Source organism: Artemia sp. Qi Xiang Cuo, chromosome 5 (genome assembly GCF_049724085.1).
Source record: "Artemia sp. Qi Xiang Cuo chromosome 5, ASM4972408v1, whole genome shotgun sequence".
In the NCBI taxonomy this organism is placed as follows: domain Eukaryota; kingdom Metazoa; phylum Arthropoda; class Branchiopoda; order Anostraca; family Artemiidae; genus Artemia; species Artemia sp. Qi Xiang Cuo.
Window position 1 is genome coordinate 10,457,918 of NC_142798.1, and position 1,113,781 is coordinate 11,571,698.

The 1,113,781-nt window shown below is 35.3% G+C and overlaps 10 protein-coding genes and 2 pseudogenes across 13 annotated transcripts; 8 read left to right on the forward strand and 4 right to left on the reverse strand.

The window, feature by feature from the left end:
* Positions 1 to 1,709: 1,709 nt before the first annotated feature.
* Positions 1,710 to 5,798, forward strand: LOC148951796 (uncharacterized). The gene has a single exon (XM_089088724.1). It carries the CDS (start codon positions 1,734 to 1,736, stop codon positions 2,565 to 2,567), a length of 834 nt encoding a protein of 277 aa, XP_088944850.1. The 5' UTR covers positions 1,710 to 1,733; the 3' UTR covers positions 2,568 to 5,798.
* A 4,351-nt stretch (positions 5,799 to 10,149) lies between these two features.
* Positions 10,150 to 211,795, forward strand: cyc (basic helix-loop-helix ARNT-like protein cyc). 2 transcript variants are annotated; one of them, XM_089089333.1, is made up of 16 exons: positions 10,150 to 10,289; positions 80,021 to 80,299; positions 88,274 to 88,387; positions 95,661 to 95,744; positions 110,292 to 110,529; positions 116,948 to 117,040; positions 119,716 to 119,833; positions 125,041 to 125,223; positions 151,557 to 151,684; positions 170,086 to 170,237; positions 177,827 to 177,965; positions 181,802 to 181,920; positions 191,090 to 191,154; positions 194,228 to 194,442; positions 207,610 to 207,724; positions 211,395 to 211,795. In XM_089089333.1, the coding sequence occupies exons 2-16, from the start codon at positions 80,268 to 80,270 to the stop codon at positions 211,610 to 211,612; spliced, it is 2,013 nt and encodes a 670-aa protein (XP_088945459.1). In that variant the 5' UTR covers positions 10,150 to 10,289; positions 80,021 to 80,267; the 3' UTR covers positions 211,613 to 211,795. The 2 variants fall into 2 exon arrangements, with proteins under 2 accessions (XP_088945459.1, XP_088945458.1); XM_089089332.1 differs by lacking the exon at positions 10,150 to 10,289 and adding an exon at positions 35,272 to 35,394.
* LOC148951798 (uncharacterized) lies at positions 162,314 to 167,354 on the reverse strand. The gene is made up of 2 exons (XM_089088617.1): positions 167,184 to 167,354; positions 162,314 to 164,374 (listed from the first exon to the last, which is right to left on the reverse strand). The coding sequence occupies exons 1-2, from the start codon at positions 167,352 to 167,354 to the stop codon at positions 162,314 to 162,316; spliced, it is 2,232 nt and encodes a 743-aa protein (XP_088944743.1).
* A 10,257-nt stretch (positions 211,796 to 222,052) lies between the features above and the next one.
* On the reverse strand, positions 222,053 to 258,990 carry ScsbetaG (Succinyl-coenzyme A synthetase beta subunit, GDP-forming). Its single transcript, XM_089089334.1, has 9 exons — positions 258,833 to 258,990; positions 254,512 to 254,650; positions 244,516 to 244,615; positions 241,584 to 241,736; positions 239,215 to 239,395; positions 230,506 to 230,764; positions 228,568 to 228,702; positions 224,920 to 225,048; positions 222,053 to 222,248 (listed from the first exon to the last, which is right to left on the reverse strand). Exons 1-9 carry the CDS (start codon positions 258,863 to 258,865, stop codon positions 222,136 to 222,138), a joined length of 1,242 nt encoding a protein of 413 aa, XP_088945460.1. The 5' UTR covers positions 258,866 to 258,990; the 3' UTR covers positions 222,053 to 222,135.
* A 30,024-nt stretch (positions 258,991 to 289,014) lies between these two features.
* Positions 289,015 to 315,824, forward strand: Dph3 (Diphthamide biosynthesis 3). The gene is made up of 3 exons (XM_089089337.1): positions 289,015 to 289,147; positions 305,075 to 305,149; positions 315,687 to 315,824. Exons 1-3 carry the CDS (start codon positions 289,040 to 289,042, stop codon positions 315,747 to 315,749), a joined length of 246 nt encoding a protein of 81 aa, XP_088945463.1. The 5' UTR covers positions 289,015 to 289,039; the 3' UTR covers positions 315,750 to 315,824.
* LOC148951801 (ATP-dependent RNA helicase DDX54) lies at positions 315,753 to 318,027 on the forward strand. The gene has a single exon (XM_089089335.1). It carries the CDS (start codon positions 315,753 to 315,755, stop codon positions 318,009 to 318,011), a length of 2,259 nt encoding a protein of 752 aa, XP_088945461.1. The 3' UTR covers positions 318,012 to 318,027.
* Positions 318,028 to 318,049: 22 nt separating this feature from the next.
* On the reverse strand, positions 318,050 to 377,494 carry LOC148951802 (nitric oxide synthase-interacting protein homolog). The gene is made up of 8 exons (XM_089089336.1): positions 377,379 to 377,494; positions 361,063 to 361,240; positions 358,328 to 358,439; positions 350,489 to 350,576; positions 339,600 to 339,718; positions 334,399 to 334,586; positions 323,915 to 324,023; positions 318,050 to 318,188 (listed from the first exon to the last, which is right to left on the reverse strand). Exons 2-8 carry the CDS (start codon positions 361,236 to 361,238, stop codon positions 318,120 to 318,122), a joined length of 861 nt encoding a protein of 286 aa, XP_088945462.1. The 5' UTR covers positions 361,239 to 361,240; positions 377,379 to 377,494; the 3' UTR covers positions 318,050 to 318,119.
* A 9,949-nt stretch (positions 377,495 to 387,443) lies between these two features.
* Positions 387,444 to 942,067, forward strand: waw (Translation factor waclaw). Of its 3 annotated transcripts, none has more exons than XM_089089339.1 (13): positions 387,444 to 387,561; positions 531,124 to 531,234; positions 532,861 to 533,018; positions 555,326 to 555,498; positions 595,414 to 595,632; positions 633,780 to 634,051; positions 655,453 to 655,692; positions 764,682 to 764,809; positions 806,700 to 806,837; positions 812,718 to 812,932; positions 851,932 to 852,060; positions 899,662 to 899,745; positions 941,910 to 942,067. In XM_089089339.1, exons 2-13 carry the CDS (start codon positions 531,146 to 531,148, stop codon positions 942,033 to 942,035), a joined length of 1,971 nt encoding a protein of 656 aa, XP_088945465.1. In that variant the 5' UTR covers positions 387,444 to 387,561; positions 531,124 to 531,145; the 3' UTR covers positions 942,036 to 942,067. The 3 variants fall into 3 exon arrangements, with proteins under 3 accessions (XP_088945465.1, XP_088945464.1, XP_088945466.1); XM_089089338.1 differs by lacking the exon at positions 941,910 to 942,067 and adding an exon at positions 941,731 to 941,868; XM_089089340.1 differs by lacking the exons at positions 531,124 to 531,234; positions 532,861 to 533,018; positions 555,326 to 555,498; ... (7 more) ...; positions 899,662 to 899,745; positions 941,910 to 942,067 and adding exons at positions 396,297 to 396,678; positions 400,711 to 400,940; positions 405,798 to 405,916; ... (3 more) ...; positions 472,815 to 472,940; positions 516,199 to 517,370 and having other exon boundaries at positions 387,450 to 387,561.
* On the forward strand, positions 391,330 to 391,914 carry LOC148951804 (uncharacterized). The gene has a single exon (XM_089089069.1). The coding sequence runs from the start codon at positions 391,330 to 391,332 to the stop codon at positions 391,912 to 391,914; it is 585 nt and encodes a 194-aa protein (XP_088945195.1).
* LOC148951805 (uncharacterized) lies at positions 769,165 to 820,943 on the reverse strand. The gene is made up of 4 exons (XM_089089341.1): positions 820,824 to 820,943; positions 797,325 to 797,859; positions 795,420 to 795,551; positions 769,165 to 770,044 (listed from the first exon to the last, which is right to left on the reverse strand). Exons 2-4 carry the CDS (start codon positions 797,682 to 797,684, stop codon positions 770,018 to 770,020), a joined length of 519 nt encoding a protein of 172 aa, XP_088945467.1. The 5' UTR covers positions 797,685 to 797,859; positions 820,824 to 820,943; the 3' UTR covers positions 769,165 to 770,017.
* Positions 816,016 to 835,807, forward strand: LOC148951806 (uncharacterized; annotated as a pseudogene).
* Positions 856,968 to 859,292, forward strand: LOC148951807 (ATP-dependent 6-phosphofructokinase pseudogene; annotated as a pseudogene).
* Positions 942,068 to 1,113,781: the final 171,714 nt, after the last annotated feature.

The following is a 1,113,781-nucleotide window of genomic DNA, read 5'->3' on the forward strand; positions in this document are numbered from 1 at the left end:
AACTAGGCTACTACTACAATAACTACTGTTATTACGACTACCACTGCCACGACTACTACTACTACTACTACTACTACTAGCCTACTACTATTACTACTAATACTACTACTACTGCTTCTGTTACTACTACTACTGTTAAGACTGCTACAGTGGCTACTATGACTACCGCTACGACTCACACACCCCATCTTGAATGCTCCCTCCGGCTACGGGATATCAACCATGGATATTTTCATGTTGTCCTTGTTAAGCTTCATACCCTTTCCGTGCCAGAAATGACACTAAATTTGTGATTTTTGCTGTCATGTGGAATTTTACGATGAGATTATTAAAGCTAATAAATTTATAAAGTTAGCCCTATAAATTGTTTTTTATGATGTTCCTGTGCCCTGCTAGTTTCAGAGATAAAAAGAAGACATTTCAATGATACATAGGCTAAAACATTATTTTATACGCTTTTCAAAATGGGGGGGGGGGGGCTGAAAATCTTCCGTTTTGACCTTGGTGAATCCAGCAAGACACTTTTCATTTTGATCCGCAGCCAATTTTAAGGACTCCGAAGCACTTTTTCAAAAGTCCAGAAAACTAGTTTTTGTAATGTCTTTTTAATAATAATTATAAGTCCTTCGTCGTCTTAAAATAGAACATATTTTCACTAGGCAGTTCTTTTTCAAAATGTATCTTTAAACTTGTAATTTTTATGGACCGTGGTTTACTCCCCCTCCCCCTCCTAATTTTTTTCCCTCGCGCCCTCCTAGATTTTGAAATATCTGTTTTCCGTTATCTTTACGGTCAGAAGCATTTTTTTGTATTTTCATTGAAGAAATTGTAAAAAGTGAGATTGCCGCAAACACACACACAAAGAGGTTCCCTCTAGCTTTTGAAACATACATTTTACCCCCGCTCCTCTACATTTCATGAATTGACACCACTGGAGGCAAGGATGGGGTAATTGCCCCCTTCAATTTTTTTTAGTTTTATTGAAAAAATCACGAAAAATAAAGAATCACTCTTCATTTTTAAAATATGGACTTAATTTTTCTGAAAAATATAGACTTAAATAATAGTTGTCGATCTTCAATCAGCTTCAAATGGAATATTTTTTCGCTAGACAGTTTTTTTCGAAGCATGTTTTGAAAATTTCGATTACTATGAGCCGTGGTCCACTCTTTATCAGGTCCTAGCTATTATTTTTGCCCCCCACCCCCTTATGATCACTATTGCCCCCTCGTCTTTGAAAAATATATATATTTTTAAACCATTTTTTTGTATTTTCATTGAAAAAATTGAAAAAAGCAAATTTGCCCTACGCCCTCCCCACTAGATTTTGAAAAGTATAGCTTGCCCCCCTCACCCCAACCTTTTAACAAATATAGGCTACATGAGATAAGGATAGGATAATTGCGTCCTTTTATTTTTTTACTGTTCCATTGAAAAATCGTGAAAATACAAAACTGCCTCTTTCATCTATATTTTGAAATATATACTTAGATAGTAGTTGTCAGTCTTCAATCAGCTTCAGTTTATTCAATAGGCAGTTTCTTTTTTCAAAGTGTGTTATAAACTTTTAATTTTTATGGCCCGTGATTTACTCTTTAAGGCGTTTGTTTTTCCGCCTAGGAGTTGAGCTTGACATTCCTCCCTTATCAGCTTGCCACACACTTAGACGCTTAGTTTCACCAAGTATGTTCATTAGGAAGTATTTGTGCTCAAAATGTTCAAAAGCTATATTGATGCTGTTGTGTCTGGGTGTTTTTTACAACTTAAAATTTGTGATTAATATAAAATTGTTTGCTCCTGATTACAATATAGAAAATGACAATAGATTCCGAAACGAAGACGATACAACATCTTGCAAAGAGAAAGGCATCGGAAACACTGGTGGATTTTGCCTCGACGAAGAGAACTTTTTAGTTGGATCTAACTTTATGTGGGGCCGAAAATTTGCAGAAGGACTCGAAAAAATAATCAAAAATGGATCAGTTTTAGACTTGGGTGCTGGCTTGGGCAACTATGGACGATATTTCTTACGAAAAAAAGAAGCGATTTTTCCGAGTAAGTTTAGAGACAAAGAGAACAAAATATTTTTTAGTAAAGTAAAAGATGTGATAAATTCACCAAAAGTTGTTTCACATTACGAAGGCTACGATGGAGCCTTAAACATTGAGAAGGTGACTTCAGGCTTTCTTAGGCACATTGATCTTGCTGTGCCTCAAGATCTGAATAACAAATTTGATTGGGTGATGAGTGTAGAGGTTGGTGAACATATTCCAAAAGAATTTGAATCCGTCTTTATGGACAACTTGATACGCCATGCATGTAAGGGCATTGTTGTAACATGGGCTATAGAAGGTCAAGGAGGGCATTTTCATGTGAATACGCACAATAATTCATACATAAGGAAGAAAATGGATGAAAAAGGCTGGGAGACCTGTGAATCGATTGAAAAGTATCTTCGTGCAGTAGCGGATTTATCTTATTTAAAAAATACTATAATGGTGTTTGTGCCAAGAAGTAAGCAGCTGCACAAGTGCCTTGATAATAGTCAGCCAGTTTCTTGTGTCTGAAATAGACTTCACAAAATATTGGTTTGCACAGGGTGCATCAGATCCTCTAATTGAAGGGGAAAGGAAGGATATTGTTATATTCTTGCGTGTTAAAAAGTGTGCTTTGATTCCGCTTGTTTATTTTTGTGATTCATTTCCGTATTATCCAGTCACACTGTGTCTGATACATTATTTGTCCTATCCATACTGCCACTACTACTACGACTACTATGACTGCTACTATAACTACTACGACTAATACAATTACCACTACTGCTGCTAGAACTAATACTACTATGATTACTACTACGACTAGTGCTACTAAAGCTACTACGACTACTATGGCTAATACTACTACTACCATGACTACTTTTATTCCAACTATATCTGCTACGAATACTTCTAGTACAAATACTACTACTACTATTATTATAAAAAAAAGTAATATAAAATTTAGTATTATAAAAGAAAACAAAAAACAACGTAATTTTATACAGATTTTATTCAAAAATTGGTTAATATGTCTAAGCATGAGCCAATAACTTGGTCCGAAGTTCAAGGTGTTTTGCGTCAAGCGAAAATGATACTAGAGATTAGAATGAGTAAAAGGTGGTTGTGTCACATTTATTTTTGGTGATTTCAGTTCGTTTTGATTTTGAATTGACTATTCGTTTTTATTTCTATTCATTTTAGGTTTCGTTTATTTATTCGTAGTAGTTTTCTATTCGTTTCAAGTTTGAACTTTTAGGTGACATTATTTCTCCTTATCTCCTTTAAATACCACTCTGCTTTTTCTTTGAAAATTTTCTATTTTAGCCTGACTGTCTTTTAATTATTTACACACTGAAACTCCTACTTTTCAACTTTGAAGTTATGATCTTTGCGTTTATTTTTGCTTTATCATTAATCACTGTTCCAAATGCTATATTAGCCTTATCGCTCGCTATTTAAAAACAAATCAATAAAATAAATAGTGATGTGTTTGGAGATTACAGGAAATTCGTAAAAACCATTTGATTTCGTGGAGGAAAATCGAGGGCCCAAAGCTTTCTTCTCCTCTGCCATACATATATGCCTTGCTTAAGTGGTTCTATCCTTAACAGCCGAAGCCATGTTAGATGTCTCAGCTTTTGTTCTTCCAAATTTTGAATTCTTTTTTCACAGGAAATATAAAGAGCAGATGATATAAGTAAAATTCACTCACTTTATACCAAATTACTGTCAAAACGAGCTCACGTGTAGTCTATATCTCAACCAATATAATATGCCATTTGAGGATTGCGCTAACTCTAAAAAATTGCCGTCAAAGGCCTTAGTTGCCTCTTAGTATAATTATTTTGGGAAGGCAATTTAACCAACCTCGTTACCAAAATACCATTTTCGTGTTTATGCGCAAATACATAAATCACCACACACATTTTGTACACCGCAAAGAGTATGTGTGACTTATAAGAGTGGAAACTGTCGGCAAAATAAAAATTAACGCCATCTAGTGTTTGGCGACACTCGGCATTTTTTCAAGCTATGTAATCGTTTTTCTGTCAAGAACTGAAATCAGATACATGTTACTGCAATAATCTTACCCACTACATTTATTCTTATCATTACACTAGAAAAAAAAATACTAAGTGTCACCAAACGCTAGATGGCATTGAGAATCTTTGTCGACATTTACGCCAGGTTCCACTCTTGTGAATTACTCATACTGTTTGGTACACTGTTTTCACCGGATGACTGGTTTAACTGGAAGAACTAAAGCTTGTCCTCTGGCCTTTTTTGGTCAGAAGTTGGGGCAACAAGCCCCTATTTTCGGTACTCAAGGCATTTAAAGGCTTCTAAAAACGGAAATACCAATTGCCAATTTTGGGACTCGGGAATGTAGATAATAATAGTTCCTCCATGTGTATAAGGTTTTAGCGGAACCATTGCTGCTTAAAATCGCTACATTTAAAAAAAAAATAGAGCTCGACGCAAAATACGAAATTCAGATAAAAATAGAAGATACAAATAAAAACAGGTAAAAATGCAACAGGTAAATGCACGAAAACAGGTAAAAATCTTAATAGATTACTTCCAGTAACCCCTCCCCCTCCCCCTCCTCAACAAGGACAAAAAAATATATATTTTTGCTATAAAGTATCCTTGGCTGCTGTAGCTTATAAGTGTGAAATAATATTCTGGCATATGTTTATTTTACATTATTTTTATATTATTATTAATATTAATTAATATTTATTAATATAAATTAATTAATATATAATATCATAATATTATAAATATTAATATAATTATTATATTATATTATTAATTATTCTTATATTTAACTTATTTCTGTGTTTATTTTTATTTTATTTTTTACATTTATATTATTTCAGCTATTAAGCAGCCAAACACATAGGCTTCACACTCAGAAGTCTTTATCAACAGAAAAAAAATACACTAAGTAGCTAAAGAATAAAAGAAAGTAACATAGAAAAAATTAAAAAGTGCAATAAAAAAAGGAAAATCGGAAAAAAAATATTTGTAAAGACTGCCATAAAAAATTTAAGCAAATATAGCGTGGTAACAAAACATTGCAAAAATCCAATCTAACTAGAGTTCAACACCTGCATGTCCGATAGGTTGAATATTGTCTTCGTAAACGAAATTCTATTAAAAAGAAAATGTCTTCTTACTTAAAAATATTAAGTATAACCATGTCAGTACAATTGAAATTAACTGTAATAAGAAGAGGTCACAGGTCCTTTAGAATGATTATTTTGAAAAAAATGAACAATTTCGGTTTTTGTTTATCTGCGGAAGCAGGTTGTTGTCTCAAATTAGCAATAATGTTCTCAAAGTTAGTTTAGGCATGACCGTTATTGAGTCAGTTCAAACTGTTTGTCGTCAATTCTCCGAATTTTTGTTCTTTCTTGGTATGTGTTACCGGCATAAAACTTTCCACAGGAGTTCTGAGAGAACTGATAAGTATATCCACAAAATATTCTGTACGCACCAATTCTTATGTTTTTTTGAATTAAATCTTTTCTTGTAGATAGCAAAAGGCTTGCATGCAGCTAAGAGTTAAAACTGATTTTATATTGTGTTTATTCTTGTTTTCTAACTTTTTATTATAAACAATTGACACATGTAGTTGTTGTAGATATTATTAGAGATTCGTAGTTGCTTGTGAATTTTTCTGGACGTTAAGCCGAAATATTCAGGAATTTGTTAGTACATATTTTTTATCTCTGTCTTAATTAAAAGAAATTTCTTTTTATATATTTTCATTTCAGTTCATTTTGATTTTTGCACAAGAATTAAGACTTGGTACAGGCAAAAGGTTGGTCAAAGCGATCTTCAAGGTCTCTAAAACGTATATAATATATATTACGTATATAATATATATATAATATATATTATATAACGTGTAATATACATATATATATATATTCGTAGTCAAGCACTGACCAGGACTGCCAGTGGGTGTACCGTGGCTTAAATCAGCTGTAGCTGGCCGGCCTTTATTTGTGCCCACTGCCCTACTACTACCATGAGGAGAGTGTAGCGCAATTCTTTATGATAGCCTGGATCCATTTAAACCTGACAGTTGGATAACCAGACGACACAAACTACTAGTTCAAACTTAAAACAAGCTGGAACTTAGCAACCCACTTAACTATAAGACATAAACTTTTTTACATGCTGACCAATTGTCTACATTGTGCAGTGAGCGATCTCCCGATTCACTCCCTTCAGCCGGGAGTGTAATGCGTGGTTTGGCGTGTCTGTTTGGGTTCATGCCACTGAATGAAATTCGTAACGTCAATAATAGTATGTCGAGCAAAAGTTCTGATTTCCATAACCTAACAATTCCACGCTATATTTCATTAGCATCATCAGGATAGCGTGAATTACAAAGGTTACAGTGCGCTATTTTTAATTCTGAAAATTCTTTGTTATCTTTAAAGGGGGATATTCGATCAAGTCTGTTCCCTCGTGTCAGATTGTGAAGGCAAAACTTAGCAGTAATACTTACTGGCGACATGAACTGTAACCTTTCTGACAGCATCAGCAGCCGTGCAAATACTCTGAGTAGCATGTGCCCTCGGCTAATGGCGGTCGAGAATATCAAAGTTTCACATACAGTGTATACATAATTCCGGTTGTACCTCTTCTCTGGACTTTTTCATGTGTTCCTCAAATGTGAAACCAGACACCGGATCCTCGGTTCTCTCCACTTTCCAAACCTAAGGCCATATGCCTAACGGTAATATATTCCCTGTTCAACTTGCTTTGCTGAGTGATCCAACCCCAAACAGTGATAATAAATTATATGAAACCGCCCACAGGGCTCACATTGATATGTTTACGTTTCAGGCTGTATGTGTTTCTATCTTGGAAAAGATAGAAACAGATAGAAAGGTCTTTGGGATGGGAGAATCTTACGCCATGTGCCAGCCCACACTAGTACCCGTTCTGGATAAGGAATTTCGTGTTCGAACTGTCATCATGATGTTATGTTACAAATAAATTAAGCATTTATTTCGGATTGCAAACGGCGTATTTTAATAAGGTGAATAAGCTGAATAGCGTTAATAACGCAAAAGTTGAATATCATTTATTTTTCTTAATAATCCTTATATTAAAACAATACCCAGTTACATGTTTGGAATGGCTATTGGTTCAGAAGGAGTGAATGGTATGGTTTCTTTTATTTATCTCATGTCTACTAGTAAGGAGACTAACAATGGAGAAAAGGCCAGAATCTCTTCTAATCATCTAATATGTGACATGACTGCCTGGTGTGTTTCTTCTTCAGTTTTTTTTTTTCTCTTTTTTTGTCTTCAAAAATTGAAAGTTTCTGGGTTGTTGAAAATAAAAGAGAGGGAGAGAATCAGAATATTTCTTAGATATCTATATTTCATTTTTCTTGTCTTTGGCATTTTTTTTAGGACAGACACGAATCTTTTTTTTTTATCTTATATCGTAACTTAACGATAAATAAAATTTTGCAAAATTTGTAAGTGACAAAATTTGGCTTGTAAAACTTAATGCCAAGACCATGTCTGCTTCTTCTTCAAACAGTCAATACCCTAAGCCCAGGCCGTATCCAGGGGAGAGGGTTCTGGGTTTGAGGTAAAGGGAAAGGTACTGGGTTTGAGGGAGAGCGAAAGGGCCGTTCCATCTACTTTGCCCCAAAAAAAACATTACCCTTTGCAGAGAAGCAAACCTTGCTGAATATATACTATAAAACACTAGGAAAGTGCTCAAAAGGATAAATTAAAAGCCTGTAATGCTGTCCAAATTACCAGTGACCAGTAGTATGATTACTTTAAAGTAATTTTCCCAGTCCGATCCGACATTGTCAAATCAGTATGAGCCTGGTGGTTGCTTGGGAAAATCAAATGATTGGTTGAGCTTCGTTATTACTCGATCTACGGTTACTGAGTGCATTTCTAAGCTACAAAAGCAAAACTTCTCGTGCTGTTGATAGTCTCTGTGCAAGGTATCTAAACTATGGTTCTCTTCTGATTGAGCATCTGATTGTACTCTTTCAGATCATATTATGTTGTCACATAGCTTCCTGATTTGTTCAGTACTGGAGTAACAACGCCGGTATCAAAACGGGAAAAGCCCTTGGGCCAGTGTTTGTCTTTCAGGCCAACTGCTATATCACCAGGTTTCTGCAAAGTTTTAAAGTTATTATTTATTGAGGATATATCTGATAAGTTCTATGCATCTGATAGAGTTGACGCGAAATCGTAAAAAAAAGAGCAATAATAGCCATAATATCTGACGGCATCGAAATAAGATTTTGTAGTGAATGGACCCTAATTTTTTCTCTAAATCAATGGAAGATAAGAAAAGTTTTGTTTACCATAAGTCATGATTTCTTACTAGATTGCAGGAAATTTACTAGATCCTCTAAATATACTAGATTTTTTTTTACTAGATCTAACAAAATCCTACTGACGGTGGCAACCCTGACTTAGGCTTCAAGAAAGCAGTAACCTATTTTAGGCTTCAAGAAAGCAGTAGGCCACGTCTATGCTCACCATTTGATTGCTAATTTACTTCTGTATGATCATAAAGACAATAAGATGTTATATTTTATATTTTAGGTCGGACGTATCTAGAGCGTTCAACTCGGGTGTACATACACACATCTTATTGGCTCTTTATAAGCCGGAAGTTAATACCTCCGTCATCAAAGCGATACGTGATATCTATAAAAAGCTAAAAGGCAGAGTTAAGGTCACTGTTTCACTTTGCACAGTGGAACTTACTGCTTCAGTTCAAGTAAAAAAAAGGTATTAGACATGGTACTGGTATTAGACATGGTGCAGTTACTTTTCCACTCCTGTTAAAAAAAATTGTCAATGAATATTGACAATTGAATATTGACAAAAAAAATTGTCAATGAACCATAAAAAAAAGTTCCGACCACATCTATTTTTAAAGATATTTATGTTTCCCTAGCTAAGAATGCGGACGACTTCATCAATATCAATTGAACGGCATTCGGAATTCAGGGAAATTTTCTAATCTTCGATAGCGAGTTTAAACATATTGGTCTTCGATTTAATGAGAGCATTACTGAGCTCTTAGCGTTCAATCGTTGCTCACGCTGCATTTGTTGTACCACATTTACTCACTCTTGCACCATTTTGGTCTCTTCTTACTGCTTCTGACATTAAGGATATACAGAAGTGTACAAAATTTTTGCTACGGCTGCCAACCTAGAATAACAATAGATCTCTATCCTCGTGGTACGGATTTGCAAGTCAAATGCCCTTGATGCAGAAAAGAAACAAGAGATATCGGAAGCAGATTACTGGTGAAAGAACCCTTGAAATTGTCCTTTGATGTTCATGTGTTTACCCCAGTATGAGATTTCCCTTATTTGTAATTTTTTCTTGTTAGTTCTTCTATGTTTTGATTTTGTTTGTATTTGTTAGAATTAATTCGTTTCATTTCCTTTCGTTTGTTTATTACTTCGTCAGTGTTGCATTTTACATTTATGATGGGCAACAAATTCACACATACTTATATTTTTGCGACAAACCACTTCCTAGCAGCAAAAAAATACTACTACAAAAATTCAATGGAAACAGAGCTTGCTTATGAGGATCGACTAAAGAAAATTATCCCAAATAACACCCGAAAAACCAGATTATTCGAAAATTGACGCTTTTACAGTCATAATAAATTTTTCTCAACAAACTAGAATTAATAATTCACTTCAGTTATGATTTTGCGAGGTTTTCAAATATAATAATGTTTTTTTGAAGTTATTGATTTGAAAAAAAAAATGAAATTTCAAAGTTTTATTAAAGTCATGAGCATAATAATTTGAACTTGGCACTAACAACTATTAGCCAAAAACGCACTAGCGTGGTGGATAGGCTTCCTAAATCTAGTTAACCATTGTATTATCGCAAGGAATAATGTAGCAGCTTTTTGAAAGTTGTCAATATCAGATGGATACCCAAGCCGGCTTCGTTTTAAGGGCAAAATTGATACCCTTTACTTTCAACTTTCATATTTGATTACTAGCGCGCTGTCTAGCTGGTTGATATGTTTTAATATTAGTAGCGAATTCAAATAGAAAAAATTAAATGGCGAAGTCATTGGATAATTTATAGAGATCATGCATTGGTGTCTCCAAATAATCAAACAAGAAGATTGGATTATATTTTTAGGATAAAAAACCTGAGGAAGCTATTATTTTCAAAGATCAATAAAGTATTTTAACAAAAGGTAAATCATAAAGCAATTCTAAAAATTGGTTGGCAGTTGAAACCTTGATTGAATCATTCTTGTCAGTCACTTTCTCACTAGACAAGCCTAATTCCTTGTTTATTTGCCAAAATTCCAGTCTTCAACACAATTTAGCCAAGATGAAAGTGTCTATCACTAAGTGGCCTTTTGTATGCTCTTTTATAGGCTAGCCTATCAGCTACATTTGAGCCCTAAAAGGGCTTAAAGAGTTACTTAGGCTACATTTGATGTTATAGAAAATGGTTTCCTTATATCTGAACAATAGACTATTGTCAATTCCTCACAGAAGTGATATGCATATGATCAAAGGTCTAGGCCTACAAAGGAGGGCCACCTAGTGCATCTCTGGACTTCTGTTATTCCTGTTGTGGACAAAGGAGGGCCACCAAGTGTATCTCTGGACTTCTTGAATTTCTGTTATGCCTTTAGAATTTTAAGTCATATCAATGGATTTTTGCTAAACTTAGGAAATGTATTTGCAGATCTTTGAAACCTCCTAAATTAGGATTGAGCAAAGTTGTTAAACAGAAAACAGTTTTCTTATGCTTCATTTAAGCAGAAGATCTATTTTGCAAGGTTTCACTTTTATAGCCTAACACATAGATTTTAAAAGGTCACCAAAAGTCACTAGGCCTACCCTGAGGAAGAAGGAGTGAAGATGGACCTCTTTTTGGGAGAGACCACTTTTTTTTGGCATTCCAGAAAAACAGCAATGGATTTTTGGACCATCCCTATTTTACTCCAGCATGATGCAATGTGAGGGTAGTAAAAAGGACCCCACCTTCCTGGTCAAATTTTCATTAATAATTTGACAGGGTCAATTAAATATATGTTCTCTGTTTTAACAAGCAATTTAAAAGAAAAAATATATTTAATATTTGTGGTTTAAAGAATAAATATCAAGCAATAAAAGTTATATTTTTAGAATCAGAAGGAAGTCAGCTTTCTGTTAATATGTGAATAAACTGAAACAATAAAAGGATATATACCCTACATAAAAATATAATAATTAGTATTTCCAAAAAGAGGTCCTTGTAGGTAAGTCAATAAACTAATAGTCTAATTTCAAGTGCTTCCTATTAAACCTTTTTGATAATAGGCTAACCATATTAATGCATAGTTTAGGTTTTTAGCTTTTCTCTCATATGTACAATTTTTCCCAATTCTTCTTTGGTAACAAGATGTAAAGGCTTTAGTTTTACATAATTTTGCTCCATTGGATACTAGTTTTTTACTCTACTTCAAAATACCTTTGCAGCTCATACTTTAGTTTGTAGACCAATCTCTGAAAGTTTCATTTTCCTAACCTAACCCCTTTCCAAGATTGCAAAAAGTAGCTAAACTAGAATTTTACCAAACTCCCTGTTTTGACCTTCCAAAACAGGCACAGTGACATGCTACTCACATATAGATATGTTGACCAACCCCAAAACAAGCTCTACTCAGTTACCTTAAGCATGACAGACAGGTCACTCCAAGAAGTTTCATAAGCCAAAGAATTGACTGCAGAATCAGACAAGACTTTTTTAGCCCAAGGGTCATCAATGATTTGAACTGTTTAAGTAAGGAGACCATGTCTTCAACATCAGCTAAAGTTTTCTAAAAGGAGACTTGACAAAGAATAGAAGGCCAAACCTTTAAGATATGACTAGAGCTGCTTGTCATTTGTGTCTCATAAATAGCGATTAATATATACTATCTTTATGAATGAGCAATAAGTGTACATTTATGTATTTTTTTCTCCAAAACAGCTCCATATTGTTTTGGGAAAATTGGCATCTTGGGATATTCTTGCATAAAAAAACAATCTAGATAGGTCAGAAGTCTGAGAAAATTTACAGTCTGAGAAACATATAGACATTTTTTTTTATATGATGTCATGCATAGCTTATTTATGCTATGCATGACATCATATAAAAAAAAATAAGAACAATTATTTTCTGGCCTTGGGAAGGCATAGTGGGTTTTGAGCCCAACTTATATTAATTTCTACTCGTTTTGAGTTTGACTCAGTTATTTATTGTAATTTCTGTTCATTTTGGGTTTCATTTATTTATTGATACTGATTTGTGGTAGTTTCACACTTGGTAGATTATTTGATTTTATTTTTGCTCATTTTTGTTTAATGGAGTTCTTTACTTTTCTTTGAAAAACTTATTTTGTGGAAATTTTTTTTTTAATTAATACCAGTCAATGATGATGGTGACTCAGCTCATCAAGCACATCCAGAACATGGTACTAGGGTGCTAGCATGCATCATTCCTACCAAATAATCAATCACTGCTCCTTTTCAAGCAGGCATGGTAGACCTACCTGTGGCAGCTCTGCTTGAAAGAGCCCACCTCTGGTGGCCCTGTCAATTTTCATATTCTCAAATTGGAAAATCACATATGATATGTTACTCATATCTGAATTGCTGTTACTTCTCTTGTCCACAACTGAGGGATTCGTTTTATGTTGCTCTTTCTGTTCCCAAATGTTCTCTTTTGCCTCTTTTACATCTCTAATGCTGGACCTTTGTCATTGTATTGCCTTTGTCATTGTATGCCTTTGTCATTGTAGAGAGCTACTTTCAGGCTAAAGCTCTTAATACACAGGTAACTCCTTAGGCTCTGATGACAAAACTCATTCCAAGAGAGTTTTAGTAACACAGGACTGAGAGTGCCAGGGCATATGAACTGTGTAGTCATTAATATTCAATCTTCAGGGACAGTGGCCTGAATTGTCTTGAGTTGAAATAGGTGCATTGCATTACATATAGAAAGTTGGGAGGAAGTTTGGGTCCAAGGGCATCATTTGGATCCCCCAACCTAATGATCTTTGCATGATTATGATTTCAATAAGGAATCTACCTTTCTACTAAAACCGAATCTATCAAGCCACTTTTTTGAACTGGAATTTTTGTATAACTAGGTACCCTTTGCCCTGGGGCCACGCGGGTTTTGTTGCCCCTGGAGGCACATCCCTTTGGACTACTGACTGTTGTGATTTAAATAATAATCTTAAAATTTTGATCTAATACCATGAGAAGCTGCACTGAAGCTGGGTTATAAGGTTATTAAAAGAAGAGCCTAAATGTCTTTGGATATATTTTGTCACTTAAAAAGGCACTGGATTTATGAGTTTGTCATTGAATGAGCCTGCCCACAACTTTCTTCCAAACCTGCCACCAACTGTCTGTTCTATGAGATGAGACCAGAAAAAAACGCGTGGGACACTTTGCTCTCTAATAAGTCAACGCTGCTGTGCTGACCATGACCGTCTGTTTTCAGATTTCTCAATTTTAATTTTCTTATTTTCCTAGCCCACAATAACAAAATTACCCTCAGGGGTTAATTTCATTGTACCCATTCAGATACTGAAGGAGTAGTAGGCTTATAAGCCTGTTGCAAATCACAACTTAGTATAAACCCCTTGAGACCCCATTGTAGAATTCTGAAAAACTAGCACTTTACTGAAAACTGATCTTGCTTGAGATTTTGAGAGAATCAGCATTGTATGCTAAGGTTTGTGATTTCATGGCCAGTGAAAGATGGCTTTTGAATTCGCACACCTCATAAACTGTCCCTAAAAAATGAGAATTTTTGTCAAACAAAGAATCCAAGGGGTATATTATTGTTGGTGTCTTTGACAAGTGGAAGGTAAAAAGGTACAAATACCTTTGTTTGTGAAATACTGTTCTATATTAAATATATAGAGGTTTTAGAACACTGAAGAACATTACCAGTAAAGAAATTTTGGATGTTGTTTGCCCCTTACTAGGTTGGTAATGTGGCTGCAGGGGGTAGCACAAAAAAGTAGGGAAGGAGGTGTTGGATTTGCCTCCTACTTCTGCTAATCAACCCGTGATTTATGAAACTAATTGGGGGGTGGTGGGAGGTAGAGTATGCAAGAGGGAGGTTTGTATAGATCAGGGGTAATATTTTCGACCATGGAGATTGTGACAGTACCCTTTTCATACTTCCTAACCTTTCCACTCCCTGCAGGGTCATATGGCCAAGTGCCATATGGCAGTTCATAACAACGTTGTAAAGAAGAATTTATAAAGTACGTAGATGAGACCTTAAACAGCTTAAGCCGTTGGCTAATCCTCTTAGTAAGTAGACAATTTATGAAAAATATTAAGGGGGCTCAGAGGGGGATATACAAGAAAGGAGATTTTTAACCTCAAGTTTAGGGTTTTCATTTATGGAGATTATGATGATGCCCCTTTTATTCTTCCCAGCGTTTCTAATCCAGAAATGGCACCCAATGTGCACTTTTTGGATGCCATATGGTATTTTTTTATGGTGTTGTCAAGTCAAATTTATAAAACCTGATGAAATACCAAAATTAGCTTTCAAACGAGCCCTTAAACAGTTCTCTATGAGATTCATGTACCTTACTATCTGCAAAGAAGAAAAAGAGCTATGCAAGTAGATTTTTTGTTGTTGTTTAATGTGAGGGGTTGTAACTTTCCTGCGTGAGTTTTTTGACAATGAAGATTCCAATGTTGTACTTTCCATATAGATCCAACGCCATTTTGAGGGATTCAGATTCTTTTTCAAATCCCTTTAAATTTGTTTTGAAAATAATATTTTACTATTAAGATTATTCTAAAAAACTGTTACCTTTTTTTCAAATAATCTTCATCTGTGACAAATGGCCAATTTTAAGAAAAATGTTTAACTTTTTTCCAGGCAGTTTTAAGAAATTTTCTTAACTTTTTGTTACCATGGGCTGTGGTTCGCTCTTTACTACATGGTAGCTACTGCTGCAACCATGATAAAATTATTAATCTTAAGTTTCAGATTTTTTAATCAAGAATAAATTGCCTAAGCTGTGTGCACTTTTACAGCTATTGAAGTTTGAATGTTTTCAAAATATTTTTTTTTTATATTTACGTTTTGATACCAATATATCAATATCTAATATCGCCCAACAAAGGTTGCTTTAAGTCATACTCTTGGTGGTCTGTTACGAAATTAAATAAAATAATATAAAAACAAGATTTTTCAGCTGAAAGTAAGGAACAACATCGAAACTTAAAACGAACAGAAATTATTCTGTATATAAGGGGTGTTGCCCCCTCCTCAATACCTTGCTCTTCACGCTGAAGTATTTTAGAACTTCTAAAAAGTTTCTTATTTTAATTTAATGACCCTTGTGTTTCAGGAGTCGTTCTTAAAGAATTGGAACAAAAAGTAAAATTTTAACATAAAGAACGAGATGTTGAGAATTGGGCAACGAGGTCGAGGCCAAAGGCATTGACCAAGTCTGTGATTTTGAAATTGAAGATCAAGTATTTTGCAGTAGGCATCAAGACATGGCTAATCGTAAAAAAAGCCAAGACAGATAGTCCGAGCGATTGAGCGACCAATCTAGGATAAGCCCTTTTTAGGATTGTATAAAAACGATGTTATTTCATTTGTTGATACATAAGTCTATCTATCATCCATACATACGTTATTCTGGGAACTAAGGTAAGATAGTCATAGAAATAAGGGATAAAAAATTGGATTGCCGCGTGACGGACAATGTCCACTGGACTTGTATGCATAATCTGGGAAAAATTTGCTTGGCCTCACAGGCGGTGAACAAGTGAAATCTGAGCCTAATACGGTTGGCCACTTGTAGTCGAAAGGGGGAATACCTTGTCATAGGATTGACAGATGACCAACAAGTCCCCTGAACTTGCCAGCGAACGGTGAAACATATAGTTTTCAAAGTGTTTGGTTAAATGGCTTGGGTAAACGGCGGGAGTAAGTATGACCCTATTATTGGACAAATGCTTCTGTGTTAGCTTTCGGAAAGGCACACCTGCCTAGAGTCGCAGGCATGTTGACCAAGAATTTAAAACTGACATAGACCCATTAGATTGTCTGGAATGAGAGGCAAACAAGGCAAGCCGGCCTATGGTCTTAGGCAGGTCGACCAAGGTTGGTCTTAAACAGGATAGTTTCTGTTCGTTTTAAGTTTCAATCTTGCTCCTTACTTAAGTTGAAAAAACTTGTCTTTTTTTTATTTAATTTCTATTTTTTTTCAAATAATGCCGGTAACTCAGCTCCTCTCCGTGAAAAATTCCTTTCCCCCACAGAAAATTCATCAAAGTAAAGTTCCTCCCACGTAAAATTTACCCTTCCCCTGGAAAATTTTCCCCGGACAATTCCATCCTCGCTGAAAATCCCCCAGGGAAATTTATTGAAGACGATTCAGCCGAAAAAATTATCCTTATCATACTTTCATTTCGACAAGACTTTAATTTCTGATCCTTTTTCAAATTATGTCAGATATCTCCCCTCTGTGGAACATTTTTCTTGGAAATCCCCCATCTCTGGTGGAAACTTGCTCCCGCAAAAAATTCCCCCATGGAGAATTTCTCCGGTGGAAATCCCCTCTCTCCCCCCATGGAAAACCCCTCCAGACACTCCAAACCCCATCTGAAAATATTCTCCAGAACAACTCCACATTTTAAATTTAGTTGGCAAAGACAAAGCAAGACATATAGAAAGAATTTTGTAAAGGAATTCTGACAAATTCTCCCAGTGTAAAATTTACCCTGGAAAGTTCAACCCCCTGAAACTTCCCTCCCCACAGATAATTTACATTTTAGTAAATCCCCTCAAGCAGAAATCCCCCCCCCCAAAAAAAAAAACGATTTCTGTATATTTACCAATAACAAATACTAAACGTTAACAATGGGTAAATTTCGTAACTTCGGCCTTTTTCACCAGGGTCTGTGGTCCAATTTGTGGACATTTCAACTACGATGAACAAAATGACTATCTCACCATTTTGATCGGGTGACTTTGGGGAAAAGGGGGCATGAGAGAAGGGCTAGCTGCCCTGCAATCGTTTTGATCAGAGGCAACGCTATAGCGTTGCCTATAGTAAAGGCCATACGGCTCCAATGTTTTATTATTATTTTTTTTTTCGATTGGCTCTTCAAATGAAAGAGGTCGTCGTAGAAACTTCAGAGGGGGCTCATTTGATTGGAAATCGAGAGTTCTAGTGCCCTTTTTAAGGGTCACAAATGATTGGAAGGCAACTAACACCCCTTCCACGGCCACCAGTTCCCCAAACAAATCCAATCAAAATTTTAAGATTGTCATTTTGTTCAGCGTAGTTGATTTCCACATAGAAATTATGTTTTGAGGATGACACTCCCCCACAGCCCTCAGGGCAAGGGTTTGTAAGTTATGCTCTGGGGGGATATAAGGTTTTTTTTATAGACAGCTTTGTCGTAGAAACTTCAAAAAGGACTCATTTAGCAAGAAATTCAAAGGGCTAGTACCCTTTTTAATAGTCGAAAGTGATAGGAGGGCAACTAACCCCCCTCTCACGCCCGCCTTTTCCCCAAACACATCCAATCAAAATTTTGATATAGCTATTTTGTTCAATGCCGTTGAAAATTCAGGAAATTAGGTCTTTGAGGATAACAACCCCCCCACAGCCCTCAGGGCATGTAAGTTATGCCCTGGGGGCATATAAGGTTTTGTATAGACAGCGTTGTCGTAGAAACTTCAGAAAGGGCTCATTCAATTGGAAATTTAAATGGCCGGTTCCGTTTTTGATAGTCAAAATCATTTCTTAACCAATTGACGCCTTTTCCACAGCCATGGTGTCCCCGAAGAAATCTTATATAAATGCTTATATAGCCATTTTGCTCAACGCAATTGGAAGTTTTGGACATGATATGTTTAAGTAGGAGATTCTCCCTCCCACAGTCTCCAGGGGCAAGGGCTATAAGTTATGCCCTGGGGGAATATATGGTTCTTATGGAAGGAATGCTTGTATACACTTCAAAGAGGGCTCATTTTCAACTAACTTTCAACTACGCTGAACAAAATTACTTTCTCACCATTTTGATCTGGTGACTTTGGGGAAAAGGGGACGTGGACGGAGGGCTAGCTGCCCTGCAATCGTTTTGATCAGAGGCAACACTATAGCAATGCCTATAGTAAAGGCCATACGGCTCCAATGTTTTATTATTATTATTTTTTCCCAGAGGCACTTCATATGGAAGGGGTCTTCGTAGAAACTTCAAAGGGGGCTCATTCGATTGGAAATCGAGAGTTTTGATTACTTATAAAGAGCACTAAAGCTTTCAATTTCCAATCATTTGAGCCCTCTTCCGATCTTCTAAAGTCACTGGTTCGATACGATCACCACCGGAATAAAAAATGAACTCGCATTCGCTTCTGGCAAAAATTGCATAATTTCACATTTTTGATGTATCTATAGTTACAAAAACTCGGTTTTTATAGTTTCAGTTACTATTAAGCCGAATCGCTCCTTACTTACAGTTCGTTGCCGCGAACTGTTTGACAAAATGAATCAGTTTTTCCAGATGTCTGCTATAAAATAGCATACCTATAAAAGCACAATTTTGCCGAAGGCATGATTTTTCGAGTGAAATTGCGCCGCGGAGTAAAAAATAATTAACTCAGAAAAATGCGCTGACCTGAAAAAGTTGATTATGTGCCCACCGAACGAAAAAGAGGATCCAGGATTTTTTTTAGGGGGGGGGGCGCAAAATAGGTTGATCCGATAAACTTGCGTTAGGAGCAAGTCTAATTAACGCAAAATCACGTTAATTAAATAAACTACGTTACTTTAGACTACGTTAGGGGGGAGGGTGCCCCCTCGCCCCCTGGATCCGCCACTGACCTAATTGATGCGCCAAAAATAGTAAAAATTACGCCCCACCTGGCGTCACTGAGTGGAATAGTAGAGGATACACATTTAAGCAGTACATGCAGTACTCCTGTGTAGGCTAGCACATGAGTTTGCCAGATAATTGTGACGAGCGATTAGGCAGTTTTTTTTTCCATATCTGCGAACGTTTCTCTTTTATTATTACGTGATCCTTTCCAGGCATTTTTTGTCTCCGCATAATTATGTCCGGATCTTGGAGGATTTTGGATTCGTCTAATATTGCGCAACAGTTGGCATATGACTAAAAAAACAAAGAAACAGACAATTTTAAAATTCGTTTAGAATATTTAAAATTTTGTTAAAATTCGTTATAATTTTAAAATTCGTTAGAATAGAGTGAATAAATAAGAAGTATACCCACCAAAGAGTAGAGGTTGGAGCAGCGATGGAGTGCCGAACGCACAGTTGGAAAATCAGTGGCCCTCAAGTAACCATATTGAAATAATTAGGTGATAGAAAAGCATTTAGGGACTATATTTCACCAGAAGGTCATATTTTGCATAGCAATTTGTGCTTGCACTTTGCAAGACAGAAGTAGACCTATTCTAAAGGGTGGGAGAATAGGGTGTTGATCCTGGTAATTCTACCGTTGATTTCATGACAGTTTGCGTCAAGGCTGTATCCAGGGGGGGGGGGGGTCACCCGGTTTGAACCCCCCCCCCCCCCCGAAATTTTTGACCGAGTCGAAAATTAGTCGAAAATTAGTAAAACCTTAGTAAAAATTAGTCGAAAACTGAGTCGATAATTAGTAACCCCCCTTCCCGAACAAAAACCCTGGATCCGCTCTTGGTCTGCGCGGTAGTATAGACTTTGTAAAGAGCAATACATCGCTCATGTTTTTTTTTCTTTTTTACTTGGTCTAATCATATAGAAAGGAGTAAGAATACCCATGATAAGCTTGTGGTGGCCCAGTGGGATTGATTTCTGCTCTGTAATCTGGGACCCGGAGTTCGATCTAAGTTCGATCAGAGTTCGATCTGCTGCTGGGCCTGGAAGTGCATGTTGATTAGACATTGGTGTATCCAAATAAAATCGAACCAGAAGCAGAACAACAATTTTGAAGAGGGCTTATTGGGCCACAACCCTCGATATATATTACTATATATTATATTACTAATATATAGTAATATAATATATAATATATATATAATATAATATATATATATATATTACTAATATATATTACTCTTTAGAAACCAAAATTCGATTAAATGACACTAAACTATTCTTTTTACACCCATATAGTATATTTGGGTCAGGTACTGTATGAGCAGTCGAATACAATTTTAGTACTAATTCTAAAAAAACAACTCAATAACGTGCTATTTCTTCTTTAAATAAATAACACAAATCTTATTTTTAATTGTCATGGTTATATTGTCCTGAACGTAATAAAAAATTATTCATTTTTAGTCGAACAATATGAGTAGTAGAATTACATTTTTAAAAGAATTTTCGAAAAATATCATTAAAATCCTATTCTTTAATTAAATGAAAACTCCATTTTAATCTTGTCAGTTTCATTCTTCTGAGGATAGTACCAAAATTGTTCATTTTTAGGTGGAGCAGGTTGACCAGTCGATTTTTTCAAAAATATAAAATTAATGAAACGCTATTTATTCTATTAATGAATATAGGACATCTGCTTTTTATTTTGTTCATCACTTTTTTCTGAACATAATGTTAAGATTGTTCACTGTTGAATGGAATCATAGCAACACTAATAAATAAGGTTCGTCACCAACAATTACTATTTTCATTTTATGGCATCTCTCGAGTGATGCCTTTAATATCAATAATTCTGCGCCCCATACAGCATGAACAGTCCAATATTGTTTCTCTAGAGTTTGACTAAAAGGTAATTAATAGTTGGAGTAATTTAGGAGTGGAGGACAAGGCCCACGCTCTTGCAGGGTACCAGTACCTTTTTCATTAAAAAAATATTTTTATTTTTTCATATCTAATTAAAAAAAAATCAATTTTTAAGAGATAGCCTTGGACTCTCTAGGATCCTAAAAAAGAACAACCGTTAAGGTTTAATGAAGTTGTAAACGAATAATAATAATCGTAGTTTGTAATTTTTTTTTTGGGGGGGGGGAGGAGCGGAGGGAACATCGATGTTTATCATTTATTTTGTAATGAGTATCGAAGACAATCTTTTGTGGCTTTGTTTTGCTTGTAATGAATAAGGAAAACTCCTGATGAATAAGAAAAACTCCTTTTTAGTGGAACTGTAATAGAGTTTTGGAGCTCATAGTATCAAAAACTTTCTTTAATACCGATAGATCTGCGTCTTCCTCAATATGAGAATTACGAATAGTAATTGAACGAGAAATTCGAAAAAAACACAAGAAAAAATTGTGTTTCTTAGAAGCGCAGTAAAAAGCAGCTTATTTTTGAAAGTATTAAAATCTACACAATGACGCAAAATTAGAAAGGCTTGTGGAACAATCTTACGACTACCTGAGATATGTCATCATGTAATTCAGATTCTCTCTTTAATGCAATTAATTAAAAAAAAACTTTCCGAAAAATAAGTTTTTCAAAGAAAAGTAAAGGCCATTTTAAACTTAAGCTTAGGAGATACAAATACATGTTAAAATTCAAACTAGAAAGACAAGAAATTTCTATGAAAGAACAAATGAAACCAAAAACAAACAGAAATTAAATAAACAATCATAGCAAAACATTCAACGAGTACTAATAAAAATGAATAAATAGATCATAAAGCGAGTTTTGCTTGGCTTGAATATGAAAATCAAGCTTAAGACGAAAACAAATATTTTGCTATTAAAGTATAATTGAAACTTAAAACGAACAGAAATTAAATAAACAATCAATGCGAACAAACATACAATATATATTAATGTAAATGAATAAATAAATCTTAAAACGAGTGAAACTTAAATTGAATATACAAATCAAGTTTGAATAGAATAAAAATAACTACAAACAAGTTTGGGTATCGCCTCACTGCATAGGCATAAAACGTACTGCGTCATTTACGCTTTACTTACAACAGCTCTTTCGAATATTTTCACTTTTTTAACTTAAAGAAATCAAAAATTAATCAATATTTTAAGGAATAAACATCCACCATGTATATATAAAATGGACAATGAACATTTTTTTTTCAGTAAACTCATTTGAATTTTTTTCAGTAAAGTAAATTCTGGCTTTTAGAAAGCATAGGGGTTTTGAACCCTACTCACATTAATTTATGCTCGATTTGAGTTTGACTCTAATATTTATTTTAATTTTTGTTCGTTTTGGGTTTCATTTATTTATTGATACTGATTTGGGGTAGTTGTATGTTTGGTAGATTATATGATAGTCCGGACGCCAGGTGTTGAAAATGTGAACCATACCACGACGGAATGGGGCTGCTACGAGAATTAGCCTACCCTCCACTCCCCTAAATTGACCCTTCGGATTCAAAATTACCAATGTCACTTTCTTGCGAGTAGTGGGACACTCCGAAACTTGACATTTTATTATATTTTGGTGTTTGATGCAAGAAAATAGATGTTCCACATAGTTTAAGGTGCAGTTTTCCGCTCAAATGGAAATGCCTAGAAGCCATAGAATGTTTTCATAACAAACTAACACGATTAGTTAAAAAAAAATGGCAGAGTTAAAAAAAAATGGCAAAACTATATGAGTCTTGAGCAGTTTTGGAAAGTATAAACAAAATTAAATTGAATATTAGATATATAATGATATTAATTATTGAAAGATCCATCAGTTCAAGATTTTTTTTCACTTTAATTTTATTTTCATTTTCAATGCTGTAAGAACTGGAAAAGAATAAATTTGTAATATACGAGTAATTCGTTTTCAGTGAAGCACCAATGACGCAGAAGGCTATAAGTTTTTACAGTTAAAGAAGGGGGCAGTATCCAAATTTTGCTTGTAGTGAAATTACATTTGTCTTAATCAATCTTGAAAAGAACTAATAAATTAATCTGAATATTTGATGCATAATGATATTAATTGCTAAAAGCTCATCAGTTCAAACTTTTACTGTAATTTTAATATTTATTTTCGATATTAAGTAGGCTACAAAAGAAAATATTTGTAATATAATTCGTTTTCAGTAAAGCACCAATGGCGCAGTAGGTTTTAGGCTTCTGCTGTGATACGATACCCAAACTATTGTCTGTACTCATTTTTATTTGATTCGAACTTCATTTGTATATTCAATTGATATTTCACTCACTTTACGATTTATTTATTCATGTACATTAATACATATTGTATGTTTGTTCGCATTGATTGTTTATTTAATTTCTTTTCGTTTTAAGTTTCATTTATTCTTTATTAGCAAACTATTTGTTTTGGGTTTAAGGTTGATTTTCATATTCAAGCTAAGCAAAACTCGCTTTAAGATTTATTTATTCATTTATATGATTACTTGTTGAATTTTTTTCGCTATTATTGTTTATTTAATTTCTGTTTGTTTTAGGTTTAATTTATTATTTAATAGTACTTTCTGGTCGTTTTGAGTTTGAATTTTAAGATGTATTTTTATCTCCTTATCTTAATTTTAAAATTGCCTTTACTTTTCTTTGAAAAACTTTTTTTTAGGAATGTTTTTTTTTAAATTAATTTTGTTCGTTTTTGATCGCAAAAAGTTTCAAGTTTTTATATTATGGGGAGGGGGTGATTACTTTCTGATTATTATTGATTTTAAAAAACGGATCTAAAGATTTCAATTTGAATCTATTAAGGCTTTTTTCAAAGTCTATACGATTACCTCTTTGATAAAAACCTTATATATGAACAATAAACAGTTTGCATAACATGTGGACAGTGATTGATAACAATGAATGAATTTAAAAAATAGCTCCAATAAGGAGGTTTAGACTATTTCACTTGCTGACACAAAGAGATCACGACGATTTGGAATTGACCTTAATAGGAATTTGTGTGCCAAACCAATTTTGCATCTATCACAGAGTATGTATTTTAACCTTATAATTGGATAATTATAATAGATTTCCTATGTGTTCTTCCCATACAAAACCCCTTCCCATAAGTTATACCCCCCCCCCCTTAATAAGTTATGCCACAGGGCATAATTTACAACGCCTACCCCTGGGCCCTGGTGGGGCTGTGTCGACACCGGAGTTTTTGTTATCAGAACTTTGAACTATTTTAACAAAATGTATATCTAAAAATTTTTATCTGATGTATTTAGGGCGTGGAGGAGGGAGAGGGGCTAGTTGCCCTTCAATCTCTTTTGACTCTTAAAAAGTGAACAAGAACTTTCAATTTTCAATCAAATGAGCCCTCTCTGCAGCTCACGGAACCATCCTTCCATAAACAATAATCCGAAAAATATAGATGACCCTAAAATTACTAACCCTAGCATAGAGGGCTCTGAGTGAGTTGTCATTCTAGAACAACAATTTTTCAGTATCTTAACTTACTTCTAATGAAATTGTTGTCTTTAAATTTTTGATTGGATGTGTTTGGGGAAAAGGTGCGCTTGAGAGGGGGATTAGTTGCCCTCAAATCACTTTCGACTATTACAAAGGGCACTAGCCCTTGGAATTTCCAATCGAATGAGCCTTTTTTGAAGTTTCTACGGCACCGCCTTCTATAAAAACCTTATATGCCCCCAGGGCATAACTTAAACCCTTGCCCTGAGGGTTGTGGGGGAATGTCCTCCTCAAAAACATGTTTTCTCTCTGGAAATCAACTACGCTAAACAAAATGGATATCTCAAAATTTTGATTGGATGTGTTTGGGGGAATGATTGGAGTGGCGGGGGGCTAATTGCCCTCCAATTAATTTTGACAAATAAAAAGGACACTAGCTCTTTGAATTTCCGATTGAATGTGCCTGTTTGAAGTTTCTACGACAACGCCTTATATAAAAACCTAATATTCCACCAGTGCATAACATATAACTCTTGTCCTGAGGGTTGTGGGGGATTGTCCTCCTCAAAAATATATTTTCTATCTGGAAATCAACTACACTGAACAAAATGGCTATCTCAAAGGTTTGATTGGATGTGTTTGGGGAAATGATGGGCGTGGGGGGGGCGATGTTCACTTCATCCTCGTTTGACTTTTAAGAAGAGCACAAGTCCTTTAATTTCCAATCGATTGAGGATGTTTAGTAGATTCTGAGACACCACCCTGTTTAAAAACCGTTAATGCCCCCAGGGCATAACTTAAAACCCTTGCCCTGAGGGTTGTGGGGGAGTGTCCTCCTCAAAAATATATTTTCAATCTGGAAATCAACTTCACTGAATAAAAATGGCTATCTCAAAATTTTGATTGGATGTGTTTGGGGAAAAGGTGGGCGTGAGAGGGGGGTTAGTTGCCCTCAAACCACTTTCGTCTATTGCAAAGGGCACTAGCCCTCGGAATTTCCAACCGAATCAGTCTTTTTTTAAGTTTCTACGACACTGCTTTCTATAAAAACCTTACGGTATAAGCCCCCAGGGTATAACTTAAAACCCTTGCCCTAAGGGTTGTGGGGACTGTCCTCCTGAAAAACTTATTGTCTATGTGGAAATCAACTATGCTGAACAAAGTCTCTATCTCAAAATTTTGTTTGAATGTATTTGGGGGAATGATGGGCTTGGGGGGGGGGCGAGTCACCCTCCAATCACTTTCGACTATTAAAAAGGGCACTAGCCCTTTGAATTTGCAATTGAATGTGCCTGTTTTGAAGTTTCTACGACAACACCTTCTATGAAAACCTTATATGCCCCCAGGGCATAACTTAAAACTCTTGCCCTGAGGGTTGTGGGGGAGTGTCCTCCTCAAAAATATTTTTTCTATCTGGAAATCAACTACACTGAACAAAACGGCTATCTCAAAAGTTTGATTGGATGTGTTTGGGGAAATGATGGGCGGGGGGGGGGGGCTAGTTGCCCTCGAATCTTTTTTTTACTATTAAAAAGGGCACTAGCCCTTTAATTTCCAATCGACTGAGCCTGTTTTGAAGTTTCTACGACAATGCCTTCTATAAAAACCTTATATGCCCCCAGGGCATAACTTAAAACCCTTGCCCTGATGGTTGTGGGGGAGTGTCCTCCTCAAAATATATTTTCTATCTGGAAATCAACTGGAAACAAAAATGGCAATCTCAAAATTTTGATTGGATGTGTTTGGGGAAAAGGTGGGCGTGAGAGGGGGGTTAGTTGCCCTCAAATCACTTTCGACTATTACAAAGAGCACTATCCCTCAGAATTTCCAGTAGAGTGAGCCTTTTTTGAAGTTTCTACGACCATGCCTTCTACAAAAATCTTCTATACCTACAAGGTAGAAATTAAAAAACTTGCTCTGAGGGTTGTGGGGAATTTTCCTCCTCGAAAACATATTTTAAGTCCGGAAATCAGATACGCTGAACAAAATGGCTATCTCAAAATTTTTATTGCACTTGTTTGGGGAAATGATGGGCGGGGGGGGGGGGCTAGTCACCCTCCACTCCGTTTCGACTATTAAAAAGGGTACTAGCCCTTTCAATTTCCTATTTAATGAACCTGTTTTGATGTTTCTATGACAGCGTCGTCTATGAAAACATTATATGCCTCCAGGGCATAACTTAAAACTCCTGCCCTGAGGGTGGTGGGGGAGTGACCTCCTAAAAAACATATTTTCTATCTGGAAATCAACTACACTGAACAAAACGGCTATCTAAAAAATTTGATTGGATGTGTTTGGGGAAATGATGGGCGTGGGGGAGGGGCTAGTTGCCCTCCAATCTTTTGCGACTATTAAAGAGGGCACTAGCCCTTTAATTTCCAATCGAATGAGCCTGTTTTGAAGTTTGTACGACAACGCCTTCTATAAAAACCTTAAATGCCCCCAGGGCATAACTTAAAACCCTTGCCCTGAGGGTTGTGGGGGAGTGTCCGCCTCAAAATATATTTTCAATCTGGAAATCAACTACGCTGAACAAAAATAGCTATCTCAAAATTTTGATGGGATGTGTTTGGGGGAAGGATGGGCGTGGGGGGGGCACTAGTAGCCCTCCAATCACTTTCGACTATCAAAAAGGGCACTAGCCCTTTAATTTCCAATCGAATGAGCCTGTTTTGAAGTTTCTACGACAATGCGTTCTATGAAAACATTATATGTCCCCAGGGCATAACTTAAAACCCTTGCCCTGAGGGTTGTGGGGGAGTGTCCTCCTCAAAAATATATTTTCTATCCGGAAATCAACTACGCTGAACAAAATTGCTATCTCAAAATTTTGATTTCATGTGTTTGGGGAAATTATGGGCGTCGGGGGGGGGGCTAGTTGCACTCCAATCACTTTCAACTATTAAAAAGGGCTCTAGCCCTTTAATTTCCAATCGAGTAAGCCTTTTTTGAAGTTTTTACGAGAACGCCTTCTATAAAAACCTTATATGCCCCCAGGGCATAACTTAAAACCCTTGCCCTGAGGGTTATAGAGAACTATCCTCGTCAAAATAAATTTTCTTTTTGGAAATCAACTACTCTGAACAAAAATAGCTATCTCCAAACTTGGTTGCGCGGTTTTTGGGGTAAGGATGGGAGTGGGGGGGGGAGGTGCCCTCTAAACATTTTAGAACATTACAGATGGTATCAGCCCTCTCATTTAAACACGAATGAGCCTGTTTTGAAGTTTCTACAACAACACCTTCTATAAAAACCTTATATGCCCCCAGGGCATAACTTAAAACCCTTGCCCTGAGGGTTGTGGGGAAGTGACCTCCTCAAAAATATATTTTCTATCTGGAAATCAACTATGCTGAACAAAATGGCTATCTGAAAATTTTGATTGGATGTGTTTTGGGAAATGATGGGCGTCGGGGGGGGGGGGGGAGCTAGTTACACACCAATCACTTTCGACTATTAAAAAGGGCACTAGCTCTTTAAATTCCAATCTAATGAGCCTGTTTTGAATTTTCTACGACAACGCCTTCTATAAAAACCTTATATGCCCCCAGGGCCTAACTTAAAACCCTTTCCTTGAGGGTTGTAGGGGAGTATCCTCCTCAAAAATAATTTTCTATTTGGAGATCAACTACGCTGAACAAAATGGCTATCTCAAAATTTTGATTGGATGTGTTTGGGGGAATGATGGGCGGGGGGGGGGCTAGTTGCCCTCTAATCATTTTCGACTATTAAAAAGGGCACTAGAACTCTCGATTTCAAATCCAATGAGTCTTTTTCGAAATTTATATGACAGAGCCTTCTATGAGAACCTCATAGGCCCTCAGGGCATAAATTAAAACAGTTGATCCAATGGCTGTTGGTGAGCGCCTTCCTCAAAAACATAATTTATATCTGAGAATTAACAACACTGATCAGATTGGCTCTCTCAAAATTTTGATTGGATGTGTTTGGGGGAATCATGTGTGTGGGGGCTGGGGGGAGCTAGTTGCCCTCCAATCACTTTCGACTCTTAAAAAGGGCACTAGAATTTTGAATTTCCAGTCGAATCATCCTGTTTTTAGGTTTATATGACAGCAACTTCTATAAAAACAGGATATGCCCCCTGGGTAAAACTTAAAACACTTGACCTGGGGGTTGTGGGGGAGTGTCCCCCTAAAAAATATATTTTCTATATGGAAATCAACTACGTTGAACAAAATGGCTATCTCAACATTGTGATAGGATTTGTTGTGGAGAAGGATGGGCTTGGGGAGGGTGAGGGGGCAAGTTACACACCACTAACTTTTGATTATTAAAAAGTGCCCATCCCGTTAGTTTCTAATCGATTGAGCCTGGTTTGAATTTTCTAAGACGACGCCGTCTATCAAAACCGTATATGCCCCCAGGGCATAACTTAAAACCCTTGCCCTGAGGGTTGTGGGGGGGGTCCTCCTCAAAAATATATTTTCTATCTGGAAATCAATTATGCTGAACAAAATGGCTATCTCAAAATTTTGATTGGATGTGTTTGGGGGAATGGTGGCCGTGGGGGGGGGGGGGGCTAGTTGCCCTCCAATCATTTTTGACTATTAAAAAGGGCACTAGAACTCTCGATTTCCAATCGAATGATCCCCCTTTGAAGTTTCTACGACAACCCCTTCCATATGAAGTGCCTCTGGGAAAAAAAATAATAAATAATAATAATAATAAAACATTGGAGCCGTACGGCCTTTACAATAGGCAACGCTACAGCATTGCCTCTGATAGCCCTTCCGTATATTTTTCTCCTTGCCTTTTTGTGATGTTTCTTCAATCGTGTTTGTTATTCCAAAAATTGTAAATTTAATGTGGTTTTCAAATTTGTTTTAGTAATGGCGAATTAACCTCGATATTCAAAATTAAAAAACCCTTGGAAATAGCTGGGATTAGACTTGATATTTGTTAGCATAAATCTTGAATTATTCTCCCTTTCCGTAGCCTTTTCTCTTTTTCCTGAAATCTAAAAAACGCTTCAGATTTTATGTATTTCCCTTAGTTCATTTATTTTTCTTGGCCTATTGTATTGTTTTTTTGTTTTTTTTAAGTAAATCATTGCTTTGTTTGATTTACTGGAGTGTTATTGTAACTTTTTTTGCTATTATTATATGCTTAGGGTTTTTTTCGGGGGGGGGGGGGGGGTTGCCAATGTCAAGAATTGTCTAAATTTGTGCGAGATGTTAAAAAAAGACTCCTTCTTTTTTGTTTTATTGGCCACATAATTCTCAAATAAGACAAATATTGTATTAATTCTCTTATGGTCGTCCAGTTTGACGTGGTGTGAATCTGATCATCTAGGATGAATCTTTTTTCTAGTAGCTATTGAATGCTGCTGTTACTTTCTTGTATCTTTTGGCGAATCGCGCTATATAGCCGTCGTATAGGTCATCTAAAGTAACGTTGTGCTATCTTAATCACCATACGATGTTCTGCCATGTGTTGCAGTCTTGAAATACGTATTTGCCGGTCGAGGAATGTTTCTCGACTCAAGAGAACGATCTGCTTGGATTCAAGATATCATCTGCATGATTATGTATATCGCGAACACACAACTCAGTAAAACAACTTGCTGCAGCTCAACAACATTATTATTCTGCAAAGAAGGGGAGCTGATAGTTCACTTCCTAATGTCTTTCTGTACAGGAATCAATACAGAAGGAACATTTGTCTGAATAGATGATTCGGGAAATGTCAATCCTAGTTTTGCCTTACGATATCGATCTCTAAACTATATGACAATAGACCTAGACAGATCCATGCCTACGAGTACTCAAAAGGAAGCGCGCAAAATTCCGTAATTCGTTTACAAAGATTGGCCCATTCGGTTGTAATGTATATTCATGCATCTCGTAATTAATGATAACTCCACGAATTATTTCAGGATGAAGCCCCCTTAAGCTAACACAACTGTATACGCTCCTCCCTTTACCTCAGTCTATTCACAGCTTCACTCTCTATCCCGCACCTGTGAAGTTCCATTTTAAAAAAAATCTTTTCGTAGATTTAAACCTTATCCAGATAAGCGAAAAAAACTGCAAACAAAAATCAGGCTGCAGCACACTACAGGGCTTAGAATTTGATTCTGATGATGAGATTATGCGACAGAATCTTCACTCTAAACCAAACAAGAAAAAGAAAATGATAAATAATGCGGTTACATGTCCTGTAGTGGCGTAGTGGGATTAATCTCTGCTTGGTACTGCGGGACCCGGTGTTGAGCCCAGATGCAGGGCTCGGAATTTGATTACGGTGATACGGCTCTGCGAAAGCGGCTCCATGAAAATCTAAAGAAGAAGAATAAATAGTAAATTTAGTCAGTGCAGCTTGCTAGTTTATGAGGTGCTCGTGAAGAACCTATTTTATCATTCACTCTTAGCGTGATTCCCATTAAATGGGATTTCTTCCACTCCCATTAGGGAACAAGCTGCTTTTCATTTGACCCCCTGGTGGATGGTCATAAAGTACAGTCTTTGGAATGGATATCTCGAATTTTACTAATCTTGTTGTTTTTTTTTCTTTTTTGCTTGATAGATTTGTGGGTTAGAATTCTCAAGACATTTCACCTTTTTTTTTGCTCAACTCGATTGTTTATTTTCAAAACTATAATTTTTATGGGTATAATCCAGATTACTTTTGTATAATATTTTTAATGTTTTTTTGTTTGTTGGATTTTTTCAAGCATTTTAAAGTATTGAGCCAGATTACAAATCGGCTACCGTATGTGTGTTAAAATTAGTCTTTGGTCTTAAGTCTTAAGACGAACTTATCCTAAGTCCAAGTTCATCAAAATTCAAATCCAGTATCCTTGCGATTTGGGGATACATAGAACGTTTTTTATATAGTGCATTATTATGAGTGTATTGTAATAACCTTATAGGCTCATTGAAGGCATTTTGGGTCTTGTCACAGTAAGTTGGTCTGGTGATGCCATATTTATATATTCATCCCTTAAACTTTAGGAAATGTGTTACTCCATGCACAGGGCCATTTTCAAAGTCACTACCCTTCACCAATTTAGTAGGATAATGTCAAAGTAGCGGAAAGTACACAATGCGGTAAGGTAGTTTTAATGAAAACTTAATACCCTATAATTCATATCCCCAATAATTCTCTCAATAATTTTAGTGCACATAATAAAACTCATGTAGTACATTGGGCATAATACCATAGTACATTACTCATGTAATACATCATGTAGTACATGCCAATGAGTGGCTAGTGAACGTATAGAAAATGCTCTCGAGGGAAGCAAACTTAGTTATAGTTCCAAGTTCTGAGTATGATACCCTCCCCCCTCCCCCCTCATTCCAGTAATTCATGTGCTCGTGAATGCTTGCATATACTATAAAACTTATGATACCATAGTATATGTTATTGAGCCACTAGTGTCTATACATCAAATGTTGAGCAAAAACTCGTATTTTGAGTATGAAAAACTTTTTATACGTATATTTTTTAATGTCTAGAGGCCCAAGGTTTGGTTGTGACTCAACCTCCATTTAACTTGACCCGGCTCAACTCTACGTTTATTCAACCCAAACCTCATTCAACTCAACCCTGTTTAACTCAAGGCCCATTTAACTCAACCTTATTCAACTCGACCCCCGTTTAGCTCATTCTCCATACACATCAACCCCAGTTTAACTCAACCCAGCAACAGGTTTGGTTTGAGTTGTTGAGGGTTTGAGTTGTTGAGTTATATGACAATATTTGGCTTATAATAAATCTATCTATCTTTCTAAATACTTGTTTTTTCGTTAAACGTTATTTACTATTTTAGGGAAATTAGTAGAGCAAAACAAGGACACTTCCGGGAAATATTGCCAGGAAGGGAGAAGGGGCAGGTCTTCGAAGGGTGTTTTTTTTTTCAATTAATTGGTTTTATGGTGATGGATCAAAGAGTTTCAAATGTGTTAATAGGTAGTGATATCTTCGTTAGAAATGGCCTGGTTTTAAGTAACTCCAAGGACAAGGGGGGGGGTTGTTGTTCCGGGGCCTAGATCTCAAAGTGAAGCTTTTCACAGGGAAGGGGGAATCTCGCCCTCACGTAGTTGAATAAATGAAACATTCAACAAATAGCTCAAATATCAAATCCCAAAAAAGGGTAGAAGTTTCATCTACCCATGGGTAGAAGTTTCACTACCCTTTACTGGGTAGAGGTTCTTCCCAGCTAAGGCACATAAACAGGATTTTTTAGGGGGGGGGAGGTGGAGTAATAGTAAAAACTTCTTTATTTGATAATTTGAATAAAAAAGTACGGGAATTGATGACAATTTGGGATTACTGTCTGGGGGGGGGGGGTGGACAAAGCTCTTTCCTGTGTACGTCCGTTACCCAGCTGAACTGCTGATCTCTTGAGTATTGAAAAATGTCCGGATAACAATCGTTTATCCTATTCAATATATCCTCGCTTTTCGAAATCGACCCCCCCCCCAAGACATTCCTGCGTACATGTCTCAGCGATACTTCAGTCAGTTAAACAGATGCAATCCTTAAGGTATAAGCTATGGATGAAAAATCTAAAGCCGAACTGGCTTCTAAAGCTTGACCGATTTTATTTGATTTTATCTAGTCGCTTTAGTGTTCTTATTGAAGCACCTCTATTAGCTACTGTGGCTCCCAGTCACAGTAGCAGCAATTGTAGATATAGATATTTGTTATATTTATTTCTTGATTTTGTATTTTATTTAATTTTAGTTTTATGTTTAGTTTATATTTAGATTTATGTTTATATTTTTAGGTTTATATTTTATATTTAGTTTATATTTATATTTAGATTTTAGTTTTATTATTTAAAACTAATAATATTTAAAGTAATAATTTTAATATTTGAAACAATAATTTTTTATATTTAGGTTTATATTTTATATTTATTTTATATTTATATGTTAGATTTTAGTTTTAATATTTAAAACTACTAATATTTAAACTAATAATTTTAATATTAAAAACTATATTTTTTTTTATATTTAGGTTTATATTATATATTTAGTTTATATTTATATTTAGATTTTAGTTTTAATATTTAATTTTAGTTTTAGCGTTGAAGAAGCCTTGTTTCATACTGGTGAAATATATGGGTGAAGACCACACTGGCTATAAAGACATATGAAAAATGAAAAAAAATGTTAATTACAAAAAGAGATAATAACCGAGGAAACGAGAGAAATATCAGTCAGTATACAGAAAAGAAGCCAAACAGGAGTGTTTTTTTCTACTCTGTTTGTGTCTACTTCAAATGGTTAGTTTTTCTTTTTTAGCACTGAAGACGGCTTGGCCGAGGTCCTTGTCGAAATATCTAGTTTTGTCCTTTTAGCTTTTTTTATGTCCACTGGCTGATATTACCCTCGTTTTCTCTGTTATTATTGTTTTTGTAATTATGTTTTTTTTTTATTTATCATGCGTAACCTACATACCAAAATTGCACAGGGAGCATAAACCTTAACCCGAATTTTTTCTTTCCACATCTTCCGAGTTTCTTAATATTACGTGATTATATTCATGAACTTTTTTTCAAACCCAGGGGGTTCAAACCTGATGCCCCCCCCTGCAGTGGCAGTTCTGGCGTTTCTTGTGCCTGGGGCAGAATTTGTATTACAGCCACCTCTGTCTCCCAAAAATTTTCAGCCCAAATTTTAATAAAATTTTCATTAATAACAAAATGTGTAGTTAGACTGTTAACAAGAATTTACAGTTATTTAAATATGAGTTTTCTTACTTATGGGAAAAGATATGGGAAAATGGAAATTTCGGATTCAACTTGCTTGTACCTACTACCACCTGCGCCCTCTACTTTCTTTTAATAAGAATAAGGTACTTGTTAATTAAACGAAATACGCTCAAGAATTACGCTTCGTTTAGATCTCAGAAAACCGGTGTCATAGCAACAAAGATAAGTGACGGGTGATAGATTGCATTGGACTTGTGTAATTTGGACTATATAATTGTACATTAGGGTGGATGTTAGGTTAGGTTAGAGGCGCTGTCCACATATTTTACCCCCCCCCCCCTTCCCCCTAGTGTGCAAACATATAGCCCAAGTTATATTATTATATAAACCGAAGGTTATATATTATTAGGATTAACCTAACTTCACTTCATGGGTGTGTTTTGTTTAATTAACAAATACCAAAAATAAAATTTTTAAATTACAAAATGAGGTACGTGTGCATTTTGCGGACATCGCTATATACTGTATGTGGAATGTCAAACGGGAAATGCTAGTCACCCGACAAAACCCGTGAAACGGCTATTTCAGACACCTAAATTGATTGCAAAGCGTTGTTTCTCATGGATTTAACAATATTTAAACGATTGTTTTTTGGGGTCTAGGGGGGGGAAGGTACCTAGGTTTGGTTACGTATTTAATATATGCTATGCTTTACCCCCCACCCCTAATTTGCAAATATATAGCCCAAATTTGTTTCTAAACTATTATATATTCATCCTATTTTATTTCATTAGCATTAACCAAACTTGACTTCTTTGCGGTGCCCGAATAATGCACAAGTACCCAAAATGATTATAAATATTAGAATATTTTTTTGACATTTTGTACCCCGGGGCAAGTGCCCACTGTATCCCCCCTAAAACCGCCATTGCATACACCATAACTCGTACGTTTTTTCCTGCATCTCCGAGTTTGTTTATATTACGTGATTCTATTCATGCAATTTTTTGTCTCCGCATAACTGTCCTGTTCATAAAGGTAATTTCTAATCTAGAAAAAGTCGTTTTACTGAGAAAGATGCGTCGTTCGGTTACGCGAAGATTGACGTCGTTTTTCAGCTCATGACCAAGGATTGGAGCTCTATAAAGAGAGGAGTATTATATCATCAGTAATGGAACAGTTCTCCAACTGATTAGGCTATTCAAAGGAAAAGGGTGTCGGTTATTCTTCCAATGGAGTTGTGTAAAGGAATATTCAATGTTTTCTAATAGGTCTTTGTAGAGGATTCTTATTTTGGATGCAGTGCCATGGAACCTAGGTTTGTTTTTTCTCATAGTCGCAGTGTATTTTTTGGGATAAAATTCTAGATGAGAGGGGTACTGACGTATTATCCAGAACACGCTTGAGATGTTTCGGTAAAATTCTGCTTTAGCTACTTTTGTCTATCTTGAAAAGAGGTTAGGTTAGGAAAATTAAACTTTCAGGGATGGGTCTACAGGCTAAAGTATGTCCCGGGAAGGTATTTTGAAGTACCTACCTCCACTCCTTCTCTCTCTAGAGGTTCCTGAACTTTGATGACCTTTAAAAATCTGTGTGTTATAAAAGTGAAACCTTGCAAAATAGATCTTCTGCGTAAATGAAGTACAACAAAATTGTTTTCAGCATCACAACTTTGCCCAATCCCAATTTATAAGTTTTGAAAGATATGCAAATACATTTACTAAGTTTTGAAAAAAAAAAAAATTAATATGGTTGAAAATTCTGCTCAAATAACAGGAATTGCATTTTCAGAACTAAAGCCAGAGAGAAAAAAACTAATAACTGGTAAATTTTTGGTAAATTTCTTTGTAAATTTTTCGCAGTTCATAATATTGACTTACAAATAAAGTAAACATACCACTTGATGCCTTTTTTATGATAGCCTATATATTTGCACATTAGTGGTGGGGGTTGAGGGTAAAGTTTAAACTTACCTCTCATTTACATCAGAAATAAAATTTACCCCCACCCCCCTAATGTGCATATATATATATATACCCTGAATTGGGGGTAAAATTCATTTCCGACAAAAATGATTATTACATTTAGAAAGAGCATAAAAAAGGCATCAAGTGGTATATTTACTTGATTCGTAAGTCAATAATATGAACTGCGAAAAATTTACCGTTTTTTTTTCCAAGTTTCGACTTCCACGTTTTCCCATCTAGGGCAGTTACTTTTCATATCGATGCGGTGCCATAAAGCCCAGCTGTGGTTTATTCTTTCAACTTAATTTTTATCCCAAGGATTCTTGTTCTGGATTCATTTTCAAGGATCTTTGGTTTAATTTTATTCATGGTATATAGGCCTAGGTATATTATTTTCTTAATTAATAAACGAAACATGTTTATTTCAAAATTTGGAGTTGATTCTTTTTTTTTGTCTAGATAAGGGTTACTGGGGAGAGCCTTAAAATCTCCCTAGTGATAAGGAAAAACGGTACTCCTAACGGTGCACGGTGTACGGTGTTAAACGTACTCTTTTAGATACTGCTAGTTTGGTTAATGCTAATAAAATAAAATAGAATAGGATGAATATATAATAGTTTAGAAACAAATTTGGGCTATATGTTTGCAAATTATGGGAGGGGGGGGGAGCATATCATATATTAAATACGTAACCTAACCTAACCTAGGTACCTCCCCCCGCTAGACCCCAAGAAGCAAAAGTTTAAATATCGTATACGCAATGAAAACCACGCTATACATTGTATTACTCTAGAGCGGTGTCTTGAATTATCCCATCAAAAACGGGTTTTTCGTGACTGGTTTCTGTCACAGTATATAAAAGAGTACGTTTAACATAGGAGTACCAGAAAAACATTGACAGATTCACGAAAATCTAGATGCTTGGATGTTGAATCTTCGGTATTGTGCTAAAATCCAGGACACACGAAAGAAAGACCACATCGAAATCTCAAAAACGCAATTGATAAACAGGTTTCCGCTGTATAGTGAGATATTGCTCACCCCGTGAGAAAGATTTAAACTTTAGTTTTTTGGGGTTTAGGGGGACTAAAAGGTAGCTAGGTTAGGTTACGTATATAATATATGCTATGGTTTATCCCACCCCACCCCTTAATGCGCAAATATATAGCCCAAATTTGTTCATAAACTATACATGTGTCCTGGATTTTAGCACAGTACCAAATCTTCTTTCTGGTCGTGCTCCCCTTGGGTGAAATATAAAATCAGGCACGTAAATCCCGACACTTATACCTATAAGTGCACTTTCTGCTAATCTGTCCTCACCTGAAATAAAACAATAGATTTTCCCCCTCTATACATTCACGAGTAAGTTACATGGCGGGAAGAAAACACTGATAGCCTACAAAGGAGATAAACAAACATGAATAAAGAAAAGAAACGCTAATTACAAACGGTCTTTTGAAACGAGCCGTTTATCATGGTTGCGGCGTCAGACACAAACTAGTAAAGAACAAAGTCCAGCCAATAGTAACCAAAATTTAAAGCACGATAAAGAAAAAACAAAAAAACTTTCAAGTGAGTAAGAATTGCGATTTGAATCGGATTCAATAGTGGTGACTGTTATTTTGGCTATTCTTAATGGCAAAATTTTATTGCGCCAAAAAATTTATGGGAATTGTATCCAGAGGGAAGGGGGGTACTGTACTTGAAGCCCACCTCCTAAATTTTTTCTGGCTCGTAGAAACGATACAAATATGCATATAATTCGTAAAATCTCCTTCGACCCCCCCCCCCCTTGGATAAAAATTCTGAATACACCATCGATCGAAATGAAAACCGCTAGTTGGTTCACCGTCAAAAACCCCCTTTGAGAAGAATTATAGTCCCCTGTCTTGAGAAACAAGGAGGATCCCCTTTTTTGTATGAAAATAGGAATCTAATTTTTTTTTTTTTTATCTACGTGCTTTTTATAAGAAATGAAAGTTAATATTAAGACAAAATGCAATTTTTGGCAAATCTTTAACAACGGCCAAACGAACTGCAATCGTTTTCAGAGGTCGAGAGAGATACCTTGGTCATTCAACTTTTTATTACCCTTGAGGATTTGCTAAAAACACAGACCTTCCAAAAATACGAGCAATTCAAATGCGAGGCTTCGTTCACCCTCTCCCTGTATTACAAGGCATGAAAGCCGGACCGAGATTCAAGTGCTCCGGAGAACTTATAAAGATAAGCGACATAAGATTTTTTTTCACGGGTAGACAAGTCAGATATCTCTTGAACACGAAACTTGGCTTCATCTTTGTAACACTAAATTTTAAAGAATCTAATTTAAATTAATTTATTCCAATATATATATATATATATATATATATATATATATATATATATATATATATATATATATATATATATATATATATATATATATATATATATATATATAAACCTGTAATAAGTAGTGCAATGTTCTTATTAGATGCTTTTAGAAATTAATTTTAAAAAAACTTTCCGAAAAATAAGTTTTGTAAGAAAAGTAAAGGCTATTTTAAACTTAAGCTCAGCAGATACAAATGCCTATTAAAATTCAAGCGCAAAACGACCAGAAATTACTATTAAAGAATAAATGAAACCCAAAACGATCAGAAATTAAATGAACAATCATAGCAAAAAACACAAACAAGTAATAATATAAATGAATAAATAGATCTTAAAGTGAGTAATGCTTAGATTGAATATGAAAATCAAGCTTAAAACGAAAAGAAATATTTTGCTATTGAAGTATAAATGAAACTTAAAACGAACAAAATCAAATAGAAAATCAATGTAAACAGACATACAATGGATATTACTGTAAATTAATAAATAAATATTAAGACGAGTAAAGATGAAATTGAATATGCAAATCAAGCTTGAAACGAACAAAAATCACTACAAACAAGTTTGGGTATCGCCTCCTTCTCTTACTGTAAAAGTGTAAAACCTACTGCGCCATTGGGGCTTTACTGAAAGCCAATTTTATTAAAAATATTTTTTTTTGTATTTACTTTTGAAAGAAAGCACCAAAGTGATAGTTAAGTTTTGAACTTATGAGGTCTCAGCTATCCTTAAATACATACACCAGACATTAAATCTAATCTATTCGCTCTTTCGAAACTTTTTCATGAAAAATATAGTTTCACTACAAACAAGAGTTTGGACACTGCCCCCTTCCTTAAGTGCAAATAAAAACCAAAAAGCCTACATTGGCGCTTCACTGAAAACAAATTATATTACAAATATTTTCTTTTCCAGTTCTTACAGCATTGAAAATAGAAATAAAACTACACTGAAATAGAATCTTGAATTGATGGATATTTCAATAATTAATATCATTATGTATCAAATATTCAATTTGATGTTGGTTATACTTTCCAAGACTGTTCAAGACGCATATAGTTTTCATCCTGTGGTATTTGTATCTATTGAGCTTAATTTTAAAATGACCTTTACTTTTTTTAGAAAAACTTATTTTTCAAAAATAAATGACCTTAATTTTTCGGAAGTTAGATATATATTTTGATTATTTTCTTTTGTCATGCACACACTAACAGTCCTCCTCAGTACCAATAGCCATAAAAATGTATCTGTTTCCCAGTGCTTTCTGTCTTCGTCTGCTTCATTTGTAATAGGCTGCCATCACCCCATTACGTCTGATTACAATGAAGGGGGGGGGGATCCCGTATTCAAGATTTGATTTAAATTCCCCCTAAGAGAATGTAAAAAGTCTTAATTTATTATAATAAATAATGCTATTTATTATTAGTTTATTATTATCTTAAAGAAGAAAAAACGAGGATAAAAAAAAACAAAAAACAGTGAAATTGTTTTCACCGAGATCTCTGCTCAACCGTCCTCAGTGCAGAAATTGAAAAATAAAAACAAACCGTAAAAAACAACTACTAAAATAAATAAAACAAACTGTAAAAATACCCTCGTTTTTTCTTCTTTACGAATATCTTTTTCTCATCTTGTCATGCCTAGTCAGTGTGAACTCAGAAATTACTTACTGAATTGTTAAGGGAAAAAAAATCCTATAAACCCCATCCCTTAAGAATGTGGATCTCTGACCCTTGACATATATTTTTTTTTTAATAAGGTGTCGTCATTTAGCCACAAAGTGATAAAATGTGCCTTATACAGGTTAGTTTTATCCTTGTATTAATTTTAAATGTAAGATATTCTATATATCTTACAGTGCCTTCTGTTGCTTAGTGCCTTCAATTCACAAAAATGTAGGGAGGGGACAAAATGTATTTTTTTAAAGACTAGGGCGGGGGGCAAATTCATATTTGGTACTTACGTATTATACCGACCACACTCAAGAAGTGAAGTTAGGTTAATCATAATGAAATATGTCAAAATATGATGAACGTATAAGATTTCAATGACAAAATTATGGAAACTACAACAGAGAATTATGTTTAAAACCCACTGGTTCCAAATGTTTGCTATCTTGCTTTCTGTTTCGCTATCATAGAGGCCCATATGTTCCTAGTTTTTGTTCAGTGAAGCCAACCAGGAAACAAACAGCTTACATAATATTCAAATATTTTACTTCCTCCTTGAAAAACAGTTAACAGCTTTGCAATCCATTGAAATTTCATATTGCATCATCGATTTAACACGTAGTAAGACATGGATGGAAATGAGCCAAGTTGTGTATATTAGTGATAGTAATAAAATACTATATACTGAACATGGTTAAAGATGGGTTTGGAAATCACTTTGAAAAGCTAACGCCCCCACCAGAAAAATCCTCAAGAGAGGAGAAAATCCGTACTATCCAGACCACTCTATCCGTATTATTCCGTATTATCTAGACCACTCAAGAAGTAAAGTTAGGTTAATCATATTGAAATTTACCAAAATATGATGAAAATATAAAACTTTAGTTAAAAATTTATATAAACTACCGTACAGCAAGGAATTGTGGAAAGCAGGCCGTTCAGAACGCATTATATAAATACCTAACATAACATAACCGAAATGCCAACTCTATATATTAAATTAAATATCTTTTTAAAATATACCTACAACGTAGTTTTTATTTTTGCCTAAGCCAATTGTCTCCAAATACAGACAGCTATAAACCGGTTATCTCAGATTCAACAGAGCAATTTTCTCGAGTGTGTTTTGGTTAATAAAGAATTACTGAAAATCCTTATCCAAATTCTGCATATTAGTGGTTGTAAATCAAATATTATGCCCTGTACATGGTTAAAGGTGTATATTAAAACACTTAGAAAACCATACGCCGCCCCCACCTGAAAAAAACCTCATAAGAGAGCGTAAAGATAAGTCCCACAGAAGACGGTAAATTGAAACACAATACAAGCAGGAGCTATAATGAATAATTAAGTCAGACTGAAAACGATTTGAAAATGATAACAAATCTTTTCTTCGGTATTTGACCCATCATTATACGGTGTCAAGTTGACACTGTCAGGTTGACACTGTCAACCCTACTCCTTTTTGTGGTAATTTCTGGTCGGTTTGATTTCTACTTGGTTACTCATTATAATTTTCCGCTTTTATTTATTCATTAATGGTGATTTCTGTTTGTTTGAATTATTATTCTACTGTATTTTGGCTCGTCTTTAGTTTAATGCAGCTCTTTACTTTTCTTTGAAATCTTCTTTTTTGGAATCTTTTTGAAAAAATTAATTCCAGAAAGATCATTGCAAGGGAGTGTAAAGATAAGTTTCCAATGAGGACGGTAAATTATTAGCTAATTAGACACTTAAGAATCTGGGTACACACGAAAGAAAGACCGCGTCGATATCTCAAAGCCGCTATTGATAAACAGGTTTGTGAGTTGTTGCTCACTCCGTAACAAAGATTTAAACTTTAGTTTTTTGCGGTTTAGGGGGACTAAAAGGTAGCTAGGTTAGGTTACGTATTTAATATATGCTATGCTTTACCCTCCCCCCCCCTAATGTGCAAATATATATCACAAATTTGTTTCTAAACTATTATATTTTCATCCTATTTTATTTCCTTAGCATTAATGAAACTTCACTTCTCGCGTGTGTACCCAGATTCTAGACAAGAACCGCTAATTATTGTAGCAAAAATTAGTGCAGTAAATTGTTGTAGCACACGTTGCTACAAGGGTTACTTATGTACATTTGCCAGACATTGCGCTACCGACCGCTCTTTTACCCCATTTCACCTCCCCATACCTTCGGTGTAAAATCGATCTAGGCTCCAAAGCTAGTGATAACAACTTTCAAAAATATACGGAGCCGGGGCTCTGCGGCTTCTACCTGCGCTCAAGCTTTGCGTACAGGGTCTACAACCAATTAGGGCCGAATTTAAATCTTTGGCGCTCCTAGACCCAAGTGTTTCGGTGCACCTAGGCCCCAGCCACTTTTTTTGGGGGAGACACAGAGATTTACGGCAAAATCCCCGAAAATTCGGGGATAGTGGTAGCCCTGAACAGAAGACAACTGATGAGTGGTGAGCCAAAAGTAATGCAAGAGAGAGGTGATACTGAGCTTTCAGCTGTTATTCTTGAGAGACATCTGACAGTCTGTAGGCGGGTACTGAATTCCTGTGTCGTTTCAAAATAACTGTTCTATGAATAGGCAGTGCAGCAGCAAAGTGCGCCTGGCACTTTGACGATAAATCACATAAGTTCAGTTTTTGTTAAGAAAAAAAACTCGCTCAGTGGTTTTTTGCGCTCCTCGTTATTTTGTGCCCCTAGGTCCGGGCCTATGCGTAAATCCTGGTCTGCAACCAATGAGTATATGACAGAGGAGCTGTGCATTCGATGAAGTGAATTTGCCTTTGTAGAGCAGCACTAGCGTGTAGTAAATGTTTCATTTCTTGTACGTCGAGTATTGTAGACGACATTCCAAAAATAGAACATTTTTCACTCCGTTGTTGTATACTAGCTGTAAAATGTGTTTAAAACGTCCCTGAGTAAGAAATCGCCCCGCCAGCGTCTTCTTAAACCCTTGCTCCCCTACCGCAGTCCACGCGTAAACATTGACCTAGTGCCGAATCTGTTGGTTATGTAATAGTTTATATTGTGAAGCCTTTAAAACCTGATTTCAGGGCTCATTGTAGTATTACGAAATTCATTGCGTTATCACTTACGACGAGGCTTTTTTCTTCAAACAGGTTGTGGTAACATTTTTGCAAGCTCTTTTGGAACAAACTCAAATTTGCGCCGCCTTACATCATTATTATATAATACGGTTTTGTTTTTTACGGACAATTTGGTAGTTTACTGTGTATTCAATTTATTTTTTTATTTTTTCTTAATTGATCAAGCTAACATGTATAGGAGCACACGGATCCGAGCCATAGGGGGAGGATATATGAGAGGGTATTAACAGGGAGTGGAGATATATAATGTGTTCGTCAATTTTTTTTCTTATCTTTTGGGGAACCCCTTTGGTATAGATATAGTCAGGAGTATATCAGGAAGAAGTTTGCTAGGCTTTCTGGAAGGATTCCAAGAAAATCCAAGCATTCCAAGCAACTAAATTTTTTTTGACGTGAAAAAAGGCTGTGGAATTTATTTAGTTTTGATAAAGTGTAAATGACATTTTAACCTTTGGTGGGTTTGAGAAGTTTATTTGAGGTAATTGCCTTGCGGAACAATATTACTCCTTACGCATTTTTTTTCTTTTGTATTTTTTTTTATCTAGTGTGATCGTGATTGTATTTTTTTATCTAGTGGTCTGTAGTTAGATAGCGAAGAGAAATGGAAGTTCGACAAAATTTCCAGTATTGGTATTTTAAAACGGAGAAGAAAAGACCCTTTATAGTTTGCCAAGTTGCCATTAATTTTCCAAGAAAAAAGAATTTTTTTTTAGCATACTAAATAATGTGAAAAAGTTGCAAAATAGAACTGCCTTAACTTACTTTGAGCATAAAATTGTCTCTTGGAGCCCTCGGATCGAAAATTCTGTGTACCATCTAAATTTTTAGTAGGTAATTCTGGATCAGTGATTCTGACCATTCTAAATTTGTGGTTGTCTTCTTGTGGAATTTTTTCACTTTTTGGGGACTTTGTATAGAGCCGGGTAAAGGGCGATTGGGCCCAATCGGGCCTCGCATTTGAAAGGGTTCCGCGTTGCCATCAAATTGAACAAAAAAAGATTTGAAATTTAAATCAAACTTTTTGATTTCTGATTTTCGAAAAAGGGGGAAAATATCCCTTAAAAGTCAAAAAATCTTAGTGAGAATTAGCGAAATACGAGATTGAAATCTTTCGATATTTTTCAAATCGTGAATTTTTTACGTTAATGCAGACTACCCTGTGGCAATTTACATTCAGTTTGAGCTTAAGAATTTTCGACGTGATAAGCTATCCATGAGGGTATTGCTCCCTTGTTTTGGCTCCGGTTGTATCTTCCAAAAATGGAAACATCGCCTAAGAAGAAAAATTTAATTTAGACGTTTAATATTTATTAGCAGGTCAAATAATGATAACTGCCATTGCACCCAAGACATCCTCCTCCCGCAGTTGTATGGATCTTCGTATGCTCATCTCTGTCTCTGTCTTTAAATTACCCAGGACATTAAAATCAAAACATTTTTTGCCCGCTGGGTCTATCTTAGTTCATTCATACCTGGAAATAGCGACTTTCTAAGATTTTTTATATTGGTGTTTTAAAATCTGCAGTTATTAGGACATCACGCTTTCATCAGTGTTGCCATGTTGAAACCTGACAATAAATAACCAAAACTCAATTTTGACAACGCTTTCCGTTTGTAAAAATTCAAACATTAAGAATCTGTTGATTCCCAAAGAGAACTAAAACTTCAAAGGAAAGCTGATCTTCTTAAGCTGTTTGGTGCCATGCGATTTTACCTTATTTTTTTGCTGATTTTTCACCCACGTTTGTTCTTCTTTAAATTCGGTGCCCGCTACTACTAAAAACATCGTAACTGCAGATGGAGGTCTTTTTCATCAGATACTGGACTCCGAATTTTTCTAAGGTTATAAGGTACATATGACTGGGTAAGATTCCACTTAACCGATTTCAATAATTAGATTCCATTTCACTTTAACAAAATTCCAATTCTTAATCAGGAAAGATTAAGTAGCCGTGCAGTATTGTCTGTTGAAAGGGTATTTACATGTAGTTTTAGATACGAAGATCAAAAATTCGCAAAAAAAAAAAAAAAATAAAAATTGGAATAGAGTGACTTCCCTCCCACATTCCACGTTTCATTTCATTTTCAATTTTCTTCTGTTTTTTTTTTTGAAAAATAATGTGCTAGGTCTGTAGCATTTCATTAATATTTGATAGAATGCTCAAAATAGCTGTTGTATATGGAACTTTCCCATAGAAGGGAGGATATTAATTGAAATTGCTAGTGCTTCAAAAATATCATTACGCCACTGCTTATGGCTACGCATACACTGAGATGTTTTCATGTTTTGAGACTAAAGTTTAAGAACTTTCCCCATGGTTTTGGTACTCCGAAGGAGGTCTTTTTCTTGCATTAGAGCATGTCTTCCTTATAAAAAAAAAGAAAGAAAAAAAAGAAAGGAGGAATGTGTTCACCGAAAAGCGTCCTTAAATATGATGGCAAGCGTCTTTTTCTTGTATTAGAGCATGTCTTCCTTATAAAAAAAAGAAAGAAAAAAAGAAAGGAGGAATGTGTCCACCGAAAAGCGTCCTTAAATATGATGGCAAGCGTCTTTTTCTTGTATAAGAGCATGTCTTCCTTATAAAAAAAAGAAAGAAAAAAAGAAAGGAGGAATGTGTCCACCGAAAAGCGTCCTTAAATATGATGGCAAGCGTCTTTTTCTTGTATTAGAGCATGTCTTCCTTATAAAAAAAAGAAAGAAAAAAAGAAAGGAGGAATGTGTCCACCGAAAAGCGTCCTTAAATATGATGGCAAGCGTCTTTTTCTTGTATTAGAGCATGTCTTCCTTATAAAAAAAAGAAAGAAAAAAAGAAAGGAGGAATGTGTCCACCGAAAAGCGTCCTTAAATATGATGGCAAGCGTCTTTTTCTTGTATTAGAGCATGTCTTCCTTATAAAAAAAAGAAAGAAAAAAAGAAAGGAGGAATGTGTCCACCGAAAATCGTCCTTAAATATGATGGCAAGCGTCTTTTTCTTGTAGTAGAGCATGTCTTCATTATCAAAAAAAGAAAGAAAAAAACAAAGGAGGAATGTGTCCACCGAAAAGCGTCCTTAAATATGATGGCAAGCGTCTTTTTCTTGTATTAGATCATGTCTTCCTTATAAAAAAAAGAAAGAAAAAAAGAAAGGAGGAATGTGTCCACCGAAAAGCGTCCTTAAATATGATGGCAAGCGTCTTTTTCTTGTATTAGAGCATGTCTTCCTTATAAAAAAAAAGAAAGAAAAAAAGAAAGGAGGAATGTGTCCACCGAAAAGCGTCCTTAAATATGATGGCAAGCGTCTTTTTCTTGTATTAGAGCATGTCTTCCTTATAAAAAAAAAAGAAAGAAAAAAAGAAAGGAGGAATGTGTCCACCGAAAAGCGTCCTTAAATATGATGGCAAGATCCCGTTCATAAGTGAACGGTCCCAAAGAAGTGGTTCCATCGTATTAGAGAATGCAGCTTTGAATGCGTCCACGGAGGGGAGGGAGGAGGAACTTGTACAGCTGTGTTTACATTCGGCAATATAGTTCTATAATGTGGTGTCCTTATTAATAGCAGTAGTAGCAATAGTAACAGCAGCAGCAAGTAGACAAATGATTTTACTTAATAAGAGGAAGACCATCCAACGGAAATGTGAGAGGTAGAAAAAAAAATACGTTTTTCGCCCATTCTTTGACAATTAGCCCCCTTTCAGTGTTTTCATAGGCAGCGCGCTAGCGCTGCCTAAGTAAAGAACGATGTGGGCACCATGTGTTGTTTTTGTTTTTTTTTTCTCCATACCCGGGCACTTCGTATCACAGTTCATATAATTATCGAGTATGATCATTCCCTATCTCACCCATTATAAAAACCCGAACCGGGGTGCGAGTGCTCCGGAGAACGTTTTTGCAGATATAAACATAGGCGAAGTCAGATTAGCGGGAATGCAGGTTAGTCTGTTTCCGATTGTTTCCATCAAAGTGCATTGAAACAATCGGAAACATACTAACCCGCATTCCCGCCAATGCAGAAATAAGTGGGAGGAGCTTTTTGTTCGCACCGAGAACGAAGACCAGAAATGATCTGCGATAAGCTTACTGGTATATTCTGTCTACTGTGCTTCGTATCGAAGGATTTGTCGTAGAAACTTCGAAAAAGGCTCATTCGATTGGAAATTGGTGTGGTTAGTGCCCTTTTTAATAGTCGAAAGTTATTGGAGGGCAACAAGCCCCTCCCCACGCCCATAATTCCCCCAAACACATCCAATCAAAATTTTGGGATAGCCATTTTGTTCAGCGTAGTTGATTTGCAGATAGAAAATATATTTTTGAGGAGGAAAACTCCCCCAGAACCCTCAGGGCAAGGATTTTAAGTTATGCCCTGGGGGCATATGAGGTTTTTATAGAAGGCGTTGTCGTAGAAACTTCAAAACAGGCTCATTCGATTGGAGATTCAAAGCGCTAATGCCCTTTTTAATAGTCGAAAGTGATTAGACGGCAACTAGACCCCCCCCCCCACCACGCCCATCATTCCCCCAAACACATCCAATCAAAATTTTGAGATGGCCATTTTGTTCAGCGTAGTTGTTTTCCACATAGAAAATAAGTTTTTGATGAGGACACTCCCCCACAACCCTCAGGGCAAGGCTTTTAAGTTATGCCCTGGGGGCATATAAAGTTTTTATAGGCGTTGTCGTAGAAACTTCAAATAAGGTTCATTCGAGTGGAAATTCAAAGGGCTTGTACCCTTTTTAATAGTCAAAAGTGATTGGATGCCAACTAGCCGCCCCCTCATACCCTTCATTCTCCTAAAAATATCAAATAAAAATTTGAGATATCCGATTTGTTCAGCGTAGTTGATTTCCAGATATAAGATGTGTTTATGAGGAGGACACTCTACCATAACCCTTGGAGCAAGAATTCTAAGTTATGCCCTAGTGGGGTATAAGGTTTTTACAGAAGGTGTTGTCGTAGAAACTTCAATAAGAGCTCATTCGACTGGAAATTCAAAGGGCTACTGCCCTTTTTAATAGTCGAAAGTGATTGGTAGTCAACTAGCCCCCCCTCACACCCATCCGTCCCCCAACCCACTCAAATAAAAGTTTTGGGACAGCCATTTTGTTCAGGGTAGTTGATTTCTCGATAGAAAACATGTTTTTGAGGAGGATACTCCCCCACAACCCTCAGGGCAAGTATTATAAGTTTTGCCCTAGGGGCATCTTTGTCGTAGAAACTTGAAAAGGGGCTCATTCGATTTGAAATTCAAAGGACTAGTGCCCTTTTTAATAGTCGAAAGTGATTTGAGGGCCACTAACCCCCCTCTCACGCCAACCTTTTCCCCAAACACATCCAATCAAAATTTTTAGATCGCCATTTTTTGGAAATTAGGTCTGTAAGGATGAAAATCCTTCCCCCCACAGCATTCAGGGTAAGAGCTGTAAATATTGCCCTCGGGATGAATACAACTTCTATTGAAAGTGATGTCATAGACACATCAAGGGCTAATTCTACTGTAAATTGAAAGGGCTAGGTCCTTTTTTATTAATTGAAAGCTATTGGATAGTGACTAGCGCCCCTCTAATGCTCACGATTTCCCCAAGCACATCGAATTACAAATTTGAATTATCAATTTTTTTGAAGGTAGTTGAAAGTTCTGGAAATTTTGTCTTTTTGGATGATAACCCCCTCAGAACCCTCAGTGCGAGGGTTGGAAGTTATGCCCTGGGGTATATAAGGTTTTTATTGAAAGCGTTGTCGTAGAAACTTCAAAACGGCTCATTCGATTGGAAATTGGAGTGGCTAGTGCCCTTTTTAATAGTAAAAAGTGATTGGAGAGCAACTAGCCCCCCCCCCACTCCCATAATTTCCCAACATCCCTCAGAGAAAAATTTCGCGATCTCCAGTTTTTTAAAAACTGTTAGTTTTCAGATAGAAAATGTGTGTTTGAGGAAAACACTCACCCACACTCCACGGGGAAAGGGTTTTAAGGTATTCCCTGGCGGCATAAAGAGTTCTTATAGAAGTTATTGTCATAGAAACTTAAAAACAGGCTCATTCGATTGGAAATTAAGAGGGCTAGTACCCTTTTTAATAGTCGAAAGTGATTGGATGGTAACTAGCCCCCCCCACCCACGCCCATCTTTCCCCCAAATACATCCAATCAAAATTTTGATATAGCCATTTTGTTCAGCGTAGTTGGTTTCCAGATAGAAAATATGTTTTTGAGGAGGACACTCCCCCACAACCCTCAGGGTGGTTTTAAGTTATCGCCTGGGGGCATATAAAGCTTTTATAGAAGGCGTTGTCGTAGAAACTTCAAAACAGGCTCATTCGATTGGAAATACAAAGGGCTAGTACCCTTTTTAATAGTCAAATGTGATTGGATGGTAGCTAGCCCCCCCCCCACCACAATCAATACTCCAAACACCCCCACACAATATTTTTAGATAGAAAATTTGTTCATCATAATTTTTTTCCAAATAGTAAATATGTTTTTTATGAGTACACTCACCCAGATCCCTCAGGGCAAGGGTTTTAAGTTATGCCCTGGGGGCATATAAGGTTTTTATAGAATGCATTGTAGTAGAAACTTAAAAACAGGCTCAATCGATTGGAAATTCAAAGGGCTAGTAGCCTTTTTAATAGTCGAAAGTGATTGGAGGGTAACTCGCCCCCCCCCCCACGCCCATCATTCCCCCAAAAACATCCAATCAAAATTTTGAGATAGCCATTTTGTTCAGCGTAGTTTATTTCCAGATAGAAAATATGTTTTTGAGGAGGACAATCCTCCACAACCGTCAGGGCAAGGGTTTTAAGTTATGCCCTGGGGGCATTTAAGGTTTTTATAGAAGGCGTTGTCGTAGAAACTTCCAAACAGGCTCACACAGTCCAGATTTTTCAAAGGGTATGTTGTTAAGAATTGCTGAAAATTTTTCTCCTGCATACAAATAGCAGGCCATATTATAAAGTCTTAAAAAACGAAAAGATTTAAAGTGTTATTTTCTTTTTCCCTAAAAAGACTGTAAAAAAAAAAGGTAAAGGATGCACCACTAGACCCTTAAGGTCCAAACCGGCGGTGCTGATCTCCGTTTCGTGGCCCTTCAGCCAGGAAGTGCAATGGGGGGCTGGGGGCCAGCCAACCTATGCTTTCGCAAACCCTTTCTGTTTTACCTTCCCCAGATTTCTCCAGGTACCCAGTTAGAGCTGGGTTGACTCTGGCTAAGCTTACAGGGTCACACCACTGACCCGCGTCCCAAACTAAGAAACTGACCACACCAGGGATCGAACCCGAATTCACGGATTCTCAGCCCAGCGCGCGTCCACTTAGCCAGAACGGCAAAAAGACTATGTCAATATAAAACGAACAGAAATTAATTAAAAAAACTTTCCACAAAATAAGTTTTTCAATGAAAAGTAAAGAACTCCATTAAACAAAAAATGAGCAAAAATAAAATCAAATACCACGAAACTACCACAAATCAGCATCGATAAATAAATGAAACCCAAAACGAACAGAAATTACTATAATCAACTGATTCAATTTCAAAACGAGCAGAAATTAACATAAGTTGGGTGCAAAAGCCCTATGCCCTCCCAGGGCCAGAATATAATTTACACCTTATTTAAAAAATACAAATGAATGCTCATTGTCAGTTTAATATACATATACTCATATATAGTAATAAAAATGTTAAAATTATTTGATTTATTAAAGTTATAAAAGTAAAAACATTTATATTTTTTCAGTAAAGTGCAAATTTTGTTCTGGGCTTGGGAAGGCAAAGGGGTTTTGCGCCCAACTTATGTTCATTTCTGCTCGTTTTGAGTTTGAATCGGTTATTTATTATAATTTCTGTTCGTTTTGGGTTTCATTTATTTATCGATGCTGATTTGTGGTAGTTTCGAGCTTGGTAGATTATTTGATTTTATTTTTGCTCATTTTTTTTTAATGGAGTTCTTTACTTTTCTTTGAAAAACTTATTTTGTGGAAAAAATTTTTTTAATTAATCTTGTAGAAAAAAAGGGAGTTGTATATCTGTATGTCGTGTGCCTAGAAATACGGGGCGATCTCCAAATGGCATTGAGTCTTCTGACGACAGAGGAAGCTTTTGCGATTTCGCTGCTCAGTTCCGCGTCCTCAGAGCCATCATTTGAAATCAAGGAGCCAAGGTAGTTGAAGTTAGTAACAACTTCAACGTGGGCTCCATAAACTATAATGAATTCTGGGAGTCTAACTGGGCCTGGCTGTTCAACTGCAATTAATTTTTTTTTTTTTTGCCAATGTACTTTTAGCCCGATTTATTTTGTTGCTTCTAGTAGAGATGGGGGTCCGACTCGTGACGGGAGTCCATATATGGGCATAGAACCACGTGGTTTATGGTTTTCTCAGTGAGAATGAAAAAACAGGAATTTTCTCACTGACAAAAACCATAAAACATCCATAATTTGATGTTGACATCCGAGAAAAACATCAAATAAATCGAACAACACACATAACCATCCATGAAAACAACCATAAATGTGACAAAATTCCTGTTTTTCCAAGTGAGAAAATTCCTGTTTTTTCATTCTCACTGAGAAAACCATAAACCACGTGGGTCTATGCCAATATATGGACTCCCGTCACGAGTCAAAATTGATCACCGTAAAACATTTTACGGTGGCCCTTTGGGAGCTCGGGGGGACCTTTGGGGACCTGGGGGATGGGCTTTGGGGTCCGGGGATGGCATTTGGGGGTCTGGGTGGGCTTTTGGGTGCCTGGGGGACAGTTGGGGACCGGTGGAGGGCATTTGGGGCAGTTGGGGGCCGGTGGAGGACCTTTGGGATCCCGTTGGTCCTTTGGGAGCTCGATGGGCCTTTGGGGGGCCCGGAGATGGTCTTTGGGGGTCTGGGTGGGCCTTTGGGGGCACCGGTGGCCCTTTGCGAGCTTGGTGGGTCTTTGAGGGTCTGGGGGGACAGTTGGGGGCCTGGGAGACATTTGGGGACCGGTGGAGGGCCTTTGGGAGCTTGGGGGGGGGGCTTTTGAGGACCGGGGGCTTCCTTCGGAGTTGGGGATAGGAGGATTGGAGCCCTTTGGGGTTGGGTTAGAGGACCTCACAACACTGTTCAAATGAAACTTGTGTATTATAACGACCACAGAGTTTCACCTTTAAATTCTCTTCTAAAATCTCTTCAAAAATCTTCTTTTAAAATGTCTCTATCTGTTTCGCCGAAATAGTTCCATAACCTGTCTAAAACGGTTTCGCCCAAATAATCCCTAAACGCAAATTCAGCGTGTTACTTTGTTATTGGCATCTCTGTGCTAACGCATTTCAAATTAATATGAAACCTTCTCGCGCGCGAAAACAATTCATCGCTAAGATGTTTCTTGCCTAATTGTTTCCATGGCCTTTGGTTATTAATATCCTTTGGAGTTCGACCAGTAGAACTGTTCCCGAGGAAAAGACATTAATGATTTTTGATCTATTCCTGGAGAAATGTTTCTAGGCGAAAATTTTTAAAGTCTGACAGATGATGTCATTGATTGATTGATCTGTCAAGAAAGGGAAAATTAATTTGTTGTTTCTAAGTGGAATTATTGATTCACGATAGGTGAATTGAGGTCGACAGCACAGGTGTTCTGACTCGTGACAGCACCACGTGGTTTATGGTTTTCTCAGTGAGAAAGTTCCTGTTTTTCAAATTCTCAGTGAGAAAACCATAAAACAGACATGAATTGCTGTTGTCATACATAAATGTGACAAAGTTCCTGTTTTTCACATTCTCACTGACAAAAACTTTTTTTTCCACAAGAGAGCATTTTCAACTAAAAGTAAAGAGCTGCTAGACTAAATTGAAGATGAGCAGAAATAATAACGAATAGTTGTTCAAACTTAAATTTTCTGTAAACTTATATATAATGGTAAACTTGTTAGAGTGACAAAAACTTTTTTTCAACAAGAGAACATTTTCAACTAAAAATAAAGAGCTGCTAGACTAAATAAAAGATGAGCAGAAATAATAACGAACTTTTGTTCAAACTTAAATTTTCTGTAAACTTATATCTAGTGATAAACTTGTTAGAGTGACAAAAACTTTTTTTTCCACAAGAGAGCATTTTCAACTAAAAGTAAAGAGCTACTAGACTAAATCAAAGATGAGCAGAAATAATAACGAATAATTGTTCAAACTTAAATTTTCTGTAAGCTTATGTCTAGTGATAAACTTGTTAGAGTGAAAAAAAATTTTTTTTCCACAAGAGAGCATTTTCAACTAAAAGTAAAGAGCTGCTAGACTAAATCAAAGATGAGCAGAAATAATAACGAATAATTGCTCAAACTTAAATTTTCTGTAAACTTATATATAGTGATAAACTTGTTAGAGTGACAAAATCTTTTTTTTGTAAACATACTTCTAATTAATCACTCATAAAAAGGTAAGTATAGACCGCTCATCCTCTATGGTGGGGGAAGCATGCACAGCTGTGTCCTTCTCGGTCGACTAGGTGCTGTAGTGAGTTGTTTTTAATAGGAGTACATTATTTTTAAAGATTTAAATGAATCAGATTAGTTAAACAAAGCTTATAAATAAAAATTCTATTAACAGTTAATTCTGTACCGACTACATAAATATTTAAGACCAAGTGCACCACGATGCACCATTGTGGTCTGAGAAATTCAAAAACTCAGAAACTCAATACATAGTTTTCGATAATTTCAAGTCGATTACTATCTAAGAATTTTGTTTCTACAACACTTAGACCATCCTTAGGTTGAAGTGCTGTTTTACACCACAAAATGGTAGAAAATCCCGCTTTACTTGAGTACATTATACGTTATGCCTCTTACAATTTGTCCCCATTAGCTTGATATGTTATCTCGTGAGAAAAAACTATCAAATAAACACGCAGACTAAACTTGATGAAACTTATATATTTGAAATCAGCATTTAAAGCTGATTCATTGATGTATCTATAGCTATCAAAATTCCGTTTTCTAGAGTTTCGGATACCATTGAGCTGGAACGCTCCTTACTTACACTTCGTTACCATGAAATGTTTTATTAATTAAAAAACTTTCCACAAAATAAGTTTTTCAAAGAAAAGTAAAGAGCTACTACATTAAATCAAAGATGAGCAGAAATAAAGTTAAATAATTGTTCAAACGTAAACTTATGTCCAATGCCATACTAGTTAAAGTGACAAAAACTCTTTCCCACAAGAGGACACTTTTCAACTAAAAGTAAAGAGCTAGCAGACTAAACCAAAGATATGATGAAATAATAGCTAATAATTGTTCAAACTTAAATTTTCTGTATTTCGGGAATAGTTTATTTTAGAACCATTATATCTTCCAAATCTTCAATATCTGAAAAACTTTTTCACACAAGAGGACACTTTTCAACTAAAGGTAAAGAGCTACTAAATCAAAGATATGATGAAATAATAACGAATAATTGTTCAAACGTAAAATTATGTTTAGCAATAAACCTATTAGAGTGATAAAAAACTTTTTCCCGCAAGAGGACACTTTTCGCGTAAAAGTAAAGAGCTAGCAGACTAAACCACAGATATGATGAAATAATAATGAATAATTGTTCAAACTTAAATTTTATGTATTACGGGAATAGTTTATTTTCAAACCATTATATCTACCAAAGCTTCAATACCTGAAAAACTCTTTCCCACAAGAGGACACTTTTCGACTAAAAGTAAAGAGCTACTAAATCAAAGATATGATGAAATAATAACGAATAATTGTTCAAGCGTAAACTTATTAGAGTGATAAAAAACTTTTTCTCACAAGAGGACACTTTCGAGTAAAAGTAAAGAGCTACCAGACTAAACCAAAGATATGATGAAATAATAGCGAATAATTGTTCAAACTTAAATTTTCTGTATTACGGGAATAGTTTATTTTAGAACCATTATATCTACCAAAGCTTCAATACCTGAAAAACTCTTTCCCACAAGAGGACACTTTTCAACTAAAAGTAAAGAGCTACTAAATCAAAGATATGATGAAATAATAACGAATAATTGTTCAAACTTAAATTTATTAGAGTGATAAAAAACTTTTTCCCGCAAGAGGACACTTTTCGCGTAAAAGTAAAGAGCTAGCAGACTAAACCAAAGATAGGATGAAAGAATTGTGAATAATTGTTCAAACTTAAATTTTCTGTATTACGGGAATAGTTTATTTTCGAACCATTATATCTACCAAAGCTTCAATATCTGAAAAACTCTTTCCCACAAGAGGTCACTTCTCAACTAAAAGTAAAGAGCTACTAAATCAAAGATATGATGAAATAATAACGAATAATTGTTCAAACGTAAACTTATGTCCAATGCCATACTAGTTAAAGTGACAAAAACTCTTTCCCACAAAAGGACACTTTTAAACTAAAAGTAAAGAGCTACTAAATCAAAGATATGATGAAATAATAGTGAATAATTGCTCAAACTTAAATTTTCTGTATTACAGAAATAGTTTATTTTCGAACCATTATATCTACCAAAGGTTCAATACCTGAGTTAAACTCTTTCCCACAAGAGGTCACTTCTCAACTAAAAGTAAAGAGCTACTAAATCAAAGATATGATGAAATAATAACGAATAATTGTTCAAACGTAAACTTATGTCCAATGCCATACTAGTTAAAGTGACAAAAACTCTTTCCCACAAGAGGACACTTTTCATCTAAAAGTAAATAGCTACTAAATCAAAGATATGATGAAATAATAACGAATATTTGTTCAAACTTAAATTTTTCTGTATTACGGGAATAGTTTATTTTCGAACCATTATATCTCCCAAGGGTTCAATACCTGAGTTAAACTAAGAGGTTTCAATTTCAGGAAAAAATTATGCCATACTAGTTAAAGTGACAAAAACTTTTTCCCACAAGAGGACACTTTCGAGTAAAAGTAAAGAGCTAGCAGACTAAACCAAAGATATGATGAAATAATAACGAATAATTGTTCAAACGTAAACTTATGTCCAATGCCATACTAGTTAAAGTGACAAAAACTCTTTCCCACAAGAGGACACTTTTCAACTAAAAGTAAAGAGCTACTAAATCAAAGATATGATGAAATAATAACGAATAATTGTTCAAACTTAAATTTTCTGTATTACGGGAATAGTTTATTTTCGAACCATTATATCTACCAAAGGTTCAATACCTGAGTTAAACTAAGAGGTTTCAATTTCAGGAAAAAATTATGCCATACTAGTTAAAGTGACAAAAACTTTTTCCCACAAGAGGACACTTTCGAGTAAAATTAAAGAACTAGCAGACTAAACCAAAGATATGATGAAATAATAGCGAATAATTGTTCAAACTTAAATTTTCTGTATTACGGGAATAGTTTATTTTCGAACCATTATATCTACCAAAGCTTCAATACCTGAAAAACTCTTTCCAACAAGAGGACACTTTTAAACTAAAAGTAAAGAGCTACTAAATCAAAGATATGATGAAATAATAACGAATACTTGTTCAAACGTAAACTTATGTTTAGCAATAAACTTATTAGAGTGATAAAAAACTTTTTCCCACAAGAGGACACTTTTCGCGTAAAATTAAAGAGCTAGCAGACTAAACCAAAGATATGATGAAATAACAGCTAATAATTGTTCAAACTTAAATTTTCTGTATTACGGGAATAGTTTATTTTTTAACCATTATATCTACCAAAGTTTAAATATCTGAAAAACTCTATCACACAAGAGTACACTTTTCAACTAAAAGTAAAGAGCTACTAAATAAAAGATATGATGAAATAATAACGAATAATTGTTCAAACGTAAACTTATGTTTAGAAATAAACTTATTAGAGTGATAAAAAACTTTTTACCACAAGAGGACACTTTTCGCGTGAAAGTAAAGAGTTACCAGACTAAACCAAAGATATGATGAAATAATAGTGAATAATTGTTCAAACTTAAATTTTCTGTATTACGGGAATAGTTTATTTTCGAACCATTATATCTACCAAAGGTTCAATACCTGAGTTAAACTAAGAGGTTTCAATTTCAGGAAAAAATTACATTTAGACAACATTTGACAATTTACCAAATTTTAAAGTTTTTGTTAGAACCTCGGGTATGCATTTTCATCATATTTTGCTTATTTTCGTTGGAAAAACACACTGAAAAGACATATTATTGGAATCACATCAAACATTGTCGGATTTACATTTGAAGAACCTTCCATCATTTTCTATCTTGTCCTCTATTTCAACATATACTAACTTTCAAAGCTTTTCAAAGCTCTTAAATATACTTACCTAACGTTTATTTATTTACGAAATCGTGCAAACTTTTGATTTAGAACAATAATTACATTTCTATATATCAATTAACACTCACTAGAATTGCAACTTTTCACTCGCGGAGAATGCTTTCAAAACAATACTTCTTACGTTGCATAGACAAATTATGTCAAACGAGACACGAGACATCTTCAAAAGCAGATTAATTAATTGCTACGTTCGATTTTCTTTGGACATAGGAAAGCATCAATGAGGGTGAGAATTTCTGTAAAACTATCAAAGATTGATCAACTCGATGATCTCACACTTCTTGTGTAATCATAAAGAAAAAAGAACAAAAATTGATAATAGTTATTTTGAAATATGCCCCAAAATCAATGCTATTACAGCTTAAATGATGCGAGGGGGGCATGAAAACTATGGTCTTTAACTTTGATATACAATACTAGACAGAAAAGTCTATAGGAGTGAGGATGCCCCGCGCCTCAACCCTCGCGCGCGCAGCCCCCACCACCCCCATCCCCCACACTCCCATATTCCAGAGGCGTTTAAAATATAACAATCCACCCAAACTCAAAATTTTCTAGGAAAGAATTTTCATCGTATTTAAATATTTTAGTTGGAAAACCTGCATACCGAAACTATAAAAAAAGGAACTTTAGTAGCTAGTACGTATTTTCATCGTATTTTAAATATTTTCGTTGGAAAACACACTGAAAAGCCATATTAAGAGCTATATTTGTGAGGTTAGGTTAGGTTAGATTAGGTGAGGTTAGGTCTAGAAATAGCAGGTTAGGTTAGGTGAGGTTAAGTGGCCGATCCCCACCCACAGGGCCCACAGGCCGAAGGCGGCATAGACGGGATATCCATCCCCAGGATAGGTTAGGTTAGGTTAAGTGGTCTTAACCTATCCCAGGTTAGGTTAAGTGGTCTTAGCCTATCCCAGGTTAGGTTAGGTTACCTAACCTAACTAGGGTTAGCAGGTTAGGTTAGGTTAGGTTCGGTTAAGTGGCCGGCCACTTAACCGAACCTAACCTAACCTAACCTGCTAACCCTAGTTATAAAATAAACTATTCCCGTAATACAGAAAATTTAAGTTTGAACAATTATTCGCAATTATTTCATCATATCTTTGGTTTAGTCTGCTAGCTCTTTATTTTTACGCGAAAAGTGTCCTCTTGCGGGAAAAAGTTTTTTATCACTATAATAAATTTACGTTTGAACAATTATTCGTTATTATTTCATCATATCTTTGATTTAGTAGCTCTTTACTTTTAGTTGAAAAATGTCCTCTTGTTGGAAAAAGTTTTTCAGGTATTGAAACTTTGGTAGATATAATGGTTCGAAAATATACTATTCCCGTAATACAGAAAATTTAAGTTTGAACAATTATTCGCTATTATTTCATCATATCTTTGGTTTAGTCTGGTAGCTCTTTACTTTTACTCGAAAGTGTCCTCTTGTGAGAAAAAGTTTTTTATCACTCTAATAAGTTTACGATTGAACAATTTTTCGTTATTATTTCATAATATCTTTGATTTAGTAGCTCTTTACTTTTAGTCGAAAAGTGTCCTCTTGTTGGAAAGAGTTTTTCAGGTATTGAAGCTTTGGTAGATATAATGGTTCGAAAATAAATTATTCCCGTAAAACAAAAAATTTAAGTTTGAACAATTATTCATTATTCTTTAATCATATCTTTTGTTTACTATTCTAGCTCTTTACTTTTACTATAAATGTCAAATAGGGCTTGACATAAATTTTGAAACATATCCACGGTTTACGTATATAATTAATTTTTCGTTTGAAAACTGATTATTAATTATTTAATCATATCTGTGATTAAGTATATCTTTAATTTTAGACTAAAAGTGTCCTCTTGTGGGAAAGAGTTTTTCAGGTATTGAAGCTTTTGTAGATATAATTGTTCTAAAATAAAATATTCAAGTAATAAACAAAAATTAAGTATGAACAATTATTCGCTATTATTTCATCATATCTTTGGTTTAGTCTGCTAGCTCTTTACTTTTACGCGAAAAGTGTCCTCTTGTGGGAAAAAGTTTTTGTCACTTTAACTAGTATGGTATAATTTTTTCCTGAAATTGAAACCTCTTAGTTTAAATCAGGTAATGAACATTTGGTAGATATAATGGTTCGAAAATAAACTATTCACGTAATACAGAAAATTTAAGTTTGAACAATTATTCGTTATTATTTCATCATATCTTTGATTTAGTAGCTCTTTACTTTTAGTTGAAAAGTGTCCTCTTGTGGGAAAGAGTTTTTGTCACTTTAACTAGTATGGCATTGGACATAAGTTTACGTTTGAACAATTATTCGTTATTATTTCATCATATCTTTGGTTTAGTCTGCTAGCTCTTTACTTTTACTCGAAAGTGTCCTCTTGTGGGAAAAAGTTTTTGTCACTTTAACTAGTATGGCATAATTTTTTCCTGAAATTGAAACCTCTTAGTTTAACTCAGGTATTGAACCTTTGGTAGATATAATGGTTCGAAAATAAACTATTCCCGTAATACAGAAAAATTTAAGTTTGAACAATTATTCGTTATTATTTCATCATATCTTTGATTTAGTAGCTCTTTACTTTTAGTTGAAAAGTGTCCTCTTGTGGGAAAGAGTTTTTGTCACTTTTACTAGTATGGCATTGTATATAATTTTACGTTTTAACAATTATTATTTATTATTTCATCATATCTTTGATTTAGTAGCTCTTTACTTTTAGTTGAGAAGTGACCTCTTGTGGGAAAGAGTTTAACTCAGGTATTGAACCTTTGGTAGATATAATGGTTCGAAAAAAAACTATTCCCGTAATACAGAAAATTTAAGTTTGAACAATTATTCACTATTATTTCATCATATCTTTGGTTTAGTAGCTCTTTACTTTTAGTTGAAAAGTGTCCTCTTGTGGGAAAGAGTTTTTGTCACTTTAACTAGTATGGCATTGGACATAAGTTTACGTTTGAACAATTATTCGTTATTATTTCATCATATCTTTGATTTAGTAGCTCTTTACTTTTAGTTGAGAAGTGACCTCTTGTGGGAAAGAGTTTTTCAGATATTGAAGCTTTGGTAGATATAATGGTTCGAAAATAAACTATTCCCGTAATACAGAAAATTTAAGTTTGAACAATTATTCACTATTATTTCATCATATCTTTGGTTTAGTCTGCTAGCTCTTTACTTTTACGCGAAAAGTGTCCTCTTGCGGGAAAAAGTTTTTTATCACTCTAATAAGTTTAAGTTTGAACAATTATTCGTTATTATTTCATCATATCTTTGATTTAGTCTAGCAGTTCTTTACTTTTAGTTGAAAAGTGTCCTCTTGTGGGAAAAAGTTTTTCAGATATTGAAGCTTTGGTAGATATAATGGTTCGAAAATAAACTATTCCCGTAATACAGAAAATTTAAGTTTGAACAATTATTCGCTATTATTTCATCATATCTTTGGTTTAGTCTGGTAGCTCTTTACTTTTACTCGAAAGTGTCCTCTTGTGAGAAAAAGTTTTTTATCACTCTAATAAGTTTACGCTTGAACAATTATTCGTTATTATTTCATCATATCTTTGATTTAGTAGCTCTTTACTTTTAGTCGAAAAGTGTCCTCTTGTGGGAATGAGTTTTTCAGGTATTGAAGCTTTGGTAGATATAATGGTTCGAAAATAAACTATTCAAGTAATACAGAAAATTTAAGTTTGAACAATTATTCGCTATTCTTTCATCATATCTTTGGTTTACTCTGCTAGCTCTTTACTTTTACGCGAAAAGTGTCCTCTTGCGGGAAAAAGTTTTTTATCACTCTAATAAGTTTACTGCTATACATAAGTTTACGTTTGAACAAATATTCGCTATTATTTCATCATATCTTTGATTTAGTAGCTCTTTACTTTTAGTTGAAAAGTGTCCTCTTGTGGGAAAGAGTTTTTCAGGTATTGAACCTTTGGTAGATACAATGGTTTGAAAATAAACTATTCCCGTAATACAGAAAATTTAAGTTTGAACAATTATTCGCTAATATTTCATCATATCTTTGGTTTAGTCTGCTAGCTCTTTACTTTTAGTTGAAAAGTGTCCTCTTGTGGGAAAGAGTTTTTGTCACTTTAACTAGTATGGCATTGGACATAAGTTTACGTTTGAACAATTATTTAACTTTATTTCTGCTCATCTTTGATTTAATGTAGTAGCTCTTTACTTTTCTTTGAAAAACTTATTTTGTGGAAAGTTTTTTAATTAATAAAACATTTCATGGTAACGAAGTGTAAGTAAGGAGCGTTCCAGCTCAATGGTATCCGAAACTCTAGAAAACGGAATTTTGATAGCTATAGATACATCAATGAATCAGCTTTAAATGCTGATTTCAAATATATAAGTTTCATCAAGTTTAGTCTGCGTGTTTATTTGATAGTTTTTTCTCACGAGATAACATATCAAGCTAATGGGGACAAATTGTAAGAGGCATAACGTATAATGTACTCAAGTAAAGCGGGATTTTCTACCATTTTGTGGTTTAAAACAGCACTTCAACCTAAGGAAGGTCTAAGTGTTGTAGAAACAAAATTCTTAGATAGTAATCGACTTGAAATTATCGAAAACTATTTATTGAGTTTCTGAGTTTTTGAATTTCTCAGACCACAATGGTGCATCGTGGTGCACTTGGTCTTAAATATTTATGTATTCGGTACAGAATTAACTGTTAATAGAATTTTTATTTATAAGCTTTGTTTAACTAATCTGATTCATTTAAATCTTTAAAAATAATGTACTCCTATTAAAAACAACTCACTACAGCACCTAGTCGACCGAGAAGGACACAGCTGTGCATGCTTCCCCCACCAGAGAGGATTAGCGGTCTATACTTACCTTTTTATGAGTGATTAATTAGAAGTATGTTTACAAAAAAAAGATTTTGTCACTCTAACAAGTTTATCACTATATATAAGTTTACAGAAAATTTAAGTTTGAGCAATTATTCGTTATTATTTCTGCTCATCTTTGATTTAGTCTAGAAGCTCTTTACTTTTAGTTGAAAATTCCCACTTGTGGAAAAAAAAAGTTTCTGTCACTCTAACAATTTTATAATTAGATATAAGTTTACAGAAAATTTAAGTTTGAACAATTATTCGTTATTATTTCTGCTCATATTTGATTTAGTCTATTAGTTCTTTACTTTTAGTTTAAAATGCTTTATTGTGGAAAAAAAGTTTTTGTCACTAACAAATTTATCAATAGACATAAGTTTACAGAAAATTTAAGTTTGAACAAAAGTTCGTTATTATTTCTGCTCATCTTTGATTTAGTCTAGCAACTCTTTACTTTTAGTTGAAAATGCCCTCTTGTGGAAAAAAAGTTTTTGTCACTCTAACAAGTTTATCACTAGACATAAGTTTACAGAAAATTTAAGTTTGAACAATTATTTGTTATTATTTCTGCTCATCTTCAATTTAGTCTAGCAGCTCTTTACTTTTAGTTGAAAATGCTCTCTTGTGGAAAAAAAAGTTTTTGTCAGTGAGAATTTGAAAAACAGGAACTTTGTCACATTTATGTATGTCAACAGCAATTCATGTCTGTTTTATGGTTTTCTCAGTGAGAATTTGAAAAACAGGAACTTTCTCACTGAGAAAACCATAAACCACGTGGTGCTGTCACGTGTCAGAACACCTGTGCTGTCGACCTCAATTCACCTATCGTGAATCAATAATTCCACTTAGAAACAACAAATTAATTTTCCCTTTCTTGACAGATCAATCAATCAATGACATCATCTGTCAGACTTTAAAAATTTTCGCCTAGAAACATTTCTCCAGGAATAGATCCAAAATCATTAATGTCTTTGCCTCGGGAACAGTTCTACTGGTCGAACTCCAAAGGATATTAATAACCAAAGGCCATGGAAACAATTAGGCAAGAAACATCTTAGCGATGAATTGTTTTAGCGCACGAGAAGGTTTCATATTAATTTGAAATGCATTAGCACAGAGATGCCAATAACAAAGGAACACGCTGAATTTGCGTTTAGGGATTATTTGGGCGAAACCGTTTTAGACAGGTTATGGAACTATTTCGGCGAAACAGATAGAGACATTTTAAAAGAAGATTTTTGAAGAGATTTTAGAAGAGAATTTAAAGGTGAAACTCTGTGGTCGTTATAATACACAAGTTTCATTTGAACAGTGTTGTGAGGTCCTCTAACCCAACCCCAAAGGGCTCCAATCCTCCTATCCCCAACCCCTATGGACGCCCCGGGTCCTCAAAAGCCCCCCCCCCCCCCCCAAGCTCCCAAAGGCCCTCCACCGGTCCCCAAATGTCTCCCAGGCCCCCAACTGTCCCCCCAGACCCTCAAAGACCCACCAAGCTCGCAAAGGGCCACCGGTGCCCCCAAAGACCCACCCAGACCCCCAAAGACCATCTCCGGGCCCCCCAAAGGCCCATCGAGCTCCCAAAGGACCAACGGGATCCCAAAGGTCCTCCACCGGCCCCCAACTGCCCCAAATGCCCTCCACCGGTCCCCCAATGTCCCCCAGGCCCCCAAAAGCCCCCCCAGCCCCCCCACTGCCATCCCCCGACCCCCCAGCCCCTCCCCCCGGGCCCCCAAGGTCCCCCCGAGCTCCCAAAGGGCCACCGTAAAATGTTTTACGGTGATCAATTTTGACTCGTGACGGGAGTCCATATATTGGCATAGAACCACGTGGTTTATGGTTTTCTCAGTGAGAATGAAAAAACAGGAATTTTCTCACATGGAAAAACAGGAATTTTGTCACATTTATGGTTGTTTTCATGGATGGATATGTGTGTTGTTCGATTTATTTGATGTTTTTCTCGGATGTCAACATCAAATTATGGATGTTTTATGGTTTTTGTCAGTGAGAAAATTCCTGTTTTTTCATTCTCACTGAGAAAACCATAAACCACGTGGTTCTATGCCCATATATGGACTCCCGTCACGAGTCGGACCCCCATCTCTACTGCTTCTTCCTGCAGGACATTCAGAGCATATATCAGCTGTTGTATGGAGTCGGTAAAGAGCGCAAGGTTGTCTGCGAAGTCGAACTTGGTCAGGACTCGATATCTAAATTGGAGGCCAAAGGGCAATTGATCGTTTGTTCGAGTCATGGCGTGATCTATGACACAATTAAACAATTCTAGGCCGACAGCACACCGTTGTCGCACTCCGCTTTTGATGGTAATTGACGTGCTCCACATCCCATTCACTTAGACTCAGCTTCCGGTGTCCTCGTACAGCTTTTTAAGGACTTGACAATATTTGGCCTGCGGTCCGAGGGAGCAGACTATAGGCCATAGAGATTTACGATAGACTTAAACGAAGTCACCCTTAAAGTCCACAAAGACTATATAAGCTTTTCTACGGAATTCTTTTGTCTTTTCCATCAACTGCCACACTGTAAAAATCTGTTCAAAAGTGGGCCTCTCGGACATAAACCCGGCCTGTTGGATTCGCCTCTTTGTTTCGCAGAAAATTTCTAGAGAGGTCAAGCAGAGTCGTGTCAAAGAGTTTTTCAGGCAATGAGAGACGAGTAATCCCTCTGTAGTTTGAGCATATGCTGTTGCTTCCCATCCTTTTAAAAAGAGGTGGGATGATACCAGCATGTCAGTCCTTTGGGACCTATTCTGTGTGTTGCCCTGGAGAGAAGGGCATCTATACCCAGTACAGCATAGCTGACCCCGCATTCTTCATGAGCTTTGCTTATATTCCATAATCCTGCAGCTCTATTATTCTGGGTACCCGGCGGACTGACCGTATTTCAAACAGTAGGCTCTACGAAAAGTGTGGTTTAATACCGCTCTCTAGGGCTATAATGAAAGAAAGGTTGAGGTGGCTGGGGCACGTTGTGCGGATGAAGGATGACAGATTGCCGAAGATTGTTCTTGTCGGCAAACAGTCTAAGGCTAAACGGAAAGCAGGTCGTCCTCGTCTGGGGTGGGAGGACGTCATAAAGAAAGATTTAAAGGAAATGGGAACTTCGTGGGCGGATGTAAAAAAAGGAGGCTTTGAATAGATTGGGATGGAGGAGGGGCGTGCGTAGCTGTGTTGGCCTCAGGCGGCTTGATGCTGCGGTGAGTTGTTAGTAGTAGTAGTATTTCTGCTAGCGTGAAGGGAGTTTCCCTTTCCTCTATTGGTGGTTCTTGGATGCTCCCTGTTAAGCTTGTAAGGTCTTAGTTAGTCTCCACGACAACATTAGCATTTAGGAGATTGGAGAAATGGTCCCTCCATCGATTTAACTGGGCAGTTTTGTTGTTTAGTTGATAACCGTCTACAGACTCAACTGGTCCAAGCGAAGGACCATAATCCTCTGTAATATCACAAAGATGTTTGTAGAGGCTCCTGACATCACCTTTTGTCGCAGTTTCCTCCAAATCGTTTGTCTTACTTTCTAGAAAGAGTTTTTTGTTTCTCTTAATCAGCCTGTTGCGGACACCGTTGAGTCTTCTGTAGGTCGGCATGTCGACAAGCAGCCTGGCCTGACGTCTCTGGTCTATGATTTTGAAAGTTTCTACCTTGATCCAAGGGTTATTCGCACGCTTCTTTCGTCCAACAACTGAAGTTGTTAAGTCAAGGACATTGCTTTTAAACGAACGCGATACATCCTCTGAGTCCACAAATAGTAAAAGTGTGTCAAAACAATTTGAGGTATCAATAGTGTATCTGGAGCATACTTTGAGTTTGCAGAGGCGTGGCACATGGATTTTTGGGGGTTCTAGGCTCTGAGCGATGAGCTTTGAGCCGTAGATGGACGTTTACGACTACTATACGATGATCAGAATTGCCGATTTCAGGTACCCTGAACGTCTTACAATTGCGAATGCGTGAAAGCTGTTGAGATGATGATATAGTCGATCATGTTTTTTGGTACGGCCATCATCACTGTACCACGTGTATTTTTGGATGTCTTTCCTGACGAACAGGGTGTTCAAGATGACAAGGTTGTGAATGCTTCAGAGTTATAGGAGTCTTAATCCGTTGTCATTTAAACGGTCCAGAGTAACTGATCCAATAAATTGCCGCCTCAGCTTGTGACTTTCGCACACAGTGGCATTGAAGTATCCCAGTATATGGGGTGAAACCTTAGACAGTTCATTGATCAGGGCCAAATAGTTTCCGCTTCATTCGTGGGACCATAGCAGATAAGGACTGTCACTTTGCCTTGCTTGTGACTGAAACGGTCGATTCTATCTTAGATAGGACTGAATGACGGTAGACACTTCTTAGACTTGTCATTGAGGACTAGTCCTACCTTACTCCTCCTGGCATTTTGCTGGCACCAGTAGAGAAGGATATCCCTCACCAATGAATTCAGCTCCATTCCCAGGTAGATGGATATCTGTTATTTCGGCATTAAAAAATGCGGAAGCGTTTAAGTTCTATTGCCAAAAGCGACTTTGCTCCGGGATAATTCAACGTCAAAACTTTCCAGGTGACAATGCGGAGGCCACCTTGCTCAAGGAGATTCAAACAATGTTTAATTTTCGGTCCAGGGACTGGAAAAGTTCTTCGGATAGAAGGAGGTTGGTCATCCGAGGCAGTTACTATACCATTCATTGCAATCAATTTCGTTTAATGGGTTGCAAGCTCAACCAGCCCTAGGCCTAGGATTTGATTTGAGCTTGGTAGAACGTAGATACTGAAATCCTCGGGGTGGGCTCCACGCGCCTCATGAGATTGAGGCCACCCTTTTAATGGAGCGTTTGGTTAGGAAAAATCCCGTATCCAGAGGTACGTGGTCAGCAGATAAAATCTGCCTCATCCTGGACAAATCCACTCATCTCTGTGTATTTAAAAATACTTAAATTTTTTAAGACTAAAGTTGACTTATTGCTTTTTTGATCACTTTTTCCTGACTTTTTTAGGCTGATTATTTCAGAGGCTTTTCCCTAGTTTCACCTGATATTCAGTTATTATTTGTCAAAGTACTTTTCTTGCTTTCTAAGCTCTTTCTCTGAGACTTCGGTGTCTGTGTAAAATTGCTTGGAAAGACCTATGTTTCATTGTCATCGTTTTCTGTAAAAGGATTTCTGCAAAGAGAACCGGATTATTATTTCATTCTGAGTCGTTCATTCATTAATGATAGATCTTACTTTAGTCTATCTTAAGGATTTAAGTGGATTAGAAAGTGAATGCTAAGCCATTCACTTGCTCACTCTTTTTTGTGCTACAAAAGTCAGGGGTGCCAATGGGTGGAGGTATTAGTCCCACCCTCTCAGATTTGAAACATACATTTTTTGTATCTTCATAAAAAAAACATTACCCTCCCTATATTGTCATGATTGGTGCCACTGAAAAAAAAAACACAAAAAAAAACAAGTCAACTGCCCGTTTTTTGAAGTATATTTATAAGAAAAATTGGGGAAAGAAAAAGGTACTTCATCAAAAGTACCTTTATGTGCGGTGACAATACGTCACGAAAAATCTGGGACAGTATCGGTTTAAGGGTCCTCCAGTGGTGTATCTAAAGGTTACAACATATTCTGTGACATTAATAAAAGGACGCGTGACTATTAGAACGCTTACAGCTTAAGATTTGCAAAGACTAATTAGATCTGTTTGAAGGGGTGAGGATGCGTTAATAGGGTCTTCTTGCTTTGAGATGATTATTACAAGCTTTTTGTACTGGCAACAAAGCCATGCAAAAGCAGGGGTGGATCAAGAGTTTTTTTTTTGGGGGGGGGGCGTCTTTGATTTTTCATAGCTCTTTTTTTAAAGGCAGAAGCCTATGAATGTAAATCAAATCTCCTCACGTGTAATCTGCTCAGAGCGAAGTGCCCCCCCCCCCCTGAATCCGCCCCTGTGTAGAGTGGTTGTTAGGAAATATCTCATATCTTTAGTGTGTATAAGGGAAAAGGTAGAACTCAGGGTGCTACCTTGAGGAATCCCGAACTTTACAATTCTAAGACCCCAATAGAACTTCTTCTTGGTGTCATGGCGTTACTATAGGTTCGATGCAACCACCCTCGGGAAATACAGATTCTTCCTTAAGGTTGTCACCTGTTTAGATCGTCCTTGTGGCCTGAAATAGCAATATGCCAGTTTAAAAAAAAAAGAAGCTATACTACCCCTCTGGGAATAATAAGAATTCTTCTTTAAAGTTGTCACTTATTTTGATCGTTCGTTCTTGTGGCCAGAAAACAACATACCATGATTAAAAACAGGAGTACGGAGGTCGACGCCAACAAATTCAAATGTTTGGCCTTAAGACTTATGTCTAGTCTTGGCAAATACAGGTCGAAGGGAAAATTGATGTCTTTGAACAGAAAATCCAAGTTGACCTTTACTAGAGTCGACTGTAACTCGAGAAATGTGAACTTCGTTTCCTGTGTTTTCACCAGTAATTATATTCGCCTTAATTTTGTTGCTACATAATTCAATAACAATAAGGTGGGTTCCATTACACATCTCTTCTGAAATATCTAAATTGCGCAAAAGCATAACTATTGTATGTTTCTTTATTTTTAAGTCATGGAGTGGTAAATCTGCAGTATCAATTTAATTGAGAAATTCTTGAGTGAATTCAGTCCCTCTTTATTCTGTCTTTTCTTGAATCATAACTTTTATGCAATTTGTATTCTCCTGGAAGGCGATCGATAATTTTCGCATTTATTTTACTAGCTTCTTTGTCGATTGAAGCTAAAATAACAGGATCTTTCATTAAATTGAAGTTGTGATTGAATAGACATTCTCCAAATACACACTCAATTAAACTACCACTTGAAATTATGTCTACCGGTAATTTGATTTCATTTAGGCCATTTTTGGAAAGATTTACATTTCCGAGGTCTAGGGTGTACTTTGCAAATGCTTCCTGTTCAAGATCGACCCGGGTATTTTTTTCTAAGGAAGTATGTTTGATGTACTTCCAAAGATAACTTTTTTTTAGACTATTCAAGTGTTTCACTACGGTTTTTCGGGAGTTATCTGGTAAACACTGTCGGAAATCACTTCCACCCACTAGAATCTTTCCTCCAAATGGTAAGTTTGGATTTCCAATAAACCGTAACAACGGATTCATATTTTGTAAGCCATACTTGGGTAACATTGATGCTTTGTCGAATAGGAAAACTTCTTGAGCTTTGTCTGAACCAGTTCTTATGCAGGAAATTGAATCCGAGGAAAGCGGAACTTTCCAGCCAAAGTTCTTGTGTGTTGTTAATCCAATTGGCAATAAAGTCGATGCTATTCCTTTATAAACCATACATTTTAGTTTGCGATTTTCGCCACACAGAATGCTATATAAGGTTTTATAAACAAATGTTTTACTGTTACCGCCTGATCCATCTATGAAAAAAACATTTTTCCCAACATATCAAGATCATTGATCAAGATCACTTGATTATCAAGATCATTGACAGCCTGTAAAACATTATCTGTAAATTTCAAGCTGTTTTCCTTGCAGAAGCCGATATATACTATCTCTATTAGCAGCAGACTCACTAGAACTTAAAATTCCAACTTTTGGTCATTTTCATAGGTCGCAATGTTGTCCATGACATACTGTTCACCCAAAAACTGAAATTTCGAACTTCTGTTGTCACCGTATTTAACTTGGATGCAATAATACGATACGCACGCTTAATTGCAGTATCTTTAGATATATTAATTCGTCGCTCTTGCCGAATAAAATCCTCTGCCAACTGATTTTGAATCTTTCCCAAAGACCTTTTGGCTCTGCAAGATTGCCGAAAGCAAGAATCTGTGCGAAGACTATTCAGATTATAGAAGAAATTTGGGGCAGTGCAAAATCTTCTAGGGTATAAACCACTGTTTATCGTGGAATTCAAGGCCATGAGCCAGTCATGCTTGTTTTTATGTGGTATAAAGAATGTTATTCACGGTTTTGAGATCCTCAAAACTTGTTGTTTTCTTCATATGATATCGTAACTAAATATTCGCCAGCGTGCTTCAGTTGGTGTAATGCATCGTTCCTCCACATAGGTGTCTGCTTCATTGCACAAAAAACACCGTTGAATTTCGACCATCTTTATTGAAGCACAATCATGTCCTTTGTGGATATATTTATATAAATACTCTACCGGATCTATGCTGCCAACATATTCGGCATTGATGTGACTTTAAAATTTCTTGAGCATATGAGGATTATATGTGGTGACATGACAATTATCACGAGTAACTCGGTGACTATTGGAGTCTTTTCGAGAAACAGCAAGGTGATGTGAAAGCTCTTCTTTGTTTAATTTTTCTAATTTGGGATCATAAAGACACCGATATTTATGGGTTTTTCATCATCCGCTAGAGATGTGACTGAATTTTATTGTATTGGAAACCCGAAACGGCACTGAAATTTTCCTTTTTTATTGATCATACAACTTGCATTTGGATTTAACTCCCCACACGGATTATGAATCGTCCACTTTAACACCAATTCTCTTAGAAAAGGATTGTCGGTATTGGGAATTTCAGCTGAAATAAGGTCATCAATTTTGACTGGATTACGGATTTGATCACGAGGACTCATGATCAATAGCAAATGCATATGTGGTAGTCCATGTTTTAAAATTCAATTGTATACACATATGCTGCCATCTTTCCAAATATGTCTTTTATGAATATCATTGCTTATTTCCTCAAAATTCAATTTCGCAATTCGAGCAACGAGATCGGGACGATCTTGAGTGGGCTGTTCTATGATAACCTTATTACTATCAGTTTGAATACTTGTTGTTTCTTTAATTTCGGGCCAATCCGGATTGTAAGTCATTGTTATAAAGAAATACGGGGGTGCAGGGTGACGAACAATAGCCCAGGTATCTTCGAAATGTTTAGCAAAGTGGCGTCTTGATGTGACGAATGATGACGGTAGTATTACTTTTCCGCCAACAACCGCATTCTGTTTCGAGGCTAAGTCGTTGAGAAGTCGTGTAACACCTGTGCAGTTTTCTGCCATAATAGTTTTCTGCTTGAATTTTATGTATTGGATGCGATCACGCTCAAAACGAATAGTGTATCGACAAAAATGTTGTTAAAAAGTCTTTCACCGAAATGCAAAGCATTAAAACCACATCCGATGCAGTAGGGTGTTACAGCTTGCAGAGAAAGCCTTTTGGCATGTTCAGGTCATGGCAATGGATGTATAGACTTTGTGGGGATAACCACCTGGCAAAGCTTCTTTTACCTGGTTTTGTTTGACAATAATAAAAAGCCTCGGATCAAACAGCCCTTTTGTAGACGACCTATAGTATGTCCACCGACCATCCAAACGGACTTGTTTGCGGTAGCCCACTGCAATGTACGTGGTCTTAGGTCTAAGTTTGACCTGTTCCTACATTTGGTGAACTCGGTCTAATCATATAACATGTGCATTACCGAGACCAAACTCAACCATTGAATACAGAGCAGTGAGGTCGCCATACAGGTATACACGCTCCTCAGGCGAGATTGGGACATAGTGGCGATGCTAAACACGGAGGAAGAGGTTTTGCTGTTTAACTACTGAGCCGTATACCATATTCATTCCTAAATTTTTTGAAAAAAAAACTACGTTTTCTAAAGAGTTAAAGAGGCTGAGTTACAAGGTCGAACCTTAAAACGTACAGGGATTAGGAGGCACAGTTGGAGGGCTGCCGCCCCCTAAACCCCCCGCTTTCAAAGCCTTTAAATAGAAATTTTTTTTTTTTTAACTGAAAGTAAGGAGCGACATTAAAACTTAAAACGAACAGAAATTATTCCGTATATGAAAGGGGCTGTGCCCTCCTCAACGCCTCGCTCTTTACGCTAAAGTTTGACTTTCTCACAACTCTTTTTTTTAAACAATAAAAACTTTAGCGTAAAGAGCGAGGCGTTGAGGAGGGCACAGCCCCTTCCATATACGGAATAATTTCTGTTCGTTTTAAATTTTAATGTCACTCCTTACTTTCAGTTTAAAAATTTTTTTTTATTTAAAGGCTGCGAAAGCGGGGGTTTGGGGGCGGCAGCCCCAACTGTGCCTCCTAATCCCTGTACGTTTTAAGGTTCGACCTTGTAACTCAGCCTCTTTAACTCTTTAGAAAACGTAGTTTTTTTCAAGTAATTTCTGCACGTTTTTGTACAGTTTATTACTTATTATTGCTTGACTAACTGTTAGCTGATCGGGTCAGGAGTTAAAGCTAGGGGGCTGCCGCCCCCCAAACCCCCGCGCAGCCTCTTTAACTCTTTAGAAAACTTAATTTTGTTCAAATAATTTAAAAAAGAAACTGAGTTTCTTTTTTAAACTTTAAATTCAGTATATAAAAAATTTCCTCTGACGGGGAATCGAACCCGGGTCTTCCGCCTGACAGTCAGGAGTATCGACCGCTGTACTAAAGAGACACAATTGTAATTGTTTTTTTAGTAAGTGGAATCTATTTTTGACGCAAGCAAATGCCCACAAAACTTGATATTTGGTTTTTAGAAAACAGGGAAGGAGTGATCATATTGAGCTGAAATTTCGAGGATAAGCTCCCAGGCCCCAGGAAAGCTTATCCTCTAAATTTTAGCCCGATCAGACAACGTTAAAGGGGGGTTGTGGTGGGAAAAATTAACATGGGCTCTTATAGGAAAACGAGGTTTTTCGTAAATGTAAATTCTGGAGATAATTTTTTCGGTATGAAAATATCAAAAGGCCCTAACAGGTCGAATTCTGCTTCGAATGAGTCCTCATTCACCCGGATCAGTTGCCAACTGTGGCCTGTAGACGTGTATAACAAAACAAAAAAAATTTTGAACTTTAAGTGGCTAGATTTGGTTTTTGGAAAACAGGGAAGAAGTGATAGGATTGAGCTGAAATTTCGAAGATAATCTCCCGGGCCCTAGGAAAGGCCAATCTCTAAATATCGTCCCACTCAGACGGCGTGAAGGCGGAGCTGTGGCTAGAGAGTTAAGACTTCTGGCCCAATCTCACCCATGAGGATGAAGTCGAATGGGAGTGAAATTTTGCGCGTTTCTTCGTCTGAGGTTGGGCTAAATAATGCAATCAACGTTGTCTGTCTGTAACCACTGGGACCAGAAATCGCTTAACATTGTGGCGGGTTGCCTCTTTATAGAGGCACAAGTGTGCCTCCTTGATTTACCAGATTCAGCTGGGGAAGAAGCTCTGTGGGTTAGGGTGACCCTCCCAAATAAGTCCGTGATTGTTGGTACCGTGTTTAACCCTCTAACCTGCCAGATTACCAGCTACCTTGAAGCCTCCCTCGAATATATTTGGGGCAAGCACGCTACGTCTGCCAATATCCTCCATGGAAACTTCAATGTCCACCATAGTGTGTGGCTTCGCACGCAGAAATACTGATAAGGAGGGTTCGGACTTGTATGATCTATCTCTTTCATACGGGCTGGAACAACTTGTCGATTTTGACGCGTGTCATGGCCCAAACAGATCATCTCATCTTGACCTCTTCCTTACAGATCACCGCTTTATCATCTCCTTTAATGTAAACGTTCATGCTTTCACATGTGACCGCGTCGCCGTCATTGCACGTGGAAACATTTGTATTCCGTCTCAAATAAAGCACGAGCGAACAATCTGGCAATACAAAAGAGGTGATTGGGACGGTTTGAGAAACACTTCGTTCTTAGCAGTGGAGAATCTTCTTCCTTGAAGACCCAGAGAAAGCTGCAGAGAGCTATCAGCAGGCCATAATTGACTCTGTCGAAAAAATATCCCTTCAAAGCGGATCCAGGTGTCCAGCAAGGACAAACCTTGGTTCAACGCCCAGTGTAAGAAGGCGATCCGAGCAAAGCAAAAGGTGCACAAGCGATGGCTACTTTCAAAGAGCGAAGAGAAAAAATTGCATTCACCAACACGCGCAAAGATATAGTTCATGCGATTCGGCATTCCCGGTTTCAGTATAAGGAGAAATTCGCCACCAGATTTGAACACGCTTCGGCAAAGAGTTGGCGGAGAATTGTCAAGGAGGTTTTACTGCCGTCCAAGGGGACTTCAATTCCTACTCCACAGATCAACTGGACTGTGGTACATAAACTAAAGGCAAAATCTGAAGCTCGTGTTATGGCTTTTGACGAATTCTCGAATCGGCACGATAACGGTAGAGAAGTACCAAATTTATCCGACTGAACCAATACTATCCTGGATCGTGTGAATTTTTCTGCTCCTAAGATCCCTCACATTTTGTGGCATCTTGATGTGACCAAAGTCACAGGTCCTAACAACACACCAAATGGCATCCTCAAATCCTGCAGTGTCAATCTAGCTGGACCTTTGCCGTTGTTTTTCTAAACATGATTTCGCTCCGGAACCCTCCCACAATCAGGGAAGTCCGCCCATGTTATGTCTACCCTAAAGCCAGATGGCGATCCAGCGAGAGTGGGCTCCTATAGGCCTATCAACCTCCTCTCCTGGGTTGGCAAAGTCTATGAGATTGTCTCAAATAAAACGTTTCAACTGGTCCTAGAATCTAAAGACCTTCTAGGCGATCGTCAATATGGATTCCGACAGAAACGCTCAACCTTAAGAGTGCCTAGTGGCCCAGCATCAGGAGTGGATCAAACTTCTGGCAGTGGGGTACGACATTAGGCTATTGTCATTCGACATTGCTGAAGCTTCCGACAAAGTTTTGCATCGTGGCTCGCTAAAGAAACTCCATGCATACGGTGTTCGTGGATGTCTCTTAAAAGTGATTGAGAGCTTTCTTTCTGATCATTCACATGCTGGTGGTCTTTGACGGATTTATTTCCCGCGAATACTCAGTGAAAGCACGGGCTCCCCAGGGCAGTTTCTTGGGACCTACGCTTTTCCTCATTTACATAAACGACATGGAACCTTGCAAGCCCTCTGTATCACTTTGCCGACGATACTACGACACACTCAGCCCTCCCAAATCACCAAGACCCAACACAAGCTTCCCTTTAACTACAGATGGATCTTTTTAAAATCGGTAAGTGGTCTGATGCATGGATGATCAACTTCAATACATCAAAAACAAAGGAGCTTCTTATTACCTGATCAAACTTGTCGTTTGAACACCCCAGCTTCATTTTCAAAAATGAAACTATAAAGAGAGTTTGTGAGCTTCGTCTACTTGGGATTCATTTCTCCACCGATCTCTCCTGGAATAACCATCTTGATCGGGTGAGAACTTCTTGCGCCAGACCCACAGCTGAATATGGATGCTTGCTTTAAAGCGGGCATCCATTAGTCCATGACTAATGGAAATCCATAAGGATTTCCGAAAATGCTGTTGACACCACCCTAGAAGATCCAGAATAGGGCAAATAGGGCGGGTTGCGCCTCCACACATGACTTGCTCTTGCCTCTAAATGAAAGATTTGATGTAGCGTCGATGCCTGTTTTCTACAAGTACATGAATTCGCCTCCCTTAGACGAGCCGTATCGCATTGTGCCCCCCCCCCTTTGTCCAGCCTTCAAGGCAGACACGAAGGCACACAGCTTGGTGCAATTATCTAAAGGAGGATACGCCGAGAACAGAGTATTTGAAGAACGGCTGCATCAGGCGTTGCACTTCTATCTGGAACGATCTTCCTAGCGATATTATTCCTGCAGATCCCTCTGTTGATTCCTTCAAAAGAAGGTTCAACAGATATTCAAAACTTCGAGGTTTCGAAACGAGGTAAAGGAATAGCGGCAAAGCAGATAACTTTAAGTACCTGGAACCGTGAATATAGGAATAAAAAAAAAGAAAATAAAAAAAAAAGTCTAAAAGCGATGCGATACCTAATTCTCGCATTTTCCCTTAACCTTTAGTATAGTTGTTCGTCACTCGCAATATTTCTTCTAAGATATTCTTAGGTTACGAGAGATCCCATAATTTAATGGATGTGTGAGGCGTTCTTCAACAGCGTCAGTGGGGTCTAAAAAGTACATTTGGCCATATAAAGGAGGTTCAAAATCACCATAAAACTTCTTAGAAAGCTTCAGAAGATAATTCTTCTTCAAATTCAATAATTCTTCTTCAACTAATAATTCTTCAAAGTTGAAGTCAGTTATATGCTATGAATGAGGTTGCCGAAATAGATATTGTGATCAGTGATAATTAACATGACGTCATTTCTGGCTGTAATATGTATAGAGACTTTTATAAATTATTGCATGATGTTGTTACATTACTGATGGATATATATAATAATAATTTATTTGAACCTTCTCTACATACAAAAAATGTACTTAGAGGAGTATGGAAAATGAAATATACATAATAAAAACACTTATCATCGCAAACACTAAAAAATATACTAACAATGACTCACAAACGATTAATACATCCCACTGGAAAATCTACGAATGACTCAGATTGCTGTCTGAATCGGCTTTTAAAACATCCATCTTATCACATATCTCAAAAACTCCGTAACGTTTGGAGATATAACTGTCAAGAGACCAAATAGGAACACGAAGAAAATACTTACAAAATTCTGGAAAAGACAGACCGAATTTATTGACGTTCTGACGTGGTAAATAACTTCCATAATGGCACCAGAAAAAACACACGGGGAGCAAAAAACGAGTTATAAAGCCAACCTAGCGTGTTTTTTTTTTCAAATTGGCCTTTAACTCTAGATAAACGTCCATAGGACTTTCTCAACTTCTCTTTCAACATATTTATTGTTAGTAACCTATTTATTGGTTTATATATATATATATATATATATATATATATATATATATATATATATATATATATATATATATATATATATATATATATATATATATATATATATATATTTATATATATTTATATATATGTTACCGTGAATGTCCGAAATCTAGTTAATGTCGACATTCACCGGTGAATGTTCGAAATTCCTTTTTCTCTGCTTAAATTCAATTAGCTTTGCGAGTCAGCTTGTTCAGTCTCATACAAGCTATCAAACAGTTCGTGGTAACGAACTGTAAGTAAGGAGTGACCCGGCTCAATGGTAACCGAAACTCTAGAAAACGGGTTTTTGATACCAATAGATACACCAAAAGAATCAGATTTCAATGCTAATTTCAAATATATAACTTTCATCAAGTTTAGTGCTAGCCATCAAAAGCTACGCGCCTGAGAAAATTTGGCTGATTTTCAAAAAAAGGAGGAAAGACCCCCTAAAAGTTATAGAACCTTAATGAAAGTCACACCATCATATTCAGCGTATCAGAGAACCCTACTGTAGAGGTTTCAAGCTCCTATCTGCAAAATTTGGAATTTTGTATTTTTTGCCAGAAGAAAGATCACGGATGCGTGTTTATTTATTTTTTTTTCCAGAGGTGATCGTATCGACCCAGTGGTCCTAGAATATCGTGGGAGGGCTAATTGGAATGGAAATTAAAAGTTCTAGTGCCCTTTTTAAGTGACTGAAAAAAATGGAGGGCAACTAGGCCCCCTCCAACGCTCATTTTTTTCCCAAAGTCAACTGATCAAAATTTATAGATAGCCATTTTGTTCAGCATGGTCGAAAATATGATAACTATGTCTTTTAGGATGACTTAATCCCCCGAAGTCCCCGGGGGGAGGGCTAAAAGTTATGAACTTTACCCAATGTTAACATATAGTATTGGTTATTGGGAAGTATACAGAAGTTTTCAGGAGGGTTTTTTTCTGGTAGGTGGGGGGGGGTTGGGGGTTATGTTGGAGGATCTGTCCATGAAGGAAGTTTTCATGGGGGAAGGTAAATTGCCATGAAGGGGGCGCCGGACTTGCCAGCATTATTTATTGGTTATTGGGAAGTATACAGACATTTTAGGAAGGAGTTTTTTCTGGTGGGGGGGGGGGGGCTGGAGGAGGGGGTTCCTCGGGAGAATCTTTCCGTGGAGGATGTTTCTTTGGGGTAAGGGACATTCCTATGAAGGGGGCGCCGGATTTCCAAGCATTATTTGAAAAACGGTCGGAAATTAAATTTAAAAAAAACTAGTTTTTTTCAACTGAAAATAAGAAGCAACATTAGAACTTAAAATGAACAGAAATTATTAATTATATGAGGGGGGTCTCCCCCAAGTCAATACCTCGCTCTTTACGCTACAGTTTTTTTTGTGTTTTCAAAAGAGCTATCTATTCTAATTAAACGGCCTTTGTGATTCAGGGGTTTGTGAATTAAATTTTTTTTTTACTTTTAACGTAAAGAGCGTGGTATTGACTAAGGGGAGAACCCCCTCATATGCGTAATAACATATACGTAATAAAAAAAACAATAAAAAAACAAGCGATACGGCTCAATAGTGATCGGAACTTTTAAAAACGGAATTTTTATGTCAATTAATGTATCAAAAGACTGTGTTTATAATGCTGATTCTAAATATATAAATTTTATTAAGTTTAGTATTGCTCATCAAAGGCTACGAACCTGAGAAAATTTACCCGATTTTTTAAAGAGAGGGAAAACTTCCCCTAGTAGTGAAAGAATTTTAATGAAAATCACACCGTCAGATTCGGCGTATCAGAAAACCCTATTACATAGGTTTCAGGCTCATATCTGCAAAAATCTGCAACTTTGTATTTTTTGCTCGAAGAAAAATATACGAATATAGAAGTTATTTACGTAAGTTAATTTGTAAATTACGTCATAACCAAATTTAGAGACATACATTTAGCAAAAGAAAAGTAAAATTTTTATGCAAATTTTGTTTACTTATTCAATGACGGTGAGCCAAAATAGAAGCTGCATTAACTAAAAAACGATCAGAAATTAAATAAAAAAAACAAGTTTTTTAAACTGAAAGTAAGGAGCGGCATTAGAACTTAAAACGAACAGAAATTATTCCGTATATGAAAGGGGCTGTCCCCTCCTCAACGCCTCGTTTTTTATGCTAAAGTTTGACTCTGTCTCACAACTTTATTTTTTAAAACAATAAAAAACTTTAGCGTAAAGAGCGAGGCGTTGAGGAGGGGACAGCCCCTTTCACATACGGAATAATTTCTGTTCGTTTTAATTTTTATTGTCGCTCCTTACTTTCAGTTTAAAAAACTTGTTTTTTTTTATTTGATGATGGTAAAAGTTAAAGTTAGGTTAAGTTAGATTATGTTAGTTAATGTTAGGTTAAGTTTTGTTAAATGTGGTTCTAAATATCAGAAATGGGTTAAAAACCTAAGCTAACCTAACCTTAACTTATCTAACCAAACCTAATCTATTCTAACCTAACCTCTCATCATCAAATCTTGCATTAAATTGAAAAATTTGATTGGCAACGCTGAGTAAATCCAAGGAGAAAAAAAGGTATTTCGGACATCACCGGTGAATGTCGTCATTCACCAATTTGCGGACATTCACGGTAACATATATATATATATATATATATATATATATATATATATATATATATATATATATATATATATATATATATATATATATATATATATATATATATATATATATATATATATATATATATATATATATATATATATATATATATATATATATATATATATATATATATATATATATATATATATATATATATATATATATATATATATATTTACAGTAATAACTGGTTGGTGGAGTAACTATTGTGCATCTTGTGCATCAGGAGTTGGAATATATTTTCGTAATGATCTATTTATTTGTATTTATGATTTTGTATGCATTTAAAGTAATTTGTGTGATATACAAAGATAAAGTATTCCAATTTTATACACATATATTTTTATAGATCTCAGTACGGATCTTCGCCCTCGCTACTTGATTGGAGTAATAATTTTGGAGAACTATACCCGTTCATTTGTAACAACCCGCCTAGTGCCGTACAAAATTACACTTTTGACTCGGGAGGGAACTGTGAGCCTGGAATATTTCATAACTTAACTACGACTGAACCGCAATCTCAAACAGGTAGTGTTCAAGGCGAATACGATTTCAAGAATATTTATTTACCCCATGAGCAGAGTAAAGAACACTCAATGACTGGAAGAAAAAGGGCTGACAAAAGTTCGTAAGTCTATTTTATTTGCATTTTGTTTTTGCTGTTTCTTTATCTTTATATATGATATTATATTAATACTATCATATTATTCAATTCAATTTATTTATTACCCGTCAAAGCAAAAAAGGGCGCAGAGCCCCTAAGTGAGGCGTGTCGAGAAGACTAACTTGGTTTGTTGAAAAAGACTTTTGGGTAATTGAAACAATATGGGCACTGTCATATGCAAGGGACACTAAAAAGTTCGAGGAAATTGAGAGCAGAATTAGCTAAAAAGGGTTCATGAAAGCTCCGCCCGGGAATCCTCTTCCATCAGGACATCGCTCCAGCGTATTCTTCACGCGTTACAAAAAAAAGTTTGAGAGAGTCTCAGTGGAACTTTGCTGCGACATCCATCTTAAAACCTGGATCAAGTCATATCTGGCCTTTTTTCTTTATTGCCGAAGCTAGGAGAAAAGTTGAAAGGTGTCCATTTTGATAGCAGTTATAAAGAAGAAGATGCAGCAAAAATATGGCTCATGAAGGGGCACGCTCCTCTTCCACCCCAATATATTCAAAGCTTTTGGCTTTACCCCCCTCTCACCAAAGCCGCCCAATCAAGAAAATTAGGGAGGAGTTTATTTGCCAAAGTCGTGGGGGGGGGGCAATTTGCGTTTCTCCTTTCAATGTCAGTGTCCCAAAAAAGGTGTTTTTCAATGAAAATAGCCAAATAAGATATTTTCAAAATGTAAGGGGGAAGGGCACATGCCCTGCCGTCTGTGGAGTGGAGTCTCGGTTGAACTTGCTACGATATCCATCTTGGATCCGATATCAAGTCTCATCTGAATTTTAGGCTCGTAAAACTAAAAAATAAGTTGAAAGGCGTCCATTTGAATAGTAGGCCTACTTATGAAGAAACAGACGCAGCAAAGCATAGCTCATAAAGCGGTTTCCTTATTTCTTCATAAACAGTCTAAATAGATGGAAGCACCGCCTGTAGAAGTGCGCCAACAATGATGGAAGTTATGTTGAAAAATTATTATAGAAAAATTTATTGTCATGGAACAATTAATAAAAAATAAAAATGTTTTTGCATATTTTTGAATGCCGATTGTATACCAACAGCTGACTTTCCCGCTCAACTCCTTATTCCATTGGCTCTTTAGGTTTTCGTCTAACGCTTTCTTACCCTGTTTCCAAGATTCACCTTGAAGCTTTGGCACACAACTGACCCGCCTTCTCTTGGCTATAACCAAAGGACAAAGTAAAAATAAATACATAATATTGATTATAGAAAGTGTCAATCCAATAACAAAAGTTATCAAGATAAGTCAATACCATAAAATATAAAACACATCGTTCAGAGAATTGAGTTAATGTGAACAAATAAGTCAATAATAAAGAATATATGGTACTTGTGCATTTTATGGTACCCACGAAAGTTTGGTTAATTCTAATGAAATATAATAAAATAGGATGAATATATAATAGTTGAGTAACAAATTTGGGCTATATATTTGCACATTGGGGGTGTGGGGGGGGGGGGGGTAAAGCACAGCACGTATTAAATACATAACCTAACCTAGTTACCTTTTTCCTCCCTTAAACCCCAAAAAACAACAGTTTAAATATTGTAAACGCAATGAAAACCGCGCTTTGCATTCCATTTCTCTATTGCAAATACCCGTTTGACGGGTATCCATTGGTAGTTCCTTGTACAATATATAGCGGTGGGTACCATAAAGTGCACAAGAACCGAATATGTATATATATATATATATATATATATATATATATATATATATATATATATATATATATATATATATATATATATATATATATATATATATATATATATATATATATATATATATATATATATATATATATATATATATATATATATATATATATATATATATATATCCTAAAATGGTAATAAGAAAAATAAATAAGAAAGTACACCAATATAGACAGTAAACGAGGGGAGGTTGTACTACTGATGCTTACTCTCTACTCCCCATTTAAAACAACCTATACAGATTGTGTCAAACAGTTATATCCTTATAATATGGGAAAAACCGTCCGAGAGAAGAATAAACCTCTTAGCTACAACCGATTTATTCGCTACAACCGATACTCTAAACCGCTACTTTCGGTGTCATAAACGGGGGGAGGTTGTACTATTGATGCTTACACTCTACTCCCTATTTAAAACACCCTATACAGACTGTGTCAAACAGTTATATCCTTATAAACCAGGGAAAACCGTCCGAGAGAAGAATAAACCTCTTTATTGGAATCTCTTAGATTTATTTCGCTATTTATTCGCTACAACCGATACTCTTAACCGCTACTTTCGGTGTCATAAACGAGGGGAGGTTGTACTACTGATGCTTACACTCTACTCCCTATTTAAAACACCCTATACAGATTGTGTGAAGCAGTTTTATCCTTATAAACCAGGGAAAACCATCCGAGAGAAGAATAAACCTATTTATTGGAATCTCTTAGATTTTTTTCGCTATTTATTCGCTTCAACCGTTACTTTAAACCGCTACATTCGGTGCCATAGACGAGGAGAGGTTGTACTACTGATGCTTGCACTCTACTCCCTGTTTAAAACAACCTATACAGATTGTGTCAAACAGTTATATCCTTATAAAATAGGAAAAACCGTCCGAGAGAAGAATAAATCTCTTAGAGATCTCTTTTAGGTTTATTTCGCTATTTATTCGCTTCAACCGATACTCTAAACCGCTACTTTCGGTGTCATAAACGAGGGGAGGTTGTACTATTGATGCTTACACTCTACTCCCTATTTAAAACACCCTATACAGATTGTGTCAAGCAGTTTTATCCTTATAAACCAGGGAAAACCATCCGAGAGAAGAATAAACCTCTTTATTGGAATCTCTTAGATTTTTTTCGCTATTTATTCGCTTCAACCGTTACTTTAAATCGCTACATTCGGTGCCATAGACGAGGAGAGGTTGTACTACTGATGCTTGCACTCTACTCCCTGTTTAAAACAACCTATACAGATTGTGTCAAACAGTTATATCCTTATAAAATAGGAAAAACCGTCCGAGAGAAGAATAAATCTCTTAGAGATCTCTTTTAGGTTTATTTCGCTATTTATTCGCTACAACCGATACTCTAAACCGCTACTTTCGGTGTCATAAACGAGGGGAGGTTGTACTACTGATGCTTACACTCTACTCCCTATTTAAAACACCCTATACAGACTGTGTCAAACAGTTTTATCCTTATAAACCAGGGAAAACCGTCCGAGAGAAGAATAAACCTCTTTATTGGAATCTCTTAGATTTATTTCGCTATTTATTCGCTACAACCGATACTCTTAACCGCTACTTTCGGTGTCATAAACGAGGGGAGGTTGTACTACTGATGCTTACACTCTACTCCCTATTTAAAACACCCTATACAGATTGTGTGAAGCAGTTTTATCCTTATAAACCAGGGAAAACCATCCGAGAGAAGAATAAACCTATTTATTGGAATCTCTTAGATTTTTTTCGCTATTTATTCGCTTCAACCGTTACTTTAAACCGCTACATTCGGTGCCATAGACGAGGAGAGGTTGTACTACTGATGCTTGCACTCTACTCCCTGTTTAAAACAACCTATACAGATTGTGTCAAACAGTTATATCCTTATAAAATAGGAAAAACCGTCCGAGAGAAGAATAAATCTCTTATAGATCTCTTTTAGGTTTATTTCGCTATTTATTCGCTTCAACCGATACTCTAAACCGCTACTTTCGGTGTCATAAACGAGGGGAGGTTGTACTATTGATGCTTACACTCTACTCCCTATTTAAAACACCCTATACAGATTGTGTCAAGCAGTTTTATCCTTATAAACCAGGGAAAACCATCCGAGAGAAGAATAAACCTCTTTATTGGAATCTCTTAGATTTTTTTCGCTATTTATTCGCTTCAACCGTTGCTTTAAACCGCTACATTCGGTGCCATAGACGAGGAGAGGTTGTACTACTGATGCTTGCACTCTACTCCCTGTTTAAAACAACCTATACAGATTGTGTCAAACAGTTATATCCTTATAAAATAGGAAAAACCGTCCGAGAGAAGAATAAATCTCTTAGAGATCTCTTTTAGTTTTATTTCGCTATTTATTCGCTACAACCGATACTCTAAACCGCTACTTTCGGTGTCATAAACGAGGGGAGGTTGTACTACTGATGCTTACACTCTACTCCCTATTTAAAACACCCTATACAGACTGTGTCAAACAGTTTTATCCTTATAAACCAGGGAAAACCGTCCGAGAGAAGAATAAACCTCTTTATTGGAATCTCTTAGATTTTTTTCGAAATTCTCTACAACCGTTACTTTAAACCGCTACATTCGGTGCCATAGACGAGGAGAGGTTGTACTACTGATGCTTGCACTCTACTCCCTTTTTAAAACAACCTATACAGTTTGTGTCAAACAGTTATATCCTTATAAACTAGGGAAAACCGTCGGAGAGAAGAATAAACCTCATTTTAGGAATCTCTTTTAGATATTTTTGGCTATTTATTCGCTACAACCGCTACTTTAAACCGGTACGTTCGGTGCCATAAACGAGGAGAGGTTGTACTACTGACGCTTACACTCTTCTTCCTATTTAAAACAACCTATTCAGATTGTGTCAAACAGTTATATCCTTATAAACTGGGGAAAACCGTCCGAGAGAAAAATAAACCTCTTTTTGGTATCTCTTTTAGACTTTTTTTCGCTATTTGTTCACTACAACCACTACTTTAAATCGCTACGTTTAGTGCCGTAAACGAGGGGAGGTTGTACTACTGATGTTTGCACTCTACTCCTTATTTAAAACAACCTATAAAGATTGTGTTAAACATTTATATCCTTATAAACTAGGGAAAGCCGTCCGAGAGAAGAATACACCTCTTTTTGGAAGCTCTTTTAAATTTTTTTCGCTATTTATTCGCTACAATCGCTACTTTAAACCGCTACGTTCGGTGCCCTGCTGGGGAGGGGGGATATCCTTCAGGTTAGACTGAATTGGTAGCTTTCATCTATGCTAAAAAATTCTGGGGTTTTCTTATGCCGCCGACTAGTCTCATCAAAATAGGAGACGAATTCTCCTAAAGCAATAAATCGTTCTAAACCTAGGCTAGGAGATAAATATAGGCACCGTAACCTGTAAGAAACCTTATTGTCTTCTTTACCACAGCATAAATATCATAATATTTATAAATATTATTTGAATTTTAATAGCATAAATATTATTTATAATATATAATATTTATGCTGTGTCTTTTAAGCATAACAATGAACTAATTCTAAAGTTTGAAAAAAAGAGAAAGACACAAAAAAGACGCTGTACCTCTGCGGGGTAGGTCTCTTGCCAATCTGAGCGATCATGGCAATTCTGACAAAGCTCTTACTTAAGCAGCTTACGAGAATCAAAGGATCATTGATTCAAGCTGAAGGACATCTGATAACCCTGCCTTCCAACCGGCCGGACTTACGGATGAGTCGGTTACGGAAGGAAAAAACGAGCATGGAAGGACTGTATTTGGACAAAAAAGGGTATTTGGAACGAACAAAATTTAAAACTAAAGAAACGTATATAACTTAGTCACTCTAATGAAATTCTCCAATAAATGATTAGATATTTTTCTGGTTTAGCTAGGTGCTCCTGCATAGCCAAGACCACTCTTTAGAGTAAATACCACAAAATGTTTTGAGACATTTCATTCTCAAGTATCGTTCATGCTCTATCGTTCTCTACTTTTTTCCACTTACAATAATGTGTCTGATAGCATCAACCATAAAGCGAACATGCTGTAAGAAGGAATAAACATACTTAAACAGCATTGCCTTTTTCTTTGCACGTCCAGTTCTAATTCTAAAAATATTACTGTCAGTTTATTATCTGAGTGCCAAAGGTCTGGCGGGAGGAGCCTAAAATTATAAAATTCCTTCATTGGCCGGTTCAACTAACTAAATGCAGTTTTTCTAATATAATCTCCTAACCCGAATGACTGGCCATATCTTAAACAGTAAGCCGTGAAAAAATGGGGTTTAATCCTTCTTTCTAGGGCTATAATAAGAGAATAAAGGAAATAGGAACTTTTTGGGGGTTGTAAAGACGGAGACTTTAATAGATTGGGATGGAAGAGTAGTGTGCTGAACTGTCTTGACCTTGGGCGGCTTGGTGCTGCAGTGAGTTGTTAGTAGTAGTAGTAGTAATAATCTCCTAACCTTGATATGTGCATATCGGAGCTATAGCTACAAACCAGATGCTCAACATTAAGTATACCCAACTTTGCCAGACTATCAGTCCTTCCATTACTATCTATCCCTATCTGGGCATGGACCCGATTAACTTAATATCGTATCCTGAAATTTTGTATCTCAATGTATTTTTAGTGATGGACTCTTCTAATTATCCCTCATACTTCTTTATATCTTCTATGTTCACCTACTGAGCAACCTCTGGAATTCAAAGTTGAATTTCAGCTTTAAGCAGTTTTTTTGCTTTCCTGTGAGGTAAAAAAAACGAATGTTTTTGTTCATTGTTAAATTTTGACCAAGTTTATTTTTCTTATTTTCAAAGCATTGACATCGAAACTTAGCTGGAACTGGAGGATTTAAGTAAGTTTGTGAGCCAAGCTTTGAATAAAATTTATTGATTTTTGGATAATTTGATATTTTTTAACCAAACTTTTTTAATGTCTATATTCATGATCAGCCACCAAAGATTCACAGACGCTTCAAAATGTCTCTCTATAGTTGAGACCTCTATAATTGAGAGCATTTCTACAGGCTCCACTAAAAAAACTGTATTTTTATTATACTGCATTACTATACTTTGAAATGGAAGGATTTCATAACCTTTTTTGACTCAGTATTAATATGAGTATTAATATCAGTAATAATATTAATATGTATTAGTTCTTCAACCGATCAAAAATCTTTTGATTTTTACATGAAAATCCTGGTTTTCTGAATAGAAGTTCCCAAATTATTTCCTATGTTCCAGAAGTCTTCGGAATATTTTCAGAATATTATAATATTTTAATCTTTGGAATACATTTCCAGAAATTTTTGTAACACTTATATATCAATATGTTCTTTTTCATGTGTTTCTTAGGTTTTGACATCAACATGCTCGTCTTCTGAATGTTTTTTGCTTTTATTCTTAACGGAGTATGATATTTTTCTTTATTTATTATTACTATTTATTTCTTTTATCGTAATTAACTTGTACAGCAATATGGTTTTTATTATTATTTAATACTTATTTTAAATTTAGTTACATTTTCTACCATCGGGATGATGGAAAATATGGTCATTTTCTGCGACCTTCTAGAAAATCCTAATATAAAAAAGATCACATCCTCAAAGGACTGTGGCTTTTCCAAGGTGGGTGAAAAAAGTTTTGTGGGTATTACCGGTTCTGAGGATCAAATGCCACTTGCCGCTGATGGCTGGTGAATAGTGGGAGACTCCCCTCTTTTGAAGGACGTGTATTGCCTGCACAGGCTGGTCTGAAGGTGGCATGTGGGTTTTTAGGGATGGGGATGGGGGGCACTGGTGGACTCCTTGATACTGCCAAGAAAAGTACTTCTGTAAAGAGGGAAAAAAGAAAAGGCCAAGATCTGTTCTCAAAATACTACGTTCTTGAGGGCGCCTATAGCCCAGTGGCAATTGATGCTATTATTATTATTACTTTTTACGCAGAGACGATGGGCATTTGTTGCCTCATCCTTGACTCAGTTTTTGTGAGTCCCACAATGATAATAATCCAGAATAGTTGATTGTTTCGTGTTTTACTTGACCTTTACAGACTTATTTATGTTGTTTCTTTTTATTTTTGTTATGTTTGCTCTCTATATTGCATTTTTTTCGGTGCTCATCTAATTCTATTTCTTATTCTTAAGCTACATTTATACTGAGCCACCTTCATAATTTTGAGAAAATGTTATTTAATTTTTGTTTTAAGGGGTAAAATACCAAGCAGTTCGTATGGCGAAGCTGGACCCAGTGAAAAGAAATACTCCCGTTTATTATCTGCTTCTTCATCTGTGGCCAGTGTGATCAGTGAAGATTTAACTGGGTATGTAACTCCATTTATAAGGCCTGAAATGGTTGAGTGTACTTGCTTTGCATTTTTGCTGTTTTTATTTTGCTCTTTTTTTTTTGTTTTTTCCCCAAAACCGAAAAACGAAGTTTATTAAATGAGCTTAGTCCATTCTTGCTGGGCCTTGTGAACATGTTTTGTGAACAAGGGTTCAATAAATTCAAGGCCTCAAGGTTTAAAGAGAGTTTTATGAGCAAGGCTGATTTTTATACCCTTGCAATTTGATTTGAGCAATTCAGCTTCTTGGGAAATCTTGAGCAATTCACTTGGTGCCCCCAGGACAAAAAAAAGGGGAAAAATTGAAAAATAGTATTTGGTGCCCTCAAGGTGCCAAGTTCAATTTTTTCTTGTTTCGTCTGCAATTAAAATTGTTTTTAACACGTTTTTATACTGTCAGCAACTAGTTTTCCTCCTCAGAATCCTTGCAGTAGGCCCACTTTAATGCTATTCATTATTTCACCAATTTATACAATGATGATTTGCAGCGCACTATTGACTTGATGTACTTGATGGACTAGATAATACGGCACCTCTTGGCGATAACGCTGTTTCCAAGACACATGCTCTGTATGACTACTGTAACGCAAGCAAGCTTGAGGATATCCGAAGATACCAATTTTCCCGAAAAAAATATGGAGCCGTTTTCGAGAAAAAATATATTAATATATAAAATACAATTATTGTTCGTTTTTAAAGATAGTATATATATGTGCTAGGCATATGAACGCGCACGAGTTAAATATTAAAACTGACAAAAACAGTGACTAAATAGCATCAACTGTATGATATTATAGTTTTTTTTCAAGCATGTATTTTAAGTGTGTAATTTACACACTTTTACAATTATAAATGCATAATTGTTCCACAACCAATCGCTCACAAAAAGGGATGAAATTAAAGATCCACCTTTCCGCTATATTAAAGATTAGTCACAGAGCGAAACAGATTGAAAATTATGATTCTGCTTCAGAAACTATTCACGACTTTGTTGACAAATCCATCTCTTCTAGAAGGGCAAACAATCATTAAGTTGTTTCATGTAGGCTGCACCAGTGCCTGGATACAAGAACAGAGGCATAGCATTAGTAACAAAGACTAGCTTTTAGCTGGAATAGCTGGAAGAAAATTTCGGAAAACTGCATCATTCAAGATAAGAAGATTTCATTAGGAGGTACTCGTCAGTTATCCCGACCACACTCAAGAAGGGTAGTTAGGTTAATCATAATGAAATATACCAAAGTATTATGAAAATATAATATTATAGAAACAAAATTATGGAAACTACAACAGAGAATTATGGAAAACAGTCCGCCCAGAACGTATTATGTTAAATACTTAACCTAACCAACTTTATATATTAAATATTTAATTAAAATATGCTTGTATAGTAGTTTATATCACTGAGATTAAGCTAATTATCTCCGAATGCAGACAGAGAAACTGGTTTTAAACAGATCAGACGGATACAGCTTCTTGAGTGTGGTCGGGATAACTGACAAGTACCCATAAGGGTATCAATTTCTGGCGATGGCTATGTAAAATCCTCTCCATCGCTTGAGGAGGATTTTGACGCGGGAATCATGGCGATAACCCTTTCAGAGAAAACATCACCTTCAAATGAGGATGTTAATGCTAAGATCATTGCAAGAGTTTAAGCAAGGAGAGTTGCTTGTAGCTGATTATGTTCATCATGGAACTTCAGGTAGAAATACTTGCTGAGCGGATGCAGAAGATCAGTTGGTACGTATAATTACATCTCAGAACCAAAAGAGGTTATTCTCAGAAGGTCATCATACTTGTTCAAGAAGAGTTTCAGTATCTTTCTTTTTCCTAAAACATTGGTCATGACAAGCCATGAAAACGGATAATTACAAAAAGTAGCAGATAAGTGTCGCTGATCTTACTATTAATAAAAAAAATGAATAGGTGATGTCCTTTGAATAATAGTGAAGCTATAAGTAGCGCGAAAAAACCCTCGGTACGAAGTAGAACAAAATAGATTTGAATATGAACTGGTAGCGAACGAAACTTGATGTGGGATATACGGAGGGGGAGGAGCATCGAGGTCTGGCCCCTCCTCCTTAAATCTTTTTTCAGTATAGTTCTTTTTCCTATGACATTGGTCAAGACAAGCCATGAAAATGGATAATTAAAAAGAGTATGTGATAATTGTCGCTGATCTTTCTATATAAAAAAAAAAAAAAAAAAAAAAAAGAATAGGTGATCCTTTGAGAAATTGTGAAGCTGGAAGCAGCGCGAAAAATTCTTTGTTATGGGGTAGAACAAAATGGCTTTGAATATGAACTGGTAGTTAAAGTAATTGAGTATTTTAATGTGGGATATACGGAGGGGGAAAGGGCATCGAGGTCTGGCTCCTTCTACTGAAATATTCTTTTTCTTTGAGTTACCGGAGACTTCTTATTTAAATTGAATTGATGTATAATGTCTGATTTAATTCGGTGCCCCATGTCTTCTAACCGCGTGTGTCTTTGCTCTTCATTTTCGTTCTTGACACGACGCGGCTGTTCTTCTAACTGCGTGTGTCTTTGATCTTCATTTTCATTTTTGACACACCGCAGCTGTTCTTCTAATCACGTGTGTTTGCTCTTCATTTTTATTTTTGACTCGCTCACATGCTTGGTGTTGCATGTCTTCTAACTGATAAAGTGAAGTTTAGTCATCTTATTAATTTTGATTTGATTTGTGTGTAATTGTTAATTTCATCTTATTAATTTTGATGACCATTCGTGGTCCTACCTTTGATTGACAATCATTTGTGTCGGTAGACGCTACGCAATCACTTGACTTTAATTAAATTACACGCATTGTTATGTCAGCATTAACCGTAAACATTCTTTGATGCTACTTGGCTCTTAAAGTATATCTTGCATTAAAGATCGAGAAAGAAAAACAGTTAATGCAGGATATATAATAATATATATTTTCCCTAATATATATAATAAATAATATAACTATATTATGTATTATTGATATATTTATATGTATGTTATTTTATCTTATTTCATAATTATATAATTTGAATTAATATATTTTATGTATTATATTGTTATTATTATAATAATATAATAATAATATTTATTATAATTTTCTATAATCATATAGGAATTATATAGGAAATATAATTCAGTTAGACACATTATCCAGTCAGCATAAATATCTAAAGCCGTAAACATTATTACACTTTGGCTTCTTTATCCCAAAATTAGGCTTGTGAAAGTAGGCCTTATTAAGAAGCCTTTTTTCAAGGTCATTTTATTTACTTCCGTATTACATGGGTCGCATTTATAAGATTTCAGTATATTTGGAAAACATTTCTGTTTGCGTATTCCAAGTAGCTTCTAGTAATTGTTCCACTCCTGATTGTGGTGATGAAAACACTTTATATCATTATCTTTTCCAGTGCAAACTTTTTAGAAATGAAAGAACTCAAATGTAATTTAAATTATAAGAGTTTTCTTACTTTGATATTTTAATATTAATGTTATCTGGTTTATTAAAGAGGCTTGGTACGCCGTTCTAGCATACTTGAGCCGAACAAAGAGACTAGAATATTTAATATATGTATATATATATATATATATATATATATATATATATATATATATATATATATATATATATATATATATATATATATATATATATATATATATATATATATATATATATATATATATATATATATATATATATATATATATATATATATATATATATATATATATATGTATATATATATATATATATATATATATATATATATATATATATATATATATATATATATATATATATATATAATATTAATTTTGGAAGTGTTTTTTCAATTTCTAGAACTTTGCGCCTTAATCATTATCATTTAGTAAACAAGTACATATTCATCAGAAATAGCTTCTTTTTTAATATATATTTATGGTCTATGAAATCTACATTCTTTCCTATAGGATTTATTTGGAAGCCTACCTTATTAAGGCTTGTCAATAAACTGATAGCGGAATCAAATGGGGAGGAAAAAGTCTCCTGGACTTGGATTATGCTGATGATTTAAGCATCCTAGATGAAAGTGTGAGCAAAATAAATGAAGTTTTAGAGGTTTTGCGAGTTCAGGGTGCTAGAATTGGTTTGAAAATTAATGTTAGGAAGACTAAGTCACTAAGGCTAGGAATAAGTGAAGATGAAAAGGTGAATTTGGGTAATGAAAAGATTGATCAGGTGGACAACTTCACTTACCTTGGTAGTATTATTGATAAAGATGGTGGGAGCAGTGAAGATGTTAAAAGTAGAATAGCCAAGGCTCAGGGTATTTTTTCATAGTAAAAAAAAGTTTGGAAGAATAGGAAGATAAGTCTGCAAATCAAGATTAGAATATTAGAAGCTACAGTGGTGACAATGGTCAAATATGGCTCTGAAGCATGGACGCTCCGAAAAGCGGATGAAGATTACCTACATGTTTTCCAGAGAAATTGTTTAAGGATTGTTCTGGGTACCCGGCTGACTGACCATATTTCAAACAATAGGCTATACGAAAAATGTGGTTCAATACCGCTCTCTAGGGCTATATCAAACAGTTCGTGGTAACGAACTGTAAGTAAGGAGCGACCCGGCTCAATGGTAACCGAAACTCTAGAAAACGGGTTTTTGATACCAATAGATATATCAAAAGAATCAGATTTCAATGCTGATTTCAAACATGTAACTTTCATCAAGTTTAGTGCTACCCATCAAAAGTTACGCGCCTGAGAAAATTTGGCTGATTTTCGAAAAAATGGAGAAAGACCCCCTAAAATATATAGAACCTTAATGAAAATCACACCATCATATTCAGCGTATCCGAGAACCCTACTGTAGAGGTTTCAAGCTCCTATCTAGAAAAATGTGGAATTTTGCATTTTTTGCCAGAAGAAAGATCACGGATGCGTGTTTTTTTGTTTGTTTGTTTTTTTTTTTTTTTTACCCTGGGGTGATCGTATCGACCCAGTGGTCATATAATATCGTGGGAAGGCTCATTGGAACGGAAATTAAAAGTTATAGTGCCCTTTTTAAGTGACAAAAAAAAATGGAGGTCAACTAGTCCCCCTCCCACGCTCATTTTTTCCCCAAAGTCACCCGATCAAAATTTTGAGATAGCCATTTTGTTCAACATGGTCAGAAATATGATAAATATGTCTTTTAGGATGACTTAATCCCCCAAAGTCCCCAGGGGGAGGGCTTAAAGTTATTAACTTTACTCAATTTTAACATATAGTTTTGGTTTTTGGTAATTATACAGACTTTTTCAGAGGATATTTTTTCTGGTAGGTGGGGGAAGGAGAGGGGCGGGGGCTATATGGAAGGATCTTTCCATGAAGGAAGTTTTCATGGAGGAAGGGAAATTGCCATGAAGGGGGCGCCAGACTTGCCAGCATTATTTATTGGTTATTGGGAAGTATACAACCATTTTCAGGAAGGATTTTTTCTGGAGGGGGGGCTAGAGGAGGGGATTACTCTGGAGAATATTTCCGTGGAGGATGTTTCTTTGGGGTAAGGGACATTTCTATGAAGGGGGCGCCGGATTTCCAAGCATTATTTAAGAAACGATCAGAAGTTAAATAAAAAAACAAGTTTTTTCAACTGAAATGTAAGAAGGAATATTAGAACTTAAAACGAACAGAAATTATAACGTATGTGAGGGGGTTCTCCCCAAGTCAATACCTCGCTCTTTACGCTACATTTTTTTTTAGTGCTTTCAAAATAGATATATATTATATTTAACCGACCTTTTTTTTTCAGGTTTTTTTTAATAAAATTTTTTTTTTACTTTTAAATTAAATTGGTTTTTTTTTACTTAGGGTAGAACCCCTTAATATACGTAATAACATATACGTAATAAAAAAAAAAAACAATAAAAAAACAAGCGATACGGCTCAATAGTAATCGAAACTTTTAAAAACGGAATTTTTATGTCATTAAATGTATCAAAAGAATGGGCTTATAATGATGATCCTAAATATATAAATTTTATTAAGTTTAGTATTACTCATCAAAGGCTACGAGCCTCAGAAAACTCACCTGATTTTTTAAAGAGGGGGAAACATCCCCTACAAGTGAAAGAATTTTAATGAAAATCACACCGTCAGATTCAGCGTATCAGAAAACCCTATTACATAGGTTTCAAGCTCATATCTGCAAAAATCTGCAACTTTGTATTTTTTGCCAGAAGAAAAATATACGAATATAGAAGTTAGTTACGTAAGTTAATTTGTAAAGACATCCATTTAGCAAAAGAAAAGTAAAATTTTTATGCAAATAAAAGCTGCATTAACTAAAAAACGATCAGAAATTAAATAAAAAAAACAAGTTTTTTAAACTGAAAGTAAGGAGCGACATTAAAACTTAAAACGAACAGAAATTATTCCGTATATGAAAGGGCTGTCCCCTCCTCAACGCCTCGCTCTTTACGCTAAAGTTTTTTATTGTTTTAAAAAATAGAGTTGTGAGAAAGTCAAAGTTTTTATTGTTTTAAAAAATAAAGTTGTGAGACAGAGTCAAACTTTAGCGTAAAGAGCGAGGCGTTGAGGAGGGGACAGCCCCTTTCATATACGGAATAATTTCTGTTCGTTTTAAGTTTTAATGTCGCTCCTTACTTTCAGTTTAAAAAACTTGTTTTTTTTATTTAATTGAAAGAAAGGTTGAGGTGGTTAGGGCACGTTGTACGGATGAAGGATGACAGATTGCCGAGGGTTGTTCTTTTCGGCCAACCATCTAGGGATAAACGGAAAGCAGGTCGTCCCCGTCTGGGGTGGGAGGACGTCATAAAGAAAGATTTAAAGGAAATGGGAACTTCATGGGCGGGTGGAAAAAGGGAGGCTTTGAATAGATTGGGGTGGAGGAGGATCGTGCGTAGCTGTGTTGGCCTCAGGCGGCTTGGTGCTGCGGTGAGTTGTTAGTAGTAGTAGTAGTAGTGTATATAATAATATTTGTTTATATATAGAAAAGAGCCTATAGAATAGGTTCTTTTCAGGGCCGTATCTGTGGCTTTTTCGGAGGTTGTTTTACACAAAAAATTATTGGGGGGGGGGCTACACAAAAAAAACATAAAAAATTGTTTAGCATTTCGGGGGGAGGGGAAGGGGTTTAAACCCCCCTCCCCCTCTTTTGGATACAGCCTTGGCTTTTTCACAAACAAGTTTATATGATTACCAGAAATCTATTGCATGAATTCTCAAATAAAAAAGCTTTCTTTTTACAGTTTTGACAGCGAAGATGATGGCATGTTACTTGGCTCTGAAAGCATGTCTCCGACTAACGATCCTGAACGTAAAAAGGGTAACAGGTAATATATAAGTTTTAAGCAAACTAACTCAGAAAAGTAACTTGTTGACTATTCCAGTTGGGGGCCAGGTTTTATGGATGAAGGGTTACAAATTACCAAATTTTGTGCTTTTTGACCATTAATACGGGGCCAAACACAAAGCAATTCATCCTCGAACGGGGTGTGGAGAGGTCATAGGAAAGGATTTAAAAGAAATTGGAACTTCATGGGAGATGGTTACAGAGAGAAGCTTCGAAGAGGATGAGTATGTGCAGCTATATTGGCCTCAGGTGGCCTCTGTTGGCCTCAAATGAGTTATTTATAGTAGTAGCACCAGTATCCATTTTCCTTTCTGGGTTTATAAATAAAAATCTGCAGAGACTTCCCATTAGTGATAAGCTTCCCACTAATGATTCAATTTCCCAGTCTGTGTTGGCCTATATCATAAAAAAAATGTTTTTATTATATAGAATTATTGTAGAAGTATTACTTGTAACACTTGTAATACAAGTAATATTTGCAGCAGTATTACGAAAAATGTTTCTGAAATCCTGCTCCCCTTAGTTAAAGGTACGCGCGTAATATCGTAATCTGCAGGGACGGAACATATCTGCAGCTAATCGTCCTGTGTTAGAAAGCTGTGAGTAAGTAAAGTAAATTCAAACGTCTTTTCCTTCTTTATCCTGGCTCTCCTTTTCCTTGGTTATGCATCGAAAGGACCGTAACCGCATAAATGTAACGTATATACATATACATGTCTATATATGTATAAAATTAAAATCATATTTTAATTCAATAAACTATTTCCTCATTTTTGTTATACCGTTTATTGATTTTCGTCTATCCTGCTTTCTAGCCTATAAGGAGAGAAAGGCTGAGATGGCTTGGGCACGCTCTTTGGATGAAGGATAACAAATTGCCAAAGATTGTCCTTTTTGGCCAACCGTCTAGAGCTAACCGGAAAGCAGGTCGTCCGTGGTTGGGGTGGGAGGGTGTCATAAAGAAAAATTTAAGGGAAATGGGAGCTTTTTGGGAGGGTGTAAACAGAAAGGCTTTGAATAGATTGGGATAGAGGAGGAGCGTGTGTAACTGTTGGCCTCAGGTGGCTTGGTGATGCAGTGAGTTATTAGTAGTTGTAGTAGTAGATTTTCATCAATATTTTGAGGTACTACTGGTTCCTTTTTGTGAAAGAGTCACAAATTAGGAATCAGCTCTTTTTTGGGTCTTTAAATTATAGATATAATTATATTAGATATAATATAATATAGATATAATAGATATAATTATATATTCTGCTGCCACTCGTGGCAACATAATTGCCAAAAGAATAAATGACCTGCTACTAATTGAAAACCAAACAGGGGAAAAATTTACTTCTCAAAATTTTTGAATTCCGATTGGAAAGTATTATCTTTTGTTAAAATGCCAGGAAAACATTTTTTCGATGTAAAGTGATAATAGACATTAAACTTTTTGAACTATGGATTCCAAAAAGTGATAATTTATAGACTCAATCTGTGGGTGATTCTTGTCATCTGAAAATATACCCTCTTAATTCACACTGAAATTTTGCTAATCATGAGATTTAGTTAATGCTAGTTTGAACCAATCAGATTTTATATAGAATTTTCTAATTGGCTGAAAAATGTTATGAAAAATTCTGATTGGCTCAAATTACTACTACTACTAACAAATCACCGCAGCACCAAGCCACCAGAAGCCAACACAGATACGCACGCTCCTCCTCCATTCTAACCTATTCAAAGCCTCCCTCTTTACACCATCCCAAGAAGCTCCCATTTCCCTTAAAATCTTTCTTTACGACATCCTCCCACCCCAACGGCGGACTACCTTCTTTCTGTTAAGCTCTAGACCGTTGGCCGCAAAGGACAATCTTCAGCAATCTGTCATCTTTTATCCGCAGAACGTGGCCTAGCCATTTCAACCTTTCTCTCAATATAGCCCTACTAAGCGATATTGAACCACACTTTTCGTACAGCCTAATGTTTAAATACGGTCAGTCAGCCGGGTACCAAAAACAATCCGTAGGCAATTTATCTGGAAAAATCTAGCAAATCTTCGTCCGTTTTTCGGAGCATCCATGCTTCAGAACCATGTTTGACCACTGTCATCACTGTAGCTTCCAATAGTCTAATCTTAGTTTGCAGACTTATCTTCCTTTTCTTCCAAACTAGCACTCAAATTTGCGCTAGATGAATCCCAGCATTAGTAAAGCTTCATTGTGAATGGGCCTTTACTCTGTCTTCTGAAATTTGTTATGATTTCAGTCAGGATATGCCAAATATGTTGTTTTTTTTAACTGATCTGTGCTTTCGGAGAAATCTTAAGCAATTGCATTGAAAGGAAAACAATTCGACGCATATTTGCGAACTAAGTGAGTGGATTTAGGGCGGATTCCTGTCCCTTAAAAATACGCCTTCTTACTCCGTCCTTCGATTTAATCTTTTAGGCTAACTGATATGCACAGTTTTAACCCGGACGGGCACAAACACAGGATTTTTCGGACATGAGGGGGGGGGGATAATGAAAAAACTCGGAGTAGGTGTAATGATAAAGAACAAATTTTATTTGATAATTTAATAAGGAATGTCTCAGAATTCAAGACAATTTAGAATTTCGAGAGGGGGCAGGTCCTGATCCCCTCCCTTGCGTAAGTCCTTGAACCAGGAAGTCTTATACAGAGGGGCAGGTATAGCAAATTTGTTATTTTTTAGTGGAAAAATTAAATGAGTTAGATTTTCTTTGTTTGACTTGACTTGACTTATGTCTCCCGCCGGGCGCTGCTCGGCGTAGAGAGTGACGTCTGCCTCCTCCATCCACTTCGGTCCATGGCAAGCGTTTGCACATCGCTCAACCTGATATTTGCCATCGTCAGGAACTCGGACAGGCTATCAGACCATCGTCTTTTTGGTCAGCCGCGAGGTCGCTTCCAACCGGCTTTGACAGGGTCGAAGTCGTGGATCGTTTTCGCAGGTATGTGTGGAGGCATTCGAAGTAGGTGTCCGAACCATTGTAATGTTCGCTCGGCTGCTTGGGTCGAAAACCGAGACTGCTTGGTGAGCTGCAGCAGCTTCTCATTGCTGACGAAGTCGAGCCATCGTGGACCTTCGATCCTCCTCAGGCTCTTCGACTGAAAGACATCAATTGCCTTGAGGGATGCGGCTGAAGCTTGCCACGTTTCAGCTCCATAGAGCATAACAGAGCCGACGAGGGCGTTGAAAAATCCGCAGCTTCGTTGTACGACTGACGTTTGGTTTTCGCCAGAGGTGACGTTTCAGTCTGTCCATGGCAGAAGACACTTTGGATATTCTCGCTTGTAGTTGAGAAAGAAGCGAGCTATCTGAAGAAATTATAGAGCCGAGGTAGGTGAACCTTTGGACAACTTCGATACTAGTGGTGCTATCCAGGCTAACTGAAGGATTGGCAGCAGGGGATAATGGGTCTATGGCCATAATTTTCGTTTTAGTCCAGTTTATCGGCAGTCCTACTTTTGCAGCCTCTTCTCGTAGGATTCGAAGCGCTTCCAGCAACTGCTCCATGGAGTCCGCCAGAATGGCCAAGTCATCGGCAAAATCAGCATCTGTAATGAAACAATCTCCAAACTCGAGTCCAAAGCTGAGACGTGAAGTAGTTCTTGTCATTACGTAGTCTATGATGACATTGAAGAGCTCTGGGGCCACTGCACATCCTTGGCGCACTCCTGTCGTGATTTGGAAGAACGGGCTGCACCGGCCGTTCCCTTGAACAAAACTCTCCGTCCCATGGTGTAGAGCTTTGAAAAGTCTGCAGTATTTCTCAGGGAGGCCTGTCGATTCTAGAATCCGCCAAAGAGCTTCTCGGTCCACTGAATCGAACGCGGCACGGAAGTCGACGAAGGTAATAAAAGCTTTGTGGCGGAACTCCGTGGCTTTTTCTATGATTTGTCGGATCGTAAAAATCTGCTCGATGGTTGAACGGTCCGACAAGAAACCAGCTTGCTCCGGTCACTGGATTTTACGACTGATATTTCGACATCGATCTAGCAGGACTATTGAGAAGAGTTTTCCTGGGACAGACAGTAGGGTTATTCCACGGTAGTTCGAGCAGTCGCTTCAAGAGCCTTTCCTCTTACACAAAGGGATAATGACACCCATCCGCCAATCTTCGGGAATTATCTCGGTTTGCCAGATTGTAGAGAACAGGGTGTGAAGAAACAGGAGCATAACAGGGCCTGCATATTTTAGCAGTTCCGAACTCAGGCCACATATACCGGCAGCTTTATTGTTCCTGAGCCTTTTTACTGCATTCCCAATTTCTGATGGGCTGAAAAGCTCGTCTGGAGGAGGATCTGGTTCGGGTTTTGGACTTCCAGGTTGGCTGGGACTATCCCCAGTAGGAGGCATAGTCGGGCTAGTGTTGCTCAGCATTGAGCAGAAGTGATCCTTCCACCGCTCAAGACAAGAACCCTTATCAGAAAAATGTGTCCTATCCCTGGGTTGGACGGGTCTCAATGCTGGTGTTTTATTTTCTGTAAGATCACGGTGGTGCTTAAACAGGCTACCCATGTCTTTCGTTTTTGCTGCTAGTTCTAATTCATCGGCCTTCCTTGCAACAAACTGAGTTCGGTCTCGGTGAATAAGTCTGTTCCGCGCTCCATTGAGCCTTCGATAGGTGGCCATGTCCCCAAGAAGTCTTGCCCTCCCCCTTTGCTCTATGACCTGCAGTGTTTTGTCAGTTAGCCACAATTTCTTCAGGAAACTTCGCTTGCCAAGCACCAGCTGTGCAGCTTCGCTGGTCTGCGATTTAAAATACTTCCAGGCGTCTTCGCTGCTGTTGAGTGTGCCAAGGAGCTCAAAGCGATTTGATATCTCAACACTATACTTCTGGCGAGTATCTGGCTCCTTTAGTTTCCCAATATCCGCTGCTACTGGTTTTCTTTCCGATCGCTGTGCATGGAGGCGAAGCAGCACACACAAGCCTGTGATCTGCATTTCCGAGCTCTGCTGATCTGTAAGTTCTTCAGTTCTTCAGCGATGATCTCCAGCGTTTAGAAATAATGACGTAGTCAATCATCTTCTTTGTGCGACCGTCGTTACTACACCACGTGTACTGGTGGAGTCTTACGTTGAAAGTAGGTGTTTGCGATCACAAGTTCATGGGATCGGCACAGTTTGAGTAGGCGAAGGCCGTTATCGTTAAGTGGGTCGGGGGTTACAGGTCCAATTGTGCCACGCCAAACACCCATATCATCTCGCACTGTAGCAATGAAGTCACCGAGAAGAACAGTGACATCGTGGGGAGACACTGTTGAAAGACATCTACACAGAGCAGAGTAGAACTCTTCCTTGGTTACGTCGTCAGAATCGTTGGTCGAGGCATAGCATACGAAAATTGTCATCTTGCCATGCTTGTGCCCAAAGCGGGCCTTCATTATTCTGTCCGATACAGCTTCGTGCAAGAGTAAGGCCTTTCTTGCAGGGCCGTTTAGCGCGAGACCAACATCATTTCTTCTCATGCTCCCTCCAGACCAGACTAACGAATGATTATCGCCTATTCGCCCTTCTCCACTCCCAGTAAGACGGGTTTCTGTGAGACCTGCAATTGTCACTTTATTCGTACATAGTTCTTGAGAAAGTAGGTTCTTTGATTCTGGTGCATTCAGTGTCAAAACATTCCAGGTGGCTATTCAAACCCCACTGTGGTCTAGAAATTTCAGCCTGTCTGTCTTTCTGACGTCGTCAGCATGTCCGTTGACGCGCGATGGTCGAGATCTTAAAAAGGGGTCCGGATCCGAGGCTGTGTTATCACTTTGTGTAGCACTTGATTTTCGGGTGAAGGGTCGGTATCCTAGCCGACCCTAGGCCTGGAATCTGATTAGAGCAAGGTTTAACCTAGGTACTGGGATTCTCGGGGTGAGCTCCACCCGCCACATGAGGTTGCAGCCACCCTGATCGGAGTGTTTAGTTAGGGGATGACCCCATATCCAGAGGCACTTGGTCAGCAGACAAGGTCTGCATCACTCCGGACGAACTCCATCCACCTCCACCTCTTTGTAACATTTTCCAGCAGTAGTATTTTTTTATTTGTTAGTGTAAAGGAGATGGAGTAGCTCAGACCTTTCCCGCTACCCCTGGCTGTACTCTTGCTGATTTATTTGTTTCATTGATAGTAGAGCTATGTTTCAGGTTCAAAATTATTTGAATGAGTAAAGTGGGATTTTTTTATCCTATTTTTTACCCTTTTATTTTTTACGTATTTTTACCTATTTTTTTACCATTTTTAACCTTTTTTAGGATCGCAGCAAATTCAAAGAGCTTTAAAGATGCAGGATTGGCCTGTGAATTAGTGAAATTAAGGCATTTACATAAGAATTTATTTGAACAAAGGGTACTAATTCGAAACAAATCTGAAGAATAGGCAAATTGAATAGAAAGTATAAGAAATTATAAAAGAGATTAGGAAGTAAAGATAGTTCAGGGGATGGACTCGAAACTATTCCTCTGTTTCCAAAGGCGCATCCAGGATTTTTTCGGGGAAAGGGGGTTACAAAAAAACTTTAAAAATGCATCAGAAATTTGTCTGAGCATTTTTACGTTTTTACGAGTCAGACAAAATTTGGAGGGGTCTTAAACCCCCCCCCCCCTTCTTCCCTGATGCGGCCTTGTCTGTCACCAGGATTCATAAAGTAAAAACTGCCAATTGCGAGAATTGCACAAGGGTCTAGTCTTAAGAAAAAACAAATTCTTTTAACTGAAAGTATGGAGCAACATTAAAACTTAAAACGAACAGAAATTATTCCGTATATGAAAGGGACTGTCCCCTCCTCAACAACTCGCTCTTTACGCTAAAGTTTTATATTGTTTTAAAAAATAGAGTTGTGAGAAAGAGTCTAACTTTAGCGTAAGGAGTGAGGCGTTGAGGAGGGGACAGCCCCTTTCATATACGGAATAATTTCTGCTCGTTTTAAGTTTTTATGTTGCTCCTAACTTTCAGTTAAAAAATAATTGTTTTTTTTAATTTAATTGTTGAAAGTTTTGAATTAATGGAGGTTTTGATTTTGGCTCACCGTACATGAATAATTAAAAAAAATTGCATATTAATTTTACTTTTATTTGGTTAAATGGGTTTCTCGAAAGTTGTTTAATTTTATTTACGAATGTTTTATTAGCAATAAATATACGTAACTTACGAATTAACTTACGTAATGAGCTTCTATATCCATATATTTTTAACACGTATATTAGGTGGTTCGCCCCCAAGTCAATACCTCGCTCTTTACGCTCGACTTCGAATTTTTTTCCAATTCTTTAAAAATGACGCCTTAATCACAAAGGCCGTTATTTAGAATAAATAGCTCTTATGAAAAGACTAAAAAATCTTTGGCTTAAAGAGCGAGGTATTGACTAGGGGTCGAACCCAATCATATACTTAATAATTTCTGCTCGTTTTAAGTCTTGATGTTGCTCCTTACTTTCAGTTGAAAAACTTGTTTATTTTTTTATTTAATTTCTGATCGTTTTTTTTAATAATTCTGGGAAATCCGGCGCCCCTTCATAGCAATGTCCCTTCCCCCATGAAAACTTCCTCCATGGAAACATCCTCCCACATAAACCCCGACCCCCCCCCCCCCTACAAGAAAAAATCCCCCTTGAAAACGTCTGTATACATCATAATAACCAATACTATATGTAAAAATTGGGTGAAGTTCATAACTTTCAGCCCTCCCCCGGGTACTTTGGGGGATTAAGTCATCCTAAACGCGATGGCGTTTGAGGTTGAACGCCATCTAAGTTATATACAGAGTTATTGTAGCTGAGTTTGCATCTTTGCCCTTAATGGGATAAAGCTTCTGCATTACTTTGAGGTTATTTCCATATTGATTTGTAAATTATAATTATAGATTTTTAGTTGAGTAGTTTTTGAGAGACCTCCTATAATTCTTAGTATAGGTCTTTCTCTCTATGTATTCTCACCAGCGCCATCTTTTTTTTCATATATATTGGCACGCAATCGATTATGCTATCTTTAAATAGCACTATCTTTGTTACCACCTTTGTATATGTTTCTTCTGAATAAGTAAAATCCTGTTGACTGGGTGGATTACTTGGGATCAAGCAGAAGAGAAGAGAGAATCTGCCGGAAGTGCCTTATTGGTACATGCCGGTTAATTAGTCGTAAATTGCAGGGAACAGGTGAGCAGGTCTCCACGCTTCCCTTGCTCTCGGTGATCTCTTGCTCCTGATGTTTCCCTTGCTCCTGTGTTGATAAGGGGTTTGAACGCGTTCGACCAATAGGTCAATGCGTTTTGTGATAGATGTTTCTATAAGCTCCACGATTGTGCACTTTTTTCAAAAAAAGGTGGCATTGGTGCATCAAAAGACCAAGACAGCCCCCTCTTGGATCTGGCGCGAATCTGGTGCATAGCCAAACCCCCCTCCCCGTACATTACTGACCATAAGTAACCTGACTCTTAATGACGAAAGCAGCAACAGCGAAGCCTACCCTAAAGAAAACAGGAGTCAAACCTAAGTTGCTATGTGTGTCTTGCCACAAACATGTGACCTCAAACTCCGTGGAATGTAGCGAATGTAAGGAATGGACTCACGCGTTTTGTGCAGAAATTAGACTCACAAAGAGTTATATTCCAGATCGTAAATGGACTTGTGTTGCGTGTTCCCCGAAAGGTGAACCAGAATGAGTAACTCCTGCTATGAAGAAGGACGTGCGGAAAACCAGGAGTGTGAAGAAACCAGCGACGCAACTTACATGCCAATCAATTATATCTACTGCTAATGATGCAGTAATGGACAATTTGAATTCTGAAAACCCGCGTCAACCCACATCTGGCGTAAAAACTCAAACTAAGGTAACTACTTTCTCAAATTGTTCAGCATTTGAAAAGGGACGAGAAAAGCAGTCCGAAAAATTTGAAACTAGCACAGCAGTAACGAGGTGTTCTCTCTCCAAGGCGATGCTAGTACCATCTACTGAGGAAAATTTAATCACAGCGCTTGACCTTCACGGACTTGATAGACGGCAACACACGAAATTAACAAAAGCAAATCAGACGATAAATGTCTTTCTTATCAGTGATTTAAATTTTGATTCGAGTTTTTTTGGGAGAAAGAAATACTACGGCCGTCGACCCCGTTCGTGGAAAGCGGCAGAAGGGAAACTGAAAACGCTTACCTTGCCCACTCTAACACGTTTGAATGTCCAAGAGCCTCCCCTCTGGCAGAAAGTTCGATGTTGTGGGATGACGCAGGAACAACGCCCTACGAGGTTCTACAGGCCCGTTCAAGGAAACTGGCTTTAGCGGACGAAAACCGTCTCTTATCGTCCGTCATTCACCACCCACCAAAGTTCGATACTCAACTTGCGGAACCGCCTTTCAAGAACGGTGTCCCGGTCATAGCAAGCTTCAACTGCTCTAGTCTTAATGTTGATACCTCCGTTCGTAACCCAGAAAACTCTCTGGAATTTGCAATGATTAATGCTCTTACAGGAAGAATTGAGCAGCAGAATCAGACAATTCTCAATCAAAGGGCGCTGATTACGCACCTTTCTTCTTCCAACACGGTATACAAGTAACAAATACTTGAAATGACGGAAATGCTTCTAAAGAACAATCAATCGCAACTTGAGAACCGATCATTGGTCCAGCCTGAAAAGAAGAATGCGAGTACGATGACTGATCCTCATGAGACTATTATTGTCCGAAATGTCCTGCGATTAGTCAGTCCGACTCCAGGAGCACCAGCAGCAGAAGAACCCAGCAACTCAGGCCAAGTTCCACTCAGAAATCCTGACATTGAAGAAGGCACGAGGGGAGCAGAACAAGACAGATCAGTCATTGTACTCAGTCAACTTGTCAAAACATTCCAAAATACGCAAACTGAGTGCATTTATTATAAAAAAGGTCACTGCAGATGGGGCAACCAGTGTCGTTTCTCTCATCTCGTTGAGACTCCTCCAATTTGTGAACATCACTCCGCTCAAGATGGTTGCCGAAACGCCAAGTCAGCAAAATGCAAAAAACTGCATCCTGAAAAATGTAAAAGATTTGCGAACGGGCGTTGCACCAAAGGACAATGATGCAACTCCTTTCACCCAATCAAACCAGCACTAAACCACCAGAAAACGAGAACGGACAGGGGACAAAAAATTTAAAAAAACTATATGCTCCCGAATCATCACACACCGACAGTCAACAACTACAATCACTTCCGGACTCCCGTTTTCTACAGCAGTGGGTTCTCTGGCATAGCAAACACCAACCAGAATCATCAAAACCATGGACCTGCTTAAGACCCTCAACCGTCAACCAGAAGAGAGGAGGACCAGGAGAGAGAAGAACGAGTGGTACGAAAAACACAAAACCCAATCGTCACCATCCAAATCGTATTTACCAAGAGCAAAGGGCTCCCAGAACAAATCAAACCCATACTTACCAACCTACCGTATCTCCCACCACTCTGCTAGAAACACTGGTGTAGAAACTGAAAAACACGACCTGCTACAACGATTCATACTTAACCTTTACCGCCTGAACCCACCACCTCCAAGCCACATTCAACTCTACCACAAACAGCAAACGCTCCTTCATACCTACCAAGTGATAATGAACATCAGTCCTGGATGACGTATTACAAGAAAGTCCCTCCGCCGGCACAGACAAGTAATTGTCACGCGGTAAGGACCCAAACCTTGATCCTGTAAAAAGGAAATCAAGATTAAAGCGGAATCCAGAATTTCCCTCTACATTGCTGTCGAACTTCCAGTCAATAACAAACAAAATCGAGGAACTGGACATCTTAACGCGAGGTAAACAGATCGATGTGGCCTGTCTTACCGAAACTTAGCTTACAAATAGCAATATACTCAGCCTCGATGGCTACAATGCATACATATTACCTCAGAAGTCAGCAGACGAAAAAAAAGAAGAAATCAGCCACGGTGGAGGAGTTGGTCTTATCTGCCGAAACGATACGCCCAGCCGAATACTCGATCCTCCAATACCCAAATCCCCAGAACTCGAAGTGCTATGGGTCTGGGTAAGACCACGCTTCCTAACAAGGGGAGTGTCATCCCTAGTCTTTGGAGTCGTCTACTACCCACCCAAAGCCCCAGTCCGGAAGACTGTAGTCAACTATCTACAATACTCCGCCGGCCGTCTCCGGAGTAAATTTCCCTTTGCTAGTATTGTGATGAGCGGAGACTTCAATGATATTAAGCATTCCTGGCGAAAGTACTGTCTATCACTGAAACAAGTAGTTAAGTTTCCAACCCGTGGCTGCAACCTACTTGGCAAGGTCTTCAATAACCTTGAACAATACTACAACGAGCCAGAAATCACAGCAAGCATTGGCTTAAGTAATCACCTAACAGTGACCTGGAGACCGACGCATTTGTCACGGCGAAAGGTAATTAAACAAACAGTAACCTATCGACCGATCAGAGATGAACAAATCCCCGCCTTCAAGGGAAAGCTAACATTGCAGAACTGGACCCCTATTTACAGACTACCGTCCGCTGAAGACATGACAAATGCCTTCTGCGACCAACTTCATAAAATGTTCGAAGAGCATTTTCCAGAAAAGAAACGGGTAGTAGGAAATGAAACAAAACCCTGGATCACGCCAGATATAAAAGAGCTTACCCTAAGGCGGGATAACTTGTACAACTCTAACAGCAGAATCCAACAAGTTGCGAAATATAGTGGTGAGAAAGATAAAGTATGCAAGGAAGCAGCACGGCCGCTTGACTGTACAGAAGCTTCTATCTTCCGATTCTAAAAAGTTTCATAGCACGGTTCAGAACATTCTTGGCCGAAAGCAGAAAAACGTTGAACTAAGAAACGAAAAAGGGGAGAAACTTACCGCTAACGCGATTAACGAACACTTTGCTAAAATCTGTACAAATTACCCTGGTATTACATCACTTCCCGACCTTCCAAGCATTACTGAAATCCCTGTCATTGAAGCAGAAACCATCCAGACCGCTTTCTTAAAACTGGACACATCCAAGGCCTCATTTTCTGGAGAACTGCCGATCAAACTGATCAAAGCATGCAATAACGAGCTTGCGGTACCGTTTACTGCCGTAGTAAACCAATGCCTGAGTAACGGCACCTTCCCGACACGGTTCAAAACTGCTGTGGTCATTCCTATACCGAAAAAATCATCTGTCGAATCTGCAAATGACTTATGACCCATCTCAAAGACATCGATTTTCCCAAAAGTCCTGGAAGGAATTGTCTTCAAATGGCTTTTTGAAGATATTAGTGAAAATCTTGATCCTCGGCAGTACGGCTTTCATCCAGGTCATAGTTCTGTGTATTACCTGATCCGCCTCATCAGAGACATCCTGGAGCATCTGGAGATTGACGGTGCTTATATTGACTGCATCATCGCGGACTTCGTGAAAGCGTTCGACTTACTCGACCACTCAGTTGTTATCGACGAGGCAACTTACCTTGGATCAAGACAAATTGTCTTGCGAATGGTTGGCAGTTTCCTGACGAACCGCAAACAGAAAGTACAACTTCCCAATGGCGAAACGTCAAACATCAGGGAGCTGACCTGCGGTGCAGCACAAGGGTCGAAGTTAGGCCCTTTAGCCTTCCTTATTGGGATCAACAAACTTTTGCGCGAAATTATGGAACGCTACAAATTCGCTGACGATCTCTCTGCCCTCCTGCTCAGACTTCTCTCACAGAGCATACAGCCAGACCCAATCCTAACAGTAATGCGAAAAATCGAGGATGAAGCAAACCAAGTGAAACTTACACTCAGTCAGGAAAAAACAGTCCTATTTAGGGTTAATTTCCTTAAATGGCCAGTTCCAGACCCGCCATGTGGTGGGCCGAAGGCTGTAAGAACGGTGAAGATCCTGGGTGTCCACCTGTATGCCGATCTGAAATGGAATACCCACGTATCGTCAATCGTCTGGAAGACCGCCTTCCTCCTAAGATCTTGTGCCTGCCTTCGCCGCTTTGCGATGAAAACTGAGATCATGGTTGTATGCTACAAATGCTACATTAGACCGCTCACTGAATATGCCTGCCCAGTGTGGCACAGCGCACTGACCATAGATCAAAGCGACAAAATTGAAGGATTGCAGAAAAAGGCCTGCAAAATAATACTGGGGAGTAGTCACGTTGACTATGAGATGAGCCTCAAAGTTCTTAAGTTGGAGTCCCTCAAAGAGAGGAGGCACACACTGGTCATGGACATTGGTCGAAAAATCCTCGACTCTGAAACACACTGTGGTCTACTACCGGACTTTTAGGCGCGCAAAACTTAACGTTCTACGAGACTCCGCAAAAAACGCAGCAAAGCTGGATCGACCGCCGATCCACTCATCCGAGCGCTACCTGAAGTCATTTGTTCCATACTTCGTAAAACACTACAATGGTGACCCAGAAAAATTGTAAATAAATCAAGTTTGAATAATTTAATTTTGTAAGTGTTTTTAAATTGTTTGACTTCCGGTGTTATTTTTGTTGTTAACAAGAATATTAAGGGAAAAATAAAGTGAATTTGAATTTGAAAAAAGACATATTTATTATATTTTCGACCATGCTGAACAAAATGGCTATCTCAAAATTTTGATCGGGTGACTTTAGGAAAAAAATTAGTGTGGTAGAGGGCCTAGTTGCCGTCCATTTTTTGTCACTTAAAAAAGGGCACTGGAACTTTTAATTTCCGTTCGAATGAGCCCTCCCACGATATTCTAGGACCACTGTGTCGATATGATCACCCCTGGAAAAAAAATTAAAAACACGCATCTGTGATCTTTCTTCTGGCAAAAAATACAAAATTCCACATTTTTGCAGATAGGAGCTTGAAGCCTCTACAGTATTGTTCTCTCATACGCTGAATCTGATGGTGTGATTTTCATTAATGTTCTATAGCTTTTAGGGGTTTTGTTGTCCCTTTTTTGAAAATCAGCCAAATTTTCGCGTAACTTATGATGGGTTGGACTAAACTTGATGAAACTTATATATTTGAAATCAGTATTAGAATCTGATTCTTTTGATGTATCTATTGGTATCAAAATTCCGTTTTTTAGAGTTTCGGTTACTATTGAGCCGGGTCGCTCCTTACTTACAGTTCGTTACAACGAACTGTTTGATGGAGAGATCATAAGACCATGTATCAAAGTGGGTGAAGGCTCGCAAGAGAGTGTATTTTTAGGCCTTATTTTTATCAAAATGTTTTTGGGTTAGCACCCTTTTTTTATTTTCGGCCAAATATCTTTTTTTTTATCACATGCTCTTGCAGAATTAACTTCAAAGAGTGACTACAACTCTTCTACCCGGCGATGTTAATAGTTTCCCAATTTCCCTGTCTAACGTCAGCTATGCCATCTTTATCTGCCACGTACTCACCGGGTGAGGACTCTTTGAACTAATCTTGGGTTGGCCAATTTTCTTGCTATCGTCTCTCCCATGTCCATGGATTTACGAGATCTTTAGTAAACAAACTTCATCTTACTATATATGTTTTATTATTTAGTATATTAATATTGCTATTTTTATTATTCCTTATACTGTTCATTTTTTAGACAGAACCACAGCGAGATAGAAAAACGTCGAAGAGATAAGATGAACCTATATATCAATGAACTTTCCCAGGTTGTTCCCTTGTGTGTCACCATGTCCCATAAGCTGGATAAGCTAACAGTTCTTCGAATGGCAGTGCAGCATCTTAAAACAATACGTGGCTCCATTCACAGCTACACAGAAGGTGATTACAAGCCCGCTTTTCTTTCTGATGAAGAGTCAAAGAAGCTTATCCTCCAGGTAGTGTAACACGCTAATGCCAATAGTCTTTGAAAGGGCTATGGAGCTATAGTACAAAGAAGGGCTGACGCTCACAATCTTTCTTAATCACAACAAGTGAAAAAAGTAAATTTTTTAATCTTAATTTTTTTAATTTTTTAAACTTAATTTTTAAACTTAAACTTAATTTTTTAATCACACAAGTGAAAAAAGTAAATTTTTTCAAAAGACATTCCTGAAGAGGGTATTTGAACTCCGGTAGGTGTATATTATTGAAATTGAATTCATTGGAATCCCAGTTTAAAAAAGAAGATAACTTCTTAAACCACATTGGCCTGACATCAAATAAAGATAGAAAAACGAGCAAAGCGGGGTTTTGCTCGTTTTTAAAACGGGGTTTTTAAAGGCCAAATGAAAATACTGAAAAAACACAACAAAGCGAATATTTCAAGAGGACAAACGCCTCTCTTCTTCAGCGCGAAACGAAATAATGTATCCAAGGAAAGTGCCGAAGAAAAAAACAACAAAAACAAACGCGGAAAGTCAATGTGAAAAGAACCAAAAAACCAAAGAAAAAAACAAAAACTTAAACGATGAATAAAATTCAATAAAAGCCAAAAATTATAAGAATTAAAACCAAATACCTACCAACCATAAAGCGAGTTATTCGCCAATATCCTCGATTTGCAAAAAATCTAAAAAATTATGAACTACCATCGACGGATACTAGCGAACAACTGAGAAAGAAAAGAAAACATTCATTCATTCAAAACAAAACGAACCAGCAATTAAATAAGTTGGAGAACTATGTTATCTGATTTCGGATTTCAATTAATGCATTTCTTGCAGACACCCTTTGAGACCTAAGGGGTTGTTCACGTGTTTGATTATATGACTGGGAAAGTGGTTCAAGGTTTATTTCAGGGATTACTAAAGTATCGACTTCTTTGTTGAGAAAACAGAAATATGACTCGTTTATTTTTAGATCACGAGAATATCTGTTTAAATTTACGCCTAAAAGACGATATTTATAGATTTTAGCAGCTTCTCTGTAGTACTGTACTAACAATTGTCATTCGAAATAAGGCCAGCTTAATTAAACAAAATATTATAGTCTGGTTTTTCAAAAATGTGCTCTGCTAGGGCAGGTTCAATTTTCTGGTTTTTTCCGCTTTTTAAGTGTATTTATAATTGAACTAGAGTGCTGAGTTAATTTATCTGTTAGTCGCTGATCAGTTCTTCCGATATACCAAAGACCACACGAACAAGGAATTCTGTAGATACCGGAGTTTTCACCTATCGGAATAGGGTCTTTACCTTGATAAATTTGGGACCTGATAGTTTTTCTGGGTCTATAATAAGTGTAAATGTTATTTTTTTTTTCTTAGATTTTTTGAAATGTGAAATTTTGTGAAATGTTTTCTTACAAATTTTCTTGCGATTTTCATGCGAGTATTCGCACTCATTTAGACATTTTTTCATCGTGTAAAATTGTTTTCTTTCAATTTCTTGGCGAGCATTTGCCCACATTAAGACATTTTTTTACTGCGCAGAATCATTTTTATTTTCAGGCTAGTTTTTATGCGAATGTTCGCCCTCATGAAGACTTTTTTTTTTTTTTTTTTTTTTTTTTTTTTTTTTTTTTTTTTGGAAAATTGCTTTCATTTTACGTGAAATATCATATAAAATTTTTAATTACATATATTATTCATATACATATATTACATGTATATATATATACATATATTACATATATTGTCATATAGGATTTATAATTACATATAGGATTTTTTATTCTGAAATATATATGGAAGGGGATTTTCTTTAGTGGGAGGGGATTTTCCACGTGAAAAATTTTGCATGGGGAGGATATTTTCATGGCAAATCATCTTGGGCAAATTTTACACCGGGAAATTTTCTGGAATTCAGATAGGGGTTATTTTTATTTGTCTAACTTTCTATTCGTGCGATGTTCGTGTAAGTATTAGCTCACATGAAAACTAACTTTTATCAATGTCTTGAGAAGCTGATCAGTTGAAGAGGTTTTCAAGCCCTATTATACCATAAGTTTGACAGTGACCGATTCAAATTCATTTAAAACAAAATACGGTCTTATGTATATGTGTTAAATACCCCTGTTTTCTCTGATATACTAGTCAGGTATATACACCCGAATGTTTCATAAAATTTCATAAAAAAACGGATGGGTTTATCCATCCGTTAACTAATCTGAAGAGGATGACGTGCCCGAAGAGCCGAGATCAGATCAGTCAGTTGGTTTTTGGATCTTCTCAGGAGAACCTGCGTTGTTTTTTATTGCCTAAAGACAAGCGACATCATCTTGTTAAAGGAGTTGTGTGCAGCCAGTAGGTTTCCTTAAAAGGTGACAGATACCTTCATACCTAGTTTTGGTATAAAATCTTTATTATGTTATATAAAATTATGTTTGTCACCTAATTTAGTATAGAATTTACATTATGCTATATAAAACTCAGATAAATTTATATTATATAAAATTATATTATACCTAGTTTTGTTTTTGTCTCACGGCTTGAGCATACAATTTAAACTTTCAGGAAAATTTTTCTGTTTTGGAAAAGGGTTAAATCATCTGCAAACTATTTGGGGAAAGGGGGAAAACTGTTTGTTTTCCGGTCTTTGTGATAAAATGCAGCTTAACATTTTTTATGTATGTCATCCGAGAGGCTCTTTTGCTAGTTATAAACTAAAATCCTAGCATCCTATATGAAATCGCGTAGTGACCTGCTCCCAGAATCTTTCAGATACCTCTTATTGCCCTTATATAATCCTCTTATTGCCCTTAGGAATGGCTACAACAAGACAATAGTTATGTTGTGTTTATGCAAAAATTATTGTATAACATACTGCGTAGGACTGCATGGATTCCTCTGAAACTGTCCGCTGCTGATAATATGTTTGTTCTTACATTTAATTGCTTTTATTTGTATTTTTTTCCTTTTTTTCTTGTCAGTTCTTCTTTTTTTCGTATTTGTCACAATTTATTTGTTTCTTTCCATTTTCTTTCTTTATACTCCATCAGTGGTGTATTTTACATTTATGATGGGCAATAAATTTATGCATGCATACTGCAAAGGATTGCCCGTTCATTATCTGTCGTTCAACTGAATGTTCCATAGCATAGCGACTAATTAGAGGTCTACTGTGGTTTATACTTTTTGCCTTAGACAGTCTTTCTTTAGAAGTTGGAGAGTACAGAAAAAAAGAAAAGCGAAAATTACCGAAAAGAAAGAAGTTTGTGAGAAGAAAAGTGAAAAAAGTTTCATCAAATTTAAAAGCCTATAATAGTTTTACTCTGCCAGGACTAACTAAGTGGAACCTGGTGGAATTTCATATAGTAATGTGAAAATTACTTTGAGAGAGATAGAGAGGGGACAGCAATGGATGTGTTCCTTAGACTTCTCCTTCTTTGAGAAGTATTTTTTAACAATTTATTGTTTATTTTAGGAGACAAAAAAAAAAAACATTTCTATGTATATGGATGTCATAACCGTCTTTGCATAGCCATAATAACGTGAGTGACCCCCCAAGTTTTACACAGACCCAACTTTCTTGAGGGCAGGGGGGGGGGTATTTTGTGTACTTTTTTAAGGAAAAGTCAATGTAAAGCACATGTTAAATCATTCTTAATTTTGTTATGTTCGCTAAAACGGCAAGCACATGATGCAAGGAAAATTATAGTGATGTTTGGTGAAAATTCTAAATGACTTTTGATTTTGAACGGCTTAAGTCTGGTTCAATGTCGGGGCAGGGCACGTCCTTCTTTTATTTTATTGATGTATCTGTGTTATGGTCTTTTTTTCAAGACTGACGAAGGGATTAAAAATGTGCTTAGAACTTTTTTGTGATGGAGAAAGGGTCAAAAATAGAAAAAAAAATACATTTTAACATCGCTTTAAAAGGTTCAATAAAAAAAAAATATTCCGGAGAAAAAGCCCTATAGTTATCAAACAAATTACGCTAAAAACAATTGAAAATGTTGTTTAAAACAAGTAATGCTTTAAGAGCAAAAAGTGAAGAAGTTGTGGCATCGGAAATGTTTTTCTGATCACCGAGGTAAATTAGGAATCAAGTTAGAGGATCACTAATTTTGAGTAAATGTATATATATATATATATATAGATATATATCATAGATATGATGTATATTTGTAAATTATTGTAAAAGTATAAAGATATTCAGCTTCATGCGTGGAAAGAACCACGGTTTAAAATCTAGGGTAATAATTCAACACAACTAAATAAATTAAATATTATGTAGCATAAATAAAACGCTATACCAAATAATCAGTACCCATCAAATGCTTAAATACTCATGAAAGGGTCAGAATAAAAATAAATGAAATATAACATGATATAATTTGTTATATAAGTCAAGCATAACGAATAATATAGCGCTTTTCTCAAATTATTACAGGAAAGTTTGTGAAATTATTTATTTTCTTTTGACATTCCATGCGAGTTATGTTTAACATATCAGTAAAAAAGAATTAGTAGTAATAATAATACATCATTGCGCTAGGGCTCTTTATGCCAATACAGCCGCACAGTTCTTCTTTCGTCCCACTCTGCTCTGGGCTTCGATTTTAACTCCTCCCTATGAAGCTCCCACATACATTTTGAAGCTCCTCCCTATGAAGCTCCCCATTTTGAAAAAAAAAAAACTGTTTTGTTTTGCCCAGACGAATTGCTAAAACACAGTTCTATGCTAATCGCCCCCTGAAAACATCCCCAAAAAGTCCACATGTAGGAAAATCCTCCCTCTGGAACACCCCCCCCCCGCTTTGAGAATTCCCTCCAGGCAGTCCCCTCTCCCTGGAGATAATTACCCTGCGGAAAATTCTCTTCACATGCAAAATTGAGCAGCTAAATGGGAAGAATGACAAATAAACAAAAAAAATGAAGAAAAGAAGGGATTTTGGTATGCTCTACCTTTATTGAGATGTAGAATATCCTGTAGTATTTATTTTTATATTTTTAGTTCGTTTAGTTCTTTTTTCATGTTTTTTTTTTTTGGGGGGGGGGGATTGTTATCACAGCAGGGTAAAATAAAGTTTAAAGAAATATTAGAAATCATGAATTAGTGGAAACTTCAGAATGTTTGCTCAATGATGGAAGTGGACAGAGATACAGACTGGGATTAAGAGGTACGAAGTGATTACTCCCTGTGGACTTGGTCTGGTATCGACATCTATAATACATTATGCCAGTTCACCTCTTGCGATCAAGAACGCGTTCTCTAGACTTATATTAGAAAATTTTCTCTTCTGGAGTACCTTTAAGAGGGCTTTTTTTATTTAATTTAGTTTCAAAAACATGGAGTTAAACTCCAAGTCAGAGAATTTAAGATGAACACAATTCCTTATTTCAAATAAGCAGACAAATTAATTTCTTTAAGCTTTATCTTACCCTGTTAGGATAACTCAACCCCCGCCCCTAAAAAACGAAAAGAAGATATAAAAAAATTTATATTTTGGAGTATAAGTTGAATGTTCCAAAATTCCTTCTTTTCTTCATTCTTTTTTATTTGTCTTAATTTCTCTTTGGCAGATGAATTCATTAGGAGGACGAGGGTTTCGTGGGGGGGGGGCAATTGCCTGCGGGAGGATTTTCTGCGGGTATACTGTATATTGTTCAAAATTATTTTTTGAAAAATTCTCCTGGCAATTATCTAGCATCAGTTTCGTACGCAGTAATTTTTTCGGGGGGATGACAAAATTTATCGGCTAATTTGAATAAGAAGTGCCTAGAAATTCGGGAAAATTTAGTGGGAAGGGGTCTGACCCCCAAATCCCTTACGTACGTCTCTGTCTAGTATATATTCTTCCGTGAACTGTTCGAACCGCCCACTCTTCAGAAGCTTCCACAGTTCAGAACCATGTTTAACTGTCGTTACCATAGCTCCTAGTATCCAAGTCTCAGTTCCGAGAATTATCTGCCATTCCTCCAAACTTCCCAATAACGGTGTACGGCAAAAAAGGGAAAAATGCTATAATGAACCTTTTGATTGTGAAATCAATCAATTAGTCAATTTATTTAAAGGAAACAGAAAAAAGGTTACAAAACTTTAGACTCACACAAAGGCTCTTTGACCTATGAGAGTGGGAAACTAAACATAACATTAAATAATAGCACTATACTCAAACAGAAGATCAAGAAGAAAAAAACAATTAAACAACAACAACAAAAAATACCATGCTAATCAAAATAACCTATCAATATTTTTTTTTCTTTCAGTGTAGTTTTTTCTTTAATTAGTTTTCTTTCTTGCAGTTTATTTTCTCCTCTGGTTCCTTGTGTTGCTAAACCATAGGCTACGTTAAGAGCATTCTTATTTTGAGTAATGTGCCTGTATATTCTTCAGTGTGTTCGATGCAATTGAAATTTGTGCTTTTTTTTAGTCAGCTGACGGATTTTTGTTTGTCGTCGATTGTGATAGAGGAAGGATTCTTTATATGTCTGAATCTGTATCACAAGTTCTTAACTATTCCCAGGTATGTTTCGAAATTTTGAATTTATTTTCAATTTCTAAATTAAACACGAAATCAACCGGTTAAATCCCTCCAGTGCAGTTTTTGCCCATTCGGCCCCCCCCCCCCGCCGATTTTAATTTTTGTGTGTGTGTTTTTGTTAAAACAAGTAGAAAAAATAGGCATGTTTTGGAACTTATTTTCAATATCTTAATTAAACATGAAGTCAAACGCTCACACTCCCTTCTGTGCAGAATTTAATCATTCTATAATCCTCCCTAGGTTTTGATTTTTTTTTTTTTTTTTTTTTTTTTATATATATATTCATTAAAACTAAAAAAACAAATATGTTTTGAAATTTTGAATTATTTATGTTCAATATTTTAATTGTATATTAAAAAAATATATAATTAATATATATAAAATATATTTAATATATATTAAAAAAATCGCTCAAAATCCTTCCGGTGCTGCAATTATTCATTATATATCTCCCCTCCCCTTATATTTAGATTTTTTTTTTGTATCTTCATTAAAACAAATGGAGAAAATACAGGTATGTTTTGAAACTTTGATTTATTTATTTTCAATGTCTTAATTAAAGATGGAATCAAACCCTCAGACTCCTTTCGTACAGCACTTATTCATTCTATGGCCCCTCGCTAGATTTTAAAAATACCTTTTTTGTACCTTTATTAAAACAAATGGAGAAAATACAGGTATGTTTTGAAACTTTATATATTTATTTTCAATATCTTAATTAAAGACGGAATCAAACCATCAGACTCCTTTCCGTGGAGCACTTTTTCATTCTATGGCCCCTCGCTAGATTTTAAAAATACCTTTTTTGTACCTTCATTAAAACAAATGGAAAAAAATGAGGCATGTTTTGAAACTTAAAATGTGTTTCCAATGCTTTAATTAAACACAGATATAAATCAAACGCTCAGACTCATCCTAGTGGAGCATTTTTTTTTTTTTATCCATTTTCTGTGCATACTTATTTTCTTAATTAAATAATTTCGAATACTTTGGATAATAGGTCTTGTTTAAAGCCTTCTTTGACGGTTGTTTTAGCCAACTCTTTTATACATGTACACAGGAATTCAGTGTGGGGGAAAATTGGGAATACTCGCTTCCCAACTTTAGGTAAAATCGCTTCTAGAAGTTAACATTGTAACAATTTTCAAACTTGGGTTTTGAAACTTTAGCCTTCATTTTATTGTTTAAATTAAAGAGGAAATTAAACAAAACTTGCAAACCCTCTCCGATTCGATTTTGTGTTTATTTATTCTGTAGTTGTTGATTAATTTTATTGTATATTTGTATTAATTGATTTGTTGATATATATATATATATATATATATATATATATATATATATATATATATATATATATATATATATATATATATATATATATATATATATATATATATATATATATATATATATATATATATATATATATATATATATATATATATATATATATATATATATATATATATATATATATATATATATATATATATATATATATATATATATATATATATATATATATATATATATATATATATATATATATATATATATATATATATATATATATATATATATATATATATTTATATTCTTTTTGTATTTATATTATTGTTATTTTATATATTATTATATTTATATCAATTTCTAATAATGTGTCTTAATCGAATTCCGGACACTGAATAGTAAGTTCTACTTTACAGCAGTTTTTTACCTTTGATTTTCGGCAATTTATTTGTGCCCACACAGCACCCAACATACTTCATGAGAAAAGGGCTGTAAGTTACACGATTTGCGCATTGTTCACATAAAGTATTTGATTTTGAGAAATCTACGGAAAATTTTTTAGGGGGGGGGGGTGGGCCTTCGGTGGGGATTTTTCATTGGGAGGAAAGTTTTCGGGGGAACTTTTCTTGGGAATATATTACAAAGGGTGGGGGAGGGGATTTCCTGTCATGACTTGAAAAACGGTCAGAAATTAAATGTAAAAAAACAATTTTTTTCGAGTGAAAGTAGGGAACAACATTAAAGCTCAAAAAGAACTGAAATTATTCCTTGCATGAGGGTGGCTACCAATCCCTCAGCCCTCGTTCTTTACGCTAAAGTTCAACTTTTATCATAATTCTCTAATAAAGACTGCTCAATCACAAGTGTCGTTGGAATTGAGTGACAAGTGTCTTTAAAGAGCTTTAAGACTGTAGCGTAAAGAGTGAGGATTGAGGAAGGGGTAGTCCCCCCATATACGGATGGACTACCCCTCCGACCTATTTGAATTAATGGTTAAAGCAAAAAGTCTACTGTGTTCTTCTCTACCTAGGAGGCTAATTGATACCAAAAGTAAGTTTTCTTACTTTAAAAAGAATGTTCTTGGAAGTGAGGGACATCATCTCTATTTCTGATATTGTTTTCTTTTTTTTTGTTACAAATTTTAAGGTTAGATTTGGGATGATAACTCTACTACCTTGTCAAATAACATCCCTGTTGAACAATGTTGAAAAAGAAAGAAAACCTTACTGCACTTAAACTTATGAAAGCCAGCAAATTGTCATGACTTTTTATAATTGTAATTCGCAAAGTATAGAGGCAATTCTAGGACCCTAAGTAGTCTGAATTGTGAGAGACTTTGCACACTATCCCTGCTACTTTTTTTCTAGTCGGACTTACTTGGCCAAAGTTGGTTTGACATTTTACATCCAAAAGACGTGGCTAAAGTCAAAGAGCAACTGTCTTCCTCTGATCTGTGTCCCAGGGAACGGCTAATAGATGCCAAAAGTAAGTTCTCTTATTTCTTGGTTTTTTTTTCTTTGTTGTTGTTAATTGTTGCTGACAATTTTAATTTTGTTGATTGTTTTTTCTGTTGATAATTTTATTGGTAGTTGTTATTTTTTGTTGTTGATAATTTTTCGTTGATAATAACGTTGCTGTTATTGGTAATCTTATTAATAATGTTTTGTTGTTATTCCAGGATCAATATTAGTAAGTCAATAGTAATTCAATATTATTAGTAAGTCAAAGTAAGTCAATATTATGCCAGTTTTTTGGCCGACTTTTAAACCTAAATCCACCGCTTTGAATGGATAGCCTGACAAATTTTAGGTATAAGATTGTTAGGTCCCCCTTGCCCCTTAGTGGAGTTTACATTCGTGAAGAAGAGGAACTTATATCAGTTTTGTATTTGCCAAGCTCTGAATAATGCTGGGTTATAATTGTTGTCTTTTTCTGTTGGAAAACTAGTATTTGATTTCCTATTTGGAATAAAGCAGAGGGTAAGTACATGGAATTGAATTCCGATTGAATTTCATTTTGAATAAAAATACAATTGCAGCCAAATTTTAAATTAGCTAAATGGTCATATTCTCTGGATTTTCCTTTTATTTATTTTTCTATGCTTGTGAAAGTTACCAAAATCTTGTAGTAGGTTGGGGGGTATTGGGAGTGAAGAAGCTTCTGAAGGGTAGTGTCCGTTGGGGGCGACCTCCATTCAAGCAACAAAAACAAATTCACCTTTATACCCTCCCCCCTTCCATTCTCCCAATGCTTTGTAACTAGGAATATAGGGAGAAAAAGTGGAGCGCGCCTCTGTGAAAAATGTAAAGTTTTATCAGTTTTGCTCATATCAGTGAATTTACGAACAACGGGAGTTAGAACTGATTTTTCGACAAAGCAAAGATTGTTTATTATACTCTGTAACCATGGGCGTAGGGAGGGGGGCCCCTAGACCTTCAAATTTACATTAGATATGGCTGAAAAAGCAGATGGTTGGAAAAGCAGTTGATAAAAGGCCCTTCATTACACTATTGACTGGCCCCCCCCCCCCTAGCCTACGCCCATGTCTGTAACGAATAGGTTCTTTAGAGCCGCCGGAACTGTATGTTTTGAAGACTATCATCAGATAGTACTTTTTTAACCGATAAAGTAGTGAATTTCGCCATAACTGAGTGGCAACCCCGTCTCTAGATGAAGCTCAACGTTTCCTTTCATCATAGGAAAAAGTAGGGATATAGAACGAGGAAAAAACTATCGAATGTAAGCTTTTTGTTTCCCAGGAAGCAAGGCCTGTGTACCAAATCTCAAAGACTTTCCGAGCCTTTGTTTTCTAGGAAATTGGTAATGCATCTTTTATTCTTTTATTGCTATATGAATGTTTCCATAGCTACTTCGAGCAAATTTAAAAGGTTTCTTTTATACAGAAATTATACAGAAATTATTTTGCTTAAAGAGCTCGTGATTGAGTTATATATATATTAATTATTTTATTTTATACCACGCATATTTACGCAAAGTACATTTTCAAGGAAGGTATAAAAGGGAGAAAAAGCTACGGATCTCCTCTTCAGGACAGTGGCGGATCCAGGGGAGGGGTGAGGGGGCGCGTGCCCCCCTAAAATAGTCTAAAGTAGTGTAATTTACTTAATTAACGCAAGTTTGTGTTAATTAAACTTGCTCCTAAGGCAAGTTTGTCCGATCAACCTGCCCCCCCCCCTAAAAAATCCTGGATCCTCCACTACTTCAGGATAAAATATAAATAAGAATATAATAGTATAAAAATATATTGTAAAATAGAACATGACATGGTTGTATAATCAAACTGAAGTAATGTTAATATTAATATTACATAACAATAAACAAATAAAAAGCAGCACATTACGCTTGGTTCCATTTCAGAGAAAAGGTAGATTTAAAGTACCGAGAAATCCAGAATTGATTAGGTGAAACCTTACGCAACCATATAACTTTAAAAATTAATAAAGACCCGGAATTGAATTCTTAATGAAAAAGACTCGCATATGTTATGCGGTTTTTAGTTGTAGTGGGCATTAAATTTAAAAAGAAGAAATGTGGGTGAAACATCAGTGAAAATAAGCTAAAAACATATAACGCCAAACAGCTTTAGAATGTGTAGCTTTCCCTCGAAAGTATAGTTGTCTTTGGGTATCGGCCTATTGTTAACGTTTGACTTGTTACATGCGACAAATGTTGTCAATTTAACTAACTCGTTTGGCTTAATTATTTTTATGATTCAGCATGACAACATTGACAAAATATAGCGAGAAAGTGACAACGCTGTTAAATGTGTCCTGTCTGTCGAAAGTGTAGTTGTCTTTGGGAATCAGTAGATTGTTAACGTTTGAATTTTTACTGGCGACAAGTGTTGTTATTTTAACTCGTTTTTCTTAATTATTTTCAAGATTCAACATGACAACACTGACAAATTGTTGTACCGTCATAAAAAATTCACGATTTTGGAACAGCCTAAAGACAAATCAGAGAAAACTGCGATTTTCAGGTATAAATAGGCCTAAGATGGATCCAGGGGGCAAAAAACTCGTTTTATTTTAATGTCCTAAGTACTTAAGGTTTTGAAGAACTTTTCAATGTCCGTTTCATTTTTTTTAACTTAATATTTTGGAGAGAGAAAATGTAACCCTGTCCGTATGGTAAGAGGGCAATTGGCCAAATATTGTATATTGTGCTATCAAGGCAGGATTTTTGTTCGGGGGGGGGGGGGTACAAAAAACTTTAAAAAGGTATCAAAATTTTTTTATATGTGTATTTGTAACATTTTTACGAGTCGAAAATTTCCAGGGAGGCGTCAGGCCCCTTAACCCACGCCCTGGATACGACCTTATGCATTATGCAGAATGTCTCATCGATTAGCGAGGTATAGCTTTTATATTCATTCAAGTAACTAAATGATAAAGGGGACGCATTTAGAATTTCTCTATCTTTATTAATCTTCATACAATAGTTCTAAAAAAATTTCCACTTCAGCCAACGGAGAGCACAGCTCGATGTGTCAGCTTAATACATAATAAAGAAAAATTAACGCTACAAAGTATTACATCTTCACGCAAAATTAAGAACAGATCAAGAAGTCTTAAAATCTTAAGTGTCTTAAGTATTTGTTAAGTGTCTAAAGTATTTCTTAAACGGTAAAGCTTTGATACAGTGCTTCTTTTAAGCTTTTTTTCAATTTCTTGTCTATCTTTATAACGTCAAGAGAAAGAATCTCAAAACACTTGATCTCATTATAAGATTCATTTTGACCTGAAAACCCTGTCAAAACTATTATTTTCCTGTACTGTAGAAATTAAGATTTTCGGATCTTTCTGATGGTATTTTGATTAGTGTAACTTTTTTAAAAATTACATGAAGCTATGCCTTCATTTTTATGTATTTTTTTTTTATTTCTCAAGATTCAAATCCTCTGAAGTGCCCTCTTAATGCAGCTGTACTGGTCTACCCATCTAAAAAAAGAGAGGGGGAGAGATAGGTGGGTGTGAGCTGTATTTTTAATAGAATAAGAATATACCAAACATGGGCTGGATTCAAGAATCGAAAAAAAAGTTATTAAAAGTTGACTTTTTCGTTCCAGCTGAACTTTTCGTAACAGCTTGAGCGATAAAAAACCAACTTTGGATTTACTTTTATAGTAACTTTTACTAAAAATAGTTAACGGGCATGTTTAACGAATTAAATCTGCATCTTCATTGGTATTATTATCAGATTGCAAAATATTGAACATATTATTAGAGTAAAAGAGAGGCGGACTGAATTGAAACTTATTGAGGTTATGGCCTTATGAGCCTAATAAGCCCTTGGTTACCTAACAACCATTCCTGGTGTATGTCAACTGTAATTAAGTTCTGTAGTTAAGGTGTTAAAGTATCTTAAAGGATTCCCCTGTCTTGTCCATTTTAAGCTTTTTCAGTTCGTGTAGTCAAACTAATTGATTTGGGTGGAACCCGGATAAGAGATCTGACTAAATGACAGAAAACTAAAAGCCAATACCTATTTTCCTAAAAATATTAGAAAAACCATCTAACTTCTCGCGTTTTGTGCTGGATATTTTGATATTCAGTGTTAATGAATATTGCGTCTTCAGGAAGGGTGAATTTTGTTTTTCGTTCAAATGGATGGTTTCTTTTTAAAGCTCAGGAAAGAGCAGTCCCTAAAAATTTTTCTAGATTGCATGCTAGAAAAACGTTGAAAATCAGCTCAAATGAATTATCACTTGAGCAATTTGACTGCTTTGGAAATTCCCTGTGGTGTCACCCGCTTTGATTGACAAGCTCGTTGACAAAAGAAAATAAAATTTCGCAGTCTTTTCAGTCAAATTTCACAGTCAAATCACAAATTATCGACAGCTCTCGATGATAGCTAGTTCCCTGAGACAATTCGCTAATGTGCCATTTGTCTTTGTGACGGTCAGTAGACGCTAAAGCTTGCAAAGTTAAATTGATTCGAAATTTGGATGCAGTTCAAAGGAAAGCCAATATAATAATCTATCAAATAGAGTTTGCCTGATGAGAATGGCATAAGAATATTATTGTTATTGTAGCTAGTTTAGAAGGGTAGGCTTTTGGAAGGAAAATGTTTAATAGGAGAAGGTGAAAGATTTATCGATATTTGTTTTGCGCCATGCATGGCCCACTTAAGGTTAAGGTTAATTATAGAAAAGAAACCTGGCCTCAAGTAACTTCTGTAGTTACTGTGATGTTGTTAGTGTTTACAACCTGGAATGTAGCCATAGTAGCAAAAAGGACGTAATACCGACAAAAGGGATATAAAATTTTACAGTTTTCCGTCAAATTTTACAGTCAAACCACAAATTCTCAATAGCTATCGACTATGGTTAATCCCCTGGGAGAGTTCGCTAATGAGTTCTTTTTCTTAGTGACGGTCAGCGGATGCTAAAGCTCGCAAAATGATTTTAAACGTATCCTATTACCGTAATCAGGACCGCATCCAGGATTTGTTTTCGGGGGGGGGGGGGGGGAATGGTTTACAAAAGGATTTTTTTCTTGGGTTTTGACAAAAAAAACTTGAAAAAACGCACACATTTTGTTTATATTTATTTTTGTTAAGTTTTTACGATTCGGACAAACATTTCGGGGGGGCCCCCCCCCTGGATACGGCCTTGACCGTAATGTAAAGTTGAATGCAGCCATAGCAAAATTAATAATTTGTTTTTCTAGCCATGCTCCCGGTGAAAACTGAGATTCAGCAGAATAGTTTGCACAGACTCTGTCCAGGAGCTCGGAGGTCTTTCTTTTGCCGGATGCGATGCAAAGTAACGGCGCAGGTTAAAGAAGAAGCTGATTCGTCCACAGGATGCAGTGGATCTAGTCGCCATCGGAAAGCTTATAATATCAATCGAGGTAATAATTTGAAAGTAAAAATACAAGTGTGGCACATGAACCAAAGAGAAGTTACAAAACGTATTTTATGTATATGCAAAAATAAATAATGTCTGAAGAGATGAGCCAAAGAAAATATACTGGGTTCAAGCGAACTAATTGTTTCTGTTTAATCGAAAATTGCAATGTAACTTCTTTGACCTTCAGTGTTGTTTTATAACACCCTATAGAAAATCATTTGCTTGTAAATGAACACAATGTTTTTTACCATCGATGTGAGAATAACAATTCGTTTAAGGGGCTACATACCCTTCTATCTAAGAAACTGTAGAAGAAATTTCCAAATAAAATTAATAAATAGGAATATATTAGTAACAGATAAAATTGTCAATCAAGACAGTAAATAAAAATAAACCGTAGAAGCCTGAATATTTCGTCTTCACATCCGAATTCTGAAATATATTACCCAAAAAAGGAAAACTAAGATTAAATGGATATTGTTGCAAGAAAATATTCTTTTGAATATTAAATATGCAGCACCTCAGAAAATATTAAATATGCAGCACCTCAGAGAATATTAAATATGTAGCACCTCAGAAAATATTAAAATTTGTGCAGCTCAAAAGATAAATGTATATACAATGAAAAAAGCCTGAATATTTCGTCTTCACATCCGAATTCTGAAATATATTACCCAAAAAAGGAAGAAAAACTTAGATTAAATGGATATTGTTGCAAGAAAATATTTGTTTGAATATTAAATATGCAGCACCTCAGAAAATATTAAATATGCAGCACCTCAGAAAATATTAAATATGCACAGCACTTCAGAAAATATTAAATATGTAGCACCTCAGAAAATATTAAATATACAGCACCTCAGAAAATATTAAATATGCAGCACCTCAGAAAATATTAAATATGCAGCACCTCAGAAAATATTAAATATGTAGCACCTCAGAAAATATTAAATATACAGCACCTCAGAAAATATTAAATATGCAGCACCTCAGAAAATATTAGATATGCTGCAGCTCAAGAGATGAATCTATATAGACTACAATAAAAAAAAATAATAGTGATTTCCTAATAGGTGCCGCATGGTGTTTTGTATATGTGTGGGAAATAAGTCTAATCTATATGATGCAACATCAACTTTAGAGGGAATTAAAAACAACATGTTGTTTCTTTTTTTTAATGTTATTATGGGGATTCGATACCTTAAAATCATTTTGCGAGCCTCAGTGTCGGCAGACCGTTTCAAAGACAAAGGATTGCCTTAGCAAATTTTCCTAGGGGACTAGCGACCACTGAGAGTTGTCGGGCATTTGTGGTTTGACTTTGAAATTTGACTGAAAAGACAGTGAAATTTATGCCCCCCCCCCCCGTGTCGGCAAGAGTTTCATTCAAAGCAGGTAGCACCACAGGGAACTATCAAAGCTGCTAAATTGTTTAAATGATATTTTTCCTTTGAGGTTACTTTTAGCTTTTTTCTAGCAGGCATGCACGAATATTTTTAGGGACTGCCCTTTCCTAAACTTTAAAAATAAAATTCTTTACCGTTAAGTAGAAAAAGCAAAATCCACTCTTTCTAATGATGTAAGTTTCATTGTAACTACTACTACTACTAAAACTCACCACAGCACCAAACCGCCTGATGCCAACACCGCTACACACGCTCTTCTTCGATCCCAATCTGTTCAAAGCCTCTCTCTTTACTCCCTGCCAGGAAGCTCCCATTTCTCTTAAATCTTTCCATATGACATCCTTCCACCCCAACCGTGGACGACCTGCTTTCTGTTTAGCCCTAGACGGTTGGCCGAAAAGGACAATCTGTCATCCTTCACCCGCAGAACGTTCCCTAGCCATCTCAGTTTTTCTCTCATTATAACCCAAGCGGAATTGAACCACACTTTTTGTACAGCCTATTATTTGAAATACGGTCAATCAGCCGTGTACCCAGAACAACCCGTAGGCAATTTCTCTGGAAAAAATCTAGCAAATCTTCATTCGTTTTTCGGAGTGCCCATGCTTTAGAACCATATTGGACCACTATCATCAGTGTAGCTCTAATATTCTAGTCTTGGTTTGCAAACTTATCTTCCTATTCTTCCAAACTTTTTTCAACTGTGAAAAAAATCCTGAGTCTCGGTTTTTCTACTTTTAACATCTTCACTGCTCCCGTCGTCTTTACTAATAATGCTGCTAAGGTAAGTGAAGCTGATACAAATGATTCATTGCAACTGAATATCTCTTTCTACGGCACAAAACGGGATAAGTTGGATCATTTTTCTAAGATCTCTGGAAAAGTCGGTGTTGGCTTTTAGTTTTCTGTCGTTTATTCGGATATCTTATATAAGTGAAGCTGATCCACGTGGTTCATTTCAACTGAATATCTCTTTCTACGGCACAAAACGGGATAAGCTGGATCATTTTTCTAAGATCTGTGGAAAAGTAGGTGTTGGCTTTTAGTTTTATGTCGTTTATTCGGATCTCTTATATAAGTGAAGCTGATCCACGTGATTCATTGCGACTGAATATCTCTATCTACGGCACAAAACGGGATAAGTTGGATCATTTTTCTAAGATCTGTGGAAAAGTACGTGTTGGCTTTTAGTTTTCTGTCGTTTATTCGGATCTCTTATATAAGTGAAGCTGATCCACGTGATTCATTGCAACTGAATATCTCTCTCTACGGCACAAAACAGGGTAAGTTGGATCATTTTTTCTAAGATCTCTGGAAAAGTACGTGTTGGCTTTTAGTTTTCTGTCGTTTATTCGGATCTCTTATATAAGTGAAGCTGATCCACGTGATTCATTGCAACTTAATATCTCTCTCTACGGCACAAAACAGGATAAGTTGGATCATTTTTCTAAGATCTCTGGAAAAGTCGGTGTTGGCTTTTAGTTTTCTTTCGTTTATTCGGATCTCTTATATAAGTGAAGCTGATCCACGTGATTCATTGCAACTGAATATCTCTTTCTACGGCACAAAACGGGATAAGTTGGATCATTTTTCTAAGATATGTGGAAAAGTACGTGTTGGCTTTTAGTTTTCTGTCGTTTATTCGGATCTCTTATAAGTGAAGCTGATCCACGTGGTTCATTTCAACTGAATATCTCTTTCTATGGCACAAAACGGGATAAGTTGGATCATTTTTCTAAGATCTGTGGAAAAGTACGTGTTGGCTTTTAGTTTTCTGTCGTTTATTCGGATCTCTTATATAAGTGAAGCTGATCCACGTGGTTCATTTTAACTGAATATCTCTTTCTACGGCACAAAACGGGATAAGTTGGATCATTTTTCTAAGATCTGTGGAAAAGTACGTGTTGGCTTTTAGTTTTCTGTCGTTTATTCGGATCTCTTATATAAGTGAAGCTGATCCACGTGATTCATTGCAACTGAATATCTCTTTCTATGGCACAAAACGGGATAAGTTGGATCATTTTTCTAAGATCTGTGGAAAAGTCGGTGTTGGCTTTTAGTTTTCTGTTGTTCATTCAGATCTGTTATATAAACTCGGATATAAACTCGGATTTATTCGGATCTGTTATACTGCCGTGACAACACTAAATTTTGAAACAACTTAAGGAAAATCTTAAAAAATCGTTGTTTCAGCCATGAATAGACCTAAGATGGGTCAAGGAGGAAAAAAATGTTTTCATTTTGATGACCTTGATATTGTAACATCAGCAACACTATTGAGCGTCAACCGAGGTTTTAATAACCGTTTAATGTTTTAAGTTCGAAAAAAAAGGAAATTGCAAAAACAAAATGATAAAAGGCAGAAAGAGCAAACTATGGCAAATTTACATGGAAATGTGTGTAAAGAAGCAGGTGTGTACTCAGAACCAGGGGCGTTCTGAGGGTCATTTTATTGGGGGGCGATCTTCGTAAATTTTACCGAATCGCTACCTGATTTATGCCGAATTTTCTGCAGAATTTTTTGATTGATTTTACCGACTGGTTGATCATTTATACCAACTGTTACCGAATCGGTTAGGTTAGGTTAGGTTTGGTTAGGTTAGGTTAGGTTAGGTTCGGTAAATTTTACCGAATCGCTACCTGATTTATGCCGAATTTTCTGCAGAATTTTTTGATTGATTTTACCGACTGGTTGATCATTTATACCAACTGTTTTCACCACTCGGATTTATTCGGATCTGTTATATAAACTCGGATATAAACATTTATTCGGATCTGTTATATAGACTCGGACATAAACTCGGATTTATTCGGATCTGTTATATAAACTCGGATTTATTCGGATCTGTTATATAAACTCGGATATAAACTCGGATTTATTCGGATCTTTTATATAAACTCAGATACAAACTCGGATTTATTCGGATCTTTTATATAAACTTGGATTTATTCGGATCTTTTATATAAACTCGGATTTATTCGGATCTTTTATATAAAATCGGATTTATTCTGATCTTTTATATAAACTCGGATATAATCTCGGATTTATTCGGATCTTTTGTATAAACTCGGATGTAAACTCGGATTTATTCGGATCTTTTATATAAACTCGGATATAAACTCGGATTTGTTCGGATCTTTTATATAAACTCGGATATAAACTCGGATTTATTCGGATCTTTTATATAAGCTCCACAAGTTGGTAAGGCCGCCCAAACAATTCCAAATAGTTTAGCCGCGCAAACTAAAAAAAAGTTTTTCAATGGACGAGATAGGGTGATCCTGTAAGGCATGGGTCGGCAACCTTTTGTTGTAAAAGGGTCACAATTTTACGCGGGCTGCACTTAGGTCACATGTCATTACACTATAATTTAGTATCGTAGGTATACTATAATGATTAGAGTATATCTACAATTTTTGTATACATATATTAGGTTTAAAAATAAAACGCTTAATGTTTATTTTTAAGACATTTATTGTAGTTAATACAATCAATGAGATTTTTCTGGTTACATTTGACTTTCAAGTTTTTTCTTACATTAGCTTGCATTTTGTTGTAGAGACGCGTAGTATTACGTCTAAATGTATATCCGACAACCAAGAACAGTGTCTGTTTTTTTTTTTCATAATGCAGAATTGAAAAAGTTTGCTGACAAATATATGTGCTACCAAAATTAATATTATATGCTGAGCAAACCATTTTAACTCCTTGTAGTTTTCAGAAGGCAAACTTTCATAAAAATCCACCAAGTTGGTTTTTTCGTTAAAAACTATTTTAAATGTGTTATCACTTTGCAAATCTATCACTTTGGTTTGCAAATCACTTGGTACATTATTGGTATCCACTGCGAAGAAGTTTTCAAAAATATCCATTTAATGCGAGATCTTCTTGAAATCAGCCAACCGGTTTTCTAACTCAGTTTGAAGTTGTGTTGATACATTTTTTATTTTAGTATTTTGCCAAAAAAAACTGCTCTACTGCTTTCTTCCAATTTAGGAAATGACCGAGCTTTCTTTCATCAATATTCTTGATAAATAATGTCAGTTTCATTCCAAATGCCTTAACATCTGAATTTCGTCCTCATCAGAAAAACCAGCTTACAAAGAATTGTCATTTTCATTGTCTAGGACCGTTTCGTCTTCACTGTCTGGCTCTATGTAGAGTCTCTTCTTTGTGTACGTGTTTTTCCCTTCTGTGACTATCTCATCAACTAATTTGCTGATCTCTGATTTCTTTGTTTTTTTTTTCTTCTTTTTCAAGCTGAAGTTTGATGGGGTTTCAGTCAGAACTTTTGAAATTCCTTTCTTACGTCCTTGATAAAAAAAAAAAAATGTAAGTAAATCTTCATCTGTGAAGATTTTAGGATTGTACAGCCATATTCCAGTTTTCTCAAAGCCACTCATGATGTTATCTGGGCAGAACATAGAGGCAGACTTCATCTAACAAGAGAAGTAATGTGATATATTGTCAAGGTCTTATCAGGATTAGACAATATCCAGTTATCTGCAGCTTTGTTATAATGGCACTTGAAGCCAAAGTACACACTAACATCTTACAGCTTGATCTTGCGGCTGATATGTAGTTTGATGCCTGAATCTTTTGCAAACTGCCCAACTTCTAGGGAAATGTGAGAGTCATGGTTATCTAAGGTTAGAAGCTTGGGGCTCTCTTGAGATGCATGTGAATATTTCATTGAGGTGATGAATATATTTCAAAAATAGATTTTGACTGATCCAACTGGATGATGAGACTCCACCTGCTGAGATTACTGGAGCATCAGTTAGCATGTGAAGCTGAAAGTCTTTCCTTGGAAATATAAAGTAAGGTGGTAAATACTTACTGCCTGCAGAAACAGCCTCGACCATGACCACGAGGACAGCCCTATCTGAAGATGTTGCCTTGTACACCCCTCTGACCCTTCTCCCCAAACACTTTAAGAGGAACGTGAACTGTAGTCACAGAATTTTCGTCATAGTTGTATATATGTCACTTGCAGTCAAAGGAAGCTCTTCTAGAACCGGCTTTGGGTTTGAGAATAACTGTACAATGTTAACCCTGTTAAAGCTCGTTGCTTGACCCAAGCTTGTGCGTTCAGGCTTGCGTAGTGGCAGTTGTGGATTTCGAACTCGAACGCCTACCAGCCAGTCTATCCATGCCTCTTTGGCATTGAGAGTCTTGTTTTTATGGCAAAGTAGTTGGAACAGTCAAAGTCACATGCTCTGGTAATTGTAGTTACACGTACTTGGGATTGCAGTCGCAATCAGTCACAGTCACAAATATTTGCAGTTGCGAGTAGTCACACGTTCAAACAGTTAAAAGCAGTCGCAGTTGGAAAAAGTCGCAATAAATAGTAGTACTAATTGCATACCTGCATGTATATTGACAACCTGCATGTATGGAGTGTATTTTGATTTTGTTCAATATACACAGCAATGTCCACTAATAGAGTCGCTTTAATCCCCTGAGCTATCCCGGGTATATTGCAGATAAGCCATTTTAACCTTCGTATTTAGTTATAAATCCCCCTCAACAGGTCCGGAAGTTTCAACTTAATACCTTTATCTGTTCCGAAGTAGATAATAGTGTTCCGAAAGATAATACCTTTATCTTTAACTTAATACCTTTATCTACTATTTATTGCAGATACCTTTATCTGCAATAAATAGTAGTACTAATTGCATACCTGCATGTATATTGACAACCTGCATGTATGGAGTGTATTTTGATTTTGTTCAATATACACAGCAATGTCCACTAATAGAGTCGCTTTAATCCCCTGAGCTATCCCGGGTATATTGCAGATAAGCCATTTTAACCTTCGTATTTAGTTATAAATCCCCCTCAACAGGTCCGGAAGTTTCAACTTAATACCTTTATCTGTTCCGAAGATGTCATAATATTCTCTTATGACAAAACTTGGATGGACATAGTGTCTTTTGATTTAGTTCAACATCCCCAATAACATTCTCTGGATGTTTCAATGTACCCTCCTTTTTTCCCTGGGATATTTCACATATACCCTTTTGACAATCTGGATATGTATTGTAACTTTTGAGTTAGTTTTAGTCCCCCTCTAGTGTACCTCAAAGATGAAACTTAATTCCTTATTTTGTTCCCAAGTCTCTGTATCTAGGCCTATGCTTCTTTGACAACCTGAATGTACTTAAACATTTTTGCAGAAAATTACCTTTAGAAACAAAATACCTCGATTGTGTAGATAGATGTCATCTGGTATATACTGAGATATGTCCCAGTGTGTATCATTTTTTCCTGTTCCACTAGATACCAATCACACTCATCTAAAGAATCCAGCGTTATTTTGTTCTTCTTCTGAATATTTTGCTACAAAATGGTCACATGACATGACCAGATAATTTGGCTTTCATTTGGTACCACAAGCCCTTAATTTCACGGAACTAAAAAGAATAAACAAAGAAAATCTAAAGACAAAATAGTTTTTTTTCGGGGGGGGGGGGGTATTTCCCAAACTTTGAGGTAGATTTACTCAAAAACAAAAATTGTAAAAGACCAAAATAATTGGTCTGGATGGTTAAACATCAAACTAACTATGCTAAATGGCGTTTACGGACTTTTTCGAGAATACTTAAATGGCAGAATGCTAGATGGTGCCCCCTTTCACTCCGTTGTGTATTAGTATAGTGTGTAATATAATCCGTCAGGTGCGTTGCGGCGATGATCTTGCAGGCCGCCTCAAGACGACTCGTGGGCTGCATATGGCCCGTGGGCCGCGGGTTGCCGACCTTGCTGTGAGGTATCAAATTCCCCTAAGAAGTAGCTGTTGAAGCCAGATAGTTCTTTCAATATTATCAGAACTTGTGATTTAACTTACTTATCATAAAGCGTTATGTTTTTACAATGGTCCACAGAGCACGATTTGCTAATACGAAACAAACTGTGATGAATAGTAAATCTTAGCTAAATTTAGTAAATAATAAATTTCTTATAGTAAATATTGGATTCATGGCAATGGAAACCATCCTCCATTGATTTTTTTTTATTATTGAAAATGCTGTCGGTAATTTGATTATGAATTGATTCATGTAGTATTATATATTAATGCAAAATTTGTCTGAAGTAAAAATGTTAATCCTATATGGAAACCATTTTTTTTCTTAAGCATTTTTACTGAAATTTCTATTAAAATTTGAATTTCTTCAAAATAGTAATGATTATATCTGAAACCGTACTGATAAGTATAAGCACATACACAGTTGTTTCTGCCACTACTACTAACGACTCACAACAGCACCACGCCGCCTTAGGCCAACTTAGCTATTGACGCTCCTCCATAGTAATTCACTCAAAGCCTCCCTTTTTACACCCTCCCAAGATGTTCCAATTTCCCGTAAATCCTTCTGTCCTTTTCGTTTCGCCCTAAATGGTTTAAAATCTGTCCTTTTCGTTCGGCCATAGATGGTTTAAAATCTCTCTTTTTCGTTTGGCCCTAGATGGTTTAAAATCTGTCCTTTTCGTTTGGCCCTAAATGGTTTAAAATCTGTCCTTTTCGTTTGGCCCTAGATGGTTTAAAATCTGTCCATTTCGTTTGGCCCTAGATGGTTTAAAATCTGTCCTTTTCGTTTGGCCCTAAATGGTTTAAAATCTGTCCTTTTCATTTGGCCCTAGATGGTTTAAAATCTGCCCTTTTCTTTTGGCCCTATATGGTTTAAAATCTTTCCTTTTCGTTTGGCCTGTCATAATAATTTTTTGTATAATTTTCTATGCATGTCATATTCGTTATGTAAACAGATAGTGTATGCATAATCTAAAACAAATCTATGTCGCAATTTCTGAGTTGTTCTTTAAATTTTTGTAGAATGATGGTGTAAGTAAATTGAACATAATGTTAACCTCTTTCCATAATCTGTTGGATGTGCTTAGAATTCCTAGAACTTTATTGTGTATTCTTATAATGCGAACATTTTATATTCTGCTTTTGAATGTTATTTGCTTAAGAATAAATTTTGCATAATTCTTCAAGATTCTAAATCCACCCGGCGTGTTATTATGGGATGAATTGGGATTAAATTATAGATATTCTTTGCATAACTTTTCTTTTTATGTTTTGTTAGAAAAAAAATATATTTTTATCGTATCTCTGATGAAAAACTTACAGCTTTCCGCAAATACAAATTATGTAGATTTTTTTTATTTTGATTTTGATTCATGTCAACAATCATTTAAACTCTTACCGGGAAAGTTTTTAACATTTTATCTACAGACAGTAGCTTTGGATTGATTCTATGTCATCTTCGGCTCTACAAACTCTGTAATGTGCAGGGTTTGTTGGTAAGTATAAATTCGTATTTTGCCCTTTCTATGAAGAAGAACTTGAAGCTTTCCACAAATAAAAATTATGTCGATTTTTTTTCGATTCGGTATTTATTTTGACAAGTATTTAAACATTTAACGGATGATTTTTTTTATATCATATTTACGGACAGTAGCTCTGGGGCTCAGTTCATGCCATAGATTCTTTGGTTATGATCCATAATGTTTTTATTTACTATTTTTATTCATAATTTTTGAGTTTTTGATTCATAATTTTTGAAATTTAATTACATCAAAAGCAGGTACGTATGCAAAAAATTTCCAGGGGGAGGGGGGGTATGTAGAATTTTGATAATTTATAGAACAAGTGCAAGAAACTCTGGAAAATTTGGGAACCCAGGGGAGCCTTGGTCAAATGCCCCCCCCCCCCCGCCAGTAGGGTAAGAGATTCCATTTCTGGGGCGCCTATGTACCAAACAGGTTTTTCTGGTAGGTAAACAGGTCATCACACTCTTTGCCAAGAGGGATGTGTATAACTTGATTGGTGATTAGGATTTGAATAAAAGGAATGGTTTTCACTACAATTCATATTAGTAAGAGAATTGAATTCAAAGATAATAGTTTTTTTTATTTGCGAGGATATTAGTGGAGAGAAAAAAAAATGAGTGGTGCATTTACATTATTGGAGATTAATGGTGGAACTGACAGCAGCAGCAGCAGTAGCAACGATATACGAGTACCTAATGTAGCTGTGGAAATAACTGCTGGTTGTAGACTATGTCTTGAATGGGACACTATGTATGCTAGATACGTGATATCATTAAGCAAATTTAAGCAGGAGGAGCAGCTTTGTTTTTCTGGAAAAGTAAATATTTTCCATATAAATAAACTTCGGTCAGCATTAGATATCCTATCGAAATATATTGATGAGAACAAAATGCATCAGTGATTATTATTATTGTAATTATGTTCAATAAAACTGTTTCTAAATCAATGGTATTTTTTCTTTTTCTATAGTAGACAAGCGTATATTTTTTAGAGTACAAAACGAAATTCTGATTAGTGTGAAGATGGTTGTGAGAGAGTGAGGACTCTAAAAAATGGATAGATTTGAGAAAGAGCGAATCATGAGGAATCTAGTTATTATGGAAAAACGTTCGATTCTAGATGATGATTTTCTAGAGTTGTCTATTCAAAGGAAGATATTTTCTCGGGAAATGCTTGTCGATAGAATGAAAACTGATTCTCCATCATAGACTATTGCATGAAGCTTCTACATCGTGGTCCAAATGCTTTTACACAATTTATTGATATATTGATCACGACACAGCAAAATGATATTGTAAATATACTTTTAAACATTAGTTTTTAGAAATTTAGGACTTTTTTTTTCATAAGAAAGATGGTGCTCAAGGATGATTTACTCCTCTGTCTTCCTCTCTCTCAGACAATTTTTTGATGTTGCTAGCTCAGTTTCATTGTGGCAGTAAGAGCGTCAACACATGACAAAATGTTCCATACATGTCCACTATGTATGTACTCATTGGGCAGCTGGTCATCATGTGAGAATTGCACAATGATTGAGGAGTATGATGAAAAGTGTAGATTATACAACCCGTGTAAATTGCATAGAGGATATGCTGTACAAATTAAAGATTGTAATTCCTGTCTTGAAGAGGTGTGTGACTCTCATCCTAGAGGTCACCTATGCTCCAATTGTCATTATGAAAAATGTAAGCAGTGGGAGAGTACATATCCCGGTATGATTGGAAAGAATCCTAACCGTGATTTTAGTTTATTGCTACGAAATTGGTATCGTCGTGGTTTTAGATTGTTCTGGGAGGAGGAACCAGGTAAACGATTCAACTGTTGGAACAACAAGAGAATATGGTTTCTAAGTTATCGTTGTGAAGACAATGGGTGTTTTGATTATAAGCCCACTGATTTTTGTTTAGCTGTGACAGAATGTGATTCGACATTTGAGGATACTGTTTGTGAAATTGCTTCAAATGTGCAAATTGAAACACGTGAATTCTATAGAATGAATGAGAATAGTATCATTGACTATACAAAGAGATACGACAAGAGTGAAGTCACACTCTATTGTAGATAATGTGACCCTGACATTGCAGTACATCAGAATCGGTACACTGTGAATTCAGATAATCTACCTGCACTAGTTGTTGTTGACAAATACCTAGTAGTGGATGAAATCTAAAGAGTAGAAAAGTCGTTTTATCATGTATATATATATTTTTTTTTATTAATAAACAATTTCACATACATCTTTAGAACATTTTATTATTAGGGCACTAAAATCAATATTAAATACACATGTAAGTATATTCTCCACTAGAAAGTCGTTCAATTGAGGTAAGTCAACGTAGATGTTGAGAAACTGCTTGTAGGTGGGACCACGACATCTGAACATGAAAAAGAGTAGTGCATGAAAGCCACATATCTTAGTCGCTAAATCCTGTACTCTTTGTTGATTTTGAATAATGGTTTTCCCACTGCTTTCAATAAAGTTGCTGATGTATGGAACTTAGAATTTATACGATAGGCCAAGAGGATCAAAAAATTCAATAGTCGTCGCTGTTTGGAAGATGCATAGCCAATGACCGTTCGTCAAAGTCGATGGACTGCTATTAACACTGATTAGGGTATTGTTAACTCTTGGAATTTTTTCAATGAAGTCCGAGAGTATGCAATAGGACTTGTACTGGGACATGTATGGATCCATACTAAATACATTGATTATTTGGTTTGTGTTCATGGTGCTAGGTCTAGTAGAACACCGCCGTTGGGTGTGATTTCCCAATAGGTTTCAAATTGACTCAGTGATATTAGCGTGATACTCTCCGTCAGAGCATTGGCAAATGTACACTCTAAACTTACATTCCCTGTTCGTACTATACTCATATCCTGAGTCCCTGACAAATTCAAAACAATAACCCCATGATTTTTTCAAAACATTGAATCGGTTATTCCATTTTCAAATAGTTGAGAGTCATGATGTAGGGATTGCATGGTCAACTCATACAGAGTTCTATAGGATTTTTTGTCAAATGATAGAGTGTACAGTGGAATGCCATTCACTTTGCACACAAGGCTAGATAGACCGAAAAAATTGAAATCATGGGGAGATTCAGTCCAGGATCCAACGGCACTGCCACTCTTCACAAAGGCCAAAGCCAATTTTGATGGGATTTCTCCATTGATAAATGATGAATCGCTATAGCTACGAGAACCGGTGGCAATGTGACGTTGATTGGTGATTGTATGGGGGACAAGAAGTTTAATTTTGTTACCATTGGATATTAGATTTTCCACTGCCAATGCAACAGATCTCATATCTTGTTGTTTTCTTACGTTGAGAATTGCAGATGTGATAATAACATTTGCATCTGGTGCTGCAGGAAGTGTTTTTCTCAGAATGAAATTCTATGGGGCCATCTGTAACTTTATGTCAATCTTGACATTGGGTGGTAGCCATTGGGATATATTGAATATCTCATGATTTAATTTTCCAACTAGATGATACTCTTGGGTCACTGCAGTAGTCAACTCACCGTCAGTATCAACACCTGTTCGATATTCATAGCCCAATGATTGTCCTCTCATCTTCTTGTACGCCTTCGGCGTCATCATCATAAATTGTATGTAGCTTGCAGAGTTGGATAAATTATTGCTGGTTCTCACCAATGTTCCATTAATAAATACATTAATTTGTTTGAATAGGTTGTGTAGAATACAGTTTTCATAGGAGAGACCATCGCCGGCGGTTGGAGTTGTATTATCTGACTTTTTCTTCACCACAACAGTTAAATCAATAAATGTTGATGACAAATCACTGATATGGTATACATTTGAATATATTTGTCAAGGGTGAGGGTCAATGTGATTCTGTGTGGGATGCTAAAGGTAGGTTGCTAAAGACGTGACGCTAACCTCCAATATTTCGTCTGTTAAGAAAGTAACCGTGGACGTGAGTTATTTCGATGAGTCAGGTGGGTTGCGATACTTCACCTCAATAGACTTCCTTATTCTTTGAGCTAACAATCTTTTCTTTTTCTTCTTTTTCTGCTGCCTATTGGTCTTCGTTGTTTTATTTCTCAAAGTCCTTGTTGATGTCCTTTGCTTCCTGCCTGGGTGGAGACTGATGAGTGAATGACGCGAACGCATCCTTTTCAATCCCTCCCCATTTTGTCGAGATTTTAATTGTTCGCCAACGGCTCTTGCTGAAGATCTAATATTTTCTTTAACACTCTCCTTGAAATTCTTGCCCGACCCCCAGTCCTGTAGTGTGGAGGCTGCAAAATTTGATGCAGCAGGTACAAGATATTTTCTGGCAAGGGGTAGTGCAGAACGAAATAGCCTAGCAAACCAGCTACCAAGACCATAGCCAGACATTGTAGTACGCCCCTTGTAATAGTCCAATCCATTGCCTATTTGACGTGGACTCAAAGCACCAAGATAACAGTCAATATCGGGACAGACAAATGGAGTTTTTCTATTGTTCATTTTTTAGGTGATTGTATCGTCTTTGTCGTTGACAATGGGTCTAAAATGACATGTAATCACTGCTCGGCCTTTTGAAATTGCTATTGGATCACCTAATTCAGTTCTTAGTGTTAACTGAAAGAGTTCCAAATAGGAAGTGTTTACGGGAATATACTGAAGATGCTTTATATTGTAGTGGTGAACATGTTCTTGATTGGTTTTTCGTTCAAGAACTCGTAGGAGGGGAAAATTTGAATTACCATCCCGAGATATTTCCACAAATGAAGAGTAGAGAAATATACCAGTGTCCGTGGAGAAGCTGGGTGCATAGTCTGTATAGATAGCATGGTCACCACCACTGACATTACCTGTCTTAATAATACGTTTTTTAAAACCAAGAAACTTACGTAAATTCTCATTGAGGAAAATTCTTTCATTCTCAAATGAATTGGTAATATAAATTTTCCTTTGTTCAGTCGAGTAATTGAAAGTGAAACCACCTTTTTTTCGAATTGCAATTTTTTTGTTGATAACTCGACACAGTTCATGCATGTTCTTGTATTCCCTGTAGGGCATGTTAGCAAGAGGGTATTGAGTAGAGTCAAAAGTTGCCATTGCACCTTCATCATAGAATTCAAACGGTCTAATTTTTATTTCATATTTACGATCCTTTCTCAAGATGTCATAGGTATTTTGAAAATACAGGCGACCAGAACCACTTAATATGCACCGTCAAATTTGATGGCGGGTGAGAGTTTTGTCCAAACATCACTTGTCGTATTCAAGTCATTGTAGAGAGGATCGGAAACGTTGGACATGAGAGTTACAAAGAAATCAGTGGGCATTGTCAATATCTTCAACACTGCTCCAATAATAAAAATAAGAGTTGGATCCTATGCACCGAATACGTAACTGTTTCTAACCACCGCGGGTGATGGTCTGTAATATCTTTTCAATTTGATAGATTTCACTAGCATTTTTAACATTTTGCAGTTCAGAGTCATAAGAACCGAATAGAATCTATTCATCTTTTGTATCGCGCATAAGAGATGTGATTGGTGTAGTGTTAGTTATTTTTTCCGAGTTAAAAATTCCGGTAGACCATAAGTAAGTTCCCTGTTCAGAAACATTAGTTATTCAATCAATTAGAACAGTATCACCCCCATGGAATTTATTTTTCTTTTTGACATTTGATTAATTGGAATACTTTTTAAGAAAGGTGTCAAGTGTATTATAATACGAATGATGAACGTCCGTTGGCGAAGAGTTGGAAAATGAGCGATGAGGTCTTTGGTTATAAATCAACATGATTTTATCTAGATCATGAATAAAAGCCGGCGTATTTTTCAATGTACAATATCTTAATATTAAAAGTCCAATAGTTCTTATCACTAACTCGGCCAATGCTGCCGTTATAGGACTATGCTCATGATAGAGCAGTGTGCTTTATTTCTCTAGTACTTTTGCACCATTAGAATTAACAAACTCACTACCATGATCCGTTTGAATTTTTTTTATAACTACTTTCAATGGCCTGAGCAACTTCAACACCTCTCTTTGATCGCAATGGAATTGCATATTTAGAGCGACTAAAAACACTGATTGCAAGTAGAATGTACTTGTAAGGTGTATTGTGACGTCTTTGAAGCTCATCTAGAGTCAGGAGATCTGCTTGCATTATATCCAATGGGTAAAAGGCTTTAGTTTTTCGATATTGATTGGCACGAAGTCTATGATTTCTATGCAGATTGTAACTTGGTTCATTTTGTAGATAGTCTTGTACTCTTTTAGTGCGAACACCCGTGATTTTGGAAAGAGTTGCGGGGGAACTTAAACTCCCCACCTTGCCAATATTTTCATGAACATCTTTCAGAACTTCAGCCATATCGAATGTAAACACGTTGTGTAACGTCCGCTACCCTTTTGTATACTGACTGCTGCTGCTGCTGCTGATGGAGACATCGACTTGATACGTCTTCGCTTTTGTCTAGCTATCAGTTGTGTGCTAGTAATTTCCAAAATTGATTTAAAATATTCTTCTTCCTCAAGCTTATCTTTTAATGTTGATGATACTCGTTCATTTAATTTTTTTAGAATTTGTCTAATGCCAATAAGACTTTTGGTATAGTTTAATGTATTTAGAAAGTTATATAGATGAGTGTCAAATGATAATAACCCTTTACGATTTTTAAACATGTCATACATTAAATCAAGTATATTATAGCTCTTGTCCTGAATTATAATCCTTTCCCCATTGCTCTCAATTTGAATTTGACCACTTTCCAAGAGATAGGTTAGGAGTCGTTTTATTTTTTAACGATATTAGAGGGGCCTTAGATTTCCAAATTTAAAAAAAATTTAATACAATTACTCCTTCTTTAATGTTGTTCCAATAGCAGTAGCAGGTGATTCTTGAGAAGAAGATTCTTTTTTAGGATCAGCAGCAGCAGCAGTGGGTTTTGATCGATAGTGTTTGTCTACTCGGCGAAGTGCATCTTGAAGTAAAATCAGTTTTTTATCATCCTCAATAGTTTCAATGTCGAGGAATTTACTCATATTGTCCTCAAAGTGTTCGACGGGTGAGAGAGCGAGTTCTATTTGAGTCAATTTATAGGGTTTTGCCATTTAAAGAAAACTGTTTACAGTTCCTGCAATTATTGGCAGTAAAAGTGTGAAAAAGCTACCGCCTGTCTGAACAAGTCGTTTCCTTTTAAAATTCTTTCCTTTCTTTTTAGAGGCCAATGTACAGACACTGAAACAATTTTGCTGTGCCTGTCGTTTAATTACACATAACAGTTGAGCCCTGGACATGGTTAAATTTATACAAAGTTAGTATATTATGATAATGAACTCGTTGTCGATGTAAGATTTGAGCAACTACTTCTTAATAGGAGGGTTTGAAGTGTTTAGAACTGAAAACAAGTGCCTATTTTCATGTAGTTTCTTCAGTGTCATGATAGCGACTAATAGGTCTTTTTAGTGTTCACCGGGAGATATACTGTAATTTCATTGTCGAAAATATCTGTGACTACACGCAGATCCTCGGTTGTCTTTTGATTAAGATCCAGCAGAATATATCCGTGAGGTTTATTATTTGCCTGATTGTAAGCTGAGAGTAGAAATTTAGGGGCACCTGGATAGATCTGTTTATTGAGGGTTATTAGCGAGCTAGAATCACGAACAACTCTGTAGATGATATAGTAGGTACAGTTCAAAGCAAGTGTTCGCATACATTTGCTTTGCTGAAAGAGATTGTGCAGAACCAGAGTAACGGAAATCTGTTCATGATGAGAGCGAACAGTGAACAATTGCAACATTTCCTGGGACCATTGTTCAATAGATTCAGCCAGATCGTCAATGATCAGCCAAGAGTTTGGTTCAATAATGTTGAAAACATCAAGTCCCTGTATGAACTGTATCTGCATCGATCCCAGGGTGGTGACGTCAATTGTTTTGATTTTGGTGTATGACTCCTGCCAAATACTATAGCAATAGTAAATATTTTTCAGCTTTTCCGCAAACATTTTATCACAATTTTTAATTATTTTAGTTAAGAGTGTTGTTTTGCCCGACATTGAGGGTCCACACAGAAACGATCTGAATGGTGTTTTAAATTGATACATGTTCCTTTCAGCAGTTCACCTGAAAAACTAGCTGAAGACCCTAATTGTCTAATACCTAAATAATTTTTTTTTCCCTAATCCTCTGTTCTTCAAGAAGAAGAAGACAAAGACAAAAGACAAAGAATCATATTTTTTTTCTTTTATTATATTAACGTAAAATTTTAACAATACATTGAAAAAAAAATACACTTTTTTTTAAATTTATTCATAATAAAAAATACAACAACAACATTTACATAGGTACACACACACACACACACACAGATAAAAAACACTTTTTTTTTTGTTTATAGAGAAAAAAAAAACGTTAAATTAGAGAGAGCACTTGAAAAAATAAATTTCTTTTTTAATTTATTTATAAAACAAAAAAATACAACAACATTTAAATGGGATGTACACAGAGAGAAAAAAAATTTTTTTTTTTTTTTTTTTTTTAGAGAAAAAAATATTAAATTAGAGATGACACTTGGAAAAAAAAAAATCTGCTCCAAGTCCAAAAAAAAAAAGATAACTTTGGTGACGGTGCGCCCCCCGCGCTGGCGGCGGCCGCCCCCCCCCCCGGGCCGCGAGGCCCCCCCCCCCGGGCCGCGAGGCCCCCCCCCAAAGGTTTTTAGGAAATTAGTTACAGGACTTTATTTAAACCGAGACTTTCCCGGTGGGCAATACATTCGGTCCGGTCTGAAGTTAAATAGTGACCAAGGGGGAGGGTGGTCACACCATCTTGACAAACATAGACCTTGTCTGAAATGGTACTCATGGCTATTTTCTCTAGATTTACAGTATAGTTCCTGTACTTCAATGAACGAATTGCCGACAAATTGACTCGTGGAATGATATTGTTAACAATGAAAGTCCAAAATCTGTCAATGTCAACATTCTTGTTCGCATAGCATATGAATACTATTTTGAACAGTTTCTTGAGTTCCTCGTCGTGTTAATGTCGAAATTCCACATTTGGACCGAAAAGCATAACACGAGAAATTAGGTCGCTTCCCGTTTGAGATTTTAAAAATAAAAGTTGATTGGGCGCCCGACGTTTTACTAGCTCGGGGTAAAGACCACCACTGCAATTGGTGTAGTCCATCCGTGAGCTGATAATTTCACCGTGCGCCAAATCATCCTTTAGATTTGATGTTTTTGCTTTGTGCAGTAGAGAATCCGTGTCACCGTAGCAGACCTCGACTTGCCCCTTTTCCGGCCACTGTACCCTAGCCACATTGTAGTAGAAGTCCAACATGAGCTTTTTAGAGATCTCCAGGATAGTGCTGTCAAGTACTCGATTTAGCGATAGGTTTAGACATCTTTTTTTCATATTCAAAAGGAACCTTCCCTGACGACGTGGGTTCCAGGAATAAAAAGTGGGGTCGTCCCTATATCGAGACCCGTGGTCGGGCGCTGGCAAGACGACACACCACTTCATCTTGTGAACACTCTCACACTTTGCCGAAAGCCGAATTCAAAATGAGTTTATAAATTTCTTTTTCAGCTTTCGTCTTTGCTGCAGAACGTTTGCCGACAAAAGTGTCAACAAATGTTTTCAAATAAGGTTTTTGACTAAACTCGAGTGCTCGGTGAAACTTTGTGACGTTTAAACAATTGTTACAAATCCATTTTAACGATACATTATGCACAACTATGTTTTTTTTCGGCAGAAGGTCGGAAATAAGTTTTTATTTTGAAGGCACCCAAAGCAATCCGTCCACCTCGACTAAACGTCTATTGAGAGGGATCAAAGAGTATTTAGTCACAGGTATATTGATACACGTTAAAAAAAAATCCTTTAGTGAATCATGAAGCTCTACTGGTATCTCTCCATCAATTTCAAAAAACCATCCAACCGGTCCATACTCCTCAACAGAGTTGTCGCCAATGTTGAGGAACTGGGGAGCTTGAGGGTCACTGAGCCATTTATAGTCACCGCAAGGTCGTGCACAATGGGACATGGCCGAGGGGTAGAGAGAATTCATATCGAGGAAAACTGCATTTGATTTTGTCCCCGTCTTCTCCCCCGTAGGATCAGTTTCCAAGATACGGTCTCCGTGACAAACAAAACCCCCCCTCATTGACCTTTCGATGAACAGAGGCTGATCAATGTCAGTAATTAGCCCGATTTTTTCCCCACTAATTTTCAGGATGAGGTCCATCACTAGATGAGGCGAAGAAAAATAATAGCCCAAAACAAGATTAAATTCCTCATAGATTTTATCCGTATTTCTACGCATAATGTCTAACAAAGTTAACACGTCACTCGACAAATACAGATTGCAGTAGTCAAATACATTTTTACACCCTCCCACTGCCCAAACTTTTTTAGCAAAACTGTATTCCTCGAGGATGCAACTACGATCGTGAAGACTGTCGTAAAACGATTCAATTGGAGGAATAGTCTCCTCGGCGAATCTCGACATGGAACAATAATGGTCATAAGGATAGATGCCCTTGACGGTTAACAAATCATATAAATCATTTGGAAATTGTTGCTTGAGAAGGGGGAAAGCGTTGCAACCGTCATCGTTTTTCTGCACTTGAATTAATTCGCTCAATGATTTGGGAAAAAAACTATAGGAATCTAAAAAGCAAATTTTATTCGTGTACTCAACGCCGGCTTCCACAAATTTCCACATAAATTCCAAAACAAGCAACTTTTCCGTGGATTTAGGTATGATTTTGTACGTAAAGCTGTCTATCACCCTTGCATCATCATCCACTGTTCCATTTATTTGAAGATGTGCCAATGCAGGTAGCACATACTTTAGATCATAGTTAGAGTTATGTATAAAAACCTGTAGAAAAATTTGTTGTTTAATTTTTAAATTACATGAATTGTGAGCCCACCCCCGAAAGTTACTTTTCCCTGTTGAATTGGGGTCAATAAGGTGAGTGTGGTCCTGCACCGCGTCTTTTGGGGCACGGACATCCCTAGACACCCAACAAATTGTCCCCTTTTCCAACGCCAAGTGTTCATTATCCAACACTGTCATTGGGTAACTAGTAGGACGTACTCGTGAAATTGCCCTGTTTTCCGTTTTTATTAAAGAAACCAATAACTTTTCCATCCTACCCTCCTCGTCCATAGTCAAAAAAAACTCTTCCCATTGCATGTTATTGTTGGTGTCGCGACGGGCATGTGCATAGGAACACGCAACTAATTTGTGTTCCTTGACTATATTTGTCCTTGATGGGTCTGATACCTCAACCAGTCTTGTTTCACAGTCCAAAGACATTTTATCAGATTGCAGAATAGAATTTTGAAAATTATTAAATTGTAAAGTGTCTTTGCCTTCTACCGGCAGTACAATTCTCTGATTTCCATGAATTTTGCAAGTTTCCATGTGATCTGAAAAAGTTCGCTCAGATCTCAATGAGGAAAGGCACATGGGACACTAGAAACGTTCACCTTTCTGAACGCCTTGACAGAGGAGTCGACTTATCGCCGTAACGGGGAAAAAATTACCATAAGAATTTACATCTTTGGGAGGCTGGTAAATAACCCATGCACAATTTTTTACATTTTCCACTATCGGTGTTCTCACTGAGTACAAAACCCCTTTTTAAATCGGTTTTTTCCCCCCATCTACAAATTCAGTGTCATACTGGAGAACACCCACCCCCACCCCACGATTTTAATTTTCTTTCTCGAATATACTTATTTCTTTAAAGGACACCGGATAATTTACATCTAAACAATAAAAATTTACTTTAGGGAAATTTTTTACACCGTTACGTGCAAGTCTGTCGAGATTTTTCATTGTTGAATCATTTTTTACTGTCTTGTGGGCCGCTACTAACAACGCATACTTGAAGCATTGAAGTCCAGTGTCAAATGTAAAACCCTGAACTCCTCTGGTAGTCGACAAATCTGGGTGACATTTTATTTTTAGATTACCTGCCCCCCTTAAAATAAAGTTTTTTTTTAAATCTACTGAGATTCAGATCCATGCTTTCAATGTATAAAATGGTGGCACCACTCCCCCTCTCGATAAATGTATCCAAATTTTAAATTAGTTTATTTAACCAGTTGAAAAAGTTGTCTTCAAATTCGTTTAGACCTGGGTAAAAAGTCTGGTTGCCTGTCTAAAAATTAAAATAAAAAACGTCCCCAGATGTCCCCTTTTGCAAATAAACTTTTTGGTTGACTGATGCTTTAATTCCCCCTTGACCTCCCCATTTCTGGATCTGAATCTCAATAAGTGCTCGAATTTTGTCGATATAGCTATGGAGATTTTTCACTGGGTCATTTAAAATAACGCCAGCGTTTTCCTCGGGAAGGCTAAAATCTACCCTGTATGTTTGCAAATGGTTTAGAGCAGAGTCTAACAGATAAAAATCAGCCTAGTCCGGGGACGTAGCACTGTTTTGATGTCCTGACTCTGTTTGTTCAGGACTCAATTCACTAATTATAACGCTCTAATTAAAAATGTCCCCGGAAGAATTAGGGCCAACAATTTGAATAAGACTGTCCATTTCTTCAGCTGTAAATTGAAAATCCAGGGGGATATCAAATAACATACCTTCACTAACCTCTGGCGAGAGGGGGAAATTACCCAAAATACTTTTACTTCCATGACAAGGTAATTCATAATTTTTAAACTGTTACCCCTTAAAAATGAAACATAATTTATTAAGTTTTTTTTTTCTTTTTCCGAAAGTTTTAAAAAAATATTAATACACTTTTTTTTTTTTTTTAATTAAAAGTTACCCCCCCCCACCCCCTCCCAGGGAGAACCCTTGGGCCCCGGGCGCTTCCTTCGATGTAGGAGGATCGATACCCTTTCCGAGTTGGAGGGGGTATAGGCCTTCACAACACTGTTCAAATAGAACAGTCTCAAATTCTTTTTCTTGAACCTTTCAAAAAAGGCAATTATTTGCCTGAGTTGTTTCAAAAAATAATAATATTTTCTTTTGCATGTGAAAGGCATAATAGGAGATTATTCAAAGGACTCTTCTTATCGTAAATATATATCCTGTTTCAAGAAGCTCATTTAGAATTCAAATTAGATTAAAAGCGATGGGATCTTTGATAAAGCGAAAATGGTTTTAGTGAAATTATACCAGTTTAAGTCATTTAGAATTCAAAGTAGATTAAAAGCAATGTGATATTTTATAAGGCGAAAATGGTTTTAGCGAAATTATATCAGTTTAAGGGTGTCTTGTCGACCGTGAAATAGCCAAATGTTTAAAAGGAATTATTGAATTAGAACGTATCTTGGCTAGAAGTTACAATGTAAGTTTTTTTTTTTTATTTAGAAATGCATGATAAGCACTCCTTTATCTATATTGCTAATTTGGTTAATGAAAGAAAATTAAATAGCTTAGAAACAAATTTTAAATTTTTAAAAAGCTATGCGCCTGAGAAAATTTTGTATTATTTTTGAAAATAGGGATGGAAGAAAAATTATGTATATACTCATAAATTCTGAATGGACTTCTAGATCTGAACTCCTTGGTAAGACGTGAGGGGGGTGTGCCATGGAACTACTGCGGGGGTCAGAGGGCTCTGTCACTACAAGTCGGGTGATCGATGCACGGTCTTGATAGTGTGTAACTTGTCTAGCGAGTTGGATAGCGGATGCTCTTGTTACCTGTATTAATAAATGTTTGCCAGATCTTATTTTCTTCTCAGAAGGGGGATTATTGAATGTGTCTTATACATTTAAAAAAAAAACAAAAAAAAATTTAGCATGTAGCAAAAATGTATTTTGAGTTTTTGGAAAATAATTAAGTTTATATTAGACATATAAAGTAGTGTAAAAAAAAAACATCTTTATTTCAAAATATGGGGTTTTTTTAGTGGGTTGGTGGGCCTTTTTTAAACTGCTCCTCCCTCCCCCCCCCCCCAAACTCTCACACTCTTTGTAACACGCAAGCTTTTCATTCAAAGCAGAAAAATACATCATGTTAGGAAAAAGCTTTATTTCTGAATGATAATGAACTGTTTTTCAAAACAATTAAAACTTGTAAACATACCTATGATGGATAGATTTTATTTACATAATAGAAAAAAAGCGTAAACTTTAGCGTAAAGATCGAATCCTTATGATTTCAAATATATCAGTTTCATCAAGTTTAGCTATAGCGGTCAAAAATTATGTGCCTGAGAAAAATTTGCCTTGTTTTCGAAAAAGGGGGAAAACACCCTCTAAAACTCATAGAACTTTAATGAAAATCACATCATCAGAGAACACTACTATAGAAGTTAAAATCGCCTATCTGGAGCCCCATGCGAACTTAAATTAAAATGTAATTTTAAATTTTTATTTAACCCAAAAAAAAAAATAGCTGGTCAATAGGCCCCCCTTTCCCACTAATTTTTTCACCCATTACTGTGTAAGGACCGCGAACGTATAACAACCATAGGGAAACACCTAGCCGGGGAACTTTCACCCCCCCCAAAAACTCTCACACTCTTTGTAACACGCAAGCTTTTCATTCAAAGCAGAAAAATACATCATGTTAGGAAAAACCTTTATTTCTGAATGATAATGAACTGTTTTTCAAAATAATTAAAAATTGTAAACATACCTATGATAGATAGATTTTATTTACATAATAGAAAAAAAGCGAAAACTTTAGCGTAAAGAGCGAATCCTTATGATTTCAAATATATCAGTCTCATCAAGTTTAGCTATACCGGTCAAAAGTTACGCGCCTGCGAAAAATTTTCCTTGTTTTCTAAAAAGGGGGCAAACACCCTCTAAAAAACATATAACGTTAATGAAAATCACATTATCATAGAACCCTAATATAGAAGTTAAAAGCTCCTATCTGGAGTCCCATTCGAACGGAAATTAAAAGTTCTAATGTCCTTTTTAAGTAACCCAAAAAAAAAAATGGAGGGCATCTAGGCCCCCCCTCCCACACTAATTTTTTCCCAAAGTCATCCGCCGTGACATCGGAATTAGACAAACCCCGTTTATAGCAAAAGCCGGTGAAATTTATCCCCCCCCCCAAAACTCTCACACTCTTTGTAACACGCAAGCTGTTCATTCAAAGCAGAAAAATACATCGTGTTAGGAAAAAGCTTTATTTCTGAACGATAATGAACTGTTTTTCAAAACAATTAAAACTTGTAAACATACCTATGATGGATATATTTTATTTACATAATAGAAAAAAAGCGTGCTTTGACATTTCTATCGAATACAGTCGACATATTCTTAAGATTTGGTATTGTTGGAGGGGAGGGGGGCTGACCCTCAGAAAATTGAATTTACTAGTAAAACGTTTTGCTTAATTTTTTTTTGGGGGGGAAATAAAAGAATGAAAAGTGTAATCACATTGAAAATATACAAATACATTTTTTTCAAAAGTTAAAAATATATGGTGTACTATAAAAAATGTCTTAATGAATAATGAAAATTGGAATGCAGTGTCGAGACATTATATCAGGGTTTTTTTTTTAAATTAAGTACTTTTTAGCATTACAAGTTTTTTTGTTTTTTTTTATAAAACCGAATAATTAATTTGTTATATTGGACAAACCGCGAACTTTCTCTAATCAACTGACACACAAAAAATCAATGTCATAATAAAAAAAAAACATGTATATTCCCTGAACTAGAAATCGCGTAAATCTCTTTGAAAGAGTGTGATGACCTGTTTACCTACCAGAAAAAACCTGTTTGGTACATAGGAGTCCCAGAAATGGAATCTCTTACCCTACTCCCGCCCCTTGGTACGTCCCAGATTGAAATCATCGGTAACTCTGATGAGCTATTTTAATTTGCTGCTCATGTGCGAAGTATCAAATACTAAGGTATCCGAGGGGTCATATTGCCAACTCCCCAAGAAACTATGGAAGAATATTTGCAAACAAAATTAAAACTATGGAAGAATATTATCAAATAAAAGTAGAAATATCTATCAGGTAAAACTTTTAATAAGATAGTGAATAAAATAAAAAGCCAGAATATCCTGGCTCCACGTGAGGAAGCGGAAATATATCAATGAAAGGGAAAACAAGAAAAACTAGACTAAACAGATACCATTCAATAAAATGACCTAAAAAGATGAAAAGTATGTATGTGTAAATTAAGAGAGAAAGAAATAAAGACACACACAAGTGAATTACTATTACTTTTATTTATTTATTGTTTTTATTGGTTAAATTAGGTCGATGTGAAAGATCAAGTGACTGATTAGATTGATTCAATCCCAAGCTTGAATTGTTGGTTGTGTTGGTGTTGTTAGTTTCGAATGTTTTTCTTATTAACAATTTTTTTTAAGAAGTGATACTCGGTTATACATTACACAGGATACCTGAAAGGGTTCCATGTTTGAGGGATAAAAATCTAGATTTGCCCTCCAAAAAGTGTTGGATAAATCTAAGTGTTGCGGATCTTTACCTCAGTGGTGTTAGACTGATTGAACTAGATTAAATTAGATTGATTTTATGGGTAGATTGTTTGAACTAAATTAATAAGACGAATGGAATAGGGACGACGCAATTCCAAGCTTGAATTAGTTGTTGTTTTCTAAATCGTTTTCCTTATTAACAGGATATTTTTTTCAGAAAAGAAATACTCGGTTATACATTGCACAGGGTACTTGAAGTCATGGGCTCCTAGCAAACTAGGCGCTGTTCACAATAGCTACAGAGATGACGGGTCTGATGTTGAATCCTGTAACCTATCTTGTCTAGTAGGTTTTTACTTCTCCTAATTCTTTTCCTCTTTATCAACTTTCTTTATCGTTTTTCTCTTTATCTTTTTATCTTTTCAGTTACAAAACACCAAATCAAAGAGTATGGAAAATTGATAGAAGGGAAAACAAAAGTTCAAATCAGCGCTATCTAGCTTTACCCTTCTGAACCTTCTTTATCTTTTCCTTTTTTCAGTTATAAAACACCGAATCAAAGAGTAAAGAAGAGAGATAGGAGGGAAAACTAAAGTTTATATTTGATAAGTAACAATCTGTTCCATCTAGCTTTATCCTTATCAACTTTCTTTATCTATTTATCTTTATCTTATTCTCTTTGCCATTTTCTCTTTCCAGCTATAAATCCCCAAACCAGCAAGTTCAAGAAACCGATAAAAGAGGGAACTAAAGCTCATAGTTGATGAGTAACAACTAACACCATCTAGACTTATCCTTTATAATCTTAAAGTTAATCGACTTATTCACAAATTCCTGAATGCCTTGAAATTTGCGTTAATCTTTAAGAAGAATCCTAATTTGTTAAATTAAATAATTAAAATCTACTATGAGATGCAGTTTTCCCAAGTGTCCCCTAGCTCAATTTCTGAGCGATGTCTGATTTTTCTTGAAAACGACGGTGTAATAGCGAATGGTCAACAATTCAAGTCTAAATAAAAATATTGTTTTTTTTTAATTTGTCAGTATTGGTGATGATTGGGTAACGGGGGCCTTCCCCAATACCCATTTCTCCTTTCCCATACTCCCGGTTATTATAAGAACTTCTTTAGTGCGATTTATGCTTACCCTACCAAGGTTGGGCATGTAAAGAATTACCAGCAGAACCAACAGAACCTGCTCTTTTTTGTAGTAAGATTTCTGGTCTTGTTAGTTTTCTTTTTGATATCAGTTTTGTTATTAGTTTAGTCTTGGCAATTACATGATCACTAGCTCTATTGGTGGTCACCAGATATGGAGTTTTCCCAGCACAACAGACGAATAATCTTTAAACATGAGTACTTTTTAAGAGGAATACTTATGACCTTGTTTATATCTTCAATATAGAAGGTTCTTGAAAGGGTCGCAAACTCTTGTCTGTGGTACTTGATGTGCCGTAGGTCTACAAACAGGGTTTCCAGCCCTTTCAAACAGTTCGTGGTAACGAACTGTAAGTAAGGAGCGACCCGGCTCAATGGTAACTGAAACTCGAAAAAACGGAATTTTGATACCAATAGATACATCAAAAGAATCAAATTTTAATGCTGATTTCAAATATATAAGTTTCATCAAGTTTAATCCTACCCATCAAAAGTTACGCGCCTGAGAAAATTTGGCTGATTTTCGAAAAAAGGGGGAAAGACCCCCTAAAATTTCTAGAACCTTAATGAAATTCACACCGTATATTCAACGTATCAGAGAACCCTACTGTTGAGGTTTCAAGCTCCTATCTACAAAAATGTAGAATTTTGCATTTTTTGCCAGAAGAAAGATTACGGGTGTGTGTTTATTTGTTTTTTTTTTCCAGGGGTAATCGTATTGACCCAGGGGTCCTAGAACAGCGTAGGAGGTCTAATTGAAATGGAAATTAAAAGTTCTAGTGCTCTTTTTAAGTGACCAAAAAATGAATGGAAACTAGGTCCCCTCCCATACTCATTTTTTTCTCAAAGTCATTCAATCGAAAATTTGGGGTATCTATTTCGTTCAGCATAGTCGAAAATCTAATAAATATGTCTTTTACGATGACTTAATCTCCCACAGTTCCCAGGGGAGGGGCTGCAAGTTTTGAACTTGGCCCATTGCTTACATTTTGTTTGGTTTATTGGGACGTATACAGACATTTTCCGGACGGATTTTTTTCTGGTGGGGGGGGGGGCTGGAGAAGGGGATTACTCGGGAGAATCTGTCCGGGGAGGATGTTTGTTTGGGGTAAGGGACATTTCTATGAAGGGGGCGCCGGATTTCCAAGCATTATTTAAAAAACGATCAGAAATTAAATTGAAAAAAATAAGTTTTTCAACTGAAAGTAAGAAGCAACATTAGAACTTAAAATGAACAGAAATTATTACGTATATGAGGGGGTTCTCCCCCAAGTCAATACCTCGCTCTTTATGCTACAGTTTTTTTTTAGTGCTTTCAAAAAAGCTAACTATTCTAATTAAACGGCCTTTGTGATTCAGGGGTTCGTGAATTAAAATTTTTTTTAACTTTTAACGTAAAGAGCGTGGTATTGACTAGGGGGAGGACCCCCTCATATACGTAATAACATATACTTAATAAAAAAAACAAGCGATACGGCTCAATAGTAATCAAAACTTTAAAAAACGGAACTTTGATGACAATAAATGTATCAAAAGAATGGGCTTATAATGCTGATTCTCAATATATAAATTTTAATAAGTTTAGTATTACTCATCAAAGGCTACGAGTCTGAGAAAATTTACCTGGTTTTTAAAGAGGGGGGAAACATCCCCTAAAAGTAATTTTAATGAAAATCACACCGTCAGATTCAACGTATCAGAAAACCCTATAACATAGGTTTCGAGCTCATATCTGCAAAAACCTGCAACTTTGTATTTTTTGCCAGAAGAAAAATATACGAATATAGAAGTTCGTTACGTAAGTTAATTTGTAAATTACGTCAGAACCAAATTTAGAGACAGCAATTTAGCAAAAGAACAGTAAAAATTTTTATGCAAATTTTGTTTACTTATTCAATGACAGTGAGCCAAAATAAAAGCTGCATTAACTAAAAACGATCAGAAATTAAATAAAAAAAAACAAGTTTTTTAAACTGAAAGTAAGGAGTGACATTAAAACTTAAAACGAACAGAAATTATTACGTATATGAAAGGGCTGTCCCCTCCTCAACGCCTCGCTCTTTACGCTAAAGTTTTTTATTGTTTTAAAAAATAAAGTTGTGAGACAGAGTCAAACTTTAGCGTAAAGAGCGAGGCGTTGAGGAGGGGACAGCCTCTTTCATATACGGAATAATTTCTTTTCGTTTTAAATTTTAATGTCGCTCCTTTATTTCAGTTTAAAAAACTTGTTTTTTTTATTTAATTATCATCAGAATCATCATGCCTCATCCTAGTTATCATCGTCATTATCGTTTTTAGCTATAAAATCTGAAAAAAAAATATTTATTTGCTGTGGCAGGTTTCTTCTTCATCATCTGATTAGATTAATACTCATGATTAATATCTCACGATAATACTCATCAAGATGAACACTCATGACCTTATTTATATCTTCAATATAGTAGGTTCTTGAAAGGGTCGCGAACCGTTGTCTGTGGTACTTGATGTGCCGCAGGTCTACAAACAGGGTTTCCAACCCTTTTATCATCAGAATCATCATGCCTCATCCCAGTTATCATCGTCATTATTGTTTTTAGCTATAAAATATGAAAAAAAAAATATTTATATGCTGTGGCAGGTTTCTTCTTCAACATCTCAGTTCAGTTCAGTTTATTTAACATCAAAATACATTTAACAAATATGCCAATACCCGCCCCAAGAAAGATACCGAAAAGCACTTGTGACTGGGCGGGTACATACACTAAAAAACAACACACACAAATTACATACAAACACTAAAAAAAAAAAAAAAAAAAAAAAAAAAAAATCAATCTCTCATCAATTCATTTAATAAATAAAAAAAAAAAAAAAAAAAAAAAAAAAAAAAAACTGAACCTTGACCTAACAAATATTTTTTAAATTTATTTTTAAATAACCCCAGGTGCTCAGCCACCCGAATGCTCTCCGGAATAGAGTTCCACACATTAGGTCCTGAAAATTTAGCATGGAAGCTGGCCCTGGTTCCACTTCTATTCGGAACAATGAAATCACTAGCATGACGAGTTTCATAATGGTGCAGAGACCTATTGTCATTAAAATAATCACGAAAAACCTCTGGACTAACATCATTCCAGCATTGATAAGCAAAAATTCCTATTTGGTAGTCTCGTAGCTGTCCTACATTCAACACTTGCAACTTGTTGAAGCAAGCTGAAGTGTTATTTACACCTTCAACATACCCACCAATAAGACGCATCGCTCTATTTTGAAAAGTCTGAACACGTTTAAAATTCACATAAAAATTACTTGCCCATAACATACAGCCATACGAAGCATATGGGTGGATCAAAGCATGGTATAAAAGCAATAAAACTCTCTGAGGTAAGAAATTTTTAAAACGATGAATCGCTCCAAGGCCACGTGCAACCTTTGTGGCAACAACATCACTGTGGCGTTTCCACGAAAAATTACAATCAATATAAACACCTAAGTACCGGATTTCTTGAACTTGAACTACAGGCTTATTATTAAACAGAATTCTACCATCAATATCACTGGGCTTGCCTACTCTAGAATATACAATAAAATTAGTCTTAGTAACATTAACTGATAACAAACTCAAACTAGTAAAAACATGGAAATTTCTCAGAACACAATTCACTTTCAATACAAGACTATCCAAACAACGACTAGAAAACGTAACTGCAGTGTCATCAGCGAATGACGTTAAGCAACAATCTGGAAGATAAAACCTCATGCTATCCACATAAACCAGATACAGAAGTGGACCAAGGACCGATCCCTGTGGCACACCACACGACACTTGATAAAGGGAAGAAAAAGCGTCATCAGTCATCACTTTAATAGACCTCCTATACAAATAACTTTCAAACCACTTCAAACTAACTCCTTTAACACCTAAGCATTCTAATCTTTGCAATAAAATTTTAAAATCGACCGTGTCAAATGCTTTCCTAAAATCAAAAAATACTGTTAGGGGGATTTCACCTTTTACTAAACAATTATTTACAAAATCAACAAGATGAATGGCAGCATGACTAGTGGAATGACCTTTTCGAAACCCGAATTGGGTATCACTGAGTAGACTATGTTTCGTGAGATGGTCATATAGACGGCGATGAATCACTTTTTCCAAAATTTTTGACAATAAAGGCAGTATCGATATTGGTCTCCAGTTTCCGGCATCTGACCTGGTACCCCCTTTGTAAAGCGGGATAACTTTAGCTTGCTTCAACGCTTCTGGAAAGGTCCCCGTTTCCATAGATAAATTAATAATATGGAGAATACATTGTAGTATATACATTAACACAGCTTTAAAAGTTCTCAGATTCACGCCATCTATCCCAGCAGAATTCGGTTTTATATTTTTCACTATTTGAATCACTTCATCACTTGTACACTTTTCAAACTGGAACTCAACAGTGTCTCCACGAGAGTCCACGAATTCCTCGCTAATAAAATTTCCCCTGTCCCACCTTACACTCTCTTGAACAGACGAGCCAACCTGAGAATAAAACTGGCCAAAATGATTCGCGACTATATTTTTATCACTCACATAACTTCCGTTTATATCAATGCAAGGCGACTGACTATTTTTCTGATTTCCCATAAACCCATTAATAACTTGCCATGTGGCTTTGGTATCTCCCTTTCTATCAGAAAACATTTTTTCAAAATACTTCTTCTTTGCTTGCCTTCTCATAGTGGTCACCTTATTTCTCACTCGCTTGAACTCTGCAAAATCTGCGTCATCCTGACTATTAAGATATTGCTCATATAACAAGTTCCTTTTTTTTTATCATATCTATTATTGCCTCCGTAATCCACGGCTTGTGGGGATCGTCCCTCTTTTGTTTGGTCAAGCGCAAGGGGCATGTTTTCTCATAAATCGGTTGGAAAATATACATGAACTGATTGTACGCTAGAGAAGAATCACCAAAAATCCCCAGGACCGAGTCCCACTTGATACAGCTCAACTCCTCGGCAAAGCTATTCAGATTTTGCTTTTTCTGCTCACGTGTCAGTATTTTTTTAGCTGGGATACGTCGTTTTCTAAGACACGTCACATGAGCAATTACCGGGAGATGATCCGAGCCTGGATATACTATCACATCTGAATAGCTTTGACTCAAATAGTCAGGTCCCCCGAAAACTTTATCAATTAAAGTCGCAGAATGAGTAGAGATTCGGGTAGGTAGACAAGTTAAAGGGTAAAGGTCACTTGAAACTATATAATTAAAAAAATCCAAATTATCACCTGAAAGATCTAAAAGATTATAGTTAAAATCACCCATACAAAAAAAATCCATGCTCGTAGATGAAAGCAGCCTCTTCAACTCATCAAAACCTGCTACAAATTCATCCAGGCGAGTACTGGGGGGCTTATACACCACACTAATTAAGATTTTCCTTTTTCCAATTTCTAATTCCAAACAGAAACTTTCAATCTTACCTTCTATCCATACACCCAAATCCTTCCTCACCAGATGCTTCATATTTCTCTTAAACAAAAATCCCAGGCCTCCTCGGTTCATAGTTGATCAGTTCCTTACCTCAGAATCATATCCTGGAAAAGAAAAAGCCGAGAGAGATTGGTCAGAACTCAAAAAAGTTTCACAAATACCCATTATATCAAATTTTGAAGAAGATATCTCAATCATCTGCAGAACATCTAAATATCCCGTAGTAAGGTGGCAATTCCACGTGTAAAGACACAGCAACATGTCTCAACTAACTTACGACGGCAATATGTAAGAACTCTCACGAAGAGGCTTTGAACTAATAATTGGCAAATCCTCACTTCCAATTTGAGCCTCTAAATGATCTTCAATACATAGCGGATTACGCATGAATATATTCAATGAAGAAAAATCATTCAACATAAGTAAGGAAATAAAATAATTTCTCTTAATCTAAAAAAAAAAAAAAAAAAAAAATAAATAAATAAATAAAATAAAAGAAAGAGAAAAAAAGAAAGAAAAAACAAATAAAACAAACAAAAAACACAAATAATCAACATTTATTAAAACACTAAAGAGTGTCAACAAGTGAGCAGATTCGTGTTGGGTGGCTATCACCCTGCTCACGTTTGTAGAAACGGCCACGATCAGACCACACGTTTTTAACACTATATCTGTTTCTCGCACCTTCAAAAATCGCTTTTTTCATTTTCGTAAGATATTCAGTGACGAATACACCTGATTTCGCGAGCTTTGATTTCGCTCTGAAAATATTATACGCCGTATCTTTAGTTGCAAATTTAACGAGAACTGGCGCAACAGTCGTAGGTGTCTGGATATTCCGGGCAGCGTTCGGAAGTCTAAAACGGTTCACAGACAACAACTGTTCTTTCTGCACATTTACACCAATTCTCTTCACTATATCAAGAACAGTAGTACCCAGGTCGTTTCCGGGGTCCTGCTTCACTCCAAAAAAAAAACAAAGAATCAAGCAAATGCTCCTGTTCGTAATCGTCCAGCTTTTCCTCAATAGTAGCCACTCGAAGCTGTAATGACTGAATCTGGCTATCCAGCGATGAAAACAGTTTTTCTATTTTCTCAAACTTTACGTTGTATTCTAGCGTGATCGAATCATATATTTCCGAAACAATCAGTTCAGGGTTCAGAGCGGCTTGTTGCGATGAGCCTGCTACTCCTGTCACGGAAACAACTTTTTCCTGACCTTTTTTCTCTATTTCTTTAACTAGGCCAAATTTAAGCTTTGTAACTTCATCTTGTGCTAAAGTAAGCTGATTTCGGATTGCAGATGTTTCGCTCGAAGCAGTTAAATCAGCACCCGTGACTTTCGCAGTTTTCTTTTTCAGAGACTGATAGTAAAGATCAGGACAAGATTCACACTCACGGAAATCATGATTTACGCCCTTACCCGTTTTTTTTTTCGAACCTTCCGCATAATTTTCACTATATGAAAGAAAATTCACTTCTACCACGATCTGAAAGTCATGGGACCCGTAGCAAAAAACAATGAATTTTGGCGTATACTCTTTTTGGTTAGTTATGCTAACAATCCGGACTGGCCAGAGGGGATATCCCTTGAACTGAGCTACCGCCAAATCTCCCTTCTGAAACTGTACCATGATGACAATAATAATCCAATAACTCCAAAGTTGACTTATCTTTAGTGGACAGGATCTTCCAAAACTAATTAAAAATTAAGCAGGAAACGAAAACTTACTCGCAAGGGGGGCAATTAAATCCCCCCGCTTTCCAACAATATCTTGCAAAAATGACGTCCGCCAATGCTATAATTATGAAGTGATATCCATTATTTTAATAATGACATCTAAGTCATTATTATATTTTAAAATATCTAATTTCAATATTCAAATTCCTGAGCTAACCTCCAGGGAACATTGTGTTTTAACAATTCCTATCATAATTTCAAATAGGAAATTCATCTCAGTGAGTAAGTATGGGTGGACTGTAAGAGTGGAAACTGCTTTTGAAAAACCACCGGTGCCATCTATTGACGTTTCCTAGCATTTATTTCAAGCTGTGTAATGACATTTCTTTCTGAAACTAAAATATACACTAGTTTTACCAATTATAGCAATTATACTAATTTTTTCTTATTATTACGCTGAAAAAAAAATGCCAATAAACACCAAACGCTGATGACGTTGATTTTCTTTTTCGTTGAAGCTAGCGCCAGTTCCTGTTCTTATAGTTATCCATATTCTTCATAATTATTATTCCTTATCCATATTCTTTATTATTGTCCATATTTTTTCATTCAGTTTTTTTTTGTCTTTTTCTTTAATTACTATCGAGTCCTATTTACCCCTTATATATTTGAAATTATTTTCACCGAAAAAGGATGAAAATAATGTTTCTGTCAGTTATGATTTTTTTTTTGCCAATATCGTAATACTTGAATAGCCTCTGATAGACATAAGCATTAATGACGTGATCTATCACAGCTTAATCTTATTAATTCTTCCTGGAGAAAGATTTGAAGGATTTTGGAGAGGATTTTTCTCAAAGAAGCCACTAAAATAGACCTTTCATTAAAAGCACTTATCATTGTGAAATAATAGGCTATGGCAACTTTTTAGCATTCTTAGGAATAATCTCTTTTAAGTCAAGCATCCAGGGCTACCAAATCAGAGTTTTTAATCTTTTTTGTAAAGGTGTAAATATTTGAACCAGGAAGTTGTTTCGAATAAAAATTGAACAAGTTTCGAGTTGATAACTCAAGATGAAACAGCTTAAATTCTTGAAGCCTTGTTTCAATGCTGAAAACCTAATTTAAAATGGAAAAATTATTATCAATTTGCTCTTCAAGGAAAATAAAAATATTAAGAGGATATTTTGGCGATAAGTGCATTTTTCCGGACAATTGTGACACATCAAAAAAAAAACTTTCTTCGTTCATACATTTCAGGGTTCTCTGATATGTTGAATCTGATGGTGTGATTTTCCTTAAGATCATGTGATATTTTGTGGATTTTTCCTCCCATTTTCGAAAATTGGGCGTATTTTCTCGGGCTCGTAACTTTTGATTGGTAACATTAAACTTGATGAACTTCAAGTATTTTGAATCATCAAAATTTCATTATTTTGAATTATCTATTGTTATCAAGTCTCTGTTTCTTAGAGTTTCAGTTACTATTAAGCCGCATCGCTTTTTCAAACAGTTTGTCGCCACGAACTGTTTGAAAAACACTCAGCTTCATTTAGCGTTACCCATCAATTATTCATTGATGCATAGACGAAAATATTAATTATTTTTATTACTTTTTATTGCTTTATTTATGTTTAATTCGCATTGTCCAGAATATATAAGAAATATTTAAGGGATAAAGCAGGGGGCCACAGTTGTACTGAGGGTTGTGCTCCGTTCTAAAAGAAAATATAACCTATACCAATTACTCCAATTACCAATCACTCCTCATAATCTAAAGAAAATCGTCTCAGAGAAAATTACACTGTCTCCAGCTATAAGTTTTATGGCTCTTGTTGGTACCGTTACAAGTTTGTAAGATTGTAAAATATGTAATGACTGCCTTATGCGTTCATTTTTACTTAGTTCCAAACCTCTTTTTCCTTTTCTTGGCCGGGAATACGTTTTGCATTTCGACTCCTGACGTGTCCTTACAATTTTTTGGGGCAGAGTGGTCAAAAATCAATAATTTCCTACACGAGGATGGGGGAGGTTAGACAAGGCCAATGCTGTAACAAGTACTCCAAATTTTTACTTAAGTAACAAGTACCAAGTACTATCAATTTTTTTACTTAAGTATCAAGTATCAAGTAATCCACCAAAATTGTACTTAAGTAGTTCAAGTAATAAGTAGTCTGAAATAGTACTTAAGTAGTACTTCAAGTACTACTTCAAGTAATCAAATTATATGATGTTAAAATTACTATTGAGCTACAAAAAAAAGTGAATTCTTCCATGGGAGGCTCTTTCCAGCACAACAATCACACACTTACGCCACTGACACTCAGGTTAACTTAATGGTTTCATTTCTTATATTAAAGAACGAGTACAAAAACACAATCAAATTTAAAAGGTGTGTTTTTTCCAACTATACTTTTCCAGCATTATCAACATCATTAAGGTAAAAAAAAAAAAAGCTGGAAATAAACGGAAAAAAATATCCCGTTCTAAACGGAAATTCCAGCGATTCACTCAGTCAGAAAATCGTCTTACCACATACGGTATATATAGTCAGTCGCTCAGTGCCATTCTTCAAAGACAGTTTCGCAAAAGGAGCTGATTCTGACATCTGCTTTTCAAAAGGTGACATTAAAATAGGTTGAAAAGGAAACCATCAAAACAGTAAAACGAACTCTCAAACTACGTCCATATTTTGCTGAAAAACCTTGAATTTCTCATTGGCTTTCAACAAAACGAGGCTCTCAAACCTTCCGTCCGCCAAGGAATTACGCCTTGGACTCATTATAATGCCACCTTTCGAAAAGAGACGCTCAGCTGGGGCCGATGTAGGAAGCATACAATTATACTTCCGAAACACTGAATTCACTGCCGGGTACTCTTGTAAGATCGAGAGAGTCTTTCGGGAATCACTGAGATATCTCAGAATCTCGATCTTGACCGTATTTGCCACAGTTGGTTGCTGAGTGCTTGTTCCTGATTCGTCGTCCGAAAAGTCAAAAAAAGCCTCAGGAGATCTCTCAAGAACTATGCCACTGCTTTTTTCACTAGTGGCACCCATTTTCTGCTTCATTGTTATGGCCTCCTCTGTCATCAAACCCAGCACCAGTTCCTTGTGTTCTTCTTTCCCAAACTTGTCCTTGAAAAACGGCAATGACCACGTAGCAAGATGGTAGTCCGAATGAACCTTTGGAGATCCACTGAGAAACGGAAATCTTTTTCCAAGTCCTTCGAGCAGCGTCTGGGTTAAGACCCTTGTGAGTTTGACACTTTGGTGCAACTTCACCAACTTCCTTTCCAAGCACTTGATAGTTGGGAGAACAGTCCCGAAATAGGCTTTCTCCTCACCCTGAAGCATATCTAGGGCGATTGCTATGGGCTCAAGGACTGAGACGTACTCAGCAAGAAATTCAAGCTCACTTGTTTTGAATCTTGGTTTTTTCAAGACATCACACACTGCTGAGAGCTTTCCAGCCATGTGACACTCAAGAATTCTTTTCAGTGCATCGTATTCAGAATTCCATCTTGTTGCGTTGGGTCTTATCAGCTTTTTTTCTAAGACCTCTTTCAATAGGTCATTGTTTTTTGAGCTGTGGCTTAGGGAATTCCATAAGCCCTGACACTTGCTCTTGACACTCTGCAGATTTCTTTTGTAACTCACGTCCGTATTTGAAGCATACTTGGCATCTGTGGTGGCCAAAAGGTTCAGGGTATGACTAGAGCAGCGAAAGTGTGGAGGTAAGTACATACCTATATTACCTAATGAGTCCGATCTGCCATCATTCCCTTCGGGCTCAGAAATATCGCTATCGTCATCATTTGTGTTAACAATACGGTCGGGAAGATCAGAATAACTATCAGAGGTCCCTCTAACCCCTGCTTCTAGTTCATCTTGGTCTTGTGCACCACTTCTGGGATTGACACTAGAACCCAATTCTGGTTCCCCGACATCAGTCACATTCACCCTGTCAAAGATCTTACCAACGTCAACAACATCTAATTCTTCGGATTCGGAATCCATGCTTTCTTCATCAGGTGTGTCACTCTCACTGGTTGCAAACTCAGAGCTGGATTCTTGCTCCTTTGATTTTCCTAACTCCTTAAAAGCTTTGACGAAGTTTGAAGCATTGTCTGTTACAATTGCCCGAATTTTGCTCAGATTCTTGTCAAGACCATATTCACGAAATATTGCAAACAGCAAGTCTGAAATTCTGTCGAAGGTATGCGCTCCAGCAAACCTTCTAACTGCAAGCACCATAGGCACAAATTTGTTTTGACTATCTAACACATGAGCTGTTACTCCCATAAAGCTCTTATTATTAGAAGACCAGATATCACACGTCATAGTGACATAGTCTACTTTTTCAAAGAGCTGAATCATTTCTTTCTTTACAACTAACAGAGACTCATCAATTTTACCGGCCAGAGTTTTCCTTGACATTATCGGTCCGATACTTGGGTTTATCCCCAGAATCATTTGCTTAAATGCATGACTTTCCACTGTAGAGAGTGGGCGCATGTCAGACACTATGTAATTCATAATCAACTCATCAGCCCTTTTTTTCGTACATTTCTTTTTTTCAAAGAAAGAAAAAGGTGTATCCTCTTGCTTAGGCTCGGGGATGCTTTCATCGGTTGTGTCATCAGCAGAATCAATGGTCTGCTCATCTCCATCTCGCCTCCTTTTTTTCCTAGTGTTCACTTTGGAGAATTCAACATAGGTTGAAGGATGAGCCGTCTGAAAGCAGACATAATGTTTAGTTTTTCTATATGAATCAAATCCAAAGGCTCATTGCTTTTCCACAGGATCCACTGAACATTGAAACTGCAGTATAACAAGTATAACAAATATGAATGAACCATCACTTTCTGAAGGTTTGATAGTTTGGTTTTGTCAGTCAGGAACTCAACTACTTTGAGACCATCACCTGATAGAGGGAAGTTCACCTAATGTGAGGATATGTCCCTTGTCACCTGCTTGTCAGTGAATGCCCAAAATGAAATGATTCCCAGGTCCCAGGTACAGCCATATACCTCTCAGGAGGAGATCTTCACATTCTCCTCCTGAGTGGAAGGTTCCTTTACTTGGGAATAATCTCATTTCAGACATTTACTAACTAGAGACATATCCTCTCATTAGGTGAACTTGCTTGTATCCGGCAATAGTATCAAAATACGAGTTCCTGACTGGGTTTGGTGGATCCTTCACAATAACAACAAACCTTCACATTACTGCAGATTCAACGATTACAATGATCACCATAGAAAACCTTTTTGCAGCTTAAACTTGGACCATCCTCTGCAAAAAAGCAATGAACCCTCATGTTTCTGCAGCATCGTTGAAACATCAACATCAACCGAAAATTTGTCCAGAAATAAACTGAGTTGTTAGCAATATAGAAACATAGTAATATAACAACTAGCCTATCATCAAACTTGTAAATAGCTTATGGACATATCCAGGCATTAGTTGAGCTGCAGTTAAACTGGAAGCAGGTTAACTGAAAATACAATAAGGTATGTAGCCTGGGATATCTGGCCTATGTAACAAATAGCCTAGGTCTAAGGATTTCCCTATTAATACATTAAATTTAATGGGAAAAATTAACATTCCTGCTATACTAGCTTCTCAATCTCAACAAAATGCCTAGAACCCAGAAAATAAAGGTTAGACTATACAACAATATGTAATTGTGATAAAAAAAAATATAGTTGTTGGTTTAGTATATAAATCACCTAAAAATCACCATTGGTTTAGTATATAAAATATCATAAAATGAAATTTTTATTAGGGAGATGGAGAATTTAATGGAAAATTTGAATAGTGAACCTAAATATAAAGTGCAAATGGGAGATTTCAATACTGACTTCCTTAAAAGTTCAGATTGTCCAGATTTTCTCAATTTAGTAATTTCTTCTTTTCTATATCCACTGATAACTATCCTTACATGAGTTACTGGGAAATCTGCAACACTAATTGACAATATATTTGTGGATGAAAATCTAATTGAATGTTTGAATGCTGGTGTATTAATTATGGATGGATCAGTAGATCACAAGCAGGCAAGCCTATTAAGCTTAGGCTATACAAGCCCAATGGACATTGTGGCTTGATGCAATGCTTCCAATTACTTGATTTTACTTCAAGTCAGGAAATGGAAAATGGGGCTAGGTCAGGAAAATGAAATTTTTAGTAGACTAAAGATAGGCTTTGTAAGGATAGACTAGTCTAGGCCTAGTAATAGCAAAACATATTTTTAGCTCTAATATTTATTAAAGGGGAGAAATCAGATAAAGAAAAAAAGGAAATATACCATTAGATTTTCTATTTCCTTGTCTATTCCCCCACAAAGCCAGATACACCTTTAGGCTTAACAAAACAGTTTGATTTTTCTTTAAACTAGCTTTATTTGGTAATACACATCAGCTGCTGATGAAGAACTGGGTATATTATCCAAGCACCCCTGGTGTTTGTATAATCACTAACTTTGGACAAGCAACCGAGCATAATTTGATTCAAATAGAGCCTATATTTCCAAGCAAGCTCTTAGTCTTGCATATGTATAGATTTAGATTACCTTGTTGGGATTAGCTCAATTTGATCTCAGAAACTTTTTATACTGAAAATTAAGCTTAAAGAAAAGTTAGCAAACCCTAGTAGCCTATTTTTTCTTTACAGCACATGTCTGGGATTGAATCTATTTATGTTTGAGTGGTTTTGTATCCTACAAGGCCTATAGGATCATGTGTTTAAGATTGGGCAGTATTTTCTAGAATTAGCCTAGGCTATGCTTAAACTAAATTGTGTATTTGTCATTAGACTCTACTATTAACTATCAATGCATTCAAAACATTCAGCAATCCATATGGCTAAAATATTCAGCCTAATCAAATAGCCTAGGCTAGCCTACTTGTTCAAGAAAATTTGATACTTCCTTTGAGTTCTGCAAATTAGCAAGTTCTGCAAGTTCTGCAAGTTCTGCAGTTCTGCAAATGGAAAACACACACAAAAACAAAAATTATATATGCATTCTACATTCTATAACCATTATTCCAATCCCAATCAGCCTCATACACAACAATCTCAATACACAACTTAGCCTCAAGATTAACACAGAGAAGCCAAGGCTCATAGCAATCCATTAGTTTTCGTAAATGTAAAGCTGCTGGTTGCTGGTTCCGAGACCCTTTTGAATGACACCTAGCCTACCACAACTAATTTCGGCCCATTCTGGTTCGTTGAACATTCTTCTCCTGAGGTGAAGTTAATCAAGCTAGGTGTGGGGTAAATTGTGCATTAATTTCATAATGCTGGATTAACAGTAAGCTTAGCCTACAGGAGATCCAGGCTACACAACTCTAGCCTAGGTTTGTTCAATCCAATCTGAACGATATCCGAATAGACCAAAACAACAAACAGATTAAAATTGCGTATGATGTGTAGGTTGTGTTGTAAGGAAACTACTGGGCTATCTGTATGGTGATACCTGTCAAAGTTTAAGAGAGAAAAAAGTACAAACAGACATAAAAAGGACAAGGAGACTTACACGCAAGTGTTTGTGGAAATTTGAAGGTGCATGCAGGTGTCCTTTGAGAACCCTGTTGGGACAGTTCTTGCACCATGCACTAAGTGCGCCATCTTTTTCGATTTTTCCTTTTACAGCAAAATATTTGCCTTGAAGAATAAACGGTAATTGTTGTTTGCCTGCGTCAGCCATTTTTTTTGGTGACACATTGTTTATTCTTCTTATGAAATGCGCTCGACGGAAACGGAAAACCACAGCAATTACGAAACGAAACACAGACGCAGCACAACCAGAAAATTAAAAAATTGCAAAAAAAAAAAAAAAAAAAAAAATGGAAAGGTTCCACGTAATGTTTTTGAAAAATTAATTGAATTTTATTTGCAAATTTAAGTAAAAAGTAGCTGCAATTTTTTACTGAAGTACAAGTAATAAGTACTCTGTGGAATTTGTACTTAAGTACAAGTACAAGTACTTGAAAATTTTACTTAAGTAGTACTTGAAGTAAAAGTACTTCAAGTAAGTTACAGCACTGGACAAGGCCACTGTATTTACACCATTTAACCTCTGGCCCTCCAATAAAGTCACTGGTTGAGAGGTATAGGATATCAACTTTATAGATCCTTCGATTGGTTTCTAAAACCATGGATTAAAAAAAAACATGAAATGGAGCCTATAGATGTACCACGCTTTTCTAAGACTAGAACTTCTGGTTCCGCAACTAGAAGTGGTTCTGCTACTACTCTGGAGTGGGTGATGACCTCGGACTCCATGGTGTTAGTTTTATAATGAAGCAAAGAAGGGGACACGTGTAGTTAGGCTCATTGGAACTAGAGTAATGACTAGAACTTGATTCTCCTAGACTCACCAAAAACTAAGACTAAAATGACGCCGTGCAAACCAAATAGTTGGCTAATGTGAATTACTAAAATTGAATCTTGAACAAAGTGGCTGCAACTAAAAGAGTAATTTTAAGGGGCAAAAACGGGAAAAAATGGAATTGGGGTGGACTGTATGAAGACCCAGTTAATCCTTTATGAAGTTATTCCAGTTAATGTTAAAAATACTAAATTAAATACATTTTTAATTATTAAATCATATTAAGTTATATACATGTTTAATGTTAGAATAATACTGAACTTGTACTAAAAACAATATTGCTACTACAACTAACAACAACTCTGCAGCACCAAGCCACCTGAGGCCAACTCAGCTACGCACGCTCCTCCTCCATCCCAATTTGTTCAAAACCCCTCTCTTTAAACCCTCCCAAGAAGTTCCAATTTTCCTTAAATGTTTCCTTATGACCTCCTATACCCCTTTCGGGGTCGATCTACTTTTTGTTTTTCCCTAGATGGTTGGCTGAAAAGGACCGTTTTTGGTAATCAGTCATCCTTAATCCGGCTTTGGCTTGTGTGAACACCAAGTCAAACCTTAAAAGATGACTTTTTTAGGCATTCAAGATACGGTGAAATAATTTTGATGTCAGAAGTTCTGTAAAAGCATAACAACTTCTTAAGGGGAATATCCTGAAACCTTTAGATATCTTGAGGACCAAATAAGCTCAGAGAAAACGGAATAAACCAATCGGTAAATCATGATTAGATTCGGGTATGACTCTAAATCTGAGTTACGCAAAAAATTTCACATTATGTACTGAATTACCACAGGGAAACCTACTGCTACTACTAACAAGTCACTGCAACACAGAGATGCCTGAGGCCAACACAGCTGCGTACGCTCCTCCTCCATCCATATTCTATTCAAAACTTCTCTCTTTACACTCTTCTGAAATTCCACAGGGAAAACGGTCCTACTAATGCCTCTTGTCCTGAAAAATCTTGCTTAAAAACATAAGACTTTCGAAATTTATCAACCAGCTTTCTCTTATCTTTATACTGAACTTCTCAAAAAAATAAAAAATCTTTGGACTAATGAGACATTCCTAAAAGTCAACGAGTTGTCATGGAAACGCTTATTAATAATATTTTTAATTATTTTCCGATGAAAGTCCATCCGATCTTATAAAACCCAATCATTAATACGGATTTGGAGTTTTTTTTTTCTCTGGGAACTTATTTTTTCCATCCATTGTATGTCGTAATTTGAATTTCGTAGGTCGGAGACATTAAAAAAAAGTATATAGCCAGTGGCGTAGTTTTGTCAAAATCCTGGGGGGGGGGGGGGCAACGTTTTTACCAATTTTCCAAAATCAAGTGGAAATGTGAGTGAAAACTGAAAAATGAGCCATTTAGTACCATACAGTTAAAGATACACTAGAGAAAACTGGTCCGTTTCTGTGGATGCTTAAATTATGCAGGCTTATCCTAGTTTTGACAAAATTTTTGAAGAAACTAAATTTCAGCTGGGGATGTGGGCAAACTGGGGTCTGGGAGGGCAAACCGGGGTCTGGGAGGGCAAACCGAAATCTGCGAGTTGCCCCCCTACCCCACGGCTAATTAGACCCCTGTATTTAGTCTCACCATTTGAGAAGAAACTCTTGATTTCTAAACAAGATTTGTTTCTTATTTTGTAAATCGTGTCCTTTTGGCGAATAATTTTTACCCCACAATTTTTCCCTGTTGAAGCACCACCTTCCCCTCCCTTCATTACAGACATGCTGGATACGTCAGTAGGGATTAATCCTGAAGTAAAGAAAAAAGTAACAGAGCTTGAAAAATCAAATATTCCGTTATAGTCTATACAATAGTCCAAGCTATTTCTACAAGTGTCGATATTTTTTGCCCCCCGCAAAAAAAAGAATTTTATCGTCCAAAATTACTTAATGATTGCACAGTTTTTTTTGAAGGCTACTAAAATTCTACCTTCTACTCTGACTTTTATCCTCTGATCAGTATATTTTTTGTACCTTTAATGTACACAGACAACCTAGTGAGTGACTTCCTGCTTTACTTTTTATTTCAAGGTCGCTGTTGGACGGATACAACCTTCTGTTTTATCTCCTCAAGGTCTTAGAGGACGAATCATTAGCAAAAGTGGAAAAAATCCCGAAGAAGTTCAACTAGAATATATTTCCAGGCATGCTGTGGACGGAAAGTTTACTTTCATGGAACAAAAGTAAGAGGTTGTCCCAACGTAGAAAAAGTTCAAGGACGGGTTCCAACTAATTTCCATGACCCATGTTCCTTAAAAAAGAACTTAATGAGCTCACGAAAACAATTAAAAAATACCTAGGAGCAAAGAAAACTATTTAATAACATATCGGTAAAGGACTATTGGATGTTTAAATTTAAGGGTATTGTCAAGTTTCCAAATGGTATTATCAGTTTTCAAAATGAAAACTTTTGAAAAATGAAAACAAAATGAATATTTTATTTTCACGGCGAAAGAGTTCGGTTTTATAGTTGTAGACAAAGTTCGAGAATGGTTTCCAACTAATTTCTGTGAAAATTGTTCCTTAAAAAAAGAACTTAATGAGCTCAAGAAAACAATTGAAAACACCTAGGAGCAAAGAAAAGCGTTTAATAACGTATTGGTAAACGGTTATTGGCTGTTTAAACCAAAGGATATTATCATGTTTCCAGATGGTTTTACCAGTTTTCAAAATGAAACCGGGCTTTAGACAAGTATTTACAGTAGGGCGGGAAAGACAGTTATTTTACAGTAGGGCGAAAAAGTGAAAAATTAGCTTTCTTTCTATGGTATTACCAGTTTTCTAAATGAAAACGTTTGAAAACTGAAAAACAAAATGAAATTTTTATTTGAAGGCCAAAGGGAGGGCGGTTTTCTACCTGTAGAAGAAGTTCAGGGACGGTTTCCAACTAATTTCCACTAAAATTATTCCTTTAAAAAGAACTTGATGAGTTCAATAAAAACAATTGAAAAATACCTTGGAACAAAGAAAACTATTTAAGAATATAGCGGTAAAGGGCAATTGGATGTTTAAATCAAAGGGTATTATCAAGTTCTCAAATGGCATTACCAGTTTTCAAAATGAAAACCGGGCTTTATACAAGTATTTACTGTAGGGTGGGCAAGACAATTATTCTATAGTAGGGCGAAAAATTGGAAAATTAGCTTTCTTTTGGTATTACCAGTTTTCAAAAGGAAAGTTTATTTTCGGCCAAAGAGAGGTCGGGTTTTCTACCTACAGAAAAAGTTCAAGGGCGGGTACCAATTAATTTCGATGGGAATTGTTCCTTAAAAAAAGAACTTAATAAGTTCAAGAAAACAGTTGAAAAATACCTAGGAGATAAGAAAACTATTTAATAACATATTGATTGGCTGTTTAAATCAAAGGGTATTATCAAATTTTCAAATGGTATTAACCGTTTTCAAAATGAAAACAAAATGAAAATTTTATTTTCACGGCCAATGAGAGGTGGGTTTTCTAGTTTTAGAAAAAGTTCAAGGACGGGTTCTAACTAATGTCCTTGAAAATTGTTCCTTAAAAAAGGAATTTAAAAATTCAAGGAAACAATTAAAGAATACCTACGAGCAAAGGAAACTGTTTAATAACGTATTTGTAAATGGTTATTGGCTGTTTAAATCAAAGGGTATTATCAAGTTTTTGAATGGTATTACCAGTTTTCAAAATGAAAACTTTTGAAAAATGAAAACAAAATGAAAATTTTGTTTTCACGGCCAATGAGAGGTGGGTTTTCTAGTTTTAGAAAAAGTTCAAGGACGGGTTCCAACTAATGTCCTTGAAAATTGTTCCTTAAAAAAGGAATTTAAAAGTTCAAGGAAACAATTAAAGAATACCTACGAGCAAAGGAAACTGTTTAATAACGTATTGGTAAACGGTTATTGTCTGTTTAAATCAAAGGGTATTACCAGTTTACAAAATGAAAACCGGGCTTTAGACAAATATTTTACAGGAGAGCGAAAAATTAGCTTCCTTTTTTGAAAAAAAGTTTCTGGTATGCACTTGTTTTTTATTTTCATGAGAGATCAGTTTCCCCCTGTAGGAAAAGCTCTAGGACGGCTCCTAATTAGTTTCCAGGAAACTTTTTCCTTAAAAAAAAAAAAAAAAACTTAATGACTTTAAGAAAGCAATTGGAAAATGCCCAGGAGGAAAGAAAATTAAACTATGTGGTCTTTGATTACTTTTTTTTTCTTTTTTTTTTGTCAATCTAGTTCTTCTTTTTTATCATTATATTATCATATATTTATCATTATATTATCATCTTCTTTTCATCATATATTTTATCATTCTACTTCTACTCTTTGTCATTATTTAATATTAGGTTTAATCCTTGTTAATGCGCTAGTGAATTTAAACACACGTCAATCAGCTTCTTTGACGTTAAAACCCGAAAAGGAATCATAAAAACTGAATCAATGGTCCATACGATCATTTAAAACATTTAACTGGTCATCTAATAAGAGGCCCAGAAGCTTTGATTTTTACTTACGTGCATGAGGAAATATAATATCCTTTGATGTGTATTAAAATGCATATAGTCAATTAGCTTTGCAAAAAAATTAGGTGGTGTTTGATGGGTATTTTAATACCCTCCTGGGTATTAAAATACCCAGGAGGAAAGAAAATTAAACTATGTGGTGTTTGGTGGCTTCCTCTTTGTTTTCTTTTGTCATTATTTAGTATTAGGCAAGGGTGGATCTAGAGCAAAATCTTGGGGGGGGGGGGTATGTGACAAGGAAGCAAAAAAGAGTGAAAAAACAAAGAATTTGAGCGCCAGAAAAATCTTGGGGGAGCGAGGTCCCCCCCCCCCCGCCCCATGGATCTGCCAGTGATTAGGTTTAATCCTTGTAAATGCACAAGTGAATTTAAAAAAAACAAAACACGAAGATCATTTAGAACATTGAATAGAAACCCATAATAGAAAAGGAAAACTTATAAACTTCTTTTTAAGGATTTTTTTTAAATTAATTTTTGTTTGTTTTTATTACCGAAATCCTGTTATTGGCTAATATAATGACAATTCCTACAGTTTTTCACGCCTTTGGCTTAACAATTGAAATATTCGATTCTAATTTATTTGTTCGAATTAGTGTTTTTTGTTTCAACAAAAACAAAAAGTTTCAACTAGATACCATTAGCTGTTTTTGAGATATTGCAGATACGCCTATTAATAACCGAGATGTACATAGTGTCATTAAGTTCAACATGCCCCTCAACATTCTTTCAATGTTTCAACCTGGTATTCTTCTCCCTAATTGTTCTTGAAACATTGAAGATGTGCTGTTTTGACAACCTGGATGCATAGTTTCTTTTGATTTAGTGCAACGTCCTCCTCAATATTCCCGAAAATTTTCAACTTAATAACCTTGGCCATTCGTGTGATATTGCAGATAGGCCCTTTTGACAACCTTGATGCACTACGTCATTTTAACAAGCAGGATGTTAAACTCTTTTGATTTAGCTTAATTTCTAGTTGTAATAGTAGAATAGTAGTCGCAGTTGCTGTTTCAAGTAATCACATTTCCAAGTAGCGGTCAAGTTACATTCTCATCTGCTGTCGCAAGTAGTTAAAGTTGCATTCATAAGCTGTAGCCGTAAATTGCGAATATTCGCAGTCTTGTGTTGTTGTAGTCACAAGTATTCACGGTCGCAAGTAGTCTTATTCAAAGTCGCTAAGTAGTCAGACTGGCAAGTAGGCGTAGTCGCAGTGCAAGTAGTTGCAGTTAAAGTTACATTAGTAGTAGCAATAGAGGTCTTGAAAGTTTCAAGTTAATACCTTTAGCCGCTCTTGATATATTGCCGACACGCCATTTTGATACCCTGGATGCATATAGTGTCTTTTGTTTTTTAGTTGAACATCCCCCTCAATATTCCTTGAAATTTTCACCTTAATACTCTTAGCCTTTTCTGTCACACCTATGATCAAATATTCTCCTTTTCCAAATGATAAATACTGTTTGAACAATCGGCACATTGCGTAATTTACAACCCTTTCCCTGGTGGTTTTGAGGGGCATGGTGTCCCCAGAGGCATAGTTATTAGACCTTTTGACTGTTATGAACAAAGGCATTTCATGATTTTGATCAGTGTTCAGGGGGGATATCTAAAAAGAAAATGAAGGCCCTTTACACACCAAGCATTGTTCAAAATCCTCTGAAATTGTAAACTAAATACCCTCAGCCGTTCCGGAGATGCCCTTTTGACAATCAGCATGCCCTTAGTGTGTTTTGGTTTTGTTCGATATCCATTTCAAAGTTTCTTACTACAAGTCACAAGAACTTAGTCACAGTCGCAAGTAATTGAATTCACTGTCGCGAGCAGTTGCAAGGAGTGGCAGTTACAGTCACAGTAGTAGTAGTAGTAGCAATAGTTGTCCTGAAACTATCAAGTTAATACCCTTAGTCTTTCCTAAAATTAACTAAAAAAACAAGTTTTTTTTTTATTGAGAGTAAGTAAAACTTAAAACGAACAGAAATTATTCCGTATATGAAAGGAGCTGTCCCCTCCTCACAGCCTCGCTCTTTACGCTAAAGTTTTTATTGTTTTAAAAAATAAAGTTGTGAGACAGAGTCAAACTTTTTCGGAAAGAACAAGGCGTTGAGGAGGGGACAGCCCCTTTCATATACAGAATAATTTCTATTCGTTTTAAGTTTTAATGTCGCTCCTTACTCTCAGTTAACAAAAACCTTGTTTTTTTTTGTTAATTTCTGAACGTTTTTGAATTAATGCAGCTTTGTTTTGACTCACCGTACATGAATAATTAAAACGAAATACGCATATTAATTTTCCTTTTTTTGGCTAATTGGCTTTCTCGAAATTTTGTTCTGACGTAACTTACGTAACGAATTTCTATGTTCGTATGTTTTTATTACGTATATTAGGGAGTTCGCTCCCTAGTCAATACCTCGCTCTTTCAGCTAAAGTTCGAATTTTGTTCGAATCACAAACCCCTGAATCACAAATGCCGGTTAAGTAGAATAGAAAGCTCTTTTGAAAGTACTAAAAAAAACTGTTGCATAAAGGGCGAGGTATTGACAAGGGAACGAGCCCTCTCTTATACGTAATCACTTCTCTTCGTTTTAAGTTGCATTGTTGCTCCTTACTTTCAGTTAAAAAAAGCTTGTTTTTTTATTTAATTTCTGATCGTTTTTTAAATAATGCTGGGAATCTGGCGCCTTCTTCATGTGAATGTCCCTTCCCCCAAGGAATTATCCTCCGTGGAAAGATCCTCCCCCGTAACCCCTACTCTGACCCCGACCCCCCACAAGAAAAAAAATCCTCCTGAAAACGCCTGTATACTACCCAATAACCAATACAATATGTAAACAATGGGCAAAGTTTATAGCTTGCATCCCTTCCCTCGGGAACAGTGGGTATTAAGTCATCCTCAAAGACATATTAATTAGATTTTCGACTATGCCGAACAAAATGGCTATCTCAAAATTTTGATTGGGTGACTTCGGGAAAAAAATGAGCTTGGGAGGGGGCCAAGTTGCCCTCCAATTTTTTTGTCACTTAAAAAGAGCAGTAGAACTTAATTTCTGTTGGAATGAGCCCTCTTACGGTATTCAAGGACTACTGGATCGATACGATCGCCCCTGGGAAAAAAACAAAACAAAAAACAAATAAACGAATAAACACGCATCCGTGATCTTTCTTCTGACAAAAAATACAAAATACCACATTTTTGCAGATAGGACCTTGAAATCTCTATAGTAGGGTTCTCTGATACGCTGAATCTGATGGTGCGATTTTCATTAAAGTTCTATGACATTTAAGGGTTGTTTCCCCCTTTTTTCGAAAATAAGGAAAATTTTCTCAGGCGCGTAACTTTTGATGGGAAGACTAAACTTGATGAAACTTGTATATTTGAAATCAGCATAAAAATCTGATTCTTCTGATGTATATATTGGTATCAAAATTCTGTTTTTTAGAGTTTCGGTTACTATTGAGCCGGGTCGCTCCTTACTTACAGTTCGTTACCACGAACTGTTTGATATTACTTTCTTAAAAGTATTCTGACGTAGATTCTTAATCTCTTATCGGTTGTATAAGCCGCAAAAAATGGTATAAACGGAAAACTGGAGTATTCACATTAATTCAAATATATTATGATGTTCAGTTAGTTCGAGATCCATATACTATGTAGCTTGAAAGCCAATGTCCTGTTATTTGAGGCTTAATTTTCCAAGTACGATTCCAGGAACTTCGAAATAAACTCTCACTTGTCATTGAACTGATTTAATCAGAAAATTCTATGAAAGATTTGATTGTCTCAAATTGGCGCTAGCTAAAATCTCTTTGTGAATGGACCTTAAGCTAGAATCATAGGGAACAATTAGAGTGAAAGATTGTGCGGATAGTTCGTTACACCTTTATCAACTGAAGTCACATGATTTTGCAGGATTAGTAATTTTGAATCAACCGTTAGTAACGCCGGCAAAAATTCTGAAACTAGAAGAAAGTTTATTTCCCAATATTTTAATATGCAGCATGTTCCAGAATCATGACTAATAAAAAAATAATCAGAATCCTCCTCCTGGTAAAATCCAAGTAAAGTAGTGAATAGTTGAAAATCTTATTGTGAATAGTTGAAAACCAAAATTATATACAGAAAAACTTAATTTGTCATAAAAACGGACTCCATTAGGCTTCATTAAAATATCCAGGAATTATATGAGGCTATAACTATGAATTATGTGGCTATAATTTCTAGACATGCTTTAGCCTAATCTTGGGGTTTAGCCTCATTTACTGTTAAGAAAACTAAGCTTTTTCCTTAAATTTAATAGTAAAATGAAATCTGTATTCTAATAAAATAAAAAATATTGATTAGATAAATATTGAAATTATAAAATACATGCATTTGCTTTTTCTAATTATTCTGTTTTCTGTCTTCTATAAAGACGCATGTATAATTTATTTTGTTGAAGTAAACACTTACACTAGCTTTGTTACTAATATTATTTACTTTACTAATGAATATGATGAACGTGACTTCATTTGGGTGCATTTTATATTCTTTTTCTTTTTTTGGTGTTTTTAAGTTCGTTTTTGTGTGTATGTGTGTGAACTCCTGTACGTCAGGGATGTCTATTCTTGTTGTTTTGCTAGGTCACACTAGAAGAAAAATACTCATATTGGCCCAAATTTAAACATTAACGATACATTTAGAGTGAATAGATCTATGTCCAAAATAATATTTAAACCATAAGTCAGTCATTTATTTCTATTATTTCAAAATATGTATTTGGTCTCTTTCTATCTCTCTCTCAGATGCACGCACATACACATACTGACCGTATGTGTAGCCGTCTGACTTTGGCTACCTGTATGACTAACCGTACCTGAAACAGTAAGCTCTATGAAAATGCGGTTCTATCCCGCTTTCTAGGATTATAATGAGAGAAAGGTTTAGATGGCTAGGACACGTTCTGCAGATGAAGGATAACAGATTGCCAAAAATCGTCCTTGTTGGCCAACCATTTAGGGCCAAACAAAGAGGAGGTCCTTCCCTAAAGGGGTGGGGAGAGGTCGCAAGAAAAGATTAAAAGGAAATTAGAATTTCTTGACAGGGTGTAAAGTGGTAGGCTTTGAATAGGTTGGGAAGGAGGTGGAGCGTGCGTAGCTCTGTTGGCCTCATGCGGCTTGGTGCTGATGTGACTTTTTAGTCGTAGCAGTAGTAAACACATACATATACATATACATGCAAATATACAAACCCACTCCACCCTCCCTCCTTTCCTCCCTCATTACTCCTTTTTCATTTTGTTTCCAGAGCTACATTGATTCACGGCTACCTGCCTCAAGAGATACTTGGAACCTCAGTTTACGAGTACCTACACGCTGAAGATATGCTCAGTTTAGCAGCTTCTCATAAAGCTGTCTTACAAAAACTTGAAGAAGTCATCACACCGGTAACTAATCTTGATTACAATGTATTTTATTTTTTGCAATCTGTTTTGAATCACCTCTAATTTGCCAGATAACAGCGAGGGTTAGTCGTTGGCGAATACCGTAACTTAAACTTGATATTATCAGGTTCAGGGGGGTCCTGAGGCTCAACTTCGTAACGTTAATGAAAATTAAATAATTGACAATGATAATTTACTATAAATAATTTGCAGCAGTGGGAGTCGAACCCACTGGCTACTTACACCTAAGTAGCTAGCCCTAACCGTTGAGCTACTAGTTTGAATTTGTTTTCTTACCAAACTGCTAGTGATGTACGCCTTAAGAGGGAATGGTGACCAGATATCCCCCCCCCCCCTGCCGCCTTAGAATATAAACAGACCGTTTTCACTATTTGATGAAAAAAAAAAACGTTTCAATAAATAGCCGGTTCATCTCGTAATCACTTTCCGGAAAATTAACCACAGGAATCTGAATAGGCTCTGGACTGGTAGAGAACAAAAATGAATGGACCCAATTATAGCCTCAGTTTTTTTTTTTTTTTTTTTTGTTTTTTTTTTTTTGCTTACAGGGAAGTGTTATGTTTGGGGGCATCTATTAAACCAACTTTTTTTTTGTATAATTTTGAAAGCTTGAGAAAATAATAAGAAACGTTGCATAGATGACCAAAAACAACCTATAAATTTTTTTTTTCGTCAGTATTGTCCTTTTTTTTCTTTTGACGTTCGTTCGAAAATTTTTCTTGGTCTAGAATTCTTCCTTGATGAATTGTGGTGACCAAATTTACAGCTCATTAATAGAGATTATAATTGCTATTTTTATGTCATCCATTTTCGTGTCTCCTTCATGGCAAAAATTTCACAACTCACTGTATAAATTCTTCATCAACTCTTCTTTGAGAGCCTTTTCTAAATCCTAATGGATTTTCATTTATGAGTAGATAAAAAATAAGAAGCTTTTTCAACCAAAAGTAAGGGGGCAATCCCTTCTTATACGGAATAATTCTGTTCGTTTTGAGTTTTAATGTTGCTCCCTAATTTCAGTTGAAGAACTTGTTTTTTATTTAAGTTCTGGTCTTTTTTTAAATAATGCCGGTATATCTGGCTCACCCTCCATGAAAAATTCCATCTTATTACGAGAAACTCCTCCATGGAAAGTTCGTCCCACGTAAAATACACCCACGCCGTTAAATTCCTTTCAGGCAGTTCCATCCTCGCTAAAATCCCTCCCCCCCCCCTCCGTGAAATTTCGTGGAGATGATTCAGCCTGAAAAATTCTCCTTTGCATGCTTTCATTGGAAAAAAGACTAAGTTCTAATAATTTTGCCGATCACTCCAGAAATCATCCCTTACGTGGAAATTATTTCTTGGAAATCCAAACACTCTGAAAATTTTCCCTGGACAATTCTTCCGGAACATCTCCGCACGTAAAATTGAGTAGGCAGAGAGAAATTAAGACAAATAAAAAGAATTTTGTATAGGAATTCTGTCAAATCCCCCAGTGTAAAATTTCCTCTGAAAAGTTCAACCTCGGAAATTGCCTAACAGACGGCAAATCATCTCCATGGAAACCCACCCCAAGCACAAATCCCCTCTCCCCCAAAAATGTATGTATATTTCCCAATAATAAATACTATACGTAAACAATAGGCAAATTTTAAGACCTATCCCCAGGGGTGGGGGGGGGGGGTCATGTTATCTCCAAAGGCATAACTTTGGAACTTTTTAACTCTGCTGAACAAAATGGCTATCTCAAAACTGGGGTAAAAATTTGGCCAAGAAATTTGGGGACGATTTTGGGGGGAAAAGGGCATGGGAGGGGAGCTAGTTGTCGTCCTATCTTTTTAGTCACTTAAAAAGAGCACTAGAACTTTGGATTTCCGTTCGAATGAATCCTCTCCCGATGTTCTAGGACCATCGGTTTGATATAATCACCCCCAGAAAAAATAAACAAATAAACACGCATCCGTGATCTTCTGACAAAAAAAAAACAAAAAACACACACACACACACAAAATTCCACATTTTTGCAGATAGGAGCTTGAAACCTCTACATTAGGGTTCTCTGATACGCTGAATTTGATGGTGCCTTTTTCATAGGGTTCTTTGACTTTTAAGGGGTGTTTTCCTCATTTTTGAAAATCAGGCAAATTTTCTCAGGCTCTTAGCTTTTTATGGATGACACCAAGTTTAATTAATCTTATAATAAGCCGATTCGTTTAATATATTTATTGATATCGAGACTCCATTTTCTAGAATTTTGGTTACTAGTGAACCGTATCGCTCCTTACTTACAGTTCGTCACCACGAACTGTTTGAAAACTTTGAATGGAATTTGACCCGCGATTGTTCCCTTGTCACCTATGTTTGGCAGATTTGTAATTCCTGAATAGCAAGATTTGCTAATATCCATATCTTGCTGCTTTTTGTTTATTTTAAAAAATATCCCCGACTCACTGACAGTGGCGTCAATTCATGAAGAACTAGGACATGGGGGCAAATTTGCCGTTTTTTTTTTAATCAGAATACCAAAAAGAGGCATTTTTCAATGAAAATAACCAAAAATGTATTTTTCAAAGTCTAGGAGGCACCCTCTGGATGTACCCCCCCCCCCTTTTTTTTTGAAGCTACTGTTATTTGATCAATCTCTTTTTGTACCCTTGTTCTGGGAAATTTAGTAAGGGAAATTCATGAATTAAGGTCTCCTGGACTGTGTTTTTCAACGCGCTAAGACGTCCTTGTATTTAGCTTAGCGTGACTAAAATCATATATAACATAAGACAAGATTTTGCCATAAGGACTGGACTGGAGGACTTAATGTAATGCCCTGTCTTAATCTATAGCCTGCTTAACAACTGTCTTGAATTTAGGTCTTTTGATTTCGGCCACGCAAAGGGACATTTATTCGATTGCAATCTTAAATTTATAGCTTTGGAACTTTATAGCTCTCCTGAACAAAATGGCTATCTCAAAATTTGTGTAAAAATTTGAACGATGAAATTGTAACCGGTTTCAACAGAGTCTGGAAAATTAATAAGAGCTAGGGTAGCGTGCAAACATCAAACTCTGCTGGTTAATAAATATGTAAAAAAGATAAATAAATATAAGAAGAAGTGCTAAAAATAACCCGTACCTAAGACTTGAGATAAAGTGAACACAACACAAGAGTTAAAAAGAGCAAAGGTTGTATTTTGAAAAGAATTGTGGTTTTTGGTTTTAAATGTACCGTTTTAAAAGAAAATCAAAAGAGATTTATAACTTGTAATATAAGTACAATGTTTGCATAATCTTCATACTGAAATAAGAGTTTTATGATATTAAGATAAACTAACCAATACCTAATATGTGAGTAAACAAAATGTTCCATAATATTTGATTTATTACAGCGAGACTCAATGTCACGCTGTAGAGAAAAACAAGGAGAAATAAAATTGCATTTTGAGACTCAAAGGAACAATATGTTTGTGCTCACATCTTAAGCCAAGCAACTAACACCAGCAAACTCCCAAAACCGACTACCTTTTCCAAATACTTTTCTTTCTCGCCAACAATCTTGTTTTTCACTTGGTACTTCTTATGATTCGAATCGTACAAACAAAAACACTTCCAAGGCGATACCAAAAAGAGATTTGTCCCTTAGTAAACAACCCAGATTAAAGTTATACATGCAATAACAAGAAATTCTTACAAAATATGGTGACAACTTTGGGGAGCTGTCCTCCGATATTTTTAATCACTTAAAAAGAGCACTAGAACTAATTATTTCCGTTCAAATGAACGCTCTCCCGATGTTTTTTTGTTCGATGTTCGTTGTAATTTGTTTATTGCAATCTTAAATTTAGGTCTTTCGATTTCGGACACGGGAAGGGACATTTATTCGATTGCAATCTCGACTTCGTTCCTTTCGAAATCCGTGGACAAAAGAAGTGGAATCAATTTTAGCCAAAAATTTATTTATGGTGTAAGTTGTCTTTTTCTTTTTTTTTCTTTTTTTTAAGCTCGGTACTGATAGGGAGAAATGCTTCCTCCCTGGGAGTGAAGTTTTAACACTCAAGTTTTGTAAATCATTCCATTTTATTAAACAAATCTATGTGTTTTTGGACTCAGAGGGTTGAGAACGAGTGTGTAAGGGTCATAACAGGTCAGGCGTCCAAATGGAATGATGGAGTTACATCAGACTTGTGCCTTCCATGTGAATTTCCAGGATACCCATGTTTACATTTTGGTTACCCAAAGGCACTTGCCGCAGAGGAAGACTTGAAAAAGACTCCGTCTTGCGCACAGCAAAGTACACACACGGCGCTTTCACCCGTTTGGTAGCTAGAGACTCCTTAATGACGCCGTGCGAGTTTATGGAGGCAGAGGAGGATGTAAGGTCTAAGGCAGCGTTTCACAAAACTTCTTTTTACTATGGGCCGGTACGAGGTTTGGAAGTTTATAGAAAAATCACTGATTTGTAAAGCTGATTCTATTTTTTTTTTTTTTATATATATAAAATTCAAAAATTTGTAATTTTTCTATTTTCATATTTTTTTTGTGTGTATATGGCTCTTGGGCTTTTTGAAATACACGATCTATCTATCTATCTATAAAATTCAAGTTTCTAGAGAAATTGCTTAAGGATTGTTCTGGGCACCCGACTGACTGACCATATTTCAAACAATAGGCTGTACGAAAATTGTGGTTCAATACCGCTCTCTAGGGCTATAATGAAAGAAAGGTTGAGGTGGCTAAGGCACGTTGTGTGGATGAAGGATGACATATTGCCGAAGATTGTTCTTTTCGGCCAACCGTCTAGGGCACCGAAAGCAGGTTGTCCTCGTCTGGGTTGGGAGGACGTCCTAAAGAAAGATTTAAAGGAAATGGTAACTTCATGGGAGGGTGTAAAAAAAGGAGGCTTTGAATAGATTGGGTTGGAGGAGGAGCGTGCGTAGCTGTGTTGGCCTCAGGTGGCTTGGGGATGCGATGAGTTGTTAGTAGTAGTAGTAGTATTTGTTTGCTTACTTCGCACACATAATTTTTCAAAATAATTAGGCAAAAAAAACTAAGAGTAATTAAAAAATTAGCAATCATATTAATTTAAAACTTCAGTAAATGAAATAAAATTTGCCTCTATATACTTTATCTTTGGGTGAAGAATGATGTGGTTTGTCATCATATGGTAGTTTGAGAATAGGATGTAACCAGGGACAGTTTTAGGAGGTTGACAGGGCGGGCACTTGCCCCAGAGGCAGAAATTTTAGAGATGCAAAATTTCAAACAAATAATCTATCTGTTATAATCACTTTATAGTTTTTGAAATTTTATATTTATTAAAATGAAGTAGGGGGCTCAGTTAATAAACAAAAAATTACTAAATTGTTAATTAATTAATTAAAGGGAAATATGTATAAAATAATTAAATAACAATAATTACAATAACTAAATAATATAATAATTTCGTTAATAATGGAAATTTTTTTTTTTAATTTGGCCTGAAAATTTTGAGAGAGACAAAGGGCGAAGAGACAAAGGGCGTGGCGAAGAGAGGCCAGAACCGCCACTGGATGTAGGGAATTTATTGTTATTTGATAATTTCGAAGCACACCAAGACTAGAAGAGCTCCTTCACGCATATCGGTGGTGACAAAAAGTTTCTGAGATGTTATCGTTTTTTCGCTTATATTTGGTTACTTTTTTTCACAGCGCAATCAAAATGAATAAGTGGCGCAATTTCAAATGCTTTTAGATTGGTGTCAGATGAAATTTTAACTAAATTATCAGCTTCTTATATCAACTTCTATGAAATTTGTGAGAATACTGCATTAGAAACCCATATAAATACGAGTTCTTACACAGTATGACCTTTTTTTTTATAAACCGCTCGAAATTGTGGAATATATTTCTAACGGAAATAGGGCAATCTATTTCTAATGGAATAGTCCTACCAAGGATCCAAGAGAAGATGTGAGCAATTATCACCTTTAAATTGGGCATAATGTATATATTATAAGCTCAAATTAAGAGCAACGCTAGTTCCGCTTTACTTATCAATTTTAAAGGCTACTTTAAGAAAATGCTATGGAGACAAAAGTAATCCCGCTCTCTGATGACTCATAGCTCTTACAGTCCTACGAATATCAAGGAAGTAAATATTGACAGGCTGCTGTCAGTGCCTTAATAAATTGGGGTAGGGGTTGCCCAATCAAAAGTATCCTAATAACACAAAGATTATTACTATATATATTATTGTTATGGACGGTCTCAAAAAACTGGTTTGAGGCTCAAGCTTCAAAGACTCACTACTTTTATACACTGCCCTTAGACATGGTACGTTTTGATAGGGCTTGCCTAGTTTTTCCCCGTTTGAAGATGAGCCTTTCATGGTAATGTAAAGGTATCCATCGTTATCTTCCTCCATCTGCAGAACCCCACTCGGCAGCTTCTTGTTGGCTTGGGCAGAAAGGCCGCTGTAGGTTTTAGACTTTTACAGTGAGAGAAGGAGGTCATACCCAAACTCTTGTTTGTAGTGATTTTTGTTCATTTCAAGCTTGATTTGCATGTTCAATTTAAGTTTCACTCCTTTCAAGATTTATTTATTAATTTAAATTAATATCTATTGTATGTTTGTTTGCACTGATTGTTTATTTAATTTCTGTTCGTTTTAAGTTTCATTTATATTTCAATAGAAAAATTTTTTTTTTCGTTTGAAGCTTGATATTCATATTCAATCTAAGCATTACTCGCTTTAAGATCTATTTATTCATTTATTATATTATTACTTGTTGTATGTTTTTGCTATGATTGTTTATTTAATTTCTGTTCGTTTTTACTTTGAATTTTGAAAGGTATTTGTATCTGCTGAGCTTAAGTTAAAAATGGCCTTTACTTTTCTTTGAAAAACTTATTTTTCGGGAAGTTTTTTTGAATTAATTTTTGTTCGTTTTTGATTGCAAAAAAATTCAAGTTTTTTAAAATTCCTTAGTTCAAGATCAAACCTCAAAAGAAAAATCAAAATATTCATCAGAGTAACAAAACTGATATCAAAGTGAAAAAATGGGTTTGTGTCAACCTCGGAGCTTTTGTTATCTGATGTTTGAACTATTTTTAACAAAATTGCTATCTCAAAATTTTTATCGGATGGGTTTGGGGAAAAAGAGCGTGGGGGGGACTAGATTAAGCTTCGGTCTCTTTAGACTCTTTAAAAGTGAACTATAATTTTCTATTTTCAATCAAATTAGCCCTCTCTGAAGTTTAGACGAGTATCACTTCTATAAGAACCGTATATATCCCCAGAGTATAACTAACAACGCCTATCCCTGGCGAGGGGGGGTGTGTCGACCCTGGAGTTTTAATATCTGATGGCTGAACTACTTTTAACAAAATGGTCACCCGACGTTTTTATCTGATGGGTTTATCCATCCGATACAGTCAAAGGCGTGGAGGGCGGGAGGGGCTAGTTGCCCTCTGATCTTTATTCACTCTGAGAAAATTAACTACAACTTTTAATTTCCATCCAAATGAACCCTCTCTGAAGTTTATACGAGCACACCTTTCATAAGAACCATGTATGCCCCCAGAGCAACTCTTACAACGCCTGCCCCGGCCCTGGGGGGGGGGTGTCCTCACAGGAGTTTTTCTTATCTGATCTTTGAACTATTTTTAACGAAATGACCATACGTAAAGGAATTTTTGTTATATGATCTTTGAACTATTTTTAAGACAATGGGTACCTCAAATTTTTTATCAGGTGTATTTGGGGAAAAAGGGCCGGGGGGGGGGCAGTTACCCTCTGATCACTTTTGACTCTTAAAAAGGGCACTAGAACTCTCGATTTTCAATCGAATGAGCCCCTTTTGGAGTTTACAAGACAGCGCCTTCTATGTGAATTGCCTCTCGGAAAAAAAAATGGAGTGTGGGGGAGGCTAGCTGCCCTCCAATCACTTTTGACTCTTAAAAAGTGAATTACAACTATCAATTTCCAATCAAATGAGCCCTCTAGGAATTTTATACGAGCATTCCTTCCATAATAACCATAGCATAACTTACTACCCAGGGCATAACTTACAGCGCCTACCCCCGGGCCCTGGGGGGCTGTGTCGACACCGGAGTTTTGTGTTATCAGAACTTTGAACTATTTTTAACAAAATTTCTATCTCAAAATTTTTATCTGATTTTTTTTTTTGCCCTTATTTGAAAATTGTTGCCCTCTGATCTCTTTTGACTCTCAAAAAGTGAACAAGAACTTTCAATTTACAATCAAATGAGCCCTCTCCGAAGTTTATACGAGCATCCCTTCCATAAGAACTATATATGCCCCTAGAGCACTACTCATAACGCCTGCCTCCGGGCCCTGGCGGGTTCCGTCGACACAGGAATTTTTCTTATCTGACCTTTGAACTATTTTTAATGAAATGGCTATTATAAATTTTTATCAGATGGGCTTGGGGAAAAAAGGGTGCGTTGGGGGGGAGGCTAGTTGCCCTCGGATATTTTTTGACTTTTGAAATTTGAACTAGAACTTTCAATTTCCAATCAAATGAGCCCCCTCTGAAGTTTACACCAGAATCCCTTTTATAAGAACCATATACGCTCCCAGGACAACACTTACAACGCCTATCCCCAGGGCCCTGAGGGGAGTTTTTGTAATCTAATTTTTGAACAATTTCCAAAACATGCTATCTCAAAATTTGTAGCGGACGGATTTTGGGAAAAGAAGAGCTGTGGGGGGGGGGCTAGTTTAACTCTCTTAACTATTAAAAACTGAACTAGAACTTTCAGTTTCCAATCAAAATAAGCACTCTATATAGTTTATACGAGCATCCCTTTCATAAAAACTATAAATACCTATAGGGCATAACTTAAAACGCCTTCTCCTTTGCCCTGGGAGGTGGTATTGACACCAGAGTTTTTTTTATCAAACCTTTGAACTATTTTTTTAACAAGATGTCTATCTCAAAATTTTCATCAGATTGGTTTTCAAAAAGAAAGCGTGGGGGGGCTAGCTTTCCTCGGATCTTTTTTGACTATTAGATAGTGAGGTCGTACTTTCAATATCCAATCAAATGAGTCATCTCTGAAGTTTATACGTGAATCCCTTTCATACGAACAATATATGCGCCAGGGCATAACTTAAAACACCTGCCCCAGGACCCTGGGGGCTTTGTTATCTGACTTTTGAGAAATTTTTAACTTAATGGCTATCTCAAAATTTTTATTGGATGTATTTGGGGAAAAAGGGACGTGGGGGGGTATAGTTGCCCTCCTATCTCTTTTGACTCTAAAAAAACATAACTAGAACTTTCAATTTCCAATCAAATGAGCCATCTCTGAATTTTTTACAGCATCCCTTCAATAAGAACCATATATTCCTCCAGGGCATAACTTACAACACCTGCCCTCGGGCCTTGGGGGTCTATGTGGACCCCTGAGTTCTCGTTAAATGGTTTTTGAACTATTTTTAAAAAAAAGCTATGTCAAAGTTCTTATCGGATGGGTTTGAGGAAAAAAGGGCGTGGAGGAAGGGCTAGGTGCCCTCCAATCTCTTTTGACTCTTAAAAAGTGAGAACTAGAACTTTCAATTTCCAATCAAATGATCCCTCTTTGAAGTTAATACGAGCATCCCTTCCATAAGACCCATATAGCCTATGCCCCCAGGGCATAACTTACAACGCCTGCCCCCAGGCCCTGGTGGGTTATGTCGACACCGGAATTTTCGTTACATGATCTTTGAACTATTTTTAACAAAATAGCTATCTTAAAATTTTTATTGGATGCATTTGGGGGGGGGGGGAGCTGGTTACAACGTTGTCTATACAGAACCTTATATGCCCCCCAGGGCATAACTTGCAACCCTTGCCCTGAGGCCTGCGGGTGAGTGGATGTGTTTGGGGAAAAGGTGGGCGTGAGAGGGGGGTTAGTTGCCCTCAAATCACTTTCGACTATTAAAAAGGGCACTAGCCCTTTGAATTTCCAATCGAATGTCTTTTTTGAAGTTTCTCCGACAATGCCTCCTATAAAAACCTTGTATGCCCCCAGGATATAACTTAAAACCCTTGCCTTGAGGGTTGTGGGGGAGTGTCCTCCTCAAAAACATATTTTCTAGATGAAAGTCAAATCAGCTTAGAAACATGGTTATCTGACACCTGTGTTTGGATGTGTGGTAGGAACTAATGGGCGTGGGGGGGGCTAGTGGCCCTCTAATCACCTCTAACTATTAAAAAGGGCACTTGCCCTTTGAATTTCCAATCGAATGAGCTTTTTTCGAACTTTCTACGACAGCGCCTCCTATAAAAACCTTATATGCCCCCAGGGCATAACTTAAAACCCTTGCTCTGGGGGTTGTGGGGGGAGTGTCCTCCTCAAAAATATATTTGTTATCTGGAAATCAACTACGCTGAACAAAATGACTGTCTCAAAAAGTCTTTGGGATGTGTTTGGGGGACTGAGAAGTGTGGGTGGGCTAGTTTTCCGCCCGACATTGTTAAATCTTGAGAAGGGTCATCTAGACTACACTTTCCGTATGATAGAGCCCCTTTGGAATTCTCCACGACAACTTCTGTCAAATGAACAAACTCTAGGGAAAAAAATAATAATAATAAAATATTAGAGCCGTATGGTCTTTACTATAAGCAACGCTACAGCGTTGCCTCTGATAATAAATTTAAATATTTGATTTTATACATACCTTAATTATATGATTATATACCATGATCATTATAGCTAATAGCGATTGTTTTTTTTTGCCATCCTTCGTGCAGCTCACATACTCAATCTTTTTTTTTATCGTTTTACATTTTATGTTAAAATACAATGTTCCTGAAGTTATAACAAGTATGTATAAAAGAAATAAAAGTAGAAATTTTATGTTCATTTCCTTTGCATATTGCATTTATTTATTTATTGTTTTATTGACTTTTTTAATTGAAATATTCAAATGCATATCGGTCAGTGCATCACAGTGATTATGGCCATTAGTAAATTATTAAATTTCAACAATAATTGTTTTTTTCTTTCCTTTGTGGCGCTCAGATTCCTTTTCGTCTTTTGTTACTTTATATTAATAAAGATTATATAGCTTATTTTAAAATATAAAACAGGAACCTCAATATTTTATTTTATTCGTATTTTTTTTCTTGTATTTTTTCTCGATATCCATATAACATCCTTTGTCAAAAATTACGTTTTATTACAGTAATATCTTTAGTTAATTGCAAAATCTACCAGATATAGCAATTTCCCATGACATAAGATCCTTTAACAACTCTCTGTGATGTACGAATACCCCACTAGTGGTGAAAAAAACCCAGAAAAATCAGATGACGCTGCAGTGCTATCCAAAAAGGGATTTTCCTTGTGGTTCAAAGTGGAGGGGGGAGTAGGGCTGTAAGTTTCCTGTATGGGGTTATCGGCAATAGTGATTCCAGTGGTGCACTTTTCGTTTCGATCTGACACAATTCTGGGGAGTTTAAGGCTATTACCGAAATTTCCATAAATTTCTTTTAAAATGACATTTTACTATTAAAGCTAACCAAAATAAAATTCCTCACTATTTTGATTAAAATTGAGCTGCACGAAGGATGGCAAAAAAAAATAATCGCTAATAGCTATAATGATCATGGTATGTAATCATATAATTATGGTATGTATAAAATCAAATATTGAAATTTAAGATATTTAAATAGACAAGTCAGAGCGACAAGAAAAATACGGAGAAACAAAATATAATTTAAAATGTAAAATTACAAAGAAAATAAAAAGCGCAAGTTCTATTTCTGTATTTTAGCTAACCAAAATGGAAATTTTTCCTCACTTGACTGTTTTTTTTTTTTTTACGCGTTTATAAATTTTTAGTTTTTTAATGGGCCGTGGTTTGTTCTTTACTAGGTTGCAGCTGTCGCTGCTGCCATGATCTTGTGTAAGGTCAGTACCGGAAAAAGAAACGAGAATCTTTGACTATAATTAAGGCACGGATCCCATTCTCAAGGAATTATCCTTGCCACGGTACAATATTAAGGGATTCTATTTTCTCGATGTGGACTTCCAATCAAGATTCAATTGATATTCTTCGTTTTATTATCATTTTTACTCTTCCATTCCTCTTTCTAACTCCTTGATTTCTTTTATATATTTTTTTTTGGTTTGGTTATTCCCCTACTGCATGATATTCTTGATATACTAATGTGTATATAATAGTATATTACTTGTGTATAACAATAAATAATACACTATAGTATTTTTCACTTTATAACCAATTGATTGACGAATAGATACCATGTTTAGGTCATTCTATGAAAGAGTATCTTGTTTACATATTTGATTTGATATGTAATATGTTATGTTATGTTTGATATGTATATGTAATATGTAATATGTTATGTGCTCAATATGTTAGGTCCCATTTTGATCTTCTTTGCTTTACAAGATCTTTTTTAAGCAAAAACTTGCTTAAACAAATTTACATATACAAAAGACGAGCGATATACAAAAGCAAAAATAATTATTTCACAGGTGCCACTAAAAAACCCACTTTGCTGGCTTCTAATTGCCTTCATCACTCTATAATTGGCAAATTTGACATTCGTCTGTTGCACATCGGCCCCAATGGTTTTTTTCTATCGGGGTTAGGGCCTTGTTACCCTATCTTGTGCATTTAACTTCTAACAGTAACTGTATTAACAATTAACAACATGTTATTAACTGTATTAACAATTAACAACACTGTATTAACTGTATTAACAACATGTTATTAACTGTATTAACAATTAACAACACTGTATTAACAACATGTTATTAACTATATTAACAATTAACAACATGTTATTAACTGTATTAACGATTAACAACACTGTATTAACAACATGTTATTAACTGTATTAACAATTAACAACACTATTAACAACATGTTATTAACTGTATTAACAATTAACAACACTGTATTAACTGTATTAACAACATGTTATTAACTGTATTAACAATTAACAACACTGTATTAACTATATTAACAACATGTTATTAACTGTATTAACAACATGTTATTAACTGTATTAACAACACTGCATACATATAAGTTGGCTTGGTTTGTTCAGCATTGCATCAGAGTGACATTGTATTTAAAGTAAAGTACATCTCTATAGTTAATTTTCCCTTTAGGTCAGAGGGGCTAGTAGAAAGTACTGACGTTAGCAGCGAGACAATCAACCTAGACTTATACTCAGGTATGTTCAGTTTATTTTATATTTATTTGTAGGCCTATATATATCATTTTATAAATTTGTGTGATATTTTTATACAATACTTGTATTTTATTCCGTATTTATTTTATTTTATATTTTACCTGGTTATTTCTCCATACTTGTTTGTTTAAGGATAGTCATAGGCACTGGTTTCACTGACCCTATATTAACCAATAAAATGTACGGAAAATGTACTTTATTCCTATATTCTAGGGCTGGAATGAAAAAAGGGCAAGATTGCGAGTCCAAGTTTAAAGAAGGATGACATATTGCCAAAGATTGTCTTTTTCAGCCAACCGTCTAGTGCTAAACGGAACTAGGGCTAGGGCTAAACGTCTAGTGCTAGGACACATTTTACGGGTGAATGGTGACAGATTGCCAAAGATTGTGCTTATAGATCATCCATCTAGGGCTTAATGAAAAGCCGGTCGTCGTCCTCGAGAGATCATGAGGAAGGATTTAAAGGGAATTGGAACGTCACTGGAGGGGTTTGAATGTGAAACTTAGAATAGATTGGGGTAAAGAAAGAGCGTGCCCAGCTGCATTTACCTTAAGCAGCTTAGTGTGGTGGTGAGTTGTTAGCAGTAGCTGCAAGTTATGTTTTTTTAATGGTTTGTTTTTTGCAGGTAAAACGGGTAAAACCCAGAACCGTTTTTGTGTTTTTAGTCAACGTTTTTAGAGTTGACGTGTTGGCCAATTTGTCTCTTAACTGTGAAGTGTTGTATTAATTTTGCTTATATTGATCTACCCAAACATGATAACAAGCATTATGTATCCCAAGAATCTACAAGATCTATAGAATCTACAAGGACTACTATTCTGGATTTGCCATTCCATAATTCTGGGACAGTAAATTATAGATGGCTGTATTGAATTACATCATTTACTATGCATTATATAAAAGCTTATTTTCGCTCTCCCGAAAAATGATGAAAGTTCTAAATCGACAATATGAGGAAAATATAATGCATGGATTGAATCAGAAATATAGCCCAAATGCACATTAATATAAAGTAAATTACTAGAATAAAGGTCGGCATGCGTTTTCACGACCTTCAGTGAAGGTTTTTTTTGCTTGTTAATTCTTAGCCTGGTGTTTAATAAGTATTTAAATATATATAATAGCTCAATTCTACTTTTCTGAAAAATGATAGAAACCAGGGATCATTTCCGGACTCATTCCTCGCAAAAGAGTACACCCTTTTTTCTTCGGGTTCTTATTTGTTGGTTTGGTGTAAAATAAGTAGTTAATTATATATCAAAACTTATATCCACTCTTTTGAAAAATGACACGAGTCCAGAATTGGCCACGACGAAAGATAATGCGTGTTTTATGTTTAAAAAAAATTCAAATCAAGATCTTATAGGTTTCCAAGACTTTATTAACCGATACAACAGGACTTTCAGACATTTGAATCAGCTGATAGAAAAGCTTTAGTCTAAGTACTATCCTTACAGGGGATACTAGATAAATACCTTGAATTTTTTGGTGATAAGTACGAGAATAATATTGCTGCGATGTAGGGAGGAAGCAAAGTTGGTAATTGGATTGATGTAGAATAAGGAAATAAACTGGGTTCAGAGGCGCCAAGTGGGGGAAGGGGTAGGGTGGGGAGGGGCAATGAAAAAAAAATACAATAAAAGTAATAAAGTTAATATATATATATATATATATATATATATATATATATATATATATATATATATATATATATATATATATATATATATATATATATATATATATATATATATATATATATATATATATATATATATATATATATATATATATATATATATATATATATATATATATCAAGTATTTTGTAGTAGGTTGAATCATGATATGGCTAATTGTAGAAAGAGGCAAGCCAAGACAGATAGTCCAAGTAATTAAGAGGCAAATGTTTAAATGGCTGCGGCACGGGTAAATGGTGGGAGTAAGTATGAATCTCTTGTTGGACACATACTTGTCAGGTTAGTTTTTCGAAAAGTATATATATATATATATATATATATATATATATATATATATATATATATATATATATATATATATATACTTGTCTAATGCAGATGACTTGAATGTGCGGTGATGGTTCGTGTGAAATGAATGGATTTTTGCAGGTTTTGTGAGGTCTTGTAAGTTGCATGACTAAGTCTTAAAATTAATGTTCAGATGATTAGGTCGCTGAAATTGGAATAGATGTGGATTGAAAAATTATCTATAGAAAACAAAAAGATCAAAGGAATAAACAGGTTTCTAACCTGGGTAAATTGTTAAATAAGATTGTTGATGGAGTAGAGATGTAAAAAGTAGGATAGATAAGGCGTAGGGTGCTTTTCACGGTTGAAAAAAGCTTCAAGACCATAAATCTTCGAACTAAGATGAAGATATCAAGGTAAAACACATCTTGACATAGGCTGTATCAGATTTAGAACAGTGTGTACAAGGAATATTTGCCATTTGTTTTCTGCATCACATTTAAACTGCATTTTGTCATAGGTTAAATATGTAAATTTGTGGCTTGGAAATAGCCCCCCAGTTCACCATTATGCATACTGGCCACGACTGTAACATTACAGTTACCAAGTCTACCACTGTTGTCACGCTTGTTGTCACGCTTTTAGAAGCCACATTTTGCTTCTAAATTTTGACATTATAAATGAAAATGGAGTAAAAATGGAAAATGGAATTTCTTACCTTTTCCAGCGATTTGACTTGTTTCTTTGTTGTTATTTTTTTTTTTTTTTTTTGGCAAGTGTTTGAGGATCCATCTGGAAACATTTTCTTTGAGAATACCCATACACCCCAAAAGAATAAACGTATGGACGTATTATACAACGTACAACGTATTATACGTTTTTTTGTGAAATAGTTACGACATACCCTAAAGGCTAGATTGTGAGGGGCAAAAAAAAAAAAAAAAAAACATTCATGGAGAGAGAAATAATTGAGGAGAAGCCCAAAATACTTCAAAAAATTTCAGCAGTGTAGTTAGCAAGTCTTCCACTGTACGTACTGTTGTCAACAATGGACCATGTTTTTTAGGTGCTCGAGGAGGTAGACAGCATGAACTCGAGCCAAGTAAAATTGGACAAGTAATAGCTGATGAGGTGTTGGAATCTCTGCGACGCTCATCCTCTGGTGGATCCACCCTCGGTCCTTCTCCTTCGTCGGTTCTCTCTGGTGACGGATCTCCCTTTTCAGCTAATGACAGTCCTGGAGTCATTCTTGCAGATGTTGGAATTCAAGGTCAAGGAGATGTAGGTTTCTTTCATCTTCCTGTATACTTTCTATTCTTTCTTATTCCTTCATTATCTTCTTACTTCCTACTCCTTCTTTCGTATTCCTTCATTATCTTCTTACTTCCTACTCTTTCTGTTTCTCCATTTCAAATGCTGCTTTAAGTCAACGGGTCTCAAAGTGCATCTGACCCTTGGGTCCTGTGTCTGTCTTCCCTCCCTGATAGTTCAAACTTTTTTTCAGCTGATAGGGATACAATTTTAGATATTTCTTACGTCCTTCGATTCAATTTAATTTATAAATATAGTTTTTCTGATTTCTATCAGGAGAGTTTGTGGTTCTTCTTTCTTCATTTTCTTCATTTCTTACTTCATTTTTAATATCCCGTTAGTTATTTGATATTGGGCTACATCATACAGGAAAGCTGGCGTGTGTGATACATAAAGACGTTTCACAAATTTTTAAGTATTGGTAAAACCCTTAAGTTCTGTGGGTCCTATAAAACACGGAGTTTTGTGACAAGCCCATAATTGTTACTCGCACTCTAAGGATAAGATTTCATGTCATCGGTTTTATTAGGGTCAGATATTTACTGAACATTTACTGAACGAATGTTGTGATGAAATTTAGACTTTCTCTTTGAGAATGATCTAAATTTTGTTGAAAAGCATGAAAATTGTCCCTTTTTCAGGGATTCTCAGCCAATTTTGAAAGTATTTTACAATATAACTTTTTAGGTAGATAAAAGTGAATTTTGGTTATTGAATGACATCAAAATTGTCAAATTACTTTTAAACATGAAAACTGTAGGATGCAGAAAAATAAAATATGAAATACTTTCATTGTCCTTGTTTTTGAATTGACTCAAAATCATATTTTCAGGAAAAAAAGTTATCGTTTGTTTATTTCTAGGTAAATTTTTATCTCTTCTTATCTGTTTCTACAAATATCTGTTTATGTGTATGTTATTTATTTTCTACAATAAAATCCCTGTTTTCTAGAATGAAAATTCGAAAATAACTTTCTTTTTGCGCACAATTAAAGAAATCAAAGTTCCTTCTTATTAAACTTCTACCAGTTCAGGTTTGTGCAAGTTAGAAGGAGAGTTTAATAGTCGTAATTTAGGGATTACAGTTCCGGCAGAATCTTTTATTAATTCTATTTTAAATAGACTTCCTACTTCTAGAAGAAAAAGCAATACAAGTTTTTTTTAGTATTAATCGTTTATTAATAATAATAATTATCATTATTATAATTATTATTAGCTTTTCTTATAAATCAGTTTATATCATTATGTATCTTGTATATTCGTGATTCCTCAAAAGCTAGTACTTAGGGATTGCGTGGGTCAATTTTTTCAATTTTTTTGAAATGTTTTTTGCATGTTGAAATTAGAGCCATGAAAGGATTTTTACTCTGTGTGGCCCCCTAAACTTTCTAAATATAGAAATGGGATACTTCTTTTGGCTCATGATCATTCAGGGACTACATTAGGAATAGTCCTAAAGAACTAATTTGTTTTAATGAGAAATTGACAAGATGTATGACTTTTCTAAATCAAAGCACACTTAGTATGTAACCCCTCCCCCTCTCCTCCTCGAATAGCGCTTCATTTATACCCAAGTTTTATACCCAAGTTTAATACCCAAGCACAGTTAGTATGTAACCCCTCCCCCTCTCCTCCTCGAATAGTGCTTCATTTATGCCCAAGTTTTGTTCCAGGGTATCTGGCCTCTATATCTATAAATCTGAGCTAATGTTGTAATACATAGATCCAAAATAAAAACTGTTTGAGTATATATTTGACAAATAGTATTTGAATTTAATCACAAGTTCGTATCTACAGATTTCTGATGTTTTTCGTAACAAATCTTTTGAAAGTCTAGAGCATTCCTCGACTGCTCTAACCACTTTACTAATACCACGTTTCTACAATTAATTAACATAATTTCCAATAAAACTAATTAGTCGCCATTGCTATTATTGATATAAACTATATCAATAAGTACGAACAGAAATTAATTTGTTTTTTAACGAAGGCTTTCTAATTAAAGAAAAAGCAAATCTAACACCTTAGTCGAACAGAAATTAGCTTTTGTTAGATCTTAAGCCTAAGAGATGCTGGAATTGAAGACGGAAGAGACCAGAGGCCGAGACCGAGTCCGTTGATTTTTAAATTAAAATTAACTTAGTGGAAGTGAATAAAAACTTGAGAGCCATGACTAATTGGAGTAAAGCCAAGACAGATAGTCTCAGTGAGAGGCAAAGCTGGCATAACGACAGCGGTCAAGTATGGTTCTAAAACAGTATAAATTGCAATAAACAATGCTGCCAAACTTGATACGACCTTACTTAATACGACCATAAATTGCCTAACTTAATACGACCATAAATTACAACTAGTAAGGGTGGTGTCGTATCAAACCTTAAGTGTCATTTGCAATTTATTGACAATAAAACATTGTTTTCTTGCATCTTACCTTTTTTAACATTTAATTGCTACTCAAATTTTAGGAATTAAAATTTTTAGGTCAGTATATCTGTAACAAAGATATGAATCTTATTATTCTTATGTACAATATATATCAATCAGTGATTTCTCTTATTTTAAATAAATTCTTTTCAAATGTATAGTAAATCAATTGTTTAAAATAAACTTTCAATTTAAATTATTTATTTAGTTTTTAGTAAAGCAGACCTATGGGTCTGGTAGGAGCTGGCTATTGAAGTTCAGATTCATTGGCACGATCTCGCTTGTTTTTTCCTTTTTTTTGTAAACACTAAAACATGGTTGGAAACCACAAAATTGTTTTCTAATTTTAGTACATTGTCTTCTTAATAGGGACAATTAGCTGTGAAGCATAGGAACAGTTGCCCCTTCCAGACCTCGGTTTCCCCCCTTCAGACCTTATTTTTTTCCTCCCCCTTACCTCTACTTGGCACTATTCAAATGTTTCAAGCAAAAACACACTTATGACTATATATCTTGCTATCCATACAATGGCAATTGACCACTACTCAATTTTGGCTTAAACCTACCCTCTATTCAATTTTTAGTAGTGGAAAGTAGTGGAGGCTTTTCAGTGGAAAATAAGAACCCAAGATTAGAATGTTGGAGGCTACAGTGATTGGAAGAAGAAGATTGGAATGTTAATGGAGTTGTCAGGTATGGTTCTGAAGTGGAGTGCCCCGAAAGATGGAAGAGGGTTTGCGAAATGTCTTCCAGAGTTGTCTACAGACCAAATTGTCTACAGATTGTCTTGGGTATCTGTCTGTCTGACCGTATTCCAAACAGTAAGCAGTACGAAAAATATGGTTCTATCCCGCTTTCTAAAACTATAATGAGAGAAAAGTTGAGATGGCTAGCACACGTTCTGCGGATGAAGGATGACATTGTCAAAGATCGACCCTAAGTCAATCATCTAAGGCCAAACGAAAATCAGGTCGTCCTTAAAGGGGGGGTGGGTGTAAAGAGCTAGGCTTTGAATCGGATAGAATTGAAGAGGAGCTTGCGTTATTGTATTGGCGTCAGGTGGCTTGGTTCTGCAGTGCGTTTAGTAGTAGTTAAAGAAAAAAATAGATTTAGATAATTTCGGAAACCACACTGCCTTTCCATGATGACAAATAAAAATTCAAATAGGGATAAAACCTTTTAATAGACAGTGATGATGATAACAGTGATAGACATTCACAAAAATACCAGATATTTCGGTCACATATGCAGTGACCGTCATCAGTAGCAAAACTAAACTAAAACAATTTAAAACAAAAGTTTATATACAAAATCAAATAAAACTACATATTGTTTAATTCTCTAATTCTTTTCAAGGCAAAGGTGGAAGCTAGCCTCTTTAACCTTCTTGGATTCGGTTCATTAGCGTTCAATTATATAACACTTGGACAGAGGTCAACTACATTGGATGAATTGAACTTTACTCTGTCAGATTTTAATAAATTATCGTAGATTTAATTTAGCCCAAATTCACCTGTGTCCCGATTCACCACACTTGTGGGTGACCTTGTACTTGACACAATTGGTCGTAATGGTAGGTTAGGCTTATGAATATTGGGAAGTCCCTATAATTTAGGGCACAAGGAACTGCGTGGCAGGCATTTTCAGAGGCAACGCTGTAGCGTTGCCTATAGTAAAGGCCATACGGCTCCAATGTTTTATTTTTTTTTTTTTTCCAGAGGCACTTCATATGGAAGGGGTCGTCGTAGAAGCTTCAAAGGGGGCTCATTCGATTGGAAATCGAGAGTTCTAGTGCCCTTTTTAATAGTCGAAAATGATTAGAGGGCAACTAGCCCCCCCTCCCCCCACGCCCATCATTCCTCCAAACACATCCAATCACAACGCAACAGGCTCATTCGATTGGAAATTAAAGAGCTAGTGCCCTTTTTAATAGTCGAAAGTGATTGGAGTGTAACTAGCCCCCCGCCCCCCCCCACGCCCATCCATTCTCCAAACACATCCAATCAAATTTTCAGATAGCAATTTGTTCAACGTAGTTGATTTCTAGATAGAAACTATATTTTTGAGGAGAACACTCCCCCACTACCCTCAGGGCAAGGGTTTTAAGTTATGCCCTGGGGGCATATAGGCTTTTGATAGAAGGCGTTGTCGTAGAAACTTTAAAACACGCTCATTCGATTGGAAATTAAAGGGCTAGTGCCCTTTTTAATAGTCGAAAATGATTAGAGGGCAAATAGCCCTCCCCCCCACGCCCATCATTCCCTCAAACACATCTAATCAAAATTTTGAGATAGCCAGTTTGTTCAGCGTAGTTGATTTCCAGATAGAAAATATATTTTTGAGGAGGATACTCCCCCACAACCCTCAGGGCAAGGGTTTTAAGTTATGCCCCGGGGGCATATAAGGTTTTTATAGAAGGCGTTGTCGTAGAAACATTCAAAACATGCTCATTCGATTGGAAATTAAAGGGCTAGCGCCCTTTTTAATAGTCGATAGTGATTGAAGTGTAACTAGCCCCCTTTCCCCCTCCCCACGCCCATCATTTCCCCAAACACATCCAATCAAAATTTTCAGATAGCCATTTTGTTCAGCGTAGCTGATTTCCAGATATAAATATATTTTTGAGGAGGACACTCCCCCACAACCCTTAGGGCAAGGGTTTTAAGTTATGCCCTGGGGGCATATAAGGTTTTTATAGAAGGTTTAGTCGTAGAAACTTCAAAACAGGCTCTTTCGATTGGAAATTAAAAGGGATAGTGCTATTTTTAATAGTCGAAAGTGATTGGAGTGCAACTAGCCCCCCCCCCCCCCACGCCCATCATTTCCCCAAACACATCTAATCAAAATTTTGAGATAGCCAAATTGTTCAGCATAGTTGATTTCCAGGTAGAAAATATGTTTTTGAGGAGGACACTCCCCCACAACCTTCAGGGCAAGGGTTTTAAGATATGCCCTGGGGGCATATAAGGCTTTTATAGAAGGATTTGCCGTAGAAACTTCAATAAATGCTTATACGATTGTAAATTAAAACGGAAAGTGCCCTTTTTAATAGTCGAAAGAGATTGGAGGGTGACTAGCCCCCCCCCCCCCCACGCCTATCATTCCCCCAAACACATCCAATCATAATTTTGAGATAGGCATTTTGTTCAGCGTAGTTGATTTTCAGATAGAAAACATGTTTTTGAGGAGGACAACCCCCCACAACCCTCAGGGCAAGGGTTTTAGGTTATGCCATGGGGGCACATAAGGTTTTTATAGAAGGCGTTGTCGTAGAAACTTCAAAAAAGGCTCATTCGATTGGAAATTCAAAGGGATAGTGCCCTTTTTAACAGTCAAAAGTGATTGGAGGGTAACTAGCCCCCCCACGCCCATCAGTCCCCCAAATACGTTCAATCAAAATTTTGAGATAGTCATTTTGTTCAGCGTAGCTGATTTTCAGATAGAAAATATGTTTTTGAGGAGGACACTCCCCCACAATCCTCAGGGCAAGGGTTTTAAGTTATGCCCTTGGGGCATATAAGGAATTTATAGAACGCGTTATCGTAGAAACTTCAAAACAGGCACCTTCAATTGGAAATTCAAAGGGCTAGTTCCCTTTTTAATAGTCGAAAGTGATTGGAGGGCAACTAGCCCCCCCCCCTGCACATCATTCCCCCAAACACATCCAATCAAAATTTTTAGATAGCCATTTTTGTTCAGCGTAGTTGATTTCCAGATAGAAAATATTTTTGAGGAAGATACTCCCCAACAACCCTCAGGGCAAGGGTTTTAACTTATGCCCTGGGGGCATATAAGGTTTTTATAGAAGGCGTGTTCGTAGAAACTTCAAAATAGGCTCATTGGATTGGAAATTAAAGGGCTAGTGCCCTTTTTAATAGTCGAAAGTGATTGGAGGGCAACTAGCTCCCCCCACGCCCATCATTTCCCCAAACACACCCAATCAAACTTTTGAGGTAGTCATTTTGTTCAGTGTAGCTGATTTCCAGATAGAAAATATGTTTTTGAAGAGGACACTCCCCCACAATCCTCAGGGCAAGGGTTTTAAGTTATGCCCTGGGGGCATATAAGGAATTTATAGTACGCGTTATCGTAGAAACTTCAAAACAGGCACCTTCAATTGGAAATTAAATGGGCTAGTTCCCTTTTTAATAGTCGAAAGTGATTGGAGGGCAACTAGTCCCCCCCCCCTTCGCCCATCATTCCCCCAAACACATCCAATCAAAATTTTGAGATAGTCATTTTGTTCAGTGTAGCTGATTTCCAGATAGAAAATATGTTTTTGAAGAGGACACTCCCCCACAATCCTCAGGGCAAGGGTTTTAAGTTATGCCCTTGGGGCATATAAGGAATTTATAGTACGCGTTATCGTAGAAACTTCAAAACAGGCACCTTCAATTGGAAATTAAAAGGGCTAGTTCCCTTTTTAATAGTCGAAAGTGTTTGGAGGGCAACTAGCCCCCCCCCCCCCCTCGCCCATCATTCCCCCAAACACATCCAATCAAAATTTTGAGATAGCCATTTTTGTTCAGCGTAGTTGATTTCCAGATTGAAAATATTTTTGAGGAAGATACTCCCCAACAACCCTCAGGGCAAGGGTTTTAAGTTATGCCCTGGGGGCATATAAGGTTTTTATAGAAGGTGTTTTCGTAGAAACTTCAAAACATGCTCATTCGATTGGAAATTAAAGGGCTAGTGCCCTTTTTAATAGTCGGAAGTGATTGGAGGGCAACTAGCTCCCCCCTCGCCCATCATTTCCCCAAACACACCCAATCAAACTTTTGAGGTAGTCATTTTGTTCAGTGTAGCTGATTTCCAGATAGAAAATATGTTTTTGAAGAGGACACTCCCCCACAATCCTCAGGGCAAGGGTTTTAAGTTATGCCCTTGGGGCATATAAGGATTTTATAGTACGCGTTATCGTAGAAACTTCAAAACAGGCACATTCGATTGGAAATTAAAAGGGCTAGTGTCCTTTTTAATAGTCGAAAGGGATTGGAGGGCAACTAGCCCCCCCCCCCCTTCGCCCATCATTCCTCAAAACAAATCCAATAAAAATTTTGAGATAGCAATTTTGTTCAGCGTAGTTAATTTCCAGATAGAAAATATGTTTTTGAGGAGGTCTAATGGGGGGGGTTTCGGGTATTTAATTGTTTCTTTGGAAGCTTTTCGATTAAATCCTTAGCGGCATTTTTTTGTATAATAAATTCTACCATCTCTTGATAGTTTGGAAATTCAAGCTCTTAAGATTTAAATTACATTGTTGGTCGCCTGTGATATAAGATTTGGTCAGACAGATATTTATTGCATACTTTGGCGACGTATAGGCGGATTTATTTATTGCTGTTATATTTCCTCTGGGAAAGATTTTTTCCACAAAGTTTGTCCAATTAAGATACAATTGTTTCGCTACTTTTTAAATTCGACGATTAAGTCTTACTCGATCTGTAGGTTACTTGGATTTTTAGGTTCATACTCTGGGCGATTTTATTTTACTTGGGTAACTTTAATTGGAAAATTTTGAGGTTTTGAAAATTGATCCCATTACAGAGGACACTCCCCCACAACCCTCAGGGCAAGAGTTTTAAGTTATGCCCTGGGGGCAAATAAGGTTTTTATAGAAGGCGTTGTCGTAGAAACTTCAAAACAGGCACATTCAATTGTAAATTCAAAGGGCTAGTTCCCTTTTTAATAGTCGAAAGTGATTGTGGAAGGATACTAGCCTCCCCCCCACGCCCATCATTCCCCCAAACACATCTAATCAAAATTTTGAGATAGTCATGTTGTTCAGCGTAGTTGATTTTCAGATAGAAAACATGTTTTTAAGAAGGACAATCCCCCGCAACCCTCAGGGCAAGGGTTTTAAGTTATGCCCTGGGGGCATAAAGGTTTTTATAGAAGGCGGTGTCGTAGAATCTTCAAAAAAGGCTCATTCGATTGGAAATTCTAAGAGCTAGTGCCCTTTTTAATAGTCGAAAGTGATTTGAGGGCAACCAACCCCTCTTTAACACCCAACTTTTCCCCAAACACATCCAATAAAAATTTTAAGACAGCCATTTTATTAAACGTAGTTTTAAGTTCTGGAAATTACGTCTTTGAGTATTACAACTCCCCCAAAGCCCTCAGGGCAAGGGTTGTAATTGAAGGATTCTCCGAATCCTTCATATTATTTTTTATGGAAAGGATGCTCGTATAAACTTTAGAGAGGACTCATTTGATTGAAAATTGAAAGTTCTTGTTCAGTTTTTAAGAGTCAAAAGGGATTGAAGGGCAACTAGCCCCTCTCCCTGCTCCACGTCCTAAATGCATCAGATAAAAATTTTGAGATAGACATTTTGTTAAAATAGTTCTAAGTTCTGATAACATAAAACTCCGGTGTCGACACAGCCCACCAGGGCCCAGGGGTAGGCGTTTTAAGTTATGCCCTAGGGCATAACTTATTAAGGGGGGTTTATAACTTATGGGAAGGGGTTTTGTATGGGAAGAACACATAGGAAATCAATTATAATAATCCAATTATAAGGTTAAAATACATACTCTGTGATAGATGCAAAATTGCTTTGGCACACAAATTCCTATTAAGGTCAATTCCAAACAGCCGTGATCCCTTTGTGCCAGCAAGTGAAATGGTCTAAACCCCCTTATTGGAGCTATTTTTTCAATCCATTCATTTTTGTCAATCGCTGTCCACAAGTTATGCAAGCTGTCTATTGTTCATATATAAGGTTTTATCAAAGGTTTTTATCAAATCGTATAGACTTTGATAAAAGCCTCATTCGATTTAAATTGAAAGTTCTAGATCCGTTTTTTAAAGTCAAGAATAATCGGACATTAAGCACCCCCCCCCATGCCAAAAAAAACATGATACTTTTTGCTTTTAAAAATGAACAAAAATTAATTAAAAAAAAACTTTCCGAAAATTAAGTGTTTCAAAGAAAATTAAAGGCTATTTTAAACTTAAGCTCAGCAGATATAAAAACCTGTTAGAAATTACTATTAAAGAATAAATAAAACCCAAAACGAACAGAAATTAAATAAACAATCATAGCAAAAAACATACAACAAGTAATAATATAAATGAATAAATAGATCTTAAAGCGAGAAATGCTTAGATTGAATAAGAAAATCAAGCTTAAAACGAAAACAAATATTTTTCTAGTAAAATATAAATGAAACTTAAAACGAACAGAAATTAAATAAACAATCAATGCGAACAAACATACAATATATATTAATGTAGATGAATAAATAAATCTTAAAACGAGTGAAACTTAAATTGAATATGTAAATCAAGTTTAAATCGAATAAAAATAACTACAAACAAGAGTTTGGGTATCGTATCACTGCAGAAGCCTAAAACCTACTGCGTCATTGGCGCTTTACTGAAAACGAATTATATTACAAATGTTTTCTTTTGTACTTAATATTGACGATAAATATTAAAATTACAGTAAAATTTTGAACTGATGAGCTTTTGGAAATTAGTATCATTATTCATCAAATATTCAGTTTAATTTGTTAGTTCTTTTGAAAATTGGTCAATACAAATACAGTTTCACTTCAAGCAAAATATGGATACTACCCCATTTTTTAACTGTAAAAACCTAAAGCCTTCTGAGTCATTGTCGCTTCACTCAAAACGAATTACTCGTACATTACAAATTTATTATTTTCCAGTTGTTACAGCATTGAAAATGAAAATAAAAATTACAGTGAAAAAAAAATCTTGAACTGATGGATCTTTCAACAATTAATATCATTATATATCTAATATCCAATTTGATTTTGTTTATATTTTCCAAGACTGTTCAAGACTCATAGTTTTGCCATTTTTTTTTAAGTCCGCCATATTTTCTAACTAATCGTGTTACCTTGTCATGAAAAAATTCTACGGCTTCTAGGCACTTCTATTTGAGTCGAAAACTGAACCTCAAACTTAGTGGAATATGCTTTTTCTTGCATGAAACTTCAAAATGTAATAAAATGTCAAGCTTCAGAATGTTCCACCACTAACAAGCAAATACCATTTGTATTCTTGAATCCGCATAGTCAATTTAGGAAGTGGAGGGTATGCTAATTCTCGTAGCATTCCCATTCCGTCGTGGTATGGTTCACATTTTCAACACCTGGCGTCCGGACTATCATATAATCTACCAAGCATACAACTATCCCAAATCAGTATCAATAAATAAATGAAACCCAAAACGAACAAAATTTAAAATAAATATTAGAGTCAAACTCAAAACGAGCATAAATTAACGTGGGTAGGGTTCAAAATCCCTATATGTTTTCTAAAAATCAAAATAGAATTTTTACTTTACTGAAAAAAAAATTCAAATGAGTTTTCTGAAAAAAAATGTGCATCGTCAATTTAATTTGCATATCATGATATCTATTCCCTAAAATGTTAGCTAATTTTTGATTACTTTAAGTTGCTAAAGGGAAAACATTTCAAAGAATTGTTTTCAGTAAAGCGCCAATGACGCCGTAGGTTTTAGGCTTCTGCAGTGATACGATACCCAAACTCTTGTTTGTATTTGTTTTTATTCGATTCAAACTTGATTTGCATATTCAATTTAAGTTTCATTCGTTTTAAGATTTATTTACTCATTTACATTAATATATATTGTAGATTTGTTCGCATTGATTGTTTATTTAATTTCTGTTTTTTTTAAGTTTCATTTATACTTTAATAGCAAAATATTTGTTGTCGTTTTAAGCTTGATTTTCATATTCAATATAAGCATTACTCGCTTTAAGATCTGTTTATTCATTTATATTATTGCTTGTTGTATGTTTTTTGCTATGATTGTTTATTTAATTTCTGTTCGTTTTGGGTTTCATTTATTCTTTAATAGTAATTTCTGGTCGTTTTGAGTTTGAATTTTAACAGGTATTTGTATCTGCTGAGCTTAAGTTTGAAATGGCCTTTACTTTTCTTTGAAAAACATATTTTCCGGAAAGTTTTTTTAATTAATTGTAATAAAGGTGAAGTGTTATTTTTCCTTCATCCTTTATGCACTTTAATTCGTTCTTGAATTTATTCGTAAAAGAGTCTGTTGGATTATACGATAGCTTCTTGTATGTTTTTTCATAATTTAGTAAACTTCTTAATTTTGATTAGTAGTCCTCAGTATTCATGACAACTAAAGTGTTACTCTTATCTGCTTTTGTAATGGTAATTGAAACATCCTTTTTCAAGTTTTTTAGAATTCTTATATCTTTGATGGTCTTACTAGGAAATATCGGTCTCAATACAAAATTAGAAATGGTTTTCACGGTAAAGTCTCTAACCAAGCTAACATCTTTTATTAGGCCAGCGTTTTTAGGCAGAAATATTCCTATTGAAGAAATAATATCCTCCACGGGGAGTTTATCTGGTTTAAAACAAAATTTCGGACCCTTTTCAAGAACTGTTTGATTTTGTATCGTTAAAGTTCTGGATGAAAAATTATCCACACCTGATCCAAGAATTGACGAAGGTACTACCGCATTGTTTGTTGATAATTTCGAAAACGTTTTAGCAATTTTTCTCTGGAAAGGCGAAAGTCATGATTGAAGTGTCTTACATTGTAGAAGAAAATCCTGCTGGTCCATAGAATTTGCATGTTTTTTCTGAGTGTTTATGAATATGTAAACATTTTTGGTAAGAAAATCCCCATAAGTATGACATAGGTAATTGTGAAGCTCACACTGCATTTTATTGACAATGAATAAAAGTTCAAATAGGGATAAAATGCTTTTAATAGACAGTGATGATGATAACAGTGATAGACATTTACAAAAATACCAGATTATACCAGATCAATACCAGAGTCAGGTTAGTGTCAATCTGTAAACCACTTCTGTCTACACAAATTTCAGAGTAATGGTCTAAAGGTAGCTTTAAAGAGTAATAATACTTTGGGTAGTTTTCTAAATTCTGGGAAGGATCTAACTATATTGGGGCAACAAAGTGGGATCTATCAGATCTCATGTACTTTCAGAAGCTCATATGTGGGACGTACTAACCAGAATTTTGGAAATGAGATTATTACAGCATAAAGATTATATTTCTTTGGCTTTAAAGCAAGATTCTAAGTCTGAAGAATTTACTTCAGCCCTTTCAAAACATATTTTCAATTTTCCAGACCATTTTATTTTGTTCGATAATGTCTCTTTGATTTCTAGGGGTCGGGGTTTAAAGCAAAATTTCGTGAAACTCTTGAAATAAAGAAAATCTTATTCAAGAATATTGCTTTGAATCGGGACACAGGTGAATTTGGGCTAAATTCTATCTATGATGATTTATTAAAATCTGACAGAGTTAAAGTTCAATTCACCCAATGTAGTTGACCTCTGTCCAAGTATTATATCATTGAACGCTAATGAACCGAATCCAAGAAGGTCAAAGAGGCTAGCTTCTGCCTTTGCTTTGACAAGAATTAGTGAAATAAACAATATGTAGTTTTATTTGATTTTGTATATAAACTTTTGTTTTAAATTGTTTTAGTTTAGTTTTACTACTGACGATGGTCACTGCATATGTGACCAAAATATCTGGTATTTTTGTGAATGTCTATCAATGTTATCATCATCACTGTCTATTAAAAGGATTTTATCCCTATTTGAATTTTTATTTATCGTTTTAAAAATAGATTTGTGCAATGCCTATGAAGGTTTCAGACCTATTGACCTTAGAAAGCTTTTTACATTGTTTGTATGTCTTTTTTTTTAGATATCGAATGGCCAATCTCAAGGATCTACTGCTCAACAAGGGAGAAATAATCAAAGATCTTCATTATTAGACCTGAGGAATAATCGACAAATTGTTCATATGCTTTCTGAAGCAGGTACCTTTTTCTTACCATATTAGCATTGTCTATATACAATTTTTTACTGGATGTATTTAAAATAGTCGCAAATCTGTATATATTGGCTGTGGTAATTGGAAAGGTTGTAAGTTACAAGCTATTAATACACAATCTTATGCACAATTATAATACACATACACAAAACATAGGCGAACAATTTTGTGTCAAACACAATGTGACGTAAAAAATTCAATATGTGAGCTGTTTCTGTTTTTTAGGAAAGGTGTTTCTGTTTTTTGTTTCTGTTTCTGTTTCTTTCTTGTTTCTGTCTGTTTCTTGTTTTTGTTTCTGTTTCTGAAAGCTGTTTCTGTTTTTTGTCTCTGTTTCTGTATTTTAGGAAAGAAGTTATAATGCATTTTGAAAAATATACGAACTGTTGATCATCTTGAAACACCACTTAAATACAGGAATAAGGTTTAAAATAACCGATCGAACGTATTCCGTTTAATAGGATTAGTATAAATATCACATAAATATCACAAAAGTCACATAACCAGGCACGTCACTTTGGGGGAGGGGCTAGGTCCTCCCCCCAATGCATTTTTGTAAGTTAACACCCTTACACATAACCTCTTTTGAATTGTCATTGTCACTTCGGTCGAACCAAAGATAAAAACAAATTAACATTGGTAAAAAAAGACTGAACGCTCTGAACGGACGACGTACAAAAATATAGCAATAAAAAAAATCTGTATGAATTTTCCTTTCTGAGATTCCGAACGTCGTGAAGAGATACAACTAGCTGTGCTATTACATATGATTTTATGCTTAGGCATGCTCACTGAGATGGTTTCAGGCCGGTGGAAAAAAAAACAACTTACCAATTAAGACAACAGATGACGTACTGAGTAGCAGCAACAAAAATCTTTAAAATTTTATTTCAATGGCTCCAAAAGTGGTGAAAAGGTGAAAGTGCCTGCGCTATGGCCTATGCTTTCTTACTTTATTCCGGGTTGGTTTATTGCAGGCATGTACACACAGTTTTGGAGCCGGTTGAAAAAAAACTTACCTCCTTATTGGATTAGAGCCAACTTTCCTTGGTTGCACACCTATATTTACAATTAATTGATTTTTTGAATATCTAAAATCTCTAAAACGTTTTTATTGCCGTTATCAATAGGCGAACTTAAGATATGTTAAAGCTAATTTGATTGAATATGATTGACTAAAAATAAATGTTTACACCTTCAATACCAGTGACTCGAAACAGAAAATAGGATTGGAAATTTTCAAAGAATACCCTGAGTTCCTCACTGAGTTGTCAATCCTTGCTAAGTTGTCAAGCCTTTCCTAGATGTCAAGGGTTGTCAAAAAAGACAATCAATTGAAAGCTGTATCGGTGGCGTTAGAGCCTTTGACCTTTGTAAATGTGCACCCTTATTCCGCTTCTAGGCATGTAACACTATAAACGTACCAATTGAAAAATCAACCTTTATATTACAAAAATAGTACTTATCAGCATTAAAATAACTCTAAATCCCACGAGTAAAATAAATATCTCTTTTTGTTACATATTAGAATAGAAATAACGGTTCAAAAACTGTCAAATCCTAACAAAAAATTCTCAACTCTATTGTCCCAACAATCCTGCTGTTTAATAAGTTGAAACTCTTGGACATAATTAATTTCTGTAATATAAGATAATAAAATAATATAAGATAAAAATATATATTAATATAAGAAATAGTAAATTTCTCTCCATCATATTCATTGATGGGTTCGATTTTAATCTACTTACCACTTAAGGGGAAAAAAAGTCTAAAGTGTCTGGTGAATCAAATTGGTTCCACCATTTTGTTTCTCAGGATTTTTACTCTTTTTCATTTTTTCTTTCATTCGTGAAGTTGGTTGAAGAGGTTTTTACTATTTATAGTAAAACCTCTTCATATAATTTGACTTTATAGTGTGTGCAGTAATTTTGTATTTTGTAATTTTCGTTTTGTTTCCTGCTTTTCTTTATTTCTTTTACAAAGTGTTGTTCTGAATTTTGTAAATTTATTCCTGGGACCCAGTCTTCGCTCTTGACGACCCTGTGGCTAAGAATTGCAGGGATTGGACCCCTTAGACTACTTGATTTCAGATATTTTAGAGTGTTGTATAAATAGACCTGCTATTTATTTTCACATAAGTCAAATTCTAATAATCATAAACTAAAAGATCAAAGCAGAAAATATAGACGCAACTTAAACATGTCAATGATACATGTCAGTGTAGCAATGTCAATATAGCATGTTAATGTTATTCTTTAATAAGAGATGCAGGCAAGAATAGTTGTGTTTGTTTCAGTGATATGATCATCTTTCTCTAGAGTGCATAACCCTACGTTGGAGCGAGTCTCTAGCCTTTTTCAAATGACTTGCCTATTCATCTTGGCTATCCACTCCTCAGAGGCCATGGAGCCTTTGTGAGGTTTTGAGATTGTACTGTGTTTTTTGCTTGCTTTTTTTGTTGAAATACATCTTATCTTATCTATAATAATTAATATCTCTTACATCTGGTGATTTTTTGTGTTGTTTTCTATTTTTCTTTATTTCACCATTATTTGTACTCCAAATTGTTGTTCTGGTTACTTGGGTAAAAACAAGAAGCCTCTAGGAAAATTATCCGAATTTTTATGACTAAATGTTCTTGTCCCTTTTAGGTATTAATAATTAGTTCTAGTTAACGTCTTCATTAAAATACAAATTAATCAAGTCCATGAAGGATCTAGACACTAAAATAAATAAAAAAAAATGATACGCAATGATGACAATCAGGTGATCAATCAGATGACGATGACCAGTCAGGTGATGATGACCAATCAGGTCATCAGGATATGCAAAAAGATGACCTGCTTGGTTTGGCCTTCAACGTCTCATATTAAAAATAGACTGGATGGCAAAAAAATAAGCACAGTAGAACTGTCGCCAGGTGGCACCTGTCTGTAGTGTGTTTGGTGGCAGCGCTTATATTGATGGCTGCTATTAATAACACAAAACACCGAGCCCATTCCATTGACATACTAAGCAATCAATACCTATCTTCAGACATGTTTGCTTATTCACACTCTAATTGTCTGGAGTTTTGCAGACAATTCTTGCTGCAAGTATTGGTGCACGCCCAGAGAAGGAAGTTTGTCGAAACCATCAAATTTGGCAAATTATACTAAATTTGTAGACAATATCCGAGAATCGTTAAAAGCCGCCATTATAATGGATCAGACTCAATAGACATTTGCCTAGGACATGAGCCTGCTAAAGAGCATCTGTGTACTGCCCTTGGAAAAAAAAAGTTTGAAATAACAATGCTCGAAGAGATCTTTGTGCTGGACTTGGACTTTGATTCTTAATTTTTCATCATCTGAAGGTTAAATATTTTAAAATTTAAATAAAATTTATTTTGAGACAAATATTTGTTATGTAGAGAGGGGATTAGCAAATGCCTTTTTCCGCTTTGGACTCGATTTTTCTCGATTAATAAGTCGTAATTTTAAGTCTATGATGGCATAAAAGAGTGAATTCAAGAGAAAAGTTGCTTCTAGGGTTAAATACTTCTTTGTTAAAATCACAAAACCTCTGATATTTCGCACTTTCATAATTATCATGAATACTTTTTCTTCCCTTATCTCTCATACTGAAAACTACATACAAATAAAAACAACAATTTTTAGGTCTTCAGGGAGACGACGAAATGCTCGAAGTAATTGGTGGATTGATGAACGATACAAGCCCTTCTGGCGTGGAAAATGATAGTACAAATTCCAACGTGAACGATAGCATAGACGGGAACGATGAAGCTGCCATGGCTGTCGTGATGAGCCTTTTAGAAGCTGATGCCGGGTTGGGTGGCCCTGTAGATTTTTCAGGCCTACCCTGGCCCCTGCCTTGATTGTGATTAGAATAAGACTTCGGCCTGTAACTAGAAGTTGGCGATTCAGGGGAAAGGGGTCAGATTTTTAGGCCGTTATTGAATTTTATCAGAAGTAAATTTTGATCTTTATAAAGATCAAATTAGAAGTTAATTTTGAGCTGGTAAATAAGTAATTTTTTTTTGAATTTTTGTTTGGTTTTTTAATACAATAAAAACTTCTTTCTTCATTTCATTTACTTTAACGAAAATCTGTTACTGAAATCATGGCCTGATTTTGTACATAAAATTTTGTCTCCTTGGAAGAACTAACCTAAGGATAATTAATGACAGTTTTTCTTCAAAGGGGAGTTGTCCCCCCCCCCCCTGTAACATTCGCACATCGATGAAAACAGTGTTTTGTATTTTGCTGCAGCTTAGGTGCGGTGATCCAATATAATTTATGTGACGTTCCGGTCAAATTAAGATAGCCCGTTCCCTCAAAGCTAAAGACATATCTCGTCTGGTTGTCAAGGTATACCACGAGCTAAGGGCTAGACAAACGTAAGTTTTTTCTTCCAGTGTTGTAAGAGCATACACATGCGAATGATAAGTTGGATTTTTCACAGAAAAGCTGTTCTTTGTAAATTATTTTGAATTTTTAAAACTTAGCAATTCAATGAAAGACAATTTGCTTTGCCATCAAGGAGCATATTAAGTAAGTTAGTACGTAGCTCCATAGACTTTATATTGAGAATATTCCAACATACAGGGAAAATATCTCGAACTTCAAGTCAACCTGAAAGCTCTTAAAATTAGCTTTAACCCAGAAAGAATCCCAGTTTGGTGGATGGAATTTATTACACCCTTATTGAATAAATACGGCCGTTTTAAAGTCAGTAAATATTCGGATTAACTCACTTCTGAGGTAGCTAAAAAATAGACTTACCTTTAGAATCAGAATTTCATCCTGAATCCAAATATAACATTCGCTTGCGTTGGAAATGAACTTTAGCCCCTTCTCCCCCCAATGCCGAAATATGTATCCTGAATTATATATATGCAGTGAATTTTCGCTTATTTTGACAAACTGTTAAATCAATTGTAAGAAAAGAGTTACCTACAGAAAATTTATATATGCAACTCAGGGTGTATATTTGCACATTCTGTGGAGGGGCGGGGGGGTTAAAGCTCAGTTCCGATGTAAGCAAATGCTATATTCAGATTTGGGATGAAATTCTGATCTGTATTCTGAATTCTGTAAATATATGTTATATTTCTTTGCTACCTCATTAGTAAGTTAATCAGAAAATTTATCTAAAAGCCCGTCCTCCTCTTTATGTACCCTTTTCTGGGTAGCCTTTTGTGGTAGCCTGCTCTTCTGGGTAGCCTGCTCTTTATGTACCCTTTTCTGGGAAAATCACGTAAAGATTTTGTTTAGCAAAAGAAATTATTTGCTCTTCTGGGCCAAAAAAACTTTCAGTTCTTTTGTTGGCTTGTTAAATTGATGTCTAGCGCCTTTTTAACTTAAGTCTTTTGAATCACCGCAGCTAAGTTGTTTTTATGTCAGGGAATAACCAATTATAGTTTTATGTATACAATTAATCGAAGTTGTGACGATGTTAAATTAAAAGATAGTTTGAATAGTGCTTTGTGTAATTTATTTTCTTATCGGTGTAATTTAGAGTAGGTTTTTTTTCTTTTTTTTTTTTAATGAAGTTGCAATTCATTTATAAACAGTGAAAGAATCATTTCAGATTAATGCTGGTTTTCGGCTTTTCTTTTTTGTTCTAGAGCGATTTTCTATATATATATATATATATATATATATATATATATATATATATATATATATATATATATATATATATATATATATATATATATATATATATATATATATATATATATATATATATATATATATATATATATATATATATATATATATATATATATATATATATATATATATATATATATATATATATATATATATATATATATATATATATATATATATATATATATATATATATATATATATATATATATATATATATATATATATATGGCATATCAGACTCGCGTGTTGATGGATCGTCGCCGTCACACCTATAGCTCTTATCTGACATTTTTCGCACTTCTGGGATAATTGCCAAAAATCGATTACCAAGTTATTCATTAAAGGAAGATAAGCAAGGCAGTATATGTTCAGTCTCGTTTTGATCCTCCGTATCTAAATTGCACTGCTGATCTTTTCTTGGAGAACAGTTTACCTAACCGTTTTTGGCAATTATCCCAAATGTTTGAAAATACCAGATACGATTTATAGACGTGAAGGCAGTAGTATTCTTAAATTGAAAATTTGCAAATCGAGCTAATAAAAAAGACAGATTTCATTAGAAAGTTAAAAACATAAAATTTCGTTTTTATGTATCAAGATACACTTAATGCAACCTTTTGTATTAAGTTTGATTTAAAGGTTGCTGAAGGTTAAGATAAAAAAACGTAAGTCTGCTAAAGCTGTCTCTATGTTTGATTTTTCTTTTCGAATTCAAGACACTTTTGCTCAGCTATGTAAAAGGTATCTTATAAAAACCAAATTAACTTTCTTTTTTGAGTTGTTTTGAATCTAATTTGTAGACCTAAAAAGTATATATCAGTACAATAATTCGACAAATAGATTACTTTTGATATTTGAATAAGAAGTACCTAAAAATTCAAGAAAATTCGAGATTTCAGCGCTGACCCCCCGGATCCGTCCTTGTGGCAACATTAGAAATCTTGCAAATAGTCAAACTTGGAAGCAAAAGAAATAAATTGCATAACTTAATAGAAATTGCTACAGTGCTTGGCAAAAAAGAGTAAAGATAAACAACTAGGTGACAACTCTGTTTGTTGTTTGTAGGTTTATCATCAAATAATTTACCTCTGATTAACCACTAAAGCCACTTCAACATACAATTTAAATTTAAAACTTGCAATTTTAAATAGAGTAAGTTTACAATTTTCCCCTGAATACCACCAAAGCTAATTAAGAATTTTGTTTACGTTTAAACCACTTTGACATCTTCTGTTTCTAGGGTTTATATATATATATATATATATATATATATATATATATATATATATATATATATATATATATATATATATATTTTTTTTTTTTTTTTTTTTTTTTTTTTTTTTTTTTTAATGCCTGATTCCCACCAAAGCTGCTCAAAAGTGGTGTTTACGCGTAAACCACCGGGCGGCATCTTCTCTGTTTTTAGGACATTTATCTGCATCTTTTTTTTTATGTCTCTGATTACCACCAAAGCCGCTCAGTAGCGTTGTTTACGCTTAAACCACTGGGTGGCATCTTCTCTGTTTGTAGGGCATTTATGTGTGTAGTTTTTTTTTTCTTTTTTTTAATGCCTCTGGTTACCACCAAAGCTGCTCAATAGTGTTGTTTACGCTTAAATCACTGGGTGGCAACTCTGCTTGTAGGGTATTTGTCTGAATCAATTGTTTGTTTTTTATACCCCTGACTACCACTAAAGCCGCTCAAGAACTTTGTTTGTATCTTAAGATGTTTATATTAAGAGAATAAATGTTTTAATAGACATTTTTGGTGCAATATTATTATTTTTGGACCTAGTTGTAAGAGTATCGAGTTGAATAAAAGAAGTATTTACTATGGAGAAATATACGTGTTTTGTTCGGACTAGGACCATTAGGTCGATGAGGATTTAATCTGAGACCTTTTATTGTATTATTCGTATTGTAGCATCTCCCTTACTGTTTTAACAGAATCTTCCAAATTAACCATTCAAAAATGTTGAGTTCTGCAAATGTAGCCCTTCTTGTTTTAATAGAATTTGTCAAATACTTCTCTATCAAGTTTAAATAAGTCATTGACTTTCTTTGATTTCATCTTTAATTATGTTTATTATTATTAATTGTTATGTATTATAGGTTATTATAGTTATTTTACGCTTTATTTATCTTACAATAATTTTTTTATATTAATTATTGTATTGATTTTACTAATTTGTTTGTAATTTAACTTGACTTTAAGTTTCGAGTCGAAATTGAGTCAAATTTAAGTTAGACTTGTCTATCAGATCTATCAAACTTTGGCAAAATTCAATAGAATCTTTAAAATCCTTCTTGCATTGTATTTCTTCTTTTAAATTACATTTTGTTTTCCATACAATTTTAGAAGAAAAAAAATTTGAGTATTCCTTTTGGATTTAATTAGAAAGTAGTTGATTAATTAATGGAATCGTTCGGGGCAGGGCCGTATCCAGGATTTTTGTTCAGGGGGGGTTTTACTAATTTTGACTTTTTTTTTGGGGGGGGGGTTACTAATTTTTGACTCAGTTTTCGACTAATTTTACTGATTTTTACCTAGGTTTTACTAATTTTCGACTTATTTTCGAGTCGGTTAAAAATTTCGGGGGGGGGGGGGGGGGCAAACCCGGGACACCCCCCCCCCCCCTGGATACGGCCTTGGTTCGGGGCATCATTCAAAGCAGCTCTCCTATCTTCATTATAATGTGTTACCGGTAATTGTTTGGTTAGAAAAAAAAAAAATGTTTTCCTATTTTAGCAATTGAGATAAACAAGCACTTGAACGAGGTCAAGACCGTACTCATCTATCCAATCACCTACGCCAAAAATATAACCAATCCATCAACCAAATACCAATGTTCCAAATCGTGCATAGTTAACAAATGTAAGTTGTTGTACAACTACAAGCAAAAGCACCGTCGACCTCAGGATAAAAAGAAAATTTTAAAATTGATAACTCACTGTTATGGATAAGAAACTTAGCGAATTTGAAAAAAATCGCCATCTGCTTTTAGCGATTGTAAACGAAATAGGTGCTGCTAATCTCACAAACACACGAAATATGATTATGTCGTATTGCCACATATCAGATTTAACCATCTCTGATTAATCCTTTTTAAATCAGGTAGCAACAAGCCCTCTGAAGCAATTAATTCTACCGTGTTGATTCTTCTATGCGCTATTAAATAAAAATGCATAAATTTTGACCTTTTACGGCTACATACATTGCATAGAAAGTTTATTTTAGTTAGCAAAAAAAAATGCGTGACAACACTGGAAAAATATCAACTACTTACACCTACTACGAGCACAAGTGTCGCTAATAACTTTTGCTAACATGAAGAAAAACGATCTTTAACATCTTTTAAAAAAATAATCTTTGGGTATGACCTTTAGAGACTGCAAAAATACTGTAACCAAACATCTTGCTGTCCATATTTCAAAATCAGTGCCTGAAGGTGCAGCTACCTTACCCTGGCATTGATGCTAACCACTTTGATCCAGCTAAACCAAAGTGTGACCCCAAAGCACTCGAATGAAGGGTATTTCATTTGAAAAATGACATAATAATCTTAATACTGAATTTAATGTTAAATTTTATTGAGTTGCCTGCTAAGTCATTACAGATTTTTCTAAGAAAAAAAATGTCTTATCTCTATGTACAAAATATTTTATCACTAACATACTATCCATTGTCGCTTAAAGCATTTTAAATTTGGCTATTTAGATGAACTAATTCGTAAGCTTTTAACTGTCCGAATTTTTTTTTAATATATTTATTTCTGAACGTGAAATTCGCAATGACTTAGTTACTTACCCTATAAGTTGACTGTTTTCTAATTTGATTTGCACAAATTTCTTAGTAAACTGTATAGTTTTCTCGATCGAGTCCCCCCGACACCCCCCCCCCTTCACCATGACAGGTAATCTCTAGGGAGGTTATGCCGAGAAATAAAAATATTGAAAAAATTCCAAATATACAGGGTAAAAGAAAAGCCATGATATCTATAAAACTGAAATTTTCGCAAGACGGACATGAAAGTGTGGAGTTGACTGATGGAAAGGCGTGGCTTGAACAGTTTTCAAATACATTAAGACTACCCAAACTTTTCATTTTAGAAAAAAAAAAATCAACTTCTCTTGGTAGCAATAAGAGAAGATTTTATTTTTACTTTAAGCGCATTTAGTGGTTGAAGTTAATGGTTGGCGCTCTGGACTTGAAACCCAGAGATCAGGGTTTCGGGTCCTGGTGTCGCTAGTTTTTTGGTTTGGGACGGGGGTCAGGGTTGCCAAAACTTTTAAGGACAAAAGTGTCCAAATCAGCCAAAAAGGGACACTTTTAGTGTCCCTCTAGAAAATTAGCCAATATACAGGGTTGCCACTATGAATTTTCAAAACCTGTGAAAAAACTGCCGAAAAAACTGTGAGATTCGTCAAAAAACCAGTGACCATACTTAGAGCGTGTTTAGGTTTTCTTAGTTCTGCTACCTAGCGGTCTGTTACCTGCATGAGTTCTGCAGGTATTTCCAGCTTTGACGCTAACGCTACATATAAATTAAGTTTAGTGCTAGTTCAATTTGAAGAGATGGCATAAAAAATCGTCATGAGAATGTCAACAGAGCGAAATTTTATATCAATTAACGATACCACTACCTATCTTAGTCGAAAAGTAAAGAAACAATCATAGAGATTCATTTTCACTTTGGCATTTTCATAAGTTATGCGAAAAAGATGCGAGTCGTTGATCTTCGGTAGCTATTAAGGATCTTTGGGTGCGACAAGGTCCAAACGGCTGTAGCAACGAAATGTCTATTTTGACCTACATGGTTTTAAAGCAAAACAAAAGACTTCGATCACCTTAACCACTCAGCCAACTGGTTGGTCAAGCGGTTAAAATTGTTTAACAACTGCTCTATCTTGCCGTTTTCTGAACATTTAGAAGTAGCCCTGAGCAAGTATGACGTTTTCGAGAACTAAAAAAGTAAGAAGACAATGCCGATTGAAATAAATTCGCTTGACTTATACTCGATAGAAACTGGCGACCAGCATTTGACAAAATTGAATAGATATCCTTGGGTACATGGGCAGTAGCCAGAGTAAATAGCCAATTTCCAGGGGGGGGGCATATGTATATGCCAACAAAATTCTTTTCTCATTTAATATAAGTGATTAGGTTGATAAAGTTTTTTCGGCAGAGAAGTGCTGGAGATTTTAGAAATCCTATCGCTCACTAGACATTAGGTTGGTTTTCGATCTCTGGTCATAGTCCTGTTCTCAGGTTTCTGGTTTGACAAAAAATTTATTTTTCTTTGCTGTTCTCTGTTTTCTGGTTCACTATAGAACTGAGATCGAAAATAGAAATTAAGGAAAATCCAGCAGAATATTTTTAAAATGGAAGCCTAAAATTTACTATTGGTATAGCCTCTCTTCTCTCCATATATATGCTCATGACCCCCTGTGAGAAATTGAGCATTTGTTACCAGATATATAACCATTCAACTTGACAGGATTCAGTAATCCAGGCATCATTAATTTGTAACTCAAATCAAACTTTTTATTTCCTCCGAATGCGAAGAGTACAATTTAAAATAACCCTAATCAACAGGCCATAAAAATCTTTTAAACAATATAACAAGTACGCAAAGGCCTTCAATCACACTTACCACACAAAATTAACACTTCATTCAATAATTAATAAATAAATTTAAAAAAAATCAAGCTTCATGCGCAACTTTCTATAAATTATGAGAAAAAAGAGGCAATTTAGATAAAATTTACTTTGCTTTTTCTCCAAAACATCAACAGGGTTTTTTATTTTATATGAATTCATTAAAAAATATTTGATTCAGATTTGAAAAAGCAGCAAAGAAACTTAGCAAAATAAAAAAAGGTGGTTTTTAAATGCTCAATATTACTAATTCTAAAAAACGGAAGAAGCGATGAAAAACTATGATATAATTTTCTGGGGGGATCTTTCAGATTCAAAGGCTGCGGATGAATTTTTGGGAAATCCAAACATAATTGTCATTTAATTCAAACTTGCTTCTTCTCATTTTATTGAATTGACAGAAATTAATTTTAGTTGTAAAGGTGCAGATTAGCTACCCCTGACAACAACAACTTGATTTCTTACCGTATATTAATCAATCAATTGGGGTGTAAACACTGTCCACTGATTCAAATGGATGAAAACAAACACTATTTTTCTTTCGAATAATAAGCTTCGCGTATTTCTTCCGTCGTATTCCTGAGCCTCGTTTTCAGGCTCAGCAGGTTCGAACACGGGTTGGACTCGTGTAGTATATAAAGCGTTTTCACAAAATGGGTTCTCGAGCCAAAACACAGGGTTGGAACCCCTACCTGAAAACGCTTTGTGCTGAAATTACGCGGAAATTTCAAAATTATTCTTAAAAGTAAAAAATACGGCCGAACTATGCTCTGTTACTCTATTACTTTAACTTTTATGTTACATTAAGTTTGTTGCTTTAACATCAAGTCCCACAAAAAACTTCATCAACTTTGCATTCAATTCTGAAACACATTTTTGAATTTACCGCCAGTGAATGCGGAACCCGTGTCTGAACTCGGTATTTCAGCGGGTTCCAAATTCAAGGAACCCGGGTTAGAACACGAGGAGAACCCGGCAGCTGAAAACGCTTTGAAGCGGATTCGTGTTGAACCCGGAACCCTAAAAACGCATGATGTAGAACTCGGTGGCAACCCGCGTTCGAACCCGGCGCCTGAAAACGCAGCTCTGCAGTTCTTCTTCCGGTGTGCGCGCAGGGCGCAAAAACATCTATAAGAAAAATCCCCAAAACGCTACCAAAGATTAAAAGTAAAGTACGAATTAAAAGCAGTCGTATTTATAAAAAAAAGAAGTTTTCTTTTTGACCCAATAGTGTCCCCGTGTCCCTCAGAGTGAAAAAGTGTCCAAAAGCCACTAAAGTGTCCATTTGGCATCCCAGACGGGGGTCAATGGTGTGACTCTGTAAGCTCAGCCGGAGTTGATTCAGCTCTAAATGAGTACCTGGAGAAATCTAGGGTAAAAACACGGGAAGCGTTGGATGATTTACCACCAACCACGCATTGCACTCCCGGCCTAAGGCATCGTATCAGGTGATCGGTACCTGCACAACACAGACCATTGGTCGGCATGCGAACAATTTTTTTTTTGGTGCATTTGGTGCACATGCCCCTTCCCCTCTAATTGAAGCCACTATAAACCATTTGTTTGAATATCTTAGTTTACCTTTTTAGTCTTTGATAAATCTTTTAGGACAGAAAAGTAAATATTTTCTTGCTCTGTTCCAAGAATTTATAATCAATAACGCTAGTAAAAAAAAATCATGCCAAGACTACGTCTGCCTCTCCTTCAAGCAAACAACGCTGGATGGCGTTGACGATCTTTCCGTTTGAAACACTAGCGTCGGTTTACACTCTTATATGTAGCCCACATTCTTTGTTACTCTTATAAATAGCCCGCATTCTTTGTTACTCTTATAAGTAGCCCACATTTTTGTTATTCTTACAAATAGCCCGCATTCTTTGTTGCTCTTATAAATAGCCCCCATTCTTTATTACTCTTATAAATAGCCAGCATTCTTTGTTACTCTTATAAGTAGCCCAAATTCTTTGTTACTCTTATAAATAGCCCAAATTCTTTGTTACTCTTATAAGTAGCCTACAGTCTTTGTTACAGACAAAGGCTTCGACTAAAGAATTCGCTATTCAGCCTTTGATATACTTTTTTTTTTTATCGATTCTTATACTCTTGAATTTTTCTGTTTCCAATCTCCCTAATATTTCCACACTGCAACTGTGAATCTTTATCGAACAGTCCTTGGTAACGAACTGTACCAAGGAACAACTCGGCCGAATAGTAACCTAAGCTCAAAGAAAAGATAGCAATTAATACATCCAAAGAATTGGCTTTTCACGCTAGTTCCAAATACGTATATAGAATTCATTACGTTTAATGTTACCCAGCAGAAGCTACGAGGCTGGTAATGTGTGCCTGATTTTCGAAAAAGGGAGAAACACCCCCGAAAAAGTCAAGCAAGCTTAATGAAAACGATACCATTAAATTCAGCATATCATAGAACCCTATAGTAAAGGTTTCCGACGCCTATCTACAAATATACGAAATTTTGTATTTTTTACCAAATTACGGCATTAGATTTGGCATATTTAAGGAACCTCCTGCAGAGGCTTCAAGCTCCTATCTACAAAAATTTGAAATTTTGCTTCTTTCCTTTTTCCCGGAAGAAAATTTACGGATGCGTATTCATTTGTTTTTTCCTCCATTGGGTGGTGGTATTGAACAAATAGCCTTAGAAAATAAGAAGAGGGCTAATTCGAACGGAAGCTATAAGTTCTAATGCCCTTTAAGTGACCAAAAATATTGTGCCACTGAAAAGTGGTGTTGTCTGTCATTTCGTGGCATTAAACTAAAATTTTATCATAAAGAGGAACATGTTGTTATCAATTCAAATTATGAGATAGCCAATCAATTTACAAGTATATTTGGAGTAATAACTTTAAATATACTAATAACTATGTTTGGAGCTTCCTAGTTACATAGGAAGTAATGCCGCAAGGTGACGGATTCGTGTCTGAAAAGTAATGTGTTCCATACATGGTAAATGGTTTAAAATACATACTTTTAATCAACAAATTTCCATAGTCAAGGAATGAATTCAACAGTATCAACTATAACAGAAAAATATTTAAGAAGATATACTGGCGACGGCTTTTTTGGCGGCTTCATCCAAATTTGTAGCTGTTAGAATCGGCAAACCAGATTGGCTGAGAACTTTCTTGGCTTCATCCACATTAGTGCCTACAAAAAACATATATTAAATGGTGAAATAAAGGTATCATAAGGGCAAATAAATAAATATTAGAAGCTGATTATAATTCACCAATACAATTCAAAATGAGAGAGTTTAGAAAGTAATAAATAAACACTAGAATGTGGTTGTAAGGTGGCATAATTCACCCGTAGAATTTGAAATTAAGGTGTTGGAACGTGAAATTAATAAATAATAGACGACGAAATAAAAAATATTAAAAGGTGATCAAAAGGGGGAACAAATAAATATTAGAGTTTGATTGCAAGGTGGCATAATTCACCTTTATAATTCTAAATAAGGGTGTTTAGAAGGTTAAATAAATAAATGCTAGAAAGTGATTGTTATTTCAAATAGATCACCTTTTGTTAGGTGAAAACAGAGTACTAGAAGGTGAAATAAATATATATCAGAAGGTCATTCTTAGGTGAAATAAGTCACCTTCAGAAAGTGAAATAAATTGGCTTGAGAAGGTGAAATACGTAAATATGACAAGATGATTGTCAAGTGAAATAATTCACTTTTAGAAGTTGAAACATAGATATTACAAGGTACAATGATTAAACATTAAAGATGATTGTCAAGATCTGACAAAAAAATGTAGAGCAAAAATGAAAATGGCAAATGACAATTTTAATACCTGAAATCTGAAAAAAATAAAAATTAATAGCATCAAAAGAAAAAAGGAGAATAGTTTAAATATCCAAAAAGTATTTGTTTTAAGTAAAAAAAGAAAAAAAGTTACTTTTCACAGCTTTATATACTGTTTCAACTGCAGATAAATCCCTTATTATAAATACTTATTATTTGAGATTAACGAATATAGCTCTGGCCTTAAAATAAATTCTAAAAGAATCGTTTTTTTTTAAAAAAATGTGGCGTATTCTGGAGAAAGGGTGTTTTCTATAAATAAAACAGGTTCTTTAAACGTTCATATTGACTATGGAGGGCGTGGAGTGTTCAAGATGCGGCAAGTTACCCTCTAATCTCTTTCGGTCTTCAACAACGACACAACAACTTTTCAATTGCAATCTCTGCTCCGTTTCTACAACCATTCGTCCAATGTGATGAGTCCGGAAGGGGGGGGGGGGTATATAAACTAATACATGAGAGACACAGTACCCTTGTGTATCAGCTTTAAGCAAAAAATTAAGTAGAAGGAGGGAGGGGTCGAAAATGCTGCACCATAACCCCAGACAGAGGTTTCCCTTCAGCCTTTTGGAATACGAAACAGATTATTCTATTACAAGTTTTTTTTCTCACCCTTAGTCTTTAATCCCATCCTCTCCTCTCTCAATCTCAGTCAAAATTCACATTAACCATGGCTCCCACTCAGAATGGTTTTAAAGCGTACAATCTTCCTAAATTTTCAACTAGCCTAGATGATCCTTTTTTCAGCCACATGTGTTTTTAAAGATGCTAAAATATACACTTATGATAAAATATGATAAAAATATGATGATAAAATATACACTTATTCATCAATATATCCTATGTCGCCTTCAAAGTAATACCCCTCAGATCTAATACATTTGTGCCAGTATTTTTTCGAGTCTTCAACGAACATCTAATGCGCGGTTTTTTGGTAATTCCTTGAGCTCTTCCAGCGATGAGCTCTTCTTTGGCTTTGGTTGGTTGGCCTTAGGCCATATGTCATTTTAAAGCTATTTAAAACCATTAAAATAGACGAAAAAACCGCATAGGGACCAATGAGGTCCTCGTAGTGCAAGTGCGGATTTCCTGATGCTCTGTCCTTGGTCATGAGTGCTAAGCGTGGTTGTTGGCAAATCATCTGACACTTCCCACGTTTTTCCCCAGATTCCCTTAGGCACCCATTTGAAGGTGGGTGGGCTTTTGGCTTGTCCTAACGCCCCCGAGCCCTCAGGGTAAGGGTTGCAAGTTCTACCCAGGGGCATATATAAGGTTTTTATGTAAAAGGTGGTCGCATAAACTTCAGAGGGGGCTCATTGGATTGGAAATTGAAAGGTCTAGTGCCCTGTTTAATGGTAAAAAGTGATTGGAGGGCAACCAGTCCCCTCCCCTCGTCCTTCATTTCCCCAAACATATCCAATCAAAATTTTGAGATAGCCATTTGGTCTAGCATATATGAAAAGTCCAGTGAATATGTCTTTGGGGATGAATCCTCCTCCACGGCCATCAGGGCAAGGGCTATAAGTTACATTAGTTGCCCTTTGTTAACATTTAAGGTTTTCATGGAAAGGGTGATTGTATACACTTCAGATTTAGGCCATAACCTGCCTAAGTAAAGAGCGATGTGGGCACAATGTATTATTTATTTATCTTTATTATTATTATTTTTTTTAAATAATAATAAAAAAAAATAATAGGGTCGGCTTGCCAGCGACCCTTCGCATTGTAATTCAGTGTACTAACCATTGCCCAGGACGAATCAAAACAGACGAAAATGCGTGTTTATTTTATATATACAAAAAAAATCGAATTTTTAACGCAAATCTGAGGTTTCAATGTAGAAAAACCTCAAAATTCATTTTCTTGAAACTACTATTTTGCGGGGGCGTATTTCCAATCAGAAAGCGGATCACGGCTGAATAGCGAAAAGTGGTGAATCAACGGGTGACTAAGTAAAATAAATAGAACTACCACTAATTTCAAATAAACTACATTAAAAGTTTATTTTACCTTCTAATCGAACAACCAACGGTACTTTTAAATTTATGTTCTTAGATGCGTTGACAATTCCGTTAGCAATCGTAGCACAGTTGACAATTCCCCCAAAGACGTTGACCAACAAAGCCTTGACATTCTTATCTAGGGACAATTAACAAAAAATATTAATTATAGACAGAGAAGACACCATTAATTATAGACACCATTTGCAGCTGTATAATAATTTGCCATGTCTGTTAACTATAGCTACGTCATACTCGTATGACGTCATATGGTAGAGACCTGAAGCTAGTTTCTGGCAAGGGAAGCTCTGTATTTTTCGTCATATAGTAGGTAGCATAATTGGTAATTTCACTAAGGATCTTGACAAAATTCTTGTAAATCTTATCAGGGGTCAATAAATAGAACATACAAGCCATAGAAAAACAGAAGATTGGGAACATTACACATTGTAGCGTAAAACGAAAATAACTAACTTAAATGCACCTTCCGGATAATAATACAATTCGCTTTTTATGTTTTAGTGTATTTTAATGAAGTGTTCAAAGTTGGCCTTCAAAAAGGGCATCATTGTTTTGTTTATTATTCATTTCCCATGCCATTTTGACAACAGCCAGATAATCACTGTCCGAGCCCGAATAATTCCGAAAATTATTTTTGGGTGTCAGAGCAATGACATTCCTGGTAATATCAGCACACAACAGAACCAGTATTTGCAATTAATTTGTATAAATCAATATTTGTTAATTAAATAATCGATTTAGACAATGACATCCATTGGGGGGAGGGGTTCAAGGGGCATTTTTAAACTCTCCCTAGATCTTTAGAAATAACTTTTTTGGGCGGGGGGGGGGGTCACTTTCGTTAAAAATGTCTTTTTTGGTATTTTCATGGAAAAAGACGACAAAATTACCTTTCCAAGATCCTGGAAAATACGGGTATAGGCGTTTCCCAATATAACCCCCCCCCCCCCATATTACACCTAGATAGATAATTTCGGAGACCACACTGCCTTTCCATGACGATAAAATAACAATTCAAAATAGAGAAAAAATCCTTTTTAAATAGACAGTGTATAATAAATTTCACAAAAAATACCAGTTATTTCGGTCACATATACAGTGACCGTCCTCAGTAGTAAAATTATAGACTGTCTATTAAAAAAGGATTTTATCCCTATTTTGAATTGTTATTTTACACCTAGATAATTCCGAATGTTCATCAGAAGGGAAATTGAAAGTTCTACTCACCTGTTTAAATCAGAGGCAGTGCTATAGCGTTGCCATAAAAGTAATATTTATTTATTTTTTACCAGAGGCACTTCATATGGAAGGGGTGGTCGTATAAACTTCGGAGAGGGCTCATTCGATTGCAAATTAAAGTTTTAGTGAAAGTTTAAAGTTTAGTGCAAATTAAAGTTTTAGATTCAAAAGCGATTGGAGGGCAACAAGCCACCCCAGGCCTTTTTCCCCCAAACGCATCCGATCAGAATTTTGAGATAGCCATTTGGTTCTAAATTACTCCAAAGGTCACATACTATGCTCCGGGTTTGACAAACCCCCTTCCAGCCTCCGGGGCAAGGGCTGTAAGGTATGCAAATTACTCATTGTTAAGATATGAGGTTTTATGGGAAGGGTGGTCGAGTAAACTTTAGAGGGGCTCATTGAATAGGAAATCGAAAGTTCCAGTGCCCTTTTGAAGATCTTTGTTTTTATGTTTTAGTGTATTTTAATGAAGTGTTTAAAAGCATCCATTGGGGGGTCAAGGGGCATTTTCGCCCCCTCCCTACATTTTTTGCCCCTCTCCTAGATTTTGAGAAATAACTTTTTTTTTGGTGGGAGGGGTGCAATTTTTGGTAAAAATGTCTTTTTTTGGTGTTTTCATGGAAAAAGACTACAAAATCTTCTCACGGGTTTAGGCGGTTTTCCGCCAAAAATCCCCCCCCCCCATAGTACCCATGAATAATTCCAGATGTTCATTAGAAGGGAAATTGAAAGTTCTACTCACCTGTATAAGTCAGAGGCAATGCTATAGTGTTGCCATAAAAGTATTAATATTATTTTTCAGAGGTGCTTCGTATAGAAGGGGTGGTCCTAAAAACTTCGGAGGGGGCTCATTCAATTGCACATTAAGTTCTGGCACCCTTTATAAGATTCAAAAGTGATTGGAGGGCAACAAGCCATCTCCCTACCGTTTTCCCCCCAAACGCATCCGATCAGAATTTTGAGATAGCCGTTTGGTTCAAAATTACTCCAAATGTCACGTGCTATGCCTCCGGGTTTGATAAACCCCCTTCCAACCTTCGGGGCAAGGGCTGTAAGCAATGCAAGTTGCGCATTGTTAAGATATAAGGCTTTTATGGGAAGGGTGGTCGAATAAATTTTGGAGGGGCTCAGTCAATACGAAATCGAAAGTTCCAGTGCCCTTTTGAAGATTTAGACTGCTTTTCAACCAGTTACTACCGAATGAGTTGTTACCAACTACAGTGTTTTAAAAAAGTTTCTTTCCAGTTTCTCGTGTTTTAGCAGTGGTTTTTAAAGACTTATGACAATAAGTCCGATTTTCGTATGAAGAGTGAGGTTTTGAGGGGGGTAGCCCCCTCATATGCATAATTTTTGATAGTGTAAAGTTTTAATGTTACTTCTTGCTTTCAGCTTAAAATTTTTTTTTTAATTTAATTTCTTATTGTTTTTCATCATCCCCAGGCTTAATCAAGATATGATGCGGGCTACCAGGCCAATAAACACACGATTTATTGCTGTTAAAGTGTATGTACCAACACTTGTAAATGGGTAATGGTAAATGTAAATAGCTTCCCACTTTTTCAGTTTTATGCTTGAGAATTCAAATATTGGATTGTTAGTAAAATTTTGGACAAGATTTGATTGTTTAGTCAAAATTTCAGAAGAACAGTAGTTCTGATGAATAAGTTCTTAATAATAATATTATTAAAGTAATTCGGGCGGACGAAGACAGGTATTATTGTTGATGTGGATGGAAGTTCCACCTGACTTGGTCTTCTACGTGGCCTAAGCTATCACGAACTTCACAATAGTGTTCTCTGATTTTGAAATACTTTGTATATGTATGTTTAAGCACATTTAAACATTTTATATAGGAAAAGAGGAAAATTACCAATTAGAATCTGTGATAACAAAGCTCCTGGTAGTACTTATCACCCCCTCTCCCGTCCCCGAAGAGTTTCTTGGCAAGGCCCCTAATGCCCTCTGTGCCGCTAGGCATGTGAATACAATATTTATCGCATTTACACGCAATAGAAAAGATTGTAGCAATGAGAGTGGTACTATTATCCCCCCCCCCCCCCCCAGGACCAATAATAAAGGTGTAGACCAAAAATATTCCCGAGAATCAAGAGGGGTTAGATATCAATTTCTTCCTCCCCCTCCTTCCCAAAATTTTTAAGAAATAAGACGCAACTCAGCTTAATCAAATGAAGCTTTAAATAAATATAAGAAAAGTTTTGTGTAATGAAAAGGGGGGTATCTCCCCGCAACACCCTTATCCAGGCTTAGTCTAAATGAAGGGAAATGATAGATTAACTCCTGTCCTTCCCCCAGACCCTTCCCTATATCTATCTGGAGGCTCATGAAGATTTAGACTTAAAAAATACCAAATTACCGAGAAAAAGAAAGAAATTACCTGAAGTGAGAATTTGAAAGGCTTGTTGAACTTGCTGTTCTTGAACAGTACCACCAACATCTAAAAAGTTGGCTGGTTCTCCGCCGTATAATTTAATTATGTCCATGGTTGCCATTGCCAATCCTGCTCCATTCACTGAAATTCAAACAATAAGTGAACATTTTTGGGTGTTAAAAAACACTTATTTCATTGGCGAAAATTCATCGATGAAGAAATACAATTTTTAAAGTTGATTGTGTAAAATCGTCTCTATCATTAAGACTTATTGAAATTACTTATCAATAAGACTTTTCTAACTTACAAATCAACCTTAGATGAGATCAACGCCACATGTGGATAAATTTGGAGTAGGACCCCCCATTTCGTCACCATCATCAATAACTACAAATTATTTAGGATGTAATTAAGCAGCTTTCAGGAGAAGAGACAAAGAACCTTGGTTGATTGTTAAAAAAACACCGTTTTTTAGGGCTTTTTGCATAAACATTCGTCTACGTATCCAAAAATAACTATTCTGATCATTAAATTGAGTCTTGATGAGGTTGGCACCAGATATGGACTAGCTTGGAATACTCCTAATTTTCCTCACCATCATCAATATAAACAAATTATTTAGGATGTAATTAAGCAGCTTTCAGGAGAAGAGACAAAGAACCTTGGTTGATTGTTAAAAAAAACACCGTTTTTTAGGGCTTGGTGCATAAACATTTGTCTACGTATCCAAAAATAACTATTCTGATCATTAAATTGAGTCTTGATGAGGTTGGCACCAGATATGGACTAGCTTGGAATACTCCTAATTTTCCTCACCATCATCAATAGAAACAAATTATTTAGGATGTAATTAACCAGCTTTCAGGAGAAGAGACAAAGAACCTTGGTTGATTGTTAAAAAAAACACCGTTTTTTAGGGCTTGGTGCATAAACATTTGTCTACGTATCCAAAAATAACTATTCTGATCATTAAATTGAGTCTTGATGAGGTTGGCACCAGATATGGACTAGCTTGGAATACTCCTAATTTTCCACACCATCATCAATAGAAACAAATTATTTAGGATAAATTTGACACTTTACTTGAAAAACAGACAAGAAACTTAATTTATCGTTAAAGAAACACCGTTTAAAATTTCAGAACACCATTTGAAAATAAGAAACATCGTAACACCGTCGTTAAGAACCATTTTCTAATAATTGGTACGATCTGTATCGCAAATCAGTTTGCCAACTATACAGTGCTTCTTTTTATTTTCAACTACCTTTTTGTGGTCACATATTCGATAAAAAGCTAAACCTTACTTCCAACAGAGGGTTAATCTCATTTGTTTCAACGAGATTTGTTGCTGAAACATTTTATAAATAAGAAAGATTTTATCCTAACATTATTCTCGGTCAAAAGTTGGTGTCCTATGATAATAAAGTTGTTAGTTGCTAAGAGCATGGATTTTGGAGGTTAGAATTGAATGTCATATTTGCTACTTATGCAACGCGGATCCGAGTTGAAAATCCCTTTTTGCCTTGAAAACTTCAAAATCCCGAGTTGAAAACTCCACGCATTAGATTCGGAAAATATTAAAAATACAAAACTCGAAAATATTAGAAACATACAACAGTGTCTTTAGGCAACAACGATTCAGTCGATTTTTTTTTTAGAAAACAAATGTTGACCCTAAAGTTTAAATAGTCAAAGTTCAATGATAACAAACAATGTTAATAACCATATTGCTTAAAATAGCCATATTGCCCTATGTATTCTTTTTTGCCAGACGACGCGTCATTTGAGATGCATAGCGATATTTGTATACTTGAAAAAATTCAGTAAAATGGATTGCAAGTTTGAAGTTACATCAAAAATCATTTTTTCTTCTTATCTGAAATTCTTCGACGAACATCTCCGTCAATAAATCAAGATTTTATCAAATGATATTAGGAACATACCAAGACAGCCAATATTTCCATCCATTCCAATATAATTCAAATTATATTTGTTAGCCTCCACCTCCCTTGGATCGCTTTCTGTTGTATCCTCCATGTCAAATATCTCTTTTTGTCGAAATTTGGCATTATCATCAAAGCCCAACTTTGCGTCAACGCTGACAACATTGCCCTCTGGTGTCTCAGCTAAAGGATTGATCTCTAGTTGGATAGCATCTACCGTTTTAAAGAGCTCCCATAATTTTAAGACTTCATTGGCCGCCTAAAATAAATATTATGATAACATAGATGTCACGGGAGGGCTGTAATTTCACCAGCACTATTTTATTAATGACATTTTTTTCTATAATCAATTGTCGCCAGTCATCAGCAAGTTTTTTGAAATTTAGTTGTTCACTAAGAGCATCTATTAAGGCTACTTAAATCTTGGTATTGGCAAAATATCACAGTGAATGGGCCTTAAGGTATATCTAGCTATAAATCGCACCAAAAGGACAACATGTTTATATTAGATTTACTTAATATATATATATATATATATATATATATATATATTCACCTATATTCGATTCACTATTATCAGATGTATCCTTTCACTGAGCTAGAAATTTTTATATTACTGAAACTCTTTCTTCGAGAAGGATCTAAACTTGCTTTAAAAATAGGAAAATTATACTTTTTTCAAAGGTTTTCAAAAAACCAACAAATTGACAGTGCATTTTCAATATAAAAATTCATGTGCAACAAATTTAAAAATATAATTCGACAGATGTACAGAGTTGATTTACAGCTAGTGAATAACATCAATATTCCCACCTTGCGCTGAAACATTAATATCCTTGGAGAACCAAAAAAAAAAGAAACAACATACTAAAGTTTCATAGGGAACATAAGCCTTAAGGGAAAGTATGTGCAATTAAATATTAGACATATCATTTACGTAGAAGTTGTCCGTTTTCTAAATCACCAGTGTAATTATTGTAAGTTTTATTGTAATTATTACTGTAAGTATTATTGTGTTTTACTGTTAAGTTTTACTTAACAGTGCAGATTATTGTTTTTCTTATTTTCGTAATTTTTTGAGGGGGGGGGGGGTTGTTTGATTATTCCTCCTGTATATCACGCAAGGGCATTTGAGGGGATGTGTATGTTAAGTTTGATATTAATAATTGATTAAATAAGTAAAATAAATAAATAAATAATAAGAATGCTTTTCAAATTTCGGTAAACTTCATACTTTTTTTTAGTAGACGGCAGACTTGAGTAGTCAAACTATCTTCGTTTAAAGTTAAAACCCCGCTTTTAGATGCAGGGAACTGGTACATATCTTCACTGTTTGCAGAAAAAAATGGCTATTAAACGTGCTATAGCAGCTTTTTTAAAAATAAAAATCAGGAATAAAAGTAGCTCTTGAGACTGAGCTTGGAAGAAGTACACACCTAACCTTAATGAGTTTAAAAAATGAGAAGCTTTTTATCCCTGTGAAATATAATTTTCGTGGTTGTAGCGGTAGCCACAACCTAGTATGGAACGATCCACGCCCATTAATTCTATTTCCACGCCCATTAGTATGAAACGAACCACGCCTATAATCAATTAATTATGGAACGAACCCAAAATTAACTATTTTGAAAACAAATCGGATGGAAATAATAAGTACACGATTGGAACCACCATAGACAAAAACCCTATATACAAAATTTACAGTCCTATCGCTTAAACAGCAAGGAAAATCACTATTTTTTCATGGGAAGCACTGATGTGTCCTCTTTTTTTTGTTTTTTTAATATAATATACTAGAGGATCCATCTAATGTGTCAAATGTAAACTGAAAGATTGCTAAAAGAGAGAAGAAAATAGCAAACTGGGGAACTCAAAACCACAAAAAAAGAAAAGGCAATCACAGAGAAAACTAATAATAATAATAAAAAAAAACAAGAAAAAGCATGCATCAACTTCTCAAAAAAAAAGAAAACACAAAACAAACAGAAAAGAGCAAAAAACGGATTCAAATCTTCATTCTTTCAAATAATTTCAGCAGGTTTCCCGACAATAAGAAACTAGGTTTTTTTCTAAAAAAAATAACTATTTTCCTACATTTCTCCAAGAGTAGAAACTCCTTTGTCCACACAGTAACCTAAAAACAAAATATTTCTACGACTTGACACCGTATTTTGAGAATTTGAGGAAAACTCTTTTGAGTTTAGAGGATATAATTTTTTCATTTACAAAAACATTGGTTCTTCAAATATGTAAAACTAAAAAAAAGACATGCTTTATGATCACAACTCTCACCTTCTTCTTCTTCTATTTAACAGCAGGCGGGCTTTTCAGTAAAACTATTTAGCCCTTTTCCTTCTGCTTCACTCTGTGGGCTACAGAGCTACTGGCTTGATTGCCTCATATTTATTAGATATATTCAGATATCTTTCAGCAGATCTTTTGACTCTAGGAGTTCAAATATAAGATGATAGATGTCGATTTCAATGCTCTGTGTGCAGGTATAGTTGGCTAGGCTCTTGACTGATAGTGGGATTTTGTGGTGTTTGAAGTATTTTAACAGTTTAGAAAGCAAGGTATGTTGTGCAGACGTCAGCATATTACATTCAAATAGGCAATGGTCAATTGTTTCATTATTCATATTACAATGCCTGCAAAGAGGGGACAGGGAATTGAACCGCTTGAATTAGAAATCTTATATGAGAATGCAAGGAAATTTAGTCCATTTGTTCCAGAACGAATTCTATGATAAATTTTAGAAAGATACTTATTGGGAAAGGGGGAAAGGATAGGATTAATCTTATTAAAATTAATATCTGATAGCCTCCATCGGTAAATATCTCTAATTGGGATTGGTCTCCCACTTGGCTGGTCAATATTTATAGCATTTTTTGCTATTTCATCAACCTGATGATTACCACTTATGCCAGAGTGGCTAGGAATGTACTGAAAGTAAGTCTTTATGCCACTTGAAGCAAGATTATCAATAATACTGAGACAATGATAAGTGTCAATGTCCAACTTATATTGAGGAGCTGAGGCCAGCAACTTAAGGCTTGATAAAGAGTCGGAATAGATGATAATATTATTCAATTTTTCAATCAAAGATTGGTTTTGCTTAAGGTGTTCTAATGCCATGATTATGGCATTTAACTCAACAGACATTATAGATAAATTATTAAATAATCTCTCGCCCATTGCAATTTTCAGGTGAGGAAGGAAAACACCACTTGCAACCTTCTCATTCATTTTTGACCCATCAACAAACATTTGGAAGTGATTTTTATAGGTAATTGTATTAAGTTCTGTAATTTTTTTCTGGACAAAAGCAATGGGGGTTAAATCTTTATTCCAATTTGAAAATTCAGTATTTATTATGGGAAATGACCAATTCCATGGAGGGGATTGGGGGAAAGTAGGTGCAATTGACTTTGCTGGTACATTGAACTTCTTTTGAATATTGGCATACTCATCTGCAATAGCTCTATACATGGCTGGATTTCTTAACCAATTATGTAATATGTGTGAGCTATTTGATTCAATTTTTGTAAGATGTTTTATCAAGAGAAAGCTACGTCTCTCCCTTATTGTTGTTAATCCACTCTCCATAAGCAGAAACTTGGTGCTTGTGGGTTTCCTAAGACCAAATATGAGACGTATTATATCATTTTGTGTTGTTTCAATTTTTTGCATCTGGGTCTTTGCACATGCACCATATACAATGAGCCCATAATCAATATGGGGTCTTATATGTGATTTATAAAACTGGAGTAAGGTTTTCTCCTTACCATCCCAGGGTGTGGAAAGAAGTCTTTTTAGTATATTTGCTTTTCTATAACATTTTTTTATTGTGTTTGAAATGTGGAGGTGGAAATTAAGTTTTTGGTCAAGCATGAGACCTAGGTAATTAATATTATTATCTTCTGGAATGGTTGTTTTATTTAGAGTTAGTTTTGCATTAACATGGTTTCGCTTCCTGTGAAATTGGATTATTTTTGACTTGGTGGGTGCAATGGGTAAATCTGAATGTTGAGAGAATTTTTCAAACTGGAAAAGTGACTTTTGCAGATTTGACTGTGCTATCTGAAAGGTGTTGCCAGATGATCATAGCACCAGATCATCAGCATATTGTAGATTCGTGTGGGGTAGGTTCATGTCCCAGAGATATAGGGCAAATAAGAGGCAACTGAGGACTGCTCCCTGAGGTAGGCCTTTGGATATTGTCTTTTGGGGTGAAGAGGCTGAACCAACACAAACAATGAAACTTCGCACTTCTATGAAGGATTTAATAAAGGATACTAGCTTGGGAGGTACTCCAAGGTTTGCAAGTTTATTTAAAAGGATTTGGTGGTTCACATTGTCATATGCTCCTTCAAAATCAAGGAAAGCTGCCACTAGGATATTATTTTTTCAGAAAGATTCATTTATTGCATTTGTTAGCAAAATGAAAGCATCTGTTGAGGAGTGGTATTTCCTGAATCCAGTTTGAGTGTGTGGGATCATGTTATTTTTCTCAACAAACCAGAGGAGTCTGTGATAAATCATTTTCTCCATTATTTTCCCCATCACAGGTGTAATCATTATGGGCCTATAAGACTCAGGGTTATCTTTAGGTTTATTTTTCTTTCGGATTGGTAGGAGGGACGAACATTTCCATATATTGGGGAACCTAGAGGATGCCCAAGCGTGATTATAACAATTTAGCAGTTCTTGTTTGTATGAAGGTGTGAGATTCTTTATCCATGTGGGGTGTATATTGTCATAGCTGCTGCTAGTTTTGGACCTAATATGATGTATTGCATTATTCAATTCCTGGATTGAAAATGGATTAGTTATGTACTCGGATCCTGGGCGTGGTTGGTAACTAGGGTTCATAGGAATTGTGGACAGATTGCTTTGATTGTTTGATGTTAGCTTATTAACAAAAAGAGTTGCAAATAGGTTAGCCTTTTCAATATCATTGTCATAATGGGTATTATTATGTATAAGCTCATACAGGAGTGGGTTGGGAGAAGTCTTTTTCCCGCATATGTGGCTTATGACTTTATGTATAATTGGCTCATGCGTTTCTCTGGAGAGATTATTTGCAAAATTATTCCAGTATTTATATTTAGCATCTATTATAGTCCTTTTTAGATTAGATTCTGCTTGTAATTTTTTTAAATATGTAGTAGGTGTTGGTTTTTTTATGAATTCTGTCCTACCTGCCTTTTTTATCTTCCATTTATTTAGGCACTCATTTGTCCACCATGCTTTAGGAATTTGTTTAGGGAATGTTTTCTTAGGTGTTGTCCTGGGGATAGTATGATTAGCTGTATTTATTAGTAAAGATGTCAAGGCTTCAGCATGTGTGTCAACTGTTGTATTAGAGATGCATGAACTTTTGGTGAAACTTGTAATTTCATCATTTAGCTTATTTTGGAAAATAGACCAATTTGCTTTAGTGTTGATATATTTGGAGGTATGAGATGAAGTTTCAGCAGGTTCATTTAGGGAGCAAACTATAGCAAAGTGGTCTGTACATAGACTATCAATTTTATTTATGTAAATTTTATTCAAAAAATTTAATGACACAATTTGTAGGTCAATTGTGGAGAATTTGGCACTTTTGGGGTTAAAATATGTATTTAGGTTTGGAGGGGTAGCAACAGCTAATTCATTATTATTTGAAGTCATATGCTCAATAAATTTACCAGCTTTATTTGCTGGTTTATTCCCCCACAAAAGGCTGTGGGCATTGAAATCACCACAAATAATGATGTTTTTTAACATATTAGAATTATTTATATAATTAAAGAAATCCTTGGCATCTGAAGTTTGGCCATTAGGGTTATAAAAGCTTATTATGTAGGTTTTTAAATTATTCAGCCAAACACTTATACCAATTACATCAACATCATTTTCAAAATCTGGAAAATTGATGCCACAAAATTTTATATTATTATTAACTAATAAAGCTACACCACCTCCTTTTCTCTCTGAAGATCTATCCTTTCTCAGGATAGTGTATCCCAGAGACTTAATTTGTTGATTTTGGGTTAAATGAGTTTCCTGGAGGCAAGCAATATTAATTGAATTATTATTCATAAATGATATTAGTTCATTTAGCTTATTTTCTGTGAGTGATCTTACATTCCATTGGAGTATTGATAAATGTTGTTTTATTGATTTATTCTTCATATGACTGTGTATCAATGTTCAGCTTTGTTAACAGTAAAGCAAGATTTTTTTTTGCTTGAATGAGCATATCATCTGGGATGTAGATTTTTTACAATTCTGCAATAATTTTTGTTTTCTGTACTTGATGTATGTTCATGGCCTGAACTGCATTACAGTTTAGAATGAATAAGCATATATTTGGGGATTGCATTTTTGGTAGTGCATCCTGTTTGTTAGTTAAGGGATTGATTCCTGGTAGTGTTTCTGGTTTGTTTCTTCTTGGGAGGGAGGGCCAGGCTGGCCTCATCTCACCGGAAAACAAGGCTTGCTGGCTTGGTGATTCCTTCTGATTGGGATTTGAGCTAGGGGGCTGAGAAGATATTGTTTTATATGGGGTGCTTGATGCATTTGGGGCATTTGACTTGGGGGTTTTGGTTGGTTTCATTACAGACTTTATTTGGTATTGTTGGGTAGCATTTGCTTCCATTGCAGCAAAGGGGTATGGGATGGCCTTCTCTGTTGATATTTGGAGTGTTAGAGCTCTTTTCTTGTATGCAGGGCATAATGATTTATTTGTAGATTCATGTGGGCCTTTGCAATTGATGCATGTAGGCTGGGTGTTTTTGCAAGTTGTCAGCTCTTTAGGATGGAAAGATTTACAATTACTACACTCTTGGAGAATTTCATTGCATTTGTTTGTCGTGTGTCCCAGTTTGAAACACTTCTGACACTGAATAGGCTTAGGTTTGTATTCCTTGTGTGGTTTGATTTGCCCAAATAGGAATAATTTTTCTGGGATATCAATTTTATCCTTTAGTGTGAATAAGAAGGATCTACTAGTTTTTAGGCCAGTAGAGTTAGGTTTTCCAAGTTGGGTAACATCCTCAACTGGGATTGTGTTTCCAGCCCTATCTGAGAGGCCTTCTTTTAATTCCTGAGTAGATATCTCTGGGGGAACATTATAAACTACAATTTTTGTTGGTGATTTTTTTGGGTTCCAATTAGATGCAATAATTGGGATATTCAGAAGGGATTTAAGGTTAATTATTGTATCTGCTGATTTCTGATCTTCTACAGCTATTAGCAGAGATCCATCACGGTTAATGTTAAGAGAGAACATTGATTTTAGCAATTTCAAAATTGCAACTCTTATTGCAGTGATCATTTTTATTTCAAAGGGGGTAGTGGGAGTAATTTTAAGGTAAATTCGTAAGTTTTTGGAGGGAGGATCTTGGGCAGGGAGAGGGAAATGCTTTTAATTGGGGAGATTTTTTTCCTTTTTTAGAGCTTCTAGAGAGGACCTCTTGAAACCCATTATCATCATTTATGGTTGCATTAGGACCTACAGTTATCATTGTCCTATTCTCCGAATCGGAGCCATCATTAGAACTTTCAGATAATGTGCTTGACCAGCCAGGATGGGTATCTTTGACTAAGGAATTTTATTGGGGATCTGGGAGTACGTTTTTTTTTGGAGGACTTCTGAAAATTACCTGTTTTAAAAAGCTTTAAGCACAAATATAAAACAAAAACAGAAAGGAGAAAAATATTATATAAAAAGATATGCACAATAATCTGGGGGGGATAAAAACCACAGTATAGCCCTGAGGATAACTTGAGCAGGAGCTGTTTGGTACAACTACTGATTAGAAGCGATAATAATCAAGAAAATATATTTTGATTTTCTTGTACGGTTGCTGTTGTTGTTGTTGACCAAAACATGGTTCTTATTGAGTCTTCTTGTTCTTCCTTTGTAGTGTTTATAAACAGACTAATCTTTCTAGAAAGTAGTTAACTGAGTAGCTTATGGAGAAAACAAAATTATCGCATGCCCCGGAACTGTGACGCAATACAATAGAACTTCACTGATAAAAAAGGGATTCAACCCCAAGTTATCGAGCAGTTTGGGGTATACGGACTTTATACTTCTATTAAATACTTTAAATACTCAGACTTCTTATACAAGAGGACACAAAAATATCACTGAATCCAACTTATCGAGGTTCCATTGTATAATCACAGACTGAAATTCCTGGGTGACATACCTAAATAATATTTGACCATTTAAATGATCTCACTGTCATTTTAAATAACTTAAAAATAAAACTCAAGTGTGGAAAATACCTTAATAAAAAAAAGACTATATTACAAAATATAACAAATACAAAGGATGGTTTTTCCACATATCAAACCTGTTTTCATGCTCGCCTTCCGCTATTAAAAATAAATCCGGTTTGGGAGGGGGGAGGTAAAGCTCTCGTCTACGGCGGAAGCAAGGTTGAGAAGATTAGGCCAAGGGGTACCGATGAAAAATGATAGGCTGTCAAAGATTAATCTTTTTGGAAATCTGGAAAGGGGTAAACAAAATACAGCACGTCCGTGAAAAGGGTAGGAAAACGCCAAAAGAAAAATATATAGAGCTTTATTAGAAGAAAAAAAAAGGAATGACGCTCCGAATAGAGGGAGGTAGAGGAGAAGCGTATGCAGCTGTGTTCATTTCAGGCAGCCTCATTGCGATTAATTGCTAATAGTAATGTCTTCAATTAATATCACCTTTTTCTTAGCTTCTCCTTTGAATTCTAAGAATTCTGCAACCTCTTCAGCAGTTTTTTGTGGTACACCCTCAAATATGTCAATAGGCACTGTTTTTATAAGGTGAGGGGTTTTTTCAGCGACATCTTCGATATCGGTGCCACCAGCCGGTGATGCAACTAAAACAGGACCGTTGTGCTCCCTGCAACCAAAGAATATGGTAACAAGTCCCAAATAAATAAAAGCAAAGTCAATAAAAATCAAATCAAAAAGAAATAAATCAATTAGCCAGCGAACAAATAAAAAAAAAAGAATTTTGAAATGGATAACATTTTCATATGAGGCACCAGGGCCTACCTTACCTTATTAACTCCAGAACCAGGAATTGTATATAGGGCGTATACGAAGCCTCGCCGCACATCTCATAGCTGAACAACCACCGTGACGTCCTCCCACTTTTGTTGAAGAAACAGCCACACTCTTCCCAGATCCTGGTCATGCTACGGTTTGTCTTGGTGACCCTTTTTTGCACTTCTCCTCGGCGCACCACTTATCGAAACCCTGTCCTCTCAGATAAAGGGTCTCAAGTTAACAGCACTAATCACTCACCTAGACGGCCGTTAACATGCTAATAATTATAAATCCTATGATTTCGAACGAAACAGCTTTTGGTAGATTTCTTTTTCAGTGAGTTAAAAAGTACGAAAAAAGAATATAAAGAAACCAGTAATTTGTTCTAAATTTTTCGCATTTTTCTCCTTTTTTTCTCTTTTCTACGGGCTGAAAATCATCCTCGTTTCGGTATCTTAATAATTTTTATGGTTTTTCGTATATTATCAAAAGTCATGTACAGCCAATCTGGTCTTAGAACGCTTGGGAGTCAATCCTCTGGTATATGAGGGAAGCGGCCAAGGTGCGTCCGTCTCCTACGTTTCAGCGTCAGTGGCTAATGGCTGACCGGTTCGCCCGCGGACTTTATGTTAGTGACCTTTTCCTGCCACGATATGTTTAGGATTAGTAGGATTAGCAGGGGCTAAGGTGGTAATTAGTTGGTAAGACCCTACTATAGGTGCTCATAACATTATTTTAGGGCAATGTGTCCACAGACATGGAGCTTTCAAACAAATACCATTACACACCTGTAGCACCAGAATATTTGACCAATGTCACAAAAATATTGAACTCTATAATCTAAGAAAATATTGAACTCTATAATCTAAGAAAATATTGAACATAATGATCACTAGGGATAAAAAAGCAAAGAAGCCGTTCTGTCCTTCAACTATAAAACATCATAATTTACTATGTTTGTTCCGACTTTTGAAGTTTCAAAGCATTTGGATCCGCCTCTTTGCTATTTTCGTTTCAACCCCCCTTACCATAGTCAACTATAATTTACCATGGTCATGGAACATGGTAAGTGATAGTAAGTACAGGAAAATAGATAGTAGCCTACTGAAAAGTACTTGATAGTAAGCACCTTGATAGTACTTGGTAAAAGCCAGTGTAAAAAAAAAAAAAAAAAAAAATGTGGTCAAAAATCCACGAAAGATAGGCGAAAAAACATACAGCACCAAAGCAACTTAAGAAGGTATAGCTTTCCTTTGAATTCGAAGTTGTCTTTACGAATCAACAGATTATCGAGACACAGAGCGTTGTCAATTCAACTAATTAATTTTGTTTACCTATTTTCACGGTTCACCACGGCAACACTGGCAAAATTGTGACATTGCCCTAAGAGCTTATAATAGGCCCGTTCTTTTGGACTAAGATCTACATCTAATATCCCACATCTTTCTACAGAGATTTCTGTTCTTTTAACTGAACTTTGTTCTAAGATCTTACAGGTCACTGATGTTTAGCAAAAAGTGCGAAAGACACCATCTTTCTGCCATATAGAATAATGATGAGAGAACTTTGATGATATACTCACCATTGTTCTTAGACCGCTGATCAGAGCAGAATGATGAAAGACGTTTGCAAAAGAATGCTATAAGATGTAAGATCTTAGTGATAAGATTTCACTTTTAAGCGTTCTTTGTCAAAAGAGGTAAGATCTTAGCACAAAGATGAGTAAAAGAACGGCCCTAATTTCAAAATAACAAAAAGAAAAAATCTTAGAAAATTTCGATTTTAAGGTATGAATAGACATAAGATGGACCTTGGGAGGAAAAGATCTTTTAATTTTGACGTCCTTGGAATTTTAAATAAACAAGAAAAAGCACAGTGCTGCAAAAAAACAATTTCCCAGACTATTTTTATTGCTAAGTGGCTGACAGTCCCGAGGTGAGGACCCCTCCCAATAGGATATTGGTAACTTGAAAATAAATAAAAGCCAACTTGGTCTACTTTAATACCAAAGCATAAAATACAAAAAATATGTGACCAACCTGTCCATAAGGATGCAAAGATATGTTTCTCTGTGAATGTCTACTGATTCGGCTACCATTACATGATGCACTGGAATGCCTTCTTTAGGAGTTTGTTTTGTTATCAATCGATTTCCAAGCATTTGCTCCACATAATATGCCACTTGCTCTGGACTGTAATGTGCTCTGATTTAGTCAAATATAAATTATTTAGCCTAAGGCTCACACAGTTAGGCTTTGAAAGAAAACACAAAGTTATGTGCGATGCCTGGACTCATAAAAGGACTCATCACAAGTGGACCCTTGTGATGTGATTTATTCCAGGATTGATCACTTTTTGAAAAAGAATGACTAGCATATAAACGTTGTTGGAAAAATATTTCGCAATTTTTGGCGTAAAATTGGCTTCGTAATCAAAAAGAACGGTCGACATTTTTTAAAGGCCGACAGTTCAATTTTTTGTGCAAATCTTCATTGCTGCTTGATGAAATACCCACAAACATGGGATTTTCTGGATATGTTTGAATATGAGGAATTTAATCATAAGGACGAAAGTCCAACGTCCGTGGAATAGTCTGTGGATCAAAGTCAAACTTTTGGGAGGTGTAGAGGCATGGGAAGGTAAAACATGACAAAACTGCATTTTAACCCACTATTTTCAAAATGACTTGAGGGGATTGTCTATACCTATAAAAAGAGGGAGTCGGAATCGCCCTTCCCCTGTGCACAGGTAGAACAATACGGAAAAATATATTTTTGCAAAAGCTAAAAACCTGCAAAAAATATAATTTTGCAAAATATATTTTTGCAAAAAAAACCTCCAACGATTTTTGAGAATCTAAGAATCAGACTAAAAAGAAAAAAAATGCACTTACTTAACTAACTCTATACATTCATTCAGATATTCTCGAAAAATAAGGACAGATCCCAAAATTTAAAAAGTTTTATGGCTACCAATTCCTCTCTTTCATTAAGAAGCCAATTCGACTGAGTTTGTTTCTGCACATCCTTGAACCCATTTCCTATCCAAAAATATACACGAAGACGCGAAATTCTGGATGATTTTTTTTTTCCAATAAAAAATAATACGTTTTGGCTACTGAATACTTCTATCTAACAGTTCATGGTAACAAATAGCAGCTGGCCCAAATAGTAACTGCAACTCTGAAAAACTGAATTTTGACAACAATAAATGCACTAAAAGGATTAGCTTTTTATGCTGACTCCAAATACCTAAAATTAATTTAACTTAGTATTACCCATAAAGAGCCCGTGAAGAAACAACTAAAAATATCTGGGTAATTTTTCAACCAAAAATAATAGAAAAATAGTTCAAGTAAAAATAGCATCATTTTTTTGGGACTCGCGGTTCAAAATAGCGAAACTGGAGTGTTCCATTAAAAAAGACATAGCCTACCCTTTGAAAAATCATCAAAATTAACCACAAAATTTAGTGAAAACTCGACAATCGCCAAAAATAACGAACGTCACTCTTTTTTGCGTAAAATAACAACTGTGTGAACCCCAGGTAAGGGTGAGACTCGTGTACTCTGATATGTATGATTGTACTAGTATTTCAGATTCAAAGAAGAAAAATTCTTTACAGTTCTTTCCATCAAAACCTGCCTTTGCCTTTGTAGATTTTTTTACAAACCTTTAAAATTGTTTCAAATATTACCTGGAAGCAAGCTGAGTTAGTTTGTGATACTCACACTTTTGTAAGGTGTACAAAAACAACAAAGAGATTACTATTCTTCTTCTTTTATAAATGCGTTTTAATTTCAACTGTTTACTTATGTGTTGTATTCTTGCAAACAAGACCCATTATTCATTATTTTTAAAGAGAAAAATAGCCCCACCATTTAAAAACCAGGTTAGGCCTAACAAATACTTTGGCAAATGCTGAGCAAAAATATAACGCCAGTAAAAAAAATATATATATTTTGAGTTAAAACATATTTTAACAAGTAAATCTCTTGCTTCTCCACAGTGTACAAACTCAAATTCAGTCATGAAGGGTCCCACCACCTGAAAACTTCTTCACCCTTTACAAATGAGCTCCCTGAATCCCCTCCCTCCTCTGTGCACTTTTGGAATTCAGATCATACAGGCATCTTCTGAAACTATAACGGGAGAATACCCTTTAAATATTCTAACATACACTGACCTGAAGATAGATTCTAGTGAAGTAGGTTAAGTTATTCTTTTTTCTCCTTTTTTTTTAATGTGGTGGATTGGTGGCACCAAGCGTGAATTCAGGAGAGAGGCCTCAGTCCCTTGCCACCTTCCTTCAAAATCTCAAGATATTTCTTTGCTATATAATTCCTTTGCCCCCTCCCAAAAAAGAAAACAATCCTTCCCACCACCCAAAAACTTCACCTTTTACAAATGAGCTCCCTGAATCCCCTCCCTCCTCTGTGCACTGCAATGATAATTATAGTTGGAAACAGGATTGAAGACGTAATTTGACTCATTTTCCGTTGTAAAAAAAAAATCAAAAAGTAATTACCTCATTTACATGAATATGCCTATATTGTAACAAAGTGGTGCTTTTACCTTTGGCCCAATGTGAAACAAATCTAACAACAAATAATTAATTAAATATGTACTAGGTTAGTGTCAGGGCCGTATCTAGGATTTATTTTCGGGGAGAGGGGGGGGGGGTTACAAAACGTTTTTTCTGGGGGTGGGTTACAAAAAAGGAATTTAAACAAACACATAAAAACACATCAAAAATTCGTTTATATTCATTTTTGTGACGCTTGTATGAGTCAGACAAACATTTCGGGGGGGGGGGGGGGGGCAAACCCCCTAGCTCTCCTGGGTATGGCCTTGGTAGTGTACACAAGTTCAATGTGTGATATTTTCTAATTATCTATATATTTTATAAAAAATCGACTGATTTATTAGTTGATCTTAGTTCATTTTGGCATATTTACCATGTCAGACTTACTCTTTTGTAAGGTGTACGCCTCCTTTAAATCCAGTATTGAAGTGGCCCAATCCTCTACCACCAGCCAAAACTTGAGCTTTTACCACGTATTCTTTTGCATCTAAACATAAAATAAGTGATTCAGGGGGCAAACAATAAGAAACAAATTTAATGATACATAACGATACTAGTGATTCAGGGTGAAAGTAATGTTAGATATCTAAATATATATTTTACTGACAATCCCTTATACTGGCAATCACTTGGCAATATGGACTGGAGGTTTGATTCCAACTGCTGCAAACTTAGCTGCCAGGCTTGTTACCTGTCCCAGTAAAAAGAGACCCACCAACTGAAATGTCAATTTGACACCCTTGATGTGCCATCATTGCCTCTGGAGGATCTTTACACTTGTTTTATAATTCAACCCATTTATTATACAAAGACTAAAACAAACGTAACAGTTTAAAGTTAAAGGTACTACTTCCAAAATATGGAAGTACCATATTTTAGAAGAAGGGGAAAAATATGTTTGTTCCAAAATATGTTGTAGCTAGCATTAACTTAGGCTAATCTGAATTTTCCAGCCAATCAGAAATTTCTATGACGTCCCAGTAAAAAGAGACCCACCAACCGAAACGTCAATATGACACCCTATGTGCCATCATTGCCTCTGGAAGATCTCTACCCATGTTTTATTCAACTCATTTATTATACAAACACTAAAACAAACATAGCAATCTAAATTAAAAGATACTACTTTCAAAATGTGTTTTTGTTTGGATATGTAAGGTCAGGACACATATTTTCTCCATGTTCCTATCTGGTCTTGTAATAGTTATATCTCCAAACATTACAGAGTTTTTGAAATATACAATAAGATGGATGTATTAGTAGACAGATTCAGAGAGTGATTTGAATTAGTTGTAGATTTTCCATTGGATTGTATTACCAATTTGTGAGCTATTGTTAAGCATTTGCAATGACAAATTTGTTTATTATGTATGGTACTCCATACACTTCTTGTGCATTTTGTATGCATAAAGGGTTCAAATAAATTATGATTATTATATCAGATACTAATTTAGGTGAGGTAATGTAGATCATAAATCAAAAAATTATTTATTGAAGAAATAAAAGATTTTATAAGAAAAAATCAAGTCAATCAAGATTTAGTAATACAATGTATAACAGTTAAAGTAAATCTCGTTGATTTTTTACAACTACTGAATTGAATCTTTACACCATAATCAGTGACAACCGGCTTTTGAAGAAAAAGCACAACCAGACATAGACAATGAAAACCTTTATTGGGTCCAGAATGTATCTCCAGAATCTCCTTATTTGTGAACTTATATTCTAAATACTGTAATGTTCGTGCAATACTGCGTTTTTTAATACAAAATTGTGGAAGAAGAACTCTATGCTTTGTTTGACTCTTAGTTAATGCAGCATTGTGAAGTAATCCGCTTGCTTGTGCTTATATACTCGAGCTTATATTATGCTTTCTATTTGCTTGTGTGTGCTTACATTATACTTTTGTTCTAGGTGATTGGGTTATAAATAAACTATAAATCAAAGAATTTTACAGTTATAATTTATTAGAATGGGTTTTTTAAGCATCAGGAAAAAAATCTAATAGAAGGGAATTGTTAGTCCCTCAACTCAAGACTAAATCAGAATTACAAACTACTAACACCACAAACAGTGCAGTGTTTTCTAGCAGAACTATGAAAATTCAAAATAGCTCATATTGAGTTCAATTTGAATTCATGGAGAATTTGGGTTTTAATTAAAGACCTAGGTTCATTTCAATTCAAATTAAAATTTACTGTAAGCAGTCACTTTTTTTTTAAGATTTCCATCTATTTTGAACTAACATGCCATACAGCTGAACTGCATGTTACTGAAGAATCTTTTTATGTTTATGGGTCTCACTGTGCATTTTGTCCCAGACCAGTGTAATTTAAGTTTATTTATTTATTTTTTATAAATTAATCCTGATTGGACAATGAACCCTATAAAATAGTAATTAGCAGACAGAACATAGACTGACGTTTAAAAGACACATGCAAATCTGCCTATTGTGACCTCTTGGCGAGTTTTTTTTTGCCACTAGCTCAGTGCAAAGTTAAAGAATTTAATAATTACAACAAAATTTTATTTGAGTTTTAATAAACAACTTTAGTTTTGAGTTTTAATAAACAAAATTTTATTTGAGTTTTAATAAACAACAACTCTTGTAAGACGGGTTTACAGAACCCGTCAATTGTACTTCTCAAGAAGAGTCATAAACCATTGGAATCAATTGAAGGAATCAATTGTCAGCGCTCCCTCCATCCAGTCTTTCAAATGCCACCTTGACAAGGGGTGGGAGAAGAGGCAGTGGAGGTTCAGTTGGGAGCTATCAAATCAAGAGCACTACAGGTCCAGAGGGCCTTAAAACTCTCAAAAGGATTAAGGTGATTATTTGATTTTTCTCTTTTATTGATTTGCTCATAGCCCATTCACAATGACATTTTATTAATACTGAGATTTAGCTAGCATTAACTTAAGCCAATCTGAATTGTCCAGCCAATGAGAAATATTTATGACGAATCTGATTGGCTCAAGTTAGCACTAGTTAAATCTTGGTATTAGCAAAACCTCATTATGAATGTACACTTTAGTGATCAGTCTGTTGAGTGCACAGTTTATATAATTAGGCAGTAAGTTTACCGCAGATGATTTCTGGCTCTTCATTCTCGGGGCAAACAAAAAGCTCCTCCCACTTATTTCTGCACTTAGGGGTTAGTGTGTATACGTCAATCAATGAGAAATGGTTACAAAGTGCATTATTCATAATTGCGAAAGCAGAAAAAAACTTGGTGAGCCGGCCAAGTGGTTTGCAAGTGTCCCATCTCACAGGTATGACTTAATTTATATACAAATTATTAATTAATCTTTTATTTATATACAATGGACTCAATTGATTGGCATATTTAGGATTTTATAAAAATGGGGGTGGGGGGTTGATGAAATTTGTGAAAATAAGGAAATTTTTTCTTCTTCTAATAACTGGTGGAATAGTGTGATGGTTTCAGGGGCGGATCCAGGATTTTTTAGGGGGCGCAAAATAGGTTGATTCGATAAACTTACATTAGGAGCAAGTTTAATTAATGTAAACTTGCGTTAATTAGGTAAATTACACTACTTTAGACTACTTTATGGGGGGCACCCCTCGCCCCCCCCCCGCTGGATCCGCCACTGGATGGTTTATCATTTTTTTTCACGTCGTGATATTTATTTTCTATGATATTTATTTTCTAGATAAGAAGACTAGTTTTGTTTTCAATCAATGTTTTCATATGAAATGGGCAGACCTTTCCTGAACTTTAAACAATAAACACCTCTGTTTGAAAATCTTTGCACTTTGTGAATTTAGATAGCGATAAGGGTTCCTGATTGAGACCAATTTTAGGACTTGGGTTCTAATTATTGGTTGCTGTGGTAAAAGTCACCACAGTAATACAGACAATAAAAATCAAACCAATATCAATAAACTTATGTGAAAAGTGGAAGTGACTATATTTAATTTAGCTGCAAGTCTACATTCATGCCCACCATGTAATTTCCCTTTGAGAAAAAATTGATAAAACTTTTAAAACTGAAATATCAATGCGAAGCACCAAATATCATAATCAAATGTCATTGCTTTATGGCACTGTTCAAATAAAACTTATTTTTAACTTGATTATCATTGTGAATTCATTCTTTGTCTTTCTTTCCATTCTTAAACCAATGTTATATTTACCTTTTGCATTATTACAGCCCACTATTGTTGCCAAACGCTAAATACTAAAACCACCATTGATTACGTTGGCTCGTCCGTTCTCGCGAATTTTTTGGTGGATAATTTGTGCAGAAGGGAGCAATAGCAAACAAACAAGAGGCCGAATTGGTACCAGCGGGATTTTATTCCTTAAACTGCTGGGAATAGGTGATTTGAGTATTGCAATTCCCACATTCTGTCTACCTCTAAAACTGTCAAGGCAATAATGGCACCAAAAAAGAGACAAAGTGAGAGCCCCGTAAAAGGATAAGATAAGTGCCCGGGATGTGCAAAAAGCCTGGACGAGAATTCGCAAGCCGTCAACTGTGACAAATGTCCTAACTGGTTTTGTATTGAGTGCCTAGGATTAAGTGATGAACAATACGTCCTGCTAGAGAAAATGAATCGTACTATGAAATGTGAATGGAGCTGTCCCCGGTGCATCTTGAACAAGCCTGTGCGCGACGCCGACACCCTAACCAAAGCCATCGAATCTTTTAAATCAGAGGTGCGAGAGGACATTACTAGCATAACGACCACAGTCAACAAGGGTCTCAGTGAGATTCACGATGAACTTGCCACAAAATGCAATGTTCTCGAGGTAAAAGCAATTGTTGAATCGGCAATTACTGCTCAAGTGACGGGGCTTGCACCAGAAGCACCTGACGAACATATACGCCGTACAGTCAGAAGAGAGCAGGACAGGCAGAGACGCAAACTTAACGTCGTCGGATACGGGATTCCGATCCAAGCAAGTGACGAAGACTTCCTTGCTAAATATTTCAAGGACAACTACAAACTAGCGACCAAAGTCTTCAACGTGAAAAGACTACCAGCCTCGGCCCCCACGGCCGGACAACCACTGCAACACCCACCAGTCCTGTTCACGGTAGCCAGCTTCACAGACAAGAAGCATATCCTGGATGCATCCTACCAGCGTAAAGACCCGATTCGATTCTATGGCGATAGCTCCAAAGAAGATCGCAATGCTAGAAAAGCCTTGTTGGAAGAAATGAAGAAAAGACAGGCAAACGGAGAAACGGACCTAGTAATAAGAAAGGGCAAAATCACAAAAAACGGTCAAACTCGAGCAATTCCGATGGAGAGATGCTCGAGTATGCAAAAATAACCACTATCTCCAACCGTCTCGTCCCCCTTGTAAATAGTTCATGTGTGAGTGATAATAACGTTGTAAACGCAAGTTTTTGTAAATGTATAAACAGTGAATTAACAGTTACGTCCCCATGCCATTCTGCCTCGTCCCTCATTAGCAGCTCTGTGTACCTAAGCTGCAATTCACCCACTTCAACCGAAAGCGAGAATATTAGTGAGCAAAATAAAAACTCGCCCAGACACACCCAAAAACTTGTGAACATTATGACGGCAAACGCTGATGTTATTACCAACAAGATGCCGGAACTGGCAACAGTGCTCCAACTAAGTCAGATAGACATTGCAACTCTGACAGAAATTTGCCCCAAGAACTCAAGATTTCAACTGACAGAAGACTCAATCTGCCCCTCTGGATACAACATCTTCAGCAATCTGTCTGATCCAAACTGCAGAAGAGGAGTGGCTGTTCTAGCTTCCAAGGAATTCCAGGTAAAAGAAATTTCTGTCCCAAATTCTTACTTACCTTGGGTTGAAGCTACATGGGTCTCCCTGTCCCTACCTAACGAAATGTTTGTCCTAAGCTCAATGTACAGGAGCCCCAGCAGCCCTTGCCAGCTGTCCTCTGAAACAGCAATTGCCGAAATGACGCAATTCATACTATGCAATTACCCAAAGGCAACCCTGCTCATGACAGGGGACTTCAACCTCCTAAACGTATCTTGGGTAGATGGCCGAGGTATGACCAAGTCAAGCCTTGAACAAAACCCATTAGTACAAGCCCTCTCTGACAACTTTCTATACCAAACAGTAACTATGCCCACAAGAATGCGCCCAGGACAAAATCCCTCCATACTGGACCTAGTCATAACGAATGACCCAGAAAAGGTGAACAACACACACACTCTCAGTCCAATTGGCTCAAGTGACCACATGCCAGTTCTCTCATCTATTCAACTCAACTCCAAACCATCAAAATATACCAAGCAATCCTTTATAAATTACAAGATGATAGTGGAAGAGCTGTTAGATGCTAACCTGGAAACACTTATATCAGAAGATGTCAAAGCTTCATGGCTAACTCTAAAAAAGACCTCACTAGAGAGACAAGCCAAACACAACAGCGTAACATGGAAAAAGAAACCCAAAACTCTACCTTTCCTCACCCCAAAAATCAAGAAACTATGCAACAGTAATAAAAAACTTTGGGAGAATTACATGAAACAAAAGACTACTGCTTTGTACGAGCAGTACAAAACTGCAAGTAACCTCTTCCGAAAATAAACTAGAAAACTGACCACAAACTATAAAGAACAACTGGTCAAAAACGTCAAGAAAAACCCAAAATTATTCTGGAAATACATCTCCTATAAGAAGCCAGGCAGACACACCGTACCAGACCTGGTAAGCAACAACTCTTTCTCCTCTTGCCCCTCTGAAAAAGCAAACCTGCTTAATCAGCAGTTTGCCTCAGTGTTCTCCATGGATGACCCCCAATCAACCCCCCCACCCGCAGAACAGGCTCACACGCCCTTCCTGATGGTACACTCACCAGTCACAATCGAAGAAGTAACCACACAGCTAAAGGACCTCGATCCCAATAAATCGACGGGACCTGATTGTCTCAGCCCACGACTGATGAAGGAATTAAGCCCTGCAATATCAGCCCCACTGGTAAAACTATTCAATCTGTCGCTTGCACAAGGAAAGCTTCCTGGGGACTGGAAGAAGGGAATAGTCATCCCAATTCACAAGAAGGGTAGCAAAACTTCTGCAGCAAACTACAGACCTATCAGCCTTACATGTTTGGCATGCAAGGTCATGGAGAAAATCATAAACAAGCGTATCATTAACCATCTTGAGGCCAACTCACTTATCAGCAGTAGTCAGCATGGTTTTTGCTCAAAGAGATCGGTGGACACAAACCTTCTTGAGTCATATAGTCTTGTAACTGACCTACTAGAGAGAGGATTACCTGTGGATATTATATTGTTAGACTTAGCCAAAGCATTTGACAAGGTTTGTCACCGATACCTCATTCACAGGCTACTTACTCTATCTGTTAGTCCACAAGTGGTCAGTTGGACAGAGGACTTTCTGAGGGACAGAACACAGCAAGTGAAAGTGATAACTGGACCAAACAGCCATGTCCTTTCTGACGAAATCAAAGTCACTAGTGGGGTTCCCCAGGGCAGCGTCCTGGGCCCCACCCTGTTTAACATCTACATAAATGAGCTACCCCTCATCACCAGCAACAAAACCACCCTATATGCGGATGATTTGAAACTCATAGGTCCTGCCAACACCTTTTCTTCCATCCAATCCCTCCAAACTGATCTCAACCACATGTGCTCCTGGGTCAAAAGATGGCTGCTGGAATTCAACACAGAAAAATGCAAGGTCATACACTTCGGACACAAAAACCCCAAACATCAGTACCTCATGACCCAAAATTCTGGAAGTCACCACACAATTGAGCCTGTCCAGGAGGAGAGTGACCTTGGCATCATCGTTGACTCCCAGTTGAAATTCAGCTCCCACTCACAGAAAATCTCAGCCAATGCTAGCAGAGCCCTAGGCATCATCAAACACAGCATCACCAGTAGGAGTAAACACGTAATCACCAAACTCTACAAAGGATTAGTAAGACCTAGACTGGAGGTGGGGATGATACTGGCCACCCCTCGATTCAAAAAGGACAAGGCAGTTCTTGAGCAAATCCAACGAAGGGCCACTAAGATGATTGTCAGCATGGAAAACAAGACATACAGTGAACGGCTGAAGGAACTCAACCTCCCCTCCTTAGTATACAGACGGAAACGGGGAGACATGATCCAGGCACACAAACTCCTCTCAACCAATCGAGAAAATGAGATCCTGGAGATCGACACCTCCCACAAAACACGAGGACACCTTAGACGAATCCGCAAACATCACGCTACAACTGGAGCAAGATGCAATTTCTTCTCGAATCAGATTGAGAACCTCTGGAATAATCTCAAGGAGGACACTGTGGCTGCTGAATCAACAGATGCTTTCAAACGCCATCTTGATGCTGAGTGGAAAGATACACCATGGAAGTTTGGCTGGGAAGCACCAGAATCTTCCACCAGAACTTAACCAACTACAACAGTCATCATAAGGAGTGATTCAACAGGATCGAAAGTCCTTATTTCACTCCAAGCTGTGATTTAAGGTAATTTAAGGTATAGGCTATATACATTTATATAAATTTATATGCAGTGTTACAGCCATACCAATTATTCTCCTTTCCTTTTTTATTCTTTAATAATAATTTCTGGTCATTTTGAGTTTGAGTTATTTTAGGCTTCAATTTTTACAGATCTTAGGTTTAATATTGCCTTTACTTTTCTTTAAAAAAAACTTTCTCTTTCGTAAAGTTTTTGTAGTATATATATATATATATATATATATATATATATATATATATATATATATATATATATATATATATATATATATATATATATATATATATATATATATATATATATATATATATATATATATATATATATATATATATATATATATATATATATATATATATATATATATATATATATATATATATATATGTATATACATATACATATATATATATATATATATATATATATATATATATATATATATATATATATATATATATCAGCACGTTCAAACAGCTCTTCTCATTTGATCTGCCATCAGCAGTCCAATTACCCTGGAACACGTATTTTGGCAGAAACTTTCTCAAAATGCCTTTGAAACCAACTTGAGACTTTGAAACCTATTTTTAATTCCTAAAAACATCTAATAATAACATTACACTAATAATTACCGATTTTCATGTATGTATTGGAATAAATTAATTTAAAATTAGTTTCTTCAAAATTAGTGTTCCAATGTTGAAGCCAAGTTTCGCATTCAAGAGAGATCTGACTTGTCTACCCATGAAAAGATCTAATTGTTGCTTATGTTTATACCGGTTTATACATTCTCTGGAGCAATTGCACCTTGGTCCGAGTTTTTATAATGGGTGAGATAGGGAAAGATCATACTGCTATTATATATACTGTGGTTGAGTGTAATATCTAGAGCAATCGAGACATAATTTAAAAGGGGAAAATTGCAGCCTATTGAGGGAATTCAGGGAAATAACACTGTGTAGATCTTTTTATTAAAAAGAGGAGGCCCCATTTTAAATTTGTCAAGAAGTAACATTACTCATTCCTTCTAATTTAACATTACAGGAGTAACATTAACTCATTCCTTCTAATTTATGTAATTAGAACAATAACATTAACTCCTTCCTTTTTATTTATATAATTAGAACAATAACATTAACTCCTTCCTTCTAATTTATATAATTAGAACAATAACTCCTTCCTTCTAATTTAACATTACAGGAGTAACATTACTCCTTCCTTCTAATTTAAGTAAAATAATGCACTGATAATGGAATTTAGTTTTACACAGATTATAAATATGCTAGACAGAGGAGGGGGAATAGGAGGATAGAATTACTACACAGAAAGGCCAAGAATATAAACTATATGCATCTTGAGAAAATGCATTCCAATTTAACAGGAGCAATTTTCAGAAACAGCTTTATGGCATTGGACTAGAAAAAACAAACATACAAGAAAAACATCTTATTCCTATAAAAGCTTTGACCTTGGCACTAATCATCTGCCATGATTAATAAACCTGTATTTAGCAAAAAAAACTGAATTAATTTTAAAAGAGACTATAAAGCTGACATTCTCTAGCTGACATTATTCACTGAACATCTTTTAAAAGTAATATTTTGTTAGAAAAGGTTCATTTATCATGTTCTAGTAAAAACTCAACATTTTTGCAACATGTCTTTTTAGCTTAAAAGTACTGCTATCTATTCAAAAAACATAGAATTCCATGATAAATTTACTCAAGACATTGAAATAAAATGTTAGTGAATGCTAGAGCACAAGTAATTAAAATATCATACAAGTGAAAAAAAAAAATCTACTAAAAAAATTTATACAAAAAATCTGATAGCCTACTAACCATTTTAAATTAAAAAATACAACAAAAATTTAAATACAACTTACTTAAGTGCTTTGATACATCTTTTGCTTTTGATGCATTTGAGACAACTTCAAATTTTTGTACATTGACATTATGGTTAGCTAGTAGAACTTTACTCTGATATTCTAATAGATTTAATTTTCTAATTTGCTGGCATAAAACCTGGAACATAGAAACATAGAAAAATATAACATTGAAGAACATAGAACATAGAAACCAAATAAATTTATGGCAGGACTCAAGAGAAAACTAAACATTTTCTTTGACATTATTGTTGTCAAAGAAAGCGCTATAACACCATCAATAAGAAAGTAGTTCCATAAGGGTCACCATGGATTTTAATCACCAGATACACACCTTAAATCACAACTTGGAGCAAAATAAGGATTTCCATTCTTGTTATGCTTTGTGATAACTTCTGCATGTTGTCTAATTGCTTGTTACATTCTGGTTGAAGATTTGGCTGCCTCCCAGTTGTACAGGAACTCTTGATGTAGCCACTCTCTATCTATATTTTGCTATTATAAAAACTATGTTGCACAGTAATAATAAATTAATACCTCCTCAGCTGCAATGTGAGCCTGCAATAGAGCCCATTCCTAGCCATGGTAAAAACCACTTGGAGAAGAATAACAGCACTGTCAACATAATTCCTCTACAATGGCAACCCTGCTGAGCAACACTATTAAGTCAAGTAAGTCAAGCCAAGATAAAAAAAATAGTTGAGGAGAAGCCAAGGGCAAGGCACTGCTACTAACAGCTTGTTGCAACACAAAGCTGCCTGACACAAACACACCAGAGCTATGTCAGTTTCTTGATACTATTTAACTTTAAGGATAGCCACTTTTCAGCCTAGCAACCTTGCAACAATTGCAGGTTTTAACTATAGCCACCAGATTTTCCATGCATGGAAGAGTTTTATTATTTTGCAGCCACAGTTTCATCCATCACACTGTCAAAATTTGAAAAAATAATTTCAGCAAGTTTCAGCCAAGGATCAGGAGTACAAAATGCCCATTAAGTGTTTTTGTCTATAATGAAACAACATAAGATGATGAAAAAGACTCTGTACATATGCACAGTTGACAAACCTAAAGCCATTTGACTTCATTGTACATTCCAATCATTAGTTGCTTTATTAAATTGTGGAACTATCAGTTTTATTTGCACATGCCTTTGGAATTGGTACCAGAATTCAACAGTCCAGACCCATTCTTGTAATGGGTTGACAAATCCTATTCTGGTGAAGCATGGGGTAAAGCAAGGCTCAGTCTTGAGTCCATTAATGTTCAGTCATATTGATATTTGTCACCTGCATTAGACATACTTCTTCTCACTGAAAACATGTCCTCAATGCAAAGAACTGTTAAGGCTAGTCTATCCAAGATTGGCCTTGCTATTGAACAATCAAAAACTGAGTTCATGATTGTAAACCCATGTGAAAAGGCACAATCAAAACTCCCTTGAAATATCCTTAATCTCTGCTCCTAGATCTGACTCTAGAAGGTATTTAGGTACCCTTTTTGGTTTATCAATAAGAGCACCATATGCTCTTGTCATTAATGAGCTAAAAAATAAACTCTATAAAACATATGATATGCTGGCAAAAACTAAAGGGCAATTTGCCAAACATACATTAGGAACATTTAACTTCTTGGGGTGGCCATTAAAACTGATGTTAAATTGTTTGATTTTTTAGAATAAATCTATCTCTCTCTCTATGCAACTCCATGTTTGCACTACATGTGTTTTTACACTTTGATTTTGGAATCTGTTCTCTATAACTGATAAATAAAAACAAGTTAGGGTCCAATTTTATGGGTATGCTAGGTATTTTATTGGTATCCCTCTGTGGTTTCAGAACATGTACATTAGTAAAAAATACCATGTTTTCAATATATGTGATAAGATGGAGGATCATCTGTCTATTTTGAAGATTGGTGTAAGAAAATATCCAACTTTCTGCTTAACCATCTCTTATATATGGCTGGGTAGACTGATAGGTCCACATGTCTTAGTGTTGATTTAAGTTTCTAGTTGTTTGTCTTTCTTTATTAGACATGTTGGTCACTTTACTGTATAACCATTAATTATTGGTGTTTTTTTTCTTTTTCCTTGTTTGTTCTCCTCTAGTGCATTTTTTTAATGTATCAAAAGAGGACAAAATAAATTATTATTATTACTATATTAATTACTACACTGCAATCAAGAGATCAAGGTAGAAAAATTTGAAGAGAAAGGATAGTTTTCACTTGAAATCATTAAGCAGCCAACTATCACTTAGAATAGCATCTAGCCTACTACAAATCTTCTAAATGGAAATGAGCTTCCACTCAGGAATTCTTTCATAAGGAAAAATTAGAGTTGGCACACCATCTTGGCAAGTTTGCATTTACATTTGCAAAATGTGGTTCCGGTTGAAGAAAACTTTTTTCAAATTTTAACTTATATCATGGCATTTCTTTTCCTACAAAAATACAGTTTTCAGCATTCACTCACTCAACCCCTTGGCTTGAGTTTGGTTTTTGCTTACATTTACACAAATATGTCAAAAAAGAGGCAAGTTATGACAAAATGAATAAATTATCTGCACATTTTTATCTTAAAACAAAATTACACCCATTTTGATTCCAGGATTACCAATATAATTGCCAACACAGAATAACTAACATAGTTCACCTTATTTTTTGTCTCAGCTTTATCTAGTTATCTTAATTTAGGTAGCTTGAACCCCATCCCCCCAGGACTCCACCCTTTGACTATTGGAAAAAATTAGTTTATAAGCTTATATAGAATGGTACTATCTAATCTCCTTATAATTAAAAACATTTTAGTCATCTAGTTGGAAAATTTGGCCTATCTGTATAGGAAAAATATAAATTTGCCAACTAGTTCACTAATAACTTCTCTCCAGCAAAACTTTCATTTTCCAACTAGTTGACTAATAATTTCTCCCCAGCAGCACTTAAATTTGCCAACTAGTTGACAATAAATGTTGCCCCAGCAAAACTTTCCTTTTCCAACTAGTTGACTAATATTTTAGATTTTTCCTATACCAAATTTTCCAACTAGGCTAGATGACTAAAATGTTTTTAATTATAAGGAGATTGGATAGTACCATTCTATATAAGCTTATAAACTAAATTTTTTCCAATAGTCAAAGGGTGGAGTCACAGGGGTGGATATCCCCTCCCCTCTCTCCAAAAAAAAAATGTTTCAATTGACTCATAAATACATAAAAAAATGGGTAAAAATGTACCAAATCATATTATTGACTTACAAATAAAGTGGGTAAAGTTTTACCAAATCATATTATTCAGTTATGAAAAAAGTTAATGCACTATTCAATGCCTTTTTTATGCTGATTACGAATATAATAAGCATTTTTATCAGAAATAAATTCTAACCCCCCCCCCTATATTGGCCCATTCAAGGTTAGGTTAGGTTAGGTATAGCCTAGGCTATATAGGGGGGGGGGGGGCTGAAACTCATTTACAAAAGAAATGCTTATTAAATTTGTAATCAGCATAAAAAAAGGCATAAAATGATGTATTCACTTTAGTCCTAACTCAATAATATGATTTCATAGAACTTTACCATAAAGTGAATAGCCTATACTACTTGATGCCTTTTATGCTCTTTCCAAATTTACCAATCATTTTTGCCAGAAATGAATTTTACCCCCACCCCTATATACCAATTCAGGGTATAGGCCTATATTTGCACATCAGGTGGGTGGGGTTAAAGTTTAAACTTACCTCCCATTTACATCAGAAATAAAATTTGCCCCCACTCTCCCTAATGTGCAAATATATACCCTGAATTGGTATATAGGCTATAGGGGTGGGGGCTAAAATTCATTTCTGACAAAAATAATTATTATATTTGGAAAGAGCACAAAAAAAGGCATTGAGTGGCATATTCACTTTAGGCCTAGCCTAGGCCTATTTGTAAGTCAATAATATGATTTGGTAAAAATTTACCCAAAAATGGATATAAACAAATTTTTTATGCTTTTTTTGTTCAACCCCCTGCCCCCCCCCCAAAAAAAAAGCCTTTGAGCAAGACCCCCCCCCAAAAAAAAAAAAAAAACACCTTTGAGCAAGACCCCCCCCCCCACACACACACAAAAAAACATCCTGGGTATGACATTGAGGTGAGTGGTATATATATTATCAAGGTGAGAGTGAAGTAATGCACTTTCAGAATGAGATAAGTATTTATGATTCTTTTAAGATGATTTGGTAAATCCTTTTAATGATTGGTGGTAACCATTTTCTGCTAGGAAATAATAGTTTCCTATTCTCATGACACTAACATAGAATCGAGTAAAAACAAACTTGCCTTAAGTGAGGATTTTAGAAGCTTTTTGCTCATTTTTATACAAGCCCTTCTGAAAGGCTTATCAGGTATTAGTAAAACAATTTTACGCGCCTTTCTTCAACAAATGTATTTAGGAAATTACGAGCAGAAGGAGGAATAAGACGCCGAGTGATAAATCATGTGAGAATAATTCAAACGGTGGACTCTATCTTAGACAAAGTCTGAAACTTTTCTTCATACTGCGAGCCCAGTCAGAAATAGGAGCCTAGGAGAAGCACAGAAAGCATTAAAGTATAATTTAAGTTTCTTCTTCTTCTATTTCATAGCAGGCGGGCTTTTCAGTTGATACTATTTGGCCCTTTTCCTTTTGCTTCACTCTGTGGGCTACAGAGCTACTGGCTTGGTTGTCTCTTATTTATTAGATATTCTGAAATATCTTTTAGTAGATCTTTCGACTCAAGGAATTCAAATACAAGATGATAGATATCGATTTCTGTGCTGTGTGCAGGAATAGTTGGCTAGGCTCTTTGCTGATAGTGAGATTTTGTGGTGTTTGAAGCACTTTAGCAGTTTACAACGCAAGGTATGCTATGCAGACGTCAGCATATTACATTCAAATAGGCAGTGGTCAATTGTTTCATTATCATAATACAATACCTGCAAAGAGGGGACAGGGGAACTGAACTACTTGAATTAGAAAACTGATATGAGAATGCAAGAAAGTTTAGTCCATTTGTTCCAGAACGAATTCTGTGATAAATTTTAGAAAAGTACTTATTGGGAAAGGGGGAAAAAGTGGATTTTCTCATGAAACATAATATCAGATAGTCTTCAACGGTTAATATCTCTAATGGGGATTGGTCTCCCACTTGGCTGGTCAATATTTATAGCATTTTTTGCTATTTCATCAACCTGATGATTACCACTTATACCAGAGTGGCTAGGAATATACTGAAGATAAGTTCTTATGCCACTTGAAGCAAGATTATCTATAATACTAAGACAATGATAAGTGTCAATATCCAGCTTATACTGAGGAGCTGAAGATAACAACTCAAGGCTTGATAAAGAGTCAGAATAAACTACAATATTATTTGAATTAACAATCAAGGGTTTATTTTCCATAAGGTATTCTAATGCCATGATTATGGCATTTAACTCTGCAGACATTATAGATACATTATTATGCAATCTCTCACCCATTGTAATTTTCAGGTGAGGAAGGAAGGCACCACTTGCTACCTTCTCATTCATTATAGACCCATCAACAAATATTTGCAAATGGTTTTTATAAGTAATTGTATTAAGTTCAGCAAATTTTTTTTGGACAAAAGCAATGGGGGTTAAATCTTTAGTCCACTTTGAGAAATCAGTATTTATTATGGGGATTGACCAATTCCATGGAGGGGATTGGGGGAAAGTTGGTGCAATAGACTTTGCGGGTACAGGGAACTTCTTCTGAATATTGGCATACTCATCTGCATACATGGCTGGATTTCTTAACCAATTATGTAGGGTGTGTGAGCTATTTGATTCAATTTTTGTAAGATGTTTTATCAAGAGAAAGCTACGTCTCTCCCTTATTGTTGTTAATCCACTCTCCATAAGCAGAAACTTGGTGCTTGTGGGTTTCCTAAGACCAAACATGAGACGTATTATATCGTTTTGTATTGTTTTAATTTTTGCATCTGGGTCTTTGCACATGCACCATAGACGATGAGCCCATAGTCAATATGGGGTCTTATATGTGATTTATAAAACTGGAGTAAGGTTTTCTCTTTACACCCCAGGGTGTAGAAAGAAGTCTTTTTAGTATAATTGTTTTTCTATAGCCTTTTTTTTATTGTGTTTGAAATGTGGAGGTGGAAATTAAGTTTTTGGTAAAGCATGAGACCTAGGTAATTTATATGATTATCTTCTGGAATAGTTGTTCCATTTAGAGTTAATCTTGCATTAACATGAATTTGCTTTCGGTGAAGTTGGATTATTCTCGACTTGGTAGGTGCAATGGGTAAATCTGAATGTTGAGAGAATTTTCAAATTGGAAAAGTGACTTTTGCAGCTTTGACTGTGCAATCCCAAAGGTATTGCCAGATGACCATAGTACCAGATAATCAGCATATTGTAAATTCGTGTGGGGGAGATTCATGTCCTAGAGATACAGGGCAAAGAGGAGGCAGCTGAGGACTGTTCCCTGAAGAAGACCTTTGGCTATTGTCTTTTGGGGTGAAGAGGCTGAACCTACACAAACAATGAAACTTTGCAATTCTATAAAAGATTTTATAAAAGATACTAGTTTGGGGGGTAGTCCAAGGTTTGCAAGTTTAACTAAAAGGATTTGGTGGTTCACATTGCCATATGCCCCTTCAAAATCTATGAAAGCTGCAACTAGGACGTTATTTTTTTAGAATTATTCATTTATTGCATTTGTTAACAATATGAAAGCATCTGTTGAGGAATGGTGTTTCCTGAAACCAGTTTGAGTGTGAGGAATCATATTATTTTTTTGAACAAACCAGAGGAGTCGGTAAAAGATAATTTTCTCCATTATTTTCCCCATCACAGGAGTAATCATTATGGGCCTATAGGAATCAGGGTTATTTTTGGGTTTATTTTTCTTTAGGATTGGTAAGAGGGACGAACATTTCCAGATATTGGGGAACATAGAATAAGCCCAAGCATGATTATAACAATTTAGAAGTTCCTGTTTGTATGAAGAGGTGAGATTCTTTATCCATGTAGGGTGTATATTGTCATAGCTGCCGCTAGTCTTGGTCATAATATGACGTATTGCATTGTTCATTTCCTGGATTGAAAATGGGCTGGTTATATACTCGGATCCTGGGCGAGGTTGGTAACTTGGGTTCATAGGAATTGGGAGTATTTTGCTACAATTGTTTGATGTTAGCTTATTAACAAAAAGAGTGGCAAATAGCTTAACTTTTTCATTATCATCGTCATAATGCGTATTATTATATATAAGCTCAGACAGGAGTGGGTTGGGGGGAAGCTTTTTTCCCACAGATGTGGCTTATGACTTTATGTATAATTGGCTCATGTGTTTCTCTGGAGAGATTATTTGCAAAATTATTCCAGTAGTTATATTTAGCATTTATTATGGTCCTTTTTAGATTAGATTCTGCTTGTAATTTTTTTAATTATGTAGTAGGTGATGTGTTTTTTTAAGAATGTTCTCCTAGCTGCATTTTTTGTTCACCATTTATTTTGGCACTCATTTGTCCACCATGCTTTGGGAATATGTTTAGGGAAGGTTTTCCTGGGTGTTGTCCTGGGGATAGCATGATTAGCTGTATTTATTTGTAAAGATGCCAAAATTTCAGCATATGTTTCAGTTGTTGCGTTTGAAATGCATGAATTTTGGGTGAAACTTGTTATTTCATCATTTAGCTTATTTTGGAACATAGGCCAATTTGCTTTAGTGTTGATATATTTGGAGGTATGTGATAGGGTTTCAGCAGGTTTGTTTAGGGAGCAAACTATGGCAAAGTGGTCAGTACATAGACTATCAATTTTATTTATATAAATTTTATTCAGAATATTTAAAGACACAATTTGTAGGTCAATTGTAGAGAAACTGCCACTTTTGGGGTTGAAATATGTATTCAGGTTTGGAGGGGTAGCAACAGCTAATTCATTATTATTTGAAGTCATACGCTCAATGAACTTACCAGCTTTATTTGCTGGTTTATTCCCCCAAAAAAGGCTGTGGGCATTAAAGTCTCCACAAATAATGATATTTTTCAACATATAAGAATTATTTATATAGCTGAAGAAATCCATGGTATCTGTAGTTTGGCCATTAGGGTTATAAAAGTTTATTATGTAAGTTTATGTGTTATTCAGCCAAACACTGATACCAATTGCATCAACATCATTTACAAAATCTGGAAAGTTGATGCCACAGAATTTTATATTATTATTAACTATTAAAGCTACTCCACCTCCTTTTCTCTCTGATGATCTATCCTTTCTCAGGATAGTGTAACCCAGAGAATTAATTTGTTGATTTTGGATCAAATGAGTTTCCTGGAGGCAAGTAATATTAATGGAATTATTATTCATAAAAGATATTAGTTCATTTAACTTATGTTCAGTAAATTATCTTACGTTCCACTGGAGTATTAATATGTGTTGTGTTGTTGTTTTATTTTCATATGACTGTGTATCAATGTTCAGCTTTGTTAATAGTAGAGCAAGATCTTTTTTTGCTTGAATGAGCATATGATTAGGGATGTAGATTTTTGCCAATTCAGCAATAATTTTTGTTTTCTGTTGTTGTTGTATATTCATGGCCTGAACTGCATTTCAGTTTAGAATGAATAAGCATATATTTGGGGTTTGCATATTTTGTTGTGCATCCAGTTTGTCAGTTAAGGGATTAATTCCTGGTAGTGTTTCTGGTTTGTTTCTTGTTGGGAGGGAGTGCCAGACCGACCTCATCTGACTAGGCAAGGAGGCTTGTTGGCTTGGTGATTCTTTCTGATAGAGATGTGATCTGGGGGGCTTAAAAATGGTGTTTTGTAAGGAGTACTTGATGCATTGGGAGTGTTTGACCTGGGAGTTTTATTTGATTTCAATATAGGTTTTATTTGGTGTGATGGGCAGCATTTGCTTCCATAGCTGCAAAAGGGTATGGAATGGCCTTCTCTGTTGGTATTTGGAGTGTTAGTGCTCTTTTCTTATATGCAGGGCATTGTGATTTATTGGTTGATTCATGTGGGCCTTTACAATTGATATATGTTGGCTGAGTGCTGTTGCAAGTTGTCAACTCTTTAGGATGAGAGCCTTTACAATTACTACAGGCTAGGAGAATTTCATTGCATTTATTTGTTGTGTGTCCCAGTTTCAGACACTTCTGACACTGGATAGGCTTTGGCTTGTATTCCTTGTGCGGTTTGATTTGCCCAAATAGGAATAACTTTTCTGGGATATTCATTTTTTCCTTCAGTGTAAATAGGAAAGATCTACTTGTTTTTAATCCATTAAAAGTTGGGTTTACCCAGTTGAGTGACATCTTCTACAGGGATTGTGTTACCAGCCCTATCTGAGAGCCCTTCTTTTAACTCCAGAATTGGTATTTCTAAGGGAAACATTATATACTACTATTTTTGTTCGGGATTGTTTTGGGTTCCATTTAGATGAGTTAATTGGGGTATTCAGAAGAGATTTTAGATTAAGTATTATATCAGCTGATTTCTGATCTTGGACAGCTATTAGCAAAGATCCATTACGATGAATTTTAATTGAAAACATTGATTTTAACATTTTGAAAATTGCAACCCTTATTGTAGTAATCTTTGTTATTTCAAAGGGGGTATTTGGAGAAATTTTGAGGTAAATTTCTAAGTTTTGGGAAGGATAATCTTGGAAAGCAGGAGGGGAAATACTTTTGACTGGGGATGTTTTTTTCCTTTTCTTGGAGCTCCTAGAAAGGACCTCTTGAAAGCCATTATCATCTATAGTGACATTTGCTCCAACACTGATCATTGTCCTTTTTTTTTGTAGAAGAAGAAGATTTTATTTGAATAAATCAACATAACAAAAAAACATATACCCCCAACAGAGAGCAAAGCTCGTAAAATTGGGTATTAATAATAAAAAAAAAAAAAAAAAAAAAAAAAAAAAAAAAAAAAAAAAAAAAACATTTCCTCATCATAACAAAAGAGAGAAAGAAAAAAAAACCTGGTTAAAGAAAAAAAATAAAAAACATAACAAACATAAAGAAAACAAACGCTGGACAAGTGGGGCATGGAAGGCTATCCCAACATGGGTAACAAATATAAACAAAAAAAAATAATAATAATAATAAAAAAATTTCTATTCCAACATCACAGGTCAATACATAATTTTAATATTTTCTTCCTTAGAACTGATATTTGCCGAAATGACTCAATTTGAATTCTATCTTTCAGCCTATATTTATTTGAAATAAATGGTATTTGGTATCTAATTGAAAATCTAGATCTTTCACAATTAACAAAGGGAATTCGATATGTTCCAGAACACCTAAGAGCCGAAGGAGTAGGTAGAATCAACAGAGATTTTTCATAAAAATAACTACTAGGATCTTGTATTTTAAAATGCCATATTGATATATTAAGTTCTCTTATATGTTTCAGATCTAATAAATTCAAGAAAAGAAATAATGTTTCATTTTCCGATGCATCTCTAAGTTTTGATGGACGATTTAAAAAATTTCCAAGTATTCTCACTGCTTTATTTTGAAGGATCTGTAGGGGTTTTATATGCGTCCAAAAAGTATTTAAATAAATAATTGTGCAATAATTTAAATAAGGAGCAATCAAAGAATGATAAATTATTTTTAAAATTGAAAATGGAAAAACATGTTGCAAACGATCCTATTCTCAGAATTTGAGCTTTCATGTGAGCTTTGTGATAGGGAGCTTGACCAGCCAGGATGGGGCAAAAATGGATCAATTTCATTAGTATTTGGGGTGGGATCCGGAGGGACCTTTTTTTTTAGGGGAGTTCTTTGCAGTGCCTTTTTGAATAAGCTTTAAGCTAAAAAGGAAAGGATAATAGTATGATACCAGACCGTCTGCACTCTACAGTGGGGAAAACGTCCACAAAAGAAACACCACAGTATGGCCCTGAGGAGGATTTTGAGCATGAGGGGTTCAGTACAGCTACTGATTAATCGAGACAATAATTCACCAGAAACTTATTTTTAAAATTTCTTAAAGTGTTGCTGTTGTTTTAGAAAACTGATACGAGAATGCAAGAAAGTTTAGTCCATTTGTTCCAGAACGAATTCTATGATAAATTTTAGAAAAGTACTTATTGGGAAAGGGGGAAAGAGTAGGGTTATTCTTATTAAACATAATATCTGATAGTCTCCATCGTTAAATATCTCTGATGGGGATTGGTTTCCCACTGTGCTGGTTAATAGTTATAAAATTTTTTACTACTTCATCAGCCTGACGATTACCACTTATACCATAGTAGCTAGGAATATACTGAATATATGTTCTTATACCACTTGAAGCTAGATTATCTATAATACTAAGACAATGATAAGTGTCAATATCCAGCTTATACTGAGGAGCTGAAGACAGCAGCTCAAGGCTTGATAAAGAGTCAGAATAGACTATAATATTATTTGAATTAGCAATCAAGAGTTTATTTTCCATAAGGTGTTATAATGCCATGATTATGGCATTTAACTCTGCAGACATTATAGATACATTATTATACAATCTCTCACCCATTGCAATTTTCAGGTGAGGAAGGAAGGCACCACTTGCTACCTTCTCATTCATTTTGGACCCCTGAACAAAGATTTGGAAATGGTGTTTATAAGTAATTGTATTAAGTTCAGCAATTTTTTTCTGGACAAAAGCGCTGGGGGTTAAATCTTTAGTTCATTTTGAAAAATCAGTATTTATTATGGGGATTGACCGATTCCAAGGAGGGGATTGGGGGAAAGTAGGTGCAATAGACTTTGCGGGTACAGGGAACTTCTTCTGAATATTGGCATACTCATCTGCAATGCCTATATACATGGTTGGATTTCTTAACCAATTATGTAGGGTGTGTGAGCTATTTGATTCATTTCTTGTAAGATGTTTTATCAAGAGAAAGCTACGTCTCTCCCTTATTGTTGTTAATCCACTCTCCATAAGCAGAAACTTGGTGCTTTTGGGTTTCCTAAGACCAAATATGAGACGTATTATATCGTTTTGTATTGTTTCAATTTTTGCATCTGGGTCTTTGCACATGCACCATAGACGATGAGCCCATAGTCAATACAGGGTCTTATATGTGATTTATAAAACTGGAGTAAGGTTTTCTCCTTACAGCCCAAGGGTATGGAAAGAAGTCTTTTTAGTATAATTGTTTTTCTATAGCATTTTTTTATTGTGTTTGAAATGTGGAGGTGGAAATTAAGTTTTTTGGTTAAGCATGAGACCTAGGTAATTAATATGATTATCTTCTGGGATAGTTGTTCCATTTAGAGTTAGTCTTAAAATTGATAAAATTGCCAAAGATCATCTTCTTCTTATTATTAAAAAAATCACCTGGAATCCTAAACGGGCTCCTTTTAGATTCCAACTGCACTTTAGTTGGTGGATTCTCCTCCATTTGGTGTCTTTCTGGCTTCAAAGTTGGTGTATTCTCCTCCATGGCATTGAATTTAAGTTCTTCCAAGGGACAGGGGAGAAAACTAATTTGGATTTTTCATAAGGGCCAAAAAAGGGAAGCGTAGGGTCCTGTTACCATTTCCCCGCGATTTAGGAGTAAAATCGGCAGGTACCCCTATGGCTCTTGTGACAGGACCCTCTCCTTCTTCTGCTTGTCGACCCCACTTCTTTAAATTTATGATACTTCGGAAGAAGTCACTCACTCAAAGAACATCTAAATTCATCAATACATCAATTGCCTTTGTGTAAAACTTATTTTCAATGGAAGCTGGTAAATGAACATCCACAATCGAGTTAATATCTAGCGGAAATACAAAATTTTGGGATAAGTTATGCAGTTTATAAATTCCAGGAGTACTTGCAATGCATTCGAAGAGAAGGTACAGCAAGGTTTCTTCAGTCAAGTTGTAGAGTCTACAATTTGGGTCACTGTTTCTTCCATCTGAATTCTTCCCGTTTCAGTATAACTGCTAAGCTATTTATTTTGAAGTAAGTCCGATTTATTTCAGGCTCTTTGAAAATTGGAACAAAAGCAGGAGGAGGTTTTCTATAAAGATGGCGGTTTCTAATTGCATATCTAAGTGCGATTGTATAGTTTTGAGGAAGCTGTGGGTTGATAGACTTTGCAGTCTCTGCGGCAAGAATGTCACCTTTTTCATTGTAGTCGATGCCTACATGGCTAGGAATATCCTGGAAAGCCACTGCTATGTCAATGTTATATAGAGAATCAAGCTGTTCTCTTATCTCTCGGTGTCCAGTGTCCATGTTCAATCTCTCATGTTCAGTGTCTTTTGCGTTCCAGGTTAAGGTTTTCATTAGTTTAAGTGCAGTCTGAGAATCCGAGAAGATTGCTACTTTGGTGAAATGGGGAGGTGTATTTTTGACCGCGTTTGTGGTTCAACTATTGCTGCCAGTTCAGGCGTCAAAACTGAGGAGTCCAGTGGGAAAGGCTTTTGAATTGACAGAGAGGTGTGTGGAATTATCTCTGCTGCGACAGATTTATTCCCTACTAGGGATCCATCAGTATCAATGTGCAGATGATCTTTAAACTCTGTAGCCTTTTTTCTAAAAATACAGCCATAATTAGTTGATGCGGGATATTCTCCTTTTTGTCTTGTATCAGCCTTAGGCTGACATTTGGTTGGAAAAACTTCCATGGAGGAGGGAACTTAAAACAATCAACCTAAATTTTATCCAATGACCAGTTTGGATAGAGTACTGAAAAAGCTTGCCAAGATGCAATCTTGATTTTATTTTGCCTTTGTGATTCAACTATTGCTGCCAGTTCAGGCGTCAAAACTGAGGAGTCCAGTGGGAAAGGCTTTTGAATTGACAGAGAGGTGTGTGGAATTATCTCTGCTGCGACAGATTTATTCCCTACTAGGGATCCATCAGTATCACTGTGCAGATGATCTTTCAACTCTGTAGCCTTTTTTCTTAAAATTCAGCCATAATTAGTTGATGTGGGATATTCTCCTTTTTGTCTTGTATCAGCCTTAGGCTGACATATGGTTGTAAAAACTTCCATGGAGGAGGGAACTTAAAACAATCAACCTAAATTTTATCCAATGACCAGTTTGGGTAGAGTACTGAAAAAGCTTGCCAAGATGCAATCTTTATTTTATTTTGCTGCCTAGCGCTCCCATGACAAAGAGTGAAAATTGAGTGCCGCTCCCCATAGGCTTGGATCTTGTTATAATATTCAAGCAGTGGCTTTGCGTATTCTCTCGCTTATAGGGACAACACCTGCTAGTTTCCTGGTACGATCACTAGAAGTGTATGAGTACAAGCCAAGAGCCAGTCGGAGTGCCAAGTTCTGGATAGTTTCCAATTTCAAAAAGTTTTTTTTGTTGGTATGGCCGTAGGCAACTATCCCATACTCCATTTTTGGCCTTATATAGTTTTTGTAAAAAGTTCCCAATACAGTTGGTGAGTTTTCCCATTTTGTAGAGGCAAGTCTTTTGGAATTACAATCCTTTCCGGCAGACCTCTTTCGTCACCTCTACTTGTTTATTCCAAGTCCATCGATGGTCTATTTTCAATCCAAGTTATCTGCATTCTTTGACTAAATCAAGTTTCTCTCCTCCAATACGTATTTGTGCCGTGGGAGTGGAAATATTTTTGTTATTGAACATCATTGCTTTTGTTTTTTGGACTGATAAACTCATTCCAAATGCCTTGGAGAATCGAACTAATTCTTTTGAGCAGTGTTTAACATTCCAATTGCTTCATTATTGCTGTCTCCTGCTTCCCAAATGGGGAGGTCATCTACAAAGGTTGCTAGCCCTAAACTCTCACTTGAAAATTCGAGCTCGGCTAGAAAGAGGAGGAATAGAAGTGGGCTAAGAGGCGATCATTGTGGTAAACCCTGATAGATTCTACAAATAGAGGATGATGCTTGATTGATCTTCACTTTGAATGTTCTATTATTAAGGAAATCAGAAGTAAAAGAGATGAATTTGTCTGGGAAGTCAATTGTTTTTAAAATGTGACATAGCTTCTTTTCTAATATTTTGCCAAAAGCAGATTCGAAGTCAACAAATGCTGCTACGAGGACCTTCTTTTTACTTTTAGCATTTTTTATAGCCTCATCCAGCATGAGTATACAATTAATTGTGTTGAAACCTTTCTTAAGACCCCACCGCTTTTGCGGAAAGAGGCCATTATATTCTCAAAACTATTCAAGCCTTTTCTTTATCATCTTTTCCATAATTTTTCCCAGGATGGGTAAGAGTGATATAGACCTGTAAGAAGATAGTCTTTCTGGTGGTTTATTCGGTTCATTCACTGGAGTAATTATTGACTTCTTCCAAATTTGGGAAAAGTACTTTGCTTCCAGGATTCGTTGTATACATCAATTAGGGCTCTTCTAAATATCAGATCTGAATTAATCAGCATCAATTAATTTATTTCATCCTCTCCAGATGCTGAGTCCGCATTCACTTCCTCCAGAGCTTCGAAAAGCTCTCGTTCTGTAAATAGTCCTAGAAGCTCCTCCCTGGCCTTTGTTTTGTTGTGGAGTTTGAAAAACATGCGTGGTGAGATGAGGAAATGTAGTGGGGGCTGAATGTTCGAAATATTTGGAAAAGATCTCCGCTTTTTGTTGGTTACTGGTAAGGAGAATGCTGTTATGCTGCAATGTCGGTATCACACCATCTTTTGGATTTTTCCCCGCGAATCGATTGATGAAGCTATGGATATTTGACAGTGGGCTATTCATATGTAGTTTATTTGAAAAATTCTTCCATATTCATCTCTTGGCATTTAGGACTACTTTTTTCACTTTAGTTTCTGCTCTACGGAGATGTATAAGATTTTCTATGCTAGGGAGTTTCTGAAATCTATTTGTAAGTTTGCGTTATTCATCAACGGCCTTTTTACAATCATCATTCCACCATACTTTGTTTGCCTTTTTAGGTTGGCGTATTGTAGGCTGGTTGGAAGATCTTGGAATGTATTCTAAAGCAGTATTTTTTTTTTAACTCGTGTTAGGATTTTGGCTTTTTGGTCAACCCCAGGAGCTTGAAGAGCTGCTTCATAACTTGTATTACTTAAGATATATTTGAACTTTTGCCAGTCAGCTTTCTTATAATTAAATTTAAAGGTAGATGGCACAGTTTCATAGCTCGTGTCATTTATTGTGGTCAGAATTGCAGAATGGTCTGTCTGTAGGTGTTATACACTTTGGATTGTTAAATGTGGAAGTAGATATGATGGTCTTATCTGTGGGTCAATTGTTGAAAAGCTTCCATTCCTAATATTGTAATAGGTGTTTAGACCCAAACGGTGTAAGGACCAAAGCATCTGGGACTTCCAGAATTACTTTTTCAATCCACTTTCCTGCAGTGTTTCACTGATTTACATTTTCCCACAGGGGACTATGGGGATTAAAATCACCACACAAAATTGTTTTTTTGCTCGGTTAGCTGTTCGCGTAAGATATCGAAAATTGGATTTCTTTCATTGGGATTCTAAAAGGAACAGAATTTAAGGTGGTCACCATTTTTTAGGTGAAGAATGACCCAACCACATCTACATCGTGATTATACGGTTTAATTGGCACTGCAGAGTGAGATCATTTTTGACAAGTACAGCGAGACCTCCGCCCTTGCGGTTGGAAGACCTATCTTTTCTATATATTTTAAAACCAAGAATGATTATCTCTTTTAGCTCATGTAGATTTGTTTCTTGCAGACATACAATGTCAGCAATATTTGTGCTTAGCCAATTTGTTAAGTCTAGAAGCTTAGTCAAGTTTAAGGAAATCACATTCCATTGGAGGATTTTCAATGTATTATAGTCCATTATTTCCTTCTAGATTTGCCATATCAATTGTATAACTGTCACTTGCGAAGAAGAGGAGATCGTCTTCCCTTTCTCTATCTGCTTGCTGTTTTCGACTAGTTTGGGTGCGAGGTGCTTTTTTCCCTTTGCTAACTTTCTTTAGGTTCCCCAAATCTTTTCCATCTGCCTCTTTGTTTTCACTTCTTTGGGACAAAACGGGGATGGCTATTGCACTTTTCAGGAGCTGAAATTCAGCAGTTGCAGAAGCCCAAGTGGTTGAGCCAAGAAATTTTGTGATATTTATTCGTTGTATACATCAATTAGAGGTCTTCTAAATCTCGGCTCTGAATTAGTCAGCATGAAGTAACTTATTTCATCCTCTCCAGATGCTGAGTCCGCATTCACTTCCTCCAGAGCTTCGAAAAGCTCTCGTTCTATAAATAGTCCCAGAAGCTCCTCCCTGGCCTTTGTTTTGTTGTGGAGTTTGAAAAACATGCGTGGTGAGATGAGGAAATGTACTGGGGGCTGAATGTTCGAAATATTTGGAAAAGATCTCCGCTTTTTGTTGGTTACTGGTATAGGGGAATGCTGTTATGCTGAAATGTCAGTATAACACCATCTTTTGGATTTTTCCCCGCCATTCGATTGATGAAGCTATGGACATTTGACAGTGGGCTATTCATATGTAGTTTATTTGAAAAATTCTTCCATATTCATCTCTTGGCATTTAGGACTACTTTTATCACTTTAGTTTCTGCTCTACGGAGATGTATAAGATTTTCTATGCTAGGGAGTTTCTGAAATCTATTTGTAAGTTTGTGTTATTCATCAACGGCCTTTTTACAATCATCATTCCACCATACTTTGTTTGCCTTTTTAGGTTGGCGTATTGTAGGCTGGTTGGAAGATCTTGGAATGTATTCTAAAGCAGTATTTTTTTTTAACTCGTGTTAGGATTTTGGCTTTTTGGTCAACCCCAGGAGCTTGAAGAGCTGCTTCATAACTTGTATTACTTAAGATATATTTGAACTTTTTCCAGTCAGCTTTCTTATAATTAAATTTAAAGGTAGATGGCACAGTTTCATAGCTCGTCTCATTTATTGTGGTCAGAATTGCAGAATGGTCTGTCTGTAGGTGTTATACACTTTGGATTGTTAAATGTGGAAGTAGATATGATGGTCTTATCTGTGGGTCAATTGTTGAAAAGCTTCCATTCCTAATATTGTAATAGGTGTTTAGACCCAAACGGTGTAAGGACCAAAGCATCTGGGACTTCCAGAATTACTTTTTCAATCCACTTTCCTGCAGTGTTTCACTGATTTACATTTTCCCACAGGGGACTATGGGGATTAAAATCACCACACAAAATTGTTTTTTTGCTCGGTTAGCTGTTCGCGTAAGATATCGAAAATTGGATTTCTTTCATTGGGATTCTAAAAGGAACAGAATTTAAGGTGGTCACCATTTTTTAGGTGAAGAATGACCCAACCACATCTACATCGTGATTATACGGTTTAATTGGCACTGCAGAGTGAGATCATTTTTGACAAGTACAGCGAGACCTCCGCCCTTGTGGTTGGAAGACCTATCTTTTCTATATATTTTAAAACCAAGAATGATTATCTCTTTTAGCTCATGTAGATTTGTTTCTTGCAGACATACAATGTCAGCAATATTTGTGCTTAGCCAATTTGTTAAGTCTAGAAGCTTAGTCAAGTTTAAGGAAATCACATTCCATTGGAGGATTTTCAATGTATTATAGTCCATCACTTCCTTCTAGATTTGCCATATCAATTGAATCACTGTCGCTTGCAAAGGAGAGGATATCGTCTTCCCTTTCTCTATCTGCTTGCTGTTTTCGACTAGTTTAGGTGCGAGGTGCTTTTTTCCCTTTGCTAACTCTCTTTAAGTTCCCCAAATCTTTTCCATCTGCCTCTTTGTTTTCACTTCTTTGGGACAAAACGGGGATGGCTATTGCACTTTTCAGGAGCTGAAATTCAGCAGTTGCAGAAGCCCAAGTGGTTGAGCCAAGAAATTTTGTGATATTTCCTAGTCATAATTGCCTTCATTTGCTGCGTTTACTCCACTGGATGGAATCAGATGGCTAACTGTTAAATAAGTTGCTATTTTTTACAACTCGCTTGAATCTGAGGCTGCCTGTGGTCGGTGCTGAGAAGATTGTGTGTAGTTTCTTTGTGTTTGTTGTGTTGATGGTAGAGGTGTAATGCCATATATTTGCTGTTTTTGGTGAGGCTGCTTTCCAAATCTCTATTGTGAGGTTGACTCACACTCTCTTTGTGTAGTGACCTGGTGTTGTTGTCAATCTTTGAGCTAATTCTGAATTGGGAATTCTTGGTGCTACCACAGAGCATAGAAGTCTCATTTGGTCTGATAGCCTTACTACGAGGCATGTTTTTTAAGTAAGTACCGTTTTGTGATTCCGCAGCCGCAGCGCTACGGTTGGCGTTCTGTGCATGCGCGTTGGTTATCTACATCTCTTGTGTACGCACTGACGCCATTACAGTCTGATTCTTCATTGTATACGTTGTTTACTGAGTGTTTAAGATGCCTCCGACAATCGTGATTCCCGCCGAATCTGAAGTACGGGCTGTTATTTGATTTCTTAGTGCTAAAGGCGTAAAATCAATCCATATTTGTCGTGAGATCTGTCAAGTTTACGGACAAAACATTATGAGTGATGGAATGGTAAGGAAATGGGTGAGAGCATTTAAAGATGGCCGCACAAATGTGCATGATGAAGAACGAATTGGACGTCCTTTAGTCTTTAATGAAGATTTGGTGCAGAAAGTGGAAGAAAAGGTCAGAGAAATCAGACGCTTTATAGTTTCACCAATATGTGACTGGTTTCCTCAATATTCTTGTAGTGTCTTGTATTGCATTGTGTTAAATTGAATCTTCAAGATAATATAAAATTCAAAACAGGTGTGATATAGTGGTTAACAAGTCAGGTGGCAGAATTTTATGAGGAGGTATTCAAAAACCGGTGCCACGTTACGACAAGTGCCTCAATATTCACGAAAATTATGTAGAAAAGTAGATAAGGGTACAAGCTTTCATGTAAAAATAAAATTATTGCGATATCTTTGCACGTCTTTTTTTAATTCCAAAACGGTACTTGCTTAAAAAACATGCTTCGTACAACAGCTCTTTTCTGATACGAAGGACACATTTGCTTTTGCAGGGAAGATTGTCCATAATAATAAGTTTATTTAACAAACAAATTACATGAATAAATAGTTTTCTAAACTGACCGACGGGGAGCAGGGCTCGATGTGTCGGCCAAAAACATAAAAAAAAATTGCCGAAATAACAAATAAAGCATATCAATAATTAAAAAAAAAACAGACACACATGGTAGGAGATAACAGAGGAGGCCACCCCAGCGCGAGAACACCACAACAAATTTCATACTAAAATCCGAATTCACGAATCCCAACATCCAGGCAAAGAATAATTTTTGAAATATGTTTTTTCAAAGAAAATCGGCTCTTGAATCTTGGGGACACATCTATTAAATTAAATTTATTTGCAATATGAGGGATCTGGTATCTGATTGAGAATCTAGCTCTTTCAGATTTAATTGGGGGAAGGCGATACTTCTTGGAGCGGATGTGGTGGGAAGAAGAAATGGGAGTCTCAATTATGCCCAGATCATGGAAATAATTTGCCGAAGATTGGATATCATAATACCACATTGCTGTATGCAGGTCTTTCAGTTGTTTGAGATTAAGTATATTGAGAAAAAGATATAAAGTTTGGGTTTCTGAAAGATTTTGAAGCCTCACTGGGCGATGAACAAAAGTACCCAGGATTCTAACTGCCTTATTTTGAATTATATGAAGAGGTTGGAGATGAACCATAAATGTGTTGAGGTATATTACAGGGCAATATTTAAAATATGATCCAATTAGAGAATGATATAAAATTTTAAGGATGGAAAAAGGAAGTACATGTTTCATTCTATGAAGACAACCTAAGTTATGGGCAAGTTTCTATCTCAAATAATCAGAATGCTTACGAAAAGATAAAAGCTCATCAAGAATAATCCCAAGGTAACGAAATGAATACACTCTTTTTATCCTACATTGATTTACAATTAACTCTTCTATGGTAATTTTATCTACTGCCCGCTGTGACCGCCGAAAAATCATGAATTCAGTTTTAGAAAAGTTCGGAGCCAGGTAGTTACATGCAAACCATTTATTCAAAGAATTCATTGCTGTCACCATTTTCTCAGCCGACAAAGATGGGGTTTTAGCTTTTACTGTCACCGCCGTATCATCTGCAAAAATTACCGCTAAACTACTATCTTGGGGTAAACACCTCAAGAGGTCATTTATATAAATCAAAAATAGTAATGGCCCTAATACTGATCCCTGGGGACTCCAACATCATCAATAACAAAATGGCTTGACAGGTGCCCATTTACTTCTACCTGAATTTTTCGACCATGCAAGTAAGATTTTATTAGATCTAAGCCTTTACCTCTAATACCTGCATTATTAATTTTCTCCAATAAAATTTCATGGTTTAGCGTATCAAATGCCTTTTTTATATCATAGAAAAGAGTAGATACATGATTTTCATCATTTAATGAATCATTATTCTCCAAAATTAGCGCTGCAATATCTTGTTCAGTAGAATGACCCGCCCTGAATCCAAACTGATTTTTAGTAAATAATTTCCTTTTATCAAAATACGAGACAATTCTTTTTTGAAAATTTTTTTCAATAGCCTTAGATATAGGGGAAAGAATAGTTATTGGGCGATAGTTACCTTTATCTGTCTTATCACCTTTCTTATGAATTGGAATAGCTCTTGCAGATTTCGATACTTCTGGAAAGATCCCTGATGACATCGACGCATTTAAAATATGAAGCAACGGGAAGTTAATTTCACGTGCAAGTTCTTTCAGAATATTTGTGGAGAGCCCATCAAGACCTAGAGAATTACCACTCTTTAGATTTATAATTACTTTCTGGAACTCATCGAGAGTGACAGGGGGCAGGAACATACTGGAATTTTCGGATGGCGGGAGATATTCTTTATATGGATGAGATGGAGATTCAGGGGATTCCAGTTCAACGGTAGAACTAATATGAGAAAAATAATGACAAAAATATTCTGCAAGAACATCCTTCCCCTTCAACTCAACACCATTTTCATTTATGATCACTTCAGGGTGTGGATTTTTAATATTGTTTCCAATTTTTTCCTTAACTAATTTCCATGTAGTCCGAGGTGAATCAGATTTTTTAAATCCATTTTCATAATACATTTTTTCACTTGTTCTGAGAGTTTTAACTAGCAAATTTTTATAATTTTTGAATCGCTGTACATTATGAGCTGAGGGGTATTTCATTTTTATCTTATACAGTCTATTTTTTCCTTGATAGATTTTAGAAGTGATTGACTTATCCAAGGTTGTTTGGGTGAGGTTCTTTTCCGGCGCGTAGTTTTAAATGGGCAATGAAGGTCCAGTTTTTCATTCAAAATTCGATAAAATATATCTAAAGATATGTTGGGGTCATTCTCATTAATAACTTAACTCCATCCTACATCGCTAAGATTAGATTTCAATTCATTCATATTTACTTGTGAAATGTTTCTCCTCTTCATATGATTTTCTTTATTGACTATCTTTTGCGCTTTGAAGTCAGACATTAAAATACAATGGTCAGATGTATTCTCCATAACCACGAATGTAGTCTCACATGGATAAGGTGCAAAAATATCATCAATCAGAGAAAAAGAAGAATTTGTTATACGCGTCGGAATAAAACATACTGAGTTCATACCATGAGAAAGGTTACATTCCAAAAACTGAAGGACATGTCGGTCGATTCCTTGCTGCCTAGATGGGACACATCCCATTAAATCAATATTGAAGTCCCCAAGGATTAAAAATGGCGTTCGAAGATTTGATATCACACTTAACATATTTTCAAGTTTATCAATAAAATCTGCCTTATTTGATGAGGGAGGACGATAAATTACAGCAATTAAAAGATTATCATTATTTGGTCATCATCTCGAAAATCATCTCCGTATTCAAATATAAAAATTCTTCTTTCAGTCGTGCCGGAATATAATTTTAACCAGTATTACTAAAGCACCTTGCTTTTGCTGAGTTCTACTTACGTGAAAAAAATGGAAATTACTAATATTAATTTTTTTTGCCGAAATTTCATCGAAAAATGTTTCACAAACTCCAAAAATATCCGTACCAGATTCAAATAAAAATGTTTTAATTGCATCTTGCCCGCTCCTCCATCCACGACATTTCCGAACAGATATCCTCTGCATGTTTGGGTTTTTGTGAACTATTTCATGAGAAAACAAGTATTTATTAGGGAGAACTAAAAAAGAGTTTAAAATTTCCTTTTTATCAAGTGCTAGGGGCGTGTAGAAAAAATAACTAAACTGAACTGAATTTCTTTCAAATTCTTCCAGCCTAGATGTAGAGATGTCGTGAACTTGACTAACCATTATCATGTACTGATCTCACGCCAAAGAGTAAACCCCATGCCTCTCCCACAAAAAAATACAAACACTAAAACTCACACTAAATAAATTCTTAATCATAGTAATATCACCCAAATACATCAAACCGCACAGAACCCACCAGATTTTTTATTTCCACCCAAATAAATATCGAACACTCATACTCACATTATTTAACAAAGCTAATCCGCTATCATATCAAGACAATTAATCTTAAAAAAAAAATCATGTATCCATATTTGCGATTCGACCACCATGTTTCCTTTCAAGGTCAGTAATTAGAGCGAAACCTTCACTAACTGTTAGTCGTTCACTCGTTCCATCTCGCCGCTTGATAACTAGGCAGGGGGGTACACCTTTCGACGACCAAGAGTCAATTCCAAAATCGTGCAATTTTAATTTCACATGAAGCAACCTCTTTCGAACTTCACGAACAGACTTCGGCGCATCATCCGTCAGGTATATTTTCTCGAATCCTCCAATTTTTTTTGTTTATCCGTTTCTTGGCGTTCTTCAAAATATCATTCCTGATTAACCTCGATGGCAATTCAAATTTCAAGAATTTGGCATTTTCCCTGAAATCCACCAACTTAACTGGGTTTGGGGCTGGGAGATTAAGGCCTTCAGTAACAACTTTAGACAGTAATTCCTGTGCTCTTATTTCATATTGAACTTTCACATTCCACATCACTAAATGTTTATCCTTTTCATTACTTTCCAATTTCATCAGAGTAAGCGACATATTGTCGATATGTGATTTAAGCGCTATATTTTCCTCCGCCAACACAGATATTTCATTTTTGAAGCCTGCCATCTCTAATTCAACATTCTTAACACGCGGTATCAGCTTCGCTAATTCTTTACTCGATTCAGAAACAATTTCTTCCAATTTTTTTTACATTATCTTCAATTGCTTTGATGTTAGATTTTAATGATTCTAAGGTGGCAGTATTTCCTTTAACTGTTTCTAAAATCAAACTGATACTTCCCGCTAAAGCCTTTATAGAAACTTCATCACCTTGACTCGTTGCCGTAGACGCAGACAAGTTTAGAGATTCTTCCATTTTCTTCTTTCTCTTTCCCATCCTTTAGAAACTTATCCAAATTCAAATATCAAAGTTCATAAGTTCAGCTCACATCAGACTAATTTATCACGGTTAATATTAACTGTTCAACTAGACCAATTCATTCACTTGTAATAGGTCCTGGCGCGAAGAGCTCTTACTCCGTTGAATGCATTCAGGTAACTGAATGCATTAGGTAATTCAGGTAACTGAATCCATATGTTTTACAATTTTTGCAGTATGGTTCTCGTGCTGCAGGAATCGTTTGCTTGCAGTTATATTTGGTATGGCCGTGCATCAGACAAATATTGCACTGGAATGGTTTTGGTTTGTATTGTTTGAACAAAACTTTTTGGCCGTACAGAAACAAAGCAACTTTTATCTCATTTTGGCTGCTTATCAGGACAGATTTACTGGCCACTAAATCACCATCCTTCTTTTGTCACTGTCTAGTTACAGTTGCTGGTTCTACTAGCCGTCCTAATGCATCTACTAGCTCAAGCGGAGTTTCTTCATTAGAAAGATTCAGGTCAAGTCCATATACCACATATTTGTGGAGGACCTTTTTTATTACAATTTTACATTCGACTGTGGTACCTGTAAAAGATAACATGTTGATTCAAAAATTTTGCAAAATTTTCATTTTGAAAATAAATTCCAGCCATACATGATCTAAGAAGACACACATCGAAATTAGCTTTTGCAGCCGAAAATATTAATTTCCTTAAATTTAGGATCTCTTCTTGTTTAAACGGCTCTCCATTAGTTTTCCTTGTCAAAACTGAGAGAGGATCTGTTTTTTACGTTTTCTTCAGTACTTTGCTATGTGTTTGGTGAACATTTTGATCTTTTTCTTGGTGTAGGTTTAGATACTATCTGAAAATTTTCGTTTTTGTTGCTTAGTAGCTTGGATTGTTTTTTCTTTTTCAGCTGTTTGATTTTTACGGATTACAGCATGCTTCACAGAAGTTGATGACTTGGGAAGGGATCTGAGAAGCCTTCCTGTTCTTTTTCATTTTCGGACTGCCTGAGAAATGCTTCTTGGTTCCGCCCGAAGATCTGGAAGATGTTACCAGACGATTTAATAATAAAATACGATATTAGCATTTAAGAAATTGAGAGGTAGTAATCAACCTGGACATGTCCCAGTTAAAGATGGAAATGATATTTCATTTAGTGATAAGGAAAGTGTTAAAGAGATATGAACAGAACATTTTTTGAATGCGTAAAACCGTGATAAAGTTACAGGAAATGAAACAGAAAAGAATGAAAAAGCTTGTGACAATTTGGAAGTGAAGGAAGATTTTTTTTTGCGAAGAAAAGTTAAAACAAATACTAGAAAGATTAAAAAAATAAAACCTCGGAAGCAGGTAGTACGTAAATGAGTTTTTGAAATATAGCGGTTACGAAGTCAGAACATTTTAGATTATAAATATGATTTTTGAAAAAGCAGAAGTACCTAGCAATCCCAGGAAAACTTTACCTCAACCCCTTCTCAAGAAAGCCAAATAAGGAGTAAAACCGTTTTTGAAATAAGATTAGCAATCAATTTCATGCTGCCGTCAGAAGTTAAATAAAAAACACTTGGTGTAAGCTCGAAAACATTTTCTCGTGGAATATCACGATTTGGTACTTTGAGTGAAACTAAAGTGTAGTTAAAGAGAAAAGATCAAAGCTGCGTGACTCTCAGACCACTATTAACGTTATTGACACTTTCAATAGCTCTAAAATCTATTAATTAGCTCTCCATGTTGTCTGCAACTTTGAAAAGAACGAGTTTGATATCTAATGCCAGTTTCGCTTAGACATTTTATCGCCGGGGGGGGGGGAATAACTTGCCCTGCTCACCCCAATTACCGCCACCAATGATAGTACATTATTTCTCTCGAAGTGCTAAAACGAAAGAAAGTATCGCATGCTTTCTTTCACATGCATGTTATTCGATATATGGCAATATATACAAAACAAGAATGAAGAAACATTTTCTATAGCATATTGTAATCTAAAACACAGGAAGACTCTGGAGAAAGAAATGGAGTCCGACTTTTTTGTTCTAACTCAAGCTGTGATGAAGACTTGGTTTTGTCGGCTATTTTTCAGGATGAAGAGGAACAAAACTTGAGAAAATGGAGTAATCTACGCTGGTAAGAGCCTAGATAGGCTAGGCTAGATGAGCATTGTCCTCACGAACTCTATTATTAAATTATCTATACCATCTTTGTTCAATTCAGATTATACAAAAATATTTTCATTTCTATGTTGCTTACGTAACACATCTTAAGTTGAAATATTTTTTTTTATTTTTGTGCTTGGCTGACGTTACGAAACTCAAGTGACTTACGCTAATGAGCTTATGGGCAAGGCTGTACCCAAGATTTGTTTGGAGGGGGTTTTACTCAAAGATTTTTTTTTTTTTTTGGGGGGGGGGGTGCACGAAAAAACCTCAAAAAACGCTTAATTTTTTTATATCTATTTTTGTTACGTTTTTACGAGTCAAAACAAAATTTCGGGTTGGGTCCGAACCCCCCTACCCCCTCCCATTTCGGGTGGGTACGGCCTTGCTTATGGGGCTTGATGACATTACGTGAACCAGTGCGGAAGCCCTACTTAGCCAATGTGAAACCGGCATAATAAGATTGCAGGTTCCCGGTAGAAATTTTGGCTTAATATGTATTTACTTCAAATTTAAAACGAATTAACTGCCAGCAGCGAACGGTTTATTAACTAATACCTTAATACGCATTATAATTGTTATTAAAATATGAGTAAATTTAATGGCTGATGAGTAAAACATCAAAATATAAGTGTCAATGCCTCAATGCTCATTAATTCTTAACAAAAGTTGGCCATTTACCTGGATTTTCCCAATTTGATAGTGATTCTGCGGAAGTTAATACAATAAAGATGCTAGTTAAATATATTCGAAAAAAATAATAAAAAATTAATATTTAATCATTCCAGCATTAATTCGCTCTCACCTAGAACGGAAAACTAAATTTTTATTTGACATGGGGCGTCAATATTACGGTAAATTTCGAGATATTTCCATCATTGAGCGTTAAATTACGCAAATATACCACTCGAAGCCTTTTTATGCTCTTTCCGAATACAATAATCGTACCACAATTTAGTGACAAGGAAAGAGTTAAAGAGTGATGGGCAAAACATTTTGAGAATGTGCTAAACGGGGATAGAGCTACTGAATAAGTTTAGAGAAAAATAAAAAAAGTTTTTTACTTCTTTTATGTGAAGGAAGAATTAGTGAGAGTACTAAAAGGATTGAAAAAAAGTAAGGCCTCTGGTGCTGATAGTTTGGTTGATGAACTTCTTAACTATACTCGCTATGAGGTTAGAAATAAGCTACTGAAGATCATGAATATGATTTTTGAAAAAGGGAGATTACCTAGAGATTTTAGGAAAACCCTGATTAAACCCCTATATAAGAAAGATGATAAGAGTGAGTGTGATAATTTTAGAATTATTAGCCTGGTTCCTGAAGGTTGAAAATTAATTAGTATGATTATACTTTTTACACTTAGAGATGCTGTAGACAAAGTTTTAACAGAAGAACCGTGCGGTTTTAGAAAGGATAGAGGATGTGTTGACCAAATTTTCACTCTTAGGTTAATACTCGAGAAGTACCTGAGTCATTAACAATCTTTAGTCCTCAGTTTTATAAATTATGAGGAAGTGTTCGATTCAGATGATAGGAGAGATTTAGTAAAGGTCTTATCCTTTTATTGTATGCCAGACAAATTTATCAAAGTGACTAGTGCTATGTATAAGAACAACACTGCTGCAGTTAAAGTAGAAAATGAGGTTAGTAGCTGATTTTGTATTAAATCAAGAGTTAAGCAGGGTTGTGTTCTATCAACAATTATATGGATCAATTTGATGGACTTTGTCTTAAGGAGCACAGGAAAGGCTATGGGAGAACACATAGTCAAATGGGAAAGAAAAAACTTTCCTGTACTTAGATTATGCTGGTGATTTAAGCATCCTAGATGAAAATTCGAGTAAAATTAATGAACTTTTAGAGGTTTTGCGAATAAGCTTGAAAATTATTGTTAATAAGACTAAGTCACTAATGCTAGGGATAAGAGAAGATGAAATGGGTGACTTTGGGTAACGAAAAGATCGAACAAATGGACAACTTTACTTACCGTTGTAGTATTTTTAGTAAATACGGTTGGAGCTGTGAAGATGTTAAAATTAAAATAGTCAAGGCCCAGTTTTTTTTCACAGTTGAAAAAAGTTTGTAAGATTTGGAAGATAAGTCTGTGGAGCAAAATTTCAACATTGGAACTTACAGTGATGATAATGGTCAAATATGCTTCTAAAGCATGAGCACTCCAAAAAACGTAAGAAGATTTGCTAGATGTTTTCCAGAGAAATTACATACGGATTGTTTTGGGTACCTGAGTGACTGACCTCATTTGAACAGTAGGCTGTACGAAAAGTGTGGTTCAATCCCACTTTCTTGGGCTATAATGAGAGAAAGTTTGAGACGGCTAGGACACGTTCTGCGGATGAAGGACGACAGACTGCCAAAGATTGTCCTTTTTGACCAACCGTGCAGGGCTAAACGGAAAGCAAGTCGTCCGCGGTGGGGATGGGAGGATATTGTAAAGAAATATTTCAGGGAAATGGGAACTTCCTGGGAGGGCGACTTTGAATAAATTGGGACGGAGGAGGAGCGTGCGTACCTGTGTTGGCCTCAAGTGACCTGGTGCTGCAATGAGTTACTAGCAGTAGTAGTAGTTTGTTCGAAAATTAAATATTTGAGCTCTTCGTAGAACTATAACGACGGTAGCCTTTTTCGTTTTTGTTGCTATAGAAAACGGTTCAAATATCGGTTGAAAGCTTATTTTATGATTATAGTTCCATTTTGTTAAAGTTATGTAACCCACAGGCATTGATTAATCATAATCCAATTGAACATTCAATTTATAAATCTTTTAACAAATGCCGCGTTTATTTTAAGTCATTAGCGTTTCTCTTGTTTCAACGCGTGTACCAGTCAATTGAATCGACTGTGTCGAAATCAAGAGCGACAAAACACATCGGAAATATAAAGTTTGGGCAATGTGTTCGAACAATAGGGGGGGGGGGGGTTCAAAGTATAGTGGAGCTGCAGTTGAAATATGTAAACTACAATTATTCTGCATATTATGAAGTAAGATTAGTTGTTTTAAATCCTTTTCTACAGCCAAAAATAAGAGAAAAATGTATTGTCTTCAAGGGTTCGTAAAGGGCTTAAAATTGAATTTCCGAGTAAAACGATTATTCTATTCGGAAGGAACATAAAAAAGGCATCGAGCATTATGCTCACCAAATTTGTAGCTCAGTAATGAAATTATCTCCATGTTTACCAATATCACTTTGGAGAAGATAGCAGTGAAGACCAGCACAACCAGTAGCACAGTATAAAAGTATAAAATATTCCTTTTGTGGTGCCGTTGCTGGCCAATTGCGTAGTGTCTCAACCTTGCGTCAACTGTGGCTAATAAGGTTTTCATTCTTTGTAGCAAGCCTACAGTGTGGCCAGATTGGCTTATTTTACGCCAAACTGGCTTATTTTGTTGGCGACTGGCGTGAAAATTTTTGGAACTGCCCTGTGGCTTAAAACTTGGCTATTTTTATTTTGAGCTGGCTTATTTCTTGGCGTGATTTACTTTTTCAGGAATAATTTATATTTTTTGGCAATTCATCCGATTCTCGAACGAACGAACGAACGAATGCTCACGAAAGGTCAAAATCACGTTTTAACTCTGTGGTCAAAATACGAATCTAACCGCGGCACTGCGGTGAAGTTTTCAAATCCTAAGAGACACGTGGCTTCGTAACAACAGCATAAAAAGCATTAGCCATTAAGTCATGGTGTTGAACTACAGCTGAAGGTACAGTATATTAGCGGTTACTTATTAGTATAGAATAATGCCAGGAATCAAACTGATAACAGACATATCTGTAACCTCTACAGATCCTATTTAACTGTTTAGTTCATGCGAGTCGTCCAGGAGTCGTCATGTACACTCTGGCTATTTTCTGTGGTTTGTATCTCTGTAAAAACAGATTGGGTACACAGCCTAGCCGACTGGGTACACACCCCAATGCATTGGGTACTGCCCACAATATATTGGGTACCCCCATACCCGTTTTCACTTTTTGTCTAGGCCTATTCTGAGAAAATATATTTATTTATATTTGAGGTTTTCTTTGCATCACTTCAGTTTAAATATGCTCAAAGGAAGAAGCAAATTGGTCATTGGTTTTCTCAGAATACATGCAAAAGTGAAAATCATTATGGGGCAGTTGGGGATATTAATTGTTTTATGTACTACCATCAACATAATGTACTACTTCACCACTGCAATATACACCACAGGATCTGTACCTAAGAATTTGAGTGCTACACCACACAATCAGTACTACATTAAACATGGCATAGGTCCTACTACGCTATATATAGAGTAGGTCCTGCTATGCTATATATGGAGTAGTACACTTGGTTAGATGTAGGTATCAAATTCTGAGGTACAGATCCTGTGGTATACTGCTACAGTGGTGAAGGAGTACATTATATGTTGATGGTTGTACATAAAACAATTAATCCCTACCTGGTATGGGGGGGTTCCCAATCCATTGAGGTGTGTACCTCAATGCATTGGCTACCAGCAAATTGGGTACATGCCACAGAAAAATAGCTGGTGTACATGACTGGTGTGCACCCCCATTTTTAGCATTGATGAGCATCAGCTTGTGACATAAGCAAACCTGAAGCAATCAATCTTGTTTCAGACTCACTTTTATTCATTTTTCCCAATGTGTTAGCCTATAGTTAAATACTAGAGAAATTAGTTATATATAATATAGGCTAATAGCTAATATGTAATAAAGTACCATATAATACTAATGAAAATATCAGAAAGAGATATATAAGTACAGGAGCAGGATAAGTAGAAGAGTTACCCTTGCTTTGATGTCTGATTTCTTTGTTACTGTTGCTGTAGCCTCGGCCTATAGGGTAAGACTCCTAGTGATTAGCCAGTGCCTAATCTGAGCTGTATCTCTGATTAGAAAGCAGTATGTCCTTTACCTGGCAGCTGAGACTTTAATATTGACCACAACTAATTTTCAGAATTATCAATCTTGGCCAATAGTCTACAAATCTTGACCACAACATTGATAATTAAACATGAGACAGTACCTCTAACAGACAGCAACTATGGAAGTTATCCTATAGTTTTGTTATTTAGAAAAAACACTTTCAGATTTTGAAATAAACAAGGTTCATTGTTATATTAAATTTAATCAATCAACTGTAGACAATCAATGCAAGTGTCCTGAAAATCTGATCATTGACCCCTCTTCTTTCTGGGCTGGGTTGACAATAGATCCAAATCTTTAATTTGTTCTTCTTTTCTCATGATAAGTTCATACACTTCTTCTTGGGAGAATTCAATTTTTACTGAATGAGATAATCCCTTACTACATAGTTTCTCTTGTTGTAAAAATTATGTTTTAGTTATAGTAAACTGCCTTGTTGTAAACACTGCTTATTAATATTCAAAATGTGGATGAATATGGAAAGATGTAAATCAGGTATTAGCTAATAATGTGAGGTAACATCATAGTAGGGTTTATCTAATTCAATATAGTCAGCGTATTTTGACCTACTATATAGGGTGTTGTAGATTTAGATCCATTGACAGTTTTCTTTCCAGTATTTTACAATTCAACAGTATATGCTCAGGGGTTTCTTCTGTGTTTTTACAGTACCTGCAAAATGGGCTATTGGCAACTTCTCCATTTGGCTGCTTTATTTTGTATGAAGGAGAGTGGTGGTTGAAGTTAGCTGTATTTGAACATGGGCAGTTGAACCAGACTGATTGTATACTGGTCGGAAAGGGGGATAAATTTGGTGGCTTTAATTCAAGCAATGTTTTTAGTCATAATCTAGTTGTATCCCTTATAGCTAGAGATTTCACTGGTTCCATTTGGCTTTTTGCTTCCTGCTTTTCTATGTTGTCTGCTTTTTCATTTCCTTCTTTACCTAGATGACTAGGTATATATTGAAATTTAGTAACAAAGCCTAATCTTTCAAGGCTGCTTAGGTTTTCTTTGGTTTGATGTAGGCCTATGCACAGTGTTTCAAAGTTAGTGTTTCATAGGATATAGAGAGCAGATTTAGAGTCAGAGAATATTACTATGTGTTAATTGCTCTGTTTCAGTTTAATTAGGGTCTCTAAGCACAAATTGATTGCAGCTACTTCAGCTGTTAGTGTGCTGGTCCCTGCCTTGTGTTTTTTCACAATGCATAGGCTGAGCTCTTTTAAAAAGCATCCACTTCCACATCCCTCTTCACTTAAAGATCAATCAACATATACTTGGGCATATCCATTAAATTCCTTTTTTAAGAGCTGTTTGAAATCATGGATTGCAGTTTGGGATTCAATTTGTTCCTATTTTGAGGGGAGGAATTCTAGTTTAACCCTGGGGTGATTGATCCCCAAGTAAATTCGAATTCAACTCCTCCATACTCTCCTCCAGACTGCTCATGCTGGGTGGGCTTATAATAAAAATTAACCAGGAAAATATTAATTTTTAAAAGATTTAATCAGTCGGAATAACATAACTACAAGTTTAACTTGACCCCACAAAACACCTGGAGAAAGGTATTTAAGTTATTACATTTGTCCATTGTTTATATAACTTATTTGCTATTGAGAAAGATGTATGAATTTTTTCAAGGGGGGGGGGGGGAGGTTTTTGGCATTAGGCCCAATGGAAGGAATACTCATATAAACTTCAGAGAGGGCTCATTTGATTGGAAATTGAAAGTTCTAGTTCACTTTTCAAGCATCACAAGATATTGGAGGGTAGCCAGCTCCCCCCCCAACCTCTTTTTTTCCTGATGCATCCAATAAAAATTTTAAATGTATCCAATAAAAATGTTCAAAGATCATATAACAAAAATTCTGGTGCCAACACAACCCCCCAGGGCCCAGGGCAGGCATTGTAAGTTGTGCCCTGGGGGCATATGAGTCTTATGGAAGGGATGCTCATATTCACTTCAAAGAGGGCTCATTTAATTGGAAATTCAAAGTTCTAGTTCAGTTTTAAGAGTCAAAAGGGATTGGAGGGCACATAGTCCCCCCTCCCCTCCATTCCCTTTTTTCCTCAAACCCAACCTACAAGAACTTTGAGATAGCTTTTTTTTAAAATAGTTAAAATATTATATAACAAAAATTCCAGGGTCAACAGAGCCCCCCAAGACCCCGGGGCAGGTGTTGTAAGCTATGGCCTGGGGAATATATGGCTCTTATTGAAGGGATGCTTGTAAAAACTTCAGAGATGGCTCATTTGATTGGAAATTGAAAGTTCTAGTTCAGTTTTTTAGAGTAAAAAGAGATTGGAGGGCAACTAGCCCCCCCCCCATGCTCTTTTTCCCCAAGTACATCCAATAAAAATTTTGAGATAGCCATTAAGTTAAAAATTGCTCAAAAGTCAGATAGCAAAAATTCAGGTGTTCTCACTACCCCCCTGGGCCTGGGGCAGACATTGTAAGTTGTGCCGCATTGGGTCACAGGGTATCATTATAGTAATCTGAGGTCCGACTCAGTGAAAATATGGGGTACAGAAATTGCGGCTCACACACGGACAGTGCTCGAACTAACACAGGAGAAATCGAGCCGGTGGGCGTCCTCGTCAATAATTTTCCCCGAACTGTTGGACAGGAAAGTAAGCATGGTCGAGCATTTTCTGAACATAGCGCGCTGGAATTTCTGTAAAGTCTCTAGAGTTTTACATGGGGTAGCGGTTTATCGCAATTCTACTAAATGCAGCCTCAAAATAATCTCTACACTGGAACTGAACTTGCGCAAACCAGGGAACGAATTGAAAGGTGGATAATGCCAGTAGGATCAAAGGACTTGAATAGTGGTGAGTATTTCTATAAAACGGACGTCAAAACTTGGAAACCTTTAAAAGTAAATTTAAATTTTGGGCAAAAAATTGTCTGGCTTATTTTTGGCTTGTTTTTCAAAGGCTGCGGCTTACTTTTTTGTTCACGATCTGGCCACACTGCAAGCCTATTTCACTTTCACAACATAAACGCATGGGTTAACATTTTTGTAAAAGCTAGAATTACCATTTTAATAGCTAAATTAATGTCAGTATACCACGACGAAGTTGAAATTGAAGATTTTGAATACGATTCTGATACTGAGACTTATTATTATCCTTGTCCATGTGGGGATCGTTTTGAAATAACCAAGGTAATATTATAGCCTAACCAAATAGGCCTAGGCTAATAGATTTGCCCATGAGTTGTTCCTCCCAGCATCAGAAATATTTTCATGCCTAAAATATTTGATATGTGCTAGGATTCCTCCTGTGAAGGAGACCTCCTGTGAATGAAAAAGAATATATTTGATTTTATAATCAGCATTTCCTGGATATCCACTGTTTTATTATTGGAAAAAATTAGTTTATAAGCTTATATAAAATGGTACTATCCAATCTCCTTATAATTAAAAATATTTTTGCCATCTAGTTAGAAAATTTTGCCCATCTCTATAGGAGAAATTTGTATTTGCGAACTAGTTGACAAGAAACATTTCCCAAAATTAGGCCCTATAGTACTTTAGCTACTTTTGGCTATCTTGGAAATGGGTTAGATTATGAAAATGAAACTTTCAGGGATGGGTCTACAGGCTAAAGTATGTCCTGAGAAGGTATTTTGAAGTAGGCTAGCATAGGCCTACCTACATCCACTCCTTCTCTCTCTAGAGGGTCTTGACCTTTGATGACCTTTAAAAATGGTAATGGTAACCACAGATAAATATGATCCAGGGGACCATTCTTCTGTGATGTAGACTAGACACCACTGAACAACATCAATTTCTGATAGAGTAGCCTATGGATATGACAAGCAGTATCAGCATCCTAGCCCAACTCCTTTATATACATGCTGACTATTTATGAGACACAAATGATAGGCAGCTCTAGCCATATCTTGAAGGTTTGGCCTCCCATTCTTTGTTGATGTTGAAGACATGGCCTCCTTACTTAGAAAGTTCAAATCATTGATGACCCTTGGGCTAAAAAAAGTCTTGTCTGATTCTGTAGTTAAATTCTTTTGCTTACAAAGTGGTAAAGTTCTACGAAATCATTTTATTGAGTTAGGACAAAAGTGAATCCACTGTTCAATGCCTTTTTTATGCTAATTACAAATATAATAAGCATTTCTATCGGAAATGAATTTCAGCCCCCCCCCCCTAAATATGCAACTTCAGGGTTCGGGGTGTTCTCGCCAGTATCGGGGGGGGGGGCGGTAATTAATTTACAATAGAAATGCTTATTATATTTATAATCAGCATAAAAAAAGGCATCAAATGGTGTATTCACTTTATTCCTAACTCAATAATATGATTTTGTAGAACTTACCTACAAAGCTTCTTAGAATGACCTTCTATATGTCTTTCTTAAGGTAACTGAGTAGGGCTTATTTTGGGGTTGGTCAACATATTTATATGTGAGTAGCATGCCACTGTGCCTGTTTTAGATGGTCAAAACAGGCAGTTTGGTAAAATTCTAATTTAGCTACTTTTTGCTATCTCAGAAAGAGGTTAGGTTAGGAAAATGAAACTTTCAGGAATGGGTCTACAAACTAAAGTATGTGCTGGGAAGGTATCTTGAAGAACCTATGTTCACTCCTTCTTCCTCTAGAGTCCTGACTTTTGGTGACCTTTAAAAATCTTTGTGTTGTAAAACTGAAAAATGAAACCTTGCAGAATAGATCCTCTGCTGAAATGAAGTACAGCAAAATTATTTTCAGCTTCACAACTTTACTCAATCCCAATTTATAAGGTTTTAAAGATAAGCAAATACATTTCCTAAATTTTGAAAACAAAAACATTAATATGGCTTAAAGTTCTACTCAAATAACAGGAATTGCATTTTCAGAACTAAAGCCAGAGAAAAGGAAACTGATAACTGAAAATTAAGGTAAAATATTATTTTGTCAAATTTTCAATAGGTGTAGACCTTTCATGTAGGCCAATTTTAGGACCCTCTAGAGGGAGAAAGGGGGAGATCTGTACTTCAAAATATCTTCCCAGGACATACTTTAGCCTGTAGACCCATCCCTGAAAGTTTCATTTTCCAAACTTAACCCCTTTCAAAGATAGCCAAAAGTAGCTAAAGTAGAATTTTACCAAACTTTTATTTTCCAAAGAGAAAATCTGGAATTTTCTTCAGAAAAATTTACAGCTCATTTCAGATAGGCAAGGGGTCAACTAAACAAGATCCATTTTGATATTGTGTAACAAAAACAAGTACCTATTTTAAACTCTTTTGAAAGTTTTTTAATTTTTTTGTGGTCTCCAATTATGGTGTATTCCTCCAAACAATGGGCAATAGTAGAGTTTTGACTTAGTTAACTTAGAATTTTACTTTTTTTGGGGAAAGGAAGATTTATCAGAAAATGTACTGTTATGTCATAAGTTTTAGTTTTTTTTCTGTGAGTTCTTCTAGTTGGAAAAATAAAGTGTTGCTGGGGAGAAGTTACTAGTCAACTAGTTGGAAAATTAATTGTTTTATGGGGCAATGTTTGTTTCCAGCTAGTTGGCAAAATTAAGTTTTGCTGGGGAGAAGTTATTAGTCAACTAGTTGGAAAAAATTACATGTTGCTTAGGAGAAGTTATTAGTCAACTAGTTGGAAAATAAAAGTTTTGCTAGGGCAACATTTATTGTCAACTAGTTTGCAAATTTAAGTTTTGCTGGGAAGAAGCTATTAGTCAACTACTTAGAAAAGGAAAGTTTTGCTGGGGCAACATTTATTGTCAACTAGTTGGCAATTTTAGACTTCTTAAAAAACATGGTAGGCTAATAAAATAACAATGGTCTTATTTCATGCTCTTTTTCAATATATTAGTTGTTATCCTGACAGCAAAGCAACCCTCCCTCCCTGATGATCCCAAAATTAAAAGAAAATTACAAAAAGAGGATGACAATTTGCTAGATATTTTCCATAAAATTGCCTACAGATTGTTCTGGGTACCTGGCTGACTGACCATATTTCAAACAGTAGGCTCTACAAAAAATGTTGTTCAATCCTTCTTTCTAGGGCTATAATGAAAGAAAGGTTAAGATGGCTAGGACACATTCTGCAGATGAAGGATGACAAATTGCCAAAGATTTTCCTTTTTGGCCAACTGTCTAGGGCTAAAAGGAAAGCAGGTTGTCCTTGTCTGAGGTGAGAGGATGTTATCAAAAAAGATTTAAAGGAAATTGGAACTTCCTTGGAGGGGAGAAGTTACTAGTTTGAAAATAAATTGTTTTCTGGGGCAATGTTTGTTTTCAGCTACTTGGCAAAATTAAGTGTTGCTGGGGACAAGTTATTAGGCAACTAGTTGGAAAAATAAAGTTTTGCTGGGGAGAAGTTATTAGTCAACTAGTTGGAAAATGACTTGTTTTCTGGGGCAATGTTTGTTTCCATCTAGTTGGCAAAATTAAGTTTTGCTGGAGAGAAGTTATTAGTCAACTAGTTGGCAAAATTATGTTTTTCTGGGGAAAAGTCATTAGTCAACTAGATGGAAAAGTAAACTTTTGCAGGGGCAAAGTTTATTGTCAACTAGTTGACAAATTTAAGTGTTGATGGGGAGAAGTTATTAGTCAACTAGTTGAAATATTAAGTTTTGCTGGGGAGAAGTTATTAGTCAACTAGTTGGAAAATGAAAGTTTTGCTGGTGCAATATTTATTGTCAACTAGTTGGCAAATATAGATTTATCCTATACAGATGGGCCAAATTTTCCAACTAGATGACTAAAATGCTTTTAATTATAAGGAGATTGGATAGTACCATTCTATATAAGCTTATAAAGTAATTTTTTCCAATAGTCAAAGGGTAGAGTCCTGTATTTCCCAGAGACCCCTAAAAAAAGTCAATTTGCTTTGACTTTTTTTTAGAAAACCTCACTCCAGAGATTCTCAGTATCTAGGAAAGTCCTATCCTTAATGAGATCCTAAGCCTAAGGTTGGTTGGTCCTGCAACCCTCCACCTGAAATCTTCATGTAACGAAAACAATGATTCTGCCTCTGATGACCTTTACCTTCCATGACCTCAGCATGTCCTTGGACAAATTTAGGACCAACAAATGAAAGTTCTTGACCAAGATAGACTTTGTGTTGCCATCTGGAACATTCTTACACTCAACTTCTCCAGAGCAAAATTAATGCCTTCTCTTAAATGCTTTAATATAGTTGTGACTGGACTTATCAAAATGTGCCTAGTCAGAAGTGAGTCAAAAGATATCAGTGAAGAATATCACCTGATTTGGTGGACTGTTGTAAAACTATGGTAAAATAAAAACTAGTCTGTAAAATTGGTAAAATAAGGTATACCCTCAGAAATATAGGGTAAAATTGCAGTTTTAAAAATGCCCTGTAGCTAGAAGACCAGTTGAACATTTTTTTTGTTTTTTTTTCTTCTTCTTCAGCTGAAAACACTTTGACTCTATCCTTCGGTATCATGGTGGCTTTGAATGTGGCTGATGCTTCTCCATGGTTTTGGTTTTTATCCTTCCAAGGAGGGGGGGGGGAGAGAAAACTACTTTGACTTTTTAAAAAGGGCAAAACAAGGGAAGCGTAGGGTCTTGCTACTTTTTCCCCATAATTTAAGATAAAAACTTGTCAGGTACACAGTCAACTGTAGTGAAGCAAGGCATGCGTCCTGAACATCAGATCATTAACCCCTCTTCTTTTTTGATTGGGTTGACAATGTATCCCAATCTTTGAATATTTCTTCTTCTTCTATTTCACAGCAGGCGGGCTTTTCAGTAATACTATTTAGCCCTTTTCCTTTTGCTTCACTCTGTGGGCTAAAGAGCTACGGGCTTGATTGCCTCTTATTTATTAGATGTTCTCAGATATCTTTCAGTAGATGTTTCGACTCAAGGAGTTCAAATATATGATCATAGATGTTGATTTCTATGCTCTGTGTGCAGGTATAGTTGGCTAGGCTCTTGGCTGAGAGTGAGATTTTGTGGTGTTTGAAGCATTTTAACAGTTTACAAAGCAGGGTATGTTTTGCAGACGTCAGCATATTACATTCAAATAGGCAGTGGTCAATTGTTTTATTATTCATATTACAATACCTGCAAAGAGGGGACAGGGGAACTGAACCACTTAAATCAGGAAACTGGTATGAGAATGCAAGAAAGTTTAGTCCATTTGTTCCAGAATGAATTTTATGATAAATTTTAGAAAAATACTTATTGGGAAAGGGGGAAAGGACAGGATTATTCTTATTAAATGTAATATCCGATAGTCTCCATTGGTAAATATCTCTAATGGGGATTGGTCTCCCACTTGGCTGGTCAATATTTATAGCATTTTTTACTATTTCATCAACCTGATGATTACCACTTGTACCAGAGTAGCTAGGAATATACTGGAGATGAGATCTAATGCCACTTGAAGCAAGATTATCTATAATACTAAGACAATGATAAGTGTCAATGTCCAACTTATACTGAGGACTGAGGCCAGCAACTCAAGGCTTGATAAAGAGTCTGAATAGACTCTTTATTTCTTATTTTCTCAGGATAAATTTATATCCTTCTTCTTGGGACAATTCACTTGAGGCTGAACAGGATGTTGCCTTTTTATGTAAATTCACTAGTCCCAAAAATTACATTACTATTAAAATAAACAACATAATTGTAAACACTGCTTATAAATATTTGAAATATGGATGAATATGTAAACATGTAGATTAGCTAATTAGGTAAAAATGTGGCATAATCTTATTAGGGTTTACTCAATAAGTCAGCATAAATTGATTGCTATATATGGTGTTGTAGGTTTAGATCCATTAACAGTTTGAAAGCATGTATGAAAAAATCTCTTTTTGAAGATTGGGTCAAAGTTTTTACATCTGCCAGTGGGTCTGAATTCAGTCCTAATTTAATTTTCAAATTGAGGAGATTCGCTTGTTTTCTTTCCAGCATTTTACATTTCAGTAACATGTGCTCTGGAGTTTCTTCTTTGATATTACAGTACCTGCAAAATGGACTACTGGCAACTTCTCCATTTGGCTGCTTAATTTTATAGGCCTATGAGAAAGAATGGTGGTTGAAGTTAGCATTATTTGTACTCAGGCAATGAAACCAGACTGATTGCATCCTGGTTTGGAGAGGGGGATAGATTTGATGGCTTTAATTTGGGTAGTGTTTTCAGTTGCAATCTAGTTATGTCCCTTATAGTTAGAGGTTTCACTGGTTCCATTGGGCTTTTTGCTCCTTGCTTTGCTATATTGTCTGCTTTTTTATTTCCTTCTATACCCAGGTGACTAGGTATATATTGAAATTTTATATCACAGCCTAATCTTCCAAGGTTGCTAAGGTTTTCTTTAGTTTCATGTAAGTCTATGATGTAAGCAGATTTGGAGTCAGAGAATACTACTATATGTTTATTGCTCTGTTTCAGTTTAATTAGGGTCTCTAACCCCAAATTGATTGCAGCTACTTTGGCTGTTAGTATGCTGGTCCCTGCCTTATGTTTTTCCATAATGCATAGGCTGTGCTCTCTTAGAAAGCACCCACTTCCACATCCATCTTCACTTAATGATCCATCAACATATAGTTGGTTATATCTATCATATTCCTTTTTTAAGAGCTGTCCAAAATGTTGGATTGCAGTTTGGGATTCAATTTGTTCCTTTTTTTGGGGCAGGAATTCTAGTTTAACCTCTGGGGTGATTGATATCCATGGTGGATCTTTTACTATTTTAGTTTTAACATGCTCTAGTTTGATGGGGTATTGTGTCCTGGCCATAATTGCTGACATCAGTGGGTGTTTTTTTGGCTCAAGTCGGCTAGCTCTAGCTTATAATAATAAGAAATGATGAGGGGTTGTTTCCAATTTTGTCAGGCATCTTATGGTGAAAAGTGTGTATATATTTTCAATAGGTGGAAGCCCTCCTTCTTGCCGAAGGTTTTGAATCTCTGTTGTTTTTCTACATCCTGTCGAAATACGGATTTCTGGATCTTTCACACATTCTAATTTATTGAAGAGCTGTTTTGACTAAGTTCCAAATATAATCAGGTCATACTAAATTACTGGTCTGATGTACTGTGTGTAGAGTTTGAGGAGGGATCTATCCATACTACCCCAGGTTGTACCACATAGTATTTGAATAATTCTCATCTTTTTCATGCATGATTGTATGATATGGTCAATGTGAGGTTTGAAGGTAAGCCTGTAGTCCAGAATTATTCCAAGGTATTTAGTTGCACTGGTAGTTGGGATTGTAGAATTTCCTAGGGTAACTGGTTGTAATTCTACTTTTCGTCTATTATGGAAATATATGATCACTGATTTGGGGACTGATATGGGTAGTTTCATGCTGGTAGAAAACTCCTGGAGGTTATTAGAAATAATTTGGAGTGTACTTGCAACTTCAGCAAATGTTTTCCCTGTTGCTCATGCTCCAATGTCATCTGCAAAAATTCCATGTGGTGAGTCAATCTTTAATGCTCTCATATACAATATGAATAATAAGCAGCTGAGTACAGCTCCCTGTGGGAGACCCTTTTCAATAGGTCTTGAGGATGATAGTTTCCCATTTAATTTAACTTTAAAGGTTCTATTGTCTAGAAAGCTATCAATCAGTTTTCTGATTGGCTGGGGAAGCCTAATGCATGGAGTCTTTCCCCTAGTATGTCTTTTTGTGCATTATCATATGCTCCTTCTAAATCAATCAGTACAGCACCCAGTATTAATCCCTCATTCATAGTTTTCTGTGCATCTGTCACAAGTTTCAAAATGATGTCTATAGTTGAATGGTAAGCTCTGAATCCAGCTTGATATTTTGGGAGGATGTTATTTGTCTCTGTATACCTCTCGACACAGTTGTACAGCATTCTCTCAAACAACTTACCAAGGGTTGGTAAACATACAGTTGGTCTGTATGAATGTGGGTCATCTTTGGGTTTCCCTTGTTTGGCCACTGGTGTAATAATTGCTTGTTTCCATTGCTGGGGAAATATTCCTTGTGTGTAGCAGAGGTTAAATGTATGTATAAGAGCTTCTTGGAAATTTCTTGGGGCATTTGATATCCAAGAGATATGGATTTCATCTTCACCCGGGCTTGCTTTTTGATTAATTTTATTAACTGCTTGCAGGAATTCATTTGTTTTAAAGGGTTGTGTTAGCTGTGTTAGCTCATAAACTGTATTTAATCTTTCATCGTGCCTTTGCTTATTTAACTCTTCTTTGTGGGCAAACTTCTGTTGGTAGATGTCAGCAAATGCTTCAGCTTTTTTGCTATCATCTTCAAGTTGGATACCAGATACAAGTAGGGGATGCTTAATGTTATTCTTCTTTTTTTCCTGCTCCCTTGATTCTGTCTAAAAATTGGCGTTTTTTGATTCAGGTGTGTATCTGTCAATCCTTTCCTAGTAGGAAGCCCATGTCAGGGCTTTTGCCTTTCTTGTGTCTCTTCTGAGTCCTGAGCAGACTTGTTTAAATTGGATGTATGTTGTGGTGTTTGGGGTTTTTCTAAAATTCTTTTCTGCATCTCTTTTTGCTGTAAATGAGGCTTGACACTAGTCATTCCACCATGGTTTTGATGTCTTCCTTGATGATTTGTTTATGTATTGTTTGTTGGTAGTTCTAGGTATTGATGATATTGCAGCTTCTTTGAGATGAGTAGTTAGTCTTTTGTTACAGAATTCTGTGTCTTGGCTTTCTTGAATTGGCATGTAAACAATATTTTTTAGAATTTCTTTAAATTTAGTCCAGTTTGCCCTGTTATTGTTAAATTTTGGTGTGTGCTCTTCTTCTTCATAAACAGTTCTACCAATTTCTACCAGTATGGCATTGTGGTCTGTTAGTAGGTGAGGGATTGTACTTATTTTTGAGTATCTAGATAGTTTATTTGGCATTAGTTGTAGGTCAATGGTGGAGAAAAGGTTAGTTTTGCAGTCGTAATTGGTATTCATACCATGTGGATGTAGCTATTGACATTTCTGGGAATTCATTTAATAGGTTTTCTAAAAATTGGCCTGCCTTGTTGGTTTTCTTTCCTCCCCAAGTAGGGCTATGAGCATTGAAGTCTCCTGCTATTATTATTTTCTGATGAATCATCTTAGGTGCAATTTCTGTAAGGAATTCCTTAGATTCTTGGTTACCATTGGGATTGTAAAAGGAGTATATTGTTAGTGTTTCTCTATCTTTAAGACTTATTTTTACTCCAACTACATCAACCTCATTAGGGTATTACTTTGGTATTATGAAGTTGTGCTTAACATCTTTCCTTGCAAGGATAGCCACACCCCCTCCTTTCCTGCCTGATGATCTTTCTTTCCTGTAGAGCTCATATCTTTTTACCCATAGTGTACTTTCTTGGTCAAGGTGGGTTTCCTGGAGACATATAACATTTGTATCTTTTACTTTAATATACATGAGCAGCTGGTCTAGCTTTTCTTTTGATAGTGAGCGTGTGTTCCATTGGAGGATCTTTAGTGTTGTTTTGCTCTGGTTTTGTAATGGTTGGTTGTGGCTTTGGACTTTATGCATTGGTCATATAGTAGTAAACTTGATGGTTATTTAGGATGGTGATTAGATCTAGCTCTGCAGTCTCTACTAAGCTTTTAGAGAAGTATTTTGTGGCTAGTTCTCTCATGATGACTGCCTTAAGTCCTTGGGGCATTTTAGCTTTGGAAAGGAAAGTAATTGCCATGATGTAGGCTATGAGGTTGATGAGTGCCTTGGCTGTGTTGATTGGCATTGATTCTGTGGCCTGGTTTGTGGCTGATACTACTAGAGCTAATGGTCTGGGGTTTTGCTTGATACCTGGTAGGTTTGTGGGTCGTGCTTGCCAAGTGCTGTCGCTGGTGCGTGCTGAGGCTGGGACTAGGTATGAGAATCTGGAAGGTTTTGGTGATTTTGTGGTGTGCTAGATGTCCTTGGTTTCCTGGGGGTCTAAAGCATGCTGTAGGTTGGGGAGAGGGGTGGGTATGGAACTGTTTCTGAGGGGATAGCTGGCTGGTTGTATTTACATACTTGTGGGGCAGAAAATGGAATTGGTATATTTTTTTATTTCAGCCATTCTAATTATGTTAAGACTGTCTCTGTACTTAGGACATAGTCTTCTATTATCAGAATGATGGGGGCTATTGCAATTTATGCATTTAGGTTGGGCTTTACAGTCATTGCTTTCATGTTCTTCTTGGCACACTATGCATTTGTTTATTGTGGTTTTGCAATGCTTGTAGGTATGGCCTAGTCTATGGCATTTTTTTTTTTTTTTACAATGGATTGGTTTATCCTTGTATGCCTTATGTGCCTTTGGCTGCCCAAATAGAAATATTTGTTGGGTGATCTGAGGGTGTCCATCCAATATGAAAGGTACAGTCCTACTTGTTTGTGGAAAGTTTATTCCTGGTTTACCTAGGAAGTGGATAGCCTTAACTGGAATGTCTTCCCCATTGGCAGTCATTAAACCCTCTTTTAGATAAGCTTCAGGGATTTCAGGTGGTATGTTGTATACTACAATTTTTCTTCTTTTTGTTGAGGTTTCCACTTTTCAGTTGTCACCTGGATGCTTCCAACAGTTGTTAGCTGCAGAGCTGTTTTGGCATGGTTAGCCTCTGGGAACAGCACTTCTAATGAGCCATCTCTAGCTATGTTGATGCTGAAATTGCATCTTAGGGCCTTGAAGAGCGTTAATCTTATCTGCTGTATGTTCTTAGGTAAGAATAGTGTCTCCTGAGATTTTGGAATCAGTCTTATAACTGTTCCATCTTGGATGTATTTCTCTGTAGTTTGTTGGGTTGGGCTATGAATTAGGGGTGGTTGGGTGGTTTGGTAATGGCCTCTATGGTTTGTAGCCTGTAGAGGACTATTAGATGGCTTCCTCTGTACAGTGATGAACTCAGTTTCTACTGTGCTGGTTTCTGGTCTTTCCTGAACTGTGTGGCTATCATCAGATGTTTCAGTTTCAATTTCCAATGCAGGATTGGGGACTTGATTTGGGGAGAGTACTGCATCTCCCCAAGACTGGCCCGCTTCCAAGTGGGGGCCAGGTGGATCTGGTTTTGACATTCAGTCAAGGAAAATGGCAAAAATATTGATAACAGGTAAATCAATACAATAAATAAATCAGCTAAGATACTTGACCCAAAAAAAAGGATAATAATTGTAATCCTCCTCAAAATGGTAGTAAAAAGGATAATTTTTGTATTATTTATTTTCTAGCCTGTCTTACAGAATTGTAATCTTTTGCTCTTGCAACACCTATGGCTCTTGCAACAGCATCCTCCCCTTCTTCCGCATGTCAACCCTTCATCTTACAGTTTTAAGGATATCTTTATAAAATGTAGAGATTTTGGAAGAAGTCAATGATTCTATTAAAGATCTGTCTCTCTTCCTGTGCTGGAAGGTGTGCCTCTAGCTATAGCCTGATTTCCTGAAATCCCAATTTCCTGGTGGTTCTTTTAAGCTTGGAGTTGATTGTTTTCGACTTTGAGAATTTATAGAGGAGATGCTGAATAGTCTCAACTGTTGATGCATACTGGTGACAGAGAGGGCTCAGGCGTTTTTCCCACAAGCAGGGTTAAATCTCCAGCATTTTTATTGGGGGGAAGGGGCAAGAGGGGTCCATATCCGGATAGTCAAAGGGCATGGGATGTATAATAATTTTCTTCTTCACATTATTGGGGGGGGGGGCAACCCCAAACGACACCCCAGCCCACAAGTGTTCTTCCCTGAGAGAATCATTGCTTGGCTCTTAATCTTCAGAAAAGCCAAGTTAACTCTGAGTTCTTTGAATATGAGTTTCAATGGCCTACAGTGAAGTAATTTTGAATTTCTATGTCTCAGTGCATCCCTATAGGTGGTAGATAAAGAGTTTTGGCTGATTCCAAATGACCTCTGAATTGCATTGCTGGCCACTTAGTCAACCTTCTCATTAAAACATATTCCCAGGTGGCTGGGGACATGTTGGAAGGTTAGTTCTATCCCCTCTTTAACATGGGCTAATATCAATTCTTGCAATCAATGGATGTGTCTGTCTGTGACTGCAAAATGACCTTTCTTTATAATTTGTAGAGATGATTAGGAGTCAGAGAATACAACTATCTTTTTTCTGGGAGGAGGGTTTGCATGGACTACCTTCAGAGCCTTGTATATGTCAGCCATGAAAACAGAGGAACCATTAGGGAGCAGTTTTTAGATGTGGAGGTTTAGCATGGGGATGACTGCAGCAGCAGTTGCTTTACCTGCTTGTACTGAGCCATCTTTATAAATTTCCAGGAAATCATGGAACTTTGTCACTCTAACCTTTTGGAATTCTGCTCAAGTTATTGCTGGAGGGATATTTAGTTTCTTTTCAGCAATTAGTTGGGCTGGAGGAAGTGGCAGATGAGGGAAAGATTATCAGTCATTTTACCAATTTGGACAATTGGAAATAAAAGTATCCCATACCTCAATTCTCAGAACTTTAGGAGAATTTGCCTACAAGAAGGAAGTAAGTCATCTATGGACTGGTATTCTTTTCAAGCAAGAATGCTTTACGTCTTCAACTTGAGCATTCCATGTGAGCTGTTGATCCAAGGTTAATCTTAAAATGACAGGGTTAGCTTTGAGCTGAAATAATGTGCCTTTCATGTAAAACTGTGGTATTTGGAGATTTTGTTTATTATGGAAGATTGCTGCTTTTGTTTTAATGGCTGGTATTGGAAGGGACATCTTTTTCCAAGAAAGCTTCTAGTTCAAATTTGGCTTTCTGTTGATTAGTTTCCAATTCTTCAGTTGTGCATCCACATTTCCAAACAGTGACCTCATCAAAAAATTCCCTTTTGGATAACTTGAAAGTTCAAATTCTGATATCATAAGCAGGAAACACAGGGCTAAGAGGACATCCCCGAGATAGTCTTATGTCAAGCCTTTTGACTGATTTACCCAAACCCTGAGAGAGTGGTCAGTTAGGTAATTCTAAATGAAATGAATAAATGGCTCAGGGAAGTTCATTGAAAAAAGGATTGCATGTAACTTCTCTTTGGTTAAATTTCCTTATATGTCTTCAAAGTTGACCAATAAGACTAGTAGGATTTGGCCTTGTTCCAAGGCTGCTCAGATGGCTTCTTTGAGACACATGATTCCATCAAGTGCTGACAGTCCCTTTCTAAAACCTGATTGAGATTGCAGGAAGAAGTCATTTTTTCTCTGCAAACAATTCCAGTCTCTCTGGATTTTCTTTTCCATTATTTTCCCAAGAACTGGGAGTAGAGATATAGATCTGTAAAAAGAGGTTTTTTCTGGAGGTTTACATTTTTTTCCTAATTTGCTTAATAGTAGCTTCCTTCCAAACCCTTGGGAAATCCCCTTTCTGCCATAGTTCATCATGCAGCAATAACAAGTTCCGATGAAAATTTTCCCCTACTTCCTTTGCCCAAGTGTATGCTATTTCATCTTCAGCAAGTGCTGATTTTGTATTTACAGTATCAAGAGTCAACTTTAATTCATTCATTGAATTAAAGGATGGATGGCTGATTAGTACTTTGACTTTGTGTTTTTGGTACATGTCAGCAAGGACTTCTGCCTTATGCTTGTCACCTTGAATTGAGGAACAATCTATTTCAATTGTGGAATTTTTTTCCCTTTGATCCTCCTTGCCAACCATTCTATTAATAAAATTATGTGCTTGGGCTATGGGGTTATTTGCATCTAATTTTCCAAAAAAGGTGGATCTTGATTGTTTATTTGCCATTTCTATGACTGTGGACTTTTGCCTCTGTTCTTTTCATCTCTATAAAATCTTCCAGAACCCTAGTTCTGCTGAAAAAGTTTCTTGCTTTTTTCTTTTCCTTAACTGCAACTTCTGTGGTACTATTCCACCATATCTTTTGATTTCTAAAGTAAGATCTTAAAGGGGGTTGAGATATCTTTCTGGGTATTGCTTTCTCTGCTGCATCTCAGATTCTGTAAGTTGATGCTTGGGCCCTATCAGAGGGGCTAGGTAGCCTCCCTAATTTTGAGTAGTCTTCCTCCTCCAGAAATTGTTTGATAACTGTCCAGTGTGCTCTGCAATTTTGTAATTTATATGTTTCTGGGGTTGGATTATATGAAATATCTTCAGTGGAAGTGACAATGGCACAGTGGTCTTTTTTCAACTCTGCTTTTGGCTTAATATATATTTTTGCAAAAATTCAGGCAGGGGTATTTGAAGGTCTGTTGTTCCAAATCTTTTTTCTTTTAGGTTGTAGTGACTTTTTAGACCTCATGGAGTAATAACCATCAAATTCAGTTCTAGAATTGCTTTCTCTACTGAATTTGATTGAGTAGTATTTTCCCATTGATAGCTGTGGGTTTTAAAATCTCCCAGAGCCATGGTTTTATGATCCTTGTTACTTTTTTTATCACTTCAAATGTATTATTCCTTCCATTTGGGTTATAAAATAAGACTACTTTAAACAGTTTTCTGTGATGTTCTAGAATTTCAATTGCAATTGTATTAAATTTGTTAGGTTATACCTTTGAGACCACCAGAGAGTGTGGGATTCCTTTTCTTATCATCAGGGCTACAACTCCTCCCTTTCATCCAGTTGATCTATCTTTCCTTGATTTTTCTTCTATTATGAAGGTTAGTTTCCTGGAGGCATATTATATCTACTTCTAGCCTACTAAATTATATCTAGCCTACTGCATCATTGATGCTTTACTGAAAACTATATATACATTCTTGGAAAGAAAACTATATATAACAGTCTTGGAAAGAACTAATAAAATTAAACTGAATATTTGATATATAATGATATTAATTGCTTAAAGCTGGTCAGCCCAAGATTTTACTTCACTGTAATTTTCATTTAATCTTCAATGTTGTAATAAGTATAAAAGAAAATATTTGTAATATAATTCGTTTTCTTTAAAGTGCAAATTATGCAGTAGGCTTTAGACTTTATAGTTAGGGAAGGGGACAGTAGCCCTTTTGTTTGTTTTAACATGATTTGCATATTCATTTTAAGTTAGTGCAAACAAATAGAGTCAGCAAAGTTTTATATATGTTCTCCCCCATTTGCCCCCCCCCCCAACGGGACTGGATATGACCATTGACTATAAATATGTATATTGAAATATATTCAGGAACATATACTCTGAAATACATATATTGCTAGGTTACTCTTGATAGACATTTTGAGATTTTTGACATGCTTATGTGGGAATGCAAAACTTTTAGTAGGCTCAGAAAGGAGGAAGACTTTCCCCATAAGTTTTGCGGGAAGGACCAATTCTTAGGAAAAGAAAAGTGCAATAAAGATCATAATGATTTTAAGTTGTTGGCATGGAATGTACCTTTTGCTTTCAGACAAGATCCACCTCCCAATGAAGGACATGGATGCATCCAACTGTGTAAATCAGCTTTAGCTAACAGTTATGTTTTTGACAAATAGAACACCAGAAGCCATCATCTTGCACTTTTTGCAAAAATGGACCTGTCCTTCCTTCTGGAGAATTTCTTACCTCCTAAAATGTTTGCTTATAGCCTGCACATCTGGTATCCAATATGACATAGGCCTGCCTTGTAGGGAGATTGGGCACCATAAATTTTTTCTCTTGGGGTTGAAAACACTAAAGACTGCTATCTTTTGCCATCATTTTCAATTTTCTAGATGGATGGGGGTAAGGGGTCTTTCATTAGGTTTGGGGGATTCCAAGACTATTGTCATTACATTTAATTCAATTCCTTTTGGGGGGGGGGGCTCCAAAACTGCCAAGCCTTCTGGGTAAAGTACCACTTAAACTTTTATTGCTTCTAATTGTAATTAAAGAGACTTGCTTCTATTTTTGTTTCTAGTGATCACAATAAGCATAGGTTCACCAAATCCGATATTTGAGGAGGGATTAGAACAATGTTCCCAGGAGAAATATGGATTTTCTTTCTGGAGAAGGAGGCCCTTCTAGCTAATCTTGGTAGGGGATCCATCTGATCCCCCATATGAAGGTCTTTTCAATTGCACAAAAGCACACATAAAAACTGTAGCAGCAACAATAAGCTTCAGCCTAGAGTATTGACATGTTCTTCTCTACCTTTTCTTTGACACTTTATGAAGGAAAATCCTCCAGCACTTCTCCCTGTCCTCTCCTATGCACTGGTATGAATTTGGGCATATTTTACTGTTTATTTACATTCCAGGAACAACTTGAATCAGGTGAAGATACTGCAACTTGTCCAAGCTGCTCATTAATTGTCAGAGTTATTTATAGTTTGGTATGTATTTCAATAGATATTTTTATATTTATTTATCTGCTTATATGGTGTTTTAGTGGTGTTTTTATGGTGTTTATGGTGCTTTATGGTGCTTTTAGTGGTGCTTATGGTGTTTTTATGGTGTTGCTCACAGCTGTCTCAGTGTAGTTTTATATTATTAAAAAAAAATTAAAACTTAAAAAAAAAATTATAATAAAAAATATGAAAAAAAAAAAAAAAAAGTAAAAATAATTTTGAGTTGATGTGTCTTCAGAGAATGAGCAAGATTGTCATTTACAAGATTCAAATAAACAATTTTACTTCAGTAAAACCATTTTTTCAAACATTAAACCTTGATAATAAACTATGCTGCTTATTGAGCTAATGGCAAGAGATTATTCTCTTTTCCCCTTTGTCATTACAACAGTATTGATTCACCTGTTTGTCATATAGATCTCTGTTATGGGTAATTAATTTTCTCATAAATTTTAAGTAAGTTCAGAATATCCAGAACAAATACTGTCTCTTACAGGAAGATATCTAGAAAATGTTCACAACACTTTACCTTGCTTTGACGAATCACAAATTCTGAATATGGGACAGGAACGCGATTGCCAGCTAGAAATTTGTGCATGTCAAATTTGGAATTGTTTAAGTCCTGAGGTTTTCCAGGGCTATCCTATTGATTGACCTGTCCTTAATTATGGAACTCGTCATTCTATGTAGAAGTTGAACCAGAGCCATCTTCCCTGCCTGATTTTTGAGGGCCTGATTCAAAAATAGAGTGCCTGCTTTCCTAAAATTCTATTCTTAGCATTTTAGCATTAGGGTAGCTGGAATCCTGGGAATATTTAAAAGTAGATTATAGAAGTTCTTTATGGACAATTTTTTTTTATAAGCTGATTTAGTGAGGATGGTTGTCTTGCTTTGGTTGTTGTTTTGTTGCTAGCTATAATAATCAAGTGAATTGTAACCACCTTGCTACTGGTACTTTTTTGTATCTCGTTTTATTTTTTTTGGGGGGGGGGGATTGTTAATTATAAAACAATAAATTATTAATTTTGTCTGTTTATTGTTAATCTTTTACTTGATTTGTTATGGAATTAAATTTGATTATGCAAAGAGAAAGAGAGAGACTGGAAGTCATTACTTTCACTTTGCTGAAAGCTACCATGACCATCAGTTTACAGAATTATAAAATGAATAGTTAAACAATAAATTTTATATAAAAATTTTTATCATTACTTTAGTACTAATAAATATACTGACAATAGAGCTGACTGAGCTGGCTTTTTAGCTTGCAAAAAACCTGTTTTACAGGCTGTTTGCTGCCCCCCCCCCTCTGCTTGCTATGATTGGCAGCTCAGGCACAGCACCCTTGCAAATGGGTTTGAGCCTTTGTTTATTGCAATTAACCAGAGCTGGTCCTTCTGCCCTCTCAAATGTTGCCTTCGTTTGCGTTTTGAAACGTTTTAAACAGGTGATTATCAGTTTAAAAAAATAGGTTTTATGAATTATAAATTTTATGTTTCAAAAAGAATTTGACTGGAAAATGGAATGAAGCTGCATTTCACCTGAAACTGAATGTTGTGAAACTTGAAACTTGAAACTGATTATTTCACTTGAAACTGAAATGTTGTGTTGAATGTTCCACAAGTACTTATGCTTTGCCTGAAAAATTACTATAATCAATAAAACATAAAATATTTCTACTAAAAGAAGTAAAATAGACAATCCTCCGGGAGATTTTGTCTTGATTTCAAATCAGTTTCCTTGTTGACAATCATTTTCAACATCAGTTATTTGTTCATCAGCCATTGATTGGTACAATTTGGCACTATTAAGAAAGTTGAGAGGGGGGGGGGGTATGAAATAGAATGCATTTCTTCACCAAAGTGGTTCTAAGCTAATGCAAGCATGAACAAATAATTAAGTAATGCAAGGAGCTGCTAAAACAGTAACAACAAAAAAATCCTGCTTCAACAAAACACAACCAGCAACAGAAAATATCCTAAAACATCCAACAAAAACAAAACAAAAAATGATGCCATGTATTACCAACTTGCTTATAAATGCTGCTTTTTTGGTAGTTTTTATTACTTAGTGAGGCATGGTTTTTCTACTATGAAATAAAATTGATGTATTTATCAAAGTCTCTTAAGATGGAAAAACCAAAAGAAACACTTTTCAGCATCAGGAAGGCTGTACATATCTGATTTCTTTTATGCATGACTCATTCTTGGTGATGTAAATTTAATAAAAGTTTACTTGCTTTAAAAATTAATCATTGGTTGTTAATTGATGTCTAATTATTTATTACAATTATAATTTACTATAATAATGATAATTATTTTGGGGACAAAGGTAACATATGCTTTTAAATTAAGTTAGAGCTCTTTTCCAAGTTTTTTTTTTACTTGAGTAATTCCTATTAAAATCTAGTTTTTAATTCTTGTTGCTACATTAAAAAAAAAAAAAAAAAAACTTACAGCCCTTGCACCATAAATTGAAGTTACCACGTAAATCTAAATCCAAGTATCTAACTAAACAAAGGATCAACGCAACATCAATTAGGTTCCGTAACTCAGAGCCATTTCCCTGGGGAGGGGGGGGTCAACCCCAGAAGCGTAGTTATTTGGCCTTTGAACTATTTTGAAAAGTATGGCTATCTCCAAATTTTGATTGGATACATTTGGGGGAAAAGGCCTTGGGGGGGGGGGCTAGTTCCCTCTAATTCCTTCTGACTCTTGAGAAGGGCACTAAAAATTCAGGTTTACAATCGTAAAAGCCCCTCCGAAGTTTATACGACCATCCCTTCTATAAAAACCTTATATACCCTCTGGCCACATTTTACAACATTTGCTCCCGGATTCTGGCAGGGGGGGGGGGGGGCTGTTTTATCCCTGGAGTTTCTGTTATATTATCTTCGGTTTATTTTGAACAAAACGGCTACATAAAAAATTCGATTGGACAGATTTAGGGGAAAGAAGGTTGGGAGGGAGGTGGGCTAGTCCCCATTGGATCACTTTTGACTCTTAAAAGGTGAATTGTAACTTACAATTTCTAATCATTTGAGGCCCCTCTAAAGTTTATACAATCACCTCTTCCATAAAAAGCTTATATGCCCCCGCGGCATAATTTACAACCCTTCCCATGGCTCTGGGGGGGGGGGGTGTATATTGACAACGAAGTTTTTGTTATCTTATCGTTGGACTAATTCAAACAAACTGACTATCTAAAAATCTTCAGTTGATGCAATTGGGGAAAAAAGGGTGTTTGTGTCAGGGAGGGATAGATGCCCTCCGTTAACTTTCGACTCATAAAAAGGTAACTAGAACTTTCAATGTTTAATCAAATGAGCCACTGTCAAAGATTATACGACCACCCCTTACATAAAAACCTTACCAGGGCATAACATAAAACACTTGCCCCTGGGCTCTGGGGGGTTGTGTTGATCCCCGGACTTTTGTTGTCTGATGTTTGAACTATAAAAAAATAGCTATCGCAAAATTTGCATTGGATGAACTTGAGGAAAAAATGGCTAGGGGGGTGACTAGTCGCCCTCGGATCTCTTTTGACTCTTAAAAGGTGAACTAGAACTTTCAATTTCCAATCAAATGAGCCCTCTCCAAAGTTTATACGAGCATCCCTTTCATAAGAACCATATATGCCCCATGGACATAACTTACAGCGCCTACATCCAGGCCCTGGGGGGTTGTGTCGACAACGGAGTTTTTGTTATCTGAACTTTTAACTATTTATAAAAATGACTATCTCAAAATTTGTATCAGATTGGTGTGGAGAAAAAAGGCACGGGGGGGGGGGGGGGCTAGTTGACCTCCGATCTCTTGACTCTAAAAAATTGAACTAGAACTTTCAATTTCCATTCAAATGAGCCCTCTCTGAAGTTTGTACAAGCATCCCTTCCATAAGAACCATATATGCCCCCATGGTATATCTTACGACGCCTGCCCCCTGGGCCCTGGAAGGTTGTGTTGACCCTGGAGTTTTTTTTTATATGATCTTTGAACTATTTTAAAAAAAAATGACTATCTCGAAATTTGTATTGGATGGGTTTGAGGAAAAAAGGGCATGTGGGGGGGGGCCTAGTTGCCCTCTGATCTCTTTTGACTCTTAAAAAGTGAACTAGAACTTTTAATTTCAAATCAAATAAGCCCTCTCTGAAGTTTATACGAGCATCGCGTTCATAAGAACGATATATGCCCCCAAAGCATATCTTACAACGCCTGCCCTCAGGCCCTGGGGGGTTGTGTTGACCCTGGAGCTTTTGCTATATGGTCTTTGAACCATTTTTAACAAAATGACTACCTTGAAGTTCTTATCGGATGGCTTTGAAGAAAAAAGGGTATAGAGGGGGGGGGGGGGACTAGTTGCCCTCCAATCTATTTTTACTCTTAAAAAGTGAACTAGAACTTTCAATTTCCGATCAAATGAGCCCTCTGAAGTTTATACAAGCATCTCTTCCATAAGAACCATATATGCCCCAGGGCATAACTTATAACGCCTGCCCTAGGGCTCTGGGGGGTTCTATTGATGTCAGAGTTTTTATTATATGATCTTTGAACTATTTTTAACAAAATGACTATCTTAAAATTTTTATTAGATGCATTTGGGGAAAAAGGGCGTGGGGGGGGGGGGGCTAGTTTCCCTTGATCTCTTTTGACTCTTAAAAAGTGAGCTAGAACTTTCAATTTCCAATCAAATGAGCCCTCTCTAAAGTTATACGAGCATCCCTTCTATAAGAACCATATTTACCCTCAAGGCATAACTTACAACGCTTGCCTCCGGGCCCTGGGAGGGTTGTTTTGACACTGGAGTTTTTGTTACATGATCTTTGAACTAGTTTTAACAATATGGCTGTCTCAAAATTTTTATTTGATGCATTTGGGAAAAAAGGGCATTGAGGGGGGGGGGGGCTACTTGTCCTCCGATCACTTTTGACTTTTAGAAAGGGCATTAGAACTTCTAATTTCCAATCCAATGAGCCCCCTCTGAAGGCTATGCGACGACCCCTTCCATGTGAAGTGCCTCTGGGGAAAAAAAATAGATAAATAATAATAAAGCATTGGAACTGTATGGCCTTTACTATAGGCAACAATATAGCATTGCCTCTGAAACAAATACATGTTTTGGCGTGAATGCGCTACTGCATGGCATTATAATCTATAAAAACTGGGACGCTACATAAATAGGCTTTTGGTAGTTTGTGGCCCATTAGTTTCATCAGTTTTGAGCAAATTGGCCTTATTTGGGCTGAAATGATTGTGGCAGAAATTGGCTCTTAGCTGTTGCGTGATCTCTTTTGTTATTCAAAAAGCATACCAGAAGTTTAAATTTTGTTTGAGTCAGATCTGTTGCAATATTCTATGTCACTCAAAAAAAAAAAAAAAAAAAAAAAAAAAAAAAAAAAAAAAAAAAAAAAAAACACTCAGCAACCATTCTTCTGAGGAAAAATGCAAAATTTTGCTTTTTTTGGAGGATAGAAACTTGCTAGGGTTGTGAGAAACCCTTTTTGAGGGTTTATTTATATTTTTTAATACATACAGGGTTTTATTATTCAAATTAACTTTTCTAATCTCCTATTAAACATCTTTTCAAACAATTTCCTAATAATTGGCAGGAGTAAAATTGGCCTGCAAGAATTGATTTAATCAGGTGGTTTACTTTGTTTCCTGATTAAGATAATAATAGCCTACTTCTATATGTATGGAGCAGTCTCCTGGCTTGTATGATTCATTGGAAGCTTATTTTAACTCTTACTGGTTTTGACAAGGAATTAGCAATTCATAAGACATTCTTTATTTTAATTTAGTGAATACAGCTCTTATTTTTTGTTTTCTTCGTTTTAATTGGTGAGGTTTACATATTCTAGAGAGGTTTACACATTCTAGAGAGGTTTACACATTCTAGGGCTCACTCTATATAGTACAGATTCCTTTCTTTGGAAATAGAGGCAAAGGGTTTCAATTCAATTCAATTCAAACTTTTTATTTCCTCCGAACACGAAGAGTAAAAAAGAAATAAATAAAAATAATAACCGCTAATCAACAGGCCATAAAATTATCTTAAACTATATAACAACAAATACGCAAAGGCCTTCAATCAAAATTACCACACAAATTAACACTTCATTCAATAGATAATAAATTAACAGTTTATTCTTTTTATATTCTTATTTGTACTATGTTGCCACAGTTTCTGATCAATTAACCCTGTATGTTAATTTTATACCTTTTTTTCTTCTTAATATAGCAACAAGAATTAAAAACTAGATTTTAATAGGGATTATTCAAGTAAAAAAAAAATTTGAAAAAGAGCTCTAACTTAATTTAAAAGCATATGTTACCCTTGTCTCCGAAATAATTATCATTATTATAGTAAATAATAATTATAATAATTTGTGTTTTATTGAAGCAGGATTTTTTGTTGTTGCTGTTTTAGCAGCTCCTTGCATATTACTTAATTATTTTTTTCATGCTTGCATTATCTTAAAATCACTTTGGCGAAGAAATACATTCTATTTCATACCCTCCCCCTAGCTTTCTTAATAATGCCAAATTGTACCCACTTTAATTAGTTTATGAAATAAAAAATTATAAATTAACCATTCTAAAACAATCAATGGCTAATGCACAAATAACCGATGTTGAAAATGATTGTCAACAAGGAAACTGATTTGAAATCAAGACAAAATCTCAAGGAGGATTGTCTATTGGTCTACAGTAACTGCTATTTTGTGTCATAATTAAAAAAAAAACTTTCCGAAAAAGAATTTTTCTGAAGAAAAGTAAAGGCCATATTAAACTGAAGATCAGAAGAAATAGAAACCCACAATAACTCAAACTCAAAACAAACAGAAATCACTATTAAAGAACAAATGAAACCCAAAACGAACAGAAATTAAATAAACAATCATAACAAAAAAAACATACAACAGGTACTAATATAAATGAATAAATAAATCTCAAAACGAGTAAAGCTTAAACTAAATACGCAAATCAAGCTTAAAACGAACAAAAGTATTCTGCTATTGAGGCATAAATGAAATCCAAAACGAACAGAAGTTAAATAAACAATAATAGCAATCCAACAAACAGTAGTTACTAATATGAATGAGTAAATAAATCTTAAAACGAGTAAAACTTGAACTGAACAGACGAATCAAGCTTGGAACGAACAAAAATCTTACAAAGGAGAGTTTGGGTTTTGCCTCCTTCTTTACCTGTAAGAGTCTAAAATCTAATGCGTCATTGGCGCTTTACTGAAAACTATATGTGTCTTGAAAAGTACAAATGAAATCGAACTGAATGTTTGATATATAATGTTAGCAATTTTTGAAAGATCATCAGTTCAAGATTTTATTTCAATGTAATTTCATATTCATTTTCAATGCTGCAATACCTGGAAAATAAAATATTTATAATAGAATTCGTTTTTAGTGAAGCGTAAATAGGATAGTAGGCTTTAGACTTTTACAATAGGGAAAGGGGACAGTGTCCTAACTCTTGTTTGCAGTGAAGCTATATTCGTTTGGAACAGTCTTGGAAACAATTGATAAAATTAAAATAAATATTTGATATATAATGATATCAATCGCTGAAAGCTCATCAGTTCAATATTTAATTTTACTGTAATTTTTATATGTATTTCTAATGTTGTAATAAGTACAAAAGAAAATATTTGTAATATAATTCGTTTTCAGTAAAACGGCAATGACGCAGTAGGTTTTAGGCTTTTTCGGAAAGTTTTTTTTTGATTAATTTTTGTTCATTTTTGATTGCCAAAGTTTCAAGTTTTTCAAAATTCCCTATTTCAAAATCAAACCTTTTTTTGGGCCAAGTATTCAATATATCCATGAGAGACCCATCACTTCCATCTTATAGGAGATATGAGAATGTCCAGGCACCAACATTAGTATTATTAGTACTACTAAAAACTCACTACAGTACCGAGGTTCCTGAGGTCAACGCAGCTATACAGTAATAAAATTTTATTCCAAGACAGGAATAAAAATATTTTTATAAAATAGAATTAAACCTAAACATAAATAATGGGTGGTTTAGGGGACAGCAGCCACTCTCATATTGAAAATAATAATATTTGTTGAATAACTAAATATATTTGAACAAGTCCTCTCATTTCTTAGCATTGTTGTATGAAAGTTAAACTTTTCCCTTGTATTTACGACAGCCCTGGCCCTGAATATGGTATTTCATGCAACCAGAAATGAAATAATTGAATCAAGTTTTTTTTATCACTTCTTTGAGAATGAAATTTCATTTTCAGTATGCTCAATCATTTATTCTTATTATGTTCAAATTAGTTAAATGTTTCTGAAGTAAGACCGATTTCAGCTCAGATGTTACGAAAGGCACTCCCTAAGCTGAACACTTTGGATTGTAAAGTTTTGACTATGCTCTTTAACTTCATTTGAACAAAAGTTTTTGTAGATATATTGAATCTAGCCCAGGAATGGAGTTCCCCAAAGAAACCCTAATGTACCAAGGACATCAAAATACAGACCCCCCCCCCCTTGACTTGTGTTAGGTCTAATCATACCTGAAATTGCGATTTTCCAAGTTTTTCTTTTGTTTGTTACAAAATTATGAAGTTTAAAGGGTAGTATCATCTTTTCGTTAGTTTTGCCGCGTTGAACCGGGAAGATATATAAACAAAATTAATTATGAAATGTGGGTGAAAAGTCAGCAAAATATAACAGGTGGAACCCAATAGCATTAGAAGGTGTAGTTGTCTTTGGGGATCAACAGATTGTCAACGTTGGAATTTTTATGTATGAAAAACATTTTACCATGAAATTTGGATATTGGAGTACAAATATCCACATAAGAATTTATTTCACGGGGGTACGTCAAAATTGTAAAATAAAAAAAAGAAGTAAATAAAAAATTAAGGAAAAGATGATACTACCCTTTAAACTTCATGATTTTGTAACAAACAAGGAAAACTTGGACAATTTACTTTTTTTTTATTTACCCCGTGAAATAAATTCTTACGTGGATACTTTTACCCCAATATCCAAAGTTCAGGGTAAATTAATTTAGCTAGGATGAAACTGAAAACATCATGTGATGCTTTCTTATGCTCTTAAAATACCTTTGGGGCCCCTTTAAGGTACTAAAATATATAAGCAAAACTAATGAGCTATATTTGACAGTGCTTTTCGTTCATAAACATTCAAACGTTAACAATCTGTTGACCCCCAAAGACAACTACACCTTCTAATGCTATTGGGTTCCACCTGTTTTATTTTGCTGACTTTTCACCCACGTTTCTTTTTTTTTTAATTTAGTGCCTACTTCTGCTAGAAACTGCATAACTAAATAGAAGTCTTTTTCACTAAACATTGAATCTCCAATTTTGGTTTTCCCCAAAAATTGGGGAATCACCAATTTTTGGGTGTTCCCCAATTTTTAAGATATACAAGGTTATGAAAAGTTCCACTTGACCAATTCAAACAATCAGATTCTTAATTAACCATTTAATTTATTAACAACATTAATTAATGAACAATTTACTGATTATTTTCATTGATTAACTGCACCCTCAAAATTATTTGAATAAAAATACAATTTTCAAATTAGAAAACGATTATAACCGATAGATTATTTATTTGAAATATTGTGCCCCTAAAGTTTACATGCCTGGGACAAGTGTCCCTCGTTTTGCTGTGCTTGGTACTTTATTCGTTTATTTTGCCGAAGAAGTTATCCCCCCACCTGTCTTTTTTTTATTTTCTTCAATACTTTTTTAGTACAACTTCCTTAGAGAAGAAGTCATTGCCATAAGATAAGATAGAATTAATATCAAAATATCAGCCACAAGCTCTAAGGGATTCATTGCTTTTATGAAGAAAAAGAAAAACAACTTAAAAACGAAATATGTCGTGCATAAACTAACCAATTCAAAAATTAAAAGAAATTGGTAGAATACAACCTTAAACCATTTTTAGTTCAATATTATCCACCTAGATTTTGAAAAAAACATTTTTGTTTGTCTTCGTAAAAATATTCTTTCCCCTTCAACATTTTCGTGAATAGGCGCCACTGAGTCCTTGTTTCTTGGAAACAATTTTAAAATTAAAAGAAATTGGTAAAATACAACCTTAAAAAAAATTTAGTTTGAAATTTAATAAGATAAATTTGCCACAATAAATAGTAAAAACAAAAAAATCGAGGGAAAAGATTCAATTATTCGACATTTCAATTATTTAAGGGAAAAATTTTTCTATATCTTTCCTTGCGAAATTTTATTTGGGTAGCAATGGAGGTCTATTCTGTGGCAAGAGGGAGGCGAGGGTCTAAAGGCTGGGGTGACTAGGAAAAGTGAATTTGTGGACAACACTATTTGCAAAATGTAAACAGTCTTTTGTTCACCTTTTCTCAAGGGTAACCAGATTGGCCAGTGCAAAGAAGGGAGTGGGGCTTAAATGTTCCCCAGTTTTTAACCGGGCGGAAACACCATTAATCCGACGCTAGTACCTAGTAGACTTAAATTCTGACTTTATTTATTTTTCTAGGACGATTTCCTTGTAAGTGAAGAAGTCATTGGAGTACAGCCAAAACTGAAAGAAACTGCATAGAAAATGGCCGAAGAGACTTACGAGGTAGAAAAAACTAATCCAGTTGTTGGAAAAAAGAAAAAATCTGGTGGGTTTCAATCCATGGGACTTAATTATCCAGTTCTGAAAGGAATTATTAAAAAAGGCTATAAGGTCCCTACTCCAATTCAACGAAAATGTATACCAGTTATTTTAGAGAGGAGAGATTTAGTAGCAATGGCAAGGACTGGCAGTGGAAAAACTGCTTGTTTTCTAATTCCCATGTTCGAAAAATTGCATACTAAATCCACAAAAGGGGCAAGAGCTTTGATTTTATCCCCAACAAGAGAGTTGGCACTGCAAACACTAAAATTTACAAAAGAACTTGGCAAGTTTACAGGATTGAAAATAGCACCTATATTAGGAGGTGATTCAATGGAAGCGCAATTCGCAGCTATTCATGAATCACCAGATATCGTCATAGCAACACCTGGCCGATTTGCCCATTTGTGTATAGAAATGGAGCTGAAGCTTAGAGAAATTGAGTATGTTGTATTTGACGAGGCAGATCGATTATTTGAAATGGGTTTTGGAGAGCAGCTGCATCAGATCCTGAAACGCCTTCCTGAAAATAGACAAACCCTTTTATTTTCTGCCACTTTACCTAAATTGTTGGTGGACTTCACTCAAGCCGGCTTGAATGACCCCACTTTTATAAGACTAGATGTTGATACACGGCTTCCAGACACACTTGCCCTTGGGTTTGCATTTTGCCCCTCTGAAGCGAAAATCCCTGCACTGTTGTATTTACTCAAAAATGTGGTGAGACCAAGTGATTTGACTTTAGTTTTTGTTCCTACTATGCACCATGTCGAATACTTACAAATGGTTTTGAATCATGCTGGAATACCATGCACTTATTTATATTCTAATTTAGATCCAACTGCGCGAAAAATTAACGCAGCCAAATTCCAAAATCGTTTAGTTAATGTTTTAATTACAACAGATATTGCAGCTAGAGGTATTGATATACCTTTACTTGATTACGTCATCAATTTCAATTTCCCAGCTCTTGCTAAGTTGTTCGTTCACAGAGCTGGCAGAGTTGCTCGTGCGGGTAGATTTGGAACTGCCTTTTCTTTGATTTCCCTCGAAGAAATGGGATATTATGTTGATTTTCATCTATTTTTAGCAAGGCCCATTAATACAATTCCTGTGAGCGGTTTACCAGAGAGTTTAGATAAAAAGAAACCTGTTTGGGATGGCTACCTTGGAAAAGTGCCATTGTCAACCATTGAAGACGAATTCTCTGCTTTGAATTTGTGGCATAATGAAAGTATTGATCTATTTAACATGATCAAAGTCACCAAAAGTGCGTATAAATTGTATAAAAAATCATGTACAGCTGCATCACACGAAAGTGTACGCCGAGCTAAGGCTATTAATCTTGAGTCACTAGGAAATCATCCATGTTTCAGTTCCAGTACCATGCCTACAGAAGAAAACAAGAATAAAATGCTACTCGAAATCCGATCATTCCGACCACCAGCAACTGTGTTTGAAATCGGTGCCAATTCTAATTCAAAAAAGGCTATTGTTATGAGGGAAAAAAGGAACGCACATGGTAGAATTATTTCAAAACATCAAATTACCAAAGAGATGGCAGAATCAGACACACTTCTGGCAGAAGAGTTATCTGACAATGAAGAAGATGCTACCGTCATAATGCCTAAGTATCAGAAGAAAAAACAGGGTTCGGGTAAAGATGATGAGTATTTTATCCCATATGCTCCCAAAAATTACTATATGGAAAATGAACTATCCTTAAAAAATAGTTTTGGAAAAGAAGTACAAAGATCTATCCTTGAATTGGAAGTAGATGATGATACTGATAGAAGAAAGAAGAAAGCTATTGTGAAATGGGACAGACAGAAAAAGAAATATGTTGGTGAAGAAGAAAAGTGTAGAAAAATTAAAACTGAATCCGGCGCATGGATCAAATCTTCATACAAGACGAATAGGTACGAAAGATGGAAGAAGAATACCCAAATTGACAAAAGAGAAACTAATGATGACGAGGGAAGTGGAACCGAAAATTCTAGAGGTGTGACTAATTTGACTGGCAACCGACGAAACCCGCGCCAAAAAATGAAGGGTGTCCGTGAAGGTAACGTCCTTGAGGTTAGAAAGAAAAAGGGGAAAAGGAAAGAGAGAAACCCAACTGGAAATCGAGAAGAAAAGGGAGTGAAGAGACTGCAGAATTCCCATAGGCCTATGCAAATGAAGAGGAAGTTTAAGCGTTAAAATTTTTATTTACAATAAAACTTCCTAGAAACTAAAAAAAAAATTTTTTTTGGAAAAGTAAGGTATATATTTATATTAGAAATAAAAAAAAGGAGATGAACGGGTATACTAGGTCATTACAGGTCTAGGTTCTGCTGCTTTTAGCTTCTCATTGGTGCTTGCAAATCCAGTACCACCCTAGAAAAGTATTTAAAATTAGTTAAAATGAAGGCTTGAAACACAACAGCAATTTTTAAAAATAGTTCATTCTTTAGTGACAAAAGGTAAAGTATAAAAGTGCCAAATAGACTTTTTGCCAAAAAAAATGGCAAAAAATAAGTTCTGAACATCCAATAGTACATTGAGACAAGCGAATAAACAGAGGCTCTCGTTTATTTAAAACTCAATTTTGCCAGACGCAAAGTTTTTTTTTTTTTTTTTATCTTAATCCAAAACAAAACCAAAAAAGCTTGAAATTTAACGAAAAATGGTTATTTTCTTTCATTGGGAGACGTAAAATTGGCTGCCAGAACGAAATTCAAACTTTGCATAAATACTGCTTTCTGCTTTGCATAAATCTGGTCTCACGATGACTTGATGCTGAATAATTTCTGATTATTTAGAAATAGTCCAATTTTAGTTTTGTGTTTTTATATAAGGTTTGTTTTTTTACATTTTTATTAGATTTATTCTGCACTGAGGATGGTGAAGCGGAGGTCTTGACCGAAATATTTGCATAATTTTTCAATTTTTTCACTGGCTCTTAACTGTCCTCGTTTTCTTCGCGATTTTATGTTTTATGACTTGATGCTGATAGCTTGACTGGACGCAGAGCTAAATTTTATCATACGAACTTTTTTTTTTACAAAAGGTGAATGCATTAATAAATTAAATACTGATTGGATATTAATTTGAAATTTTAAAAAAATGTTTAAACTTTTAAACCATTTATTGAAGTTGATGGAGTAACACCCAATGGTTCCTAATTGAAACCTGCTAGGTATACAAACTCTAAGCATAATAGTCGGTCTCAGTTAAGGAGCCAATTAATAATAGAGACGAAGTGTTTAACAGGAGACATCAATTTGCCAATCAGACATCAATTTGCAATTCAACCTTCAGGAGTCTCTATTTTCAGCAAACAGACGATATATGAAAACACGTAAGGAGGCTTGGAGGGGGAGACAGATTTTCACAAAATTGTGAACTATCTGGATCGTTTTTCCCACTGGAAAATAGTTTTGTACCAATTTTGATAATAAATTATAATGCTGTATTTTCGAGAAAAAAATTACAAATATATAATTATTGCTCGTTTAATGTCTTAAGAATGTGATGTATCAATCATTGATGGTTTTCAGCTTGAAGCTCTGACATGAATGGAAGCAATAAGCCAACGTTTAAATGGATTGAACAAATTAAAATCAAGACTTGGAAAAGACAGTTTGTATTAAAACTGCGTTTCAGCTAGAATTTGAAAGTGGACAGACAGTCGACATTTTGCTCTCTAGCGTTTGAATTTTGCCTTTTATATAGCTCAGAACGGCACATCAAACACTTTTTTGCACAGTTCATATAATTATCCAGTAAGCTTATCGCAGATCATTTCTGGTCTTCGTTCTCGGTGCGAACAAAAAGTTCCTCCCACTTCTTTCTGCATTAGCGGGTTAGTCTGTTTCCGATTGTTTCCAACAAAGTACATTATTCGTAATAGCGGGTTTCCACTTGTTTCTGATTAGATCACAGTCTGACTTGTCTACCCGTGAAAAGATCTATCTGCAAAAACGTTCTCTGGAGCACTCGCACCTTGGTCCGGGTTTTTATAATGGGTGAGATAGGGAAAGATCATACTGGATAATTATATAAACTGTGCTTTTTTGGCGGCAGTTTCAAATATAACATTTTAATACTATTTAAATTTACCAACTATTCAGCTTTTATTCAGTTAAAAAATTGATTTAAAGCTCCTTAATATTCTTGGATTTTCAGAAAATTCATTGCTGAATTTGACCTGTTTGACAAGTATGTGTCCAATAAAAGAGTCATGCATACTGCCGCCATTTACCCGTGCAGCCCCAGCCATTTAAACATTTGCCTCTCAATTACTTGAACTATCTGTCTTGGCTTTTCTCTGTCTACAATTAGCCATGTCTTGATGCAACCATATGCAACCTACTGCAAAATACTTGATAACTTCAATTCTCGGGAAAACTTTTTTTTGTTTCTTAATAATTTTCCATCTAAGAAAACCCCGATGAACTGAATCAATATTGAACCATTCTTGACAAACTCACGGTAGAACACTGCGAGTAATGCACATTCTTGGACAAAAATAATCCTCTTTTTTTAAAGGATGTTATGCATTCCACTTTTCTTTTAATTTTCTGCTTGGATTTATAATTTCTATGTCGACAAGGAAAGCAACGGACTTTTTCTGTCGTCAAAACTGACAAAAAATTGACATAACATCAACGTTTTACAAATCAAACAGCCGCCGCGTCGACAGGGGATCAAATAAAATGGCAAAATCCCTGTATCGACAAAAAGGCTAATTCAAACACACGGCTCTGTTAGTTCAGTTAATCGATGGTTTGTATCTAATTATTTAGTACCGAATTTTAAGAAGACTGAATTTATGGTTTTTGGTCATTCAAAACGTGCTACTAAAAAAATTTCATGTCAGGAGCTTCAAGTTGGTGAGCATAAAATACGTAGAGTTCAATCGTATCGTTATTTAGGAGTTTTTATTGATCCCCTTTTGTCATTTCAAAATCATATTGATCATTTAAGGGTGAAACTTTCGCAAAATATTGGGTCTATGTATCGTTTGCAACATGTTTTTCCATTTTCAATTTTAAAAATAATTTATCATTCTTTGATTGCTCCTTATTTAAATTATTGTACAATTATTTATTTAAATACTTTTTGGACGCATATAAAACCCCTACAGATCCTTCAAAATAAAGCAGTGAGAATACTTGGAAATTTTTTACATCGTCCATCAAAACTTAGAGATGCATCGGAAACTGAAACATTATTTCTTTTCTTGAATTTATTAGATCTGAAACATATAAGAGAACTTAATATATCAATATGGCATTTTAAAATACAAGATCCTAGTAGTTATTTTTATGAAAAATCTCTGTTGATTCTGCCCCCTCCTTCGGCTCTTAGGTGTTCTGGAACATATCGAATTCCCTTTGTTAATTGTGAAAGATCTAGATTTTCAATTAGATACCAAATACCATTTATTTCAAATAAATATAGGCTGAAAGATAGAATTCAAATTGAGTCATTTCGGCAAATATCAGTTCTAAGGAAGAAAATATTAAAATTATGTATTGACCTGTGATGGTGGAATAGAAATTTTTTTTATTATTATTATTTTTTTTTTGTTTATATTTGTTACCCATGTTGGGATAGCCTTCCGTGCCTCACTTGTCCAGCGTTTGTTTTCTTTATGTTTGTTATGTTTTTTTTTCTTTAACCAGGTTTTTTTTTTCTTTCTCTCTTTTGTTATGATGAGAAAATGTTTTTTTTTTTTTTTTTTTTTTTTTTTTTTTTTTATTATTATTATTAATACCCAATTTTACGAGCTTTGCTCTCTGTTGGGGGTATATGTTTTTTTGTTATGTTGATTTATTCAAATAAAAATCTTCTTCTTCTTCTCAGAAAAAATGTTAGATACAGCCCGCGGGCTATCAGCATACCCCAAAATACTTAGATTTCGCAAATAGAATTTATTTTTTATACCTTTTAATAAAAAATAGAACAAAAATCAGGGTATTGAGAAAAATAGAACGATTCCAGTTGTATCTGTAGTATCTCTAGGATGTACATATCACTGTAGACCTAAAGACGAGTGACTTAAGACAATTGCTTCAATTAACATGACTGCTGTCAATTCAAATATAAACGCTTTAAATAATTAAAGCGTAATAATTAATATCAAATAAATAATTAAAATTTTTTAAATAATTAAAATGAAATAATTAAATCTTTAAAGGCACCAAGTATCTGTCTCATCCATCCATTACTGCAATCTAGTTTTGGTAAAAGTGTTATTCCAATTGAAATTGTCTCTATTTGTTGGCCCGCAAATAGATTTTGAAAGAAAATTGGGCCTTTTTACAGATTAAAATTGACACCACCGATTTGGATAACAGAAATTCGTTTTTGTTACTGAATTTCCCTAACTAGCTTTACAAGTTGCAAGAATTTAGCAAATTGTTTGGTATTTGGCCAGACGGAATATTGACCCTTTTATCAATAGTTTCTTTATTTTGTTGGCTCTGTCCGACTACCGCAGTGACCCGAACCGCATTGGTCAAGAGACTGGGTAGTCCAATGTATATTTCACTTAACAAGATTACCGACAAATGTGTCCAGAAAGAAGTGCTCATGCCCCAAATTGCTAAAACAGAACAGAAGATTCTTTTCAAATGAAAAAAGGCTATTAATTCGTACGTCAGTTTTAGAAGCCAACTTTAATAAATTGTAATGATATGTACTCAAAATGTCTTCATATTAAAATCTACTTAAAGACATATTCAAACGCACACAAAAAAATTTCTAAATGGAATTGCAAATTTGGAACAGGTACTTTTAGTGAAAGAATTACATAGTTTATTTTCTGTGCGAAATTGGTGTAAAAAATGATAGATAGGTGAACCAGTTATAAACTGCATAATGCCAAAAAAGATTCAAAATGGTAGCATATTTTTCTATGCCAACGGGATAATGCCCAACACATTATAGTCGCACTTGTGGATAATTCAAAGTTACGAACGACTAGAGCGCCAATAATGTCTCCCATTTGAAAATTTGTTGAATTGAACAGTGTATAGCTTTTCAGCATAATCTTTCCAATTTAAAAATCCATTCATTTTTGTTACGTTTTCACGAGTCGGCCAAACATTTCGGTGAGGGGGGGGGGGGGTCAAACCCCCATCCCCCTGGATACGGCCTTGACGTCAGGTCACGGAAATTTAGGGGGGGGGGGGTCAAAATGTATTTTTCTGTTCAAAAAGTTGAACAGTCTTCAACTTTTAAGCACAATCTTTCTGTTTGAAAAATCCAATGGCTTCAATTCACAAAAATTGGGGGGGGGGGGTCAAAATGTATTTTTCTGTTCAAAAAGTTGAACAGTAGTCAACATTTAAGCGTAATGTTTGGATTGAACAATCTAGTGGCGTCAATTCACAAAGATTTAGGGAGAGGGGACAAAGTATTTTCCTTAACCTATCCCTAACCTGTATTTTCCCTGTATATGTAACCTATATTATAATTTTGAGAAAATACATTTTGTCCCCTCTTCTTAAATCTTTGTGAATTTACGTCACTGGACTGTTCAATCCAAAAGTCATGCATCAAAACTGGAATGACCATTAAGTACCAAAAATGTTTCTATATCACAAAAAAAAGAAAGAAAAAAAAAGTGGACTGAACAAAAGAAGAAAATCCTCAATAGCATAGTAAATAAAAATGAAAATAAGTATAAACAATATAATAAATAAAATTAAAAGTTAACTTCAGTCGCTGCTTTTAAATCGCCAACACCGTTTCAAATGATTCGGGCACCTAAATGTACATGATAAATTAAAAAAGAAACTAACCTTAGTCACTACTTTCAAATGGCCAACACCCTTTCAAATTTTTAATTTTTACATACAAAATAAAACAATAATTTTAGCCGTTATTTTTCACTTTAGACGCCCTTTTTGAGACCTATTTTTGTAATCCTGTATTTAAACATGGTCCACAATCAGACACATAGTCAAAAAACAGAGATTTCCAGCAGATATAGGGTTAATCGAGCCCAATTAAGCATCTTTTCCCATTTTGTCCGATGTCTGTTTTATAGTTTTTCAATTTGGCAGCTGAGTCATATACGAAACTAATAAATACTCTAAAATGTGACTTACCCTTTGCAGAGGGATTATATCTTTATCTGTCAACTTCTCGGAGGTGAGGGGATGCATCATGTCCTTCTTTATAATTTTCTCAACACAATCCATTGTGACAACATCTCCTCTACATTGGGGAAGCAAATCATTAGTGTTATTAAAAAGATACAGCCGCAATACGGACATCAGCGGCATGTGGTAAAAATGATGGGTGACACGAAAAGATTACGTAACAACGACAATGTTTCCTAAGACCACACTGGCTATGCATGACAAAATGAAGCAAATTGTGAAGAAGAAAAAATCAAGGATATTTCAGCCTTTTTTTAATTAATTTTTTACTGACTATCCTCGTTTTATCCTCGTTTAGAATATCCTCGTTTTTTTCTCCACAATGTACTTCATTTGTAACAGCAACACATGATTTCTAGAAAAAAAAACAAAAAAAAACAACAAACAACAAAGTGAAAAAATAAGGAAAAGATGCATCATTTCATTCCCTCATTCAAACACAATAGCAATAAAGAAACAATACTTTGTCAAATGAAAATAAAGAAAATCACAACAATAGTCATTCTTCAAGGGTTCATTGAAGTCAAAAGAACTCACTGAGACTAAAAAGGAAAAAAAAATGTTGCTGCCTCTTTGTGTATGACCTGTGACAGATCAGTCCAACTAGCAGATTAGTTTTGGCTTAAACTCCCCAGTTCTTCAACATCTTTAGAAATTACAAAATATTTCAGAGTAAAATTCTCTACTTTACTTAAAAAAACGAAGATCATCTTTCAGTAAAGTAACACTAATGATTAAGGCTTTAGACGCAAAATTTATTCTCGGTCGCACGAACTAAATATGAGATTGTGTAACCAGCAATAATTGCGATGACAACGGGGAATAGTAGGAAATCTGGAGCAATTAACTCGAACTGGAAAATGGTCAATAGCAGATTTTAGGGGTTGATCTTTTTGTTCCTTTCCGGGTCTTCAAGAATCATCGTGCTAAATTTCCAGCATCAATAATTGATCATACTAAAACCCCAATTTTTTTATGAAATACCCTGTTTCGCCGCATTAGTTAGAGCAGGGCTCATTTCTCTTTTCTAAAACGCTTTTATGAGGTTTTAAAAGGGAAGACTAATGATAATGATGGAGTAAAGAGTCTGATGGTGAATGGAAGTGAAATCACTGATAAACAGGAAATGGCTGATGAATTCGGAAAATATTTCACGAACATAGGCGCGAGTATTAAGGAAGACGTAGCTAAAAAGTCTAGAAGACATCTGTTAAAGTCCTTTATTGATAATCGAGGCAAAGGGCACAGTTTTTCGTTCGAGAAGTGCACAGCAAAGGAGATCGAGAGCACAGTGAAAGGACTGAAGTCCAATTCTGCCGGAATAGATGGACTTAATCTTAGGGCTGTAAATGCTATCCTAGTTTATATATTACCTTGTCTAACTGACTTAATAAATCTATCACTCCAGACCGGCGAATTCACTAGTGGTCTTAAACTAGCAAAGGTAATACCATTGTATAAAGGGGGAAGAAACAAGAACTATCGAATTGGCGACCGATATCGTTATTGCCTATTTTTTCTAAAATCTATGAAAAGATAATTCACAGGAGACTTTATGAATATTTGGATAAACTAGGAATATTGTGTGACAGCCAATTTGGATTCCGCAGTAAACATTCTACTAGCCATGCTGTTGATCATCTTCTGGATGTAATCAATGGAACTCTAGAAAAAGGTCTTATTCCTTTAACGATCTTTGTTGACTTCAAAAAAGCCTTCGACACTGTGGATTTTGAGTTGCTGCTGTGTCGCCTATCTAGTCTGGGGTTAAAAGATGTTTGCTTGGATTGGTTTAAATCATACTTGGATGGAAGGTCAACTAAAGTAATGATAGATGACATCGTTAGCGGAGTCTATCCTGTAAAATGTGGAGTTCCTCAGGGCTCAGTCCTTGGTCCATTACTCTTTCTCGTATACATAGATACTCTGAGGTTCTACATGCCTGAAGCAACTGTTACAGCATTTGCAGATGATACTGCTTTGACGATTTCTGCACAGTCACTGGAAGAACTAGTAGATAAAGCAAACCGAACGCTGGAAAACCTTTTTGTGTTTACCTCCTTGAGTTACCTTGCTGTTAATACTTCTAAGACAAATTATATGATTTTTAGTAGGATAGGAAAAATTGTAAATAGTGCTTCCGTAGTATTTGATAATTTGTCGCTTTCACAGGTTTTTGAAAATAAATATTTAGGATTTTATGTTGATAATAATTTGAGTTGGAAGAAGCACATAAATATGATTTCTTCTAAACTTGCACGAGGTCTTGGAGTGATGCGACGTTTGAAACACGTGTTACCCTTAAGTGTTTTAAGAAATATATATCATACTGTTTTTCATCCTTTTATTGTTTATTGTTGCTGTATTTATGCATCTAATTTTACTTCAAATATTAAAAGACTGCAGATTCTTCAGAATAAGGCACTACGAGTACTGGGTGAGTTTGTTCAGTATGAGCATACGCGGGAATCTTTTATTAGTTTTAGAATTTTAAATATTCATCAGATCAAGGACCATCAGGCGGGAGTGTTTACTTACCAAGTGCTTAATAGATTATCTCCAGAATATTTTAGAGATTTTTTTAAGTTTAATTCTGATTATCATCATCATAGGACTAGAGGTCGTGGAAGCTTAGTCTCAGAAGTAAGGAGTACGAGTCGATCTAGTTTTGCAATTAGAAATTATGCGTTAATTTGTTGAATGGTTTCCCGGAGAGCATTAGGGAGTCAGAAAACCAATTTCAGTTTAAAATTAGATTAAAAGAGTTTTTGTTGGGTGGGAATTATTTTATATTTTTTTTTTTTTTATTTATTTTTTTTTTATAATTTAATAATTTTTTTTTTTAATGTTAAATTGTAATTAAGTTGTAAATTAAAATGTTAAAAAAATGTTAAATTGAGTTAATTTGTATTGAATGGTATGAAAAGAGTAGAAAGAGGGAATGAGTTTTGGTTTATGATAAAAGATTGTGTGACGCTGCTCAAGTCACAATAGTGGCTTAATAAAACGTCATACGTTCTTACCATCTCTACGTTTGTTGATAATGTTATTCAAAAAATGTGTTGTAAGTGCCAATTAAGTATGATGTATTATTAGTTGAAAATAAAAGTCAAGTCAAGTCAAGTCTTTTATTTAACTTAGTCTGGGTAGGTTAAAATCTAAATCTTGGAAACAGTATACCGTCCAATTATCGCGGTCCAACTGAACAGAAATTTTTCATGTGTACTGATTTCTAAAGACAATACATGAATTGATTACAATCACGTATCAAAACAAAGAAAAAAAGGATAATAAATGAAAAATAAAATCAAATAGGTGAGAAGAACGAGGATTTTGTCAGCCAGTAGCAAAATATGAAAACGAAAAAACAAGCAAACGTTTCGACAAGGATCTCCGCCAAGTCGTCGTCAGTGCTCAGAAAAAAATAAAAATAAAATCTAACCTTTTGAAATGAACTCTGCAAAAAGAGAAAAGATACTAAATCAAAGAACCAACCAGAAATAAATAAAAGACAATTCACCAATTGGATTGGACAGTATTTTTGCTTTGCAATAGATTTTGCCTGTCTGCGACCTCGATTTTCATCAGATATGCAGACAGGTTGTCTTAAAGTTAACTGGGTGTAAATATTGATTGATTCTTTTAATATTATTATAAATTGGGCTTAAAGAAATATCTCCTGTATCTGTATTTATAGCAAAATTTCTGTTTACATGTTTGCCTCTCTAAAATATTGCTGTAGGCCATTTACAGTAGATATTAAAATTGACTCTTCAGAAAGAACTAAATGATTAGTGTTTTCAAAAATATGGAGGGCCAAAGCAGAATCAAAGTCGTCATTTTTATTTCCAAATCTCAATTGAAGATTTATGAACTGTAATTAATACCCTGTTTATTTAAGCTTTTGCAAGCTAATGCATATATTCTGATTGCTCATTTACATCTAATGGCATTGCTGTTAATTTTCTTTTAAAGAAGTGGAAGGTTTGACTTTTTGATATTACAAAACAACTAATCGGACTAGAAATGTTGGTTTTCAACAGTTAAAAGTCTTTGAATGGTTACATTTCTGATGACAAAATATGAGTCAATTGTAGCCAATTCGATAACTGTAACACCCTATTTATATTAGCTTTGCAAGCTACTACGTTGACTCCGGTTACTCTTTTATTGCCAATGACATGGCTGTTGGTTCTTTTGAGGGAAAGGAAGACGTCGTCTCTTGATATTACATAGTGACTTAATAGATCGGAGATATCTACTGCCATGAAAAACTAAACTAAATTTTACCAAAAGCTAAATTCTTAAAATATATTTTTAAGATTAGGGTAATCAATGCATCTTCAGGTGCATCGTTTTTTTAAGTACTTTCTCTTTTTTAGCTGATTCGTCAGGTGTATTTTCCTTTTATGTGCACCGTAAGGTGCATCGTCTTTTTTAAATGCATCACTTTTTTGATGCATCTTCTTTTTAAGCGCTTCGTCAGGTGCAAGATGCAGCTTTTTCAGGTATATTTTCAGGTGCATCGTTGCGTGCATTGTCTTTTTTAGATGAATCGTCAGGTACATTTCTATTTAAGTGCATCGTCAGGCATTATCGTCTTTTTTAAATGCATCACTTTTTATGATGCATCTTCTTTTTAAGCGCATCGTCAGGTGCAAGATGCAGCTTTTTCAGGTATATTTTCTGGTGCATCGTTGCGTGCATTGTCTTTTTTAGATGAATCGTCAGGTACATTTCTATTTAAGTGCACCGTCAGGTGCATCGTCCTTTTTACTTGCATCACTTTTTTTTATGCATCTTCTTTTTAAGCGCATCGTCAGGTGCAAGATGCAGCTTTTTCAGGTATATTTTCAGGTGCATTGTCTTTTAGATGAATCGTCAGGTACATTTCTATTTAAGTGCACCGTCAGGCATATCGTCTTTTTTAAATGCATCACTTTTTTGATGCATTTTCTTTTTAAGCGCATCGTCAGGTACAAGATGCAGCTTTTTCAGGTGCATCGTTGCGTGCATTGTCTTTTTTAGATGAATCGTCAGGTACATTTCTATTTAAGTGCACCGTCAGGTGCATCGTCTTTTTTAAATTCATCACTTTTTTTGATGCATCTTCTTTTTAAGCGCATCGTCAGCTGCAAGATGCAGCCTTTTCAGGTATATTTTCAGGTACATCGTTGCGTGCATTGTCTTTTTTTAGATGAATCGTCAGGCACATTTCTATTTAAGTGCACCGTCAGACATATCGTCTTTTTTAAATGCATCACTTTTTATGATGCATCTTCTTTTTAAGCGCATCGTCAGGTGCAAGATGCAGCTTTTCAGGTATATTTTCAGTTACATCGTTGAGTGCATTGTCTTTGTTAGATGAATCGTCAGGTACATTTCTATTTAAGTGCACCGTCAGGCATATCGTCTTTTTTGAATGCATCACTTTTTATGATGCATCTTAAGCTTTTTCAGGTATATTTTCGTGTGCATCGTTGCGTGCATTGTCTTTTTCAGATGAATCGTCAGGTACATTTCTATTTAAGTGCACCGTCAGGTGCATCGTCTTTTAAATGCATCACTTTTTTTGATGCATCTTCTTTTTAAGCGCATCGTCAGGTGCAAGATGCAGCTTTTTCAGGTATATTTTCAGGTGCATCGTTGCGTGCATTGTCTTTTTCGAATGAATCGTCAGGTACATTTCTATTTAAGTGCACCGTCAGGTGCATCGTCTTTTTTAAATGCATCACTTTTTTTATGCATCTTCTTTTTAAGCGCATCGTCAGGTGCAAGATGCATCTTTTTCAGGTATATTTTCAGGTGCATCGTTGCGTGCGTTGTCTTTTTTAGATGAATCCTCAGGTACATTTCTATTTAAGTGCACCGTCAGGCATATCATCTTTTTTAAATGCATCACTTTTTATGATGCATCTTCTTTTTAAGCGCATCGTCAGGTACAAGATGCAGCTTTTTCAGGTATATTTTCGGGTGCATCGTTGCGTGCTTTGTCTTTTTTAGATGAATCGTCAGGTACATTTCTATTTAAGTGCACCGTCAGGTGCATCGTCTTTTTTAAATGCATCACTTTTTTTGATGCATCACCTTTTTAAGCGCATCGTCAGCTGCAAGATGCAGCTTTTTCAGGTATATTTTCAGGTGCATCGTTGCGTGCATTGACTTTTTTAGATGAATCGTCAGGTACATTTCTATTTAAGTGCACCGTCAGGCATATCGCCTTTTTTAAATGCATCACTTTTTTGATGCATCTTCTTTTTAAGCGCATCGTCAGGTGCAAGATGCAGCTTTTTCAGGTATATTTTCAGGTGCATGGTTGCGTGCAGTGTCTTTTTTAGATGAATCGTCAGGTACATTTCTATTTAAGTGCACCGTAAGGCATATTGTCTTTTTTAAATGCTTCACTTTTTTGATGCATCTTCTTTTTAAGCGCATCGTCAGGTGCAAGATGCAGCTTTTTCAGGTATATTTTCAGGTGCATCGTTGCGTGCATTGTCTTTTTTAGCTGATTCGTCAGGTGTATTGTGCTTTTACGTGCACCGTCAGGTGCATCGTCTTTTTTAAATGCATCACTTTTTTTATGCATCTTCTTTTTAAGCGCATCGTCAGGTGCAAGATGCAGCTTTTTCAGGTATATTTTCAGGTGCATCGTTGCGAGCATTGTCTTTTTTAGATGAATCGTAAGGTACATTTCTATTTAAGTGCACCGTCAGGTGCATCGTCTTTTTAAATGCATCACTTTTTTTTATGCATCTTCTTTTTAAGCGCATCGTCAGGTGCAAGATGCAGCTTTTTCAGGAATATTTTCAGGTGCATCGTTGCGTGCATTGTCTTTTTTAGCTGATTCGTCAGGTGTATTGTGCTTTTACGTGCACCGTCAGGTGCATCGTCTTTTTTAAATGCATCACTTTTTTTATGCATCTTCTTTTTAAGCGCATCGTCAGGTGCAAGATGCAGCTTTTTCAGGTATATTTTCAGGTGCATCGTTGCGTGCATTGTCTGATTTAGATGAATCGTCAGGTACATTTCTATTTAAGGGCACCGTCAGGCATATCGTATTTTTTAAATACATCACCTTTTTTGATAGGCGGATCGTCTTTTTAACTGCATCTTCAGGAGCACTATGCACCATTTTTAGGTGCATCCTCTTTTTTTAATGCATTGTATATTTTAGGTGAAGCGTTAGGCGCATTTCGATTTACTTGCACTGCCAGGTGCATCATCTTTCTTAAGTGCGTGCTATTTTTAGGTACATCGTCAAGGGCATAGTCTGTTTTTAAGTGCTTCGTCAGCACTTAAAAACATGATTCAAAAGTTATCGGTTGAACATACTGCTTATGAAACAATTCAAAACGTAGCTTTTTATAATGAGAAACAAATTTTTCTAGCTTTAATTGTTTGAAAACTTAGTGAGCAGTCTGTCCCTATTGAATTAACTTAGCACGTTATTTTCAATGGCAATGGATGCAAGCCCACTCAGCCCACTCTACTCAACGTAGATTTTAAGTAAGTTTTTATTAACTTTAACTTGGAGGAACTCCTTTCACCACTCGCAACTGATACTGGAAGCGTCATTAGAATTCTCAGTGCAATAAAAACGTTTGGGAATGTGTCCATATATCCCTGTTTTGTTACATGCAACAAAGCTTGAGATGAGAGCTCTTAATAGCAGCTTTTCTACGAAAAATTTTCACTCCTCAAACGAATTTTTGCCGTTCACATCACAATCTTCTCCTTCTCACCAAATTGTTTGAAGGTATTTAAAGCATTTCTTTAATTCTTCTTTATCAGCAAAATTCTGCCAGCTCTAAATATCGGAGAGATATTGAAAACTTTCACTAAGGCTTTCCATTAGCTGATATCTCTCATTTAATTAGAATATTGTAGTGTCTAGCACAACAAATAAGAAATTACCCTTAAATGAATGTTCTCCAGAACTTATAGTTTCATCTTCCCCCTCATAAGAAAATTGTTTTTTTTTATTGTCCTTCGGCGGACTGTGGTTTCTTTTTCAAACTCAGGAAAATTATCGATTTTTCTGGAAGTTTCTTAGCATCGGTGATCACGTTGTTTACTCCCTTATCAGATCTCATTTGATTAGAAATAACTGCACACTTTTTATTAGATCCTTGAACTTTGCAAATCATTCGTGACTTTTTGCAACGACTTACTCACCATATCTGTTTTGTGCTGGATCTCATGCCATGTTACTAAACAACACAGAAACATGAAGCTTCGTAGTTTCTTAGCAAGTCCCAAGGCGGAGTTCCTACCAAATGCATCGAGTTTCTGGTCTTGAGAAACTTCATATAAGGCATCAAAAACTTCTTCAATATAGTACCTCAAAGGCAACAAGGCCTCAAAGCTACTATCCCACCATGTGTTCCAGAGTGGTTTTATTGTAAGATTTGAAAGGTCACTATACCAAGAAAAACGGTCCATCTGTGAGTAGAACTTGAAAAAAAATTGAAGATTTCTTGAATTGTGCTGACAGTCTTGCAAGCATTGAACTGAGGCATTGCAAGAGAGAGCAGCATCGTTAATTACAGGGTTGAGTGAGTGGTTTCCACATGGTACATAAAAAGCGTGAGGACTTAAATCACAGATCCTCTTCTGAACTCCAACATGCTTTCCTTTCATTGCAGAACCATTATCATATCCCTGGCCTCTCATGTTATTTAAAGGAATGCCTCGTGTTTGCAACTCTTTTACTAATACTTCTGTGAGGCCTTCACCAGAAGAATTGGCAATAGGAACAAAGCCTAAAAAATGTTTTCTGATGAACACATCCTTATCCACTACAATTTTGACGAATATTACCACCAATGTCTTTTGCTGTGTGGCTGACATCGGGAGTGCAGCTTAATGTCACAGAATAATATTTTGTATGCTGCAGCTGCTCCAAAATGTGGTCTTGGATCTTACCATAAATGAATGAACATGCATTTACCTTACGTACTCCATCACTTTTCCATAAACTAAAATGCTTCTTTTCAAACGCAGAAGCTGATTAAGTTGTTTCTAAACTCATTATTTTTAACATTCGCATATTTTTTTACACTTTGTAAACTGCCTATATTTCGTTCAGAAAGGAAATAGTCTGCACAATATGTGTATGTATCGATGTCCTAACGCGTATATAAAGGTATGAGCCATATTTAACTGTTAAATTAACCGTCAAAACTAATTTAAGTTGATAAGTACTAAATGACATTATAGGTTAGAGATTTGTTTGGGTCCAGGCAGATTGTGACGCCACAGTGCCGCAGCGTTTTCCCCCCACTTCCAAAGAAATCATAACTAAACAATTCGGCTGTGACCTCTGCGCTCGCGTAATTATTTCATATTTAAAAAGTAAAGCATTCTTTACTCTATGATTAAACACTTTTATTACATGTCTTGTATGATTAAACTATTTTCTTACAGTTAAATTACAATAAAAACCTGCTTTACAAGAATATGTATCTATACTAGTCGTCCCCCCCCCGCCCACGTGGGTGTAATGTGGTCACCGATCAATTTTGTGTCTGGCATATAATATCTTGTCAATTTTGTGTGAGCTTGTGTGAATCAGAATGGGGTTCAAACCAGAACCAATACACGATAAGAAGGACTTAATGTAAATTTAGTCACCGGCATTATCGAAGTGCTTCATTCGATTTATCATTACACTTTCTTGTCCTACGTAAACACAACTCTCCTTGAGAAATTTGAAATTAGTGCCATAAAATCATTAGCAACTAAAGTACGTTGCACTAAGAGGGATTGTTCAAGTTGTGATTTTTTAAATCACACCGTTCTTTAGGTTATGTAAATTCGTTTTTGGAAGCTCTGCAATTACCTTATCTTTGTCTTGATTAACTCTCTTGATTATCTTTATCTTATTGTCTTGATTTAGTCACATGGCGCCTGATGGCGGTCTCTCCCTCTGACACAGAATGCGCCTCTGACCCCCTTTGCTCAAGACGTCCCCTGTCACTCGGCCCTCTACGCGACCGCTTACCCCAAGAGCCGCCCCTAACCGTCCGATGCATCCTCTGTTTTTTTTTTCTATGTCAAAAGAAAAACAGAAAAATCATGCGTTATTTAGGGATGATATAAAAGCGCTAATGAAACAGATGGTACCATAGTTGACATAATAGCTTCGACTCATAACTAAAGCTATGCATCCCTCGTGTTATTTCTGCATCCCTGAATTAGGTCATTTTCCACATTCTTTTTCTATCATAACTATCATAACTTTAGTTTCTATCAATAACTAAAAATACACTCAATGTGAAACCAAGGAAATGGAGTTGATAAACAGCAGGCTCGGGTCTGCTAATAAGATACAAAATAATAAAAATATTTAATATAATATAATAATAATAATAATATATAGTATGATAAAAATATAATAAGAGCTCAGTAGAAAGAGAAAGTGAACTTACGTTGGTTTTAGTACAGCACAAGGTAGAGAATTACTTAAAATATCGTTAGTAACAGGACACACGTAACGGTTCGTTTTTGATATTAGACTCGTTTTGCTATCGCCATCTTTGATAGGGGTAAATTTAACAGGTATGAGGTCCTTCATCTTCAACGGGTTCCCTGACATAGGACAGTAGACATTCTTATCCTGCAAAAGAAAAGCAAATATTTCCCAAAGTATTCATTGTTATTACCAATTCATCTCACAATTCAAATCGCATTTCTTATTTCCAATTCTTAGCCAAATTGAGTATCAGTATCTAGTATGAGTTTATCACATGCACAGTTGCTAGAGGGCTGAGGGTGTGAAAGCCACCTTTCCAGGGGCGGATCCAGGGAGGAAACTGTCCCCTGAGAAGGTCGAAAGTTGCACAAATTACAGGGGCAGAGAGGGTATAATACCGATGGGGAAGCCCAAGCTTCTTTGGTGTACCCCTCCCCCCAAACCTAAATTCTGCCTCCGCCCCCGCCCCTGTCGAATATTAACTTACCGTTGTTTTAAGTTAATTATTATTTACAATTATTTTTAAACCTAATATCTATCATTTAGTCTGTGATTCTTTTTCTGATTTATACACCAGGGAAAGGCACCTTTTTACCATATAATCCAATTTTGCATTTACCCCTTGTATTTGGTTACAGTTTGAATTTCCCTTTTTTTATCCTATTAAATATTTAAATGATTTACCGTATTTAAAACACTATTATTCTATCTCCTATCAATTGGAGACAGAAACCCATCATAGCTTCAAATTTAAAAATTAAGGGGTGAGAGCGAAATGGTAGAAGGGTTATGGTACGGGATGGTAAGGGAAGGGAAGGGTAAATGGTGGAAGGGGAAGCCCATTCAATATTGATATTGAATGGGATTCAATCTAGAAATAGCAACTGGAGTTGAACCTGGTACAGTTATCGACACTTAGCGGTGTTTGGAATGTCATGAACCCATCAAGTAAGTTATAATGCACAGTTTTAAGTTAAAGTGCACACTATAGTTTAGAGCTCTTACTAGGGTTAAATGTTATTGGGTCCGTAAAATTCGGACATTCTGACTAATTAGTTAAACTAAACAGCACTGGCCTTGATTTTTCCTGAATGCATGTAACCATCAGGCCTCTTATACATTGTATAAGAGGCCTGATGGCCTCTTATACAATGAGATTACAATGTGATTATAATGTGATTTAAAAAAAAAAACAATTTTAGTGTAGTAGGAACATTAGCTTATGTTCAATCATATACATACTTTAGCTTCAAATGCAAAATAGATGGGAATTTAAGATACAGCTCGCTATCATTTTGAAAATATAGCCTGAAGAAGGAACTGGTTTGAGAATCGGGCAAACTTTGATGACTCCAATCCTAGTAAAATCTCCAATTTCCCCGATTCCAATTTTTATCCCTTAATTTATTAATACTATCGCAAAGTGTTTGTAATACATACAGCATACGTCTTAGATGCTAAAAATAATTAAATTTAGGTATCCTTGGCAGCACGTGTTGCATCAACCTTTGGCCGTCATCACCGGCAAAAGTGTTGCGGGCGCAACACTGATTTTGTTTCTTTGCTACCAATTTATTTTCGTATGTAGTTTTTAACCCTTCGTTTGCCCGAAGAAAAATATTGCTTCAAGAAAAATGATGACATAAACGCGCTTAATTTATGCAATTTCTACTTAAAAACAACTTTAATTTCTATTTCCTGGCACCCGATAATTGTTGTTACTTTTAAATTTCCCCAAGCATACAAGTTGCCACAATGCTACCTTTCCCCGAAACATATAAACTAACTCAATCTATATCATTATTTTTAAACACCAACAAGCACAAGCTAGATTTAAGTTACTTAGTCAAAAAAAGAAAAATAAGACTTTGATAGTAAGAAAGATTTGGCTTTTGATAGTAAGAACATTTTGATATTCTTCCTCTTCCAATTTAATCACTTAGTGGAAAAATACAATGAAAAACCTAAAAAAGTTGTCAAACATACAAAAAGAAAAGCAGAGAGAAGAAAATCTGTTGCACCATAAATTCCATCTAAGGAAATTTTGGCTAAAATTCATCACTCAGATCATCAAACGACAAAAATGTAAACATAAAGAATATTAAAAAAAGGATATAAAAAAATATTTAAATAAAAAAAAAAAAATATAAACAAGGATAAAGATCCTCTCAGGGCCGTTTTTGTATGACCAAGCTACTGGTTTGAAGACAGTGAATTTGTCTGTTCAAATATTTTCACGTTCCTATAGGATTTTTAAAGGAAATAGAAATGTCGTAGGAGGGAGAAAAGGATGAAGTTTTGAACTGACTGAGGTTGGAGGAGGATTGTGCAAAGCTGTATTGACCTCAGGTTGTTTGCTGCTGCGATAAGGTGTTAGTAGTAGTAGCAACCAATTTCAGGCGGTACTCCAATCTCGTTAGTCCTAGAGAGGAGAGAGGATATTGTCGTCCTAGAGCAGATATTGTGGCTCTAATGTCAATTGGTCGACCCCACAGGATGGTTGGCCCCCAACCCCCCATTGTACTTCCCGGCTGAAGGGCCAAGAAACGGAGATCAGCACCGCCGGTAGGGACATATAAAAGTCCAATGCCGTATTCTTTACCTTTTTTTTAATGTCAATTAAAGGGTAAAATCGCTTTCTGGACAAATTGTTTTTTTCATTATTTTAAAAGATAAGCTTTTTTAACTTGTTATTATTGTTTTTTTACTATTATTTATTAATATTTATTGTTTATTTTTTACTTTATTATTATTACAAATTATTATTTTAAAGATAAGTACTTAGATATAGATTAATAAAACTTTCAGAGATTTTCAGGATTTGACATTTGAGCGGACTCTTAAAGTTTAATTCAACTGGATACACTACTTTCTAGAAAATATCAAATAACAAAATTTCAAACTTGTCCGCAAAGCGGTGGTTCCACGTGAATCACTAAAAAAAAGTTGTATCCTTTAGGCAATCGACAGGTTTGTTAATTATTCAGAACACATTCAAAAATTTTGATCGGTAAAAACCGGTTTCAGATTTCATAGCCACAAGACTTATTTAGTTTGACAAAATGCATTGGACTTGTATAATTTGGGCTATATATTTGTACATTAGGGGGGGGTCTTGGTAAAGTATTTGGACAGCGTGAAGTTAGAAAACAATTTTTACTTCATAATATGAAGAATAATTGTATCTAACATATTTTGCATGTAGACCCGCTATGCTTTACCCCCCCCCCCTAATGTACAAATATTTAGCCCAAATTATATAAGTCCAATGCATTCTGTCCCCTATCACTTCTCTTGTGGCTATGAAATCGGTTTCCTCAGATCTTACATTCAAATCGGAATTCTTGAGTGTGTTCTGAATAATTAACAAGTACCCATCGAACGTACTAGTAGGATGGGTACTAGTACTAGTATTAGTCCACAAAGCGGTGATTTACCCTCTCTGAATCGCTAAAGAAAACAGTTTGAGTCCCTTAGGCAATCGACAGGTCGTCAAGTTGATGACAATCACCTTATAGACTATTTTCTGGTGTCGTACGACTTTCTGACGTTATTTTTACCCTTTAGAATAAAATACAACAAATTACTGTAGCCACACGGTTACACACACCCTGAAATGACTATGGTTATAAAATGAGCAGGAATAAGCTCAGCATATTTCAGCAGATTTCCAATCCAAAACTGTGGAATACCAGGCAGTGGAGGATGAATCTCCAAAAATGACAACTTTTCTCTCTAATAATGATATTCTTCCTAGTGGAAATATCTACTACTATGAACAACTCACTGCAGCACCAAGCCGTCGGAGGCTACGCACGCTCCTCCTACATCTCACTATTTAAAAGTTTCCTCTTTACACCCCCCCCCCCCCAAGAAGTTTCTATTTCCCTTATGTGCTTTTGATGTGCCTTTGAAGTGCTCTTTAGGACAAAGTCCATCAAAATGATCCATATAAAGAGGGATAGGGGGCAGGGGCGTCCCGAGACTCATTTTATTGGGGGGCGATCTTCGTAAATTTTACCGAATTGCTACCTGATTTATGCCGAATTTTCTGCAGAAATCAAGAATTTTTCTAAATTTCGGCCGATTCTGCAAATTTTACCGAATATCGAAAAAGTTGGGGGGGGGGGGCACACCCTCCCTCCCCCTCGGGACGCCCCTGATAGGGGGATGTATGGAGATAGGACGCGACCCTGCTTAGCTCCTAATTTGATACGAAACCAGAAACTAACCTCCTTTCCTACCTTAACTACCTTAATTTTTTCGAATTATTCATTGTGTCCTTCTAAGTCACTAGTTTTTGGCTACTTTTTGAATTTTTTTTGGTTGCTCAAGAACGACTTTTGAGCAAAGCAGAGTGAATTGGAAGTGGAATTTCGTTCTCTTCAACCACTAGCAAAATTCAAAATTAGAAGTGGCAGAACATGCCATCAGAAGTGGCAGTGGATGAACGAATTGGTTGTTCTCAGGTTGTTGCCCCTTCAAAAATCGAGAGCACCTTTTGGAGCAAACCAGACATTTAACTGGAAATCAAATTTTATTTTCACCAAGCGTTAGTAAAACTCTAAATTAGAAGCAGAACAAAAAATAGAAGGTTATATCTGATGGCGAAAACGCGAGATGGCCGCAGAAAACGGAATTCCAGTATCCAGGACAAGAATGGACATATCTAGGAAAAGATCCAAGACCATAAGCAATTTGAGTCCCTCCGACAAGGATCGGTTACCTCAAGCACCTCAATGAGTTACATTGTATTTTAAATACTGTCCTTTTTAACCATAGAGATAATAAATTTATGCAGAGAATCAAAATACGCTTTTCTAGTGATAGCTCTTTGAGACTCAGGTCACGTATTCCAACTCCAAAAGGTTTCAGGCAATCGACATGACTAATATCAAAAACAGATTAGTATCAATCACTGGAACTGTTTGGTTTAAATAAAGACAGTATGAAGTCCCATGGAGCAGCATTCAATTGGACTACAATCTTTTCTTTAAGTAATTTATTTTTATCGTTTACTTATTCTTTTTATATAACTTTAATCATGTATTGCTCTGTGTAGAACCACATTGGTGCTATGTAGTGCAGCTTGTTTTGTTTAATGTTTTTTCTGCACAAATGCACACTGGCTTAGGTTTAGGAGTAGCCTAAACTTACAGGTTTTGGAATTTTTCTTGGTTTACTATCAGGCGTCTGAGATGGAGCCCAAAATGCAGGCAGTTCCTTTGCTTTCTCCCCTGACATATTGGAAAGACCACTGCCTGAAGCGCTGTCACCTAAAAAAAGAAGACTCTTATGTAGCATTATACTGTATAAACGTTTTCTACTGCACAAGACGTTACGAACACTGCCAATTCAGTGCACAAGACGTTACAAAACCAAAGTGCTTTTCTGGCAAACACACTTTTGATCAGCAATCGCGGCAACAGATTTGTTGATCACATTAACTTCTGCGAGAACACAAATATTTATCATTGTTATTGATTAAATAATTTCTTAGACCACACTGCCTTTCCATTTATACATAAAAAGAAATGAAAATATAGAAAAATGGGAAAAGTGTGGTTCAATGCTTTCTATGGCTATAATGAGAAAAAGGTTGAGATGTCTAGGGCAAGTTTTGCGGATGAAGGATGACAGATAACCGAAGATTGTCCTTTTCGGCCAACAGTCTACAGCTAAACGGAAACCAGGTCGTCCGCGGTTGGGGTGGGAGGATGTCATAAAGAAAGGTTTAAGGAAAATAGAACTTCCTAGGAGGGTGCAAAGAGAGAAGCTTTAAATAGATTGAGATGGAGGAGGAGTGTGCGTAGCTGTGTTGGCCTCATGCGGCTTGGTCGGCGGTGAGTTGTTAGTGGTAGTAATAATAATATTTAAAATTATTATACACGTCATATTGGACATTATTAAAGTTTTATTTTTTATCGTTCATGTTATTGTTTTTTTTTATGTTTTATATAATTCAGTTTATTTTTTCGTTCATAAAGGCTTCTAGGCGTGAAGCCAAAATGTTCAAACTTTTATAATTTTTAGTGAAAAAATATTCTTTTCTTATTTTCCACTGTCTTTTTTGAAATATTATATCCGTTTTTCAATATTCTCCTTTCGTTTTATTTGTACCTATTATTGTTGGAAATAAAAGGTAATATTTTCAAAATTAATTGAACATTGCCTTAGTTTTTTTTTTATTAAACTCATGTTTACTCTGGTAATTTTCACTATTTATAGAGTTGTTTTTACTGTTAGATCGAACTCTGAAAGTTTCAGTTCTATGCAACAAAATTTTTCAAGTTTGCCAAAGTTCAGTACCTTTGAAGGGGAAAGTGGTAGATAATTTAAAATAAATTATATCCCCTTCTGTCTTAATTTAGGCAGAAGATAAAGCTAGTAATAAATATAAAAACCTCCATTGCAAAGTAATTTCTGTTTCTCTACTTAAATTGTAAAAACAAATTCTCTCCACGCTTGTTCTTTTGAAATATCCAGCTTAATTTGGCCACCAAGATTGACAAACAACGATTTCAAACGCGGGTCGTTTTCATCCAAAATGTTGATCGACAAAACCTTTGTCGGTTGCTGGAACGCGATTATTGATTGAAAGTGTCCCACCTGATCTTGTTGTTGAGCAACATGACCTTAAACCGGATCTGTGAATAGCATGAATGCGCAACACAATATGACATACATATTGTCTCTGGTATAATTTCAATTTGGTAATGAGATCCGTGATGATGTTCTCATTTACCAAATTAAGATTATACCAGAGACATTCTGTATTGTGTATTCATGCTATTTGTAGTGATAATGTTGTTGTTTATTAATTAAGATATTTCAGCGATTTTCCGTTTTTTTTTACCTTATCAATTTTTTGGGTGCGCTGAGAAAGCACCGTAAATATCAATCTAAAACATATTTCGCTATCATCCCTCCTCGTCGCCATATTTCGCCGTCACCAATCCCTCCCCGTCCCACACCGAATTTATTTCTTGTGTACATGTCTGTGAAATAATAATGGCAGGGTTGCTTGAGACAAAAATCGAATGTGAATGTCACAATACAGTAACATACAATACAAAAAGTATTCTGATCCGAACGAATCTTTGATTTTTGCTGATTTTGATTTTAATATTAAGAAAGAGGCAGTAGGGGGGAAAATGGGTAGCTACACAACTCAATTCCAAAGCTTTATTAATTTTGAAAGTTCAATAAATATTTCGAAAAAAGAAAGAAAAAAACATTAGAAACACGATAATGGAGTATAATTTTCTGATGCTTTGATTACAACAAAAAATCGGCACACAAACATATTTCAAGACAAAAACTTGCCAATATTGTTCAAAATATCTTTCTCAAATGTCTTTGGAAGCAACTATTTCTTCCACCTCGTTGTCTCCAAAAGGTCAAGACAGGGGTTAAAGGCCAGGCAACCCAGGCAAAATCGCTGCCTGAGTTTTAATCGAGTCCAGGCCCTGAATCCCTTACAATTACTAGTCTTCCGTTTCGGAAAAAATTGCTCCGACTTTTTTCAATATGTTTTCCAAATTCAACTAGCCCGAAAATTCATTTTAGAAGCTTAGCGAGTTCAAAACGCATTAAACCGAAGGAGAAAAAGGTCTCTCCTTTTGAGATCCTCTTTAGTTATCCAACATTAACACTACAACCAAGTTATGGGTTGATGCTTTTAATTTACTAATAATCAAAAGAAATTAATAATTTCTTTTAATTTATGTAATAATTTCTTTAATTTTAATTTATTAAAAGAAATTAACGACACTGCATCTCTCTGTAAATCCACGTCATTCACACGATTTTTTTTTGTTCAAAATTAAGGCTCCAATGTACAGTCAGCCGAAGGTTTCATGTACTTCCCATGACCCACCAAAATATTGTCATACCCAAATGGTGGGGCCTGTGCCCCACGTTGGGAATAACGGTCCTTAGACCTAATTTTACAATGCGATTGAAAGTTTGTCGGTTAAGAGAAAAGTGGCCAAACTTATCGAAAAACTTTATCTACAATTTTCCCCAAAACTAAGGCCGTACCCAGAGGGGGGGCTAGGAAGGTTTGTCCCCCCCCACCCGAAATGTTTGTCTGACTCGTAAAAACGTAAGAAAATGGATATAAACAAATTTTGTATGCGTTTTTTAAGTTTTTTTGTGTAACCCCCCCCCCCCCAAATTTTTTTTATACAACCCCTCCGAAAAAAACCCTGGGTACAGCCTTGCCCAAAACGGTGGACATATTGAATGGCGCCATGAGCGCGAAGTCGACGAAACCTTAAGCCTCGATAACACGATGAACGATGCATGACGATACTGGATAAGCCATTTGGGGGGGGGGGGTAGGTCATAGAGTCCTAAAGGGAGGGCGCATATAGCTTTTCAGAGGGTATTGAATTTATCACTCCCCCTTTTCTGGCTACAGGAATATGGCAATCCAATGCTAAGCAAACAGAGAAACAACAGCCACTTTAGAAACATATCATCAGGTCAAAGAAACTTGGGAATTTTAAGGTAAGTTTAAAAAGGGCTGTTGTGAGGTGGGCTTTTGAATTAAGGGCTCTTTTTCTCTCAGAAAGAAGAAAGAAAATCCATTAGGAGTGGCAGATAAAACGAGGGTCCGAAATAATTGGCAAGACCCCTATTCATGGGTGTGGGGATGCTAATGTACGTGTAATCATTTGATGTGTGATTGTGAAACGATTGCGGCATTAAAAGATAGCATCTTTGGGCGTAACCTTTGGTAGTGCAGTGGATTTATCCCTACTTGGCGGTATTGGGGCCAAGGTTCAATACCAGCTAGCACAAGGTTGAGAACGGGCTCGCTACACGCCCCTTTAAAAAATACCCGGCAACTCAAACGTCAACGATTGTCGATACACTACATACCATCAATCTTATTTAATCCTTTTATCTTTGTTTGTGTGAAATATGGTGGAGACTGGTCGATAAGTGTGACTAGTGAATGTTATGATGGCTACTGCAGCTGCCTCAGGTAGTAATAACTGACTCTTTGGGCGTAACCTGTGTTAGTGCAATTAATTAAAAAACTTTCCACAAAATAAGCTTTTCAAAGAAAAGTAAAGAACTCCATTAAACCAAAAATGAGCAAAAATAAAGTAAAATCTTCGACCAAGCATATATCTACCACAAATCAACATAAATAAATAAATGCCACCGAACACGAATATAAATTAATACAAACAATTGAATCAAGCCCGAAGCAAGCAGTACTTAACATGAGTAGGACTCAAAATTCCTTTGCCTTCCCCAGGGCAGAACATAATTTGCACTTTACTGAAAAAAATATGTATGTTTTTACTTTTATAACTTTGATAAATAAAATACTATTAACATTTTTATTAACAAATATCAGTATATGTATATTAAACTGACAATGCACATTCCATTTGTGTTTTTCAGTGCAAATTATATTCTGGCCTTGGGAAGGCATAGGGGTTTTGAGCCCTACTCATGTTAATTTTTGCTTGTTTTGAGTTTGACTTGGTTATTTATTGTAATTTCTGTTCATTTTGGGTTTCATTTATTTATTGATGACTTACAACCCCTGTCCTGAGGGCTGTGAGGGGGTTGTCATCCTCACGGACCTAATTTTCAGAACTTTCTACTACGTTGAACAAAACAGCTATCTGAAAATTTTGATTGGATGTGTTTGGGGCAATGATGGGCGTGAGAGGGGTATTAGTTACCCTCCAATCACTTTCAAATATTAAAATGGGCACTAGCCCTCTCAATTTCCAATTGAATGAACCCCTTTTGAAGTTTTTACGAAAACTCTATCATTAAAAACCTTATATGCCCCAAGGACATAACTTACAACCTTTGCCCTAGGGACTTTGAGGTGTTTGTCATCCCTCAATACATAATTTCCAGATCTTTCAACTACGTTCAACATAATGGCTATCTCTAAACTTTGATTGAACATGTTTGGGAAAATGGTGGGCGTGAGAGGGGGGTTGATTACTCTCCACTCACTTCGACTGTTAAAAAGGGCAATTTTAATTTCCAATCAAATGAGCCCCTTTTGAAATTTCTACAACAACTTTCTATATAAACCTTACATGCCCCCAGGGCATAACTTTCAACCCTTGCACTGAGGGCTCTGATGGGGCCTGTCAAGACCTAATTTCCAAAACTTTCAACTGGGTTGAATAAAATGGCAATCTAAAAATTTTGATTGGATGTGTTTGGGGAAAAAGTGGGTGTGAGAGGGGGGTTATTTGCCCTCAAATCACTTTCGACTATTAAAAAGGGCACTAGCCCTTTGAATTTCCAATCAAATGAACCCTTTTTGAAGTTTCTACGACGACGCGTTCTATATAAACCGAATATACCCTCAGGGCATAACTTACAACCTTTGCCCTAAGGGCTGTGGGGGAGTGTCCTTCTCAAAAACATAATTTCTATCTGGAAATCCACAACACTGAACAAAATGGATATCTAAAAATTTTGATAGGATGTGTTTGGGGAAAAGGTGGGCGAGAGAGGGGGGCTAGTTGCCCTCAAATCACTTTCGACTATTAAAAAGGGCACTAGACCTTTCAATTTTAAATTGAATGAGCCCTTTTTCAAGTTTCTACGACAAAGATTTCAATAAAAACTTATATACCCCCTGGGCATAACTTATATCCCTTGCCCTGAAGACTGTGGGGGGGAGTGTCCTGCTGAAAGGTATAATTTCCTGAACTAACTGCTTGGCACAAATTGTCTATCTCAAAATTTTGATTGGATGTGTTTGGGGAAATGGTGGGCGTGGGAGGGGTGTTAGTTGCCTTCCAATTACTTTTGGCACAAGTCATTTCAATTTCTAATCGAAAGAGCCCTTTTTGAAGTTTCTACGACAACGCGTTCTATAAAAAACTTTATATGCCCCCAGGGCATAACTTACAACCCTTGACCTGAGGGCTGTGAGGGGTTTGCCCTCAAAGACCTAATTTACAGAACTTAAAACTATGTTGAATAATGTGGCTATCTCAAATTTTGATTGGATGTGTTTGGGGGAATGATGGGTGTGGGGGGGGGGGCTAGTTGCCCTCCAATCACTTTCGACTATTAAAAAGGGAACTAGCCCTTTGAATTTCCATGCGAATGAGAATTCATTGAAGTTTCAACGACAATGCCTTTTATAAAAAACTTACATACTCACAGGGCGTAACTTAAAACCTTTTCCCTGATGGTTGTGGGGGAGTGGCATCTTCAAAAACATATTTTCTATCTGGAAATCAACTACGCTGAACAAAATGGTTATCTCAAAATTTTGATTGGATGTGTTTGGGGGAATGAAGGGCGTGGGGGGGGGGGTAGTTGCACTCAAATCACTTTTGACTATTAAAAAGGGTACTAGCCCTTTGAATGTCCAATCGAATTAGCCTCTTTTGAAGTTTCTACGACGACACCTTCTATAAAAACCTTAGATGCCCCCAGGGCATAGATAAAAACCCTTACTTGCCCTCAGGGTTGTGGGAGAGTGTCTTCCTCAGAAACATAATTTCTATATTGAAATAAACTACCCTTAACAAAATGTCTATCTGAAAATCGTTATTGGATGTGTTGTGGGGACTGATGGGTGGTGGGGGGGGGGGGCCTAGATGCCATCCAATCACTTTCGACTATTAAAAAGGGTACTAGCCCTTTGAATTTCCAGTCGAATAAACTTTTATTGAAGTTTCTACGACAACGCCTTCTTTAAAAACCTTATTTACCCCTAGGGCATAACTTAAAACCCTTGCCCTGAGGGATGTGGGGGAGTGTCCTCCTCAAAAACATATTTTCTATCAGGAAATCAACTACACTCAACAAAATGGCTATCTCAAAATTTTGATCAGATGTGTTTGGGGGAATGATGGGCGTGGGGGGGGGGGGGTAGTTTCACTCAAATCACTTTCGACTATTAAAAAGGGCACTAGCCCTTTGAATTTCCAGTCGAATGAACTTTTATTGAAGTTTCTACGACATCGCCTTCTTTAAAAATCTTATATGCCTCCAGGGCATAACTTAGCACATGTCTCCTGATGGTTGTGGGGGATTTTCTTGCTCAAAAACATATTATCTACCGTGAAATCAACTATACTGAACAAAATGGTTATCTCAAAATTTTGATTGAATGTGCCTGGGAGCCGGAAGGGCGTGGGGGGGGGGAGGGAGTTGCCCTCCAATAACTTTCGACTATTAAAAAGGGTACTAGCCCTTTGAATTTCCAATCGAATGAGACTTTGTTGAAGTTTATATGACAACGCCTTCTTTAAAAACCTTAAATGCCCCCAGGGCACAATTTAAACCCATTGCCTGAGGGTTGTAGGGGAGTGTCCTCCTCAAAAAAATATTTTGTATCTTGAAATTAACTACCCTGAACAAAATGGCTATCTCAAAATTTTAATTGGATGTGTTTGAGGGAATGATGGGAGTGGTGGGTGGGGGGGGCTAGCTGTCCTTCAATCTCTTTCAACTATTGAAAAGGTCGCGAGCCCTTTGAATTTCCAGTCGAATAAGCTTTTATTGAAGTTTCTACGACAACGCCTTCTTTAAAAATCTTATATACCCCTAGGGCATAAGTTAAAACCCTTGCCTTGAGGGATGTGGGGGAGTGTCCTCCTCAAAAACATATTTTCTATCTGAAAATCAACTACGCTGAACAAAATGGCTATCTCAAAATTTTGATTGGATGTGTTTGGGGGATGACAGGCGTGGGGGGGGGGGGGTAGTTGCACACAAAACACATTCGACTATTAAAAAGGGTACAAGCCCTTTGAATGTCCAATCGAATGAGCCTGTTTTGAAGTTTCTACGACAACGCCTTCTATAAAAACCTTATATGCCCCCAGGGCATGACTTAAAACCCTTGCCCTGAGGGTTGTGGGGGATTGTCCTCCTCAAAAACATATTTTCTATCTGGAAATCAATCATGCTGAACAAAACGGCTATCTCAAAATTTTGATTGGATGTTTTTGGGGGAATGATGGGTATGGGGGGTGGGGCTAGTTGCCCTCCAATCACTTTCGAATATTAAAAAGGGCACTAGCCACTCCAATTTCAAATCGAATGAGCCCTGTTTGAAGTTTCTACGACGACTCCTTCGATACGAAGTGCCCGGGTATGGAGAGAGAGAAAAAAAAAAACACATTGTGCCCACATCGTTCTTTATTTAGGCAGCGCTAGCGCGCTGCCTATGATGGATTTATTCCTGCTTGGCGCTACGAGGTCCAAGGTTCAATACCAGCTAGAACAAGGTTGAGAACGGGGTTGCTACCTAACCCTGTAAAAAAGACCCGGTAACTGAAACGTCGACGATTTTCGATGCCCTACACACCATCAATCTTCTTTAATCTTTTTATCTTTGTTTTTGGGAGATATGATGAAGACTGATCGATAAGTGTGACTGATATTGAATATTACGACGGTTACTGCAGCTACACGTAGGCAACTTCAAACTAGGCAGCTACATCATATGTGAATGATTGTACTTGCAATTTAATGTCTTTTGGGACAGGGGCTCAAATTCTTATGTCCTCAATCCTTTGCCTTGATATAGGGTTAGTGGTGTGACTCCACAAACTCAGCTGCTGGGAGTCTGGGGAGCTAATGGTTAAATCAATTCCCATGTAACATTTGAGTTTAGATGTTAGGTAATACAATTTTTAGCCAGTGTTTTAGTATAGCCAGGTAGGTTTTTTAGCCAGTGTAGATGCCAGGTTACGCACCTGAAGAAGTTCCATAAGGTAAGTACCAATCAGCTTGAAAATTGCAAGGCATTGCAGACTAGTTCAAATAGAACGGGATATTAATAAGAACTGGATCTTTGGAGATTCAACATAGGAAGATAAGGCATAAGAAGCTGCAATATACTAGCTCCTATGATAGTGTACGCAGCACCTGGCGACTTCATACAAAATGAGAAAATTTCAAAGAAGATTAAACATTTGATAATATAGATCAGTATTGATCAGTATTGATCAGTATCCCAATAGAATTAAACCTGAAATTTATCTGTAAGTACAAATTAAACGACATTCTTTACTTTCAAAAAATATTTGTAGTCAAAATCCAGCAAAATAGACCTAGTTTATTGCTACTACTACTAACAACTCATTGAAGCACCAAGCCAACTGAGGCCGATACAGCTGGGCACACTCCTATTAATACACTAGCGCCACCAGTTTATGTGGCACAGCACCAGCAGTATCACTACTGACGTTACTAGCGTATAGTATCTTGGCCTACGGTCTCTCGTGGACTATTTCACCACCGGTATTCGTAATCTAGCGGTACCAGAGTCAGTCCTGATGCTACTAGTGTAAGTGACGCGGCCCACGGTAGATTTCAACGAGTTCTTCCCTTGGTGATACGTGCGATGAGCTTGCCACAGCTATAACCAGTATGGGTACAACAAGTATACTACCTGTGGGGGAGTACGTGCCACACTATTTGGCCCACCAATAATTTGTGTGTAAATATCTCCTTGTAGGGTATCGGGCCCTCCAATATGTATTACCAATCACGGTAACTCCAAGCAATCTTCTTAACCCTACTAGGATTCTAGGAAAATAATCAATAACAACAGTAGAAATACACCTCACTTTTATTACCAATGTCTCAAATCCAACACTATCTCGATGAAATCTAAAGAGGAACTAACGAAAAAACGTACATACAGAAAAGAGGTCAGCTCTCCTCCTTTGCCAACAGGTGATGACGTGGGCCATGAAGCCAATGGAACCCCAAAGTACCTTCAACCATAAATTATAAATCAACGGCAAAATTTAGCCAGCCTGTGAGAAGATTAAAACAGATCTTCAGTACAAGTAATTTATTCCCTTTAGCGAAATTATTGCCCTTAAACCACCACTGAGAACAGGCTAACCTCTACGAGAGTTTACGAGTAAATAAAAATTACATTATAGGTAAATCTATGCGTAAGAGAAAAGAAACATTTATCTAATAATAAGGGGCACGGGCAACAACTCCTCCTCTATTCTAAGCCTCCCTCTTTATACCCTTCCAAGAAGTTCTAATTTTCCTTAAATACTTTTTTCAGCCTTCTCCCACCACATTCGGGGACGACCTATTTTTCGTTTGGCCCTAGATCGTTGGCCGAAAAAGACAATCTTTGGCAATCTGTCATTCTTCATCTGCAGAACGCATCCTAGTCATCTAAACCTTTCTCATATTATAGCTTTAGAACGCGGGATGGAACCACATTTTTCGTACAGCTTACTATTTGAAATACAGTAAGTGAGACGGGTACCCAAAAAATACGTAGTCAATTCCTCTGGAAAACATCTAACACATCATCCTCCGTCTTTTAAAAGCCCTTGTAAGTTAATCAGATTAGTTGGCGTTCATGGGCGTAGGGAGGGGGGGGGGGGGCAGCTGCGCCCCCCAAGACCTTCAAATTTACATTAGATATGGCTGGAAAAGCAGATGGTTTGGAAAAAGCAGGTGATAAAACTCCATCACACTATCGACTGCCCCCCCCCCCTAGACAATATGTTGCCTCATGCTGGCTACGCCCATGTTGGCTTTCATATGGTAGGCCTATTGAATAAAAATTCTGCTTTCTTTACCCTCCCCCCCCTCCCTATATTTTAAAGTACCCGAAAAGACAAATATACAGCGCTGAGTCTCCAAAAGACAAAGCTCAAACGCTAGTTCTTACTTGCTACAGTTAAGCTCAAACCAAAGCGCATGGGTAAATTAACAGAGTGGAAGTTAATGTTCTAAAGTGCTCTTGTATACTAAACACTTTTGTGTACTTATACTTTTTTATATAATTAAAAAAAAAAAAAAAACTTATTGCCGGAATGCACAGGAAAATAATGAATGTCCACTGCGTTGTGGTATTTGCTATTGCATAAAAATGTCAACGAACGGCCCTGATCCCTCTCATTACCGAACCAAAAACATGTCGAACCATGTCGGCAAAAACATCAACGCCATTTGATGCGCAAGAAGCTCATTTACTTTTTAATTATTTTTATTATTTTGGTAGAAGCATTGCCTGTTGTATTTTTTTTTTGTAAGACGCTTACTATTTTTGAAATTGCCACCTCTCTCTTGTGCAAGGAACTTCTGGACCTTATCTAGTTCCTCCATTTGTGAATAATTGGCAGCCTCTTCCTGAAAAAGATGAGTAATTAACAAATCGACTTCAATACTTTCGAAAAAATCCAAAAAAGATACGTTCTGCTAACTATAGTGGTTACTTGCTCTCAAAGGCTTTTCGTTTCCTATGAATATTTGACGAACTTAACCTATATCTTTAAGAAAAATCCAATTTAATTTTTTTTAGACTTCTGAGTTTTTCATCATTTGGAAAAAGTCACAACATGCGAAAAAGATATTGCCGGGAAGCAATACATTTTGATTATAGATTGAAGAGCAAAGGAAAGGCAATGGGAGACCACGGAATCACATGGGGAGGAAAACTCTCCTGGACTAAGATTACGCTGATGATTTAAGCATCCTAGATGAAAATGTGGGCAAAATGAATGAACTTCAAGAGGTTTTGAGAGTTCAGGGTGCAAGAATAGGTTTGAAAATTAATGTTAAGAAGACTAAGTCACTAAGGCTAGGAATAAGCGAAGATGAAAAGGTGCGTTGGGTAGCGAAAAGATTGATCAGATGGGCAGCTTCAATTACCTTCATAGTATTATTAGTAAAGACGGTGGGAGCAGTGAAGATGTTAAAAGTAGAAAAGCCAAGGCCTAGGGTGTTTTTTCACAGTTAAAAAAAAGTTTGGAAGAATAGGAAGATAAGTCTGACAACCAAGATTAGAATATTCGAAGCTACAGTGATGACAGTGGTCAAATATGGATTTTAAGCATGGGCGCTCCGAAAGGCGGATGAAGATTTGCTAGATGTTTTCCAGAGAAATTGCCTAGGATTGTTCTGGGTACTCGGCTGACTGACCGCATTTCAAACAGTAGGCTGCACAAAACAAGTGATTCAATCCTGCCTTCAAGGGCTATAATGAGAGAAAGGTTGACATGGTTAGGGCAGGTTCTGCGGATGAAAGATGACAGATTGCCGAAGATTGTCCTTTTCGGCCAACCGTCTAGGACTAAAGGGAAAGCAGGTCGTTCACGGTTCGAGCGGGAGAATTTCGTAAAGAAAGATTTAAGGGAAATGGGAACTTCCTGGGAAGGTATAAAGAGGGAGGCTTTGAATAGATTAGGATGGAAGAGGAGCGTCCGTAGCTGTGTTGGCCTGGTGCTTGGTGTTGCGGTGAGTTTTTAGTAGTAGTAGTACTCGGTCAAATTTTCTTAATTGTGTAGTGAATATACGTGAGTCCCAAAACTACTCTGCAAATGTAAAAGTTATATGAAATGAAAGCCTGAGAGGAAGCCTGAAGTATTATTTTCAGCTTTGCCTATGATTTTTTTCCCATTTGTCTTAGCACTGCTCACGGAGATATTTTGTTGCTGATAAAGTTTTCACCTTTGATAAATTCCTAACTAGTAAACAATGAACGAAAGCCAAGCATTTGACTATCTTATTATTATTATTTTTACATTATAGCCTTCAACGAAGTTGCAATTGCTAAACAAAAAGTTTAATAAACAACTTGAACCTTAGAAAGATAAGTAAACAAAAAGGAAGGAGAAAGATGGAAAGAGAAAAGGAGATATGTTGAAAGTGATAAGGATAGAAAGGGGAAACAAAGAGAGAGAAGGAAAATATGAGAGAAGAAAGAGAGGAAAAAATAGACGGAACGAGTGAATGATAGAGAGAGAGAGAGGTCTCGATGAACTATGTGAGCGTTTCCATAAGTATATTTCAAGCCGGTAGAGCTCAAAGCCCATCCCTCCCCCTTTTCAGACATACAAGCCTGAGTAGCTTACTATGTCTGTGTTTTCTTCACTGAAATCTTCCAAAGTGCAAACAATAAAGACGACTCCACGATTATTGAAGATTTAGGTTATTTGCGGATAATTTCAAGTTTCAGGCTTTAAAAATTTAGCTGCAAAACATTAAAAAGATATCTCGTTTGATACAAAACCCTAACCTAACAAAATAAACTTCACAAATTTTTGTACTGTAGTTAATACCATAAGACAGTGGTTCTCAAACTATGGTACGCGTACCTCTTGGGGGTACACAAAAAATTTTAGGAGGTACGCGGCCGACCAGAAAAAAAAAAAAAAATAAACAACCCTTTAACTCCAGGACTGACAATTTTATTTATATTTAAGCTATAGTTTACTTCTGAGAAATTATCAGAAATTAACATGAGAAGGGCTGACCAGGGCCGGATAAAGGGCGATTAGAACGATTGAGCCCAATCAGGCCTCGCGTTTGAATGGTGGACAATTCCAGTGGAGAGAGATCATTTTCCAGGCTAAAACCCAATAAAAACTATCTGATGCCAACAATGAATCAGGAAAGATTAAACAGTTTAACAATTATGTCGATTGAAATTGAGAATGCAAAGAAATTAGATTTTCAGAGTTTGAGAAGAATTTATAGAACAAAACTTAGAAGCACGTAAATTCATTCATTCATATTCGGGGATGTAAATTTCAAATGGCATTTTCAGCAGTTTCATAACATCTAGAGGACAAAAATGTGAATAAACGTAAATTCAAAATGAGGACAAAAGCGTAAGCTCAAAATGAGCAACCTGGACCATCAAATGAGACAAGATAAAGAGAACAACCTGAGAGATGCAAAAAAGTTAAAGTATGAGAGAAATAGGCTTTCAAAATAGTGTTCTTGCTACACATCTTAGAATTCATACTTGTAAAAAGCAATTTAAGTGTGACACATGCAAGCGAGGTTTTAGTGAGAATAGCGACTTCACTAAATACATGAGGATCCACGCCAGTGAGAAGCCATTCAAGTGTGACATCTGTAAGCGAGGTTTCAGTCAGAAAGGCAACCTCACTAGACATATGAGGATCCACACCAGTGAAAAGCCATTCAAGTGTGTCATATGTAAACGAGGTTTTAGTCAGAATTACAGCCTTACTAAACACATAAGGATCCACACCGGTGATAATCCATTCAAGTGTGAAATACGTAAACGAGGTTTTAGTCAGAATTACAGCCTCGCTAAACACATAAGGATCCACACCGATGAAAAACCATACAAGTGTAGTATATGTAAACGAGGTTTCATTCAAAAGAGCGACCTCAGTAGACACTATAGAATCCACATCGGTGAAAGGCAGTTCCACTGTGACATATGTAAGCGAGGTTTTAGTCAGAATTACAGCCTCACTAAGCACATAAGGACCCACACCGGTCAGAACATAATTTGCGCTTTACTGAAAAAATATAAATGTTTTTACTTTTATAACTTTATTAAATCAGATGTTGATTACTAAATATCAGTATATGTGTATTAAACTGACAATGTACATTCATTTGTATTTTTTTCAGTAAAGTGCAAATTATGTTCTGGCCTTGGGAAGGCATAGGGGTTTTGAGCCCTACTCATGTTAATTTCTACTCGTTTTCAGTTTGACTCAGTTATGTATTGTAATTTCTGTTTGTTTTGGGTTTCATTTATTTATCGATGCTGATTTGTGGTAGTTTCACGCTTGGTAGATTATTTGGTATTATTTTTGCTCATTTTTGGTTTAATGAAGTTCTTCACTTTTCTTTGAAAAACTTATTTTGTGGAACAAGTTTTTTAAATTAATTTCTGTTCGTTTTATATTGACATAGTTTTTTCAGAAAAAAAGAAAATAATTATTTAAATCTTTTTATTTTTTTAAGACTTTACAGTTTGGCCTGCTATTTGTGTGCTGGAAAAATATTTTCAGCAATTTTTAAGAACATACACCCTTTTAAAAATAAGGACACAAATAGTAGTGTTTAATTTAGTTTCATACCTCCTCTAGTTGACCTGAAATAGAAAACTTGATACCATTCACAAAAAAAATCTGTTTACTTTCTTTGATAGCTTGGATACACTTGCGCTATTTTGATTCTGTTAAATATTAAGAGCATAAGTAGCCCCGAAAATTTTGAACATTATATCCTCAGTCCTTCTTGGGATACTGCTGAAATGCCTTGTTGGAAAGTAGCATTAACACAGTGTATTTTGATGTGATCTTAAGGCAACATTTAGCTTTTAAACATAACAGGCAAATGAGAGGGTGGGTATGGGATGGAGGTTAATTGCCCTCCTATTGCTTTCAACTATTAAAATGGGTACTAGTAACTTCTATTTTCAATCAAACGAGCTCTTTTTGGAGTTCTCACGACAACTCCTTCGATACGAAGTGCCCTCGTCTAAACGAATGAGCCGTTTTTGAGTTTCTACGACAACCCTTTCTGTAAAAACTTTAAATGCCCCAAGGGCATAACTTATAACCCTTGTCCTGGAGGCTGTGAGGGGATTTTCATCTGCAAAGACCTAGGGCTTCAAACTACTTGAAATGCACCGCTCGACTCAAAATTACGATCGGCTGTGCTAGATAAACTGGTGGGTATGAGAGAACGCTTGGCGGCTCTCTCATCACATTGGACAATTACATATGGAACTAGCCCTTTTTGTATCCAAGCGAAGGTGCCCTGTTGATTTGTCAACAACAACGGTCTCTATAAAAACCTTATATGTCCCCCGGGCATAACTTATAACCCTTGCCCAGAGCGCTGAGGGGGGGGGGGCGAGGGAAGTTGTCATCCTCAGACCTAATTTTCAGAACTTTCAACTACGTTGATGAAAATTGCTATCTCAAACGTCTAAGTGGATGTGTTTGGGGAAATCGTTGGCTGCACAGGGGGGTCAGTGGCCCCCTAACCACTTTCGACTAATAAAAAAGCCTCCGGTCGTATCAACTTCCAGTCGGATGAGCCCTTTTTTGAGTTTCTACGACCACGCCTTCAATAGAAGCCTTATATGCCCCAGGGAACAACTTATGAACGTCGCCCTGATGGCTGTGAGGGGGGTGTGATCTTCAAAACCATAATTTCTAGAACTTCCAACTACGTTGAACATAATAGCTGTGTAAAAATTTTGTTTGGATGTGTTTGGGGACTTGGTTAGCGTGAGAGGGGGGTTACTTATCATCCAATCACTTTCGACTATTAAAAAGGAGACTCACCGTTTCAATTTCCAATCGAATGATTCCTGTTTGAAGTTTCTACGACAACACTTTCTATAAAAAAAAAAAAACTGATATGTCCCAAGGGCATAACTTACAACCCTTGCCCTGAGGGCTGTGGGGGGGGGAGTGTCATCCAAAAAGATGTAATTTCCGGACCTTTCAACTACTTTGAACAAAATAGCTATCTCAAAATTTTGATTGAATGTGTTTGGAGAAATGGTGGACGTGGAAGGGGTGTTAGTTGCCTTCCAATCACTTTCGACTATTAAAAAGGGCAATAGCCATTTCAATTTCCAATCAAATGAGCCCTTTTTGAAGTTTCAACGACAATAATTTCTATAAAAAACCTTATATGCACCCAAGGCACAAAACACAACTATGGCCCTGAGGGCTGTGTGGGGACGGGGGTTTGTCACCCTAAAAGACAAAAGGTCTAGAACTGCCACCAGTTTCGAACAAAATGGTTATATTAAAATTTTTATGGGATGTGTCGGGGGGAAAGGTAGGCGTGAGAGGGGGGTTAGTTGCCCTCCAATCGCTTTCAACTATTAAAAAGAGTACTAGCCCTTTGAATTTCCAATCGAAAGAACCTTTTTTGATGTTTGTAAGACAACACTTTCTATAAAAACCTTATATGCCCCAAGGCAATAACTTACAACACTTGCCCTGAGGGCTGTGGGGGAGTGCCCTCCTCAAAAACATAATTTCTATCTGAGAATTAACTACCGTGAACAAAATGGCATTCTGAAAATTTTGATTGGATGTGTTTGGGGAAACGGTGGGCGTGGAAGGGGTGTTAGTTGCCTTCCAATCACTTTCGACTATTTAAAAGACCACAAGCCACTCGAATTTCCAATCTAATAAGCCCTTTTTGAAGTTTCTACGACAACTCCTTCGATACGAAGTACCCTGGTCTAAAACCAACAAAAATAAATAATACATTGTGCCAACATCATTCTTTACTTAGGCAGCACTATTGCGCTGCCTATGATAGCGACCTCATTAGACACATGAGAATCCACACCGGTGAAAAGCCATTTTAGTATGACAAATGCAAAAAAAAAATGTTTTCACTGAATGGTTATCTCGCGATAACCATTCAGTGAAAACAAAGGAATATGAAATGTATGATAAACTGAAAGAATGAAGGGGAATCCTATTGAAGATTAGAAGGGAATTTAATCTTATTAAACACCAAAGGACGCAATACGGTGAAAAGCCATACAAGTGCTATACATGTAACGGGTGGCAATAAGGCTAGACCCATGTCCAAGAACCCATGCCAGTGAAAGTTATACAAATGTGAAACTTGAAACAAAAATTTCATTGAAAAGAAAATCAGTCTAAACACCTGAAAATCGACACCAGCAAAAACGCCCCAAACATCAGATCTCTAGAAGTAATAGAGGCAGTTGGCACCTTTTTTGGACTAGAATCAGTCAAAAGCTTTCAATCCGTGTAATTTGAGAACAAAAATGGGCCTGTCAAATGCCCACTGCTACCCCACTGCTGCATTCGGCTTGAAATGACGTGGCAAGTATCTTGGACCAATTGGACGTAATAATGATGATCTACAGAGAATATGTGCCTTCTTCGACCTTTTTAATGAAGTGTTTCGATCTGCTTAAAACTAATGCGCAAGGGGACAGAAGAGATGTATTTTAGAAGGGCGAAAAAATAAGTCCTAAGTCCTATAAATTTCAGTTGTTTCTAAGCTTATCTTGATGATTGATTCGAATTTCCTTTAACCGTTGCTTTTCATTTGAACAAGCATTTCATTCTTAACCGGATCAGTAGCTTCGTGAAATTGTAAAAGAATGAGAAAATTGGATAAATATATTATTTAAAAATGATATAAGAGCATGGATAAGAATGGAAGGAAATATGAAAATCATGTCAACAGAAACTTTATGCGAATTATACAGTAAAAATAATTTTACCATTATTGTGTTTTCTTGTACTTTTGCCAAAGGCTGTAAGTTTATATGGCCCAAATAGGGGAGGGGGCACATTTTCATGGTAGAGACCATTATATTTGAAAATGATGTTAGTTGGGGAGGTGAATGGTACGACTATTTTGTTAAAGTGTTAAACCAATTGAAGGAGGTGGGAATTTTTACATCTTAGTCTGGGGCAAGACTATATCCATGGGGGGGGGGAGGATACCGGGCTTGGCCCCCCCCCCCACATTTGAGTCCGAACCCCTAAAAATTTAACAAAAATACTTCCAGGTAAATTTTATGTGTTTTATAACGTTTTTTTTTGGTAACCCCCTCTCCCTGAACAAAAATTCTGGATATAACCTTCGTCTGGGGACAAATGAGAATCTATAGAAGAGCATGAATGCTGCTACAACACCCCAACAGCAAAGAAAAAAGGCGGCAAAAACTTTGGATGAACTCAGTTATCGAACTGTCTCAAACAAATCTAGTGAATGAACCAGAAGTTATTATTTTGTTCTGGACTCCATTGGCTATGTACCCATGCGTAGATTATATACAGATTTAGGTATATAGATTATATAGAATTATATAGATTGTACTGGGCAAACTTCCTCGTTATAATTTTTTTCAGTGGACTCTTTTGTCCATATACCTAGTTTCGAAGTAATAAATGTTTGCTCAATATTTCATGCAAGATGAAATTCTGCATTGATCATCTTCAACCGAGATCTTCAGCGCTTGTCAACGCATATTTTTGTCAAAATAAAATAATTAAAGATCTAAAGTGTAAAAAAAAGATGGAAAAACGGATACTGTTTTTTAAATTATTCTTATTAGTTACTTCAAATATTACTTTAAGGATACTTACTTTTTCTTTCTTCAATTGTTTTGCATGTTCCTTTTCTTGTTTAGCAATTTCCGCTTTCTTAGTCACAATATACTCAAGTATAGCTTCTTTATCATATAAATATCCATCAGGCCTAAAATTAATAAACACAAATAACTAAATTCATCTTAGTTCAAAACCAACCAATCACCATGAAGACTTAGATACTTAACATCCTTTTAGCTCCAATGCGTCATTCAAGTTTGACATTATACTAGTTTTAACAACCTTACCAATTGGTCAATAGCACAGACGGCTAGCAGCGCAAATTTTCTGTAGAAACGTGCTTAAGCTATGTACCTTACAAATCCCCTTACAATTATTTACAATACAATTCACTTACAATTATTTTGTTTATTAAATTTCTAGCTCTAAGCAATTTAATGATTCGATTTAGGAAGCCTGGTAAAAAAATAAGGAAAATAATATAAGCTCAAAACTATCACCGTGATAATAGGTTTGCCAATTGGTCAATAGTACAAACGGTTAGCAGCGCACATTTTGAGTAGAAACCTGCTTAAGCTATGCACCTTACAATTCTGTTCCATAGCCACACAATTTTAGTAAAAACTGAAAGTGCAACGGGTATCAAAATAGGAACACTTTTGTGTCCCCTATGGTAGGTCTATGATATGGACCTTTGGTAGGTCTATTCTTATATGAACACAAGATTTTCTAAGATTTTTCTTTTGGTTGTGAGACAAAAAAAAAATCAATTTTTTAGGGCAGTACCACACTTTCATCAGTGTTGCCAGCTAAGAACCAATTAGATAAATTTGATAACACTTTTTGTCCTTAAAAATGCAAACACTATTAATCTGTTGATTCCTAAAACAAATGAAATTTTCAAAAAATACCTGATCTTCTTAAGCTGTTTAGTGCCAAAAGTTTTTAGCTTATTTTTGTCCATTTTTATTTGTATTATTCTCTTTAATCAGACACCTGCGATCAGAGCCATTCTTAGGGCTGATGGTGCCTGGGAAAAAATTAATTACAGTGCCTCCCTCCTGACTCAAATATAACTAAAAAAGCCAAATCTAAGTGAAAAAATTGATTGAAGCTGGCAGCCCCCCAGAGGCGGAGCCCCCGAGCAGCAAGACCCGGGGCAATTTACCCTATTGCCCCCCTCTTTGAACGACTCTGCCTACTACTACAAAAAACTGCATAACTTCATATAAAGGACTTTTTCATTCAAAATTGAATTCCTGACTTCTTTTAATTTAAGGTGTATCCAGTTGCATAAGTTTTGACTTAATCAGTTCAAACATTCATAATCCCATTAATTGTCCTTGGTATTTAGTAGGCACTTTATGTCCCTCAACTACCTATAAATATTTGAATTCGCCTCAGTCTGCCAAAAATCAAGCTTTTTTTGCATAATTTACATATATGCATAATTTGCATAGCCTTTTTCATAATTTGCATAATTATGTTCCTATAGATTTTAGCTGTTTAGTCTTTCTGTATTACTACTTACCTTGCTTGGGCGAGATAGGGAAAGATCATACTGCTAATTATATATACTGTGATTCAGTGCTAAAAGAAAAAACAAAACAAAAAACTAACCTTTGAAGTAAACTCAAAAAGAGCATAATACACACTAAATCAAACAAGCCAAGCAAAAATAAGCCTGAATAAATGAAAGAAATATTTGCTTATGGTCTTAATTTAAACTGATGAAAAATGTTACTTGAGTCTTTTAATATTAAATTATTATAAATTGGGCTTATAGCAATATCTAGAGTATCTGTATTTATAGCAAGGTCTCTATTTATATATTTTTAAATCTCAATTGCCCCCCTAAAAGATTGTGGTAAGCCATTTACAGTAGATATTAAAGTTGCCACCCCAAAAAGAACTAACCAATCTGAATTTTCAAAAATGTGGAAGGCCAAAGCAGAATCAAAATTGATTCCATCTGATCACATCTTAAATGAAAATTGGGTCTGTAGGCAAGCTGAAGTCAATTGCTAAACAGAGAATTCTTGACCAATCCAATTGGTGAATAGTCCTTCATTTATTCTGGCTTGTTGTTGCTTGGTTTGTTAGATTCAGTGTGCATTCTGCTCTTGTTGAGTTTACTTCAAAAGGTTAATTTTTTTTTAGCACTAAAGACGACTTGGTTGAGGTCCTTGTCGAAATATCTGCTTATTTTCGCTTCATTTCATTCTACTGGTTGACCTTACCCTCTTTTTCTCGGCTATTTGATTTTATTATTCCTTTATTATTTTCTCTTCTTTGTTCATACTACAGATGCACAAGACCAAGGTAGTGGTAAAACTGAACTGAAAAACTACTTATACCCAAGCCATACCATACTTACACCTGTTGACAAATAAAACTAAGTTTTATAAATGATATGTGTTTGCTCTTGATTTGAGTTCTTGAAAACTGACAGGGTAGGAAATCAATTTAAAACTCAAGCTTGCTCCCAGCTATTCTCTAATAATAATATGTCTTTTTAATATTTGACAGATTCCTGCTATGGATAAAAAAAAACTGGTGTTCCAAGCTTCCATCTTTTTTAGTTTCAAAAAATAATAGCTTAACTCTTGACTTTGATAGGTCAATTGCGAATTTTACGTTTGGAAGCTGAACAATGTTCAACTGGTAGAATTATGGACTGCATACATGATTGGCAATGTAGGCATTCATAATTTTGATCAACAAGTGTGACTATAGTATGACCTGGGCACTATTCTGCAAATAAAACGCACGTTATGACAGGATCTCGGCAGGGTTGAAGGGTTAAACAGCAGCAGTCAAAAGGACGAATAGAATCTTTTCCTAGTCTTAGGTGAAGGGTTCCATATCCTGATGCTTTTTCATCACTTTTTCTTTCGTGGTACGAGTACACTGCACTGGCAGTATTGTTTCTTCCGTGTCTGGTCATACCTTTAAAATAAAGAAGAATATATTATTACCACCATTTTTTTTTTTTGCAACTTAAGCTACATACAGGGTTTTCACCATGGTCAGTTCATAAAGTGCTACAATTGACAATTCATCAAGTCAGTTCAAAAAGTGCTACAATTGCATGCTAAAGAGAAATTTTTGGTATTTAGTACAACAGTCAACAAATTGACTGTAATAGTGTTAAATACGCCCTTTCGTACTACAAGTGGCAACCCTGAGAACATTCTACAGTGCTAAACGTAATGAAATAGTGCTAGAATAGTACTTTTGTGCAACAAGTGACAACCTGGCTACGTAGGCAGGGGTAGGGCTTAAGATGAATAAGGAAGCTTTTCAGTTTTGCTTAAGTTGGGAAGGTATAATCAAACTCATTTTATAACTAAAAAATGAAAGGCATCAGTCATAGTGGTATAGCATAGTCATAGTGGTGAGTGTGGTAAGGCATCATAGTGGTCAGTGTGGTAAGGCAGTCATAGTGGTAAAGCATCAGTCATAGTGGTATAGTGGTAGTGGTATACAATTTCATAACTAGCTTGGTACAACTATAGACAATATCCTAGTTTAGGTAAATTTGGTGCAGGGAAGGGAAATAGCAATGGTAATAGACAGCTACGATTATCTAGGTAAAATAATATACTTACAACCAATACAATATTTGGTCATAAAATGGCGATAATTTCAGTTAGTATTAAAATGACTAAGACAAAAAACCTTGTTGATAATGTTATTGCAAATCTAAGATTGGCAGGATTGATACAGGACTTAGGGTATAAAGGAATGATGCTATTGATGTTAAAAGAAAAGAACACCATCTAGCTATCTCTCAATTTGACATAAAGCTAAAATTCAAGAATGGTAACAATCCTTTGGGTAATTAGGATGTTGACGCACTCCATGATGAGAACTTCAAAAAAACTTTCCAAGGACAGTTTAATACGAAAGTGGAGAGTTTAGAGCTTGAAAATAAACAAGACGAATGGATTTTTTTTAAGGAAAATAGTTTGTGAAGTAGCAGAAGATGCCTTGGAACAGAAAGCTAGAAGGCCAGCTGGGTACACTAGTAAATACCCTTTAAGTTTGGTAGAAGAGAAAAGGGGTTTGTACAAAAAGTTTCTGAGTGATAGATATAATAAGAGGAAAGTAAAAGAAAAGGAGAAGAAATTGAAGCACAGGAGGTGCAAAATGGAGAAGAATCACTGAAAAGTTTGCCAACAGCAGCAACATTTGAAGAAATTTAAAATAAATTTCTGGTGAACTATTATCTCAATTAATCAGTAGTTGTACCAAACCAATCCTGCTCAAATCATCCTCAGGGCCATAGTATGGTGTTTCTTTTTATCTTGAAATTTTTCCCATAGTAGAGTGCAGACGGTTTTTTGTCTTTGTATTATCCTTTCTTGTTTTAGTTTTGTTTTAGTGTAAAGCTTTTTAAAATAGGCAATGATTAGAAGTCCTCCAAAAAAAAAGTCCCCTCAGATCCCACCCCAAATACCAGTGAAACTGACACCCATCCTGGCTGGTCAAGCGCACTATCTCAGAGTTCACATGATAGCTCCAATTCTGAGAATAAGGACAATGATCAGTGTAAAGGCCAATGTCACTATAAATGATGATAATGGGTTTCAAGAGGTGCTTTCTAGAAGCTCTAAAAAAAAGATATCCCCAATCAGAAGCATTTCCCCTCTCCCTAACCAAGATCCTCCCTCCCAAAACTTAGGAATTTACCTTAAAATTTCCCGTATTACCCCCTTTAAACTAAAAAATATTACTTCAATAATAATTGCAATGTTCAGATTGCTAAAATCAATGTTCTCCCTTAATATTCACTGTGATGGATCTCTGCTAATAATTGTCTAGGATCAATAATCAGCAGACACAACAATAAACCTAAAATCCCTTCTGAATACCCCAATTAATGCATCTAAATGGAACCCAAAACAACTCCCAACAAAAAGGGTAGTTTGTAACATTCCCCCAGAAATACCTATTCAGGAGTTAAAAGAAGGGCTCTCAGATAGGGCTGGAAACACAATCCCAGTTGAAGATGTTACCTAACTTGGTAAACCTAACTCTAATGGCCTAAAAACAAGTAGATCTTTCTTATTTACACTGAAGGAAAAAATTAACATCCCAGAAGTTATTCCTATTTGGGCAAATGAAACCACACAAGGAATACAAACCAAAGCCTATCCAGTGTCAGAAGTGTCTCAAACTGGGACACACAACAAACAAATGCAATGAAATTCTTCTAGAGTGTAGTAATTGTAATTCATTCCATCCTAAAGAGTTGACAACTTGCAACAACACTCAGCCTACATGCATCAATTGCAAAGGCCCACATGAATCTACCAATAAATCACTATGCCCTGTATATAATAAAAGAGCACTAACACTCCAAATAGCAACAGAGAAGGCCATCCAATACCCCTTTGCAGCAATGGACGCAAATGCTGCCCAAGAGTACCAAATAAAGCCAGTAATGAAACCAACCAAAACCCCCAAGTCAAACGCCCCCAATGCATCAAGTACCCCGTATAAAACACCATCCTCTAAGCCACCTAGCTCAAATCCCTATCAGAAGGAATCACCAAGTCAACAAGCCTCCTTGTCCGGTGAGATGAGGTCAGCCTGGCCCCCCTCCCAAGAAAAAACGAACCAGAAACACTACCAGGAATTAATCCCTTAACTGACTAACAGGATGCACAACCAAACATGCAATCCCCAAATATATGCTTATTCATTCTAAACTGTAATGCAGTTCAGGCCATGAACATACCTCAACTACAGAAAACAAAAATCATTGCAGAATTGGCAAAAATCTAAATTCCTGATGATATGCTCATTCAAGCAAAAAAGATCTTGCTTTACTTTTAACAAAGCTGAACATTGATACACAGTCATCAAGGAGGCACACTTGTGCCTCTATAAAGAGGCGACCCACCACAATGTTAAGCGATTTCAGGTCCTAGAGGTCGCAGAGAGACGGCGGTAATCGCATTTTGTAGCCCAAGCTCAAACTAAGAAACTTGCAAAATTTAATCCTCCTCTGACTTTATCTTCATGGGGTAAACTGGGCCGGAAGTTTCGACCCTCCCACCACAGCCCCCCTTTAACGTTGTCCGATTGGGCTGAAATTTAGAGGTTAAGCTTTCCTACAGGGCCTGGGAGCTTATCCTCGAAATTTCAGCTCAATCCGATCACTCCTTCCCTGTTTTCAAAAAAACAAATATAGCCACTTAAAATTCATCATCATTTCTTTTTTTTTCTTATCCACGCCTACAGGCCACAGTTGGCAACTGATCCGGGTGAATGAGGACTCATTCGAAGCAGAATTCAACCTGTTAGGGCCTTTTGATATTTTCAGACTAAAAAATCTATCCTCTAACTTTATATGTACGAAAAACCTTGATTTCCCTTAATAGCCAGGGTTAATTTTTCCCACAACAACCCTCCTTTACCGCTGTCTGATCGGGCTTTCATTTAGAAAATTAGTTGTTCTAGGGCCTGGGAGCTTATCTTCAAAATGTCAGTTCAATCTGATCACTCCTTCCCTGTTTTCCAAAAACCAAATATAGAGTTTTGTGGGAATTTGCTTGCGTCGAAAATAGATTCCATTTACTAAAAAACAATTACAATTGTGTCTCTTTAGTCCAGCGATTGATACTTAAGACTGTCAGGCAGAAAACCCGGGTTCGAGTCACCGTCAGAGAAAATTTTTTATATACTGAATTTAACCTTTAAAAAAGAAACTCATTTTCTTTTTTAAATTATTTGAAAAAAATTACGTTTTCTAAAGAGTTAAAGAGGCTGGGTTACAAGGTTGACCCTTAGAACGTACAGGGATTAGGAGGCACAGTCGGGGGCTGTTAAAGAGGCTGAGTCACAAGTTCGAACCTTAAAACGTACAGGGATTAGGAGGCACCCTGTACGACGTGATTTGAGTATTCAGGAATTAAAAGCCTTAACACAAGAATATTCAAGAGCGGGGGGTTTGGGGGCGGCAGCCCCCAACTTTAACTCCTGACACGATCAGCTAACAGTTAGTCAAGCAATAATAAGTAATAAACTGTACAAAAACGTGCAGAAATTATTTGAAAAAACTACGTTTTCTAAAGAGTTAAAGAGGCTGAGTTACAAGGTCGAACCTTAAAACGTACAGGGATTAGGAGGCACAGTTGGGGGCTGCCTCCCCCAAACCCCCGCTTTCGCAGCCTTTAAATAAAAAAAAAGTTTTTTAAACTGAAAGTAAGGAGCGACATTAAATCTTAAAACAAACAAAAATTATTCCGTATATGAAAGGGGCTGTGCCCTCCTCAACGCCTCGCTCTTTACGCTAAAGTTTTTATTGTTTAAACAAAAGAGTTGTGAGAAAGTCAAACTTTAGCGTAAAGAGCGAGGCGTTGAGGAGGGCACAGCCTCTTTCATATGCGGAATAATTTCTGTTCGTTTTAAGATTTAATGTCGCTCCTTACTTTCAGTTTAAAAAACTTTTTTTTTTATTTAAAGGCTGCGAAAGCGGGGGTTTGGGGGCGGCAGCCCCCAACTGTGCCTCCTAATCTCTGTACGTTTTAAGGTTCGACCTTGTAACTCAGCCTCTTTAACTCTTTAGAAAACGTAGTTTTTTTCAAATAATATGAAAAAAAAAATCAACAACACAACACATATCAATACTCCATTGGAACGTAAGATCACTCACAGAAAATAAGCTAAATGAACTAATATCTTTTATGAATAATAATTCCATTAATATTGCTTGCCTCCAGGAAACTCATTTAACCCAAAATCTACAAATTAAGTATCTGGGATATACTATCCTGAGAAAGGAAAGATCATCAGAGAGACAGGGAGGTGGAGTTGCTTTGTTAGTTAAGATTAATATAAAATTCTGTAGGATCAATTTTCTAAATTTTGCAAATGATGTTGATGCAATTCGTATTAGTTCTTGGCTGAATAATGCAAAAACCTACATGATAAACTTTTATATGTCTAATGGTCAAACTACATATGCCAAGGATTTCTTTAATTAGATAAATATTTCTAATATGTTGATAAATATCATTATTTGTGGAGATTTGAATGCCCACAGCCTTTTTTGGGCGAATAAACCAGCAAATAAAGCTGGTAAATTGATTGAGCATATGACTTCAAATAATAATGAATTAGCTGTTGCTATCCCTCCAAACCTGAATACACATTTCCACCCCAAAAGTGGTAGATTCTCCACAATGGACCTACAAATTGTGTCATTAAATATTTTGAATAAAAATTTATATAAATAAAATTGATAGTCTATGTACTGACCATTTTGCTATAGTTTGCTCCCTAAATGAACCTGCTGAAACTCTTTCACATACCTTCAAATATATCAACACTAAAGCAAATTGGTCTATGTTCCAGAATAAGCTAAATGATGAAATTACAAGTTTCACCCAAAATTCATGCATTTCAAACACAACAGTTGACACAGATGCTGAAGTCTTGACATCTTTACTAATAAATACAGCTAATCATGCTATCCCCAGGACAACACCCAAGAAAACCTTCCCTAAACACATTCCTAAAGCATGGTGGACAAATGAGTGCCAAAATAAATGGAGAATAAAAAAGGCAGCTAGGACAGAATTCATAAAAAAAACCATCACCTACTACATATTTAAAAAAACTACAAGCACAATCTAATCTAAAAAGGACTATAATAGATGCTAAATATAATTACTGGAATAATTTTGCAAATAATCTCTCCAGATATACACATGAGCCAATTATACATAAAGTCATAAGCCACATCTGTGGGGAAAAGACTTCCCCCAACCCGCTCCTGTATGTGCTTATACATAATAATACCCATTATGACAATGATAATGAAGAAGCTAAGCTATTTGCAACTCTTTTTGTTAATAAGCTAACATCAAATAAACGAAGCAAAATGTCCCCAATTCCTATGAACCCAAGTTACCAACCACGCCCAGGATCCAAGTATATAACTAGTCCATTTTCAATCCAGGAAATGAATAATAAAATACATCATATTAGGACCAAAACTAGCGGCAGCTATGACAATATACACCCTACATGGATAAAGAATATCACCCCTTCATGGAAAGAGGAAAAGCTAAATTGCTATAATCACGCTTAGGCATCTTCTATGTTCCCCAATGTATGGAAATGTTAATCCCTCCTAGCAATCCTTAAGAAAAATAAACCCAAAGATAACCCTGAGTCCTATAGGCCCATAATGATTACTCCTGTGATGGGGAAAATAATGGAGAAAATGATCTATTAGAGACTCCTCTGGTTTGTTGAAAAAAAATAATATGATCCCTCACACTCAAACTGGATTCAGGAAACACCACTCCTCAACAGATGCTTTCATTTTGCTAACAAATGCAATAAATGAATCATTCTCAAAAAATAATGTCCTAGTTGCAGCTCTCCTAGATTTTGAAGGGGCATATGACAATGTGAACAACCAAATCCTTTTAAACAAACTTGCAAACCTTGGACTACCCCCCAAGCTAGTATCTTTTATAAAATCCTTCATAGAAGTGCGAAATTTCATTGTTTGTGTTGGTTCAACCTCTTCACTGCAAAAGACAATAACCAAAGGCCTATCTCAGGGAGCAGTCCTCAGTTGCCTCCTCTTTGCCCTATATCTCTGGGACACAAACCTACCCCACACGAATCTATAATATGCTGACGATCTGGTGCTATAGTCATCTGGCAACACCTTTGAGATAGCACAGTCAAATCTGTAAAAGTCACTTTTCCGATTTGAAAAATTCTCTCAACATTCAGATTTACCCATTGCACCTACCAAGTCAAAAATAATCCAATTTCACCAAAAGCAAAACCATGTTAATGCAAAACTAACTTTAAATAAAACAACTATTTCAGAAGATAATCATATTAATTACCTAGGTCTCATGCTTGACCAAAAACTTAATTTCCACCTCCACACTTCAAACACAATGAAAAAATGCTATAGTACAACAATTATGCTAAAAAGACGTCTTCCTATGTCATCGAAATGTAATGAGAAGACCTTAATGCAGTTTTATAAGTCCCATATAAGATTCTAGATTGACTATGGGCTCATCGCCTATGGTGGATGAGCAAAGAACTAGATGCAAAAAATTTAAACAATACAAAATGATATAATGTATCTCATATTTGGTCTTGGGAAACCCACAAGCACCAAGTTTCTGCTTATGGAGAGTGGATTAACTACAGTAAGGGAAAGACGTAGCTTTTCTTGATAAAATATTTTACAAAAATTGAATCAAATAGCTCATACACCCTACATAATTGGTTAAGAAATCCAGCCATGTATAGAGGCATCGCAGATGAGTATGCCAATATTCAGCAGAAGTTCTCTGTACCAGCAAAGTCTATTGCACCCACTTTACCCCAATCCCCTCCATGGAATTGGTCAATTCCCATAATAAATACTGATTTCTCAAAGTGGAATAAAGATTTAACCCCCATTGCTTTTGTCCAGAAAAATTTTGCTGAAGTTAATACAACTACCTATAAAAATCACTTCCAAATATTTGTTGATGGGTCAAAAATGAATGAGAAGGTAGCAAGTGACGCTTTCTTTCCTCACCTGAAAATTGCAATGGGCGAGAGATTATATAATAATTTATCTATAATGTCCGCTGAGTTAAATGTTATAATCATGGCATTAGAACACCTTAAGGAAAACCAACCTTTGATTGCAAATTCAAATAATATTATTGCATATTTCGACTCTTTATAAAGCCTTGAGTTGCTGGCCTCAGCTCCTCAGTATAAGTTGGACATTAACACTTATCATTGTCTCAGTATTATAGATAATCTTGCTTCAAGTGGCATAAGAACTTATTTTCAGTATATTCCTAGCCACTCTGGCATAAGTGGTAACCATCAGGTTGGTGAAATAGCAAAAAATGCTATAAATATTGACCAGCCAAGTGGAAGACCAATCCCGATTAGAGATACTTACCGATGGAGACTATCAGATATTAATTTTAATAAGATTAATCCTATCTTTTCCCCCTTTCCCAATAAGTATCTTTCTAAAATTTATCACAGAATTCGTTCTGGAACAAATGGACTAAATTTTCTTGCATTCTTGTATAAGTTTTCTAACTCAATTGGTTCAATCCCCCTGTCCCCTCTTTGCAGGCATTGTAATATGAATAATGAGAGAATTGGCCATTGCCTATTTTAAAGTAATATGCCGATGTCTGCACAACATACCTTGCTTTGTAAACTGTTAAAATGCTTCAAACACCACAAAATATCACTATCAGCCAAGAGCCTAGCCAACTATACCTACACACAGAGCATAGAAATTGACATCTATCATCTCATAATTGAACTCCTAGAGTCGAAGATCTACTGAAAGATATCTGAAAATATCTAATAATCATGAGGCAATCAAGCCAGTAGCTCTGTACCCCACAGAGTGAAGCAAAAGGAAAAGGGCTAAATAGTATTACTGAAAAAACCGCTTGCTGTTAAATAGAAGAAGGCTATTAGTAAAACTGCAAAGGATCCAGGAAATACAGCCAGACAGTATAATAGTAAAACTATTAAAATGAATTGAAAGGGACAGACAGGGATAAGAAGGAAAAAATCTTTGACAATTTGCTGAAGTGCTCTCAAAAAGGGGAGGGTTTTCATCCCCAAAGATTGTAGAAAAAGTTTTAAGTTATAAACAGTGTGTGTCAGTGTGGTTTTAGGATGGGAAGAGGATGCACTGAGCATTTTTTTTGTTGCTCTTAGATCAATAATCTAAATCATCAGACTACTTTGGTCCTCAGTCTTATGGATTATGAACAGGCAAGTGATTCAGCTCATAGAAAGGCTTTAATCAAGGTCATACCCTTGTATGTTATACCAGATAGATACATTTGAGTGGATAGTGATATGTGTAACAATAGTATTTTTAAAGTTGAAGTAGGAAGTGAGGTTAGTAGTTAGTTTAGTTTTGAATCAGGAGTAAAGATTAGTTATACCCTATCCCATTTAAAAGGACTATTTTGATTGACTTTGTCGTAAGAAACATTGAAAAGGCTATGGGAGAAGATAGAATCAAATGGGAAGGTAAAACTGTCCTAGATATAGATTCTGATTTGATACTTGTTAACACTAAAAGGCTTTAAAGGCAATGGTTAATACAAAAAAAAATATAACACTTTACTAGTCATGGACACCTATGAACTCTTAAATCCAGACTAAATTGCCAATAAATTACAGGAGAAGGTCCCTAAAGAGAGAGAGAGAGAGAGAGGGGGGGGGGGGGTGTTAATTTATCACAATACCATTTTGGATTTGCTGGTTCTCTATATAATGATTCTTACCTCTTTGGAACCCCTTGAAAAGGGGTTGAGTGACAGGAGAAAAGAATCTTTTCTCCTGTCACTCAAACACTACTGAAAATCTTCTTCATTAACGCAATGTCACTTAGGTCTTTATTTCTTAAACTACTGCTTAATACACTCCATATAATTCTTGGTCCTCTGTTTACCATAAGGTCAATATGGCTACCCATCTACAATTTGATGAAACCTCACACCCTGGGTATAAGAACTCATTTAGAGTTTTTAATTCATTGCCATTCACATTAAAATTTTCCCCACTTTTTTTTCCAAATGCTATTACAGCTGACTTATTAGCATTTAATATTAGCTTCTTCATTGCTTAATGCTCATGAATCAAATCTAAAAGTCTTTGCAATTCAATGCCCCTTTTGGCTACCAGTACAATGTCATTTTTTCAAACAAAGATTTATCTGATAATTCCACAGCAGGTGCTACAGTAATCCAGTATTCCTACAGTAATCCTCTACTTCATTAATAAATAAAAAAAATAGCCCAGGTGACAAACTACATCCTTGCTTATCTCCTCCAGTCAAATTTATCACTCTAGAAAACCATGTTCCAACTTGAACTACTTTCCTAACTCTCCTATGTAGATCAGTCTTCTAGATAAAATGTTGGCAAATAAACAATTTATGGAGGTTTGGAGTCTTTAAGGCATAAATATAGGCTGAAGATTAATATTAAGAAGACTCAGTTGCTTAAACTAGGAATAAATAAGGGTGGAGACATGATGTTATGTAATGATAAAATTGATCAAGTGGATAGCTTCACTTACCTGGGTAGTATAATTGGTAAAGATGATAGATACAGTGAAGATACAAAAAGGAGAGTCAAGATGGAGGGTGCTTTTTTACAACTGAAAATAGTTTGAAAGAATAAGAAGATAAGTCTGACAGCAAACAATAGAATATTAGAAGCCATGCTAAAAAACAGTGGACAAGTATGGCTCTGAATTGTCACGTTTTGAAAGGCTGGGTAAAAATTGGGTAAATATTTTCCAAAGGAATTGTCTAATGATATTTTTGGGTTTTTGTTTGACTGACCATATATTAAACAATAAGCTGTAAAAAATAATGTTTTGATCACACTTTCTAGGGTCATAATGAAAGAAAGGCTAAGATGACTAGGTCACATTTTATGCATGAAGGATAACATATTGCCAAAGATTGTCCTTTTTGGCTATCCATCTGGGCCAAACAAAACGCAGGTGGTCCTTAAATTGGATGGAAATAGGCCATAAGGATGGATTTAAAGGAAATTGGAACTTCAAGGGGTGGTGCAAAGAGTGAACCTTTGAATTGATTGGGGTTAAGCAAGAGCATGCACAGCTGTGTTGGACTCAGATAGCTGGCTGCTGCAGCGAGCTGTTAGCAGTAGTATTAGTAGTGTATCTGTAGTTCTTGGCCATTTGAGAAACCATTATTTGTTATAATTACTGAAAAACCTGAATGACTTCCTGAAAGTGTAAATAAAACATCTAAACTATAGCTGCAATTGCTCTTAGTATTCAACCATTGGGTGACCCAAGTGTGTGGTATCCTGTTGCATTTAAAAATTAATCACAACAAGCCCTGGGAGTGAACACTTAAATAAAAAAAATTATGCTAGCTGACCAATATTCTAACACTTCAAAAATGAAACATGACCTTAGATATTAATTTGAGGTGAATAGATTCCAAAAAATAGTGCTTTTTATTGAAGCATGAAAATAAACAAGTAAAACTATTTGGTTGATCTTAACACTATTTTCACCCATAAAAATGCAAATATTAACAATCTTGTGATTCTCTAAGAATACTAGACCTTTAAAGGAAAGCTACATCTTCTTATTTGCTTTTGCCTGTTTTTTTTTATATTTTTTTTTACCCACATTTCTCTTTTTTTAAATTTAACTTACAGGATCCTCAGTGCCTTTAGGAAAACATCCTTATTTGGTGTCAATTACCATTAAAAACTGCACACACAAGTCTTTTTATTACTGAGTTCTTAACTTTTTTCTGATTTTTTAATATATAATGCTGCACAAAGTTCCACTTAACTAATTCAAACAATATGATTGCATTGTCAATGTCTTTGGCTGTTTAAATTGTGTTAGCAATTAGCATAAATATAGTGTATAGCTAATTTCTGGGGATTACATGAAGGGTTCCTGGTCCTGGTGGTTGTTTCAACTCCACTTAACCAATTCTAACCATCAGATTAGATTTTGGTGCTTTAACTATAAACTATAATGTTTTGGACACAGCCAAATTCTATGCAACAATAGTTACTTCTCCAGCAATGTTTTTGTTAATATAATCAAACTAATATAGCAAGCCAAAGAGACAGATTAGGAAAATAATGCTTGAGAAAATTGAAATAGCTCATAGCTAAGAAGTATAACAACTACAGAGAAATACAAATCAAATTTGACTTCAACTTGTTTCTACTAGTGTTTATAATGTGGCTCTGTCATATGCCAACACTGCCATAAAACCAATTTTTGTAAACTTCTAGATTATAGACTTTTCACCATGTAGAAAAATAGTTGAATAAGGTGAAGAAAACTTTCAGTAATGAATCCAAGGCATATAATGCTTTTATTAATAACTGCTTTTGACCTACTCTAAAGAGGTTAACACATCAAAAACAGGTTTTATCATTGCCTACTCTAGTGGTTAACACAAAAGGCCCACATAATGGGAAAGTACCAAAAAAAAAAAAAATGTACACAAACAAGATCAGTAAACCTTTTATATAGGTTAGGGTCTATAGCAAGGCAATGGTAGAGGTGGGAATTGGGACACAATTATGACAGTAGTGGTTACTATCTTTGGAAAGAGCCCTGAATGGGGAATCAAAACTGCCTGGCATAAGATTCCTTTTCTAGAATGAACTCCAGTAAAACCAAAAGAATAGTGTCACTTGGTTCCATATTCAAAATCTCTAAAGATATAGTAATTGCTACCATAGCAATTATACCCTAGCCCCCTCTAATATCTGTAAATAACCCTGGTCTATACATAAAACAATGTTGATTTTATTGCTATCTTGTACCAAGATTACTATCCTACTTTTTGGATGATTAAATTCTGGATAACTGCTTTTGACTATATTTATACTTTAGCTGTAGTCTGGAGTGGCTATCTTAGAAAGTAGTTTTTAATGTAGTTTTCAACTTTTAAATGAATTCAGAGCTAAATTGTACCTAGGAAGGTGTTTTCAATCTTCAACAAGACAAGAATTAAATAGTAAAATATACATTTATATATTATATAATGCTCTTTTCAGACATAATAATCACTGATCATTCAATTACATCCCAGCCCCTGCCCATAATTAGGCCAGAAATAGCTCTAGACTCTGTGACAAAAGTTTGCTTATTTTTAGCTTTTTTTCAAATTTGCTTTATTTAGCATTATAAATCAATTTCTAATGAAAAATAAACAGAAAAATGGCAAACACACAATTTGAGCAAAGTTTAGCATATAGCCTGAGGCTATTTTTGGCCTTAAAGGGAGGGGGGGGGCTTATTTTGCAATTATAAGGGTACTAATTATTATATTTAGAAAAACTGATGTTATCAAGGAGGCACACTTGTGCCTCTATAAAGAGGCAACCCACCACAATGTTAAGCAATTTCAGGTCCTAGAGGTCGCAGAGAGACTGCGGTAATCGCATTTTGTAGCCCAAGCTCAAACTAAGAAACTTGCAAAATTTCATCCTCCTCCGACTTTATCTTCATGGGGTAAACTGGGCCGGAAGTTTTGACCCTCCCACCACAGCCCCCCAATAACGGTGTCCTATTGGGCTGAAATTTAGAGGTTCAGCTTTTCTAGGGCTCGGAAGCTTATCTTAGAAATTTCAGCTCACTCCGATTACTCCTTCCCTGTTTTCAGAAAACCAAATATAGCCACTTAAAATTCATCATCATTTCTTTTTTTTTCTTATCCACACCTACAGGCCACAGATAGAAACTGATCCGGGTGAATGAGGACTCATTCAAAGCAGAATTTGACATGTTAGGGCCTTTTGATATTTTCAGACCGAAAAAATTATCCCCCGAATTTACATTTACAAAAAACCTTGTTTTCCTATAATAGCCCATGTTAATTTTTCCCACCACAACCCCCCTTTAACGTTGTTCGATCGGGCTGAAATTTAGAGGATAAGCTTTCCTGGGGCCTGGGAGCTTATCCTCGAAATTTCAGCTCAATTTGATCACTTCTTTCCTGTTTTCCAAAAACCAAATATCAAGTTTTGTGGGAATTTGCTTGCGTCGAAAATAGATTCCATTTACTAAAAAACAATTACAATTGTGTCTCTTTAGTCCAGTGGTTGATACTCCAGACTGTCAGGCGGAAAACCCGGGTTCGATTCACCATCAGAATAAATTTTTTCTATACTGAATTTAAACTTTAAAAAAGAAACTCAGTTTCTTTTTTAAATTATTTGAAAAAAATTACGTTTTCTAAAGAGTTAAAGAGGCTGAGTTACAAGGTTGACCCTTAAAACGTACAGGGATTAGGAGGCACAGTTGGGGGGCTGTTAAAGAGGCTGAGTCACAAGTTCGAACCTTAAAACGTACAGGGATTAGGAAGTGCAGTTTGGGGGGTGCCGCCCCCCAACCCCCCCCTTTGGTATATGAAAGGGGCTGTGCCCTCCTCAATGCCTTGCTCTTTATGCTAAAGTTTGACTTTCTCACAACTCTTTTTTTTAAACAATAAAAACTTTAGCATAAAGAGTGAGGCGTTGAGTTTATATTGAATTTAAGTATTCAGGAATAAACGAACAGAAATTATTCTGTATATGAAAGGGGCTGTGCCCTCCTCAACGCCTCGCTCTTTACGCTAAAGTTTTTATTGTTTAAAAAAAAGAGTTGTGAGAAAGTCAAACTTTAGCGTAAAGATCGAGGCGTTAAGGAGGGCACAGCCCCTTTCATATACGGAATAATTTCTGTTCGTTTTAAGTTTTAATGTTGCTCCTTACTTTCAGTTTAAAGAAATTTTGTTTTTATATTTGGAGGCTGCAAAAGCGGGGGTTTGGGGGGCGGCAGCCCCCCAACTGTACCTCCTAATCCCTGTACGTTTTAAGGTTCAACCTTGTAACTCAGCCTCTTTAACTCTTTAGAAAACGTAGTTTTTTTCAAATAATAACTGCATAAGGCTAGATATAATCTAGCTCTAGATTAAATAACAGAATTTGCCTATTTTGTAGGATTATTTTTCAAATTGGTTGTATTTTGCATTATGAACTGTCTATTTCTGGAATACAAATAGAAAACAGTGAGAAATCAGCTATTTTTATATACAGACTTAGCCTAGGGCTATATATGGTGCTATTAGGGGGGGGGACTGGGATATAATCTGTGATGTGAGTGATTATTATATTTGCAAAGAGCACTTAATGGGGAACCAAGTGGTATGTCTTTTTTAACAACTGATTTCTGCTCCATAAGTAGGCCTAAAGCTTAGCCTGTGTATTTTAATGTTGAGTTATACTCTGTTGTTGGCTAAACTGCCTAGGCTAATTTCTCTATAGATGGAAAATTATTTTAGGCTGGACTAGGCTACTTAGACTCTGTTTTTGGGTTTCATCTGAAAGTAAGCAAGTCTGAAGGGTGGTTTATCATTTGCTAAGTCCTTCTTTATTCAACAGCTCTTTTAATGATTTAACACTGACCTTAGGTAAATATATAACCTAGGCCTAGCCTACAAGATTTAATAACCAATACTTTAATCACCTTGTGCTAGGGACAAGGTGAGCACATTAGCCTAGGCTACTTGATTCCTCTGTTTACAATTTTTCAATATATACAAATCAATTTATATCCAAATGCACCTCAGTATAAATTTGAACTGTGACTTCTGATAGGGAGACATGTTAAGAAAACAATTCTTACTTTAAAATATGTATAATGATCATAGTTAACATATGATCCAAGGCAAGAACCTTTATCATCAAGTCTTTCCTCTTTTTTCCTTCTTTTTTCAACATAAAAGAAAAAATTACAATTTTAGCCACACTCAACACAATGCATAGGGCCTAAATCTTTGGAAATTGCTACTATAAATTGTTCTTATAGATAGCATTCATCCTGGTCATTGTTAATTCCATTTTTTTTTAATGATAGATAAAGCAGTGGTGAAAATAAAAAATATTGCTATAAATATACATATACATACAGAGTACATACCCCCACCCTCGTAATGTGCAAATATATAACCAAAATTGCATTTTGATTCTAAATATAACCTTCATTTACATCACAAATAAATTTTGCCCCACCCCCCTGATGTGCAAATAAATACCCTGATTTGGATATATTTAGGGGTTGGGGTACAGTTAATTTGATTATATTTAGGTAACATGTCTCCTTATCAGAAGCCACAATTCTAAATTTATACCTGTATCTCCTCTCCCCAAGTCTAGAATTTGTCTTGATGGATGATTGGCTGTGTAATTTAGCCTAGCCTATGAAAAATAATTTGAAGCAATTCTAAAAATTAATTGAACAAAAACTGATAATGTGAGTAGACTCGCTTGATAGAAAGATTCAACACAGGCCTACTATAAAGCAGAAATTTCATTGCTTTCTTTTAGTTTTGTATATTCTTTTGGTTATATAGCCTATAAGACCAGCAGGGAGGGGTGCATTTAAGAGACAATTGATTGTACATTTGGAAAGAGCATAAAAAAGAAATTGAGCAGTGTGTTCGCCTTTTTTGTTAGGGAATCTTGTGTAAATATGCCCAAAAATTAATTCAAACCTTTAAACTTTTGAGATGTGTTGTTAGCCCACTCTCGTTTTTGTGATATATATTATTTTGCCAATTTGATGACAGTGTTTTCAGTGCAAAGAAAACAACACAGTTCTTCAGAACTGAAAAAGAACTAGAAAGTTCACACTTTCGAGAAGCTGATTTGAGGCTTCTTGATAAACAACTTAGCTGATCCTACAAAAGAGCAATTTTTTGCCAAAATTTTGTCATGAAAACTTTTGACAAAACTATTCGATTTGAAACCATCAAAACCGGTTCCTGAAACTTTCCAGTCATAGCGGCCATTGATCCGCATAGTGAAGTTCTGGTCCCTAAAAATGTCTGTAATCCAGAAAAAATAAACCGCTATTATGGACGGTTTATGCATTAAAGGGTTGGTTAAATGTAGCTGATATTGAGAACTGATTTCAGCATCAGTGGACAAACGATAGTGGTAAGAAAAATTCATTGAAAGAAAAGTTTATTGCGCGAGATTTTCAAAACAAAACATCATGGACACAAATAGTCAACTAAAGTTTATTAATAGTCGTATGATTGATCTCAGCATAGTTCTCAGCTCATTAGCGGGGTTTTTCACTACAGACGTCTCTGGCTGGCTATTTATTTGTATCCCTCCTTCTTTTGTGACGATCATGATGAAAATCAGCGCCGAAAACTAGAAAAATTTTCAAGCTCAAATCGACGCCAATTTCTTTTAAAATCGACGCTGAAGGGCTGGGCATACGTAGCTGATCTTGGGAACTGCTTTTCGAATCAGCACCGATTTTAAAGGAAATCGGCGTCGATTTGGGCTTGAAAAATTTTCTAGTTTTCGGTCCCGATTTACAAAATCGGCGCTGATTTTCATCATGATCATCACAAAAAACAGGAATACAAATAAATAGTCAGCCAGACGTATATGTTGTGGAAGACCCCACTACTGAGCTGAGAACTAAGCTGAGATCAATCAAGTAACTATTAATAAACTCCAGTTGACTATTTGTGTCAATGATTTTTCGTTTTGAAAATTTTACGCAATAAATTTTTCTTTCAACAAAATTTTTCTTACCGCTATCGTTTAACTAATGATGCTGAAATCAGTTCCCGAATTCAGCTACGTGTGCCCAGCCCTTAATTATTTAAGTGTTTCCAATGAAAGTAAAGACTGACGATAAAACTTAAGTAGACGGTAATTATTTTAGGAATGAGGAGTATTTTGCGAGCTCCTTCCTCTTTGCGTTAAGGATCGACAAATACATTCATGGCAGTATTTTACAGTACAAAAAATAACGCAAGTTGTCCATTGTGAAGCTTTTATTTAACAATTAAATTTCAAGCAATTGCTTTGAAAATTTTCTTGTTTAAAAAAAAAGCACTAAACAAATAAGGTGTTCCATTCTCATAACTATTTTTCTAAAAAAAAAAATGAAACTGCTTAAAGATAAGTAGACGGATAGATAAATAGATTCATTCCAAAACAGAAACGTACAACAAATACCCATAAAATATTAGCAATCAGCAGTGATAATCAACATCAAGTACCCCTCAACAGGGTCTATGGCCGGGAATACGGGGAACATCACATAGTTTTGTGATACTTTTGTGATACAACCTTCATTCTTGTAACATCAAGAAAATTAGTGAAGCTTTAGCTTATGTAGCAGAAGATTAAGGGGCTTACAGCAGACCTGCAACTGGAAGGTGCGTACCACCCTAGGTGGCACTTTTCGGGGGTGGAACGGAGAGAAGAAGAGAACTAAATAGACGTTGGATCACTTTTAAAGTATATTAAGATTCACTGTACGGAAATGTAATACAGTATGATCATTCCCTATCTCAACCATTATACAAAGCCGGACCGAGATTCAAGTGCTCCGAAGAACATTTAAACAAGTATAAACATAAGCAACATTCGATTTTTTCACGGGTAGACAAGTCAGATTTCTCTTGAATGCGAAACTCAGCTTCATCTTTGTAACACTGAATTTTAAAAAGTCTAATTTTAAATTAATTTATTCCGATACATATATAAAAATCGATGATTAGTAGTGCAATGTTATTATTAGATGGTTTTAAGAATTACAAGTAGGTTTCAAAGTCTCGAGTTTGTTTCAAAGGCATTTTGAGAAAGTTTCTTCAAAAATACACGTTCCAGGATAATATACACTGGACTGCAAATGACAGATTAAATGACAGGGACTGTTTGTATGCGCTATGGATGTAGTAACCAAAACTCACTGAGACATGATATTGTTAAATTATTTATATACAGTGATTTTAATATCCATACGATACGATTTTTGATACCATACGATTTTGATATCCGACATGTGAAGACATCAAAACAGCCTTTAAAAACGTTTTGGTAGAGTCTATCTGAATTTGGAAGTGGAAATTATTGGTACCAAAGTTAAATATTCTTCTGTAGAATCGTTAATCTCTCCCGTCCCGGCTTTTTTGCCAAAAATTTTCCACTGAGAAATTAAGACCTTGTAGATAAATATTATATGTGGAATAGCTATAGACGAAGCAGCACAGTAGGTGAGTTGTTAGTAGTAGTAATTAAAAATTGCTAGGGATGCTAACTGGAAGGGGAAATTGACTCCTAGAGTTTGAAAATTTCCTTCCTTTTGTATTTTTGTTACAAACAACGAATTCTGTAAAAATTACACTAAAGTCTTTCTTGTGTAAATTAGGATATGGGGGGGTTTAAATTTCTTGAGGAGGGTTACACTGAATATCGTTCTTATGTTTATAAGTCCCTTCACAAGCAAAGCTCGGTCTCCTATTGCTGCATGACATCTGATAACAATAGAAAAAGAGAATGGGTTGGTATCATTTAAAAGAGCACACGAAATTTCAAAATTGTGAGAAAAATATATTTTCGTACAGCATGCTGATACAGAGATAAATGTCCCGCAAGTAGCACTGGGGTTGTGGAAAGCACGAATAATCTCAGTCATAACTCTTAGCTCATTTACTTCAGTTCTTTTTTTGGAGCTAGTTAAAAGGAATATTTAGAAATGTAAAAATAGCAAGAGGTCGGCAAGGTATTGTACACAGAGGCAGTTCTGTATTTATGGGTTAGTATGTGAATCCAAAACGTAAGGGATAGGATGTTAACAGCACTTATTAGGCATTTCAATGACAAAGAAGAGAATCGGGGTTTTAATTAAATACTGGAACTTAAAATAACTAAATGATTCCTAGAGCGGATCCCCCTCTACCAAATTTTATGACCTAACTACAATCGATTTGGCCTGTCTAGCTATAGTACGAATATCATTAATTCATTTCAACTTTTGAAAGTTTTAAAACAAGAGAATCTAATCTTGGACTGATAAATTTTATGAAGTAAAAGAATCTTAAATATCAGGGAAACAATTGACCTGAGCAAATGCGGCGAAACAGGAAGCATAGAACAATTTCCAGTTTTGTAATTAACTAGGTTCACGTTTTTACTTGATGATAAGGTTTCAAAGGCAGTACGGTATATTTGAAAAAAAAATATTAACGTGGAACACATTATGAAGAGTAATGAACCCCTATTTTCTCGTTTTCCTTATGTTAAAAACGAGCAAAGATTAATTTTAAAAAAATATCTGTTCAAAGTAAATTGCAAATTTGACATTAAAAACGAGCAACAGTTTTAAAGCTACTTTATAAATCATTGTTTTTTCCAAGTTATTGGACGGGCAACTGCCCCCTCCCCACACTCAACGACGTCACTGTCTGAAGTCTAAGGTCAAAAATCAAGAAACTTGTGAATGCTCTATTTGCCAAAGCTACTCAGTCTCTCTTGTCGCAACCCATGAAAAAAAACAAAACAAAATAATCTATTGTTCTGGAATGTGGGGATTTTTCCATCGTCGAATGCACAAAGTACCATTAAGAGAATTCTTAATGAGAAATAAGAAATAGAAAAGAAGGATATTCCATATGCAAGGAGTGACGCAAGAAGCGAGTAACTTGATCAAAATTAGGGTTACAGATCATAGGGATCGATACAGCTTAATCAAAATACAAAGACATTAATTGGTAAGGACTTGCAGTCTGGAAAACCAGTTTGGAAAATCAAGATTATATTCTCTAGTTTTAAAACTTTCAAAAGTAGAAATGAATACACCCTCTACATCTGCAAATAGAGCAGAAATAGAATCATTGGAGAATAAGAAGGTTTACAGTAAATATAATTTCCTGAATGAAAAAGAAATCATTGAAAAAGGAAATAAGATTTATTTATGATATTCGTACTATAGCTAGACAGGCCAAATCGGTTGTAGTTCGGTCATAAAATTTGGCAGAAAGGGATCCACTCTAGGAATCAATTAGTTACTTTAAGTTACAGTATTTGATTGAAACCCCGATTCCATTCTTTGTCATTGACATGCCCAATAACTGTTGATAACTTCCTATCCCTTAGGTTATGGATTAGCATATTAACCCATAAATGCACACAAACAAAATATGTCAAATATATAAACATCACAGCAGAATTAACATTTATCAAGGACATACTTTTTGGAAATGGGTATTCTATTTTATTTATTAATAGTGTAATTAACTGTAGACTGAAAATACATTCCCATAGAATTAATGATATTTTACCATGTGAGATTTCTGACAAGCCCTTAAACATAATTTACCTCCCCTACATCCCAAAAATCACTACAAATCTTTAAAAAGATTGCACAAAAAATAATCTGTATGTAGTATTCACAAATAATTTCAAAATCATAAATTTTCTAAATTCTGGTAAAGATGAAACCCCAGTTACTCGCCAAAGAGGGGTCGATCAAATACCATGCGATTGTGGCAAATACTATGTAGGTAGAAAACACCAGAATTTAGAAAAGCGCACACAACAGCATAAAAATGATATAGTCAAAGCCCTAAATTCTAATATTTCCACTGTTTCATTTGATTCTGCATTAGGCAGCCGTATTTTTGAATATCCTAGCCACAATATACTTTTTGATGAATCCGCCCTTATTAGCAATGACGTAGGCATAAAGCAGGTAGTCCGAGAATCATGGGAGCCCATAAGCTGAATTCCAGGGGGGCAAACCTCACCTAATTGGCACTTTTAACGCTATATAATAGAAATCTCAGAACAAAAATATAAAAATAAGGCAGCATCATTCAGCTTGGGGGGGCGGGAGCCCCCCCCCCCCATATGGGCGCCCATGCCGAGAATCAATTGAAATCAGACTTAAGATTAAAATATTTCCTTAAATAGGGACTTGGGGGAATATACACTAAATGCTCTATACACAAATTTAATTAAAAATGATCTTACAAAATATTTAAAAAACCCAATAGACATTAACACAGAACTGGTCACAAAAAGACCTTTGAGGTTAGCTGCCAAAAAGGCTGTATTAGCAATAAGAACATGTTTTTGAATTATTTTTCTTTCATCTCATTGATCGCCTTGTTTTACCTAACTTTTTATCAGTCCTGGTTGAACTTCTCTGAAGTAAGGATACTAGGACTGCTTAAAATTTTTTTTTTTTTGGTTTTATTGGTCGCATGTTGTTGTGAGTCTTTTTTCTTTTATATATTTTTGTCTTGCTGATGACAGCCCTTAGACATAGAGCCGAAATATTCATTCAAATTATCTCCACTGTCTTGCAAACAGATTTCCCTATTGTTCTTCGTGCTTTTGTTAATTGTCAGTCAGACCGGTACCCAAAACAATCCGTAGGCAATTTCTCTGGAAAAAATCTAATCAATTATTAACCTTAGAGTGAAAATTTGGTTGACAAATCCTCTACCTTTTCTAAAACCGCACTGTTCATCTCTTACATCTTTGTCTACAGCATCTCTCAGTCTACAAAGTATAATTTTACTAAGTAATTTGCTACCCAGAGAGACCAGAATAATGCCTCGATAATTACGACAATCACTCTTATCCCCTTTCTTATACAGCGGTTTGATAAAGTTTTCCTAAAATCGTTAGGTACTTCCCCTTTTTCAAAAGTATATTCATAATCTTCAGTAATTTATTTCTAACCTCAGAGCCACCGTATTTAAGAAACTCATTTACCACTCTATCAGCACCTGGAGTTTTATTTTTTTTAATCCTTTTAGTACTGTCGCTAATTCTTCCTCGCAAAAACAAATCTTCTTTCATATCCAACGTATTACAAACTGTTTCATTTGCCTCTATACCTTTTCCTGCAACTATATCTTGGTTTAACACATTCTCAAAATGTTCCGCCCATATCTCTTTAACTCTTTCCTTATCACTAACTGTGGCATTGTTCCTATCTTTAACTGGGATAAGTCCAGATTGGCTATTCCCTCTTAATTTATTAACATCCCAGCACAATATTTTACTATTATGCCGTCTAGCTGCATCTTCCAGATCTTTCTAATTTTATCCATGGCCTTCACATCATACCTCCTTAGTTCATATTTTAATGCTTTCTCTACTTTCTTTACATTCCTTTTATTTCATGCGATCTGTTACTAAGATTATTTGAAAAAAACTACGTTTTCTAAAGAGTTAAAGAGGCTGAGTTACAAGGTCGAACCTTAAAACGTACAGGGATTAGGAGGCACAGTTGGGGGGTTTGCCGCCCCCCAGACCCCCCGCTTTCGCAGCCTTTAAATAAAAAGAAAAAAAGTTTTTTAAACTGAAAGTAAGGAGCGACATTAAATCTTAAAACGAACAGAAATTATTCCGTATATGCAAGAGGCTGTGCCCTCCTCAACGCCTCGCTCTTTACGCTAAAGTTTTTTATTGTTTTAAAAAATAAAGTTGTGAGACAGAGTCAAACTTTAGCGTAAAGAGCGAGGCGTTGAGGAGGGCACAGCCTCTTTCATATACAGAATAATTTCTGTTCGTTTTAAGATTTAATGTCGCTCCTTACTTTCAGTTTAAAAAACTTTTTTTTTATTTAAAGGCTGCGAAAGCGGGGGTTTGGGGGCGCAGCCCCAACTGTGTCTCCTAATCCGTGTACGTTTTAAGGTTCGACCTTGTAACTCAGCCTCTTTAACTCTTTAGAAAACGTAGTTTTTTTAAAATAATTTCTGCACGTTTTTTTACAGTTTATTACTTATTATTGCTTTACTAACTTTTAGCTGATCGTGTCAGGATTTAATGTTTGGGGGCTGCCACCCCCCAAACCCCCCTGCTCTTGAACATTCTTGTGTTAATGCTTTTAATTCCTGAATACTCAAATCACGTCGTACAGGGTGCCTCCTAATCCCTGTACGTTTTAAGGTTCGAACTTGTGACTCAGCCTCTTTAACAGCCCTCCAACTGTGCCTCCTAATCCCTGTACGTTTTAAGGGTCGACCTTGTAACTCAGCCTCTTTAACTCTTTAGAAAACGTAAATTTTTTCAAATAATTTAAAAAAGAAACTGAGTTTCTTTTTAAAGTTTAAATTCAGTATATAAAAAATTTGCTCTGACGGTGAATCGAACCCAGGTTTTCCGCCTGATAGTCTGAAGTATCAATCGCTGGACTAATGAGACACAATTGTAATTGTTTTTTGTAAATGGAATCTATTTTCGCAAAGCAAACTCCCACAAAACTTGATATTTGGTTTTTGGAAAACAGGGAAGGAGTGATCAGATTAAGCTGAAATTTCGAGGATAGGCTCCCAGGCCCCAGGAAAGCTTATCCTCTAAATTTCAGCCCAATCAGACAACGTTAAAGGGGGTTGTGGTGGGAAAAATTAACATGGGCTATTATAGGAAAACGAGGTTTTTCGTAAATGTAAATTCGGGGGATAATTTTTTCGGTCTGAAAATATCAAAAGGCTCTAAGAGGTCGAATTCTGCTTCGAATGAGTCCTCATTCACCCGGATCAGTTGCCAACTGTGGCCTGTAGGCGTGGATAAGAAAAAAAAAAGAAATGATGAATTTTAAGTGGCTATATTTGGTTTTTTGAAAACAGGGAAGGAGTGATCGGATTGAGCTGAAATTTCGAGGATAAGCTCCCGGGCCCTAGTAAGGCTTTACCTCTAAATTTCAGCCCAATCGGACAACTTTAAAGGGGGGCTGTGGTGGGAGGGTCGAAACTTTCCGCCCAGTTTACCCCATGAAGATAAAGTCCGAGGAGGATAAAATTTTGCAAGTTTCTTAGTTTGAGCTTGGGCTACAAAATGCAATTACCGCCGTCTCTCTGCGACCTCTAGGACCTGAAATCGCTTAACATTGTGGTGGGTCGCCTCTTTATAGAGGCACAAGTGTGCCTCCTTGATAATTCTTGTACAAATCCCTTCTCCTGTCTATTAAACATAAAGCTTTTTCACTAGTATTCATAGCTGCAGTCTTAACTTTCTTCCCTAAGACACCATCAGCAACTTCACAAATTGTATTTCTAAGATTATTCCAACCATCTTCCACATTGTCAAGTTATAAATTCTTAAGTTTAGTATTCAACTGTTCTTGGTAAGCTTCTCTCAAAGTCTCACCCTGGAGTCTACCAACATTATAACTTTCCGGAAGGTAGTTAACCTTCCGAAATTTTAGCTTTACATTAACCCTAAACAATACTAGATGGGGATCTTTACTTTTAACACCGATAACACTTTTAACATAACACTTTTACTTTTTTCGTCAATTTTAATTAATTTAAGGTCTTTGCAGCAATGATGCAAAGAATTGTTCAGATTTTCAAGATATTCTTTGTCAAACAATGCCCCATGGATAAGTTAATAATTCTAACTTTATTGTCGAATACTCGCAAATTTGAAATACGGTCGCTAATTAAAATCAGGAGAATATGTCACAAGAAAATGTTACACTATCTGTTATAATATTTTGACTTATTTTTTATCTTTACTTTGACAGCACTATTGCGCTGCCCATGATTTTTGTTTCGGCCTTATTTGACCTGCTAGCATCAATTTTATTTGTTATAATAAATTGGCGAACCCACAAACAAATCAATTTAATAAAAAAAATTATAAATGACATTTCAATAAATCACGTATATTAAAAGTTTAGCGCAACAAATTAATTCTTATACAGTCAAAATTTATTCAAAATTACGAGCAAATAAATAGCGCGTTACCCTTGGCTATTAGAATAAAACTTAATTCAATTATGAGATTGAGAATCATGTGCTGGGCTTAAGGGTTGGTGAAACTGGAGGGGGATATGTGCTGCAGTATTAGTGATGAATCTGGCTGAAAAAAGCCATTTTGTATGAAATTCACCTCCGCCCACCCTATAGCTTGTTTACGCTATACTACTGTCGTATGCAGCAACTTATTGCTGACAGTTTTAGTAAAAGCCAAGCATCAGCACTTAATATCTATGATTCTTTAACGTGTGTTTATTGTTAATAATTTATTGCGTAATGTTTTTACATTCCTCAAGTAGCATGTTCGTTAAATAGTAATTTTTCTTTATTACTGCTTAAATAGCACCTAATCTAATAGCGCCCCTCCCCCTATCAATGAAAATACCGTAGCTACGCCCCTGACATTGCTTTTCACAAGGCGTAAATGACCTCAGAGTCTAGGAACTTCTTTAAAAGGTCTAGTTTAGTTGTCAGATAAGTTACATCTGCTAAACTCAGAGAATACAGGATAAGTAACGTCATATGTAACCAAATAATTTAACAATATCCATAACAAACAAAATATTGAAAGCAGAGTACAAATAAGAGCAGTAATAGCAAACAAGTGGCATACCTACAGGGAAATGTAATATACTATGTTTAAATTGGAGTAAAAATGAAAATTGATGCTATTCTCCTAGTTACTCATAAGCATTGCAGCTAGCACGTGAAAGAACAAGTATTTGTTACCTTCTATAGATTGCATCCAGGGAAGAGCAGCCTAGCCGGATAAGACAGGTGAGATATTTTTTAACTTACTAGGTGTGTTGGTGAATTTAAAACTTTTGGAAAATGAGAATTTCAGATCCCAGGTATTTAATCATAATTATATTTTGTATCTAGGAGATACAAACTCAGTATTTAAAACTTAGTTTCTGATAAGCTCATATAAGGTAAAATGAGCCAAGAGCTATTCGACTGCTTTTGTGTTTCTAACAGATAAGTCTATATTTCTGGTTCGGAAACATCGCAGATTAAATTGGCAAAATAATACGAACTGCAAAAACAAGAATAAAAGCTATAACCTAGGCATATCCTTAGCTTACTTGTCAAGAGAGGACATTTAATCAACCGTCATCAAACTATAACTTACAATCAAAGATTGAAGGTAAGAATTTGGTAAATTTTTACCAAATCATGTTATTGACTTACGAATAAAGTGAATATACCACTTGATGCCTTTTCTTATGCTCTTTACAAATAGGCTATAATAATCATTTTTGTATGAAATGAATTTTAGCCCCCAACTCCATATATACCAATTCAGGGTATATATTTGCACATTAGGGGGGTGGGGGAAAGTTTAACCTTACCTCTCATTTACATCAGAAATAAAATTTACTCCAACCCCCTTAATATGTAAATATATACAATGAATTGGTATGTATTGGGGTGGGGGTAATATTCATTTCCTACAAAAATGATCATTATATTTGGAAAGAGCATAAAAAAGGCATCGAGTAGTATGTTTACTTTATGTGTAGCCTAAGTCAATAGCCTAATATGATTTGGTAAAAATTTACCAAGAATTTTGACACTAAGTTGTTTTAAAATAAAAAATACTAACGTTTTGAACAAATGCACCAAATAAGAATTCAGAAATAGCCTAAGTTTAGTTCAGGATAAAGCAATTTATCAGGTTTAGAGAAGTTTTAGCATATAGGCTAGTTTAAAAGTTCAATGTTTGCTCTTAATGTTAAAGCTTGCTCTTAATTTTTCCAATAGTTCATGAATGAATGCTCTAACAGAAGTGTATTTGATTAAAATGGAAAATTTAATAAATTTACAGTTTATAATATAATTTAGCTAGGTTAGGATAAAAATGAATATGTTACTTGATGCCTTTTATATGTTCTTTCATAATTCAATAATTGCTTCTGGGGTAAGTTACATTGTGCACCCTTAAAGGGCTCAAAACAGCCCATAGTAACTAAAATTTTAAAAACTTATTTCTAGAAAAAACAGCTTGCAGAAATAGAATTGACATTTGCAGTGGTTCAGAAATAGTAATTATGATTTTCCTTAGTCTTAATAGGCTAGTCTTAAAGGGCTCAAAACAGCCCATAGTAATTAAAATTTTGAATTTATATTTAGTTATTTCTTAATAGGCTAGTTAAATTGTTATTTTGAAAACAAATTTAGAGAACTTTGATAAGAAGAGCTAAAAACCCCTTAAAAGTAACATTAGATTTGGTTTGATGTAATTTTTAGGGGGTTTCATGTTCTTTTTGAAAATACCAGTAATTTTTTTAAGTTAGGTTTTAGCTCTTTTAAAAACTGAAAATGTAATTTCCATCAGAAACAATTATTTGATTAAGAAAAAGCATAAAATAGGAGGCAGCTAATGACTTATTCACTTTCATCCTAGCTAAATTATGTAAAAAACTGTATATTTACCATTTACAAACTTTTTCATAATGCCACTAAAGGGCTTTATTGACATGTATTTGCTTTGAAAAATAAAATTCTGGTTTAAATGTTTTAAAAGGCCTGCATGATATTTTCTCCCCATGTTAAAAAGTTTCCCCATGTTTTCTCCCCATGTTTTCTCCCCATGTTTAAAAAAAACTTTGGTAAATATAGGGTGAGACCCCCCATACTTGGCATTTGCCAAATCTTAGACATATATCCTGGTTAAAACTGTCTTTCCTATATATAGACAACAGGCTCCTAATCTTAGACATTATGAATATAGATTTAGATAGTTGGGATTGGCTAGCAGTGGCATCATTTGGGGTTGGCAAGGGGGGGAGGGGCAGTTGCCCCCCAATAAATTGGAAAAAACCTATTATATAGTCCATGCCCTTTAACTCTCTGGATGTGGAACTTTTTTGCCCCCTCAATGAAAAATGCTGGAGCTATGCCCCTGTTGGCCAGTATGTAGGATTAGACTAGTTATGGTTGGTATTTCTCTGTGTGGCTAAGTATATCATTTACCAATATATTCACCTTAATTGATTTGAGAGCTTTAAGGTTCTCCGGACCTGTAGTGCTCTTGAGTTGATGACTCCCAGTCGAACCTCCACTGCTTCTTCTCCCACTCCTTGTCAAGTTGATGTCTGAATGACCAGATGGAAGGAGAGCTGACAGTAGAGTCCTTCAATTCATTCCTATGGTTAACTACTCTTCTTGAAAAATACATTTGACAGATACTTGATCTGGAGCTTAATTTTGGTAGCTTCTGGGAATGTCCTCTTGTGAGATGATGGCTGGCACTGTGGTTGCCCAATGGTGGAGTTTTTTTTTGGAGCATCATATGCTCCAAAAGGAAAAGCTCCAGCATCATATAAATCTATAGACAAGGGTAGGTTGCTTGAGCTGCTTGAGGTGTTCCTCATATGAAGCTGATTTTAGGCTTTTCATGCACTTTGTTGCTTGCCTCTGGACATTTTCAATGAGCTTACCATCTTCCCGGTAAGAAAGACCAGTCTGGCAGATACAAAATCAAGATGGGGTCTAACAAGAGCCTTAAAAAGTTTTATGAATATTGGTGCCTCTCAGGTACTGATGGTCCTTTTTAATAGGCCAAGGATGGAGTTTGTTTAGGAGACAACATGTTGGACATGGCTGTGGAACCTCAACCCCTCACCAATGATCCCACCATGGTCCATTTCTTCTTCTCTTTTTACTGGATGGTCCCATATATTAGTGACTGGATTTAATACTGAATAGGTAGCCATTGGGTTATTAGGTCCAAGGTGCAAAATACAGCATTTGCTTGTATTGATTTGTAGAAGCCAGTCTTGAGTCCAATTTTGTAGGTTGTCTAGATTGTGTTGGATTTTATGTAGGTTAGCAATGCCAAAAAGTTTGGTATCATCAGCAAACAAATGCATATTGTTATCCACATGGTTAGAAATATCATTGATATACATCAGGAAAAGGTTGGGCCTAATACAGTTCCCTCCAGTACCCCACTCATTACTGTGGCTTCATCAGAGTAGATTGGCTGGCCACTTGTCTCAAATAAATGGACTTTCTGCTTGCAGTTAGTGAGGAAATTCATCTGCCAGGGATGAGTTGATACCAGCAGCAGATAATTTTGAGCTCAGTTGACTGTGGGACACTTTTTCAAAGGCCTTAGTAAAGTCTGGCAGCAGTAGGTCAACTGGATGGCCAATAAAAATTATCTGAAATAAATTAAAAAAAATGTATAAAAATGTAAGGAAACATGAGAACCTGATTACTAACTACATCCTACACATAATTCTTTTAGTTTTTGTATATTCTTTGGGCTATATATGAGATCATTTTGGGGGGGGGGGGGGATGCATTAGCAAGTAAATTGACTATTAAATTTAGAAAGGGAATAAAAAACAAAATAAAGTGGTGTGTTCACCTTGTCCCTTCTCATTTACCAAATCTTTTACTCATTTACCAAACCTTTTTTTTTTATTTAGGCTCACCATAAATAAGTGTTGCACTTTTTTGATTGGACCACCTTACACTGTTCTGGTACTGTAATTACTTGCCCACACTTTAAGTATAGTATTGCTACTTTAGAGTCTATCAAAAGGCAAGTAACAAAATTATAAGCTCTTATGAAGAATATTTGAAATTCTTGTAACCATCTTTATTAGTATAGATAAGGAAATGGGTGACACAGTTATGATTATAAGTTCATTGAAAGTAACTTATTGTCCTCTGTGTTCCCCTACCTCTATCAGTTTTAATCAGAGGTCATAGACATAAATTATAGAAAAAGTTCTACATACAAAATAATAATAATTTCTTAGATAAAAAATGACATTGTCAGACTGTACAGCTCTTCACAACAGATAGCAAATGTATCTACTCCCAGCCCTGTAATGTTCTAAGCAGTGTTCCCCAGGGAACAGTTTTGGGACCCACATTGTTTCTTCTTTATATAAACGATATGATTAACCTAGTCAAAAACCACTTAATCCTTTATGCTGATGACTCAAAACTATTTGGTGTACCTAATAAATCATCAATACAATCTGACCTTGACCATATTCAGGCATGGGCAGACAGGTGGTTTCTCTTTTTCAACATATCAAAATGCATCGCCATTCATTTTGGTAACAATAATCCTCTGCACCAATACACTATGAATGATATCCAGACATTCCCCTCCATTCCCCCCCATTCCCCTCCAAACTTGCAACAGTTGCAAAGACCTGGGAGTCACAATATTCTGAAGTTCCATGAACACTCTGCACACACTGTCTCCAAAGCAAATTCTAGCCTTGGACTAATTAAAAGTGTACTTACGAGCCAATCACACAGAATCTTCTTGAAGCTATACAAAACAATCGTGAGACCAGTTCTTGATTTTGGAACCTGCATTGCTGGTCCTTTTTATAAGGGTGATATAAAGTTGATTGAAGGTGTACAAAGGAGGACCATCAAGTGCATCTCTGGACTTGGCGAGAAACCATATGGTGAAAGGCTATCTAACCTAAAACTCCCATCTTTGACCTTCCAACAAGAGGAGTGACATGCTTCTCACATATCAATTTGTCAACCAACCCCAAAATAAGCTCTTTAACCAGTTACCCAACAAAAGACAAACACGAGGTCATTCTAAGAAGCTTCATAAGCCCCAAGTTAAAAGTAAAATCAGACATCATTTCTTTAGCCAAAGGGTCATTAATGATTGGAACTGTTTAAGCAAGGAGACAGTGTCTTCAACATCAGCTGAAGTTTTCAAAAGCAGATTTGACAAAGAATGGGAAGTTGAACCTTAAAGATAAAACTGGAACTGCCCATTATTGGTCTCTCATAAATAGTGATTCATATATGTGTACATACAACAGAGCTGTGCTAGGATGCTGATGCTGCTTGTCATACCCAACTAACTCGCATACTCTATCAGAAATTGACGTTGTGCAGCAGTGTCTACTCTAAACTACAGAAGAATGATCCCCTTGATTATACCTATCTGTGGTCTCTGTTAGCAAGCGGGCTTAAATTACATCTATTCTAGCCCTCTCTTAGTTGGAAGGCATGTCACTGGGCCATAAACACAGTCACAACCCTGTTCTTTTTATATTTCTGTGTAATTTGTTTTTTAACTGCCTTCTCAACAGTGGATCCAAACATATCCAACATTGGACCTTATTTTGCTTTGAAGTGCGAATTAAGGTAATTGTCCATGGTCACTGGAAACCCTAGCTACTCCTCTATGTGTAACTGCTTGAATAAAATCAGACTTGCAATAATTTAAAGCACACAACAGAAAATTTAATTTTAAGCAATTTCCTTAGAGTTAAATTCCCTAAATTGTCCTTTTATTCTGTTAAATAAAGAATAAAATAATTAGGTTTGCATATTATTTACAATGAGACTTATAAAGAAGAAAAAAACCATGATGGACAGCTTTAAGTTATTTTTTTTTTTTTGATACACATATTTTGTTTTGTTTTGTTTATGATACATGTCTTTGTTTCTTTTTTTTTGTTTATGATTTCTTTTTTTTTGTTTATGATACACATATTTTTTTTTGTTTTGTTTATGATACATTTCTTTGTTTCTTTTTTTTGTTTAGGATTTCTGTTTGTTTACAATACACATATTTTTTTTGTTTTGTTTATGATACATTTCTTTTTTTTTTTTATTATTACAAACAGTGTTTGAACAATATTCAACACAAAAACTTTTGGTTATATTTGAGTTTCTAAAAGTTCCTAGCTAATGTTAAAATTAATAACTATAAATTTAGTTATAAAATTAGTGACTAAAAACTGAAAAGCCCAAAATTTCTGGGTCCTGTTTGAAAAAAAAACAGCTTATTGTAGTGATAAATGTCTTTGTTTCTTTTTTTTTGTTTATGATTTCTTTTTTTTTTGTTTATGATACACATATTTTTTTTTGTTTTGTTTATGATACATTTATTTGTTTTTATTTTTTGTTTAGGATTTCTGTTTGTTTACAATACACATATTTTTTTTGTTTTGTTTATGATACATTTCTTTTTTTTGTTTATGATTACAAACAGTGTTTGAACAATATTCAAAACAAAAACTTTTGGTTATATTTGAGTTTCTAAAAGTTCCTAGATAATGTTAAAATTAAGAACTATAAATTTAGTTATAAAATTAGTGACTAAAAACTGAAAAGCCCAAAATTTCTGGGTCCTGTTTTAAAAAAAAACAGCTTATTGTAGTGATACATTTCTTTGTTTCTTTTTTTGTTTATGATTTATTTTTTTTTTGTTTATGATACACATATTTTTTTTTGTTTTGTTTATGATACATTTATTTGTTTTTTTTTTTTTTTTTTTTTATGATACACAATTTTTTTTTTTTTGTTTCTTTTTGTTTCTTTTTTTGTTCATTATAAACATATTTGCATATCAAAAGGCTCCTTATGACTCTTGTTTAGATCTTATGAACTTTTGTCTAACTCACTTATTTTAATGTCTGAAGTAGGATTCTGTCATATGCTAATTGTTCTCTAAAATTGTTTTTAGCCATAGTCAACAGTAGTCACACTTAGCATTGGAATATGTGTAGGCCCTATGCCTGAAAAGTAATTATATGCCCTAAACAAAATTTTTAAACAATTTATGATTGCTCAAGAGTAGATCTTACCTGAAAGCCACTTACCAACCCCTAAAAAACTTCCAAAAACTTGTAGTTTTGCTATGAAGCCCTAAGAAAAAAAGGTATTCTGGTAAAAATAATCAATATATATATATGAGTTAGAAAATGTATTTATATTTTCTTTATCTATGCTATAATTATGTTTTTTTTAAAAATTAAAATATGAGGAATATAAAACAGATTACCTTGAGTGTCTTAATGTCATTAGAAGGGTAAAATAATTTATATTTATTGATGGATGTATTTTTTTTTAATTTTAGTTTTGTGTTAAGAGGGCTACTATAATTGTACCTTTGCTATATGTTTTTCATTCATTGAAAGGTATATTCCGGGAAATTATAAAATCAAATCTAGCTGCCTGGAAAGAGATAGGGATCTCTAAACATATATGTATATCATATAGCTATCTTTGAATAGCTGAAAGATGACATGTGCATATGGCATTACTGGTCACAATTTCCCATTTGTGGCATTACTGGAAGTCTTATTTCTTGAGAACCTATTCATATTTGATGCTCTTCACTAGTACAGAACCCAGGGGATAATTGTACCTTTGCTGTATTTCATTTATTGATTTATTCTGGGAAACCTATAAAATGAAATCTTACTACCTGGAAAGAGATGCATTAGCTTACTCTTCAACATATATTTAAATAGTATCTTAGATATGACCTAAAGATATTTGTCCAGCTGTCTTTTAATAGCTGTAAGACGACATGTGCTTACAATCTTGTGTCTTGCTAGGAAATCTTCCTTAGAGGAGGAAGGGAGACCTATTTACTATACCCTCATTACTTATCTTTACAATCCCTTTTGATGATTTTTCAGAGGCAAAGGGCACCATCTTTTTATACTATTAATGAAAACATATATATATATATATATATATATATATATATATATATATATATATATATATATATATATATATATATATATATATATATATATATATATATATATATATATATATATATATATATATATATATATATATATATATATATATATATATATATAGTTTTAGAAATTATTGTTTGGACTTTCCAGTTTAAATTGAAAAATGGCAGAACATTCTGCACTTGAACTGGGAGGGGAAGGCATCCTAGTGATATCTTAAAAGTCACTAATTGAGATTTAGGGCAGATGCTCTAAATGTGATGTAAACTTCTGAAAACTGTGAAAAGTACATTTTGGTAATTTAAAACAATGGTACTCTCTGTAGGCTTAGCCATACGTAGCAGCATTAGCTAAAATATTTGGGGGAAGGAGGGGACTAATTGGTCTAGCCAACTTGATGGGTATTTCATGACTATTTTATTGATGAAGATTAATAAAAAGAGATCACGGTATCATTCAATGAGTAAATCTATGGCTAAACAGTTAAAATAGAAGTGTTTTGTGCCACAGTTCTGTAATTTTTTTTCTTGAATGATTGAACATACCCCCCTCTCATGCATGGCTCCTCTGTCTACCTTGCTATCTTTTTGAAATTGTCACTGAGGTCTAAAGCTTCTTTTTAGACTAATCCAGTGTAGTTTTTTTTTTTTTTCAGAAAATAAACTCCTATATACTTCCTGTTTTTAACCTCATTCCTCTGAAATTTTGATCCATGCTATAAAATAGTTAACAGTTTTGTGGCAATATTCTTCATTGTCCATACAGATGTATAATTTAGCAGGTTGATTTAAACCTCAACTGAAAGGTTAGATTGTGAAAGAAAAATACAATTATGGGCCAGTTTGACCCACAAACTGGAGGGGGGGGGGGGCTGGGAATCTGTCCTTAAGATTGGTCTTAAGGCCCTGCAAGCCTATGGACAAATCCAAAAATGTAGGCCTTTATGCATGAATTTTGGACAGTCGCCCTTCAATGAAAAATCCTCTTGATGTCCCTAAAAAAAAAAAAATTATTTTGTCTACTTGCACATATCATGTTTAAAATTAAGGCTTGTAGGTACTGAACTCTTGATATTAGGTTGTGAGGTAGGTAATGTATGTTTTGATGCGTTGCAAAGGGTATTCACAGGGAGGGTTGTTTTTGTGAATGGGTTGGTGTCTCCCCTTAAAGGGGAAAAAAGTCATACAGTTTGTAATTTTTTAGTTGATATAACCTGCAGCAATAAACGTCATAACCTTTTTTCTAACCTCTGCTCCTACCTAAACTATATTTTTGTATGCTCCCTCCCTATCAAATTTACTGGGGTATCATATTTCTGTATATTTTATTTATGAAAATAATATTGTTTTTTTGTGATTTTGCTAATGTGAAACAGATTTTGCATGAACAGATGGCATTAGTGACTTGTATTCGCTCCATTCGACAGCCTCTGAGGCAGATCAGAATCAACATAAGTACATTGTTTAAAAAAGGGCAAAAGAAACCTTTTTTGTTTCAATCAGCTCTTGCTACAGCAATAGCCCAGCCCTTCATAGTGCAAAAGAACCCTTCTGTGTCTGATGTGTTTGTGAATAACAGTGAACCAAAATTGGTAGTTTCATGGATAAAAGTCTTTATCAATGATTGTTTGTTTATATTTCATGTGATTATGAGATGTGTCAGATACCTTGTGATTTTTACACCTGTGATTGTTTTTTACCTTGTGACATCTGCAAGTGGAAAATGGTTTGAAGCTTGGTCAAAATCATTACTGTTTGGTAAGTTTTGATTTTTTTTTTTCTGTATTAGTTGAATATCAGTATGGGTGTAAGAATAGTAAGTAATTCAAGAATAGATTGAAGAAGTATTTTTTGGCCGGGTTGAATAAGGGGCTACAGTTTGTGTAGCCCTTTTTTTTATTTTTTTTTAATGAGGAAGATTGGTTTTTGATTGGCTATCATCATCTTGGATGGCTACTTTTTAAATGATTAATTGGTCTGTTGTTTATTCAAATAAGGTTTAATTCTCAACTGGGAAAAGTTTTAGAGGAAATTTGCATCATCTGATAGTTTATATGAAAGATTGAATTATTTGACAATTTTTCTTTTAGAAATTTTACTGCACAAAAAAGGAAAAAGCTGCAAATGAAATATTCTAAATAAATAGTAGATTATTAAGTACCTTCATTTTTTTAAATTATCAGGCATGTTGCCTTTAAAATTTTTGGTTACTATGAGCTGTGGTTTATTCTTGTCTAATGGCACTATAATTATGACGTTCACCCCCTCTACTAGATTTTGAAAAATCATTTTTTATTGTTGTCTTCATTTAAAAATGTCTCTTTTTTGAATATCTTCATTGAAAGAATTAAAAAAAAATTGCCCTCCCCCTGGATTTTGAAGATATTCAAATAAATATGGAGTAAATTATAATAGGACTGTTTGTTCTTTTTTGTCAAGTTGCAGCACACATTTTTCTGATTACATTTGATAATTGATTCTTTGTTTTTTGGTCAAAATGCTTGTTTCAGTAAAATTGCAAATAACTAAATGAATTTAGGATGTACAAGAAAAAAAAATATAGATTACAAACAGTGTTTGAACAATATTATTAGAACAGCTTATTATTGTTCTTTTTTCTGAAGTTTTAGTTTTCTTTGTTTACATTTTTAATGCAGGTTTTTTTTTTAATATTAAGTTTTTCTTTTGTGAGAAAGGGACATGAAGCTACTCCAAACTGTCTAAACTTTCTAATCTTTATTTCTTATTTTACTGTCCAAATCCAGTTCATTTATTCGTAGAAACCAAATTGTTACTCCAAAGGATGGCTACTTGTTACTCCAAATTGTTACTCCTATATCTTATTCCAAATCCAAGCTACTCCAAACTTTCTTATGTTTATTTCTTATTTTAATGTCCAAATTCAGTTCATTTATTCATAGAAACCAAATTGTAATTATTTAGAATTCACACAATAGAAATTAATTTTTTTTTCTATTTTGTATTTAAGACTAGTAAGGATAGGTGAACTATTATATAAAAAAAAAGAAAAAGAACTTTTCTAAATGTGAATTTGCTTTTTGGTTGTAAATATCTTGCCCTTTAATAGAAATTTTACTTCTAATTTTTTTCTCTTTGGAAAAGTTTTTCTGTACATAGTTGATTATGGTTGAATTCGAGACTGCTTTCCATTTAATAAAAAATTGGGAGTAAAAATCTATAAAACCAAAAACTATAAAAATTTCGATTACAACTGAAGATTATTCATAGTCATACAATTAAAAGTAGAAGTCTGAATTGTCAGATTGGCATTACCAAGCATTAAAAAAAAATGTAAGAATAAAGAAATACTAGAATGAAGCTTATTAATTCAGCACAATACTCTAGCATGCTCCCACAGGTACATATGTTGGAGGAAGGGGGTGTTCAATAGAGATTCTGTCCCCAAAACCGCGGGAATTTTTATGCTCTGCCCGATATGGTCCAAAGCTTTTCATAAAGTCACCTGTTTTCTATATTTTTTTAAACATGCCCATCTACCATCCTCCCTACCCCCTCCCCCGAATATTCTCAGGTTTGTGCTTGAATTTCATCTTCCTTTAGACCTTAAAGAAGTCAGAGTGATGGATGAAAAAATAAATGTTAGTTGGTATAGCAAAGTTTTATTTCCTGATTTGTGACTCTGTTTTGTTAAAAGATTCATGCATTTCCTAATTTATCATTTCATGTCTAATTTCACTAACTTATTTTACTATTGTCTGTATGCTTTCAGAATCATCACTTGTTTGAGTATCTTTATACATACGAGTTATTAATTTCGTCTACCTAAATTTGAATGTAGTTTTCTGCTTTAAAAAAATTCTAAATAAAGACATAATTTAGTAATGTACAAGACTTCAAAAAACCTGACAAGTCAACAAAATGTTATTTTGACTGATGTAATCAGTTGGCCTTATTGGACCCGAAAATGCCGAAGATACTTTGAATTCCATCTCCCCCAATGTTTTGCCTAATGTCCCTATGTCCAACATTGTTGATTACTGACTTTATGTAATTTAGTATAACATCGTCAAATTTAGGATAGCATCATAATTATATAACATTCAACTTCTTTGTACATATTATATAATACAAACTTTCTTACATAGTTTGATAACATAAACTTATATTAATATAAACAGAAGGTAAATGCCATGACAAAACAAGACAGCTCAAAAAAGAAGACGCACTTTTTAGGGACGTCAAAGGGGGATGGGGCATATTTCTTTCTCTCTAGGTTTTGAAAAGTACAATTTTGAGTATTTCCATTTAAAAACTCTTTTTTTTTGTATTTTCAGTGGTAAAATAAAAACATCTCACAATAGCCCATATTTTGCCAATCCCCCATAAATTTTCGTGAATTTACGCCACTGCCACTTCTTTAGCTAATATATGGTCTACAAAATATATTAGAAAGTTAATATTACAAACACATAAACATATGTAGCATCATAGAAAATGCGCACATCATCTTTTTCATTTTTTTTTCAATTACTTTTATCTTTATGGCATCTATAGTTTGGTTTTATTGTTGTAGATTTTTATTGTTCATAAATGCAAAATAAGCGTTTGCTGGGTAATCAGTTTTAACTTATAGAAAGTTTTTGTTCAAAGTGCTAAATAGGAGTTGTCAATCTGTCATAATCTTTGCTAGTAATAATATAGTCAAATTAGGCATTTTATAATAAAGTAGGCATTTTAAAAATTTTTATGGGCTCAGGTAGGAGGTTTTTAAGGAGCAATGGGATGTCAAACTGCAAATCGCTGTTTTGTTTTCAAAACATTGTTATTTCTTTTTTAGGGGGGGGGGGGGTTCGTACCGATGTTAGGGGATGGGAATACCCATTTCTGTTCACGGGCATCAGGCAGTAGTGGTAGCACCTGAAATGTCACAAAATGTATAGCTTCGGCACAATTTAACATCTTTTCGGACTAATATTAAGAGTCCTCGTGTTCCCAAACCATCTGTTGTTGTTTCTTTATCTTTTTCGTAAATTTTGTCGCAAAAGTTGCTTTCTTTGGCTACTAGTTTTCTTTCCTAACCGTCTAAGGGGAACCCTTCGTTTTTAATGGGTTTAACATTGAACTAATATTGGATAAATGTCATTATTCTTTTGTATAAGAAAAGTTGTGCAAAAACAGACTTGCTTTTTTCAAAATTTCCTTGGTCTTATTGCCATTGAACTTGCTAGACCTTAGTTACAAAGTTTGGTCGATGGGCAAGTACAAGACGCCATCTTCTCACAGAGGAAATTGAAACAGTAACAAAAGAGAGACTTTGAATGCCAAAAAAAATTGTTCACTCGTTGTCTGGCCCTGTTATCAAGCAAACCCATTATTTTATGACATAAGGGTTTGGCTTAGGGACTTTTTTTTATTTTTTTGGAAATTTTTTGTAGAAGAAAAGTTGTGTGCAAAAAAAAAATAAAAAATAATCGAACTTAACCCATTTGCTATTCAATCTCTTGGTAGCTATTGAACTTGCTTGACCTGTAGGTACAAAACTCAGTCAATGGGCAAGTCCAAGACAAGATCTTCTTCTAGAGGAAATCGAAACAGTAAAGAAGAGAGACTTTAAACCAGAAAAAAAGTTTTTGTCAGGCAATGGGATTCGCCCAACCGTCAGTCAAATTAATTTAAAAAAGAAATCTGTCTGACGCTTAAGGACTCTTGACTCTGGAATTATCTTGCCCATTTTTTGAGAACGCTTCGTAGAAGAAAAGTTGTGTGCAAAAAAAACTTAATCAGTTTTTTATTTCATTCTCTTTGTAGCTATTCAACTTGCTGGACCTGTAGCTACAAAGCTTGGTCAATGGGCAAGTACAAGACGAGATCTTTTCCCTGCTGATATATGTGACATCTTATGCTGCCTACAACACAGAACTAAACCTCATAGATGGGGTAAAACACAATCAATCATTGAAGAAATGTTCCACAGACCAATCTCAGAAATTTTTGTCAAGATTGACAGAGTTCCTATTGGCTCAGGATGCGTTGCTCAGGTACGTGGAAATTATACTTCTTAATTAAAAAAAAAAAATGCTTATATCAACAATTGGAAATTCATCGCCTTTTTTCAGCTAAACGAAAGTAATTTTCAGCCTTAAAATAAAAAAAGGAAAGGAAAAGAAAAAAAAAAGGAAAAGACAAAACCAAACGAAAGTAATTTTCAGCCAGAAAATAAAACAGGAAAAAACAAAGAAAAAGGGAAAGCAAAAAAGAAAAAACAATACCAAACGAAAGTAATTTTTAGCTATAAAGTAAAAAAGGAAAAGACAAAGGAAAAAGGAAAAGAAATAAAAAGAAAAGACAAAACCAAATGAAAGTAATTTCCAGCCATGGAATAAAAGAAAAAATAAAGGAAATGTTTGGGGCAAACACTTCTGCTAAGCCGTCGTCAATGCAAAAAATTAAGCAAGATAAAACGGGTTTAATCTTAATGAAGCAGTGAATAAATAACGACAAAATAAGCACTTAATTAAAAATAACTCCGAATATTTCAGCCCCACATCCGGGAGCCTTTCTCAACGGAAAAAAAAGAGAAAACAAAAAAATGTTCATTCTTAAAAAAAAAAACATACATCGAAATACAACAGAACTAAACACACGAGAGAGAGAAAAGGAAAGAAATATAAATAAATAAGTAGGAATCAAACTCACGTCTTAAATAAAACTTCCATAAACTGGCGTATTTAACGCAATAAACAAAAGCAAATGTCCATTATGGTACCATGCGTCTCCTCACAATCAATGTATAAATGAAAATCCATCAAAAAATTAAGAATATTATTTATACTTGAACAAAACAATAAAGGTCACCTAACCCCCGGCCCATAACCCCTAATTAAATCTCATAAGTTCATCAACCAATTTATGAATTATAAATTGAATGGGTTATTTTGGTTGCAAGCCTAGCTGCAGTTCGTTTACTTTTCCCAGTATTTAACCCGTTATGACCTTCGTTCGCAAGGTCATCATTCGTTTCAGAACAATTATTAAAATCAGTACTGGTTGAATGTTTTACCTGCTTTTTAATTTAACTATTATAAATTGAATTGATCCTAAATTCCTCTTCATCTCTATTGATACTATTACCTGCATAGTTTATCTTTTTTATTTCTATGATTACTCTGAAACTTTCCAAAAATCCTACAGATGTATCTACCATTTTTTCTGATCAAATAAAATACTATGATGAGGAAAATTATAAAGATGTTTTGCAACAGCTGACTCAAACGTTTCCTGTGTTTTATTATGTTTTAGAGAGCAATCTATGGCATTCTTGTGTTGCTGTAGCCTAATTTCTAAAATCTGTTTTGTTCTTCCCACATAAAATTTACCACAAGCCCATGGAATTCTGTATACTCCCTTTTGTATATTTCTCGGTTCCTTGTATTTTCCATTATTTAGCAAAGATCTTATAGTTTGTCCTGATTTAAACGATGTTTTTTTATATTATGTTTTTTTAAATTCTCATCTTAATTTTTGTGACAACATTGGGATATAAGGCAAAGTTATGTAATTTGTTTCTTAATTTGACCCATCTTCTTCTAATATTTCTGGTTCCATTAACTTTTTTTTTCCTTTTTTCAACTATTTGAGAAATCATATTTTCCGTATAGCCATTATCTACTAGAATACCCTTAATAAAAATCAGTTGATTACTCATGTATTCTGGTGATGCTAATTTTAATACCCTATCAACTAAAGAAATAACCACCCCTTTTTACTTGGATCGGATGATTTGATGTGAATCACAAATAACGGTTGTTTTTAGTCGGTTTACCATAAACGAAAGACCATTCAGAAATTGGACTGGGCATGAATTCTGTCCTTGGCGATTAACGCTGCCTGTCTACTTAATTAATTTGCACTAAGACGACTAATTTTTTTTTTTTTTTTTTATGAGAAAGTTGAATTCATACGTAATGTACGGTGGGGAGGGACGAGGTGGGCGCCCCCTTAACATATCTAAAGTAGTGTAATTTACTTAAATAACGCAAGTTTGTATTAATTAAACTTGGTCCTAACGCAAGTTTATCAGATCAACCTATTTTGTGTCCCCCCTAAAAAAATCCTGGATCCGCCCCTGTAATGTATAGCCAGTGTAGTCTCAGAACCTACTGATGGTGTAAATACACTAGTAGATATTATTTTTATGTTTGTAGTCTGTTTTTTAAATGTTTTTTCTTGTCCTCGTTTTGCCTCAAAAATGTAAAATCCAGACCCTTAAGGCCTGTTATAGTTACATTTTGCGCAAACAAATCTCATATTAAATCCTAAGTGTATTTTGCATTTTTTTAAACCATAAGTTTGAATCGTGCTGAATATTTCAGATACGCGATTTCACTTATGAATTTAAAAAAATCTTTAGTTTTTAATACGATTAGCATTTGAAAACTGATAAATGTGAAGAAAAAATTAGTTCTACCCGATAAAATCTCTATCACCCTGCTACTCTGTTTAAAACACCATTTAGTGACAAGTAGCTGACTAAAATTTTGTTTATTATGGGAATAATTCATCTTAAACGAAGCAATGATTCGCTGCGTTAGTAGCTGTAAATAGAGTTTGGCGACGGCCTTTTTTTTCAGTGTAATAATAATAAGAATAATTAATTTAATTATGTAGTTGGTAAAATTAGTGTAATAATAAGTGTCTAATCCTCAGTTCCTGACAGGTAAACTATTACAAAGCTTGCAAAAATGCCAAGTGTCGACAAATGATAGATGGTACTGATGTTTTTTTTTGCTGAAACTAGTTCCAGTTTCCACTCTTAGAAGTTAACCATGCTCTTTAGTATATTCTAGAAACTGAAAACGCAAGTAAAATGCCACTTTTATATCTGTTAATTATTTGTAGCAGTGATAAAGTAGATTGGATAATTTATAGAAAGCTGAGACAAAACAACAGATCCCTTTATCTTAATTTTAATTACCCCTCAGAAGAGGTGTAGTAAATTCTCTTATGGATCATGTTGTAAATATTCCCTCCGAGTCTTATGGCGCAAAATAATTAAATTTAATCAAAGATAACCCTTTTAGAAACGGTTATCCTTTCCCGTTTATTAAGACCAAAATTAGTCAAAAATAAAATTAGTCTTCAAATAAACCTTCCAATGTTTTTTACTTTCCTTACATACACAATCGCTACGAAATGAAAAAATAAATGTTTCTACACTGTTGAATATGTATGTGGTTCTTACAAGTAATTAAAAAATCATGTATTTCCTTAAAAGTGGTAACTTTTAAGGAAATATAATTTCCTTCGGAAAATGACTAATATTTCCTAATATAATTAATTCTGAAATTAATATAATTTCGGAAAGGGAAATTACTTCAGTGACTATTTCGTTGGTAGAAGCCACCAAAATTTGGGAAAACGCCTACAACAACATAAGGATGGTATAATAAAGGCTCTAAATTCGGGTAGCGTTTTTATTTCTTTTGAAATCAGCTCTGAGCAGCCATATTTTTGAAAAACCTGGACATACAGTACTTTTCGAAAGAAGCACCCTCATTTGTAAGGATTTGAGTTTTAAACAGAGTGTTTAAGAGACACTAGAAATTAAACTTAAGTTAAACTTACTAAGTTAAACTAAACTTTAGTTAAGTTACAGTAACTACTACTAACAACTCACTGCATCATCAAGCCGCCTGAGGCCAACACAGCTACATACGCTTGTCCTCCATCCAAATCTATTCAAATCCTCCCTCTTTACACCCTCCCAAGAAGCTCTTATTCCCTAAAATTGTTACTTACGACATCCTTCCACCCCATTCGAGAACGACTTGCTTTTCGTTGGGCCTCAGAAGGTTAGATGACAAGGACAATCATTGGCAATCTGTCATTCTTCATCCGCAGAACTTGTCCTAGCTATCTCAACCTTTCTCTCATAATAGCCCTAGAAAGCGGGATAATTGGTTAAATAGACATTTAGGAAGATATTTACTCAACACATTATACAAAATCTAATTTAAATGATCTAATATGTTACATAGCAAAACTAATACTTAATGCTGATGAACTTGTATCAAAATGACGTTTTAGGCTAGCTATCAAACAGCAAGGTAAAGAAAAAAAAAGGTAAAAAATACGGTATTGGATTTTGCGATCCCTACCGGCTATGCTGATCTCTGTTTCATAGCCCTTTCAGCCAGGAAGTGCAATGGGGGTCATGGGCCAGCCATCCTGTGCTTTTGCATACCTTTCCTTTTTACCTTTTCCAAATTTATCCAGGCACCTATTTACAGCTGGGTCGGCTCTGGGTGAGCATACAGAGTCACGCCACTGACCCCCATTCAAACCAGCGGCACCTTAACTCGAACCCGTGTCCTCACGGACAAAGAGTTTCAAGTCTAGCGCGCTAATCACTAGCAAGACTTGCATTAAAAGCTTGCTCCTGATTTATTTCTTGATTTTTTTTTATCTGAATGAATTGCTTTGCTTCTGTTTTGTTTTTCAGTCCCAGGGGAACTTCCTTCGAGTAATGACGTTAGGACTGATTTAGTTTTGGTTTAGTTTTAAGTTTTACTTATTTATTATAAGTGTAATTTTATATTTATCTATTTGCTTTGCTGATGACTTCTCTTAGATATAGAGCAAAAATGTTCATTTTGTAAAATTTCAGTGTCTGTAAATAATTCCTCATTGTTATGCCTTTTGTTATTTGCTTTATTATAATCACTGTGTGCAGAAAAGGTTTTATTATAATATATATATTATACTATAATATTATAATTTAGATTATAAAGCTATAATATAATATATATATTATATGTTATATTATAATTGCTGTTTTTGTCTAATGATGGATAGGTTGTATCATTTTTGTCCTTAAAAATGTTTTCTCTTCATAGGTTTATAAGGCCAAGTTGACGGAAAGTGCATTTGAAAGTTTGAAAGCTGACAATCCTGGGAACGTCAAAGAATGTGTAGCTGTTAAAGTATTACACCCAGGAATTGAAAGAAAATTCAGGTTAGACAAAAAATAAATAAATGATGAATATATTATATAAATATATTATAAAAATAGGTACTTATCAGTTATAGCAACAACACTCAAGAAGTGAAGTTAGGTTAATCCTAATGAAATATAGCTAAGTATGATGAAAATAAAACATTTCAGTAATAAAATTGTGGAAAATACAACAGAGAATTGTGGAAATCAAGCCCCCGAGAATGCATTATATAAATGGTGTCTCATCTAACTTAACATAACCTAACCTAACCAAAATACCAAATAAAATATTTAATTAAAATATACTTACATTGTAGTGTATATACACTCTCACATGGGCGCCCATAAGCTGATACGGAGGGGGCCTATCTCGTCTAATAGGAACTTCCAATGCTGTACAAGAGAAATCTCACAACAAAAATATAAAATATAAGGCAGCATCATTCAGCAAGGGGGGGGGGCGGGAGCCCCCCTCTGCCCCCCGCCCTATGGGTGCCCAGGCTCTCTCATGCTAAGCTGAAACAAACTACAGAAAGAAAGAAACTGGTTCTGTTCAACTAAGAACTTGAGTGTTGTTGCTATAACAGATAAGCACTTAAAAATACATTGTAAGCATTTTTATACATATATTACAATACATTATAAGGGTAATATAATTATAAGTAGACTTGGTTAAAATTTCCTATTCTATTTCCTCGAGTATTTTGAATATAGCCTACTAATATATCAAAATAGGACGTATTAGTTTAGATTATTTTAATTCAAACACAAATATAAATACATGTTAAAAAACAGCGCACATGCCTAGTAGCATACTTCTGCCTTTCCAAGGAAACAACGCTAAAACTGAAGCCGCCTCAAAATAAATAATAAAACAAAAAACACTTATAAAAAAAAGAATTGAAACTATTGCCCCGCAGATTTAACTTTCTGATAGTTTTTGAGCAACCTCCAAAACAAACGTTTAACACAGTGCTCCCAGATTTTAGCTGGAATTGAGTTCCAGATTTTTGATGAACGCTGATACACGTTTTCACTGTTGGACGAATTTCACGCGGAAATATTGATCTATGGGTTTGTGGATAGTTATGCTAATGACAATTAGTCGGGAAAATCCCCAAAAGATTCATATGCAATATACCTTACAAATAATCAGGGGTGAACCTCCAGCATTTTTATGGGGGGGGGGGCAAAAGGGGTTCATATCCGGATAGTCAAGTGGCATGGGCTGTATCATATGTTTTTGAAATTATTGGGGGGGGGCAGCAACTTTCCCCCTTCCCCCAAACGACACCCCTTTAGATAATCATGAAAATTATTAAAAATAAAAATTAAATGTAGTTGGTCCAAAGAAAATTCCTGCAAGTTGAGCAAAGATCTTTAACTGATGAACTATAATCAATATTAAAAAGCATTATTATACTAACAATCATTTTCGCTACATGTGTATTAATGGCCCTGATTTGAATCTTAAAAGATAATGCACTCCCTTTTTTTTTCTTTCAACGATTTTATTTAGCTTTGTCTGTTTAGGTAAAAGAAGAAAAAACCTCCAAAGGCTATTCGTTAGCTATTTGTGACCATTTGTCAAGGGTGTATTCACGATTTTTTTCTTGGGGGGGGGTATTTTTTGGAGGGAATTTTACAAAAAAACTTTAAAAACGTAGCGTATAAAAAATTGTTCTTATGTATTTTACAAGTCGGGTATTTTTTTTGGGGGGGGGGGAAGGGGGGGGGGTTCAAACCCTGAAACACAGCCCCTTGCAAATTGGCGAAAAATCTTTTTTTTCGGTTAGCTTGAAACTTATACCTGAAATTCTTTGAAGTAAGTAAGAAACCCCAATTGACAGAAAAACTAAATGTTGGTTGCCCAAAAAGGGCCAACAAACTCTTCTTGTCTGATCACATTGAAATTTAAAACTGCAATTCTGTGGACCAAGTGGACTCTATTGTGCAAAAACAATTGAGTTTTAGGGCTTGGGTCTCCCAAAAATAGGACAAAGCCTTAGAAGTGTAAACAGTGCCTGCACGATGACTTTTTTTTTCAAATGGAACCATTTGAAAAGGAAACACATGGAAACATATGGTCTGAAATCACGGCCTGGCTGTCAGTGATCCTATTCGTATGAAAAAATTGTTTTGATATATTTTACTTGTTTCAGGGTTGATTTGTTTATAATGAGATGGGGAGCTCGTTTCCTGAATGCCATATATTGGCCCTTGCAGTGGCTAGATCTACCGCGATGTGTAGATGAATTTGAGAAAATAATGTTAAGCCAGGTAAGAGCATATAGTTTATAGGCTACTTTCTTTTTAAACGCTTTTATTTAATTTGATCTGTTATAGTTAACGGTTTAGGTTGCCCAGGGAATGTTAAGCCTTACCTTAAGCCTTAGGTTAAACCAGGTAAGAACATTTTGTTTATAGGCTCATTTATTTTTAAATGCTCGTATTTAATTTTATCTGTTTTAGTTAACGGTTTAGGTTATCTAGGTAATGGTAAGACTTACCTTAAGCCTTAGGTTAAGCCAGGTAAGAGCATTTTGTTTATAGGCTCATTTATTTTTAAGTGCTTTTATTTAATTTTATCTGTTTTAGATAACGGTTTAGATTGCCCAGGTAATGGTAAGCCTTACCTTAAGGCTTAGGTTAAGCCGGATAAGAGCATTATGTTTATAGGATCATTTCTTTTTAAACGCTTTTATTTAACTTCATCTGTTTAAGTAAACGGTTCAGGTCGAAGATCAGATTTTGTACAAGTCTTGAGGTCAATATTTCACATACTTCCTGGTCCGATGGAGCTAAAATTTTGCATTCTTATTAATTCTTGACGGTAAATGTAAATCCGCTAGAGTCTATTGACATTGGTCAATTGATTCATTAATTTTAATTGAAGCTTTATTTCTTTATGTTTTTACGCTCTACTGCGTTGACTTTGATTACCCGTTACCAGTGAATGATATGACTGTTTTTTTTTTGTTTTTTTTTTTTTTTTGGAAGAAGACGACGACGAAGGTATGGTCTTGTCGTACCACGAGACGGATCAGCGTTATCCAGACTACCGGATTCTTACTATCCAATATTCCAGGCTTATTTGCCATTATACAGGCTTACTATCAGGCTAATGTTATAGACTCCTACCATAAAGAATCACCAGTTCCCAACCAAACAGGGTGAGGAGTAATTGCTAAGCTCATAGTTATGTCTTGTCTTGCTGCACCTGATTTGAATTCTACTCCAATCAAACCCTGGGCATTGGGCATGATCCGAACTCTGTAACGAATGTTTACAAATTACTTTTAGCAGAACAGTAACCAGTAGGATTTGTAAGCTTATTCAGAGGTAATATTTTATGTACCATATCTGTTTTTTTAATATCAGGAACCAATTCGACCTTTATGGGGTAAGAGGACGGGTGACTAAGGGGTGAATCCGTAGGTTTTTTATTGTTAAAGTTATTGTTAAGGAGGAACGAAAAATGACAATAAGAGAGCCCAAACTTTTTTGCCCCTCCCCGAACATCAATTCTGTATCTGCTCCTACTTTTTTTTTGTCAAGCATTTTCTGGGAAGGGGGATCGTCGATATCACTCAAACTCAGTGCTTTTTGGGAAAAAACATTCTTAGACCACACTGGCTATACATGACAAATGAAACTCAGAGAGGAGAGAAAGTAACAAAATGAAAAATAAAATCAAAAAAGGTGAAAAAACGAGGATTTTGTCAGCCAGTGGCGAATCTTGAAAATGATAAAATATAAGCAAATATTTCGACAGGGACCTCCGCCAAGTCGTCCTCAGTGCTAAAAAACGAAAAAAAACACGAAAATCTAACCTTTCGAAGTTTACCCTACAAAGTTTACAGAACAGACACTCTGTCTTTTTAGGGTAAACATTGAAAGGTTAGATTTTCGTGTTTTTTTTTTCTTTTTTGTTTAGCACTGACGACGACTAATCAAAGGTCCTTGTCGAAGTATTTGCTTATATTTTGTCATTTTTATGATTCGCCACTGGCTGACAAAATCCTCGTTTTTTCACCCTTTTTGATTTTATTTTTCATTTTGTTACTTTCTCTCCTCTCTGAATTTCATTTGCTTTTTGGGAAGTAGTCTATTCTCAGTTTTGTCCTTAGTCCATGGATATTTACAAAATCAAATACTTATTAATGTAGTAGAATGTCCATAAAACATTCTAAGACCACACTGACTATATATGTTTGACAAAAAATAATTTAATTAAAAGATAACCAGGAAGTGAGGGTAATATCAGCCAGTGAACCGAAAAGCAGCGAAAGGGGCAAAAACAGATATTTCAGCAAGGATCTCCGCCAAGGTGTCTTCAGTGCAAAAAGAGAAAAAAAAAACTGAGCTTTTGAAGTGATCTTTAACAGAGCTTCTTTTAATGTGTGTACGTTTTTCTTTTTTGAATAAAAAAAACATGCATAGCGAGTAGAGAAGTTGACAAGGGCTAAATGTTGTGATTCTAAGTGCTTTGATAAAATGCTATGATCTGTGTTTAATTCGTCTGTCGCACTAAAATACTGGGATTTAGCCCCCCCCCCAGCTTCTACTTGGAGACATCACCGGTTACATATTAAGAAGTGTTCTGTTCTTTTTATCGATTGCGTTCACGTCTGAATTTATGCTGGGTAGGCTTTATATAATTTTCCCAGTCGTTTTTATATTCGCATCATTTTAAGATGGAAAATAATTTTACATATTTTCACCAAAGCCTACAGTCTGTGAGACTTCAAACTATAAATATGAAACTTTCTGCTCTTAACGATTTGATCAGTTTTTATTCTATATTGTCTGTTACTTGCTTTGCGATTTATAGACCTTAAGTGTGAAACATATTCCTTGTATCTTTCATATCTAATTAATTATCATTTTCCTTCTTGACTCCGAATTATGATTTATTATTTTATTCGATATCCCCTTGACATTTCCATGTTGATTTAAGAGTAAAGCCAAGGAATAGAGATATTTTCTGCGGTAAAGTGTTTCTTTTCTCCAGTGGACTTTCTGAGCCATGTTCGAAATCAGTGTAGTATATGCGCCCTTTTATGGTCTGATCTTTGGGTATGGGTGTGGCGTTTGGTTGGGAATGGGCATTATGACTAGTTATTGTATTCAATGTCTCCATGACACTTCGATGTTGATTTACAAGTAGAGGCAAGGAACAGGGATATTTTGTGCAATCATTTCTCATCTTTTTTTTTCATTGAAATGGCTGTTTTCTGAGGTGGAGTTTCTGAGTCGTTTTTGTAAAAAAAATTTTTATATATGCCCTTTTTGGGTATGACCATTGGGCATGGGTATGATATGACATATTATTATACTCCATATATTCGTTCCCTATTTTTTGGAAACATCATAATGATTTTAAAGTTAAGTAAAGAGAATTTCGACATTGATACACAATTTGATTTTGGAACAGTATCCCACCAACTGAGAAAGATTGGACCTCAGCGAAAGACCTCTATACAAACAATTGTGTCGAAAAAGTAAATACTACTATCTTATCGTTTCAATAAAAAAATTTGTTTTAAAATACTAGCTCGTTGGAAAAATAACGATATGACCTTCTTTAAACAATATTATTAAATAAATGTGGGGAGGCCAAATAATAATTGCCAAAGTAATATACTATTTGATATTCTCCCCTTTCACGAGTAATTGGGGTCTTATCTTTACCAGATTTTAGGAAATTCGTAATTTTTAAATTACTGTAAAACTACATGCATATTATTTTGTGTACAAGCTTCTTTAAGTTTCGTAGTTAATAATTGCTTTAATACATTTTTTAACTTAATAATTGTATTATTAATAAACAAGATGGGATAACCGCTTTATAATAAGATAAAATTTAATTCTTTCTTGGCATTCGACTCCCAGCAAATGCTTAGGACACGATCGACGAGCGAAATTACTACAATTCTTTTAACTTATGAGAATTAATTAGAATGAAAATGAAGATTTATGTATACTATCTTTATAAGTGAGCAATAATTGTCTATGTATATATATGTACGTATGTATGTATGTTCTCGAAAACGGCTCCACATTTTTTCGGGAAAGCTCGTATCTTGGGATATTCTCGCATAAAAAAACGATCTAGATAGGTCAGAAGTCTGAGAAAATTCGTTAAAAGCCTTAATTTTGGCTTTTGCAAATGACGTCATGTACTATGTTAGTACGTCATATAAGCATTTGTTATGACATCATACGTGGCATCATATAAGCATTTTCTTATATGATGTCATGCATAGCATAAAAAAGATTGTTACGCAATATTTATATAATATAATGTCTGTTGTAAGGCCCAAAAACAAAATTTGCAGTTGCAGTCATAGGCAGCGCAATAGCGCTGCCTAAGTAAAGAACGATGTTGGGACAATATATATATATAGACCAGTGCACTTCGTATCAAAAGAATTGTCGTAGCAACGTCGAAAAGTGCTCATTCGATTGGAAATTGGAAGGGCTTGTGCTCTTTTTAAAAATCAAAAGCGATTGGAGGAAAACTAACACCCCTCTGACACCCACCATTTCCCCAAACATATCCAATTCAAATTTTGAGATAACTATTTTTTTCGACGTAGTTGAAAGGTCCTGAAATTAGGTTTTTGAGGATGACACTCCCCCCAGAGCTCTCAGGACAAGGGTTGTAAGTTATCCGCTGGGAGCATGTAAGGTTTTATAGAAAGCGATGTCGTAGAAACTTCAAAAAGGGATCACTCGATGGAAAATTGGAAGGGATAGTGCACATTTTAATAGTCAAAAATGATTTGAGGGCAACTAACCCCCCACTCACGCCCATCATTTCCCCAAACACATCCAATCAAAATTTTGGGATATCTATTTTGTTCAACGTAGTTGAAAGTTCTGGAAATTAGGGCTTTGAGGATGACCCCCCCCCCCACAGCCCCGAGGGCAAGGGTTATAAGTTATGTCCTGGGGGCATACAAGGTTTTTATAGAAAGCATTGTCGTAGAAACTTCAAAAAGGGCTCATTCGATTGGAAAAAGAGCTAGTGCCCTTTTTTAAAGGTTAAAAGGAATTGGAAGGCAATTAAGCCCCCTTCCACGCCCTCCATTTCCTCAAGCACATCCAATCAAAATTTTAAGTTAGCCATTTTGTTCAACGTAGTTGAAAGTTCTGGAAATTAGGTCTTTAAGGACGACAACCCCACCCCCCCACACATAGCCCCCCACAAAAATTTTGAGATAGCCATTCTGTTCATCGTAGTTGAAAGGTCCAGAAATTGTGTCTCCTTCGCGCGGAAATTGAGAGGGATATTGCCCTTTTTAATAGTCAAAAGTAACTGAAGGTAGAATCCCCCCCCCCCAACGCCCTTCATTTTCCCAAAAATTTCCGATTGACATTTCAATATGGCCATTTTGTTAAACCTAATTGAAAGATCTGGAAATTATGTCGTTGAGGATGACAAGCCCCTCCCATAGCCCTCAGGACAAGGGTCGTAAGTTGCTCCCTTCGGGCATATAAGGTTTTTATAGAAAGTTTTGTCGTAGAAGCTGTAAAAAGGGATAATTCGATTGGAAATTAAAAAGACTAGTACCTTTTTTATTAGTCCAAAGTGATCAGAGGGCAAATGCCCCCCACCCACACACCCATCATTTCACCAAACACTTCCAATCAAAATTTTGAGATATCCGTTTTGTTCAATGCATTTGAAAAAGTCTAGTAATTATGGCTTTGAGGATAAAAAATCCCTCCAGCCCTCAGGGCAAGGACTGTAAGTTATGCCCTGGGGGTATATAAGGTTTTTTTTATAGAAAGCGTGGTCATATAAACTTCGGAGCGGGCTCATTGGATTGATAATCACAAGCTCTAGTGCCCTTTTTAAGAGTCGAACTGATCGGTGGGCAACTACCCCCCCCCCCAACAAACACACACACACGTCGTATCCTACCGAAATGCATCTAATAGAAATTGTGAAATAGCCATTCTATTCAAAATAGTCTAAATATATATAACAAGACTTTTGGGGTTGGAAAAAAAACAACCTAGAGATTAGGAGAAAGAATTATATATTTTACGCCCAGGGGGTATTTCAGGTTTTTATGGAAGGGGTTGTTAGCTTTAAAAGAGGCTCATTTGGTTGAGAATTGGAAGTTCTAGTTCCTTTTTAAGCGTCTAAAGTGATGGACGGCATTTACCCCCCCCCCCCATTCTTCTACAACCCTTCCTTTCAACAAACGCATCTGATTGAAATTATGAAATAGCAATTTTTTTCACAATAGTCCAAAGAACATATAATAATGTCTCTAGGAATGACACAACGCCCCGGCGCCCTGGGGATAGGGTTGTAAGTTGTTTTATGAGGTCATATAAGGTTTTTATGGAATGTGCCGTAGTATAAACATCAGACGGGGCTTATTTGATTTGAAATTGGAAGTTATAGTGGCCTTTTTAAGAGTCAAAGTGATTTGAGAGCACCCCCCCTCCACGCTCAGTATTTTGCTTAAAACCTCCAATCAAGATTTAGAGATAACAAATTTATTCATCGCAGTTGAAGCTTTCGGAAATTATGTCCGTAAGGAAGACAACCCCTCCTCCCTGTAGCTCTCAGGGAAAGGATTGTAAGTTATGCCATTGGGGCATATAAGGTTCTTATAAAAAGGGTGGTCGTATATACTTTGGAATGGACTCATTGGATTGGTAATCACATGTTCTTTTGCCCTTTTTAAGAGTCAAAGTGATCGGAGCTCAGGTACCCCCCCCCCCCCCCCCACACATGTCGTATTGTCCCGAAATGCATCTAGTAGAAATTTTGAGATATCCATTCTATTCAAAATTGTCTAAATATTATATAACAAGGCTTTTGGGGTTGGAAAAAAACATAGAGACGTCAAACCCTAGACACAAACATGTCGTTTTTTCCTCATATGTATCCAATAGATATTTTGACAGTCCTTTTATTAAAAATAGTCCATATGTCATATAACAACGCTTTTGAGGTTGATACAAACCACCAGAGACTGAGGGCGAGGGTTGCAAGATATGCCCCTGGGGCATTTATGGAAGGGATGGTTGTATAAGCATTTGGTTGAAATTTGAAGTTCTAGTTCCCTTTTAAGAGTCAATAGTGGTGGAGGTCAAGTATCACCCCACCCAACTACCCCTCTTTTCACCAAATGCATCTGATTGAAACTGTGCGATTGCATTTTTGTCTAAAATAGTCCAAAGAACATATAAAACGAAAAAAATAGTTAAAAAGAGAAGAACGAGGATTATACAAGCGAGTGAAAAATGTGGACTAAAATGTAAATATTTCGGTCAAGACCTCCGCTTGACCGTCCTCAGGGTAGTCCCCGAAGCCGCGCCACGCCAACATGACGGCGGCGAATGTGTGATTCACTATCGGCGGCGGCGCCCCGCCAGGCGCACCAACTTTGGTTGTGCGGCGAGCCGCCGATTTTAGACCCGGCGGCGTGCCATGTCGCGCCGATCTTTATGATTAAAAATAATAATAAAATTCCACTTCACCAAGCACGTTCAACCTCGATTTTAGTAAGGATTTTTAAATGGTTGGCTAAAAACATACAGGAACAATATGACTTACTTGACTTACTTACTTGTTGTGTTTATGTTTAACATCGCATTGTTCCTATAAAATCCCGTGTTTAGTCATTTCCTTCTTGTTAATTATTTGGGCTAATGTGTGTATAACTTTCAAAGTTTGAAGTTCAAACATCTCCTGTTCATCAAATACGTACGAAAAAAAAGTGAAAAAACCAAATAACAACATAAAAAAACACTGTATACAAGTCAGATACCATGGCTTAACAACACCAACAACTAAAAATCAGCTGTTACATCACTTCAGTTACAATTGATGTAACAAAAGTGAGTTTGTCAAGTCTGCTCGGAGCCATTGATCCTTTTGTAGTCACTATCAGTCCTGTCGTGCTAAAAAGCCGTTTAGCTGGGGCACTTGTGGCTGTTACAGCCAGAACTTGACGAGCGTAAACTGCCACTCGCGGGATTTGATACTAGCATTGGACCTTGGGGTCCCACAGAATGCCGCAAATGGGCTTCTTCTTTGTATCTGGTGAAATAAGTTGTTTTTATAAGGGAGAACAAACCTGTACCTTTACCATAGGACTCCTGCGCCCTACACTACAGGAAGAACTACACTGCACCTTTACCCTCTTTTCTTATCAACATGGAATAACCCTCCGAAATTCTTTTTTGAAAGAAGTGGTCAAGTTATAACGTTTCAAGTCAAAGTTTAAGGCTACTTCAACTTCAGTGTGCTCTGCTAACTGTGCAAAAAATGTAACTCATTTCTATAGATATATTTCTATACTAGCTCTAGATAATCTACCAAGCGGGAAACTACTATAAATCAGCATCGATAAATAAATGAAACAAAAAACGAACAGAAATTACAATAAATAACTGAGTCAAACTCAAAACGAGCAGAAATTAACATGAGTTGGACTCAAAACCCCTACGCCTTCCCAAGGCAAGAGCACGATTTTCACTTTACTGAAAAAATATAAGTTTTTTTACTTTTATAACTTTAATAAATCAAATGATATTAACATTTTGATTACTAAATATCAGTATATGTATATTAAACTGACAATGCATATTCATTTGTATTTTTTTCTGTAAAGTGCAAATTATGTTCTGGCCTTGGGAAGGCATAGGGGTTTTGAGCCCAACTTATGTCAATTTCCGCTCTTTTTGAGTTTGACGTGGTTATTTATTGTAATTTCTGTTCGTTTTGGGTTTCGTTTATATATCGATGCTGATTTGTGGTAGTTTCACGCTTGGTAGATTATTTGATTTTAATTTTGCTAATTTTTTGTTTAATGGAGTTCTTTACTTTTCTTTGAAAAACTTATTTCGTAGAAAGTTTTTTTAATTAATTTCTGTTCGTTTTATATTGATATAGTCTCTTCAGGGAAAAAGAAAATAATACTTTAAATCTTTTTGTTTTTTTAAGAATTTATAGTTCGGCCTGCTATTTGTATGCTGTAAAAATTTTCAGCAACATTTAAAAACATAGACCCTTTTAAAAATCTGGACACAAATAGTAGTGTTTAATTTAGTTTCATACCTCCTCTAGTTGACCTAAAACAGAAAACTTGATAATATTCGCAAAAACTATTGTTTACTTTCTTTGATAGATTGAATTCACTTATGCTATTTTGATTTGGCCAAATTTTAAGAGCTGAAGAAACTCCAAAAGTTTGAACATAATACCCTCAGTGGTTCTCAGGATACTGCTGAGATGCCTTATTGGGAATTAGCATTAACAGAGTACATTTTTATTTATTCTAGAAGAAAAATTTGATTTTTAAAAAAAAAGGACATTGGGAGCGGTGGGGTTGGAGGGGGATCAGTTTCCCTCCTATCACTTTCGACTATTAAAAAGGACATCAGCCCTTTCTATTTTCAATAGAAGGAGCCCTTTTCGAAGTTCCTACGACAACTCCTTCGGTACGAAGTGCCCTGGTCTAAACAACAACAACAAAATGATACATTATACCCACATCGATTTCTACTATAAAAATGCCAAGCCTTCCAATCACTTTCGATTATTAAAAAGGGCACTAGGTTTTTCAATTTCCAATCGAATGATCCCTTTTTGAGTTTCTATGGCAACGCTTTCTATAAACGCCGTATATGCCCCCAGGGCATAAATTACAACCCTTAACCTAAGGGCTGTGAGGGTGGTTGTCATCCTCTAAGACCTAATTTCCAGAACTTTCAACTACGTTAAAGAAAAGGGCTATATCAATATTTTGATTGGATGTGTTTGGAGAAATGGTGGGCGTGGAAGGGGTGTTAGTTGCCTTCCAATCATTTTCGACTATTAAAAAGAGAGCCACTCCAATCTCTTATTAAATGAGCCCTTTTCGAACTTTCTGCCAAAGCTTCTTAGATATGAAGTGTCCTGGTCGAAAGGAAAAAACAATAAATAATACATTGTTCCAACAGAGTTCTTATGTACCCCCAGGTTAAAATTATAATACCCTTGCCCTAAGGGTTATGGGGAAGTAACATCCTCAAAAAACATATTTTCTCTTTGGAAATCAGTCACTCTGAACAAAATGGCTATCTTAAAATTTTGATTGGATGTGTTTGGGGAAATGAAGGGCAGGGAAGGGGTGTTAGCTGCCTTCCAATCACTTTGGACTATTAAAAAGGGCACTAGCTATTCCAATTTCCAATCGAATGAACCCTTTTCGAAGTTTCTACGACAACTCCTTCGATACATATTGCCCTGGCATGAAAAAAAATAATGATACATAGTGCCATCATTGTTCTTTACTCGGGCAGCTCGGTTGTGCTGTCTATGATAACATCCTGAATGGCCTAATTCTATTTCATCCGCCTCTTTTCATCCGAAAAAATCAGAAAGAAAAATTAACAGAAATTTAAAGTGGAAGGTAGAATTTTTGTTTCAAGAAAAATTTCTTTTTCTTCTTCCTACGAAACGTATACATGTCGAGCCCAAGATGACATTATTTATCTTTAAGAAACAGATTAACCGGGATGACGGTTGAAGCCCGGAGGTCGATATCGATAACCAAAAAAGAGAGAAAAAAACAAAACAAAAACGGCGGCGTATTAGTGACGCCGCCGCGGCTAGAATCAGCGGGGGCGTCAGCGCGCTGAGGTACGCTCGGCGGCGCGCCGCCGTCTTTTTTCGGTGGCGCGCCGCTGACTTTTCGGCGCGGCTTCGGGGTCTACCTCAGGGCACGATAATAAAATAAAAATTACTAATAAAATCCAAGGATACTAAAAAAATTTCAAACCTTAAAACAAAGCACAATTAAAATTTGACGACCCTTTCCATGTAACGGTGAAAGGGTAACTGAATAAAATTATACAGTACTGAATGGGAATTAAAATTTTTTAATTTATACAGAGCATTTTTAAAAGCTAAAGGCTTTCCAAGTAAAACATCGTCACAGATTAGGTTAGGTTGCAAAATGTGATTTTTTTTTTATTTAAGCAAAAAAGATCATAATTAATTAGTTCCTTATAAATGGGGCTTAAATAGGTTTCTCCAGTGTCTCTATTCAGAGCTACCTTTCAGTGAATGTACTTTTTTTTTATCTCAACTGCCTCTCTGAAAACTTGGATGAGACCTTTAACAGGGGCAATAATGGAGGTGTTGTCGAATTAAACGAAATGGTGCGGGTTGTCATACACATGTTAAGCCAAGGCGGAATCAAAAGTCTCAGGCCTTTGGCGTAGCTACATAGCTTTGTCGATTGAGGACCTGTGTTCCTACAATCTCTCCCCCAATTGTGGGTGAGTTCTTCCAACATAGAAACAGCCACAAGAACATGGAACCCTATAAACACCAGTGCCCAAATAGGGCTCGTTTTGTCTTTGCCGCTGTTAAAATAGTTCTGAATTTTATTAGAATTTTTGAAAGTGACATTTAAGTTATGTTTTTTTAGAATTCTTTGCAGTTTGTCACCTTATTAAGGAAAATAGGGTAAAACAGTAAAGACTTTCTTATCATCCACTAAAGGGATGATATCCGTTGGAGGTTGTGGAGATGATGAATCCCTTTCTGCCTTTATTGTCTTTTTTCTATGATGGATTCCAGTAACTTGATGGGATATCCATTGCAAAAGAAAATGTCCTTCAGATAATTCAATTCTGGGATTATATGAGCTTTTGAACAAATACGTAGGCAGCGCAATAGCGCTGACTAAGTAAAGAACGATGTTGGCACAATGTATTATTTTTTTTTTTTTTTGGTTTCCATACCAGGGTACTTCGTATCGAATGAGTTGTAGTTGAAACTTGGAAAAGGGTTCATTCGATTGGGAATTGGAATAGGTAGTGCCCTTTTTGATAGTCGAAAGTGATTGGAGGGCAACTAGGCCCCCCCCCCACCCCCATCAGTCCCCCAAACACAACCAATCAAAATTTTGAGATAACCAATTTGTTCAGCGTAGTTGATTTACATATAGAAAATATATTTTTGAGGAGGACACTCCTCCACGACCCTCAGGGCAAGGGTTTTAAGTTATGCCCTGGGGGCATTTAAGAACGATTTTTGCACAATGTATTATTTATTATTTTTTTCCTTTAGACCAGGGCACTTTGTATCGAAGAAGTTGTCGTAGAAACTTCGCAAAGGGGTCATTCAATTGGAAGTTGAAGTGGCTTGTGCCCTTTTTAATAGTCGAAAGTGATAGGAAGGCAACTAACACCGCGCCCATCATTTCCCGAAACACATCTAATCAAAATTTTGAGATACCCATTTTGTTCAGCGTAGTTGAATTCCAGATAGAACTTATGTTTTTGAGGAGGACAGTTCGCCACATCCCTCAGGGCAAGGTTTGCAAGTTTTGCCGTGAGGGCATATAAGGTTTTTTTTTATAGAAAGTGTTGTCGTAGAAACTTCAAAAAAGGCTCATTCGATTGGAAATCCAAAGGGCTATTGCCCTTTTTAATAGTCGGGCTACTAACCCCACTCTCACGCCCACCTTCCCCCCAAACACATCCAATCAAAATTTTGGGATAGCTATTTTGTTCACTGTAGTTGAAAGTTCCGGAAATTAGGTCTTTGAGGATGAACCCCCCCCCCCCCCCCCCCCCAAAAAAAAAAAAACCCAGGGCAAGGGTTGTAATTTATGCCCTGGGGGCATATAATGTTTTTATAGAAAGTGTTTTCGTAGAAACTTCAAAAAGGGCTCATTCGATTGGAAATTGAAATGGCTAGTGTCCCCTTTCTAATAGTCGAAAGTGATTGGAAGGCAACTAACACCTCTTCCACGCCCACCATTTCCCCAAACACATCCAATAAAAATTTTGAGATAGCCATTTGGTCCCCGCAGTTGAAAGTTCAGGAAATTATACCTTTGAGCAGGACACTCCACCCACAGTCTTCACAGTCTCCCACTATCATTGAAAGCTTTATCGTAGAAACTTGAAAAAGGGCTCATTCGATTATAAATTCAAAGGGCTAGTGCCATTTTTGTTAGTCGAAAGTGATTGGAGGGCAACTAACCCCCCTCTCACGCCCACCAGGGCGTGAGAGGGGAAATTAGGTCTACGTTTTGTTCAACGTAGTTGTAAGTTCCAGAACTTTGGTCTTTTCAGATACAAACCCCTCCCCCTCAAGGTCCTCGGTGAAACGATTACAATTCGGGTCTCAGGAACAAATTAGGTTTTTATTGAAAATTATTTTATAAATACTTAAAAAAGGATGTATTTTATTGCTAATTAGAAGGAATAGTGTCCTTTTAAGCAGTCGAAAGTCAAAGTCAAAGTTTAGAGATTGCCATTTTGTTCAACGTAGTTGAAAGTTTTGGAAATTATGTATTTAAGGATCACAAACCCCCCAGGACAAAGGCTGTAAGGTATGCCCTGTGGGCATATAAGATTTTATAGATAGAGCTATTGTAAAACTTCAAAAGGTGCTCATTCAGTTGGAAATTGAGAGGGACAGTGCCCTTTTTAATAGTCGAAAGTGATTGGAGGGTAATTAACCCCCCTCTCACGCCCACTATTCCTCCAAACACATCCAATTAATATTTTCAGATAGCCATTTTGTTCAACGTATTAGAAAATTCTGGAAAGTAGATCTTTGAGACTGACATCCCCCCAGTCCTCAGGGTAAGGGTGATAAGTTATACCCTGGGGGCATATAAGGTTTTTATTGAAAGTGTTTTCGTAGAAACTTCAAAAGGGTTCATTTGATTGGAAATTGAAAGGGCTAGTGCCATTTTTAATATTAAAAGTGATTGGAAAGTGACTAACGCCCCTGTCACGCCCACCATTTCCCCAAAAACTTCCAAGCAAAATTTTGAGATAGCCAGTTTGTTTAACGTAGTTGAAAGTTCTGGAAATTAGGTCTTAGGGGATGACAACCAACCTAACAGCCCTTAGGGTAAGGGTTGTAATTCATGCCCTTGGGGCATATAAGATATATATATATAGAAAGGGTTTTCGTTTCAAAAAGGGTTCATTTGATTGGAAATCGAAAGTCCTAGTGCCCTTTTTTAGTAGTCAAAAGCGATTGGAAGACTTGACATTTTGATAGTAAAGATCGATGTGGGTATATTTTATTATTTTTTTGTTGTTGTTGTTTAGACCAGGGCACTTCGTATCGAATGAGTTGTCGTTGGAACTTTCGAAAAGGGTTCGTTCGGTTGAAAATAGAGAGGGCTGATGCCCTTTTTAATAGTCGAAGTGAGTGGAGGGCAACTAATCCCCCTCCCAGGCCCACCTTCCCATTTGCCCATTATGTTTAAAATCTAAATGTTGCCTTAAGATTAAATCAAAATGAACTGTCTTAATACCTTATAAACACCTTATATGCCCTGGGGGCATATAAGGTGTTTATAGGAAGTGTTGTCATAGAAACTCACAAATGCCGTTTTTAATAGTCGAAAGTGATTGGAAGTTTTGACATTTTTATAGTAAAGATCGATGTAGGTATAATATATTATTTCTTTGTTGTTGTTGTTGTTTAGACCAGGGCACTTTGTATCGAAGGAGTTGTCGTAGGAACTTCGAAAAGGACTCATTCAATTGAAAATAGACTGGGCTGATGCCCTTTTTAATAGTCGAAAGGGATTGGAGGGAAACTAATCCCCTTCCCACGCCTACCTTCCCATTTGACTTTATGTTTAAAAACTAAATGTTGCCATAAGATTAAATCAAAATGCACTCTGTTAATGCTAATTTCCAATAAGGCATCTCAGCAGTATACCAAGAACGACTGAGGGTATTATGTTCAAACTTTTGGGTCTACTTCTGCTCTGAAAATTTAACCAAATCAAAATAGCGTATGTGTATCTAAGCTATCAAAGAAAGTTAACAGATTTTTTTGCGAATGGTATCAAGTTTTCCATTTCTAGAGGAGGTATGAAACTAAATTAAACACTACTATTTGTGTCCAGATTTTTAAAAGGGTGTGTTTTGTTAACAATTACTGAAAATTTTTCTCCAGCATACAAATAGCAGGCCAAACTACAAAGTCTTAAAAAAACGAAAATATTTTTAAAGTATTATTTTCTTTTTCCCAGAAAAGACTATGTCAATATAAAACGAACAGAAATTAATTAAAAAAAAATCCACAAATTAAGTTTTTTAAAGAAAAGTAAAGAACTCCATTAAACCAAAAATGAGCAAAAATAAAATCAAATTATCTGCCAAGTTTAAAACTACCACAAATCAGAATCGATAAATAAATGAAACCCAAAACGAACAGAAATTACAATAAATAACCGAGTCAAACTCAAAAAGAGCAGAAATCAACATAAGTTGGGCTCAAAATCCCTGTGCCATCCCAAGGCCAGAACAAAATTTGCATTTGCACTAAACTGTTTCATTTCGTCAGTTTCACAATCGACTAAGAGATTAATCAGTTCGGCATCCGTAATAGAGGGGTAGGTGGTACAAATGCCAGGTATATTGGTAGATTATTTGATTTTATTTTTGCTAATTTTTTGTTTAATGGAGTTCTTTACTTTTCTTTGAAAAACTTATTTCGTAGAGTTTTTTTTAATTAATTTCTGTTCGTTTTATATTGACATAGTCTTTTCTGGGAAAAAGAAAATAATACTTTAAAAATATTTTCGTTTTTTTAAGACTTTGTAGTTTGGCCTGCTATTTGTATGCTGGAGAAAAATTTTCAGTAATTGTTAACAAAATACACCCTTTTAAAAATCTGGACACAAATAGTAGTGTTTAATTTAGTTTCATACCTCCTCTAGAAATGCAAAACTTGATACCATTCGCAAAAAAATCTGTTAACTTTCTTTGATAGCTTAGATACACATACGCTATTTTGATTTGGTTAAATTTTCAGAGCAGAAGTAGACCCAAAAGTTTGAACATAATACCCTCAGTCGTTCTTGGTATACTGCTGAGATGCCTTATTGGAAATTAGCATTAACAGAGTGCATTTTGATTTAATCTTATGGCAACATTTAGTTTTTAAACATAAAGTCAAATGGGAAGGTAGGCGTGGGAAGGGGATTAGTTTCCCTCCAATCCCTTTCGACTATTAAAAAGGGCATCAGCCCAATCTATTTTCAATTGAATGAGTCCTTTTCGAAGTTCCTACGACAACTCCTTCGATACAAAGTGCCTGAACTAAACAACAACAACAACAAAAATAATATATTATACCCACATCGATCTTTACTATAAAAATGTCAAAACTTCCAATCACTTTCGACTATTAAAAACGGCATTTGTGAGTTTCTATGACAACACTTCCTATAAACACCTTATATGCCCCCAGGGCATATAAGGTGTTTATAAGGTATTAAGACAGTTCATTTTGATTTAATCTTAAGGCAACATTTAGATTTTAAACATAATGGGCAAATGGGAAGGTGGGCCTGGAAGGGGGATTAGTTGCCCTCCACTCACTTCGACTATTAAAAAGGGCATCAGCCCTCTCTATTTTCAACCGAACGAACCCTTTTCGAAAGTTCCAACGACAACTCATTCGATACGAAGTGCCCTGGTCTAAACAACAACAACAAAAAAATAATAAAATATACCCACATCGATCTTTACTATCAAAATGTCAAGTCTTCCAATCACTTTTGACTACTAAAAAAGGGCACTAGGACTTTCGATTTCCAATCAAATGAACCCTTTTTGAAACGAAAACCCTTTCTATATATATATCTTATATGCCCCAAGGGCATGAATTACAACCCTTACCCTAAGGGCTGTTAGGTTGGTTGTCATCCCCTAAGACCTAATTTCCAGAACTTTCAACTACGTTAAACAAAATGGCTATCTCAAAATTTTGCTTGGAAGTTTTTGGGGAAATGGTGGGCGTGACAGGGGCGTTAGTCACTTTCCAATCACTTTTAATATTAAAAATGGCACTAGCCCTTTCAATTTCCAATCAAATGAACCCTTTTGAAGTTTCTACGACAAAAGTTTCAATAAAAGCCTTATATGCTCCCAGGGTATAACTTATCACCCTTACCCTGAGGACTGGGGGGGGGGATGTCAGTCTCAAAGATCTACTTTCCAGAATTTTCTAATACGTTGAACAAAATGGCTATCTGAAAATATTAATTGGATGTGTTTGGAGGAATAGTGGGCGTGAGAGGGGGGTTAATTACCCTCCAATCACTTTCGACTATTAAAAAGGGCACTGTCCCTCTCAATTTCCAACTGAATGAGCACCTTTTGAAGTTTTACAATAACTCTATCTATAAAATCTTATATGCCCACAGGGCATACCTTACAGCCTTTGTCCTGGGGGGTTTGTGATCCTTAAATACATAATTTCCAAAACTTTCAACTACGTTGAACAAAATGGCAATCTCTAAACTTTGACTTTGACTTTCGACTATTTAGAAGGACGCTAGCCCTTCGAACCACAAAACAAAAATACCTTTTGTCAAATTTATACAAAGAAACGGTTAATAAAAACCTAATATGCCCCCAGTACGCGGCTTGTAATGGTTTCACCGAGGATCCTGAGGGGGAGGGGTTGTCATTTTCAAAGACCAAATTTCCAGAACTTACAACTACGTTGAACAAAACGTAGACCTAATTTCCCCTCTCACGCCCTGGTGGGCGTGAGAGGGGGGTTAGTTGCCCTCCAATCACTTTCGACTAACAAAAATGGCACTAGCCCGTTGAATTTCCAATCGAATGAGCCCTTTTTCAAGTTTCTACGATAAAGCTTTCAATGACAGTGGGAGACTGTGAAGACTGTGGGGGGAGTGTCCTGCCCAAATGTATAATTTCCTGGACTTTGAACTGCGTGGAACCAAATGTCTATTTCAAAATTTTTATTGAATTTGTTTGAGGAAATAGTGGGAGTGGGAGAGATGTAATTTGCCTTCCAATCACTTTTGATTATTGAAAGATAATCTAGCCATTTCAATTTCCAATCGAATGATCCCTTGCTGAAGCTTCTACGAAAACACTTTCTATAAAAACCGAATATGCCCCCAGGGCATAAATTACAACCCTTGCCCTGGGTTTTTTTTGGGGGGGGAGGGGGGGGGCTTCATCCTCAAAGACCTAATATCCGGAACTTTCAACTACGTTGAACAAAATGGCTATCTCAAAATTTTGATTGGATGTGTTTGGGGGAAAGGTGGGCGTGAGAGTGGGGTTAGTAGCCCGACTATTAAAAAGGGCACTAGCCCTTTGAATTTCCAATCGAATGAGCCTTTTTTGAAGTTTCTACGACAACATTTTCTATAAAAAAAACCTTATATTCCCCCAGGGCATAAATTGCCACCCTTACCCTGAGTGCTGTGGCGAAGTGTCTTCCTCAAAATCATAATTTCTATATGGAAATCAACTATGCTGAACAAAATAGCTATCTCAAAATTTTGATTGGATTTGTTTCTGGAAATGATGGGCGCGGTGTTAGTTGCCTTCCTATCACTTTCGACTATTAAAAAGGGCACAAGCCACTTCAACTTCCAATTGAATGACCCCTTTGCGAAGTTTCTACGACAACTTCTTCGATACAAAGTGCCCTGGTCTAAAGGAAAAAAATAATAAATAATACATTGTGCAAAAATCGTTCTTAAATGCCCCCAGGGCATAACTTAAAACCCTTGCCCTGAGGGTCGTGGAGGAGTGTCCTCCTCAAAAATATATTTTCTATATGTAAGTCAACTATGCTGAACAAAATGGTTATCTCAAAATTTTGTATGGATGGGTTGGGGGGAAGTAGGGGCGTGGGGGGGGGGCTAGTTGCCCTCCAATCACTTTCGACTATCAAAAAGGGCACTACCTATTCCAATTCCCAATCGAATGAACCCTTTTCCAAGTTTCAACTACAACTCATTCGATACGAAGTACCCTGGTATGGAAACCAAAAAAAAAAAAAATAATACATTGTGCCAACATCGTTCTTTACTTAGTCAGCGCTATTGCGCTGCCTACGTATTTGTTCAAAAGCTCATATAATCCCAGAATTGAATTATCTGAAGGACATTTTCTTTTGCAATGGATATCCCATCAAGTTACTGGAATCCATCATAGAAAAAAGACAAAAAAAGGCAGAAAAGGATTCATTATCTCCATAACCTCCAACGGATAGCATCCCTTTAGTTGGTGAGAAGAAAGTCTTTGCTGTTTTACCCTATTTTCCTAAATTAAGTGACAAACTGCAAAGAATTCTAAAAAAATATAACTTAAATGTTACCTTCAAAAATTCTAATGACATTCAGAACTATTTTAACAGCGGCAAAGATAAAACGAGCCCTATTTGGGCACTGGTGTTTATAGGGTTCCATGTTCTTGTGGCTGTTTCTATGTTGGAAGAACTCACCCACAATTAGGGGAGAGAATATCGGAACACAGATCATAAATCGACAAAGCTATGAAGCTACGCCAAAGGCCTGAGAGTTTTGATTCTGCCTTGGCTTAACATGTGTATGACAACCCGCACCATTTCGTTTAATTCGACAACACCTCCATTATTGCCCCTGTTAAAGGTCTCATCCAAGTTTTCAGAGAGGCAGTTGATATAAAAAAAAAGTACATTCACTGAAAGGTAGCTCTGAATAGAGACACTGGAGAAACCTATTTAAGCCCCATTTATAAGGAACTAATTAATTATGATCTTTTTTGCTTAAATAAAAAAAAAATCACATTTTGCAACCTAACCTAATCTGTGACGATGTTTTACTTGGAAAGCCTTTAGCTTTTAAAAATGCTCTGTATAAATTAAAAAATTTTAATTCCCATTCAGTACTGTATAATTTTATTCAGTTACCCTTTCACCGTTACATGGAAAGGGTCGTCAAATTTTAATTGTGCTTTGTTTTAAGGTTTGATATTTTTTTTTATATTATCCTTGGATATTTATTAGTAATTTTTATTTTATTATCGTGCCCTGAGGTAGACCCCGAAGCCGCGCCAAAAAGTCGGTGGCGCGTCGCCGAAAAAAGACGGCGGCGCGCCGCCGAGCTTGCATCAGCGCGCTGACGCCGCCGCTGATTCTAGCAGCGGCGGCGTCACTAATACGCCGCCGTTTTTTTTTGTTTTTTTCTCTCTTTTTTGGTTATCGATATCGACCTACGGGCTTCAACCGTCATCCCGGTTAATCTGTTTCTTAAAGATAAATACTGTCATCTTGGGCTCGACATGTATATCGGTTCGTAGGAAGAAGAAAAAGAAATTTTTCTTGAAACAAAAATTCTACCTTCCACTTTAAAATTCTGTTCATTTTTCTTTCTGATTTTTTCGGATGAAAAGAGGTAGATAAAAGAGCATTAGGCAATTCAGGATGTTATTATAGGCAGCGCAATCGCGCTGCCTAAGTAAAGAACAATGTTGGCACAATGTATCATTATTTTTTTCATACCAGGGCAATTCGTATCGAAGGAGTTGTCGTAGAAACTTCGAAAAGGGTTCATTCGATTGGAAATTGGAATAGCTAGTGCCCTTTTTAATAGTCCAAAGTGATTGGAAGGCAGCTAACACCCCTTCCCTGCCCTTCATTTCCCCAAACACATCCAATCAAAATTTTAAGATAGCCATTTTGTTCAGAGTAACTGATTTCCAAAGAGAAAATACGTTTTTTGAGGAGGTTACTCCCCCACAACCCTTAGGGCTATATATATACATATATATATATATATATATATATATATATATATATATATATATATATATATATATATATATATATATATATATATATATATATATATATATATATATATATATATATATATATATATATATATATATATATATATATATATATATATATATATATATATATATATATATATATATATATATATATATGTCTTCTGAGCGCAGGCAATTTGAGCCTTTTCTTGATGTCATGACGTTCAAATGGACCTTAAATTAGAAGTGGTAACTTTGTAAAATTACATTTTTTTTTATTAGACCTTTAACTTTTGCCTCGGCTTGTCTTTTGTCATTATGGAAGACATATCGCCAAAACGTTGTTTCTTTTAATTGCTCAGGTGGTGGAACAAAAATTTATTTTTCCAAAGATTTATCTAGTCCAAGTTTTTGATTTTCAAAGGTATGGAAGGCATTGACGACCTTTGTTTCTTTTAATTGTTCAGGTGGGGGGAAAAAACTTCTTCTTTTGCCTTGGCTTGTATTTTTTGACTACGGAAGACATATCGCCGAACCTTTGTTTCTTTTAATTGTTCTGGTGGTGGGACAAACACTTCTTTTTCTTCCAACGATTTATCTAGTCCATATTTTTGATTTTCAAAGGTATGGTAGGCATTGATAACCTTATAGATGTCAAAACCCAAACCCAATAATCATCGCTATCATTTTCACTGAAGCTTCTACAACAACGATTTCTATAAAACCTTATGTGCCCCCAGGGAAAACTTACAACCCTTGCCCTGAGCGCGGTGGGGGGGGTTATCCTGAAAGACCTAATTTCCTGAATTTTCAACTACTTTGAACAAAATGTCTATCTCAAAATTTTGATTGGATGTGTTTGGGGAAAAGGTGGGAGTGAGAGGGGGGTGTTGCCCTCCAATCACTTTTGACTATTAAAAGGGCACTTTGAATTTCCAATCGAATGAGTCCTTTTTGAAGTTTCTACGACAAAGCTTTCTATAAAAACCTTATATGCCCCCAGGGCATAACTTACAACCCTTGCCCAGAGGGTTGTGGGGGAGCCTCCTCCTCAAAAACATAATTTCTATCTGGAAATCAACCACGCTCAACAAAATGCCCATCTCAAAATTTTCATTGGATGCGTTTGGGGAAATGGTGGGCGTGGAAGGGGTGTTAGTTCCCTTCCAATCACTTTTGACCCTTAAAAAGGCCACTAGAGCTCTCAATTTCCAATCGAATGAGCGCTCTTTGAAGTTTCTACGACGTCTTCTTCCATATGAAGTGCCTCTGGGGAAAAAAAATAATCAGAGGCAACGCTATAGCGTTGCCTATAGTAAAGGCGATACGACCCCAATGTTTTATTATTATTAATTAAAAAAAAAATTTTGAAAAATAAGTTTTTCAAAGAAAAGTAAAGGCCATTTTAAACTTGCTCAGCAGATGCAAATACCTTTTATAATTCAAACCCAAAACGAACAGAAATTAAATAAACAATCATATAAAAAACATAAAACAAGTAATAATATAAATGAATAAATAAATCTTAAAGCTAGTAATGCTTAGATTGAATATGAAAATCAAGCTTAAAACGAAAAAAATATTTTCCTATTGAAGTATAAATGAAACTTAAAACGAACAGATATTAAATAAACTATCAATGCAAACAAACATACATTAGATATTAATGTAAATTAATAAATAAATCTTAAAACGAGTGAAACTTAAATTTAATTTGCAAATCAGCTTGAAACAAACAAAAATCACCACAAACAAGATTTTGGGTATGACCTCCTTCTCTCACTGTAAAAGTGTAAAATCTACTGCGTCATTGGGGCTTTACGAAAACCTATGTACGTCTTCAGTAATCTTGAAAATTTAAACAACATCATAATGAATATTTTATGCATACTAATATTAATTGGTGAAAGATCCATCCGTTCAAGAATTTATGTAACTGTAATTGTATCTTTATCACCTATGCTGTAAGAGAAAGAAAATACTGGGAAAGAAAATATTTGTAATATAATCCGGTTTCAGTTAAGCGCCAATGACGCAGTAGGCTTTTGGTTTTTATTTACAGTTAGGAAAGGAGGCAGTATCCCATCACTTGTTTGCAGGGAAACTATATTTGTCTTTAACAACTTTAAAAAGAGCTAATAAATTAAACTGAATATTTGATATATAATGATGTAAACTGCTGAAAGCTCATCAGTTCAAAATTTTACTATAATTTTAATGTTTATTTTCAATATTAAGTACAAAAGGAAATATTTGTCACAAAATTGGTTTTCAATAAAGCGCCAATGACGCAGTAGGTTTTAGACTTTTACAGTGAGAGAAGGAGGTTATAACCAAAGTCTTGTTTGTGGTGATTTTTGTTCGTTTCAAGCTTGATTTGCATATTCAATTGAAGTTTCACTCGTTTTAAGATTTATTTATTAATTTATATTAATATCTATTGCATGTTTGTTTGTATTGATTGTTTATTTAATTTCTGTTCGTTTTAAGTTTCATTTATACTTCAATAGGAAAATGTTTTTTTTTTCATTTTAAGCTTGATTTTCATATTCAATCTAAGCATTACTCGCTTTATGATTTATATATTCATTTATATTGTTACTTTTTGTATGTTTTTGTTATGATTGTTTATCTAACTTCTGTTCATTTTTGGTTTCATTTATTCTTTAAAACTAATTTCTAGTCGTTTTGAGTTTGAATTTTCATAGATATTTGTATATGCTGAGCTTAAATTTAAAATGGCCTTTACTTTTCTTTGGAAAAATTATTTTCCAGAAAGTTGTTTTTAATTAATTTTTGTTCGTTTTTGATTGCAAAAAATTTCAAGTTTTTAAAAATTCTTTATTTCAAAATCCAACTTAAAAAAAAATCAACTATTCATCAAAGTATCAAAACTGATATCAAAGTAACAATATAAAAGGAAAAAAATGGGTTTGTGTCAACCTCAGACTTTTTATTATCTGATGTTTGAACTATTTTTCACAAAATTGCTATCTCAAAATTTTTATCGGATGGGTTTGGGGAAAAGGGGCGTAGGGGGAACTAGATTAAGCTTCGATCTGTTTTGACTCTTTAAAAGTGAACTAGAACTTTCTATTTTTAATCAAATGAGACCTCTCTGAAGTTTATATGAGTATCCCTTCTATAAGAAACATGTATATACCCTGAGTATAACTTACAACGCCTTTCGCTGGTCCCTGGGGGGTTGTGTCGACCCTGGAGTTTTAATATCTGATGGTTGAACTAATTTTAACAAAATGATCACCGGAATTTTTTATCAGATGGGGTTGTCCATCCGATACACCCAAAGGCGTGGAGGGCGGGAAGGGTTAGTTGCCCTCCGATCTTTTTCACTCTGAGAAAATGAACTACAACTTTTAATTACCATTCAAATGAACCCTCTCTGAATTTTATGAAGTTTATACGAGCATACCTTCCATAAGAACCATATATGCCCCCAGATCAATACTTACAACGCCTGTAAGTATTGCCTGTAAATACTTACAACAGACCCCCCCCCCCTGGGGGGGGCTGTGTCGACACAGGAGTTTTTCTTATCTGACCTTTGAACTATTTTTAACGAAATAACCGTACGTAAAGGAGCTTTTGTTATATGATCTTTGAACTACTTTTAACAAAATGGATACCTCCAATTGGGGGGGGGCAGTTGCCCTCTGATCACTTTTTATTCTTAAAAAAGGGCACTAGAACTCTCGATTTCCAATCGAATGAGCCCCCTTTGAAGTTTTTACGACGATGTCTTCTATGTGAAGTGCCTCTGGGAAAAAAAATAAATGGAGTGTGGAAGGAGGCTAGCTGCTCTCCAATTACTTTTGACTCTTAAAAAGTGAATTAAAACTTCTCAATTTCTAGTCAAATGAGCCCTCTACGAAGTTTATACGAGCATCCCTTCCATAACAACCATATATGTCCCCAGGGCATAATTTACAACGCCTACCCCCGGCCCTGTGGGGCTGTGTCGACACCGGAGTTTTTTTTTTTATCAGAACTTTGAACTATTTTTAACAAAATTTCTATCTCTAAAATTTTTATCTGATGCATTTAGAGGCTGGAGGAGGGGGGCTAGTTGCCCTCTGATCTCTTTTGACTCTTAAAAAATGAACAAGAACTTTCCATTTCCAATCAAATGAGCCCCCTCTGATGTTTATACGAGCCTCGCTTCCATAAGAACTATGTATGCCCGTAGAGCATTATACCTGCCTCCGGGTCCTGGCGGGTTCTGTCGACACAGGAATTTTTCTTATCTGACCTTTGAACTATTTTTAATGAAATGGGTATTATAAAAATTTTATCGGATGGGCTTGGCGAAAACGGGTGTGTTTGGGGGGGGGGCTAGTTGCCCTCGAATATCTTTTGACTTAAAAATTGAACTAGAACTTTCAACGACACTTACAACGTCTGTCTCCCGGGCTCTGGGGGGCGTTTTTTTATCTAATTTTTGAACAATTTCCAAAACACTGGCTAATTCAAAATTTGGAGCGGACCGGTTTTTGAAAAAAGAGCGTGGGGGGCTAGTTTAACTCTCTTAACTCTTAAAAAGTGAACTAGATCTTTCAGTTTCCAATCAAATGAGCCCTCTATGAAGTTTATACGAGCATCCCTTTCATAAGAACCATACATGCCCTTAGGGCATAACTTAAGGCGCCTTCCATTGTGCCCTGGGGGGTTCTATTGACACCAGATTTTTTTATCCGACCTTTGAACTATTTTTAACAAAAATGTCTGCCTCTGGGAAAAAAATAATAAATAAATAATAAAACATTGGAGCCGTATGGCCTTTACTATTGGCAACGCTACAGCGTTGCCTCTGATTATGATTGTTATTAATTTTTTTTCCAGAGGCACTACATATGGAAGAGGTCGTCGTAGAAACTTCAGAGGGGGCTCATTCGAATGGAAATCGAGAATTCTAGTGCCCTTTTTAAGGGTCAAAGGTGATTGGAGGGCAACTAGCCCCCCCCACGCCTCTCGTGCTCCCACACCCATCTAATCAAAACTTTGATGTAGCCATTTTGTTGTGCGTAGTTGATTTCCTTATAGAAAATATGTTTTTGAGGAGGACACTCTCCCACAACCCTCAGGGCAAGGGTTTTAAGTTATGCCTGGGGCCATTTAAGAACGACGTTGGCACAATGTATTATTTTTTTTTCCTTTAGAGCTGGGCACTTCGTATCAAAGAAGTTGTCATAGAAACTTCGAAAAAGGCTCATTCAATTTGAAATTTGAGTGGCTTGTGCCCTTTTTAATAGTCGAAAGTGATTGGAAGGCAACTAACACCCCTTCCTCGCCCACAATTTCCAGAAACACATCCAATCAAAATTTTGAGATAGCCATTTTGTTCAGCGCAGTTGCTTTCCAGATAGAAATGTTTTTGAGGAGGACACTCCCCCACAGCCTTCAGGGCAAGGGTTGTAAGTTATGCCCATGGGGCAAATGAGGTTTTTATAGAAGGCATAGTCGTAAAAACTTCAAAAAAGGTGCATTCGATTCAAAATTCAAAGAGCTAGTGCTCTTTTCAATAGGCGAAAGTGATGGGAGGGCAACTAACCCCCCTCTCACGCCCTCCTTTTCCCCAAACACATCCAATCAAAATTTTGAGATAGCCATTTTATTCAACGTAGGCTTAAGTTCTGGAAATTAGGTCTTTGAGGATGACACCCCCCCCTACAGCCATTAGGGCAAGGGTTGTAAGTTATGCCCTGGGGCCATATACGGTTTTGTATAGACAGCGTTGTCGTAGAAACGTCAGAAAGGGCTCATTCAATTTAAATGGATAGTTCCTTTTTAATAGTCGAAAGTGATTCTAAGGCAACTGACACCACTTCCACGCCTACTATTTCCCCAAACACATCCAATCAAAATTTTGATATAGCCATTTTGTTTAACGTAGTTGAAAGTTCTGGAAATTATATGTTTGAGCAGGACACTCACCGCAATGTGTTCAGGGGAACGGTTATAATTCATGCCCTGGGGGCATATATGGTTCTTATGGAAGGAATGCTCATATAAATTTCACAGAGGGCTTATTTGATTGGGAATTGAAAGTTCTTGTTCACTTTTTAAGCGTCAAAAGATATTGGAGGGTAACCAGCTTCCTCCCTCCCCCAACCTCTTTTTCCCAAATGCATCCAATAAAAATTTTAAGATAGCTATTTTGTTAAAAATAGTTCAAAGATCATGTAACAAAAATTCCGGGGTCGACAAAACCCCCAAGGGCCCGGGGGCAGGCGTTGTAAGTTATGCCCTGGGGGTATAAATGGGTCTTATGGAAGGGATGCTCATATTAACTTCAAAGAGGGCTCATTTGATTATAAATTGAAAGTTCTAGTTCACTTTTTAAGAGTCAAAAGAGATTGGAGGGCAACTAGCCTCCCCCCCACGCCCTTTTTTCGTCAAACCCATCCAATAAGAACTTTGAGGTAGCTGTTTTTTTAAAATATAGTTCAAAGACCATATAACGAAAACTCCGGGGTCAACACAGCCCACCAGGGCCCTAGGGCAGGTGTTGTAAGTTATGCCCTTGGGGAATATATGGTTCTTATTGAAGGAATGCTCGTAAAAACTTCAGAGATGGCTCATTTGATTGGAAATTGAAAGTTCTAGTTCAGTTTTTTAGTCAAAAGAGATTGGAGGGCAACTAGCCACCACCCCATGCCCCTTTTCCCCCTAATGCACCCAATAAGAATTTTAAGATAACCATTAAGTCAAAAATTGCTCAAAAGTCAGATAACAAAAAATCAGGTGTCGTCACAACCTCCCTGGGCCCGGGGGCAGGCGTTGTAAGTTATGCCCTGGAACATATATGGATCGTATGAAAGGGATGCTCGTATAAACTTCAGATAGGGCTTATTTGATTGAAAATGGAAAGTTCGAGCTCAAATTTTAACAGTCAAAAGAGAGCCGAGGGCAGCTACCCCCCCCCCCCACGCCTCCTTTTTTCAAACCCATCTGATGAAAATTTTGGGATAGGCATTTTGTTAAAAATAGTTCAAAGGTCGAATAAGAAAAAACCCGGTGTCAATACAACCCCCCCCCCCGCACGGCCCAGGGGTGGCGTTCTAAGTTATACCCTAAGGGCATGTATGGTTCTTATGAAAGGGAGGCTCGTATAAACTTCATAGAGGGCTCATTTGATTGGAAATTGAAAGTTCTAGTTCACTTTTTAAGAGTCAAAAGAGTTAAGGGCAACTAGTCCCCCCGACACTTTTTTTACCCAACCCCATCTGCTACAAATTTTGAGATAGCCAGTGTTTTTGAAATTGTTCAAAAATTAGATAACAAAAACTCTTCCCAGGGCCCGGGGGATAGGCGTTGTAACTGTTGTCTTGGGGGCGTATATGATTCTTATGAAAGGGATGCTCGTATAAACTTCAGGGGGGGGTTCATTTGATTGGAAATTGAAAGTTCTAGTTGTCTAGATCTAGTTGAAAGTATCTAGGGCAACTAGCTCCCCCCTCCTCCACGCCCTAAATGTATCAGATAAAAATTTAGAGTTAGACATTTTGTTAAAAATAGTTCAAAGCTCTGATAACAAAAACTCCGGTGTCGACACATCCCCCCCAGGGCCCGGGGGTAGGCGTTTTAAGTTATGCCCTGTGGTATATATGGTTGTTATGGAAGGGATGCTCGTATAAACCTCCTAGATCGCTCATTTGATTGGAAATTGAAAGTTGTAATTCACTTTTTAAGAGTCAAAAGTGATTGGAGGGCAGCTAGCCTCCCCCCACACTCTATTTATTTTTTCCCAGAGGCACTTCACATAGAAGGGGTCGTCGTATAAACTTCAGAGGGGGCTCATTCGATTTGAAATGTAGAGTTCTAGTGGCTCTTTTAAGAGCCAAAAGCGATTGGAGGGCAACTGGCCTTCCAAGCCCTTTCCCCCCAAATACATCTGATAAAAAACTTGAGGTAGACATTTTGTAAAAAATAGTTCAAAGATCATGTAAAAAAAACTCCTTTACGTATGACTATTTCTTTAAAAATAGTTCAAAGGTCAGATAAGAAAAACTTCTGTGTTGACACAACCTCCCCCAGGGCCAGGGGAAGACGTTGTAAGTATTTCTCTGGGGACATATATGGTTCTTATGGCAGGTATGCTCGTATAAACTTCGGAGGGCTCATATTATTGGAAACTGACAGTTATCGTTCACTTTTTAAGAGTTAAAAGAGATCGAAGGGCAACAAGCCCCCTCTTCATGTCTTATTTTCTTCAAACTCTTCCGATAGGAACTATGAGAGAGCAATTTTTTCAAAATAGTTCAAAGATCAGATAACGAAAACTCTGGTGTTGACACAACCCACCAGGGCCCGGGGGCAGGCATTGTAAGCTATGTCCTGGGACTGTATGTGGTTCTTATGAAAGGGATGCTCGTGTAAATTTCAGAAAGGGTTCATTTGGATGGAAATTAAAAGTTGTAGTTCATTTTCTCAGAGTGAAAAAAGATCGGAGGGCAACTATCCCCTCCTGCTCTCCACGCCTTTGGGTGTATCGGATGGATAAACCGATAAAAATTTGAGGTGACCATTTTGTTAAAAATAGTTCAACCATCAGATATTAAAACTCCAGGGTCGACACAACCCCCCAGGGCCCAGGAACAGGTGTTGTAAGTTATATTCTGGGGATATATATGGTTCTTATAGAAAGGTACTCGTTTAAACTTCAGAGAGGGCTCATTTAATTGAAAATAGAAAGTTCTAGTTCACTTTTAAAGAGTCAAAAGAGATCGAAGCTTAATTAGTCCCCACACGCCCTTTTTCCCCAAACCCATCCTATAAAAATTTTGAGATAGCAATTTTGTTAAAAATAGTTCAAACATCAGATAATAAAAACTCCAAGGTTGACGTAAACCCATTTTTTTCACTTTGATATAGTTACTTTGATACCAGTTTTGATACTTTGATGAATATTTGATTTTTTATTAAAGTTTGATTTTGAAATAATGAATTCTTAAAAACTTGAACAAAAACAAATAAAAAAAAAATTCCGAAAAATAAGTTTTTCAAAGAGAACTAAAGGCTATTTTAAACTTAAGCTCAGCAGATACAAATACCTTTTAAAATTCAAGCTCAAAACGACTAGAAATTACTATTAGAGAATAAATTAAACCCAAATGGAACAGAAATTAAAAAAACAATCATAGCAAAAACATACAACAAGTAATAATATAAATGAATAAATAGATCTTAAAGCGAGTAATGCTTAGATGGAATATGAAAATCAAACTTTAAACGAAAAAAAAATATTTTCCTATTGAAGCATAAATGAAACTTAAAAGGAACAGAAATTAAATAAACAATCAATGCAAACAAACATACAATAGATATTAATGTAAATATTTGTTTTAGTAAACTTTTTTCCAGAAAGGATTAACACACAAGATATAGGGAAGTGCAACAATGTTGTTAAGACTGGTGTGGCGAAAACATTAAACTTAACTTTCTTGGAAACAATTGAAGTGCTGCGAGGAATTTGAGCCAACAAAAGACTGCGAAGCAAAAGACTGCGAATTAAAATGTCTAATATAAAAATACCTAATACAACAAATGTCTAATATAGATAGTTTTAAAACATATTTTATTTTTTGTAAAGCGCTAATGACTCTGTCCTTTAGAATTCTTAGGGGATGTTAGCCCTGCTCCTGTTTGTGGTTATTTGTGGCTGTTGTTTGACTTGATTATTTATCGTAATTTATGTTAGTTTTTAGTCTCTTTCAGTCATTGATAGTAATCTCTGCTCGCTATGAGTTTGAACTATTATTTGCCATTATTTCTGCTCATAATTGGTTTAATGTAGCTCTATTTTTCTTTGGAAAAAGTTTTTTTTTCGGAATTTTTTTAAAATTCGATTTCTGTTCGTTTGCAGATGACAAGGTTTCTTTTATTGGTTAAAAAGAATATTTGTAAAGTCTTTTTCTCGGCCTTCCTATTTGAATATAAAGATTTTGGCTTGTCGTTTTTATATCTTGGAAAAATTGCAAACATTTTAACAACGGTTTTACTGTAGAATTTTGGAGTGACCGAAAAGGTGAATGCCATTCAAATGAATGAGTTGAAAATCAACTTAAATTTTGGTATTCTGTGTGATTGAAGGTGCCCTGAATCCTATCCTGTTACATCCTAGAATATGGTCGAATATTGATCGATCATTTTATCATAAGACTCTTACTGTATTGTATGTGTTCTAACTGTTTTTTTTTTTTTTAAATAAATGGATCTTGAACTCATTTATAATGAATAAACACAAAATAACACAACGAATAAACACGACAAATTTTTTTCCTTTATTTTGCTTCTGTCAGGGTTCACAGAACCCTTACCAGGCTAAGATTTGTGCGGGCACAAGACAAAATTACGTAATAATAATCGTCAAATGTGCTTGCGCGGAGAAACAAATGTCACTGGAAAAACCAATTTAGGGGTTGGCAACTCTAATAGTATATCACCTATGGCTTTCGCAGTACGTATTACGAATTTTGAAGGGTTTTTAGAACCGAAATGGGCTAGTAACAAATGGCTGATATGTCATTGACCCTCAAAAACTAGTTTGGGGTCTAGAAACTCCAGTAGAGTATCACCAATGGCTGTCGCAGAGCGTATTATGAATTTTGAAGGGTTTTCAGAATCAAAATGGGTTTGCCACAAATGGCTGATATGCCATTGACCTTCAAAAACTAGTTTGGGGACTAGAAACTCCAATAGTATACCACCAATGGCTGTCGCAGTACGTATTACGAATTTTGAAGGGTTTTTAGAACCAAAATGGGTTAGCAACAAATGGCTGACAAATGGCAACAAATTGATTCCTATTGTGCGCTCTGAAGCATTCTGAATTTTTGAGGAGGTACTAAGATCTTTTATTTTTTACATGAGGCGGACTATGGTCAAGTGTCTTGGAGTACGCCTTGGAGAAAAAATTGCCATTAAACCCTCTTCATGGTCATAAACAAGTAAAGAAGAAAAGATTAGTGGCTATGTGTGTCGCCGGAGTGCCTATGGCAATACAACTCACAATTTTTTTCTGTAACTTATACAGTTGTAAAGGTGTTGCTTATTTTTGTATTTGACACATTGTCATATCCAGGTCGATGTGCAAGCACAGGTGAACTGGTGATTATTATTCTTAGTATTGAATAATTATTCTTAATTTAGAAAATGAAAGGAAGATTGAGCTTAAAAGAGGGCAAATGTAAATTAAAGAAAACACAATAAAATTGCATTAGTTTATGTGCGGTTATCTTCGATAATCTCAGCTTTTATGTTTTTCTGTCGTAGTTTTTCCCCTGATTTTCCACGTTATTGTAATTATTTGAGTTATCTTGATTGTGTTTTTATTTTGATTATAAAATATATACGTTAAATAGTACTTTTACATATCAGTTTATAATAAATATAATATATACTGTGTGGTATCAACTTGTAGGAATGGTTATAATTTATTTTTATTAAAAACAGCCAGTATAACTGGCAAGTATTCCTAACTCCGAGCTAATCATTAATATTCATCTCTAAAAACAGTTCCGTGAAGTTATATACAAAGGGTACGTCAGGTCAGATGGTAAGGGAGTTTTTTACACTATGCTTACAATCAGGTGGTTTGATCAAAATAGTAACAAATTTTATTTGTAGTTGTGTTGAGCCTAGTCTGTTACGGCTAGGGGAAGATTTGAAACCTGAAAGATTTTTTTTTGGGGGTGGGGGTGGTTGGTATAAGAGGAGGTCAAATTTTGTGTGCAGGAGAAGGGAGTAAAATATTTATATCTGGTCCGACATGCTCTGTTACGATTCACATAATAATTTTATGATTCAATATTGCTCATATTGTCTTGTTACATTTTTATTATGCTTTTAACATATGAATAATTTGTATTCACTTTGACACTTCAAGGTTGATTGAATCGTATAGAGGAACAATTTGTATATTATATTATTATGTTATATTTATATTATAATCTAAAGATTACAATAGCCTATATTGTAAATATCATAATTTTGTATAATTATTCAATTTTCTTTTTATTCGAATCATTTAATAATCTTATGATTTATTTGCTTCATATTGTTTTATTATATTTTATTATACTTGTAGAATTATGACTTTTTTTTTATTGGCACATAGGCCTACATGCTTCTAGGTTGATTGATGAGTTGAGGGAATGAATATAATCCTGTATGCATGTATTAATAATGACCATAATACGTTTAGTGTATTAAAAGCTTATCTGTAAGACTACGGTTTATTTTTATTGTAATAATAATGAACTTATAATTTTTGACTATTAATTTAGCTTTATAAAATTTTTATCATGGTTGTATTTCTTGTTTTGTCTTTTTCAATAAATTCAGTTCAATTTAAGTTTGATACTTCAACACTCCCAGGTTAATTTATGTGCACATATGAACATCATATATATATTTTCGCATTAATATCTCATCGTATATCCTCAATAAATCTTATTACACTTATTGTAGTGAGTCAGTATGACTCAATACACTAATTGTTATGATCATCAGATTCTTTAGATTAAGCAGCTATCTTATATTATTATATGTATATCATAACATGTTTTGTCAAATGGTTTTATTTTACTTTTATTATTAATATAAAATGACGCCATATAATTCTATTGTATTTTATTATAATCTAGAATTTTTTACTTGTTTTATATTTTCACCATGATACTTCCAGGTTGATTTACGAGTAGAGGCAGAAAACACCAATATTTTCAACCACAATTTCTCGTCCAACGGAAATGTAACATTTGCAAAGCCCCTTTATCCCTTTGTTGCCGAAAAAGTTCTAGTAGAAACATACGAAGAGGGAGATTCGATTGAATCATTTTATTCTGAAGAATGCAGAGCTTCAATGAGAAAACGACTTGCCGATATTGGAGCAAATACTTTATTAAAAATGGTACGTGCCAAAATTAGATAAAAAAATTTTGATTTTATTTTGACTTTTTGAAATTTTGTTTAATAATCCTTTGACTGCTTGAAATAATGCTATGATTAATGTTGCATTCTATTATGAATCATCAATTATTCCTTAAAAATACTTTTGTTGATATCAAAATATTTTCACTGTTATCAAATGTTCAAATCATAGCTTTATTACCAGAATAATTAGTAAATAATCAAACAGTTCGTGGTAACGAGCTGTAAGTAAGGAGCGACCCGGCCCAATAGTAACCGAAATAAAAACGGAGTTTTGATACCAATAGATAAATCAAAAGAATCAGATTTTTATGCTGATTTCCAATATATAAGTTTCAACAAGTTTAATTTTACCCATCAAAAGCTACGCGCCTGAGAAGATTTTCCTTATTTTCGAAAAAAGGGAGAAACAACCCCTAAAAGTCGTATCACTTTAATGAAACTCACACCATCAGATTCAGCGTATCGGAGAACCTTATTTTAGAAGTTTCAAGCTCCATCTGCAAAAATGTGGAATTTTGTATTTTTTGCCAGAAGAAAGATGACGGACGCGTGTTTTTTTTTGTTTCTTTTTTTCCCAGGGGTGATCGTATCGATCCAGTCGTCCTAGAATATCGTGAGAGTGCTCATTCGAACGGAAATTAAAAGTTCTAGTGCCCCTTTTAAGTGAACAAAAAATTGGCCCTCTGCCACGCCCATTTTTCTTCCAAAGTCACCCAATCAAAATTTTGAGATAGTGATTCTGTTCAACATAGTCGGAAATCTAATAAACATGTCATTGAAGATAACTTAGTGCCCCACAGTTGCCGGGGGAAGGGTTGCAAGTTATGAACTTTGCCCCTTGTTTACGTATAGTATTGGTTAATGGGAAATATACAGACGATTTCAGGAGGGATTTTTTTAATGGGAGAGGAAGTTGGAGGAGGGGGTCAAGGGGGAGGATCTTTCCTTGGAGGATGTTTCCTCGGGGGAAGGGACATTACTATGAAGGGGGCACTGTATTTCCCAGCATTATTTAAAAAAACCATCAGAAATTAAATGAAAAGACAAGTTTTTTCAACTGAAAGTAAGGAGCAAAATTAAAACTTAAAACCAACAGAAATTATTACGTGTATGAGGGGGCTCGCCCCATAGTGAATACCTCGCTCTTTGCGCTAATGTTATTTTTAGTACTTTCAAAAGAGCTATCTATTCTAATTAACCAGCCTTTGTGATCCAGGAATTTGTGATTTGAACAAAATTCAAACTTTAGCGTAAAGAGTGAGGTATTGACTAGGGGGCCGAAGACCTTAATATACGCAATAAAAACATACGAATATAGAAGTTCATTAAGTAACATATTCGTAAATTACGTCAGAACAAAATTTTGAGAAAGCCATTGAGCCAAAAAAATGTTTTATTGCAAATTTCGTTTTAATTATTCATGTATGGTGAGCCAAAATCAAAGCTGCATTAATTCAAAAACGTTCAGAAATTAAATTAAAAAAAAAAAAAACAAGTTTTTTTTAACTGAAAGTAAGGAGCGACATTAAAACTTAAAACGAACAGAAATTATTCCGTATATGAGAGGGGCGGTCCCCTCCTCAACGGCTCGCTCTCTACGCTAAAGTTTGACTCTTGTCTCTCAACTTTATTTTTTAAAACAATAAAAAACTTAAGCGTAAAGAGCGAGGCGTTGAGGAGGGGACCGCCCGTTTCATATACGGAATAATTTCTTTTCGTTTTAAGTTTTAATGTCGCTCCTTACTTCCAGTTAAAAAAAACTCGTTTTTTATTTAATATAGAAAAAACATTGCAACACGCGAGTAAGCAAATAGCCACCACGCATCTAATAAAAAGGATGGAAGCATTATTTATCAGTACATTAATTTGGAGAAGTGGGCCTAAGTAACCGGTTTTGCCTGCTTCAAGTAACTTAATAAGCCTTTGCTGGTGGCAGGAAAGAGAAAAAGCCGGTTTAAATAGGGAAAAAATTAGCCTCAATAACCGATTTTGCCTACTTGAAACAACTTAGGAAACTTGTGGCAGGGAAGCGAAATAACCGGGTGAATAACCTCAGTAACCGGTTTTACCTACTTCAAGCAACGTAGGAAACCTTTGTTTATGGCAGGGAAGAGAAATAAACAGTTTAAATAGGGAAGTGAATTATCTCAATAACCGGTTTTGCCTACTTCAAACAACTTAAAAAACCTTTGTCTGTGGGAGGGAAGAGAAATAAATGGATCAAATAAGGAGGTGAATAACCTCAATAATCGGTTCTGCCTACTTCAACCAACTTAGGAAACCTTTGTTGGTGGCAGGGAAGAGAAATAACAGGTTTAAATAGGGAAGAAAATAAACTCAATGTCCGGGTTTGCGTACTTCAAGCATCATAGGGAACCTTTGTTGGTGGTAGGGAAAAGAAATAACCGGTTTAGTTAGGGTTTAGAGTAACCTCAGTAACCAGTTTCGTCTGCTTCATGCAACTTAGGAAACCTTTGTTGGTGGCAGGGAAGAGAAATAACCGGTTTAGTTAGAGTTGAGAATGACCCCAGAAACCGGTTTCTTCTGCTTTAAGTAACTTAGGAAACCTGTGATGGTGGCAGGGAAGAGAAAATGCTCTAAGCTAAAGAAATTTATGCTGCCTGTAGTCTATTATTTATGTATACGTCTGTGGTTAAAATATACTATAATTTGTATTCAAGAAAATTTAGCTACTGAGTGATTTAGTGATTGATTGAAATTAAATTCATTTTTGGGTTAGTTTTATTGGTTAAGTCTTATCTACGGGGGTCAGCGGTGCGACCGTAAGCTCAGCCAGAATCAAACCAGCTCCAAATATGTACCTGGAGAAATCTGTGGAAGGTAAACAGGAAGGGTGAGTGAAAGCTCTGGATAGCTGATCCCGAACTTCTCCCACCCCTCATTGCAATTTCTGGCTGAAATAACAATATGCGGAGATCGCCACCGCTGGTTTTGACTATGAAGTTTCTTGCCGCATGCTTCAGCTTGCTTTTAGTTTTATTGAGGAAAATCTGACGTCTAACGGTACATTTTGGTATTCAAGATTCATATAATAAAATAACCATTCTAGTTGGGGTTAAGCCCACATCTTGTTTACGCTATCTTCTACAACATCGTTAACGTTTGATACGATTAAAAAAAAGGGACTATTGAGCCACTGAAACAATTTGCCCTGCAGCGTACTAACCCAAGCTGGTTCTTTTGTCGTATGCTTATGTTGATTGCAGTGGGGGGGGGGGGGGGCAGGGAATAGGGTTCCTCACTCTAAAGTACGGAGTGCACATGTTGGCATATCTGGTGATACCTGTGTTCTTTAAAGATAGGTTTTCGTAGAGCTGCGAGGGCAGACTCGTTATTGACATGCTCGGCTCCTAGGAGGATTTTAAGGCCTGTTTTTGCACGACTAATTATTCAGAAAATTTAAGATGATTTTGAAGCTTTCTGCGGATGGAGAATGACATATTGCCGAAGGTTGTCTTTTTCGGCCAATCATCTAGGGCCAAACGAAAAGGAGGTCGTCCGCAAATGGGGTAGGAGAAGGTCACAATGAATGATTTTAGGGACTTTGGAACTTTTTGGTAGGGTGTAAAGAGGGAGGCTTTGAATAGATTGGGATGGAGAAGGAGCATGCGTAGCTGTGTTGGCTTCAGGCGGCTCGATGTTGCAGTGAGTTGTTAGTAGTAGTAATAGTTTAGGTAGTCGATTGCATGCACTCTTGGCCCCCAAACTAGACAGGCTTATATTTAGGTTTGTTCTCAGATGAGTAGCCTACTGTCATTAAACCCTTTTTTATTTTTGGTAAAGATTAAAAAGACAAAGAATACGGCATTGGACTCAACATTTCCTATAAGCGGTGCTGATATTCGTTTCATGGCGCTTCAGCCAAGAGGTGCAATGGGAATGGGCGGACCAGCCTTTCTGTGCTTTCGCACACGCTTCCTATTTACCTTCCCTAGGTTTCTCAAAGTGTCCATTTAGAGCTGGGTGAACTCTGGCTGGGCTTACAGAGTCAAGCCTCTGATTCTCATCCCATAACAATTAACCAGCGACAGTAGGAGTAGAACCCCCTGTGCTTACTGGTAAAGAGTTTCAAGTCTAGTGTGCTAAACACGGCTAGAACGGCTTCTAGATCCTGATTGACTGGAAAATGAACCGAAATATTCATTAAACTTTTCTATTGGCAAACTATGCATAACCTTCTTTTTAAAATCTTATTCTGGGAAAGGATTGCTGACACTTTAGCCCTACATGAGGTAACTGGTTACCCTTATATTGATCTGTAGAATCCTTCCCTCCTAGAATCTAAAATTCTGGTTCAAAAATTGCCTATTCTTCTTGTATTGACGACCTTGGGAAATTTCCTGTTCATTGTAAAATAATATATGCCCCTGGTCAGGTTCATTCGTTTTTGTCAGTTATAATTTGATTGATAATGGTCGCATCTACTCCTATAAATTTCTTACACCTGTTAGTAGGAACCCATTATTGAATACTAAACTTACAAGATTACATCCAATCAGAGGGCTACAATACGAACTATAAAAGACCACATCCTCTTTCTAGACCAATCATAGATGTTTCTAAGTCTAATGAATACGAACGGGAGTGACGCAAAAGATATAAGGAATCATGTGGGACTCTAAAGAGATAGAAATTCTATTTTAATAAGACTTCATTTTCTTTAGGCTTAGCGATACAATCAGGAAGTATTTTTATTTCGAAACCTTTGTAATGCATCTTGACTCTTGAATTCGTCTCTTGGATAACTTAGATTTAAGATGTTTCTAAGTGCAACAGATTCAGAGGGGAATGAGTATGGCTTCACTTTGGGGAGAGATGAAGCATACAAGGAGATTAACAGAGATTGAATATAGTACTGAACCTGATTCCTGAGAATTTTAAATGTGACAGTAAACAGTTGCCAAACAAAAGAACCGTAGGAAATTAATCGACATTTTAGGGATTATTTGGGTGAAACAGTTTGAGATATTTTAGAGGATGATTTTGGGTAAAACTCTGTGGTCGCTATAATAGACATGCACACAATATGGGATGTGGACGATATAAAATATTGTTTTTGGCAATGGAGTATACTAAAAAGTTGAAAGTAATAGAGCCATCGGTGTCAAGATGACATTGAGAATTAACATAGTTTTACTTCCCAATTGTGTTCTATATTACACAAGTACCATTTAACCAGTTTTTTCAAAATAAAAAGTGAATCATTTATTTTTTTAACATGATAATTTTATTTCAAATTTTTTTTAGCATGTCTTAGAATGAACCAGTACACAATATGGGATTAGTTAGACGATTATTGATTTGAACATCAAGGACCGTAACCACCAATAACCCTAGCCACCAAGGACCTCAACCTCCAAGGTCCCCTTTCTCCAACCTTCAAGGGGCCCCCTCCCTACAACTTTTTGGGGTCCATCTCCCCCATTTTTTATACTTTTGAAGTTTTATTTAACATAATAATTTTATTTAAACTTTTTTTTACATGTCATAGAATGAACAAGTACACAATATGAGATTTGTGAAACAATTATAGATTCGAACATCAAGGACCGCAACAACCAATGACCCAAGCCACCAATGACCGCAACCTCTAAGGTCTCCTCTCTTCAACCTCCAAGGGGTCCCCTCCCCCAACTTTTTAGCCCCCCCCCCATTTTTATACTTTTTGAAGTTTTTTTTTTTAATGATAATTTTATGTCAACTTTTTTTAAATGTCTTAGAATGAACAAGTACACAATATGGGATTAGTGAGACGAATATTGATCTGAACATCAAAGACTGCAACCATCAATGACCCTAGCCACCAAGGGACCTCAACCTCCAAGGGGCCCCCTCCCTCCAACCTTTTGGGGCCTATCCCCCCATTGTCTTGATACTTTTTTGGAAGTTTTTTGAAACTTTTTTTTAAACATGGTTTTTTCAACTTTTTTACATATCTTAAATTAACATGAAATATGCTTGGGATTGTACCAATCATTCTATACTTGCTCATAAACACGACGCGGCTTTCCCAGTGATACTCTATGCCTGGTTATCGACACTACCTACTTTATTGCATATATTAAATCAGTAATTTTTCTACATTGGAAGGATTGACATCTGCATCATATTTTTGTTTAAAAAGTGAAAATGAAAGATTCGAGGAAAGTGTTTACCCAGGATAAAGTCATTGTTGTCTTGAATGCTGACAAGAAGAAGTATTTAAACTAAGAAACAAGTACAAGTGGTAGCACTATTGGAAATGTATGTGTGCGTGGTCATGACAATGTGAGTTTAGATTTCTTTGGAGTACCCAAGAATTTCCATTGTTCAGATGGTGGATATGCAAGAGTATCATTACAAGAGATGATAGTGCTCAAAGAGAATGCCGACATAAAAATAATAGTTGATGAAGAGGGACATATTCTTGCTCATGGTTCTAGTAACACATTACCTACTGATATATCTTATTCCCCTCGTTCTGATATTAGTATTCAAATGAATGCAAAAGAGAAAAGAAAATCCAACTGCTGCACTAATATTATAAATCATATCATGGCTACCTGCCAGAACTGTTACCTGTGTAAACACAATGTGAGAATAGACAGTGAAATTGCTAGCAAAATAAAAAGGGCATTGGTATACAATATCATCAATGATTATAAAGATAAATTGATGGAAAATAAGCACAAGTGAACGCTATTACTACTATTGACCATATAGTTAACGAAACCAATAGTACCAAAGATGAAATGTACATTGAGCCAGTAGGTGGCACCCCATTAAAAATTGTGGATGACTCAAAATGGACGAAGGATTATTCTACTGGTTATGAACTAAGAGAAAAGAATAACTATAGTTTCAAGAAAGAACATGATAAATTATTTAATGGAAAAGATTCAAAATGTCTAAAGTTTTTCAATGATGTTAATAATGTATAATAATGTCTTAAACATATTTTTATATTAATATTCTACATGTCATTATTTCATTTAAAATATATTGTACATTACTTTGATACATGATCTTTATTTTTAGGGTATGTTAGAACGTCAAACGTTCAGAAGATCTATTATAAAGGTCAGAGATGTAAGAAAAGGAATTTTCAAATATAAAGATAACTACTAGAAGGCTCATAGTGCATATAATAGAAAATGAGATACTTCAACAGAACTTTTACCAAAGTCTGAGAGAGATGAATTGAATTTTTCCTCAAAAATCTCCACAGACAAGAAAAAACCCGTCCTAACACACCGCAGAGAGAATTTTAGTTTTCAGAAACAGGAACATCCACGCTTTAAATACATCTGTTTCCATTAATAATATTTGATTTTTTAATAAAGTTGGGTTTGTTTTCAGAAATAAGAACATCCGCGTTTGAAATACATCTGATTTTAATAATAATTTTAAAAATAAAGTTTCGGTTTCAGTTTTCGGAAATAGGAACATCCGCGTTTAAAATATATCCGGTTTTACTCATAATATTTGATTTTCTAATAATGTAATTTCATTGTCGAAATCAACGATAAACCTGTTTTACAAGTTGAAGTACTCATCTTTTTCGCTCCCAACATTACTTTACGACTTTTTGCATACCCCAACACCAAGAAATACTTTTCAAAAGGCTTTATTTTATTATTTCAGAACAAGTTCTTTTCTTAATATTCCTCCTAAACCCATTTTACTAGTTGAGTGCTCATTTTTTTTACACCCATCATTACTTTACAAATTTTTGTATACCCCAACACCAAGAAAATACTTTTCGAGAGGCTTTATTATATTATTTCAGAACAAGTTCTTTTCGTAATATTCCTCCTAGACCTGTTTTACAAGTTGAAGTACTAATCTGTTTTTCACTCCCAACATTACTTTACGACTTTTTGCATACCCCAACACCAAGAAACACTTTTCAAAAGGCTTTATAATATTATTTCAAAACAAGTTCTTTTCTTAATATTCCTCCTAAACATTTTTTACAAGTTGAAGTACTCATCTTTTTTGTTACTCCCAAAATTACGACTTTTTGTATACCCGAACACCAAGCAATACTTTTCAAAAGACTTTTTTATATTATTTTAGAACAAGTTCCTTTCTTAATATTCCCCCTAAACCTGTTTTACAAGTTAAAGTACTCATCTTTTTCACTCCCAGCAATACTTTACGACTTTCTGCATATCCCAACACCAAAAAATACCTTTTAAAAGGCTTTATTATATCATTTCAGAACAAGTTATTTTCTTAATATTCCTCCTAAACCTGTTTTACAAGTTGAAGTACCACTCTTTTTTCACTCCCAACATTACGACTTTTTGCATACCCCAACACCAAGCAATACTTTTCAAAATGCTTTATTATATTATTTCAGAACAAATTATCTCTTAATATTCCTCCTAAACCTGTTTTACCAGTTGAAGTACTAATCTTTTGCACTCCCAACATTACTTTATGACTTTTCGCATACCCCAACACCAAGCAATACTTTTCAAAATGCATTATGTCAGAACAACTTTTTTTCTTAATATTCCACCTATACCTGTTTTACATATTAAAGTACTCATCTTTTTTACTACCAACAATACTTTATGACTTTTTGCATACCCCACCACCAACAAATACATTTCAAAAGGCTTTAGTATATCATTTTAGAACAAGTTCTTTCTTAATATTCCTCCTAAACCTGTTTTACAAGTTTAAGTTCTTAATATTCTTAATATTTAAGAATATTCTCCTATACCTGTTTTACAAGTTAAAGTACTCGCCTTTTTTCACTCTCAACATTGCTTTACAACTTTTTGTATACCCAACACCAAGAAATACTTTTCAAAAGGCTTTATTAAAAAATTTCAGATCAATTTCTCTTCTTAATATCCCTCCTAAACATGTTTTATAAGTTGAAGTACTTATCTTTTTTCACTCCCAACACCAAGCAATACTTTTCAAAAGGCTTAATTATTTTATTTCAGAACAAGTTCTTTTCTTAATATTCCTCCTAAACCCATTTTACAAGTTGAAGTACTTATCTTTTTCACTCCCAACAATAATTTACAACTTTTTGCATATCCCAACACCAAGCAGTACTTTTCAAAAGGCTTAATTATATCATTTCAGAACAAGTTCTCTAAATATTCTCCCTAAACCCGTTTTACAAGTTTAAGTACTCACCTTTTTTACACCCAAACATTACATTACGACTTCTTGCATACCCCAACACCAAGCAATGCTTTTCAAGAGGGAGATTATTCAACCTTTAAGGGTAATTTAGAGTAGGTTACGTTGTACATTTTAGCATATTTTTTTAATAAAGTTGGGTTTTATTCATTTTTAAGGTTAATTTAGACTAGGTTACGTGCGCGCAAGTAATTTGATTACGTGATTTGATTACTTATTTTTTTAATAATTTTGGGTTTTGTTCATTTTTAAGATTAATTTGGACTAGGGTACGTGCGCGCACATAAATTGAAAAAAGATTAGTACTACAACTTTTAAATTAGGTTTAGGAGGAATATTAAGAAAAGAACTTGTTCTGAAATAAAGTTGTAAAGCCTTTTGAAAAGTATAGCTTTGTGATGGAGTATTCAAAAAGTCGTAAAGTAATATTGGGAGTGAAAAAATATGGGTACTTTAATGGAAAAGGATGGGTACTTCAACTTTTAAAACAGGTTTGGGAGGAATATTAAGAAAAAACTTGTTCGGAAATAATATAATAAAGCCTTTTAAAAAGTATTGCTGGATGTTGGGGTATGCAAAAAGTTGTAAAGTATTATTGCGAGTGAAAAAGATGAGTACTTCAACTTGTAAAATGGGGTTTGGAGGAATATTAAGAAAAGAACTTGGTTTGAAATAAAAATGATACAGCCTTTTGAAAAGTATTGCTTGGTGTTGGGAGTGAAAAAAGATGAGTACTTCAACTTATGAAACATGTTCAGGAGGAATATTAAGAAAAGAACTTGTTCTGATATAGCATAATAAAGCCTTTTGAAAAGTGTTGCTTGGTGTTGGGGCATGCAAAAAGTCGTAAAGTAATGCTGAGAGTGAAAAGAATGAGTACTTCAACTTGTAAAATGGGTTTAGGAGGAATATTAAGAAAAGAAGTTGTTCTGAAATAATATAATAAAGCAGTTTGAAAAGTTTTACTTGGTATTGGGGTAGGTAAAAAGTCGTAAAGTAATGTTGGGAGTGAGAAAAGATTAGTAATTCATCTTGTAGAAGAGGTTTAGGTGGAATATTAAAAAAAGAACTTGTTCTGAAATAATATAAACAAGTATTTTTTAAAAGTATTGCTTGGTGTTGGGATATGCAAAAAGTCGTCAAGTAATATTGGGAGTGAAAAAAATTAGTAATTCAACTTTTAAAATAGGTTTAGGATGAATATTAAGAAAATAACTTGTTCTGAAATAATATTATAAAGCCTTTTGAAGAGTATTGCTTGGGGTTTGGGTATGTAAAAAGTCATAAAGTAATATTGGGAGTGAAAAAGATGAGTACTTTAACTTGTAAAACAGGTTTAGGCGGAATATTAAGAAAAGAACGTGTTCTGAAATGATAGAATAAAGTATTTTGAAATGTATTTTTTGCTGTTGGGGTATGCAAAAAGTCGTAAAGTATTGTTGGGAGTGAAAAAGATGAGTACTTTAACTTGTAATACAGGTTTAGGAGGAATATTAAGAAAAGAAGTTGTTTTGAACTAATATAATAAAGCATTTTGAAAAGTATTGTTTGGCATTGGGGTAGGAAAAAGTCGTAATGTTGGGAGTGAATAAAGATTAGTACTCTAACTTGTAAAATTGATTTAGGTGGAATATTAAGAAAAGAACTTGTTCTGAAAAGATAGAATAAAGCCTTTTGAAAAGTATTGCTTGGTGTTAGGGTATGCATAAAGTCGTGAAGTATTGTTGGGAGTGAAAAATGGGTACTTCAGCTTATAAAATAAGTTTAAGAGGAATCTTAAGAAGAGAACTTGATCTGAAATAATATAATAAAGTATTTTGAAAAGTATTGCTTGGTGTTTGGTATGCAAAAAGTCGTAAAGTAATGTTGAGTATGAGAAAGACGAGTACTTTAACCTGTAAAACAGTTTTAGGAGGAATATTCAAAAAAGAACTTGTTCTGAAAACATGTAATAAAACCTTTTGAAAAGTATCGCTTGGTGCTGGGGTATGCAAAAAGTCTTATTTATTGTTGGTAGTGAAAAAAAAATGATTAATTCATTTTATAAAATAGGTTTAGGAGGAATATTAAGCAGAGAACTGGATCTGAAACGAATTAATAAAGGCTTTTGAAATGGATTTTTTGGTGTTGGGGTATGCAAAAAGTTGTAAAGAATTTTTGGGAGTGAAAAAGATGAGTACTTTAACTTGTAGAACAGGTTTAGGAGGAATATTAAGAAAATTAGTTATTCTGAAATACTAGTATAAAGCCTTTTGAAAAGTATTGCTTGGTGTTGAGGTATGCAAAAAGTAGTAAAGTAATGTTGAGAGTGAAAAAAATTAGTATTTGAACTTGTAAAACAGGTTTAAGTGGAATATTATGAAAAGAACTTGTTCTGAAATAATATAATAAAGTATTTTGAAAAGTGTTGCTTTGTGTTGGAGTATGCAAAAAAGTCGTAAAGTAATGCTGGGAGGAAAGAAAATTCGTACTTCAACTTGTAAAACATGATTAGGAGTTATATTAAGAAACGAATTTTGTTTTGAAATAATATTATAAAGCCTTTTGAAGAGTATATCTTGGTGTCGGGGTATTCAAAGGTCGTAAAGTATTTTGGGAGTGGAAAAGGATGAGTACTTCCACTTATAAAACAGGTTTAGGAGTAATATTAAGAAAAGAACTTGTTCTGAAATAACAGGAGCGGATCCAAGATTTTTTTTCGGGAGGGGGGGGGGTTACTAATTTTTGACTTTTTGGGGGGTCTTACTAATTTTTGACTCAGTTTTGACTAATTTTACTGATTTTTACCTAGGTTTTACTAATTTTCGACTTATTTTCGACTCGGTCAAAAATTTCGGGGGGGGGGGGGGAAGGTTCAAATCGGGTAACTCCCCCACCCCCCTATATACGGCCTTGTGAAATAATATAATAAAGCCCTTTGAAAAGTATTTGCTTGGTGTTTGGGTGTGCAAAAAGTCATCAAGTAATGCTGGGAGTAAAAAAGACGAGTACTTCAACTTGTAAAATGGGTTTAGGAGGAATATTGAGAAAAGAACTTGTTCTTAAATAGTATAATAAAGCCTTTTTGAAAGTATTGCTTGATGTTTTGGTATGCAAAAAGTCGTAAAGTAATGTTGGGAGTGAAAAAGATGAGTACTTCAACTTATGAAATGGGTTTAAGAGGAATATAAAGGAAAGAACTTGTTCTGAAATAATATAATAAAGCCTTTTGAAATGTATTTCTTGGTGTTGGGTTATGCAAAAAAGTCGTGAAGTAATGTTGGGAATGAAAAAAGATGAGTACTTCAACTTGTAAAATGGGTTTAGGAGGAATATTACGAAAAGAACTTGTTCTGAAATAATATAATAAAGCCTTTTGAAAAGTATTGCATGCTGTTGGGGTATGCAAAAAGTCGTAAATTAATGTTGGGAGTGAAAAAAGATGAGTACTTCAACTTATAAAATGAGTTTAGGAGGAATATTAAGAAGAGAACTTGATATGAAAACATATAATAAAGCCTTTTGAAAAGTATTGCTTGGTAATGGGGTATGGAGTGAAAAAAGATGGGTACTTTAACTTGTCAAATAGATTTAGGGGGGATATTAAGAAAAGAACTTGTTCTGAAATGATATAATAAAGCCTTTTGAAATGTATTTTTTTGTGTTGGGGTATGCAAAAAGTCATAAATTATTGTTGGGAGTGAAAAAGACGAGTACTTTAACTTGTAATGTTTAGGAGGAATATTAACAAAGGAACTTGTTCTGAAATAATATAATACAGTTTTTGAAAAGGATTGCTTGGTGTTGGGGCATGAAAAAAGTCGTAAAGTAAAATTGGGAGTGAAAAAAAAAGATTAGTACTTCAACATGTTAAACAGGTTTAGGAGAAATATTAAGAAAAGAACTTGATCTGAAACAATATTATAAAGTGTTTCGAAAAGTATTTCTTGGTGTTGGGTTATGCAAAAAGTCGTAAAGTAATGTTGGGAGTGAAAAACGATGAGTACTTCAACTTGTAAAACAGGCCTAGGAGGAATATTACAAAAAGAACTTGTTCTGAAATAATATAATAAAGCCTTTTGAAAAGTATTTGCTTGGTGTTGGGGTATACAAAAAGTTGTAAAGTAATGTTGGGTTTGAAAAAAATATGAGAACTTCAACTTGTATAATGGGTTTAGGAGGAATATTAAGAAAAGAACTTGTTTTGAAATAATAAAATGAAGCCTTTTGAAATATATTTTGGTGTTGGGGTATGCAAAAAAGTTGTAAAGTAATGTTGGGAGTGAAAAAGATGAGTACCTCAACTTGTAAAACAGGTTTTTTGTTGATTTCGACAATGAAATTACTGTATTAAAAAATTAAATATTATTAATAAAACCTATATATTTTAAACGCGGATGTTCCTATTTCCGATAAGTAAAACCGAAACTTTATTAAAAAAATATTGCTAAAACCAGATGTATTTCAAACTTGGATGTTCTTATTTCTGGAAACTAAAACCCAACTTTATTAAAAAATCAAATATTATTAATAGAAACAGATGTATATAAAACGTGGATGTTCCTGATTCTGAAAACAAAAATTCTCTCTGCTGTGTGTCAGGACGGGTGTTTGCTTCTCAGTGGAGATTTTTGAGAAAAAATTCAGCTCATCTCTCTTAGACTTTGGTAAAAGTTCTGTTAAAGTATCTCATTTTCTAATTTATCCACTATGAGCCTGCTAGTAGTTTCTTTATCTCTGAAAATTCCTTTACTTACATCTCTGTCCTTTTTAATAGATATTCTGAACGTTTGCTGTTCTAGCATACCCTAAAAATAAAGATCATGTAACAAAGTAATGTGTAATATTTTTGTAATGAAATAATGACATGTAGAATATTAATATAAAAATATGTTTAAGACATTATTATACATTAATAACATCATTGAACAAATTTGGACATTTTGAATCTGTTCCATAAAATAATTTACCATGTTCTCACTTGATACTATAGTTATTCTGTTCTTTTAGTTCATAACCAGTAGAATAATTATTCATCCATTTTGAGTCATCCACAATTTTTATTCGGGTGTCACCTGCTGAATCAATCTGCATTTAATCTTTGGTACTATTGGTTTCGTTGACTATATGATCAATAGTAGTAATAGAGTTCACTTGTGCTTCATTTTCCATCAATTTATCTTTATAATCATTGATGATATTGTTTACCAATGCCCTTTTTATTTTGCTAGCGATTTCACTGTCTTTTCTCACATTATGTTTACACAGGTAACTTTTCTGGCAGGTAGCTATGATATGATTTAATACATTAGTGCAACAGTTGACTTTTCTTTTCCCTTTTGCATTCATTCGAATGCTAATACCAGAACGCACTCATTTGACATTCATTTGAACATTCATTTGACATTCACCAAAACCCCTTAGTATTCATTTGAATAGGGGAATAAGATGTATCTGTAGGTAATGTGCTACTAGAACCATGAGCAAGAAGATATCCCTCTTCATCAACTATTATTTTTATGTCGGCATTCTCTTTGAGCACTATTTTACGCACTTTGAGAATAGTTTTTGCTCTCCAGGAGTAAATTTTCTCTCTAAAGTCCACCACTTACTGATGAAAAAAGGTTTACGGAGACTTATAAGTGGTTCCTGTAGATATTGTAAATATCTGATGTATTTACCCGGCCTGGTTTAAAAAATAAACAATTTATCGACGTTTTGTGTCCTTTTTGAGTGCGTGCGACTGGCCAGTGTGTCTTCTAATATGATTATGAATACTAGTAATGTTTTTTGTCACTGACCCCTTAGTTTTTTTTATCGTGATTTCGGTTAATTTGTATTTTTTTTAATTGTTGTTTGATTTCGTAATGATGTTGTTATTTTTTCTTTTATATTTTCCATTACTCGCAGTGTCATTTATAATGTTCATATGTGGGTCATAAATAAATTATTATTATTATTATAATATCATCTCTGGTAACGATACTCTTGTACATCCACTATTTGTACAATTGGGTACTCTTGGGTAAAACTCTTGGGTACTCCAAAGAAATCTGAACTCTCACTTTCATGGCAAGGCACGCACACATTTCCAATAGTGTTACCACTTGTGCTTGTTTCCTAGTTCAAATACTTCTCCTTGTCAGCATTCAAGACAACAATGACTTTATCATATGCACACACTTTCCTCGAATCATTCATTTTCATTTTTTAAACAAAAATACGATGCAGACGTCAATCCTTCCAATGTAGAAAAATTAGTGATTTAATATATGCAATAAAGTAGGTAGTGTCGATAACCGGGCATAGAGTATCACTGGGAAAGCCGTGTCGTGTTTATGAGCAAACATAGAGAATGATTCGTACAGTTGCAAGCATATTTCATGTTATTTTAAGATGTGTAAAAAAAGTTGAAAAAACCATGTTTAAAAAAATAATAAAAAAAGTAAACAAAAACTTTAAAAAAGTATTTAAGAAATGGGGGGATGGACCCCAAAAAGTTGGAGGGAGGGGGCCTCTTGGAGGTTGAGGTCCTTGGTGGCTAGGGTCATTGATGGTTGAGGTCCTTGATGTTCGTATCCATAATCGTCTCACTAATCCCATACTGTGTACTTATTCATTCTAAGACATGTAAAAAGAAGTTGAAATTAAAATATCATGTTAAGAAAATAAACTTAAAAAAGTATAAAAATCGTCTCACTAATCCCATATTGTGTACTTGTTCATTCTATGACCTGTAAAAAAAAAAGTTGAAATAAAATTATCTAAAAAAAAACTTAAAAAGTATAAAAATGGGGGGATGGGCCCCAAGAAGTTGAGGGGAGGGGGTCCCTTGGAGGTTGAATAAAGGGGACCTTGGAAGTTGAGGTCCTTGGTGACTAGGGTCATTGGTGGTTGTGGTCCTTGATGTTCAAATCCATAATCGTCTCACTAATCCTATATTGTGTACTTGTCCATTGTAAGAAATGTTTAAAAAAGTTTAAATAAAAATTTCATGTTTAAAAAAAAAGATGATTAACTTTTTATATTGGCAACACTGCTTAAATGGTACTTGTCTACTATACAGAACACAATCGGGAAGTAAAGCTAGATTAATTCTCATTGTCATCTTGATACCAATGGCTCTATTACTTTCGACTATTTAGCATACTCCAATTGCCAAAAACAATATTTTTTATCGTCCACATCCCATATTGTGTACTTGTCTATTATAGCGACCACAGAGTTTCACCCCGAATCATCCTCTAAAATGTCCCAAACTGTTTGGCCCAAATAATCCCTAAAATTTCGATTAATTTGTTTCGCCCAAATAATCCCCTAAAATTTCGATTAATTTCTAACGGTTCCTATGTTTGGCAACTGTACACTGTCACATTTAAAATTCTCAGGAATCTGGTTAAGTAATATATTCAATCTCTATTAGTCTCCTTGTATGCTTCTTCACTCCCCCAAGTGAAGCCATACTCATTTCCCTCTGATTCTGTTGCACTTAGAAACATCTTAAATTTAGGTTATCCAAGATATGTATTCAAGAGTCAAGATGCGTTATAAAGGCTTCGAAATAACAATAATTCCTGAATTTATCGCTAAGCCTAAAGAAAATGAAGCCTTATTAAAACATAATTTCTATCTCTTTAGAGTCCGGCATGATTCCTTATATCTTTTGCGTCACTCCCGTTCGTATTCATTACGCTTAGAAACATCTATGATTGGTCTAGAAAGAGGATGTGGTCTTGTGTAGTTAGTTTTGTAGCCCTCTGATTGGCTGTGATCTTGTAAGTTTAGTATTCTATAATGGGTTCCTACTACTGATTCGCATTTTTTCTTAACCGGGCACTTTTTTCTGTTTTATCATGCAAAAATCTTCGTCAGTAATCGGGTCCATATCATTACATGAAAATGAAGGTAAAAAATAAACCACTAGAAATCACAATTCTATAAAGTCCCACGTACTTATTGATAGAAACGAATTTAAAAACACAGAGACAAAGGTTTTGTTGGGAAATTTATTGACCCATAGGCCGTGATTTTGGTTCTGCTTATTTTTATAACATACCCTATTGTTTTGGTTGACAGCGAGTCAGAAGAAACTAAAGCAACTGAGAGGATGTAGATATTTATGTATGTATTTCCAAAAAAATCCGTCGGATATAAGTATACAGACTTATCAGTATGGAATAAATGTTCGTATTATCTGCAAGGGTTTAACTCCCTTATGGAGTTGCTTCATCGCCGAGTAAAATAATTATTAGAAAGGAATTGTTGAGATTAAAAAATATATCAAAGAGGATAGAGTGAAAAAATGTCCCCAAAAAATCTTTTACAAGAATTGGAATAAATTTTAATAAAAGAAGAAAAATTTCAAGAACTGCATCTTTTGTTGATGCTACTAAAAACGTATAGCTAGACGAGAGTATACCCTTACATGTTTGTCTAGCACCAAGGAAAAAAAAAACATCAATGCAATATCTACAGAACGGTTGGGGGCAGTTTGGTAATGAAAAAAGAAGAAAATTTCTTTCGAAAGAAATATCACTCCCCCCCAAAAAAAAATAAATATGAATAGAAAGACAGTATGTTATCAATCAGGGCTTATCCGAGACATACCCCAGCCAAATCAAAGATCACAGTCGATCCACCAAAGATTAAAAGCTTTAAAGTTATGAAAATGAGTTCTAAGATTACAAAGGCATAACAATGGAGCAAAGAGAAGAGACAAGAATCTCAACGAATCTACAGCAGAGTAAACAAATTAATCAAAGTGCATAAATTTTGGTAATGACATCCTTTACGCTTTATTCAGTGACCTGTATGACTTAAAGCAACCAAACTTAACTTAAGATCTGGATCGTCACCAGTGTAGAGGGAAACTTGAAGTCATCGACATAGTTCATTCCCAAATGGATTTGTTGTTGGGGAGGGTGATGACTTCAAAAGTCATTGCTTGCCACCCTTGAAACACTCCTTTAGGGTGTGAGGTTCCCACAAAATTGCTTGAAACTGCTCGACACGGCCTATAAATATAAACCCTTTCTATTCTGGAATCGTACCAAACTCAACTTGATGATGCCCAATCCCCACCGTAGAACCAAAACTTTGACAGATTTTTCAACCCCCCCCCCCTTCTTACTTATCTGCAGCCACTGAATAACAGCAGTGTGTTTAAACCTTCGAAATTGGATTGCTGGTCGTACGGCTTTGATGCCTGAAGGTTGACTAAGACGGAATGTGACTATGAACTGGAATTTATTAAGTCGAAAAATTGACCGAGACTCCTCGTAACACATTTTCTTAGTTGCTTTGTATAAAAATATTATAAATCACAGCTACTTCGTAATGGATGAATACTTTTCGACAAGTCGGCAAAACAGATTCGACATAACTGAAACACTGAAGAATTGTAGCAATGCAAGCTTTTTCCAATTTAGATATCAAAGTACCGTAACAAAGCTAGTTCACTGGTCGAGTGACCTTGCTAAAGTTGAACGACCAACTATAGAAAAAGGTTTCTATAGAGAAGATTTCACATTTATCTCCAGAGTGATGGATTTTTGTTGTTGTTGAGGATTAATATTAAACGTGGAGGTAATTTTTGCTATTTGAACCGTATGGGGGGCATTACATTGCTTTATGACGGTACTTGCTCGTACTCGTGCTACTTGTCCTTGATACAAAGTACAGGCTATTCAGCCCGACTCGGGACCGACAATTTTTGAAGTTTCGACTGGTCGTTTACGACGGTCGACCAGGCGTCGATGTCGACTGGGATTGAGACCTAGGCTTCGTATCGTTGATGAGGATACATAATGCAGCGTCAAAATGTAATTTTTAATCCTTTTAAATATTTGGATTTTATTAAAATGCAAGAAATTAGGGTGGCATAGTTTCTTCTTCTCGGCATTGGGGTGCCACACAAGAGGCATCAATATCAGTTCATCATGACTAAAGTCAATTTCCAAAGCTACCTCATAAAGTATCGAACTATCAGAACGTCAATTTATGTCTGACTAGGCCATTTGCAGAAAAATTAGTTCATAATATTGATTAAAGGAGTGTAGACATTCCCAGAGCTGCCTAACTTAATCTACTTTTATATTTGTCTCAGCCAAGCGTTGAGGTCAAAAAGGATATAGTGCTTAATCAATCGATTTCTGGACTATTGTGATTCTTATACTAATACATATCAGACAGGTTTTCCCCTTCTATCGATTTCTTGGGAGATCTACCCGATTCCTAGTCCATCTCCGGACAAAAAAGGAAAATTCCAAAACTATTTCCGGTGGAAAATGGGTAGATAGTTCTCGTGCTGAAAGCCATCTACCGATTTCCTACCGAAAATTGCCGAGGTTTTACAAGGAATTCGATACAAAACTGTAACACTGATATCAGAAGTGTCCTATATATATTTCAAAATTATTAAAACTTTCAGTTACAAAGCTAGTAAGTATTAAGCATTATTCTTCTTATCTTTTGCTAAAATGCTCGTAATGAGCGTAGACGGAAAATTCAATCGGTCGCAAATCTTGCTGCACCCTGCCCTGAAAATAAAGGTCGAACTTAGGTAACCCACTCCCCCTCCCACTGAATCAATTACTCATAGATTTGCATGTTCATTGAAAAATTCCTTACCAGTAAGGCTTAATATCCTGAATGACAAAGGAAAAACATTAATTATATCTCCTACAGATTTGATTTGAAAACATTTTTTTTTATTATTTGTTTCAAGGATAAAAGAATTCTATAGGTTCAATGAATACAGAATTCTTTTTAGTCAAAGAATTCCATGGGTTCAAAAAAAAAAAAAAAGTAATACAAGTATCGCTTTTTTATTTGTTGGAACATCAGAATAAGGAACTTCCCCAGAGCAGCCTCCCCTCCCCCTGCATCATTATTAATTAAATCAAACTTGTATGTACATGTAACCTTGACAAACTGAATTTATTGACTTGTTTAGAAAAAGGAATTGATATCTATTTCATTGGTGCTGTTTTTTTAAGTTAGTGGTTCCAGTATTAATGCTAAAGCTTTATGTTTAAAGTACTTTAAATTTTAATTTATGTGAATAATGTTTCATTGCTAGTAAAATTTAAAATCAGAAGTTACAAAAGCTTTGAACTTTCAAATTTACGAAAAGGTGAAGTTGTGTCCTCTACTGACCTTGTATTAAAAATTAATTTCATTGAAAGCTAACTTTTGTAGTTGTCAACAATCAAGAGATGAAATCTGGGATACATTTATCTAAGAGGTACAACCAAGTGAAATCTGTGACAGTCACAATTTACACGATTAAGTCAAATCATTTTAATAAGGAAGCTGTAGAATAAGGTAAATTACAAACATTCTAAGTGCAGCATAATGAAATATTAAGTGGGTACTTGTCTTTTCAAGAACACTCAAAAATTGTATCTTACAGGGCTTGATTTTTGGTACTTCATCAGAGGATATACCCTCTCTCATTTCTTATTAGCAGGGGAAAAAAGACCACGAGGCTACAATGACTGTAGATAAGAATTCCTCTGAAATTCACCGGGAATTCCTATGAGATTTGAGCTTTGGAAAAAATTTCTTCTACTGTTATTATAGACTTGTGTTCCTTTTCCTAGATAGTGTTCAACTGAATTGATGAGAGTGCCTACGTGTTGTTTGTGATTGGTCTCTGGAGCAGCTCGACTTTTATGTCATATGAGTTTCTTGTAGTCTCCGCTAAATTCTGATCAATATTTATTGAAATGTGGTTTTATTATTGATTAATTTTTTAACCAATTAATAATTTTATTAGTTATCGATTTTTAACTTCATTCAAATAAAATTAAAACATTAGATTTTAAATTAAATAGATCCTTGTTTTAATCAAATAAATTAGAATAAATTACAATATAAGAATTAATAAAATTGAAATAAAAATTATTTATTAATATTTATTATTACAATTAGTGCAGAATGCACCGTAGGCAACTTCTACTAAATATGAGAAACATTTTAAGTTGAAGGCAGCAAAAGATAATTGATGATCACTAGTTATAATTAACTTCGCATCCGTACTTTGTGCTAAGCATTTTCAATGTGATTCTTGTAGTCTTGAATTTTCTAATAGTCATTGTTAGTTAAAAATAAAGCAAAAATAAAATCAAATAATCTACCAAGCGTGAAACTACTGCAAATCAGCATCGATAAATGACACCCAAAACGAACAGAAATTACAATAAATAACCGAGTCAAACTCAAAACGAACAGAAATTAACATGAGTAGGGCTCAAAACCCCTATGCTTTCTGAAGACCAGAACATAATTTGCACTTTACTGAAAAAAATAAAATGAATATGCATTGTCAGTTTAATATACATATACTGATATTTAGTAATCAAAATGTTAATATTATTTGATTTATTAAACTTATAAAAGTAAAAACATTTATATTTTTGTCAGTAAAGTGCAAATTATGTTCTGGCCTTGGGAAGGCATAGGGGTTTTGAGCCCAACTTATGTTAATTTCTGCTCGTTTTTATTCTACTCGGTATTTTATTGTAATTCTGTTCGTTTTGGGTTTCATTTATCTATCGATGCTGATTTGCGGTAGTTTCACGCTTGGTAGATTATTTAATTTTATTTTTGCTCATTTTATGTTTAACGGAATTCTTTATTTTTCTTTGAAAAACTTATTTTGTGGAAAAAGTTTTTAAATTAATTTTCAGAAAAAAGCTCAACTGATCTGGAATTATGTTCTAGGAATTCAGAAGAGGTTAATAATTGTGATGCAATAATTTGATTCCAAATAAATAAGTGATTTCTAATCAATAATTCCGTGTTCTACAGGGAGTCTGACACATCTATCGATACATAATGTTTGTACCTAAGTCCGACTATTCCTAAGAATTATTTTTGGAGCTAGAAATTATTCATCTATTTAATATTATTTAGTACCCTGAAGAACAAAAATTGTTTTAATATTTTTTTTTCTGGAAAATTTCATGAAAACTTACTAACTCATGGGAACTTCTGCCTCTCTCTTTTTTATTACCTCCAAATTGGAAAAAAAAAGAGAATTGTATATCAGTCTCTTTAGTATTTTGGAAATGCTAAAAACATGTGGTAAAAAACGCCAAAAATATTGCAGAAGTGATAATTTTTTTCCTTAAAACAACAATCGATAGCCTATTAATACCAAAATAAATTAGTCTGTGATGGTTGAGATAGACTTGTACTTGTACTTGTTGCACGTTCAATACGCATCCAGACTCATCGTGGCGCCCAGTAGATGACGACATGTCTCCTTCCATAGGTTTCGCTCGAGGGTGGCAGGCTCCACCATTTCCAGCCACTGGCAATCCCAGCGACGGCCGTATTTTCGGAATCCTCCGATTGGCTCCAGATACTTTAGCATATTTTTTAATTTATTATATGTTTTTGTATTAATTTACTACTAGGCTATGTATGCATTTAATTTTGTTTTAAATTTATTCGTTTTTCTATCAGCCCTCGTAATATAACTGTAACAAGGGCAGATTTATTTGGAAAAAGAAAGAAACAGATATGGTTATATCCTATGAGCAGGTAACTAGATTCCGCTATGCTAAATTTAATTATGGAAAAAAGGTGAAAAAGAAGCCGTTCATGGAATTTTCGATAAAATTCCTGTAATTGGCAGTTTTACTTTGGGAAGATTTGTTTGAAAGGATAATATTATGTATATTTATTTATTTATTTGTTTTTTGCAGATCTTCGAAGACAATTTTGTTCATGGGGACCTCCATCCAGGGAATATGCTGGTACGGAAGGACTATGATTCAAATCCATCCCCCCTTCTGATCGTCCTTGACTGTGGGATTACTACCAAGCTAACACAAAAAGATTTAAAGGACCTCAGTGATACATTCAAGGCAATTATACTTAAACAGGTAGATTAAGATTTATTGTTTTATTTACTTTTTAAAATATTTTATACTAATATAGATTATTTGTTGTGTAATCTGCAAAAATAAAGAATCTTGGAAAAAACACTGAACCGAAAAAATAAAACCTAAATGCTTCTTAAAAGGTGAATTAATGCTGCCTATAATGATGATGTAAGACGTAGCTCATCAAGAATTATGCTGCCACAACCAGTTTGACTCCCAGTCTATAGAGGCTCAAGCCGTGTTTAGTAATCTAAGGTAGATGTGAAGGCACCCTACGACCCAGGGACGCATCCGGAATTTTTATTCAGGGGAGGGTCTCCCAAAGGATTTTTAGTCGGGGGGGGGGGGGGGATCACAAAAATAATGAAGAAGGAGTGGTTTTCCCGTGGTCTTTGTCGCACGGTCTAAAATAAGGTTTTTTACCTGCTATTTTTAAAATCAATTTACTACTACTACTAACAACTCACCGCAGCACCAAGTTGCCTGAGGCCAACACAGCTACGTACGCTCCTCCTCCCTCCCAATCTATTCAAAGCTTCCCTCTTTACATTGGCAATATGTCATCCTTTATCCGCAGAACGTGCCCTAGCGATCTCAACCTTTCTGTCATTATAGCCCTAGAAAGTGGGCTTGAAAAATTCTTTTCGTACAGGCTACTGTTCGAAATACGATCAGTAAGTCTGGTACCCAAAACAATCCGTAGGCAATTTCTCTGGAAAACATCTAGCAAATCTTCCTCCGTTTTTCAGAGCGTCCATGCTTTGGAGCCATATTTGACTACTGTTATCACTGTACCTTCTAATATTCTAACCTTGGTTTGCTGACTTATCTTCCTATTCGTTCAAACATTTTTAAACTGCGTTTAAACACCCTGAGCCTTGGCTATTCTACTTTTAACGTCTTCAATGCTCCCACCGTCTTTACTAGTAATACTACCAATGTAAGTGAAGCTGCACACCTGATCAATCTTTTCGTTACCCAACGTCACATTTTCATTTTCAAATATTCCTAGCCTTAGCGACTTAGTCTTCTTAACATTAATTTTCAAACCTATTCTAGCACCCTGAACTCGCAAAACCTCTGAGACTTCATTCATTTTGCTCACACTTTCATCTAGGATGCTTAAATCATCAGCATAGTCTGAGCCCAGGGAAGCTTTACTTCCCCATTTGGTTCCATGTTGTCCTATTGTCTTCCCTGTGCTCGATAAGAGAAAGTCCATAAAAATGATCCCTGTAAGTGGAGATAGAACACAACCCTGGTTAACTCCTGATTTAATATGAAACTAGCTACTAACCCCATTTCCTACCTTAACCGCAGCAGTACTAGTGTTGTACATAGCACTATTCACTTTAATGTATTTGTCTGGTATACCATACAAGGATAAGACCTTCGGTAAGGCTCTTCTATAAGCTGGATCCAACGCTTTTGGAAAATCAATAAAATGAGGACTAAAGGTGTTTGACAACTCAGGCACTTCTCAATTATTAACCTAAGAGTGAAAATTTGGTCGACACATCCTCTACCCTTCCTAAAACTCTACTGTTCTTCTCTTAAAACTGTGTGTGCAGCATCACTAAGTCTAAAAGGTATCATCATACTAAAAATATTAAGGTTCCAGGTGCTGATAGTGTGCTAAATGAATTTCTTAAATATGGTGGTTATGAGGTTAGAAATAAGTTACTGAAGATTATGAATATGATTTTTGAAAAAGGCGGAAGTACCTAGCAATTTTAGAAAAACCCCGATTAAACCCCTGTATAAGAAAGGTGATAAGAAAAAATTTGTGAATTATAGAGGCATGAGCCTGGTTACTGTAGGTAGCAAAGGGAGAGCTATCAGTGTTTCCAGCTCTTTTTCAAAATTCATTTTTCAGCAATTAACTTGGACAGCTTAGATGCACGAGAGCCACTCAGGGTTGCCACTCGGTAAACAAAACACTAGATTTTACTGATTTTGTGGCTGGATTTAGTGATTTTATTCAACAATCTAGTGATTTATGTGCTGATTTAGGGATTTTTTCTCGTGGCAATATAAAAAATCACTAGAAATAGTGATAAATCACTAGGGGTGGTAACCCTGGATTAGAAACTAAGCCAGTTTCTAAGATACCGCAATTGCCTGTGCCCGTTCAGAAACGACCCTAGCGTGCCTAATTATATCCCGGCACATTGATTGTAGTGAACCGTCAAACTCATATAGAGCAAGCTTCCATAGTCTCCGAAACCATTTTTTCTTTGGTGCTAGTTTTGGAGCATTACCATTTCTATTTACTGGTTGCTTGAACATTTGTCTGTATTTTCCTTCTACAGCTTCCGGTAACTTGGAACGATAAACTACCTAAATTTAAACACCCTTTTCGAAAAAAAAAAATCTAAAAAACCTCGGAAATCTCAGAAACTACATTTTATAAAAAAAAATATTTAGATACAACAGAGTACTTTTTGAAAGAACTATTTCTGATAAATAAGGTTTTTTTTTTTAACGCAGTCATTAATGCTATCTCGTTATCTGAAGTCAAGGAATCTGAACCCGCTTCATTTAGGAATAGCAGCCGACAAACACTCGGTTTGTCAAGTTTGGCAGCATAACTTGAGATTGAACCTACCGTAGAGGGCAATGAAGTGCTGATTGAGGGTGTGATTAAATTGTATGCAATTGCGTAAGAGACACTGGGATTCTTATGATGAAGATGGCCCATGAGGTGGGTGTGCTTGTCCGCTTTGTGAGGAGTATGGGGATAACATTGAACATTTTCTGGGTAATTGCCGAAGTTTGAAGAATTTAAGGAATAACTTTTTTTTTGGGTGGGGGGTAGGGGGTGCACCACGGCTCCGAATTATCGTGAAGACCCTTCTCGTGAGCTAATTATTACGGTGGAAATTGTTAAAAGAGAATGTTTTAGAGGCACGGAAATTATAATTTCAAAGTGTTGGGTGCTATTGTTTGATTTGTTCAATTTTTTTGTGTGTATGGCCACTGGCCTAAATACACGCATATGTATATGTAATATAAAGCTGTTTTTATGATGAAAATGTCTCGAATTGGGGTTGGCTGCATTGCTCACCATTAGTTGACTGTTGTATCCAGTGTACCTTTTAGCAGCATAATGTAAAGCTGTTTTTTGATCGCTACTTTCAGGTTTGGGTTATCTCCATTTTTAGTTACGGATATTTAGACACGACGAACAGATAGTTAAACAGATAGTTATCGCTATTTTTTGTTATCAGAGTCAAATGTAAAGGTATTTCATTGTAAGAATCTAAGCAATCAGTTTTGGCACCATTTGAAACTAGTAGCTGACAAATATCCAATCTGCGTTTTACAGTAGCATAATGTAAGGTTGTTCTTCAGGGACAATCACCTCTTACGTTTGGGTTGGCTCCGTTTTGTAAAGGATATTCAATACCAGTTATTTGATACCCTGTGCCTTTCAGCAACACAATGCAAAGCTGTTTTGCTTTACACCAAGCATTTCACATTTGGGTTGACTCTAATGCTCAGCAGCAGTTGACAAATATATCATGTGCCTTTTCAACAACATAATGCAAAGCTGTTTTATCGTACAATCATTTCAGATTTGGGTTTGCTCAAATGTACAAATGGTCTCTCAAATGTACACTCAACAGGGTCCGCTGGCGTGTCCACACGTCCCGTGAGTTACAAACTTTCTCCCAGTGATGGGTTAAATTGCGTGGTGACGCAGAACACCATCGCGGGAGGATCTTCTGTAGGAGGACAACTGCGGCAGGGTGTAAGATCTAGATTTATGGAAAACGGCCTCTGCAAAGGGCTGCCTCGACCCTTTCGGGGTACTTGCAAGACTGGGGACCTTGTGACCAACTCTATTCTCGCTTGAGAAGTGTCATATCCAGAGGACATTATAGCCTAGTAAACAACGCAGCATTCACACAGGATTCTGTTTAATGGATAATTCTTCTGGGCTTGGTCTGTTTTGACGGGCGTCGCGGGCTGAAAAACCTCTTCCTGCCTAATTTATCTACTATGGGCTGCCTCCCCGTAGTAGCCTAATATTTGTAGGCGTGAATATATAATGAGTCAAAGGTAACAGGCTTGATGCTCTCTGTGCAGAATTTCGAATCTTGTTGATAGAAGAGCATCGCCAATTGCTGAAAACCATGTTGTGACCAAGATGGGCCCAGGATTGCACAAAGCCTCCATTTGTTTTGGAGATCCCAGGGACTTCTTAATGGCCGTTTATAAGCCGGCTTAAGTGCTTTGGTGCAGACCTGATAAGATATTTGATCCCCGTCTTGCACTGGTATCCGGTATCATTGCTTTTCCTGAGGCCATAATAATTTCAATGATTTAATGAACATGAAAATTGGAACTTGGAATGATACGACGTTAAAAAATGACTGTCGTATCGACATTTTGACTGACGAATTCAGGTGATTCGAACTGGCCTTATTAAGAGTTTCAGAAACTCATATCCCAGGGGTAGGAAGCATGAAATTAGGTGACATAGATTTTGTTTACTCAGGCAGGAAAGATGGGGTGCATAGACAGGGAGCACGGCTCATGATGAATAAGGAAGCTGCTAAGTCTTGTTTAGTTTGGGAAGGTATTAGTAATAAAATACTAATTGCTCTTTTTATAACTAAAAAGTTCAGGGTATCAGTTGTAGTTGTATATGCCCATGTAGAACCGACTGACGGGGATACTAATGACTCAGATGAATTTTACTTACAGTTACAGGAGCAAATAGACAGTGTCCCAGGCAGAAATATGATGTTTTTACTAGGAGATTTTAACGCCCAGGTCGGTAGAAATAGGGATAGATGGCATCCTAGCCTAGGTAAATTTGGTGGGGGAAAAGAAAACAGTAATGGCTTCAGACTTTTGCAATTTTGTAGGTATAACAATCTAGTTATAACCAATACGGTGTTTGATCATAAAATGTCCAATAGGTTAACATGGTATTCACGTGATTTATGGTAAGACAGCAAACCTCATTGATTCTGTTATAGTAAACCGAAGACTAGCAGGATTAATACAAGATACTAGGGTATATAGCAGCACTGTTATTGATGTTAAAAGTAAAGATCACCATCTAGTAGGGTCTAGGGTTAATTTAAAGCTGAAACTTCGGAAGAGTAACTACCTCCTGAGAAGTTATGATGTTGGTACACTTTAGGATGAGAATTTGAGAGAAACTTTCCAGGAATAGTTGAATACTAAACTCGAGAGTTTAAAATTTGACAACGTGGAAGATGGTCGGAATAATTTTAGAAAAACAATTCGTGAAGTTGCTGATCGTGTCTTATGGAAGAAAATTACGACTGCAGCTAAGAATATCAGTAAAAAAGCTTTATGTTTAATAGCGAGGAGAAGGGGCTTGTACAAGAATTATCCGAGTGATAGATCATATGGAAACAAAAGGAACGTAAGGAAAGTGAAGAAAGTATTAAAATATGAACTAAGGAGGTGTGAAGTGGAGGCCATGGATAAAATTACCGAGGACCTGGAAGATGCAGTTCGACGGCATAATAGTTGAATATTATACTGCCATGTTAATAAATTGCGAGGGAGTAGTCAAACCGGACGTGTCCCAGTTAAAGATACGAACGTGGCCACAATTAGTGGTAAGGAAAGAGTTAAAGAGGGATGGACAGAACGTTTTGAGAAAGTGCTAAACCGGGATAGAGTTGCAGGAAAAGAAATAGAGGACAATGAAAAAGTTTGTGATACCTTTGATATGAATGAAGATTTGTTTTGTGAGGAAGAACTAGCGACAGTACCTTATTAAAAAATAATGAGGTACCAGGTGGTGATAGTGTGATAAATGAGTTTCTTGAATATGGTGGCTCTGAGGTTAGAAATAAGTTACTGAAGATTATGAATATGATTTTTGAAAAAGGGGAAGTACCTGACGATTTTAGGAAAACCTTTATTAAACCACTGTGTAACAAAGGTGATAAGAGTGGGCTTAGTAATTATCGAGGCATTAGTCTGGTCTCTGTAGGTAACAAATTACTTAGTAATATAATACTTTTTAGACTGAGAGATGCTGTTGGCAAAGTTTTAAGAGAAGAACAGTGCACTTTTAGAAAAGGTAGAGGATGTGTCGACGAAATTTTCACTCTCAGGTTAATAATTGAGTAATGCCTGAGTTGTCAAACACCTTTGGTCCTCAGTTTTATAGATTATGAGCAAGCGTTCGATTCTGTTGATAGAAGAGCTTTAGAAAAGGTTTTTATCCTCGTATGGTATACCAGTCAAATACATTAAAGTGATTAGTGCTATGTAGGAGAATAACACTGCTGCGTTTAAGGTAGGAAATGAGGTTAGCAGCTGGTTCTGTATTAAATGATGAGTTAAGCAGGATTGTGTTCTATACCCCTTTATATGGATCATTTTGATGGACTTTGTCTTAAGGAGCACAGGAAACGCAATGGGAGACCACGGAATCAAATGGGGAGGATAAACTCTCCTGGACTTAGATTATGCTGATGATTTAAGCATTGTAGATTAAAGTGTGAGCAAAATGAATGAAGTTTTAGAGGTTTTGCGAGTTCAGGGTGCTAGAATAGGTTTGAAAATTAATATTAAGAAGACTAAGTGACTAAGGCTAGGAATAAGTGAAGACGAAGAGGTGACGCTGGGTAATGAAAAGATTGCAGCTTCACTTACCTTGGTAGTATTATTAGTAACGACGGTGGGAGCAGTGAAGATGTTAAAAGTAGAATAGCCAAGGCTCAGGGTGTTTTTTCACAGTTAAAAAAAAGTTTGTAAGAATAGGAAGATAAGACTCCAAACCAAGATTAGAATATTAGAAGCTACAGTGATGACATTGGTCAAAAATGGTTCTGAAGCATGGGCGCTCCGAAAGCGGATGAAGATTTGCTAAATGTTTTCCAGAGAGATTGTCTACGGATCGTTCTGGGTACCCTGTGGACTGACCGTATTTCAAACAGTAGGCTGTACTAAAAATGTGGTTCAATCCCGGTTTCTCGGGCTGTAATGAAAGAATGGTTGAGATGGCTAGGGCATGTTGTGCGGATGAAGGATGACAGATTGCCGAAGATTGTCCTTTTTGGCCAACCGTCTAGGGCTAAACGGAAAGCAGGTCGTCCTCGTCTTGGGTGGGAGGACGTCATAAAGAAAGATTTAAAGGAAATGGGAACTTCCTGGGAGGGTATAAAAAGGGATGCTTTTAATAGATTGGGAGGGAGGAGGAGCGTGCGTAGCTGTGTTGGCCTCAGGTAGCTTGGTGCTGCGGGGAGTTGTTGTTAGTAGTAGTAGTAGTAGTCTCTTTGTTAGTTGTATTTGTGTGTAGGATCGTTAATCTGATAAAAATTGATCTGCGGCACACCGAAAGCCAGGCTTGTGAGGGCATGCTGCGGTAATTTCAAGGGTCGCCGATACTCAGGCACTAGTACCTACTACTCACTTTTATAATAACTACTTCTGTGTCTTTGAAACTTTAATAAGACGAGACTCGAAAATGGGAACTATTCAGAGCTATTTCAGAGCTATTCGGTTGCAGTAATTTAAAATGCAGTTTTTAATTGCATAAGCTTTTTCAAAGTCTTGGATGGGGATCGAATGGTGTTCTTCTGTAACTGCAGTTCGGGAATTAAAATCTATTATTAAAACTGATAAAACATAAAAGCGCGAAGAAAAACGAGGACAATTAACAGCCAGTGAAAAAATTTAAAAATTATGCAAATATTTCGGTCAAGACCTCCACTTGACCGTCGTTAGTGCAAAATAAAACTGATAAAAAAAAAAAAATAAAACTGCAGTTTTATTCTGCACTGAGGACGGTCAAGCGGAGGTCTTGATCGAAATATTTGCATAATTCTTCAATTTTTTCACTGGCTGTTAATTGTCCTCGTGTTTCTTTGCAATTTTATGTTTTATCATGATTAGCCAGTGTGGTCTCAGAAATTATTTATTATAAAAATTTATAATCAAATTATGTTATATTATAAATAACAGCAATATGATAGTATAATTATGATTTTATGGGAGCCATTATACTTAATTGCATCAAGAAATCTCGCTTTGTTCCCACGGACTAGAATCCAGACAGCTTGAAATCTCATAGTTTTTATTATTCTATTCCATGTTTACTTATAACTTTCATGTATTTTACCATGCTGATTTGACGAATACTCCTAAACAATTTTTTTTCCTATGACTTCTAAAAGTCTTTCTATCTCAGCTTGGATTCAAATTTATTGCTCGTGAATTCTTTTGATCAAATAGATTTTTATCAGCTGTTCATTTTGCCTGTCTGACCTTTCTTTTCAGGGGAAAAAAGTTGGTGTGTTTTTTACTGCTTTTTTATGTTGCAGGGAAAAGTTGTTGCAGATCTGTTTCTTGAAAGAAGTTTCAATAAGTGCCCCAATCCAGAACTCTTCAAACAAGAAATGGGAGCTCTTGTCATGAAACTGAGAGGAGAAAAGCTGACGCTTCGTAATGTATACCTGTTTATTTACAGTATTATTTTCAAGGGCTATCATTGAATCTCTCTGGGATAAGGAAGGAATGAAATATTCTAATTGTCGATAGTAATTGGCTATTTCATCTAATGGGACTGAATGAGGTAGAATTGCCAAAAAAATGCTGGCGTTGGGTTCTTTTCCAGTATAATTGCCAATCTCTAACGGATTTCCTGCGTAATTATTTGATGGGTTCGTTTTAACTCTGGTCATAAGTTAAGCGGACTAGCTTTGGAGAGACTGGCAATTTCGTTCTTTCCTATTATGTCTGGTTATACTGCTTTGTCCTAGACGATTGGGTAGGTGAGTAAGGTCAGGACCTCGTTCAAGTGCTTATTTTTCTCATTTGCTAAAGCAGGAAAACAGTTCTTTTCTTGTATTTTTTTGTTTTGTTTTTCTCTTCAGTTTTTTTTCTGACCAAATAATTACCTTTAAGACGTTATATATGTATATACTATCTTTATATGTGAGCAGTAATTGTATATGTATGTATATATGTTCTCCAAAACGGCTCCATATTTTTTCGGGAAAATTGGTATCTTGGGATATTCTCGCATAAAAAAACTGTCTAGATAGGTCATAAGTTTGAGAAAAATCGTTAAGAGCCATAGTTTTGGATTTTGCAATTGACGTCATGTACTATGTTGGTACATCTTATAAGCATTTCTTATGCCATCGTATATGACATTTTATAAGTAATTTCTTATATGATGTTATGCATAGCGTAAATAAGATCGTTGAGTTTCCAAAGTAACAGTTATTTATATAATATAATGTCTGTTGGAAGGCCAAAGAACGAAAATTTCAGTTGCAGTTACTATAAGGGATGATTCTTTGGAACCAACACCCTGAACTCTCAAACGTGATAAGATGGAAAATTCGACAACCTGAACCGTCAATTGCGACAACACCAATACGGGCCACTAAAGCAAAGGCTATTGCTAAAGCTTCTGAAGTAATCAAAATCCAAAAATATGTCAAAAATGAAAATGAAGAGAGAAGACAAGGGCGGTTATAAGATTTGATATAACGACAATAAGAGCGTTGTAAAAATGAAAATGAAGGGGAGATACACTAGTAATTAAAAAACATAGAACAACGAACAAGTGAACGAGTCGAAAAGGAAAATGAAGAGCAGCAACTCAATGAAAATTAACCTGGACAGCGAGAATCAAAACCTGTCAAAATTGAAAATGATAGTGATGACATAGATAAGGTCATGAATTCCTACCATAACTTTGTTAAACAAAAACAAAGGTGCGGCAATATGTATTTCGTAATGACGAAAGATATGCCGAGGTGTAACGACGCAAACAAATTGAAAATGATAGCGAATGATGATTGGGTTTTGGATTTTGACATAGATCAGGTCATCAATACCTACCAAACCTTTGAAAATAATTTGGACTGTATAAATCGTTGGAAGAAAAAAAGTCTTTGTCCCACCACCTGAACAATTATAAGAAACAAAGGTTTGGCGATATGTCTTTCATAATAACAAAAGACAAGCCGAGGCAAAAGAAGAAGTTTTTTTCTCACCACCTGAACAATTAAAAGGAACAAAAGTGTGTGGTCGTCAATGCCTTCCATACCTTGTAAAATCAAAAACGTGGACTAGATAAATCGTTGGAAGAGAAAGAAGTTTTTGCCCCACCACCTGAACAATTAGAAGAAACAAAGGTTCGTCAATTTGCTTCCATAATGAAAAAAGACAAGCCGTGGCAGAAGTTAATGGTCCAATAAAAAAAAAATGTTATTTTACAAAGGCACCACTTCTAATTTAAGGTCTCGGTGGGCCAGGGGGTGAAGCCGATGGATCGTACTGAGTTTCCGTTTTTCCATTTTTTTTTCTCAAAGTCAACAGTGAGGCCATACATGTGAGGCCTCACAGTCAACAGTGAGGCCATACATACACTTATTTGAGGTCAGGGGTACTTACATTTCGGGAAAATGTTTGTCAAAATCCCCAAGCATGGGGAAATTGAACAAAAACTAGGGAAACATGGAGGAAACCGTAATAACTAGTAATGTAACGATAACGATGTAACGATGAAAAACATGAATGTGAAGTAACGATGGCTTTACTAAATATGAAAAACTGTCGATTCTATCCTAGAAATTACTGAGTGCGGAAAACATTCTTTTAATGGACCAGTATAAGTTATCATGTTGTAGATTTTGCTATAGATGGCACTTTTAAAAGATACTAGATGGGGTTTAAATTTCTAGAAATAATTTCTTGGCGGAATTATGGAAAGGCAGTGTGGTCTTCGTCACTTTTTACGCCTATTAAATAATATTAAAAGTTATATATATTAAAAGTTATATATATAAAAAGTTATATATATAAAAGTTATATATATTAAAAGTTATATATATAATTAAAAGTTATTTAAAAGTTATTATATATAAATTAAAGTTATTAAAAGTTGTATATATAAAAAGTTATCTGCTCAAAATGTAGAGTGAATTTGACACTTAAAACGAGCGACCGTTTTAAAGCTACTTAAAAAATTACAGTTTTTTCTAAATTATTGAAGGGGTATATAATTTGGGTCTTGTTATTTTACTATTAAATATTTTTTTCTGTACGATTATATTTGAATGATCACACATCTTAGAGGTTTTTGCTAATTACCAAGAAATAGGACAAGCATCTTTTTTTCACCTTGAAAAGAGAACTCATTGCTTCAAGTTGCTACTCAATTTATGTGTTGACATTTGAAAAGCGTTCCACGCTCCAAGAATACAAATGCAATCATGTTGAGTTCTATAGGCCTGGCGTATATATATATATAGACAAAGCTTTTAGTCACAGTAGATACTTTGGTAATGATAGAATACACAAGGGACACAAAAGAAAAAGACACGAGGCTCCTTGTGACAGCAGGTCAAATTATAGAAGAATCACGGATCAGATTCAATAGCCAATCTATTCTCAATATTTCTAATCTTTTCTTAAAGGAAATTACTATATAAAGGGTTTACATTCTAAAATTTCTCAGGCTATTTTTCAGATCATGATTTCTGGATTATTAGGGCAGGGAATATTGATCGGAAATTAATTAAAAAACTTTTTCCACAAAATAATTTTTTCAAAGAAAGTAAAGAACTCCATTAAACCAAAAATGAGCAAAAATAAAATCAAATAATCTACCAAGCGTGAAATTATCCCAAATTAGCATCGATAAATAAATGAAACCCAAAACGAACAGGAATCACAATAAATAACCAAGTCAAACTCAAAACGAGCAGAAATTAACATAAGTCAGGGTCTAAGCCCCTATGTCTTCCCAAGGCCTGAACCTAGTTGGCACTTTACTGAAAAAAATACAAATAAATGTGCATTGTCAGTTTAATATACATATACTGATCTTTAGTAATAAAATGTTAATATTATTTGATTTATTTAAGTTATAAAAGTAAAAACATTTATATTTTTTCAGTAAAGTGCAAAATATGTTGTGGCCATTGGAGCATAGGAATCACTTTCGACTATTAAAAGGGCACTAGGCCTTTCGATTTCTAATCGAAGGAGCCCTTTTTGAGTTTCTACGACAACGCTTTCTATAAACACCTTATATGCCCCCAGGGCATAAATTACAACCCTTACCCTAAGGGCTGTGAAGGGGCTTGTCATCCTAAATGACCTAATTTCCAGTAATGTCAACTATGTTATACAAAATACCTATCTCAAAATTTGAATTAGATGTGTTTGGGGAAATGGTCGGTGTGAGAGGGGCGCTAGTTGCTCTCCAATCACTTTCAACTATTAAAAAAGGCACTAGCCCTTTCAATTTCCAATCAAATGAGCCCATTTGAAGTTTATACGACAACGCTTTGAATAAAAACCTTATATGCCCTCAGGGAATAACTAGCCACCCTTGCCCTGAGGAATTGGGGGGGGCGCTGTCATCCTCCAAGACCTAATGTCTAGTACTTTCAACAGACCTCAATAAAATTACTTTAGGCAAATTTTCGTCGAATGTTATAGGGGGAATGATGGGCGTGAGAGGGGGGTTAGTTGCTCTCCAATCAGTTTCGATTATTAAAAATGGCACTAGCCCTTTCAATTTCCAATTGAATGAGCCCCTTTTGAAGTTTTTACGATAAGGCTATCTATAAAAACCTTACATGCCCCCAGGGCATAACTTACAACCTTTGCTCTTGGAGCTCTGGGGGGTTTGTCATCCTCAAATACATAATTTCCAGAACTTTCAACTACGTTGAACAAAATGGCATTCTCAAAATTTTGATTGGATGTTTTTTGGGGAAAGGTGGGGTTTAGTTGGTTAGGGTTAGTTGCCCTCCAATCACTTTCGACTATTAAAAAGGGCACTAGCCCTTGGAATTTCCAATCGAAAGAGCTTCTTTGAAGTTTCTACGACGACGTTTCTATAAAAACCTTATGTACCCCCAGGACAAAATTTGAAACCCGCTTCATGAGGGTTGTCGGGGTGTGTCCATATCTAAAACACGATTTATACCTGGAAATCAAGTGCGCTGTACAAAATGGCTATCTCAAAATTTTGATTGGATGTGTTTCGGGAACTGGTTGGCGTGGAAGGGGTGCATAATTCTTCTATATCAAAGATTTACTTTTCTTGCCGATTCCAAATTTTTTAAATTGCTGACTTCAAATGTTTGAAATTCTTTGAGTTACAGTTACATTCCAAAAGCTGGAAGTATTAGAACATTTATGTAATTTTCGAAGATATAAAAAAACGGTTGGGGTAAGGTTAGGTTAATCTACCCCTCCTCCCCCCTAATAAGCAAATATATAGACCAAAATATTATTAAATAAAATAAAATATTATATATTCATCATATTTTGGTATATTCAATTAGGACTAACCTAACTTCACTTTTCGAGTTTGTACTGGCTAATACGGAAGTGCCCAAACAACTACCGAAAACTTATTTGTAAGAACTGCGTTAGCCTCATGCGGCTTGGTGCTGCTGTGAGTTGTTAGTAATAGTAGTAGTAGTTATAAGATAAGATTTATTTTTAAACAATTCAGCAGAAAAATAAGTGAATGGTACCAATCCTCATAAAAGTGGACAGTCCCTCAGATATAAGTATACCTTATGCAACCACCAATCCATACTTTTCATTTACTATGTCAAAATCAAACAGGAATGCGTCAGAAAATCAATTACGATTATATTTCTATAGCAATGGTAATACCGTGATGTCTTTGCAATATGATTTACTACTTCATGCAACATGTTACGTAAATAATAATATAGTGCAATTTTTTCAGAATAGGAGAGGGGGAATACAAACGAGACTAGGTCAAGCTTAATCTTGTTCCTCGGGAAGATTCTTTGAGATGACTTAATTGAATCAGTGCCGCCATGGCATGGTTAATGAACGAAGTTGGTATATAAAAGAACGGCATTTTTTTCAAGATAGTAAATACTTAACCTTTAAATATCATCTGAATTTATCGATTTTTATCAATCCTCGAAATTTCGGGGCTTCCCGAATTTCTCCATAAGAAAGGTGGGTTCTCCCTAAAAATTAACAATCGTAAATACAGCTACCTGTTGCCTACTTTGAGAAATCAGATGCACAGATGGCACGTTTCAAGCGTGGCGGAACCGTCCAAATCTCTTTTTTTTGGGGGGGGGGGCTATTTCAAGCGTAGGGGAACTGCGTGGCACATGTGGTGCTCCATGATGTACACCGGGGGGAGGAATACGCAACCTCTCGAAATGCACGGACGTTTAACGCTAAATACAAATCGTTAATTTTTGGGGAGATTTTGGAGAACTCAGCTTTTGTTTCTGTGCAAATTGAGAGAAATACTGAAAATTTGGGGGTCGTGCAATCACTGAAAGAGTTCGGAAGATTTATATTTAAAGGCTACAACATATTCACTGTTTTGAAAGAAAGAAGATACAACAGTCATTTCCTTGCTTATATCTTTCGTTCATTACCGAGATAAGAACAGCAGGACCTCCATGATTGACGACGCTGATGCTATTAAATCTGTTCGAAGTTTTTCCCAAGGAATTAAATTAGGAAGTTGGAAAAACCTGCATCATATTACTATTTGCGCAACCCGTTCCATAAACTATTAAATTATTGAAAATATATCAACAACAAGGCCATATCCAGGGGGGTAGGAGGTTTCCTACCCCCCTCTCCCCGAAATGGTTGTCTGACTCGTAAAAACTAACAAAAATGAATATAAACAAATTTGTGATGTGTTTTTTAATTTTTTATTACACCCCCCCCCGAAAAAATCTGTTGTAACCCAGCTCTGTTTATGACCCTGATCAACAGTATGACCACTGCGGTAGAAATATAGTCGTATTCCATTTTTTAACGTAAACCTGTTTGGTTTTGACATGGTATAAGCTTCAATGGAAGGGCTCCTCAGTTCTAAAAATTGTATACACCCTATGATGCGTGCCACGCTTAGAGAAAACGTGTAGCTTGAAGAAGGCTAAACGTAGCGGTAGAGTATAACGATTTGTGGAAGATATGGTGCTCTGAGATGTACACCAGGTGATGGCGTCCCGATGGGGGGGGGGGGGGCGTGCCGCTCCTCCAACATTTTTGGCATTCGGTCAGAAATTTTGCGAAATTGCAAAATTCTTGATTTCTGCAGAAAATTCGGCTTAAATCAGGTAACGATTCAATAAAATTTACGAAGATCGCCCTCCAGTGAAATGAGTCTCGGGACGCCCCTGACATCAGGTGGTGGAGAATAAGCGACCCCTCGTTTGTATGAATAGGACACTCCTAGTTTGGAAATCATCAAAGAATAATTCACAATGGAAATGTATCTGGAGAAAGTCGTCTGTAGCTCTTGTACTGAATTCCTAAAGTAGAAAATGTGAGAATGTTAAGAAAAAAAAAAAAAAAAAAAAAAAAAAAAAAAATACGTCTTAGGAAAGGAAGAGTTGAATCTTTCCAACTGTTTGATGTTTTGCAAAAGACTGTTAGGAATTAGGAAATGGGTTTGTTGGGACTCGATATTCAGGAAACAAGTTTTTCAGTTTATTTTTGTGTTTATTAGCAACATTCAGGGGCGAATCTCCAGCATTTGTATTGGGAAGGGGGGGGGGCAAGAGGGGTCCATATCTGGATAGTCAAAGGGCATGGGACGTATAATATTTTTTTCTCCACATTATTGGGGGGGGGGCAACTGCCCCCCTTGCCACCCCCAAAAGACGCCCCTGGCAAGATCTAGAAATAAACATTCAAATGCTTGATTTGAGACATCAGTTAACTAAGCACTAAAATTGGGATTTGAATTAACAAATAAATAAGGACGATGAAAAGATATAGGTAAATGGTATAAAGATTATGAAATGAAAACAAATAATAAAAATCGAAGTTTACAGGCTTTATACTGTTTTTAAATTGACTAACTACATAATGGAATTTTATGGTCCATAATCCGGCGGAAAGCTGAGGTAAGGATAATAAATACTGTTTATCATCCATGGCGAATAGCTTAATTGACCGACACTTGGCTTTAAGAATGAATCCTACTACAGCTTGTTGTAGCTTGCGAGGCACACAGTTAAAATAATTTAATTTTTGAGGTCAGTACTGAATGCCCCCTGGCGGTTCTGGCCTCTATTGCGCCCGGGGCAAAATCTTGATTAGCACCCCCTTGTCTTTCGAAAATTTTCAGGCCAAATGTTAGAAAACATTTTATTTAGCTTGCGCGAGCAACTATAAACATTTTATAGAGGCCCCCTGGCGGTTCTGGCCTCTATTGCACCCAGGGCAAAATATTGATTAGCACCCCCTTGTCTTTCAAAATTTTCCGGCCAAATGTTAGCAAACATTTCATTTATTAACAAAATTCTCATTTATTAACAAAATTTTTCAATTATTTTATCTGAATTCTTACTTTATACGGGAAAAGATATGGGAAAAATGAAAAGTCGGATTCAATTTGCTTATACCTACTACCTACTGTGCCCTCTATTTTATTTTAATAAAAGTAAAATTTCAAATATTATAAAATGATTATGAAATGAAAATGATTATATAATCACTAAGTTTTTACCTTTCAATATTAAAATAAGTTATGTGAATAAGGGTGGTTTGAGGTAGATTGGCATTGAGATAGTGACGGTCTAAGGTTGATATTCGGTTATTCGTTCTTCAACTTCAAAACGTAGAAATTACCATCATTTCTCTACCCCAGGGCCTCAAAACTTACTTTTTTTGCGTTTGATATAATTCAACTTTTATTGATCAATGAATTAAACAGATGTTACCTAGTGGTACGAAAAGACTAATAGCTATTGTCTATATATATTTTTTTCGATTTCGAAAGAAGGTTTTCCCAAAATACGTTTTTCTGGGAATAGATTAATAATAGTGATCATTAAGCTCAGAGAATTACTCCAAGTAAATACGTTCCTATTTGGAAAAGTTCATTGGAAATGGAAAGCCGACAAGTTGCGAAAGTAATTGCTTGAGATTTGTCTCAGATTTAACGTAGGTGATGGGATATTGTAGTGCAATTTAAGGGATGTATCTAGGCGGTGATTAAGTTATTTCTAAACTATTTTCGGATTTTGACTTCTTTTTATGTCTTATGATTGCTCAATATTGTAGTTGGTAATTGTTGTTAATCAAAAATTAAAAGTAGTCATTGAATAGGAAACTGGAGAAATTTACTTCCGAGGTGAGGGAGGGGGTTGTTGACAGAGCTCTGAAGGCTGTCCATCATACCTTCCTATGATTTGAACACGTTAAGAGGAGGGAAGAGAGACAGTGGAGCCAAATTACCCTGGTTGTATATAAAACGCAATTATGAATAAGTAAATAGATCACCCTCATTCTTTCTCAAAGTCTGGGTTGCAGCACACTTTTAATTACTAGGACTGATAGGAGTCATCTGCCACCCCTTCAGCAACTTCTATGCCCCCAGGTGCGCTCACACTTATTTTTTGACCTGAACAATCAAAAGGTCCAAAAACGTGCCTTCAGGGATGAAAAAAAATTTGCAGCATCAGCAACTAGGGCTATGAATTATGCAAACAGCCTACCTAAGACAAAAGCTTCATAAATTCATTTCATACTTAACGCAGTAGGCCTAGCGTTTACTTAGTAAAGAGAAATGTCCTCCCATTTATTTGTCTTTATACATTCCTCTGGCCGATCAAATGAAACAAACGGTCGTAAGAATCTGGAGGACGGCTCATTTGATCGTGAATTCGAGTTCTAGTGGTGTTTTTATGGCCTAAACTGACAGGAGCTTGGTCATTGGATATGAAACTATCCGAACCTTGCTATCTTACTGTGCAGAAATTTGCTTCTCAGGCGAGGGAGTGGGTTGTTGGTAGAGGTTTAGTGGTTTTCCTGAATACATTCATGTGGTTAAAACCTATGAGGAGGAGGAGGCAAGAGTGCAACGGAGCTCTATCATACTAGTTGTCAATAAAATGCAAATATAAAAAAAGTAAACGGTATGATTGTTGGTATTCCATTTTTTTTTACGAGCTGTTGACTTGTAGCAAGGGTTGTTGACTCTTAGCACGGAGAAATATTATTCTCCAGTATTATTATTTTTTAGTCCTCATCATATTGAACGGATGCTCGTTCAAGGCTGAGCAGGGCTTATTCGATTGCAAAGCTGAGTTCTAGTGCCCTTTTTAATGCCTAAAACTGACAGGAGAGTCGTCTTCCACCCCTTCAACAACTTGTGTGTCCCCCAACTACCATATGGGGGTCTTTTGACCAGAACGATCTGAAGGTCCAAAAATTTGGCCCTTGAAGTGACACAAATCTTGTAGCACCAGCAACTAGGGCTATAATTTATGCATGCTTCATAGGTTTATTTCATACTAAACACAGTAGACTTAGCAAAGAGCGATATCTCTCCCATGTGTTTTGTTTTTATTTTCTTTATATTCTTCTCTGCCTCCTCAAATCGAACGAATGGCTCTATAAAGTTGGAGAAGGGTTCATTCAATCGTGAATCTGAGTTCTAGCACCGTTTTTTAGGCCTAAACTGACGGGAACGAAATCCTTGCGCGCTTTCTACGGGTGGATGACTAGAAGGTTACCTGCCACCCCTTCAATGCCCCATGAGTTTTCTCAATCCCATACGCGTGGTATCAGATCAAACTTGCAAGGATTTCAGTATGCGTGATTGGAACCATAGTGAGTCTATATAAAAATTGACACTCCTCTTCGCCCTTGATTCTCTATTTTTTGGCTCTAAAGGATTCAAATTCTATTATTTTTTGAACCGGAATCATGCTACAACTTTGAAGACTTATGAATGGATGATCACACCGAACCCGTTGCCCCTTCTACCCCCCCCCCCTTGCGTTTTCTTAACAGAAAGTTTGGCATGTTGCGCCTTGTTTAAGCCAGAATCATGCAAGGGTCAAGGGTCCATAGGATTAGAGAAGCAAAGTGCCAGGTCCCTCTCCTACTCTACTCAACTACTCTACTCCCCCTCAACCTCCTATTCTACTCCCCCTCCTACTCAAAGTGTCCTTTCAGCACCCTTCTTACTCTTTCCATGCCAACTTTGTTGCAAAAAGTTTTCACATGCAACTTAAGTCTCAATTAGTTGTACGTTATTCGAACCAGGATTGTGCAAAGTTTATTTAGTCTATATTCTATATTAGGATATATCAGTTTGCTTGCTAGCACCAACCTAACTAAACTTAGCACGTTCGTTAGAGTAGAGATGACCCTAAAGGTCCGACTGGGAGTCCATATATGGGCATAGAGTCATTAGGGAGAATGATTGCGTAATCGGTCAATGACCTCTTTCTCCAGGTGTGTTTTTGGCACGCTCTTAGCGAATGCCAAGGTCAATGTTGTTATTGTTGTTCAAGCCAGATGTTATGATCCAGAAATAGTATCTGTTGTTGTTATTCGAGCCAGATGTTATGGGTTTCCCGGGAACAGTTAGATCACCCCGTCCCAGTCAATATCAAGGTCAATGTTGTTTTTGTTTTCGAGCCAACTTTCTTTTCAGGTCAGCCTAGAGTTGGCAGTCAGAGTGAAAGGATTTTTGCTATAGTTTTATCAATCTGTGAATAGAATTCACTAAGCTTTTAGTGAGCAGTGTAATAACATGAGTGAACAAGTTGAGTTAGAAATATCCTTTTATTGCAACTGTTCTATTTGTAAGGGACATTTTCATGATTTTGAGCATTCACAAGAACCTACTGAATGTTTAGACTGCATAGAGGCAGAGACAGATGAGAAGAATCTGGAGGAAACGAGAAGAAACATTATACGTGACATGGAGAGAAATTTATATCGATTGCAAGTAAGCTCAGATAAAAGAAGGATTGATATGTTAGAAAAGGAAGATCAAAAGAAGAGATTGGTAAAAGAGGGCTTTCTCTATAGTGTAAAAGACAGCAGTGAAAACCCAAAGAAAAATGTGTATAGTGCAAGATATAACTCGGATTATTATGATGATTATGCTATAAGAGAAGAGAAAAAGTGGTCCTTTAAGAGACAACATAAGAGGCCATTCTATGAAAAGGATTTTAAACAACAGAAACCAATGTGAAAGAGTTCTCATATATGATTTACCGTTAAATCTAATTATTTATATGTATAATGAGTGTTATATTGCAATCACACAATAAATTTGTTTGTATTATTTTAATTTTCATATAGATATATATAGATAGTGAGGATACCAGCAGAGACTTCTGTACATGAATAGTTCAGTTTGATTAAATCACCCCATAGAGTACTATCAGTCCATAACCAAGTCTTCTATCAAAGATAACAAAAAATAATTCATTTTTCTAATCTTTATTCATTTGACAAATCAATATTTATAATAGTTTTTATATACACAATCTCGGGTTCAATTATCAGAATATCTATGTCTTCATCCTCCACTACCACTATGTCTAGCAGAGGGGGTGGTATACATTCAATTTCAAGCTCAGGTTCATCACTTATTGATATATCTAGGAGAAGAGGCATCTCCTCAAATAAATCCTCGCGTACTCCTATTGTAGGCAAACTAGGGGCCAACCGCTCGTCATCCTCTATGCAAAGACGACCTGAAGGCCCCCGCCGTACCAAGTCTTCAGATGTATATGAAAGACCGTCTTCAGTATAGTGCACTTCTAGCACGTCATCATCACTAGCATCAATTGCTGTACTAGCACGGAGAAGAAGCTCCTCCTCCTCAACTGTGAGCTCCCACTCACTCCATACATCCTAAAAGATTGAGAACGCTATGATCGAAAACTAGAGTTTCCTGCGGAAAACCTATATTAGTTCAGATTTTACGGGAATAGTTCATTTTCGAACCAATATATCTACCAAAAGTTCAACACCTGAGTTGAAGTAAGAGGTTTCAACTTCAGGAAAAAATTACATTTTGACAAGATTTGACAATTTACTAAATTTAAAGTATTGTTTAGTTTTAAAAATGTTTTCTGTCACTCATCATCATCTTTTATTCATTCACAAACAATACTAAAGAAAACCGCTTCCCATGGTTTATTGATTTTAAATTATTAAGAAGGATATTATTTCGTTGAAATATACATTTTACATTTTTAATTTTCATGCTTTTGATAATTATTTTGTCCTTTTGGTGTAAATTACAGCTGAAGGCTTATCACAAAATCACAGTTTCAAGTTTTTTAATATACTAAAATTGACGGAAGCTAGAAAATGTGAAAACTTCTTTTCATCCGAATATTCTTCAGAGCCCAACCTAACTACGATCTGAAAACAATAATATAACTTATACTTGAACAAATTTTTTAAAGTAGCTCTTTTCTGACATCATATGGAACTTGCAAATTACTATAAGTAGTAACTAATTACTTCATTTTTAATGAACTTATAATTAATTGAACCAACAATCCAAATTTTTTTGATAGCACAACAATAAATGGCACAAAAAAAAGAATATACCTCTAACCGAGTCAAATACAGGTTCAACCAATAGTTTTGGTTATTCACACACCCCCCCCCCACCAAACAAGCAGTGCAGTTAAAACCTTCTTAGAATCTATACTTAGACCGTGAAACTAGAAGAAACTAAATTTTCTGTAAAGTTATGTCTAACGATAGACTTATTAGAGAGACAGAAACTCTTTTTCCACAACCCACAAGAGGATATTTTTAAGTAAAAAGTAAAGAGCTGCTACACTAAATCAAAGATGAACAGAAATAATGTCGAATAATTTGTCAAACGTAAACCTATATCCAATGATATATTTAATTGAGTGACAAAAACTTTTTCCACAAGAGGTTATTTTTCAATTAAAAGTAAAGAGCTGCTACGCTAAATCAAAGATGAACAGAAATAATTGTTCAAAAGTAAACTTATGCATAATGATATATTTAATAGAGCAGTAAGTCTAGCTTTTAAAAGCGTGATATAAAATATAGAAATAATTTATAATATATAAATTATTATTATTTTTATTAATATAGAAAAAAAAATTATGCCTAATAAAAAAAAACAAAAAAAACAAAAAAAAAAACAAAAAAAAAACTCGATAGGCAAGCGTCCAGCGGGCTTGAACCCTTACAAAAATTTTAAGAATTTCCACATACTATTGTACAACTTATTTTGCTGCTTCCACGCAAATAATCTCTTCAATTTTGTAAAGTTTGACTCCCGGTAAAATATGATGTGTGCCCATTGCGGGCAAATATATCCCTTAACAAAAAATACGCATGTGTCTACACAAAGAGACAGTTTTACTCTTATGGATATGATTCAATACTCACTACAAATCAAATGGGCTCTTAGTCTCCTTTCAAATGAATAGGACTTCAACTTCTGAGCGATAAAAAATTATTTGACATAATTGTTAAGTTCTCGTATTGCCTAGGCATTTACTTGAGGTTATAGAGCGGATAGCTAAACCCAGTATTCCTAAAGAGCCCCCCCCCCCAGGCTCCCAAAGAGCCCCCAGACCCCAAAGACTCCCCGGGCTCCCAAAGGCCCTTCCCCTGTCCCCAAAGGTCCACCGGGACTTCCAAAGGACCAATCGGTGCTCAAGGGCACCCCCCAGACCCCAAAAAGCCAGACCCGAGCCCCCAAAGGCCCTCCACCGTCCACAAAGGTCCACCAGACCCACAAAGGTCCTCCACCGATCTCCAAAGGTCCCCCGAACCCCCAAAGGCCCTCCCCTGATCCTCAAAGGCCCCCAGGCTTCCAAAGGACCCCCAAACCCCCAAAGACCCTTCCCCGATCTCCAAAGGCCTCCCCGGGCTCCCAAAGGCTCTCGTACCCTCAAAGCCCCCCCCCCCCGTGCCCCCAAAGGACCCCCGAGCCCTTCCATTTCTCCCACCAAAGAGGATGCGCTAAGGTTTATTCTTTTTTTCATATCGCTTAACGAATAGACTATCTGGCATTACAAAGAAGGGAATAGAAAGAGCTCTGTCTTATAAGGTACAATCGTTTATTATAACTGATAAATATTACTAATAAGGATCCTCTCATATTGGAGATAACGCGAACAAGACGAATAGTCTTACAACCCAAGCCTTGTAAGACCGTGGCTACCAGCCAATACAGATTGCATTTTCGACACTATTTTGTGTCTTATTTTAGTAAATAAGTGACAATGAGGAGTAATTATTTAAATTATATTGTCTCTTAATTTAACTGTTAATTTAATTCCTGTTATTTGACATAATAAATTCGTATCGTATCGCACCATATCGAATATCGCTAATAACGCTTAAGCAGAAATTCTTGTATTTTTCTTATTCATCTTCGCATTGAAGCGATACTCGATTACAGGTTCTTAGCAGTTATCGAACAGGAAGAAGATAAAGCCGAGGTATTTTCTAATCTTCTTAAATCTACTAGTAGGAAGGTTAATAAGGATATATACACAGAGACATTAATTGGGGGGGGGGGAATTTGAAAATACTTATTGACTGCATTCTGCTTGAAAAATAACTATTTGGTATTTTCATCGAAAAATTCATATTGTCCACTGCCCCCCATAAGTTTTAGGAAATATATCTGACCCTCCACTCTAACTTTTTCATGAATTGATACCATTTCTCATACGTAAATCAGAACAAGACGAAATCTAATCAGGAAGCTTGAAGCTATGGAATCCATAAGCCAACTCTTAAACCAAGTAAGACAGGGCTTTAAAGATTTTAAACAGTAAGTCTTTAAAAAGTCGAATGTTCATTGAGAACAGCACTATTAATAAAAAAAAAAGATGCAGAAATGTATTGTAAGATAAGCACTGATAATTTCAAACACCCAGTGTAGGAAAGGAGTTTAAAGAAATATAGGAACAGCATAGGAGTCAGTAAATAGTGAAACCTCTATCATATTAGGGCGAAGAACGAGCGTGTGCAGTTGCATTGCCCTTTGCAGCTTGGTGTTGCCCTTTGGAGCTCTAAGTAGATGTATTTATAAAGGTCTACAAAAGAAGTAGGCCTATGTCCAATCTCCCATTTAAAAAATATAGAACTGTTTTGACACCCCTGGCCATTGGTGAACAGTTTTGCATAATCACCATATATACTGAAACCAGTCGAATTTTTGTAGCATGGATACATAAGCCCCCCCACCCCTACCCTCGAAAAATTATGGGGGGGGGGGCATATTTTCATTTCATTTTAATATTTTACTTCGGAAAAAACACCGAAAAGCCATATTAAGAGCTATATTTGTGAGTTTTTCACAAAAAATTCCTTTTTTAGCCATGCCTTTATAATCAGTGGAATATAGTTCTTTGTATTTTACATATTTTTGGATGGAAAACACACTGAAAAGACATATTAGTGGACTCACATCAAACATTGCCGGATTTGCATTTGAAGAACCTTCCATTATTTTCTATCTTGTCATATATTTCCACATATACTGACTTTCAAAGCTTTTCAAAGCTCTTAAATATACTTACCTAACGGTTATTTATTTACGAAATCGTGCAAACTGTTGATTTAGAACAATAATTACCTTTCTATATATCAATTAACACTCACTAGAATTGCAACTTTTCACTCGCGGAGAATGGTTTCAAAACAATACTTCTTACATTGCATAGACTAATTATGTCAAACGAGACATCTTCAAAGCAGATTAATTAATTGTTACGTTCGATTTTGTTTCGGACATAGGAGTGCATCAATGGGAAGTGAGAATTTCTGTAAAACTATCAAAGATTGATCAACTCGGTGATTTCACACTTCTTGTGTAATCAGAAAGAAAAAAGAAGAAAAATTGATAAAAGATATATTGAAATATGGTCCCAAATCAGAGCTATTACAACTTAAATGACGCGAGGGGACGTGAAAACTATGGTTTTTAACTTTGATATGCAAAACTAGACAGAAAAGTCTATAGGAGTGGGGCTGCCACCCGCCTCAACCCTCGCTCTCAAAATCCCCCCCAACCCCGGCCCCCCAACTCAAATTTTCCAGAGGATTTTAAAATCCTCCCTTCCCCCCAAACACAAAAATTTCTAGGAACGAATTTTCATCTTATTTAAATATTTTCGTTTGAAAACCTGCTTGCCTAAACTATAAAAAAACGGAACTTTAGGAGCTAGTACATATTTTCATCGTATTATAAATATTTTCGTTGGAAAACACACTGAAAAGCCTTATTAATAGCTATATTAGGAATAACAGGTTAGAATAGGTTAGGTTACCATCGCTCTTGAAATCCCTCACACCCCCTCACCCAAGCTCAATATATATATATATAAACTGTAAAAAAAAACGGAACTTTAGTAGCTAGTACATATTTACATCGTATTTTAAATACTTTCGTTGGAAAACACACTGAAAACCCATACTAAGAGCTATATTTGTGAGGTTAGGTTAGGTTAGGTTAGGCTAGGTCTAGGAATAACAGGTTAGGTTAGGTTACCCTCGCTCTTGAAATCCCCCCCCCACCCTCCTCACCTCAAACTCAAAATTTCCAGATGATTTTAAAATCCACCACTGAAAAGCCATAGTAAGAGCTATATTAGTGAGGTTAGGGTAGGCTAGCTTAGATTAGGCTAGGTCTAGGAATAGCAGGTTAGGTTAGGCTAGATTAGGTTAAGTGGCCGACCCCCACCCCAGGGGCCACAGGCCGAAGGCGGCACAGTCGGAGTATCCATCCCCAGGATAGGTTAGGTTAAGTGGTCTTAACCTAACCCAGGTTAGGTTACCTAACCTAACTAGGGTTAGCAGGTTAGGTTAGGTTCGGTTAAGTGGCCGGCCACTTAACCGAACCTAACCTAACCTAACCTGCTAACCCTAGTTAGGTTAGGTAACCTAACCTGGGTTAGGTTAAGACCACTTAACCTAACCTAACCTGGGGATGGATACTCCGACTGTGCCGCCTTCGGCCTGTGGCCCTGGGTGAGGTCGGCCACTTAACCTAATCTAGCCTAACCTAACCTGCTATTCCTAGACCTAGCCTAACCTAATCTAACCTAACCTAACCTCACAAATATAGCTCTTAATATGGCTTTTCAGTGTAGGATTTTAAAATCCTCTGGAAAATTTGAGTTTGAGGTGAGGATGGTGGGGGGGATTTCAAGAGCGATGGTAACCTAACCTAACCTGTTATTCCTAGACCTAGCCTAACCTAACCTAACCTAACCTCACAAATATAGCTCTTAGTATGGGTTTTCAGTGTGTTTTCCATCGAAAATATTTAAAATACGATGTAAATATGTACTAGCTACTAAAATTCCGTTTTTTTTATAGTTTATATATATTTATATTGAGCTTGGGTGAGGGGTGTGAGGATTTCAAGAGCGATGGTAACCTAACCTATTTTAACCTGTTATTCCTAATATAGCTCTTAATAAGGCTTTTCAGTGTGTTTTCCAACGAAAATATTTAAAATACGATGAAAATATGTACTAGCTCCTAAAGTTACGTTTTTTTATAGTTTAGGCAAGCAGGTTTTAAAACGAAAATATTTAAATAAGATTAAAATTAGTTCCTATAAATTTTTGTGTTTTGGGGGAAGGGGGGATTTTAAAATACTCTGGAAAATTTGAGTGTGGGGGAAGAGGGTGGTGGGGATTTCGAGAGCGAGGGTTGAGGCGGGTGGCAGCCCCACTCCTATAGACTTTTCTGTCTAGTCTTGCATATCAAAGTTAAAAACCATAGTTTTCACGCCCCCTCGCGTCATTTAAGTTGTAATATCTCTGATTTTGGGTCATAATTCAAAATATCTTTTATCAATTTTTCCTCTTTTTTCGTTCTGATTACACAAGAAGTGTGAAATCACCGAGTTGATCAATCTTTGATAGTTTTACAGAAATTATCACTTCCCATTCATGCACTCCTATGTCCGAAACAAAATCGAACGTAACAATTAATTAATCTGCTTTGAAGATGTCTCGTTTGACATAATTAGTCTATGCAATGTAAGAAGTATTGTTTTGAAACTATTCTCCGCGAGTGAAAAGTTGCAATTCTAGTGAGTGTTAATTGATATATAGAAAGGTAATTATTGTTCTAAATCAACAGTTTGCACGATTTCGTAAATAAATAACCGTTAGGTAAGTATATTTAAGAGCTTTGAAAAGCTTTGAAGGTCAGTATATGTGGAAATATAGGACAAGATAGAAAATAATGGAAGGTTCTTCAAATGCAAATCCGGCACTGTTTGATGTGAGTACAATAATATGTCTTTTCAGTGTGTTTTCCATCCAAAAATATGTGAAATACAAAGAACTATATTCCATTGATTATAAAGACATGTCTAAAAAGGAATTTTCGGTGAAAAACTCACAAATATAGCTCTTAATATGGCTTTTCGGTGTTTTTTCCGAAGGAAAATATTCAAATGAAATGAAAATATGCCCCCCCCCCAGAAATTTTCGAGTTTAGGGGTGGGGGGGGGCTTATGTATCTATGCTACAAAAATTCGACTGGTTTCAGTATATAAGGTGATTATGCAGAACTGTTCACCAATGACCAGGGGTGTCAAACAGTTCTATATTTTTCAAAGGGGAGAATGGGCATAGGCCTACTTCTTTTGTAGACCTTTATAAATACAACTACTTAGAGCTCCAAAGGGCAACACCAAGCTGCAAAGGGCAATGCAGCTGCAAACGCTCGTTCTCCGCCCTAATATGAGATAGGTTTCACTATTTACTGACTCCTATGCTGTTCCTATATTTCTTTAAACTCCTTTCCTACACTGGGTGTTTGAAATTATCAGTGCTTATCTTGCAATACATTTCTGCATCTTTTTTTTATTAATAGTGCTGTTCTCAATGAACATTCGACTTTTTAAAGACTTACTGTTTAAAATCTTTAAAGCCCTGTCTTACTTGGTTTAATAGTTGGCTTATGGATTCCATAGCTTCAAGCTTCCTGATTAGATTTCGTCTTGTCCTGATTTACGTATGAGAAATGGTATCAATTCATGAAAAAGTTAGAGTGGAGTGTCAGATATATGTCCTAAGACTTATGGGGGGCAGTTGACAATATGAATTTGTCGATGAAAATACCAAATATTTATTTTTCAGGCAGAATGCAGTCAATCATTATTTTCAAAATCCCCCCCCCAATTAATGTCTCTGTGTATATTTCCTTATTAACCTTCCTTCTAGTAGATTTAAGAAGATTAGAAAATACCTCGGCTTTATCTTCATCCTGTTCGATAGCTGCTAAGAACCTGTAATCGAGTATCGCTTCAGTGCGAAGATGAATAAGGAAAATACGAGAATTTCCGCTTCAGAGTTATGAGTGATGTTCGACACGGTTCGATACATTACGAATTTATTATGCCAAATAACAGGAATTAAATTAACAGTTAACTTAAGAGACAATATAATTAGAAAAATTAGTCTTCATTGTCACTTATTTACTAAAATGAGACACAAAATAGTGTCGAAAATGCAATCTGTATTGGCTGGTAGCCACGGTCTTACAAGGCTTGGGTTGTAAGACTATTCGTCTTGTTCGCGTTATCTCCAATATGAGAGGATCCTTATTAGTAATATTTATCAGTTATAATAAACGATTGTACCTTATAAGACAGAGCTCTTTCTATTCCCTTCTTTTTAATGCCAGATTGTCTATTCGTTAAGAGATATGAAAAAAAGAATAAACCTTAGCGCATCCTCTTTGGTGTGAGAAATGGAAGGGCTCGGGGATCCTTTGGGGGGCACGGGTGGGGGTCTTTGAGGGTTCGAGAGCCTTTGGGAGCCCGGGGAGGCCTTGGGAGATCGGGGAAGGGTCTTTGTGGGCTTGGGGATCCTTTGGAAGCCTGGCGGCCTTTGAGGATCAGGGGAGGGCCTTTGGGGGTTCGGGGACCTTTGGAGACCGGTGGAGAACCTTTGTGGGTCTGGTGGACCTTGGTGGACGGGGGCGGGCCTGTGGGGGCTCGGGTTTGGCTTGTGGGGGTCTTGGGGGTGCCCTTGAGCACCGATTGGTCCTTTGGAAGTCCCGGTGGACCTTTGGGTACAGGGGAAGGGCCTTTGGGAGCCCGGGGAGTCTTTGGGGTCTGGGGGCTCTTTGGGAGCCTGGGGGGGGGGGGCTCTTGAGGAAAACTGGGTTTAGCTATCCGCTCTATAACCTCAAGTAATTGCCTAGGCAAAACGAGCACTTACCAATTATGTCAAATAATTTTTTATCGCTCAGAAGTTGAACTCCTATTCATTTGAAAGGAGACTAAGAGCCCATTTGATTTGTAGTGAGTATTGAATCATATCCATAACAGTAAAACTGTCTCTCTTTGTGTAGACACATGCGTATTTTTTTGTTAAGGGATATATTTGCCCGCAATGGGCACACATCATATTTTACCGGGAGTCAAACTTTACAAAATTGAAGAGATTAATTGCGTGGAAGCAGCAAAATATGTTGTACAATAGGATGTGGAAATTCTTAAAATTTTTGTATGGGTTCACGCCCACTGTACGCTTGCCTATCGAGTTTTTTTTTTGTTTTTTTTTGTTTTTTTTGTTTTTTTTTATTTTTCATAATTTTTTTTGGTATATTAATAAAAAAAATAATAATTTATATATTAGAACTTATTTCTATATTTTATATCACGCTTTTAAAAGCTAGACTTACTGCTCTATTAAATATATCATTATGCATAAGTTTACTTTTGAACAATTATTTCTGTTCATCTTTGATTTAGTGTAGCAGCTCTTTACTTTTAATTGAAAAATAACCTCTTGTGGAAAAAGTTTTTGTCACTCAATTAAATATATCATTGGATATAGGTTTACGTTTGACAAATTATTCGACATTATTTCTGTTCATCTTTGATTTAGTGTAGCAGCTCTTTACTTTTTACTTAAAAATATCCTCTTGTGGGTTGTGGAAAAAGAGTTTCTGTCTCTCTAATAAGTCTATCGTTAGACATAACTTTACAGAAAATTTAGTTTCTTCTAGCTTCACGGTCTAAGTATAGATTCTAAGAAGGTTTTAACTGCACGGCTTGTTTGGGGGGGGGGGTGTGTGAATAACCAAAAAAATCGGTTGGACCTTTATTTGACTCGGTTAGATGTATATTCTTTTTCGTTTGCCATTTATTGTTGTGCTATCAAAAAAATTTGGATTGTTGGTTCAATTAATTATAAGTTCATTAAAAATGAAGTAATTAGTTACTACTTATAGTAATTTGCAAGTTCCATATGATGTCAGAAAAGAGCTATTTTAAAAAATTTGTTCAACTATAAGTTATATTATTGTTTTCAGATCGTAGTTAGGTTGGGCTCTGAAGAATATTCGGATGAAAAGAAGTTTTCACATTTTCTAGCTTCCGTCAATTTTAGTATATTAAAAAACTTGAAACTGTGATTTTGTGATAAGCCTTCAGCTGTAATTTACACCAAAAGGACAAAATAATTATCAACAGCATGAAAATTAAAAATGTAAAATATATATTTCAACGAAATAATATCCTTCTTAATAATTTAAAATCAATAAACCGTGGGAAGCGGTTTTCTTTAGTATTGTTTGTGAATGAATAAAAGATGATGAGTGACAGAAAACATTTTTGAAACTAAACAAAACTTTAAATTTAGTAAATTGTCAAATCTTGTCAAAATGTAATTTTTTCCTGAAGTTGAAACCTCTTAGTTTAACTCAGGTGTTGAACTTTTGGTAGATATATTGGTTCGAAAATGAACTATTCCCGTAAAATCTGAACTAATATAGGTTTTCCGCAGGAAACTCTAGTTTTCGATCATAGCGTTCTCAATCTTTTAGGATGTATGGAGTGAGTGGGAGCTCACAGTTGAGGAGGAGGAGCTTCTTCTCCGTGCTAGTATAGCAATTGATGCTAGTGATGATGACGTGCTAGAAGTGCACTATACTGAAGACGGTCTTTCATATACATCTGAGGACTTGGTACGGCGGGGGCCTTCAGGTCGTCTTTGCATAGAGAATGACGAGCGGTTGGCCCCTAGTTTGCCTACTATAGGAGTACGCGTGGATTTATTTGGGGAGATGCCTCTTCTTCTAGATATATCAATAAGTGATGAACCTGAGCTTGAAATTGAATGTATACCACCCCCTCTGCTAGACATAGTGGTAGTGGAGGATGAAGACATAGATATTCTGATAATTGAACCCGAGATTGTGTATATAAAAACTATTATAAATATTGATTTGTCAAATGAATAAAGATTAGAAAGAATGAATTATTTTTTGTTATCTTTGATAGAAGACTTGGTTATGGACTGATAGTACTCTATGGGGTGATTTAATCAAACTGAACTATTCATGTACAGAAGTCTCTGCTGGTATCCTCACTATATATATATCGATTATATGAAAATTAAAATAATAAAAACAAATTTATTGTGTGATTACAATATAAAACTCATTATACATATTAATAATTAGATTTAACGGTAAATCATATATGAGAACTCTTTCACATTGGTTTCTGTTGTTTAAAATCCTTTTCATAGAATGGCCTCGTATGTTGTCTCTTAAAGGACCACTTTTTCTCTTCTCTTATAGCATAATCATCATAATAATCCGAGTTATATCTTGCACTATACACATTTTTCTTTGGGTTTTCACTGCTGTCTTTTACACTATAGAGAAAGCCCTCTTTTACCAATCTCTTCTTTTGATCTTCCTTTTCTAACAGATCAATCCTTCTTTTATCTGAGCTTACTTGCAATCGATATAAATTTCTCTCCATGTCACGTATAATGTTTCTTCTCGTTTCCTCCAGATTCTTCTCATCTGTCTCTGCCTCTATGCAGTCTAAACATTCAGTAGGTTCTTGTGAATGCTCAAAATCATAAAAATGTCCCTTACAAATAGAACAGTTGCAATAAAAGGATATTTCTAACTCAACTTGTTCACTCAGGTTATTACACTGCTCACTAAAAGCTTAGTGAATTCTATTCACAGATCGATAAAACTATAGCAAAAATCCTTTCACTCTGACTGCCAACTCTATGCTGACCTGAAAAGAAAGTTGGCTCGAAAACAAAAACAACATTGACCTTGACATTGGCTGGGAAGTGGTGATCTAACTGTTTCCGGGAAACCCATAACATTTGGCTCGAATAACAACAACAAATACTATTTCTGGATCATAACATCCAACTCGAGCGTGCCAAAAACAACAATACCAACATTGACCTTGGCATTCGCTAAGAGCGTGCCAAAAACACACCTGGTGAAAGAGGTCATTGACCCATTCTCCCTAATGACTCTATGCCCATATATGGACTCCCAGTAGGACCTTTAGGGTCATCTCTACTCGTTAGCACGTTTATTTTAGTTTAATTAGCGTTCGTTAGCACGTTTATTTTAGTCTTAAAATAGGTATGTTGTATTTATTTGGATTAGAATCGTGAAATAATCTTTGACCTGTATGATTGCAGAAGCAAAGTGGGCCAGTAAATCCCTGCTACCTCCAACTTTTTAACAAAAAGGGCTATAGATTCCCAACAGCCCCCCTCTCCGATCATTTTGAAACTTAAGCAGCAATTAACCTGGGAAAATTAAACATGAAAATAATGATGTTCAGAGGCTTATTTCTCTTCTCAAACTTTTATACGAAAGTGCTCATATTAGCTTAAAGTTTAACGGGCCAGTACACTGATTCAAGGGGACAGAGAGAATGAATTTTCAGCAGGCGTGTGCATCTTTTGAGGCAACAGCGCCAAATTCTAGCATTGCTAGAAATTGGGTAGCCAGCTACGTACTGCTAAGTAAATATTGCCCAGGAAATTTTGACTGTTGACCTTTACCTTCCCGATGTTATCATGCTTTAAAGTTTCATAAATCTGTGATTTTCTATCAATGGCAGAGTGTGGTTTCTAAGCAAGAATTGTAAAGAACTCTCATTTTTAGGAGGAGGGGCTAGATACTTGTTCTAAGAGGCTGTTAATGGTCTATGATCTTCAATTGTCTTCATACAAGTGGTCACACAACGATTCTAAACAATAGTGCAATTGAATGACTTAGTTTTGCAATTATTAGTGAAGCTTAAGTGGCATTAGTATTTAAAGACTCTGGGGGTTTTGAGAGTATTAGCTATTATTCTTCTATGAATATTATTGTATATTTGTGTGAGATTGCATGCAGATCATTGTAAACAGGGAAGACGTTGTTGTAAAAAATGTTGCTGTTGTTTATTTCTAGGAAAAAAGGGTCGAGCTGACCGTTTTCTAGACCTGTTTTTACATTGGAGGACGGCGTTTCTTAAAAAAATTTAATATGGTGGGTGTTGTTGTAACCCATTAAAGGTCATTAGGATGATGATCACCCCATGTTGATCCTCCATAAGATGATCAGGAAACTTTGCAGATCCTGATTAGGCTGGCTGTTTCGCAAATGTTCGAAATACTATTTTTTTTAAGTTCCAAATATAAATATCTTCATACATTTTAATATATGTTTCAAAATGTCCTCCAAGGTGAGGGTACCCTTCAAAAAAAAAGCTTGTGTAGTATATAGAATTTATCACTTACTCGGTAGAAAGTAATTATTTAAGTGTGTTCTAGTCTACCGATAAACTCATAAGAACACCCAGCAATAAGTGAATTATAAGAAATTATTTCAGTCTAGACAGTCTAGAAAAGCGGCTTGAGGGCCAGAGGGATACCCTCCCACATTGTGCATGCCTCTTCAAACGTTAATTTAGTTATTCTATGTTTATTACTCAAACCCATCGCCATGTCGTGGTTAAAAGGTACAGACTGACTTAGAATTCGCAATTGATCAGTATAAGATCAATGATTAAATTTATTCTGGCCCGCTGATATCCTTTTAAAGGGAAATTTGCCTTTCAAAAGATTGAACTTGGCGTCCCTGGTGTAGATCCTCCAATTAAGATGAAGTTCAACATTATTCCATTGCCTACGCGACTCCAGAAACAAATATTAGGCAATTGCTTTTAAATGCTTTCCATTTCCTCTGAACTTGTCTACCTTGTAGCCCTTGGAAACCTTTAACGAGGAGATTGAATTTGAGATTATTACCAAATGACTGGGATTTAGTAGCCCTATTTCGAAATAGGAAAGATATTGCCTTATAATTATTCATAACAGTGGTCATCGTAATTAATGACCTTTGGACCTGGACCTGAAGTCTCTGTATTATGTCACAATCGAAACGACAGCAAGAATTGGAAAAATCAAGAGATTTGAGGCCCCCTCTGAGTACAAAACTACTACTACTACTAACAACCCATTGAGACACCAAGCTGTTTGAGGCCAACATAGCTACACACGCTCCTGCCTCATCTCGATATATTTAAAGCCTCCCTCTTTACACCCTAACAATAAGTTCCAATTTCTTTTAAATCCTTCCTTATGACCACCCACCCAATCCGGAGACGCCCTGCTTTTCGTTTGGCCCTAGATGGTTGGCTGAAAAAGATAATCTTTGGCAATCTGTCATCTTTCATCCTCTGAGTGCTATTATTCTATTCAAGTTTTCTTGCAATTCATCAAATGATGTAGCATCTGTGTTACTAACTGCCAATAGCGTATATTAACTAGTTTATACATTTAAAATACTATGAAAGTTGTATTTATTCCCTGAAATATATTTATTTGAACAGTCTAGCAAATGTTTCAGTTCAAATGAATAATAATATTAATTAAAAAAACTTCTGCAAAGCCATAGCCACAATCACTATATATGAATAATGGATAATTTAAATAATTAAATAGAAATACAAATAATTATATTATCTATGTACAGTGGCCACAATGCTGACATTGATTGAGAGGGGTTGCCAAAATAAGTTTGGATTAAGTAAAATTTGCAAGAGGCAACGCTAGAGTCTTGCCTCTGATTAAATAAAAAAAAAAAACAAGTTTTTTTAACTGAAAGTAAGGAACGACGTTAAAACTTAAAACGAAAAGAAATTATTCCGTATATGAAAGGGGCTGTCCCCTCCTCAACGCCTCGCATCTTGGCGCTAAAGTTTTTTTATTGTTTTAAAAAAAATAGAGTTGTGAGAAAGTCAAACTTTAGCGTAGGCCTAATTAGCGAGGCGTTGAGGAGGGGACAGCCCCTTTCATATACGGAATAATTTCTGTTCGTTTTAAGTTTTAACGTCGTTCCTTACTTTCAGTTAAAAAAACTTGTTTTTTTCTATTTAATTTTTGAAAGTTTTTGAATTAATGCAGGTTTTGATTTTGGCTCACCGTGCATGAATAATTAAAACAAAATTTGCATATTAATTTTGCTTTTATTTGGTTAAATGGCTTTCTCGAAACTTATTTAATTTTATTTACGAACGTTTATATTAGTAATAAATATACCTAACTTACGAATTAACTTACGTAACGAAATTCTATATTGATAGATTTTTAATATGTATATTAGGGGGTTCGCCCCCTTGTCAATACCTTGCTCTTTAAACTAAAGTTCGAATTTTGTTCCAATTCATTAAAAATGATCCCTTAATCACAAAGGCCGTTAATTAGAATAAATAGCTCTTATGAAAGAACTAAAAAATCTTTGGCTTAAAGAGCGAGGTATTCACTAGGGGGTGAACCCGATCATATACGTAATATTTTCTGTTCGTTTTAGGTTTTGATGTTTCTCGTTACTTGCAGTTGAAAAACTTGTTTTTTTAATTTAATTTCTGATCATTTTCTTTAATAATGATGGGAAATATGGCGCCCCCTTCATAGCAATATCCCTTCCCCCTGAAAACTTCCTTCATGGAAAGATCCTCCCATATAACCCCCGACCCCCTCCCCCACCTACCCGAAAAAAATCCTCCTGAAAACGTCTGTATACTTCCCAATAACCAATACTATATGTTAACATTGGGTAAAGTTCATAAATTTCAGCCCTCCCCCGGGACTTTGGGGGATTAAGTCACCCTAAAAGACATAGTTATCATATTTTTGACCATGCTGAACAAAATGGCTATCTCAAAACTTTGATCGGGTGACTTTGGGAAAAAAATGAGCGTGGGAGGGGGCCTAGTTGCCCTCCATTTTTTTTGGATACTTAAAAAGGGCACTAGAACTTTTAATTTCCGTTCCAATGAGCGCTCCCACAATATTCTAGGACCACTGTGTCGATACGATCACCCCTGGAAAAAAAAAAATCAAAAACAAAACAAAAAACAAATAAACACGCATCCGTGATCTTTCTTCTGGTAAAAAATGCAAAATTCCACATTTTTGTAGATAAGTGCGTGAAACCTCTACAGTAGGGTTCTCTTATACGCTGAATATGATGGTGTGATTTTCATTAAAGTTATATAACTTTTAGGGGGTCTTTTCCCCTTTTTTCTTAAATCAGCCAACTTTTCTCAGGCACGTAAATATTGACGGGTACGACTAAACTTGATGAAACTTATATATTTGAAATCAGCATTAAAATTCGATTCTTTTGATGTATCTATTGGTATCAAAATTTCGTTTTCTAGAGTTTCGGTTACCATTGAGCCGGGTCGCTCCTTACTTACAGTTCGTTACCACCACAGTTTATAGAATTAGCAGTATGATCATTCCCTATCTCACCCATTATAAAAACCCGGACAGGGGTGCGAGTGCTCCGGAGAACGTTTTTGCAGATAGAAACATAGGCGTTATCAGATCTTTTCGCGGGTAGACAAGTCATAGTCGGGGAGCCAAAGTTGAAAAAGTCGTCAAATAACGATTTGTAAAAAACATTTTGGTACATGAGTTCTGACTTTTGGAAACGATGTTTTTGAACATGCTGATTCCATTTATTTCAGGAATTGCGACCACCAATGTGCGCTTCATACTTTAATATAAGGTCAAACTTTCGACTCAATCATCTATGGTAAACAATTTAAAACTTAACTTGTTCAGTGTTAAGTAGATGACACTGCATCATTCTCGTGGCTTTGTTATGGTTATCTTTACTGCCATCTGCCATACTGGTGCAAATTGATGGTTAAAAGGCTAATTAACTGTATTGTTTGATCCTCAAAGGTTTGTCTTTACCAGGATTTCCCTTTTTATTGTTTCGCCTCGTCTTTCAGGAATCCTTGGTATATAAATTTATAATGCATAGGCTAAAAGTCTTACCAGTTTTTGGGTCAAAGGATAGTTAGAGGCTTACTTAAGTGGTTTAAAAGTAGGGTAAAGGTGCAGATTAGTTCCCCCTGATAAAAGCAACTTGTTTCTTACTATTATTCAGTAAATTATAGGGGTGTCCACGGGAAGGGTTTTACGAAATGCTTGGCTCTTTTGTCAGCTAGCCTAGGTGGTACAGGTTTTTTTCAAGCATATTCAAGCAAAGGTGGTACACTGACAATACTTGGCTGTCTTCTCTTTCCTTTTTGTGTGTCAAGAATCTAACTATTTACCATTGCTCTTCAAGTCACTAACTTTATAGCGCATCCAGACTATCCGCTTTCTGGAAAAATGGGATGGAAATCCGGAAAAAGAAATAGCCCTCCAGACTTGGCGGTTTTAAAAAAAATATCGATACAAGCTTATCAGCCATCCTTATCAAATCTGTTTTTCTGAGCCAAAACCTATAGAAAACAATTTTAGAGCCTCAGTTAGACAATTTACCTTTTTTCTATTTTAAACCACATCAGACAACTATTTTTATTTATCACTTATCATGTTTAACCGTCTCCTTCTTCTGTCACACTACAGTCTTCCGTCCCATTTTTCCATTTTCGGACCCTCTGATCCTTCCTGCCCAGAAAACGGAAAAAGCGGATGGAAGACCTGTCCACATTTCCAGATTTCCGTCCCATTTTTCAAGAAAGCGGATAGTCTGGACGTGCTATTAGGTGGCACAAAAAAATTTTAGGCTAGGTGGAAGAAGGTTTGGTGGTACCTTCTTTTTGGCCAATACTATGCTGCAATGCCCAATACTATGCCACAAAGTTGTAAAATTGTTCAATGGAGTATTATTATTATTATTTAGGGCGGACTCAAATGGGTTGAGACTCAGGCCTCCAAGGCCAATTGCCTCTACAATGGAGCATTAAGAATTGTCATTTTCCATCTTTTAAAGGACAAAGTCTGAATATGAGTATGATTTACAGAGGCGAAAAAATTTAAATTTATCACTAAGACGTGTCTTTTTTCTTCCATGTTGAAATTCTTATACCTGCTGGAGGGGGGGGGGCTTTAAGTAATGTGGGGGTTTTAGATTTTTTTTCACCAGGTCCTTCAACTGTTTATAGCGTCCTATTATAGACTATAATAGTCTGTAGATACTGGAAAATGGATCGGTTATATATCATGAAGAAAATCTTGAATTTTTTTTTTTCTAAGGTTACCATTAGTACCGTACTAAATTTCTTCTCTATTTGGCAGGATAGCATGGAATCATTTGCCAGAAAAAAATTAGATGCTCTATATAGCCCCCCCCCTCAAAAAAAAAAAAAATATTATGCAAAAACTGCCAAACCCATGGAAAAGGACAGCTTCCCACTGTTAGTGATATAAAACGTGTCCGAGAACTTCAATTGACCATATGCAAGTGCAATGCTAAGTACCATGCTCTAAGAAAGGACTGTCAGCAACCAAACTTCTTACAAAAAAGGCTTGCTTGGCATAGAACGTACTTTTGCTAACCCTGTAGAAGAACTAGAAGCAGTTAAAAAAGTTCTGCTGAATGTTGGTAAAAATCCAGGATCACCAACTGACATGCTAAAAAAAAAAAATACTTCAGCATGAACTCCTCCAATAGTCCCCGGCATTGTTCGAAGTGCAATCCGAGGGATTCCGATTAAGAACAGGAAAGAAATCTGATCTGATAAACTTTATATAAGGGTTGTCTTGCCTAGATTCTAAGGCCTGCTCTTTGCCAGTGTTTGATGTCAATTCGAGGCTATCTCTCATTCTGGACTTTATACCGCTCTTAAGAACTATGACTCCGTCAAGGGATGAGACATTGTCTGATTTTTCAAGAAGGTTGATGTGCAAGGTTTTTACTCAGCTCCCAGAAAATCTATGCCAACTGCATGTGGTTTCTGACCGGTATGATGGAATTTATGGAATCAAGGACCCAACCGGCTCACCAGTGTGCTTAAAAGACAGCAGTGGCTGCCATAGACGAAGGGGTGAGCTGAGTTTGAAGTTCAGTACCACAAATAGTGACAGCATCAAACTCGGTGATTCCTGGCAATCAATTCTTAGAAGTTCTTCCTGGAAAGCTAACTTGGTGGCTTTTATTTATGAGTTTTGGAGCAATGTTGGAAGTAAAAGTAAGAACTTTGATATTATACTTGCTGGATGTTTCCCTGATCGTCGACATGTTGGGATATTGCCCCCCAACAGAAAAGGATCCCTGGAACCTTTGCCTCCTCTTAGTCTTGAGCTTGCAAGCACACATGAAGAAGCAGACATGCCTGTAGCAGTCCATGTTGCTTCCAGCTTTAGGAATGGAAGTTCTTCTGTTATTGTTTGGGCCAATGACACAAATATTCTGGTAATACTTTTGCAACACTCCTCTACGCTGTTAGCTACGAAAGAGAACAAAAAGGAGCTATTCCTCCAATTTCCTGACAGAATTTTCCCTGTGCACGAGCTAGCTATTTCTATTCCACGGGACTTTATTGACAGCATTGGACTTCTACACTGCCTTAGTGGCACTGACACGACGAGCTTTGCATATTCTGTGGGGAATAATAAATTTTTGAAACCAGCTTTGAAATTTGATCTTATAATGAAGCTTTTGTGCTTGGAGCAGGATTTTTTTTTTTTTTTTTTTTTTTTTTTTTTGGTTTTTAACGATCGCCTAATGTTTTGGCTAATGTTTTTGAATTAACGATCGCCTAATGTTTTGGCTAGGTATAAAAGAGACAACTACAATATTCTAGTAGAAAGCTGGACTTAGTCTGAGTGAAATAGAAAAATCAACGAACTTAGTTGCAAAAAACCACCAAGCGCACCTTTGGCGCTTATATTCCCGAGATATTCATAATCAGCATGGTCGATTTAGTCTAAAACCTCTCTCAAATCACTTGTCCCCCTCAGATTGCTATTTTGTCAGATTTTCAACTTTGGCTCCCCTACTATCAGATTTCTCTTGGACGCGAAACTTGGCTTCAACGTTGGAACACTAATTTTGAAGAAACTAATTTTAAATTAATTTATTCCAATACATACATGAAAATCGGTAGTTAGTAGTGTAATGTTATTATTAGATGTTTTTAGGAATTAAAAATAGGTTTCGAAGTCTCAAGTTGGTTTCAAAGGCATTTTGAGAAAGTTTCTGCCAAAATACGTGTTCCAGGGTAATTGGACCGCTAATGGCAGATCAAATGAGAGGAGTTGTTTGTACGCGCCGATATAAATATAAATATATATATATATATATATATATATATATATATATATATATATATATATATATATATATATATATATATATATATATATATATTTATATATATATATTTATATTTATATATATATATATATATATATATATATATATATATATATATATATATATATATATATATATATATATATATATATATATATATATATATATATATATATATATATATATATATTTTTTTATATATATATATATATATATATATATATATATATATATATATATATATATATATATATATATATATATATATATATATATATATATATATATATATATATATATATATATATATATATATATATATATATATATTGGGCTGTAATAATGCAAAAGGTAAATATAACATTGGTTTAAGAATGGAAAGAAAGACAAGGAATAAATTTACAACGATAATCAAGTAAAATCAAGTAAAAATGATAAACTATCCAGTTGCGGACCCAGAGGGGGGCGAGGGTTACCCCGTAAAGTAGTCTAAAGTAGTGTAATTTACCTAATTAACGCAAGTTTGCATTAATGAAACTTGCTCCTAACGTAAGTTTGTCGAATCAACCTATTTTGCGCCCCCCTAAAAAAATCCTGGATCCGCCCCTGAAACCATCACACCTACCCCACCAGTTATTAGAAGAAGAAAAAATTCCTTATTTTCACAAATTTCATCAACCCCCCCCCCCCCGCCCCCTTTTTTATAAAATCCTACATAGGCCGATCAGTTGAGTCCACGTAAATAATAGATTAAGTCATAATTTGTATATAAATTAATTCATACCTGTGAGATGGAACGCTTGCAAACCACTTGGCTGGCTCACCAAGTTTTTTTCTGCTTTCGCAATTACGAATAATGCACTTGGTAACCATTTCTCAGTGATTGACGATAACAGACTATTCCGCTAAGGCAGAAACAAGTGGGAGGAGCTTTTTGTTCGCACCGAGACCGAAGACCAGAAATTATCTGCGATAAGCTTACTGTCTATAAACTGTGGTTACCACGAACTGTTTGTTTGAACTTATCATCCCTGATTTAGACCATCCTTTTAAGATCAAGTTCGACATTCTATTGCATACGCTTCGCCAAAAACAAATATTACGCAACTGCTTTCAAATGCTTTCTATTTCCTCTGAACTGATCTTCCTTGAAAATCTCTGACGAGAGATTTATTTACTCATTGACTAGAAAATAGTAGCCCTATTTCGAAATTGTAAAGACAGCGCGTTATAATGATTTATAACAGTAGTTTCATCGTAATTACCGACTTTTGGTCATGATAAAGTGAGAAAATTATTTCCAATTAAAACTATATCAAAAATTGAAAAAAAAAAAAATCAAGAAGCTCTAGGCTCACGCTTAGTAACAACACTTTCTATTTGAATTTTTCTACTCGTTCCTAAAACAATTTAACTTTTATGCTAGTAACTGCCAATGTATTTATTAGCCTACACATTTTAAATACTATTTAAGTCATACTTTATCCCTTGGAGTAAATATTTTACATTAAATGTACCATTGTACTATCAAAATTACCAGATGTAACAACCTAAATAAATCATAGGCAGCGCAATAGCGCTGCCTAAGTAAAGAACGATTTTGCCACAACGTATTATTTTTTTTTCTCCATATCCGGGCACTTCGTATCGAAGGAGTTGTAATAGAAACTTCGAAAAGGGCTCATTCGATCGGAACTTGGGGTATCTTATGCCCTTTTTAATAGTCGAAAGTGATTGGAAGGCAACTAACACCCTTTCCACACCCACCATTTCCCCAAACACATCCAATCAAAATTTTGAGATAGCCATTTTGTTCAGCGTAGTTGATTTCCAGAGAGAAATTATGTTTTTGAGGAGGACACTCCCCCACAGCCTTCAGGGCAAGGGTTGTAAGTTATGCCCTGGGGGGCATATAAGGTTTTTATAGAAGGGATTGTCGTAGAAACTTCAAAAAAGGTCCATTCGATTGGAAATTCAAAGGGCTAGTGCCTTTTTTAATAGTCGAAAGCGATTGGAGGGCAACTATCCCCCCCCACGCCCGTCACTCCCCCAAACACATCCAATCAAAAATTTGAGATAGCCATTTTGTTCAGTGTAGTTGATATCAAGATAGAAAATATTTTTTTGAGGAGGACACTCCCCCACACCCGCCAGGGTAAGGGTTTTAAGTTATGCCCTGAGGGCATATAAGAACGATGTTGGCGTAATGTATTATTTATTATTTTTTTCCTTTAGAGCAGGGCACTTTGTATCGAAGAAGTTGTTGTAGAAAATTCAAAAAGGGCTCATTCAATTAGAAATTGGAGTGGCTTGTGCCCTTTCTAATAGTCAAAAGTGATTGGAAGGCAACTAGCCCTCCTTCTACGCCCACCATTTCCCGAAACACATCCAATCAAAATTTTGAGATATCTATTTTGTTCAACGTAGTTGATTTCCAGATAGAAATTATGTTTTTGAGGAAAACACTCCCCCACAGCCTTCCGGGCAAGGGTTGTAAGTTATGCCCTGGGGGCATATACGGTTTTTATAGAAGGGGTTGTCGTAGAAACTTCAAAACAGCTCATTCGATTGGAAATTCAGAGGGCTAGTGCCCTTTTTAATAGTCGGAAGTGATTGCAGGGCAACTAGCCCTCCCCCTCCCTACGTCCATCATTCCCCCAAACACATCCAATCAAAATTTTGAGATAGTCATTTTGTTCAGCGTAGTTGATTTCCAGATAGAAAATATTTTTTTGAGGAGGACACTCCCTCACAACCCTTGGGGCAAGGGTTTTAAGTTATGCCCTGAGGGCATATAAGAACGATGTTGGCACAATGTACTATTTATTATTCTTTTTCCTTTAGAGCAGGGCACTTCGTATCGAAGAAAGTGTCGTAGAAACTTTGAAAATGAATCATTCAATTGGAAATTGGAGTGGCTTGTGCCCTTTTTAATAGTTGAAAGAGATTGGAAGGCAACTGACACCCCTTCCAGGCCCACCATTTCCCGAAACACATCCAATCAAAATTTTGAGATAGTCATTTTGTTCAGCGTAGTTGATTTCAAGATAGAAATTATGTTTTTGAGGAGGACAGTCCCCCACAGCCTTCAGGCTAAGGGTTATAAGTTATGCCCAGAGGGCATATAAGGTTTTTATAGAACGTGTTCATGTAGAAACTTCAAACAGGGCTCATTCGATTTGAAATTGAAATGGCTAGTGCTCTTTTTAATGGTCGAAAGTAATTGGAAGGCAACTAACACCCCTTCCACGCCCACCATTTCCCCAATCACATCCAATAAAAATTTTGAGAGAACAATTTTGTTGTACGCAGTTTAACGTTCATGAAATAATACTTTTGATCAGAACACTCCCCCGCCCCCAGAGTCTTCAGAGCAAGTTATAAGCTATGGCCTTAGGGCATATAAGTTTTTTTTGAAATCTGTGTTATAGAAACTTGAAAAATGGTTCATTCGGTTGAAATTTCGAGGGTCTACTGTCCTTTTTAATACTAAAAAGTGATTTGAGGGCAACTAATCCCCCTCTCTCGCCCACCCTGCCCCCAAACTCATCCAATCAAAATTTTCAGATAGTCATTGTGTTCAACGTTGCAGAAAGTTCTGGACATTAGGTCTTTGAGGATGACAACCCTCCCCCCCCAGCTCTCAAGGTAAGGGTTGTAAGTTATGCCATGGGGGCATACAAAGTGTTTATAGAAAGTGTTGTCGTAGAAACATCAAAAGGGCTCATTTGATTGGAAATTGAAAGGGCTAGTGCCTTTTTTAATAGTTGAAAGTGATTGGAGAGCGACTAACACCCCTCTCGCGCCCACCATATTCCCTGACATATCCAATAAAATTTTGAGATAACCATATTTTTTAACGTAGTTGAAAGTCCTGGAAATTAGGTCTTAGAGGATGACAACTACCCTCACAGCCCTTAGGGTAAAAGTTGTAATTTATACCCTGGGGGCAGATAAGGTGTTTATAAAAAGCGTTTTCGTAGAAACTCAAAAAGGGCTCATTCGATTGGAAATCGAAATGCCTTGTGCCCTTTTTAACAGTCGAAATTTATTGGAAGGCTTGAAATTTTTATATTAAAGATCGATGTGGGTATAATGTATTATTTTTTTGTTGTTGTTGTTGTTTACACCAGGGCACTTCGTATCGAAGGAGTTATCGTAGGAACTTCGAAAAGAGCTCATTCGAATGAAAATAGAAATGGCTGATGCTCTTTTTAATAGTCGAAAGTGATTGGATAGAAACTAATCCCCCTCTGACGCCCACCCTCCCATCTGCCTTTATGTTTAAAACTAAATAATGCCTTAAGATTAAATCAAAATGCACTGTGTTAATGCTAATTCCCAATAAGGCATCTCAGCAGTTTCCCAAGAACGACTGAGGGTATTATGTTCAAACTTTTGGGGCTACTTCTGCTTTTAAAATTTAACCAAATCAAAATAGCGTAAGTGTATCCAAGCTATTAAATAAAGTCAGCAGATTTTTTTTTGCGAATAGAATCAAGTTTTCCATTTCAGGGCAACTAGAGGAGGTATGAAACTAAATTAAACGCTACTATTGGTGTCCAGATTTTTAAAAGGGTGTATGATGTTAAAAATTGCTGAAAATTTTTCACCAGCATACAAATAGCAGGCCAGATTATAAATTCTTAAAAAACGAAAAGATTTAAAGTATTATTTTCTTTTTCCCTTAAAAGACTATGTCAATATAAAACGAACAGAAATTAATTAAAAAAAACTTTTTCACAAAATAAGTTTTTCAAAGAAAGGTAAAGAGCTCCATTAAAAAAAAATGAGCAAAAATAAAATAAAATAATCTACCAAGCATGAATCTACTACAAATCAGCATCGATAAATAAATACAACCAAACAAGAACAGAAATTACAATAAATAACCGAGTCAAACCCAAAACGAGCAGAAAATAACATAAGTTGGGTGCAAAACCCCCATGCCTTCTCAAGGCCAGAACAAAATTTGCACTTTACTGAAAAAATACAAATGAACATGTATTGTCAGTTTAATATACACTTACTGATATTTAGTAATCAAAATGTTAATAATATTTGATTTATTAAAGTTATAAAAGTAAGAATATTTATATTTTTTCTTATTTGATTTATTTTAATTTCGAGTTTGACTTATTTTAATTTATGTTTGTTTTGGGTTTCATTTATTTATTGATGCTGATTTCTGGTAGTTGTATACTTGGTAGATTATTTGATTCTATTTTTGTTCATTTTTGGTTTAATGGGGTTCTTTACATTTTTTGGAAAAACAAGTTCTTTTCAAAATTAATTTCTGTTCGTTTTATATTGACATAGTCTTTTTCAGGGAAAATTAAAATAATAGTTTGAATCTTTCTGGTTTCTTTTTAAGGATTTATATCCTTGTATCCTTATTTGGCATTTTATGACACAGCAATATCTTAGGAACAGTTTCGTGTGTGAAATCAAAACTTACATCGCTTGTTGTGGGGGATGTTGAACTAACCATAAGACAATATTTGCATCATAATACTACTGCTTTTACTCCTACAACTACTGCAACTGCTACTATTATTATTACTGCTACTACTACTACTAAAGCTAAGACTGCTACTATTAACTCTACTCTTACCGCTACTACTATAACTACTGGAGCTAATGCTACTACTAATAAACCTAAAGGTATCAAGGTGAAAATTTTGGGCAATATTGTAACTGTTGAAATAAATCGAAACACGCTATGCCCATATACGTTGTCCAGAGAACGTATCAGCAATGATTCAGGACCGGTTGATTGTATTAATTTAAAAATTTCATCATGTTTTGAAGGGGATGTTGTAAAAATGGTGCTATTTGCATACTGCTACTGCAACTATTGCTTCGCATAATTTCAACCTTTTAACAGTGCTGAAAAAAATTGATATCAAATGAGAAATCAAATGAGACATATCTGAATTTAATACGACCAGCCATTCCATAAAAAATTTATATACCCCTAGGACATAACTTAAAGCCCCTACCTCAGGGCTCTGGGGGGTTGTGCCAACCCTGGAGGTATTGTTATATGTTCTTTGGACTATTTTAAACAAAATTGCCATTGCACAATTTCAATCAGGTGCATTTCATGAGAAGAGGGATGGGGGGGGGGGCGCTACTTGACCCCCATCACTATTGACTCTTAAAAGAGAACTAGAACTTCCAATTTCAACCAAATGATCCACCTCCAAAGTTTTTACAACGATCTTTTCCATAAGAACCTTAAATGCCCCAAGGGTATAACCTACAACCCTCGTCCTCAGGCTCTGGTGGTTTATATCAAACTCAAAAGCCCTGTTATATGATATTTGTACTATTTTGAATGAAAGGACTTTCTAAAAATGTCTATTGGATAGATCTCGGGAAAAAAGACGTGATTGTGTGTGTGTGTGTGGGGGGGGAGTAGCTGCGCTTCGATCACTTTGATTCTTAAAATGGGCACTGGAATTTCTGATTACCAATCCAATGAGTCCCCTCCAAAGCGTATGCGACCACCCTTTCTATAAGAACCTTCTATGTCTCCAGGGCATAACTTACAATCCTTTCCCTGAGAGATGTAAGGGGTGGGGTGTCTTCCTCACTGACATAATTTCTGAAACCTTCAACTACGATGAAGACAATTATTACCTCTAAATTTTCATTAGAGGTGTTAAGGGAAATGATGAGTATGGAGGGGTGGGAAGGGCGGCTAGTTGCTTTCAAATAACTTTCACTCTTAAAAAGGACACTATACCTTCCAATTTCAAATCGAATAAGCTCCATCTGAAGTTTATACGACCGCCATTCCGTAAAAACCTTATATGCCCACATGGCATAACTTTCAATCCTATCCCCAGGGCGCTGGGGGGTTGTGTCACCCATAGAGACATTATTGTATGTTCTTTGGACTATTTAAAAAAATCTTTATCTCATAATTTTAATCACATGTTTTTTTTTGAAAAGAGGGTTTCTTGGGAGGAGGAGGGGCTAAATGCCCTCCATCACTTTTGACAATTAAAAAGGAACTAGAACTTCCAATTTTCAACCAAATGATCCTCTTCTAAAGGTAAACAACCATTTATTCCATAAAACCTTAAATGCTCTGCGGCATAACTTATAACCCCCGTCCCTAAGCTCTGTTGGTTTGTATCAAACCCAAAACACATATTACATGATCTTTGGCTGCCTTCTCATCACTCTGACTCTTAAAAAAGGTATTAGAAATTTAGATTACCAATCCAATGAGTCCTCTCCGAAGTTTATACAACCAACCTTTCTATATACCTTATATACCCCCGGGGCATGACTTACAATCCTTGCCCTGAGAGCTGGGGGGGCGGGTTTTTCTTCCTGAAAGACATAATTTTCGGACTCTTCAACTACAATAAACAAAATTTCTATCGCCAAATTTCGATTTGATTTTTAGGAAATGCTGAGCGTGGGGGAAGGGTGGGGAGGGTGGCTGGTTTCTCTCAAACCACTTTGACTCTTAAAAAGGGCACTATAACTTTCAATGTCAAATCAAATGAGCCACATCTGAAGTTTATGCGGCCACCCATTCCATAAAAACCTTAGAAGACCACAGGCCCTGGCTTACAACCCTATCCCCAGGGCACTGGGGGGTTGCGTCATCCCTAAAGGCATTGTTTTAGTTCTTCTTGACTATTTTGAGCAAAATTGCTATCTCACAATTTTAATCAGATTCGTTTGGGGGAAGAGGGATAGTTGGAGGGGGGGGGGTAGCTGCTTTCCATCACTTTTGACCATTAAAAGGGAACTAGAACTTCCAATTTTTAACCAAATGAGCCGATTAAAGAGCTTTTGCAGTCTTCTCTTCAATAGAAACCTTAAAAACAACCCTGGGCACAATTTACAACCCATGTCCCTAGGCTGTGGGGTTTTTTTCAACCCCAAAAGCCTTGTTGTATGATATTTAGACTGTTGTGACAATGTCCATCTCAAAATTTCTCTTGGATGTATTTCGGGACAATACGAGGTGTGTGTGTTGGAGGCCCTATCCCTTTTAATTTCCAATCGAGTGAGCCCTTTTTGAAGTTTCTACGACAACGCTTTTTATAAGAACCTTATATTCCTCAAGGTCATAATTTATAACCCTTGCCCTAAGGACGGTGGGGGGGGGATGTCATCCTCAAAGACATAATTTCCGGACCTTTTAAATAAGTTGAACAAAATGGCTATCTAAAAATGTTGATTGGAAGTGTCTGGAGAAATGATGGGTCTGGGGGGGGGGCATTCGCCCTCCGGTCACCTTCGACTATTAATAATGTTATTAGCCCTTTTAATTTCCAATCGAATGAGTCCTATTTGAAGTTTCTACGACAACGCTTTCTATAAAAAACTTTATATGCCCCAAGGGCATAAATTACAACCTTTGCCCTGAGGGCTGTGAGGGGGTTGTCATCCTAAACAAAATAGGGAGGCTATCTAAAAAAATGAATATCTCAAAGACATAATTTCCGGACCTTTAAACTACGTTTAAAAAATTGGTTATCTAAAAATTTTGATTGGATGTGTTTTGGAAAATGGTGGGCGTGGGAGGGTGGTTATTTGCCCTCCAACCACTTTCCTCAATTAAAAGGACACTAGCCCTCTCAATTTCCGATCGAATGAGTCCTTTTTGAAGTTTCTACGACAACACTTTCTATAAAAACCTTATATACCCCCTGGGCATAACTTACAACCTTTGCCTCGAGGGCTGTGGGGAGAGGGGGTTGTCATCCTCAAAGACATAATCTCCTGACCTTTCAACTGTTGAACAAAATGACTATCTCAAAATTTTGATTGGATGTGTTTGGGGAAGTAGTGGGCATGGGAGGGGGGCAAGCTGCCCTCCAATCACTTTTGACTATTAAAAAGGGCACTAGCCCATTAAATTTACAATCGAATGAGCCCTTTTTGAAGTTTCTACGACAACCCCTTCGATGCAAAGTGCCCTGGTCTAAACAAATAAATAATAATATTGCCATCGTTCTTTACTTACTACGCTATTGCGCTGCCTATGATTCTTGGAATATGTTTCTGTGACGCTCAATCCTAATGAAATATGCCTAAGTATGATACAAATATTATACTTTAAAAACACATTTGGGCTATATATAGCACATTAGGGGGAATGGGGGGTAAAGGTTAGCGGGTTTGGATGCCTAATGTGTTAGGCACATTTATTCTGCATATTTCGAAATAAGAACTGTTTACTAACTTTACATTGTCCAAATACTTTACTCCCCTCCCCACTAATGTGCAATTAAATAGCCCAAATTCTATATTTTTCATCTATTCTATCACTTCTCTTTGTCTTGTCTTACGCTAAGCTGAAAGAAACTAACGAAAAAAGAAACAGTTTCTATAATGCGTCAATGAATGAGCAACTTGAGCGGTAGGGCGTTTATCATACAAGCACCACCCAATTTTATTCCCACTTGCTTATTATTCACCTAAGTTAAGGTTTTTAAATAGCAATTCCCATTCTAAAATACATTGTTACCATAGAACCGCATTTCAAAATAGAAAGAACTGGTAATGCTTCATAACTGTTATATTTTCTTCATAAAAAAATTTAGCCCTGTAGTTAATGAAAACGGGACCTAGAAATAAATTGACCCTATAATTTCTATTTGATTATCTCAGCTAATTAGATACAGTAGTTCAAGCTATATTTTTATTGCCATTTGGCTGTATAACTTAGAGTTGGAGAGAAAAAATTTTGAGTAGGTACGATAGATTTGCCCCCCCGTCTCTAATTTGTTTTTCAGAAGTGAAACAACTGTCTTTTACAATAGTGTTTTAACAAAATATTTCACAATTTTTGCCCATAGCACAAGTTTATTCCCAAAACTGAAATAATTGAAGCCTTGCTTGATTACGACTAAGTGTTTCACAAAGGAAAATATGATGAAAAAAATGTTTTTGTACATACACCCACAAAAAAAGAAAAGAAAAAGGAATTGGAATTCGATATTAAAATTATCTTCTTTGTCTCTTTAACCTCCAATTTTCATTGTAGTGGCCGAGAGTGGATTTATTTTTTATCTTAGCCTGCCGTTTTTTATGTGTTTCTATTATTTTTATAATTTAAGGCTTGTCATTATTATAATTGCTTGTTTTATTTCAGTATTATGTAGTTTTTTCTTATTATTATTAATTTGTTATGTTTGCTCTGGAAAACAGCTGACTGCTTTGCTTAAACCTAAACTAACTTTGAATAATTTAATTAATATAGAAAATTGTATTAAATAAGGATTTCTTTAGTTTGACTGTCCAAGATCTAATCAATTCTAAAAATTGAAAAATCATAGTTGTTTTGTTTTATTTTAGTCACTTTGAATAGGGATCAATATCGGTTCAATCCGCAGGATTTAGTTAACGAAGAGACTCCACAGCTAAAGTACTGCTTATCTCTTTTCCTCGGAGAAGGTTCTAATACAGTACAATCAAAATAGTTCTGTTGTTATTGAATCAAAATGGCTTGTACTGAACGTATCCAGATGAATTACATTATTTTTCCGCCTCCTTCATTTCGTTTTATCAAGGTCCCCCTCAGGGTTGTCACTGGTCCAAGAAATAAAAATCACTTAGGTAAATCTTGAAAGATTGTCAATGCTAGAAAAAAAAATCACAAGAACATGATAAAGCTGGCTTAGTTTTAAGTGAGGAAGGGTAGAACTCATATCTCAAAATTTTATACGCACTGTTTTTTTTTATATTTATGATAGTTTATTGCAGTATCAATGAATTATAATAATTAAAACTTAATCGTGCATGAGAATTCCCTAAACAGTACACGAATAATTTTGAATTGAAAGTGGGATATCTTTGGTGTATTTACGAAGTTTCGGGGTGGAGGGAGTGACTGGGAAGACGCGGACCCAAGGGTCTCGAATCATAGATATCGCAGATCATAGCAGGGTTTGTATTGTAGCTTTTTGTAAATATGTTTCAAGTCGCATTTTCGGGAGGAATACATTGTAGCTGCGTGTGTGTGCGTGGATGCGGGTAAGCTTAGACTGACCTTTGAAATAAAAACATAATGAGCTTGCATTGGCTCCCCCACCTCGGCTGGTAACATCTTGGAATTAGTACAGGTAATGTTTTCAAGGGGGAGGGTGAGGGGCTACACTAAATGTCCCGTTGAGATTGAGAAAGGTTTGAAAATAATATTTTTTTTTTTTTTTGGTCAACTTAGTGTTCAACTGATTTTTTTTATTTTTGGATTTCCAAAGCACATTAAAAATTGCACACTATAAAGAGGGGTTTTGCTTTAAGGATTAAAAGTAAACGTTTGAAGGAGTGACAAATTTGAATTTAAATATGTGACTTTCTTCATCTACGCGTTATAATCAAGCTACGAACCTACAATATGGATTCCAGAAGGAAATTCTTTATCCTTCCTCAGAGCATAACAAAAAAAGGAAAAAGGATGCTAATATATTTCCAGTGAAGTATTTAGTTAATTTTATTTATAAGACCCAAAGAAATTATGGGATGTTATCCGGGATATTTTATTTTTAGACTCAAGTTGGTGCTCTTATGAACGAAGTGTTTTCTTTGATGATTCGTCACAAAGTTCGTGTTGAAAGTCAGTTTTCATCCGTTGTCCTGGCAATAGCTGTGCTCGAAGGAGTGGGTCGCTCGCTAGACCCTGATATGGATCTCATCACAATTGCTCGTCCTTATGTGATTAAAGAAATGGCGAGAGAGATGTTTAACTCTGATAAAGATTTTCTGGAACATTTCATGGAGGATGCATCACTTTTTTCTCCTTTTTATTAATTTTATGGTCTGTGATAGTTCTATGGTTGTTATGCCCTCTCCTTTCAAGACTTTTCTGTTTACTAGCAAAGATTATTCTAGATATTAAGGTAGTGTAAATTGGATGGAGACCCTTTAAAGCTTAGTTGTGACATAAGTTTTGTGAATGACAAATTTTGCCAAGCGAAAATGATCAAGCGATGTTACTATGTAAATTCTGGCGGTATTTTTTATTGAAAGCCAAACTCTCTAAAATCTTTAGTTATTTCTTTGTTTCAAAGTTTCTCCGAAAAACATGTTCAAAAATTCTCCAAGGTCTTCCTAGAAAGTCCCTTTTAAAAAAGCCTAATTTGAATGCTTATTTACAATAAATACAAATAATATGTTATTTTGGTAATGTGTATTCAATTCTTTCTTCTTTCAAACAAGAAGTTTTTACTTATTTTCAACAGAACTTTACTAGCTTGGAAAACGAACTTTTTGACTCTGACATAAGAGAGAAGCAAAACGAATCTTTGCCCACACGGAGATGTTTTTCATTGGACAATGCGGAGTTCGGCTTCCGATCCGAAATTCGACTCCTGTCAAAACTTGGTTTAAGTGCTCGGTTTGTTTTTATTTGGCCTATCTAATAAGACCGAAGGATCCTGTAATTTGAAATTTTCTTGAGAACATTTGGTAGGCCTTAGGTGAGAGGGGTAAGGGGTAGACTAGTATTGGAGAAATTCAGGCTGTGCTCTAGAGAAGAAAAATTCATGCTGTAAGCTAGAAAATAAGTTTTGTTGTATGGGACGCTTGGATCAATCCCCGTTACTCATAGCTATGTGACAGTCTTGCTTCTTGTCCCTGTAAAAAAAAAAAAAAGGAAAAAATTGTTTCTGAACTTAGGATCTTTATTTTTTTTTATTAATTTTTTAATTTCTTGTAGTTAAGATAAGTGGCGGATCCAGAGGGGCGGGTGGACCCCCCCCCCCCCCTTGCTTGGGTTCCCTGCAGAGAGAGAGAGAGTGAGAGAGAGAGAGAGAGAGAGAGAGAGAGAGAGAGAGAGAGAGAGAGAGAGAGAGAGAGAGAGAGAGATAATTTATTGAAATCAAAAAATAATACAAACAGAGAATAGCCAATAAGTCTTATGACTTTTAAGGCCATTGAATATGGCTTAGAGAATTCCAGCTAGGATTCATTTACAATAGAGCCGCGGTTGTCTGAAGTAATGTGGAAAAACCATCAACAAGGAAACATGGGGTGAAATGAAGAAAACTTGACCAAAGTTGTTAAATAAGCGTCTATTTTTGTATTATAAAATGAAAAATGACAAACTGTTGCAGCGCAACTTGATTAGCAATGATAGTGATTTCGCACTGTGCAGTGCCTTAGACAAAGAACGAGAGTTTTATTTTCGTTTACGGTACCCTCGCCACCATTCACTATATACCAAAAGTCTCCAAATATGTTTTAGTTATACGAAGTAAAATGCATATTAAAACCAAATTTTCCTCCATCACAAAACAAACAATAAATGACAAAATACATAGGCTAAACACAAACTTTATGTTTTATAAAAATACAAACTTTTTATTTTATATACAAACTTTTATTTTATAAAATAAATTTTATAATTTTATTTTATGTATTATTTTATAAAATAATACAAATTTTTTATTTTTATAAAATAAAACACAAACTTTTGCCTCCCAATAATGAGATTCAAAATTATTCTAAAATAGTTTATTATATACATACAAACGAGACTTCCATTTTTTTCTGGTTATTTTAGTTTAATTACTTGTAAATTTATTGTTTTTGGATGAGGTTACGTAAGTGTCGTGTTTCATTTTACATTTTGTCTCAAAGATAATAGCTATATAATTATGAAATAGTTTTATATTCTATAGTAAGCTGTTATAATTAGCTGTCGCACATATTCTGTCGTATTCCGATTCAGCTCTTATAACCTAAAGTTTTGACAAAAAAACTTCAGTTATTAAAACTATATATAAATAACATATTCTGTCTAATTTGTAAAATATTGTGTTGGAATACTACGTATTCTGTCGTATTCCGCTTCAGTTTTTATAACCTAAAGTTTTGATAAAATTTCAGTTATTAAAACTATACAGAAATATTGAATATGCGTAATATTCTGTCGGAATTACTGAATACTCTGTCGTATTCTGCTTCTGTTTTTATAATCTAAAGTTCTGAAAAAAAGCTTCAGTTATGAAAACTATATATAAATAGCAAGAATTGTCAAGGACCTGTAACGCTCGAAATACTTGCCAGCCCCAAAAAGTGAACAAAGTCTGTTCATAAAAATGTCTGATATAAAAATGTTTCTTTAAAAAAAAGGGCCCTTCTTATCTTATCCTGTATCGAATTAATTCATAAATTTTTAAGTTGTGATTCGAAAAATTTGGAAGATACCACTCTAACTCTAAAATTTAAATAATAAGCTTGGACGTATTGTTCTATTAGCATAATTAGAAACAAGCAAAACGAAAAAAAAAATTACAAAATGGATATAATATCCTAAATAAGACAGTGGAAAATAAGAAAAAATTATTTTTTTTCGCAAATAATAATCAATGTTAGAATATTTTGGATTCACTTCTGGAAGCTTTTATCATAGGAAAAACAAACTAACAAAACTGCATGGTGAAGATTGTCATATTGGACATTATTAGGATGTGAGTTTTTCAATGTTTTTTTCCTTTTCTTTATATGCTTCATTTAATTTAGGTGAGGTTTTTGTTTTTTCTCCACTGATAAAGGCTTCCGGACGTGGATCCGAAATATTCGGACTTTTATCAATATTGGTGGAAAAAAGGCTGTCTTATTATTTTCCATAATTCAAATATTATATCCCTTTTTCTATATTTTCATTTATTTTGATTTGTAATATGAAAGTCAGTGTGGTCTCAGAAATTACAATTAGATAGATTCTTAGGGTTTCCTACTGTATGGCTTACATATTTACCTGTTTACATGTTGTAGCGCTGTTTTTTCTGCCATGCTTAAAAGCTATGCTTAAAAGCTTAAAAGCTAGGTGAGGTTTTTGTTTTTTCTCCACTGATAAAGGCTTCCGGACGTGGATCCGAAATATTCGGACTTTTATCAATATTGGTGGAAAAAAGGCTGTCTTATTATTTTCCATAATTCAAATATTATATCCCTTTTTCTATATTTTCATTTATTTTGATTTGTAATATGAAAGTCAGTGTGGTCTCAGAAATTACAATTAGATAGATTCTTAGGGTTTCCTACTGTATGGCTTACATATTTACCTGTTTACATGTTGTAGCGCTGTTTTTTCTACCATGCTTGGTACCATTTGTCACATGCTTATTATTGTTTATAAACTTATTAATTAAAGTATAAACATATACACACTTATTATAAGATATAAAAGTCAGTTACATTTAAGGTTCAAAGATCTCGTATACTGTGTGTAAAACCTATAAGTGTACCTGGTAAAAAACTTGTACAGTTTTTTATTCTTTACTTTGTCCGTTCTCAATTGTGTCTAAATGTAGTAGTTACTTTTCTTTTTTAGTGTCATAAAGTTTTGTATTATCTCTATTGAATCTAGTGCTTGTGTTGCTTTTAAGCCTTTTCCTTTCTCCGACCTTTACATGTTATATCTCAATTTTGTTGCTTTTATTTAGTCTTTAGGCTATTTCCATCCATTTGGAATAATCTTGGTAATTTTAAAGGCCAAATTTCATATGGACTCTGTCTAGAAGAAAGGCCTTTTGAATCAATTACAGGGGGTTGATCCTATTATTCTTAATAGATATATGAATGAATTTAATTAATGGCTAAATTAGTGTTTTGGGGTTGGATGCTTTCTGCAAAGTTAAAATCGCTTTTTGGGTAGAGGTCATGTGGTCAAAATTGGAAGTAAAAGACATAGTATATCGTCGATGTTACGCTTAAAGGCCGTATTTACCCATTTTCTCATTTCTGGTTGTCATATTTTCCCATTTCACATCCAATATTTCACATTACATTTCCCATTTTTCCATTTCCGATTTCCCATTTTCACATCGTATTTCCCTTTTGCCATTTTCCCGTTTCACATCCTATTTCCCGATTTCTGAGATAAATGTCGAAAGCCCTTGGCTAGTCTCTTCCCAAAGGGACGATCAGCAGGGCTATGTATGTTTAGTCACAGTTTAATCCTCTTGATCTACTTTATTGGTTAATCCCCCTTTGATAACTGCTTATCAAACTGGTTTTGACAATAATCTTAGAAGAATCTGAGATGATCTGAGAATAATCGTACGAGCATCTTAGAATAATCTCAGGTTCGATCTCTACGCATGACAGCACGACAAGAAACCCAAGAAATTCCCTAACTTTTTCGATCAAAGGAGTCTATATCCCCCTGGGAGCACGCATCCGTGAAAAGCCATATCGCACAATAAAATAAGACATGTCTTAAAAGGATAACGTGGATGAATTTAAAATATTCCTGGAGCCTGGAGCTTCTCGGGATACGTCTTTTAGTCAGTTGAATTTATTGACAACTGTAAAAGCTAGCAACGTTCGCAGAAATAAATTGTAGATTGAAGAAGATGATCACTTTTGTTTTGATTGAGAAAAAAAGATATGTTCTATGAATTCTAAATGAAGGAACGGGAATTTGTGGGATTTTAGGAAGCCAAAATTTATTAACAAACATTTGGTAGGCTCTATATAGACTAAGTGTAGTATGTTGGATCTGGAAAGACTGGGATGGTCGCACCGATGTCTTGTCTTTTAAAATTGGATGTTCCAAAAATCAACCCTTTTAGAAACAATTCAGTTGTGTATGTTGTTTAGCAATGTTAGCTTTGCCACGTGGAAAGAGAGAAAATAAGAAAGAGAAAAAATCATTTTTAGTAAAGACAAATGTTCACAAGAAACCGTATCAGAACATCGTATGTTCACAAGAAATCGTATAACAGAACTGCCATGTGAAAAATAAATCTATACAGATTCATTTGTCGCAGGACTCACTTACTATATCACTTACTATATATATACATATACTACTGCTAACAACTCATCGCAGCACCAATCCGACTGAGGCCAACACAGCTACGCACGCTCCTCCGCCATCCTAATCTATTCAAAGCCTCCCTCTTTAAACTCTCCCAGGGAGTTCCCATTTCCCTTAAATCTTCCTTTACGGCATCCTCCCACCCCAACCGCGGACGACCAACTTTCTGTTTATATACATATATATATATATATATATATATATATATATATATATATATATATATATATATATATATATATATATATATATATATATATATATATATATATATATATATATATATATATATATATATATATATATATATATATATATATATATATATATATATATATATATATATATATATATACATTACCGGGCCCGGCACGCGGCAGGCTTCCATATGTAGATTCCATATAGATCCTTTTCTTGATGTCATGACGCCCAAGTGAACCTTAAATTAGAAGTGGTGCCTTTGTATAATTACATTTTTTTATTGGACCTTTAACTTTTGCCTCGGCTTGTCTTTTGTCATAATGAAAGACATATTGCCAAACCCTTGTTTCTTTCAATTGTTCAGGCTGTGGGACAAAAACTTCTTTTTCTTCCAACGATTTATCTTGTCCAGGTTTTTGATGTTCAAAGGTATGGAAGGCATTTACGACAACCTTTGTTTCTTTTGATTGTCCAGGTGGTGGGACAAAACTTCTTCTTTTGCCTTGGCTTGTCTTTTGTCATTATGAAAGACGTATCGCCGAATCTTTTATTTCTTTTAATTGTTCAGGTGGTGGGACAAAAATTTCTTTTCCTTCCAACGATTTATCCAGTCCATAATTTTGAGTTTCAAGAGTACGGTAGGTATTGATGACCTTATCCATGTCAAAATCCAAAACCCAATCATCTTCGCTATCATTTTCAATTTGTTTGGTTCGTTACACCTTGGCTTATTTCGTCATTATGAAAAACGTACCGCCGAACCTGTTTTTTTTAACAAAGGTATGGGTTACGCGACAGGCTTCTATATATAGATTCTGACTATCACTAGTCAACTAAAAGCAGACAATTTTAGCAATTTCTTTATGCCGTGACGATCAAATAAACCCTAAATTAGAATCGGTTCCTTTGTAAAATGACATTTTTTTTATTTGGACCTTTAACTTTTATCTCTGCTTGTCTTTTCGTCATTATGTAAGACATATTGCCGAACCTTTGTTTCTTTTAATTATTCAGGTGGTCGGTCAAAAATTTCCTCTTTTGCCTTGGCTTGTCTCTTGTTATTATGAAAGGCATATCGCCCAACCTTTGTTTCTTTTGATTGTTCAAGTGGTGGGACAAAAAATTCTTTTTCTTTCAAAGATTTATCCAGGCCATGTTTTTGATATTCAGAGGCATAGTAGATACTGATGTCTTAACCCATGTCAAATCAATAACCAAATTAACTTTGCCGTTATTTTCAGTCTGTTGCTTTTGTTATACCTTATTTTATTTTTCGTCATTATGAAAAACATATCGTCGAACCTTTGTTTTTTTAACAAACGTATGCTAGGCATTGATGACCTTATCTATGTCAAAATCCCTAACCCCATCATCATCGCTATTATTTTCAATTTTGACACGTTTTGATTCTCGCTGTCCAGGTAGATTTTCATTGAGTCGCAGCTCTCCAGTTTCATTTTTGACTCTCTCACTTTCAAACAATGACATTTGCTTTAGCTACACGTTTTAGTGGTCTCGCAATTGATGGTTCGCGTTATCAATTGTCACATCTCATCACGTCTAATAAGTCAGGTGTTGGTTCCAAAGAATCATCATTTATAGTAACTGCATCTGCAAATTTTCGTTTTTCGGGCCTCTGAACAGACATTATACTATATAAATAACTTTTGCGTTGGAAACTCAACAATCTTATTTATGGTATGCTTGACATCATATAAGAAAATACTTATATGATGCCATATAGGATGTCATGAGAATTGCTTAAAAGACATACTAACATAGTACGTGATGGTAATAGCAAAAACTTAAATTAGATCCTTTACGATTTTTCCCAGACTTGTGACCTGTTTTGATCATTTTTTTTATGCGAGAATATCCCAAGATACCAATTTTCCCGAAAAAATATGGAGCTGTTTTCGAGAAAAAATACATAAATACCTACAAAAGTATCATTCACATATAAAGATAGTATATATATACAGGGGTGTCGTTTGGGGGTGGCAAGGGGGGGCAGTTGCCCCCCCCCCAATAATGTGGAGAAAAAAATATTATACATCCCATGCCCTTTAAGTATCCAGATATGGACCCCTCTTACCCCCCTCCCAATAAGAATCCTAGAGACTCGCCCCTGTATAATATATATATATATATATATATATATATATATATATATATAGAAGAAAAATGCAATTTCCATAATTAAAAATTGAACTTCATAGGAACTTCGAACCAATACTTACAGAAGGTACCTAACTTCTTGAATTTGACATCTGTAAAAATTAAAAAACTTACAATCAGTTGATTTCTAAAGCCAACTTAAAAAAAACCTTCAATGGCTACACCTTCTTATAGTGTTTGGTTACATATGTTTTAATCTATGGTGCCATATGCCATATCTTTTGTTATTTTTGGAGTTTAAATAAGACTCTAAAATAAACACTGGAGTTACCTGAGATTTCTTCTCCTCGGTAATGCGTAGAGTGATTGTGCCTAAAACAGTCTTTACTCTGTCAGCTTTCCCTGTTTCTGAGAAATTTCTTTCTTTATTTTAGAATTTCGTAGTTGTAAATTAAGCAGTTAAGACGAAAATAATTTTCATGCCATTTCGAAATGAGTACCAAGCTCAGTAACTGACATTAAATTCCTTACTTTCTGTTAGTTTTTGGTTAGAGCAGCCAAAAATTTTAGGAACAACTAACCAAAACACAAACAATCTTTTTGAATCTGTTTGAAACGACATTAAAGCTTATAACGAGTAGAAACTTTTCTGTATATGAGGGGGGTAGCCTATTCCTTAACACCACGCTCTCTAAGCCAAAGTTCCACAGTACTTAAAAATTATTTTTTATTTTAATTCAATGGCCCTTGTGTTTGAGAAGTTGTTCTTAAAGAATTGGTCTAATTTTAGCTTAAAGAGCGGGGGAAAGAGGAGGGGGAAGCCTCCTCATATATAGAATAATTTCTGTTCGTTATTATGTTACTCTTGACTTTCATTTGAAAAGAAAATTTTTTATTTAATTTCTGTTGGTTCTTAATAGTATGCCCAGGTTAATCTGAAGAACTTTAGTTTTTCATGACATCAAGTGATTCTCAATATGATCATAGATGAACGGCCTTTTTATAAATCCAACATTTGTTGATTTATTGAAAATTTTAGTGAGATGATCTCCCCATTTTCTCACCATCATCGACATCCAAAGAATATTTAGTATAAAATCCGTAATTATACGATGAATAATGAGGAAACCTTCGTTTGCATTAATGATTGATAAGAGTTATATAGCCAGATATGATGGTTATGATAGGATATGATGATGGCTATCACTATAGCACATACTCTTTTGGTTATGCTGATTTATATGATCTGTTGTAAGTTTATTGTAGTCTGACTAGCCAAAGAACATGTCACACGACAGACACACACAAAAAACGTACCGTATGCTATGCAATGAGGACCGGAGAAAAGCTGTTCCCCCTCCCTCTCCTAAACATAAATTCTAATCCCCTAAGAAGAAATAGGGTAGACATCCCAAAATATAAGAACGTCATTTTTAACATAACATTCATAACAACGTCATTTTTTTATGAAATTTGGCTATATGCAATATTTACGATTAGAATTCTTCGCTCATGTTCCTTCATGTCTAAATAAAAGCAAAGGAAAAGAGAAAACTAAATAATCTGATTACTATTGGAAACGTAATGACGCTTCAGGTTAGATTGTAATACGGTTGAGACACCTCGGTTAGCCGTTATATAACATCACACGATATTTTTCCGATAGGCATTGGCTGAGAGTTACCGACATTACAAATGTTGTAAAGTAAGGTTTGCACAAATTTTAGATTTGGTTTTTTCTAAGATTTTGAAATTGAAAGATATTTTTCAAATGCTCAATATTCTTTATGTTTATTTGCATCTGTTTTAGAAAATGGTTCTTTTTTTACTTCTAAAATAAAAAGTTTTTTTCTGAAAGTAATTTTGGTTATTTGTTTGGCACGTTGATTCAGAATATGATAAAGTTCGAACTCGTTACGGTTCTGACTTCCACAAACTTTTTCATTTGGTTGTTCCAATGGTGTTAACCTTGTCGAATGATTTTAGCTATTGGAATCAAGAGGCGTGGCTTTGCGACGTTTTTTGTAATTAATTATGACTAAAAACTATAATGGAATGCAAAATAACGAGAAATAACAAAAATAATTATAGTAGATGGCTACCATAAAATATGCTTTTCTATAATAGTTGGGGGTCTATAAAATGTAGGGAATCCTCTGATTGGGGAAATATTCATAAGAAATTAAATTCCAATCGAAGAAGCAATTTTTAGTACCTTACTGGCATACTACCTCTAATGCTAACGACTTATTACAACACTAAGCCATCCAAGGCCAACACAGTTGTGTGCGCTGCTCCTCCATCCTAACCCGTTCAAAGCGGCGCTATTTTGCTTCCTCGTCCAGTTCCTTTTAAATTCTTCTTATGACCTCTTCTTATCCTCTTTCTTTTTATTGGCCCTATGTGTAGGGGCAGCAAGCACAATCTTGAACAATCTTTGGTCGTTCATCTGCAAAAATTTGGCTAAGCCTTGTCATTTTTTTTATTATAGCCCCAGAAAGTGGGGTCACACCACATTACTCGTGCCCTTATTGTTTGATTTATCCTCAACGTAATGAGTGTCGCACCTAAAACTAAAACTACCCTTAGTCAGTTCCTCGGGAAAATATCTAACATATCTTCCTCACCATTCATAGTACCCGTGCTCCTCCAACTAGTCACGGAGTTAGGGTCCATACTTGTCCATACTTCTGTCCTTGTTCACATACCTGTCCTTTTCCAAATTCATCCACAATTATTAAGTGGCTTCTGATATTCTAAAGTCTCGGACTTATATTCCAATTCTTTCAAACTATTTTTACTTGTGAAAAAAGACAATGATCCATGAAAAAAAAAGAAAACAACAGAGAAAAGACAGATATGGGGTAGAAATGAAAAGACAGAAAATTACAATGAAAAGACAAAGATAGGGTAGAAATGAAAAGACAGAAACAGAAAAAGAAAGAAAACTATAGTGAAAAGACAGAGATGGGGTAGAAATGATAAGACAGAAGCAGAAAAAGACGGAAAACTACAGGGAAAACTGGGGTAGAACATAGTTTTCTTATTACTGGTCGAAAAAAAAATATCTAGAAAAATTACTTTTATTGAACATAATTGCAATGTGTAAAGTATGCTAAGGCTCGGAAAGTGAGCTATGTTTTTCATGTTCTGTGAATTAGAAATGTTCAGTTTCAAGATGCTTTTTGTGCGTCTTAAATAATTCTTTTCGTAAAAGCCAATTATAGTTACTATTTAGGTGATACTAATGTTGAATATGGTCAATTTTAAGTTCACTACAATTTGAATTTGTACTTCTTTTTATTTTTTTTTATTTGTGAACCATATTTTTCATGTGCTAAAAGTTTTTCAGAATCATTTACTTTTACTTTAGAAAATATTAGTTTTATGGCTTTATTAATAAAGATATTTTTTCTTCGTGTAAGCAAATATAATTACTCTTTTGCTCTGGCGCGTTGCACGTATGTAGGGGGCTTCGATTTATTACCTCTGTAGGATTTATTACGTATGTAGGGGGCTTCGAGTATGTAGGGGGCACGTATGTTGGGGGCTTCGTTGCACGTATGTAGGGGGCTTCGATTTACAGACATCAACATTAAATCATAGACATCAAATTTGAATCGGACACTATCTGGTATAATTTTTATACGATTTAGCCATGTTATTCAGACACACACTGTGGTATTTTCTAACCTATCCTTTAAGGAGCCTAAGCCTCTTATTTTCACTCTTAAACTTCTTAAGAGGTTAAATGTAAACCTCGTATTTGGGCTTCCTTTTCTGCATACCCAAGAATCTTAGTCTCCTTTCCTGTCAAAAATAAATATCGAAATGCTATGAATGTGAGACGTTCATTGAATATATAGCCCAATTCACGAAAAAAATGTAATTTCTACTACGTTCTACGATCATATCTTTAAATACGCTATTGTCTTTAATTTTCAATTTTTTCGTTTGAAAAATGGAAAGAAGCGCAATTTCTAGTGGATTAAGTTATTTGTTTATGTATAGTACCAAAACATGTCTATGATTTGATAAACGATAATCCATAACTATAGGCTAACTGTGTAATTACAACTAAAATAACTATAAAATGTTGTGCAGTTGTCTCTGAGAAATCCAAAGAAAAATTAGTAAGGCCTATATAAGAATTGACACTACATTTTTTCTTGTAAAGATGTTCACCAAGTTAAAAATGTAAGTAATCTATCTCGATTTTCTCTTTTTGTACAGCTTTCCCATAGTCAGGGGCATCCCGAGGCTCATTTTATTGGGGGGGGGGGGGGAGATCATCGTAAATTTTACCAAATCGCTACCTGATTTATACCGAATTTTCTGTAGAAATCAAGAATTTTGCTAAATTTAGGCCAATTTTGAAAAATTTCTGCCGAAATTTTTGCCATCGGCGAAAATTTTACCCGACGAGAATGATAAGATTGACGAGAATGTATTTGATTTATAACACTCATATTTCCCAGCGTCTTTGGTGGTTGTAGAATCTAAAAAAAAAATCCCCTCGAACTTATGCATCTTTTTATGCTTTGTTTTTCAATTCATTTTAAGCAGGGTTGTGTGTTCTATCCCCCTTTATATGGATCATTTTATGGACTTTGTCTTAAGGAGCACAGGAAAGGCAATGGGAGACCACGGAGTCAAATTTTAGAGGTTTTGTGAGTTAATGGTGCTAGAATAGGTTTGAAAATTAATGTTAAGAAGACTAAGCCACTAAGGCTAGAAATAAGTGAAGATGAAAAGGTGACATCGGGTAACGAAAAGATTGATCAGTTGGACAGCTTTACTTACCTTGGAAGCATTATTAGTATAGACGGTGGGAGCAGTGAAGGTGTTAAAAGTAAAACAGCCAAGGCTAAGAGTGTTTTTTCACAGTAAAAAAAAGCTTGGAAACCAAGAGTAGAATATTAGAAGCTACAGAGATATTAGAAGCTTGCTTTCTGTAAACCAAGATTAGAATATTAGAAGCTACAGCGATGACAGTGGTAAAATATGATTCTATAGCATGGGTGCTCCGAAAAGCGGATGAGGATTTGCTAGATGTTTTCCAGAGAAATTGCCTAGGAATTGTTCTGGGTACCCGACTGACCAACAGTATTTCAAACAGTAGGCTGTACGAAAAGTGTGGTTCAATCCCGCTTACTAGTGCTATAATTAGAGAAAGGTTGAGATGGCTAGGGCACGCTCTGTGGATGAAGGATAACAGATTGCCGAAGGTTGTCCTTTTTGGCCAACCGTCTAGGGCTAAACGGAAAGCAGGTCGTCTGCGGTTTGGGTGGAAGGATGTCATAAAGAAAGATTTAAGGGAAATGGGAACTTCCTAGCTGTGTTGGCCTCAGGCGGCTTGGCGCTGTGGTGAGTTGTAGTAGTAGTAGTTGTAGTAGTCTTTAGTTGTAGTAGTTGTTTAAGTTTGGTTTGTTTTTACTCATTTCTAAAATTCGGACTCTTCATTCTGTTTTTATTTTTGTCGAAAATATCTACAATTCTTTCTGCTCTATTTCTATTTTCTGTGTTCGTTGCCGTAATGTTATTGCTCCATTTTGCTCTTTTTTTTATTGCCTTTTACTCTTCCGCAATCGCTCGTTCTTTGGCCATTGTCTGCTTGGCATTATGTATACAATATTAAATTCCAATGCCCTTTCAATTCTTTCTAATATACCGCTTATGCTCGCTACTATATAAAATAAAAGTAAAGAAATACAAAAAAAAAACCAAAAAAACACTGGAGAAGAATTTAAAATGGCCAAGACTTCTAAATTGCAGGTTTGGAAAGCGCTTTGCGTAGCAATGCTGAATATTCCGTTATATCTGGAGCACACTTTTCTTTACATGTTCCGTTATATCCGGAGTTATATTTCGTTATATCGGGAATAATCAGTTATATCTGCAGCAAAAATAAAATTCTGCCCAATTTACTACATTTATGCTACAATGTCAAATATAGGACGATCTTAATTATCGAAATACTTTGTACAGAGCGCTCAGATATCATTTCTGACAAAAATTGGAAACAAATCGGATAAAAATAACACAGAATGGTCACAGTTGGTCGAGCACAATAGTGAACCTTACAGTTATATTTACTTCTTCAGCAGCTATTTTGAACATCCAATCTGGAGTTTAAGCTTAGCATTAGAAACAAGGCGCGAATGATAAGACTTATGTAAAACGAAGAACAAAAACAATGAAGAAGCAAAGAGAAAAATCTGATCACAATGTGAAAATAATATCAACAATCTGATCACAATATCAACAATACCAAATAACAATACCAAATGAAGGATAATTTTCAGCCATTGAACAACAAATTCAAAGCAGCTATCTCGGCCATGACCTCTGGTAAGCGGTAGTCAGTAATAAAAAAAAACCTGCATATTATAAAAGAAAACTGACATATGGAAGTAATTAAGAATAAAAATCCAACTTGAACAGAAAAAAGGTAACGATAGGGCAAAGGTGACTGAAATTCAAAACAGAAATAATACGCCGATTCAAAAGTTGGATTGGGCACAGATTCTATCCATGACTACAGATGCAGCCTGTATAAAATTTTTTGTGATTCTCAGCACCTCTCAGACTCAAATTTTTTTAGTGGTTATTGGTATGCGCTTGGTAGCAATTAGAAATTATACGGGTAAAATTTAAACATATATTTAGGTTATAAGTAATTATTTAATAAATAGTTTATTTGCATAAATTTAAAAAACTAAACTTAATTAAAACATGAAATTAAAATTTGATAGATTTAATTAGGTTATTAAATTAAGTTACTAAATAAAACTACATTCAAAATGGCATTTGATTTTCAATTGGTATTAGATAGGTAAATATTTGGATGGCTGAAGATATAGTATAAGACAGGAATCAGGTGGAAAAAACAAAAATACAACTTTAGATTCTCCATTCAGTCTTCTTCGGAAATATAAAATTGCTGGTGTTACAATTTCATCCCAGAATATGTGCAAAACTTTTCCCTGTTTCGTTTCCATGTTTCGTCAATAGTAGACTCATACTGCCAAGTAAAGCCCATTTGAGAAAAAAACAACAACAAATAATTAAACTTTTGAAATAAAGTGGATTTTGAAGGAGGCTGATAGATTCAAAGAAAGGGATAGAAACATTTTCACAATTAGAATGATCATCTAGAGGATCATTACTTACTTGTGGTAAACAACTAATTAGTAATTAATTTAATAAGTAATTCCGTACTTTTTTAGATTTTAGTATGGAACATTTCCTTTTTATTTTGTATGAAACACATTTTAGTCAACGGAGCATTTGGTCAAATTTAACAATGTCTATTTCTCTTTTAGAGATCGATAACAGTTAACTATAATGAACTGTTGGAGAAATGGTGCCCCTGGAGTAACGAAGTTAATTTTTAAATTGAAGAAAGATCTTAGAATCTTTATTTGGACTGAAAGGTACGTGTCTATTATTCTTCTATTGCCGGATTGAAATTTATATAGTTTTACCTAGGCTCCGAAGTTATTTGACAATCAAATAGGGCGTGGTAAAAAACTAAGTAAAGAATGAAATATATCAGTAATAGAAACTCTATGGGTCTTTTGTGGTCAAACTCTTAGGTCAATGGGTCTTTTGTGGAAGTTGAAGGGGGAAGCGGTGGTTCCTGGATCATAGTGAAAGTGAACTTTAGGGCCAGTTCTTCCAAATTTTTGTAAGAGGTCAATCAAGTTGGAGAGGGGATTTAGCCTTTAACATGCAGCATGGGTGCCAAAGGGAGAACGACTCCTCTATTATAACAGAAGTATAACTACGATTTACATGATGTGACTGGTTTTTTTTATCGTATGTTTACCTGCACAAAAGAGGAATATGGGACAGGTGGCATTTCCCAGGAGCAATATTTTCCCAACGAAAATTCCCCTAAAAATATGAGCATTTTTTTCATTTGACGCTCAGATTCAATCATTTTGACACTTCAGATTCCTGTTAAAACATTTTCAACAGGAATCTGTTAAAAAGGGGTCATCTTTATCAGGTGCGATTTTCATTTTGCAGCATTGTTACTTAAAAGTTGCACTTTACCGTAAATTCAGGGACATATGGGTACTCCCCTCATGTATATGTTGCACCCAAAGGGATATAAAAAATGAACAGCCATTAGATAAAGCGAAAGTTTTTCGAATGTAAGTAAAGAGCGACATTAAAACTCAAAACTAACATTGTTGTTTTGAGTCATTTTCTGCCATATATTTTTCAAATAAACAAGAAACCGAATGAAAATAATGTCTTAGAAGTAATGTCTTAGAAGTAAAATAGTGCCCAAATAAAAGTGCCGTTACCTTAAAATCCAGTAGAAATTGTTTGTTTTTTTCAGTACATCTATTTCAGTTTTTGATGAGTGGAACACTAAAATATGCATGCATTTTTCCGTTTTTAAATACGTATTTATACAATTAACTTGATATTTCTTAAGTTTTTTTTTGATTTTCTAGAGAAAGGAAGTGAAAACTACCAATAAGTTAGTAATTGGACAGTTAAATAGCAATAATAATAATTAAAGCCATTTTTATTTTAAATAATAATTCAAATAGCGATAAAGGCTTTTGCGATATTCTCCCTGAATTTTCCAGATGTTTCTCTTAAAAAAAAACTCTAAAAAAAGGGTTGAAGGAGGAATTAGTAACCCCACCCCCCTTCACATTCAAGATATTCTTTGATTCGACAGTTCCTATTAATATCCTCCAAGTAAAGAGCGACCCTAGTCAATAGAAACTGAAATTTGTCAATTGAAAACCTTAACAAGTTTTGATTACAATTTATGCAAAAATAAATCTATTATTCAGGCTGATTCCTAATATGCAAAATGTATTTATTCTTAAGCTGTTCACCAAAATTTATCAACACATGAAAATTTGTGTGATTTTAGAAAATTTAAATATTTTGAAATGCAAAATAGGAAATAGGATTGCAGAAACAGAAATATGACTTTAGAAATAGTAACGCCCAAATAAAGATAATGTGTGGATAAAAAAAGTACAATACCCCGAACGTTGTAACTCACGAAGAGATAACTTTTTTTCCAGAAAGACTTGTTTTTCCTCTTCCGCTCGAATGAAGGGACCTGAGTCTCAAAAATTGGATATTTCTGATTTTCCAATCGAGAGAATCCGCAATTTTAGTATAATAGCTCACATTGATCATGGAAAGAGCACATTAGCTGATAGACTTCTTGAATTAACGGGTAAGTAGCATTATTGATTTGAAAAGAAAGCATAGACTCAATTGTTTAGTTAATAGACACTTCTGATCTTTTATTTCTGTAAGTCGAAAAAAATTGCTGAGAAGTATATGTGCTTTATCTTAGTATTGATATACTGTTCACGGCAGTGAGCAAAAAGGTCTCTACCTTTGCTCACTGGTCAGAAGGGTCTAGAGTCACTAGCCCTCGCTATTATAATATTGAAAATAAAATTAAGGGTTGTGGTATTACGGAGTCTCTCTTTCGTATCGTTTCAGGATTTCAAAGCAAATGACCACAAGAAATACTTTCTCCGGTCAAATCTTTCAAACAGTTCTTGGTAACGAACTGTAAGTAAGGAGCAACCCGGCTCAATAGTAACCGAAACTCTAAAAACCGGAATTTTGATACCCATAGATACATCAATAGAATCAGAATTTTATTCTGATTTGAAATATATAAGATTTATTAAGTTTAGTTTTACCCATCAAAAGTTACGCGTCTGGGAAAAGTTGCCTTATTTTCGAAAAAAGAGGGAAACACCCTCAAAAAGTCATAGAATTTTAATGAAAATCACACCATCGGATTCAGCGTATCAGAAAACCCTACTGCGGAAGTTTCAAGCTCCTATCTGCAAAAATGTGGAATTTTGTATTTTTTGTCAGAAGAAAGATCACGGATGCGTGTTTTTTTTTTTTTTTTTTTTTTTTTTGCTTCCCCCAGGGGTGATCATATTGAGCCATTAGTTCTAGAATATCATAAGAGGGCTCATTTGAACGGAAATTAAAAGTTCTAGTTGCCTTTTTAAGTGACAAAAAAATGTGAGGGCAACTTGGCCTCCTCAAGAACTCATTTTTTCCCCAAAGTCAACCAATCATAATTTTGAGATAGGCATTTTGTTTTAGATAGTCAAGAATCTAATAAACATGTCTCTAAGGATGACTCAGTCCCCCACATTTCCCAGGGGAAGGGCTGGAAGTTATGAACTTTGCCCATTATTTATATATAGTATTGGTTAATGGGAAGTATAAAGACGTTTCAGGAGGGATTATTTTCTGATGGGGGAGGGGGGTGTCGGAGGAGCGGGTTACAGGGGAGGATCCTTACATGGAGGATGTTTCTTTGGGGGAAGGGACAATTCTAGGAAGGGGGTACCGGATTTTACATCATTATTTAAAAACGATCAGAAATTAAATAAAAAACAAAGTTTTTTCTTCTAACAATAAGAGGCAACGTCAAAACCTACAACACACAAGACAGATTACGCATATAAAGGGCTTCGCCCCCTCCTCAATGATTTGTCCTTTTCGCTAAAGTTTTTTTTTAGTACTATCGAAATGGCTATCGTTTCTAATTAAATGGCATTTGGTTTGTAGACGTTTGTGATTCGAACAAAATTCGAACTTTAGCGTAAAGTGCAAGGTATTGACTAGGGGGCAAACTCCCTAATATACATAATAAAACATACGAATATAGAAGTTCGTTACGTAAGTTAATTCGTAAGTTACGTCAGAACAAAATTTCGAGAAAGCCATTTAGCCAAATGCAAATTTTGTTTTAATTATTGATGTACGGTGAGCCAAAATCAAAGCTGCATCAATTCAAAAACATTCAGAAATTAAATTAAAAAAACAATACTTTTTAACTGAAAGTAAGGAGCGACATTAAAACTTAAAACAAACAGAAATTATTCCGAATATGAAAGGGGCTGTCCCCTCCTCAATAAAGTTTTAATGTCGCTCCTTACTTTCAGTTAAAAAAAACTTGTTTTTTTATTTAATTGTAATACAGAGCCAATCCTCGCTTATCATAGGTAGGAAAACAGCGCTGCCTAAGTAAAGAGTGATGTGGGCACTATACATTATTTATTTATTTATTTTAGACCAGGGCACTTCGTATAGAAAGAGTTGTCATAGAAACTTCGAAAGGTGCTCATTCAATTGAAAATTGAAGGGGCTAATGCTCTTTTTAATATTCAAAAGTGATTGGAGGGCAATCGATCCTCCTCCCACGCCCGTCATTTCCTCAAACACATTGAGTCAAGATTTTGAGATAGCCATTTTGTTCAGCGTAGTTTACGTTTTGCTTAAAATTCAATTTAAAATTGCATACATTCGGTCTGCTTACTGTTGTATTCAAAGAATGGTGACAAAGATATGGGAATAATGAAAACGTCAAAATCAATTTGCGGACACAGGAAACTGCGCCCTCTACTTAATTTTAATAAAAATAAAATTCCCAAAAGTAAAAAAAATGACTGTCTTTTCAGATGATTATCAAATGCCTAATTTATATCAAACTAGTGGAACGGGCATAAAAAGAAACGTTTGCTCTCCTGTGAGAGGGGAAAGCTACTAACTAGATACAAAGAAATACTCGCTTGGTTTCAGGCACCCGCTATACAACAACGGATGAGCTATTTCAAATGATAAGGGGTATACACAATGGGCGAGAGAAGCAATTGAAATTAAAAAAACATATGTTTGCTAACCTTTCAATAAATAGGGACAGAGGTAGTTTAAATATTGACCCAATCTAAATATTGACCCAATTACCCAATAAATAATCACCAGGGTACTGTTTTACCTGCTAGACCAAAACGAATTGCTTCAATAATAGTCAATAAAAGGATTATTTCGCAACAGAATAGTTAAAGTAATTCCCATTTTTTTTTTCATTTTTCCGCAGTTGCTCTAGTGTTCTCACTGAAGTAACTCCATATTAGCATTTTTTCTCTACGTGGATCAGTTTGCGCCAATTGTATATTTTTTGTTTTGGTGGTGGTTTTATTGGTTTTTTAGTTTTAACTTTTTATTTTATTTTTTTTTATCTTGTTCTTCTTCTGTCTGTTGTACTGAAGACGCCTTGTTTATGATACAGGCGAAATATCCGCGTTGTTTTGCATTTGTCTTTTCTTTTCTCTCCACTGAACGCAGTCTCGTTTTGTGTTTTTTTTTTTTCACTTAGATTTTTCTCTTTGTGGTTTTTATAATTGCTGGCCAATTTGGCTTTAGGAATTTGATTAGTTCAGTGTAAAGACCACAATTAGCTGGTTCTGTCAACTATCGGTTTTCTTTGGTTAAAAAACATGCGATTCTTTTACATCAGCAAATTTTCTTAAAAAGTTGCAAGAAGGAATCGGTTATTTCGAAATCTTTTAAAATATGTACCCATTTTGGAATTGAAAATGAAACAAAATTAAAAAACAAATTAAGCCTAATGGCTTTAAATCACGTAATTTCTGAACAAAAACAGAGACGTTTTCAACTGTCTAAGGACTGAAATTCTGTTGAAATCCTTTTAAGGAATAACCTTCCATCTGACACTTTTATGCGAATTAGGGCAATGGCCATTAGATCTTTTCGCCATAATTTTCATTTGTCTATGGTCCGTCTGGTTGACAAGTTTAATAAACTTTTGTTTGAGAAGTTCCAAGATTCAGTTGTTTTTTATCCTCGTTTTTGTCTGGGTCCAGCAATTAAGATTTTTCTTCTAAACCTCTTAATATTCAACAGGAGACAGTTTTGTCGAAGGGTTCTAAGTTCTGTTTTCCAACACCAATCTCCTATTCAAAAATAATTTCGAAGGTGGAGTCAGAAATTATGGCTTCTATAGATAAAGTTGATACTCTTCAAGAACTTAGAGCGGGGATCGTATGAAAACTAAACACCTTTAATATGAGCTTAATTGGTAAAGACATCTCACAAAAAATGACATTAAAATACTTTCATATTTGAAAAATGATAAATTCCTTACTATCACCAGAGCCAGAGCCATAAGGGAAACACGATTGTAATTGTGGACACTGAAGACTATAATAATCAAATGAGATCCATTATTTCTGACACTATTACATACAAAAAAACTTGATTTTGATCCTACAGATAAATATATAAAATCAACAAGAAAGGAATTGGAGTCATTGAAAAATAATTTTCACATTACCCCATAGTTTTATAACAAATATTATCCTAGGGGTTGTTCGGCATCCAATATTTAAGGCCTACCTAAGATTCGTATGACTGGATAGCTCTTCCATCATACTGTATCGTCTTTTCCAACGCATGTCTCTAAATAAGAAAATTGGTTGTCAGTAGCATTATATTCTCCTTCAGGAACGCAAAGATCATATTTAAAAAATTCGACTGATCTTACTAATAAATTGAGAAATTTCACATTGGAGGATAGTTCAATTCTTTTTAGTTTCAATGTTGTTTCCATGTATTCAAATTGTGATATAAAAAGATGTGAGGACATTTTAAGAAGTAAATTAGAAAAACACTTTGATTTAATACAAGATGTGACTTTAGCTAGTTTGGATATCGAAGTCATTTTGAAACTAATTATCCCAGTAAATGAATTTTCTTTTTATTTGGGTTTTAGATTGGAGCTTTATGGATACATTTTTTGGTTACCTATGGGGGCTTCTCTCTCTCCTTTATTGGCAAATCTTTTCATAGATGCTATTGAAACCTCTGCTATACACAGTTTTAGAATCTCCCCTTGTTTCTGGGGTAGATTCATGGATGATGTGGTGTGCGCTTGGAAACATGGATTGGGCTCCTTAGACCTATTTTGTAAGCATTTAAATAGTTTTGATAATAATATTAAATTTACAGTTGAGTTTGAGGAAAATAATAAATTACCTTTTCTGGATATTTTATTAATTAAAAGGGATCTCCATTTACTTTTCTCGATTTACAGAAAACCTAAGCACAATGATAGTATTTGAATTTTAATTCTTGCCATCTTATCTCGGTGAAACGGGGGGTTGTAATTTCACTAGTGTATAGAGCCTTTAGAATTTTTTCCCAGGAATTTCTGGATTCGGAATTGTTATACTTAGGGATATTTTGTTTTGTAATAATTACCCAATTAAGTTCATTGAGAAAATAATTGAAAATGGACGTGTTAAACATGATAGTAGGGTTATTGGGGTTTCTCAGTCTTTAGATTTAGATGTATCAAAAACTTTCATTTCACTACCATATGTACCTGGTTTGGGTGAGAACCCCCTCACAGCCCTCAGGACAAGGATTGTAAGTTATGCCCTGGGGCATATAAAGTTTTTATAGAAAGCGTTGTCGTAGAAACTTCAAAAAGGGCTCATTCGATTTGAAATATAAATGGTTTGTGCCCTTTTTAATAGTCGAAAGTAATTGGATGGCAACTAACACCCCTTCGACGCCCACCATTTCCCCAAACACATTTAGTTCCGCCCAGTTAAAGTTCAGGAAATTATACCTTTGAGCAGAACACTCCCCTCACAGTCTTCAGAGCAAGGGGTATAAGTTATGCCCTGGGAGCATATAAGTTTTTATTGAAATCTTTGTCGTAGAAACTTGAAAAAGGGCTCATTCGATTGGAAATTCAAAGGTCTAGTGCCCTTTTTAATAGTCGAAAGTGATTTGAGTGCAACTAACCCCCCTCTCTCGCCCACCTTTTCCTCAAACACATCCAATCAAAATTTTTAGATAGTCATTTTATTCAGTGTTATAGATTTCCAGATAGAAATTATGTTTTTGAGGAAGACACTCCCCCACAGCCCTCAGGGCAAGGGTTTTAAGTTATGCCCTGGGAGCATGTAAGGTTTTTACTGAACGCGTCGTCGTAGAAACTTAAAAAAGGGCTCATTCGATTGGAAATTGAAATGGCTAGTGCCCTTTTTAATAGTCAAAAGTGATTGGAAAGCAACTAAAACCCCTTCCATGCCCCCTATTTCCCCAAACATATCCAATCAACATTTTTAGTCATTTTGTTCCACCCAGTTTAAAGTTCAGGAAATTATACCTTTGAGCAGGACACTCCCCCCACAGTCTTCAGGGCAAGGGTTATAAGTTATGCCCTCGGAGCATATAAGGTTTTTATTGATTTGTCGTAGAAACTTGAAAAAGGGATAATTTGATTTGAAATTCAAAGGGCTAGTGCCCTTTTTAATAGTCGAAAGTGATTTGAGGGCAATTAACCCCCCTCTCTCTCCCACATTTTCCCTAAAAACACCAAATCAAAGATTTTAGATAGCCATTTTATTCAACACAGCTGAAAGTTTTGGAAATTAGGTTTTTAAGGATGACAACCCATCCCCCCACAACCCTCAGGGCAAGGGTTTTAAGTTATGCCCTGGGAGCATGTAAGGTTTTTATTGAAATTGATGTTGTAAAAACATCCAAAATGGCTCATTCAAATGAAAATTGAAAGGGCCAGTGCCCTTTTAATAGTCAAAAGTGATTGAAGGGCAACTAACCCCCTTCTTACGCCCACCATTTCCCCAAACACATCCAATCAAAATTTTAACATTTCCATTTTGTTCAACGTATTCGAAAGTTCTCGAAATTAGGTCTTTTAGGATGATAACCCCATCAGAGCTTTCACTGCAAGGTTTGTAAGTTATGCCCTGGGGGCATATAAGGTTTATATAGAAAGTTGTTGTAGAAATTTCAAAAGGGGTTCACATTCGATCAAAGTTTAGAGATAGCCATTTTGTTCAACGTAGTTGACAGTTCTGGAAATTATGTATTTAAGGATGACAAACCCCCCAGAGTCCCCAGGGCGAAGGTTGCAAGTTATGCTCTTGGGGCATATAAGGTTTATAATGATAGAGACTCTATGATAAAAACTTCAAAAGGGGCTCATTCAATTGGAAATCGATAGGGCTAGTGCCCTTTTTAATAGTTGAAAATGATTGGACGGTAACAAACCCATCTCTCACGCCCTCCATATCCCCAAACACATTCAATCAAAGTTTTCAGATTGCCATTTTGTTCAACGTAGTAGAAAGTTCTGGAAATTAGGTCTTTTAGGATGACAACCCCCCCTCCCACCCCTCCGGGCCATGGGTTTAAGCTATTTCCTGGGAGCAGATAAAGTTTTTATTAAGAGCGTTGTCGCAGAAACTTCAAAAGGACCCGTTTCATTGGAAATTGAATTGTCTAGTGCCTTTTTTTTAATAGTTAAAAGTGATTGTAGAAAAACTACCACCCCTCTCACGCCCACCATTTTCCCAGACACATCCAATCAAAATTTTGAGATAGCCATTTTGTTTGACGCAGTTGAAAGTTCTGGAAATTAGGTCTCAGAGGATGACAACCACCCTCACAGCCCTTAGGGTAAGAGTTGTAATTTATGCCCTGGGAGCATATAAGGTGTTTATAGGAAGTGTTGTCGTAGAAAATGAAAAAGGGCTCATTTGATTGGAAATTGAAAGGCCTAGTGCCCTTTTTAATAGTCGAAAGTGATGGGAAGGCTTGACATTTTTATAGTAAAGATCGATGTGGGTATAATGTATTATTTTGTTGTTGTTGTTGTTGTTTAGACCAAGGCACTTTGTATCGAAGGAGTTGTCGTAGGAACTTCAAAAAGGGAGGATTATGTCCTAGGTATTTCCTTTTTCTTTTTGGGTATTTGGGTAGGTCTTTCCCAGGATATATTTATTGGGACTTTTGCTTCGAAAGAATGATCTCTAATCTCCCTTTCTTGGCTGTTTTGATTCTGTCTTACAATTTGTACGTAAGACCAGAATGAAAATACGAGTAGATAAGAAAAAAAGTATATGAACACTTGAACAATGAGACTTGAGACGCTGAAATTAATTAAAGGAAGGTATGTCCTAAGAAGAGGAGGTGGCTTTTGTGTGTAGTAAATTTTTCTAACATTGATAACTATTTGTTTGCTAGTGTTCCTTTATGGCAGTTCAAGGATTTTGTGCAAGTCGTTGGATTATAGTGAATGACTCGCTTTTTGGATGTTAGGTATTAGGTTTTAATTCTTCCAATTTTTGCTTTTATTGAATTTACTACGCATTTTTACTCAGCGCGTTTTTTTTCTTTGTCTTTTTTGGCATATTTCTTAAATAGTTTTTTGTTCGCGCTAAAGAATAGAGGTAGTTGTCTTTTCAAAATATTCGTTTTGTTTTTTCAGAAAATTCGTTTAGCCTAAAAAAACCCATTTTTAATTGTTTCTTCTTTGTATTGATATACAGTATCAGAGAAGAGACATTAGCTATACGAAAGAGTTTATTAGGAATGCATAGAGATGTCGGGGGTGACGGAATGATCATAAAGGAGGTTGGGGACCTGGAAAATTTCGTTGGAATGCTTCATTTAGAGTAGGGATAGCCAGCCACATTATACCAACTAGGTATGGCTTTCAATTATGTAATGTTTGTTTGGTGAATACCTTCCTCTTATTTAGGGAGTTATATTGGTCGTCATTGGTTTACAGAAATGTTCTTAAGGATTTAGTTTTGCTAGATTTAGTAAATTCCACTAGATTTAGTGCATCACTTGCCCTCACTGTCCTGATTCAGTCTATTTTCCATAAAAAAAAAAAAAAAACAGTGTTCCGGGCTTTGCTTTGCATTCGTAAATTTCAAGAATTTCATCAGAAGTCTTTACAGTAGCAAAGTCGGAGCCGACTTTCCCGAGTCAAGTGAAAATAACAACGAAAAATGATCAATATAGTCCCATAAATGCTAATATATACTAAAGAAAACTGATCTGTTTCTATGGATGCTTGATTTATATAACCTGTCTTAGTTTTGACAAGATTTTAAAGACGCCGAATTTCAGCTGGGGGGTGGCAAATGGGGGATGTCGTGCCCCTCTGCCCCATAGAAAATTACGCCCCTGATTCCTACGCCCCTCTCTGGGCTATAGAAAATGAATTCCATTTCTTATTTGACACGTTTTACTAATCTTGTTCTCTACTATCATTGACAATAATTTATTTTCTAATCTTTCTTTTTCGAGAAATTTTCATCTGCAACAAAAGTCACATTTCTTCATAATCTGAGAAAATTTGCTAAGAGGCGTCTTTTCTTTTTTGTTACATGAAAATTGCTTTTAAAAGGGAGAATATTATAATATGTTCTCTGTGGGGATGTAATAGGCTTACAGTATCTTATTGCTTAGGTTACTTCTTTTTTTTCTGAACAACTCTTAGTGACTAAGGAAGGAGGATCTGATTACATCATCTTTATTGTCGGTGGGATGTTATTGAATACATACAATGCTCGCTGATCTGAACTGACAATTCATTTCCGATGAACTTTTTGAGAGTTTGGTATATATATTCTATAGTTGAAAAAATGTGTCGTGAAAGATGTATGATATTTCACTTTCAATATATATATGATATATTTCATTTCCAAAATATATTTGACATATTTCGAATCTATTTGACAGATTCTGGGTATTAGCAAATTTCTGCAAAAAAATTTGCAAAAATAGGGAATTCAGTTTCTAGCGAAAAAAGACCTCCATATGTCGCTGTGCAGTTTCGGTAGTAGCAGGCACAAAACTGATAAAGAAAAATCATCAAAAAATAAGCTAAAACAGTAGAAATTCTTGCCATATTAACGTTCCGAAATAGTGGCTCGAGTCGAGGTGGGGAAAGTAAATTTGTGGCTACAAGAATTAAAAATAAATTGTCAGAAAGCCAAGCGTCCTCTCAGTAAATTAGAAATAAAATACACTTTTTGGAAAGTTTTGTGGCCAGGCTTAAAGAAAATTAGATCCAAAAACTAAAGACTATTGATCAAGATCTATATTTTTGTTAAAAAAATTAGCAGAAATAGAGATTTTTATTTTTAACGAAAAATACCTCCAAGTGTAGATATGCTGTTCTTGTATTGGCACTTATAAAGAAGAGACCTTGGTGAAAAACCATAAAAAATAAGCTCTAATATTTGTGACACCAATATGCTCAAAAGGCTTGTCTTTCCGTTGACTGTGTAGCTGTCTTCTGAGAATCAACAGACAGGGTTGGCATCTAAATGTTTTTAAGTTTGGGCTGGACGAAGGTCAGACAAATCAATTGTGGGCAACAAGAATCCAAAACGAATAGACCAAAAGCAAAGCGCCCTCTGAGTAAATGAAAAATAAAATGTACTTTTTGTCGTATGTTGGGGCATGTGGAAAGTTTTTATGGCTAGGATGAAATAGACTTTTAATCGAGACTTTTATATTTTAAGTATGGTGTTCTTATTTCTCAGTTTTGATTCAAGAAGATGGCAGCATATAATTTTTATAACTCCTTTTTGCTTACTTTCACTGAATTTTTTACTTATACTAATTTTTACTTCTTTATAGTTATTTTTTACTGAATCAGTTATTGCTTTTTACTGAATTACTTTTATAGCTTATTTTTTAATTATTTGCTTATATTTACTTATTTTTTCCTGAATTGACCTATTTTCACTTAATTTTAGTGTCTGTTCAATTTTAATCCTTAATAACACCATTTGATGTAATATCTTGGCCCCCATTTTTCATTAAATAATAACCGAGGATATTGACATGGGTATTTCTGAATTTCCTTGTCTATTTTGGAACGTTTCTTCTTCCTCCATAAAGCAATCTCTTTTCATTTCTCGGAAGAATTAAGTCCCAGGGGTACGACTTACTGACGAAACATTTCTAATTCAATTCGAAGGAAACTTTCACCAGCTAAATTGACTTGTTTTTTTTTTTAAGTTCTTGCTATGGTCGTTTGGTTTTATGGGATAATATTGTAAGATGCTCTATGTAATAGGCATACATGTTAAACCATATAGTTACTATACTAGATGCTTTATTTTACAATGGCAATTACATAACAATATAGTATAAGATGCTTTGCACAATAATCGTTTTACAATGGGCTCTATGCTGCTGCAGCCTACTTTCTATTTACAGTACTTCCTATATACAATTGTTACGGTCTATACTATACTTCATAATAACAAGTATATAAAATATGGTATGCGTCAAACCATGGTTGCTTCTTAAGATGCTTAAAAGATCTAAAGCCGAACTGACCAGCCATAACAGAAAAAATATAAATACGACAAACGGGTCTATGGCCTGTAAATGAAAACGAAGAAAAAAAAAAAAAAAAAAAAAAATAAAAAAAAAAAAAAAATATTTTGCCCATATCAAACAAGGCGTTTCAGCGTAGAGAAAAAGAAAAAAAAATAAACTAAAACTAAAAAATATACATAAACCTAGAATAGACTCACCTAAAAATATAATATACAATTGCTTAACATTTACAATTTGAAGCTACCTTCCGGAAACCACCTCACAAAAGTAACTGGATTAAATCTTTTAAAATAAAAAATGAACAAGAAATAAGTTATTGCGGCATAATTTTATGCAAAGCTTTTGATATATGTTTTTCAAAGAAAAGTAAAGGCCATTTTAAACTTAACCTCAGGAGATACAAATACCAGTTAAAATTCAAACTCAAAGCGACCAGAAATTACTATTAAAGAATAAATGAAACCCAAAACGAACGGAAATTGAATAAACAATCATAGTAATTTATGCAAAGCTTTTGATGCTGATATTCGCTTTGGTTTATTATTTAAACTAACCCCTAGGACAATTTGCAATACTTTATTTTTATTTTTAAATATCGGTTCCTTTTTTTAAATACTATCATACATAGGATCAATAGTTATATAACCAGCATCTCTAATATTTGATGAACCTTCAAAAATATGTTTTTTAATTTCTGATATTTCGAGAGGCCACTGCCAAAAAGCTTTTTTATCGGAAATGGCTGTTGTCTCCTCGAACTGCACAAATCGGTCCGAATTAAAAAATATATGTTCTGCTAAGGCTGAAGTGAAACTGTCTGGAGGTTTTGTAAATTTTACAGAATGATCTGCTGAACTCCAATGCTCAATAAATCTTTCTGCAAGTTGCTGGTGTGTTCGACCGATGTAAAATTTTCCGCAAGAGCAAGGGATGCTATAAACTCCACTTGAAATAATATTCCGTGTTATATCATTTCCAGAATTTCAAAAGTTACTCAGTGGTCTGATTCATTTAAGACAAGTTGAAATATTATGTTTGAGTAAAGTTCGTTTGATTTTCTCCCAAAGAATTGGTATGTAAGGCAATGAAATGCGTCTATTGGCAAATATGGGATCCAAAAGTTGAGAACCGTCGATTTAATTACCTTTTTTCATGCTTAATATGCCTTTTATGTATTATTTCATTAACCAATTCTACAGGAAACCGTTACAAAATAAAATATCTCTCAAATACCATAGTTTGCTATCAATATACTCCAGGGAACAAGTCTTAAAAACTAACAAACAATTATATGACTGTTCCTTTTTTTTTACTGAAATTGGGTAAGATAAACGATAATTTAAATAAATGCCTTATGAGTAGGTTTCCTTTAAGTGTTAGAAAGGAAACTATTATCATTATATATTAATAGAACATCTAAAAAGGGTAGCTTATCTTGTTTTTTCTAAATCTAGAGTTAATTTAATATTTTTGTCAAACCTGTTTAAATGGTCTAACAAAAAATTTAAGAAATTCAATCTATGTTCCCAAAAATACAAAACATCATCCATACACCTACCCCAGAAACAAGGAGACAGGCCAAAACACTGAATAGCGGATATTTCTATAGAATCCAAAAATAAATTAGCCAGAATTGGACTTAAAGGAGCGCCCATTGCTAAACCGAAGACTTGTTGATAAAATTCTCATCTAAAACCGAAATGAAACGAATACTTGTTCCAAATTATGGATTGGGTTCCTTAAACTTGTAATAACTTGCTTCATGAGATGTTCTACGCTTCTGCAGACTACTTTCCATTTTTGCCACTTACTATGAGACGCTCTATATAATTGATGTACCTACAGCGCTATATAGTTACTATGTTCTATAATAGTAACTATATGATAATATAGATAATTTCGGAGACCACACTGCCTTTCCATGACGATAAATAAAAGTTCAAATAGGGATAAAATCCTTTTAATAGACAGTGATGATAGAAATTCACAAAAATACCTGATATTTCGGTCACATATACAGTGACCGTCATCAGTAGTAAAACTACTGTTTTACTACTGATGACGGTCACTGTCTATGTGACCGAAATATCTGGTATTTTTGTGAATTTCTATCATCACTGTCTATTAAAAGGATTTTATCCCTATTTGAACTTTTATTTATCGATATGATAATATGAAATGCTTTAAAAAACAAATGCTTCGTAAGATGCTCTACGCTACAGTAGACTACTTTCTAATTTTGCTACTCACTATGAAACGCTCTATATGCTGTACCCACAACACTATATAGTTACTATGTTCTATAGTAACTATAGTTTTATATGAAATTCTTTGAGAAATAATTGCTTTGTAAGATGCTCTAGGCTACTGTACACTACTTTCTATTTTTGCCACTAATATGAGGCGCTCTATATAATTGCTGTACCCACAACACTATATAGTGACTATGTTCTATAATAGTAACTATATTATAATATGAAATGCTTTGAGAAATAATTGCTTTGTAAGATGCTCTTCTCTATTTTAGGCAACTTTCTATTTTTGCCACTTACTATGAGATGGTCTATATAATTGATGAACCTAGAACATCATATAATTACTATGTTCTATTGTAGTAACTACAAGATAATATGAAAGGCTTTAAGAAATGATTGCTTCATGAGATGTTCTACGCTGCTGCAGACTACTTTCCATTTTTGCCACTTACTATGAGACGCTCTATATAATTGCTGTACCCACAACACTATATAGTGACTATGTTCTATAATAGTAACTATATTATAATATGAAATGCTTTGAGAAATAATTGCTTTGTAAGATGCTCTAGGCTACTGTACACTACTTTCTATTTTTGCCACTACTATGAGACGCTCTGTATAATTGCTGTACCCACAACACTATATAGTGACTATGTTCTATAATAGTAACTATATTATAATATGAAGTGCTTTGAGAAATAATTGCTTTGTAAGATGCTCTACTCTATTGTAGGCAACTTTCTATTTTTGCCACTTACTATGAGATGGTCTATATAATTGATGAACCTAGAACATTATATAATTACTATGTTCTATTGTAGTAACTACAAGATAATATGAAAGGCTTTAAGAAATGATTGCTTCATGAGAGGTTCTACGCTGCTGCAGACTACTTTCCATTTTTGCCACTTACTATGAGACGCTCTATATAATTGCTGTACCCACAACACTATATAGGGACTATGTTCTATAATAGTAACTATATTATAATATGAAATGCTTTGAGAAATAATTGCTTTGTAAGATGCTCTACTCTATTGTAGGCAACTTTCTATTTTTGCCACTTACTATGAGATGGTCTATATAATTGATGAACCTAGAACATTATATAATTACTATGTTCTATTGTAGTAACTACAAGATAATATGAAAGGCTTTAAGAAATGATTGCTTCATGAGATGTTCTACGCTGCTGCAGACTACTTTCCATTTTTGCCCCTTACTATGAGACGCTCTATATAATTGCTGTACCTACAACACTATATAGTTACTATATTCTGTAATAGTAGCTATATGATAATATGAAATTCTTTGAGAAATAATTGCTTTGTAAGATGCTCTAGTCTGCTGTAGACTACTTTCTATTTTTGCCGCTTACTATGAGACGCTCTATATAATTGCTTTACCTACAACACTATATAGTTACTATGTTCTGTAATAGTAGCTATATGATAATATGAAATTCTTTGAGAAATAATTGCTTTGTAAGATGCTCTAGTCTGCTGTAGACTACTTTCTATTTTTGCCACTTACTATGAGATGGTCTTTATAATTGATGAACTTGCAAAATTATATAGTTACTATGATCTATAATTAATTAAAAAACAAACTTTCCCAAAAATAAGTTTTTCAAAGAAAAGTAAGGGCCATTTTAAACTCAAGCTCAGCAGATACAAATACTTGTTAAAAGTCAAACTTTAGGAATTTCAACAGACGAGAATTTAAACTTGTTATTAATTTCTGAGGAGCATGAAAGATAAGTAAATAAAGTTTCGAAAACACTCCAGCAATTAAACAGGGCAGTAATATACGGAAAAATCACAACCATAGGCTTAGTTGTAAAAATAACTGTATAGAATGCATGAAATAAAAATCCTTAAAAATTATTAAAATCTCAATCGTTTTTTAAAGTCTGTAAAAAAAGGGAAAGGTTGTAGATAGAGAGAAAATTTGCATATTCATGGTTAACTAACCGTCTTATAAGTTTTAAAAATTATCCCCCTAAAAAATTGGGTCTTAGCTCTAAATCTCAATGCTAGTTTAGTGTTATTAAAATAACGACTCGATGAAAAATCGCTGAATTCAAAATATTGATAAAGAAGGAAATAATTAAGAATGCACGTGTTGGTTACTGTTTTAAGAGAGAAAAAAAATCTTACGGTGAACTACCCAAAATTACTACTAAAGAATAAATGAGACCAAAAACGAACAGAAATTAAATAAACAATCATAGCAAAAAACATACAACAAGTAATAATATAAATGAATAAATAGATCTTAAAGCGAGTAATGCTTAGATTGAATATGAAAATCAAGATTAAAACGAAAAAAAACATTTTGCTATTGAAGTATAAATGAAACTTAAAACGAACAGAAATTAAATAAATAATCAATGCAAACAAACATACAATAGACATTAATGTAAATGAATAAATAAATCTTAAAACGAGTGACACTTAAATTGAATATGCAAATCAAGCTTGAAACGAACAAAAATCACTACAATCAAGAGTTTGGGTTTCGCCTCCTTCTCTTACTGTAAAAGTCAACAACCTACTGCATCATTGGCGCTTCACTGAAAACCAATTTTATTACAAATATTTTTTTTTGTACTTAATATTGAGAATAAACATTAAAATTATAGTAAAATTTTGAACTGATGAGCTTTCAGCAATTAATATCATTATACATCAAGTATTCAGTTTAATTTATTAGTTCTTTCTAAAGTTGTTCAAGACGAATATAGTTTCACTACAAACAAGAGTTTGGATATTGCACCCTTCCTTAACTGTAAATAAAAACAAAAAGCCTGCTTTGTCATTGGTGCTTAACTGAAAACGAATTAGGTTACAAATATTTTCTTTTCCAGTTCTTACAGCATTGAAAATAAAAATAAAAATTACAGTAAAATAAATTTTTGAACTAATGGATCTTTCAACACTTAACATCATTATACATCAAATATTCAATTTGATGTTGTTTATACTTTCCAAGACATGTTCAAGACTCAGTTTTCAAGATAGTTCCAAGTACCGTATATTCCCCCTGAGCATAACTTACAACGCCCGCCCTCGGGCCCTGGGGGGCTGTGTCCGCCCCATAGTTTTCGTTATGTGGTCTTTGAACAATTTTTAAAGAAATGGCTATCTCAAAGTTTCTATCGGATGGCTTTGAGCAAAAAATGGTATGGAGGAGAGGCTAGGTGCCCTCTAATCTCTTATGACTTTTAAAAAGTGAACTAGAACTTTCAATTTCCAATCAAATGAGCCCTCTTTGAAGTTCGTACGAGCATCCCTTCCACAAGAACTATATATTCTCCCTGAGTATGACTTACAACACTTACCCCCCGGCCCTGGGGGAATTGTTTCGACACCGGAGTTTTTGTTATATGATCATTGAACTATTTTTAACAAAATAGCTATCTCAAAATTTTTATCGATGCATTTGGGAAAAAAGGGCGTAGGGGAGGGGCTGGTTACCCTCCGATATCTCTTGACGCTTAATAAGTGAACTAGTACTTTCAATTTCCAATCAGATGATTCCTCTCTGAAGTTTATACGAGCATTTCTTCCATAAGAACCATATATGCCCCAGGGTATAACCTATAACTCTTGCCCTGAAGGCTATGGAGGGGTGTTCTGCTCAAAAATATAATTTGCAGAACGTTCAACTACGTTGAACAAAATGGCCATCTAAAAATTTTACTTGGATGTATTTGGGGAAATGGTGGGCGTGGAAGGGGTGTTAGTTGCCTTCCAAACACTTTCGACTATTAAAAAGGGCACTAGCCATTTACATTTCCAATTGAATGAGCCCTTTTCGAAATTTCTACGACAACTTTTTCTATAAAAACCATATATGCCCCCAGGGCATAACTTACAACTCTTGCCTTGAGGGCTGTCGGTGGGGGGGGGGGGTGTCATCCTCGAAGACCTAATTTTCCGAATTTTCAACTACGTTGAACAAAATGACTATTTCAAAATTTTAGTTGGATGTGTTTTGGGAAAAAGTGGGCGTGAAAGGGGGGTTAGATGCCCTCCGATCACTTTCGACTACAAAAAGGGCACTAGCCCTTTGAATTTCCAATCGAATGAGTCCTTTTTGAAGTTTCTACGACAAACCTTTCTATAAAAACCTTATATGCCCCTAGAGAATAGCTTACAACCCGTGCCCTGAGGGCTGTTGGGGAGAGTTTTCTCCTCAAAACATGATTTCTATCTGGAAATCAACTATGTAGAACAAAATGGCTATCTCAAAATTTTGATTGGATTTGTTTGGGGAAATGGTTGTCGTGGAATGGGTGTTAGTTGCCTTCCAATCACTTTTGACCCTTAAAAAGGGCACTAGAACTCTTGATTTCCAATCGAATGAGTTCCCTTTGAAGTTTATACGACGACCCCCTCCATATGAAGTGCCTCTGGGAAAAAAAAAAAATTCGAAAACATTGGAACCGTATGGCCTTTGCTATAGGCAAAGCTATAGCGTTGCCTCTGATAGTAACTATATGATAGTATGAAATGCTTTGAGAAATAATTGCTGTGTAAAATGCTCTACTTTGCTTTAGACTACTTTCTATTTTTGCCACTTACCATGAGATGGTCTATATAATTGTTGAACCTAAAAAATTACTTAGTTATTATGTTCTATATTAGTAACTATATGATAATATGAAAGGCTTTAAGAAATGTTTGCTTCGTGAGATGTTCTACGTTGCTGCAGACTACTTTCCATTTTTGCCACTTACTATGAGACGCTCTATATAATTGCTGTACCTAAAACACTATATAGTTACTATGTTCTATAATAGTAATTATATGATAATATGAAATGCTTTGAAAAACAAATGCTTCGTAAGATACTCTACGCTACAGTAGACTACTTTCTATTTTTGCTACTATACTATATTTTTATATGAAATGCGTTGAGAAATAATTGCTTTGTAAGATGCGCTACTCTAATGTAGACTACTTTCTATTTTTGCCACTATCTATGAGATGGTCTATATAATTGTTGAACCTAAAAAATTACGTAGTTATTATGTTCTATAATAGTAACTATATGATAATATGAAAGGCTTTAAAAAATGATTGCTTTTTACTATGAGACGCTCTATATAATTGCTGTACCTAAAACACTGTATAGTTACTATGTTCTATAATAGTAATCAAGGAGGCACACTTGTGCCTCTATAAAGAGGCGACCCACCACAATGTTAAGCGATTTCAGGTCCTAGAGGTCGCAGAGAGACGGCGGTAATCGCATTTTGTAGCCCAAGCTCAAACTAAGAAACTTGCAAAATTTCATCCTCCTCCGACTTTATCTTCATGGGATAAACTGGGCCGGAAGTTTCGACCCTCCCACCACAGCCCCCTTTAACGTTGTCTGATTGGGCTGAAATTTAGAGGTTAAGCTTTTCTAGGGCCCGGGAGCTTATCCTCGAAATTTCAGCTCAATCCGATCACTCCTTCCCTGTTTTCAAAAAACCAAATATAGCCACTTAAAATTCATCATCATTTCTTTTTTTTCTTATCCACGCCTACAGGCCACAATTGGCAACTGATCCGGGTGAATGAGGACTCATTCGAAGCAGAATTCGACCTGTTAGGGCCTTTTGATATTTTCAGACCGAAAAAATTATCCTCCGAATTTACATTTACGAAAAACCTCGTTTTCCTTTAATAGCCCATGTTAATTTTTCCCACCACAACTCCCCTTTAACGTTGTCTGATCGGGCTGAAATTTAAAGGATAAGCGTTCCTGGGGCCTGGGAGCTTATCCTCGAAATTTCAGCTCAATCTGATCACTCCTTCCCTGTTTTCCAAAAACCAAATATCAAGTTTTGTGGGAATTTGCTTGCGTCAAAAATAGATTCCATTTACTAAAAAACAATTACAATTGTGTCTCTTTAGTCCAGCGGTTGATACTCCAGATTGTCAGATGGAAAACCCGGGTTCGATTCACCGTCAGAGCAAATTTCTTATATACTGAATTTAAACTTTAAAAAAGAAACTCAGTTTCTTTTTTAAATTATTTGAAAAAAATTACGTTTTCTAAAGAGTTAAAGAGGCTGAGTTACAAGGTCGACCCTTAAAACGTACAGGGATTAGGAGGCACAGTTGGGGGGCTGTTAAAGAGGCTGAGTCACAAGTTCGAACCTTAAAACGTACAGGGATTAGGAGGCACCCTTTACGTCGTGATTTGAGTATTCAGGAATTAAAAGCCTTAACACAAGAATGTTCAAGAGCGGGGGGTTTGGGGTGCGGCAGCCCCCAACTTTAACTCCTGACACGATCAGCTAACAGTTAGTCAAGCAATAATAAGTAATAAACTGTACAAAAACGTGCAGAAATTATTTGAAAAAACTACGTTTTCTAAAGAGTTAAAGAGGCTGAGTTACAAGGTCGAACCTTAAAACGTACAGGAATTTGGAGGCACAGTTGGGGGGCTGCCGCCCCACAAAGCCCCCGTTTTCGCAGCCTTTAAATAAAAAAAAAGTTTTTTAAACTGAAAGTAAGGAGCGACATTAAATCTTAAAACGAACAGAAATTATTCCGTATAGGAAAGAGGCTGTGCCCTCCTCAACGCCTCGCTCTTTACGCTTAAGTTTGACTTTCTCACAACTCTTTTTTTTAAACAATAAAAACTTTAGCGTAAAGAGCGAGGCGTTGAGGAGGGCACAGCCTCTTTCATATACGGAATAATTTCTGTTCGTTTTAAGATTTAATGTCGCTCCTTACTTTCAGTTTAAAAAACTTTTTTTTTTATTTAAAGGCTGTGAAAGCGGGAGGTTTGGGGGCGGCAGCCCCCCAACAGTGCCTCCTAATCCCTGTACGTTTTAAGGTTCGACCTTGTAACTCAGCCTCTTTAACTCTTTAGAAAACGTAGTTTTTTTCAAATAATTAAATGATAATATGAAATGCTTTGAAAAACAAATGCTTCGTAAGATACTCTACGCTACAGTAGACTACTTTCTATTTTTTTTACTATGCTATATTTTTATATGAAATGCGTTGAGAAATAATTGCTTTGTAAGATGCGCTACTCTAATGTAGACTACTTTCTATTTTTGCCACTTTCTATGAGATGGTCTATATAATTGTTGAACCTAAAAAATTACGTAGTTATTATGTTCTATAATAGTAACTATATGGTAATATGAAAGGTTTTAAAAAATGATTGCTTCGTCAAATGTTCTACGTTGCTGCAGACTACTTTCCATTTTGCCACTTACTATGAGACGCTCTATATAATTGCTGTACCTAAAACACTATATAGTTACTATGTTCTATGATAGTAATTATATGATAATATGAAATGCTTTGAAAAACAAATGCTTCGTAAGATACTCTACGCTACAGTAGACTACTTTCTATTTTTGCTACTATACTATATTTTTATATGAAATGCGTTGAGAAATAATTGCTTTGTAAGATGCGCTACTCTAATGTAGACTACTTTCTATTTTTGCCACTTTCTATGAGATGGTGTATATAATTGTTGAACCTGAAAAATTACGTAGTTATTATGTTCTATAATAGTAAGTATATGATAATATGAAAGGCTTTAAAAAATTATTGCTTCGTCAGATGTTCTATGGTGCTGCAGACTACTTTCCATTTTGCCACTTACTATGAGACACTCTATATAATTGCTGAACCTGCAACATTATATAGTTACTATGTTCTGTAATAGTAACTACAAGATAATATGAAAGGCTTTAAGAAATGATTGCTTCGTGAGATGTTCTACGTTGCTGCAGACTACTTTCCATTTTGCCACTTACTATGAGACACTCTATATAATTGCTGAACCTGCAACATTATAAAGTTACTATGTTCTGTAATAGTAACTACAAGATAATATGAAAGGCTTTAAGAAATGATTGCTTCGTGAGATGTTCTACGTTGCTGCAGACTACTTTCCATTTTGTCACTTACTATGAGACGCTCTATATAATTGCTGTACCTAAAACACTATATAGTTACCATGTTCTATAATAGTAATTATATGATAATATGAAATGCTTTGAAAAACAAATGCTTCGTAAGATACTCTACGCTACAGTAGACTACTTTCTATTTTTGCTACTATACTATATTTTTATGTGAAATGCGTTGAGAAATAATTGCTTTGTAAGATGCGCTACTCTAATGTAGACTACTTTCTATTTTTGCCACTTTCTATGAGATGGTCTATATAATTGTTGAACCTAAAAAATTACGTAGTTATTATGTTCAATAATAGTAAGTATATGATAATATGAAATTCTTTAAAAAATGATTGCTTCGTCAGATGTTCTACGTTGCTGCAGACTACTTTCCATTTTGCCACTTACTATGAGACACTCTATATAATTGCTGAACCTGCAACATTATATAGTTACTATGTTCTGTAATAGTAACTACAAGATAATATGAAAGGCTTTAAGAAATGATTGCTTCGTGAGATGTTCTACGTTGCTGCAGACTACTTTCCATTTTGACACTTACTATGAGACACTCTATATAATTGCTGAACCTGCAACATTATAAAGTTACTATGTTCTGTAATAGTAACTACAAGATAATATGAAAGGCTTTAAGAAATGATTGCTTCGTGAGATGTTCTACGTTGCTGCAGACTACTTTTCATTTTGCCACTTACTATGAGACCCTCAATATAATTGCTGAACCTGCAACATTATACAGTTACTATGTTCTGTAATAGTAACTACAAGATAATATGAAAGGCTTTAAGAATTAATTGCTTCGTAAGAGGTTCTATGCTGCTTCAGACTAATTTCTATTTTTTCCACTTACCATAAGGTACTTTTGTAATTACTATGCCTACAAGACTTTGTAGTTACTATGTTCTGTATTAGTTAATCTATGATAATACGAAATGCTTTAACAAATAATTGCTTCCTTAGTTACTCTACGCTGTTGCAGCTTACCAAGGCCGTATCCAGGGGGGGGGGGGTTACCCGGTTTGAACCCCCCCCCCCGAAATTTTTGACCGAGTCGAAAATAAGTCCACAATTAGTAAAACCTAGGTAAAAATCAGTAAAATTAGTCAAAAACTGAGTAAAAAATTAGTAAACCCCCCCCCCCGAAAAAAAATCCTGGATCCGCCCTTGCAGCTTACTTTCTACCTCTTACAACAATAACTTTTTAGCAATATAAGAGGTCTTAAACTATAATCGTTTTTCAAGAAGATACTGATAGCATTTTAATCAATTATTATTATAAAATGTAAAGTATATCTTTAATTTCAGGTACCGTTACGAAAGATACGTCTAAAAATCAAAGATTGGACAAATTGCAAGTGGAAAGGGAAAGAGGTATTACTGTGAAGGCGCAAGCAGCAACTCTTATATACGAATATAAAGGAGAAAAGTACCTTCTTAATCTTATTGATACCCCGGGACATGTTGACTTTTCTTACGAGGTAATTTGTCTGAATTTGGTCCTTAATTGAAATGGATGTTCTTTTAAGACCTAACTGCCTTTCTATGACTAATAAATAAAAGTTAAGGTAGGAGTAAGTCCTTTTTTAGACAGTGAAACAGAGACAAAAAGTTCTGGATATTTCGATAACATATTCAGTGATCGTCATCAGCAGATAAACTAGTGTTAAAATTAAGGCAAAAGATATTTATTTAGTATAAATATTTTTTGTTTTAATTGTAAAACCTTAATTTATCTGCTGATGACGGTCACTATATATATAATTGAAATATCCAGAAATTTTTGTATCTTTTTCACTGTCTAATAAAAGAACTTATTCTTATTTCAGCTTCTATTTGTTCGTAATTAAAATGGAAACATCGTCCCTTGTAGAAGTAGATGCTTGGAACAAGCCATCACCAATTTTTACTTAAAGAATGTCAGTAATGTGGTTGGGAAAGTGCCCATTTAGTATACCCGTTTGGCAAAGAAAATGAAAGAAATAAATGCCTACTGTTCTTCTAAGATTATAAGTTTTGAGTTTAGAGTTTTACAGAATATTTTTTTATACTTTTGTAAAACATATTTATTTGTGCAGTGGAAAGTAGGAGAAGGGGCAAGGCCAGTGTCATCAGTTCACAAAAAATAAGGGGGGGGGGTAAGGAATTTTTAATTTTCGAATGAAGAGACAGAAAAACATAGTTACAAGGTATATCGGGGGGAAGGTTTTTCTGATCTTTCTATGAAGATACTGAAAAGGGTATTTTTGAAAATATTGAAGGGAATTTGCCTCAGGGAAGTTCATTTATGTAACCCTCATTTTAAACAAACAAATTGGACATAGAAACTTTAACATGCTATTACTGAAATTAGGAACATCTGAGAATGTTTTGATGATAAAAATAATTTTCTGATGGTAACGAGGATGATTTCACAATGGTAAGTTCAGACGCACTTAAGACAGGTCTCCTAGCCTATGAAAAAACCTAACTTTTCATCTATAGTTAAAATTGGGAAAAATTACAGCTAATATATCATATAAACTGTTTGTCTCTTGAAGAAAATATTAAAATTAATAATAATAATTATATCAATATAAATAATGAACTTTATTTCCATGGCCTTTCTGGATTGGTCATCTTATTGGTTAATAATCTTATTGGTTAATAATCTTATTGGTTAATAAGATTAACCAACGTATCTCAACTCATAAAATAAGCACACTGCATTCAAAGTAAGTAATTCTATTTCTGTAATTTCGAGCTTAATTTTTTTTCCTTCCATAATAGTCTCGCTTTTTGCTTGGATGAGAGAATTGCGGTTGCAGCAGAGTTGCAAGCACACAAAAGACTGTAAAAAAAGCTTTGTAGAAAAAAGACTTGTATCTTGAATCGTATTGTTTATCCGTTAATTGATTTATAAGGACCATTTGGAACAATATTTTTTTGTGTAGATGGTTCCAGTGACGAGGAATGTCATCATTCAGGAAGTAAAAATACTGAAATGAACATACCTGAGGTTTATTAGATTTACCTTATCCATAATTCCCCCCTCTCTTACGAATAGTCTTAAAATCAGTCAGGAGTATTTGAAAAAGATGGAGCAAATCGACCTTTTCACGTTTATTACGTTATTCTGTTACTAAGAACGCTGTCCCTGCTTTAACGTACATTTGCATTTATTTTGCTCCAGACTGTTATTGTTATTGTGTATTTGTAGCCAATTTTTATTCATGCTATGAGATAACACATTCGGAATCCTTTAACTAATCAGGGTGTGCTATTTGCTTGGCACTGTTAAATATAAAACAAAACTAATGGATAAAAATTACAGTTTTTTCTACACATATTCATCGCGCCTGGGGAGGAGTGCGTCACCATAAAGTTTATGGGCCATCGCAAATATTTTTTATATTGGGATTTTGTATGAAAATTAAAGCTTATTTTGTAGGAAATATTTGTTAGAAACATCCCAGTCAAAAATTAAAATTTACGTGAAAAACGACAAAAATAACCATAGGTTACACAGTATTTGGCTTACACACATAGCCTTGAGTCAAATATTCGGAGAAACAAAGATTTGAGATCCCATAGATTCCATAGGATATACAGTCCTGGTCTAAATAGAATTAGGTTACATAGAATTTGGCTTAAATACATAGCCCCGAGCTAAACATTTGACAGAACAAGAATTTGATGACGGATTTTCTTTTGAAAAATGTCTACTCGTTTCGTTAATGTCAACATAACATGACATGTAAGGGGAGGACACCTCCACAGTTAAAGATACCAACCCCGAACACGCTTTCTATATTTGGGTGTGGAAAAACGAAATATTTTGTATTTAAATATTTTTATAAAATTGACATATCAAAAGATCTGTGCGTTTGGACCACCTAACCCCTAAAAAAGTTAATTTTACTGTGAAGTGTAAATGCTAAAAATCTTTTACCAGAACAATTTCGATAAAAGCTCTTTGGAAAAAAGTGCTTCTTTTTGTCTCAGAATTCAAAGACATAGAGATACTTTCAATATCTAAGATTTAGATATTGAAACCTACACCGCCATGACAGGAGCATGTATGGGACCTAGAATCTATTGTTGTTGAGTTTGTCCCCCCCCCCAAGTGCACTGAACATCTGAGAAAAAAGAATGCCGTATCCATCCGTCAGATTTTTCAGATATTCAGCTTTTTGAATATAAATGGAACAGTTCAAATAAATTTTTATCTAATAATGGAAAAGTTATTAGTTAAAATATAGTTTAAAAATTTATTTAAATTTAACAATGGTAATCATTCTGTTGTCGAGTTATGTTACCCATGCATATGATTCATGTATTTCATGTTATTTTTCTATAGTCAGATAGTTACATGCTTTTAGTTATATGCTTTTGTTTTACATGCTATAGTTACATGCTTTTGCAAAATTACATACCTCTTTGATTGCTAGTTTTTATGCAAAGTTATTTCCAATTTGAGGTTATTAGTTACAGCACAGCAATCTTTTCCTTCTTTTCCTACAATTCGTTCAATAAAATCTTGTTCGAACACGGGGATTCCCAGGAAGACACATTAAATAGTTCATTCCTAAGGGTGTCAATTTTAGACACAATCGTTTCCAGTGTGTCACTTGGAGAAATTGTCGGGGCGTAAGGAAGCACGTCATTTGATTTGTGGTAACTCGTAAATGGAGGAAATAAGAAAGAATAGTTTCTAGGAAATGATACTATTTTCACCTGCCTCGTTACGTAACTCAAAGGAAGCTTTGATACATATTATTTACGTTGAAATCAGATAAAACATAATGAAGTCTTGGGGTGACACTGCTATCCATGACCTCTTCTGAATTCAACAATCATAGGCAGCGCGATAGCGCTGCCTAAGTAAAGAACGATGTGGGCACAATGTATTATTTTTTTTTCTCCATACTTGGGCACTTCGTATCGAAGGAGTTGTCTTAGAAACTTCGAAAAGGGCTCATTCGATTGGATATTGGAGTGGCTAGTGCCCTTTTTAATAGTCGAAAGTGATTGGAAGGCAACTAGACCCCCCACGCCCATCATTCCCCCAAACATATCCAATCAAAATTTTGAGATAACCATTTTGTTCAGCATAAGTGATTTCCATATAGAAAATATCTTTTTGAGGAGGACACTACCCCACAACCCTCAGGGCCAGGGTTTTAAGTTATGCCTGAGGGCATATAAGAACAATGTTGGCACAATTTACCCTTTATTATTTTTTCCCTTTAGAGCAGGGCACTTCGCATTGAAGAAGTTGTCGTAGAAACTTAGAAAAGGGCTCAATTGGAAATTGGAGTGGCTTGTGCCCTTTTTAATAGTCGAAAGTGATCGGAAGGCAACTAACACCCCTTCCACACCCACAATTTCCGGAAACATATCCAATAAAAAATTTTGAGATAGCCATTTTGTTCAGCGTAGTTGATTTCCAGATAGAAACTATGTTTTTGTGGAGGATATTCCCCCACAGCCTTCAGGACAAGGGTTGTAAGTTATTCCCCGGGGGCATATAAGGTTTTTATAGAAGGCGTTTTCGTAGAAACTTCAAAAAAGGCTCATTCGATTGCGAATTGAAAGGGCTAGTGCCCTTTTTAATAGTTTAAAGTGCTTGGAGGGCAACTAGCCCCCCCCCCCCCCAAGCCCATCATTCCCCCAAACACATCCAATCAAAATTTTGAGATAGCCATTTTGTTCAGCGTAGTTGATTTCCAGATAGAAAATATGTTTTTGAGGAGGACACTCCCCCCCCCCCCCCAATCGTCGGGACAAGGGTTGTAAGTTATGCCCTGGGGGCATATAAGGTTTTTATAGAAGGCGTTGTCGTAGAAACTTCAGAAAAGAATAATTCGATTGGAAATTCAAAGGGCTAGTGCCGTTTTTAATAGTTGAAAGTGATTGGAGGGCAACTAGCCCCCCCCCCCCACGCCCATCATTCTCCCAAGCACATCCAATCAAAATTTTGAGATAGCCATTTTGTTCGGCGTAGTTGTTTTCCGGATAGAAAATTTGTTTTTGAGGAGGAAACCCCCCCACATTCCTCGGGGCAAGGGTTGTAAGCTATACCCTGGGGGCATATAAGGTGTTTTATAGAACGCGCTGTCGTTGAAACTTCAAAAAGGGCTCGTTCGATTGGAAATTGAAATGGCTAGTGCCTTTTTTAATAGTCGAAAGTGATTGGAGGGCGACTAACACCCCGTCCACGACCACCATTTCCCCAAACACATCCAATCAAAATTTTGAGATAGCCAATTTGTCCCACAAAGTTCAAAGTTCAGTAAACTATACATTTGAGCAGGAAACTCCTCCCAAAGTCGTCAGGGCAAGAGTTCTAAGTTACGCCCTGCGAGCATATACGGTTTTTATCGAAATCTCCGTAGTAGAAACGTGAAAAAGGGCTCATTCGATTTGAAATTCAAAGTGCTAGTACCCTTTTTAATAGTCAAAAGTGATTTGAGGGCAACTAACCCCCCCCCCCTCTTACGCCTACCTTTTCCCAAAACACATCCAATCAAAATTTTTTAGATAACCATTTTATTTAACGTAGTTGAAAGTTTTGGAAATTAGGTCTTTATGGATGACAACCCTTCGCCCCACAGCCCTCAGGGCAAGGGCTATAAGTTATGCCTTGGGGGCATATAAGATTTTATTGAAATCTGTCGTAGAAACATGAAAGAGCTCTTTTGATTGGAAATGCAAAGGGCTGGTGCCCTTTTTAATAGTCTAAAGAGATTTGAGGGCAACTAACCCCCCTCTCACGCCAATCTTTTCCCCAAACACATCCAATCAATATTTTAGATAGCCATTTTATTCAACGTAGTTGAAAGTTTTGGAAATTAGGTCTTTAAGGATGACAACCCCTTCCCCCCAAAGCCGTCAGGGCAAGGGTTGTAAGTTATGTCCTGGGGGCATATAAGGTTTTTATTGAAAGCGTGGAAACTTCAAAAGGGCTCATTCAATTGGAAAGTGAAAGGGCTAGTGCCTTTTTTAATAGTTGAAAGGGATTGGAGAGCGATTAAAAGTGAAAGTGATTGTAAGTTATGCCCTGGGGGCACATAAAGTTTATATAGAAAGTTGTTATAGAACTTTCAAAAAGGGCTCATTTGATTGGAAATTTAAATTGCCCTTTTGAATAGTCGAAAATGAGTGGAAAGTAATTAACCCCCCTCTTACGCTCACCATTTCCCCAAAAACATTCAATCAAAGTTTAGAGATAGCCATTTTGTTCAACGTAGTTGAAAGTTTTGGAAATTATGTATTTAAGGATGACAAACCCCCCAGAGCCCCAAGGGCAAGGTTGTAAGTTCTGCCCTGGGGGCATATAACGTTTTTATAGATAGAGTTGTCGTAAAACTTCAAAAGGGGCTCATTCCACTGGACATTTAGAGGGATAGTACCCTTTGTAATAGTCGAAAGTGATTGGACGGCAACTAACCCCCCTCTCACGCCCACCATTCTTCTAAACACATCCAATCAAAATTTTCAGATAGCCATTTTGTTCAACGTAGTAGAAAGTTCTGGAAGTTAGGTCTTTGAGAATGAACCCCCCCCCTGTACTCAGGGTAAGGGTTGTAAGTTATGCCCTTGAGGCATATAAGATTTTTATTGAAAGTTTTGTCGTAGAAACTTCAAAAGGGTTCATTTGATTAGAAATTAAAAGGCTAGGGCCATTTTTAATAGTTGAAAGTGATTGGAGAGCGACTGCTGCCCCTCTCATGCCCACCATTTCCCCAAACATATCCAATCAAAATTTTGAGATAGTTATTTTGTTTGTCTCCTGGAAATTTGGTCTTAGAGGATGACAACCACCCTAACAGACCTTAGGGTAAGGGTTGTAATTTATGCCCTGGGGGCATATAAGGTGCTTATAGAAAGCGTCGTCGTTTCTAAAAAGGCTCATTCGATTGGAAATTGAAAGGCCTATGTGCCCTTTTTAATAGTCGAAAGTGATTGGAAGACTTGACATTGTTATAGTAAAGATCGATGTGGGTATAATGTATTATTTTTTGTTGTTATTGTTGTTTAGACCAGGGCACTTCGTATCGAAGGAGTTGTCGTGGGAACTTCGAAAAGGGCTCATTCGATTGAAAATAGAAAGGGCTGATGCCTTTTTTAATAGTCGAAAGTGATTGGAGGGCAACTAATCCTCCTTCCACTCCGGCCCTCCCACGCCCACAACGCCGACCGGCCCATTTGCCCATTATGTTTAAAAACGAAATGTTGCCTTAAGATTAAATCAAAATCTACTGTTTTAATGCTAATTCCCAATAAGGCATCTCAGCAGTATCCCATGGAAGACTGATGGTATTATTTTCAAAGTTATGGGGTTATTTCTGATCTTAAAATTTAACCGAATCAAAATAGCGTAGGCTAAGCGTATCCAAGCTGTCAAAGAAAGTAAACAGATTTTTTGCGAATGGTATCAAGTTTTCCATTTCAGGTCAACTCGAGGAGGTATGAAACTAAATTAAACAGTACTATTTGTGTCCAGATTTTTAAAAGGGTGTATGTTGTTAAAAATTGCTGAAAATTTTTCTCCAGCATACAAATAGCAGGCCAAACTATAAAGTCTTAAAAAACATATTATTACCCTCAATCTTTCCAGTATTTTCTCCTTATCGGATGTGAATGTTCTGTTTACACGGAAGCTTCCTTTATTATTTATGTCAGAAGTAAATATATTGTTTCAAAGGACTTCACCTAAATCTCTATGTGTAAGGTGCCATTTTGTTACTTAAAATTTCATACCCTGAGAGGTCACTTCTATGGGTGATATAAACATACTCAGAGTGCTTCACAGTCATTTGAACTTTGGTTTGTTATATGCTTGCATTCTTCTTGTTGGTGTGAGTTCTCTTTCGGTTGAAATGCTTTCTTGGGCACCATTTCCAGAGACTGATTAAATAAACCATTTAAGAAGAATACATGCTTACTTACGTCTACTGATGACTCTAAAATAATTCAAGGAAAAGGCTGAAGACTGGAGAGTAAACGAGAATAAACAAGTACCCTAATAAACAATTTTTTATATTTAAGATTATTTTCGGTTTTTAAATATGTTTGATAAAATTTTCCAATTACTTTCCCAACGAACGGTCTAGTGCAACACCAAATCGCTAACACTTATTCAAGGCAGGCATCAGATGCTTTTCCCCAGTGCTGGCTGAGATTAAAAAGATATTCTTGGTTCAACATCACTGCTATTTTGCAGCAATCACTTCTGGCAAAAGCAACAACATAATTGCAATTTTAAGACATGGCGGTCAAGAGTTTACTTCGATATTAAGCTGGTTTTGGGTATTATTATTTATTTGCCAAAAGTTTCACCTACAGCACCTACATTTTTGGTTTGTATATATTAATTTTTCACTCTTTCTGCGTTCTATTGTCCAAAGTATTTGGTTTATCATAAAGCTGGTTACTTGTACTCCAATTTAGTTTATGGTCAATGATTAAGTTTACCCCATTTACAAAATTGAAACGTACTTCGAAAGCTCTGGTAGGCATATACAATCCAACTACTCAAAATCTCGGAGGCTTAGGTCAAAAACTAAGTCTGCAGAAAAACAAATCCAATATATACGTATACAATTTTAATTTTTACTTAATAGAATAAAATACACAAAAGTCAATAAATCAAAATATAATTTTTTAAATGGGACGTTAACATTTCCCAAAGTATTTACATAATTTGAACCAGGGAAGCTTAAATCTGGGAATGACTCAATCCTGCAAGTTGCTGGTGTTTGGACATTAATTCTTTTCTTGTAGGCTAGAATTTCAAAATGGAAAGTTTTTCCCCATAGGTTTCATTCCATGGCTGTTCTGCCAGCATATTATCCAATACGCTATCAATGTTTGTATAGCCCAACTTAACACTACTAATAATCCACTTGATTTAAGCCTAGTTGCTAAATAATGTTTCTAGCTTAAAATCGATGATGGAGCCAATTCATTAATTTTTTTTTTATTTTGCTATAAATCCATCTTTGTCGTATTTCCCGCATATTCAGGCATATTTTTTTCTATTTGAAACACAGCTGTAAGAGATGCTATTTTTATTCCGGTTCTTCCGATAAAGCAATTATGACTTTTTAGAAAGACCTATTTTTTCCTTCGACTCAGTTTCTCGCTCTCACTAGTTGTTATAATTCTTTTGGGCCGCGAAATTTTAAGGGATATCCCGTGGTCCCGAACTTGGACGTGAAATCCCTTTCTTATAAGCTCACAAGGGCCAACTAGGGTAGTTAGAATTAGGCGAATATCCTGCTGAGTCTTGAACAAGGAAAACTAGGTTATATCTTGATTATATTTATTGACATAAGGAATACAAACGAGAATATGGCTGGCTCAACTAAAGATTTACAGATAGATACCCCTTAATAAATAATAATTAACAAAAAAAAAGCAAAAACAATCTGGTCCGTCCTAAAGTACTGGTAAAACTAGACTGACAATTAGTAAGCACTACAGGCTAAGAGTCACAGATGCTCAATAACTCTATTTTACTCTTAGCCTCGCGTTTATATGTTACTCCGAAACCATAACTCTGGACTCTTGCTCCATATTATTACCCCCAATCATTCCGGTATTTTGTCTTTATTAATTAAAAAAACTTTCCACAAAATAAGTTTTTCAAAGAAAAGTTAAGAACTATTAAACCAAAAACAAGCAAAAATCAAATCAAATAATCTACCAAGCGTGAAACTACCACAAATCAGCATCGATAAATAAATGAAACCCAAAACGAACAGAAATTAAAATAAATAACAGAGTCAATCTCAAAACGAGCAGAAATTGACATGAGTAGGGCTCAAAACCCCTATATCTTCCCAACGTCAGACCCCTATGTCGGAGGGGGACTAGTTGCCGTTCAATCACTTTCGACTATTAAAAAGGGCATTAGCCCTTTCTATTTTCAATCGAATGAGCCCTTTTCGAAGTTACTACGACAACTCCTTCGATACAAAGTGGTCTAAAAAAAAACAAAAAAAAAAAAAAAAACAAATAATACACTGCACCCACATCGATCTTTACTATAAAAATTTCAAGCCTTCCAATCACTTTCGACTATTAAACAAAGCACTAGCCCGTTCAATTTCAAATCGAATGAACCCTTTCTGAGTTTCGACGACAACGCTTTCTATAACCACCTTATATGCCCACAGGGCATAAATTACAACCCTTACCCTGAGGGCTGTGAGGTTAGGTTGTCATCCTCAAAGACCTAATTTCCAGAACTTTCAACTCCGTTAAAAAAATAGCTATCTAAAAATTTTGATTGGATGTGTTTTGGGAAATGGTGGGCATGAGAGCGTTAGTCACTCAACTATTAAAAAAGGCCCTAGCCTTTTCAATTTCCAATCGAATGAGCCCTTTTTAAGTTTCTGACAACGCTTTCAATAAAAACATTATATGCCCCATGGGATAACTTACAACCCTTGCCCTGAGGGCTAGGGTGGGGGGTTGTCATCCTCAAAGACCTAATTTCCAGAACTTTCAACTACGTTGAACAACATTGATATCTCGAAATTTTGATTGGATGTGTTTGGGGAAATGGTGGGCGTGAGAGGGGGGTTAGTTGTCCTCCAATCACTTACGACTATTAAAAAGGGAACTACCCCTTTCAATTTCCAATATAATGAACCTGTTTTGAAGTTTTACGACAACGCTTTCTATAAAAACCTTATATGCCCTAGGGCATAACTTACAACCTTTGCCCTGAGGGCTGTGAGGATGTTGTCATTCTCAAAGACGTAAAATCCGGACCTTTCAACGACGTTGAACAAAATGGCTATCTCAAAATTTTGATTGGATGTGTTTGGGGAAATGGTGGGTGTGAGAGGGGGGCTACTTGCTCTCCAATCACTTTCGGCTATTAAAAAGGGCACTAGCCGTTTCAATTTCGAATCGAATGATTATTTTTTGAAGTTTCTACGACAACTTTTTCTATAAAAAAAACCTTATATGTCCCCAGGGCATAACTTACAACCCTTGCCCTGAGAGCTGCGGGGGGAGTGTCATCCTCAAAACGATAATTTTCGGACTTTTAACTACATCGAACAAAATAGCTATCTCAAAATTTTGATGGAATGTGTTTGGGGAAATGGTGGGTGTGAGAGGGGTGTTAGTTATCTTCCAGTCAATTTCAATTATTAAAAAGGGCGCAAGCCTTTCTAATTCCCAATCGAATGAGTCCTTTTTGAAGTGTCTAAAACGTCACTATCTATAAAAACCTTATGTGTCCCCAGGCCATAAATTACAACCGTTGCCCCGTGGGCTCTGGGGGGTTATCATCCGCAAAGACCTAATTTCTAAAACTATTTACTACGTTGAACAAAATGGCTATCTAAAAATTTTGATTGGATGTGTTTGGGGAAAAGGTCGGCATGAGAGGGGCGGGGCTAGTTGCCCTCCAATCACTTTCGACTATTGAAAAGGGCACTAGCCCTTTGAATCTCCATTCGAATGAGCCCTTTTTCAAGTTTCTATGACGAAGCTTTCAATAAAAACCATATATGCTCCCAGGGCATAATTTACAACCCTTACCCTGAGGGCTGTGGGGGGAGTGTCATCCTCAAAAATAAAATTTCCAAACCTTTCAACTATTTTGAATAAAATGCTACCTCAAAATTTTGATTTGATTGAATATTTGGATGAATGGTTGGTGTGGAAGGGGTGTTAGTTGCCTTCCAATCACTTTCGACTATTAAAAAGGACACTAGCCATTTCAATTTCCAATAAAATGAGCCCTTTTTGAAGTTTCTATGACAACGCTTTCTATAAAAACCTTAAATGCCCCCAGGGCATAACTTACAACCCTTGTCCTTAGGACTAGGAGGGGGGGTTGTCATCCTCAACGACCAAATTTCCAGAACTTTCAACTACGTAGAACAAAATGGCTATCTCAAAATTTTGATTGGATGTGTTTGGGGAAAAGGTGGACGTGAGACGGGGGTTAGTTGCCCTCCAATCACTTATGACTATTAAAAAGGGCCCTAGCCCTTTGTTTTTCCAATCGAATGAGCCCTTTTTGAAGCTCATACGTCAATGCTTTTTATAAAAACATTATATGCCCCCACGGCATAACTTAAAACTCTTTCCTTGAGGGCTGTAGGGGAGTTTCCTCCTGAAAAATATATTTTCCATTTGGGAATCAACTACACTGAAATAAAATGGCTATCTCAAAATTTTGATTGGAAGTGTTTGGGGAAATGGTGGGCGTGGAAGGGGTGTTAGTTGCCTTTCAATCACTTTCGACTATTAAAAGGGGCACTAGCCATTCCAATTTCCAATCGAATGAACCCTTTTCCAAGTTTTTACGACAACTCCTTCTATACGAAGTGCCCTGGTCTAAAGGAAAAAAAAAAATAATAATACATAATGCCAACATCGTTCTTTACTTAGGTAGCGCGATTGCGCTGCCTATGATCTGATGTAAATATTATGTTTACCTGAAAGCTTCCTTTCTTATTTATGTCAGATGTAAGTGTTTTGTTTCAAAGGACGTAAGGAACTATTGACTATTCAATATAGTTGATACTATTTATTACACATTGAAATATTACCCTCCCCATATACACGCAATTATGGTATGAATAAGCACGAGTATTTTCTAGGAATGTAATGATACGGGGAGCTTTGAAACACAATTTACGTCTGATTTTGGAAGACGTAAATTGTTTAAGGAGGGGTGTCGTCTGAAAAAGGGCCATGACATTTCAAATATTCTTAAGTCAAAGATAATAATCAACCTAAAATGTTTTGTGGGTAAAAAAGGGCACAGTGTCTAAATAAGTTTGAGAACCACTGCGCTAGATAATTGAATTTTACAATTTTCATACAGAACCGAATATATCGGGTATTAATCCGCACGAAGACCTTTTTTTTTCTTAAATTTTACAGATACCGAAATTTAGCTGGCGCTTGTTTGAGCCAATCAGAATTTTTCATGAAATTCTTCAACCAATCAGAAAATTTTATGAAAAATCTTGTTGGCTCAAATTAATACTAGTTAAATCTTAGTATTAGTAATATCTCATTGTGAATGGAACTTTAGCTAGCCGGCAAACCAAAGTGCCAAAATCGCTGTGTGATAATGCATCTACTTCATTAATAGCCGCATGGATGTTCATAATCAATTTTTTTGAGAAAATGAATTAAGAGTAAGTCATGTCTGAAAGCTCTTAGAGTAGAGTTTTTAAACCCCTGTCTACGAATATTTGGAATTTTGTATTTTTAAGAGAACATACTGTAGTGTTGTCTTTGTAAAGAGCCATATGCCTTACCTGTACTTTTTAAAACCACTTCCTATCAATTGTGAATTGAAATTTGTAGTGCCCTTTTTAAGAATCTGAAGTGATTGGAGGTCAATCAGACCCCCTTCTGTGCCTTTTTTGTTACTATACTCCCACCCCAAACCTGTACCCTTCCCCAAAGCAGACGATTAAAATTTAAAGATAGCAATTTTGTTCAGAATTGTCAAGAGGCAAAGTAAATATGTTTTGGGTTTTGGGTTTTGGGTAATATAACCCCCACTGCCCCTGTGGCAAAGGCCGTAAATAATTCAAATAGTAAATTGTTGATGCATAAGTTTATCCACATTATATGCCACATTTCATGCCAAATTAGAGGCATGAAATATATAATTTTTTCCCCAGCAATTCGATATGGAAGCGGTGATCATAGAAGCTTTGGAGCGGCTCTTTTGATTGGAAATTGAAGGTTGTAAGGCCCTTTTTAAAAGTTGAAAGCTATTGGAGGGCAACCAGCTCCCTTCTCGTGCTCGTTTTTGAAAGGGTAATCCCCGCATCTGATAAAAATTCTGGATAATCATTTCGTTCATAATAGTGCCAAGATCCAATGAAAATGCCTTTGGGAAACAAATGACCCCCAAAGTCCCTGGGGCAAGGGTTGTAAATAATGGAGGTTGCCAAATATCTATACATGAGTTTTATAATGGAAAAAATTGATTTGTTATTGATTGATGGAGTCTTATTGATTGCTAGTTCTTAGTCAAAACGTTGTCTACATTTTGAAACCATTGGTTGCAGCACAGCAATCTTTTCTCTTTTTTTCTACGATTTGCTCAATAAAATTTTGTTCGAACACGGAGATTTCCAGGAAAACATATTAAACAATTGATTCCTCTGATAGTCAATTTTAGACACGATCATTTCAACCGTGTCGCCTGGAGAAATTACTGAGGCATTAGGAAGCACGCCATTTGGTTTGTAGTAACTTGTAGATAGGGGAAATAAGAATGAATAATTTCTGGGCGTGTAATGATACAATTTCAACTGCTTCACAACCTGATTGCAGGGTAGTTTAGAGATATAATTTTTTTTAATTTGAAAGCCCCAACTGTTTGAGCTGGGTTGTTGCCCGAAACAGGGTCATACCGTTTCAAATATTTCAAACCCACTGATAATAACCGATTTTAAGTAGCAAATAATGTTTTTTTTTATAGAAAATTAATTAAAAAAGCTTTTTCCTCAATATGAGTTTTTCAAAGAAAAATAAAGATCTCTATTAAACAAAAAATGATCAAAAATAAAATCAAATAATTTACCAAGCGTGAAACTACCACAAATCAGCATCGATAAATAAATGAAACCCAAAACGAACAGAAATTACAATAAATCACCCTGTCAGACTCAAAACGAGCAGAAATTACCATAAGTTGGGCTCAAAACCCCTATGCTTTCCCAAGGCCAGAGCACAATTTGCACTTGACTGAAAAAAATATAAATGTTTTTACTTTTATAACTTTAATAAATCAAATAATGTTAAAATTTTGATTACTAAATACTAGTATATGCATATTAAACTGACAATGCACATTCATTAAAAAGGGCACTAGCCATTTCAATTTCCAATCGAATGAGCCTTTTTTAAAGTCTCTACGACGACGCATTCTATAAAAGCCTTATATTCCCCAAGGGTATAACTTACAACCCTTGCCCTGAGGGCTCTTGGGGAGTGTCCTCCTCAAAAACATAATTTCTATCTGGAAATCCACAACACTGAACAAAATGGCTATCTAACAATGTAGATTGGATGTATTGGGGGAAAAGGTGGGCGAGAGAGGGGGGTTAATTGCCCTCCAATCACTTTCTACTTTTAAAAAGGGGACTAGACCTTTGAATTTCCAATCGAACGAGCCCTTTTTCACGTCTCTACGACAAAGATTTCAATAAAAACTTATATGCCCCCAGGGCATAATTTATAACCCTTGCCCTGAAGATTGTAGGGGAAGTGTCCTGCTCAAAGGAAAATTTCTTGAATTTTAACTGCGTGGAACAAAATGGCTATCTCAAAATTTTGATTGGATGTGTTTGGGGAAATGGTGGGCGTGGAAGAGGTGTTAGTTGCCTTCCAATTACTTTCGAATATTAAAAAGGGCAAGAGCCATTTCAATTTCTAATCAAATGAAGTTTCCTTTTTGAAGTTTCTACGACAACGCGTTGTATAAAAACTTTAAATGCCCCCAGGGCAAAACTTACAACCCTTGTCCTGAGGGCTGTGAGGGGTTTGTCATCCTCAAAGATCTAATTTACAGAACTTAAAACTACGTTGAATAAAATGGCTATCTTAAAATTTTGATTGGATGTGTTTGGAGAAAAAGGAGGTTGTGAGAGGGGGGTTTTTTTGAAAAAAAACCCCCCTTTGTGAGAGGGGGGAGCCCTTTTTGAAGTTTCTACGACAACGCTTTCTATAAAAACCTTAAATGCCCCCAGGGCATAACTTACAACCCTTGTCCTTAGGACTAGGAGGGGGGGTGGTCATCCTCAAAGACCTACTTTACAGAATTTTCAACTGCGTTGAACAAAAGTGCTATCTTAATATTTTGATTGTATGTGTTTGGGGAAAGGTGGGCGTGAGACGGGGGTTAGTTGCCCTCCAATCAGTCTTGACTATCAAAATGAGCACTAGCCCTTTAAATTTCCAATCGAATGAGCCTTTTTTGAAGTTTCTACGACAACGCCTTTTATAAAAACCTTGTATGCCCCCAGGGCATAACTTACAACCCTTGCCCTGAAGGTTCTGGGGGAGTGCCATCCTCGAAAAAATGATTTCTATTAGGAAATCAACTACGCTGAACAAAATGGCTATCTCAAAATTTTGATTGGATGAGTTTGGGGGATTGATGGGCGTGGGGGTGGGGGTTCTAGTTGCCCTTCAATCACTTTCGACTACTAATAAGGGCACTAGCCATTTGAATTTCCAATCGAATCAGCCTTTTTTGAAGTTTATACGTCAACACTTTCTATAAAAACCTTATATGCCCTCAGGGCATAACTTACAACCCTTGCCCTGAAGGCTCTGGGGGAGTATCCTCCTCAAAAACATAATTTGAATCTTGAAATCGACTACGCTGAACCAAATGGATATCTCAAGATTCTGATTGGATGTGTCTCGGGAAATGGTTGGTGTGGAAGGGGTGTTAGTTGCCTTCCAATTACTTTTGACTATTAAAAAGGGCAAAATCCACTCCAATTTCCAATTGAATGAGCCCTTTTCAAAGTTTCTACGACAGCTTCTTCGATACGAAGTGCCCTGCTCTAAAGGAAAAAAAAAAATGATACAATGTGCCACCATCGTTTTTATATGCCCTCAGGGCATAACTTAAAACCCTTGCCCCGAGGGTTGTGGGGCAGTGTCCTCCTTAAAAACATATTTTTTATCAGGAAATAAACTACGTTGAATAAACTGGATATCTCAAAATTTTGATTGGATGTGTGTGGGGGAATGATGGGCGCGGGGGGGGGGGGGGTTAGTTGCCCTCCAATCACTTTCGACTATTAAAAAGGGCACTATTCCTTTGAATTTCCAATCGAATGAGCCTTTTTTGAAGTCTTTACGACAATGCCTTCTATTAAACCTTATATGCCCCCAGGGCATTACTTAAAATCTTTGCCCCGAGGGTTGTGGGGGAGTGTCCTCCTCAAAAATATATTTTCTATCAGGAAATCAACGACGCTGAACAAAAGGGCGATCTCAAAATTTTGATTGGATGTGTTTGGTGGAATGATGGGCGGGGGGGGGGGGGGCTAGTTGCCCTCCAATCACTTTCGATTATTACAAAGGGAACTAGCCACTCCAATTTCCAATCGAATGAGCCCTTTTTGAAGTTTCTACGACAACTCCTTCGATACGAAGTACCCGGGTATGGAGAAAGAAGAAGAAGAAGAAAAAAAAAATCAAATGAGCCCTTTTTGAAGTTTCTACGACAACTCCTTCGATACGAAGTGCCCAAGTATGGAGAAAAAAAAATAATACATTGTGCCCACATTTTTCTTTACTTAGGCAGCGCTATCGCGCTGCCTATGATTGATTTTTAAAACATACATAACTGCTAATATAGAAGAATGGATGGTTTTCTAAGTATCTGTTTTCTTCCATGACTATCTAATTTTTATTAACGCCCATTCATAATGATATCTTATTAATTTCGAGATTTGGCTAGCCCTAACTTAAGCAAATCAGAGTTTTTCATAGATTTTTCAGCCAAGGAAGTTCTAGGGAAAATATGATTAGCTCAAATTAGCGACAGCTAAATTATGGTATTAGTAAAATATCATTGTGGATGGGCCTTAATAGAGGTTCTACAATTAACTTCTTTCTGTCCTGGCTCCAAATGAATAGGTAATTTAACTATATAAATTATTTTAATTTATAAAGTCATTAAAACTACCCCTTGATCATAATGGGAAATTATTCAACGCAACAATCAGGTTTTCTAATCTCTTTCTAAGCTGAGCTGGGCTGTGCCTGGATTTGATGTCCACACTTAGGAAATTTTATACCGCAATTGGTCTTACAGCTTTCTATTTGTGTGGAAGGAAATGTTTTGTGATAAGTTATGAGGTCGTAGGTGAGTATAATCGAGCGAAAAAGACGAAGCCAAGCCACTTGTTGATATGTCTGATTGAGAGCAAATTTCCCGGAAATTTTCCCAGAAAATTTATCAGAAAAAAATATACTCCTTTGAATACCCATCTAGTATAGAATGCCGACAGCACTATTTTCAATCGTTTTATTTGCAGGAAAGTCATTGTCTCTGCTCCGCACCTCTTTACTTCTCTTGATGACTTACGGGTACATTTTTGCCTCAAAAGTGGCAGCTTCAGTGTGGACCACCCTCTGACCCTGCTCTTGACAGTCATGTTAAGTGCATTTACCTCAAGTTGGATCTGTTTTAGAAGTGAACTGACTAAAGCTGCAGCTCCTAGACCCCTTTCATTCAGACCTGGATTTACCAATAGGCCCACTAGGCCCGGGCCTAGGGGCGCGTAATGCCAGGGGGCGCAATAAATTATCACTGAGTGATTTTTTTTAACAAAAACAGGACCAATGTTATTTATTGTCTAAGTGCCAGGTGAACTCCACTGCTATGCAGCCTATTCACAGAAAAGTGATTTTAAAACAACACAGGACCTCCGTGGCCACTTATAAACTGTCAAATTTCCCCCAAGAATCGTAGCTGAGAGTTCGGTATCACCTCCCTTTTTCATAGCTTTTAGCTCATCAGTTGCGTTCTGTTTAGTGCTTCCACTATTCCCGATTTTTCGGGGACTTCCTCGACAATCTCGCAAAAATGGAGCGACAAAAACGGTTTTGCCTAGGAGTGTCAAAGCTTTAAATCTGGCCCTGCCTACACTTTAATTGAATATTATGGATAGTGAACTTTTGCCACTTAGCCCATATCTAAGGCAGTCCTAGATGACGTGGCAGCCAAGTACTGCTCGTAAAAGCGCTGTAAAAGAATTGTTCTTGTGTGGGAAATAGACCTAGTGATGTATAATAAGGCTGCGGTGGGAAACTTTTGATCGCTTCTTCTATTTCATGCAGTTAATTCTTCTAGTTTTATAATTTTTAAGTTTATCATATCTATAATTTTAGGCTCGGATAAGAGTTTTTTATCATGAGCTTGGGTATGCAAAGATATTTATCATGTGCTTCAGTTGAAATAACACATCTGTAATGTCTGGGGACTGACTTGGGGGATGGAGTTGAAACTTTCAGATAGAATTGAGGGAAGGAAAGGGGGGTGGGAGAAAACCTGAAGTTTTGTTAGGTGGGGGGAAAGGACTAAACGATTTTGTCTCGGATCGACCAAAACGCTTTCGCGTTATAAGCTCCAACGGGACTTATAATCTATGCATGGTTATGTAGCGAGGTAAACCAGAAGATACTATTAATTGCCAAGTTTAAAAAATGGGGCATGTGTTGTCCTGGGAACGATTCGGGGCATAAATTTGAAATTTTAAGGAAGTGTAGAAGAGGGGGGGGGGAGTGCAGGACGACTTTGAATTACGAATTGGGAGAGAGAGGAGATCTAAATCAGTGGTTCCCAACCAATTTTGGTTCATACCCTACATAGGCATTTTTACAATTCTCATGCCCCCCTCGTGATTTTTAAATTTTGTTATTCAAAATTTTACGTGCATTCACCTGAAGGAAGCTTAAAAGGCCACAGTGGTGCCAATTAGGGCGGGGGGACAGGGGACAAGCCCCCTAGATTTGGAAAAAGAGCTTGTTATTTCTACTTAATAGCTATTACGTATTTTAGCTATATGGTATATTGAACTAGCGAGACTGACTTACCGGTCGCTTGTGTTGTTCAGCTCCGTGCTTTGTTTTTTTTTTAGATTCATTAAATATCCCAGTTAATTTTATTACTGTTACCTTTGCAGTTCCTTTTCAATGAATTTGTTGTGAAATGTTACTTTTGTCCTTGTTTTGGAGAATTCTAAATATAGCGATAGTAGACAACCTTGTTTTGAAGTGTCTAAAACGATTTCTCTACGCTGTTTGTACAGTCAAAAAATAGGCGTCAGCTTAGCTGTTTCGTTGTTGTGAATCCGTAATCAAACAACGAGGAAAAAGCGACAACATACTTCGTACTTTTTTGCGGTGAAAATCTAGAAGAAAAATAAAGAAACTGCAGTGCAAGAAACTGGCAATAATGTTAGTGCTCAAAGTGTCGGGTCGCTGGACACGATTTCCCCTGTGGGTGAAAATCTTTCAGAAACAAGTGGAACAATAAATGAACCAGGTCCACATGAAAGAGTGGTCTGCATCCCCGAACCCGTTGCACGTTCTAGTGGCAGTCGAGAATCTCTCTCAGGTATCTCTTCGACGCGTCCCGACCAGCCAGCTCAACCTGTTTTATTCTTGATATCCTGCTTCCACTTCTAACGGAAGGAGATTCAGTGCGCGTTACTTTGACTTACGAATGGATTAAATACTCATTAAACTTGGATTCTGTGTCTTGTTTTGCTTGCTGCCATTTATCTAGTGGGGCTCTAAGGGCTGGGGGAAACTGCTGAAAAAGGGCTTTCATCAAAACAGGATTGTTGCAAGTGGAAAGACAGTTATGGTCTATAGAAGCAACATGACGGTAGTAAAAAAAATCGGAATTGTGTGTCAGCATGGGTGAAGTTTAAGATAATAAGTACTGATAATTCGAGATCTGTAGTGAATAGCCTAAGTCGGTCCAGGTCTAAAGATCTTCAAGAAAATAGAAATAATGGGAAGTACATTTTCTGCGCTATTTGTTTGCTTAGCCACCAGAGTCTTTCTTTGGGGGGTCATGACGAATCAGAAATATCCGCAAACCAGGGTAATTTCATTGAACCAATGGAGAAAATATCTGAAGGTGATGAAAAGTTGAAGGCCAAGTTACAGCGCTGATATGGTCACTATTGCATTCATCACTACCAAAACTAAGCAGTACCAAAAACACTTAAAGGAAATGCCTTGCTGCAAGACTTCATTTCAGAAGTGGAATCCCAGTGCATTAGTGGGCAAAAAGTCTTGGAGCTTGAGAGGACTGTCCAGACTTGCTGGTTTTACGCATGCCAGTCTATTTACAGAGTGAAGGCCATATTTTATTGTATTGTTGCCGTGCTAGCCGCAGTCTCTTATAGTTTCAACGGCGAGGCAGTGTGTGAAGCAAAAAGGCTACTGAAAAAATTCAACTCGGCCTCTTTTGTGTCAACCTTGCATATAATGGAAAAAAGTGTTACTCATTGTAAACTGTTTGTCAGAGCAACTTCAAACAGAAAGTTGGCTGGTTAATAGGACACTTGCACTGATTTCTGGGACATACAAGACACTCCAAGAGCCGAGAAATGATAACGAGTAAAAACTTCAGCAAAAACATTACCGAATTCTTGGCTTTGTACAATATCCAGGAATCAAAGTCTCCAAAATCCAAAACCAGTGCTCGGAACAAGAGAACTCAAGTCGTTTCCACCCGTCTCAAAAACTTTTTCAAATTAAAAAACTGGTAAACGGAACATCTGTCAGCCAGTTCAATCTGACTCCGGAATTTTTTTCACTTCGAGGTGATAGACCACTTCACGAGCGAGATGCATAGACATGTCACGCAAATTATGTCTGCGCTGGACGCTTTATCTGCCTTCGACCCTTCAAGTTCTGATATTCTTGAATTTTCGAAAGTTGGAAGGGTAGTGTATTTTTATCAAGTGATTCTTGATGTTATATCTTTCAAAATGTGATACCTTAAAAATGGACTCCCATGAAAAAGTTTTTTTTTTCAAAATTAAGGCTCTAAAGTATAGTCAGCTGAAGGGTGCACGTCTTGCCCATTACCCACCAAAATATCGCCATACCACACGTTGGAAATCACGGACCTAATTCAAATAACATTATATACATCCAGGATAATAGAAGAGCAAAGCTGCGATATCTTGAAAACGACTCGGGGGTGGGGGGGGGGGGTGTTTAAACTCAGTCAATTTTGGAGAAGTAAGTTTGAAGGACAAGGAGACTTAGAATTGTGTGTTAGGGGGAGGGTGTATCTAAATGTGTTTTATCTTCAGTCAATCTAAATATTTTTGTACTATCAGGCACTATATAGCTTACAATCTATTCACGGTGAAGTTACAAGATACATCAAAAGATACTACATGTTTTAAGGCTACCAAAATAGTGTATCTGCAATATTTTGACAATGACTTGTTGCTAAGGTTAGGAATAAGTGAAGAAGCAAAGGTGATGCTGGGTAACGAAAAGATCGATCACGTGGACAGCCTCATTTATCTTGTTAGTAAAGACGTGGGATGCAGTGACGATGTTAAAAGTAAAATAACTAACGCCCATTTTGTTTTTTCATAGTTGAAAAAGTTTGGAAAGTTAAGCTTGCAAACCAAGAATAGAATAGTGGAAGCTACACTGAGGACAGTGGTTTAATTACACTGAGGATATGGTTATGAAGCGTGGGCGCTCCGAAAAATAGACGAAGATTTGCTAGATGTTTTCCAAAGAAATCGCCCACGGATGGTTTCGGCCACCCGACTAACTGATCGTATCTCAAAGAATAGGGTGTACGAAAAGTGTTGTTCAATCCCGCTTTCTAGGGCTATAATGAAGAAAATGTTGAGATAGCTGGGGCACGTTTTACGAATGAAGGATGACAGATTGCCGAAGATTGCCCTTTACGGCCAACCGTATAGGGCTAAATAGAAAGTAGGTCGTCCTCAGTTGGGATGGGAGGATGTCACAAGGGAAATTTTAAGGGAAATGGGAACTTCCTGAGAGGCTGTAAAGAGGGAGGCTTTGAATAGATTGAGGTGAAGGAAGAGCGTACTTAGCTGTGTTGGCCTCAGGCGGATTGGTGCTGTAGTGAGTTTTTAGTAATAGTAGCAGTATCTGTTATTTTTATGTTTGATGTGATTATTTATTTAAATTTTTGTTCGTTTTTGGCTTCAATTATTCTTTAATAGTAATTTCTGGTCGCTTTCAGTTTGAGTTATCATAGGACTTTATTTCTGTTGGTCTTAGGTTTAATGTAAGTCTTTACTTTTCTCGGAGAAACTTCTTTTTCGAATTTTTTTTTTCAATATGAAGATCATGATACCATTTCTGGTCAAGTTTTCAAGATTTTCCTTAATAAATTATATTGGCTTAATAAATATAATTAAAATTATATTCTCATAAATATAATAAATTATACCAACTTCTCGTACTCGAAGATTATTATACAAAGATTTTACGTTTCTATCTTCAATGCTTTAATTTCTTTGTTTTATTTATTTTATTTTTTTCAAGCGAACGGAAGTATAGACATCCTGAGTCATTGAAGATTTAAAACGTAAAAACTAAAAGATTAAAACGTAAAAGATAAAAAGATAAAAAGATTAAAGATAAAAAGAGAAAAGATAAAAAGATTAAAACGAAGATTAAAACGTAAAAACTATTAGTTATTGACTACATTTTTTCCGTGCAGCATAAAAAATTACATAAAAATCGTATAGTTTAATTTTAAACCCAAGCTAACTCAGTTTTGTTCCTCAGCTATAGATATTCATTTACGTGGTTATTTTTTTTTTACTGTAAAACTTACAATCTCGTCAAAATTGAGGCGTTAAACAAAAACTAGAAGTTTTTTTTGTCTTTTGAGCGGACTTGTATTTATGGGATTGATTTTCCTTTTTTCCTACAGAAGTACTTAAAACATCTTAATAGTCTGGAGTGAAAGAGCCTTTTATCAATCAGGCACGTTCCCCCCAAACATTAATTTCCAGTCACGTATTTGGCTTGTAAACTGAACGTTTTTGTGGTCTAAAACTCGTTGTCTTTCACCATTAGTGGAATTAAAAATTTCTCAGGCAAATCCATTGGGAATTCTTTGGCTTTTATCATTAGTTCCTGAAAAATAAAAGGAGCTTTAATTTATATTTAAAGTTTTACTTTTAAAAGCAGCATGACTGGGTCCTAGGCTAAATTGCTAGATTCCTTAAAATATGTCCTTATTTTTTTCGGGAGGGGGGGGGTCTTACCTTTAGGAAGATTTTTTGGTCAGTATCAGAGTTACCGTAGTACGGTTGACTTAGGAAAGAGTGATATGTCCCTCCTGAATTATTATTTTTCCTGGGCCCTTCGTATAGAACTGATGGTTGTACAAACCTCGTAGAAGACCCATTCGATCGAAAATTGAACGTCTTAGTCTCTTAAGGGTCAAATGTTGTCAGAAATAAAACTTTTATATTTTATGGTATATTTTTTTTAGATCCTGGGCACCACTGTAGTCTCTGGGGGTATCGAATCAATATTTTGGGATTGACATTTCATTTATAATGGTTTAAATTTCTAAAATTTATGCATCTACGACATGATGGAGGGACAAGATTCATGGTTTACCTACGGAAATCGCCCCAAATTTTACAATTAGTAGGCTACATGCTTTTCATATGTATTCTAGTAGAAAAGGTGGGTGTGTTGCCGCCAATTAAAGCTGGAATTTTGCAGCATATTCAATTATGTATTATTGAGGGAATAAACTAGGCCCCTAATCCCCACACCCCATCCCTACCAGCCGTTTTTTAACAGAAAGGTAGGATTTCTGCACCTTATTGAAACTAAGGTCACACACGGATTTTTAATCTCAGCGTAAAACAAGCTATTTCTAAGCCACTTAGGAATGAACAGTGGAAAAGGGATCAAGAGTAATCAACTGATCAAAAAGTGATCGATGGCAAGAGAACAAGTTCTTACTCGTGCGAAAACTAATTGATTTCAAATGGATTTCATTATCCATTTCAAATATTCAAATTCCGTATTTCAAATGGACCCGCAATACAACCGGTCACGAGAGCAGATGTTACTTCACGGTGAATGTTTCCATGGGAGCCACCAGGTGTTGTGTCAATGTTTGCTTTGGGGAAGACACGCCTCCAGAATACAACCGGTCCCTGTTTAAATGGTCAAGTGTTACGTCAATGTAGCATGTGTTAGCTACGTCAATATTTACATTCGGTTGCTATGTAATAGAGGATGACATATTCTAATGTGACATGCTTCTTCAGAACCCGAGGGGAAACCCCCGCTCGTAACTGAGCACGGCGCACACGTGGGTGTTACTTATTGACAGCGCACACGTGGGTGTCATGTTATGGCAGTGCACATCACTGCCATTCAGTGTCACATAATACTTTTTTGAGATATCATTTTATTTCAGTGCATTTTTTGGCAAGACATCTAAAGACTTTTTTTCTCTTTCAAGACTTTTTTTCTTTTTTTTCAAAACCTTTTCCAACATTTCTTTAATTCTTGTGCAATTGGGGATTGTTTATGGATGAATCATTCTAATTTAGCCTGTTACTTCTGAAACCGAGGGGGGACCCCCCGCTTTTAATTGAGGACACACACTTGGGGTGTTACGTAACACTTTTTGGGATTTCATTTGGCTTTCAATGCGTTTTTCTCAGAGGAGGAATTATATTTTAATAATGTTTGTCTTCATTAGGACTCAAAAGGTCATTCCCATCCTACAGAACTACTCCCCAGACACCTGAACCAGAAATCTATTTCTAATATTCTGTTTTGAGGATCCACATCATAGCCATTAGCACGCAATCTGAATCCCACATGTTCCAATCAGATTAAATGACTTCCAAGCCTTTTCGCATCAGAGCACAAGTGGTCCTCAGTCCTATGGACTCTTACATTATTAAATATACCTGTCACTTTTCCACACTAATGCGATCTAGACCAGTAAAGTTACATAGCAAGTGTTACGTAGTTTTAGTTTTAGATATTTCATTACGTAAATGTTTTCGTATTGAAGTTATATCCTAGGTAAATAAATCTAAAAAGACTTGTAAATAAAATACTTTGTAAATATACTTTGTCATACTTTGTAAATAAAAGGTTTATTAATTAAAACAGAGAAAAAAAAACAGTTGAAAACAAGCCAAAATTTGAAAAAAACTTATAAAGGATAGAATATAAGCAAAAACATGCGTGAATTAAAGACAAGCGGGATCCTAGCAGTCATTTCCAGGGAGGGAGGGGTGAAGGCTTGTCATTAGAACTAAATCTAAACCCTATGAAGGTATTTCTGAGAGCCATTAACGAAAATATCACTTTTCTTTGAGCCAACCCAATGAATATTCACCCAACCGTGGCAATATGGGGCTGCTCAAACCCCCTAGCAATCATATCCAGAGGGCGGGGTTGATATTATTGCTAAATTTAAGCCATATTAAGAGATTTTAACGAAAACAAAACATTTCTTTGAGCCAAGACTATGATTATTTCACACCACCGTGACAATAACCGGCTACCCCCATCCCCTAGCAGACAATTCCTGGGTGGAAGCATTTTTATTAGAGGTAAATTTAAGTCTTGTCAAGAGGTATTTCTGAAGCGCTATTAATGAAAATGCGTCGTTACTTTGACTTGATGTGAATAACTATGATTTTCCAAGATTTTTCCCATGAGTCTTCACGAAATTGTAAAATTCTTTAACTATTAACTTACATTCATCAATCTTACCAGGTTGAATTTTCCATTTTACATATTTTCATCGAAAACGCAACACATTCTATATTTCTTGTAGATGTGCACGTGAAACCTCCACACCAAGATTCATTGATGTTCTTTATTTGATGCTGTAACTTTTATCAAGACCCGTGACACTCTAGGGGGGATGTTTTCCCCCCTTTTTTCAAAAATCAAATTTGCTTCAATAGAATACAAAACTTAGATTACAGGCAAATTGTCGAGGATTTTTCACTGATACATTCAATAAGCATGATTTTCTAAGATGTTTCCCCTGACTCTACACGAAACTGTGAAGTTCTTTGACCACTATCTCATTTCTGTGATATCCAGTTTCACTTCCCTTACTTTTGACCCCCGGGTACCACGGTCCCACCTCCAATTCTGGTAGCTTCCATCCCGGCACAACCAACTCCAGCTCTATCTATGCCCCTCTGACCCCATCTTCAAACCCAGTTCCCGTTGCGTTAGTTCTAGATTCTTCACTTGTGCCCCCCTATTCCACAATTCAGATTTCGCTCCAAGTTCCGACAATTCCAAGATTTATTCGGCTGCCTCCGTGGTAATCTATGGCTGATCATCGAAATTTTAAAAATTTTACCTAATTGCGTAGGTTCTAAATTAACATTGAACATTTTTTCTGATTTTGTGTGTTTTCGCAAGAAAATAGCTTGTCTTTAGCAAACTTAGCCATAGATAGTTGAAACTCTGCATAAATATCTTCATTTCAGCCTAATTGCGTAGGTACTAAAGGAAAATTGAACATTCTTCTGATTTTGTGTGTTTTCGCAAGAAAATAGCTTGTCTTTGGTAAACTTAGCCATAGCTAGTTGAAACTGTGCATAAATATCTTAATTTTTTGTCTTATTTTGTACGTACCGAAGTAACATTGAACATCTTTTCTGATTTTGTGTGTTTTCGCAAGAAAATAGCTTGTCTTTAGCAAACTTAGCCATAGCTAGTTGAAACTCTGCATAAATATCTTCATTTTTAGTCTAATTGCGTAGGTAATAAAGGAACATTGAATATTTTTTCTTATTTTGTTTGTGTTTTTGCAAGAAAATAGCTTTTTTGTAGAAAAATTTGCCATAGCTAGTTGAAACTCTGCATAAATATCTTCATTTAAGACTAATTGCGTAGGTACTAAAGGAACATTGAACATTTTTTCTGATTTTGTGTGTTTTCGCAAGAAAATAGCTTGTCTTTAGCAAACTTAGCCATAGATAGTTGAAACTCTGCATAAATATCTTCATTTCAGCCTAATTGCGTAGGTGCTAGAGGAACATTGAACATTTTTTTTCTGATTTTGTGTATTTTTGCAAGAAAATAGCTTATCTTTGGCAAACTTAGCCATAGATAGTTGAAACTCTGCATAAATATCTTCATTTCAGCCTAATTGCGTAGGTACTAAAGGAACATTGAACATTTTTTCTGAGTTTATGTGTTTTCGCAAGAAAATAGCTTGTCTTTAGAAAATTTATCCATAGCTAGTTGAAACCGTGCATAAATATCTTAATTTTTAGTCTAGTTGCGTAGGTACTAAAGGAATATTGAACATTTTTTCTGATTTTGCGTGTTTTCGCGAGAAAATAGCTTGTCTCTATCAAACTTAGCCATAGCTAGTTGAAACTGTGCATAAATATCTTCATTTTTAGCCTAGTTGCGTAGGTACGAAAGGAAAATTGAACATTTTTTCTGATTTTGTGTGTTTTCGGAAGAAAATAGCTTGTCTTTAGCAAACTTAGCCATAGCTAGTTGAAACTCTGCATAAATATCTTCATTTTTATCCTAATTTCGTGGGTACTAAAGGAACATTGAAAATTTTCTCTGATTTTGTGTGTTTTCGCAAGAAAATAGCTTGTCTTTAGCAAACATAGCCATAGATAGTTGAAACTCTGCATATATATCTTCATTTCAGCATAATTGCGTAGGTACTAAAGGAACATTGAACATTTTTTCTGATTTTGTGTGTTTTCTCAATAAAATAGCTTGTCTATAGAAAACTTAGGCATAGATAGTTGAAAATCTGCATAAATATCGTCATTTTTAGTCTGATTGCGTAGGTACTAGAGGACCATTGAACATTTTTTCTGATTTTTTGGGTTTTAGCAATAAAATAGCTTGTCTTTAGCAAACTTAGCCATAGTTAGTTTAAACTCTGCATAAATATCTTCATTTAAGCCTAATTGCGTAGGTACTAGAGGAACATTGAACATTTTTTTATGATTTTGTGTGTCTTCGCAAGAAAATAGCTTGTCTTTAGCAAACTTAGACATAGCTAGTTGAAACTCTGCATAAATATCTTCATTTTTAGTCTAATTGCGTAGGTAATAAAGGAATATTTAACATTTTTTCTGATTTTGTTTGTGTTTTCGCAAGAAAATATTTTGTCTTTAGCAAACTTAGCCATAGCTAGTTGAAACTCTGCATAAATATCTTCATTTAAGCCTAATTGCATAGGTGCTAGAGGAACATTGAAAATTTTTTCTGATTTTGTGTGTTTTTCGCAAGAAAATGTCTTGTCTTTAACAAACTTAGCCATAGCTAGTTGAAACTCTGCATAAATATCTTCATTTCAGCCTAATTGCGTAGGTACTAAAGGAACACTGAACATTCTTCTGAGTTTGTGTGTTTTAGCAAGAAAATAGCTTGTCTTTAGCAAACTTAGCCATAGATAGTTGAAGCTATGCATAAATATCTTCATTTTTAGCCAAATTTCGTACGTACTAAAGTAAAATTGTTCATCTTTTTTGATTTTGTGTGTTTTCGCAAGAAAATAGCTTGTCTTTAGCAAACTTAGCCATAGCTAGTTGAAACTCTTCATAAATATCTTCATTTTTGTCCTAATTGGGTAGGTACTAAAGGAAAATTGAACATTTTTTGTGATTTTGTTTGTTTTTTATAAATAAAATAGATTGTATTTAGAAAAATTAGAAATATATATTTTAAACTATGAATAAATATCTTAATTTTAGCCTAATTGCGTAGGTACTAAAGGAACATTGAACATTGTTTCTGATTTTGTGTGTTTTCGCAAGAAAATAGCTAGTCTTTAGCAAACTTAGCCATAGATAGTTGAAACTCTGCATAAATATCTTCATTTCAGCCTAATTGCGTAGGTGCTAGAGGAACATTGAACATTTTTTTTCTGATTTTGTGTATTTTTGCAAGAAAATAGCTTATCTTTAGCAAACTTAGCCATAGATAGTTGAAACTCTGCATAAATATCTTCATTTCAGCCTAATTGCGTAGGTACTAAAGGAACATTGAACATTTTTTCTGAGTTTGTGTGTTTTCGCAAGAAAATAGCTTGTCTTTAGCAAACTTAGCCATAGCTAATTGAAACCGTGCATAAATATCTTCATTTTTAGTCTAAGTGTGTAGGTACTAAAGGAACATTGAACATTTTTTCTGATTTTGTGTGTTTTCGCAAGAAAATAGCTTGTCTTTAGCAAACTTATCCATAGCTAGTTGAAACTGTGCATAAATATTTTCATTTTTAGCCTAATTGCGTAGCTACTAAAGGAAAATTGAACATTTTTTGTGATTTTGTGTGTTTTTGCAAGAAAATAGCTTGTCTTTAGCAAACTTAGCCATAGCTAGTTGAAACTCTGCATAAATACCTTCATTTTTAGCCTAATTGCGTATGTACTAAAGGAAAATTGAATATTCTTTCTGATTTTGTGTGTTTTCACAAGAAAATAGCTTGTATTTAGCAAACTTAGCCATAGCTAATTGAAACTGTGCATAAATATCTTCATTTCAGTCTAATTGCGTAGGTACTATAGGAACATTGAAAATTTTTTCTGTTTTTTTTTTTTTTCGCAAGAAAATTGCTTGTCTATAGCAAACTTAGCCATAGCTAGTTGAAACTCTTCATAAATATCGTCATTTTTAGCCTAATTGCATCGGTAATAAAGGAACATTGAACATTTTTTCTGAGTTTGTGGGTTTTCTCAAGAAAATAGCTTGTCTTTAGCAAACTTAGCCATAGCTAGTTGAAACTCTGCATAAATATCTTCATTTAAGCCTAATTGCGTAGGTACTAAAGGAACATTGAACATTTTTTCTGATTTTGTGTGTCTTCGCAAGAAAATAGCTTGTCTTTAGCAAACTTAGCCATAGCTAGTTGAAACTCTGCATAAATATCTTCATTTTTAGTCTAATTGCGTAGGTACTAAAGGAACATTGAACATTTTTTCTGAGTTTGTGTGTTTTCGCTAGAAAATAGCTTGTCTTTAGCAAACTTAGCCATAGCTATTTGAAACTCTGCATAAATATCTTAATTTTTAGTCTAATTGCGTAGGTACTAAAGGAACATTGATCATTTTTTCTGAGTTTGTGTGTTTTCGCAAGAAAATAGCTTGTCTTTAGCAAACTTAGCCATAGCTAGTTGAAACTCTGCATAAATATCTTCACTTTTAGTCTAATTGCGTAGGTACTAAAGGAACCCTGACCATTTTTTCTGATTTTGTGTGTTTTCGCAAGAAAATAGCTTGTCTTTAGCAAACTTAGCCATAGCTAGTTGAAACTCTGCATAAATATCATCATTTTCAGCCTAATTGCGTAGGTACTAAAGGAACATTGAACATATTTTCTGATTTTGTTTGTGTTTTCGCAAGGAAATAGCTTTTCTTTAGCAAAATTAGCCATAGATAGTTTAAAATCTTCATAAATACCTTAAATTTTTGCCTGGTTGCGTAGGTACTAGAGGAACATTGAACATTTTTTCTGATTTTGTGTGTTTTCAGAAGAAAAAAACTTGTCTTGAGTTAACTTAGACATTGCTATTTGAAACGCTGCATAAATAGGGAAATGCTTTAACCATTTAGGGTTAACTTACCTTTTTAGGGACGAGCATTTAGGGTTCTCCTACATGCTGAACCTGAAAGTGTGTTTCCTGACATACTGGATCTAAAAGTGTAATTTCAGAAAAATTCTTTAACCTTTTAGAGTTAACTTATCTTTTTATTGGATGACTATTTAGGGTTCTCTAACATGTTGACCTTGAAAGTGTGTTCCCTGGCATGTTGAATCTGAAAGTCTAATTTTCGTGGCAATGGACTATTCTAAAGAATAAAAACGTCTCAGGCTTAAGATAATTTCAGAAAAATTCTTTAACCTTTTAGGGTTAACTGACCTTTTTATGGATGACTATTTAGGGTTCTCCAAAATGATGAACTTGAAAGTGTGTTCCCTGGCATGTTTAAACTGAAAGTCTAATTTTCGTGGCGATGGACTATTCTAAAGAATAAAAACGTCTCAGGCTTAAGATAATTTAAGAAAAATTCTTTAACCTTTTAGTGTTAACTTACATTTTTATGGTTTACTATTTATGGTTATCCAACATGATGAACTTTAATGTGTGTTCCCTGTCTTTTTTAATCTGAAATTATAATTTTCTTGGCGATTGACTATTCTAAAGAATAAAAACGTCTCAGGCTTAAGATAATTTCAGAAAAATTCTTTAACCTTTTAGGGTTAACTTACCTTTTTAGGGGTGACTATTTAGGGTTCTCCAACATGCTGAACTTGAAAGTGTGTTCCCTGACATGTTGAATCTGAAAGTATAATTTTTCATGGCGATGGACTATTCTAAAGAATAAAAACGGTTGAGGGTTAAGATATTTATTGCTTAAACATATTTAAAAACATTTGAAAAAAAATAATGACATATTTAAAAAAAAAGAAGCTTAATCCATTTGATATGAGGAGGAGCAAGTTTAGGACTTTGGATATCTGATGCATTTTTCCATGTCAGGTATCTTTTCCGGTATCCATTTAGCAAAATATCTAACTTCATCTTCTGGGTCATGGACTGAATGCAGGTATTTCTCACATTTGAAGTCTTCTAAATTGAATAATGCTATGTTTTTATCGCATTTTTCTAGTAAGAGTTTATCAGTTGGCACGTTTCCCTTAACATAAACAGCTTGCACACCGAAAAAACTGCATATTTCCTGCATTTCCTCTTGTACATGTTTTATTTCATAGACATTTTAATTATTTGTTCGTATGGTTTTAACGTAAAAGCCATTTCGATTTATAACATTTAGTGTAGGACTTCATCTGTTTTTCTCGTACTTATATATATTGTATCTGATGTTCCATTTAAAGCTATGAATTTCACGTCGTTGATTGTCTAGGAGTAAGAAAGATGCTTCGAAAATAATGCCAGTTGAGGAATATTTCAGACCAATATATTCCGTGTCAATCCCAGCAAACATTATTATATCTGAAAAAAAGTGATTAAATTAAATTTCATTTCTATTTTGTCACTTTTAAAAGTGCTAACCCCCTCCCCAACAAAAATCACGGATTCACGCCCCCTCCCCTAAATTTAAGAAAATTGTTATAGCTAAAATCGCTAAATTTCGAAGAGAAATGGTTAGACACTGAAGTAAGAAACAATTCTCTGTTAATGTACAGTGTGTCTAGAATCACATTTATAACACTCGCCTCCAACACACTGACGTGGTCCTGTACCCTCCCATAACGTTATGACGAGTGTTCGAGCTAAAATCTCAAAAGTTCTTATAGACCTGGTCAGACACTGTCGTCCGAAACAATGATCTGTTCAGCTCTATTTTGTCCCTTTTAAAATTGATCTCCCCCGCCCCAACAAAAATCGCGGGTTAACGCCCCTCCCCTAAATTTAGGAAAATTGTTATAGCTAAAATCGCTAAATTTCGAAGAGAAATGGTTAGACACTGAAGTAAGAAACAATTATCGGTTCATTTATATTTTGTAACTATTAAAAGCTATATCCCTCGCACCAAAAACAATCACGGATTAATGCTCCCTCTCCTAAATGTATGAAAATTTTTATAGCTAAAATCTCTGAATTTCGAAGAGAAATTGTTAGACACTGAAGTAAGAAACACTTATCTTTTCATTTTTATTTTGTCACTATTAAAAGTGTTCACCCCCTCCTCAACAAAAATCACGGATTCACGCCCCTCCCCTAAATTTAGGAAAATTGTTATAGCTAAAATCGCTAAATTTCGAAGAGAAATGGTTAGACACTGAAGTAAGAAACAATTATCTTTTCATTTCTATTTTGTCAGTATTAAAAGTGCTAACCCCCTCCTCAACAAAAATCACCGATTCACGCCCCCTCCCCTAAATTTAGGAAAATTGTTGTAGCTAAAATCGCTAAATTTCGAAGAGAAATGGTTAGACACTGAAGTAAGAAACAATTATCTTTTCATTTCTATTTTGTCACTATTAAAAGTTCTAACCCCCTACTCAACAAAAATCACGGATTCACGCCCTCCCCTAAATTTAGGAAAATTACCCCACTCTAGGTCTATCGCTAATTTGCAGACAAAATTAGTTGACCGCTATTTTCAGACAAACACTGAAATACATAAAAGCACTGAAAACCTCGATTGCCTATCTTTCTAACCTTGCGCAGTTTGTTTTTATTTTACACTGATGGCGGTAGAATTGAGACAGTGACCCCTCCCTTTTACATAATTTACTTACAATGAAGCTGTTAGAAGTGAGGTGTTGCCCCCTCTCCTCCCTTTTACATAATTTACTTACAACGAAGCTGTTAGAAGTGAGGCGTTGCCCCCTCTCCCCCTTTTACATAATGTCCTAAATATATTGTTAGACCTTAATTTGAAAATAATTCATTTCACTCCCCCAGAATAGAGCATTACGTCTGTGCTTAATTATTGCATCATTGTGTTATAATTTTGACGGAAGAATAGTTCCATTGACTTTGGCCACCGCGTTTGTAAACACAGATGGAAAGGGGTGACTGCTAATTTTAACCACGCACTGGAGTCTTGTGTCAAAACAGACCGGCATTTTCATTAAAAATTGGGAGAAATCAGTGGTCGCTTTAGCTGGAAATATAGAAGGAAGGAATTTAACAAAATGAGAATTATTTCTTTTTGCGAGAATTTGGTTGTAAAACAATGGGGGGGGGGGGGTAGGTTTTGAGGGTAAAAGAATATATTTTACGTTTTCAATCGAGTATAAAGATTGCAAGGTGGTTAGGTTTGAGGGGGGGTGGGGTACTTACCTAAATATACTGGAGGGTGACCAAGGAAAATAATTTTATTTTGAAAATAAAAACGGAGCTTACATGGTAAATTGAAGTTGCCAAGGCTTCTAATTCATCAAATTTATCCATTGTGTCAAAATACTTTCTGATAATTTAATTACATTGCATGCCCGTTATATACGAAATCTCAAAGGGCGAATTGTTGTGTAAGCAAGCCCTCTGATTGGCTGAGAAGGAAACACGTGATCTAACGGTTTCCGGGAAACTCATAACATTTGCCTCGAGCAGCAGCAACAAATACTGTTTCTGGATCATAACATTTGCCTTCAGCAACAACAGGAAGGAAGTATCACTAACCTGCTCCCATTAGACTCAATAATACACGAAAGTGAGAAAGTTCCTTTGTTTCCATGCTCACTTACAACAAAATGATACAAATGTGACGAAATTCCTGTTTTTCAAACTCTCACTGACAAAGTCCATAAAAACAGACATAAATGTGACAAAGTTCCTGTTTTTTCAAATTCTCAATGACAAAGTCCATAAAACATACAAAAATGTGACAAAGTTCCTGTTTTTTCAAACTCTCACTGACAAAAACCATAAAAACATCCATGAAAAACATCAAATAAATCGACCAACACACATAACCATCCATAAAAACATCCATAAATGTGACAAAATTCCTGTTTTTTCATTCTCACTGACAAAATCCATAAACCACGTGGTTCTATGCCCATATAAGGAGTCCCGTCCGGAGTCAATAAGGCATCTCTACTAACAAGGTTTTTGAAGACTGAGTTTACTTAAGAATCCTTTTGAGGAATCTACTTGACCCGTGAGTTGTACCTAATAATGTATGCAGTTTAAACACTTAACGGGCGTCAGGTCTAAAAATAAGGAACTCGAAGTGAAAAATCATCAGAAAATGAGCAAAAAAGTGTATCATCTTGGAGGCATAGTGAAGAGTTTGTAATACTGCAGAGTTACGGCCTCTCTGAAGGAAAAATCTGAATAAAATAAAATTAGTAGCATTAAATTAGTAGTAGCGCATCGATTGATATCAGAGAGGATTAATTTTGAGGTCACTAACATTTTCCTTTAGTTTAAATACTAGTCTTGTACAATTAATGAATCAATTGAGATTGTATACAATTGTGTATGTAACTGGTTATACATTATCTTGAAATTAGTTTACAATGTTAGTTTACAGTGAGTTTATGAAATTTAAGCTGTTTTTAGAAGGTTTAGAGGGCGTTAAACTTACTCCTGTTTGTGGCAATTTCTGTTAGTTTTAAGTTTTTCCTGTTTACTTTTCGTAATTTCTGTTTGTTTTGTGTTTCTGATTTATTTATTGATAATGATTTTAGTTCGTTTGAAGTTTGAATTATTAAATTTTATTTCAATCTGCTTTTTTTGGTTTATTTTTTACATTTTTTTGAAGAATGTGTTTTCTGGGAAAGGTTTAAAAAAAAAACTCTTTCAAGAATATATTTTCCAGGAAAGGTTTTTTTATGATTCATCTATTTTTGTGTTTTTTGGCATTCTCTTGAACTCTCTGGCTAACTTACCCTCCCCCCCAAAAAAAAATCCCTGCATACCATGCCCCTCTTCTCAAAATGACAAAATTAAGTATTGTGAACGGTTAAGTCAAGCAATAGCTACTTAAAACGATTAAACACTGATTCCTTAAAATTGCTTAATTTACTCAAAACACCTAAAAACTAATTACATAAAATTACTTAATTTACTTAAAACACTTGAAATTACTTAAAACAATGTTTGGCTAGCAGTTTCCTTTTGCTAATAATTATTTAACATTATTTTGATGTTCTAAGTGGATGAAGTTTCAGCAGCGTATTCATGGTGTTAGTTAAGAGCCAATCTGCACAAAAAGCCCTTTTAATCTGCCAATTCTTTCTTCAAAAGTTTATATCTTTTTCAATTTTGTTTGGGATTTTTTTGAAGATGTATTTTAAATTTCTATAGTTGAGACATTTTTTATGTCTCAACTTCTTAGCCTGTCTTAGGCTTAGGCTGAGTTTTCACTTCTTAGCCGTGTCGATTTTTCTCATCCTCAATAAAAGCATGGAATTTAGTAAAATAAGAATTTCTTTGCCTGCTAAGTGTTGGCAGAGTATAGCCAAACTATAGGGATATGTTGCCATAAGACACTTCTTGTTCGCCTAACGTCTTTTATGCAATGACTTCCTTCATCCCCTAGTCCCTAGTCAAGCGAAAATTTGTCAGAACGAAACGTCTGAAACAGTGGCGGATCCAGGGGAGGAGTGAGGGGGGCGCGCGCCCCCTAACATTGTCTAAAGTAGTATAATTTACTTACTTAATGCAATTTATCGTTAATTAAACTTGCTCCTAACGCAAGTTTATCGGATCAGCCTATTCCCCCCTAAAAAATTCCTGGGTCCGCCAATGGTCAGAAAAGCCCCAACAAAAATCTTATTGTGACAATGGGATTTCTCCTTCTTTTTTATTATCCCCTAGCCTCCACCTTAAGTCTAGTGTGTCAGCTGCATGTAATTTGATGATATTTTGAACAAGTTGCCTTGTCAAGCTTAGAAATATATTGTACTGAATAGCGGGCAGCAAAAAGGTGCAGTGAAACTCTGAATTTTACTTTTTTTTGTATTTTCCTCAAGCCTTCAGCTTGCAATTTCATGATAGAGAACAGAATAGTGTTGTATGTGCATAATTAGATTTTTTTTTGACGAAGTTGTCATGTCAAACTTAAAAACATAATGGAAACAAAACAGCAACAAAAATGGTCAATTAAGTTTACCAAGCACCGAAAACAAAAATTTACTCGGGAAAGTTGCCGAAGGAATCCTCTAATATTACCAGACATTTATGTCACTTCACAGGAACATACTGTCTTTTATGTTCCTTCTTTAGGTACTATTTCTGTGAAAGATCCAATCAAAGAAGTGGCCATATAATTTGGACTGTGAGAGAAATAGTGCCCTTTTTAATTAACAAAAGAGATTACACTGTGGCAATGTAATGTTTAGCCCATTTTTGTGCTACAAAACAGGTATTTGGCTCTGTCAGGGCGAAAGGCTGTTGAAGGTTTTCGAACCGTCATCTGATTAAAAAATGTCAAATGCTCATGAATCCCTCTTTTTGAGGACATGCAGCTTTGAGGTACGGCTGCATGTCCTGAGCTAAAAAGGTTGCTGATTACTGGCTTAAGGTATTAAGTTAAAACTTTTAGGGAAGATTTGTTTGTACTAAATAAAAAGAGATTGTGCACATCCAGGTTCTGCAGGGAATTGAGTTGAAATATCTGGTAAAGTTGGGGGGAATATTGAACTCAATTAAAATACTCTACTCCCATCAAGGCTGTCAAAAGTGTGTATCTGCAATGTCTCAGAAATTAATTAAGGTATTAACTTGAAATTTTTCACTGGATGACGAAGTAAATCAAAAGATCTTGTGCATCAAGGTTGCCCAAAGAGTGTATCTGCAACATCCCAGCTTCAGCTAAGAGTATTTAGTTGAAACTTTCAGGGGATGTGAAGATTGATATTGAACTGAATCAAAATACACTATGTTAATTCGGGATATTAATAAGGCTGTTAAGTAGAAACTTTCAGGAAATGTTGAAATAAATCCAAAGTGGGGATGTTGAAATAAATTTTATTTGATTATCATAGGCAGCGCGCTAGCGCTGCCTAAGTAAAGAACGATGTGGGCACAATGTGTGTGTGTTTTTTTTCCTCCATACCCGGGAACTTCGTATAGAAGGAGTTGTCGTAGAAACTTCGAAAAGGACTAAATTCGACTGGAAATTGGTGTGACTAGTACCTTTTTTAATAATCGAAAGTGATTGGAGGCCAACTAGCCCCCCCCCCCCCCACGCCCAGCATTCTCCTAAAAACTTCCAATCAAAATTTTGAGATAGCCATTCTGTTCAGCGTAGTTGATTTCCAGATAGAAAATAGGTTTTTGAGGAGGACACTCCCCAACAACCCTCAGGGCAAGGGTTTAAAGTTATGCCCTGAGGGTATATAAGAACGATGTTGGCACAATGTACTATTTATTATTTTTTCCTTTAGAGCAGGGCACTTCATATGGAGAGGTCGTTGTAGAAACTTCAAAAGAGGCTTATTCGATTGGAAATTGAGAGGGCTAGTGCCCTTTTTAATAGTCAAAAGTGAATGGAGAGCAACTAACCCGCCTCTCACGCCCACCCTTTCCCCAAACAAATCTAATCAAAACTTTGAGATAGCCATTTTATTCAACGTAGTTTTGAGTTCTGGAAATTAGATTTTTGAGGAAGACAACCCCCCCCCCATAGCCCTCAGGGCAAGGGTTGTAAATTATGCCCTGGGGAGGGGGGTATAAGGTTTTTATTGAAAGCGTAGAAACTTCAAAAGGGCTCATTCAATTGGAAGTAGAAAGGGCTAGTGCATTTTTAATAGTTGAAAGTGATTGGAGAGCGACTAACGCCCCTCTCACGCCCATCTTTTCTCCAAACACATCCAATCAATATTTTAGATAGCCATTTTATTCAACGTAGTTGAAAGTTCTTGAAATAAGGTCTTTTAGGATGATAACCTCCTCAGAGCCCTCAGAGCAAGGGTTGTAAGTTATGGCCTGGGGGTATATAGTTTAAATAGAAAGTTGTTATAGAAATTTCAAAAAGGGCTCCAAACTAAATGTTGCCATAAGATTAAATCAAAATGCACTGTGTTAATGCTAATTCCCAATAATGCATCTCAGCAGTATCCCAAGAATGACTTAGGGGTATTATGTTCAAACTTTTGGGGCTGCTTCTGCTCTTAAAATTTAACCAAATCAAAATAGCATAAGTGTATCGAATCTATCAAAGAAAGTAAACAGATCTTTTTTGCGAATGGTTTCAAGTTTACCATTTCAGGTCAACTAGAGGAGGTATGAAACTAAATTCAACACTACTATTTGTGTCCAGATTTTTAAGATTGTGTATGTTGTTAAAAATCGCTGAAAATTTTTCTCCAGCATACAACTATCAGATAAGTTAAGAACTCCATTGAACAAAAAATGAGCAAAAATCAAATCAAATAACCTACCAAGCGTGAAACTACCATAAATCAGCATCGATAAAAAATGAAACCCAAAACGAAGAGAAATTACAATAAATAACCGAATAAAAACCAAAACAAGCAGAAATCAACATAAGTTATGCTAAAAACCCATATGCCTTCCCAAGGCCAAATCATAATTTGAACTTTACTGAAAAAAAATACAAATGAATGTGCGATATCAGTTTAATATACATATACTGGTATTTAGTAATCAGAATGTCAATATTAATTGATTTATTAAAGTTATCAAAGTAAAAGCCTTTAAATTTTTTCCAGTAAAGTGCAAATATATATATGTATCTCAAAAGTAGCTAAGGGTATTACGTTGAAATTTTGAGGAAACAGTGAGGGGATGTTGAACTAAATCAAGAGCATTAGGTTTATGCTAACTAAGCAATTCATTGATTAATCTGATGAAGGTCGATCTTGACCTATTGTTCTTTTCAAGGATTTAATAATAGCTACTACTACTACTACTAACAACTCACCGCAGTACCAAGCCGCCTGAGGCCAACATAGCTACGCACGCTCCTCCTCCACCCCAATCTATTCAAAGCCTCCCTTTTTACACCCACCCACGAAGTTCCCATTTCCTTTAAATCTTTTTTATGACGTCCTCCCACCCCAGACGGGGACGACCTGCTTACCGTTTAGCCCTAGATGGTTGGCCTAAGGTAACGCCTAAGGAGCACCCGCAAATATTTTATGGAGCTAATATGCACATTATTTGTGTGAGTTTCGGAGTACTAAACAATTGAAGAAATATTGGTTATCATTTTACCTCAAGTGAGACAGCAAAGGCTACTTGGGGATTTTGCTGAGCATGATCGTTCTTGATCGACCCGATATTTTTTTTTTTGCCTGAGCATGCAATCCTTTACTTTATTTAATATTTTTTTTTGAATTTATACTTGTATAGGGAATATTAGTAAAAAAAAATGATGAACTATTATCTCAAATTTTATTCTTCTCTTTGCTTGTAGGTTTCTAGATCGTTGTCCGCGTGTCAAGGGGTTATTCTTTTGGTCGACGCAAATCAAGGAATTCAAGCTCAAACTGTGGCCAATTTTTACTTAGCCTTTTCTAAAAATTTAGTAATTATTCCTGTTCTAAACAAAATTGACCTGAAAAATGCCAATCCAGAGGCTGTACAAAAACAAATGAAGAATGTCTTTGAAGTCGACGAGAGGGAAATTCTTAAGGTAAGTAATACACTAGGAATTTAATTTCACACCAAATCACACAGAGCATTTCCTTGTTGCAGCTAATTGTCTTAATTAATCAAAGAACACCAAAGTTTGCTGTTGTTTAGCGTCTACTTTGCTAATTAATGTTAAAAAACCCAAACCATTGAAAAGACTGCGGTACTTGAACCTTGTATATTTGCTGTCCATGCCTATTATTACTTATTTTTCAACCACACTATACAATAGTTTAAGATGTGGAGTAGCACACAATAAAATAAAACGAAAACAAACAATGTAAGAGAAAAAAAGAAGTAACTGAAAACTGAAAAAAACTTGATAAGTTGATGATGCAGTGAAAAACAGACGCAAGCTTTATTTTAGAGCCTTCTGTTTAGTACTGTTCAGTTCTACCGTAATATCAGAAACTAGAAATATTCCAAGAATAACCCGGTTGTCTGTCCAAGGTGGAAGAAACCGTAAAAATTTACTAAATCTGAAATAATTGATCCGGATACTTTTTGATTTTTTTTCTTAGGAAGGCGAAAAATTCCAGAAGCAAAAAGAATAGGGTGATTGCAGAGAGTTGAGAGCTTGCCCAGCGTACGTTAGTTTCCCCTCTATTAGCAACAATCTTAGCGTCTCCTTATTGTAATTTCTTCTTTATAAGCGCACAGTCTGAGACTGTGTGCTGGCGGCTCAGGTTTGCTAGACTTTTGTTTTCTAAGCTTGAATTATAATAAACTCAGATGTTTAGTGATAGAAATTTAGTGTGCCAATCCCCCTGCCCCCGGGAAGTGGAGATCCAGTTAATACCCTGAGTCGAGTTGTTTAAACGTTTTTGGATTCTAATCAGTATTTCTAAAAAAACAAGTTTTTTCATCTAAAAGTAAGGTGCAACATTGAAACACAAAACGAACAGAAATTATTTTGAATATGAAGGGGTTTCCCTCCTCCTCAATACCTTGCTCTCTACGCTAAAGTTTGACTGTTTGTCCCAGGTTTTTAAGAACAACTCCTGAAACACAAGAGGTGTTTAATTAGAATAGGAGGCTTTTTAAAAGTTCTAAAAACTTTAGCGTGAACAGCAAGGTATTGAGGAGTTGGGCAACTCTTTCATATACGGAATAATTTCTGCTCGTTTTGAGTTTTAATGTTGCTCCTTATTTTCAGTTGTAAAAACATTTTTTATTTAATCATAGGCAGCGAAATCGCGTTCCTTAAGTAAAGAACAATGTTGGCACAATGTATTATTTTTTTTCTTCTTCTATACCAGGGCACTTCGTATCGAAGGAGTTGTCGTAGAAACTTCGAAAAGGCCTCATTCGATTGGAAATTGGAATGGCTAGTACCCTTTTTAATAGTCGAAACTGATTGGAAGGCAGTTAATACCCCTTCCACGCCCACCATTCCCCCAAACACATCCAATCAAAATTTTGAAATGACCATTTTGTTCAGCGTAGTTGATTTCTAGATACATATCAGGTTTTTGAGCAGGACACTCCCCCACAGCCTTCAGGGCAAGGGTTTCAAGTTATGCCCTGGGGGCATAAAGAACGATGTTGGCACAATGTATTACTTATTAGTTTTTTCCTTTAGACCAGGGCACTTCGTATCGAAGAAGTTATCGCAGAAACCTCGAAAAGGGCTCATTAAATCGGAAATTGGAGTGGCTTGTGCCCTTTTTAATAGTTGAAAGTGATTGGAAGGCAACTAACACCCCTTTCACGCCCACTATTTCCTGAAACACATCCAATTATAATTTTAAGATGACTATTTTGTTCAGCGTAGTTGATTTCAAGATAGAAAATATGTCTTGAGGAGGTCACTCCCCCACAGCCCTCAGGGCAAGGATTGTAAGTTATGCCCTGGAGGTTATATAAGGTTTATATAGAAAGCTTTGTCGTAGAAACTTCAAAAAGGGCTAATTCGATGTGAAATTCAAAGGGCTAGTGACCTTTTAATTAGTCGAAAGATATCGGAGGGCAACTAACCCCCCTCTCACACCCACCTTTTCCCCAAACACATCCAATCACAATTTTGAGATAGCCATTTTTTTCCACGCAGTTGAAAATTCAGTAAATTATACTTTTCAGCAGGACACTCCCCCACAGTCTTCAGGGCAAGGGTTATAAGTTATGCCCTGAGTTCTAAGTTATGCTTTAAGATATCTCAAAATTTTGAGAAAGCCATGTTGTTCAACGTAGTTGGAAGTTCTGGAAATTAGGTTTTTGAGGATGACAACCCCACAGCCCTCAGGGCAAGGGTTGTAAGGTATGCCCTGGGGGCATATAAGGTTTTCATAGAAATCATTGTCGTAGAAAATTAAAAATTTGCTCTTTCGATTGGAAATTGAAATGGCTAGTGCCCTTTTTAATAGTCGAGAGTGATTGGAAGGCAACTAACACCCCTTCCACGCCCACCATTTCCCTAAACCCATCCAATTAAAATTTTGAGATAGCTATTTTGTTCGACAAAGTTGAAAGTTCTGGAAATTATACCTTTGAGAAGGATACTCTCCCCACAGTCTTCAGGGCAAGGGTTACAAGTTATGCCCTAGGGGCATATAAGGTTTTTGTAGAAAGCTTTGTCGTAGAAACTTCAAAAAGGGCTCATTCGATTGGAAATTGAAATGGCTAGTGCCTTTTTAATAGTCGAAAGTTATTGGAAGGCAACTAACACCCCTTCCACCCCCACCATTTCCCCAAACACATCCAATCAAAATTTTGAGATAGCCATTTCGTTCCACGCAGTTGAAAGTTCTGGAAATTGTACGTTTGAGCAGGACACTCCTCCTACAGTCTTCTGGGCAAGGGTTATAAGTTATGCCCTGGGAGCATATAAGGTTTTTGTTGAAATCTTTGTCGTAGGAACTGAAAAGGGGCTCATTCGATTGGAAATTCAAAGGGCTTGTGCCCTTTTTAATAGTCGAAAGTGATTTGACGGTAAATAACCCCCCTTTCACGCTCACCTTTCCCCTAACCCATCCAATCAAAATTTTTAGATAACCATTTTATTCAACGTAGTTGAAAGTTTTGGAAATTATGTCTTTAAGGATGACAATTCCACACAGTTGAAAGTTCTGGAAATTACACCTTTTAGCAGGGCACTCCCCCCACAGTCTTCAGGGCAAGGGTTATAAGTTATGCCCTGGGGGCATATAAGGTTTATGTAAAAAGCTTTGTCGTAGAAACTTCAAAAAGGGCTCACAAGTTGGGCGCAAAACTCTATGTTTTCCCAAGTCCAGAACAAAATTTGCACTTTACTGGATACACTTAGGTTACACTTAGGATACACTTAGGCTTGGATACACTTACGTTATTTTGATTTGGTTAAATTTTAAGAGCAGAAATGGGAGGGTTGACGTGGGAGGATGGGAGTGGAAGGGCGATTAGTTGCCCTCAAATTACTCTTAACTATTAAAAAGGGCATTAGCCCTTTCTATTTTCAATCGAATTAGCCCTTTTTGAAGTTCCCACGACATCTCTTTCGATACGAAGTGCCCTGGTTTAAACAACAACAACAACAAAAATAATATATTATGCCCACTTCGATCTTTACTATAAAAATGTTAAGCCTTCCAATCACTTTCGACTATTAAAAAAGGCACTAGGCCTTTCAATTTTCAATCGAATGAGCCCTTTTGGAAACGACAACGCTTTCTATAAACACCTTATATGCCCCAGGGCATAAATTACAACACTTACCCGAAGGTCTGTTAGGGCGGTTCTCATCCACTAAGACCGAATTTCCAGAACTTTCAACTACGTTAAACAATATGGCTATCTCAAAATTTTGATTAGATGTGTCTGGGGAAATAGTGGGCGTGAGAGGGGCGTTAGTTACTCTCCAATCACTTTCAACTATTAAACATGGCACTAGCCCTTTCAATTTCCAATCAAATGAGCGCTTATGAAGTTTCTACTACAAAAGTTCCAATAAAAATCTTATATGCTCCCAGGGCATGATTTACAACCCTTGCCCTGAGTGCTGGGGGGGGGGGGTCATTCTCAAAGACCTAATTTCCAAAACTTTCTACTGCGTTGAACAAAATGACTATCTGACAATTTTGATTGGATGTGTTTGGAGGAATGGTGGGCGTGAGGGGGGGGGGGGTTAGTTACCCTCCAATCACTTTCGACTATTACAAAGGAAACTAGCCCTCTCAATTTCGAATTGAATGAGCCCTTTTTTGAAGTTTTACGACAACTTTATCTTAAAAAACCTTATATTGCCCCAGGGCAGAACTTACAACCCTTGCCCTTGGGGCTCTGGGGGGTTTGTCATCCTTAAATACATAATTTCTAGAACTATCAACTACTTTGAACAAAATGGCTATCTCTAAAATTTGATTGAATGTTTTTGGGGAAATGGTGGGTGTAAGAGTTAATTACTCTACACTCACTTTCGACTATTAAAAAGGGCAATTTTAGTTTCCAATCAAATGAGCCCTTTTTGAAATTTCTACAACAACTTTCTATATAAACTTTATATGCCCCCAGGGCTTGACTTACAACCTGAGGGGGTTATCATCCTAAAAGACCTAATTTCAAGAACTTTCAATTAGTTGAACAAAATGGATATGTTAAAATTTAATGCGATGCGTTTGGAAAAATGGTGGGCATGAGAGGGGCGTTAGTCGCTATCAAATCACTGTCAACTATTAAAAAGGGCACTAGCCCTTTCAATTTCCAGTTGAATGAGCCCTTTTGAAGTTTCTACGCTTTAAATAAAAACCTAATACGCCCCCAGGGCACAAATTGCAATCCTTGTCCTTGGGGCTGTGGGGGGGGAGGGGTTGTCACCCTTAAAGACCTAATTTCCAAAACTCTCAACTACGTTGAATAAAATGGCTATCCAAAATATTGATTGGATGTGTTTGGAGAAAAGATGGGCGTGAAAGGGGGGTTAGTTGCCCTCAAATCACTTTCGACTATTAAAAAGGGCACTAGCCCTTTGAATTTCCAATCGAATGAGCCCTTTTTCAAGTTTCTACGACAAAGCTTTCAATAAAAACCTTATATGCCCCCAGGGCATAACTTGTAACCTTTGCCTGAAGACTTTGGGGGGGGGGCTTGTCCTGCTCAAAGGTATGATTTCCTGAATTTCGAACTACGTGGAACAAAATATCTATCTAAAAATCTTTATTGGAAGTGTGTTGGGGAAATGGTGGGCTTGGAAGGGGTGTTAGTTGCTTTTCAATCAATTTTGACTATTAAAAAGGGCACTAGCCATTTCAATTTCCAATCGAATGAGCCCTTTTTGAAGTTTCTACGACAACGCGTTCTATAAATACCTTATTTGCCCCCCTGAGTATAACTTGCAACCCTTGCCCTGAGGGCTTTGGAGGGGGGGGGGGGTTCTCATCCTCAAAGACCTAATTTAAAGAACTTAAAACTACGTTAAAAGTTGATACAAGTTTAATAAACTTCGGGTTTTGTTGTTAATGTGTTTAATTTTTTTTCTTTAATAAAACCCTTTTTTTTCTCTACGTTGAATAAAATGGCTATCTCAAAGTTTTGATTAGATGTGTTTGGAGAAAAAGTGGGCTTGAGAGGCGGGTTAGTTGCCCTCTGATTACTAGCCCTTTGAACTTCCAGTCGAATGAGCCTTTTTAAAGTTTCTACGAAAACACCTTCTATAAAAAACGTTATATGCCCCCAGGGCATAACTTACAACCCTTGCCCTTAGGGCTTTGGGAGACTGTCCTAAAAAATATTTTCTATTTGGAAATCAACTACGCTGAACAAAATGGCTATATCAAAATTTTGATTGGATTTGTTTCGGGAAATGGTAGGCGTGGAAGGTGTCTTAGTCGCCTTCCAATCACTTTCGACTATTAAAAAGGGCACAAGCCACTCCAAATTCCAATTGAATGAGCGCTTTTTGAAGTTTTTACGACAACTTCTTCGATACGAAGTGCCCAGCTCTAAAGGAAAAAATTAATAAATAATACATTGTGCCAACATCATTCTTATATGCCCCCAGGGCATAACTTAAAACACTTGCCCTGAGGGTTGTGGTCCTCCTCTTTACTTCGTCCCCGTTTCTTGTCTCGTTCTCGAGTATCCCCGTTCTTTACTTAGGCAGCGCGATCGTGCTGCCTATGATTTACAACAACTTTCTATATAAACCTTGTATGCCCCCAGGGCATAACTTAAAACCCTTGCACCGAGGGCTCTGAGGGGGTTCTCTGCCTAAAAGACCTAATTTCCAGAACGTTCAACTACGTTGAACAAAATGTATATCTCAAAATTTTGATTGGATATGTTGTGGGAAATGGTGGGTGTGAGAGGGGCGTTAGTCGCTATCCAATCACTTTCAACTATCAAAAAAGGCACTAGCCCTTTCAATTTCCAATCGAATTAGCACATTTGAAGTTTCTACGACAACGCTTTCAATAAAAACAGTATATGCCCCAGGGCATAACTTACAACTCTTGCACTGAGGACTCTGAGGGGGTTATCATCCTAAAAGACCTAATTTCCAGAACTTTTCCTTACGTTGAACAAAATGGATATCTCAAAATTTTTTATTCGATGTGTTGGGAAAATGGTGGGCGTGAGAGGGGCGTTTGTCGCTTTCCACTCACTTTCAACTATTAAACAAGGCACTAGCCCTTTCAATTTTTAATTGAATGAGCCCTTTTGAAGTTTCTACGACAACGCTTTCAATAAAAACTTTATATACCCCTAGTGCATAACATACAACCCTTGCCCTGAGGGCTGTGTGGGGAGGGATTGTCATCCTTAAAGACCTAATTTCTAAAACTTTCAACTACGTTGAATAAAATGGCTGTCTAAAAATTTTGATTGGATGTGTTTGGGGCAAAGGTGGGCGTGAGAGGAGGGTTAGTTGCCCTCAAATCACTTTTGACTATTAAAAAGGGTACTATCCCTTTGAATTTCAAATCAAATAAGCCCTCTTTCAAGTTTCTACGACAAAGATTTCAATTAAAACTTTATATGCCCCAAAGGCATAACTTATAATCCTTGCCCTGAGGGTTGTACGGGAGTGTCCTCAAAAATATATTTTCTATCTGGAAATCAACTACGCTGAACAAAATGGCTATCTGAAAATTTTTATTGGATGTGTTTTGGGGAATGATGGGCGTGGGGGGGGGGGCTAGTTGTCCTCCAATCACTTTCGACTATTAAAAAGGGCACTAGCCCTTTGAATTTCAAATCGAATGATTTTTTTTGAAGTTTCTACGGCAACGTCTTCTTTAAAAACCTTACATGGCCCCAGGGCACAACTTAAAATCCTTGCCCTGAGGGCTGTGGGGGAGTGTCCTCCTCAAAAATATATTTTCTATCTGGAAATTAACTACGCTCAACAAAATGGCTATCTCAAAATTTTGATTGGATGTGTTTGGGGAAATGATGGGCATGGGGGGGGGGGGGCTAGTAGCCCTCCAATCACTTTTGACTGTTAAAAAGAGCCCGAGCCCTTTGAATTTCCAATCGAATGAGCCTTTTTTGAAGTTTCTATGACAACGCCTTCTATAAAAACCTTATATGCCCCCAGGGCATAACTTAAAACCCTTGCCCTAAGGGTTCTGGGGGAGTGTTCTCCTCAAAAACATATTTTCTATCTGGAAATCAACTACACTGAACAAGATGGCTATCTCAAAATTTTGATTTCATGTGTTTGGGGAATGATGGGCGTGGGTGGGAGGAGGGGGGCTAGTTGCCCTCCAATCGCTTTCGACTAGTAAAAAGAGCACTAGAACTCTCAATTTCCCATCGAATGAGCCCCTTTTGAAGTTTCTATGACGACCCCTTCTATATGAAGTGCCATGCTCTAAAGAAAAAAAAAATGATAAATAGTACATTGTTCCAACATCGTTCTTATATGCCCTCAGGGCATAACTTAAAACCCTTGCCCCGAGGGTTGTGGGGGTTTGTCCACCTCAAAAACATATTTTCTATCTGGAAATCAAGTATGCTGAACAAAATGGCTATCTCAAAATTTTGTTTGGATGTGCTGGGGGAATGATGGGCGTGGGGGGGATAGTTGCCCTCCAATCACTTTCGACTATTGAAAAAAGGGTACTAGCCCATTTAATTTCCAATCGAATGAGCCCTTTTTGAAGTTTCTACGACAACTCCTTCGATACGAAGGGCCCGGATATGGAGAAAAAAGAAAAACATTGTGCCCACATCGTTCTTTCCTTAGGCAGCGCTGGCGCGCTGCCTATGAAAAGATGAGGCAATATGCATTCGACCAAACGGTAATTGATAACTATTTGGTACCAGGCCAATCTGTTACCAATTGGTAAGAGGTAATTGCAAGTGAAAAAAGTGATAGTTAAACACTCGTGTCTGGAATAAACTTCACATATTTTCATCTTGTTTGATTTCTCTAAAGGATGATTCAGTTAAATAGATCATAATTTGACTCTTGGTTTAGAAGCTGTTATTACATTCCAATAACAAAAATAACAATTTATCTTGTACTTGTATTAAGATAAATGTGCTATGGTAGTAGTAACGCCATAATACATTCTGGAACAATCCCTCCCTTTTCCCATAGGATTTTTACAACATGCCCTGTTACGTCGCTGCATCCCTGGCAAGATTCCCATGACAGCCCTATTACGTCACGACATCCTTGGCAAGATTCAAAAGTTTTACTTAATTCTAACAAATTTTTGCTAGAAGTAGCATGTTCTCCTTAATAGTAAGAACATTTTTTCTAATAATAGTAAGTTTTTTGTCAAAGGAAAAAAATTTCTCATAGAAGTAGCAATTTTCTGTCAATGGTAACAAATATCTCGTAGAAGTATCAAGTTCTTTTCCATGGAAATTCTAATATCGCCCCCAAATACTTCTTATAGAACACAAACGTTCAGTGATAACCCAATATCATTCCTACAAAGTGAGACTATCGTTTAGAAAATTTAGAATTGAACTGGAACTTTCTCTCTTCATTGAAAAAAAAAAATCAGAATCGAACTATAACTTGTTCTATCTTCTACCGAAAATCAGAAGTGAGTAAGACTTTTTCTTCGATGAGAAAATTAAGAATTGAACTGGAACTATTTCTATTCTCTGGAAAAATTCGGAATCAAAATGTAACTTTTTTCTTTTCCCTGAAAAAATTCAGAAGAGAACTTGATTTTTTTTTCTCTTCGTTGAGAAAATTCAGAACTAAAGGGTGGAACTCTTTCTTCTTTACGAATAACTCAGAACTGAAGGGTAACTTTTTTCCCTTCTTAAGAAAAATTTCCGAATCGAAGTATAACTTCTTTCTATCTTCTACCTCAATATTGAAAAGTGAAGTGAAACTTCTTTCTCTTCATTGAAAAAATTCAGAAGAGAACTTGAACTTTTTTTGTCTTCATTGAGAAAATTCTTAACTAAAGTATAACTCTTTCTTCTTAAGAAAACTCAGAATAAAATATGAATTTTTTGTGTAAAGAGCGAGGTATTGACTAGGGGAGCAAAATCCCTATTATACGTAATAAAAACATACGAATATAGAAGTTCGTTACATAAGGTAATTCGTAAGTTACGTCAGAACAAAATTTCGAGAAGGCCATTTAGCCAAAAAAAGTAAAAATTAACATGCATTTTTTTTTAATTATAACGTTTTAGAAGGTTACGTTTTAATTATTCATGTACGATGACCCAAAGTCAAAGGTGTATTAATTCAAAAACGTTCAGAAATTAAATAAAAAAAAGTATTTTAAGTGAAAGTAAGGAGCGACATTAAAACTTAAATTGAACAGAAAATATTCTGCATATAAAAGGGGTTATCCCCTCCTCAACTCCTTGCTCTTTACGCTAAAGGTTGACTCTGTCTCACAACTTTATTTTTTAAAACAATAAGACACTTTAGCGTAAAGAGTGAGGCGTTGAGGAGGGGACAGCCCCTTTCATATATGCAATAATTTCTCTTCGTTTTAAATTTTAATATCGCTCCTTACTTTTAGTTAGAAATATTTTTTTATATTTAATTAGTAAAGCAACGGTTCTCTTTTAGTATAAAAATCCTTTACTTTATTAAAGACATTTCAGATTCAAAATATGCAAGAATTTAGTTTTGACACACCTGGTGACTGTAAGAATTCTGGTTTTTCAAGATAAACGACGAGGCAAAATGCATTCAACCAAATGTTAATTGATAACTATTTTGTACCAGACCACGCTGTTACCAATGGGTAAGAGGTAATTGCAAATGCAAAAAAAGTGATCGTTAAACACTCAAGTGTGGAATAAACTTCACATGTTCTCAACTTGTTCAATTTCTCAAAAGGATGATTCAATTAAATAAATCATAATTTGATTCTTGGTTTAGATGCTCTTATTACGTACATTTCAGTTAGGTTTAGGTGCTCGTACATTCCAATAACAAAAATAACAATTTATCTTACAATTGTAATAATATAAATGGGCTATTGTAGTAGTAATGCCATAATACATTCTGGAACATTCCCTCCCTTTTCCCATAGGATTTCTACAACATGCCCCATTTCTTCACGACATCCTTGGCAAGATTCAAAAGTTTTACTTAATTCTAACAAATTTTTGGTAGAACTGGCATGTTCTTCTTAATAGTAAGAACATTTTTTCTAATAGTAGCATGTTTTCTGTCAAAGGTAACAAATTTCTCTTAGAAGTAACAATTTTCTGTCAATGGTAACAAATATCTCTTAGGAGTAGCAAGTTATTTTCCATTAAAATTCTAAAATCACCCCCAAATAATTCTTATGGAACACAAACGTTCAGTGATAAATCAAAATTATTCCTACAAAGTGAGACATGTTTCTCATTGTTGACAAATTTCAGAATTGAACTGGAACTATTTTCTTCTTTGAGAAAATTCAGAATTAAATTTGAACTTTCTCTCTTCTTGAAAAGAATCAGAATCGACTTCTACCGAATCTTCTATCAATATTCTACCGAAAATTCAGAAGTGAAGTGAGACTTTTCTTCATTGAGAAAATTTAGAATTGAACTGGAACTATTTCTATTCTCTGGAAAAATTTGGAATCGAAGTGTAGCTTCTTTTTCTTCACTGAGAAAATTCAGAAGAGAAGTTGAACTTTTTTCTTTTCTTTGAGAAAATTTCGAACTAAAGTGGAACTCTTTCTTCTTTACGAAAAAATCAGAACTGAAGGGTAACTTTTTCCCTTCTTAGGAAAAAATTCCGAATCAAAGTATAACTTCTGTCTATCTTCTACTCCAAAATTCAAAAATAAATTGAGATTTTTTTCTTTTCATTGAGAAAATTCAGAAGAGACCTGGAAATTTTGTTCTCTTCATTGGGAAAATTCCGAACTAAAGTATATGTCTTTCTTCTTAAAAAAAAAAACTCAGAACTGAAGTGTAATTTGTTTCCCTTCTTTGGAAAAAATTCAGAGTCGAAGTTCAACATTTTTCCTCTTCTTTGGAAAAAACTCACAATTTAACATTAACGTTTTTCTTTTCTATGGAGAAATTCAGAAGAGAACCTGAACTATTCTTCACTTCTTTGAGAAAACGCACAATTACAGTGGAACTTCCTCTCTTCTTGAAAAAAAATTTAGAATCGAAGAATAACTTTTTCTATCTTCTACCGAAAATTCAGTAGTGAAGTGAGACTTCTTTCTGTTCTTTGAGAAAATTTAGAATTGAACTGGAACTATTTCTTTTCTTTGGAAAAATTTGGAATCAAAATGTAACTTTTTTTGTCTTCACTGAGAAAATTCAGAAGACAACTTGAACTTTTCTTTGAGTTAACTTGATTTAAGTTAGGTTACTTTAACTTAATCTAGCATGACCGGTCATTCTATCCTAAGTTAAATAACCTAACTTAAACGTAGTGAGTTTAATGTAGTTAACTGAAATTTTACTTCAGTTCTGATATTTTCAAAGAAGAAAAAAGGTTCAAGTTTTCAGAAAAGTTCGATTCTGAATTTTTCCAAAGTAGAGAAAACATAATTGTTCAGTTCCGAGTTTTCTTAAAGAAGAAGAAGTTCCACTTAAGTTTGGAATTATCTCAAAGAAGGGAAAATATACATTTCGGTTCAGAATTTTTCCAAAGAATAGAAATAGTTCTAGCCCACTTCTGAATTTTCTCAATGAAGAGAAAGAAGTCTCAATTCACTTCTGAATTCTTGTTAGAAGATAGAAAAGTTATATTTCGATTCTGATTTTTTTCAAAGAAGAAAGAAAGTTCCACTTTATTTGTGAGTTCTCTCAAAGAAGTGAAGAAAAGTTCAAGTTCTCTTCTGAATTTTTCCATAGAAGAGAAAACTGTTAATGTTAAATTGTGAATGTTTTCCAAAGAAGAGAAAAAATGTTAAACTTCGGCTCTGAATTTTTTCCAGAGAAGGGAAAGATACACTTTACTTCTGAGTTTTCTTAAAGAAGAAAGAGTTATATTTTAGTTCTGAGTTTTCTCATCGAAGAAAAAAAGAGTTCAAGTTCTCTTCTGAATTTTCTCAATGAAGAGAAAAAAGTCCCTTTGCATCCCTGAATTTTGGCGTAGAGGAAAGAAAGAAGTTAATCTTCGATTCTGAATTTTTCCCGAAGAAGGAAAAAATTTACCCTTTAGTTCTGGGTTTTTCGTAAAGAAGAAAGAGTTCTACTTTAGTTCGGAATTTTATCAACGAAGAGAAAAAAGTTCAAGTTCTCTTCTGAATTTTCTCAATGAACGAAAAGAATTCTCGCATCAGTTCTGAATTTTCGGTAGAAGATAGAAGAAGTTATGCTTCGATTCTGAATTTTTTCAATGAAAATAAAAAGGTCCACTTTAATTCTGAATTTTTTAAACGATGAGAAAGAAGTCTCACTTTGTAGGAATGATTTTGGGCTATGACTGAACATTTATATTCTATAAGAAGTATTTGGAGAATATGTTAAAATTTCTATGGACAGAAACTTACTAGTTCTAAGAGAAATTTGTTACCATTGACAGAAAATTGTTACTTCTAAGAGAAATGTGTTACCTTTGACAGAAAAGGTGCTACTATTTGAAAAAATGTTGTTACTATTAAGAAAAACATGCTACTTCTATGTAAAATTTGTTAGCATTAAGTAAAACTTTTGTTATTAAGAAAAAACTTGTTACTTCTAAGGAAAAATTTGTTAGTGTCAAGAAAAATCCTGCTGCTTCTAAGAAAAATAAAAAACTTATTACCATTATATGAAAATCGTTACTTCTAGGAGAAATTTGTTACCTTTGACAGTAAACTTGCTACTATTTGAAAAATTTGTTACTATTAAGAAGAACATGTTACTTCTACAAAAAATTGTTAGTATTAAGTGAAACTTTTGTTAGTCAGAGGCAGCGCGATAGCACTACCTAACTAAAGAAAGATGTGGGTACAATGTGTTATTTCTTCTTCTCCATACCCGGGCACTTCGTATCGAAGGAGTTGTCGTAGAAACTTTAAACAGGGCTCATTCGATTGAAATTTGAAGTAACTATTGCCCTTTTTAATAGTCGAAGACGATTGGCCGGCAACTAGCCCCCCCCCCACGCTCATCATTACCCCAAGCACCTCTAGTCAAAATTTCGAGATAGCCATTTTGTTCAGCATAGTTGATTTCCAGATATAAAATATCTTTTTGAGGAGCACACTCCCCACAACCCTCGGGGCAAGGGTTTCAAGATATGCCCTGGGGGCATATAAGGTTTTTCTCGAAGGCGTTGTCATAGAAACTTCAAAAAAGGCTCATTCGATTGGAAATTCAAAGGGCTAGTGCCCTTTTTAATAGTCGAAAGTGATTGGAGGGCAGCTAGCCCCCCAACGCCCATCATTCCTCCAAACATATCCAATCAAAATTTTGAGATAACCATTTTGTTCAGCATAGTTGATTTTCATTTAGAAAAAATATCTTTTTTGGGGAGGACACTCCCCCACAACCCTTGGGGCAAGGGTTTTGAGTTATGCCCTGGGGGCAAATAAGGTTGTTATAGAAGGTGTTGTCATAGAAACTTCAAAAAAGGCTCATTCGAATGGAAATTCAAAGGGCTAGTGCCGTTTTTAATAGTCGAAAGTGATTGGAGGGCAACTAGCAGCCCACGCCCATCATTCCCCCCAAAAATCGAATCAAAATTTTGACATAGCTATTTTGTTCAGCGTAATCGATTTCCAGACAGAAAATATGTTTTTGAAGAGGAAACTCCCCCACAACCCTAGGGGCAAGGGTTGTAAGTTATGCCCTGGGGGCATAAAAGGTTTTTTAGAAGGTGTTGCCGTAGAACTTTCAAAAAAGGCTTATTCGATTGGAAATTCAAAGGGCTAGTGCTCTTTTTAATAGTTGAAAGTGATTGGACGGTAACTAACCCCCCTTTCACTACCACCTTTCGCCAAACACATCCAATCAAAATTTTGAGATAGCTATATTGTTCAACGTAGTTTTAAGTTCTAGAAATTAGGTCTTTGAGGATGGCAACCCTCTCACAGCCCTCAGGACAAGGGTTGTAAGTTATGCCATGGGGGCATATAAAGTTTTTATAGAACGTGTTGTCTTAGAAACCTCAAAAAGGGTTAATTCGAATAGAAATTGAAGAGGCTAGTGTCCTTTTCAATAGTCTAAAGTAATTGGAAGGCAACTAACAACCTTTCCACACCCACCATTTCCCCAAACACGTCCAATCAAAAATTTGAGATAGCTATTTTGTTCCACACAGTTAAAGTTCAGGAAATTATTTCTTTAAGCAGGACACTCCCCCCACAGTCTTCAGAGCAAGGGTTATAAGTCATGCCCTGGGGGCATATAAGTTTTCATTGAGATCCGTGTCGTAGAAACTTGAAAAAGGGATCATTCGATTGGAAATTCAAAAGTCTAGTGCCCTTTTTAATAGTCGAAAGGGATTTGAGGGCAACTAGCCCCCCTTTCTCGCCCACCTTTTCCCCAAACACATCCAATCAAAATTTTTAGATAGGCATTTTGTTCAGTGTTGCGGATTTCCAGATAGAAAGTATGTTTTCGAGGAGGAAACTCTCCCACAGCCCTCAGGGCAAGGGTTGTAAGTTATGCCCTGGGCGCATATAAGGTTTTTATAGATTGCGTCGTCGTAGAAACTTCAAAAGGGGCTCATTCGATTGGAATTTGAAATGGCTAGCGCCCTTTTTAATAGTCGAAAGTGATTGGAAGGCAACTAACATCCCTTCCACGCCCACCAATTCCCCAAACATATCCAATAAAAAATTTCAGATAGCCATTTTGTTTTACGCAGTTTAACGTTCAGGAAATTATATCTTTGAGGAGGACACTCTCCCTACAGTCTTCAGGGCAAGGGTTATAAGTTATGCCTTAGGGGTATATATGGTTTTTATTGAAATCTTTGTCGTAGAAACTTGAAAAAGGGCTTTCGATTGGAAATTCAAAGGGCTAGTGCCCCTTTTAATAGTCGAAAGTGATTTGAGGGCAACTAACCCCCCTCTCACGCCAACCTTTTCCCCAAACACATCCAATCAACGCAGTTGAAAGTTTTGGAAATTAGGTCTTTAAGGATGACAACCCATCCCCCCCACAACCCTCAGGGCTAGGGTTTTAAGTTATGCCCTGGGAGCATTTAAGGTTTTTATAGGAATTGATGTTGTAAAAAAAATCAAAAAGGGCTCATTAAATTGGAAATTGAAAGGGCTAGTGCCCTCTTAATAGTCGAAAGTGATTGAAGGGCAGCTAACCCCCCTCTCACCCCTGCCATTTCCAAAACACATCCAATCAAAATTTTGAGATATCTATTTTGTTCAACGTAGTCAAAAGTTCTGGAAGTTTGATCGTTTAGGATGATAACCCCATCAGATCCCTCAGTGCAAGGGTTGTAAGTTATGCCCTGGTGGCATATAAGGTTTACATATAAAGTTGTTGTAAAAATTTCAAAAGGGGCTCATTTGATTGGAAATTGAAATTGCCCTTTTTAAAGGTCGAAAGTGAGTGGAGAGTAATTAACCCCTTCTCACGCCCACTTTTCCCCCAAACGCATTCAATCAAAGTTTACAGATAGCCATTTTGTTCAACGTAGGTGAAAGTTCTAGAAAATATGTATTTAATGTTGACAGTCACCCCAGAGTCCCCTGGGTAAAAGCTATAAGCTATGCCCTGGGGGCATATAAGGTTTTTATAGAGTTGTCGTAAAAACTTCAAAAGGGGCTCATTCAATTGGAAATTGAGAGGGCTAGTGCCCTTTTTAATATTTGAAAGTTATTGGACGGTAAATATCCCCCCTCTCACGCCCACCATCCGCCAAACACATCCAATCAAATTTTTCAGATAGCCATTTTGTTCAACATAGTAAACATTTCTGTAAATTAGGTCTATGGGGATGAACCCCCCCCCCCCCACCGCAGCCCTCAGGTTATTAGTTATCCCCTGGGGCTATATAAGGTTTTTATTGAAAGAGTTGTCGTAGAAACTTCAAAAGGGCTCATTCGATTGGAAATTGAAGGACTAGTTCCTTTTTTAATAGTTGAAAGGGATTGGAGGAAGACTAACGCCCCTCTCACGCCCACTATTTTCCCAGACACATCCAATCAAGATTTTGAGATAGCCATTTTGTTTAACGTTGTTGAAAGTTCTGGAAATTAGATCTTAGAGGATGACAACCACCGTCACAGCCCTTAGGGTAAGAGTTGTAATTTGTGCCCTGGGGGCATATAAGGGGTTTAAAGGAAGTGTTGTCGTAAAAACTCAAAAAGGGCTCATTTGATTGGTAATCGAAAGGCCTATTGCCCTTTTTTATAGTCGAAAGTGATTGGAAGGCTTGACATTTTTATGGCAAAGATCGATCTGGGTTTAATATATTATTTTTGTTGTTGTTGTTGTTGCTTAGACCCTAGCACTTTGTATGGAAGGAGTTGAACATAAGTTGGGCGCAAAACCCCTATGCCTTCCCAAGGCCAGAATAGAATTTGCACTTTACTGAAAAAAATACAAATGAACCTGCAGTGTCAGTTTAATATACATATACTGATATTTAGTAATAAAAATGTTAATATTATTTGATTTATTAAAGTTTTAAAAGTAAAAACATTTATATTTTCTTCGGTAAAGTGCAAATTATGCTCTGGCATTGGGAAGGCAAAGGGGTTTTAAGCCCAACTTATGTTAATTTCTGCTCGTTTCGAGCTTGACTCGGTTATTTATTTTAATTTCTGTTCGTTTTGGGTTTCATTTATTTATCGATGATGATTTGTGGTAGTTTCATGCTTGGTAAATTATTTGATTTTGTTTATGATAGTTTTTTGTTTAATGGAGTTCTTTATTTTTCTTTGAAAAACTTATTTTGTTGCAAAAGCTTTTTAATTAATACTAAGAAAAAACGTGTTACTTCTAAGGAAAAATTTGTTAGTGCTAAGAAAAACTTACTACTTCTAAGTGAAACTTGTAACCATTAATACAAAACTTTTACTTCTAAGAGAATTTTGTTACCTTTGACAAAAAAATTGCTACTATTAGAAAAAAACTGTTGGAATTGAGTAAAACTTTTGTTCTGATTAAAAAAACTTGACATTTCTAAAAAAAATTTTTAGTAGTATTATGTAAAACTTTGTCAGTATTAAGAAAAAACTTGTTAGTGTTAAGAAAAACTTAGTACTTCTAAGAAAAAACTTGTTATCATTAACAGATAATAGTTACTTCTGAAAGAAACTTGTTATCTTTGACGGAAAGCTTGCTACTTCTAAGAAAAAATTTGTTAGTGTTAAAAAAACTTGCTACTTGTAAGAAAAAACTTGTTACCATTAACAGAAAAAACTTGTTACTTCTAAGAGAAATTTGTTACCTTTGACAAAAAACATACTACTATTAGAAAAAATTTGTTACTATTAAGAAGATCTGTTACTTCCAAGAAAAATTGTTACCATTAAGAAGAACATGTTACATCGTAGAAAAATTTTGTTAGTATTAATTAAAACTTCGTTAATATTAAGAAACACTCGTTAATTCTAAGAAAAAGTTTGTTAGTGTTAAGAAAACTTGCTACTTCTAGAAAAACGTCTTGTTTAAAGAATATAAGTTTTAGTCTGCCTTAACCTCCATTATATGCGATTATGCCTTATTGTCAAGAAATATTAAAGCCAAGAAAGGGTAAGGTTCCAGGAAAAATCATTATCACTGATGTTCAAAGATGAAGGAGAGATGAAGGTGACTAATGTATACAATATAAGTTTTAGTCTTCTTTTACCTCCGATTATTCTTTATCGCCAAGAAATATTAAAGCCAAGAAAGGCAGGGTGTTCCAAGAAAAATCAAAAGGTGCTTATCTAAAAGACAGGGTCAACCCTAGAAATCCGTACCAAACCATAGAAATCAAGGCTAAACCATAGATATCAAAAGCAAACTGTAGAAATCATGGTCAACCTCTAAAAAATCATTACAAATACAAAGAAATCCTCACAAAGTCATAAAAATCAAGAACAAACTGTAGAAATCTTGGTTATTCACTGTATCAGTGAAAAATCCTCGACAATTTTGTCTGTAATTTACGTTTTGTTTTCTATTTAAGCAAATTTGATTTTCGAAAAAGGGGGAAACATTAGCAAAGGGTGTAACAGGCTTTGATAAGAGTTGCAGCATCAAATACAGCCCTGGCGAATGTGTGCTAGTAGTCAAACAACTTCACAATTCTAGGAAGAGTCAGGGGCAATATCTTAGGAAATCTTGGTTATTCACTGTATCAGTAAAAAATCCTCGACAATTTTGCCTGTAATCTGAGTTGTGTATTCTATTGAAGCGAATTTGATTTTTTGAAAAAGGGGGTAACACTCCCAAAGGCTGTTACATGTCTTGATAAAAGTCACAGTATTAAATACAGTACATCAAGGAACCTTAGTGTTGAGGTTTCACGCGCCTATTCACAAGAAATGTAGAATTTGTTTCTTGTTGATGAAAATACGTAAAAATAGAAAATTAACCTGGTAAGATTGGTGAATTTGTGCTAGTATTCCAATAACTTCACAATTCTGTAAAAAGTCAGGGGGGAAATCTTAGAAAACCTTGGGTATTCACTATATCAGTGAAAAATCCTTGACAGCTTTGCCTGTAATCTAAGTTTTGTACTCTATTGAAGCAAATTTGATTTTTGAAATTGGCGGAAACACTCGCAAAAGGTGTAACAGGTCTTGATAAAAGTTACAGCATCAAATACAGCACCTGAAAGAACGTTGAAGTGTTGATGTTTTAAGCGCCTATCCAATAGAAATCTAGAATTTGTTCCTTTTTCGATGAAAATATGCAAAAATAGAAAATTCAACGTGGTAAGATTGGCAAGTGTGTGCTAGTAGTCAATTAACTTCAAAATTTCGTGAAGAGTCAGGAGTAAATTTTAGAAAATGTTGGTTATTCACTGTATCAGTGAAAAATCCTCGACATTTTTGCCTGTAATCTAAGTTTTGTATTCTATTGAAGCCAATTTGATTTTTAAAAGGGCAAAAACACTCGCAAAGGGTTTAGCAGGTCTTGATAAAAGTTACAGTGTCAAATATAATACACCAGAGAACCTTAATGTTGAGGTTTCACGCCCCTATCCACAAGAAATGTAGAATTTGTTCCATTTTTAATGAAAATATACAAAAAATGAAAAACTCGATGTGGTAAGTCTGGTAAATGCGTGCTAGTAGTCAAACAGCTTCACCATTTCGTGGAGAGTCATGGGAAAAATCTTTAGAAAATCTTGGTTATTTACTGTATCAGTGAAAAATCTTCGAAAATTTTGCCTTAAATCTATGTTTTGTCTTCTATTAAAGTAAATTTGATTTTGAAAAAGGCAGAAAAATTCGCAAAGGCTGTAACGGCTCTTGATAAAAGTTACAGCATCCAATACAGCAAATCAAAGAAACTTAGGGTTGAGGTTTCACGCGCCTATCCACAAGAAGGTAAAATTTGTTGCTTTTTCAATGAAAATATGCAAAAAATGGAAAATTCAATGTGGCAAGAATGGTGAATGTGTGCTAGTAGTCAAGCAACTTCCCAATTTCGTGAAGAGTCAGGGGAAAAAATCTTAGAAATATTTGGTTATTCGCTGTATCAGTGAGAAATCATCGACAATTTTGCTTGTAATCTATGTTTTGCATTCTATTGAAGCAAATTTGATTTTTGAAAAAGTTGGAAACACTCGCAAAGGCCACAGCGGGTCTCGATAAAAGTTACAGCATCAAATACAGTACATCAGAGAACCTAAATGTTAAGATTTTAGGCGCCTATCCACAAGAAATGTAGAATTTGTTGCTTTTTCGATGAAAATATGTAAAAATGAAGTGATGCCACGGCGGTGCGAATTGACATGGTGTATCACGTTGGGTTGAGTTGCAAAAAACTTAAATCAATGGGTTGAAGCATAATCTTTAACAAGAAATATCTGAAAAATTTCTTGGGAATGATGAAGGGGGGCCACAGAGGATTAATAGTGTCGCATTGTGACGGGAATTGCTTGGAATATCAGGTTCTAGCAATGGAATACCGAGTTCCCCTTCTCAAATAAAAAAAAGTGTTTAAGTGTTGATTCATAAGGTTATTATTGATGGTTAAAGGTTGAAAATGTCCTAGGGATGTTGAGAGGGTGTGCCATGTGGATGGTAGGTGTGTATTGCCACGTTGATGTGGAGTGTTTTGGAGGTTATTATTATAGGCTTCGGCTTGTGAAAATTTTAATCAATGGGTTAAAGTATAGTTTTTAACAAGTAATGTCTGAAAAGTGTCTTTTGGGTGATCGGGCGATGTCAGAGGAGGCCACAGAGCAGTAATATTGTGGCACTGTAGCGTCAATTGCTTGAAGTATCATGTTCTAGCAATGAAATAACGAGTTCCGCTTTTCTACAAAAAATATAGTGTTTCATTTAGATTCTCATGCTTATTTTCGATGGGAAAAGGCTGGAAATGTCCTAGGGGGTGACGAGGGGTGATGTCATATGGATAACGAAGAGGGAGGTATGTAATGCCATGGTGGTGTAGAGTGTTTTCGAGGCTATTATAATAGGCTTGACTTGCAAAAACTTTAATCATCGGATTGAAAGTATAATTTTTCAACGTGAAATATCTTAAAAATGTCTTGGAGGTGATGATGTAGGCCTATTGTCAGAGAGGCAGTCAAATATTGTCGCTGTGGTGTGAATTGTTTGGAGTAACATGTTCTACTGGTTAAAAGTTAAGGTGGAGGCGTTAAAGAATTTTTCCGTGGTGGGAAAGGGGACAATGAAAATCTAACATGCACTCAAAAACATGATGCGTTTTCATTAAAAGTTCTTCAAAAATGCCTCAATATGGTTTAAGTTTATCTCTAATATCAACTATCCGTCCTATGGAATTACGTGATAGAGGGAGGATTGGGGGCTGCCGCATATTAGTACGGTGATTTGAAATACTCATAGTCTTTGCACAAAAAATGTCGTATTTTCGTTAAGGGCTCTCGGAAATACCTCAATAGTGCCTAAAAATTTGCATATACTATCAACCCTCCTTCCCTGGAATTGCGTGCTAGGTTGCATTTTTCTTTTATGCATTGTTCTTTGGTTATAGTTTATTCTTTATAAGCTTTTGCACGTTTTATTTTTTGTTTGTCGTGTTTTTTAAGTACTTTTTGTTTGTTTTAATAAATAGAAATTATATTTTCAATAACCTTAATCCTTTAGATATGTTGTTTAGGACAAATGTCTAATGCCCAGTTGTTTACACAATTTAAGCACCCCTTCCGTCTTTTATTACTAAAAGTATATTAAGAGCAATTGTGTATGGAAATTAATATTTTCTGTCTTCTTGTCAATTATTGCAGGTGCATGAAAACATGGCATGCGTTCGTAATCCTGCGAGGTGTGTCATGGAATAGAGGGAGGTGTGCCTTGTGACGTCACAGGAATCTCAGGTGTTATTTCTAGAAAGTATTGAACAGGACCAAACACAGGGAATACCTTGTTAGTCCTGACGTTTAAGATGCTGTCCTGTTAGAAGGAAATTGACCTTTCGAGTCCTAGCAAGGATAATGAAGTAAAGACAGAAAAAAATCTTTGAACGTTTTGGGGAAAAAATAGAGTGTAAAAAAAGTATTTTGTTTATGGGTGCGCTGCAATTATGTAAGATGTGCGCTATCATTACGTAAGATGTGCGCTTGCATTGCGTAAGGTTTGCGTTGTCGTTAAATTACATGCGAGAACTCCCCCACGGGTCCTGAAGTGAGTTTACATAAAATTCTGTCATCCATATTACACCTGACCAACTAAAACAAGGGTGTGTTGTGTGACGTCATGGTGTCCAGAGGGGTGTGTCGTCTGAATCTCACCATCTTAAACAAGATTTCGTCATGCATATTACACCCGGAACCAGGGCTGTTATTGGAATTTTGACAGCTGTGCTCCCTTTAATAGAACACCTAGAAACAGGGACCGGGGATCCTGGGTATCTTCCGAAAATTCAATAGACTCTATAACAAAAATGGCTACGAATTGTGGCAAATGGCGGTTGGTAGGGGATATATTGGTACACACCTGGAACCGCATTGCAGAGGTACAAGGGGCTAATAGCTCCACTTACCTGACGTCCCATGTTAATTTCCTATTATTGCTACTTGTTACATATTCGACCATACTAGAGAAGTTAGATTAATCATATGGAATACTTTCTAAGACCACACTGGCTATACATGACGTATGAAGCTAAGAGAGGAAAAGAAATAATAAAAAGGGAACCTGTCCCCCTTGATTCAGTGGTTCCGGAAATTGAGAAAAAAAACCTACACCACTCTACCATACATTTCAAAACTTAGTGATAAACTTGGAAAAATTTTAAATAAACACAATCTCTTTGTTTCATTCAAAAGTGAACAAAAAGTTGAACATTTTTTCAACTCAGGAAAAGATAAAGCGGACCCTATACTGGGTAGTGATGTCTACAGAGTCCCGTGTTCATGTGGGAAATTTTACATTGGTAGGACCCATCAACAACTTGGTGAACGTTTGCATGAACAAAAAATTTCAATAGATATGTCCCTGAGATTGAAAAATAAAAATGACAGCTTTGATTTCGCATTGGCCCAGCATATTTTTGAAAATCCTACACATCTTGTTCTTTCTGAGGAGTCAACTTTAATATCTACTGTAAATGGCCTACTGCAATCTTTCAAAGATGTAATTGAGATAAAAAAAATATATGAGCAGGAATTTGGCTATAAATAGGGACACCGGAGAAATTTCATTAAGCCCAATTTATAACAATTTAATACTAAAAGTCTCTTTTGATATTTGCGCCCAATCAAATTTAAGAGCACCTATTAACATATCTAATGAAAACCGAAATGGCAGAAGAGCAAAAACTGTTGCTAGGCCAAAGATTCTTGCACAATCTCTTAGGTAAAATCTTTTTTTAATTGGTTTCGGCTTTAGTCATTCAGTGTTTGTTCGGATCTTATCCAGTGAACTCTAAAAGGTTAGATTCTTGTTGGTTTTTAGTTGTTTTTTCTTAGCACTGAGGACGACTTGGCGGAGGTCCTTGTCGAAATATTTGTTTGTTTTTCGTCTTCATCTTTTGCCACTGGCTGACAAGATCCTCGTTTTCTCACCCTTTTTTGGCTTTATTTTTCATTTATTATTTCTTTTCCTCTATAAGCTTCATTAATCATATGGAAATACTGAAACAATATTGCGTCACCTGGAATCCCGGGAATCTTGCCAGGGATGTTGTGATGTAACATACCTGTCATGGGAATCTTGCCAGGGATGTCGTGACGTAACAGGGCATATTGTAGAAATCCTATAGGAAAAGGGAGGGCATGTCCCAGAATGTATTTTGTCGCTACTACTTATGATTTATAAAGATTTATAAATTTGTTAATTGTAATATATTTATAAGCTTCGCTGAATAAGCAAATTAAGCACTATAGAAGGTAACTGTTTAATTGAAAATTCTTTCTTCATTGATCTTAAGTCGAATCTTAGGATCATAATTTTTTTGCGTTTCGTAAGAAAAATGGAAAGTCAGTAATAGTTTTAATTCATTTTGTTCAACAGTGGGTGGAATTAACGGTTACAAGCCCCTTAAAAATAAAAAATATTGCCCCCTGGGCCATCTTAAGTATATTCATACCTGAAACCGTGATTTGATAAGATTTTTCGTTTGATTGTTTCAAGATTATGCAGTTTTCATTTAGAATTAAACTTTCTCAGTGTTACCATGTTCAACCACGAAAATAAATAAGTAAAACTAACTAGTTAAGTTCAGAAACGCTTTTTGTCCGTATAAATTAAAAAAAATCATCAATTTGTTTACTCCCAAGAAAACTACACCCTCAAATGAAAGCTGTAACTCCTATATCTGTTCAGTGGCAAATATATTTAGCCTATTTTCTGAGATTCTTTACCTAGATTCATTTTTTACTTGGTGCCCGCTACTATCAAGAACTGCGAAAGTGCACATGTAGGTCATATTCATTAAAAATTTTATTTTCCAAATTTTTCGAATTTATTAACATATTTTTTTTGTGTAAGTTTCTAGTTAATCAATTCAAAACATTCAGATTTCAATTTCAATGTCCTTGGTGCTTCATATTTGTTGAATTTGTTCTACTGCGCAAAGGCCTGTGATCCGCGTTTTAAAAATCGGTTATTTTCAAATACACATATTTTTCACTACCAGGATTTTTTTGCACTACCAGCACCTCCACTAGCATTTTTTTAGACAGTTATTACAGAAGTGGTGATTGGAGTCGGCTGGCTTGATCTGATTGGGTCAATAGGGAGTTTAACAATGTTGCAGATTTTGTAATAGACTGTTTTCCTTCTGACCTAAGAGAAGTAAAAACCAGCCGAAACCCTATACAGACAAAGTTATCAGTCGGGACACCAGACACTGGCCGGCTGATTGTGTTTGTGTGCTAATAAGAGCTATTGGAATGCCGTGAAGGAGGTTAACAGCAAGATCTTGTTAAACTAAAGACCGGTCTGAGTAATATCCTATCTCTACTTTTGAACGTAGCCCTATCCCTTTTCTCATGACAGCCCTCTGACGTAACGAAATCCATAGCAGTTTCCCATAGGATTCCTATGAGAACACTCTGACGTAACGGCATCTCTGTTTCTATCGGTCAGCTGGCAAGATTCTCGCTCTCTGACGTCACGACACACCCTCGCCTTTAAACGATCAGATAGGAAAATAAACATAGAATTCCCCTGACAGTCCTCTGACGTCACAACACACCCTCGCGCTGAAATAGCATGGGATTTTAAAGTGTCAAATAGGGGATCTCCTAATCCCTCGCACCTGTGCAATACGGTCCAGTTTCTAGTGGTTGGCTGGTAAAATTTCCACCACACAGCCGTCTGGTCCCCAATGACGTCACACGACACAACCCGTTTTAAACGGTCAAGTCTAATTTGGATGACACAATTTTATGTAACCTTACGTCAGGACCCATGGGGAACCCCCGATTATAACTTAACGACGGCACACACCTTATGTGAGTTCACGTAATGACTGCGCAACCATCGCTGTCACATAATAACTTTTTGACATTTTATTTTTCGACCGAAACGTTCAAAGCGTTTTTTCTTTCTTTGAACTTAATGGGGGTGCACACTTTATGTAAGGTCAGCGCACAACTTACGCAATGATGGCGCACTTTTATGCAATGACTGCGCGCATCAGTGTCATATTATACCTTTTTTCGTATTTATTTTTCTCCCGAAATCTTCAAAGCATTTCTTTTTTTTTTCTTTGGTTCTTTGTCCTCCCTAGGACTTGTAAGCTCAATTCCCTTCCAATGGAACAGTGCTCCAAGCACGAATACTAAACCAACATTCCCAATATTCTGTATTGGGGAAATACTTTTTTGAAATAACGCATACCCTGGACGTCACAAGACACACCTCTGTCTATTCTAAAACACATCTGGTGGGTTTCCAAGCTCATGTCGGTCTTCTCCTGGCTAGGTGTAACATCAACTATGCAAAATGCGCAGGGGAAATATTTATTTTTAGACAAAATTGCTCTAACTGGTATTTTTAGCGATAAAAGAAAAAGGGGTGCTTAAATTGTGTAAACACCTTGATCGTGCTAAACAATAAATCTTTAAAACACAGACTTTGTAAGTAAAAGTTCGATTATTTCAAACAAATTTACAAACAATATTAAAACAAAGAAAAAGCAGTTGAAAACACAAAAAACGTAGAAATAAATGGTGAAAAAAATAGGGCTTAGGAGGCAAATGTTTCGAGAATTTTTATTATATTATTTAATATTTTTCGTTATTTCCTCAGGTTTCATAGACCCAAGGCTTACAAAATTCAACCATGAGAGCAGAAAGGCACTACTACGAGTTCATCATTCGTTCACAATTCGTACATCATTTTCACACACATCTAAGGCTAATTTTGACTAAGGATATGCTAGCACTTTAGGATTTTCAACAATTATTTACCATATTTCAACATTTTTTTTCATATTTTTAACATTTTCTAGGGTTTATTGCCCAAGTTCTGAAAATTTTTGTTATATTATTTTAATATTTTTGTTATTTTGCTCGGGTTTAATAAATTCATGGCTTAAAAAAATTCAAACATGAGAGCGGAATGGCACTGCGACGATGTTTTTCACACACATATAGGGGAAATTTTGACTAAGGATATGCTAGCACCTGTGGTTTTTTCAACAATTATTTACCTTATTTTAACATTTGTTTCATATTTTTAATATTTTCCAGAGGTTAGGGGGGTAATGTTTCGACAGCTTTAAGATATAATTTTAATATTATTCGTTATTTTCCCGTGGTTTAATAGATCCAAGGCTTACAAAATTCAAACATGAGAGCAGAATGGCACTGCGACACCGTTTTCACGCACATCTGAGGGCAATTTTGACTAAGGATATGCTAGCACTTGTGGATTTTCAAACAATCATTTACCATATTTTAGGAGTTGGACTCGGCATATTAAAAATGTATGGAGCTAGAGTCAAATCGATTATAAATTACAAATCTAGTTAAAATAACCTTTAAAACAGGGCTCTGAAGTTGGATTTCTGCGGCTACCCCCCCCCCCCTCTTCCTTACCAATCATTTCCAGAGGGCATGGTTGATATTAGATGCATCTTTTTAGGCATTGTTGAGGTATTTCCGAGAACCTATAACGAAAATACAGCGTTTCTGTCAGTGCAAGTTAGATTTTTGCCCCCACCCTCGATGGTAAAAATAGTTTAACACCTGTGTCTTGACTTTTAAACTGTAGAACACGTTACTCAATATAATTCACGACACAGTACCATCATTTGATTCCCTCGCAGCCCCTAACATCATTCCTATGAAATTATTCAGACATCTCTTGTTAAAAATTATGCCTCAATCCGGTGATTCAAGTTTTCTCAACCCATTCCTATGTGATAAACCGTTTCAATTCACACCACCTTGGCATTACACACATCCCCATCCGTCATCCACGTGGCACCACCCCTCATCCCCCCAGGACAGTTTTAACCGTTTCACTCCGAAAATAAGCTAGTGTATCTAAATTAAACAGTATATTTTTGAACAGGGCTAAGTCGCCATTTCTTTACTAGAGCGTGATACTCCAACCAATTCATGCCACGGTACCACACTACTATTGCTCTGTGGCAGTGGCATTACATCATCATTCCTAAGACATTTTCAGTCATTTCTCGTTAAAATTTATGCTTCAACCTATTAATTGTTGTATTTCATAAGCCAAGTCATTCATGATGCTCCACAAAACACATCACACCACCATGGCAGTACGCGCCCGGCCCACTGCGGGGACATTTTGATTATGGATATACAAGCATTTAAGGATTTTAAGCTATTATCTTCAATATTTTAACATTTAACTCTTATATTTAATATTCTCTCTGTTGATGTTTCAAATTGAATTTTGGAAGTTTTCTCGTTTGAAACATATGATTCAAGATATTTTTCGTAGTTATTTGTCGTGCCTTATCTTGACTGTGTTACATCTGTTGATGTTTCAAAGTTCATTTTGGAACTTTCTCGTTTGATACGTATGCCTCGAGATGTTTTTTGTAGTGTAGTGTCGGGGTTTATCTTGCCACTTGCCTCAGTTGATGTTTCAAACTTTATTTTGGAATTGTTTCTTTTAAAACGTATCTCTCAAGATGTTTTTATGGCGTTGTGTTGGGATTTGACTTGTCAGTGTTACCTCATTTGATGTTTCAAACTGCATCTTGGAATCGTTTCATTTAAAACGTATGACTCAGAATGTTTTATACTGTTGTGTCGTCGTTTATCTTGTCAGTGTTACCTCTATAGATATTTCAAAGTTTATTTTGGAAGGCTCTCGTATGAAATGTACGACTCAAGATATTTTTTAGTGTTATAGCTTATCTTGCCTGTATCACCTCAATTAATGTTTTTAAAGTGCATTTTGGAAGTTTTTTCCTTTGAAACATAGGACTTGGCGTATTTTTGTAGTGTTGTGTCGTGGTTTATCTTGTCTGTGTTAGCCATGTTAATGTTTTAAACGGCGTCTTGGAAGTTTTTTCGTTTGAAACATATGACTTAAGATATTTTTCGGTAGCGATGTGTCTCGCTTTATCTAATGTATGTTACCTCAGTTGATGCTTCAAAGTTCATTTTGGAAATTTTCTTGTTTGAAACATATGACTCAGGATATTTTTGTACTGTTGTGTCGTGTCTTGTCTTGACACTGTTACCTTACTTGATAATTCAAAGTGCATTTTTGAGGTTTCTCAATTGAAACATATGAGTCACACTGTTCTTGTAGGGCTTTGTTGTGGATTATCTTATCAATGTTACCTCAGTTGATGCTTTCAAAACGCATTTTGGAAGTTTCTCGTTTGAAACTTATGGCTTTGGATATTTTTGTTGTGATGTCTCGTCACTTGTCTTTGTTACCTCTCTTAATGCTTTCAAGGTGCACTGTGGAAGTTTTTTCGTTTGAACCGTATGACTCAGTATCTATTTATAGTATTGTGTCTTGGTTTATCTTGTCAGTGTCACCACAGTTAATGTTTCAAAGTTCATTTTGGAAGTTTTTTTCGTTTGAAACATATAACTCAAGGTATTTTTGTACTATCCTGGTTTGTCTTGTCACAGTTACCTCACTTGATGCTTTCAAAGTGCATTTTGGAGGTCTTGGTTTGGAGGTTGTGTCGTGGTTTGTCTTGACACTGTTACCTTACTTGATGTTTCAAAGTGCATTTTTGAGGTTTCTCAATTGAAACGTATGACTCAGAATGTTCTTGTAGTGCTGTGTCGTGGTTTATCATATCAGTGTTACCTCAGTTGATGCTTTCAAAACGCATTTTGGAAGTTTCTCGTTTGAAACTTATGGCTTTGGATATTTTTGTTGTGATGTCTCGTGACTTGTCTTTGTTACCTCTCTTAATGCTTTCAAAGTGCACTGTGGAAGTTTTTTCGTTTGAATCGTATGACTCAGGATGTATTTATGGTATTGTGTTTTGGTTTATCTGGTCAGTGTTACCTCAGTTAATGTATCAAAGCTCATTTTGGAAGTTTTTTTCGTTTGAAACATATAACTCAAGGTATTTTTGTACTATCCTGGTTTGTCTTGCCACAGTTACCTCACTTGATGCTTTCAAAGTGCATTTTGGAGGTCTCTCATTTGAATCTTATGACTTGGGATATTTCTGTTGTGATGTGTCTTGATTTGTCTTTGTTGCCTCTGCTGATACTTTCAAATTGCATTTTGGAAGTTTTCTCGTTTCAACCGTATGACTCTGGGTGATTTTAATAGTGTTTTGTCATGTCACACCTTGTCAGGGTCACCTCAGATAATGTTTCATAGTGCATCTTTGAAGTTTTCTCGCATCAAAAATATGACTCAGAATGTTTTAATAGTGTTGGATCATGGCTTATCTTGTCAGTAGTACCTTAGTTGATGTTTCAAAGTTCATTTTAGAATTTTTTTTTCGTTTAAAACATATAACTCAAGATTTTTTTATACTGTCCTGGTTTGTCTTGTCACTGTCGCCTCACTTGATGTTTCAAAGTGTATTTTGGAAATTTTTTAGTTTGAAACACATGATTCATGATATTTTTCAAGTGTTGTATCGAGGTTTATCTTATCAGTGTAACAAACATTTACTCAATACTATCAAATTTCTCTTGGAAGTAACAGGTTTTTTTCTTAATAGTAACAAATTTCTTCTAATAGTAGAATTTTGCCGTCAAAGACAACAAATTTCTCTTAGAAGTAACAACTTTCTGATTACGCTAAAAAGTTTTCTGTTAGACCTAGAAATTTTTTCTTAACACTAACAAATTTTACCTTCGAAGTAACAACTTATTCCTTAGTACTAACAAAGTTTAACTTACTACTATGAAATTTCTCTTAAAATTAACATGCTTTTCTTAAAAGAAACAAATTTTTTCTAGTAGCAGCAAGTTTTCCGTCAAAGAAAAGAAATTTTTCTTAGAGTTAACAATTTTCTATTTTTGCTAACAAGTTTTCTGTTAGAAGTAGCAAGTTTTTCTTAACACTAACAAATTTTTCTCTCCGAAGTAGCAACTTTTTCCCTTAATACTAACACATTATACTTAATATGATCAAGTTTCTCTTGGAAGTAAAAACTTCTTCTTAATAGTAAGAATTTTTTTCTAATAGCAGAAAGTTTTCCGTCAAAGATAACAAATTTCTGTTAGAAGTAACAATTTTTCTGTTCATGATAACACGTTTTCTGTTAGAAGTAGCAAATTTTTTCTTAACTCTAACAAATTTTCTCTTGGAAGTAACAACTTTTTTCTTTAATACTAACAAATTTTTATTTTATACGATCAAATTTCTCATGGCGGTTACAGATTTTCCTTAATATTAACAAATATTTTCTAACAGGTTTTCTGTTTGAAGAAGGAAGTTTTTTTAACACTAACAAATTTACTCTTCGAATTAACACCTTTTTTCTTAATACTAACAAATTTATACTTAATACAGAAAAATTTTTACTTCTAAGAAAAATTTCTTATCTTTGACGGAGAACTTCCTGGTATTAGAGAAAAATGTTACTATTAAGAAAAAACCTGTTAAGTAAAAGGTTGTTAGTATTAAAGAAAATGTTGTTACTTCGAAGAGAAATTGTTAGTGTTAAGAGGAACTTCCTGCTTCTACCAGAAAACTTGGTAGTATTGACAGAAAATTCTTACTTCTAAGAGATCTTTGTTTCTTTGACGGAAAACTTTCTGCTACTAGAAAAAATTGTTACTATTAAGAAAAAGCTGTTACCTCAGTGAGAAATTGATCATATTAATTAAAAATTTATAAGGAAAAAATTTGCTACTTCTAAAAGAAAACTTGGTAGCATTAGTAGAAAATTGTTCCTTCTAAGAGAAATTTGTTATCTATGACGGAAAACTTGCTGCTATTAAAACATTTTTTACACCTAAGATGAAGTTGTTACTTCCAAGAGAAAAATTTTTAGTATTAAGGAAAAGCTACTACTTCTAATACAAAACTTAATAGCATTGACAGAAAATTGTTAATTCTAAGAAAAATATGTTTTTTGATGGTAAACTTGCTGCTATTAGAAAAAATTTGTTACTATTAGAAAAATCTGTTACTTCCCACAGAAATTTGACAGTATTAAGTAAAACTCCACTAGTATTAAGGAAAAAGTTGTTACTTCAAAGGTACAACTGGTCAGTGTTAAGAAAAACTGTCCAGTTCTTACAGAAAATTTGTTAGCGTAAGCAGAAAATTGTTACTTCTAAGAGAAATTTGTTATCTTTGACGGACAAGTTGTTGCTTTTAGAAAGAAGTGGTTACTATTAAAAAAACCGTCACTTCCAAGAGAAATTTGATATTTTTGAGTAAATGTTTCTTATACTGATAAGATAAACCTCGACACAAAATTAGAAAATTTCTTGTCATGTGTTTCAAACGGAAATAGTTCCAAAATATACTTTGAAACATCAAGTGAGGTAACAGTGAGAAGACAAACCAGGACAGTATAAAAATATCTTGAGTCATATATTTCAAACAAAAAAAAAACTTCCTAAATGAACTTAGAAACATCAACTGAGGCACCACTGACAAGATGAGTCATGGCACAACACCATTAAAATATCCCGAGTCATATGTTTCAAACGATAGAACTTTCAAAATGCACTTTGAAACATTAACGGAGGTAACACTGACAAGATAAGCCTCGACACAGCGCTATAAATACATCCCGAGTCATATGGATCAAAGGAAAAACTTCCACAATGCACTTTGAAATTATCAAGTCACACATCACTAGAAAAATATCCCAAGTCATAGGTTTCAAACGAGAAACTTCCAAAATGTACATTGACAGCATCAAATGAGGTAACAGTGACAAGACAAACCAGGACAGTACAAAAAATATTTTGAGTTATATGTTTCAAACGAAAAAAAAAAAATCCAAAATGAACTTTGAAACATCAACTGAGGTGACACTGTTTCAACGAAAAAAACATCAACTGAGGAGTCATACGTTTGTCATATGTTTCAAACGAAAATCCAAAATGAAGTTTGGAACATCCACCTAGGTAAGAGTTACAAGACAATACCTGACACTACACTACAAAAAACATCTTGAGTCATACGTATCAAACGAGAAAGTTCCAAAATGAACTTTGAAACATCAAGAGATGTAACACAGTCAAGATAAAGCACGACACAAAGCTACAAAAAAAATCTTGAATCATATGTTTCAAACGAAAAAACTTCCAAAATTAAATTTGATACATCATTAGAGGTAACACTGACATGATAAACTATAACACAAAATTATAAAAAATATCTTGAGTCATATGTTTCCTATGAAAAAATGCACTTCGAAATATCAAGAGAGGTAACACTGACAAGATAAAGAACAACACAACACTATAAATACATCCTGATTCATACGTTTAAAACAAGAAAGCTTGCAAGTGAATTTTGAAACATCAATGGAGGAAACACTGATATGAAAAATCACGAAACAACACTATAAAGATAGCCTAAGTCATAAGTCTCACTCGAAGCTGAATTTTTTCATGCCCTGGATCTATTAAACCCAAGGAAAATAGTGAAAAATTTGCAAAAACAATAAAATATGGAAAATACTATCTTAAGATTCTCAAACCTTGGAACCATAAGCCCTAGAAAACATTACATATATGAAGTAAATGTTAAAATATTGAAGATAATTATGTAAATCCTTAAAATTTTGTATATACATTGTCAAAATTTCCCCGCAGTTGGCCGGGTGCGTAATGCCATGGTGGTGTGATGTGTTTTGTGGAGCATCGTGAATTGCTTGGCTTGCGAAAAACCAGAATAAATGGGTTGAAGCATAACTTTTAACAAAAAATGTGTGAAAAATGTCTTAGGAATGATGTTGTACTGTCAGATGGTGCCACAAAGCAATAGTCGTGTGGTACCATTGCGTGAATTACTTGGAGTATCACGTTCTAGCAAAGAAATTTTGACTTTTCGCTGTTGAAAAATATACTGTTTAATTTAGATTCACTAGCTTATTTTCGGAGTGAAACGGTTGAAAATGTCATGAGGGGGGGTAAATGATGGATGGTACCACGTGGATGACGGATTGGGAGGTGTGTAATGCCATGGGGGTGGGAATTGACATGGTGTATCACGTAGGAATGGGTCGGGAAAACTTGAATCACCATATTGAGGCATAATCTTTAACAAGAAATTCCTGGAAAATGTCATAGGAATGATTGTTAGGGGGTGTGGGGGCAGTCAAATAATGGTACTGTTGCGTGAATTGCATTGAGGAAGGTGTTCTACAGTTTAATAGCTAAGATGGAAGTGTTAAAGAATTTTTACCATGGAGGGTGGGGGTGAAAATCTAACTTTCACTCAAAGAAACGCTATATTTTCGTTAACGGTTCTCGGAAATACCTCAACAATGCCTACAAATTTGTATCTAATATCAACTTTGCCCCCTGGAAATGACTGCTAAGGAGAGGGGGGCATTGACTCCAACTTAAGAGTCCTGTTTTAAAGGTTCTTTTAACTAGATTTGTAATTTATAACTCATTTCATTCTAGCTCCATACGTTTTTAGTATTCCAAGTCCAACTCCTAAAATATAGTAAATAATTGTTGGAAATCTACAAGTGCTAGCGTATCCTTAGTCAAAATTGCCCTCAGATGTATGTGAAAACAGTGCCGCAGTGCCATTCCGCTCTCATGTTTCAATTTTGTAAGTCTTGAGTCTATATAACCCGAGGAAAATAACGAATAACATTAAACTAATATCTTAAAATTGTCGAAACATTGGACCCCTAAGCTCTAGAAAATATTAACAGTATGAAACAAATGTTAAATTAAGGTAAATAATTGTTGAAAAAACCACATGTCCTAACATATCCTTAGTCAAAATTACCCTTAGATGTGTGTGACAAATAGCGTCGCAGTGCCATTCCGCTCTCATGTTTGAATTTTGTAAGCCTTGGATCTATTAAATCCCAGGAAAGTAATAAATAATGTTAAAGTAATATAATAAAAATTATAAGACCTTGGGCTATGAGCCCTAGAAAATCTTAAAAATATGAAACAAATGTTAAAATGTGGTAAATAAATGTTGAAAATCCTTATTTGCTAGCATATCCTTAGTCAAAATTACCCCATAGATGTTTGTGAAAATGATGTAGTAGTGCCTTTCCGCTCTCATGTTTGAATTTTTTAAGCCTTGGGTCTATGAAACCTGAGGAAATAACGAAAAATATTAAATAATATAATAAAAATTCTTGAAACGTTGCCCCAAAAGCCCTTTTCTTCTACTTTATTTCTATGTTTGTTGGGTTTTTTAACCGTTTTTTCTTTGCTTTAATATTGTTTGTGAATTTGTTTGAAATAATAGAACTTTTACCACAAAGTTTTTGTTTTTAAGATTTATTGTTTAGCACGATCATTTGTACACAATTTAAGCCTTCCTTAGTCTTTATCACTAGAACTACATTTAGAGCAATTTGTGTAAAAAATAAGGATTTCCTCTGCGCATTTTGCGTAATCGATATTACACCTGGCAACGGAGAAGACTGACATGAGCCTGGAATTCTGCCAGATGTGTTATTGAATGGACAGAGGTGGGTCTTGTGACGTCAAGGGAATTTGTAATTTCTTGACAGTATTTCCATAATACAGAATATTGGAATGGTGGCTTAGTGTTGTTACTTGGAGCGCTGTTCCTTTGGAAGTGAATTGACCTTTGAAGTCCCAGCAAGAACAAAGAACTAAAGAATAAAAAAAGAAATGCTTTGAACATTTCGCGTGAAAAATAAAATGCTAAAAAGGTAGTATATGGCAGTGTTGACCTCCGTCATTACATAAAAGTACGCCGTCATTGCGTAAGTTGTGCGCTGACCTTACGTAAAGTGTGCACCGCCATTAAGTTAAAAGAAAGAAAAAATGCTTTTAACATTTCGGTCGAAAAATAAAATGCCAAAAAGGTATTATGCGACAGTGAGAGTTGTGCTGTCATTACTTGACCTCACATAAAGTTTGTGCTGTCGTTAAGTTACAAGCGGGGTTCCCCATGGGTCCTGACGTTAGGTTACATAAAATTGTTTCATCCATATTAGACCTGACCGTTTAAAATGGGGTGTTTCGTGCGACGTCATTGGAGTCCAGAGGGGTGTGTCGTGGGAATCTTACCAGCCGACCACTAGAAACAGGGACCGTATTGCACAGCTGCGAGTGATTGGGAGCTCCGCAATCTGGCCCTTTAAAATCCCATGCTATTTAAAGCGAGAGGGTGTGTCGGGCGTTAGAGGGATGTCACGGGAATTCAATTTTTATTTTCCTATCTGACCGTTTAAGGGCGAGGGCGTGCCGTGACATCGGAGGGTTAGAGTTATGCCAGTTGACCCCTAGAAACAGGGATGCTGTGACGTCAGAGGGATATCATATGAATCCTATATTAAACTGCTATGGATGTTGTGACGTCAGAGGGCTGTCACGGGAAAAGGGATAGGGTTGCGCCTAAAAGCAGAGATTGGATACTACTGGTCTGTCAATTGACAATTTTGCTGTCATGTTTTTTGAATTAACATGGCGATACCGCTCAAACCTTTTGAGTGAAGTTGGGCTTGCTTATTACCAAAAAAAAGCGGCAAGCCAAGGGAAGAGAATATCATTGTTCTCCATTAAGGCGCAAGAAAACGTGATGCACTAGAACTTGTTGAAAGTGTTATAGATATCCAGTCCCCCTGGTGATGGGAATCATTTAGCTTTCGATTTTGATCCTTTTGGGCTGTCACAAGGGAAGTATGTAGTTGTGGGGGAACCCTGGAATCCTCTAAATCCTAAATCTGCCCGAATTCTAAATCCCCCCGAATTTCAGGAAACTTTTATTTCAATTTACCAAATAAAATTGTTTCTTTCTTAGTATTGCCCCCGCATACTCCGAAAAAATTCTGTCTACGTGCCTGGCTGACACCGTCTATTTCTTTTTATAATTTGGAGTCAGAAAACTATCTTTTTCCAAATCCGAAGGTTATTTAGAAACAAAAAATTGTTCTTGGTTGCGCTTCTACTCCAAGTAGAACCATAAAAGAAAGTCTTACTTGTATTAGATTTACACTCGTAATAGGTAATTTGTTCCTGTCTTATATTAAATTACATTTACGTGCCTTATAATATGACTTACATCTTAATTGCCCTATCTCCCTCTTTTCTATGAATAAAAAGCTTGGAAGCAAATTGATTACATTAAGCTTCTCGCTTCCATTTCATCCAAAATAAATTTGATTTCCTATAATTTGTAAAGTCAAAGGACAAAAAGCAGGTAGAAGATTTTGGACAGTAACGAGTTTACTGGAGACTAAAGACGGGTATGTTTTCTGCATTGGCCTGGGATATTAATTTATGATCTCATTCTTTGAAGTAATTTAGAAAGAAAAAAAAATATTTAACTTGTATTCTGTCTCATTTCATATTGATAAGTTGACTCATAATGATATATTATATTTATGGTAACATACTTTGAGGGGACGTTGATAAACTAATCGTGCCTCCCTCTTTCTTTCTCTCTCTCTCTCTGTTTCCTCTCTATTTCTCCTTCTCTCTTTTTGAAACCAATGATTGTGTGCCAGAAGTTTAGAGCGTAACTGCTAGTACCTCCAGATATATGTCTTCTAAATGTGTAGAGTTTTAGTATAATTCCTCGGAAAAGATGACATGTCGCACTCTCAAGGATACCGCATAACGTTCCAAACATGTTTTTTGGGCCGAAGGGCAAAGATTTTTATGAAAAGGTTGCTAGGCAGAAAAGAGCATTATCGGGTCTGAATATTTTGGAAAAATTTTATTTTATTTCAAAGGAACAGCTTCGTGAGTTTGGAAATAACTTCATTATGATTATCTTTTTGGTAAGATTGAATGGAGCGTTCTAGACTTGCTGTATGGTCAGCATAGACTATTACCTAATTTGATTAAATTGATGGTTGCATAAATTGATTATATATTGTGATAAAACATCATCATTCTCTTTCCAGTTGTCCCCCTCTTTGTTACTTTCTTTCTCTCTCTTTGTCTCTCTCTCTCTCCCTCTCTCTCTCTGTCTCTCTCTCTGTGTCTGTCTCTCTCTCTTTCTTTCTCTCTTTCTCTCTTTGGTTCTTTTCATATTTGTGCTAGCATTTAAGTAAGAGGAGTATATTCTCCTCCTTTACATGTCATGGAGACTATGTGGAGATAAATGGTGTTTATTTATTTATTTACTGTCTTTTGATGAATAAATCTAATTTTAAATTCGTAATACCTCGTGTTGAAATGGTCGTTCCTACGGATTTAATGGTTGTTCTGACCTATCTCTTTTTAATGGACACAAAACTCACAAAATACCCCCAAGGAGGACTGAGTACTAGAAGTAGATAACGAAAAGCAGAAAATTGATTTGTTTAAGAGAAAGACGGAAGAGAAAATTTTCAATTCAATATTCAAGACCACCCAGTACTATCCTACCACATATCAATGTGATATATCACTTGTACGATATGTCGCCACACAGCACCAATGGGTTCAGGGTTGCCACTCGTAATGACTTATCACTATTCCTAGTGATTTTTTGTATTGCCCAAACTATCACTAAATCAGCACATAAATCACTAGATTGTTTAAGAAAATCACTAAATCAACCAAAAAGTCACTAATTCATTGGAATTGCTTTTAGTGGGTGGCACCCCTGTATACGATACAACATAAATTATAATCATAAGATCAAGTAGGCATCACACTGAAAAATTGTACTCGCTTTTTCATTCTAGGTATCTGCAAAAACTGGCTTCCAGGTGACAAGTGTCCTTGAAGCCATCATAGAACGTATACCTCCTCCCACCGGCTGTTTGAGGGATTCTGCCTTCAAAGCGTTAGTTTTTGACAGTTGGTATGATCGCTACAGGGGGGCCATTCCTCTTGTTGCTGTTCTTGATGGAAGTATTTCAAGTGGCAGCCGTATATTCTCTTACCATACGAAAAAGATTTATGAAGTTAGAGAAGTGGGAGTATTAAGACCGGATGAATGCCCAGTTACGGCTTTGTAAGTTTTTTTTTTTTTAATTCCTTGTTAATACTGAATTTAGTTACTTTTAAGGATTTATTAAGTCGTGAAGCATCTATGAAGCTAGAGAAGTGGGAGTTTTGCGACTATATGACTACCTGATTTAGTTACTTTTAAGTATTTAGGGAGTTATAAAGTATTTATGGAGTTGGGGAAGTGGTTTTGTGCGACAAAATGCATACCCAGTTACGGCCTTGTAAGTTCCCCTGCTTTGAATTTTTCGCTAAAACTGAATTTAGCTACTTTTAGAGGGTTTATAAAGCTGTGAAGCATTTTTGAAACTAGGAAGGAGAGAGGTTTGCCATCAAATGAATACGCAGTTACAGGTTTGTTAGTTAGCTTATTTTGAATTCCACGTTAATACTGAATTTAGTTATATTTAAGTTATGAAGCTGTGAAGCATCTATGAAGCTAGGGAAGTGGAGTTTTGCGAAGAGATGGATACTGAATATAATTGCTTTTAAGCATTTATGGAGTTGTAAAGTATTTATTAAGTTAGGGAAGTGGGTTTTGTACGACCATATAAATACCCAGTTACGGCTTTGCAAGTTCCCCTGTATTCAATTTTTTCGGTAAAACTGAATTTAGTTACTTTCAAGTATTTACAAACTTATGAAGCACTTATGAAGTTAGGGAAGGGGGAGTTTTGCAACCAAACAAACACCTAGTTACAGCTTTGTAAGCTAGTTTGTTTTGAACTCTACGCTAATACTGAACTTAGTAACTTTCAAGTATTTATGAAGTTATGCAACCGTGAAGCATTTGTGAAGCTAATGTAATGGGAATTTATAAACAGATGAATGCCCACTTACAGATTTGTAAATTGAATTATTTTGAAATTCACGTTAATACTGAATTCAGTTACTTTTAAGCAATTTTAAACATTTAAGTTACCTTCTTAGTAAGAACGTTTACAGATGTTCTTTTTATTAAGGAGGACTACTACCATCTCTCCATCTTTGTGTCGGTAGAAATATCTGTTTAATCTTTTGTGACACATAGAAAAATATATTCTACAATAAGAGATGTGTAATCATCTCTCATCCCCAATATTACAGGCGTAGTCCAGAAATATTCCCGGGAATCAAGATCGATATTACATTGATTCACCCCCCTCCCATCTCTCTTCCAAATCCCCCTCTATATTTGTCTGATAGCTCACTCAGAGTTAGGAAACTTGTGCATGAAAGCACACTTTTTCAGCCTTCAAGCCCAATCACCTCTCCTACAAAAGGACCCATTGGCTCTCCTCCATTATGGCTGATCCTCCATAATGATGAGTTATATACCACTGTAGCCTGCATAATTTTATCAAGAGTCAATTGAATAAAAGGAGTAAAGTGAAGTTCCAAATTAAATGTCTATATTTATTATACCCGTTTTATTTTTTATGGACTACGGATATCTTTAGGAATGATTGGGCCACATTGTGGCGTTAGTTTCTGACACTAGATCGCTCAATACGTAGTTTTTTGTTAATCTCAAATCGATTGGCTGTCCCAGAATTTTAATTTGATAGCTTTTTGGCATTCTTTAAGCCAAAATTACGATTATGCGCTGGAAAATGGCAGAAAACACCACTTTATACCGTGACACAATCATTTTGCTTCTGAAAAAGGGCGCTACACCGTTCAATTTCCTTCCTAATAAATCTTTCCCCGACATTCTTGGAACATTGCTTCGATATAATCAGCCCTGGGTAAAGAAAACAGCAAACAAACAAATAAACATGCAACCATGATAATGCTTCTCGAAAAGAAAAAAAACAACCAAATGTTACATATTTGAAGATAGGGAAATGAAATCTCTACAATAGGGTTTCACCACAAAGCTTCCTTAAAGTTTTCCGTTCACAGCACTCCTATCTTAAAATCTGTGTTGCTTCGGGATCTTCTATTTCTTCTGATGAAGTATCAGTCAAAAGAGAGGTTAGGCAGGGAGGAGTTTGACCACCTCCAAATTTTAATTTATGCTTGAAAGATTGAATTGGTTCTTTGGAAACCTCACTTATGCATTTACCAGTTGGAATTAGTTATTTGGCGTATGCTGATGACATTATTTTACTTATTTGGTCTAGCCCCTCCCCTCACGCCCATCACTCCCCCAAACACATCCAATCAAAATTTTGAGATAGCTATTTTGTTCAGCGTAGTCGATTTCCAGATAGAAAATATGTTTTTGAGAAGGACACTCCCTCATAGCCCTCAGGACAAGGGTTTTAATTTATGCCCTGGGGGCATATAAGGTTTTTATAGAAGGCGTTGTCGTAGAAACTTCAAAACAGACTCATTCGATTGGAAATTCAAAGTGCTAGTGCTCTTTTTAATAGTCGAAAGTGATTGGAGGGCCACTAGCCCCCCTCCCTTCACGCCCATCATTGCTCCAAACACATCCAATCAAAATTTTGAGACAGCCATTTTTTTCAGCGTAGTTGATTTCCAGATATGTTTTTGAGGAGGACACTCCCCCAAAACCCTCAAATCAAGGGTTTTAAGTTATACCCTGGGGACTTATAAGGTTCTTATGAAAGGTGTTGTCGTAGAAACTTCAAAAAAGACTCGTTCGATTGGAAATTCAATGGACTAGTGCCCTTTTTAACAGTCGAAAGTGATTTGAGGGCAACTAACCCCCCTCTGACGTCCACCTTTTCCCCAAACACATCCAATAAATATCTTGAGATAGCCATTTTATTAAACGTACTTTTAAGTTCTGGAAATTAGCTCTTTGAGGATAACAACTCCCCCACAGACCTCAGGGCAAGGGTTGTAAGTTATGGCCTTGGGGCATATAAGGTTTTGTATAAACAACGTTGTCTTTTAAACTTCAGAAAGGACTTATTCGATTGGAAATTTAAATGGCTAGTTCCCTTTATAATAGTCGAAAGTGATTCTATGGCAACTGACACCCCTTCCACGCCCACCATTTCCCAAACACATCCAATCGAAATTTTGATATAGTCATTTTGTTCAACGTAGTTGAAAGCTCTGGAAATTATATGTTTGAGCAGGACAATCCCCCCCACAGTCTTCAGGGGCAAGGGTTAAATTTATGCCCTGCGGGCACATATGGTTTTTATGGCAGGAATGCTCGTATAAACTTCAGAGAGGGCTCATTTGATTGGAAATTGAAAGTTCTAGTTCACTTTTTAAGTGTCAAAACATATTGGAGGGTTACCCACTCCCCCCCCCCAAACCCTCCCCCCCAAAATGCATCCAATAAAATTTTTTAGATAGCTATTTTGTTAAAAATAGTTCAAAGACCATATAACAAAATTCCGGTGTCGACACAGCCCCCAGTGCCCGGGGGCAGGCGTTGTAAGTTATGCCCTGGGGGGATATATTCGTCTTATGGAAGGAATCCTCGTATTAAATTCAAAGAGGGATCATTTGATTGGAAATTGAAAGCTCTAGTTCACTTTTTAAGAGTCGAAAGAGATTGAAGGGCACCTATCCCCCCCCTCCATGCCCTTTTCATCAAACCTATCTGATAAGAACTTTGAGATAGCCATTTTTTAAAAAATAGTTCAAAGACCATATAACGAAAACTTAGGGGTCAACACAGCTCCCCAGGGCCCGAGGGCAGGTTTTGTAAGGTATGCCCTGGGGGAACTAATGGTTCTTATTGAAGGGATGCTCGTAAAGGATTCAGAGATGGCTCATTTTATTGGAAACTGAAAGTTCTAATTAAGTTTTTTAGAGTCAAAAGAGATTGGAGGGCAACTAGCCCCCCCCCGCGCCCCTTTCTCACCAAATGCATCCAATAAAAATTTTGAGATAGCCATTAAGTTAAAAATTCCTCAGAAGTCAGATAAAAAACTCAGGTGTCGTCACAACCTCGTATAAACTTCAGAGGGCTGATTTAATTGGATATTGAAAGTTCGACCTCACTTTTTAATAGTCAAAAGAGATCCAAGGGCAGCTAGCCCCCCCCCCCCACACCTTCTTTTTCAAAACCCATCTGATGAAAATTTTGAGATAGACATCTTGTTAAAAATAGTTCAAAGGTCGGATAAGAAAAAATCCGGTGTCAATAGAACCCCCCAGGGCACAGGGGAAGAGGTTCTAAGTTATGCCCTAAGGGTATGTATGGTTCTTATGAAAGGGATACTCGTATAAACTTAATAGAGGGCTCATTTGAGTAGCAACAGTATGCACATAGCTCGTTTGATTTTCCTCAACATCATTCTCAACACACGCTGAAAGTTTCAACTTAATACTATAAAACGTTCCTGAAGCATTGCTGATAGGTGTTCTTGACAACCTGTATGTGCATTGTGTGTTTATTTAATTCATTATCGTTTCAATATTCCACAAAATTTTCGCCTTAATACCCTTAGCTTTAGCAGCAGTAGTAGTATTAGCTGTAATAATAGTAGAAGCAGTAGTCGTAATGGTAGTAGCAATAGTAGTAGTTTTAGGAATAGTAGTAGCAGTAGTAGTAGTAATAGTAGTAGTAGTAGTAAAAGTAGTAGTAGTAGTAGTAGTAGTAGTAGTAGTAGTAGTAATAGTAGTAGTAGTAGTAGTAGTAGAGGTAGTAGTAGTAGGATGCAAATTTTGCCTTTTGGTTAGTTTAGTATCCCCCATAACAGGACCTGTTAGTTTCAACTTCACATACCAAGCTTTTCCTAAGATATTGCTGATACGTCGTTTGACAACCTGCATGCACACGGAGTTTCTTGACTTATTTTAACCAACTCCTCAATGTTCCGGGACAATTTTACCTTCATACCCTTTGGCATAGTTGTAATAGTAGTCACATTAGCAGTAGTAGGAATACTAGCAGAAAGAGGTTTAGTAGTAGTAGTAGTATTAGCAGTAATAGTGCTAGTAGCAGCAGTACTATTATCATATTACTTTTTGGTAAGCCAAACATCTTCCTCATGAAGCAGTGCAAGTTTCAACTGACCACAATTAGCCGTTGCTATGATACCGCCGATATGCCTTTTGGATAACCTGTATATTCACAGTTTTAATTTAGTTCAACTTCCCCATCAACACTTTCAGAAATTTTTATCTTAATACTCTTAGCATTAATAGTAGTTGCAGTAGAAGTAGTAATTGGAGTAGTAGTAGTAGTTCAGAGTTTCAGAGTTCAGAGCTTTATTCACCAATAAATTCAAAATGTAAATACAATACCCTTATTCCCTTCGAAAGGCTTCATGGCCAGGGATACAAGGGGGATACAAAAAAACACAATATACACAACAACCAAAAGTAATTCTTTTACTACTAAAATTCGTTTAGTAGTAAAAGAATTAGATATAGTAGTGGCATGCACATATTTCCTTTTGGTCAATTGATCTCTTCCTACTACTACTACTAAAAACTCACCGCAGCACCGAGCTGCCTAAGGTCAATACAGCTACGCACACTCCACCTCCATCCCAATCTATTCAAAGCCTCCCTCTCCACACCCTCATAGGAAGTTCCCATTGCCTTTAAATCTTTCTTTATGACATCCTCCCAGCTCAGACGAGGACGACCTGCTTTTTGTTTAGCCCTAGACGGTTGGTCGGAAAAGAAAATTTTCGGCAATCTGTCATCCTTCATCCACGGAACGTGCCCTAGCCATCTCAACCTTTCTCTCATTATAGTTCTAGAAAGTGGGATTGAACCGCACTTTTTCGTACAACCTACTGTTTTAAATACGGGCAGGCAGCCGGGTACCCAGAACAATCTGTAGGCAATTTCTCTGGAAAACATCTAGTAAATCTTCATCCGCTTTTCGGAGTGCCCATGCTTCAGAGCCATATTTTACCACTGTCATCACTTTACCTTCCAATATTCTAATCTTGGTTTGGAGACTCATCTTCCTATTCTTCCAAACTTTTTTTAAATGTTAAAAACACCCCGAGCCTTGGCTATTCTATTTTTAACATTTTCAACGCCATCACCGTCTTTACTAATAATACTTCCAAGGTTAGTGAAGCTGCCCACCTGATCAATCTTTTCGTTATCAAACGTCACTTTTTCATCTTCACTTATTCCTAGCCTTAGTGAATTGGTGACCCTGAACTCGCAAAACCTCTAAATACTCATTCATTTTGCTCACACTTTCATCTAGGATGCTTAAATCATCAGCATAATCTAAGTCCAGGAGAGTGTTTTCATCCTCATTTGATTCCATGTTCTCCTTTCCTGTGCTCCTTAAGACGAAGTCCATTAAAATGATCCATATAACGGGGGACGAACACAACCTTGCTTAACTCCTTATTTAATACAAAATCAGCTGCTAAACTCATTTTCTACCTTAACTGCAGTGGTGTTATTCTCGGACATAGCACTAATCACTTTAATGTATTTGTTTGGTATACCATACAAGGATTAGACCTTTGCTAAAGCTCTTCTATCAACAAAATCAAACGCTTGCTCATTATCTATAAAACTGACGACCAAAGGTGTTTGAAAATTAAGGCACTTCTAAATTTTTAATCTAAGAATGAAAATTTGGTTGACACATCCTCTACCGTTTCTAAAACCGCACTGTTCTTCTCATAAACTTTGTCTACAGCATCTCTCAGTCTAAAAATTATCATATTACTAAGTAGTTTGCTACCTACAGAGACCTGACTAATGCCTCGATAATTACAACACTTACTCTTATCACCTTTCTTATACAGTGGTTTAATTAAGGTTTTCCTAAAATCATTTGACACTTCCCCTTTTTCAACAACAATATTTATAATCTTCAGTAAGTTATTTCTAACCTCAGAGCCACCACATTTAAGAAACTCATTTACCACCCTATCAGCACCTGGAGCCTGGAATCTTCCTTCACATCCAAGGTATCACAAACTTTTTCATTTTCCTCTGCATGTCGGTGTAACACATTCTCAAAGCGTTCCGCCCATCTCTCTTTAACTCTTTCCTTATCAATAGTTGTGGCCTCGTTCCTGTCTTTAACTGGGACAAGTCCGGATTGGCTACTCCCTCTCAATTTATTAACATGCCACTACAATATTTTACTATTATGCCGTCTAGCTGCATATTCCAGATCCTTGGGAATTTTATCCATGGCCTCCACTTCATGCCTCCTTTGTTTACATTTTAATGCTTTCTGCAATTCTTCACATTCCTTTTGTTTTTATATGATCTGTCACTCAGATAGTTCTTGTACAAGCCCCATCTCCTCTCTATTAGAAATAAAACTTTTTCGTTAATATTCCTTGCTGTAGTCTTAACTTTCTTCCCTAAGACACCATCAGCAACTTCTCAAATTGTTTTTCTAAAATTATTCCATGCATATTCCACATTGTCAAATTTTAAACTCAATTTTAGTATTCAACTGTTCCTGGAAAATTTTTCTCAAATCCTCATCCTTGTGTCTACCAACATCATAACTTCCCAGGGGGTAGTTACCCTTCCGAAGTTTCAGCTTTAGATTAACCATAGACACTGCTAGACGTTGATATTTACTTAAAAAACTTTCCGAAAAATAAGTTTTTCAAAAAAAAAAAAAAATAAAGGCCATTTTAAAATTAAGCTCAGCTGATACAAATACATGTTAAAATTCAAACTCAAAACGACCAGAAATTACTATTAGAGAATAAAAGAAACCCAAAACGAACAGAAATTAAATAAACAATCATTGGCAAAAACATACAACAAGTAATAATATAAATTAATAAATAGATCTTATAGCGAGTAATGCTTAGATTGAACATGAAAATCAAGCTTAAAATGAAAAAAATGTTTATTTTCGAACCATAAATGAAACTTAAAACGAAAAGAAATTAAATAAACAATCAAAGCAAATAATCATACAATAGATATTAATGTAAATGAATAAATAAATCTTAAAACGAGTGAAACTGAAATTGAATATGCAAATCAAGCTTGAAACGAACAAAAATCACTACAAACAAGAGTTTGGGTATCGCCTCCTTCTCTCACTGTAAAAGTCTAAAACCTATTGTATCATTGGCTCTTTACTGAAAACCAATTTTATTAAAATAAAACTTTTCTAAAATAAAAAAAATTTTTTTTAAATAAAAATTTTCTTTTGTAGTTAATATTGAAAATAAACATTGAAATTATAGTAAAATTTTGAACTGATGAGCTTTCAGTAATTAATATCATTATAAATCAAATATTCAGTTGTAGTTTTTAGTTCTTTCTAAACTTATTCAAAACGAATATAGTTTCACTACAAACAAAATTTTAGATACTGCCCCCTTCCTTAACTGTAAATAAAAACCAAAAGCCGACTGCGTCATTGGCGCTTCACTGAAAACGAATTATATTACAAATATTCTCTTTTCCAGTTTTTACAGCATTGAAAAAAAAAAAATTGAGTGAATTAAATTATTTAACTGATGGATCTTTAAACAATTAATATCATTATATATCAAATATTCAGTTTGATGTTGTTTATACTTTTCAAGACTGTTCAAGACACATATAGTTTTCAGTAAAGCGCCAATGACGCAGTAGGTTTTAGACTTTTACAGTGACAGAAGGAGGCGTTACCCAAACTCTTGTTTGTGGTAATTTTTGTCCGTTTCAAGCTTGATTTGCATATTCAATTTACGTTTCACTCGTTTTAAGATTTATTTATTCATTTGCATTAATATCTATTGTATGCTTGTTTGCATTGACTGTTTATTTAATTTTTGTTCGTTTTAAGTTTCATTTATGCTTCGAAAGCAAAATATTCTTTTCGTTTTAAGCTTGATTTTCATATTCAATCTAAGCTTTACTCGCTTTAAGATAAATTTTTTCATTTATTTTATTACTTCTTGCATGTTTTTTTCTATGATTGTTTATTTCATTTCTGTTCGTTTAGGGTTTCATTTATTCTTTAATAGCAATTTCTGGTCGTTTTGAATTTGAATTTTAACAGGTATTTGTATCTGCTGAGCAGATACAAATACCAGATAAAAAATAAATAAGTTTTTGAAAAACTTATTTTTCGGAAAGTTTATTTTAATAATTTTTTTTCGTTTTTGATTGCAAAAAGTTTCGAGTTTTTAAAAATTCCTTATTTCAAAATAAAACTTTAAAAAAAGGTCAAGTCTTCATCAAAGTATCAAAACTGGTATCAAAGTAACTATATCAAAGTAAAAAAAAGTTTCCCCCTTTGAAATGAGCCCCATTTGAAGTTTGTCTGGCGACCCCTTCTATATGAAGTGGGCCTAGGAAAAAATAAATGGAGTGTGGGGGGAAGCTAGCTGCCCTCCGATCACTTTTTATTCTTAAAAAGTGGATTACAAAATTTGAATTTCCAATCAAATGAGCCGTCTAAGAAGTTTATGCGAGCAACTTTTCCATAATAACTGTATATACCCCCAGGGCATAACTTACATCGCCTACCCTAGGGCTCTGGGGGGTTGTGTCCACACCGGAGTTTTTGTTGTCTGAACTTTGAACTATTTTTGACAAAATGTTTATCTCAAAATTTTTATCTGGTGCATTTAGGGCTTGGAGGGGGGGGCTAGTTATCCTCCAATCTCTTTTGACCCTTAAAAGTGAATGAGAACTTTCAATTTCCAATCAAACGAACCCTCTCCGAAGTTTATACAAGCATCCCTTCCTTGAAAACGATATATGCCACCAGAGCATTACTTGCAACGCCTGCCTCCGGGCCATGGGGATTGCGTCGACACAGGATTTTTTCTCATCCGACCTTTGAATTATTTTTACTGAAATGGCTATCTTAAAAATTTTATCGCATAGGCTTGGGGAAAAAAGGGTGTGTGTGTGTGGACGGGTGCTAGTTTTCCTCAGATATCTTTTGACTCTTAAAAAGTAAACTAGAAATTTCAAATTCAAATCAAATGAGCCTCTCTGAAGTTTATACGAGCATCCTTTTCATAAGAACCATACACGCCCCCAGGACAACACTTACAACGCGTACCGTCTGGGCCCTGGGGGATTGTGTTTACACCAGAGTTTTTGTTATCTAATTTTTTAACAATTTTTAAAAAACTGGCTATCTCAAAATTTCTCGCAGATGGGTTTGGGGAAAAAGGGGCGAGGGGGGGGGGCTAGTTACCCTTAAATCTCTTGACTTTTAAAAAGTGAACTAAAACTTTTCTATTTCCAATCAAATGAGCCCTTTATGAAGTTTATACGAGCATCCCTTTCATACGAACCAAACAAGCCCTTAGGGCATAACTTAGACCGCCTTCTCCCGGGCCCAGGGGGTTGTATTGACTCCGGAGTATTTCTTATCTGACGTTTGATTTTTTTTTAACAAAATATTTATTTCAAAATTTTTATCAGATGGGTTTGGAAAAAGAAGGCGTGGGTGGGGCCTATCTGTCCTCGGATCTCTTTTGACTCTTAAAAAGTGAACTCGAACTTTCAATTTACATTCAAATGAACCCTCTCTTATGTTTATACGAGTATCCATTTCATAAGAACCATATATGCCCCAGGCCATAACTTACAGTGCCTGCCCCTGGATCCTAGGGGTTGAGTCGACACCTGAGTTTTTTTTATCTGACTTTTGAACAATTTTTAACTTAATGGATATCTCAAAATTTTCTATCGGATGCATTTAGGAAAAAAGGGGTGTGGGAGGGGGCTAGTTGCCCTCCAGTCTCTTTTGACTCTCAAAAACTGAACTATAACTTTCAATTTTCAACCAAATTAGCCCTGTCTGAAGTTTTTACGAGCATGCTTTCTATAAGAACCGTATATTCCGCCAGGGCAACAACGCCTGCCTTAGGGCCCTGGGGGCTTTGTCGACCTCGGAGTTTTCGTTATATTGTCTCTGAACTATTTTAAAAAAAATGGCTATCTCAAAGTTCTTATCAGATGGGGTTGAGAAAAAAAGGCGTAGAGGGGGGGGGGTGGGTGGGTGGTGGTTTAGGTGCCCTCCAATCTCTTTTGACTCTTCAAAAGTGAACTAGGACTTTCAATTTCCAATCAAATGAGCCCTCTTCCATAAGAATCATCCCTTCCATAAGAACCATATATGCCCCTAGAACATACCTTACAACGCCTGCCCCCGGGTCCTGGGGGGTTGTGTCGACACCGAAGTTTTTTTTATATGATCTTTGAACTATTTTTAACAAAACAGCTGTCTCAAAATTTTTTTTCGGATGTATTTGGTAAAAAAGGTTGTGGAGGGGCTTGTTACCCTCCAGTATCTTTTGACGCTTAATAAGTGAACTTGAACTCTCAATTTCCAATCAAATGAACCCTCTCTGAAGTTTATATGAGCATTCCTTCCGCAAGAACCATATATGCCCCCAGAGCATGACTTATAATCCTTGCCCTGAAAACCTTGTGGGGGGGGGGGGGGGTGTCATGCTCCAAGATATAATTTCCAGAACTTTCAACTACGTTGAACAAGATGGCTATATCAAAATTTTGATTGGATGTGTTTGGGGAAATGTTGGGTGTGGAAGCCATTTAAGTTTCCAATCAAATAAGCCCTTTTTGAAGTTTCTACGACAACGCTTTCTAGAAGAACCTTTTATGCCCCCAGGGTATAACTTACAACCCTTGTCCTGAGGGCTGTGGGGGGGGGATTGTCATGCTCAAAGACCTAATCCCCAGAATTTTGAACCACGTTAAACAAAATGGCTATTTCAAAATTTTGATTGGATGTGTTTGGGGAAATGGTGGGCGTGGAAGGATGGGCGTGGAAGGATGGGCGTGGAAATGGTGTTCGTAGCCTTCCAATCACTTTTGACCATTAAAAAGGGCACTAGAACTCTCGATTTCCAATCGAATGAGCCCCCTTTAAAGTTTTTACGACGGCCCCTTCCATATGAAGTGTCCCTGAAAAAAAAACAATAATAATAAATAAATAATTAAACATTGGAGCCGTATGGACTTTAAAATGTCCTAGTAAAAACACCATGTTTCTACCTAGGACCCTGTCTATTTGCTCCTGTAACTATAAGTAAAATTGATCTTAGTTGTTAGTATCTCCATCAGTCGGTTCAACAGGGGCATATATTACAATAACTGATACCCTGAGCTTTTTAGTCATAAAATGAGCAATTAGTTTTCTATTATTAACACCTTCCCAGCCTAAACAAGACTTAGCAGCTTCCTTATTCATCATGAGCCCTACTCCCTGTTTATGTACCCCATCCTTCCTGCCTGACTAAACAAATTCTATATCACCTAATTTCATGCTTCCTACCCCTGGGATATGAATGAATGAATGGATTTTATTAATAACCTGTCTTACAATAAACAGAAAAAGACAAAGCACGAACTAGAAAAGAAATAAAAAGCAAAAACTGACAAGAAAAACAAATTCAAACAGAAAGAAATACATAATAACACAACTATTTGAGAAGGTGGGCCCACTCGTGATCCAGGAGCTCTAGTTTTTTCACGTAATTCTGAATTACCTCCTCCACGGCACTAAGAGGCTCAACAATTCCATATTTCACAGTAATATGGCTGTTTCTAACAAAAGGCGGTACTTGAAGAAGATATTGGGCATACTTGAAAAATACCGACCTTATGTCTTTCTTGTTTTGTGAACTCAGGAGCTTCCAAAAAGGAGACAGGTACATGACATGAGGCAAAGCTACTGCATTATAAAGACGAGCCAAATATTTACGGCTCGAATTGCGACGGCTAGTGACAACACCCGCATAAGCACTGTGCACTTTTTTAGGAAGGTGTTCAATAAGTAAAGACTGGGTCTCTCGAAGATTACGACCAATCGGGAGGCCAAGGTACGTAATGTGACTAGACGGTGTTACGGTAATTCCACCAAGCCTGACTGTAGCATTATCTTCAGGGCAATTAAAAAACAAAACAGCAGACTTGTACATTAAACTACGAACCAATATCAGCATAGCTTTTTTCAAGACGCGAGAAATTATTTTCTAATGAAGAAAGCAACCGAGACAGATTTAAAAGATCATCTGCAAAACCCAGAAGTGACAAGTCAATATGCTTGCAAATATAACTCGGAGAGATAACCTGTTGTGCATCATTAACACTGTTATTATACAAAGTAGGAGACGTTATAGCCCCTTGCTTAATTCCCTTATGTACTGATATCTTCCCACTAAGGTCGCCATCTTTCAAACGAACCCGAAACTTTAAGTCTCTTTAAATAGCAAGTAGTGACCTAAAAAGAGAATAATACACTCCTTGATTCCACAGCTCAAACAAAATCTGAGCATGAATCCCTAAGTCAAAAGCTCTCCTAACATCATACTGACCTAAGATCAAAATTTCTCGCGAGAGATCAAGTAATATGTTAACAAGCATCAAGTAATATGTTAACAAGAAGATAAAGTACATGGGTACACCCGAGACCTTTTTGAAAACCAAACTGGTGTGGAGGCATCTCACACTTATCATAAATCTCATCAAACAAAACAATCTCTAATAGTTTACAAAATACTGAAGATATCGTTACTGGCCGATACGAAGAAGGCTGTTCGGCTGGCCTCCCCTTCTTTAATATCGGTATAACCATACCCAGACTAAAGCAACTCGGGACTATCTCTTGTTTTAAAACCATCTGAAACTGGAGGGCAATATGATGGTAAAGAACATAACCTCCTAAAGAAATATGTAGAGCACAAATACTATCGCAGCCTTTTGAGTATACCTTTTTTTAGCTTTTTAACGGCCTGGGAAATTGTGACCGGTGACACTGAGAAATCGTCGAAGGTGTCGGTAAGCATAGAAGTCTGCTCATTCTCTTAATTAGACTGCAGAAGTGGACCAGGCGCTTTGAACTCGGAATCAAAGTAAGCACTCCACTCATTAGCAGAAATATTAGACGTAGGCCTAGCTTCTTCAAGCTTAGACCAAAGCGACCAAATAAGGTTCGGATTCTTATTGAGCTTTTGCACAAAATTTTACTGAGGCTTGCACGGTGGGCATCTAACGCTTTATTGAACTTTCGTTTAGTATGGATTCGAATCTCGTTCACTATTCCACTTCGTGGCTTCCCGCTATCATGCCAAACTTTCAGCCATAGCTTCGCCGACGCACAAGCCGCCGCTAGCTCCAGATTTCTAGACCACCCTTTCAACTGTGATCTATTACGGATACGCTTCAGAGGAACTGCTACACTCTCCTCGATCCTCAGAGCATGCGATATTTCTGCACAGTACATGTTTATCTGCAGACGTATTTCACTTTCACTGCAATACAAGTTTGCATTTCTCTGCAGCAGATGGAAGGGAACTTTTATTTTACTCAGGATATCCCCAGAAGTAGCCGCAAAGAGATCATTTGACACTTGTTTCCAGTCACTGTATACTCTCCATTGGGATTTGCACGGACCCGACAACTTTGGACAGTCCAGTGTTATTGACAATGACAAAGGCAAATGATCAGAGTAAGAACCATCAGCTGCAACTTTTATTTCGTCACTCACCGGAAAGTTCGTTAACACATGATCAAGATTTGAGACGGTGTTGGCAACACTGATAAATGTGTAAGCTTTGTCCTTATCAACGACATTAAACTGATCAGGATGGGAGCCTATAACGATTTGAGTCCTTTCAGATTCGGTATTAAGTAGGTCACAGTTGAAGTCCCCTATTAATAGAACTTTTGTATTCCCAGGAATTTGAGCCTTCACAAAACGGCTCAACTGAGTACATGCACCCGTGAACTTGCTGTCGGAGAGGCTAGATCTATAATTAGTAGGAAGATAGACGTTTATTATCACAGTATCGCGAACTTTAACAGGGAGGAAGTGTTTACTTGATGCTAAAAGTTCAGCCTGAAGAGACTTTCTCACCAAAGTGGCTAAACCACCAGATGGCCGACCTCTGGATTTCACACGTTCAGCTGGCTAAATAAAACACTGGAGAGAACTTGAGAACTTGAGCAGGTTAGTATTGTCCTCGGAAAGCAGGTGGTCTTGTATACAAGTTACTTCATTTGTTAGGCTCATAGTATCAAGCAGAACTGTTTTCTCAAATGCTTTCCCATTTATATTCCAAGACAAAATATTCCACATTTTGGGAGCGTGATCCATCTTTCAAGTTTTTTCTGTTATCAGGACAGGCATAGTGATAACATGTGTGCCTAGTCGAATTGCAATTCAGGCACCGAGTAGGATTTTGACAAGGGTTCTCAGGGGAGCTTGTGTGGCCAGTTTCTCCACAGCGGCTACAAGTTTCAGTTTCCTTACAGTCCGCCGCTATGTGCCCCACATGATGAATTCTTCTAGACGGAATAGTTCGAAACCAATTTTAATCGGGTTCGTTAAGGCGGCTGGCAATGCACTTTTAGAGGGGTAGTACATTTTAAACGCTTGCAAATTGCCAAACTTGATTGCTTTTTCACAGTCTTTTGACAGATTTTTCAGAAGGTCCTCCATCACGTTGCTGGGGAGACGTTTCACTATACCGATGAACTGGGAATTAACAAGTCGATTGTCAATTTTGTGGCTAATTTTCAGCGTAGCCGAGACTTTTTCGGTGGCCTACTTTGAAGAGACTGACAGTTGTCATTCCTTATTTCTCCGCTTGAGCACTGCATCCGCTAATGTTGTATTGCCCGGTTCCAGGATTTGTAGAAAGCCCTTACGCTTGCCCGGATCCTCTAACTCAGGAGGTATATTTTTCACGACAACCGAGAATAGCTGTTTTTCCATACTTGGCGTTTTAGATACGTCTGATTTCGTCAGTCAAAATGTCGGTACGATAGTAATTTTTTAGCGTCGTAGCATTCCAAGTTCCAATTTTCATGTGCTTTAAATCATTGAAATTATTTTGGCCTCAGGAAAAGCAATAATCCCGGATACCAGTGCAGGACAACTATCAACATATCTTCTCAAGTCTAAACCAAAGCACTTAAGCCGGCTTAGAACCGGACAGCAAGAAGCCCCAGGGACCTCCGGTATGAATGAAGACTTTGTGTAATCCTGGAACCATCTTGGTCACAACATGGTTTTCAGCACTTGGCGATGCTCTTTCATCAACAAGAGTCGAAATCCTGCACAGACAGTCCCAAGCCTATTACCTCCGACTCATTATATATTCATGCCTGTAAATATTATGCTGCTATGGGGAGGCAACCCATAGTAGATAAATTAGCTGAGAATTTTTCTATTCCTTTAAATTAAAGGATCTCTTCTTTTAAGTATTATCTGAAAGTTTCAACTTAATACCGTAATTCTTTCCTGAAATACGCCCTTTTGACTATCTGCATGTATGCTGCATGTTTCGCTTTAATTCAAATTTCTCCGAAGTATTGTCTGATAATTATCACCTTCATTATTACGAAAATCCCTAGAAAGAGTCATACATTTCTAGGGATGACAACCCAGCCTAGGGATGACAACCCATACCATTAGCCTTAATAATACTGGTATCATATTAGTAATGGTAGTAGTGAGAGCAGTTGTAGCAGCAGTATTAGTAGTAGCAGTTGTATGGACATGTTGCCTTTTGGTCAGTCGACCCCTCCCCCCCGCTCATGACGCCCTGGAAGTTTTAGCTTGATACGGTAAGCCGTTCCAAAGATATTACTGATGCGCCCTTTTAACAATCTGTATGCACATATTCTGTTTTTTTTAGTAAAACTTTTTCATCAACATTTCCTCAAATGTTCACTTCAATATCCTCAGCGTTGGTAGTACTCGGTGCAAAAACAGTAGTTGTAATGGTAGTGGTAGTAGTAGTAGTTGTAGTAGTAGTAGTAGTAGTAGTAGTAGTAGTAGTAGTAGTAATAGCCTGCAAATAAATATTGCCTTATTCGCCAATTGATCAACCCCCCCCCCCTCATCATTTCCTGATGGTTCCAAATTAATACATTCAGTCTTTTCTAGGATACGCCTTTTTGACAACATGTATTCACATAACGTGTTTTGATTGGGTTCAACATTCCCCTCAACATTTTCTAGAGGTTCACCTGAATGCCTTGTGTCTTTTTGGAAACTAAAGGTCAAACATAGTAACCTTTGTCAAAAACAAACTCTACATGTAAGCAATGGGTAAATTGTATAACTTACAACCCTTGCCCCGAGGGCTGTGGAGGGGGGGCGACATCATCACTGAGCCTTTGAACTACGTTGAGCGAAATGGCTATCTAAAAATTTTGAACAAAATGGCTATCACAAAATGTGTTAGGGGAATTGATGGGCATGGGAGAGGGGCTGGTTGCCCCCCAATCACTTTTGACTCTTAAAAAGGGCATTTTAACTTTCAATTTCTAATCAAATGAGCTCATTCCGAAGTTTTTACGGCGATTCCTTCTATACAAAGCGCCTTGGCGGAAAAAAGGATAGTACTTTGTGCCCACATCCCTCTTTACTTGCGCAGCGTTATTGCGCTGCCTAGGATAGCTCGTACAGTGTAGTGCAACTTATGTTTTTTTTTTTACTTTAAAGAGTTTTGGTTACTATTGACAAAGACTAATTCCTTGTTTGTTCTTCCTCACTGTAAACAGTTTAACTCGAAAAGAATCAAAGATAGACATTTGTGATGATATTGCAGTTTTTTTTTTTGGATTCCAACAGCAAGGAATGAGGGGCAGTTTTTTTTTCTCCAAATTATTATCTTCTATTGGTTTCTCTTTTATATTCTCTTTTAAAAAGACATTTAAGATTTAAACTCAACTGGGCTTTGTATTCTCATATTTTTTTTCTAAGAAAATTGCTGGATTGGAAAAATTTATTAGCTGTGCTAACATAGATTGTCTGCTCTGAATATGCAATGAACCCAATCTGTTTGTTTGAATATGGATTGGAAGTTTATCCACGTGCGTTCCTTATTCGCGTGGAAATGTTGCTCTTTCTTATACAGTTCCCAGAAATAGATAAAGGCTATAAAAATATATATATTCTTTTACAGTCTTTAAGTTATTCTAGTACTTTCCAATTTCCCACTTTATAAAGGACAAGAGAATATAGACTACTGATAAAAGCAAAAGTTTTAAGTCTTGCTTAGGCTGGGAGGGGATTAATAATAGAAACTGACGGAGATAGTAGTGATTCTGATGAATTGTATATTAAGTTGCAGGAACAGATAGACAGGATCCCAGGTAGAAGTACAATATTGTTATTAGGGGACTTTAATGCCCAGATTGATACAAATAGGGATAGATGGTTAGTTATGGTTAGCTTAGTTACGTTTGGTGTATGGATTGAAATAGCAATGGTAATAGACGCAGCCATTTTGTAGCTACAGCAATCTAATTATAAACAGCGTAGTGTTACGTCACAAAATGACCACAAAAATAATAGGGCTGAATTTTAACTTGGAAAATAGGCAGAAGAGGGGTAAACATACTTTGTCTTAAATTTGCCTATTTTATTTTTTGTACTTTACGCCCCTATAGGACTAGAATCTATTTGTAGCGAAACAACGACGTCAACAGACAACATATGTACCCAGGTTGTACTACTGCTGCTGCTTCTGCTAACAATTCACTGCAGCACCAAGCTGCCTGAGCCTAACGCAGCTACGCACGCTACTTCTCCATCCCAATCTATTCAAAACTTCCCTTTTCACACCCTCTCAGGAAGTTCCCATTTCCCTTAAATCTTTACTTACGACATCCTCTCACCTCAACCGGAGACAACCAGCTTTTCGTTGGGTCCTCTAGACGGTTGGCCAACAAGGACAATCTTTGGTGTTATAAATGGGGATAAAACGTAACGCCTGCTTAAGTCCTGATTTAATATGAATCCAGCTATTAAGCTCATTTCCTAAATTAATCGCATCAATTTTATTCTCGTGCATAGTACTAATCACTTTAACCAAATGTATTTGTCTGGTATAATATACAAGGATAAAGCCTTCGCTAAAGCTCTTCTACCAGTAGAACCAAAAAATCTATATAACTGAGTACTAAAAGTGTTTGATGACTCAGGAACGTCTCAATTATTAATCTAAGAGTGAAAATTTGGTCGACGCATCCTCCGCCTTTCCTAAAACATCTCTGTACTTCTCTTAAAACTTTATCTACAACATCTCTAAGTTTGAATAGTACCATAATACTAAGTAATTTGCTACCGACAGAAACCAGGGTAATGCCTCTATAATTACTACACTCACTCTTATCACCTTTCTTTTAGGGGGGTTTAATTAGAGTTATCTTAAAATCACTAGTTACTTCACCTTTTTCAAAAATAATATTCATAATCTCCAATAGCTTATTTCTAACCTTATCATCGCCATATATAAGAAACTCATTTACCACACTATCAGCAACTGGGGCCTTATTTTTTTACTCCTTTTAGTGCTGTCACTCATTCTTCCTCACAAAATAAATCTTCCTTCACATCCAAATCGTCAGAAACTTTTTCACTTTTTTTCTGTATCTTTTCTTGTAACTCTACCATGGTTTAGCGCATCCTAAAAATGTTCTACGCAGCTATTTTCAACTCTTTCCTTATCACTAATTGTGACTCTACTCCTATCTTTAACAGGGACAAGTCCAGATTGACTATTCCCTCTTACTTTTTTAACGCTCCAGTACAATATTTTACTATTATGCCGTCTGGCTGCATCTTCCAGATCTTCGACAATTTTATCCATTTGATCAATTTTATCCAATATATCCACCTCACACCTCCTTAGTTCATATTTTAATGTTTTCTCTACTTTCTTTGCATTCCTCTTATTTTCATATGATCCATCTCTTAAATATTATTTTACAGGCCTCTCTTCTTCTCTGTTAAACATAACGCATTCTCACAAATATTCCCAGCTTTCTTCCCTAAGACATCATCGACTTCACAAACTATTTTCTTAAGATTATTCCATCCATTTTCTACATTGTCAAATTTTAAAATCTTTAGTATAGTATTCAATTGTTTCTGGAAAGTTTCTCTTGAATTCTCATCCTGGAAATCCTCATCAATTCCTACGTTTCTGGAAATTTTCTCTCAAATTCTCATCCTGGAAATTCTTATCTCATCTCCTACGCCAAATTTGCCTATTCTAGGATACCATCTATCCCTATTTCTACCGACCTGGGGGTTGAAATCTCCTAATAAAAAACACCATATTTCTACCTGGGATCCTGTCTATTTCTTCCTGTAATTGTAAATAAAATTCATCTGAGTCTCTACTCTCTCCGTCAGTTGGTTCTGCAGGGGCATATGCTGTTATGACTGATGCCCATCACTTTTTAGACCTAAAACGAGCGACTAGTGTTCTAGTATTAATGGCTTCGCAACCTACACAAGACTTAACAGCTTCCTTATTCATCATGAGCCCTGCTCGCTGTTTATATACTTCACCCTTTCTGCCTGAGTAAATGAATTCTATATCACCCAATTTCATGGTTCTTACCCCTGGGACATGAGTTTCTGAAAACCATAATTTGTCCAGTTCGAAGCGTCTGAATTCGTCAGTTAAAATGTTGATACGATAGCTATTTTTTTAACAATGTAACATTGCAAGTTGTAACTTTTATATTCTTTAAATCATTGAAATATTTTTGGTCTCATCAAAAAGAACCTAATAATGTGGATTTTCAAAGATGTCGAGGGCCAGAGCAGAATCAAAATCTTTATTTTTATTTTTATTTTCACATCTCAGAGATTTATCTATTGAAATCTTTTGCTCATTGAGTCGTACTCTGGGCTGTTTGACGGGTCCTGCCAATGTTATACATTCTACAGAAGCAAGGGACTCCTAAGTTTGTCGCTGAGTTTCGGGGTATATGGTAGAGTGGTTAAGGTTCGTTTTCAATTGCCGGAGTAACTAAAGAGAGTGCGATGGGTTCATTATTTTCTTTTTTTACCCTTTTGAATCTTCTATCTATGATTTTTACAATAAGTTTAATGGGGTGAGCATTATAGAATAAAATATCTTAGACATGATTTATTTCAGATGCTACATGATCGTGTCGACTAAAGAGATTATCACCCCTCTTTTCACAGAAGAAGGGTGGTTTGACAAGAAATGCAGATAACGATCGTTGTAGGTGGGTTTCCTATAAATAGAAAATTTAAGAAGAATTCAAGGAGCTTGCAGGGAGCAATTGAACAATGTTGCTTTAGAAATGTAGGTATGGTAATTATAAATTGCCCTCATCAAAATACAAATTGTATTCATTACAGCGTAAATGAATGCTTTGCCATTATGGAGTTTAGAGGGTGGGGTGGGAGCAGCCCTACTCTTATTTGTGATAATTTCTGTTCATTTTAGGTTTAATTTAATCAATTCATGATAATTTCAGCTCAACTTAAGTTTGATCTGATTTCTTATACTCATTTTAAGTTTTAATAAGGCGCTTTACGATTTTTGAATACACTTTTTTACAAGCATTTTTCTTAATTAATATTATAGAAAATGGCTTAATATTTATACAAATTAGCTTTCATAATTTTGGCTATTTTAGTCTTACAGCTTTGTAGTTTTACTGTTTTTTATAATTCGTACGGCTTTGTTGGCTGTATAGTTTTGTATTCTATTCGTAAAATGTATACGTTTTGTGTGACATTTATAACATTAAATATTATTTATCTAACAGGCATGCTGGTCAAGTAGGATATATAACGTGTAACATGAGGTCGGCATCAGAAGCATTAATAGGGGACACACTAGGTCAAAAAGATTGCAACATAGTGCCCGTTACAACTATTAAACCTGCGAAACCAATGGTATTTGCTGGCATTTTCCCCATGGACCAATCAGAAACGCCAGAGCTGCGAAGTGCCATTGAAAAATTGGTTCTAAATGACTCAAGTGTGTCAGTGACTGTTGATTCAAGGTAATTAGATTAATATTAATTCTATGGGTGTATTTATGTAACTTTATTAGTTTTTTTTTGCATGTATTAAATCCATCTTACTGAGCGGAGGGGGGTGTTTGAAGGGGATTTTTAATACTATTATTAAAATACAAGATCCTATGTCAGTGCTTTTAGCTGTGCCAATGTCAGTTCTGTAGTCAGTCAGTAATAATAAGTTCTTAATTGTCAGTGATTAATTCACTTTGTTGGTAGTCTTAATTCTTGTGCATTAACGCTTTTAATCTTGTGCAAATAAATTTGATTAAATTAAACAGGATGGATAAACTGAAGACAATTAGTTGAAAATAAGTCATTGGATTTTGCAATTTCAGAACATGGCATCCATTAAAGTTTAAGTTGATTGAATTTAGTTTGATTAAACTAATTCAAAATATTGAATTCCTCTGTTGGTAGTTTACTTTCTAATGCATTAAGGCTAAGAAATATTCTCAATTAAACAGGATGGATAAACTGAAGACAATTACTTGAAAAGAAGTCATTGGATTTTGCAATTTCAGAACGTGGCATCCATTAAACTTTAAGTTGATTGAATTTAATTTGATTAAACTAATCTAAAATATTGAATTCCTCTGTTGGTATTTTAGTTTCTAATGCATTAACGCTCAGACATATTCTCAATTAAACAGGATGGATAAACTGAAGACAATTACTTGAAAAGAAGTCATTGGATTTTGCAATTTCAGAACGTGGCATCCATTAAACTTTAAGTTGATTGAATTTAATTTGATTAAACTAATCTAAAATATTGAATTCCTCTGTTGGTAGTTTAATTTCTAATGCATTAACGCTAAGACATATTCTCAATTAAACAGGATGGATAAACTGAAGACAATTACTTGAAAAGTAGTCATTGGATTTTGCAATTTCAGAACGTGGCATCCATTAAAGTTTATGTTGATTGAATTTAATTTGATTAAACTAATTTAAAATATTGAATTTCTCTGTTGATAGTTTAATTCCTAATGCAGTAACGCTGAGACATATTCTCAATTAAACAGGATGGATAAACTGAAGACAATTGCTTGAAAAGAAGTCATTGGATTTTGCAATTTCAGAACATGGCATCCATTAAAGTTTAAGTTGAAGTGAATTTATAAACAAATGAGTAGAACAACAGGGAAATTTTTATACAAGACCAATTTTTCAAGAGAAAATCTCTTGCAAAATTTTTGGGTGAAAATCTGTCCACGGTTGATTATTCTCAGGTTGTACGATTGGAAAGGAATTTATTTAGTCACGAATTTTGTTTGTCTAGAGAACGTCTTCATAAGAAATTGGAATGTCTAAGGTATGAATCTTCGATGAATCATCGTGTTTATATCCCGAGGTTTACTCCTGGACCTGCTATTGTTAATCTCTCCTCTAGAGCTCTTGAACCTAAGGAAATTCAAACTCTTGAAAAAGGTCCAAAATTTTCTTTTCCACCAAAACAAGTTCCTGTGGCAGATATTGTTTCCTCCTTAGAATGTTCTTTGCACAAACACTACACGTCCATTTCTAACCCAGATGAAGTGAGGTCTTGTTTTAGTAGTACACTTACGGCAACCAAAAAAAAGTTACATTTCATACTAATTTGACACCAGAAATTTAGCACGACATGAAAATTTCGTCTAATCTTCGCAAAGACTCTTCAATTATAATAACTAAAGCAGACAAGGGAAATTCACTTGTAGTCATGGATACCTTAGATTACGACAATAAAATTTATTCACACTGAAATGACACAAATACATATACTTTCATGACTCACGACCATACTGATAAGTTTGCGAATAAAATTATAACCGAATTAAACAATCTAAAACAGTATGGCAAAATCACCCCACAATTATATAATAAATTTCTCCCCCGAGGTAGCTTTTGCCCAAAGTTTTACGGTTTACCGAAATTACACAAGCAAGGTATTCCCTTAAGGCCAATTGTAGCATGTACGAAAGCCCCTGCTTCCAATATTGGAAAGTGGTTATGTGCAGCCTTCAAACCGTTACTTTATTCCCAAAAATCATGCATATGTAATTCAGTAGATTTAGTAGAAAAACTTAAAAGTGCAAGCATTTCAGAAAATACAATAATAAGTAGTTTTGACATAGTTTCTATGTACACAAATATTGATTTAGCAATATCGGAGCAGTTATTAAAAAATAAAATTGAAGAAAACTATCATTTAATTTAAGATTCAACAACAGGAACAGATTGCGAGGTTTTAATCTCCCTAGTCAAAATTTGTAATAAGTATTTAATGTATTTTCAGTTCCGTAATTCTTTTTATCAACAAAAAAATGGTCTCCCTATGGGAGCACTGCTATCCGGGTTATTAACCAAAATTTATGTAGAACACCTTGAAAATTGGGCCTTAAATTCATATTTTTTAAAACATGTCTATTTGGGGCGTTATATGGATGATGTAATATCGCTCTGGAATTATGGGGACAATGAACTTAGGGGCTTTCTATATCACCTTAATACATATGACCGAAATTTACAATTTACCTTAGAAATTAAAAATGCAAATAAAATATCGTTTCTAGATGTCTTATTTATTCGTGACATTGATAAACTGGAAAACCAACACAAAACAACAGATATCTACACTTTAAATCAAATCACCCACCATAAGTTAAAAGAGCTGTTGTTACATCTCTTGTTGACCGTGCCCTAAACATTTGCTCTAAATCTTACATCACAGATGAACTAAATTTTATTAGAGACATACTTTTTGGAAACGGTTATCCTATTGTCTTTATTAACAATACAATTAGCCGAAGATTGGGAAGACACTCCCTTAAAGTTAAGGGTCTTTTGCAATGTGAAGTTCCCGTCAAGCCCTCAAATATAATTTACCTTCCATATATTCCAAAAGTCACTACAAATTTAAAAAAGTTTGCACACAAAATAATTTTTATGTCGTGTTTACAAATAATTTTAAAATCATGAATTTCTTAAATTCTGGTAAAGATATAACCCCAGTTACTCGCCAGAGAGGGGTTTATCAAATACTATGTGACTGTGGCCATTTTTATTTTGGTATAACCCATAAAAATTTAGAAAAACGCCTGCAACAACACAAAGATGACATAACTAAAGCTTTAAATTTTAATAGTACAAATATTTCCTTTGATTCTGCTTTAAGCAGTCACATATATGATAACCCTAGTCATAAAATGCTTTTTAAAGAAACTTTCCTTATTAGCAATGGTTTAGGCATAAAAAATGTTGTTCGTGAGGCAATTGAAATTAAAATCAAAATAAATAGTAATATTTCTTTAAATAGAGATTTGGGGGAATATTCGCTTAATGCCCTATGCACAAATCTAATTAAAAATGATTTAACTAATTATATTAAAACACCAGTAAATAACTCCACTGAACCTATTATGAATAGACCATCTAGGTTGGCTGCGAAGAAGGCGAAATTAGCTTTAAAAGCTTGTCTGTAAGTATTTTAATTCTATCTGAATGAATTGTTCTCTGTTCATTTCGTTTGGAGTACCAGTCCTGGTTGAACTTCTTTGAAGTAATGATGTTAGGGCTGTTTTAAAACATTTTTTTAAAAAACCTTTCAGTTTTAATGATTGAATTTTAATGTAAGTTTCTTTTATATTGTTTTTATTCTCTTCGTCTGTTTTGCTGAAGACGGCCCTTGGATATAGGGTCAAAATATTCATTTAAAGTTGCGTTCCACTGTCTTGTATAAAAATTTATCTGTTGTTCTACTTATCTGTTTATTATGGAAAGGCAGTGTGGTCTTCGTCGCAATTTGTGATTGAATTTAATTTGATTAAACTAATTCAAAATATTGAATTTCTCTGTTGGTAATTTAATTTCTAATGGATTAACGCTAAGACATATTTTCAATTAAACAGGATGGATAAACTGAAGACAATTACTTGAAAAGAAGTCATTGAATATTGTAATTTCAGAACGTGGCATTCATTAAAATTTAAGTTGATTGAATTTAATTTGATTAAACTAATTTAAAATATTGAATTCCTCTGTTGGTAGTTTAATTTGTAATGCATTAGCGCTAAGACATATTCTCAGTTAAACAGGATGGATAAACTGAAGACAATTACTTGAAAAGTAGTCATTGGATTTTGCAATTTCAGAACGTGGCATCCATTAAACTTTAAGTTCATGGAATTTAATTTGATTAAAATAATTAAAAATATTGAATTCCTCTGTTGGTAGTTTAATTTCTAATGCATTAACGCTAAGACATATTCTCAATTAAACAGGATGGATAAACTAAAGACAATTACTTGAAAAGAAGTCATTGGATTTTGCAATTTCAGAACATGGCTTCCATTAAAGTTTAAGTTGATTGAATTTAATTTGATTAAACTAATTCAAAATATTGAATTCCTCTGTTGGTAGTTTACTTTCTAATGCATTAGCGCTAAGAAATATTCTCAATTAAACAGGATGGATAAACTGAAGACAATTACTTGAAAAGAAGTCATTGGATTTTGCAATTTCAGAACGTGGCATCCATTAAAGTTTAAGTTGGTTGAATTTAATTTGATTAAACTAATTCAAAATATTGAATTCCTCTGTTGGTAGTTTATTTTCTAATGCATTAACGCTAAGAAATATTCTCAATTAAACAGGATCGATAAACTAAAGACAATTACTTGAAAAGAAGTCATTGGATTTTGCAATTTCAGAACGTGGCATCCATTAAAGTTTAAGTTGATTGAATTTAATTTGATTAAACTAATTCAAAATATTGAACTCCTCTGTTGGTAGTTTATTTTCTAATGCATTAACGCTAAGAAATATTCTCAATTAAACAGGATGGATAAACTGAAGACAATTAGTTGAAAATAAGTCATTGGATTTTGCAATTTCAGAACATGGCATCCATTAAAGTTTAAGTTGATTGAATTTAATTTGATTAAACTAATTCAAAATATTGAATTCCTCTGTTGGTAGTTTACTTTCTAATGTATTAACGCTAAGAAATATTCTCAATTAAACAGGATGGATAAACTGAAGACAATTACTTGAAAAGAAGTCATTGGATTTTGCAATTTTAGAACATGGCATCCATTAAAGTTTAAGTTGATTGAATTTAATTTGATTAAACTAATTCAAAATATTGAATTCCTCTGTTGGTAGTTTACTTTCTAATGCATTAACGCTAAGAAATATTCTCAATTAAACAGGATGGATAAACTGAAGACAATTAGTTGAAAATAAGTCATTGGATTTTGCAATTTCAGAACATGGCATCCATTAAAGTTTAAGTTGATTGAATTTAATTTGATTAAACTAATTCAAAATATTGAATTCCTCTGTTGGTAGTTTACTTTCTAATGCATTAACGCTAAGAAATATTCTCAATTAAACAGGATGGATAAACTGAAGACAATTACTTGAAAAGAAGTCATTGTATTTTGCAATTTCAGAACGTGGCATCCATTAAACTTTAAGTTGATTGAATTTAATTTGATTAAACTAATTTAAAATATTGAATTCCTCTGTTGGTTGTTTAATTTCTAATGTATTAGCGCTAAGACATATTCTCAGTTAAACAGGATGGATAAATTGAAGACAATTACTTGAAAAGAAGTCATTGGATTTTGCAATTTCAGAACATGGCATCCATTAAAGTTTAAGTTGATTAAATTTAATTTGATTAAACTAATTCAAAATATTGAATTACTCTGTTGGTAGTTTACTTTCTAATGCATTAACGCTAAGAAATATTCTCAATTAAACAGGATGGATAAACTGAAGACAATTAGTTGAAAATAAGTCATTGGATTTTGCAATTTCAGAACATGGCATCCATTAAAGTTTAAGTTGATTGAATTTAATTTGATTAAACTAATTCAAAATATTGAATTCCTCTGTTGGTAGTTTACTTTCTAATGCATTAACGCTAAGAAATATTCTCAATTAAACAGGATGGATAAACTGAAGACAATTACTTGAAAAGAAGTCATTGGATTTTGCAATTTCAGAACGTGGCATCCATTAAACTTTAAGTTGATTGAATTTAATTTGATTAAACTAATTTAAAATATTGAATTCCTCTGTTGGTAGTTTAATTTCTAATGCATTAGCGCTAAGACATATTCTCAGTTAAACAGGATGGATAAACTGAAGACAATTACTTGAAAAGTAGTCATTGGATTTTGCAATTTCAGAACGTGGCATCCATTAAACTTTAAGTTCATGGAATTTAATTTGATTAAAATAATTAAAAATATTGAATTCCTCTGTTGGTAGTTTAATTTCTAATGCATTAACGCTAAGACATATTCTCAATTAAACAGGATGGATAAACTAAAGACAATTACTTGAAAAGAAGTCATTGGATTTTGCAATTTCAGAACGTGGCATCCATTAAAGTTTAAGTTGATTGAATTTAATTTGTTTAAACTAATTTAAAATGTTGAATTCCTGTGCTGGTACTTTAATTTCTAATGCATTAACGCTAAGACATATTCTCAGCTAACCAGGATGGATAAACTGAAGTTAATTATTAGAAAAGAAGTCATTGGATTTTGCAATTTAAGGACGTGACATCAATTAAAATTTAAGTTAATGGAATTTAATTTGATTAAACTAATTTAAAATATTGAAATGCTTCACTGATAGTTTAATTTCTAATGCATTAACGCTAAGACATGTGCTCAAATTAAACAGGAAGTATAAACTGAAGACAACTACTAGAAAAGAAGTCAATGGATTTTTGCAATTTCAGCACGTGACATCCATTAAAGTTGAAGTTGATTGAATTTAATTTGATTAAACTAATTCAAAATATTGAATTGCTCCGTTGATAGTTTAATTCCTGATGTATTAACACTAAGACATATGCACAAATTAAACAGGATAGATAAAATAAAGATAATGAGTAGTGGCTAGAAAAGGAGTAATTGGATTCTACTCCTTTAGTAATTTAGTAATTAAGAGTAATTGGATCCTGGTAATTTAATTTTGTATGCATTAACGCTAAGAAATATATTCAAACTGAACAGAAATAGATAAACTTAAGACAATGACTGGAAAGGTTATTGGATTTTGCAAGTTTAGAGTTTGACTCCCATTGAAGCTGATTAAATTTAATTTCATTAGACTAATTATTATGGATAGAAATTTAAGGAAAACAAAGGCAATACGAAAACGACTTGGAATATTATAAATGAAGTCGTAAATAAGAAGAAAGAGACCGATATTCCTGCTAGTCTGATCTTTGATGGTAAATTTGTTGATGGAAATGATGAGGTGGCTAATTTGTTTGGTGAATATTTTTCTAAGATGTGTGAATCAATAAGTGAGAATCCAAATGATGAAAATAATGAAATTAATGTGGTGTTTAGTGATGAAAGGGGAGTTGGATTGGAAATGTCTGCAGATGAAACGAATGTTGAAGAACTAAAACAGACAATAGGATTGGTAAAATCAAGTACTTCAGGAAATGATGGAATTAATCTGACAACGTTCAAGCATGTTATGGTATATTTGTTGCCTTGTATTGTCTGTTTGATTAACCTTTCTTTGAAGAAAGGTGAATTTTCTACTCGGCTGAAAGAGGCTAAAGTTATTCCGCTTCACAAAGGGGGATCAAAGACTGATCCGTCTAATTGGAGGCCGATTTCAATATTACCCCTGTTTGCTAAGCTGTATGAAAAAGTGGTGCATCGACGACTTTATAACCATCTGACTACTTATGGTTTTCTTAGTAATACCCAGTTTGGAATCAGGAAAAACCACTCTGCAATACATGCAGTCCAGCACTAACAGATTTCATCAATGGTGCTCTCGAAAAAAGTGTACTGGTACTTTCAGTATTTATAGACTTTGGAAAGGCTTTCGACACGGTGGTTCGTAATTTAAATAAATTGGATTAAGTTTGATGAGTTAATGGATGACTTTGTTATCAGAATAATTTTTTGTGCATTAAAGCTAAGAAATATGCTCAAATTAGACAGGACAGATTGATTTTACTACTGACCAAAGGCAATGACTCAAAGAGGTGGCATTATATTTTACCAATTCATGAAATACATTTAACTGATAAGGTATTTTTATTTAAATCAAACAAATAAATAAATCAACCACCAGAAGCAAACTTTTTTAGGCTATACACCCTTCAAAAAAAAATCCTGATATATACATCGCTATTAACAACGTAAAACAATAAAAAAAAAGAAGGAGAGAGAGAAAAAACAACGGCACAACCTCCTCCAAATTAGTGCAGCCCCCCAAAAAAACCATAACTAATCATCACCGTTCTATCACTACCACCCTCACACAACCACAATAAAAAATAATCAAAATGCAACTGAGAGACCCCCCAAGAGAAAATCGCTAAGAAATATTATACTCACCAAAACACAGAGATTTTAACATACTCCTAAAACTAGCCATATTTTCATCAACTAATAATTCATTTGTTAAACTATTATAAAACCCTGGTCCCACATGACGGATAGAGAAGAATGGTCTTCGAGCTAAAGTCTGAGGTCGTCTTATCTGGGATGCTGTTCTGGTTCAGTATTCATGGACATTACATCCAGCCACGAACATTTGACTGAAATATTGTGGCAATAATCCACACTCATATTTAAAAAACAAAGCTGAATAAAATTTTGAAACTCCGTGTAAAGGCAGAATATGTCATTCGACATATCTCTTTCTCACTGATGCACCTTTTTTATCACCACAAAGCACTCTTATAGCTGAGTTCCGCATCACACGAAGCGGAAGTAGATGTGTCGGGAAAGTACTCGACCAAACGACATTACAGTACAAAAGGTACGGGTGACCAGTAGAAAAATACAAAGACCTTTTTACATCATAGGGGAAAAATTTCTTCAGCTTTCTCATAATCCCAACGTTCCTTGCAATATTACTACTTAACAACTCTATATGGGGTTTATAACTTAAACATTCATCTATCAGGACACCAATGTACTTGACAGTCTTTAATCGCTGGATTGAAGCATCAACAAATCTAAGCTTATTAATCCATGGATAGTAATTGGAGTTTCTTCCGTAAGCTAGAAACTGTGATTTATTGTTATTTAACCTCAGTTTGTTAGCTCTAGTCCATTTCCCAATTTGGTTCATACTCGTAATAAGGTTCTCCATGAGTTGCAGTTCCGTCTTCGCTGCCACTGTAAAATGCGCATCGTCTGCAAATAGTGCAATACTTAAAATTATGGTTTCACTAACGAGAGTATGCAGGTCAAACGATAAACCCTTGACAGCTCCGCACAAATCATGAATGAATATTAAAAACAGTGTAGGCTAGATCACAGACCCTTGTGGTACACCATATTCAATTTTATTTGTTCCCGATACGGCACCTCCAACACTCACATGCAAAGAACGATTATGAAAGAAAGACGTTAAAAGGCCATGAGGTAAAAAATGTGGCAACAGAACTCTGGGTTGGGCAGATTACCGAGTTTATTTTTTTCCAGGTATTCGGAGGATTTCCTTCCGACCTTTTAAATTCTTCTCTGAAATATTCCATTTTAGCTTTTCGAAGCAGCTTATTCAATTCGTTATTATATTTTCTGTACCTCTCTTCGGCAGATGGTGATGTATTAGAATACTTAAATAACCACCTCCTTTTCATTATCGCAGCCATCAGTACTTTAGAAATCCAAGGTTTAACTGGTGTCTCGGTTTGAACTGACTGCCTTGACATTTTACAACATGACTTCAATATTTCATTGACTTTACCATACCATAAACAAAACTTCATATTTACATCAAGTTCACTATATTCAAGAAACTGAAAATTACATTTTTCTAATTCATTTTTAAACCGAACCAAAACATCTCCATCAATTCTCAATCGATCATTATGTGTTTTTGAACTTTTAGTCTTTGGTGTGCAAAGATTATTCACACACAGCAGAATACCAAAGTGATAAGAAACATCATTAGTGATAAGAAACATCATATCACAAAAAATAATATCAAGGAGGAATCCTCAGTAGAACCTGACGGCGAGCGGTACACTACAACCACAAAACATTTCTGTCCCGATTTACATAATTCTAATACCACACTTTCAAATACCATTTCCTTATTTACACGCTTTTCATTCCTCATCTTAATATCGAGACCATTCCTAACATAAACTGCCAGTCCAACGTGTTGCCTTTTCTCTCTATTCTGAATATGAAGTCGATACCCACCTATATCTGATAAAATTGTCGTATGATCTCTCAACCACGTTTCTGTCAGAGCAATCACATCTAATTTCGAAAACAGACATAGTTCCTTTAAATAATCCAATGAGCTATTTAGACCTTGACAATTCCACGATAACAAATTCAGTCCACTGGGTCCTGACAACACATTATTCATTTCAATAGGGCATTTTTAATATGCTTTAGGGGGTACCTCACAAAAATCTTGCATAGAACCGTATAGAGAATACCACCTTGTAAATCCTGAAAATTTAGCAAATCTTTCTCAAGTGATCTCAATATTTCCAAATCAACAACTAGAATAATAACCATTCATCGAAGGGGTAGCGAGAGAACGGCGAAACAAAACTACAACGTTACCAATTACTTTTCCTGGTTCACACCAAATCGGAGACAGGTAGGCCGTAAAAAGAAAATAAACCTGAAAAAAGAAAAAGGAAAAAAGATTAAAAAACAAATTACAGAAAAACGGAACAGAAAATAAAAACAAAATAAAAACACATCAAGCCACAAAGAAATTCCGCAACAATAATAAGCGCATCTATTCAAAAACATAGGAGCCTACTACCACCTACTCATATTTATCCTTTTAACTAAAATCAAAAAAAAATCTTTACTCTTAAATAAACAAAAAAACAACAAAGAATTTTTTCTTTCCATAAGCTAAACTTTTTGTTCATTAACGCTAAAAAATATGCTCAAATGAAACAGGATAGATTGATTTGACTATTGACCAAAGACAATGACTCAAAAAGGAGGAATTAAATTTTGTCAATTCAGAGTTTGAAATCCATTGAAGTTGAAGCTGACAAATTTCATTTGATTAAATTAATTTAGATTAGTTAAATCAGATTAGTTTGACTAAGCTTGACTAACTAATTGATTACTCCGTTAGTAGTTTAGTTTTTTTTGTGCATTAACGTGAAGAAATATGCTCAAATTAAACAGGATTGACTGATTTGACTTTTGTCCAAAGACAATGACTCAAAAAGGTGGCCTTATATTTTGTCAATTCAGATTAAGAAATCCATTGAAGTTAAAGTTAACTAATTTAATTTGATAAAATTAATTAATTCAAATTATTTTGACTAAGTTTGACTAACTAATTGATTGCTCTGTTAGTAGTTGAATTTCTTGTGCATTAACGTTAAGAAATATGCTAAATTTGAATAGGATAGTTGGTTTGACTATGGACCAAGAACAACGACTCAAAAAGGAGGCATTATATTTTTCTAATTCAAAGTATGAAATCCATTGAAGTTGAAGTTTAATTTAATTTGATTGACTTAATTTAAATTAGTTAAATCAAACTATTTTATTTAAGTATGACTAACTAATTAATTACTCCGTCTGTAGTTTATGTTTTGCGTATTAATTAAAAAAACTTTTTGCCACAAAATAAGTTTCTCAAAGAAAATTAGAGAGCTCCATTAAACAAAATGAGCAAAAAAAAATCGAATAATCTACCAAGTGTTAAACCACAAATCACCATCATAAATAAATGAAACCCAAAACGAACAGAAATTACAATAAATAACCGATTTAAACTCAAAACGAGCAGAAATTAACATAAGTTGGGCTCAAAACCCCTATGCCTTCCTAAGGCCAGAACAAAATTTACACTTAAATGTAAAAAATATATATGTTTTTACTTTTATAACTTTAATAAATCAAATAATATTAAAATTTTGATTATTAAACATCAGTAAATGTATATTAAACTGACAATGCACATTCTTTTGTATTTTTTTGAGTCAACTGCAAATTTTGTTCTGGCCTTGAGAAGGCATAGGGGTTTTGAGCCCAACTTATGATAATTTCTGCTCGTTTTGAGTTTCCAATCACCAATCACATTCCAATCACTCTCAAATATTAAAAAGGGCACTGGGCCTTTCTATTTCCAATCCAATAAGACCTTTTTGAAATAACAACGCTTTCTATAAACACCTTATATGCCCCCGGGGCAAAAGTTACAACCCTTACCCTAAGGGTTGTTAGGGTGGTTGTCATCCTCTAAGACATAATTTCCAGAAGGTTCAGCTACGTTAAACACAATGGCTATCTCAAAATTTTCATTGGATGTCATTAGGGAAATGGTGGGCGTCAGAGGGGTGGTAGTCGCTCTCTAATCACTTTTAATTATTTTAAATGGCACTAACTCTTTCAATTTCTAATCAAGTGAGCCCTTTTGAAGTTTCTACGACAACACTTACAATAAAAATCTTGTATGCCCCAAGGGCATTACTTACAACCCATTCTCTGAGGGCTGCGGGGAGTGTCCTTCTCAAACACCTAATTTCCAAAACTTTCTACTACGTTGAACAAAATGGGTAACTGAAAATTTTGATCAGATGTGTTTGGAGGAATGGTGCACGTGAGAGGGGAGTGTCCTTCAAAAACCCATTCTCTGAGGGCTGCGGGGAGTGTCCTTCTCAAACACCTAATTTCCAAAACTTTCTACCACGTTGAACAAAGTGGGTATCTGAAAATTTTGATTCGACGTGTTTGGAAGAATGGTGAACGTAAGAGGGGGGTTAGTTACCCTCCAAGCACTTTCGACTATTAAAAAGGGCACTAGCTCTCTCAATTTCCAATTGAATGAGCCCCTTTTGAAGTTTTACGGCGACTCTATCTATAAAACCCTTATATACCCCCAGGACATAACTTACAACCTTTGCCCTTGGGGCTCTGGGCTTTCTGTTCTTAAATATATAATTTCCAGAACTTTCAACTACGTTGAACAAAATGGCTATCTAAAAATTTTGAATGGATTTGTTTGGGGGAAAAGGTGGACGTGATAGTGGGGGTCAATTACTCTCAACTCACTTTTGGCTATTATAAAGGGCAATTTCAATTTCCTAACAAATGAGCCCTTTTTGAAATTTTTACACCAAATTTCTACCTAAACCTTATATGCACCCAGGACATAACTTACAACCCTTGTACTGAGGGCTCTGAGGGGACTATTTGCCTAAAAGACCTAATTTCCAGAACTTTCGCCTACGTTGAACAAAATAGATATCTTAAAATTTTGATTGGATGTGTTTGGGGAAATGGCGGGGGTGAGAGGGGGGTTAGTTGCCCTTCATTCACTTTTGACCATTAAAAGGACACTAGCCCTTTCAATTTTCAATTGAATGACCCCTTTTTGATGTTTTTACAACATCGGTTCCTATAAAAACCTTACATGCTCCCACGACATAACTTACAACCCTTGCCCTGAGGGTTCTGGGAGGGGGGATGGGTTGTCATCCTTAAGGACCTAAATTCCAAAACTTTCAACTACGTTGACTAAAATGGCTATCAAAAATTTTTGATTGGATGTGTTTGGGGAAAAGGTGAGCTTGAGAGGGGGTTAGTTGTCTCAAATCGCTTTCAACTATTAAAAAGGGCACTATCCCTTTGAATTTCCAATCGAATGAGCCCTTTTTGAAGTTTCTACGACAACGCGTTCTATTAAAACCTTCATACACTTCCAGGGCATAACTTACAACCATTGCCTTGAGGGCTGTGGGGGAATATCCTCCTCAAAAACATACTTTTTATGTTGAAATCAACAACTCCGAGCAAAACGGCTATTTAAAAATCTTGGTTGGATGTGTTTGGGGAAAAGGTGGGCGAGAGAGGGGGGCTAGTTACCCTCAAATCACTTTTGACTATTAAAAAGGGCACTAGACCTTTGATTTCCAATCGAATGAGCCCTTTTTCAATTTTTTACAACAAAGATTTCAATAAAACTTATATACCCCCTTGACATAAATTATAACCCTTGCCCTCAAGACTGTGGGGGGAGTGTCGTGCTAAAAGGTATAATTTTCTGAACTTTAAAATGCTTGGAACAAAATGGCAATTCCAAAATTTTGATTGTATGTGTTTTGGGAAATGGTGGGCGTGGAAAGGGTGTGAGTTGCCTTCAAATTACTTTCGACTATTAAAAAAGGGTACTTGCCATTTCAATTTCTAATCGAATGAGCCTTTTTTGAAGTTTCTACGACAATGCGTTCTATAAAACCCTTATATGCCTCTAGGGAATAACTTATAACCCTTGGTCTGAGGGCTTTGAAGGTTTTGTCACCCTCAAAGACCTAATCTACAGAACTTAAAAGTGCGTTGAATAAAATGGCTATCTCATAGTTTTTATTGGATGGGTTTTGGGGAAAAGGTGAGCGTAAGAGGGGGTTTAGTTGCCCTCCAATCACTTTGAACTATTAAAATGGGCACTAGCCCCTTGAGTTTCCAATCGAATAAGCCTTTTTTGATGTTTCTACGACAACGCCTTCTATAAAAACCTTATATGCCCCCAGGGTATAACTTAAAACCCTTGCCCTGAAGGCTGTGAGGGAATGTCATCCTCAAAAACATAATTTCTATCTGGAAAACAACTACGCTGAACAATATGGCTATCTTAAATATTTGATTGGATGTTTTTCGGGAAATGGTGGGTGTTGAAGAGGTGTTTGTTGCCTTCCAATCACTTTCGACAATTAAAAAGGGCACAAGCCACTCCAATCTCCAATTGAACGAGCCTTTTTCGAGGTTTCCACGACAACCTCTTCGATACGAAGTGCCCTGCCCTAAACAAAAAAAAAAAAAATAATAAATAACACATTGTTCCAATATGATTCTTTTAGTTAATAAAAATTGGATATGAGGAAGACTAAAATCTATTCTCTTATAGGCGTGACGCCAGAGATTAGTGGCAATTGTAATAACAGTGGTAGCATACAAATATTAAACCTTATAATAAAAACCCTATATGCCCCCAGGGCATTACTTGCAACCCTTGCCCTGAGGTTTTGGGGGGACTTGAAACTACATTAAATAAAATGGCCACCTCAAAAATTTTGATTCCATTTGTTTAGGGAAATGGTGGGTGTGAGAGGGGGTTAGTTGCCCTTCAATCGCTTTCGACTATTAAAAAGAGCACTAGCCCTTTCAATTTCCAATCAAATGAGTCGTTTTGAAATTTCTACGACAAAACTTTCTATAAAAGCCTTATATGCCCCTAGGACATAACTTATAACCTTTGCCCTAAGGGTTATGCGGGGAGGGTTCCATCCTCAAAGACCTAATTTCCAGAACTTTCAACTACGTTAAACAAAATGGTTATCTCAAAATTTTGATTGGATGTGTTTGGAGAAATGGTGGGTGCGAGAAGGGCGTTAGTTGCTCTCATACCAGGGCAAGTATACAATTAAAATATACAATCCATTTGTATATATACAAATGAATGTGCATTGTCAGTTTAATATATATGAACTTATATTTAGTAATCAAAATGTTAATAGTATTTGATCTGTTAAAGTTATAAAAGTAACAACATTTATATTTTTTCAGTAAATTGCAAATAATTTTCTGACCTTGGGAAGGCATAGGAGTTTTGAGCCCAACTTATGTTTATTTTTTTTCGTTATGAGTTTGACTCGGTTATTTATTGTAATTTCTGTTTGTTTTGGGTTTCATTTATTTATTGATGTTGATTTGTGGTAGTTTCATGCTTCGTAGAAGTAGAGTACTAGGTACCATATTACGTACGCCATGTTCCTTCCTGTGTTATTCTGGGCCTTTGCGTTCCTTGACACCTTTCCAAGGCAGATTACCAGACTGGTTATTGCTATTGATATCAATTGCACATGGAATTATCACATGCACATTTTTTTTTAAAGTTGGCACGATATAATGTGGTCAAACATGTTTTGAGAGTATGCAGTTTGCTATTAAAAAATTGGATGCTACAATCAGAATTGTTTGATTGACATTTAAAAGGGGTAATGGGATTTGCGAATTGGAGTGTAGGATTTGCGAATTTGATCCTATTAAGGATTGACTTGAAATAAAAAAATTTAACAAGAAATGGCTGAAAAGTGTTTTGGGGGAGATGGGGTGATTGTGTACTGTATAATACACAAGTGATGTTTGGACAGTGTTGTCAATTTAAAATAGTTTAACGCTATACTATACGAAGAAGTTGACTGTGTGTATCTCTTTGGACTGTGTGTCTTTTTGGGGTGTTTGAGTCTTTTTGGTCTGTATGTGTCTCTTTGGGCTATGCGTGTCTCTTTGGGCTGTTTGAGTCTTTTTGGACTGTGTATGTCTCTTTCGGTTTTTTGTGTCTCTTTGGGCTGTTTGTGTTTCTGTGGGCTATGTGTGTCTCTTTGGACTGTTTTTGTCTTTTTAAGCTATGTGTGTTACTTGTGGATTTTTGTGTATCTTATGGCCGTGTTTGTCTCTTTGAGCAATTTCTGTCTATTTTGGCTTTTTGAATATTTTTTATCTGTATATGTCTGTATGGTAGTGTTTTGTATGTTTGGGGGTTGTGTGTCTCTTTTGGATTTGTGTGTCTCTTTGGGCTGTTTTAGTCTTTTTTGTCTGTTTGTGTCTCTTTGGGGTTTTTGAGTTTTTTTGGTCGGTGTTTGTCTCTTTTGACTGTTTGTGTCTCTTTGGGCTTTGTGGGTTTATTTGGGCTATGTGCGTCTCTTTTGGCTGTTTGAGTCTTTTTGGTATGTGTTTGTCTCTCTGGGCTGTTTGTGTTTCTTTGGGCTTTGTTTGTCTCTTTGGGCTGTTTGTGTCTCTTTGGGCTGTTTGTGTTTCTTTGGGCTATGTGTGTCTCTTTGGGGTGTTTGAGTCATTTTGGTATGTGTGTGTTTCTTTAGCCTGTGTATGTCTCTTTGGGCTGTGTGTCTCTTTAGGCTGTGTGTCTCTTTGTGCAGTTTGAATCTTTTCTGTCTATGTATGTCTCTTTCGGATGTTTGTGTCGTTTTGGGCTTTGCGTGTCTCTGTTGGATGTGTGCGTCTCTTTCGGCTGTATGTGTCTCTTTGGGCTGTGGGTGTCTCTTTGTGATGTGTGTGTCTCTTTAGGCTGTGTTTGTCTCTTTGGACTGTGTTTCTTTTTGGGGTGTTTGAGTCTTTTTGGTCTGTATGTGTCTCTTTGGGCTATGTGTGTCTCTTTGGGCTGTTTGAGTCTTTTTGGACTGTGTATGTCTCTTTCGGCTGTTTGTGTCTCTTTGGACTGTTTGTGTTTCTTTGGGCTATGTGTGTCTCTTTGGGCTGTTTGAGTCATTTTGGTCTGTGTGTGTTTCTTTTGGCTGTTTGTGTCTCTTAGGGCTGTGTGTGTCTCGTTGGGCTATGTGTGTCTCTTTGGGCTGTTTGAATCTTTTTGGTCTGTATGTGTCTGTATGGGCGTTTTTTGTCTCTATGGGCTGTGTGTGTGTCTTTGGCCTGTGTGTGTGTCTCTTTGGGCTGTCTGTGTCTCTTTAGGCTGTGTGTCTCTTTGGGCAGTTTGAATCTTTTTTGTCTGTGTGTGTGTCTCTTTTGGATGTTTGCGTCGTTTTGGGCTTTGTGTGTCTCTGTGGGATGTGTGCGTCTCTTTGGGCCGTGTGCGTCTCTTTGGGCTGTATGTGTCTCTTTGGGTTGTGGGTGTCTCTTTGTGATGTGTGTGTCTCTTTAGGATGTGTGTATCTCTTGGACTGTGTGTCTTTTTGGGGTGTTTGAGTCTTTTTGGTCTGTATATGTGTCTCTTTGGGCTATGTCTGTCTCTTTGGGCTGTTTGAGTCTTTTGGGACAGTGTATGTCTCTTTCGGCTGTTTGTGTCTCTTTGGACTGTGGGTGTCTCTTTGGGCTGTGGGTTGATTGGCAGAAGGATGTACTAGCGAAGTTACAGTGGAGGGCAAGTTGCTAGCGAAAAATCTAAGCTAATAAGGGTTTTTGATCGTAAACTCTAGTTTTTTGTAAGAAAATCGTTCCTTGACACCTTTTCAGGGCATGTACTTATGGATGATTTTATAGAAATAGTTTTATTTTTCGATCCGAAAATAGACTAAAGTTTCAGATTTGAACCAGAGAATTGTATTTTACATAATTTTCTTACAAAAAACTAGAGTTTACGGCCAAAAACTCTTATTAGCTCATATTTGATAGAAATAGTTTTATTTTTCGATCTGAAAATAGACTAAAGTTTCAGATTTGCACCAGAGAATTGTATTTTCCATAATTTTCTTACAAAAAACTAGAGTTTACGGACAAAAATCCTTATTAGCTCAGATTTTATAGAAATAGTTTTATTTTTCGATCCAAAAATAGACTAAAGTTTCAGATTTGAACCAGAGAAATGTATTTTCCATAATTTTCTTACAAAAAACTAGAGTTTACAGCCATAACCCTGATTAGCTAAGATTCGATAGAAATAGTTTTATTTTTTAATCCGAAAATAGACTAAACATTCAGATTTGAACCAGGAAATCGTATTTTCCATTATTGTCTTACAAAAAACTAGATTTTATAGTCAAAAATACTTAGTAGCTCAGATTTTGTAGAAATAGTTTTATTTTTCGATCCGAAAATAGACTAAAGTTTCAGATTTGAGCCAGAGAATTATATTTTCCATAATTTTCTTACATCTTTGGAAATGGTTAACGATAACAAACATGTTTTCGACCAGATGGGTTTTTGAAAGCACATTCAGCATGGCGTGCGCTATTTTTTTTGCAATTGGCATTTTTGTCTGATAACAGGTACCATTCATTCCGATCATAGCTCTAAAAAAGGAGGGATGGGAGCGAGGTGTCTTAGAGTACTTGATTCAAACTTTTACCTTGAGCGTCGATGTTGTTAGCAGAATTTCAAAAGGATCGCTTATGAGTGCTGGCGTATCTGATGAAATAATTTAGGTCGTGTGATAAATTTAATTTATTTTTTTTAATGCAGTAGTTTTTCAGTAAGGACACTCGATATCCTAAAAGTGTTTGATTCAAACTTTTACCTTGACCGTCGATGTTATTAGCAGAACTTCAAAAAGATCGCTTATGATGGCTAGCATATCTGATGAAATAATTTAGGTCGTATGATAAATTTAATTTATTTTTTTTAATGTAGTAGTTTTTTAGTAAGGACACTCGATATCCTAAAAGTGTTTGATTCAAACTTTTACCTTGAGAATCGATGTTGTTAGAAGAATTTCAAAAGGATCGTTTTTATTTTATAGAAATTTTTTAGAGTGGCATGCCACTCTAAGTGAACCTAGATCAACTCATCTTTTTGGATATCTCTCTCACTATGACTCTGTTTGTGTGTCGTGTCTGTGCGTGTGTCGTCTCTATGTGTGTGTGTGATCTCTGTGGGTGTGTGGTCTCTGTTTTTGTGTCTTCTCTGTCTGCTTGTCGTCTCTGTGCGTGTGTCGTCTCTTTGTGTGTTTCATCTCTGTGTGTGTTTCGTCTCTGTGTGTGTGTGTGTGTGTGTGTGTCCTCTCTGTGTCTGTTTTGTCTCTATGTGTGTGTCGTCTCTGTGTGTGTGTGTGTGTCGTTTCCGTGTGTTTGTCCTCTCTGTGTGTGAGTCGTCTCTTTGTGTCTGTCGTCTCTGTGTGTTTGTCCTCTCTGTGTGTGAGTCGGCTCTATGTGTGTGTCTTCTCTGTGCGTGTGTCGTCTCTTTGTGTGTGTCGTCTCTATGTGTGTTTGTCGTTTCTGTGTGTGTGTGTCATGTCTCTCTGTGTGTTTTGTCTCTGTGTGTGTATCGTATCTGTGCGTGTGTCGTCTCTATGTGTATGTCGTCTCTATGTGTGTTTGTCGTTTCTGTGTGTGTGTGTGTGTGTGTCATGTCTCTCTGTGTGTGTATCGTTTCTGTGCGTGTGTCGTCTCTATGTGTGTTTGCCGTTTCTGTGTGTGTGTCTCGTCTCTCTGTGTGTGTTTACTCTGTGTGTGTATCGTCTCTATGCGTGTGCCATCTCTATGTGTGTTTCGTCTCTGTGTGTGTGTCATCTCTGTGTGTGTGTGTGTGTCGTCTTTGTGTGTGTGTGTGTGGGGGTGTGTATGTTGTTGTGTGTGTGTGTGTGTCGTCTGTGTGTGTGTGTGTCGTTTCTGTGTGTGTGTCTCGTCTCTCTGTGTGTGTTGTCTCTCTGTGTGTGTCTCGTCTCTGTGCGTGTTTCGTCTCTCTGTGTGTGTGTCATCTCTGTGTGTGTGTCGTCTCTGTGTGTGTGTGGTCTCTGTGTGTGTATGTGTGTTGTCTCTGTGCATGTGTCTTCTCTCTGTGTGTGTGTCGTCTCTCTGTGTGTGTGTGTGTGTATCGTCTCTGTGTATGTGTCGTCTCTTTGTTGGTGTCGTCTGTGTGTGTGTGCTGTCTCTGTGTGTGTATCGTCTCTGTGCGTGTGTTGTCTCTATGTGTGTTTCGTCTCTGTGTATGTGTCATCTCTGTGTGTGTGGTCTGTGTGTGTGTGTAATATCTGTGTGTTTGTGTCGTCTCTGTGTGTGTGTGTCGTCTCTGTGCGTGTGTCTTCTCTGTGTGTGTGTGTGTGTGTCGTCTCTGTGTGTGTGTCGTCTCTGTGCATTTGTCGTCGCTATGTGTGTGTGTCGTCTCTGTGTGTGTGTGTGTATCAGATACGCCAGCACTTATGAACGATCCTTTTGAAATTTTGCTAAAAACATCGATGCTCAAGGTAAAAAATTGAATCATACACTTTTAGCATGTCGAGTGTCCTTACTAAAAAAGTATTGCATTAAAAAAAAATTTAAATTGATCATACGAACGACCTAAATTATTTCAACAGATACGCCAGCACTCATAAACGATCGTTTTGAAATTCTTCTAACAACATCGATTCTCAAGGTAAAAGTTTGAATCAAACATTTTTAGGATATCGAGTGTCCTTACTAAAAAACTACTGCTTTAGAAAAAAAAATAAATTGATCATACGACCTAAATTATTTCATCAGATACGCCAGCACTCATAAACGATCCTTTTGAAATTCTTCTAACAACATCGATTCTCAAGGTATAAGTTCGAATCAAACACATTTAGGATATCGGGTGTCCTTACTAAAAAAATACTACATTAAAAAAAAATATTAAATTTATCATACAACCTAAATTATTGCATCAGATACGCTAGCACTCATAAACGATCCTTTTGAAATTCTGCTAACAACATCGATGCTCAAGGTATAAGTTCGAATCAGACACATTTAGGATATCGAGTGTCCTTACTAAAAAAATACTATATTAAAAAAAAATATTAAATTTATCATACAACCTAAATTATTGCATCAGATACGCTAGCACTTATAAACGATCCTTTTGAAATTCTGCTAACAACATCGATGGTCAAGGTAAAAGTTTGAATCAAACACTTTTAGGATATCGGGTCTCCTTACTGAAAAAACTACTCCATTAAAAAAAAAAATTAAATTTATCATACAACCTAAATTATTTCAACAGATACGCTAGCACTCACATAAACGATCCTTTTGAAATTCTGCTAATAACATCGATGCTCAAGGTAAAAGTTTGAATCAAACACTTTTAGAATATTGAGTGTCCTTACTAAAATACTACAAAATTAAAAAAAATAAATTAAATTTATCATACAACCTAAATTATTTCATCAGATACGCTAGCAATCATAAGCGATCCTTTTGAAATTTTGCTAACAACACCGATGGTCAAGGTAAAAGTTTGAATCAAGTACTCTAAGACGACCCGCTCCCATCCCTCCTTTTTTTTAGAGCTATGATCACAATGAATGGTACCTGTTATCAGACAAAAATGCCAATTGCTAAAAAAATAATAAAAAAAAATAGTGCACGCCATGTTGAATGTGCTTTCAAAAACCCATCTGGTCGAAAACATGTTTGTTATCGTTAACCATTTCCAAAGATGTAAGAAAATTGTGGAAAATACAATTCTCTGGTTCAAATCTGAAACTTTAGTCTATTTTCGGATCGAAAAATAAAACTATTTCTATAAAATCTGAGCTAATAAGGGTTTTTGGCCGTAAACTCTAGTTTTTTTTGTAAGAAAACTATGGAAAATACAATTCTCTGTTTCAAATCTGAAACTTTAGTCTATTTTCGGATCGAAAAATAAAACTATTTTAGTAAAATCTGAGCTAATAAGGGTTTTTGGCCGTAAACTCTAGTTTTTTTTGTAAGAAAATTATGGAAAATACAATTCTCTGGTTCAAATCTGAAACTTTAGTCTATTTTCGGATCGAAAAATAAAACTATTTCTATAAAATCTGAGCTAATAAGGGTTTTTGGCCGTAAACTATAGTTTTTTTTTTAAGAAAATTGTGGAAAATACAATTCTCTGGTTCAAATCTGAAACTTTAGTCTATTTTCGGATCGAAAAATAAAACTATTTCTATAAAATAAAACGATCCTTTTGAAATTCTTCTAACAACATCGATTCTCAAGGTAAAAGTTTGAATCAAACACTTAAAAACTACTACATTAAAACAAATAAATTAAATTTATCATACAACCTAAATTATTTCATCAGATACTCCAGCACTCATAAACGATCCTTTTGAAGTTCTGCTAACAGCACCGATTGTCAATTTAAAAGTAAGAATCACACACTTTTAGTATATCGAGTGTCCTTACTAAAAAACTACTTCAATAAAAAAAATAAATTCAATCGAACTCAAGATATAAATTATTTGATCAGATATGACAGCCCTCATAAACGATCCTTATGAGATTCTGCTAACAATATCGATGCTCAAGGTAAAATTTTAAATCAAGTACTCTAAGACACCTTGCTCCCATCCCTCCTTTTTTTAGAGCTATGATCGGAATGAATGGTACCTGTTATCAGACAAAAATGCCAATTGCCAAAAAAAAAATAGCACACGCCATACTGAATGTGCTTTTTAAAACCCATCTGGTCGAAAACATGTTTTTTATCGTTAACCATTTCCAAAGATCTAAGAAAATTATGGAAAATATAATCCTCTGGTTCAAATCTGAAACTTTAGTCTATTTTCGGATCGAAAAATAAAACTATTTCTATAAAATCTGAGCTAATAAATGTTTTTTACTGTAAAGTCTAGTTTTTTGAAAGAAAATTATGGAAAATACAATTCGCTGGTTCAAATCTAAAACTTAAGTCTATTTTTGGATCGAAAAATAAAACTATTTCTACCAAATCTTAGATAATAATGGTTTTTAGCCGTAAACTCTAGTTTTTTGTAAGAAAATTATGGAAAATACAATTCTCTGGTTCAAATATGAAACTTTAGTCTATTTTTGGATCGAAAAATAAAACTTTTTCTATAAAATCTGAGCTAATAAGGGTTTTTGACCGTAAACTCTAGTTTTTTGTAAGAAAATTATGGAAAATACAATTCTCTGGTTCAAATCTGAAACTTTAGTTTATTTTCGGATCGAAAAATAAAACTATTTCTATAAAATCTGAGCTAATAAGGGTTTTTGGCCGTAAACTCTGGTTTTTTTGTAAGAAAATTATAGAAAATACAATTCTCTGGTTCAAATCTGAAACTTTAGTCTATTTTCGGATCGAAAAATAAAACTATTTCTATAAAATTATCCATAAGTACATGCCCTAAAAAGGTGTCAAGGAACGATTTTCTTACAAAAAACTAGAGTTTACGATCGAAAACCCTTATTAGCTTAGATTTTTCGCTAGCAACTCGCCCTCCATTATAACTTCGCTAATACATCCTTCTGCCAATCAACCCACAGCCCAAAGAGACACCCACAGTCCAAAGAGACACAAACAGCCGAAAGAGACATACACTGTCCAAAAAGACTCAGACAGCCCAAAGAGACACACATAGCCCAAAGAGACACATACAGACCAAAAAGACTCAAACACCCCAAAAAGACACACAGTCCAAAGAGAAACACACATCCTAAAGAGACACACACATCACAAAGAGACACCCACAACCCAAAGAGACACATACAGCCCAAAGAGACGCACACGGCCCAAAGAGACGCACACATCCAACAGAGACACACAAAGCCCAAAACGACGCAAACATCCAAAAGAGACACACACACAGACAAAAAATATTCAAACTGCCCAAAGAGACACACAGCCTAAAGAGACACAGACAGCCCAAAGAGACACACACACAGGCCAAAGAGACACACACAGCCCATAGAGACAAAAAACGCCCATACAGACACATACAGACTAAAAAGATTCAAACAGCCCAAAGAGACAAACATAGCCCAAAGAGACACACACGGCCCTAAGAGACAAAAAAATCCAAAAGAAACACACACAGATCAACATGACTCAAACGGCCCAAAGAGACACACATAGCCCGAAGAAACACAAACAGTTCAAAGAGACACAAACATCCGTAAGAGACATACACAGTCCAAAAAGACGCAAACAAGCTACAGAGACACACATAGCCCAAAGAGACAGGTACAGACCGAAAAGACTCAAACAACCCAAACAGTCACAAATTCCAAAGAGACACACACATCCTAAAGAGACGCACACACAGAACAAAGAGACACCCACAGCCCAAAGAGACAGACACATCCAACAGAGACACACACAGCCCAAAACGACACAAACATCCAAAAAAGACACACACAGACCAAAAAGATTCAAACTGCCCAAAGAGACACACAGCTTAAAGAGACACACACAGCCCAAAGAGACACACACAGGCTAAAGAAACACACACAGGCCAAAATGACTCAAACAGCCCAAAGAGACACACATAGCCCAAAGAAACACAAACAGTCCAAAGAGATACAAACAGCCCAAATAGACAAATATAGACCAAAAAGACTCAAACAGCCCAAAGAGACACAAACAGACCAAAAAGACTCAAACAGCCCAAAGAGACACACATAGCCCAAAGAAACGCAAACAGTCCAAAGAGACACAAACAGCCCAAAGAGACAAACACAGACCAAAAAGACTAAAACAACCCAAAGAGACACAAACAGACCAAAAAGACTCAAACAGCCATAAGATACACAAAAAGCCCAACTACAAACACACAGCCCAAAGAGACAAAAAAACGCCCATACAGACACATACAGACCAAAAAGATTTAAAAAGCCCAAAGAGAAACACATAGCCCAAAGAGAAAAACATTGCCCTAAGAGACACAAACAGCCAAAAGAAACACGCACAGACCAAAATGTCTCAAACAACCCAAAGAGACATACATAGCCCAAAGAAACACAAACAGCCCAAAGAGACACAAACAGCCGAAAGAGACATACACAGTCCAAAAAGACTCAAACAGCCCAAAGAGACACACATAGCCCAAAGAGACACATACAGACCAAAAAGACTCAAACACCCCAAAAAGACACACAGTCCAAAGAGACACACACAATCAACTTCTTCGTATAGTATAACGTTAAATTATTTTAAATTGACAACACTGTCCAAACATCACTTGTGTATTATACAGTAAACAATCACCCCATCTCCCCAAAACACTTTTCAGCCATTTCTTGTTAAAAATTTTTATTTCAAGTCAGTCCTTAATAGAATCAAATTCGCAAATCCTACACTCCAATTCGCAAATCCCATTACCCCTTTTTAAATGTCAATCAAACAATTCTGATTGTAGCATCCAATTTTTTAATAGCAAACTGCATACTCTCAAAACATGTTTGACCACATTATATCGTGCCAACTTTAAAAAAAAATGTGCATGTGATAATTCCATGTGCAATTGATATCAATAGCAATAACCAGTCTGGTAATCTGCCTTGGAAAGGTGCCAAGGAACGTAAAGGCCCAGAATAACACAGGAAGGAACATGGCGTACGTAATATGGTACCTAGTACTCTACTCGTAGATTATTTGATTTTGTTTTTGCTCATTTTTTTGTTTAATGGAGTTCTTTACTTTTCTTTGAAAAACTTATTTCGTGGAAAAAGTTTTTTTAGTTAATTTTTTTTCGTTGATTTAAATTTTTTTTATTTTTTAAAACTTTATAGTTTGGCCTGCTATTTGTATGCTGGAGAAAATATTTCAACAATTTTTAACAACATACACCCTTTTGAAAATTTGGACATAAATAGTAGTGTTTAATTTCGTTTTATACCTACTCTAGTTGACCTGAAATGGAAAACTTGATACCACTTGAAAAAAAATCTGCTTACTTTCTTTGATAGCTTGGATACACCTACGCTATTTTGATTTGGTTAAATTTTAAGAGCAGAATTAGCCCCGAAAGTTTGAACATAATACCCTCAGTCTCTCTAGGGATATTATTGAGATTTCTTATTGGGAATTAGCATTAACACTGTGCATTTAGATTTAATCTTAACGCAACATTTAGTTTTAAAACATAAAGGCAAATGGGAGGTTGGCCGTGGAAGGGGGATTAGTTGTACTCCAATCACTTTCGACTATTAAAAAGGGCATCAGACCTTTCTATTTTCAATCGAATTAGCCCTTTTCAAAGTTCCTACGACAACTCCTTCTATACAAAGTGCCCTGGTCTAAACTACAACAACAACAACAACAAAAATCATACATTATACCCACATTGATCTTTACTATAAAATTTCAAGCCTTCCGTTTACTTTCGACTATTAAAAAGGGCATTAGGCCTTTTGATTTCCAATCAAATGAGCCCTTTTTGAGTTTCTACTATAATGCTTTCTATAAACACCTTATATGCCCCCTGTGCATAAATTACAACCCTTACCCTAAGGGCTGTGAGGTTACCCTAGAGGGGCGTTAGTTGCTCTCCCATCACTTTCAACTATTAAAAAAGGCACTAGCCCTTTCAATTTCCAATCAAATGAGCCTTTTTGAAGCTTCAAGGACAACGCTTTCAATAAATACTTTATATGCCCCCAGGGCATAACTTACAACCCTTGTCCTGAAGGCGGGGAGAGGGGGGGGTTTCATCCTCAAAGACTTAGAATTTTCTACTACGTTGAACACAATGGCTATCTGAAAATGTGTTTGGGGGAATAATGGACGGGGGGGGAGGGTTAGTTGCCCTCCAAACACCTCTGACTATTAAAAAGGGTGCTTTCCCTTTGCATTTCCAATCGACTGAGGCTTTTTTAAAGTTTCTACGACAAGGCCTTCTATAAAAACCTTATATGCCCCTAGGACATAACTTACAACCCTTGCCCTCAAGACTGTGGGGGAGTGTCTTCCTTAAAAATATGATTTCTGTCGGGAAATCAGCTACGCTGAACAAAATGGCTGTCTTAAAATTTTGATTGGATGTGTTTCGGGAAATGGTGGGTGTGGAAGGGGTGTTAGTTGCCTTACAATCACTTTCGACTGTGAAAAAGGGTACGAGCCACTCCAATTTCCAATTGAATGAGCCCTTTTTGAAGTTTCCTCGACAACCTCTTTGATAAGAAGTGCCCTGCTCTAAAGGCAAAAATAATAAATGATACGTTGTGCCAACATTATTTTTGTATGCTAGGGGGGAGGGCTAGTTGCCTTCCAATCACTTTCGACTATTAAAAAGGGCACTAGCCACGCCAATTTCCAATCGAATTAGCCCTTTTTGAAGTTTCTTCGACAAGTCCTTCGATACGAAGTGCCCGGGTATGGAGAGAAAAAAAAATAACACATTGTGCCCACATCGTTCTTTACTTAGGTAGCGCAATCGCGCTGCCAATGATTAACGCTAAGTAATATTCTCAAATTAAACAGGATAGATAAACTAAAGACATTGACAAAAAAAGGAGTTATTGGAGTTTGAAATTTCATAGTGTGATATATATTGAAGTTGAATGGATTCAGTTTAGTTTCATTAAACTATTTTTAATTGATTCAAATTAATCGATTAAGTTTGATTTACTTATTTATTACTTCGTTAGTATTTTAATTTTTTGTGTATTAACGCTAAGAAATATGCTAAAATTAAACAGAATAGATGAACCAAAGACAGTGACTAGACAAGGAAACATTGGATTTTGCCAAATCAAAGCGTGGCAGTCATTGAAGTTGAAGCTGGGAAAAAAAAAACAAGAATACCTTGTGGTGTTCTTATGCTCTGGAAATAAGTGCATATTAGAGTCTGCCTATGTTCTAACACAACCTACTTTAATCTACTTTTTCGTAGGCCTAATAGCTGGTTTTTCCAAAGGGACGTTAATTAGCAGGTGAAATCCCCCAGACTGAGACTATTCTGAATCTATTCTGGGAAGCTACTGTCATATTTGGGTACCACAGCCCTGATCTTACCATTATATGCCAATAATTTCCACAAAATGCTATAATTATCTTCGAAACAGAAACTTTAAAAGAGTGAGTGATTAGGACATTAAAAAAGGAAAAAAATATCGAATGTCTTTTCTCGATCTGTATCCATGAAAACTGTATCCTTTTTTCAGTTTATTAATCAAAAAAAACTTTTTGTATAAAATAAAATTTTCAAAAATAGTAAAGAACTCCATAAAACCAAGAATGAACAAAAATAGAATCAAATAATCTACCAAGCAAACAACTACCACAAATCAGATTCAATAAATAAATGAAACCCAAAACAAACAAAAAATTAAAATAAGTCAAACTCAAAACGAGCAGACAGGGTTCTAAAACCTTCGCTTTCTAAATACCAGAAAATAGTTTGTAATCTATTAAAAACAGAAATTCAATTGAATTTACTGAAAAAAAATGTGCATTGTCAGCTTAAAATACATATGCTGATATTTAATCCTTAAAATCTTAATTTATCTTTTATTTCTTAATTTTAAAGTGAAAACATTTAAAACAATTTTTTCAGTAAAGTAAAAATTATATTTTGGCTTTTAGAAAGTATATGGTTTAGAACCCTACTCAGATTAATTTCTGCTCGTTTTGAGTTTAACTTATTGTAATTTCTGTTTGTTCTGGGTTTCATTTATTTATTGATACTGATTTGTGGTAGTTGTATGCTTGGTAGATCACTTGATTCTATTTTTGCTCATTTTTGGTTTAATGGAGTTCTTTATTTTTTTTAAACTTATTTTGTGCAAATGGTTTTTTTGCTTAATTTCTGTTCCTTTTATAATTGACATAGTGTTTTTCAGGGGGAAAATCTGAGCCTCTTCTCAAGTTAAACAACCATCCCTTCCATAAAAACCTTGAATACTCCTGGGCATAACTTACAACCCTTGCCCCTAATCTCTGGGATTTGTTTTAACACCAAAAGCCTTGTTATATGATATTTAGACTATTTTAATAGAATGGCTATCTCAAAATTTCTATTAGACGTATTTCAGGACAATACGACGTGTTTGTAGGGGTAAGGGGGTAACTGCCCTCTGATCACTTTGACTCTGACAAAGAACACTAAAGAGTCTTATTACCAATCCAAGGAGCCCCCTTTGAAGTTTATATGACCACACTTTCTATAAAAATCCTATATGTCCCCAGGGCATAACATATTACTCTTGCCCTGAGGGCTTGTTATCCTCAAAGCCATAATTTCCAGACCTTTCTGATAGGCTAAACAGAATGACTATATCAACATTTTTATTAGAAGTGTATGGGGAAATGATGGGTGTGGAGGGGGGGGGAAGAATTTGCCCTCTGACCACTTTTGACTAATAAAAAAAGCACTAGTCCTCTCAATTTCCAATCAAATGAGTGGTTTTTACTGCTTCTATCACAAAACTTTCTAAAAAGAACTTATATGCCCCAAGGGAATAGCTTACGACACTTGTCCTGTGGGCTATGGGAGGGGGTTGTCACCCTCAAAGGCATATTTTCCAGACTTTTAAACTACGTTGAACAAAATGGCCATATTAAAATTTTGATTGGAAATGTTTGGGGGAATGATAGGCTTTGAGGGGGAGGGGCAATTCTTCCTTCGATTACTTTGGACTATTAAAAACGGCAATAGCCAGCTCAATCTCTAATCGAAAGAACCCTTTTTGAATTTTGTACGACAACACTTTCTATTAGAGTTGTATGCCCCCAGGGCATAACTTACAACCTTAGCCCTGAGGGCTCTTGAAGGAGTGTCATCCTCAAAGGCATAATTTACAGGCCTTTCAACTACATTGAACAAAATAGCCCCATTAAAGTGTTGATCAAAAATGTTTGGGGAAATGATAGGCTTTGGGGGAGGGGGGATTCTCCCTCCGATTACTTCCGACTTTTAATTACGGCAATAGCCCACACAATTTCCAATCGAAAGAGCCCTTTTTGAAGTTTTTACGACAACACTGTCTATTACATTATATAGAGGGTTGTAGGAGGGGGGGGGGTTGTCATCCTAAAAGACCTAATTTCTAAAACTTTCAACGACGTTGAACAAAACGGCTATCTAAAATTTTGATTGCATGTGTTCGGGGGAATGGTGGGTGCGAGAGGGGGTTAGTTGCCCTCCAATTACTTTCAACTATTAAAAAGGGCACTAGCCCTTTGAATTTCCAATCGAATGAGCCCTTTTTCAAGTTTCTATGACAAAGCTTTCAATAAAAACCTTATGTGCCCCCAGGGCATAACTTATAACCCTTCCCCTGAGGGCTAGGGGGGTGGGAAGTGTCATCCTCAAAGACATACTTTCAGGACTTTTCAACTACTTTCAACAAAATGGATGTCTTAAAATTTTAATTAGATGTGTTTGGATAAATGGTGGGCGGGAGAGGGGGGGGGGGATGTTGCCCTCCAATCCCTTTCGAATATTAAAAAGGCCACTATTCATTTTAATTTCCAATCGAATAAGCCCTTTTTGAAGTATCTACGACAACACCTTCTATGAAAATCTGTATGCCCCCAGGGCATAATTTGCAGCTCTTGCCCTGAGGGCCTTAGGGAATTTTCTGCCTCAAAGACCTAATTTCCAGAACATTCAAATATATTAAAAAAAATGGCTATCTCAAAATTTTGATTGAATGTGTCTGGGAAAAAGGTGGGCGTGAGAGGGTAGCTGCCCTCCAATACTTCTCGACTATTAAAAAGGTATTAGCCCTTTGAATTTCCAATCGAATGAATTCTTGTTGAAGTTTCTACGACACAGCTTCCTACAAAAATCTTATATGCCCCCTGGGAATAACATACAACCCTTGCCCTAAGGGTTGTGGGGAGAGTATCCTCCTTAAAACCATAATTTTTATCTGGAAATCAACTACGTTGAACAAAATAGCTATCTCAAAATTTTGATTGGATTAGCTTGCGGAAATGGTGAGCGTCAAAGGGGTGTTAGTTCCCATCCAATCACTTTCGACTCTTAAAAATGGCACTAGCCTTTTCAATTTCCAATCGAAGGAGCCCTTTTCAAAGTATCTACGACAACTTCTTCGATACAAAGTACCCTGGTCTAGAAAAAAAACAAACACAATACATTGGGCCAACATCGTTCTTTACTTAGGCAGCGCTATTGCGCTGTCTATGATGAAATTTTGGCCATGTGCACCCCTCTCCTTTATCAGTTTTTATTTAATTTAAGGTACTCGCCAGCCTTGTGTAATTAAGAAATATGTAGTTGGAGCTCGAGGAGGGGCTGGGGCTATAAAGATCATTATTGTAAAGATCTCTCGCATGCTTAAAATCAGAACGTATTATGAGTATCTTCTATAGTTTTGAGTTGCACAAGATTTGGTCTAACTTAAGAAAAATATGGGGTGGTTAAATTAGCCTACATGTTTCTGTCTACTTGCTATAGAAGATAACTTTTTCAAAGAAAAGTAAAGGTCATATTAAACTTAAGCTCAGCTGATGTGAATACCTTTTAAAATTCAAACTTAAAATGACCAGAAATTACTATTAAAGAATGAAACCCAAAACGAACAGAATTATTATTATCATTATTATTATTATTTATTGGAAAACCCGTCATACAAAAAAGGAAAAGACGGAGCAATAAGCAAAACAAAAAAAGCAATACATATAAACTTAGGAGTTATACATGTGGTTTGTAGTGAAGAACGCTGGAGCTAAGATCTAAATCAGCACTTAAAACAAATTACACAAAACGAGAAAGAAAATTACAATTATACACTGCTCTGTAGGTATGCGACATGTTTCATTTCTTTTTTTTAGGCTCCTAAATACTGAACAAACATAAATAATATGAACATAATTGCATCAAGCCATAATTGGAAAAAAACAAAACAAAAAAAATTAAAAAAAACAAAAAAAAACAACCAAACACTAATTACACTAAGCGCGAAAACAAACACTTAAAAAAAAAAAAAATAAATCTTAACTAATGGGTTAATACTGACGACCAGGGATGATTCAACTTCATTAAACGGGAATTATAAGCATGAATTTGCTTTTCCACGGCTATAATGGGGTCAGCAATGCTGAATTTTCTAATCAGATAAGAATTGCGCGTCCAAGAGGGAAAACGTAAAAGATATTTTGCCAACCGGAAAAAAACTGAACGAATTTTTGACTTGTCAGAATTTGTGAGCATTTTCCAAAACGGCGATATGTACAAATAATTTGGTAGCGCGACAAAGTTAAAAAGTTTCCAGAGAAGATGGCGGTTGAACCGTAACTTATTAGTTACAAAAGAAGCATAAGATAACCCAACTCTACGCTCAATGTGAGCAATTAGTAGTTGTCGCGTGTGCATTACTGACGAACCAATGGGAAGACCGAGGTAGGTGATATGATCTACTGGCTTAATCCTACTATTTCCGAGAGGAATATCCCTTCGTGACGCTTGCTTCCAATTGAAGAATACAACTTCGGACTTTTCAGCATTGAACTGAAGACCTAGTTTCGCTTACTCAGATTGTAGCGTTGCGAAAGTCTCGCTTATGCGCTGGATAGTGCGGCTGACATTCAGAATGTCTTCTGCATAAAATACGAGAGATAAATCAAGACCGGCAAAGATGAATGATGTGGGAACAGCTGACTGTGCATCAAGAACTACATTATTGAAGAGTGAAGCGGAAGAAACAGCACCTTGACGGGTACCTTTTTCAACATTGACAAAAATATTAGGGGTTGATGCATAGACTTGAGAGTCAACTTTAGCTAATGGCTGAAGTATTAGGCGAACATTAAGACGATAATACATGTCTCGAAGGGCTCTGATATATGAGGGGCTCACTCCACGTTTTGCTGCAGGGAGTAGCATAGCGGCGTGAATGAGAGAGTCGAACGCTTTACGAACATCATGCCCAGCCAACACGAGAGTTTCACCTGATGCATCAGCATCCATCAATGCGTTCGCGACAACCGACAAAGCGTGGGCACAACCGAGCCGTGGCTGGAATCCAAATTGGTTAGGTGGAACATAGCATTTTGCGTTCAGTTGGTCAATGAACAGAAGTTCAAAAAGCTCACAGAAGGTAGTAGCCACTGTTATAGGGTGGAGGGACGAGCACTGGATAGCGAGTTTACCTTTCTTTGGAATCGGAGTAAGATCTCCGATTGAGAAAGAAGACGGTACAACTCCTTGGGTAACAAACATCTGCATCAAAAGAGTAATATGGTTTACCAGCAGCTGACTTCCATGTAGAATATGAAGAGCGCTGATTTTATCGATTCCAGAAGATTTCTTGCGCCTTAGGCGTTGGATTGCTCGCAGAACAGAATCAGCTGAAACAACAAAATTGTCGTATGTACACCTAAACAGAAATTTATCAAGCTTATCTTCATATTCGGACTGTAGGGGGGTATCTGGTAGGGAGAATCCAGCAGAGAAGTATGAATTCCATTCAGAATCAGGACTAACTTGAGCAGATAGGTGGGCCCTAGGAGGATCTCTTGATACATTTCTCCAGAAGGAAGGGTGGGACAGAGAAGCTTGCTGGGATGTCTCTTCAACTATCTGGTTCATGTGGATACATAGTTCTCTTGCAAACTTTCTTTTGGTAGAAAGACGAATGTTAGAAACCCAGCCAGAGCGAGGACGGTAGCACTGGAGCCACAAATGGTACCAAAATTTGGATTTTCTCCAAGCTTCAACTAGGCTCGGATTACTGGACCAGTGCTTTGTGACACCCCGACGTATACGTTTAAGAGGTATACTGGCTTTTTCTGCGCATCGCAGAGCATGAAAAATATGTGCAAGATAGATATCTAGCAACATCCGTATTTCATTTGCATCAACTTGCGGATTTTCCATGAGCAGCTGGGACGGAACATGAATTTTATGGAGGACAGAATTAGTTACTGCAGCAAAAAGGTCATCTTGGATATTTTCTCAATCCCTGTAAAATTGAGCGTGGGGCTGATGTGGTTGTGTAGTGGGAGTAGACTGAGCAGAGGAACAATAAATAGATGCAGATATTGGAAGGTGGTCTGATAGTTGGAAATCAGTAACGACGTGAATAGGTGACACTTGGAGATTTATAGAAGAAACTGCATGGTCAAGGTTCGATACGTGACTTGAACGGTGTGTGTAAGTGTAATCAAGATCTTTCGGCAATATCCTAAGCCAATCGTCAAAAATACCAGACAAAATAGATGTACGCAATAACGAGGCGTCAGTTAAATTACAGTAAAAATCTCCTTTAATAATGCAGCACTTACCTAACAGGCGAATCTTTGAAAGGCAAGATCCTAGTTTCTCACACGCAGAAGTAAATAAAAATTCCGATCGGTCATTGCGGTAATCTGTCGGGAGATAGACGTTTACAATAACATACTCTTTTACATAGACAGCAAGAAAAGAAACACATCAATAAACAATACTCGACCGGAACGAGGTCCTAACAGGCATCGAGATACCAACCAAGGGCTGACCACTAGAAGCGGATCGTTTAGCGGGCACCGAATAGCTAGTAAAATTATTGTCAATTTTCAGAAGGCCTAAACTATGACTTGTCAAGAAATGCTCTTGCAAGCACAATACGTCACAATTTGAAAGCAATCCTTTGATCACAGGAATTTTGACTAAAAGTCCACCATTAATATTCCACGAAAGTACAGCTTGCGTAGTAGTAGACACATCCATGTCATACCATGGGCTTTGCTAGTTGACTATTGTTATTAGGACACTTTACACTGTAACAAGTATGGCCGGTAACTTTACATTCTAGACAGAACATTTTTTCCAAACACGGAGAGGCACTGTTTGAGGTGTGATCGCATGATCCACAGCGAGAGCAGAGTGCCCGATTAGATCACTGCGAGGCCAGATGCCCAGTCTTATGACATGAGAAACAACGCTTTGGGAGATATACAAATGCTTGTGCAGAAAGCTTTTCGTAGCCAACTTTCACAGAAACTTTTAAGAACTGATCCAGGTTTTGTTTTGACTGACAGTAGACCTTGAACACTCGGGACTTTCTGCACTGTGAAACTTTCACGCAATTTGGTACAAGAGATTTTGCTTGATTCTCATCGCATTCGATCGGTACACCTTTCAGGATCCCTATAAACAATGGGGATTTCACACTCACCGAGATACCTGAGGTACTGTTTTTAGCATTCTCGGCAATTTTATTCGCTGCACGCTTTGACTTAACAACAAGTTTCCATTCCGAAGCCGATTTTTTAAGTTCACTTATTTTTTTAAGTTATATAAACAATCATAGCAAAACCATACACAAAGTAATAATATAAATGAATAAATAGATCTTAAATCTACTTTCTCTTTGTGTTTGGAAACTTTTGGTTTGATTTTTTTCTTACGTAAATGTATCAGGCCTCTCCTGAACAATGAGTAATAAAAATCTGTGCTAAAAATATCGGAACTTTAACAATTTAGATGACAAAAAATACACATTTTGTTGCGCTTTCTTTAAATTAATTAAACAGATTCTTTCGTAAAACAGTTTTTCAAATAAAAATAAAGAGCCATATTAAACCAAAGAATAGCATAAATAAATTCCTATAATAATTCAAACCCAAAATAATAAGAAACTACGGTACTGTTTCGCTTAATGGTACACAACGACTGTAGACAGTCGAATGAATACTGTGACAATATCATGCCTTATCCTGCCTTATATCATGCCTTATTAGGAGTGTTAGTTGCTTTCCAATCACTTTCAACAATTAAAAAGGGCACTAATCATTCCAATTTCCAATCGAATGAGCCCTTTTTGAAGTTTTTTACGACAACTCCTTCGATACGAAGTGCCCTGGACTAGAAAAAAAAAACAATACATTGGACCAACATCGTTCTTTACTTAGGCAGTGCTATTGCGCTGTTTATGATTAAATTTTAGCCATATGCACCTCTCTCCTTTATTAGTTTTTATTAAATTTAAGGTACTCGCCAGCCTTCTTGTAACTAAGAAATATGTAGTTGGACCTCGAGGAGGGGCTAGGGCTGCATTATTGTTAAGATCGCTCGCATGCTTAAAATCAGAACGTATTATGAGTATATGCACGCTGGTTCAAGCCAGGGGTGAGAGGTTAAAGGATTCTACGTGAAAGAAATTAGTAAGTAACAATTTTGCCGACAAGTAAGATCGAAGTCTTAGAGAAGGGTCCACTCTACTATCACTGCCCCTCTCCCCACGTTAGTAGGTATAACAGTTCGACGTTCCCCATTTTTAACTGGAAGCCTTTTTGAATAAGGCATGATATTGTTATTTAGTGTACTTACTAAAACTTCACGGAATAAGCTTAGATGTAGACGGTAATCCGTAATTATTGAAACGAGGCGCTGCCTTGTTTCGAAAATATCGTACACCAGACAAGTGCCAAGCGTAGTGAAAACTGTAGCAAGCGTGGTGTAAAATGTACCAAGCGTGGCAGAATCCGTATCAAGCGGGGTGGAACTGTGTGCCATACGCGGTGTTTTTTTATGTAAACCAAGTGGCGTCCCCTCGGATTAAAAGCTTGTTTACAAAAGCATGGATTGAAATTTTATTCAGTACATCTATTTTTGTTGATCGACTTATGGATGTTCCTTTCCAAATGGCTCTTGTAAACTGGACATGAATAAAATATCATTCTATAACAAAATAATTACTAACCCTTCTGTTTTTGTTCTAATTTCTTATTATAGTCTTAGAGTCGTTCCATTCCCCAACCACCATTTTGAGCTTATTTGAAACAAATCCTTTTAAAGCTTTCCAAATTTTTTACTTAGGCATAGGTGTTGTCGTCAATACAATTTCTGTCTGATATGTCGAGTAACTAATTTAGTCCTAATAATTCGAGATTTTCAACGTAAAACGTGTCATATCCACTGTTTCCCTTTCGTTGGCCAGTAGAGTGAATTTGAGTGATTTATTCAATATTCTGATATATGAATAGTAGTTAATTCAATGATACTCATAAATTTCGGGTTTCTCTATAGATACGAAGAAAAATGGCAAATAATCATAGGCAGCGTAATAGTACCGCCCAAGTAAAGAACGATGTTGGAACAATGTATTATTTTTGGTTTCTTTTTTTCTTTTAGACCAGGGCACTTCGTATCGAAGAGGTTGTCGTAGAAACTTCGAAAAGGGATCATTCGATTTGAAATCGGAAGGGCTTGTGCCGTTTTGCATTGCCAAAAGTGATTGGAAGGCAACTAAGACCCCTTCCATGCCCACCATTTCCCAAAAGACATCCAATCAAAATTTTGAGATAGCCATTTTGTTCAACGTAGTTGAAAGATATGGAAATTATTTTTTTGAGGATGGCATTCCCCCACAGCCCTCAGGGCAAGGGTTATAAGTAATGTCATGGGGGCTTATAAGGCTTTTACAGAAAGCGTTGTCATTCGATTGGAAGTTTAAAGGGCTAGTGTCCTTTTCAATAATAGAAAGTGATAGGAGGGGAACTAACCCCCCTTTCAAGCCAAACATTTCGCCAAACATATCCAATCAAAGTTTTGAGATAGCAATTTTTTCAACATATTTTAAAGTTCTGCAAATTAGGTCTTTGAGGGTAACCACCCCCCTCGGAACCCTCAGAGTAAGTTATGCCCCGGGGGCATATAAGGCTCTTATAGAAAATGCTGTCGTAGAAACTTCAAAAAGGGCTCATTCGATTGGAAATTTGAAGGGCTAGTACCCTTTTTAATAATCGAAAGTAAATGGAGTACAACTAATCCCCCTCTCGCGCCCACTATTTCCCCAAACCATTCAATCAAAATTTTTATATAGCCATTTTGTTCAATGTGGGTAAAGTTCTGAAAATTATGTCTTTGGAGATGACAAAACTCCCACAACCCTCAGGGTAAGGGTTGTAAGTTATTCACCAGGGGTATATAAAGCTTTTATAGATAGTGTTGTCGTAGAAACTTGAAAAACGCCTTATTTAATTGGAAATTGAAATGGCTAGTGCCCTTTTTACATGTCGGAAATTATTGGAGGGCAGCTAACTCTCCTCTCAAGCCTACCATTTCCCCAAACAATCCAACCAAAATTTTTAGATAGCCATTTTGTTCAACGTTGTTAAAAGTTCTGGAAGTTAGGTCTTTGAGGATGGCAGCCCCCCGTCCCACATCTCACAGAAAAAGGGTTGTAAGTTATGCCCAGGGGGTATATATGGTTTTATAGAAAGGGTTTTCGTAGGAACTTCAAAAAGGGCTCATTCGATTGGAAATTGAAAGGGCTAGTGTCCTTTTCATAGTTGAAAGGGATTTGAGGGCAACCCCCTCTCACGCCCATCATTTCCCAAAACACATCCAATCAAATTTTGAGATAGCCATTTTTTTCATCGTAGCTGAAAGCTCTGGAAATTAGGTCGTTCAGTATTGCAACACCAACACAATCCTCAGGCTAAGGCTTCTAATTTATGCCCTGGTGGCATATAAGCTTTTTATAGAAAAGGGCTCTTTCGAATGGAAACTGAAAGGGCTAGTTCCATTTTTCATAGTCGAAAGGAATTGAAGGGCAACTAACCCTCCTCTGACGCCCACCATTTTCCCAAACACTTCCAATGAAAATTTTGAGATACCACTTTTTTTCAACTTAGTTTAAAGTTCTTGAAATTGAGTCTTTTAGGATGACAACCTCTCCCCCCCCACAACCCTCACGGCAAGGGTTGTAAGTTATGTCCTGGGAGCATATAAGGTTTTTATGGAAAGTATTGTCTTAGAAAAAGGGATCATTCGATTGGAAATTGAAAGGGCTAGTGTTTTTTTCAATAGTCGAAAGTGATTGGAGGGCAACTAACCTACTTCTTTCAAGGTCCTGAAATTATGTCCTTGAGGATACACAACCCCCCACATCCCCTGGGCAAAGGCTGTAAGTTGTGCCCTGGGGGAATATAAGATTTTTGTAGAAAGTGTTGTCGTAGAAAATTTAAAAAGGGCTCATTCAATTGGAAATTTATAAGGCTAGTGCCCTTATTAATAGTCAAAAGTGATCGGAGGGCGATTGTCCCCCGGTGCCCATCATTTCCCTAAACACTTCCGATCAACATTTTAAAATAGGCATTTTGTTGAACGTAGTTGAAGGGTCTGGAAATTATGTCTTTGAGTATGATGGCCTCCCCCCTCCCCCCAGAGCACTCAGTGCTAAGGTAGTAAGTTATACCCTGGGAGCATATATTGTTTTTATAGAAAACGATGTTATAATAACTTTAAAAATGGCTCATTCGACTGTAAATTGAGAAGGCTGTTGCAATTTTTAACAGTCGAAAGCAATCAGAGGCAGAATCAACCCCCCTTCCCCACGCCCATTATTTCCCCAAACATACCTGATCTACATTTTGATATGGGCATTTTGTTCAACGTAGTTGAAAGGCATGGAAACTATGTATTTGAGGATGACAACCCCCCATAGTCCTGAGGATAAGGATATGCCCTTGGGGCATATAAGGTTTTTATAGAAAGTTTTGTCGTAGAAGCTTCAAAAACGGCTCATTCGATTGGATATGGGGAGGACTAGTGCCTTTTTTATTAGTCGAAAGCACTGTATATATAATAGGCAGAATGATCTTTCCCTATCTCACCCATTATACAAACCCGGGCCGAGGTGCAAGTGCTCCTGAGAATGTAGAAACATAAGCAACATTAGATTTTTTCACGGGTAGACAAGTCAGATTTTTCTTGAACGAGAAACTTAGCTTCAACGTTGAAACACTAAATTTTGAAGAATTTTTTTTTTAATTAAATCTATTTCATTACATGTATGAAAGTCGGTAATTAGTAGTTCAATGTTATTAGTAGAATTTTTTAGGAACTAAAAGTAGCTTTCGAAGTCTCAAGTTGGTTTCAAAGGCATTTTGAGAAAGTTTCTGCCAAAATACGCGTTCCAGGGTAAATGGACCGCTGATGGCAGATCAAATGAGAGGAGCTGTTTGTACGCGCTAATGCAAGAAGAAGTGGTGGGAGCTGTTTGTTCGTACCGAGGATGAAGAGCCAGAAATTATCTGCGGTAAACTTACTGCTAATTATATACAGTGGTTGAAAGTGATCAGAGGGCAGTAGAGGGGGGGGTGCTACTCCGGGACGAACACATGTGCTGCCATCTACAATTTAGTTTAATGCTGACGGGACATAATTTATTCAAGGATTATCGATCGAGTCTAATGTGGGTGTGTCAAGGTCAATCGATCTGTTGTTGTTTGGCCACGTGCGAATGACACGAGGGATGATTTACATAATCGATGGGTGACATAATTTATTCAAGGATTATCGATCGAGTCTAATGGGGGTCAAGGTCAATCGATCTGTAGTTGTTTGACCACGAGCGAATGACACGAGGGGTGATTTACATACTCGATGGGTGACATAATTTATTCAAGGATTATCGATCGAGTCTAATGTGGGTGTGTCAAGGTCAATCGATCTGTTGTTGTTGTTTGGCCACGTGCGAATGACACGAGGGGTGATTTAAATAAACGATGGGAGAATTATTGATTCACGAACGTGGGGAATTATGAAACAATATGGTCATAGAGTCCCTAGGGAGAAAGATTACGTAATCGCTCAATGACCTCTTTTTCCAAGGTCGATTTATTTGATGTTTTTCTCGGCTAGCCTGCCCTGAGAACTTGATTTACATAATCACTAGGGGAAATTATTGATTCATGAAGGGGAAATTAAGAAACAAACATGGCTTCATTGTTGTTTGGCTAACCTGGCCTGTGAACTTGATTTACATAATCGCTAGGGGAAATTATTGATTCACGAAGGGGAAATTAAGAAACAAACATGGCTTCATTGTTGTTTGGCTAGCCTGTCCTGAGAACTTGATTTACATAATCGCTAGGGGGAATTATTGATTCACGAAGGGGAGAATTGGCTATGGACGAGGAGGGCAGTATGAAAAAGCTATTGGTATCTTTAACAAAAACAGCGAATGCGGATATAACACAATTACGTCTTATCAATTATCAAATGACATTGTCAGATAAAGAGCTACTGGTGCTAGAAAAGGGGACGCTTTGCTGGGTCTGTAGGGGCGCCCTTGCCCCAAAAGACACCGTCCAGGACCACAATCACCTTATTGATCCCAATTAAACAGGAAAAAGTAACTTTCATGGGTGGGCTCACAATTAGGAAACATTAAGGCTTCTTTAATCTTTAGGCCTGAGGAAGGGGGGAATTAAGAAACAAACATGGCTTCATTGTTGTTTGGTTAGCTTAACCTGAGAAATAGCACCTGTGAACTTGATTTACATAATCGCTATGGGGAAATTATTGATTCACGAAGGGGAGAATTTAGAAACATTAAGGCTTCTTTAATCTTAGGTCTGAGGAAGGTGGTAATTAAGAAACAAACATGGCTTCATTGTTGTTTGTTTAGCTTAACCTGAGAAATAGTACCTGTGAACTGGATTTTACACAATGCCTATTGGAAATTATTGATTCACGAAGGGGAGAATTAAGAAACATTAAGGCTTCTTTAATCTTAGGTCTGAGGGATAAACATTCTTTAGGACAGAGAGAAAAATTAATATTCTAACGAAACCCTAATAGTTTAGCTAGGAAAATTTATGAGATGAAGAGATTAACGTAGGAAAGGGTTTCCTAGAAATTTGAAATGCGTTAGCACAGAGATGCCAATAACAAAGGAACACGCTGAATTTGCGTTTAGGGATTATTTGGGCGAAACCGTTTTAGACAGGTAATGGAACTATTTCGGCGAAACAGTTAGAGACATTTTAAAAGAATATTTTTGAAGAGATTTTAGAAGAGAATTTAATGGTGAAACTCTGTGGTCGTTATAATACACAAGTTTCATTTGAACAGTGTTGTGAGGTCCTCTAACCCAACCCCAAAGGGTTCCAATCCTCATACCCCAACCCCGAAGGAAGCCCCCGGTCCTCAAAGGTCCACCGGGCTCCCAAAGGCCCTCCACCGGTCCCCAAATGTCCCCCAGGCCCCCAACTGCCCCCCGGACACTCAAAGGTCCCCCAAGCTCCCAAAGGGCCACCGGCGCCCCCAAAGGCCCACCCCAGACCCTCAACGGCCATCCCCGGGCCCCCAAAGGCCCATCGAGCTCCCAAAGGACCAACGGGGTCCCAAAGGCCATCCACCGGTCCCCAAATGTCACCCAGACACCCAAAGGCCCTCCCTGTGCCCCAAAGGCCCTCCCTGTGCCCCAAAGGCCCTCCCCCGGCCCCCCTCCTCCTCCTCCCCCACCTCCTCCTCCCCCTCCTCCTCATCCTCCCTCCTCCTCCTCCTCCCACCTCCTCCCTCCTCCTCCTCCCACCTCCTCCCACCTCCTCCCTCCTCCTCCTCCCTCTTTCTCCTCCTCCCCTCTCCTCCCCCCCATTCCCTCCCCATTTTTTATACTTTTTTTGTGCATTGAGACACAGAACGACCCCCTGCCCCCGGCCCCTCCCCCTCCAAAGGTCTGATTTTTTCAAAGTTCATTTTGAATTTCTTTCATTGAAATGCAAGAGTTGGAATATTTCAGTAGTGTTTGGTTGTGGTTTACCTTGTCACAGTTACATTTTCTTGATTTTTCAAAGTTCATTTTGAATTTCTTTCGTTGAAATGCAAGAGTTGGAATATTTCAGTAGTGTGATGTTGTAGTTTACCATGTCACAGTTACATTCCCTTAATTTTTCAAAGTTCATTTTGAATTTCTTTCGTTGAAATGCAAGAGTTGGAATATTTCACTAGTGTGATGTTGTAGTTTACCCTGTCACAGTTACATTCCCTTACTTTTTGATAGTCCATTTTGAATTTCTTTCGTTGAAATGCAAGAGTTGGAATATTTCAGTAGTGTTTGGTTGATGTTTACCATGTCACAGTTACATTCACTTTATTTTTGATAGTACATTTTGAATTTCTTTCATTGAAATGCAAGAGTTGGAATATTTCACTAGTGTTTGGTTGTGGTTTACCTTGTCACAGTTACATTACCTTAATTTTTGAAAGTCCATTTTGAATTTCTTTCATTGAAATGCAAGAGTTGGAATATTTCAGTAGTGTTTGGTCGTGGTTTACCTTGTCACAGTTAAATTTTCTTGATTTTTCAAAGTTCATTTTGAATTTCTTTCGTTGATATACAAGAGTTGGAATATTTCAGTAGTGTTTGGTTGCGGTTTACATTGTCACTTCTACATTCCCATTAAATTTTCTATGTTCATTTTGAATTTCTTTCGTTGAATCTCAAGAGCTTGAATATTTCAGTAGCGTTGGGCTGTGGTTTACCATATCAGAGTTACATTCCATTGATTTTTCATAGTTCATTTGAATTTATTTAATTGAAATGCCAGAGTTGGAATATTTCAGTAGTGTTTGGTTGTGGTTTACAATGTCACAGTTACATTTTCTTAATTTTTCAATGTTCATTTTGAATTTCTTTCGTTGAAATGCAAGAGTTGGAATATTTCACTAGTGTTTGGTTGCAGTTTACCTTGTCACAGTTACATTTTCTTGATTTTTCAAAGTTCATTTTGAATTTCTTTCTTTGAAATGCAAGAGTTGTAATATTTCAGTAGTGTTTGGTAGTGGTTTACCTTGTCACAGTTACATTACCTCAATTTTTCAAAGTTCATTTTGAATTTCTTTAGTTGAATTGCAAGAGTTGGAATATTTCACTAGTGTTTGGTTGCGGTTTACCATGTCACAGTTACATTCTCTTGATTTTTCAAAGTTGATTTTGAATTTCTTTCATTGAAATGCAAGAGTTGGAATATTTCACTAGTGTTTGGTTGTGGTTTACCATGTCACAGTTACATTTTCATGATTTTTCAAAGTTTATTTTGAATTTCTTTCATTGAAATGCAAGAGTTGGAATATTTCACTAGTGTTTGGTTGTGGTTTACCATGTCACAGTTACATTTTCCTGATTTTTCAAAGTTTATTTTGAATTTCTTTCATTGAAATGCAAGAGTTGGAATATTTCAGTAGTGTTTGGTTGTGGTTTACAATGTCAAAGTTACATTTTCCTGATTTTTCAAAGTTTATTTTGAATTTCTTTCATTGAAATGCAAGAGTTGGAATATTTCAGTAGTGTGATGTTGTGGTTTACCTTGTCACAGTTACATTTTCTTGATTTTTCAAAGTTCATTTTGAATTTCTTTCGTTGAAATGCAAGAGTTGGAATATTTCAGTAGTGTTTGGTTGTGGTTTACCTTGTCATAGTTACATTTTCTTGATTCTTCAAAGTTCTTTTTGAATTTCTTTCGTTGAAATGCAAGAGTTGGAATATTTCAGTAGTGTTTGGTTGTGGTTTACCTTGTCATAGCTACATTTTCATGATTTTTCAAAGTTCATTTTGAATTTCTTTCGTTGAAATGCAAGAGTTGGAATATTTCAGTAGTGTTTGGTAGTGGTTTACCTTGTCACACTTACATTTTCGTGATTTTTCAATGTTCTTTTTTAATTTATTTTGTTGAAATGCAAGAGATGGAATATTTCAATAGTGTATGCTTGTGGTTTACCTTTTCTTTGTTACATTTTCCTGATTTTTCAAAGTTCATTTTGAATTTCTGTCGTCGTAATGCAAGAGTTGGAATATTTAAGTAGTGTTTGGTTGTGGTTTACCTTGTCACAGTTAAATTTTCTTGATTTTTCAAAGTTCATTTTGAATTTCTTTCGTTGAAATGCAAGAGATGGAATATGTCAGGAGTGTCTGTGTGGGGTTTACCTTGTCAAAGTTACATTTTCTTGCTTTTTCAAAGTTCATTTTGAATTTCTTTCGTTGAAATGCAAGAGTTTGAATATTTCAGTAGTGTTTGGTTGTGGTTTACCTTGTCACAGTTACATTTTCTTGATTTTTCAAAGTTCAATTTGAATATCTGTCGTTGAAAAGCAAGAGATGGAATATTTCAGTCGTGTTTGCTTGTGGGTTACCTTGTCACAGTTACATTTTCTTGATTTTTCAATGTTCATTTGAATTTATTTAGTTGAAAAGCAAGAGTTGGAATATTTCAGTAGTGTTTGCTTGTGGGTTACCTTGTCACAGTTAAATTTTCTTGATTTTTAAAAGTTCATTTTGAATTTCTTTCGTTGAAATGCAAGAGTTGGAATATTTCAAAAGTGTTTGGTTGTGGTGTCCATTGTCACAATTACATTTTCTTGATTTTTCAATGTTCATTTTTAATTTCCTTCGTCGAAATACAGAAGTTGGACTATTTCATTAGTCTGTTATTGTAGTGTACATTGTCACAGTTACATTTTCTCGATTTTTCATAGTTCATTTTGAATTTCTTTCGTTAAAATGCAAGAGTTGGATTATTTCAGTAGTGTTTGGTCATGGTTTACCTTGTCACAGTTACATTTTCATGATTTTTCAAATTTCATTTAGAATTTCTTTCGTTTAAATGCACGAGTTGGAATATTTCAGTAGTGTTTGGTCGTGGTTTACATTGTCACAGTTACATTTTCTTGATTTTTCAAAGATCATTTAGAATTTCTTTCATTGAAAAGCAAGAGTTGTAATATTTCAGTAGTGTTTGGTAGTGGTTTACATTGTCACAGTTACATTTTCGTGATTTTTTAAAGTTCATTTGAATTTATTTAGTTGAAATGCAAGAGTTGGAATATTTAAGTATTGTTTGGTTTTGTTTTACCTTTTCACAGTTACATTTTCTTGATTTTTCAAAGTTCATTTTGAATTTCTTTCCTTGAAATGCAAGAGTTGGAATATTTCAGTAGTGTTTGATTGTGGTTTACCTTGTCACAGTTACATTTTCTTGATTTTTTCAATGTTCATTTTGAATTTCTTTCATTGAAATGCAAGAGATGGAATATTTCAGTAGTGTTTGGTTGTGGTTTACCTTGTCACAGTTACATTTTCTTGATTTTTCAAAGTTCATTTTGAATTTCTTTCGTTGAAATGCAAGAGTTGGAATATTTCAGTAGTGTATGGTTATGGTATACCTTGTCACAGTTACATTTTCTTGATTTTTCAATGTTCATTTTGAATTTCTTTCGTTGAAATGCAAGAGTTGGAATATTTCAGTAGTGTTTGGTTGTGGTTTACCTTGTCAAAGTTACATTATCTTGATTTTTCAATGTTGATTTTGAATTTCTTACATTGAAATGCACGAGTTGGAATATTTCAGTAGTGTTTGTTTTTGGTTTACCCTGTCACATTTACATTTTCTTGATTTTTCAAAGTTCATTTTGAATTTCTTTCATTGAAATGCAAGAGTTGGAATTTTTCAGTATTGTTTGGTTTTTGTTTACCTTGTCAAAGTTACATTTTAATGTTTTTTCAAATTTCATTTGAATTTCTTTCGTTGAAATGCAAGAGTTGGAATATTTCAGTGGTGTATGGTTATGCTATACCTTGTCAAAGTTACATTTTCTTGATTTTCAAAAGTTAATTTTGTATTTATATCGTTGAAATGAAAGATTTGGAATATTTAAGTAGTGTTTGGTAGTGGTTTAACTTGTCACAGTTACATTTTCTTAATTTTTCAAAGTTCATTTTGAATTTCTGTAATTGAAATGCAAGAGTTTGAATATTTCAGTAGCGTTCGATTGTGGTTTACCTTGTCAAATTTATATTCTCTTAATTTTTCATAGCTCATTTTGAATTTATTTAATCTAAAATAAAGGGTTGTACTATATGTGATTGGTTTGGTCTTATTTAAAATTTTAACAGTTACATCTTAATTATTTTTAAAATCTAATTTTTGATTTCTTTATTTGAAATGAAATAGTTGGAATATTTCAGTAGTGTTCGGTTATGGTTTAACTTGTCACAGTTACATTTTCATGATTTTTCAAAGTTCATTTTAAATTTCTTTCGTTGAAAAGCAAGAGTTGGAATATTTCAGTAGTGTTTACTTGTGGTTTACCTTGTCACAGTTACATTTTCTTGATTTTTTTCAAAGTTAATTTGAATTTCTTTCGTTGAAATGCAAGATTTGGAATATTTCAGTAGTGTCTGGTTATGGTTTAACTTGTCACAGTTACATTTTCTTGATTTTTTCAAAGTTCATTTTGAATTTCTTTAGTTGAAATTCAAGATTTGTATTATTTCAGAAGTTTCTTGTTATGGTTTACCTTGTCACAGTTAAAGTCTCTTGATTTTTCAAAGTTCATTTTGAATTTATTTATTTGAAATGCAAGAGTTGTATTATTTCAGAAGTGTTTGGTCGTGATTTACCCTGTAACAGTTACATTTTCTTGATTTTTCAAAGTTCATTTTGAATTTATTTCATTGAAATTCAAGAGTTGAACTATTTCAGTAGTGTTTGGTCGTGGTTTACCTTGTCACAGTTACATTTTCTTGATTTTTCACAGCTCATTTTGAATTTATTTCGTTGAAAAGCAAGAGTTGGAATATTTCAGTAGTGTTTGCTTATGGTTTACTTTGTCACAGTTACATTTTCTTGATTTTTCAAAGCTCATTTGAATTTCTTTCGTTGAAAAGCAGGAGATGGAATATTTCAGTAGTGTTTGGTTTTGGTTTACCTTGTCACATTTACATTTTCTTGATTTTTCAAAGTTCATTTTGAATTTATTTCGTTGAATTGCAAGAGTTGGAATATTTCAGTAGTGTTTGGTTCTGGTTTACCTTGTCACAGTTACATTTTCTCGATTTTTCAAATTCATTTTGAATTTATATATTTGAAATGCAAGAGTTGGAATATTTCAGTAGTGTTTGGTTGTCGTTTAACGTGTCACAGTTACATTTTCTCGATTTTTCAAACTTCATTTTGAATTTCTTTATTTTAAATGCAAGAGTTGGAATATTTCAGTAGTGTTTGGTTGTGGTTTACCTTGTCACAGTTACATTTTCTTGATTTTTCAAAGTTCATTTTGAATTTCTTCGTTGAAATGCAAGAGTTGGAATATTTCACTAGTGTATGGTTGTGGTTTACCTTGTCACATGTACACACATGTATACACATGTACACATATGTGCTTATCATGAGTGCTCATGATAAGTTAACCTAACCTTTTCCGGTGAGTATGGTTAGGTTAGACTAGATTCAGTTAGGTTAGATTAGACTAGGTTAGGTTAGCCTACGTACGCTTCACTTAGGTTAGCTTAGGTTAGGTGAGAGACATGCGAAAAGTTAGGTGTATGATTAGGTTAGGTTAGGTTAGATTAGGCTATGGTAGGGTATTTTATGGTTGGGGTGGTTAGCCTACGTACGCGCGCGTACGTAGGCTAACCTAGCCTAACCTAACTTAACCTAACCTAGCCTAATCTAACCTAACCTAACCTAATCATACACCTAACTTTTCGCATGTCTCTCACCTAACCTAAGCTAACCTAAGTGAAGCGTACGTAGGCTAACCTAACCTAGTCTAATCTAACCTAACTGAATCTAGTCTAACCTAACCATACTCACCGGAAAAGGTTAGGTTAACTTATCATGAGCACTCATGATAAGCACATGTGTGTACATGTGTATACATGTGCGTACATGTGACAAGGTAAACCCCAACCATACACTAGTGAAATATTCCCACTCGTGCATGACAAAGAAAGATGGTCAAAAATTATCCTTGAAAAATAAATTAACTTTATCTGTCGCACTTTAAACACCAACCACCGACTACTGAAATAGAATATCTCTTGCATATCAAAGAAAGGTTTGAAAAAATAGGTTTGAAGTTTAAAAACAAGGGGAAACTGACATGGTAAACCACAACCACACTACTGAAATATTCAAACTCTTGCATTTCAACGATAGAAATTCAACATGAATTTGAAAAATCGAGAAAATGTAACTGTGACAAGGTAAACCATAACCAAACACTACTGAAATATTCCAACTCTTGCACTTCAACGAAAGAAATTCAAAATGAACTTTGAAAAATCAAGAAAATGTAACTGTGACAAGGTAAACAACAACCAAACACTACTGAAATAGTCCATCTCCTGCTTTTCAACTAAAGAAATTCAAATGAGCTTTGAAAAATCAAGAAAATGTAACTGTGACAAGGTAACCCAAAAGCAAACACTACTGAAATATTACAACTCTTGCTTTTCAACGAAAGAAATTCAAAATGATATGTGAAAAATAAAGAAAATGTAACTGTGACAAGTTAAACCAAGAACAAACAATAATGAAATATTTAAACTCTTGCATTTCAATTAAAGAAATTCAAAAAGAACTTTGAAAAATCAAGAAAATGTCACTGTGACATGGTAAATCACGACCAAACAATTCTGAAATAATCCAACTCTTGCATTTCAACGAAATAAATTCAAAATGAACTTTGAAAAATCAAGATAATTTAACTGTGACAAGGTAAACCATAACCAGACACTTCTGAAATAATCCAATTCTTGCATTTCAAAGAAAGAAATTAAAAATGAACTTTGAAAAAATCAATAAAATGTAAATGTGACAAGGTAAACCATAACCATACATTACTGAAATATTCCAACTCTTGCATTTCAACGAAAGAAATTCAAATGAACTTTGAAAAAAATCAATAAAATGTAAATGTGACAAGGTAAACCACAAGTAAACACTACTGAAATATTCCAACTCTTGCTTTTCAACGAAAGAAATTAAAAATGAACTTTGAAAAATCAAGAAAATGTAACTTTGACAAGTTAAACCACAACCAAACACTACTGAAATATTCCAACTCTTGCATTTCAACGAAAGAAATTCAAAATGAACTTTGAAAAATCAAGAAAATGTAACTTTGACAAGTTAAATCACAACCAAACACTACTGAAATATTCCAACTCTTGCATTTCAACGAAAGAAATTCAAAATGAACTTTGAAAAATCAAGAAAATATAACTGTGACAAGTTAAACCACAACCAAACGCTACTGAAATATTCCAACTCTTGCATTTCAAAGAAAGAAATTCAAAATTAAGTTTGAAAAATCAAGAAAATGTAACTGTGACAAGGTAAATCACCACCAAACACTACTGAAATATTCCAACTCTTTCATTTAAATGAAATAAATTAAAAATGAACTTTTGAAAATCATGAAAATGTAACTTTGACAATGTGTAGCATAACCATACACCACTGAAATATTACAACTCTTGCATTTCAACGAAAGAAATTCAAGATGAACTTTGAAAAATCAAGAAAATGAAACTGTGACAAGGTAAACCACAACCAAACTTTACTGAAATATTACAACTCTTGCATTTCAATGAAAGAAATTCAAAATGAACTTTGAAAAATCATGAAAATGTAACTGTGACATGGTAAACCACAATCAAACACTACTGAAATATTCCAACTCTTGCATTTCAATGAAAGAAATTCAAAATAAACTTTGAAAAATCACGAAAATGTAACTGTGACAAGGTAAACCACAACCATACACTATTGAAATATTCCAACACTTGCATTTCAACGAAAGAACTTCAAAATGAACTTTGAAAAATCACGAAAATGTAACTGTGACAAGGTATACTATAACCATACACTACTGAAATATTCCAACTCTTGCATTTCAATAAAAGAAATTCAAAATGAACTTTGAAAAATCAAGAAAATGTAACTGTGACAAGGTAAACCACAACCAAACACTACTGAAATATTCCAACTCTTGCATTTCAATGAAAGAAATTCAAAATGAACTGTGAAAAATCAAGAAAATGTAACTGTGACAAGGTAAACCACCATCAAACACTACTGAAATATTCCAACTCTTGCATTTCAACGAAATAAATTCAAAATGAACTTTGAAAAATCAAGAAAATGCAAGTGTGATAAGGTTAACCGCAATCAAACACTACTGAAATATTCCAACACTTGCATTTCAGCGAAAGAAATTCAAATGAACTTTAAAAAATAAAGAAAATGTAACTGTGACAAGGTGAACCACGACCAAACACTACTGAAATATTCCAACTCTTGCTTTTCAAAGAAAGACATTCTAAATGATCTTTTAAAAATCAAGAAAATGTAAATGTGACAAGGTAAACCACGACCAAACACTACTGAAATACTCCCACACTTGCATATAAAATATAGAAATTAAAAATGAAATTTGAAAAATCACGAAAATGTAACTGTGACAAGGTAAACCACGACCAAACACTACTGAAATAATCCAACTATTGAATTTCAACGAAAGAAATTCAAAATGAACTATGAAAAATCGAGAAACTGTAACTGTGAGAAGGTCAACTATAATAACACACTACTGAAATATTCCAACTCTTGTATTTCAACGAAAGAAATTCAAAATGAACTTTGAAAAATCAAGAAAATGTAACTGTGACAATGGAAACCACAACCAAACACTTTTGAAATATTTCAACTCTTGCTTTTCAACGAAATAAATTCAAAATGAACTTTGAAAAATCAATAAAATTTAACTTTTACAGTGAAAACAAAAGGAAGCCAATCCTTAATGTGTCCAACAATTTCTTTACAATGATAAAGTGTCAAATGAACTTGGGAAAATCATTAGAAATGAACTTTGAACTGGTCAAACACAACCCAGAACTACAGGACAAGAAAAGCAATTGTATTTCCAAGAAAGACGTTCAAATAGAAATATTAAAAATAAAGACAATGTTACGTTGACACGGTAAACCACAAGCAAACACTACTGAAATATTCCAACTCACGAATTTCAAAGAATGAAATTCAGATTGAACATTGAAACATCAAGAAGATGTAACTGTGACAGTGGAACCCATAAACAAACACTACTGAAATATTCCAACTCTTGCATTTCGATGTAAGAAGATCAAATAAACTTTGAAAAATCAAGAAAATGTAACTGTGACAAGGTAAACCACAACCACACGCTACTGAAATATTCCATCTCTTGCATTTCAACGAAAGAAATTCAAAATGAACTTTGAAAAATCAAGAAAATGTAACTATGATAAGTTAAACCACAATCAAACACTACTGAAATATTCCAACTCTTGCATTTCAACGAAAGAAATTCAAAATGAACTTTGAAGAATCAAGAAAATGTAACTGTGACAAGGTAAACCACTGCCAAACACTACTGAAATATTCCAACTCTTGCATTTAAATGAATTAAATTCAATATGAACTTTGAAAAATCATGAAAATGTAGCTATGACAAGGTAAACCACAACCAAACACTACTGAAATATTCCAACTCTAGCATTTCAAAGAAAGAAAAACACAATTAACTTTAAAGAATCATGAAAAGGTAAATGTGACAAGGTCAAACACAACCAACCACTACTTAAATATTCCACCTCTTGCATTTCAACGAAAGAAATTCAAAATGAACTTTGAAAAATCAAGAAAATGTAACTGTGACAAGTTAAACCACAACATCACACTACTGAAATATTCCAACTCTTGCATTTCAACGAAAGAAATTCAAAATAAACTTTGAAAAATCATGAAAATGTAACTGTGACAGGGTAAACCACAACCAAACACTACTGAAATATTCCAACTCTTGCATTTCAATGAAAGAAATTCAAAATAAACTTTGAAAAATCAAGAAAATGTAACTGTGACATGGTAAACCACAACCAAACACTAGTGAAATATTCCAACTCTTGCATTTCAATGAAAGAAATTCAAAATAAACTTTGAAAAATCAGGAAAATGTAACTGTGACAAGGTAAACCACAACCAAACACTAGTGAAATATTCCAACTCTTGCATTTCAAGGAAAGAAATTCAAAATTAACTTTGAAAAATCAAGAAAATGTAACTGTGACAAGGTAAACCGCAACCAAACACTAGTGAAATATTCCAACTCTTGCATTTCAACGAAAGAAATTCAAAATGAACTTTGAAAAATTGAGGTAATGTAACTGTGACAAGGTAAACCACCCCCACACACTACTGAAATATTCCAACTATTGCATTTCAACGAATGAAATTCAAAAATAACTTTGAAAAATCATGTAAATGTAACTTTGACAAGGTAAACCACAACCAAACACTAGTGAAATATTCCAACTCTTGCATTTCAACGAAAGAAATTCAAAATGAACTTTGAAAAATTAAGAAAATGTAACTGTGACATGGTAAACCACAACCAAACACTAGTGAAATATTCCAACTCTTGCATTTCAAAGAAAGAAATTCAAAATGAACTTTGAAAAATTAAGGGAATGTAACTGTGACATGGTAAACCACAACCAAACACTAGTGAAATATTCCAACTCTTGCATTTCAACGAAAGAAATTCAAAATGAACTTTGAAAAATAAAGGGAATGTAACTGTGACAAGGTAAACCACAACAAAACACAACTGAAATATTACAACTCTTGCATTTCAACGAAAGAAATTCAAAATGAACTTTGAAAAATCAAGAAAATGTAACTGTGACAAGGTAAACCACGACCAAACACTACTGAAATATTCCAACTCTTGCATTTCAACGAAAGAAATTCAAAATGTACTTTCTAAAATTATGCGAATGTAACTGTGACAAGGTAAACAGCAACCAAACACTAGTGAAATATTCCAACTCTTGCATTTCAACGAAAGAAATTCAAACTTGACTATAAAAAATTAAGGGAATTTAATTTTGACATGTTAAACCTCAACCATACACTACTGAAATATTCCAACTCTTGCATTTCAACGAAAGAAATTCAAAATGGACTATCAAAAATTAAGGGAATGTAACTGTGACAGGGTAAACTACAACATCACACTACTGAAATATTCCAACTCTTGCATTTCAACGAAAAAAATTCAAAATGAACTTTGAAAAATTAAGGGAATGTAACTGTGACATGGTAAACTACAACATCACACTACTGAAATATTCCAACTCTTGCATTTCAACGAAAGAAATTCAAAATGAACTTTGAAAAATCAAGAAAATGTAACTGTGACAAGGTAAACCACAACCAAACACTACTGAAATATTCCAACTCTTGCATTTCAATGAAAGAAATTCAAAATGAACTTTGAAAAAATCAGACCTTTGGAGGGGGAGGGGCCGGGGGCAGGGGGTCGTTCTGTGTCTCAATGCACAAAAAAGTATAAAAAATGGGGAGGGAATGGGGGGGGGAGGAGAGGGGAGGAGGAGAAAGAGGGAGGAGGAGGTGGGAGGAGGTGGGAGGAGGTGGGAGGAGGAGGAGGGAGGAGGTGGGAGGAGGAGGAGGAGGGAGGATGAGGAGGAGGGGGGAGGAGGAGGTGGGGGGAGGAGGAGGAGGGGGCCGGGGGAGGGCCTTTGGGGCACAGGGAGGGCCTTTGGGGCACAGGGAGGGCCTTTGGGTGTCTGGGTGACATTTGGGGACCGGTGGATAGCCTTTGGGACCCCGTTGGTCCTTTGGGAGCTCGATGGGCCTTTGGGGGGCCCGGGGATGGCCGTTGAGGGTCTGGGGTGGGCCTTTGGGGGCGCCGGTGGCCCTTTGGGAGCTTGGGGGACCTTTGAGTGTCCGGGGGGCAGTTGGGGGCGGGGGGGAAAGTGGGGGCCCGGTGGAGGGCCTTTGGGAGCCCGGTGGACCTTTGAGGACCGGGGGGCTTCCTTCGGGGTTGGGGTATGAGGATTGGAACCCTTTGGGGTTGGGTTAGAGGACCTCACAACACTGTTCAAATGAAACTTGTGTATTATAACGACCACAGAGTTTCACCATTAAATTCTCTTCTAAAATCTCTTCAAAAATATTCTTTTAAAATGTCTCTAACTGTTTCGCCGAAATAGTTCCATTACCTGTCTAAAACGGTTTCGCCCAAATAATCCCTAAACGCAAATTCAGCGTGTTCCTTTGTTATTGGCATCTCTGTGCTAACGCATTTCAAATTTCTAGGAAACCCTTTCCTACGTTAATCTCTTCATCTCATAAATTTTCCTAGCTAAACTATTAGGGTTTCGTTAGAATATTAATTTTTCTCTCTGTCCTAAAGAATGTTTATCCCTCAGACCTAAGATTAAAGAAGCCTTAATTTTTCTTAATTCTCCCCTTCGTGAATCAATAAGGTCCCCTAGGGATTATGTAAATCAAGTACACAGTTACTATTTCTCAGGTTAAGCTAACCAAAAAACAATGAAGCCCGTTTTGTTTCTTAATTACCCACTTCCTCAGAAATCAGATTAAAGAAGCCTTAATGTTTCTCAATTCTCCCCTTCGAGAATCAATAATTTCCCCATAGCGATTATGTAAATCAAGTTCACAGGTGCTATTTCTCAGGTTAAGCTAACCAAACAACAATGAAGCCATGTTTGTTTCTTAATTCCCCCCTTCCTCAGGCCTAAAGATTAAAGAAGCCTTAATGTTTCCTAATTGTGAGCCCACCCCCGAAAGTTACTTTTCCCCATTGAATTGGGGTCAATAAGGTGATTATGATCCCTCACCGTGTCTTTTGGGACAAGAGCACCCCTACAAACCCAGCAAATTGTCCCCTTTTCCAGTACCAGTTGCTCTTTATATGACAATGTCATTTGGTAATTGGTGTGACGTAATCGTGATATAGCCCCGTTCGCTGTTTTTATTAAAGATACCAATAACTTTTTCATGCTGCCCTCCTCGTCCATAGCCAATTCTCCCCTTCGTGAATCAATAATTCCCCCTAGAGATTATGTAAATCAAGTTCTCAGGACAGGCTAGCCAAACAACAAAGAATACATTTTTGTTTCTTAATGTCCCCTTCGTGAATCAATAATTTCCCCTAGAGATTATGTAAATCAAGTTCTCAGGCCAGGCTAGCCAAACAACAATGAACCCATGTTTGTTTCTTAATTTCCCCTTCATGAATCAATAATGTCCCCTAGTGATTATGTAAATCAAGTTCTCAGGCCAGGCTAGCCGAGAAAAACATCAAATAAATCGACCTTGAAAAAAGAGGTCATTGAGTGATTACGTAATCTTTCTCCCTAGGGACTCTATGATCATATTGTTTCATAATTCCCCACGCTCGTGAATCAATAATTCCCCCATCGATTATGTAAATCATCCCTCATGTCATTCGCACGTGGCCAAACAACAACAGATCGATTGACCTTGACACACCCACACTAGACTCGATCGATAATCATTGAATAAATTATGTCCCCAATCGATTATGTAAATCACCCCTCGTGTCATTCGCACGTGGCCAAACAACAACAGATCGATTGACCTTGACCCCCATTAGACTCGATCGATAATCCTTGAATAAATTATGTCCCCCATCGATTATGTAAATCATCCCTCGTGTCATTCGCACGTGGCCAAACAACAACAGATCGATTGACCTTGACACACCCACATTAGACTCGATCGATAATCCTTGAATAAATTATGTCCCGTCAGCATTAAACTAAATTGTAGATGGCAGCACATGTGTTCGTCCCGGAGTAGCACCTCCCCCTCTACTGAGGGCAAATAACCCCCACGCCCATCTTTTTCCAAAACACCTCCAATCAAATTTTCAAAGATAGCCATTTTGTTCAACGTATTTGAAAGGTCTGGAAATTATGTCTTTGACAATAATAAATCCCCTCAGTCCTTGGGGCAAGTGTTGTAAGGTATTCCATTGGGGCATATAAAGGTCTCATAGAAAGCAAGGTCATATAAACTTTGGAGGGTTGATCATTGGATTGGAAATCAGACACTCTAATGCTCTTTTTAAGAGTCAAAGTGATGAGAGGGTAGCTACCGCCGCCACACACACAATCAATCAATCAATCAATTTATTCAATTAATAAACACAACAAAATACACCAATATAAACTCCCCCGTAAGGCTCTATGGCCAGGAAGAAAAGAGGGGAGAAACAAAAAAGAAACAAATACAAGTAATTTCAATATAATGCATTGCATTTCAACCTTTCAAAGATTCAATGCACGCACACACAAAAAACAAAACAAAGAAGAGAGAAAAAACAATAATTAAAAGACCCACACAAAAAGCGATTTTATGAGACCCCCCCGCCTTCCCAAAAAAAAAAGGATTTTGGACAGTCCAATAAAATAAACCAAATTCCAAATATGAATTTGAAACCAAACCAAACCAAAAAAAAAAAAAAAAAAAAAAAAAAAAAAAAAAAAATATATATATATATATATATATATACAAACTCAAAACCCCTCACAACAAATTTTTCCAACCCAGGCTAGTGTCACCCCCTCCAAATAATAATAATAATAAAAATTAACAAAAATATATAAAAACATGAAAAATCAAGACATTAAAAAATTTCTTAAAATTCTTTTGAAAGTACCAAACGAGTGAAATTCTTGAGCTGACTCATGTAGGCTATTCCAAACGATATGACAAGCAGTTAATGGATTAAAGAAGGAGTAGTTTGAAGGGCTGTGGGAACATCACCATGAATTTGATGAAAAGTGAAAGACGCGCACGAAAGAGTGTAGAGAGACTGCAAATCAAGTAATAGGCTAGTTGGGTTAATTGTAGAACAATTTGTTTCCTGTATAAGCATTCTTGCCTTATCATATAACTTAGAAAGTGGTTTCAAAAAAGAAGAGAAAGTTGACACCCATATTGTAGGGCAATAAGAGACGTAGGACCGAACAAAGCAATGGAACAGAAATTTTAAAACTGATCCAGGAAAAATGTGTTTTAGTCTCCTCAAAATTCCAAGACTCCTTGAGATCTTCATATTAATTAGTCCAATATGATGCTTAAATGAAAGGTTTTCATCGAGAAGAATACCGAGAAATCGGACATATCGTTCCTTAGGTCTACTGAGAGAGCCCCTTGAAAGCTGGATTTTATATAACTCAGGGCACTCCATAGAAATACGGGGTAAAAAAAATAACTTGACTTAGCAACATTTAGGGCAAGGCAATTTGAATCAAACCAAAGAACGACTCTCTCTCTCAAAAAAAAAAAAAAAATTCTCACATCACATTGTACCGAAATGCATCTAATAGAAATTTTGAGGCAGCTTTTCTATTCAAAATAGTCTAAATATCATATGAAAAGGCTTTTGGGGTTTAAAAAAACCCAGAGATTAGGGGCAAGGGTTGTAAGTTATGCCCATGGCGTATTTACGTGTTTTATCGAGGGGATGGTTGTTTAACTTTAAAAAAGGCTCAGTCTTTTTCCCTGAAAAGATTTTGTCAATATAAAACGAACAGAAATTAATTAAAAAAAAACTTTTTCCACAAAATAATGTTTTTAAAAAAAAGTAAAGAACTCCATTAAACCGAAAATGAACAAAATAGAATCAAACAATCTACCAAGTGTACAACTACCACAAATCAGTATCAATAAATAAATGACACCAAAAACAGAATTTAAAATGAATAGCAGAGTCAAACTCAAGACAAGCAGAAATTAGTATGAGTAGGGCTCTAAACCCCTATGTTTTCTAAAAGCCAGAATATAGTTGATACTTTACCGAAAAAAAATCTATTAATGTTTTCATTTTATAACTTTAAGAAATCAGAAATTAATTAAGATTTTAAGGAATAAATATCAGTATATGTTTATTTAAGTGATAATGCACATTTTTTTTAGTAAATTCATTGGAATTTTCTAACATACTTCTATAGAAATATATAAAATCAGATTGTAATTCTTCTCGAGGCACAGAGACTGTATGGTATCAACTTCATAAAAAATGCTCGTATACAAGTTTAGTGCGATTCGTCTAACGGTTTATATAGGATTGGAGGATGGAGTGTTGGTCCCTGGGTCCCTTAAATTTAATGGTGTTCACTTTTTATAATCTTACTTTATCTTAGAAAATACCATTCAAAAATAAACCTTTGCGTAATTGCCAGCCTTCAGATCTAAATTTAAAGACTCTCTCTAACAAACCCCAGCCGTGGTTTTTGTTGCCATTTTAAAGTTTGGAAATTGAAAGTTCTAGTTAACTTTTTAAGAATCAAAATAAATTGGAGAGTAACCAGCTTTCCCCTTCCCCCACAAACCCGTTTTTCCCAAATGTATCCAGTAAAAATTTTAAGATAGATATTTTATTGTAAACAGTTCAAAGATCATATAACAAAAATTCCGGTGTCGGCGCAACCCCCCAGGGCCCGGGGGCAGGCGTTGTAAGTTATGCCCTGAGGGTTGTGTCGACACCGGAATTTTGTTATATGATTTTGAAAAAAATAGCTGTCTTAAAATTTCATTTGGATACATTTGGCAAAAAAGGGCTGGAGGAGGGAGCTCGTGACCCTCAAATAACTTTTGATGCTTAAAAAGTGAACTAGAACTTTCAATTTCCGATCAAATGAGCCCTCTCTGAAGCTTATACGAGCATTCCTTCCATAAGAATCCTATATGCCCCCAGGGCATAACTTATAACCTTTGCCCCTGAAGACTGTGCGGCGAGTGTCCTGCTCAAACGTATAATTTTCAGAACTTTCAACTACGTTGAACAAAGTGGCCTGGCGTTGTTCAGCGTAGTGGATTTCCAGATTGAATATATATTTTGAGGAGAACACTCCACCAGAACCCTCAGGACGAGGGTTTTGAGTTATGCCCTGGGGGCATTTAAGAAAGATGTTGGCACAATGTCTTATTTGTTGTTTTTTTTCCTTTAGAGCAGGGCACTTCGTATCGAAGAAGTTGTCGCAGAAAATTCAAAAAGGGCTCATTTAATTGGAAATTGGAGTGGCCTGTGACCTTTTTAATAGTTGAAAGTGATTGCAAGGCAACTAACACACCTTACACGCCCACAATTTCCCGAAACACATCCTATCAACATTTTGAGATGGCCATTTTGTTAAGCGTATTAGATTTCCACACATAAATTATGCTTTTCAGAAGGACACTCCCCCAAAGGCTGTCAGGGCAAGGGTTGTAAGTTATGCCCTAGGGGCATATAAGGTTTTTATACAAAGCAATGTCGTAGAAACTTCAAAAAATCCTCACTCGACTGGATATTGTAATGGCTAAAGCCCTCTTTAACAGTCAAAAGCGATTGGCGGGCAACTAGCTCCCCTCTCATGCCCACCTATTCCCCAATCACATCCAATCAAAGTTTTAAGACGGCCATTTTGTTCAACGTAGTTTTAAGTTCTGTAAATTAGGTCTTTGAGGATGACAACCCCACCACAGCCCTCAGTGCAAGGGTTGTAATTTATGCCCTGGAGGCAAATAAGGTTTTATAAAGACAACGTTGTGGTAGAAACCTGAGAAAGGGATTATTCGATTGTAAATTTAAATGGCTAGTTCCCTTTTTAATGATCGAAAGTGATTCTAAGGCAACTGACACACCTTCCACACCCAACATTTCCCAAAACACATCCAGTCCAAATTTTGATATAGCCATTTTGTTCAACGTAGTTGAAACTTCTGGAAATTGTATGTTTGAGTCACACCATCAGATTCAGCATATCAGAAGTAGTATGTATACAACGATTACAACAAGACAGGTACCCATATAGCTATAATGATAGAGAGCGGACAGTCCCACCATATATTTATAATGATAAATAGCGGACAGTGCTCACGCCAATACAATCAAACAGTGTAATGACCGGAATTCAACCACAGTGAAAATTCGTGTTGATCAGTGTTCAAAGTGCTTGACGTTTCCTTTGTATGAAAATGTGAAATTCTTTTTGTAATTTAATTTGTTAGGCGTGGTTGACTTATGTTTAACCTTGAACTAATTTACATAAATTAATTTATTATTAATTAATTTACATAATTACATTAATTTACATAATTACATTAATTTACATAATTACATTAATTATTATTATTATTTTTTTTAATTTTAATAGTTTTTTTTATTGATGTCATTTCATTGTACTCTAATGATGCTATTTTTCTTTTAGACTGATATGATTTTTGACATTATAATTATCTTCCCATTGATTTATATGAAATTTGTGTTGATGTAGGAATCGAGAGTGAGACCCGTAATTTCCTATGGTAAAAGAACGAAACGTTAATCGAATGAATCAGCAAGCCATTGAACATATTATAATTTTAGAAATACATCCAATGAATTGTTTCTGGGACATTGCCCAACTGATGTTAAGCCTCACAATACCGTAACAGGTTCATTCCATTGAACTGGAACAAGTTCAAGCACATTCGATTTATCAATTGGGTTTTTGATAGGTGTTAAAAGTGACCTTGTTTCGGGGCATTTTTATGGCATCATCATGAGAATATGCATACCACGATGATTTGAGATGCATACTAGACACACAATTTCTTCTGATACTTGGGCCCCAAGTCCTACCCCTATCCCTCAACCCTCTCCCTCCACCCTCCCTCTAACCCCTAGCCCTCCAACCTCCCTACTACCCCTCCCCAACATTTTTTTTAACTTTTTTTATTTTTCAAAGTTCATTTTGGATTTTTACATTCTCTTGATTTTTAAAAGTTCATTTTAAATTCCTTTCATTGAAATGCAAGAGTTGGATTATTTAAGTAGTGTTTTGTCATGGTTTACCTTGTCACAGTTACATTCTCTTAATTTTTCAAAGTTCATTTGGAATTTCTTTCGTTGAAATGCAAGAGTTGGAATATTTCAGTAGTGTTTTGTTGTGCTTTACCTTGTCACATTTACATTCTCTTGATTTTTCAATGTTAATTTTGAATTTATTTCTTGAAATACAAGAGATGGAATATTTCAGTAGTGTTTTGTAGTGGTTTACCTTGTCACAGTTACAATCTATTGATTTTTAAAAGTTAAGTTTGGATTTCTTTCCTTGAAATTAAATAGTTGTAATATTTAAGTAGTTTTTTGTCGTGGTTTACCGTGTCACAGTTACATTCTCTTGATTTTTCAAAGTTCATTGTGGATTTCGTTCCTTGAAATGCAAGAGTTGGAATATTTCAGTAGTGTTTTGTCGTGGTTTACCTTGTCACAGTTACATTCTCATGATTTTCCAAAGTTCATTTTTGGATTTCTTTCATTGAAATGCAAGAGTTGGAATATTTCAGTAGTGTTTTGTTATGGTTGACCTTGTCACGTTTGCATTCTCTTGATTTTTCAAAGTTCATTTTGAATTTCTTTCTTGAAATGCAAGAGTTGGAATATTTCAGTAGTGTTTTGTCGTGGTTTACCATGTCACAGTTACATTCTGTTAATTTTTCAAAGTTCATTTTGAATTTCTATAGTTTCAGTAGTGTTCTGTCGTGGTTTACCATGTCAGAGTTATATTCTCTTAATTTTTCAAAGTTCATATTGAATTTCTTTCGTTGAAATGCAAGAGTTGGAATATTTCAATAGTGTCTTGTTGTGGTTTACCTTGTCACAGTTACGTTCTCTTGATTTTTCAAAGTTCAGTTTAGACTTCTTTCGTTGAAGTGCAAGAGTTGGAATATTTCAGTAGTGTTTCGTTGTGCTTTACCTTGTCACAGTTACATTCTCTTGATTTTTCAAAGTTCATTTTGAATTTCTTTCGTCAAATGAAACAGTTGGAATATTTCAGTAGTATTTTATCTTGGTTTACCTTGTCCCAGTTACATTCTATTGATTTTTCAGAGTTCATTTTGGATTTCTTTCCTTGAAATGCAAGAGTTGGAATATTTCAGTAGTTTTATGTCATGGTCAGTGTTTCCAGATTGGCTTATTTTACGCCAAACTGGCTTATTTTGTTGGCGACGGGCGTGAAAATTTTGGAACTGGCTTGTGGCTTAAAACTTGGCTATTTTTATTTTGAGCTGGCTTATTTCTTGGCGTCATTTAGTTTTTCGGGAAGAATTTATATTTTTTGGCAATTCATCCGATTCTCGAACGAACGAACGAACGAATGCTCACGAAAGGTCAAAATCACGTATTAACTCTATGGTCAAAATACGAATCTAACCGCGGCAGTGTGGTGAAGTTTTCAAATCCTAAGAGACACGAGCTTCGTAACAACAGCATAAAAAGCATTAGCCATTAAGTCATGGGGTTGAACTACAGCTGAAGGTACAGTATATTAACTGTTACTTGTTAGTATAGAATAACGCCAGGAATCAACCTCATAACAGACATGTCTGTAACATCTACAGATCCTGTTTAGCTGTTTAGTTCAAGTGAGTCGTCCAGGAGTCGTCATGCTGTCGTCATGTACACTCTAGCTATTTTCCGTGGTTTGTATCTCTGTACAAACCCCTGCGAAAAATTAAGTTCTGCTGGGGAGAATTTATTAGTCAACTAGTTGAAAAATTAATTACAAATTCTAAAAATGATTAAAATATTCCTCCAGAAAAGAAACAGACAGATAAATGAAGGAACATACACAATTTATGTCCATTAAATGCAAGATCGGTGAACAAAACTTCAAATATGCATCCCTATTGGAGAGCCAGTCTTTCAGGATTTGGCAAAGTGGGCATTGTCGTTGCTGATTTTGTCTATCAGCAACGCAGTCGTTGAGAGAGCGTTTTCTATGATGAACTGTGTAAGCTCAAAGCTTCGGAATAGAATGCTTTTACCAATGCTAAACGCAATTTTGATTTTTCGACTGTGGATGTCTGTCAGTAGCCACTGCTGTTCGTCATTCGTACCATCGGCCAAAATGACTTCGTTCAACAGTTCCATATATTCGAAAAATGGAGCTGAAAATGCGTCTGACAGTGGACGATGTGGCAGAGCTGATGCGCCTGACGCTTACCGCGAAGAAGATGAACTCAGTGACATCTTAAAGGCATTTGGTCAATCTTAAAGGGCTATGAAAGACGGATATTCTTAATCACCGAAAATTCCAACCTGGAGCATTTTTTTCCAAACTGCCACTTTTTTTAGTTTTCCATCATAAAGCGCCTTAAAAGGTACGCACTCACTCAACGACTGGCAGCCAGAGTTCAGACAGCCATATTGCGCTAAAGGTCAATATAATTATGATAAGTTGTAAACTTCTGAAATTGATGAGTGAGTTGGATCTCGCAGCACAGCAACAAAATTCAATTCTTATTTTGTCTTACGTAAAAGTATCGAAATTTATAACGCGTGTCATTCCCAATCTGGCCCACGATACTTCCCATCCATGTTTAAAGTGGTGGAATGTTCGGACTTCGTTAAAATGTGGCTCATCAAACAGGAAACTGGAGATCCATCCCAGCAAGAACAAATAAGGACTAAGAACCTTCGTCTCCCTATATCGATACTACAACCATGCGGGGTCGAATAAAATACGGCTGATACCCGGCGAATTTGAGCGGAGGTGGAGCTGGCGCGGAACATTACAATTCGTTACCTCTACAACTAGCTCATCGCAGTACAGCACTGGAGAAGAAAAATTGAGTGAGAACAAGTGAAAGTGTTTGATTACTCTAATCATACACGCCTGGAGGTCTGCTACGGTCTTTTCCTCGCAAATACGCGGCGGCGATGAGGGAAAGTAGACGGCCGTCAACTCAGTGCTCAGCCAGTTCTCAAATTGGCTCCACCTCCGCTCTCATTTTACGGGTTATCCAATAGTCGGTGCATGGACAAAAGACTGAGGTTCTACTCAGTCTTATTTTTTCTTGGTCCCAGGGACGTATTGTGGTTCGAGATAGCCAATTATGACCCTGGAATGGACTTGTGATAAAGACAAAAGTACGATTGTGTTCCTTGTGTATCTTTCGGAGCCCTATAAGGGCGTTTTAGCATCGCATTTAGCATTAGGAAAAGGATTTTATCACAAAGCTTTGACTTTACACAAAGTGATTTCTATAATTTTATGAATCTATATGTGATAATATCCCAATGATCTGATTTTTGTTTGTGTATCTATGTGATAATAAACCAATGATCTAATGATCTTTTTTGTTTTTGTCTGCGGATTACGGTCGTTATTAAGTAATGCATCATTATGTCCAACCAATTCATAAGGGCTGGGACACAAATTTAAGAATTTGTTCTGGCAATAACTCTATTGCGCCAAAAAGAACCACTGACTGAATCGAAATATTGTCATTAAAATGCCTTGGGTCACAGAGTGTCATTATAGTAATCAGAGGTCCGACTCAGTGAAATTATGGGATACAGAAATTTCGGCGCACACACGGACAGTGCTCGAACTAACACAGGAGAAATCGAACCGGTGGGCTTCCTCGTCAATAATTTTCCCCGAACTGTTGGACAGGAAAGTAAGCACGGTCGAGCATTTTCTGAACATAGCGCGCGGGAATTTCTATAAAGTCTCTTGAGTTCCACATGGTGTAGCGGTTTATCGCAATTCTACTAAATGCAGCCTCAAAATAATCTCTACACTGGAACTGAACTTCCTCAAGCCAGAGAACGAATTGAAAGGTGTATACTGCCAGTAGGATCAAAGGACCTGAATAGTGGTGAGTATTTCTATTAAACGGCCGTCAAAACTTGGACACCTTTAAAAGTAAAGTTAGATTCTGGGAAAAAAATTGTCTGGCTTATTTTTGGCTTGTTTTTCAAAGGCTGCGGCTTACTTTTTTGTTTACGATCTGGCAACACTGGTCATGGTTTACCTTGTCACATTTACATTCTCTTGATTTTTCAAAGTTCATTTTAAATTTCTTTCGTGAGATGCAAGAGTTGGAATATTTCAGTAGTGTTTCGTCGTGGTTTACCATGTCACAGATACATTCTCTTAATTTTTCAAAGTTCATTTTGAATTTCTTTCGTTGAAATGAAAGAGTTGGATTATTTCAGTAGTGTCTTGTTGTGCTTTACCTTGTCACAGTTACATTCTCTTGATTTTTCAAAGTTCATTTTGGATTTCTTTCGTTGAAATGCAAGAATTGGAATATTTCAGTAGTTTTTGTTATGGTTTACCTTCTCACAGATACATTCTCTTGATTTTTCAAAGTTCATTTTGGATTTCTTTCGTTGAAATGCAAGAGTTGGAATATTTCAGTAGTGTTTCGTTGTGCTTTACCTTGTCACAGTTACATTCTCTTGATTTTTCAAAGTTCATTTTGAATTTCTTTCGTCAAATGAAACAGTTGGAATATTTCAGTAGTATTTTATCTTGGTTTACCTTGTCCCAGTTACATTCTATTGATTTTTCAAAGTTCATTTTGGATTTCTTTCCTTGAAATGCAAGAGTTGGAATATTTCAGTAGTGTTTTGTCGTAGTTTACTTTATCACACTTATATTCACTTTATTTTTAAAAGTTGATTTTGAAATTTCTTTCTTGAAATGCAACAGTTTGAGTATATCAGTGGTGTTTTGTCATGGTTTACCATGTCGCAGTTACATTCTCTTAGTTTTTCAAAGTTCGTTTTTAATTTCTTTCGTTGAAATGATAGAGTTGGATTATTTCAGTAGTGTCTTGTTGTGCTTTACCTTGTCACAGTTACATTCTCTTGATTTTTCAAAGTTCATTTTGGATTTCTTTCGTTGAAATGCAAGAATTGGAATATTTCAGTAGTGCTTTGTCGTGGTTTACCTTGTCATAGTAACATTCTCTTGATTTTTCAAAGTTCATTTTGGATAATTACTTTCTCTTGATTTTTCAAACTTCATTTTGAATTTCATTCGTGAAATGCATGAGTTGGAATATTTCAGTAGTTTCTTGTTGTGCTTTACCTTGTCACTGTTACATTTTCTTAATTTTTCAAAGTTCATTTGGATTTCTTTTGTTGAAATGCAAGAGTTGGAATATTTCAGTAGTGTTTTGTTGTGCTTTACCTTGTCACAGTTACATTCTCTTGATTTTTCAAATTTGATTTTGAATTTCTTTTCTTGAAATGCAAGAGTTGGATTATTTCAGTAGTGTTTTGTTATGGTTTACCTTGTCACATTTAAATTCTATTGATTTTTCAAAGTTAATTTTGAATTTATTTAGTGAAATGCAAGAGTTGAAATATATCAGTAGTGTTTTGTTGTGCTTTACCTTTTCACAGTTACATTCTCTTGATTTTTTCAAAGTTTTTCAAAGTTCATTTTAAATTTCTTTCGTGAAATGCAAAAGTTGGAATATTTTCAGTAGTGTTTTGTTATGGTTTTCCTTGTCACAGTTACATTCTGTTTATTTTTTCAAATTTTTTCAAATTTGAGTTTTAGTTTATTTCTTGATATACAAGACTTGGAATATTTCAGAAGTGTTTTTTTATGGTTTATCTTGTCACAGTTACATTCTCTTGATTTTTTCAAGGTTAATTTTTAATTTCTTTCGTTGAAATGCAAGATTTGGAATATTTCAGTAGTGTTTTGTCAGGTTTACCTTGCCACAGTTACAGTCTCTTCATTTTTCAAAGTTCATTTTGAATTTCTTTCTTTGAAATGCATGAGTTGTAATATTTCAGTATTGTTTTGTCTTGGTTCAACATATCACAGTTACATTCTGTTGATTTTTCAAAGTTAATTTCGTTTTTCTTTCGTTGAAATGCAAGAGTTGGAATATTTCAGTAGTGTTTTGTCATGGTTTACCATGTCACAGTTACATTCTCATGATTTTTCAAAGTTAATTTTGAATTTCTTTCATTGAAATGCAAGATTTGGATTATTTCAGTAGTGTTTTGTCGTGGTTTACCTTGTCACAGTTACATTCTCTTAATTTTTCAAAGTTCATTTTGAATTTCTTTCGTTGAAATGCAAGAGTTGGAATATTTCAGTTGTGTTTTGCCAAGGTTTACCATGTCACAGTTACATTCTCATGATTTTTCAAAGTTCATTTGGGATTTCTTTCATTGAAATGCAAGAGTTGGAATATTTCAGTAGTGTTTTGTCGTGGTTCACCATCTCACAGTTACATTCTCTTGATTTTTCAAAGTTCATTTTGGATTTCTTTCGTTGAAATGCAAGAGTTGGAATATTTCAGTAGTGTTTTGTCCTGGTTTACCATGTCACAGTTACATTCTCATGATTTTTCAAAGTTCATTTTGAATTTCTTTCATTGAAATGCAAGAGTTGGAATATTTTAGTAGTGTTTTGTCGTGGTTTACCTTGTCATAATTACATTCTCTTGATTTTTCAAAATTCATTTCGGATCTCTTTCCTTGAAATGCAAGAGTTGGAATATTTCAGTAGTGTTTTGTCGTGGTTTACCTTGTCACAGTTACATTCTCATGATTTTTCAAAGTTCAAATTCCACATTATATCACAGAAATATCACAACCTTAGGTTAGTTTAGTCTAGCCTACGTAAGCGCACGTACGTACTCTAACCTAGCCTATGGTTTGGATATTTCTGTGCACTAATGTGGAATTTGAACATTGAAAAATCATGAGAATGTAACTGTGACAAGGTGAACCATGACAAAACACTACTGAAATATTCCAATTCTTGCATTTCAAGGAAAGAAATCTAAAATGAATTTTGAAAAATCAAGAGAATGTAATTATGACAAGGTAAACCACGACAAAACACTACTGAAATATTCCAACTCTTGCATTTCAATGAAAGAAATTCAAATTGAACTTTGAAAAATCATGATATGATGAATAATGATGAATAATCCATCTCTTGCACTTCAGTGAAAGAAATTCAAAATGAACTTTGAAAAATCATGAGAATGTAACTGTGAAAAGGTTAACCACGACAAAACACTACTGAAATATTCCAACTCTTGCATTTCAACGAAAGAAATTCAAAATGAACTTTGAAAAATTAAGAGAATTTAACTGTGATAAGGTAAACCACGACAAAACACTACTGAAATAATCCAAGGTTAGGTTAGGTTAGGCTAGCCTACGTACGCGCGAGTACGTAGGCTAGCCTAACCTAACCTATGGTTTTTATATTTCTGTGCAATAATGTGGAAATTGAACTGTGAAAAATCATGAGAATGTAACTCTGACAAGGTAAACCACGACAAAACACTACTGAAAAATTCCAACTCTTGCTTTTCAAGGAAAGAAATACAAAATGAATTTTTAAACGTCAAGAGACTGTAAGTATTACAATGTGAACAAGTACAAAACACTACAGAAATATACCAACTCTTGTATTTCATAGAAAAAAATTCAAATTGAACTTTGAAAAATCAATAGAATGTAACTGTGATAGAGTAAACCACGATAAAACACTACTGAAATATTTAAGCTCTTGAATTTTACCTAAAGAAATCCAAAATGAACTTGGAAAAATCAAGAGAATGTAATTTTGAGATGGTTAACCATGACAAAACACTACTGAAATATTCCAACTCTTGCATTTCAATGAAAGAAATTCAAAATGAACTTCGAAAAATCAAGAGAATGTAACTGTGACAAGGTAAACCAAAACAAAACACTACTGAAATAGTCCAACTCTTGTATTTCAACGATAGAAATCCAAAAATAAACTTTGAAATATCAAGAGGATGTAACTGTGACAAGGTAAGCCATAAGAAAACACTACTGAAATATTCCAATTCTTGCATTTCAAGGAAAGAAATTCAAAATTAACTTTGAAAAATAAAGAGGATGTAATTATGACAAGGTAAACCAATAAAAAACAATACTGAAATATTCCAAATATTGCATTTCAAGGAATGAAATCCAAATTTAATATCGAAAAAATCAATATAATGTAACTGTGACTAGTTAAAGAACAACAAAACACTACTTAAATATTCCAACTCTTGTATTTCAACGAAAGAAGTTCAAATGAACTTTGAAAAATTAAGAAAATGTAACTGTGACAAGGTAAACCATGACAAAACACTATTGAAATATTCCAATTCTTGCATTTCAACGAAAGAAATTCAAAATGAACTTTGAAAAATCAAGAAAATGTAACTGTGACAAGGTAAACCATGACAAAACACTATTGAAATATTCCAACTCTTGCATTTCAACGAAAGAAAGCCAAAATGAACTTTGAAAAATCAAGAGGATGTAACTGTGACAAGGTAAACCACAACAAAACACTTCTGAAATATTCCAATTCTTGCTTTTCAATGAAAGAAATTCAAAATGAAATTTGAAAAATCATGAGAATGTAACTGTGAAAAGGTTAATCACGACAAAACACTACTGAAATATTCCAACTCTTGCATTTCAACGAAAGAAATTCAAAATAAACTTTGAAAAATAAAGAGAATTTAACTGTGACAAGGTAAACCACGACAAAACACTACTGAAATAATCCAACTCTTGCATTTCAATGAAAGAAATACAAAATGAAATTTTAAAAATAATGATAATGTAACTGTGACATGTTAAACCAAGACAAAACACTACTTAAATATTCCAACTATGGCATTTCAACGAAAGAAATACAAAATGAACTTTGAAAAATCAATAGAATGTAACTGTGAGAAGGTTAACCACGAGAAAACACTAGTGAAATATTCGAACTCATGCATTTCAATGAAAGATATTCAAAATGAACTTTGAAAAATCAAGAGAATGTAACTGTGGCAAGGTAAACCATGACAAAACACTACTGAAATATTCCAATTCATGCATTTCAATGAAAGAAATCCAAAATGAACTTTGAAAAATCAAGAGAATGTAACTGTGACAAGGTAAACCATGACAAAACACTACTAAAATATTCCAACTCGTTCCTTTCACGAAAGAAATTCAAAATGAACTTTGAAAAATCAAGAGAATATAACTGTGACAAGGTAAACCATGACAAAAACACTAATGAAATATTCCATCTCTTGTATTTCAATGAAAGAAATTCAAAATGAACTTTGAAAAATCAAGAGAATGTAACTGGGACAAGGTAATGCACAAAAAAACACTACAAAAATATTCCAACTCTTGCATTTCAACGAAAGAAATTCAAAATGAACTTAAAAAAATTAAGAGAATCTAACTGTGACAAGGTAAACCACGACAAAACACTACTGAAATAATCCAACTTTTGCATTTCAATGAAAGAAATTCAAAATGAACTTTGAAAAATCATGAGAATTTAACTTTGACATGGTAAACCAAGATTAAACACTACTGAAATATGCGAACTCTTGCATTTGAAGAAATAAATCCAAAACGAACTTTGAAAAATCAAGAGAATGTAACTGTGACAAGGTAAAGCACAACGAGACACTACTTAAATATACCAACTCTTGCATTTCATCGTAAGAAATTCAAAAGGAACTTTGAAAAAATGAGAGAATGTAACTGTGATAAGGTAAACCACAACAAAACACTACTGAAACGAAAGAAATTTAAAATGAACTTTGAAAAATAAAGAGAATGTAACTGTGACAAGGTAAACCACGACAAAACACTACTGAAATATTCCAACTCTTGCATTTGACGAAAGAAATTCAAAATGAACTTTGAAAAATCAAGAGAACGTAACTGTGACAATGTAAAGCACAACGAAATACTACTGAAATGTTCCAACTCTTGCATTTCGACGAATGAAATCCAAACTGAACTTTGAAAAATTAATAGAATGTAACTGTGACAAGGTAAAGCACAACAAAACACTACTGAAATATTACAACTCTTGAATTTAATCTAAATAAATCCAAACTGAAATTGGAAAAAATAAGAGAATGTAACTTTTACAAGGTAAACCACAACGATACACTACTGAAACAAAAGAAATTTAAAATGAACTTTTAATAATTAATATAATGTAACTGTGACATGGTAAACCACGACAAAACACTACTGAAATATTCCAACTCTTGCATTTCAATGAAAGAAATCTAAAAATGAACTTTGAAAAATCAAATAAATGTAACTGTGACATGCTAAACCATGACTAAACACTACTGAAATATTCCAACTCTTGCATTTCAACTAAAGAAATCCAAAATGAACTTTGAAAAATCAAGAGAATGTAACTTAGATAAGGTAAACCACGATCAAACACTTCTTAAGTATTCCAATTCTTGCATTTCAATTAAATAAATTCAAAATGAACTTTGAAAATTCAAGAGAATGTATCTGTGACATGGTAAACCACGACAAAACACTACTGAGATATTCCAACCCTTACATTTCAACGAAAGAAATTTAAAAATGAACTTTAAAAAATCAAGAGAATGTAACTGTGACAAGGTAAACCATAACAAAACACTACTGAAATATTCCAACTCTTGCATTTCAAGAACGAAATTCAAAATGAACTTTGAAAAATCAAGAGAATGTAACTGTGACAAGGTAAATCACAACGAAACACTACTGAAATATTCCAACTCTTGCATTTCAACGAAAGAAATACAAAATGAACTTTAAAAATTAAGAGAATGTAACTGTGACATGGTAAACCACGACAAAACACTACTGAAACGAAAGAAATTTAAAATGAACTTTGAATAATAAAGAGAATGTAACTGTGACAAGGTAAACCACGATAAAACACTACTGAAATATTCCAACTCTTGCATTTGACGAAAGAAATTCAAAATGAACTTTGAAAAATCAAGAGAATGTAACTGTGACAAGGTAAAGCACAACGAAATACTACTGAAATGTTCCAACTCTTGCATTTCAACGAAAGAAATCCAAAATGAACTTTGAAAAATCAAGTGAATGTAAATGTGACAAGTTAAAGCAAAACAAGACATTACTGAAATATTCCAACTCTTGCATTTCAACGAAAGAAATTCAAAATGAACTTTGAAAAATTAAGAGAATGTAACTGTGACATGGTAAACCACGACGAAACACTACTGAAACGAAAGAAATTCAAAATGAACTTTGAAAAATTAAGAGAATGTAACTGTGACAAGGTAAACCACGACAAAACACTACTGAAATAATCCAACTCTTGCATTTCAATGAAAGAAATTCAAAATGAACTTTGAAAAATCAAATAAATGTAACTGTGACATGCTAAACCATGACTAAACACTACTGAAATATTCCAACTCTTGCATTTCAACTAAAGAAATCCAAAATGAACTTTGAAAAATCAAGAGAATGTAACTTAGATATGGTAAACCACGACAAAACACTACTGAAATATTCCAACTCTTGCATTTCAATGAAAGAAATTCAAAATGAACTTTGAAAAATCAAGAGAATGTAACTGTGGCAAGGTAAACCATGACAAAACACTACTGAAATATTCCAACTTTTGCATTTCAACGAAAGAAATTAAAAACTGAACTTTGAAAAATCCAGAGAATGTAACTGTGGCAAGGTAAACCATAACAAAACACTACTAAAATATTCCAACTCTTGCATTTCAACGATAGAAATCCAAAAGTGATGTTTGAAAAATCATAATAATGTAACTGTGACAAGGTAAACCACTACAAAACACTGCTGATATATTCCAACTCTTGCATTAAAATGAAAGAAATCCAAAATCAACTTCTATATAATTAGAGTCTATAACTGTTACAAGGTAACCCATGACCAAACACTACTGGAATACTCCAACTCTTGCATTTCACGAAATAAATTAAAAATGAACGTTGAAAAATCAAGAGCATTTACCTGCGATATGGTAAACCATGCCATAACACTACTGAAATATTCCAACTCTTGCATTTCAAGGAAAGAAATTCAAAATCAAATTTGAAAAATCAAGAAAATGTAACTCTGACAAGGTAAAGCGCAACAAAACACTACTGAAATATTCCAACTCTTGCATTTGAACGAAAGAAATCCAAAATGAACTTTGAAAAATCAAGAGAATGTAACAGTGACAAGGTAAAGCTCAACAAGCCACTACTGAAATATTTCAATTCTTTCATTACTTTAAAAAAATTCAAAATGAAGTTCGAAAAGTCATGAGAATTTAAAAATCCAAAATGAGCTTTGAAAAATCAAGAGAATGTTACTGTGACAGGGCATACCATTACAAAGCCTTAATTTAATATTCCAATACTTGCATTTCAAGGAAAGAAATCCTAAATTAACTTTGAAAAATTATGAGATTGTAATTGAGAGAAGTTAAACCAAAACAAAACACTACTGAAATATTTCAACTCTTGCATTTCAACGAAAGAAATCCAAAATGAACTTTGAAAAATCAAGAGAATGTAACTGTGACAAGGTAAAGCACAAACAAAACACAACTGAAATAATCCAACTCTTGCATTTCAACGAAAGAAATTCAAAATGAACTTTGAAAAACTAAGAGAATGTATCTGTGACATGGTAAACCACGACGAAACACTACTGAAATATTCCAACTCTTGCATTTCACGAAAGAAATTCAAAATGAACATTTAAAAATAAAGAGAATGTAACTGTGACAAAGTAAACCATGACATAACACTACTGAAATATTCCAACTCTTGCATTTCAACGAAGGAAAACCGAAATAAACTTTGAAAAACCAACAGAATGTAACTGGGACAAGGTAAAACACGATAAAGCACTACTGAAATATTCAAAATCTTGCATTTGACGAAAGAAATTCAAAATGAACTTTGAAAAATAAAAAGAATGTAACTGCGACAATGTAAAGCACAACGAAACACTACTGAAATATTCCAAGTCTTGCATGTCAACGAAAGAAATCCAAAATGAACTTTGAAAAATCAAGAGAATGTAACTGTGAAAAGGTAAACCACAACAAGACATTACTGAAATATTCCATCTCTTCTATTTTAATGAAATAAATCCACAACGAATTTTGAAAAACCAAAAGAATTTAACTGTGACAAGGTGAACCACGACAAAACATTACTGAAACGAAAGAAATTCAAAATGAACTTTGAAAAATTAAGAGAATGTAACTGTGAAATTTTAAACCATTACAGAACAACTCTGAAGTATTCCAACTCTAGAAATTCACTAAATATATTCAAAATGAACTTTGAAAAATAAGGAGAATGCAACCGAGAAAAGGTAAACCATCACAAAACAATACTGAAATATTCCAACTCTTTCATTTCAATGAAAGAAATTCACAATGAACTTTAAAAAATCATCATAATTTAACTTTGACAAGGTAAACCACTACAAAACACTACTGAAATATTCCAACTTTTGCATTTTCAAGGAAAGAAATCCAAAACTGAACTTTGAAAAATCACGATAATGTAACTGTAACATGGTAAACCACTACAAAACACTACTGAAATATTCCAACTCTTGCATTTTCAAGGAAAGAAATCCAAAATGAACTTTAAAAAATCAATAGAATGTAACTGGGACAAGGTAAACCACGATTAAACACTACTGAAATATTCCAACTCTTGTATTTCACGACAGAAATTCAAAATGAACTTTGAAAAATCAAAAGAATGTAACTGTGACAAGGTAAAGCATAACAAAACACTACTGAAATATTCCAACTCTTGCATTTCAACGAAAGAAATTCAAAATGAACTTTGAAAAATTAAGAGAATTTAACTGTGACAAGGTAAACCATGACAAAACACTACTGAAATAATAATCAATAGAATGTAACTGTGACATGTTAAACCACGATAAAACACTACTGAAATATTCCAACTCTTGTAATTCACGAAATAAATTCAAAATGAACTTCGAAAAATAAGGAGAATGTAAATGTGACAAGGTGAACCGCTACAGAACACTTCTTAAATATTCAAACTCTTGCATTTCAATGAAAGAAATTCAAAATGAACTTTGAAAAATCAAGAGAATGTAAAAATCCAAAATGAACTTTGAAAAATAAAGAAAAATAAAAAAAAATGTTGGGGGGGGGGGGCGGTTGGAGGGAGGGTGGAGGGATAGGGGTTGGAGGGATGGTGGAGGGATAGGGTTGAGGGATAGGGGTGGGACTTGGGGCCCAAGTATCATAAGACATTGTGTGTCTAGTAAGCATCTCAAATCATCGTGGTATGCATATTCTCACGATGATTCCATAAAAATGCCCCGAAACAAAGTTACTTTTAACACCTATCAAAAATCCAATTGATAAATCGAATGTGCTTGAACTTGTTCCAGTTCAATGGAATGAACCTGTTACGGTATTGTGAGGCTTAACAACAGTTGGGCAATGTCCCAGAAACAATTCATTGTATGTATTTCTAAAATTATAATATGTTCAAAGACTTGCTCATTCAGTCGATTAACGTTTAGTTCATTTACCATAGGAAATTACAGGTCTCACGTTCCACTCCTACATCAAACACAAATTTCATATAAATCTATGGGAAGATTCTTAGAATGTAAAAAATCGTATCATTGGAAAAGAAAAATATCATCATTAGAGTACAATAAAATGACATCAATAAAAAAAAACTATTAAAAAAAATTAATTAATGTAATTATGTAAATTAATGTAATTATGTAAATTAATGTAATTATGTAAATTAATTAATAATAAATTAATTTATGTAAATTAGTTCAAGGTTAAACATAAGTCAACCACGCCTAACAAATTAAATTACAAAAAGAATTTCACAATTTCAAACAAAGGAATCATCACGCACTTTGAACACAGATCAACACGAATTTTCACGGTGGTTGAATTCCGGTCATTACACTGTCTGCTTGTATTGGCGGGAGCACTGTCCGCTACTTATCATTATAAATATATGGTGGGACTGTCCGCTCTCTATCGTTATAGCTATATGGGTACCTGTCTTGTTGTAATCGTTATATACATACTACTATCAGAGACTCCTTCTATAGAGGTTTCAAGCTTATATCTGCACAAATGTGGAATTTTGAATTTTTTGCCCAGAAGAAGGATCACGAATGAGTGTTTTTTTGTTTTTTTTAAGGGATCATCGTACCGACCCAGTGGACCTATAATTTTTTGAGAGGATTCATTCAAACGGAAATTAAAAGTTTTAGTGCCCTTTATGCGTGACGGATAAAATTGGATGGCATCTAGGCCCTCTCCCACGCTCATTTTTTTCCCAAAGTCACCAGATAAGAACTTTGAAACATCAATAACTATGTCTTTGGATACGACTTAATCGCCCACAGTCCCCAGGGGAAAGGCTGCAAGTTATGAACTTTTCCCATTGTTTATATATTAATTAAAAACAACTTTTACAAATATACGTTTTTCAAAGAAAAGTAAAGGCCATTTTAAACTTTAGCTCAGCAGATACAAATACCTGTTAAAAATCCAACTCAAAACGACCAGAAACCACTATTAAACAATAAATGAAACCCAAATCGAACAGAAATTAAATAAACAATCATAGTAAAAACATGCAACAAGTAATAATATAAATTAATAAATAAATCTTAAAGCAAGTAATGTTTAGGTTTAAAATAAAAATCAAGCTTAAAACGAAAAAAAATATTTTGCTATTGAAGTATAGATGAAACTTAAAACGAACAGAAATTAAACATACAATCAATTCAAACAAAAATACAATAAATATTAATGTAAATGAATAAATAAATCTTACTACGAGTGAAACTTAAATTGAATATGCAAATCAAGCTAAACGAACGAGAATCACTGCAAACAAGAGTTTGGATATCGCCTCCTTCTCTCACTGTAAAAATCTAAAACCTACTGCGTCATTGGCGCATTCCTTGACACATATTCAATCTAAGCATTACTCCCTTTAACATCTATTTATTCATTTATATTATTACTTGTTGTATGTTTTTTGCTATGATTGTTTATTTGATTTCTGTCCATTCTGGGTTTCATTAATTCTTTAATAGTAATTTCTGATAGTTTTAAGTTTGAATTTTAACAGGTGTTTGTATCTGCTGAGCTTAAATTAAAAATGCTTTACTTTTCTTTGAAAAATTTATTTTTCAGAAAGTTTTTTTTAATTAATTTTTGTACGCTTTTTATTGCAAAATGTTTTTAAAAATTCCTTATTTCAAAATCAAACTTTTTTTCAAAATCAAAAAATGGCGTGGGGGGGGGGAACTGCTCTTTGGTCTGTTTAGACTCTTTAAAAGTGAACTAGAATGTTCTATTTTCAACTAAATGAGCCCTCTCTGAAGTTTATACTATCATCTCTTCTATAAGAACCTTATATACCCCCAGAGTATAACTTACAACGCCTGTCCCTGAGCCCTGGAGGGTTATGTCGACCCTGGAGTTTTAATATCTGATCTTTGAAGTATTTTTAACAAAATAGTCATCTCAAATTTTTATCATATGGGTTTATCTATCCGATAAACCCAAAGGCATGGAGACTGGGAGGGTTAGTTGCCCTCCGATCCTTTTTTACGCTGAGAAAATGAACAAGAATTTTAAATTTCCATTCAAATGAGCCTTCTCCGAAGTATATACGAGTACGCCTTTCATAAGGACCATATTTGACTCCTGGGCGTAGCTTACAATACCTACCCCCCTGGCCCTGGGAGGTTGTTTCGATACCTGAGTTTTCTTATATCTGACCTTTGAGCTATTTTAAAAAAATGACTATCTCAAAATTTGAATCGGATGGGTTTGGGAAAAAAGAGTGTTTGGGGGGGGCTATTTGCCTTCGGATATCTTTTAACTCATAAAAATTGAAATAGAACTTTCAATTTCCAATCAAATGAACCCTCTCTGAAGTTTATGCTAGCATCTCTATCATAAGAACCATATACGTCCCCAGGACAATACTTATAATGCCTACCCCCCCCCCCCCCCCCCCCGGGCCCTGGGGGGTTTTGTTGACACTGGAATTTTTGTTATCTAATTCTTGAACTATGTTCAAAATTCTGACTCTCTCAATATTTTGGCGTAGGGGGGGGGGGGCTAGTCGCCTTTAAATCTTTTGGATCTTAAAAAGTGAACTAGAACTTTCAATTTCAAATAAATTAGCCCTCTATGAAGTTTATACGAGCATCCCATTCATAAGAGCCATGCACGCTTTAAGGCATAACTTATAACGCCTTTCTCCGGGCCCTGAGGGGGTTGTATTGACACCGGAGTTTTTTTTTTATATCCGACCTTTCAACTATTTTGAAAAAAATATCTATCTCAAATTTTCATCAGATGGGTTATGAAAAAGAAAGCGTGGAGGGGGCTATTTGCCCTCCAATCACTTTTGAATTTCCAAAACTGACCTAGATCTTACAATTTCCAATCAAATGAGCCCTCTCTGAAGTTTATACGAGCATCCCTTCCATAACAACCATTTGTTCCCCTAGGGCATAACTTACAATGCCTGCCCTCGGGCCTTAGGGAGCTGTGTCTGTCCTGAAGTTTTCTTTATATGGTCTTTGAACTATTTAAAAAAATGGCTATCTCCAAATTCTTATCGGATGTGTTTGAGGAAAGAAGGGTATGGAAGAAAGGGGGGAGGCTAGGTGCCCTATAATATCTATTTACTCTTAAAAATGAACTAGAACTTTTAATTTCCTCAAATGAGCCCTCTTTGAAGTTTATATGAGCATCCCTTCCATAAGAACCATATATGTCCCCAGGGCATAACTTACAACACCTGCCCCCCGGACCCTGGGTGTTTTTCGACAACGGAGTTTTTGTTATATTATCTTTGAACTATTTAATAAAATAGCTATCTTACATTTTTTGTCGGATGCAGTTGGGGAAAAAAGGCATTTAGGGGCTGGTTGCCCTCCGATGTCTTTTTGCGCTTAAAAAGTGATCTAGAACTTTCAATTTCCAAGGAAATGAGCCCTCTTAGAAGTTTATACGAGACTTCCTTCCATAAAAACCATATATGCCCCCAGGGCATAACTTGTAAACCTTGCCCTGAAGACTGTGGGGGGGGGGGGGTGTCCTGCTCAAAGATATAATTTCCAGAACTTTCAACCACGTTGACCAAAATGACTATCTAAAAATTTTGATTGGATGCATTTGGGGAAATGTTGGGCGTTTAAGGGCTGTTACTTGACTTCCAATCACTTTCGACTATTAAAAAGGGCACTGGCCATCTAAATTTCCAATCGAACGAGCCCTTTTTGAAGTTTCTACGACAGCATTTTCTGTAAATCTTATATGTCCCCAGGACATAACTTACAACCCTCCCTGAGGGCTGTTGGGGGTAGGGGGTTGTCATTCTCAAAGACCGAATTTCCCGAATTTTCAACTACGTTGAAGAAAATGGCTATATCAAAATTTTGATTGGATGTTTTTGGGGAAAAGTTGAGTGTGAAAGTGGGGATAGTTGCCCTCCACACTTACAACTCGTGCCCTGAGGGCTGTGGGGGGAGTGTCCTCTTCAAAAACATAATTTCTGTTTGGAAGTCAACTACGTAGAAGAAAATGGCTATCTCAAAATTTCGATTGGATGTGTTTGGGGAAATTGTGGGCGTGGAAGGGGTGTTTGTCGCCTTCCAATCACTTTTGGCAATTAAAACCGACACAAGCCCTTCCAATTTCCAATCGAATGAACCCTTTTGAAGTTTCTACGACAACGCTTTCTATAAAAAGCTTATATGCCCCCAGGGCATAACTTACAACTTTTGCCGTGAGGGCTCGGGGGGGGGGGGGGAATGTCATGCTCAAAGACTTAATTTCCAGAATTTTCAACTATGTCAAACAAAATCGGCTATCTCAAAATTTTCATGGGATTCGTTTTGGGAAAAGGTGAACGTGAGAGGGGGGTTAGTTGCCCTCCAGACACTTTCGACTATTAAAAAGGGTACTAGCCCTTTGAATTTCCAATCGAATGAGTCCTTTTTGAAGTTTCTACGACAAAGCTTCCTATTAAAAAAGCTTATATGTCCCCAGGGCATAACTTACAACCCTTGCCTTGCGGGCTGTTTCGGGAGTGCCCTCCTCGAAAAAATAATTTCTATCTGGAAATCACCTACGTAAAACAAAATGGTTATCTCAGAATTTTGATTGGATTTGTTTGTGGAAATGGTGGGCATCGAAGGGGTTTTAGTTGCGTTCCAATCATTTTTTACCCTTAAACAGGGCCCTGGAACTCTCGATATCCAAAATGAGCCCCCTTTGAAGTTTTCTACGACCACCCTTTCCATATGAATTGCCCCTAGGGAAAAAAGGTAAATAAATAGATAATAAATAATAAAACATTGGAGCCGTATGACCTTTACTATAGGCAACGCTATAGCGTTGCCTCTGATAGTATTTAACCCAATTAATTTCCTTTAAAATGAGCCATTGAACAACTCTCCACGATGTTCCAGTGCCATGCTATCTGTTGAATTACTAACCTATACTATAATTAAGTGGCGTATAAAATTTAGTATAGGCAAGAGGTCGTTCTTTATTATAACTAGGTTGCTAGCTACCGCTGCAACCCGGATTTAACCCCATTAATTTCCTTTAAAATGAGCCATTGAACAACTCTCTACAATGTTCCAGTGCCATGCTATCTGTTGAATTACTAACCTATACTATAATTAGGTGGCGTATAAAATTTAGTATAGGCAAGATGTCGTTCTTTATTATAATTCGTTTTTTAACTATAAATACAAACAGGAAAAAGCCTACGGCTTTTTCTTCTTTTAAATAGTAAGAGACGAAACTCAAACAATCAAGTAGCTAACTAAGTCCAATGTATGGAATGGTTTGTTATTTCAGGGATCGTCTTTTAATGTAATAATTTTGAATACTTTTCGTGATCCTGGTAAAACATGCGTAAAATGTTTCTCAATTTACGAAGATCAGCCTGCATTTTTGCCATCTTCTTGTATTTCTGAATGTAATTTTTCCCTTTGTCCTTATGTGTTCTACGGTACAACCTCGCAGAGAATTTAATTTTTTCATTATAGCTTTTGTCACCCCAGTATCTACCCATTATTCTGGTAGCAACTTTTTTCTTATGTTTGTTTCGGTAATCTATATCGTTATCATACAGTTCCTTGCTCTTTTGTTTGGCTTTCTCAATTGTTTGGCTTGACAATTGTTTCTCAATTGTCTATAAACTTCATCATTATAATAATGCTGTTTGTCACTATCAATTTTCGCATCTCGGTACGCCTGGTCGGTTGAATACCTTTGCTTTTCTCTTTTCAAGATGTTATTTCTGTTTTTTTGGTAGTACTGTTTTTTTAACTTGCGTGTAGCTTGCTTGATTGAAACCATTATGTAACCGTTAGTTAAATGTTCATGTCACGTATCAAGTATCAAGAACCTAACAAAAAATTAAACTAAATTTTAAATTTTTAGGTATTTTTCTAGTCTAAATTAAAATATTAAAACTATTGTTCAGACACCATAAATATTTTTGCAGTTTATAACTTTAGCGATTCTGAACTAAAAACGAAAATAAAAAAAAAATTATTTTTTTCAATTTTTACGTCACGTCACTCATTAAGTCATATATGGTTATTAGTAAAAAATAGGTTTTAGATATTACATCATTTCACTTATTACGTCATATACGGTTATTAGTAGATAATCGGTAAAATATTCGTTCTTTATTATAATAATAGAGTTCGTTCTTTATTATAATAAAAAATTAAGTTTTCTGTAAAAAATAATTAATTTAAAAGAAAATTAAGTAAAAATGGCACTAGATCTAGAGATTTCCTTTAAAATGAGCTATTGAACAACTCTCTACAATGTCCTAGTGCCAAGCTATCTGTGGAAAAGAAGAAGAAGAAGAAAGAAAGAAAAAATATCCCGTTTGTGGGGTATTTTTCTTGGCCGAGTGGTCCAAGGCGCTGGTGTTAGTCACTAGTCTCTTCGGAAATGTGGGTTCAAATCCTACCACTGGTATCCGATTATGACGTCATTGATCAATCTTTAATATGAAATATGCGATTTTTCGTAAAAAACTGATTCTATTTTAAAAATACATTGTTTTAAGCACAAAAGGTTTTTAACCCAATTAATTTCCTTTAAAATGAGCCATTGAACAAATCTCTACGATGTTCCAGTGCCAAGCTATCTGTGGAAAAGAAGAAGAAAGAAAAAAATATCCCCTTTGTGGAAAATAACGTGGTAAAAGTCAATTTTCTTGATTTTCAAGCCAATATATATTCTTTGTTATTCAAGCCAAAGGGCGGTAAGTTTCCCTTATAGGAATTTTGGACAAGGCGATACTAATGGTGTAATTTTTGTTTTGATCTGACTCTTTTTTTAGGAGTTATGGGTTTTTATATTTCTTAACATTGGACGTGATCGTCTCTTACTAGGTTGCTAGCTACCGCTGCAACCCGGATTGGTTATTGGTAAGTAAACAGACGTTTTCAGGGGGATGATTTTTTCCTGAGGGGAGGGATTGGAGGGATTGGGTTTCAGGGGAGGATCTTTCCATGGAAGAATTTTTCAAGGGGAAGTAGAATTTCAATTAAGGGGATGCTGGGTTTCCTAGCATTATTTAAACAACAATCAGAAATTAAATGAACAACCAGTTTTTTCAACTGAAAGTAAGGGGTAATATTAAAACTTAAAACGAACAGAAATTATTTAGTATATGAGGGGCTTTGTCCCCTCCTAAATACCTCGCTCCTTACGCTAAAGTATTTTCAATAATTTCAAATGAGCTATTTATTCTAATTAAACGGCTTTTGTGAATCAGAGGTCATTCTTAAAGAATTGGAACAAAATTTGAAATTTAGCGTAAAGAGCGAGGCATTGACGCGGGGGCGATCCCTGCATATTATCTATATTAGTAATTTCGTCTCTCATAAATACCTCGCTCTTTACGCTAAAGTTCAATTTCTGTGAAATAATGGCCGATATTTCTTTGTGTTATTTTCCGGCCATTTAATTTTACCTTAAGAAGCTTCATAACTATGATTTTTATGTGATAATAAACAAAAGATATTGTGTGTCTTCGGCTGGTGGTTGTTATTAAATAAAAAAGACAAGTTGTTTCCAACTGAAAGTAAGGACTAACATTAAAACTTAAAACGGACATAAATTGTTACGGTTATCTTTTAAAGATTTTTTCTTTCATTCATTTCAGTGATTTGAGAATTGCTCAACTTGTGACTTTCAATTGCATAAAAATAGTTTTGACCTTTTTGGCCGTTTTGTTACTATGCTTTACTAAATTAGTTCCGCAAATATCGCTAATTTAAGTTACGCGGGACAATCTTTCCATGGAGAAATTCCTCGTGGAGGAAGGGAATTTTCCATGGAGAGAATCTGGATTTTCGTACATTACTTAAAAAACGATCATTAATTAAATAAAAACAAGTATTTTCAACTGAAAGTGAGACGCAACATTAAACTTAACAGGAACAGAAAATATTACGTATATGAGATGGGTTGCCTCTCCTCAATTGCTCGCTCTTACGCTATAGTTTCTTTTTTTTAACTTTTAAAAGAGGTTATTATTCTAATTAAAAAGCCTTTGTGATTCAGGAGCCATTCCTAAACCACTGGAACAAAAATCAAACTTGGGTTATTCTAAGGTTATTATTAGTTAAAAAAGTAAAATTAATATGCAAATTCTGTTTTAGTTTTTCATGTACTGTGAGCCAAATTTAAAACTTGCATTAATTCAAAAACTGTAAGAAATTAAATAAAAAAACAAAGAAATTTTTTAAATGAGAGTAAGGAGCCACAATAAAACTTAAAACGAACAGAAATTATTCCGTACATGAAAGGGGCTGTTCCCTGCTCAGCACCCGCTCTTTACCTTAAAGTTTTTTATTGTTTTTTTAAAGCAGAGTTCTGAGAAAAAGTCAAACTTTAGCGTGAAGAGTGGGGCGTTGAGCAGGGAACAGGCCCTTCCATATACTGAATGATTTCTGTTCGTTTTACATTTTAATGTTTCTCCTTACTTTCAGATAAAAAAAAACTGTTCTTTTTTATATCTATTTTGTATAGAGTCCGTGTCACCAGCAAGTAAATGTAGCTGGGTAAATTATCCTAACATTTTTGTATTGTATGTGACGCCGTTGAAATAAAGTAAAATAACCATTCCCGAATTCGTGAAAAGCCATTAAACAGCAAACTTTAATGTTCTGTTGGAATTGCAACAATGGATAGTGGGAAAAATATAGTGTCAGAAATTTGACGTTCCAACAGTTTAGAGCCGTGATTTCCAACGTTAGGCGTACGCCTCACTAATGGGGCGTGGCAATAATTTGGTGAGTCATAGGCAGGACGTGCATCCTTCGGCTGACTATACTTTAGAGCCTTAATTTTGGAAATAAAAGCATTTTTTCATTTAAAGAGCAAAAAAGATATTGTAACGACATAAATCGTTAAAAAGGGGTTCTATTCAGACAAATTATTTTAATTAGTATAAAGTATGCATAATAAAACGACCCGAAAAGATACCAAGTGTTTGGGCCCCTGCCTTGAACTGTACTTACACCTAGTTAATGTATTTTTAAGCTTTCTTCATGTGAATGGAAGTAAAATTTTGAATCAGCAAATTTAAACATAATGAAGAGGTCAACAGGATTTTGTAGTGTCTAGGTGGGGCATTGCCCAAAATTACCCAAATTGTCCCAAAACTGCTTTAGAGGAAACCACAAAACCATCACGCCCTGACCTGTACTTAGACTTAGTTAATGTATTTTTTAGCTTCCTTCATGTGAATGCAAGTAAAACTTTGAATAAAAAATTTAAATATCAAGATGAGGTCATCGGGATTTTAGAATGTCTAGGTGGGGCATTGCCCAAAATTGCCCAAATTGGGCCAAAACTGCTTTAGAGAGAATCACAACACCATCACAATGACTACTACTTTTCATCCGTAATTCAAATCAGAGGTGTTAATCAGAACAGTTGACACAGATAGACATATTTAATTTATAGACATATCTGAGATATGTAGTAGAAGAGGTTAAGTCCTTTTCCATCCTCTCTCATTAGATACGCTCCTGCTTGAAGGTGTGGGTTCTTCCCTAGAAATATGTCATTTCTCGTTCGTTGGCTTCTGGCACTTACTGGAAAAGCATGGGCACCCATAAGCTGAATTCCAGGGGGGGGGGCAAACCTCGTCTAATAGGCACTTTTAATGCTATTTAATAGAAATCTCAGAACAAAAATATAAAAATAAGGCATCATCATTCAGCCAGGGGGCAAATGCCCCCTGGCCTCCCCCTCCCTTATGGGCGCCCATGTGGATAAGGGATATGTTTATATCAGAGGTGTTAATTAGAATAGTTGACACAAATAGACATATCTGATCTATCTTCGAGTAGTTAGACCTGCATTCTGAAGAAATACTTAATGAGCAGCCTTCTATCGCTGCCGAAGATGGTAGTCAAGTATACACGAAACATTATTTCCTGGTAAAGAAAGTGATAGTGATTCGGAAGCAGATTTACCCCGAGCTTCTTCCAATTGATTGGAGTTTCATCACTGACACCCAATAAATAGCATTGGCATTGAAACAAGTTGGTTTTCTTTGGCTTGCAGTAACGAAAATCAATTGCATTTTTGTCGCAGATCCCACTGCCTTTCTTTGACGAAACAAACATTAGTTTCCTGAGGGATAAGTCATTTATTAGACTGTGAAAAACAAATACAAAAGTTCTGAATATTTCTATTTGAAGAAAAAGAAGACTGTGCCAACTTAACAAAGAATTATAAATTTTGTTTATATTTAGAAGAAGATTAAGATTATGCCAACCCTATTAAGAATTCGACATAAATTTAAGTAAAGTTAAGGAATTCAAGACTTTGAATGACGTCAGTTAATGACCTCTTTGAGCCAATGGACCCGTAAACATTCAGTGCTCCATAAGTTATATTTGCTATGTGGTGAAGGACATGTTGTATTCAGTCTAAAGTCCTGCGTAATCCGCAATGCCATAGCTAAGCGTGCCTTGAACAAGAAATGACAGGACCAGTAATGGTTTCTATGTGTTCTTTCAACAAGAATGGCACTAAAGACGAAGATTATTCAATAAATCAGAAAATGAACGATTTTGACATCATGTTGCTACAGGAGCATTTACTTCCTCCCATCTCCGTTAACTCTCTACAAAGAAGTAGCCACCATATTGTCTTTATCACCAATGCCTGAAAAACAAAAGACCAACCTTCTGGGGTCCTTGCTTGTGGTATCAAACGATTAGAGACTCCTTTGTCACCTATCTTATTTCATTCCTCTGATGATATTATGGCAATACGACTTGGTCACCTTGTATTTTTAAATGTATATTTTCCCTGCGATCAGAAACGTCTAGCTTCACTTACTAAGTTTTCTAATTCCTACTCATCCCTTAAAACTCTGTTATGCAATATTGAAAAGCATGGGTATCGTTGGCTAATGATAGGTGACTTCAATTGTGATGTTTATAGCTCCTCTACTCGTACCAACTTAGTTTTAGATTCGTTGCCACTTGATTGCTGCATAGTACCAAAAGCTCTTAATTACAGTTATATTCGTAATAGTGGTACTCTGACCAATATTGATCATTGTATCTGCTCCGCCGATGTTCCCTGCTTCGTTGTTGTTTCCCTTACTGTGACATTAATCGCTGATCCATGTAATTATCCTTGTGCTACTAAAAAAAAAAAAAAAAATGATGTTTGTAACAAGAGTGGATCAAAGCCAATTGGCCTTTATAAATTTCTACCCTAACAGTTCTGTTATCCTGCATTAAGATCCCTTTTAATCTACTGTTTATGAGTGTGTTTTCACCACAATCCAGAGTGCCACTGAATGTTTATTACCTTCGATTAGTTGAGTGCTTGAAACAAACTGAAAATGTGGCTGTCCCTCTTGTCCAGGTTAAACTCAAAACTCGAAGTCCAATTTGAAAAGAAGACCCGGGTCTTAAGGCCGTCAAAAGTTGTGCTAAATTTTGGCTCCGCATCTGGATTGCGTTTGGGCGGCCCTTGCGAGGCCATTTGTTTGTTATAAAAAGTAAGACAAAACTGGAATTTAAACCGTATTTTCGTTTGGTTGAATTTAACAGTGCTGAGTTCCCTAAAAGTGTAGTGCAATGAAAAAAGTCATTAATGCGTCTAAATTTGATTCATTAGAGACCAGTAATGTTATCCTGGTATCGATCGTATCGATCCAGTAGTCCTAGACTATCGTGAGAGGGCTCGTTCGAACGGAAATTAAAAGTGTTAGTGCCCTTTTTAGGTCACCCAAAAAATTGGGATACTGCTGAGATGGCTTATTGGGAATTAGCATTAACACAATGCATCTTGATTTAATCTTGACGCAACGTTTAGTTGTTAAACATCATGGGCAAATGGGAGTGTGGGTATGGGAGGGGTACTAGTTGCCCTTCTGTTACCTTCGACTATAAAAAAGGCCATATATCCTTTCTATTTTCAATCGATTGAGCCCTTTTCGAAGTTCCTACGACAACTCTTTCGATACGAAGTGCCCTAGTCTAAACAAAAAGTCGTTGTTAGTCGTTATAGTCGTTGCACAATACAAACCAATGTGCATTGTCAGTTTAATATCCATATACTGATATTTAGTAATCAAAATGTTAAAATTATTTGATTTTTTAAAGTTATAAAAGTAAAAACATTTATATTATTTTCAGTAAAGTGCAAATTTCGTCCTGGCCTTGGGAAGGCATAGGGGTTTTTCTCCCAACTTATGTTAATTTCTGCTCGTTTTGAGTTTGACTCGGTTATTTATTTTAATTTCTGTTTGTTTTGGGTTTCATTCATTCATTGATGCTGATTTATGGTAGTTTTGAGCTTGGTAGATTATTTTATTTTTGTTCATTTTGTGTTTAATGGAGTTCTTTACTTTTCTTTGAAAAACTTATTTTGTGGAAAATTTTTTTTTTAATTAATTTCTGTTCGTTTTATGTTGACCTAGTCTTTTCAGGTAGATTATTTTATTTTTTGCTCATTTTTTGTTTAATGGAGTTCTTTACTTTTCTTTGAATAACTTATTTTGTGGAAAAAGTTTTTTTTAATTAATTTCTGGTCGTTTTATGTTGACATAGTCTTTTCAGGGAAAAAGAAAATAACACTTTAAATCTTTACGTTTTACAAGACTTTATAGTTTGGGCTGCTATTTGTATGCGGGAGAAAAATTTTCAGCAATTTTTAACAACATCCACCATTTTAAAAATTTGGACACAAATAGTACGGTTTAACTTAGTTTCATACCTCCTCTAGTTGACCTGAAATGTAAAACTTGATACCATTCGCAAAAAAATATGTTTACTTTCTTTGATAGCTTTGATACACTTACACTATTTTGATTCGGTTAAATTTTAAGAGCAGAAGTAGCCTTGAAAGTTTGAACATTATGCCCTCAGTCGTTCTTGGGAAACTGCTGAGACGCCTTATTGGGAATTAGAATTATCACAGTGCATTTTGATTTAATCTTGAGGCAACTTTATTAGTTTTTTAGTTTTTAAGTTTTTAAATATAATGGGCAAATGGGAGGGTGAGAGTGGAAAGGAGATTAGTTGCCCTTCAATCACTTTCGACTATTAAAAAAGGCAAAAGCCATTTTCATTTTCAATCGAATGAGCCCCTTTCGAAGTTCCACCGACAACTCCTTCGATACGAAGTTCTCTGGTTTAGACAACAACAAAAAAAAATATTACTAATCACTTTTGACTATTTAACAGGACACTAGCCCTTTGAATTCAATTCGAATGAGCCCTTTTCTGAATTTTCTACGACGTATTCTATAAAAACCTTATATGTCCCCAGGGAATTTAAAACCCTTACCCTGAGGGCTGTGGTAGAGTATCCTCCTCAAAAACATACTTTCTATCTAGCAAGCAACTATGCTGAACAAAATAGCTGTCTCAAAATTTTGATTAGATGTGTTTGGGGGAATGATGGGCGTGGAGGGGGGGGGGGGGGCTAGTTGCCCTCCAATCACTGTCGACTATTAGAAAGCGCGCTAGCCGCTCCAATTTGCAATCGAGTGAGCCCTTTTCGAACTTTGTACGACAACTCCTGTGATACGAAGTGCCCGGGTATGGAGAAAAAAAACACATTGTAACCACATCGTTCTTTTCTTAGGCAGCGTAAGCGCTGACTATGATTTATAGTTTGACCTGCTATTTGTATGCTGGAGAAAAATCTTCAGCAATTTTGAACAACATACACCCTCTTAAAAATCTAGACACAAATAGAAGTATTTAATTTAGTTTCATACCTCGTCTAGTTAACCTGAAATGGAAAACTTGATACTTTTCGCCAAAAAATCTGTTAACCTTCTTTGGTAGCTTGGATACACTTACGCTATTTTAATTTTGTTAACTCTTGAGAGCAGAAGCATCCCCAAAAGTTTGAAAATAAAACCCTCAGTCGTTCCTGGGATACTGCTGAGATGCCTTATTGTGAATTAGCATTAACACCATACATTTTGATTTAATCTCATGGCAACATTTAGTTTCTTAGCCATAAAGTCAAATGGGAGGGTGGGCATGGGAGGGGGATTAGTTTTCCTACCAATCACTTTCGACTATTAAAAAGGGCATCACCCCTTTCTATTTCCAATCGAATGAGCTCTTTTCAAAGTTCCTACGACAACTCCTTTGATACAAAGTACCCTGGTCTAAACAACAGCAACAACAAACAAATAATAGATTATACCCACATCGATCTTCACTATAAAAATATTGAGTCTTCCAATCACTTTCGACTATTAAAAATGGCACTAAGCCTTTCGATTTCCAATCGAATGAGACCTTTTTGAGTTTCTACTACAAAACTTCCTATAAACACCTTATATGCCCCCAGGGAATAAATTGCAACTCGCACCCTAATGGCTGTGAGGGTGGTTGTCATCCTCTAAGACCTAATTTCCAGAAATTTCAACTACATTAAACAAAATGGATTTCTCAAAATTTTGATTGGATGTGTCTGGGAAAATGGTGGGCCTGAGAGGGGCGTTAGTCTTTCTCCAATCACTTTCAACTATTAAAAAAGGCATTAGTCCTTTCAATTTCCAATCAAATGAGTCCTTTTGAAGTTTCTACGATAACGCTTTCAATAAAAACCTCATATGCCCCCTGGGTATAACTTACAACCCTCGCCCTTAGGGTTGGGGGGGGGATTGTCATCCTCACAGATCTAATTTCGAGAACTTTCTGCTACGTTGGACAAAATGGCTCTCTGAAAATTTGGATTGGATGTGTTTGGGGGAATGTTGGGCGTGAGAGAGGGGATAGCTACCGTCCAATCACTTTCAACTATTAAAAAGGGCACTAGTCCTTTAAATTTCCAATTGAATGAGCCCCTTTTGAAGTTTTTACGACAACTCTGTCATTAAAAACCTTATATCCCCCAGGGCATAAGTTACAACCTTCGCCCTGGGGACTCTGGGGTGTTTGTCATCCTTAAATACATAATTTGCAGAACTCTCAACTACGTTGAACAAAATGGCTATCTCTAAACTTTGATTGAGTGTGTTTGGGGAAATGGAGGGTGTAAGATGGGGGTTAATTACTCTCTCCTCACTTTCGACTATTGAACAGGGCAGTTTGAATTTCCAATCAAATGAGCCTCTTTTAAAATGAGTCTCTTTTTAAAAGACCTAATTTCCAGAACTTTCGAATATGTTAGTAGAACCCACTTATTGAATACTGTACGAACACCGTGCTGCCATCTACAATTAAGTCTAACGCTGACAGTACATAGTTTATGCATGTTTTTATGGTTTTTGTCACTGAGAATGAAAAAACAGGATTTTTATCACTTTGATGTATTTTCATGGTCGATTTCTTTGTTTTTGTTCGTCCAGGTGTAAATGCATGTTTTTATGGTTTTTGTAACTGAGAATGAAAAAACAGGATTTTTCTCACTTTCATGTATTTTCATGGTCGATTTATTTGTTTTTGTTCGTCCAGGTGTAATGACACTGGGGGTGATTTACATAATCGCTAGGGGGAATGTATTGATACAGGACTCGACTGGGACAAGTACGAACAGTACATAATTTATGCATGTTTTTTATGGTTTTTGTCACTGAGAATAAAAAACAGGATTTTTCTCACTTTGATGTATTTTCATGGTTTATTAATGTCTAATGGGGTCAAGGTTGATTGATTTGTTGTTGTTGTTTGGCCAAGTGTAATGGCACGAGGGGTGGTTTACATAATCACTAGGGGAATGTATTGATCTAGGGGAGAGAATTTCCGAGAACTTTATTGCGTAATCGACTAGGACAAGTGAATTTCCGAGAAAATGATTGCGTAATCGAAGGGGAACTAAATTTCCGAGAAATTGATTGCGTAATCGAAGGGGAACTAAATTTCTGAGAAATTGATTACATAATCTCCCGGGCCTATGTAATTTATGCATGTTTTTATGGTTTTTGTCACTGAGAATGAAAAAAACAGGATTTTTCTCACTTTGTTGTATTTTCATGGCTTATTGATTCTAATGGGGATCAATGACACCTCTAAAATTGTTTCGAAATCGAAAATGTTCCCTTTCTTTTTGTTGTTAGAATGTTAGACTTGACCTGTCTTCCATTAGATCTTGACCTGTCAAGACGTCTTGTTTTGAAATAAATGACGCTTGTGATTTTTAAGTGAAGACGCGAGATCAGCCTTGTGAACTTTTGTTTAGCAAGTACCAGTGCTAATCCTGGCTTAGGCGACAAGGTTTTTAGTTGAAGATATAGCTTCCAATTCAAGGTCTGTCTTGTTTTTATTCATTAGCCTAGAATGTCCCATCCTTGTAATGAATGCTACAAAAAATATGGAACTGGGTCGTTCCATTGCTCTAAGTGTAATGCTTGGTTGCACCCTGCTTGTGCAGGCATAACAAAAAGTAATCGGCTTAAAAACCCTGATTGATTTTGCGTTCAATGCCGAGCGTCGATGGTTGAAAATGACGTGATTAAGACCATCGATATTCAACCAGAAGTGGTTCAACCAATCGACGCTGTAAAATCCCCTGTTATTTCGGATGAAGAAAATTCATCTATCTTCAACGAAAATCAACTTGAAGTGATCGTTCGAAGTGGTATTACAAATTCCCCTACTATACCTCGTGCTTCGAGTAATGTCAACAATAGTTCTGATGGATCGATTGATTCTACAAAAATAACCACAGCCCATTCCCAAATTTCCCCCCAAATCTATGGTTCCAGTAAAGGTGAATCGGCAAGCATTGCAGAAACGGCTAGTGTCTTCGAGCCCCATACCTGTGAAGATTGCCTAAAAAAAGACGCGGAAATCGTCAATCTCAGGAAACGGATTACTAATCTTGAATTTCTTTATGATAGTTTATCCGATCCTTATGAACGTCAGAAAAGTGATCTTTTCAAGGACAATGGGATCAAAATGTTAAAAGTTGGTTTTCAGCTAGCAATTGTTGATGCTATACATGCATTAAAATCGCCCAGTGTTTCTCCTTTAGCTGATACTTCTAATTCAAATATGCATTATCCAAATTCTTCAAGTTGAGTAAAAACTGTAAAACCCTTTGAATCTGAAAACTTCACTATATGTAATCAAGCAAGTGCTAGTGAACTTCCTTCGCTAGAATTTTTTCAAGGGATTAAAAAGGTTACGCAAACTAATCCTTCTGACCTTGTTTTAACTGAAGATAATTTATTCTTGAAATCCAGTGGTAATGACACATCTTTAAAGATTGACAATGATGTTGAACTCACCCAATGCAATCATATATTAAAAAAAATGAGTTCAGTGATCTTAAGTGTAATCAACTGAAAGTGTGCTTTAGTTTTTTAAACAGTAGATGTATGTCTAGTTATTGTAAATATCTACACATTTGTAAGCTTCATGTTTTTAGCCGTTGTATGAATAATTTTTGCAAAGACCCCCATGTTGATATCTGCAAACGCTTTTCAAGTGGAAGATGCTTTGGCTGTGCAAAACATCATATCAAATTGCCCATTAAGAGTCGTAGTAGGTTCCACAAAACTGGGCCACAAAACCAACGTTTTTTAGGGCGACGCCGACAGTATTCACGGGCCCCCCCTCCCCGAGGTCGTGGTCCATTCAACTTTCAAGCGTATCCCCCTGCATACCCGATACAGCGCAGTATACCTCAGGAACCCATCCCTCGAAACAATCCTCCGCCCCATGTACTTACGCCTACCCAGTCAGTCCAACCCCCACAATCACTTTACTCAATTCGGACCATCCCCAAACCCCCCTCACTCATTTTCCTCCCAAAAATCCACTTCCTTTCGACTCCCTTCTTCTCCGTGCGTCCAAGAAGTTACCGACCAGTTCTGGACTCCACCCGTTATTTGCCGAAACAAACCCAACCCCTCGCCTCTCAGACACCCCCCACCGTACTTCCCTCCCTCAGCATCATCTTGCCCCCCCCCCAACCCCCATATAAAGATCACTCCCAATTTGACTTATTCCCAGATCACCAGGAAACCTTTCTCCCTTCCCTTGCACTTTATCCCCCCTGGCTACCCTCCCAGTATAACTCTGGTTTAAGAGTAAGCAGGCAGAATGATCCACAGGTAACACATCCATGCAAAATTTCTAAAACTTCAAATAGTAAGACTAATTCCACCGCAGTTCCATTCCAACTTAATAATATTCCCATAATATGTTCGCTGTCCTTCTTTTCTCTCAAGCCCAGTCCAGTCCCGTCTTTAAATAATGCCTCAAAACCACACCCTTACCCACAGCACCCTTCTCATATACTTCAACCCCAAATAACTCCATCCCGAATTGAGAAAAAATCCCAATACCCAAATCGGTTAAAATTCCCAACTTTCATACTTACCAATGCTGAGAGCCTGAATTTTGACAAAATTACCGAACTCGAGGGTGTCTCTGAAATTCATAAAATTAATATTATTGTTGTGACAGAGGTTCAGTCCCAGAACCCAGATTTCCTAAAAATTATCAATTATATTCAATTCATAAAACTTCGCTCTCCCGACCACCCTCTCGGGATAAAAAGGGGTGGTATATTATTTTTTGTCCGAGATAACCTCCAACCTAAACTCATCCTCACCCCCAACGTGTCGGATTATGATGACATTCTATGGCTGAGCCTTCGACCGAAACTACGTCTCCGCTCTTTCAATTAAATTGTAACCGCCGTCTTTTATCGTTCCCTTAACCAATGTATTGACAAGAAACGCAAATTTATCCAACAATTTCTTATAAGTGCTGACTTTGTGTTGTCAAAGTATCAGAACGCTGGTATTTGCTTACTTGGTGATGCGAATGACCTGAGGATAGACTCTATCTGTACCTTTCTTAATATTAAACAACTGGATAAAATATCTACAACAAAAGGTAACACCTCTCTGGATGTTATTTGTTCCAACATGAGTAAGTTTTATAACTCCCCGCAAGCACTGCCACCACTAGGAGGCAGTTACCATTAGTGTCTTCTTTTTTCTCCCTCCTCAGCCATTGAACATTCCTTTACTACCTCCATTGGGGTTTGCTGTCCCCTCAGTGACGCAGGACTTCTTTCTTTTGGATCATGGCTGACAAGTGAAAGTTGGTCAGACCTTTATAATTCTAATAACCTTGATGAAAAAATTTTGATTTTTCACAAAAAACTAATTGATTCCTATTCATTATGTTTCCCGGAAAAAAAAATCAGAAAGTGCTCCAGTGATAAACCTTACATAAATAATCACATAAAAACATTAATTCGTACGAAAATAAGCTTATTTAAGAGGGGTAATTTAGCTGAAGCAAATAAGTTAAGAAAGGAATTAAAAAGTCAAATTAGAAAAGCTGCCCGAGACTATTATAAAAATAAAATTAAATACTTGCGCCATGATAAACCAAAGAACTGGTACTCTGAAATTAAAAAACTTACCGGCAAGAGTCAAGAACAACTAAATTTTAATTTAAATGAACCTCCAAAGACCACAGCTAATAACCTAAATCAGTTTTTGTCTTCTATTGTCCAGAGTCTCCCCCCACTATCTTACGAATTTCCAGATATTCCTGATCCTTTTTCACTCCCACATATTTCTCCACTTGATGTTGTAAAAAAAAATTGAAAAAATAAAACGATCAAGTATTTACCCTTTAGATATTCTTGTTCCTCTGGCTAAGGCTTTCAGTGATTACCTCGCAAAACCCCTATCTACCCTGTTTAATGAAATTACCAAATCTGGACAGTTCCCTCAATATTGGACACAAGGCTTTATTACCCCAATCAAAATAGAAAAATGGGAAGCCTGGTTTTGATGGCATTCGTCCTATTACCCTCACCTCGATTTTTTCAAAATTGTATGAAAGTTTTCTCGCAGACTGGCTTAAGATGAAAGTCCTCCCCCTCATTGATCTTAGACAGTTTGGTAATCTTAAATCCACGTCAACCTCTCATTACCTGATCCATCTTGTTGATACCATGGGTAAGTTACTTGAAAAACCTAACACTTGGCTTAATCTAATTTCTATTGATCTTCAAAAAGCCTTTGATTTGATTAACCACAATTTACTCATACATAAACTTATAAATGAATTCCACATTGAAACTTTCCTTGTTAAGCTCGTTGCCTCTTTTCTTTCTAATAGATCTCAAACAGTTAAATATCTAAATTGTTTCACAATTCATCCACAGATCATCTCCCCATATTTAATGGCATTCCTCAGGGGACTATTCTAGGCCCTCTCCTTTTTTCACTTATGATTAATAGCCTTTCAACCCTTTATGACAATAGATGGAAATTTGTTGATGACTTGAAAGTTTTAGAGATATGTCATAAAAACATCTTTAGCAACCCAATGGGCATACTCCAAGATATTGCCTGTGAGGCCTCTTCCCTTGACATGACTGTTAACCCTTCTAAATCCGCAATAGTCTCAGTAAGTTTCCTTAAATCCCCTCCCCTTTATCTTGCTCCTATACCTCCTGAAACCTCTGTCACATCTCTTAAACTCCTTGGCGTTACAATTTCTTCCAATTTGAAATGGGATGCCCATATAAGCAATATCCTACGACAGGCAAACTCCTCACTTTCCCTCCTTAAACTTCTAAATAAATTCAGTTGCTCTCAATCACATTTACTACAAGTATACATTTCTTTTGTGCGTCCCATATTAGAGTACGCTTGTCCTGTGTGGCACCCTGGCCTCTCTAATGAAGCAACACGAAAAATTGAAAATGTCCAAAAGAGAGCTCTAAAAATTATTTTTAAAGAGGGCAAGATACCGTATTTGTATTTGTTAAATATTTCAAACCTAGAGACCCTCGAGAGACGAAGAAATAATTTGTGCCTCCGTTTTGCAAAAAATGCCATAACAAACCCTCGGACGGCAAGTATTTTCCCCAAATGTCACTCCCCATCCAGATTACGGCCGCCTCGAGCTGTTTCTGATCCCATCCCTGTTTTGTCCCCCATTCACTGCGTTACTTCGAGATATGAAAAAACCTTTCTCCCGTTTATTACAGGAAAATTGAATAAAATGTCCCAATAGTTTCTTTTTTTACTTTCTTATCTTTATCTTATCTTTAGCTATAACTGACACAATTAATAGTTTCTAATTTGTACCTAACCAATTTCTTGTATTTCCAGTGTAGAAAGTGTTTAATAAATTGTTATTTTAATTTCATGTTCGAACTTATTTTTTACTTCATATTTTTATTTTTTAACTGACCTCAGAATTTTGATATTTTTATTTGACTTGATTTGTGTGTTATTGTCTGTTATTTGACTCAGAATGCGAATTCGGCCTTCAAAGGCTAGTGATAGTTCATTTTTGGAATAAATCTTATCTTATCTTATCTTATCTTATGAATCATGGTCAGTCTAGAGTCAGCAGTCAGAGTGATAGGATTGAAAAATGAATAAATTTGAGAAAGAGAGAATTAGATCAAATCTGGTGTTTATGGAAAAACATTTGATTTTGGATGACGATTTTCTCGAGTTATCTCTTCAACGCAGGATATTCTCTCGGGGAACACTTCACAATATTATGGGGACTGATTCTCCCCCATTGGAATATTGTATGAAACTTTTTCAATGCGACTCAATTGCTTATTCTCAATTTATCCATATATTAATTGGAACAAAGCAGAATAATATCGTGGATACACTTTTGAAAACATTGCCATAGATATAATGTAGATGACTCCCCCCATCATTCGAAAGAGGTGACGTCACAGAGGTACTCCTCTCCCATTCCTCCACCCTCAATTTATCCGTCAGCAGGGACGATCAGTTTCGTTTTAGCTGTGAGAGAGAGTTGACATCGGAAACCAAAAAATGTTCTATACATGTCCACTATGCATGTACACTCTTGGAAGTTGGACTCAGTGTGAGAATTGTAAAATTATTGATGACTATGGTGAAAAGTGCAAATTATGAAATCCATGTAAATTGCATAGAGGCTATGCTGCACAAATTAAAGGCTATAATTCATGTCTTGAAGAGATTTGTGACTCTCACCCTAGAGGGCACCTTTGCTCCAATTGTCACTATGACAAATGTGATCAGTGGGAGAACACTTATCCCGGTATGATTGGAAAGAACCCCAGACGTGATTTTAGTTTATTTCTACGAGATTGGTATCATCGTGGATTTAAATTATTCTGGGAGGAGGAGCCAGGTCTACTATTCAACTGTTTGGCTAACAAGACAATTTGGTTTCTACGTCATCGTTGTGACGACACTGCCTATTATGACTAGAATTATGACTACGGCACTGAAATTTATACTGTAAAGGTCTGAGAGAATACTTTTCAGTAGAATATGCTGCAGGCGGGGATTGTCAGCATTAATGTTGAGAAACTGCGTATAAGTATAGCCACGACCACGAAACCCAAAATAAAGTAGCGCATGAAAACCACAGCTTTTAGTCGTCAGATCCTGTATTCTCCTCTAATTTTGAATAATAGTTTTCCCACAGTTCTCTATATAGTTGCTGATGTGGGGTGTGTAGAATGTATAGGGTAGACCAAGAGGATCAAAGAATTCAATCATCTTCATTGTTTGAAAGATGCACAGCCAATGACCCGTCAGCACAGTCGACGGACTGCTATTAACAATAATTAAGGTATTGTTGACACTTTTAATTTTTCCAAGAAAGTCCGAAGGCAGACAATAGGATTTGTACTGGGACATGTAGGGATCCATATTAAATGCATTGATTATTTGACTGGTGTTCATGGTGCCAAGTCTAGTAGAACACTGCCTTTGGGGGTGATTTCCCAATAGGTTTCATATTGATTTAGTGAGATTAGTGCAATACTCTCAGCCAATGGGTCGGCAAATGTACACTCTAAACGCACACTCCCCGTACGTACTATACTCATATTCTGCGTGCCAGACAAATCCAGTACAATGATACCATGTGTTTTAGCAAACATATCTTCGGTTATAACATTTTCAAATAGTTGCGAATCATGATCTAGGGTTTGCATGGTCAACTCATACAATGTTCTATAGGATTTATCAAAAGATAGATTGTAGAGTAGGATGCCGTTTATTTTACACACAAGAGATGAAAGTCCAAACATTTCAAATTTATGTGGGCATCCAGTCCACGATCCTATTGCACTAGCGGTTTTTAAAAATGCCAAAGCGAGTTTTGACGTAATTTTGCCATTGTTAAGGATGAGTCGGTGAAGGTGCGTGATCCCATGGCAATATGACGTTGATTGGTGACTGTGTGAGGAACAAGTAGTTTAATATTATTTCAACTGACTCTCAGTTTTTCCACTGCCAAAGCAACAAAACTCATAACTTGTTGTTTGCTTGCATGAAGTATTGCCGAGGTGATGGAGAGACTTACATGAGGATTGGCAGCAAGTTCTTTTCTCAGTATGAAATTGGATGGTGCAAGTGTCAGTTTTATATCCACTTTAATATTGGGTGGTAGCCATTGGGGTATATTAAATATTTCATGACATATTTTTCCAACTAGATATAATTTTCTAGTTGTAGCATTTTTAAGTGCATCTGTACTATTAGTATTAGTAATATATTTATAACCATTTGAGGGGCCTCTCAATTCCTTGTATGACTTGGGTGTCATCAACATGAATTGTATATAGCTTGTATAATTTGAGAGATTTTTGCTTGTGCTCACCAGCGTGCCATTGATGTAGATACTGATTTGACGAAATAAATTATGTAATATACAATTTTCATAGGATATTCCATTGGTAAGAATTGGCAATGTATTATCGGATTTCTGGACTTTCATTTGTAAATCTATAAATGTCGATGACATGTCCATAAACTAGTCTTCATTGGAATAAATTTGAAAGTAGATATTATCGGAGAGGGGTTTTTGAGCATAAAATTGTTCATAGTATCCATGCTTTACACTCACATCAACATTTTCTGCATTGAATAGATTCAATGAGGAGGTGATTGAAGGTTGGGAATTCTTATGCGGTAGGTAGGACATCTTAGGAAAAGAAATCTAGTTTCGATTTAACAATTCTCTTCCTGGGGCTTCTTCTTCTACTGTTTACAGTACGTGTCGGCTTTTTCCTTCTTTTCTTTGACAGGGGTGATGTCTTTCGTTTCTGACCTGAGTAGAGACTGATGAGTGATGCATTGTTTCTCGACCTTTTTAAACCTTTTCCATTTTGTTTTAATCTCTCGCCAAGGCTTCGCGCACCGGACCAAAGATTTTCCTTAGCACTTTTTTTAAAATCCTTGCCAGAGCCCCAATCGTATGGTGTAGAGTATGCAAAGTCTGTTGCAGCCGGTACAAGATATTTTCTAGCCAGTGGTAGTGATGAGCGAAACAGCTTAGCAAACCAACTGCCAAGACCATAGCCAGAAATTGTAGTACGCCCTTTGTAATTGTCCATTTCATTGCCCTGTTGTCTTGGGCCAAGCGTATTAACATAGCAGTCAATATCAGGACAAATGAATATCACTTTTCTATTAGACATCTTGTTGTTGAACGATGGGACGAAAATGGCATGTAATCACGGCCAAACCTTTTGAAATTGCTATGTGATCACCTAATTCAGTTCTTAGTGTTAACTGACAGAGTTCCAAATAGGAAGTGTTTACGGGAATATACTGAAGATGCTTTATATTGTAGTGGTGAATATGTGCTTGATTGGTTTTTCGTTCAAGAACTCGTAGGAGGGGAACATTTGAATTACCAACCCGGGATGTTTCCACAAATAAAGCGTAGGGAAATGTACATGTGTCAGTGGAAAAGGCAGGCGGGTAGTCAGCAAAAATGAAATTAGTGTTTCCGGCACTTTTACCGTTGATTATATTGAGCTTAAAGCCAAGAACATCCTTTAGATTATCATTGAGAATAACCTTTTCATTTGCAATAGGTAAAATAATGTAGATCTTGCCCTCCTCCTTTGAATAGTTGAAATGAAAAGCTCCTTTTTTACGAGCGGAAATTCTTTTATTAATTGAACGACATAAATCATTCATATAGGTTTTTTCCTCGTAGGGTAATTCAATATATGGATAATCCATCCAATTGATCTTTTGAATTTGTTCTTGATCACCTGAGGGTGGTGGTGGCCAATCATAGGGTCTAATTTTTATTTCATATTTACGATCTTTTCTCAGGATGTCGTAGGTATTTTTGAGAAAACAGTCGACAAGAGCCACTTCATACTTTCCGTCAAATTTGATGGTGGGGAAGAGTTTCGTTCAAAAATCACTTGTTCTAATCAAGTCATCGTAGAGAGGATCAGAAACATTGGACATGAAAGTCACATAGAAATCATTGGGCATTGTTAATATCTTCAGCACTGACCCAAGAATCAAAATCAGAGTTGTATCCTAGCCAGCGAAAAAGCAACTGTCTCTGGCCCCTACGAGTACGACTCTTTAATATTTTTTCAATTTGATAAATTTCGCTAGTGTTTCTAAATTTTTGCAGTTCATATTCATAAAAACCGCCGAGAATGTCATCATCTTTGGTGTCTCGCAGTCGATATGTCGTGGATTCGGTGTCCAGGATTCACTTTAAAAAGTTCAGTGCTCCATAAATAATTCCCCTTTTCAAAAATATTGGTGCTTCTATTAATTCGAACAGTATCACCAACCTTTTGCACATGGGGATTAACAAATTCGCTACCGCGATCCGATTAAATTTTTCTATAGCAATCCTGTTCAAGAATACTTTCAATGGCCTGAGCAACTTCAACACCTCTCTTTGATTGCAATGGGATGACATAGGCATAGCAACTAAAGACACTGATTGCCACTAGAATATATTTGTAGGGTGCATTGTGATGCCGTTGAATCGCATCTACAGTTAAAAGATCAGTTTGCATTATATGCAAAGGGGAAAAGGCTTTAGTTTGTCGATATTGTCTACCACGAAGCCTGCGATTCCGATGCAGTGTGTAACTCGGTTCACTCTGTAGATACTCTTTTGCTTTTTTTAATGTGCTGTTAGAGACAACTTGAGAAAGCGTTTTGGAGGAACTTAAACTTTCCGCTTCACCAATATTTTCATAGACATGTTTCAGAACTTCAACCATTTTGAACGCAAACACGTAGTGTAATGTTCACTCCCCTTTTGCATACTGGAGGGTGAACCAATCCGTCTTCGCTTTTGAATAGCAGCCACAGGTTTTATAAAATCATTGCTGCTGCCGCTGCTGCTGCTAGTATTTTCCATTATTGAATCTTCTTCTTTTTTAAATGGTGTTGGTGTTGGCGCTGTTGGAGGACTATATTCTCTTAGTTTCTTTAGAATTTGATTATTGCCAATAAGAGTTTTGGGAAAGTTTGATACATTTAGAAAGTTGTATAGATTATTATCAAATGATAAATGTCCTTTACGATTCGTCACCATATCACAAATTAAATCAACTAGATTATAACTTTTCCCCTGAATTATAATTCGTTTCCCTGCACTATCGACTTGAACTTGATGATCACCACCACCAGTTTCCAACATGAGATATGATAATACTCTTTCACTCTGTTCTCGATAGGTCACTGGCAATAGGTTTCCAATTGTTGACACTATAGAATTCAATTTCTTCTCCTTTGATTGCACTGCTGCTGCTGCCGAATTTTGAGGAGATGTTTCCTGTTTAGAGGGATCTTTGACGGCGACGGTAACAGGAGGTCTCTCACGATAAGGTCTATGTTTGTCCACGCATCGCAATGCATCTTAAAGTAAAAGCAGTTTTTTGTCATCAGCAATATTCTCATTATTAATGAATTTGTTTAGATTGTCTTCAAAATGTTCGACGGGCGAGATTACAAGTTCAAATGGTGTCAATTTATATGGTTTAGCCATTCTCTAGAGAAAACTGTTTACAAGTCCTGCAATTATTGGCAGTAAAAGTGTAAAAAAGCTACCTCCCGCTTGAAGGAGACGTTTTCTTTTAAAAATTTTCCCGTGTTTTTGTAAGCCAAGGCGCCTACAGTGGAACGATGTTGCTTTGTCTGCTGTCTTAACACCTTCTGGTAAATTTCAAGTAGTTAAGTACTTGAAATTTCCAAAAAGTTCATGTTGTCGTTTTTTTACAATGTGTGCAAGGTGCAATGGCCACGGGAGGGGGAGGTTCAAGTTTACTATGGGGATACAGATTCTCTACTGTTAAAGGTAAAAACCGGGGACTTATTGGGGGATTTAGAAAATGGGGAACACATCAGCTCGCGGATGGATTTCACCAATCCATCCGTCCCTCTACCCCGAGTTGGTGAAACGTCAAGCCCCCAACCAACTACTAGTGTTAAAATCAGAGACGGGGAGTGATTTGATATCCAGGGGGGTGTTCCCGGGTCCTAAAGTTTATTGCGTGGAAACTCATAACAGGGATGTAAAGCAGGCGTGTAAAGGGGTGCCTAGACATTTTGTAAAGAGTAATTTCAACAAGAGCGTCTACAGAGACTGTGTAGAGAGTAGCCTAGCGCCGAGAGCACAAGTACTTGCAATTCTTTCTCTACAGTACAGAAATTGTACTGTAAGAGTGGAAAAGAAGGCAATGTCGTGTATATCTGACACAGTCTTTGTGCTCGAGAATGGTGTAATTGTACTACCACATGGCCACTACCGTATTTCAGACCGGGTTGAATGCATAGACTATCGCAATTAACTTGGTCTGGATAAATTAACCTGAGTTTGACTCTAACCCAACCTAAACCAACCAAACCCTTTCATAAATTAATCAACACAACCTCACCTTAATCTAACCTAACCCAACCTAACCTATAGCAGCAGCAGTGACGACCACTATTGTATATATTTTTTTTCACAGCGCCCCCGGGGGGGTTTGAGGGTCCCGCCCGCGGCCGGCTTTCGGCCCCGCGGCTCTCCGGAGAGATCCCTTTAAATTCATAATGTTCAACTGTGCTATTTTTTAAAGTTCATGTTTGTGTTTTTTTTCAAGAGTTTTACAAAAAGTGCTGTTGTACAAAGTGTGTGCTAATGTACAAAAAGCGATGTTGAACATGTGTTTTTTTATGACAATAAGTGTTGTACAAATAGTGTTATCGTTGATGGACAAAAGTTTGTTTTTTATGATAATAAATGTTGTTGTTGTTCATGTTTGAACAGAAGTTTTTTTTTTATACTAAATGTTTGAACAAGTGTCAATAAATGTTTTCCCTATTTGAACGAACAGTGTTTTCATTTTGAATAAATCACCATTAAATATTGTTTTTGTTGTTATTGTTAACGTACTAGATAGATCTATGGTAAAATTATTACTGCTACTTATTCATTGGACAAGTATGATTTACAGTTAGTTGTAGTCCGACTGTTGTCAACAGCAGTAGCAGCATGTATCAATTTAAAACACCATTCAGATCATTTCTGTGTGGTCCATCGATGTCGGGAAAAACGACCCTTTTAGTTAAAATAAATCAAATGGTAATAAAATGTTTTTGGAAAAAGTCAGGAAAATTTTTTATTGCTATAGCATTTGATCGGAGTCTTTTGATCAAATAAAAGCCATTGCCACATCCATACCAATACATTCATACGGGGACTTGATGTTTTCAATGGTATTGAACCAAACTCGTGGTTGATTATTGATGATTTGGCTTAATCCATTGAACAGTTCTCACAGGAAATGCTACAGCTGGTCACTGTTCGCTTAATCATGAACAGATTTCCATAACCCTAGTTCTACACAATCTGTTTCATCAGAGCAAATGTATGCGAACCCTTGCTTTGAATTGCACCATCTATATTAGCTATCGAGTTGTTCGTGATTCTAGCTCACTAATAACTCTCAATAAGCAAATATATCCAGGCGCCCCTAAATTTCTGTTGTCAGCGTACACTCAGGCGACAAATAAGCCCTACGGCTACATTTTGCTAGATCATAATCAGAGCACACCCAAGGATCTACGTGTAGTCACCGACATTTTCGACAAAGAAATTACCGTATACCTTCCCGTGAACAGTAGAAAAAGCTATTAGTTGCCATTATGACACTGAAGAAACTACACGAACAGCCGCATTTATTTTCCGTTTTAGGCACTTCAAAACCTCCACTTAGGAAGGCCATACTCAAACATGGTGTTGACAATGATTTCGTTAATCTAATATCTGAACTTTGTTTAAATTTAACTAAGGGCAATGTACACTTACCAGAAGGTGTTGGACAGCAGACAAAGCAACATCGTTCCACTGTACGCGCCTTGGCTTGCAAAAACAAGGGAAAAATTTTTTAAAGGAAACGTCTCCTTCAAGTGGGTGGTAGCTTTTCCACACTTTTACTCCCAATAAAGTCAGGACTTATAAACAGTTTTCTCTAGAAAATGGCAAAACCCTATGGATTGACGCCAATTGAACCTGTTCTCTCGCCCGAGGATCATTTTGAAGGCAATCTAAGAAAATTCATTAACGACGAGGATAGTGCCGATGACAAAAACTGCTTTTACTTCAAGATGCATTGCGACATGTGGACAAACATAGACCTTATCGTGAGAGACCCGATGTTACCGTCGCCGTCACAGATCCGTCTAAACAGCAAACGTCTCCTCAAGATTCTGCAGAAGCAGCAGTGCAATCAAAAGAGAAGAAATTGAATTCTATAGTGTCAACAATTGGAAACCTATTGCCAGTGACCTATCGAGAACAGAGTGAAAGAGTATTATCATATCTCATGTTGGAAACTGGTGGTGATGATCATCAGGTTCAAGTCGATAGTGCAGGGAAACGAATTATAATTCAGGGGATAAGTTATAATCTAGTTGATTTAATTTGTGATATGGTGACGAATCGTAAAGGACTTTTATCATTTGACAATAATCTATACACCTTTCTCAATGAATCAAACTTCCCCAAAACTCTTATTGGCAATAAGCCAATTCTAAAAAAACTAAGAGAATATAGTCCTCCAACAGCGCCAACACCAACACCATTTAAAAAAGAAGAAGATTCATTATTGGAAAATAATAGCAGCAGCAGCAGCAGCAATGATTTTATAACACCTGTTGCTGCTTGTCAAAAGCGAAGACGGATTGGTTCACCTTCCAGTGTGCAAAAGGGGAGCGGACATTACACTACGTGTTTGCGTTCAAAATGGTTGAAGTTCTGAAACATGTCTATGAAAATATTGGTGAAGTGGGAAGTCTAGGTTCCCCCAAAACGCTTTCTAAAGTTGTCTTTGACAGCATATTAAAAAAGCAAACGAGTATCTACAGAATGAACCGAGTTACACACTGCATCGGAATCGCAGACTTCGTGGTAAACAATATCAACAAACTAAAACATTTTCCCCTCTGCATATAATGTAAACTGATCTTTTAACTTTAAACGCGATTCAACGGCGTCACAATACACCCTACAAATATATTCTGGTGGCAATCAGTGTCTTTAGTCGCTATGCCTATGCCATTCCATTGCAATAGAAGAGAGGTGTTGAAGTTGCTCAGGCGATTGAAAGTATTCTTGAACAGGATTTCTATAGAAAAATTCAATCGGATCGCGGTAGCGAATTTGTTAATCCCCATCTGCAAAAGGTTCTATTGAAATTTAATACAACACTTTATCATAGTCACAGCCCGATAAAGGCTGCATTAGCTGAACGATTGATAAGAACTATTCGTCTATTAATTTCAAGATATTGTACACTGAAAAATACTGCTGCTTTTATTCATGATTTAGATAAAATCATGCGGATATATAACCAACGACCACATCGATCATTGTTCAACTCAAGCCCTCGGGAAGATCATTGCAGTGAAAATACATTTGATGCTTTTCTAAAACAATATTCCAATGAAAAAGAAAAAAAAATGTGAAGAAGAAGAAATTCGATGTTGGTGATACTGTTCGAATTAATAGAACCACCAGTATTTTTGAAAAGGGGAATTATTTAGGGAGCACTGAAGTTTTTAAAGTGTCCAAAATCCTGGACACCGAACCAACGACATATGGAAGATATTAACAATGCCCGATGATTTCTATGTGACTTTCATGTCCAATGTTTCTGATCCTCTCTACAATGACTTGAATAGAACAAGGGATTTTTGGACGAAACTCTCCCCCACCATCAAATTCGACGGAAAGTATGAAGTGGCTCTTGTCGACTGTACTCTCAAAAATACCTACGACATCTTGAGAAAAGATTGTAAATATGTTGAACCTCAGTGATTGAGATATGAGACTATCGGCAGATCCGTAGTATTTGCCTTATGCAGCAATTGTCGAATACTTTTAGTGAACGTGATTCTTTGGCCTTTAAAGGCCAAGTTTCTCAGACGTACAGTACCATCAGTTGAACAGTGGCCTTGTAGACGTTCATCTTCGTTTTGATGCTAATTAAATAAGAAAAAAACAAGTTTTTTTTTAACTGAAAGTAAGTAGCGACATTAAAATTTAAAACGAACAGATATTATTTCTTATATGAAAGGGGCTGTACCCTCCTCAACGCCTCGCTCTTTACGCTAAATTTTTTTATTGTTTTAAACAATAAAGTTGTGAGACGGAGTGAAACTTTAGCGTAAAGAGCAAGACATTGAGGAGGGGATAGCCCATTTCATATTCGGAATGATTTATTTTTGTTTTGAGTTTGAATGTCGCTCCTTACTTACAGTTAAAAAAAATTGTTTTTTTTTGTTAATTCTAAATGTTTTTAAATTTAAGCAGCTTTGATTTTGGCTCACCGTGCATGAATAATTAAAACGAAATTCGCATATCAATTTCCCTTTTTTTTGGCTAGTTGGCTTTCTCGAAATTTTGGTCTGATGTAAATTACGAATTAACTTACGTAACGAATTTCTATATTCGTATGTTTTATTACGTATATTAGGGATTTCGCTCCCTAGTCAATACTTTGCTCTTTACGCTAAAGTTTGAATTTTGTTCGAATCATAAACCCCTGAATCACAAATGCCGGTTAATTAGAATCGATAGCTCTTTTGAAAGTATTAAAAACTTTAGCGTAAACAGCGAGGTATTGACTAGGGGGTGAACCCTCTCATACACGTAATAATTTCTGTTCGTTTTAAGTTTTAATGTTGCTCCTCATTTCCAGTTGAAAAAAACTTTTTTTTATTTAGTTTCTGATCGTTTTTTATATAATGCTGGGAAATCTGGCGCCCCCTTCATGGAAAGTTTCCTTTCCCCAAGGAAATATCCTCCATGGAAAGATCCTCCCCCGTAACCCCTACTCTGACCCCCCCCCCCCTAGAAAAAATTCCTCCTGAAAACACTTGTATACTTCCCAATAACCAATACTATATGCAAATAATGGGCAAAGTTTATAACTTGCAGCCCCTCCCCCGAGAACTATGGGGGATTAAGTCATCCTCAAAGATATATTAATTAGACTTTTGACTATGTTGAACAAAATGGCTATCTAAAAATTTTGATTGGGTGACTTTGGGAATAAAATGAGCGTTGGAGGGGGCCATGTTGCCCTCCAATTTTTTTGGTCGCTTAAAAAGGGCACTAGAACTTTTAATTTCCGTTTGAATGAGCCCTCTTACGATATTCTAGGACTACTGGATAGATACGATCATCCCTGAAAAATGAAAAAAAAAAACACGTATCCGACAAAAAATTCAAAATTCCACATTTTGCAGATAGGAGCTTGAAACCTCTATAGTAGGGTTCTCTGATACGCTGAAGCTGATGGTGTGATTTACATTAGAGTTCTATTACTTTTATGGGTTGTTTCCCCCTTTGTTTCAAAATAAGACAAATTTTCTCTGGCGCATAACTTTTGATGGGTAAAACTAAACTTGATGGAACTTATACATTTGAAATCAGCATAAATTTTGATTTTTCTGATGTATCTATTGGTATCAAAACTGACAGGTCGTTTTTTAGAGTTTCGGTTACTATTGAGCCGGGTCGTTCCTTACTTGCAGTTCTTTCACGCTTGTGAGGCACCCCATGCCTTTCCTATTCGAGCTCCAACTTCAGTTTCTGCACCTCCGTTTGGTGTTAGGATAGAACCAAGTTAGTGGAACTCATCAACAGTCTCGATGATTATGCCCTCTAGTTGGATATATGGGTGGTTTGAAGCGTTTGCTTTCATGACTTTTGTTATAGACTTGCTGATAATGAGGCCAGCTTTCTTTTATGTAAAGAGACATTGTTGACTATCTTTTGGAGCTCAGCCAACAACCCGGTCAGGGCGATCCGGTTGCCTTTTCTCTGACCAATGACAGGCCCTTTGTGGGTGGAAAGCGATCTTTTATTGAAATATGCATTTAGTTTTAGAAAGTATTTTCATTCAATAAAAAGTGTTTCCATTTCACTTAAGTTTTCCTTTTAACTTTTAGCCCAGCGCTTGGACAGGGCTGGAGACTTGGTTTCCTTGGACTTCTTCACATGGAAGTATTTTCACAACGACTTGAGCAAGAATATGGAGCTGAAGTAATAACTACAGTACCAAGTGTCCCATACAAAGGTATGGCTGTTATCAAGGCCGTATCTAGGGGGTCCCTTTTTGAACCCCTTCTCCTCGGAATTTTTGTCGGATTTGTACAAAAGTAACTAAAATACATATAAAAAAAATTTCGGTGCGTTTTCAACTTTGTTGATACCTCCCCCCCACTCGAAGGAGAATCCTGGATACTGCCTTGGCAATTATACTTCTTATTTTACTTTCTCTTTTTATTTCTTTATTCCAACGTAAAAAATAACTCTAACCTAAAATACTCATTAACAATATATCCTTTCATTGTTAGAGATGTCGTCGTCTCGTCAGTAGAGGAACATAAACTGCCAAACCAGATTAACGGGTTAAAATTCTAGTTTTTTTTTCAGCTATGCTTGTTTTTTAGTTAAACAACCAGGACACTTGAATGTTCGACTCTTTCCTTGAGAGTGTTGCCTTGAACTGCCGAGTAATTGTCCTTGTAGGGGCTATTTTCTAACTTCCAGCAATGTGGGCAAACGCGTTCTATTTGAAGGAATTGCCAGAGGGGTTTTCTAGTCAACCACTCATTTTTTTTGAATTTTTTACTCTCCCGATTGCAGTGGTTTTTCCGGCCTCTCATGCGCCCGGGGCAAAATCTTGATTGGCACTCCCCCTCTCCCTGTCTCCCACAAAATTTTCAGGCCAAATGTTAAAAAGGTGTGTTTATTAACCGAGTTATTTTCAATTTGCTATTGAATTAATAATTTATTTTTTAATTATATTTAATTTATTATTTTAATTATTATTCATTATTTTAATTATTATTATTTAATTGTCATTATTTAATTATTTTTTATTCTTTAGTTTATTTCAGTTTTATTAATTAACTAACAATATATTAATTGTTTTGATTTATTAACTGCAACCTCTTCTTTACATTCAGTTATTCTCTACTTTATTTTAACAAAAACAAAGTTTCAGAATTACAAAATGATTATAACCGTTAGAATGTCTATTTTAAATTTTGCACCTCTAAAATTTCTACGCCTGGGGCCAGCGCCACATCTGTCCGCCCCCCCCCCCCCCCCAAAAAAAAAAACACGCCTCTGCCCTGTTGCAATTGTCTTTGTTAGTTGTCTAATGATTGTCTTTTTAACGACCAATATCCTAACATTATGGATTATGTCATATCCATCTTTACAATAATGGTCAAAGATCTTAAAGACACAACAATAAGAAGATATAACATTTATGTTTAGCTAATATCATTCGAATTTTTGCTTTAAACCATTTTTAGTGTTGAATTGTTTTTCCGTCTTTCTCAATTTATTAGCCTGCTTCCTTATTTCCATTTTTTTAACTCTGAATTACGAATTTGGCCAATATGAGCTTGTGGGAGAAAATTTTTCGAAACAATAACTTATTTATACCTCATAAGAGATTTTACTATTTTTTGATTTTAGAGTTTAGAGTCCCTATGAGTTATTCGTTTAGTTTTGTATTCCTATTTTACTGATAAAGTTTTTTCATATAAATTTTCTAGAACTTTCCAGTTAAAAATTTTCCTGAGCTAATTATACCTTATTAAATGGTAATATAGTAATAATTTATTTTCAACCCACTATACAAAAAATGAAGTGGAGTAACATAAGAAACGAGAAAAAATATATACAAAAATACGTTTAACATCAACACAAATAAATAAATATCACACTCAATGCCGCTATGGCTGCCTGGATAAGATCAATAAATAAATAAATCAATCAATTGATTCAACCAACATAGTTACACCAAAAACACTTTAACAAAGAATTATAACAAAGAATTAACAAAGAGTAAGGCTCTATGGCCAGAAAAAAAAAAGAGGAAAAACATAAGTGACACAAATATTAAGAAAAAAGAAGAAAAGTATTTTCAATATACTGCATTTCAACCTTTTAAAGACCCACACAACAAAACAAAGAAAACAAAAAATTATTTAAGAGACCGAAACAAAAGGGTATTTTAAGACCCCCCCCCCCAAAAAAAAAAAAAAGATAAAAAGAAGTTTAAGACCATCTAGCAAATTAAATCAAATTCCAAATATATATTTGAAACCAAGCCACACAAAATATTAAAAAAATTCAACACCCTCACAACAAACATTTCTAACCCTGGCTAGGGTCTTCAATTCCCCCAAAATAGTAATATATATATATATATATATATATATATATATATATATATATATATATATATATATATATATATATATATATATATATATATATATATATATATATATATATATATATATATATATATATATATATATATATATATATATATATATATATATATATACATATACTTATTATCATTAATATTTTATTAATAAAAAAATAGAACTTGACAAAATGCGTACATCTATATATATAATACATGAAAAAAATAAGTCTTTCAAATAAATCTTCTAGCCTGCCCATGAACTTGCAAAGGAAAGCTGTTCTAGGGGTGTGCCAGGAATAGAAAAAAAAGGAGAAAATTTTAGTACTAATTTATAGCACAAATTAAGTATACCAGAAATACTGGTAATATATAAAAAATATATGTATATGTGTATAAATAAAATACATATTTCCTTGCTGAGTTACTACTGGAGTCACCGTAACGACCAAAAAAAGAGAAAAAAACAAGATTAAAAAAACTATCCAAATAATCCACTATACTCCTTCACACACCTCAAAAAAAAAAATAGCCTAGGACTCATTAATAGAATGCATTTATTTCTGGACTTTATTTCTAAATTTTTCCAAACCATTTTATATCATTAATAACCATATTATTACTAATCCGTAAATTTATAAATAAAATACAAATAAAAATGACAAATAATAATTTAAAACTCATAATTAAAATACATTTTTTCCTTAACTTTATTTCTAAATTCTTCAAAGCTTCTTTTGTCATTAATCGTCTTATCATTGCTATTCCATAATTTTATTCGTCGATAAACAAAGTAGAACTTATACCTTGTAGTAATGGCAATTAGAGCAGACAGTGCCTTGCTTGTTCGAGTATTTTATTTGTGGCAATGAGACCTAACCTTAAAAATGCCTGAGAAGCATAAAGGTAGGTTATTATTATTGTACTTGAACATAAATAACTGGTGATAAAAATCCCATAAGCCAGCATCTGGTAAAATTTTTTGTCTTCTATACTCCAATCTTACAGAATAACTATAAGATTTATTTCAAAGTAAACGGATCGCATTATTTTGGAGAACTCGAATTGGATTAACTAGCGACGGAAATGTCTCTAACCGTACCGAAGAACAATGTAAAATATATGGATGTATTATCGAGAAATACAACAACCTTAAAATGCGATGGACAAAGTGTGTGAGTTTTCTAAGGATTCCGATTTTCCGTGATAAAATCGCTGACGTGTTGCCAACATGTTTCCTAAACGACAAAGTTTCATCAAGTGTAATACCTAAATACTTGACACAAGACTTTCTTTCAATCTCGCCATAACTGTATTTTAATCGAGAAATCCATGGATATTATGTAGCTGTTCTTGAAAATATGATAAAACTAATCTTAGCCGGATGAACTTGTAGTTTATTTACGCACATCCAAGTTGAAACTCTGTCTAACGATTGTTTGCTTAATTCAAGTAATCCCTTCTCAGTTCTTGCGAGACAAACAAGCGACGTGTCATCAGAAAACATGGGTACTGTCACTTCTTGTGGATTATTGAATAATTCACTGAAATTATTTTTTATATTGGACATGGTTAGAGTTAGGTCATTTACAAAAATTAAGAATAATAGCGGTCCAAGAACAGAGCCCTGTGGAACTCCACATGTAATAGGAAAGCTTGATGAACGCTTTGAGTCAATCTGAACATACTGCAGCCGCCCTGCTAAAAATGCACGTAGAAAATTAAACCCCTGACCTCTTATGCCATAAAACTCACATTTTAGAAGTAGGAGATGATGATTTACTGTATCTAAAGCTTCAATTATATCTAAAAATATTGCTAAAACCCTGTAAACTTCATCCAACGCTTGATTGACTACGCTGCTTAGATAAGCAACCGCTTGTTGTGTTGTGTAACCATGCCGAAATCCGAATTGGGTAGGATTTAACACATTGCGACGCTCTAAATATACATAAAGACGGGCAGCAAAGCACTTCTCTAAAACACGTGATAGTATAAGAAGAACAGAAATCGGCATATAATTTCCTAAACTATTCATCTCACCACCCTTATGAACAAGAGTAACACGAGCTACTTTAAAACAAGACGAGAAGAAGCCCTCTTTTAATGCAGAGTTAATTCGGGACAAAAGTGGCTTCTGGATTAGGGACAGAATAAATTTAACCACTCTTAACGATATGATATCACTACCAGAGGCATTACTTTTCATTTTGTAGATGATCTGTTTCATCCCACTTAATGATACAGGTGCTTAATGCATTGAAACCTCAGATTCATAATGACCAAGGTATTCAAAAATGCTTGGATCATGTAACATTGGACAGACTCCTTCAGCAACGCGCTTTCCTTCTACTGAGAAGTAATTTCTGAACCCCTCCGAGACATCACCAGTAATTTTGGGCATTTCACCTTCTTGGTTAACTATTTCAAGTGAAATCGTTGGCTGCTGAAGTACTTCTTTAATCATGCGCCATGTTTTTGCCGGACATCCCGATACGTCCTCGAACTTCCTCGAGTAAAATTCCCCTTTTTGCTTTTCTTAATAATCGATTCAGAGCATTGCGATAATTGTTATATATTATATCGTTTAAATCGCATTTGTGATCGATCTCTTTTTGTAAAGTTGTCTCTGATACGGATCAATTTTAGAAGGTGTCCAACAATCCATGGCTTCTTTCGGGTTGTCCTACGCCGTCCTTCGTTCATTTAACAATTCTTTTCTAATTCACTTTGGATAATCTGGTAAAACAAATTAAATTTCTCTTCATTATTAGATGCAATTGATAAAATATTATCCCAATTCATTTGAGATAGATCCCTCTATAAAATATTTTGTTGAAGCGTCACTAACAACAACACGGGGGGAATCAGGGTTAACATTAGAGAATATATTGTCAATACATGTCGCAGATGTATCCGTAACCCTCGTAGGTATGTTGATTGACGGAAGTAATCCAAATGAGACGAAAATATTCAATAGTCGGCTGGTCTTTGCATTTATTTCAATCAGAGCCCACACCGTTCCAACACCAACAAGAAAGCACGGGAGATTCATAGGCGTCTTATCAAGCTGCTCTTCTGGAAGATCAAAGAATTCATTATATGAGGAAGTCGGTGGGCGGTAGAGAACTATTAAGTAGCAAGAATAATTACTTAAATTAAGATGAAGCACGAGGGTTCAAATACCATCTTGCTATAAATAGTTAAGTCGCTTCGAATGGTCACTTCAATATCTGATCTAATATATACGGCAAGGCCCCCATGTTAAAGTAATTGCCCATTTTTGTGTAAAAATTATATTCCTCTAGACCAAGCAACTCTGAATTATGAGCATTTAGCCATGTCTCAGTTGAAGCTATCACCTAAAAAACAGAAATACTAGCTAAATCTTCAATAAAGCTATAATTTAAATTTAGCCCTTGGCAATTCAGAAAAAAAAAATATTGAAAATATTGCCAGGTTTACGGTATGTAGGACCAATCTCACACGGTAAAACATAATTCGAATCTTGGAGCTGCAAGCGAATACCGCAACCAAGGTCCGTCCACTCGAAACATCATTATATCTAAACGCAAAATCTATTTTATTTCTCTCTAAATCCTTCAATTTCTGAGGTGCTGAAGGAGATTGAAATATACTATCGATGAATATGACTCACAAGCCCTATTTTACAGTGACTCAATCTTTGACACAGATAAACACTGAGGTTAAATACACATTTCAATCGTCAAACTACTTCTTGAACTAAGAAAAAGAAACTCAAATTTAACTTCGCTATTATTAACAGAACAATACTTTGCTTATGGTTTAGTCGCTTAGCGCACACGACCTTTCTAACCATGCAAAACCTTCCGTATCCCTTTCGTTTCCTATAGCTGCGCAAATATTTCCAACAAATTAAAAAATCCTCCAACTACAAATATATCATTGAGTTCGGGGAACAAAATTCATATATAAAAACAAAGTTTTTTTTACATTAATAATACACGAGACAAGAGGGGATAGAACATAGGGGTGGGGAAAAACTAATTACTTTTACAATTAATTAAATTTCACTTTAATATCACAAAATCTCTTTGAATATTCTCTAACTTAGCCACTCGATCATCCAAAGACTTCAGTTTATTTTCAAGTGAGTCTAATTTTTTCCGTTGTCACTTACAAGCCAAATCACAGTTTTGATGCTATCAGCAAAAGTTGCCAACGATATATTTGAGATTGAGGCTAAACTAGTACCTGATACGTCAAATAAATTTTTCGAATTCCCACGTTCATCCTCATCATGCCTTGATCGTTTTTCTATCCCATTGTTAATAATTAATAAATTCCGTAAAATTCAATTCACGATAATAGTCCAAAGTTTAATAATAGTAACCGATGTAGTAATAAATTGGCTCTAGTAATATACCATTAGTATCCTTACTTAAGTAGGTAAACCAATAATTGTCTCTTAGTGATATTAAATAAAAAAAAAACAAGTTTTTTAAACTGAAAGTAAGGAGCGACATTAAAACTTAAAACGAACAGAAATTATTCCGTATATGAAAGGGGCTGTCCCCTCCTCAACGCCTCGCTCTTTACGCTAAAGTTTTTTATTGTTTTAAAAAATAAAGTTGTGAGACAGAGTCAAACTTTAGCGTAAAGAGCGAGGTGTTGAGGAGGGACAGCCCTTTCATATACGGAATAATTTCTGTTCGTTTTAAGTTTTAATGTCGCTCCTTACTTTCAGTTTAAAAAACTTGTTTTTTTTATTTAATTTCTGATCGTTTTTTAGTTAATGCAGCTTTTATTTGCATAAAAATTTTACTTTTCTTTTGCTAAATGGATGTCTTTACAAATTAACTTACGTAACTAACTTCCATATTCGTGTATTTTTCTTCTGGCAAAAAATACAAAGTTGCAGATTTTTGCAGATATGAGCTTGAAATAGGGTTTTCTGATACGCTGAATCTGACGGTGTGATTTTCATTAAAATTCTTTCACTTGTAGGGGATGTTTCCTCCCTCTTAAAAAAATCGAGTAAATATTCTCAGGCTCGTAGCCTTTGATGAGTAATACTAAACTTAATAAAATTTATATATTTAGAATCAGCATTATAAACACATTCTTTTGATACATTTATTGACATCAAAATTCCGTTTTTAAAAGTTTCGATTACTAGTGAGCCGTATCGCTGATTTTTTTATTGTTTTTTTTTATTACGTATATGTTATTAAGTATATGAGGGGGTTCTCCCCTTAGTCAATACCACGCTCTTTACGTTAAAAGTTAAAAAAAATTTTGATTCACAAACCCCTGAATCACAAAGGCCGTTTAATTAGAATATATAGCTATTTTTAAAGCAATAAAAAAAAACTGTAGCGTAAAGAGTGAGGTTTTGACTTGGGGGAGAACCCCCTCACATATGTTATAATTTCTGTTCGTTTTAAGTTCTAATATTCCTTCTTACATTTCAGTTGAAAAAACTTGTTTTTTTTTATTTAATTTCTGATCGTTTTTTAAATAATGCTTGGAAATCCGGCGCCCCCTTCATAGAAATGTCCCTTACCCCAAAGAAACATCCTCCACGGAAATATTCTCCACAGTAACCCCCTCCTCTAGCTCCCCCCCCCTCCAGAAAAAATCCTTCCTGAAAATGGTTGTATACTTCCCAATAACCAATAAATAATGCTGGCAAATCCGGCGCCCCCTTCATGGCAATTTCCCTTCCCCCATGAAAACTTCTTTCATGAACAGATCCTCCAACATAACCCCCGACCCATCCTTCCCTCCCACTACCAGAAAAAAAGACCTCCTGAAAACTTCTGTATACTTCCAAATAACCAATACTATATGTTAACATTGGGTAAAGTTCATAACTTTTAGCCCTCCCTCTGGAAACTTCGGGGGATTAAGTCATCCTAAAAGACATATTTATCATATTTTCGACCATGCTGAACAAAATGGCTATCTCAAAATTTTGATCGGGCGACTTTAGGAAAAAAATAAGCGTGGGAGGGGGCCTAGTTGCCCTCCATTTTTTTGGTCACCTAAAAAGGGCACTAGAACTTTTAATTTACGTTCCAATGAGCCCTCTCATGATATTCTAGGACCACTGGGTCGATACGATCACCCCTGGGGAAAAAAAACAATAAACACGCATCCATGATCTTTCTTCTGGCAAAAAATGCAAAATTCCACATTTTTGCAGATAGGTGCTTGAAAACTCTACAGTAGGGTTCTCTGATACGCTGAATTTGATGGTGTGATTTTCATTAAGGTTCTATAATAAACTTACTTTGAAAACGGGATAGAGATTTATTAATGCTAATATTCGGGTCAGTTAGCTTATACAAATGAATAATTTTACGGTTTCTTGTCCAAGGGGGCAAATGTAGAAGATATTTAGCAAATCTGAAGAAGATTGATCGTAGGTGCTTTTTATCTGTAACTCTAAAGAATTTCCAGAAAGGAGCAATGTAAAGCAGATGTGGAAGGGCTGTGGTGTTGTAAATGGATGCTAGAAGGTAACAGTTGCAACGTAGTTTGCTTTTTCAGCGTAAGAAATGCTAATTTTATGCTCAACGTGAGAAATCAGCAAACGACGTTTGTGGCCTATAGATGTGCCAATTGGAAGGCCCAGGTATGTAATATGGTCTGAGAACCGTCCATATTTATAAGAGAAGTAGAGGGGTTTCTCCCATTGAAAAGAATTACTTTAGATTTCTCAGGATTAAAAGACAGACTAATTTTTGAATGTTCATCTTTGAGGATTTTGAAATTCTGCTCAATGTGCTGGATCGTATGGCTGAGATTCAAGATGTCATCAGCATAACAAATAAGAGACATATTGATTCTCCCAAGTATGCATGAAGGAAGACACTTTGCCTGAGCTTCCAGGACACTATTATTGAACAGGGTTGGGGAAGTGATAGCCCCCTGTCTTGTCCCTTTCTTAACGAGGACGGGGTACTGAGGAATCGCAAGCATATTCGAGGGATTCGAAAAGTTTGACCTCACACGAGAATTAATGCAGTTATATTGGGAATGATCGAGAGCTGACTGCAAGGGAAAACGGAATTGGAGTTTTAAGCGCACTCTTAGATTCATAAATAAGTTCCTGAGAACATGAATAACTGAAGGATATACGCCTCGCTTTACGATATAACATAGACGACTGAATTAAGGAATCGAACGCACGTTTAACGTCATGTCTGGCGAGGATCATACTTTCTCCCGAAGATTCAGCGTCAGCGAGGGCAGTAAAAACTGCTGTAAGAGCATGAGAACAGCCAAGATTAGCCTGAAAACCGAACTGATATGGGGGAACGTAACATTTCTGTCTTAACTCATCAAGAAAAAGAAATTGCAGCTCAGATTTCCCTTTTTTGGGAATTGGAGTCAGATCACCAATGCAGAACGAGGATGGAACAATACCTGTGACAAATATCATTTGCATGAGAAGGCTGAGGTGACGCACCAATAGATAACTTCCATTAATGATGTGTAGAGTACTCACTTTATCTACCCCAGAAGAAGCTTTCTTTTTAAGTCGGGATATGGCTTTCATGACAGCGTTACACGTAACAACAAAATCACGGTCAGGAGATTCATTAATGAATTTGCAGAGCTCGTCACAAAATTGTGACTCTAAAACAGGATCAGGCTCAGAAAATTCATTTGAAAAATGGGATATCCACTCGGACAAAGGAATGTCATTCGGGTCTGGCAAATTGGAGGAGATAGTACAAAGTAATAGCTTCCACAGAAGATCAGGTGAATTCCTGACCTTCTCGGAATAAAGTGTCTGCATTTTAGATCGATGAAGGGCAAGTTCCTTAGCAAAATATTTTTTTGACACTTTTCTCAGTTCATTGAATATTCCTTGACGGGGACATAGGCAATCTCTCCATAATTTGTACCAAAATTTAGCACGGTCTCAAGCTTCGGACAGCACTAGATTTCCTGACCACCCGGTAACTTGGGTACCAACACGTATTTTTTTAAGAGGATCTGCCCTTTTTTCAGCACACAAAATTGCATGGCAGATTTCTGCGGAGTATATATCAAGAGTTAATCTAACCTCATTAATGTCTTTATTAGAAGACTTTTGCAGAAGATGAAATGGAACCCGGATCATGTTTAGGATACTATCTGAACTTTCAATGAACTGAAATGTGTCAATTTTATTCCAATCGCGAGAAATATACTACTTGTGCCGGTGAACAGTATAAGCCTGTAACACTGGAATCTGAGAAGCTTCTCGTTTAAAACTAGAAGCAATAGGAAGATGGTCTGAAACTTGAAATTTGGAAACTACCTCAACACAAGTTATATCAAGGTTATATGACACAACGTGGTCAAGGTTAGATGTGCAAGAGGAAGAATGAATGTAAGTAAACTGAGCAGATTTCTGTTGAAGTTTGAAATCATCACCAAATATTTCTAATAGTAAAGAAGCACGGATAGAAGCTGAAGACAACCTAAAATTTAAATCACAATTAAAATCACCTATAATCAAACTCGGGATTTTCAGTTTAAGGACATTACGAAGACAAGAGCTAAGTTTACTAACTGCTAATGCACAATATCTTTCCGAATCTTTATCTTTGTGATCAGTGGGTAAACACACGCTTATTATTACGCACTCACCTACTCGAACAACTAAAAAGATATCACTGGGAAAGAAAGAACTATAATTAAGATTCGATGCCTCAGAACTAGCAATACCGCCAGAAGCTCTGCCTTTAGAAGCACTACGTTTAGCTGGAACCGAAAACGTTTTGGAGGTGGCACTAATGTCAAGTAAACTAAGGCTGTGGTTGGTCAGGAAATGTTCCTGCAAATACAGGTTATCATAATTATTAAGTATATTTTTAAGAGTAGGTCTTTTTTTTATAAGACCACCATTAATATTCCAAGAGAAAAAACGAATATTCATTAATCTACTTAGCTGCCCGTTTGAGCGTTGCCAGGGCATTTGATACTGTAACAGATGTGATTAGACTCTTTACATGTAATGCAAAACATGTTCCGAACACATGGATTATCCCTGGTGGAAGAGTGCTTCGTGGAACCACAGCGAGAGCACAGTTCTGCGTTCTTACAATCAGCAGCAAAATGTCCTTGTTGATGGCATCTGAAACACCGTCTAGGTATGAATATGAAATTCTGGACAGTTAACCTCTCATAACCCACCTTCACAGAATTTTTCAGAAAAGAGTCGAGATCACTCCGTTGTTCGAAATAAATCTTGTAGACACGTGACTTGCCACACTCCAAAGCTTTGACACACTGTGGAATAATTTTCTCTAGATCTTTTTCATTCATTTCTGTCGGTACGTGTTTTATTACACCGATGAAGGCGGGAGATTTAACAGAGGCTAAAAGGCCAGGTTGGAACTTTTTCATCTGGTCAGCAATTGAGGAGGCAGCGGGTTTACTTTTTACGACAATTTTCCATTCTGATGAAGAACGTTTAAACCTCTGAAATATCATTTGCAGCTTCAGGATATATTTTATCAATAAAATCTTTCCTTAATAGTGGAGATGAAAGATTGGACGGGCAATTTTTTAACACAACAGCATAGGTAGGAGGATTGGATTGGTCCTTGGAGCAAGACGACTGAGTGGAAGAGGGCCAAGCAGAAGTTGCCTGTACTGCGAGATGTTGCTTATTTAACTCAGACAAACTGTCAATTTTACGGGAAAGTTCATTCATGCGACAGGTTAACGTGGCAACAATCGCATCACCAATTGTTGGAATTTCACACGGTGAGTATATCACGAATTTCGGGATCTTACGTTTTTCTTTCGATGCCGTAGATAGCCACTTACAAATGTCAAGGACATTTTCATCGTCTTTTGGCATCTAATTAAACGTGTTCCAATTTCTAGCACCTGATGTAAAACCTCCTTTGCCTTTAATATATATATATATATATATATATATATATATATATATATATATATATATATATATATATATATATATATATATATATATATATATATATATATATATATATATATATATATATATATATATATATATATATATATATATATATATATATATATATATATATATATATATATATATATATATATATATATATATATATATATATATATATATATATATATATATATATATATATATATATATATATATATATATATATATATATATATATATATATATATATATATATATATATTTACAAAATCAAGACAGAAAAAAACAAATTTTTAATTCTTTTGAAACTACCAAATGAGTGACATTCTTGAGCTGACTCAGGTCGGCTATTCCAAATGATATGACAAGCAGTTAATGGATTAAAGTCAGACCTAACCGATGGAATAAATAAAATATTAATATTCTTTGAATTGTAAAGATGATGCGTAACCTATCAGTGACGAAAGAAAGAGTAGTTTGAAGGGCTGTAGGAAAATCACCATGAAGTTGATGAAAAGTGAAAGACGAACGCGAAATAATGTAGAGCGACTGCAAATCAAGTAAAAGGCTAGTTGGGTTAGTTTTAGAAACAATTTGTTTCCTGTATAAGCCTTCTTGCCTTATCATATTGCTTAGAAAAGGGTTTACAAAAAATGACAAAGTTGACATCCATATTGTAGGGCAATAAGAGATGTAGGACTGAACTAAGCAATCGAACAGTATTTTTAAAACTGATCCAGGAAAAATGCATTTTAGCTTCCTTAAAATTCATAGAATTCTTGAGATCTTTCTATTAATTAGTCCAATATGATATTTTAATGAAAGATTTTCATCAAGAAGAATACCGAGAAATCGACCATATCGATCCTTAGGTCTACTGAGAGAGCCCCTTGAAAGTTGGATATTAGTAAACTCAGGGGCACGCCCGAGAAATACGTTAAAATATTAAAAAAATTTACTTGGCAACATTAAGCGCAAGACAATTTGCATCAAACCAAAGAACGACTCTCTCAAAGAGGTCAATTAATTTGGGAAGCATCTCAGACTCAGTTCCTACTACAGTACCAATGTTACTGTCATTGGTGAAAACTACGAGAGATTCAGGATGACATAGGCGACAGCAAACTCTAGGTTTTTGTTTCTTAACCGCAACTATAAGATCATTAACATAAACCAAAAACAGAATCGGTCCAAGAACAGAGCCTTGAGGAACACGAAACTCAACTTCAGACGACAGCGGGAAAAGGAATCTACGGAGATAGTTCGGCTTGACAAATAGGAATCACCCAAGCATGAGCCTGTTGTTTTACACCATTCTGTGATAGCTTATCCAGCAAAATCTCATGGGTTAAAGAATAAAAAACCTTACGAACATCTAGGAATATAGCAGCAGGAATCAAACCAGAGTTTAGCGCGGCGTGGGGAAAATTTAAAACAGTTACACATGCATGCTCTGTAGAATGTTTAGCTCGGAAGCCAAAATGAAAATCATGAAAAAGTCTTTTAGCCTCTTGAAAAGCAAGTAGACGGGAAAGCATAGTCTTTTCAAAAGTTTTGCTAAAATCAGACAGCAAAGATAAAGGACGATAATTGGCTGGATTACTTCTTGGTCTATCTTTATATAAAACAATTACTCTAGCTCGCTTAAGAGAACTTGGGAAAATCCCACTTTCAAAAGTGAAATTTATAAGCTTCGTCAATGGAGAAATAATTGAAGAAAGAATGAACTTAACTACCATAGTTGGAATACAGTCAGGGCCAGACGACGAATTACCTTTCAATCTATTTACAATCCTGGCCACTTCAACGTCAGAAAAAGGATATAAAACCGTTGATTTGAGACAAGGTGGACCAAGATAAGATTTATAATCTGTTTGTGACTGTGAAGATCTGACTGAAGATGTGGTTTTTTTCCCAATATTGGAAAAATATGATGTAACTGCTTCTTGAACAGATGGAACACCCTCAACAACCACATCACCAACTACGAGACTTGGAGGGATAGTAGGAGCCGGAGAAGAACGTTAGAGGACGGAATTGACCACTTGCCAAGTTTTTCGAATATCCTTCCCACAATCCGATTATTTTTTGTATAATTAAGGAATTTTTCCTTCAGGCGTAAATAATTAACGATTTTCCTGTAGAGTTTGAACCGGTAAATATGTGCAGCATTCAAAGATGGCTTTACTGATTTAAAAGCTTTCCAAATATTATTTGTTTTTCCTCCGACTCTTTAGAAGACTGGGGATGATCTGTGGGTTAAGAGGAATAGATCTTTTTGACTTTGAGGTAGAGGTTGACATAGCATATACGTCAAAAATAGATTCTTTCACTGACTCATAAAAGAAATCAAATTTAGAACAAAAATCATTATCCTCACCAAAAATATTCCAAGTCTTCTCAGCTAAATGGGATATAAGGTGGATCAATTCATTCAGATCAAACCTAAAAGTGGCTGAACCAGATGCTGGAGTGTCCCTACTCCATCTTTTTTAAGGTTAAAACTGAAAAGTACAGGAAAATGATCTGAAATCACTCACTCCAATAGAATTCCGAGCCAAATAAAACGGCAAAAAAAATTATCAATTAAAGACGCTGACGTACCAGTTACACGTGTCGGAATAGAACTTGTTATTAGAACGCCAGCAGCGAGCATATCTGAGAGAAAATCCACCGTAGTAGAGGAAGCCATGTCAATTAGATTTAAGTTAAAGTTTCCCATGATTTCAAGTTCACATGGACGTCTGCCTGTTAGATCCAAGACCTCAGAAAGGACCTGAAGAAAAGAAGGGACGCATCCACTTGTAGATCTATAAACATTACCAATTATCAAAACCTTATTTTTTAATCTGATTTCAATAAACTGAGATTCAAAAACCCCTTCAACATTCCTTGACAGATCGCTTCGAACAGTATTGGGAAAAACATAAGAAATATACAATACTAAACCACCTTTTGCCATCCTTCTGCAATTTACTTGCTCCATTTTATAACTGGGTATATCTAAAAGCATCTCATTACTGGAATGAATTAAAAAAAAAACTTTCCTAAAAATAAATTTTTCAAAGAAAAGTAAAGGTCATTTTAAACTTAGGCTCAGCAGATACAAATACCTTTTAAAATTCAAACTCAAAACGACAAGAAATTACTATCAAAGAATAAATGAAACTCAAAACGACCAGAAATTAAATAAACAATCATAGCAAAAAGATACAAAAAGTAATGATATAAATGAATAAACAGATCTTAAAGCGAGTAATGCTTTGATGGAATATGAAAATCAAGCTGAAAATGAAAAAAAAAACAAAATTCGTATTGAAGTATAAATGAAACTTAAAACGAACAGAAATTAAATAAACAATCAATGCAAACAAACATACAATAGACATTAATGTAGATTAATAAATAAATCTTAATCGTGCTGGGGTAGCCACCTCTGTTATCTCCTACCTTGTATGTTTTTTTTTTTTTTTTTTATATCCTGTATTTCTTATTTCGGAATTTTCTTATATTTGTTTATGGCCGACACATCGAGCCCTGTTCTCCGCCGACCAGTTTAGAAATTTGTTTTTCATGCGTTTTTGTCAATAAAATATCTTGATCTTGAATAATAGTCATAATATCATAGTACAAGAATCATTATAATCTTAACAATCATAACAATCATAATAATCATAATATCATAATATATTAATAATAATAGATAATATAAGAAATAGTATCTAATATTGACAATATTTCCTGGTCGAAGCAGCATGTTAAGAGATGTGTCCAGCCGGGACACATCTTTAGACATCACCTACTCTTTTTATTAAATAGTAGCTGAACTGGACACACTTGAAGTCACCATATACTACCAAACACCAATCAATAAAAAATGAAAGAAAAATGTTTCCCATTCCCGTGGAAAAGGGCGTCCTCTCCCAACAGGAAGCTCTTCACACAGTGGCTATTTCTTACCATACCTCTAAACTCTTCCGGATGGTGACCCTACGTGTCTCCTATAAAAACAAGTAATAATAATAAAAAAATTCAAAATAAACTAATTAATATAAAAATAATAAAACAAATAAACCAAATTATCTATCATTATAACTTTCTTTTACAAAAAAATACACCATCATATTTACAAAATACAAAGACCTCAAAGAAAGCTATAATGATACCTCTTTTCAACTTTATCTTTTCATTTTTCCCTTTTAACTATACTTCGGCTACTATTTAACTAAAAAAACAAAACAAAAGTAAAATTACAAAAACTGGCAATGCTATTTTACCCATTACCTATTACACTGAAACACACACTAGCAACATATCTCCTCAAACATAACCTACATCTTTCCAATAAACTCTTCAACCAACAACTCCATCCACTTAATATCCACTCGTTCTTTCGACCTTTCAGTTTCACTTAAACGCGCTATCATTCTCCTACAATCATAACCAAACCTTCTTAACTCAATCCCTTTTCTCTTCTTCCTTCTTTTCCATACATATTCGAATAGTTTCATCACAATCAACACCATAGCTCGTTCTCTCCTCTCATTTCCAGGAATTTCTAAATTCAGTTATCTTATCCTTCCTCCGTATTCCAAATTGCTCCACAATCTCTTAAGGCTCTTAAACACTTATCTACAATTCCTTCATTATATTTACAATTGAAAAATTTGTGTTTCATACCATTTATCATTAATTCGTCGCAAAGCTTGCACTTTAGACCTTCCTCTTGGGTAAAGCGGCTTACCCGATCTGGAAGCGGCAGTATCTCATGAATAAACCGAAACATAAATTCCTTTATAAACTGTTTATACGGTACACTATGCATTTTCTCAAACAATAGCTTAAAATTCACAAATGACTGTATTGTTTTCACGTGAAAAACCACTTCTTCTTCTTCTTCCGTTTTCTCTAAGTATCCATCCACTATCCTTTTTCTTTCGGCATTTTCACCTGATCACTCAGCAAACCTTGGGTTCTCGAATACACTATATGGCTTCATGGAATTTCTCTGGCACATCCCTAATCATTTTTTGTTTTGCTAGTTCATCCTCAGTATATATCACTGGTGAGACCCATCCTATTATTATTTTAGCGTCAATCCATTTACTGCAGATCATCTCACAGACTTTTCTAATTCTCAGAGACTTACACACTTTTCGGAAATTTATAACACCAAGACCCCCTTCTCGGAGCACGTACAACATTTTCATGCTTAGCTTTTCAAGTTTTCCCATCCAAACGAAACGCCAAATGCTCCTTTCTACCTTTTTAGCATACTTTTCCTCAAGATTAAAAGCCGGTGCCAGATAAAATAGCAGTAGGAGAGCATACGTCTTTACATACAATACTCTCTTAAACATCGACACAAAATGTGTTCTTTGATGGGCTACCAGCAACCCCTCAAACTTTTGCTCACGCTCTTCCCAAAAATTTTCCACATTCACTGTTCTTTCAAGAATTGCACTCAATACTTTCACTGACTGAGCCTTCTCGACCCAGACGCTATCATCTAACCATGCGCACTCACTTATGTTCAGTAACTGGCTCTTTTTTCTGTGTATTGTTACCAAGAAATGCTCCTCATACCACATTAGTCCTCTTACCACTTCCATCAAATCAGCCAAACTCCCAGGAAGGAAGGCCCTATCGTCTACAAAAGTCAGTGATTTCAAGAAGATATTCGTCTTATTGACAATCCCCTGTATTCGCCGTTCAACATACTTAAAAAGGGGATCTATATAAAGTTCGAATAAATAAGGGGCGCATGGATCCCCTTGTCGCACTACCTTTTCAAGCTTAGCCCTCCACTAGTGTAAACATTTATATTCACAACCGCCATCGGGTTCTTATATAAATTTTCATACCACTTCACAAACCGTTGATTAAATCCAAACTTTTCCTTCATCAGTGTCTACAGTATTGATCTTATAACCGAGTCATACGCTTTGACAACATCCATACACAGTAGGAAAGCCATTACAGAAAACGCCTTATTTTTGCCATTTCATCGACTCTGCCTACCGTCAAGTCATGCAGCACGTCGAGAATATTCTGGGCCTTTTTTCCTCGAATACCACCAAACTGATATTTTCCCAGGATTCCAGGCATCACCTTCTCTATTCTCTTAGTTAAGAATTTGGACGTTATTCTAAGTCACTGTTTCAGCGTTTCTTTAATATCACTCAGTGCCCGGAGGTGAAATAACGTGAGGGATTTGCAAATATTGATCCCAAGCCGTCGGAAAGATTTGACACATTTTACAGAAAATAAACTGCAATCAAGTGGCGTTGCTGAAGATTTTGAATTCAACACGAAATATTCGCATTTATCAATGTTAAGGCCTAATCCCGTTTCCCCATGCAGCCGCAAAAATACAGCCAACTATATTTCTATGGAGTTGGTATACATGTTGTTACGTAATTTGTATACAAATTTTCAAAATTTTAATACAGATGGACTATGTATACATAGAGTCCATCACACACACCAGAAACACCTCAAACATACACACTACATACGCACATACACTCCAAACACACCGCCACCTGAACAATTAACAGAAACAAAGCTGGTCGTAAATGCGTTTCATGCCTTGTAAAATCAAAAACCTGGACTAGATAAATCGTTGGAAGGAAAATAAGTGTTTATACCACGACCTGAAAAATTGAAAGAAACCAAGATTCAGCGATATATCTTCATACTGACAAAAGACAAGCCGAGACAAAAGTTAAAGATGTAATAAAAAAATGTAATTATACATAGCCACCACTTCTAATTTAAGGTCCATTTGGACGTCGTGACAAATCGTCTGCGTTTAGAAAACAAGTCACAGTGAGAGAATATATATACATAGAACCCTGCCACGTGCCGAGTGCCGGGGCCCGGTGGCAAATGACGTCTTGTAATATGTTAGTTCATCATATAAGCATTCCTTATTCCATCGTATATTTCATCACAAAAGTATTTTCTAATATAATGCCAGGCATAGCTTAAATAAGATTGTTGAGTTTCCAACGCACCAGTTGTTTAAATAATATAATGTCTGTGGGAGGGCCTAAAAAACGAAAATTTGCAGTTGCAGCTACTACAAATGATGATTCCTTGGAACCAACATCTTAACTATCAAACGTGATAAGATGTGAAACTTCACAACCTTGACCATCAATTGTGACAGCACCAATGCGGAGAGCTAAAGCAAAGGCCATTGCTAAATTGTCTTAAGTAACCAAAATCCAAAAACGTGTCAAAAATGACAATAAAGAACAAACACAAAGATATTTGAAAATGACAATTAGAGCGTTTTAAAAATGAAAGTGAATAACAAAGAAATACGTGGTTAGAAGACATACGATACTGAAAGAGTGAGGGAGTCAAAAGTGAAAATGAAGAGCAGCCACTCAATGAAAATCAACCTGGACAGCGAGAACCAAAACTTGTCAAAATTGAAAATGATAGTGATGATGATTGGGTTTGGGATTTTGACGTGGATAAGGTCATCAATGCCTACCATACCTTTAAAAAAGGTTTAACGATAGGTATTTAAGAATGACGAAAGATAAGCCGAGGTGTAGCGAAGCGCACAAATTGAAAATGATAGTGACGATGATTTGGTTTGGGATTTTGACGTGGATAAGGTCATCAATGCCTACCATACCTTTAAAAAAGGTTCAACGATAGGTATTTAAGCATGACGAAAGATAAGCCGAGGTGTAACGAAGGGCACAAATTGAAAATGATACCTTTAAAAAAGGTTCAACGATAGGTATTTAAGAATGACGAAAGATAAGCCGAGGTGTAACGAAGCGCACAAATTGAAAATGATAGTGACGATGATAGTGTTTGGGATTTTGACGTGGATAAGGTCATCAATGCCTACCATACCTTTAAAAAATATTCAACGATAGGTATTTAAGGATGAAGGAAGATAAGCCGAGGTGTAACGAAGCGCGCAAATTGAAAATGATAGCGATGATGATTGGGTTTTGGATTTTGACACGGAGAAGATCATTAATGCCGACCATACATTTGAAAATCAAAAAATGAACTTGGTAAATCATTCGAATAGGAAGTTTTTGTCCCACAGCCTTAACAATTAAAAAAGAAACAAAGGTTTGGCGATATGTCTGTCATAATGACAAAAGACAAGCCAAGGCAAAAGAAGAAGTTTCTTTTCCACCACTTGACCAATTAAAAGAAAAAAAGGTGGTTGCCAATGCCTTCCATACCTTCTAAAATTAAAAAACCTGGTATATACCTGGATAAATTGTCGGAAGAAAAATAAGTTTTTCTTCCACCATCTAAACAGTTAAAAGAAAAAAAGGTTCGGCGATATGTCTTGCATATTGACAGAAGAGAAGCCGAGGCAAAAGTTAAAGGAAAGCTGTCGTTATCTGCAGGTCTTACTGCGCACCATAATTTACGTCGTTTTATGTAAATAATTGTTAAGTGTGCGAGTTTGCTTTTTTTTTCTTTTTTTGTATGTTTGTTTTTGTTCCTTATGTACTCCACTTCTTTTTTATAGTGGGTAATAAATAAATTATTATATATATATATATATATATATATATATATATATATATATATATATATATATATATATATATATATATATATATATATATATATATATATATATATATATATATATATATATATATATATATATATATATATATATATATATATATATATATATATATATATATATATATATATATATATATATCTTCCACCATCAGTTTTGCAATCAACAAAAAAATTTCCAATCGTAAAAATGGTGCCTTTCAGTTCAATTATTCAGAGGTTGAGGGTAAAATCTACATTAGTTTGCCCATTGACAATGAAATGGTTATTCTCAATGATAATCTAAGAGAAATACTTTTTTTAAATACAAAAATTGCCACTGTCAGTGCCATTTTGTAAATTGCAAAAAAAAACTCATGTTGGAGCTTTACACTGTGTGTAAGCGTCTGTTGCTGAGGGCGGGGCAAGTTCAAGTTTTTTTTACGGGGATACTGATTTTTTATTGTTAAAAATTTAAACTAATAATTTATTGGAAGATTTGGAAAATGGGAGGGGGCACATTAGCTCTCGGATGGATTATACAAACTGGGATGAGTCCCAATATCCGAAGCTAGTGAAACGAAAGACCCCAAATCAATATTAAAATTAGAATCAGAAACGGGAAGTGATTTAGTATTGCATGGTGTTTTTCCCAGTCCGAAGGTGTGCTGCGTGGAGACGCACAATGAGACTACCAAAAAAGTCTGTAAAGGGGTGCTATCATACTATGAAAAGGAAAATTTCAACATGAGTGTTTATAGGAACATTCTAGAACAAAATTTAGTTCCAAGAGCCAGAGTAACGGCCATCTGTTCTTAAAAACACAAAAACTATACAGTTAGTGTCAAAAATATGGCATGTCCATCATATCGGACAAAACTATGTACTCGAGGATGGTGTGAGAGTACTACCACATGACCACTACCTGACTTGAGATCGAGTTGAATGTGTAAATTATAAAAGGTAACTCGATCTTTATAAAGCTCTATAGTTGTGGGAAGGGGAGGGGAGCCGTTTTCTCCCTCACCAGGTCAACACTGCCTTTTTTATATATCTTATCTTTTTTCTGTCACAAGCTCGGCACTGCCTTTTGTTTTGATAATTTCATTGCGCCAAGCGGTAATTTTTAAGGTAATTTTGAAGAATGGTCGCGGGAAATGTTAAAATTGTTTACTGACCGGTCAAATCATGAAAAAAAAATCTGTAACTATTCTTCTCCATTATCTTTTTCATCGGAGTAAATATATGAGAACATTGGCGTTGAATTGTATCTAATACATCATCTATAGAGTTTTTCTTGATTCATGTTCTCTTATAACTCTAAACAAACGATTTTATCTTGTTGAACTAAAATTTTTACTTTCCGCATACAATCAAGCATTTAATAAACCTTATGGTAACATACTATTAAACCTGAATCAAAACACACCTGAAGAGTTGCGTGTGATCACTGATATTTTCGTTAATAAAATTACTGTATATCTACTTGTGAATTGTAAAAAAGGTCATTAGAAGTAATCGTGACATTGAAGAAGCTACATGAACATAGGCATTTGTTTTCTGTGCTAGCCAATTCAAAACCACGAGTTAGAAAAGCAATTCTCAAGCATGGTGTTGACAAGGAATTTATTAATCTATTGTCAGAACTTTGTTTAAATTTAACAGCAGGTAATGTTCAACTGTCAGATTGTGTTAAGAAACAGACAAGGCAACATCGCTCACTTGTACGTGCTCTAGCTTGCAAAAAAAAACAAATTTTAAAAGAAAACGTCTTGTTCAAGCGGTTGGTAATTTCTTCTCAGTGTTATTACCGATAATCTCCTGACTTGTAGAGACTATTCTCTAGAAATGGCTAAACCCTATAAATTGGCACCAATTGAACTTGCTCTTTCACTCAAAGAGTACCTTGAAGATAATCTTGATAAATCTCTTAACAATGAAACAATTTTTGACGATGAAAAATTGATTTCACTTTAAAATGCCCTTCGTCGTGTTAACAAACATAAACCTAATCGTGAAAAACCAATTCAAATCAATGTCATTGATCAAGCTTCTGAAAACTGTGAAACACCGGAAACTAAAGATTTTTTAACAAGTGGTCTGGACTTGTTGCCCAACTCCTATCGTGAACAAAGTAAAAGACTCTAGACATATCTCACCGAAAATGAACAAATTGATGAGAAAAAGAATGTATAATCCAGTATAATCCAGGATAAGCCTTACAATGTAACCAATTTATTAACGGTTCTGATTGAGAATCGTACAAGAGTCGAATCCATTGACGGGCATTTATATAATTTTTTAAAGTCGTAATATTTTCCTAAAACTCTTTTTGGCAATAAGTAAATTCGAAAGAAATTAAACAACATAGTCAATTAAAGATAGAAGATGATTTTAAATCGTTCATGAAAAGTACACCTAGTGGTGATTGGATACCGGTAACTAGACAAAAGCGAAGACTTATTGATTCACCAGGTAGTATACAAAAGGGTAGCGGACGGTTACGATCAAAATGGATCAAAATTTAAAATGTGTTTATGAAAATATTGGAGAACCAGGAATTTTAAGTTATCCAAGTACACTTGCACAGGTTATCGGGATTGAAAAGAAGCTAGCAAAAGAGTATTTGCAAAAGGAATCTGGTTATACTCTTCATCGAAGTCATAGGGTTTATGGTAATAACTATCAAAAAACTAAAGCTTTTTATCCAGGACATGTATTACAAGCAGATTTTTTTACTATGGACGCGATTCAAAAACGTCATAATAAACCGTACAAGTATGTTTTACTCGCAATAAGTGTTTTATCGGTATGCATATTCAGTTCCATTGCAGTCAAAGGAGAGGCAGTGAAGTTGCTAAAGCCATTGAATCCATTTTTGAACAAGATTCATATAAAAATTCCAACAGACCGTGGAAGTGAATTTTTTAATGCCTATGTAAACAAATTTTATTGAAATATGATACAATACTCTATCGTACTCATAGTCCTATAAAGGACCGCATTGGCAGAACGTTTATAACGAACTATTCGACTTTTAATTTCAAGATATTGTAAATTGAGAAATACAGCTGCATTTAGTCATGATTTAAATACAGTCATGCAAATATACAACCAAATCCTCGTCGATCCTTGTTCAATAATAGTCCTCAGGAAGTTCATTATAGGAACACATTTCCTTAGACAATATTCTAATGAAAAGGCGGAAAAAGAAAAAAATTGAATGTTTGTGATACTGTTCGAATCAGTCGTATAAGCAATATTTTAAAAAAGGGAAATGCCTTGTGGTCTACTGAACTTTTTAAAGTATCAAAAATCCTAGATACTAAACCTATAACATATCGTCTTCGTGATATGAAAGATGAAAAGATTCTTGGCAGATTTTATGATTATGAATAACAAAAAGTCTCAAATAGTGAAATTTATTACATTAAAAAGGTATTAAAGACTCGTACACACCAGGGAAAGAAACAGTTGCTTGTTCGCTGGCTAGGATACAACTCTGATTTTGATTTGTAGATACCCGCTGAAGGCGTTCATAATCTCTGAAGTTTTTTATGTGACATTCATGTCCAATGTTTCTGATCATCTCTATGACGAATTGAATAAAACAAGCGATTTTTGGAAAAAAACTTTCCCTGGCAATTAAATTTGAGGGAAGGTATGGAGTGGCTCTTGTAGATTGTATTTTTAAAGATACATATGATATCATAAGAAAGAATCATACATGTGATATAAAAATTTGAACCCATTACTGGCCAATTGTTAGCGATCAATAAATTGAAAACATGAATCTATTGCAATACCCTTTGCCTCAGTATAACATAAGGAGTTTGGGAGCATGAACGAATTACGTTGTGCAATCAACACAAAAATTTTCAATCGTAAAAATGGTGCATTTCAGTTCAAGTATTCAGAGCTTGAGGGTAAAATCTACATTAGTTTGCCCATCGACAATGAAATGGTTATTCTCAATGATAGTCTAAGAGAAGTAATTGGTTTTAAACATAATGTAATCAAGGGTAAAATTGCAGTATGAAAGGTAAATTTCCAATCGTAAAAATGTTGCCTTTCAGTTCAATTATTCAGAGGTTGAGGGTAAAATCATTAGTTTGCCCGTCGACTACGAAATGGTTATTCTTAATGATAATCTAAGAGAAGTACTTGGTTTTAAACATAATGAATCAAGGGTAAAAGTGCAAGAAGCACAAGTGGCATGAATCGTGTCATTTTCGCAGAGTATCCGCCCTCCTTCTCCTCGGACAGATGTATATTTCTATATAAATCCTTTGTCAAGAAATCAAGAGTCGGTAATACCAATGTCCCTCTCTTACGTGTTCTTGAACGAAAAACCTCTATTAGACCATATTCACCACTACAATATTAAGCACCTTCAATACATTCCAGTCAACACATTGTATTTGGGGCTCTGTCAGCTAACATTAAGACACGAATTAGGTGATCTTCTTGCAATAACAAAAGATTTGGCTATAATTACATGTCATTCTCGACCCCACCAGTGAAATGGCTATTTGAAATCAGTTTGAATGTCCTGATTTTAATTGCTACGCTGCTAATTTTAGACCACGACAATTATAACATGGAAGGGACTATTATAAGGGTCGTTCGTCAGTTAGTTTGCTAAGCTTCTGCATTTTTTCTTCAAAAATATTCAAAAAACAAAACAATTATTCCAAAAAAACTGGACGAGGAAAAAAGAAGAAAGAAAACGTGTTACTAGTATATTAAGGCAGAGAAAAACCTTAAAACTAAAACATAGATTAACTTAAACATGAAAAACATGGATAAAGATTAGATTGTTTGGTATGTCAGTCTTAGAAAGGAAGTTTTTGAAATTTTCTTTCATATCAATACACACATAATGAATACAAGCTGGATTTTCTAGTTTATTCGTTTTGAGCAGGTATCAAGAATTTTGGCTGTAATTGTTTCATTTGGATAAAATTGCGACCAGGGGGCCCATTTGGATAATCTTGTCTAATTAACAGCAAATATTGCTTATGTAGAACCAGTGAAAAGAAATAAAGTTGCTTGTAATCTCTTTCACAAAATGGCTTCATAATTATTTTATTTGATTCGGCAAATCTTTTTGCATATTTACGCCGACAAAGTTTTCTTAAGTTAATGACCTGAAATTTTCACTTAAGGTCATTTAAAATCACTCATTTAAGTTCCTTTAAGGTCATTTAAGGGCTATTTATGGTCACTCAGTAATATATATTTACATTTATTTGTAGATTTTATTTTCTAAGTACATGAGATTAATTAATGGCATTATGGCAATTAAAATTAATTGAAATTACTAACCCGTTGCATTTAGGGAATTTTCTGTCCTCAAAAATATTTATTCTATCATTAGAAAAGGAGGGAAGGAAAATGTGGTCTATATGCAAGTTAGCTATGTGAGTAGGTAGGCCTATGTAAACGATTAGTTACGCTACTTCGATGACGCGTTGTCAGATTTTTAGTCCGAAGGTCGCATGTTCAACTCCTGGAATGGTCGCATTTTTCATTGGAATGCCTTTTTTTGTAGTAGAAATTATAAAAACAAAAGGCAGTGCCGAGCTTGTGACAGAAAAAAGGTAAGATATATAAAAAAGGCAGTGTTGACCTGGTGAGGGAGAAAATGGTTCCCCTCCCCCTCCCACAACTATAGAGCTTTATAAAGACCAAGCTGCCATCTATGATTCACACATTCAACTCAATCTCAAGTCAGGTAGTGGCCATGTGGTAGTACTCTCACACCACCCTCTAGTACATAGTTTTGTCCGATATGGTGGACATGGCATTTTTTCGACTCGAACTGTATGGTTTTTGTGTTTTTAAGAACGGATGGCCGTTACACTGGCTCTTGGAACTAAATTTTGTTCTAGAAAGTTCCTGTAAACATTCATGTTGAAATTTTCCTTTACATAGTATGATGACACCCCTTTATAGACTTTTATGGTAGTCGCATTGTGCGTTTCCACGCAGTACACCTTCGGACCGGGAAATACACCATGCAATAGTAAATCACTTCCCGTTTCTGATTTTAATTTTAATAATTGATTTGGGGTCTTTCGTTTCACTAGCTCCGGATATTGGGACAGTTTGTGTAATCTATCCGAGAGCTAATGTGCCCCCAATTTTCCAAATATTCCAATAAATTATTAGTTTTAACTTTTAACAATAAAAAATCAGTATCCCCGTAAAAAAACTTGAACTTTCCCCTCCCTCAGCCACTGATGTTTGCACACAGTGTAAAAAAGCTCCAACATGAGTTTTTTTGCAATTTACAATATGGCACTGCCAGTGGCAATTTTTGTATTTAAAAAAACTTTTTTTTCCTATGTTAAAGGACCATATTGGAGTCAATGATCGTGAATGATGTGAAGTTTGTATCCGCAATGATTCAGGCACTTCTTTCGGGACAGTCACAACATCACAACGACTCCTGTTTCATACACTGACACATCTTACCAAATGCCGGATTTAGAATAAGTTTAAATATCTCTCTTTTGACCTTTGTTTTTACTTGAGATCGTTTACTGACAAAAGTGTGAACAAACGTCTTCATGTAAGGTTTTTGGTTGAATTGGAGGGCTCTATGCATCCTTGTGACATTGAAACTGTTAGCAAGCATCCACTGAAGAAGAACGTGGTTTTCAACAATAATCTGTTTTGGCTCCAGGTCGGTAATAAGCTTTTGTTTTGAAGGTGTCCAACGGATGTCTTAATTTTCTACTAATGATAAATTTTACGGATTCAGCGAGTCCATATGCACCGGTCTATTATTGCACAGGAAAACAAAGTCTTTTACCGAGTCATGAAGTTCCATAGGAATTTCACCATCAATTTCGAAAAACCATTCTTGTTGTCCATTTTCCTTAACAGTGTGAATATTGGAGAAATTTGGTGCAAAAGGATTGTTAAGCCATTGGTAATTCCCACTCAGCAAATAAAAGTGAGAGATTGGCGACTGGTAAAGGGAATTCATATCCAAGAAAACGGCATCCGAATTTTCACCGGTACGTTGTCCAGTCGGGTTGGTTTCAAAGATGCGATCCCCATGAAAAGCAAACCCTCTCCGCATTTGTCTCTGTGCAAACAGGTGCTTATCCACGTCGGCAATCAGACCTATTTCTGCTCCACTGATTTTAAGAATTAAATCCATCACCAGACGAGGAGTGGAAAAATAATACCCCACATCGAACCCCCATACTTCATAAATTGTATCTGTGTTTTTACAGGCAATATCCAATAACGTCAATACATCACTTCCCAGGTACATTTTACAATAATCTCACCCATTTTTACACCTTCCCTTTGCCCACACCCTCTTGGCAAATTCATAATCGGCATTGGTGCTTTGACCTTCATGAAGTGAATCACAAAACTCTGCCATGGGTGGTTATTTTTCCTCACTTAGCGTCAAAACGGAGCTGTAGTACTCGTACGGGTATTTGCCCTTACACGTTAATAAATCATACAGTTCCTCATCTGGAAAGTGCTGTTTGAGAGGGAGAAAATGTTAAAATCGTCGCTTTTTTGTACTTGAATTAATTAACTCTAGGGATTTGGGAAGAAAATAAAAGAATCAAGGAAACGGATTTTAATCCAAGATTTATTACCATTATCAATTGTTTGTCATTTAAATTCTAAGACTAGAAGCTTTTCAGATGATTTCTGTATGATGTTAATTTAAAAATAACCATATACCCATGTGCCATCTACAACCTCACCTTTCTGAAATTTTCCAAACGCTGGTAACATGAATTTAAAATCATAGTTGGAAATGTGCATGTATACCGGTAAAAATTACTGCTGCCTAACATTTAAATTACACGATTTATGAGCGACCCTCTTGGTATAAATGGTCATATCTCCGAGTTTTCGCATCCGCCTCATTCATATTTTTCTTGTAAACTCAAATTTCTTGGCATAAATGGTCATGGTCCCAGGTTTTCGCATCCCCCACATTCATATTTTTCTTGTAAATCCAACAAATGTCTTGATTTTTAATAGCCAACTCGTCCTCAGGTGATAGATTCACTGGATAATGTGAAGGGCGCAGCCGTGAAATTGTCTCATTTGCTGTTTTCATGAGAGCAACCATAGCTGTGCCAACACGATCTTTTCCACCAAACGACTCACAAAAATCTACCAACTGCATGGTATTACATGAATCTCCGTGCGTGCGCAAAATAGATCACAATAGCTTCATGTTTTTCACATTATTCGAATTTGACGGATCCGACACATCCATTAGAGTAGCCTCAAATACCTTGGTGCTCGGCAACAGTGTGCTCTGAAAGCTTTTGAACCGCAAGGTAGCATTGACCCCTGAAACCGTTTCCACAGACTGGTAACCATGACGCTTGTAGTGTTTCAAATGATTTTTTAACATTAATCCGGTATAAAATCTAGATAGACATATTGGGCAGTAATGACAAGCCTCCCCATCATTATAATTTTTACCTTCATTTAAAACCCTGCAAATATTAGGAATTGGAAAGAAATGTCCAATTGATTCAGGATCTTTTGCAGGTTCGTACAGAAGCCATACCCAGTGTTTCACAGAGTCAATGGACCGGGCCCTTAGAGAATAAATTACCCCCTTTTTTATCACATAGTTCCCACTCTTCAAATTCTTCATCAAACTTTAAAACCGTTACCCCAACTTTAAATGTTCATTAGACTTTTCAAAAATTTCAATCCCCTTAAACGTTACTTGATACTGGCCCCTTAAACATTTAAAATCTAATTTTGGAAAATCAGAACCGTCTTTTACATTTACTGTCCAATCATCTAAATCTGTTTTACTAACGTCATTTTGTAGAGGCTTATGAATTGCCACAGGGACAGAATAATTGAAACACTCCAACCCTGTGTCAAAACGAAAGTGTTGCACACCTTTAGTACCTTTTAAATCACTATTTTATTGATCAAAGTTTTCTTCTCCTCCCACCTCTTAATGCAAATTTTCTTTTAAATTTAGTATTATTCAACTTAAATTTTTCTATAAACAAAACTGATAGCCCACTCCCATTCTAATTGTAACCCTCCATCCTATTAAAAAGTTCACCCACCCAATCTGAAAACACACCCTCAAAATTATTCAGGTCTGGGTGTGGAGTTTGCGTCTGTGTTTGAATATGATGATCGCGCAAAACACCCAAACTTACATTAAAAAAATAATTTTAAAGGCGATTGGTGCTTTTAAAGAATCTCTCCCTCCCGCCTCCTTAAATATTTTTTGAGAAGTGCTTGCATCATGCTGATGTAGAGGTCTGCGATTTCTATGGGGTCCATTTGAACAGTACCACATGACAGGGAATTGAACGGGTCACAAAACTCGGCCCTATATAGATGAATATTGCCCAAAGCGGTATCTGCTGAATTTAAGTCTGGCATCACTCGAGTCGAGCCAGCTTCAATCTGTACTATATCACTGTGAGGGGCGGGCGCTTCTAGCACTCTCTCTACCTCCTTAGCTGGTAACTCATCTACCCATTCATAGTCTATATCGAGACCGAAATCCCTCTCAAAACTAAATCAAAGGGTGGTACACTAGCTGAACTCTCCCCTGCACTTAAACCCCCCTGGCGTTCACTATTCTGCAAGAACTCTTGCATGTTAATGAGGTCACTCTCTCGACCTCTTTAGCTGGTAACTCATCTGCCCATTCATAGTCTTTATCGAGACCGAGATCGCTCTTGGAACTGTAGACACTTCACTACTCATTGGAATGATCATTGCATTATGATGGTGTACATGCCCCCTTAAAACTGTAGACACGCTAGTACTTATTGAAATGCAAAGGTGTCCTCACTACTGATATAAATATGATGTTCCTTCCATAGAGCTCCTTTTGTATGTATTATGAAGCATTGAAAGGTTTGCCCACACTACTGCTATACCCTTTAGAATTAAAAAAAGGATTGCAAAACTCACCGTGGGGAGATTTGGTTCTGGCCAGACTTCAAGGCTATTATCGATCCATGTCGGTATTTCATAGGCATTGGTCTCTTGTACTGCCGCTAGGAGACTAGTAATATAATCTTGAATTAAATAGTCGAAATCGTTCTGAAAAAAATTAGGTATGAAACTTTGAACGCCCCCATTGGTAGGAACACCGAAACCTTCTAAGCGAACAATCCTCCCAAAAGCTAGCAGATAAAATAGTCGATAAGGTTAGAAAAGGTGGTTAAAGACAAAAGTAATTAGACAAAAGTATCGAAAAGGACAGAAAAAAACTAAATAAATTTAGGTACGAGTGAAGCTAAATGGGGGACACCGATAAGTCCTAAAAACTATGGAGTTTGCGCTGAAAATCTGAAAAACAAACTTATTTAGAGACCTCTAATATTCTAGCGAATATCTATACACATAAAAGTTTCCTTACAATGGTTAGAAATGGTGAAAACGAGCTTATTTCTTAGGGGGTGGTGAAATTTAATACTAGATAGGGTAGGGAGCTAGAAAGGTAAGAGTAGCCACTTAAACATTAGAATAAGATAGAACAGAAACGCTGAGTAAAACCTCTCTAATGTCCCGAACAAGTGAAAAATTAAAAATAAGCCCTTAAAAATATTTACTACTACTACTAACAACTCATCGCAGCACCAAGCCGCCTGAAGCCAACACAGCTACGCACGCTCCTCCTCCACCCCAATCTATTCAAAGCCTCCCTTTTTACACCTGCCCGCGAAGTTCCCATTTCCATTAAATCTTTCCTTATGACGTCGTCCCACCCCAGATAGGGACGACCTGCTGTCCGTTTAGCCCTAGATGGTTGGCCGAAAAGAACAATCTTCGGAAATCTGTCATCCTTCATCCGCACAACATGCCCTAGCCACCTCAACCTTTCTTTCATTATAGACCTAGAGAGCGGTATTGAACCACATTTTTCGTATAGCATTTTGTTTGAAATACGGTCAGTCAGCCGGGTACCCATAACAATCCTTAAGCAATTTCTCTGGAAAACATCTAGCAAATCTTCATCCGCTTTTCGGAGCGTCCATGCTTCAGAGCCATATTTGACCACATTTTTTTAACTGTGAAAAACACCCTGAGCCTTGGCTATTCTATTTTTAATATCTTCACTGCTCCCACCATCTTTACTAATAATACTACCAAGGTAAGTGAAGCTGCCCACCTGATCAATCTTTTCATTACCCAACGTCACCTTTTCATCTTCACTTATTCATAGCCTTAGTGACTCAGTCTTCCTAACATTAATTTTCAAACCAATTCTAGCACCCTGAACTCGCAAAACCTCTAAAACTTCATTCATTTTGCTCACACTTTTCTCTATGATTCTTATATCATCATCATACTACACGTCCATGACACTTGTGCCTAAAAAGGAGAGTCAGAGGGCTCATAGGTAATTGTATGTGATCATTACATCCCCGCGACTCCCCCTCCTAACGCTACAATGTGTTATAACAAAACAAACCTTAATTCCTGATTTAATACAAAACCAGCTGCTAACCTCATTTCCTACCTTAACCGCAGCAGTGTTATTCTCGTACATAGCACTAATCACTTTAATGTATTTGTCTGGTGTACCATACAAGGTTAAAACCTTTACTAAAGCTCCTCTATCAACAGAATCGAACGCTTGCTCATAATCTATAAAACTGAGGACCAAAGGTGTTTGAAAACTTAGGCACTTCTCAATTATTAACCTAAGAGTGAAAATTTGGTCAACACATCCTCTACCTTTTCTAAAACCGCACTGCTCTTCTCTTAAAACTTTGTCTACGGCATCTCTCAGTCTAAAAAGTATCATATTACTAAGCAATTTGCTACCTACAGAGACCAGACTAATGCCTCGATAATTACCACACTCACTTTTATATGGTGATAATTCCCTTCAAGGCCTGAAAGACGCGTGGAAAATGCCTTTACTATGCAGGAAATATAAGGCAGGAGATAATAGGTCAAAAAAGGTTGAAAAATAGTCTTATTTTGAGTCTTCAAATTTTGGCTGCACTTGGGTGCCAGATGGTCCTGGCATTTCGTAATGTAGGCACAATCTTCAAGTGGTGGGACGGCTCTTGATTGTCGTGGCAACGAATACTGGAGGGCAGATGGACCAAGGCCTCGAGTTTGGGCTTGTGTTGGTAGTGCAGGTGGAAGTCCGATTTGAGTTTTTCTGTCAGGGTGTTGCACATATGAACCAGTGCCTTGAGTGTGAGTTTGTGTTGGCATTGCTGGTCTGGAAGGGGCGTGAGGGCTCCTGGCATCACAAGATGGGGGTCAATGGCTGGCCCAGAAGATGTGTAGATGGTCCGGCATATCTTATGATGGAAGATCTTGCGGGTTGCACAGGGGTCGCTTCACTCACTCTGGCTTGCCTGTTGAGAGGACCCAGGGCTGGGTAATTCTAAAAAGAAGGGGAAATTTACTATATGATAATGACTCCCTCTTACGGAAGAAAAGAAATTAGTGAATGTAGGATTTTTAGGAAAGCCTGTTAAACCTAAAGAGCAAATAAAATCCATGAATTCGAAAAAGTAAGGGCATTTAAATTGATCAACCCGGGATCTTTTCCGGGAAGTTGAAACTGGGAAACCAGTGTTTCGCTATTGCTCCATCCCTCCTTTAAATAAGTCAGTATTTTCAGGAAAGAGTTGACAAATAGACCTATAAAGAATAAGTAATCTTTTCTTTATACGCAGGAATTTTAAAAATGGAAAATAAGTTGAACAGTAAAGGGAAAAAATGCTAGAGAATATGATCCTATTAATGGGGGGGGGGGATACATTTAGTTTTTACCATTTATATGCACTAAGTAGTTTAAAAACTAGATGTTTGTCTAAAACAAATGTTTTTTATTGTCCCATGCTTATACGTACTATTTCCATGCCTAAAAAATGTGATTATTACGCATAAATTTTGCCGAGAAAGTTCAGCTTAGAATAATGCAAAAGCCGTCAAACCTTGCGATAACCATTCATTATTTACCAGACACAATATGAAAGGGTTACAGCCCATATTCACAACACATTCCGATTTTAAGGAAAGCACGCGCGATAGATTTGACACATTTGATGGATTCTAAGATTTAAACAAGTGTCTCTATACATGACTAGAAGATTGCTGTAAAAACAATATTTTGACGAAAAGAATGATTTCTTTTTCGAAGGAATTAAATGGCAAGGAATGGGGGTGGGGAAGGGTTACACAGTAGAAAAAGAGTATGTTTTGAAATAAACCAGATTATAAAGTTTTTTTTTTGGGGGGAGGGGGTAGAGTGAGAAAAGGGACACTTTTTTATTAGTATTATCTATTGTTAAAGATGCTTGTGTATTTGTCAACTTTTTGAAAGAGACTGATAGAGAACGCCTTTAACATATATATATATATATATATATATATATATATATATATATATATATATATATATATATATATATATATATATATATATATATATATATATATATATATATATATATATATATATATATATAGCATAATTTGTTGGTGTATGTTTCTTTCCTAGAAAAGCTTTGCAGGGGGTTTTAGCCACTTGGATGTTTTCATCTAGTAACAATGCAAGGGAGTTTTGATAGCTGGGGTTTGTCTGGGAAAGCGTCGTGGGGGATTTCAACCACCTGGGAACGTGTCTAGACATGATTTTGCCTAGTAACATGGAAAAGATGTGCCACCTAACCTTGTCAAGGACAGGAATTTCGACAGGTGTGGCGTCCTAGGGTTGCGCTAGAAAATCACATGTTATTTTTCCGATGCATGCTGTGACGTCAGAGGGCTCCGGTAGAATCTTGCCTAGAAACAGGGCTGCGCTTGAATATTATAGGGAAAGGGATAGGGCTGCGCTTGAAAGCTGGGGTGGACAGTGCTTGAAACCTCAGGGCCCCCACTATTGTAGATGGGGGAGCCCACCCCATTTTTTTTGACACTCGATAAAACATGAGTCGGTAAAAGAGTGTTGCGAAGTGCCACCATTTTTCCGAAACCGGCAATTTTTTTTTTTTATTAAATAAAGCCCACGAAAATACTGATTTTTATGTACAGAAATCTCGAGCTTGGTTGGTAAACGCAGCAGTTTTACTGGCTCCTTCTGTTATTTTACAGATGGTGCTACGTTTTCCATTTGATTAAATAAAGAGCATGAAAAGAGTAAGATGAAATATACCGAAATCTCAATCTCTCTCGGTAAATGCAACGATTTTTCCGACTCGTGCAGTGATTTTAAGTATTGTATTCAAACGATATTATGTTAATCATTGATAAAAAAAACAGTCGGTAAAAATGACCTTGGCTAATAACGACCCTGGTTTCAAACCTACTTTTCATTATTTTTTTTCTATGTTTTTTCGGCTGTCGTTTCTTTTGGGGGGCTTTCTCTGAACTGCTTTAATTTCTTTTGCTTTTTTTATGGGTTGCTTCCTGGTCATTTTATAGTATTTGTGAGGATGTATAGTATATTACTTGAAGGAAATTTTCAAACTATGAGGCTCAGATTCTCGCAGAAAATGTCTTGTTTGAGCTCTGAACTCCATTTATTTATGAAATAAATGAAAATTTGTTCTTTTCGAACCTCCCACTTTTCTTTGATTTTCGTTCCCCTTTTTCATTGCAAACTTTTTTACTTTACCTCTTTTTAAGCGATAAAATTGAATTTTTTCTAACGTTTTGTTAAGATTTAATAGTAAAATTACCAAATACCACATTAATTATGCTGCTGCAACTTAATGTCGGCAAGGCGAATGATAGCAAGACATTGTCGCAAGTTTAGAATGAGAAGACTGTAATATTTTAGTATCAAACAGTTCGTGGTAACGAACTGTAAGTAAGGAGCGACCCGGCTCAATGGTAACCGAAACTCTAGAAAACAGGTTATTGATACCAATAGATATCACAAAAGAATCAGATTTCTATGCTGATTTCAAATATATAACTTTCGTCAAGTTTAGTGATATGCATCAAAAGTTACGCGCCTGTGAATATTTGGCTGATTTTCAAAAAAAGGCTGAAACACCCCCTAAAAGTTATAGAACCTTGAGGAAAATCACACAATTATATTCAGTGGATCAGAGAACCCTACTATAGATTTTTCAACCTCCTGTCTACAAAAATGTGGAATTTTACATTTTTTCCCAGAAGAAAGATCGCGGAAGCGTGTTTATTTGTTTGTTTTTTTGTTTTTTTTTCCCAGGAATGTTCGTATCGACCAAGTGGTCCTAGAATATCGTGGGAGGGCTCATTGGAACGGAAATTAAAAGTTCTAGTGCCCTTTTTAACCCTTTCAGTCACGAATTTTAGCCTGGAAGGTCAAAATTATGAGAGTAGCGAAAGTCAACCATGTGATGGATAAGTACTTACCAGGAATTTTTTCAGATTTTTTTCTGAACGTCTTCTTTCTTTTCCACCATGTACTTGAGCAAGGACAGTGTGACCAAATTTATTCAAATACAGTATAAAACCAATGAAAAACTGAGACTTCAAATATAGTACAAAAAACGAGAAACTGAATTGACAATGATCCTTTTACGTTTCTTTAGGTTTGTGAAACTGTGCGAAACAGTTTCGCGATTCTTCCAGGCAAAGTGGGACGTTGCACTTGGTACACATGAACCTAGTCTTCATGATACAGGGGGCATTTTTACACCTGTTTTGGGCGGCAAATTTTTCTGGCCAATGAGCAAAGGAATCTTTCTTCACGGCGGAGCAGGGCCTACGAAATTTGAGTTTTCGTTTCCTACGATTTTCGGCAACCGAGTCTTCTTCATCACTCTCCTCCTCTTCGCTTGAAGGAAGAGATCTGGGTCGGCCTCTTCTTCTAGGAGTGTCTTCAGACATAATGAGAGTCTCTGCTATGTCGAGTCGGAAGGTGAACGAATCGACAATGTTCTTTTGTCTCATATTCTGTGCCTTGCAAATCTCGACATATTCAAGCCAACTGTTGACTACAGCAAGATCGATCAAATGGAATACGAGTCTCAAAGTCCATTTTTTTGATCGAATGAGGGTCCTATAGTAGGATACCATCTGGTCAAGCTTATCAACCCCACCCATACTCAGGTTATAAGCCGCAATAGCTTCCGGCTGCGTCACTTGTACCTCTGTCTTCGTTTTCTTACACCACTTCATCACGTTTTTTACGTTGCCGCTTCCAATCATGTTAGAAGTGACTATCACCGATCTACAGTCCATCCACTTGATCAGACATACTTCTCCACTCACTAGCTCGTGGAACGCCCCCTTCCTTTCTTTTTCAGAGACGTATCAGATTCCAACTTTGCGCCAAGAACTCTATTCGCTCTGATCGTGCCGGTGCCATACATACTTTTCCGTTCAAGCTCTTCAAGGAGCGGAATACTCGTAAAAAAGTTGTCAAAGAATATTTTCGTATGCGGGCGAAGCTGGACGCGACCAGCAAGAGCTAGTACCATTCCAGGTCCCAGTCCGAACTGCTTCTGCTCTTCCGTCAGGATAGTTTTCTTACCCTGGTAAACATCAAAAGTGAGTATGATGCCGTTACTGTTACAAAGCATAAAGATTTTTATGCCCCACGGTGTTGGCTTCCCCCTGATCTACTGTTTTATGTCCAATGCACCGGTGTACGGCACCATTTGCTCGTCGACTGATACATACTCAGAAGGTACGATGCTTTCTGTCTTTTTCAGGACCCGGTCTATAACCGGACGAACCTTCCATACGCGATCGGTGTTCTCCGGGTCTTTAGAGAGGATATCTACCAGATGAAACAAATTTCGGAGACGCGAAAACCTATTGAAGTTCATGGCGTCTGCTATTAGAGGTATCCGAGTCCGACTACCCCAGTACATGCGATACCTTGGGAATTTAAAAGCACTCATCGCTATATGAATACCTATGAACCTTCTTATTTCAGAGGCTGTTGTACCCAAACTTGAGCCGGTTTTCTGTACAGAATAAAGATTGGTCATCTCGGCGGCTAACTCATAAAATTCACTATCAAAATATTCTTTGAAGTAGTCTATAGGCTCCTCGGGACCAAGTGGCGGCGGCGCCGGGTCGGCATTGTTGATAACTTTCGAGAAGATCGCATTCTTCCATACGAGTCTGCGTTTTCAATTTTTCGGAGGCGGGGGGAGGAGCGGCTCATCATCCTCAACTTCCTATAATGAATCTTCATCCGTATCGTGTGGCTGCGATAGATTTACTGACGCCCAATCTTCACCTTCGTCATCTGAGTTTGGTAGGTCCGATAACTCTGAAAGGTCTGAGTCGATCGCGTCCAAGACATTCAGTATGTCAGCGTGACGAACTCGACGTGGTCGATCATTGGATGGACCTGGAAAAGAAGATAGTGAGTCGCTTTTACAGAATATCGACGTGACAGGAAAAAGTTATCACGGATGTTTTAAAATAATACTACCAAAAGTATGTTCCTCTGACTGTACCATATATGCTGCTATTGAACTAGAAAAGTTAGTATCAAGTCACACTGTCCTGACCCAAGAACACGCTACTTCGAAAAAATCTGCGGCATCTATCCAACGCACTAGCGAGGTAAACTTTTTTATAGATGGGGTAACTAACTGAAAAGGACAAATGAACCCCTTTTTTCGCGTATTTTCATGGTAAATCTGGTAAAAAAAATGCATGAAAACATACCTGGTAGATCCATTCTTTCGAGTACGGATGTGCAACAACTTCAAAATACTGCTAAAAATCAGAATTTAGCATCATCGGTTTGAAACTTCGCCAGTGTCTTTTCGCATTACTTATTATTATGGAGCGCATACTCGAGTATCGCTGCCACCTACAGGGTCCAAGAAGACCAAGCGAAGCTGTGATGTTCTCATGTGAGAACATGGTGACTGAAAGGGTTAAGTGACCAAAAAAAATGGAGGGCAACTAGGCCCCCTCCCACGCTTATTTTTTTCCCAAAGTCACCCGATCAAAATTTTGAGATATCTATTTTGTTCAGCATGGTCGAAAATATGATAAATATGTCTTTTAGGATGACTTAATCCCCCGAAGTTCCCAGTGGGAGGGCTAAAAGTTATGAACTTTACCCATTGTTAACATATAGTATTGGTTATTGGGAAGTATACAGACGTTTTCCGGAGGTTTTTTTTCTGGTAGTGGGAGGGACGGGTGGGTCGGTGGTTATGTGGGAGGATCTGTTAATGAATGAAGTTTTCATGGGGGAATGGAAATTGCCATGAAGGGGGCGCCGGACTTTCCAGCATTATTTATTGGTTATTGGGAAGTATACAACCATTTTCAGGAAGGATTTTTTCTGGAGGGGGGGGCTAGAGGAGGGGGTTACTCTGGAGAATATTTTCGTGGAGGATGTTTCTTTGGGGTAAGGGACATTTCTATGAAGGGGGCGCCGGATTTCCAAGCATTATTTAAGAAACGATCAGAAATTAATTAAAAAAAAACAAGTTTTTTCAACTGAAATGTAAGAAGGAATATTAGAACTTAAAACGAACAGAAATTATAAGGCATGTGAGGGGGTTCTCCCCCAAGTCAGTACCTCGCTCTTTACGCTTCAGTTTTTTTTTAGTGATTTCAAAAGAGCTATCTATTCTAATTAAACGGCCTTTGTGATTCTGGGGTTTGTGAATCAATTTTTTTTTTAACTTTTAACGTAAAGAGCGTGGTATTGACTAAGGGGAGAACCCCTTCATATAAGTAATAACATATACGTAATAAAAAAAAACAATAAAAAAACAAGCGATACGGCTCAATAGTAATCGAAACTTTTAAAAACGAAATATTGATGTCAATAAATGTATCAAAAGAATGTGTTTATAATGCTGATCCTAAATATATAAATTTTATTAAGTTTAGTATTACTCATCAATGGCTAAGATACTGAGAAGATTTACTATATTTTTTAAAGAGTGGGGAAATATCCCCTACAAGTGAAAGAATTTTAATGAAAATCACAACGTCAGATTCAGCGTATCAGAAAACCCAATTAAATAGGTTTCAAGATCATATCTGCAAAAATCTGCAACTTTGTATTTTTTGCCAGAAGAAAAATATACGAATATAGAAGTTAGTTACGTAAGTTAATTTGTAAAGACATCCATTTAGCAAAAGAAAAGTAAAATTTTTATACAAATAAAAGCTGCATTAACTAAAAAACGATCAGAAATTAAATAAAAAAAAACAAGTTTTTTAAACTGAAAGTAAGGAGCGACATTAAAACTTAAAACGAACAGAAATTATTCCGTATATGAAAGGGGCTGTCCCCTCTTCAACGCCTCGCTCTTTACGCTAAAGTTTGACTCTGTCTCACAACTTTATTTTTTAAAACAATAAAAAACTTTAGCGTAAAGAGCGAGGCGTTGAGGAGGGGACAGCCCCTTTCATATACGGAATAATTTCTGTTCGTTTTAAGTTTTAATGTCGCTCCTTACTTTCAGTTTAAAAAACTTGTTTTTTTTTATTTAATAGTTGTAAGACCGCTAGGCCAACTGTAATGGTTCAGAAAGTTTGAAATCTTTGCAAATCAGGAAAATGCACTGACTACCTCTTGGTATCACTTGACCCAGTCACAACTAATACTGCAGAGTAGCTTGGCCATTACTGGCATTTATATTAACATTTGACAAATTTACATTGACATTACTGAGAATTACATTACTGATATTTAAATTGATACTTTTACATTTATATTTGACACATTTACAAAAATTTACATTGACATTTCTGACATTACTGACATTTATAGTGACACACTTAAATTTGCATTTGACATATTTACACACATTTACATTTCTAACTTTACTGACACTTACAATGCTACGTTTGCATTTGACTCATTTACACACATTTGCATTGACATTTCTGACATTACTAACATTTATATTACAGGCATTTACAATTATATATTTAAATTTAAATTTGATACATTTACATTGACATTTGTAACATTAGTGGCATTTACATTGACAATTTCAGATTTGACACGTTTAAATACATTTACATTGACGTTTCTGACGTTGTTGACATTTACATTACTGAAATTTACATTGTTACATTTACTTTAAATTTGATACATTTACATTTACATTATTGATATTTACATTGATACCTTTACATTTGACATATTTATCTTGGCAGATTTAAGTTTACATTTGACACATTTAGAGACATTTGCCTTTACATTTCTGACGTTACTGACATTTATATTACTGGTATTTAAATTGACCCATTTATATTGTCATTTTTGACATTACTAACATTTCCGTTACTGACATTTACATTAATACACTAACATTTGCTTATGCCACATTTACACACATTTTATTGACATTACTGAAATTTACATTGACACATTTACATTTGACACATTTGTATCGACATTTGTGACATTACTGACATTTACATTTCTAATATTTATATTGACACATTTACATTTCACATATTTACGTTTGTTTTTTCAACTAAAACTTAACCAAAGAAAAAGACAACAAAATGAATATCTATAAAAGTAAAACCACGGTAAATTCATTTATTAAATGGCATATGAAAAGTTCTCTCACTGCTACTGGTGATCGGGTCTGGAGAACTATGGCACCAGGGGTCAGTCTCTATCTGTGAATGTTTTTTTTTTTTTAACACAAGAGCCTTATTTTTGAAACCAATTACAAAAAAAATGGATAAAGGAAAATAGTAATGATAACTTCAACGTGTGCTGACATTGGCGTTAATTTTCAGCATTTATCTAACATATGCAACTTCGTGAATCTTTTTATCTGTTAGAGAATTATCTAGCATTTTGCTTTATTTCACCGAAAAATATGATCTTTATAATGATCTGACTTTCTTTTCTTCGTTTAATCTCAAACTTTGCACATGTCATAAAATCAGGTGATATTACTTCCTAGAGAAAAAGAAATAAAACTCATGGACAGTCACAATTTCGCCTTCAACAGGACTGCGAAACAAAAATTTATATGCTTTATAAAAATGAACTGAAAAGGCAATCAAAATATTATATGGCCTGTGAAAATAATAACCCTTTAGTATTGGTCAAGAACATTTTGAAAGCAAGCAATATTAAAGTATTAGGTAAGAGGTTGTAATTCCTAGCCTGATTAGCTGGCCGGAGCCCTACCTTTTTTTTTTAGCTAAGTTAAAATTTTAAATTGAAAGATATATTGCCTTATTAATAATTCACTATTTAAAGCTATATATGCAAAATTCATAATGTTGGTTTGTAGATAGATGATCCTTTTTTTCTTTCAGTATGGTTACTAGGGGAGAAAGCCGTTCAACGACATGGCAAGAATGTCATTACTATAACAAGTGCTGCATATTTGCCAGAGCCAAGCGTTATTGCTGATATAGAAGAACCAGTTATTAACGGCACAATAATCACTCCAGGTAAGTTTCCGGGCTTAGCCTTGTTGTATCACTTGAGAAAACCTGTCTAAGATTTTCTCTCTACCAGCCCAAGAAATTGTTCAGTAATATCAACACCTTTAAGAATTAAAAAAACCGATATTTAAACATTTCAGAAAGTTCGTGGTAGGGAACTGTAAGTAAGGAGTGACCCGGCTCAATAGTAACCGAAACTCTAAAAAACGGAGTTTTGATACCAATAAATAAAAAAAAAAATCGGATTTGTCAGAAGAAAGACCACGAATACGTGTTTATTTGTTTTTTGTTTTTTTTTGTAGTATATTTTTGTTTTCTTCCCAGGGGTGATGGTATTGACCTACTGTTCCTAGTATTCTGCGAGAGGACTCTTTTTAACGGAAATTAAAAGTTCTTGTCTCCTTTTTAAGTGGCCAAAATGTTTGAGGACAACTAAGCCTCCTCCCACGCTCATTTTTTCCCAAAGTCACCGGATCAAAATGTTGAGATTGCCATTTTGTTCAGCATAGTCAAATATCTGATAACTATGTCTTTGAGGATGACTTAATCCCCCACAGTCCGCATAGGAAGGGCTGCAAGTTATGAACGTTGCCCTTTTTAACATATATTATTGGTTAGTGTACAGACGTTTTCAGAGGTAGTGTTTTCTGGGGGGTGGTGGGGGGATTGGGTTACGTCGGAGGACCTCTCCATGGAGGAATTTTTGAAGGGGGAGAGAATTTTCATGAAAGAATTGCTGTATTTTCAATGCTGGATATCCCAGCATCATTTAAAAAACAATCGGAAATTAAATAAAAAAAAGTTTTTTCAACTGACATTAAGGAGTAACATTAACTCTTAGAAAGAACTAAAACTATTGCGTATATTAGGGGGTTCGCTGCCTAATCAATACCTCACTCTTTACGCTAATGTATTTTAATAATTTCAAAAGAGCTATTTATTCTAATTAAACGACATTTGTGATTCAGGGGTAATTATAAAAGAATTGGAACAAAATAAAAAATTTAACGTATAGAGCGGGGTATTGATGAGGGGGTGAACCCTCTCATATTATGTATGTGAGGAAGTTCGTCCCCTCGTCAATACCTTGCTCTTTACGCTAAAGTTAGAATTTTTTAAGTAATTTTCGATATAAGCAACAATTTGTTTTGCTATTTTCTAGCTAATCTTAGCATTTAATTTTACCTTAAGCATCTTCATAACTAGGATTTTCATAGGATAATAAACCAAGGATATTGTATGTTTTCGTCTTGTGTTTTTGTTATTAAATAAAAAAAATGTGTTTTTTCATACTGAAAGTAAGAAATAACATTACAACTTAATACGAACATAAATTATTATGGTTATCTTTTAAAGATTTTTTCGTTAATTCATTTCAGTGATTTGAGAATTGCTCAACTTGTGACTTTCATTTTCATAAAAACAGTTTTTACCTCTTTGGCCGTTTTGTTACGATGCCTTACAAAATTAGTTTTGCAAATATTGCTAAAAGTTTACGTGGGAGAATCTTTCCATGGAGAAATTTTTCGTGGGGGAAGGAAATTTTCCATGGAGGTGGAATTGCATTTACCGAGATTATTTAAGAAAAACAATCAGCAATTAAATAAAAAACAAGTTTTTTCAACTGAAAGTTGAAAGTAGCTCGCTCTTGCGCTAAAGTCTCTTTTTTTTACTATTAAAAGAAGTTATTATTCTATTAAATTAGCCTTTGTTATTCAGGAGTCATTCTTAAACAACTGGAACAAAAATTAAACTTAGGTTATTATAAGGTTATTATTAGTTAAAAAACAGTAAAATAAATATGCAAGTTTTGTTTTAATTATTCATGTACGATGAGTGAAATTCAAAACCTGATTGATTCAAAAATGATAATAAATTAAATAGAAAACAAGTTTTTTTAACTTAAAGTAAGGAGCGACATTAAAACTTAAAACGAACAAAAATTATTTCGTATATGAAAGGGGCTGTCCCCACCTCAATGCCCCGTTCTTGACGCTGAAGTTTCTTATTGTTTAAAAAAACAGTTGTGAAAAAGAGTCAAACTTTACCGTATTAAATAAAAAAAACTAGTTTTTTAAACTGAAAGTAAGGAGCGACATTAAAACTTAAAACGAACAGAAATTATTCCGTATATGAAAGGGGCTGTCCCCTCCTCAACGCTTCGCTTTTTACGCTAAAGTTTTTTTTGTCTTAAAAAATAAAGTTGTGAAACAGAGTCAAACTTCAGCGTAAAGAGCGAGGCATTGAGGAGGGGATAGCTCCTTTCATATACGGAATAATTTCTGTTCGTTTTTTATTGTTGCTCCTTACTTTCAGTTTAAAAACTTGTTTTTTTTTTATTTAATTTCTGATCGTTTTTTCGTTAATGCAGCTTTAATTTGGCTCACCGTCATTGAATAAGTAAACAAAATTTGCATAAAAATTTTACTTTTCTTTTGCCAAATGGATGTCTCTAAATTTGGTTATGACGTAATTTACAAATTAACTTACGTAACTAACTTCTATATTCGTATATTTTTCTTCTGGCAAAAAATACAAAGTTGCAGATTTTTGCAGATATGAGCTTAAAACCTATGTAATGGGGTTTTCTGATACGCTGAATCTGACGGTGTGATTTTCATTAAAATTCTTTCACTTGTAGGGGATGTTTCCTCCCTCTTTAAAAAATCGGGTAAATTTTCTCAGGCTCGTAGCCTTTAATGAGTAATGCTAAACTTAATAAAATTTATATATTGAGAATCAGCATTATAAACTTATTCTTTTGATAGATTTATTGACATCAAAATTCCGTTTTTAAAAGTTTCGATTACTATTGAGCCGTATCGCTTGTTTTTTTATTGTTTTTTTTATTACGTGTATGTTATTACGTATATGAGGGGGTTCTCCCCTTAGTCAATACCAAGCTCATAACGTTAAAAGTTAAAAAAATTAATTAAACCCCTGAATCACAAAGGCCGTTTAATTAGAATAGATAGCTTTTTTGAAAGCACTAAAAAAAACTGTAGCGTAGAGATTGAGGTATTGACTTGGGGGAGAACCCCCTCACATACGTTATAATTTCTGTTCGTTTTAAGTTCTAATGTTGCTTCTTACTTTCAGTTGAAAAAACTTGTTTTTTTTATATTTAATTTCTGATCGTTTTTTAAATAATGCTTGGAAATCCGGCACCCCCTTCATAGAAATTTCCCTTACCCCAAAGAAACATCCTCCAAGGAAAGATTCTTCAGAGTAACCCCCTCCTCTAGCCCCCCCCCCCCCTCCAGAGAAAAAACCTTCCTGAAAATGTCTGTATACTTCCCAATAACCAATAAATAATGCTGGCAAGTCCGGCGCCCCCTTCATGGCAATTTCCCTTCCCCCATGAAAACTTCCTTCATGGAAAGATCCTCAAACATAACCCCCGACCACCCCCCCTACTATCAGAAAAAAAAACCCTCCTGAAAGCTTCTGTATACTTCACAATAACCAATACTATGTGTTAACATTGGGTAAAGTTCATAACTTTTAGCCCTCCCCCTGGAGACTTCGGGGGATTAAGTCATCCTAAATGACATATTTATCATATTTTCGACCATGCTGAACAAAATGACTATCTCAAAATTTTGATCGGATGACTTTGGGAAAACATAAGCGTGGGAGGGGGCCTAGTTGCCCTGCATTTTTTTTGGTCACTTAAAAAGGGCATTAGATCTTTTAATTTCCGTTCCAATGAGCCCTCCTACGATATTCTATGACCACTGGGTCGATACGATCACCCCTGGAAAAAAAAAACAAAAACAAAAAAAAACAAATAATAAAAACGCATCCGTGATCTTTTTTCTGGCAGAAAATACAAAATTTCACATTTTTGTAGATAGGAGCTTGAAACCTCTACAGTAGAGTTCTCTGATATGCTGAATATGATGGTGTGATTTCCATTAAGATTCTTTAGTTTTTAAGGGGTCTTTCCCCCTTTTTTGAAAATCAGCCAAATTTTCTCAGGCGCGTAACTGTTGATGGGTAGTACTAAACTTGATGAAAGTTATATATTTGAAATCAGCATTGAAATCTGATTCTTTTGATGTATGTATTGGTATCAAAAACCCGTTTTCTAGAGTTTCGGTTACCATTGAGCTGGGTCGCTCCTTACTTACAGCTCGTTACCACGAACTGTTTGAAAGAGCGAGGCGCTGAGAAGCGGACAGCTCCTTTCATAAACGGAATAATTTCTGTCGTTTTAAGTTTCAATGTCACTCCTTAATTTCACTTAAAAAACTTTCTTTTCATTTAGATGATGATAAAAACCAGATTCAAATTCTTGCTTCGGATCATGAAAGGTACTACGTTCAGCAGGGGCTAACGACAAAAATGCCATCTTTAATAGAAGATGAATGTAACTAATGCTTTACTGGATTGTACCATAACCGTCGTAGGGTTGGTGCTGTCCAAGACAAAATTGATTACAACTCCTCCTCGTAACTCAAACTTGAACAAAAATTCAAACTTGAGTTTAAAGAGTGAGATTTTGAGAGGGTGACCCCGCTCATATATGTAATAATTTCTGCTCGTTTTAAATTTTAATGTTGTCCTTATTTTTAGTTAAAAAAAAAACTTGTCTATTTTTGTAATGGTGAAGAGATTAAAATTCATGCTTAAATATCCACAAATGAACGCTTATTCAGTAAGTGCTCAGATTGAATATCTTAAATGAATGATTAAACAGTGTTTGTTAAATCAGTATTTGAAACACAGGCATTAAATGATTACTGACTTGCTTTTGGCGAGAATAAACCCATTTTTATATCAGAGTTAGCTGGGCCTGGGAATTACTTTGATATCCCGTGGCTGTAGCTTTTCTGCTATTTTAAGCAGGTATTTGTCCCATTTCTGACCATGCTGTTTAAAACACTCTATAGTTTTGAAATCTTCCACAAATTTTTGCGGAAGATTTCCCTCTAAAATATACTCAAGTTTCAAAACAAGTATCATTAAAAAAATATCAAAACACCCTAGTATTTTTTCTGGTTTTAAAGCAAAAATTGAATTCCTTTTAGACCATATAGGCTATAAAAATGTGTTATTGATAATCCTCAGTTGTAGCATTTAGTCCCATTTGGTATTTTGGTTTTTAGCTTTTGTCTCTCCCTGTTTATTAAATAATTTCTTACGCCAAACTGCTTTTCCATTTACGAAAATTAAGAAAGAAAAACGGGATTTAAATTTATTGAAGCAGTGAATATATATAACAACAATTAATGCTTAATTAAAAAAACACACACACACACTCCGAATATTTCGGCCCCACGTCCGGGAGTCCTTCCCAATGAAAAAAACAATTCTTTAGGAAATAATATACATCGAAATGAAAAAACTAACACACAAAGGGAGAGAAAAAACAGAAGAAAAAAAGAACTAAAAAAATAAGTATGTTTTTCTTGCTTAATTTTTTGCTTCCAGTTTATTGTCGTGGATTTATTTTCTTTCTATTTTAACCTTAGTAAAAGTTCCCGCCAAAATATTTGTCATATTCTTTGTTGGTTCTTTTCTGTCTTTAAAGAATTTCTGACATTTAGTTCCAAGTTTCAACTCATTTCTTGACTAGTATCAAAAGTTTAAAGCTCATTAAACCGTTTTTAAGCCTTGGGGCCACACTTCATAAAAGGAGGTTATCTTGGCCATACTTTGCTCATGTTTCCAAGGAATATAATGAATCTGATGTTGAAAATTGGCCGACGAGTTTATGACATAAAATAAATAGTTTTTCCTGTAATAGTAGTAACGGTAAATTTTTCTTTCTTAGCCCTCTTTCTTCTCTTGTAGCTGCTTATTTTGGTCCAATCTGCTTATTTTCCTGTAATAGTAGTAACGGTAAATTTTTCTCTCTTAGCCCTCTTTCTTCTCTTGCAGCTGCTTATTTTGGTCCAATCCTTTCACTTTGTATGGAGCGTCGCGGTGTGCAGAAGGAAATAACCAACATCGATGACAGTCGAATGATGTTGTCTTTCAAACTGCCGTTGAATGAAGTGGCTTTGGACTTTTATGACGCACTGAAGTCGGTCTCCTCAGGCTATGCTAGCTTCGACTATGAGGAAGCAGGCTATGAGTCTTCCAATCTTGTTAAGGTATAAACAGAGATAATAAGAAAAACAAACAAAGAGAAAAATCTCAGTATAAAAAAAAAAAACGAGACTGCGGCGGGTGCAGAGAAAAGAAAGGAAAAATGTAAAACAACGCGGATATTTCGCCTATATCCAAACAAGGTGTCTTCAGCACGAAAGAAACACAAGAAAAACAAGATGAAAAACCAAGCCTAAACTAAAAGAAAAACAATGAAACCACCACAAAAAAAAAGAAATACAATTGGCGCAAACTGATCGACGTAGGGAAAACATGCTATTATGGAGTTAATTCAGAGAAAACGCCAGAGTTCCTGAGGAAAAATAAAAAAAGCTGGAAATTACGTTAATTATACTGTTGCGAATCAATCCTTTTATTGGCTATTATTGAAGCTAATCGGTTTAGTCGAGCTGGTAAAATAGTCCCCTGGTGATTATTTAAAATATTAACTCCCTTATTGACTGTTGATTCACTCTTTAGAAGATTATCATAAATTATGTCAATATCTAAACTACTTGTATCCCTATATATCGAAAGGTTAGCAAACATATGTTTTTTTTAATTTCTATGGCTTCTCTCGCCCATTGTGTGTACCCCTTATCATTTGAAATAGCTAAGGCCTCATCAAATTTAACAAAATGATCTGGTTGAAACCAAATATGTTCTGCTAAGGCTGAAACAAAAGTTTCTGGAGGCTTGCTTAATTGTAGTGTTTTTTTTTTTCAATTGAATTTCGATGTTCAATAAATCTTTCAACAAATTGTTTGTGAGTCCTACCAATATAGAGTTTCGCACAAGAACACGGAATTTTATATACCCCACTTGCTAAGTTTCCCTGGGTTAAATCCTCACCAGAACTAAAGAGACTACCCATTGACCTCAACGATCGGAAATATGTATCAATATTAAATTTACGCCAAATCCGTGTAAGTTTCTCACTCAAACCAGGTACATATGGAAATGAAATGAAACTTTTTGATACATTTAATTCAAAAGACTGAGAAGCCCCAATAACCCTACTATCATGTTTAACACTTGTATTTTCAATTATTTTGTCAATAAACTTAATTTTGTAATTGTTAGAAAACAAAATATCCCTCAAGTATAACAATTCCGAATCCAGAAATTCCTGGGAACAAATTCTAAAGGCTCTATCCTCTAGTAAAACTAGAAACCCCCGTTTCACTGGCATAGGGTGGTAAGAATGAAAATTCAAATACCTATAATTGTGCGTAGGTTTTCTATAAATTAAGAAAAGTAAATGGAGATCCCTTTTAATTAATAAAATATCCAGAAAAGGTTATTTATTATTTTCCTCAAACTCAAATGTAAATTTTATATTGTTATCAAAACTTTAAATAAAAGGATTATTTAGCAACAGAATAATTAAAGTAATTTCCATTTTTTTTCCTCAGTTACTCTAGTGTTCTCACTGAAGTAACTCTATAATTGCATCATTTCTCTACGCGGATGAGTTTGCACCAATTGTGTTTTTTTTTGTGGTGGTTTAATTGTTTGTTTTTTTTTTAGTTTTAGCTTTGGTTTTTGTCTTGCTCCTCTTGTGTTTCATTCGTGCTGAAGACGCCTTGTTTTGAAATAGGCGAAATATCTGCGTCGTTTTACATTTTTTGTTTCTTTTCTCTACACTGGCCGCAGTCCCGTTTGTTGTTTTTTTTTCACTGAGATTGTTCTCTGTGTTTGTTTTGTGTCATGGCTAGACGTGGCATAAGACGTTTTCTTCCTATATTTTGTAGTTTAAAGCATGCTTTAGTCCTATTGGTTTATTACTGTGACGCATATACGCAATATACTCATATTTATCATTATTTCTGGACAAGAAAATATAGTTTCGAAATGGGCAAAAATATCCTCTTTTAAAATCCTGATTTTTTTTTCTATAAGAACTTTAAAACCATCAAAAAGAACGAAAAGTTTTGCATCATGTCATTTTCTTACAGGTAAAATCTGTTCTTTTCTTGGGGCGTAAGTAAAGAGAAAAAGAAAGATAGCTCTCCTTGGTAATCTCTTTGTTAAAATTGCGTCCCGATTTCAATGGCTTACATCTGTGACGAATTCTCTAATCTAATCACATTATTTCTCATTTATTCAGAGACAAACAACCTCTCCTTTTTAAATCCTGACGATTTTTAAAATCTTCTGTGTAATATTTAGAGCCAGTAAAAAACAGCGTATACTCAAGTTATCTGTGTCCCCCTCTCTCTGTCTGTCTTCCCGCCTACCTGCCTCTCTCTCTCTCTCTCCTTCTCTCTCGTTTTCTTTCTTCTCTCTCATTCTCTCTGTCTTTGCCTTTTTTGGTATTTTTTCCATTTTATTGTTTGGTTTGTGTGTTTGGTTCCTACACCGCCTACACAATTACCAATCGTTCCTTTTTTTCTTAATAAGCAACGAACAATTATACATCCCTAATCACAATTTTATGGAAACTCTAGTGAATCTCAAGTGGCATAAGCAAAGAGAAAAAGAAAGATACCTCTCCTAAAATCTCTTGATAAAAAGTACGTTCCGATTTCAATGGCTTACATCTATGACGAATTCTCTAATCTAATCACATTTGTTCCCATTTATTCAGAGACAAATAACCTCTCCTTTTAAAATCCTGACGATTTTTAAAATCTGCTGTGTAATATTTAGAGCGCGTAAAAAACAGCGTATTCTCAAGCTCTCTATCTCCCCCTCTCTCTGTCTATCTGTCTTCCCGCCAGCCTCTGTCTCACACTCTCTCACTCTCACTCTCATTTTTGTTCTTCTCTCTCATTCTCTCTGTCTTTGCTGTTTTTGGTATTTTTCCATTTTATTGTTTGGTTTGCGTGTTTGGTTCCTACACCACCAACACAATTACCTACCGCCCGTTTTTTTATAATAAGCAATGAACAATTATACATCATTAAACATAATTTGATGGAAAGTCAAGTGAATCAGCTTATTGAAAAATAGTCAGAGCACCAGATTCTTTATCTCGCTTTTTGGTATTTGTTGAAATGGCTAAAAAAAAAGAGGACTTGTAGCTTGGCCGGCGACTTTGAGATCCAAAGAAACAACATCAGCTACAGTACACATCATTAACCTAATGTCCAAGATAAGGACATATCGGCCTGCCAGGTTTGAAACAGTCAAATCTTTCGCGGAAAGATTGCTTCTATCGTTGCTGAATGATCTTCCAGTGGGTATTCCTGAAGTCCACATTGTCGCAGATCGGTACGACGGGCTGTTTGGGAAGCTCACGGACACCGGAGAGTCGATCTTCTTGAAATCAGCATGCAGACTCCGACGAGGGAGAGGGAAAAACCACCAAATTTCCGCTCATAGCACAATTGAAGAATGGGATGCCGTACTTGCAAGCTCATCGTATAAAAGCCGGCTCCTAAAAATCTTGTATGAAACCTGGGAGCAGATGGGTGATCGCTTCCGAACAAACTCAACCTTTTTTCTCTCAAGTGGGTTCCAGGAGAGATTCAAAGTGTCTCTGGTCAAGCTTGGATTCTGTCCAACTTTACCAGAACACTGTGACTACGAAGAATGCTTGTCCTCCAGCCACGAAGAGGCTGACCAACGCCTTATGACTCATACCAAGCACACTAGCCGTTGCGCTTGTAGCATTGATGTACATGCCAACGACACAGACGTGGCAGTAGCCTGTGTTCATTTTTTTGAAGAACTTCAAGCTGATGGACTGAGCGAACTTTTATTAAAGTTCCCGACTTATATTATCCTAGTACACGAGCTGGCGGATTGAGTCCACTTGTCTAAAGAGGAGCAGATTATGTTACCGTTCGTGCACTGTCTGCCAGGGTGTGACACAACGAACTTTTTCTTCAGCGTCAGGAAAGCTTCTTTCTTACACACCGCGGCGTCTCCAACCTTTGCCTCAAAAATGGTGTCTGTGTCGGAGCGGATAAAGGATGCAGAAGGGAAACTTTCAGTCGACGCGTTTAGAGAAGTTTCCGACCTATCAAAATTCCTGGTCATTGAAATATACGGTAAACAGGCCGGATTCAATTCACTGGCCAGTGTAAGGGCCTACATTTGGTGCCAGAAACAAGATATGAGAAGACTGCCACCTTCTGACGACACCTTCGAGCCATGTATACGAAGAGCCATATTCACTACATGAATAATCTTGTCGTCAGTACAGGCTTGGTCGAGCATTCCAGATACACTCCTCCCAGGATGGAAGATGGCTGAAGGGGGAGTAGATGCCGTCGTCTCAAGCTGTAAAGTAATATCAAGCCTGGAAGCACACTGCAGATGCAAACGTGGAAGATATGGGAAAGACTGTAGCTGCTCAAAAATGAAAGGATGCTGCAGCTTATGCTCCTGCTTGGAACGAGGAGGGCATGCAGGGAGTCTGACCTTGCACCGTCTGAATTCTCGGAAGAAGAAAATAAGGAATATTTTTGAAAGTTTTATTTGATACCTTTTTACTTTTAATTACAACAGGTCCCTAATCAGATAATATTACCCAATTTTACGGGCAGGTCAAGTAAGACAACTCCAATGCGCCGACTGAATCCATCTGTGAAGCAGAATTCTTTCATGTAGTAAATAGCTCAGTCGTATCAGTGGCAAGAAGGTGAATGCATACCCCTTAGTACACCAGAAAACATATTCGTCCATTCTTAAAAATAATTTTTTTAGTCAACATTTTTTTTAAACCTGTTTTTACTTTTAAGTAAAAGTTAAAAATTTCAAACAGTTAGAAAGTTTGAAGTATTCCTACCCTTTGAAGAAAAAACAAACTAAGTCCATTTGCATGATACGCGTAATGATCATTTCAGTGATACTACAAAAAAATTCGCAGAACTTTTAAAAATAATAATAGTTAATATTTTTTTAGCTCAAATTGTACGGATTTGAATGAACTTTCTTTTCTAATATGAAAAAAAAAGTTTGTTACCTTGAAGAAATTTCGAGTTTTTAGCCTTTCTTAGAAATATTAGTCGAATTTTACAGCACTTATTTTGAAACTGCAGTAAACAGAGAAAAAAATTGTGTTTTTTTTTCAATTTAAAAATCATTTTCTTGTAGATTTAGATCTCCTTTTTCGATTGATAAAACATTACGCTGGATTCCTCAACAACCCAATAACTCGCAAAAAAAATCCCGAATCGTCACACTTCGTAATAGGCTAAATTTAGCGTTTTTGGGCTATATCTCAGAGACGCCCCAACAGCAAACTTGCGCCCTACGATTTTTGTTTTCAGCATGGTCCACTACCTTAGGACCCGTCGTCAGCATTTTTGTATCTTTCGGCATGGATGGGTGCACGATACAGAATCTGGCACTCTGACTATAAAGCATTAACATAAATTTCCCTTTATCTTGCATATATCTTGCTTTTACCTTTTACTTTTCCCTTTCTTGCTTTCCCTTTACTTTCCCTTTATCTTGCTTTTTCCCTTTATCTTTCCCATTCTTTTTTTGACGAGTGGTTCACCATGCGGTACACTTCCTCAGGAGCTGGGAAGCTCAATATATTGTTTATTGATACTTCTAAATCTATTGGATATCTCAGAATTCTGAATGGCTATTCTGAATTCTGAATTGGCTATCTCAGAATTCTGAATCGATAGCAATTTGATCCTCTTTGGGGTGACATCATAGTTTTTTGCAACAAATTACTGAAAACACCACCTTCCCATAGCACTGTATTTTCGGTTGCTTAAATAGGGCACTAAAACCCTTAATTTCTGTTTGAATCAGTCCGTTCCCGGTCTTCTAGGACCAACGGTTTGTTACGGTCACACCTGAGAAAAAAAAAATAATAAACACGCATCCTTCATCCTTCTTCTGGGAAAATATGTTAAACTCAACGTTAATAGGAGCTCGAAAGCTCTATAGTAGGATTCTCCAATGCTCTAAATTTAATGGTATAATTTTCGCTAAGATCGCTTACTTTTTAAGGGATGTTTTCCTCTTTTTTCGAAAATGAGGTAAATTTTCTCAGACTCGTAGTTTTGGACGGATAGCCTTACAGTTGATGGATTGTTTTGTATTTCAGATTAGCATAAAAAACCAATTCTTTTGATGTATTGATTGCTATAAACACTCTGCTTTAGAATGTTGATTACTATTGGCATGAGTTGCTCCTTACTCTCAGCTAGTTACCACGAACTGTTTGATTTACGAATTGTCAAGTCGAAATCTAGATTGAAAATTTTAAATAGAGTGTTAAGCAGTTCGTTACCACCAACTGTAAGTAAGGAGCGACCCTGCTCAATGGCAACTGAAACTCTAGAAAACGGGATTTTGATACCAATAGATATATCAAAGAAATTATATTTTAATTCTGATTTCAAATATATAAGTTTCATCAAGTTTAGTCCTACCCATCAAAAGCTACGCGCCTGAGAAAATTTGGCTGATTTTCCAAAAAAGGAGGAAAGACCCCTAAAAGCTATAGAACCTTAATCAAAATCACACCATCATATTCAGCGTATCGGAGAACCCTACTGTAGAGGTTTGAAGCTAATATCTTCAAAAATGTGGAATTTTGCATTTTATTGTCTGAAGAAATATCACGGATGTGTGTTTATTTGTTTTTTTGTTTGTTTTTTTTCCAGGGGTGATCGTATCGACCCAGTGGCCTAGAATATTTTTACAGGGCTCATTGTAAAGGAAATTAAAAGTTCTAATGCCCTTTTTAAGTGACCAAAAAAATGAAGGGGAATTAGGCCCCCTCCCACGCTCATTTTTTCCCAAAGTCAATTGATCAAAATTTTGAGATTGCCATTTTGTTCAGCATGATGGAAAATATGATAAATATGTCTTTTAGGATGACTTAACCCCCCGAAGTCCCTGGGGGGGGGGCTGAAAGTTATGAGTTTTAGCCAATGTTAACGTATAGTGTTGGTTATTGGGAAGTATACAGACGTTTTCAGGTTTTTTTTTCTGGTATTTGTGGGGGTGAGTGGGTCGGGGGTTATGTGGGAAGATCTTTCCATGAAGAAAGTTTCCGTGGGGAAGGGGCTTTACTATGAAAGGGTGCCGGATTTCCCAGGATTAATTTAAAAAAAGATCAGAAATTAAATTGAAAAACAACAACAATTTTTCAACTGAAAGTGAGGAGCAACATAAAAACATAAAACGAACAGAAATTATTACGTATATAATTGGGTTCACCCCCTAGTCAATACCTTGCTCTTTAAGCCAAAGATTTTTTAGAACTTTCATAAGAGCTATTTATTCTAATTATCGGCCTTTGTGATTAAGGGGTTATTTTTAAAGAATTTGAACAAAATTTGAACTTTAGCTTCGTTACGTAAGTTAATGCTTCAGCTACGTATATTTATTACTAATAAAAACGTTCGTAAATAAAATAAAACAAGTTTCGAGAAAGCCATTTAACCAAATAAAAGTAAAATTAATATACAAATTTTGTTTTAATTATTCATGTACGGTGAGCCAAAATCAAAACCTGCATTAATTCAAAAACGTTCAAAAATAAATATATAAAAAAACAAGTTTTTTTAACTAAAAGTAAGGAACGACGTTAAAACTTAAAACAAACATAAACTAGTCAGTATATGAAAGGGACTGTCCCCTCCTCAATGCCTCGTCTTTATGGTGAAGTTTGACTTTCTTACAACTCTATTTTTTTAAAAAATAAAAAATATTAGCGTAAAGAGCGAGGCGTTGAGGAGGGGACAGTTCCCCTCCTTAACGCCTCGCTCCCCTCCAGTTTTAAGTTTTAACGTCATTCCTAAATTTCAGTGAAAAAAAATTGTTTTTTTTTTATTTAGTCACACACAAAGATTCATAGAGTTTAAACTAAAAGGGCATATAAACGAATACCATATATGATTTGATCAAGATCTAACACCAATATCATTGAATTTTGTTGGCAAATAAATATTTATCAACTAAACAGATAGTCACCTGATAAAGCATGCAAGATTTAGAATTCTACACATCAATCTACAATGGTAGTTGTATCCTAAATGAGGATTTGCATGTCGGTTCCCTGCAGTGCCTACCGCACTCAAGCTTCTTAGGTAGGGTTGTCAACACTTGTAACTTTCTAGATTTACTTGTTGATATGTTGAATTCTGTCTGATCATTGCTGTCGCTTAAATAAGACAACTAAAATTGAATTTACTTAAAAATCTTTTAATTTTCCTCTCCAGAGTATTTGTATGCAGTAGTTGATGGCTGAAGAGGTTGATTAGTTTTCAACTGAGTCTGCACTGCATTATTTCGCCTGAAGCGGGGCTCCCACGACCTCAATAAAGTTAAAAAAGCTGTCCGTAAAGTTAATAAACCGTTTTCCTTGCATAACTTTGTTGACTTTATTGCAGTCGGAAAGAAGTTAAACTTTATTTAACTTTTTCAAGAAAGTCTGCAAAGTTCAACCAATAGCAGAAGACGTGTGAAAAATTTCAAATAAACAACATACAAATTAGTTTCTACAAACATAATCGTGTATACTGGTTTAAATATTTAGCCTGGTGAAAGAAACAAAAAATATTTTTATTTACTATTAAAGGGAAAACATGCTTAAAAAGATGGTTTTTTTCAGCTCCATGTCTAAGTATTTCAGTTACTTTCCATGAAAAACTGCTGTTAAGTCAAAAAGATGAAATCCTCGTGTGAGCGGGACAAACTTTATGGTTTATACATTCATGACAAACGTTATTAACTTTAATGACGCCGTGGGAGCCCTTCATAAGACTGAATTATGTAAGACTGTAAAATACACTATAAGACTATATTTTGTTGACTGAGGAGTGTGTATTAACTACTCAGCATGAATTCGAATGAATTACAAATGCATTCGTAATAACTATTACGAATTCATATTCTATTCCAAAGTATTCAAGTTTTTACATATAAAATATAAGTTTTTAATATTTTTTAAAATATAATTATTAAAAACTATTAAAAACTGTAAAAAACTAAAATAAAAAACTATAAAAAAGTATAATATTAAAAACTATAAAATATGAGTTTTTAATATTTTTTAGTGTAATATAAGTTTTTACATATACTTTTGTATACTCTTTGGAGTTTGGTAAGTTGCAGAAAAGGCTTTGATTGTTTTAAGTCTATTGATGGGGAATGCTGGTAATTGTATTGTCATTTTCTTATTTGGGCACATTACTTCAATGTTATATATTATTGCAATATTTTTTTTATCAAGCTTCACGAATTGTATTCCTTCTTTTGTTTTTCAATGACAAGTGCATCACAAGGAATGCCTTTTATGTGTGGTTCATTGCTCTTTCTGGTTGTTTTTGTTATGTGACTCAACGGTTCTAACTGTTTTATGATTCAGCGGGTACAACAGCTATAACAGTTGTGGTACGTTTATTAAGGGTAAAGCCTAAGCAATTTTTTTAGTTTTGAGTTAATAATAGCTGAACTGATGCTAAATAGAAAGTGACTCAGCGTTCTAAAGAAAAATCCAATATTTATATGTATAGTCTAATCTGCATTCTTATGGTATCCAAGCCATATTAAATTCTATAGCCTAATTTGTGTTTTTAGGGTTCAAAAATTCTTTTGCGAAAATTTTAAGTATCTAGCTTAAATAATTTACTCACAAATTATTGGACAATCATTATCAACGCTCCTGTTATCTGAAGACAGCAAATTTAATAAAACTAAAAAAAAACTGATTCTTCATGGCATAAGGACGTCTATCTACGTTAAATACTATTTTATGAAAAAAAAAACAATGTTCTTAGAAACCTACTGTTACAAAATGGCTGAAAAATAACTACTGAATAACAATAAAATGAAGTCAGTCTGTTAGTTATGTAAAGTCAATAGAATTCAAATCTTAGTTAATCTAATAGTGGCCCCAGTATCGTGAACTATTCTCTTCGACTGTTATACAGAATAGCTGCCACAGAAAATTTAAAAACAATTGTTTTTTACAGTTGAAAAATATGCTTAATTCATTGAAATGTGTTTTTATGTACTCACAAAGGTCAAAAACGCCAGGATCAAAATCAAGATCTACAGTAATCCCATTAAAAATTCGTTAACCTAATAGTGGCCCCAGTATCGTGAACTATCCTCTTCGACTGTTATACAGAGTGGCTGCCACAAAAAATTAAAAACAAGACAGTTGAAAAATATGCTTAATTCATTGAAATGTGTTTTTACCAAGGTAAGTGAAGCTTATCAATAAGCTTTAGAAGGGCAGCTTCACTTACCTTGGTAAAATTATTAGTAAAGAGGGTGGGAGCAGTGAAGATGTTAAAAGTAGAATAGCCAAGGCTCAGGGTGTTTTCTCACAGTTAAAAAAAGTTTGAAAGAATAGGAAGATAAGTCTGTAAACCAAGATTAGAATATTAGAAGCTACAGTAATGACATTGGTCAAATATGGCTTTCAAGCAAGGGCGCTCAGAAAAGCGGATGACGATTTGCTAGGAGTTTTCCAGAGAAATTACCTAAGGATTGTTCTGGGTACTCAGCTGAATTACCGTATCTCAAATAATAGGCTATACGAAAAATGTGGTTCAATATCGCTCTCTAGGACTATAATGAAAGAAAGGTTGAGGTGGCTAGGGGATGTTGTGCGAATGCAGGATGACAGATTGCCGAAGATTGTTCTTTTCGGCCAACCGTCTAGGGTTAAACGGAAAAGCAGGTCGTCTTCGTATGGGGTGGGAGGACGTCATAAAGAAAGATTTAAAGGAAATGGGAACCTTGTGAGTGGGTGTAAAAAGGGAGGCTTTACATAGATTGGTATGGAGGAGGAGCATGCGTAGCTGTGTTGGCTTCAGGCGGCTTGGTGCTGCGGTGAGTTGTTAGTAGTAGTAGTAGTATCAAGTTTGTTATTTTCTACGATGATTCTGCCTGACAGAGAAGATGGAAGTAATCCTATGTGGGATGAATTTATCCCCCCAAACTACCTTAATCTAGTATAGAATTTAGACATCAAATAAGAAGAATATTTTGCGTGGCTCAAGGATGTTACTAAGGAGGTACTCTAGTTTTTCTAAGGAATTAGATTTTATACAGGGAATAAGCATGTCTTATGGGAGATTGGAAGTATGGGCCTTCTTTAGTCATTATTAGATTTTAGACCATTAGATTTATGTTCGGGATGAAGTGGAAAATATTCTTTTTTCCCTTTTAAAAAAGGTAATCGGTGAATCTAACAAGAAAATCTTTTATGGAGCTCATATTTTTAATGGGATTACTGTAGACCTTGTTTTTGACCCTGGCGTTTTTGACCTTTGTGAGTACATAAAAACACATTTCAATGAATTAAGCATATTTTTCAACTGTCTTGTTTTTAATTTTTTGTGGCAGCCACTCTGTATAACAGTCGAAGAGGATAGTTCACGATACTGGGGCCACTATTAGGTTAACGAATTTTTAATGGGATTACTGTAGATCTTGATTTTGATCCTGGCGTTTTTGACCTTTGTGAGTACATAAAAACACATTTCAATGAATTAAGCATATTTTTCAACTGTAAAAAACAATTGTTTTTAAATTTTCTGTGGCAGCTATTCTGTATAACAGTCGAAGAGAATAGTTCACGATACTGGGGCCACTATTAGATTAACTAAGATTTGAATTCTATTGTCTTTACATAACTAACAGACTGACTTCATTTTATTGTTATTCAGTAGTTATTTTTCAGCCATTTTGTAACAGTAGGTTTCTAAGAACATTGTTTTTTTTTTTCATAAAATAGTATTTAACGTAGATAGACGTCCTTATGCCATGAAGAATCAGTTTTTTTTTAGTTTTATTAAATTTGCTGTCTTCAGATAACAGGAGCGTTGATAATGATTGTCCAATAATTTGTGAGTAAATTATTTAAGCTAGATACTTAAAATTTTCGCAAAAGAATTTTTGAACCCTAAAAACACAAATTAGGCTATAGAATTTAATATGGCTTGGATACCATAAGAATGCAGATTAGACTATACATATAAATATTGGATTTTTCTTTAGAACGCTGAGTCACTTTCTATTTAGCATCAGTTCAGCTATTATTAACTCAAAACTAAAAAAAATTGCTTAGGCTTTACCCTTAATAAACGTACCACAACTGTTATAGCTGTTGTACCCGCTGAATCATAAAACAGTTAGAACCGTTGAGTCACATAACAAAAACAACCAGAAAGAGCAATGAACCACACATAAAAGGTATTCCTTGTGATGCACTTGTCATTGAAAAACAAAAGAAGGAATACAATTCGTGAAGCTTGATAAAAAAAATATTGCAATAATATATAACATTGAAGTAATGTGCCCAAATAAGAAAATGACAATACAATTACCAGCATTCCCCATCAATAGACTTAAAACAATCAAAGCCTTTTCTGCAACTTACCAAACTCCAAAGAATATACAAGAGTATATGTAAAAACTTATATTACACTAAAAATATTAAAAACTCATATTTTATAGTTTTTAATATTATACTTTTTTATAGTTTTTTATTTTAGTTTTTTACAGTTTTTAATAGTTTTTAATAATTATATTTTAAAAAATATTAAAAACTTATATTTTATATGTAAAAACTTGAATACTTTGGAATAGAATATGAATTCGTAATAGTTATTACGAATGCATTTGTAATTCATTCGAATTCATGCTGAGTAGTCTTCTGCAACTTACCAAACTCCAAAGAATATACAAGAGTATATTCTTATACAAGAGTACAAGAGTACAATATACAAGAGTATATTCTAAGGAGGTACTCTAGTTTTTCTAAGGAATTAGATTTTATACAGGGAATAAGCATGTCTTATGGGAGATTGGAAGTATGGGCCTTCTTTAGTCATTATTAGATTTTAGACCATTAGATTTATGTTCGGGATGAAGTGGAAAATATTCTTTTTTCCCTTTTAAAAACACACTCCTCAGTCAACAAAATATAGTCTTATAGTGTATTTTACAGTCTTACATAATTCAGTCTTATGAAGGGCTCCCACGGCGTCATTAAAGTTAATAACGTTTGTCATGAATGTATAAACCATAAAGTTTGTCCCGCTCACACGAGGATTTCATCTTTTTGACTTAACAGCAGTTTTTCATGGAAAGTAACTGAAATACTCAGACATGGAGCTGAAAAAAACCATCTTTTTAAGCATGTTTTCCCTTTAATAGTAAATAAAAATATTTTTTGTTTCTTTCACCAGGCAAAATATTTAAACCAGTATACACGATTATATTCGTAGACACTAATTTGTATTTTGTTTATTTGAAATTTTCCACAGGTCTTCTGCTATTGGTTGAACTTTGCTGACTTTCTTGAAAAGGTTAAATAAATTTCAAATTTTTTCCGACAGTATAGAGTCAACAAAGTTATGCAAGGAAAACGGTTTATTAACTTTACGGAGAGCTTTATTAACTTTATTGAGGTCGTGGGAGCCCCGCTTCAGGCGAAATAATGCAGTGCAGACTCAGTTGAAAACTAATCAACCTCTTCAGCCATCAACTACTGCATACAAATACTCTGGAGAGGAAAATTAAAAGATTTTTAAGTAAATTCAATTTTACGTTGTCTTATTTAAGCGACAGCAATGATCAGACAGAATTCAACATATCAACAAGTAAATCTAGAAAGTTACAAGTGTTGACAACCCTACCTAAGAAGCTTGAGTGTGGTAGGCACTGCAGGGAACCGACATGCAAATCCTCATTTAGGATACAACTACCATTGTAGATTGATGTGTAGAATTCTAAATCTTGCATGCTTTATCAGGTGACTATCTGTTTAGTTGATAAATATTTATTTGCCAACAAAATTCAATGATATTGGTGTTAGATCTTGATCAAATCATATATGGTATTCGTTTATATGCCCTTTTAGTTTAAACTCTATGAATATTTGTGTGTGACTAAATAAAAAAAACAATTTTTTTTCACTGAAATTTAGGAATGACGTTAAAACTTAAAACTGGAGGGGAGCGAGGCGTTAAGGAGGGGAACTGTCCCCTCCTCAACGCCTCGCTCTTTACGCTAATATTTTTTATTGTTTAAAAAAATAGAGTTGTAAGAAAGTCAAACTTCACCATACAGACGAGGCATTGAGGAGGGGACAGTCCCTGTCATATACTGACTAGTTTATGTTTGTTTTAAGTTTTAACGTCGTTCCTTACTTTTAGTTAAAAAAACTTGTTTTTTTTATTTCATTTTTGAACGTTTTTGAATTAATGCAGGTTTTGATTTTGGCTCACCGTACATGAATAATTAAAACAAAATGTGTATATTAATTTTACTTTTATTTGGTTAAATGGCTTTCTCGAAACTTCTTTTATTTTATTTACGAACGTTTTTATTAGTAATAAATATACGTAGCTGAAGCATTAACTTACGTAACGAAGCTAAAGTTCAAATTTTGTTCAAATTCTTTAAAAATAACCCCTTAATCACAAAGGCCGATAATTAGAATAAATAGCTCTTATGAAAGTTCTAAAAAATCTTTGGCTTAAAGAGCAAGGTATTGACTAGGGGGTGAACCCAATTATATACGTAATAATTTCTGTTCGTTTTATGTTTTTATGTTGCTCCTCACTTTCAGTTGAAAAATTGTTGTTGTGTTTTAATTTAATTTCTGATCTTTTTTTAAATTAATCCTGGGAAATCCGGCACCCTTTCATAGTAAAGCCCCTTCCCCACGGAAACTTTCTTCATGGAAAGATCTTCTCACATAACCCCCGACCCGCTCACCCCCACAAATACCAGAAAAAAACCTGAAAACGCCTGTATACTTCCCAATAACCAACACTATACGTTAACATTGGCTAAAACTCATAACTTTCAGCCCCCCCCCCACCGGGACTTCGGGGGGTTAAGTCATCCTAAAAGACATATTTATCATATTTTCCATCATGCTGAACAAAATGGCAATCTCAAAATTTTGATCAATTGACTTTGGGAAAAAATGAGCGTGGGAGGGGGCCTAATTCCCCTTCATTTTTTTGGTCACTTAAAAAGGGCATTAGAACTTTTAATTTCCGTTACAATGAGCCCTGTAAAAATATTCTAGGCCACTGGGTCGATACGATCACCCCTGTAAAAAAAAAAAAAACAAAAAAACAAATAAACACACATCCGTGATATTTCTTCAGACAATAAAATGCAAAATTCCACATTTTTGAAGATATTAGCTTCAAACCTCTACAGTAGGGTTCTCCGATACGCTGAATATGATGGTGTGATTTTGATTAAGGTTCTATAGCTTTTAGGGGGTCTTTCCTCCTTTTTTGGAAAATCAGCCAAATTTTCTCAGGCGCGTAGCTTTTGATGGGTAGGACTAAACTTGATGAAACTTATACATTTGAAATCAGAATTAAAATATAATTTCTTTGATATATCTATTGGTATCAAAATCCCGTTTTCAAGAGTTTTGGTTGCCATTGAGCCGGGTCGCTCCTTACTTACAGTTGGTGGTAACGAACTGCTTAACACTCTATTTAAAATTTTCAATCTAGATTTCGACTTGACAATTCGTAAATCAAACAGTTCGTGGTAACTAGCTGAGAGTAAGGAGCAACTCATGCCAATAGTAATCAACATTCTAAAGCAGAGTGTTTATAGCAATCAATACATCAAAAGAATTGTTTTTTTATGCTAATCTGAAAGACAAAACAATCCATCAAGTGTATTATTTTAAATTGAAGAGTTTTAAATTGAAGAGTATCAAATGCTAATTCATTTTGATTTCGCTGTTGGATAAAAATTCGTTCATTTTTTATAGAAACTGCAATAGTTTCGCGAGAATCATCTTTTGAGGTGTATTGAGTTTAAATGAAAACAATGGTTCGGAAGCTTCATTTGGATTTGATTTTGATGTTGGATTAAATAAAAAAAAAGTTTTTTTAACTGAAAGTAAGGAGCGACATTAAAACTTAAAACGAACAAAAATTATTCCGTATATGAAAGGGGCTGCCCCCTCCTCATGCTTTCGCTCTTTACGCTAAAGTTTTTATTGTTTTAAAAAACAAAGTTGTGAGACAGAGTAAAACTTTAGCGTAAAGAGCGAGACTTTGAGGAGGGGACAGCCCCTTTCATATACGGAATAATTTCTGTTCGTTTTAATCTATTCTTATAGAAACTGCAATAGTTTCACGGAAAACATCTTTCAGCGTATTTTAAATTTAAATGAAGAGTATCACATGCTAATTCATTTTGATTTCGCTGTTGGATAAAAATTCGTTCATTTTTATAGAAACTGCAATAGTTTCGCGAGCTCTGCTTCAAATGCGAAACTTAAGTCCAGTTATGGATCGAAAAATAAGCTATTTCTGTAAAATCTGAGTTAATAAGGGTTATTGGCCGTAAAGTCTTGTTTTTTTTTGTAAGAAAATTATTGAAAATACAATTCTCTGCTTCAAATGTGAAACCTAAGTCCAGTTATGGATCGAAAAATAAATCATTTCTGTAAAATCTGAGCTAATAAGGGTTATTGGCCGTAAACTCTAGTTTTTTTTTGTAAGAAAATTATGGAAAATACAATTCTCTGGTTCAAATGTGAAACTTAAGTCTATTTTTGGATCGAAAAATATAATTATTTCCGTAAAATCTGTGCTATTAAGGGTTTTTGACCGTAAACTCTAGTTTTCTGTAAGAAAATTATGGAAAATAAAATTCTCTCGTTCAAATGTGAAACTTAGGTCCATTTTGGATCGAAAAATAAAACTATTTCCGTAAAATCTGAGCTAATAAGGGTTTTTGACCGTAAACTCTAGTTTTTTGTAAGAAAATTATGGAAAATGCAATTCTCTGCTTCAAATGTGAAACTTAAGTCCAGTTATGGATCGAAAAATAAACTGTTTCTGTAAAATATGAGCTAATAAGGGCTATTGCCCGTAAACTCTAGTTTTTTTTTGTAAGAAAATTATGGAAAATAAAATTCTCTGGTTCAAATGTGAAACTTAAGTCTATTTTTGGATCGAAAAATATAACTATTTCCGTAAAATCTGAGCTAATAAGGGTTTTTGACCGTAAACTCTAGTTTCCTGTAAGAAAATTATGGAAAATACAATTCTCTCGTTCAAATGTGAAACTTAGGTCCATTTTGGATCGAAAAATAAAACTATTTCCGTAAAATCTAAGCTAATAAGGGTTTTGACCGTAAACTCTAGTTTTTTGTAAGAAAATTATAGAAAATACAATTCGTTGGCTCATAGGTGAAACTTAAGTCCAGTTATGGATCGAAAAACAAACTATTTCTATAAAATCTGAGCTAATAAGGGTTTTTGACCGTAAACTCTAGTTTTTTGTAAGAAAATTATGAAAAATGCAATTCTCTGGTTCAAATGTGAAACTGAAGTCCAGTTATGGATTGAAAAATAAACTATTTCTGTAAAATCTGAGATAATAATGGTTATTAGCCGTAAATTCTAGTTTTTTGGTAAGAAAATTATGGAAAATACAATTCTCTGATTCAAATGTGAAACTTAAGTCCAGTTATGGATCGAAAAATAAACTGTTTCTGTAAAATATGAGCTAATAAGGGTTTCGACCGTAAACTCTAGTTTTTTGTAAGAAAATTATGGAAAATACAATTCTCTGGTTCAAAGGTGAAACTTAAGTCCAGTTATGGATCGAAAAATAAACTATTTCTGTAAAATCTGAGCTAATAAGGGTTATTGGCCGTAAACTCTTGTTTTTGTAAGAAAATTATGGAAAATACAATTCTCTGCTTCAAATGTGAAACTGAAGTCCAGTTTTGGATACTCATAATGATGAGGACTGATGGTTTTAATTCAATATTTTTTCTTAAAAACAAACTTTTTTGTTAAACTTCGAAATTATTCAACTTTATTTATTTTTTTTGTAAGTATCATAAAATGACAAAATATGCTTACGGCTCTAACAATTGTACTCTATGATTGGTCAGAGACACGATTTGGCTTACCCACTGGTATTCTATGTCCGGTTATTGACACTACCTAGTCTATTGCATGTATTAAATCAGTATTTTTTACGTATTGGAACGATAAACACAAAAGTCATATCTTAAAAAAAGTGAAGATGGAGCATTTTAATAAAGTTTGTTCACATGCCAATGTAATTGTAGCATTGAATGCCGACAAGGAGAAGTATTTAAACTATGAAACAAGTACAAGTGATAGCACTATTGGAAATGTATGCATGCATTGTCATGACAGTAAGGAATTAAATTTTTTTGGAATACCGAAAAAATTCAACTCATATCTTGGTGGTTATGCGAGATTGAGATCTCCAGAGATGATTGTACTTAAAGAGAATGCCGACATAAAAATAATCGTTGATGATAGAGGACAACTCCTTGCTACTGTTGCAGGTAACACATTACCTACTGATACATCCAATCGTCAGCTTTCGGGTATTAGCATTCAACGGAAGGTCAATAAAAGTAAGGCCTACTCTTCTACTAATATCGTAAACCGTATCATGTCTACATGCCGAAACTGTTACCTGTGTAAAAATAATGTGATAATAGACAGTGAAATTGCCAGAAAAATAAAAATGGCATTGTCAGAAAATATCACTATGGAATATAAAGATGAATCGATGAAAAACAAAGCACCAACAAACGTTACTGACATTGATCAAACAGTCAATCAACCAAATAATACCAAAGACGAAAAGTATTCTTTCTGGTATTTTCTGTCATTATGAAAAAATTGTAAGTAAGTAAGTAACAAACTATTTCTTGAATTCACCTCTTGCGCGCGCACGTAACCTCGTCTAAATTAACCTTAAAAATGAAATAAAGCTATGCGGTCGCTGCTGCTGGCCGGAGGGGGGCATTAAGTAGTGGAATTTGTGAGGAAATTGCTCTGCCTTGCACACACACACAGACACATTGTTACTTACTTACAATTTGTTCGTAATTTCTTGAATGAAATATCAGCATTGTGTATACAAGAAGTGACTTCAAGAAAGAGTTTGCTACCTATTTACAATTTCTTCATAATTTCTTGAATGAAATTTCCGTATTGTGTATCCAATAGGTGAAAACAATAAAGAGTTTTTCATAATGACAGATGCGACAACGGATGATGATAGAGAATTTACTCTTTCTAATTGAAAGGTTTTGTCAATGTTATCCGACGTATTCGACATATGATATCGATAAAGAATGTTAATAAAGAATTTGTTCAATTCGATACTTAAATTATGTCAGTGTTATCAAACCTATGTCCCAAAAGACATTGATGAAGAATTTATTCACTCTGATACTTTGATTTTGTCAATGCTATCCCAAGTATCTGTCAATAGATATTGATAGAGAAATTATTCATTCTTATACTCAGATTATCTCTATGTTAACCTATCTATCCGATATATGACGTATGCAAATTCCTTTTCTTAAATCTCTGATGTTTTGATAGACATTCTAAACGTTTGATATGTTAGCATACTCTAAAAATAATGAACACATAAAAATGTAATGCATAATATATTTTTAATGGAATAATGCTATGTAGAATATTAATACAAAAATATATTATGAAACATTATTAATATCAATGATTAACTTTGGACATTTTGAATCTGCTCCATAAAATAGTTCACCATGTTCTCTCTTGATATAGAATAGAATAGAATATGATTTATTGGCTAAAATAGCACAAAAGCTAGCATAAGCACGTCAAAATTACCATAACAAAACAAATGTTATGTGATAAGCATAAAACAAAAAATTGAATCAATAATAAAACAGATGTCAGGGGAAAAGTTATATCAATTATTAAAATAGGAAACAAAATAGGGGACAAAAGAGTTTTTGTATCTCATGGTCAACATTTGGGGATACAGGTCCAGTTGGGTATTTGGAGCTCTAAGGGATTTTCTTTAAAGGGAGGGAGAAAACGTCGATGATAGTCAGAATTAAGGCACTTGAGACCAAAGTTCATGGTAAGGATGTGACGTCGTGATTCCAATGTAATAAGTTCAAGTCTAGCCAAACCTTCATTATATGTAGTATAGGCCTTCCCCAGAATAATTTTTACTGCTCTTTTTTGAATACTTTCAATTTTGGAACATTGGTCTTTAGTCAACCCAGGGTGCCAGACAGGGCAAGCATATTCCAGAAAGGGTCTTATATAAGAACAATAAATTATTTTAAGGTTTTGGATTGATATAGAGAAACGTTTGAGAAGAGCGAAAGATTTAAGGAGAAAACAACCTGACTTAAATAAGTGGGAAATGTGGGAATTCCATTTAAGGTCGTTGTCCAACTGCACACCAAGCAGTTTAACAGTATTTAAATTTGGTATGCAAAGGTAATTATTGATAGGGGGTATATTTTTAAAAAGAAAATAACATGAAACTGCTTTTGTGTATGCTTAAGTTGAGTTTAACATTGTCAAGATCATTCTTTAAATTATTAATTAGTGAATCGAGTCTAACATTCAAAGTATTAGATGTTTGACAAAAGTTCAGTAATGTCAAATCATCCGCAAATTTAAAAGAGTTGTCAAAACTTGGTAAAACATTATTAAAAACTATTAAAAAAGCTAAAGGACCTAACTTAGTCCCTTGAGGTGCTTCACAGGAAATCGAGGAAAACCTGATGAATCCCCGTTAGGGAGGACTACACAATGCTCACGACCAGACAAAAAGCTAGCTAACATACGTAAAACAAAATCTCTTGCACCTAAAGCCCTTGCATTATCTATAACTGTCTGATGATCCAAATTATCGAAGGCTTTGCTAATATCAGCAAAAACAGCCTCAACGTAGGAACTATTCAACTCAAGATGTTTGAGAATAGTATCAAGTGTATAAATTAAGCAATGTGTGGTGCTATGATTCGGCCTAAAGCCAAACTGATTTGGGTTGATTTTATCATGAATATCGTCAAAAAGGAAATGGTAAATAAAACTTTCAAAGATTTTAGAGAAAATGGAGGTTTTTGATATTGGTCTTAAGTCAGAGGGGACTTTTGGGGTCTTAGTTTTCGCTACAGGAGATATAATAGCTCGTTTAAAACACACTGGAAAAATACCATCTACAAAACATTGGTTAAAAATAGCAGTTAGAGGTACACTTAAATACTGGGCACATTCCACAATCAATTTGGTAGGGATATCACCTGGGTATACTGACTTAATTGTATCAAGAGTTTCGAGTTTAAGTTGAGTCTGATGAATTTCAATCACAGGAATGTCACTCACTGCACTGTTGGCCGGCATATGCTGGAGTGGCGGGTGAATTTTACAAATTGAAGCAAAATGATCTTTTATGACATCCGCACCCACTGGGTCACGATTACTGTCGAGTACGAAACACTTTGAACCGACCTTTCCCATGAGATCTTGGACACTATTGTGGAATTTCGTAGGGTCCGAATACAGTAACTTATTGAGCCCGTGAGCGCCGTGCTCCTTTATGGCTTTAAGGATTTGGCTAACAACGATGTTTCTAAGCTTTCGAGATTCTTGGAAAAATCCTTCCGTAAAGAGTTTATCTCGTTCATTTATTAGGTACAAAATTTTTTTATTTATCCACGGTTTGCAGTTAGATTTGCGAGTAACATTTTTCACTGGAAAGGTGTCACAATATAACTGGAAAAGTTCCGCTGAAAACTTAGAAGCCATTTCATTACCACTGGTAAGACATAGAATATTGGCTCAAGATTTGGAACTAAGTTTTAATTTGAAATGGGCAACCTTCTCGTCAGTCATGGGTCCATAAGAGTAACTGATAAATTGCTTAGGGGGAAAGGGAGATAAGGGGGTCCAAAAGATGCATAGATGGTCACTTGCTCCTAATGGAGGGGCCACTTTGGGGACACAGTAGTAATCTTCAATGTTGGTAAAAATTAAGTCTAGGGTTTTATCACCGCGAGGAGGCGACTTGACCACTTGATCAAGGCTAAGAGCAGAGCTAAGCCACTTTTGGTTTAGCTCATTAAAATCACCACACAATGTAATTGCAGCATAAGGATACTTTCAGCAAATTCTGTCAGCATAAAGTTGCAGATATGCCGTCAGATTCATCTTAAATCCACTATGCGGAGGGTAATAAATAATACAAAAAATCATGCAAGACACTTCTTTTGGGAGGTTTTTAGGCCTGGTCCATAGCCATAGAATTTCGGTTTTGGAGTTGTTCACTATTTCGGGAAATGAAAGAACCCGATTAGGGAGGGTAGACCGACAAAAAAAGCCACTCCACCACCATGAGATAGAGGGATACCATCTTTGTCTATCCTGGGCTTAAAATGGTAAAAATAATTTGGAATGGAACAAAATTCTTCAGTTGCAGACCATTTTTCGGTAAGGCAATCAATATCTATCTGGTTTTTATCAAGATTAATTTGAAATTCATCTATTTTATTTACCAGTGACCTTACATTTGCTAGAAGGATTCTGGGAAATGTGTAGAAGCAGCAGCAATGTATCAAACCAGGGTTTCTTGATTTGTTATTGTAGACTTGTTGTAAGTTCTTGGGTTCATTTGATGTAAATAACGGGACTGAGGAGATGGACTGATTTGGCAATTTAAACGGGAGGGAGCTGGAACGTAACATGGAGTTCTTCTGATTGGGTTTGTTCGATGCTTTTGATAATTCGGATTCCTGTCGCTTTTGAGGGCTGGTGTGGCGAACTTCGTTTTTTGGCTGCTCAATATTCATAGTGATAATACACGGGAGAGAGTTTGACAGTTGATGATAACTCTTTCTGGTATTAAAAAAAGTTTTTTGAATGCGCCATAGCCATGATTCAAATGAATCTGGTCACAACCAAAACAGCGACCACTTCCAAACTTAAAACAAACTTTCTGGTGTAATAGTTGGCAGTCAGAACTTTACACTCACCCCCAAAATTAAAACTCTTGCAAACATGCAGATATTTACATTTTTTGCCTTTTTTGCAAATATCATTCCAGGCAAATTTGCATACACCCTTATGTGTAGTCAGTTCATGACCACTTATCTTGATTGACTTGACCTTTAGTTTGCATTCATTAGTATTCAACTTCATGTTCTCCAGGTCAGATGAAATCTTAATTATGTTATCCCCAAGGTAACTGAACTTTTGAAAAATACAAGTTTGTTCATCACTTCTTTGTCACAGGAAACAATTGCATATTTATCTGGGTGGGATTTGTTAATGATAATTTCCTGATTTTGCTCCTCATTAACATCAGACGACTTTGGAGGGATTTCATTTAGACGTGAACTAAGGTCTATGATTGCAGATATTTCCTTGCTTATTATTTCTAATTTATCTCTCATTGCTATAAGGGAAAGAAGTGACAAGTCTGATAGAGGATTAGAACGACAATTGTCACAAGTCGTAGTTTCCGTCTGGCAGGAGGCATTAGATTTGTTGGCTTCGAGGTGGTCATTATTACTTGGAAGGTTTGGAGCTAGAGGGGGCGATCGAATTTCCATCACAATGTTCGCCAGGTCATTGCCAGAGAGACGACGAGGAGGAGTAATTGGGAGAGGCTGGGGTTGACTGGAACAAGTATCAGCAAAAGTGATTAACTTTATTGGACTATCCTTGTTTAAACTATACTTTTTCACAGAACAATCTAGGCACAGACAACTTTTAGTCCATTGGAAACATTCAATTCCAGCACCATTGTTCGCGAAAAAATGATTCACAGTCTTTGCATATCAAACAGTTTGACGTTGTCCTGCAGCAACAATCGGGGCCTACTCGCCTTGTCGTTTTTTGGGTTTAGGATAAAATGGCGTTTAGTCTTTAATTAAGTCCGAATATAATCCTTTTAATTCACACTTGTTCAAAAACTGGGATTTAATCCTTTTAAAGAATAAATATGTCTTAACAGGTCAGAGACTGAATAGCAACTGCGCTATTGTCTTCTCTTAGTTCGTAATCAGTAGAATAATCATTATTCCATTTAGAGTCATACACAATTTTTACTGGTGTCTCATCAACAGGCTCAATATGCTTTTCGTCTTTGGTATTATTTGGTTCATTGACTGTTTGATCAATGTCAGTAACGTTTGTTTACTGCTTTGTTTTTCATCGATTCCTCTTTATATTCCATAGTGATATTCTCTGACAATGCCATTTTTATTTTTCTGGCAATTTCACTGTCTATTATCACATTATTTTTACACAAGTAACAGTTTCGGCACGTAGACAAGATATGGTTTACGATATTAGTAGGCCTTTCTTTTATTGACCTTCCGTTGAATGATAATACCCGAAAGGTTACGATTGGTTGTATCAGTAGGTAATGTGTTACCTGCAACAGTAGCAAGGAGTTGTCCTCTATCATCAACGATTATTTTTATGTTGGCGTTCTCTTTGAGTGCAATCATCTCTGGAGATCTCAATCTCGCATAACCACCAACATAAGAGTTGAATTTCTTCGGTATTCCAAAGAAATTTCATTCCTTACTGTCATGACAATGCATGCATACATTTCCAATAGTGCTACAACTTGTACTTGTTTCATGGTTTAAATACTTCTCCTCGTCGGCATTCAATGCTACAATAACATTGGCATGTGAACACACTTTATTAAAATGCGCCATCTTCACTTTTTTTAAGATATGACTTATATGTTTATCGTTCCACTACGTAAAAAATACTGATTTATTACATGCAATAGACTACACAAAAAACTAGCGTTTACGGTCAAAAACCCTTATTAGCATAGATTTTACGGAAATAGTTTTATTTTTCGATCCAAAATGGACCTAAGTTTCACATTTGAACGAGAGAATTGTATTTTCCGTAATTTTCTTACAGAAAACTAGAGTTTTCGGTCAAAAATCCTTATTAGCTCAGATTTTACGAAAATAGTTATATTTTTCGATCCAAAAATAGACTTAAGTTTCACATTTGAACCAAAGAATTTTATTTTCCATAATTTTCTTACAAAAAAACTAGAGTTTACGGCCAATAACCCTTATTAGCTCAGATTTTTACAGAAATAATTTATTTTCGATCCATGACAGGACTTAAGTTTCACATTTGAAGCAGAGAATTGTATTTTCCATAATTTTCTTACAAAAAACTAGAGTTTATGGTCAAAAACCCTTATTAGCTCAGATTTTATAGAAATAGTTTATTTTTCAATCCATAACTGGACTTAAGTTTCACCTTTGATCCAATGAAATGTATTTTCCATAATTTTCTCACAAAAAACTAGCGTTTACGGTCAAAAACCCTTATTAGCATAGATTTTACGGAAATAGTTTTATTTTTCGATCCAAAATGGACCTAAGTTTCACATTTGAACGAGAGAATTTTATTTTCCATAATTTTCTTACAGAAAACTAGAGTTTATGGTCAAAAACCCTTAATAGCACAGATTTTACGGAAATAATTATATTTTTCCATCCAAAAATAGACTTAAGTTTCACATTTGAACCAGAGAATTTTATTTTCCATAATTTTCTAAAAAAAAAAACTAGAGTTTACGGCCAATAACCCTTATTAGCTCAGATTTTACAGAAATAATTTATTTTTCGATCCATAACTGGACTTAAGTTTCACATTTGAAGCAGAGAATTGTATTTTCCATAATTTTCGTACAAAAAACAAGAGTTTATGGCCAATAACCCTTATTACCTCGGATTTTATAGAAATAGTTTATTTTTCGATCCATAACTGGACTTAAGTTTCGCATTTGAAGCAGAGCTCGCGAAACTATTGCAGTTTCTATAAAAATGAACGAATTTTTATCCAACAGCGAAATCAAAATGAATTAGCATGTGATACTCTTCATTTAAACTTAAAATACGCAGAAAGATGTTTTCCGTGAAACTATTGCAGTTTCTATAAGAATAGATTAAAACGAACAGAAATTATTCCGTATATGAAAGGGGCTGTCCCCTCCTCAAAGTCTCGCTCTTTACGCTAAAGTTTTACTCTGTCTCACAACTTTGTTTTTTAAAACAATAAAAACTTTAGCGTAAAGAGCGAAAGCATGAGGAGGGGGCAGCCCCTTTCATATACGGAATAATTTTTGTTCGTTTTAAGTTTTAATGTCGCTCCTTACTTTCAGTTTAAAAAACTAGTTTTTTTTATTTAATACAACATCAAAATCAAATCCAAATGAAGCTTCCGAACCATTGTTTTCATTTAAACTCAATACACCTCAAAAGATGATTCTCGCGAAACTATTACAGTTTCTATAAAAATGAACGAATTTTTATCCAACAGCGAAATCAAAATGAATTAGCATTTGATACTCTTCATTTAAACTTAAAATACGCTGAAAGATATTTTCCATGAAACTATTGCAGTTTCTATAATAATAGATTAAAACGAACAGAAATTATTCCGTATATGAAAGGGGCTGTCCCCTCCTCAATGTCTCGTTACTTACGCTAAAGTTTGACTCTGTCTCAAAACTTTTTTTTTTAAAACAATAAAAACTTTAGCGTAAAGAGCGAAGCGTTGAGGAGGGGGCAGCCCTTTCATATACAGAATAATTTCTGTTCGTTTTAAGTTTTAATGTCGCTCCTTACTTTCAGTTTAAAAAACTTGTTTTTTTATTGAATCCAACATCAAAATCAAATCCAAATGAAGTTTCCGAACCATTGCCTATAATAGTATTTCACTTTTAACTTACTGCTTTTATACTCAGATAGGAAAAATGTCACGTGGCAACAGAATATAAAATATTTTGTACAAACTTTATCATTTTAAGCTGATTGCCTTTCTCATAGTCTTTATGCTTGATACCTTTTTTGTTGTATTTAGGCGAAAATATTTGTTTTGGTGCACACACCACTTGTAAACGACACTTTGTCGCTGCATGATATCTTCTAATGCTTAAAAAGGGTACTTCAACTCAAGATATGAAAATCAGCCCCTACTGGGGTGTTTCCCCTTTTTCTTTAATTTATGAAGATTAGCTTTTGTTTGTAACTTTAAAAAATATTCTAAAACCTAGTAAACTATACATATATGGATACAGCATTAAAACTAAACTACTTTTCGAGCCTAATTATTTTTCAGCATTCAGTTTTTGGAGATTTGGTAAGTAATACCGAGGGTTGATCTGATTAGCCGCTAATTACATCAAACCCCTTGTGAATTTTTTCACATGGTACAAAAAAAAAACTATTTCAGACTAGTACAATGTGATGTTTTGTTTTCTATCAAGGCACAGAAAAGATTCATATGACCATGGTTACGAAGTGTTTATAGATTTGTTGGTCTTTAAAAAGACCGTTGGATAGTCATGGGGGTGATGGGTGTTATAAAAATTCATCATTCTTCATCATCCACTTGATGTGATCCCAATCTATATCACGGATTTTGTTGTTCTTCTTCTTCTTCCTGGGATATCTTATACACATATTCCGAGAAGGAATACTTATCGGCACCCATGTGCTAAAAACTCGAACTTCGTCCTCCGAGTTGTGTATTTTACTGGAAAAAACCTCACAATTCAAATTTTCCAAGTTGAATATAAGTATTTCAGATTTGCATTTGTCGATTAAAAGTTTATTGGTGGGTACATTCCCTTTTGCATACAGTGCTGTTACACCAAAAAAAACATATCTCTCTAACTTCCTCTTGTACAATGGATAGATCCTTCCTTTCGTCATATAATGGAGGTATCACTCTATCATATAAACCTAGTTTGTTTATAACATATAATGTATTGCGCCACATGTCTCTATTGTGACATACATATTGTAGTTGATATGCCAGTGGTGACTACAATAGAAACGCACATTCAAAAATCACCCCACATGATGACTTCTTCAAGCCATTGAATTCGCAATCGAAAACTTCATACATCCTTGAAGTTAGCTTTTCAAACTGTACAAAATTATAATTTGAAACTCGATTATATAGTAAAAAAAAATGAATAGATTAACATTTAGCCAAGACGCACGGGTTTTTGACACGGATAATGAACTTACCCTAAAAGGCATGTAGGCCATATATATATTATGAATTAGAAATCTGACTTACATGAATGAGGACTCAGAAACCCGTTCCTCATCGCATATACCACTATTATGTAATTTCTCATAGAATCATAGTTGAATGCACCCTGGTAAGGTGTGACTATCCTTGGTAACTTAATGTACTGGTTAAACCGCGTTATATATTCATGCATCAGGCGAGAGGTAAGACATATTACGCAATCACTGGTGAAACCTATATATCACTGTCCTTGGTAAGTCAATGTACCGGTTAGACTATACTCTATATTTTCGTGAAATTCCATGAATTTTTTCAATCAATAGACCCATTACTACTAACTTACAGCCCTTACCCTGAGGGTTGTGGGTTGTTGTCAAACACCCAATTCACAGAACTTTCTATTTCCTTTAGCGCTCTAGCCCTTTCAGTTTCTCTAACCCTTTCATTTTCCGATCGAATGAACCCTTTTTGAACTTTCTATGAAAACCGTTTCTATTAAAACCTTATATTCCCCCAGGCATAGCTTACAAATCTTTCTTTTAGGACGGGGGGGGGGGGTGTGATCTTCAAAGGCTTATTTTCCAGAAATTTTAACTAAGTTGAACAAAATGGCTATCTCGAAATTTTGATTGGATGTGTTTGGGGAAATAATGAACATGAGAGGGGGGTTAGTTGCCATCCGATACCTTTTGACTATTAAAATGGGCACTCACCCTTTCAATTTTCAATCAAATGAGCCTTTTTTAAAGTTTCCGTAACAACACTTTCTATAAAAACCTTATATGCCCCCAGGGCATGACTTACCGTCCTTGACCTAAGGGCTGTGGGAGGTTGTCATTCTCTAAGACATAATTTCCAGAAATTTCAACTACTAAAAAAATGGCCATCTCATAATTTTGATTGGATGTGTTTGGGGAAATGGTGGACGTGTGAGCGGATTATCTCTCTACTATTAAAAGGGTTACTAGCCTTTTCAATTTCCAATGGAATGAACTCTTTTTGAAGTTTCTATGGAAACCCTTTCTATAAAAATGTTTTTCGCCCCCAGGGCATAACTTACAACTCTTACTCTGAGGAATGGGGTATTCATCCTCAAAGACCTAATTTCCAGAACTTTCAACTACGTTTGACAAAATTTCTATCTCAAAATTTTGATTGGATGTGCTTGGGGAAATGGTAGGCGTGAGGGGGGGATGTGGGGTAATTTGCCCTCCAATCACTTTCGACTATTACAAAGGGCACTAGCCCTTTCCATTTCCAACTGAATCCGTCCTTTTTGTAGTTTCTGCGACGACACCATCTGTACAAACCTTATATGCCCCAGGGCATAACATTGCAACCCGTGCCCTAAGGATTTAAGGGGGGTTGTCATCCTCAAAGACCTAACGTCAAAAATTTTAAACTACGTTGAACTAAATGGCCATATAAAAATTTTGATTGGATATGTTTCGGGAAATGCGGTCGTGATGGGGGAGGGGGTAAATACTCTCCAATAACTTTTGACTGTTAAATGGGCCTCAAGGCCCGTGCCCTGAGGCATTTGGCAGATTGTAATCCTTCAAAGAGAGAATTTCCAGAACTTTCAGCAACGTTGAAAAATATGGCTATCTCAAATTTTGATTGGATATATGGGCATGAAAGGGGGGCTAGTTGCCTTTCAATCACTTTCAACTATTGAAAAAGGACGCTAGCCCTTTCATTTTCCTATCGAATGGGTCCTTTTTGAAGTTTCCACAGCAACATTTTCTATGAAAACCTTACATGCCCCCAGGGCATAACTTACAACCCTTGCTGCAAGGGTTTAGGGGGGTTGTCATCCTAAAAGAACCTAATTTTATGAACTTTAAGCTACATTGAACTAAATGGCTATCTCAAAATTTCAATTGGATGGGCTTGGGGAAATAATGGGCGTGAGAGGGGGGCTAGTTGCCTTCCTATCACTTTTGACTATTAAAAAGGGTCCTAGCTCTTCCAATTTTTAATCAAATGAGCCCTTTTTGAAGTTTCTACAACAGTACTTTCTTTAAAAACCGTATATGCCCCCAGATTATAACTTACAACCCTTGCCCTGAGGGCTGTGGGAGGTTATCCTCCTCAAAGACATTATTTCCAGACATCTCAACTACGTTGAAAAAATGGCTGTCTCAAAATTTTTATTGGATGTGTTTTGAGAATTATTGGACGTGAGATGGGGGTTATTTGCCCTCAAATCAGTCTCTACTATTGGAAGGTGCACTAGCCTTTTCAGTTTCCAATCGAAAGAGCCCCTTTTGAAGTCTCTACGACAACTCCCTCGATACGGAGTGCCCTGCTCTAAAACAAAAAACAAAACAAAAATAATACATTGTGTCATCATTGTTTTTTTACTTATGCAGCGCTATTGCGCTGCCTATGGTTCCAGGCTTGAAAATTTTGAATCTAAAAATAGAGGTGAATTGTTTGGAGGATTTGGATAGGTTTCAAACAGTTCGTGGTAACGAAACTCTAGAAACCGAAACCGAAACTCTAGAAAACGGGTTTTTGATACCAATAGATATATCAAAAGAATCAGATTTTAATGCTGATTTCAAATATATAACTTTCATCAAGTTTAGTGCTACCTATCAAAAGTTACGTGCCTGAGAAAATTTGGCTAATTTTCAAAAAAGGGGAAAAGACCCCTTAAAAGCTATAGAACCTTAATGAAAATCACACCATCATATTCAGCGAATCAGAGAACCCTACTGTAGAGGTTTCAAGATCCTATCTACAAAAATGTGGAATTTTGCATTTTTTGCCAGAAGAAAGATCACGGATGCGTGTATATTTGTTTTGTTTTTTTTTTCTCCAGGGGTGATCGTATCGACCCAGTGGTCCTAGAATATCGTGGGAGGGCTCATTGGAACGGAAATTAAAAGTTCTAGTGCCCTTTTAAAGTGACAAAAAAAATGGAGGGCAACTAAGCCCCCTCCCAAGCTAATTTTTTTCCCAAAGTCACCCGATCAAAATTTTTAGATAGCCATTTTGTTCAGCAGGGTCGAAAATATGATAACTATGTCTTTTAGGATGACTTAATCCCCTTAAGTTCCCAGAGGGAGGGCTAAAAGCTATGAACTTTACCCAATGTTAACATATAGTATTGGTTATTGGGAAGTATACAGAAGTTTTCAGGAGGTTTTTTTTCTGGTCGTGGGTGGGAGGGGGGGGTCGGTGGGTATGGTGGAGGATCTGTTCATGAAGGAAGTTTTCATGGGGGAAGGGAAATTGCCATGAAGGGGGAGCCGGACTTGCCAGCATTTTTTATTGTTTCTTGGGACTTATACAAAAATATTCAGGAAGTATTTTTTATTGAGGGGGGGGGCTAGAGGAGGGGGTTACTCTGGAGAATATTTCCGTGGAGGATATATCTTTGGGGTAAGGGCCATTTCTATGAAGGGGGCGCCGGATTTCAAAGCATTATTTAAAAAACGATCAGAAATTAAATAAAAAAAACAAGTTTTTCAACTGAAATGTAAGAAGGAATATTAGAACTTAAAACGAACAGAAATTATAACGTATGTGAGGGGTAAAAAACGATCACAAATTAAATAAAAAAAAACAAGTTTTTTAAACTGAAAGTAAGGAGCGACATTAAAACTTAAAACGAACAGAAATTATTCCGTATATGAAAGGGGCTGTCCCCTCCTCAACGCCTCGCTCTTTACGCTAAAGTTTGACTCTACCTCACAACTTTATTTTTTAAAACAATAAAAAACTTTAGCGTAAAGAGCGAGGCGTTGAGGAGGGGACAGCCCTTAATATACGGAAAATTACATTTCAACTGAAATGTAAGAAGGAATATTAGAAATTAAAACGAACAGAAATTATAACGCATGTAAGGGGGTTCTCCCCCAAGTCAATACCTCGCTCTTTACGCTACAGTTTTTTTTAGAGCTTTCAAAAGAGCTATCTATTCTAATTAAACGGCCTTTGTGATTCAGGGGTTTGGGGCTGTACCCTCCGCAACGCCTTGCTCTTTAATCTAAAGTTTGACTCTGTCTCACAACTTTATTTTTTAAAAAAATGAAAAAATTTAGCGTAAAGAGCGAGGCGTTGAGGAGGGGACAGCCCCTTTCATATACGGAATAATTACATTTCAACTGAAATGTAAGAAGGAATATTAGAACTTAAAACGAACAGAAATTATAACGTATGTGAGGGGGTTCTCCCCCAATTCAAAACCACGCTCTTTAAGCTACAGTATTTTTTATTGATTTAAAAATATCTATCTATTCTAATTAAACGGCCTTTTTGATTCATGGGTTTGTGAATCAAATTTTTCTTTAACTTTTAACGTAAAGAGCGTGGTATTGACTAAGGGAAGAACCCCCTCATATACGTAATAACATATACGTAATAAAAAAAACAATAAAAAAACAAGCGATACGGCTCAATAGTAATTGAAACTTTTTAAAACGGAATTTTGATGTCAATAAATGTATCAAAAGAATGTGTTTATAATGCTGATTCTAAATATACAAATTTTATTAAGTTTAGTATTACTCATCAAAGGCTACGAGCCTGAGAAAATTTACTCGATTTTTTAAAGAGGGGGAAACATCCCCTACAAGTGATAGAATTTTAATGAAAATCACACCGTCAGATTCAGCGTATCAGAAAACCCTATTACATAGGTTTCAAGCTCATATCTGCTAAAATCTGCAACTTTGTATTTTTTGCCAGAAGAAAAATATACGAATATAGAAGTTAGTTACGTAAGTTAATTTGTAAAGACATCCATTTAGCAAAAGAAAATTAAAATTTTTATGCAAATAAAAGCTGCATTAACTAAAAAACGATCAGAAATTAAATAAAAAAAACAAGTTTTTTAAACTGAAAGTAAGGAGCGACATTAAAACTTAGAACGAACAGAAATTATTCCCTATATGAAAGAGGCTGTCCCCTCCTCAACCCCTCGCTCTTTACGCTAAAATTTGACTCTGTCTCACAACTTTATTTTTTAAAACAAAAAAAAAATTTAGCGTAAAGAGCGAGGCGTTGAGGAGGGAACAGCCCCTTGCATATCCGGAATAATTTCTGTTCGTTTTATGTTTTAATGTCGCTCCTTACTTTCAGTTTAAAAAACTTGTTTTTTTTATTTAATAGTTACCAAGAAAGAGAGAGTTTACTTCTTAAAATTGTTTGGCTCAAAACCTGTTCGTTCTTCCTATTTTATCGCAATTTCCCGCCTCAGAGCTAATAATGAGAATTTCTTTTCTTTTTCTTTGTTATTTTGTTAATATTTGTTATTTTTCATTTTTGATACTTAAATAGTTTATTAAAAATGTTATTAAAATGCTTTAATAAAAAGTTAAACAAATTGTTTTTAAAATGTTTTAGTAATTTTAAACTATTAAAAACGTTAATATCTTATTAAAAATGTTATTGAAAATGTTATTTAAATATTTGAAGGTTATTGTTAATATATGCTGAAATATTATTGCTAGTTTTTAGTTAATATCTGTATATATTTGTTATTGAATTTTGTTGTTATTTTTATTGAATATTGTTTAGTAAAATTAATCGCGTAATCGTTATTAACAGTAAGCATTAGGCTGTTAAACATTGCTGTTTATTATTGATAACAATAATTGATATGGAAATCAATTATCAAAATATATGATATTTTCATTACTTATAAAAAGAATCAATTTATTTCATAAAATGGATCAATCAAGTGTTTAACTGAGAGTGTTTAACTGAGAGTCTTATATTCAGGATGTGATATTTAAAACAAAGAGTGGACTTGACTTTTATTAGAACTGAATTGTATTCTTGTACTCTGAATAGCAACTAAATTATTGGCCTTGGACAAATTATAACTTTGCCACTGACAATAATGAATTTATTATGAAGATCAACTTAAGGCTTTGCAGCAACTGTTAGTGAAGTCTGATCCGCAAACAGACCAGTCATTTCATTTAAACTTTCAAATGAATGAGGAAGACCATTTGCATGAATCAAAAATAACTGTGAATCTGAAATAGAATGTTGGGCAATTTTAATATTAATGAATAACAGTGTGTTGAATAGGTCCAGAATAGAATTTATATCAGCTTAGAAATTTCTATCCTTTGAGTGCCAATTAAGAATATTCGATTGAATATTAATCACAACAGAATTCTTAGGCTTTAGAGAAATTGAACAAAATCAGCCAATTGTAAGCAAAAGTCGAAAGGATTTATTGTGATTTAAAAAATAGTGTCAGTTTTCAGTTTAGTGGTACACGTCCAAAATTATTAGCTAAATTAATTTGACTATTATCAGATAAAGGGGGAATATACCACCCAAAAAGTATCTAGTCTTGCTGAAAGTTGCATCATCGAATTTTAGATGACCGAACATCCCTCATAGATAACGAAACCCCTTACTTTCTTCACATAAAAAACCGTTTTCCATTTATACGGGTACTTTTTTACCAACAGTGCCGGCATGGATCCAGTGGCCATGGAAATTTGCCAGGAGTCTTATTGTAACAGAAATTTCTAGTTCCCTTTTTAGGTGCCAACGGTGATTGGAGGGCAACAGGGCCTACTCTAACCTCCTATTTCTAACTCCTTCAATTTTTAAAGTAGCTTCTTTAACAAGAAAGTTTCGATTATAAAACAAGTAAACACCCAAAGGTAGCGTGCCCGTTGTAAACCTAGGGGTAATTTCTCAAAATTATGAACAATTTCTCATCTAATAGTTCGTGTAAAGAATCGGTGGCTAAAGAGCCTTGGGCTGATGGTAACCAAAACTCTAAAAGAAAAAAAGTTATCTTTATATATTCATCAAAAGAATTTACTTTCCATAGTGGTACCAAATATTTAAAATTGTTGACTTTTCCAGCTACCGTTTAAAAATGTCGAGCCTGAAAAAATTGCTTAACTTTCTTTAAAATGGGAAGAGATCATGGGGAAAGTTTTATCATAAAATTCCGCTTAACAAAAGCTCTGAAGCAAAGGTTTCGAGTCCCTATTTGTAAAAATACAGAATTTCGAATTTTTCCGAAAAAATGCTCACCGATGTTTGTCTTTTTTTCTGGGGTGGTCGCATCAGAGCAGTGGTCCTAGAATATCGAGAAGGCTCTCATTAAAAGAGGTCACGCCACAACAAAGAGCCAGTTACTGATGTTTAGACCCGCTAAATATTAATGTTAGCCTAAAAGTGGGCAAAATTGGCCAAGGGTTGTTCAAAAGATAGTTATGTTGCTTATTGGATCATAGCCCATACTAAGATGCTGCATACCATTCCTCCTTAAACAAGTAAATCAAACAGTTCGTGGTAACGAACTGTAAGTAAGGAGCGACCCAGCTCAATGGTAAACTAAACTCTAGAAAACGGGTTTTTGACACCAATAGATACATCAAAAAAATTATATTTCAATGCTGATTTCAAATATATATCTTTCATCAAGTTTAGTGCTACACATAAAAAGTTAATTGCCTGAGAAAATTTGGCTAATTTTAAAAAAAAGAGGGAAAGACCCTCTAAAAGCTATATAACCCTAATTAAAATCATACCATCATATTCAGCGTATCCGAGAACTCTACCGTAGAGTTTTCAAGCTCCTATCTACAAAAATGTGGAATTTTACATTTTTTGCCAGAAGAAAGATCACGGATGCGTGGTTATTTGTTTTTTCCCCAGGGGTGATCGTATCGACCCAGTTGTCCTAGAATATCGTGGGAGGGCTCATTGGAACGGAAATTAAAAGTTCTAGCTTTTTAAGTGACCAAAAAAAATGGAGGGCAACTAGGCCCCCTCCCACGCTTATTTTTTTCCAAAAGTCACCCGATCAAAATTTTGAGATAGCCATTTTGTTCAGCATGGTCGAAAATATCATAACTATGTCTTTTAGGGAGACTTAATCCCCCGAAGTTCCCAGAGGGAGGGCTAAAAGTTATGAACTTTACCCAATGTTAACATATAGTATTGGTTATTGGGAAGTATACAGAAGTTTTCAGGAGGTTTTTTTCTGGTAGTGGGAGGGAAGGGTGGGTCGGTGGCTATGTTGGAGGATCTGTTCATGAGGGAAGTTTTCATGGGGGAAGGGAAATTGCCATGAAGGGGGCGCCGGACTTGCCAGCATTATTTATTGGCTATTGGGAAGTATACAACCATTTTCAGGAAGGATTTTTTCTGGGGGGGGGGGGGGGGCTAGAGGGGGGGGTTACTCTGGAGAATATTTACGTGGAGGATGTTTATTTGGGGTAAGAGACATTTCGATGAAGGGGGCGCCGGATTTCCAATCATTATAAATTAAATCGATCATTAGACGAGCAGAAATTAAATAAAAAAAAAAAGTTTTTTCAACTGAAATGTAAGAAGGAATATTAGAACTTAAAACCAACAGAAATTATAACGTATTTGAGGGGGTTGTCCCCCAAGTCAAAAACACGCGCGTTACGCGACAGTTTTTCTTATTGATTTCAAAAGAGCTATCTATTCTAATTAAACGGCCTTTGTGATTCAGGGGTTTGTGAATCAAATTTTTTTTAACTTTTAGCGTAAAGAGCGTGGTATTGACTATGGGGAGAACCCCTTCATATACGTAATAACATATACGTAATAAAAAAACAATAAAAAAACAAGCGATACGGCTCAATAGTAATCGAAACTTTTAAAAACGGAATTTTGATGTCAATAAATGTATCAAAAGAATGTGTTTATAATGCTGATCCTAAATATATAAATTTTATTAAGTTTAGTATTACTCATCAAAGGCTACAGGCCTGAGAAAATTTACTCGATTTTTTAAAGAGGGGGAAAACATCCCCTACAAGTGAAAGAATTTTAATGAAAATCACACCGTCAGAATTCAGCGTATCAGAAAACCCTATTACATAGGTTTCAAGCTCATATCTGCAAAAATCTGCAACTTTGTATTTTTTGCCAGAAGAAAAATATACGAATATAGAAGTTAGTTACGTAAGTTAATTTGTAAAGACATCCATTTAGCAAAAGAAAAGTAAAATTTTTATGCAAATAAAAGCTGCATTAACTAAAAAACGATCAGAAATTAAATAAAAAACAAGTTTTTTAAACTGAAAGTAAGGAGCGACATTAAAACTTAAAACGAACAGAAATTATTCCGTATATGAAAGGGACTATTCCCTCCTCAACGCCTCGCTCTTTACGCTAAAGTTTGACTCTGTCTCACAACTTTATTTTTTAAAACAATAAAAAACTTTAGCGTAAAGAACGAAGTGTTGAGGAGGGGACAGCCCCTTTCATATACGGAATAATTTCTGTTCGTTTTAAGTTTTAATGTCGCTCCTTACTTTCAGTTTAAAAAACTTGTTTTTTTTTATTTAATTGACTAAAAGAACTATTTTCATCGTTTAGTAAACTTCTTAATTTTGATTCGCAGTCCTCAGTAGTCTTGACAACTAAAGTGTTACTCTCATCTGCTTTTGTAATTGTAATTAATCCATCCTTTTCCAAGTTTTTTAAAATTCTTATATCTTTGATGGTCATACTAGGAAATTCCAGTTTAAATTAAGAAGTTTACTAAATGATGAAAAAAAACATACAAGAAGCTATCGTATAATCAAACAGGCTCTGTTACAAATAATTTTAAGAACGAATTAAAGCGTTTAAAGTATGAAAGGAAATTTACACCTCAACTTTATTACAAATGCCTGCCACGCAGTTCCTTGTGTCATAAGTTACATGGACTTCCCAAAATTCATAAGCCTAACCTACCATTACGACCAATTGTGTCAAGTGCAAGGTCACCAACAAGTGTTTTGAGGAAGTTGTTAGTGTCAATCTGTAAACCACTTTTGTCTCCTCAAATTTTGTACATTATGAATTCTTTGAATTTGGTTGAAAAACTGAAAAATTAGAAATTTCTTCAAGTTCTTTGCTTTCATGCTTCGACATTATATCAATGTACACAAATATTGATGTATAAGCAGCCGAAAGTCTTCTAGAAAGAAAGCGGTTCAGAAATTTGGACTTGATTAGTGGCAAAACAGATTTGGAAGTTTCCGTAATAATGTATTTATCAAGGTTGTGCAACAAGTTATCTTATATTTTCCAATTCAGAGGGGAGCATTTCGAAAAAATTAAATGGTTGACCTATGGGGACCCCTTTATCTCCATTATTAGCAAATATTTTAGTGGAAGATATTGAAACAATTGCGTTAGATTCATACTTTTTAAAACATATTTTTTGGGGCCGGTATATTGATGTCATTATTTTAGTATGGGAATATGTGGAGGAGGAATTAAAAGGATTTTGGAACATCTTAATTTTTTTTTTTTGGGGGGGGGGATTTAAAGTTTACTGTCGAATTAGAAGAGAATGGGAAACTTCCTTTTCTTGATGTTCTTCTTAAAAAAATAGTCTGGATTTGAAAATTTGCAAATAACAATAGATTTTTGTTTTATAGTTCCGGTCACGCTCGCCAAGTAAAAATTAATTTGATCATTTTTTTAACTGACCGGATCTTTAGTATTTGCTCTCCAAAATTTTTTGAGGAGGTGTTGTCTTTTCTAAGAAAAATACTAATAAGTAACATGTATCCAGAGCGGATAACTAACCAGACTTTTTCAAAAAGAAGAAGGACCGGGATTGAAAGCAAAATTTTCGTGAAACTCTTGAAATAAAGAAAATCTTATTCAAGAATATAGGTTTGAATCGGGACACTGGTGAATTTGGGCTGAACTCTGCGACAATTTACTAATATCTGACAGAGTAAAGTTCAATTCATCCAATATAGTTGACCTCTGCCCAAATGTTATATAATTGAACGTTAATGAACCGAATGCAAGAAGGTCAAAGAGGCTAGGTTCCACCTTTACTTCGAAAATAACTAAAGAATTAAACAAATGTGTATTTTTATTTGAGTTCGTATATTAACTATTAATTATATATATATATATATATATATATATATATATATATATATATATATATATATATATATATATATATATATATATATATATATATATATATATATATTATATATATATATATATATATATTATATATATATATATATATATATATATATATATATATATATATATATATATATATATATATATATATATATATATATATATATATATATATATATATATATATATATATATATATATATATATATATATATATATATATATATATATATATATATATATAAATACGTTTATATTTAGTTATGTCTATATTCTAGTTAAATCTTCTGCTGAATGGTGTTTTAGTGGAAGAGTTGAGTAGCATAGTTCATCTTAGTAAGGCGCAAAGTTTTGGACGTCACTTGTGTCAAAAATTAAAAGAAGTTATTCCAAGACAGCAGTTTGTCGTAAGTTTGATTTCCAATATATCCCTATTTTTGGTGACAGTGCAATTGATTAAGTGATGGCTATATCTTCAGTACCTCCAGACCGGTCTATCACAGGGGCTTCTCCCTTGAGGACAGCCGGCGTGACAGTCATGTTTCTTGATCTTCAAAATGACTTTGGGAGAACACCAAAATCCCTTTTGTACTTGGCCAACATATTCATTCATTTCAGAAAAGTAGCACTAGCAAAAAATGAACATGAAAAAGCTGTTTCGAATGGAACATAGAATAGTTGACCTTTAACCATTCTATCGTGTCATTTTCTGGAAATTCTTTATAGTTGTTTTTTGTTTTGTTTTGTGTACATAAGGCAATTTACCGATTTGAAGTCCAACTGAAAGACCGAAAAAAGACAGAGACATCGTCCTTTGCACATCAAAACAAGAAACGAAAAAGGATGAAGACATCGTTCTTTGCACATCAAAACAAAGAACAAAAAAAGATCCTAAAGTAGCATTAAAAGCCTGTGTAAGAGTTGGGTATAACCCACTCTTACATAGAAATTTAATGCTGCTTTAGGATTTTTTGAAATGGAAAATCATTGTCCTTGTATCACTAGACACCAAATTAGTCTATTTTATGCAATCTCAGTGTGTTTTCTCTTAATGTGACGTTTTTAGTAGTTTTTAAAAAAAATATTTTTAATATGCTCTTTGTTTTACTTTATTAACTGTATTTGCAGTAGCGTCTTGTTGTTGATAGTTAATTTCTGTTTTCAAATTTCCCTCGTACCTATCCCTGAATGAGGAATCCTGCTAGTATTATCTTGCAGCTGTATCAGGGAGGACCGTTCACGAGTTTGCTTTACCAGAACTGTCACTGCAAACAGCGCTGCAGGGTGACTTCGAGGAATGATGCCCTTCGAGAAAACTATAGCCTAGTTAAAAATACAGTGTTTAAACTAGATTCTGATTTATTGATAATTCTTCAGGGTTTTGTTTGTTTCTGTTGTTTGTTTTTTTTTGGAGGGGGAGGGATTAAAAATCTCTTCATATCAAAATTACGCATTATGGGGTGCCTCCACATAGTGGTATAGTACTTATAGGCCTGAATATGCAATTGGTCAAAGGCAATAGGTCTGAGATAGTTTTTGCTGGATATCAACTCTTAGTAATAGAAGAGCATCACCAGGTGTGGAGAACCTTGTTTATAATCAAGAGGGGTCTAGGATTTCTCAAAGTCTCCATTCATAATGGAAGTTGCAGGGACTTCTGACCTTCTAGTTGTAAGCCTGCTTAAGAGCTTCCTGTAGCTTTGAAAAGATGTGCTACTCCTCGTCTGTGCTACTCCTCGTCATTTTGACATTTTGACTGACGAACTCAGACGCTTCTAGATGTACTTATTAGGAGTTTCGGAAACTCAGATCCCAGGGGTAGGAAACACAAAATAAGGTGATATAGAATTAATTTACTCATGCTAGAAGAACGGGGTCCATAGGCACAGAGTAGGGCTGGTGACGGATAAGGAGGCTGTGTAGTCTTGATTAGGTTGTGACAATATTAATAGAATGCTAGTTGCTCATTTTACGCCTAAAAAGTAAAAGCAATAAGTTATGCTAGTATATAATCTTGTAGGACCAACTGATGGAGATGGAGATGCCTCAGATGAATTGTGCTTACAGCTACACGTATAAACAGACAGGATCCTTTGTAAAATATATGGTATTTTTATTCTGGGACTTTAATGTCCCGGTCAGTAGAAATAGGGATAGATGGTATTGTATACTTGGTAAACTTGGTTTGGTTAAAGAAAACAGTAACGGTTATGCCCTGGGGGCATATAAGGTTCTTATAAACAGAGATGTTGTAAAAACTTCAAAAGGGGCTCATTCAATTGGAAATTGAGAGGGCTAGTGCCCTTTTTAATAGTGAAAGTGATTGGAGGTTAACTAATCCCCCTCTCACGCCCACCACTCCCCCAACAACATCCAATCAAAATTTTCAGATAGCCATTTTGTTCAACGTAGCAGAAAGCTCGAGAAATTATGTCTTTCAGGATGACAACCCCCCCGCCCCCCGTCCTCAGGAAAAGGGTTCTAAGTTATGCCCTAGGGGCATATATGGTTTTTATTGAAAGTGTTGTCGTAGAAACTTCAAAAGGGCTCATTTGATTGGAAAATATAAGGTCTAGTGCCTTTTTTAATAGTTGAAAGTGATTGGAGAGCGACTAACGCCCCTCTCCCGCCCATCATTTTCCCAAACACATCCAATCAAATTTTGAGATAGCCATTTTGTTTAACATAGTTGAAAGTTCTGGAAAATAGGTCTTAGAAGAAGACAACCACCCTCACAGCCCTTAGGGTAAGGGTTGTAATTTATACCCTGGGGGCATATAAGGTGCTTATTGAAAGCGGTTCAAACTCTACAGGAAAATTTTTAATTATTTATGCCGGAATGCAAAATTTCTTTATTATACCAAAAAATTGCTCCTTTTAGTTATAATCTTTTATGCTTGTCAAAAGCATATAAATATAAAAATTAACTTTGGAATGAGCCGTTAATTGACTCATTTATAATTAGTCTTTAAATGATACGTTTTTGGTGACGAAAACAGGAAACATGTCACTGCTTCCCTTGCGCAAAAAATAATTTTTCTTGTTACTTAAGATGAGGATCTATAACACTTTCTTTATGGGAGTTTTCGGCTATGACGATTTCAATTTTTCAATTTTGATTTCGACATGACACCATTTTCCAAGGGTGTCAGGTTATTTCTTGGAATGTCAATACATTTCTTATGTCAATAAGCTGTAAAAGCTTATTGTAGGTAATCCAAATAATCGTTACAATTCCTGAGCTTCAACTGGCGATTCCTCCTCATTTGGCAGTTTTTTTTTCTTTTAATATGTCTTGAAGATTAAGGTTACTGTGGACTAGAGTTTATTCTTTATTAGGTGGCATCAGATTCTGCAACCATGACTCAGGTACTAATTTATCTAATTAGACTAATTCGATTCTAGACTGATCTGGCTTTCGATTTTTTTCATTATATTTCTTTTATAGGAAATTGTTTTCTAATCGTTACCATTCCTTAGCTTCAAATGGTGATTCCTCCTCATTTGGCAGTTTTTTTTAACGTGTATTGAAGTTTTTGGTCACTGTTGACTAGATTTTGTTCTTTATTAGGTGGAATCAGACGCTGCAACCATGATTCAGTTACTAATTTATCATATTAAACCAATTCGAATTTAAACTGATCTGGCTTGCGATTTATTTCATCATATTTCTTATGCGAAAAAAGGAAATTTTTCAAATCGTTACCATTCCTGAGCTTCAAATGGCGATTTATCCTCATTTGGCAGTTTTTTTTTTTCAAAATGTGTCTTGAAGTTTTTGGTTACTGTGGGCTAGAGTTTATTCTTTATTAGGTGGCATCAGACGCTGCAAATATGATTCAGGTACTAATTTATCTTATTAGACTAATTCGAATCTAGACTGATCTGGCTTTCGATTTTTTCATCATATTTCTTATGTGAAAAAAGGAATTTTTTTTCTAATCGTTACCATTCCTGAGCTTCAAATGGCGATTCCTCCTCATTTGGCAGTTTTTTTTTAACGTGTATTGAAGTTTTTGGTCACTGTTGACTAGATTTTGTTCTTTATTAGGTGGAATCAGACGCTGCAACCATGATTCAGTTACTAATTTATCATATTAAACCAATTCGAATTTAAACTGATCTGGCTTGCGATTTATTTCATCATATTTCTTATGAGAAAAAAGTAAATTTTTCAAATCGTTACCATTCCTGAGCTTCAAATGGCGATTTATCCTCATTTGGCAGTTTTTTTTTTTCAAAATGTGTCTTGAAGTTTTTGGTTACTGTGGGCTAGAGTTTATTCTTTATTAGGTGGCATCAGACGCTGCAAATATGATTAAGGTACTAATTTATCTTATTAGACTAATTCGAATCTAGACTGATCTGGCTTTCGATTTTTTCATCATATTTCTTATGTGAAAAAAGGAATTTTTTTTCTAATCGTTACCATTCCTGAGCTTCAAATGGCGATTCCTCCTCATTTGGCAGTTTTTTTTAAATGTGTCTTGAAGTTTTTGGTCACTGTGGACTAGATTTTGTTCTTTATTTGGTGGAATCAGACGCTGCAACCATGATTCAGGTACTAATTTATCATATTAGACCAATTCGAATTTAAACTGATCTGGAGTGCAATTTGTTTCATCATATTTCTTATTTGAAAAAATGAAGTTTTTTCTAATTGTTACCATTCCTGAGCTTCAAATGGTGCTTCCTCTTCATTTGGCAGTTTTTTTTAATGTGTTTTGAAGTTTTTGGTTACTGTGGGTTAGAGTTCGTTTTTTATTAGTTGGCATCAGACGGTGCAACCATGATTCAGTTTCTAATTTATCTTATAAGACTAATTCGAACTTAAACTGACATGGCTTGCGATTTATTTCATCATATTTCTTATTCGAAAAAAGGAAGTTTTTTTCTAATTGTTTCCGATCCTGAGCTTCAAATGGCGATTCCTCCTCATTTGGCAGTTTTTTCAATGTTTTTTAAAGTTTTTGATTTTGGTTACTGTGGGCTAGAGTTCGTTCTTTATTAGGTGGCATCAGACGCTGCAACCATGATTCAGTTACTAATTAATCTTATCAGACTAATTCGAATTTAAACCTACCTGACTTGCGATTTTCTTCATCATATTTCTTGAGTGAAAAAACGAAGTTTTTTTCAAATTAAAAAAGTTCAAAAATATGTGGAGGGAAAGTTAATACTATACAGGTACTAATGATTATTCAATAAATGGAACGCTTTTGTTAGTAATAACTTTATCGTATGCTCAACATAAACTGTTCTGGTATTACTGAAAGATCTAGACATTTAATTCATCAGTGTCTCATAAGTATAAATGGTAGAAAAAGATTCCCAAGACAACTACAAAAAATTGAAAGGGTCATTAAAAGGTCAAGCAATTGCTGTTCTCACTTCTGGAGGAGACTCACAGGGCATGAATGCCACCCTGCGTGCTATAATTCGATGTGGTCTTTATGCTGGTGCGAAAGTATTTTTCATCAGGGAGGGTTACCAGGGCATGATAGATGGTGGTCCCAATATAGTAGAAGCAAACTGGTTAAGTGTCTCAAAAATTATACATAAGGGTGGTACAGTTATTGGATCAGCCCGTTGCAAAGAATTCCGAGACAGATCGGGGCGTCTCAAGGCGGCCAAAAACCTGGTGGGCAATGGAATAACAAATCTGGTTGTAATTGGGGGAGATGGATCACTTACTGGTGCTAATCTATTCAAGAAGGAATGGTCATCACTTTTGGAAGAACTAGTGGGCAAAGGAGAAATATGTGCACTAGAAAATACGAAATATTCGTGCTTGAGTGTCGTGGGAATTGTGGGAACTATTGATAATGATTTTTGTCAGACGGACGTGACTATTGGTGCTGACTCAGCACTACATCGTATTATTGAATCAATTGATGCTATAGTAGAAACAGCCAGCTCCCATCAAAGAACTTTTATACTGGAGGTTATGGGTAGGCATTGTGGATACCTAGCCCTTATTGCTGGCTTAGCCACAGAAGCTGACTTTGTTTTTATCCCTGAGTGGCCACCAGAAGGTGACTGGCAATCACAAATGTGTAAGAAACTAAGCTCACACCGGAAAGCTGGGCAAAGACTAAATATTGTCATTGTTTCGGAAGGTTCTCTCGACAGAAATGGTAATGCCATCACTGCTGAGATGATAAAGAACATTATAGTGAAAAACTTGAAACAAGATACCCGAATTACAGTTCTTGGTCATGTGCAACGAGGAGGAAAACCATCTGCCTTTGATAGAATCCTTGGTTGTCGTATGGGAGCTGAGGCTGTTATGACTCTCATGGAAGCGGAACCAGAAAATAGACCCTGTGTCATTTGCTTTGAGGGTAGTCAGTTAGTTCGACGTCCGTTGATTGATTGTGTTGAAGATACTCAGGCAGTTCAAAAGGTTTTGAGTGAGCGAAACTGGGAGAAAGTTGTCCAGCTTAGAGGTGACAGATTTGGATCAATTCTTAGCACATACAAAATACTAGATTGTATGATGCCCGTTAAACCAAGCACTGAAAATTTTCAAAATACTAGTAGGTATACCCTGGCAGTAATGTGTGTTGGGTCTCCTGCCTGTGGAATGAATGCAGCTATATATTCATTCACAAGGAGTTGCATCTACAGAGGTCATACTGTACTTGGTATTACTGATGGCATGGAAGGCCTTATAAATGATCTTGTTGAAGAGTTAAAGTGGTCATCTGTTGTTGGTTGGGTTCGGGAAGGTGGTACCTTCATTCGCACTAAGCGCACACTACCCGTAGGAAACTATGCAAAAATTGCTAAAACAATAAGCAAGCACAAGATAGATGGAATTTTGGTTATTGGCGGCTTTGATGCTTATCATTCTATTTTACAACTAGCAGAGCAGAGAAAGAACCACCAGGAATTCTGTATACCGATGGTAGTGATACCTTCGACTGTCAGTAATAATGTTCCAGGGTCAGATTTTTCCGTTGGAGCGGATACTGCTTTAAATGAAATAACTAGGATTTGTGATGGAATCCGCCAATCTGCTCACGGAACTAATCGTCGAGTTTTTGTTGTCGAAACAATGGGAGGCTTCTGTGGCTACTTGGCAACACTGGCAGGTCTTGCTGGTGGTGCAGACCAAGCCTACATCTTTGAAGAGCCTTGTAGTGCTTGGGAATATCTGAGGGACATTGCACGCATGAAAAATAAGATGCGTCACGGAGTTCAACGTGGGCTTGTTCTAACGAGCGGAAAAGCCAATGTAAATTATAATTCACAATTCATGAAAGAACTCTTCATCCATGAAGGTGATCCTGAATTCGATGTAAGGATGAATGTCTTAGGGCATTATCAACAAGGTGGCTCCCCATCACCATTTGACCGTTACTTAGGCACAAAAATGTCAGTAAAAGCAGCAGACTGGCTTATCAAAAATATCATTGAGTGTAACCAGCCTGGTGGCAATGTAACTGCGATTTCGCCTTATACAGCAGTTGTATTAGGAATTCTAGAAAAACAATACAATTTCACCCCCGTCGAGGAGCTTAAAACAGAAACTGATTTTGAACACAGGTTACCAAAAAGGCAATGGTGGTTAAAGTTAAGACATCTGTTAAGAATCTTAGCCAATCATGATTCCGCTTGCCCAGATGAAGAATAGCTTAAAGAGATAACTAGGGTCGTATATAGGTTCTTAAGTCCCTAAAACCTCAAACGATCCTAAAATGGTCCCTAAGAAAAAAAAGGTCCCTAAATTCCCTATTTCTAAATTCCTTATTGGTAAAGTATAGCAGTAGCAGGCCTGCATGGCTAATGTGTCAGGTACAATTATTTTGCATATTATGTAGTAAGAATTGTTCCCTAACTTCATACTGTTCAAATACTTCACCACCACAACCCCAATGTGTAAATATATAACCCAAATTATATATTTTCCATATATTCTGTCACTTCTCTTTATCTTATCTCACGCTAAGCTGAAAGAAACTAACGAAAAAAACCGGTTCTATAATGCATCAATTAATGAATGACTTAAGCAGTAGTAAAAAATTACTATGATCTGAATCATGGTTGCAGCGGCAGCTGCAACCTAGTAAAGAGTGAAATACAGCCCATAGTAATCAAAAGTTAAAAAAACGCGTTTTGAAAAAAAAAACTGCATAGTGAAAAAAATGCCATCTGACACTGATTCAGGAATGGTAACTATTATTTCGGTTCGTCTGAAAAGTAAAAGTTTATTGCGAAAAGAAATTTGTGGTGGTTTCGAAAAAAGCTAAAATCCCTAGAATATGGCGTCAGATCAAAATGAAAAGTTTACCATTGGAAGTAGCAAGGTTGAGAACCCGGGTCAGGGAAATTACAGTCCCCTTCCTTAAATAACAAGGAAAATCACTTTTTTGTATCGGTAGGACTGATCTGTCTCCTGTTTTTTTTTATTATTCAACAGGCCTAGCGGCCTACACGAACATCATAGAGAGATGCCTAATGGCTCATTCAAAAGCTATTTCTCATATCTACGTGCTTTTTATAAATTCCTCTATCTGCAAGAGTAATATGGCACTAAAATGACACATTATGTGCCATTTCTCAAGGGATGGGACTAGCGGGCTAATAGAACATCGTAGACAGATGTTTTATAGCTCATATAAAAGATATTGCTCATATCATTCAACCACCATTAAGTTCCAAATGGTACCTAAAACAGCACTTCTATTGGACAAGCAGAACTTATAAGAGTGATGTTTAATGTTTAATCAATTCTACCATTCGTAAGTGTGATATAGCACTGAGAAAAATACTTTTGGTGCCACTTCTTAAGTGGAAAACCTCTGAAGTGCAAAACAGGTGCTATAATAGTTATATTCCAGAACCCCTAACAGGAGGTTTGCAAGAACTCCTACCGTACACTCCCCCTCCCAGCCTCCCTAGTAAGTTTTATAAATCGTCTGCTCCTCAGTAAGCTACTGAAACATTAGCAGGCTACCACGCCATCATGGATACATGTTTAATGACTCAATAAAAGCTTTTGGTTATATTTACTAGATTTTAAACATTTCTACCATCTATTAGATTTCACAAATTTCAATGTTAATTAGTTTCTTGGGAGAATTTGTAATGAAATCTTTGTCATGGTTGAAGCATTAACTGCAGCCTAGTAAAGAGGGAACCACGGCCATAGTAACTAAAAGTAAAAAAATACTAAAACGTTGTTTTTTTTTCCAGACCTAGCGGGTTCCCAGAACATCATAGAGAAATGCTTAAGAGCTCATTCAATACCTATTTCTCATATGTACGTGGTTTATATAAGTTCCACCGTCTACAAGTGCCATATGACATGAAAAAAGGCACTTTTATAGCATTTCTCAAGGGGTGGGGCTAGCGGGCTACCAGAACATCTTTGATAGTCAAGGAGGCACACTTGTGCCTCTATAAAGAGGCGACCCACCACAATGTTAAGCGATTTCTGGTCCTAGCGGTCGCAGAGAGACAGCGGTCATCGCGTTTTGTAGCCCAAGCTCCAACTAAGAAACGTGCAAAATTTCTCCCCCCCCTTCCGACTTTATCTTCATGGGTAAAAGTGGACCGGAAGTTTCGACCCTCTGACCACAGTCCCCCTTTAACGTTGTCCGATTGAAATTTAGAGGTTAAGCTTTCCTACGGCCTGGGAGCCTATCCTTGAAATTTCAGCTCAATCCGATCAATCTTTCCCTGTTTTCCAAAAAACAAGTATAGCCACTTAAAGTTCATTTCTCTTTTTTTTATCCGCCACGCCTAAAGGTCACAGTTGGTAACGGATCCGGGTGAATGAGGACTTATTCGAACCAGAATTCGACCCAGGAGGGCCTTTTGATATTTTCAGACCGAAAAAATTATCCTCCGAATTTACATTTACGAAAAACCTCGTTTTCCTATAAGAGCCCATGTTAATTTTTCCCACCACAGCCCCCCTTTAACATTGTTTGATCGGGCTGAAATTTAGAGGATAAGCTTTCCTGGGGCCTGGGAGCTTATCCTCAAAATTTCAGCTCCCTGTTTTCCAAAAACCAAATATCAAGTTTTGTGGGGATTTGCTTTCGTCAAAAATACATCGCACATAATAAAAATAATTTAACGTGTCTCTGTGGTACAGTGGTCGCTATTCCTGACTGTCAGTCGGAGGACCAGAGTTCGATTCCCCGTCAGAGAATTTTTTTATATATTGAATTTAAAGTTTAAAAAAGAAACTCAGTTTCTTTTTTAAATCCAATCTATTAAATCCTTCGGCTCAACAGGCGTCTCCGTTGAAATGCAAGAGTTGGAATATTTCAGTAGTGTTTTGTTGTGGTTTACTTTGTCACACTTACATTGTCATAATTTTTCAAAGTTCATTTTGGATTTCTTTCGTTGAAATGCAAGAGTTGGAATATTTCAGTAGTGTTTTGTCATGGTTTACCTTGTCACAGTTACATTCTCTTAATTTTTCAAAGTTCATTTTGAATTTCTCTCATTGAAAAGCAAGAGTTGGAATATTTCAGTAGTGTTTTGTTGTGGTTTACTTTGTCACACTTACATTCTCATAATTTTTCAAAGTTCATTTTGGATTTCTTTCGTTGAAATGCAAGAGTTGGAATATTTCAATAGTGTTTTGTTGTGGTTTACCTTGTCACAGTTACTTTCTCTTGATTTTTCAAAGTTCATTTTGAATTTCTATCGTTGAAATGCAAAAGTTGGAATATTTCAGTAGTGTTTTGTCATGGTTTACCTTGTCACAGTTACATTCTCTTGATTTTTCAAAGTTCATTTTGGTTTTCATTCGTTGAAATGCAAGAGTTGGAATATTTCAGTAGTGTTTTGTCGTGGTTTACTTTGTCACAGTTACATTCTCTTGATTTTTCAAAGTTCATTGTGGATTTCTTTCGTTGAAATGGAAGAGTTGGAATATTTCAGTAGTGTTTTGTCGTGGTTTACTTTGTTACAGTTACATTCTTATGATTTTTCAAAGTTCATTGTGGATTTCTTTTGTTGAAATGTGTTATGTTGTGCTTTACCTTGACACAGTTACATTTTCTTGATTTTTCAAAGTTCATTTTGAATTTTTTTCGTTGAAATGCAAGAGTTGGAATATTTCAGTAGTATTCTGCCGTGGTTCACTTTGTCACAGTTACATTCTCTTGATTTTTCAAACATAATTTTGGTTTTCTTTCGTTGAAATCCAAGGGTTGGAACATTCCAGTATTGTTTTGACGTGGTTTACCTTGTCAAATTTATATTTTCTTAATTTTTTAAATTTCATTTTTGATTTCTTTCGTTGAAATGCAAGAGTTGGAATATTTCAGTAGTGTTTTGTTGTGGTTTACCTTGTCACAGTTACACTCTCTTAATTTTTCAAAGTTCATTTTGGATTTCTTTCGATGAAATGCAAGAGTTGGAATATTTCAATAGTGTTTTTTCGTGGTTTACCTAGTCATAGTTACATTCTCTTAATTTTTCAAAGTTCATTTTGGATTTCTTTGGATGAAATGCAAGATTTGGAAAATTTCAATAGTGTTTTGTCGTGGTTTACCTAGTCATAGTTACATTCTCTTAATTTTTCAAAGTTCATATTTCTTTCGTTGAAATGCAAGAGTTAGAATATTTCAGCAGTGTTTTGTTGTGGTTTACCTTATCACAGCTACATTTTCTTGATTTTTCAAAGTTCATTTTGAATTGCTTTCGTTGAAATGCAAGAGTTGGAATATTTTAGTAGTGTTTTGTCATGGTTTACCTTGTCACAGTTACATTCTCTTGATTTTTCAGTTCATTTTGAATTTCTTTCATTGAAATGCAAGAGTTGGAATATTTCAGTAGTGTTTTGTAGCGGTTTACCTTGTCACAGCTACATTCTCTTAATTTTTCAAAGTTCATTTTGGATTTCTTTCATTCAAATGCAAGAGTTGGAATATTTCAGTAGTGTTTTGTCATGTTTTACCTTGTCACAGTTACATTCTCTTAATTTTTTAAAGTTCATTTTGAATTTCTTTCGTTGAAATGCAAGAGTTGGAATATTTCAGTTGTGTTTTGTCATGGTTTACCCTGTCAAAGTTAAATTCTATTCATTTTTCAAAGTTCATTTTGAATTTCATTCGTTGAAATGCAAGAGTTGGAATATTTCAGTAGTGTTTTGTCATGGTTTACCTTGTCACAGTTACATTCTCTTGATTTTTCAAAGTTCATATTGGAATTCTTTCGTGAAATGCGAGAATTGGAATATTTCAGTAGTGTTTTGCCGTGGTTTACTTTGTCACAATTAAATTCTCTTAATTTTTCAAAGTTCATTTTGGATTTCTTTCGTTGAAATGCAAGAGTTGGAATATTTCAGTAGTGTTTTGTCGTGGTTTACTTTGTCACAGTTACATTCTCTTGATTTTTCAAAGTTCATTGTGGATTTCATTCGTTGAAATGTGTTTTATGTGCTTTACCTTGACACAGTTACATTTTCTTGATTTTTCAAAGTTCATTTGTATTTCTTTCGTTGAAATGCAAGAGTTGGAATATTTCAGTAGTGTTTTGCTGTGGTTTACCTTGTCACAGTTACATTCTCTTGATTTTTCAAAGTTCATTTGGACTTCTTTCGTGAAATGCAAGAGTTGGAATATTTCAGTAGTGTTTTGCCGTGGTTTACTTTGTCACAGTTACATTCTCTTAATTTTTCAATGCTCATTTTGGATTTCTTTCGTTGAAATGCAAGAGTTGGAATATTTCAGTAGTGTTCTGTCGTGGTTTACTTTGTCACAGTTACATTCTCTTGATTTTTCAAAGTTCATTGTGGATTTCATTCGTTGAAATGTGTTTTGATGTGCTTTACCTTGACACAGTTACTTTTTCTTTTTTTTCAAAGTTCATTTGTATTTCTTTCGTTGAAATACAAGAGTTGGAATATTTCAGTAGTGTTTTGTTGTTCTTTACCTTGACTCAGTTACATTCTCTTGATTTGTTATATTTCATTTTGATTTAATTCGTTGAAATGAAAGTTTTGGAAGAGTTCAGTAGTGTTTTTTTGTGCTTTAAATTGTCACAGTTACATTCTCTTTATTTTTAAAAGTTCATTTGGATTTCTTTCGTTGAAATGCAACAGTTGGAATTTTTCAGTAGTGTTTTGTTGTGGTTTACCTTAACACAGTTAAATTCTCTTAATTTTTCAAAGTTCATTTTGGATTTCTTTCGTGAAATGCAAGAGTTAGAATATTTCAGTAGTGTTTTGTTGTGGTTTACCTTAACACAGTTACATTCAGTGCTCATGAGCGCTCATGCGCATATGAGCGCTCATGATAAGCTAACCTAACTTATGCATGATACAAAGTCAACCTGGGGGGATTTTCCGGTGAGTATGGTTAGGTTAGGTTAGGCTAGATCAAGTTAGGTTAGGTTAAGTTAGGTTAGGTTAGGTTGGCCTACGTACGCGCGCGTACGTCGGCTAACCTAACCTAACTTAACCTCATCTAACTTGATCTAGCCTAGCCTAACCAAACTCGCCGGAAAATCCCCCCAGGTCGACTTTGTATCATTCTTAAGTTAGGTTAGCTTATCATGAGCGCTCATGATAAGCTAATCTAACCTAACCTAACTTAAACATGAAGAAATTTTTACTAGCTAACCTAACCTAACTTAGCTAACCTAACCTAACTTAGCTAACCTAAACTAACCTAGCAACAACACAGACATGTAAACAAATATATTCAGACATAGAAACAGATAAGGACATGCACTCTAGACATTTAAACCAACAAAGACAAATTCTTGGACTTGTAAAAAACCAACCCAGATACGAACCACTAGTGAAATATTCCAACTCTTACATTTCAACGGAAGAAATCCAAAATGAACTTTGAAAAATCACGAGAATTTAACTGTGAAAAGGTAAACCATGACAAAACACTACTGAAATATTCCAACTCTTGCATATCAATGAATGAAATCCAAAATGAACTTTGAAAAATCAAGAGATTGTAGCGGTAACTATGTAAACCATAACAAAACACTACTGAAATATTCCAACTCCTGCATTTCAATGAAAGAAATTCAAATGAACTTGGAAAAATCAACAGAATGTAACTGTGACACGTTAAACCACGACATAACACCACTGAAATATTCCAACTCTTGCATTTCAATGAGTGAAATTCAAAATGAACTTTGAAAAATCAAGAGAATGTAACTGTGACAAAGTAAACCACGACAGAACACTACTGAAATATTCCAACTCTTGCATATCAACGAAAAAAATTCAAAATGAACTTTGAAAAATCAAGAGAATGTAACAGTGACAAGGTAAACCACAACAAAACACTATTTCATTCAACGAATGAAATTCAAAATGAACTTTGAAAAATCAAGAGAATGTATCTGTGACAAGGTAAACCATGACAAAACACTACTGAAATATTCCAACTCTTGCATTTCAATGAAAGAAATCCAAAATGAACTTTGAAAAAATAAGAGAATGTAACTGTGACAAGGTAAACCACGACAAAACACTACTGAAATATTCCAACTTTTGCATTTCAACGAATGAAATCCGAAATGAACTTTGAAATAACAATAGAATGTAACTATGACAAGGTAAACCATGACAAAACACTACTGAAATATTCCAACTCTTGCATTTCAACGAAAAAAATTAAAAATGAACTTTGAAAAATCAAGATAATGTAACTGTGATATGGTAAACCACAACAAACACTACTGAAATATTCCAACTCTTACATTTCAACGAAAGAAATCCAAAATGAACTTTGAAAAATTAAGAGAATGTAAGTGTGACAAGGTAAACCACAACAAAACACTACTGAAATATTCCAACTCTTGCATTTCAACCAAAAAAAAACAAAATGAACTTTGAAAAATAACGAGAATGTAAGTGTGACTAGGTAAACCACAACAAAACACTACTGAAATATTTCGACTCTTGAATTTCAAAGAAAGAAAACCAAAATGAAGTTTGAAAAATCAAGAGAATGTAACTGTGACTAGGTAAACCACGACAAAACACTATTGAAATATTTCAACTCTTGCATTTCATCGAAACAAATTCAAAATGAACTTTAAAAAATCAAGAGAATATAACTGTGACAAGGTAAACAACGACAAAACACTACTGAAATATTCCAACTCTTTCATTTCAACGAAAGAAAACCAAAATTATCTTTGAAAAATCGAGAGAATGTAACTGTGACAAAGTAAACTACAATAAAACACTACTGAAATATTCCCACTCTTGCATTTCACGAAAGAAATCCAAAATGAACTTTGAAAAATTAAGAGAATGTAACTGTGTTAAGGTAAACCACAACAAAACCCTACTGAAAAATTCCAACTCTTGCATTTCAACGAAAAAAATCCATCTGAATTTTGAAAAATCAAGAGGTTTTTACTTTGAGAAGGTAAACCACAACAAAACAGTACTGAAATATTCAAGCTGTTGCATTTCAACGAAAGGAATCCAAATGAACTTTGAAAAATCAAGAAAATGTAACTGTGTCAATGTAAAGCACATAAAACACATTTCAACGAATGAAATCCACAATGAACTTTGAAAAATCAAGAGAATGTAACTGTGACAAAGTAAACCACGACAAAACACAACTGAAATATTCCAACTCTTGTATTTCAACGAATGAAATTCAAAATGAACTTTGGAAAATCAAGAGAATGTAACTGTAACAAAGTAAACCACGGCAAAACACTACTGAAATATTCCAACTCTTGCATTTCACGAAAGAAGTCCAAATGAACTTTGAAAAATCAAGAGAATGTAACTGTGACAAGGTAAACCACAGCAAAACACTACTGAAATATTCCAACTCTTGCATTTCAACGAAAGAAATACAAATGAACTTTGAAAAATCAAGAAAATGTAACTGTGTCAAGGTAAAGCACATCAAAACACATTTCAACGAATGAAATCCACAATGAACTTTGAAAAATCAAGAGAATGTAACTGTGACAAAGTAAACCACGACAAAACACTACTGAAATATTCCAACTCTTGCATTTCAACGAATGAAAACCAAAATGAACTTTGAAAAATCAAGAGAATGGAACTGTGACAAGGTAAACCATGACAAAACACTACTGAAATATTCCAACTCTTGTATTTCAACGATAGAAATTTCAAATGAACTTTTAAAAATCAAGAGAATGTAACTGTGACAATGTAAACCACAACAAAACACTATTGAAATATTGTAATGCCTTGCATTTCAACGAAAGAAATTCAAAATGAACTTTGAAAAATAAAGAGAATGTAACTGTGACAAGGTAAACCACAACAAAACACTACTGAAATATTCCAACTCTTGCATTTCAATGAAAGGAATTCAAAATAAACTTTGAAAAATTAAGAGAATGTAACTGTGACAAGGTAAACCATGACAAAACACTACTGAAATATTACAACTCTCGCATTTCATCGAAAGAAATTCAAAATGAACTTTGAAAAATTAAGAGAATGTAACTGTGACAAGGTAAACCACAACAAAACACTACTGAAATATTCAAACTCTTGCATTTCAATGAAAGAAATTCAAAATGAACTTTTAAAAATCAAGAGAATGTAACTTTGACAAGGAAAACCACGACAAAACACTACTGAAATATTCCAACTCTTGCATTTCAACGAAAGAAATTCAAAATGAACTTTGAAAATTCAAGAGAATTTAACTGTGACAAGGTAAACCTTGCCAAAACACTACTGAAATATTCCAACTCTTACATTTCAACGAAATAAATTCAAAATGAACTTTGAAAAATTAAGAGAATGTAAGTGTGACAAGGTAAACCACGACAAAACACTACTGAAATATTCCAACTCTTGGATTTCAACGAAAGAAAACCAAAATGAACTTTAAAAAATCAAGAGAATGTAACTGTGACAAGTTAAACCACATCAAAACACTACTGAAATATTCCAACTCTTGCATTTGAACGAAAGAAATCCAAAATGAACTTTGAAAAATCAAGAGAATGTAACTGTGACAAGGTAAACCACGACAAAACACTACTGAAATATTCCAACTCTTGTATTTCAATGATAGAAATTTCAAATGAACTTTTAAAAATCAAGAGAATGTAACTGTGACAATGTAAACCACAACAAAACACTATTGAAATATTGCAACTCTTGCATTTCAACGAAAGAAATTCAAAATGAACTTTGAAAAATAAAGAGAATGTAACTGTGACAAGGTAAACCACAACAAAACACTACTGAAATATTCCAACTCTTGCATTTCAATGAAAGAAATTCAAAATGAACTTTGAAAAATTAAGAGAATTTAACTGTGACAAGGTAAACCATGACAAAACACTATTGAAATATTCCAAGTCTCGCATTTCATCGAAAGAAATTCAAAATGAACTTTGAAAAATTAAGAGAATGTAAGTGTGAGAAGGTAAACCACAACAAAACACTACTGAAATAATCCAACTCTTGCATTTCAATGAAATAAATTCAAAATTAACTTTGAAAAATCATTATTATTTAACTTTTACATGGTAAACCATGACAAAACACTACTAAAATAGTACAACTCTTACATTTCAAAGAAATAAATTGAAAATTAACTTTGAAAAATTAAGAGAATGTAACTGTGACAAGGTAAACCATGACAAGACACTACTGAAATATTCCAACTCTTGCATTTCAATGAAAAAAATCCAAATGAACTTTGAAAAATTAAGAGAATGTAAGTGTGACAAGGTAAGCCACACCAAAACACTACTGAAACATTCCAACCCTTGCATTTCAATGAAAGAGAAACCAAAATGATCTTTGAAAAATCAAGAGAATGTAACTGTGACAATTTAAACCACATCAAAACACTACTGAAATATTCCAACTCTTGCATTTCACCGAAAAAAATCCAAAATGAACTTTGAAAAATCAAGAGAATGTAACTGTGACATGGTAAACCACGACAAAACACTACTGAAATAATCCAACTCTTGCATTTCAATGAAACAAATTCAAAATAAACTTTGAAAAATCAAGACAATGTAAATGTGACAAAGTAAACCACGACAAAACACTATTGAAGTATTCCAACTCTTGCATTTGAACGAAAGAAATTCAAAATGAACTTTGAAAAATTAAGAGAATGTAACTGTGACAAGGTAAACCATGACAAAACACTACTGAAATATTCCAACACCTGCATTTCAACGAAAGAAATCCAAAATGAACTTTGAAAAATCAAGAGAATGTAGCTGTGACATTGTAAACCACGACAAAACACTAATGGTGGGAGGGGGAGCCAAAAGTTGGGGGGATGGGGTCCTTGTGTCTCAGAATGCGCAAATTAAAAGTATTAAAAAATGGGGGGGGGGGGGCAAAAAAGTTGGGGGGGGGCCTGGGGGCTCTTTGGGGGCTCGGGGGCCTTTGGGGTCCGGGGGTCCTTTGGGGTTGGGGGGTTCCTTTGGGGGTTTGGGTAGGAGGGCCCTTTGGGGTTGGGGTAGAGGACCTCACAACACTGTTCAAATAGAACTTGTGTATTATAACGACCAGTTAAACATAAAGGCAAATGGGAGGGTCGGAGTGGGAGGGGGATTAGTTTCCCTCCAATCACTTTCGACTATTAAAAAGGTCATCAGCCCTTTTCCTACGACAACTCCTTCGATACGAAGTGCCCTGGTCTAAACAACAACAACAACAAAAAATGATACATTATACCCGCATCGATCTCTACTATAAAAAAATCAAGCCTTCCAATCACTTTCGATTATTAAAAAGGGCACTAGGCTTTTCGATTTCCAAACTAATGATCCCTTTTTGAGTTTCTACGACAACGCTTTCTATAAACACCTTATATGCCCCCAGGGCATAAATTACAACCCTTACCCTAAGGACTGTGAGGGTGGTTGTCATCCTCTAAGACCTAATTTCCAGAACTTTCAACTATGTTAAACAGAATGGCTATCTCAAAATTTTAATTGGATGTGTTTCGGGAAATGGTGGGCGTGGAAGGGGTGTTAGTTGCCTTCCAATCATTTTCGACTATTAAAAAGGGCACAAGCCACTCCAATCTATAATTGAATGAGCCCTTTTCGAAGTTTCTACGACAACTTCTTCGATATGAAGTGCCCTGGTCTAAAGGAAAAAATAATAAATAATACATTTTGCCAACATCGTTCTTATATACCTCCAGGGCATAACTACAAAACCCTTGCCCTAAGGGTTGTTGGGGATTAACCTCCTCAAAAAACATATTTTCTCTCTGAAAATCAGTTACTCTGAACAAAGTATCCTCCTCAAAATATATTTTCTATCTGGAAATCAACTACGCTGAACAAAATGACTATCTTAAAATTTTGATTGGATGTGTTTGGGGAAACGGTGGGCGTTGAAGGGGTGTTAGCTGCCTTCCAATCACTTTCGACTATTCAAAAGGGCACTAGTTATTCAAATTTCCAATCGAATGAGCCCTTTTTGAAGTTTCTACGACAACTCCTTCGATACGGATTGCCCTGGTATGAAAAAAAAAAAAATAATACATTTTGCCAACATTGTTCTTTACTTAGACAGCTCGATTGCGCTGCCTATGACAACATCCTGAATTGCCTAATGCTCTTTTACCTACCTCGTTTCATCCGAAAAATCAGAAAGCAAAATGAACAGAATTTTAAAGTGGAAGGTAGAATTTTTGTTTCAAGAAAAATTTTTTCTTCTCCTTCCTATGAACCGATATATATGGCGAGCCCAAGATGACAGTATTTATCTTTAAGAAACAGATTAGCTGGGATGACCATTGAAGCCAGGAGGTCGATATCGATAACCAAAAAAGAGAGAAAAAAACAAAAAAAACGGTGGCGTATTAGTGACGCTGCCGCTGATAGAATCAGCGGCGGCGTCAGCGCGCTGATGCAAGCGCGGCGGCGCGCCGCCTTTTTTTTGGGCGGCGCGCCGCCGACTTTTCGGCGTGGCTTCGGGGTCTACTTCTGAGGATTTGGCAATGACTACTCAGTCTGTTACAGTTATAACTACAAACTTGTCTCTGTGCCAGGTAGTGTTATGTACTCAGTGTGATCATGTATGATGGTAAAATAAATGAACCTGAACTGCTAGTTTATTCTGAGCCCTTCTTCTGCTCCCTGTTTTTCTGTTCAAAATTGTTAAAGTTCATCACAGTATAGCTTGTTATTGGTTAGGGGAAAATCTCCTGAGGAGACGGAAAATAATAATTCTCAGTAGGGTTTTTAATCAAATACATGCAATAGGGTGTTCTTATGGTAAAAAATTGAAGCAAACTCTGTTTTTGCTGTAAAACAGTTCTTTGCAAGGGCAAAACTAGGGGGCGGCAGCCTTCATCGATAAAAGATGCAATAGTTGTTTTTATGGTAAAAAACTACAGCAGACTTCGTTTGTGTTGCAAACCAGTTCTTCGCAAGAGCAAAAGTGGGGGGTGAGGGGGGCGGAAGCCCCCCAAAATAAAAAAAACCTTAAGAAAAGAGGCTGCAAAAGCGAGGGGTTTGGGGGGCGGCCGCCCCCCAACTGTGCCTCCTAATCCCTGTACGTTTTAAGGTTCGACCTTGTAACTCAGCCTCTTTAACTCTTTAGAAAACGTCGTTTTTTTAAAATAATTTTTTGATAGCTCGTTTAAAAAGTATTGCTCATATCTACGTGATTTCTGAAAATTCCACCATCTTTTAGTTTCAAATGGCACTTTAAATGACACTTTTGGCGCCATGTCTCAAGTGGAAAAGCTGGGGCTGGTGGGCTACCAGACTTTTTTAGAGTGCTATTTAATTGCTCATTTTAAAAATTTTCTCATATCTACATGCTTTTTATCAATTTTACCATTCGTAAGTAAGATATAGCACTGAAAGAAAACTTTTGTTGCCACTTCTTAAGTGGAAAAGCTTGGAAGCATCAAACAGTATCATTGTAATAATTGTGGTCGAAACCCTTTACTGTAGGTTATGAAGAACACCTCCCGACAATTCCTCCTATAGGCCCCCTCAACAAGCTACGCAATTGAAGTCCTAAAAAGACCAATATATTAAATTATATTATTAGAGGAGTGGTTCTGTTAGTGCAGCGATGGAGTTCAAATTATATTATAATTCGTTTGATTCCAGCATGGACTTTTTATTAATCATGGTTTGTCCCTTTTTATGATTACTTTTCAGATAATTTACTGTTTTTGCAAATGGGATGCACTCATTTTATAAAGCATATCCCGGGAAGGTTTAAACCTCTTAACCTTTTACTCATATTAAACCTCTTACTCATATCTATGTGCTTTTTATCAATTTTACCATCCAGAAGTGCCATATAGCACTAAAAACGGTAGTTTTGACACCACTTCTTAAATGGTAGAGTTCGGGAGAATAAAACGGTATCATTGCAATAATTATGGTCCAAGGTCATTAACTGAAGGTTTATAAAACCTCTCATATATATCTCCCCTCCAGACCCTCTTAGTAAGTTTCATAAGTCGCCTACTAATATTTAAAGTAAAAGATTATTTCGAAAAAAAATAAATAAAACTAAAAATTTTCAACTGAAAATCTACCAAAAATTAAGCTTGAATGATCGACAGTTTTGAATTGAACCTTCAATCTTAACTCTGCAATGAAACCTTTGTGGTAGTTCTAACGATGGTAATTGAGGGGAAGGGACATCCTTGCCCCCATAGTTTTTTGCTCCTGCCTAGGTTTTGAAAACACCTTTTTTGGTCATTTCATTGGAAAAGGCACTCTTCATTTAAAGAAATGAGGGAAACAACCGAAAGTGCATTTTATGGGAATGTTTTATCAAGTCAAATTTGTAGAAAAACGATTAGGTATAAATATAAGCTTTTAAATGAGCCCTTAAACAGCTCTTATTTGTTACAGTAGCCTTCTAGTTATTGCTGGTCAGTAGGTGATTTATAAGGCCCTGTCTTCATTATGGCTTTTTCAGGCGAAGTCGGTCGAGTAAGAACAACCTTTTGTTCATCAAAAACAAAACGATCATGAAAAACATGTATTGTTTTGTGAAGTATGGATTATGAACCTTATGTTATAGACTGAAAGCTTTTCGTAGCTGACAAGGTTATTTGCAGTATTTTCTAGAGGTATCTTATCTCCTCTAGATCGGTAATAATTAGAAATTATATTAAAATTAGTTTTCAACTGAAACTAAGGAGTGGCATTAAAGCTTAAAACCAACATAGATTATTACATTTAAATAAAAAAGAAAATGGCAGCGTTGTTTTTATATTAAATTTTAAACAAAAACGAACAAAGATTAATTTTAAAACAAAGTTTTTCCAAGGGAAGTAAAGAGCGAAGTTGAAACTTAAAAGGGACAAAAGTTATTATTTCACTGTCTATCTAATATATAAAGCCTAAAAATAAAATTAGTACAAATAACCCAACTAACTATGTTTCCCTATGCATTTAGGATTATAAAAACTAGCGCTTTACTAAAAACACAAAATAATATAGGAATTTTGGTACACTAAAAGCAAATAATTAAGGACACTTTTTACAGAAGAAAAATGTTATCAATCCTTTTTAGAATCAATCCCTTTTAAGACAAAACAGCAATTGTGCATAAGTGATACCAAATTAAACGTAAAAAAAAATAAAGCAACAATCCATTTTAGGTTTGTTGCTTTATTTTTTTTTACATTTAATTTGGTTCTACTAATAAACTCTGGTCCAGCTCAATGACTTGTTTTCTTTCTGAAAAGGACATGTTATGATTAATTTGTACGCAAGTTCGAAGAAAAGCCATCTTAGGACTATAGACTAGCTTTGGAATTTGTATCATAGGCTGAAATTCACTGTTGCATAGAGAGAAATAATCCGATTTCCAGAGTTCATGTTATGTCTTATTTGATCTTCATTTCAAGTAATCCTAAAGCATATTTCTTATAATTTAAAACTGTATATTACTCACTATTGGTATTACAGCTGGCGAGGCCAAAATGCTACCTGATAAATCAATCCAATATTTCTGTAAGCTGCTCAGATACTTTGCAGTTACAAAAATATTCAATTTTACTTTTATGTTTTTAAGATAATTTTAATTGTATCCTGAAAGTTACTGATGTCACAACTGGTGTAAGACGATGAAAAACTTTATAGCTTAGTTCATTGTTGTCAGGCTGCAAACTCACTTTTGACTCTCAAATCCATGCCCTGTTTTTTATATTAACTTTAGTGTTTTCAATAAAGCGCTAATTTTATAATTCGAAAAAGACAGGGAAGCATAATTAGTTGGTTTATTTTTACTAGTTTAATTGAAATAGATTAGATAGGCGCTGAAATAATAATTTTTGTCCGTTTTAAGTTTCAAGTTCGCTCTTTACTTCCCTCGGAAAAACTTACTGTTTTTTCAAACTAATCAGTTCAGACGCTGTCCAAATTTTCATAAAGCGTGCTCCTTTCTTCTATTTCGTCTTTATTTTCGTCTTTATTTCCTTTCTTTATTTTCGTCTTCTATTTCGTCTTTCTTCTATTTCGTTCTTTGGTTTTTCTTTTGTGGCTGAATGTAATAAATAATTATTTGTCGTACCATTTACATAAACTAAAACCAAATAGTTAGTCTACAGTTACAATATTTTATTGGTAATGTTGGTCTTGGTCTGCTGGAATCGAATTTGCGTTGATAATATTGTTCGGCATGGGTGCCCATAAGTTGAATTTTAGGGGGGGGGGCTTACCTGGTCCAATAAGCACTTCCAATGCTGTATAATAGAAATCTCAAAACAAAAATGAAAACATTCAAGGCAGCCTCATTCAGCCAGGGGGGCTGGCGCCCCCTCGTACCCCCCCCCCCATTGATGGGAGCCCATGCTGTTAGGTGAAGATTCAATACAAAGATAAAATCCTCGCAAGGGGCAAATGCCTGTAAAAGGTTAAGAAACCTACTCTGATAAAGTTAGGTTACTATGACAAAGTCATGGAACAATCTGAGGATGTACTTTGCCACGCCTTTTTCATAAGGAACTTACTAAGCTACGCACCTCACGGAAACAAATCTAGTTCAACAAACGAGATTAGCATGTCTTAGAATGATCATTCCATCGAAATCAGCATCTTATTACTTGCTTTGAAGCTGATGTGGAAATCTCGTTTTGAGTAAAGTAGCAAGATTTGTAGCCGAAGCATAGGCTTTCTGAAAAATTATTTCAAAATCATTTTGTTTTGACTGCTGTAAAGGGTAGTAAGTATGTATAAGGTACTGATCGTAAAAGCCTGAGGCCAGGATATGTGTGCAGTTTCAACGGTACATGACCTACCACGGACAGTCATCTATTACTACAGAGGGTACATGCCTTACCAGACGGGCTTCTGAGGCACCATCTATTTTCTGGGCCAATCAGACATGTTTCTACTAACAGTACTCCATATACGGCAACTTGATTAGCATAGTAATTGGATCCAAATATAAGGAGTTATTTTCAAGGTATTCAAAGGTTTAATGTTCTTTCTGTAAAATGGTTAACAGCCAAGCTTTCGGCTGTTAGCATTCAATGGATGGTTTAATGATAGCATATGCTATTAGATACCAAAAATTTGAATCTTTAGCCAAAAAATAACTCTATTTGCGAAAAGGCATTCCATTTGTGTAACTCGGCACTGAATGATCTTAATCAGTGCAGAGTTACAACAGAGGTAATAACATTTTTAATTGGATTTTATGAAAGGGTTAAACTACGTACCAGTTAAGGTAAGCTCGTAGGGGTTGCTAACTCATAGGCAATTTATTATAAATTGGAATAACATCCTAGGCATCAATCTATGGCAACGATTAATGATGACAAGATGACCTTGTGACTTGACCTAGCTTTACTTCTCGGATTTGTTCTGTATAATGCACAAGTACCATTTGAACAGTGTTGTCAATATAAAACATGCTCTAACATTGTAGTATACTAAAAAGGTGTTACTAATAGAGATGTAGATGCCAAGAAAAGAATTTTAATAAAGAAATTCAGAACAATCCATAGAAATCCTTAGAAATCTATTAGTGAGATGATTATAGATTTGAAGCATCAAGGACCGCAACCATCCATAACCCTAACCTGCAAAGACCTCAACCTTCAAAGGCCCGCTATCCCCAACCTCCAAGGGACCCCCTCTCTTTAACTTTTTGGGGCTCCAATCGCCCCATTTCTTATACTTTTTTTGAAGTTTTTGTTAACTTTTCTTTACTATTTTTTGAACATGATATATTTTTCCAACTTTTTTTTACATGTCTTTGAATAAGATAAAACATACTTAAAACATAAGCAATTCACATTTGATATTTTCCAAATTCAAATTGAGACTGATATAGATGTTTTAGTCGTGACTTTTACCATTACAAAAATAATGTTTGTAGTAGCAACTCTTTTTAATTATCTTAAAATGACATGAAATATGCTTGCGGGTCTACCAATCGTACTCCATGCTTGCTCATAGACACGACGCGGCTTTCCCACCGGCACTCTATTGCAGGTTATCGACACTGCCTAGTTTATTACATGCATTAAATCAGTATTTTTTACGCTGTGGAAGGATAAACACATAATTTATATCTTTTAAAAAGTGAAGATGAAGCATTTTAAGAAAGTGTGCACATGATAGTGTTTTGGTAGCATTGAATGCTGACATGGAGAAGTATTTGAACTATGAAACAGGTAAAAGTGGTAGCACTATCGGAAACGTGTGTGTGCGTTGTCATGGCAGTAAGAAATTAAATTTCCTTGGAGTACCAACAAAAATTCATTGTACAAATGGTGGATATGCGAAAGTATCATTTCCAGAAAAGTCAGTACTCAAAGAAAATGCTAACATAAAAATAATAGTTGATAAAGAGGGGTATCTTCTTGCTAGTGCTTCTGGTAACATGCTACCTGTTGATAGAACCTATCGTCATCGTTTAGGTATTAGCATTCAAATGAAAGCGAAGGGGAAAAGAAAGGCCTACTCTTCTACTAATATAATAAACCATATCTTGTCTACGTGCCGGAACTGTTACCTGTGTAAAAATAATGTGATAATAGATAGTAAAATTGTCAGAAAAATAAAAGGGGTATTGGCAGAAAACATCACTAAGAAATCATAGGCAGCGCTGCCTAAGTAAAGAACAATGTGGCCACAATGTGTTTTTTTTATTTCGTCGACATGCACTTGGTATTAAAGGAGTTGTCGTAGAAACCTGGAAAAGGGCCCATTCGATTGGATATTGGGGTGGCTAGTGTCCTTTTTAATAGTCGAAAGTGATTGGAGGGCAACAATCCCCCCCACGCCCGTCATTTCCCCAAACACATCCAATCAAAATTTAGAGATAGTCATTTTGTTCAGCGTAGTTGAATTCCAGATAGAAAATATGTTTTTAAGGAGGACGCTCCCCCATAACCCTAAAGGCAAGGGTTTTAAGTTATGCCCTGGGAGCATATAAGGTTTCTATAGAAGGCTTTATCGTAGAAACTTCAAAACAGTCTCATTCGATTGGAAATTCGAAGGTCTAGTAGCCTTTTTAATAGTCGAAAGTGATTGGAGGGAAACTAGCCCCCCCCCCGGCACAACATTCCCCCAAACACATCCAATCAAAATTTTGTGATAGCTATTTTGTTCAGCGTAATTGATTTCCTTATAGAAAATATGTTTTTGAGGAGGACACTCCCCCAAAACCCTCAGGACAAGGATTTTAAGTTATGTCCTTGGGGCATATAAGGTTCTTATAGAAGGTGTTGTCGTAAAACCTTCAAAAGAGGCTCTTTTGATTGGAAATTCAAAGGGCTAGTGATCTTTTTAATAGTAGAAAGTGATTGGAGGGCGACTAACCCCCCCCTACGCCCACCATTTCCCCAAAAACATCCAATTAAAAATTTGAGATATCCATTTTGTTCAGTGTAGTTGATTTCCAGATAGAAAATATATGTTTTAGGAGGATAATCCCCACCAACCCTCGGGGCAAGGGTTTTAAATTTTTGTCCTGAGGGCATATAAAAACGATTTTGGCACAATGTACTATTTATAAATTTTTTTTTCCTTTAGAGCTGGGCACTTCATATGGAAGGGGTCGTCGTAGAAACTTCAAAAAGGGTTCATTAGATTGGGAACTGAAAGTGCTAGTGATGTTTTTATAGTCGAAATTGATTGGAGGGCAATTATCCCCCCCTCTCGCCCATCATTTCTGAAAAACATCCAATCAAAATTTTCAGATAGCCATTTTGTTCAGCGTAGTTGATTTCTAGATAGAAAATATCTTTTTGAGGAGGACACTCCCCCACAAACCTCGGGGCAAGGGTTTTAAGTTACACCCTGAGGGCTTATAAGGTTTTATAGAAGTCGTTATCGTAGAAACTTCAAAACAGGCTCATTCGATTGGAAATTCGAAGGTATAGTACCCTTTTTAATAGTCTAAATTGATTGGAGGGCAACTAGCCCCCCCCACGCCCATAATTCCCCAAAACACATCCAATCAAAATCCAATCAAAATTTTGAGATAGCCATTTTGTTCAGCGTTGTTGATTTCCTGATAGAAAATATGTTTTGAGGAGGACACTTACCCACAACCCTCAGGGCAATGGTTTTATGTTAAGTCCTGGGGACATATAAGGTTTTTATAGAAGGCTTTGTCTTAGAAACTCCAAAAAAGGCTCATTCGATTGGAAATTCGACGGGCTAGTACCCTTTTTAATAGTCAAAAGTGAATGGATGGCAACTAGCCCCCCACGCCCATCATTCCCCCAAACACATCCAATCAAAATTTGAGATAGCTATTTTGTTCAGCGTAGTTGATTTCCAGATAGAAACTATGTTTTTGAGGAGGAAACTCCCCCAAAACCCTGAGGACAAGGATTTTAAGTTATGCCCTGGGGGCATATAAGGTTTTTAGAAGGCGTTGTCGTAGAAACTTCAAAAAAGGCTCGTTCGATTGGAAATTCAAAGGGCTAGGGCCTTTTTAATAGTCGAAAGTTATCGGAGGGCAACAATCCCCCCCCCCATGCCCCCCATTTCCCCAAACACATCCAATCAAAATTTGAGATAGGTATTTTTTTTCAGCGTAGTTTATATCCAGATAGAAACATTTCCAGATAGGTTTATAGAAGGCGTTGTCGTAGAAACTTCAAAAAAGGCTCATTCAATAATGGCACAATGTACTATTGATTGTTTTTTTCCTTTAGAGCTGGACACTTCATATGGAAGGGGTCGTCTTAGAAAATTCAAAAGGGGCTCATTTGATTGGAAATTGAGAGTTCTAGTGGTCTTTTTAATAGTCGAAAGTGATCAAAGGGCAACTAGCCCCCCCCTCGCCATCATTACCCCAAACACATCCAATCAAAATTTTGAGATGGCCATATTGTTCAGTGTAGTTGATTTCTAGATAGAGAATATCTATCTAGAAATCAATTTTTTGATGAGGACTATCTTTTTGAGGAGGACATCCCTCACACACCTCGGAGAAAGGGTTTTAAGTTGCACCCTGAGGGCTTATAAGGTTTTTATAGAACGCGTTATCGTAGAAACTTCAAAACAGGCTCATTCGATTGGAAATTCGAAGGGCTAGTACCCTTTTTAATAGTTGAAAGTGACTGGAGGGCAACTAGCCCCCCCACGTCATTCATTCCCCAAAACACATCCAATCAAAATTTGAGATAGATATTTTGTTCAGCGTAGTTGATTTCCAGATAGATACTATGTTTTTGAGGAAGACACTCCCACAAAATCCTCAGGGCAAGAATACTAAGTTATGCCCTGGGGGCATATAAGGTGTTTAAAAGGCGTTGTCGTTGAAACTTCAAGAAAGGCTCATTCGATTCGAAATTCAAGGGGCTAGTGCCTTTTTAATAGTCGAAAGTGATTGGAGGAGAACTAGTCCCTCCCCCACGCCCATCATTTCCCCAAACATCAAATCAAAATTTGAGATAGCCATTTTGTTCAGTATAGTTGATTTCCAGATAGAAAATATATTTTTGAGGAGTACACTCCCCCACATCCCTCGGTAAAAGGGTTTTAGGTTATGCCCTGAGGACATATAAGAACGATTTTGGCACAATGTACTATTTATTATTTTTCCCTTTAGAGCTGGGCACCTTATATGGAAGGAGTCGTCGTAGAAACTTCAAAAGGGGCTCATTCGATATGAAATTGAGAGCTCTAGTGGACATTTTGATAGTCGAAAGTGATTGGAGGGCAACTAGCCCCCCAGGCCCACCACTCCCCCAAACATATCCAATCAAAAATTTGAAATAGCCATTTTGTTCAGAATAGTTGATTTCCAGATAGAAAATATATTTTTGAGGAGGACACTCCCCCACAACCCTCGGGAAAAGGGTTATAAGATATACCCTGAGTACATAGGAAGGCGACGGTGGCACAATTTACTATTTATTATTTTTTCCTTTAAAGTATGGTACTTCATATGGTAAGGGTCATCGTAGAAGCTTCACAAAGGGCTTATTAAATTGGAAATTGAGGGTTCTAGTGGGCTTTTTAATAGTCGAAAGTGATTGGTGTGCAACTAGTCCCTCCCCCCCCCCCCCAAGCCCATCACTCCCCCAAACACATCCAATGAAAATTTTGAGATAGTCATTTTGTTCAGCGTAGTTGATTTCTAGATAGAAAATATCTTTTTGAGGAGGACCCTCCCCCACAAACCTCGGGGCAAGGTTTATAATTTATGCCCTGAGGGTTTATAGGGTTCTTATAGAAGGCGTTGTCGTAGAAACTTCAAAACAGGCTCATTCGATTGAAAATTCGAAGGGATAGTACTCTTTTTCATAGTCGAAAGTGATTGGAGGGCAACTAGCCACCCCCCACGCCCATCATTCCCAAAAAACACATCCAATCAAAATCCAATCAAAATTTTGAGATACCCATTTTGTTCAGCGTAGTTGATTTCCAGATAGGAAATATGTTTTTGAGGAGGACACTCTCCCAAAACCCTCAGAGCAAGGGTTTTAAGTTATGCCCTGGGGCCCTATAAGGTTTTTATAGAAGGCATTGTCGTAAAACTTTGGAAATTGAGAGTTCTAATTGTCGAATGTGATTGGAGGACAACTAGTCCCCCCCCCACGCCCATCATTCCCCCAAACACATCCAATCAAAATTTTGAAATTGTCATTTTGTTCAGCGTAGTTCATTTCCAAATAAAAAATATGTTTTTGAGAAGGACTCTCCCCCACAACCCTCAGGGCAAGGGTTTTAAGTTATGCCCTGGGGGCATATAAGGTTTTTATATAAGGCATTGTCGTAAAACTTAAAACAGGCTCATTTGATTAAAAATTCGCAGGGCTAGTACCCTTTTTAATGGTCGAAAGTGATTGGTGGGCAACTAGCCCCCCCCCCCACCCCAAACGCCTTTTATTCCCCCGAACATATCCGATCAAAATTTTGAGATAACCATTTTGTTCAGCATAATTGATTACCAGATAGAAAATATGTTTTTGAGGAAGACACTCCCCCACCTCCCTCAGGGCAAGGGTTTTAATTTATGCCCTGGGGGCATATAAAGTTTTTAAAAAAGGTGTTGTCGTAAAAACTTTAAATAGTTGAAAGTGATTGGCGGCAACTAGCCCCCCCCCCTCCACACCCTTTATTCCCCCAAATACATCCAATCAAAAATTTGGCCAATTTGTTCAGCGTAGTAGATTTCCAGATATAAATATATTTTTGAGGTGGAAACTCTCCCACAACCCTCAGGGCAAGGATGATAAGCTATGCCCTGGGGGCATATAAGGTTTTTATAGAAGGAGTGCTCGTTGAGACTTCAAAAAAGGCTCATTCGATTGGAAATTCAAAGGGCTAGTGCCTTTTTTGATAGTCGAAAGTGATTGGAGAGCAACTATCTTTCCCCGCACGCCCATCATTCTCCCAAACACATCCAATCAAAATTTTGAGATAGCCATTGTGTTCAGCATGGTTGATTTCAAGATAGAAAATATGTTTTTGAGGAGGATACTCCTCCATCGCCGTTAGGGCAAGGGTTTTAAGTTATACCCTGGGGGTATATAAGGTTTTTATAGAAGGCATTGTCAATATAAGGTTTTTATAGAAGGCGTTCTTCAAAAAAGCTCATTCGATTGTTTATTGAAAGGGCTAGTGCCCTTTTAATAGTCGACAGTGATTGGAGGGCAAATAGTATCCCCCTCCACCTCCCATCGTCCCCTCAAACACATCCAATAATAATTTTTAGATAGCCATTTTGTTCAGCGTAGTTGATGTCCAGATAGAAAATATGTTTTTAAGGAGGACGCTCCCAAACAACCCTCAGGGCAAGGGTTATAAGTTTTGCCTGGGGGTATATAACGTTTTTATTGAAATCTTTGACGGTGAAACTTGAAAAGGGGCTCATTTGATTTGAAATTCAAAGGGCTAGTACCCTTTTTAATAGTCGAAAGTGATTAGTGATATTTTTGTTGTTGTTGTTGTTTAAACCATTGCACTTCGTATCGAAGGAGTTGTCCTGGGAATTTCGAAAAGGGTTCATTTGATTAAAAATAGTAAGGGCTGATGCCCATTTTAATAGTTGAAAGTGATTGGAAGGCAACTAATCCCCCTTCCATTCTCACCCTCCGACACTCACCCTCCCATTCGCCCATCATGTTTAAAAACTAAATGCTGCCTTAAGATTAAATCAAAATGCACTGTGATAATACTAATTCCCAATAAGGCATCTCAGCAGTATCCTAAGAGTGACTGAGGGTATTATGTTCAAACCTTCGGGGTTACTTCTGATCTTAAATTTAACAAAATCAAAAACCTTCGGGGTTACTTCTGATCTTAAATTTAGCAAAATAGCGTAAGTGTATCTAAGATATCAAAGAAAGTAAACAGATTTTTTGCGAATGGTATCATGTTTTCCATTTCAGGTCAACTAGAGGAGGTATGAAACTAAATTAAACAGTACTATTTGTGTCCAGATTTATAAAAGAGTGTATGCTGTTAAAAATTGCTGAAAATATTTTTTCAGCACATAAATAGCAGGCCAAACTATAAAGTCTTTATAAACGAAAAGATTTAAAGTATTATTTTCTTTTTCCCTGAAAATACTGTGTCAATATTAAACGAACAGAAATTAATTGAAAAAACTTTATCCACAAAATAAGTTTTTTAAAGAAAAGTAAAGAACTCCATTAAACAAAAATGAACAAAAATAAAATCAAATAATCTACCAAGTGTGAAACTACCACAAATCAGCATTGATAAATAAATAAAACCCAAAACGAACATAAACTACAATAAATAACCAAGTTAAACTCAAAACGAGCAGAAATTAACGTAAGTTGGGCGCAAAACCCCTATGCCCTCCCAAGGCCAGAACAAAATTGGCACTTTACTGAAAAAACATAAATGTTTTTACTTTTATAGCTTTAATAAATCAAATAATATTAATATTTTGATTACTATATATCAGTATATGTATTATAAACTGACTTTTGGAACCCTTGGTCCCAGTTTTTTCAGATAAATGTCCCTCCCAGATTCATTTCTTTTGGCCCCTTAATTATTTTCCTTCCTTAAGTAATAAATATTAATTTTCCTATTATTTTTTTTCTACGCCATTTTTGACGCCTCTTAACTGCGTACGTGCTTAATAGACCACGAGGGAAAAATTGCGCAGTTAGGGAGGTCGGCCAGTAGATTAGTAAGTCCAAGGATTGGCTGGAAAAATTCATTACCACCCTAGTAACCCCCGCCGCAGCACACGGCTAGCGGGCTGGGAGGAAGAGTCCATTTTTTTAGTTAGTTCTTTTATACGACATGGAGTGATCACAGTAAGCTTTTTTTATTATGTACTCTTTTAACTTTTCAGCTTTGGTCGAATCTAAAAGAGTTGGTTAGAAAACATTATCGGTAAACTTTGGCTTTAAATGTGGGTATAGACCTTCCGATCACGTTAGTATACAGAACCGTTAGAGTACCCGTGGATATCCCAACAATTTGTAGCCAAAGAGAGATCGTTCACCTCCAGTAAATTTCATAGCAGCTTTGCGCCATTTTTGCCTTTAAAAGTGGTGACCCCGCACGATAAACCTCCAATACTGACAATGCACGTTCATTTGTATTTTTTCAGTAAAGTGTAAATTTTGTTCTGGCCTTGGGAAGGCATTGGGATTTTGCGCCCAATTTATATTGATTTCTGGTCGTTTTGAGTTTGTCTCGGTTATTTATTGTAATTTCTGTTTGTTTTGCGTTTCATTTATTTATCGATGCTGATTTGTGGTATTTTCACGCTTGGTAGATTATTTGATTTTATTTTTGCTCATTTTTTGTTTAATGGAGTTCTTTAATTTTCTTTGAAAACTTATTTTGTGGAAAAAGTTTTTTTAATTAATATAAAGATGAATCGATGAAAAACAAAGTGCCAGCAAACGTTACTAACATCATTGATCAAACAGTCAATGAACCAAATAATACCAAAGAGGAAACGCATATTGACCCTGTCGATGGCACACCATTAAAATTGTGTATGACTCAAAATGGAATAATAATTATTCTACTGATTATGAACTAAGAGAGGACAATAGCTACAGTATAAAGAGAGAACATGATGAACTATTTTATGGATCAGATACAAAATGTCCAAAGTTGTTCATTGATATTAATAATGTATCTACCATATATTTATATTAATATCCTACATGTCATTATTTCAGCAAAAATATGTTATCTATTACTTTGTTATATTATCAGTATTTCTAGGGTGTGCTAGCAAATTCATAAAGGTTTTATTAGAGACTGAGATAGATAAACAGATACACATACAGAGAGAGAAAAACACATACAGATGAATAGATTTAGACATGCAAACCGACAAAGACAGACACTGGAGCAGGCAGGCAGGCACCCAGACACACTGGCTTAGAGAGTGAGAGACAAAAATGCATACAAATATATAGATTCAGACATACATACCGACAAAGAAATTCACTGGGATAAGCAAACACCCGCTCAGACATATGGGCAAAGAGATTGAGAGTATAGATTCAGACGTACAAACCGAAAAAGATAAACATTTGGAGAAGAAAAACACCAGCCCAGACACATAGGCAAAGAGAGTGAGAGAGATAAATTCAAATACAACTAAATAGGTTCAGACATATAAACCGACGTAGACATGCACTGAGATAAGCAAACACCAACCCAGACACACAGACAAAGATAGTGAGAGAGAAAAAAAACATTTAAATATATAGATTCAGACAAAGAAACCGACAATGACAAATACGAGGGCAGGAAAACACCCGCCCAGACACACAAACAAAGAGAGTAAGAAAGAATAAAAAACACACGCAAACATATAGATTCAGAACTAAAAATCAACAAAGACAGGTACTGGAAGAAGCAAACATACAAACCGACAAAGACAGACACTGAGAGAAACAAACACATACCCAGATTCACAAGCAAAGAGAGTGAGAAAGTCAAAAAACGCATACAAATACATAGATTTAGACATACAAACCGACAAAGACAGGCCCTGGGAGAAGCAAACATCCACCCAGACACTTAGGCAAAGCGAGTGAGATTTTGAATTTAAAGTTATCAAGTATTTTGGATTTCAACCATTCAGTGGATTTCGACCATTCAGGCTGGTGGACTGAGACCCCACTTCTCAGCTAGTGGATTTCTACCATTCAGGCTGGCGGAGTCAGACCCCAATTCTTAGCTAGTGGATTTCAACCATTCAGGCTGGTGGACTAGGACCCCAATTCTTTGCTAGTGGATTCAACTATTCAGGCTGGTGGACTAAGACCCTAATTTTGAGCTAGTGGATATCAACCATTCAGGCTGGTGGACTGAGACCCCACTTCTTAGCTAGTGTATTTCAACCATTCAGACTGGTGGACATAGACACCCAATTCATAGCTGGTGGACGAGTAACATTATCTTCAAAGAAACACATTGTTTTTACCTTTTGATCTTTTTAATTAAAATGAATGCCTTAAAGTTTTGACATTAGGCTACATATGGCTGTAGGGGCAAAAAATGGCAAAAGGGCTAGAGGGTTCAACCACCCTCTAGCCACTTTCTACATTCAAAATAGGTAGCAAAGTTCATCATTTATTTCAAAGGAGACTTCTTTTGAAATTTTATAACCGTTGGTATGATACGATTCCCCTTTTGGAAAATAAAACATTCACACACAAATAAACATTCAAAATAATGTGACGTAAAAAAACAGAATTCCACATTTTCACTGTTACCGATTTAGAGATTATGTGTGGGGGCTCTTGGCCAGGTTGAAGTGGCTAGAGCACGTTGTGTAAATGAAGGATGAAAGATTGCCGAAAATTGTTCTTTTCGGCCAACCGTCTAGGGTTAAACGGAAGCAGGTCGTCTCCATCTGGGATGGGAGGACGTCATAGAGAAAGATTTAAAGGAAATGGGAACTTCGTGGGCGGGTGTAAAAAGGGAGGCTTTGTATAGGTTGGGGTGGAGGAGGAGCGTGCGTAGCTGTGTTGACCTCAGGCAGTTTGGTGCTGCGGTGAGTGTTAGTAGTACTAGTAGGCTGGTAGACTGGTTGACCTATACATATAGGCAAAGAGAGTGAGAAAGGCAAAACAAATAGAAATACATAGATCCAGACATACAAACTGACAACGACATGTACTGGGACAAGCAATCATCAGCCCATACACACGGTCAAAGTGAATGAGAGAAACAAAAACACATACAAATACATAGATTTGGACATAAAAACTGACAAAGACAGGCACTGGGACAAGCATACACATACCCAGACACACAGACAAAGAGAGAGACAAAAGCAAAAACATATACATAGATTATGACATACAAACCAACAAAGACAAACAGGGGCAGAAGCAAACACACGCCCAGACACATTGGCAAAGAGACTAAGAAAGACCAAAAAAAATACAGCTATATAGATTCAGACATATAAACCCACAAAGACTGGCATTGGGAGAAGCAAGCACACTCCCATAAAGAAAGGTAAAGAGACTAAGAGAGAGAGACTAAAATAAATAAAACTCAATAGATTCAGACATGTAAACGGGGGAAAACAAGCACAGTGACAAGCAAACACCCGCCCAGACACATAGGCAAAGATAGTGAGAGCATAGATTCAGACTTGCAAACCGACAAAGATAAACATTGGCAGAAGCAAACACCCATCCAGATACACATGCAAAGAGAGTGAGAGAGATAAAAACACATTCAAATACATAGGTTAAAACATACAAACCGACAAAGACAGACACTGTGACAAGCAAACATCCGCCCAGACACACAGGCAAAGAGAGAGCGAGTTCAGATTCAGACATAAAAACCGACAAAGATAGACACTCAGAGAAGCAATTACCCACCCAGATTAACAAGCAAAGAGAGTGAGAGTATGGATACAGACATACAAACCGACAAAGACAGACAATGAGAGAAGTAAATACCCACCCAGATACACAGGTAAAGAGAGTGAGAGAGTCAAAAACGTATAAAAATACATAGATTCAGACATACAGCCTGACAGTGACAGGCATGAAGATAAGCAAACAACCATCCAGACACACAAGCGAAGGAAGTGAGAGAGACAAAAACACATACAAATATATAGATTCAGACACATAAACCGACAAAGACAGGCACTGGGATATGCAAACACCCGCCCAGACACACAGGCAAAGAGAGTGAAAGAGACAAAAAACAAATACAAATATATTGATTCAGACATACAAAACGACAAAGACAGGCACTGGGACAAGCAACACCCGCCCAGACTTACAGGCAAAGAGAGTGAGAGTATAGATTCAGATGTACAAACCGATAAAGACAAGCACTGGAAGAAGCAGAAACCTACCCAGACACACAGGCAAAGAGAGTGAGAGAGACAAAAATGCATATACACACGTACATTCAGACAGGCAAACCGACAAAGACAGGCAATGGGAGAAGGAAACATCCGCCCAGACACATAGCCAAAGAGAGTAAGAGAAATGAACACATATCCAAATACATAGATTATGAAATATAAACCGACAAAGACAGGCACTGTGACAAGAAAACACCCGCTTAGACACACAAGCAAAGAGAGTGAGAGAGACAAAAACAAGTTCAAATAGACATACAAAGCGAAAAGACAGGCACTGAGATAAGAAAACTTCAGCCCAGACACACAAGCAATGGAAGTGAGAGAGACAAAAACACATAGAAATACATAGATTAAGACATACAAACTGACAAAGACAGGTGCTGGGACAAGCAAACATCCGTCAAGACACACAGGCAAAGAGAGTGAGAGTGACAAAAACAAATACAACTATATAGATTCAGATATACAAACCGACAAAAAAAGGCACTAGGACAAGCAAACACCCACCCAGACTTACAGGCAAAGAGAGTGAGAATATAGATTCACACGTACAAACCGACAAAGACAGGCACTGGGAGAAGCAAACACCCACCCAGATACACAGGCAAAGAGAGTGAGAGAGACAAAAACGCATACAAATACATACATTAAGACATACAAACCGACAAAGAAAGGCACTGGGAGAAGCAAACATCCGCTCAGACACATAGTAAAAGAGAGTGAGAGAGATAAACGTACATACAGATACACAGATTAAGACATACAAACCGACAAAGACAGGCACTGGGACAAGCAGACACCCACCCAGACATACAAGCAAAGAGACTGAGAGAGACAAAACAAGTACAAAAATATAGATTCAGACGTACAAAACGAAAAAGACAGGCACTGAGATAAGCAAACACCCGCCCAGACACACACGCAATGGAAGTGAGAGAAACAAAAAACGTACAAATGCATATATTAAGACATAAAAACCGACTAAGACAGGTACTGGTACAAGCAAACATCCGCCCGCATACACAGGCAAAGAGAGTGAGAGTATAGATTCAGACTTAAAAACTGACGAAGTGAGAGAAGCAAATACCCACCCAGATTCACTAGCAAAGAGAGTGATAGCATGGATTCAGAAGTAAAAACCGACAAAGACAGACAATGAGAGAAGCAAACACCCACCCAGATACTGAGGTGAAGAGAGTGAGAGAGTCAAAAACGCATAAAAATACATAGATTCAGACATACAAACCGACAATGACGGGCACTGGGAGAAGCCAACATCCGCCCAGACACATAGGCAAAGAGAGTGAGAGAGAAAAAATACAAACAAATATATAGATTCATACATACAAACGAACAAAAACAGGTATTGAAATAAGCAAATACCCGCCTAGACGCACAAGCAACGGAAGTGAGAGAGACAAAACGCATACATATATATAAATTCAGACATAAAACCGACAAAGACAGGCACTGAGATATGCAAACACGCACCCAGACACATAGGCAAAGAGAGTGAGAGAGACAAAAATATATAAAAATATATTGATTCAGACATACAAAACGACAAAGACAGGCAGTGGGACAAGCAAACACCCGCCCAGACTTACAGGCAAAGAGAGTGAGAATATAGATTCAGATGTACAAACCGACAAAGACAAGCACTGGGAGAAGCAAACACCCACCCAGATACACAGGCAAAGAGAGTGAGAGAGACAAAAACGCATATAAATACATAGATTAAGACATACATACCGACAAAGACAGGGAGAAGGAAACATCCGCCCAGACACATAGCCAAAGAGAGTAAGAGAAATGAACACATATACAAATACATAGATTAAGAAATATAAACCGACAAAGACAGGCACTGTGACAAGAAAACACCCGCTTAGACACACAAGCAAAGAGAGTGAGAGAGACAAAAACAAGTACAAATAGACATACAAAGCGAAAAGACAGGCACTGAGATAAGCAAACTTCCGCCCAGACACAGAAGCAATGGAAGTGAGAGAGACAAAAACACATAGAAATACATAGATTAAGACATACAAACCGACAAAGACAGGCGCTGGGACAAGCAAACATCCGTCAAGACACACAGGCAAAGGGAGTGAGAGTGACGAAAACAGATACAACTATATAGATTCAGACATACAAACCGACAAAAAAAGGCACTAGGACAAGCAAACACCCACCCAGACTTACAGGCAAAGAGAGTGAGAATATAGATTCACACGTACAAACCGACAAAGACAGACACTGGGAGCAGCAAAAACCCAACCAGATACACAGGTAAAGAGAGTGAGAGAGACAAAAACGCATACAAATACATACATTAAGACATACAAACCGACAAAGAAAGGCACTGGGAGAAGCAAACATCCGCTCAGACACATAGTAAAAGAGAGTGAGAGAGATAAACACACATACAGATACACAGATTAAGACATACAAACCGACAAAGACAGGCACTTGGACAAGCAGACTCCCGCCCAGACATACAAGCAAAGAGACTGAGAGAGACAAAAACAAGTACAAAAATATAGATTCAGACATACAAAGCGAAAAAGACAGGCACTGAGATAAGCAAACACCCGCCCAGACACACACGCAATGGAAGTGAGAGAGACAAAAAACGTACAAATGCATACATTAAAACTTACAAACCGACAAAGACAGGCACTGGTACAAGCAAACATCCGCCCGCATACACAGGCAAAGAGAGTGAGAGTATAGATTCAGACTTAAAAACTGACGAAGACAGACACTGAGAGAAGCAAATACCCACCCAGATTCACAAAGCAAAGAGAGTGATAGCATGGATTCAGAAGTAAAAACCGACAAAGACAGACAATGAGAGAAGCAAACACCCACCCAGATACTGAGGTGAAGAGAGTGAGAGAGTCAAAAACGCACAAAAATATATAGATTCAGACATACAAAACTAAAATGACGGGCACTGGGAGAAGCCAACATCCGCCCAGACACATAGGCACAGAGAGTGAGAGAGAAAAAATACAAACAAATATATAGATTCATACATACAAACGAACAAAAACAGGTACTGAGATATGCAAATACCCGCCCAGACGCACAAGCAACGGAAGTGAGAGAGACAAAACGCATACCCATATATAGATTCAGACATAAAACTGACAAAGTCAGGCACTGGGAGAAGCAAATACCCGCCCAGACCCATAGGCAAAGAGAGTGAGAGATACAAAAACGCATACAAATACATAGATTAAGACATTCAAACTGACAGAGACAGGCACTGAGAAAGCAAACATCTGCCCAGACTCATAGGCAAGAGAGTGAGAGAGATAAAAACACATACAAATATATAGATTAAGACATATAAACCAACAAAGACAGGCACTGGGATAAGCAAACACCCGCCAAGACAGACAAGCAGAGAGAGTGACAGAGACAAAAACAAGAACAAATATATAGATAAAGACATACAAACTGACAGAGGCAGGCACTGAGATATTAAAACTCATGCCCAGACACACAAGCAATGGAAGTGAGAGAGAGAGAGAGACAAAAACACATACATATATATATATATATATATATATATATATATATATATATATATATATATATATATATATATATATATATATATATATATATATATATATATATATATATATATATATATATATATATATATATATATAGGTTTGGACATAAAAACCGACAAAGACAAACACGGGAAAATGCAAAAACCCGCCCAGACACACAAGCAAAGAGAGAGAGAGAGACAAAAAACACATATAAACACATAGATTCAGGCGTACAAACCAACAAAGACAGGTCCTGGGAGAAGCAAACACCCACCCAGAGACACAGGCAAAGAGAGTAAGAGAGACAAAAACGCATACAGATATATAGATTAAGACATACAAACCGACAAAGACAGGCACTAGGAGAAGCAAACATCTGCCCAGACACACAGGTAAAGAGAGTAACCTAACTTTTTTTTGCATGTCTCTCTTACTATATCCGTGTGTCGGAAGGAGTGTGCTACCTATAACTATAGGTGTAAAGATGGCAGCAGTTAAGGTATTAAAGGTGAAACTGAACATAAGTAAACCTAACTTTTTTCCTTTTCACTCTCATTATACCATGTGTGTCTGAGTGATATTAAAATGTGTCCTTCTCTCTCTCAATCTGTTTACCTGTGTCTCTGGGCGGGTGTTTGCTCATCCCAGTGCCTATATTTGTTGGTTTGTATGTCTTGATCTAAGTATTTTTATGTGTTTTTGTCTCTCTCACTCTCTTAGCTTGTGTGTCTGGGCGAGTGTTTGCCTATTCTCATTTTTGTCTTCGTCGATTTCTATATATGAAACTAGATATTTGTATGTGTTTTTTTTCTCTAACTTCCATTGCTTGTGTGTCTGGGTGGGTGTTTGCTTATCTCAGTGCCTGTCTTTTTCGTATTGTGCTTTTTTCTGTCTTTTTATTATTATTTGTACTTGTTTTGTCTCTCTCAGTCTCTTTGCCTGTGTGCCTGAGCAGGTGTTTGCTTATCCCAGTGCCTGTCTTCGTCGGTATTTATGTCTTAATCTATATATTTGTATGGGTTTTTATCTCTCTCACTCTTTTTGCCTATTTGTCTGGGCGCAAGTTTGCTTCTTTCAGTGCCTGTCTTTGTCGCCTTTTATGTCTTAATCTATGTATTTGTATGCGTTTTTGTCTCTCTCACTTTTGCCTGTGTATTTGGGTGGGTATTTGCTTCTCCCAGTGCCTGTCTTTGTCGGTTAGTACGTCTGAATCTATACTCTCACTCTCTTTGACTGTGTGTCTGGACGTGTCTTTGCTTGTCCCACTGCCTTTCTTTGTCGGGTTGTCTGTCTTAATCTATATAGTTGTATTTGTTTTTGACTCTCTCACTCCATTTGCTTGTGTATCTGGGTGGGTGTTTGATTCTCTCAGTATCTGTCTTTGTCTTTTACGTCTGAATCTATACTCTCGTTCTCTTTGCCTGTGTTTCTGGGTGGATATTTGCTTATTCCAGTGTCTGTATTTGTTGGTTTGTATTTCTGAATCTATGTGTTTGTATGTGTTTTGGTCTCTCTCCGTCTCTCTGCCTGTATGTCTGGGCGGGTGTTTGCCTATTCTCATTTTTGTCTTCGTCGATTTCTATATCTGAACCTAGATATTTGTATGTGTTTTTTTTCTCTCAATTCCATTGCTTGTGTGTCTGGGTGGGTGTTTGCTTATCTCAGTGCCTGTCTTTTTCGTATTGTGCTTTTTTCTGTCTTTTTATTATTATTTGTACTTGTTTTGTCTCTCTCACTCTCTTTGCATGTGTGTCTGAGCGGGTGTTTGCTTTTTCAAGTGTCTGTCTTTGTCGGTTTTTATGTCTTAATCTATATATTTGTATGTGTTTTTATCTATCTCACTCTTTTTGCCTATTTGTCTGGGCGCAAGTTTGCTTCTTTCAGTGCCTGTCTTTGTCGCCTTTTATGTCTTAATCTATGTATTTGTATGCGTTTTTGTCTCTCTCACTTTTGCCTGTGTATTTGGGTGGGTATTTGCTTCTCCCAGTGCCTGTCTTTGTCGGTTAGTACGTCTGAATCTATACTCTCACTCTCTTTGCCTGTGTGTCTGGACGTGTCTTTGCTTGTCCCACTGCCTTTCTTTGTCGGGTTGTCTGTCCCACTGCCTTTCTTTGTCGGGTTGTCTGTCTTAATTTATATAGTTGTATTTGTTTTTGACTCTCTCACTCCATTTGCTTGTGTATCTGGGTGGGTGTTTGATTCTCTCAGTATCTGTCTTTGTCTTTTACGTCTGAATCTATACTCTCGTTCTCTTTGCCTGTGTTTCTGGGTGGATGTTTGCTTGTCCCAGTGCCTGTCTTTGTCGGTTTGTATGTCTTAATCTATGTGTTTTTATGTGTTTTTGTCTCTCTCACTTCCTTTGCTTGTGTGTCTGGGCGGGTGCTTGCTTATCTCAGTGCCTGTCTTTGTCGGTTTTTATGTCTGAATCTACATATTTGTACTTGTTTTTGTCTCTTTGACTCTCTTTGCCTATTTGTCTGGGCGGATGTTTGCTACTCCCACATACAAGCATTGTGCTGTTACATACAAGCATTGTGCAATAACTTACACAAGTATTTTTGTAAGTCGCAAAACTAGATAGGATATTTAACTACTGGTTAAAACTTAAAATATTTAAAAAAATAGAACACGGTATAAACTAGCATTGGCATTAATTCCAATTAGCATTTTGTTAATTGCTTATTAAGTATGAATGTAGAATACTTCTTGAATGTTATAAAAACACAAATACTCAACATATTAATTCACTATATTTACATGGATAGTTTAGGTTAAATATATATACATATATATATATATATATATATATATATATATATATATATATATATATATATATATATATATATATATATATATATATATATATATATATATATATATATATATATATATATATATATATATATATATATATATATATATATATATATATATATATATATATATATATATATATATATATATATATATATATATATATATATATATATATAGAAGTTAACATATATATTAACAGAAGTTATGTTGATACATAACTTAAATGTTAAAAACAAATAATAATTATGGACCCTAAAAATTTATTTAATCCCTGCAATATTTGTTCTTTATACAACTTTTAAATATGCCCGTCAAGACTGGTATCTGATAAGTCTTAACTGCAATTTAAAATATATTAAAAAATCAACCCTAACTATTAGATTTACGCGCTATAACTGAGAACTGTGACTAGCCTCTATATAAGGGCTTGGCAATAGTTCATATAACATGATTTCGCTATTAAAATTTACATATTTACAATTTTTTATATGATAACAATTCCATATTTATAAAACGTTTTCAAAATACATTTATAACTGTATATATTTTCTCAATTACATTTGTTACCACTATATAACTTTTCCATTTATGACTATATACATTTTATTATCTTTGTTTTACAGCTTTGGTTCTATTTTGAACCCACTTGTATCATTTACTCTTTTTAGCTTACTATATGTCTGTTTGTTTATTCAGACTTTTGAGCTTTTTAATTCTTTTCGAATTTTAGGTACTTGAAACAGTTTTATAACGTTTTTGCCTGTCATCTCTCTTTTTTTCAGTTTTTTTGTCGTTTTGGGATAAGGCTCCCCTCACAACTTAGATCTGACAAGTAATTTATTTTTAGACATACAAGTGACAATCATCATTTTCACTTTAGCTTCCCAACTTTTAGTGGTCTTGTCTTAGGTTTCGACTTCAACTTAGGTTCTTAAGGCTATTATTTGCCCTACTTTTAATTTCTATGCCAGATTAGTAATTTTTTTCGAAAACGACTCCCACATAAGAGAGCAAAATTTTCCCTGTCTACTTGGAGCATATCTACTTGGCTCCGTAGTATTAATGCTGCTTATTTTGTACTTATTTAGTACAAATATTTCGTACTAGTCTCGTTCGGTCAGTTCAATATGCACGTATTTCAGAGTTTAACTGACTCCATTCAATTTCCTTTCCTTCAATTTTTCTGGCTATATTTTCAACTTGAACCCATTGTATTCTTCTTTTTGATTATTTCTCTCTTTTTGCAGTAAAATAGGTCTTTTTTAAGCCTATATTTACATGTTTCCTGTTTTATTCAATAGCTTTTACAAGTTTTAATGCTGATTCCCATTCCATGGTCAAATTCATTATCTCCTTTTTTTAAGAGGCGGGGAAGGGTGTCTTAATTTCGCAACCTGTATTCTATTTTTACATTATTCAAAATTTCTCCGCCCAAAAGTGTTTGTGTTATAAAAGTACTGCATTCTTCAGTTGATTTTTAGAACACTTTTAATTAAGTTGTGCCCCGCATTTCCTAGTTCTCATTTCTTCATAAAAAGGTAATTTTTACGACATACTGGTTACAGATTTTATTTTAGTTTTAATTACGCTCTTATTTTATTTGCCAAAGAGAGACAACAACCCTCTTTGTAAGGCTACATAGCTTTAAATGCGATATCCACTATCTGTGGTTTATTGATAAACTTAAATCTGGGAAAGTTGTATGAATGAATTTCTGTTCATTACTGCAATTTTTATTTTTTTGTGTTATGTTATATTTTATTTTCAAAGAAAAATTGGATACGTTTAGTTTGTGTTAGGGTTCAACGGATTTGGATTTGGGTGTTTGGGTTGGCACAGGTGAAAACCAATTTTTTAAACTAGGGATATCCTGTGCCAATTTGTTTTCTCAGATCCAATACATTGCTAGAGTTAAAATTATTACCTTGAACTACTGTGGTTTGCTTGTGAAGATGACATTTATTTTTGGTTATTTTTAATGAACTTGTCGTTGGCTTTTACCTCTTGGTAAGTTTTAAGGTTATAATTTATTTTTTTATTGCTTTTGTTTCTTTTACCTAGCACTTTTTTGGTTTCTAAGCTTATTCTAAGTTTCGCTTAAATCTTTATAGCGTTTAATTATTGTCTTAATTTTTTTTTCATCTTCACCTTGTGTTACTAATAAAAAAAAAATTATTATATCACACTATAACTAATTATAATAAGATTACAGCTAGCTTATACATGTAGCGCGCACTTAATGTAAACTCTTGCTGTCTTTCCCATTATAATTATTTTAAAATTCTTCAGAAACAAGTTTTTTTCCAAATTCGACTGAAAGTGCCATGCCACCTCAGAGAGTCAAAGGTCAGTAGATGATTCGCATTCACTCAACAATGAGAGACCTGCAGTGATTGAGCTCAACTCCCAGTTTGCTAGCTTCCAATGACCCTATTTTAGTAGACAACCTTTTTCGTTTTTTTTAATTACCCCCAAATATTTTTTTCAATATACGTATCAAAAGCATCGCCTTTTAACTCCAATTCTAAATATGTATAATTTAATTAGTTTCACAACACCCTTTAAAAGTTATGAGTCACCTATTAACGTCCTGTATAATTGTTCCCGTGATAAAGTTTCTGTTAGCTTCCAAGACACGATCTATTTGTAGACTAATTAAGATATAAGGGACTATTGGCTTCATTCAACTTTGATCTCTACTATCAGACCGTATTTATCTGATATACAGTAAACTGTACTGATTTATAATTATGCTAGACTTGATGGTGGTTCGTCATTAAGAGCTGACCATAATTATCAATATTAGCTATCGCAAAAGGATGCCTTGCCTTATCCGTTTTTCTTAATTTGAGCTTATATTCTATTTAAACAAACATTTCATACATTTTTACATCTTTGTAGCTTGGTAGCTTTACATCTACATGGCTCAAAAGCAGCCATGGTTTAAATTCAAATTTGAACTTTCTTCTGACTTTTCGCGCAGCTAATTCAGAATTTGAACTTTTTCAAACACCATTATTCAAATGAAGGTCTTCTATGTAGGGAAAGGAAACCCTTTTAAGACCTATCCCCATTCCTCCATTATCTGTGATTATTGGCTTCTCTCACCGAATTTCTTGCCTTATGCAGACTTCCTGTCTTAGCTGGGTAAGAATTCTCTTTTTTTTCGCTTCCTTTGGCGACTTTTACTAAGCTTCCACATTTTTTTTCTTACTTACAAGGTTACTTTTCTCTTTTTTTCATCCTTTTCCTCAAGTACTTTCATTAAAAATTTATATATCTTTCCTTTTCTTTGCTTGTGAAACTACAAAACTAACCTAGTATTCATATAAGCTTTAACAAAGGTAATTCTATTGCTCATTACGTCGTAAAATACCATATATTTGAAGCATCTCTACTCCTAAAATATTCGGAAATGGCAGTTTCTAACCTATAATTGTTTGGACCACAATTTATGTGCTTCCTTTGCTAAATTATATCAGTGTTATCCTTGAACAATAAGCCTATAGCCTCTATATGTAGTAAGGCTGACTTAGGACCCTATTCGCTACTATTATGTCTAAAATTCTTCTGTTTCTACCAACGTTTCATCAGTCCAGCTAGATTTTTTTTATTTACGTATTATCTTTTATTTTATTCTTTTAATTCGCGGTACAAATAGTTCATTATTTAGAGATGTACGGCCCTACTACATTACATTTATTACTAACACTAAGTTACTGCTTAGTTACTAAGTTGCTAAGTAAATAGTAACTTTATTTCTATTACTAACATTTATTACTAAAAACTACTAATTATAAAATTACTTCTACTTGCTAAAAACTAGATACTGTATTTTTTTCTACTTTATAATTATTAATTGAGCCTTTTTTCTATTTTTTCTACTGTACCCAACTCATTGAGGGGACACAAATTCATTTTTAATAGCCAAAGTTGGAGCAAAGCTGCTCGAAGTTTTGCTAATTCGAACACCGCTAAAAGCGAAGTCTATTTATCTTCCTCTTTTGACAAAGTCATTTCTGTTTCAATATACAATTTTTATTTAGTCCTCTTGGCCCAGTTTTTACAACCGTCACCAGTTGTGGTATTGTCATTTTACTTTATTTAAATAGTGTAGTGGTGGATGTCTTTATTCTCCCTTTATAGGGGAGATAAAAAATTATCCCAAGGTAACTAAACTTTGGTAGCGTGCCTAAGGCTATGACCGGACTAATGAGGCGTACCAGCTGGGTATATTCGAGAGACTAAATGTAGGTTTTAGAGAGGTTGGATATAACACAATACTTGTATTCAGCTAACATATAATAATATCAGATATACATGTTCTTCTGGGACTGGCTGTCCCAAGTAGACCACAAGTTTCAGAAAACAAAAATAATATAAAATAAGATACTTAGACACTTACAACGATCCGACAAGATTCCAAGGTATTTCTAGATCAACGGACCAGAGGTCAGTCTGGCATAAAGTTAGTAACAGTCTACCCCTTCCCATAAAATGTATCCCATAAATTTATACATTTTCATCAACCACATCTTCATGGACCCAACCAACGCAATAGCTAGGAAGTGGTGATTTCTCAATTTCCCATTAAGCAGAAACTTGGCAGGATATGTTTCTTATCTTAATAAAAAGTGGTATTTCAAAACTTTGTATTTGCGTCTTAATATATTTTTACTAAAGTCGAAATTGACTTAATTAGAAGGCTTCACCACAAGGCCAAAGCCTAGTTTAGCAAACGCATGATTTTCGTTGATCCTAGCTGCGAAGTGAGGCCAAAGCCTAGTTAATCAAAAGCACGATTTAAAGTCTAAAAATAGCAATCAAACACGTCTATCAACTAGATTTTAATTCATTTTTAGGTGGCAATACAGGCAAGCATTGGAGGTAAAGTGGTTGCTCGTGAAACATTACCGGCATTGCGGAAAGATGTCACTGCTAAGCTGGCAAGTATTTGATATCCTTATAGTATGCTACTGCACAATAGAGTTATGTTGCTTTGCCTTCTTTTTTTGAAGTTTTTTTTAATTTCATTCTTTGGCAGTCCTAGTTGCGGGAACGGTCTAAATTCTAATTTTTCTTTTCGGGGAAATATTGACTGAGTGTAATTGTTCTTCACTGCTATTTCTTTTTTGAGAAAAGGGATTTTTTCTACTGGAAAAGTGATCCTGAATTTCATTTTTAGGCTTTCCAGGGAAAAATATATAGATTCCCTCCCAGCAGACTATGTTCGGGTGAATTTTATTTTATACAAAGGCTCTTTTTTCAAATAAAAGAAAAATTCTTGTTTTAGATAATTAATATTTACATACAGCACCAATAAGTGTCATTTTTTAGACCATTTATCACTCTATGATGAATTTTCCAGTTGTAAGAGGCCTGTTTGTAAGAGGCATGTAGATATAAGGAGTAGATTACAAAGGAGTCTTTAAACATCTATGATCTTTTCAACATAATTAGTCTTTAATAAACATAGGATCTGCGATGGTATGATAATCTTCTAGCTCTGGTAGAAAAATAAATAGTATATACAGATATTTTAAACTGTGCCGAATTGGCTGGCTATCTTGGGATATGTATTCCTTGGTATTTTGACTCTCTTTATGCAAAGATCAAAGTTCCGTCGTACAAAATGATAGAAAATGCCGCTTTGGTGTGGTACGATTTCTTTTGATATTTAAAATAGACGCTAGGTATTGTAATTTTTGTTCAAATGGGTCCTCTCCAATATTTCACGACCACTGATTCAATAAGATCAACCTGGGGAAAAAGGGGGAAAAGACCCATCAATGCCACCTATTCAACAATGGGAGTTTTCCGTCTTGTTCGAGGTGAAGGGCTGTAATTCTCCAGTTAATGGTTTTCGACAATGGAGATTTAATCCTGAATTATCTTTAAATGAGTATTTTTTTTTCTCGCTAGACAGTTTTTTTTTCAATGCATGTTTTAAATTTCTGATTATTGATTATAATAAATTGATTATAATATTTTATATAATAAAATATTATATTATTGACTATAATTATTGATGATATTTCCGGTTTTGGAAATGGAATTATTATTGACATAATTATTGATTAGTATGTTTAAGAGGTAATTACTTTGCAAAAAAAACAAAAAAAAAACGCTACCCTAAATAGAGCTTTTGCTTAATGCTACCATTTTAAAATAAGTAATAAATTAGCCAAATAATCATCAATGTTTGAACATAACTTCAAAAAACACTACCCTAAATAGAGCTTTTGCTTAATACTACCATTTTAAAATAAGTAATAAATTTGCCAAATAATCATCAATTTCAGGTAAAACCTGGACCAGGGTTAAGGTCCGTCGGGGAGGAATTATTGATGCTTCCTCCACCAGCACTAGATCCAACCCGGATTCATATTATGTTTAAAAGGTAATTACTTGGCAAAAAAAAACAACTGTCGTCCTAATCCAGCAATTGAGACAAATGTGCACTTGAACGAGGTTTTAACCTTACTCAACTGTCCAAATACCTAGGACCAAACAGTATAACTGAACCATCAACCAAATAGAAATGTCCAAATCCATGCAAACTCGTCATCAATAATTATAAATCGTTGTAAATTTACAAGCAAAAGCACCTTAAATCTAGAGAAATATTTCCAAGTAGAACCTTCCATTAGGGCTCATCAGAAGAAATACCACGTGCCTTAACGGGTTTCGAGGCTTTACTTTCTTTACCCCATACAGTGGAGCCTCTACCATAAGATCTATATGGTATCCCTATGTCAGGTAAAACTTGTGAAATACATGCATACTAGTAAAGCTATTAAAAATTACATACAAAAAGTGTTTCATTGTTTCCTTACTAAAATTCCAGAGGTCACTGAGCAAAGACCATTCTGGAACAAATGAAGACTGGTCCAAATGTGTCTTTTATTGGTATCCGGAACCAATTACAGATTTAAAGATCCTCAAGCTTGTTTGAAAACAGTCTTCAAATTCAAAATTCCAAAAAACAAAAGCGATAGAGAAATCATATTTAAATATCATTCAGTATTTCTTTATAATTTTTTTTATATTTACCTAAAATTATTATATTATTATAATATTATAATATTATATTATTGATTATATATATATATATATATATATATATATATATATATATATATATATATATATATATATATATATATATATATATATATATATATATATATATATATATACATATATATATATACATATAATATATATATATATATATATATATATATATATATATATATATATATATATATATATATATATATATATATATATATATATATATATATATATATATATTTATAATTTATAATATATAATATATAATTTTATATATTATTTAATAATATATAATTTTAGTGAATAGGCTCCTCAATCCAGTTAAGAGGATTTTCGAAGAACAAAATTTAAATCTTAGAATTTGGAGGAGGTTTGGGCCTGAAGACCCCTTTCTTGCATAAAAATTTGTCAGGAACATATTAATACTTTTTGCAAAACTTGATTTATTTGGACTACGAAAGAAATTTGGGAATATTAAAGATAGCCACATATATACACACAAAAATAGTAATCAAACGCATTGATTTAATCTTTCCTCTTTTCATTACATTACTTTAGTATCATGTGTTTTGTTGAATTTTGTCATGCCTTTATTCTTGTTGCGTGAAAACGCTTAGACAGCCACTGAATGTGGTGATAATATGTATTTCATATAGCATATCCAAGTCTTTAAAGACACTTCGTGGTAACGAACTGTAAGTAAGGAGCGACGCGGCTCAATAGTAACCGAAACTCTAAAACACGGAATTTTGATACCAATAAATTTGTTTAAAAACAATTTACTTGTTATACTGACTCCAAATATATAAGTTTCATCAAGTTTAGTATTACCCATCAAAGGCTGCAAACCTAAGAAACTTTGCTTCATTTTCAAAAAAAGGGGAAGACCCCCCTAAAATTCAAAGACTCTTAACAAAAATCACACTGTCAGATTCAGCGTATCAGAGAACCCTCCTGTAGAGGTTTGAAGCTCCTATCTGCAAAAATATTACATTTGTATTTTTTTTACCAGAAGAAAAATCACAGATGCGTGTTTATTTGTATATTTTTTCACAGGGATGATCGTATAGACTCAGTGGTCCTAGAATACTGAGAGACAACTCATCCGAACGAAAATTAAAATTTTTAGGGCATTTTTAAGTGACCAAAAATATTGGAGGTCCTAGGCCACTTTTTTTCCAAAATTCATCCGATCAAAATTTTGAAATAGTGATTTTGTTCAGCATTGTTGAAGAACCCAATAACTACGCCGCTGGAGATAACTTGACCCCCAAAACCCCTGGGGAAAGGTCTTTAAGTTATTAAATTTGCTCAATCAGTAGGAATGCATCTATTGATCGTGACGGGAGTCCATATATGGGCATTGACTCCCACGAGAACACATGTGTTGCCATCTACAATTTAGTCTAACGCCGACGGGACATAATTTATCTACAATTGAGTCTAACGCCGACGGGACATAATTTATTCAAGGATTATCGATCTAGTCTAATGAGGTCAAGGTCGATTGATTTGTTGTGGTTGTTTGACCAGGTGTAATGACTCCTGGGGTGATTTATATAATCGATGGGGGAATGTTTTGATCCAGGACTCGACTAGGACAAGTACAAACAGTATATAATTTATGCATGTTTTTATGGTTTTGTCATTGAGAATAAAAAAACAGGATTTTTCTCACTTTGGTGTATTTTCATGGTTCATTAATGTCTAATGGGGCCAAGGTCGATTGATTTGTTGTTGTTGTTCGTCCAAGTGTAATGATTACTTGGGTGATTTACATAATCGCTAGGGGAATGTATTGATCTAGGGGAGTGAATTTCCAACAACTTGATTTACATAATCGATGGGGGAATGTTTTGATCCAGGACTCGACTAGGACAAGTACAAACAGTACATAATTTATGCATGTTTTTATGGTTTTTATCACTGAGAATAAAAAAACAGGATTTTTCTCACTTTGATGTATTTTCATGGTTTATTAATGTCTAATGGGGTCAAGGTCGATTGATTTGTTGTTGTAGTTTGGCCAGGTGCAATGATTCCTTCGGTGATTTACAAAATCGCTAGGGGAATGTATTGATCTAGGGGATTTCCAACAACTTGATTTACATAATCACTGGGGAGAATGTTTTAATACGATAACGGGAAACAGGATCAAGTGTCTCCTTCGAAGCCAATCAGAGGACCGGAAATATTAGCGGGAGAGGATTGCAGAGGATATAAGGAAAGGATTTTTGCTATAGTTTTTATTAGTCTGTGAATAGAATTCACTAAGTTTTTAGTTAGCAGTTTCATAACATGAGTGAACAAGTTGAGTTAGAAATATTCTTTTATTGCAAATGTTCTATTTGTAAAGGTCATTTTTATGATTTTGAACATTCTCATGAACCTACTGCATGTTTAGACAGCATAGAGGCAGAGATAGATGAGAAGAATCTAGAGGAAATGAGAAGAAAAATTATATGTGACATGGAGAGAAATTTATACCGATTGCAAGCAAGCTCACATAAAACAAGGTTTGATATGACAGAAAAGGAAAATCAAAGGAAGAGACTGGGAAAAGAGGGCTTTCTCTATAGTGTAAAAGACAGCAGTGAAAACTCAATGAAAAATGTGTATAAAGCAAGATATAACTATGAATATTATGATGAATATGTTCTAAGAGAAGAGAAAAAGTGGCCATTTAAGAGACAACATAAGAGGTCATACTACGGAAAGGATTTTAAACAACAAAAACCGTGGTGGAAGAGTTCTCATATATGATTTAACGATAAATCTAATTATTGATATGTATAATGAGTTTTGTATTGTAATCATACAATAAATTTGTTTGTACTATTTTAATTTTCTCATACTAGATATATATAGAGTAAGGATACCATCAGAGACTTCCGTGCATGAATAGTTCAGTTTGATTAGACCACTCCATAGAGTATTATCAGTCCACAGCCAAGATTTTTATCAAAGATAACACAAAATAATTAATTCTTCTAACCTTTATTCTTTTGAAATATCAATATTTACAATGCTTTTTAAATAAACAATATCCGATTCTATTATCTGATTATCATCATCACCATCTTCTAATACCGCTATATTACACAGGGGGGGTGGTATACATTCAATCTCAACCTCCGGTTCATCATTTACCGTTATATCGATCAAAGAGGGCATCTCCTGAAATAAATCATCACGTACTCCTATAGGTAAACTAGCAGACATCCGCTCATCGTCTTCAATACACATTCGCCCGGACGGCCCCCTCCTCACTAAATCATCAGATGTGTACGATAGTCCTAATGACGTATACTGTACTTCCATTACATCATCATCAGTACTATCAATACTTATTTCAAACAAAAGAAGCTCCTCCTCAACTGTGAGCTCCCACTCGCTCCATACATCCTAAAAAGATTGAGAACACTATGATCAAAAAGATCTGTGGAATGGTATTTGATTGAGTAATCTACCGATATCTCGTAATCTACCGATGTCTCGATATCTACGTTATCTCGTGAGAAAAAAAAACTAACAAATAAACACGCATCTGTGACCTTTTTTCTGGCAAAAAAAATGAAAAATTCCACATTTTTGTAGAAAGGAGCTTAAAACCTGCAGTAGGTTAATACAACTTTTTAAAGAAGGCCTGGAAAAACTTCGTAAGCATATGAACTTAATTTCTCGTCTCGTCCTATGCTGTTTCTTTTCCATTTATTGCTTCTTCAGCTGCTTCCTATGTAATTGTTTTACAAAGTGGCAGAAATATTAGTATTAATGGGATTTCAGGCACGACAAGGCCCATAGGGGGTATACTATTCATCAAATTAGTCTTACTAATACCTTACTTTTTTGAGATTTGAGGGGATCATTGGCAGATGTTTTTTGTCAGTTGAATATGTTCAATTGTGGGTCAATTTGTACTATGAGGTCTTGCCTGAGCTATTTCTTGCAACTGTTACTAGGCATAGACAGCAGGACCAGTTTATATGGAAATATTGAAAAATACAACTTTTAAAGAAGGCCTAGAAAATTCTGTAAGGCCTTTTCTGTAAGGCCTTAATGAAAACGCGGGCGTAAAAAGAAAGCAAAAATAAGCTAATAGCGTACGGCACCAAAGAGTTTAATAAGAAGTGCCTTTTCTTTGAATGTGTACTTGTCTCTGGAAACCAACAGATTGTTAATTTTGTTATTTTTACAGATAAAGAGTATTTCCAAACTGAATTGAAGTGAATAGTTTATATATTTTAACTGTTAAAGAAGGCCTAGAAAACTAAAGGAAAGGAAAGATAAAGGAAAGGAGGAAAGGAGAAGCTCCTTTCCTCCTTTCTTTTCCTGAATCCTGAGCTCCTGTCTTTCCTAATGCTTGGAGCACTTGGATCACAGGTGCGTGTTTATTTAATTTTTTTTTTCAGGGGTGATCGTATTGACCCAGTGGTCCTAGAATATCGTGGGAGGGCTTATTGGAATGGAAATTAAAAGTTCTAGTGCCCTTTTTAAGTGACCAAAAAAAATGGAGGGCAACTAGGCCCCCTCCCACGCTCATTTTTCACCAAAGTCACCCGATCAAAATTTTGAGATAGCCATTTTTTCAGGATGTTCGAAAATATTATAAGTATGTCTTTTAGGATGACTTAATCCCCCGAAGTTCACACTAAGAAAAGGGGGGTCGCAGTTATCGGGTTTGATCTCCTTTCCCTTAAAATATTTGTCCGGCTTGTGAAATGTAACAAAAATGTAGATAAACAAATTTTTGATGCCTTTTGAAACTTTTTTTGTAAAATTCATCGAAAAAAAATTACTATACTTCGAACAAAAATCCTGGATACAACCTTGTCACTGGGGATGACATAATCCCCAACATCCCCTGGGGCAACGGCTGTAAGCTATGCAAGCTGCCCGTTGTTAATATATAAGGATTTGTGTTGGGAAAAGTGTGATATGATATGATATGATAGTGTGATTTTCATTGAGATCGCTTGACTTTTGCGGGCTGTTTCCGCTTTTTTTGAAAATCAGACAAATTTTCTCAGGTGCATAACCTTTGATGAGTAATACTAAACTTAATGAAATGTTTATATTTGAAATCAAAATAAAAATACGATTCCTTTGATATATCTATTGGTGTCAAAATTCCGTTTTCTAGAGTTTCGGATACCATTGAGCTGGATCGCTCCTTACTTACACTTCGTTACCACGAAATGTTTGATTAATTATAAAAACTTTTTCCACAAAATAATTTTTTCAAAGAAAAGTAAAGAGCTACTACATTAAATCAAAGATGAGCAGAAATAAAATTGAATAATTGCTTAAACGTAAATTTTCTGTAAACATACGTTTAATTAATCACTCCTAAAAAGGTAAGTATAAATCACTCCTCCTCTGTGGTGGACTATAACTTTTTCCCTTTCTTTGAGAAAACTCAGAAGAGAACTTGAACTTTTCTTCACCGTACATGATGAAATGAATTATTTCATAATTGTCTGTCTCTATTCTAAGCATAGAATTGGAGAACAAACTCCCTTTGACATCGGCTGACAATCACAACAAAGAGAGTAAGGGAAAAGCTCCATTGACACATCTGTCAGAAAAACAAGAGGATCCGTTTGGACACTGAGTGAGGTCCCATCCGTCTGAGAATATTACACCTTTTAGAAGAAAAAAATCTTAATCAAATTTTTTTATATGCAACTTAAAGCACCCAGCTGGACTTTTTTCTAAAGTCCAGTTTATTTCCAAATAAAATCATTTTACATAGTTCCCCCGCCAATATATTCAAATTCAGGTAAATCTCCCCTCCTCCCCCTCCCCCAATACAAACTCCACTATGTGTTGTTTATAGTCGATAGAATGCGTAAAATACACTCTTTTTTACCATGTAAACCCCCCCCCCCGGTAACGTTTTTAATTATTTCATTAGAAATAAATCTCTTTTTAGTTAAATTCATTCTTTCTGTATTTCTAGCTAAGATTTACAACTGACTTCTGTCAACCCTTAGCTATTAATATGCCGATTCCATTTAAGCCGTCAACCTAACCTTTATCACTTCCGCAAAGATTTAAATAGGGGTAATTATCGCATCCTGTCAACGGTCATCCGATATCTACGAAACCAGGGATTTATGCATTACAAAAAACACACACACATACAAAAAATACACAAAAACACACATAAATTCACACAAAAAACAAAACACACATACACACAACACATGCACACAAAACACAAACAAAATAAACACACAAAAAACCCACGTTTTTGTGGTCCTTTTGACTGGTCCTTTTGAATAAAATTTCTATCATAAAATTGTTACTGAATTTAAGGCAAGATAAATTTTTGGAATTATTCCTTCCCAATCTTCATTTAAGCAGCCAAACAGGATCTAAGGAACAAATTAAAATGATAAAAACTACCGATGACGCTTCAACGCGCCCACGACGGTGGACTATAAATAAAGCTAGCGTATTTTCATTTCACTAAAATATGTGTTGTTTCACATGCGATGTATCAATCTTATGTGATTTATCAGCAGTTTTTCATGTTCTGTCATTAAAAATCCCTGCCCTGTATTTATCTCTGAAAATCCCTGCGTATTTAAGTACAATTACATGATGCGAAAAACTGTGCGATTTTCTACTTTTTGAGTGATCTCATTATCTTCCATATAGATAGAATAATATTCTCAGATTGAAACGTAAAATGAACTTCTAAGCCATCATAGAATTTTTATGATTTAATTTATTTTCAATATTTTCTATGGCTGAAAATAATTTTTTTGGGAAATACGCTGTTTTTTTTCGGATTGCCTCACCTGTTTCCTAGCCCAGATCAATTTACAGTTTTCTCTATGACTAAATAATTCCTTTAATTTTTCATCCACAAGCATACAATTGAGAATAAAACGGTTTGCATAACTCTTGCTAATTACTCACACCTTATACATATTACTACTAGCTTAGAACCCACATAAGTATTTGAGATCAACCAATTTTCGTGGAAACAAATGTAACGAAGAAGTGAATGGGGTAAAAGACCAAATAGATTCTTTTTCTACCACTGGAGTTATCAAACTAGTTAGGTTAACAATTTTTGTCAATAAACAATATTTTCTTATGAATGGTGTTTTATCCTTAAAAATCTTTTTCTTAATTTGATTTAGTGTTTAATTCCATCTAAGTCTACCTATGCTTTGCAGGCCTGGAAATATTTGGGGGATTATTACCAGATATTAATTATATGCTTAATTAATCATGAAAAAATATTAGCTATCTTTCTACCTCTTCTTCTGCCTTACTCCTTTTCTTTTTATGAAAGACCTGATTGCTTTTGTGTTACTTAGCATTATGTTGACGTCATTTATTAATGGGCCAAGCTAAGGTTTGCAAGGTGACGTTAACTTATAGAAATTCACCATCCCTAGGAGGCCAGCCACATCCACTAGGAGAAACTCTTTATTTTAGCCATGCCTTATTTGTGTGTTTTGTAATCGTTTTTTTTTCCTCGGAAATGTGCAAAATTTGGATATTTGAGTCTTAGAAATCATAATTTATAACTCTCTAGCAATTGTTCTTCCTTATTGTATTTTAAGTTATGAATCAAGACTGCTTAAATAAAAAAATTGGAAACTGTGGCACTAAAAGCTAATCTGATAAAAAGTATTCCCATAGCAACAAATAAGTCATTTTTATTAGAATCCTAAATAAACCTAATCCTAAGTTGATTTAAGTAAACTTTGCTTATCTTAGAACAAAACAAACAGGTGACTATATAATTTTTTCTTTTTCTTGGAGTTTGTGGTACTAAGGCCCTTCTTAGAAAAGTAACTATCTAGGGGCTATGCAATAAGCAAGTTTATGTACAAGGAAGGCAATTTAGTGGGGATGCGGGACAGATGACATAATTATACGCTGTGAGGCAGTCTTGGAGGCACAAAACATCAGGCTGGAAACCAGAAAGGGGGTTTTAGAGGCCCCCAAACTCGTAAAACTCCTATAGTAGCTAACAAATCTCTTTTTTTTTCAAAAATAGACTATAATATAGAAAAAATAAAAAATAATTTTCTAATGCATATTTTAAATTCTTCTTCTTTTCTTTCTTTTATCCAGCGGTATTTGGTCCTCCTTTCTGTGCTTCCTCTTCTTTTTCGTTTTCTCAATAATAAGTGGTGATACATCACGTAATGGATAGAATCAAACCGGTTATTGTTTTCTTTTCGTACTCCTGAAAAGAAAAAAAAAATCAATCCTGTTTCTTTCTTCTTTTTTTTATCTAAGACTCTTCGCTTATTTGTAATTTAATTTTTCTCTATTTCTCTACTATTCCTTCGCTCTAGCTCTATCCATTAACTTACTATACAACAATTTCAAAATTCTCTTTCTAGCTGCCCACGGTGGCAAGGCGCTGCTCCCATTCATTAGACCTCTAACATATAATATTAAAATACAAATTTACAATTCATATACGTTTTTGTACTTTAAAATATATTCACCTTTCTTATAACACTTTAAAACACTTTTCACTATATTTACATAAATAAAAGAAAAAATTAAAAATTTAACACCATTTTTTTTTAATAAATCAAATTTCAACACACTCTACTCTCGCTGGGCCTTGCGTTGTTAGGTAGCTACCATAATCCTCAAAATAATTATCTAAAATCAAATACTTCACAATCCAGGTGAATTGTATCCCCCTCAACATATAAAATAAATTCCACTAATTTAAAATAAATTCCAAACAAACATTAAAAAAATGACCAAATCTAAAATCTACAATCTGAAAATTCATAGAATCCTATACTATAACTATTCAATTAGATTTAAATCTTACCGAATAAATAAACTTAAAAATACTGAACAAATCCTGAAGCTAACTATTATAATCTGAAAGTTCTAATTAAACTCTAAAATCAAACACTTCATTAAAAGTTTGAAATATTTAACTTAAAATATGCTCTTATTCCGAATACTCGAATTAAAAACTCCATTTTCTAATCTTCTACCTAGATCCTTACCACAAAATGAAAAAAACAGAAAATATACAAATGTCGAACCTTAAACCCTTAAACCTCAACTCTCCTTTTACTATTATTATTTTTTTCCTTTTTAACAACACATCCTTGCCCATCAAAACACAAAAACTATTCCCTTCTACTTTATACCAAACATGTTCTCAATTTTCTTACACTTCATAATACTTATCCTTTTCCATTCTTTTTCTACACGATTTATCACATCATAATTTTCCCTCTGCTTTTCTTTTCGCTTCCATACGTAATAACAAAAAAGCGATACTATATACACTATTGTCCTTTCATAGGCCTCATCATCTACTTTTAGGTACATAGCTTTCTCTAAATTAATTTAATTTTTTTTTACCTGTAACACTTGCCAATAAATTCCTTAGTCCTGCTACATTTTTTCTTTTTTTTTCACATTGTAACATTACGTGATATTGCATTTCTAGTTTTTTCTCGCTCATATTCATCGCTCATCATATCACTCATATTCATCTTTACTTTCGACTCTTCTGTGGGTAAAAAATTATGCATAAAGAAAAACATATCTTCTTTAACTTTTGGCGGCAACGGGCAACTTTCTAGTAGTATGAAACTTTTGTCCACCTCTTCTTCACTATAACTACCATTTTCAATTATTTTTAGTGGAGGAAGCTGCTTCTTTTTTGATAATATTCCTTAAGTTTTACTTTCTCAATTTCCCCCCTTATCTCAAGCGACATTCCTAATTTTTCTATTTCATAAATTTCTTCGAATTCTTGATTATATTTTGGAGAATAATTCTTTTCTTTTCTTTTCTATGTTTCATACCAAGCACTTGTTGGTTTCCTCATCACTTGTTCCAACATTGTCCTAATAAAATGGTCTTTCATCTTAAATTCCACAATTATGACCTGAAGACCTCCATGATCATAGGTAGCGCGCTAGTCCTGCCTAAGTAAAGAACGATGTGGGCACAATGGCTCTTCGTATCGAAGGAGCTGTCGCAGAAATTTCAAAAAGGGCTCATTCGATTGCAAATTGAAGTGGCTCGTGCCCTTTTTAAAAGTCGAAAGTGATTGGAGGGAAACTAATCCTCCCCCCCCCCCCACGCCCATCATTTTCCCTAGCACATCCAACCGAAATTTTGAGATAGCCATTTTGTTCAGCGTACTTGATTTCCAAATAAAAAATATCTTTTTGAGGATGAAACTCCCCCAAAACCCTTTGGGCAATTGTTTTAAGTTATGCCCTGGGGGCATATAAGGCTTATATAGAAGGTGTTGTCGTAGAAACTTCAAAAAAGGCTCATTTAATTGGAAAATCAAAGGGCTAGCGCCCTTTTTAATAGTCAAAAGTGATCGGAGGGCAACTAGCCCCCCTCCCCCACGCCCATCATTAGCCCAAACACATCCAAACAAAATTTTGTGATATCCATTTTGTTCAGCGTAGTTGATTTCTAAATAGAAAATATCTTTTTGAGGAGACCAATCTCATACAACCCTCGGGACAAGGGTTTTAAGTTATGCCCTGAGGGCATATAAGGTTTTTATAGAAGGTGTTGTCGTAGAAACTTCAAGAAAGGCTCATTCGATTAGAAACTCAAAGTTCTAGCGCCCTTTTTAATAGTCGAAAGTTATTGGAGGGCGGCTAGCCTCCCTCCTGCACGCCCTTCATTCCCCTAAACATCCAAATAAAATTTTTAGATAGCCATTTTGTTCAGCGTACTTGATTTCCAGATAAAAAATATCTTTTTGAGGAGGACACTCCCCCACAACCCTCGGAGCAAGGGTTTCAAGTTATGCCCAGGGGGCATATAAGGTTTTAATAGAAGGCATTGTCGTATAAACTTCAAAAAAAGGCTCATTCGAATGGAAATTCAAACGGCTAGTTCCTGTTTTAATAGTCGAAAGTGATTGGAGGGGTACTAGGCCCCCCCCCCTGCCCATCGTTCCCCCAAAGACATCCAATCCAAACTTTGAGATAGCCATTTTGTTCAGCGTAGTTGATTTCTAGATAGAAAATATGTTTTTGAGGAGGGCAATGCCATACAAACCTCGGGACAAGGACTTTAAGTTATGCCCTGGGGGCATATAAGGTTTTTATAGAAGGCATTGTCTTAGAAACTTCAAGAAAGGCTCGTTCGATTGAAAATTCAAAGGGCTAGTGTCTTTTTAACAGTCGAAAGTGATTGGAGGGCAACTAGCCCCCCACGCCCATCATTCCCCCGAACACATACAATCAAAATTTTGAGATAGCCATTTTGTTCAGCGTAGTTGTTTTCCACATAGAAAATATATTTTTGACGAGGACACTCCCCCACGATCCTCGGGGCAAGGGTTTTAAGTTATGGCCTGGGGGCATATAAGGTTTTTATAGAAGGTGTTGTCATAGAAACTTCAAAAAAGGTTAATTTGATTGGAAATTCAAAGGGCTAGTGCCCTTTTTAATTATTGAAAGTGATTTGACGGTAACTAATCCCCTCTCACGCCCACCTTTTCATAGGCAGCACACTAGCGCTGTCTAAGTAAAGAACGATGTGGGCACAATGTGTTGTTTTTTTGGCTTTTTATTCTCCATACCCGGGCACTTCGTATCGAAGGAGTCGTCGTAGAGACTTTGGAAAGGGCTCACTCGATTGGAAATTGGAGTGGCTAGTGCCCTTTTTAATAGTCGAAAGTGATTTGAGGCAACTAGCCCCCCCCCCCACCCCGCGCCCATCATTCCCCCAAACACATCCGATCAAAATTTTTATATAGCCATTTTGTTCAGCGTAGTTGATATCTAGATAGAAAATATGTTTTTGTGGAGTACAATCCCATACAAACCTCGGGGTAAGGGTTTTAAGTTATGCCCTGGGGTCATATAAGATTATTATAGTAGGAATTGTCCTAGAAACTTCAAAAAAGACTCTTTCGATTGGAAATTCAAACGGCTAGTGCCCGTTTTAATAGTCGATAGTGATTGGAGGGCAACTCCCCCCCCCCTGCCCCGCGCGCGTCATTCCCCCAAACACATCCAATAAAAATTTTGAGATAGCCATTTTGTTTAGCTTAGTTGATTTCCAGATAGAAAATATTTTTTGGAGGAGGACACCCCCCCACAGCCCTCGGGGCAAGGGTTTTAAGTTATGGCCTGGGGGCATATAAGGTTTTTATAAAAGGCGTTGTCGTAGAAACTTCAAAAAAGTCTCATTTGATTGGAAATTTAACGGCTAGTGCCCGTTTTAATAGTCGAACGTGATTGGAGGGCAACTAGCCCCCCCCCCCGCCCCGCACCCATCAATCCCCCAAACACATCCAATCAAAATTTTGAGGTAGCCATTTTGTTCAGCGTAGTTGATTTCTAGATAGAAAATATGTTTTTGAGGAGGACACTCCCCCACGACCCTTGGGACAAGGGTTTTAAGTTATGGCTTGGGGGTATATCACGTTTTTACAGAAGGAGTTGTCATAGAAACTTCAAAAAAGGCTCATTTGATTGAAAATTCAAAGAGCTAGTGCCCTTTTTAATAATTGAAAGTGATTGGACGGTAGCTAAACCCCTCCCTTCTCTCACGCCCACCTTTTCATAGGCAGCGCGCTAGCGCTACCTAAGTGAAGAATGATGTGGGCACAATGTGTTGTTTTTGGGTTTTTTTCTTCATCCCCTGGCACTTCGTATCGAAAGAGTCGTCGTAGGAACTTCGAATGCTCACTCGATTGGAAATTGGAGTGGCTAGTGCCCTTTTTAATTGTCGAAAGTGATTGGAGGGCCACTAGCCCCCCCCCCCGCCCATCATTCCCCCAAACACATCCAATCAAAATTTTGAGATAGCCATTTTGTTCAGCGTAGTTGATTTCCAAATAGAAAATATGTTTTTGAGGAGGACACTCCCCCACAACCCTCAGGGCAAGGGTTTTAAGTTATGCTCAGGGGGGATATAATGTTTTTATAGAAGGTGTTTTCGTAGAAACTTCAAAAAAAGCTCATTCGATTGGATATTCAACGGGCTAGTGCCCTTTTTAATGGTCAAAAGTGATTGAAGGGCAACTAGCCCCTCCCCCATGCCCATCATTCCCCCAAACACATCCAATCAAAATTTTGAGATAGCCCTTTTATTCAGGGTAGTTGATTTCCAGATATAAAATATGTTTTTGAGGAGGACACTTCTCCACAACCCTCAGGGCAAAGGGTCTTAAGTTATGCCCTTGGGGCATATAAGGTTTTTATAGAAGGCGTTGTCTTAGAAACTTTAAATCAGGCACATTCGATTGGAAATTCAAAGGGCTAGTTCCATTCTTAATAGTCGAAAGTGGTTGGAGGGGAACTAGCCCCTCCCCCACGGAGGGGCCATTGAGATAGCCATTTTGTTGAGCGTAGTTGATTTCCAGATTGAAAATACGTTTTTCAGGAGTACACCCCCCAACAACCCTTAAGGCAAGGGGTTTTAAGCTGTATCATGTGGTATATAAGGTTTTTATAGAAGGCGTTGTCGTAGAAACTTCAAGAAAGGCTCATTCGATTAGAAACTCGAAGTTCTAGCGCCCTTTTTAATAGTCGAAAGTTATTGGAGGGCGGCTAGCCTCCCTCCTGCACAACCTTCATTCCCCTAAACATCCAATCAAAATTTTGAGATAGCCATTTTGTTCAGCGTACTTGATTTCCAGATAAAAAATATCTTTTTGAGGAGGACACTCCCCCACAACCCTCGGAGCAAGGGTTTCAAGTTATGCCCAGGGGGCATATAAGGTTTTAATAGAAGGTATTGTCGTATAAACTTCAAAAAAAGGCTCATTCGATTGGAAATTCAAACGGCTAGTTCCTGTTTTAATAGTCGAAAGTGATTGGAGGGGGTACTAGGCCCCCCCGCGCCCATCGTACCCCCAAAGACATCCAATCCAAACTTTGAGATAGCCATTTTGTTCAGCGTAGTTGATTTCTAGATATAAAATATGTTTTTGAGGAGGGCAATGCCATACAAACCTCGGGACAAGGACTTTAAGTTATGCCCTGGGGGCATATAAGGTTTTTATAGAAGGCATTGTCGTAGAAACTTCAAGAAAGGCTCGTTCGATTGAAAATTCAAAGGGCTAGTGTCTTTTTAACAGTCGAAAGTGATTGGAGGGCAACTAGCCCCCCACGCCCATCATTCCCCCGAACACATCCAATCAAAATTTTGGGATAGCCATTTTGTTCAGCGTAGTTGTTTTCCACATAGAAAATATATTTTTGACGAGGACACTCCCCCGCGATCCTCGGGGCAAGGGTTTTAAGTTATGACCTGGGGGCATATAAGGTTTTTATAGAAGGTGTTGTCATAGAAACTCTCACGCCCACCTTTTCATAGGCAGCACACTAGCGCTGTCTAAGTAAAGAACGATGTGGGCACAATGTGTTGTTTTCTTGGCTTTTTATTCTCCATACCCGGGCACTTCGTATCGAAGGAGTCGTCGTAGAGATTTTGGAAAAGGCTCACTCGATTGGAAATTGGAGTGGCTAGTGCCCTTTTTAATAGTCGAAAGTGATTTGAGGCAACTAACCCCCCCCCCCCCACCCCGCGCCCATCATTCCCCCAAACACACCCGATCAAAATTTTGAGATAGCCATTTTGTTCAGCGTAGTTGATATCTAGGTAGAAAATATGTTTTTGTGGAGTACAATCACATACAAACCTCGTGGTAAGGGTTTTAAGTTATGCCCTGGGGGCATATAAGGTTATTATAGTAGGAATTGTCCTAGAAACTTCAAAAAAGACTCTTTCGATTGGAAATTCAAACGGCTAGTGCTCCTTTTAATAGTCGATAGTGATTGGAGGGCAACTACCCCCCCCCCCTGCCCCGCGCCCGTCATTCCCCCAAACACATCCAATAAAAATTTTGAGATAGCTATTTTGTTTAGCTTAGTTGATTTTCAGATAGAAAATATTTTTTGGAGGAGGACACTCCCCCACAGCCCTCGGGGCAAGGGTTTTAAGTTATGGCCTGGGGGCATATAAGGTTTTTATAAAAGGCGTTGTCGTAGAAACTTCAAAAAAGTCTCATTTGATTGGAAATTTAACGGCTAGTGCCCTTTTCAATAGTCGACCGTATTCGGGGGTACCCAAGCCCCCCCCCCCCCCGCCCCGCACCCATCAATCCCCCAAACACATCCAATCAAAATTTTGAGGGAGCCATTTTGTTCAGCGTAGTTGATTTCTAGATAGAAAATATGTTTTTGAGGAGGACACTCCCCCACGACCCTTGGGACAAGGGTTTTAAGTTATGGCTTGGGGGTATATCACGTTTTTACAGTAGGAGTTGTCATAGAAACTTCAAAAAAGGCTCATTTGATTGAAAATTCAAAGGGCTAGTGCCCTTTCTAATAATTGAAAGTGATTGGACGGTAGCTAAACCCCTCCCTTCTCTCACGCCCACCTTTTCATAGGCAGCGTGCTAGCGCTGCCTAAGTAAAGAACGATTTGGGCACAATGTGTTGTTTTTGGGTTTTTTTCTTCATCCCCTGGCACTTCGTATCGAAAGAGTCGTCGTAGGAACTTCGAATGCTCACTCGATTGGAAATTGGAGTGGCTAGTGCCCTTTTTAATTGTCGAAAGTGATTGGAGGGCACATAGCCCCCCCCCCCGACCATCATTCCCCCAAACACATCCAATCAAAATTTCGAGATAGCCATTTTGTTCAGGGTAGTTGATTTCCAAATAGAAAATATGTTTTTGAGGAGGACACTCCCCCACAACCCTCAGGGCAAGGGTTTTAAGTTATGCTCAGGGGGGATATAATGTTTTTATAGAAGGTGTTTTCGTAGAAACTTCAAAAACAGCTCATTCGATTGGAAATTCAAAGTGCTAGTGCCCTCTTTAATGGTCAAAAGTGATTGAAGGGCAACTAGCCCCTCCCCCATGCCCATCATTCCCCCAAATACATCCAATCAAAATTTTGAGATAGTCCTTTTATTCAGGGTAGTTGATTTCCAGATATAAAATATGTTTTTGAGGAGGACACTTCTCCACAACCCTCAGGGCAAAGGGTCTTAAGTTATGCCCTTGGGGCATATAAGGTTTTTATAGAAGGCGTTGTCTTAGAAACTTTAAATCAGGCACATTCGATTGGAAATTCAAAGGGCTGGTTCCATTCTTAATAGTCGAAAGTGGTTGGAGGGGAACTAGCCCCTCCCCCACGGAGGGGCCATTGAGATAGCCATTTTGTTGAGCGTAGTTGATTTCCAGATTGAAAATACGTTTTTCAGGAGTACACCCCCCAACAACCCTTAGAGCAAAGGGTTTTAAGCTGTATCATGTGGTATATAAGGTTGTTATAGAAGGCGTTGTCATAGAAACTTCAAAAGGGCTCATTTGATTGGTAAATCAAAGGGCTAGTGTCCCTTTTAACAGTTGAAAGTGATTGGAGGGCAACTAGCATCCCCCCGTCAATCATTCACCCACACATCCAATCAAAATTTTGAGATTGGGATTTTGTTCAGCGTGGTTAATTTCCAGATAGAAAATATGTTTCAGAGGAGGACTCTCCCCCACAACCCTCAGGACAAGGTTTTTAGTTATGCCCAGGGGGCATATAATGTTTTTATACAAGGCGTTGTCGTAGAAACTTCGAAAAAAGCTCATTCGATTGGAAATTCAAAGTGCTAGTGCCGTTTTAACTAGTCAAAAGCTATTGGAGGGCAACTAGCCCCCACCCACTCCCATCATTCCCCCAAACACATCGAATAAAAATTTGAGACAGCCATTTTGTTCAGCGGAGTTGATTTACAGATAGAAAATTTGTTTTTGAGGAGGATACTCCGCAACAGCCCTCAGGGTAAGGGTTTTAAGTTATGCCCTGGGGGCATATAAAGTTTTTATAGAAGATGTTGTCGTAGAAACTTCAGAAAAGGTCTCATTCGATTTGAAATTCAACGGGCTAGTACCCTTTTTAGTAGTCGAAAGTGATTAGTAATTATTTGTTGTTGTTGTTTAGACTAGGGTACTTCGTATCGAAGGAGTTGTCGTGGGAACTTCGAAAGGGGCTCATTCGATTGAAAATAGGAAGGGCTGATGCGCTTTTTAATTGTCGAAAGTGATTGGAGGGCAACTAATCCCCCTTCCACTCCCACCCTCCCATTCGCCCATTATGTTTAAAAACTAAATGTTTCCTCAAGATTAAATCAGAATGCACTGTGATAATGCTAATTCCCAATAAGACATCTCAGCAGTATCCCAAGAACGACTGATGGTATTATACTCAAACTTTTGAGGCTACTTCTGCTCTTAAAATTTAACCAAATCAAAATAGCGTAAGTGTATCAAAGCTATCAAAGAGAGTAAACAGATTTTTTTGCGAATGGTATCAAGTTTTCCATTTCAGGTCAACTACAGGAGGTATGAAACTAAGTTAAACAGTACTATTTGTGTCCAGATTTTTAAAATGTTTTTTTTTGTTAAAAATTGCTTCAAATTTTTCTCCAGCATACAAATAGCAGGCCAAACTATAAACTCTTAAATTACGAAAAGATTTATAGTGTTATTTTCTTTTTCCATGAAAAGACTATGTCAATATAAAACAAACAGAAATTAATTAAAAAAAAAAAATTTCGACAAAAAAAGTTTTTCATAGAAAAGTAAAGAATTCCATTAAACAAAAAATGAGAAAAAATTAAATCAAATAATCTACCAAGCTCGAAACTACCACAAATCAGCATCGATAAATAAATGAAACCCGAAACGTACAGAAATTAAAATAGATAACCGAGTCAAACTCAAAACGAGCAGAAATTAACATAAGTTGGGCGCAAAACCCCTATGCCCATTCATTTGTATTTTGTCAGTAAAGTGCAAATTTTGTTCTGGCCTTGGGAAGGCAGTGGGGTTTTGTTCCTAACTCATGTTGTTGCCTCCAGCTGTTGAGGTCTTCAGGGCTACCTTTTATCGGTATTAATTTCATCATCCCTAAATACTGTATCTTGATATCATTATGATTTAGTAATTCATTAAAAATATTTGCCAAATGCTCTGAAATTTCTTCGACATGTGCCTTATAAAATTCGTAAGGTATTCCATCAAGTTCTGGTGTTTTATTGTTATCCGTCTCCATTATAACTTTTTTCATTTCTTCTTTTGTTAATTTCACCGTTAGTATATTATTTTCTTCCTGTCAGTTGATTATATTCAATCTTCCGAAAGAATTCGTACAGTCTCTCCTTTTCTTCATCTGTCTCTACTGTAAATACATTCTTGAAGAAGGACTTCACTTCTTCCATGATATCTTCCATTTTCTCAGTTGTTTCCCCATTTTTCGTTTTAACTCTTTTAAGATTAGTTTTTTCTGTTTGCTTTTTCTCCTTGCAAATAAGTGTTGTTGTTAGTTGTTCATTCCTTATCTGGTCTCCGCATTTTGCTCTTATCACATAGGCTTCTGCCTTCTTTTGTTCTATTTCTCTTCTTTCCACGAGAGCCTTGAAGTATTCCTTATTTGATTTTCTCTCTTCATTCATCACTCTTTTTAGTTCATAAACTATTCTATAAAGAAATTTCCGATACTCATCACTAGTTTTTGATAATTCTAGTGAAATTGTCTTTTCCTCTTGCGTAATTCTGGACTTCATCATCTGTTTCCAGTATTCGGGTAATAGCTTGGGATGTATTCCTTTCATTGTTTTCAATATCTTCCCCGTCTTTTTCTTACATTCATCACTTCTTAAGACTGCAGTATTCATTTTCCATGTAAATTTCTTTATTCTTCCTTGTATTTTTTCCTTTTTGTTTGTCACTAGCAATGCACTGTGGTCCGTGAAAGACACTATTTTGATCCATAAACTCTGTCAAGTCTTGCTCCACCTACATGTTTTCCTACCCAGTTTATTCTTGTAAAGCTGTTTATCCTCTTAAGTTCATCCCAGACATCTACCAATTCCAACTCATTTATTGCTCAACCAATGCTCTGCAACTATTATCTTCCCGGGCTATGGCATCTTTCTTACTTGTTACACAGTAAAAATCTCCAAGTAATATTGATTCATCAGTTTTTTTGGGGATAAATGATGCAATATCTTACTGGAAGAATTTCTCTGTGTTTTTCCTATTTTGGGATCCGGATGAGGCATAAACATTGATATATTCTTCTATTTATCACACAACTGATAATTCTTCCTTCTTCGTTGATTCTGACATTTTTTTGGCTCAAACTGACGTTTATATACCATTGCTACACTACCGCCACCAATGCACGTGTTTGTTAAGTATTTGTGTTCGGGTTTTACACTTTTTAAATTATCAGTATCACTTTCTTGTACAAAAGCTAATTCTATACTTTCTGTCATCAGAAAGTCTCTTAGAAACTGTTGTCTCTTTCTTTGCTTCAGTCCATTTACGTTTCAACTTATAAGTTTTTTGGATCCAATTCTAATCTCGTTTCATTTTCTTCTTCTTCACCAGTTTTTGTTTTCTTGTTCTCTTTTTCTGATCCACTAGATGATGTTGACGTATTTATTTTTACTTCTACCATGTCCACCAATGTATTATCCACGTAATTCTTCACCATCAACACCGGTGTAATGCTATTCAGTATAGCTTCTATATTTTTGATGTGTTTCAACGTTCCTTATTCTTTCTGTTTTTCTTCATTTTTATTAAACTGTCTTTTTTATTTCTAACCGTCCCCCTTGTTTTGAATCCTGGTTTAGAATAGCTACGGGGTCGTATACCTGTGATCTCTTCTTATTTTTCTCTATCTTTGTTGCTTACTGTTGAGTTAGCTGACTTCTTTTTAGGTTTTTTTCCTTATTTCTTTCTTTGTAGCCTCTATGTTTTCTGTCTGAGTTTTCTGTTTCTTTTCTAGTTCTTCTCTTATTTTCTGCAATTCTTGTTCTATTTTTCGTTGAATTTTTCTTTCATTTTTGCTTAAGTCTTTATCCACCTCTGAATCTTTTCGCTTTACTTCTTTTGTCAAGGATGGACATGACACACAAGCAGGAGTCGGCCTATCTCCTGTTCTTTTCTTTGATTAAATAAAAAAAGCAAGTTTTTTAAACTGAGGTAAGGAGCGACATTAAAACTTAAAACCAACAGAAATTATTCCGTATATGAAAGGGACTGTCCCCTCCTCAACGCCTCGCTCTTTACGCTAAAGTTTTTTATTGTTTTAAAAAATAAAGTTGTGAGGCAGAGTCAAACTTTAGCACAAAGAGTGAGGCGTTGAGGAGGGGACAATCCCTTGCATATACGGAATAATTTCTGTTCCTTTTAAGTTTTAATGTCGCTCCTTACTTTCAGTTTAAAAAACTTGTTTTTTTTATTTAATTTTTGAACGTTTTTGAATAAATGCAGGTTTTGATCTTGGCTCACCGTACATGAATAATTAAAACAATATTTTCATATTAATTTACTTTTATTTGGTTAAATGGCTTTCTCGAAACTTGTTGAATTTTATTTACGAACGTTTTTATTAGTAATAAATATACGTAACTTAGGAATTAACTTACGTAACGAACTTCTATATTCATATATTCTTAATCTGTATATTAGGGGGTTTTGCTCTTCAAGCTAAAGTTCGAATTTTGTTCCAATTGTTTAAAAATGACCCCTTAATCACAAAGGTCGTTAATTAGAATAAATAGCTCTTATGAAAGTACTAAAAAATCTTTGGCTTAAAGAGCGAGGTATTGACTACGGGGTGTACCCAATCATATATGTAATATTTTCTGTTCGTTTGAAGTTTCGATGTTACTGCTATTGCAGTTGAAATACTTGTTTTTTTATATTAAATTTCTGATCTTTTTTTAAATAATGCTGGGAAGTCCGGCGACCCCTTCATAGGAATGTCCCTTCCCCCATGAAAACTTCCTTCATGGAAAGATCCTCCCACATAACCCCCGACCCACCCCCCCCCCCCACTACCAGGAAAAATCTTCCCTGAAAACGTCTGTATACTTCCAAATAACCAATACTATATGTTAACATTGGGTAAAGTTAATAGCTTTCACCCCTCGCCCCGGGAATTTCGGGGGATTAAGTCATCCTAAAAGACATACTTATTATATTTTCGAAGATGCTGAACAAAATGGCTATCTCCAAATTTTGATCAGGTGACTTTGGGAAAAAATGAGCGTGGTAGGGGGCCTAGTTGCCCTCCATTTTTTTTGGTCACTTAAACAGGGCACTAGAACTTTTAATTTCAATTCCAATGAGCCCTCCCACGATATTCTAGGACCACTGGGTCGATACGATCACCCCTGGGAAAAAACAAACAAACAAATAAACACACATCCGTGATCTTTCTTCTGGCAAAAAATGCAAAATTCCACTTTTCGTAGATGGGAGCTTGAAACCTCTACAGTAGGGTTCTCTGATACACTGAATGTGATGGTGTGATTTTCATTAAGATTCTATAGCTTTTAGGGGGTCTTCCCTCCTTTTTTCGAAAATCAGCCAAATTTTCTCAGGAGCCTAACTTTTGATTGTTACGGTTAAACTTGATAAAACTTATATATTTGAAATCAGCATTAAAATCTGATTCTTTTGATGTATATATTTGTATCAAAATACCGTTTTTTAGAGTTCCAGTTACCATTGAGCCGGGTCGCTCTTTACTTACAGTTCGTTACCACGAACTGTTTGATTTGCGGCTGGTTTTAATGGAGACACAGGGCAGTCTGCTGTCATATGACCTTCTTGGTTGCATCTGGCGCACGTTCTTATCTGTCCATCGTACCATACTCGCAATCGTAGTCCATCCACAAAAACAAAAGATGGAATGTTCGTAGTTATTTTCATTTTCGCTGTAAATCTTGTTTTTGACGTTTATATATATTCACCTCCCTAGTAAACATCCCTTTTACACAGTAGCACCGTACTGTACCCTGTCAATGCTTTTTGCACTGTTGACCCTTCTATCTCGAAGGGTACTCCTTCAATTTTGACGTAGCTAGGTCTCTCCTCGCAGCTTTCAATAATTACATCTTTTACTTCTCCACCTTTCCTTGCGAATGGGAGCATTCCGTTTCTTCTTTGCTCCAAAAACTTCTCAAGTTCTTCACAGTTTGTAAATTTAACACAAAAAAAATTTCTGAACTTCAAACCTGACGCATCTATGCCGATCAGATTTTCTTTTCGCAAACTTTTCTGTTTCATCCATCTATGTATCTCAATTTCAGTTGGCAGGTCTTCATCTGTAAATGCGGTGAAACTCATAAATGCAGAATTTTTTCGAACATATTCCAACATTTTCCCATCTTTTCCTATAATTCCTCGTACACTCATCTTTTGTTTTCTCCTTTTTCACAATGCTTTAGACACGAGTAATTTAAACTAAGTAAGTGAAATAGCATAGACACACAAAAACAAAGCAAACAAATCTCTTAGTAACCATATCTGAATTTCTATAGGTTTTCGATTTGATTTAGGGAATGAAGCGTGCATCCTTGTGATTACCATATGGTTTTATAGAAAAAATAAAAAAAGAAGGATTCTATTTGACCGGTAAAAAAAAAGTGGTATAACCAACTAAAATAACTGTCTTCAGTGATAAGAAACAAATGACAAACATAACAGATGTAAAAACCATAAGAAAAAAGCAGGAATCAACAGAATAAAAAAAAACGAAAACAATTATATTCTGCCTCTTGGTGTAACGTCGTTCTTTTGCTAAAAAGATCACAAAAACTTGGGGCAGATAACTAACCAGTGATTTTTAGGGGTATATACAATAGCCTAGTTATCCTTGATGAGCAGAGACATATAAAAAAATAACAATTGTAAAGACATAACAATAAGCCAGGAATCAGCAGAATTTAAGAAGAAAAAATAATTATACCCTTCCCCTGGGTCTAACTGAAGTCCCTTTCCATTTCCCTAGACTGAAAAACCCGAATCTTGAGATTCAACGGAAGATTGCTTCTTAAATTTTTAATTAGATTCTTGGGGAGGGAATCTACCAAATCAGTAGAAAGGAGGGTACCAGCCCCATTGCTCACCCCTGCTGCCATCTAATATTTAGTTGAATGCTGACGGGGCACCAAATAAGGGCATAGAGTCCCTATGGAGAACACCTGTGCTGTCAGTCCGACGGGGCACCAATTACCCCGGGCTCCCAAAAGGTCCCCCGGGCCCCCTAACGTCCCCCGGCGCCCCAAAGGCCCCTGAGCCCCCATTTTTTTAATATTTTTTAAGGTTATATTATATCTTTTCAGAACAAGTTCCTTTCTTAATGTCCTTCCTTAACCCATTTTTACAAGTTGAAGAATCCATCCTTTCACCACAACTTTACTATAAGGCTTTTCGAATACCCCAACACCAAGCAATAGTTTTCAAAAGACATTTCAGAGCAACTTCTTTTCTTAATGTTCCCTTCTAAACCCATTTTCCAACTTGAAGTACCTGTCCTTTTCACCCACAACTTTACATTACAGCTTTTTGGATACATCAACACCAAGAAATACTTTTCAAAAGGCATTTCAGAGCAAGTTCCTTTCTTAATGTCCCTCCTAAACCTTTTTTACAAGTTGAAGTACCCATCTTTTTCACCCACAACTATACTTTACAGCTTTTTGGATACCTCAACACCAAGAAATACCTTTCAAAAGGCATTTCCGAGCAAGTTTGTTTCTTAATATCCCTTCTATACCCATATTCCAACTTGAAGAATCAATTCTTTTCACTATCAAATTTACTTTACAACGTTTTTGGATACCTCAACACCAGGAAATCCTTTTCAAAAGACATTTCAGAGCAAGTTCCTTTCTTAATGTCCCTTCTAAACCCATTTTCCAACTTGAAGTACCCATCCTTTTCACCCACAACTATACTTTACAGCTTTTTGGATACCTCAACACCAAGAAATACCTTTCAAAATTCATTTCAGAGCAAGTTCCTTTCTTAATGCCCCTTCGAAGTCTATTTTCCAACTTGAAGTACCCATCCTTTTCACCCACAACTTTACTTTACAGCTTTTTGAATGCCCAACACCAAGCAATACTTTTCAAAGACATTTCAGAGCACCTTCTTTTGTTAATGTTCCCCTTCTAAACCCATTTTACAGCTTGAAGTACCCATCCTTTTCACCCTCAACTTTACTTTACAGCTTTTTGAATGCTCCAACACCAAGCAATACTTTTCAAAGGCATTTCAGAGCAAGTTTCTTTCTTTATGCCCCTTCTAAACCCATTTTCCAACTTGAAGTACCCATCCTTTTCACCCGAAACTTTACTTTACAGCTTTTTGGATACCTCAACGCCAAGAAATACTTTTCAAAAGACATTTCAAAGCAAGTTCTTTTCATAATGTCCCTCCTAAACCCATTTTACAAGTTAAAGCATCCATCCTTTTCACCCATAACTTTACTTTACAGCATTTTGGATACCTCAACACCAAGAAATACTTTTCAAAAGACATTTCAGAGCAAGTTCCGTTCTTAATGTCCCTTCTAAACCCATTTTCCAACTTAGAGCACCCATCCTTTTCACACACAACTTTACTTTACAGCTTTTTGGATACCTCACCACCAACAAATACTTTTCAAAAGGCATTTCAGAGCAACTTCTTTTCTTTATGTCCCTTCTAAACCCATTTTCCAACTTGAAGTACCCATCCTTTTCATCCACAACTTTACTTTACAGCTTTTTGGATGCCTTAACACCAAGAAATACCTTTCAAAAGCCATTTCAGAGCAAGTTCTTTTCTTAATGTCCCCATTTTACAAGTTGAAGCATCCATCCTTTTCACCCACAACTATACTTTACAGCTTTTTGGATAACTCAACACCAAGAAATACTTTTCAAAAGCCATTTCAGAGCAAGTTCCTTTCTTAATGTCCCTTTTAAACCCATTTTACAAGTTAAAGTCACCATCCTTTTCACCCACAAACTTTACTTTACAGCTTTTTTGGATACCTCAACACCAAGAAATACCTTTCAAAAGGCATTTCAGAGCAAGTTCCTTTTTTAATGTCTCTTCTAAACCCACTTTACAAGTTGAAGCATCCATCCTTTTCACCCACAACTTTACTTTACAGCTTTTTGGCTACCTCAACACCAAGAAATACTATTCAAAAGCCATTTCAGAGCAAGTTCCTTTCTTAATGTCCCTTCTAAACCCATTTTACAACTTGAAGTACCCATCCTTTTCACCCACAACTTTACTTTACAGCTTTTTGGATACCTCAACATCAAGCAATACTTTTCAAAGGACATTTTAGAGCAACTTCTTTTCTTAATGTCCCCATTTTCCAACTTGAAGTACCCATCCTTTTCACCCAGAACTTTACTTTACAGCTTTTTGGATACCTCAACACCAAGAAACACTTTTCAAAAGGCATTTCAGAGCAAGTTCCTTTTTTAATGTCCCTTCTAAAACCATTTTACAAGTTGAAGCATCCATCCTTTTCACCCACAACTATACTTTTCAGCTTTTTGGATACCTCAACACCAAGAAAAACTTTTCAAAAGGCATTTCAGAGCTAGTTCCTTTCTTAATGTCCCTTCTAAACCCATTTTCCAACTTGAAGTACCCATCCTTTTCACCCACAACTTTACTTTACAGTTTTTTGGATACCTCAACACCAAGAAATACTTTTCAAAAGGCATTTCAGAGCAAGTTCCTTTCTTAATGTCACTCCTAAACCCATTTTCCAACTTGAAGTACCCATCCTTTTCACCCACAACTTTACTTTACAGCTTTTTGGATACCTCAACACCAAGAAATACTTTTCAAAAGACATTTCAGAGCAAGTTATTTTCTTAATGTCCATCCTAAACCCATTTTACAAGTTGAAGTTCCCATCCTTCTCACCCACAACTTTATTTTACAGCTTTTTTGGATACCTCAACACCAAGCAATACTTTTCAAAAGACATTTCAGAGCAAGTTACTTTCTTAATGTCCCTTCTAAACCCATTTTCTAACTTGAAGTACCTGTCCTTTTCACCCACAACTATACTTTACAGCTTTTTGGATACCTCAACACCAAGAAATACTTTTCAAAAGCCATTTCAGAGCAAGTTCCTTTCTTAATGTCCCTTCTAAACCCATTTTACAAGTTGAAGTACCCATCCTTTACACCCACAACTTTACTTTACCGCTTTTTGAATGCCCAACACCAAGCAATACTTTTCAAAGGGCATTTCAGAACAAATTCTTTTCACAATGTCATTCCTAAACCCATTTTACAAGTTGAAGGTCCCATCCATTTCACCCACAACTTTACTTTACAGCTTTTTGAATGCTCAACACCAAGAAACACCTTTCAAAGGCCATTTCAGATCTAGTTCTGTGTTTATATTTTTTCTAGAACTATTTTATAACTATAAATACCCATCTTTTTCTCCAACGACAGTACATTACAGCTTTTTCGGATTCTCCAAGATCAAGCAACTCTGTTTAAAGGGAATTTCAACGCAAGTGACATTCTTAATGTCCCTTTTAAACCCACTTTCCAAGTTGAAGCACCCATCCATTTCACCCACAACTTTACTTTACAGTTTTTTGAATGCCCAACACCAAGCAATACTTTTCAAAAGGCATTTCAGAGCAAGTACCTTTCTTAATGTCCCTCCTAAACCCATTTTACAAGTTGAAGCATCCTTCCTTTTCACACACAACTTTACTTTACAGCTTTTTAGTTACCTCAACACCAAGAAATACCTTTCAAAAGGCATTTCAGAGCAAGTTCCTTTCTTATTGTCCCTTTTAAACCCATTTTCCAACTTGAAGCATCCATCTTTTTCACCCAGAACTATACTTTTCAGCTTTTTGGATACCTCAACACCAAGAAATACTTTACAAAAGGCATTTCAGAGCAAGTTCCTTTCTTAATATCCCTTCTAAACCCATTTTACAAGTTGAAGTACCCATCCTTTTCACCCACAACTTTACTTTACAGCTTTTTGGATACCTCAACACCAAGAAATACCTTTCAAAAGTCATTTCAGAGCAAGTTCATTTCTTAATGTCACTCCTAAACCCATTTTACAAGTTGAAGCATCCATCCTTTTCACCCAAAACTTTACTTTACAGTTTTTTGGATACCTCAACACCAAGAAATACTTTTCAAAAGGCATTTCAGAGCAATTTCCTTTCTTAATGTCCCTCCTAAACCCATTTTCCAACTTGAAGTACCCATCCTTTTCACCCACAACTTTACTTTACAGCTTTTTGGATACCTCAACACCAAGAAATACTTTTCAAAGGACATTTCAGAGCAAGTTATTTTCTTAATGTCCTTCCTAAACCCATTTTACAAGTAGAACTTCCCATCCTTCTCACCCACAAATTTTCTTTACTACTTTTTACAAACCTCAACACCAACTAAAACTTTCAAAAGACATTTCAGAGCAAGTTACTTTCTTAATGTCCCTTCTAAACCCATTTTCCAACTTGAAGTACCCATCCTTTTCACCCACAACTTTACTTTACAGCTTTTTGGGATACCTCATCACCAAGAAATACTTTTCAAAAGACATTTCAGAGCAAGTTCCTTTGTTAATGTCGCTTCTAAACCCATTTTCCAAGTTGAAGTACCCATCCTTTTCACCCACAACTTTACTATATTGCTTTTTTGAATGCTCCAACACCAAGCAATACTTTTCAAAGGCGTTTCAGAACAAGTTCTTTTCTTAATGTCATTCCTAAGCCCATTTTCCAACTTGAAGTACCCATCCATTTCACCCACAACTTTACTTTACAGCTTTTTGAATGCTCCAACACCAAACAATACTTTTCAAAGGCATTTCAGAACAAGTTCTTTTCATAATTTCCTTCCTAAACCCATTTTACAAGTTGAAGTACCCATCCTTTTCACCCACAACTTTACTTTACAGCTTTTTGAATCCCCAACATCAAGCAATACTTTTCAAATGGCATTTCAGAACAAGTTCTTTTCTTAATGTCCTTCCTAAACCCATTTTACAAGTTGAAGTACCCATTCTTTTCACCCACAACTTTACGTTACAGCTTTTTGAATATCTCAACACCAAGAAATACTTTTCAAAGGCATTTCAGAACCAGTTATTTTCTTAATATCATTCCTAAGCCCATTTTACAAGTTGAAGTACCCATCCTTTTCACCCACAACTTTACTTTACAGCTTTTTGAATGCTCCAACACCAAGCAATATTTTTCAAAGAGCATTTCAGAACAATTTCTTTTCTTAATGTCATTCCTAAACCCATTTTACAAATTGAAGGTCCCATCAATTTCACCTATAACTTTACTTTACAGCTTTTTGAATGCTCAACACCAAGCAATACTTTTCAAAAGGCATTTCAGAACAAGTTCTTTTCTTAGTGACCGTTCTAAACCCATTTTACAAATTGAAGTACCCATCCTTTTCACCCACAACTTTAATTTACAACATTTTGAATGCACAACACCAAGTAATACTTTTCAAAAGGCATTTCAGAGAAACTTCTTTTCTTTATGTCCCTTCTAAACCCATTTTCCAACTTGAAGTACCCATCCATTTCACCCACAACTTTACTTTACAATTTTTTGAATGCCCAACACCAAGCAATACTTTTCAAAAGGCATTTCAGAGCAAGTACCTTTCTTAATGTCCCTCCTAAACCCATTTTACAAGTTGAAGCGTCCTTCCTTTTCACCCAAAACTTTACTTTACAGCTCTTTGGTTACCTCAACACCAAGAAATACCTTTCAAAAGGCATTTCAGAGCAACTACTTTTCTTAATGTCCCTTCTAAACTCATTTTCCAACTTTAAGTATCCATCTTTTTCACCCAGAAGTATACTTCACAGCTTTTTGGATACATCAAAACCAAGCAATATTTTTTAAAAGGCATTTCAGAGCAAACTCCTTTCTCAATATCCCTCCTAAACCCATTTTACAAGTTGAAGCATCCATTCTTTTCACCCACACCTTTACTTTGCAACTTTTTTACGCGACACAATATCATGCAAGATTCCACATCAGTTCAGATTTTTCTCAAACAGATGAAACATTTTTAAATACTGTTCCAAATTTTTCATAGAAGATAGAAAGTTGAAGTTATCTTCTGAATTTTATCAAAGAACTTACAGTTCAATTTTAATTTCTCCAGAGAAAATAAAAATCTTCCACTTCAGATGTTAATTTCACAAAGACACAAGGAAATTTAAAGTTCTATTTGAAATTTTTCCGTAGAAGATAGAAAAAGCTATACCATACTTGTGAATATTTTCCCGGAAGATAAAAAGTTCTACTTAAATTTTAAATTTTCTCAACGAAGTGAAGAAAAGTTCAACTTCTAGTCTGAATTTTCTCAATGAAAAAGAAATTAGTTATTGATCAATTCTATTTTTCCAAATAATGTAAAAAGGTTCCACTTCAGTGCAGATTTTTCTCAAAGAGATGAAAAAATTTAAAATACTGTTCCAAATTTTTCACAGAACATAGAAAAGTTCGAGTACTCTTCTGAATTTTACCAAAGAACACACTTCAATTCTAATTTCTCCAGAGAAAATAAAAATCTTCCACTTCAATTATTTATTTAATAAAGACACAAAGAAATTTAAAGTTCTATTCTAAATTTTTCCATAGAAGATAGAAAAGTTATACCATAGTTGTGAATAGTTTCCCGGAAGAGTTTAAGTTAGGTTAGCTTAAGTTAACTTATCATGAGCGCTCATGATAAGTTAACCTAACCTTTTCCGGTGAGTATGGTTAGGTTAGGCTAGAATAAGTTAGGTTAGAATAGGTTAGGTTAAGTTAGCTTAGGTTAACCTACGTTTGCTTCACTTAGGTTGGATTAGATTAGGTGAGAGACAGACAAAAAGTTAGGTGTATGGTTAGGTTAGGTTAGGTTAGATTATGTTAGGTTAATTTAGGTTAGGCTAGGTTAGCCTACGTACGCGCGCGTACTTAGGCTAACCTAGCCTAACCTAACTTAACCTAACATAATCTAACCTAACCTAACCATACACCTAACTTTTTGTCTGTCTCTCACCTAATCTAATCTAACCTAAGTGAAGCGAAAATTTAAAATTGAAGTAGAACTTTTTATCTTCCGGGAAAATATTCACAAGTATGGTATAGCTTTTTCTATCTTCTACGGAAAAATTTTAAATAAAACTTTAAATTTCCTTGTGTCTTTGTGAAATTAACAACTGAAGTGGAAGATTTTTATTTTCTTTGGAGAAATTAAAATTGAACTGTAAGTTCTTTGATAAAATTCAGAAGATAACTTGAACTTTCTATCTTCTATGAAAAATTTGGAACAGTATTTTAAATTTTTTCATCTCTTTGAGAAAAATCTGAACTGAAGTGGAATCTTGCATGATATTGTGTCGTGTAAAAAAGTTGTAAAGTAAAGGTGTGGGTGAAAAGAATGGATGCTTCAACTTGTAAAATGGGTTTAGGAGGGACATTAAGAAAGTAACTTGCTCTGAAATGCCTTTTGAAAAGTATTGCTTGGTGTTGAGGTATCCAAAAAACTCTGAAGTATAGTTCTGGGTAAAAAAGATGGGTACTTCAAGTTGGAAAATGGGTTTAGAAGGGACAATAAGAAAAGTAGTTGCTCTGAAATGCCTTTTCAAAGGTATTTCTTGGTGTTGAGGTAACCAAAAAGCTGTAAAGTAAAGTTTTGCGTGAAAAGGAAGGATGTTTCAACTTGTAAAATTGGGCTTAGGAGGGACATTAATAAAAGGAACTTGCTCTGAAATGCCTTTTGAAAAGTATTGCTTGGTGTTGGAGCATTCAAAAAACTGTAAAGTAAAGTTGTGGGTGAAAAGGATGGGTACTTCAAATTGGAAAATGGGTTTAGAAGGGACATAAAGAAAAGAAGTTTCTCTGAAATGCCTTTTGAAAGGTATTGCTTGGTGTTGGAGCATTCAAAAAGCTGTAAATTAAAGTTGTGGGTGAAAAGGATGGGTACTTCAATTTGTAAAATGGGTTTAGAACGGTCACTAAGAAAAGAACTTGTTCTGAAATGCCTTTTGAAAAGTATTGCTTGGTGTTGAGCATTCAAAAAGCTGTAAATTAAAGTTGTGGGTGAAATGGATGGGACCTTCAATTTGTAAAATGGGTTTAGGAATGACATTATGAAAAGAACTTGTTCTGAAATTCCTTTTTGAAAAGTATTGCTTTGTGTTGGGCATTCAAAAAGCTGTAAAGTAAAGTTGTGGGTGTAAAGGATGGGTACTTCAACTTGTAAAATGGGCTTAGGAATGACATTAAGAAAATAACTGGTTCTGAAATGCCTTTGAAAAGTATTACCTGGTGTTGAGATATCCAAAAAGCTTTTAAGTAAAGTTGTGGTTGAAAAGGATGGGTACTTCAACATGTAAAATGGGCTTAGGAATGACATTAAGAAAATAACTGGTTCTGAAATGCCTTTGAAAAGTATTACTTGGTGTTGAGATATCCAAAAAGCTGTTAAGTAAAGTTGTGGTTGAAAAGAATGGGTACTTCAACTTGTAAAATGGGTTTAGGATGGACATTAAGAAAAGAACTTGTTCTGAAATGTCTTTTTAAAATTATTGCTTGGTGTTGGGAATTCAAAAAGCTGTAAAGTAAAGTTGTGGGTGTAAAGGATGGGTACTTCAACTTGTAAAATGGGTTTAGGAGGGACATTAAGAAAAGAACTTGTTCTGAAATGCCTTTGAAAAGTATTGCTTGGTGTTGGAACATTCAAAAAGCTGTAAAGTAAAGTTGTGGGTGAAATGGATGGGTACTTCAAGTTGCAAAATGGGCTTAGGAATGACATTAAGAAAAGAACTTTTTCTGAAATACCTTTGAAAAGTATTGCTTGGTGTTGGAGCATTCAAAAAAGCAGTATAGTAAAGTTGTGGGTGAAAAGGATGGGTACTTCAACTTGGAAAATGGGTTTAGAAGGGACATTAACAAAGGAACTTGCTCTGAAATGTCTTTTGAAAAATATTTCTTGGTGTTGAGGTATCCAAAAAGCTGTAAAGTAAAGTTGTGGGTGAAAAGGATGGGTACTTCAAGTTGGAAAAATGGGTTTAGAAGGGACATTAAGAAAGTAACTTGCTCTGAAATGTCTTTTGAAAAGTATTGCTTGGTGTTGAGGTGTGCAAAATGTCATAAAGTAAATTTGTGGGTGAGAAGGATGGGAAGTTCTACTTGTAAAATGGGTTTAGGATGGACATTAAGAAAATAACTTGCTCTGAAATGTCTTTTGAAAAGTATTTCTTGGTGTTGAGGTATCCAAAAAGCTGTAAACTAAAGTTGTGGGTGAAAAGGATGGATGCTTCAACTTGGAAAATGGGTTTAGGATGGACATTCAGAAAAGAACTTGCTCTGAAATGCCTTTTGAAAGGTATTTCTTGGTGTTGAGGTATCCAAAAAACTGTAATGTAAAGTTGTGGGTGAAAAGGATGGGTACTTCAAGTTGGAAAATGGGTTTGGGATGGATATTAGGAAAGGAACTTACTCTAAAATGCCTTTGTAAGGTATTTCTTTGTATTGAGGTATCCAAAAAGGTGTAAAGTATAGTTGTGGGTGAAAAGGATGGATACTTCAACTTGTAAAATGGGTTTAGGAGTGACATTAAGAAAGGAACTTGCTCTGAAATGCCTTTTGAAAGGTATTTCTTGGTGTTGAGGTATCCAAAAAACTGTAAAGTAAAGTTGTGGGTGAAAAGGATGGGTACTTCAAGTTGGAAAATGGGTTTAGAAGGGACATTAAGAAAGGAACTTGCTCTGAAATGCCTTTTGAAAAGTATTTCTTGGTATTGAGGTATCCAAAAAGCTGAAAAGTATAGTTCTGGGTGAAAAGGATGGGTACTTCAACTTGGAAAATGGGTTTAGAAGGGACATTAAGAAAGGAAGTTGCTCTGAAGAAAGGAACTTGCTCTGAAATGCCTTTTGAAAGGTATTTCTTGGTGTTGAGGTAACTAAAAAGCTAAAAAGTAAAGTTGTGTGTGAAAAGGAAGGATGCTTCAACTTGTAAAATGGGTTTAGGAGGGACATTAAGAAAGGAAGTTGCTCTGAAATGCCTTTTGAAAAGTATTACTTGGTGTTGGGCATTCAAAAAGCTATAAAGTAAAGTTGTGGGTGAAATGGATGGGTACTTAAAGTTGGAAAATGGGTTTAGAAGGGACATTAAGAAAGGAACTTGCTCTGAAATGCCTTTTGAAAAGTATTTCTTGATGTTGAGGTATCCAAAAAGCTGTAAAGTATATTTTTGGGTGAAAAGGATGGGTACTTCAACTTGGAAAATGGGTTTAGAAGGGACATTAAGAAAGGAATTTGCTCTGAAATGGCTTTTGAAAAGTGTTTCTTGGTGTTGAGCATTCAAAAAGCTGTAAAGTAAAGTTGTGGGTGAAATGGATGGGACCTTCAATTTGTAAAATGGGTTTAGGAATGACATTATGAAAAGAACTTGTTCTGAAATGCCTTTTGAAAAGTATTGCTTGGTGTTGGGCATTCAAAAAGCTGTAAAGTGGGTAAAGGATGGGTACTTCAACTTGTATAATGGGCTTAGAAGGGACATTAAGAAAGGAACTTGCTCTGAAATGGCTTTTGAAAAGTATTTCTTGGTGTTGAGGTATCCAAAAAGCTGTAAAGTATAGTTGTGGGTGAAAAGGACAGGTACTTCAAGTTGGAAAATGGGTTTAGAAGGGACATTAAGAAAGTAACTTGCTCTGAAATGTCTTTTGAAAAGTATTGCTTGGTGTTGAGGTATCCAAAAAAGCTGTAAAATAAAGTTGTGGGTGAGAAGGATGGGAACTTCAACTTGTAAAATGGGTTTAGGATGGACATTAAGAAAATAAGTTGCTCTGAAATGTCGTTTGAATAGTATTTCTTGGTGTTGAGGTATCCAAAAAGCTGTAAAGTAAAGTTGTGAGTGTAAAGGATGGGTACTTCAAGTTGGAAAATGGGTTTAGAAGGGACATTAAGAAAGGAACTTGCTCTGAAATGCCTTTGAAAAGTATTGCTTGGTGTTGGAGCATTCAAAAAGCTGTAAAGTAAAGTTGTGGGTGAAAAGGATGGCTGCTTCAACTTGTAAAATGGGTTTAAGAGGGACATTAAGAAAGGAACTTGCTCTGAAATGTCTTTTGAAAAGTATTTCTTGGTGTTGGAGCATTCAAAAAGCTGTAAAGTAAAGTTGTGGGTGAAAAGGATGGGTACTTCAACTTGTAAAATGGGTTTAGGAAGGACATTAAGAAAGGAACTTGCTCTGAAATGCCTTTTGAAAAGTATCGCTTAGTGTTGGGCATTCAAAAAGCTTTAAAGTAAAGTTGTGTGTGAAAAGGATGGGTACTTCAAGATGGAAAATGGGTTTAGAAGGGACATTAAGAAAGGAACTTGCTCTTAATTGTCTTTGGAAAGGTATTGCTTGGTTTTGAGGTATACAAAAAGCTGTAAAGTAAAGTTGTGGGTGAAAAGGATGGGTACTTCAAGTTGTAAAATAGGTTTAGTAGGGACATTAAGAAAGGAACTTGCTCTGAAATGTCTTTTGAAAAGTATTTCTTGGTGTTGAGGTATCCAAAAAAGCTGTAAAGTATAGTTGTTGGTGAAAAGGATGGTTGCTTCAAGTTGTAAAATGGGCTTAGAAGGGACATTAAGAAAAGAACTTGATCTGAAATGTCCTTTGAAAGGTATTTCTTGTTGTCGAGGATCCAAAAAGCTCTTAAGTAAAGTTGTGGGTGAAAAAGATGGGTACTTCAACTTGTAAAAAAGGTTTAGGAGGGACATTAAGAAAGGAACTTGTTCTGAAATGTCTTTTTAAAGGTTCTTCTTGGTGTTGAGGTATCTAAGAAGCTATATAGTAAAGTTGTGGGTGAAAAGGACAGGTACTTCACATTGGAAAATGGGTTTAGAAGGGAACATTAAGAAAAGAAGTTGCTCTGAAATGTCTTTTGAAAACTATTGCTTGATGTTGGGGTATTCGAAAAGCCTTAAAGTAAAGTTGTGGTGAAAGGATTGGTACTTCAACTTGTAAAAATGGGTTAAGGGATGACATTAAGAAAGGAACTTGTTCTGAAAAGATATAATAAAACCTTAACAAAATATTAAAAAATGGGGGCTCAGGGGCCTTTGGGGCGCCGGGGGACGTTAGGGGGGCCCGGGGGACCCTTTGGGAGCCCGGGGGAACCTTTGGGGGTCGGAGCCCTTTGGGGTTGGGGTCGGGGGATCGGAGCCCTTTGGGGTTGGGGTAGGGACCTCACGACACTGTTCAAATGGAACTTGTGTATTATAACGACCACCCTCAAATCCTCTTCTAAAGCATCTTCTAAAATCATCTTTTAAAATGTCTCTAACTGTTTCGCCGAAATAATTCCCTAAAATGTCTTAAACGGTTTCGCCCAAATAACCCCTAAACGTAATTTCTGCGTGTTCCTTTTATTTTTGGCATCCCTGCGCTGTCACATTTCAAATTGCTAGGAAACTCTTTCTTGCGTTAATCTCTTCATCACTGAGATCAAAACATTCGCCGGAGTTTCTTGGAGAATTGTTTCCGGGGTGAAGTTTATTAATATCTTTGGAGTTCAACCAGGAGAATTGTTTCCAGGGCAAAGTTTATTAATATCTTTGGTTTTCATCCTGGAGAATTGTTTCTGGGCGAAGTTTTTTAATTTCTGATAGATGATGTCATGCTTGATTGATTTGTCAAGATAGGGGAATAAATTTGTTGTTTCTAAGGGGAATTATTTATTCACGAAACGGGAATTGAGGTCATTGACCCACTTCGATTACGCAATCATTCTCCCTGGGGATTCCATGCCCATATTTGGTGCCCCGTCAGACTGACAGCACAGGTGTTCTCCCTAGGGACTCTCTGCCCTTATTTGGTGCCCCGTTAGCATTAAACTAAATTGTAGATGGCAGCAGGGGTGAGCAATGGGGCTGGTACCCTCCTTTCTACTCAAATCTTTGTGCAACAGTAATAAGCAAGTTGGCAAGTTTTCTTTAGTCCTTGAACCTGATTTCTCCAACACGAGAAAATTTGAAACAATGGAATCAAATATCTATTTTGCAGTTGAATTTGAACTAAACGCTGTTTATCAGCTGGAAACTCGGAAACTTCAGGAGAGGCAGCTAGCAGTGACGAAGGAGCATTGCTTTGTGTTTTATATTAAGTTATACTCAGAATAAAGCGAAAAGTGGACAGTGAAAACCCGATGCATAAAATAGTCATCACCACAAACCCGATGCATAAAATAGTCATCACCACAAACGTACGGTTTCAGTTCGATTGATGGTGATGTCCTAAAAAGAAAATAGAGGTGGTCACCGCTGTTAACAAAGGAACCAGGCGAAGGAAAAACGTCACTGTTACAGTTCTGAAACTTAGTGAGGTTCCCTACTTCCCTGTTCTACCCGTGTTCATGAAGGGTATTATGTCTGTACCTCGCAGCAACACTTTGGCGGAACGTCAGTCTTCAACATTGAAGGTAGTGTGGACGCCGCTTTTGAATAAATTACTGCCAGAAACGATTTTCGAAATTACAGATGTAAAGTGAGCAATTCATAGTTCAAGAACTAATGAGTATTCCTGCACAGCTGAGTAGGAGTACAAGAATATAGAAGGCTAAATCGCTTGAGTTGACTGTCTTGTTTCATGGCTCACAACTCTTTTCTATAATTATACGTATCGCTAGTTTTAGTAATTGAAAGACCTTGTATATGCTGTACACTGGTTTAATACCTCTAATATTTACCTGAAATAACATTTCTCTAGACAAAATTGAAAGGTTGTATTAGCTACATGATTGTCCTGGCAATCTGAACAAGAAACAAACGGAAAAAAGTTTCCCCAATCAGAATTTTGAAGGTAGATCATTTCAACTGGCTAAGCACTGTTTTGCAGAATTAGATCAATGAAAATGTTATAGTTCCCAAAACGGCCGCAACCTTTGTTATGTTAAGCTCACATTATTTGAGCGTACGAATCGCACAATTTTGAAATGGCGTTGTGTGGCTGCTCCCAAACAATACTAGTATGGTAATTGACCGTTTTGCAACAATCCAAAAAAGGTAAAAAAGAGAAATATATCTCAAACACACGTAAAATAAATTAAAAAGGCATTCTCCTCATGTCAAATCAAAGAGAAATCTGTGGATTTCGCACAACCCCTGCTAATTTTTTTGGATGGTGGTACTTTATTTCAAAGTAGTGCTTTGTGATGGTTTCAATTAGTACCATTAATTCTGTCTGAGTGGCAACCGTGATCGGCAAATCCATAGCTGTAACTCATTCTCGAATCTTTTCCATCGGCAGATTTTGACGCTCTGTCATGTTCAAAGTAAAAAAATCATCAAAGTAGCGAAAAGCCTTATACTCTCCATTAAAGATTTTTGGGACATATCAGTTGACGCCTCTCTTCACGACTCCGCCTTCGCGTACGTGTAAAGAAAAATCATATCTACACTATAATCTGCTTGAAGGCAAAGTAGCAACTGCAGATATTGCTGTGACGTGATGGTAACTTCAAAGTCAGCGCACAATAAAGGGTCCCATTTCAGAACCAAGTTTTCACTGCTGTATATAGATCATGTCGTAGATACTTCTCCTTACGCGCTTGTAGCATGTTTTGTAGGGAGGGTAGATGTGTGTGTTATGGATGTTAAATAGAGAACAACTGTTTCCTCTCTCAAAGCCAAATCGGTGCTATCAACTTTGTATTGCTTTCAAACAGTTCGTGGTAACGAACTGTAAGTAAGGAGCGACCCGGCTCAATGGTAAGCGAAACTGTAGAAAACGGAATTTTGATACCAATATATACATCAAAAGAATATCAAATATATAAGTATAAAAATCCAAATAAGCAAATATATTACTTCAAATATGATTTCAAATATATAAGTTTCATCAAGTTTAGTCCTACCAATCAAAAGTTACGTGCCTGAGAAAATTTTGGCTGATTTCCAAAAAAGGGGGAAAGACCCCCTAAAATTTATAGAACCTTAATGAAAATCACATCATCATATTCAGCGTATCAGAGAACCATACTGCGGTGGTTTCAAGCTCCTATCTACAAAAATGTGGAATTTTGCATTTTTTGCCAGAAGAAAGATCACGGATGCGTGTTTATTTGTTTGTTTGTTGTTTTTTTCCTCCAGGGGTGATCGTATCGATCCATTGGTCCTAAAATATCGTGGGAGAACTCATTCGAATGGAAATTAAAAGTTCTATTGCACTTTTTAAGTGACCAAAAAAATGGAAAGCAACTAGGCCCCCTTTCACGCTCATTTTTTTCCCAAAGTCTTCCGATCAAAATTTTGAGATAGCCATTTTGTTCAGCATGGTCGAAAATATGATAACTATGTCTTTTAAGATTACTTAATCCCCCCAAGTCCCCGGGGGGAGGGCTGAAAGTTATGAACTTTACCCAATGTTAACATATAGTATTGGTTATTGGGAAGTACAGACGTTTTCAGAGGGGATTTTTTATGGTAGTGGGGGGGAAGTGGGTCGGGGGTTATGTGGGAGGATCTTACCATGAAGGAAGTTTTCATGGTAAAAGGAACATTGCTATGAAGGGGGCGCCGGATTTCCCAGCATTATTTAAATAAAGATCAGAAATTATATATATATAAAAAGAAGTTTTTCAACTGAAAGTAAGGAGCAGCATCAAAGCTTAAAACGACCGAAATTTTACGTATATGATTGAATTCATCCGCTAGTGAAAACCTCTCTCTTTAAGCCAAAGATTATTTAGTACTTTCATAAGAACTATTTATTCTAATTAACGGCATTTGTGTTTAAGGGGTCATTTTTAAAGAATTGGAACAAAATTCGAACTTTAGCTTAAACAGCAAGGTGTTGACTACATACGTATTAAAAATATAAGAATATAGAGGTTCGTTACGTAAGTTAATTTGTAAGTTACCTATATTTATTACTAATAAAAACGTTCGTAAATAAAATTATACAGGTTTCGAGAAAGCCATTTAACCAAATAAAAGTAAAATTAATACTCAATTTTTTAAAAATTATTCATGTACGGTAAGCCAAAATCAACACCTGCATTAATTCAAAAACTTTTAAAAATTAAATAAAAAAACAAGTTTTTTTAACTGAAAGTAAGGATTGAAGTTAAAACTAAAAACGAGCAGAAATTATTCCGCATATGAAAGGGGCTCCCCCTCCTCACCGCCTCGCTCTTTACGCTAAAGTTTGACTTTCTCACAACTATATTTTTTTAAACAATGAAAAATTTTAGTGTAATTAGCGAAGCGTTGAGGAGGGGACAGCCCCTTTCATATGCGGAATAATTTCTTTTCGTTTTGAGTTTTAACTTCGATCCTTACTTTCAGTTAAAAAAAACTTATTTTTTTATTTAATCTAAATAAAGATTTATTTTTCCTCTGTTTTTGCTAATTAGTTTTTACACAATGAAAATATCTAAAAATGTTTTTCAAACCTCAAATATCTAAGAGAGGTTCGAAATGAGGTATTGGGGTGTTTCTGCAAAGCTATTAATGCTTGACTTTGAAGTAAAAACATTATCTTTAATAATGAATCTGAAACATTGAAAAAAAAAATATTATTAAAAAAGTTTTAATATAAAAAGTTTTAAGATAAAATAGTAATATAAAAAAGTTTTTTATAAAAGTAGTTTGAATTTAAGATTGTTTGGAAAACTTGTTCCGAACGAAAAACTGTTCAGAAAAAGATTAACTCACCTTCTTGATTACTTTTTTCATTTGATTGGTCCAAATAGGTTCAATGAATGATCATTTAAAAATTGTATTTTTACAATGCAACTTTAAATCCATCATAACAAAAATCGCGTCGATGAAATACGAACATCCCAAAGAATTAAAATCAAGAAAGAAAAAATTGCGGAAAAAAAATAATAAAGGAAGAAGTACCAAGGATGTCATAAAGTCATAATCAAAGACCACCGTATTTCGCAATCCTTTCATATAATAACACAAAAGGAGCATATCCGTTCAGTCATATCTTTAGAAGGCACAAATCTGCTTATCTCTCTTTCAGTATGGAGGAGACGTGACAAGACGAAAGAAGCTGCTGGCACGTCAAGCAGAAGGAAAAAGAAGACTGAAATCCATAGCCAATATTGAATTGCCCAGAGAGACTTTTATAAAGGTGCTCAAACGCTAGGAAATTATTTAATTTTTTGACATATAAGACAAATCTGCTTATCTCTCTTTCAGTATGGAGGAGACGTGACAAGACGAAAGAAGCTATTGGCACGTCAAGCAGAAGGAAAAAGAAGACTGAAATCCATAGCCAATATTGAATTGCCCAGAGAGACTTTTATAAAGGTGCTCAAACTCTAGGAAATTATTTTATTTGTTATGAAATTCATAAAATAAATAGTTATTTCAGTTATTTTATGTTTAATTTTTCAGTTATTTTCTATTTAATTTTTCTTTTGCTTCACTTGGTCTGTTCGAGCAGTATTCCTAAGACTGTGGATGGTAGCTCCATAAGGAGCCATGGTATCGTCATAATGGTGACCCAGAATATTCAATTAAACAATTCGTCAAATTAATTGGCATTCCCAGTTTCTAATTGTTTTGGAACAAGATTTCAAACGAAAGTTACAGCTACAAACTAATAAAATAATGAAGATGGTATCAACGACTTTTTTCTTTTGCTGCACCTAAACCCCCAACGAAATTAATTTGCCTTACAATGTGACATCTCTTTTCGGAAATCATCCGTTGAAAAATGCTTCCTAGCGGATAATATTGAGAAATTTACAAGACATAAATATTTTCCCCAAGTAAAGGTCCTAAGACTTCCCATAATTATGTTCATTTCTCCCCAATGCGTTTGACCCCAGCCAAGTTAATGAACCGAAAACTGGGAAGTCCAGGAGAATTACTTTCGGAATTGCGTTAAAAAAAGTTAGAGCACTAAATATTATGTAATTATATTGTGTTGCATAAAAATATCTGGTTTTTATTGTATTACTTTAGTTTATCTGCTGATGATGGTCGCTGTGTATACGAAATATCCAGAATTTTTAGCATTCTTTTTTTATTTTATGTGAGGAGATGCACGCTGTCCATAAAAAAGAAGAAGCACCAACTAGATGAAGATCCAATTCGGTGCTTACTTGCTATAATGACCACACTCAAGATCTTGATCTGAGTAAAACTGGTTTTTCTCTCTCCATTCGTGAATAAGTAGCTTAGTTTCAGTGAGAAAAACTACAGTGCATGTATATTTTAATTAAATATTTAAATATAGAGTTGGTTAGGCTAGATTACGCTTGGTTGGCTTTGGTTTTTTGGGTTGGCTTGGTTGGCTTTGGTTATTTAATATAATTCGTTATTGGTGGCCTGCTTTCCATAATTCTTTGTTGTATTTTCTATAATTTTGTTATTAAAGTATCATATTTTGGTATATTTCATTATGATTGGCCTAACTTCACTTCTTTTGTTTGGTTGCTATAACAACGTAAGTTCCCGATTCTTTTGGACGGCTCAATTTGTTCGAGTTATTCTGTTTGATTTTGCTTATACCTAGATTCATCTTGCATTGACGCTTAGTTTCTTATAGCAATTCATCAGGTTTTGATATTTGTTCAAACGCTGGAACCTTCCGTCATATTATATTATAACTTCAAAGGTGATCAGAATTCTGGTAGAAAATTCGGTTTGACTAACCTTAAATAAGTAAAACCCCAAAAAATTGGTTTTCACATAAAACCAGTATGCATCAGTTATACCCTAATCGCGAAAAAAAATTACTATTGATTAGATTTAGCTAGCGCTAATTTAAATCAATCAGAATTCTTATAAGATTTTTCAGGTAATCAGAAAACGCTATGAAAGATCTGATTGGCAAGAATTAGAGCTAACTAAATTTCGAAGCGAAATCTCATGGGGAATGGGCTTTTAGGCTTTTAATGTCACCGGGTTTAAAGCCGATTCTGAACGAGTTCTAACTAAACCCTCGTATTAGTAAAACCTCACTATAAACAGGTCTTGTCACCTGCATAGTGATTTTCCTCTACTTTGCTGTATTTCTAAAAAATACTCAGGTTGTGTTTTTTTTAACTGATTTTTAGGCAAGTATATTTGCATATCATGCAGAACCAAAGAGATTTCACAACTTCGGGGTGAGCTGTAGTATGTAAAATACTATCCTTCACATAGACTGGGTAGAAAATAGAGACCTTACCCCCGTTTTTTGGCTAAACAACATGAATATAGAGAGGTGTTTTTATTTCAGATACAGACCTAGCATACTCAAAAATCTGTTACTTTATGTTAGTATGGGTTCCTGTCAGGAGTCTTACAGGTCACTTGCCCCCCTCCCCACTCAGAAGAACAGTTTTTAGAAAAATTTTCTTGAATTTAAAGAGAAATATTTACTTTGAAAAAAAAAATTAAGAAGACTTTTTGTGTGCTTTCATTCTATAACTGTACATTTTGCTCAAATTTGACAACCGCATATAATTGCTTTGTTATTCATTAGTTCTCCCTCCCTCCCTCTCTCTCTCTCTCTATCTCTCTCTCTCTCTATCTCTCTCTCTCTCTCTCTCTCTCTCTCAACCCCTCTCTCTTGCAGGGCCATTTCTGACCTTGAACCATATGATTTTTGTGAAACATTATCTGAACGTTTATATACTTTATTTATTTATTTGATTATTTTTGAGAGATAGTTTGTTGTTTGTTGTAAAAAGAGAAAAATTTGTTGTTAGATAGCACAAATATACAACATAAAACGAAGTAAACTTAACGACCTGTGTGGTTATCTCTTTAATAAACCACAATAAATAAAAAAAACAGTTATAAGTGGAAAAAGGTTCTCAAAATTTCCTAAGACGACAGAACTTCCAACCATTCTTGAAGAAGAGCCGAGCATTCACTGGTCCAAATTCTGTCGGTTTCAGGCAAGTAGGGTGTAAAAATTCGATGTATAATGTACAAGTCCGGTGAATTATATGAATAACAAAAAATATACAGACGGAACAGCAAAAGTGTCGAGATATTTAGAAGAGAAACATGTGCTTACAGGCTCCCAGCCTACGTAAGCACGTGGGTCAGATTATGACAATGAAATAAAGGAGAACCTGATTGAAGTTGAAATTACTAGTATATGTTTTGCTGCTCATCAGAAGTTGAATTTTTTGTCTTTACCGATACCAAATGTCCAACGAGTTGAATATTGTCATTTATACGTGCACATGAGGAAACCAATGTTGTTAGGTTGGAATAAAAATGCTAAATTGTGCTCTCGAAGTACTTGATCTCAGTTGCAAATTTTTATTAGCTTCTTCCGCTCTTGATTGTTTGTTATTATCTGTTTTCATTTTTTGTCTTTCGGCAAAGTTGGAGAACCTCTTTTCTGTAATCTCGTTTGATTGTATCACAGTTCGTGGTAACGAACTGTAAGTAAGGAGCGACCCGGCTCAATGGTAACCGAAGGTCTAAAAAACGGAATTTTGATACCAATAGATAAATCAAAAGAATCAGATTTTAATTTTGATTTCAAGTATAAAAGTTTCATCAAGTTTAATCCTACCCATCAAAAGTTGAGCGCCTGAGAAAATTTGGCTGATTTTCGAAAAAAGGAGGAAAGACCCCCTAAAAGCTATATAACCTGAATGAAAATCATACCATCATATTCAGCGTATCAGAGAACCCTACTGTAGAGGTTTAAGCTCCTATCTACAAAAATGTGAAATTTTCCATTTTTTGCCAGAAGAAAGATCACGGATGCGTTTTTATTTGTTTTTTTTTCTTTTCCCCAGGGATAATCGTATTGACCTAATGGTCCTAGAATATCGTAGGAGGGCTAATTCAAACGTAAATTAAAAGTTTTAGTGCCCTTTTCAGTGATCAAAAAAGTGTAGAGCAACTAGGCCCCCTCCCACGCTCATTTTTTTCTCAAAGTCACCCAATTAAAAATTTTCTGATAGTCATTTCGTTCAGCATAGTCGAAAATCTAATAAATATGTCTTCTAGGATGACTTAATTCCCCACAGATCCCAGGGGAAGGGCTGCAAGTTAAGAACTTTGCCCATTGCTTACATATTGTATTGGTTATTGGGAAGTATTCAGACATTTTCAGGAAGGATTTTTTTCTGGTGGGGGGAAGGGGCTGGTGGAGGGGGTTATTTGGGAGAATCTTTCCGTGAAAGATGTTTCTTTGGGGTAAGGGACATTTCTATGAAGGAGGCGCCGGATTTCCAAGCATCATTTAAAAAACGATCAGAAATTAAATTAAAAAAATTAAGTTTTTTTCAACTGAAAGTAAGAAGCAACATAAGAACTTAAAACGAACAGAAATTATTATGTATATGAGGGGGTTCTCCCCCAGGTCAATACCTTGCTCTTTACGCTACATTTTTTTAGTGCTTTCAAAAGAGCTATCTATTGTAATTAAACGGCCTTTGTGATTCAGGGGTGTGTGAATAAATTTTTTTTTTTACTTTTAACGTAAAGAGTGTGGTATTGACTAAGGGGAGAACCCCCTCATATACATAATAACATATACGTAATAAAAAAGAAAATAAAAAAAAACAAGCGATACGGCTCAATAGTAGTCGAAACTTTTGAAAACGGAATTTTGATGTCAATAAATCAAACAGTTCGGGGTAACGAACTTTAAGTAAGGAGCGACCCGGCTCAATGGTAACCGAAACTCTAGACGACAGAATTTTGATACCAATAAATACATCAAAAGAATCAGATTATAATTCTGATTTCAAATATATAAGTTTCATTAAGGTTAATCTTACCAATCAAAAGTTACGTGCCTGAGAAAATTTGGCTGAATTTCGAAAAAAGGGGGAAAGACCCCTAAAAGTTATAGAAACTTAATAGAAATAACACCATCATATTCAGCGTATCAGAGAACCCTACTGTAGAGGTTTCAAGCTCCTATGTACAAAAATATGGAATTTTCCATTTTTTGCCAGAAGAAAGATCACGGATGCGTGTTTATTTGTTTTTTTTCAGGGATAGTCGTATTGACCCAGTGGTCCTAAAATATCGTAGGAGGGCTCATTGGAACGGAAAATAAAAGTTCTTGTGCCCTTTTTAAGTTACCAAAAAAATGGAGGGCAACTAGACCCCCAACCACGCTCATTTTTTTTCAAAGTCACCCAATTAAAATTTTGAGATAGCTATTCTGTTCAGCATAGTTGAAAATCTAATAAATATGTCTTTTAGGATGACTTAATCCCCCACAGTTCCCAGGGGAAGGGCTGCAAGTTATGAACTTTGCCCATTGCAGCAGGAACCTATCATGAGGTCCGAGATACACTGCGTGTTGCCATCTACAATTTAGTCTAATGCTGAAAGTACATAATTTATGCATGTTTTTATGGTTTTGTCACTGAGAATGAAAAAACAGGATTTTCTCACTTTGATGGATGTTTCTTGAATGTCAACAACAATTGAAAGACGTTTCTTGGATGTCAACAGCAATTTATGTATGTTCTTATAGTTTTTATCACTGAAAATGAAAAAACAGGATTTTTCTCACTTTGATGGATTTTTCTTGGATGGTTATGAGTGTTAGTCAATTTATTTGTTATTTTTCATGGATGTCAACAGAAACTATGCATGTTCTTATGGTTTTTGTCACTGAGAATGAAAAAACAGGATTTTTCTCACTTTGATCGATGTTTCTTGAATGTCAACAACAATTGAAGGATGTTTCTTGGATGTCAACAGCAATTTTTGTATGTTCTTATGGTTTTTGTCACTGAGAATGAAAAAACAGGATTTTTCTCACATTCATGTATTTTCATGGTTTTAATTTATGCATGGTTTATTGACTGGGTCAATGACATCATCAGATAAGGTTAATTATTTTCTTGAATGTCAGAACAATTGAAGGATGTTTCTTGGATGTCAACAGCAATTTATGTATGTTCTTATGGTTTTCGTCACTGGGAATGAAAAAACAGGATTTTTCTCACATTGATGTATTTTCATGGTTTTAATTTATGCATGGTTTATTGATTGGTTCAATGACATCATCAGATAAGGTTAATTATTTTCTTGAATGTCAGAACAATTGAAGGATGTTTCTTGGATGTCAACAGCAATTTATGTATACTCTTATGGTTTTTGTCACTGAGAATGAAAAAAAAGGATTTTTCTCACATTGATGTATTTTCATGGTTTTAATTTATGCATGGTTTATTGATTGGTCTATAACATCATCAGATAAGGTTAATTATTTTCTTGAATGTCAACATCCGGTTGGAATACTATGATAAGAAGGTGACATCAGCAGATAAAATTAATTATTTTCTTGAATGTCAACATCCGGTTGGAATACTATGATAATAAGGTGACAATGTCTAAAGTGTCTGTCTTTCTCGGTTTGTGTGTTTGATTCTACTTGTTTGCATGTCTAGGTTGGTGTTTGCAAGCCCAAGAATCTGTCTTTGTTGTTTTGAATGTCTAAAGTGTCTGTCCTTCTCGGTTTGTGTGTTTGATTCTATTTGTTAGCATGTCTGGGTTGATGTTTGTAAGTCCAAGAATTTGTCTTTGTTGGTTTGAATGCCTAAAGTGTCTGTCTTTCTGGGTTTGTATGTTTGATTCTATTTGTTTGCATGTCTGGGTTGGTGTTTTGAAGTCCAAGAATTTGTCTTTGTTGGTTTGAATGTCTAAAGTGTCTGTCTTTCTCTGTTTGTGTGTCTGATTCTATTTGTTTGAATATCTGGGTTGGTGTTTGGAAGTCCAAGTATTTGTCTTTGTTGGTTTCAATGGTCTAAAGTGTCTGTCTTTCTCTGTTTATGTGTCTGATTCTATTTGTTTGCATGTCTGGGTTGGTGTTTGCAAGTCCAAGAAATGATCTTTGATGGTTTGAATGTCTATAGTGTCTGTCCTTCTCTGTTTGGGTGTTTGATTCTATTTGTTTGCATGTCTGGGTGGATGTTTGCAAGTTCAAGAATTTGTCTTTGTTGGTTTGAATGTTTAAAGTGTCTATCATTCTCGGTTTGTGTGTCTGATTCTATTTGTTGCCATGTCTGGGTTGGTGTTTGCAAGTCCAAGAATTTGTCTTTGTTGGTTTGAATGTCTAAAGTGTCTGTCATTCTCTGTTTGTGTGTATGATTCTATTTGTTTGCATGTCGGGGTTTGTGTTTGCAAGTCCAACAATTTATCTTTGCTGGTTTGTATGTCTAAAATGTCTGTCTTTCTGTGTTTGTGTGTCTGATTCTATTTGTTTGCATGTCTGAGTTGGTGTTTGCAAGTCCAAGAAATTGTCTTTGTTGGTTTAAATGTCTAAAGTGTCTGTCTTTCTCTGTTTGGGTGTTTGATTCTATTTGTTTGCATGTCTGGGTTGATATTTGCAAGTCCATGAATTTGTCTTTGTTGGTTTGAATGCCTAAAGTGTGTCTTTCTCTGCTTGTGTGTCTGATTCTATTTGTTTGCTTGTCTGGGTTGATGTTTGCATGTCCAAGAATTTGTCTTTATTGGTTTGAATGTCTAAAGTGTAAGTCTTTCTCTGCTTCTGTCTCTGATTCTATTTGTTTGCATGTCTGGGTTGATGCTTGTAAGTCCAACTATTTGTCTTTGTTGGTTTGAATGTCTAAAACGTCTGTATTTCTCTGCTTGGGTGTCTGATTCTATTTGTTTGCATGTCTGGGTTGGTGTTTGCAAGTCCAAGAATTTGTCTTTGTTGGTTTGAATGTCTAAAGTGTCTGTCTTTCTCTGTTTGCATGTCTGATTCTATTTGTTTGCATGTCTGGGCTGGTGTTTGCAAGTCCAAGAATTTGTCTTTGTTGGTTACAATGTCTAAAGTGTCTGTCTTTCTCTGTTTGGGTGTTTGATTCTATTTGTTTGCATGTCTGGGTTGGTGTTTGCAAGTCCATGTATTTGTCTTTGTTGGTTTGAATATCTAAAGTGTCTGTCATTCTCGGTTTGTGTGTCTGATTCTATTTGTTCGCATGTTTGAGTTGGTGTTTGCAAGTCCAAGAATTTGTCTTTGTTGGTTTGAATGTCTAAAGTGTCTGTCTTCCTCTGTTTGGGTGTTTGATTCTATTTTTTTGCATGTCTGGGTTGATGTTTGCAAGTCCATGTATTTGTCTTTGTTGGTTTGATTGTCTAAAGTGTCTGTCATTCTCGGTTTGTGTGTCTGATTCTATTTGGTGGCATGTTTGAGTTGGTGTTTGCAAGTCCAAGAATTTGTATTTGTTGGTTTGAATGTCTAAAGTGTCTGTCTTTCTCTGTTTGGTTGTTTGATTCTATTTGTTTGCATGTCTGGGTTAATGTTTGCAAGTTCAAGAATTTGTCTTTGTAGGTTTGAATGTCTAAAGTGTCTGTCATTCTCTGTTTTTGTGTCTGATTCTATTTTGTGGCATGTCTGTGTTGGTGTTTGCAAGTCCAAGAATTTGTCTTTGTTGGTTTGAATGCCTAAAGTGTCTGTCTTTCTCTGTTTGTGTGTTTGATTATATTTGTTTGCATGTCTGGATTGGTGTTTGCAAGTCGAAGAATTTGTCTTTGTTGGTTTGAATACCAAAAGTGTCTGTCTTTCTCTGTTTGTGTGTTTGATTCTATTTGTTTGCATGTCTGGGTTGGTGTTTGCAAGTCGAAGAATTTGTCTTTGTTGGTTTGAATGTCAATAGTGTCTGTCTTTCTCTGTTTGTGTGTCTGATTCTATTTGTTTGCATGTCTGGGTTGGTTTTTGCAAGTCCAAGAATTTGTCTTTGCTGGTTTGTATATCTAAAGTGTCTGTCTTTCACTGTTTATATGTCTGATTATATTTGTTTGCATGTCTAGGTTGGTGTTTCCATGTCCAAGAATTTGTCTTTGTTGGTTGGAATGTCTAAAGTGTCTGTGTTTCACTGTTTATGTGTCTGATTCTATTTGTTTGCATGTCTGGATAGGTGTTTCCATGTCAAAGAATTTGTCATTGTTGGTTTGAATGTCTAAAGTGTCTGTCTTTCTCTGTTTGTGTGTCTGATTCTACTTGTTTGCATGTCTGGGTTGGTTTTTGCAAGTCCAAGAATTTTTCATTGTTGGTTTCAATGTCTAAAGTGACTGTCATTCTTTGTTTGTGTGTCTGATTCTATTTGTTTGCATGTCCTGGTTGGTGTTTGCAAGTCCAAGAATTTGTTATTGTTGGTTTGAATATCTAAAGTGTCTGTCTTTCTCTGCTTGTGTGTCTGATTCTATTTGTTTGCATGTCTGGGTTGATTTTTGCATGTCAAAGAATTTGTCTTTGTTGGTTTGAATGTCTAAAGTGTATGTCTTTCTCTGCTTCTGTCTCTGATTGTATTTGTTTGCATGTCTGGGTTGGTGCTTGCAAGTCCAACTATTTGTCTTTGTTGGTTTGAATGTCTAAAACGTCTGTCTTTCTCTGCTTGGGTGTCTGATTCTATTTGTTTGCATGTCTGGGTTGGTGTTTGCAAGTCCAAGAAATTGTCTTTGTTGGTTTGAGTTTCTAAAGTGTCTGTCTTTCTCTGTTTGCATGTCTGATTCTATTTGTTTGCATGTCTGGGTTGGTGTTTGCAAGTCCAAGAATTTGTCATTGTTGGTTAGAATGTCTAAAGTGTCTGTCTTTCTCTGGTTGGGTGTGTGATTCTATTTGTTTGCATGTCTGGGTTGGTGTTTGCAAGTCCATGTATTTGTCTTTGTTGGTTTGAATATCTAAAGTGTCTGTCATTCTCGGTTTGTGTGTCTGATTCTATTTGTTCGCATGTTTGAGTTGTTGTTTGCAAGTCCAAAAATTTGTCTTTGTTGGTTTGAATATCTAAAGTGTCTGTCTTTCTCTGTTTCGGTGTTTGATTCTATTTGTTTGCATGTCTGGGTTGATGTTTGCAAGTTCAAGAATTTGTCTTTGTTGGTTTGAATGTCTAAAGTGTCTGTCATTCTCGGTTTTGTGTCTAATTCTATTTTGTGGCATGTCTGTGTTGGTGTTTGCAAGTCCAAGAATTTGTCTTTGTTGGTTTGAATGTCTATAGTGTCTGTCTTTCTCTGTTTGTGTGTCTGATTCTATTTGTTTGCATGTCTGGGTTGGTTTTTGCAAGTCGAAGAATTTGTCTTTGTTGGTTTGAATATCTAAAGTGTCTGTCATTTTCGGTTTGTGTGTTTGATTCTATTTGGTGGCATGTCTTGGTTGGTGTTTGCAAGTCCAAGAATTTGTCTCTGCTGGTTTGAATGTCTGTAGTGTCTGTCTTTCTCTGCTTGTGTGTCTGATTCTATTTGTTTGCATGTCTGGGTTGGTTTTTGCAAGTCCATGTATTTGTCTTTGTTGGTTTGAATATCTAAAGTGTCTGTCATTCTCGGTTTGTGTGTCTGATTCTATTTGTTCGCATGTTTGAGTTGTTGTTTGCAAGTCCAAAAATTTGTCTTTGTTGGTTTGAATATCTAAAGTGTCTGTCTTTCTCTGTTTCGGTGTTTGATTCTATTTGTTTGCATGTCTAGGTTGATGTTTGCAAGTTCAAGAATTTGTCTTTGTTGGTTTGAATGTCTAAAGTGTCTGTCATTCTCGGTTTTGTGTCTAATTCTATTTTGTGGCATGTCTGTGTTGGTGTTTGCAAGTCCAAGAATTTGTCTTTGTTGGTTTGAATATCTATAGTGTCTGTCTTTCTCTGTTTGTGTGTCTGATTCTATCTGTTTGCATGTCTGGGTTGGTTTTTGCAAGTCGAAGAATTTGTCTTTGTTGGTTTGAATATCTAAAGTGTCTGTCATTTTTGGTTTGTGTGTTTGATTGTATTTGGTGGCATGTCTTGGTTGGTGTTTGCAAGTCCAAGAATTTGTCTTTTCTGGTTTGAATGTCTGTAGTGTCTGTCTTTTTCTGTTTGTGTGTCTGATTCTATTTGTTTGCATGTCTGGGTTGGTTTTTGCAAGTCCAAGAATTTGTCTTTGTTGGTTTGTATATCTAAAGTATCTGTCTTTTACTGTTTATATGTCTGATTATATTTGTTTGCATGTCTAGGTTGGTGTTTCCATGTCCAAGAATTTGTCTTTGTTGGTTGGAATGTCTAAAGTGTCTGTGTTTCACTGTTTATGTGTCTGATTCTATTTGTTTGCATGTCTGGATAGGTGTTTCCATGTCAAAGAATTTGTCATTGTTGGTTTGAATGTCTAAAGTGTCTGTCTTTCTCTGTTTGTGTGTCTGATTCTATTTGTTTGCATGTCTGGGTTGTTTTTTGCAAGTCCAAGAATTTGTCATTGTTGGTTTCAATGTCTAAAGTGCCTGTCATTCTTTGTTTGTGTGTCTGATTCTATTTGTTTGCATTTCCTGGTTGGTGTTTGCAAGTCCAAGAATTTGTTATTGTTGGTTTGAATGTCTAAAGTGTCTGTCATTCTCTGTTTGTGTGTTTGATTCTATTTGTTTGCATGTCGGGGTTAGTGTTTGCAAGTCCAACAATTTATCTTTGCTGGTTTGTATGTCTAAAATGTCTGTCTTTCTGTGTTTGTGTGTCTGATTCTATTTGTTTGCATGTCTGAGTTGGTGTTTGCAAGTCCAAGAAATTGTCTTTGTTGGTTTAAATGTCTAAAGTGTCTGTCTTTCTCTGCTTGTGTGTCTGATTCTATTTGTTTGCCTGTCTGGGTTGGTGTTTGCAAGTCCATGAATTTGTCTTTGTTGGTTTTAATGTCTAAAGTGTCTGTCTTTCTCTGCTTGTGTGTCTGATTATATTTGTTTGCATGTCTGGGTTGATGTTTGAATGTCCAAGAATTTGTCTTTGTTGGTTTGAATGTCTAAAGTGTAAGTCTTTCTCTGCTTCTGTCTCTGATTCTATTTGTTTGCATGTCTGGGTTGATGCTTGTAAGTCCAACTATTTGTCTTTGTTGGTTAGAATGTCTAAAACGTCTGTATTTCTCTGCTTGGGTGTCTGATTCTATTTGTTTGCATGTCTGGGTTGGTGTTTGCAAGTCCAAGAATTTGTCTTTGTTGGTTTGAATATCTAAAGTGTCTCTCTTTCTCTGTTTGCATGTCTGATTCTATTTGTTTGCATGTCTGGGCTGGTGTTTGCAAGTCCAAGAATTTGTCTTTGTTGGTTAGAATGTCTAAAGTGTCTGTCTTTCTCTGTTTGGGTGTTTGATTCTATTTGTTTGCATGTCTGGGTTGTTGTTTGCAAGTCCATGAATTTGTCTTTGTTGGTTTGAATATCTAAAGTGTCTGTCATTCTCGGTTTGTGTGTCTGATTCTATTTGTTCGCATGTTTGAGTTGGTGTTTGCAAGTCCAAGAATTTGTCTTTGTTGGTTTGAATGTCTAAAGTGTCTGTCTTCCTCTGTTTGGGTGTTTGATTCTATTTTTTTGCATGTCTGGGTTGATGTTTGCAAGTCCATGAATTTGTCTTTGTTTGTTTGATTGTCTAAAGTGTCTGTCATTCTCGGTTTGTGTGTCTGATTCTATTTGGTGGCATGTTTGAGTTGGTGTTTGCAAGTCCAAGAATTTGTATTTGTTGGTTTGAATGTCTAAAGTGTCTGTCTTTCTCTGTTTGGTTGTTTGATTCTATTTGTTTGCATGTCTGGGTTAATGTTTGCAAGTTCAAGAATTTGTCTTTGTAGGTTTGAATGTCTAAAGTGTCTGTCATTCTCTGTTTTTGTGTCTGATTCTATTTTGTGGCATGTCTGTGTTGGTGTTTGCAAGTCCAAGAATTTGTCTTTGTTGGTTTGAATGCCTAAAGTGTCTGTCTTTCTCTGTTTGGGTGGTTGATTCTATTTGTTCGCATGTCTGGATTGGTGTTTGCAAGTCGAAGAATTTGTCTTTGTTGGTTTGAATGTCAATAGTGTCTGTCTTTCTCTGTTTGTGTGTCTGATTCTATTTGTTTGCATGTCTGGGTTGGTTTTTGCAAGTCCAAGAATTTGTCTTTGCTGGTTTGTATATCTAAAGTGTCTGTCTTTCACTGTTTATATGTCTGATTATATTTGTTTGCATGTCTAGGTTGGTGTTTCCATGTCCAAGAATTTGTCTTTGTTGGTTGGAATGTCTAAAGTGTCTGTGTTTCACTGTTTATGTGTCTGATTCTATTTGTTTGCATGTCTGGATAGGTGTTTCCATGTCAAAGAATTTGTCATTGTTGGTTTGAATGTCTAAAGTGTCTGTCTTTCTCTGTTTGTGTGTCTGATTCTACTTGTTTGCATGTCTGGGTTGGTTTTTGCAAGTCCAAGAATTTTTCATTGTTGGTTTCAATGTCTAAAGTGCCTGTCATTCTTTGTTTGTGTGTCTGATTCTATTTGTTTGCATGTCCTGGTTGGTGTTTGCAAGTCCAAGAATTTGTTATTGTTGGTTTGAATATCTAAAGTGTCTGTCTTTCTCTGCTTGTGTGTCTGATTCTATTTGTTTGCATGTCTGGGTTGATTTTTGCAAGTCCATGTATTTGTCTTTGTTGGTTTGAATATCTAAAGTGTCTGTCATTCTCGGTTTGTGTGTCTGATTCTATTTGTTCGCATGTTTGAGTTGGTGTTTGCAAGTCCAAAAATTTGTCTTTGTTGGTTTGAATATCTAAAGTGTCTGTCTTTCTCTGTTCATGTGTCTGATTCTATTTGTTTGCATGTCTGGATAGGTGTTTCCATGTCAAAGATTTTGTCATTGTTGGTTTGAATGTCTAAAGTGTCTGTCTTTCTCTGTTTTTGTTTGATTCTATTTGTCTGGGTTGATGTTTGCAAGTTCAAGAATTTGTCTTTGTTGGTTTGAATGTCTAAAGTGTCTGTCATTCTCGGTTTTGTGTATAATTCTATTTTGTGGCATGTCTGTGTTGGTGTTTGCAAGTCCAAGAATTTGTCTTTGTTGGTTTGAATATCTATAGTGTCTGTCTTTCTCTGTTTGTGTGTCTGATTCTATCTGTTTGCATGTCTGGGTTGGTTTTTGCAAGTCGAAGAATTTGTCTTTGTTGGTTTTAATATCTAAAGTGTCTGTCATTTTTGGTTTGTGTGTTTGATTATATTTGGTGGCATGTCTTGGTTGGTGTTTGCAAGTCCAAGAATTTGTCTTTTCTGGTTTGAATGTCTGTAGTGTCTGTCTTTTTCTGTTTGTGTGTCTGATTCTATTTGTTTGCATGTCTGGGTTGGTTTTTGCAAGTCCAAGAATTTGTCTTTGTTGGTTTGTATATCTAAAGTATCTGTCTTTTACTGTTTATATGTCTGATTATATTTGTTTGCATGTCTAGGTTGGTGTTTCCATGTCCAAGAATTTGTCTTTGTTGGTTGGAATGTCTAAAGTGTCTGTGTTTCACTGTTTATGTGTCTGATTCCAATTGTTTGCATGTCTGGATAGGTGTTTCCATGTCAAAGATTTTGTCATTGTTGGTTTGAATGTCTAAAGTGTCTGTCTTTCTCTGTTTGTGTTTCTGATTCTATTTGTTTGCATGTCTGGGTTGGTTTTTGCAAGTCCAAGAATTTGTCATTGTTGGTTTCAATGTCTAAAGTGCCTGTCATTCTTTGTTTGTGTGTCTGATTCTATTTGTTTGCATGTCCTGGTTGGTGTTTGCAAGTCCAAGAATTTGTTATTGTTGGTTTGAATATCTAAAGTGTCTGTCTTTCTCTGCTTGTGTGTCTGATTCTATTTGTTTGCATGTCTGGGTTGATTTTTGCATGTCAAAGAATTTGTCTTTGTTGGTTTGAATTTCTAAAGTGTATGTCTTTCTCTGCTTCTGTCTCTGATTGTATTTGTTTGCATGTCTGGGTTGGTGCTTGCAAGTCCAACTATTTGTCTTTGTTGGTTTGAATGTCTAAAACGTCTGTCTTTCTCTGCTTGGGTGTCTGATTCTATTTGTTTGCATGTCTGGGTTGGTGTTTGCAAGTCCAAGAAATTGTCTTTGTTGGTTGGAGTTTCTAAAGTGTCTGTCTTTCTCTGTTTGCTTGTCTGATTCTACTTGTTTGCATGTCTGGGCTGGTGTTTGCAAGTCCAAGAATTTGTCTTTGTTGGTTACAATGTCTAAAGTGTCTGTCTTTCTCTGTTTGGGTGTTTGATTCTATTTGTTTGCATGTCTGGGTTGGTGTTTGCAAGTCCATGTCTTTGTCTGTGTTGGTTTGAATATCTAAAGTGTCTGTCATTCTCGGTTTGTGTGTCTGATTCTATTTGTTCGCATGTTTGAGTTGGTGTTTGCAAGTCCAAAAATTTGTCTTTGTTGGTTTGAATATCTAAAGTGTCTGTCTTTCTCTGTTTCGGTGTTTGATTCTATTAGTTTGCATGTTTGGGTTGATGTTTGCAAGTTCAAGAATTTGTCTTTGTTGGTTTGAATGTCTAAAGTGTCTGTCATTCTCGGTTTTGTGTATAATTCTATTTTGTGGCATGTCTGTGTTGGTGTTTGCAAGTCCAAGAATTTGTCTTTGTTGGTTTGAATATCTATAGTGTCTGTCTTTCTCTGTTTGTGTGTCTGATTCTATATGTTTGCATGTCTGGGTTGGTTTTTGCAAGTCGAAGAATTTGTCTTTGTTGGTTTGAATATCTAAAGTGTCTGTCATTTTTGGTTTGTGTGTTTGATTGTATTTGGTGGCATGTCTTGGTTGGTGTTTGCAAGTCCAAGAATTTGTCTTTTCTGGTTTGAATGTCTGTAGTGTCTGTCTTTCTCTGTTTGTGTGTCTGATTCTATTTGTTTGCATGTCTGGGTTGGTTTTTGCAAGTCCAAGAATTTGTCTTTGTTGGTTTGTATATCTAAAGTATCTGTCTTTTACTGTTTATATGTCTGATTATATTTGTTTGCATGTCTAGGTTGGTGTTTCCATGTCCAAGAATTTGTCTTTGTTGGTTTGAATGTCTAAAGTGTCTGTGTTTCACTGTTTATGTGTCTGATTCTATTTGTTTGCATGTCTGGATAGGTGTTTCCATGTCAAAGAATTTGTCATTGTTGGTTTGAATGTCTAAAGTGTCTGTCTTTCTCTGTTTGTGTGTCTGATTCTATTTGTTTGCATGTCTGGGTTGGTTTTTGCAAGTCCAAGAATTTGTCATTGTTGGTTTCAATGTCTAAAGTGCCTGTCATTCTTTGTTTGTGTGTCTGATTCTATTTGTTTGCATTTCCTGGTTGGTGTTTGCAAGTCCAAGAATTTGTTATTGTTGGTTTGAATATCTAAAGTGTCTGTCTTTCTCTGCTTGTGTGTCTAATTCTATTTGTTTGCATGTCTGGGTTGATTTTTGCATGTCAAAGAATTTGTCTTTGTTGGTTTGAATGTCTAAAGTGTATGTCTTTCTCTGCTTCTGTCTCTGATTCAATTTGTTTGCATGTCTGGGTTGGTGCTTGCAAGTCCAACTATTTGTCTTTGTTGGTTTGAATGTCTAAAACGTCTGTATTTCTCTGCTTGGGTGTCTGATTCTATTTGTTTGCATGTCTGGGTTGGTGTTTGCAAGTCCAAGAAATTGTCTTTGTTGGTTGGAGTGTCTAAAGTGTCTGTCTTTCTCTGTTTGCATGTCTGAGTCTATTTGTTTGCATGTCTGGGTTGGTGTTTGCAAGTCCAAGAATTTGTCCTTGTTGGTTACAATGTCTATAGTGTCTGTCTTTCTCTGTTTGGGTGTTTGATTCTATTTGTTTGCATGTCTGGGTTGGTGTTTGCAAGTCCATGTATTTGTCTTTGTTGGTTTGAATATCTAAAGTGTCTGTCATTCTCGGTTTGTGTGTCTGATTCTATTTGTTCGCATGTTTGAGTTGGTGTTTGCAAGTCCAAAAATTTGTCTTTGTTGGTTTGAATATCTAAAGTGTCTGTCTTTCTCTGTTTCGGTGTTTGATTCTATTTGTTTGCATGTCTGGGTTGATGTTTGCAAGTTCAAGAATTTGTCTTTGTTGGTTTGAATGTCTAAAGTGTCTGTCATTCTCGGTTTTGTGTCTAATTATATTTTGTGGCATGTCTGTGTTGGTGTTTGCAAGTCCAAGAATTTGTCTTTGTTGGTTTGAATGTCTATAGTGTCTGTCTTTCTCTGTTTGTGTGTCTGATTCTATTTGTTTGCATGTCTGGGTTGGTGTTTGCAAGTCCAAGAATTTGTCTTTGTTGGTTTGAATATCTAAAGTGTCTGTCATTTTCGGTTTGTGTGTTTGATTCTATTTGGTTGCATTTCTTTGTTGGTGTTTGCAAGTCCAAGAATTTTTCTTTGCTGGTTTGAATGTCTGTAGTGTCTGTCTTTCTCTGTTTGTGTGTCTGATTCTATTTGTTTGCATGTCTGGGTTGGTTTTTGCAAGTCCAAGAATTTGTCTTTGTTGGTTTGTATATCTAAAGTGTCTGTCTTTCACTGTTTATATGTCTGATTATATTTGTTTGCATGTCTAGGTTGGTGTTTCTATGTCCAAGAATTTGTCTTTGTTGGTTGGAATGTCTAAATTGTCTGTGTTTCACTGTTTATGTGTCTGATTCTATTTGTTTGTATGTCTGAATTGGTGTTTCCATGTCAAAGAATTTCTCATTGTTGGTTTGAATGTCTAAAGTGTCTGTCTTTCTCTGTTTGTGTGTCTGATTCTATTTGTTTGCATGTCTGGGTTGGTTTTTGCAAGTCCAAGAATTTGTCATTGTTGGTTTGAATGTCTAAAGTGCCTGTCATTCTCTGTTTGTGTGTCTGATTCTATTTGTTTGCATGTCCTGGTTGGTGTTTGAAAGTCCAAGAATTTTTTATTGTTGGTTTTAATGTCTAAAGTGTCTGTCTTTCTCTGTTTATGTGTCTGATTCTATTTGTTTACATGTTTGGGTTGGTTTTTGCAAGTCCAAGAATTTGTCTTTGATGGTTTGAATGTCTAAAGTGTCTGTCCTTCTCTGTTCATGTGTCTGATTCTATTTGTTTACATGTCTGGGTTGGTGTTTGCAAGTCCAAGAATTTGTCTTTGATGGTTTGAATGTCTAAAGTGTCTGTCCTTCTCTGTTTCTGTGTATGATTCTATTTGTTTGTATGTCTGGGTTGGTGTTTGGAAGTCCAGGAATTTGTCTTTGTTGGTTTGAATTTTTAAAGTGTCTGTCTTTCATTGTTTGTGTGTCTGATTCTTTTTATTTGCATGTCTGCGTTGATGTTTGCAAGTCCAAGAATTTGTCTTTGTTACTTTGAATGTCTAAAGTGTCTGTCTTTGTCGTTTTTTTGTTTGATTCTATTTGTTTTCATTTATAGGTTTGTGTTTTGAATCCCAAGAATCTGTCTTTGTTGGTTTGAATGTCTAAAGTGTCTGTCCTTCTCTGTTTGTGTGTTTGATTCTATTTGTTTGCATGTCTGGGTTGATGTTAGCAAGTCCAAGAATTTGTCTTTGTTGGTTTGAATGTCTAAAGTGTCTGTCTTTCACTGTTTGGGTGTTTGTTTGTATTTGTTTGCATGTCTGTGTTGATGTTTGCAAGTTCAAGAATTTGTCTTTGTTGGTTTGAATGTCTAAAGTGTCTGTCATTCTCGGTTTTGTGTATAATTCTATTTTGTGGCATGTCTGTGTTGGTGTTTGCAAGTCCAAGAATTTGTCTTTGTTGGTTTGAATATCTATAGTGTCTGTCTTTCTCTGTTTGTGTGTCTGATTCTATCTGTTTGCATGTCTGGGTTGGTTTTTGCAAGTCGAAGAATTTTTCTTTGTTGGTTTGAATATCTAAAGTGTCTGTCATTTTTGGTTTGTGTGTTTGATTCTATTTGGTGGCATGTCTTGGTTGGTGTTTGCAAGTCCAAGAATTTGTCTTTTCTGGTTTGAATGTCTGTAGTGTCTGTCTTTCTCTGTTTGTGTGTCTGATTCTATTTGTTTGCATGTCTGGGTTGGTTTTTGCAAGTCCAAGAATTTGTCTTTGTTGGTTTTTATATCTAAAGTATCTGTCTTTTACTGTTTATATGTCTGATTATATTTGTTTGCATGTCTAGGTTGGTGTTTCCATGTCCAAGAATTTGTCTTTGTTGGTTTGAATGTCTAAAGTGTCTGTGTTTCACTGTTTATGTGTCTGATTCTATTTGTTTTCATGTCTGGATAGGTGTTTCCATGTCAAAGAATTTGTCATTGTTGGTTTGAATGTCTAAAGTGTCTGTCTTTCTCTGTTTGTGTGTCTGATTCTATTTGTTTGCATGTCTGGGTTGGTTTTTGCAAGTCCAAGAATTTGTCATTGTTGGTTTCAATGTCTAAAGTGCCTGTCATTCTTTGTTTGTGTGTCTGATTCTATTTGTTTGCATTTCCTGGTTGGTGTTTGCAAGTCCAAGAATTTGTTATTGTTGGTTTGAATATCTAAAGTGTCTGTCTTTCTCTGCTTGTGTGTCTAATTCTATTTGTTTGCATGTCTGGGTTGATTTTTGCATGTCAAAGAATTTGTCTTTGTTGGTTTGAATGTCTAAAGTGTATGTCTTTCTCTGCTTCTGTCTCTGATTCAATTTGTTTGCATGTCTGGGTTGGTGCTTGCAAGTCCAACTATTTGTCTTTGTTGGTTTGAATGTCTAAAACGTCTGTATTTCTCTGCTTGGGTGTCTGATTCTATTTGTTTGCATGTCTGGGTTGGTGTTTGCAAGTCCAAGAAATTGTCTTTGTTGGTTTGAGTGTCTAAAGTGTCTGTCTTTCTCTGTTTGCATGTCTGAGTCTATTTGTTTGCATGTCTGGGTTGGTGTTTGCAAGTCCAAGAATTTGTCCTTGTTGGTTACAATGTCTATAGTGTCTGTCTTTCTCTGTTTGGGTGTTTGATTCTATTTGTTTGCATGTCTGGGTTGGTGTTTGCAAGTCCATGTATTTGTCTTTGTTGGTTTGAATATCTAAAGTGTCTGTCATTCTCGGTTTGTGTGTCTGATTCTATTTGTTCGCATGTTTGAGTTGGTGTTTGCAAGTCCAAAAATTTGTCTTTGTTGGTTTGAATATCTAAAGTGTCTGTCTTTCTCTGTTTCGGTGTTTGATGCTATTTGTTTGCATGTCTGGGTTGATGTTTGCAAGTTCAAGAATTTGTCTTTGTTGGTTTGAATGTCTAAAGTGTCTGTCATTCTCGGTTTTGTGTCTAATTCTATTTTGTGGCATGTCTGTGTTGGTGTTTGCAAGTCCAAGAATTTGTCTTTGTTGGTTTGAATGTCTATAGTGTCTTTCTTTCTCTGTTTGTGTGTCTGATTCTATTTGTTTGCATGTCTGGGTTGGTGTTTGCAAGTCGAAGAATTTGTCTTTGTTGGTTTGAATATCTAAAGTGTCTGTCATTTTCGGTTTGTGTGTTTGATTCTATTTGGTGGCATGTCTTGGTTGGTGTTTGCAAGTCCAAGAATTTTTCTTTGCTGGTTTGAATGTCTGTAGTGTCTGTCTTTCTCTGTTTGTGTGTCTGATTCTATTTGTTTGCATGTCTGGGTTGGTTTTTGCAAGTCCAAGAATTTGTCTTTGTTGGTTTGTATATCTAAAGTGTCTGTCTTTCACTGTTTATATGTCTGATTATATTTGTTTGCATGTCTAGGTTGGTGTTTCTATGTCCAAGAATTTGTCTTTGTTGGTTGGAATGTCTAAATTGTCTGTGTTTCACTGTTTATGTGTCTGATTCTATTTGTTTGTATGTCTGAATTGGTGTTTCCATGTCAAAGAATTTCTCATTGTTGGTTTGAATGTCTAAAGTGTCTGTCTTTCTCTGTTTGTGTGTCTGATTCTATTTGTTTGCATGTCTGGGTTGGTTTTTGCAAGTCCAAGAATTTGTCATTGTTGGTTTCAATGTCTAAAGTGACTGTCATTCTCTGTTTGTGTGTCTGATTCTATTTGTTTGCATGTCCTGGTTGGTGTTTGAAAGTCCAAGAATTTTTTATTGTTGGTTTTAATGTCTAAAGTGTCTGTCTTTCTCTGTTTATGTGTCTGATTCTATTTGTTTTCATGTTTGGGTTGGTTTTTGCAAGTCCAAGAATTTGTATTTGATGGTTTGAATGTCTAAAGTGTCTGTCATTCTCTGTTCATGTGTCTGATTCTATTTGTTTACATGTCTGGGTTGGTGTTTGCAAGTCCAAGAATTTGTCTTTGATGGTTTGAATGTCTAAAGTGTCTGTCCTTCTCTGTTTGTGTGTCTGATTCTATTTGTTTGTATGTCTGGGTTGGTGTTTGGAAGTCCAGGAATTTGTCTTTGTTGGTTTGAATTTTTAAAGTGTCTGTCTTTCATTGTTTGTGTGTCTGATTCTTTTTTTTTGCATGTCTGCGTTGATGTTTGCAAGTCCAAGAATTTGTCTTTGTTACTTTGAATGTCTAAAGTGTCTGTCTTTGTCGTTTTTTTGTTTTATTCTATTTGTTTGCATTTCTAGGTTGGTGTTTGCAATCCCAAGAATCTGTCTTTGTTGGTTTGAATGTCTAAAGTGTCTGTCCTTCTCGGTTTGTGTGTTTGATTCTATTTGTTTGCATGTCTGGGTTGATGTTTGCAAGTCCAAGAATTTGTCTTTGTTGGTTTGAATGTCTAAAGTGTCTGTCTTTCTCTGTTTGGGTGTTTGTTTGTATTTGTTTGCATGTCTGGGTTGATGTTTGCAAGTTCAAGAATTTGTCTTTGTTGGTTTGAATGTCAAAAGTGTCTGTCATTCTCGGTTTTTGTGTCTAATTCTATTTTGTGGCATGTCTGTGTTGGTGTTTGCAAGTCCAAGAATTTGTCTTTGTTGGTTTGAATGTCTATAGTGTCTTTTTTTCTCTGTTTATGTGTCTGATTCTATTTGTTTGCATGTCTGGGTTGGTTTTTGCAAGTCGAAGAATTTGTCTTTGTTGGTTTGAATATCTAAAGTGTCTGTCATTCTCGGTTTGTGTGTTTGATTCTATTTGGTGGCATGTCTGGGTTGGTGTTTGCATGTCCAAGAATTTGTCTTTGCTGGTTTGAATGTCTATAGTGTCTGTCTTTCTCTGTTTGTGTGCCTGATTCTATTTGTTTGCATGTCTGGATTGGTTTTTGCAAGTCCAAGAATATGTCTTTGTTGGTTTGTATATCTAAAGTGTCTGTCTTTCACTGTTTATATGTCTGATTATATTTGTTTGCATGTCTAGGTTGGTGTTTCCATGTCCAAGAATTTGTCTTTGTTGGTTGGAATGTCTAAAGTGTCTGTGTTTCACTGTTTATATGTCTGATTATATTTGTTTGCATGTCTAGGTTGGTGTTTCCATGTCCAAGAATTTGTCATTGTTGGTTTGAATGTCTAAAGTGTCTGTCTTTTTCTGTTTGTGTGTCTGATTTTATTAGTTTTCATGTCTGGGTTGGTTTTTGCAAGCCCAAGAATTTGTCATTGTTGGTTTCAATGTCTAAAGTGCCTGTCATACTCTGTTTGTGTGTCTGATTCTATTTGTTTGCATGTCCTGGTTGGTGTTTGCAAGTCCAAGAATTTGTTATTGTTGGTTTCAATGTCTAAAGTGTCTGTCTTTCTCTGTTTATGTGTCTGATTCTATTTGTTTACATGTGTGGGTTGGTGTTTGCAAGTCCAAGAATTTGTCTTTGATGGTTTGAACGTCTAAAGTGTCTGTCCTTCTCTGTTCTTGTGTCTGATTCTATTTGTTTACATGTCTGGGTTGGTGTTTGCAAGTTCAAGAATTTGTCTTTGATGGTTTGAATGTCTAAAGGGTCTGTCCTTCTCTGTTTGTGTATCTGATTCTATTTGCTTGTATGTCTGGGTTGGTGTTTGGAAGTCCAAGAATTTGTCTTTGTTGGTTTGAATGTTTAAAGTGTCTGTCTTTCATTGTTTGTGTGTCTGCTTCTTTTTATTTGCATGTCTGCGTTGATGTTTGCAAGTCCAAGAATTTGTCTTTGTTAGTTTGAATGTCTAAAGTGTCTGTCTTTCTCGTTTTTTTGTTTGATTCTATTTGTTTGCATTTCTAGGTTGGTGTTTGCAATCCCAAGAATCTTTCTTTGATGGTTTGAATGCCTAAAGTGTCTGTTTTTCTCGTTTTGTATGTTTGATTCTATTTGTTTGCATGTCTGGGTTGGTGTTTGCAAGTCCAACTATTTGTTTTTGTTGGTTTGAATGCCTAAAGTGTCTGTCTTTCTCTGTTTATGTGTCTGATTCTATTTGGTTGCATGTATGGGTTGGTGTTTGCAAGTCCAAGTATTTGTCTTTGTTGATTTGAATGACTAAAGTGTCTGTCTTTCTCTGTTTATGGGTCTTATTTTGTTTGTTTGCATGTCTGGGTTTGTGTTTGCAAGTCCAAGTATTTGTCTTTGTTGGTTTGAATGTATAAAGTGTCTAACTTTCTCTGTTTGTGTGTCTGATTCTTTTTGTTTGCATATCTGGGTTGGTGTTTGCAAGTCCAAGTATTTGTCTTTGTTGGTTTGAATGTCAAAAGTTTCTGTCTTTCCCTGTTTGTGTGTCTGATTCTATTTGTTTGCATGTCTGGGTTGGTGTTTGCAAGTCCAAGTATTTGTCTTTGTTGGTTTGAATGTCTAAAGTGTATGTCTTTCTCTGCTTGGGCGTCTGATTCTATTTGTTTGTATGTATGGACTGGTGTTTGCAAGTCCAAGAATTTGTCTTTGTTGGTTTGAATGTCTAAAGTGTTTGTCTTTCTATGTTTGTGAGTCTGATTCTATTTGTTTGTATGTCTAGATTGATGTTTGCAAGTCCAAGTATTTGTCTTTGTTGATTTAAATTTCTAAAGTGTCTGTCTTTCTCTGTTTGTGTGTCTGATTCTATTTGTTTTAATGTCTGGGTTGGTGTTTGCAAGTCCAAGTAGTTGTCTTTGTTGGTTTGAATGTCTAAAATGTCTGTCTTTCTCTGTTTGTGTGTCTTATTCTATTTGTTTGCATGTCTGGGCTGGTGTTTGCAAGTCCAAGTATTTGTCTTTGTTGGTTTGAATGTCTAAAATGTATGTTTTTCTCTGTTTGTGTGTCTGATTCTATTTGTTTTCATGTCTGGGTTGGTGTTTGCAAATCCAAATATTTGTCTTTGTTGATTTGAATGTGTCTTGTTGATTTGATTTGAATCTTTGTTGATTTTATGTGTCTGATTCTATTTGTTTTCATATCTGGGTTGGTGTTTGCAAATCCAAATGTTTGTCTTTGTTGATTTGAATGTCTAAAGTGTCTGTCTTTCAAGTACGCACGTCTTCTATTTCCCTTTGCTTTCATTCGAATGCTATAACCGGAAAGATGACGATAGGATCTATCAACAGCTAACATGTTACCAGAACTATTAGGAAGAAGTTTTCCCTTTTCATCAAATATTATTTTTATGTTAGCATTTTCTTTGAGTACTAACTTCTCTGGAAATGATACTTTCTTATATCCGCCAATTGACATACGGAAATTCTTGAGTGCTCCAAAAAGAACTCCTCACTTTTATGACAACGTAGGCGTACATTCCCAATAAGATCTCCCCAACTACTTTTTTTTATAGTTCAAATATATCTCTTTGTCAACATTCAAGGCAACGATTACTTTATCATGCATACACGCGTTTCTCGAATATTTCATTTTAACTTCTTTTTAAATATTATGTCGATGTTTATCCGTTCAATGGATGAAAATTACTAATCTAATACATGCATTAAACTAGGTAGTCTCGATAACCTACCATGGAGTACCACTGGGAAAGCCACTTCCAATGTAAAAGCAAGCATAGAGTACGATTGCTATAGCCACAAGCATATTTCATATTGTCATAGATGGCAGCACACCTGCTCAGACACACACTCATAGCTTGTGTCTTAGCCTACGTACGCGCGCATATGTAGGTGAGCCTAACCCAACCTAACTTAACCTAACCTAACTTAATCTAGCCTAACCTAACCTAACCATACACCTAACTTTTTGCCTGTCTCTCACCTAACCTGACCTAACCTAAGTGAACCTAACATAACCTAACTTTTTGCCTGTCTCTCACTATGAGTGCGTGTCTGAGCAGGTGTGCTGCCATCTATGACAACATGAAATATGCTTGCGGCTATATCGATCGTACTCTATGCTTACTCAAACATTGGAAGTGGCTTTCCCAGTGGTACTCCAAGGTAGGTTATCGAGACTATCTAGTTTAATGCATGTATTATATTGGTAACTTTCATCCATTGAACGGATAAACATCGACATCATATTTAAAAAGAAGTGAAAATGAATTATTCGAGAAACGCGTGTATGCATGATAAAGTCATCGTTGCCTTGAATGTTGACAAAGAGATATATTTGAACTATGAAAAAAGTAGTTGTGGAGATCTTATTGGGAATGTATTCCTTTGGAATACTCAAGAATTTCCGTATGTCAATTGGCGGATATAAGAAAGTATAATTTCCAGAGAAGTTAGTACTCAAAGAGAATACTAACATAAAAATAATAGTTGATGAAAAGGGAAAACTTCTAGCTAATGGTTCTGGTAACATGTTTGCTGTTGAGAGATATTATCATCAGCTTTCCGGTTTTAGCATTCGAATGAAAGCAAAGGGAAATAGAAGATGTGCATACTTGTAAGGCAGACACTTAAGACATTCAAATCAACAAAGACAAATGTTTGGATTTGCAAACACCAACCCAGACATGAAAACAAATAGAATCAGACACATAAACAGAGATAGGCAGACATTTTAGACATTCAAACCAACAGAGACAAATATTTGGACTTGCAAACACCAGCCCATACATGCAAACAAATAGAATCAGACACACAAACATAGAAAGACAGATATTTTAGACATTCAAACCAACAAAGACAAACAAAAAAGACAAAGACTTGGACTTGTAAGCAGCAACCCAGACATGCAAAAAAATAGAATAAGACACACAAACAGAGAAAGACAGACACTTTAGACATTCAAACCAACAAAGACAAATACTTGGACTTGCAAACACCAACCCACACATGCAAAAAAATATACTAAGACACAAAAACAGATAATGACAGACACTTTAATCATTCAAAATAAAAAAGACAAATACTTGGACTTGCAAACAACAACCCAGACATGCAAACAAATAGAATCAGACACAAAAATAGAGAAAGAAAAACACTTTAGACATTTAAACCAGCAAAGACAAATACTTGGACTTGCAAGGACCAACCCAGACATGCAACCAAATAGAATTAGACACATAAACAGAGAAAGACAGACACTTTAGGCATTCAAACCAACAAAGACAAATAGTTAGAATTGCAAACTCCAACCCAGACATGCAAACAAATAGAATCAGACACATGAACAGAGAAAGACAGACACTTTAGGCATTCAAACCAACAAAGACAAATTCTTGGACATGCAAACATCAACCCAGACATGTAAACAAATAGAATCAAACACACACACCGAGAAGGACAGACACTTTAGACATTCAAACCAACAAAGACAGATTATTGGGCTTGCAAACACCAACGCCGACACGCAAACAAATAGAATCAGACACACAAACAGAGAAAGACGGAGACTTTAGACATTCAAACCAACAAAGACAAATTCTTGAACTTGCAAACACCAACCCAGACATGCAAACAAATAGAATCATACACACAAACAGAGACAGACAGACACTTTAGACATTCAGATCAACAAAGACAAATTCATGGACTTCTAAACACCAACCCAGACATGCAAATAAATAGAATCAGACACAAAAACAGAGAAGGACAGACACTTTAGACATTCAAACCATCAAAGACAAATTCTTGGACTTGCAAACACCAGCCCAGACATGTAAACAAATAGAATCAGACACATGAACAGAGAGGGACAGACACTTTAGACATTGAAACCATCAAAGACGAATTCTTGGACTTGCAAACACCAACCCAGACATGTAAACAAATAAAATCAGACACATAAACAGAGAAAGACAGACACTTTAGACATTAAAACCAACAATGACAAATTCTTGGACTGGCAAACACCAACCCAGATATGCAAAAAAAATAGAATCAGACACACAAATAGAGAAAGACAGACACTTTAGACATTCAAACCAACAATGACAAATTCTTGGACATGGAAACACCAATCCATACATGCAAACAAATAGAATCAGACACATAAACAGTGAAAGACAGACAATTTAGACATTCCAACCAACAAAGACAAATTCTTGGAAGTGGAAACACCAACCTAGACATGCAAACAAATAGAATCAGACATATAAACAGTGAAAGACAGACACTTTAGATATACAAACCAACAAAGACAAATTCTTGGACTTGCAAAAACCAACCCAGACATGCAAACAAATAGAATCAGACACACAAACAGAAAAAGACAGACACTATAGACAATCATACCAGCAAAGACAAATTCTTGGACTTGCAAACACCAACCCAGACATGCCACCAAATAGAATCTAACACACAAACCGAGAATGACAGACACTTTATATATTCAAACCAACTAAGACAAATTCTTGGACTTGCAAACGCCAACCAAGACATGCAAACAAATAGAATCAAACACACAAACAGAGAAAGACAGACACTTTAGGCATTCAAACCAACTAAGACAAATTCTTGGACTTGCAAACACCAACACAGACATGCCACAAAATATAATCAGACACACAAACCGAGAATGACAGACACTTTAGACATTCAAACCAACAAAGAGAAATACATGGACTTGCAAACATCAACCCAGACATGCAATAAAATAGAATCAAACACCCAAACAGAGAAAGAGAGACGCTTTGGACATTCAAACCAACAAAGACAAATTCTTGGACTTGCAAACACCAACTCAAACACGCGAACAAATAGAATCAGACACACAAACCGAGAATGAAAGACACTTTAGATATTCAAACCAACAATGACAAATACATGGACTTGCAAACACCAACCCAGACAGGGAAACAAGTAGAATCAAACACCCAAACAGAGAAAAACAGACACTTTAGACATTCAAACCAACAAAGACAAATTCTGGACTTGCAAACACCAACCCAGACATTCAAACAAATAGAATCAGACATGCAAACAGAGAAAGACAGACACTTTAGACATTCCAATCAACAAAGACAAATTCTTGGACTTTCAAACACCAACCCAGACATGCAAACAAATAGAATCAGACACCCAAGCAGAGAAAGACAGACGTTTTAGACATTCAAACCAGCAAAGACAAATAGTTAGACTTACAAGCATCAACCCAGACATGCAAGCAAATAGAATCAGAGACAGAAGCAGAGAAAGACAGACACTTCAGACATTCAAAACAACAAAGGCAAATTCTTGGACATGCAAACATCAACCCAGACATGCAAACAAATAGAATCAGACACACAAGCAGAGAAAGACCGACACTTTAGACATTCAAACAATCAAAGACAAATTCATGGACTTGCAAACACCAACCCAGACAGGCAAACAAATAGAATCAGACACACAAGCAGAGAGAGACAGACAATTTAGACATTCAAACCAACAAAGACAAATTCTTGGTCTTGCAAACACCAACCCAAACATGCAAACAAATAGAATCAGACACACAAACAGAGAAAGACAGACGCTTTAGACATTCAAATCAACAAAGACAAATACTTGGACTTTCAAACACCCACCCAGACATTCAAACCAACAAAGACAAATACTTGGACTTGCAAACACCAACCCAGACATGCAACCAAATAGAATCAGACACAAAAACAGAGAAAGACAGAAACTTTAGACATTCAAACCAACAAAGACAAATTCTTTGACTTGCAAACACCAGCCCAGACATGTAAACAAATAAAATCAGACACATGAGCAGAGAAGGACAGACACTTTAGACATTCAAACCAACAAAGACACATTCTTGGGCTTGCAAACACCAACCCAGAAATGCAAACAAATAGAATCAAACACACAAACCGAGAAAGACAGACACTTTAGACATTCAAACCAACAAAGACCAATTCTTTGACTTGCAAACACCAACCCAGACATGGTAAAAAAAAATAGAATCAGACACATGAGCAGAGAAGGACAGACACTTTAGACATTCAAACCATCAAAGACAAATTCTTGGACTTGCAAACACCAACCCAGACATGTAAACAAATAGAATCAGACACATAAACAGAGAAAGACAGACACTTTAGACATTGAAACCAACAATAACAAATTCTTGGACTTGCAAACACCAGCCCAGACATATAAACAAATAGAATCAGACACACAAACAGATAATGACAGCCACTTTAGACATTGAAACCAACAATGACAAATTCTTGGACTTGCAAACACCAGCCCAGACATGCAAACAAATAGAATCAGACACACAAACAGAGAAAGACAGCCACTTTAGACATTCAAACCAACAATGACAACTTCTTGGACATGGAAACACAAACCCAGACACGCAAACAAATAGAATCAGACACATAAACAGTGAAAGACAGACAACATTCCAACTAACAAAGACAAATTCTTGGACATGGAAACACCAACCTAGACATGCAAACAAATAGAATCAGACATATAAACAGTGAAAGACAGACACTTTAGATATACAAACCAACAAAGACAAATTCTTGGACTTGCAAAAACCAATCCAGACATGCAAACAAATAGAATCAGACACACAAACAGAAAAAAGCAGACACTATAGACATTCAAACTAGCAAAGACAAATTCTTGGACTTGCAAACACCAACCCAGACATGCCACCAAATAGAATCAAACACACAAACAGAGAAAGACAGACACTTTAGGCATTCAAACCAACAAAGACAAATTTTTGGGCTTGCAAACACGAACACAGACATACCACAAAATAGAATCAGACACACAAACCGAGAATGACAGACACTTTAGACATTCAAACCAACAAAGACAAATACATGGACTTGCAAACATCAACCCAGACATGCAAAAAATAGAATCAAACACCCAAACAGAGAAGGACAGACACTTTGGACATTCAAACCAACAAAGATAAATTCTTTGACTTGCAAAGACCAACTCAAACATGCGAACAAATGGAATCAGACACACAAACCGAGAATGACAGACACTTTAGATATTCAAACCAACAAAGACAAATACATGGACTTGCAAACCCTAACCCAGACATGCAAACAAATAGAATCAAACACCCAAACAGAGAAAGACAGACAATTTAGACATTCAAACCAACAAAGACAAATTCTTGGACTTGCAAACACCAACCCAGGCATGCAAACAAATAGAATCAGACATGCAAAAAGAGAAAGACAGACATTTTAGACAGACAGACACTATAGATATACAAACCAGCAAATACAAATTCTTGGACTTGCAAACATCAACCCCGCTATGCAAACAAATAGAATCAAACACACAAACAGAGAAAGACAGACACTTTAGACATTCAAACCAACAAAGACAAATTCTTGGACTTGCAAACACCAACCCAGAGATGGCACCAAATAGAATCAGACACACAAACCGAGAATGATAGACACTTTAGAAATTCAAACCAACAAAGACAAATTCTTGAACTTGCAAACATCAACCCAGACATGCAAACAAATAGAATCAAACACCCAAACACAGAAGGACAGAAGGACACAGAAGGACCAACCTAGACATGCAAACAAATAGAATCAGACATATAAACAGTGAAAGACAGACACTTTAGATATACAAACCAACAAAGACAAATTCTTGGACTTGCAAAACCAATCCAGACATGCAAACAAATAGAATCAGACACACAAACAGAAAAAGGCAGACACTATAGACATTCAAACTAGCAAAGACAAATTCTTGGACTTGCAAACACCAACCCAGACATGCCACCAAATAGAATCAAACACACAAACAGAGAAAGACAGACACTTTAGGCATTCAAACCAACAAAGACAAATTTTTGGACTTGCAAACACGAACACAGACATACCACAAAATAGAATCAGACACAAAAACCGAGAATGACAGACACTTTAGACATTCAAACCAACAAAGACAAATACATGGACTTGCAAACATCAACCCAGACATGCAAAAAATAGAATCAAACACCCAAACAGAGAAGGACAGACACTTTGGACATTCAAACCAACAAAGATAAATTCTTTGACTTGCAAAGACCAACTCAAACATGCGAACAAATGGAATCAGACACACAAACCGAGAATGACAGACACTTTAGATATTCAAACCAACAAAGACAAATACTTGGACTTGCAAACACCAACCCAGACATGCAAACAAATAGAATCAAACACCCAAACAGAGAAAGACAGACACTTTAGACATTCAATCCAACAAAGACAAATTCTTGGACTTGCAAACACCAACACAGACATGCAAACAAATAGAATCAGACATGCAAAAAGAGAAAGACAGACATTTTAGACAGACAGACGCTATAGATATACAAACCAGCAAAGACAAATTCTTGGACTTGCAAACATCAACCCCGCTATGCAAACAAATAGAATCAAACACACAAACAGAGAAAGACAGACACTTTAGACATTCAAACCAACAAAGACAAATTCTTGGACTTGCAAACACCAACCCAGAGATGGCACCAAATAGAATCAGACACACAAACCGAGAATGATAGACACTTTAGAAATTCAAACCAACAAAGACAAATTCTTGAACTTGCAAACATCAACCCAGACATGCAAACAAATAGAATCAAACACCCAAACACAGAAGGACAGACACTATAGACATTCAAACCATCAAAGACCAATTCTTGGACTTGCATACACCAACCCAGACATGCAAACAAATAGAATCAGACACATAAACAGAGAAAGACAGACACTTTAGACATTGAAACCAACAAAGACAAATACTTGGACTTGCAAACACCAAACCCAGATATGCAAACAAATAGAATCAGACACACAAACAGAGAAAGACAGACACTTTAGACATTCAAACCACCAAAGACAAATTCTTGGACCTGCTAAGACCAGCTCAGACATGCAAACAAATAGAATCAGACATGCAAACAGAGAAAGACAGACACTTTAGACATTCAAACCAAAAAAGGCAAATACTTGGACTTGCAAACACCAACTCAGACATGCAAACAAATAGAATCAGACATGCAAATAGAGAAAGACAAACACTTTAGGCATTCAAACCAACAAAGACAAATTATTGGACTTGCAAACACAAACCCAGACATGCAAACAAATAGAATCATACACACAAGCAGAGATAGACAGACACTTTAGACATTTCAACCAACAAAGACAAATACTTGGACTTGCAAACACCTACCCAAACATGCAAACAAAAAGATTCAGACACACAAGCAGAGAAAAACAGACACTTTAGACATTAAAACCAACAAAGACGAATAGTTGGACTTGCAAACATCAACCCAGACATGCAAAAATATAGAATCAGACACACAAGCAGAGAAAGACAGACGCTATAGCCATTCAAACAAACAAAAACCAATTCTTGGACTTGCAAACACCAACCCAGACATGCAAACAAATAGAATCAAACACACAAACAGAGAAAGACAGACACTATAGACATTCAAACCAACAAAGACAAATACTTGGACTTGCAAACACCAGCCCAGACATGCCAACAAATAGAATCAGACACACAAACCGAGAAAGACAGGCACTTTAGATATACAAACCAACAAAGACAAATTCTTGAACTTGCGAACATAAGCCCAGACATGCAAACAAATAGAATCAGACACACAAACAGAGAATGACAAACACTTTATATATACATACCAACAAAGACAAATTCTTGATCTTGCAAACATCAACCCAGACATACAAATAAATAGAATCAAAACTATGGGGCCCGGGGGTCATTTGGGGTTCGGGGGCTTTTCGGGGCTTGGAGGAATTTGGGGGCCCGGGGCCATCTGGGGGCATTTGGGGGCTCGGGGGCCCGGGAGAGGGGGCATTGGGGTTGGGGGGTCCTTTTGGGTTGGGGTAGGAGGGCCCTTTGGGATTGGGGTATGGGCTAACGGAATTCTTCTTTCTCTCTAGCTATTTTATCATTCTCCTTTTTTCGTTCTCTGGCTATTCTATCAGCCTCTTCCTTTCGTTCTCTGGCTATTCTATCAGCCTCTTCCTTTTGTTCTCTATCTATTCTAATATTCTCTTCTCTCTGCTCTCTAGCTCTCCTCTCTTTAGCTCTTTCTTGTCTGTCTTTTTCAATTTTGTCCATCTCATCCTGTAATTTTTTCATATATTCTCGGTACTCTCTCTCAAAGGCCTCCATATTAGCCTTTCTTTCTATTTTCCTACTTTTTCCATGGGGTTCACCTGCCCTTCTCGGTCTTGAGTTAATCTCATCTCTTTCCGACATAATTTCAAAATTTCATTAACTGAAATTACCTCTTCAGTCCAAATGGAAATTATTTTATCCATATAACTTCCGGTTTTCTGCGAAAAATTGTTTTGCCACGCAGCAATTTTTGCCTTATATTTTTGAATACTAATTATTTGTGCGATATATTGATTCGTAAATTTTTCAATTATGATCTCACAAGGCACAGCCCATAATAGATCTTCATAATTCTTTTAATTGATTCCGTATTTCTTTCTTTTTTCTTTATATGTAACCACAATAGGCTACTATCGCTGTGTAGGCTAACTCAACTAGTCTCTTTGAAAACGCAAAATTCTTTTCTATCAATCCTGTTAATAGTTCCTGTTCTTGCTGCCACCAATGTTCGTAGCGCTAGCTTCCGCTGGCACCACTGTTCGTGGTGTTTAGTTACCAGTGTTTTACCGGTAGGCCACAACACCACTGGCATGGTAATATACGGGTGTCACCACTTATTGGAGGGGAAAACCCCGGCCCCAAATTATAATGCTATGCCCGTGTCTACCACACCGGTTCTGCAAATATAGGGTTTGGTACTACCCTATTTACAATATACCCTGTCCCAGGGTACGATACCGCGGTCGAGTGGCCAAATGGCCACTTTCTAAAGCCAAATGTACCCGCCTTGGGTTAAGGGTAGAAAATCTCTTAACTCTCTCCTTGGAGGTAACAAACCTCCCTGTCAATATAATAATGACGGTACCTCGTAGATCTATTCCTACCCTGCCTGGGCTACGGAAACTAGTACACAGTTGTAGAAAATACCTTACTTGTATTTTTCCAAAAGGGTCACATATAATAACAGATATATCCTTCCCCAAACGGGGTCAAAACGCAGACTAGCACAAAATAATATTTTACACACCACTGTTCATATGGGTGGACCTCCGCTTGGCCTAGCCAATCAGCTACATCCTCATTCAAACCTAATTCAACTTCTTAGATTTATTTTTCCATGACTTCCAAACCCGGAAGTACAAAAATAAACTTGGTTCAAAGCTTAGCTATTGCAAAACCACTATTGCTTAGTAACGGAATTTAACCTATCTTTTGAAATTATACTTTAAGCAAATGTAATTAAGAAAACGACAACAGGTCATTTATCTGAAAGGAAAAGAAACAGGGCCCAACAATACATCAAAAGAAAAAAAAATTAATACAGATTTAAAATATATAATTTTCATCAAGTTTAGTCCTACCCATCAAAAGTTGCGTGCCTGAGAAAATTTGGCTGATTTTGGAAAAAAGAGAGGACCCCCTAAAAGCTATAGAACCTTAATGAAAATCACCTTAGAATCTTAGTGAAAAATAGTTATACCTATTTCGGTTTATCGTTTTGAGACGCAACATTGTTTTAAAAAAAGGAGCTCCGTATATTTACAGGCTAAGGAGCCTTTGGGGCTAAGGAGCCCCCAAAGGCTAAGGAGCCTTTGGGGGGAGGGGAATATGGATTATTATTTGTGTATTGATTATGAATAAATCTAATCTTATCTTATCACTCTGCCAAGTCTTTGATAAAATTGATCACTCTATGCTCGAGGGGAGAATCTACAATCAAGTACAATTTTAAATCAAACATAATGCACACTAACGGAATTTATCTTTTTGGGATAAACCACAGTTTGCGTAATTTATTTTTTACACAATTTTCAAAGAAAGACATATTTCCATGAAAATAGTCCTAAAATATCAAAATCAAAGAGGATAAGTGGCCATTTTCACAATTCACGCCACATCTTGATCACTAGATGATCCGTTCAGCTGAATACTTAGTTATATTTCGATCAAATTTGTTATGTTCGTGATTCATTCTGCTCCGTCAGAAACTCCATAAGCTGGTAAAGATAACACCACTTTTGAGGCTTCTAAAAACGCTTTGTCTTGATTTTTAGGAAATGTAACTACATCTATTTTTCTCTTGAGAAATTTAACTAAGTTTTTCCATCTTTCATAGTCTCAAGCACTTCACCAATGTGAAGGAGTTACCTAATTACAAATCATTTTTTAAAAATTAATTACAATAATAGATTATTAAAATAAACTAATCAATTAAACTAAAATTATAAAATATTCATACAATATTTATAATTGCCTAATTACTAAGGGTTAGCTTGAAAAAAAAAGAAGGAACAGAATAGATCTATTAATTTATTGCGCAAGATGATTTCATCCTGAACTAGAAAGAGAGAAATAGGAAAAAAAATAGAAAGAACAGAGTAGGTCTATTACTTAATTGGAAAAGTTTATCTCATTTGTTGAAAAAAATGAAGTAAAAGAAAGAAAGAAATAACAGAGCAGGCCATTTACTTATTTGTGAAAGATCGTCTCATTTAGGGACGTTAGGAGCAAAAAAAAAAAAAAAGAACCAGAATTGTTCCGGGGTGCCTCGGAATACATGTTCCAGAGTACCATAGTACGAAAATTATTTCCTAAATCGTATTTTTAGCTGGAAGAGGGCAGTTGAATTACCTGAAGTTTAGACTATTAGAAAGTCTATAAGTTCATCTAGCTAACGAGTCTTAAAAAATTTCCTTGAAATAACTGCCTTTGATTCTGACAAGATTTTTGAAGAAGGAAATATTTTTCGAAAATCATATGATAAGATTTGTGCCTAACTTTTCTAGAGAAAATTTTGTAAGATTAACTACCAGATTTTATCCCAAAATAATCTAAAAGATGTTTGTCGCTTAGATTTCTGGAAGAAGCACTATCTAATAACTATAGAAGTACTATATGATATATAAATATATATATATATATATATATATATATATATATATATATATATATATATATATATATATATATATATATATATATATATATATATATATATATATATATATATATATATATATATATATATATATATATATATATATATATATATATATATATATATATATATATATATATATATATATATATATATATATATATATATATATATATATATATAGTGTGTGTGTGTGTGTGTGTGTGTGTGTGTGTGTGTGTGTGTGTGTGTGTGTGTGTGTGTGTGTGTGTGTGTGTGTGTGTGTGTGTGTGTGTGTGTGTGTGTGTGTGTGTGTGTGTGTGTGTGTGTGTGTGTAGGAGAGAGACTTAGAGACGATATAGCTAATATATTGAGAGAAGAACACTCTGGTTCATGGTATAAACATTATAATATTTATACTGTGGGTTGGTTTTAGGACGGAGAGAGGAAGTGTCTAACAAATTGTAACTTTTAGATAATAACTATTTGACCCGTCATGTATTGCTGCGATCCCAAAGAAACTAAATCCAAAGAAAATTCCCCCCTCCTTAAAATTCTTCCTGCAGAAGACTCCCCAATTCTTTCCCGGAAAATTCCTCGCCGCTTATTAGTAGCAATCTAGTTATTGAACTAAATCCGAAGAAAATTCCCCCCTCCCGAAAATTTTTCCTGCACAAAACTCCCCTCTTCTTTGCCGGAAAATTCCTCGCCGCTTATTAGTAGCAATCTAGTTATTGAATTTATAAGTAAGCTATTTGAAAATCTTCCCCTGTGGACTATTTATAAGGAAGCTATTTGAAAATCTTCCCGTGTGGACTATTCTCCTCCGGAAAATTCTCCCGATCCCAAAGAAACTAAATCCAAAGAAAATTCCCACTCCCGAAAATTCCTCCTGCAGAAGACTCCCCTCTTCTTTCCCGGAAAATTCCTCGCCGCTTATTAGTAGCAATCTAGTTATTGAATTTATAAGGAAGCTATTTGAAAATTTTCCCCTGTGGTCTATCCTCCTCCGAAAAATTCTCCCCTTGTGAAATCTCTCCCTGCAGAAAGTTACTCGCCCCACAAAATATTCCCCCATAGAGAATTCTTCCAGTAGAAAATCCCCCCGTAGAAAATTCCCCTTGACAATTCCTCCTCATTGTGGAATCAAGTTCATAAATCGAATAACGTTATAGTGCACTGAAACGATAAACTTGAGCGTTGATTTTTTTTTCAAACGTCATGTTTTCCACAAAAGAGTTAATCCCAGATTGAATAAAGGTGTCGAAATTCAAGGAAAATTTTCTTCCCGGCAATTCCATTCAATTGGATAATTGACTTTTTTTCGAACGTCATGCTTTCCACAATAGAACTAATCCCGGACTGAATGAAGTTGTTCTGTAAATAGTGATAGTATACGCAGTCCTAATTACATATGGAATTACACAAGCCTGAGGCATGAATATACAGTGTACTTTCACGATTACAAGAATATACAGTGTAGTCTAACCGGTACATTGACTTACCAAGGACAGTCACACCTTCCCAGGGTGCAGTCACCTTTGATTCTATGAGTGATTGTATAATATGACTACTGGTATTTGCGATGGGAGACAAGTTTCTGACTCGTCAGTCATGTTAGTTGGATTTCTATTTTATAATATATACAACCTGCACGCCTCTTAAGGTAAGTTCATTATCCCGCCCAAAAAAAAGAAAGAAAAAAAAAATTCCGGACCGTCTTGGTTATGTGTTAATATATTCAGTTTTTTGAGTAAAAAATGGAAATGTAAATTAGAATTTTGTATAGTTTGAATAGCTCTTTCATTGCATCTATAGATTTTTTGATCATTTCCATTGGTAGTCATATGGAGAGTTCTAAGCGAGTTCTGGTAAGTAAATTTTTATTGTAATATAATAAAAAGAAATTCATTTTTGTCTCATTATTAAATTAGAAAATATTTCCTTAAAATTTTTTTTTAGGAAAAACCGTGGCATATATAATTGAAAAAGATCTGTAATTGTCATCTTTTGGGGTTTGGTATTGTGGAATTAAAGGGGCAGTGCCCCCATTAATATTCTGAATAAATAATAGATGAAGTAACTAATCAAATTGTGCTATTTTTTTCATGCATCGTATTAAAAATATATTTGGTTTAGGTTCCGTCTCGGACTCTTCTTCTTCTTTTTTCCTATGACTTTAAGTAGTTTGCAATTTAGGCATATTAGTTCTAAAACCGTGGCATATATAATTGAAAAAAAATCTGTAATTGTCATCTTTTGGCAATTAGTATTGTGGAGTTGAGGGAGCAGCGCTCCCTATTAATATTCTGAATAAATAATAGATGAAGTAACTAATCAAATTGTGCTATTTTTTTCATGCATCATATTAAAAATATATTTGGTTTAGGCTTCGTCTAGGAATCTTCTTCTTTTTTCTATGACTTTAAGCATTTTGCAATTTAGGCATATTAGTTTCAAAACCGTGGCATATAAAATTGAAAAATATCTGTGATTGTCATCTTTTGGGATTTGGTATTATGGAGTTGAGGGAGCAGCGCTCCCCATTAATATTCTGAATAAATAAGAGTTGAAGTAACTAATCAAATTGTGCTATTTTTTCATGCATCGTATTAAAAATATATTTGGTTTAGGCTTCGTCTAGGACTGTCGCTCTCTTCTCTATGTGTTTAAGATGATTTAGGGCTATATGCTTATAAGCTACATATTTTGAAAACTGAAAATATTTTTTTTTTATTTTAGGATGTTGTTGATCAAACCTCCCAACAAAAGCGTGCAAAGTTGGACGGCCCCCAGGACAACACTGAGACAAGCCTTATCAAATCATTAAAGTCAATAAGACCAAGTGTAATTCGCCTCGCGCCCCATTCAGAAAGAAAGGGGGTTTCTAGTGACCTAGCTGTGATTTTTGACGTAAGCGCAAATAGATAATCTGAAACTATTATAATAATTTATGAAATCGATTCCTTCTATGTTTGAGGTCAATAAGGCTCTTTCGCGATTGACTTGTAAATAATAAGTGACGTGATGAAACCTGACTTAAGGCATCAATGTAGTGTGGTTAAAAAATAATAGCAGAAACCGGACTAACATGCCTCTTTGGCATAATGAGATGTGGGTCCCTTTTGGGTGTAACATATTTATGTGTAAAATCCCGCCAGTTTCTTGTATGCGAGAGATATTTAACATTGGAATATAAGGAAAAATGTTATTGGCCGTTCACGGGGATAAATATTCCGAAACTATAATAATAGCTTATTAAAACAATACCTTCTATCATCCAGGTCAATAGGACTCTTTCGAGATTGACTTGTTAATAATATGCAATGCAGTGAAGCCCAACTTAAGGAACTTGGCAATGAAAATTATTTAGTCATGATTTTAATTATGCAAACTCAACATTGCTTACTGGACTAATAATAATAATAATTCCGAATCAGCTATTTAAAAGTTTGTGTGTGTATTTACTCAAGGGGGTTAATTATTGTATAAAAAAAAGTGTGGAGGAGTGGGGTGAAAAAAAATTATAAGACATTTGCAATTTCGCATTTGAAAATAGATCACGAACGGTGAATAAGCACCAACCTAGGGGTTAGATACCCCTTTTTTACATTTTATGTTATATCATTCAGCAATTCTTCTTTTCACTCTTAATAATTTAAAATCAGCTAGTTGCATGTATTAAGTCATAGGGGTCATTATAGAAAAAGAGGGATGGAGGGGGACTGTTTAATTGTTCAGGTGGTGGGACAAAAATATAATAGTTTATTAAATCAATGTCTTCTATGATCCAGGTCAATAGGACTCTTTCGAGATTGACTTGTTAATAAGATGCAATGCAGTGAAATCTGACTTAAGGAGCTTGGCAATGAAATTTATTTAGTAACGATTTTAATTATTCAAACTCAACGAAAGGAGCATTGCTTACTCGACTAATCGTAATAATAATTCTGAATCAGCTACTTATAAGTGTGCGTGTATTTACTCAAGGGGGTTAATTATTGTAGAAAAAAAGTGTGAAGGAGTGGGGTGAAAAAAAATTTATAAGACATTTGCAATTTCGCATATGAAAATAGATCACGAAGGATGAATTAGTGCAAACGTAGGGGTTAGGTGCTCCCGTTTATATTTTTATGTTATATCATTCAGCAATTCTTCTTTTAACTCTTAATAATTTAAAATCACCCCGTCGCATGCATTAAATCATAGAGATTGTTATAGAAAAAGAGAGGGATGATGTAGGGGGCCACTTTAATTGTTGATATGGAAGGACAAAAAAGAGCTTTTTCTTATAATGATTTATTTAGTCCAGGTTTACTGCTACCACCACCTCCATCACCAAACCACAGAGGGAAATTCGAATTATTGAGAAAAAGGAACAACCTACACCACCACCACCATCCGATGTATAGGATGCATCCCCATTAACCGGGGCTGAAGAGGTACGTCTTATAGAACATACCCCCTCGGTTGAACGATGGGCGAGTTTTGTGGAGAACTACGATCAGGAGGGGCAAACACCGGAGTTAGATCCCTATGTTGCATTCTTTTTTTGAACATTATATATATTATCTGAATAAAACCATTAGCTTTATACATGATTCTCTTGTCCCAACTTAAGCTGTATGAATAAGGCTTCCAGAATAAGGCTTCATTAAAAAAAAATCTTCATTTGACATGACCTTTCTGTTGTCATTATGAAAGACATAGCCCATGTAACTTTGTTTCTTTTAATTGTTCAGGTGGTGGAACAATGACTATGAAAAATTTACAAGGTCCTTTAACTTTATAAAATAATGAAAATTTAACATGGAAAATAAACCCTGTTTTTATAGATCGGTGAATTAGCACCACCACCACCAGCACCACCATCGAGTACTGAAGAATCTATTTTTAGTGGACATACACCAGCCATTGCACCGCCCCTAGAGTTTAGGAATGATGATGATAGTCTACTTGTTGATAATATGGAGTGGCATAGGGGTATTTTGAATGATTGTTTTGGGGACATGGCCAGCCTTGATGATCTAACTTGTGACATATACATGGTGCAGGACCCGGAATGGACAGATAGATTTATGAGTGAGCATTTAGGTGATGGTTATAGTAGTAGTAGTAGTAGTAGTAGTAGTAGTACTAATGCATCCAAACCGGGTCCTCATTCCGTCACAAGAAAATACAGGCTGGCTTAACCAGCTATCTGCAAACACTCTGGAAGATATATTAAGCAACCTAGGCGATTTCACGCCACGTCCAACTAATCAAATTGAACAGACTGGGGGTTGTGCTATTGACGATCCTATGCCACTCCCCACCACATTGATTTTCCGTTATAAGTATTTCAAAACCCCCACTTATAAAAGCCATACTCAAACATGGTATTGACAATGATTTCATAAATCTAATATCTGAATTTTTTTAAATTTGACTGAGGGCAATGTCCAACTACCAGAAGTAGTTAAGCAACCGGCAAAGCAGCATCGTTCCACTGTACGTACATTGGCCTGTAAAAAAAGGAAAGAATTTTAAATGGAAGCGTCTTCTTCAGACGGGCGGTAGCTTTTTCACACTTTTAGTCCCAATAATTGCAGGACTTGTAAACAGTTTTCTCTAGATGGCTAAACCCTATAAATTGACTCCAATAGAACTCGCCTTCTCACCCGTGGAACACTTTGAAAACAATCCGAGTAAACTCATTGACAACGAGAATATTGAGGATGATAAAAAACTGCTTTTACTTCAAGATGCACTTCGCCGAGTTGACCAGCATAAGCCCAATGCACAATTTCAAGATATTGTACATTGAAAAATACATCTGCTTTTATTCATGATTTAGATAAAATCATATTGATTTATAATCAACGATCTCATCGATCATTGTCCAATTCAACCCCAACGGAAGTTCATCATTCTGATCATGATACAATTGATACCTTTCTTAAACAGTATTCAAATGAAACGATTGTCAGGAAAAAATTTAATGTTTGTGATACTGTTTGAATTAATAGAACAAGTAATGTTTTTGAAAGGGGTAATTACTTGTGGTCCACTGAACTTTTTAAAGTCTCAAAAATCCTATACACCAAACCCATAACTTATCGTTTGCGAGATACCAAAGATGAAGAAATTCTCGGTGGTTTTTACAACTCTGAACTACAAAAAGTTAAAAATAATAGTGAAATCTATCAAATTGAAAAAATATTAAAGACTTCAACTCGCAGGATTAAGAAACAGTTACTTGCCCGTGGCTAGGATACAACTCTGATTTTGATTCTTGGATCGGTGTTGAAGATATTAACAATGCCCAATGATTTTTATGGAACATTTATGTCCAAAGTTTCCGATCCTCTTTACAATGAATTGAATAAAACAAGCGATTTTCGGACTAAACTCTTCCCCGCCATTAAATTCGTTGACGGAAAGTATGAAGTGGCTTTTGTCAACTGTATTCTCAAAAAATACCTACGACATCCTGAGAAATGATCGTGTGTATGATAAAAAAGTTATACCATTCGATTGGTCACTCTTTGTCGAGTATGAATGGGTTGAAGCACTTAAATCTAGTGAATATCCTCATGTCAAATTGAAATATATAGAATATGATAGTACGACAGATTTGTGTCTTACAATCAATAGAAAAATCTCATATCGTAGGAATGGTACATTCCATTTTAATTATTCAATGGAACACGATAGGATTTACATTACCTTACCTGTTGATGCTGAAATGATTATTCTCAATAATAGTCTGAGAAATGATCTTGGCTTTAAACAGAATATGATCAATGGGAAAAACGCTGGCACTGTTTACGGGATGGATCAAGTTATTTTTGCTGATTATCCACCTGATTTCGCCTTGGACTCTTGCATTTTTTTTATGCATCTTTTTTGGAAAAATCAAGAGTTGGTAATTCAAATGTCCCCCTCCTACGTGCTCTTGAACGAAAAATAACCCTTGAACTTGTTCATCACTATAATATAAAGCATCTTCAGTATGTTCCTGTAAACCCTTCATATTTGGAACTCTGTCAGTTAACACTAAGAAGTTAATTGGGTGATCCTCTAGCAATAACAAAAGGTTTAGCCGTGATTACCGGTCATTTTCGACCCATCATCGACGACAGCACCTAGAATGAACAATAGAAGAATTCCATTTGTCTGTCTTAATATCAATTGCTATGTTGGTGCTCTGAGTCCACGTCAAATAGGTCATGGATAGGTCATGGGCGTACCACAATGTATGGCTATGGTCTTGGTATCTGGTTTGCTAGGCAATTTTGTTCTGCACTACCCCTTGCCAGAAAATATCTTGTACCTGCGGCATCAAATTTTGCTGCCTCCACACTACAGGACTGGAGTCGGGTAAAAATTTCAAGGAGAGTGTTAAGGAAAATATTAGATATTCTGCAAGAACGGTTGGTGAGCAATTAAAATATCAGCAAAAAGGGAAGGGGTTGAAAAGGATGCGTGCGCGTCATTCACTCATCAGTCTGTACCCAGGCGGGAAGGATATCACCAAGGACTTTGAGGAATAAAACGAAGAAGGCCAATATGAAAAAAAAAAAATATTGTTACATCAAAGAAGGATTTCTTCTCTTAAGATGACTTATCTCTCCCACAAGGAATCAGATCCATCAATCAGTTCAATGCTGAAAATGTTGATGTCAGTTTCAAGTATGGCTATTATGAACAATTTCACCCCCAGCAACCCCTCTCGGAAAATATACATTTTCAAATATTTTCCAATGAAGACTATTTCATTGATTTGTCATCAACATTTATAGATTTAAATGTTGCGGTGAAGAAAAAGTCAGATAATACAACTCCAACTGCTGCCGATGGTCTATGCTACGAAATCTGTATTCTACACAACCTGTTCAAACAAATTAATGTATTTATTAATGGAAGATTGGTGAGCACTAGAAATAATTTATCCAACTATGCAAGCTACATACATTTTATGATGATGACACCAAAGGCATATAAGGAGTTGAGAGGACAGTCACTGGGCTATGAATATCAATCAGGTGTTGATACTGACGGTAAGTTGACTACTGTAGTGACCCAGCAGTATCATTTAGTTGGAAAATTAAATAATGAGATATTTAATATATCCCAATGGTTACCCCCAAATGTCAAGATTGACATAAAGTTGCAAGTAGCCCCATCGAATTTCATTTTGAGAAAAACACTTCCTGCAGCACCCGATGCAAATGTCGGTATCACATCGGCAATTCTTTATTTCCGAAAACAACAGGTTATGAGCTCTGTTGAATTGGCACTGGAAAAGCTAAGAGCCAATGGCAACAACATTAAACTTCTTGTCCCCCATACAATCACCAATCAACGTCACATTGCCACCGGCTCTCGTAGTTATGCCGATGCATCATTTATCAGTGGAGAAATCCCATCAAAACTCGCTTTGGCGTTTGTGAAAAGTGGTAGTGCCGTTGGAGCCTGGACTGCATCCCCCAATAATTTTAATTTTTTCGGTCTATCTAGCCTTGGGTGCAAAGTGAAAGGTATTCCGCTGTACACTCTATCATTTGACAAAAAACCCATAGAACTCGGTATGAGTTGACCATGCAATCCTTAGATCATGACTCTCAACTATTTGAAAATGGAATAACCTATTCAATGTTTTCAAAAAATCGTGGTGTAATTGCTTTGAACCTGTCGGGGACCCAGGATATGAGCATAGTACGAACAGGGAATGTGCGTTTAGAGTGCACATTTGCGGATGCTTTGACTGAGAGTATAACGCTAATATCATTGAGTCAGTTTGAAGCCTTTTGGCAAATCACCCGTGACAGCAGTGTTTTACTAGACCTAGCACCATGAGCACAAACCAGGATCAGCGTATTTAATCAGCGTAAATTGTCGCCGAAGTAATTATGTGAATCTGATTAATCTTTATGAGTATTCAAATCCTGCGAGTGCAGAAAGAGCGATCGTTTTCAGAAACTCTCAAGGTCTAAGAACGACATATTCTTCTTTATGTGAGATTTTAAGTTCGCTAGGTCAGAAACCGTGTATTGTAGGTCTTTGTGAGAAATTTGTTTCTAGCAAGTCACTGCCCTGGGATTTTTCTTTTCCAGGATATATTTGCGACCGAAGACAACGGACAAACATGGAGCGGGGCGGTCTAGGCCTTTTGATTAATCAAAGTACCCAATTTTGGGTAAGGGATGACCTTTCCCTGTGGCTTGAAGGTAGGATCGAAACACTTTTCATTGAAATAAAAAATGAAGGGGAAAGGAAGTCGATTTTGGGATTAATTTACAAAATCCGTCATGCAATATTAGTTTTTTTCTTGATGAATTTGAACGATTGTTAGATAAAATTAATAATGAAAATAAAAACAAATTTATGATGAGAGATTTTAATATAGATTTACTAAAAAGAGCGAATAGCTCAGATTTTGTTAATATGATGGTTTCACATGATAATTGTCCTCTTGTGACTATTCCAACTCGGATTTCGCATCTCTCGGCATCTTTAATTGATAATTTTTTCATTAATGGTGGATTGCTTGAAAGATCCCAAGGAGATGTGGTTGTGTCCAACGGCTCAGATCACCTTCTTTTAATAATTAAAATAAAGCTGAATCATTAAAAGGAAAATAAACGAAATGAAAGGGCTTCGTTTTACCGTGAAATGAATAATAAAAACCAAAAGAGTTTTGCAAATATGAGGGATGAAACAAATTTCTCGCGTGTAATAAAGGAAAATTGTCCAAATAATGTATATGAACTATTCAGTGAGATAGTGACGAATGTAATGAATGAAACATGTCCCTTGCGAAGAATAAACCCTAATAGAAATTTTCCCTAAGAAACCATAGATATCAAAAGCTATTGTAGTTTCAATAAAGCAGAAAAACAAACTTTGTGTGAATTATTTAAAGGATCATGCAGATGATAGTTTTATAAAATTCAAGAGTTTTCGGAATATTTTAAATTCAGTAAAACGGAATGCTCAGAAAATTGATTTACAAAATTAATTTCATGAAAATCAAGGGAATATGAAAAATACATGGAAAACAATATATAAATTTTTTGGTAAATTTCATAGCAAGGAGGAGATGAAAGTCATGGAGACAACAAGAGGTCATCTTACTGATTCTCAAGACATATCTGAATTTCTGTGTGGTCATTTTGCAAATGAAGGAAAAAGACTCTGCGATCAAGCGGCGGCTAAACTACGTACATCTGCGAGTTTTGGATCTGTCATTGAAAGAAATCCTGTAAGTCAGAGTTCCTTTGAGTTTGCAAGATATTCGGAACAGGAGGTGGCACGATTGTTGGCTACGATGAAGTCAAATTCTAGCGGTATGGACGAGTTTTCCCTGAAACTCATAAAGACCGCAAAAACGAGTGTCTTACCTGTGTTGACGCACCTCATCAACCTTTCTCTGGATCTTGGAGTCTTCCCCGAAGAACTAAAGATTGCAAGAGCGGTTCTTCTTCATAAAAGAGGTAAAAAAAATAACACATCAAATCGAAGACCGATATCTACTCTTTCATTTTTCTTTAAGTTATATGAGAAAGTGGTACATGCCCAGTTAAGCTATGATATTGACAAGAATAAAATTCTAATGGAAAATCAATTTGGGTTCAGAGAAGGGCTATCTACGGATATAGCAGTTCTGAAATTGGATGATTGGATTAGTGATGCATTTGAAGCTGGTCTCATACCCGCCGCTGTGTTTTTGGATATGGAAAAAGCATTCAATACGGCAGACCACACAGAGCTTATTCAAGCTCTTGACTCGTTCAGTGTGAAGGGTTCAAGCCTAGACAGGTTTTCATCGTATCTAGACAATCGGTATCAGATAGTTCAGAATGGATCATTTTTATCTTCAAAAAAGAAAATAGTGTTCGGGGTCCCACAAGGGTCAATCTTGAGACCTCTACTTTTCATTATTTTCATTGATGGAGTGAAACACTACCTGTCAGAGGCTGGTGTCATCCTGTTTGCAGATGACACTTTGTTCTTTCATGCAGCACCTTCAGTTGATGTTTTGTATGATAAAATTCATAATGCATTTTTTGAATTTCTAACTTTTTTGCAGCAAAATATGTTAACCCTAAACTTTTCTAAAAATTTTTTCATGATATATTCTAGACTTTTGTCTAGTGCTGGAAATTACCATATCACGGTTCAAGAAAATGTGATAAAGAGAGTAGCAACAACGAAGTATTTGGGGTTTTTAATTGATGAAAACCTGTCGTGGAAAAACCATTCAACTGCAATACCTGAAAAATTAAGTAGAGGCCTTGGGGTGATGCGAAGAATAAAAAATCTAGTCCCAAAAAAGATCCTGAAAGTGATTTATTTTTCTATATTTTACCCATATATTAGCTACGGATGCTCTATATGGGCAAGTAATTTTGTAACATGTTTCAAAAGAGTATAAAAACTTCAGAATAGAGCTGTAAAATTATTATCTCAATTTGATGATTCTGATGAGGTTCCTGCTCATGAGTATTTTAAAAGAATAAGTTAATAGATGTATCCCCAATTCGAGATTATCAAGTCGCGATTTTCTCGTATAAATATTTGAATCAGCTTCTCACCCCTGCTTTTGAAAATCTTTAATTTTAATAGAGACCGTCATGATCATAATAAAAGAAAAGCTGATAATTTAACTGATGAGTTTAGGAGCACCATTCGGGCATCTTTTATGATTCGCCATTATGGTCCCCATGTTTGGAATATTTTGCCCGAGTGTTTGAAAAATGCGCCTAGTCTTCCGGCTTTCAAGTCATGGGCAAAGAAGTTTCTTTTATTTCGTGGGTGAATTTGGTGTTAAGCCCACTCCAGGTTGTCGTTCTATTTAAGGTATTTCCCCGATTTACTTTGCTTTTTTTTCTTTTTTTCTATCTACTTCTTGTCTTTTCCTCTTTCTCTCTTTTTTTCTTTATTCCTTCATCAGATAAGTTTCTTGTGTGTTGAGTAGCAAGGTATCAATGTTATTTTAATTAGCTGAGAGTGATAACCTCGCTTGTCCTTTCAAGCTTATGGCCTTTCTTGGCAGGCGAAAGGCGAATAGTGCTTGTTTTCTTTTTTAATCAATGTATATCTCATCTTATATCTCATCTCAATATGGATCCACACATGTCCCAGTGCAAGTCCTATTGCATACCATCGGACTTCATTGAAAAAATCCGAGTGTTAACAATACCCTAATCATTGTTAATAGCAGTTCATCGACTTTGAAGACAGGCCATTTTCTATGCATCTTTCAAACAGCGAAGAATATTGAATTTTTTGGTCCTCTTGGTCTATCATATAAATTCTATACTCCACACATCAGCAACTTTATTGAGAGCAGTAGGAAAACTATTATTCAAAATCAACGAAGAGTACAGGATTTAACGACTAAGACATGCGGCTTTCATGCACTACTATTTTTCATTTTCAGGTGTCGTGGCTAAACCTAAAAGCAGTTTCTCAATATTTACGTTGACTTTCCTCGATTGAATGACCTTCTAGTGGAAAATATACTTACAATCGTATTTAATATTGATTTTAGTGCCCTAAGAATAAAATGTACTAAAAATGTACGTAAAATTGTTTATCAATAGAGAAAATAGTGTATACGCATGATAAAAACGACTTTTCTACTCTTTAGACTTCTTCTTCTACGACGTATAGGTATTTGTCGGGAACAGATAATATAGGTAGATTTTCTGAGTTCACTGTATACTGATCCTGATGTTCTGCAATGTCAGGGTCACATTTTGTACAGTAGAGTGTAACTTCACTCTTAACATACATCTTTGTATAATCAATAATACTATTCTCATTCATTTTGTGGAATTAGTATGTTTCTATTTGCTTATTTGAGGTAATGTCACAAACATTGTCCTCAAGTGGCGAATCACATTCCGTCACAGCCAAATAAAAATCAGTGGGCTTATAATCATATTAGCCATTGTCTTCACAACGATGACGTAGAAACCAAATTCTTTTGTTGTTCCAACAGTTGTATCGATGCCCCAGCTCCTCCTTCCAGAACAATCTAAAGCCACGACGATACCAATCTCTTAGCAATAAACTAAAATCACGCTTAGGATTCTTTCCAATCATACGAGGATATGTATTCTCCCACTGATTACATTTATCGTAGTGGCAATTAGAGCATAGGTGCCCTCTAGGATGAGCATCACACACCATTTCAAGACAGGAATTACAACCTTTAATTTGTACAGCATATCCTCTATGCAATTTACACGGGTTGCATAATATGCACTTTTCATCATACTTATCAACCTTTGTACAATTCTCACATGATGACCAGCTGCACAGTGTATACATGCATAGTGGACATGTGTGGAACATTTTTACATGTGTTGACACTCTCACCACCAAAATGACACTGAGCTACTATCAACAAATTGAGTGGTATAGAGAGAGAGAGAGAGGAGTAAGTCATCCTTGAACATCATCTTTCTCATGAAAAAAGTTCTAAATTTCGAAGCTAATGTTTAAAAGCATATGCACAATAACATGTTGTCCTGTTGTGATTAATATGCCAATAAATTGTGTAAATGTCTTTGGACCATAACGTAAAAGCTTCATGCAATAGTGCAATGATGGTGAATCAGTTTTCATTATATCAACAAGTATTCCCTGAGAAAATATGTTTCTTTGAATAGATAACTCTAGAAAATCATCATCTAGAATCAAACGTTTTTCCATAAAAATAATATTCCCCATGATTCGCTCCTTCTCAAATCTATCCATTTTTTTTAGTGTCCTTACACTCTCACAACCAACTTCAGACTAAACTGGATTCTTTTTTTCGACTATAAAAAATATACGCTAGCATACTATAGACAGAAAAATATCTTTGATTTAGAAACAGTTTTATTGAGCATAATAACAATAATAACAATAATCACTGATATAATTTTTTTTTTCATCAATATATTTCACTCTTGCATCTAATGCAGCCTGAAATCTATTCATATGCACAATTTTCAGTTTCGCAGCAAAACATAATTACTCATCTATTTTAAATTTCCTTAATGATATCACGTATCTACCATACATATGATCCCATTCAAGGCTTAGTCTACATCCTCGTGTTATTTCCACAGCCACGTTTGGTACCCTTCTAGCATTGCTGCTGCTACCTGCTCCACCATCAAGCTCCAATAGTGTAAATGTTCCAATCATTTTTTCTACTAATATCGTCTCAAATAAACTATTCTCTCTGAATTCAATTCTCCTCCTAATATGAACTACAATGGAAATCACTCCTTTTATTTGAATCCAATTACTAATCAAGTTATCGCATATGGAGCTCTGTGATTGGCCTCAAAAATGGGTGTTGCCTCAAAAACCAGTCTGGTAGCTCATGTGTCGTTCCTAGTAATAAGTGACTGTCCTTGGTAAGTCAATGTACCGGTTAGACTACACTGTATATTCTTGTAATTGTGAAAGTACACTGTATATTCAAGCCTCAGGCTTGTGTAATTCCATATATAATTAGGGCTGTGTATACTATGACTACTTCTGTATCCTAAATTAAATAAAAAAGTAAGTTTTTTTTAAACTGAAATTAAGGAGCGACATTAAAACTTAAAACTAACAAAAATGATTCCGTAAAAGAAAGGGGCTGTTCCTTCCTCGATGCACCAATCTTTATAAGCTCAATACAATCTTACAATCGTTTACAATCTTAATAGGCTCGACGCATCAATCTTTACGATAAAGTTCGACTCTTTGTCACAACTCTACTTTTTAAAACAATAAAAAAGCTTGGCGTAAAGAGCGAGGCGCTGAGGAACAGACAGCTCCTTTCATATGAGAAATAATTTCTGTTCGTTTTAATTTTAATGTCGCTCCTTACTTTCAGTTGAAAAAACTCGTTTTATTTAATTTTTGAAAGTTTTTCAACTAATCAAGGTTCAAATTTTGCCAACCGTACATGAAAAATTAAAAAAAAGTTTGCATATTAATTTTGGCTGATTTATTCTGTATATGAAGGGTTGCCTCAATAACTTGCTCTTTACACTAAAGCTGTTAGTACTTTTAAAATAGCTCCCTGTTATAATTAAACGGCCCCTGTATTTCAGTAGAAGCTCTTAAAAAATTGGGACAAACAGTCAAACTTTAGCGTAAAGAGCAAGGTATTGAAGAGGGAGCAACCCTTAAAATATGGAATAATTTCTGTTCGTTTTTCAAATAATATCAGAAAATCAGGCTCACCCTTTATGAAATATACCCCTCCCCCTCACGGAAAACTTCTCTGTGGAAATTTCATTCAACGCAACGTAAAGTGCACCCTCCCCCGTCAAATTCCCTCCAGATAGTTCCAATGTCGCTGAGAGTTCCCCCTCCCTATAAAATTGCTTGCGGTCTAAAAAATCCTCCGTAGCATTCTTTCATTTGAATAAGACTTTAATCTCTAATCAGTTTCTCGATCACTTCAGAAATGCCTTCTTCCGTGAAAGCTATTTCCCGGAAATCACAACAGGCGGAAGATAGCCCCTGGATAATTCCCCCGGAATATCTCCACATGAACAGTAAAGAGAATGTAAGGCAACTAAATGAAGTTCGTATAGTAATTCTGTCAAATCCCCAAGTGTAACATTTCTCTTGGAATATTCACCTAAAAAAATTATCCTCCCCAGGGAAGATTATCCCTATAGAAATCCACCCCAAGCACAACCCCTCCCCCCTCCTAAAAAGGAAGGAAATGTCTCCATGCTTCCCAGTAAGAAATACTCTACTTAAACAATGGGAGAGTTTTATGACTTACAGGCCTCTCCCCACGGGCTGTGGGGGGTCATTTGGCACCTAAAGACATAATTATCAGTTTTTTACCACGAGTTATTTGATTTATATAAATTACCAAATCAATTTATTTTGATAACATATGCAAAGATTCAGAAAAAGCTGTGCATATAAAATTTATTTTAGTATGAAAAATTCTCCCCCGAAGAATACCCTTCATTGGGGAATCGAGTTCATAAATCGAAAAATATGACAGTGCACTAAATTGATGAACAAGAATGTCGATTTTATTTTTTGAAACGTCTTGCTTTCCCAAATAAAGTTAATTCCAACTGAAACAAGTTGTTATTTACTTTTTATTTATATAAACTAACCAGTTAGTTTATTTTTATTATACATGCAAAGAGTCGGAAAAAAATCTTAAAATCAAATTCATATTAAAATAAGAAATTCTCACCCCGCAATATTCCCCCGCGGAAAAATTCCCCCCAACAAACTCCTTAAAGATTTCCCCACACGTAAAATAACAGTACTATTTTTAAATTTCAAAAGTTTAGAATAACAAATGCGGAGTAGTTATTGAAAAGGAAATTCTGTAATTTCGAAAGTGTGTTAGATAATATAGTTAACAATTAAATAACCCGTTGACTAAATATTGAGGAAAAATGAATAATTTAGCCAGAAAGAACTATCAAGTATATGTATTGAGGGGTATTTAATTTCAGTCAGTGCAAAAAGTATTGAGAGGACATGGGGGTGGGGGAGAAAGGTTTAAACAACTAGGGCATGTTTTACAGATGAAAGAGGGTGGATTGCCAAATATAATTCTTTTTGGCCATTTATCTGGGTTCAAAGGAGAAGCACATGTTACGCGAATCGGCTGGCTCGGTAGAACTGGGTCTGAAGGGGGCATTTGCCCCCCCCACCTCATAGCAAATTTCGCTCCCGAAGAATGCCATTAAAAAGGAAAAATGAATGGAGCTTCCCAGGCTTAAAAATGTTTGCATCGATCCACGGTTTGTCAAATATTACACATAATGCCTTATGAAGTACCACTGTCGGTTTCTTTGAAGCAATTTGTTACTGAATGAAATAGGAAAATTATCGCTGCCTAGATAATTAAATGAAGATAGGGCGCTTGTGCAATAGTTTGAAGTTTGGAAGAGATGTTTTACTTGAGATGTTCAACTGACTATTGTGTCAGTTGAAATGGACGGGTCATAACCCATTCGATGTCTAGTGGATAGAAAAAATGATCCTCCAGAGCAATTGACGGCACACAGGGCACCGAAAGATAATATTGTCGACGTTTCAGATGTCGGTTCTTTTTTTAGAGGAACTGGTTGCAAACCTGTCGCCTGACCTTGAAGCAGTGGAAATTGAACCCCGGTTTACACATTGCTAAACAGAGCATCAATCTACTATGCTACCTCATGCTGGGATGTCCAGTGGTGACTAAGTAAAACCTGCCAGATGTTATATCTGTTAAGCATGAGAAGCGGTCCGAATAAAGGGACGCCAATCATTATTAAAGACAACATAATATGTGGGAGGTATTTGAGTCATCTCATCTGGATTTGGTCGATCAATGTTTGCAAGGTTAGTTAAACAGTTCGTGGTAACGACCTGTAAGTAAGGAGTGACCCGGCTCAATAGTAACCGAAACCCTAATAAGTGAATTTTTATACCAATAGCTAAATAAAAAGAATTGACTTATCAAGCTGATTCCAAATATATAAGTTTTAATAAGTTTAGTTTTACTCATCAAAAGCCTCGAGCCTGAGAAAATTTGTCTGATTTTCAAAACAACGAGGAAAGACCACCTAGACGTCATATATTTTAATGAAAATGATACCATAAGATTCAACGTATTAAAGAACTGATGTTCCAAGGTCCTATCTATAAAAAAGTGGAATTTCACCATTTTTGCCAGAAGAAAGATCACGGATGCATGTTTTTTTTCCATGGGTGATAGTATTGACACAGTGGACCTATAAAGTTGAGAGAGGGCCCATTCTAATGGAAATGAAAAGTTCGGGTATTTTTTTAAGTGAATAAAAAAATTGGAGAGCAAGTAGCGATTTGTTACTGACTCTCTCACGACACTGTTTTTTCAAAATCATCCAATCAAAATTTTGAGATAGCTATTTTGTTCAGCATAGTTGAAAGGACTAATAAGTACCTCTTTGAAGATAAAAATCCCCCATAGCTCCCGGGGAAAGGTATTTAAGTTACAGAATTTACCCATTGTTTACGTATAGTATTAGTTATTGGGAAGCATGCATACATTTTTTTGGGCAGGGAGGGGAGGACAAATTTTCTGCTGGGGGATTTCGCATGGGGAAAACTCTCCATGACGAGGAAAGTTTCCAGGGGGTGAACTTTTCAGGGGGAATTCACGAGAAATCCTATACGAAATTTCTTTATATGTATTGTTTTTTCTTTACCGATTCAATTTTACGCGTGGTGATATTAAGGGTAACTGTCCAGGGTAAATTTTCGCCAGGATTGAATTGTCCAGAAGATAATTCCGTAAGGAGCGGGAATATTACGTAGAGGTGGAGCCAGATATCTTGGCGTTTCAAAAAAAACGATCAGAAATTAAATATAAAAACAAGTTTTTTCAACTAAAAGTAAGGAGCAAAATTAAAAGTTAAAACCAACAGAAATTATTACATATATGAGGCGGGCTGCCCCCTTCTCAACACCTCGCTTATTACGCTAAGATTTAAATTTTATGCGAATTTTTTAAAACGGTTCCCTAAACACAAGGGTCGTTGAATTAGATCAATAATTAGCTTTTTTTTAAAGTGCCGACAAACTTTAGCGTGAAGAACAAAGTGTTGAGGAGAACCCCCTCATATATGTAATAATTTCTGTTTGTTTTAAGTTTTAATTTTGCTCTTTACTTTAAATAAAATTGATGTGAAAGACTCAGTTGTTCACGCAGTCTGCAAATGTTTTAGTTGGACGTAGAAGTGACCATTACGCAGCAAGCAAATAATGTCTCATCTTTAATCAATTTGATGTTCAAATCGTAGTACCAACATTGGGAAACATAGGGATATCTAATGATTTCCGGAACTTTTGATTGCCCAATAGTTGTGAAACAGAAACATAAAATCTATTGTCTTCTTAAAAAGAAATGGAAAGGGAAAGAAAACACCTCCGACAGGTCAGCACCTATATATATATATATATATATATATATATATATATATATATATATATATATATATATATATATATATATATATATATATATATATATATATATATATATATATATATATATATATATATATATATATATATATATATATATATATATATATATATATATATATATATATATATATATATATATATATATATATATATATATATATACACACACACACACATATATATATATATATATATATATATATATATATATATATATATATATATATATATATATATATATATATATATATATATATATATATATATATATATATATATATATATATATATATATATATATATATATATTAAAAAATTCTTCATCATAAAGTCTTTAATCAAAGCTATTTTGCTTAATTTTACCACCCCCAGAAATTAGCTTAATCCTCTCTAAAGCGAGGTCTTGGCCTTACACCTGCTTATGCATAGCTTGACTATGTGGTCTTTTTTAATTTAAAAGCAATCAAATGTCTGATGAACAAATTATATCACTTTATCCTTTATCCTCAAATATATACTCAAAAGGACCCAGTGGTTTGACAATAAGTCCCATGAGTTGAAAACCTTCTCCCAGTAATGGGTTAAATTATATGGTGATATAGAATATCATCGCCGGGGGATCCTCTATAGGAGGACAACTGCGGCAGGACGTAAGATCTAGATCTATGGACTGTGGCCCCTGCAAAGGGCTGCTTCAATCCTTTCGGGGTACCTGCAAGACCGGGGACCTTGCGTTTAACTTTATTCCCACTTGAAGAGTTTCACCCCTCAAGGAAATGATAGCCTAGTAAACGACACAGCATTTATATGGGATTCTGACTAATAAATAATTCTTCTGGGCTTGGTATGTTAGTAGTAATCAACCTTATACTTTGCATAGGCCCCCGGACCGGTTTCTGGTGGGTATAGTCTGGTTTGGTAGGTACAATCTGGTTAGGTGGGTATAATCTGGTTTGGTTCAAGTTTTTCTGACACAATTTACCGGATTTCTAATTCACGGTATACATGTCTTTTTTAGGGTAAGCCCGTGTTAGAAAACCAGCGTGTCTTGTTTCGCTGTTAATATTTTCAATTATTTTTTGTATATATTCAGGTTTCAAATTAGGATTTTCTACAGTTTGAAATGGAATTTGCGTACACCCCCGTACCGGACTGGTTTCTGGTGGGTATAGTATGGTTTGGTAGGTACAATCTGGTTAGGTGGGTATAATCTGGTTTGGTTCAAGTTTTTCTGACACAATTTACCGGATTTCTAATTCACGGTATACATGTCTTTTTTAGGGTAAGCCCGTATCAGAAAACCTGCGTGTCTTGTTTCGCTGTTAATATTTTCAATTATTTTTTGTATATATTCAGGTTTCAAATTAGGATTTTCAACAGTTTGAATAGTTCATTCAACCTATCAGTATCGGTATTTTTGCAATCATTTACATAGATATGGAATATTCTAAGCGAGTTCTGGTGAGTAAAAAATTTTCTAATTATTATAATAAAAAAAGAATTTTTTTTTTGTCTCATCATTAAGTTAGGGAAGAATTTCCTTCCTTTCTTAAGCTTTTGTTTAACCGTGTTGTTAGCTCTTTTAAAAAAGCATTTAGCTAAATATTCAAAAAAACAGGATCAGTCAGTTTCGCTATAATAAAAAAGAAATCTATTTTTTTGTCTCGTTATTAAGTTAGGGAAGAATTTCCTTCCTTTCTTATGCTTTTTTTTTCATCGTTTTGTTACCTCTTTTAAAAAAAAGAATTTCGCTAAATATTCAAAAACAGTATCAGACAATTTCGATATAATAAAAAAGAAATCTATTTTTTTTTGTCTCGTCATTAACATAGGGAATCACTTCCTTCCTTTCTTATGCTTTTTTTTCACTGGGTTTTTATAACTTTTAAAAAATAATTTAGCTAAATACTAAAAAAAGGGGTCAGTCAGTTTCGCTATAAAAAAAAATAAATCTATTTTTTTTTGTCTCGTTATTAAGTTAGGGAAGAATTTCCTTCCTTTCTTACGCTTTTTTTTTTTACTGTGTTGTTAGCTCTTTTAAAAAGCATTTCGCTAAATATTCAAAAAACAGGGTCGGTCAGTTTCGCTATAATAAAAAAAAAAAAATCTATTTTTTGTCTCGTCATTAAGTTAGGGAAGAATTTCCTTCCTTTCTTATGCTTTTTTTTTCACCGTGTTGTTAGCTCTTTGTCTCGTCATTAAGTTAGGGAAGAATTTCCTTCCTTTCTTATGCTTTTTTTTTAATCGTGTTGTTAGCTCTTTTAAAATAGCATTTTGCTAAATATTCAAAACAGGGGTCAGTCAGTTTCGCTATAATAAAAAAAAAATCTGTTTTTTTTTGTCTCGTCATTAAGTTAGGGAAGCATTTCCTTCCTTTCTTATGCTTTTTTTTTCATCGTGTTGTTAGCTCTTTTAAAAAAGCATTTTGCTAAATATTCAAAAAAGGTGTCAGTCAGTCAGTTTCTATATAATAAAAAATAAATCTATTTTTTTTTTTCTCGTTATTAAGTTAGGGAAGAATTTCCTTCCTTTCTTACGCTTTTTTTTTCACTGTGTTTTTAGCTCTTTTAAAAAGCATTTCGCTAAATATTCAAAAAACAGGATCAGTCATTTTCGATATAATAAAAAAAAAATCTTTTTTTTTTTGTATAGTCATTAAGTTAGGGAAGAATTTCCTTCTTTTCTTATGCTTTTTTTTCACCGTGTTGTTAGCTCTTTTAAAAAGGCTATTAAAGGGGTAGTACCCTCCCGTAAGCTAAATAGTTTGAAAACTGAAAATGATTTTTATTTTAGAACGCTGTTGATCAATCATCACAGCAAAAACGAGCAAAATTGAATGAAACCCACGACAACGCTGAGACAGGAGTAATCAAGCCAAGTGCCAGCTCTACACAAAGCTCTATGCAACCTGGGAGGAAATTGAAAAGAGAGTGGGATGCTTCTCATAATGCCTCAGCCCAGCCTACTCAAGATCGTGAGGTTGACTCCCTTCATGCTTTGCCAGGGACTTCAGGTGTAGCAGCCCAGTCAGAATTTGTAAGTATATATATATAATTTTTTTCTTTCCGTATTTTCAAAAATAAGGCAAATTTTCGGGGCCAAGTTGCCCTCCAATTTTTTGGTCACTTAGAAATGGCACTAGAACTTCTAATTCCCGTTCAAATGATCCCTCTTACGATATTTTAGGATTACTGGATTGATACGATCACCCCTGGGGAAATAAAAAAATAAATAAATAAAATAAACACGCATCCGTGATCTTTCTTCTGACAAAAAATACAAAATTCCACATTTTTGAAGATAAGAGCTCGAAACTGCTACATTAGTGGTTATCTGATATGCTGAATCCGATGGTGTGATTTTCATTGAAGTTCTATGACTTTTAGAGGGTGTTTCCCCCTTTTTTCGAAAATAAGGCAAAAATTCTCAGGCGCGTAACTTTTGATTGGTAAAACTAAACTTAATGAAACTTATATACTTGAAATCATCATAAAAATTTGATTCTATTGATTTATCTATGGGTATCAAAATTCCGTTTTTTAGAGTTTCGGTTACTATTGAGCCGGGTCGCTCCTTACTTACAGTTCGTTACCACAAACTGTTTGATATGATGTCTAAAAAAGCTCAAAAGTCTAAAGAAAACAAGGAAATTGATCGTACTCTGGCAGCTTGAAATTATGTTATTGATAGCTCAGTGCTTACTGACCCGAACTCTTATCGGACTACTGAAATCGCTGACTAACTAATAACTCTATTGCATTTTTTTTCTTTTAGGCTGGAGAGCTAAAATGGGTAGTTCTTACAAATTCTTTAGTTAAATTTAACAATATAAACAGATTTGTTCAAGCTCAGATCGTTTTTACGTAACAATATCTAAAGTACCAAGGACATCAAAATATAAACAAATTTTATCTCAGAATATGAAAATTGTTTTTTTATATTTTGTCAAAGTTTTATTGTTTGTCAAAATATAAACAATTGTTTAAATATAAACAATTTTGACTAATCTATTCATGCTTGAAAATAGACCCCGGTGCCGCGCCGGCGGATCAACCGAACGCCGCCGACGAGAGGCCCGGTCGAACGCCGCCGAAGTGTCGTAACGCCACCGGCGCGACGCCGGCGCGCCAACGCCGGCAGAGGTGGCGGTGTTTGGTCGAGTTCAAATTAATTTTGCGGCATTTCTTTATTGCGTCAACCGCAAAGTCGGAGCTTTTCCTTCTCGTGTGGTTTAGTATTTCGATTTTCCTGATTAGAAATCAAGCAGGGCTTGCACTATCCCCGAATTTTAAGGTATGTCCCAGAAAATCTATGCATCACCCCGAAAAAAAATTTGGTTCCCCGAGAATCACGCAATCATGGTGCCACACCAAGCGATTTGTCACCAGTAACTTTCCCTGCCAAATATTACTTTGCATATCATAATTCTTCACTACTCTCTTGTTCATGAATTTTCGTCTCTTTTTTTACTTTGCATAAAAACCAGACAGATGCAATATATAATTGCAAATATTGCAATAGACACAGTTCTTCATATGTTGACAAAATAAAGTTTCGTCTTTATGAAATGAGTTTTTGAAACCCTGTACACTAGGCAAATCATACACCATGACCTTACCATGACCTTAACATTTTAAAAACCCTGTACACTAGGCAAATCTTACACCATGACCTTACCACTTTTAAAACCATGTACACTCGGTGAATCTTACACCATGACCTTAACACTTTTAAAACCCTATACACAAGGTGAATCTTACACCATAGCCTTACCGCTTTTAAAACCCTGTACACTAGGCGAATCTTACACCATGACCTTAACATGACCTTACCACTTTTAAAACCCTGTACACTAGGCGAATCTTACACCATCACCTTACCAGTTTTAAAACCCTGTACACTAGGCGAATCTTACACCATGGCCTTACCACTTTTAAAACCCTATACACAAGGCGAATCCTACACCATAACCTTACCGCTTTTAAAACCCTGTACACTAGGCTAATCTTACACCATGACCTTACCATGACCTTACCACTTTTAAAACCCTGTACACTAGGCGAATCTTACACCATGTCCTTACCACTTTTAAAACCCTGTACACTAGGCGGATCTTACACTATATACTTACCACTTTTAAAACCCTGTACACTAGGCGAATCTTACACTATGATCTTACCACTTTTAAAACCCTATACACAAGGCGAATCTTAAACCATGACCTTACCGCTTTTAAAACCCCGTACACTAGGCGAATCTTACACCATGACCTTACCACTTTTAAAACCCTGTAGGCTACACTAGGCGAGTCTTACACCATGACCTTAACATGACCTTAACACTTTTAAAACCCTGTACACAAGGCGAATCCTAAGCCATAACCTTACCGCTTTTAAAACCCTGTACACTAGGCGAATCTTACACCATGACCTTACCATGACCTTACCACTTTTAAAACCCTGTACACTAGGCGAATCTTACACCATGACCTTACCACTTTTAGAACCCTCTACACAAGGCGAATCTTACACCAAAACCTTACCGCTTCTAAAACCCTGTACACTAGGCGAATCTTACACCAAGACTTTAACATGACCTTACCACTTTTAAAACCCTGTACACTAGGCGAATCTTACACCATAGCCTTACCACTTTTAAAACCCTGTACACTAGGCGAATCTTACACCATGACCTTACCACTTTTAAAACCCTGTACACTAGGAAAATCTTACACCATGACCTTAACATGACCTTACCACTTTTAAAACCCTGTACACTAGGTGAATCTTACACCATGACCTTACCGTTTTTAAAACCCTGTACACTAGGCGAATCTTACACCATGACCTTAAAATGACCTTACCACTTTTAAAACCCTGTACACTAGGAGAATCTTACACCATGACCTTACCACTTTTAAAACCCTGTACACTAGGCGAATCTTACACCATAACCTTAACATGATCTTACCACTTTTAAAACCCTGTACACAAGGCAAATCTTACACCATAACCTTACCGCTTTTGAAACCCTGTACACTAGGCGAATCTTACACCATAACCTTACCATGACCTTACCACTTTTAAAACCCTATACACTAGGCGAATCTTACACCATGAGCTTACCACTTTTAAAACCCTGTACACTAGCCGAATCTTACACCATGGCCTTACCACTTTTACAACCCTGTACACTAGGCGAATCTTGCACCATGACCTTACCACTTTTAAAACCCTATACACAAGGCGAATCTTACACCATAACCTTACCGCTTTTAAAACTCTGTACACTAGGCGAATCTTACACCATGACCTTGCCATGACCTTACCACTTATGAAACCCTGTACACTAGGCGAATCATACACCATGACCTTACCACTTTTAAAACCCTGTACACTAGGCGAATCTTACACCATGACCTTACCACTTTTAAAACCCTGTACACTAGGCGAATCTTACACCTTGACCTTACCACTTTTAAAACCCTATACACAAGGCGAATCTTACACCATAACCTTACCGCTTTTAAAACCCTTATACACAAGGCGAATCTTACACCATGACCTTACCATGACCTTACCGCTTTTAAAACCCTGTACACTAGGCGAATCTTACACTATGACCTTAACATGACCTTACCACTTTTAAAACCCTGTACACTAGGTGAATCCTACACCACGACCTTACCACTTTTAAGACCCTATACACAAGGCGAATCTTACACCATGACCTTACCACTTTCAAAACCCTGTACACTAGGCGGATCTTAAACCATCCATGACCTACAGTTTTGGATACACTTAAAATTGTCTTAACAGTAAGCATAAAAATAAAATGTTTTAATAGACCCAAAGTCATTGAACAGCATACAGAAATAATGGATTGATTTATCAGGTAATATTCTGGTCTCACCAACTATAATACCAAGAGTGAGTAATATACAATTTTAAATTGTAAGAAATTTCACTTTAGAAATTTCACTCTAAATGAAGATCAAATAAGCCAAAACATGATCTCTGGAAATCCTGTTCTTTTTCCCTATACAACGAAAAATTTCAGGTTATGAGACAAATCCTACAGCTAGTCTAAAGTCATAATACTATCAAGATGGCTTCACTTCGGACTTACCTACATACTAATTATGAAATGTTGTTTTCCTAACAAAAACGAGAGCCAATCACTGGACTGATCAATTGTGCAGAAGTGATACCGAATAAAACGAAAATAAAATTAAAAACAATCCGAAAATGCTTTATTTTTATACTGTAACAAATGCCCTTAATCGGCTTGCTTTTAATGTACCAAAACTCTCATATTGTTTTGAGTTTTCAGTAAAACACTAGTTTTTTTATAATCCTACAAACATAGGGAAATATAATTAGTTGGTTCATTTGCATTAGTTTTATTGATATATGTTAGATAAACTGCGAAGCAATAATCTTTGCTCGTTTTAAGTTTTGACGTCGCTCTTTACTTCCCTCAGAAGAACATAGTTTTTTTAAATCAATCTCACCAAGGAAAATCAAAAAATAAGATACATGGTCGCTTGGAAAAAGATTTAATTAAACTCTTACAATCACTAGACTTATAGAATCCTGGCGCAGAATTAGAAGAGCTGATAAGAATAAAAATGGCAAGACCTTTTTAATAAAAGCAGTTAGAAAGAAGCACTTGCTTCCGTTTTCTAAATATGGAATGACATTTTCCCTCTAAAATTTATAGTCAAGATGCGGAAAATCTAAGAAAATTGCTTCAGAAAATTAATATCTAGCTTAGATTTGGTATTTTACGGACAAGGCCCCAAACAAACTAGCCAATAAGAAACTTTTTGCCCGTAATTTAAAGGAGCACCTGTAAGGTTGCACTTTCTTTGGTTGCTTGGCTTTACGTTCTTGATGTGGAAGGCTATCTTACTTTATTTTTTTCTTAGTTGTAAATAGAAAATGAACTTTTTTTTACAAAAAGACAAAGAGCAATGCCAAGTCATAAAACGACTCGAGACTAACTCAAACGATGCGTGAAACAGAAACGAACACAAATGACCATGAATGAATAAATCAATCCTAAAACGAATTACGAATAAAAAGATTAATAAAATAAAGCTTTATAGCAAAAATTACCAGAGAGAAAGTAAGGCTACAGACGCACTAAACGCACTTCCGTCAAACGTACTAAAGACTAGAGCGTCATTTGCAATTTGATGAAAACGAAACTGACTGGTTCAAAAATTTCCAACTAATGTTTTAGAACCTTAATTTAGATGCCAGTTGTCTACACTTTAAATGAAACGGAGTTAGAAGTGGAAAAAATAACAAAAACAAAAGTATTAAAGTAGTAGAACTAAATTGATTGGCTCGGGTTCATGATTCGTAAGATTTAAATTTATTTGTGTGGCCCCATATCAATCGCGTTACATGTAGCCAAATTATGCACATTGGGTATTCCCCTATGCCATCCCAGCTGTGGCTTATGTATATTTCTGTATGCTTCTCCAGCACAAATTTATATATTTTTTTTGAATACAGCACGTGCATACGGATGATTTAATATAATTTTAACCTGAAGCTAAAAACGTAACCCCTTTCGACATCGAATGTATAAAATATGAATATCTTGTTTCTTATACGTACTAATATTTCCATGATTTACATTATAATTTATTAGCTTTTACACAAACAAATCTGGTTATATTTTTTTTTGTTTTTACAATTTTTGTGAGAACACTCACTAATTTGGAGATAAAATGATCTATAAACTGAGAAATTCTAACAGAATAGACCCAAAACTTCTCTGAGAAAATGAGTAATTACCCCAAAGCTCTTCCCATACTTTTGAGAAAAAGTGAGCTATAAAATAAAAATTCTCTCCCGATAGTCTCTTATTAGACTGACCTAGACTGTTTAAAATATAACAGTTTTCTTCTAATAGAGGGGTTTTATCCTAGCAAAACGTGGAGAAGTGTTGCCAACATTTGGACAAAAGGGTTTTGGGCATTTCTTCTAGAGGGGTTTTATCCTAGCAAAACGTGGAGAAGTGGTTCCAAAATTTGGACAAAAGTGTTTTGGCATTTCTTCTAGAGGGGTTTTATCCTAGCAAAACGTGGAGAAGTGTTGCCAACATTTAGACAAAACTGTTTTGGGCATTTCTTCTAGAGGGGTTTTATCCTAGCAAAATGTGGAGAAGTGTTGCCAACATTTGGACAAAAGTGTTTTGGGCATTTCTTCTAGAGGGGTTTTATCCTAGCAAAACGTGCAGAAGTGTTGCCATATTTGGAAAAAGTGTTTTGGGCATTTCTTCTAGAGGTGTTTTATCCTAGCAAAACGTGGAGAAGTGTTGCCAACATTTGGGCAAAAGTGTTTTAGGCATGTCTTCTATAGGGGTTTTATCCTAGAAAAACGTGGAGAAGTGTTGCCAACATTTGGACAAAAGGGTTTTGGGCATTTCTTCTAGAGGGGTTTTATCCTAGCAAAACGTGGAGAAGTGTTGCCAACATTTGGACAAAAGTGTTTTGGCATTTCTTCTAGAGGGGTTTTATCCTAGCAAAACGTGGAGAAGTGTTGCCAACATTTAGACAAAACTGTTTTGGGCATTTCTTCTAGAGGGGTTTTATCCTAGCAAAATGTGGAGAAGTGTTGCCAACATTTGGACAAAAGTGTTTTGGGCATTTCTTCTAGAGGGGTTTTATCCTAGCAAAACGTGGAGAAGTGTTGCCAATATTTGGACAAAAGTGTTTTGGGCATTTCTTCTAGAGGTGTTTTATCCTAGCAAAACGTGGAGAAGTGTTGCCAACATTTGGGCAAAAGTGTTTTAGGCATTTCTTCTAGAGTGGTTTTATCCTAGAAAAACGTGGAGAAGTGTTGCCAACATTTGGACAAAAGCGTTTTGGGCATTTCTTCTAGAGGGGTTTTATCCTAGCAAAACGTGGAGAAGTGTTGCCAACATTTGGACAAAAGTGTTTTGAACATTTCTTCTAGAGGGGTTTTATCCTAGAAAAACGTGGAGAAGTGGTGCTAACATTTGGATAAAAGTGTTTTGGACATTTCTTCTAGAGGGGTGTTATCCTAGGAAAACGTGGAGAAGTGTTGCCAACATTTGGACAAAAGTGTTTTGGGCATTTCTTCTAGAGGGATTTTATCCTAGCAAAACGTGGAGAAGGGGTGCCAGTATTTGGACAAAAGTGTTTTGGGCATTTCTTCTAGAGGGGTTTTATCCTAGCAAAACGTGGAGAAGTGTTGCCAACATTTGGACAAAGGTGTTTTGGGCATTTCTTCTAGAGGGGTTTTATCCTAGCAAAACATAGAGAAGTGTTGCCAAAATTTGGACAAAAGTGTTTTATACCACTACACCTGGCATAATATCATGTACCAAGTAAGATTTTGACAATATTGACAAGATTTTACCAATTAAGAATAGAAGCAAAAGAACTTTAATAGTAATTAAAAATTAAAAAGAGAATGTATCATATTTTTCATTGGCGGCTGCCTTTTCTACAGTTTCTTTGAACACAATTCTAAGCTCAGAACCTATAATATAAATTATACCATAGAAAATTCAAATCGACTTCATAAACGACATAATATACGTTTTAGAAAATTGATTAGTTTAGAATAGACAAAATGGAATGTGCGTGTCTCGTCTTAGAATATGCCTTTATTGGAAACCTCTTTCGAGATGCAATTTCTAAGATCCAGATTGCAAGTATACTTATCTCTTTCGTCAAGTAATAATGCTCTTGTAAAAGCATAGAATGATTGGAAGTTCGAGTGATTTTGGTTAAAAAGGTTGAAACTCATCTCCACCATGAATCGCTAACGATGTTAAATCAAAGTAACCAGCTTATAATGAATCTAAGGCAAAACTTTTCCCATAGTATTTCAGTCTGATAACTTCTCAAGAGACAAAATGGAAATATTCTTTGCATAATTTTCTTTTGAGCTAGAGAATTTATGTAAAATATCCGGACACTGCTTCCGTCTTAAATTTGTAATGATGCAGCCAAGTTTATTAAATACATGGAGAGGTGGAAATGTCGAAAGATTTAGTCAAAGATTATTGACAACTTATAAGAGTGGAAACTGTCGGCAAACAAAAATTATCAACGCCATCTAGCGTTTGGCGACACGGCATTTTTCAAGCTTTGTAATTGTTATTCTATCAGGAAGTGAGATCAGACCCTTACTATTGTACTAATTTGACCAACTATACAAATAAACTAAATTATACTTGTTATTACACTAAAAAAATGCCAAGTGTCGCCAAAGGGTAGATGGCATTGAGGATTTCTTGGTCGACAGTAGCGCCAGTTCCTATTCTTGTAAGTTACTAATACTCTTAGGATTTACTGAAACAGGTAAATAATTGTTTTCCAGAAAAACTTTCTTTAGTATTTTATAGGAAGGGGTTAAGCTTGAAAGATGGCACTTTCAGAGAATTTGAGGATGTGATATCTGAGCTGACCCTTAAAGTTTTTATGCCTGACTTTACTACTTAAAAATATCATAGAAATCTTGTACACAGTTTTTTATTTTATGAACTGCAGAACTGTTAAAATCTACGCTGATTATTCCCCTTGCATTTAAATAATCTTATTTTGTTGAATTAAATCTATTTATTTATACACTGTAGAAACTACAAAGTAGGTCTTGCAGAAAGTATCCTACTATATCCGACTTGTGATTTGTGTTACAAGCGTTATTTATAGTTTTTCAATAAATTGCTGGATCCATAATATTAGTTAAAAAAAACGTCGCTGATTTACCAGTTTTATCAATTGTACTTGAGTTTCTAAATAAATTTGAATTTTTTAGAGAAAACTTTGCAAATTCCAAAATCTTGTTTTGTAGTTCTTCTAACTTTATGGTATACCTGATTTATTAGGGTTGATACAAGATTAGATGTTGTTAATACAGCCATAAAATAGGTCCATGAAGAAATTAATTTTAGAAAATTTAGGGTCCATGATGAAATTAATTTTTTCTAAATAAATCTTTAAAATGTACGTCAGATATTTTAATATTTTTTTTCCAGATAATCATAATGCTTTACGTGATTGTGATTGAGTTCTTCATATGCTAGACACCAATTTGGATTATTAATGCCTGGTCAGTCTTCGACCTCGAAATATACCGATACATTGATCCCAATTGCATAACCTTAATGCACCTTTTAGCATATGCTTCTAGCTGCTGCAATCCAATCACATATGGATTTATGAATGTTCAGTTTCGGACAGCGTTTCTAGCTGTCTTTCAGTGTCACCACTCACGAAGAAGAAATAACTTTAATATTCACAGAATGGTCGACCAATCGTTGAGTGAGCGAAGAGTTCAAAGTAGTGTTAGAAACTTTTTTACATGCAAGCCAACAATCAAAAAGGGATTGAAAGGTAAATTATGAAATTGTTTATTCCCCTATTCTAATCTGTTGTGTTCACGGTCATTAAAGTAAAGCCATTTTGTAATTTAAGAATTTACAGTGTTTAAATATATTCAAATTTGTTCACAGAATAACCTGTTTGCAAAAAAAACATTGATATGTAGTGCGTAGTTTTGTGCAATTTTTAGCAATCCAACTTAAAAACGTACTTTAATGCATTTTCCAAAGAGTAGATTAAGAGGCTTGCAAAAAAAAAAAAAAAAAAAAAATCAGTGGGGAACCAGTTTTCTATAGGGCCGAAATGCCTTCTGTGATTCAGTAATGGCACTTGACCCAGTAATCCCACATACCCGTAATACCTGCGTTAAGGTACGTAATACCCCACTCAGCAATGGGGTTAGCTATGTTATAATATAAAAATTTCTGGTTTTGATAATAATTTTACGCACAATGTACTAAAGCTAATCTATCCGGGCCTTCAAGGAATATCAATGATCATCCCTGTGAAGATTGATTTAAATCTAATTAGATTAAAAATAATAATTTAAGTTAAAATTAAATTTCAGTTTAAATCTATTTAAATTTAATTCAAATTAATTCGTAAAAATATGCCCTTTTAACAAAAATTACTCCATATGCAAAAATTAAACTTGGCGTTTTCATAAGAAACATTCTTAGAAACTTTTTTTTTACTATATAGAAAGACATGTCATCATGCTGAGAGCAAATATACCTCAATTATATGTGATGTTACAGGAAAGCCAATTATTTTTTATATATCCTTTTTTCTCAAGAACTTAAATATTTAAAACTTATGAAATTTTACATTTTATTTGATTAAAGTTAGATTTTGATTTGAAATTCCTTTATTTTATTAAGTCATGTTTTTATTTTAATAAATTTCTTCTAAATTTGATTGAATTTATTAAATTATTTCATTACTTAAATAAAAGTTAGAAGAACCAAAATTACCAATAAGGGAGCTAAAGTTTCGTTTCTGCCCTCAAAAACATAAATACAGCATAAGCACTTAAATTTTATATTTAATCTGATAGCCTATAATATTCAAACTAGGTGTTACTCCAGGCTATTAACCTAAAGCACTTAAGATGATCTCAGCTTATTTTAGAGTAGGTAGCTGGAGTTCATTCTGTTCCAGTTCTAGCTAGTCACTCCTACCCCAAGTAAAAAGAATCCCTTTTGCAATTGCAACAAAGAGATAAAAACTCGTTGCCGCATTAGCTGATTTTGATGGAAAATCTGGAATAGATGGTTCAATTTTGGACAAGATTATACACAGTCTATATTTTCCAAAAAATTTTGCAAAAAATTTTTGCAAATTTTTTTTTGCATCTATTTGTAGTCTTAAACTATGTTATTTTATATGTCCGAAGCTAAAACCAGGCTATCGTTTCTATACATTTTTTAGTCCTTTCTTATATCCCTCTATAAATCCCTTCGCCCCCCCCTACCAAGTCTGTACCAAACAAAAATGATCACCCAAAATAGTTAAAAAACTGCCCAAATAAACTAAATCATTGTTGGAGAAAAGTGCAGGAAGATTTAGAGTGTAATATTAAAAAACTGAAAATGCAGGAAAACATCTATCTAGTTTTCGGGTCATAAAGATTTATATAGCAGTATTCGTGACTGCTAAAATTTCTCAGCTAGCATCTTCTTTTCTCTGTTTGCAATAAATACTCTGGGACAGACTAGCCTCGTGGGATATGTTGATTTATATTTTCCTGGATCGTCTTTTTTTTCGATTTTGCCGCCCAAAAATATTAAGTTTCTGAAAGTCGTTTGCTTGCAATTAGTGTTAACTAATACGTCTGTTGCCAAGGGCACGAGATAATGGACAATTTTTAGTACCAGTATTATTTAACAATTAGATGGTGGAAAAAAACCTTTAAATTCATCTTGGTATTTGCTGGGACCCTATTCAATATGTGTACAAGAATCAAACAAGTTTATCCATGAAAATGCCAGTATGGTCAATATGTCAATATGCCATGAATATACCAATATGAATTTGCATTGAATATTGACCTATGTAGTTTTTCTTACAAAAAAAAATTTAAAAATTACAAAATTAAAAAATTTTCTGTTTGCATTAAATGCAAACTTGATAAAAAAAAAAGACAAAGGGTTAAAAGACAAAGGTTTCAGCCAAAAAGTTACTTTTTGGCTGAAGTGAGGTGATGTTAGATCTTAGTCCAACATCACAGCCGAGCTTGCGCAATGGAACTGGACACAGGGGGAAACTAGGTCCAAAAGACCATTTTATGGAAAATCTATGACCAAGGAGAGCACTTTTCTTGTGTTTCTGAGGCTCTTTGCCAGGACTCTGTCCTAAAGTCCATCAATTCTTAAATTATTACAGATCTTTAAGTGGATGACTCGGAGGTTGCCATGGTTAGACGAAAGGCTAAACATAATCCTCAGTAAAAAAAAGTCAATTTTTCATCCCGTTTTCGCTGTTTTGCTATCTCTGTTACATGTAATTTGTGATTTTGTTTTCCTTTTTCCTTATGCACTTCATCTTGCTCTGTGCTATTTTGACAAGCTTTTGAATAAATTAATAAATAAATAAATCCAATTGTTTGTTAGGATTAAAAATGCTTGCCAAAATATTTCAACTCGGTCAACAAATGATTCGTGTATTTTGTGTGCTTGAGGTAAACTTACTTAAAGACAAAAAAAGGGGAAAATACCAAATATTTCAGCCAAAAAGAACCTTCCGAAGCTGAAAAACAGAGTTAGATCACGACTGTTTTCTTTAAAAATTTGTTTACTTTTTTACGAGGAATTTATGGTAAGACCAAGGAAACTTATAAACATTGCTAAAATAAATTTACCCTTTTTTTGATTTGTTATGTCTGAGTCTGTAAAAGCTGATCAGGTGATCATTAAAATACTAGATAATAATGTCGCACATAAGCGATATTCATTGTTAAGAAAAGCACACTTGTATCTATCCAAATTGATTTGAACTATGTTGGACTATGGACTATGTCAAGAAAAAGACGCTAAATTCTTCTGATTTTAAATAAAAGTTCGAATAGGGATAAATTCTGCTATTGTACAGCGATAATTCAAAAGGATGGTGCAAAAGCTGATGGATAGATACTACTACTACAAGTAACTACTCGCCGCAGCATCAAGTCGCCTGAGACCAACACAGCTACCCACGCTCCTCCTCCACCCCAATCTATTCAAAACCTCCCTTTTTATACCCACCCACGAAGTTCCCATTTCCTTTAAATCTTTCTTTATGACGTCCTCCCACCCCAGACGGGGACGACAAGCTTTCCGTTTAGCCCTAGACGGTTGGCCGAAAAGAATAATCTTGGGCAATCTGTCATCCTTCATCCGCACAACGTGCCCTAGCCACATCAACCTTTCATTCATTATAAATTAAAAAAAAGTTTTTCCCCAAAATAAGTTTTTCAAAGAAAAGTAAAGAACTCAATTAAACAAAAACTGAGCAAAAATAAAATCAAATAATCTACCAATCGTGAAACTACCCCAAATCAGCATTGATAAATAAATGAAACCCAAAACGAACAGAAATTACAATATTAACCGAGTCAAACTCAAAACGATCAGAAATTAACATAAGTTGGGCGCCAAACCCCTATGCCCTCCCAAGGCCAGAACAAAATTTGTATTTTACTGAAAAAATACAAATGAATATGTATTGCCAGTTTAATATACATATACTGATATTTAGTAAACAAAATTTGCCCTTTGCTGAAAAATATAAATGTTTTTACTTTTATAACTTTAATAAATCAAATAATATTAACGTTTTGATTACTAAATTTCACTATATGTATATTAAACTGACAATGCACACTCATTTGTATTTTTTCTGTAAAGTGCAAATTTTGTTCTGGCATTGGGAAGGCAAAGGGAGTTTGCTCCCAACTTATGTTAATTTCTGATTGTTTTGAGTTTGACTCGGTTATTTATTGTAATTTCTGTTCGTTTTGGGTTTCATTTATTTATCAATGCTGATTTGTGGTAGTTTCACGCTTGGTAGACTATTTGATTTTATTTTCGCTCAGTTTTTGTTTAATTGAGTTCTTTACTTTTCTTTGAAAAACTTATTTTGAGGAAAAAGTTTTTTAAATTAATTTCAGTTCGTTTTATATTGACACAGTCTTTTCAGGGAAAAAGAAAATAATACTTTAAATCATTTCGTTTTTTAATACTTTATAGTTTGGCCTGCTGTTAGTAGAAAGGGGGGTACCAGTCGTGACACTCACCCCTGCTGCCACCTACAACTTTTTTTTGCATAATTTATTCAAGGATTATCGATCGAGTCTAATGGGGGTCAAGGTCAATCGATCTGTTGTTGTTTGGCCACGTGTAATGACATGAGGGTGATTCACATACTTAATGGGTGAATTATTTATTCACGAAGGGGAAATTAAGAAACAAACCTGACTCCTTTGTTGTTTGGTTAGCCTAACCTTAGAAATTCATTTACATAGTCGGTGGGGGAATGTATTGATTCGCGAAAGGGGACTTAAGAAACAAACATGGCTTCATTGTTGTTGGGCTAGCCTAACCTGAGAAATTGATTTACATAATCGACGGGGAAATTATTGATTCACGAAGGGGGAATTAAGAAACAAACATCGCCTATTTTATCTTTAGGCTAACCTAATTCGAGAGATTGATTTACATAACAGATGCGGGAATGTATTGATTTACAAAATGGGAATTAAGAAACAAACATGACTTCTTTGTTGTTTGGCTAACCTAACCTGAGAGATTGACTGTGTAATCGATTGGGAGTTTTATTGATCCGATAACCGGAAACAGGATCACGTGTCTCCTTCTCAGCAAATCAGAGGGCTTGCTTACATATTAGCGGCGGAGGGAATATGAGGAAAGGATTTTTGCTATAGTTTTATCAGTCTGTGAATAGAATTCACTAAGTTTTTAGTTAGCAGTGTAATAACATGAGTGAACAAGTTGAGTTAGAAATATCCTTTTATTGCAACTGTTCTATTTGTAAAGGAAATTTTCATGATTTTGAACATTCTCATGAACCTACTGCATGTTTAGACAGCATAGAGGCAGAGACAGATGAGAAGAATCTGAAGTAAACGAGAAGAAAAATTATATATGACATCGAAAGAAATTTATACGAGTTGCAAGTTTGTTCACATAAAAGAAGGGTTGATATGATAGAAAAGGAAGATAAAACAAAGAGACTGATAAAAGAGGGATTTCGATGTAGTGTAAAAGAGCAGTAAAAGTCCAATGAAAAACGTATATAAAGCAAGATATAACTCGGATTATTATGATGATTATGTTCTAAGAGAAGAGAAAAAGTGTCCCTTTAAGAGACAACATAAGAGGTCATTCTACGAAAAGGATTTTAAACAATGGAAATCATAATGGAAGAGTTCTCATATATGATTTAACGTTAAATCTAATTATTAATATGTATAATGAGTTTTATATTGTAATCATACAATAAATTTGTTTGTATTATTTTAATTTTCATATACTAGATATATATAGAGTGAGGATAGCATCAGAAACTTCTGTACATAAATAGTTCAGTTTGATTAGATCACTTCATAGAGTATTATTAGTCCACAACCAAGTTTTCTATCAATGAAAACAACAAATAATTTATTCCTTATAATCTTTATTCTCTTGAAATATCAATATTCACAATGCTTTTTAAAAAAACTATATATGGTTCAATTATGTGAGTATCTATGTCACAATCCTTCACTAACACCATATCTACCAGAGGGGGTGATATACATTCAATTTCAACCTTCGGTTCATCATTTATTGATATATCAATCAAAGGGATGGGCCTGTATTCAAATAAATTGCCGCGTACTCCTATTGTAGGCAAACTAGGAACCAACCGCTCGTCATCCTCTATGCAAAGACGGCCTGAAGGCCCCCGCCATACCAGATCTTCCGACGTACACGACAGACCATCTTCCGTATAATATACTTCTAACACATTATCATTACTTTCGACGTTTGTAGTAGTACAAAGAAGGACCTCCTCATCAAGTGAGAGATCCCAACCAAGCCATACATCCTAAAAGATTGATAACACTATGATCAAAAAACTAGTTTCCTGCGGAAAACATATATTAGTTCAGATTTTACGGGAATAGTTCATTTTCGAACCAAAAAAATGTATTTTACATAATTTTCTTACAAAAACTAGAGTTCGGGTACAGTGGTAAGCTGTTGTAGTAGTAGTAGTAGTAGTAGTAGATGAAGCAAAGTAATGACACTATTAAGATTTGAATGAGTTTATCTCTCTTTGGGCAACTAAATACAGTAATAGGATATGATGGCGTCAACAAAGTGAAAATCCGCATAAGAACTCCAAACAGTTTTGTGTAAATGATTTTAAACAATTTTTTATTTTGATCTCTTTCCACATAGAAAATATTTTTCATAGTTAAGGGGGGGGAGGGGTACTGTTAGATATGGCACACTGAGATTCATAACTATAATGTCCTCATGAAATAAGGCCCCACTTGACGGATATATATCTAATTTGGAATGGAGGGAGCCTGATCATTTGAATATATATTTGTGACGTATATCCGTATTCACACAAAAACTCTTTATATTATCTCTTATATACGTGTAAAATTCCATGTAGCGAAGGGGGGAAAGACAAATTCCTCTATGTATATGAAGGTTCATCAAATTCTAACCAAAATGCAGGACTGTTTTCTTCCTCAAATAAAGATTAAACCATTATTTCCATTAAATTTATTAATGTTTATTCCTTCAATGACTAATATTCATGATTTTTAATTTTCGTGCTTTTGATTTTATATTGATGAGGAATTTAATCACTACTTCAACTACTTATTTTTTTTGTTCGGCATAGAGGAAAGGTCCAATACCTTAGTTAAACTAAGAGGTTTCAATTTCAGGAAAAAATTACATTTTGATATAATTTGACAATTTAATAATTTTAAAGTTTTCTTTAGTTTCAAAAAATGTTTTTTGTCAGTCATAATCTTTTAATCATTCACAAACAATAATAAAGAAAACCACTTTCCACGGTTTATCGATGTTAAATTATTAAGAAGGCTATTATTTCTTTGAAATATACATTTTACATTTTTAATTTTCATGCTTTTGATAAGTATCTTGTCCTTTTGGTGTAAATTGCAGCTGATGGCTTATCGCAAAATTACTGTTTCAAGTTTTTTCATATAGTAACATTGAAAGAAGCTAGAAAATGCAAAAATTCTCTTTACCCGAATATTCTTCAGAGCCCAACCTAACTACGACCTGAAAACAATAATATAACTTATAGTTGTACGAAAGTTTTTTTTAAATATCTCTTTCCTAACATCATTTTGAACTTGCAAATTATAATAAGCAGTAACTAATTACTGAATTTGTAATGAATTTCTAATTAATTGAACCAACGATCCACATTTTTTGATACCACAACAATAAATGCCAAACGAAAAAAGAATATAAGAAAAACTACAATATCTTAAGACGTACAGCGTTTGGCTCATGAAATTGAATAGAACAACGGACTATGACAAATAGCTTCAGAATCAAAATCTGACCCAGTCGAATAAAGATCCATCCGGAATTTTTGGTCATTCATCCCCCCACCAAACAAGCAGTGCAGTTAAAACCTACTTAGAATCTGTACTTAGACCTTGAAACTAGAAGAAACTAAATTTTCTGTAAAGTTATGTCTAGCGATAGACTTATTAGAGTGACAGAAACTTTTTTTCCACAACCCTCAAGAGGACATTTTTCAACTAAACTTAAAGAGCTACTAGACAAAATCAAACATTTTCTGAAATTATAACTAATAGTTGTTAAAACGTAAGTTTTCTGTAAAGTCATGTCTATAAATAAACTTATTAGAGTGACAAAAACTTTTTTCCATAAGAGAATAATTCGAAACTAAAAGTAAAGAGCTACTAGACTAAATCGAAAATGTGCAGAAATAATAACGAATAATTATTCAAACTTAAATTTTCTGTAAACTATTGTCTAGTGATGAACTTGTTAGAGTGACAAAAACTTTTTTTCCACAAGAGGACATTTTCAACTAAAAGTAAAGAGCTGCTAGACTAAATAAAAAAAATCATGAATTTATGCAAAGTTTTAACTAGCTAGGGCTACATTTGTTAACAATGGATCATTGAGGACATTTTTCAACTAAAAGTAAAGAGCTAATAGACTAAATCAAAGATGTGCAGAGATAATAACGATTAATTGTTCAAACTTGAATTTTCTGTAAACTTTTGTCTAGTGATGAATTTTTTAGAGTGACAAGAACTTTTTTTTTCCACAAGAGGACTTTTTTCAACTAAAAGTAAAGAGCTACTACACCAACTCAAAAAAGTGTAGAAATAATAACGAATAATAGTTCAAACTTAAATTTTTTGTAAACTTTTTTCTCTTGATAAACTTGTTAGAGTGACAACAACTTTTTGTTCAACAAGAGGACATTTTTCAACTAAAGGTAAAGAGCTGCTAGACTAAATAAAACAAATCATAAATTTATGCACTGTTTTAACTAGCTAGGGCTAAATTTGTTAACGATGGATCATTGAGGACATTTTTTAACTAAAAGTAAAGAGCTACTAGACTAAATCAAAGATGTGCAGAAATAATAACGAATAATTGTTCAAACTTAAATTTTCTGTAAACTTTTGTATATTGATGAACTTGTTAGAGTGACAAAAACTTTTTTCCACAAGAGGACATTTTCAACTAAAAGTAAAGAGCTACTAGACTAAATAAAAAAAAATCATGAATTTATACACAGTTTTAACTAGCTAGGGCTACATTTGTTAACGATGGATCATTGAGGACATTTTTCAACTAAAAGTAAAGAGCTACGAGACTAAATAAAAGATGCGCAGAGATAATAACGAGTAATGGTTAAAACTTAAATTTCCTGTAAGCTTTTGTCTGGTGACGAACGTGTTAGAATGACAGAAACTTTTTTTCCCGAAGAGGTCATTTTTCAACTAATAGTAAACAGCTACCAGCACAGCTCAAATTTATGTAGAAAAAATAACAACTAATATTTCAAACTAAAATTTTTTGTAAAATTTTTTATATTGATAAGCGTGTTAGAGTGAAGAAAACTTTTTGTTCAAAAAGAAAACATTTGTCATCTATAAGTAAAGAGCTGCTAGACTAAATAAAAAAAAATCATGAACTTATGTACAGTTTTAACTAGCTAGGGCTAAATTTGTTAACGATGGATCATTGAGGACATTTTTCAACTAAATGTAAAGAGCTACTAGACTAATAAAAGATGTGCAGAGATAATAACGAGTAATTGTTCAAAATTAAATTTTATTTAAACTTCTATGTAGTGATAAACCTTTTAGAGTAACAAAAACTTTTTTTACACAAGAGAATATTTTTCAACTAAAAGTAAAGAGTTGCTAGACTAAATAAAAAAAATCATGAATTTATGCACAGTTTTAACTAGCTAGGGCTAAATTTGTGTAAAAATTCAAATTAGGAAAGAAAACCAAATGTTCCTGTATTACCTAAGTAACATCTAGTGCGCCACTTAACCTGATTTAAGTTAACCTAGAAATGTTAGGCAACCTAACCTAATCTAACCTAACCTAACCTGACCTTGGTGGTGAGGGTCCCACCTGTGTAAGGCTTTCGGCCCCGTGGCCCCGGGGTTGGGGGGGCCCACCTAGAAATGTTAGGTAACCTAACCTTGGTGATGGGGGTCCCACCCTTGGTAGGCTTTCGGTCCCCATGGCCCCCGCGGGGGGGGGGGCCACCTAGAAATGTTAGGTAACCTAACCTAACCTTGGTGGTGTGGGTCCCACCCGTGGTAGGCTTTCGGTCCCCGTGGTCCCGGGGGTGAGGGGCCCACCTAGAAATGTTAGGTAACCTAACCTATCCTAACCTTGCTGGTGGGGTTCCACCCGTGGCTGGCCTTCGGCTCCGTGGCTCCCATTAGACGATTTTGGAAAAGGGGATGTGGGAGGGGGGGGCCTAGTTGTCGTCCAATTATTTGTTGTCACTGAAAAGGGTCACGAGAATATTTTTTCACTTAGAATGAACCCCCTCTCGACTGTTGTGCTTCGAGTTGGAGTAAAAATCTTTTTCAATCCCAACTTTTACCGGCTTATGTATAAATTTCATAACTTAAAAACCTTTCCCCCAGGGGCTGAAAGGGTCCATTTTATCTCTCAGGACATAGTTATTGAGTATTTCAACTATGTTGAAGAAAAAAAAACCATCTAAAAATTGATTAGACGATTTTGGAAAAATATGCAAATTATGACAAGAACTTTCATATACATGAAGTTACTTTGTTCACGTAGAAATAACTCTATTTCTGAAAAACAAGTAATAGAATGGCTTATGACATTGGGGGTCTTATGCAAATAAAAAGAAGACATAAAATTAACCTGTTTTCCATGATCCTATATGTCTGCATTTATTAATTTGATTAAGGAAATGAAATATGCCACTATTACCGCATATTATTTAGTGTTTAATGTAGTTATTCTCAGTGCATATTGAAATATATGGATATATATATAAATTAATGAATACTCCAAATGAGCTCACCGGTCCTTCAATGGCTAATGTACGTTTAAATTATAATTTATATTTTCCCCCATGGAATTTACATAAAAAAAAACCATAGAAATATACTATATATAATTTTTTACAAAAACGACACAATTTATACGAAAACTAAAATAAAAACCCCCCACCTTTGAGTCTATTAAGTTCTTTCGAAGCGTTTGAGCTAACCTCATTAAACAATATTGTTAGTTTTTAACTTTGTTTTCAAACACGTAGATAACTAGTGGCCCTTTTGATTGGTATTAATACTAAGTAACGCATGAGCAAAGTAGTTTGATCAAAGTAAAATATTAAACTATGCTTCCGATAATCAAATAAAAAAGTTTTTTTCAATATTTTTAATAATAATAAACATTGTTTTTAAATTCTAAAAAAGTTGTGTAAAGAGTGATGTCTTGAGGAGGGGGGTGACCCTTTTCTTATACTTAATAATTTTTGTTCGCTTATAAACTTTGATATTGCTTCTTACTTTCAGTTGAATTTTTAAATTTAATTTACTATCGTTTTAAATAATACCGTGTAATCCGGTTCTCTCTCCATGAACAATTCCGATACTTGTATATTATGCACACATCGCAACTGTAGCATGACAATTTTTTTCGTGATTATAATTTAAAACTGTACATAAACTCTTGATTTTTTTGTCGTGTTACTTAGGTAATAAAGGAACATTTGATTTTCTTTCCTAATTTTAATTTTTAAACAAATGTGGCCCTAGTTAGTTAAAACTCTGCATAAATTCATGATTTTTTTTTATTTAGTCTAGCAGCTCTTTACGTTTAGTTAAAAATGTTCTCTTGTAGAAAAAAAGTTTTTGTCACTCTAACAGGATTATCATTATACAAAAGCTTACAGAAAATTTAAGTTTTAAAAATTATTCGTTATTATTTCTGCACATCTTTGATTAGTCTAGTAGCTCTTTACTTTGAGTTGAAAAATGTCCTCAATGATCCATCGTTAACAAATTTAGCCCTAGCTAGTTAAAACTGTGCATAAATTCATGATTTTTTTTTATTTAGTCTAGCAGCTCTTTACTTTTAGTTGAAAAATGTCCTCTTGTTGAAAAAAAAAGTTGTTGTCAATCTAACAAGTTCATCACTAGACAAAAGTTTACAGAAAATTTAAGTTTGAACTATTATTCTTTTCTTTTTCTGCACTTCTTTGAGCAGGTATGTTGGCTCGTTACCATTCGTTGAAAAAAGATATCTGGTGAAAACAAAAATTCTTGTTATTCTAACACACCAAGCAATAGATAAAAATGTAACAAAAATTTATGTTTTAACAACTACTCGTTATTATATCTGCAAATCTTTGATTTAGTCTAGTAGCTCTTTACTTTTAGTTGAAAAATGTCCTTAATGATCCATCGTTAACAAATTTAGCTCTAGCTAGTTAAAACTGTGCATAAATTCATGATTTTTTTTATTTAGTCTAGCAGCTCTTTACTTTTAGTTGAAAAATGTCCTCTTGTGGAAAAAAAGTTTTTGTCACTCTAACAAGTTCATCAATATACAAAAGTTTACAGAAAATTTAAGTTTGAACAATTAGCCTATTCGTTATTATTTCTGCAAATCTTTGATTTAGTCTAGTAGCTCTTTACTTTTAGTTGAAAATTTGTCCTCAATGATCCATCGTTAACAAATTTAGCCCTAGCTAGTTAAAACTGTGCATAAATTCATGATTTTTTTTTATTTAGTCTAGCAGCTCTTTACTTTTAGTTGAAAAATGTCCTCTTGTTGAAAAAAAAGTTTCTGTCATTCCAACACGCTCATCAATATACAAAATATTACATAAAATTTAAGTTTGAACTATTATTTGTTACTATTTTTGCATATCTTGTATTTAGTCTATTAGCTCTTTACTATTAGTTGAAAAATAACCTCTTGGGGAAAAAAAGTTCCTGTCATTCTAAAAGGCTCGTCATCAAACAAAAGTCTACAGAAAAGTTAAGTTTGAACCATTACTCGTTATTATATCAGCGCATCTTTTATTTAGTCTAGTAGCTCTTCACTTTTAGTTGAAAAATGTCCTAAATGAACCATAGTTAACAAATTTAGCCTTAGCTAGTTAAAACTGTGCATAAATTCATGATTTTTTTTATTTATTTTTGCAGCTATTTATTTTTAGTTGAAAATGTCCTCTTGTGGAAGAAAAGTTTTTGTGACTGTAACAAGTTCATCATTAGACAATTATTTACCGAGAATTCTAGTATGAATAATTATTAGTTATTATTTATGCACATCTTCCATTTAGTCTAGTAGCTCTATACTTTTAGTTGAGAAATGTTCTCTTATGGAAAAAAGTTTTTGTCACTCTAATAAGTTTATCTCTAGACATAACTTTACAGAAAATTTAAGTTTTAACAATTATTCGTTATTATTTCAGCACATGTTTGATTTAGTCTAGTAGCTCTTTACTTTTAGTTGAAAAATGTCCTCTTGTGGGTTGTGGAAAAAAAAGTTTCTGTCACTCTAATAAGTCTATCGCTAGACATAACTTTACAGAAAATTTAGTTTCTTCTAGTTTCAAGGTCTAAGTATAGATTCTAAGTAGGTTTTAACTGCACTGCTTGTTTGGTGGGGGGGATGAATGACCAAAAATGCCGGATGGATCTTTATTCGACTGGGTCAGATTTTGATTCTGAAGCTATTTGTCATAGTCCGTTGTTCTATTCAATTTCATGAGCCAAACTCTGTACATCTTAAAATATTGTATTTTTTTTTATATTCTTTATTCGTTTGCCATTTATTGTTGTGGTATCAACAAATTTGGATCGTTGGTTCAATTAACTATAAGTTCATTAAAAATTAAGTAATTAGTTACTACTTATAATAATTTGCAAGTTCCAAATGATGTTAGGAAAGACATATTTAAAAAAACTTTTGTCCAACTATAAGTTATATTATTGTTTTCAGGTCGTAGTTAGGTTGGGCTCTGACGAATATTCGGATAAAGAGAATTTTTGTATTTTCTAGCTTCCTTCAATTTTAGTATATGAAAAAACTTGAAACAGTGATTTTGCGATAAGCCATCAGCTGCAATTTACAACAAAAGGACAAGATACTTATCAAAAGCATGAAAATTAAAAACGTAAAATGTATATTTCCAAGAAATAATAGCCTTATTAATAATTTAACATCGATTAACCGTGGAAAGTTGTTTTCTTTAGCATTGTTTGTGAATGATTAAAGGATGATGACTGACAAAAAATATTTTATTAAACTAAAAAAAAACCTTAAATTTAGTAAATTGTCAAATGATGTCAAAATGTAATTTTTTCCTGAAGTTGAAACCTCTTAGTTTAACTCAGGTATTGGACCTTTCATCTATGCCGAACAAAAAAAATAACTAGTTGAAGTTGTGTTTAAATTCCTCATCAATATAAAATCAAAAGCACGAACATTAAAAATCACGAATATTAGTCATTGAAATAATAAACATTAATAAAATTAATGTAAATAATTGTTTAATTTTTATTTGAGGAAGAAAAAAGTCTTATATTTTCGTTAGAATTTGATGAGTCTTAATAAACATTGAACACCTTGTCTTTCCCCCCCCCCTTCACTATAGCGAATTTTATAAGTATATAAGAGATACTTTAATGAGTTTTTGTGTGACTACGGTAATACTTCACAAATATATATTCAAATGATCAGGCTCTCTCCATTCCAAATTAGATATATATCCGTCAAGTGGGGCCTTATTTCATGAGGACATTATAGTTATGAATCTCAGTGTGCCATATCTAACAGTACCCCTCCCCCCCACTTAACTATGAAAAATATTTGCTATGTGGAAAGAGATCAAAATAAAAAATTGTTTAAAATCATTTACGCAAAACTGTTTGGAGTTCTTATGCGGATTTTCACTTTGTTGACGCCATCATATCCTATTACTGTATTTAGTTGCCCAAAGAGAGATAAATTCATTCAAATCTTAATAGTGTCGTTATTTTGGTTCATCTAGTACTACTAATACTACTACTACAACTCACCACAGTACCAAAACTCTAGTTTTGTAAGAAAATTATGGTAAATAAACTTGTTTGGTTCGAAAATAAACTATTCCCGTAAAATCTGAACTAATATAGGTTTTCCGCAGGAAACTCTAGTTTTTTGATCATAGTGTTATCAATCTCTTAGGATGTATAGCCTGGTTAGGATCTCTCACTTGATGAGGAGGTCCTTCTTTGTACTACTACAACCTTCGAAGGTAGTGATGATGTGCTAGAAGTACATTATACGGAAGATGGTCTGTCGTATAAGTCAGAAGATCTGGTACGGCGGGGTCCTTCAGGTCGTCTTTGCATAGAGGATGACGAGCGGTTGGCTCCTAGTTTGCCTACAATAGGAGTACGCGGCGATTTATTTGAATGCAGGCCCATCCCTTTGATTGATATATCAATAAATGAGGAACCGGAGGTTGAAATTGAATGTATACCACCCCCTCTGGTAGATATAGTGGTAGTGGAGGATGGTGACATAGATATTTAGATAATTGAACCAGATATAGTTTATTTAAAAAGCATTGTGAATATTGATATTTCAAGAGAATAAAGATTAAAAAGAATGAATTATTTTTTGTTATCATTGATAGAAAACTTGGTTGTGGACTGATAATACTCTATGGAGTGATCTAATCAAACTGAACTATTTATGTACAGAAGTTTCTGATGGTATCCTCACTCTATATATATCTAGTATATGAAAATTAAAACAATACAAACAAATTTATTGTATGATTACAATATAAAACTCATTATACATATTAATAATTAGATTTAACGTTAAATCATATATGAGAACTCTTCCATCATGATTTCCATTGTTTAAAATCCTTTTCGTAGAATGACCTCTTATGTTGTCTCTTAAAGGGCCACTTTTTCTCTTCTCTTAGAACATAATCATCATAATAATCCGAGTTATATCTTGCTTTATATACATTTTTCATTGGGTTTTCACTGCTGTATTTTACACTATAAAGAAAGCCCTCTTTTTCCAGTCTCTTCTTTTGATCTTCCTTTTCTATCATATCAACCCTTCTTTTATGTGAACATACTTGCAACTGGTATAAATTTCTCTCCATGTCACATATAATTTTTCTTCTCGTTTCCTCCAGATTCTTCTCATCTGTCTCTGCCTCTATGCTGTCTAAACATTCAATAACTTCATCAGAATATTCAAGGTCATTAGAAGGTTCTGTGGAAATTTATAATTAACAATAAGAGCATATTTCTAACAGCGCGTTTTATTATATTATGACGCTTCCAACTAAAAACGTAATGACTTCTATTCACCGACTAATAAAGAACTAGCGAACACCTATTAATCGTAGATATTCCGATGCTAATGAGTTATCATTACCTCTAATTTGTTGAGAAGGAAACACGTGATCCTGTTTCCCGTTATCGGATCAATAAAATTCCCAATCGATTACGCAATCAATTTCTCAGGTTAGGTTAGCCAAACAACAAAGAAGCCATGTTAGTTTCTTAATTCCCCTTTTGTAAATCAATACATTCCCCCACCGATTATGTAAATCAAGTTCTCAGGTTAGGTTAGCCAAACAATCAAAGAATCCATGTTTGTTTCTTAATCCCCCTTCGTGAATCAGTAATTTCCTCGCCGATTATGTAAATCAATTTCTCAGGTTAGGTTAGCCAAACAACAATGAATCCATGTTTTGTTTTTTAATTCCCCCTTTGTGAATCAATACATTCCCTAGCGATTATGTAAATCAATTTCTCAGGTTAGGCTAACCAAACAACAAAGATGCCATGTTTGTTTCTTAATTTCCCCTTCGTGAATCAATAATTCCCCCGCCGATTATTTAAATCAATTTCTCGGGTTAGGTTAGCCTAAAGATCAATGAAGCCAGGTTTGTTTCTTAATTCCCCTTTCGTAAATCAATAATTCCCCCGCCGCTTATTTAGATCACCCTCATGTCATTACACGTGGCCAAACAACAACAGATCGATTGACCTTGACCCCCATTAGACTCGATCGATAATCCTTGAATAAATTATGCAAAAAAAAGTTGTAGGTGGCAGCAAGGGTGAGTGTCACGACTGGTATCCCCCTTTCTACTGCTATTTGTATCCCGGAGAATATTTTTCATTAATTTGTAACAGCATAGCCTTCACCCTTTTTAAAATCTGGACACAAATAGTACTGTTTAATTTAGTTTCATAACTTCTCTAGTTGACCTGTAATGGAAAACTTGATACCATTCGCAAAAAAACTGTTTACTACGATAAAGTGCAAATTTTGTTCTGGCCTTGGGAAGGCAAAGGGGTTTTGCGCCCAACTTATGTTAATTCCTGCTCGTTTTGAGCTTGACTCGGTTAATTATTGTAATATCAGTTCGTTTTGGGTTTCATTTATTTATCAATGCTGATTTGGGGTAGTTTCACGCTTGGTAGATTATTTTATTTTAGTTTTGCTCATTTTTTCTTTACTGGAGTTTTTTACTTTTCTTTGAAAAACTTGTTTTGTAGAAAAAGTTTTTAATTGATTTCTGTTCGTTTTATGTTGACATAGTCTTTTCAGGGAAAAAGAAAATAATACTTTAAATCTTTTTGTTTTTTAACAGTTTATATTTTGGCTTGCTATTTGTATGCCGGAGAAAAATTTTCAGTAATTTTTAACAGCATATACCCTTTTAAAAATCTGGACACAAATGGTACTGTTTAATTTAGTTTCATAACCTCTCTAGTTAACCTGAAATGGAACCCCATTTTGTGTTTGGAGGAATGAAGGGCGTGCGGGGGGGGGCTAGTTGAACTCAAATCACTTTTGACTATTAAGGCCAATGTAGGTGTTTCACTGGGACAGCCTTTCAGATGACAACTTCACATCCCAAAAACTGGAATAGTGATCACCCGTCAATAGTAAACACCTGGTATCTTTATAAAAAATTAAAAACCTACGTCTTCAGAGAAGAGAGATAATAATACAGGGGATTGACACTTGTCAAATCAGGAAGCAAAGGACAAGCTTCGAGGAGATATCAAATCTTGTCTAGGACAAGATGTCTTGATATGGCCGAAAGTTATCGATAATTTGAAAAGGAAAAAATTATAACTCATAAAATGGTTCTAGGTGTTTACCCCCCCCCCTCCCGGGGAAAATGCACTTGAAAAATACCCCCCCCTGGAAATTCAGGCTTTCCAAATTTGAGGATTTTATTTGATTTTTTTTTTGTTTCTGTAGGGGGAAGGAATTTGGGCACCTATGTATTAAGCGCCACTCACTCAAGTTCACGATGCGTAAAACTCGAGAACCAACCGGTTTCTTCGTTAGTTTCTTTCAGCTTAGCGCGAGACAAGGCAAAGACAAGTGACAGATTATATGGGAAATATATAATTTGGGGGTATTTGTCTAGATACACGGGAAAGTAAGACCGCATCGAAATCTCAAAGCCGCTATTGATAAACAGGTTTCCGCTGCATAATGAGATATTGCTCGCTCCGTTACAAAGATTTTAACTTTAGTTTTTGGGATTTTAGGGGGACTCAAATGTAGCTAGGTTGGGTTAGATTAGATTACGTATTGCTACTTTTCAATTAGCTGGTACCCACGCGATAATGCGAAGATCAGATAAAAATCTGTTTGTCTGCAATGATAAGTGATTGAATGAACATGGATGTTAAAATCACAATTTTGGATTTGCCAAAGACTGGAAAAGAGAGTGGGTTCTGCCAAAGACAGAACCCACGACAGTAAAGCGTTCTGGAAGCATAATTGTAATTTGTAAATCATAATTGTAAATTTTTTTCCTAAACCATTATATTTTTATCCTATTTTGTTTTATTTTAGTACCCCTGTTTTTTTACCGGGTATCTGTCTCGCGTGTTGCAGACTAACAGGTTTTTATCCTATCTGATCTTCGCATTTTTGCGTGGGTACCAGCTAATTGAAAAGTACCTACGTTTTTAATTTATGCTATGCTTTACCCCCCCCCCCCCCTGTAATGTGCAAACATATTTCCCAAATTTGTTTCTGAACTATTATATTTTCATCCTATTTTGTCTTATTTCATTAGCATTAACGAAAATTCACTTCTCGCGTGTGCACTCAGTTTCAACACAAGTACCATTTGGGCTGTATATTTGCATACAAGGGAGGGAGGGGGGTAAAGTATTTGGACAGTTTGAAATCAGAAAACAATTCTTAGTTCATAATATGCAGAATAATTGTACCTAACATATCTTCCATGCAGACCCGCTACACTTTACACTACACTACACTTTTTTAAGTTTTGTAATTTGTCCATTGCTTACAGATAGTATTTGTTATTGGGAAACATGCAAACATTACTCGCAGGGGGAGTTTTCTGCCGGAGGGAGATTTTTTGGGAATTCTTTTGTCAGACGGGATGTACTTTCCATGGGGGTGCAGGGGTTATTTTTTTTTGGAGGGTAAACGTCTAGAACCATCTTTGCCATGGAGCAGCGATTAATTTTCAATGAATAGTAAATAACGAAGCTAAGAGACATCTGATATTTATATCAAAAATCTATCAGTAACGGTTCTGTCCTAAGACTGAGAATTTGAATGAAGGGGTCTGGGTACTTGCTTGATCGTGCCCAACATTGCGTAACAGGAATTGAATATATTACAAGAGAATAATACTAGTGATAATAATTTTAAGTTTAATCCAACAAAAAGCCGATAGGCTCAAAGATAGAGTACACAAAAAAAGACGTAAAAATTCTTCAGAATTAATTCTATTGTTCCCTCCCCCTAAAACAAATCCTGGTTATGACCTTGGGGATTATACATCAATTTCTACCTCCATCCGTTCCTCATCTTGCCGTTAGAACTAATTCTGTATTTATCTGATGGCTCAATGAGAGCAGGGATTTTTGGCATCAAAGTACACCCTTTGAGGTATCTCTCTCCCTCCCTAACTACAAAAAATCATAGAACCCCATTATAGAAGATCAATTGCTTTTTTAAGTTTTGTAAATTGTCCATTGCTTAAAGATAGTATTTGTTATCGGGAAACATGCGAACACTATTCGCGGGCGGAGTTTTTTGCCGGGGGGGGATTTTTCGGGATTTTTTTTTGTCAGCAGGGATGCATTTTCCATGGGACGGGGGTGCAGGGGTTAAAAATGACGATATCTTTTGCAACCAGCGAGCATGGAAGTATACCATTAGCATCCATGGTGCATCCATTTGGGTTATGTGAAGAACTGCTCTAAGACAAAAGATATTTGTATGGTTTCACTCAGCCGAGGAGTTATTTCCATAGTTTTTTGTTGTACGCTGACTGTTCGAACAGCCTTTTAGCTGTTCCTCTACGCTATTTTTTGCCATGAAAGGAGATTTTACAAGGCCGTGGAGGTATTTCGCATAGTCTTTTATTGTTTTTAAAAAACAAGTTGTGAGACAGAGTCAAACTTTAGCGTAAAGAGTGAGGCGTTAAGGAGGGGACAGCCCCTTTTTTTAAAGAATGCGTAGGACTAAACTTGATGAAACTTATATATTTGAAATCAGCATTGAAATGTGATTCTTTTGATGCAACAATTGATATCAAAATTCCGATTTTTAGAGTTTCGGTTACTACGTAACCGGGTCGCTCCTTGCTTACAGTTCATTACCACGAACTGTTTAAAAACACTAGAATATCTTACACCAACGCAGCATTGATATTGTAATCCGTGCATTGTAATTTTCCCCTGCCCCCTCCCCCAGTTTCCTCTCTTTCCCTTATCCAGGATTTAGGATTTAATGCTCTATCAATCTTTCAATTCAAAATATCAATTCAAAATCAATCATTCAAAATATAACCAGATTTGTTTGTGTAAAAGCTAATAAATTATAATGTAAATCATGGAAATATTAGTACGTATAAGAAACAAGATATTCATATTTTATACATTCGATGTCGAAAGGGGTTACGTTTTTAGCTTCAGGTTAAAATTATATTAAATCATCCGTATGCACGTGCTGTATTCAAAAAAAATATATAAATTTGTGCTGGAGAAGCATACAGAAATATACATAAGCCACAGCTGGGATGGCATAGGGGAATACTCAATGTGCATAATGTGGCTACATGTAACGCGATTGATATGGGGCCACACAAATAAATTTAAATCTTACGAATCATGAACCCGAGCCAATCAATTTAGTTCTACTATTTTAATACTTTTGTTTTTGTTATTTTTCCCCTTCTAATTCCGTTTCATTTAAAGTGTAGAAAACTGGCATCTAAATTAAGGTTCTAAAACATTAGTTGGAAATTTTTGAACCAGTCAGTTTCGTTTTCATCAAATTGCAAATGACGCTCTAGTCTTTAGCACGTTTGACGGAAGTGCGTTTAGTGCGTCTGTAGCCTTACTTTCTCTCTGGTAATTTTTGCTATATAGCTTTATTTTATTAATCTTTTTATTCGTAATTCGTTTTAGGTTTGATTTAAGTAGGGTGTATCTTTTGAATTCTATGGGGCCCCCGTACCAAACAGGTTGGGTATAATCTGTTTTGGTTCAAGTTTTTCTGACACAATTAACTGAATTTCTATTTCATGATATACAAGTTTTTTTTTAGGTTAAATCCGTGGTCATTCATCTGTAAGTTGATTAGTAGGTTTTTTTTTAAAACTTGGCTAATAGGTTTTTAAACCTATTACTACGAACGCTACATGCATTCCATTTTTGGAACTAGGAGCGAGATTGTGTGATGCTATCAGACTGGTTTCGTTTCATGGGTTCATTAATAGAAGGACTAATGTTTTTGAAAAGGGTAATTATTTCTTTAGTTTACGAGATTTGCGAATTTTTTGCGAAAAGATATTTGCGTAAAGGTATTGCGATAGTTAAGAATGCCTCACGGGTAATTAAAGAATGGGATGCTTGCATCAACAATACAAAGAATAATCTCAGATACATAATAGATTTGACGCTTACAAGAGACATTGCTAGAAGGTATTCAATAGCTTAATTGAAAAGTAACGATAGAATGACATTGTGACTTGACCTAGCTTTACCTTGCCGATGTGGTCTGAATAATACACAAGTAACGTTTGAAAAGTATTGTCAATTTAAAAAGAACTGGCTGAATAGGGTTGTGTGGGAGATGGGGGTCAGGGTGTGGGCTGGTGCCCGAGAGGAAAGTACCCAGGGATCCAGTTGCACGGGGCTGTTGGTTAGACCGAAAGTCAGGTCCAAGTAGAGTTCAATTGCACGAGAGTTAATTTAAATGGGGCTTGAAATCCAAGAGAGCCTTGCTTCGTCGTGATTTACCCGTGAGTTACCTTAACACAACCTTACAGGGTCCTGAGCCCCCCCACCCACATGGCCCCGAAACCCCCCGTCCTCCCCCGTGCTCTAGGCTCCCAACGGGGGCGGGGGTTGCCGTGTAACTTTTACATTCTCTTGATTTTCAAAGGTCCGTTTGAAGGACTCTGTTGTTTTAAGCCAGTGTGATTTTTTCTTTACATGGTGTTCGTTCAAAAAAGCAAGAATTTCTGTTAAATAAATAATTCTTATATTTTTTCCGTTCAATTGAAGGCGAGGATTTCTGTTAAATAAATAATTGTTATACCTTTTAAAATGACTTCACGGGGTTTGAGGGGGCTCTGTTGTTTTAAGCCGTTTGATTTTTTCTTTTTCATGGTGTTCGTTCAAAAAGCGAGGATATTCCGTGTGATTTTTTTGGGAAGTTTAATAAATTTATTAGTTACCGAGAGTTCAATGACTCCTCCCCTCAATGACTTCCAGGGGTTTTATGACTCCTCCTCACAATGAATTCAGATGGTTTTAGGACTCATCCCCCTAGCCATAACTCCATTCAACCTTGAGCGAAGATATAAAAGTTTGATGAAGTATTTTTCTGCTTAAAAACTACATTAATAACTTCCAAGATGATAGGACTTATTTTTTAATTTAATTGGGAATGAAAAGTCAAAGTCTAACATAAAGAACAAGGTATTTCGGAGGGGGTACCTAACTTAATATACTGGGTAATTTACATTAGTCTTATTTTTTAAATATTCTACTTATTTCTACTTTAAAATTAATATATTTTAGTTTATTTTGTAATTATAATTAAAATTATAAAATAAAGAACAAGGTATTTCGGAGGGTTTAGATAACTTCATATACGGGATAATTTCCATTCGTCTTATTTTTTAACTATGATCATTATTTCTAGTTTAAAATGCTTATTTTTTTATTTAATTGGGAATGAAAAGTCAAAGTCTAACATAAAGAACAAGGTATTTCGGAGGGGGTAGCTAACTTCATATACGGGATAATTTCCATTCGTCTTAGTTTTTAAAGATGCTCCTTATTTCTAGTTGAAAATGCCTTTTTTTTTATTTAATTGGGAATGAAAAGTCAAAGTGCCAGAATGGTTGAAATCCACTAGCTCAGTATTGGGGTCTTAGTCCACCAGCCTGAATGGTGGAAATCCAATGGCTCAGTATTGAGATCTCAGTCCACCAGCCTGAATGGTCGAAATTCACTAGCTCAATAGTGGGGTCTCAGTCGACCAGCCTGAATGGTGGAAATTCACTAGCTCAGAATTGGGGTCTTAGTCCACCAGCCTGAATTGTTGAAATTCACTAGCTCAGAATTGGGGTCTTAGTCAGTGTTCAGATTGGAGCGTTGGGGTCCGACTATCTGGGCTTTATTTGTCAAGACCTGAATGCTAAGCGATGGACATGAGCTCGATTGGGACCTCATTGTGAAAACGGAAAACAAAAAACAAAAAATATATTGTTGATATGTGTGTAGAGCATGGCATGGTTACCGCTAGGGGCAACAGTCTAACCATTGACGGTTTTAGGTATCCGTGAATAGGTTCTAAGGCGAGAGTGGAAATTGGGACAAATTTTTGGAGGTGCCCACCTCACCTGCTCAGAGTCTCAGGCACGTGACCCTAAATTTGAAAAAGTGGAAATTGGCTCAGATTTTCTAAACTGAGCTGAGACAATGAATAGATACTATTGGAAAGTTATTGGAGACGCTGGGCATCCTTGAACAAGTGCTAAATTGAGAGAGGAATTTGGGACAATATTTGGGGGCACCCACCCGCCCAGAGTCTCCGGCAGGCGACCCAAAAATTTAAAAAACACACAGAGACGACAAACACAGAGAGACGAATCACACACAGATAGGACAAACACACAGAAACAACACATAGAGATCACATATACACAGAGACTATACACACACACAGAGTCAACGCACACAGAGCGACGAGACATACACACAGAAATGACAAACACACATAGAGACGACACAAAAAAAGAGACGTCACACACACACACACACACAGATACGACACACACATAGAGACAACACACACATAGAGACAACACACACACACACAGAGACAACATACACACAGAGACGACAAACACACACACAGAGATTACACACTCAAAGTGAAGACTTACACATAGAGACGACAAACACACAAAGACGACAAACACACAGAGAAGACACACACAGAGAAACGACACACACAGAGATAAGACAAACACACAGAGACGACTTACACATAGAGAGACGACAAACACACAGATATGACAAACCCACAGAGACGACAGACACACAGACAACAATCACACACATAGATGACAAACACACATAACCGACACATAGAGAGGACACATGCACAGATACGATACACACCCACAGAGTCAACACACACATAGAGACGAGACACGCACACAGACAAGACAAAACACAAATAGATAAGACACACACAAAGAGACGTCACACACACACAGATACGAAACACACATAGAGACGACACACACATAGAGACAACACACAAACACAGAGACAACATCCAAACAGAGATTACACATACACAGAGACGACACACACACACAGAGACGACACACTCAAAGTGACGACTTACACATAGAGACGACACACACACACAGAGACGACAAAGACACAAAGACGACATAGATAGAGAGACGACACACACACAGAGACGACATACTCAAAGTGACGACTTACACATAGAGACGACACACAAAAATATAACACATACACACAGAGACGACACACATAGAGATACGACACTCAAAAAGAGACGACAAACACACAGAGACAACACAAACACAGATACGAAACACACAAAGCGATGACACATGCACAGAGAGGACAAACACACAGAGACTACACACACACACAGAGATGACACATACAAAGAGACAACACACACATAGAGATGACAGACACACAAATACGACACACCCACAGAGATGACACACACACACAGAGTCCACTCACACACACAGAGGACAAACACACAGAGACGACAGACACAAAGAGACGAATCACACACAGAGAGGACAAACACACAGAAACGACACATAGAGACGACACATGCACACACAGAGTCAACACACACAGAGAGACGACACACACACATACAGATATTACAAACACCCATAGAGATGACACAAACAAAGAGACGTCACACACACACACAGATACGAAACACACATAGTGACGATACACACATAGAGACAACACACACACACACACAGACAACAACCACACAGAAACGACACAAACAAACACACAGAGACGACACACACACAGAGAAAACACACAGAAACGAAACAAATAGACTACACATGCACAGAGACTATACACACACACAGAGACAACACACACAGAGAGACGAGACACGCACACAGAAATGACACAACAAACATAGAGACGACACACCCAAAGACGTCACACACACACAGATACGAAACACACATAGAGACGACACACACATAGAGACAACACACACAGACAACATACACACAGAGACGACACAAACACACAGAGACGACACACACACAGAGACGAATAACACATAGAGACGACACACACACAGAGACGACAAACACACAGAGACGACACACATAGAGAGACGACACACACACAGAGACCAAACACTCAAAGTGACGACTTAAACATAGAGACGACACACACACAGAGACGACAAACACACAGAGACGACACACATAGAGAGACGACACTCAAACAGAGACGACAAACACACAGAGACAACACACACAGATACGAAACACACAAAGCGACGACACACGCACAGAGAGGACAAACGCACAGAAACGACACACACACACAGAGACGACACACACATAGAGACAACACAGACATAGAGATAAAAGACAAAAAGATACGAAACACCCACAGAGACGACACACACACAGAGTCCACTCACACACACAGAGGACAAACACACAGATACGACAGACACAAAGAGACGAATAACACACAGAGAGGACAAACACACAGAAACGACACATAGAGACGACACATGCACAGAGACGATACACACAGAGTCAACACACACAGAGAGACAGAGACACACACACACAGAAATGACAAACACACATAGAGATGACACACACAAAGAGACGTCACACACACACAGATACGAAACACATATAGGGACGACACACACATAGAGACAACACACACACACACAGACAACAACCACACAGAGACTACACAAACACACACACACAGAGACGACACACACACAGAGACCACACACTCAAAGTGACGACTTACACATAGAGACGACACACACACAGAGACGACAAGCACACAGAAACGACACACACACACACATGCACAGAGACGACACACACATAGAGACAACACAGACACAGAGATGACACAAACACAGAGACGACAATACATAGAGAGACGACACGCACACAGATACAACAAACACACAGAGACAACACACACACCCAGATACGAAACCCCCACAGAGAAGACACATTCACAGAGATGACACACACACACAGAGTCCACTCACACAGAGAGAGGACAAACACACAGAGACGACAGACACAAAGAGACGAATCACACACAGAGAGGACAAACACACAGAAACGACACATAGAGCACAATGCAGAAATTTCATTAAAATTCTTTCTTGAATTCGCCTCTTGGATAAAAAAAAAAAAGTCATTTCATTCAAGAAATTATGACAAAATTCTAAATAAGTAACAAATCCTTTCTTGAAGTTACCTCATGGATACACAACGCAGAAATTTCATTTAAGAAATTATAAAAAATTGTAATTAAGTAGAAAATTATTTCTTGAATTCGCCTCCTGTATAAATAAAAAATACATTTCATTCAAGAAATTATGACAAAATTCTAAGTAAGTAACAAACTGTTTCTTGAATCCTCCTCCTGAATGCACAATACAGATATTTCATTTAAGAAATTACGAAAAAATTATAAGCAAGTAACAAACTCTTTCTTGAACACACCTCATGGATACACAATGCAGAAATTTCATTAAAGAAATTATGAGAAAATTGTAAGTAAGTAGCAAATTCTTTCTTGAATTCACCTGCTGGATAAACAAAAAGACATTTCGTCCAAGAAATTATGAGAAAATTCCAAGTAAGTAACAAACTCTTTATTGTTTTCACGAATTAGATATACGATGTAGAAATTTAATTCAAGAAATTATAAAAAAAGGAAAGTAACTAACAAACTCTTTATTGATTTAAACTCTTGGATACAAAAAAGACATTTCATTCAAGAAATTATGACAAAATTCTAAGTAAGTAAAAAATTCATTCTTGAATTCGCCGTTTACATGCAAAATACAGAAATTTCATTCTATGGGACCTCTACACGTGATTAAACACGTTTTGAAACTACATGCTATTTGCTTGCCTTTCCTTGGCATCTTTCCAAACGAGCGGGGATTCCCCACTGGTTCCCACACATTGCAAAAAAAGTGACCAGTACGAAAACTCCACGTTTTCAACCAGACTGGTTTTTTAGACAACACCCATTGTCAGGTTGGCCGAGTGGTTAAGGCGCTAGACTTAGGATCTGGTCCCCATACGGGGTCGTGGGTTCGAGTCCCACACCTGAAAATTTTTTCTTATTCTAAATCTTTGGAAACAGCCTCAGCTATGACCTTGAGAAAAGAGCTTGAGAAAATTGCCTGATTATCGAAAAATGGAGAAACATCCTCCAAAAGTCGACAGGAATGCCCCCCTCCAGCGCTTTCTCGGATATGTTGAATAAAATATGCAAAGTCGACATAGCTTTATTTCATTTTTTAAGGTTAATTTAGACGAGGTTACGTGCGCGCACGTAACCTTGTCTAAATTAACCTTAAAAAAATGAAATAAAGCTATGTCGACTTTGCATATTTTATTCATCATATCCGAGAAAGCGCTGGAGGGGGGGCATTCCTGTCGACTTTTGGAGGACGTTTCCCCATTTTTCGATAATCAGGCAATTTTCTCAAGCTCTTTTCTCAAGGTCATAGCTGAGGCTGTTTCCAAAGATTTAGAATAAGAAAAAAATTGTCAGGTGTGGGACTCGAACCCACGACCCCATATGGGGACCAGATCTTAATTCTAGCGCCTTAACCACTCGGCCAACCTGACAATGGGTGTTGTCTAAAAAACCAGTCGGGTTGAAAACGTGGAGTTTTCGTACTGGTCACTTTTTTTGCAATGTGTGGGAACCAGTGGGGAATCCCCGCTCGTTTGGAAAGGTGCCAAGGAAAGGCAAGCAAATAGCATGTAGTTTCAAAACGTGTTAAATCACGTGTAGAGGTCCCATAGAATGAAATATCTGTATTGTGCATGTAAACGGCGAATTCAAGAATGAATTTTTTACTTACTTAGAATTTTGTCATAATTTCTTGAATGAAATGTCTTTTTTTTGTATCCAAGAGGTGAAATCAATAAAGAGTTTGTTAATTACTTTCCTTTTTTTATAATTTCTCGAATTAAATTTCTACATCGTGTATCTAAGCTGTGAAAACAATAAAGAGTTTGTTACTTACTTGGAATTTTCTCATAATTTCTTGAACGAAATGTCTTTTTGTTTATACAGCAGGTGAATTCAAGAAAGAATTTGCTACTTACTTACAATTTTCTCATAATTTCTTTAATTAAATTTCTGCATTGTGTATCCACGAGGTGTGTTCAAGAAAGAGTTTGTTACTTGCTTACAATTTTTTCGTAATTTCTTAAATGAAACATCTGTATTGTGCATTCAGGAGGAGGATTCAAGAAACAGTTTGTTACTTACTTAGAATTTTGTCATAATTTCTTGAATGAAATGTCTTTTTTATTTATCCAGGAGGTGAATTCAAGAGAGAATTTGCTACTTACTTACAATTTTTTATAATCTCTTAAATGAAATTTCTGCGTTGTGTATCCATGATGTAACTTCAAGAAAGGATTTGTTACTTATTTAGAATTTTTTCATAATTTCTTGAATGAAATGACTTTTTTTTATTTATCCAAGAGGCGAATTCAAGAAAGAATTTTAATGAAATTTCTGCATTGTGCTCTATGTGTCGTTTCTGTGTGTTTGTCCTCTCTGTGTGTGATTCGTCTCTTTGTGTCTGTCGTCTCTGTGTGTTTGTCCTCTCTCTGTGTGAGTGGACTCTGTGTGTGTGTGTCGTCTCTGTGAATGTGTCGTCTCTGTGGATGTTTCGTATTTGTGTGTGTGTGTTGTCTGGGTGTGTTTGTTGTCTCTGTGTGAGTGTGGTCTCTCTCTGTTTTGTCGTCTCTGTGTGTGTGTCGTCTCTGTGTATGTGTTGTCTCTATGTGTGTGTCGTCTATGTGTCTGTGTGTGTGTGTGTCGTGTATGTTTGATTGTAGTCTCTGTGTGTTTGTAGTCTCTATTTGTAAGTAGTCTGTTTGTGTGTGTAGTCTCTGTGTGTGTGTAGTCTCTGTGTGTGTGTTTGTTTAGTATCTGTGTGGATGTTGTCTGTTTTTGTGTGTGTTGTCTCTATGTGTGTGTCGTCCCTATGTGTGTTTCGTATCTGTGTGTGTGTGACGTCTCTTTGTGTGTGTCATCTCTATGTGTGTTTGTCATTTCTGTGTGTGTGTGTCTCGTCTCTCTGTGTGTGTGTGTATCGTCTCTGTGAATGTGTCGTCTCTATGTGTCGTTTGTGTGTGTTTTTACTATGTGTGTGTGTTTAGTGTATTTGTGTCTGTAGTCTGTGTGTGTTTGTCCTCTGTGTGTGTGATTTGACTCTGTGTGTGTGTGTCGTCTCTGTGGGATGTTTCGTATATGTGTGTCTGTCATCTCTATGTCTGTGTCTATGTGTCGTTTCTGTGTGTTTGTCCTCTCTGTGTGTGATTCGTCTCTTTGTGTGTGTCGTCCCTGTGTGTTTGTCCTCTCTGTGTGTGAGTGGACTCTGTGTGTGTGTGTCGTCTCTGTGCATGTGTCGTCTCTGTGGGTGTTTCGTATATGTGTGTGTGTGTTGTGTATGTGTGTTTGTTGTCTCTGGGTGCGTGTCGTCTCTCTATGTGTTGTCGTCTCTGTGTGTGTGTAGTCTCTGTGTGTGTGTTGTCTCTCTGTGTGTGTCGTCTCTGTGTATGTGTGTGTGTGTGTCGTTTGTGTGTCATTTTCGTCTCTGTGTGTGTGTGGTGTCTCTATGTTTAAGTCGTCACTTTGTGTGTGTCGTCTCTCTGTGTGTGTCGTCTCTGTGTGTGTGTTTGTGTCGTCTCCGTGTGGTTGTTGTCTGTGTGTGTGTGTGTTGTCTCTATGTGTGTGTCGTCACTATGTGTTTCGTCTCTGTGTGTGTGTGACGTCTCTTTGTGTGTGTGGTCTCTTTGTGTGTTTGTCATTTCTGTGTGTGTGTCTCGTCTCTCTGTGTGCGTTGACTCTGTTTGTATCGTCTCTGTGCATGTGTCGTCTCTATGTGTCGTTTCTGTGTGTTTGTCCTCTCTGTGTGTGATTCGTCTCTTTGTGTCTGTCGTCTCTGTGTGTTTGTCCTCTGTGTGTGTGAGTGGACTCTGTGTGTGTGTGTGTCGTCTCTGTGGGTGTTTTGTATCTGTGTGTCTGTCATCTCTATGTCTGTGTTGTCTCTATGTGTGTGTGTGTGTCGTCTCTGTGTGTGTGTATCGTTTCTGTGTGTTTGTCCTCTCTGTGCGTGTGTCGTCACTTTGTGTGTTTCGTATCTGTGTGTGTGTTGTCTCTGTGTGTGTGTCGTCTCTGTTTGTGTGTCGTCTCTCTCTGTGTGTCGTCTCTGTGTGTGTGTCTTCTCTGTGTGTGTGTCGTCTCTATGTGTAAGTCGTCTCTTTGTGTGTGTCGTCTCTGTGTGTGTGTCGTCTCTATGAGTTAGTCGTCTCTTTGAGTGTGTCGTCTCTGTGTGTGTGTCGTCTCTCTATCTGTGTCGTCTCTGTGTGTTTGTCTTCTGTGTGTATGTGTCGTCTCGATGTTTTAGTCGTTACTTTGTGTGTACCATGTCTGTGTGTGTGTGTCGTCTCTGTGTGTACGAGGTGTCTCTGTGTGTTTGTGGTCTCTCTGTGTGTGTCTACTCTCGGTGTGTGTCGAATATTAGTGTGTGTGCCGTCTCGGTGTGTATGTCGTCTGTATGTGTGTTTTGTCATTTATGTGTGAGTGTATAGTCTCTATGTGTGTGTTTACTGTGTGTGTGTGTATAGTCTCTATGAATGTGTAGTCTCTATGTGTTGTTTGTGTGTGTTTTCTCTGTGTGTGTGTCGTCTCTGTGTGTGTGTTTGTGTCGTTTCTGTGTGGATGTTGTCTGTGTGTGTGTGTGTTGTCTCTATGTGTGTGTCGTCCCTATGTGTGTTTCGTATCTGTGTGTGTGTGACGTCTCTTTGTGTGTGTCATCTCTTTGTGTGTTTTTCATTTCTGTGTGTGTGTCTCGTCTCTGTGTGTGTGTTGACTCTGTGTGTATCGTCTCTGTGCATGTGTCGTCTCTATGTGTCGTTTCTGTGTGTTTGTCCTCTCTGTGTGTGATTCGTCTCTTTGTGTCTGTCGTCTCTGTGTTTTTGTCCTCTGTGTGTGTGAGTGGACTCTGTGTGTGTGTGTCGTCTATGTGGGTGTTTCGTATCTGTGTTTCTGTCATCTCTCTGTCTGTGTTGTCTCTTTGTGTGTGTCGTCTCTGTGTGTGTGTGTCGTGTCTGTGTGTTTGTCCTCTCTGTGCATGTGTCGTCACTTTGTGTGTTTCGTATCTGTGTGTGTGTTGTCTCTGTGTGTGTGTCGTCTCTGTGTGTGTGTAGTCTCTTTGTGTATGTGGTCTCTTTGTGTGTGTCGTCTCTGTGTGGGTGTCGTCTCTCTATCTGTGTCGTCTCTGTGTGTGTGTTGTCTCTGTGTATGTGTCGTCTCTTTGTGTTAATCGTCACTTTGAGTGTATCGTCTCTGTGTGTGTTTGTAGTCTCTGTGTGGTTGTTGTCTCTCTGTATGTGTGTGTTGTCTCTCTGTGTGTGTCGTCTCTCTGTGTGTTTCATCTCTGTGTGTGTGTGAAGTCTCTGTGTGTTTGTCGTCTCTATGTGTGTTTGTCATTTCTGTGTGTGCGTCTCGTCTCTCTGTGTGTGTTGACTCTGTGTGTGTGTATCGTCTCTGTGCATGTGTCGTCTCTATGTGTCGTTTCTGTGTGTTTGTCCTCTCTGTGTGTGATTCGTCTCTTTTTGTCTGTCGTCTCTGTGGGTGTGTCGTCTCTGTGTGTGTGTCGTCTCTATGTATCAGTCGTCACTTTGAGTGTGTCGTCTCTGTTTGTGTGTCGTCTCTCTTTGTGTGTCGTCTCTGTGTGTTTGTCGTCTCTGTGTGTGTGTCGTCTCTATGTGTAAGTCGTCACTTTGAGTGTGTCGTCTCTGTGTGTGTGTGTGTCTTCTCTGTGTGGATTTTGTCTCTGTGTGTGTGTGTGTGTTGTCTCTCTGTGTGTGTTGTCTCTATGTGTGTTTCGTTTCTCTGTTTGTGTGTGACGTCTCTTTTTGTGTGTCGTCTCTATGTGTGTTTATCTGTTCTGTGTGCGTGTCTCTTCTCTGTGTCTGTGTTGACTCTGTACGTGTGTATCGTCTCTTTGTATGTGTAGTCTCTATGTGTCATTTCTGTTTGTTTGTACTCTCTGTGTGTGATTCATCTCTTTTTGTCTGTCGTCTCTGTGTGTCTTTTAAATTTTTGGGTCACCTGCCGGAGACTCTGGGCGGGTGGGTGCCCCCAAATATTGTCCCAAATTCCTCTCTCAATTTAGCACTTGTTCAAGGATGCCCAGCGTCTCCAATAACTTTCCCAATAGTATCTATTCATTGTCTCAGCTCAGTTTAGAAAATCTGAGCCAATTTCCACTTTTTCAAATTTAGGGTCACTTGCCTGAGACTCTGAGCAGGTGAGGTGGGCACCTCCAAAAATTTGTCCCAATTTCCACTCTCGCCTTAGAACTTATTCACGGATACCTAAAACCGTCAACGGTTAGACTGTTGCCCCTAGCGGTAACCATGCCATGATCTACACACATATCAACAATATATTTTTTGTTTTTTGTTTTCCGTTTTCACAATGGGGTCCCAATCGAGCTCATGTCGCATCAGGTCTTGACAAATAAAGCCCAGATAGTCGGACCCCAACGCTCCAATCTGAACACTGACTAAGACCCCAATTCTGAGCTAGTGAATTTCCACCATTCAGGCTGGTGGACTAAGACCCCAATTCTGAGCTAGTGAATTTCAACCATTCAGGCTGGTGGACTGGGACCTCAATTCTGAGCTGGTGGATTTCGACCATTCAGGCTGGTGGATTAAGACCCCAATACTGAGCTAGTGGATTTCAGCCATTCTGGCAATTTGACTTTTCATTCCCAATTAAATTTAAAAACTGAGCATTTTCAACTAGAAATAAGGAGCATCGTTAAAAACTAAGACGAATGGAAATTATCCCGTAGATGAAGTTAGCTACCCCTCCGAAATACCTTGTTCTTTATGTTAGACTTTGACTTTTCATTCCCAATTAAATTAAAAAATAAGCATTTTCAACTAGAAATAAGGAGCATCGTTAAAAACTAATACGAATGGAAATTATCCCGTATATGAAGTTAGCTACCCCCTCCGAAATACCTTGTTCTTTATGTTAGACTTTGACTTTTCATTCCCAATTAAATTAATAAATAAGAATTTTCAACTAGAAATAAGGAGCATCGTTAAAAACTAAGACGAATGGAAATTATCCCGTATATGAAGTTAGCTACCCCTCTCCGAAATACCTTGTTCTTTATGTTAGACTTTGACTTTTCATTCCCAATTAAATTAAAAAATAAGTCCTATTATCTTGGAAGTTATTAATGTAGTTGTTAAGCAGAAAAATACTTCATCAAACTTTTATATCTTCGCTCAAGGTTGAATGGAGTTATGGCTGGAGGGATGAGTCCTAAAACCATCTGAATTCATTGTGAGGAGGAGTCATAAAACCCCTGGAAGTCATTGAGGGGAGGAGTCATTGAAATCTCGGTAACTAATAAATTCATTAAACTTCCCAAAAAAATCACACGGAATATCCTCGCTTTTTGAACGAACACCATGTAAAGAAAAAATCAAACGGCTTAAAACAACAGAGCTTCCTCAAACCCCGTGAACTCATTTTAAAAGGTATAACAATTATTTATTTAACAGAAATCCTTACCTTCAATTGAACAGAAAAAATATAAGAATTATTTATTTAATAGAAATTCTTGCTTTTTTGAACGAACACCATGTAAAGAAAAAATCACACGGGCTGAAAACAACAGAGTCCTTGAAACGGAACTTTGAAAATCAAGATAATGTAAAAGTTAAAAGGTAAACCATGGTCCCTTTGGGAGCCTAGAGAACCTTTGAGGACCGGGGGTTCCTTCGGGGTTCGGGTGGGGGGGATCGGAGCCCTTTGGGGTTGTGGTAAGGGACCTCACGGCTAAACCACGACAAAGCACTACTCTCGTGGAACTCAATTCCCATTTAACTCAACCCCCGTGCAACTGTATCCCCTTTAACTGAACCCTCGTGCAACTCAACCCTCCATGCAACCCATCCCCCTCAAAAAACTTGTCAGCCATTTCTTTTTAAATTGACAATACTTTTCAAACGTTACTTATGTATTATACAGACCACATCGGCGAGGTAAAGCTAGGTCAATTCACAATGTCATTCTATCGTTACTTTTCAATTAAGCTATTGAATACCTTCTAGCAATGTCTCTTGTAAGCGTCAAATCTATTATGTATCTGAGAATATTCTTTGTATTGTTGATGCAAACATCCCATTCTTTAATTACCCGTGAGGCATTCTTAACCATCGCAATACCTTTACGCAAATATCTTTTCGCAAACAATTCGCAAATCTCGTAAACTAAAGAAGTAATTACCCTTTTCAAAAACATTAGTCCTTCTATTAATGAACCCATGAAACGAAACCAGTCTGTTAGCATCACACAATCTCGCTCCTAGTTCCAAAAATGGAATGCATGTAGCGTTCGTAGTAATAGGTTTAAAAACCTATTAGCCAAGTTTAAAAAAAAAACCTACTAACCAACTTACAGATGAATGACCACGGATTTAACCTAAAAAAAACTTGTAAATCATGAAAAAGAAATTCAGTTAATTGTGTCAGAAAAACTTGAACCAAAACAGATTATACCCAACCTGTTTGGTACGGGGGCCCCATAGAATTCAAAAGATACACCCTACTGATTTATTCATTCATGGTCATTTGTGTTCGTTTCTGTTTCACGCATCGTTTGAGTTAGTCTCGAGTCGTTTTATGACTTGGCATTGCTCTTTGTCTTTTTGTAAAAAAAAGTTCATTTTCTATTTACAACTAAGAAAAAAATACAGTAAGATAGCCTTCCACATCAAGAACGTAAAGCCAAGCAACCAAAGAAAGTGCAACCTTACAGGTGCTCCTTTAAATTACGGGCAAAAAGTTTCTTATTGGCTAGTTTGTTTGGGGCCTTGTCCGTAAAATACCAAATCTAAGCTAGATATTAATTTTCTGAAGCAATTTTCTTAGATTTTCCGCATCTTGACTATAAATTTTAGAGGGAAAATGTCATTCCATATTTAGAAAACGGAAGCAAGTGCTTCTTTCTAACTGCTTTTATTAAAAAGGTCTTGCCATTTTTATTCTTATCAGCTCTTCTAATTCTGCGCCAGGATTCTATAAGTCTAGTGATTGTAAGAGTTTAATTAAATCTTTTTCCAAGCGACCATGTATCTTATTTTTTGATTTTCCTTGGTGAGATTGATTTAAAAAAACTATGTTCTGAGGGAAGTAAAGAGCGACGTCAAAACTTAAAACGAGCAAAGATTATTGCTTCGCAGTTTATCTAACATATATCAATAAAACTAATGCAAATGAACCAACTAATTATATTTCCCTATGTTTGTAGGATTATAGAAAACTAGTGTTTTACTAAAAACTTAAAACAATATGAGAGTTTTGGTACATTAAAAGCAAGCCGATTAAGGGCATTTGTTACAGTATAAAAATAAAGCATTTTCAGATTGTTTTTAATTTTATTTTCGTTTTATTCGGTATCACTTCTGCACAATTGACCAGTCCAGTGATTGGCTCTCGTTTTTGTTAGGAAAACAACATTTCATAATTAGTATGTAGGCAAGTCCAAAGTGAAGCCATCTTGATAGTATTATGACTATAGACTAGCTGTAGGATTTGTCTCATAACCTGAAATTTTTCGTTGTATAGGGAAAAAGAACAGGATTTCCAGAGTTCATGTTTTGGCTTATTTGATCTTCATTTAGAGTGAAATTTCTAAAGTGAAATTTCTTACAATTTAAAATTGTATATTACTCACTCTTGGTATTATAGTTGGTGAGACCAGAATATTACCTGATAAATCAATCCATTATTTCTGTATGCTGTTCAATGACTTTGGGTCTATTAAAACATTTTATTTTTATGCTTACTGTTAAGACAATTTTAAGTGTATCCAAAACTGTAGGTCCTGGATGGTTTAAGATCCGCCTAGTGTACAGGGTTTTGAAAGTGGTAAGGCCATGGTAAGGTCATGGTGTAAGATTCGCCTTGTGTATAGGGTTTTAAAAGTGGTAAGGTCGTGGTGTAGGATTCACCTAGTGTACAGGGTTTTAAAAGTGGTAAGGTCATGTTAAGGTCATAGTGTAAGATTCGCCTAGTGTACAGGGTTTTAAAAGCGGTAAGGTCATGGTAAGGTCATGGTGTAAGAGTCGCCTTGTGTATAAGGGTTTTAAAAGCGGAAAGGTGATGGTGTAAGATTCGCATTGTGTATAGGGTTTTAAAAGTGGTAAGGTCAAGGTGTAAGATTCGCCTAGTGTACAGGGTTGTAAAAGTGGTAAGGTCATGGTGTAGGATTCTCCTAGTGTACAGGGTTTTATAAGTGGTAAGGTCATGGCAAGGTCATGGTGTAAGATTCGCCTTGTGTACAGAGTTTTAAAAGCGGTAAGGTTATGGTGTAAGATTCGCCTTGTGTATAGGGTTTTAAAAGTGGTAAGGTCATGGTGCAAGATTCGCCTAGTGTACAGGGTTGTAAAAGTGGTAAGGCCATGGTGTAAGATTTGGCTAGTGTACAGGGATTTAAAAGTGGTAAGCTCATGGTGTAAGATTCGCCTAGTGTATAGGGTTTTAAAAGTGGTAAGGTCATGGTAAGATTATGGTGTAAGATTCGCCTAGTGTACAGGGTTTCAAAAGCGGTAAGGTTATGGTCGTAAGATTTGCCCTGTGTACAGTGTTTTAAAAGTGGTAAGATCATGTTAAGGCTATGGTGTAAGATTCGCCTAGCGTACAGGGTTTTAAAAGTGGTAAGGTCATGGTGGAAGATTCACCTAGTGTACAGGGTTTTAAAAGTGGTAAGGTCATTTTAAGGTCATGGTGTAAGATTCGCCTAGTGTACAGGGTTTTAAAAACGGTAAGGTCATGGTGTAAGATTCACCTAGTGTACAGGGTTTCAAAAGTGGTAAGGTCATGTTAAGGTCATGGTGTAAGATTTTCCTAGTGTACAGGGTTTTAAAAGTGGTAAGGTCATGGTGTAAGATTCGCCTTGTGTACAGGGTTTTAAAAGTGGTAAGGCTATGGTGTAAGTTTCGCCTAGTGTACAGGGTTTTAAAAGTGGTCAGGTCATGTTAAAGTCATGGTGTAAGATTCGTCTAGTGTACAGGGTTTTAAAAGCGGTAAGGTTATGGTGTAAGATTCGCCTTGTGTATAGGGTTCTAAAAGTGGTAAGGTCATGGTGTAAGATTCGCCTAGTGTACAGGGTTTTAAAAGTGGTAAGGTCATGGTAAGGTCATGGTGTAAGATTCGCCTAGTGTACAGGGTTTTAAAAGCGGTAAGGTTATGGTGTAGGATTCGCCTTGTGTACAGGGTTTTAAAAGTGTTAAGGTCATGTTAAGGTCATGGTGTAAGACTCGCCTAGTGTAGCCTACAGGGTTTTAAAAGTGGTAAGGTCATGGTGTAAGATTCGCCTAGTGTACGGGGTTTTAAAAGCGGTAAGGTCATGGTTTAAGATTCGCCTTGTGTATAGGGTTTTAAAAGTGGTAAGATCATAGTGTAAGATTCGCCTAGTGTACAGGGTTTTAAAAGTGGTAAGTATATGGTGTAAGATTCGCCTAGTGTACAGGGTTTTAAAAGTGGTAAGGTCATGGTGTAAGATTCGCCTAGTGTACAGGGTTTTAAAAGTGGTAAGGTCATGGTAAGGTCATGGTGTAAGATTAGCCTAGTGTACAGGGTTTTAAAAGCGGTATGGTTATGGTGTAGGATTCGCCTTGTGTATAGGGTTTTAAAAGTGGTAAGGCCATGGTGTAAGATCCGCCTAGTGTACAGGGTTTTAAAAGTGGTAAGGTGATGGTGTAAGATTCGCCTAGTGTACAGGGTTTTAAAAGTTGTAAGGTCATGTTAAGGTCATGGTGTAAGATTCGCCTAGTGTACAGGGTTTTAAAACCGGTAAGGTTATGGTGTAAGAGTCGCCTTGTGTATAGGGTTTTAAAAGTGTTAAGGTCATGGTGTAAGATTCGCCTAGTGTACATGGTTTTAAAAGTGGTAAGGTCATGTCGTAAGATTTGCCTAGTGTACAGGGTTTTTAAAATGGTAAGGTCATGGTAAGGTCATGGTGTATGATTCGCCTAGTGTACAGGGTTTCAAAAACTCATTTCATAAAGAAGATACTTTATTTTGTCAACATATGAAGAACTGTGTCTATTGCAATATTTGCAATTATATATTGCATCTGTCTGGTTTTTATGCAAAGTAAAAAAAGAGACGAAATTCATGAACAAGAGAGTAGTGAAGAATTATGATATGCAAAGTAATATTTGGCAGGGAAAGTTACTGGTGACAAATCGCTTGGTGTGACACCATGATTGTGTGATTTTCGGGGAACCAATTTTTTTTTCGGGGTGATGCATAGATTTTCGGGGAAATACCTGAAAATTCGGGGATAGTGCAAGCCCTGCTTGATTTCTAATCAAGAAAACCGAAATACTAAACCACACGAGAAGGAAAAGCTCCAACTTTGCGGTTGACGCAACAAAGAATTGCCGCAAAATTAATTTAAAGTCAACCAATCGCTGCCGCCTCTGCCGGCGGTGGCGCGCCTGCGTCGCGCCAGCGGCGTTACGACACTGCGGCGGCGTTCGACCGGGCCTCTCGTCGGCGGCGTTCGGTTGATCCGCCGGCGCGGCACCGGGGTCTATTTTCAAGCATGAATAGATTAGTCAAAATTGTTTATATTTAAACAATTGTTTATATTTTGACAAACAATAAAACTTTGACAAAATATAAAAAAACAATTTTCATATTCTGAGATAAAATTTGTTTATATTTTGATGTCCTTGGTACTTTAGATATTGTTACGTAAAAACGATTTGAGCTTGAACAAATCTGTTTATATTGTCAAATTTAACTAAAGAATTTGTAAGAACTACCCATTTTAGCTCTCCAGCCTAAAAGAAAAAAAATGCAATAGAGTTATTAGTTAGTCAGCGATTTCAGTAGTCCGATAAGAGTTCGGGTCAGTAAGCACTGAGCTATCAATAACATAATTTCAAGCTGCCAGAGTACGATCAATTTCCTTGTTTTCTTTAGACTTTTGAGCTTTTTTAGACATCATATCAAACAGTTTGTGGTAACGAACTGTAAGTAAGGAGCGACCCGGCTCAATAGTAACCGAAACTCTAAAAACCGGAATTTTGATACCCATAGATACATCAATAGAATTAGATTTTTATGATGATTTCAAATATATAAGTTTCATTAAGTTTAGTTTTACCCATCAAAAGTTACGCGCCTGAGAATATTTGCCTTATTTTCGAAAAAAGGGGGAAACACCCTCTAAAAGTCATAGAACTTCAATGAAAATCACACCATCGGATTCAGCATATCAGATAACCACTAATGCAGCAGTTTAAAGCTCCTATCTGCTAAAATGTGGAATTTTGTATTTTTTGTCAGAAGAAAGATCACGGATGCGTGTTTATTTTATTTATTTATTTTTTTATTTCCCCAGGGGTAATCGTATCAATCCAGTAATCCTAGAATGTCGTAAGAGGGATCATTTGAACGGGAATTAAAAGTTCTAGTGCCATTTTTAAGTGACCGAAAAATTGGAGGGCAACTTGGCCCCCTCCCGCGCTCATTGTTTTCCTAGTCACCCAATCAAAATTTTGAGATAGCCATTTGTTCAGCATAGTCAAAAATCTCTAATAAATATGTTTTTGGGAATTACTTAATCCCCCACGGTTCCCGGGGGCTGCAAGTTATGAACTTTGCCCATTGTTCACATATATTATTGATTAATGTGAAGTATAAAGACGTTTCAGAAGGGATTTTTTTCTGATTGGGGGGATCGAAGGAGGGGGTTATGGGGAAGAATTTTTCCTTGGGGGAAGGGACATTTCTATGAAGGGGGAGCCGGATTTCCCAGCATTATTAAAAAAACGATTAGAAACTAAATAAAAAAAAAACAAGTTTTTTCAACTGAAAGTAAGGAGCAACATTAAAACTCAAAACGAACAGCAATTATTACGTATATGATTTGGTTCGCCCGCTAGTTAATACCTCGCCCTTTTCACTAAAGGTTTTTTTTTAGTACTTTCAAAAGAGCTATCTATTCTAATTAACCGGCCTTTGTGATTCAGGGGTTTGTGATTCGAACAAAATTTGAACTTTATCGTAAAGAGCGAGGTATTGACTATGGAGCAAAATCCCTAATATACGTAATAAAAACATACGAATATAGAAGTTCGTCACGTAAGTTAATTCGTAAGTTAAGTCAGAACAAGATTTTGAGAAAACCATTTAGCCAAAAAAAGTAAAATTAATATGCAAATTTTGTTTTAATTATTCATGTACGGTAAGCCAAAATCAAAGCTGCATTAAATCATAACGTTCAGAAATTAAATAAAAAAACAAGTTTTTTTTAGGTGAAAGTAAGGAGCGACATTGAAACTTAAAACAAACAGAAATTATTCGGTATATGAAAAGGGCTGTCCTCTCCTCAACGCCTCGCTCTTTACGCTAAAGTTTGACTCTGTCACACAACTTTATTTTTTAAAACAATAAAAAAATTTGGCGTAAAGAGCAAGGCGTTGAGGAGGGTACAGCCCCTTTCATATACGGAATAATTTCTGTTCTTTTTAAGTTTTAATGTCGCTTCTTACTTTCAGTTAAAAAAAACTTGTTTTTTTTAACTTAATGTTAACAAGGCTCTGAAGTTGCTGCCTCAATAGTTCTGGTGACTTTTGTGCAGCCGTCTGATGTTTGTCAGAAACTTTTGCCCTCTGACTTTTGTTTGCTCTTGGGACTTTTGTTTAGCCTATTTTCATTATTTGGGTCTTTCGTATCCTGTTTAAAATCTTGTTTCCTGTTTAAAATCCGGTATCCTTTCTTATCCTGTTTATTTCACCTTAATTTGGTATATTCACAAGAATTTACTTTTGAGGAAGACATAAATTGTGGAGGAGGGTATATATTTGAAAAAAGCAACAAATAGGCAAATTGCATGGAAATTACAAGAGTTAGAAGCACGATCGTTCAAGTCTTGATATCATGGCCCAAAGCCTTGATCTCTTTGCATATATGCCTTCACTTAGACAACAACAATTGTTACTACTACTCCAAACAACTCACTGTATCACCAGGCCGCACGAGGGCAACACAGCTACGCACAGTCCTCCTTCATAAAAAAACTAGGCGAAGCTTTCCCCTTTATCCCCTCCCATGAAGTTCCAATTTCCTTTAAATCCTTTCTTACGACCTCGTCCCACCCTGTTCGGGGATAACCCAAAAGGGGTTTGGCTATCAATGGATGGCCGAAAAAGATGATCTTTGGCAATATATAATCCTTCTTTTACAAAACGTGTTATATCAAACACAACCTTTCTTTCATTATAGCCCTAGAATGTGAGATTGAACAGTTTACTGTTTGGAATACGGTCAGTCAGACGGGCATCCGAAACAATCCGTTGACAGTTCCTCTGGAAAACTTCTATTTCCCCCCTCTTCCAAAGCACCTCTTTCAGAACCATACATAACCACTGTCATCACTGTAGCTTCCAGTTTTCTAATCTTGGTTTGCAGATTTATCAACCTATTCTTTCAAACTTTTTTCATATGTGAAAACACACCCTGCGTCTTGGCTATTACTTTTAACATCTTTACTGCATCCACCATCTTTACTAGTAATACTACCCAGGTTTGTCAAGTTATTCACTTGACGGATCTTCTTGCTGCCCAACATCCCCTCTTCATCTTGATTTATTCCCGGTGTCCAGAAATTGGTCTTCTGAACCTTAATTTTCAAACCTATTCTTGCATCCTTAACTCTGAAAACCTCCACAATTGAAGAATATCCCAATCCCTCAAGTCTTGACGCGACACGTGTATTGCTTTCACAGATTTTGTACAGACCTTCATTGAAGTTATTTCCAATAACGGTCCTTAAAGAGAACAGTAGCAAGGGAACTTTTACAGACATACTATAAATAAATCACGCGTAAGAATTTCTTAGAAAACCTTTAAAACGTCTAATTAGCTTTATATTTTCTTTTTTGAGTTTCTTTTTTTTTACCTGCTTATTTCAAAATTTAACCTTGTTCTTCACATAAATTGCCTTTTATTACCTTCACACAAAAGAGAATGCAACAAAGAACCTGAAAATAAAAGCTTTTTCGCTGGATTCCAAGGAGGTAGGCATATTATTTCTCTGGACTATCTCTCTTTATTAGAACTTGTTTTATTCTCGTAATGCAGAGCTTTCAGGACAACCTGTCGTTTGATATTGTATATGTTTTGGAAAATCAAATCAAAGCTTCATTTTAGTAACCAATAAATGACTGTTTATCTTTATTAGGTACTTTCTCTTCATATGGCAACAAACTTTTTGCTGTTTGATTTCTAAAGGGTTTCGGAAAAATATACTAAAGTCTAGTTTCAATAGCTGTCAAGGGCGGAAAATGCAAAGTTTGGGCACAGTTTTCAATCTTTTATTTGTGCCTTTGACATATTTTTGTAAGTTAATCCCGTTATTTCTTAAGTGTATGGAAGAAAATGTCAATAACGTCGCATTTCTAAACATGATTGTTTCTCCAATATGAAACTTCTAGCCTATAAAAGGAACAAAAAGCTCTTGAGGCACAAAATGTTTTACAAGTTAAGCTATCTGTTTCTGTCTAACAAAGCTGCATGCAAGTTAATTGCAAACTGTGTTGATAATAGCAGGGGCGTCAACAAAAATTTAGGGCTGGTGCAAACTGAACTTTTCCGAAGTCTAGAAGGGGAGGGGCTGCTGTTTTTTCAATAAAATATCAAAAATAACTATTTATCAATTGAAAAGTAGAAAGGCTGTTTTTCAAAATTAGGGTTGGGGGAGGCCAAAAAAAGCTCTTAGAGGCGAATTCCTCCAGGACTTCCTCCAATTAGTACCCCTTATTAATAGGGAATCCTATTTTGGAATCATTACTATTTAAAAAATCAGATCTAAGGAAAATTAAAATTTACCTTTTTCTTTGCCATGACAGATCGGTGTGTGTAAGTTGATCGCATACCATGCTGATTAATTTGGAATCCTACTCGAGAATCGTTACTTCTTAAAAAGACAACCTTTTGGTGGTCTCGGATATTACTGAAGTCCTTTCTAGGAATAGTTGAGTAAATAGATGTTGACAAAAGTGTAGATTTACTTCTCTCGATGTCGTAGGAGCCAGCATTTAAAATATTTGTTACATCAGATTTTTTCCCTGAAATATTATGGCCTATATTACTGTCAATATTCTATCTTAGAGTTAGTTTATGTAAAAGCCAATATATCCCAGAACCTAGAGTTACATGCTAATAATTTATCAAAACTTGATACTTGACTTGCACATTAAAAACACAATATTTTATTAGGTCAAGAACTTCCAAAACCTTGTAATTTCAAATGAAACCCTGATCATCACAGGTAATATTTTAACATTAATGTTAATGTTAATAATGGCGTTGCTAGTTTCAAGCTGCTTTAACATGGGGGGAGGGGATGCACGAACGACGGAGGATACCAACTATTGTAAAGTGGCTAATAAGCGGACAGTTTATGTTTTTGTTCCTGATTAGGAAACGGTTTATAATGTTAGGAAAAGCGCAACGAGTACATATGAGCTATTTTTTTGTTAAAAAGCCTGTATAGCACCGTATTGTCGCAGTATACGACTATTTCTCATTATATTTTGGTACTTTCCTATTTTATTTCGACCATTTTTTGGAATTATTTTAATTTTTATGATATTCTAACGTGGTTCCACTCTAGTATTCAGAACAGAGCTTGAAATTTTGTTCTCTTCATTTAGAAAATTCAGAACTGAAGTGGAACGTTTTTCTCTTCTTTGAAAAAATTCAAAATTGAACTGTAGCTTTTTCTCTCTTCTTTGAGAAAACTCAGAAGAGAACTTAGCGTGGCGCCACGCTAAGTGAACTTAAATTAAGCTAAAACTTTGCATGGTTCCCTCACTATGTCCGTTTGTGTGAGTGGATGTGCTGCCATCCCAGTGCATGTCTTTGTCAGTTTTCATGTCTGAATTTATGTGTTTGTATGTGTTTTGTCTTTCTCACTTTCTTTGACTGTGTGTCTGGGCGGGTGTTTGCGTGTTTTCATTTCTGACTCTGTGTGATTGTAGGTGTTTTCATCTCTCTTTTTCTTTATGCCCGTGTGTCTGACCGGGTGTTTACATGTTTTCTTGTCTGACTCTGTTCGATTGTAGGTGTTTTTTTTTTTTATTTTGTGGTTTATTGAAGTTAACTTTACTAAGACCATACCTGAACAGTCTGTCTAAAATCAGATTTATTGAAGTCAAATTTACTAAGACCTTACCAATATTTTTTAAAAAACCAAGAAATTTCAGACTAATATACGATTTTAATCTTTTTCGGTTGATTCGTTTATTGGACTTGGTCTAACATACCACTGAACTTGAAAATTGGATATTTTACCTATATTTAATGTCTTCAACTTGTTTTATTTAATGTTTAATTATATCTAATATCCTTGTGTTTCTCTAAGAAAAATTTAAAGTAAATTTCAAAAATGTGCATGGATGAATGGCTAAACTGACTCTGAACTCTCAAATGTTATCATGCATGTCGACATTAACAAACAAAACATAAAATATTATTGTTCTGCTGAATGTAATTAAAAATTGTTGATCTGAATTAGCTTCCATTTGGCCTAAATTTAAGGTGTATGTCCATTTTGGCAACTAAATTCACACGCAACAAAAGTCACGCTGCACTGGTTTTAACTCTTCAGCTACTTAAAAAGACAGTATAGTTATTTTTAATGATAAATGCTTGACGCCGACAAGTGTCTCACAATTTTTTTGGTGGTTAACATTTGAGTTATTTTGATGTGCTACCGTATCATTCGAAATACAAACTTAGCTTCCCAAAATCTTTTGGTAATACTATTTAAACGCTTTAAAAACATAGAAAATTTGATGTGAAACTTTAAAAAAGTTTTTATGCAATATTCTTTTCTTTGTTTCGATATTCCTTATGGTCCTTCGCTATCCCTTTGACAAACAAATATAATAAAATTCGTCCTTTCTTGTATCTCTGCAAGTTTTGGTAGGTAATTTCTCTCCAGGATTTTTTGACAGGAAGGTCATTAACTCATGTTTTTAATTCTCTAGCTCTACCTCAAGTCCATCTTTATTTAGTAGGTTACCATATTTTAGTGCTTCAAATCGTTCAGATATTAAAACAACTTTTTTAATTTGAAAAATTTTAATGTCGACTTTCAAATTTCATTCTACGTCATCAGTGATAAAATAATCGAACTGTTTGAACATAAAAAATATAAATCTTTTCCTAGTTCCGTGTATCAATATGATGCTCATTATATAATTTATTTTTTTAAGAAATCTCCACCAACATTTTAATATATATTTTATAATACATTTACGTACTTTTCTTGCATCTCTGCAAGTTTTGGTAGGTAATTTTTCTCCAGGGTTTTTTGACAAGAAAATAATTAACTCATGTTTTAAGTCTGTAGCTCTACCTCAAGTCTTACTTTATTTAGTACGGTACTACATTTTAATGCTTCAAATCGTTCAGATATTAAAACATTTTTTTTTTTTATTATGGAAAATTTTAATGTCGACTTTCAAAATTTCATTCTAAGTCATCAGTGATAAAACAATCGAACTGTTTGAACATAAAAAATAATATAAAACTATTTCTATTTCCATGTATCAATAGGATGCTTATTACATATATTTATTATTTTAATAAATCCCCACCAACATCTTATTATATATTTTATAACAATTTTACATACCTTTCTTACATCTCTGCAAGTTTTGGTAGGTAATTTCTCTCCATAATTTTTTGACAAGAAAGTCATTTACTCATGCTTTTTATTCTGTAGCTGTACCTCAAGTTCTTCTTTATTTAGTACGGTTACCATATTTTAGTGCGGTGTTGCACTATATTCCTCTCCGTAAAGTAGTTCAAATTCTTATGATTTTAATTTTTTTGGAAATTCAAATAATTATTATCATTTGAATTAAATAATTTGATGCATGCCCAGCGTTACAGGTTACTTTTAGATCTAATTTTTTACATGAGTAGATGTATCGTCATAAGCTATTTCTAAATGTCCTGGCTGGAGTCCAGCTGTTTCCCTAATAAGGAGCCCCCCTCGAGGTATTGGGGTACTTACTGCTCACGGCGGCAGCATTGGATTCAGCCAAGTTGATTCACTTTTAGAGGCAACGCTGTAGCGTTGCCTATAGTAAAGGCCATACGGCACCAATATTTTATTATTTATTGATTTTTTTCCCAGAGGCACTTCATGTGGAAGGGTTCGTCGTAGAAACTTCAAAGGGGGTTCATTCAATTGGAAATCGAGAGTTCTAGGGCCCTTTTTAATAGTCGAAAATGATTGGAGGGCAACTAGCCCCCAACCCCTCCACGCCCATCATCCCCCCAAACACATCCAATCCAAATTTTGAGATGGCTATTTTGTTCAGCGTAGTTGATTTCCAAATAGAAAATGCATTTTTGAGGAGGACACTCCCCCCACAACCCTCAAGGCAAGGGTTTTAAGTGACCCTGGGGGCATATAAGGCTTTTATAGAAGGCGTTGTAGAAACTACAAAACAGGCACTTTCGATTGGAAATTCAAAGGGCTAGTGCCGTTTTTATTAGTTAAAAGTGATTGGTGGGCAACTAGCCCCCCCCCCCCCACGCCCATCATTTCTCCAAACACATCCAATCAAAATTTTTAGATAGGCATTTTGTTCAACGTAGTTGAATTCCAGATATAAAATATGTTTTTGAGGAGGACACTACCCCACAACCCTCAGGGCAAGGGTTTTTAAGTTATGCCCTGGGGGCATATAAGGTTCTTATAGAAGGCGTTGTCGTAGAAACTTCAAAAAGGCTCATTCGATTATAAATTCATAGGGCTAGTGCTGTTTTTAATAGTCGAAAGTGATTGGAGGGTAACTAGCTCCTCCCCCCTACGGCCATCCTTCCTCCAAACGCATCCACTAAAAAGTTTGAGATAGTCATTTTGCTCGGCGTAGTTGATTTCCCGATAGAAAATATACTTTTGAGGAGGACACTCCCCCAAAACCCTCAGGGCAAAGGTTTTAAGTTATGCCCTGGGGGCATATAAGGTTTTAATGGAAGGCATTGTCGTAGAAACTTAAAAAAAGGCTCATTCGATTCAAAATTCAAAGGGATAGTGCCCTTTTTAATAGTCGAAAGTGATTGGAGCGAAACTAGTCCGCCCCCCCACGCCCATCATTCCCCCCAACACATCCAATCAAAATTTTGAGACAGCCATTTTATTTAACGCAGTTTTAAGTTCTGGAAATTAGGTGTTTGAGGATGACAACTCCCCAACAACCCTCAGGGCAAGGGTTTTAAGTTATACCCTGGGGGCATATAAGGCTTTTATAGAAGGCGGTGTCGTAAAAACTTCAAAAACGGCTCACTCGATTGGAAATTCAAAGGGCTAGTGCCCTTTTTAATAGTCGAAAGTGATTTGAGGGCTACTAACCCCGCTCTCACGCCCACCTTTTTTCCAAACACATCCAATCAAAAGTTTGAGACAGCCATTTTATTAAACGTAATTTTAAGTTCTGGAAATTAGGTCTTTGAGGATGAGAACCCCCCCACAGCTCTCAGGGCAAGGGTTGTAATTTAAGGATTCTCCGAATCTTTCCCATTATTTCTTATGAAAGGGACGCTCGTATAAACTTTAGAGAGGGCTCATTTGATTGAAAATCGAAAGTTCTTGTTCACTTTTTAAGAGTCAAAAGAGATTGGAGGGCAACTAGCCTCCCTCTTCCTCCACGCCCTAAATGCGTCGGATAAAAATTTTGAGATAGACATTTTGTTAAAATAGTTCAAAGTTCTGATAACAAAGAACTCCGGTGTCGACACAGCCCACCAGGTCTCGGGGGTATGCGTTGTAAGTTATGCCCTGGGGGCATATAAACAATCAGACAATCATTGAATAAACAATCAATGCAGACAAACATATATATATATATATATATTGATAAACAATTGAATAAACAATTAATGCAAATTAATAAATAAATTTCTGCTGGGTGGAATTTAACGCAGGGGAATTATCAGCAGAAAAAGAAAATGTTCGTTGAGGGGGGGGGAATTTCCAAGGGGTGGGTTTTCCAAATGTGAATTATTCAGGGAGGGGATGACTAAACCCATTCAATAATATTCTAAATTTTACATCTGAAAGTAACGGGAATAAAGAATCAACGGAAATGTCAGAGATAGCGCTTCAAGTTCCTTTAGACGATTTTGTTCGTGTCTTTCGAAAAAAGACATTTTCAAAAGACAGGTTATTTTTATTTGTATAACTTTCTCTGTGGCTGCTCAATTATGCTTGTGAGGGGGCAGACTTCCCCCCACCACTTTCTACGCTAAGGTTTCAGTTTGTATCTCAAGGCTTAAAAATTAACGCAATGCGATAAAAGTATAACTCAAAATAACATATATAGAATAATATTTGCACACAACACGGACCAATTAATCAAAATTGCATATTATGAGTTTTGGCTCACCCAAAGGATGGCCCAGGGGGCTCACCTTTCCACAATCTATGAAATCAATCCTGCAATAACTGAAAATATAAAGTATTTTTGAGTATTTTAAGGTCTTCCACAACTCAAACGATCCAACATTCTACAGTCCAATGAGTCTGTCTAGTCTCCTAAATCGGGAACGGGAGGAGATAAGTGAAGTTTTGCCCTGTATTGGATGAGTTTCCAACCCCCCTCCCCCTCTCCTACTGTCTAAGCTAAAGTTTTCTTCTTTATGCCAAGTACGCCGCCCCACCCTAAAGACTTTAATAAGGTAAGGTTTTGTATGGGAAGAACACATAGTAAATCTATTATAATTATCCAATTATAAGGTTAAAATACATACTGTGATAAATGCAAAATTTCTTTGGCACACAAAATCCTATTAAGGTCAATTCCAAACAGTCGTGATCCCTTTGTGTCAGCAAGTGAATTGGTCTAAACTCCCTTATTGGAGCTATTTTTTCATTCCATCTATTGTTGTCAATCGCTGTCCACAAGTTATACAAGCTGTCTATTGTTCATATAGAAGGTTTTTATCAAAGAGGTAATCATATAGACTTTGAAAAAAGCCTCATTCGATTTAAATTGAAAGTTCTAGATCCGTTTTTAAAGTCAAGAATAATCGGACAGTAAGCAACCCCCCCCCATGCCATAAAAACTTGACAATTTTTGCAATCAAAAACGAACAAAAATAAATTGAAAAAAAATTTCCTAAAAATAATTTTTTCAAAGAAAATTAAAGGCCATTTTAAACTTAAGCTAAGGATATACAAATACCTGTTAAAATTCAAACTCAAAACGACCACAAATTACTATTAAAGAATAAATGAAACCCAAAACAAACAGAAATTAAATAAACAATCATAGTAAAAACATACAACAAGTAATAATATAAATGAATAAATAGATTTTAAGCGAGTAATACTTAGATTGAATATGAAATTCAAGCTTAAAACGAAAAAAATATTTTGCTATTAAAGTATAAATGAAACTTAAAACGAACAGAAATGAAATAAACAATCAATGCGAACAAACATACAATATATATTAATGTAAATGAATAGATAAACCTTAAAACGAGTGAAACTTAAATTGAATATGCAAATCAAGTTTGAATCAAATTAAAATAACTACACACAAGAGTTTGGGTATCGCCTCACTGCAGAAGCCTAAAACAACAGCTTATATAATATACAACTGTGCCTAAAACCTACTGCATCATTGGCGCTTTACTGAAAACGAATAATATTAAGAATGTTTTCTTTTGTACTTAATATTGAAAATAAACGTTAAAATTACAGTAAAATTTTGAACTGATGAACTTGTCATTGGCTCTTCACTGAAAACGAATTACTCGTATATTACAAATTTATTCTTTTCCAGATCTTACAGCATTGAAAATGAAAACAAAAATTACAGTAAAAAAAAAAAAAATCTTGAACTGATGGGTCTCTCAGCAATTAATATTGTTATATATCAACATTTTTAGGGACTACAACAAAAGCTACAACATTTTTAGGGACTATCCTTCCGTCAAATTAAAAAAATCAGCTGTAATTAATTAAAAAATAAATACCTTAATATTGTCTTAATATTACCTTAATATTAATATTAATTTTTAATTAATTTTTAATTTTTAATTTTTTAATTAATATTAATATTAAAATTAATATTAATATTAATAATATTAATATTAATATTAATATTGTCTTAATATACCTTAATAATTGTCTTAATATGACACAGATATTTAATCATAAATATTACCAACCAATGCGCAACCAACATATCAAGGCCATATTAAGGGGAGGGGCTAGGGAGTTTAAACTCCCCAAAATGTTTGTTTGGCTCGTAATACGTAATAAAAGTGCATGAAAATCATTTTTTGATGCGTTTTAAAGTTTTTATAGCCCCCCACCCCCGAAAAAAAAATCCCCTCCCCCAAACAAAATTCCTTGATACGGTCTGTCTACATATACAAATTTATTAAATTGTAATTTTGTCAACAAGTAACAACAAAAAGGTATAAATAGTTATGAACACCATTCATAAAAAAATTCAGTAAACAAAAACATGGGGAAAGGGGTCTCACCTTATTCCCCAAAACACAAAGATAGTGCAGAAAAAATAATGGATAATTAATGAACTGCACAAGGAACTTTTTTGTAGCTGCTTGCCGGCCCTCCTCTCTTGAAAGGTTAGAATCCTATCAAATAGAACAAGGCTATATCCGTGTCTCCATGCCTAGTTTTGAAAAAGAATCAAACAGTTCGTGGCGAAGAAGTGAGAAACTCATGGTAATAGCAACCGAGTCTCTACAAAAAAGGCATTTTTACACCGATATACACATAAAAAAAATGGGCTTGTCATTCAAAATATGTATAGTTCACAACCTTCTTAAAGTTACCCACCAAAGGTTACAAGTCTGAGAAGAGTCAAGAGCTCCAAATTTTTCCCACAAAAACTTCTCTTCTAAGCAAAACATTTCTCTTCTAAACAAAAACTTCTCTTCTAAAATACGAAATTGAAATCCCCCTTTTTTCGAATTATTTGAGAATTACGTTCAACGAACCTACCAGATCTAAAATTCGCATGAAAAGCGAATCAAACAGTTCGTGGTAACGAACTGTAAGTAAGGAGCGACCCGGCTCAATGGTAACCAAAACTCTAGAAAACGGTATTTTGATACAAAGAGATGCATCAAAAGAATCGGATTTTAATGCTAATTTTAAATATGTAAGTCTCATCAAGTTTAATCCTTCCTATCAAAAGTTACGTGCCTGAGAAAATTTGGCTAATTTTCGAAAAAAGGAGGAAAGACCCCAAAAAAATTATAGCACCTTAATGAAAATCACACCATCATATTTCGCGTATCAGAGAACCCTACTGTAGTGGTTTCAAGCTCCCATCTACAAAAAAGTGGAATTTTGCATTTTTTGCCAGAAGAAAGATCACGGGTGCGTGTTTATTTGTTTGTTTGTTTGTTTGTTTATTTTTCCCCAGGGGTGATCGTATAAACCCAGTTGTCCTAGAATATCTTGGGAGGGCTCATTGGAATGGATATTGAAAGTTCTAGTGCCCTTTTCAAGTGACCAAAAAAAATGGAGGGCAACTAGGCCCCCTTCCACCCTCATTGTTTTCCCAAAGTCACCTTATCAAGATTTTGAGATAGCCATTTTGCTCATCATGTTCAAAAACATTATATGTATGTCTTTTAGGATGCATCAATCCCACGACGTTCCCGGGGGGAGGGATGAAATATATGAACTGTACCCACTGTTAGCAGATAGTATTGGTTATTTGGTAGTACACAGACGTTTTCAGGGGAGATTTTTCCTAGTAGTGGGGGGGGGGGTCAGGGGTTATGTGGGAGGATCTTTCCATGAAGGAAGTTTTCATGGGGGAAGGGAAATTCCTATGAAGGGGACGCCGGACTTCCCATCATTATTTAAAAAAAGATTAGAAATTTAATATAAAAAAAAACAAGTATTTCAACTGCAACATCGAAACTTTAAACGAACAGAAAATATTACATATATAAATGGGTTCACCCCGTAGTCAATGCCTCGCTCTTTAAGCCAAATATTTTGTAGTACTTTCATAAGAGCTATTTATTCTAATTAACGGCCTTTGTGATTAAGCGGTCATTTTTATAGAATTGGAACAAAATTCAAACTTTAGCTTAAAGAGCAAGGTATTGACTAGGGGGCGAACCCCATAATAAACGTATTAAAAATATATGAATATAGAAGTTCGTTACGTTAGTTAATTCGTAAGTTACGTATATTTATTACTAATAAAAACGTTCGTAAATAAAATTAAACAGGTTTCGACAAAGTCATTTAACTAAATAAAAGTAAATTAATATGGAAATTTGGTTTTAATTATTCATGTACGGTGAGCCAAGATCAAAACCTGTATTTATTCAAAAACGTTCAAAAATTAAATAAAAAAACAAGTTTTTTAAACTGAAAGTAAGGAGCCACATTAAAACTTAAAACGAACAGAAATTATTCCGTATATGAAAGGGACTGTCCCCTTCTCAACGCCTCGCTCTTTACGCTAAAGTTTGACTCTGTCTCACAACTATTTTTTAAAACAATAAAAAACTTTAGCGTAAAGAGCGAGGCGTTGAGGAGGGGACAGTCCCTTTCATATACGGACTAATTTCTGTTCGTTTTAAGTTTTAATGTCGCTCCTTACTTTCAGTTTAAAAATCTTGTTTTTTTTATTTAATTCATTGGAAAAAGCAAACAAAGTATTCAACAATTTCATGATGGATATCCTCGGTGAAATGCCACTGTATCTGCCTTCAGAAAAAAAAAAACAATATCTATAGCTTCTTGTTATGTTTGTTTCATTTATAATTGTTGTTGTACACAGCAGCGTTGTCAAAAGTGCAAAAGAAATGTCTACAGCATTGCCAAACCAATTCCCAAGCCAAGCTAAAGATCTCTCACTTTTATCGTCTTCTCATTTTTGTTTACATATTTTTTTTTTTTTTTTTAATCCCGTGAGTTACGTTGATTCAATAGTTTGAAGTAATTGATGGGAAATCCACCACAACGTCATTATTATACTTATCATATAATTATTGTATTAATGTTTAAATTTATTTCAGCATTCATTTATATGTTTCATTTATCAAACAGTTCGTGGTAACGAACTGTAAGTAAGGAGAGACCCGACTCAATGGTAACCGAAACTCTAAAAAACAGAATTTTTGATACCAATAGATACATCAAAAGAATCATATTTTATGCTGATTTCAAATATATAAGTTTCATCAAGTTTAGTCCTACCCATCAAAAGTTACGCGCCTGAGAAAATTTGGCTGATTTTCGAAAAAAGGGGTAAAGACCCCCTAAGAGTTATAGAACCTTAATGGAAACCACACCATCGTATTCAGCGTATCAGAGAACCCTACTGCAGAGGTTTCAAGCTCCTATCTAAAAAAATGTTGAATTTTGCCTTTTTTTTTTTGCCAGAAGAAAGATCACGGATGCGTGTTTATTTTTTTATTTTTTTTTTTCCCCAGGGGTGATCGTATCGACCCAGTGGTCCTAGAATATCGTGGAAGGGCTCATTGGAACGGAAATTAAAAGTTTTACTGCCCTTTTTAAGTGACCAAAAAATGGAGGGCAGCTAGGCCCTCTCCCACGCTCATTTTTTCCCAAAGTCACCTGATCAAAATTTTGAGATAGCCATTTTGTTCAGCATGAACGGAAATTAAAAGTTCTAGTGCCCTTTTTAAGTGACCAAAAAAAATGGAGGGCAGCTAGGCCCTCTCCCACGCTCATTTTTTCCCAAAGTCACCCGATCAAATTTTTGAGATAGCCATTTTGTTCAGCATGGTCAAAAATATGATAACTCTGTCTTTTCGGATGACTTAATCCCCGAAGTTCTCGGGGGGAGAGCTGAAAGTTATGAACTTTGCCCAACGTTTACATATAGTAGGCTATTGGTTATTGAGAAATATACAGATGTTTTCAGAGGAGATTTTTTTCTCGTAGTGGGGGGGGTCAGGTCATTATGTGGGAGGATCTTTCCATGAAGGAAGTTTTCATGGGGGAAGGGACATTGCTATGAAGGGGGCGCCGGATTTTCCAGCATTATTTAAAAAAGGATCAGAAATTATATATAAAAAAACAAGCTTTTCAACTGAAAGTAAGGAGCAACATCAAAAATTAAAACGACAGAAAACATTACGTATATGATTGGGTTCACCCCTAGTCAATACCTCGCTATTTAAGCTAAAGATCTTTTAGTAGTTTCATAAGAGCTATTTATTCTAATTAACGGCATTTTTGATTAAGGGGTGATTTTTAAAGAATTGGAACTAAATTCGAACTTTAGATTAAAGAGCAAGGTATTGACTAGGGGGTGAACCCTCTAATACACGGTATTAAAAATATATGAATATAGAAGTTCGTTACGTAAGTTAATTCGTAAGTTACGTATATAAATTACTAATCAAAAAGTTCGTAGATAAAATTAAACAAGTTTCGAGAAAGCCATTTAACCAAATAAAAGTAAAATTAATATTTACATTTTGTTTTAATTATTCATATACGGTGAGCCTAAATCAAAACCTGCATTAATTAAAAAACTTTCAGACATTAAATAAAAAAACAAGTTTTTTAACTGAAAGTAAGGAGCGACGTTTAAACTTAAAACGAACATAAATTATTCTGTATATGAAAGGGGCTGCCCTCCTCAACGCCCCGCTCTTTACGCTAAAGTCTGACTTTCTCACAACTCTATTTTTTGTAAACAATAAAAAACTTTAGCGTAAAGAGCGAGGCGTTGAGGAGGGGACAGCCCCTTTCATATGCGGAGTAATTGATGTTCGTTTTAAGTTTTAACGTCGTTCCTTACTTTCAGTTCAAAAAAAACTTATTTTTTTTTTATTTAATCATTTTAGAAACGCTTCTATTCTGATTCGTTTTTGATATAAGCAATGATGAGCTTTTTTTCGAGGAAGGGTAAATTCCATTTTTTTTTTTTTTTTTTATTGCCATAAATTCTTTTCACTTGTGACATTTTCTTATCATTTGTGCTAGGGGCTCCTACATCTGCAATTTTTCTCGTGATTATCGCTGAGGTTGATTTAAAATTTTGAAAATTGAATTTGACTATTTCGTAATATCAGTATATCGATAATTCGTTGAATATTGTTAATCTTTATCGCTGAATGTCATAGCATCGATATTGTTGAATATAGATGAAAATTGTTAATATTGTTGAATTTGACTTTTATTTTAGCAAAAAAATTATGATTTCCCACAAAAAAAAATTTCCCAGTTCACCCAATTTTTCGGCCGTTTCTGATAGCAGCGAGAAATGTGTTACTTGTTTCATTTTGAATAAAATTAAGAAAACTGCATATTTAAATATGCTGCTTTATTTCATTCTAGTTAAGCATAGCTAACAAGCAAGAATGGTCTATTTTCTTACTAACTTTCCAGTCCTACCTATTCAGATACCCTCCCCAAGCTGTCAAGATTATATATTTATTATTAAGTCGTTTTTCAGCATTGGATTAAGTTACTGAATATTTTGATACTTCTATCAATATTTCAATGTCATTTTTTCTTAGCATTCTATTTTTCAATAAACTTTTCTACGGCTTCAATCGGCAATTTACTGATGAAGCAAAAATTATAAACTTTAGTATATTTCTGAAATATTGTCGAAAGTCACCTCAAGATTTAGCTGAGCTGTAATAATTGCCAAAATAGATATATCACTGTTTTCACTTAAAACCGTTCCTGTGCAAACACTATAGTGGTTTAAAAATCCCTCGTTCAGTTTTAGAGAGTCTACGGAAATATTTTTATCAATTAAATTGTTTTACCACCCCCCCCCACCCAAAAAGAAATCTCCTGTCTTCTTAATGAAATAAAATACCGCTAACATTTTGTTCAGAGTTTGAAGATAAGTGCAAACTTTATTGAAGCATGTGTTACTGAGATAAGAAAGAAAAACGATTTAAAAAGTAGATTCTTGATCAATTGAAATAAAATGTTAGATTTATTATGACATAGTACATTTGTAAGAGGTTTTATTCCTGAAGATTTGAAGTAAAAAAAATGGAATTTAAACATTGAGATTAAAGTAAAAAAGAGAGTTTTATAACTGCTAGAATTACTTTATCAAGATTTATAATAATCTTTTGTTGTGCAATAGCATATACGCTTAGGGACAAACGTGTACTTGCAATACAGACGACTAACGACTAGAATTATCAGATAGGTTGAATTCGAAACATATTTTTTTTACCGAAACCGCACCTCTTTTAGACGGTGTTTCCTTATTTGAAAAATGGAAATTTTCGGTACTTGTGCATTATACGGTGACCACGATAGAAGTCAAGTTTGGTTAACGCTAATGAAACAAAATGAAATAGGATAAATATATAATAGTTTAGAAACAAATTTGGGCTATATATCTGCACCTTAGGGGGGAGGGGGTAAAGGATAGCATATATTAAATGCGTAACCTAACCTAGGTATTCCCCCCCGCCCTAAACCCAAAAAACTACAGTTTAAATATTGTAAACGCAATTTTAAATCACGCTTTGCTATCCATTTATCTAGCAAATATCGGTTGGTCTGGTTTCCTGTAGTAGTTCCTTGTACAGTGTATAGCGGCGGGTGACATATAATGCACAAGTAAGTACCAAATTTCCCTACTCCCATATCTATATGAGAATAAACGTAAATTCAATTAATTTTACTTATTTGGAATAAATATAAAAGTTTTATTATATTTTATATATAAATTGCTATACAAAATCCATTATTTAAGTCTTAGTTTGTACTGACAAGTGTAGATCTTGTTTTGTGTTCATTACCGAAAGCAGTTTCAAAAGAAATTAATCGCATCATATTTTTATCTATACTTCCAAAATAACAATTTTTTCTCATTCTCTTCGTTGCTTCATTTCCTGCGGTTGTTGCTAGGAGCAAGAATGGCAATATCTTTCCCTTTAAAAACTGACCCCCTCCCAGATAAATTTCCAACCGAAAAGACGATGCTAAGTTTTAATGAAAGAGGATAAACGTACGCTCACCCCTTAAGGTGGCAAAACGCTCCTCTAGTAAGGCACCCTAAGGTTTCAATTCCCGTCCTTCTCTCTCTCTTTTTCTCCGTCTTGACTTCTCTACCTCTCTCTCTCTCTAGCTCTTTGTACTCTCTCTTTCGGTTTCTCTCTCACTCACGCTCTATCTCTCTTTCTTTTTCTGTCCCTGTCTATGACGAAACAACTATGAGTTCCAAATAGGGTCAAGTCTTTCTATTAGACAGTGAAACAAAAATAAATACAAAAGCTCTAGATATATGAAAAATATTAACAAGCGGTAAAGCATTTGGTTCGCTTCAGTTTGAATCAGAGTTGAAAAATTCGATCTCCTTTAGTTGTTACTATTACAACTACAGGTTACAATTAATATCAATACTATTAGAATACTATTATTATTATTATTACTATTACAATACTATTACAATTAATATCTACAGATACTGGGTTGAAACAACTTAGATGCTTGGGAGATAGATAGGATATATATGATTTGGCCTGTATATTTGCATATTAGGGATAGGGGTAAGGTGGGGTGAATAAGCTCAATTTATGCAAGCGAGCATAGCGCAAAGTGCTTTTGTAATGACGCTTAGCTATCTGTTTGATCTGAAAAATAGAAACAGAAGGAGGACGTTTGCATACAGACATTTCGATCTAGATATTTCGATGACTATGTCATCGAAATATCTAGAGATTATGTATATATTTTTGTTTCACTGTCTAATAAGAAGACCTGTTCCTATTTGGAACTCTTATTTTTTTGTCATAGAAAAGACAGTGTGGTCTTGATACCAACATCCCTGTCATTCATCATCAATTCCTATTTCTCTATCTCGCTCTGTCTATCTGTTTCTGTCTCTTTTTACGCGTACATTGCTATAGAAGATCTATTCTTAAGAGTTTCAGTTTCTATTAGTAAGGATGGATCTCTTTAACTTTCGGTTTCTTATTGTGAACGGTTTGAAAATGGATGTATCTTTTGTTCGACTGTATCCTCAAAACGACATCTTTTTCGTTTTCCTCAATCCTCCTCTTTCTAAGATTTGTGGCTAGGAGGAAAAGAATGGACATAATTTTTTTACTAATTTTTTTTTATCTTTTTCCCTTTCCCCCTTTTTCCTTTTTCCCTTTTCCCTTTCCCAAAATAAACTTTCGAAAGCGAAGCTGAAGCTAAGTTCCAAAAAGATTTAGTAAATCTAACTCCCACCCTTAGCTAGCCTGATTTCCCCTTGGCTAGATACCTTGTCGTGGCTATGCCTCTTTATCTCCCCTTCCTCTCTCTCGTTCTTTATCTCTCTTTCTTTCTGCTTCTCTTTTTTTAGCTTTACAAAAATCTGGTAATCTATATAAAAAAAAAAAAAAAAAAAAAAAAAACGCCTACGCCTGTAGATTAACAGTTTAGAACATCCATGGCATTTAAACATGAGAGAGTAGGTCTAAAGATCCACCATAAAAAACTTTTCTGCACGTGTTTGCGTGTTGACCATGAAAATATCAGACATTATGAACTTGTAAATATTTTTTAGAAGCTCAGGAAAGTTCTGAATTGACGTTGTACAATGTTTTTCGTTGATATAAAGGTAATTAATTTTTCTAATTTATGAGAAAGGTATCTTAGGTCTCTTAGGAGCTGTCTTTTACAAAAGAAACGAATTAGAGGGTCAGTTTTAAATTAACATCTAAAAGAAAATTGCCGTGTTCGTCGAATTTTTCTAAAAAGGTTTTTAATATATATATATATATATATATATATATATATATATATATATATATATATATATATATATATATATATATATATATATATATATATATATATATATATATATATATATATATATATATATTTTTTTTTTTTTTTTTTTTTTTTTTTATATATATATATATATATATATATATATATATATATATATATATATATATATATATATATATATATATATATATATATATATATATATATATATATATATATATATATATATATATATATATATATATATATATATATATATATATATATATATATATATATATATATATATATATATATATATATATATATATATATATATATATATATATATATATATATATATATATATATATATATATATATATATATATATATATATATATATATATATATATATATATATATATATATATATATATATATATATATATATATATATATATATATATATATATATATATATATATATACTATCTTTATTTGTGAGTAATAATTGCGCATTTATATATTTATTTTGTTTCTCTAAAGCGGCTCCATACTTATTCAGGAAAAGTAGTATCTTGGGAAGTTCTCGCATAAAAAACGATCTAGATAGGTCAAAAGTCTGAAAAAAGTCATTAAGAGCCTTAATTTTGTTTTTTTCAAATGACCTCATGTACTATGTACATCATATGAGCATTTTTTATGACATCATATATGGCATCATATAAGTATTTTCTTATATGATGTCATGCATAGCATAAATAAGATTGTTGAGTTTCCACCGCAACAGTTATTTACATAATATAATGTCTGTTGGAAAGGCCCAAAAGATGAAAATTTGCAGTTGCAGCTACTATAACTGATGATTCTTTGGAACCAATACCTTAACTATCAAACATGATAAGATATGAAATTTGACAACCTTGACCATCAATCGCGACAGCACCAATAAGGATAGCTAAAGCAAAGGCCATTACTAAATTGTCTGAAGTAATCAAAATCAAAAACGTGTAAAAAATGACAATAAAGAGCGACACGGGCGGTTAGAAGATATGCGAAAACGACAATTAGAGCGTTTTAAAAATGAAAATAAACAGCAAAGAAATACGCGGTTTGAAGACATACGACACCAAACAAGGGAGAGATTCAAAAATGAAAATGAAGAGCAGCGACTCAATGAAAATCAAACTGGACAGCGAGAATCAAAACGTGTCAAAATTGAAAATGAAAGAAATGATTATTGGATTTGGGATTTTGACATGGATAAGGTCATCAATGCCTACCTTACCTTTAAAAAAAGGTTCGGCGATATATATTTCATAATGACAAAAGACAAGCCAAAGCAAAAGGAGAAGTTTTTGTTCCACCACCTTAACAATTAAAAGAAACAAGGATGGTCTTAAATGCCTCCCATACCTTGTTAAATCAAAAACCTGGACTAGATAAGTCGTTGGAAGAAAAAGAAGTTTTTTCCTAACCACCTGAACAATTGAAAGAAACAAAAGATTGGCGATAGGTCTTTCATAATGACAAAAGACAAGCAGAGGCAAAAGTTAAAAGTCCAATAAAAAAAATATATAATTTTACAAAGGCACCACTTCTAATTAAAGGTCTATTTGGATGTCATGACATCAAGAAAAGGCTCAAATTGTCTACGTTTAGAAGACAAGCGACAGTAAGAATCTATATATAGAAGCCTGCCGCATGCTCCATACCTTTGTTAAAAGAACAGAGGTTCGGCAATATGTATTTCATAATGACGAAAGATAAGCCGATGTGTAAAGAACCAAACAAATTGAAAATGACAGCGATGATGATTGGGTTTTGGATTTTGATATGGATAAGGTCATCAATACCTACTATAATTTTGAAGATCAAAAATATGGACTGGATAAATTGTTAGAAGAAAAAGAATTTTTTGTTGCACCACCAGAACAATTAAAAGAAACAAAGGTGGTCTGCAACGCCTTCCATACCTTGTAAAATCAAAAACCTGGACTACATAAATCGTTGGAAGAAAAGTCAGATTTTGTCCCACCACCTGAACAATCATAGGCAGTGCAATAGCGCTGTCTAAGTAAACAACAATGTTGGCACACTGTATTATTTTTTTCCAGACCGGGCACTTCGTATCGAAGGAGTTGTCGTAGAAACTTAGAAAAAGGCTCATTCGATTGGAAGTTGGAATGGCTAGTGCCGTTATTAATGCTCGAAAGTGATTGCAAGGCTACCACTAACACCCTTTCCACACCCACCATTTCCCCAAAACCATCGAATCAAAGTTTTGAGATAGCCATTTGGTTCATTGTAGTTGATTTCCAGATAGGAATTATGTTTAGGAGGAAGATACTCCATCCACAGCCCTCAGGGCAAGGGTTGTAAGTTATGCCCTGGGGATATATAAGGTTTTTATCGAAAGCTTTGTCGTAGAAACTTCAAAAAGGGCTCATTCAATTGGAAATTAAAGGGCTAGTGCCCTTTTAATAGTTGAAAGTGATTGGAAGGCAACTAACCCCCCTTTCACGCCCACCTTTTACCCAAACACATTCAATCAAAACTTTTAGATAGCTATTTTGTTCAACGTAGTTGACAGTTTTGGAAATTAGGCATTTGAGGATGAACCCCCCCCCCCAGAGCCCTCAGGGCTAAGGTTGTAATTTATGCCCTGGGGGCATATAAGCTTTTTATAGAAAGCGTTGTCGTAAAAACTTCAAGAAGGGCTCGTTCGATTGGGAATTGAAGGGGTTAGTGCCCTTTTTGTAGTCGAAAGTGATTGGAAGGCAACTAACACCCTGCCACGCGCACCATTTCCCCAAACACATTCAATCAAAATTTTGAGATAGTCATTTTGTTTAACGTAGTGGAAAATTCTGGAAACTATATATTTGAGCAGGACACTCCCCCCCACAGTCTTGAGGACAAGGGTTATAGGTTATACCCTGGGGCATATAAGGTTTTTATTGAAAGCGTTGTCGTAGAAATTTGAGAAAGGGCTAATTTGATTGGAAATTCAAAGGGCTAGTGTCCTTTTTAATAGTCGAAAGTGATTGGAGGGCAACTAACCCCCCTCTCACGCCCACCAAACACATAACCATTTTATTCAACATTGTTGAAACTTCTGGAAATTAGGTCTTTGAGAATGACAACCACCCCGAGCCTTTCAGGGCAAGTGGTGTAAGTTATGCCCTGGGGGCATATAAGGTTCTTATAACAAGTATTTTCTTAGAAATTTCAAAAAGGGCTCATTCGATTGGAAATTCTAAGGTCTAGTGGCCTTTTAATAGTCGAAAGTGATTGGATGGGAACTAAACCCCCTCTCCCACCCACCATTATCCTTAACACATCCAATAAAAATTGTAAGATATCTATTTTATTCAATGTAGTTGAAAAGTCCTGAAATTATGTCTTTGAGGGTGAAACTCCCCCTACAGCCCTCAGGGCAAGGTTTGTAAGTTATGCCCTTGGGGCATATAAGGTATTTATAGAAAATGTTGCCGTAGACTTATTGGAGGGCAACTAACCCCCCTCTGACGCCCACCCTTTCCCCAAATCAAAATTTTGAGATAGCTATTTTTTCAACGTAGTTGAAAGTTCTGGATATTATGTCTTTGAGGATGATAACCCCCCCACCACACCCCTCAGGGCAAGGGTTGTAAGTTATACCCTGGGGGCATATAAGGTTGTATAGAGAGCGTTGTCATAGAAACTTTGAAAACTTTGAAACTTCGAAGGGCTAGTGCCCTTCGAACTTTAAAATAGTCAAAAGTAATTTGTGGTATACTAACACCCCTCCCACGCTCACCCTTTCCCCAAGAACATCCAATAAAAATTTTTAGATAGAGATTTTGTTCAACGTCGTTGAAAAGCCCGTAGATTATGTCTTTGAGGATGATACTCCCCCCACAGCCTTCAGCGCAAGGGTTTTAAGTTATGCCCTGGGGGCAAATAAGGTTTTGAAGAAAGCGTTGTCGTAGAAAGTTCAAAAAGGGCTGATTCAATTGGAAACTGAAAGCACTAGTGCCCTATTTAATAGCTTAAAGTGATTGGAGGGCAACTAACGCCCCTCTGACGCCCACCATTTGCCCAAACACAACCAATCAAAATTTTGAGACAGACATTTTGTTCAACGTAGTTGAAAGTTTTGATAATTAGGTCTTTGCCAGTGTTGCCGTAGAAACTTCAGAAAGGACTCATTCAATTGGGAATTGAGAGAGCTAGTTCCCTTATTAATAGTCAAAAGCGATCAGACGGTGAATGCCCCCCCCACCATACCCATCTTTTCTCCAAACACTTCCGATCAACATTTTGTTTTATATTGAACGTAGTTGAAGGGTCCGAAAATTATGATTTTGAGTATGACAACCCCCCACAGCCCTCAGGGCTAAGGTTGTAAGTTATCCCCTGGGGATATATAACGTCAAATAGAAAGTCTTGTCGTAAAACTTCAAAAGAGCTATTTCAATTGGAAATTGAGAGTGCTATTGCCCTTTTTAATAGTCGAAAGTAATCAGAGAAATAATCCCCCCCACGCCCTTCATTTCCCCAATCATTACCGATCAACGTTTTAATATGGCCATTTTGTTCAACAAATTTGAAAGGTGTGAAAATTATATCTTTGACGATGACAAACCTCCCCCCATAGCCCTCAGGACAAGGGTAGTAAGTCATGCCCTTGGGGCATATAGGGTCTTTATCGAAAGTTTTGTCATAGAAGCTTCAAAAAGGGCACATTCGATTGAAAATTGAGAGGGCTAGTGCCTTTCTTATTAGTCAAAATTGATCCGAGGCAAATGTCTCTCTCCACGCCTATCATTTCAATAAAAACTTCCAATCAAAATTTTGATATAGCCATTTCGTTAAGCCTATCAGAAAGGTCTGGAAATTATGTCTTTGAGGATAACAAATCCCCCAGCCCTCAGGGCAAGGGTTGTAAATTATGCCCTGGGGCATAAATTATAACCCTGGGGCATAATTTTTTTTTTATGTGTAGTTGATGTCCCCTGAATGTTTAATTTTGTTATATGGTGGTCTTCTCTGCGCTATGACTCCCAGACCTCAGGTATTGTCTCTTTTTAATTTTTTATGTTGTTTGGCGATTTATTTCTTTTTTATGGTTGTTTGGATATATTGTATTTTTTTCTCATTCCCCCTTGTATCCCTGGCCATGGAGCCTTTCGAGGGGGATTAGGAGTGTTGTGATTGGATTGTGTATATATTGTGGAATAAAAACTCTGAACTCTGGGACGTATAGGGTTTTTATAGAAAGTGTGGTCATATAAGCTTCAAAGGGGGCATTGGATTAGTAACCATACGCTCTAATGCTCTTTTTAAGATTCAAAGTCATCAGAGGGCATCTAGATCTGATCAGAGGGGGAGGGCTCCCCCCTACACACACGTCGTATTGTCCCGAAATGCGTCTAATAGAAATTTTGAGATAGCCTCTATTGTAAATAGTCTAAATCTCCTATAAAAAGGATTTTGGGGTTGAAACAAACACCAGATATTAGGGGCAAGGGTTGTAAGTTAGGCCAAGGGTGCATTAAAGGTTTTTATGGAATGTATGGTTGTTTAATTTAAGAAGAGGTTAAGTCTTTTTCCCTGAAAAAGGCTATGCCAATATAAAACGAACAGAAATTAATCAAAAAACTTTTTGCACAAAATGTGTTTTTCAAAAAAAAGTAAAGAACTCGATTAAACCAAAAATGAACAATAATAGAAGTAGTAATAGTGTTAAAGGTTTCAACCGTACATTCACGCCTACAAGAATATACAGTGTGGTTTCACGTGGACAATGCAAAAAGCTGGCAAAGCTATAATGTGGTCAAACACGTTTTGACAGTATAGTCGAGATTGTATAAGACAATTAGACTGGTTGAGAGTATAATTGTTTGTTGTTGTTTTTTTTTTTATCGAAAAGTAGAGATCGTCAAATTGCGTATTTAGGAATGATTTTGTACGAAAAGCTGTCTATCACCGATGCGTTATCCACTGTTCCATTTCTTTGAAGTATGTGCTATCAAGAGCGATTTCTGATTTTTTTGGACAATTGCCTTTAGCCGAGAATAATTTGATATGAATGTGTCGGTAGATAGCATTTGCGAATTGGATCCTATGAAGGTTGAGAAAAAAAAGGGTTTAGCATTTGCGAATACTTCGATGTGTACTGTATAATACACAAGTGGTGTTTGAAAAGTGTTGTCAATTTAAAATAGAGTTTAACTTTATACTATACTAAAAAGTTGATACTAAGAGAGATGTACATGGCAAGAAAAGAATTATAATAACGGATAGCTTTACTTCTTCGATGTGTTCTGTATAATAAACAAGTGGTGGGGTTATGGGAGCGGGGTGTCTTATAGTACTTATAGTACTGTACTGTGAGCCGAGTTGCTAGCGAAAAATCCGTGTGGGTGAGTTGAAATAAATTTTTTTTAACAAGAAATCTCTGAATAAATATTTTTGGGGGGATGGGACGATGGCAGCCAGATGTCTTAGAGTACTTATAGTGTGATAGTTTGGGAGCATATTGCTTACAAAAAACTCGAGTGGATGACTTGGAAATTAAATTTTTAACGAGAAATGGCTAAAAAGTGTTTTGGGGGAGAGATAGGTTGATGGCAGAAGGATAGGTGTGTGTTGTCTGAAACTTATGATTTGGGATGGGCGGTTTGCTATTTTGGACTTTTTTGAGCTATTTTTTTAGCATTTCGTCGGTCTGTGTTGTCTGAAACTTATGATTTGGGATGTGTAGTTTGCTATTTTTGACTTTGCTGAGCTAGGTTTCTTAGTATTTCGTAGGTATGGGTTGTCTGAAACTTATGATTTGAGATATGTAATTTGCTATTTCAGGCTTTTATGAGCTAGGTCTCCTAGTATTTCTTAGGTGTGTGTTGTCTGAAACTTATGATTTGGGGTATGTAAATTAATATTTCGGGCTTTTCTGAACTAAGGTCTCTTAGTATTTCGTAGGTGTGTGTTGTCTGAAACTTATGATTTGGGGTGTGTAATTTGCTATTTCTGACTTTTCTTAGCCAGATTTCTTAGTATTTCGTAGGTGTGTGTTGTCTGAAACCTATGATTTGGGATCTTTAGTTTGCAATATCCTGCTTTTCTGAGCTAGGTTTCATAATCTTTTGTAGGTGTTTATTGTCTGAAACCTATTATTTGGGATGCTATTTGGGCTTTTCAGAGCTAGGTTTCTTAGTCTCTCATAGGTGTGTGTTGTCTTAAACCTACAATTTGGGGTGGGTAGTTTGCTATTTCTGGCTTTTCAGAGCTAGGTTTCTTAGTCTCTCATAGGTGTGTGTTGTCTGAAACCTACAATTTGGGGTGTGTAGTTTGTTATTTTTTGCTTTTATGAGCTAGGTCTCCTAGTATTTCGTCGGTATATGTTGTCTGAAACTTATGTTTTGGGGTATGTAAATTACTATTTCGGGCTTTTCTGAGCTAGATTTCTTAGTCTTTCGCTGATGTGTATTGTCTGAAACTTATGAGTTGGGATGTATAGTTTGCTATTTTTGACTTTGCTGAGTTAGATTTCCTAGCCTTTCATAGGTGTGTGGTGTCTGAAACTTATGATTTGGGATGTGTAGTTTGCTATTTTTTACTTTGCTGATTTAGATTTCTTAGCCTTTCATAGGTGTGTGGTGTCTGAAACTTATGATTTGAGATGTGTAATTTGCTATTTCCGGCTTTTATGAGCTAGGTCTCCTAGTATTTCGTAGGTGTGTGTTGTCTGAAACTTATGATTTGGGGTATGTAAATTACTATTTCGGGCTTTTCTGAGCTAAGGTTACTTAGTATTTCTTAGGTATGTGTTGTCTCCTAGTATTTCGTAGGTGTGTGTTGTCTGAAACTTATTATTTGGGGTATGTAAATTACTATTTCGGGCTTTTCTGAGCTAGATGCCTTAGTCTTTCGCTGGTGTGTGTTGTCTGAAACTTACGATTTGGGATGTGTAGGTTGCTATTTTTGACTTTGCTGAGTTAGATTTCTTAGCCTTTCATAGGTGTGTGTTGTCTGAAACTTATGATTTGGGATGGGTCGTTTGCTATTTTTGACTTTGCCAAGCTAGGTTTCTTAGTATTTCGTGGGTGTGTGTTGTCTGTAACTTATGATTTGAGATGTGTAATTTGCTATTTCCGGCTTTTATGAGCTAGGTCTCCTAGTATTTCGTAGGTGTCTGTTGTCTGAAACTTATGATTTGGGCTATGTAAATTACTATTTCGGGCTTTTCTGAGCTAAGGTTTCCTGGTGTTTCGTAGGTGTGTGTTGTCTGAAACTTATGATTTGAGATGTGTAATTTACTATTTTTGGGTTTGCTGGGCTAGGTTTCTTAGTATTTCGTAGGTGTGTGTTGTCTGAAACTTAGGATTTGAGATGTGTAATTTGCTATTTCCGGCTTTTATGAGCTAGGTCTCCTAGTATTTCGTAGGTGTGTGTTGTCTGAAACTTATGATTTGGGGTATGTAAATTACTATTTCGGGCTTTTCTGAGCTAGGGTTTCTTAGTATTTTTTAGGTGTGTGTTCTCTGAAACTTATGATTTGGGGTGTGTAATTTGCTATTTCTGACTTTTCTTAGCCAGTTTTTTTAGTATTTCTTAGGTGTGTGCTGTCTGAAACTTATGATTTGGGATGGTTAATTTGCTATTTCCGGCTTTTATTAGCTAGGTTTCTTAGTCTGTCGTAAGTATGTGTTGTCTGAAACCTATAAAAATAAACTATTTACGTAAAATCTGAGCTAATAAGGGTTTTTGACCGTAAAATCTAATTTTGTGTAAGAAAATTATGGAAAATACATTTCGTTGACTCGTAGGTGAAACTTAAGTCCAGTTATGGATCGAAAAATAAACTATTTCTATAAAATCTGAGCTAATAAGGGTTTTTGACCGTAAACTCTAGTTTTTTGTAAGAAAATTATGGAAAATACAATTCTCTGGTTCAAATGTGAAACTTAAGTCCAGTTATGAATCGAAAAATAAACTTATTCTGTAAAATCTGAGCTAATGCGGTTTTTTGACCGTAAACTCTAGTTTTATTTTGTAAAAAAATTATGGAAAATACAATTCTCTGGTTTAAATGTGAAACTTAAGTCCATTTTGGATCGAAAAATAAAACTATTTTCGTAAAATCTGAGCTAATGAGGGTTTTTGACCGTAAACTCTAGTTTTTTGTAAGAAAATTATGGAAAATACAATTCTCTAGCTCAAATAAGAAACTTAGGGCCATTTTGGATCGAAAAATAAAACTATTTTCGTAAAATCTGAGCTAATAAGGGTTTTTGACCGTAAACTCTAGTTTTGTGTAAGAAAATTATGGAAAATACAATTCTCTGGTTCAAATATGAAACTTAAGTCTATTTTTGGATCGAAAAATAAAACTATTCCCGTAAAATCTAAGCTAATAAGGGTTTTTGACAGTAAACTCTAGTTTTTTGTAAGAAAATTGTGGAAAATACAATTCTCTGGTTCAAATGTGAAACTTAGGTCCATTCTGGAGGGAAAAATAAAAGTATTCCCGTAAAATCTGAGCTAATAAGGGTTTTTGACCGTAAACTCTAGTTTTGTGAAAGAAAATTATGGAAAATACAATTCTCTGGTTCAAATATGAAACTTTAGTGTATTTTTGGATCGAAAAATAAAACTATTTCCGTAAAATCTGAGCTAATAAGGGTTTTTGACCGTAAACTCTAGTTTTTTGTAAGAAAATTATGGGAAATATAATTCCCAGGTTCAAATGTGAAACTTAGGTCCATTTTGGATCGAAAAATAAAAGTATTCCCGTAAAATCTAAGCTAATAAGGGTTTTTGACCGTAAACTCTAGTTTTTTGTAAGAAAATTATGGAAAATACAATTCTCTGGTTCAAATGTGAAACTTAAGTCTATTTTTGGATTGAAAAATAAAACTATTTCCGTAAAATCTGAGCTAATAAGAGTTTTTGACCGTAACCTCTAGTTTTTTGTAAGAAAATTATGGAAAATACAATTCTCTGTTTCAAATGTGTAACTTAAGTCTAATTTTGGATCGAAAAATAAATCTATCTCCGTAAAATCTGAGCTAATAAGGGTTTTTGACCGTAAACTATAGTTTTTTTGTAAGAAAATTATGGAAAATACAATTCTCAGGTTCATATGTGAAACTTAAGTCCATTTTGGATCGAAAAATAAAAGTATTCCCGTAAAATCTAAGCTAATAAGGGTTTTTGACCTTAAACTCTAGTTTTTTGTAAGAAAATTATGGAAAATACAATTCTCTGGTTCAAATGTGAAACTTAGGTCCATTTTGGATCAAAAAATAAAAGTATTCCCGTAAAATATGAGCTAATAAGGGTTTTTGACCGCAAACTCTAGTTTTTTGTAAGAAAATTATGGAAAATACAATTCTCTGGTTCAAATGTGAAACTTAAGTCTATTTTTGGATCGAAAAATAAAACTATTTCCGTAAAATCTGAGATAATAAGGGTGTTTGACCGTAAACTCTAGTTTTTTTTGTAAGAAAATTATGGAAAATACAATTCTCAGGTTCAAATGTGAAACTTAGGTCCATTTTGGATCGAAAAATAAAAGTATTCCCGTAAAATCTAAGCTAATAAGGGTTTTTGACCATAAAATCTAGTTTTTTGTAAGAAAATTATGAAAAATACAATTCTCTGGTTCAAATGTGAAACTTTTGTCTATTTTTGGTTCAAAAAATAAAACTATTTCCTTAAAATCTGAGCTAATAAGGGTTTTTGACCTTAAACTCTAGTTTTTTGTAAGAAAATTATGGAAAATACAATTCTCAGGTTCAAATGTGAAACTTAGGTCTATTTTGGATCGAAAAATAAAAGTATTCCCGTCAAATGTGAAACTTAAGTCCAGTTATGGATCGAAAAATAAACTATTTCTGTAAAATCTGTGCTAATAAGGGTTTTTAACCGTAAACTCTAGTTTTTGTAAGACAATTATGGAAAATACAATTTTCTGGTTAAAATGTGAAACTTAAGTCTATTTTTGGATCGAAAAATAAAACTATTCCCGTAAAATCTAAGCTAATAAGGGTTTTTGACAGTAAACTCTAGTTTTTTGTAAAAAAAATTGTGGAAAATACAATTCTCTGGTTTAAATGTGAAACTTAGGTCCATTCTGGAGGGAAAAATAAAAGTATTCCCGTAAAATCTGAGCTAATAAGGGTTTTTGACCGTAAACTCTAGTTTTGTGTAAGAAAATTATGGAAAATACAATTCTCTGGTTCAAATATGAAACTTTAGTGTATTTTTGGATCGAAAAATAAAAGTATTTCCGTAAAATCTGAGCTAATAAGGTTTTTGACCGTAAACTCTAGTTTTTTGTAAGAAAATTATGGGAAATATAATTCTCAGGTTCAAATGTGAAACTTAGGTCCATTTTGGATCGAAAAATAAAAGTATTCCCGTAAAATCTAAGCTAATAAGGGTTTTTGAACGTGAACTCTAGTTTTTTGTAAGAAAATTATGGAAAATACAATTCTCTGATTTAAATGTGACACTTAAGTCTATTTTTGGATTGAAAAATAAAACTAATTCCGTAAAATCTGAGCTAATAAGAGTTTTTTACCATAAACTCTAGTTTTTTGTAAGAAAATTATGGAAAATACAATTCTCTGGTTCAAATGTGAAACTTAAGTCTATTTTTGGATCGAAAAATAAAGCTATTTCCGTAAAATCTGAGCTAATAAGGGTTTTTGACCGTAAACTATAGTTTTTTTGTAAGAAAATTATGGAAAATACAATTCTCAGGTTCATATGTGAAACTTAAGTCCATTTTGGATCGAAAAATAAAAGTATTCCCGTAAAATCTAAGCTAATAAGATTTTTTGACCGTGAACTCTAGTTTTTTGTAAGAAAATTATGGAAAATACAATTCTCTGGTTCAAATGTGAAACTTAGGTCCATTTTGGAATAAAAAATAAAAGTATTCCCGTAAAATCTGAGCTAATAAGGGTTTTTGACCGTAAACTCTAGTTTTTTGTAAGAAGATTATGGAAAATACAATCCTATGGTCCAAATGTGAAAATTAAGTCCATTTTTGGATCGAAAAATAAAACTATTTCTGTAAAATCTGAGATAATAAGGGTTTTTTAAAGTAAAATCTAGTTTTTTTGTAAGAAAATTATGGAAAATACAATTTTTCTGGTTCAAATGTGTAACTTAAGTCTATTTTTGGATCGAAAAATAAACTACTTCTGTAAAAGCTGAGCTAATAAGGGTTTTGACCGTAAACTCTAGTTTTTTATAAGAAAATTATGGAAAATACAATTCTCTGGTTCAAATGTGAAACTTAAGTCTATTTTTGGATCGAAAAATAAAACTATTTCCGTAAAATCTGAGCTGATAACTCTGATATTTAGATTTTGTTAATTATAATTGTTATAACTGATAAAAGATGTTGATAAAAAATCAATCTGATACTTCGATTTTGTCAATTTTATCCAATATTTTATCCTATGTATCCAAGAAAAGGATGCTGATATAGAATTTAGTCACTCTTATACTTATATTTTGTTAATTTTATCCGACATATTCGATAATGGATGTTGTTAAAGCATTTATTCATTCTGAAATTTTTATTTTGTCAATTTTATTTGATGTATCTGACAAAGGATGTTGATAAAAAAAATTTATTCACTCTGACACTTAGATTCTGTCAATTTTATCATGTCACTCTGATACTTATATTTTGTCAATTTTATCCGACATATCCGATAAAGAATGTTTTTAAAGCATTTATTCATTCTGAAATTTAGATTTTGTCAATTTTATTTGATGTATACAATTTTCTGGTTCAAATGTGGAACTTAGGTGCATTTTGGATCGAAAAATAAAAGTATTCCCGTAAAATCTAAGCTAATAAGGGTTTTTGACCGTAAACTCTAGTTTTTGTAAGAAAATTATGAAAAATACATTTCTCTGGTTCAAATGTGAAACTTAAGTCCGGTTATGGATCGAAAAATAAACTATATCTGTAAAATCTGTGCTAATAAGGGTTTTTGACCGTAAACTCTAGTTTTTTTGTAAGAAAATTATGGAAAATACAATTCTCTGGTTCAAATGTGAAACTTAGGTCCATTTTGGATCGAAAAATAAAACTATTTCCGTAAAATATAAGCTAATAAGGGTTTTTGACCGTAAACTCTAGTTTTTTGTAAGAAAATTATGGAAAATACAATTCTCTGTTTCAAATGTGTAACTTAAGTCTAATTTTGGATCGAAAAATAAAGCTATTTCCGTAAAATCTGAGCTAATAAGGGTTTTTGACCATAAACTATAGTTTTTTTGTAATATAATTATGGAAAATACAATTCTCAGTTTCATACGTGAAACTTAAGTAATTTGTGGATAGAAAAATAAAACTATTCCTATAAAATCACAGCTGATAAGAGTTTTTGAACTTTAACTCTAGTTTTCTGTTAGAAAACTATGAAAAATACAACTATCTGATTCAAATGTGAAACTTAGGTCCATTTTGGATCAAAAAATAAAAGTATTTCCATAAAATCTGAGTTAATAAAGGTTTTTGACCGTAAACTCTAGTTTTTTGTAAGAAAATTATGAAAAATACAATTCTCTTGTTCAAATGTGAAAATTAGGTCTATTTTTGGATCTAAAAATAAAACTATTTCAGTAAAATCTTAGATATTAAAGTTTTTTTACCTTAAAATCTAGTTTTTTGTAAGAAAATTATGGATAATACAATTCTCAGGTTCAAATGTGAAACTTAGGTCCATTTTGGATCGAAAAATAAAAGTATTCCCGTAAAATCTAAGCTAATAAGGGTTTTTGACCATAAAATCTAGTTTTTTGTAAGAAAATTATGGAAAATACAATTCTCTGGTTCAAATGTGAAACTTTTGTCTGTTTTTGGATCGAAAAATAAAACTATTTCCATAAAATCTGAGCTAATAAGTGTTTTTGACCTTAAACTCTAGTTTTTTGTAAGAAAATTATGGAAAATACAATTCTCAGGTTCAAATGTGAAACTTAGGTCGATTTTGGATCGAAAAATAAAAGTATTCCCGTCAAATGTGAAACTTAAGTCCAGTTATGGATCGAAAAATAAACTATTTCTGAAAAATCTGTGCTAATAAGGGTTTTTAACCGTAAACTCTAGTTTTTGTAAGACAATTATGGAAAATACAATTCTCTGGTTAAAATGTGAGACTTAAGTCTATTTTTGGATCGAAAAATAAATCTATCTCCGTAAAATCTGAGCTAATAAGGGTTTTTGACCGTAAACTATAGTTTTTTTGTAAGAAAATTATGGAAAATACAATTCTCAGGTTCATATGTGAAACTTAGGTCCATTTAGATCGAAAAATAAAAGTATTCCCGTGAAATCTAAGCTAATAAGGGTTTTTGACCGTAAACTCCAGTTTTTTGTAAGAAAATAATGGAAAATACAATTCTCTGGCTCAAATGTGAAACTTAAGTCCAGTTATGGATCGAAAAATAAACTATTTCTGTAAAATCTGCGCTAATAAGGGTTTTTAACCGTAAACTATAGTTTTTAGTAAGAAAATTATGGAAAATACAATTCTCTGGTTCAAATGTGTAACTTAAGTCTATTTTTGGATCGAAGAATAAACTATTTCTGTAAAAGCTGAGCTAATAAGGGTTTCTGACCGTAAACTCTAGTTTTTTATAAGAAAATTATGGAAAATACAATTTACTGGTTCAAATGTGAAACTTAAGTCTATTTTTGGATCGAAAAATAAAACTATTTCCGTAAAATCTGAGCTGATAACTCTGATATTTAGATTTTGTTAATTATAATTGTTGTAACTGATAAAAGATGTTGATAAAAAATCAATCTGATACTTAGATTTTGTCAATTTTATCCGATATTTTATCCTATGTATCCGAGAAAAGGATGCTGATATAGAATTTAGTCACTCTGATGCTTAGATTTTGTCAATTTTATCCAACATATCCGATAAAGGATGTTATTAAAGCATTTATTCATTCTAAAATTTAGATTTTGTCAATTTTATTTGATGTATCTTACAAAGGATGTTGATAAAAAAAAATTATTCACTCTGACACTTAGATTCTGTCAATTTTATCATGTCACTCTGATACTTATATTTTGTCAATTTTTTCCGACATATCCGATAAAGAATGTTGTTAAAGCATTTATTCATTCTGAAATTTAGATTTTGTCAATTTTATTTGATGTATACAATTTTCTGGTTCAAATGTGAAACTTAGGTCCAGTTATGGATCGAAAAATAAACTATATCTGTAAAATCTGTGCTAATAAGGGTTTTTAACTGTAAACTCTAGTTTTTTGTAAGAAAAATATGGAAAATACAATTTTCTGGTTCAAATGTGAAACTTAGGTCCAGTTATGGATCGAAAAATAAACTATATCTGTAAAATCTGTGCTAATAAGGGTTTTTAACTGTAAACTCTAGTTTTTTTGTAAAAAAATTATGGAAAATACATTTCTCAGGTTCAAATGTGAAACTTAGGTCCATTTTGGATCGAAAAATAAAAGTATTCCCGTAAAATATAAGCTAAAAAGGGTTTTTGACCGTAAACTCTAGTTTTTTGTAAGAAAATTATGGAAAATACAATTCTCTGGTTCATATGTGAAACTTAGGTCCATTTTGGATGGAAAAATAAAAGTATTCCCGTAAAATCTGAGCTAATAAGAGTTTTTGACCGTAAACTCTAGTTTTGTGTAAGAAAATTATGGAAAATACAATTCTCTGGTTCAAATATGAAACCTTAGTCTATTTTTGGATCGAAAAATAAAACTATTTCCGTAAAATCTGAGCTAATAAGGGTTTTTGACCGTAAACTGTAGTTTTTTTGTAAGAAAATTATGGGAAATACAATTCTCATGTTCAAATGTGAAACTTAGGTCCATGTTGGATCTAAAAATAAAAGTATTCCCGTAAAATCTAAGCTAATAAGGGTTTTTTACCGTAAACTCTAATTTTTTGTAAAAAAATTATGGAAAATACAATTCTTTGGTTCAAATGTGAAACCTAAGCCCATTTTTGGATCGAAAAATATAACTATTTCTTTAAAATCTGAGCTAATAAGAGTTTTTGACCGTAAACTCTAGTCTTACGTAAGAAAATTAGGGAAAATACAATTCTATGATTCAAATGTGAAACTTAAGTCTAGTTCTGGATCGAAAAATAAACTATTTCCGTAAAATCTGAGCTAATAAGGGTTTTCGACCGTAAACTCTAGTTTTTTTGTAAGAAAATTATGAGAAATACAATTCTCTGGTTCAAATGTGAAACTTATGTCCAGTTATGGATCGAAAAACAAACTATTTCTGTAAAATCTGTGCTAATAAGGGTTTTTAACGGTAAACTCTTTTTTTTGTAAGAAAATTATGGAAAATACAATTCTCTGGTTCAAATGTGAAACTTAAGTCTATTTTTGGATCGAAAAATAAAACTATTTCCGTAAAATCTGAGCTAATAAGGGTTTTTGACCGTAAACTATAGTTTTTTTGTAAGAAAATTATGGAAAATACAATTCTCAGGTTCATATGTGAAACTTAAGTCCATTTTGGATCGAAAAATAAAAATATTCCCGTAAAATCTAAGCTAATAAGGGTTTTTGACCGTAAACTCTAGTTTTTTGTAAGAAAATTATGGAAAATACAATTCTCTGATTCAAATGTGAAACTTAAGTCCAGTTATGGATCGAAAAATAAACTATTTCTGTAAAATCTGTGCTACTAAGGATTTTTAACTGTAAACTCTAGTTTTTTTTGTAAAAAAAATATGGAAAATACAATTCTCAGGTTCAAATGTGAAACTTAGGTCCATTTTGGATCGAAAAATAAAAGTATTCCCGTAAATTTTGAGCTAATAAGGGTTTTTTGAACGTAAACTCTAGTTTTGTGTAAGAAAATTATGGAAAATACAATTCTCTGGTTCAAATATGAAACTTAAGTCTATTTTTGGATTGAAAAATAAAACTATTCCCTTAAAATCTAAGCTAATAAGGGTTTTTGACAGTAAACTCTAGTTTTTTGTAAGAAAATTATGGAAAATACAATTCTCTGGTTCAAATGTGAAACTTAGGTCCATTTTGGATAGAAAAATAAAAGTATTCCCGTAAAATCTGAGCTAATAAGGGTTTTTGACCGTAAACTCTAGTTTTTTGTAAGAAAATTATGGAAAATACAATTCTCTGGTTCAAATATGAAACTTTAGTGTAATTTTGGATCGAAAAATAAAACAATTTCCGTAAAATCTGACCTTATAAGGGTTTTTGATCATAAACTCTAGTTTTTTTGTAAGATAATAATAGAGAATACAATTCTCTGGTTCAAGTGTGAATCTAAGGTCATTTGTGTGTCAAAAAATACAAGTATTCCCGTAAAATCTAAGCTAATAAGGGTTTTTGACCGTAAACTCTAGTTTTTTGTAAGAAAATTATGGAAAATACAATTCTCTGGTTCACATGTGAAACTTAAGTCCAGTTATGGATCGAAAAATAAACTATATCTGTAAAATCTGTGCTAATAAGGGTTTTTAACTGTAAACTCTAGTTTTTTTGTAAAAAAATATGGAAAATACAATTCTCAGGTTCAAGTGTGAATCTTAGGTCCATTTTGGATCAAAAAATAAAAGTATTCCCGTAAAATCTAAGCTAATATGGAATTTTGAACGTGAATTATAGTTTTTTGTAAGAAAATTATGTAAAATACAATTCTCTGATTCAAATGTGAAACTTAGGTCCATTTTGGAGGGAAAAATAAAAGTATTCCCGTAAAATCTGAGCTAATAAGGGTTTTTGACCGTAAACTCTAGTTTTGTGTAAGAAAATTATGGAAAATACAATTCTCTGGTTCAAATATGAAACTTTAGTCTATTTTTGGATCGAAAAATAAAACTATTTCCGTAAAGTCTGAGCTAATAAGGGTTTTTGACCGTAAACTGTATTTTTTTTGTAAGAAAATTATGGGAAATACAATTTTCAGGTTCAAATGTGAAACTTAGGTCCATTTTGGATCGAAAAATAAAAGTATTCCCGTAAAATCTAAGCTAATAAGGGTTTTTGACCATAAACTCTAGTTTTTTGTAAGAAAATTATGGAAAATTCAATTCTCTGGTTCAAATATGAAACTTAAGTCTATTTTTGGATCGAAAAATAAAACTATTTCCGTAAAATCTGAGCTAATAAGAGTTTTTGACCGTAAACTCTAGTTTTTTTTGGTAAGATAATTATGGAAAATACAATTCTCTGGTTCAAATCTGAAACTTACGTCTATTTTTGGATCGAAAAATAAAACTATTTCCGTAAAATCTGAGCTAATAAGGGTTTTTGACCGTAAACTCTAGTTTTTTTGTAAGAAAATTATGGAAAATACAATTCCCTGGTTCAAATGTGAAACTTATGTCCAGTTATGAATCGAAAAATAAATTATTTTTGTAAAACCTGAGCTAATAAGGGCTTTTAACCGTAAACTATAGTTTTTTGTAAAAAAATTATGGAAAATACAATTCTCTGGTTCAAATGTGAAACTTAAGTCTATTTTTGGATCGAAAAATAAAACTATTTCCGTAAAATCTGAGCTAATAAGGGTTTTTGACCGTAAACTCTAGTTTTTTTTTGTAGGAAAATTATGGAAAATACAATTCTCAGGTTCAAATGTGAAACTTAGGTCCATTTTGGATCGAAAAATAAAAGTTTTCCCGTAAAATGTAAGCTAATAAGGGTTTTTGACCGTAAACTCTAGTGTTTTGTAAGAAAATTATGGAAAATACAATTCTCTGGTTCAAATGTGAAACTTAAGTCCAGTTATGGATCGAAAAATAAACTATATCTGTAAAATCTGTGCTAATAAGGGTTTTTAACTGTAAACTCTAGTTTTTTTGTAAAAAAATATGGAAAATACAATTCTCAGGTTCAAATGTGAAACTTAGGTCCATTTTGGATCGAAAAATAAAAGTATTCCCGTAAAATCTGAGCTAATAAGGGTTTTTGACCGTAAACTCTAGTTTTGTGTAAGAAAATTATGGAAAATACAATTCTCTGGTTCAAATATGAAACTTAAGTCTATTTTTGGATCGAAAAATAAAACAATTCCCGTAAAATCTAAGCTAATAAGGGTTTTTGACTGTAAACTCTAGTTTTTTGTAAGAAAATTATGGAAAATACAATTCTCTGGTTCAAATGTGAAGCTTAGGTCCATTTTGGATCGAAAAATAAAAGTATTCCCGTAAAATCTAAGCTAATAAGGGTTTTTGACCGTAAACTCTAGTTTTTTTGTAAGAAAATTATGGAAAATACAATTCTCAGGTTCAAATGTGAAACTTAGGTCCATTTTGGATCGAAAAATAAAAGTATTCCCGTAAAATCTAAGCTAATAAGGGTTTTTGACCATAAAATCTAGTTTTTTGTAAGAAAATTATGAAAAATACAATTCTCTGGTTCAAATCTGAAACTTTAGTCTATTTTTAGTTCAAAAAATAAAATTATTTCTATAAAATCTGAGCTAAAAAGGGTTTTTGACCTTAAACTCTAGTTTTTTGTAAGAAAATTATGGAAAATACAATTCTCAGGTTCAAATGTGAAACTTAGGTCGATTTTGGATCGAAAAATAAAAGTATTCCCGTCAAATGTGAAACTTAAGTCCAGTTATGGATCGAAAAATAAACTATTTCTGAAAAATCTGTGCTAATAAGGGTTTTTAACCGTAAACTCTAGTTTTTGTAAGACAATTATGGAAAATAAAATTTTCTGGTTAAAATGTGAGACTTAAGTCTATTTTTGGATCGAAAAATAAAACTATTTCCGTAAAATCTGATCTAATAAGGGTTTTTGACCGTAAACTCTAGTTTTTTTGTAAGAAAATTATGGAAAATACAATTATCAGGTTCAAATGTGAAACTTAGGTCCGTTTAGATCGAAAAATAAAAGTATTCCCGTGAAATCTAAGCTAATAAGGGTTTTTGACCGTAAACTCCAGTTTTTTGTAAGAAAATAATGGAAAATACAATTCTCTGGCTCAAATGTGAAACTTAAGTCCAGTTATGGATCGAAAAATAAACTATTTCTGTAAAATCTGCGCTAATAAGGGTTTTTAACCGTAAACTATAGTTTTTAGTAAGAAAATTATGGAAAATACAATTCTCTGGTTCAAATGTGTAACTTAAGTCTATTTTTGGATAAAAAAATAAACTATTTCTGTAAAAGCTGAGCTAATAAGGGTTTCTGACCGTAAACTCTAGTTTGTTATAAGAAAATTATGGAAAATACAATTCTCTGGTTCAAATGTGAAACTTAAGTCTATTTTTGGATAGAAAAATAAAACTATTTCCGTAAAATCTGAGCTGATAACTCTGATATTTAGATTTTGTTAATTATAATTGTTGTAACTGATAAAAGATGTTGATAAAAAATCAATATGATACTTAGATTTTGTCAATTTTATCCGATATTTTATCCTATGCATCAGAGAAAAAGATTCTGATATAGAATTTACTCATCCTGATACTTAGATTTTGTCAATTTTATCCGATATATCAGATAAAGGATGTTGTTAAAACATTTATTCATTCTGAAATTTAGATTTTGTCAATTTTATTTGATGTATCTGCCAAAGGATGTTGATAAAAAAAATTATTCACTCTGACACTTAGATTCTGTCAATTTTATCATGTCACTCTGATACTTATATTTTGTCAATTTTATCCGACATATCCGATAAAGAATGTTGTTAAAGCATTTATTCATTCTGAAATTTAGATTTTGTCAATTTTATTTGATGTATACAATTTTCTGGTTCAAATGTGAAACTTAGGTCCATTTTGGATCGAAAAATAAAAGTATTCCCGTAAAATTTAAGCTAATAAGGGTTTTTGACCGTAAACTCTAGTTTTTTGTAAGAAAAATATGGAAAATACAATTCTCTGGTTCAAATGTGAAACTTAAGTCCAGTTATGGATCGAAAAATAAACTATTTCTGTAAAATCTGTGCTAATAAGGGTTTTTAACCGTAAACTCTAGTTTTTTTTTGTAAGAAAATTATGGAAAATACAATTCTCAGGTTCAAATGTGAAACTTAGGTCCATTTTGGATCGAAAAATAAAAGTATTCCCGTAAAATATAAGCTAATAAGGGTTTTTGACCGTAAACTCTAGTTTTTTGTAAGAAAATTATGGAAAATACAATTCTCTGGTTCAAATGTGAAACTTAGGTCCATTTTGGATGGAAAAATAAAAGTATTCCCGTAAAATCTGAGCTAATAAGAGTTTTTGACCGTAAACTCTAGTTTTGTGTAAGAAAATTATGGAAAATACAATTCTCTGGTTCAAATATGAAACCTTAGTCTATTTTTGGATCGAAAAATAAAACTATTTCCGTAAAATCTGAGCTAATAAGGGTTTTTGACCGTAAACTGTAGTTTTTTTGTAAGAAAATTATGGGAAATACAATTCTCAGGTTCAAATGTGAAACTTAGGTCCATGTTGGATCGAAAAATAAAAGTATTCCCGTAAAATCTAAGCTAATAAGGGTTTTTGACCGTAAACTCTAGTTTTTTGTAAGAAAATTATGGAAAATACAATTCTCTCGTTCAAATGTGAAACTTGAGTCCATTTTTGGATCGAAAAATAAAACTATTTCCGTAAAATCTGAGCTATTAAGTGTTTTTGACCGTAAACTCTAGTTTTTTGTAAGAAAATTATGAAAAATACAATTTTCTGGTTCAAATGTGAAACTTAAGTCTATTTTTGGATCGAAAAATAAAACTATTTCCGTAAAATCTGAGCTAATAAGGGTTTTTGACCGTAAACTCTAGTTTTTTTGTAAGAAAATTATGGGAAATACAATTCTCTGGTTCAAATGTGAAACTTATGTCCAGTTATGGATCGAAAAAGAATCTATTTCTGTAAAATCTGTGCTAATAAGGGTTTTTAACGGTAAACTCTTTTTTTTTTGTAAGAAAATTATGGAAAATAAAATTCTCTGGTTCAAATGTGAAACTTAAGTCTATTTTTGGATCGAAAAATAAAACTATTTCCGTAAAATCTGAGCTAATAAGGGTTTTTGACCGTAAACTATAGTGTTTTTTTGTAAGAAAATTATGGAAAATACAATTCTCTGGTTCATATGTGAAACTTAGGTCCATTTTGGATCGAAAAATAAAAGTTTTCCCGTAAAATCTAAGCTAATAAGGGTTTTTGACCGTAAACTCTAGTTTTTTGTAAGAAAATTATGGAAAATACAATTCTCTGGTTCAAATGTGAAACTTAGGTCCAGTTATGGATCGAAAAATAAACTATATCTGTAAAATCTGTGCTACTAAGGATTTTTAACTGTAAACTCTAGTTTTTTTGTAAAAAAAATATGGAAAATACAATTCTCAGGTTCAAATGTGAAACTTAGGTCCATTTTGGATCGAAAAATAAAAGTATTCCCGTAAATTCTGAGCTAATAAGGGTTTTTGACCGTAAACTCTAGTTTTGTGTAAGAAAATTATGGAAAATACAATTCTCTGGTTCAAATATGAAACTTAAGTCTATTTTTGGATTGAAAAATAAAACTATTCCCGTAAAATCTAAGCTAATAAGGGTTTTTGACAGTAAACTCTATTTTTTTGTAAGAAAATTATGGAAAATACAATTCGCTGGTTCAAATGTGAAACTTAGGTCCATTTTGGATGGAAAAATAAAAGTATTCCCGTAAAATCTGAGTTAATAAGGGTTTTTGACCGTAAACTCTAGTTTTGTGTAAGAAAATTATGGAAAATACAATTCTCTGGTTGAAATATGAAACTTTAGTTTATTTTTGGGTCTAAAAATAAAACAATTTCTGTAAAATATGAGCTAATATCGGTTTTTTATCGTAAAATCTAGTTTTTTGTAATAAAATAATAGAAAACACAATTCTCTGGATCAAATGTGAATCTAAGATCATTTTTGGATAAAAGAATAAAAATATTTACGTAAAATCTAAGCTAATAAGGGTTTTTGACCGTAAACTCTAGTTTTTTGTAAGAAAATTATGGAAAATATAATTCTCTGGTTCACATGTGAAACTTAAGTCCAGTTATGGATCGAAAAATAAACTATATCTGTAAAATCTGTGCTAATAAGGGTTTTTAACTGTAAACTCTACTTTTTTTGTAAAAAAATATGGAAAATACAATTCTCAGGTTCAAATGTGAAACTTAGGTCCATTTTGGATTGAAAAATAAAAGTATTCCCGTAAAATCTAAGCTAAAAAGGGTTTTTGACCGTAAACTCTAGTTTTTTGTAAGAAAATTATGGAAAATACAATTCTCTGGTTCATATGTGAAACTTAGGTCCATTTTGGATGGAAAAATAAAAGTATTCCCGTAAAATCTAAGCTATTAAGGGTTTTTGACCGTAAACTCTAGTTTTTTGTAAGAAAATTATGGAAAATACAATTCTCTGGTTCAAATATGAAACTTTAGTCTATTTTTGGATCGAAAAATAAAACTATTTCCGTAAAGTCTGAGCTAACAAGGGTTTTTGACCGTAAACTGTATTTTTTTTTGTAAGAAAATTATGGAAAATATAATTCTCTGGATCAAATGTGAAACTTAGGTCAATTTTGGATCGAAGAATAAAAGTATTCCCATAAAATCTAAGCTAATAAGGGTTTTTTAACGGTAACTATAGTTTTCTGTAAAAAAATTACGTAAAATTCAATTCTCAGGTTCAAATATGAAACTTAAGTCTATTTTTGGATCGAAAAATAAAACTATTTCCGTAAAATCTGAGCTAATAAGGGTTTTTGACCGTAAACTCTAGTTTTTTGTAAGAAAATTATGAAAAATACAATTCTCTGATTCAAATGTGAATCTTACGTCCATTTTTGAATCGAAAAATAATACTATTTCCGTAAAATCTGAGCTAATAAGGGTTTTTGACCGTAAACTCTAGTTTTTTTGTAAGAAAATTATGGAAAATACAATTCCCTGGTTCAAATGTGAAACTTATGTCCAGTTATGGATCGAAAAATAAACTATTTCTGTAAAATCTGTGCTAATAAGGGTTTTTAACCGTAAACTCTAGTTATTTTTGTAAGAAAATTATGGAAAATACAATTCTCTGGTTCAAATGTGAAACTTAAGTCTATTTTTGGATCGAAAAATAAAACTATTTCCGTAAAATCTGAGCTAATAAGGGTTTTTGATCGTAAACTCTAGTTTTTTTGTAAGAAAATTATGGAAAATACAATTCTCAGGTTCAAATGTGAAACTTAGGTCCATTTTGGATCGAAAAATAAAAATATTCCCGTAAAATCTAAGCTAATAAGGGTTTTTGACCGTAAACTCTAGTTTTTTGTAAGAAAACTATGGAAAATACAATTCTCTGATTCAAATGTGAAACTTAGGTCCAGTTATGGATCGAAAAATAAACTATTTCTGTAAAATCTGTGCTAATAAGGGTTTTTAACTATAAACTCTAGTTTTTTTGTAAAAAAATATGGAAAATACAATTCTCAGGTTCAAATGTGAAACTTAGGTCCATTTTGGATCGAAAAATAAAAGTATTCCCGTAAAATCTGAGCTAATAAGGGTTTTTGACCGTAAACTCTAGTTTTCTGTAAGAAAATTATGGAAAATACAATTCTCTGGTTCAAATGTGAAACTTAAGTCTATTTTTGGATCGAAAAATAAAACAATTCCCGTAAAATCTAAGCTAATAAGGGTTTTTGACAGTAAACTCTAGTTTTTTGTAAGAAAATTATGGAAAATACAATTCTCTGGTTCAAATGTGAAACTTAGGTCCATTTTGGATTGAAAAATAAAAGTATTCCCGTAAAATCTGAGCTAATAAGGGTTTTTGACCGTAAACTCTAGTTTTGTGTAAGAAAATTAAGGAAAATACAATTCACTGGTTCAAATATGAAACTTTAGTGTATTTTTGGATCGAAAAATAAAACTATTTTCGTGAAATCTGAGCTAATAAGGGTTTTTGACCGTAAACTCTATTTTTTTTGTAAGAAAATTATGGGAAATACAATTCTCAGGTTCAAATGTGAAACTTAGGTCCATTTTGGATCGAAAAATAAAAGTATTCCCGTAAAATCTAAACTAATAAGGGTTTTTGACCATAGACTCTAGTTTTTTGTAAGAAAATTATGGGAAATACAATTCTCAGGTTCAAATGTGAAACTTAGGTCCATTTTGGATCGAAAAATAAAAGTATTCCCGTAAAATCTAAACTAATAAGGGTTTTTGACCGTAGACTCTAGTTTTTTGTAAGAAAATTATGGAAAATACAATTCTCTGGTTCAAATGTGAAACTTAAGTCTATTTTTGGATTGAAAAATAAAACTACTTCCGTAAAATCTGAGCTAATAAGAGTTTTTGACCATAAACTCTAGTTTTTTGTAAGAAAATTATGGAAAATACAATTCTCTGTTTCAAATGTGTAACTTAAGTCTAATTTTGGATCGAAAAATAAAGGTATTTCCGTAAAATCTGAGCTAATAAGGGTTTTTGACCGTAAACTCTAGTTTTTTGTAAGAAAATTATGGAAAATACAATTCTCAGGTTCAAATGTGAAACTTAGGTCCATTTTTGATCGAAAAATAAAAGTATTCCCGTAAAATATAAGCTAATAAGGGTTTTTGACCGTAAACTCTAGTTTTTTGTAAGAAAATTATGGAAAATACAATTCTCTGGTTCAAATGTGAAACTTAGGTCCATTTTGGATCAAAAAATAAAAGTATTCCCGTAAAATATGAGCTAATAAGGGTTTTTGACCGCAAACTCTAGTTTTGTGTAAGAAAATTATGGAAAATACAATTCTCTGGTTCAAATGTGAAACTTAAGTCTATTTTTGGATCGAAAAATAATACCATTTCCGTAAAATCTGAGATAATAAGGGTTTTTGACCGTAAACTCTAGTTTTTTTGTTCGAAAATTATGGAAAATACAATTCTCAAGTTCAAATGTGAAACTTAGGTCCATTTTGGATCGAAAAATAAAAGTATTCCCGTAAAATATAAGCTAATAAGGGTTTTTGACCATAAACCCTAGTTTTTTGTAAGAAAATTATGGAAAATACAATTCTCTAGTTCAAATGTGAAACTTTTGTCTATTTTTGGATCGAAAAATAAAACTATTTCCGTAAAATCTGAGCTGATAACTCTAATATTTAGATTTTGTTAATTATAATTGTTGTAACTGATAAAAGATGTTGAAAAAATTTTTTTTGTCAACTTTTTGTCAACTTTTTGTCTATTTTTGGATCGAAAAATAAAACTATTTCCGTAAAATCTGAGCTAATAAGGGTTTTTGACCGTAAACTCTAGTTTTTTTGTAAGAAAATTATGGAAAATACAATTCTCAGGTTCATATGTGAAACTTAGGTCCATTTAGATCGAAAAATAAAAGTATTACCTTGAAATCTAAGCTAATAAGGGTTTTTGACCGTAAACTCTAGTTTTTTGTAAGAAAATAATGGAAAATACAATTCTCTGGCTCAAATGTTAAACTTATGTCCAGTTATGGATCGAAAAATAAACTATTTCTGTAAAATCTGCGCTAATAAGGGTTTTTAACCGTAAACTATAGTTTTTGGTAAGAAAATTATGGAAAATACAATTCTCTGGTTCAAATGTGTAACTTAAGTCTATTTTTGGATCGAAAAATAAACTATTTCTGTAAAAGCTGAGCTAATAAGGGTTTTCTTACCGTAAACTCTAGTTTTTTGTAAGAAAATTATGGAAAATACAATTCTCTGGTTCAAATGTGAAACTTAAGTCTATTTTTGGATCGAAAAATAAAACTATTTCCGTAAAATCTGAGCTGATAACTCTGATATTTAGATTTTCTTAATTATAATTGTTGTAACTGATAAAAGATGTTGATAAAAAATCAATATGATACTTAGATTTTGTCAATTTTATCCGATATTTTATCCTATGCATCAGAGAAAAGGATTCTGATAAAGAATTTAGTCACTCTGATACTTAGATTTTGTCAATTTTATCCGATATATCCGATAAAGGATGTTGTTAAAGCATTTATTCATTCTGAAATTTAGATTTTGTCAATTTTATTTGATGTATCTGACAAAGGATGTTGATAAAAAAAATTATTCACTCTGACATTTAGATTCTGTCAATTTTATCATGTCACTCTGATACTTATATTTTGTCAATTTTATCCGACATATCCGATAAAGAATGTTGTTAAAGCATTTATTCATTCTGAAATTTAGATTTTGTCAATTTTATTTGATGTATACAATTTTCTGGTTCAAATGTGAAACTTAGGTCCATTTTGGATCGAAAAATAAAATTATTCCCATAAAATTTAAGCTAATAAGGGTTTTTGAACGTAAACTCTAGTTTTCTGTAAGAAAATTACGGAAAATACAACTCTCAGATTCAAATGTGAAATTTAAGTCCAGTTATGGATCGAAAAATAAACTATTTCTGCAAAATCTGTGCTAATAAGGGTTTTTGACCGTAAACTCTAGTTTTTTTTTGTAAAAAAATTATGGAAAATACAATTCTCAGGTTCAAGTGTGAATCTTAGGTCCATTTTGGATCAAAAAATAAAAGTATTCCCATAAAATCTAAGCTAATAAGGGATTTTGAACGTTAATTCTAGTTTTCTGTAAGAAAATTATGGAAAATACAATTCTCTGGTTCAAATATGAAACTTTAGTCTATTTTTGGATCGAAAAATAAAACTAGTTCCGTAAAGTCTGAGCTAATAAGGGTTTTTGACCGTAAACTGTAGTATTTTTTGTAAGAAAATTATGGGAAATACAATTCTCAGGTTCAAATGTGAAACTTAGGTCCATTTTGGATCGAAAAATAAAAGTATTCCCGTAAAATCTAAGCTAATAAGGGTTTTTGACCGTAAACTCTAGTTTTTTGTAAGAAAATTATGGAAAATTCAATTCTCTGGTTCAAATGTGAAACTTAAGTCTATTGTTGGATCGAAAAATAAACTATTTCCGTAAAATCTGAGCTAATAAGGTTTTTCGACCCTAAACTCAAGTTTTTTCTAAGAAAATTATGGAAAATACAATTCTCTGGTTCAAATGTGAAACTTAAGTCTATTTTTGCATCGAAAAATAAATCTATCTCTGTAAAATCTTAGCTATTAAGGGTTTTTGACCGTAAACTATATTTTTTTTGTAAGAAAATTATGGAAAATACAATTCTCTGGTTCAAATGTGAAACTTAAGTCCAGTTATGGATCGAAAAATAAACTATTTCTGTAAAATCTGAGCTAATAAGAGTTTTTAACCGTAAACTCTAGTTTTTTGTAAGAAAATTATGGAAAATACAATTCTCTGACTCAAGTTTGAAACTTAAGTCTATTTTTGGATAGAAAAATAAAACTATTTCCGTAAAATCTGAGCTAATAAGGGTTTTTTACCGTAAACTCTAGTTTTTTTGTAAGAAAATTATGGAAAATACAATTCTCTGGTTCAAATGTGAAACTTGGTTCAAATGTGAAACTTAAGTCTATTTTTGGATAGAAAAATAAAACTATTTCCGTAAAATCTGAGCTAATAAGGGTTTTTGACCGTAAACTCTAGTTTTTTTGTAAGAAAATTATGTAAAATACAATTCTCAGGTTCAAACGTGAAACTTAGGTCCATTTTGGATCGAAAAATAAAAGTATTCCCGTAAAAGCTAAGCTAATAAGGGATTTTGACCGTAAACTCTAGGTTTTTGTAAGAAAATTATGAAAAATACAATTCTATGGTTCAAATGTGAAACTTAAGTCCAGTTATGGATCGAAAAATAAACTATTTCTGTAAAATCTGTACTAATAAGGGTTTTTATCTGTAAACTCTAGGTTTTTTGTAAAAAAATATGGAAAATACAATTCTCAGGTTCAAATGTGAAACTTAGGTCCATTTTGGATCGAAAAATAAAAGTATTCCCGTAAAATCTGAGCTAATAAGGGTTTTGACCGTAAACTCTAGTTTTGTGTAAGAAAATTATGGAAAATACAATTTTCTGGTTCAAATGTGAAACTTAGGTCCATTTTGGATCGAAAAATAAAAGTATTCCCGTAAAATCTAAGCTAATAAGGGTTTTTGACAGTAAACTCTAGTTTTTTGTAAGAAAATTATGGAAAATACAATTCTCTGGTTCAAATGTGAAACTTAGGTCCATTTTGGATGGAAAAATAAAAGTATTCCCGTAAAATCCGAGCTAATAAGGGTTTTTGACCGTAAACTCTAGTTTTGTGTAAGAAAATTATGGAAAATACAATTCTCTGGTTCAAATATGAAACTTTAGTGTATTTTTGGATCGAAAAATAAAACTATTTCCGTAAAATCTGAGCTAATAAGGGTTTTTGACCGTAAACTCTAGTTTTTTTGTAAGAAAATTATGGGAAATACAATTCTCAGGTTCAAATGTGAAACTTTAGTCTATTTTTGGATCGAAAAATAAAAGTATTCCCGTAAAATCTAAGCTAAAAAGGGTTTTTGACCGTAAACTCTAGTTTTTTGTAAGAAAATTATGGAAAATACAATTCTCTGGTTCATATGTGAAACTTAGGTCCATTTTGGATGGAAAAATAAAAGTATTCCCGTAAAATCTGAGCTAATAAGGGTTTTTGACCGTAAACTCTAGTTTTGTGTAATAAAATTATGGAAAATACAATTCTCTGGTTCAAATATGAAACTTTAGTCTATTTTTGGATCGAAAAATAAAACTATTTCCGTAAAGTCTGAGCTAATAAGGGTTTTTGACCGTAAACTGTAGTCCTTTTTGTAAGAAAATTATGGGAAATACAATTCTCAGGTTCAAATGTGAAATTTAGGTCCATTTTGGATCGAAAAATAAAAGTATTCCCGTAAAATCTAAGCTAATAAGGGTTTTTGACCGTAAACTCTAGTTTTTTGTAAGAAAATTATGGAAAATTCAATTCTCTGGTTCAAATGTGAAACTTAAGTCTATTTTTGGATCGAAAAATAAAACTATTTCCGTAAAATCTGAGCTAATAAGAGTTTTTGACCGTAAACTATAGTTTTTTGTAAGAAAATTATGAAAAATACAATTCTCTGGTTCAAATGTGAAACTTAAGTCTATTTTTGGATCGAAAAATAAAACTATTTCTGTAAAATCTGAGCTAATAAGGGTTTTTGACCGTAAACTCTAGTTTTTTTGAAAGAAAATTATGGAAAATACAATTCTCTGGTTCAAATGTGAAACTTATGTCCAGTTATGGATCGAAACATAAACTATTTCTGTAAAATCTGTGCTAATAAGGGTTTTTAACCGTAAACTCTATTTTTTTGTCAGAAAATTATGGAAAATACAATTTTCTGGTTCAAATGTGAAACTTAAGTCTATTTTTGGATCGAAAAATAAAACCATTTCCATAAAATCTGAGCTAATAGGGGTTTTTGACCGTAAACTCTAGTTTTTTTGTAAGAAAATAATGGAAAATACAATTCTCTGGTTCAAATGTGAAACTTAGGTCCATTTTGGATCGAAAAATAAAAGATTTCCCGTAAAATCTAAGCTAATAAGGGTTTTTGGCTGTAAACTCTAGTTTTTTGTAAGAAAATTATGGAAAATACAATTCTCTGGTTCAAATGTGAAACTAAAGTCCAGTTATGAATCGAGAAATCAACTATTTCTGTAAAATATGAGCTAATAAGGGTTTTTAACCGTAAACTCTAGTTTTTTTTAAGAAAATTATGGAAGATACAATTCTCTGGTTCAAATGTGAAACTTAAGTCTATTTTTGGATCGAAAAATAAATCTATTTCCGTAAAATCTGAGCTAATAAGGGTTTTTGACCGTAAACTATAGTTTTTTTGTAAGAAAATTATGGAAAATACAATTCTCAGGTTCAAATGTGAAACTTGGTTCAAATGTGGGGCTTAAGTCTATTTTTTGGTTGAAAAATAAAACATTATCTGTAAAACCTAACCTTATGAGGGTTTTTGACCATAAGATCTAGTTTTTTGTAAGAAAATAATAGAAAACACAATTTACTGGTTCATAGGTGGATATAAGGCATTTTTTGGATCAAAAAATACAAGTATTTCCGTAAAATCTAAGCTAATAAGGATTTTTGACCGTAAACTCTAGTTTTTTGTAAGAAAATTATGAAAAATACAATTCTCAGGTTCAAATGTGAAACTTAGGTCCATTTTGGATCGAAAAATAAAAGTATTCCCGTAAAATCTGAGCTAATAAGGGTTTTGACCGTAAACTCTAGTTTTGTGTAAGAAAATTATGGAAAATACAATTTTCTGGTTCAAATGTGAAACTTAGGTCCATTTTGGATGGAAAAATAAAAGTATTCCCGTAAGATCTAAGCTAATAAGGGTTTTTGACAGTAAACTCTAGTTTTTTGTAAGAAAATTATGGAAAATACAATTCTCTGGTTCAAATGTGAAACTTAGGTCCATTTTGGATGGAAAAATAAAAGTATTCCCGTAAAATCTGAGCTAATAAGGGTTTTTGACCGTAAACTCTAGTTTTGTGTAAGAAAATTATGGAAAATACAATTCTCTGGTTCAAATATGAAACTTTAGTGTATTTTTGGATCGAAAAATAAAACTATTTCCGTAAAATCTGAGCTAATAAGGGTTTTTGACCGTAAACTCTAGTTTTTTTGTAAGAAAATTATGGGAAATACAATTCTCAGGTTCAAATGTGAAACTTTAGTCTATTTTTGGATCGAAAAATAAAAGTATTCCCGTAAAATCTAAGCTAAAAAGGGTTTTTGACCGTAAACTCTAGTTTTTTGTAAGAAAATTATGGAAAATACAATTCTCTGGTTCATATGTGAAACTTAGGTCCATTTTGGATGGAAAAATAAAAGTATTCCTGTAAAATCTGAGCTAATAAGGGTTTTTGACCGTAAACTCTAGTTTTGTGTAAGAAAATTATGGAAAATACAATTCTCTGGTTCAAATATGAAACTTAAGTCTATTTTTGGATCGAAAAATAAAACTAGTTCCGTAAAGTCTGAGCTAATAAGGGTTTTTGACCGTAAACTGTAGTTTTTTTTGTAAGAACATTATGGGAAATACAATTCTCAGGTTCAAATGTGAAATTTAGGTCCATTTTGGATCGAAAAATAAAAGTATTCCCGTAAAATCTAAGCTAATAAGGGTTTTTGACCGTAAACTCTAGTTTTTTTTAAGAAAATTATGGAAAATTCAATTCTCCGGTTCAAATGTGAAACTTAAGTCTATTTTTGGATCGAAAAATAAACTATCTCCGTAAAATCTGAGCTAATAAGGGTTTTTGACCGTAAACTATAGTTTTTTGTAAGAAAATTATGGAAAATACAATTCGCTGGTTCAAATGTGAAACTTAAGTCTATTTTTGGATCGAAAAATAAAAGTATTTCCGTAAAATCTGAGGTAATAAGGGTTTTTGACCGTAAACTCTAGTTTTTTTGTAAGAAAATTATGGAAAATACAATTCTCTGGTTCAAATGTGAAACTTATGTCCAGTTATGGATCGAAACATAAACTATTTCTGTAAAATCTGTGATAATAAGGGTTTATAACCGTAAACTCTATTTTTTTGTCAGAAAATTATGGAAAATATAATTCTCTGGTTCAAATGTGAAACTTAAGTCTATTTTTGGATCGAAAAATAAAACTATTTCCATAAAGTCTGAGCTAATAGGGGTTTTTGACCGTAAACTCTAGTTTTTTTGTAAGAAAATAATGGAAAATACAATTCTCTGATTCAAATGTGAAACTTAGGTCCATTTTGGATCGAAAAATAAAAGTTTTCCCGTAAAATTTAAGCTAATAAGGGTTTTTGACCGTAAACTCTAGTTTTGTGTAAGAAAATTATGGAAAATAAAATTCTCTGGTTCAAATGTGAAACTTAAGTCCAGTTATGGATCGAAAAATAAACTATATCTGTAAAGTCTGTGCTAATAAGGGTTTTTATCTGTAAACTCTAGTTTTTTTGTAAAAAAATATGGAAAATACAATTCTCAGGTTCAAATGTGAAACTTAGGTCCATTTTGGATCGAAAAATAAAAGTAGTCCCGTAAAATCTGAGCTAATAAGGGTTTTGACCGTAAACTCTAGTTTTGTGTAAAAAAATTATGGAAAATACAATTTTCTGGTTCAAATGTGAAACTTAGGTCCATTTTGGATGGAAAAATAAAAGTATTCCCGTAAAATCTGAGCTAATAAGGGTTTTTGGCAGTAAACTCTAGTTTTTTGTAAGAAAATTATCGAAAATACAATTCTCTGGTTCAAATGTGAAACTTAAGTCTATTTTTGGATTGAAAAATAAATCTATCCCTGTAAAATCTGAGCTAATAAGGGTTTTTGACCGTAAACTCTAGTTTTTTTGTAAGTAAATTATGGAAAATACAATTCTCTAGTTCAAATGTGAAACTTAAGTCCAGTTATGAATCAAAAAATAAACTATTTCTGTAAAATCTGAGCTAATGAGAGTTTTTGACCGTAAACTCTAGTTTTTTGTAAGAAAACTATGGAAAATACAATTCTCTGGTTCAAATTTGAAACTTAGGTCCAATTTTGGATAGAAAAATAAAACTATTTCCGTAAAATCTGAGCTAATAAGGGTTTTTGACCGTAAACTCTAGTTTTTTTGTAAGAAAATTATGGAGAATACAATTCTCTGGTTCAAATGTGAAACTTGGTTCAAATGTGAAACTTAAGTCTATTTTTGGATCGAAAAATAAAACTATCTCCGTAAAATCTGAGCTAATAAGGGTTTTTGACCATAAACTATAGTTTTTTTGTAAGAAAATTATGGAAAATACAATTCTCAGGTTCATATGTGAAACTTAAGTCCATTTTGGATCGAAAAATAAAACTTTTCCCGTAAAATCTAAGCTAATAAGGGTTTTTGACCGTAAACTCTAGTTTTTTGTAAGAAAATTATGAAAAATACAATTCTCTGGTTCAAATGTGAAACTTAAGTCCAGTTATGGATCGAAAAATAAACTATATCTGTAAAGTCTGTACTAATAAGGGTTTTTATCTGTAAACTCTAGGTTTTTTGTAAAAAAATATGGAAAATACAATTCTCAGGTTCAAATGTGAAACTTAGGTCCATTTTGGATCGAACAATAAAAGTATTCCCGTAAAATCTGAGCTAATAAGGGTTTTGACCGTAAACTCTAGTTTTGTGTAAGAAAATTATGGAAAATACAATTTTCTGGTTCAAATGTGAAACTTAGGTCCATTTTGGATGGAAAAATAAAAGTATTCCCGTAAAATCTAAGCTAATAAGGGTTTTTGACAGTAAACTCTAGTTTTTTGTAAGAAAATTATGGAAAATACAATTCTCTGGTTCAAATGTGAAACTTAGGTCCATTTTGGATGGAAAAATAAAAGTATTCCCGTAAAATCCGAGCTAATAAGGGTTTTTGACCGTAAACTCTAGTTTTGTGTAAGAAAATTATGGAAAATACAATTCTCTGGTTCAAATATGAAACTTTAGTGTATTTTTGGATCGAAAAATAAAACTATTTCCGTAAAATCTGAGCTAATAAGGGTTTTTGACCGTAAACTCTAGTTTTTTTGTAAGAAAATTATGGGAAATACAATTCTCAGGTTCAAATGTGAAACTTTAGTCTATTTTTGGATCGAAAAATAAAAGTATTCCCGTAAAATCTAAGCTAAAAAGGGTTTTTGACCGTAAACTCTATTTTTTTGTAAGAAAATTATGGAAAATACAATTCTCTGGTTCATATGTGAAACTTAGGTCCATTTTGGATCGAAAAATAAAAGTATTCCCGTAAAATCTTAGCTAATAAGGGTTTTTGACCGTAAACTCTAGTTTTTTGTAAGAAAATTATGGAAAATTCAATTCTCTGGTTCAAATATGAAACTTTAGTCTATTTTTGGATCGAAAAATAAAACTAGTTCCGTAAAGTCTGAGCTAATAAGGGTTTTTGACCGTAAACTGTAGTCCTTTTTGTAAGAAAATTATGGGAAATACAATTCTCAGGTTCAAATGTGAAATTTAGGTCCATTTTGGATCGAAAAATAAAAGTATTCCCGTAAAATCTAAGCTAATAAGGGTTTTTGACCGTAAACTCTAGTTTTTTGTAAGAAAATTATGGAAAATACAATTCTCCGGTTCAAATGTGAAACTTAAGTCAATTTTGGATCGAAAAATATAACTATTTCCGTAAAATCTGAGCTAATAAGAGTTTTTGACTGTAAACTCTAGTTTTTTGTAAGAAAATTATGGAAAATACAATACTTTGGTTAAAATTTGAACCTTAAGTACATTTATGGATCGAAAAATAAAACTATTTCCGTAAAATCTGAGCTAATTAGGGTTTTTGACCGTAAACTATAGTTTTTTTGTAAGAAAATTATGGAAAATACAATTCTCTGGTTCAAATGTGAAACTTATGTCCAGTTATGGATCGAAACATAAACTATTTCTGTAAAATCTGTGCTAATAAGGGTTTTTAACCGTAAACTCTATTTTTTTGTCAGAAAATTATGTAAAATATAATTCTCTGGTTCAAATGTGAAAATTAAGTCTATTTTTGTATCGAAAAATAAAGCTATTGCCATAAAATCTGAGCTAATTAGGGTTTTTAACCGTAAACTCTAGTTTTTTTGTAAGAAAATTATGGAAAATACAATTCTCTGGTTCAAATGTGAAACTAAGTTGATTTGTGGATCGAAAAATAAAAATATTCCCGTAAAATCTGAGCTAATAAGAGTTTTTGACCGTAAACTCTAGTTTTTTGTAAGAAAATGATGGAAAATACAATTCTCTGATTCAAAGGTGAAACTTAGGTCCAGTTATGGATCGAAAAACAAACTATTTCTGTAAATTCTGTGCTAATAAGGGTTTTTAACCGTAAACTATAGTTTTTTGTAAGAATATTATGAAAAATACAATTCTATTCTTCAAGTGTTAAAATTAATTCTATTTTTGTATTGAAAAATAAAAATATTTACGTAAAATCTGAGCTAATAAGGGCTTTTAATAGTAAACTCTAGTTTTTTTGTACGTAAATTATGGATAATATAAATACCTGGTTCAAATGTGAAACTTGGTTCAATTGTGAAACTTAAGTCTATTTTTGGATCGAAAAATAAATCTATCTCCGTAAAATCAGAGCTAATAAGGGTTTTTGACCGTAAACTATAGTGTTTTTTTGTAAGAAAATTATGGAAAATACAATTCTCAGGTTCATATGTGAAACTTAAGTCCATTTTGGATCGAAAAATAAAAGTTTTCCCGTAAAATCTAAGCTAATATGGGTTTTTGACCTTAAACTCTAGTTTTTTGTAAGAAAATTATGTAAAATACAATTCTCAGGTTCAAATGTGAAACTTAGGTCCATTTTGGATCGAAAAATAAAAGTATTCCCGTAAAATCTAAGCTAATAAGGGTTTTGACCGTAAACTCTAGTTTTGTGTAAGAAAATTATGGAAAATACAATTTTCTGGTTCAAATGTGAAACTTAGGTCCATTTTGGATGGAAAAATAAAAGTATTCCCGTAAGATCTAAGCTAATAAGGGTTTTTGACAGTAAACTCTAGTTTTTTGTAAGAAAATTATGGAAAATACAATTCTCTGGTTCAAATGTGAAACTTAGGTCCATTTTGGATGGAAAAATAAAAGTATTCCCGTAAAATCTGAGCTAATAAGGGTTTTTGACCGTAAACTCTAGTTTTGTGTAAGAAAATTATGGAAAATACAATTCTCTGGTTCAAATATGAAACTTTAGTGTATTTTTGGATCGAAAAATAAAACTATTTCCGTAAAATCTGAGCTAATAAGGGTTTTTGACCGTAAACTCTAGTTTTTTTGTAAGAAAATTATGGGAAATACAATTCTCAGGTTCAAATGTGAAACTTTAGTCTATTTTTGGATCGAAAAATAAAAGTATTCCCGTAAAATCTAAGCTAAAAAGGGTTTTTGACCGTAAACTCTAGTTTTTTGTAAGAAAATTATGGAAAATACAATTCTCTGGTTCATATGTGAAACTTAGGTCCATTTTGGATGGAAAAATAAAAGTATTCCTGTAAAATCTGAGCTAATAAGGGTTTTTGACCGTAAACTCTAGTTTTGTGTAAGAAAATTATGGAAAATACAATTCTCTGGTTCAAATATGAAACTTAAGTCTATTTTTGGATCGAAAAATAAAACTAGTTCCGTAAAGTCTGAGCTAATAAGGGTTTTTGACCGTAAACTGTAGTTTTTTTTGTAAGAACATTATGGGAAATACAATTCTCAGGTTCAAATGTGAAATTTAGGTCCATTTTGGATCGAAAAATAAAAGTATTCCCGTAAAATCTAAGCTAATAAGGGTTTTTGACCGTAAACTCTAGTTTTTTGTAAGAAAATTATGGAAAATTCAATTCTCCGGTTCAAATGTGAAACTTAAGTCTATTTTTGGATCGAAAAATAAAACTATTTCCGTAAAATCTGAGCTAATAAGAGTTTTTGACCGTTAACTCTAGTTTTTTGTAAGAAAATTATGGAAAATACAATTCTCTGGTTCAAATCTGAAAATTAATTCTATTTTTGGATAAAAAAATAAAACATTTACCGTAAAATCTGAGCTATAAAGGTTTTAGGGCCGTAAACTCTAGTTTTTGTAACTAAATAATGGAAAATACAATTCTCTGGTTCAAATGTGAAACTTAAGTCCAGTTCTTGATCGAAAAATAAACTATTTCTGTAAAATCTGTGCTAATAAGGGTTTATAACCGTAAACTCTATTTTTTTGTCAGAAAATTATGGAAAATATAATTCTCTGGTTCAAATGTGAAACTTAAGTCTATTTTTGGATTGAAAAATAAAACTATTTCCGTAAAATCTGAGCTAATAAGGGTTTTTGACCGTAAAATCTAGTTTTTTTGTAAGAAAATTATGGAAAATACAATTCTCTGGTTCAAATGTGAAATTTAGGTCCATTTTGGATCGAAAAATAAAAGTATTCCCGTAAAATCTAAGCTAATAAGGGTTTTTGACCGTAAACTCTAGTTTTGTGTAAGAAAATTATGGAAAATAAAATTCTCTGGTTCAAATGTGAAACTTAAGTCCAGTTATGGATCGAAAAATAAACTATATCTGTAAAGTCTGTGCTAATAAGGGTTTTTATCTGTAAACTCTAGTTTTTTTGTAAAAAAATATGGAAAATACAATTCTCAGGTTCAAATGTGAAACTTAGGTCCATTTTGGATCGAAAAATAAAAGTATTCCCGTAAAATCTGAGCTAATAAGGGTTTTGACCGTAAACTCTAGTTTTGTGTAAAAAAATTATGGAAAATACAATTTTCTGGTTCAAATGTGAAACTTAGGTCCATTTTGGATGGAAAAATAAAAGTATTCCCGTAAAATCTAAGCTAATAAGGGTTTTTGACAGTAAACTCTAGTTTTTTGTAAGAAAATTATGGAAAATACAATTCTCTGGTTCAAATGTGAAACTTATGTCCAGTTATGGATCGAAACATAAACTATTTCTGTAAAATCTGTGCTAATAAGGGTTTTTAACAGTAAACTCTAGTTTTTTTTTATAAGAAAATTATGGAAAATACAATTCTCTGGTTCAAATTTGAAACTTAACTCTATTTTTGGATGGAAAAATAAAGCTATTGCCATAAAATCTGAGCTAACTAGGGTTTTTAACCGTAAACTCTAGTTTTTTTGTAAGAAAATTATGGAAAATACAATTCTCTGGTTCAAATGTGAAACTTAGGTCATTTGTGGATCGAAAAATAAAAATATTCCCGTAAAATCTAAGCTAATATGAGTTTTTGACCGTAAACTCTAGTTTTTTGTAAGAAAATTATGGAAAATACAATTCTCTGATTCAAATGTGAAACTTAAGTCCAGTTATGGATCGAAAAATAAACTATATCTGTAAAGTCTGTGCTAATAAGGGTTTTTATCTGTAAACTCTAGTTTTTTTGTAAAAAAATATGGAAAAGACAATTCTCAGGTTCAAATGTGAAACTTAGGTCCATTTTGGATCGAAAAATAAAAGTATTCCCGTAAAATCTGAGCTAATAAGGGTTTTGACCGTAAACTCTAGTTTTGTGTAAGAAAATTATGGAAAATACAATTTTCTGGTTCAAATGTGAAACTTAGGTCCATTTTGGATGGAAAAATAAAAGTATTCCCGTAAAATCTAAGCTAATAAGGGTTTTTGACAGTAAACTCTAGTTTTTTGTAAGAAAATTATGGAAAATACAATTCTCTGGTTCAAATGTGAAACTTAGGTCCATTTTGGATGGAAAAATAAAAGTATTCCCGTAAAATCTGAGCTAATAAGGGTTTTTGACCTTAAACTCTAGTTTTGTGTAAGAAAATTATGGAAAATACAATTCTCTGGTTCAAATATGAAACTTTAGTGTATTTTTGAATCGAAAAATAAAACTATGTCCGCAAAATCTTTGCTAATAAGGGTTTTTGGCCGTAAACTCTAGTTTTTTTGTAAGAAAATTATGGAAAATACAATTTTCTGGTTCAAATTTGAAACTTAAGTCTATTTTTGGATCGAAAAATAAAACTATTTCCGTAAAATCTGAGCTAATAAGAGTTTTTGACCATAAACTCTAGTTTTTTGTAAGAAAATTATGGAAAATACAATTCTCTGTTTCAAATGTGTAACTTAAGTCTAATTTTGGATCGAAAAATAAAACTATTTCCGTAAAATCTGAGATAATAAGGGTTTTTGACCGTAAACTCTAGTTTTTTTTGTAAGAAAATTATGGAAAATACAATTCTCAGGAACAAAGGTGAAAATTAGTTCAATTTTGGATCGAAGAATAAAAGTATTACCGTAAAATCTAAGCTAATAAGGGTTTTTGACCGTAAACTCTAGTTTTGCGTAAGAAAATTATGGAAAATACAATTTTCTGGTTCAAATGTGAGACTTAGGTCCATTTTGGATGGAAAAATAAAAGTATTCCCGTAAAATCTAAGCTAATAAGGGTTTTTGACAGTAAACTCTAGTTTTTTGTAAGAAAATTATGGAAAATACAATTCTCTGGTTCAAATGTGAAACTTAGGTCCATTTTGGATGGAAAAATAAAAGTATTCCCGTAAAATCTAAGCTAATAAGGGTTTTTGACCGTAAACTCTAGTTTTGTGTAAGAAAATTATGGAAAATACAATTCTCTTGTTCAAATATGAAACTTTAGTGTATTTTTGGATCGAAAAATAAAACTATTTCCGTAAAATCTTAGCTAATAAGGGTTTTTGACCGTAAACTCTAGTTTTTTTGTAAGAAAATTATGGAAAATACAATTCTCAGGTTCAAATGTGAAACTTAGGTCCATTTTGGATCGAAAAATAAAAGTATTCCCGTAAAATCTAAACTAATAAGGGTTTTTGACCGTGAACTCTAGTTTTTTGTAAGAAAATTATGGAAAATACAATTCTCTGGTTCAAATGTGAAACTTAAGTCTATTTTTGGATTGAAAAATAAAACTACTTCCGTAAAATCTGAGCTAATAAGAGTTTTTGACTGATAACTCTGATATTTAGATTTTGTTAATTATAATTGTTGTAACTGATAAAAGATGTTGATAAAAAATCAATCTGATACTTAGATTTTGTCAATTTTATCCGATATTTTATCCTATGCATCCGAGAAAAGGATGCTGATATAGAATTTAGTCACTCTGATACTTATACTTTTTCAATTTTATCCGACATATCCGATAAAGGATGTTGTTAAAGCATTTATTCATTCTGAAATTTAGATTTTGTCAATTTTATTTATGTATCTGACAAAGGATGTTGATAACAAAAAATTATTCACTCTGACACTTAGATTCTGTCAATTTTATCATGTCACTCTGATACTTATATTTTGTCAATTTTATCCGACATATCCGATAAAGAATATTGTTAAAGCATTTATTCATTCTGAAATTTAGATTTTGTCAATTTTATTTGATGTATACAATTCTCAGGTTCAAATGTGAAACTTAGGTCCTTTGTGGATCGAAAAATAAAAGTATTCCCATAAAATTTAAGCTAATAAGGTTTTTTGAACGTAAACTCTAGTTTTCTGTAAGAAAAATATGGAAAATACAACTCTCTGGTTTAAATGTGAAACTTAAGTCCAGTTATGGATCGAAAAATAAACTATATCTGCAAAATCTGTGCTAATAAGGGTTTTTTACCGTAAAATCTAGTTTTGTGTAAAAAAATTATGGAAAATACAATTCTCTGGTTCAAATATGAAACTTTAGTCTATTTTTGGATCGAAAAAAAAAACTATTTCCGTAAAATCTGAGCTAATAAGGGTTTTTGACCGTAAACTGTAGTTTTTTTTGTAAGAAAATTATGGAAAATACAATTCTCAGGTTCATATGTGAAACTTAGGTCCATTTTGGATCGAAAAATAAATGTATTCCCGTAAAATCTAAGCTAATAAGGGTTTTTGACCGTAAACTCTAGTTTTTTGTAAGAAAATTATGGAAAATACAATTCTCTGGCTCAAATGTGAAACTTAAGTCCAGTTATGAATCGAAAAATAAACTATTTCTGTAAAAATCGGCGCTAATAAGTGTTTTTAACCGTAAACTATAGTTTTTGGTAAGAAAATTATGGAAAATACAATTCTCTGGTTCAAATGTGTAACTTAAGTCTATTTTTGGATCGAAAAATTAACTATTTCTGTAAAAGCTGAGCTAATAAGGGTTTCTGACCGTAAACTCTAGTTTTTTATAAGAAAATTATGGAAAATACAATTCTCTGGTTCAAATGTGAAACTTAAGTCTATTTTTGGATCGAAAAATAAAACTATTTCCGTAAAATCTGAGCTAATAACTCTGATTTTCAGATTTTGTTAATTATAATTGTTGTAACTGATAACAGATGTTGATAAAAAATCAATCTGATACTTAGATTTTGTCAATTTTATCTGATATTTTATCCTATGTATCCGAGAAAAGGATGCTGGTATTGAATTTAGTCACTCTGATGCTTAGATTTTGTCAATTTTATCCGACATATCCGATAAAGGATGTTGTTAAAGCATTTATTCATTCTGAAATTTAGATTTTGTCAATTTTATTTGATGCATCTGACAAACGATGTTGATAAAAAAGAATTTAACTCTGACACTTATATTCTGTCAATTTTATCATGTCACTCTGATACTTATATTTTATCAATTTTATCCAACATATCCAATAAAGGATGTTGTTCAAGCATTTATTCATTCTGAAATTTAGATTATGTCAATTTTATTTGATGTATCTGACAAAAGATGCTGATAAATATAATTTATTCACTCTAGCACTTAGATTATGTTAACTTTTTCCTATGTATACGAGAAATGGATGTTGATATAGAATTTAATAACTCTTATACTTAGATTTTGTGAAATTGCTGTATTGTCTGTCTATGAAGCGACTTCAATCGATAAAAAATTTTAATAAGGAATGTGTTCAATTTTTTTTTCATAATTCCCTGAATTGAATTTATGTTCTATCTACATTAGGTGGATTCAAGACAGATTTTGTTGCTTACTTACTTACCATTTTTCATAATGCCATAATGACATATCCAACAACGGATGTTGATAAAGAATTTATTCATTCTGATACCTAAATTTTGTTAATGTTATCCCATGTGTCTGACAATAGATGTATGAAAATTCCTTTTCTTACATCTCCGATGTTTTAATAGACATTCTAAACGTTTGATATGCTAGCTTACTCTAAAAATAATGAACACATAACAATGTAATATTTTTAACGAAATAATGCTATATAGAATATTAATACAAAAATATATTATGGTACATTATTAATATCAATGATTAACTTTGGACATTTTGAATCTGTTCCATAAAATAGTTCACCATGTTCTCTCTTGATATTGTAGCTATTGTCTTCTCTTAGTACGTAATCAGTAGAATAATCATTATTCCATTTTGAGTCGTACACAATTTTTACTGGTGTCTCATCAACAGGCTCAATATGCTTTTCGTCTGTGGTATTATTTGGTTTATTTACTGTTTGATCAATGGCAGTAACGTTTGCTGGTGTTTTGTTTTTCATCGATTCATCTTTATATTCCATAGTGATATTTTCTGACAATGCCCTTTTTATTTTTCTGGCAATTTCACTGTCTATTATCACATTATTTTCACACAGTTAACAGTTTCGGCACGTAGACAAGATATGGTTTACGATATTAGTAGAAGAGTAGGCTTTTCTTTTATTGACCTTCCGTTGAATGCTAATACCCGAAAGCTGACGATTGGATGTATCAGTAGGTAATTTGTTACCTGCAACAGTAGCAAGGAGTTGTCCTCTATCATCAACGATTATTTTTATGTTCGCATTCTCTTTGAGTGCAATCATCTCTGGAGATCTCAATGTCGCATAACCACCAACATAAGAGTTGAATTTTCTCGGTATTCCAAAGAAATTTAATTCCTTACTGTCATGACAATGCATGCATACATTTGCAATAGTGCTGCCACTTGTACTTGTTTCATAGTTTAAATACTTCTCCTTGTCGGCATTCAATACTACAATAGCCTTGTTATGTGAATGCACTTTATTAAAATGCTGCATCTTCATTTTTTTTAAGATATGACTTATGTGTGTTGCCACCTTCTAATAATTTAAAAAAAACACCTGTTTTGTTCTTGCCCCCCCCCCTCGGTTACATTTTTATGAATTGATGCTCCTGGGTCAGAATGAACAAATACTATTAAATAAATCGTCACCATTTTAGATTAGAAATCTTATTAATAGTTGGAAAGGAATTATCCCTTGGAAGTTGAATATTTTTTTATCCCAACAGTGTTTTAGACTAAGGAATTATCAAAATGATAAAACAAGTAAATAAACTAATTTTTAAACTACAATTTTTGAAGACATTTCGTAAATTCGAAAAGACACGGTTGAAAACCATTTGAAGAGTTGTTAAGAAATAAGTTCTTGAGATCAAACTTTTTATATTTCTTTGAAAACAATTTTTGAAGCAGAGAAAAACCAAGATGAAAAAGATAAAAAATTAAATAAACCCATTGACAAAAAACAATCGTAGTGATTTTTTTTTCAGGCAACGGCCAATATTTTACTTGGTGTATTTTGTATGCCTTTCACACTTATTGGTCAAATGCTACGGAATTTCATTTTTGGATATATTATGTGCAAACTTGTTTCCTATTTTCAAGGTAAACACATTTTAGTTTTATGAATGATTCCTTTCTATTGCCCAAGACAGGTTAACAAACCGAAGTTTGTCTTGCAATCATACCTGCATAAAGCGAAGGGGGTAAGGAAGAGTACAGGACTGGCTAATAACCCCTAAGGTTTCTCTGCTAACAACCTCAGCCATAAACAAGCCATTGAAGTTTCCAATAATATTATTTCGTTATTCATTATTTTGTTTTAGATGTTTATGTTTAGACACATATAAAGGATGTTAGGACCTTGTCCCATCGACCCCTGAGAATCTTGACGTCCTTATGACTTTTGCTTTACTTCCCAATACATTTCAAGATGTTTTAGCTATTTTTTAGATTTTTCAACTCCCCCCCCCCTCTCCTGGAATTTCCACCCTTCTTCATGCCGAAATTATATTTTTGAGCATGTAGCCTGTACTTGCCAGGAAAAAAGATTGTTTGAAGTATGTGGCTATCTTTCGTTGAACTTAGTGACTTTTTGGCACGTCATTTGTGAGGTGTTTTGTGTACTAAAGCCCTTTCTGTAAACATCACATCGAGTACCTCTTTCCAACGCTGTTTTCAAACATAGCAAAATATCCATTTAAGAGGTTTACTCCGTTTAACTGCTACAACTACTCTTAATACTAACAAATCACTCCAGTGAAAAAATCTATGCGGCCAACACAGCTACGGCCACTCCTCCTCCGTCCTAGTTTGTTTAAAGCTTCCCTCTCTACCTCCTCCCAAGAAGTTCTAATTTCCTTTAACTCCTTTCTTACAACCTCTTGGACGATCTGCTTTTCGTTTAGCCCTAGGCGGTTGGCCGAAAAGTACATTCTTTGGTAATCTACCAGCATTCATCCGTAAAATGTGTCTCTTATTGTAACCCTAGGAAAGGGCATTGAGCCACATTTCTTCACAGCTTACAGTTTGAAATACAGTCAGCCAAACGGGTTCCCAAAACAATCTTGAAGGCAGCTTCCTCTGGAAACTTTTAATTTAAATAAAAAGACAAAACAAATTTGCCTCCCATGTGTCCAAAAGGTGTTTAGTCAAAGAAGGTAGTACCGTAGGGAGCTCTCAAAATTGACAAGAAACCAACAGAGAGAAAAATCTCAATAAAAAAAAAAGAAACTGCGGCCAGTGGAGAGAAAAGATAAGTGGATTAGTTTGCGCCAATTGTATATTTTTTTGGCGGTGGTTTTATTTTTTTTTTTAGTTTTAGCTTGGTTTTTTATCTTGTTCTTTTTGTGTTTCTCTCGTGCTGAAGACGCCGTGTTTTGATACAGGCGAAATATTTGCGTTGTTTTACATTTTTTCTTTTCTCTCCACTGGCCACAGTCTCGTTTTGTTGTTTTTTCACTGAGATTTTTCTCTCTGTTGGTTTTTTTTACCAACATATGCAACTCTGCATATACATGTATATTGCATAAATATGCATATGCATATGCATATATATGCATAAATATGCAAATATATAACCCAGACTTGTTTCTAAATTACTATAATTATATCATATTTAGGTATATTTTATTAGGATTGAGCGT

What these genes read in the sequence shown, in the direction of transcription:
- LOC148951796 (XM_089088724.1), top strand. Translation starts at nt 1,734, where the DNA reads ATGCTGTTGTGTCTGGGTGTTTTTTACAACTTAAAATTTGTGATTAAT.
- cyc (XM_089089332.1), top strand. An exon ending in ATCAGTGAAGATTTAACTGG is followed by an intron (nt 88,388 to 95,660) that starts GTATGTAACTCC and finishes TTCTTTTTACAG; the next exon opens with TTTTGACAGCGAAGATGATG. An exon ending in CAACCTAGACTTATACTCAG is followed by an intron (nt 191,155 to 194,227) that starts GTATGTTCAGTT and finishes CATGTTTTTTAG; the next exon opens with GTGCTCGAGGAGGTAGACAG.
- LOC148951798 (XM_089088617.1), bottom strand. Translation starts at nt 167,354, where the DNA reads ATGGCTGACGCAGGCAAACAACAATTACCGTTTATTCTTCAAGGCAAA. An exon ending in ATTTCCACAAACACTTGCGT is followed by an intron (nt 164,375 to 167,183) that starts GTAAGTCTCCTT and finishes GTCTGCTTTCAG; the next exon opens with ACGGCTCATCCTTCAACCTA.
- ScsbetaG (XM_089089334.1), bottom strand. Translation starts at nt 258,865, where the DNA reads ATGAGCAAAAAGCTTCTAAAATCCTCACTTAAG. An exon ending in AGATGTATCAAAGCACTTAA is followed by an intron (nt 244,616 to 254,511) that starts GTAAGTTGTATT and finishes TTTTATGTTTAG; the next exon opens with ATGCAAAAGAATACGTGGTA. An exon ending in CTTTCAAATTCTCACTTCAG is followed by an intron (nt 225,049 to 228,567) that starts GTAATTTCTTTC and finishes AATTGTCCCTAG; the next exon opens with ATAAGAATGTCAAGGCTTTG.
- Dph3 (XM_089089337.1), top strand. Translation starts at nt 289,040, where the DNA reads ATGTCAGTATACCACGACGAAGTTGAAATTGAAGATTTTGAATACGAT. An exon ending in ATCGTTTTGAAATAACCAAG is followed by an intron (nt 289,148 to 305,074) that starts GTAATATTATAG and finishes TTTACATTCCAG; the next exon opens with GAACAACTTGAATCAGGTGA. An exon ending in TCAGAGTTATTTATAGTTTG is followed by an intron (nt 305,150 to 315,686) that starts GTATGTATTTCA and finishes TTATTTTTCTAG; the next exon opens with GACGATTTCCTTGTAAGTGA.
- LOC148951801 (XM_089089335.1), top strand. Translation starts at nt 315,753, where the DNA reads ATGGCCGAAGAGACTTACGAGGTAGAAAAAACTAATCCAGTTGTTGGA.
- LOC148951802 (XM_089089336.1), bottom strand. Translation starts at nt 361,238, where the DNA reads ATGACCAGACACGGAAGAAACAATACTGCCAGTGCAGTGTACTCGTAC. An exon ending in TGTGCTGTACTAAAACCAAC is followed by an intron (nt 324,024 to 334,398) that starts GTAAGTTCACTT and finishes TCCCCAATGTAG; the next exon opens with AGGAGATGTTGTCACAATGG. An exon ending in ATATAATCCCTCTGCAAAGG is followed by an intron (nt 318,189 to 323,914) that starts GTAAGTCACATT and finishes ATACTTTTCTAG; the next exon opens with GGTGGTACTGGATTTGCAAG.
- LOC148951804 (XM_089089069.1), top strand. Translation starts at nt 391,330, where the DNA reads ATGATTAACCTAGTCAAAAACCACTTAATCCTTTATGCTGATGACTCA.
- waw (XM_089089339.1), top strand. Translation starts at nt 531,146, where the DNA reads ATGAACTGTTGGAGAAATGGTGCCCCTGGAGTAACGAAGTTAATTTTT. An exon ending in CGGCACAATAATCACTCCAG is followed by an intron (nt 806,838 to 812,717) that starts GTAAGTTTCCGG and finishes CTTCTCTTGCAG; the next exon opens with CTGCTTATTTTGGTCCAATC. An exon ending in TTCCAAGACAGCAGTTTGTC is followed by an intron (nt 852,061 to 899,661) that starts GTAAGTTTGATT and finishes ATTCATTTTTAG; the next exon opens with GTGGCAATACAGGCAAGCAT.
- LOC148951805 (XM_089089341.1), bottom strand. Translation starts at nt 797,684, where the DNA reads ATGCCAACACAAACTCACACTCAAGGCACTGGTTCATATGTGCAACAC. An exon ending in GGAATTATCACCATATAAAA is followed by an intron (nt 795,552 to 797,324) that starts GTGAGTGTGGTA and finishes AATTTTTTTCAG; the next exon opens with AACGATTTCGACTATTTAAT. An exon ending in CAGAACCAAATCTCCCCACG is followed by an intron (nt 770,045 to 795,419) that starts GTGAGTTTTGCA and finishes TTGATCTTCCAG; the next exon opens with AAGAGCAGCTTGATAAGACG.